The following is a 1153433-nucleotide window of genomic DNA, read 5'->3' as shown; positions in this document are numbered from 1 at the left end:
TGCCCTACATTGCCCTGCATCCTGAACTTTGCATTAATTTGATAAGATGTAACAGAGGGTAGGGAGTATATAGTAGCAATTCATAAATATTAAGTATGTATTGTTTCAGAGACTATGCTAAACAAATGTTCGGAATTATGGTATTCTATGAAAACAGTTCTTAATCTTTTTGTTTGTTTGTTTTATGTACCCCTTTGGGAATTTGGCAAAGTTTAAGGCCCGCTTCTCAGAATAATGTTAAGTGTATAAAATAAGATACACAGGATAATTAAGTAAATCAGTTATTTTGAAATGCTGTTATTAATATATTTTTTCAATTTTTAAAAAATTGTTCATAGACCTGAATTGAACTCCTCTATTATATGACAATCAAACACTTTGAAGGGAGTGCTGAAATAGCTGTAGGATTAGAGATCGGGGATAAGGTATCTGTGTCTCCTGGAAAAATTCTAGAAATTTCATTTTCTTGTGTTCATATCTATCACAATATATAAGCTCCACTTGAACCTATATAATGTGATTTCCTATGGAATAAATATCTTCAGGTCATAAAGATATGTGCATTTATAATAAGAGTATCTTCTCTCTGTGGATCATCCTAGCTAATTATATATATAGTGAAAAATCTCTGTTAGAAATTAACTGCTGTCCCAAAGAGATCTTAAAGAAAGGAAAGAGACCTGCATGTGCAAAAATGTTTGTGGCAGCCCTTTTTGTAGTGGCAAGAAACTGGAAACTGAGTGGACACCCATCAGTTAGAGAATGGCTAAATAAGTGATGGTATATGAATGTTATGGAATATCATTGTTCTGTAAGAAATGGTCAGAAACATAATTTTAAAGAAGCCTGGAGAGACTTACATAAACTGATGCTGAGTGAAATAAGCAGAACCAGGAGATCATTATACATGGCAATAACAATATTATACAATGATCAATTCTGATGGAGATGGCTATTTCCAACAATGAGATGACTGAGGCCAGTTTCAATGATCTCATGATGAAGAGAGCCATCTACACCCAGAGAGAGGACTGCGGGAACTGAGTGTGGATCATAACGTAACATTCTCACTCTTTTTGTTGTTGTTCATTTGCATTTTGTTTTCTTATTCATTTTCTTTCCTTTTTGATTAGATCTTTCTTGTGCAGCAAGAGAATTATACAAATATGTTTATACATATTGAATTTAACATATTTTAACATGCATAACATATATTGAATTACTTGATATTAAAGGGAGCAGGTGGAAAGAAGGGGGGGGGGAATTTGGAACACAAGGCTATGCAAAGGTCAATGTTGACAAATTATTTGTGCATATGTTTTGAAAATAAAAAGCTTTAATAATTTAAAAAAAGATGAAAAAAAATTAACTGCTGCATGACTAGGTGATTCTTTGAGTCTGGAGACCCATAAATCTGATTTAAAAATAGTAATAAAACCTCAATCCTGTATAGACTGCTTATGTTTTCACACAGATGTGGAATGGCAGAAAATGGAGCAGAGGATAATGCTAGGAGTTACACAGTTTTTAGACTGCCTACAAATGAGAATTAAATGGTGAGTTAGTTCAAAAGTGAAATTTTTGTACAATGACCAATGAATTAACACACTGCTAGCAGACCTGGATCATATCCATGTTGACATTATTGCTAGGAATAAAACCAGAAGGTATAAATAATTTGCAGCTGAATGGAAGAAAGTCTTGCTTCTTATTCCTCTCAAAGATCAAAAATCAAATCAGTTAAGGTGATATCATTCTATTCCCAAGAGCAACAAAAAATATATCATTTCATGAAATATTTGGTTATCTAACCTACTAGTGCTCATGAAACAATATAAAGGGATATCTAGATAGATAGATATCACTGTGAAGATATTAGCAGCCTATGTGCCAATATTTACAGCAGGAGATGAAAAAGTAGAGAATTTCCACAAAGAACTTGACAAGATGATATCAAAAAAGTGTACATATATCTTGATTGATGGTGATGTCAGAGAAGAGGTGGGAAAAGAGGAATAGTGCATAATATATGTTACAAAGTATGAGTTAGAATTAAGAAACTAAATTAGTCAAAAGCTTGTAGATTTCACAAAAGACCCTCATCCATATATCTTTATTTTCTTCAAGGAGACTAGACAGAATACCAAATAATGTCACAAAAACCTTGACTATTGACAGGAAACAACATGTTACTGAAATGAGAATTATTTCAGGATTAGATATTCCTGTGCAGCCAATTACTATTAAGGCAAAGCCTAATCATATTATCATTAGAAGAATTGAAAAAATTTGAGAAAACTGCAATTATAACAACTCTAACAAGCTTCTTGCTTTAGATAATGAGAAATGGATAAAAGTAAAGACCATTCATGATTAGTACTATTTTTAATAGAAGAACAAATACTACAAATTAATTGTCACAAAGAAAAGTCAAAAAATTCCAGAAACTACCTCAGCCAACAAAGGCTTTGTTTCCCTGGTAAGCAGAAAAACAAATCACAGAAAAGCAAAGTTAGTTTAGAATACAAGTTCACTGGCAAGTTCACTAAGGAAGAGAAGGAAGAATAAGTGTGAGTAAAAACATATAAAACAATGAAAAGTATTTTGAAGAAAAAAGTTTTGTGTGAGAAAGTTTTATGTGAGATTTAAGCCAGATTATTCCAAAAGCAATGGTAGAAGAAGCTGGAAGAGGAACAAACAGATATAAAATAAAACAGATCTGTCCGTGTTTCTATAATTCTCATCACTGATGACAGTAGAACTACCATATTTGAACTATAAAACCTCAGTGCCCCATGTGCCATATGAGAAAATTGAAATATATTCATAATAATAAAGTTGGCAAAGCCTTCTGTATTTCTACAAATATAAATGGAGTAAATCCATGATGCAAATGATAGTTTTAAAGGCATTCAGAGGTTAATTTTCAAGATATCTTAGAGAAGGAAAATTCCAGAGTGGAAAAGATTATAGACAACACTTTGAAAGAAAGAAAGAAAGAAAGAAAGAGGAAGGGAGGGAGGGAGGGAGGGAAAGAAAAAAGCAAAGAAGGAAGGAAGAAAGGAAGGAAGAGAAGGAAGGGAAGGAAGGAAGGAGGGAAGGAGAAGGAAGGGAAAGAAGGAAGGAGGGAAGGATGGAAGGAGGGAGAGAGGGAAGGAGAAAGGGAGGAGGAAGGGAGAAGGGAAGAAGGAAGGTATAAAGGGCTGAAACACTTGAGTTCATGCACTGAGGTCAGACAACCGAGCACTTAAGGCTAATTACCAATTGGACAATACTCTATGGGCATGCGCTTGGGGAATGGCCCTTCCCACTATTGTGTGCTGGCTTGATAATTGGTGTATACAGAGAATTGTAGGAGGGACTAGGGGGTGGAGTAAGACTAGCCAGAGTCACTTCTGGGCAAGAGATGAGGAAGGAAGGTCGTGGAGATTCTGCTTCCATCCAATTCACTCCTACCTCTAAAGACCAAGAATAAAGACCAAGGACTTTTGATTATCGTGAATTCGGCTGATTCTAAGGTATCTAACACGGTCATCATAGGAAGGGAAGGAAGGAAGGAAAGAGGGAGGGAGAGGAAGGGAGGGAAAGAAGGAAAGAGGGAGGGAGAGAGGGAGGGAGGAAGGGAAGAGGGAAGAAGGAAGGAAAGAAGGAGGGAAGGAAGGAAAGAAAATATCACCAATTACTAGCCTGTATTCCTACGTTCTCATGTTTCTAATACCTTTATGAAAATGGTGGATATATATCATATATAATAAAATATATATATACATAGTAAATATCCTTTATGAAAATATAAGAAGAGAACAGTTAGCATTACGGATAATTCCTATAGAAGCCCACATCTTTGAAGTTACACAGATGAATGAAAAGTTTAGAGAGTATGAGATCATATATTGTTTATTTTTTTTATTAACAATCCTCCCCAAAGAAACATGTGACAGTTAAGAACAGAATGTAATCTTTAAGATCTCCATTAAACATGGAGGAAAAGTCATGTTTGGATTCCGATTACACAAGTTTCCTTAGTAGATGAAACCAAAGTTATAACTTCTATGACTGTGCAAAGACCTCATTAAATCTACATACCCTGGCTTAGTTTGGGGAAATTTCTTACTTTTCTGGCTCATATCTCTGCTATCTGCCACCCAAACTGAACTTATGGGGCAGTCAGTATTTGACATTATGCTAAGAACAACTCTCAAGATAAGAAATAGTCAATATGCATTTATTAAATACTTATGATATGTAAGGCATTATACTAAGCACTGGGAATAAAAAGAAAGGAATAAATATGGACCCTGCTCTCATGAGCTCCCATTTAAATGGGGAAACAATATTTATAAAGCTATGTACATAGAAGATGTATGGAAATGGAAGATAATATTAGAATGAAAAAACTTGTGGGAAGTAGAGAAGGCTTCAAAAAGAAAGACATTGAGCAAAGAAAGTAAAATAATCAGGTTCTTAGAAAATAATGACATTTTCTAATAAGCAAACCTCTTATAGATATGGGCTTGAAGTCTCAGCCACTCAAGGTCAGGTCTAGTTTGCAACTGATGCATGGAGTCCCTATGAAAAGTTAAACCCCCCATAGTGGTATGTCCCACAGTTCTATGCAGCTCCCAGAAGTCAGCATCAGGAATTGCTCTCATGCACAACCAAGTTCTCTGCCAGAACAGACTGTTCTCTGTTATTGCACATGATTCCTGCCCATTACAGAGATGGAGAGCTTTTGGCATGTTCCTTATTTGACAAGAAACACCATTCTTCCTGCATCGCATTATAGCTCAAATGATGCAGTAGCACAATGGAGGTATGAGACCCATCTTCCTGAATTCAAATCTGGACTCAGATATTTAATAACTGTGTGATCTTGGAAAAGTCACTTAGAGCTATTTGTCTCTGTTTCTTATCTGTAAAATGAGCTAAAGAAGGACATGATAAATCACTTCAGTAACCAAGAAAATCCCCAACAAAGTCATGAAAAGTCAGATTTGACTGAAAATGTAATATAATGGGGGTCTCTGCTCATTGAGACTACTCTCCTTTCTTCTTGTGACAGGGTCACATAGCTTGTAAGTGTCCAAAGATGGATTTGAACTCGGGTCTTTCTGACTCCAATCCTGGCACTCTGTTCTTTGCTACACCTAGCTCGCCTTGTTTTGCTTTATATTCTTACCTTATTGACTTTGATCACACAAGAGATTTTTTCCTGTAATTCAATCTCCACCAATTCTCAAGGAGATTTCCAGGCAACAATGCCAGGTTCAGACACAGTGAATAAAAATTATGGTGCCTATAGTATTTTGTACATAGAAAGAGCTTAACAAATACTTTAAAAATTTTCATCTCAATATCCTTTCTGTCTTATTTACTCTATCAGTTTGCCTCCCACCCAGAGAAGTACTTCTATATTCAGAAGCTGGCCAAGTGCTTCAATATTCCACTAATCATATCTCTTAAATTCCAAGGAATTTAAGGCAACTGAGTGATTAATCATTCAAGACTTACTGGCTTTTACCAGCCACACTAGACCATGGCTACTTGGGAAGAGATTGGAAATGGTGGTAGAGTAATTACACTTTAATAGCTACAAGTTATTCAGTGATTTCCTACTTATCAATATTAAGCAAGACATAAAAACATAGACAAACATGTTCACCAATAATCCAAGGAACTGTCAAGGAAAATATCATGGGAAAAGTAAAAGTGGAAGACCAATTTCTTATATATTTGAAGATTCTTTTTGTTTTCCTGGATCTTGATGCCATTGTGCTGGTTCTTCTGAGCCTTAGAACATCATGGATCTCCTTTATAAGATTCATGAATGCTTGAAAGAGATGTATTAAGCCACCCATAAAGGAAAAATAAAGTAGATGAAGAATGACAATTATCTATCTTAGGTATCTTAGGGTAGAGAGGCAGCTCATTGAATTAAGTCAGCAAGCATTTATTAAGTACCTGCTATGTACCAGGCACTCTGTCTTCCAAATCCAATCTTCCAAACCCAGACCTAGCTCTCAATATTTTTCTCCCAGGCTAAACAGAAACAGTGAATTAAGGAATCAGAATTTTGAAGCAGAAGTATATTTTAAGAATAATCTGCTAGAAACCTTCATTTACATATGATGTTATTGAGGCTCACTCAGTAAGTGTATAGCAGAGCCATGACTGAACTCTCCTTTCCTTTTCCTGGTCCACTATTCTTTCCACTACAGGATACTGAGTACCAGGTAGAATACTTAACTCCATTTAGAATATGCATTGATTTGGCAAAAAGCTCAGATGTTTTTGCCTTTTTTTTTTTTTTAAGGGAAACCCCTCCTATAGTAAAGAGCATACCTTATTAAACAGGAAACCTGAGTTATGCAACATTTTTCTACTCTATAAAACTAAAATCCAAATAGAGTACCCCCCACTTCTCTCTCTTTTTCTCATAGTTCTATAGATAATCCTCTATTTTGAGAGGGGGAGAAGGAGGAAAAGGCAGAACTAACTGTATTTTGAGCTCTGCTGGTGACTTTTGAGTCTTTAAATTTTATTCTTTAATACTACATATCAGAAATTTTAGGAAAGAGGACTTTCGCATTTTAGGAAAGCAGCCCCACACTCAATGTCACACATTATCAAAGAAATAGAACTGGTTTGGACATCAAAGGACATTGGTTATCCTTTCTCAACAGTGGTGTTGACCCACAGTAGTCAAATATAAAAGAAACCAGAGGTTTGGCTTCATTTGAATAGACACACTTTGATAGGTCCTTCAGAAAAAAAAGATCCCATTTTTTTCAAAGGACAAATGCTTATTTTAAGTTTCCATGCCTGAAGCAAATGCTAGCAATTCAAATAATTCAGTTGCATTTATGAGACAGCTAAATAATTTTATGACTGCTAGAGTATTTATACAGTTACTGAGGAAGATCAGGCAGAAAAAAAAACAGGTAGCAAACACCAGAATCTGTTCAACTGTATGCAGATCATTGTCATTCAAGGGAAAAAGGATCATTAAATGAATAAATTACCCATATCCTATTAATTACCAACTCCATTACTGAACATGGAGACAAAGGTTGCTGTTGCTGTACATAGACATGTTCATAAGATACTTTTTTTATCGAAGCTTTTTATTTTCAAAACATATGCAAGGATAATTTTTCAACAATGACACTTGAAAAACTTTGTGTTGCAATTTTCCCCCCATTGCTCCCCCCATATGACAAGTAATCTAATATGTCTTAAACCTGGTAAAAATATATGTAAATCCAATATAGACATACATATTTATACAATTATCTTGCTGCACAAGAAAAATTAGGTCAAAAAGGAAAAAAAAATAAAATAAAATTCAAGTAAACAACAACAAAAGAAGTGAAAATGCTATGTTATAATCCATACTTAGTTCCCACAGTCCTCTCTCTGGATGTAGATAGCTCTCAAAATCACAAGATCATTGGAATTGGCCAGAATCATCTCATTGTTGAGAAGAGCCATGTCCATCAGAATTGATCATCATATAATCTTGTTGTTGTCATGTAGAATGATCTGATTCTGCTCATTTCACTTAGAATCAGTTTGTGTAAGTCTCTCCAGGTCTCTCTGAAATCATCCTGCTGGTCGTTTCTTATTGGACAATAATATTCTATAACATTCATATACCATAACTTATTCAGCTTTCTCCCACTGATGGGCATCCACTCCGTTTCCAGTTTCTTGCCACTACAAAAAGAGCTGCCACAAACTTTTTTGCACATATGGGTCCTTTTCCTTCCTTTAAGATCTCTTTGGGATATAAGCCCAATAGAAACACTGTTGAATCAAAAGGTGTGCACAATTTGATAATCCTCTGAGCATTGTTCCAAATTGCTCTCCAGAATGGTTGGATCAGTTCATAATTCCACCAATAATGTATTAGTGTCCCGATTTTCCTACATTCTCTCCAATATTTATCATTATCTTTTCCTGTCAAATAGATAAATTCTTTATGGTATTGGAAAACCAGAAACAAAGTATATGCCTACTGATAGACAAATGAGTGAAAGAATTATAGTTCATTAATTTAGCAAGATGTTTATTTTACAGTGACAAATAAATAAAAATAAAACAACAAATAAAAATAAGCAGGGGGAAATTTATATGAACTGATATGGAGTGAAATAAACAGAATCAAGGAAAAATATACAGAATAACTGAAACAGCATGAAAAATTCCCAAAAATGAAAAAGTCACTAAAAGAAAGTAACACTCCAAATAAATAAAAAAAGCAGAGAAGATCCTGGAGAAAATATAATAAAACATATTTTCGGCCTCAGTGAAAGTGGAGGACCATGAGAACAGATCAATTTTTTCATGTCAGATGTGGTCCACTTCTACCAGAAAAGTGGATAGGGATAAGTTCATCAAATGGGTCATTGATTATTGACAGATTTTGTAGGACACAACAGTGAGGGTCATAGAACAGTTAAGGGATAGTGTGAGGACATTAGATAGTTGGTAAGGTGGCAAAAAAGAAGTATGAGAAGAAATTCAATTGTAGTGAACATAATCAATTCAGTCATGTCTGAGTCTTTGTGACTCCATTTGGAGTTTTCCTGACAAAGATATTGAAGGTATTTGCTATTCCCTTTGTGACTTGAGGTAACAGGAATGACATTTTCCTTAAATCTCATACATTTCCCAATGACCATGCCCAGAAACAATAAAACTGGTGTAGCTAATCTCACTTCACTAATGAAATGTAGAATCTCAAAGGTATTAAAAAGGAAATGTATGAGAAGATAAAGTTTTCTAACTAAGTAAAATATTTGATTAGCCAAAATTTACCCTTTAAAATGCAGGTGTCTTTTACCCTCATATTAATGAAATCTTTCCAATTTTTATTCTGTAGTTGTTTGCCTTCTTAAACAAAGCATGCTATATAATTTTAATTCTTCCAGGTAATTTAGAGCAAACATAAAACCTAGGACTTGGAGAAGACCTCAGAGGCCATGTACAGGAAGTCAAATAAGCATTCTTCTACAATGTATCTTAAAAGTATTCATCAATATGTGCAGAGGGCAGAGCCAAGATGGGAGAGTGTAAGCAGTAATCCAGCTGAACTCTCTCAACATTCCCCTCCAAACAACTTTAAAAACAACACTTCAAATCACTTTTGGAGCATCAGAGACAACAAGAGGTGGAGGTGAGATATTTTTCTAGCTGAGACAATTTAGGAGGTGGCAGAGAGGTCTATAATACTGGAGGGAAGGCCTGTATGGAGCACGCTCAACTTCAGTAACATCAGTGGTTTTGGAAGCAGCCAATGACGGCAGCAATGGGAGCTTTGAGAGCTCTCAGTTTAGAGACAGTAAGCTAGGGATCTTTAGCTTGGAGAAGAGAAGATTTGTAATACATGACAGCTGTCTAGAAGAATTTGAAAAGCTGTTCCATGGAAAATCGATTACATTTGTTTTGTTTGCTCTCAAATGGAAGAACTAGGATAGTTGGGTCAAACCTGTAAAAAATCAAATTTCGAAGGGAAAAAACATCCCAATCATTAGTGGTATTCAAAAAATAGAATGGATTGCAGGGAGAGGTAGATTTCATTGATTATCTTTAAAGCAAAATGTTTTTTGTCGAATATGTTAAAAAGGAAAATCTTTTTTCAGAGAGGGGCTAAATTTCATTGCTCTTAGCATCCTTTCTAAGCTTGAAATTCTATGAGTCTCCATAAGTACTTACAGTTATACCCACCATTTGGAACTTCCTTGGGACCAGCAGACATACACATAGTCAATGAACATAATTACTATACACAATATTCTTGAGAAATTTTCATATAAATATAATCTCTATGGTAAAGAGGTATGTACCTGCTGAATTTGTTCTTATTGTTGGCTTGGTTTTCCCTTTAATCCCCTAAGGATGGTTTCTGTAATATTCAAAGAATACCAAGCTATTTTATTCCCTGCACAGAATACTCCATCTCCTGAATCTATCTCCCATGTTTAGAATACTCTCTACTATATTCTTTCAAGTCTTTGCTAACACCCAACATTTTCAAGAAGTCTTTCCTAACTGTGCCCAAAGAGCTATCAAACTGTGTACACCCTTTGATCCAGCAGTGTTTCTACTGGGCTTATATCCCAAAGGGAATCTTAAAGAAGGGAAAGAGACCCACATGTGCAAAAGTGTTTGTGGCAGCCCTTTTTGTAGTGGCTAAAAACTAGAAAATGAATGGATGCCCCTCAATTGGAGAATGGCTGAATAAGGTATGATATATGAATGTTATGGAATGTTATTGTTCTGTAAGAAATAACTAGCAGGATGATTTCAGAAAGGCCTGGGGAGACTTACATGAGCTGATGTTGAGTGAAATGAGTTGTACATGATAACAAAATGATCAATTCTGATAGATATAGCTCTTTTCAACAATGAGATGATTCAGACCAATTCCAATGGTCTTGTGATGAAGAGAGCCATATTTACCCAGAGAAAGGACTGTGGGAACTGAGTATGGATCACAAAATAATGATAACTGTCTTGTGATTACTGAGGTAGCAACTTTTACGAGGGAAGGGAGGGATTCTTTATCTCACTCTTGCTGTAGCTTAGGAACTCTTTCCTGGCAGTGGCTGAACTTCCTGTCATCAGCTAGTTCTGTTTTACAGATACTACTTCTGCTGCCTTGAGGGCAGGAAAAAATGATGCTGAAATAAAAAGCCTGTAGGCCTTTTGAGTTCTCACAAGGTCTATTTTCAAAAGAAGAAGTCACAAGAGGGCAGAGGCATTATCCTAGGTACAGGTTTGCCTCCTCCGAGCCATGTGTTCATAGCTTGGGGCACTGTTAGTATACAGAGTTCTAGTTCAAGCCAAAAGTAGCCCATTGATAAGTGGCTAGAACTCCTCCATTATCCTCTGCCCCACTTCCATTAGTCTCTAGGAATTGTACCTGAATATATTCAAAGGGGATGGGAAAGAACACAAAGGGCAGCCAATATACCTTTAATCAGCCTATAGTCAGCAGTCTGCAACCACAAATTCATAGGTATAATAATGTTTCTTACTTATCCAAAGCTTTTCAATGGATCCCCAGTGCCCATTCTATAAAATTCAAACTCCTTAGTTTGGCATTTAAGATCTTCCACAGTCTGGCTCCAGCCTACCATTCCAGCCTTATTTCAAACTATTTTCTTTCACCCACTCTGGATTCCATCTGTTGCTGATCTCATCCTGTCCTCTCAGGCCCCCATGTATTTGTTGCAGGCATCCCCCACAATCTACAAGCCACAATACTTCCATATTACTCTTACTGAACTCCTTTCTCTTTCAGTTCCTACTGCCTCCATGAACTAAAAGTGATCTCTTTCACCTCATATGCCCTACAGCACTTTATATTTATCCAATTTTTTGTACTAATCACATATTCCCTTTGTTTTATACTTAGGTATGTGTAATGAAGGCTGTCTCAATTGCCTCAAAGGGAAAGCTGAATAGATACATCTCTAGTGTCTCTTCCTCCCACCTGTTCCCAAAGGAGAATTTAATTCCTGCTAAGGAGGGAAACAGAAGGTTAAGGGTCAAAAGCTGACTCCTCTGCTTTTCTCAGAAAAAGAGGGCACTAGACTAGAATTATGTCTATCTGCTCCCTTAAATAAAGTTAGTATAGGGATGCAGTTTTCAGTTTCAAGCTCAATTTATGATCATTATTTCTTAAAAGGAAAGGAGTTCCCCAAGATTTATATACAAGATCTGAATTCTCATCAGATACCAGTTCCACCACATACCAGTGAACACACACATAAAAAAATAGAAAAGAAAACCATTTATCTAAATCAATAGCAAAATATAAATCAGAGAAATTTTATATATATATATATATATATATACATACATACACATACATACACACACACACACATATATACTAGACAATACAGAGTAAAGAAGGTCCCCCCCCCAAGTGGGAACTTAAGCAAGGGAATGAGTTTTAGGGTTCACCCAAGCAGAAAATTCCCTAAAATCTCTAGTGTATCAAAACTGAAGCTAAGGATATGATGAAGACTGCCAGCTCCTCTTATGTTGGCATTTTCCCAGTCTTTTTCTCCCTTCAGTAACCTGAAGTGGGATTGGTATTTTCTCTTATCTCTTGAAGCTGGAAGCCAGAAACCCAAAGAGACTGAAAAGCTTGAAGAGATTGTTTTTTTTTTTCTTTTTTGCCAGCTTTATTTCACCCCACACAGGCATAAGGCATTTATCTCCACCAATGAGGAGACAGTACCCTACTATGGACTTTGTAATTATGATCATATGTGTAAGCAATCTCCATTGAGTATTCCATTAGATTGAAAACTCTTTGAGAGAGGGTGTGTGTGGGCTGCCTTCATTCCTCCAGGTGCTGTCTCCTACAGGTTGAATTGGACCCCTTTTTCATTTTAACACTGGTTTCGTAATATTATCAAATTAAGAAATGTGTCACAGACATGATGAAAATCAATATATCAAGGAGTTTGGAAATCTTTTAAATTATAATCATTATACAAAATTTTAAATACTGGAATTATTAATAATATTTAAGTACCCAAGTTTATAAGACTTGATCTGTCCTGAATTCTCTGTCCCCTAGCAGGGAAAGAATTTCCTACCTTTGGCAGGGATCCAGGCATTTATTAATGTAGGGTTAATAGGGCTTAATAATAATATTAATAAAGTAAATTGATTAAATCTATCTCCAACACCACCTGCAATAATTTACATGATGGCAGACAGATGGTGCCCAGATATTTCCAAAACTGATTTGCTTGAGTTTCCCTCATCTTAGGCAACTCAGGCTGAAAGGCTACTAGAAAGGTGTCTAGCTGACATTTAGTGTCTGTAACTGGCAGGGGGAAAGAGGAGTGGAAAACAGGGTATCTGGGAGTGTGCGTAGAAATGTAACATTCAAAGAACACACCTTAACAAAAAGGAAAATAGAGGAAACAGAGCTAGCCAGGTCTGTTATTTAACTTTGTTTCTAATGAATGTGCTGTCCAAGCTCTAGCAGATAGATTACAGGTTGTGTTTATATAGGGAGGTATAACTTTAAAGGAAGACCTATATTTCTCTTCTCCTCACACTATAAATGAATAATAGCTAATATATGTATATATTATAATATGCATTATATATAACATATAATACAAATAAATAGATATATATAATACACATTATATATACATACATACATATATTTCATCAAAGTCAGAAAAACCACTTTGCATATATTCTCATTTCAGCAACAACTCTTTGAAGTAGGTACAACAGAAATTATCATCCCATCTTACAGACAGACAAATAAAGGCATTGAGAGAATAAGTCATTTGCCTAGGGTCACACATATAGTTAAGTGTCTAAAGTGAAAATTCAGCCTAGTCCAGTCCAGGACACTATATATTACATTACATTGACTCTTCTTATTTGGGGGAAAGGTTCCTATGTGATCCTGAGTTTAGTTACAATAATGATCTAGTTAGTTCTCTGGTCTTCTGAGAAGTGACAATTGTAGTTCTCTGGACAAGTTAAATCTTAACTTAAGTACATGATACTTGGACATAGACTTGTTGACTTCTAGATTTTCCCATTGGCTGGGAATTGGCTGAATCATCAATCCTATTAATAAAAAGCTGGGGTACTTGTTACATCAAAACTGCAGATCTCTGGTCCTAGGAGAGTCTTATGGTCATGTGTGTGTGCCTTGCTGAGGACCATAAATGGGAATAAAAGGACCGTAAATGGGAAAGGAGGACCTTTTGTTAAACTCGCTACAGCAGAGTCAAAGTCCAGATCCAATCCTAGAACTTAGAGAAAGGGCAAGTATGTAAGTTTTCTAGGACTTGCAGCTCAGCAACCCAGGCTCAAAGACTGCATTTGCCTAAGGCTGGCACTGTCAAGAGCAGATGGAGAGTGGGAGCAAACAAATGGCTTTTGCATTCATAGAGTATATAAGCTGGATGTTTGGATTCTTTTCAGATTTCACTCTCTCCTCCAACACTACTATTGCAGAATCCAAGTTTATTATAATCTTTTGAAGCCCCAGGATTCACATATAGATTATATATCCTCAAGGAACAAGAGAGAGCATGTATTGGGGAAAGGGATGGGTGCATGGTTTAATTGAATTATCAAAGACTAGAGAAACCTAAAAACAAAAATCCTTTTGCCTCCATCAGAATTAGAGTTGGTTCATCTGTCTGCCGTGTCTTTTCATTTCTGATTGACTCATCTCTGATTGATTCCCTATCACACTTCCTACAACAGCTGTTCCAATAATTTTCTTCCTTCAAGTTCCCAAATTCACTTACATCTCCTCTTTCTGAGCAGTTGACCTCTTCTATTATTTTACTGAGGCGCAATCAATCACCAAGTACTTGTTCAGTACCCACTATGTATACAGATATTCCTTTCCATTCATGTACCACAATTTGTTTAGCCATTCTCTGATTGACAGTCACCTACTTTATTTCTAATTCTTAGCTAATACAAAAATGTTGCTATAAATATTTTAGGGCTCAAACAGGAACACATGAGGACTTTATTCTTATCAATGATGTCCTTGGAGTATAAGTCCAGTTATGGAGTCTCTAGCTTAAAAGATATGGACAATTTTGTCACTAATTTACATAACTCCAAATTGCTTTCCAAAATGGTTGTGCTATTTTAAAGCTCTACCCACAATATATTGAATATGCCTCTCATTCCACAGGCTCTGCACCATTAACTATTGTATTTTTCTCATTTTTGCTAATTTATAGGATAAAAGCTAAAACCTCAGGATTATTTTGATTTGCATTTCCTTTTATTAGTAGTACATTAGAGCATTTTTTTCATGTGGTTGTGAATACTTGGCAATTCTTCTTTTGAAAACTGTCTGTTCCTATCCTGTGACCACTTTTCTATTGGAGATATGTGTAGATTTTATCCCATTCCACTTTTATCTTGTGTATTTAGTTATTCTTTTCACTTGATTATGTTATTATTATTATGTGTATTATTTGCTACCTTTTCAGAGAATAGGAGGAGAGACACGCAGCAGAAGGAACAGAATTTAACCTAGCTGTGGTAAGGAGAGAACTCTTGTGATCTCCTATTGGATTTTATAACCTATATACCTCAATATAAATATTTGTATTCTAGAGGTACAATACTCTCTTTTCAGGGTTCAGAATAAAATATACTTTCTCTGCTCACTTGTAAGATAAAGATAATACTTAGCTTCCTAGCTCCACCTTAATTCCTTTTCCTCTCATCAAATGCTGGTTATTCAGTCATGAACAGTTAATACAAATCTTTATAAAGTAACCAGTAAATAAAAATCAGAGAAATTATACAGATTAAAATAAATGAATGAATATGCATGAATACTTGAGATCTTTTGGAGTAAGATAAAGTTTTGTCTCCAAAAGAGAAAGAAGGATCTCATCAAGGAAATCTGACATTAGTGTCTAAAGTTTCAGGTATTAGAAACAAGGATGGCTCATAAATATTCAAAAATTGACTCTCCAAATATATACATACATACATATATAAACACACATATATAATATGTGCACACACATATATCTATGAAACACTTTTAAATTTAATTTGCATTGTGAACAGTTTCTTCTTAATATAGACAATTAATAAAACAATAAAAGTTTGTGGGAAATTAATTTTTTACTGTGTGAAAATTGATGATAATGAACAGGTAGTGAAGGAAATTGCCAAAGATATCAGAAAATTGATCCATATCTCATTCCAGATGTAGTGTTCATCATTTAATACCACTTGGTGGTCTTGGTTGGTCTGGAGGTAGCTGATAGAAACAAATTTTTTGGGTTCTGCTGATCAACAAGACTGTCCTTGGCAAAAGATTGGAGAGAGGAGATGAGATAGAGTGAAGAATTGAAAGTTGTTACCTGTATTATCAACCTTACAGATTGGGAGGATGGTGCTTTCCATGACAGTAATGGGGAAATTGGTGCTAAGCAATGGATGTACAAAGAAAGGAAAAATGTCCCTACTCTCAAGGGGCTTATATTCTGTGTGGGACAATGACCCTTACCCAAATTAAATCAAACATTCTCAAAGTAAAAAGTAAAAAAAGGATTTATTAATTTGCAAAAGGGCAACTCCCAATAGACAAGATGTCTGTAGAGGAGTGCAAAACAGAAGCTACAAAGGATTATATAGGTCCTAACACAGCAACCCCCATCTCACCTTCTGATCTTTTCTCCCATTGGTTGGTGAGTTCTAACTTACCTAGAGACCCCAGAGCATCTTACATTAGGTACTTAAATGCTAATGAAAAGTGTGTGTGAATGACAGAAGGGAAATGTTTGTTAATCTAAGATAATTGAAGACCTGCAGCTTTTAGCTATATTTGCAAATTATTATTGCAAAATCTCAAGTTACAATTAGGTGTATAGGTCAAGGTCTCATTCTTAGGAGAGATCTTCTTCACTCAGTTTATCACATTCAATCCCTCCTCTTTTTAACCTTTGAAGATCTCTCACTCCATTCTTGATACATTTTCTCAACCATCTTGTCCTTAGTCTGCAATCCCTCTGGACCTCATTTGTTCTTTTTCTCTATTGGGGTCAATGCTATCCTTTTAGTATTCCAAGTTTAACTGGACCTCTTCTCTCCTCCCCCAGATTGTTCAATCGTTACCATCCTGACCAGTGATAAGCTATGTCACACAGGGAAGCAGTTAGGGAGTAACATGACTCCTCTTAAAGCTCTCAGCAGAACCAAAAAAATTTGTTTTCACCAGCTACCTCCAGATCAACACCACCAAGTGGTATTAAATGATGAGGACTATATCTGGAATGAGATATGGATCAATTTTCTGATATCTTTGGCAATTTCCTTCACTACCTGTCCATTATCATCAATTTTCACACAGAAAAAAATTTAATTTCCCACAAACTTTAGCCAAGAAATAGTCTAATACCAATCTGTGCTGGTACTGCTTCTTTAATTGAGTGGCCTGGTTTGCCAACAAGTACAGTCCCCTTTTAGTAATTATTTCAACCATGGCCTTGAGTATAATGAGCTTATTCATCATAAAAACTGGGGTTCTGTACCCTCAGCCCCCATCTGGAACCACCTATCACCCAACCATTTGTGAGCCCAATAATTAGAATATGTAACCCCTTAGAAGAAAAGATTCCTATCACTAAAGTCAGCAACAACAGAAATGCTAAAAGAAACAGACAGACATATACATGTAGCAACAGATAGATGACTACCTACTTATTTAGGATATAATGACCACATATTTTCAGATATACAAGATCTTACATACTTGAATTGTGCTCGTAGCTTCTACTGACCTCTTGCCCTAATTATAGAAATTTGCTATAAGAGGAAAAAGCAGGGACATGATTATAACCCCAAACTAGTCCTTCCAGCTGGGGCCTGAGAGTACATATATGACCAGATAAAGCATCCTTAGCTTAGTTTGACTTTTAGGTAATTGTATTCAATAACAATCCCACCTTATATACAGATTATGAAATAATCAGGTGATTTCTTTTTCACTGGGAAACTGAGTCAGAAAGACCCCACCTTAAGCAAAGACCAAGGTTGTCCTCCCAACCCTTACTCAGATACTAACCTTTACCTGTAACAATTCAGGATCACATTTCTCTAAGTAGCTTTTGCATATCCCTTTCAGATTGTGTATTACTGGCTTGATGATCCATTGCAGGGGGTCTCAAACTTTTTAAATAGGGGGCCAGTTCACTGTCCCTCAGACTGTTGGAGGGCCATACTATAATAAAAACAAAAACTTTGTTTTGTGGGCCTTTAAATAAAGAGACTTCATAGCCCTGGGTGAGGGGGATAAACATCCTCATCTGCTACATCTGGCCCATGGGCTGTAGTTTGAGAACCCCTGCGGATTAGACAATCATACTTGAATTCAAAAATCCAAATAATATCAGCTATAGTCTTAAAAGATTTTATCTCAAATAACAAGTCTCATTGATCAGAGCTTCAGATGAATTTAGTTCTTAAGGATCACATATCCTAAGTAAATATTGACTGGAATCTTACATTGATAACAGTAAGAGATTCATCCTAGAAAATTCACAGCTTATTTCCATATCTAAGTAGATAGTTTTAAATTCAACATTACACAAATCATTTTACTTTGAGATCCTCAATAACCAATTTATATCAAAACATGTTCAGGTATTAACCATGTTCAAAGGAAGAAAGACATAGAACACTACTCTCAGAATCTCCCCAACAATGGGAGCAGCTTTAAAATGACTCAATACAACCAATTAAACTAATATAGAATATAGAATATGCTATCCTAATTTCACATTAAAGAACCCTATCATCAGAATTAACATTAATAACTACTTCATTCTAAAAATGTTAATTTAATTTCTTCCAATCAAGGAGTTCCTATAAACTTTCCTGGAAATATTAAAAAAAAAAAAAAAAAAAAGGTATAACACTAATATTGCTAAAATTCCTCTAAGCACAATTAATCTTTCCTGCCACCAAAACATTCCTAATTGCCCTGGTACAAAGTCAATTTTAGAGTTTATAAAATGTCCTTAAGAGTTCATTCTTGAGAATCCTCAACAGGTCTTTTAATGCTGATATTCTTAGTCTGCAGACTGCAGTCTCAGTCATCTATAATGTCCAATAAGTCTTTCCCAGTAGGGAAATATTATTAAGGCTTCTTTCAGGCCTTAGTAAGCATTCACTCTCCTGGAACTGCAAACTCCAAAGGTTGTGTCCTTGCTTTCTAAGGGGTCAAAGGGATGAAGACACTGCCAGTATATAATTCCTTAAAAACGTATCCTTTTTTTCAAAATAGCTTCTTTCCTTTTCTCCTCCCAAGGAAAATAAAACAATCTCATATGGGGGATCAGTTCTAATTCTTTAACAAAGCCATACGCAAACGTTTAGAATAAGGCAATTTAATCTCTAACATCAATTTGGTAATCTGTTTCTTAAGAATCTGATTCATTCTTTCCACCTTCCCTGATGGGGGCAGATGCCCAAGTGTATGGAATTGTTACTCAATTTGCAATCCCTCCTTATTATTTCTTATAAAACCTTAGAAGTAAAGTATGTTCCATTTTCAGAATCATTGGTCTCTACCAATTCATACTGCGATATAATTTGTTCCAATGTTATTCCATTAATCCTTCTTAAGCCAGCAGAGCTCAGGGGAAACTTCCACCCATCCTATCAAATGGTCCACTATAATCAGTAAATACCTCAGTTTTCTCACTTGCGTCATTTCAATAAAACCTAAATTGAATATTCTGGAGCCAAACTCCCTCCCTGCAGAGAGACACCTATTTATCTTTAGCCATATTATCCATCTTTCAGATATACTTTGTTTTGCAATTACACATACCCCTATATGCCAATTTTTCTTGCTTATACTTCTTTGTTAAAAGGGGAAAACAAGACAAACCTTAAGATTTAGAATATAAGTAATATCTAAATAACTTTGGACCAAATTTCACAAAAATTATATATTTAGCAGAGCTGAAAAAAGGTTAAAGCAAGATTATGTAAATTTAAAAAACTCAAAACCAAATCAAATGCAGATTTAAACTTCTAGTAGCAATACCTCAATATTAATGCACACATAAAAAAATCTTATACTAAAATAAACAACTTCACAATTTCAGCAGCCACTAGTTAATAGCAATTATCTCATAAAATTTCAGAATCCAAATTCAAATTTAAATACACACAGTCCCAAAATTTAAGGTGGCAAAAAACTGTCCTTTCAAGGCCTTCTACAAGGGAGGAGAATATGCAAGAAGTGCTTTAAGAAGTTGGCGGACTTTAGGACCCTGGGGGAGACCATCAGAAATTTGGACCCAAGTGTCTGTGACCCAGTGACTAGCCAATCCTTCATGCCAGAAATGCCAGGGGGAGCCATGTCAAAGATGTTGGGGTACCAGCACAAACCCCAGAAGAATCCAGGCCAGCTAGGGATACCAGTCTAGACAAGACAGAGTTCATAAGCCTCTCAAAAGGAGAGACACATAGAAAATTCCAGAGAGGGCAGTTTTTTTGTTTTTTTGTTTTTTTTTTTTCCAGTTTTTCTTTATGTCCTCAGAAAGCTTTTTATCATGTAAATTAGACCTACTTAAAAATAACTCCAGTTAGCCGATTAGTCTCAAAACCCCAGAATCTGCTAAAATGTTTTAGAAGTTCTATTACCTTAACTATTTCTGCAGACCCAAATTGGCCAATTCTAAGTCCACAGAAATGTGTTTTTTTTTTTTTTCCAGTTTTTCTTTATGTCCTCAGAAAGCTTTTTATCATGTAAATTAGACCTACTTAAAAATAACTCCAGTTAGCCGATTAGTCTCAAAACCCCAGAATCTGCTAAAATGTTTTAGAAGTTCTATTACCTTAACTATTTCTGCAGACCCAAATTGGCCAATTCTAAGTCCACAGAAATGTGTTTTTTTTTTTTGTTGTTGTTGTTGTTGTTGTTGTTGTTGTTGTTGTTGTTGTTGTGTTGTTGTTGTTGTTGTTGTTGTTGTTGTTGTTTTGTTTTGTTTTAGTATGGCAGTTAAATCCTTTCCTATCTCAGAATTAGTCCTTCCTCTCTCTAGCTAAAATCTATTTGTATAAGTCCAATTATATATAAAACAAGTGCTTTTAAATCCCAAATAACCAGAATATTTTCCTTTGTAATTTGTAATTTGACTGAGAAAAACACAGAAGACAAAACACAGGTATACACAATACATGTACAAACACAAACTGCTTTTCTAAGTCAATCAAGTCTCCTTTTTCTCAGTCCCTCCTCCAGGTGGATGGGGGAAGGAGAGTTCTGAATCTGAGACCATAAGAGCTAGCTGGTTATTAACCAGCTCCTTGGAATTTACACCCAGCCCTTGGGGGATCACAGTTCCTCTGAGTGGGGCACCTACCCAAACAAAACAACAGTATTTAATTCCTATAAATGTTGATGCTTCATCCCAATTATTCCTAAAGAGGTATCTTCCCAGGACACTAGACAGGTTTTTAGAGCCAGCTACCTAAGGTTGCTCCTTTCCCAAGGTTCATAGTATCTTGTCCTCTTTGATGGAGAACTTACCTAATCTTACCAAAGGAAAATGAGAGCAGCCCTGCAGACTCTATCTGCTTAGAGTTTCCTAATAGCGAAGGGAAATAGGAATCTTTTAAGGACTCTTAACAGCTTAAAGTCTTCCAATCCCAATCCCAATCATTCAGGTGGTTCACTAGTTCTTGTCAAAAGGAAAATCCTCTTATGGACTCTATAACCATTTAGAGTCTCTACCCCTTCAATTTTTTTTGCCCTACCTGAATTGTGCACAACTTACCTGACTGATTTCCAACTTTTCTTAACCTGTCTTTTCTCCTGAGCTGAATTAATTCTTTATCTTCACTATCTCACTTCTGTTTTTGTTTTCTCTGAGTATGTTTCTTCAGGATTGGAGTGGTGTTCCAAGACCAGTCCAGGTCTCTACTCAAGGCATTCTATTCAGTACAGGCTAGACCCCTCACAAACAGGAAATATCCCAGAACAAGCCCCCCAAATTCTGTGGGACAGCGATCCTTACCCAAGTTAAAGTCAGAAATATTCAATGTAAAAAGCAAAAGAGGGATTTATTATGATCTCCTGAGAAAGGGCAATAGACAATAGTGTCAGTAAAGGAGTGCCAAGGGCCAAGCTGCAAACACAAGATCATATAGACCCTAACACAGAAGCCCCCATCTCCTCTCCTGACCTTTTCTCTCATTGGCTGGCGAGTTCTAATTTGCCCAAAGACTAAATATGGACCCCAGAACACACTTTACCATATTAGGTATTTAAATGTTAATGATCGGGGGAGGGGAGGAGAGAAATATGAGGGAAGTATTTATCTAAAATAATTGAATGCCTGCAACTTTTAGCTATAGCTTAACTTGTTATTGTAAAGTCTCAAGTGACAATTAGGGCTTAGATCAAGGTCACATTCTTATGAGAGGTCTTCCCTCAGTTTATCCCATTTAATTCTAATGGGAGAAACCATATAAAATATTCGTGAAATACAAAGTTCTGTGCATGAGTTTCTGTCCAAAAAGAAGTTCCAGAGCAGGAGTTGTGAGTTAAACTTTGTCACATTAGGCCTTGCTACTATTATCATCTAAGTTTAAACTCATTCCCCCATGGATTCTGTGTGTATTTGTGGGAAGGGATGAAGTAGGTGAACGTTTTATATTAACTGTCTTTGCTATGACATTGGAGCAAATACTTTTGGTAAAAACTGAGACTATTGGATTATTGTCATTGGGGATTACAGCACTGAGTACTCAAGAACTACAGTTGGAGCTCTAGAACCCTGCAAGTATTAGTCAATGTCCTGTGGGGACTCATCCTACCAAGATGAGCAGAAGTTGAGAAATACTGCTATTTCTTCTTCCTCTCCTTCTTCTCCTCTTCTTCTTCCTCTTTTTTTCTCTTTCCTTGTCACATGTGGTCCCATTCTCTACTTGGCATACTATGTTCTTGCATGTGAGTTGTAGGAATATAACTTTTAGTCACATTTTGTAAGCTATTTTAGGATTTGGGGCCTAGATTTGCTTTATTTAAAATTTTAATTTAATTTATTTATTTTCAAAAAGCTGGGATAAATGACTTTTGTGCAGTTTTCATCTATAATTTCTTGAGATATAGCTATGAAAAAACAGGCTTCAAAAAAGCCCATTGTAATTCAAATGGAGCTGCTTGACTACATCTTCAAACACAAATCATTCTGGCTTTCATTGAATGGACAATAGTAGTTCCTAGCCTAAGCCTTGGTGGCTCATTGTTTAGGTTTTGATGGCTTAGAATGAATGTAAATAGCAATTGTTTTCTGGTCAGAAACACTTACTTTCTTCCTCTCCCAGATTTATATTTTGTGTTGATAAACTAGGCCATCTTTTGTCTCAATTCTTACTTAGTCCTTATTCATTGAAAAGGCATTGTCTCAGGCAAATTGAGAGGGTGTGGGGGGAAACCTTAGCTTAAATAAGGTCAAAGTTTCCCACCACATCCTGGTCCATTGCCAGTTGTCTTGCCCTATGTCTTGACACTGAAATCTGATGACCTTGAGAAAGGTAGGTTGGTGACTTTGCACAGCTCTGCCTCAGTTAAATCCAATTCACTTGTAAGTGAAGACATCATCCTCATGATGTCATTGGTCCTCCTGGAGAATGAAGAATGAACAACAATGGGGAAGTTAGGAGAGAGTTAAGGTTTGGGGGAAAGATAATGACTTTAGTTTTGTATAAATTTAGTTAAAGATGTCAGAGGTCAATATGGAGACTAAAGCAAGATAGATAAATTTGAGACTTATAAATATGTTAATTCAATCCTTGGGAGCTGATGAGATCACCAAATAATACAGAATGAAAAGAGAAGAGGCCCCAAGACAAAACCCTGAAGGACTTATATAGTTAGGGGGTATTGTTGCAAATGGTGTCCCCCTTGACTTTTGGTGTGAGCTGTGAAAGTCTCCTCTCACAGTGACTCACCCTTCAGGGTAGTTAAGTGGTTTTCTTAAGATTAGCCCAGGACCACTCCCAGTAGCTGGAACTCCCAGTTATTGAGTGGCTTGAAATTCCCAAGGTAAGTACTTTCTTTTCAACTGGAAATCTAGGCCTGGGAGCAGTGACAACATTGAAGGAATCTCATTCAATGGAAGCCCTACCCCCAGACTGCCAATAAAAAGACAATTTTGAAATCCAAATCTTTGCAGAAGTCCGAAGTAGGAGGATGCTTTGCCAAGGGACCTCTCCTCTTGGCACAGCTGCCTGCCAGGACTCTTGCCCACTATGAAGACATTCTTTTTTCATTGATAATCTTTATTATTTCTCTGACAGGACATCCTGCCACTAGGAGTCTGTCTTCCTAGCAAAGCTTCCCTTTTGCCATTCAGACTTTTTGGGTTTGTGAATTCTTTCATGTTGGACTTGTGGGTCTCTGACCAGAGGGGATTCCCACAGCTCTCTGCGCTGCCACTAACTGCATCAGTGTGACCTAGATAAGGATCCAGTGAAAAGTTTGAGAGGAGGTCTGAGGAGGAGGAAACCCAGAAAAGTGTTTTGAAAACCAAGATAGAAAAGAGTATCAAATTGATGAAGATGAGAAAATTGGCTGATAGGACTATACAATTAGAGGTAGAAGGAAATTTAAGAGATTATCTAGATCAACTTCCTCATTTTATAGATATAGAATTTTAAGGTGACTTGCCTAAGGTCACCCAATTAATAGGAAAATAATTAATTTTATTATTAAGCAGCAGAAAAACAATTCAAATACAGATTCAAAACTTTAGAACTGGAAGAGTCCTTTCTTCATTCAAGACTTTCTGCCTTTATTTCAGAGAGAGAGAGAGAGAGAGAGACAATCAAATCCTCCATACAAAAAAATAAATATAATATAAAAATTTAAAGAAAGAAGTGGATTCATTTATTAAGTACTTCAACATATAACTTTTGATTCTACAAAACAGAACTTAATGGAACACCACATGCCTCACTACAGCTTTCTATTCCTTGCAGACAGAATACCAGATGTGACTTCAGAGCCTCTAGGCAGAGCAGGAATGAGTTAAGAGCTTCAGGCTTCTCCTGAGACAAGCCTCCAGAACCAGCTGATATCCTTGTTTCCCCTTCACCCTGAGGCAAACTAACTCAGCCAATTCCTTGAACTTATTTGAGCTGGAGATAAATTACCAAAAAAAAACCAAAGAGGCATCATAGGCACTAGTCCTAGGCTACAGTACCCTAAAAATCTATCTATTTCAATTCCAATATTGTGCCATTCAAGTACAATGACAAGTCCATTATATTTTGCACAGCACTGAAGCCAAGCATTTTGCAGTCTCTCAGAGCTAGGTACTTCCCTAGCTTTCCTATCCTAATGGAGATTTCACTGCCTGCTCACCTGTACATAATTGTGATAGGCAGCAAAGCCAGAACAACTAGAAGTGACCTTCAGGGCACTGGAAACAATTATGTCCTCCATGAATTACATGATGAGTGATGATGCAAATGAGAGCTCACAATTATTATTCAGAGTGAAATCTAAGACCTTGAGCTATCTTATGACTGTCACATTATCATTTTAAAAATATACAATAAAAAAATCTCCACTCCTAATCAATGGTACCTTGGCTTCCTATAATGGAACTACAGTCATTCTTCACCCAATCCCACTTGCATATTGCTATATACCCAAGTACCGTGTATATACGTTAAATGGTTTTAGCTTAATTATTGAATTATATCTATACTTCACTGTGTGACCTTCCTAACAATTAGAGTGATCTAAAAATGGAATAAATTGCCTTGTTAAGGAGTCATTGAACATCTTCAAGGAAAAGTTTGATAGCCACTTGTTAAAAATGTAAAAGGGATTTATGCTTCAAGTAAGAGGTGGATTAGAAAGCCCCTGATGTCTCTTCCAACTATAGTGATCTATGAATCTCTTTGCCTCTGTCTCTGTCTATGTTTCTATCTCTGCCTTCCTCTCTCTTTTTTTCTATGTGTATGTGTGGATAGATATACATAGTACATACATATACATATCCATGTATGTATACTTAAGGGTAAGATTTCATTGATTACTCTACTGAAGTACTTAAAGGTAATTACTTTTCTTAAGGAAGAACACTTCTTCAATCAGAATTGTGGATAGGAACTGCATACCTCTGTGAATCAAAATTGCTATTATATATATATATATATATATATATATACATATATATGTATGTATGTATGTATATATACATATATGTATGTATATATTGCCATGTTCTAAGGAATTTGCATTAAAAGGAGATATTTCAGAATCAGTTAGAGATTCTGAGGATCTAGAAGTAAAAAGGAAAGAATAGGTCATACAGAGTTGAGTCAGAAAGAACTGGCAGACCAGGGGCAAGCAGTGAAAGGACAAAGAAAAGATAGGAAGGACTGAGCTCTGAATGAGAAGAGAAATAATGAGAGCCCTCTAGGTACCTCAGAGCAGAAGACAAAGACTGAGTCTTCGGCTCTGAGATTTGATGTACCTCAGTCTATAGACTGAGAGTTCTAAGAAAAAAGGTGTCCTTTTCCTCTATTTTTCCTTCTCAATACTGATTTATCTACATCCATTGTATTATGATCTGCTGCTTTGTTACCCAGACATTTCTAGCAACCAGATCCAGAATCACAAAAAGGCCAGGAGTTAAGTAGAGATAGTTATAAATGTAAATTAAGACAGAATCCAAAATCTCTGCCTACTTGTTATGAAATTGGAAATTAAGTTATTGTGACTGAATTAATAACTTTTAATATAAAATTAATTCCCTAAAATTCCAAAGAAGAAAACCAGATGAATCTATGTGTTATTTTATTGCCCTTTGGCTTAAAAAAGCTAGTTATTATAGCAAAGCACTATACACAAATACATATGTGTGTGTTGATATATATGTGGGGGGGTATGTGTGAGTGGATGTGTGGATGGGCAGATAGACACACATTCAGGAAAATCACGGCATTGGTTTAGATGAAATCTCAATTTTATCACTTGTTTTCTATCCAACTTTGGACAACATATCATCTCTCAGAGTCTCAGTTTCCTTATCTGCAAAATCGATATTTTTAATGTCTTCAAGAGAAACAAAATTACTTTGAGCCCAAGGAAATAATAGATCAAAGATAAATCCAAATATAGGCTCTAGCAGACACATCATTGGGGTAAAATATACTCTATGGAACTTGTGTCATAATAGTCTGAAGTCCCCCTGGATGCTTGCGTGACTTTGGGATAATATGTAGCAAGAACTTGAACTCAATGACATCATCAGGGAAGAAGGGGGTATTTCAAAGAAAACTGGTCATTAAGTCAGAGACTGCTTGAGCCTTTTAACTTTGCTTTTGGCATGATTATAATCTCCAGGCTCACCATCTATAGTAGTTGTGGAACCTCATGGAAGACTGTTAATTATTGAATTGTGAAAGAGTTGTGCTGAATAGACTATACTATACATGGCACTGAAGACTGAAACATGTGGACCTTATTGAGACTCTTTAGTTCAAATCATTGATGGAGGTAGTTGAGTGAATAATTTTTGAGACTCCCTAGCTCCCCAGAGAACTTTCCAAAATTAGAGATACAGACCAATGGGTAAATTATGACCCACTTGATTTGTTGAGAAGAGCAACCTCTTAAAAAAGGATGAAGCAGAACATATCTCATGGAACATGACTCCCCTTGGCCATTTCTAAGGGCTCCTGTTTTCAGTGATGAAAAAAAAAATTGATTAGCTCTAGAGGCAGGGGCTATATTAAAGAAGATTGGTCAATGAGCCAGAAAGAACTGCTCATTTAGTAACTTTCAAAGAAGAAATGCTTCTTCTCTTGATTTCTTCTTTTTCTGTTCCCAATATGATATAACAGGGATTGGCTCATATATAAAGAATGCCAGCTGACAAAGTCTCTAGGTGAGAAATGTTGGAAAGTCATCTTTGAAAAGAGTGATGATGATGTGGAATGATCATGATTTGGAATGATCTTAGAAAATAAGTAGACATTTTGTAACAGTTAAAGTCCACTAATTACATGATTGAGAGAATAATTTTTGATTAGTTATGTTTCTGGGAATTGTATTGTTTTCAAAAAGGCCTTAGTAAATCTTGCCAATTTCTCTTTCTGCTTGTACTTCATCTCTTGATCTCTCCTACAATTGTAGTATCTGGTGGAAGACAGTACTTTAAGAAGCCATGTAGTCTCATGAATCCAAGTTCTGGATCTTTGCCTGCCTTGGAATTTATTCTTTCTTTTTTCTTTGTAAAGAGAGAATAGCATCCCAGTGTCCTGGCATTAGATTTTGCAGCCAGCTCATTATGAGTGCCCCTAGGGAAAAGAATGATCTTCCAGTGTAATTTTTGGGATCTAGCCCAGTAGTAACTGAGAAAAGAATTCATATATCAGTAGTGCTGCTTTGGATGTGAATTCCATGGGACCAGTGCTGTGTAGGAACTTTCCCTAGAGGCTCAGGAGAAAGAGAAAAGTATGCATCCCTCGATGTGTTGGGATGGTGAGTCAGAGAATATTGTTACAGTATGGTACAGAACTCTCCATAAGGAATTTCAATAAGAAAAGGAGGAGGTTCCTCAATGCCCTGCAGTAACTTTTCATACATGTCATTGCTCATAGGTGCTACCTGGATAAACCTGAAACTAGAATTTGGGGGTTTATGTCAAGAATGTTGAACAATTCTTTTTATCTTCTCTTTGCCAGATGCCAGTCACAGATTCTTCTTCTTTATTCTTTTTCTTTTAAGAGTCTTTTTTATGATATTCTGAACATAGAGTTGTTTTAGTTATGAAAATCCCCCCCTCAATCTGCCCTTTATTCTTCTTTCTCCCCCTCTTCTTATTGAGTTAAATGTATTCTAAAACCAAATTCTAAATGTGTAAGTACATGTACCTCATTTCCTCTCCTTTTCTCCTCAAATGCATTTTCCCCTCTTTTTTCTTTCTTCTTTAAAGATCATTGAAACATAACAAAAATATTCTCAGACCCTTTGGAATATGTAACTCTTTCTGTGGCCCAAGATGAGGTTTCTTCAGAGAAAAAAAAAACTGTATCATCTCAAGCCTTAATATTGTTCCTCCTTCATATCTACTTTTTAATGTTTGTCTTGACTTCTTTGTTTACATTTTGAAGTTTTCACTCAGCCCTGCTCTTTTCACCAAAATTGTTTAGAAGAAGTCTGTTTTATTAAATATGTGTTTTCCCATCAGAGTAGAATCATGTTTTTTCCCCACTAAGTTAGTCTCAGTTATAAGCTTAATTTTTTTGTCTTTTGGAATATCCAAATTTTGCTGTTCCTTTAATAATAATACATGCTAAATCTTGTATGGTCCTGACTATGAATCCTTGGTACTTGACCAATTTCATTTTGGCTACTTGCTGTATTTTTACTTTGATTTAAAAGTTCAGGATGCATTTTGGGGTATTTTGATTTAGAGATTTATTTTAGGTGGTAACTAGTGGGTTCTTTTTATTTTCGCTTTGCTCCCTGTTTTAATAGATTTTAGTAGTATTCTGCTCTGAGATTATGTTATTTGCAGATTATGTTCTCAAAATATGAATTTGAACTTTTTTGTCATGGCTTTTAAGTAGACCAATGATTCTTAAATTATGTCTCCTTTATTTAAGGGTATTATTTTCATATGCTATTTCTTACATTTTCTTCTATTTATAAATGTTTTGTTTAATATTACTTCTTTTCTCCTGGAGTCATTAACTTTTTTCAATCCATTTTAATTTTCAAAAGTTTGTTATTTGGATAAAATCTTGTACTTTTTGAACTAAGCTGTTAATTTTTCTTCTAAATTGTTTCTCCTAATCTCATTCCTTTCCCAATCTTTACTTTAGACCTCTCATTACAGTTATAATATAATTTCAAAAACTTTAAAAAATAATCATTTATGGTTTTTCAGGAGTTCTGTTTAGCCTTATGACCAAGCTGTTTTTCTTTTTGCCTTTGCTTGTACAGGTTATGAATATATTTACTTTTTCTGAATTCTTATCTTAGGTTTATGGCACCATAAGATCTTTCTTTGAATTTTGCTTCATGAATTGATATTTTACTTAGGGCCAAGTATTTCATAGTTCTGAGGAAAATTGGAGTCTTTTGTGCCCTAGATTTGTATAAAATTCCTTAGGGACCCAATATTGCTTTCTTCAGTATTAAATATTGTGTCCATCAGGAAACTCAGTGGTGAATCAGACTGAAGTCTGGTAAACTTTCAATATACCCTAAGTGGCTCATCTGAGCAGAGTCTGTTTGCTGGCCTTCCCATTTGCAAGTTCCGGAGCTCAATTTGGGTGTGTTCTGCACAAACTCCCTACTTGGACCTCTTCTTTACTGCACATAGATGCTCTGCTACTTGAAGCTGGAAAATGATTCTCTAGGTAGTCTTCTTGGATTTTCCAATGGCCAGTCAGTTTTATATCTTTGATAATCCTTATCGGAGAGGTGACTATACTGCTTTAAATTACTATATCATTTTTCTGTATCCACAGACTATATGTTCTTGATGATGGTACTTTTCATGTTCAAGGCCAGATTCAGACTTTAAATTTCTATCAAGAATCACGTGAAAAATCTGTAAGTCACTGGCTTCATCATAAAGTCCTTTAGCCTGTCTAGTTCACTCATTGTGGTTTTTCAGATTATATTATACAGGTATAGAACATATCATTTTTGGACCTTGGAAAATTTATAGAATATAAGTGATAAGTAAAAAACCCAATGCTTTTTTAGGATGTATCTCCATTCAGAAAGCATTTGTATATTGTAAGGGATGTATATTTTTGAAAAGGCTCATTTGCATCTAATATAAAATGTGAAACTTTGAGCAGCTGATTAACATAGGAAGACAGTGAATTTACAATCAAGGCATAGATTACTTCTATCCCTTACCCCACCCACTCATTAACTTGGACCCACAGAAGATACTTGAAATCTAAAAAAATTGGAGGTGCCCTGAATTCCAGAGCTGTTTGTGATTATTCAGCAAAAGACCACAGCCTGATTATTCCCTAACTAGCAGAAATGGGTAATTGGGAAATGTACTAAATAATAACCATAAATTAGGATTAAGTTACTAATCAAGGAGACCCCGAGGTCAGCTCCTCAAATGCCAACAAAGAAGTCAAGACAAACTTTAAAAAGAAAGAGTTGTCAGAAGGAACAGTTACCTAAGAGCATTACCATGCCTGAACAACCTTGCTGTAAGGTAAAGGTAAAAACCTTTTTCTTGAGAACTGTATACCTCAGAGCTGAGATACTGAGAGAGAACTGCAGAAATCTCTGTACGTCCAAAAGTATTTTTGTTTTTGGAAAGAGCATAATAAGTTCCATCCATCAGACTGGCAAAGTTGACAAAAACGGAAAATGAAAAATGCTGGAGGTATTGTGGGAAAATAGGTATTGTATTCATTGTTGGTAGAGCTCTAAACTTGTCAATTATTCTGGATTTTGGAAAGAAATTTGGAATTATGTTTTAAAAGTTAGTAAATAGTACATACCCTTTAAATCAGTAATTCCATCACTAGGTTTTTTTTTTTTTTTTTTCCCCCCAAAGAGATCAAAAAGTAAAAGTACAAAAATATTCATAGTAGCTTTTTTTTTTTTTTTAGTGTGGCAAAGAATTGGAAACTGAGAAAGTACTCACCAACTGGGAAATTGTTGACCAAATTATGGTATAAGGATGTGATGGAATGTTACTGTTGCATAAAAAATATTGAAGAGAAATGATTTCAGAGAAATCTAGATTACTTGTTTGAACTAATGTAGAATGGACTGAGCAGAACCAGAAAAAAAAAATTGCTACCATGATGAAAATATTGTAAAGACAAACAACTCTACACCTGGGAACTCCAATTAACATAATTACCAATCAAATTCCAAAGGACTCATTGTGAAACATGTGTACTCACTGCCAGATAAATGCAATAGGCTTAGAGTACAAATTAAAGCATATTTTGGGAGGATTAGACAAGGTCAATGTACACATTTATTTTGTTTTATTATAAATATTAATAATGGACTTTGTTTTCTTGCATTCTCAGTAGGTAGGAGAAAGGCAGGTGAGAGGTGGGAGCATATTTGAGGATGAAAATAAAACTTAAAAAGAGAAAAAGACAGAGAGACAGAACAGTAGTAATCTACATTTGGATTGAAGGTAAATTAAAAGCTAAAAGTGATGGAGATTCTTGTCTAGAACAGCTCCTATGTCTAATGGGGAAAAGTCAAAGGCTATCAGGAGAAATAAAATGATCTTGGAGTTCTACACTATCAGACACACAAGTTGCCTTATTCATATGTGTGCCCACTCTTCCAACTGATGCTGTGTGTATTTGTAGGAGACTAGATCCCTAATTAAATAGAGAATGTCTTATAATTACTGTTTTTACTATTCTTTCAGTAAAACTTTTTGCTTTGAGCTAATTGTGTCCATGGTCTGCAATGAAGGCAAATGCACTAGTTGGGGTTGGTGGACTCATGAGCTATAATTTTAGGAATGTAGAATAACTGAATGCTTTAAACCTGGGGTAGTTGCTCCCTTGAGGATGCAGCCCGTAACTGTAAGTTGAGAGTAACAAGAATGTACAACACTGATTCTACTGCATCTTGAATAAGAGAATTATGGTGAATCAGTATACTATACTATGAGTTAAAAATTCCCTGGACTGTTTGCTGAAGAGTAAGAGGTTCTCAGTGGTGGAGATACATAGTTGTCATAAAGAATGATTCCTCCAGAAAGAAATTTGTCACCAAAGATGAACTAGAGACCATTATTGATCACAAAATAGAAAATTTTGATTACATCAAATTAAAAAGCCTTTGTACAAACAAAACTAATGCAAACAAGATTAGAAGGGAAGCAACAAACTGGGAAAACATCTTCACAGTTAAAGGTTCTGATAAAGGCCTCATTTCCAAAATATATAGAGAACTGACTCAAATTTATAAGAAATCAAGCCATTCTCCAATTGATAAATGGTCAAAGGATATGAACAGACAATTTTCAGAGGATGAAATTGAAACTATTACCACTCATATGAAAGAGTGTTCCAAATCATTATTGATCAGAGAAATGCAAATTAAGCCAACTCTGAGATACCACTACACACCTGTCAGATTGGCTAAGATGACAGGAAAAAATAATGATGAATGTTGGAGGGGATGCGGGAAAACTGGGACATTGATGCATTGTTGGTGGAGTTGTGAACGAATCCAACCATTCTGGAGAGCAATCTGGAATTATGCCCCAAAAATTATCAAATTGTGCATACCTTTTGATCCAGCAGTGTTTCTATTGGGCTTATATCCCAAAGAAATACTAAAGAAGGGAAAGGGACCTGTATGTGCCAAAATGTTTGTGGCAGCCCTGTTTGTAGTGGCTAGAAACTGGAAATTGAATGGATGCCCATCAATTGGAGAATGTTTGGGTAAATTGTGGTATATGAATGTTATGGAATATTATTGTTCTGTAAGAAATGACCAGCAGGATGAATACAAAGAGGACTGGCGAGACTTACATGAACTGATGCTAAGTGAAATGAGCAGACCCAGGAGATTATTATACACTTCGACAACGATATTGTATGAGGACATATTTTGATGGAAGTGGATTTCTTTGACAAAGAGACCTAACTGAGTTTCAATTGATAAATGACGGACAAAAGCAGCTACACCCAAAGAAAGAACACTGGGAAACGAATGTGAACTATCTGCATTTTTGTTTTTCTTCCCGGGTTATTTATACCTTTTGAATCCAATTCTCCCTATGCAACAAGAGAACTGTTCGGTTCTGCAAACATATATTGTATCTAGGATATACTGCAACATATCCAACATACAAAGGACTGCTTGCCATCTAGGGGAGGGGGTGGAGGGAGGGAGGGGAAAAAAATTGGAACAGAAACGAGTGCAAAGGATAATGTTGTAAAAAAAAAAAAAATTACCCTGGCATGGATTCTGTCAATATAAAGTAATTATTAAATAAAAATTAAAAAAAAAAAACAAAAATGATTCCTCCTAACAATGTCAACTCTTCATCCTCCAAATCCTTCCTGGGAAGGATTATTGATTATTGAATATTGAAAATATTGAAAAGGTACTCTGGGTACAACAATGTAGGAAGGCCAATCAGTCTTACATTATAGTAAACTATGAATTATAGTAGACCTATCTTTTGCCACAATATGTGCCAGTGCCCTCTCTTTTGTTCTGTCCAACTGGGAACTTCTCTGTTATCCACTGCCACTAGGTATATGTGTTTGCCCACTGATACCCACTACTGCTTGAGTCCCAAATATCTGTTCATTGCCTAGTGCCATGCTGTCTCTGGAATCCAAATCTCTCCCTTCTATACCATGGCCAATCTGCTGCTGGAATTCATATTTCTTCCTACTAGTGGGGCCCAATTCTACTCTCCAATGATAGGGAAAAGTCTCCCCAAAAAACCACACATAAAAACAACAAAGTTAGGTTGTCTTTTAGGCTAATGGACATGTTCTACTTCCTATGTGCAAACAGTCATTTCTGCCAGGAATAGAGTGCTGCTACTGGGTCCTGATTTCTGTGCTTTTTAGGTTCCTTTGGCACTCTGTGTGTGTGTGTGTGTGTGTGTGTCTGTGTGTGTGTGTAGAGACAGGGACAGAGAGAAAGAGAGTGACACAGACAGACAGACAAACAAAGGGACAGAGACAATGAAAGGAAACTTAAAAAGTGATTCCCACTTTCTGAAATGTCTCTGAGATCTTGGGAAGAATTTAGCCTTGCCATTTCAGGTGCCTCTCTCAATGGCTTATACCAATAAATCACAATAAAATCCAAATGGCGAAATTGTGGTTGGCTCTCAAATTTTCTTTTCTTTTCTTTTTATTTTTTTTGCTGAAGCAGTTGGGGTTAAGTGCCTTGCCCAAGGTAACAGAGCTAGGAAGTGTTAAGTGTCTGAGACCAGATTTGAACTAAGGTCATCCTGACTTCAGGGCTGGTGCTCTATCCAATGTGCCACCTAGCTGCCCGGGCCTCTTAAATTTTAAATTAAAAAAAAAAATCCAAATAGATCTTTGTTATAATTGTTAAACAATTGGCTAAAAGTCCAGAGATCTACACATTTGCATTTTCTCATTTTCAGGCTCCTTCCTTCAATGGCTGTCTATATCCATACACGATTATAGAATTTAGGACTACTGTTTCAACTCAACTGTCATTTCCAGAAAGCTATTTAAAACAAACAAAAAATTACATGAATATATCTTAAAGCTGTGATTAAACTTTACTTCAGGAGTTCTCCCTCAAGTAAATGGAGTGATGATAATTATTGGAAACTCAAAGACATTGAATTTCAACAAGGAATGAACTTAATTAGTCTTTTTGAATTTGTCCTTTTCTAAAAAGAGGAAACCTCTTCACTAACCCAAATAATTCAACGTTTTTAGGTTTTTCTGAAGGTAAACTAAATTCTGAACAGATCCTCTAGTAAAACCTAGAAGACACTAAAATTACCAGACTGCAAGGCCCAATAAAACTTTAGAACCCCAAACACAGTTCACTGTAATTATCTTTCAGGTACAGTTTTAAAGAATACAGCATATACTGAAATTATTTTCTTCCTGCTAAATGGCTGGTGGTTTACAATCTAATCTTTCAGGAGCAGGGGGTATCCCATAAGAAACTATCATATCTACAGGCATCCCTAAAAGCACCATGCAGAAGCATTATGGTCAATGCTCTGCATCCATTATTTCCATGGTCCTTTGAGAATGGTTGATCTCCAGAGTCAAACAAGTCTTTTAGAATATCTCAATACCTTTTTAGGAAAAAGTAACCTAATCTGACTGGAGGGAAGGAGAGAAGTTAGAAATTTTCTCCTGTCATATGCTTCTGTTGATGAGGTGAGTGGCAGAAAAGATAATGTAGGGTCCTAACTACCTCTTTGGATTATCCATAAATATTAACCAGACTATTGGGACTCTCAAGATGGGAGAGTAGTCCAGTTACCAATAATTAGACATACTCTTGGTAAACTAGTTTGTATAGTGTGCAGAGCACCAGACTTGGAATTAGAAAGATCTGAGTCTCAATATGGCCTCAGCAGTTTACCAGCTGTGTGCACTTAAGGAAGTCACTTAATTCCTATTTTTCGGTCCCTCATCTATAAAATAGGGACACATTAAAGAAAAAACAAGACAAATAACTCCAATATTTTTGCGAAGAAAATCTGATGGACAATGTCCATGGAGTCACATAAAATGATCAAATGATTTAACAACAACACAACAAAGACACACTTCTAGAAAAAAAATGAATAATATCAGTTAACATTGTCAGTATAAAAGAGCTCAAACCATGGACGTAACTTTGAATTTAATAGAAACATGATTCACAGGTTCTCCTTGCAGACTTGAATAAAACAACTGAAAGAAATGGATTTATTGTTTATTCAAAAGCAGCTCGAAGCATAATTTTGTGGGATACATTAATTTTGTATTTCAGAGATAATAGAGAACATTTGTAAGAAAGACCAACTTGAGCATATTTGCAGTTTATGGACAAGAGAAGTAGGTGGTTTAATTCCATGAAAAATTTGACAAGACCCTCCATATTAAAACAACATGTATGTTAATATTTTAATAACTTTTGCAAAGTTCCTGATGATCAAACCAGGGAGAAAAGTTAAAAATACATTTAAAAAGTGGTTCACCAGCAAGAAGCCCAAAAGGTCTATATTTTATAGTCAATAAAGAAGTCTCATACCTTTATATCATGAATTATTTCTTTAAAAAAGAATGGAAAATGTTAGACATGGCAAGCACAGAAGAAGATTACAAAAAATGAAATTGATTATATTTCAAAAGATAAAAAAGAACTAATTTTCAATATGGGAGTCATTTCTAAATCAGCTATCTCAGTACAGTCAAACCATTAAGTTATTAAAGAAAGTTCAAGATCAATACCAAACTAAAAGAAAGAATTAAAATGAAAAGGTTTGGCTTGCTGAGGCAAGTCCCATTTGACCTATTTAAATACGTAAGCTGTATGTGTTGAAAATTGATAAATGAGTTAAAAAAAGATACTATTTCCTAAAGAAGTGATGAAAATTAATCACAGTCCCTGATGAATTCTAGGAAAAACAGAAATAGAACTAAAGAAAACAAAGATGTGAAGAATAAGTATATGCTGAGGAGTGTTTTGAAGGTGATTCTCCTTTGAGGTCATCAAGGGAGCAATTCTCAATATATCTTTGTATCATATGGAATGCTATAATCTCTGAAAAGTGAAAATTCAGGCTATCCTAACACTAATGAAGAGGTATACGGACAGTATGATATGAGATGTGCATGACTGAAAAATTTCATTTAGGACACCAAAGGATAACTTGTATTGTCAACTGAAATCCTAGCAATGTGAAAATATGTAGAACAAAATTCCCATCATGTTGAATAGACCCCCATTTGAGGATACATAAAATAGTATGGATAAGAATTGAACATGATGTTAGCTGTGAGAAGGGGCAAATAGGTTTTTATCAGAATCAGTGGAGGAGCTATTCATATCTATGAGATCTTAGATCCATGGAAACCTTATATATACCTATGTATACACATATATACACACATATGTACACATACATATATATAATACAACTTATAAACATACATTTCCTATCTGTCTATCATCTATCTATATCTAGAGAAGTTATTTTTCTTCCTACAGAAAACAAAGTAACTTTCTTGCTGTAAGAAGTTGCAAAAGATTATTAATCTTTTGAGTCTTTTCTCTGTTTCTGTGGAGGGGAATAATAGGGATTGAGAAGAATCTCCTAACTATAGCTCACCCAAGTCCTTTGTTGTTTTGCTAAGTAGAGCCAATCAGGATTGTTTTTCTTGGAAGAGGAGTTAAAGAAATTAAAAGAAATTTTTTGACTCTAACAGAGTCAATGATAGCAAAAGAGGCAAAATATTAGGATAGCAGATTTAAACATTATAAAGGTCATACCTTTCCTCTGCGGGAAGAAGCTACCAAGATTCTATTCTACTCAATTCAACAAAATTTTATTAAGTGCCTATTATAATCAAGGAATTGTGCTAAATGCTAGGGATGCAAAGAGAAAAAAAACAACAAACAATTTTTGCTTTCAAGGACTAACATTCTACTTTTGGTATCTCACATTTCTGCAAGGAGAATCACTAATTCTCTTTACTAAATAGGTTCACAAGGCTGAAAGTATAAATAAGAGGAAAGACACACACACACACACACACACACACACACACACACACACACACAAATTGAAAAAGAAGTAAGGATACTCACCAGTGAGTAAGTCTTCCCCCCACTTCCCTCCACTAGGACTTTATAGTACTGTCCTGGATAGAACTCCAACAAAGGTCATTTAGGGTTTGGGTTTCCACATTTTGATTTATCTTTACAATTCTGTGTGTAATATATTGCTAGCTTCTTGCAGTCCTTGTAGGCTTCCCACTACTTTCAGCTGTCCTCATGTTCTGCTCTCTGTTGTTGCACCCTGTCTTCCACAGATCTCTTTCCTAAAGAACTCTCTGGCTCCCAGAATTGTTGCCAGTCCCTTTTTAGAGACTTTGTTGTTCTGTCATTTGTCTCAAATTCCAAAAGATGGTGCTTTTCCCAAGATAATAGCTCTTCTAATAACTGGCCTAATAAGTAAAGAATGTTCTTAATATATTTAAAGCTCAAAAGCACATCACCAGTAGCCCTCAGCCCCAATTCTCACATACAAGGGCTGTCTTCCAGCTCTAGGAATGCTATTCCATTGCATTTCATAATTAGTACTCTGTCTTCCGCCCTCCATAGGCTCATGCAGACTCATTACTGTTTGTCTTTTCTCTCCCCATGCTGTATCCTTTCATACTAACACTAACTGGGTCCAGAAGTTCAGGAACAGCACCCCACTTTCTCCCTGATTGTCTTTCTTCTGGATTATTAAGCAGGGCTATTCAAATTAGAAGGAGCCATCTAGGAACCTTTAAAAAAATAACTTTATTTCAGATAGACCAATATGCTATATAGACAATGATCTGAAGGAGTCTTTCTCCCATGGCTGGGGTAATGTCCACCTGCAAGTTTGTGGAGCTATAAGATAAACCTGGAAAGGCAGGTAGAACTCAAGAGGTAAAGCCAGTGAAACAGCATCATTCATGATGATCACTATGAAAAGTCATGCACCTATGGGAATTTTCTTGCCTGGTCTGGCTGGGTCTTTTTACAGAAATATCGTTGAGCTGTCCCTAAAGACAAAGCTGACCAGAGGAACAAATTTTTTCCAAACATCAGGTTCCCAGTTAGGTGAAACTTTGACCAATGGAAGGTGGAGTTGGACCAGAAAATGTTTTCTTTTTACTCTCACTAATTGCCATACTTGCTTCTCTCTACAACTGGAATTCTAGTCAAAGTTTGGCCTCTAATTACTATAATCTTGAGCAAAATGTCACTTTGACTCTTGCAGTTCTCAACTAGTCTTTAAAATAAGAGCAGACTACATGACTCATGAGGTTCCTTCAAGCACCTGTATTATCTGAACCTGATATTTTACGCTACCTTTGACATGCTGACTCTCAGTGGCTGAACAATTCCTACAATTCAACTAGCCTCCTTGTTGAGGGTACCCTGAGTACATGGCACTATTTTAGGATGAAACTCTAAATAACCAAATAAATAACTCATTGGCAGGGCAGAGTGGCAGGGGAGCTGAATTTACACACATATTTACAGTTAGCTTGGTAAAATCCATCTCTATCTCCTGAGGTTGTTAGTACATTAGAAACATGGATCATACATATAAAAGTAGGTTCACTGCAACCTTTTATCAACTTTTTGACAATAGCTCCCCAGGGAGAGAAGAAGAAAGCCTGGTTTGGCCCTCTGTAACATCCTTGGTTGTGCACTATGCCAAAATGGAAACCTAGGTCGGTAATGACATGTGCCAGGCTATTGGCAGTAAAGGAATGAAAGCTCAGTTCTCAGATAGCATCCTTTCCCCCAGCATTGATATCAGGAAGGGGAAGGACAAAGGATTTGGACTCAAGATGGCAGAAGAGGCAGTAGCTAGAGCTAGTCTGTTTTTTTTTTTTTTAATAACTTTTTATTGACAGAACCCATGCCAGGGTAATTTTTTTACAGCATTATCCCTTGCATTCACTGCTGTTCCGATTTTTCCCCTCCCTCCCTCCACCCCCTCCCCCAGATGGCAAGAGTCCTTTACATGTTGAATAGGTTACAGTATATCCTAGATACAATATATGTGTGCAAAACTGAACAGTTTTCTTGTTGCACAGGGAGAATTGGATTCAGAAGGTATAAATAACCCGGGAAGAAAAACAAAAATGCAAGCAGTTTATATTCATTTCCCAGTGTTCTTTCTTTGAGTGTAGCTGCTTCTGTCCATCCTTGATCAATTGAAACTGAATTAGCTCTCTTTATCGAAGAAATCCACTTCCATCAGAATACATCCTCAAACAGTATCATTGTTGAGGTATATAATGATCTCCTGGTTCTGCTCATTTCACTTAGCATCAGTTCATGTAAGTCTCGCCAGTCCTCTCTGTATTCATCCTGCTGGTCATTCCTTACAGAACAATAATATTCCATAACATTCATATACCACAATTTACTCAACCATTCTCCAATTGATGGACATCCTTTCATTTTCCAGCTTCTAGCCCACAAACATTTTGGCACATACAGGTCCCTTTCCCTTCTTTAGTATCTCTTTGGGGTATAAGCCCAGTAGAAACACTGCTGGATCAAAGGGTATGCACAGTTTGATAACTTTTTGAGCATAGTTCCAAATTGCTCTCCAGAATGGCTGGATGTGTTCACAATTCCACCAACAATGTATCAGTGTCCCTGTTTTCCCACATCCCCTCCAACATTCCGCATTATCTTTCCCTGTCATTCTAGCCAATCTAACAGGTGTGTAGTGATATCTCAGAGTTGTCTTAGTTTGTATTTCTCTGATTAATAATGATTTGGAGCATATTTTCATATGTCTATAAATAGTTTCAATTTCTTCATCTGAGAATTGTCTGTTTGAGCTAGTCTGGAAAGACAGCCTCCACACCATTTTCTCTTGAGACTAGTGTTACTCATACAGATATGGCTGATATCTAGAGCACTAGAATGTACATTAGATGCAATGATAAAGTGTTAAGAGTAGAAAGAACATTAGAGATCAGCCAATCTGATACCAGGGTCGCATAGTAATTAGAGTACTGGGTTTGGAGTCAGGAAGACCTGAGTTCAAATCCAGTCTCAGACACTTACTAGCTATGTATCTCTGGGTAATTTGCCTAACCCTGTTTGCCTATATGTATAAAATGAGCTGGAGAAGGAAATGGCAAATCTCTCCAGTATCTTTATCAAGAAAACCCCAAAATGGATAATGAAGAGTTGGACACGACTGAAAAATAACTGAACAAGAATAATCTAGTGCCATAATTTTATAGATCAACCAAGTGAGTCCCAGAAAGTTTGAGGACATGTAGCTAGATAGCAGATATGGAGTACAGTAGATAGAACCTTGAAGGCCAGAAAGTTCTAAGCTTTGTGAACCTTGTCAGTCATTTAACCTTGATTTACCTCAGATTCTTTCTCTGTAAAATAAAGATAATAGCACAACTACCTTTCATGAGCATCAAATGAGCTAATATTTGTAAAATGCCATATTAACACAATCATCATTAATCATCACCACCATCCAGCTAAATAGTTACAAATTAAATAGTGTCACAGCCAGGAAATATAATACAGTACTTATACACTGCTACCTGGATCTTTGGTGCATAAATGTGTGAATGAATAATATGGGTGTCTAACACTTCTAATCTGTTACTTGATTTTAGACATTCATGGCCAATGCATTTAATTTCCTGCCTTGTGATTAGAAGATAGGTATTTTCTGGAAGTTTCCCCTTTTTCCTTCCTTTCTCCCTCCCTCTCTTTCTTTTCCTTCCTCTCTTTCTCTTCCCTCCTCTCTTTCTGTTCCTTCCTCTCTTTCTCTTCCTTCCTTCCTCCTGGAAAAGCATGATCAATAGTGTCAAAGTTTTCAGAGACTCAAGAATGAAAACTGAAAGGAGGTTCTTAGATGTGGCAATTAAGTAATCATCAGTTATTCTAAACAAAGTAGTTCCTGTTGAATGATGAGATCATACTATAAAGAGCCAAGAGAGTGAAAGGAAAGGAAGTAGATACATCAATTGGAAATATCCTTCTCAAGGAGTTCAGCCACAAAAGAGAGGCGAGATATTGGACAATAGCTATTAGGATGTTCAATAGTTTCAATTAGGATGGTCAGATGAGTGTTTTTCTTTTCAAGATGGGAAGACACAGGCATATATTTGCAAACAGAAAGAAAACATCCAGTAGACAAAAAACAAATGAAGATTTATAAGAGAATACTGATATTGGAAGGGGAAATCTGTTTGGAAAAAAAGATGGATAGAATGGGATCACTAGTGCTTGTAGAGAATTTTTTTTTTTTTTTATGATAAGGGCCACCTCTTCCCATGAAATCAAGATTAAGGAGAACATAGTTGCAGGAGGCATTTTAGTGATGTGAGATAAAGAGAAGGGGCAATAAAGAAGGTCTTTGAGAATCACCTCCATTTTCCAGTTTGGTGCACTTGTTTCATTCTTTCAATCCTCATAAGAGACTAAGTATGAAGCAAGATGAGAGAGTTAGGAAAGGTATGCTATAGGGCATTTGAGGAAGGATAAAAAGATGTGGAAAGCTACTGTGGTTAGTGGGAGAATAAACAATTTAGGAAAGCTTAAAAGCATTGCCTTGACACAGTGAAGACCCAGTTGAAATTATATAAAATAAATATGTAATAGATGCAGGAAAGATCCAATTAGCATGGTTTTGTGATTTCTGTAGCTTTTTTTCAGGTGAAAGCAATGAATGGTGGGAGTAATCCAAGGCTAGGGTGGGAAAGGCAAGAGTTTATTAGGGTAACATGGCAAGGGACTCCAAAGAAGAGAGTTTAGAACTGAGCTGATTCACCAAGTAGTCAAGAAGGAGAAGAAATGAGAGTGTTTCTAGTACAGGGATGATGGCCTTGAACTAAGAGGTGAAGGGATTGGAAGGTATGGTAGATAAGAATAGAATTTGGAGAAGTAGAATAACAACAGTTTGTGACAAAATAATTTTAGAGTTCATGAACATAGATGTGGAATACTTGAGAATGATGGCAAGATCGACCATTTTAACATCTTTGTGTGTAGCTTTGTTGAGGTTGAAGATTAGGTAATGAGGTCATTAGGTCATGAATTGGAAGATTAGGATGTTTGAGAGATACCAAGATGTATGTTGAAGGCAAGAATTGAAAAGGAAAGAAAGACTGAGTTAGGCACTGAATTTGTAATAAGAGGTGGTTCTAGAGTTATATAGGCAATAATCATTAGAATATCAATTGTATAGTTTGTATGAATTGAATAAACCTCATAAGTAGAGTGGTTACTGAATGCTGGTAATAGGAGAATGTAGAAGTGGCCATGAGGAGTAGAGAGAATTCCAGCTCTCCTATTCTGACCAGTGAGTGGGAGATGTGAATAAAAATATAACCATACTATAAAGGGTAGCCAAGAAATCTGGATCATCATCAAAGAGTCAGGTACTAGTGAGTTCAAAAACATGAAATCTAATAGATTACCTAATGAGCAGATGTTCCAAAAGACCGTAATAGAAGCACTGAGTAGCTTTAGGGAGAAATACTGGGAGAGTGTGAAGAAGGGGATGGTCAGTGAAAGATGGAGAACAGGGCTGGAACAATGTCAATTGGGACATGTGGGTGTGCTGAGAGTCACTGGGACAGGATGGCTATGGCAGAATGGAAGTGTTTCATCACTGAGTAATGAATTCATAGGCATTTGATCTCAGCTCACCAGACAGCTGTGTAGGATTGGAAAGGGGGAAAATGGAGGGATGTAAACCAGTAGAGGTGAGACTACTGGAGAACTTCAACAGGCAGGAGAGAGTGTAATACAATGGCAGCTCAGGGAGGCAAGTGAAAATAAGGCAATTTTTGTGGAGCAATAAATGATCAGAAAGGGTACCTGGAGCCCAATGGAATGGTGCACTTGGTTCATTCTTTCAATCCTCAGAAGAGACTAATTAAAGCATTGAACAGAGCTACATGTAAATGGAAGGAGACATCTTTATTCTACCTCTCTGAATCATCTGTAAGTATATGAAAAAATGTTGAGAAGAAAATTAGACACGGGGAACTTATGGTAGGATGGGGACTTGGAGGATAACAATATATATCTTACATTGTGAAATTCAAAGACCTTGGACTTGGTTCTGCTATTTACTACTTGTGTGATCTTAGAAAAGTCACTTTCTATACCTGTGTTTCTTCAACCATATAATGAAGAGGTGGAACTAGACTATCTCTAAAATATTTTCCAGTTCTAAATCCTCTTATCCTGTGAATAACAAGAGCTGCTATAGGCCTGGAAAAGTTTATATTTCCAGTACGCTGAATTTGAAATGCCAGAGAGGCAGAGCTGATAATGACCATTAAAAAGCACAGGCCTCCAACCCTAAGCTTAGAGGCCTTAGTGATCCAGGGAGAAAACTACTTTAATCCTCCACTTTCTTGGCAGGAAGCCCAGCTAGGTCTACTTATTTCCCTCAGCAATCCAAAGGCAAGCCCCTGAGCAAGCTTTCCAGAAGAGCTATTTAGTCCCATAGCATTCTTGCTAGGGAAAATGGGGAGGAAGCTCATACTGACTGGTTCAGTAATCCCATCAGTCTCTCCAGCATTCCTTTCAACTCCTTCACTAACTGCAGTTTACAATGGGCCTATTAAAGCCCTAATTGGATAGTTAACGCACCAACCATTAGCAGTTGCTAATGAGGGAATCTAGGGGATTACTGCATCAATTATCAAGTTTGATTTCCATGGCACAAACAGCCAACAGTAATTCCTGTGAGTTTCTTGGATAAATGTGGCACAGCAAATGTCAAGTAATAAATGTATTCAATACTTTCCCAATATTCTTGGAAATAATAAATATGTATATGTATGTATGTATATAGCCATACTGTGTCTAAGGACTTCTATGCTTATATAAAAATCTATAGATACAAGGATAACTCTGGTACTGGAATAGTAATAATGGTGTTTTATACTTTCCACTCACATTACAGAACGTTAGAACTAGAGAAAACCTTGAAGATTGTCCAGGCCTATACTTAATTTTTATATTTTATTTTCTTCCAGTTAGTGAACATCTATTTTCTCCCCCTCTCCAAACCTTGTAGTCAAATAGTGGGAAAAAAAGAAAACCCTCATAACAAATATTCATATTTAAGTAAAGCAAATTTTAATGTTTGTCATGTCCAGAAATCTGTCTGATTCTGCACTTTGAATCCATCCCTCTGTCAAAAGGTGAATAGTATGATTCATCTTCTGTCTTCTGAAATCTTCATTTGTTGTTTCATTGATCTCATGTCTTTCAAGATGTTCTTTACAATGTTGCTTTTGTTAAAAAAAAAAAAAAAAAAACAAATTTATCTTTTTAATGTTTATAGCCTGACCCCTAGCTACTTTTCCTGCCTCATTATATATTTCTCTACTTTTTGAACTCTGATACAGTGAACACATCTCCCCTCTGTGATGTTGCATTGGCCATAACTAAAGGCCTCCATACATTGATCTCACAGAATTCCTCCACTCCTTTAAGATGCAGCTATAGCACCATTTTCTGGATGAGGCCTTTTGTGATCTACCTTCCCCAGAGCTAGTGCTCTTCCTCCCAAATTACCTTGCACTAAAATAAATGTGTATATTTAAATGTTTATATATGTATTTATCAACTTCAGGAGGATGTTGCATCCTATAATCTTTTTAAATTTATATTTTCCTCTTATTAGGATGAAATCTCATTGTGAGTAGGTATTATTTCATTTTTTAAAAATGTATCCCTGTCACTTAGCACAATGCCTGGAAGTTGGAAAATATTAAATAAATACTTCTTGATTAAGTATACAAGTTGTTCTCCTTGTGTTGCTCACTTTATTCTGCATCATTTCATACAATTCTTCCTAGATTTCTCTGAAGCTATCCATTTCAACAATGTGTATGGCACAATATTTTCATATACTGATATATAGATCATATTAATATCTCATATAACATAATTTGTTTAGTAAGCCCTCAATAGATGAGCAATCTCTTAGTTTCCAGTTTTTAGCTACTTGAAAAAAAAAAACTGCTGTAACTATAATTCTTTTAGTACAGGTCCTTTCTTCTTAGATTGATCTTAGTCAACAAGCAGCTATTAAATGTTTACTGTGTATCAGCTATTGTGTTAAGCATTGAGGATACAAGAAAAATCAAAAATGTAAAAAATCTAGTCCTGTCATCAAAGATTTCATTCTAATGGGGGGATAATATACCAAAGAATACTTGTGTGTGTGTGTGTGTGTGTGTGTGTGTGTGTGTGTGTGTGTGTATGTCAAAAGTCCAAGTCAACTGTTTTGGGTATTATGTTCTTTCATTTAATTTTTTTAAATTTAAAACTATATCTTATCTCATTAAAGAATTGTTTGCAGTTCGGTTCATTCTAATATTCGAGACATTCAATTCTAGGGCGAGGTTTACTACCATCTATTTTAAGGTTTTCATTTTCCTTGATATTTTTTCTCCTCAGTGGGTCTATTTTTCATTTCCTATTTCACCATTCCAGGTACCCTTACAATTCTTGTGGCTAAAACATTTTTTTTTCCTTTTAGGCTTTACTTGAACTTGTGGACTTACTGTCCTGGATTTATTCCTTGGGTATCTCTCAGTCTTATAGCTGTTCCTCTTGTATCTTCTTTATCATTATTGCTTTGGGTTTATTTTTAGCTTTTTACTGAAGCATTTGTAGAGATCTGAACTTTTCTAGATTCTAGATTCTAATATAAACATCTTTCTAGTTATCATCTTTCATAAACTTTTTATTTTAGCAATATGAGGAAACAGTTCCAGAGGCAAAATGCATTGCCCAGAATCACACAGTTAGTTATTTTAATTTGAACTCATCTCCTCTAGCCATTCAATTTCAACATGTTTTCTTTTTTGTCTGTTTCCTATGTTCCCTTCCAGGGCTCTCCATGCATCTTTACCCTATAAATCTATACTCTGTTTACCATTTCCTTGATGTATTACTTACAATATTATGTTTACTTTATTACAAATCAAGCAAATTCAACAAGTATTCCTAAGGCACTCATAATGTGAATGGCATTTTGTTAATTCCCACTGAAGAAAACAAAATTTCCACTCTGTACTTAAGTAAATTACAGTTTAGTTAAAGAGGTATAAAATGTATGTAAAACTAAAGAACAATGTAGTCTGGCAAAAATTAAATACTAGAAGAGGAGTTTAAAATCTACATGTGCTACCTGAAGTTCAGGAACTAGAAAAAAACAATCAATGAAAGTATAGGAGAAGATTAGGAAGAATATGCTAAATAGAGAGAATAGTAAGGGCACAAAAAGCAACATTTAGCTTATATTTGAAGAATGGGTTGATGAGGAGGGGAAAAACCATAAAATTATAGCTCTGAAAAGGACATCATTTAGTCCAAATTCTTCATTTTATATCAGAGTCCATAGGTTTTAGTGGAAAGAGCATGGGACTTGGGGAGTCAGAGGACTTAGGTTTCATCTCCACTATCATACTAATTGGCTACATGACATCAAGCAACTCATCTAAATTTTGTGGCCGTCAGTATCCCACATCAGTAATGTTATGGAAGATATATCTTCTTTCTGAGTTTATGTGATAGAGAGCTTGTTATGAAAATGATTTATCATAACACAGAAACTAGAGAAGTGAGAAAAGCCTTTTATTGTTCAATCATAGAGGTCATGTCTGACTTTAATTGTATTTTAAGTTCCTGTTTTTGGTTTCAGTTTTTTTTTTTGGCAAAGATACTGGAGTGGTTTATCATTTCCTCTTCTAGCTCATTGTATAGATGAAGAAATTGAGGCAAACAGAGATAAGTGATTTATCTAGGATGACATAGTGTCTGATGTCAAATTTGAACTTAGGAAGATGTCTTTCTGACTTCAGATCTGACACTCTACAACCTAGAGTTGCAACCTAGCTACTTAAGAAAAAAAGCTAGATTTTATTTTATATTTAAGAATAGATTCAGATTTCAGACAAAAATAAATAAATCTGAACCTTTGTTAGGATACTAGCAAGACAAAATTACATTAGAGTGACAGAGAAAAAAATTATTTTACAAATTTCAATTTTATATATTCCTGTTAAAGAAAAGACAGATTCATAATCCCATGCTTCCTTTATATTATTGTATTTATATAACTCATATAATTTCCTATAGCAATGAAATCGCAGGTTCAGTCTTTTTCCATTTTATATAAAACAAAAAACAAAATAAAGGAATTTTTAAAAGGACAAAATAAAGATTAACAATATTTGGTCCTATAAAATCAATAGGAAGCTGCTGGTGTTTATTGAATAGGGAAATGAAATGGTCAACTCTGCCCTATAGGAAGATTACTTTGACATATTAATGGAGGATGAATGGGAGTGAAAATGGGGATAGACTTTAAGCAGAGAAACCAACGAGGTGGATATTGCAAAAGTCCAGAAGAAAGATGATAATAACATGAAGAAGGGCAATAATTGTGTTAGAAGAAAGAAGAAAAGAGAAGGGAGAGATTTTGTGGAGAAAGAAATGACAAGATTTGGCAACTAATTTCACATGTGAGGTGACTGAAAGTGAAGAGTCAAAAATGACTACAAAACAAACATGAATGTCTGAGAGAATGGTGATGTCCTACATAGAAATAGGGGCATGAGTGTTTGAGAGAAAAGAAAATGTAATAAGACCAGTAGTGCAATTCACAATTTGTGGCTTCTTATTCTGTAAGACTCACTCTGTCCCATCCAAAATCAAAAAGGTGGGAAGTGGGCTTGTTCTTTACCAATCTGTACCCAGAGGGAAGCACTTACCCAGTTAAGGTGCCTTCTAAAATCATGGGATGATCTGAGAGATAAGGAGTGTCTTTACTGGGGAGTGGAGAATTTTCACTATATAATCTATATGTTACTATTGTAGATTTCTGGGTAGCCTTCCAAAAAGCCGTTCAAAGTGGCTCCCTACTTTGGATAACACTTCTCTAGAGGTTTATAGTTCAAATATGAACTTCCATTTGTCCCAGGAGGAGATACTCCTTAGCCACTCAAATATTAGGAAGCAAATTTTCTTGGTACATATTTTGCATTCATTTATCTGATTATATATTTTTCCCTACAGAATCCTGCTCCATAATAAGGTGACTTTGGCAGGTGCTGGTGTTGGGGCAGAAAACTTGTCTATTTTGTAATCTGAGCATCCAGTACAATGTTTTGCATCTAACAGTGCTTAATAAATGCTTTGTAAATTAAATTGATCTATACACCATATCCATGTGGGAGGATGAAGAAGCAATGCAAAATCACATTGCAGTCTTTCCCCCCCATTTCAATAATCTCTAGAAATTTACTGGCATTTATAGGAACTTTTCAGGGCTCAATGTAGTTACAAGACCCATTTCAACTAGTCAACAAACATTTATTGAGTGCTTATTACCTGTCAGGCACTGTACCAAGCACTGGCTAAAAAAATATGGAAAGTCAATCCCTGCCCTCAAGAAGTTTACAATTTATTGGGAGAAGACAATTCATAAAAGTTTAATTGACAGTGTTGGGTGCCTGGCAGGGGAGGGTACTTAGTGCCATGAAAGTTTGATGCAGTTCTGTACAAAGGAGTGCAGCTGATGTGAAATGAAGAGATGGCTGACCTGGAAGTCCTTTTCATGGAGTGGATCTTTGCTCTGGACTCCAGCCATCCTATTAGAGAGGCAGAGGTGTGAATACAAAATAATAAGTTTCCTAAGGACATGATGGAGTCCAGTCCAAAAGAGTGCAGTTAGATGTGTAATGAATATTTCCAATATTCTTCCTAAGAATATTAAAGTGGCTTGATATATTACTAACATTTACCTACCTCATTACTGGAGTCATTTAGAACACTCCATTCACTGACACCTTTTATTTGACTAGTTTCTCCCCTCCGTTCCCCCCAAAAAGAGACATACCTAACAAAATGTGATTTCAGAGGTCCTAGTAAGGGATTTCTGTCCCTCAAAATCACCTTTCCCACAATGATTTCCCAAAACTCAAACTATCTTCAACTTAGCCAAACTAGTGTTCAACCCCTGTAAAAAATATACATACCCCTAGAAGGAGAAGTTTTATATCTTTCATCCCCAAATAATAGTTTATCAAATCACAGAATGTCTGAGTTGGGTGGAGGTGGTACACATCCCACTCCCTTTTGAAACAGCTTATTCTAATTTTGAATAGTTATAATTGTTAGGAAAATTCTCCTGACATTAAGCTGAAATCTGCATTTCTATAGTGCTCTTTTTGCTCCTAGAGCTATCTTTTGGGGTCTAGTAGAACAAATACAATCCCCTTTCACATGGCAACCTTTTAAATACTTTGAAGATGTAAATCTCTTGTACCAGATAAATATTCCTAGTTCCTGTAACTAATTTTCATTTAATATAGAATGCAATTGGTCTGCTGTGGATGTGTTTCAATGACTTTCCTGGAGGGTTATATTCAGAGATGAACATGGTTATCCAAGTGTGGGCTAAGATAAAGTTAAAATAAAGACATTATATCTCTCTTAATTTAGCCTAAATCTATGATGGCCTTTTGACTTCAAAATTCTACAGTTGAATCAGGGTTATAAACAAGTGGATGAAGGGACTACATATAGGCATAGTATACCTCACTTTCAGCAAAGCATTTGATATAGTCTTTCATGCTTGTGGACAAGGTACTGAATATGGGCTAGATATATTTAAGTGGATTTGAATTTGGTTTAATAGAGCCTGTAGTCTGCTAAAAATGGAATTGATACAAACTAGAGATGAGTGTCTCTTTTATCATTTTACTAAGGTTAAAAAAAGGAGCAACTAGAAATGGAATTTGAACTCAGATACTCTGGTTCTAGATCCAGTGCTTTTCCCTTTATACAACTAGGATTTTGTGGATAGATTTTCTGTTCAAATAGGAATTAGATTAGACTACATATTGCCCCCAAAATTCATCATTATTATATTACTAGAATGTTAGAAACAACACAATTCAATTATTACCCACTTCAAGATCAGTTCTCTATCCACTACACGCAAGTCAGGAAAACTCAAGTTCAAATTCAGCCTCAAGCACATAATAGCTGTGTAACCCTGTAAGCCACTTAACTATTTGTCTCAGTTTCCTCATCTGTAAAATGAACTGGAAAATGAAATGGCAAGTCTATCTTTGCTAAGAAATCCCAAATGGAATCATGAAGTGTTGGATAAGATTAAAACAATTAAACTGCAACAAAAAGAAAAAAAATTAATTTGAGAAGCAAATTGAGAAGTTTTTTACATAACAGATATTATGTTTGTGTTTGTATAGATTTTAAGCTTGTATCCTTATGTCTTATTACTCCCAGCTATGACTTATTCAGAAAGAAAACTCTATTCCAAAAAAGCAATGAGGTTACTGTGGTATGATCTGTTTTTTCTGTTCTTAATGAAGCTAGTAATCTTATGAAGTGATTTCCTTTTAGCAATCACTTTTCAGCTTTCTTAATGCTCACACATCATTTCTTTGGCAATATGTTATGGATTTTTTTTTTTTTTTACCAGATATCAAAGTCTTGGCCAAAGACCTATCTCTTCCTTTTTCGTTATAATGCCCCCTTCAATGCTGTTTCACGCCCCCCCCCCACTCACTCTTGAGAATTGTGTCCCCAACTACAGACGTGTCAAACTTACATAGAAATGGCAGCTCCCCATATATAAGGATCTCTAAGGGCCACATAGTGATTGAGAAAACCACAAATGACTATTGCCTCTGTTTTACTATATTAATATTTATTTTGTTAAATGTTTCCCAATCACATTTAATTATTTCAGGTTGTATCCAGAAGATCCTTGAGTTTGACACTTTAGTTCTAGAGAATGACTATCCCAGGTTAGAATGTATTCTAGAGTTCCCAACTCCAAAAACTGTAATTCCTTAGTCCTCACCAATGAAATTCTTTACTATAGCCCTCCAAAAGATATGAATGCTCAAAACAAAAGCAATTCCCAAAATGGCATAGCATAAGCAGCAGCAACAGAGTATTTCCCCCATAAACTGGGACTATCGCTAATATACACAATATTAGTGGAAAGAGTTGGTGGACACATAAAGGTCCTAAGTGAAGAGATACATAAGTAGGGAATGTGTGTAGACAAAGCAATTCACTGCTCTGGGACTCCACAACCCTGGATGCCTTTTCTCTTTATTTATACTGCCTTTAGAAAGAGTATGTAATTGTCAGTATTATCAAGTAAGTCCTTTATGGTGCAAATTCCTTGAGGCTTCATGGCATTCACTAATAAGTCTGAAAGGGGCAAAACTTAGTCCCTTATTATTTTGTGACCTGTTCCCTTCACTTACAGTAATTTTATCAACTGAATTGAGGAATCAGATTGATTAGAGTTGCCTTAAACACTTCCCTTCTCACACATCATGTTTTGAAAATTAGAGCATTTATTTTCTCTGCTCTTTCTGTCTTTTTCCCACTCTTCATGATTTTTCTTTTCTTTCTTAAAATTTTAATTTATGGAATAAACAAGCATTTACATAACATGGTATAATAATTAAAAAGATTGCACATAAAACTGCACTTATATTATGTATAACCTACTCTTCCATTTAAATCTATAATAAAGTTATCCTTTGAATTTTCCCCCTTCTTTCTTCCCTCTTCTCACTCTCACTCAAGAAACACACACACACATACATACACATATATAGATTAATATATCTATATATCAGATTTTTTTGTCTGGATATAGACAGCATGCTTTATGTGTTTTTTGTAGTTAATTTAGGTATTTATAATAGTCAAAATGACATCATTGAAAGTCATTCTTTTTCTGTTACTAATTAGCATTTTATTTTTTCCCAATTACATGTAAAAGCAATTTTTAACATTCATTTGTAAAACTTTGAGTTCCAGATTCTTTACCTTTCTTTCTCCCCACTCCCTCACATTGAGAATGCAAGCAGTCTAATATAGATTTTACATGTGTAGTTATGCAAAACATTTCCATAGTATTCATTTTGTGAAAGAAACATAGACCAAAAAAAAAAAAAGGAAAAAAAAAGGAAAAAGAAGAAAGTTTTTTAAAGTATGCTTTAATCTGCATTTAGACATCATCAATTTTTTCTCTAAACATGGATAATATTTTTCATTGTAAGTCCTTCAGAGTTATCTTAATTATATTGCTGAGAATGGTTATGTCATTCACAGATGATCATCTTACAATATTAATGTTACTTTATACATAGTACATTTCACTTTGCATCAGCTCATGAAATTCTTTCCAGGTTTTTCTGAGAGCATCCTGGGGATCATTTTTATAGTAAAAAAGGATTCCATCAAAATTACATATTACCATTTATTCAGTCATTATCCAATTGATGGATATACCCTTAATTTCCTACTCTTTGCCCCCAGAAAAGAGTTGCTCTACATAATTTTTTATATATATAGAACTCCTTTCCTTTTTGTTTTTTTATCTCTCTTAGGGTTATAGACAAGGTAATGGTATTGCTGAGTCAAAGGTTAAACATGGTTTTATAGCCATTTGGGTACAGTTTCAAATTGTTTTATAAAATGGTACTCAAAGTCATTTTTAAAACAATGTTGTTGTTACTGTATACATTGCTCTCATGATTTTGTTCATTTTCTTCTTTATTATTTTGTGCAAGTCTTTTTCTAAGATCATTGAATTCATCTTATGTCACTCACAATGGCTTAACAATCAAAAACATTTGTCTCCATCTTGTAGCTAATCTGTACCTCTTTCTCTGTTGTCTTAGGTTCTAACTTCTAGTTAAATGTTTCTATTCTATTCTGTGATCTTATCCTGATCTCAAGATTATCCTATTTTGACAGAGAAACAGAAACAAATGTAGATTGAGCATTTTAAAATTTATATTGAAAAAGAATCATTTGTTATTCATTTGTTTTCAGTCATATATGACTCTTTATGACCCCATTCAGGGTTTTCTTAGTAAAGATTCTGCAGTGGTCTGCCATTTCCCTATCTAGCTCATTTTACAGATGAGGAAACTGAGGCAAATAGGGTTATGTGACTTGTCCAAGATCACATAGTTAATAAGTGACTGGGCAGTTTTGAACTCAGGAAGATGAATTTTTCTGACACTAGTCCTGACACTCTTCCACCTATTTGTTCCCCAAATAATCATACATAACTATAAAAGAGATTTTTTTTTTTTGTGGTTCCTCATAGTACTTATTGCCCACCACCAGCTCACTTTGCTCCCTAAGGTTACTGACACTATTCATCTAGGGTCCTGTCCTACTTATTCATTTACATTATCTACCCTTATTATCATCAGCTTTGCCTACAATTTAAATACCATTGATGTGTTCCCTGAGCACATATATAGACTTTTAAAACAGCTTTTTTCCTTTTCTTCATCAAAATTGTTGATGTTCATCTTTAGAATTTTATTCTCATATTTTCTATCCCCTGGAGCCCAGAAGTGGAAAAATTTGATAGATTTTTTAAAGCCATGATACCCTTTTTATGAACCCTTTGAGAGGTGCCTTTGACTCAGAAATGTCTTTGAGATACACTTTTTCAGAATCCCAGTCTGACTTTTTCTCTTTTACTTCATCAAAGACTCTAACAAAATGGATTCTTCTTTGCAAGGTTTCCATTATGTGCATGTCAGAAACTAATTCTTCTTTATTGGTCAGAACTAGAACCAGAATAGACAGTCACTAATGCTGCCTCCATCTACTGAAGATTGAAATAATCATTAAGTTAAGGTAGAAATTCGTCAGTTGCTCTCTTTTTGGCTCTTTGTAAATTCCCACATTTACCCACAGTTCCTTTCTGAGGGGTAAATACAAACAGAGATTAGTCTAACTCTTTCAGAATGTCCTTTCTATCCCCATTTCAATGTGTCTTAAAAATGTTCCAAAGGGAAAAGATAATTATCTTTTCAGAGATCATGTTGTAGAAGGTTAAAGTTGGATAGAACTCTGGACAGGAACTTAAAAAGATCGGAGTTGAGATATGACCTCCAGTATCTACTAGGTATGTGACGCTGGGTAAATGACTTAACCTCATTTTCTTCATCTGTAAAACATGGATAATAAAAGCACTTATTTCTCAGGTTTATTGTAAAGATAAAATGAGAAAATATTTGTAAAGTACTTTGTAAATGTTAAAGCTTTACATAAGAAAATGCTAGTTATCATCATCATCATTATTAGTCAAGCTTAGTAAAGAAACTCCTCAAAATATAAATTAATTGGTCAGGAACTAGGGGACTTTAGGAGTTCTTTGGAGTCAGTAAGATCATTGTCAGTTAGGAAAACTCAACGTGGGGTCTTAGTACTTCTTCCTTTGAGATATAGTACTTCCTATAAATGCTCTTCACATCATGAGCTTTGTTGAAAACCAAATGAAATTCACTCATGTAACTTGGTTGTCCTCCATCATTTTCTATTTTTTGTGGCGAAGGGAAAAGATGCATGGATCATAGTTGAAAAAAATATATTTCAAGGCCTTCCATAGATTAACAAAAACAGTTCTTTTTTATAGTGAAGGGAAGGATTGGTTAGTGAGATCTGATGACAGATTACTAACAAGAAAGAGCTATGCCATCAAGACTCAATTATAGACAGCAGCAGCTAAGTGGCACCCTGAGGATTCTCAGAACTTGAAGCAGCCAGCAAAAGGATGCATATGCTAGCTGGGACTGAAAGATTTGCAACACTAAAGCTTCCATGAAGTCCCAAAGCTAGAGCTGATAGCCAAGAACTGTGTGCATTCCTTGGAAGGTTTCTGACTATGATTCAAGGTAAGTTTACTATTTAGCCTCAGGAGAGAAAAGAAAAGCTAAATCAATCAATGATTAAAACAATTGAAGTTTAGTCAAAAAGAACCCTACCTAGCTGTTATTTCTTTAAATATTGCTCTATTTCTTTTATTCTTTATTATCTTCCTTTTTTTTCCATTGTTTTTCTTCTCCTCCCTTCCACTTCTTTTTATTCTTCCTTCTTTTTTCTTCTTTCCTTTTTCCTCCTATTCCTACAATATCTTAAGGAACCTAATCAATGGAAGGTCTTTATATATTGTGTTGATCACTATATACATATATATGTGTATATATATATATGTATATACATATATATATGCATCTCTTCTTTTTCATATTTTTATTTTAAAAACTTTTTTATTTTCAAAACATATGCATAGATAATTTTCAACATTCACACTTGCAAAACCTTGTGTTCCAAATTGTTTTTTCCCTCCTTTCCCCACACCTCCTCCCCTAGAGGCAAGTAATCCAATATATGTTAAATATGTCCAATTCTTCTATACACATTTCCACAATTATCATGTTACACAAGAAAAATCAATTTAAAAAATTGGCAAGAAAACAAAATGCAAGCAAATAACAACAAAAAATTTTGAAAATTCTATGCTGTGTTCCACACTCAGTCCCAATGTTTCTCTCTCTGGGTGCAGATGGCTTTCTCCATCACAAGACCATTGGAACTAGCCTGAATCATCTGACTGTTGAAAAGAACCATTGTTGTATCATCTTCTTGTTGCTGTGTACAATGCTCTTGGTTCTACTCACATCATTTAGCATCAGTTCATGTAGGTCTCTCCAGGCCTCTCTGAAATCAATCTGCTGATTGTTTCTTATAGAACAATAATATTCCATAACATTCATATATCATAACTTATTTAGCCTCCAACTGATGGGCATCCACTCAGTTTCCAGTTACTTGCCACTACAAAAAGGGCTGCCACAAACATTTTTGCATATGTGGGTCCTTTTCCTTTTTATGATCTCATTGGGATACAGTCCCAGTAGAGACACTAGTGGATCAAAGAGTTTGCACAGTTTGATAGCCCTTGGAGCATAGTTACGTGTTACTCTCCAGAATGGTTAGATCCATTCACAATTCCACCAACAATGTATCAGTGTCCCAGTTTTCCCATATACCCTCCAAAATTCATCATTATCTTTTCCTGTCATCTTAGCCAATTTGAGAGGTGTGTAATGGTACATCAAAGTTGTCTTAATTTGCATTTCTCTAATAGTTATTTAGAGCATTTTTTTCATATGACTAGAAATGGTTTTAATTTCTTCATCTGAAAATTGTCCATAACCTTTGACCATTTATCAATGGCTTATATACATCTCTTCTTTTTTTTTATTATAACTTTTTATTGACAGAACCCATGCCTGGGTAATTTTTTTTTACAACATTATCCCTTGCATTCACTTCTGTTCCGATTTTTCCCCTCCTTCCCTCCACCCCCTCCCCCAGATGGCAAGCAGTCCTGTATATGTTAAATAGATTACAGTATATCTTAGATACAATATATGTTTGCAGAACCGAACAGTTTTCTTGTTGCACAGGGAGAATTGGATTCAGAAGGTATAAATAACCGGGAAGAAAAACAAAAAATGCAAGCAGTTTACATTCCTTTCCCAGTGTTCTTTCTTTGGATGTAGCTGCTTCTGTCCATCATTGATCAATTGAAACTGAGTTAGATCTTCTCTTTGTCGAAAAAGCCTACTTCCATCAGAATACATCCTCATACAGTATCGTTGTTGAAGTGTATAATGATCTCCTGGTTCTGCTCATTTCACTTAGCATCAGTTCATGTAAGTCTCACCAAGCCTCTCTGTATTCATCCTGCTGATCATTTCTTACAGAACAATAATATTCCATAACATTCATATACCACAATTTACCCAACCATTCTCCAATTGATGGGCATCCATTCAATTTCCAGTTTCTAGCCACTACAAACAGGGCTGCCACAAACATTTTGGCACATACAGGTCCCTTTCCCTCCTTTAAGATCTCTTTGGGGTATAAGCCCAGTAGTAATACTGCTGGATCAAAGGGTATGCACAGTTTGATAATTCTTCTAATTCTCCTTCACTGAATAAACTAATGACCTTCTTCCAGGTCTTTTGACATTATATGAGAAAGAACAAGGTGTGATGGACAACATTCTGGGCCTGGAATCAGTCCCTTCAGCTGTGTCTAACTTGGCATTTCCTTGGCAAAGATACAGGAGAAGTTTGTCATCTCATCCCCTAGTTCATTTTACAAATGAGAAACTGAGGTAAACAGGCTTAAATGCCTTGTCCAGGTTCATGGAGCTTCTAAGTGTCTGTGTTCAGATTTGAACTCAGGAAGATGTCTTCCTGACTATGTGCCCTGCATCAGGAATCAGCAAGACTTTCGTTCAAATCCCATATCAAACATGACTCTGGGCAAGTCATTTATCTTCTTTTTGCCTCAGGTGTCTCATTATAGAATGGAAATAGTAGTAGCACAAATCCATAGAATGCTCTGCCCATCTTAATGTAATAAATAATAGCATTTTTTTGTGCTCACGTAACATTACCGTAGATTATTAGTACTTTTTTTTTTTTTGTTTTTTTTAAATCTGGGGAGAGGCTCTGAAAATTCTGCACAATTCCCCAATGCAATTCAGGGGACTGTAGGAGCTTTGCCAAGAAGTTTGATGTTTAGCCAGCACTCTTTAGCAGTCCTCCCTGGCTTCCAGGCTCTTTGAAGCAACCTCTTTGTTGGGACACTGATCCTTGAAGGAGGTGGTGACTTCTGACAAGATCATCTTGGAAACTGTGACCTGGCTGGCTAGAAAACAGAGACTCTGAGAGTTGTTGCTTAGAAATTGAAGAATGAAATGAAGGTAAAATCTCAGTGATCCCACAACTCATCCAAGAGTATTTTCTACAGTTAAGCAGCTTTTAATATGCATTATGAGTCATTGCTTCATGTTTTAAATATCTGTCAATGCATCATTCTGAGTCTTGTTTTTTTAAGCATTTTTTTCTTGGTAGAGGAAATAAGTAGCTGTCCTATAACTGATAGCTATTAGTTTGCATATTGATCACTTTTTCTTGAAGAGGCCATTTATCTCTTTGGGAATAGCTAAAATGTTAGCTACACTTAACGGCTCTCCTCCCAGAACTGCAGGATGAGAAATATAAAACAGCATGTAAAGAGAAATCTCAATTTTCTCTGTTTTGGTTCAGAATCTTCTAAGATTGGATCCAGGTTCTGTGAGTCTAGAACTTGTGGGTAGATGGGTATCTTTTGATTTGCATGTAACACAAACACATGTGTGCATGTATGAATATATATATACATGTACAAACATGTGGTAAAGTACACATATACTTCTAGGTATATAAAATGCATGTATATTTGCATGATCGTATGCATACACTAAGATAAATACCAAATGTTCATAGAAAATATATTTACTATGAATTATTTCCTTATCCTATTAAAAGCATTTTATTCTCACTGTTCTCTTTGTTTTTATTATTTTCACTGTCATTCTTTTCTTCTCCATCTCCCTACAACAGGTCATCTTCACTACCATACATTGGATTGGAAAGACATGGCTTTCTTATTGAAATCACACATAACTGATTTAGGAGATATTCTTTCCCATTAAAACAGAAAATTCCTTAATTCTACTAAAGTTTGGTGTGATTCTTGGGAATTATAACTTAAATTATAATTTCTTTCCCTTTAGTAATAAAATCACTTGTATAAGCCATTTTCAAATTTTGTATAAAATGGAGGATGGGGGAAGGTTGGGGAATTTAGTCTATATTTGTCCACAAAATCCAGGTATAGAAAAACTACTTTACACACACACACACACAGAGGCAATAAACTTATAGAAGTTACTGAGGTCATACAGGCTGAAAATATAAATAGAGCAGCAAAGGGTTGTGATAAAGTCATGATAGATTTGAAATAAGTTATTAAAGGACTCTTGCTAGGGTTGTTTGAAAAATGCCTATGTCTCTCAGTACCTTGGACCCTTCATGCCCCTGCCAAAGACAGAATACTGGACTAGATGGATCATGAATTGTGGCTAATGGATTGGACTCAGCATGGTTTTGCTTATGTTTCTTTTTTCTCATGTGTGGGAAGACAATTTTAAAACTACTTACTATCCTATCAGCACTAGGATAAGCATACAAACTTCAACATATCTGGGTGGGAATCATAATCCAAAAGGATTCTTCTACTCCTAACTTTAGATAAAGGATTTAAAGTACTTGAAATTGCAACAAATAGTAATATATATACATATGTATATATATACACATATATATATGTACATATATATATATATATATATGAATGTATGCAATGAATTGTTAAGGAATGCATATAAAATATAAGTAGTTGAGATAAATAGGGTCCCTGTCCTCATGGAATTTCCAGCCTTTCTGGAGATATATGATACATAAATATGGAATGCTTTCTTGTTTTTCAGTTCTTGCCTCCTACCTAAAATTCAAGCTCTGATAAAAAGGGCAGGAATGAGAGAGCGAACATATCCAAAAGAAGTGATATAAGATGTGACCCTATTTATGGACAGGGGAAGGTGGAATAACAAAAAAGACATGGTAAAAATCAGGATGAATATTGCCTATCCCTATTGGCTGATTTTCTCATAGTCAAACTTTGATAGGTGAAGTTGTACCTTAAAGGTAGAAATAAAGGGAATAGGTAGCACAATAGATAAGAGGTCCAGACCTGTAATCAGGAAGACTTGAATTCAAATGTGACTTCAGACCCTTACTAGCTGTGGGATCTTGAGTAAATCACTTAATTCTGTTTGCCTAAATTACTTCATTTATATAATGAGTTGGAAAAAAAATGGCAAAACCACCTCAGTATCTTTTCCAAGAGAATCTGAAATAGTCACAAAGAATCAAATGACTGAACAAAGGTAGTTATAAAATCACGTGAAAATCTACAGAAGCAAGAGGTTGGAGATATGTCAGAACAGAGCTGTAGGCAATTAGTAGAGATATCCTTGCCTGGGATTGAGGAAGAGAAGGTAAGGGGGTTGGAGGGACCGGGGGAGGAGGAGTGAGCATTTATACAGTACCTCCTATGTACCAGGAACTGTGCTAAGTGTTTTGCAAATATCTCATTTAATCCTCCTAACAACCTGTGAAGTAGATACAATTATTCCCAGTGAGAGAACTGAAAGCTACTGTGTCATCCAAATAGTTAATGCCCAACTCAGATCTTCCTGAGCCCCAGCATTATCTGGTTGTCTGAAGTCTGCATCTGATGCAATGAAGGGAATACCAAATCTCAATCAGTTGACAAATATTTATTAAGCACCTACTATGTTCCAAGAACTATGCTAAGTGATGGGGATTCCATGAAAGGCAAAATACAGTTCTCATTTTTATATTCTGTGGTGGAGACAACTTGCAAATAACATGTGAAATTAAAATATGCATAGGAAAAATTGGAGAAAATCAATAGAGGAAGACCCTAGCATTAAAAGGGAGAGGGCTGGGTCAAGAAAGTCTTCTTGCAGAAAATAGGATTTTAACTGAGACCGGAAGGAAGCCAGAGAAGCTAGGAAACAAAATTGAGAGAGAGATTTCTAGGCATGGGTAATGGTAAAAATGCATAGATTCTGTAGGTGGAGTGTTGGTTCAAGGAACACTAAAGAGGCTACATCTCAGAGTAATCTGTGATCATCACAGAGTAAATGGGCAAGGAGGAGGAGTTAAAGTGTAAGGAGACTGGAAGGTAGGGAGTAGTCAAGTAATAGGTTTTACAAGTCAAATAGGATCTTATATTTGATACTGGAAAAATTAGGGAGAGATTGGGGGGAGGGAATGATATGGCCAAACCTATAAATTAGAAAGATGAAATTCAGTGGACTGGAGTGGGGGAAGACTTTAGGCAAGGAGACAAGATTAAGTGTGAAGTGATGAGGGTCTCCACCAAGATAAAGACAGTGGTAGAGCAAAGAAAGGGAGAAGTGAGAATAATGTTATAAAGGTAGAAATGGCAGGACTTAGCAACTGATTAGATCTGTTCTTTAGGAGATTTTAATATAAATATACAAACCATGTTCTTTAAACTCCAGGATTTTATTCTGACATTAGAAGCAGACAAAAGTTTTGAATCTAAGCAACCAAATTATGTCTCTTTAAATTGACTTCTATGAAGAAGGGAAGGCCCCCAGAAGGGCCTGAGCTGCTAGCTCTGAAAATACTTGGTCTTAATATATTTGGTTTTCTTCTTTCCATCTCTACATTATGGATAAAAAAGGAAGGTATCTATTCCATGCTTATGGCATAATTCCATTATATTTGTAGGTGATTGAATTCCATTCCATAAATGGGTATGAAGAACATAAGGTAGAGTTGAGGTTTTTTGTGATATTGTTTGTTTTATTTTCCCCAATGGGTGAAGGCACAAATCATAAGAAATAAGTCTAATTAAATATATGCAAACTCTACATTCCTAATCTAAGAGTTGCAATCCACTGAATGGGGATCTTGGGGGATAAAGAAAGCTGTCTCTTTAAGTTTGATGGAGGCATCTAGGCAGCAATAGCCCATGGTAGTTAAAGAGATAAATATTTTGTGAACAAATGCATATACACATAAGGGACATAGAAAGAAAGGATTTGCATAAATTACTCGAGTAAGAAATTCATTGCTGACTGGAATGAGGAATCACAGAAGTTTTCATGGAAAAGGTCTTACTTGAGCTGAGTTTTCAAGGTTAAATAGGAATTCAATAGGTGAAGTGGGGAAGAGAAAATGTTTTGGGCATTTGGCTCTGTGAACAAAGGAATAGAAGTAAGAAAGTAAAAGGCTTCAACCAAGGAACATAAAATATTTCAGTCTGGCTGAAACACAAAGTGCATGCAGAATAAATAAGGTTAGAAAAGAAGGGTAGTAACACATTATGTAAAGTCTGGAATGTCAGCCTTTGAACTGCAGTCAATAGGTTATTATTAAGAGGCTTTTAAGACTTGTGCAAAGAAATTATATGACAGGATCACAGAATCACAGGTCTTGCAGAGGAGTGTAAGATGCTTTGTGAGGGATATGAAGGAGTCATTGAATTGTTCAGTTTGGATGGAATTTCCCCTTTTTGGGGAAAGTTGTTATTTATCAGGTGTGCTATGACGAGTAGGAAAGGCTGGATATATAAACATAACTGTGCTGCTTAGTCATGGAAAGCTTCATCAAATAAATGGACTGTGTAATGGATTTAGAATCACCTTCAAGCCTTTAAGACTGGGAAGGGACCTTTGATATCACCTAGTCCCACCTCTTTATTGGTGCTTTTATTTGGTCAATAATCATGTATTTAGCCCCTACTAGGCTCTGGAGATGTGAAAACAAAAATAAAACAGTACTATTCTTTGAGAAAAACTTATATTTGCATCATATTTCATTTATTCTACATTATATTTTATCCGAGTACCATGTAGAAAAATATACAGTTACATAGAGGATGAAGAGGAAAGAAAAAAGGCAATTTGGGGAGACAGGTTACTTTGTTCTAGATTGCTATGTTCTTTTTGAATCTTTATTCTATCATCCAAAGGGTTAGTTCTCACAAAATTGAAGTGGACTGGGAGATAATGCCATTTATATCATGGTTCAAATGTTAAGATAAAATTCAAGAAAAATCTTTGGGGTATTCTTCTATAGATGTCCTACAAGGCTAATAGCAAATGCTTTTAAAAGAAGTTCTATCAAGCAGTGTCTCTAGGGATCTGTATAGCACAGAAATCATAAAAAGGGGGAAATGACCCACAGTGCAAAAATGTTTGTGGCAGACCTTTTGGTAGTGACAAGAAACTGGAAACTGAGTGGATGCTCATCAGTTGAAGAATGATTGAATAAGTTATGGTGTATGAATCTAATGGAATATTGTTGTTCCATAGGAAATGATCAGCAGACTGATTTCAGAAAGGCCTGGAGAGACTTATATGAACTGATACTAAGTGAAGTGAGTAGAATCAAGAGACGATTATACACAGCAGCAACAAGATTATGTGATGATCAACTGTGATGGACTTGGCTCTTTTCAACAATGAGATGATTCAGGGCAATTTCAATAGTCTTGTGATGGAAAGAACCATCTGCATCCAGAGAGAGGACTATGGGGACCAAATGTAGATCACAACAAAATATTTTCACCTTTTTTATTGTTTTTTGCTGTTTACTGTTTGTTTTTTTCTCATTTCTTTCCCCTTTTGATCTGATTTTTCTTGTGCAGCATGATAAATATGGGAATATGTTTAGAAGAATTGCACATGTTTTACCTATATTGGATTACTTGCTGCCTATATTGGATTACTTGCTATCTTAGGTAGGAGAAAGGGGAAGAAAAAAGGAGGAAAAACATGGAACACAAATTTTGGCAAAGGTGAATATGAAAACTATCTTTGCATGCATTTTGAAAAATAAAAAGCTATTATTATTTAAAGAGGTAAAAAAAGAAACATTCCTACTGGTTGACCATTTTATATTTCCCTATGAAATGAGTGATCATTACATGGTCACTAATGATTAATAGTTATTTATTGTGCTTCATGATTAAACATGTTCAACTCTAGTGGTTCCCTCTTGACTCTAAGATCAAATATTATTTTATCTTTATGCCTAGAGAATAATTCTTCTTACTAATGTATATTTTCTGTATAAACTTTATAATGCTTTTAATTATACATACCATAATACAAATTTATAATTTATAAATAAGGAATATACCCATTAAAAAAGTTCTGATTGCATCAACTGTACTATCAAATACTGAAATAGATCTGTAGTCACAATGATTCAAAAATGCCCTCCAGTGATGTAGACTGCAACCCAATCCATATCTGCTCATCCATATTATCCCAAAAGTCCACCCAAGGAAATCAACCCAAAGTGCTCTTCCTGCCTATGTCTACCTCTCCTCCTTCACTTTTGTCATATGACCAGACCATTTCCTTATCCTGTAATGTAATGCCTTGATGATATAATTTTCTTCTATTCTTAATTTGGGGTCATTGATGGGTTTTGGTGACAGCCTGCTCTGTCTTCTGTGGAATGTTTTTTTGAACTCTATTGGAGGTAATTTACCTCTAGTTTTATAGACTGAAGAAATGATGGGCCACAAGAATGAAATGACTTGCCAGCAAGTCATTGACAGAGCCAGGCTCTGATCTCAAAGCCAAGGTTCTTTCCACTATAACCTGCTGCCTCAGCAGACCGCTGCCCAATTGGCATAGGAGCAGATGCACACATTTCATGTGATAAAGTCAGCAACACTTGGGAGGGTGAGAGGATGGGAGAACAGGAGGCTAGGAGAATGGGAAGATTGTAGGAAGAGGAGAGGGGAATTGTTCTATCCAGGTAGCAAAAACAAAACAAAACAGTGATTAGTGTATATGTGCCTTTGTGTATAGGAGGCATAATTCCACAAGTAATTAATTCCATTTGTAAAGTGTAGGGCTTTGTAAACTGTTTTTTGTGTCATGACCTCCTTGGGCAGTCTAGTGAAGCTGATGGATCCCTTCTTAGCACAAGGCTTTTAAATGTACAAAACAAAATACTTATGACTACAAAGGAAATCAAATAAATTATAATAAAATATTTTTTGTTATTAAAAATCAAAATTTTTAAAAAATTTCTTCACAGACAACAGGTTAAGAACCCCCTGTCAAGTGTTTTGAGGCTTACCAAGTATGTCCTTTATAGCTCTAGGGTTGATATGCAGTAGCAGTTATCTTGGAGTCAGGAGACCTTCAGGTTCAAATGCTATCTCTAACACTTATAAGCTATGTGACAATGAAGAAGTTACTTAGCTTTTTACTGCTTCAGTTTCTTTATCTGTCAAGTGGGGATAATTATCTCCACAGAACCCTCTTCACAAGCCTGGGGTACAGTTCAAATGAGATTATGCATTCAAAATACTTTGCCAACTTTTAAGAGTTCTATAAATATCAGCCTTTATCCTTCATACTACCCCATTTTATAGATGAAGAAATACAGACTCAACAAACTTGAATGATTTGCTGATCATTTTAGGACTAATAATTTTATCAGCATTAAATGGTGACCAGTTTAATAAACAAACAAAAAACAACAACAACAACAACAACAAAAAAAAAACTTGGGATATTCATTAGATTGTGATCTCTTTAGGGGTAGGAATAATCTTTTGCCTCTTTTTGTATCTCTAGCATTCAGCACAGTGCTTGGCCCATAGTAAGCATGTAATAAATGTTTATTGACTGATAACAAACAAGTGCAGTCACTTACAAAGTTGACATCTTGTGTGGATTGATGCTCATTCCTATAATGTTCATTGCTTGAAGAATTATTGGAATTAACTTCTCATTAGAAATTGTCTTCCTTGAGACATTTTTTGAATGACATAAGAAAATTAGTCCCATTTCTTTCATTAAAAACACTCATCAAAATTTTTATTACCCACCTTATTTTTTGTTGATTTGTTTTTTGATCATTGATCCATTTTTCATCCAGGCTGGAAGTATAGTGGCACTGTGAAAGATTGCAATTCTTATCAATATGGAACCTTTAGTCCACTTCATTTTTTTCAATCTGAGCCCTTTTTGGCAGCTTTGTGCCCCCTTCTCCCATTTCCCAGATTCCAGAGGCTCACTATATTACCAGATTTACTGTGGATGCCCAATTGGTTTTAGTCCCATTATGGTTCAGAACTCCTGAACTTGAAGGGGTCCATCAAGCCCAGTTTCCCCTTCTTCTTGGGAAGATGGTTACCATACCCACATGATGACCAGATTTAGCTCCACATGAATTTTGGTTGTTAAAAAACACATTCAAAGATGCATATTTGCTGCCAGAAGACATTTAAGAAAACAAGCAAACTACATAATCAGTTCCACAACAAGAATTCCAACAAGCAGGGGTGTCAAAATAAGTTCACAGTCTATCCAAGTGATTAGTTTTAAGGAAACTATTCCTTTGAAGGAATGCATTTAGTCATATTAAAAAAAGTCTTAACATCTTATTTAAAAAAGGGGTGAATGGAGAAAAAAATTGTTATTGGATTTGGGAATAACTAGATGTAGGAGCAAGTTTTCAGAAAGATTACATGAAAATGGATTTAGAGGCTTTTAAAACGCTTGAATCCTACATTATCACTTATAGATGAGGAAATGGAGGCACAGGCATATTACATAATACAGTTACCATATAGGAAGTACACTTTGAATTCAGGTTTTTCTTACCCCCAAATACCCCAAAATACAGTGTACTGATATTGAGATGCTTAACTGTATTAGTCATAAAAGTACATAGAACAAGGTTTCCCCTCCAAACCAAAATATTTATGGCAACATGTTTTGTTCTAACAAAGTATTGGAAATGAAGTAGATGCCCCACCATTCTGGAAGGGCTGAACAAATTGTAAGGGCAGCCAGGTGACCGCCTGGCCTGGAGTCAGGAAGACTCATCTTCCTGAGTTCAAAACTAGTCTTAGATACTTAGTAGTTCTATGATGCTGAGCAAGTCACTTATTCCTGTTTGCCTCAGTTTCTGCATCTGTTAAATGGGTTAGAGAAGGAAATGACAAATCACTCCAATATCTTTACCAGAAAAACCCTAAGGGGAGTGACAAAGAATTGGACAGATCTAAAAAATGACTGAATAACAACAAATTGTGTATGTAAATGAAATGGAATATTGATGCTATTAGTGACTGTGGAGGTTATAAAGAAGAATGAGAACACTTAACAAACTGATGCAAAGTTGACAGAAAAGAAACAGAAATACAAAATATTCAACTACAATCACGTAAATAACAATTAAAATGATGAAATGAAACTGAATACTGTGTAATTGTAATGATCTAGCTCACCCCCTGAGTAAAAGGGGAGAAAAATTCCCTCCTTACTTTTTTGCAGAGGGGGCAGGTCATGGGTACAAAATATTGCATGTATTATCAGATTTGAGCAATATATTGGTTAGTTTTCCTTAGACACTTCCCTGCATGCTTACCTTTTTCTTTTTTTCAATCATTAGACTTTTTTCCCCTCCCCTTGCTCGCATCCTGATGAGAAGAAGAGAAAAAAGATACAAAACTCTCATAAAGTATAAATGCAGCCAAGTAAAAAAAATTCTCACACTAGATGTGTCCAAAAATATATTTCTCATTCTACATATTAATTATCACTTCTTTGTTATGAGGTGCGCTCTGTTCATCAATATCAGTTCTTTAGGATCATGGATGATCATTGCTTCCAGGATTGTTTGTTTTTAAATTATCGATGCTACATTGTTCTCCTGACTCTGTTCACTTTGTTACAAGAGATGACTTTCTAGAAAGGAAGAGAGAGGGGATATACTTATAAATGACTAGCTCTAGTATTAACTGAAGAGGAAAAATATTGGAATTAGAGGTTAATGGGGAAACAGGAGGACCACATTTTAGATAAATAAATTGTCAAGAGAAGTATGAATGAGAAAAGTCATGCATGAGAATGCATGCAGGAAAGTGGAACAGACAGTAGAAAAAAAGGATCTGGTGAAGGAAGACCACCAAGAACCGAAGATGATGTTTCTGATCTGATCCAGGAGTATTTAATAATGGAAGCAAAGCCACTTAAGAAAACTACAAGAGAGTCTTGACATGGTCCAATGGACTTCAAGAGAAATCTTAAAAGTCTTCCTGTTCTCAATGAGGTCCTCTGTCATAGGACTGAACTGCCCACAACTCCAAACCATGAGCTGGAATAGACTGTTTCTGTGCCTTCCTACCAACCAATCTTTTTACTTCTCCTTGGCAATGTGCACTGTCAATTATGCTGAGTGTTTGTGCTCCCCTCTTCTGCCAGGAGATGCTCCTTCTTATTACTGGGAAATGCATCTGATCTCATCTCAGCTTACTCTTTGAAATGGAAATTGCTTCATTTGTCAGTTTGTCACTTCCCAACTAATCACACACATACACACACACACACACACACACACACACACACACACACACACACCCCAGAGTTCCTGCAAACCTCAGCTCACTCATCCTGAATGCTAGCTCTATCTGTAGACTTGCAGGAGCTCTTAACATTTTCTGTCAAATGCCCCTTTGACAATCTGGTGAAGCATATGGACTATTTCTCAGAAGAATATTTTTAAATGTATAAAATGAAATACACAAGGTTGCAAAGGAAACCAATGATTTCAAAATGAAGACATATTTTCTTTTTTCCTATCCAAGTTAATAAAACCTCTGGAATCTATCTATAGCCCCCTTGGGAGTCCTTGGATCCTTGGTCAAGAACCCCCACCCCAGAGAGTTGCAGTCCTGGGATATATCACACTATCTTTGATTCTATTTTCAATATGTTTATATGGGTAAATTCAGGTTACCATTAGGTACAGCCTCCAAGGAGAAAAGTAGGAAAAGGAAAATGGCAGCTAGCATGAAAGATATAGGAGAGAGGGCAGCTAGGGGGCTCAGGGATAGAGCATCAGCCCTGAAGTCAGGAGGACCTGAGTTCAAATCTGGACTCAGACACTTAACATTTTCTAGCTGTGTGACCCTGGGCAAGTCACTTCACCCCAATTGCCTCAGGGGAAAAAAAAGGGGAAAAAAAAGAAAAAGAAAAATATTGGAGGGAAGAAGCAATTCTACCTTTATAGGGGGTTGGATTTATAAAGACTGCTTCTTATGATTGGTTGGCTTATTAATCATGAGTCAATTCTATATGATAATAATAACTCATTGTAATACTATCCTCATATCAATTCCCATGAGATAGGCAATGTAATTTGATTATCGTCATTTTACAAATAGGAAAAATGAAGCCCAAACAGGGTAAGTGATTTGTCCACGGTCACACAAATCATAACTGTGGAAATCATTCTTTGAACCTACACCTGCTGATTTCAGGCACAGGATTCTTTTCATTTTCCTACAGAAGTTCAGATTTTTTTTTAAAGAAATAGCTAGGTTAGCTTTCTCTCTATTTCCTTCCTCCACCAAATGTCTGCAATCTAATGGAACTCAATAACCATTTATTCATTATAAGACACTATGCTAGGAATTAATTATACAAAGAAATACAAAATCAGGCATTGTCCTCAAGGAATTTACATTCTATTGGAGGAATATAACATGTAAAAAACAGATAAATCTATACATAATTAGGAGAGAAAGAGAGATAGAGGACTAACAGATAAGGAATCAGGAATGTTTATTCTAGGATGAAGCACTGGAGCTCAAGCCTTGTTGGAAGCTAGGTTTTTCAAGGAATAAAAATGAGGAGGGAGTGCATTCTAGGCATGTGTCCTTACTTGCACAAAGGCTTAGTTATGAGAGAGAGAAGTCTGACTTTGGGGAATAGTAAATAGGTCAGTGTGGATGAAGAGTACAATGCATGAAAGGGACTGAAGTGCCTGGAATAAACCTGGAAAAGTAGGAAGGAGAGAGATTTGAGGGAAAGCTATAAAATCAAAATAATATTTTATCCAGAGGCAACAGGGAGCCACTGAATGATCTCAGAGTATGCTGCTTGATCTTTGAACAACAATAGAATACCTTACCACCCCAAACTGAGACAATTGTCTATATTTTAAGCAGCTTAGCAATACCACCTACTTCTATCCCCTCCAGATTTCAGAGTAATTCATCAAAAACAACAGATTTGTTTTTGTTTTAGAAAAGTCACTTTGGGAATTAATTTTTTTAGGGGATGAAAAGGGAATGCAATTTCCTTTATTTTTTAATGACACAATTTCAGATTTACCCACCCTTCCAAAACTTTAGCTCTTCTTCATTGATTATATTCTTGCCAGAAAGTTTAGCATCAAGGACACTTATTGCCTTTGGGATAAAGGGAAGAAGTTCACTAGAGGTCAATAAAGGTGAAACTGGAAAAGTTAAAGTTTTAAAGACAAATTTAACACTTAAAGTCAGGTTTAGGTATGAATGTGCTTATATTGAGGATAAGTTTTGTTATCTTAAAAACCAAGCAAGAATAAGTTTGTTAACTTATTAATTAACTTAATCAATTCCTAGCATAGTGTCTTATAATATACATTGAATAAATGGTTATTGAATTTCATTGGATTGCAGACATTTGGTGGGGGAAAGAAGTACAGAGAGAGAATAACTAAGTTTTAGATCTCCATTTTTGTCTGAATTGTTTTGAGTAAGTTTTTTTCAATACCAAGATAAACATCTTTGTGGTATGATGCAATAAACATGACATGTTTGTGTTCTTAAGTGATAATTATATTGGATACTTTGATAGGACTTTCTATCAATAGAAAAATGATTAAAAATACCTTTATCAGTTTTTCATATTATAAACTACTTATCAAATTATGTAGTAAATAACTTAGGACAATAAATATCTAAAATTTTTAGAAATCCATTAATGGTTCTAGCCATTAGCCTCATCTCGAATTACAGTTGGGACTGATTACTATATTGCCCAAACTTGAGACTCAAGCAGCCATGTTGACTTTAGAACTGTGTTGATTAATAGATATACAGCACCTTTGAAGGAGACATATGGCTTCTGGCTGGGCAGCGAAGTCATCTCATTATGAGTCTGATATTAAAAAACATTTCCTGGGACTTCTTATGCTTGGGTTGGTGTTTTTTTTTTTTTTTTTTTTATGAGTGTTTGTTTGCATGCCATTTATTAATAAAGTTTGTTTGTATTGAGAAGTTAGTGTTTTCATAGTACTATCCAGCACATTTGTTGTTGTCATTTTTCAGTTGTATCTAACACTTTGTGACCCCACTGGGGATTTTCTTGACAAGATAATGGAGTGGTTTGGCTTCTTCTCCACCTCATTTTGCAGATGATGAAACGGAAAGAAAAAAGGATTAAGTGACTTGCCCAGGGTCACATATTAGTGTTTGAAGTCAGATGAGTCTTATTGATTCCAGGCTTGGCTATTATATCCATTCCATCACCCATTTGCTCTTACTAGATAGAATGTATTTTAATAAATCATTTACAAGTATGCATTACACTACTATAACAATATTACATACATGCATTGTATATATAGGTCTTCCCTAAGTGAATTTATATGATAGGTTGTTATTACGCAGTCTTTTCCCACTCTTTGTAATCTCATGGACCATAAACTGTCCATGAAATTTTCTAGACAAAGATATAGGAGTGGTTTATTATTTTCTTCTCCAAATGGCAGGTAGGTTTGTTTTATACATTTCATATATGTATGTACACATACATGCATGTATATATACATTACATATATATACATATATATACACATATATATATTCTATGTATATGCATTACACATTTGGGGCAGCTAGGTAGAGCAGTAGATAGAGTGCCAGGCTTGCAGTTAGGAAGACTTAAGTTCAAATTTGCCTCAAACATTTACTAGTTGTATGACTCTTGGTAGGTAATTTAACTCTATTTGCCTCAGTTTCCTCATTTGTAAAATAAGCTGGAGAAGAAAATGGTAGACCACTCCAATATATTTGCCAAGAAACCCCAATGGGGTCAGAAAGAGTCAGACATAACTAAATGACTGAAAACCAACCACAAAACCATACATGCATACATAATACTTCTTTGACCATATCACTGTCCTGCTTAATAAACTCCAGTCATTTCCTCTAACCTTTAAGATAAAAGACAAACTTTTTTTTAGCATTGAAAGCTTTTCCCAAACTAGCCCCAACCTATCTTTATATTCTTATTTATACTCTTATCCCTCTTTTATCCCTCTTTATTATATTATACTATCTATTATTATTATTTATCCCTCTTATATACTTATATACTCTTATATATGTACTTATATACTGTGGCTAGGCAAACTGGAATTCTGGTTATTCCTCACTTACAATACTCAATATTAATCTTCACTTCTTTGAATGGACTATTTCCCATACTTGAGATACAATCCTCTCTCAAAATTCTGCTCAAGCCCTTTCCTTTACTGGCTTTTCCTGATCTCTCATTTTGTTAGAACTGTCCTTCTAACACTACTTTGTTTCATTTTGTATATAACTGATACTTTATTATGTAGGTATAAGCTGTTTTCCTAGCTCTAATGTAGGCTCCTTAAGGACACAAATTGTTTTTATTTTATTTTTGCATCCTCCATTACCTGGATCATAGTAGGTCTTTCATAAATAATTATTAATAGCAATCACAATAATAACTAGCATTTATATATATTTGCAAAGGATTTTTACAAATATTGTCTTACAAATATTTTATCCTTGCAACAATCTCAGAAAGCAGTTGCTATTATTATTCCCTATATAGATGAGAAAATTGAATTACTAAGAGCTTAAATGGCATATTTTGGATCACTCAGCTATTAAACTTTTGAGGAAGGATCTGAACCCATATTTTCCTGAATTCCTGAGTAGCACTCTATCTACTGCAACACAAACCACTATATTTAGATAAATCCATGATCTCATGATGTAGGTACCCTTTCTAGTAACTTGGAATCCAGCATTCCCATGCCTCCTCCTCCTGCAAGTTTTACCTCTGTTATTCTGTAGGGTTTCCTTAGAATCTACTCACTGTTCTATTCACTGTGATTATTTTGATATGTCAATATTAAATATCTGTTAATATGTTCTATTCACTCGGATTATTTTATTGTGTCAATACTAAATGTCTATTCACTTTCATTTTTACTACGTAGCTCACTGGTATTTAATGTCCATAGTATCTTTTCTGGAACCTCTGAGGAATAAGTTCAGGGGTATACTGAAGGCATAGTAAGAGAGGATATGTGATATAGTAGATAGAGAATTAGCAGTGGAATGAGAAAACCTGGCTTCAAGTTCTGACTATGGCACAGATTAGCTTTGTGACTAGGTAATTCATTTAACCTCTTGTTGCCCTTAGGAACTCTCTAAGACTATAATTGTAAAGGAGGTACAGATCTGAATTGATGGATAGAGTTTCCTTACTGAGAGTTCCCTAGACAAATCAAATCAGATCTAGTCCCCAAAATATCAATAGATATTGATATAAAACTAGTTTTGCAAAGAAGTTACCTAGCATATCACATTTTTTCTTCTTCCATTAATCTACTCTCGTCTGTGAAGGATGGGAATATTTACTATTAGAAAAATAAATGGATCATTATCCATTTTTATTTGTCTAGTGTTACAGGTAGAGATTTGTGAGTGGTTTTTGTGTGTGTGTGGGGGGGGGGGAATGCATGCTCATAGTTTCCTTAACACTATCCTATTAAATCCCAAGGTTCAATATACAGAGCCTACTCACTTGAAACTTATATTACTTAGATCAAACTCCATATTTTAATAAAGTAAAAGAAGTTAACTAAATTATAGAAAGAAAGGTAATATTGAGAAGCAACCAACAACATATAACCACAAGCTACCACTTTCATTTCAATTCCAAAATTATTATCTCTTATTCTCAGGATTTTGGAATCTGATACTTCTTCATTCCCCTTGCCGTCTGGGAGAGTAAGGTAAGTGCTACTTTATAGACTCCTCTTTCTCCCAATGCAATAAAAGGTGGAGAAGAATAATTGTGTAATGCATATAAATCACTCAGGAAGCTCCCAATAGCTCCTTTGCCGTACCTTTTTTTTTTTTTTTTTTTTTCTTTTTGGCTCAGAATCCTTTGGAATGTTGAATCTTTGTCACAGATCCTTTTTGAAGCCAGGATAGGAAGTTTCCCTGGATTACTGTACTTTTCTACCTTTTTTAAGTGTAGGAGATATGATTTTCTATCCCACTACAGCCTCTCAGAGTAATAGCTATTCCCAACACATTGAAATGGGAAAAGCACTGGAGAAATACAGTCAGAAGACCTAAATTTGAATCTGTGTGACTTTGGCCAAGACATTTCACATCTTTGGAATTTAATCTTCTAGTTTATAAAATCAGGTGTAAAACAGAGGACTATTACAATCCTTTTCATGATTAAATTTTTGATACTATATCTTTCTTTATATGGCTATAGTCCTGTTACTATCTCTACCTTTTTTTCTCTTTTTCTCAAGAATTTCTTTATTCTCAACTCATCTGATCAATGTAGTCAACACCACTATTTATTCCAAATAACCCAGAAATTAGAAATATTCCATTTCTGGCAGTTACTGGGAAATTGTATTCAAAGAAACCTGGACTCATATCTTTTTAGAGGGCACACCATTAACATTAATAAAAATCCTTAGTAGAGTAATAATTAGTGATTTCCAAAGCTGATAACAAAAGAAGGATTAATATTTGATGCTCATAAAGACTGAGGTGTATCCTATCCACTAGCATAAGGTTAATAAATGCCTTTGTCAATGCTGTCCCCTCTCACTCCAAAACACAGTAAGGCCAGTTGTATTTTTTTCCCTTAAGGGTGACAAAGCTATTCCTGGGGCTTGATTGGCCCAGTGCCCAAGTCTGAAGCCATATCTTCCTTGGTAAAGCTTCTGATTGAATTTTTATGGATTTATTTTATTACCTGTTAGCATAAAAAAGACTCATTCATATGAAATCAGGGTCCTGAAGATTTGGCAGATGTTCCAAGATGACATGAATCATCACACTATGTCCTATTGACCAGAAGTATTTCCATATGGAGATGGAAGTGCTGGAGTAATAGCAATAACTGGAAGAATGCTGAATGAATAAACTTCTATTGAACAATAGCAGAAAATCCTTGTGGAATAACATTTCTATCTTTATATCCTCTTTTTGTTTTACAGTTATATATGCCTCATTATTATCCAACAACAAAATTGAACCAAGAGGGTATGGACTAGAGTCAGATTCATACCTAATTGACCCCTTTACCTATTCTCTTATTTTTGGACATGATGGTCTATAATTTCAATGTCTTTCTGGGCTGGTACATGGACAGAGTTCCTACAAAACAGTGATTTATGTATTGATTCCCACTTTAGTGGTCTATATCATCCCTACTAGTAGTAGAGGGTATGGCTATCTGACCTCTATTCACATGTAATGTTGTATAAACTGGTCAAGATCCCTTTACCCCCAACCCAGGTAATGAAATCACAGAAGAAGTAAAACAGAGACAAAGAGGTGTTAATGTTTTAAAGTGCAAATACATATCTATGTCCTAGTTTCCCTTTGTGAAGTATAAAGTTTTAACTGATGGACTGTAGGACAGTTTATAATTTTCTGTGCCTTTTTAAAAAGGGGTCCTCTTAAAGAGTTGGTCTTATAAGGAATTGGAAATGTAGTTGGATGCCCATCAGTTGGGAAATGGCTGAATAAGTTATGTATATGAATGTAATGGAATATTATTGTTCTATAAGAAATGATGAGCAGGCTGATTTCAGAAAAACCTGGGAAAAAACCTTATATGAACTGATGCTGAAGGAAGTGAACAGAGCCAAGAGAACACTGTACACAGTAACAAGATTTCTGTGATGATCAATCGTGACAGTCTTGGTTTTTTTTCACCAATGAGGTTATTCAAGGCAATGCCAGGAGACTTGGGATGGAAAGTGCCATCTGCATCCAGAGAGAACTATGGAGAGTGGATGTGGATCAAATCATAGTATTTTCAGTTTTGCTGTTGTTGTTTGTTTGCTTGCTTTTTATCTTTCTCATGTTTTTTTTTCTTCCTTTTGATCTGATTTTTCTTGTGCATAATGAATATGGAAATATGTTTAGAAGAATTTAATGTTCTTAAGCTATTTTGGATTTCTTGCTATCTTGGGGATGGAGAAGGGGAAGAGCGAGGGAGAAAAATTTGGAGCATGAACTTTTCCAAAGGTGAATGCTGAAAACTTTCCTTGCATATATTTGGATAAATAAAATGCTATCACAATTTTTAAAAAATGTTGGCCTTAAAAAACTACATTGTCAGATGTAAAAATCAGTTAAGATTAGAGAATTTTGTGAAGGGTGACTACTGGCAGTCTAGAGGAGAGCCAGCTATGGAGGAAGATATAATTCCTAGAGAAGACTACTCTTTGCTTTTTCCCCTTTTTTATCAGAGGTCAGCAGGGAGTGAGAGAGCAATTGAATCAGTCATAGAATTTTGTAGCAAAGCTACTCATCCAGTAAGAGACACTATATCCAAATGGGAGCAAGTCCAAAGAGTCAAAAAGTCAGCAAGAGGATTCAAGATCCATCATTCCTAATGGTGGAGAAAAAGCTAACTTGATACTGATTGTCAGGAACACATGAAGAGGTATATACCCAGGAAGCCCAAATAAACTTCTCACTCAGAGACATTGCCCAGGAGGGAACATTTTGATAATATTTGTAGAAGAAAAAGAATATCAGGTATATGCAATTTTTGAGATAAACATTACTTTGGTCATATATGCTACTGAAGTTATATTCCTTACTAATGTTTTCCATTGATCCTGTGTGCATTTGTGAAATAGTACACCTTAGATTTTTAAGGGGAATGTTTTGTTGTTTCTATTCCGAAAATAATAAATGCCTTAATTTTAAGTTAATTTTTACTTCTGGATAACTATTAAAGAAAAGGATACTTGTAGGAACTCATGAACTATGGTTTTGGAAATAAGGACCATGAAAGTAGTTTTGATCCTAGGGTTAACTAATTCTTTGGAATCCAATCTGTGTTCATGACTGCTAATAGGGAGACAGTTCCTACTATACATACAGACAACCATTTTCTAACCTTCTCTCCTTAGAATGTTAGGGATTTGAATAAACAAAATGAAGAATATATGTTAAGCCCTAAAGAGTTAATGATTGACTAGAAAAATATTTTGGCAAATAAGGACATATCAGCTGTAATACTCCTCTGGTACCTGCATGGTAGCTATAATAATAATAATTATTATTATTTTTAGCATTCATACAGTTTACTATATAAATTTATATAGTTTGATATGTAAATAAAAATAAACGATATTACTTTAAGATTTACAAAGTGCCTTATAAATATTTTCTCATTATATACTCACAAAAACCCTGAGAGATAGGTGCTACTTTATCCTCACTTTATAAGCAAAGAAAATGTGGAAGACAAAGTTTAAATGATTTTCCTAAAGTCATAAGCTAAAAGTATCTGGGGTCAGATTTTTATTTGTCACACATCCTTCTTGATAGAGAAATTCTACATTTAGCAGTATTTATTCTTCAGGCTGTTCTTCAGTGAGGATAAAATGGCAGCAAATGCTTCCATTCTTCAGTTATCAGAGGCTGGATGGGCCACTTATTGTGTTTCACTAGCTCTAAAGCCTAGGAAATCTGATTTATTCCTGAGTTAATCTGTCACCCTCTGGCATTCTTTCAAGACAGCCTTGAGTATAATTGTAGGATTTGGAGAAAATGGGGAAGTCAAGTTCAATTTATTCCATTAAGATTTTAAAAAACATTTAATTACGATAAAAACTGAAAAGCATTTAATGTGAACATGGCTGCTACTTTATCTTCTCCACTCATTCATTCAACCAATTGATCATTCTCTTGCTGTCTCCAGCCAATTATTATTCCTTATATGCCTTCTGTATAGTGATACTACTGTTAGCAGACTGCTTGATGGTGTGCTTATGAAAGCCATATTAATGGTTCTGACGAATACATCTGACTACTGAACTGGTCCAGGGGGAGATATAAAATTGCTGGGAAGTATTGGAAAAGGGGCTTGATATAGTGGTAGAACATTCATAGATGGGATCCAGAGCCAGAAGGGACCTCCTCTTTTGACTGCTGAGGAAACTGAGGCTCAGGGAGATTAAGAGCTTTATCTAAAGTCATTTAGACATCAAAAGTGGTGTTTGAACTGATTTTATGACTCTAGAGTCAAAGTTCTTTCTATTGGGTCATGGCTATCAAAATAGGCCGAAGACTTTATTTTTCTGTCTTGGAAAGAGCATCACCCTCAAAACATTTGACCAAAAACTTAAGAACTGGGTTCCTCATATAGCATAAAGGCCTATTACTTGAAGTGACCTCTTAGGACCCAAATAAAAAAGAAAAGATGAAAACAAACTTGTAACAGGAAAATTATATAAGAAAAGTCTGTAATTCTCATACAAAACATGGTAGACAGAAAACAATCTGTAATCATTCCCTGTAATGAGCTGAACCTGACATGGGCCAGTACTCTGATAGTTAAGTTTCAGTATTGGAACAAAATGAGACACTTGTAAGCCATTTAACAATTAAGGAAAGATTTACTTAGCCATAGCAGAGGAATAAGATTCAACGAATAGTTGGAGGGCAGAAACCAACTTGATGCAGTTGAGTAAAGCTCCTTTGACTTTGAGATGTCTTTGGTTATTTCCCAATCAAGCAGTAGAGAATATTTTTGCTTTTCCTTTCTGTTTGTACACAGGCAACTAGAAAGTGATGTTGATGATGGCAAGAAGCTGTAGTTGCAGTCATCTTGAGCATGGTTTCAGTTCCTGATATAAAAAAGAACTGATACTCCTGTGCTTCCTGATAGCTCTTCAAATGTTTTCTAACTCAAGTATTCAACTTCAATGTGTAAAACAGAAAGACCTTTGTTTGAAAGGACAAATTGGAGGGAAAAAAGGATGTAATATGATGAAACACACACACACCTACACAGAGAGTTCTAGTGTGGGAAAGTAGGTAGTGTTAACAACATCTGTGTGATTTGTAGTTGCTAACATTAATATATATATATATATATATATATATTATTGTTGTTGTTCAGTTATGTCTGACTCCTTATAATGCCATGGATCACACAGGTAGTAAGTGTCTAAGACTGCATTTTAATTTAGGTATTCCTGACTATAAGCCCAGCTTTCTATCCGCTGATCCATCTTCTCTATATAATGGGCAGCTTTGTGGCACAGTGAATAAAGTACCAACCCTAGCATCAAATATGGTCTCAGACACTGTGATTCACTGACACTGATCACTGAATGATCACTGTGTGATTCAGGACAAGTTTACTCTGTTTGCCTCAGTTTCCTCTTCTATAAAAATGAATTGAATAAGGAAATGGAAAACTACTCCAATTTGTATGTCAAGAAGACTCCAAATGGGTTCACCAAGAGTAAAGCAGGACTGAAATGATAAAGAAGCAACTAAATAAGAATCTCACCAGTGAGGGTCAAGTCTTGAGAGAATATCCATTTGTTTTTAAAAGGATTTGTTAATGTAGAATGCAGAGATCTAGTTCCTCACTTCAGTATGAGTAAGTATTCTCTGGCTGTTACTTTGTGATGAAATTTTAAAATGTTAATTGATTGGAGAGCTAGAATTGGGGTACCTACAACATACACTATCCAGCTAAATTTTTTCCCTAGTGTTGACAGAAGCAAGGATTGCCATATATCTTTGAGTAAGGAGTGAGAAAAAAGTAGTTCCAGTAACCTACTTTTCCAAAGTGGATGCACATTTTAATGCACAGTTGTGAGCATTGCATGGATATTTTATGTCTCTGTTAGATCTATTCTTCCCTGCTTTTAGATGATGTAGTATTGGAGATATAATGGACTATACTATGACTTCATGAAAAGTTAGAAAAGTGAATAGATTGAGGTCTAGGAAATTAAGCCCATAGCAGAGTATCCAATAAGCTCAATTCAGATAATGACAGCACAAGTAAGGAGTACAGCACCAAGGAGATTTAATTCAGCTGTGAATCTATCCAGCAGCTGAAATGTCATTTTCTGCAAACAAAGGAGTTAATTTTATCCATTGGCTATGCTACATTCAGAAGTAAACTTGATGGGCTGAATATTTTATAGCAACTTTAATGATACTTTCTCCAGAGAGAGAGATGGCATAGAAAAGAATATGACCTCAGTACAAAGGGACATCTTTTGCAGTTTGAATTTTCCTATATTTTTGCAGCAAATATATTTTTGTAAAGGCTAATAGATTTTATTTGATTAATTTGATAATGTGGAGCTAGATGGTGCAATGAGTGGAGTACTAGACTTAGAGTTCAAATCCAGATTTTGACACTATTAGCTGTATGATCTTTTAACTCTGTTTGCTTTAGTTTCTCATCTGCAAAATGTGCCAGAGAAGGAAGTGACAAAGCATTTCAGTATCTTTGCCAAGACCCAAATGGAGTCATGGAGAGTCAGACAGGACTGAAATGATTAAACACAAAAACTTGATAGTGGGTGAAGCAAGATATGGGAAGATACACCTGTATCTGACAATGATATAGGGGAATCAATGATCAGTCAAACTAATCACTGGGTGAGTCAGAGTTATAGGGAAGATACAACTGTACCGAATAATTGGTATTGGGAAAAAACACATAAGAATAAGGATCTGAATGTATGGTATTAGAAAAATATCTATTCCTCAGTAGTACTCAGAATTCTGTGAAGGAGAGGTAGCCAGAAGAACAGTGGGGACCTAACTTATCAGTGCATACATGATTTGGGAGAAGTCCAGAGCTCAGTACATAGTCCGAAATAGGGAACCAAGTACATTTATTTCACATTATAGAGTCACTTCTAAAGCAGGATATAAAATGTGCCTTCTCCTAAGAATCCAGTTACTCCTTACTTCTTGCAAGATCAACTATACAGTTCTCTGTCATTTGAAGCTTTTCATTACTTGTCTTCTACCTATCTTTCCAGTCTGAATTTTTTTTTCAGTGATGTATGAGAAGAAGTCTTCAGTAGAGATGATGAAGGAAGGGATGTCATGGGAAGTTTGGAGAAAGACCAGAAGATTTGGAATGGCTGTGGAGAGTGTGATAGAGAATCATCAGGGAGTAGTAAAATGATTGTGTTGCTGTAGTAAAGGTTGAATTGAAATGAGAACATATAACATTTTATTTGACTTACTCTGTTAGCTTTCATGATTTTCTCTAGCTCCTTGAATCAGCAAGTGAATAGAAACAAAGGAAGAAGATGGTGGGAAAAATCAGAGGTTTGGGTTTGGCAACAAATAATTAGTGATAAAAGTAGAAGGCACAGGATTCAAGAGTAGGGTACAATGTAGAAGGCTGAACTGATTCACCTAAAGGAAGGAAGGAGAGTGTAGAAAATTCCAGAGAGATGGTCTGAGAATGAATTAAAAGATAAAGAGAATGAAAGTGATAGTTAGGATGAAGAACAGAGTTAGTGATCATAAGACATAGGGAAAGATGAATTGTAAAAGACTGTGATTATGTAAAAGTATTTTGACATTCATGGAATACTCACAAATGTGGGAAGATAAGGTAAAGAGAACTAAATCAGAGAAACTGAGTAGATTGAGGAAGTAAGAAATTAGGTTGTTTGAAGGATCTATCTACCTATGTAATTGTTTGCTGTCTGTCTATTTGTATATCTATCTGTCTGTCTGTCAGTTTGACTGTCTATCTTTCTGCCTATCTACCTACCTGCCTACCTATTTATCTATCTATTTCCTCTAATATAAGGGCAGCATTTGTGGTGGAGAGAAAGACTGTGAGTCAGGCATTGAACTCACTAAGCAAAGAGGAAGAATTTCCTGAGGGTAAATAGATACTGGCAGTCAGGATCTGGACTAGGTGATAAGTTTGGATAGCATGAACTACAGAGGAAATGTTGAATGTAATCTGGTTTCTTGTCACTCAAATTGAACTGCTCTCTCCAAAGTTAGAAATGATTACTTAATTGTCAAATCTAATGACCTTTTAAAAACTCTCTTCTACTTGACCTTTGTGCAGTATTTAGCACAGTTGTCCACTCTTTCTTCTTGGATACTTTCTTTTCTCTGGTTTTTCATAATACTCTTCTCTCTTGGTTTTCTTTTTGCTTGACCAGTTTCTCCTTTGCAGATTATTTTATTGATTCATTATCCATCAATGTCATAACCAATAATGGTGGGTGTCCTTCAAAGCTAGGTCTTGTTCTTTTTTCACTTTATTTTCTCTCACTTGGTAATTTCATCAGTTTCATCAAGTTGAAATTATCATCTCCATATTGATGATATCCAGATCTATAGATCTAGTACTCATTTCTTTCCTGAGGTTTAATCCTTTATCAACAACTTCCCATTGAATATTTCCAACCAGATTTCCTTTAGGTATCTCTAATTTAAGATCAGCATGTTTCTGATTGCAAATCTGAGTCACTGGAAGGATGCTGGTCCCTGAAATGGTAATGGGGAAGTTTGGGGAAAGGGGGACTTTGGGAAGTAAAAATAATTAATTCTTCTTGAAAATGCTAAGTTGCTTGACCAAAGTGAAGAAAAAAGAAAGATTATTTCCTTTTAAATATCATAGAACTCTTTCTGCGTAGTAACCAATAAATGGGTTGCTTCAGCTTCATCATCTCGAAGTTCAACTCTTGACACATTGTCACTCATGTCCCTGTGATCCTCAGATGTTTCCACAGTATCTCCATCACAAATTCCATGGGATGACCCCACTAGACCCATTCCAACACATTCTCAAACCCTGCTATATAAACATATGAATAATATAGGAGACCACAATAGTGTTTTAGAAATGAGAATACTAGGAGGAAAGGTTCCATGTAGAAGGTGGTGTATATGCTCAGTGCTGAAAGAAACCAGAGATTGCAAGAGGCAAAGATGAATAGGGAGATTATTCAAAGAATGTAGAATAGCCAGCCTAAAGGTATGGAGAGAAGAAATAAAGTATTGTACCAGAGAAATAATAGATAACTGCATAATCAGCATACCTGGATGAAAGAATGCATAGAGAAGAGTAATATGTAAGAAGATTTGAAAGGTAGGAAGGGGTCAGGATGTGAAGATACTTAAATAGCAAAAGAGTTTATGTTGAATCTTAGAGATAAAAGACAGCCACTAGAATTGATTGAGCGGTAAAATGAAATGTATTGTGCTTGAGGAAATCAGTTTGACAGTTAAATGGAAGATGGATTAGTGTGGGAGCATACTTTAGGTAGGGAAAATAAATAAGAAGCTATTGCAATAGTTCAAGGGAGAGGTGATGAGGGATTGAGCTAAGGTGATAATTGTGTGAGGAGAAAGGATATACAAGAGTTGTTGTGAAAATAGGAACAAAATATGGCAACCAGTTAGTTGAGGTGATTGAAAATGAAATGATGAAACAAATCTCTAACTGACACTGAGCAGGAAGAGCTGATGATTCTATGATCTTTAAAAGGGAATGATCTTCCATCTCTTATTCTTTTCTTTTATGAGAGGTCAAGCATAGCAGGGGCTAGAAGGAGTAGGAGGAGGAAAGTAGTGAGATTTCCCTGAATACAACAGCAGATGGCTGCCAGGCCACATGGAAGTTAGAATGGGGCTCAGCTCAAGGATACCTTGTGGCTGGATCTCTGGCTGTTTTTTCTGCTTTGTATTTCTTTGTTGGAGCAAGGGTGATGAAATAGAGACCTTGAAATGAACACATTTGTTTTGGAAGTAATCCTGTGAGGTCAAGAATCAGAAATCCTAGGTCCCTTGGTTGTAGCCACTTGACTATATCCAAAACCTATATTTTATGTTATTATGATGTAGCAAAGTAAGTACCTAAATATAAAATAATGAAAAAGAACTTGTTTCTTTTCCTTGAAAATCATAATCCCTCAGAACAGAATTCTGCCCCAGAATATGGGTTTAGAGTTGAGAGAGGCCCTTTAGTCTTTAAAGAGGGACAGTAGGACAGTAGAGTGCTACAGGTTTATCTATGGACCCAACAGGAAATTTTATTATTATACTCAGTATAGAGTATACACAGTAGAGTATGCAATGCAGATAAGGAGTACTCAATGATCATCAAATGCTTCCCTAATGCAATAACAGAAATGGATGCTATAAATAGGGGCTAATGCCTATAGTTGGGTATAGTGAAAGCTTACACCACTTACCAAGGTGTCAGACATCCTACTTCTCTTTGGATTTGGCTTGCTTACTCTATTTTTTTAAAAAAAAGTGTCCCCAAATTTATCTTATTTGAAGAAACAGAATAAGAAAAAAAAAAAAAAGAAAAACAGAAAATCAATTGAAAACAAAATTAAACAAAAAAAGACAACATTGTCGTATGTCCAGTAGAACATCAGAGAAGATTCAAAATATATAACAAACATCCATTTAAGGAAAAAAAAAAAAAATATATATATATATATATATATACATATATATATATAATATATATATATTAGTAGAGAAAATTATATTCATGAGTGTCCATCTCTTCTTTACTTCTTATGAATTCTTTTTTGTTTCTCTGCTGCAAACCTTTTTTTACTTTATTCTTTTATCCTTTTATTCCCCCACTCCCAAGGAAGCTATAGTTAAGAAAGAATATATTTACACACACACACACACACACACACACACACACACACAGACAAATACTTATCTCCCTTTCATCCTCCCTACTATCCCCAAGCAAGATACAGAAGATAAGAAAAGATATATTTATGTATACATATGAAGATATACATATATACATACATGCATACATTCACACATACATATATCCCACATACATCTTTCCTATTTTTGCTGATTCTTTTATTGAATTTTGCTCCATAATTTGCCTTACTATTATTTAACTTCCCCTTACCCAGAGATCCCTTCCTTGTCTTCTTCCCTCACCCTTTGCTTTTCCATCCACTTATCCCTCCCCTCTTATTTCTTTATAAATTTTGAGGTACTATGTAAAGTCCTGGGCTAACTCCCTGGAGGCCTCAAGAACAGCCAGAGTCAGGATAAGTAAAAGTCCTTGGTCTTTAGGAGGAGAAGTGAAGGAGACAGACAAATTGCCGCAAGCTTGCCACCAACCTCCCTTCTCCTGGTCCTGCTGCCAAGTGAAGTTCTCTTGCCTCTCTCACCCTACCCTTAATCCTTACCTACAATTATCTGTATACACCAAACATCGACCAACATAGAACAGTGAGAAGGGCCATTTTTCCAAACATATGCTAATAGAATCATTATCCAATAGTAATTAGCCGTAAGTGCTTGGTGGTCTGATTCAAGCATACCTTTTAAGAGTTTCAGACCTTTACAATACTATACCCTTTACAGCATATATATATATATAATATATATATATATATATATATATATATATATATATATATATACATATATATATATATATATATATATACACACACAATTTGGATATTGAACCCATTCCCAATGTGAAGAACTATGGGCCCTCCTCCCCCCTCTAAAGCCTCTGTATCTATTCTTCCTCTGCACTTCATTTGTATAACATGATTACTATTTTTGCTTTTACTCTGCCAGTCTTTCTTTTGAACTTACCTTATTGTTTATGTAAATCTTAAACATTAAGTTTACATTTCCCATGTTAAAAAAAAAAAAAAAACATAAATTATTTGTCCATGTTTAAACAGTTCATCCATATTGAGTTCCTTAAAATTGTTCTTTGATATTGGCTTTTAATATGTTAAATTTTCTGTTAAGTTCAAGTGTGGTTGACAGAAAATTCTGAAAATCTGCAAGTTTGTTGAATGTCCATTTTTTTCTCATTCAAAATTATAGATAATTTTGCTGAATATCTTTTTGGTTACAGATCTAGTTCTTTTGCTTCCCTATGATTCCAGAACCTGTGCCCTTTTATTGTAGCTGTTCATAAGTCTTGTACAATTCTAATTGTAGCTCCATTGTATTTGGATTATTTTTTCTTGTTTCTTTAAAAATTTTCTCTTTGATTCTCTTTGAAATTTGGCAATAATATTCCTATGTGTTTTCCACAAAGGACTGATGGATTTTTTTTTCTATATTTTATTTTCTCTTCTCATTCTAGCAACTCTAGAACAATTTTCAAGGATGATTTCATGAATTAGTTTGTCAAGCTTCTCTTTTTGGTCAAAATTTTCGACAATTATTCTTATGTTATTCTTATATTTTCTGTTCTTGATAGTTTTCTAGATCTGTTGTTTTTCTTATGAGATGTTTTATATTCTATTCTATTTTTTCATTCTTTATAATCTGCTTTGTTATTTCTTGGTTTCTCATAGCTTCACTGGGCTCCCCTTGCCCAATTCTAATTTTGAAAATTATTTTCTTCTTTGAGACTCTGTACTTCCTTTTCTAATTAATTTACTTTTTTTCATAATCTTATTGTTTTTCTTGAATGGTTTTATTTATTTAGTTAGTTTCCTCAGTGTTTCTCATTTGATTTTGAATTCTTTTTTGAGTTCTTCTATAAATTTTCTCTGGGCAGGGAGCTATTCCACAATACTCTTTGGAGTAGAAGTTTTTTGTTGTTGTTGTTTGTTTGTTTGTTTATTTTTACTAAAGTGTCCTTTTCTGTAGATGAATCCCAGTCTTCCCTATTCCCATAATAATGTTCCAATGGTAGTGTTCTTTCTTCTTTGCCTGTTTATTTTTTTAAAATAAGAAATATTATTGTAAGCACCTCTATTCATGGGGTGAGATGGATGGTGCCTCAAGCTTCCCTTCAGCTCTCCATTCTTACCAGGAACCTCAAACTAAGAGCTCCAACCTCCTGCAAGTACCCATAGCTAGAGTGCCCCTGCCCCACTACTTCTGCACTGACCAGGGACAGGTTCCTTCTCACCCAGGGCCACATCTCAGTAGCACAGCTTGGCCTGGAATTGCCAATTTGTTAGGTTCACTCTGTCTTCCTGAACTTAATCCCCTATTCAACAAAGAGTCTGGGATTTGAAAGTGTGGTTCCTGCTGAGACTCCAGTCACATCCAGCTAGCTCAGAGGGATCCCCAAATGATGTTTCTGCAGGAGCTATCCCGGAGATACTTCCATTTCAGACAGGTTAATCCATGCCCAGGGTCTTTCTTCAGATCTTGTCAGGTTATATCAGGAGGACCTGTTCTGCTCCAAGTCTTCTTGTTTTTTTTGCTAGCCTGTTTGCAAATTTGTTCTATTTGTGGGGAAATCAGGAGAGCTTGAAATTTACCAACCTACTCCTCCATCTTCCCAGTATCATCCCCTAGCTTGTTACATCTAACTGGTTCTTACACTGTCAGGCCTAAGTTCTCAGACAGAGAACATCCACATAGTTACATTCAAATTCTCTCAATGCCCTGGGGGGAGTGTAATCCTTTTGAGGGGGATATATTTGTTTTCTCCCATTCTTGAGCCCCATTCAATGTGTTTTCTAACCATACAATTATGATTCACAAGGTAAAGCATCCACCACAGTGTGACACTTATATAACCAACCATTAATGATAATAAGATTTTTATATCTTGAGATTTTATAGTGAAATGTTTACTTCTTAAACACAACCATTTACTTAATAGGCAAAAAAAAAATTATAGATACACATTATAATCTATATATATATCAAAGCAAATAATAAAAAATTACAATACACACATATATAAAACCAAGTTATTTTCCTCCAATAGTTATGGTAAAGAATGGGCACATTTATAGGAACCTGACAGGAGGGTACATGAAAAAGGAAAATGCATGTACTTAGGGTAATAGTAAGCTTTTAATATTATTGGCCCATTCAGAAACATCTGTACTATAAAAATGGCTTCTCTGCTCACGGCTTGACTGTTGATTATCATTCTTTGGCCAGGGAAATATTTAGCCATGTTTTAAATAACTGTGTAGAAAGCTTTATTGCCTAATTGTTTCTTGTTAAACCAGAAAACAGCAAAATTCATCAAATTCTCTAACTCTGAATTGTATAGCGCTCACCGGCCAGTTATTAAATCACCATTCTGTCCAATTAGAATAGAGCTCACAGCGGCACAGCTCCAAGATGCCAAAGCACTTTGCTGAGTGCTCTCTGCTTTTATTCTCAACCCAGAGGGGGCAGCAGGGAGCAACATACCCTCCTGGGCAAGCTTCAACTTTCCAATGAAGTCGGTCCTCTTTCCCGCCAATTAGAAATCAGTCAATTGAAGATTTTTGTCATCTTAACTACTAACTCTGCCATAGTACTAATTTCGGCACATTTTCCAAACCTTCTGCTGCTTTGTCTTCAATTCTCCTATCTCCTTCTTCTGGTTCTTATGACATCCTTCTTCCTCTCCTGCTCTCTTGTGTATTTAGTAGCTTGAATGAGAGCTTCATTATTTTGCTCATTTTTACTTTTACTTAAAAAGTCAAAAATCTCCAAATTTCTTTTATCAAATTGATAATACCTGTAAACCTCAGCTGCCAAATGTTTATAATTGCTCATTTTAAAAAATTACTCTTTTTGATGATAAAATATTTATATTAACATTAACAAAGTAATATGACATTAAGCTTTGCAGATTTACAAACTCAGCCAAATTATAGTTTATGTCTTTGTTGCCCTGGTAATGGTTCTTTGTATTCAAATTTCTTTAGTTTTTGACAAATAAACAATATGTCTCTGCCTTTTTAACATTAAATTATTCCTTTAGAAATGAGTCATTGCTCCACATTGTTGACAAAAATCCAAACTCTTATCTCTATGACAGATAATTTTCTCTCGAAAAAATGTCTAAAGCCTGTCTGAATTCTATTTCTTCATAAGTATACACTAGCAAGATGTATTACAACAAGTTCTCAAAGGAAGGGAAAGGACCCATAAATGTTTATAGCAGCTGTTTTTGTGGTAACAAAGAATTGAAAAATGAAGAGATCCCCATCAATTGGGGAATGGCTGAATAAGGCCTGGAAAGATTTTAATGAACTGATGCTGAGTGAAACAAGCAGAACCAGGAATACATTGTACACAATAATAGCAAGAATGTGCAATGATCAACTATGAAAGATTTGGTTGTTCTCAGTGGTTTAGTGATCCAAAATAATTCCAATAGACTTTAGACCTAAAATGCCATGTGCATCCAGAAAAAGAACTAAGGAGAGTGAATGTAAATCAACACATACTATGTTCACTTCTTTTCTCTGTTTTTTTTTTTCTTTCTCTTCCATTGTTTTTCCCTTTTGCTCTGATTTTTTCTTTCCCAACATGATTCATAAAGAATTCTGTATTAAAAATAAATATTTTTTTTAAAAAGTAAAAATACAAAAAAGCCAAACCAAATTCCCTTTATACTTAGATTGTCAAAATACTAATCTCTAGTCATCTGTGATCATGGCAATATCTTATAACCTTGATAATACAAATTTCTTCATTTAAAATATTTTTATCACTTCACTAAATTGCTCAATGCATCTTAAAGACAAAATATATCTCATATATAATACATATATATATGTGTGTGTGTGTGTGTGTGTCTATATATATACATTGTTGTCTCTCCCATTAGAATGTTAATTTATTTAGAATAGGAATTATTTCACTTTTATCTTTGTATCTCTGCCACTTAGATAGAGGGCCTGGCATATAGTAAGAACATAGTAAGTATTTGTTAATTGGTAAATTTTTTTTTCTTTTTGCTTTCATCTTACATGAAACTTTGGAAAGGTTGGCTTTCTTTTTTATTTTCTTTCCTTCTGACTTGGAGAAGAGATCACAGGGGATATATTTCTTCCAAGCCACTCCCAAAGTGTAGAGGGCTGAAACTCTTGAGTTGTTGCACTGAAGTCAGTTCAAGCACTTAGGGCTAAATACTGATTGGACAATACTCTATGGGCATATGCTTGGAAAATGGTCTTTCCCACTATCCTGTGCTGACTCAGTGATTGATATATACAGAGGATTGTAGGAGGGACTACGTGGTAGAGTAAGATGAGCCAGAGTCACTTTTTGCAGTAGACAAGGAAGAAGTCGGTTGTGGAGATTCTCTTCCATCCCCTTCACTTTTACCCCTAAAAACCAAGAATTAAGACTAAGGACTTTTGCTTATCCTGTCTTCAGCTGATTCTGAGGTATCCTGGGTGCTAGTGTGGTTGTCACACCAAAGGAATTCTAATTCTTCTTCTCAAGCTATCTCTTAATTTTTCTGAGGGCAAGGAAACTCAGAAACTCTTTTTCTTATTCTGCTATCCTCACCAAATCACCCTAGAAAGGGTTATTTTGTTCTGTGGTCTTTTTGAGGTACTTTATGACAAGGTTCAGCTCTACCTACATATTCTATGTGTGGAATGGCTTCTTCTCAGCAAACCTTAGCTCTTTTCATCTCCTAGGTGTGTAACTGTTTTCTCCATATCTGTGGTGATTAAGATTTATTGTTAAAGTCAAGAATCTCATTGAAAATAGTTATATGATTGAATTAATTCTTGATCTGAGAGAAAACAATTTGCATTGTGTTGGCAGTTTCCATCGATTATTCTACCCAGTTAAAGATGTTAATGTTGTCAGGTAAGAACATTTTACATTTTTTGATTGAAGTCATTTGTTAGAATTGAGTATAAATAGGGTCTGTACACCTCCCTGAATCAATCAAAGTCAATGCATAAAAGAGTTGATCACAGAAAAAGAAATTTTTTATAAAAGGGTATATCTATTTCAGAACCCTATACAAAATTTTGAAATATAGAAGTGGACATAAAGAGTAATATCATATAGAACTGAGATAACCAAGCATTCATGATGTTACATTCAAACAGAAAAAGATAAGGTAGTGATGAGCTATGACTGAGAATGGAAATTTCAAGAAGGGCCAAATGGTATTGCAAAGAAGACACAGGATGTGAATTAAGGAAGTTCTAAGAAATGATTTGTTTTTTCCAATTTCCCCTCCTTATGTCTGTGTGACTGTAGATTCTATATCATTTCTTCTTGCATTATCCAAGATTTCCAGCAACTTGAACTTTGCAGCAATTGGAAGGAATGAGGCTTGGAGTTAACCTTTGCCTGAATGTTAGAAATTTTTGTAATTAGGGACTTGGGAGTGATTACTATTGAAACCATAATTTGTTTGTATAAAATATATTCCCCAAAGTTTCTGAAGAAAAAACTATATGGACCCTAAGAGTCATTATATTGCCCTTGACTTAGAAGAACTAATTATCAGGACTGTTATAGCATGCTTGTCTGTGGGCTCAAATTTCTTCAATGTTATTTGTCTATCTATCTATATTATATTTAACTTTATACATTCAATAAATTATTTTTTCAAAGAAATATCTTCAAGTTGTTGGGCATAATCTGATAAAATTGCCATTATAAAATTGGTAACATAAAAGAATCATAAGAGAGTCTGGATAATACTACACATCTTCCTGGAGGCCACTTAGTCTCTCTTACTACAACCAGTTTGGTTTGAGCCAAGGTATGAAGATGAGGGAAGGAATTGGAATGCAAAGTTCAAAACAAGTTATCTGATTTCTTTTTCTTTCTTTCTTTCTTTTTTAATCTGCCCTTATGAATATTTCTATATACATAGAAAAATAAAAAATGAATTATACTTGAAAACATACATTTTTATATGCAGTTTGCATGATAATTTAATAATTCTTTTAAATATTAGTTTCAAAACTGACTTACTCATCTATGTTTCCTTCTAAAACTGCTTATATTCTTTTCTATAAACTTAAATATTGTATAACCACCTTTTTATTTCTCCCTCCAACCCTTTTTCCCTCTTCTGCTTCCACTTTTCCTTCCTTCCTTCCCTCCTCCTCCTTCTCTTCTTCTTCTTGTTCTTTTTTTCTGTCAAGCAAGGTCAATTTACACTTTTGCATGTCTGTCTATGTATCTATCTATCTATAGCAATCTTAAATATCTATCTAAGATCATGATCTCAAATCTTGAATCCCTGCACTCTCTGAAAAATGTTTTAGTTTTGTATAAGTTTTAAAAGATTTAAAAATTATAGTAAATATAATAAGTAACTCTTACTCTTGACCAATGATAAAATATATTATCCTACCCACTCTTCACCCCTTGCTATCAGATAATTGGGGGATTAAACATTTTGAGGAAGCTAAGGTAAGGATTTGTTTTGTTTAAGTTTGCTTAATTTTTTACAAGACTTTTTTAAATTAATGGTGGGAAATTTGAAACGAACTATAAGACTAGGGATAAGGATGATGGAAAAAGGAGGAGAAGCAGGAGGAGAAGGAGAAAAATTATTGTAATATTTTTAAAAATCATAGAAGATAAAGAAGGGCTGGTGGAGCCAAGATGATGGAGAGTAGTCATGTCTCTATCTGAGCTCCTCCAAACATCCCTCAAATCAACAGCAAATTAAGCCTCTGAACTGAGTACAACAAATTTCCAGGAGAAGATATTTTAGAAGAACTTTAGAAAAGATCTGTTTCAGTCGGGCAGGGGGATAAGCTGCTGAGCCCAGACAGCAGTGGAGGAAGCCTAGGGCAAAACCCTGGGGAGCCAAAGCATTTTAGTGTCCATACACCAAGGAATCTACTACAAGACTCTTAGGCTATTCTGTCCTGGTTACAAAGCAAATACGAAAGGCAAATTGTGAGCCACTGAATCCCAGAAAAACAGGACTTGGCCACGCCTACCCAGCACTGGAAGTCAGTCTACAGTATCAACTCCAGGGCAAACTAAAGTGGCTGTTGCCCTTTTGCCTTAAGAGCAAACCTCAACTTTTAAAAAATGAGCAAAAAAGCAAAAAGAACTCTGACCATAGATAGCTATAATGAAGAAAGAGAAGAGCAGATTTCAAATCCTGAGGATCCTAAAGTAAATCAGCTCAAAATGAAGCCCCAAAGGGTGATATAAATTGGTTCCCATTTCACAAGACTCTCTTGAAAGAATTCAAAAAAGATTTTAAAAGAGAGTTAGAAGAGAAATGGGAAAAGGAAATGAGATCTTTTCAAGGGGATATGAAAAAGGAAAAATAGAAGCTATCTGGAGAAAACTCCTGAAGATTTCATGAAATGGAAAAGGCAAATAACTTCTTACAAAATAGATTTGATGAAGTGGAAAAACCATATAACTCCTTACACAATAAATATGAAAAAAGAAACCAATTAATTGAAAAACAGAATTTGTGAAATGGAAAAACAATGCAATGAACAAAATATCTGATTTAAAAGTTCAATTGAACAAATGCAAAAGGAGATAAAAAAGCTAACTGAAGAAAATAATTCACTAAAAATTAGAATTGAACAAATGAAAATGAATGACTCAATGAGACTTCAAAAATCAAACAAAACCAAAAAAAAAAAAAAATGAATAAATAGAAGAAAATGTAAAATACCTCATTGGAAAAACAACTGACATGGAAAACAGAGCTAGGGAAGATAATCTAAGAATTATTGGACTTCCTGAAAAACATGATTAAAAAAAGAGCCTAGACATCATCTGTCATGAAATCATCAAGGAAAACTCCACAGTTATCCTAGAACCAAAGGACAAAACAGCCATTGAAAAAATTTCCCAGTGACTTCCTGAAAAGATCCTGAACTGAAAAAAACTCCAAGGAACATCGTAGCTAAATTTCAGAATTATCAAATCACAAGCAGCAAGAAGGAAACAAATCAAATATTGAGGAGCCACAATCAGGATTATCAAGGACATAGCAGATTCCACTTTAAAAGATCAAGGGCATGGAATCTGATATTCTGAAAGTCAAACAAACATGGATTGCAGCCAAAGAATCAGCTATCCAGCAAAATTGAACATCTGATCTTTCAGGAGAAAAGATGGACATTCAATGAAACAGGTGATTTTCATTTATTTCTGATGAAAAGACCAGACCTGAGTAGAAAATTTGATCTTCAAATACAGGGCTTAACAGAAGCATAAAAAGGTAAAATGGAAAGAAAAAACAACTTTCTTTTAAAAGTTAAAAAAGCTTATATCTTTATATGGGAAGATGATATGTTTAACTCTTAGGTATATTTGAAGGGTGAAGGTATAATTTGATTTTATTGTGATATATAAAAAAAAAACTAGATGAGGAAAGGTCATTCTAGTGAAAGAAGAGGAAAATGGAATTAAAATGGAGTGAATTATATCTCATGAAGAGGCAAAAAAGACCTATTGCAATTGTGGGGAATGAGCAGTGTGTAAATCTTACTCTCATTAGATTTGGCTCAAAGAGAAAATATTAGACACATTTATCTTCACAGAAAAGCTTGTCTCACCCTCTAGGGAAGGAGCAGGGAAAGGGAGAAAGGAAAGGAGGAGGCTAATAGAAGGGAGAGCAGAAGTAGAAAGGGAAAGGTGTAAGAAAGGGGGATGTGGCTGCAAAAGGGGGATGTGCCTGCAAAGGGGAGGGCTGTTTGAGGGAGGGGTTGATCAGTGACAAAATACTTGGAAGGAGGGAAAGAGGGAAAGGGAAGAGAAAAGAATAATTGAGTGTTGCAGCCATCTTAACAGCTTAAAGCATATGAGCCCTTTTATCTCAGCAGCAAAATGAATGAGGTGGAAGACTCATAGAGTGTGAAAAGAGGTCCAGTTTGCTATGCCATACAGTCTTTTTGATATACATTTTTGCAAGTATGATCAGCACATGAACAGTAGGCAATCTCCAAAATTAACATTACTGTTAAGAGTAATATTTTCAACTTATGTTGGTATTACAGGTTTATGAACTAAAAAACCAAATGTCTGCTGGAGCCAGCAGGAGCAAGATCAAGATAGCTGATTGTCAAATTTTTATTATAATCATTTATATCTCATAAAATGACAGGTATCATAAATCAGAGCTTGATTTGTTCCTTTGTTGATTTCCTAGACTTAAGAAAGATAGAGAAAAGGTTGACAAGATTTATTAAATTTAAAAGTGGGTGCTGAATACTTTTGGGAGAATGGGGAGAACCAATTGTTAAATATTTATCAGCCTACTCCTGCTTATTATCCATTTACTAGTTAGTGTTTCTTGTCTTTTCCTCTTAAGCAAAATTTTGTGTTTATTTTTTTTCAGGGTGGGAGAAGAGGCAGCTAAGCTTGCCAAGATTGCCCTACTAATTATCACTGGAAAGGTCCATTGTTCCCTGTAACTTAAAATGACTTGGTGGTTCCCAAATGAATTTTTTGGTCCTGACAAACCATGAAACAAATTCTTGAAGTTGTTCAGTTGTTCAGCCATATCTTACTCTTTGTGAACCCATGGACCATACCATACCAAGCTTTTCTGTCTTCCACTATCTCTTGAAATCTGTCCAAGAGCATGGTCATTGCTTCTATAACACCATCTATCCTTTTCATTCTCTGTTGTTCCTTTCTCCTTTTGCTTTAAGTCTTCCCAAAGATCTTTTCTAATGAATCCTATCCTGTCATTTTGTGGTCAAAGTATTTAAGCTTTAGTTTCAGTATTTAGCTTTCCATTAAACACACTGAATTAATTTCTTTAAATATTGACTTATTTGATCTCCTTGCAGTCCAAAGGACTCTCAAAAGTTTTCTCCAGCTCCACAATTTGAAAGCATTGATTCTGCTGCACTCAACTTTCCTTATACTCTAACATTCATAACTGCTACTGGAAAAACTATAGCTTTAACTAATCTGGCCTTTTGTCAGCAAGATGACGTCTCTGATTTGTAGTATGCTGTTTAGATTTGCCATCATTTTCCTTCCAAGAAGCAAGCATTTTGTGTAATATCATGTTTTCAATCACTATCTTTGAGCCCAAGAATAACAAATATGACAATGCTTTCATTTCTTCTCCCCCATTTAGCCAGGAAGTGGTGGGACCAGTTGTCAAGATCTTAGTTTTTTTGGATGTTAAATTTTAAGCCAGCTTTCACACTCTTCTCTTTCATCCTTATCAGGAGGCTTCTTAAATCTTCCTTTCTACCTTCTTTCAACTCTCATCAAAAGATTTCATAATTCTTCTTCACTTTCTGCCATCATATTATCTGTGTATCTGAAATTATTGATATTTTTCCCAGCAACTGGGGCCTTAATTATGGGCCCAATTTGACATTTTGCATGATGTAATCTGGATATAAGTTAAAGAAATAAGGTGAAAAAGTGCAGCCTTGTCATAGTTCTTTCCCAATCTTAAATCAATTATTCTATGTTTCATTCTAATTCTTGCTTCTTACTCATATACAGCTTTCTTAAGAGACAAGTAAGATGATCTGGTATTCTTATCTCTTTAAGGATTTGCCACATTTTTTTTTTTTTTTTGTGTGTGTGTGTGATCCACACAATCAAAGGCTTTAATCAATGAAGCAGAAATAGATGGGAGGGGGTGTTTTTGGAATTTCCTTGCTTTCTCCATAATATAGCAAAAGTTGGCAATATGTTCTATAATTCCTTTGCCTCTCCAAAAACCATACTGTACTTTTGATAATTTTTAGTTCACATAATGCTGAAGCTTGCTTGCAGAACCTTAAGTACAACATTGCTAGTATGTGAAGCAAATACAATTATTCAATAATTTGAAATTTCTTTTACATTACCTTCTTTAGGATTGAGTCATAAATTGATCTTTTCCAATCAAGTGAAGACTATTGAGTTTTCCAAATGCTAGCAGCAGCATCTTTTAGGATTTTAAATAGTTCATCTAGAATTCTATCACTTCATTTCTACTCTTATTGTTAGCAATGTTTCATAAGCCCAATTAATTTCATTCTCCAGAATGTCCAGAACCATCATTGTGGTTATTAGTGATGTTAAGGTCATTGATACTAAGTTCTTTGGTATAATCTTATTTTTCTTCTTAGTCTCTTCTATTTCTATTAAGCCCCTACCATTTTTGTCTTTTATCATTCCCATTTTTGCATGAAACTTTCTTTTGATATCTCTAATTTTCTTGAAAAGATCTTGTCTTTCCCATTCTATTGTTTTCTCTATTTCTTTGCATTGCTCATTTAAGAAAACTTTTTCTCTCATTGCTATTCTCTGGAATTCTGCATTCGTTTGGATATATCTTTTCCTTTCTCCATTAATTTTTTTCCTCAGCTATTTGTAAAGCCTCACCAGTCATTTTGCTTTTTTGCTCTTCTTCTTTGTAATACTTTTGTTGCTGTCTCTTATACAATATTGTGAACTGCTATCCTAGTTCTTAAGGCACTCTCCCAAATCTAATCCTTTAAATCTCTTCATCTCTTTTGCTTCCTCTTTATAAGAGAAGTCATTTAAGTTACATCTATATGACCAAAAATTAATTGGAAATTAAATAATCTAATCCTAAAGAATGAATGGGTGAAACAACAAATCATAGATACAATCAGTAACTTCATTCAAGAGAATGACAATAATGAGACAACATACCAAAATCTGTGGGATGCAACCAAAGCAATTATTAGGAAAAATTTTATATCTCTAGATGCTTACTTGCATAAAATAGAGGAAGAGAAGATCAATGAGTTACAACTAAAAAAGGTAGGAAAAGAACAGATTAAAAACCCTCAATTAAATACCAAATTTAAAACTCTGAAAATAAAAAGGGAGATTAATAAAATTGAAAGTAAGAAAACTATTGAATTAACAAATAAAACTGAGGGGCAATAAATAAAATTGTAGGGCTGGAGAAGACTGTTTTTTTATTAAAAAAAAACAAAATAGATAAACCTTTAGTTAATTTGATTACAAAAAGGAAAGAAGAAAATCAAATTGTTAGTCTCACAAATGAAAAGGGAGAACTTTCCACCAATGAAGAAAAAATTAGAGCAATAATTAGAAGTTACTTTACCCAACTATATGTCAATAAATTTGATAATCTAAATGAAATGGAGGAATATCTACAAAAATATAGATCCCCCATGTTAACAGAAGAGGAAATAAATTACTTAAATAGTCCCATTTTAGGAAAAGAAATAGAATAAGCTATTAATCCACTCCCTAAGAAAAAGTCTCCAGGGTCAGATGGATTTACATATGAATTCTACCAAACATTTAAAGAATGATTAATTCCTGTACTATGCAAACTATTTGAAAAAATTGGGAAAGAAGGAGTCCTATCAAATTTCTTTTATGACACAGATATGGTGCTAATACCTAAACCGGGTAGGGTGAAAACAGAGAGAAAATTATAGACCAGTTTCCCTAATGAATATTGATGCAAAAATCTTAAATAAAATATTAGCAAAGAGATTACAGAAACTCATCCCCAGGATAACACACCATGACCAAGTAGGATTTATACCAGGAATACAGGGTTGGTTCAATATTAGGAAAACTATTAGCATAATTGACTATATCAATAACCAAACTAACAAAAATCATCTCAATAGATGCAGAAAAAGTGTTTGATAAGATCCAATACCCATAGGAATAAATGGAGTTTTCCTTAAAATGATCAGTATCATCTATTTAAAGTTATTAGCAAGCATCAGATGTAATAGGGTTCTAGTTTGTCCCTATACTGAATAAGTAGATTAATATAAGATCAGCAGTGAAACAAGGTTGCCCACTATCACCATTACTGTTCAATATTATATTAGAAATGTTAGCTTTGACAATAAGAGAAGAAAAAGAGATTAAAGGAATTTTAATAAGAGGAAACCAAATTATCACTCTTTGCTGATGATAAGATGGTATTCTTAGAAAAGCCTAGAGAATCACCTAAAAAATTGCTAGAAACAATTCACAATTTTAGCAAAATTTCAGGATACAAAATAAATCCATATAAATCATCAGCATTTTTATATATTACAAATAAAGTCCAATAGCAAGAGATATAAAGAGAAATTCCATTTAAAATAACTATCAATAATATAAAACATTTGGGAATATATCTGCCAAGATAAAATTGGTAATTATATGAATACAACTACAAAACACTTTACACAAATAAATTCAGATCTAATCAATTGGAAAAATATCAAGTGCTCATGGGTAGGCTGAGCAAATATAATAAAAGTATTGACTAAATTAATCTACTTATTCAGTGCCATACCAATCAAACACCCAAGAAATAGTTTTACAGATCTAGAAAAAATATTAACAAAGTTCATCTGGAAGAACAATAGGTCAAGAATTTCAAGGGCATTAATGAAAAAAAAAAATGCCAATGAAGGTGGCCTAGCTGTACCTGATCTAAAACTATATTATAAAGCAGCAGTCACCAAAACCATTTGGTATTGGCTAAGAAATAGAATAGTCCATCAGTGGAATAGGTTAGGTTCACAGGACAAAATAGTCAATGACAATAGTAATCTAGTGTTTGACAAGCCCAAAGACCCCAGCTTTTGGGATAAAAATTCACTGATTGACAAAAACTGCTGAGAAAATTGGAAACTAGTGTGGCAGAAACTAGGCATTGACCCGTACCTGACCCTGTATACTAAGATAAAGTCGAAATGGGATCATTATTTGGACATAAAGAGTGACATTATAAGCAAATGAGAAAAACACAGTATAGTTTACCTTTCAGATCTATAGAGAAGGAAGGATTTGTGGCCAAAGAAGAACTAGAGTTCATTATTGAACACAAAATAGATAATTTTGATTATATTAAGTTAAAAAGGTTTTGTACAAGCAAAACGAATGCAGACAAGATTAGAAGGGAAGCAATACATTGGGAACACATTTTTATATTCAAGAGTTTTGATAAAGGCCTCATTTCTAAACTATGTAGAGAATTGATTCAAATTTATAAGGATTCAAGCCATTCTCCAATTGATAAATGGTCAAAAGATATGAACAATTTTCAGATGAAGAAATTGAAACCATTTCTAGTCATGAAAAGGTGTTCTAAATCACTATTGATCAGAGAAATGCAAATTAAGACAACCCTGAGGTACTACTACATACTTCCCAGATTGGCTAAAATGGCAGGAAAAAATAATAACGAATGTTGGAGGGGATATGGGAAAACTGGGATACTAATACATTGCTGGTTGAGTTGTAAAGTGATCCAACCATTTTGGAGAGCAATTTGGAACTATACCTAAAGGGCTATAAAAATGTGCATGCCCTTTAATCCAGCAGTGTTTCTACTGGGTTTATATGCCAAAGCGATCTAAAAGGAGGGATGGGGACCCACATGTACAAAAATGTTTGTGGCAGCCCTTTTTGTACTAGCAAGAAATTGGAAACTGAGTGGGTGTCCATCAGTTGGAGAATGACTGAATAAGTTATGTTATATGAATATTATGGAATAGTATTGTTCTATAAGAAACTAACAGCAGGGTGATTTCAGAGAGGCCTGGAGAGACTTACATGAACTGATGCTAAATGAAATAAGCAGATTCAGAAGATCAATGTACATGGCAACAACAAGATTATGCAATGATCAATTCTGCTGGATGTGACTCTTTTCAACAATGAGATGATTCAGACCAGTTCTAATAATCTTATGATGAAGAGAGCCATCTGCATCCAGAGAGAGAACTGTGGAAAATGAGTGTGGATCACAACCTAACATTTTCACTCTTTTTGTTGTTTGCTTGCATTTTATTTTCTTTCATTTTTTTTCCCTTTTTGATCTGATTTTTCTTGTGCAGCAAGATAATTGTATAAATATGTACACATGAATTGTATTTAACATGTATTTTTACCATGTTTAACATATATTGGATTACTTGCCATGTAGAGGAGAGGGGGAGGGGGAGGGGAGGAAATTGGAAAACAAAGTTTTGCAAGGGTCAATATTGAAAAATTATCTATGCCTATGTTTTGAAAATAAAAAGCTTTAATAAAAAAAAAGAAGATGGAAGTTCAGAAGAAGACACAGGCAGGCAAGATAGCCAATATGAATTATTAAATTATTTTAAAAACACAAGCTGTACATAACTTTGTTTTTTGTATAAAATTTATTTCTTCTATATATGTGGGAATGTTCATTTAATGATATTTATTAAATATAGAACAATATTACAAAATAATGTTAATACAGAATAATAACACATAATAATATTTGTGAATATAATCACAAATTTTTTGAACCTAAAGGAAAAATAAGAGTATTATTGAAATATCTAAAAAACAAATACAGAGACCAGAAAATAATCAGGGGAGTTTTATCATGTTTAATTTAATATGAACCAAAATAAAAACAAAACAGGAAAAAAAAAAAACAGAAATCTTTAAGCAGCACAAGTCTGTGACTTTATATACAATTCTCTTTTCTTTCTTTGAGTATTATACCACCTGGGTGGTGCAGTGGTAAATGGATTTGAATTATATCCAGAAAGACCTAAGTTTAAAAATGCTGAGTGACTCTGGGCAAATCCTCTCTCGGCCTCATCTGCAAAGTGGAGATAATAGCACCTACTTCATAGGGTTATTGTGAGACCTGAGAAAACATATGTAAAGTTCTTTGAAAACTTTAAAGCAATATATAAATGCTATTTATTATTTATTCATTGAAATGTTTTGTTTTAAAAGTTTTATTTAAAAAAAATCTTTTATTAAAAGGATGGATTGAACTGAGAAGAGATTGGAGACAGGATATTTCATGGCTATTATAATTATATATCATAATTATGTAATGTCTTAATATTCTGAACTAAGATGTTGTAGGACTTAAGAAAAGGGATCAAAGGTAGAAAGGGAATGACCAGTAGGAGACAGGGTGAATAAAGGTGATGGCAGTTTCTATCATTGATTCATTCTGTGATTTTAGACAAATATTTTTACCTCTGTTTGCCTCAATTTCCTTCTCTATAAAATGGGATTAGTATTGCTGTTATTAATATTTAAAAGCATAATAATAAAAAAGTAACATTTTCATATAATGTTTTACATTAACTGAGTGCTTTCCTTTAAGTTGTACATTGATGTAAACATACTTTTAAAAGGTGAAAAGTGTTATACAAATGGAAGGGATTAGCAATTAATCCTCCAGATGTGAGAATTAGACCATGGACCCCCTAGTGTGTAGCTCTAGCTCCTTATATATTTGGAAAACAGATTCAATTCTAGGAATTAAAAAACCTGAATCCTGGAATCAAATAGCAACTCTTACTTTTAAAGCAATATGGAGCACTGACTTGCTGGATCTGTCTCATCCTTCCTGGGGTTTCATTCAAGCAAGGCAGATGAATTGGGTTGTTCTACAGGGCTCCTCTCAGTAGTGCCCCCTGTCCTTTTATGTTGCTTCACCCATCCGCCTGCAGAAGCTTCTCTTCTTCCTAGAGCCAAACAATTATTGAAAAACCAACTGCAGCTCAGAAGGGGAGGGGATCCTGTGCTCTGCATGAAGGAACAGTCCGTATTCATCTCACATTGAAAACATAATTAAAGCTGTTCTGCCTCCCTTATCTGAGACATGGAAGAAAAATGAACGGAAGGAAGAAAAATAGAGTTGAAAAAAAAGAAGCTCTTATCTTTCCTTTTATAAGATGTTTTTAAGTGTGGGAAAGGGTCACTCTCAAATTATGAGCAGAATAAGAAAAGAAGGGACCCTATGAGGGGAGAATTTATTTTTTAAAAAGGGTCAACCAATCCAGGGATGTGCCAGCACTCAAAATATTGAATGAAAGCCAGATCCAATGTCCTTCTGCTATTTCTAAAGTGGGGACAGAAGCAAGGAGAATTGTGGAATATTGTACCAATTTTATAACCTGGGCTCAGGCCCACACCAATTTGTCCCATCACAGGATAGTGATTTGTGCTCACAAAGCTAATAATCCAGCTCCACTGTTTATCATGCCTGAGGCTTTTATATATTACAGCTATTCCCTTAGCTTTCCTTCCCTATCTTGCCAAGCTCTTCTTGGGATTCTGGGATAGCCTAATCCTAATTACTGGCATTTGAAAAATTTAAACATTCCTCCAGCTTTTCCATTCTCTTTTTTCTCTGATTCTTCTCACCTTCTTTCCCTCTTCTCTCTTGCTGTGTCCATTTCTCCTTCTTGTCTTCTTACCTCATTTCTTCTCCCCTCTTATCCTGTCAGCTATTTTATCTTCTCTCTATTCCTCCTCTCCTCTTCCCTCCCTTTTCTTCTTCTCTGCTTTATCACTCTCCTCTCCCACTCACTTCCTGCCCCATCTGAATGTCTCTTTCTGTCTTGTGTCTCTTTATCCTCCCTCTCTTGGCCCTTCCTTTCTCCAGTTCCCTTTAAATGTTCTATTTCCCCATTAGAATATAAGCAGGGATTCTCTTATTTCCTTGTAGTTATATCCTCCACTCTTAGAACAGTGGAACATAGTAAACATCTAATTTTTTTATATAAAACATTTACTTTTATTTACTTTCATTATCAGTTACATAAGCAAACATATTTTTTAAACTGGGTCCATATGATTTGATTCATAATGGGAATTCCTAGAGAATGAATTCATTCTATCAATGCAAAATACAATCTATTTTGCATTTGAAAGTATGCAAAAATGCACATTTATAGGTTGTATTTGAAGGGTCAAATGATATGGCTTTGGCAAAGCCAGCAAATGTCAGAAGTCAGACATGAATATTACTATCCTGTTGCTGAGCTCTGTAGCCTCAATAGCCTCAAATAGCCAGATCCCACTTTTATTTCACCAGGATAGGAAGCAACTCTCTTTCTAGTCTCTACTTTCTTTGCAGGTAATGTAACCAGAATATATCATATGTACTAAATTAGAAACCTACCTTTCCTCTGGCATACTGCCCTTTATTGACTATCTTAAAGTATTTTCAGGATTAAATAATTCAGATGCTGGACAATGTACATAAAATTTAAAGGAAAATACCATTACAGAAGCATTTCATGGTGATTTAATTGAAATATTCAAGCATAAAGTCAATAACAGAGGTAGGAAAAATTAAAAGACTGTGTCAAGAGAGGAGAGAAATGTTTGCTAAATTTGGAAGAGGAGTTAGTAAGACAGAAAACTAAGGAAAGAAACTTCCAGGTGATAGGAGATACAGACATAATTGTTTGTGAGCCCACTAAAGAATAAGAAATGGGTTACATGTGAGTTATATCATGATAATTGATATAACTATAATAATTAAAATCATATATGATCATTGAAGGCCTAATGCTTCTTAAAAGCCCTGACTAGGGGCAACTTTTCTCCTGAAGCGCCTAATTTTACTATTTATGAGAGAGCACTCTTCAGTCCCAAACCTCTAAATCTTTGGGGGCCATGGAAGAGTGACATACTAGTAGAAGAATCAGAGAAGCAAGTAGTCAATACATAAAATCTTAAGAGCACAAAGAAACCCTTTCCATTGTAATGCAACACTAATTTTTAATAGTAGTTTAAATATTGTTTAAATATGACTTCATGAACAGTTTGTGTCCATCTCTGCCATCTGGAGCTCCACAAAAGATACTTTATATAATATTTTACTCTCAGAGGGTCTGGCCACAAGTTCATAATAAAAACCAGGAACTGGTAATTTCTTACTAACTCCAATTTGTTTGTTTGCTCCAACCAGTGCCAACAGTTCTCCAGTACCGTCTGGAGAAATGCTAATCCCTTTATAATTTTCAGAGATGTAACTACCTGAATCTTTTAGAAGAAGGCCCATATTTTTTATAATTAGTCTCTTGCAGTTAGAACCCCCACTCAGTTGGGAGAAAACTTAACCCTCTTTTCTTCATGATACATATCAATGGATTTTGATCATAAGAGCATGGCAAAATGGAATTACTAAAAAAAAAAAAAAAATACAGTTTGACTTTATGTAGCTCATTACTCATTTATACCCATGGGAATTGGGTGGATTTTTAAAATCTACTAAAAACTACTACTATGACTGTATTCCCACAAGTTCTCCCATATCCTGGAAGTTCCTATCTAGTCCAAAGGAATCCAAATCCAGTAATTTTAGGAACAGAATTCAGGTGCCTTGACCCACGCCATCCCAACAACTACAACTACTAGAAACTAGCAGATGTTCCCTAGTTGCTTTTTCATTTGTCATCTTATACAGAATGTTTGGTTAGATTTTTTATGAGTTTTTCATGTGATTTCTCTCACCTTATCTTCAGGTTAGTTACCAGAAACCTGAATTAAGCTAATGATTTATCTTCTAGTGAATCCTTCTTGCTAGCTGCTCTAAACAAATCGTGTTTTTGGATTCTTAGGCTCACTTTAGCTTTTCCTGCTCAGAAGCAGTCTTGTTATCACAGACCAGGAGCAGGATTATTCCAAGTTATGTATTCTTGCTGTTCTTATCTTATATTCTCTCTTGAAAAGCCTTTGTAAAGTTAGTGCAGGGAGGAAGTGAGAAATGGGAAGAAGAAAGAAGGGAAAAGAAAGAAGAAAGGGAAGATGAAGAAGGAGAAAAAGAAGCAAATTCATCAGTGAAGCATCAAAAATACACAGAAAGGAAGTTGGAAGTTCACAAAATAACAGCAATGCAGCAACAGTACTATCATGTTAAATTTAATATACACATTTGTAATTAAGGCTGATTCTATCTGTCCTATCAACAACTCTCTGCTAACTTCCAATCTTTCATTTCCAAAATCTTTTCAGATATCTTGAAAGGAATATTTAATAGATATTTTAAACTCAATGTCCAAATTTTAACTCATTATTTTTCTTCTTTGCTTTCTACTCTCCATCTTACTATCTAGGTCATTCTCCCAGTCTCAGAGATTTCCTACCTAGGAGTTATTTGGATTCCACTCACCTTTATCCCACCATATTTAATCTATCACTGGTTGAAATCTATTGATTTCCCCTTTGCAACATTTCTCATATACACATATCCTTCTTTGCTCTGACACTGTTCCTGCTATAATTCAGGTCCTCATTACTATATGCAAAAAACTGCTGGTAGGCAGTCTTTCCCCACCTTGCTCTACCCATTCAGCCAACAAAGTGATTTTTCTAAAGTATGTGACCATGTGGCCTCCAGAAATAAATAGAAAATGATGTTTGGTGTTTAAAGCCCATAACAACCTTGTTCCCCTCCTTCCTTCCTAGTCTTCTTACATTTTTACTCCATGCCAGGAACCCTTTGGTGACAGTTCATATTTTATTGTTCATATTATAAACAAGATACTTCATTTGTCAGGTCTGGCATTTTCTCTAGTTGTCTCTCATGTCTGAAATTATCTCCCTTCTCATTTGTTTACTGGCTTCTCTAGCTTCCTTTGAGTCCTGACTAAAATTCTGTCTTCTAGAGAAAATCTTTCCCAATTCCTCTGAAAAGATTCTAGTGTCTTCCTTCTTTTAATTATTTCCTATTTATGCTATTTTATGTGTATTTCTTTCTTTCTTTCATTATCTATAAGCTCCTTGAGGGCAGGTACAGTGTTTTTCTCTCTTTTTATAATTAGTACAATGCCTAGTATATATTATGCACTTAATAAATCTCTATTGATTGATTGAATTAGCCTCCAGGGCTTGTCCCAGGATGTTAAGACTTTGAACTCTTCTGGAAAGTTAAATGAATTCCAAGGGACATTGTCACTCAGAACTGGATCTTTGGGAGACAAACTTCCTGGCTCTTCTGATCATGTGTGATCCAGTACTCCTGGTTCCTTAGTCTTCCTTTACTATGTGACAGAGCAGAAATGTGAGCCACTGCATTATGTAAAATCAGAGATACTTTCTGGGTAGCCTTCTCTTCTGTTATTCCTACAGATAGAATCATGTGACCTGAAGATTTTTAGTGGGGGGTTAGATAAGTAATGACCCTTCCAACTCCAGCACAGAATCAGAATGGCAACTAGAATGGGCCACTCTTCAAAGGGACCTTACTATTAAGCCCATGGTTACCTTTTCTACTTGTATTTATTCTTTCCTGACCTTAACCAGACCAGGATCTATTTAGATGAATGTCTATAGATCTGGAGGTTACCTTGTGAGTTCATGAGATCCAAAGATCTTGGGTTCTGCAAGGTGAGAACTATCTGATGGAAGGAAAAACTCATCAGCAATTCCAGCAATATTAGAGAGAATGACCAACAGGACTGACTCTGATTTTACAAGGCAGAGAAGTGAGTTATTCGGACACTAAAGAGTTGAATTAAATGTCTGATATTTTATCAAGTCTTGCAAATTGCTTTATGTCTAGATGAGGGTTAAATATCATCTGTCTGAGGCAGAACCAAGATGGCTCTGTATAAGCCAGCTACCAAGTGAACTGTTTCTCCTTTCTAAGTGAACTTTTTCTCCTTCAAACACATTTAAAATAATGTTTCAAATCAATAAAGGGTTAAAGATCATTTTTCTCCACCCTGAAACAATTTAGGAAGTCTGAAAGAGAGATCTGTAACACCATGATGGGTACAGGCCAGAGATATAGCAGAAATGCAAATAGTCGGCCTTAAAAACAGCTGGAACTTTAGGAGAAGAAACAGTAGCTTTAGGAACTCTCAATTCAGAGATGGTTAAAGGGTTGGACAACCGGTCAGAAGGATTCCAGGGGGACTTTTGCTGGTACTGAGTATAGCTGACACTGATTGGAAACTCTATTGCCCATATGCAGTTCTGTGTCACAGTTCTAAGAGAAGGAGAAACACTTGTTATTATTCAGAAAGAAACAGGGTCCCTGGTCATAGTTCAAGGGCCAGAAAGAGCACTAGTACTTCTGACTGCAGGGCACCAGGTACTTCCTGGATAAAGACCAAATTATAGGTCAGGAGAGTGGTGGCCAAACATTTTCCTGATTCACACCACTTGGAAGAACCAAAAACTTGCACACGCAGAACTAGCTCTGAAGACAGTAGCATGAAAACACCTGATGCTTGGCACAGTGCTTCTCCACCCTGAGGTGAGCAGAACCCAACTTTAACATAAAATTCAAAGTAAAAAAGTAGACTGAGAAAATGATCAAACAACAGAAAAAAAAAAAAAAACTCAACCATAGAAAGCTATTACAGAAGCAGGAAAGATCAAGACATAAACTTAGAAGATGGCATCTATAACACCTTTAAAAACTGGGTGAAAACACCTGTAAGCAACTGATCTGGAAAAAGGATCAAAAAGAACTCATTTAAGAATTATTGGACTACTTGAAATCCATTATAAAAAGAATAGAAGAGCCTACATATCATATTTCAAGCATTTATAAAGGAAAACTTCCCTTAGATTCAGTGAATCACATAGAAATGGAGAGAATCCATTCATCACCTCCTGAAAGATATTCCAAAATGAAAACTTCCAGGAATGTTATAACCAAATTTCAGAGCTCTAAGGTAGAGAAAAAAAATATTGCAAGCAACCAAAAAAATCTAATTCAAATATTATAGACTCAATCAGATTCACACGAGATTTAGCAGCTCCCATGTTAAAGGAGCAGAGAACTTGGAATAATTAAAACCACGAATAATTTACTTGGCAAAATTAAACATAATCCTTCTGGGGGGGGGATGAAAATTTCATGAAATAGAAGAATTTCAAGCATTTCTTATTAAAAAAACAACAAAAAACTAAAGCTAGGTTGAAAAATTGACATTCAAACAGAAGACCCAAGAGAAGCATGAAAATATAAACATGAGAGAGTAATCATGAGGGATTCAATTGAATTAAGCTGTTTGCATTCCTATTTAGGAGTCTTATAAATGTAACTTCTAAGAGCTTTATCATTATTAGGGCATTTAGAAGCAACCTGTATTGACAGAGAACATGATAGTGAGTTGATTATATTGGGATGATCTCAAAACAATAATAATGTAGAGATGAGAAAGAGGGATGCATTAAGAGAGGAGTAGAATGAGGTGAATTTTCTGACATAAAGAAGACACTCAAGGAAGAGCTTTCATAGAGGAGAAGAAAATGCAGGATAGGTGAGAGACAATGCTTGAACTTCACTCTTATTGCAACTGGTTCAAAGATGACATACAAGTCTATCTTATTGAATAGGGAGATAGGAAGAAATGAGCATGAGGTATATGGGGGAAGTGATATAAAAAGGGGGACAGATTGAGAGAGACAGTACTAGGAAGCAAGATGAACTTTTAAGGAGGGGTAGGAGAAAGAGAAAAAGGGAGAGGAATGGGTGTTAGTGATCATAACTGTGAATGTAAATGGATTGAATTAGTCCAAAGATTTTAAGTGGATAGTGTAGAGGGCCAGGAGGTAAGAATCCATTCCAGGTCTTGAATTTTACAATAACTTGGCTCACTAAAACTTCTTTATTGAAATAGCAGACTGCTTGTTAATATAATAAATTAATAATCTAGTGACTGAAGCAAAATACAAACACTACTTTTTGGATGAAAGGCAAATCTTTGAATTTAGGACAGGAAAAAGAGCCCACAATAGAGACTAAAGGCATTTGAGAGAAAGATACTTGAGACGATGGTATGATAAACTTTACCCAGATGTGTATCTCAACTATTTGCATCTCAGCCTAATTAAGCAAGATCCAGGGCTTAATCATTTACATCTCAGTAGAATTTGTTTGTTAGAGAAAACTAAAGGTACTTCAAAGAGTGTATTTTATATCAACTCTATGAGCATTTGAGGCATATATATTTGCCTCTCTGATCAATAAACTTTGAAGAGTTCATATTCTAGACTCTCTCCACCTGGTCCTCTACAGGATTGAAAATCATAATCCAACAATATGTTGCATTCAAGAGATAGCCTTGGAATAGACACACAGAGAGTTGAAATGAAGGGTTGGATGAAAATCTATTTTGTTTCAGCTGAAGTGAAGAGGGCAGGAGTGACAACTATTATCTCAAAAAAACTAAAAGTCAAAAAAAGGACATAATTGAAAGAAATAAGCAGGGAAACTACATTATGATAAAAAGTATCACAGACAATGAAGTATAACTTTCTTTATCAAAATTATAGAGAAAGGAGTCAAATTTATAAATATAAGAGCCATTGCCAAATTGACAGCCTCTTTATCAAAATTATAGAGAAAGGAGTCAAATTTATAAATATAAGAGCCATTACCAAATTGACAGCCAAACGATATGAACAGGGAGTTTCAAAAGAAGAAATCAAAGCTATCTGAAATCATATAAAAATGCTGTGTGATTAGAGAAAGATAAATTAAAACAACTCAGGTCACACTTATTAGAAATGACAAATGTTTGAGGGACTGAAAGAAAATAAATACACTAACAAATTGTTAATGGAGTTATGAACTAGTCCAATCTTTCTGAACAACAATTTGGAACTATTCCCAAAGGGTTATAAAATTGTCCATACCCTTTGACTCAGCAATATCACTACATGGTCTATACACCAAAGAGATAAAAGAAAAAGAGAAAAAATGTATATGTACAAAAATATTTGTAGCAGCTCTTTTTGTGGTAGCAAAGAATTAGAAATTGAGGGAATGCTCATCAATTGGAGACTAGTTGAGCAAGTCTTAGCGTGATTGTGATGGAATATTATTATACTATGAGAAATGTCAAGGGGTAGTTTCAGAAATACATGACAAGATCTTTTTGAACTAATAGAAAATGAAGTGAACAGAACTAGAAAATCATTATGCATTTTAACTGCAATGTTGTAATGATGATTGACTGTGAACAAGTTGAATTCTCTGATTAATACAATGATCCAAGATAATACCAAAGGACTCATAATGAAAAAAAAAATGCTGTTTTTGAGTTCAAAGTAAAGAATGACTTTCTTGCTTGCTTTATTTTTTCTATCTTTTTGTGTATGATGTAGCTAATATGGAAATATGCTTTTCTTGATTTTCACATATATAATTGATATATTGCTTTCCTACTCAGTGGATGGTAGAGAGGGGGGAGGAAAGGAGAGAATCTGGAACTCAAAATTTAAAAAGGAAATAATTTAAAAATTAATAATACATATTTTATGAAAAACAATTATTTTATTAAAATAAGTAAATAAATATAATCCTTCTGAAAAAAACATATTAGTCACAAATTAAGTTACTGTGTTTTAAGTTGAACACTGAATCTTTTGCATTGATTAACATTTCTTTTTATGTATAGAAAGTAAAAATCTTTGACACAATTAAATTATACTGAGGACCTTTAGACTCTCCTTTTGGTGAGACCTCAACATAATCCAAACCAAAATTTAAAATAATTTGTTACTGGACCACCAAAGTGGGAATTTGACAAGTTAAAGCATATGAGAAAATGAAGCCTATTTAACCTCTCAGGGCAGCTAAATGGCACAATGGATAGAGTGCTGCATTTGTAATCAGGAAAATTCATCTCTCTGAGTTCAAATCTGACTTCAGACACTTAGTAGTTGTGTGACTCTGGGTAATGGCTTTATACCCTCTTTGCCTCGGTTTCTTCACCTGTGTAAAATGAGCTAGAGAAAGAAATGACAAATCACTCCTGCAGAAAACCCAAAAGAGGTCACAAGGAGTTGGACACAATTAAACAACAATAAAAGTTGCTTTCTCATTAAAGTCCTTACTCCTCAGAGTTCAACTTTACCTGATTTTATGTCTATATGGGTCTGGAGCTGAGAATACACTTATTGGAAAATGGAGACAGAAATTAAGTGCAGTCATTATTAGATATTAAAAACAAACAAAATCCAGATATGATAAGTATTCAGTTCCATATGTCTTTCTCAGTTTAGGTTGTTTATTTGTGGATATATTTGTATTTGTTAAGTTCCTCATAACAAATATTTTTATATTAAAAATTAAAATCCATGCCCGGATCTGGCCATATCCTACATAATTTCCATCTTGTTTGGCTCATGTATTCCCTCAGCAGCTGAAGACTGGTGGTCACACCCACTTTCAGCTTTCTCTTCAACTTGCTCATAACCTCCTCCTCAACCCTCCTTCTGTTTGCTGGCCCTGAGTATGTTCCAGCCCCATTAGTCATGTCAAAGAGGAGGTGGGTGAAAAAAAGGTAGGTCGAGGAGGGATGCTAAAGTAGTGTCCCTTTTAGTGGCTGTCCTAAAGCATTTGAAGGTTAAATAATAGAGATGGCAAATAGCTTTGCCTTTTGCTTTCAAGGGTTTTTTATCCTGACAATTAGTGTAGATTTAAAACTTTTCTCCTAGGGGCTTTTAACCTCTGTAGCCCCATCTGAGTTCATTGAATTCCAAAGGCCTGCCAAATCTCAGTCAGGGTGTTAATATTAGCAAAAATATGCTGGCTCTTCATTCCTGTCTGTACAGCTAAGGGAGTATTTCTTAGTATCTACTCTCTGGTCCCAAACAAATCAGGTTCCACATTGGGTCCTGGCTCAGCAACAGAAATAAGTGTTGAGCTGTTTAAGCTGCTCACCATCTAATAGCATTCATTAAGCTAACAATTGGGCTGAGAAAATAGGGAGCCACCTAGGCATCCAGCAATGAATGGATAAGAACAAATGTTTTATTCCCAAAAAAAAGACAAGAGAGAAGAATATATTGAAAGTAGAAGGAAAAAAATTCAACAAAAACAATAAAAAACATCCCTTTCTGAATTCAGTATATAAATATGCTTTACAAATGCTATGGCGACTGTTGTAGCTCAAGCAAGCAGCTTACTGAGTGAATGAGGAGATGATGGACATCTTGTTATAAAACATGAAACCAGCTGTGCTCAGAGAAGTCCAAGTGGCAAGGTGAGTTCTGGGTAGGACTGTGGAATGGGCAGTATTTATCTAGGGCATTCTACCATCTCCCCTTTCAACCAAATTGTCATTTCTCTCTGGTTCTCCTAGGGTCTGACAGCCTGACTTGAAACAGCTTATAATGACCTATCCCTGCCATTCTAAATTGAGCTGGGTTCCTTCTTGCTGCCCTTTGCCAATCAAAAGCAGGACAGCTGTAGCTTCACGTTGTAACTACTCAGGGTATAACCAGACATCAGTCCAGGTAACTTAACAAATTGAAAGAATGAAACTTTGATTGGGGGATTTGATCACATTTTAAAATGTAAAGTATGAACATCCATTAATATTACATGGAGATGAAGTTGCTGATTAGTAATGCTTAGGAGGTAATCTTGATCTATATATTTTTCTGATTACCTACCCAAAGAGAGCCCCCCCACACCCACATCCACCCACACACACCCTCCTCGAGATGAGTGTTTAACAAGGATAATCAGCGGTCTACTGAACTGGGACACCTCCCTTGGAGCTGAGCATGTGTGCCTCAGCTTCATGGAGAGAGACATGTGCTGTGTCTCAGGGCTGCAGGACTTGTGCTTTGGGATAATTTAGCGATCCTTTATTGGTCCCTGTGGATTTTCATTTTCAGAAGCCAGGGAATTTATTTGGCAGTGGATTCATGCTCTGACCCCTTATTATAGGACATTCATGACCAGAGGCTCCAGATGGTTCTCCATGGTCCCTCACCCAGGGGGTAGAGGAAGTTTTGAGGTGATTGACAACTGAGCAAGAAGACTTTAAAAGAGAAACGATTTCACTGTTGTTTCTTCTTCCACTCTTTTGAATGTGATTCATAATTCTGAGAACCTTCTCCTGGACTTCATAGAATGGGGATAGAATTTGTCTTCTCTCTTTCTTTCTCAACAGTGGCTAGGATGGCTGGATGCACATTATAATGTGTGTGTATATATAATTGTTTACTAGTTTATTTTTTAAGTATTTGCTAATGTACACCTATGAATCTTTTGTATTTTAAAGAACTTCGTTTGTGGTAGGAGAAATATATAGTTATCTTATACTTAATTTCTACTACTTTGTACATCAAGTAAATTTTTAGAAAGGGATCCTATTAATCACTTTTGGAAATATCATAGACACTAGCCAAAAATAAGCTTTATTTAAGATTTTCCCTCTTACATGGGGAAGGGAGGCAGAGAAAACTAGAGAGTACCTGAAAAACCTGAATCGCTATCTTTGAGGATCAAGCTTCTCTAGGTCTAAATCTGGGATGCTTGAACTAAGACCCCAGAGGGAGGATGCATCCCTTACTGCAGTTGATAATGGAAGGAGGATCTAATACCAGAGGCATCATTCTCTCTCTCTCTCTTTATTTTAAATAACTTTTTATTGACAGAACCCATGCCAGGGTAATTTTTTACAACATTATCCCTTGCACTCACTTCTGTTCCAATTTTTCCCCTCCCTCCCTCCACCCCCTCCCCCAGATGGCAAGCAGTCCTTTACATGTTGAATAGGTTACACTGTATCCTAGATACAATATATGTGTGCAGAACCGAACAGTTTTCTTGTTGCACAGGGAGAATTGGATTCAGAAGGTAGAAATAACCCGGGAAGAAAAACAAAAATGCAAGCAGTTTATATTCATCTCCCAGTGTTCTTTCTTTGGGTGTAGCTGCTTCTGTCCATCCTTGATCAATTGAAACTGAATTAGCTCTCTTTATCGAAGAGATCCCCTTCGATCAGAATACATCCTCAAACAGTATCGTTGTTGAGGTATATAATGATCTCCTGGTTCTACTCATTTCGCTTAGCATCAGTTCATGTAAGTCTCGCCAATCCTCTTTGCTGGTCATTCCTTACAGAACAATAATATTCCATAACGTTCATATATCACAATTTACCCAGCCATTCTCCAGTTGATGGGCATCCATTCATTTTCCAGTTTCTAGCCACTACAAACAGGGCTGCCACAAACATTTTGGCACATACAGGTCCCTTTCCCTTCTTTAGTATCTCTTTGGGGTATAAGCTCCTGGATCAAAGGGTATGCACAGTTTGATAACTTTTTGAGCATAGTTCCAAATTGTTCTCCAGAATGGCTGGATGTGTTCACAGTTCCACCAACAATGTATCAGTGTCCCTGTTTTCCCACATCCCCTCCAACATTCCACATTATCTTTCCCTGTCATTCTAGCCAATCTGACAGGTGTGTAGTGGTATCTCAGAGTTGTCTTAATTTGCATTTCTCTGATTAATAATGATTTGGAGCATCTTTTCATATGGCTAGAAATAGTTTTAATTTATTTGTTTGAGAATTGTCTGTTCATATCCTTTGACCATTTATCAATTGAAGAATGGCTTGGGCATCATTCTCTCATACCACAGAACTAGAAGTGATTATACCAATTATCTGCTACGTATTAAAAAAAAAAAAAAAGAGCAGGCTAAGGATTAAGAACTTAATTAAAGAAAGGTACTGAGGTAATAGGGAAGACTAGAGTTCATCTTCAGAGGTGGATACAAAAGTAAAAAAAAATCATTTCCTCCTCCAAAAAGTAGTTAAATGATCACCTGCCTCTCCTCCCAAAAAAATCATAGAACTTAAAAAAAAAAAAACTTTGAAAATTGAATTAGAGAGATTGAGAAAAAACTTTATAAAAAATCCAAGAAAAAAGAAGGGATAAAATAACTCCTTAAAAACAAGAGTTGAGCAAGGGGAAGCCAGCAAAGTAATAAGACACCAAAACATAATAAAATAAAACGTAAAAAAATGAAAAACTGGAAGAGAACGTATGGCATCTCATAAGAAAAACAAGTGATCTGGAGAGCAGATCAAGAAGTGAAAACATAAGAATAATTGGACTTCCTGAAAGCTACAATCAAAGAATCTTGATGCAATAATACAAGAAATAAATAAAGAAAATTCTCCTGGAGTGTTAGAACAAGAAAGTAAAGTGGAAATAGAAAAAATCCACCAATCACTACTTGAAAGAGATCCTACATGAAAAAATGTATAGGAACATCATAGCCAAATTCTCAAACCTCCAGATGAAGGAGAAAGTATTACAATCAAAAAATAAAAATTAAAAACAATTCAAACATAAAAGAACCACAATTAGAATTATGTAAGCCTAGAAGTGGCTACATTAAAAGACTTTAGGTCTGGAAACACTATATATAAAAGAGTAAAAAAAAAAAAAAAAAAAAAAAAAACCCTAGACTTGTGGCTGAAAATTTCATACCCAGCGAAGTTAATTATAATCTTAAAGGGAACAAATACTGAATGAATTGCCAGAGTTTTAGGATTTGTTGCAAAAAGATCTGAACTTAATAGAAAATTTGACATATAAGATCCAAGAGAAATATAAAGCAAACATTAAAGACTATTTTCAATGTATTCTATAAAGACAAACTGTGTTTTAAAATGGAGTGTAAATCATGTGTTTTAAGATTGTCATTAATAATTGGGTAGTTCAAAACAAAAATTGGGATAGCCCTGAGTATGATGTGATTTTTAAAAAGCAAAATCATGTAGGAAAAGATAAAAAGAATAATTAGGTTATACAAATAAAGTGGGAGAAGAAGAACTGAGGCAGAGGAATTAGATGGAAGGGAGAAAGCTGTTAATTCTGGAATTCTACTCACATTAGAAATGAGTTAAAGAGGGAATAATACATACATGCACATGTGCATGTATACACATATATGTAGAAGGATATAAAAAAATCTTCCAAATTCACAAAGAAATAAGAAGGAGAGGGAATGAGAAAAGGGGATTATAGAAGGGAGTGTAGAATAGCAGGAATGGGATAAGGTATATAGATTAAAGGGAATGAGATAAATAGGAAGGAAAAGGGTAAGAGATCCTTGAAGGGGGAGTAGGTTAAGTAATGTCAAGGCAAGGTAGCCATAAAGATTGAGACATAGTAAAGAACAGAGCTGAGATGAGAAGAAACAAGACTGGAACTTGTCCATGAAGTAATTGGACAGGACAAATTTAATAATTATTTAGCAACTTTAAGTGTGAAATTTCTTTGTTGGACAATAGCAAACATTTAGGGTAGTACTAAACATCTGGAGAACTACATAAGCCCTTAGAAGGAGCATAAGAGAATAATTGGAATATGAAGGACTGACCTTCTAGAAGCATGATTATTTCCCTATGGGACAACCTACTTCTGTTTTATGTTAGAAGATTTGTTATTTACATAAATCCCTAAAGGGAAGATGGGACTCAAAGGAGAAAAAAATTTTTATGGGGTTACCTGAATCCTTTCCTCCATCGTGGGATAATAGAAAGACTGAATTGATGTTTGAGTGACTAGAGATTTTTAATACAAATTTCTAGAGACCTAGATACCAAATGTTTGTGATGTTCTTTAAAAAAAAGTCTGAGTAAGTACAAGAAAATCTAATTCTGAGGTTCCTAGGGAAAATCTTGCATGAGAGTGTGAGTCAAAGATTATTGGGGGATTTTTTTGACACAATTCCTAGTTTTGTGTTTTTATTTTGAGTGGAGTACCCATCCTTACAGACCAACCTGATTGTTCCAGTCCATCACATTGGGTAGGAGCTCCCTGAATTCTTTCTGATTCCAGTGAAACATATTATAGATAATGGAAGAAAATCATAAATGATGAAACAATATCTTTCAATGATAGATATAGTTCGTCAACTCCTGCTCTAGAGTAAGTCTTTAGTCAAGGTACTCCACATTATCTTAGCTTTATCAATAATTTACTGCATCACATTAAGCATTTTTCTTTTTTGCTTCTCAAAAGTACAAAGATGGAGTTTCATTAAATCAGTGTTTCCCCACATCAAATCATATTGCAAAGTTTTAAAAAATCCATATTCTCTACTGTGGACTACTAAAATTTAGGCTTAAAAGAAGAAGCAATTTCTTGATACAGTTATTCAAAAAGGATATGGGAGACTTAAAGAAGTACTAAATTTACTCTCATTTGAGATCTTCAAGCAAAATCATTTCTCAGTTATGTTCAAAATGGGCTTTTAAAAATATTTTACGTATAATTGCCCTAATATGATTGCTGAGGTAAGTTCCAATCCAAAAATCTTTAATATAATGATGCAATAACAGAAAGATAAAGGATTTGAATAGAATGTCAGAACTGATAAATCTATGGTCACTTTTAAATGTGAATCTTAAATATTATCCTTATTTTTAAACTTCACAGAGTACTTTTAAAAGTTTTTTAAATGATTAATAAATGCATAAAATTAATGCATAATAAATGCATTTAAAATATTAAACAAATACTTAATAGACCATAATATAATAAAAATAGAAATAGCAAGAGAATATGAGCAAAAAAGTAGCTATAATCCTAAGCAATAGAGAATCAAAGAACAAATCCTAGAAATAGTAAGCAATTATATTAAAAAGAATAAAACTGAGACACTATACAAAAATATTTGCATCTGTAAATAGTTATAGTTTTGTAAAAGGAAAGTACTCATGACTTGAGAATATAATAAAAAACTAGAAAATCATCAATTAACAATCCCCAAACTAGCATAAAATAGAAATGTTGAATATCAAAGGATAAACTGAAGTAAAAACAAATTATAAACAAAATAAGAAGCTGTTTTTAAAGATAAATATTAATTAACAACTCATACTTTGATTTTTAAAAATATTAGATCAGAAATGAGGAGAAGAATTTAAAATAAAAGGAGAAAAGTGAAGTAAAGTATCAGAATCTATTGCATTCAGTTACATGCCTACAAAACTGAAAACTTATATGCAATAAATGGATGAATCTCTGGGTGAAAATCCAATAAAAACAGGAAATAGAGAATCTAAATGATCCAAACTCAGAAAAGGAAAGTGAATAAGTCACAAATAAGCTACCAAAGAAACTATCTTGGACTAGATATGCTTGCAAGTGAATTTCATCAACCATTTAAAGAATGAAAAATTCTGGTGCTATATAAAAAGCTATCTACCAATTTTTTTATTCCAATGAAAACTTGATTTGGTTAGGAAAGTGCAATATATGAAACCTGTAGGAAGAAAGGCATTTAAAATTCCTTCTGGAAGAGCTATGCATTTGTCTAATCATTCTTGAAAACAATTTGCATTTATTCAAGGAAGTGCATTCAATTGTTCATTTCTTTTAACCAGAAATTTCTACAATAAGGAGGTTAATGATGGCAAGACAAAGTCCATATTACAAAACTATTCACAGAAGTATTATCTGTAATATAAAAAAAATGGAAACAAAATAGTTATTTAGTGACTGAGGAATGGCTAATGGTATGGTACATAAAAGCAATAAAATATTATCATGCCATAAAAATTTACTGCCAATCATGCCAAAAAATATTCAAAATATTCAAAGAAACTGATGTATGAAGAAATGTAAAATGAAAAGGGCAGGACAAAAATCATTTTACACAATGACAACAATGTGTCCAATAAAACAGTGCATTTTTTTAAGTCAATGCTAAACGAGAATTTAGAACCTTGACTACTAAAATACAGGGATTGGTTCATTTTTATCTTTGTATTTGAAGAAACTAGCACAGCATCTGACAAGAAGACGTTTGAGAAATGCTTCTAGATTGATTTAAAGATTGCAAAGTCAAATATAATAAACAATGTTAGTTCCCAAACTAAGTTAAAGCACACATTCTTCTCTTCTGTTAATGCAAACTGTAGTTTTCTTTAACTGTTTTCAGGAATTATACTTTGTCAATGGGAAGTTAAGGGTTATTTAGATTAATGTTGACAAATGCCTGTTGTGTCAAAATAAAATGTATCAGTTTTTAAAAATAAAGGAAACAAATGTTTGCAGTGAAAATTTTCAGTATTTCTCTCTAGGGAATCCCAATACTGACAGTGATTCTTTGAGCTGCTGTCCTGAATTTTCCACCTAATTTCTTCCTTTGATTTCTCCCTTAGTTGCCTACACTGAGTTGAACATATTTTATCCCCTTTAATTCCAATGTCTTGCATTATAAATGGGATTTATTGTTTCTCTAAGCATTTTAGTCTTTAATTTCCAAGTTATATGCACCATTAGATTTCCCTTTAGGAATCAATTTTATCCTTCTCTTAAGCTTTCTGCAACTCCCTCCCTTCCTATGACTCCATTCTATTTATGGATTTCTAATTGAACTCAAAACTTTTCTGTTTAGCCTCTTGGAAGTTGGGTGGTGTGGCAGAAAGAATTCTGGACCAGGAGTCAGGAGAGCTGGAATCAAGTCCTACACTTATTAACTATGTGAACTTGGGCAAGTTATTATAATCATCTGAATCTCAGTTTCTCCTTTGTAAAATATACTACCAACCTCACAATCTACCACATTAGAAACTTAGAGATTGGATGGATATTACTGGTCATATATCCCAGCTTCACATTTTACAGATGAGGAAACAAGGCTCAAAAAATGATCAAGATCATACTGATAATATAGTCAATTTTTGAAATCAGTTCCTCAGACTATAAATCAATCACTCTCCTAAAATCACAAAAATAAAAATATGAGCCTATATTATTATTACATTATCATAGAAGAAGCTATCAACTTTTACAACTAACAGGGAAGCTAAAATCTCACCTACTTGTACCATTTCAAAATTTGTGCTTTATATCATAAAACTAATGAGCACAGTGACATCTAAGAAGACAAAGTTTCTAGTTTTTAGAGCTGAAAGGAGTCCTCATGATCATTCAGTATAGCATCCTCATTTTAAAGATAAGGAAACACCCAGAGAGATTGAATGTATTTCCAAAATTGCATAGTAACAAAGCTAATATAAGATTTGAACAAAGACCGTCTGTCTTCAATTTTAGTACTTATTACACTGTGACATTTGCCAATGATAGCCACATCCCAATATATTGAACTTCTGGGTCCTACTTCTAAACTTTCAATATAAGTAGCTGATTAGGAATGCAATCCCACTTCAAAGGCACAATCGACTTGAAATCAGCCAACTAGAACATGGATCATAAATGTTACGTGGATTAGATTTACTTACAAATGAGAGTTTTCTAATATCTGCTTTCATATTATGCAGAGAAGGGCTTTTAACCTATCCATAATTTATGCTCTTTAAGTTCTAAAAAGTAATTCTGAATATCATGTTATCTTCAGCTAGAGAAGACTCTTTTTTTTTCAATATTTCTTCTCTGTTTTATCCTTCCTCTAATTTCTATGATAATTTGTGGACAGTTCTGATTCCTCTATCAGATTATAAATTCCTTATAGGTAGGGACCTATGTCTTATCCACCTTTGAACCTTAGTGGGAATATTCCACATAAGAATTCAGCTAAGATAGTAACCTAATCCCCATAACCTCCCGCAAGATGAGATAGTAAGAGCAAGGGAATTTTACCTCCAGATGTTTTGGTAAAGGAATTTTTGTTTTCTCTATACCTTTGAAGTAAATATTCCTTTGCAAAGGTTAATCTTACTGTTCATAGTTAAATGGAACTGGGGTTCAGAAATCTTTAAAATTGAAGGAACACCATCAGTAGGAATTGAAATCAACAATAAAACTTTAAAATTTCCATTAGTAAACGAAAGAACCCTGGGGAATGGATGATATATGACATGTCTGACCTTGAGATAGTAGGATCAGAGTAGTCACTCTTATTTATACAAGCCAGAGAAAAGTGAACCTCTGCAGATGAAAAGCAGACTATTGTGGCTCTCTGAGAAAGCATAAAACAATAAGACATCAGAATGTTTTAAAAAAAAGAAATTAAGTACATAGAAAACATTAGGAATAAATACCAGAATTCAGAATTTGGGGTATTAATAATTTTTTTTAATTTGATTAACAGGTTAGGAAAAAAAAAAAGGATCCATAATGGAAAGCATTTCTAAAGTACTTAAAGAGAAATCAGTTGATCTGGAGTACAAAAATACAGAATTGGAGAAAAACTGGAGAAGAGAAGCAAAAAAGCAACAACATTTGAGAAAGAGATAGGAAAAAAAACACTAAACTATATGGTAAAGAGAAAAACAAAAAGAGATCATCAGAGGATTTTAAAAGTAAACAAGAAAAAGCTCTGAATAGAACTTGAGAAAATAAGAAGTAAAAGTGAAATACTAAATATTGCCACACTAAAATACTAAATATTAAAAAAATACCATTATTGAATTTTATGGATTGGAATTACAGAAAGGAGGGTACATAAATAAAAAAGATAAGAAAGGGGTCAAAGAATAACTGATGGATGCATGCTACCAAGGCCATATATAAACAGTGAAGGGATAATCATTCTTATAATATCTCAGAAAGAAGTAAAAAATAGAAATAATAGAGAAGGCAGAGAAAAGGGGAGATTAGAATTGTGTGACTGAAAGGGATTGGTATTCTCAAACCAATGAGAGGAGGTGATCCCAGTGAAGAGTATTCTCTGAAGGAAGACGCCAACAACAGGATGTAAGGACCTCAAAAACAATTCAATCTGGAGGAATTGGTATATTGGTAGGCCATAATCTCTAAGAAATTGTACCTCCATGGAAAAACTTCCTGGAGTAGGACAAGAAATATTTTAAGAGCAGCTACTACCCAAAACAGTAAGTGGTGGAGGGAAGGTAGAGATAAGATGTCATGGCTACTGGGAAAGAGAAGAATCTACATTGTACAACTTTAGGCATACATTTGATGGAGTAAAATGGAGAAGAGCCTTGAAGCAAGAAGAACAATTAAAAGGCTATTACAATAGCCCAAATGTGAGATGATAAGGCTCTATACCAGGGTAGTATTATAGTCAGAAGAAAGAAAGATATTGTGAGAAATATGAAAGTAAAAATAATAACACTTGATAATTCATTGAATATGGAGGGGATGTGAGAGAGAGTGAGCAGTTATGCCTCAGTTAGAAGGCTGAGTGATTGGGAGTATGGTGATACCCTTAACAGTGATAGAAAGTTGGACAAGAGGAAAGCTTAAAGAGGAAAGACTGAAAATAATGCATTTAGTTTTGGATATTGATTAGAACAAAAAAACTCAAATCTAGTACTATAAAAAACTTAACACCAAAATAAGATTTTATTGAATTAAAAAATTTACCCAATGAAGAATACAGAGAGATCAAAGAAGAAATAAATAAGGATACAACGAATGAATGAATAAAATTCCAAAATAATTTGAAAAGGAAGAGAACTAATGAAGAGAATAAAACAAAGAAAACTTCTTAGAAAAGGGTGCTATAAGACAGAAACTAACACAAATATCCTAATTAGAGAGCACAAGTGGGGAGGATTATAAATTAAACATTTTACTGAGAGGTAAAATTAAAGGCACAAAAGAGGGGAAATTATCTGACCAAATAAGTGAAATAAAGATAAAGAAACAAGTAATATAAATAAAAGCCTCAGAGTAGTAGAAGTGTTAGTAAATGGCAGGAAAGAATTAGAAAAGAAAAGAATTTATGAGAAAAGTTGCACCAAAGTAGTTTAAGCAAAACTAATTGCAAGAATAATACTTTAGTGTGTCTTAAAAGAAGCAAATTTAAATAAATTTGTAAAAGAAATAAATCTGACACAATTTTGAACGTGCATAAATGAAAGTCTGATAAAATTAAGAGTTGCATAATAACTAAGAAAGCAAGATACCACATTTTTTTGTTTATAAGAAACACATCAAGCAAAAACATAATCAAAATAGAAGGCTGCAATAAAAATTAGTATGCATCAAATGATCCAATGAATCTAAAAATACCTAGATTTGCAGTCATACTCTCAAATAAAGCAAAAAAAAAAAAATCTTAATATAAGTAGGGATGAATTCTGATAGACTTGCAATGGAGAGAGACATCTGCATCCAGAAAAAGAATTGTGGGGAGTAAATATGCATCACAACATAATATTTTCACCTTTTTTTTTATTTGCTTTTTTTTTCTTCTTTCTCATCTTTCTCCTTTTTGATCTGGATTTTTCTTTTGCAGCATGATAAATATGGAAATACGTTTAGAATTGCACATGTTTAACCTATATTGGATTACTTGCTGTCTAGGAGCTGGAGTAGGGGAAGGGAGGGAGAAAAATTAGGAACACAAAGTTTTGCAAGGATAAGTACTGAAAATGAAAACTATCTTTGAGGTTGGATTTGAACTCAGGTTTTCTTGACTCCAGGGCTTGTATTATTTCTAATGTAATATCTTGCTACTAGGCGGGAAAAGGAAAGGATAAGAGATTGATGTTATGGAGGAAAAGGTGATATAAAATAATAGATGTCAATGTAATTATTTTATTTAATATTTTATCTCTCCCTCCCCAATTACATGTAAAACAATTTCAAATATTTAAAATATTTTTGGAGTTTCACATTTTCTCCCTCCATCTTCCCCCTTCCCACTCCATTGAGAAGGCAAGTAATTTGATATAGGTTATCTATATGCAATCATGCAAAACGTACTTCCATATAAGTCATGTTGTGAAAGAAAACCCAGTAAAACATCAAGAAAAATAAAGTAAAGAAAAAGTATGCTTCAATCTACATTCAGATTCCATGGATCTAAGTAGCATTTTTCATCACAAGTCTTTCAGAATTGTCTTGGATCATTGTATTGCTGAGAATAGCTAAGTCAGTTGACCATTCTACAGTATTACTGTTACTGTGTAAGATATTCTACTGATTCTGCTCACTTCACTTTGTATCGGTTCATGTAAGTCTTTCTAGGTTTTTCTTTAATGTATCCTGCTCATAATTTTTAAAGTATAATAGTATTCCATTACAATAACATTAAATAACTTATTCAACCATTCTCCAATTGGTAGATATCCCCTCAAATTCCAGTTATTTTGCCACCATTAAAAGATGTGCTATAAATATTTTCATAAACATTGGTTTTCTTTCTATCTCTGTCTCTCTCTGTGTGTCTCTGTTTCTTTCTCTGAGTGTCTGTTGGTCTGTCTTTCTGTCTGTCTCTGTCTCCGTCTTTCTGGTCACATAAAGAAAACCACTCCTTAAAGAGTACAATTTTCTAAATGGAAAAGAAAGTACAAAAGCTGATTGAGGAAAACAACATTAGAACTGGGAAAATGGAAGCTAATGATTCCATGAAATATTAAGAATCCATCAAATAAATTCAAAAGAATGAAAAAATGGCAGACATTTAAAATATTTCATGGGAAAAACAACTGATTTAGAAAATAGATCTGGGAGAACAATATCAGAATCATTGGACCTGAAAAACATCTTTCAAGAAATTATCAAGAAAAACTGTCCTGATAACCTGGAATCAGATGGCAAAATAGACATTAAAAGAATCCACTGCTCAACTCAGAAAATAAATCTCAAAATAAAAGTATTTTACTTCTGACTTTTATCTCCACCAATACACCCTTCCTTCTATCCATACCTTTTTCTCCTCTCTCCCTCTCCTCCTATTTTCCTGTATAGAAAAACAGATTTCTCTATCCAACTGAATATATATGTTATTCTCTTTGAGTCAATTCTAAGGAGAGTAAGATTGACAGATTTTGCCATTTTACCCGTTTTTCCTTGTTCTGTAAAAGATTTTTTGCACTACTTTAATTTCAGACAAATTATTTGATTTTGCCTCTTCCTTTCTCCATCTCCTTATGCATTCCTATTTCTCACCCCTTAATTTTATTCTGTTAGATACTTTTCCTATCATGATCAATTTAGATGTGTGCTCTCTGTCTATGTATGCTCTTTCTAACAGCCCTGATAATGAGAAAGTTTTTGGGAGTTACAAATATAATTTTTCCATGTAGGGATGTAAATTGTTTAGCCTTACTAAATCTCTTATGGTTTCTCTTTCCTGTTTACCTTTTTATGCTTCTCTTCAGTCTTGTATTTGAAAGCCAAATTTTCTATGCTGTTCTGATCTTTTCATCAGGAATGCTTGAAAAGTTGGCTATTTTTTTCAATAACACGTTTCAGATTTTCTTTTCTTTTTTTCATTCTTTTGATTTTGTTTTTTATTATTTATTGATGTCTCACAAGGTTATTAATTTCCAGTTGCCCAATTCTAATTTTTAAAAAAATATTTTCTTCAGTGGACCTGCTTTTCCACTTGGCTAACTTTACTTTTTTTTTTTTTTTAAACTTTTTATTGACAGAACCCATGCCAGGGGAAATTTTTACAGCATTATCCCTTGCACTCCCTTCTATTCCGATTTTTCTCCTTCCTCCCTCCACCCCCTCCCCCAGATGGCAAGCAGTCCTTTACATGTTGAATAGGTTATAGTATATCCTAGATACAATATATGTGTACAGAACCGAACAGTTCTCTTGTTGCACAGGGAGAATTGGATTCAGAAGGTAATAACCTGAGAAGAAAAACAAAAATGCAAGCAGTTTATATTCATTTCCCCTTGTTCTTTCTTCGGGTGTAGTTGCTTCTGTCCGTCTTTGATCAATTGAAACTGAATTAGCTCTCTTTATCGAAGAGATCCACTTCCATCAGAATACATCCTCAAACAATATCGTTGTTGAGGTATATAATGATCTCCTGGTTCTGCTCATTTCACTTAGGATCAGTTCATGTAAGTCTCACCAGTCCTCTCTGTTTTCATCCTGTTGGCCATTTCTTACAGAACAATAATATTCCATAACATTTATATACCACAATTTACTCAATCATTTTCCAATTGATGGGCATCCATTCATTTTCCAGCTTCTAGCCACTACAAACAGGGCTGCCACAAACATTTTGGCACCTACAGGTCCCTTTCCCTTCTTTAGTATTTCTTTGGGGCATAAGCCCAGTAGAAACACTGATGGATCAAAGGGTATGCACAATTTGATAACTTTTTGAGCATTAACTTTACTTTTTAAGGAGTTTTCTTCTTCAATAAATTTTTGTTTATCTATTCCCATTTGAACAGTTCTGTTTTTTAAGGCATTCGTCTCTTCATTGGATTTTTGTGCCTCTTTTACCATTTGTTCTATTCTGTTTTTTTAAGGTATCATTTTCATCAGTATTTTTTGTATCTCCTTTACCAAGCTGTTAACACTTTTTTCATGATTTTCTTGCATCATTCTCACTTCCCTTCCTATTTTTCCCTCTACCTTTCTTATTTGATTTATAAAATCTTTAGTGAATTCTCCCATGACCTGAGATCAATTCAGATTTTTATTTGAAGATTTGGATATAGCAATTTTTATTTTGTTGTTTACTTCTGAGTTTTTGTTTTGATATTTCCTGTCATCCTATTAACTTTCTATAGTCAGAATCTTTTTCTGCTATTTGCTCACTTTCCTGCCTATTTCTTGACATTTAACTTTATGTTAATGTCATCCTTTACTTCCAGGATGGAAAGCACATTTTCCCAAGCTTCAGGATTTTTGTACAGCTATTTTCTTTTTTAAAAAATTTTATCAAAGCTTTTTATTAAAAAAAATGCATGGGTAATTTTTCAGCATTGACCCTTGCAAGACTTTTGTTGCAAGTTTTTCCCTCCTTCTCCCCACCATCTCCCCTAGATGGCAGGTCATCTAATACATTATTAAATCTGTTAAAATATATGTTAAATCCAATATCTATATGTACATATTTATAGAGTTATCTTGCTGCACAAGAAAAATCAGGTAAAGAAGAAAAAATATCCCTGAGAAAGAAAACAAAATGCGAGCAAACATTAACAGAAAAAGTGAAGAGGCTACGTTGTGCTCCACACTCAATTCCCACAGTCCTCTCTCTGGGTGTAGATGGGTTTTCTTCATCACTGAACACTTGGAACTGGTTTGAATCATCTCATGTTGAAAAGAGCCTCGTCCATCAGAATTGATCATCGTATAGTCTTGTTCTTGTGCAGCTATTTTCAAAGCTGTTTCTGGGAGTCTGTAAGTTTTCAGTTCTTCTAAGCAGCTGTAATCTAAAGAGAAGTGTGTACTACTCTCTTGGCCTATGATCCATAGGACATCACAAGCATTCTCTTCTGTCCTGGATACAGGATCTTCACTTCCATGTGTTAGTGCTTCTCCTTGCCCTGGGACTGAGACCCAAGACTGTGACCCAGATCCAAGAATGGGCAATGCAACAGAGTCCTGTCCCCAATCCCAACAAGGGGAACTCTGCAGTCTCTTTTGACCTCATTACTAGCTATGGGCTGAGAAGTCCTAAAACTACCACTGTTGCACTAATTTAATTGTTCCCAAAGCCTACTGTGGCTTTGCTGGGGCATGGCCTGCAGTGGGTTGCTCTACATTATCACCGTGGTGAAATGGACCATTCTTGTTGACTTGTTTGACTTGATCTGGAAAAGTTGTTTCATCTTACCCTTTTGTTGTTCTGCTACTCTAGAATTTGTTTTGAGGGATTTAAAGTTTTTAGAGAGACTATGGGGAGTGCTTAGTTTTTAGCTTTTCTCTGACCTTTTGACTCTATCCTCTATACTATTGCTTTAAAAATACTATTGCTTTTATTTGTTACTAAAGCATGTGTATTTACTACCATCCCAGTAGTGTTTGAGTATTTGCATGTCATTATCATCAAGTTTATTTTTCTATTCTTTCCCATCCTTCTGACCACAACTAAAAAGAAAATGTAAAGTTTTTTTTCTTTTTTTTTTAAAGCAAATTCCCTGGGCCCATTTCCTATTATTTCATCTATTTGTATCAATATTCTACTTTCCTATTGTTTGTTTTAATTCATGAATATAAAGTTTCCTCCTTTTTTAAAATCCTTGATAAAGTTGTAAAAAAAAAAGGTAGGCTTTTACCTCAAGTCCTTAGGGGATAGTAATGTTTGCCTCCCCTATCTCCTTTCTTTGAATGATTGGCAATTTATCAGTGCCCCATTAGTTTTCCAACTCCACCTTATATCTAATCAAGACTATGAACCTCAGTAACTAGAAGAATGGTGGTATATCCAGCAGAGTTCATCTCCTATATCCCAAGTAGTTTCTTGTACTCGTTTCCCTACCTCTTGATCCTACCTAGTTGAAATAGAAGTGATAGGATTTTTGTCCTCCTGTACTTCCATTGTTACTTGTGTAATCTGGGAGAAAATCTGTTGAATGCCACTTTACAGAATTATTCTCTGTGGGTTTATGCTTTGTTACTTGGAATTAATAAGTCAATTAATGGTGGAAGGATATAAAGAGAAAAAAAGAAAAAGAAAAGCTCATAGAGAAAAGAATATATCTTCTCTCTGTGGTCAGAAAGATGACCATAATATAATGTCACCCTTTGGTCAGTCAGTCAGCAAGCATTTAGGTATCTATTATATGCCTGGGGATACAAAAAAAGATAAAAGATATAACTTACTCTCAAGAAACTCAATTTAAAAAAGAAACACAATGTAGAAATAACTGTAGACCAAAAAAAAAAAAAGTGAGTGTGTCTTAACACTGTACACCAAGATAAGGTCAAAATGGGTTCATGATCTAGGCATAAAGAATGAGATTATAAATAAATTGGAAGAGCATAAGATAGTTTACCTCTCAGACCTGTAGAAGAGGTTCTTCTTTGGTCTGTGGTCCCAGATCTCAGACCTGTGGAAGAGAAAGGAATTTATGACCAAAGAAGAATTAGAAATCATTATTAATCACAAAGTAGAAAAAAATGATTATATCAAATTGAAAAGTTTTTGTACAAACAAAACTAATGCAGACAAGATTAGAAGGGAAGCAATAAACTGGGAAAACATTTTTACAATCAAAGGTTCTGATAAAGACCTCATTTCCAAAATATATAATTGACTTTAATTTATAAGAAATCAAGCCAATCTCCAATTGATAAGTGGTCAAAGGATATGAATAGACAATTCTCAGACAAAGAAATTTAAACTATTTCTAGCCATATGAAAAGATGCTCCAAGTCATTATTAATCAGAGAAATGCAAATTAAGACAACTCTGAGATACCACTACACACCTGTCAGATTGGCTAGAATGACAGGGAAAGATAATGTGGAATGTTGGAGGAGATGTGGGAAAAAAGGGACACTGATACATTGTTGGTGGAATTGTGAACACATCCAGCCATTCTGGAGAGCAGTTTGGAACTATGCTCAAAAAGTTATCAACCTGTGCATACCCTTTAATCCAGCAATGTTAATACTGAGCTTATACCCCAAAGAGATCTTAAAGAAGGGAAAGGGACCTGTATGTGCAAGAATGTTTGTGGCAGCCCTCTTTGTAGTGGTCAGAAACTAGAAACTGAGTGGATGCCTATCAATTGGAGAAAGGCTGAATAAATTGTGGTATATGAAGGTTATGGAATATTATTGTTCTATAAGAAATGACCAGTAGGATGATTTCAGAAAGGCCTGTAGAGACTTACATGAACTGATGCTGAGTGAAATGAGCAGGGCCAGGAGATCATTATATACTTCAACAACAATACTATATGATGATCAATTCTGATGGACATGGCCATCTCCAGCAATGAGATGAACCAAATCAGTTCCAATAAAGCAGGAATGAATTGAACCAGCTACACCCAGCGAAAGAACTCTGGAAGATGACTATGAACCACTACATAGAATTCCCAATCCCTCTATTTTTGTCCGCTTGCATTTTTGATTTCCTTTACAGGTTAATTGTACTCTATTTCAAAGTCTAATTCTTTTTATACAGTAAAATAACTGTTTGGACATGTATACATATATTTAACTTATACTTTACCATATTTAACATGTATTGGTCATCCTGCCATCTGGGGGAAGGGGTGGGGAGAAGGAGGGAAAAAGTTGGAACAAAAGGATTCGCAACTGTCCATGCTGAAAAATTACCTATGCATATATCTTGGTTTTTTTTTTTTTTTGAATGTTTCTTCAAATAGATCTATTTTTATTTCTACAGTGTTTTATAACTGAATTCAAGTTCATCTTGGTAAACACACTTCCAAATATTTTATAGTTTTTGCAGTTCTTTTCTTTCTTTTTTTTAAAATAACTTTTTATTGACAGAACCCATGCCAGGGTAATTTTTCACAGCATTATCCCTTGCACTCACTTCTGTTCCGATTTTCCCCCTTCCTCCCTCCACCCCCTCCCTCAGATGGCAAGCAGTCCTTTACATGTTGAATAGGTTACAGTATATCCTAGATAAAATATATGTGTGCAGAACCGAACAGTTTTCTTGTTATGCTTATATCTTGTAAATAAAAAGCTATAATAAAAAAGTGTGTATGTGTGTGTGTGTGTGTGTGTGTGTTTGTGTGTATGTCTGTGTATGAATTAAATGACAAAATTAGAGATACTCTTAGAAGGGAGGTACCAAAATTAAGGAAGCATGGAAAGTTCCCCCCCCTCCCCCCTCAGAAAGTGAAATTTGATCTGAGATTTAAAAGAAGCAGGAAAGTCAGGAGGTAAAGATGAGGGGGAAAGAATTCTAGACATGAGAAACAGCCAGAGAAAATTCTCACTATCTGGAAATATTGTGTCCTATGAATACAACAATGAGAAAGTTATTGTCACTGGAATGTAGATATATGGGAATAAGTAAAGTGTAAGAATTCTGAAGAGGCAGAAGGGAAGTAGATTATGAAGGGCTTTATAAGCCAAACACAGAATTTTGTATTTATTCCTGGAGGTGATAGAATACTATTAGAATTTACCCTGAATGGGAAGGAGTTATATGGTCAGATCTGAACTTAAGGAAGATCAACTTGACAGCTACATGGAGAATGGCCTGGAATGGAGAAATATGAGGCAAGAAAGCCATCTAGAAGGTTACTAGAGTAGTTCAGGCATGAGGTAATAAGATCCTATGTCACATGGATGGTAACAATGTCAGAGGAAAGAAGGGGACATATATGAGAAATGTTATAAAGGTAGAAATGACAGGATTTGACAATTGATTGGATATAAACTATGAAAGGGAATGGTGGTCAAAAATGGTCCCTGTGTTGCAAACCTGGGTGACTAGAAGGATGGTGACACCTTCTATGGTAATAGGAAAATTAGGAAGAGGGAAAAAAAATTGGGGGGGTGGGGCTGGTGATGGTGGAGATCATAAATTGAGTTTTGAAAATGTTGTTTAAGATTTACAGGACATCTAGTGCAAAATATCTAGTAGGCAGATGGATATGTAAGACTATAACTCAAGAGAAATTTAACCTGGCCAAGAAGATCTGAGGGTCATCTGCATAGAGATGACCAAATGAATCAATTAGAGTTGAGATTATCAAGTAAAATAATGTAGAGGGATAAGAGGGTCTAGACAAGAGCTTTGAATGAGTAGGTGAAGGGCACCTACTTCTCGTGTGCCCTGTATACAGCTCTAACAAAAGAGATTTAGAAGGAATAGCCAAACAAGTAAGAAGAGCACCAGGAAAGAGAAATATCATGAAAGAATATAGTATCAAGGAGAAGAGAGTGATTGAGAGTGTCAAAGGCTGTAGCAAAGTCAAGAAGAATGAAGCTTGAGAGAAGGTAATTAGATATAGCAAATAAGAGCACATTAATAACTGGAAAGAACAGTTTTAGTTGAATAATGAGGTCAATGATTAGTTAAGGATTTAAAGGGGAATCAAAAACTCTCTTCATTCCAATCCCATATTCTTCATTTACCTGCCACTGTTACCTTTCTCATTATGGAATTTCAAGAAAATATCGTAATTTAAGGGAAAATTTTATAAGAATAAACAGTGATTTAATTACAATGTATAAGAATAAAGTCAATTACAGAAACAGAGGTGGAGGAAAGAGAAAACTGAAATGTTTGGGGGGAAATTGGAAAGAAAGAAGAATATGAAATATGTGTGCTCAACCCTCCTTTGTCTGTTTCAAGGTGAGGTTTTTCTGATTTCCATTCCTTCCTCCATGTTTGTATACTTCTGTTAGAAGCAAAAAAAAAAAAAAAGAAAAAAAAAAGAAAGAAAGAAAGAAAGAAAGAAAGAAAGAAAGAAAGAAAGAAAGAAAGAAAATTCACAAAAACCCCTCAAAATCCATCAATTACAAAACCCAGCAAGTTCTACCCCTTCTACTTTATTTTTAAACTAATGTAGTCTTTTTGTCCTCCCTTCTCTTTCCCCTTTTTAGTACCTTAAAACAAAATCCATGCAATAGATATCCATGTTACTTATTCAACTCTCTCCAGTACTTTTTGAAGACATTAAGATGCTAATTTCTTCTCTATCATTAGAATGTTAGAACTATGCCATCATATAGCTCCTTTTAACATTTTAAATAATTTATCTTGGTATCTCTACTGATATGACAAAGTTTCTACTCAGGCCTAATCTTTTAATCAGAAAATTGTAAAAGTCCTCTCTTTGTTAAAGATCTGTATTTCCCCCTTTAGGAGTACACTAAATTTTGCAAGGTGCATTATTATTGGTTTAAACCTGTATCTTTTATCGCTTGGAATATCATATTCCAAGAATTGTCATTTTTAGAAGAAGCTTGCAGATCTTTTGTGATCCTGTCTGTGGATCTTTGATACTAGAATTGCTTTTTTTTTTCCCTGGGTGATTGCAGAAAGAATACTGCAGCTTTGAATTTTGACTATGATATTCCTGGAACTTTTTCTTCTAAAATTTCTTTCAGGATGTGATGAGTCAATTTTTTTTTTTCCTATTATCATTTTGTTTTCTTATTCTAATAGATCTGGATTATTCTCATTTATGATTTCCTTAAACACAGAGTCCAAACTTTTTTTTTAAATTATAGTTTCAAAGAATCCAATGATTCTGAGATTTTCTTTGAACTTTTTTCAAGGGCAATTATCTTTTTATGTTAAATAGATTGCATGTTTGCCCACTTTTTTCAGTTTTGCTACAAATAGAACAAAATACTTTTTTATCTCACAGTGTCATTGATTTCTATTTGTTCTATTCTAGTTTTCAGTGAGTATGTTAATAGAATAAGATTTACCACTTTCTTTCTGTGCTATTTTTCTTCTATTTCTTTTAGAGGTTTTATTTTATAAAAAATCTCTTGTCCATTTTTTTCTAGGTATTCATGTGCTCTTGTGATAATTAATATTTCCCCTCTGCATATTCTTTTGGAATATTCCTATAATTAAATGATTTCTATCCTTTTCAGTGTTTTCTTTGTGCTGGTAGGTTTCATTTGTGCTGGTAGGCTACTTTGTGTTAGGTTAGTTTTTACTAGCATCCTCTTTTTTGTAGCTTTCAGGCTTTTGGATGACTTTTTGTGCACTTTCATGAGAGTGAAGTCATTTACTTTAACTTTTCCTTTGATTTTTTGATCATTCTTAGGTTAAGAGCATCAATGTTTGCTGAAATGGAAGCACAGTGACTTGGGCAGTCACATTGGTTGGAAATATCTACTATCAGTATTGGTTCTAACACTTTTTTTTTATCCTTAGACCTAAACCTTCAAATACAACTCCTTTATGAGGATATTAAAGAATGTGATGCAATTGAGTTTGCTTTTATTTTTTAATGGCATACAAATATTATCTACCATATAACTTTCTACTTGGAGAAGAACATTTGCTCCTAAATGTTGATATGAGTTGAAGAATTTCAAAAGAATTGCTTTTTATTAACCTTATGAATTAGCTTCTTCAAGCTAGTAATATGTTACAGTTTTCAAAGCATGTTACTCACAAAAATGTTCTGAATTAGAGTAAAAATCTATTTTTTTACATTTTATATATGGGAAAATTAAGGCTTACAAATTTTATATGACTTTTTGAAATCACAATATTAGTTAGTATCAGCTGCTTCTTGGTAAAAACACACACACACACACACACACACACACACACACACACACACACACACAAAAACCAATCCCAAATGAATTGAGCCATATACATGGTTTCAGTGGAGAATATATGATAGAGTACAGAATTTTAGAGGTAGAAGAACAAAGAACAGAAAATCCAAATATTCATAGCAATAGTTTTTATTATAGCAATCAATGAGTAAATAATAATTTTTAGAGTGCTGATTATGAGCCAATTCCTTTACTAAATACTGAGAATATAAATAGGAGTGAAAATAGGGATAGTTCTTGCTCTCAGAGAATTTATATTCTAATGGGGGAAAACAATCAAAAGGGAAACAAAAAGTAGGGGAGAATTACTCTAAGGTTACCTTACCCTAAGAAAGGGTCATGCTCCTTTCTCGAAATGTTGAGTTCAGGAAGAATTCACCAGTGGGAGAAGGGGGCACAGGAATAAAGAAACAAGAGAGCTGAGAGATGGGGGAAGAGTTAATAGAAGCAAAGAATTAGAAATAAGTGGAAACCCATCAGCTAGGAACAGCTGAACACGAAATATATGAATATAGGGAATATTACTTTACCATAAGAAAAGATAAATATGAAGAATTCAGATAAACTTGGAAAAGTATGTTTAAACTGATTTAGAGTGAAATATGTGGAACTAGAAAAATTGACATGATGCCTAAAATAATATAATAGGGAAAATGTAGTAAAAGACGTCAGAATTCTTATCAGGGAAATGAACAGTCATGACTTCAGAAGTTTGGGGATGAAGCATAATTCAGGCATTTTGGTAGAAAAGTTATGGGTTAGAGATTCATAATCAGATATAGTTGTAGCCAATGTACTCATTTGCTTTGATTAACCTTTTTTTCCTAATAAGAAAGGTTTTCTATGTGAGGTAGGGAGATGTTAGTGCAAAGTAGAAAAGATAGAAAGATAGGACTAAATAAAGCAGCATTAATAAAACAATAAAGGGGGAAAGATATTGAAAAGGGGGTATATTTTGATAGAATTTTGTTAAATTTAGTATATATTAAAAACAATATGGCATAACACAAGAATTCTTGTGGAATCCTTTTTTGTTTATTTTGCTTTTTGTATATTGTAGTGTTTGTATTAGTTGATAATTATTGAAATTTTATTTCTAGTTTTTGACATCCTTAGGGGACATGCTCAGGAATGAGATTATTCATTCAGTGGATATAAATTTATAATCTTGCTTTGTTATCATACTTTTATTGAAAGTAATATAGAAAGTTTAAGGATGGTTACATTCATTAGACTGACCTAACTAGACTATGATGTTAAATACTCATTAACACTAGACATGTTTTGCTGAATAAGCAGCATAGGGGCCAGAATTGATACCTCTTCCAGTCTGTGTTTACCGAGTTTCCATCTTTTCCTCTGTTGATGATATGCTCTCTCTTTGTTCCATTCCATTGCCTCTCCCAATCTCATAGTTGAAGCTGCTTTCACAAGGCAAAAACTGCCAAAGCTCATTTTAATTGCACATGAATTTTGCTATATTGCATAGATTTTTCCCGACTTGAGTATTTTGAATTGACCTCTGAAAGGTACAAAGAATTAAAGGAATAATTTTTTTCCATTCTGACTACTCTTTTTTATGATTAAGGGTAACAAATTTTACACTGCATATATCTATTTTTATGCCTTCTTCCCTACACCCTCTGCCCCTATTTAAACCTGAAATATTAATGATATTCAGCATTTGTTAGCGAAAGTTCTGGCTCGGTTTCAGAGCAGGTGGAATGTAAATTTATTAGATTCCTGAGAGGTTAGAGGCAGTGAGAGGCAAGGGCTAATGATAACTATCATTTACTGCATATGATGCTTTAAGGTTTGCAAAGCATTTTACACACATTATCTCATTTGATCTTCATAACTACACTGTGAGATAGCATGAGTACTATTATTATCCCCTATAAGATATGTGTGTGTGGGTTTTCTAAATACATAGACATGGTTCACAGGTGGCAAGGGTAGATACGATCTGAAGTCTGGCCCACATTTGCAGAAAGTGGGAGCAAGACCATGGCTACAACATTAGAATAATAGGTAGGAGAAGAACAGTAAGATCTGACCAACTAAAGCTGGGCAATTTTTCCTTTAGTTCCCAAAATGGCATTGAGGAAGAATTTTAGCTCTGCCCAAATCCTTAAACTTATTTGGTGTGGGAGTATCAGTCTGAGTTCAGAAGGAAAGCTGTTTCCCTTTTTTCTCTTAAAGGAATAGATAAGGGAATAGCATTCAACTGACAAATTAGAATCTCCTTACCAAATGTTATGGGCAGCAAGGTGGTATAATGGATAAAGTGCCAGGCCTGGAGTCAGACACTTACTGCTATGTGATATTGGACAAGTCACTTAACGCTATTTATTTCACTTTCCTCATCAGTAAAATGAACTGAAAAATGAAATGGCAAATAATAGTATCTTTGCTGAGAAAACCCCAAATGGAGTTATGGAGAGTGGATACAACTGAACAATAACATCATTGCTAAACATTGACACGAGTGGCAAATACTTAGTGAAGCCATTTATCTAAGCAAAGAGCAAACAGAAATTGAAGAATATATCAGGAAATACACTGGAATGAATCATCTCTTCAGCTGAGAGAGAGAAAAAATTCTCTTAAAGAGAGAAATATAATCTCTCCCAAGAGAAGTATTTTCTCAGCAATGTCTAGAATTGTTGGCTCTGAATCTACAGCCATTAATATAATAATTCTAATATTATATTGGAATATAATAATTAATATAATTATGTATAATAATTATTATATATTACATATGATTATTTATAAATATAATAATAATTATAATAATAAGCATTATTGATTGCCAGGCACTCAGCTATCTGCTGGTGATACAATAAAAAAGAAATATATCTTAAGGACCTTAAAATATAATAAGGAAAGAGAATATATAAAAGAAGCTGAAAAGATGGAGGGAAGAACCCTGATTGAAAATCTAATAAAGAAGTTAGTCAGGTACATAACAAATAGTGAATCAAGGGGAGAAATGACATGTTTGAGTTGTGCTCTTTCCTTTAGTGGAGTTTTGAAGTTCATCCTCTAATCAGAGAGGCTGAAGGTGGTGATGAGGAAGAGTGCCAAGGCTAAAAGTCTGGCAGGCTGATGAGGTTATTTCAATAATGAGTTTCTTAGGGCAAGATAGAAAGGTCAGAAAAATGATAAGGCTAACAATCATCTATATCTACAGATTGGAGAGCTGTAATCCACAGTTCAAAGTCTTTCTCTCCCCTTATTTCCATGAAATAGTTTCATCACATCTCCCCTGCCCCTAGAATCTCTGGAACTAACTGAAAAAATGCAGTTATTAAGCACTACATTTAGCTTTCTTCCAAATCACCAAGAGTAATATTTCCCAGAACTTATACAGCAGAATATAAAAACTATCCCACATTTGCGTAGAAAAGAGGTTATATTTTTACTTAAAATAAGCAAATTAAGGCTCAGAAAAGTTATGTGAATTCTCAGATCAATCAGCAACTAATTAGATATCTTTTCTCTGTACCATGCTCTATCCACCTGGAAGGCATCTTGAGTAAGAAGAAAAGAGTGAGAAGCCTGTTTAAACCATATCTATGATACTTGCTTTGTGAACATGAGGAAATCACTTAACCTCTTAGAATATCTGTCTCAAAAGTCTGTTAAGTACGGATGATAATAATGACATCTCATAATATGATATCTAAAATTTGATTGATTGATAAAAGTTGAAAATATCAAGTGAGTTAACTAATATCTGAGTATTTTGCACATTTCAGCTATGTACACACTATCATCATAATAATTGTCTCTTTTTTATCCTTTTCAATGCAGTTCATATAAATTTTGAAATAAATTACTATCCTGCTATTATTCTTTTCACCTAATGTTCTGTGGATTATTTAAAATGGATAAAAGACTTTTTTGATTGAATAAAATATTGGAATATAAGCTCATCTTTCTTTAGACTTACCAGCATCTTCAGAACAAATGCCAGGTAAATGGAAAAGAAGAGATTAAACATTGTTAGAGAGCCTAATATGCCAGGCACTGTGCCAAGTGTTTATTCTCTATTTTTCTGTGGCATGAATTAATAATTTACCAATCATATATATATACACACACACATATATATATTAGTATATGACAGTCATGAGTACAAAACTAAATATTATAATATCTTTAGAAGCTTGTTTATTAATCATCAAAATGATAATTAGCTTTTCTACATACTCTGGAGATTTGTTAACACAATATTTTTGTTTATATACCTAGTAAGTATCTCAGGCTAGATTTGAACCCTAACTTTGGTACCAGTGCTTTATCCATTGTGCTACTTAGGTGCTCCAAGCTTTATATTTTTTAAAAAACGTCTTTTTATTTTCAATTCCAAATTCTTTCCCTTCCTCCATCTCCTCCCTGAATCTTTTTTTTTTTTTTTTTTTTTTTTAGTGAGGCAATTGGGGTTAAATAATTTGCTCAGGGTCACACAGCTAGTAGGTGTTGTGTCTGAGGCCAGAATTGAACTCAGGTTCTTCTGACTTTAGGGTGATGCTCTATTCATTGTGCCATCTAGCTACTCCTCTTCCTCCATGCCCTCATTGTGAAAAGATATGAAATACAACATGCATTTACACAAGAAATCAAGTAAAACACATTTTTGCATTACATATATTTGAGGGGGGTAAGCAATGGAAAAGTTCTTTAATCTGCATTCTGAATTCATCAATTGACAGAATTGTGGTGAATTATTATATTAATCACAGTCATTAAATCTTTCACATTTGATTATATTTGCAATACAGCTGTTACTTTACACATCTTTCCTTTTTCTCCTCACTTTGCAGTTTGAATCAGTTCACCTAAGGCTTCCCAGAATTTTTTGAACTATCCTTTTTATTATTTTTATAGTACAATAACATTCCATTGCAATGATATGCCACAACTTGTTCAGGATACCCTAAGTGATGGTCAACTACTCAGTTCCCATTTCTTTTTGCTACCACAATAAGAGCTGTTATAACTACATTTTTGTACAAATGAATCTTTTCTTTTTTGTCTTCTTGGGATTCGAAATCTGCTATTGCTGGGTCAAAAGGTATGTACATTATATTTTTTTCAAATTTATTTTGTATTTTATTTTTTCTCATATGTAAAAGAAAATTTTAACATTCCAAATGGCTCTACAAAATGGATGAATCATTTCACAACTTCATCAACAATGTATACACAGTTTTATAGCCCTTTCAGTATAGTTTACCTATTTTAACATATCACCTCCAGAAATGTCATTTTTTTGTGGTTGTGATTTTAGCTAATTTGATGGTGTAAGATTTGGCACTTTAGAGCTATTTGAATTTGTATTTAATTATTAGTGATTCAGAGCATTTTTCACATTTTGATTTATTAATATTTATTAGTAGTTTTTATTTTTTCTGAAAACTAATTATATCTTGTGACAATTTATTAATTGAGAATGTTTTATTAAATTTTTTATAAATTTGATTTTTGTAAATTTAGTTCAGTTCAAATTTTAATAAATTTTATTTTTATAAATTTGGTTTAGTTCCCTATATATTCCATTAGTTGGAAAATGGCTGAATAAGTTTTAGTACATGAATATAATGGAATATTATTGTTCCATAAGAAATTATCAGTGGCTGATGTCAGAAAGACCTGGAGAGACTTACATGAACTGATGCTAAGTGAGATGAGTAGAACCAAGAGAACAGCAACAAGAAGATTATGTGATGATCAACTGTGATGGATTTGGCTCTTCTCAAAAATGCAGTGATTCAAAGCAATTCCAATAATCTTATGATTAAAAAGGTCCATTTGCCTACAGAGAGAGAACTATGGAGACTGAATATAGATCAAAGCATCTTATTTTGACCTTCTTGTTGTTGTTTGTTTTTGTCTTTCTCATTTTTTTCCTTTTGATCTAATTTTACTTGTACAACATGACAAATATGGAAATATGTTTAGAAGAATTGCACTGCTCTAACTTAAATTGTATTATTCACTGTCCAGGGATGGACTGGGGAAGACGGAAGGAGGAAAATTTGGAATATAAAGTATTATAATTTAGGGCTTCAGGAAAAGTCTGTCTCATTTGGGTAAAAAGGAAGTGAGCTTAGCACAAATAATATTGGGGCTAGTCAGCACAAAGCTCAGCCACAGTACAGGTCAGCAACAAAGGCCCCTTGATCCTGGCTCAATAGGTTAGTAACACAGCCCTAGCACGTAAGGCAAATTGTCAGCTCAGGAACACAGCCCAGTACAATAGGTGCAACTAGACTGAGCCACCTTTTCACAGTGGGCAAGGTGGAAGCCCCAGAGCCCAGAGACTCCTGGTGCAGAAAGCCAGTGACCAGTCTTCTGGACTCTAGTAGAAAAAGCTTGGGATAGTGCCACTTGGGCTCCAAGAGTACAAATCAACTATAAAAGTCCAATAGGCTAAAAAAAAAAAAATGAGCAAACTCCCAAAATGAACAAATTAAACAAATATAAATGAGCCCCGGACAATAAAGAGCTGCTATGGTGACAGAGAAAATCAAATTAACTCAGAAGAGGACAACAGTGTCAAAATATCGACATGCAAAGATGCTAAGGGGAATATGAATTGATTTCAAGCCCAAATAAACTTCTTGTAAAAGCTCAGAAAAGATTGGAAAAATCAAATAAGATAGGTAGAAGAAAATTGAGGGAAAATGAGTGGTATGCAAGAGAAAGTCACCGCTTGGAAAAGAACAAAAATTGGCTGAAGAAAACAATTGCAACATGAAATTGTCTAAGTAAGGGGACTAAGAGAAACATCCACTGAAGAAAACTCCTGAAAAAGCAGAGTTGAACAAATAGAAAAGGAGGTACCAAAGCTCACTGAAGAAAATAATTCTTTAACAATTAGAATTGGGCAAATGGAAACTAATGATTATATAAGACATTAAGAATCAGTGAAACAAAATCAAAAGAATGGAAAAAAAATAGAAGAAATTATGAAATACCTTACTGGAAAAACAATTAACTGAATATATATATATACACACACATATATATATATATATAACATTAAACTGAATATATATCTGAATATATATATATATATATCCAGGAGAGATAATTTAAGAATTATTGGATTACCTGAAAGCCATGATCAAAAACAGGACCTGGAAAGCATCTTTCAAGAAATTATCAAGGAAAACTGCCCTGATATCTTAAAATCAGAAAGTTAAATAGTAATTGAAAGAATTTACTGGAGGTAGAACCAAGATGGCAGAGTAAGGCAGGAACTTACCCAACTTCTCACCCAATTTGCTCCAAATTCCTTTAAATAATGACTTTAAACAAATTTTAGAGTATCAGAACCCAAAAAACCAGAGTAAAACATTTTACAGCCCGAGACAATTTAGAAGTTCAGCAGAAAAGGTCTGTGATACTGGGGTGGGAATCCAGCCTACAGCCCCAGCCCCAGCCCCAGCGCCCCATTACCTCCACCCTCACCCTTCCCTTGGCCTGGGCCAGGCCTCTGAATCAGCAGCAATACTGTTGGCTTCCAGAGCTCTCAGCTCAAAGACACCTTAGAGGACCTGGAAGGTTAGCAGAAAAGGTCTGTGGAATCAGAATGGGAACCCAGCATGAAATTTTAGCACAGGCCAGGCCTGAACAACCCAGCCAAACCCCAGCTTCAGTTAGGTGAAACTTCTGAATTAGTAGCAGTGCTGGAGGACTTCTCAGTCTAGAGACACCAAGGAGGACTCAAAAGATCAGTGGAGAGAGTCAGCAGAGGCCCAACCCAGGTCAGCACACTAGATCTTAGGGCTATAATGGGGTGGGGACACACCTAACAGCTTCAGGGAAGAAAAGAGTGCTTGGGGTCAGATTCCTAGAAGGATCTCTGAAAACAGCTGCATAAAACCCCTGAAGCTTTGAAAACAAAGCTCTACTTTAACAAAGAGCTAAAAGCAGAGTAATAGTCTAGGGAAATGAGCAGAAAACAAGAATAAGTTTCTAATCATTGAAAGTTATTATGATGACAAGAAGGATCAAAAAACACCTTCAGAACATGATAACAAAGTCAAAGTTCCTACATCCAAAGCCTTCAAATAAAACAAGAATTAGGTTCAGGCCATGGAAGAACTCAAAAGAAACTCAAAAATCAAGTAAGATAAATAAAGGAAAAATTAGGGGGGAAATTGAGAGAGGTGCAAAAGGAAAAAAAAAAATTAATAACTTTTTATTGACAGAACCCATGCCAGGGTAATTTTTTACATTATCCCTTGCATTCACTTCTGTTCTGATTTTTTTCCCCTCCCTCTCTCCACCCCCTCCCCCAGATGGCAAGCAGTCCTTTACATGTTAAATAGGTTACAGTATATCCTAGATACAATATACGTGTGTAGAACCGAACAGTTTTCTTGTTGCACAGGGAGAATTGGATTCAGAAGGTATAAATAACCCCGGAAGAAAAACAAAAATGCAAACAGTTTATATTCATTTCCCAGTATTCTTTCTTTGGATGTAGCTGCTCTGTCCATCCTTGATCAATTGAAACTGAGTTAGATCTCGCAAAAGGAAATTTTTTTTTAAATGAGCAAAAGAAAAGGAAAACCCGTAAAAAGATCAATTGGGAAAGGAGTTACAAAAGTTCATTGAGGAAAATAATTCTTAAAAAAATAGAATTGAGCAAATGGAAGCTAATGACTTTATGAGAGAAATCAGGATACAACCCAAACCACCAAATAATGCAAAAATTAAAAAAAAAATTGGAAATAAAACAAATAAAAAATTAAAAATTAGAAAAAAATGAAATAACTCAATGGAAAAGCAACTGATCTGGAAAACAGATCCAGAAGAGATAATTTTAAAAATTATTGGTCTACCTGAAAGTAATGATTTTAAAAAGAGCACCCAAATTCCTGGCTATTAAGCCGTTTACAAAGAAATAAATAGCAACACTATATTAGTGGGGACCTCAACTTTCCCCTCTCAGAATCAGACAAATCTAACCACAAAATAAACAAGGAAAAACTAGAAAGGTTTATAGGATTCTAGAAACCTAGATATGATAAACCTCTGGAGAAAATTGAATAGTGACAAAAAGGAATATACCTTTTTCTCAGTAGTATATGACACTTACACAAAAATTGACCATGTTTGTGGGCATAAAAACCTCACAATCAAATGCAGAAAGGCAGAAATAATAGATGCTTCTTTTTCAGACCACAATGCAATAAAAATATATTCAATAAAAAGCCAGGAAAGATAGACTAAAAACCAATTAGAAATTAAATAATTCACTTCTAAAGAATAAGCAGGTCAAAAAACAAATCACAAAAGCAATCCATAATTTCATCCAAGAGAAGGACAATAAGGACAGAACATACTAAAACCTATTGGATGCAGCCAAAGCAATTCTTAGGGGAAATTTTGTATCTCTAAATAGGAACATGAGTAAAATAGAGAAAGAGGAGATCAATGAATTAGGCATACAACTAAAAAAGAGAGAAAAAAATTAAAAGTTCCCAATTAAATATCAAAGTAGAAATCTTAAAACTCAAAGAAGACATAAATAAAACTGAAACTAAGAAAACTATTGAACTAATTAATAAAATTAAGAGTTGGTTTTTATGAAAAAATTGACAAAATAAACCATTGGTTAATATGATTGGAAAAAGGGAAGGGAAAAAAAAAATCACCAGCATCAAAAATGAAAAGGGTAAATTTAACATCATAGATAAAGAAATTAAAACAATAACTAGGAGCTATCTTTCCTAACTGTATGGCAGCATATCTGACAATCTAATTGAAATGGATAAATATTTACAAAAATATAAATTGCCCAAATTAACAGAAAAGGAAATAAATTACTTAAACAGTTCCATTTTAGAAAAAAAAAATTGAACAAGTCATCAAAGAACTTCCTAAGAAAAAATTTCCAGGGTCAGATGGATTTACAAGTCAATATTACCTAACATTCAAAGAACAATTAATTCCAATACTATGTAAACTATTTGGAATATATATATAAAGAGGGAGTCTTGCCAAATTTCTTCTATGACACAAATATGGCATGATACCTAAATCAGGAAGAGCCAAAATAGATAAATAAGATTATATACCAATCTCACTAATGAATTTTGATGCAAAAATTTAAATAAAATATTAGCAAAGAGATTCATCAGCAGGATAATAGAATATGACTAAGTGGGATTTATATCAGGAATACAGGATTTGTTCAAATCAGGAAAACTATTACCATAATCGATAATATCAATAGCACAACCAACAGAAATCATATGATAATCTCAATAAATGCAGAAACAGTTTTTGACAAAATAAAGCACCCATTCCTATTAAAAACATTAGAGAGTATATGAACAAAGGGAGCTTTTCTTAAAATAATAAGCAGTACATATCTAAGGCCAACAGCAAAAGGTTATTTGTAATGGAGAGAAGCTGGAAGCATTCCTAATGAGATCAGGGGTGAAAGAAGAATGCCCATTATCACCACAATTATTCAACATTGTACTATGAATTTGGTTTTAGCAATAAGAGAAGAAAAAAAAAATTAAAATAGGCAATGAAGAAATAAAACTATCACTCTTTGCAGTTGACATGATGATATACTTAGAGAATACTAGAAAATCATCCATTAACTTATTTGAAACAATTAACAGCTTTAGCAAAGTTGCAGGATGTAAAATGAAACCACGTAAATCTTCAGCATTTTTATATATTACTGACAAAGCACACTAGCAAGAGATAGAAAGAGAAATTCCATTTAAAATTATTATAGATAAAATAAAATATTTGAGAGTCTACCTGCCAATACAAACCCCAAAATTATATGAATACAATTACAAAACACTTCTCACACAAATAAAATCAAATTTAAACAATTGGAAAAATATCAATTACTCATAAATAGGCCAAGCTAATATAATAAAAATGACAATCCTGCCTAAATTGGTTTATGTGTTTAGTGCCATACCAATCAAAACAAATTATTTTATAGAATGTTATATAGAATAAAATTATATTTATAAAACTAAGAAAAAAATAATAAAATTCATCATTTAACAATCAGTATTTCTTTAAAAAAGGTCTCATTTCTAAAGAACTGTGTCAAATTTATAAGAATACAAGTCATTCCCCAATTAATAAATTGTCAAAAGATATGAACAAACAATTTTCAGATGATGAAATTAAAGCCATCTATAATCATATGAAAAAAATGCACTAAATCTATTGATTAGAGAAATGCAGACTAAAACAACTCTAAGGTTCCACTTCACATCTCAGATTGGTTAAGATAACAGGAAAATATAATGATAAATACTAGAGAGAATGTGAGAAAAACAGGGCATTAATGCATTGTTGGTGAAGTTGTGAAATAATGCAACCATTCTAGAGAGCAATTTGGAACTGTGCCCAAAAGGTTATAAAACTGTGCATACCCTTTGATCCAGCAGTGCCAGTACTGCAACTGTATCTCAAGGAAATCATAAAGGAAGGAAAAGGACCCATATGTGCAAAAATGTTGTAGCAGCTTTTTGTGGTAGCAAAGAACAGGAAAATGAGTAGATGCACATCAGTTGGGGAATGGCTGAACAAGTTATGATATATGTGGAATATTATTGTTCTATAAAAAATGATGAACAAGCTGATAATAGAAAGGCCTGGAAATATTTTCATGAACTGATGCTGAGCAAAACAAGCAGAACCAAGAATACATTGTACACAATAACAGCAAGAATGTGTGATGATCAACTATAAAGATTTGGTTCTTCTCAGTGGTTCAGTGATTCAAAGCAATCCCAATAAACTTTGAATAGAAAATGCCATCTGGCTCCAGAAAAAGAACTATGGAGACTGAATATAAATCAACACATGCTATATTCACTTCTTCTTTGTTGTTGTTCTTTTTTTTCCTCTTCCATGCTTTCCTCCTTTTGTTCTAATTTTTCTTCCCAACATGGTACATAAATCAAAGGGTATCAAAAATAAATAAATTTTAAAAATTTAAAAGAATCTTCAATTAACATCAAATTATAAATTTTGAAAATCAAAGGAGAGAGCAATCAAATTGAAAGGAAAAAAAACCCATTGAACCAATAAATAAAACTAAAACTATACTGGTTTTAATGAAAAAAATGAAATAAATAAACTTTTGGTTAGTTTGAGTTTTTTTTTTTAAGAAAACAAAATTACCAGTATCAAAAGTGAAAAGGGTCAATTCACCACAACAAAGAGAAAGCTAAAACAATAATTTCAAGTTTTGAAGGAATACTATTGAATTTCTTTCATAAAGTAAATATAATGTTGACTAAATCAGGAACAACCACAACAGAGAAAGACTCTTAATAGACCAATTTTCCTAATGAATATTAATACAAAAATTTTAAATAAAATATTAGCAAAGAAATTATAATTTTTTTATGAAGACAAAAACACTATGATAAGATGGAATTTATACCAGGAATGCAGGGCTGATTCAATATTACAATTATCAACATAATCATATGATTAATAAATCTAACAAAAATATTATAACCTTAATAGATGTAATTTATTTTTTCTTTTGCTGAGGCAGTTGGGATTAAGTGCTCAGGGTCACACAGCTAGGAAGTGTTAAGTGTCTGAGGCCAGATTTGAATTCAGGTCCTTCTGATTTCAGGGCTGGTGTTCTATCCACTGCACCATCTAGCTGTCCTGATACGAAAATTTTTTTTTTGACAAAATAAAGCATTGTTATTAAAAACAACAGAGGGCATAGGAATAATGTGAGCAGTCCTCAAAATAATAAATTGTAGCCATCTAAGACATCAGCAAGTATTATCTGTCATGGGCACAACCTAAAAGCTTTCCCAATAAGATCAGGGTGAAACCAAGATGTCCGTTTTCACCACTGTTATTCAGTATTGTATTAGACATCCTTAGCATTAGCAATAAGAGAAGAAAAAGAAATGGAAGGTATTAGGATAAATAATGAGGAAACAAAACTATCACCCTTTGCAGATGATATGATGTTATACTTGGAGAATTCTAGAGAATCAATTAAAAACTACTAGAAACAATTAACAACTTTAGTAAAGTTGCATGATATAAAATAAACATACATAAATAATCATCTTTTCTATATATTGCTGTGGTGTTCTTCTTTTCTCTAAAATATTATGGTTCTGTCTGGGAGCAGGTTTCTCGGGGAGGTTCTGAAGGCAGCCTTAGTTTCAATTTCAAATAATCACCTCAAATGCAGCCAGCAGTTAAAATCCAATCTTTTATTGTCTCTTCCAAATTAGCCCAGTTAACTTTCTTTGGTTTCAAGAGCTCTCGTTGTTAGTCTTTTGCCTCTGCCAGCTTCTGCCTCTAGCTTAACTCCGACTCCTGGCTTCTCAATCCCCTCAGTGGACTGACTTCTGACTCCTAGAGCTCCTTATATATGATCTCTTAAAGCCATGAACCCAAAGGTTGACTCCTCCTCTGAGAGAGTGGGATTGTGGGCTTCTGACTTGTGAATCTTCCAAACTTGTAAACTCTAACATGTGAGCTAATGTGTGAACTCTCAAAGGTGTAAACATAAGCATTGTTTTTATCAATTACATTGAATTAATACTTTGTAAGGACTCTAATGAACTCTAATGTGTGAGCTAATGTGTAAACTCTCTTAGAGGTGTGAGCTCTAATGTGTAAATTCTCCCAAAGGTGTAAACCTAAGCACACAAGCATTGTTTCCATCAACTCCAGTGAGTCAACACCTTGTTTCAAGGCCTGGCCTATAACAATTACCAACACAGTTCAACAGCAAGAGATAGGATAAATTCCATTTAAAATAATTATATTGAATATGAAATATTTGAGAGTCTACTAAATTAATTTACTTATTTAGTGACATACTAATCAAACTACCAAAAGATTATTTTATAGAGCTAGAAAAAATTATCTGAAAGAAATATCAAGAATATCAAGAGAATTAATAGGAAAAAATGCAAAGGAAGATGGCCTTCCACACTAGATCTACAACTATATTACAAAATAGAAATCATCAAAAAAGGTTTAGAAATTTGATGCTGACTAAGAAATAGTGATGGATCAATGAAATAGGCTAAGTATACAAGACACTATAGTAAATAACTTTAATAATCTAATATTCAATAAACACAAAGAATCTAGTTTCTGGGATAAGAACTCACTATTTGAGAAAAACTGCTGGGAAAACTAGAAAATAGTATGACCGAAATTAAGCACTGACCAATCTCACACAATAAACCAAGATAAAGTCAAAAACTGGTACATCACCGTTTAATGATACCAGAAGCAAATTAAGAGATCAAGCAATAGTTTCCATCAAATCTTCAGAAAAGGAAAGAATTCATGACCAAACAAAAAACAGAGAACATTTGAAATTAAAAAGAATAACTTTAATTACATTAAAATTTGAAATAAAAAAGGATTAATTTTGATTACATTAAATTAAAAGTTTTTGCACAAACAAAACCAATGCAGCAATATCAAAAGGAAAGCAGAAAGCTGAGAAACAATTATCATATTTAGTGTTTTTGATAAAAGTTTTATTTTGTCAAATATATAGAGAACTAAGTCAAATTTTTAAGAATTCAATGCCTCAATTGATAAATGGGTCAAAGGATATGAACAGGCAGTTTTCAGATGAGGATATTAAATATATCTATAGTCACATGAAAAAATACTGTCACTATTGATTCGAGAAATGCAAATTAACACAACTCTGAGGCATCATCTCATACTTATCAGATTGGCTAATGTGACAGAAAAGAAAAATGAAAAATGGTGGAGAAGACATGAGAAAATTGAAACACTAATGCATTGTTGGTGGAGTTGTGAACTGATTCAACCATTTGGGAACATATCTTTGAGTCCAGTAATACCATTACTAGATCTGTATTCCAAAAAGGGAAAAAGGATCCACATGTACAAAATGCTCATTTTATGGTGGCAAAGAATTAGAAATTGAGGGTATACCCATCAATTGGAAAATGACTGGACAAGTTATGGCATATGATTGTAATGGCATATCATTGTGCCATAAGAAATGATGAGCTGGCAGACTTCAGAAAAAAAAAACAAAACAAAACTGGAAAAACGTAAATGAACTAATGCTGAGTGAAGTAAGCAGAATCAAGAGAACATTATACTAGCAACATTGTCCAATGATTAGACTTAACTTTTCTCATCGATACAATGATTTGGGATAATTTTTAAAGATGTGTCATGGAAAATGCTATATACATCTAGAGAAAAATCATGGCGTCTGAATGCAGATCAATGCATACTATTTTCACTTTTTTTTTCCTTTTTTGTGGTTTTTCTCTTTTATTTTGATTCTTCTTTTACACATGACTAATAAGAAATGTGTTTAATGTGGTTGTACATGTATTGCCTACATCAGGTTGCTTGCTTTCTTGGTGAGGAGGGAAGGAAGGGAGAAAAAAAAAATTTGTAATTCAAAATCTTTTTCTTGTGTGTATAGCACTCAATAGTATTTTCCCCCAATTATGCATGTAAAGATAGTTTTCAACATTTAATTTTTAAGTTTTTGAGTTGTGAATTTTTCTCCATTCCCCCTTTCTCTCCCCTTTTCTCAAAACAGAAAGAAATTTGATATAGACTATTCTTACTGGTGGAACTCAAAATTTTACAAAAATGAATGCTAAAAATATCTTTGCATATAACTGGAAAAAATATCATTAAGTGTGTATGTGTGTATAATTTCTGATAGTTTTTTGTTTTACAGACTACAGTGTTTCTTTTTCATTTTCTTTAGTTGAGAAATGTAGTGTTTAAGTTGTCCATCACGCACATAGGCTAAATATTCATGTCATTCTCTAATGTCTTTCTTTAGGTCACCAATAATTTTCTCTTCCCCTTTCTTCATGTTTTTATTTGACTGACTTGCTTAAGAAATATTGATTGTTGGATTTTACTATTGGATTTTTATACAGTCACTTACTCACTGAATGAATCAATAAGACAACACACATTTATTAAGGTGTGGCTATATACTAAGTATTATGCTAGGTACTAGACGTAGTGTTTAAGGAGATATAAAAAAAGTCAAATAAAGGACTTGCCCTCAAGGCTTTTATATTCTAATGAGGGAGACAAAATATAAGACCATATGCAGTTACTTTGACATGGTCTCACTCTCTGCTAGTGAGATTTGATTGATCATCCTTAGAATTATCCTGAGGGGATAAAATATATCTTTTATCTACTGCCATTAGTTTGAAATCCCATTGTTTGCATTCCTCCACCCAACAATTAACTTTTACTTCAAGATATAGCAAAACCAAAAGTATAAACTTTTCCCATCCAGATTTTAGGGACAAATTAGTCCCATTTTATCTTTGTCTCTGTGGAGAGCAGGCTCAAATTTTAACATAGCTTTTGCAGTATTTGGTCCTATGATGTAGAGGGCTGAAGATAGTGGGGAACTCTGGGAAAGGCATACTTGAAGCAAGGATACTTACTGCAGGGTGTTTGCTCAATGTGATGGATGAGATAATGGTTCTCTAATTCACATATACTTAGTGTGATATAATGATGTAATCACGCTAGTATGATATAATGATATCATTACTTTAGTATGATATAATGATATAATCACTTTAGTTGGCATATACTTAGTGTGATGTAATGATGTAATCAGATTGGGGTATTTAAGGGCTGAGAGGACTGGAGACAAGAGCTCAAGCTTGGGCTCAATCTCAGACTCAGACACAGAGGAGACACAGACGATGCAGACAGAAACAGAAATCTTCCTGGTGGCTCTCCTGCCTTCATCACTCTTCCACCTAAGGTCAAGGCTCGTTCAGAGATCCTCCAGAGAGCTAGTCTGGACGTTATATTATGGCATCTGAACATGGGGCATAAGAAGCATAAGCTACAGTTCTGATTTAGACCTTCAGCCACTGGTAGGTGGCTCCTGTATCACAACACTTTATGAAGTTCACATCTATTGAAATAGCCTAGGCAATAAAATGCAAGACAGCCTCAATGAGGAAGATTTAGGATTTATTTGGTACCGAGCTCGGGATGGAATGATGAAAATTCCGTAACCCCACAACACTAAGGATAGCTTTTATAAAAGTTTTTCTGTTACATTGGAATCTGTGATTAGCATTTTACATTGGAATCTGTGATTAGCATTTTACTACAGGGTGGGAGTAGGTATTCTGTTGCATAAATAGACCACCCACCTGGAACAGATAACCTTAAGGGCATCAGTGACCCGGTCTTTTGAAATACAATACAAATCCCCAATCTAACTAAGCAAACTTTCTTCTGCTGGCCCAAGGTGGGAAGGAGGGATTTGTCCTGTCCATTTCACTATATTTGGCATAACTTCCTTTCAGCTTCTCAGTAGAAGGCTAGGTCCTGAATGTCCTCCTGAAGATCACTCTTGTTTACCTAGGATGGTTGTGAAATTCAGCATGGACCTAGCTTACTCACTTGACCTCTCAGAACTCACTTAATTCTTTCACCTAAAGCAGTCATTACCTTTGTCAGAATTTCAATTAATTATCAATGAAAACCATAATACTGGGACCTTTGTTTATTTCAATATTAGAGGAAAAGAAATTACATTACAAACAAATAGCTGTATCCTTTGATAGATGGTATTCTAAAAATATATAATTTTTATCTCAATTTGATTAAACATTTCCATGTATTTTTCCCCTTCTCTACTTCTAGGAAACAAGATCCATCTAATGTGATAAATACCTTTAGATAATCAAAATTGATATTCTGGTCTATCTGTGGGAATATGACAGATCAGTCTATCAAACAGAATATTTAATGACTTTGAATGTCTTGACCTGAACTAAGAGAATTAAGTCTATAGGTCATTACTCAGTTTATTGCATACATTGGAAATGATGACAGCATTATCTTCATGTAAATTCTTAGCTGAGGAAACCAAGGAATTTGCATTGCTATCAGCACATTCATTAGAATTCAGTTTGCTGACTCCTTTTCTTATCTTAGCAAAAGGCTTCGTATTTTAAATTCAAAAGAGGAGTATCATATGATTGAATTAAAATGTAAACCATGGACTTGTTATACTATTTCACTCTAGTTTCAGCAAGAAAAGGTTAGAAACACTACACCATGATGGATACAACTGAAGTGACTGCTTATATATGCCAAAGAATTTTCTGCAATAGTAGTTAAAGGAAAAGAAGAGAGAATGTGACAGATAAAAATAGGGATTCTACTATGACAAGATGGGATTCCTATATATTTCCATAATATTTATATAATACTGTTAAATGTTTTAAATCTACACTTAAAAACAAAAAGTAAATTGCAATTAAGTTAAATTACCAATCTACTTTTTCTTTTCTTTTTGAGATCTTGGCAGCATACCCACCATGTATGTTATATCCATGTATATTGTATTAGTCCAGTTTCTGGGGTGGGTGATCACCTATTTCTTGTCCTTTTTCTATTGCTTTCTAAGAATTAGATATAGTAAGTAAAGTCTTTAAAGAATTAAAAGCTAATATTTCTGAATAGACACTTTTGGGGGTGGAGCCAAGATGATGGTGTGAAACCAGGAAGCTGCTTAAGTTCTCCCAGTTTCCCTCAAAGACCACTTGAAACCAAGTCTCTGAATAGAATCTAATGGAATGAAAACACTCTCCAGCTCAAGATAGATTGGAAAAACTTCAATAAATGTCAGTCTCACTGGGGTGAAAAGGGTATTCAGTCCAGCTCATCTGGAGTCTGGAAAAGCCAGTGAAAGGTCTTAATCACAGCAAATCAGCAGCTGAGATCCTCAGTCCAGCTTCAATAGAGAAGCAGATCAGTAGGGCAACCTCCAATCCCAGCTCAAAAGGCAAATTCTTTGATATCAAGCTTTTCCTGGAAAGAGCAGGCAAAGCTACCTCCTGCAAAAACAAGAGATCCCTGTGCTCAAAGCCAAAGCTCAGAGTTGCACAGGAAGCTCAGCAAAGTTCTCCCTTTACTCCAGGAGCACAGCTCGACCTTAAAAGTAAAAATGTGGAAATATAAAAAGACAATGAAAGAATATGAGCAAGAAGCAAAAAAAAAAAAAAAAAAAAAAAAAAAAAAAAAAAAAAAAAAAAAACAAAACAAAAAAAAAAAAAAAAACTTTGACCATAGAAAACTACTATGGTGACAAGGAAGACCAAAACACCAACTCAGATGAAGACAAAATATCTACAGATGAAATCCCAAAGAGAGATCTGAATTGGTCTCAAGTCCCAAGAGGCTTCTTGGAAGTACTCATAAAAGACTTAAAAAGGCAAATAAGAGAGGTGAAGAAAAATTAGAAAAGAAATAAAAGGTATTCAAGAGAGAGTCAACAGCTTGGAAAAAGAAGGCAATTGCATTAAAAAATGCAATTGGTCAAATGCAAAAAAAAAATCACTGAAGAAAACAAATTTATTTTTAATTTTTAAAAATATTTTATTTTATTTTATTTAATAATAACTTTATATTGACAGAATCCATGCCAGGGTAATTTTTTTTTACAACATTATCCCTTGCACTCATTTCTGTTCCGATTTTTCCCCTCCCTCCCTCCTCCCCCTCCCCTAGATGGCAAGCAGTCCTATATATGTTAGATATGTTACAGTATATGCAAACAATATATGTTTGCAGAACTGAACAGTTCTCTTGTTGCACAGGGAGAATTGGATTCAGAAGGTAAAAATAACCCGGGAAGAAAAACAAAAATGCAGATAGTTCACATTCGTTTCCCAGTGTTCTTTCTTTGGGTGTAGCTGCTTCTGTCCATCATTTATCATTGAAACTGAGTTAGGTCTCTTTGTCAAAGCACTTCCATCAGAATACGTCCTCATACAATATCGTTCTCGAAGTGTATAATGATCTCCTGGTTCTGCTCATTTCACTTAGCATCAGTTCATGTAAGTCTCATCAATCCTCTCTGTATTCATCCTGCTGGTCATTTCTTACAGAACAATAATATTCCATAACATTCATATATCACAATTTACCCAGCCATTCTCCAATTGATGGGCATCCAAAGAAAACAAATTTAAAAGTAGAATTAATCATATGGAAAAAGAAATACAAAACTAACTGAAAAAAACCACACATTAAAAACCAGAATGGGGCAAATCGAAGCTAATAACTCTATGAGATGATAAGAATCAATCAAGTAAGTCAAAAAGAATGAAAAGATGGAAGAAAATGTAAAATATCTTACTGGAAAAAACACTTGATCTAAAAATAGATCCAGAAGAGACAATTTAAAAATTATTGGTCTATCTGAAGGCCATGACCAAAAAAATAAGAATCTGGATACATTCTCCAAGAGACCATGAAGGAAAACTGCCCTTATATTCTAGAAACAGAGGGAAATAATAATTAAAAGAATCCATTGATCACCTTTGGAAAGAGATTCCACAAGGAAAATCCCAAGGATCATTGTTGCAAAACTCCAGAACAATCTCAAGAAAAAATAATTGCAAACTGCTAGACAAAAGCAACTCAAGTATCAAGAAGCAACAGTCATGATTACCCAGGATCTGGCAACTTCTACAATAAAGAATAAGAGGGCCTGGAAAACCATATCCCAGAAGGCAAAGGACCTGAGATTACAACTATGAATTAATTTACCAGCAAAATTGAGCATTCTCTTTAGGGGAGGAGATGGATCTTCAACGAAGTAAGAGACTTCCAATCATTTCTATCGAAAAAACAGAACTCTACAGAAAATTTCATCTTTAAACACAGGATTAAGTTTACAAAGGCGTGTTCCTTTCTGTCTCTATTCAATTTTCTTCAGAAATTTTTCATATCTAGGTTTTCTAGAATTCTATTAATCTCTCTGGTTTTTTTTTTTTTCTTGTTTATTTCCTGGTTAGATTTGTCTGATTCTGAGAGTGGAAGGTTAAAGTCCCCTACTAAATTTAATTTTGCTCTTGATTTCTTCCTGTATTATTTCCTGGCTTATTATCTCCTCTAATTTGAGTGCTCTACTACTCAGTGCATAAAATTTTAATATCATTACTACTTCATTGTTTATGGTATTCTTTTATTTTTTTTATTTTTTTTATTTTAATATCTTTTTATTGATAGAACACATGCCAGGGTAATTTTTTACAGCATTATCCCTTGCATTCACTTCCGATTTTTCCCCTCCCTCCCTCCACTCCTTCCCCCAGATGGCAAGCAGTCCTTTACATGTTGAATAGGTTACAGTATATCCTGGATACAATATATGTGTGCGGAACCGAACAGTTTTCTTGTTGCACAGGGAGAATTGAATTCAGAAGGTATAAATAACCCGGGAAGAAAAACAAAAATGCAAGCAGTTTATATTAATTTCCCAGTGTTCTTTCTCTGGGTGTAGCTGCTTCTGTCCATCTTTGATCAATTAAGGCTCTCTTTATCGAAGAGATCCACTTCCATCAGAATACATCCTCAAACAGTATTGTTGTTGAGGTATATAATGATCTCCTGGTCCTGCTCATTTCACTCAGCATCAGTTCATATAAGTCTCACCAGTCCTCTCTGTATTCATCCTGCTGGTCATTCCTTACAGAACAATAATATTCCTATGGTATTCTTTATCAAGATGCAGTTTCCTTCTTCTCTCTTTTAACTAGATCTATTTTTACTTTTACTTTACCTGAGATCAGAATTGCTGCCTTTGCTTTTTATGCTTCAACTGAAGCAAAATAATTCCTGCTTCAGTCTTTTATCTTAACTCTACTATGTATCTTTCTATGTCAAATGTGTTTCTTGTAAGCAACAAATTGTAGAACTTGTTTTTTAATCCACTCTAATTTGTTTCTGGTTTATGGGAGAGTTCATGCCATTAACATTCACAGTTATGATTACCTTTTCTGTATTTCCTGCCATCTTATTTTCTCCCCTGTATATACTTTTGCTCTCTCTTTCCACCTTGTCCTTAGTAGTGTTTTTTTTTTTTTTTTTACCCAATTGAATGATTAAGTTATTCCTTCTTAAAGCCAAAACTGATGAGAGCAAGCTTCAGACACTGCTCATCACTCTTCCTTCTTTCCCTCTATTGTAGTGAGTTTTTTGTACCTCTTTATGTGATCTAATTTGTCGAAATTATACCTCTCCTTTCCTAAAAGGTAAACAGGGGAGAAAATATGTTATTTAAAGGTTAAACTTTACATCCCTAGATGGGAAAATGATATGTACAACTCTTGAGAATTGTAACAGTTATTGAGGCATTTAGAGGGAGGCATCAGATAGACTGGGGGTATGATTATAAATTGATTTTAATGTGATTATATTACAGAGAAAGACAGTAAGGAGTAGAAAAAGGATTGTACTCACATAAGAGGTAAGAATAATGATCAATTCAGATGGACGTGGCTCTTTTCATCATTGAGGTGATTCAGGCTAGTTTCAATAGTCTTGTGATGAAGAGAGCCATCTGCATCCAGAGAAAGGACTTGTGGAGACTGAGGGTGGATTACAACATAGTATTTTCATTTTTTTGTTTTTGTTTGCTTGCATTTTGTTTTCTTTATTTTGTCTTTTTGATCTGGTTTTTCTTGTGCAGCATGATAACCATAGAAATATGTACAGAAGAATTGCACGTTTAACATTTAAAAAATTTGATTCATTATTCTTCATTGATTCTTTGATTCATTGATTCTTCATTGATTCTATGATTCATTGATAGCAAAATGGCAGCGAGGAGATGTTCAATAGATAGGAAATGTGGCTACTTTGAATTATTGATAAGAAAATACCCTCTTTTCATGTTTGAATAGAGCAAAGAGAAGCCAGTGATCTAAAAAATAGCAATTATGGAACAAATAGGTGACACAGAATACTGCCCCACAGTCTGGAGTCCCTTAATTCTAATCTAATTCTAATCTCCTAATTCTGGTCTCAGACACTTAACACTTACTTTGTGTGACCCTGAGAATGTCACTTAATCCCAATTGCCTTAATAAATAATAATAATAATCATAAGGGTAGGATTTTATTAGGTCAACTGAAAGTCCCTTATTTTGGAACCCAATCTTTTAAAGACAGTTAATATTAATGTTGCAGGGTACTCTTCCCTCTCTTCCACCTCCACAAATGGTAAGCAAGTTCTCTTTGTTCACTGTTTAGTGTTGTGGCCAGAAGGAAGTATCAGATCTTTGAAGAAGAACAAGTTAAAGTAACCTTTTTTATGGACTTCTGATTTTTAGTATATTGGCACTGTATTCTGGGAAATCTCTTCAAAGTAGTACATAAAATCATTAAATCTTAGATTTGGAAGAGACTCCAGAGGGCATTTAGTTCAACACATACCTGAATAGAAATTCCTTCTAAAAAAAATCTCTATAATTGGTTACCAAGTTCCTTCTTAAAAACTTCCAGAGATAGACAAACTATTCCTGAGGCAGTCTATTCCCCTTTTAGTAAGTAAATAATTGTTAGCAAGTTGTCTTTAATATAAACCTGAAATCTAATTCTTGCTAACTTCTAATGACTTCAGAGTTCTGCCCTCTAGAACGAAGCAGAATGAATCTAATTCTATTTCCTTATGACAGCCTTTCAAATAGTTGATGACAATTATAACCTCTCCTGCCCTACATATTTTTCTTTTAGATAAAATATTTCTAGCTTCTTCCTCTAATCTTCATATGAATCTCATCAATAACTTAAGTTATTCTCTTCTGAATAAGTTCCAACTTTTGAATATCCTCCCTAAATATGGTATCCAGAAATGAAAACTCTATATTAGATATGCCCTGATCAGTGTTGTGGCCAGAAGGAAGTATCAGATCTTTGAAGAAGAACAAGTTAAAGTAACCTTTTTTATGGACTTCTGATTTTTAGTATATTGGCACTGTATTCTGGGAAATCTCTTCAAAGTAGTACATAAAATCATTAAATCTTAGATTTGGAAGAGACTCCAGAGGGCATTTAGTTCAACACATACCTGAATAGAAATTCCTTCTAAAAAAAATCTCTATAATTGGTTACCAAGTTCCTTCTTAAAAACTTCCAGAGATAGACAAACTATTCCTGAGGCAGTCTATTCCCCTTTTAGTAAGTAAATAATTGTTAGCAAGTTGTCTTTAATATAAACCTGAAATCTAATTCTTGCTAACTTCTAATGACTTCAGAGTTCTGCCCTCTAGAACGAAGCAGAATGAATCTAATTCTATTTCCTTATGACAGCCTTTCAAATAGTTGATGACAATTATAACCTCTCCTGCCCTACATATTTTTCTTTTAGATAAAATATTTCTAGCTTCTTCCTCTAATCTTCATATGAATCTCATCAATAACTTAAGTTATTCTCTTCTGAATAAGTTCCAACTTTTGAATATCCTCCCTAAATATGGTATCCAGAAATGAAAACTCTATATTAGATATGCCCTGATCAGTGCAGAATAGATCTATTATCATCATAATTCAGTATATTATACTTTGCAGAAGCCTAAGAATCCATTACTACTTTGATTGATAGTTTAATTCATATTGTTTTTTATTATTGTTATATATGCCTAGCACTATATTAAGCTCTTTATAATATTATCCCATCTGATCCTCATAACAACCCTTGGAGGTGATAATAATTATAACAACAACAATATTAATAAGAGCTAAAATTACTGTGCTAAGTAATTTATAATTATTCTCTCATCTAATCCTTAGAACAATCCTGGGAAATAAATACTATTATTATTTTCATTTTACACTTGAGAAAAGTAAGGCAAACAGAAGTTAAGTCACTTGCCCTGAGTTACATAACTTATAAATGTCTTAGATAACATTTGAACTTAAGTTTTAGTGAGTCTCTTTCCACTCAACCATCTCTCTGCTAAAATCCTGTCTCTTAAACAGAACAAGAGAAAACAAAAACAAAACTTTCAGCTCCAAATGGGTTCATGATTTTGACATACAATAAGCAAAGAGAAGGAAGAAATTTATGGTCAAAGAAGAACTAGAATACATTATGAAATGCAAAATGAATAATTGTGATTATATTGAGTTAAAAAGTTTTTTGTACAAACAAAACCAATGTAGACAAAATTAGAAGAGAAGCAGAAAACTGGAAAAAAAATTATATCCAAAGGTTCTGATAAAGGCCTCATTTCTAAAATGTATAGGGAATTAATTCAAAATTTTAAGAATACAAGCCATTCTCCAATTGATAAATGGCAAAAGTATATGAACAGACAATTTTCAGATGAAGAAATTAAAACCATTTCTAGTCATATTAAAAATACTCTTATTATTACTAAATTGGTATATTAAAGTGTCAGTTTCCCCACAGCCCTGGGATGATAGTACACTTAAATATAGTGGGTTGAATGATAGGAATCAAAGAGTAATTATTAATCATTCAATGGTCAGAGGTGTCTTGTAGAATTCCTGAATTCTTGGCACAGTTTATTAGACATCTTTTATCAATGCTTTAAATAAAGAAATAAACAACATTCTTTTTTTCACAATAGTAATGATAAGGAGAATGTGGTCAGAGAGTAGGAAGTGAACTGAAAAGTTGCAAATTAAGATTTGTTGTAAGGAAAGACTTCCTAACAGAATAGAGTGAAATAAGGTCCTTAAGGAGAAGCTGAAGTGATGGTTATTTCTTTTTGCTTCTGGTTATGGTTGTCAATGTCCACTCCAAGTGTAAAATCTTTTGTCCCTAAGTGCAATTCTAAGGAATAATTTGGAAGTGGGAGTGAGGAGAAAGAAGTACATTTCTTCCTTCTCTTACACAATTGCAATAGGAATAATGGTAGAAGGAATACCCAAAACTGAAGAGAGTCAACAGGGGTATGTGCAATGGCTATTGTGGAGAGTCAGATTTGTGGTAGATCAAAAAATGAAAAGATATGAAGTAAAGAACAAAGGCATATTATATAGCATATTGTCATTTTGATTCAGTGAATTTTCCTTTCCTGTTTTGTTTTGTTTTTTTCCCCTGCAGGTAAAATACCAAATTCCAGTTTGTTCTTTCTTTATCTCATTACTAATGAATTATGAGTCCCTAGAACTCAATAAAAATTACATAGAAGGTTCACAAGCATGCTTCAATTCTTTGTTTTTGTTTCTGTAAAAAATTATATTTTCTTAAATAATAGTTAAATTAAATTCAACAGGTATTTGTTAATCATCTAAGACACAAATTTACTACCCCTAAAGAGCTATTATTTATATTATATTAAACTTATTATTTAAATAACATTTCAGGAAAAGTAAACTACGTTTCATAATTCACTTCTACTATAGCTTGCAGATTCCTACTTTTTATTTCCCAAATTCCTCTGAATTATCCCTATTTGGTAAAGCAAAAATTACTTTGCTTGCTAATCTCCTCAGTCTCATTTCTGAGTTGTGTTCTGACCTATCTTTCCCTTTCATTGCACCTCTGGGATATCCTCTTTATTATCAACAAACTCCTTTTCATTCTGAACCTCTTCACACTCTTTCCAGGTTCTGGCACTCACAGAAATTTAGTTTTCTCTTGAAGATACCTAGCTTCTTGCCACCCTCTCCAGGGCTGGTTAATTCTCAACCCTCTACATATTGTAAAAAGGACAAAATAATTATACTTCTTTCCCTTATTGCTATATCCAGACCTTTCCTTTGACACTGTTACTTGGTCATAAGCTCTAGCTATCTTCATTATACAGTGAAGAACTTTTTCTGAATAAGTTTAATATTTGGATAACAGAATTCTTTTGAAATTTCCCTTTGTGACAGAAATCTTCTATACTTTCAAATATATGGGGTGCAGGGTTTGATTCCCAATAATTCCCTATACTATTATATCACAATTAATAGAAATAATGATATAATGTGTAATCATGGTTAATTCTCAATAACTTCTTTACAAGATCCAAACTTTCTAATATCCAAACAGAACATTTGAGTGAATTAAAGGCTGCATTATCATTGGTTAAGCAAATAAGTTACTATACTCCAGAAGCTTTATATAGCTAAGCTCTGAGGAGTTCAACTGAGTTCAGTCATGGGAGTTTTTGTAGAGAAGACCCCAGAAACATTGAAGAGAGGACTTTATATCTCTTTCATCCATCAACCATGGAGTCTAGAAGTATCTTTCCTAAAGGTAATCACTTTAATCGTCAGTTTAAAAATTTGTCAGAGATAGAGTTTGGGGAACAATTAACGAAGCAGAAGGAGAGATGCAGAGAAGCAGACATTTAAGGGAGAAAGCAGCTTCAAAGAATCACATTAATGTTGGAAAAAAAGGAAAATCAATTACCGAAACCAGTTAAGGAACCTGCCCACTAGACTAGAGGAATAACTTCTATAAAGAGTAAGAACTTCTAAACCCTGGGGATATCAGTAGTAACGAGTGATTTTTGTCACAAATTTATCTTTTTATCTTACGTGTATGTCACTACAATTATAATCCAAGTTTGAGTGTATTCTTCTTGCATGCATTGTGTGTATTTTTGTTTTGTGGTAATCAGTTCTCTTGTATCATCTTTGTTTCTGTTGGCTGATTGTTGATGGGAAGTACACTGATAGGAAATCAAGCTGTCATGTAAAATCATAGACCCATAAGCTTAGAACTTGAGGTATGAATGAAAATTGAGAAGTATATGGCCAGGTTATTTCCGTTAGACTGACTTTCTTAAATTTATTATTTATCCTCACAGTGACCTCTATCTCCATCACTTCAACTGTCCCTGTTTTCCCAGAGCAGCAACCCTATTCTGATCTCATTTTTCTCTCATGATCAACTTACTACAGTAACTGGCCAGTTCAACAAGGCATTGTTCTCTACTCTTGAATTCCTTGCTCACATGATTTTTCCGCCTTTCAAAAAGTGATCATCTTTAACTTTGTATTGAGTTTCTCTGCTGTATCAGTAACATCTTCCCTACCATTTTCTCTGCTTCTACTTCTCAGCTGCTGAACACAGCACAAAATTGTGCTGACTTGATCAAGAATTGCACAATGTCAGAGTTGGAGTAGACCTCAGAAATTTCTAGCCAAAGCTATAAATTAACAAGAATCTTCTCTTTGATGTGGCCAATAAATGATCATCTGGCCTTTGTTTAAAGACTTACAGCAAAAGAAAACCCACTACTTCCCACAGTAGCCCATTCCAATTTTTAATAGCTTTCCCCCTTAGGAAATATTTCCTTTACACCTAGCCTAAATACTTCTTTCTTATTCTGGCTTTGCTCCTAGGTCTGCCTTTTTGGAGCTTGAACAACTGATATCATTCCTCTTTCACATGAAAGCCTTTAATTTGCTTAATGATAGCCATAAATTTTCTGTTCTCTGTCCTAAGCATTCCCAGGACCTTCAACCAATATGGCCCAAATTCAAGCCTCATTTCCATCTTGGTAGACTTTCTATGAATTCTTAACCAGCTTATCAGTGTACTTTCTAAAATGTGATGTCTAGAAGTGAATAGACTGGTTGCACCAAAGAACAATGCAAATGGACTATCATTTCCTTTGTTTTGATATTTACATTTTTAAGTGATTTGATCTTTGATTTTCATCAGTGTACAGAGTAAACTTCTTTTGCTGGTGCACATTAGTGATTTCTTGAACTGCTTTTTAGAAATTTAGAGATACTGAGAGTTTAAGTCACTTGCCCAGAGTTAAACAGGTAACATGTGTTTTCCTGAGTTCAAGGCTCATCTTCTAAACAGATTTCATGAGCTTGATTGTCTGTGATTTCACATGATACACGAATGTTGAACTATATAAAAACTCCAAGTGCAAGACCTCTTTTTAATAAACTGCCATCTAGCCATATTCCCATACTTGTAAAGTGCAAATTTTTTTTGGCCCAAGATTAAACATTTGTCTCCATTAAATTTCATCTAATTTGACCTAATATTATAATCTATAAAGATTTTGGGGAGAGATCTTAATTTTGTCTTCTGATGTGTTAGCTATAATAATTAATAATAACTAGCATATATATAGTGGTTTGAGATTTGCAAAGCATTTTACAAATATTATCTTATTTGATACAATAATCTTAAGTAATAGTAACTATTGTTAACCCCATTTTACAGATGGGAAAACTGAGACAGAAAAAAAGTTAAGTGATTTACCCAGGGTCACTCAGTTAGTCAGTGAATGAGGCTAAATTTGAACTTGGGTCTTCCTGATTTGGGTTTCCTAGACCATCTTCCTGCCTCACCTGATAATTTGATAATCATGCCCTATATTTTTATTTGAGTCATTAATGAAAATGTTCAAAAGGACCAAATCAAGCACTGATTCTTGGGGAACTGCATTAAAGTTTTCAAATTTTCCTTTTTTGAACTTGTTTTGGCTTTTAATTGTTGAATTTTAATGTCATTTTTTATATCCATTTAATTCTTTTTTTCTATTTTATTATTTTTGCTCTTGTATATTTTAAATATATATAATGATATGTAAGATATATGTAAATATTGTATTATGTATATGTATTTTATCTACATGAAATAGATTTACATAGAGTATATCTATATGTATGTATATATCTATACGTATATATTCACAATGGTCATTCTCTTCAGCAGAAGGCAATTTATTTAGGGGAAGAGGTTACAGTCAAAATGAATGAATACAAGAGACACTAGAAATGGTAAATATGAAATAAAATAGGGAGAGCATATAGTTATCAAGGAAAAAATCAAGTTCCCCAGGGAAACACAATTATCCAGGAAAAAGGAAATATTCTGTGAGGTAGAATTAAGCTACTGATTGGAAGATTAGACTGACTATGAAGGAGAGAGAAAAAATACCTTATAGTGGGCTTAGTCCTGAAGAGAACTTAGCAAAGATCTTCATCATAAGTAGATTTTTTATAGAGGAACTATAGTTTTGGGATTTTTCTCAAGGAGATCAGAGAAGTAAAGGCAGGAACTCAAAGAGAAGAATCATGAGTCAGATAACAACTCAGAAGGGACAAGGGTCAGAAGCCAGATGGAATATATTGTAATGTTTGGGCTAGCTTTCTGGAGGGCCTTGGGAGCAGCCTTGGTCTCAGAAGAATAATCACCACAAGAATTGTCAGAAATAAAGTCAAAAGTCTTTATTGTCTCCTTCAGTCTCCCAGTCTGAACCAGTCTGCTCCACAGTCTCTTCCAGCAGTTTGAGTGACTGTCCCAGTTTCTTCCAGCAGTCTGCCAGTCTGCCAATCTTCCCCATAGTGCAGGAGGCAGGAGAGCCACCAGAATGGTCAAAGATGGAATGTCTCTCTTCCAGGCTTTATTAGCTCTTATATACCTTATTGTAATTACATCATTACAGCACAGTGATTTTGTGTAAACTTAGAGAACCATTACATTACCATGCTAAGTACTAAGTATATATGTGAACTAGAGAACCATTATTTCATCAATTATACTTAGTTAACACCCTGTTGTAAGTATTATTGTTTCAAGTATACTTCTCCAAAGTTCTGCCCTCTACATCTCTTACTTTCTTTTGTTTTCGAACATAGGTGGTCACGCCCTCCCTGACTTCTCAGAAAAGGGGTGAAAACACCAAACCAGATATTGTTAGCAGGTTCCTCTGGGCTGAAGGGTCTTACTTGAAACAGATATTCATAAATCCATCAGCATAGGAGGTATTACAAAAGCACATAGTAATATAATACAAACTAGTACTGATGTAACAAACAACATGAATCAACATGAGGAATTATACACGTCCATAAGTCCTAGAGATAGTCCAAAACCAATCTATTGTCCATTACATCATGTGTCAGGGAATCCAATGATTCCTGCGAGTTTTGAAGTCCTGCAGTAGTCTCATCAACAATTTTTGATGTTCATGAGTCAATTGTCATCTGATGTTTCTTGGGTCTTCTCCTTGAAGAACTCCAGAATGAAGTTGGGATGATGGAGTTCATTACTAATGAATTTCCAGTTGTTGTTAACATAATAGATTTCTTACAGTTTGTGTTCTCCAAGTATAAAACTGTCTCAAAAATAGCCCAAGTTGGTATCAGTTTGTAAAACAAAGGGTTGATTTGGGGTGGTGAAAGCCAATGCTGGTACTTGTGGGAAGCAATTGAGTAAATCCTTGATGATTTGGCCACATTTCTCATCTGAGCTTTCCCAAAGTCAATTCAACAATCATTTATTAAATGCTTCAATGTACTAGACACTATGTAAGGAACTGAGTAAGAAGACATGATATAAAAGAAAGCTGCAAATAGGAAGGTGCCCATGAAGGGTTGATAGAGAAAGTCCCATAGAGACTTGGGAGTGCTTACTGGAGAGAAATGAAGAAATAATGGGCCTCCTTAGAATAAAAAAATTCAGGGAATGACTATAATCTAGCATAAAAACAGCATATATGCTATTGAAATTGACCTGGCAAGACCCAGAAAAGGCAATGAGATGTAGTAGAGAAAGCCTTGGGCAGGTCTTTGAGCATAAACACTGAACTATAACTGCACAAGTTTGCCAACTTCTCAGAGCCTAAATTTCATTTTTAAGAGGAATCAACCCATCAAAAGAAGAAAGAAATTTCAGTCTGAGTCTAAAGGTAGAGGGAGCTTCTAGTGTGAAGTGGTTTCTGTGGCATTGTAGAAAAAGATCTTTGAAGATTTAGGAGTATAGTTCGGAGAAGAATGAACATAATTGGTATCCAATAAAGCCCATGCCCTTTCTCCTGATAGGGGCACTTTCTGAATTTCAGTTCTATCCTTCTGCTTGTGATTATTTACAACAATACATCCATGAGTGAATTCATCAACGAACTTTGAAATGATATCTTAGTTTTCCAACAATTCCTTGGTAATAACTGCCAGTTCTATTTATGATAATTCTTGAGATGTGTATAACTAATGAGGCTTCTATTTTTCTCAGGGTCAGCACTCAATTCCTCCTGAAATATTATATGAAACATATTTTCAACATATGGTGAGCTTGTCAACAATCTTAAAAAAGTAACTTTTGTAAGATTTAAGACCTTCAGTAATCTGCCTCCTAGATCTTTCAAGGTCTGCCAATAGAATGAAGTCATTTAGTATTGAATGACCTCTAATTCTTCTAAGTAGTTAATATTGTCTTTGTCTATGAGTTGCTGAAAAGTGAAGAGCACCTCAGTTGTATTGGAAGAATCATGAATATCAATTGAGATGGTTACATGAAAGATCATAGAGGAGTTCAGCTCTCTCACACACAGAAAATTTATCATGGAGCTGAAGTGAACATGTCAGAAGCTGCAAGGAATAAGAAGACTTGAGAAGCTAAAGAGAGAGACAGAGACAGAGATATTCAGAAAGACAAAGAATAAGGAAGAGAAAACAAGAGACAGAGACAGAATTTTTCCCATTTATATGCTAATAAAATTTATAGTAAATAAAAGGAATGTTTATAAAAATACAAAATACCTATATTAACAGGATAAGACACAAAAGATTTAAATAAGTCAATTACAAAAAAGAAAGGAAATGATCCATGAAAGAAATCTCAAAGGGAAAAGGGAAAAAATGAAGAAGTCAATTATCATTATTATTTGTTAAAATACTAAGCAAAGCATATAGTAAATAAAAAGAAATTGGAATAATAGGAAAAGAGGAAATAAAATGATTACTTTTTTCAAGATTACATGATTGCTTAGGAGTCTTAGATATTCAATTAAATTCATTTAAATAATTCAGTAACTTCAAAAGGCCACAGGAGAAAGAGCAATTCTATTCAATATAATTACAAAATGTATAAAATATTAGTAAATCCACCTACCAAGAGACCCACAGGAACTAAATAAACACAGGAATAAAGTGTTCTTATATAAATAAAGGCAAACTTAAATAACTGGAGAAATCACATGGCCTTATAGGTAGGATGTAACAGTAAAAATGATGCTATAAATTAATTTATTCAATGACATGTCAATCAATCGAGCAAAGGATTACTTTACAGAGCTAGAAAAATATGCCAAATATATCTGGAAAGACAAACTGTCAAGAATCTCAAGGGTAGTAATGAAAATAAGTGGAAAGGAGATCTAGGGTTATTAGATCTTGACTTATAATATAAATCAATAATCACTAGATTAAGTTCTGAAACTACAAATTTTGAAAACTCTCTAGCTTTCATGGAGCTAGTATTTAAATATGGGTAGGAAAGTCACACATGAAAATGATTAGTCATGGAAGGGAGTTTTGGTCTGCAAAGTGACAAAAATAGTGACTGGAACAACAGGGCAGTCAATTCATATACCCTTTTCAGAGGCACTGATAGTTTTGATTTGATTACAGTTTTTCAGAGCAAGGGAAGAGGATGCTGGGATGATAACAGGGAAGAAAATGGCCTGAGTGAAGATGAGTCTGTGTGATCTCTAAAGGATAGGGCTGAGTGGCCTAGTTCGTCTCATTCATAGTCTCTGATGGTCTAGTTTAGAACATGGGACTTGATGGAGGTTTGGAGATTCCAGTGTTAACTCCCCTTACTCCTACAGTAAATTAGGATGGCAAGAAAACAGATAATATTTAAGAGAAAGTCTCATTTCCATGAGTGCAAGATCATGGAGAAAGTGTGAGAGGAAGAAATCTGGCATGAAGAGGAGTTTGTTGCTTCAAGAGATATATTAGAAGGGGAGGGGAATAGGAGCAAATAAGAACTGGGATGGGGAAGCACTGAACTGAAAAGTAAAAGGACAAAAGCAGAGATAAAAAAAAAGAAAGGAGCTGTTGATAGAGAGTAACAATAAGAATTTGTAGAGCAAAAAGTAGGGATTGACAAACTATAGAAGAAGCAATTTATTAAATATAGTTTAATTCACCTCTGATATAATCAGTTTCAATTCCGTTATTATATAATTTAATTCAAGACCTTTAATGTAGGGATTGTTTAATTTGTGTTTGGATATTCCAGTACCTAACACATAATAAGTGCTGAACAAATATTTGTTGAATCTAATTGAATTAATATTATTTAAACAGAAATGTCAATTTTTACAAAATGAAGATAAAAGGGATTTGAAGTATGTTTATTGGTCTTTGATAAAATTTTGGTGAGTTTTAGTGTCTCCTAAATCATTAATAAAAGTGAAAGGAAGTGCAAATTCATGTTTTATCTCCTTTTGTAATTCTGATATAAGATCTCCTCAATCCACCAACACACATATGCACACACATATACGTATATGTGTATATATACATATATGTATGTGCATGCATATATGTGTATATATGTTGTCAAATTCTAATTTGCTATAAAATCTAGGTTCAGAGAATGATAATCATCCTGACTTAGATGGGATAATATTGAGACCCAGAAAAGTAGTGAGATGTAATGGAAAGAGCACAGAGCAGGTCTTTGAGTATGAAGACTTGGTTCTAACTCTACAAGCTAATCATTTTCTGAGGGCTTACATTTCCTTATCTGATAAATAGAGTCACAGACTTGTTGTGATAAAGATATTAACCATAAACAATTGTGAGGTTAAACTTGTGTGGAAAATATGGCCATAGAATAGACAGATATGTGTATAAGCTGTATCTCATCTTTGGGAAGAGAGACAGAAGGAAATATACTATCGTCTTTACCATGTATTTGATTTGAAAAAATCATAATTCTTGTAAGAACAATGTTAGGAATGCAAAAGAATGATGTCAAAGTGATCTGAGGCTGACAGAAAATTAAGTTTTTAACTTTACAGCACTGTCTCTGGATTATTCATATATATATCCTGCAGGTAGATTTGATACTATGGGAGATTTTAGGTTCAAAGAATTTTGTGTTCTCACTCCTAAAACTATAGCTCACACAGTCCAACCACTGGGCTTACATTTAATGGTCAGACATTAGCTAAAAGCACAGGCATTTATTAAGATGGCATAATGAGAACAATAGTAAAATACATTCATCCCATTAATTTGGGACACATGGTTCCACATATGTCAGTAGGAAAATGGGCAATATAGAGTATACTGGGGGTATAGTATACCCACAGGGACCAGTTGCAGCTAAGGTAGCTCATGCTTTTAATCCTTTACAATCCTGATAAACTTTCTCTTGTTGTGATGTCTCTTGTGATGATTACTTGTTTTCTCTTGATTCAGTATATTTGGTAGGCAGATCACTCCTCTGAGTTCCCTGGAATTCTACTCTCCACAGTTTAACGCCCAATTACCAGAGCCAACTCTCTCTCGAGTTTATAGCTGTTTCTTTTCATTCTTCTCTAGGAGTTCAACACTTCTTGGAGTTGCTTCCACTCACTGACTGCATCCTTGCATAGTAAACTTTCATGGTTGATCTTTAGTCAACTAATGGCAAATTAAATAATGACAATTCCCACCAGCTACATACCACCAGCAGATCCAGCAACAACCATAACAACATCAGCAGCAGCAGCAGCAACAACAACAATGAACAAGGACAACTGGCAACTTTAACGTTTTCAAGATGCTGTACCTAAATTATCTCACTGGGTCTTCATAACAACCCTCTGAAGTAGTTCTCTATTTTATAGCTGAGGAAACTGAGGCATCTATAGGTTAAATAATTTACCCGCTCATGTAACTAATAAATAACTAAGGCAGGATTTCAACTTAGGTCTTCCTGACTTCAATTTTAGGCTCTAACTCATTGCCATCGAACAATTCCTTTAATTACATCAAGGACAATTTCTTAACAACTCATAAAGGAGTGCCAAAAAATACTTCTTTCTATTCATTGGACACATTAATACCATGTTGTCTTTCTGATTTCATCGAAGTTATTAGGGAAATCAACTGATCAGCCACATCCCCGACAAATTGCAAGATCAGGTGCCAGATGGAGTGCTGCTTGGGTGGATCAAAAATGTGATAGTGAATCATGGAAGGAAAACATATATTCTTCTATGTATTTTTTCACTTTTTAGAAATAGTATTCAATATACAAAATAGATATTGGGCAACATGTCTAAATTTGAAAACATTTTTTCCCTCTTTCCTTAACTTCCCTATTAAATGTTAGTCTCAGCTTCTCCTTCATTCTTACCACCACCACCCCCATTCATCCATTTCCTGAGTTCTATCAATACTGGTGTGTGTGTGTGTGTGTGTGTGTGTGTAGTTTCTGAACCACTGAAGAGGTTTGCCATTTCCTTCTTGAGCCCATTTCACAGATGAAGCAATTGAGGCAAACATAGTTAAGTGATTTGGCCAAGACCACATAGGTAGGATCTGATTAGGATGGGAAATCTATGTTTTCTTTCACAGTATGACTTTGATGAAAAAACAAATAGCTAGTATCTGACGGCAGACTAGAACTCAGGTTTTTCTGACTCTTGGTCCAGGATTCTCTCCAAAAGTTTTCCAAACAATAAATTTGTGATATTTAATATTATTCCTCATGAATATCTGTAATCAGCATTGTCCTTATGGTCCCAGTTGTCCCTTTGCTTGAAGGATGAAGGCACATTGGGAGTCACACAAGAGCGAGTGTTGAACGCTCAGCCTCTGTCTCATTCTTAGGTGCTATACCTCTTTAACCAGATGTATAAACATGAGTCAGTTCATAAACAGCCTTCTCAGTGCTAATCACAACGAATTCAGGTCCTATTTTATTTACTAGGCAAGTCAGAGTTATATATACGATGTATATATGAATACACGTATGCATACAGACATATATATATATATATATATATATATATATATATACACACACACACACACAAACATATACATATATGCATGTGTGTATTGGGCTGGTGTGCATATATGCCTGCACAGGTGTAGCTCTATCCCTGTTTTTCCTAGCATCTTTTTCCCTCTTCTCTGATAGTCTGAGATCCAGTTCATTTCATACTAGCTATTTCTCTGAACTTGTTAACCAGTCAATGCATGAGTAAAATGCAGCTGTGCTCTGGGAACTCGGGCACAAGAGGTGGAATGAATAATGATGAAGCAAACACAGATTCTCTGTCTTCTTCTCTCCCTTCCTTCTTCTTTCCCTCCCTCCCTTCCTTTTCTCTCATTTCTTCTATCTCTTTTTCTCTATATTTGTTTCTCTGTCTATCTATATGTCTCTCTCTTTTACCTCTCCCTCTTTTTTCCCCTCTTCTTCCTATTTCTTTTTCCTTCCTTTCCTTTTCTCTTTCTTCTCTCTTTCCCCCTTTCCTCTCTTTCCTTTATTTCTTTCCCCTTCCCTCTCTTGTTCTCTGCTTTTTCTCTTCCTTTCTTCCTTTCTCTTTATCTCTTTCTCCTTTCCTCCTTCCCCTCTCTCTCTCTTTTTTTAAAATCAATCATTGCATAATAAATACTCTACTCATCTTTGAGAGTTTAATTATACATAGTTTTGTAATATTTGATGCTAGTTTTAGTGCCTTGACTCTGAAAACCTAGATTTCAGCCCCATGTAAGTTTTCTGCCAATTATTTATCCATAGGCAAGTCACTGGATTTCTTGGTGACTCGTAGAACTAAAGGATTCATAGTTAGAAGGAATCTTCCTCATTTAAACTAAAATTCCTTAATGAAGGAATACTTCATTTAAAAAATGAAGAAATTGAAATCAAATGGGGGAGAAAGTACTCACCCAAAGTAATGCAGTTAGCAAGTAGGTCTTTTGACTCCAAATCTGATCTATTTCCCACTCTATATCCTTCCACTTAATCCAGCTTCCACATCTGTTATGTGACCTTTGTCTTTTTTTCTTCCAGGAAGATCCCTAATTAGAAACATTAATAAAAAGTGATTCTCTGCTTTCTTATCTTAGTTCCATGCTCATCATTAAAATGGTTTCTTCTCTGTCCTCTCCAGCCTAGTTCTCATAGCTTGAGCACTTTTCAATTGGTGGTATGGCAGGTAGAGTGTTGATTCTGGAATCAGGAAAAGCAGTTCAAATCTGGCCTCATACATTAAATAGCTGTGTGATCCTGAGTAAGTCCCTTAACCCTGTTTGCCTCAGTTTCCTCAAATAGAAAATGAGTTACAGAAGGAAATGGGAAACTATTCTAATATCTTTGCCAAGAAAGCCCTAAATGGGGTTATGAAGAGTTGGACAAGATTAAAAAGACTGTATAATAACAACAACTAGGTGAAAAAAATAGTTTCCAAGATTCTATATGATTATTAGTGGGAAAAATAAGAGTAGAATTTTTCCTTTTCTTTTTTCCAGGGAGGAGAGATGATGACACTGGTAAACAAGAAGTGGTATCTTGGTTTTTTGTTTTGCTTTGATTTTTGAGAAGCAATTGGGGTTAAATGTCTTGTCCAGGTCACATAGCTACGAAGTAAGTGTATGAGGCTGGATTTGTACTCAGATCCTCTTGACTTCAAAGCCAGTGCTCTTTCTACTGTGCCATCAAGCTGCCCGTTGGAGTGTGATGTCTTAGAGAAAAGATCAAACTCTTGCCATCTCCCATAGACAAAAGGACATGGCTTCAATTGCTGCTCACCTGCTTACCACCTGAATTCCTAAACACAGCAGCTCCAAACTTGCAAAACGGTGAAACAAGAGCAATGAACTTTTACTCATAATCCTGAAAAAGATTGGGGACAAATTAGTAATGGTTGATGCTTTAGCCACATGATGTATACTTTCAATCATTTTATAAAAAATAACCAAATGATATTTTTACAGAAGTATATGGAGATGACTGTCAGAATGTTTTTTTCATAGTGTTGAATGAAATAATGAATGCCAATATTTCAGTCCTATAAAAATGGGGAATAGTTAAATGAATATTTTGGGGACAATAAGGAAAACCTGGAATCAACCATTAATGAATTGATGTTGTGAAAAGTAAGAATAACTGTCAACTATCTAAGTCACAGCTTATAATTTTTTTGTTTTTTGTTTCAATAGACCCAGTGTAACAGTATGCATCCAAATAACATTTGACTGTAAATAAGAATCAAATGTAAATTCTATCTTTAAAGAAAAGATTGCTGGTGAATTTAGAAAATAAAGGGTTAATGCTAAAGACCTAATAAGTTCTCTACTGACCTTTCCATCAAACAATTGTTCAGATAAAGGCCATTTTTAAAACCTGTCTCTTTGAGACATGGTAATCACTTTAACCCATGAAGACACAGAGCTAAGATATGAACTTAGTCATTTCACTTATATTTAACTCTTTGTGATACTATTTGGAATTTTCTTGGTAAAAATACTTGAGTGGTTTGCCATTTCCTTTTCCAAATCACTTTATTGATGAGAAAATGAGGCAAAGTAAAGTGACTTATCCAGGGTCACACAGCTAGTAATTATCTGAGGTCAGATTTTAACTCAAGAAAATTAATCTTGACTACAGGCCAGTCACTCTGTCCATCACACTACTTAGCTGTCCAGGGTTTATTCATTCTATTAAATATTCATTGTAAATTACCTACACTGTCATTTTAATGGCCATTCTGACTATTAATCTGTGTGAATTTTCCATAATTTGGGAAGAAGAAAATTAAGATTTTCATGGAAGCTTTGAGTTGCTCTATTTTCATCTTGGACTGCTTTGCCTATGTTTAAGTATCCTGATAGTCCCTTCCTTTGTTAAAGAGTTTCTCAGTATATTGGGCATACAAAATATGAATGCTTAGTCAACTTCAGTGTTTCTTCAACCCAGAAATGGCAAACTACATGGTCAATAATGAGAAAAATAAAAGTAGAATCTTTCCTTTCTTTTTTCCATAGAACGGGATTCGTGTGGTGTTTTTTTGTTTTGTTTTGAGAGGTAGCCTTCCCAGAAGCAGGGAATAGAGTTATACAATATCACTAGACAATGGAATGTGTGTGTGTGTGTGTGTGTGTGTGTGTGTGTGTGTGTGTGTGTGTTTAAGGGACAAAGAGAGACAAAGAAAGATGGAGAGACACACAAACAGCGAAAAAACAGAGACAGAAATTAACAGAGATAGACAGGCAAAAAATGAAACAGAGAGATCTCAAATTTAGTTATTTCTGTTCTAGTCTAGAGAATAATAGATATTCCCCCTGAGCAAGTGCCTGACTGTTTGTCCCTTAGTAGGGAACATAAGTCCTTGTAGGGAGTTTATAATGGGTCCTGACCTCTCTTTGTCTGTAGTTTCTTTTCCCATTTGGGCTGAAATGAAATGCTAGTTTAGAACATCTTGCTGAGGGAATGAGTGACAGAATGTAAATGTGTAGAAAATCAGAGCAGGGAAGAAAAAATGGACAAGTTTCCACCTGAAAGGCAATCTGCTACAATTCATTAGTGAACCACTGTATTTTTGTTTTAGCACATGATTTTCCATTGGGCCTTTTGATTCCCTGAATCTCCCTCCTGTCAAAAAAAACACATTGAGAAGGTTAGAAGAAGCTTTTGAGGTCATTAACCCTTCATCATGTATCACAGAAGACAAAATTGCTCTGAAATGCAAGTCACAGGTAATGAGGTTTGATTTATAAATCAATAACAATAATTTCAGTCCTTTCTCCAATGATGAGTCATAGTTTGGTGTTTTGTTCATTTTAAAATTTACCCTCATAGTCAGAACCCCACAGTAGAAACCATTTTAGGACAGAGATGGATGGATATCAATTTTAGGGACAAGTTGATCCATTCTCAGGATGGTCTGAAATCAAGGAATTTATGCACCTCTGACCATTTGGGGGTAATCTATGGGAACTTTTATCTTTGCCATTGAAATTACATGGAAATTAGGAACAAAGAAGAAAAATGGAGGTGTTGTGTTCATCCATTTCTTTCTGCAATAGACAGTCACTGCATTGCCATATTATTCAACACCAGAAGCCGATATAATTTTATCAGCAGAAAATATATTAAAAAGCAGCTGTTAATATCTATCTGTTTTGTTGTCACCCCTAATGACTAGGATTTTTTAAAAATTTGACTTTCAGCTAAAACCTTATCCCATTAAAATGTGAGTTCCTTGAGAAGTGGGGATTGTTTTTCTATTTGTATCTGCAGTACTTATCATAGGATTTCACAAACAGTAAGTGCTTAATTAATGCATTATTCATTCGTTTAGATATTTATTGAACAATTTGTATATACAAGATACTCTTCTAGACAGAATCAAAACTACTTTGGAGCAAATTCAGTGAAGAACAAGAGTAGCATGAGACATATTGGAGAATAATTGAGTAGTACTAAAGTCCTGGGGCAATAACTAGAGGGAGGAGAGATCCATCATTCAGAGAGTGCTAGTGCCACATTGAAGGGACTTGGAGGTATGGAGATAACTGAGGGTCTGGGGTATCTCTGGAGTACTCCAAACTGAGGTGAGACAAAGTTTGGGAACAATGACCTGCCTAGAGAGGAAAAGAACTTTTAGGAAGCTTGTACTCCCCAAATAAATAACATGGAGACATGAGCTACTTACCTTCACCTAGATATGATCATAAGATAGAGGGTCAGCTCTGGTATAGTATATTCCTGCCATGACCACCACCAAATGCATATAAGTTCCTGAGGGAACTTCTCAGGCTGTCATTCAGGTCATCAGAGGAAATTGGTGCCATGGACAGCAGTAGAGAGTGACTGAGTGAGGACTGCATTGTTCTTGTCCTTGAGCAGACTGCAGATTCTAACCTCAGGGGAACTGTCAATTCAAGACCAAACCTAATGCTTCCAGAATAGAAAATGAGTGTGGTTTACATAATATTGAGGAGTTGACAGTCAATGGTTTCTGATCTCCTTCTACCATCCCTTTCTAAGAGCCAACAATTCTGACTGTGGGATGTATCACCTCCCAATTCTCTCCTCCCAGCTAAGGGTCCAAAAGCATAGCTCAGGGGTCATCTAATCACATATAACTGTCAGTTCTCACACATAATTGAAAAGAACTGACTAACTCCTTTAAAAGAAGCTTCAGTATTGCCATTGTCTTTCCTTCTGAAATAAAGAAAATGGTAAAGGCACCAGAAATGGTAGAAATTGGAGAAAAGTATGGGAAATTTCAATATAAAGAAAACATGCAAATTCATATATAAGAGAAAACATAGTGCATTCAAATCCTGGCTCTGAAGTTACTAGCTAAATGACTATCACCATTTAATGTTTGTGAACCTTATTTTCCTCTTCTGTACAAAAAGTTTTTACTAAGACTCACAGAATTGTGAGGAAAGCATTGTAAACTTTAATACAGCTTACAAATACATTGTTATATAAGTGCCTGAATACATGTACTTCTGTACTGATTTAAGAGCTTATTTTTTTGGTTAAAGAATTATAGAGAAGAAGAACTTAGTATCTTTTTTTGAATATTAGAAAGTGTTTTCTTAGGTCAACCTAAAATCTGTCTCTTTGCAACTTCTACCCATTATTCCAACTGCCCTCTAAGGCCAAACAGAGCTAATGAAATCTCTTTCCCAGTTGACAGCCTTTCAAAAGTTTAAAAATAGCTGTCATATCTCCTTGAGTTTTATCTCTAGATCCAGCTAGCTATTTATCTGCACCTGCATACACACACACACACACACACATTTGAGAAAGAGAGACAGACAGACACAGAGAAAGAGAGAGTTGCACAGTCCTAATTATCTTGGACAGAAGGAAGATATGGGCCATTCTAAAACAGGAAATTTTTTTCAGAGACATGTAGCCCACACTGATTCTAAATCACACAAAAGAATCTTATGTGCTTTAATAATTGACCAAAAGTTCTTCTTTGGTTAGGTTTCAAATCCCATATAAATCAGCTCTGAACAAGGGCAGGGAGGGAGTTATAGGGGAAGGCAATTTGAAGACTTATTACAACTGACCTGCATGGATCCCCATGGGTAACCAATAGATCTTCATTGATCAATACATATGTATTCTTATTAAGTGTCTATAGATTCTTGTTGTACTTTTGTAGGTCACAAGAAATTTGTTTCTTTGCCATCTTTTACACTGATTAAATCTCACCAAATCCTGACATTGCATTTGGGATTAGTGTTTTCCTAACCCAAAACAATGATTAGATCTGTAGGAGCTGATAAGAAAGAGTATGTAAAAGAGAAAGGAAATCTTTAGGCACATTCTGAAAGACAAAAAAGGAATCAGGAAGAGTCAGAAGAAAAAGAGAGAGAAGGAGAAGAAACATATATGGTGAAAATGATGTTTAGAAATCACTATGATATTTAAGAGGCAGCTATCCTATGCCTTTATATCCAAAGTAAAAGAAAAGGGGTAAAAAGTAGAATTGTAAGAAAGAGACTTCCAGAAGTTCTTCTGAAGTCCTTGTAAGCCGCTTTTCTTTCTGTGGTGCAAATCTTGCTTGGAAGCCGGACATTTACAACCTTGTTCTCCTTGACCTTGACTGTGAATTTTCCTTGCAGCAAAGATAATAAGGGCAGCAGTCCAGAACTAAGGAATGCTCCAAGTCCTGTTCTAACATTTGTCTTTCCCATTAGTCTACACAAAGCACAACTGTTCTCCAAAGAAGACACTACTTGAGAAAATAATCAGTTTTCTCTGGCTATTATTCTCCTGTGTCTTCCTTTCCTTCCAATTTTATCCATCACAGAATTAAGAGAGAGCTTCAGATGTCATATACTCTAATTTCTACCTATCTAGGACAGCTGTCCATGAAATTCCTCATCAGGGGTCATTACAAGCTCCCATTTGAAGACTAAAAGTACAATTCATTCCTCTTTGGGGCAATTCTAATTATTAGGAAGTTTCCCCTTATACTGAATGGAAATTTGCTTCTATGCAATTCCTATTACTTAGAAGCTCACTAGAAGCTTGGAAGCCGGAGAAGCTTGATCTTTCTTTCATATCATAACCCCTGAAATTCTCTAAAATAACAAGGAACAAAGACTCTCAGAATGTCAGATTTGGGAAAGGCCTCACTGTGAATCCAACACTACCTGAACCAAAGCTCATCTAAAAATATCTCACTATTTTAAGTGCTCATTTTTACTTGAAGACTTCCAGGGCAGAGAAACTCACTACCAAAAAGAGTAATGCATTCTAATTTTGGAATATTAAGAAGTTTTTTCTTAAATTAACCTGAAAACTGTCTCTGCATTTTCCACCCATTACTTCTTTCTTCTGTAATCTAAGGCCCAATAAAGTTACTTAAATCCCTTTTCCACTTGACAGCCATTTTTAAGGGTTTAAAGGTAGTTGTCACATCCCCACTAAGGCTTCTTCTATCTATATTGAACTATTCTTTCCAGTTGAGGCAATTATGTGGCACAGCAGATAGAGTGCCTCTGAGCCTGGAATCAAGAAGACTTATGTCCGAAACTGGTCTCAAAAACTGGCTATCTGTGTAACCTATGGCAAATCACTTAACCTTGTTTTCATGTTTGCTTCAGTTTCCTCATCTGTAAAATGGGAATAATAATAATACCTGGTGGAGTTGCTGTCAGAATCAAATGAGATAAACATTGTAAAACACTGCTTAGTGCCTGATACATAGTAATCACTACATAAATATCATCTATTAACATTATCATTATTATTACTATACAATATAATTTCATGGTACTTTAGCCCTACAAGGTACTGATTGTCACTCTCCAGATGCTATCCAGCATTTAGCCATCCTAAAATGTAACACTGTAACCTTGGCTCTGCCATTCTCACAAAGTGAGAAAAGTCAAAGGGCATCGTAAGAAAGAGATGCAATAAAGAGCCATAAGAGGGAAGAAGACAGATAAAATAAAAGTAATATGAGCATCTATAATTAGTCTGGAAATGGAGGAATGGGGAGCTTTAAATACACTGAGAAAAAATCTCTTTCTCTGCATTATGTAAGCTGCCAGGAAAACACACTATGACATTCTTTTCCTTTTCCTCTTTTAAAAAGAGAACTGAATGTCTACATGGGTCATTTATTTACTTTAGAATCTCTGAATCTCTTTGGGCTTGGGAAGAATTAACCTTTGTTGTTTGTGCATATTTTCCCTTTTAAATTCTTCAAAGTGATAAAAGTAGAGACTTACATAAAGTTAAAGAGCTGTTGCTCACAATTTACTTATTGTTTATGTATGTAGATGACAAGAAGACAGTGGAGAAGGAGGAGAAACAGAGAGAGAATTCTTTGTGAGATGAGATAGAATTGAGACATTTTGTTCATTCATGGGAAAGTGGGCTTAGGAGTGGAGTCATTATGGTAAACTGCAGAAATTCATGCTGAATTTGACAAATCTGGTACATTCTCATCTAAATCATTGTAAGAAAATGATAATTGGAAATATATAAACAAAGTAGTTTGCACCTTCTTTATATAAATTTCTTCATTGGGTGAACAAGAGAAGAGTTAACCAAACAAGCTAAGCTGCCTCTGGTGACTTTAAAAAAGAAAGAAATATTTCTTTTTTTTTTATTTTTTTATTTTTATTTAATGATTACTTTATATTGACAATATTATCCCTTGCACTCGTTTCTTTTCCGATTTTTTTCCCCTCCCTCCCTCCACCCCCTCCCCTAGATGGCAAGCAGTCCTTTATATGTTGGATATGTTGCAGTATATCCTAGATACAATATATGTTTGCAGAACCGAACAGTTCTCTTGTTGCATAGGGAGAATTGGATTCAGAAGGTATAAATAACCCGGGAAGAAAAACAAAAATGCAGATAGTTCACATTCGTTTCCCAGTGTTCTTTCTTTGGGTGTAGCTGCTTTTGTCCGTCATTTATCAATTGAAACTTAGGTCTCTTTGTCAAAGAAATCCACTTCCATCAAAATATGTCCTCATACAATATCGTTGTCGAAGTGTATAATGATCTCCTGGTTCTGCTCATTTCACTTAGCATCAGTTCATGTAAGTCTCGCCAGTCCTCTCTGTATTCATCCTGCTGGTCATTTCTTACAGAACAATAATATTCCATAACATTCATATACCACAATTTACCCAGCCATTCTCCAATTGATGGGCATCCATTCATTTTCCAGTTTCTAGCCACTACAAATAGGGCTGCTACAAACATTTTGGCACATACAGGTCCCTTTCCCTTCTTTAGTATTTCTTTGGGGTATAAGCCCAATAGTAACACTGCTGGATCAAAAAGTATGCACAATTTGATAATTTTGGGGGCATAATTCCAGATTGCTCTCCAGAATGGTTGGATTTGTTCACAACTCCACCAACAATGCATTAGTGTCCCAGTTTTCCCGCATCCCCTCCAACATTCATCATTATTTTTTCCTGTCATCTTAGCCAATCTGACAGGTGTGTAGTGGTATCTCAGAGTTGTCTTAATTTGCATTTCTCTGATCAATAATGATTTGGAACACTCTTTCATATAAGTGGTAAAGGAAAGAAATATTTCAACATTAGACAAGTCAAGCAGGGAGCCAGTCCACTGGTAGAGAACTCCAAACCAAAGCTGCCATTTTGCAATTTGGAGTAATAATTCTTAGAAGGAATTGCCATGTTGGTAGGTTCATACCCTTTGGATACTTATTATCTTTTGGATAATGGCTTTTTATTCTGGTCTATTTCTGTTATTTGCCCATATATTTTGGGTACAAATCTCTTTATCTGAGAAATTTAATAAAAGTATGTTTCCCTTTTGATTTCTTCCCTTCTTTTCATATATATGTATGTGATGCAATATATTTGTGTGTCTATGTTTATACATTACATGTAACACAGATAATATATATGCAATATAGTATGTGTATGTATATATACAATATATAATGTATTGTGTATATAATATATAGGCAATATAGTATGTGTACGTATGTATGTATATATAAATATGCATTTATATTTATATATGTGAATGTATTTATATAAAGACACATACATATATGCATATGTTTATACATATACACATATGCACATATATTTATACATGTATACATACATATACATATAGGTGTGTGTGTATGTATATATATATATATATATATATATATATATATATATATATATACATACACACACGAGACTTTCAATTTCATGTAATAAAAGCAATCTAATTATTCTTTGTAATTACTTCTATTCCTTGTTTGGTAAAGAATCATTCTCCAACGCATAGCTATAATAATTATTTAAGGTGCTTCTCTTCTAATTTTTTATGCTGATATAGAGGATTCATATCACCTATAGATTTTGAATTTATTGTGACATGTAGTATAAGATGTTGATTTAAGTCAAATTTCTGCCAATCTAATTTGTAATATTACAAGCAGTTTTTAATAAATAGTTCTTTCCTAAAGTCATATATGTATTTAAGTTTTTAGGTTTCTAAGTTCCATTATTTATGATTCTCCCTTTTTTATTCTTCCATTAAATGCCTTTCTATTTTTTCTAATAACTGATAGTTTTGATTATTGATGTTTTATAATGTAGTTTAAGGTCTAGTAGTGCTCTTACCCCCCATTCTTGTCTCTTTTCATTGTTTCTCTTGTTTTTCTATGCCTCTATTATGAAATCTTTATTTTTTCAAATATATTTTCTTATTATTTTATCAAATCCCCAAATTTTCCTTTTCGTAATTTTACTGGTGTAGCATTAAAACTGTAAGCTTACTTTGTTAGTATTATCATTTTCATAATATACTGGACTGGCCCAGCTATGAATACTACATAATCCTCCCAATATTTGCTATTCTTTATTCCTTTGAGTATTTTGTAATTAAATCTATATAAGTACTGAATATTCTTTGATATATGACTCAAATATTTCATGGAGTTGGTAGTAAATTTGTGTGATATTTTGCTTTCTATACTTTTTATTAGCTTTTGTTATTATGTTGTAATTCAGTTGATTTTTTTGTTTTGTATTCTGAACTTTTGTGGAAGATATTAGTGGTTGAACTATATTAAAACTGTTTTTTTTCTTTTCTTTCATTTTCACCTAATTGTCCTATGTATGTAACAACTCCTCAGTTTCTTTTGCTGGATTCTCATCCAGATCATTCCTTCTAACCACAGGCATCCCATTGGTCTATCTTGGGCTTTCTTCTCTTCTGTCTATATACTACCACATATGATGATCTCCTTTCCCATAGATTTAATTGCTGTTTCCATTCTTAAATCTACTTACTCTGTCCCAATCTTCTCTCTTCTCACAACTCCAACTTTCTTTTTGACCTTTCAAGCTAGATGTGCAGTAGACTTCTTAAATTCAATATGTCCAAAACAGAACTATCTTTACCCCCAAACTCTCTCTTTTCCCTCCATACCTTCCCTATTATTAGAGAGAATATTCTCTCTATTCTCTCAGTCCCTCAGGCTTATAGCTGGGAGTTTCCTGGATTTTTCACTATCTCTTACCATTGCCCATACTCATTATGTTGCTAAGGCACATTGATTTCGTCTTTGATATATCTCAAACTCACTCCTTTCTCTCCTTTGACACTGCCGCCATTCTAGTTCATACCCTTATTACCTCATGCTTGAATTATTGTAATAGTTTCCTGGTGGATCTGTCATACCAATCTTTCCTTCATTCAGTCATTAAAACGTAGATACGATTATGTCACGCTCCTACTCAATGAACTTCAATGACTCCTTGTTGCCTTTGGGTGCAAATATAAAATGATCTGTTAAGTATTAGACATTCTTCATAACCTTGCCCCACTCCTACCTATTCAGTCTTCTCCCTCTTTCATCCAGTGACACTTTCCTGACTTTTCCACCTGGCTTTTCCATCAACAAGACACTTTATCTTTTGACTTTGAGTATTTTCAGTGATTGTTCTCTATGCATAGAAAGCTCTCATTCCTCATTTCCATCTGCTGGTTTCCCTGGCTTCATATAACTTACAATTAAAATTCTTTCTTATACAGGTTGCTTTTATTCACTCCTTTTAATTCTAAATGTCTTTTCTGCTAATTCTTATTCAGTTGGAGGAAATGTGGCAAAAACTGGGACACTAATACAAGATAATAATAAATGTTGGAGGGAATGTGGGAAAACTGGAATACAAACACACTGTTGGAGTAGTTGTGAAATCATCCAATCATTCTGGAGAACAATTTGGAGTTATGCCCCAAAAGCTATTAAACTGTGCATGCCCTTTGATCCAGTAGTGTCTCTCCTGGGTCTGTGTCCTAAAGAGATGATTAAAGAGGGAAAAGGACCCATATGGGCAAAAATGTTTGTAGCAGCTCTTTTTGTTGGGAGAGGGAACTGGAAATTGAGTGCCATTCAGTTGGGGGATGGCTGAATAAGTTATGGTATATGAATGTAATATAAATGAATGTAAAAGAAATGATGAACAGGCTGATTTCACAAAAGCCTGGAAAGATTTACATGAATTGATGCTGAATGAAGTAAGCAGAACCAAGAGAACATTGCACACAGTAATACCAAAATTATGTGATGATCTATTGTGATGCACTTGACTCCTCTCAACCATGAGATGATTCAAAGCCTTTCCAATAGACTTGGGATGAAAAATGCCATCTGCATCCAGAGAGAGAACTATGGAGACTGAATGTGGCTCACAACATCATATTTTCACCATTTTTTTTGGTGGTTGTTATTTTTTGCTAGTTTTTTCTTTCTTGTGCTTTGTTCCCTTTTGATTTAATTTTTCTTGTGCAACATGATGAATGTGGAAATATGTTTAGAAGAATTGCACACATATAAAATTATTTGCTATTTTGGGGAGGGAGGAAGGGAAGAGAGAGAGAAAAATTTGGCAAAAGGTTTTGCAAAGGCGAACATATATAGTAGTCACTTTAAAAAAAATGTTGATTGGTTAATTGATTCCCTAATAGGGATGAAAGCAATTGATCTGTGTCTTTATTTCTCAGACTGAAATGAGGAAATGATGACAGATTTCCCTGTTTTAAAACAAAATCCCAGCAAGAATAAGTACTACACATGATGCTTTTCCCATGAAAGAAAAAATATTAAAGACCTTTAAGAAATCATCATTATTATTACATTCCCCTGGAATTCCCCTTCATCAAGATATATGTTTTGATTCAGGTTGTCTGAGTTTTCATCCTACTACTAATCAACTTCACTAATTATAGTATGGTGAATCCATTCTCATCCACTGGATGTTATGATTAAAGAGTCTCTATCAGAAGGCTGTTTCAGATGAGTACAGACCCTAAATTGCTACCATTAGAGTCACTCTCTTGAGTTAAAATGTTATCTCCAGAAGACCATTTTGCAAGTTTCATGTTACTTGGGAAGAAATAATATCTTAACATATGAATGCATTAGAACCCATCAATACATCAGTTTGGATGACTAGATTAGCTAACTATAACCTACCATAATCTAGTCCTGACAAAATGAAATGATGAAAAGATATGAAAGGTGAAATGGGGGTTAGAACACAGCTTCTAAGAAAACCAGATCAGAATGTACAATTTCTATGGGCATGTCCCTGCACAACCACAATAAAGCATTAAGACATTAGGTGGGAACAAAGCAAGATGCTGAGATGATCCCCAAGGCAAACTTTGTCTAGTACACTCTTTTGCTTAGGGCTGCCTATGGTGAAGAAATGAGAAATGACTAAATGACACACAACTAGAAGAGGTAGTAATGGTTATTTATACAAGCATATAGGCAAGTTTTGGTGGAAATAATGTCAGAGCCTGGATAAACTGAAAACATTACCCAGAAAATGGAGAAGGGAGACTCTCTGGTAGTTTAAATGGGCATACTATTTATCATTTCTTGCCCTGGGAGTAATCTAGGGTGGCAATACATCTGAAAACTGTCATTTAAAACCCTAGAGATAGCTACATTTTGTCAGTGAGTAAATTCATCCAGAAGTCTTTGTTTATCTTTCTAGCAGAAAGGGTGTAAGAAAAACAGAAGAAAAACTTCTACCAGTCTTGCCACTCATTTCTAGAGGTATGTGATTTCTCAGGGTTCCATTCACTTAATAAACACCTACTATGTCCAGAATGCTATGTTATTAGGAGCTAGAGAAAAGATTCCCTGCCCTCAAAAATTTTATAATCGATTAAGGGAAGTAATTTGATTTGTAGAGCACATTAGTGTTTACAAAGCTCTTTTATAAGGTGGGAAACTTGGGGGTGAGGAACCAAGTTGACTCAGTATATATGCCTAAGACTCAAAAGGAAAAGTAATTCCTCAATACAATATATTATTATTTTATTTGATTATTATAGCAATATGTTTATAGCTATACCATTGAGCAGAACAGGAATTTTTTCTCCTTTTTATAGATAAAAAACTAAGACTCAGAGAGGGACCTACCCAATAGCATATACCTCATTAAGAGAAAGTGAGAGATTGGAATCAGATTTTTTGTCTTCTAATCCTGTGATCTTTAGAAAATATTAAATGGCTTCCGACTTTTATCTATGATGAAAAATGTTCAATCTCCTCATCCTACTGATTTTCAGGAAAAAAAAAGTAGATGTCTTTCTTCTCTTATTAAGGTGTTGTTCAGATAAGAATAGAGAGAATGTGGAAGAAAGACAAGGGCCAGTGTAACTTTGAACTGGATGAAAAGAATGCTGAGAAAAACAAATGAAAAGATGGCACAGATGCATTTATCTATTTGGTAAATTGAGAGATGATTGGAGGGGATAGAGAAAGGAGAAATAAGGTGCCTCCCATTTTATTTATCTCTATATGCAATATTTCTGCTGATGCTGAAAAAGGGAGAAAGATGTGTGTGTGTGTGTGTGTGTGTGTGTGTGTGTGTGTGTGTGTATTTTGGTTAATAACAGCCATCTATTTATAGGGTTTAAATTATACCCCATGAATGCTGCTCAGCAACAAAATGTATTATTTGGCTGCCAAGTAAGGAACAATATTAAACACACATACATGCACTCACAGCCACACATAAAGCTTGAGCCTCCCAGACCCTCCAGCTCCTTTGTCCGCCCTGATGTTGTTCCCTATTAAGAATAAATGTAACACTATGGGTCCGGCTTTCTAGAGAAGGACAAATGTGGGGAAGGGGAGAGAAGGGGACAAATTGATGGAGACTTTCTCCAGAAAGGATCATTTGCCATGTGAACTGTGCTCCTGCAGACCTTTCGGCTTTTCTGAGCTCTTCTCTTCATCTAAAGACACACCCTCATTGACAGATGAGGAAGCTGAGACTCAGAGAAATGAAGTGACGAGCAAAGTTAAAGTAGCTAATTACAGAACTGGGACTAGAACCCCACATTTTTATTCCTGATCCATTGTGCTTTCTGCCTTATCACATGACCTTCGGCTAATTATAAGCTCATAGATTTAGGGACCTCAGACATCATCCAAACCACCCCTCTCTCTAGAGATGGCTCTGATAGAGCTAAGGCCCCATTTGCAGCTCCTGTTTAATAGACTAGGGAATATTTTGATTTCCAGGAGCTGTTATGTAACAAAAAGGAGCTCTCATTTATACTCCTCCCAAAACATCCACTGTCACTTAAAAAAAAATCTGAATATTCAAGAGTCCTTCAAACCATAATATGCCAAAATGATGCTCCTCAGTAAAAAGACTGCACATGCTTACACGCACACACATTTATATGAATATATATACATAAGCATATTGTGTATTTATGCATATATACATATGTGTGGCCTTTTCCCTAGGAATACCTAGATGGTATAAATATGTATATTGTGCATATGTGTGTATATGTGCATGAGTACACATTTATTTGTATCAACAGACTTTTTACCTAAAAACATAATTTATATGTGTTTTAGGTATATATACATACTTGCATATACACATAAAGATACATCTTATTCCTATGCAAATGTGTGTGTCTGAATACAGAGACATATATACATATATACAGAGATAAGTTGCTAGTAGGCAAAACTCCACCTATGCTTTGGATTATGATCCCTGTGTAAAAAAACAAACAAACTTGAATTTCAGTCTAAGATCCCATCCTCGGTAGGAATAAATAGTTCAGTGTACACACATACACATACATACATGTGTACATGTATATAATACATTTACAAATATGTATATATACATATACACATGTATGTATGTGTGTACATATATGAGATACATATTATTATATGTATGTATATTACATATCATATATATATATCACAAAGAGATAGAGATTAGGTAAGGATTGGTGAGAGAAACAGACTATCATTGTTATTAATCCTGCTATTTTAGTGGGGAAGCTGTAATCAGACAAGGTCCAAGGTCCCTGCTAGTGACCAGAGAAATCACCAACTCCCATGAGCTAAAATGTGCATCAAATCTTCCATACCAACTCGTGTGCCGTAGTTCCATGAGGGTGCTGGGGCCATGATTCCAGTATTCCAGCATTCCTGCCTCTGTGAATGATGACATATCCCGAGGGAAGTGTAAATGGAGCTTCTCAGGGAACTGCATGTGGCAGCCCTTTATCTTCTCAAAGTGAGCAATTCAGCTATATGAATCGTAAAACTCATTTGTCTAGATCCATTCTCTGTCCGGGGTTAAGGCAGAGGAGAATTTCTATGACTTAGGAAAGCAGTAAGCTTAAAGATAAGTCAAGTCAACAAATATTTATTAAATGCTTACTAGATATCAGGTACTGTGCTGTGCTAAGCATTTGAAATTACTGGTAGATGTTTTGTTTTATTATACTTTATACTCCCTGGCTACTAAATACTCTTTATTTACTTACTGATTTTATACTAAAAAATAAAAATAAAATCAAACACTATATGTAGCATTCTATCTAACATATGTCTGCTTCCCTAGAAACCTGATAACGCTATGCTAAGGTTATAATAGTACTCATTATAACACAGCATGGGATATAGAATTCATCACTACATGAAGCCTCAAAAACTCAGTTCTGACTGGGTAGATTCATATATTCTAGAGTCCCACCATAATGTTCTATAATAAGAGGTTGTGTTGAGGGATGGAAGATTGTTGACTCTCTGATGACTGTACAGAACATGGTACTTACTCAGCACTTAAGACCCAGCAGGACATGGACAAATCACCAGGTTCCTGTGGAACTCCCCAGAAAGTATCTGTCAACTCAACTTGTTGGTACAAGAAAAAGAAATCACATGTCATGGAAGGAGAATAGAAAGAGTTGGACTTTAGACAAAGGCTTAATCCTTAACAATCATAGCAAGAAAATGAGAGGAAAGAATGGTATTCCCTTCCTTTTTGCATAATTATACACATATAAAACCCTCTTTTATTCAACAAATAATTTTTGAGAAACTTCTAAAAGCAAAAAAGAAACACAGGAGGAATTAAAAAAAAAAAAAAACCCAAATGATGTCTTAAATATGGCACTGAATTTAGATGTTAGGATATCAAGTTTGGGATTGCAACTTTTTCACTAAGAACCTGAGTGATCTTGAACAAAGTACTTGACTGGATTTCTCATGTAGAGAATTAGAAAACTATATTTGGTGACCTTTCATATCTCTCTATCTCTGATCTTCTAAGATTTCATAATATAGCAAATCCTATGCCCTCCAATATTTCCTGTCAAAAAGTCACATTCAGAGGGTATCCCAGACATGATCAGCAAACTTCTCTCCTCCTGACACATGATCATTATGGCAAGAAGTCTAAGGACAAGTTAGCTGTTAGGCACTTTCAAGATGCTGGACTAAATTCTTTTCTAGGCAAAAGGAGAAATTAGGGAGGAAATCCCACTCAGTCCGATGCTTATGTCTTTTCTCAGTGCTCCAGTCAGATGAACTAGTCAGAAAAAAAATTCAAAGGGTCAAAGAATAAGAAACATTCTTTACAAGTAAGTGGTATATCTGCTCTTTTATAAAGTCTCTTTGAGAGGATGCAAGAGGACAAATAGAATAATGCATTATTGGTGGATCTTTTAATTGATTCGGTCATTCTGGAAAGCAATTTGGAGCTATAGCCCCAAAGTCACTAACCTATAGTTATTTTTTGACCCCGGGAGTAACCTACTAGGCAAAACACAAGGTGATTAAAGGAAGAGGAAAAGGCTCCTTATGTACAGAATAATTCAAAATAGCACTTTTTGTATGGCATTTTTTCTTTGGAGACAAGAGTAGGAAAGTAAGGAGAATGACACTTCTCCCACAACCTTCTGAAGCAAACAAAGAAAAAAGTGTCAAAAATTTTAAGGCATAGAAGTGAAGAGAAAGAAATCCAAAAAGAAATATAAACAGATCTTCACAATTAATGAGTTAGAGGTGTTATATATATTGAAAAATAATACACAAGAGATATTATTTATATATACACATATAATACTTTTATATTTTATATGAAAATGTTCACATATCAATATTTGTCATGTTCATAATAATAAAAATTAAAGCAAAGTCCCTCTGAGTGTGACAGTGAAACCAATGAGAATTCTCCTCTAGGATGGCCCTGAATCTTTAAAATTAAATATTCCATCAGTCCTTATTTTAGTCTATGATGAAGAGGTGGTGTTTTCTCTCACCAAAGCCAGCTTCACTTTTTTCAGACACCCTGAGTGCCATTCCCTCCTATACTCTCTCATAGTTTGAACTCATTCCCCTTCTTTTTTAATGTGCTTTATTCCAGTTGCCTCCCCAGTGCTCTACTAAACTTCAAAAGCTTTCACTTGACTCTGTCATCTTCTCTAATTATCATTCTATAATTCTCCTCACATTTTCACAGCCAAACTCCTAGATGAAGGAGTTTGCACTCATTGCTGTCATTTTCTTCTTTTCATTCATTTCTCAGTCTGTTGAAATTTGGCTTCTGACCTCATTGCTCATCTGAAACAGCCCTCTGATAGAGACTCTTTAATTGCAACATCCAGTGGATGAGAATGGATTCTCCTTACTATAAATTAGTAAATTTAACTTCAATTCCTCATGAAATGTATTATTAAAGTGAATATCTACAAAAAGAAAAGATTACAGATTGCCAGTTTGGCTTTATAAAAATCAAGTCCTGACAGCTTAAACTTAATTCATTTTTTGGCAGGATGACTAAACTGATAAATTACAGAAAAGCTGTAGATAGAATTACCTAGGTTTGATAAAGTCTCTCAGAATTTTTGTGGAAGTAATTGTTTGGATGTGAACTTGAAAGGTCAATGGTAGAATGCTTAAGAGATAAGTTCTGTTTAACATTTTTATCTGTGACTCAGACAAAGATAGCATGCTTATCAAATTGGTATATGACATCAAACTGAGAGTTATCACTAATTCATTAGTTGATAGAGTAAGGTTCCAAAATGATCTTAACAGGTTAGAAAATTGGGCCAAAGCAAATAAAATGAAATCCGGGAGTGATAAAGTATAGTCCATGTAGTTCTAGACTTGGATTTCACATTGGAAGCTTCTCAAAAAGCATCTCTGACTTGTGTCCATTCAGGTTTTTCCCTAGGTACCTAAGAATCTAAGGTATTTAGAACTCCTTCAAAAACACAAAATATCTTCACCTCAGAAGAAAGTGTTTAGGATAATAAGGCATAAAATATAGGATATGTTTTATTTAATCCAACAGAAAATACAAATAAAATACTTTTAAAATATTGTTTCTTTTTTATCAAATATTTTTTAAAATTCTGTTTTTAAAGTATTATATAATAATATAGTAATTAATGTTTATGATTTAGAAGTAAATATTCATATTTTGAGAATGATTTACAATGTTATAGAAAGTAAGAGTTTTCTGGGATGGTAAGAGGCTTAGTAGCTCAAATATATATATATATATATATATATATATATGCACACATATATATAATATGTTAAACATTATATATATGCATATATATTAAGTACCATACCGTTATATTTTGCATATTATAAAATATATACGCAAAATGGAAAATGGAATGCTATGCATAAGAAATAGTAAATAAACTAATTTGGCTCAAATCTAGAGAGCATGCTGGGTAGTAATAAGTAATAATATGAAGTTTTTTAAAGGATGAGATAATCAGTGATATTTTTAATTTTGAATGAAGCATTTGAATATACTTCATTATTTTTGAAACTCTTGGGTTGAAACTTTGTTACAACAATTAAAAGACATGATTCTAAGTTTAGTTTATTTCACAGATTGGTTTCAATAACTGTTATAGTTAAAAAGAATTCCTCTTTAAGATGGATGGATACAAATGCCAGAATTGAATTTCTGGATGTGTTTACTAAATCTAGATGTTCATTTTTCAGTTCCAACTACCAATTATGCAAATACTTGTTGAAACTTGGGTTAATAAACTTCTGTCTTTTCTGATATTAGTCAGTTGTTTTTACAAACTAATTTGAAGTTGTTATACTTCTTTATTTTTAATAAATGGGTTCAAAATCCACTGGAATTCTCCATTTGGAAGATTTTTATGTAGATTAGAAAATTGTGTTCAGATGGGTTGTTTTTTTGTGGTTTTTTTTGTACTTTTTCTTTTTTTTTTCTCCCTTAATACAGAGGAGGTAGATCAGAAAAAGTCCTGATCAAATTGAAGGGTTTTCCTAAACAATCTGATAACATAATAGATTGTGGGTGACTGTTAGTCACTGATCAAATTGAACTCAAGTTCTTCAATCAACCTTGTGGAATTATATGGCATTAGCCATTAAATAAGAGTGATTAAAGAGACACAGGGAACTTCCAATGACTGGCTGAGAGGATCATTCATGCCCTCTTGTGGGTCAGATAAAGAGAGGTCTGACCCCTCTCTAAGATAAAAAAGACAACCAGTTTGGACAGTAGAAAAAAAGGAGTAGGACTTTCTCTCTCATAGGCAATAGTATTTGTGGCAGAATCACATGAGAGATGCGTTTGCTGGCAATTCCTTGATTGTATAATTCAAGGAATTTGCATCCTGATTTCCGATATTTATGCAGATAGATATGAAGATAGTTGACATGAGGAGTGAGGGTCCCACTCCTACTGCTTAACAATAAAAAGCCAGGATTTTGAGGGCATAACCTGAGAAGGCTTCTGAAGTAAAGACTCTGATTCTTTTTGAAAGAGCTTAGTCATCATACCTTAGCAAAAGATATGAGTTTGGCTAAAAGCTGGATGTTTTGCAGGTCCAGTGATCTCAGTAGAGCAACAAATCTAAAAAGACATCTAATGCATGGGTACATCTTAAGAGGATGCTGGGAACCTCGCAGTATTGGAGCTGGAAGTTCATCATCCAATATGTTCATCTTCCTTAGCCCCTCATAAGTTTTCTCTTTACTTGAACACTGTTCCTGCTGATGGTGTAGATACTTATGGGAGAGTGCAGTCTAAGTTTATGCAAAGTGATATTCCATTGTAAATTTTCTTGCTATGCTTTTCTAATAAATGTCCTTGCATTGGGCTAATCATATTATCTGGCTAATTACTAAATGGTAAAGACATTGGTAGGATCTTATATAGTACAATTTTGAAATACAAACCCACAAATCATTTTGAATCTATAATAGGTATTTCCCAAGGAGCCTTCCTTGGAATTTAATGAGTAATCTTAAAATACTTTACATTTAAATATGGAGGTACAGGAGTTTTTTTAGGTGACACAATTATATCATCTTAGGCAATAAAAATAAGTTTTTAATGCCTTGATAATTGTGATGACTTTATTACCGTCAGTATCCTGAGGCACAATCTACACTTAGGTTGAGATATATCTTTAACAATAGTGATATAAATCCATATTTCAAATCACTATCTTGGTCATTTTGAATTTGAGGTGATGATTTCTTGTCTGATTTGATAAAATCATCATTGTTTTGCCTCATAATGTGGCTGACAAGAAGCACATACTATAAGGAGGTGTCAGCTGTCCAATTTTCTTGTTGCTTGATAGTATTCATAGTGGTATAATAATCAATCTGACAATTTGTAAGAACATTTTAAAGTTATTTTGTGAGGGTTTACTTAATTTAGAGTAGACAATATAATCTCTAAATTCACTTGACCCAAAGTACATACACTGCAACATGTCACAACACACTAAAGCAAATGTGCTGTCAAACAGATGACATTGAAGAATTTCCACTTTTCCCTCAGGATGATTTCTGTGCCATATATGAAAAGTAATTCTTATATAGAACAGAAGTGAGGGTACTTGTATTAATTTATATATCAAATCAATAATTCTTCATTCTTATTTTCTTGACAAAAATAAATAAAACAGAACTCATAGTTTTTCCTTACTCCCAAAAGTATGAATTGACCCTTCCTCTAGGATGTGCACATCCCAATTTATAGACCACTAAAATAAAAATTACAGCCAAGATATTGACAGTCTATTAATTCAACATCAAAATTTCCCTGCACTGTTGAAATCACAAGTTTAAAAAAAAAGCTTTTCTTTTAACATCTGCCTTTTGGGATACCATCTCCACTTTGTAATCTCTCTTCTTTTTTTCCTATCTTTCAGGCAATCCTGTATCAAAACTGATTCTCCCCAAAGTATCTAATATAAGTATCTTACACCACAATATGAATTTAAATCAATGTCCTTAATAGCTCTTTCTATTGCATTTGTAATATAAGTCATCACTGATTTTAAAAAATGAAAGTGTCCTGTAAGAAATTTCAGATATCAATATGTTCATGGAGAAAATGTTTTTGAACAGGAATGGCAATAGATCATTTGATTTGGTTGGAACATTGAGTGATTGTGGAGTACCTTGAAAAGAATGATAAGTAGCGGGAGTGTGGAGCCCATAGAACATGCCACAAAAGAATGAGTTGGCACAACTGGAAATATTAGACTAGAGAAGACAAGGTTTAGGTGGTATGTGTTAATTGCCTTCAGATATTGAAAAAAAAAAACTTTTATGTGGAAAGGGAATTAGACTTCATATTGCTACTATAAAGAATAATTAAGAACAATAGCTAGAAAGTGTAGAGAAACAGATTTCATTTTGATGTAAGAGTGGGAAATCACTACCATTTGGAAGTAGACAGAAATAACTATCTTCTGAATGAGCTGTTTCTGGAAGTAGGAGATACTTCCTTAACACTTATCATCAAACAAAGGCTAGACGACTACTCATTAGAGATATTATAAATGATTTGACTGTCTGTACATGTTGGTTTACAGAAGGATTTTGAAATCCCTTCTACTCTGAGAGCATGACTCTGTGAAAATCACAAAAGAATGTAAGTTCCTTGAGGGCAGAAGCTGTTTAATTTTGGGTTTGGTAATCCTAGCACTCAGAACAATGCTTTGCATAAAGTGATAATTAATTAATGATTATTTAGTCAAATTGAATCATATCTCCTTGACTCCACTGACTGCCTTTCTGGGTAAGATCAGCTTTTGCTTTCTGTCTGCTCAATACTATGTGAGGGTTAGGTGAAATTCAAATTAAATAGAAACAAATTAGTGTACAGACTTTGAAAACTACAAATTGATATTATCTATCTTATACTGTATTTTTTATTTATTTTGTTAAACATTTCTCAATTATATTTTAATTAGTTTCAGGAAGAAAACTGCCCTCAAATTTGACAGTTTTTCCTTCAGAGGACACTGTTAAAGGAAGGATTTTTTTAAAGTTCCATAGAATTTGTTAATGGAGAATGTATAAAGAAAGAACCCCATATGTAAAGATACCCACCTATGGAAGGGATATACTATGTGTAACATCCAGGTTGTCATTGTATAGGTTGAAGACAGGCAAAATAGGCCTCTCCAGTTTCTTCTTCCTCCATCCTTATCCAAAGGAAACACTCATTCCTTTCAGGAAGGAAAGCAATGGATTTGTCTCAAAAGTTTGTCTACTTTGTCCTCCTTAGAGAGAAAGGGACAAGACCAGAATGATATCTGCTCCATTAAATATTATTCTAAAGACAAGTTCAACCTAACTTCTGATTACTAGGTTATTACTGGGGGAAAGTAGAACCCCTGCCTCTATAGTTAAGTCTTGATTTTATTTCTCCCAAATACCAGTTCTACAATGAACACACTTAGCACTTAGCCAATAAACTCATATATCCAAATTGCAACAAAATAGAAATCAGAAAAAGTATATCTAGGATAATATACAGCTGACAGTACAAGGAATTCTCCCACTGGGAGCAAGGTAATTCATCTCAACAAAAAAATAGTCCTTTATAATCTCACTCAAAGGGAAAATCCCCACTCTCTAGAATATCAAACTGGGAAAAGAGATGTGATGGAAACTGATAATTTCTTCTTCCATATCTTCCTTTCCATATCTTTCTTTAGCAATTGGAAGTGGGATTGTCCTTTGCCCTTTTAAAGGAGAAAGCTAGAAGTGCCCAAAATGACTTGAAGCTTAAGGAAGACTTGGAGTTTGAAAAGTCATCTTCAAGAACAATTTCTTTTTATGAAATTGGTTTATTTAAGATACCTATTTAGTGTACTGTTAGTTTGGGTAATTAATTTTTATATAGTTAATATTTGATTTAATCTTTGTTCTTATTTTTAACCATATAACAACATATTGGACTCTGGCAATTATTTTTATTTTTCTGGATTTTATTGGGATTTCATCTTGTTCATTTATTTTTTATTGATTTGATTTTCTGTCTTACTAATCAGATTAGCTAAAGATTTATAAATTTTCCTGTTCTTTTCAAATAATTATCTTTTAGTTTTGCCTATAGTATTTTTTAAATTTTCATTTTATCTTTCACTTCTAATTTTCAAAATCCACTTTTTGTGGGGTTTTTGGTTTTAAAATTTTTGTTATATATCTAATATTTTTAAAAAGCATTCTCAATTCACAATCTTCTTTTCTATTTTGTTAATTTTTGTTTGGAGAGGAGTAATTTTTGTCTCTATAGTTAAAGATGATGTTAATAAACATAACAAAATGTTCGCTGTAGTGACCTTTAACATAAAAATTTTTATGATTTGTTTTATGTCTTTTGTTTGTGCTCCCTACAATGATTGCTATTTTTATTTCATTAGGGTTTATAAATGATATATGTAGCATATCTATTGCTTTATATTTCTTTGCAACTTCTCCATGAGATAACATTTCAATTTCTGTGTAAGTTCTGTATGACAAAGGGAAATATGTGTATTTGTTAGAGGTTCTATAAGACTATAAATTCTTATAGCTTTTATTTTTCCAGCATTTTTTTTTCTATTTTAAATATTCTCTTTTATCAGTCTCTCTGTTATATTTGTCTAATATTAAGAGAAGAACATTAAAGTATCCTACTGTCATTATTTTTACCATTTATTTTTGTAATTGAGTTAACCTTTCCTTTTCAAATTTAGTTGTTATGGAATTTGATAGAAAAGGCAAAAATTAAAATTATGTAGATACATCTCTCTTTATCACATATATATGTGATAGAGAGTTTACATATAGATATGTACTATAGAGACATAAATTTTCTATATAATTTTTATTTTTCCTTTGTCTCATCATATTATTTGAATTCCTACATTGTAAAAATTCATCCGATGCACAGTAAATATTAGTCATTTTTATGCATCTTTCACATCTTTGCTTATATGTGTTTCTTGTAAGCAAAATATTGTAGGGAATTTTTCTTTTTTTAATTGTAATAATTTTATTTATTTTTGATACACATTGCTTTGTGAATCATATGGGAGAGAAAAATCAGAGCAAAAGGGAAAAACCATGGGAGAGATAAAAAAAAAAAAAAAAGAAAAAAACAGAAGAAAGAAGTGAACATAGCATGGATTTACATTCAGTCTCCTTAGTTCTTTTACTAGATGCAGATGGCATTTTCTGTCCAAAGTCTATTTGGATTATTGAACTATCGAGAAGAACTAAGTCTTTCAATAGTTGATCATCATACATTCTTGCTGTTATTGTGTACTATGTGTTCCTGGTTCTCCTTATTTTGCTCAGAATCACTTCATGTAAATCTTTCCAGTTCTTTCTATAATCAACTTATTCATTATTTTATAAAGAACACTAGTATTTCATTACATTCATATAACACAATTTGTTCAGCTGTTCCCCAATTCTTTTTTTTTTCCAATTCTTTGTTACCACAAAAAAACTGCTACAAACATTTTTTGCACATGTAGGTCCTTTTCCCACCTTTATGATTTCCTTAAGATACAGACCCAGTAATGGCACTGCTGGATCAAAAGGTATGCACAGTTTTGTAGTCCTTCAGACATAGTTCCAGATTGTTCTCCAGAAAGGTTGGATCATTTCACTTTATCAACAAAGCATTTATGTTCCAGATTTCCCACATCCCCACCAACATTTATCATTGTCTTTTCCTGTCATCTTAGCCAATCTGAGAGGTGTAGGGAGTAGCTCAGAATTGTTTTAATTTGAATTTCTCTAATCAATAGTGATTTAGAGCATTTTTTCATATAACTATAAATGGCTTTAATTTTATCATCTGAAAATAGTCTCTTCACATCCTTTGTCCATTTATCAATTGGGGAATGACTTGTATTCTTATAAATTTATCACAGTTCCTTATACATTTTATAAATGAGACCTTTATTAGAAATACTGGCTATAAAAAAATTTTTTTCCCTATCTCGTATTTCTCTTTTAATCTTGTTTCAGTTGTGTTTTTTTTTCCTTACAAAATCTTTTTAAATTAATGTAATTAAAGTTGTCTATTGTGCCTTTCATAATGTTCTCAAAATGAAAGAACATTTAATAATGTTCTTCTTTGGTCTTAAATTTCTTTTCCAAAGATCTGATAGATAAGTTGTCTCTTGTTCTCCTAATTTGTTTATGTTATCCTCCTTTATGCCCAAATCATGAATCTATTTTTACCTTATTTTAGTATGGAGTGTGAGATGTAGGTCTATGCTGAGTTTCTGACATATTATTTTCCAGTTTTCCCAGAAATTTGTGTCAAACAATTATTCTTCTTATTCCAGAACTGGAGTTTGGGGGTTTATCAAATATTAGATTGCTATAGGCCTTGATTATTGTGTCATGTATATCTAATCTATTCCATTGATCAATCAATGATCCACCAAATGGCTTTGATTACTGCTGTTTTATAATGTAATTTTAAGTTTGGTACTGCTAACCTACCATCCATAGTATTTTTTTTTTCATTAATTCTTGACCTTTTATCCTTACAGATTAATTTTGTTATTTTTTTAGTTCTATAAATATAATTTCATTCTACATGACCTTCTATAAAATAATTTGTTTTGATTAATATGGCATTGAACAAGTAGACCAATTTAGGTAGCAATGTCATATTTATTATATTAGCTCAGCCTATCATGAACAATTGATATTTTTCTAATTGTTTAGATCTGATTTTATTTGTGTGAGAAGTGTTTTATAATTGTGTTCATATAAGCTCTTGAGTTTGTCTGGTCACATAGACACCCAAGTATTTTATTTTATCTACAGTAATTTTAAATGGAATTTCTCTTTCTATTTCTTGCTGATGGGCTTTGTCAGTAATATATAAAAATGCTAAAGATTTGTGTGGGTTTATTTTATATCCAGCAACTTTGTTAAAGCTGTGAATTCTTTCCAGTAGATTTTTGGATGATTTTTTTAGGATTCTCTGACTATATCAACTGCAAAGAGAGATAGTTTTATTTCCTTGTTGCCTATTCTAATTCCTTTAATTTCTTTTCCTTTTCTTATTGCTAAAGCCAACATTTCTAGTATAATGTTGAATAATAGTAGTGATAATGGGCATCCTTGTTTCACTCCTGGGCTTATTGGGAATGTGTCCAGCTTCTCTCCATTACAAATAATGCTTGCTGTAGGTTTTAGATAGATACAGCTTTTTTATTCTAATGAAAGCTCCCTTTATCTCTATGTTCTCTAATGTTTCTAATAGGAATGCTAACAAGTTGCTGTAATCTCTTTGTAAATATTTTATTTAAAATTTTTGCCTCAATATTCATTAGAGAGATTGGCCTATAAATTTTTTTCTCTTTTTTGATGCTTCCTGGTTTAGATATCAGTGCCATATTTGTCTCAAAGAAGGAATTTGGCAGTACTCTTTCTTTGCTTATTTTTCCAAATATTTTACATAGCATTGAAACTAATTGTTCTTTAAATTTGTGGTAGAATTCACTTGACCTGTGGTAGAATCCATCTGATCCTGGAGATTTTTATTTTGGGAGTTCATTGATGACTTGTTCAATTTCTTTTTCCAAAATGGGACCATTTATGTATTTTATTTCCTCTTCTGTTAACCTGGGCAATTTATATTTTTGTAAATATTCATCCATTTCAGTTACATTGTCAGACTTGCTGCCATACAGTTGGGCAAAATAGCTCCTTATTATTTCTTTAATTTATTTTTCATTGGTGGTGAGTTTACCCCTTTTCTTTTTGATACTGGTGATTTAGTTTTATTTCTTTCCTTTTTCTGATCAAATTAACCAAAGCTTTATCTAGTTTGTTACTTTTTTCATTAAACAAACTCTTAATTTTGTTTATTAGTTCAATAGTTATCTTAGTTTCTATTTTATTAATCTCTACTTTGAGTTTCAAAATTTCTAATTTGGTATTTAATTGGAGAGGTTTAATTTGTGTTTTTTTTCCTAGTTTTTTTAGTTCCATACCTAATTCCTTGATCTCCTATTTCTCTATTTTATTTATGTAGCTATTTAGAGAGATAAAATTTCCCCTAAGAACTGCTTTGGCTGTATCCCATAGGTTCTGGTAGGTTGTCTGATTATTGTCATTTTCTTGGATGAAATTGTCAATTGTTTCTGTGATTTGTTGTTTGATATACTCATTTTTTTTTCCCTGAGACAAATGGGATTAAGTGACTTGCTCAGGGTCACACAGCTAAAAAGTATTAAGCTTCTGAGGTCATATTTGAATTCAGGTCCTCCTGACTTCAGGACTGGTGTTCTACCCACTTAGCAATCTAACTGCTTCACAACCCACTCATTCTTTAGAATTAGATTATTCATATTGGTTTTTTTGTTTATCTTTTTCTGGCCTATTATTGAATATGATTTTTATTACATTGTGGTCTGAAAAGGACATATTTACTATTTCTGCTTTTTTACATTTGATTGTGAGGTTTTTATACCTTAATAGTCAGTTTTTGTGAAGATGCCATTACTGCTGAGACAAAAGTGTATTCCTTTCTGTCCCTATTCAATTTTCTCCAGAAGTCTATCATATCTAGGTTTTCTAGGATTCTATTAACCTCCCTAGTTTCTTTCTTGTTTATTTTGTGATTAGATTCTGAAATTCTCTGATTAGCTTCTGCTTCTGAGAGGGGAAGGTTGAGGTCCCCCACTAGAATTGTTTTGCTGACTATTTCTTCCTGTAACTAGCTTAAAATCTCTAGGAATTTGCCTGGACTACCACTTGGTGCATACATATTTGTTATTGTATGGTTTACTTTTTGAAGATATATTTTCCTTCATAAGGTTTACTTTTGATTTATCTGATATCAGAATTGCCACCCCTGCTTTTTTTTTTTTTTACTTCAGCTGAAGCATAATAAATTTTGTTCTAGCCTTTTACTTTTACCCTGTATTTGTCTGTGTCAAATGTGTTTCTTGTGAACAACATAATGTAGGATTATACTTTTTAATTCACTTTGCTATTTTTTTCTGTTTTATGAAAGAGTATACCCATTCACATTAATAGTTATGATAACTAGTTCTATATTTCTCTCCTTCCTATTTTTCCCCTATATGTATTTTTATTCTCTCTTTCCATCTTATCCTTATTAGTGTGTTTGTTTTTCTTTTACACATCCCACCACTAACTTATCTCCTATCATCCCTTCCCTTCTCTCAGTAGTGGTTTTTTAACTCATTCCACCTACTACCTTATCTTCTACAACTCTCCCCCCCTTCTCTTATTCTTTCCCCTGGTTTCTGCCTTCCCATTTCTTTTCCTCTTTCTCCTCCTAGTTCTTTATAGGGTTAGATAAATTTCTATGCCCAACTAAATGATTAAGCTATTCTCTCTTAAAGTCAAAACTGATGAGATCAAGCTTCAGACAATGCTCATCCCCCTCCCTTTTTTCCTCAATTGTAATAGGTCTTTTGAGCCTCTTGGTGTGAACTAATTGTCCCATTATACCTTCCCTTTCCTCTTTTTTCCAGTACAGATTTTTTTTTCTCCCCTTAATATCTTTTTCTTTGATGTCATCACATCAGTGTCCATTCACAACCATATCTTCAGTCCATGTGATGTTCCTCTTTTTCTTCTCCAATGTCAGATACAGTTTTTAAGAGTTACAGATTTTTTTTTCCCATCTAGGAATGTTTTGCATTTAAATACATATATTTCCCCTATTTACCTTTTTATGGTTCTCTTGCATCCTGTGTTTGTAGATTAAAATTTCTGTTCAGTTCTTTTTTTTTTTTTTTCCCAATAGAAATGATTGAAAGTCTCTTACTTCATTGAAGCTCTCTCTCTGCCCCTGCAAGATGATGCTAAGTCTGGCTGGTTAACTAATTCTTTGTTGTAAACCCAGGTCCTTTGAATTCCAGATTATGATGTCACAGGCTCTCCAATCCTTTATTATAGAAGCTGCCAGATTCTGGGTAATCCTGAATGTTGCTCCTTAATATTTCAATTGTTTTGTCTGGCATCTTGAAGTATTTTTTCTTTGGGATTATAGTTTGAAGTTTCACAACAATATTCTCTATGGTTTTCCTTGTGGATCTCTTTCCAGAGGTGATCAATGGATTCTTTCAATGAGTATTTTCCCCTTTCTTTCTAGCATATTGGGGCATTTTTTCTCAATGACTTCTTGTAGAATGCTATCCAGGTTCATTTTTTTTTTTTTTTTTGGGTCATGGCCTTCAAGAAGGCCAATACTTTTTAAATTGTCTCTTCTAGATCTATTTTCCAGGTTGGCTTTTTTGACAAAGAGATATTTCACATTTCTTCTATTTTTTTTTTTTCATTTTTTTCTTTGTTTGACTGATTCTTGATGTCTCACAAAGTCATTAGCTTCTATTTGCTCAGGTCTAGTTTTTAATGTATGATTTTCTTCAGTTGCCTTTTATATCTCTTTTTTCCATTTGGTTTATTCTACTATTTAAGTAGTTGTTTTCTTCAGACTTTTTTTTTTCCTTCCTTTTCCAAACTGTTGACTCTCACATGCATACTTTTCACTTCTTTTCTCATTTTTTTCTTCTACCTTTCTTATTTGCCTTCCAAAGTCTTTTATGAACATTTTAAGAAGTCTTTTTGGGCTTGAGACTAGTTTATTTCATTCTTTAAGATTGCTTCTGTGGACAGTCTGTCCTCATCTGAGTTGTTTTGATCTGCCCTGTCACCATAGTAGCTTTCTATGGTCAAGGTTCTTTTCTGTTTCTTGCTCATTTTCTTTCTTTTTTTTTCTTTTTCTCCTTTCTTTCTTTCCTTCTTTTTTCTTTCATTCCTTCTTCTTTCCTTCCTTCCTTCCTTCCTTCCTTCTTTTCTTTCTTTCTCTCTTTTTCTTTTTTTTTCTTTTGCTATTTCCTCTTTTTTTTTTTTTTTTTTTTTTTTTACTTTTAAGGTGGAACTCTGTTTCTGGGGTAAAGGTGGTGCTGTCCCAAGCTTCCTGTGTAGCTCTGAGCCTTGACTTTGAGCTCCTTGTGTTTGCAAAAGGGGTAGCATGGCTGCTCTTTGAAGAAAAATGCCTGGTTTCCCAGACTTTGCCTTCTGAGCTGGTACTGGGGACTATCCCACTGATTTGCTACTCTACTGAATTAGAACTTAGTTGCTGATTTGCATTGATTAAGATCCTCTCAACAGCTTTCCCAGAGTCTATCTGATCTGAGCTGAACATCCTTTTCTGAACAGCTCACTGAACACTGAGCACCCAGTAAGACTAATGCTTCTTGAAGTTTTTTCATTCTATATTGAACTGGAGAGTGGTTTCATTCAGTCAGACTCTATTCAGAGGTTTGGTTTCATGTGGTTTTCAAGGGAAACAGAGAGCTCAAGCAATTTTTAGACTTTACTTTGCCATCTTGACTCCACCCCTGAACCAATATTCCAACTGATATTAATAAATACTTAGTTTGGAGCCAACTATGTACTAGGAACTGTGTTGGTACTTATCTCCTTCCTGGATTGCATTCTCTCCTTATCTTTGCTTTATCTCATAGAGTCCTTCTCTTCCTTTAAGTTTCAGTTTCAGTACCATTTTCTTCATGATGCTTCAATTTCTAATTGTTCACAACTTTTAGATCTTTCCTTTGGGAAATTTTCTCATCTAATTTTTTCACTCTTTAATTTTATTGGAGTGTTTAATCCATTCAAAGTGATAAAATTTAGGTTTACATTTGTGTCTCTTTTATCACTTAGCCCCCAAACCCCTGAATTAGATTTTATTTTTGTTCTGCTTCCTCTCTTAAGACTGTAATTTGTCTCTATGATTATTTTTGCTGAATCTTCTTTTAGGCAACTCTAGTACCATTGATTCTCTTCTTAACTTCAATTTCCCCCTCTGACTCCTCCCATTAATCAGTCCTCTTCCTGGTTTTGAAATTTATTGATTATTTTTCATTTCTTCCTTTTATTTAACTAATTCTTTCTTTTATTCCCCTTTCTCTCTGTTAAGTAGTTATTTCAAAATCCTCTCCATATTCTTTTGTTTGCTTTAAAAAATTTTTTCTTCCTTTTCTATAAAAGGGGATTTCTTTATTGTATTCTTTTCAAGTTTTTCTTACATTTCTGTCTGTTCTAAACTTTTACTCTAACTTACTTATTCCTTCTTCCTTGTGTTCCCTAAGGAATTAAAAATTTTAAAATACCAAATTCTAGTTCTTTCTTGTAAACAATTTTTATGTTAATGCCTTCCTGATCTCATCTCCTCCCTTGTTTTTTTTTTTTTTCCATTGTGCTTCCTTCTTAGATGTTTCAATTTTAGTGGGAATTATAGAGTAGATCTTTGCTCCATGGCAGAAACTTTTATATGTCTCAAATACATTATTTTAATTCTATTCCCTGCCTTCCTTATTATTTTCTCCTTTATTTGTCATGAAATTTCCTCTTTAGGCTCATGTGCTCTCTTAATGCCACTTGTCTCTAGGATCTCTGATATACCCTTATTAGAAGGTTGTCCATGGAAATAGAATATTCCATCAGAGAAAGTGGTCTGCCTGTGAATAAATTTCTCATTTAATTGAGAATCATGATATCTGAAGACAGAGGAACAGAAAGACGCGTAGTGTAATTAGACCACAGAGTATTCGAAAGAGTGAAGAAGGATAACTTAAGAAGTGGGAAGTAAAGGAATAAACACTTATACCATGCTTACTGTATGCTAGAACTTTTAAAAAATATTTTCTCATATGATATTAAAAGTTAGGTTTTTTTACTACCTTCATTTAAGGAAAATGAGGTGAACAGAGTTTAAGTGACTTGCCCAGGTAAGCATCTGGGTCATAATCTGAATTTAGGTCTTCTTGATTCCAGAACTAATGCTTTATCCAATACATCACCACAGACTTGAACTTTAGCAGGATCATTGTGAGACCTAAGCTGAGGTTGCACTAGGATGGGAGAGACTAATAGTAGGCAGACCAACAAACAAGTTATTGCAATAATCCAGGAATGCATTGATAATGAGGTTTTACACTAGGGTGGTAGCAGTGTTGGAGAAAAGAAGGGGGCTTACAAAGGTGGGTTTTGGCAACAGATTAGGTAAAAGAAAAAGGGGTGAGAGAAAATGAAGAGCTGCAAATAACATCTAAGTTGTGAATCTGAATGATTGGGAAGATAGGGGTCCTTGACAGTAAAGGGAAATTAAGTAGAACAGAGAGTTTGGGGGGGGGTATAATTTGTTCAGGTTTAAACAGCTTTATTTTAAGACTTCCACAGAACTTCTGCTTTATTATGTTCACTAAGCAGTTGGAGACATATCGCTGAAGTTCAGCAGATATAATGAGTCAATAGGTGAAGGCAGAGATGAAATAAAAGATCATCAAAGAATATTTAAGTAGTACACTGAAAGAAAAAAGAAAACTAAAAAGTTCAGAAGGAGATATTCAACCCCCAGCATATACTGGTTAGAAGATAGAAGGAATGCAAAGTGTAGAGTTTCAGGGTCAAAGGCAGTTTGTTAGCATCGGAAGGGGGAAAAGGAAAGTGCTCAAGCTGAGAGGTAGGGATGAAGTGCATATAGATGAGAGTGTGGGGCTAAGTAGAAGGAGTAGAGATATAACCCTTGTCTCAACATCCAGTGGCAAAGTACTCTCTCTTTATTGGTGGGGATCAATGATCATACCTGCATGAAGTGCAGAAGAGAGCTTTGGCTTCTTCTGGCTACTGCAAGTTCTCTTCAAAATTTTAGTTACTTTGGCCTCTTTTGGCTTCCAGCTTTGAGAGAGAAGATGGGTGACTCCAACCCCACTTTAGGTTGCTAACAAAACAAAACAAAACAAAACAAAGCAGTATGGAAAGAAGCTAGCATGAGAGGAACTCAGAGTCTCCATCTTGTCTTGATAGCTGCAAGAGCGGCTTCAGGGAATTTCCCCTTGGGTCAGATCTGGGATTCTAATAATCGAGCTGAATTACCTCACTCGCAGTGGGAATGATTCTTCATTATGCATTGTCTAGCATATATTTTCTGATCTACTTTCTCTTCTCCTTGGCCATTGATTGAATGGGTGGGTTTGTTGATTAATCAGTATGTGTGTTCATTGTGTGATTGATACTTGGTGGGGAAGGATTCAAACCTTACCTATGAAGCTTGGGGTTTTCTTCCTTTCCCCAATTAGAAAACAGAAAGAATATGGCTCAAACCTGAAAACTCTATTTCTTAGATTAATAATAGTTTAGGAAACAAATATATGCAGACAAGTACTCCCTCTTTCTCAGGAGAATAGAATGACCAAATTTTTAACCCCAACCTTCTGTTTTTCCTTCTGGCAGAAATTAAAGTCTTTCTCAGGTGAGGGAAGAAGAGGCTAGAAATATCATTTCTACCCCACTCAAGCCACAAGACATGTCCATGTTACATATAGAGGGACGGCTTCTCACAACATTAGGAACTTCACTACAGAGAATTTTCAGATCATCAGAAATTAAATCTGAATCACAGACCTAAAGAGAGAAAGAACTGAGGATTTTCCTACCAACACATGCAAAGAAACAAATTGAAGTTGATCAGTGTTCCTGCCATCTAAGGTATCTTATTTCCTTTACTTTCTAGAGATCTAAGACATTTAAACAGGTCCTACTAAAATAAAAAATGCCTCAAGTATGAGTTGAACAATAAACTATGGGTTGAAAACCAGGCTACTTAAGTTTTAAGAGAACCAGTAGGCTGATCACTCAGGGATGAATTTCTTTGACCAGAGCAACTCAGAAAATCAATTGCACAGCCATGGAAGGAGTTCAATATTTGTCAGTGGGAGGAATGTTCACATTGATGAAATGAAAGTTCTGTGAAAATAAAACCAACCATTATTATTTGCATTTTGTGTAAGAGGAAATTTAGGCTCAAAGAGGTTAAGTGACTTGCCTGAAAGTCTGGACTCAGATTTGGATCTCCTAATTCTTAGGATTATAGATTTAGAGTACTAAGGCAACTCAGAAGCCAAATAATCCAACGATCTTATTTTACAGATGAGGAAGCTGAAGGCCAAGGAGGTTTAAAGAGTCCTTGATTGAATTGAAAGAGTCCAAGATCATACAGTTGTAGAGGGAGGATTGAAATCCAGGTCTTCTGTCCACAGAACCAGTGCTCTTTCCATCATAGCCCACTGCTTGCTCTTAGCTCACATTGCCTTCTCACCACTGACCACAATACCACTGGTTCCCCAGAACAACCTAAATCCAGTTAAGGCTTCTTGTCTGTGTCATAATCCTTTCTGAATGTTCCCTGAGCACATCCATCGACTCTGGACCTTACATTCTCCTTTACATATCCCTTCTCATTGTCTTAACTCATTTATCCTTCTTTCCTTCTCTCACTTGTTAACTGTGATTTTTCTAGGAGCCATCAGCATCTTCCTGCTCAACTTCCTCTCTTCTTCAAGAGGAAGATAAACCTCTTTTCATTAAATTTCATTTCTGAAACATCTTCCACTCCTAAGGGCAAGCAAGGTACATGAATGCAACAAATATCCCTTCACTAGCAATTTTCTAGCTATATATTAAGGTCTCAAAAGATAGAAGGAAGGCACAGGGGAGAATAAAGCCTATGTCTAAGCCCAATGAGAACTTCTCACACCCTCTGTTCAAGTGACACACTCTAAATCATCTTTTCACTAAAGTTATTTTGGACATTTGTGTAGTGCTATCTCTGGATATGTGGAAGGGGGTGAATGGATTTCACCATTCCTCAGAAGTGCTAACCATAAAATTTAATAAGGAATTAGTGCTTGAGCCCTCCAACCCTTACCCTAGTTCCACCTGGCATTACCAATTAGCTGTTCTTCTGACATAGGGTTTAATTATTTTTATTATTATTCCTCTGAAATCAGGCTATAATTAAATCTAAAATTGTACTGGAGACTTTATTGTCATGGTAAAAACAGAACACAATGTCTAGAGACCAAAAAAACCCTATTTCAATAAAAATTAATTATGTGCAGCTCTCATCCTAGTCTCAGTGGAGGTTTGGAGAATGCATTATGAAGACCTGGGGTGGTACCATGGCTCCTGGTACTAAAAACTCTGTCTCCTGCAGCTCCAGCTGAGTGCCTACCATGTCCATTCATGTGGAAATCCCACATCCTCTCCTTCCTCTGGGTTACTGTTTGTTCTTTGCAACCCTGTGGCAGTGTGTGTGTGTGTGTGTGTGTGTGTGTGTGTGTGTGTGTGTGTTGAAGGAGAGGAAAAAAAAAAAAAACCTAAACCAAAAAAAAAAAAATGCTAAGAAAATAAGGGGGAAAGGACAAAACATAAAAACTAAAAAAGCACATATAATTTGTTTTTACATCTAAATAAAATTTTTCCTTCATCTCAAGAAGAATGATATTATTGTTTAATGAATTTAAGGGTTTTTCCAGTAGCACAAATCTGAGTTCAGTCTTTTAGCTTGAGGAGGTCCAGCATAAATTGAAAGTACAAAGACAGAACTGAAAGGAGGTTCCACCAAAAGCTTCCCTTAGTCATGTACCAATGTCTGATATATTTATTGGTACTGAAATTAGAACTTTGGGATATTCAGCTTTCCTATGCTTGATAGCCTTGTCCTACCAGTTGGGAAACTTAAAACCTGGGCATTATTATGTCCCTGACTTCTACTATCATTATTGAGTTCCTGACCATTATAAGAGCTTGGAAAAAAAAAAAAAAAGATGTGAAAGCATACCTGAAGGAGTCTCTTATGCAGGAAAAGAAGAGAAAAGTAAGAGAAATGAAGTTTTGGGGAAATCATGGGTTCTCACATATACAGTCCAGTTAACCACACAATTTTTGTCCCAGGCCAAAAAAAAAAAAGCAAATTTCTGCAAACACATAGAGGAATACAGGGCAGTGCTAAATATCTTTAGCTTTGTCTAAGAAAGTAAATTGCTTTTTTTTTTCCCAAAGAATTGAATAATTTATTTCCATAGCTTCAAACAGACTTTCTGCAGAGGATCATCCAATAGCTATAGCAATGTGCTCTTCTCTGAAGAGATCCCATCAGAATTCATTGAGAAAAAGAATTGATTTCACAATACTTAATACATCCATAAAAATTGTTTGCTGTACTCAGTTTGGTCATTGAACAACCCACCTACAGAAGGGAATGTGGGTATTTTAAGAGAACTGATTGAATAAGAATTTGGATTAAGTTAAAAACTTTTGACCCAAATTTGTTGGCCTATGATCTGTACCTTGGATATAAGAGGATATAAGAGGATATAACAGTAAATTGATCATAATCATTACAATGATAACTGTAACTCTTGGATTTTTCCTTTTATCCATGGAATATCCAGATGATAAGAAAGTAAGCAATTAACCCATTGCATATCTACCACATCTTTCAAGCCTGCTATAGTACCTGGTTCTCTTCTTAAGGACATCATAACCCTTATATTTTTTCTCTAATGGAGGGCAATGGTTTACCTATCCTCCTCAACTCCCAGAGCTAGAATAGGCCTGTATTAAATTTGTATGCTTTGTTATCACTACTATTAAAATAAAACAACTTGAAGGAATGGAAGAGATCAATGAGACTACTTCTTTCTGGTGTAATTAATTATCTGGGAAATGACATAGAAGCTCCTGAGATTTGCCAAATTCACATGATGATTTACATGAGATAAAAGATACTTTCATAAGGGAGCTTTAAAAAAGATGCCATGAATTCTAGGTCAAGGAAAGACTGAAGATTTTCAGGGCCATAACTTGTGTAATTAATCACTTCTGTCCAACAAATATAGGGGATTCAGAAATGAAAGTTATAGCTGGAAAATTGGTTATTTAGTTATGAAGACAATGTCTGAGAATGAGACTTGAATTTCTGGACCATGAATTAAAATATAAAATAGCACATGAGTCACTTCCTTCTCACATGTGGGGTCACCAGAATCTTAGGTTCAAGGAATTCTATGAATTCATACCCTTTCAAAACCATAGTTTTTTAATTCCCAGAATGCATTTATCTTTTTTCTCCAGTAAGCCATAGGATACATTTCAATCAAAGTTATTTAAAGAAATAACACCGGAAGAGGATTCTGGAAAGATGATGGTATAAGTTGCTAAATTTCAAACTCTCCAGATTTCCCCCACAAATAGAACAAATTTGTGCCTCAGGGCAAACATAAGCAGGTGAAAAATTAAGAATTGGGGCAAAACAGGGGTTCTCCTGATACAATCCAAGAAGATCTTCAGAAAGCCCCCAGATCAGGGATTAGGCCACATGAAGTGAAAACACATCCAGGCTAACTCCACAGAAGCTTCAAGTGGAGAGCCATGGGGTTTTGGATTTGGCTGGAACCTCAGCAGGAACCACAGAAGCTTTCACCTCTCAGACAGTATATGGAGTTGGGGTTTGAGTTCAGGAAGATTGAATGGAGCTCAGCTGATTGGGAACATCGGTTCCAGCTCTGCTGCAGATAATGGACTCTGAACTAGAAGAAAACAGAACACGTGGTGAGTGCAGACAGAGTAGGGCAAGAACACTTCTGGCTTCCATGTCTTGTAGGAATGAGGAGTACCTGATATGGGTTAAGGTCAGAAAGAAGAACTGAAATAAAGCTAGAGGCATTATCCCCCAATCCCACCATTAGAGAGGCTTACAGGAATACATTACTCTTATTTTAAAAAATTAACTGACAAAAAAGACCCCAACCCTGTAAAATTACTCTGGGAACAGGGAAAATTGGGTTCATTTTCAGAGGAGAATGAAAACTGAGATTAAAAAAAAAGTTTTTCCCACTCCAAAAGGTAATATAAAGTGGGTCCCTCTCCAAAGAGAATTTATAGAACTCAAAAGAGAATTTAAAAATCAAGTGAGAGACACTGAGGAAAAACTAAAAACTAAAAAGTATAAAACATCCAAGAAAAACAAGATTATGAAAAAAAAAAGGTTAAACTAGAAAAGGAAATACAGATTCTCAAAGATGAAAATAACTCTTTGAAAATTAGAATTGGGCAAGGGGAAGCTTGGGAAACAATGAGAAGCAAAGAAATAACAAAACAGATTATGAAGAATGAAAAAATAAAAAAGAATGTGAAACATCTTAAAAGAAAAACAAATCTGCAGAACAGATCAAGAAGAGAATATATAAAAATAATTTGATTACTTGAAAATTGTGACAAAAAAAGAACCTTGACAGAATAATACAAGAAATAATCCAAAAAAAATTTCCTGGAATGTTAGAACATAAGGGGAAAGTAGAAATAGAAAGCATTCACTGACCACCTCCTCAAAGAGATCGTTTGTGGTCAACACATAGGAATATTTTTGTCAAATTTCAAAATCCCCAGATCAAAGAGAAAATTTTGCAAGAAACAAGAAAAAACAATTCAAATATTTTAGGGCTACCATTAGAATTATATAGCAACTACAATTAAAGGCCACAGATCCTAAATTTATATCTACCAACAATCAGAAGAATTAGGCCTGCTGTCAGAACCCTGGAACATTATTCATAATATTGAATGAAAAAGATGGACATTCAATGAACTTTCAGATTTTCGGGACTTTTTATCAACCAAATTTGAACTCAATAGAAAATCAAATATATAAGAATCAATATCAAAGATCAAATTCAAGGAATTTAACATAGACAAATTGTATATGTTTTTGTTTTTGTTTTTTTTACACAGGAAATGAATATCATGTATTTAAGACTGACATCAGCAATAGGGTATCCTAAAAGAAAGATTGGGGTATACAATTCTGAATTTTTTGCTAAATACCTAACTACTTTGATTAACCTTGCAAAAAGATTTTCTGGGAGTAGGAGAAACTACTTCTCCTGAAATCAGAATCAGAAAAAGAAAGAGAAAAAGTCTAAGGGCACTTGACTGATTTATTTGAGAACAAATACTTTTCCTTGTTTTGACTTTATTAGAATAATGATCCAATTAAGAAAATAAAGAAATATCTGATTACTTCTTTAATAGAGGTTTACCTTTGGCCAGTGGAAAAAAAGAATCTTTGAAGGAGTAAATTAAGAATAATTTAATGGTCCTAGAAAAATGATTCTTAAGCTATGATCTGTGGTCTTCAAAGGGATCTAAGAAGAGAATTCAGAGTTTATGTGAATTTTTCAGCAAAAGTTTTGGCATTCAAAATAATTGGTTTCCTTTGTAATCTTATGTATTTTATGCATTGCAAACATTATTCTGAGAAGGGGTTCCTAGGTTTCATCATACTGGGAAAAGGGTCTGTGATCAGAAAAAGTAGCCTAGTCCAATGCAGATTAGGCTAATTTTTATTTAAAATGGATTGAGATAATCCTCATACATTTGTTTGGCTCAAGAAACTCAAGAGTTCAAACTATTAACATCACTTCCTCATCACTTGGGTACAAAAGAGCTATTAAAAATTGGTGATTAGGGGAGGTGGAAAGGAGATATTGGACTCTCAGGTGCTTGACTAATGAATGCTACATGCAGCTTTGCTCAGATGAATCAATTCAAAATGGTTTTTTTATGTCTATTCTTTATGAATAACCTATTAGGGCCATGTGTATCTCCTTTAGTTAACTGTTAAATGACTTACAAGTATCTCATTTTGTTGCAATATTGAACTTAAAGTACTACAGGACTCATCTGGGTCAAGATTATCCCAGAACAGAGTCTTTTTCCACAGAAAAAGTTAGGCATCTCTGCTCTTGGTTAAATAAGTATTGATCTGTTTGAAAAAGCAAATTATTAACTCGTTTCACCTGATCTTATAACTCTGTCCTATTTTGTGTAATTTTGTTTGTATGAGAACAATAGAAAGATTTTCAGAGACATAGGGTAATTCTGCTGTCTTTCCAAGCAGAAATGTTTAAGGGTACTCTAAGATAAAAGGTAAAAATTGCTTATGAAAAGCTTGTAAATATAATGGAAAGTAAAGAAATTTCTTCCATATAATACAAACAGGCAAATTTTATCTCTTTAGGTATGAACATAAGACAATAATAAAAACTCCAAGGTGATTTAAGATTTGGAAAAATCTTTACACATATCTTATTGGATCTTTACAACAATCCTTTGAATTAGTTGGTGTTATTATTATTTGCCATTTTTTTAGATGAAGAGACTGAGGCTAAGTGACTTGCTCAGTGATAAATATCTGAGGCAAGATTCAAACTTAGGTTTTCCTGACTTCAAGTCCAGAAATCTATCCACTCAACATCTTTCTTACTGTTTGATCATCTTATAACCACTATTAAACCCAAATTCCAAGAAATAATGAAACTGATGATTTCAGAAAAATCTGGAAAATCCTTTATGAACTGATACAGAATGAAGTGAGCAGGGTTAGAGCAATTTATACAGTAACATTATAAAGAAAAATAACTTTGAGGGATTTAGAAATCTGATCAGTGCAGTGATCAACCATGACTCCTCTGAGCTGTTGGTATGGAATGTTACCAACCCTCATGTACTCCCAAACAGGGCTTATTTACTCAAGAAAAATTATAAAACATACATTATTGGACATGACAAATATGGGAAATCTATCTCACTTGACAATATTTTTTAAACAAGGATTAAATTTTGTTGTTTTGTTTTTAAGGGAAAAGGTAGCTAGTTTTTGCCAAAAAGAAATGTGAAAAAATCATTGAAGCATCTTTTTTAATTGCATAAAAGAAAGCAGAAGGAAGTTCTGAAAGAAATACAGACAAGCAACAGTCAAAATAGTTTTAAAATAATATTTGATCTTTGTACCAAAATTCTAAGATGACCATTTGTTTTCTAAAGATGTATAGACAACTAACATAAATATATACATATTTAAATGTGTGGGAATGTGTAATCAATAGCTATCTTTCCATAGATTCATTGTCAAAATACATGAATAGTTCTCAAGAGAACTTTAAACTCTTAAAACTTTATGATAAATTGAATATTTTAAATTATTAAAAATAAAAGAAATGCAAATTAAAAATAATCCTGAGCTTTATCTCACATCTAACAAATCAGTAAAAATGACAAAAGATAAATATGCTGGAGGGGGCTACAGAGAGTCACATTAGAATATTACTGTTGGAATTACAAGTCAATATTATCATTTGGAAATACTTTAAAATTATATGAGTTACTTTACTAAAATGTCACCCTTTGTCATTCTACTATTAGACATATATACTAAGGAATTTACTGATAAAAATAAAGTCTTTTTAAAAATCAAATATTTATAGTAACACTTTTTGTAGTAGGAAAATCTAGAAGCAAATAGATTTCCATTGATTAGTGAGTTAAACAAATTATGATATGAAATTATACTTAAAATATCTTAGAGAATCAAATAAAAAACTACAAGAAATTATTAACAATGTTAACAAAGCTACAGGATACAAAATAAAGCCACATAAATTATTGGCATGTTGAAATATTACCCGAAGAGAGAAGCTGTAAGATATAGAAAGAGAAAATCCATTCAAAATAACTACACAACATAAAGTGCTTGAGAGTCTACCTGCCAAGATAAACCCAGGGACTCTATGAACACAACTATAAAACACTTTTCACATAAGATCTAAACAACTGGAAAAATATTAATTGCTCATGGGCAGCCAATCCAATATAATAAAATTGACAATTGCAACTTATTTATTCAGTGCTATACCAATTAAACTATTAAAATCACTTTTATAGAATTAAGAAAAATAATGACAAAATTTTATGTGGTAGAACAAAAACTCATGGATATCAAAGGAATCAAGGGATAGGGGGAATGAGATAGGAAGAAGATAGTCTAGCCATATCAGAACTTAAACTGTTTATAAAATGGTAATTATTAAAAAAAATTGGTGCTTACAAAGAAATAAAGTGGTAAATCTGAGGAATGGATTAGGTACAAATTACATTATAATAAAAGACCATAGTAATATAGTGTATGATAAACTCAAAGATCTAAGCTTTTGGATCAAAAGCTCACTAACTGAGAAAAATTCTGGGAAAACCAGAAAACAGTATGGCAGAAATTAGGTATAGGCCAACATCTCACACAGGATCAAAACATAAAGGTGATGCCATAAACAAATTAAGAGATCAAAGAATATCAGATTCATGGAAAAGGGAACAATTTAGGACCAAAGAGGATACTGAGAATATTGCAAAATGTAAAATAAATAATTTTGGTTATATGCAATTAAAAAGGTTTTGCACAACAAAGCCATACAATTAAAGTTGTAACAATGCAGAAAATTGGGGGGGGGAGGGGTATTTTACAAGTATCTCTGATAAAGGCCTCACTTTTTTCAATATATATAAAGAGAACTGAGTCAAATTTATAAAAATTCAAATCATTCCCCAATTGATAAATGGCTAAAGAATAGAAATGGGTGGTGTTCAGAAAATGAAGTCAAAGTTCTCTATAGTTATATAAAAATGTTCTAAGTTACTATTGATTAGAGACATAATGAATTAAAAGAACTCTGAGATACCTCCTCACACTTATCAGAATGGCTAATGTAACAGAAAAGGAAACTGTTGAGTATTGGAGGGAATGTAGGGAAACTAGAACATTAATACACTGTTGGTGAAATTGGGAACCGATCTAACTATTTTGGAGAGCAATTTGGAGCTATGTCCAAAGGAGTATACAGCTGTGTATACTCTTTGATCCAGCAATACCAAAGCTAGCTCTACATCCAAAAGACATCCCCAAAGGGAAAAAGGACCTTTTTGTATAAAAATTTATAGCTGCTCTTCTTGTGGTGGTTAAGGATTAGAAATAAAAGAGATCTCATCAATAGGAATATGACTAAACAAGCTTTGGTATATGATTGTAATGGAGTATTATTATGCTATAAATGGTGAGTAAGATGATTTCAGAAAAGCTTGAAAAGACTTGAACTGATGCATAATGTAGTAAACAGAATCAGAAGAACATTGTACATAGTAATAGCAATATTATACAATGAAGAACTGTGAATGACTTAGTTATTCCTTTCAGTACAGTGATCCAAAGCAACTCCAAAGGATTAATGATGAGGCATACTATCCAACTCCAGAGAAAGAATTGATATTCATTGAATACAGATTGAAGCATATTATTTTTCACTTTTTCATTTTTTTCTTTTATTAGTTTTCTTGTGCAAAATGACTAATATAGAAATGTTTTACATAATTGCATATGTGTAAACTATATCTGGTTACTTACTCTGGTTACTATCTCTGATGGGGGGGGGAAGCAAGATAGGGAAGAAGGAATAGAATTTGGAACTCAAAACTTTAAATAAAAATATTAAAAACTGAAAAAAATAATGCAACAAGAAACGTATGAGTTCTGTGTTCCTCAAGGCTCTCAGGCTGGAAATTTGAAACACTGACCTATAGCAGTCTAATTACTGTTCTCCTAGTCTAAACATTCCAAACTCTGGACCTTGTTCTATTGTCTATAGGGTACCACTAAATGTTTGCTGGTAGCTGGAGCTCAAGTAGGTAATTACTGACCTCAACTCCTATAAACTCCTTGAAGGGTTCAGAGCATTAATACTGCAAACCCCCTTAATCCGAGCTCACTAAAACGGTCATAGAAATTGCAGACTTCAAATCAGGCTGGTGGTCGAATCAGCAACCCTACTTTAGAGTCTATGCTAGACAGTTGTTAGCTAGGTCCTGTTCCTATTTCTTGCAAATAACATAGGGTCAGACCTAGTACCTGATGGATTCAGGATAATCAATCCTTGCTTGGGAACACCATCTCAGGTCTGCCCCCCATTTTGCCACAGATTCTCTCCTTAATCCATGCTGGATCTGCTATCCAACTCTGGGGTCAGTGATACAGCTGTTGTCTGAATCCTATTCCTGCTGCCTGAACTGGGGGGAAAAAAATCATGGATTTTGCAATCACTGCTTAGTCCAATGTGCTTTCTAGAATTTTTTTGGAGTAGTTATCAGGGAGAGCTGGACTTTTTCATTTGACTCTGCCATTTTGGTTAGTCTCTTCCTTCTGTCAGTCTTTCCTCTCTTTAATCCATCACTTACATTAGAGGTATTAAATATGAACTGATAGGATTCCATTACCAAATGTGATCAAACCAAATTAAAATGTAGTTCTGTATCTGATTTTACTGTGTTAAGATAGACACACATACACACACACACTATATGTATATATAATATATACAAAAATACCATATACAATATATATATATATATACATACAAATATGTATATGTGTGTATACACACACACACACACATTTTATAATTGTGCAGTGCAATGTAGTAGTTCAAACCTAAAAATGAAATGGGGACCACTAAACCATACATAAAGCCACATACTGATTTATAAAGCCACAGATGTCAACTAAAGAGACTCTAAGGATCCTTCCAACTCTGGCTTTATTATTCTATGGTGCCACTTTGCACATATTTTGTATAATCTGTGTAAATGTGTAGCACCATTCCCCTCAATAAAATGTAAGATAAGGGTCCATTTTATTTTTATCTTCATCCCTTTAAAGTATGGATGGTGGTGATGCATAATAAGTACTTAATAAATGCTTGTTCAATCAGTCAATAATGATTATTGAATTAAATGGATTTGAACTGAACAAAAATAAACATGTCTATAATTCTTGAAATAAAAGGCTCAATATCTGACACAGTGATATTTTTTACAAAGAAACTCAGCAGCAAAGCTAGGCTCAGGACTTCCAGCCCCTTGGTGCCAGAGCATCAGTCAGTTCCCTGCACTAAGATGTCTATCAGGAGCATGAGCAAAAGCACTGGATAACTTTGCTGAGGTGGGTGTTGGAAAGGCACTCAAAATACAGCTTGTATCTTCACAGGTAGAAGCCCTCCAATTACTGGTCAATCTGAAGTGATTAAAAATATGAGCACAATCTTGAGTTGGAGATGTTTTTAAAAGCCAATATTATGAAATTTCCATAAATTCACATCATGCAATAATTAGAGTGTTCTTGTACTTTCCTGTCATCAGTTGAAAAGGGTTCTCATCACTGTATTTGTAGTTAAAAATGTTCTGTGTATAATCCCTAAGAAATGTCACTAAAGCAACAGAAGGAGCAATAATCATATTCATAGGGGACATAGTCCCAATTTTGAAAAAAATTATTAGGAAAAGAATTTCTTATAGGTCCAGGGCCCCAGCTCATATCCCCTGCAGCCTTGAAACCCACCAGAACTTAACATCATCTTATGACTGGATGTTCCTGCAAAAGACTGTCCTATCCCACCCTCACTAGTTAACTAGAAAGAAGGAAAATGAAGGTTTTAATGAAAAGCTGCAACAATACTGAATTGTTTATCTTATTCTTGTTGTTTTTGAGGGGGCAATTTATGAAGAGATTTCCAGTGACTATTATTGTGAAGGCTACTATATCATTTTTGGCCTCATTTAGCAGAGATGATTATTTACTGGTTTTCTCTTTCCTTAGTTTTTGAGGGATATTTCTACCTTTGATCTTCAATTATTTGTTAGTATTTTCTTTAAAGATAATATCTGCCTATGGTATCCTCCATGGACCTTAGAAATGTACTCCAGGTCCCCTATTCTTTGCCTCCTTCTAGTCCTTAAGCCTGCCATCTGCTCTGATCTTCCTCCAAGATAGAGCATCTCTCCATATCAATCCAAACCAATGGGAGAAGAAGACTGCTATAGAATGCTATCAAGGAACGTGCTATTGTATAATAATAGCAATATCAAAAATAACAGCTAATAATAATGCTTACTATGTGTCACCACTAAGTGCTTTATAATTTTTATCTCATTTTCTTTTCACAATATGTCTGGGAGGAATATACTATTATTATTCCCATCTTACAGATGAGAAAACTGGGACAAAAAGACATTAAATGACTTGCTCAAAATTATATAATTAGTATATATCAGAAACCAGACTTTAAGTCATATTTTCCTGACTCTAGGCCGATCACTCTAACCATTGTGCCATCTGGCTGCCCAATATGACCTTAACAGTGAGGTTCCTGAGTGAAATTCTGACAGAGTAGGGTTTGTGACATGAATTGAAACTTGAATCTTTCAAGAATAGCAATTGCAGGGTTCAGAACTCAGCCAAGGACACACTGTATTAGGAATTAGATATGTTTCATGGGCAAGTCGTCATAATCCTTCTATCCCTCTTCACCATAATCCCAATGAAGAATCAAAATTATAAAAGAGGCACAACAGTGATAAAATGAAAAAAAGACTAGATTTGAAGTCACAGAACTGAGTGCCTATCCATTGTGGCCCTAGATACCCCACTCCTCCTCCCTTCTTGAGAAGGGAAGCAATTTGATATAAATTATACTTTGAAGAAGACATGAATTTTCTGGGAATGGTTACCTTATTATTTCTAACAGTATTCATCAGCTCAGACATAGAAATAAAGATTTTGGATGAAGGAGATTGAAGACTGACATTATGTGACAAGTGGAAGAGTAATGGACCAAGATGGTGTTAAATATGAAATCTTTTTTGATCCTTATAATAATCTTATGAGATATATTTATATACACATATTACATATATATATATATATATATGTATACACACATATATTTGAGATTCCCAACAATTTTATATGGTATATACATAGATGCTACATCCATAGAAATAAAAATCATTATACTCCATATCTGCTGACCTATTTCAATTCATGTATGACAACATAGGGTTTAACCAGAGAGCCCAGGAGTTCAGGAAGACTTTGGTGGTCTGGTTGAGAGTTGTGTGGAGCTCTATGGAGTCCTACATTTCTTTTTTTTTTTTTTTTTTGGTCTCCATATATCACTTTTTTTTTGGAGTCCTACATTTCTATCAGGTAAAATCCTGAAAGAACTAAAATATGTTGTCATTTTACCAGCTGAGAAGCTGTTGGCAATGTCTAATTTCACTCCAGTCTGTCATTAGTAGAAGAAAAAAACAAAACTCATGAGTACTCGATGTGATGATAAGAGCATTAGACTTAAGACTTAAGAGACCACCTGCATAGGCTTTCGCACTCCAGTTCCCTTGTTGTGCTTGTTCCCTTTCATTGCCTCATCTGCAAAATGAAGTGGCAATTCTACATTATTCCTATGGTCTCTTAAAGTTGCAAACACTGTGACACAAGAATTAAAAGGATAAGGGGCAGAATCAAAGATTAAACTGTTTAATGTTGGTCAGGCATCTATGGGGTTGGAACATGCCTATGTAGCTCAGAATGTGTCAGGAAACTCAAAGACTAGAAGGACCATAGCTTTTGAGGTCCTTTTGTCCAACTGGTGATCTATCCAAGACCAAAGACAATCAGTGGCAGAGCTGGAATCCAAGCCCAGGTCTTCAGATCTTAGAACTAGAATACTTTCTATGTTCCCAATACCAAGTTAGGATAGATAAATGATGAGCTTGAAATCAAAAGGATTCATCTTTGTGAGATCAAATCTGGCCTCAGAACCAAGCTATGTGACTCTGGGCAAGTCACTTAACTCTGTTTGACTTGGTATCCTCATCTAAAAAATGAGCTAGAGGGAAAAATGGTAAAACCATGGCAGTACCTTTGCCCAGAAAACACCAAATAGAGTCTTGAAGTGTTGGACAAGACCGAAACAATTGAAGAACAATAAAAAATCCTAATTTGCCAAATAACCTTTGGCAACTTCTTTAATCTCCTTGAACCTCAGCTAATGGAAACATATGCCGTTCCAAAAACAAAAATTGATAGATAAAGAAATCTTACTAATAAAAATAATAATAGTCAAAGAGGAAGAGGAACCAATTCCAAGAATGAGAATGCAAATGAGAGACAGACTCATACAACTCATTAAAATGCTACTATTCAACATTACCCAAAGGAGAGTTACTAACAGTCACAAGAGATAGGGCCAGAATACAGCAAACTTTTCTTTTATTCAGAAGGAACAGAATCTTAATGATTCAATAATTGTATTCATAGCCCCTGAGACAGGGACTATTGAAGATGAGGTTTCATATGTAAAGTTGTAATGTGAGATATTCTTTTTAATCAAATATCATACTTAATCGTGTTACCATATAAACCATACATAACTTGCCAATTTAAAAAATTGATAATAATGAAACATACTTCATTTCAAAAAATCATTAGGAAGTTGAAAGGAAACGCGATAAAAAGGAAAAAGTCCTTTCTTGGAAATGTGGACTATTCACTAGACCCTATCATTCCCTTAAGCTATCATTCTACCACTTTCTAAAATGAGTTTCTCTTTTTCTCTCTTAACTTTACATAGTCAATCAATTAATATTTATTTAGTGCCCACTATGTGCCAGTCTTTGTACTAAGCATTGGGGAAATGAAAAAAGGCAAAGGATAATCTATACTTCAAGGAGCTGGCAATCTAAATGAGGGAGATAACATTCAAACAAATATATACAAAGCAAACATATATATATATATATATATATATAAATAGGAAATAATTAACAGAGGGAAGGCACTAGAATTAAGAGAGATTAAATAGAATTTTTTTGGTAGAACGTGGGGATTTTAGGTGAGAATTAAAAGAAGTCAAAGAAGTCAGTTGTTGGAGTGGAGGAAGAAGAACATTGAAACTATCACAGAGATTGCCCTGAACCAAAGGATAGAATGCAGTGTTCGTGAAATAGCCAAGAGGTACTTAGTCACTGAATTAAAGAGTACCTATCAGGGAGGGAGGTATAAAGAAGACAGGAAAGGTAGGAGGGGAGTGCCAAATAGAGTACCTTGTACTTCATCCTGGAGGCAATAGGAAATCAATGGGGTTTATTGAGTGGAGGAGGGATGTGATGTGATTGGATTTAGGAAAATCATTTATGAGGATGGACCAGAGTTGGGAGAGACTTGAGTCAGATAGTTCTTGCAATAGTCCAGGTGAGGAAGATTTTTTAATTCTATTTCTCGTCCTAATTGAACATTTTGTCCTCTTTGTTGGATCATCTATCCTAGATTCTCTTTTACTCTTTACATTTTCTCTCATTTATATTATTAATTCTTAAGGGTTTAATTATCATTTCTGTTCAAATGATTTCCAGATCTATATATCCAACCCCAATCATTCTGCTAAGGTCCAGGCCCACAACACTGATTACCTCTTGGACATTTTCAACTGAATGTACTACAGACATCTCAAATTCAACTTGTTCAAAGTACAGCTCATTAACTTTCCCATAAAATCCTCCTTTCTACAAAACTTCATGTTATTTCTGAAGATACTATCATCTTTCCATTCTCCATAGTTTGTAATCTCTGTGTTTGTTTCCACTCCTTACTGTGGCCTCAGTCTCTATATCCTCTCCACTGCCAATCTACTTCCACAATGTCTTACATCTGATTTCTCTTTATTCACACAACTGTCTCTTAATTTAAGCCTTCATCAACTCTCACAATTACAAAAAAGCTTCCCAATTGGTCTCCCTTCTTAAAATCTCTCTCTACCCTATTCCTTTCATCATTTAATATCAAAGTGATATTCCTTAAGCACATATACAATCATGCTACTCCCTTACTTAATAAATTTCAATAGCTTTCTATTGCCTCTGGGAAAAATATCTCTGCTTAGCTGTTAAAGTCTTTCTTCAAATTTGGTCAAAGGCAGCTACGTGACACAGTGGATAGAGTGCTAATTCTGGAGTCAGGAAGCCCTGAGTTCCAATCTGGCTGCAGGTACTTATTAGCTGTGAAACCCTGACCAAATCACTTAACCCTCTTTGCCTCAGTTTCCTCATTTGTAAAATGAACTGGAGAAGATCTCAAAACACTCCACTATCTTTGCCAAGGAAACCTCCAATGGGGGTTATAAAGAGTTGGACATAAAACAAGTGAAAATAACAATTTGGCCCAAAATCATGTCTCTGGGCTCATTATAAATTATGTACTGAATTTCGTCATTCAGTTAAACTAATCTTTTCTCTGTTTTTCAGATATACACTCCATTTCCCATCTCTCTTTACATCTGATTGTCTCTTGTGCTTAGAATGTACTTACTTGTCACCCCTATCACAAAGAATCTTTCATTTCAATTAAGAAATGCCTCAAGCATCAGCTTCTCAGGAAGTTTTCTTGATTCCTCTACAACTATTACTGTTCTCTCTATATACTTGTTTTTAAATAACTAGTATTTATTTTGTATTTATTCTGGATATACTTAGGTATGTACCTTTTGTTTCCCCTTATAGAATATAAACTTGAAAGCCAAGATACTTGTCATTCTTTATATCTCTAAGGACCAGCACAGGGTCTGTCATACAGTAGGCACTTAATAGTTATTAATTATATTTATTGATTTTATTTCTATCTTTGCTTTATACCTTCATTAAGTTACTGGGTTTTTCTGGATCTCACTATTTTTATGGAAAATGAGAAATCTCGTCCAGCTCTAACATGCTGTGATTTTTAATGTATGATAATTCTATCTTTAATTATTTTCTCTTCCTCTATGTGTGTGAATGCAAGTTCACACTCATCTGTATTCCTAAATCAAATTTTAAAAATCTGGGAACAATCAATATAAAAAGAAATAATGTCCTTTCTTTCTATAACCTTCAAGCTTTCCTCATCCACATTCTCATTCCCTGCCATCCATTAACATACCAAAGTCTTCCCATCCTTTAAAACCAAAAATTTCAATTAACCTCACCATTAGGCTTTCATACTATGGAAACATGGATCAAACTGCTAGAGTTAAATACATATATTGCCTTCATTTTCCCATTTTGTATTCATTTCTTATCTAATATGTTATTTGCAATATGACTTTAAACTTCATCCTCCTAGTGAAACTTCTATCTAAACATTTATTTATGGTTGATTACCACAGGAAATTAATCATTGTCCTACCATAATATTTCCTACATTTAGTAGAAACTGTCCCCTAAAATGAATTATTTTTATGATAAACTCAGTATCATATGTGGGAGGCAAAGAACTACAGATACAGTAAGAATTTACGCATGCTAATGAAAACTATTGAATAATAAATAGTTTTTGTGGCCAGTAAAAGTGGTGGTAGGGAGGAGGAGCCAGAATTCTTGTCTTGAGCTGGGTTTCCACCTGTTAGTTATAGCAACGATACAGTATGCTGTGGTCTTTGATCAGCTAGAAAAAGAAGAGGAAAGGCAGCTCCCCAAATGGATAGTAGAGAATTATGACATCAGAAATGGGGTAATAACTGTTCCAATAGGATGCCAGTATCAAAATAACTTGGTAATGTTATAAATATTATTATTATTGTTACTATTCAGGTAAGGTTCTATAGTATTTGTCAAAGAAGTTTCCATTTTCTAGTTCCCACTGACTTTAGACAGTGATGGTCTAGATGGAATAATAAGTATAGAATCAATATGTTCTCTAGAAAGGGAAATGTTATTACAATCCTAGCAAAAGAGTACTATCAAAAAACAATAACAACAGAAACTTACATAAACTTAGCTAAGATGAGTATTATTGAAATTTTAGAAATAAGGAGAGATTTTCCAGTAGTTTAGAGGTATATATGTGACAAAATAGTAATGGATATCATAAGTAAGCAGGGGAAAAAAAAAAGCCTTTTGTAGGAAAAGAACTGACAGAGCTCTACTGCCCAGGGAAAATTGCTACAAGGCTTATCCTTTTAGTAAAAAGACAATAGTGTGTTTGCTTTAAAGAGTTAATAGTTTTCCCTTGACACATTTCTAGAAAGCAAGATCAATTCATTCAGTAAAAGGAAAAATAATATTTACAGTTTTAAAAAGCCTAAAAAATAGATGGTGACAGCATGACACTGTAGATAAGCAACCAACTTTCACAACACAAAGATCTCGGTTTGAATCCTGCCTAATTTTGCTTTTTATTTTCTAAGTAACCTTCAGCAAATCATTTAGTTTTTCAAGGTCCAAGGCAAATTTTTAAGTCTGTAATTTGCAGGTTGGTGCCAAACTTTAACAGTAAAGAGTGTTTCCTCACTGGGTGTTCTTTCCACCAATAAGATAATAGAATTGGTCCAATAAATGGACATATTTTGCATACATAATGACAAGGTTATTCAGACCTGTCAATCAATAAACATTTATTAAATACCTACTGTGTGCCAGGCATTATCTCTAAACACTAGAGACAAAAAGAGGGGGAAAAATCCCTGCTCCCAAGGAACTCATAATCTAATTGGGAACACATTATACCAACAAGCTATATGCAGGATGAATAGGAATTAAATCACAGAAAAAAGGAACTAGAATTAAAAAGCTGTGGGGAAAAATTTCCCATAAAAGATGGAATTTTAATTGCAATTTAAAGAAAGCCAGGTAAACCAGAGAGCAAAGATGAAAAGGGAGAGCATTCCAGGCATTAGGTACAGCCTGTGGTAATGTCAGGAACTAGGAGAGAGAGTATCTGATTCATGGTCCCTCCAAGAGGTCTGTGAGACTGGATCACAGAGTGCCTGCCAGAGCAAGGTCTAAGGAGACAGAAAGGGTAAAAGGGTATTTAAATGATCAGGGACTTTGAATGCTAAGCAGAACATTTTGTATTTGTTTCTGGAGGTAATGGGTGGCCACTGAAGTGTATTGAATAGAAGGATGCCAGAGTCAGATCTGAACTTTAGCAAACTGCTCACTTCCATAGAACACTAATATTCCATCATAATCACATACCACAGTTTATTCATCTATTTTCCAATTGATGGGCATCCCTTTGATTTAAAATTCCTTTCCTTGAGAAAAAAGCTGCTATAAATATTGTTGTCCATACATGTTCTTTTTTTCCCCCTATAACGGATGTACTATGACAGTCAAAGTTTTGTTAATACCACTGTACTAACCTCAACTATTAGGTGGCAGAATGAATGGAGTCCTGAGTGAAAGACCTAAGTTCGAATCTATCCTCCAATATTTCCTAATTATGTGATCCTACAGAAGAAGCTACACCCAAAGAAAGAACACTGGGAAATGAATATAAACTGCTTGCATTTTTGTTTTTCTTCCCGGGTTATTTATACCTTTTGAATCCAATTCTTCCTGTGCAACAAGAGAACTGTTCGGTTCTGCACACATATATTGTATCTAGGATATACTGTAACCTATTTAACGTGTAAAGGACTGCTTGCCATCTGGGGGAGGGGGTGGAAGGAGGGAGGGGAAAAATCGGAACAGAAGTGAGTGCAAGGGATGATGCTGTAAAAAATTACCCTGGCATGGGTTCTGTTAATCAAAAGTTATTTAAAAAATAATAATTATTATTATGTGATCCTAGACAAGTTACTAAATCACTCTTTACCTACCTCCTTCAATTATACAATAGTGATAATAGTAGACCCTTTCTCCTCAAGGGTAATGATCAAATGAAATGATATTTGTAAAGCATGCACAGGGCCTGATACATAGTAGGTGTTTCATAAATCTTGGTTCCTCCTCCCCTCCCTCATCAATCCTCATTATACCTCACTTCTGTATAACTTTTGCTCATCATCTTTTTCTCTTAAATGCACTCTTTCTTTTGGCTTCTATGACAGTCCTATTTCTCCTACTTCTCTAATACTTTTATTCTAAATCTTTTTACATAGATGGGTCATCAATATTTTCCCAAATATAGACGTAGCTACCTCTCTGACATCTTTGTTTTCTTCTCTGGACTCTCTGAATGATCTCATTAATACCTATGTAGTCAGCTACTGTCTCTATATACCTACAAATCAATTCAATTAAATGAAATAAACATTAATTAAGCTCTTTCTCTACACAAGACACTGTAGTAGTTATGGGAAAAGCAAAAGTTGTACTTAAAATCAAGAGGTTTACATTTTCCGGGGGAAATACAGAATGTGCAAGGAGAAGTAATACAATATAATTGGAAGATAGACAAAGGATTAATAACTAGGGGAATCACAAAAATGATTAATAAAGGAGAAGTCTTTTTGAAAATATTTTTATTTTCCCCAGTTACATGTAAAACAATTTTTATACTTGTTTTTAAAACTTTGAGTTCCAGATTCTTTAACTTTTCTCCCCACCCCACTCCTCTTTAAGAAGGCACATATGAAGTAAAGAGAACATTTCCATAAAAGTCATGTTGAAAAAGAAAACAGATTCCCCCTCACTGACCCCACCAAAAAAAAAAAAAAAAACCTTCAAGAAAAATAAAGTTTAAAAAAAAGAGTGTGCTTCAATTTGCATTCAGAAACAATCAGTTCTTTCTCTGTGTATGAATAATATTTTCATCATAGTCCTTTAGAGTAGTTGTAGTTCATTATTCCAAACCCTCTAATCTTTTAATGTAGAAGTTGCTAAATCTTGAAAAAAAGCCTAACTGTGGCTTCACTATACTTGAAATGTTTCTTTCTGGATGCTTGAAATATTTTCTCCCTGAATTGGCAATTCTGGAATTTAATTATAATATTCCTTGGCGTTTTCATCCTGGGATATCTTTCAAGAAGTGATTGGTAGATTCTTTTAATTTCTATTTTACCTTCTCAGGATAGTTTTCCTTGAAAATTATTTGAAAGATTGTGTCTGGGCTCTTTTTATTATGATGGCCTCCAGGTAGACCAATAATCTTTAAATTATGTCTCCTGAATCTATTTTCCAAAGTTTGTTATCTGGTGAGATATTTCACATATTTTCTATTTTTTGTTCTTTGTTTTTTTTTTTTAATTCTTTCTTGATTTCTCATAAAGTCATTTGCTTCCATTTGCTCAATTCTAATTTTCAAGGAATAATTTTCCTCAGAGTTTTTGTATTTTCTTTCCCATTTGGCCAATTTTGTTTTTTAAGGTATTCTTCTCATTAGCTTTTTTGTATTTCCTTTTGTATCACTTTCATTTTACTTCCCAATTTCTCCTCTATCCCTTTTATTTGTTTTTAAAAATCTTTTTTGAGCTCTTCTGTGTACTGAAACAAATTCTTAATTTTTTCGGAGGCTTTAGATGTTTGACTTTGTTATCTTCTTTGGAGTGTGTGTTTTGATCTCCCTTGGTTACCACAGCAGATTTCTATAGTTAAAATCTTTTTCTGTGGTTTGCTTATTTACCCAGTCTATTACTTGGCTTTTAACTCTTTGTAAAAGTAGGGCTCTGTTTCTGGGGTGGAAGGTGCCTTATCTCAAGACTCAGGGAATTTGTGCAACTGTTTTTAGAGATCCTTCTAGGCACCTGACCACAAACATTCTTTTCTGCCCTAGAACTGTGAGAAATGTCCCTGCTCTACTGTAACGGTTAAGTTATAATGTGCTAAAGTAACAGAGTCTTTCCTTATTGACAGTAAAGAGATTTCCTGTGGACTGAGATCTTTAAAAACTGCCATTGCCACTGCCCACATCTGTTTTGTTGATTTTCCAAGGTCCTCTCATTCTCGTTGAGACAAACCTTACCTGTTCATCATCCTTTGGTGTCTCTGGGCTAGGAGGTCTGGAAAACACCAGAACTGTCATTGATTCAGAGGTCCCAAGGTCCATTCTTGCTTTTCCGGAACCCAGGCTGAGCCTATGCTAGCATGGCCTGTATGTATGTAGTGTGTTGGATTCCTTCCCTGATGCCATAGACCTTTCTTGTTGATCTTCTAAGTTGTGTTCAGCTGGGAAATTGTTTTACTCCATCTTTTTGTGTATTCTCATGCTCTAAAATTTGTATAGTGTTATTATTTAGATGAATTTGGAGGAATTTAAGGGAGAAGTTGTAGAGTCCTTGCCTTTACTCTGTCATCTTGCATTTGAGAAGTCATAAAGGAAGCTAAAGATTCCAAGAAGTAAATGAGAAAACATGATAATTAGTAGGATCTATTGAAAAATAAGATTGGGGGGAATCTAGGTAGCACCGTGGAGGGAATATTGGCCCTGGAATTAGGAGGACTTGAGTTTAATTCTAGACTCAGACACATAATAGTTGTGTGACCCTGGGCAAGTCACTTAACCCTGACTGCTTAAAAAATAAAAAATAAAATAAAATACATTTTCTTTTTTGACATAAAGAAAATTATCATATAAAAACATTTTTAAAACAGGGAAATAATAAAACCTACAGCAAGCATTATCTGTAATGGAAAGAAGCTGGACACATTCCCAATAAGATCATAGATAAAACAAGGATGCCCATTATCATCACTGTTATTCAACATTGTACTAGAAATGTTGGCTTTAGCAATAAGAAAAGAAAAAGAAATAAAAGAAATTGGAATAGGCAATGAGGAAATAAAACTATCACTCTTTGCAGATGATATGATGATTTACTTAGAGAATCCTAAAAAAAAAATCATTCAAAAACCTACTGCAATTGCAGAATATAAAATAAAGCCATATGAATCATCAGCATTTCTATATATTCCTGATAAAGCCCATCAGCAAGAGATAGAAAGAGAAATTCCATTTAAATTTACTGTAGACAAAAAAAAAAATACTTGGGGCACTATGTGCCAAGACAAAACTAAGAACTATATGAACAGAATTACAAAACACTTCTCACACAAATAGTCATATCTAAACAATTGGGAAAATATCAATTGTTCATGGCTAGGCCAAGCTAATGTAATAAAAATGACAATTCTACCTAAATTGATCTACTTTTTCAGTGCCATACCAATCAAACTGCCAAAACAATATTTTATACAACTAGAAAAAATAATAACAAAATTCTTCTGAAAGAATAAAAAGTCAAGAATAACAAGGGAATTCATGAAAAAAATATAAAGGATGGTACCTTATGCCAAACCTAAAACTATATTATAAAGCATCAGTAATCAAAATTACTTAGTACTGGCTAAGAAATAGAGTGTTGGATGAGTAGAATATTAGATATACACAACATAATAATCAAGGCCTATAGCAATCTACTATTTGATAAACCCCCAAACTCTAACTTCTAGAATAAGAACTTACTATTTGACAAAAATTGCTGGAAAACTGGAAATTAATATATAAGAAGCTTGACATAGACCTATATCTCACATCCCATACCAAAATAAAGTCAAAATGGATAAATGATTTGGGTATAATGGAAGATACTATAAATAAATTAGGAGAATGAGGGATAATTTACTTATCGGATTTTTGGAGAAGGGAAGAATTTATGACCAAAGAATAACTAAAAAACATTATGAAAAGCAAAATGAACAATGCTGATTATGTTAAATTAAAATGTTTTTGCATAAACAAAACCGACAGAAACAAGATTAAAAAGGAAGTGCAAAGCTGGGGAAAAAATCTTTCCAACCATTATTTCTAAGAAAGGTCTAATTTCTAATATTTAAAGAACTGTGTCAGATTTATAAGAACACAAGTCATTCCCCAATTGATAAATGGTCAAAGGATATGAACAGATAACTTTCAGATGATGAAATTAAAGCCATTTATAGCTACATGAAAAAATACTCTAAATCACTATAGGTTAGAGAAATGCAAACTCCAATATTTGATTGTGTTTTCTTTGTGTTTCTTACCCTGAGCATAGATTTCTGAATAATTATTCTGAGGAGGCCCTTTCCACCTTTGGAATTTTTTGAGTCAGAAATGTAGGGAGCTATTGGGTCTCAGCCTGTGCTGGATGCTCTGTGGGAAATTCTCTCTATAACCATAGTAATGCATCTTGGAGGAGATGATGACTGACAGTAGAATGAGTCCCAGCCATTTCCTGGCTTGCCAGAAGAGATGAACCTTCAGGGAATTTTTTAGAAAGCAAAAAGTTGGGATTAAAATATCTTATGAATATTACTGCTATTTTTTTTAATCCCTTAAGTTATTCTGAAAATTAGAGTTGTTTTGGGTTAACTGTTTCATATTTTAATATTTCATCAATATATATTCCTGAGTCTTTGGTATTTAAACTTTTTTTTGTGTGTGGAGGATTAAATAGCCATCTTCTACCTGATTTATATTGCTCATTGAAGACTTCCTAATAATTTTGTGGGACACTCTAGACATAGATCAAACTTTAACTTGAAGTAATTTTTCCCCAAGCTCCAGGAATGGGGCATAGACAAAAAAAGAGAAAACCTAATCATTCTTTTTAAAGGCAAAGTTTTCTCTGAATCCAGTCTGTTTAAGCCTAAAAATCAAAGGTCATTATTGGGAGAGGGAACCTAATTGATCTTGAATTAGTTTGTTGTTATATTTTATTTGTGTACCAAGGGCAGCAAGAGAGGAAGAATTAACATATGCGTGGTTAAATAAATAATCTATATCTATATCTATGCATATCATGTTTAAAGGGAATCCTTTATGTATATATCTGGTTAGGTATAATCTAATTAACCAAATTCATTTGTATATAGTTCCTCAATCTGTCATTTGACTCAATTTCACTTATTTTTATCCTCAGATCTCTAGATTGATTCATGGGTTGATTATGTTTCGATAATGTATTTCTCATTACATGGTTCTTTTTCTCATGAATAAATTCAATGACTCAAGCTAATAAATTATTAATTACTTAATGAACTAGAGAGATCTTGCATTACTAGTAACAACTAATTATCTAACTCTTTATAATTATATATGCATATGTTTATACATGCATACACATACATACATACATACACACACATATAAATGATAAGATCCCTATATATTCAAACCCGTCTCTTCATACAAATCTCTTTTTTCCCTTCTCATTGTTATAGTTTCCCTTTTGTCTTCAGAATTTCATTTTTGAGCTTCTTCTATCTCTCCTGGCCTAGCTTCTCCTGAAGCATTTTACTCCATGGCATCCTACTTATTTTCCTATGAACTTTTTGAAATGTACTTTCATGAAATTTTAGTGAATGTCAGATTATGACACTGAGATTTTCTTAATCACAAAACCTAGGATAAAGTAGTCACTTCTGCCCAAATCCAATTATTTCAATCTCCAGGACCAGTCCTCACTTTTAGTAAAAATTAGATCCAGAATAGGATTTTTTCTTATTGGTACCTCCTCTATTTGAAGAAAGAAATTATCCCTAAAGAAGTTAAAAAGTTATTAGTTACTCTATTAGCAAAGAAAGAATTCCTAAGGGTGTCTGGATAATTGAAATCAACTGTCATTATTATGTCATATTTTTGTGTCAGCCTAGTGATCTGTTTCCCAATCTCCTCATTTAGTTCCTTTTTCTGTTCAGGTGCTCTAACAATAAAAATCACCCAAGCATTCTCTCTCATGGCACTTGGATTTCTTCAGATGAGCATATTTTCTTAATATAAATACAAATCCCCCATTCAATGCATCAATTTTACTTATACTAAAAAAGTATACACATATAGAGTCTTCATCCAATCATGGTTTTATCCCACCAAATCTCAGCAAGACCTACAAGATCAAATATTCTTCCATCTTACATTAAGACTTATAGTTCATCTTGTGTTTGCCTAACTTTGAAAATTTGCATATAGACATTTGAGATTATGGATTTTATTATTGGATCTTTCCTTGAATTTTGTGTCCTGTGAATTTTGGGGGTAATTCAGCTGCTATTCTTTCATCATTGTATATATCTTCTATAATATTTAATTTAGGGAATATTGATAGATATAGACATTTATTTATGCCTGTTCGCATTCAGAGAGAGAGAGTGACAGTTACAGACAGACATAGCCAGACAGAGTCTTCCTCTTCCCCCATCTATTTTAGTTCAAAGTCTTTTTGATTAGATTTACAAAACAATTGGCAAATGTATTATTTTGTTCAACATACTCCATTTCTGTCCAGAAATCTGTCATCCCTACATCAAAAGCTGTTATTCAGAAATTCGAATCTCAAATTTAATTTTTCTTTTCTGCATCCCTTGCCTTCAATTTGTATCACAAAGGAAAATTCAGCTTAGTTTTCAGTTTCTTGCCCAATTCTTCATAATCATTGGCAATATATTTTAACTTCCTCCTGAAAATTTCATTGGCATCCTCGTAAAACATCAGAATTAGGTGATTGTCAGCTATCTTGATGTCTTAGAACTTTCTATTATGTCTTTAAGATATGCTTCATGGTTTTTGTCTACTCTAAAACTAGCTTCCTCAATACCCTCCTCCTCTTTCCTCTTCCTCCTCCTCCTTCTCATTCTCCTCTTTCTCCTCCTCCTCCATCTTCTCTTCCTCCTCCTTCTTTTCCTCCTCTTCCTTCTCCTCCAACTCCTCCTCTTCCTCCACTTCTTCCTCCTCCTCCTCCTCCTCCTTTTTCTCTTCCTTCTCCTCCTCTTCCTTCTCCTCCTCCTGCTTCTCTTCCTTTTCCTCCTCCTCCCCTTCCTTATCCTCCTCCTTCCCTTCTTATCCTCCTCCTCTTCTTACCCCTTCTCCTCCTCCTCTTCTTCCTCCTCCTTTTCCTCCTCCTTCTCCTCCTCCTTCTTCTTTCTTTTTTCTTCTTTTTTTTTTTTCTCAAACAATCATGCAGCATCAAAGCTGCAATTTATACACTTAAACAATTGGTTAAGATGTCAACAACTATCATGTGAAAGGCAGGAACTCTTCCTGACTTTAAGGTTACCCATCTTTACAGCATCTCAGCTGTTATAAGAAAGATATCCCTCTCTATTTATTGTATATTGATTTTAAGAAAGTATTTCTCTTAGGGCAAAATGTGTCCTTTAAGACATAATATCTTCTCAGATACAGGGTCTCACATGTAATCATCAAAATCATCAAAAACTTTATGACAGACCTAGTAACCTTCATCCAAATTCCACAGAGTATTGACAGCTGTCAACTTGCTAAGCAGAGAAATATGTATTCATTAAAGGTGTTTGCCAGTGTCTTTGAAGATGTCCTCTGTAAGGATAAAACAAATGAAAGATTTGCTTGTGGTGGTAAAGTTCTCCAAATGTTTCTATTTGCAGATGACATTTTACTAATTGCATGGAGCTCTGGGACACTGCAAAAACTCTTTAGTGAAATTTCTAACAAAGTGAAATAAAAATATTTTAACCATCCCTCTGGAAAATAAAAATGAATGAAAATATGCATGTTGCCCAGATTATGACATGCATTTGAATGGGAAGGCATTGAATTAAGCCATCACCATGTGTATCTCAAATATTGTGGATGGTGGTGGGGAGGGACTACAGATTATTGCATTTGGTAATTTGTGTAGTTTTCTTTTTTTAAAAAATGACTTTTTTGCACACTTTCATTTCCAATTTATCCTCCCTCTGGACTGCTCATAATGTCATCATTTATAATAATAAAAGGAAAAAGAAAAGAAACAGTTCAGTAAAACAAACAGGTCAGTTAAGTCTGGCAGCACATACAGTATTTTATACTCAGGGTCCCTCACTCCTACAAAGAAGGAAGAGAGATTCATTTTCCATATCTCTTATCCAGGACAAGGCTAGTCATTATAATTATACAGGGTCAATTTTGTTTTGTCATTATCATTGTTCTTTCCATTTATACTGTTGTGCACATTGTTTTCTACGTTTTGATCACTTCGTTTTGTTTCATTACAGATGTGGAACTGTGGACAGAATGCTGGACTTGAAGTCAGGAAAACTTGGATTCAAATTCTACCTTTAATATTCACAAGTTCTATATTTCTGGAGCTCTTCTTCATCGGTGTCTTCATCTATAAGGTGAAGAGTTGGACTTGCTACTAACGATGCTCCTTCCAGCTCTCATTTCATGGCACTTTATGAAGGATTTGCATGAATCCTGGAAGATGAGAAGGAATGGAGCTGCTTGAAAATGCATCTCTACTGCTTAAGAATAATTCCCTACTATTAATTCCATACTAATAATTCCATACATATTAAAATATATCTAACCTTCATGCTAACAGTTCCTTGTGAATCTAGGACAACTCCATTATTCTTTGCTCTGGTCAGACTACATATAGAATATTATATTCAGTTATGGATACCACATTTAGGAGAAACATCTATAAGACATAGCACATGTGTGACCCTGGGCAAGTCACTAAAACCCAATTGCCTCAGCAAAAAAAAAAAAAAAGATATAGCACATCAGGTAATGGGACATGTACACTGCAACCTAGTGATGCTAGCCTCTTTCTTGTTCCCCCACTTTTTAACTCTCTTCTTCCTCTTTTCCTGGCTTCCTTCAAGTATCAGATAAAAGCCCATCTTTTTTAAGAAGTATTTCCCAATTCCCCTTGAATTTATTGTCTTTCTTCTGAGTTTATCTCCAACTTATACTATTTATATTTTGTTGTACATAGTTGTTCGTCTTGTATATTAGATTGTGAGCTCATTGAGGGTAAGGATTGGGTTTTGTTTTTGCTTTCCTCTCCCATTATTCGCATCCCCAGGGCTTAGCACAATATCTGTACATAATGTGTGCTTAATAAATTCTTACTGATCTGCTGATCAGAATGCTGATTTTTAAACTACAGTATGTAAGAATTATTTAAAATAACCAGAAATCTTTAACCTGGAAAAAAAAAACCCACAGGGAGAGAGATAGTCCCTGACTTTACTTATTAAACTGTTGCCATGTGAAAGAGGAATTAAGCATTGTCTATTTGAGCCCAGAGGGCAGAATTAGGACCAATGGTGGAAAACACAAGAAAGGAGTTTTTGACTCAATATAATCAATTTCTTCCTAATAATTAGAGCTGGGCAAAAGTAGAATGAGCTAATTAAATAAGTAGTGAGTTTCCTAAGCTCTGAAGGTCTTTCAACATCATAGTCATGGCCACTTACATTGTTATAATTGAAAATGCTGCTGCTTTGGTATAGATTGGCCTAGATTACACTTGAATTCCCTTTCAATCATCTTGAGAGTCTGTGAAACACATTATTCCCTTCTTCACTTTCATAGGCAATGAAGTGGAGAGCCCAATTAGATACTAAGATATAGGTCTATCCACACACAAAAAGAACTTTCCCCTCTTTACAGTGGAATTTGTTAGGGAACTATGATGTATAAAGAATTTGAGAGACACAATTTCTAAGTAATAAATCATTTTACTAGCAATGCTAGTGAATAATTAATAAAAGGATTCAATGGCATTCAAATGTCAAAGACCCCGTATGGAATCCACTCAATGCTAGTATGCCCTTGAAAGAATGGGTTTCCTAAGTTTTTATGATTCTGAATGTGTGTATGTGTGAGAAGGGTATATATGATGATAGTGGTGGTAGTGAACATATCTCAGGCACATTCAGTAATAATCAATTCCTGTTCCTTTCCATTTCAAAGTTGTCTCCTTAATTCTCTCTCTCTCTTTTTTTGGATTCAGACAATCCAATAGGTATATTTTGGGATATTCTTAGTAAATGACCCAAATTGTGAAGAAAGGTGATATTGGCTGAACATCACTGTCACCAATTGTCACAACTCACTTGTTCAAGAAGTTCTTACCTATATTCTCTTTTATTTCCTTTTGTCCTTTTGTCCACATGCTCCTCTACTTGAGTTTCATTGTAACCTACTTGCCTCCCCATCTGGTAGCCCCAATCCTGAGTGAAAGCATCTTTTCCAAGGTATGTGGACTACAAAACAAATTGAACTTCCTTGAATGCCAGTATTTAACCCAAGGATTATCTATCATAATAGGAAAGTCTACCACAGTCTCTGCAACCACAAATATACTTTTAGTGATTGTTGTGTCTTTATTTTTTTTCCTCTCCTATTTCAGATGAACTATTTGTTTCCTCTATTTTTCTTTCATTCTTTACATGATCAGCCCAATGTTGACATCCTGTACAAATGACATTCTGTATAATAATAATTATATTTACATAATTATTTTTATTTAATATTTTCCCCAGCTAAATGTAAAACACTTTCATTACATTTGGTTTTAAAACTTTGAGTTTCAGATTTTCTCCCTTTTTCTTCCTTTTCCAATTGAGAAGACACATGGAAAGTTATGCAAAACATTTTCATATAAGTTAGTTTACATAGTTCTTAAAATCTATGAAGTACTTTTTTTCATTACAATCCTATGAGATAAATAGTACAAGTATTGTAATCCCTATGTTGTCAATTATAAGATATGGATATACTTATACAAAATGTACATTTGGGCAGTCTTTTCTCCACTTTCTAAGAAAGGTAATCAATTTTGTATTTATCTGACCCTCTATATATTGTTAGTAATAAAACAATACCAAAAAACAAAAGCTACTTTCCTTGTTGCTCTCATCAGCCCCTCCCCATTTGGTTATATGAAAGACAAATAGTGAATAGAAAGCAAACTCGATTATTCTTGCAAAACAGTGAACAGGAATTGGAGAAGTTTTATAAATTTTATTTGGTTAATTCACTGGAGTGAATGAGCTCTTTAAATTGGAACAAGATGAGATCTCAGCTCAGCCAGGAGAGAGGGCTCATACAAGGGAAAATCTATAAAGTCTCAAGGGAAGCTGGAAATCTGGGATGTGCTATATCTTTGCAGCTTCCAAATTATTCCTCTATCTCTCTCTTTATCTCTCTGTCTTTTTTTCTTTTTTTCTTCTTCTCTCTTTCTATTTGTCTCATCTCTCTGACTATTCCCCCCCCCTTCCCAACCCCTGAAGACTTTATTGAATCACCCATATCTCTCTCCCAAAAATCCTTTGTACCAACTCTACTTCTCATTGAGAGTAGAATTGAAGAGTCATGTCACTGAACAATCAACAATCTGGAGTCTGTGATGAGTAGAATGTGAAATGACTGAGGAAACAAAGGTTTGAGCATCTGAACATATCGACTTATTAAGCAACGGATACAGATTGCCTAACAAATCAGCACCCAGCCTCCTCAGCGTGACATTGGATCCAAATATGGGAAGAGATAGATTCCAATGCATTAAAATAAACAATTAACAGGAAATAAACCAGGAGCAACATTAGGCCCCCTGATTTCTATGGAGGAGAGATTGGGGGGGGGGGAGGTTGAGTTGGGAGAGGATGAGAAAACAAATACAATTCTCTGAAATCAGAAAAGGAGATGTTCCATTCCCCACACACAAAGGCACATAGAAACAACTGATTGACCAGTATAGGACCGGTTTTCAGTTAAATATATGAGTTGCTTGAGATTATAATGGAGAGAAAACTTGCCTCAATCTTCAGATCAGACTGGGTTTGGGATTGGCATTATGTAGGTCTTTGGTTAAAGAACACTAAAGAACAGGTAGAGGTGATCTAGCTTCTCAACCCATGCAGGACTAGGTTCTAACAATGCAATAAAGTTTTCTCACAATACCCATAATTGGATAGAGTTTCCTCACAAGATAGACATTGGACTAGACCCATAATTGAATAGAAAAGGAACTGAGATAGATCCAGAACTGAGTCACGAGATGGAGTCAATGTGATTCACTCTCACAATTCTCTCAAATCACATCTCACCATCAGGAGCACACAAAATGCTAGAAACTTCATTAAAAACCCAGATTACACAATAAAGAGATTCTCAGAGATGCTAATGATTTATTTTTGGTTACAAGCTAGGAAATGGCACAGTAAGGAGTCAAACGCAAGTTGCTTGGGTTCTTTCTACCATATCATACTTCTTGGCAGATCTCTGCCAAGATAATAGGTGTAGGTTTTAAGACTTATCACTACAACTTAACTGCAGGCTGGAGAGGTCTCATTGCTGTGCCTACTCCCCCTATATGCTCTGTGTTTGAATTGCTGCTGCTGAGATTTCATCTGCTTGTGGTCTTTTCTTTGCAGCTAATAGTATGCTACTGTTAGAGAGGATTGTGAGCCTGTGAACAGAATTCTAGCCCCAGGAGCCTCATGGAAGCTATCCCCTTGGGAAGCTTTGCACAGCTGAACTTCTGATTTTATTTTTGGTTTCCAGAAATTCCAGATGGGGTAAAGGAGGAAGAATAGTAAGGAAAAGGTTGCCTTCTCTTTTTCCTCTACTTCTGCCTCTCTGAGGAGCTAGATTTTCTGCACAAGGCCTGTAATGATAATAGCATTTCTCATTTTCATGAAATAAAAATATGAAGAAAAGCAGGTTAAAGGGAGACTTTTCAAACTGGAATTCATTTTTTTGGCTCAAATTTATGTCTCCACCAAAAATCTTACTTAAAATAAAAGCTATACAGATTCACGTAGTAGCATGTATTAGTGAGCTGCACAGTTCATACACAGCAGAAGATCTGGCCATAGGGAATAACTAATGGTAAACTAAAGGACTTTAACTTTCAAAGCTGAATTTGAAAGGATATAACAAAATCTCAAAAGAGATAGAGCAGAGCTAGAAACTGAAAGCAGAGTAATGTCATCATAAAAGCACTGCATTTGAAGTCAAAGCATTGTTTTTGCATGTCTTTGACACTTACTACTTGTATAACCTTGTGAAATACAATATAATACAATACACATTTATTAAGCACCTATCATGTGCTAGGCAGACATCTAGGTGGCACAGTGAATAGAATATTAGTCCTGGAGTCAAGAAGAATCATTTTCTTAAAATCAAATCCTGGTCTGAAGAAACTTACTAATTGTGTGGCCGATGGGCAATTCTATTTGCCTCAATTTCCTCATCTCTAAAATGAACTGGAGAAGGAAATGGCAAATCACTCCAGCATCTTTGTCAAGAAAACCCTAAATGGATCAGAAAGAGTTAAGCATGACTGACAACTTCTGAACAACAACAACAACAACAACAAAAAAAATGTGCCAGACACTGTGCTAACTCTGAGGATACAAATAAGTTAAAGAAAAAAAAAATCACTGACCTCAAAAAGTTTACTTTAGTGAACACTAGGGGAAGACACCACAGGAAAGAGAGCTAAAAGGGGAGAGAGGAGAAAGTACCCAAAGAGTGCACTTATGTTAGCTGGGCTTGTGAGCTCTCTTTCTACAACTTTTTCTTTCTCTACCTTCCAGTCGTCTAAGAAGAAGGATGGAAACTACAGAGGATTCTGGTTAGGTATCTAAGCTGCTGCTGAGATTTCATCTGCTTATGATTCTCTCTTAGCATCTGAGAAGATAGTGCTGTTGGACAGAAGAATGAGCCTGTGAACAGAATTCTAGTCCCAGAATGAGATGTCCACAACATCTTTCATGAGACTGGACAATACAGAAACGCTTTACAAGATAGAATGGTACAAATGTGTTTCAAAAAATATATACAAAGAAAATAGGCCCCATCAACTTGATTTCTTGACATCAAACATGTGACTGAACATAAACAGAATAAAAATATTTTAAATGCAGGATAAATTTTGGTTTTCTTCCAAACTTTTAAATTTTAATTTCATTAATATCCCTGAAATCCCAGTATAACTCTTACAGAAGAAAAGATTTCAGATGATGATCACATTTTTTTTTCAATTATAGCTTTTTATTGACAGAACATATGCATGGGTAATTTTTTACAACATTGTCCCTTGTACTCACATCTGTTCCAACTTTTCCCATCCCTCCCTCCACCCCCTCCCCTAGATTGCAGGCAGTCTTATACATGTTAAATATGTTATAGTATATCCTAGATACAATATATGTATGCAGATCTGTTCAGTTCTCTTGTTGCACAAGAAGAATTGGATTCAGAAGGTAAAAATAACCTGGGAAGAAAAAAAAATGCAAACAGTTCACACTCATTTCCCAGTGTTCCTTCTTTGGGTGTAGTTGATTTTATCCATGATTGATCAATTGGAACTGAGTTAGATCTTCTTTGTCGAAGATATCCACTTCCAGCTGAATATATCATCAAACAGCATCATTGTTGAAGTATAAAATGATCTCTTGGTCTTGCTCATTTCACTCAGCATCAGTTCATGTAAGACAATCCAAGCCTCTCTGTATTCATCCTGTTGGTCATTTCTTACAGAACAATAATATTCTATAACATTCATCTACCACAATTTACCCAACCATTCTCCAACTGATGGGCATCCATTCATTTTCCAGTTTCTAGCCACTACAAACAGGGCTGCCACAAACATTTTTGCACATACAGGTCCCTTTCCCTTCTTTAGTATCTCTTTGGGATATAAGTCTAGTAGTAGCACTGCTGGATCAAAAAGTATGCACAGTTTGATAACTTGGGGGCATAATTCCAGATTGCTCTCCAGAATGGTTGGATTCATTCACAACTCCACCAACAATGCATCAGTGTCTTAGTTTTCCCACATCCCCTCCAACATTCCTCATTATATTTTCCTGTCATCTTAGCCAATCTGATAGATGTGTAGCGGTATCTCAGAGTTGTCTTAATTTGCATTTCTCTGATCAATAGTGATTTGGAGCACCCTTTCATACAAATAGAAATAGTTTCAATTTCATCTGAAAATTGTCTGTTCATATGCTTTGACCATTTATGAATTGGAGAATGGCTTGATTTCTAATAAATTAGAGTCACTTCTCTATATATTTGGAAATGAGGCCTTTATCAGAACCTTTAACTGTTAAAAATATTTTCCCAGTTTATTGCCTCCCTTCTAATCTTGTTTGCCTTAGTTTTGTTTGTTCAAAGGCCTCTTGATTTGATAAAATCAAAATTTTCTATTTTGTGATCAATATTGATCTCTAGTTCTCCTTTGCTCACAAATTCCTTCCTCCTCCACAAGTCTGAGAGAGAGTCTATGCTCTTCCAAATTATTTATAATCTCATTCTTTATGCCTAAATCATGGACCCATTTTGATCTTATCTTAATGTGTGGTGTTAAGTGTGGGTCTATTCTTAGTTTCTGCCATAATAATTTCCAGTTTTCCCAGCAGTATTTGTCAAAAAGTGAATTCTTATCCCCAAAGTTGGGATCTTTGGGTTTATCAAACACTAGATTGCTATAATTATTGACTATTTTGTCCTGTGAACCTAACCTATTTCATTGATCAACTAATCTATTTCTTAGCCAATACCAAATGGTTTTGGTGACTGCTGCTTTATAATATAGTTTTAGATCAGGTACAGCTAGGCCGCCTTCATTTGATTTTTTTTTTTTCATTAGTTCCCTTGAAATTCTTGACCTTTTGTTTTTCCATATGAATTTTGTTATTTTTTCTAGGTCATTAAAATAGTTTCTTGGGATTCTGATTGGCATAGCACTAAATAAATAGACTAGTTTAAGGAGTATTGTCATTTTTATTATATTTGCTTGGCCTATCCAAGAGCACTTAATATTTTTCCAATTATTTAAATCTGACTTTATTTGTGTGGATAGTGTTTTGTAATTTTGGTCATATAATTCCTGACTTTTCTTTCATAGATAGATTCCCAAATATTTTATGCTAGCAACAGTTATTTTGAATGGAATTTCTCTCTGGATCTTTTGTTGTTAGATTTTGTTGGTGATATATAAAAATGCAGAGATTTATGTGGATTTATTTTGTATCCTGCAATTTTTGCTAAAGTTTTGAATTATCTTTAATAGCTTTTTAGTAGAATCTCTGAGGTTCTCTAAGTATACCATCATATCATCTGCAAAGAGTGATAATTTGGTTTCCTCATTACCTACTCTAATTCCTTTAATCTCTTTCTCTACTTTTATTGGGAGACTAGCATTTCTAATACAATTTTGAATAATAATGGTGATAGTGGGCAACCTTGTTTCACTCCTGATCTTACTGGGAATGATTCCAGTTTATCCCCATTACATATGATGCTTACTGATGTTTTTAAATAGATGCTCCTGACTATTTTAAGGGAAAGTCCATTTATTCTTATACTCTCAAGTGTTTTTTATAGGAATGGATGTTGGATTTTATCAAATGCATTTTCTGCATCTATTGAGATGATCATATGGTTTTTGTTAATTTGGTTATTGATAGTCAATTATGCTAATAGTTTCCTAATATTGAACGAATTTTGATTTTAGGGTCCCTTTCAGTAGGTGATTGATGGATTATTTCAATGTCTATTTTATCCTCTGTTTCTATAACTGGGCAATTCTCTTTGGTAATTTCCTGGAAAATAGTGTCCAGGCTCTTTTTTTCATTATATTTTTCAAGAAGGCCAAAAATTCTCAGATCATCTCTCCCAAATCTATTTTCCAGATCTATTGTTTTCCCAAGAAGGTGTTTGACATTTTTTTCCCATTGTTTCATTTTTTTGGTTTTGTTTGACTGATTCTTGGCGTCTCCTCGAGTCATTCATTTCCATTTGTCCAATCTGATTTTTAACGAATTATTTTTTTCATTTACTTTTTTTTATTTCTTTTTGTAATTGTCCAATTGAGTTTTTAAGTGAGTTGTTTTGTTCTGTGGAATTTTTTTTCCACTTTGCCAATTTTATTTTTTAGAGAACTATTTTCTCTTTCCAATTCACTAATTCTGTTTTCCTTGGAATTGTTTACCTTTTCCAATTCACTAATTCTGTTTTTTGAGGATTTGATTTCTTTATCCACTCTGTTTTTAAATGAGTGGGATGACTTATCCAGACTCTCTTGCCAAGCTTCCCTTTCCTTTTCCCATTTTTCTTCTCACTCTCTTGGAAGAGCTTTTTTAATTTCTTCTATGAGAATCTTGTGTGTTGAGGATGAGATCATATCCTTCTTTGGGGATTCATCTGGAGACAGTCTGTTTTTAGTTTCCTCAAGGTTTGAAGTTTGCTGTCTATCCATGTAAAAGCTCTCTAATGTTAGAGCTCACTTTAATTTTTTGCTCATTTTGTCAAAGAAGAATCAAAGAAAACAAACTAACAAAAAAAGAAAATGCAGTCTGTTTTTTTGGAAGGGGGTCTGGATGGTATTATCAAGCTTACTCTACAGACTGCACGGGGCAGCAGTGAAGCACAAGCAGGACAGCAATGGCTGTGCTATGTCAGAGCTCTGAGATTCTGAGAGCATGCTGAGACACTTCCAATGCTGGATGGGTGTGGCCAGGTCCCAAGAGACCCTAGCTTTTCAGGGTTATAGTCTTTACCCCCTGCGTTTATAGCTTCTCTGCTGATCTACTGACTTGCTGCCAGGGCAAAGTAGCCACATTGTGGTAAAGTTCTCCCTGCAGAAATGGCTGAGATCACACCCCACCCTCTCAGATCTGCTCAGTGAGAGCTGCCTTCCATACTCTCATTGCCTGCCTTCAATTTGGACATGGTCTAACTATCCCCTCCTGCGAGCAAAAACAGACCTTTTCTGGTGAATTTCGAGGATATCTTCTGTTGGTAATGTTGGTAATGGGTTTTTTCAGTCAAGCGCTAATTCCGAGGCCTGTCATGAAAAAAAAATGTTCTGAGGGCAAGAAAGAGCTTAGATAGATGCTTGTGTCCTCTCTACCATCTTGGCCAGAAGTCCTGATGATCACATTTCTATAATGCTAAAAAAATTTTTAAATATTCATTATTTTTATGATCTTGGGATATGTACACTTACATTTGTGAAATATAGTAATGATATCCTTATTAAATTTTCAAAAAGAATGGAAAATAAAACTAATGCCTTCTCCTTTAGAAGTCCTTTGTAGGTGTTTTTATCTCTGGGATTTTATTGGATTTTTTTTTTATTTTATCTAATATGCATTGAATTAATTTTTCAGAACTTGTTTTCCTTCCATGTGTCTCAGAAACTGGAGAAGAATGTTTCCCTAGAGCACTGACCAGGGATAAAGCATTTATAACTTAAAGACAAAAGAAGCTTTGGCTGAAAGTGGAAATCTATTGGATAGGATGTGTAGAAAGAGTTACCCATGATGAATATGGCCTGAGATAACAGTCAGTACTCAGAGTGACATGAAATGTATGTTTCTTAAAATTGATAAACAAAATGTTATCTTACACTAATGTATTATTGGTGGAGCTATGAAATGATCCAACCATTCTGGAGAACAATCTGGAACTATGTCCACAAGATGATAAAACTGTGCATACCTTTTGATCCAGCAGTGCTGTTACTGGGTCTGTATCACAAGAAAATCACAAAAAAGGGAAAAGGACCTACATGTACAAAAATGTTTATAGCAGCCCTCTTTGTAGTGGCCAGAAACTGGAACCTAAGTGGATGCCCATCAATTGGAGAATGACTGAATAAGTGATGGTATATGAATATTATGGAATATTATTTTTCTAGAAAAAATGATAAACAAGCTGATTTTAGAAAGGCCTGGAAAGAATTACACAAACTGAATCTGAGGGAAAAAAGTAGAACCAGGAATACATTGTACACAATAACAGCAAGAATGTGCAATGATCAACTATGAAAGACTTGGTTCTTCTCAATGATTGAATAATTCAAAGCAGTCCCAATAGACTTTGGATAAAAAAAGCCATCTGTATCCAGAAAAAAAAAAAAAAAAAAACTATGGAGATTAAATGTAAATCAACACATGCTGTGTTCACTTTTTGTTTGTTTGTTTTTTCTCTCCCATGGTTTTTTCTTTTTGCTCTGACTTTTCTCTCCCAACATGATTCTTAAAACAATGTATATTAAAAATAAATAAGATTTTTTAAAATGGCTTATAGTCCATGGGAAGCAACCTGCCAGAATGTGCATGAATGCTAAATAAGATCATGGATATTTGAGCCAACAAAGGAACTATTGAAATCACTGTCTGCGACAGAAAAATAATTGTTTCAGTTAGCTGAATACAGCACAGCTGATTAATTATAGGAATTGCTACCATCTGTCCAGTTTGACTAGAGCACCAGTAGTCTTACTTATCCTTTAGACAATATGAATTAAAATTATAAGAATAGATGATTTCAAAGCTGGAAAGCACTAACTCAAGCTTCAAAGTGCTGCATTTGTGACTCATACCTCTAGGAAAAACGACAATCATATCTACCAGGAAGGCTCAAAAAGAAACATATCTGAGTGAAAAGGCTGCCAATGTACTTGTGAGCCTTCCTGGCTTACCATTCATACGTGCCAGTTTGATGTTTTCAGCAGCATGCCTACCTTTAACGAACTGCCAAGAGAAGTTAGATTGATAAATGACCTGACTGATAAATGACCTGAATTGGACATGTTGTACTGATTTAAACTTCTGTCCTATCACTTTCCACCACCAAAAGCAAAGTTGTTTAAATTTAAAAAAAAAAAATCAAGTTTAGCTAATTGTTAGCAATACTAGAAAGAAGTATATAGTAAAAATATATAAATGCTAACCTTCTTAACATATGTTATAAATATATAAGAATCAGAGGTAACTTTTTAAAAATTATTCATTCTTTTGATGATCTTGTGATATGTATACTCATGTCTGTAAAATATAGTAATGATGTCCTTCTTATTAAATTTTCAAAAAGAACAGAAAATAAAACTAAAATCTTCCCCTTTAGAAGCCCCTTGTAGGGATTTTTATCTCTGCAATGCTATTGTATATTCTTTTACTTTTATTTAATATGCATTGAATTAATTTTGCTATATCAAATGACCTCCAAAGGTCTGTTCACTCACACATTCATTTGTTAGCTTATCCAATTATTATTATTTTTTTTTAATGACAGCATTGTTCCAAGCATTTAAAATGGCTGTTGTTTAAGATTTGTAACTATTCTTATTTTTTCAATTGGGCTTACTATTATAGAGCGTTTCATTAATTTTTGTACTATATAATAAGGTCCAGATTACCATCAGAACTCCATCAGTAAAAGCATGTTCAAATAAGATTTTGCCCCTTTTATCCAATTGGATTTAGAAGAGGAACAAAATTATTTGAATATACTACAATAAAATTGACCTTTTATTCATATGAGTGTGTATTCTAATGTAATATTATCTACTGGAGAATTTTGCACAGTGTAACATAAAATCTTAGACTGCTGTGATTTAGACTGTATGTGCTTGAACTCATGTATACTTATACAATCTATGTGTTGTGTTTGAGGAAATACCTATGAATGAAAAATAGAGATATAGAGGAATCTCTTAAACTTAATGTGCTTGCCCAGGGTTGATTTTTCTTTTTAATGTTTGTATAAATGTCCTTTGAATTTATATGAAAATAAAGCCTAAGAAATTTTAACTTTTACTGATATGTGTTTTGTTTTTAATGTTGTCTTAATTTTCTAATATATGCTTTCTTTCTCCCCTACCTATCAATCCTTCAGACAACTAGCTAGCACAGTGGTTAGATTATTGGGTCTAGAGTCAGGAAGACCTTCATTCAAACTCAACCTCAAACAATTATTGACTGCATGACCCTTGGCAAGTCATTTAACTTCATTTTCCTTAACTGTGAAATGAGAGTAAAAATATCTCCCTCCTAGAATTGTTAGGAGACTCAAATAAGATAATATTTATAAAGTGCTTAGCACAATGCCTGGCACATAATAGGTATCATCCCTCCCATTTTTTACATCAAAGAATTTAAAAAAGACAGAGGGGAAAAATTAATCTATTGGAATATGCTGTTTTCCACATAGTACCCCTCTTCTGAAAAGAAGGCAATAAGGGCATGGGGAATGTTTCTTTTCATGGGACAAGCTAGGTCATTACAATCACTCAGCACTTTTTATTTTCTTACAAAAATAAATAACTTAAAAAAGAAAATAAAAGGACATAATTAGAAGGGTATTTGCCACCCAACTTGGGGAAAAGAGAAATTGTAGCAAAAATTAAGACAGAAAGATGTCAGGGAGATCAGGAATACCTGACTGAGGAAGAAATGGGGAAAACAGGAGGTCTTCAAAGGACAACAATGCTTCTTCAGTTTCTTGATGCAATTTGTTAAGCTCATGTCAGGGGATTGTCAAAGTTGTAAGGCCCATCACAGTTTCTTGGCAGTGACAGCATGAGTGCCACTGATGCCACTGGCAGCTGTCCACAGTCCTGAATGACAACACTCAGATGGTTTTGGAAGGGAGATAAGCAAAGATCTAACAGCACAAGAAATAGGAAAACTACAGCCAACTCTGATTTGTCCCCTCAAAGCTTGTTGTCTCTTTGTACCAAATTTAGAAGCTTTAACCCCAACTGAGAAATTTGTTACTGTCCACATAGAAAGTATACTTGACCCAGGGGATCCAGGGTCTTAAAAGTTGTAAGAAAAGAGAGCTCAAAAGAGTTTTTTTTCCCCCAAATTGTGTGGCACACTATTCTTTAGGGGTAGAGGTTTGGGGGAGGGTAGCATGATGCAAAGCTCAAAATAATTGACTATTTTTGGATTTTCAAATATAGTTCCTGCATAAATGCATTTAAATTTTAAAATGAAAATAGATCTCAACATTAAAACAAGAGTTGTATGCTGAATTGGTTCCAAATGTGATTAATTCAGTGCAATGGCATGATCAAATGAGTTCAAATTTGAGTCCACAATATGGAATCTTGACTTGGGAGTCATCTGCCAAGTTAGCACTTCACATCAGTGAATATAGACCAGTTACATGGATTTATTCTCTCATCATTTAGTTTGTAATATTTGAACCTGAAGCATATTAGCTGAAAGTTAAACAATTTTTTAATAGAAGCTAACAGTACCTTTATGCTTATTCTATTTCTTTATAATAACGCATTTTGAAAAAGATAATTTAATAAGCTATTTTCTAAAAAAAGCCTACTATAGCTCAAGAATAATTATCGACAATCATTTGCATTTTTGACAATTAAATTTAAATGTGGTTGTGTTAAAACTTTCATTATCTATATTTGTTTTGAGAGTGAAATAATCTCTCTTCCTGATGGATAAATATGTGAGCTGTTAGAAGAGGAAATCGACTGCAGCTGCTGAAACTTATACAAGTGAAGCCAAAAAGACATTTTAAGTTGTGGAAATGCACAAATTCAAAATAAACAGCCCCAGATCCAGAAAATATGACCTGCTATATATTTATCAGTGGTCTTCTCAAATAGTTACTGATAAGAAGATTTTATTTTATATCTATCTATATCTATGTAATTTGTGATTCATGTTTTTCTCCTCTTATTTCCTCATTAAGACCCATCTCCTTTTAAAGTTAGTCTCTAAAAAACAAAATTGATTAATGAGATTTTTGAAGCCCTTAAGGAATATGCTAATAAGTCTTGGGTGTGATCCTACACAGAGAGTGGACCTAATTTCAGTTCTGAGTGTAACAGAAGTCTGGATAAGCCCTTAACCTCTAGGAAGGAATCCTTGCCCTTGATCTCTATCAGAATTTAGGGTGATCAGGGAGAGAAAAGTGGCCAGAAGGGTCTGGTTGCGGAGTTTCATGATCAAGTGACATTGTTAGCAGATGTTGAAGACTTTTAGTCCACCTTTTCATTAAATGTCCATTAATAAAGGTTGATTTTCCACTTGTCAGGAAAATTCTCCTTTAGAAGGCATTTCAGGTTCTTTTTTGGTGAAAGAAACCACGATTTGTCAATTTATTGGTTGCTGGCTAGCCTAGTTAATAAATTGATTTTTAATTACCCAGAAATTCTATCTCTTGGCATTTTTCATTTTTCTCTACAGAAACCATGAAAACTAAGAAATATAAATAACATTTTGAAAGTACATCTGCACAATACCTTGGCAACAAGATATTTTTCCAGAGAAATGTGATGCTTTTAATAAGTAAAATCAAAAATTTTCAGAAAATATATTTGTAACATCAGAAATGATTGCTTGTATCATTTAAAGTTGACTATAGAATTGCTGAAAAGCTTCATTTGATAGAAGAAACATTGGTGCTCCAGCTGCAGCTATTGATCTAGTCTAAATGATGTTTGAGGATCATATGTATGCAAATTAGCTTCAAATGTTACAATTTCAAATGATTCATAGGGAGGAGAATCACTCAGGTTTCTAAACACTTTTGTAATCAATTAATTTAAATATAAAAACCTTTCTATTTTGTATCACAAGTGGATAAAGCAACAAATGCAGTTAAAATATAAAATATTTGTTATGTTATATAATATTATATTATGTTTGCTATATTGTTGAAACCAATGTTAAGGAAGATTTGTTACTATGCAAACTAATTGATTTCAGTAATTGGGTTCAAATCTCACTTTTAACATTAAAACTTTAGTTGCAATAACAATTACTAATAATATTAACTAGCATCTAGACAACTCCTTAAGGTTTACAAAATACTATACATATATTATCTCATTTGATCCTCATAAAATTCTTATGAAATAAGTATTATTATTCTTCTTTTACAGGTGAGGAATATGAGTCTGAGAGATTTAAAGACTTGCTCTGGTTAGGACCATTTATAAATGCCTGAAGCAGGATTTTGATTCAAGTCTCTCTTGACTTCAAAGTGTGATGTTCTTACTCAGTGTGCCACCTACTTAAGTTCTCTTTGTCTTGGTTTCTTCTAAATCAATGGTACTGTGAACACTTGGAGTCTTTAATTAGGTATGTGTACTTTTCCATACATAAGGAACTCATTTCTCTGATGAAATATCTTCTTGTGCTCCAAATAATATGATTGAATGTACACAAATAATATGATGTAAATATACAGATATCACCAAGAATGAGATCACACAATAATAGTCAGAGGAATCAGAGAAGTATATTCATGGTTGGATGTTCCCTGAAGAGGAGGATTGAGACAGCATTTGTTTAATTGTACATCAACAGTAAAGAGGTTTGCTGTCTCTCATAGTGTATGTTCCAGAATATCAGACTGTATCCCAAGACATGTCAAACCTGATAACAGTCACTGCCAAATCCCAGGGTGTTATATAGGTAGAAATGATGGTACCAGATGGAATTAAAAAATTATGGCTACATGGGAATACAACTGATGGACTTTAGGTCCATAGGTGACATTTTCATTTACTATTGATGTAAGAAGAGAGAGGGAAATTTTAAATTAATTGGCTGACTGATTTAAATACTTATTAAATACTGACTATGTGCCAAGCACTGTAGTAAGATCTGGGGATACAAATTAAAAAAAAAAAAAAGGATGATGTTTCTCCATCAAGGTCACACTTTCATTGGAAGCTACAATATATAAAAGAAAGCTCAGTTGTAAGACATATAGAATAGTCCAGAAGTCCTATAAGTTGAGCATATGGCAAAGTCCATAGTCCATAGATGAGTTATGTGGGTAAAATAACAGTGTTGGGATCCTGTAGACCACAGAGAAAAGGCAGAAAGGAAAGCCTGGAGGATATTAGGAAGCAGTGATAAGATGATTTCAAAGCCTGGTGGTCCTCCATCTTATCAGAAGAAATGAAGTTATTGACCATCTATCCTTTTTGAAACATAGAAGAACTGGAGTAGAAAACAAACAAAACAAGGGAGAAGCTAACACTCTGTAATGATAGTTGTCTCCTTGCTCAGATATCTAAGATGTATTTGTTGGCAGAGGTGCCAAGAGGAGAATATGAAGCAGTGGGACAAGTATTCTTGATGGCAAACTGGAAAACTTTCAGAAAATGGTATCTGAATGTGGGATTTCACACCCATAACTTAGAAGAGTAGTGGGCATTTGTCCAGGGTTGAAGTCAATCTAGTGAGGGCTGTTAAAAATATCTTTGCCTAGAATCTTGGGAACTTATTTACAAGAACTTCAAAATGAAAAATAATAAGAGGAGGTGGGAAAGTATTCACATATATTGGCCAAATCAGATACTCTAGAGAGTATCAGTTACATAAAAAGAATATTTTTTGAGGAGGTACTTCATACCAACCATATTTAAAAAGAAAGGTAGAAGTAAAACCTATACATGATTTCAGATTTCTGTGAACAAAGTATAGATAATTTTTAGAAAATTACTTTTTCCTTATTTGTTTCAGTCATGTTTGACTCTTTGTGACTCCATTTGAGGTTTTCTTAACAAAGTTAGTGGAGTGGTTTGCCATTTTTTCCTTTAGTTAATTTTATAACTGAGAAAATTAAGGCGAAGTGGATTCAGTGACTGGCCCAGGGTCACACAGTTACTCAAGTATCTGAGATCAGATTTGCACTCAGGAAGGTATCTTCCTAATCCAGGTCTGGCTCTTTATCTACTGCACCATCTTGCTGCCCTTAAAATACCTAGAGAACCTTAAAAAGAGGCAAATTCAACCTCATAAGAATCACTAAGTTCTGGGGTGCTAGGACACAGGAGTAAAATATGATTATGGTAAGAAATATTCTTATTCAAAAGTAATTAAATAGGTGAAGTGGATAACGAGGTAACACTGTAGATTAGGAAGACCAAAGTGAGAAAATCCACAACTGGAAGTGGAAACCATGGTAGAGAAGATTTGGAATAAAGATCCATTGAAGGAGATACAGAAATTAAATTGTCTTGAAAGTGTCCTACAGACAACCTGGAAAGAAGAAGGATATAGATAATGAAAATAAGATGGAGCCATTATATAAATTATGATGGAGTCCAACTAATTAAATATGTACTAGAGCTTTGCTTTACTAATAATATAAAAAAGTAAAAAGCAACAAGGGAACCTCCCTTTTTTCTCCTGGACTTGATTCTGATCAATAAGAATAAGTTGGCTTCTAAAGCAGAAATCATGGAAACCTTAAAATATATGAGATGAAGTAGAGAAAAATCAATCAGAGTTTGATGGTCACTCTAGGATTTTTCAGATAACACTTGCAAGATTTTAGAGAAAGACTAGATAGAAGCATGACTACTGAAGTTCTACAGAAAATGTTAGCTCCAGAGGAATGGAAACCCCATTAGATAAAAGTTCCAATGACATCATGATGTGTTTATAGATGTATCTATTCTAGATATTTTTTTTTTTTTTTTGCTGAGGCAATTGGGGTTAAGTAACTTTCCCAGAGTCACACAGCTAGTAAGTGTTAAGCATCTGAGGCAACATTTGAACTCACGTCCTCCTCACTTCAAGGCTGGTGCTCTATCCACTATGCCACCTAGCTGCCCCATTCTAGAGTTTTAGAAGAGATATGTAATATATGGGTGCAAGATCAGGCAGTAGGGGAAGAATACATATAGCATCCTGAAAGAATGTCAGGGACACTAAAGTTCAGGATTAACTGAGGTTCTCAATGAATGAAATGGGCAATAAAAAGGTGTTTTTTAGCTATAGTGAAGGATAGGGTCAGGGGAGAAAGATTTAAAAAAAAGATAAGGTGACTATTTGGGGTGATGGAATGAAAATAATTGATGACAAAGATAAGACAGAACTATTCATCTTATTCTGTCACTGTTTTCTTTACCAAGAAAAAAAAATCATTATACTGATAAAGAAAAAATACAAAAATGGTTAACAGGAAGTTACGATTCAAATTAGATGGAGAGATGGTGAGAAAGCATCTATTTGGCTTTCTTGAATTCAAATTGTCGGCCCCAAACAAATAACATCATAGTGATATTACAGTAACCAAAAATATGTATACTGTCAGTGATTTTTGAAAAACTGGGGAACAGGAGAAGTATTATAGAACTAGAGTAGGATAAATGTTCTTCCAAATTTATAAGAGAATTCAGCAGACTACAAATGACAGGTTGTTGAACTTGAGTTCTATTCCTTGAAAAATTCTAGAACCTGCTTTTTTTTTTTAAGTAACAGTTTTTTATTGTTCAAACAATATGCAAAGACAATTTTCAACATTCATCCTTGCAAAACTCTGTGTTCAAAATTTTCTTCCTCCCTCTTTCCCCTCCTCTAGATAGCCAGTAATCCAATATAAGTCAAACATGTACAATTCTTCTAACCATATTTCCACATCTATCATTCTGCACAAGAAAAATCAGATCAAAAGGGGAGAGGAATGAGAAAGAAAAAATAAGAAAGCAAACAACAAGAACAAAGGTCAAAATACTATGTTGTGATCTACATTCAGTCCCCATAGTCCTCTCTCCGGATGCAGATGGCTCTCTCCATCACATGTCTATGCAACTGGCCTGAATCACTTCATTGTTGAAAAGAGTTCATCACAAAAGAACGTGTTATTAAAGGAGTGTTGGGAGAATATTTAGGAGGGAAAACGTAAATCATTAAGAGCCATTGTGGCTTTATCAAGACCACGTAATGTCATTGTAACTTCATTCCTATATGCTATAGCTTGGAAGAATAAATAAATTTTGTAGACTATATATATTTAGATTTTGGGAAAGCATTTGATAGTCTCTCATGTTATTCTTATATTCTAGGTGGGAAAATGTTGATTAGCTAATAGGAAAATATTGTCATTTTGGAACTGATTGAAAGACTAGGTCAAAAAAATGGCCATAAAGAGGTTAATATCAATTTGTAAGAATTCTCCAATGTCATATAGAAAGATTAAAAATTTCACTCTATTCAACAATTTTTCATTTGAATGAAAACAGATTCATAGAATTTGTAGGTCTAATACAGGTTTCAAAAGCATTTCCTACAGAGGCTATATAATTGCTGTTACTGTTATTTTAAGAGCCGAATGGAATGTGAAAAAAATGACAGCTTTAACTATCAGTTTGAAGAATCTGTTAGAAGTGATGATTTGAGAGAAGCTAGAGATACTATTGTAACCACAAGGTGCTGCTAAGGTGACCAGTAGTCTGTGCTCTCCTTATCCATTTTTCCCCAAATGAGAAGAAATAGATTAAAAATCTTTACAGAGTATCCTATTCAAGAAAAATAGGATGAGATTTTTTCCTGTAATTCTCCAGTTCCCTTGCTTCTTTCTGTCTATATCTCTGTTTCTCTGTCTTTGTCAGTCTCTCAATCTCAGTCAGGTTTTTCCATAATCTACAGATTATTACTTATGCTTTTTCTAAGGGTACAGGGAAGTCCTGAATTCCATTTTAATATTATTTGTCTGTTGTGAAGTTTATTCAGTTGTTAGTAAAAAAATAAAATAAATAAATAAATATTGTTAAATCTATTCTTCAAGTGATTTTTTTAAAATTAGTGATACTGGGCCCTTCTGGAAACAAAAAAGTCCATATATGTGTATCCTATGAAGTTAATATTAGTTCCTCAATTTCCATCACTTTTTTTGTGGTTGTTCAGTTGCTCAATGCCATTTCATTCTTGTTTTACAGATGAGGAAACTGAGGCAAACTGTTACATGACTTGCCCAGGGATATACAACTCATAAATACCTGACACCACATCATAACTCAGATTTTCTTCATTACATGTCCAGACTCTATTGACTGTGCCACCTAGCTTTCTCTGCAGGCTTTTTCACAGTCAAATAGATAACATTCCTTGAGATACTAAAAGAGGTCAGGCAGAAAGACTTTATCAAATAGTTCAAAATGTTGCAGGTGACTCTGGTCAATCAGTTATTACTTTAGTATCAGGCTTCATTTCTTTTTTCTCCAAACTTCCAAACTTTTCTATCTCAAACTTACCATAGGGTGAGGAATTCAACCATGGTCCAATCCCTAAATCTTACACTTGTTAGAAAACTAAGCCAAAAATTCCAAATCACCAAATAATTAAAGCTCAGATTTTCAGCTTTTTGGATAATCTGATCTAGGAGGCATGATATATAATTTTCTTATAATTCCTAAAGAGAAACTGGAGAAGATAGTAAGTTAATAAACATTTATTAAGCCTCTATTATACACGTAGTACTGTGCACTGGGATAAAAAAATATTGGAGAGGATTTATTTGTTGATGAAACCATATAACCTTCAAATAGAATTCTCATGAAAAGATTATTTTTTATCTTTGGAATGAATTAATTGTTGTGGGACTATGTTCTCAGGAGTGAAGAGATTATCTGTCATTATATAAAGATTTGAGATATCTCTGATTATGATCATCACATCTAAAATATTACAATTATGTTTATTTTATTATTGACCTCATTGTCAATAAATCACATATTTGATAACTAATATTTACTAAATCCTAGAAGATTCAGGTACTTATACCTGTAATAATTAATGATAATAACTATCATTTATAGTTCTTTAAGGTTTATAAAGCACTTTACGTGCTATCTCACATGATCCTCACAAAAAAGTATATGCTGTTATTATTCCTAATTTACAGACAGGGAAACTGAGTTGAGAGCAATTAAATTCCTTGTCCAAGGTCACATAGTCAATAAGTGTTGAAGACTGGATTTGAGATAATCTTCTTGACTTCAAATTTAGCACTTTACTATACACTTCCTGTCTCAATTATAGAAAAGTTATTAATAGAAAGCCTAGACTTATTGAGAAATGCAGATTATGTAGTGAAATGATAATAAAATGAAGATTTTTAGCTTCTTTACCTGTAAATAATAATAATACCTGAGAATAATAGTAGCACTTACCTTTTAGGATTTTGTTTTTTGAGGGTAAAATGAAATAATATTTATAAACTACTCTCTAAACCTTATAGTATTATAGAAATACTTGTTATTAATATCATCAGTTAGTGTTATCTACTTCCCTAGAGTAATTGTGAAGGATGTGCCATGTAAATTACAACAGATTATATAAATGTGAGCTGTTCTCATCATTATCTAGTCCAACTATTTTATTTCATTTTTGAAGGAATTGATCTCCAGAGATATAAGGTGACTTTTTCAAATATGTGTAGTTAGTTAGAGGCAGAGCAAAGAGCTAAGTCTCTTGATTCTGAGTCCAGTGATCATTTCACTTGACTATGCTCCCTTTTCTCATTCCCATGCCACTGGCCGAAATTCCATTAAAACCAAAGTACACAGAAAATCACATCCACTCAAGCTGCTCTTTAATTACATGGTGTTGAGCATAAGTTAAATGATGTATTCCCTTCTGGGCGCCAAGTAACTGAACTACGCCATCGCTTACAGATCAGTTAAGAAAAATTGTAATTAAACAAGAAATATAATTAAATTCAGTTAAGTTGGAAATTATCTTAGAGCCAGATATGAATATGGGAGTTGAAAGAGAGGGAAGATTTAAAAGAAGAACTAAAGTTGAGCCTAAGTGACTGGAAAGATAGTAATACCATCAATAGAAATATAGATATTAGGACAAGGGTTGCCAGCAGATCAGGAGGAGAAATGATAAATTCTCTTTTGTATATGATCAGTTAGAAATTCTTGCAGTACATCAGGCAAAAAGGTAAACAGTTAAATATATTGGACTGGACATTAGTGGAGAGGTGAATGGTTCATAGTTTGGGGAGTCACCTGCTCAGAGGTGCTAAATCAGCCAACAGGAGTAAATGAAATCACCATAGGAAAGAGTGTAGTGGCAGAAGAGAAGGTCAGTGACTAATATTATAGAAGCAGTTTTAGAGCTGAAAGTGATTTTAGAGATCATCTAATATAAGCCTCTGATTTATAGATGTGGTAATGGGGTCCTAGAGAAGTAAAGCAGCTTGCTTAAAGTTACAGCAAGGAAACAAATTTGGGGAATTTTACTTAGGCTTTCTGAATCCAAAGTCTGTCTTTTTTTCTTCCTTGCATGTTGCCAGAGTTGCTTCCTGACATTAAGTATGTTTTGAAGATCTTTTTCAGCTTTAATGTCTTGTGAATCGAATGCTTAGCAGCAGTTGAATGAAGATTTCCCTGTTCTAGGAAAATTAACATGAGGGAACTTGATCAGTTTCCCTTTGTCATTTCAACAGTTATATTTGGGAAGAAAGCCCTCTTCAAGGAGTTATTTTATAGTAATTCAGTATCCACACTAGGGAAGGCAAAAGGAAAAAAAAAACATTGTTTAACACAGACCTGTTGACATGAGATTTATTTTTTTTTTAATTTTGTACAGTTGACCAAGTCTCAGAGGACTAGATAGAGGAGGTTCTGTGGTCCTCTAAATCTATACCATATTGAAGTGATGGTGTGGCAACTCCTAAGATGATTTCTAAGCTTTCTGTTTTGTAAAAGAAGAAAAAAAAACCCAACCTAATCAGTCTGACATATTTGGGATTTTCTTTTCTTTTCAGAAATTTCAGGACAGAGTTGTTGGGAAGCAAGACTATTTATTACCTCTGCCTTCATATCTATACTAAAGACTCTGAATATTGTAACGTTTGAAGTGATTGAAAGACATAAGATTGGAATACCTCCCAACATCCTTGTGGTTAGCAATTGAAAGGATCTTTGGAGGTAAAAGTATACAATGATCTAAGAAGTTATATTCTGACAGATGGGAGAGACTTTCTCAGCTTTTTTTTTTTTTTAAGCCAAAGAAAGAAGCAATTAAGCCTGTATAAGATAATGGCCAATTAATATGGACATGGTTCTTCCCTGAGAGTTCTGCTTGTAAATTGCTTAGCCACTAACAGGAGTTTAGCCTTGGATTATTCCTTGAAGTGTGGATCAGAGGCTCATTGATAATGATTCTTAGATCTTGAGATTCAACACATGAATGCAAAGTAAAATTCTATGGAAGAGAGAGGAATAAATTGATAATATCCATGTATCTATATATTGGTGAAAAAAGCTAAAATTATTAATACACTTGTGTATAAATGTGTATAGACCTGCAATTGTTCTCTAGTAAGTAGTATAAATTCATTTGAATTCCTGAAAAAAAGAATATTTGCTGTTACAAAATTCTAAGCAGCAAACATGTTCCTATTACATCATAAGAAAGGCAATAGAAATGACAAAATAAACACTATGAAATGAATTGTGGCAATCATAGTTTAATGAGCCCTACAACAGACTCTCTGTCCTCTAGTGACAGATTTTATTGAGAGGTCCTGGTTGCTCAGTAAACCTGACAGTCCTGTGATTTTGTTTTTCATGGGCATAGAGTCCCCGGCAGCTCAGCATTTCAGTATTTCTTGACGTGTGGGGCCTCCTATCTGTCCTAGCATCATAAGCTGTGATCTTGTCAACCCCAAAGAACATAGCCCAACAGTATTTCATTTTAAATGGTTGCTAAGTCCTGTCAATTCTACTTCAATGATATCCCTCATATCTGTCCCCTTTCTACTCTCATGGCAATCACTCTAATTGAGATTCTTCTTGTTTGGATTAGTGTGATATTCTCCTCACTGGTCTATTTGCCTCCAGTCTATCCTTTCTCCAATACTTTATATCACTGCCAAAGAAATCTTTTTTCATACATACAGTGATGATCATGGCACTTTAGACATGAAAATATCTTCAAAGGCTCTCAATTTCATAAGGAATAAAGTATCAATCTCTGATCTTGGCATGTAAAGCTTTCCATAGCTTATTCCAACCTATTATCAAGACTAATATAATATTCCCTTTTGTAAATGCTACATTTCAACAAAAGTATTCCCCATGATTGTCCTGTTTTCTTCTGAATCTGTAACTTTGGTATGCAATTCTTGAACCCTGTAGTGGATGTTTCCTTTAATTTCTCATCTTTGTTAGTTTTTCTTCTATCTTTCAAGGCTAAAATTAAATAATTTTCCTCAAAGTTTTCCCTAAATGCTTCTCAAATTACATCTAGTTCTTTTTTCCTTCCACCACCATTTTCAAGTTAATGAATCCAATCCCTACCTTTATTGGAATCCAAACTACAGCAAAGCAAACAAGTGGTCATCTAACCTCATCCTGAAAATCTTTAGTTAAGGAGAATTCATGCCAAGATCTCATATGTCAATATTATCTACTTTTGGACAACTTTTATGGCTAAGATAATTTTCATTAAATCAAATTTTAATCTACCCTTTTTGCAATTTCTACTCATTGCTCTCACTTCTGTCTTCAACATATCTATTCCAAATACTCCTGGACATGTATATATATATATATTTTTTAATACAGGTTAAAAATACCCATTTCCTTCAAGTGATCCTTTTATGGCATGGTCTCAATGCCTCTCACCATATTGATTACTCTTTTCTGGATACTCTTCAATTTAAGCATGCCTTTGATAAACCAGTGTGTCAAGACCTGAATATAATGCTCTAATTATAGTCTGATTTAAATGTAAAACAGAGAAACTATAACCTTTCTAATTCTAGATTTTGTGCCTTTCTTAATGTGGCCTAAGAAGGTATTAATTTTTAGCTAGATCGCTGGCTTGCAATGAAGTTTGCCATTTATTTAAACTCTCCATCATTGCCATCTGGAGATGTTTTTCCCCCTGCACAGGAATTAGATTTGAGCCATGCCTTCAATATTTTGCATTTTACTTTTTCTAACTCCAGTGCAAAACCAAAATTATCACTATTAAATTTCATTCCATTAGATAAAGGTCATCATTCTGTGTGGCCAAGATCTTTTTAGGTCTTTATTTTGTCATTCAGAGCTCAGTTTTGCATCATCTGCCTATTTCAATGATTTGGAAGCTCTGGATTTCAGCTTACAAGATTCCTGGGAATTTTCATTTAATTTTGTTTTGTTTGTTAATCCATGGATTATTTTGACTAATTTCTTTCCTTCAAACCATTTTCCCTTCCAAACCTCTTTATTACTGTTGAGGGCACCTTCACCCTATAATTATCTAGGCTTTTGCAACCCCAGTATTATCACATCACTGTATCTCATCCCTCATATAAAATCTATTGCAAGTCTATTGATTTTACATTTGTAATCAATTATCCCCATATTCTCTCTTCTGTCACTGCCACAACCCTAGTACAGCTCCTCATCACTTCATACATTGACTAGAGCAATATCTTATTGGTTGGTCTACCCACTCCAATCCATCTTCCACTCAGGTATGAAACTAATTTTCCTTTAGGATAGGTCTGACAATGTCATCACCTTTATTTAGTAAAATCCCCTGACTTCCTACCATCTCCAGATCAAGTTTGAAATCTCCTGTTGGTATTCAATGTACTTCAGAAATTGCTCTCCCCTTTTCTGCATGCCTCACTTTTCTGGTGTTCTTACACCTCATACTTCCTCACATATTCTTCAGTCATGTAGCACTGCCTTTCTCATCATTCTTTCAATAAAATATTCTTATCTTATGTTTCCAGGAAATTTGCATTATTCTTGGAATGTTCTTTCTCCTTATCTTTTTCTCTTAAACTCCTAGCTTCCTTCAAGTCACAGTTAAGACCCTATCCTCTTCAGGAAATTTTTTGTTATTCCTCACTCCCACCTGGCTGCTTTAATTCTAATTCCTTCCCTCTGCTGATTTTTCCAATTTAGCATGTTTATATATTGTTGATGGTATGTTGTCTTCCCCAGTAGACTATGAAATCACAAAACAATATTTTACTTTTTTTTTTAATCTCCCATGCACATAAATCTTTATTGATTAATTGACTGGCTGGCTTTATCCTCTAGTATGAACAAATTGAGGTCATTTTTAAAAAATGAAAATGATTTCTTGAATTATAGTATTCAGGCTTTTATATCATGATTTTTCAGTTAGTCCAATATTTCTTAGGTGACCTCTCATCACCTGTTTTCCAGATCAACTGTTTATAAGGACAACAATAAAATACTTTAAAAATCTTGATTTTAAAAAAAATTCTTGTTTTCTAATCGAATCACCTTTTTCTGTTTGAAATTTTTTACCTCCTAATTTTAGGAGGTACAATCATTAAGTTTATCATGCTTTGTTTCAAGTTATTTTCTTCTTACTATTCTTTCCTCCATGGTCATCATTTCATTTACTTAATTTCTTCTAAGTATTGTTGGATTCCTTTTTTTTTAACTAGGTAAAAAGTCTATTCTTTGCCACATTTCTTTCTTACCTAGCCTTAATCACTGAATGGGTTTTGTTTCAGTCAATGAGACCTATTAAGGACCTTAGCTTAAAAAGTCAAGGTGTTCCACCATATCCAGGGCTATCTCCAGTCAACCTGACTACTACTAAATTTTGGTTTATCAAAATTTGGTAAGTTATGCAAAATTGTTTTTCATTTTCCCCACTAATTTTTGTTGAATAATGAATCTCTACCTTAGTAACTGGGCTTTTTGAATTTACCAAATATTATATTATTGTGTTCACTTCTATATGTTGCATACCTAATCTATTCTACTGATCCACCTATTCATGAAACAATACCAAATAGTTTTGAAGATTATTACTTTGTAATCAAAATTGAACTGGTACTGATAGGTTTCCTTCTTTCCTATGATTTTACTTTTTTTTTCTTTTGAGATTCTTGACTTCAGAGTTCTTCTAGATAAAATTTTATTATTTTCTAGGCTCACAAAGCAATGATTTGATAGTTTTATTGGACACTGAATAAACAAATTGATTATATTATTGTAATATTAATATTTATTTTATTAACATGACATATTCTTGAGTAAAATTTTTAAATTGTGTTTTTTATTTCTGTAGCATGTTTTATAGTTCTCATGTGTCTTAGTAGAAAGATTGCAGAGTATTTTTAAATGATGTAGCTATTTGGAATGGCATTTATCTTTCTGCTGAGTTTTGTTGGCAACATGTAGAAATGTTTAACGTTTATGTGGATTTATTTTCACATGCGGTAACTTTGCTAAATTTATTGTTTCCATTATTTTTTCATTGATGTTTTAGGATTTTCTGGATAAACCATCATATCATTTGCAAAAACCTAACAGTTTTCTCTCATCTTTGACTATGCTTATTATTCCTTGGTTGATTTTTGTTTTGTTTTGTACTGTTCCTATAGCTACCATTCTAGCACTGTTAAATGGTAATTAGTAATAATAGGCATCCTTGTTTGGTCTTAATTTTATTTGAAAAGTTTTCAATCATTCTCCATTAATATGAAGTTTATTCTTACATTTGAGAAGTTAGTATAGTAAGGAAAAGTTCATTTATTCCTTTGCTTTCTCAAGTTTGCAATAAAAGAGAGTATTAGGTTTTTTAACTTCTATTGATATAATCATGTAGTTTTCCTTATTTTATTATTAATATGAAATTTTATGCTTGTAATTTTTCTACATATGTATTTTGGTCACAAATACAATTTTTATCATATAGTATAATGTTTTAAATATTTTATCATTGCTGGTTTGTTAATATTTTCTTTGATATTGTTATGTTGATATTCTTTAGGTATACTGGTCCATAGTTTTCTATTTCTTCTTTGCCTCTCCCTAGTTTTTAGCTGTACAGATCATATTTGTATCATATAAATAATGTGCAAACATCTCTTATTTTTTCAAATAATTTATGTAACATTATAATTATATTTTATTTGACTGTGTGATAGATTTTATTAGTAACTTCACCTGATCCTGGGGTTTTGCTATGGGAGTATCCTTTTAAAACTTTCTTAATTTATTTTTCTTAGGTTAGGTTATTTAAATAATCAATTTCTTTTTTTGTTACTTTGAGCTAATACCAATTTTATTAGCATATAATTGAGCAAAATATTTTTGATGGTATCCTTTATCTTTTTTTCAACTATTGTGAATTTTCCTTTTTCATTTTTTGCTATTAAGAATTCATTTCTTCTCTCTTCTTTAAAAAAAAAAGCAATTTATTTAACTAGTCTCCTCTTTGTTGTTCACACAAAATAATCCATCTCTTGTCTCTGTGTCCAATGCACTTTAACATTCATCTCTCCATGCCTCAAATATACTTCCTTATCACCTTCTCATAGAATCTCTTACTTTCATAAAATTGCAGCTTAGCACTATCTTCTATCTTCTACATAAAACCTATCATGATACTCTGTAGTGCCTTCCTTAATTTCCTTGCATTTAATTACCCTGTTAATTCTCTTTATATAAAATTTGCATATGTTTATATATTTATTTGCTATCACCTCCTTAGAATGTAAACTAAGAATTATTTCATTCTTTGTGTGTATATTCTTAGTGCATAGCATAGTGCGTGGCATAGGTGTAGGCAATTTATGCTTTATTTTTGATTGATGGAAAGCAAAATGACATTTGTTGATAGAAGGAATATGCAATGCTACCTCTGAGGCAATTGCATTTATAGGATGAGGTTCTGAGAGAATATCAGTCTACTTCTGTCCCTTGAGAAGCAAGGGTAGAAACCCTTTTAGAAGCAAGAGGTAGAAGCCCTCACCAGTATGCTCTCCATTAGCAATTATCCAATTGACTCTATGTGGTTTAGTTTTTAAGTTGTGCCCCGACTTCAGGTTTTTTTGGCAAAGATACTGGAGTAGTCATTTCTTTCTCAAAGTTGACTCTATTAGCTTTTAGAAAATAGATTAATGAAGTTAAATAAAAAGTAGTTGGTATAAAGCATCCCCCCTCAAGAAAAAAAAAAGGGAGTACTTCTCCATTGACATACAAGTTTTCTCTGGAAAATATCAAGCTTATTAGGCATATGTTAAGAACAAATGGGGAAAGGGGAACCATTGCTAGCGTTGGAAGTCCTTTTTCCATGATATCCCCCTGAAGATCTCCTTAGGTGTGGTTTTGTTATGAGGAGGTCACTCACCCAGACTTCCAAACTGTGTCTGTACTGTTTCTCTGTCTATCGCCGACACTTTTATCTTCACTATTTTATTTCTTGAAGCTACTGCCATTCTTGAGTGACTGTCTTAATAAATATGTCTGTATCTAACGTCAGCCAGTGTTGCTTTAATGTCTACTTCTGCCTTCATTCTGGTCACTGGTGGGATATCTGATAACATCTTTATGCATCTTTCACCAAATATTTATTTATCTAAAATTAGGAAAGGAGCAGCACTAGAAATAAAGAGATACTCCTAGTCATTATTGGTCAGGTAGGAGAGAGAGCTGTCCTTCACCTATCTAGCTTTAGAGATACAATTCAAAGTAGTCCTGCCTCCTCATAGGCACAATAGAAAAAAAAGAGAGCCATAAGGATAGGCTACCCATTTGGCATATCCACGGAGTTCTGGCTCAGCAAGTCCTGAGTCATCAGGACCTTGGACTGTGCAGCCAATTAAAAGGCTTTTTGTCATCACATTGTACAAATCCCTGAGTCATCCATGGTCACTGGGAATGAAAATCAGCCAAGGGATACCTGCACATGCTTCAAGGACTCCCCTTCTGCTAGATTGTTTCCCTATCACACATACAATGTATACTTTGTATAGAACTGTAATACATGTTGAATATCTTGTATATTTTGGTTTAGAGGATTTTTTCATTATTGTTACATGTATTTGTATTACAACATGCTGCTGCACAGAACCTGGTTACTGTATCTAGTTACCGTATGCAAACCTGATATCTAAAGCTATGTATTCCTGGAAGACTATTTTACGTTATTTTTAGTGGAGAAAGTCTAAGTGGCAAAGAGACTTTGATTGCAGGTGGAAAGTAGGGCAGTTGCCTCCGGTTTCACCATCTCCACTTGGACCTTGGCAGTTTTGTAAGGTCAAGGCAGCAGGATGATTTGAAGGTTACCCAGACTCACGACTCAAGTATGTGAAAGGATTTTTTAAAATGTGAGTGGTAAATCCATTCAGAGTTTCAAATGAGAAATATTGGGAAGCAGAAAGAAAGAAAGTGTTCAAAAGGCAGGCTTAACAATACTTAAATTTCTTGAGCTGACTGGCTAAGCTTCCACTTAGGGTGAAATAGGTTGCACAGTAGCAGAAGACCAGCAGATGGTAGCAGAGAGTAGCATCAGCACTACCCAGCAGAGAGCACTGAAAGCCTTGGCCCCAGAAGGGACCTCGGGTCCAAATGTTCCTCATTTTACTGATGAGGAAATTTAAAATTAGAAAAAGTAAGTAACTTTTATAGGTTCCTATAGGTAGACCCAATATTTAAACAGAAGCTCCCTGACCCCAGAAGCAGTCTTTTTGAGGTACTATATTGTCTTCCTGAGAACAGAACAGGAGAGAAAACAGCTCTATTAGTGACATCATCAGGTGGCACATGACTTAACCCAGTCATGAAAATGCCCTGGTCACATGAGATCCCCTTCTGGGTACTTTTTCACACCTATTCTCTAACTCTGCACATGCAAGTGAGTGCCCTTTCACGTATATTCCTTGGTCAAGAGTTTTGTATCTAGCTTTCCTCTCCCACTGGTGATATGGTGACTCAGGAAAGAATTTTAATGCATATATGGACAAATAGTCTCAATACAAATACTTTTAAAATTAAATATCCTTCACTTTGTTTCCTTTTGCCAATTAACAAGAGAAACATGGGTCTAGAAGCCTCAGGTTTGGCTTGAGTGGATGTTGAGATACCTACAATGTTCTCCAAAGCTAGGATAGCATTCTAGATGTCAATTATGTAACGGAGGTACAAGGGGGTAATATAACTTTACCATTTTTCCTCCAGCAAAATCCCCTCTTATGAGTTTTTTCCCCCTTGTGTTCACAGTCTGATACTTAGGCTTCTCCTGTCTGAATGCTCCATGATTGTTCTTCTGCTTAGTTTATCTATGTGTGTTACTGACACTCAGAGACATAAGATGACAAAAGGCTAAAATTATTTGGTTAGAGATCAAATGGCTGTGTTAATGATGATAAAGGTACCTGCTGACTAGGAAATTGCTGAGACAAGTCACTTACATTTAGCATTTGGTTGCCTTCTACTAACTCTTAACTCAGAAAAAGAGAACCAACAGATTAGTTCTTCTAAGTCCATATGGCAGTCAGATGGATGAAGGTTTAGCCATTGTTTGTCATGCTTCTGAATGTATCAAAGAATAATGATGGAGGAGAATAGGAGATAAGGAGGAATCAGAATATGAGAAAAAGAGATAATGTCACATTAATTAAGATGTTATTAGACAGATCCCATAAACTAACCAGGAGCACATTTATACTGATTCAGAATGGGGAAACCCCTGGGACAAACATCAAAGAAAAGGATTTCATCTTTGTGTATTTGTTCTATTCTTTTGGTCAATTCTGTCATGTAATTAATATACTTGGCAGTCAAAAAAATGATGTCCTGGTAATAGGTCTGGCCACCAGAAGTCAAAATATCAGGCTACTATTTGTAAATCTAATTCTATGGGGACATTGGACAAGTCAATTAATGGTTGCCTCAGTTTCTCTAATTAACTCTGGAAAATGCTTATTTCTACCTACTCAATTCCCAGTATGAATGTCAAATGATATGTCTGCTATGTGTTTTGAATTTACATGAAAGGAATTGTACAAATAGTAAGTCTATACACACAAAAGATTTATTATGATTGAGTGTTATTCAGTAGCATGCTGCGATTTTCATAATATGAAGGGTGGGGTTTTATTCTTATTATGTGTTTTTCAAATTTGAGGATCAGGCCCAATTCCAATTTAAGGAATTATGTTGTGCTTTATGAAAGGCTTTCTCCCTCTAATCCTTCCACTTTCATTGTACACCATTCTTTTCCCTCATGGCCTTTAGCTATGTTCTCTTTTTTTCCAGATATTTCACCCCTGCCAAGCTCCACCTGAGAAACTGCTGCATTTGTTAAGGAAAAAATAAAAAAACATCTGAATGGTTCTCAGAGACATAGAACCTGGAATTCCAAAAAATCTGAAGGGGCTCAAGCAAGGTAAGCTTATTAATCTTCTGTTCTCATTCATCAGAATAACTTCAGTGAATCAGAAGCTTTCCATGGGGGCCTGGCATTTGAATACAAAATCTGTGCTTTGAGACATATTAGATTGATTAATTTGGAGTGTGAACAAAACATAAAACTACTCCGGTCTAAATGGTATCCATTCTAAGCAGCACTGGCCCTTGACTTCCTGGGTTGTACCATGTAATACCCCACCCATGTGTCCCATTTAACATCCCTTGTATGAGACAACAAAACCTGTCATTCTTCTGGTAAACTAACTCAAGGAGACCTAGAACTTTCTCTGGAAACCTGGATCCTGATTATCAATGACAATGGGACTTGCAACAAAAAAGACAATATGGGTATGGATTTAAAATGGAAAGAATAGCTTGTGAGAAGTCCTTGAGCACTGTCCCAAAGCTTCAGATCTAGAGAACTTGATTTTCATGAGCAAGGATTCTGCAAGTGAGGATTCAGAAGAAAAAGAAAGGACAGCTCAGACCAGTCTTTTGGAACACAAAGAGAAAATATATCTTGCTCCAAGATAAAAAGCAGTTTCCTTGCTTCCTCCATTTCCCTAACATTTTGAATGTCAGAGCTAGAAGAGATTTATATATCAGCTAATTCAGTTCCACGTCTCAGAGAAGATGTAGTCTATTTCTGCAGCTTTAGGGAGTTGTCACTTCCCCCACTGGATGTATTGTTTAGTCATTTCAAGCTTGTGCTATTCTTTGTGACCCTTGTGGGAATTTTTTGGTAAAAGACACAGGAGTGGCTTTGCCATTTCCTTTTCTAGCTCATTTTAACAGATGAGGAAACTGAAGCAAACTGGGTTGACTGACTTGCCCAAGGTCACACAGCTAGTAAATGTCTGAGGCCAGATTTGAATTTAGGAAAATGTTTTTCTGACTCTAGGCCTGGATCTCTAATTACTATGCCAATTGGATGCCTTAATGGGTACCTCATTTTGAACCATTTTTTTTTTTGAGTTCTAGCTCTCTTCCAAGACAATTAAATCAAGACTATCTATTTAACTTCCTTCTTCCTTTTTCCATTCCCCTACCCACCAAAGAAAATGACTTGAGGTGAGCAATTCTGACTGGAGACAAGCAGATTTGGATAGACAGAACATAAATGGTAGCAGGGAACTAAAACCCAATATAAGTAAAGAGAAAGTAAGAGGCAGTTTTCCTCAATTTAATGAGTTTAAGTCACTAGGTCTAGAAAAACAGTATCCACAGGCACTGAAAGAACTTGTGAGTAGGAATGCTGAATCACTTGTCAGTAATCTCTGAGGAATCATCATAGAAGGAACCATGGTCCTGGAACTGGCACAGATTTTTACCCTCTGTTTTCCATGATCTTTTGTAATCCTCTCCTCCCTTTTTCTAGCTTTAGAGTTTGCGGTGATCATCCTTAGCAAAGCTCATCCTTCTTTTGAAACCCTTGAACTAATTCTTTCCTATATTTTCTGGGTACTAGGTACATTGGTCATCTCCACCCTATTTCCCTTTTGTTTACACCCAAATCTTTAACCCTATTATACCCTCAAAATATCATTTTTTCTTCTCTTGTCTCTTTCCTTGGCAAATTTCTTAATTTCCTCATTATCCCTTCACTTTTTAGTCCTTTTAGAATTGGCTTTTCTTCCTATCATTTTATCAGAATCCTTTTCCTCCAGGGTGAGCACAATAGAAACATCATCTATTTTGTAGTATCTGGACTGGTTCCTCTTTAAATGGGAAAGGAGGAATCTTTAGGATTAGACTAGTTTGATGGGACCAGGGCTTGAACCATTAGTAGGGCTTCCTGATCAGGATACTAAAAAACTAAACTAAACTAAAAAAAAAAAAAAAAAAAAAAAAAAAAAAAAAAAAAAAAAAAAAAGCAAAACAAAACCAAAAACCCTGTCTGTGGGGAATTGCTGAGCACTATGCCTCATTTAATCCAGTTTAAAATCACATTCACTTTTTTTAGCTGCCTCTGGAGTTGAGTGCCCCTGAGGCACAGACAGTTTTACAATAAAAGCTAGATGGTCCCTTGTTGAGATTGTAGAGGCAATTTGTGATTTGCATATGGTATTAGATGACCACTGAGGTGCCTTCCAAACTCTGCAATTCTATGATCTTATGATTCTTAGTCATAGAGCCAGCAGGGAAAGGGAATGAATTGAAAATGGATCTAATCAAGCTGTCTGGTATTCAGCATTCTTGGGAAAGGGAAGGAAGGGTTCAGTTTTATATGTCCTCAGAAAAGAAATAGCTTCACCCTAGTGGAAATTTCCCACCATTTAAAAACCCTTGTGAAGAAGCATTCTCCCCTTTTGTGAAACTGAATCTCATTACTCAAGATGATCTCCTCTTACTCTTCTTATAATGTGTTGGCTGGAGGAGGGGTTCTGAAGATAGTATTCTTTTAGTTCAGGTTCAAAAAAAGGCCCTAACATAGAAAGGTTGTGCAACAAGAATATGGTGTAAATAGCTTGGTCATTCAGTGAAGTGTGTATCATTAGTATATGACCAGAAAATGGTGACTCAAATGGAGTCGTAAGTATCTACTAAGCTGCAAAGTTGAGGCTTTATAAGGCTGGGACTTTTTTATGGTCCTAAATGTTCAGGAAGCTAAGTCAGAGAAATTGGGGCCTATCATGTCTTGGTTCTATATCATGTCAGTTTAAAGGAAGGAAGTGGGAGAGAAGTTGGAGTTAATCATTTCCCTGGGGAAGTTTTATTTTCTTTTAGGTCAAGGGTCTCTGTGTTGTAGGTGGAAGGAAAGAAGCTGCAGTAAGGGAAATACTGGTCCTATCACACATTGTACCTTTTTGGATGAAGTCAAGTGACATTCCATTATCCCTTATCAGGAAAGAGAGAAAAATAGAAGGGGAGTCGTATCATGTATGAGAAGCCTGTGTATGTCCTATTAATTTAAACATTTAATAATATAAAGCCTGGGAGGTCTTTGGCAAGATGTATGATATTGAGCCATTCTTGGTGGCAACAAAACCAGGTATCCTAGCAACCAGGGCTGATGATAATAATAACTGACAGTCCTTTATTGCACATTAGAGTTTCAAATTGCTTTCTAAAACATTGTTATTTGATCCTCACAGCAACAACCCTGTGTAGTAGGTACTCCAGATCTTATTATCTTTATTTTATAGATGAAGAAAACTGAAGCTTAGAGAGGTTGAGTAGTTTATCTAGAGTTATGCAGCAAGTAGTAGAGGAAGGACTCCAGTACAGATATTTCTAACTCCAGATCCAGCACTGTTGCACAGCAGAACAGAGTTCTTCAGCACTAACTGTAGTAAGAGTTCCAATGCTTAAGCCACTGATTCTATCCTTTCTTCTTATCTATATTTCTCAATAATAATAAAACAGTTGTTATCTATATAGTACTTGAAAGCTTATACAGCATTTTACTTATTTTTTCTTTATTTAATAGGTGAAGAGCCTTGATGGATGATGGAAATTTGGGGAAACTTCCTCTACCACCTCATAGATTGAGAATATGGAGATGAGTTCAGAGATTGATGCAGCATATGATCACAACAGTTTAGCACCATCAGTGTCATTCTGTACTCTATTATCTTGGCACAATCTCAGCACACTCCAGTTGTGCAGCCAGAACTCACTAAGTCAGAACTCACAAGTTCTGCATAAGATTAGGATGTAAGCAAATTCAGGTTTAAAACCTGAAAATAGAGCCTAAAGTTGTGGACTGGTCAAAATGATTTTATGCTGTTAAAAGTCGAAAAAAAGTTTCTTCATATGAAAAGAGTAGCCTTGGAAAAAAGTAAGTATCTATTTGAATACTTTTTAGTCTCAGCTCTTTCATATCACGATTACTTATATTTCTGGTGAGTTACATAAATATAATGAAAGTATAAAGAAATCTAGAAAGTATTGCTAAAGATTATGGTAATTTGGGCAAAAAAAACTTTGGACCATAGGGGTGTATTCATCTTTACTGTTTATCAAGGTTGTGATTGTTCAACCATGTCTGATTCTTGTTGATTCCATCTGGGATTATTTTGACAAAAATACTAGAATGCATATCATTTCCTTCTCCAGCACATTTTACAGATGAGAAAACAGAGAGAAAGAGTGATTTGCCCAAGGTCACACAGTATCTTGAGGCCAGATTTGAACTCACAAAGATGAATCTTCCTGATTACAGGCCTGGCACTCTATCCATTGTGCCACCTAGCTGTCCCTATCAAAAGTAGGGGAATGAGAAAAGAAAGACTGATTTCGGGAGTGAAAGCTGATAATATGATGTTTGAGAATAAAATTTGGATTCCTGGACTGTAGCTTAAAATATAGGAATTATAGGTTCTTTATCAGAGAAAACATACATTCAACATAAAACAGTAAAAACATATTTGCTCATATCCTTACAAAAAGTTCACTAAAGAACAACCTGTTTCCCAATGGATGAATGGTCAAAGAAAATGAATAGGCAGTTTTCAAAGAAAGAATATAAGCTATCAATAGTCATATAAGTAAAATGCTTCAAACAATTAATAGAGAAAAACAAATTAAAACAACTCTGAGGTTTCACCTCATACACATATGATTGATAAAAATTACCAAAAAAAGATAATAACAAATGTTATGGGTGCTGGAGAAAAATGTCCCTCTTCCCCTCAAAAAACCTTTGGTGGAGTGAGAATTGGTCAGTCATTTTGGAAAGTAACTTAGCATTATGACCCCAAAGTCACATTTTAACCCAATGGTACCATTACTGGGCCTAAAGCCCAAGGAAATCAAAGAGGATAAGGACACAGATTTACAAATTATTTATGGCAGCAACTCAATAAATAACAAAAACCTAGAAACTAAGAAATACGCTCACTTACTGAGAAACAACCAACCATTTCATTATGATATATTAATGGAATAGAGTATTGCTGTACTTCAATAAATGACCAAATGAACAATTTTAGAGCAATCTGGGATGCTTTATGACTTTATGAACTGATGCAGCATGAAATGAGTAGAACCAAAAGAACAATTTATAGAATACCAACAGTATAAAGAAAAACTTGAAAGATTTGAGAACATATTATTGAAGTAACCAAATAATCAGTCTATAGAAGTGATGATGAAGCATGCTATCCTCCTCTTCACAGAGAAGGGATGAACATAAGAGAGAAAATAAGAAATACATTTATGGATATGGACAATGTATGAATTTGTTTTGTATAAATTTGTTACAAGAGTTTTGTTTTTATTTTCTTTACTAATAGAAGAGTTAATACACTTTTTTAGGCACGGGGTAGGAAAAAAGCAAAAAAGAAAAGAAACAAAAGAAGGTCATTGGCTTCTTGAATAATGCAGAGATTAGGATAAAAGAAAAATCAGAAAGATGCACAGATAGCAGTATGACTTTGAAAGTCACAGGTTGAACTTAACATACTTGAAAAGCAAACTACACATAATAGACATCTTCAATTTCATTTTCAATTTTTTTTTCCTATTCAGCTACATATTTGGAAATGTCAATTTTATTTAGGGCAGCTAGGTTTACATAATCAAAGATATGGTTTTCCCAGTAGCAATATATAGTTTGAGAGTTGGAAGGAAAGCTGAGTGCCATAGAAATGATACTGTGGTATTGGAGATGACTTTTGGGAGAAGACTTTTGAACAGTAAGAAAGTTATATTAATCAAAATTTTAATAAATTAATTCAATCTATTCACCAGAACATCAAATACTGAAGATAAAGCTTAAATATTTTGGTCACATAATGACAAGATGGGACTCATTGAAAAAGATGCTGAGGTTGGGAAAGAATGAAAGCTAAAAGATAAGGAATAGCAGAGGATGAGATGGACAGAAAATATCATGCAAACATTGAGCATGAACTCAAACTGATTTTGAGAGACAGTAGAACATTAGAGGGCCTGATAAGTTATGGTCTATAGGGTCATGAAGAGTTGGATATGACTGAACAACTGAACTACAACAGCAACAAAAATTTAATATCTGTTCAATTCAGAATCTAAAACAAAATAAAACAAAACACCAAATGATCTTCACACTGAAAAGGATAATGATGAGAGAAATAATAGTGGAAATACTCAGAAATTTGTGGGAGACAAAGTCTAAGAAAGGAGTGAATAATTAAAACCCTGCCTTAATTGTCTACAAATAAATGTACCAGCTAGAAAGCAAGATTATCTACAGAGCCTAATTCAAGAAGGCAAATGTAACTGTCTAGGTATTATGGACATTTCACGGAATGATTGAAATATATCTTTATACATTATACTTTATTTTTTTTATTATTTTATTTATTTATTTATTTATTTTTATTTATTTTTAATTTTTATTTAATAATTACTTTATATTGACACTCGTTTCTGTTACGATTTTTTTCCCTCCCTCCCTCCACCCCCTCCCCTAGATGGCAAGCAGTCCTTTATATGTTGGATATGTTGCAGTATATCCTAGACACAATATATGTTTGCAGAACCGAAAAGTTCTCTTGTTCATTATACTTTATTTTAAAAAAATTTATAAAAAGAGCACTAATTAGTATATTTAGGTGACTCACCAGAAATATAAGTAATTAGTAGCAATACCAGATTCTAGCAGGGTTAGTACTGTCAGCAGCTAAAGTACAGATTACCCAGTCTTCATCCAATGTAGGTTTTTCCTTGTTCCTTGATTAATTCTTTTCCTTATGAATTTCTCCTTATCTGCATCTAAGAGATAATCAAATTTATATTCTCTATATCTTTGATTCAGACTCTCAGTTTCTGTCTGTTTCTCTTGGTTTTTTTTTTCTCTCTCTCTCTTGTTCTCTCTTTCTCTCCCCTCTGTCTCTTTTGCCTCTGTGTCATTTTCTCTAGCTCTCTATCTCCTTCTGTCTCTTTTGCTCCGTCTATCACACACACACACACACACACACACACACACACACACACACAGGCACCTTCCTTACCTCAAAGGATAAGGTATCTTTTCATTCTTTAAGATTTCTTCCCAGAAATAAATTCAAGATTAAGGGCAAGCTTACAGGAATCTTGAGAAATCTGGTAGTTTTCTGGCCTTAGTGTCAATTTTAATAGTAGTGATTCTTTGGAGAGGAAAACATCTGAATTCTTTCCAGGAAGAGAAATTTTGCAATCCATGCATACTGTCTAATGTATATACATATTCATAGTTCCACAGCATATAATCAAATAAATAGAAATAGATAAAAAGGCTAGCAATAGCTATATTAGTAAGTCTCAATAATAACAAATATGCATAAGCAACAAAAAACAAAACCATCCTTAACTAATAGACAAATGTTGTTATAGTGTATGTGGAGTAAGCAGAAAAGGGGTCCTGATCTATTGATTTCTTTTCAGCCTAGAGGTTAACAGAGCCAACAAAGTATTAAGATCTTAATTTATGTCCAAAAATATTGTTACCTGTTACCCCTTTAACTGAATCTAAAAAAAAATTAATATTGATAAGTACAAAACCACATTTAGGTTCAAAAAATCAACTTTAAGAGTAAACAATGGAGAAGCTATGCTTAGGAAACAAATCATCTAAAAAAGATAAATAATTTTTAGGAGACTATCTTCTCAATTGCTTTAACTCAATGCAACAGGGCAGCCAAAAGAATATAATGAAATCTTGGGCTATTTTAAGAGAGCTATAGCTTCCTCATTGTACCACTCTTGGAATATTTGGTTTGATTTTAAGCATCACAGTTTAGGAAGGACAAGATCAACTAGGGGAAGACAAAACAAAAAAGGATATGGAAAGGTCATGTTAAAGGAACTGGGAATGTGAAGAAGACAAGATTCAGGAGGGACATGACAGTTATCTTCAAAAGTTTAAAAGGCTGGCAGGTGGAAAAGGCTTTTGTTCTATTTGGAACCAGTGGGGCAGAACCAAGAGCAAAAAATTAGAACAGATAGGAATAAAAACTTTCTATAACTATCCCAAAGTGGAACTCAGTGATGAGTTTTCTTTCATTATGAGCCTTTAAGTAAATGTTGGATGAAAGCTTGTTGGATACATTATGATGAGGATTTCTTCCTATATATGGATTAGACAAGTTGGATTCTGAGAACTCATATCAAATTCTGTGATTAGTTGCAAAGATAGTTTGTATATTTTTACAAACTTGTCAGAAAATAGCACTTCCCTAAGCTTTTGGAATGTGGCGAAAATACAAACAAGCAAAATATCCTTTACAATTAAACAAATAAATTCATCACCACAGATACTAAAATTTCATTGAGATCTGATGGAATCACAGCCGAAATTCAGTACTGATCAGAATTCATAATACATAAACTTGTGTCTCCTTGATTTTTCACTCAAGGAAAACCATTCACTGGGATTTAGCATATTATACTATAAGGAACATCAAGCTTAGAGTCACGAAGACCTGGTTTACAAAATTGGCTCTATTATTTACTAGCTGTATGACCTTAGAAAAGTCATTTAAATTACAGGGCTCTAGTTCTTCATCTTTAAAATGAGGAAGCTGTACCTTCTAGTTCTATCTATTATAATAGTCTCCCACACACATTTGTTTTGTTTTTGTTTCTTTTTGAAGGTCCATCTTAGCTTTCTTCAGTCCACTAGACAAATTCTTTTCTCCTAATCTGTTGTTATTGTTAAGTAGCTTCAAGTAGTCATCCTTTTTGGGGTCTTCTTAGCAAAGATGTTGAAGTGAGTTGCTACTTCCTTCTCCAAGTGATTTTATAGATGAGGAACTGAGGCAAAAAATGTTATGTGATTTTCCTAGAACCTCACAACTAATAAGTATCTGAAATCAAATTTGAACTTAAGAGAATGAGTCTTCCTGATTCTCAACCTATTGCTTTACCCACTGAGCCATCCACCAGCATGTTCCTCCATATGTAACACAATCTAAACCTTTTAAAGTGTCAGAATGCCCACCTTAACCTTCCCCAGCCTATACTGATCAGCTTTTTTTCTTTTTTTTCCCCTTTTTTTCATTTTTTTGGTGAGGCAATTGAGGTGAGGTTGACTTGCCCAGGGTTACACAGCTAGGAAGTGTTAAGTGTCTGAGACCAGATTTGAACTCAGGTTCCTGATATCAGGGCTGGTGCTCTAACCACTGGCCACCTAGCTGCCCCTACTGATTAGCTTTTTATTGCTTGATAAATCTTGGCTGATGAATGAACAAATAAATATTCTTCTCACCCATTATACCTAACCAGATCTGGGCCACATATCACATCCCATTCATTCACTAGGAAATCAGGGTTTAAGCAGTGCAGACATAGTAATCTCTTTTGCCACCATTTGTATTATTCCCTTCTCCAACTTGAAATCCCCAAGCTCCTAATCAGTCTCCATGGCTCCTCCTTCAATTTATCCTTCTCACAGCTGCCAAAATAACATTCCTAAAAACACAGATTTGAATATATCACTTCCTGCTTAATAAACTTCTAGGTATGGCTTGTAGGAGCAAATATATATTTGATTTCTAGAATACATATCTATTTCTCTATTTGGCATTTAAAGATTTTGATAACTTTGCCCTAGGCTCCCTTTATAACCTCATTATATACTGGCCCACCTCATAATCCCATTATTATAGTCAAATTGACCATTTTTTTTGGCAGCTATTTGCATGTGATCCTACATATCCCAACTACACAGCCCCATCTGTTCCCCATGCTTGAAATGTACTCTCTACCTACTTTCAATTTTTAGAATCTCTAATTTCCTTCAAAATTCAGGACACATGACACCTTTTCAGATGTTCCCAGTTTTTTTGGGCCTTCCTCTCCAAAATAATTCTGTATAAATGTTTACTCCTGGGTAGAAGAAACTATTTAATTTTTAGTTGTTGTACCCTTGGTATCTAACATGTTATCGAGAACAGAGCAGGCATTTAATAGCAATTGGTTGGTAGCTCTACAAGAAGAGTCATATCTACATTACTACTTCTAGTAACAGGAAAGAGGGTAGTACTCTACTGCTTTTAGTTCTACTCACTTCTTCTACATAGACCTAAATTCCTTTCCTTAACTGGCAAGACTTACATGAACTGATGCTAAGTGAAACAAGCAGAACCAGGAGATCATTATATACCTCAACAACGATATTGTTTGAGGATGTATTCTGATGGAAGTGGATCTCTTCGATAAAGAGAGCTTTAATTGATCAAGGATCAGAAGCAGCTACACCCAAAGAAAGAACACTGGGAAATGAATATAAACTGCTTGCATTTTTGTTTTTCTTCCCGGGTTATTTATACCTTCTAAATTCAATTCTCTCTGTGCATACAAGAGAACTGTTCGGTTCTGCACACATATATTTATCTAGGATATACTGTAACCTATTCAACATGTAAAGGACTGCTTGCCATCTGGGAGAGGGGGTGGAGGAAGGGAGGGGAAAAATTGGAACAGAAGTGAATGCAAGGGATAATGCTGTAAAAAATTACCCTGGCATGGGTTCTATCAATAAAAAGTTATTAAAAAAATAAAATAAAATAAATTCCTTTCCTTAGGTGGCACAGTAGAAGGAGCACTGGGCCTGAAGTCAAAAAAACCTGACTTCAAATATAGCTTCAGATACTTATTAGCTGTGTGACCCTGGGCAAGCCTCTTAACCTGTTTCAGTTTCCTCAGATGTGAGATGGAGATAACACCTACTTTTCAGTATTATTGTAAGGATCAAGTAATATAATATTTGTAAAATGTTTGGCACAGGGCCTGGCACACAAGTGCCTAATAAATGTTTGTTTCCTTCCTTTCTTCACTTTATCTATCGGTAAAACAGTCATTATAGATTATTGAGTTCTTTCTATATACTAGATCCTGTATTGGGGATATAAACTATGGCAAAACAGTCCATGTACTCAGAATTTACAATAAGGAAAACAATATGTAAGTAACTACACAACATATATACTATATATATGTATATATGTGTGTGTGTGTATATATATATGTATATATATATGTGTGTGTATATATAAAACATACATATATGCATTTACATGTGTGTATATATATACATATATATGTTGTGTGTGTGTGTGTGTGTGTGTGTGTGTGTGTGTGTGTGTATGAGTATGAAAGGCAATCTTACCAGAAGAGATAGGGTGAAATCAGTACAGGGGGAGGACTGGAGAAAGCCTCCTGTAATAAGTGATTATGGAAGCAAGTCAGGGACACTAAGAGGTAGAAATGAAGAGATAGCACTGGAGGCATAAGGACAGTTGAGCAAAGACAAAAGGGGGGAGCTGGAGTTTCATGTTTGGGGAATAACAGATCAGTCTAAGTGAATCATGGAGCATGTTAAGAAGGGTAAAGTAAGAAAACTGAAAACATGGATTGGGCCAATTATTAAGTTTTTTAAATGCCCAACATCAGACTGTAATTCTAGGTGCAATGGGCAGTCTCTGGAGCTCAGACAGTAAGAATGTGACATGCCAAAACTACATTGTAGAAATCCTTTTGGCCACTGAAAAAAAGGATGGATTGAAATGGGCAGGAACTTGAGGCAGTTAGAGACTTATTTCAATGGGGGGAGGTGATTCAGCCTTTGGCAAGAGTAATGGCTGTGTGACTGGAGAGAGGTGAAAATTATATGATATTGCAAGGAATTGGATGTATAAAGTAAAAATGTGGCATGGAGGATAACACCAAAATTTTGAGCCTGGGCAACTGGGAGGACTGACAATAATAAGGTTTAGAAGAGTAGATTATGGTTTGAGGAGAATGAAAAGTTATGTTCTGAACATGTTGGATTTTTTATGCTTACAGGACAAATAGCTTGAGATGTCCAAAAGGCAACTGGTGATCTATCACTGTAGAGCCTAAGCTGTCAAGTCCTGTTCCCAATTGGCATTTATATTAGCTGAACTAGCACAGTGCCTAACATTAGGAAAGGGGCCTATTAAATGCTTGTTCATTGGTTAACTGATTGATTGATCTATATAAGTATGGATAGAAGTCTGCTATCTAAAACTGTAGCAGGGCAGTGTTAGTCTGTGGACTTCATGGAGCTTTGAGGGCAAAAGATTAGGGTGCCATTCGTTCTATGTTAGTTCAAACTCTAAATTTTCAAAGATCTGGTTTGTCACACACAAAGACTATTGCTTCACCCAAATAGACTTTCCTTACTCAGGGACTAGAACAAATTTGATTTTTCCTTTCTTATTGACAAGAGAAACTGCATAATATAGCAGATAGGGAGCTGGTCCTCTGAGGCAAGAACAGCTGTTTAGATCCTGCCTCTGACATATTCTGGTTAGATGGGCAAGAGTATTTTCAATTACGTGGCAATTCTTTTAAGTCACTAAGTTGCAGAGAAGGTGTTGACCCACTTTTGTAATAGAGGTGTTATAAACCACAGGTCCATTTTCTATTCTCTAGGGTATCCAGCATTCACAAGAGATCCCTATTTTTTCCCTTTCTTGAAAGACCTCAAAATTAATATTTGACTAATATTCCTATCAAGATCTACCTTCTAAAGTGAAGATGGTTAGAGGAGGCTCAAATGGAAAAAATGTGTAATCACCGTGTTCAGGTACAAGAGGAGATTATTTGCAAACAACAAGTCTTTCATTTGGTCCATTCCTGTTTTCAAGCCATAGAATACTACTAGGAAGCTAAAGTTCTGACACTGAGTCCCAACAGGATGCTGTTCTTTCTGCTAGTGTCCATTGTATTACATATAAAGAGTGTGATATGCATTCATTCAACATTGTATTAGGAAATGCTTCCTCCATGTAAGTTTTCAATTTCCTAAACTATGAAATGAAAGTGTTGGATTAGATGACTTCCAAGATCCTTTCACTTCTGAATCTACTATTCCATGCTAATACCTCATGAATACTCATCAAAGAAGGTTGTGGGCTATATATATATATATATATATATATATATATATATATATATATATATATATATATATATATATATATATATATATATATATATATAATCTCTGGTGGATTAGAGTCTGGGACCCTTCAGTAAGTTCCAATGGACTTTACTGAAGTCCATTCTCAATTACTACGATCACCCTGTAACAACCCTGGATAGTTGTTTTTTAAAAATATACCTACTTTTTTGGAAGTTTCATTTTGGTTTATTAAAATTCATGATGATGGAAAATATCAAGTCAAATGCTCACATTAGAAACCTTTTTACTAAAATATCTCTCCTGAAATTTTCAAAAGTCTCTTTCAAAAGCTCCCCAACTTGCAACCTCTAGTCAAGCAAGCAACTGCTTTCACAATGAGACTCAGCCAGGATAAAGATGTAATGTAAATCAGAGTAATCATGTTGACCAAGGTTGGGGATAATGGGAATTCAGATCCACCTCATTATCAAGAATTCCCAAGCATATTCATGAATACTTGAGGCCCTCCATGAGTGAAGGTGATCTGAGTACTATCACACATTTTCAATATTTTGCTAATCCAGCATGTTCAGGTTTATAGTGATCAGATTTACATTTCTCAAATATCTCTTGTGAAGAGTAAGAGTCAGTGTCTGAATGTGAATCCCATTACCTTCTTTTGTTGACTGTAGAGTAGTGATACAAAGGCATAGGAAATTTATACTTCCCTTCAGACCTTGAGAAATTGCATCTCAAAGCCCAATTTTGGTAAATAAGGAAGCTTCTCTGGGTGATAAAAAGAAAGACCAGTCCCAGGTCTTTCTACCAAGAACATTTAGAAAGGAGAGAATGTCTAAAAAGGAAACTTTTTCAATCAATATATATTGGCAACTTCCCTGAAAGTTAAAGTCTTACCTGAGGCCCAGATATATTAAATGATTTGCCCAAGAAAGTCTAACAAATAAATGTCAGAGTTGAAATTCAATCCCTGCTCTTCCTAATTGTGAAGCTTCCTTACTTATTTTATCCTCTATTTCCCACTGTTTCTCAAGTGATAGCATCTTTCAGTGATTTCAGATCAGGGGAAAATAGGTTTGCATACAGAAAACTTTGTGCTTTTAATATATTAGTATAACTTTGTTTTATAAAATTATTTTCATATATTGTTCAATCCACACAACAATTTTAAGAGATAGGCACTAAAATTGTCAAGGCTCAAAGAAACCCAATAATTTGCCCAAAATCATAGAACCTTCTATTATATCAGGCTACTTCTCTTACTATTTGTGTGATCTTGGGCAACTTGGTGAATCTCTGGGTCTCTGTTTCCTCATCTGTGAAATAAAAGAGTAAAAGATTACAAGAAGTCATCTCCCATGCACTCCTTTCTCTTAGAATTAATAGACTAGATGACTACATTCTATCTCCTGTTTACTTCTTCCTCATTTTTGCCTTTTAGAATAAGGACAACTGATGACAACATTATCTCTCCCTTTTACTCCTTTCTCACTGCCTCTTAGAATCCCTAATTTCATTCACAAACAGAGCTGTGAATTTTATCACTTTCAGATATCTATCCCAATTTCCAAGTTGTTGGTCTTCATCTCTTCTGTCTTGCAAATTTGCTCTGTATATGTTTTACATATAGTGAAAGAAATAGTAAATGCAAAGGATAGAACTGAGAAGACTAGGGTTTGAAACTCACCTCTGACATATCCTGGCTGTGTGACCTTGGATAATTGTTCAACCTGTCTATACCTCAGGTAAGTTTCTGAGAGTATAAACTGCAAAGCAGTTGCTGACCTTTCTTATTAGGGAAGTTTCCCTCATTGTATTTTCTTTTTTATCAATGAAATTACAAGTCTAGTTAAAAAGAAAGGAAGGAAAGGAGAAAAGGGAAGAAGGAAGGAGGAAAGGAAGAAAGAGAGAAATGAGAAAAGGGAGAGAAGGAGGAAGGAAAGTTGGGAGAAAGGAAAGAAGGGAGAAAAGAAGAAAGGAAAGGAGGAAAGAAGGGAAGAAGAAAGAAGAAAGGAAAGGAGGAAAGAAGGGAAGAAGAAAGAAGGGTGGGAGAAAGTAAGGAAAGAAGGAAAGAAAGACTGTTGTATGTTTATCAATGTATGTCATTTTCCTTCCCCAAGCTCCTTCGAAGAAGGCCTATTTTCTCTTTTATTTCCAAGTCACTAATATCTATCACAGTGTCTTTTATGGGTAAATAAGACTTGACTTTTGTTTTTATACTCTTAAGTGAAATCCAGAGTGCCATCCATTATTTTCTTCTCTCTAGAAATCAGGATTGAAAACTTAACACTTATGAAGACTTTACAAGTTGGAAGTCATTGGTTGGCTAAGAGAGGATAGAAAGCTACTTTGCTCTCCTATTACTGTGAAAGATTCAATTTAAGAAAGTGATAGGTGGTTAGCCATGATATAAGGAAAGTATAAGAGAGAAAAAGTCTCTGTCATTCAAATCCCTCTTACTTGGGGAATTCCTATTTTGGCTCCAGAAAGCATAGCTCTTTAGAACAAATTCATCAGTCTAGACCAGAAAAGATAACTAGGAACTTTGAATGAAAAGGTCCACATTAAAGGTTCCTCAAAACCTAGATCTATAACTAAAAGTTTTTGTGACCAGGGAAAATATCATAAACCACTACTGAATCAATTGACAGGAAGTGTACCTTTAGAAACATCAGTCCCAAGCACTTCTATGGAGAATGGATAAGAAAGTGTAGAGTGAGAGAAGAGCCCATCTCAAGCTGATATCTAGAAGTTACCTGTTTTTATTATACATTCTTACTAATTAGATGCTCTATTGTTCTGATGATATGGAAGGATTATGAATCTGAGAACCCTTAAATTTAACTCACTGGTGTAAATCCCTGACCCTTCACCACAGCTATAATTCTGACAAGAGAGTAACATTATCCCTTCCCCAGTCTTTCCCCATGTCATAAGTATAGGAAAAAAAAAAAAAGACCAAGAAAAGGCTCTGATACTAAATTTTTAGGGTTTTCTTACCCCGGTATTTTGTGGTAGGTTTCTTTATTTTTTAATATAAAGTGACAGAAATAATTTGCCATTAGAAAAGAGAAAGAATCTTTAACTATTTACAATTTTTATACATCACAAATTTTTTCTTATTTTGTGTTATTTTTATTGTTTTATTGTTGTTGTTGATGATGTTGTTCCTGCATCATTTGAACAAGTCCAAACTGTAAATCTATACAACTCACCAAAAAAAAAAAAAAAAACCTTCACCCTAAATCCCCATCCCTGCCCCACTGAGAAACAAGATAAATTAAAGGAGAAAAATCAACATTTCTTTTTTAAAGGTAATTAATTTGCTTATATATATATATATGTACACATAGTTTTTTTTTTCATTTTTTTTTCAAGTTCAAACACCAAAATTCAAGAGAAAAAAAAAGAAAAATATCACCCAACCATCCTCCCTCCCTTTTCTTCCCCTCCCCCTCCCCTACTTCAAAATCTCAGTGGATCCCTGCATATCCAAAATGAGAAATACTTATTTACAGAAAAAAAGAACATGGGGAAAAGAGGTGGATGGGCGAGGCAACAGAGAGCCAGAAAGGGAGGAAGAAAAGCCTGGGGGATGGGGGTACTTGTGAGATTTGGGTCTCCTCATAAAGTCCAGACAAGCCTGAGTTCAAATGTGCTTTCCCCAGGAAAACACCATGCTGGGAAAGTCATGACTTTGTCCCCTTCCCCATTTTGTTCTGGAAAGGGTGAGGCTCTGAGTTGACAACCCAACCCCACAGTGGATATATATTCTGAGGTTCCCCTCATCACCCCCACAAACTTACACACACTCATGCGAACACACACACATACACATACATACATGCGTCAATCATTGTGACTAAATATGATTATGAAGCCAGTACTGGCTCCTTTCAAGTTGAGAAAAAGAGACTTGCCCTTAGGAGTAGGAACAAATTACCTTCCCCTATCTCTTTTCTTCTTTCCAATGTAATGTGCAGTGTATCTCCCCTGAAACGTTTTGCCAAGCATCAGAGCCACCTCCCGGCACTAATACTAGCATGGACATTTGGTAACAAAACTCCTGCCTTAGTGACTTCTTTTCTTTTCTTTTCTCTTAACATTAATTATCCAATTCTTCAATGTTCCCCTGGAACAACTTGTTACACCCAATTAACCAGGTATTCAGAATACCCTGAGTTAGGGCAATGTTGAGGCAGGGGGAAATAAAGGCTTTCAATGCCTTTTACTCACCTTGAAGGCTGGACAGTTCTTAATGCCTTGATGAAAACTCCATTCACTATTCTCATTAGATATCCTTACTATGGGATTGCATTAATTTTCTGTGCAGGATAGAGATTGCTTACTTCATCATGTAGTCTTCTAACTTAGGAATGAAAGCTTGTTGTGTACTTTTTGATTGTTTTTTTCTTTCTTGTGTTTTTTTTTTTCCGTTTGGTTGGATTTTTCTTTCACACCCTGATTAATATAGAAATATATTTAAAAGGATTGCACATATTTATATCCTATTGCTTGATGTCTTGGGGAGGGGGAAATTAAGGGAGGGAGGAAGAAAAATTTTAGAACACAAAAGTTTTACAAAAATGAATGTCAAGAACTATCTTTACATGTATTTGGAAAAAAACAAATACTCTTCTTTTTTGAAAAGAATAACAAAAAAAGAAAGCTCATGGTATAGTATGAACCAAAGCAGGGTGGGGGGAAATGTCTAATTTTGCTGAGAATGATATGTGGCATAATATCAAATTATCTATAGTTTGCTCCATTATTTGAGAAGAAGGCAGCAATAATGGTGATGGGCAAAACTTCATTAGGACTTCAAATTTGGAATTTGGAAAAATACCCCCAACAAATATGGCAGAGTATATCTGACTTCTGTTTTCTAGCACTGATTTTAGAGGTTAAAGAACTATTTATGTTTGATAAACACACACTTATAATTTCCTTTCAAAGTAGCTTGCAGATTATGATCCTCTAAATCCACATGCCCAAATAGCAGATATGTGTGTGTGACACACATCCACACGCACATTTCTGTTTTTCTTATCAATTTGTCTGACCTAATAGATTAGCAAAAAGCATTCTAAAATTTTCAAATTGCCATCTTCCCCTTTTCTTCTACATATTGCTCACCAAACAATGCTTAGAAAACAAAACAACAAAAAAGGCTGCTGAACCCAATCCTTCTTTATCCTCCATGTTTCTCTTCAGGCTTCTGAGAAGTCTCTGATAACTTTCCCTCATCTTCTTGACCTTGTCCTTATTCTATGTCACAAAATCAGACAAATGAAAATGAGCGAAGGAAGAAAATTGTACCTACTCCCCCCCCCTTTTTTTTTTTACCAGATGGTGGTAAGCAAAACTGTTTTTCATTTCAATTGACTTGACAGGGATCTTTTTCTGATAAAAGAGAAGAAAGTAATAAAAGGATTATTCTGTGGAGATGATGATATTTCCTTTCTTCCCTAGAAAGTATTAAGTTAGTTTGGAGGATTAACAATGGGAAAAATGTCTCTGAAAATATTTTCTTTGTAGAAGAAATAGTCAAATTGCTATGTTTCTTCATTCAACTTTGCTAAACTACATACACACACACACACACACACACACACACACACACAGAGAGCTATCTTTTGATTCTTCTTCAGACAGCAGCAACCTTTTTCTTTTTTAAGCCAGGGTTTAAAAAAATTCAAATATCTCTCCAAAACATGATCAAAACAGTGCCTGATTACTTAAACAGGATTTTATTCATCTCTTGGGTAAATGTCAGGCTAACCTTAGAAGGGTCAAGTCTAAAGAAATGCAGAGCTTCAGGAAGGTTCCAAATATCTGGATACTTAATAAAAATTACCTTTTAATCTTAACCTCCAGCTAACAGCATCAACTTTTTTTTGAGCTTTTATTTTTGAACTTTCTTTTGATCTAAGAATAATCAGTGAGTTTATTTTTTTAAAATCTGTGTTTTGGGCATTGGATCATACCATAACATTCCAATTTTGAAAACAGTTCAGAGATCATCTACTCCAAATCCCTCATTTTACAGAGGAGGAAACTAAAGCTTGAGAGATAAATGATTTGTTTAAGGTCACAAAAGGTCATAACTGATGGCTTTTGCCTTTGAAATCATGTCTTTTTATTCTAAATACAATATTCAATTCACTATATTATACCTCCAAATTTCTAAGAGATGACGACTCAGATTCCTCCCTACTGTCCTATTCCCAGCAATCAATTCCCATAGACAAATGCTCTCTATATTTTATGATATACTCTAACTACCTCTTTAAAAGAAAAGAGTTTTTCAAATTGACTTTTATAGTTCCTCTATTCTCATTTCTGAATCAATAAACCCCTTGTTGATATTTGTAAAACCCGGTATTAAATCAATTTACATCTTATGCATTTGTAATATAATTCATCAGTTTCTTAGAGGAAAGTATAATAATAGCATTGGAAATCTTGTTCTTACCAAGATGGAATGAATTATTTTCTGGTAAAAGAAAAGCTATCATTATTCCCTTCAAAACTTTGTATCCAGACTTGGAAAATTTTTAGCTAGCTATATTCCCCTATTAACATTCTCTGTCCTTAACTATCTCAGTTTTTTAGTTCAAATAAAATAAATTATTATCAGTTCAAGGAAAACTGGTGAAATAAGAATATCCCAGGCTTTAAGAAGAAATCCTTGGAAGTTTTTTAGGAGAAGAGTTCTTATCAAAAATTTGTAGGCCAACTGCAGATTTGAGAGGCAAAACTGTCTTTTTGTTAGATCTCTGAAGAAAGTCTCTAACATCTTAAAAAATAGTTCATCACCATTTCTGAAAAATTAGTGCAACCTCTCTGATCAAGAAAGCTATGAAAACTATTTGTCAATAAATCAACTAAAATGGCAGGTGAATATTTTGATCAGGGCACAAGCTTGATCTGAGTATTTGTGCCAGTCTTAAGTTCCATAACTCCTCCCTCCCTCCACAACTTTGCTCCCTGCTTAGGAGAGATGTTTCTCAGAACAAAGTCTCTAGAATGGCTAGTATCATTAAATCAGATTTTCATACTTCTCCAAATTCAAGTACAAGTAGGCAGGCTATATCAAAAGTAGGAAAAATAAAACAAAACAAAGCTCAACAATGCTTTAAGGACAAACATTCCTTTTTTGGCTACTGAGTAGTATTTATGATAATCTAAAATGCAAAGTCTACCTGGCCTGCTGGGTAGTGGTAGCCTGTTAGACAGAATTCCCAAGTGGAAAATGAGCTTCCCTCAGGTCACACAGAGACTTCTTGAGTTCTGTGTAAGGGAGAAAAATGTTCTGGAAAAATGACCAACACAAATCCTTCTGCATGTACTACATGTATCTTCAGCAAGTCACATTCACACAGAAAAGGTTACTTAAAATTCCAGAGCATATCTCTCTCCACTAATGGAACTGCAAACTCCTGCTGAAGGGCACTCACTTATCTAGCACTTGACCTTGAGGAGCAGCTTTGCTCACAACCCTCTATTTCTCTCCTAACCTGAAACAACTGAAAAGGCAAGGGTAAATTGCTGCCGAGAATGTCTTTATTTTCTTTAACCTATGAGCTCCAATGAAAAGGAAGACCAAGAAGAACTTTGCCCATATTATTCCTGCATAAGTAGACAAAAGAGAAGGGCAGCCTAGGTACTGAAGGAGTTAAGAAACCTGGAAAGTAAAAAGGTATCACCATGTCGAGGACCTGAAAGAATTCTCCCCAACTTCAAGATACTTTTTTCCTTTGATGGCTATGAACAGAGAGATGACCTATTTATTAGGGTTATCATGCTTTTGTCCAGAGCATAGCACATCAGTAAAGGCTGGAATCATGGCAGGGATGAGAATCCCTTTTCCATGGCAGGTAAAAGAATCCAGATATCTCTTTAGACTTTTGTTGTTGTTGTTTTTTTAAACATAACTAATATGGAAAATATTCTGACTTCTATTCATCATCATCATACATCTTTCTCCTTTGTGAGAAAGCACTTTTGCTTTATGATGAACTAGTCAGGTACCCCTCATTTGGAAAAGTCAAATAAAAAAATTAGTCAATGACTTTAGTCCCAATTGACTTCTAGGGAACATTAATACATATGTACATACATACATGCAGATGTATATATATATATTTTGAAATGTTGGCATTCTCATTGACCATAAGAAAGACTGCAACAAATCCAGAGGAGGCAAAAAGAAGAATTCTTTAGGGAACGAAGCACTTTTCAAACATGATTAAGAGACATAGCCAATGTAGAACAAAGAGACCAAAATGTTTGATTATAGTAAGTGACAAGTGGCTATCTGCTCAAATCATCTCAAAAGACTTTGTATTTTAGACCCATCCTATTTTGTCCATGGGAAGAAAAAATCCTCTGATAATTTTGGAATAGTAGATAGTAGTGTCACCTTCACAGTTTTAAGAGACTATAGAGGAAGGTGCCTATCCCATTGTGGAATATTAATGGAGAACATGGACAAAAGTCAAGATATGAAGAAATTGCAGGTTTGCAATATGTACTATTGCTCTGAAGATCATTACAATTGAAATGGAGAAAGAATTTTGAAAATAAAAAGGGAACTATCACAGGCAAACTCCAGTTTCATTAAAAAGAAATGTAAATTTTCTAACAGTAGTTTCCTCCTTGAAATCATCACCTGAGATTTTGCTAGTAGCCATTTTCATGGTGAAGATAAATTTTCCTTTAATTTTTTTTAATTTCAGTACAATGCTTAACAAAGATCACTCTAGCGTTATACATGTTCTTTTCTTTCAATAAAAACAAACAAAAAAAAATTATTCTTCTGAGCATGTCCACAGACGCACAGGATAACATTATTATCAAACCTTCTCTCCCCACCACCTCCTCCAGCCTGCTCTACCCTTTCCAACCGCCCAAGCTTCTGAGCTGGGAAGACATACCAGTAAGTGGGTGAATACAAGGAAAGGTTGGGAGCAGGAAACCCAGGACCAAGGAGACTGAAAGATTACGCTGGGAAACATGTTAAAATTATATTATTTGATTGTGTCCCAGGAGGGGTGCTTATCTTTTTCAGATATATAGCCTTCACTTGAAGCTGACATGTCTCAGGAAGTATCCCTTACTTTCTATGCATATTGAGATATCCCAGCTCACTTCCAGCTAGGGTTTTTAATGTAGATAATTTAACTTTTTTCTCTTCATCAGGATTATTCTTCTTTTCTTTACAGATCCTTTAGTTATACTCTGAAGCATTTACTGTTTTTGAACTTGCAGGAAAATAAATGGAAGTAATTGGAACAATCCCTATCTTGGATAGTATACCTCCTTCCCTATAGTTGCCACCATCATCAACTAAAAATGATTTTTATAAATCAATTGGCATTCTCTCTATGCAAAATGTTCTTCCCACTCCCACCTTGAACACCCAATCCATTTCACACATACATCCACTGGAATAAATCCTCTGTCCCAGTTTCATTCTTGAGTTTCTTTTTATTTTGGTGGTTTACATGCTACATAAAAATTGAATTAATATTAAAAATTTATTCACAATATTTCCCACCCCACAAAAGTTCAAAAGTCTTTGTTAGGTTTTATTTTCAACTTAAAAAATTACAGGAACTTCATCACTTTCTGGTTACTAAGCTCCCTATTTACTCCTACCACCAATGTTCTCTCTCTGGCCATCTTTCACATATACACACAAAACTGCACGTATATGTATGTATATAAATATTTTAATTTTTCTTTTCTGAGAAACATTGATGTTTGACATTTTTATTTTTGTATTTGAGGAGGGAAGAGATATGTTTTGTAAAGAAAAACGATCAGTATGCTTAAGAATCGCTTTGTTTTGTCTTTAGTTAGAGAGATTGCAAAAGTTAGATATTGTCAATCAGAGCCCTAATTTAAGTTCACCCACGGACCTCTTTTAAGAGAATTCTAGGAGACAACTACTAACAGATAATTGAAAACTGCAGTGATGATTCCACAGGAGTTCCATGAACTATTTAGGACCTTATTCTTTTTTGAATGATCTGAAACTTCCAGTTGTATGCAGTATGGTTGTTTCTAAGGTACTATGCAGCAGGTAAATTTATTTTACTAAAAATAAGTCAGATGTAGTTTGGAAATATTAAATGTCATATAGAGGTTAAAACTTTGTTTGCTAAAGTCCCACTATGCTATTTTGTTTGTTGGAAGGGAGTGAGTTGTGGCTGACCATCCTGTATGATACATCTCTAGGCCCATTCAATCATAAAGAAGAATGAGTCGTGAAAAGAGAGCAGAGACTAACATAGGGGAATGTAGTTGTCTTGTCATCTCAATGGAATCTAGATTATCCAGAAATCAGAGTTGACATCCAATTAATTTTTTTAATCAGAGGAAAAATTGTTTTAATGTTCAGTGGAAAGTTTATTGCTATTACTTATGTTAGCCTAAGCACCTACTTTAATGATTGTCTTCCCTTCACATTCCCTGCCTATTTCCAGTCTTGATGTTTCCCTTGCTTCTGACCGTGAGAGAGGTAGAAATGAACAATCATTGGCTTGCCAAAGGTGGGTGATTTTTCTCCTCTTTCTCTCCACCCTTTTTACTTCCCTTCATTGTTCTTGCATTGTTCAAGCAATAATCGAACTTATATTTATGAAGAATCATGGAAATCCCTCTACCAGTTTTGACTCTGTACAAGTAAACTTCTGTGTATCTAGGCAACAGAACTCTTTTCTTAGGAGATCCTTACAGTCATCACTAATCTCCATCTTCTTAAATTTAATTCACTCATAGGACCCCAAAAGATTATTCAGGTTTAAATTTGTGAACTATGAGAAGGCTACAAAACTAACAAACATTAGAATGCTCAGATCATCTTTTTTTCCCTTAAAGTTTAGATGCTGTTGTCAGACATCAAGCTTTTAGGGTCCTGCTTATTGGGAAATACAGAACATTAGTTGAAGAGGGCATAATATGTCTATAATGGATTCCAAATGACCAAATTTCATATGCCAAGAACATATCCTTATCCCTCCAGAAAGTAATGGATATGGGCAATTTGGAACCTATTATATAGATGAGGAATAAAAAAAGCAGAAAGAGGGAAAAGAAAATTAAATTCAACCATTCCTTTCTGGTCAGTATATGGAAACAACATTTAACTTACTAAAACAAGGATTAGATATAGTGCAATGATCCCAGCCTGTAGGATGCAAATGGTCCTTTGGTCATAGCCAAAGGGGCCTTTAGAATAATAGCCCTTAGTATTTTTTTTTAAAGCAAATAAAATTTCCATAATACTATACTACAATCAAAATATGAGACTGGAAAGTACAGTTAACTCCACAAATAGCACTGATTATAAGATCTCAGGCAATTAAAGATTTTTTTTAAAGTCCTTTCTAGATAAAGGCAAAATCCTTATCAATAGAAAACAGGCAGTTCAGAATATTCACATTCATGTGGCCATGTCAACTTGGTCTGGACTCCCATTGGGTATGATGGATAATATAAGAATTAGGCTTGGTGAATGAGCTTGCCTGGAGTAAGTAAAGGAGAAATCAGATTTGGCATCCTGGAGGCTGTAGAGATAGGTTCTGGGAAAATTCACTGATCTTCTGACCAAGGAAATGCATAAGATACTTTGCTGTATTGTTGGCAGGAGAAGCTGGAAATATGGTGAGATCTAAACTAAAACCCTTATTCCCTTGAGGGCCATTCAAGATCTCACAAGTCAAATGTAAAGTATTGAAGAGATGAATCCCATCTTCTCATCTATTCCAAGGTGTTAATAGTTGCTACTGAAAGCAGTCAGTATCCTCTTCTCAGTCACCTGTCACTGAACAGGGCAGTCTCTCAGGTAGCTGCCACCTTCCACAGCATATTGGCATTGGATCAAATGGTTCTTTTATTTCTTGCATTAATCATTTTCCTTCTGCTACTTTCAAGTTAGTATGTGGGTACCATACTCCAGGATATGCTTTCCCCCCTTCTATCTAAACCTTACCTGTTTTTACCATTTATATTTAAGAAAAAAATTATTATAACAACTCACATATGAAAATGCTTTCCTCAAGAAAATCTTGTTTTTCCATTTTGCCTTCCATAATCCTTAAGAGATGTTGACACCTGACCTTCTTCACACAAGTGATTTTCTTTCAACCCTTTTATCAGAAGTTACTTAAATATACATTAGTTTCATTGATAAAACATATAATTTTTCTAAGTGGTAAGAAGCAAGATTTATCCCCATAAATCTCTAAGTTCCAACAGTAGGCATGTACAAAGCCAACATGATTTTGACTATGAAGACATTTCCCTTACCTTTAACACCTTTTTTTGTCTTGCATTTTAATTTTCATTAAATCAAATTTTTATTTTGTATTCTCAACACCCTCCATTTCTTCTTTATCCTCTCTAACATTCTCAATGAATTTGTGGGGAATAGACTCAGTTCATTTTCTGAAGTTGAGATTTGTCAATGTCTATGATATATTTGACTATGATTCTATACAATATGATTTAAATGAGCACATAATAGCAATGGATGTCTCTCAAGGGAGAATAATTTATGAACAGTGGCAAAGTAAGATTTATAAAAGGAAGCTGGCATAGAGAAAAATGAATAAGACAGTGATGAATAAGTGATCCAGGGCTGGTAGCATTCAAATCTGGAAGATTCTGAGAAGCATTTGTTTTAGAGGGAGACTAAAGGAAAAGATGGAGAAAGATCATGGGACAAAAAGGAGAAATATCAGCAGATGAATACTTAGAATTAATAAACTATTGGAAATGGAAGTTGAGGCTTGAAAATTTAGATGATTAAAAAAACAAATTAGGAAAATTGAGAGGAGTAAATTGGTAATTAAAAGAAAGCATTTTTACTTATGACTGACCAGAAATACTAAGAAGATGAAAAAGATGAGGAATTAAAGGATGAGCCAGTCCTTCATCCTGAAAGCTATTACAATAACCCATAGACTATTACAATATTAAGGATTCTTCCCATTGAAAAAAAATTAAATATTGTAATTCAATTTGAGCCATAGATGCTCAGTAAAAAGAAATTTAGACAATTGCCGATGTGTAATATAGGTCCCCAAATAATTTGTTCTTTGAAATACCTAGATATCATAGGTAAAATGAAGATGGTTGAGGGATTGAAATGTATGAATAACTGATTCAATAATCTCTTTTTCTTTGTGTGAGGTAATACTGGAGAAGGTATTGTCTATTTACTAAATATTTGTATTACAAATGATTATATTTCAAGAATGGGTAAAAACCATTAAAACCAGGAAAACATAAATTATTTAAGAAGAACTATCCAAAAGTGAAAGGTGATATTTTTGGAAAACATGAATCCTTCTTGCTAAGGGTCTTTCAGCAAAAATTAGACGACCACTTGCTGGGAATATTTGAAAACTGTCAGCTACAGGTTGGACCAGGTGGCCTCTGAGCTCTCTTGCAATTGAGATTTCACCACTGCCTAGGATCTAATAGAAAAACAGCTGACATTGATTTTAAAGATCAGTGCTACTAAATTGCAATAGACTCTTCCTTCCAGTTACTTTATGTAATAATGTACAACATGAAAAATTTCCAAAGTGTATTGAATGTGGTATACTGAGTATTAAAGGAGTATTCTACAACCCCTCTTTGGAAAGATTCTCAACTTCAAATATTTAATGCAGTCATAAATACAATTTTAATCTTGTCCTCTCTGTGAACTTTTCATTTCACCTCTCTAATAAATATAGCACTCTGAGCAAACTTTAAAAAACATGAAAAAAACACAAAATAACTTTTAGAATCACAGCATAAGGCAAAGCATTACTGAGAAAAGGTCTTCCTTCACCCATGCAAAGTTATCTGTACCAAAGAAAATACATACATGCACATACATATCCATATGTATGTATTTATTTGCATGTATAAATGTGTGAGACTTTTCCATGACTCATAATGCAGATAGGGTAATCATGAGAGGCATGAGTGTGGCACTGTCAAAGTCAAATAAAAAAAGGCCATTAACCATACATAGGAACCTCTATGTTCTGTTATATTTTTATTTATTTTGTTAAATACTTCCCAATTATTTTCAATCTGATTGGCTATAGTTAGGAGTGTCAGGATGTCCAAGACACTCAGGGATGATGGGTAGAAAGCTAGTCTTGGAACGAAGAAAACCCTGGTATCTAACTTTCTGACCATGGAAAAGAAACCTAATGTCTCAGTCCGTTGGTCAGCTCAATAAGATTCTAAGTTAGAGAATAGTCTCTAACATGAATGGAATCACTGGCCCAGAAGAAAAAAAATAATTTCAAAAAATCATATGAGCAAAAATTGTCTCCTTTTTAACTATATGACACATAGTATCTATTCATTCAACAAATATTAATTGAGCATCACTATGTGCAGAACATTGTCCCAGACACTGTGGGGATATAAAATGAAGAATAATTCCTGCCCTCAAGGAATCTATAGGAAGCAGCAAAATATATACTCATATTACATGAACAAAGCAGTATATCATCAGCATAATATCAGAGAACAGAGGCCATTTCTCAATGTGGGACAAAACAAGGCACCATAAACAAGATGACATTTGAGCTAGATCTAAGAATGGCACAGCAAACAGTCAAACCTGGACAACATACAGGGTGTATGTAAAGGAATATTGAGAGATAAGGCTAGAAAGATACTGGGCTTCATTTTACTGAATGTAAAACTAAAGAGTTTGGGGTTAATTCTGAAGGCAATAGGGAGCAACTGATGGTGCTTGGGGCAGGAACAAAGACATGTTTTGAAGTGTGGTTTAGGATTAACTTTCTATCAGGATGTAGGATAGATTGGATGCATAGTTGGCATAATTGAAGTTCTGGTCTGGGTGAGGGCAAAGGTCAGGGGAAGTGATAGAGGGAATTCTAGGAAGCTCAGCAAAATATCCCTGAAATAGATGACTATGGGTATAGGACAAACAGGAAGATAAATCAGAAAGTGCTGAATGGGAGAGGTATGAAAGGTTAAGATTAAGATGAATAATAGTAATAAATAAACTGAATTCACTAGGATTAAGCTTTTCAAAGCATTTTCTATACATTAACTCATTTGATGAAACTAATAGCTAGGAGTAATAGAATAACTAGGAGTAAAAGAGGTGAAAGATAAGGAATCATGGTCATTTTGAAGATGGAATAGTTCCAGTGAAACAAGGTCAAAGATACAGCTGTGCCAATGGGTAGTTGGATCAATGCAGTTCATTGATATAATGTGTTTAATCTTTGTTTTATGTTCTCCAAGGTACAGAAAATGTGACAGACCAGTGTACACAAACATACACAATGATGAATGTACATATACATATAGTCATGCATATTTTTAAGGTAATAAATGTTTATATGGTATAGAATGAAAATCACTTGGCATGGATATTTCATTTCATATCCTTCTTTTGTTATCCCCATAGTACTTAGCTCAGTGCTAGACACCTAGCAGGCACTTAGTAAATACGTGATGCACTCATTTGAATTACAATTTATAGCAAGTAATCTCTTCCCTATCTTCCTGTCTCATTGTTCCCCTTCCCCTTGCCCTCAAATCATGTACAGAAAACAGGCATCTCTTTGGATCTGAGCATTTACACAGGTGGGTGAATTAAGTGGATGAAGAAGGAAAATAGCAGAGAGAAAAAATTATATGGAGCCTATAAAACATGCTCATGCCTAAAACTATGACTCTAAATTTCATTCTGGACAAGTGGAAATGTTAACCATGGATTCGTTCTCATGATTTTCCTTCCATAGGAAGTTTTCCAAATACACATCTATCTTTGATACTATGTAGTAGGGAAAGTTTAGAACTTTTCTTTTTTGATCTGATCCCTATTATCATCTTCCATGTCTCCTTAGCCTGTCCACTGTTTTTGACTTTCTTTCTCCCCCTCAAAACCTGCTTTCTATTGAGAAACAAACTCATTTAGTCCTAAGTGTGTATATGTTAACACTAGGGAATGTGGGTGGGTGGGAGTGAGGGCTGGCATTTCATAGGGGATAGTAAGGCTGAAGCCAGGGGTACCAGTAATAGGGTCTTTTGGTACAGCTATTCTGCTGTACCTTCTCTCAACTTTATTTTCTATTTCCTTAGGCATGAAGTCTATGAATTAGCATCTCAAAGGCAGTGGTCAAGTCCTATACATCCTTTCCTGATTTTTTTTTCTTTCTGTTTAAATCTGTTCTTGTTTTCCTGTTCTGATCTGAGACTCTTTCATTCATATTTATGAGTGCATGTTACCTCTCTGGGGGGGAGGGAGGAAGTGGAGGGATTTGCACTTTAACAGAGGAGAGAAAGTTTGAAACAGTAGGTATTAATGACTGAATGATGAAGAAATTTTTGATGGATCTTCTCAGTAACTCTGAAATTGTGTTATATATAGTTGCCTATTCTGTCCTTTACAAGTGGTCATTGCCTTCTCATTGCCCCATCATGATAAATCGTCTACACAATTCACCCACCTGTGTAATTTGAATCTCAAATTAAGTAGACAAGTTATCCAGAGAAATTGGTAGCAACAGTGGGTACCTGTTACGTAAGTAGGCTGGGTAAAGGAGTCTGCTGATAGTCAATTCTACTTGAAAATGTTTGAGGCATTCCACAATCCTCTCTCCCAGTTCATTATTTTCTGTACAATATAGACCTGAAACAATCACTGATATACACACTGCAGGCATGTTCATGGTGTTCCATAAATAATGAGTAATTAATAGAGATTAGGGATATAAAGGAGAATAAGTTCTGGAAGAGAATCTTGAAAAAGTTGCTTCCCAAGCAATCCAGGTTAATTTACTCCTAGAATTGAAAGTATTAAAAGCAGTTCTTGGCCAAGATATACAGAGTGGCCAGCACTCTGCAACTTCAGTTAAATCTTCCCTTTATCTCTAAAGTAACAGAACAATGCTTGAAGATCTCCAGAAGGGCCTCAGAAAGACTAAATTGTTTATTTTCCCCTCTCTGCAGTCCCACAGATAGCCCAGCCCCTATCAACGCCAACAAGTATTCTTTCCACTGGTAGTCACTAAAATGAAAATTAAAGCATTGCAGTGGCCAGAATAGTGGGATGCATAATAGAAATTATCCAAAGATGGCAGCTGATAATACTCAAAGTGGGGGTAAAATAGCAGAAACAAATGACTCAAGGAAACATGCATGGTGTCTGAAGGACAATTAAAAGTAAGATATCATTGAGCTACTGTTTCCATGGAATCTCACAGCTTTAGACAGATGGGTCTTCACCTGCACTTATTTATAGCACAGGCAGGGCTTGATGCTAAATCTATCCACATGAATTTAATTTAATATTTTAGTAAGAGACAACTTCTAGCCTATAACAAAGTTCATACCTTCCCAGGCATGAATGTTGTAAGCATTCTTAATGCTCTGAACTGGATCACAAATTTCTAACCTATTCCCTTTTTGTTCAAGTGACCGAGAACATAAGGCAAAGAAATCAGAAGACCCTGATGAAGAATGGGCAATATAGAAGCAGGACAGATTATGCAGAATGGGAATATGATCAGTCCTGAGGTAAAAATAAGACAAACTGCCAAACTTGAAGAAGACAACAATCTTAGAAAAGAAATTCTTTTTCCTGGTTCTAAAGTTGGTGTCTATATAGCTGAGAGTAATTATCATCTTAATAATTGTAGAAATGGGGATACAACAATAACTTATGATGCGTACCCTTCTACCATAGTCCTAATTTTCTCAACCTTTAGGATAGAATTCTCCTGTCACTGATATCTAGGAACAGTGAATGAAACCTTTCTAGGAAAATGAGATTTGTGCCCAATTTGTTTCTGTTTTAACAACAAAACAAACAAAAAAACCAATACAAAACAAAACCGCATTTTTCTATAACTAGGTTTCATTTGTTAATTTTTTCTTTTAAAGAAAAGTATAGTCAGAGAACAGTGGAAGTTTTGGACATGTCTTCAGAGTTATTTTTCTAGGGTGATTATCTAAACTATAAGGAAAGAAAAGATCCACTGAACCAATATGAATCAGACTGTTGCCCCAAATAAACAGGGCACACTGAGAACTGGGTAAAGATTCCTGAAATGAGCTTTATACAGTTTTCTCAGGAACACCAGGAATGGAGATTTTTTGAGTCCCCATCCACACTCAGCCAGCTAAGGCTATCTCCTAAGACTATCCTCCTATTCTACCCCCAGGTATCAATGGGGATAATAATATTGTAACTCTGAGGCAAATTCATTTAAAAGATATTGATAACCTGAAATTCATTCTTGGGAATGGGAGATAAATAAGCCTAAGACTAGTTTGGAGCCAAGTTTGGGCACCAGGCAGAACCCAAGGAGTAGTGCAGGAATCCTTCTCACTTACAGATGAAGGGATTGATTAAAAAGGCAGGGGAGAGGAAGGGTCCATGGGATAAATATGCTTTTCCCTGGCTTTCCCACTCCTATGGCCTCCTACACAAAATGCTTCAAGACACCCTGCACTGCAGTAAAAGCCATACAAAACATTCCCCATTACCCCCACCCCCCCAAACTGGAAAATGAAAACCCACAACAAAAACACTTTTCCCTCTACCCCACTCCCACCCCACCCCTCCTGCCCCACACCCTGAATACTCACAAGAAGAGGACACTTCATCTATACAAAATTAATTATAAAACAAAATATTTACATATGAAATAAACACCATCTTAATCTCTGTTGCCATCAGAGAGGGACAGAGTCCCCTTGGTTCTAGATTGCTGTTCGCTAGGTTAGTTGGTTTGGTTTTTAACTTTTAAAGGGTGAGGTAAGACGAAGAGGAAGAGCAAGCAAGGGGCCTGCATTATTAGATGGAGTCATGTTTTTGTGGCCCTTCTCCATCATCTTGGCCTTTCATTCCCCCTCTTAGTCTCTCCTTTAATCTCAGATAAAGCACACTGTGCCCCTCTCAAAACCTGTGAGAGGTTCAGCCCTTCTCCCAAGTCCATTTTAGAAAGAAAACAAAGCTTCACAAGGCCTTCAGTTGGCTTTAAAAAATGAAAGATATTGAGGTAAAAAATCAACAGCGGATGGTGGGGAGGTAGGAGGATAATGGAAATGTAGGAAGGCAGGGCAAAGAGGAAGGTAGAGAAGAACCCTGGAGAACATGACTTGAAGAGGAATGGTGGCTTTCTTTCCATGGGAGAAGCACCTTTCTGGTTTATTTGTCCTGTGTGGATAGCAGAGAGCTGCTGCTGTCTTGCTTTCAAACTGATATAAGACCCTTTGGGAGCTACCTGGTAGAATGGAGGTCATAGTAGCACACACAGAGTAGGATCTATGAGTCTCTTCAATTCCTTTCCCCACACACAAGATTCATAAATAGGCAGTGACAAAGACTCATTTCCCTTCTCAAGTTTTACTATGTTTCAAGAAGGGGGCTTCATATCTACTGACACTCTTCTTCATGAAACTAAAATATTTTTTAAATTCTAGAATGGTACTAATCAAAAGAGGAGTGAGGTTGGTTCCCAACATTGAAAGACTCCTATATCAATATTTTACACTGGAAACATCAACATACTTATAGATATCAGGTCCCCAACATGGTACCCTCTTCAATCCTCCTCCCAATTTCTATCCTCTGCCTTTTTTCATATTGCCTTCTTCTCTCCATGCCTCTGGCTCTTAGCATACTTTTAGGCTATTTAATTTGTACCCATTTTTCAAAAGGAGGCAAGCTGCATTTCCTATTGTGTGAAGTATGACAAACTCTGGAGTAAACTTTGGGTTAAGTAAGGAGGGATCAAAGTACTAAGGACATCCCCCTCTCCTACTCACCCTACCATTAAATCCTTCATCTCTTAGCAAATATCCCACCTGCTTTTCCCTTCCTTGGGAACTATAAAAGACACCTGAGCAAAATCACAAAGAAAGATTCTATCAGAATCTTTCCTTCTCAAGAGTGGGTGGCAAAGAAATAAAAAGTAGGGGTGAGATGTGGATCATGGCTACTTCCCACCACCCTTAACTTTTTTGAAGTGGTTTTATTTTGACTTGGTTTTTTTGTTTTGTTTTGTTTTGCCAGTAATGGTCAACATGGTCACATATCACAGGAATCTCCTAATTTTGCTCTTGTTGGCTGATTCACCATCCTTTTGCCTAGACTACAGAATATTTCTAAGTTTTTCCACCAAACCTTTCTGGATGGTGGCAGAATTCTTAAATAACATATAATCATATTCACATAGAAGCCAAATATAGTGATTAGTTATGTTTGGCAATATTGAAACAAACAGCAGAATGAGTCAAGAATACTGCCTATGTGTTTATGCACACAGTAACAGAAAATAAAATATCTGAATTCCTTTTACTTCTGTGATTACCCAGGACACTAGTACAGTTTCCTCTTTAATTTTGCAGGGATAATCCCAGTGATTCTGTCAATAACTTTCCCTGCATCACCCCACTATCTAATTACAGAAATCTTTAATGTAAGCTTCTTGACTTATATACATAACAAATACAATCAGCCTCCTTTCTTCTGCTATAAAGCAAATGCCCTAATATAAGCACACATAGTCTAGGCAAAAGAACTTGGTGAGAGCCCCTTTGTAATTCACAGTTCCCCCATTCATTCTCTCTTCCACTTCTTCACTGAAAGTCAAGATCATTTGCAGGCAGAGTTCTCTTCTTTGGCCCTTGAGACCATCTCTGATCTCTCCTCGTTTGACTCATGTGTGTGCAAGGAGACTTTTCAGCCATGCTGAGAGAGACCAGAGAAGGGCCATTATTCTGTTCCCCTCTAGATGTGGATACTTCCTTTTCCCACTGTGATACACCAAGCTCAAATATCATATTTCCATGCACTGCTAATAGGAAAAATGCCTGACGGATGAAGGAAAGAGGAGGGAAGAGGAAAAGGATGGAAAAAGATGTCACCAATGCTGTCTTCAGTGAAAACCAGGACTCCAGGATCCCCCAAATAAATAAAGAACTAAGAGAGGAACAAATGGGAACCAAGTTCAAACCCCATCACCCTCTATGACACGTGTACCAAATGATTCATCCCCTCCCCCCCACAAGCCCCACAGTCCCCTTCCCCACTCTCCCACCCCCCCTCTCCCACTCAGACATCAGATTCAATACTAGAAAGTTTCTCATAAACATGCCCATTGCTGGAGCCATTGAAAGCCCTGGGGTTTTTGTTGTTAGGCACACAGGGGTTGGACTGGTTTCCTATACAGATGTCCTTCTGGAAACGGCCTGGCACAGCCGCATGAAGGGCTGAGACCACTGGCTTGTTGGTGACGATGGCCCGGAAGTCCGGCCTGGCTTTCGTTCCCCCCGCCACCGTGGGCTGCCTGAAGAAGTAGGATTTGCTGCCATGGAGCAAGCACTGGTCATCCCCAAAAGTGGGGATGAAAGGGTTTTGTGTGACCCGGTCAGGGTAGAGCGACTTGCTGAGCATGTAGCCACCGCCTCCAGGATTGTTGTGGTGGTGGTGTCCGGCCGTGGGCACTGAGGGCTTGTTGTTGGCAAAGGTGGTCTCACCACTTGGCATCTCAAACATGTGCGCGTAGGGGCTCCCTTCCAGGAAACGGCCCTTGTCCTTCAGGCTCACGCTTCGGGGCGCCAGGGCTGCTTCTTCTTTCTGCAAGTCCACGAAGGTGTCGTAGGAGTGCTGCCGGCGGAGCTTGTTCCGGTTCTTCTTCTGTGCCTTGGAATTCGACGGGCTCTGAGGGTATTTGGTGGCGGGGGCGTTCGACGTCACTGCCACCGGGGCAGCGGGCTGGTCGAGCTCTTGGAGGGAGTTATCCTCACTGATGTCGTACAGGTTGCCCGCTTTCTTGCAGGCCTCACACCGGATGCAGGCCTGCCTACTGGAGTTCTGCCCCACCACCGGTGTGGTGTAGTTGTGAAGCTTAGAGGGGCAGCTGCGGCAGAAGTTACCGCCCGACCTGTCTTCCCAGTCGAGGTTGGTCAGGTTCTTCTCCCAGGGGGCTGGCACGCCGCTGACCACGTGCTTGCGCTCGTTGGCTCCAAAGTCACTCGTCCCGTGCTTGTGGTGAGACCTGTTGGCGCAGGGAGCGCTCCCGCTGACTGAATCCCGCTTGAAGTCGTCCCCCCGTTCCTTGTAGATATCCGTAAGATCCACGTGCTCCCAGTGAGGAGAATTCTCCTTCGTTCGGAACTGGTCCAGATAGAAGTCCCGTAGCCCCTCTTTGTCCCTGAAGTAGCGCTTGTGGTCCGGGGAGCGGGGTGGCCGCCGGCGGTAGGCCAGCTCGATCTCGTCAAATTCTCGCCGAGACTTGGCGGAAGCCGGTCGCTTCTTCAGGCTGTCCTTGTACTGCTGCTTTCGCCTCTTGGCGGCATTGCCTTCAATGTTTCCATAGGTTACCGTGTGAGTGGAAATATCCGAGACGTCCGAGCGGATCAGGTCATCATGGCCACCAAAACGGTCACTCTTAAAAGAGAACTTGCCGTACAAATCGCTGAGCTGGTTATGTTTGGTCGACGGCAGGCCAATGTCCAATGGCTTCTTGCTGATTGACCTTGGCTGGGTGGTGAAGGGGGGGTTGTCACAGTCATACAGTCCGTCGATGGAGCTGGCGCTGCCGATGCTGTGGGGCCGATGGTGGTGGTGATAGTGGTCTTGGTACATGTTGCTGTCCTTAAGCTGAAGGTTGCCAAAAGTTCGTTCCACCTCACTGATGTAGTCACTGAAGAGGTTCTCCTCACAGGGCGGGTTGTTGTAGGATTTACAGTCAGAATGGGTGAAGCTGCGGCGATGCTCGGAGATGTCGTAGACGGATGACTCGCGGCGGATGAAGTCCAGAGCGCTCTGCGGGGACCCATTGACTCCAGACAGGTTAGCCATGTTCTTGGCAGTACGAAGCAGGCGCAAGATATTAGAATGCGTATTGTTCATAGTGGCCGTGGGGGAATTCATCACCGACTGACGCTCCTCAATGGCTACTCCGTGGATGCAACTGTAAATACCCTAAAATGGGGGGCGGGGAGAGAGAGGAAATGACAAATTAGATTTCTTGTGGGGATGTAATTGTCTGTCTTCCTTGAATGGTCAAGACAACTTAAGTTAGGAAATGAGGGAAATAGTAAATTTCTTAATTCATATATTCCATATAGCTTTTATACTGAGTCCCTTATGTACGGTGAGCAGCCAATGCTGCTGTAGATTCTATAAAGATTTTTAAAGTTCTTCACACACACACACACACACACCCACACACACACACACACACAATTAATTCTCATAGCAACTCTGTGAGGTCAGGGATAGTTTAGATTAAGTCTAATGGGGAAATAGCCTACATAACCTGATTAAATGAATTAAGAGTCAAAAACCAAGTGGATCGGCCATTAGCAGTAACAATGATTCGTAGAGATCCATCTCTTGTCTCTTCCTTTCTTTGTCATTAAAAAGAGGAGCCTGATAAACTATATTAGCAGTACCCTAATGTTAACAAATAGTAATAATACTATATACATAGTAAACAGCTGTTTCAGAAAGATGGGTCAATCCCAGAAACCAATTCTCCAGCATTTATAGATTCTAAAAAATATTTTAGAATCTAAGGTGGGGAGATGGGGAGAGGAAAGGAAGAAAAAAAAAGAAATTTACATGATAATTGTATTATCTATTTAAAAATAAAAATATATTTATTATTACATTATACATTTAAAATATATAAAATTATCTATTTAAAATTAAAATATTATATATTTAAAAGGATAGGAAGTTGCACATAATCGTTTCATATGCAATCATTTTTTTCTTCATTATACTTTGTAATGGAAATGTTTGTTTTATTCCATAAATTAAAAATATTTAAAAAGCGAATATGCTTGTAAGTTATATAAAAGAAATAATCTGTATAAGCTATTATAGGTATAAAACATATACACATATATAATTATATATAATTTATAGCTATGTGTGTGTGTATATACATATATGTAATAATAAAAACCTGCTAATGACCGGCCAAAAAAAATTCAATTACTTGAATTAAGTTGAGCTTGAAATACTTTTAAAACCTAATTCTGGCAGATAACAGAGAGTTCAAGACTTAAAGACAACTTTCTCCTGCTATATCATTTAGATATACAGAATAAAATGGGGCAAAATATTAAGTATTATCTATGATTAAATTTTTATTTCATTGAATTCTCTCATTTGATCTCATTTTCCAACTTCCTCATGAAAATTATAAAAAGATCCTGTAATTTCCTCAACATGGTAACTCCCTTTACTAATGTTTAATGACAACCTCTTTATGGCATAGTAGGTAAATTATCCAGTTGTCTAGGATACATGGAGATTCAGTTAAGTCTCCAGGATAAAGCTAGAAAATGTCAAAGAAAGGAGTTGAACAAAGATTTTACAGATGTAAAATTTTAGTATATTATGCTGCACGTATCACAACAATTATCTATGCAAGAAAACTGTGATTTTCCTCTCTCTAAAATATATCAGCAAAGCAATCCACCTTTGTTATTGACAGATATGCATAATAAAAATTGAAACGGGAAGAATAATAATCTTGCCTCTTTAACTTATCTTTTGTTGGAGTTCAAATTCATTTGAAGCTAAGCTTTTAAAAAAATGTGAGGAATATATGTATATCTAAACTCTATTGCTAAATAAAATAAAATAGCTAAAACTATTAGCTATTGGATCCCAGTTCAATAAATCCAGTTTCTTCTGGATTATCTGTTATATAATTATAATGCAGACAATATTTTTATTAATGAATCCTTATTGATTTTATGTCTACCACCCCACGTTGAGTACTATAGATAAGGCAGAGAACATTTAGCCATGGCTCTAAGAGGCTTTACTGTTAAATGGTAACAGAAGATATTCACCAAAAAAAATCAAAATAATTCATATGTACTACTTTCCTGAGGGGGCATTTCAAGGAAGTTGGATATTATCCTAAGGGAAGATTTGTGCAGAGAAAATAACTTTCAATTATGTCTTCTTTTTCATAGAGTGGTTTGGGGGATAGCAGGGAGTAGATTCAGCAGGACAAAAAAAAACGGGGGATACTGTGGGGCTGAAGAACCAATGATAGAACAAGAAGTAGAGTTAAAAAATAAAATAAAATACAAAAAAAAAGAAATAAGGTTATAGGAATAACCATACTTACATATAGTGTGAGTGTATGCGTTCATATATATGTGTATGTATCTGTTTCTCTATGTGTGTGTGGACTTATATATGTGTATGTGTATTTGATATATAAACACAGAATTCCAGTTCTGTCATAGATACTTCCTAGCTATGTGACACTAGCAAGCTACTTAGCTTCTATAGACAGTTTCCTCATCTAAAAATGAGGATAATAATAACATCTCATCCACCTTGCCCTGGACTATCAGGGTTATCATGAGCACAAAATAAGATGGTATTTATAAAGCATTTTGCAATCTTAAAATATTACCAAAACCAAAAAACAAGCAAACAAAAAAAACTACCTCTAGTTGGCTAGCTACCTAGTGGTAATAGTATAGTTAGAGTAGAAGTAATATACTTTTATTAAATTGATCTTTACTTAATGATAAGAACATATGGTGAAAGCTGGTAGAGGCTAAGAAACTCAGTGATCCATGAGCTATGATGTTAAAGCTTGGGGATCCTCTTCCTTTTGTATTTCCACAGTGATACCTGAGTTGATCTGTTGTTCTAGGTCTAGAGTCTTATTGTTTTAGGATCAACATACAATGTGCACAAAAATTCTGAAACTCAGCAATGAAAAGAGTTGTGATCAGACTCAACTGAATTACTTAGTTAAGTCTACTACTTATTTCTAGGCTCTTCACAAAACCCAGAAGTGGACAGTGGGCATACATAACAAACAGTATATGAATGAAGATATTGAGACCAGATAGAAAAAAAGCCTTACTGAAGAAAAAAGAAGCAGCATAATATGAGCAATAAAGTAAGATTAATCTGTCTCCTAGCTTTCCTGTTGATTCTTTTCTTGATTATGATAGAGAATAACAAATTATTTTTACCACTGATTTTTTTAAGGAGTAAGAATATTCTGATTTGCAATTATTTGTATAATCGGTATTATCACCCTCAAAGTGACCTTAGTGAAACAAAAAGATATGGTAACAAGAAGCTGAATCTACTACGAGATCTATCTTCAAATATTACTGAATAACCTCAACATATTGTTGGTTAAAGAAGAAATAGAGAATTATCTTTTTTTTTCTTTTAAATTATTAAGAGTCCATAGAAAAGTGACTTGTTGAAACTATATGAGAAAAAATATCATTCTCCTTATGAAATCTCTATTTGAGTAACTTAAGTCTTGGACCTTAATTTTAATTGCTTTAATTTGGATCTGTGCCCACCGGCTATATTTAAAGCTTTGTGATCAAAACCAGAACCACTGATTTCCTGAGGGCACTCAATGAATATCCCAACATATGTTTCTAGAACTGGAACTAGGAATAAGAAAAGATCGATACTCCAAACCCCTTTCTCCGATTGTTTCTATTCAAAACTCAATTGCTGACATTACAGAAGATCTTGTGTTCTATGGCTGCATTCTTTTGGTCATCTCACCTGTCATCAGTGTTTAAAACAATGAGGAATGTAGCTACTTGAGTGGCATCTGAGGACAAAAATCCATACCATCATTGTTGATTTTCCGTGACAAGAGTGAGGAAAAAAGCCATAGTGAGTGTGATTTGGCAGAAACATAGCAAATCTGTGGATTAGTAATGATCGCTGGCAGAGATAGTGCTTTAAGTTCTAGAATGCACTTTACATAGATTATCTCATCTGATCTACACAACAATCCTATGAGAAAGGTTGCATTAGGAATATGCTGGGAAATGTTTTAGAACCAGTCTTCTAAGAAAAAAATGTATACATTATACTTCTAAGTTTAATTTACATTATTAATAGTTTCTCCACTCTTTTCTTAAATTCACTAAATCAACAACAAAAAATTAAGCCCTAATTTATGGCATTTTCTGATTTCCAAGTTGTAAATGCTGATAATTTAGCAACCATTTCTAGCTAATATGAGCTAGTTCCAGTACACCCCCGAGTGCTATTATTATCTCCATTTTAGAGATGAAAAATTGAGCCTGAGAGAGGTTAAGTGATTTGCCTAGAATAAGACAACTGGTTAGTGTTCAAAAACAGGATTCAAAATAAGATTTTTCTGACTCCAGATCCCACATTCCATTCTTTATCATGGTGTTTTACTGTACCAATTAATGATTATAAAAGAAGTTTGGGGAAATGTCAAGCCATTTTCCATTTTTCATTCCCTCATTTCTAATTGAAGTCATCTCAAAATATCACAAAGAAAAAAAGAATTATGCACATTGTCTAAGTCAATTCAAAATGAGGGCATGAAAAATTCCAGAGATTCCTGTATGATGAGTTTTCTCATACTTTAGCCAAGGTATTGGTTGGAGGATATGAATTATCAATCATTTACCCTCCTTGCACAATGGTACACTCAAATATCCCATGTAGAGTCACAACTTTTTGGAAAAAAGTACTTACTCTGCTTATGGAGAAGACCATTCCAGGCTTGCCAGAGCAGACTCCCATAAAGCAGTGGCGGAACTGCCAATAGAAAAGGTGTTCACAGATGAATGTAATGAGACTGAGGGCCATGGCTGCCCCCAGCATGTAGAAGACACCTGCCATGTTGTCGATATCCAGCTGGCTGCTCATGACCTCATTCTTTTCATTGTGGCAAATGCCAGTAAGCCAGAGAGCTTCCAGTTCTTCCATCTCCCCTAGAGACAAGCAGAGAAGGGTATTAGAGAATGGGAGCAAAGGGAGGAGACTGTGAGAAAACAGAAAATTAGAGGATAAAGGAAAATGAATAAAAATTATGAAACAAAATAGAATCAAGAGAGAAAATGAGCAGAGGTTTTTTCATTATAATATATTCATTTATCCATGCATACATTTATTAAATAATTACTAATCACACACTGTATACAAAGCAGTACATACAAAAAGGTATAAGTTGTCGTTTCAGCTTTTCAAAAGCATAAAATTCAGAAGAGTAGTTAAGACATATACCTTAAAAGCATAAATTTTAGAGGGGTAAATAAGACATATATAAGAATAACTACAATGCAAGTCAGTAAATTACAATAGGGAAGGAATACTTATTCCCATCTGGAAGTTGTATTGAAGCTATTTCTTTAAGGATAGAGTTTGTCTGTCTGTCTGTCTGTCTCTTTTTCTCTCTCTCTCTCTGTCATTCTCTCCTCTCTAATATATGTTAATCTCTAATATATATATATATATACATATATATACACACATATATATGTATGTGTATATACGCACATATACAGAAATATGTGTGTGTTTATGTCTGTCTCTCTTCTCTAATATATGTTAATCTCTAATATATATATATGTGTGAATATATGTATATATATACACACAGAGATATATGTATATATTTATGGAGAAAGAGAGAGAGAGAGAAAGAGAGAGAGAGAGAGAGAAAGAGAGAGAGAGAGAGAGAGAGAGAGAAGGGTACTAGAATTGGGAGGATATTCTGAATAGAAGGAAAAGTATGAGAAAAGAGAAATGGGAAAGGGAAAAGCATTTCTGAGAATCAATGACTATCACTTCATCTGGAATGGGTATATTGTATAGAGAAGTATGAAAAGGTAATAATGGAAAGGCTGGTAAAGACTAGTTTTTATAGGGTTTTTAATACCATATTGCAACATTTGGACTGATTCCTCCAGGCAATGAGGACTTTTAAAGGAATGAGATGATCAATGTTTTATAATTTTTAGCCTGGTGATGGTGAATAAGATAAATTATAAAGGAAGGGATGGAAGCCAGAATTTACTTAAGAGTTCATTACCTCTTAGGTCCCAACATAACATAAGAAAAGCCTACAAATGGCTGTAGTGATGAAAACAAAAGGGCCAATGTGAGAATAATTGTAGAAGAAAAGAAGGGAAAACTACAGGGGAAAGTCAAATGTAATTGTAAGGTTTCTGGATTGAATGAATAGGAGAATAGCAATATCCTTAGAGCAAATGGTTCAAGATGAATTAAAGAATCACCAAATCTTAGAGTTGTAAACAACTTTAAAGATCATCTTCTCCAAGCTCTCTCCCAATTCATGAGTCCGCTTTATAGTGTCTGATAGGTAGACATATAGCATGCACACACACACACACACACACACACACACACACACACACGGGATGGAATTACTTAACATTTTTTTCCTTTTAAAAATTATGATTTAATTTTTCCTTCCCTATACTCCACCCCTTAATCCTGGTGAACCTTCATTTATTAATAATAGCTTTTTATTTTCAAAATATATGAAAAGATAATTTTCAACATTCATCCTCACAAAATTTTGTTTTCCAAATTTTTCTCCCTCTCTTCCCCCTCCTCACCTACACAGCAAGTAATCCGATATAGTGAACCTTCATTTCTAAGAAATGAATACAGTCAAAAGTTTGGACATGAGAACATACTCCATTGTAAAAAAAAAGAAAGAAAAAGAAAGAAAGAAAGAAAGAAAGAAAGAAAGAAAGAAAGAAAGAAAGAAAGAAAGAAAGAAAGAAAGAAAGAAAGAAAGAAAGAAAGAAAGAGCCTGTTGCTTAATATTAAAAATAGGTGGAAATTCTTCCCAATGTTGTACTGAAATCTGTCTCATTATTATTTCCACACAGTGTTTCTATCTCTGTTCTCTGGATATGATTAATTCAGTTATATAGAAATTAAGGGGTTGGCAGGACATCCAAGTGGAGATATATAGTAGGCACTTGGAGATGTGAAGCCATAGGCCAGAGAATGAAGTCAAACATACTTTTCAGAAGTATTCTGGTTGAGGCAATAGCTTTTCCTTTATCTAAAACTGCTGATCAAACTGGATTCATTCCCATTCTCTTTTAGGAGAGGAATAAAAAGGGAAATAAGTGCTCTCAAGAGGATTTTAGGCCTACTGTTTTTGTAGTAAAAACATGCTCTTTAGGGATAAAGGTGAATCAGCATTGAAAAATAAAATGTGAACACAATCTCATCCTTACTCCATCTCAACACTTCTCAAGATATAGCTCTGGTGTTTTTGGTTTTTCATATATGAAATACAGAAAACATAAAAGCAAAGATAAAAGGTGACTTGGAATTCACTACTTTGCCCTAAACAGCAAAATCCTAAATAATTTCATGAGCTTGTCCCATAGCCTATAGTTTGTTTAAACACTTGAGCTTTGTGTTGTCTAATCTGATTTGGTATTTCTGAATTTTCTATTATTTGTTATACCATTCCTGCAATCTTCCTGTACACAGGGATTCCTTTATTGCCTTTAAGTGACAATTTATTTTGCATTGCAATTAGAAGAGTATTTATACCAAAACCATCAACAATACAACAGCAAACATCACCCCAACACACAATCCAAGTTGATCCTAGATAAATTTTTATTTATAGTTCAAATTTTCATTCTTCCAACTGTAGAATGGTGATGCAGGTAGATTCTTAAAAAGTTGCTTTTCTGATTCTTGTCAGAATAATAAACAAGGCAGGTTCTTCCAAAAACAGAGCAGCTATCTACTTTAGCCATCTTTCCTCCTTTTTTATTCTGAAGATTTCACCCTGTGTGTACAATGTCCATCCAAAGTTGAATATGTTATTCTGGCATTATTTTTATTTCCAAAATCCATAAGGTGGTCATAGATATTTTCCACTATCAATCAGGTCAGAATGGGCAGAAAAATCAGGGAAAGCTGAGATCTGATTGACCATCATGTATATTAAGAGATACTTTCCTGTTTCTTAACTCACCATCTCCAAAAAGCTGCAGAATGGCAAGATCCACCTGGCGCTTCCATCCGGAATCTTTCTGGATAGCAATGCCATAGCCAGTAGAAGCAAATACCTTTCCACTACCAATAGTCACCAGCTTGCAACCCTCATCTCTGCCTGCCATATAGTTCAGGACTGCGGCATCATAGATGAAGGCATCTAGCTTCCTGAGTGGGGTAAAGAACAAAGAGAATCCAAAAGCAAAACTTCAGTACAGAGTTCCAACAGAATTTAAATTAATGTGAATATAGAACTTTGCTCCCAAAGATACAAGATTCCAGATACAAGATACAAGACATAAATCTATACAGAAAGAAGTGATTTTTGTGAAAGAAAGTCTCAGTCTTTTCCCAAATATAAATGGTAAAGTGATGTGGATTTGTCTTTATGTTTTGTTTTGTTTCAAAAAGAGAAACCTCTATGGGGAAAAAAGAATTCAAAATCACAAATAATCAGTGAAATAAAAATCAAAACAATTCATATCAAAATTGCAAATAAGGGGTGAGGCTAAAATGGAAAAATGCAAATGAGCAATTCTGAGAGAAAATAGGTATATTAATTCACTGTTAGAAGAGTTGTGGATTGGTACCACCATTAGGGAAGCAATATGGCTATATGAACATGCTTAAGTCTCAATTATTCCAGGCAATTATTTTGGCTTATATTTTACTGATAAACTATAGGTCTATATTGATGAAATGGGTTTTTTAGTAATCCACAGGCATTAATTAAGCAACTCAATACAATAGTGCCATAGACAACAATAAAAAGACCTACTCTCAAAACCACTGTTAGGGAAGCAAATTTTTTTTTTTTTAAACTGTTCATCTTTGATCCAGGAATTCTACTACAAAACTTATTAATGCTCTCCCCTTCAACAAAAGGAAGTCATGAATAGAGAAAAACATTGCAATGGCACTGTTTTTAATGGGAAAAAATTGGAAACAAAATATGTTCCTGATAATTAGAAAATGATTATCAGAAATATGGTATGTGTATGTAATGGAGTAGTAGTAAGGCACATATAGAACAATAAAATGTGAAAAATTAAAACAGATACACAAAGATATAAATTAACTAATGTAGAATGAAGAAAAAATACAAAATGAATGCAAATATATAAATCAACATATATAAAGACAACAAAAAAGTTAAATTCAATGGGCAATGTTGGTATTAGCTTGTTAAAGTTAAATTTACAATCTTCCATTCTTTTAACAAACGATAAATTAATAAAATAAAAAAAGGGAGCATACATTTGATAATTGATTATAAACTCTAATGTTGGATTGATTAATGGTTTCAATAAACAGATTGCGCATCTGTTTAGTGTTTATGTTAATTAGCAAAATTTATCATTAAAAACAAGAAAATAAGGCTCAGGTTGGGCCTTTATCAGAAAAATAAGCCTTAATCCTTACCATTTTATTAAAACACAACACAACACAGCAGAACAAAGCAAGATATTAGAACTGGGGGAACAGATATGAACATGCTTAAGTTTCAATTATTCCAGGCAATTTTTTTGGCTTATATTTTACTGATGAGCTATAGGTCTATATTGATGAAATGGGTTTTTTGGTAATCCACAGACATTAATTAAGCAACTCAATACAATAGTGCCATAGACAACAGTAAAAAAAAAAAAAAAAAAAAAAAGTACTCTGAAAGGGTTTACATTCTAGTAAAAAAGATAACATTTACATATAAAAGTAAACTAAAAATATTTACAAAACAGAGCAATGTGTATATGATATTTGTGTGTGTGTGTGTGTGTGTGTGTGTGTGTGTGTGTGTGTGTTTGGGGGAAGAGCTCTAGCCATTATCAGTAATGTAGCAAATTAGGCTAATTTTAGGATCATCTATAAAATTTCTTCCACTCTGTCATTCCAAAGCTAGGACTACTGGAAAAGGATGTCAACATGGTTATGTACAAACAAATAGAAGCATTAGTTGAGTCACTTTAGTAATTATTAAGAAATAGATAAGAATAACTCTCACAAGAAGTTGAAATGAGAATTCAGCTAATACATTCATGATTGTGGGCTGAAAATAAGTGCACTATTTTCTTATGGATGCCTCTCATAGCCCAGTGCCCATACCCAAATAATATAATCTCAGCATCATCTTTGATTCTTCTCAGTGAACAAGTATTCATTTAATAATTAATAGTTATACTACTTCTCTCCCATTTATGCATATCTTTTATTTTTCTTCCCTTTATATGGCTATCATAAGGTAATCCATTTAAAAAAGAAAGAAGAAAATAAAATGTCTCCCATAACTATTGCCAATTTTAAGCTAAAAGCTCTCAGGAAGAGAAAATAATCATACCTTATTAAATGCATATTTTTAGCACTCTGTAAGGTATTCTGGTATGCCAATTGAAGTCAATAAAAATTAGTTGTGTTTATTATATACAAAACACTGTACTAAGCATTGAAAAGAGATAAATTATTTAGATAGCAAATCATCCTTTTCAGAATTTTAGAAATAAGATTGCTGGGAGGGAGTTCTTACCCTGTCTTCAGAGAGAGCAGTGCATCGTCCACACCCTTCTGGTTGAATTTCCCCATGTAGGTATGCATTTCAAGATAATTATTGCGAATGTTCCTCTCTGTGCTACCATTGGGCACAGTCCCAAATCGGAAGGGTGGTGAGAAGTCATTCGGTCTCTGGAACTGGAAAAAGGAAAAAAGAAGAAAATTTTGAGTGAATGTGAAGAAAAAAATTTATTTATGGGTTTACAATGAAGAACATTTAGCTGAAATTTGCCACAACATGTTGTTTTTGTTTTAAAATGACAACATATATCTGAAAATAAAATTTAATTAAGTAAACCAATATTTGTTAAATGCCAGTTACATGCCAAATACTGTAGTAGGTAGGCACAGTAATTTGACACTTTACTCTAATGCTTTACTACTTTTTTCTCATTGGCTCTCATGGATTCAGTTTATGTATAAAACATTAAGGGAATATAAATGGAGAAGAAGAAAGGATTCATGAAAGAGACTTGACTGACACTCATGATTAGTGGGCATAGGTTGGATGAAGAAAACTGAGAAAGAATAGTCAGGTAGGAATACTTGGAATAGTGTATTAGTTCTTAATTTTCTCATATTTCTTCCAACATCCAACACCCTTTTTTTTTTTTTGGTGGGGTGGGAGGGGGGGGGTCACATTAGTCACTCTTATAGTTGTAAGGTGATACCTAAGAGCTGTTTTAATTACATTTCTCTGATCCATAGTAATTTAGAGTGCTTCTTTTCATATGACTATAGATACCTTTGATTTCTCTGTCTAAAAATTCCCTGTTGCTGTCCTTTGATCATTTATCAATTGGGGAATAACATGTATTTTTATAAATTTGACTCAATTCTCCATATACTTGAAAAATGAGGCCTTTCTCAGAGACATTTGTTGCAAAAATGTTTTCCCAACTTTCCATTGTCCTTATAATTTTGATTTCATTGATTTTGTTTGCACAAAAACTTTAATTTTATATAATCAAAATTATCTATTTTACATTTTATAATGGTTTCTATATCCTCTTTGGTACCAGATCCTTCCTTTATCCATAAATCTAACAGATAATTTTATACACTTTTGGGATTAACTGTCCTTTAAATGTTTGGTTAGCTATCTCTTTCCATTTTCTAGGTGAATTCATTCCATTAACATTTATAGTTATGATAACTAATTAATTCCCCTTCATGCTATTTTCCTGTGTTTTTCCTCCTTTTTTCTATCCAACTCTTTCTTTCTTCATTTGTTTTACTTTTGATCACTATCTTCTCAAAAATACCTACCCTTTTATCAGTCCACATTTCCCCTTCTATTATCCCCATCCCTTTTTAATTCCTTATGGGGTAAGATAAATTTCCATATCCAACTTGGTGCATATGTGCTATTTCTTCATTGAGCCAATTCTCATAAGCCTTGCCCTTGACTCCCTCTACTCCATCTTTTCCTTCCATTCTTTCATGCCTGTTTTATGTGCATTCATAATTCATTCCATTCACCTCCCCTTTTTTTTCTTTTAGTGCAATTTTCTTTCTCACCCCTTTGTTTTTTTCAGGAGAGGGAATATAATCCCATCAAAATTGCTTTATGTACACCCACTCTTTACAGATACTTCTTTTAATTGCTCTTATAGTAATAAAGTTCTTAAGAGTTATGCGTTATTTTGTCTTATAGAAATAAACAGTTTCTACTTATTGAATTTCTTATGTTTTCTCTTTCTTGTCTCTTTTTTACCTTTTAATGTTCCCTTGATTGTTGTATTTGGAGGTCAAATTTTTCTATTCATCTCTGGTCTTTTAATTAGAAATGCTTGAAAGTCTTCTATTTTGTTAAATATCCATCTTTTTTCCCCAGTGAAAGATCTTACTCATTTTTATTGGATAGGTAATTTTTGGTCATAATATTAATTTCTTTGCCTTCTGTATAGTACATTACAAGCCATCTGGGTATTTTTTTGAATACAGAGGCTGCCAAATCTTCTCTAATCCTGACTGTAGCTCCATGAAATTTGCATTGTGTCTTTTGTGGCTGCTTGCAATAATTTTTTTTTCCCTCTAATTTGTGAGCTTTGAAATTTGGCTCTTATATTTGGGGGAATCCTCACTTTGGGATCTTTTTCAGTTGGTGTTTGGTGGATTCTTTTAATTTCTTTCTTGACCTCTGGTTTTAACATATCAGAACAGTTTTCTTTGATAATTTCTTGAAAGACATAGCCCAGAGCTCTATTTTATGATGGCTTTCAGGTAGCCCAGTAATTCTTATATTATCTCTCCTGGATTTATGTTGTAAGTCAATTGTTTTCCCAATAAAAAATTTAAATTTTCTTCTATTAAAAAAACCTTATTTTATTTTATTTTATCATATTTCAATGTCTTATAGAGTCACTAGTTTTCATTTATTCTATTTTTTTCAGAAATTGTTTTCTTCACTGAGCTTTTATTCTTGCCTTTCCATTTGACCAATTCTGTTTTTTAGAGAACTCTTTTCTTTGTTAAATTCTTGCATATCTTTTCTCGATATTATTGACTCTTTTATGAGTCTTTTATATTATCTCATTTAGTTTCCCAGTTTTTCTCATTACTTAATTTTATTTTTAAAAATAATAGCTTTTTATTTTCAAGATATGTACAAAGATAGTTTTCAACATTAATTCTTGCAAAACCTTGTGTTTCAATTTTTTCTCCCTCCCTTCTTCCACTCCCTGTCCTACACAAAAAGTCATCCAATATATATTAAACAAGTGCAATTCTTCTATACATATTTCCACATTTATCATGCTGCACACACACAAAAAAATTAGATCAAAAAGGAAAAGAATGAGAAAGAATAAAAGCAATCTAATTTGCTTTTTAAAATACCTTTTAAACTTTTCCAAGAATTCTTTTTTGGGCTTGAGATTAAATTACTTTTTTTTTCAGGATTCACATGTATTTAACACTATTGTCCTATTCTAAGTTTATGTCTTGATTCCTTCCTATCAGCATAGTTACTTTCTATAGTTAAGCTTTTATTTTTTTGGCTTATTTTTTCTGCCTTTTTTTTCAATTTTGTTTTTATGTGAGAATTGGGCTCTGGTTCTGCACTGTCCCAAGCTTTTTGTGACAGAGCTCTGGGTCTTACTGCTGGCTTTCACTGGGTCTCAGGGATTAACTGCTTGCTTTCTCTAAATAATAGGTTTTTCTTTTCACTTGAACTAGGGTTTAAGGCCTTTCTAAGTACTACTCCCCTGAGTTTGGAGTTTACCTGCTGATCTGCTTCAGGGATGGAACCTTGCAGTTGGATTTCTAAGGTAAAATTCTTTCTGGCACCTGGAGCTGGAGAAAAGATCTTGTGTCTGGTCTGCCCAAGGGAGTGAGGTCCTTCTGCTGTGTTGTTATAGAAACATAGCAACTCTCTGTTGGAAGGCCCTGGGGTGGGTCTCACTGTTGGTCAACACCAGATGGGGCTTCACTACTAGTCAGCAATGGGGCCTAGGCCTGGCTGGTGGCTTTTGCTAGAAATGGGGTATTGCTGTGCTGCACAAATGGCTCACTTGCCTAAGGAGCTGCTGTTTTGAAGAAGTACAGGGCTTTGTGGATTGCTCCAGTCTTAGAACCTTGTAATGGTATCCCTTCTGTAAGGCTGGCTGCTGCTGATGCTCTTGGACCTCAATCTCCCAGCCCAGTGAGATAGATTTTTTTTCCTACTGGGCTGTTAAGCTGATTTTCTACTCCTAAATCAATTCAGAGGTAGTTTTCAAGTTATTTGGAGGGAAATTTGGAAGGACTGTGGAGAGTTCCTTCTTTATTATTCTGTCATCTTGATATCAGAAGATCCCTCCCCCCCCCAAAAAAATGAACACAACAGCCTTAGATCTATCAATGTTATTTGCATGTTTCTTTATATCTTACTCTTCTCCATGTTATCTATAATACAGTAACAATGGTCTTTTCATTTCTCAAAAGAAATACTTCATTTCTGGAATTGGGGAATTTCACTGCTGTTACCCATATCTAAAATTCTCTTCATCCTCATCTCCACATCTTGGTATCCTTTATTCTTTTAAAATAAAACTCTTCTCCATGTTATCTATAATACAGTAACAATGGTCTTTTCATTTCTCAAAAGAAATACTTCATTTCTGGAATTGGGGAATTTCACTGCTGTTACCCATATCTAAAATTCTCTTCATCCTCATCTCCACATCTTGGTATCCTTTATTCTTTTAAAATAAAATCTCACATTGTTCAAGAAGCCTTTTATCCCCGACTCACTCCACTTTATCCCATATGTTTTTGTTGGCACATAATTCTTTGCATACTGTTTTCCCCATTAGATTGTAGGCTCTTGAAAGGAGGGATTGTTGGAGGGATGGGGTAAAATGGTATTTTCTTTGTATCTTTAGCACTTAAAACAGTATAGATGCTTTATAAATGCTTCATCATTTGGCCTATTTTTATATTGTTTTTATTGTATAAGTTGTTCTCTTCATTCTACTTACTTTACACTTCCAATGTTCTCTAATTTTCAAATGTTCTCTAAAAACTATGATTTTCATCATCTCTTAATGTTCAGTAGTATATCGTTACATTTGTTATGTCAGAAAATTATTACATTCCATTGATCTATTTTTAATTGATGGGCACCTCCTCAGTTCTAACTCTTTGCTTCTTTTTTAAACATATTTTTATTTATTTTGTTAAATATTTTCTATTTACATAAAAAAATTAACATTCATTTTAAATTGAGTTCCAAATTCTCTTTCTCCCACCTATTCTTACTTCAATTTGATATTAATTATACATTTGAAATCATGCAAACATATTTTCAAATTAGTAATTTTTAAAGAAAATACACATAAAAAAATAAAATTTTAAAAGGTATGTTTCCATCTATAGAGAGCATCAATCAGTTCTCTTTCTGGAAGAGGATAACATTTTTCATCATTTCTTTTGGAATTGTCTTGGATCATTTTCTTGATCAGAATAGCTAATTCTTTCATAGTTGGTCATCCTCACAATATTGCTGTTACTATGTACAAGGTTCTTTTGTTTCTGCTCACTTCACTTTGAATAAGGTCATATACCTTCCCAGGTTTTTCCGAAACTATCCTCCTTATTTCTTATAGTATAATGATTCATCACAATCATCTAACACAACTTGTTCAACCTTTCCCCTATAAATGGGCATCCCCTCAATTTCCAATTCTTCAGCACCACAAAAAGAGCTGCTATAAATATCTTTGCACAAAAAGTTTTTTCTCCTTTTCTTTGACCTCTTTAGAATACAGACCCAGCAGCAATATTGCTAGGAAATAGTAAGTATTTCACAGTTTAATAGCTATTGGGCATAGTTTCAAATTGTCCTACAGAATGGTTGGATCAGTTCACAACTCCACCAATGATACATAAATGTCTCAGTTTTTCCACACTCCCTTTTCTGCTGGAATGTTCATTTGTCCCCAGAACAGTCTTATCCCTCAGAACTGACAATATATCAAGATCATAAGGTCACAGAGCAGAGATGAAAGAGACTTAGATGTTATTTGATGCATCTCCTTCCCTTTCCCATAGGAGAAGATGAGGAAACTGAGGCTCAGAGAAGCTATGACATGCTCCAGTCACACAGGTAGTAACTATGAAGTGTGGAGGATAGGAGGGGTCTAAATTTAATTTTTTTAAACTATAGAACCAATGTTCTTTCCAGATTTGTGCTTTTGGTAAATCCATTCTATCTCTATGTATCTATTTATAAGTATCTATTTATCTAAATAGATAAAGAATCATAGTTCTTCTGGGTTCTACTTATTTGATTCTCCATCATTTTATCTTCTCATATTTCTCTGATTTCCTCATCTTTTACTGCACAATAAAATGAACTAGAAAAGTAAATGGCAAACTAATGCAGCATCTTTGTAAAATAAAACATCCAAACCAAAAAATAATACAAAGAATCCCTCCCCTCCCCATAGGTTCATGAAGAGTCAGATGCAATTGAAATGATTACAAAATTTCTGTGACATTCTGCCATTATTCAATCAGTGATACACTCTCTCACTAATTCTTTATTTCAAAGCACTAAAGGTGTTTAGCCAAGAGAAGAGAAGACTTAGGAGAGATGAGATAATTATCCTTTGGTGTCCAGGCAAACCAAGACAAGGATCTGGAGGAACTTGTTGTATTCTTCCAATTAGACTCTATGCAGGACATCAAGATGATGACACAGTGAAAGAGCACTGAATTGGAGTCGAAGCACAGTGATTTAAACCCTGGCTCTGCCACTTAATATCTGTGTGATCATGGACACATCACTAATTATTTGATTCTAAAAAGAATTGCTATGCTTTATACATATGACTCTATTCTTTCTTTGATCTCTTTGAAGTATAGATCTAGGAGTGCTATTGCTGGATCAAAGAATATGTAAAGTTTAGTGGCTTTCTGGGAATATTTCCAAGTTGCTTTCTGGATGGCTAGACCAATTCATATCTCGACCAACAATGTTTTTTCCTTTTTGTTTTTTTCACAGACCCTCTAATATTTGTCACTTTTTTGGCAATTTTTGCCCATCTGATAAGTATAAGATGAAACATCACAGTTGCTTTGATTTGTATTTATCAAATGATTAGTTACTTGAAACATTTTTTCATATATTTGTGGTTAGCTTGCATTTCTTCCTCTGAACACTGCCTATTCATATTCTTTGTCCATTTATCAATTAGTGAATAACTTTTAGACTTATGAATTTTAATTGGTTCTTAGAGTTAGACCTTTATCTGAAAAATGATTACAAATTTTTTCCCAGGTACCTGTCTCCTTTCTAATTTTAATTGCCTTGTTTTTATTTGTGCAAGACAATTTTCATTTTATCCTATGTGATTCTGTTTGTATCTCATTTTCTTTGTCTCTCCATCTATGTTTCTCTGTTCCTCTGTCTCTGTTGATTTGTCTGTCTGTTTCTCTTGTTTGGTCATGATACTTCTGCTAATCATTGATACAAAAGGGACTTTCCTTCCAACAAAGTCTAATTTATAGCTGGATCATAGATTCTATTCAGTGAGTAATATGATACTGTGCTTATAAGGTAGCATGTTGTTATTTTGGAAGGCCTTGCATGCCAAGCAATAATTTGAACTCTCCTTTTTGAAGGAGAAACCATTGAAAGTTTTTGAAAAGAGAAGCATGATCATTTATATGCATAAAGAGGATATTTCTGACTTAGTGGTTTGTACTTCATATGTTAGCACATATAGTTAAACTAGTGTATAAATGTATGCTTCAATTATTTAATGGATGTACTTGTTCTGACTCCTTACCTTAGATTTTGAACTCACTGAAGACAGAGACTGCATTTAGTGTGGTTCTCGATATATCACTCACGCTCTTTTTCTCCAATAACAAAAATACAAACCAGCACAAAACTAGAGTTGGAAGCAACTTCAGAGACCATTTTACCCACCTTCCTCGATTTATGATGGAAGACATTGGAAAGTTACATGATTTGCCTAAGTAAAGGGTAATAAATATCAGAGGCAAAATCTGAACTGGGATCTTTGACTTCAGACCCAATATTTTATGCATTACACCCATTAAGCACTGTCACACCTATTCTCTAATCGCACTAGACAACAAGAGTGTTTACTGGTTTTTGTTTAAAATTATCATACAGTTATTTTTAAAATATTAGCGATATGACCAAAGGAATAAAGGGTGTCTTCAAGTTAGGACATTTTCTTCCATGCAGAATGATGCTTGAATTTAGAATAATATTAAATTAAATTTTAAAAATGCCTCTGTCAGACTTGTACCTAAAAGACAGAATATGGCACTAATATTTTTTCTTCCACAGTAAAGTAGTGATCAAGGCACAGAATCTAGGGTGAAAAGTGTAGGTTGAAAATTTTTGACAACAAGACACTTAACATAACCATCAAAGTTTTCCTAAGACTGAAAAATCTTTTCCCCTACTTTGTGCCTCAAATAGGCAGTTACTTCTGTCTGATCAAATTGAAATCAGAAGTACATATTCTTTCTCCTTTAAAACTTCCAGCTCCAACTATATCACTAAGTTTTCAAAGCTACAAGAACACAAATATACCATAAATCAATAACTGCCACCAGCATTTTAAAATGTTCAACTTTCTTGAGGTTTCTTGAACCTCAGGTCTGACTTCAAGAGTCATCTAATATTGCTAACCATGTAATTTTGGAGGTATGTGGGAAAGAATGAAAAATAAAATCTTCCAAATCCATTGATGATTACAAGAAATACTCTTGTAATAAAACTCACCCAGTTTGTGAGGGATAAAATGTCATTTATTTAACCCTGAGTGGTGATCAATATTCTCTGGGGTTTTGAGAAACGGTAAAAATTAACACTGTTAAGGACTAGGCTGGCTAAAAATCCACCAACTAAGGAAGACCCTGAGGAACAACTTAAACATAACAAAATAAAATGCAGTGTGAAGTATAAGGATTGGAGAATAGGAACTCATTCTGTTTTAAAAATGGATAAAATTACAAAGCACTTCTAGCTGACTGTCTTTTGTTCATTACAGGAGAAAAACAAAAATGACCTTTTGTTTTTCTTTGACACAAAATTAAGGAAACAGCTAAGACCATAACTGCTCTATGAGAGGTAAGAAAGAAGAGGAAGAAAAAAATGGAAGATCCAGAACAGAATAGAATTCAACACAAAAATTCATTTTGAGACATATAAGCTAAAGCTGAAGGAATTTAAAGGATTGGTTCAGTTACACAGCTAGCTACTACCTTAGATGGGACAAGAATTCAATTCTTTTAATTTTCAGTTCATTATTTGTGCTTCATCCTCCCTGAAATACTGACAGAGTTGTACTTGTATAGGAGCATCCCCTGCTTAGCCAAGCAAGTGAGGCAACATGGTAAATCAGAGCTAAATAGCATGTGTAAGCACATAGGTCTATTGCCCTTTCTCAAAGGAGTGCTACCTGCCAAATCCCTCCCCTTTGAATCTAACACACATCTTAAAGCAATCACCATAAGCACATACTTTTGCAAGGGTCAGACATTTACAGAATGTTAAGAGAACTGTAATCTCACTTCATCCTCCTGGCAGACAGTGGGGAATAGGAATTCAACTCTGTGCTATTCACATTACCCAAGATAGCACCCTGTTGCCCTAAAGGAGAATCAGTATTGCCAATCATACAAAGGACTGGAAGTCCATACATCTGGAACAAGGAATCCATACAAGCAAAATAATTTCTCTTAACAGAGAAGGGTGTCAATTGGTACATTTCTTTTTTCTTGTTTCTTCTTTCCTCATACACAGAATAAAATTCATTGTAATTCTGGATGAAGAAAAAGTCAAAGAATCTGTTTCTCTGTCCCTCTATCTCTTTCCTTTTCTTTCCTTCCTCTCTTCCTCCCTCCTTTCATCTTTCTTCCTTCCTCCCTCCCTCCTTCTCTTCCTTCCTCCCTTCCTTCCTTTATCCCTTCTTTTCTTCCTTCCTTCTTTACTCCCTTCCTCTCTCCCTTCCTTCCTGTCCAAGGTTAGGAGATGGGTGGGAAAGAGACTTCAAATCCTGTTTAGGGAGCAATTCATGGACTTTGTAAGACTCTTGCAGGCCAGAAGATAGGACTGGGTTTGTTAGAAAGCCAATTGCTGAAGCTTTATTCAGCAAACTGGTAAAAGATATGGAGGTCCAGTTTTGTGGAACAAGTAAATGCCAACATTAGCAAACTCCCCCTATGCACCTTGGCATAGCCAGGGTAGCTAGCAAACTCCAGCCCCAGAAGCCACTATGTGATTCAATGCCAGTTCCAAGTGGGCACGCATCCAGAGAACAGACCACTATAAGCTATGGAGGCCAGGACTGCTCTAGTGGCCAGTTCCTCCTGCTTCAGCATAGCTTGGGAGGCAGGCAGGTGACCTCTGGACACCACACCATCAGCACAGGTTGGGGCAAGCAGGTGATCTTCACCTGCCAAACCTCCACATGCTTCAATGTTGTCCTTGGGAAATGCAGCACATCTCATACATTGCCACTAGGACTCCAGATTAGTATCAGGTAAGCTGTGAGACTCCTACAGCTTCTAGTAGCACCATCTACCCCCTTTTCTACCTCCTTAGGACAGCACCAGAGAAAAGGGGCCCTATGGACCTCTGGACAACATCACAGCAACATCAGGTAAATAGTCAGGGCCTGTAGCCACTGGCACAAGGCCAGAGACAGTACTCCCTCCACTGGGAGTCAGAGCTCAAATTTAAAAGAAAGGAAAAAAGGAAAGAAAAGAAAAGGAAAGAAAGCAAATAAAAACAAGGGAAAAGGAATCAGCATAGAAAGTTATTATGGTGACAGGGAAGACCAAGACACAAACTGAGAAGAGGACAAAAATTTTACAAACTCAAAGAAATATGAGAAATGGTTCCAAACCTAGAAAAAAAATCTCCAAAAGGAGCTTAAAAATCATATAAGAGAGGAAGAAGATAATCAATTGCTTGGGAATATAGCCCCAAACCTATAGTCAGCTTCTAGAAAGGCTAAATATCACTAGGAGACTAACTGGCATGAGTTTGATGGTCACCAGGTACCCTGATTCTTTTCATATATGTAATGTAATATATATATATATATATATATATATATATATTACTTTCAACTCTCAAATTCTGTATTTCTATCATAATTTTGTAAGCATGTAACCCAGTAAGTATGCAACTATATAATGCAGAGTGCTATATAAATGGAATAGATAGCAAATTCTGTAAGAGTTTAAGGTAGGAAAGGGGGAAAAGTCATTTCTAATTTAGTCACTCATAGGAAGTTAGATTGAGTTTGTGTAAATAGGATTGGGAATGGAGGAAGATAAAATAGCCTGTTATCATTCAGAAGTCATAATGGTAAGAATGTTTATCCTTTTAAGGCTTCCCTCGCTTCTCCCCCAGGGTGGAGATATCTTGTGATGATTTATGTTTGATATCATCTCTGGGGAGACAAGTGATATGACTATTCTAAAGTTAAAAATTCTGGGCATCAGAGTTTGAATCAAAGCAAAATGTAAACTTTAAAAAAAAAAAAGTTAAATCTCCAAAGTCTTTGTTCTGACCACTAGCTACACTACTTCATTCTTAGGGAGCCATACAATCCTAATGATGCTAATTAGAATCAGATGATATAATGTCAGTAGCATGGAAAAATTGATGAATTGGAATGAGCCAAGAGCTACTAAGAATTACCTTCTTGAATTGTGAGACTTCTTTAAAGAACACATTCTTTGTACTCAGTCAAATCAGAATGCACGGATGAGAACTCACTAACAGTGTGACCTTGTAGAGACTGAATATTGTACATCTTGTATGAAGAGAATCTTTATGAGATACAGAATCTAGAAGCTTTTGTCTTCAAAGCTTGACAATGCTTTAATAAATATTCATTCCATTACTCCTAGTTTTACATTTGAATTACAACAAAAAGAATCAATGCAGTCCTCCACTCAGCCCTCCTTGGGACTTACTAGCTAAGAAAAGAGGCAATTCTTTGGCCTCTGCTATAACTTATGAGGAGTTAGTAAAAACATTAGAGCTCTATTGAGACCATGTTTCTGTTTAAATGATGCACCTTTCATTTTTATGAATACTTGATATATTATGTTTACTAGTCACATCTCTTTGCTCCCACCTTTTATTAAATCCTATTCATGAATAACATCTCATTTAGAGTCAGTGAAATGACACAGAATGAATATAGAGCTGGACCTGGAGTTAGGAAGCTCTGAGTTCAAAGCTATCTTCAAGTGCTTAGTAGCTGTGTGGTACTGGATTAGTCATTTAACCTATCTGCTTCAATTTTTTGTTCTATAAAATAAAGATATCAATAGCACCTACTTCTTGGACTTGTGAGGCTAAAATGAAATATTTATAAAATACTTTGCAAACTTTAAAGAATCAAATGTTAGCTATTATCTCACTTGATTTTCACAAGATCCCTATAAAGTAGGCAGAAAAATAATTTTATAGACATGGAAACTAAAGCACAGTATAGTTAAATAACACCACAGTTATCATAGTAAAGTCCTTTTTCTCTATCTCCTTTCCCTCATCCTAATTGAGAAGAAAAGTGCTTTGACATAGATTATACAGCTAAAGTCATGCAAAACATTTCCATATTAGTCAAGTTGCAAAAGAAAAGATAGGCCAAAAAAAAAAACCATAAAGAATAATTTTTAAAAATTTAAAAGTATGCTTCAATTTGCATTCAGACTCCATCAGTTCTTTCTCTGGAGATGGAGAGTATTTTTCATCATGTGTCCTTTGGAATTGTCTTGGATCACTGCATTGTTAAGAAAAGCAGAGTCATTCACAGTTGGATCATCATACATGTTGCTGTCACTGTGTATAGTATTGCCTGGCTTCTGCTCACTTCACCCAGAGCAGAATTTGTAGACTTGGTTCAAGTCCTGTCCCTGACATGTACTACCTGGGAAACTGCGGGCAAATTGTTTTATCTCTGTCTTATAATTTCATCTTTAAAACGGCTGTTAAGTAATTTTTCAGTTGTATTCAACTTTTTGTGACCCTATTTGAGTTTTGTTTTATTTGTTTGTTTGTTTGTGGTTTGCCATTTCCTTCTCCAGGTCATTTTGCAGATAAGGAAACTGAAGCAGAGTTAAGTGATTTGCCCAGGGTCACATAACTACTAAGGTTCTGAGGCCAGATCTGTGTTCAGGAAGATGAATCTTTCTGACTTCAAACCCAGTACTTTATTCACTGTGACATCTTTTAAAAGGCGAAATAGATGACAATACTTATCATACCTATTTTACAGAGTGGAAAGACTCAAGTGAGATGGATATATTTAAAATGCTTTCTATATTTTAAAGTACTACCTAAATATCGGTTATAATGTATTAGAAGAGATAAACCATGCATTTATATAGACTTTGGTTGGGCAAGGACTTATTTATAAATAATAACACACAAATACTACCTTCTTAAATTACAGTGACCCGGGTAGAGGAACATAACCATAATGACATAGAAAAGACATCAAATAATGAAATTTTAAATGAGTGCTTTGGAGATATTTTATAAAATTATTCATTCATAGTGAATTTATCTTGCTCTCAATAAAATAAGAGAATAGATTCTAAGACGCAATTATAGTATAAGATGCAATTAATTTCCCCCCTTGGCACCCAGAAGGATGCTAACAGTACCCAACTATATATAGAAAATGAGCTGGTATCCATTGGAAGAAGTACTATAGACCTCTTATAGTTGACTTGTCTTCATAGATCCCTTAGGTCACACTCTGTGTGTGAAGTCTAATACTCACTCTGCATGTGAGAAGACTAATAGTCTCCTTGGCAATCAGAAGGTGAAGAGCTTACACAAAGGAATCATCTGTGGATATGGTCTGTAGCCCTAGGACATGTCATTTTTTACTCTCCATGGTCTTAATATGCATGCTACCCTGTTACAAAATAAGGCTGGCATTATCAGCTCAGTCACAAAGGGATGCTTGAGCTATTCTACTGGAAACTTAAAGTAACCCATACTTCTTTTTTCCCATCTTCCAGATTGGGAAATTGGGATTTTTCTGCCATTTTTCACATAAGAAAGTAGAAGCAGGGAGTTTTCAGTATGCTGGGTCATTTAACAAAATGGTGACAGAGAAGGGCACAGCAGTAGCTCTGGTGATAACTGAAGTACATCATCAGAGATTTGACATATACTCCTTATAGGAGAACGATGGACAGCATGAAACAAAGAATAGCTTAGACTAGGGGAGAGGTCCGTAGTAAGAATGGATCCTGCTTTCCTGTAAGGACATACTTTTTACTCTTTTTACTCTTGAGGTTGAATTGTACTCAGAAGGCAATGTAAAGATCATTTGGGAGTCAAATACTATTTTAGTTAAGTGGTTTAACTTCCCTAGGGCTCAGTTTCCTATTCTAAGAAATAAAAAAGGTTAATCTATTTAATCTCTAAAGTCCCTCCTAGCTCTAAATTTTATGAAGAGGCAAAAGTATAACAACTTTATAATAACAATGATGGGGCCAAAATGGAAACTGTGAAAGTCCTTTTACCATTGCAGATTGGCATCTTCCTTGAAACTTAAATTGATGAATCAATAAGTATTTTTAAAAGTCATCTATATGCCAATTACTGAGTATGTACATACAAAGAATAACATGATCCCTACTTGCAATGAGCATATAATTTAGAGAGATGTTTAGAGCATTAAGAGGTTAAATGAATTACCCTAGATCATTGCTAGTTTGTGTCAAATGTGAGAGTTGAATTAAGCATTCTTGACTCCAAAGCTAGCTCTCTATCCACTTGACCAAACTGCCTCTCATAATGATGATCTTTATGTAAGAATAAAGTAATTCTTTGATCTATTTTGCAACTTTGGTCATTTTTAAAGCTCAATAAATACTTCAGGGACACTAAATCAATATAATAATCATTGATTATGTAAAAGGAGAGCAAGAGAAAAATGAAAGAGTTTCTGTCCTTAGAAATTTTACAGTCTACTGAAGCACTATGTACCCAACTATATCAATAAAAATTTAAGGATGGTGGGACCTCTAAAAACTGAGTTTATAGAGTTAAAAAAAAAAGTGAAATAGAGCTTTGGGGTAGGGTGGAAGACACAAGCTTGGGGGTGGCAGATGGATAATGGCTCACAAAAAAAGTCTGAGGAGCAATCAGGTAGGGAGAGAACCAGTAGAAACCATTATCATTAAGTCAAAGGTCAAAATAGTAAATGGGAAAAGGAGATGTATGGCAGTGTCAAAAACTACAGAGAGACTTAGGTCTGAGAAAAGATTATTGGAGTTAACAATCAAGAGATCAACTGGTAAACTTGGGGAGAAAGGTTTCATTCAAGTTGTAGATTTTGAAGTCAGAATTGACAAGTGAAAGGAAGGTTAGCCCAGGGAGGCAAACTGGTATAGATGACTTTAAAGATTTGTTCACTCATTCAATAGCATTTATTAAGTGTCCACTGTATGCCATGGATGATGGTAGGCATTGGAGGTACAAAGACAAAAGCAAATTAGTCTTTGCCCTAAAGTATAATAGCATGAGGAAATATAAGGACTATGGGGGGAAAAGTATGGAGGAGGTCTGGCCATGTGTTTGAAAGTACCAGGTCATAGGATAAGGAAAGATTGAATAGGTGAGAGAATGACACAGAGACAGATACAAAAAGAGAGAAGAGAAAGAACTAGAGGGAAAATGTGATTAATGAGAATGGCAAATTCCTATATCAGTGACGTCACGGAATGTTATTAGAGTGTCTGAATAGTTAGCTCAGCTGATTAGGGGCAATGAGAACAAGGTCACAGATTTTATTCATGTGTTCACCATTCCTGTGTTCTTAGCCGAAGACTACAGTTCAGTTTTCAAACAAATTCATACTATTGATGAGAATCAATTCTGGGTGGCATAGTAGATAGAGAATTAGGTCTAGAGTCAGGAAGTCCAGAGTTCAAATTCGGCCTCAAATACTTAACTAGCGATATTACCCTAAGCAAATCAATTAGCCTCTATATTCTTCAGTTTCCTCATCTGTAAAATGGGATAATAAAAATGAGTTGTTGTGAAGATCAAATGAGATAGGTGGAATATGCTTAGCATATAGTGCTACGTGAATGTTTTATTGTTGTTTTTCATTCATTTCAGTCTTGTCTGACTCTGTGACTCCATTTGAGGTTTTCTTGGCAAATATACTAGAGTGGTTTGCCATTTCCTTCTCCAGCTCATTTCATAAATAAGAAAATTGAGACAAACAGGTTTAACTGACTTGCTCAGGATCACACAGCTAGTAAGTGTTTGAAGCCAGATGTGAATTTAGGAAGATGAATCTTCCTAATTCCAGGCCCAGTATTCTATCTACTATGCCCCCATCTGAAATATTATTATCATTATTGCTATTATTATAATTATTATTACTATTATGTCATCATCAACAATACTTTATATCAAGTACTGATTCTGTTAAGTTTATTTCCTACAATACATTTCTAAACGTTTTATTATAAAGGGCTAAAAGCAAATTTTTGGAATGAATGAATATGTTCATTTTAAAATGAGCAATAGACAAGAAGTGCAAAAAGAATGAGCTTCTTGAGAATAGGGACTATATAATATTTTCTTTAACATAATACACTTGTTGATTTAAAAGAGGTCCAGGAGAGAGATGAATTTTAGCTGATGTCATCAAGGAAGGCTTAATGGAAGAAAGAGGATTTGAGCTCACTTTGAAGGATTATTTGAAGGCCAACATGGTAGAAGATGAGAAAGCAATTCATGATAGCTCAGAACAAAGAGCCAGAACATACCTAATACAATCCTGCCATTTTACACAAGGAGAAACAAAGTGCTATATTTGGCCTCATGGCTCAAATAGAACAAAGACCAGTCTGAGAATTTACAGAAAATTGGTGTTCAGGAAGCTAGTGTAAGCAGGAGCTTTATGACTATGGCACAGCAAACAAGCAAACACACACACACACACACACACACACAAGCAACAGACCCAGAAATTTAGTCATACAGGGTTAAGCATTCAAAAAAGAGAGGTATGTACAGTGCAAGATCTTAAAACGTCTGCATGCTCAGTGGGGTCTAAGCAGAGAAGTTTTATACCATTAAAGTATAATGGCTTGGTTGGGATAAACAATACCAAATATAGGAGGGGGCATTATTAATAGGGCCCACATATGGTAGAGAAGTTCCTTTGGGTAACCTATCAATACCAAACTAAGGTGAGAGAGTTTCCTAATTGGGTTCAGAAATTGGTGAGATCCAAATTTGTAATCAGAGATTTCAGAAATGCACAGTTACTGCAGTTAGCTGAGTGTCTCATCCAATCAAGAGCTATGATTGTTTATACATTTGACATAAGGTCAGGATGAATCAGGACAGTGGAAAAGTACAGGCTGTATGTCATTCTTTATAGCCATTAGGACCACTTAGCCAAAGTAACTGTATATTAGAATTCTATCACTTATTGCTACAATATCAGACAATAGTTTTTAAAAATCATAAGTATGACAATAAGGTTAAGTGAAATGATTTCTTCAAAGTCACACAGGTAGTAAGTGGAAGAGGTGGGATCAGAACTCAATTTTCTTATTTCAAAGTTAGTGTATAGTTTAATCTACTATATGCCTTCATAGGAGGGCATCCATCAGGACAGAAAAGCCTAGCCAGTGTGGCTTTTTGCCAGTTGCCCTCACCCTGTGTGGTTATCACACGCACTACAGAGAGACTTAGGACTGAGAAAAGACTATTGGACTTAACACTCAAGAGATCACTGGTAAACTTGGGGAAAAAAGTTTCATTCAAGTTGTGGATTTTGAAGTCAGAATTGAGAAGTGAATGGAAGGTTAGCCCAGGGAGGCAAACTGGTATAGATGATTTTAAAGATTTATTCACTCATTCTCCTTTCCTTCTCTTATTCTTGCTCTGAGGAAAATAATCAAACTAATACCATTTATGCAGTCAATCATATGAAAATCAAATGGCATATGGCTTCATTCATAATCCTTGTGACTGCCTAAAACAAAGCTATTCCCTGGCCACTACTTCTCTAATTGTGTGATTAGATAATGTTAGCTATTATAAACTCTATGAGATTAGGGATTGTATTGTAATTTTTTATTTAACTAATGCTTGGTGCCTAGATTGGTTGGTTAGGTAAGGAGAAAAATATGAGGTAGATGTGTATGTATGAGGTATGAGTAAGGGATTAGTAATGTATTCTTAGTATTCTTACCATTGCTATTCCTAATTTTTTGTCTATATAACTACAATGTTTTCAATGGAAAAATAAAAGAAATAAGTACTTTTTACTCATGGGAGGTGAAAGCATCTTCCCTGACATCTTCTTGTGTCTTTCAAAAACAAAAACAAACAGAATATTACCTGAAATCCTATAGGATGGGTGGGGGTATCTAAGACTCATGCACGCATGCATATGTGTGTGTATGTGTGTGTGTGTGTGTGTGTGTGTGTAAGTGATCCTTTTAGCAATCTGCTTAAGTCTATAGACCATTTTTCAGAATAATATTGGAAATGAAAAAATTACATAAATATGTAAAGGGAACCAATTTTATATAAATGCATTCATCAAAATTTTCCCTCTGCGTTCATTGATTCTATGTTAAGAACTACTATTCTAGCACTTATAGTCAAATTTAAGACCTAACAATGTATATTAATATTTATTTGGCAGCAAAAATGTATCAGAGTTGATGGCATTATGAGGAGAATACTGATAATTTCTAAGTAAGATGTGAGGACGAAGAAATTTTGCTCTTATTCCTAATTCTCCATGTGCATAATTTGTTGGTTTTGGCAAAGAAAAGACTTACCTCTTCCATTAATGAAGTCAAGTTGCATTATTAGAGTACATGACTGACTAGCTCATCCGATAATAGCCAATGAGGCCAAGGTTACAGGTTTTATTTAGGGCATAATTTTTGCCTGGAAGAACTCCAGCTGAGCTTTCAGAACTGAATAATAGTGAAGATGGTTATCCAATGATTTCACCCTAACCCAATCTGTTTCTTGAAACTTCAGGGGGAAAGTTTCAGGGATTTCATTGAGGCTTTGGGGTTCTCTCAGAGATATAACTATTAAATAATTATAAAAATGTACATTCATATAGTAGTTTAAAGTTTACCAAGTGCTTATACATATTATATTAGTTTAGCCTTACAATAGCCATGTGAAATAGATATTTCTGCATAGGTATTCACATGAAGAGCCTGATGCTCAGTAAAATTAAGTAACTTTTAAATGTCCACACAATTTCTAAGTGTGAGAAACAGCACATGAATTCTACTTTTGACTGTATGTCTAACACTTTCTCTATTATATCATTGCCCTGCGATCCCTCTGCACAAATGCAATGTTGTTGTTTGTCCTTTGTTCTCGAAGAGGACCATGACATCAGAGAGGTGATGCCATGACATGCAAGTGAATTGGATTTAACTGAATTGTACCATCCGCCTGCTGTCCCTCTGCACAAATGAAATAGGAATGTAGATCTCCCATGGGCATTTAGGGTTTCGGCACTGCTGGGGACTCCTATATTGCATCAGTGGTGATGCGGGACATCTGTCAACTAGGAAAACACTGCAAAGATCCTCCCTTCAGGTTGTCCATGAAACAAATTGAAGCTGTCCCCTTTTTGAGTATGCTAATCTAAAGAAATAATGCTAAGGTATCTGTCTTCAAAGTCCTCAAAGTTATGAAATACAGATAGACAGACAGAGACTGAGAGACAAACACAGAGACAAACAGATAGACAGAAACCAAGAGAGTGACACATACAGAGAGGAAGTGAGACACAGACACACAGAGACAGAGAGATAGATACAGAGACAGCAAGAGATTTAGAGACAGAGAGATACAGAGCAGGCACAGAGAGAAACAGAGACAGACACACAGAGATACAAGACAGAGAGACAGAGGTAGAGAAAGACAGAATTAAAAATAAAGACAGAGAGATGAAACAGAAACAAGACACAGACGAGACAGAGAGAGAGAGAGAGAGAGAGAGAGAGAGAGAGAGAGAGAGAGAGAGAGAGAGAGAGAGAGAAGCGGGGAAGGGGAGATTTTCTGCACTGATAGAGTATAAAGGTGAGATTGCAGAAAAAATTTGGATCAAGGAACAGCAAGATCAGTGGAAGGAACTGTTAAGAGTAATATTTTGTTACCATCAATAAATTCTTCAAATCCATTAGCCATATATACCTAAGAAACAAAGATATTAGACCATACTTATATGTGTCATACTAACAGTCTGTCATCAGCTTCCTTGCTCCCCCAATGAGGTTTGTCATGGGGCCGACATCATGCTCCCTCATCTATTCTTTTTTCTTTTCTTCAGGCATGTATCAGGACCTACTGCTTCCCAACTCTTTGTGAGTAAACTTCCCTAGAGAACTCTCAATTTGATTTTGTAATGGTGACTAGCCTAAAGTCTATTCAAAGTCAAAAAGAGGAAAAAACTCAATTAACTAGATTGCTTGGAGAGTGGGGATATAATGGTAACTGGATTATCTGGCAGAATAATGGTTAAGCTTCAATCTCTCTGTTTTAATCTTTGTTGAAACATTTCTTAAAAGTGTCTTTTCTTCTGTCTCAGGGTCATCAGTCTGAGCCTTATTGATTACTGTGTAGGATTATGATATAGATATGGATCAAAAAGGTACAGAAGACAGGATTGTCTTGTGGCCTTACATAGATCCCAAGGGAAAACACTTTCCCTGTCTTTTACTAAACTCCTGCTATAAGCTTGTTTCTTTGACCTCTGCTTTTTTCTCATAAAAATAAAAGGCAAACTATATTTTTTAAATTCTGGTAGATTCAGGAATAGGTGAATTGAGAGTTAGGTTCTATTAAATGATTATTAGTGCAATACATATTGATTATCCAATAAAGAGTTGTTGGTTGACAGACTGAGAGAGCTTTGCATTTCTAAGAACTGTTCTCCCTAGGAGAATATAAATATGGAGGAGGCAACATTTCCCAGAGGAAAAAGAATCAAGCATAGTTGGGAGAATCAATCTACATCAGCATAATATTATAACCTGAGTTCTACCAAGCAGAGTAAAAAATTTAGTTGGAACCCTATTTATATACTTCTTTTGTTATGGAATCATAGATTTAGAATTGGAGGAGACCTTAGAAATCATTGCAGACAATGCAAAAGGCAGCTAGGCAGGGCAATGGAAAGAATGCTAGACTTGGAATTTGGAAAACCTGAGTTTAAATCTCACCTCCAACATACCCTAGTTACCTAGCTTCTGTTTCCTCATCTGTAAAATGAGTCTAATAAAAGCAACAGAATATTGTAAGGTTCAAATACAATAATATTTACAAAGTTCTCAGAATATTATTAATAATAAAAGTGATAATAGTATTTATAGTATGCCTGTACATGTCAGGTCTGACATATAGGGTCTATACATATAGGACCTGACAGTATAGGTATATAGGCAGTATACAGCTGTCAATTATTATTATTATTATTATCATTATTATCCCCCTTAATTGGGGCCAAGAGAAGTGAAGTAATTTAAGCATATGAGAAAAGTTCCAAAGATTAGGTCTTCCTGATTTCTAATCTAGTTTACCATCTACTATCCCTTACTGACAAGCATTAATCACTTATTATTAGCTGGGTATAGTACAAAGTACTAGGATGCAAATGAAGGCAAAAATAGTCAGTGCCCTCAAGGAACTTAGATTCTAACAAGGGAGACAAGATAAATAAGTATATCTGTAGGGGGTGTACTTGACTCTAAGACAGCGAGGTGCTTGTAGTTAAGTACCTATTTGGTGAGATGGTGGTTCTCTAAGCACATACTTGATGTAATGTAATGATGTGGTCAGTCTAGCTGGAGTATACTTAGGGTAATGTGGTGATGTGATGTCCTACAGCTGCTCATGCCCACTGTGGTGTGGGGAGGTAGTCACCCTGGGGTATTTAAGGCAGTCCCAGGGACAGAGGGCTTTCTCTCAGCCGCAACTCTTAGCAGCAGCTCTCAGCCACAGAAGACTTCAGGCTTCAGACTTCAGACTTCATCTTGGACCAGCCTTGTGGAGACTCTCCTGTCTCCTTCCCTTCTCCACCCTACCAAAGACTTTGCCTGATCCCGAGGTCCTCAAGAGAGCTAGCCCAGACACTACATATATCTGAAATAAATAAATAAACAAACATATATATATATATATATATATGATATACATATATATATGATTTATATAGAATAGATAGAAAGCAATTTGAGAGAGAATGTTTTCCCTCCCTGGAGGGACCAGGAAGAGCTTCCTGAAGAAGGTGGGACTTGAGTTTACTTTTCAAGAAAAACACATTAAAAAAAGAATATTCCAGTGCAAATGCTTGGAGTTGAGCATAGTTGAGTTGATATGAATGAAGCAATGTTCACAAACAAATGTATTCTTTCATAATATTTGCAGAGTATGTAAAAGCAACTCAAGGCTTGTCTGTAGCACCATATGTGACAGCCACTGCCATTGTAAAAACCATAATTGGAGCTATCAAAGGATTTCATTAAGGGAAGTTATCCAACTCCACCATGGCTTGGGGAAAAAAAAATTATCTGAAAGAACTAATATAAATCTGTGTAGAGACATTGTTATATTATGCCAGTCTAACTAGGGCATATGACAGAAAACTTGAATTCAATATAATTCAATTTAAGACACCATAAAAGAAAGAATAGAAAGAAGAATGGGAAACAAAAGCATATCAGAAATCCTTCATACCCTTAATCAATAACTTAAAGAAAACAAAAACAAAAACAAAAGAAGACGATACAAGAAATCAATGCAGGGAAAAGAACAGGATAAACAATTCAACATGAATTTTTTTTTAAAAGCTTTGCTATAGACACTTGAGAAATAATACAGAAACAACTAGCATTTAATTACTACTTAAAGTTTTGCAAAGTACTTTACAAATATTTTTACTTTTTACCTCACAACAACCCTAAGAGGTAGGCACTATTATTATACTCATTTTACAAAGGAAGAAATTGGGTCAAAGGCCCCCTATGCAACTGAGGTTACATTTGAACTCAGGTCTTCCTGATTCCAAGTTCAGTGTTTTAGCCGCTGAGCCATCTTGCGCTAAGTAAAGAAATTAGGGGTAAGAAAGAACTCTTAAAGGTGGTAAATATGAAAAATTTCTGATGATCTATTCAGTAGTTTTCAAACTTTTGTTTTCAATATCTTTATCCTATTAAAAATTATTGAGGATCTCTCCAAAGCATTTTTGTTTATCTGGGTTATATTTATAGACATTTACCATATTGGGAATAAAAACTATTTTTGAATTTGTAGACCCTCTAAAAGGGTTTCAGAGATCCCCAGGATTCTCTAGACCATACTTTGAGAACCACTGATCTATATGGTTGCAAGGAATCTAAAATAATGAAACTATAAGTAGGGTGAAATGAGAAATAAAAACTTGTCACTGAATGACAGACTAGTTATTTCAAGGAAAATGAATGAACTCTAGTTTTTCTAAAAAGCTGGAAAATAGTGGTCAGAGTCATATAATAAGTGACCCAAATGGTTTACAATGGCATATGAATTTTTAGTATTCTACCAGATTCCTTTCAGATGAACATATGATCTTTTAATCTTTATAAGAAAACAATATATTGGCTGATGTACAAAAAGAATATGTCCTAAATTACTAGGGTATAAGAAAACATTATGTATTTGGTAATTATTGAATACATACACACACACACATACACATATATTATATATACAGTAATTGTTGAACAAATTGCCAGAAGGCACTTTAACATTGTAACATTGATATTTACTTTATATAACATTTACTTTGTGTTTACAAAACCACTCAGTTCCACACTCATAGCTTAGTCATGTATCAAAAACACACAAAATAGACCTCAATATAGTGAGAATGTGAAGTATTTGATGTTAACATGGAAAATTAATTTCTGTTTAAAACATTTTACTAGTAAAATAACATCACAGCATTGACTAAATTGCCAATTTAGTGTAAATGTGTAAATATTTATTAAACATTTATTTTGTGTCAGGCATTGGGCTAAACATGGGAGGTGATACACATATAACAACAAATTCATGTCCTGTGCTCGACAAGCATACGTTCTAAAAGGGCAGACAACATAAAGAAGTAATATTTTGGTTTGGAACATCATAGAAATGACAAGTTTAGACATAGAGGAGTAGAATGATACACTGGCAGTATTGATATGATTATTGGTTCTAGAAATAGAAAGAGGGAGGGAAAGTAATATATTGCTATGGGAGGATTTACATGTAGTAGATAATTAAGCATCTACCCAATAGAAGAGTAGGAGCTCAGTGCCTGAATGAACTAAGAATGAAATGACATAATTTCTTGCCTCTGAGGCAAGACATCTAATAAAAAGATGACCAAAGAATGAAAAAAATGCACAACTAAGCTTAGATTCAAATATAGTAAGCAACTGGGATAATTCCCAATCAGGAAAGCAGGAATTTCTAGTGGTGAAGGTTAAGTTCTTCAAGACATGTTACTTTAATCTCTATAAAATATAACTAAATATGGCTACCCAATGAAAAACAAAACAAAATATCTCAACAATCATTTGGTATGTATGAATGAAATCAAAAGGTACTGCTTTCACTGAAAAACACATCAAATAGTTTGGTTTTTTTATTTCATTAACTCATTCTCTATTGATATTAAAATTTCATGTAGAAACAATAAATAATTCATTTTTAAACTCACCATAGAAAGACAAAGAAAAAGGGTGTTGATTTTGAATATAGATATCATATGGAACCAATGTATAAAAACAATGTTTACTAATCCTTACTGATGCTTTTAAGGCAAGACATATTTGGTAAGTTCCTATGGCTGAATATGTTTAAAAAAATTACTGACCTCTTGGAATTAAAATTGAATGGGAAAAATACATTTAAACAATTAGCACCTACACAGTAATTGATGTATACTTTAGGAATTATAAAGTAGGTCATAAAAGATTTGGGAAGTATCCTAACAAAACCTCTTAAAATATTAATGAAAAACAGGGTTCATCATCTTAAAGTAGCTATTTATAGATTAGAAATTTGTCACCAAAAAAAAAAAAAAAGAAAAATAAGAGAATTGATAGAATTTTTCAAGCATATTAGAAAAAGGTCAAAAATTGCAGAAAGAAATACTTTTGGAAAGAGCAGATATAACTTCATTAAACCATGATAAAATCAAATAATATGCATATGCCATTAGTTTTGTCAAAGGAAACCAAAAATAATAGTTTATGAAATGAACTAAATATGAATTTGGAATTTTTTTTTAAAAAAAAGGTGAGATTTTCATGAACTCAGGTAACAATATTTCAGCAACCATCAAACAAATGACTGAGTTATGTGCATGTATTTGTGATGGCAATTGAGGATCAGGACATCTACAACAGACATCACAGAAAGACAGTCCTCAAAAAGCCCAGACTTAAAATACAATACAAATTGTACAAGGAAATGATAAGAATTAAGTAGCACATCACTTTAAAAGTGTTGCATATTGAATCTTACTTAAAAGATAATTTGCTAGTTGGAATGATAGTATATCTAAAAAACTCATATTCTTTCTTGGAATGAGACAGAACAATATCTTTACATTATAGTATCCCTATATTACAACTACATTATCCTTATACTACAATTACAGACCTCAAAATAATTCTAGAAAGCTGAATCCATAAATTAAGCTTGAATTGGGTCATTATCACAGAATAAATTGTTTACAATTACCAGATGTTAAATCGATTAATCAAAAATCTTAAAACAATGTTTTTAATGTCACTGCATCAAATATTCTTAATCTCCTAACTTCATGTCATAAAAAGCTTTCAAAATAGAGACACACATTATTGGATCTATATCCCAAAGAGATCATAAAAGAGAGAAAAGGACCCATATGTGCAAAATTATTTGTCACAGTCCATTCTGTAATGGCAAAGAACTGGAAATTGCATGGATGTCCATCGATTGGGGAATGTCTGAATAAATTATGTGCTAGGGTATGGGACCCTGCCAAAAGGAAGTACAGAGGCCACCTCGAGTTTTCTGTTACTTGCAAAAAACCCCTTGTTGAGCAAGGAGCAATGATGTGACCAGGAAAAGGATTGGCCTGAGAGTCACAGCACACTTCTCATAAAACAAGGCCTCTTACCTATGAATGCATTGCAGACATTGCTGGATTGGCTCTCCTCCCATTGGCAGATACCCCATGCATACACAAAGCCTGTGAGCTGCTTCTCTTAAATGTGATCGGGATTCCTTATTGTTCATGCACTGATCACGCTTGCAAAAATGTATATCAACAAGGCTGTGCAGCATAATAAACTGGAAATGTTTTCACACTCTATGAGACTTCACCTCATAGATCTCATTCATCTTATCTCTGAGATCAAAGGGCTCAAATGCTTTGATTCTCAATCAAGATGGCTGCAACAGTTATGGTATATGAATGTAATGGAATATTATTATTCTATAAGAAATGATAAACAGCTTGATTTCATAAAAGCCTGGAAAGACTTAAATGAACTGATGCTAAGTAAAGTGAGCAGAACCAAGAGAACTTTGTATGTAGCAATAAGATTATGTGATGATTAACTGTGATGGACTTGGCTCTTTTCAACAATGTGGTGATTCAAGGCAATTCCAATAGACTTGGGATGGAAAATGCCATCTGTATCCAGAGAGAGAACACTGGAGACTTAACATGGATCATAGCATAGTATTTTCACTTTTTGTTTGTTTTTTTTTTCTTTCTCATGGTTTTTCCCATTTCTTCATATTTTTCTTGTACCAGATGAAAAATATATAAATATGTTTAAAAGATTACACATATTTATTCTAGATCAGATTACTTGCTGTCTTGGTGGAGTGAGAGGTTAGGAAGGGAGGGAGAAAAGTTTGAAACATAAAGTCTTATAAAAATTTTTGAAAACTATTTGGAAAATAAAATATTGAAAAATTTAAAAGATAAAGAAAAGATTTAGAAGGAAGGCTACTAGTACATTGAACAAAAAAGAAATGCAGAGACATAGCAGAGGAGAGGAATAGCCTGTAGAAACAGCAAAAGGTACATATTATCCCTATTTATACTATTGAATTTTTAATCAAAGGTGCTATTAGAGATCCTATAGAGGAAAAAACTCTTATTTACCAAAATAATTATTTTGGTCACCTATATGATATATAGTCCACAGAACATTATATATATATATATATAAAAGCAAGATAGTTGTCCCAGGAACATTTCTATCTGAATCCTATGAAGATGAGAATAAGATAACAATAATGAGTGACATCTATATAATGCTTTAGGGTCTTCAAGATCTTTTATAGACCATATCTTATTTAAGCATTGTGAAGAAGAATATATGAATAGAAAAGACATATTATCAGAAAAAAAGGGCTGATTATAAGGCAAAGTGATAAGAATGCTCCCCTGATAGCCATGTAAAGTCAAGAAATAAAAGACAGTCAGTCCTTCAGAACTTTAGGCAGCTAAGGGGCACAGTACATGGTGTCAGGAAAACTTGAGTTTAAATTTTGCCTCCTTTACTAGCTTCTGTACTTGGACAAATCTCTTAATCTAGCTTCTGTTTGTTTTTGTTTTTTAATCTCTGAAATGGGAATAATAATAGCACTAATTTTTTTAAAGAGTTGTTGAGAGGATCAAAAAAGATAAAGATATGAATTGCTTTGTAAATTTCAAAGCTTTATACAATTGCAGCTGATGATGATAGATGATGATGATGGCTAGTTATATAGGATTTATGAGAGGATATAGATAAAAAGTACAGAGGCTGGATAGGCATAGGGGTCTTGTATCCAGGAAGTGCCCATGACATTTTGATTATACATAGACTTACCTGGCTACATTAAAGAGACATATCAAATAGTAATTTTGACTCCAAATAAAACCTAACATTTTTTCATCCTTTCTTGTGAAGGAAAATCCTCCTGAGTGAGAGGGAGGCTTAATGCAAGGAATGAGCAGGGCTTTCTCAACTTCAGTTTGCATCATCTCTTGGAAAATAATCTGAATAAGTTTTCTTCACACTTCTAATCACAAATACGAGTAGCATATTCTTGAAAGAAAAGCTCATTTCATGGAAAGGAAAATTTCTTTACATCTCAGTAGAGAGAAAGGCTGCCTAGGGTGGAGGAACAAGTGATAATTGTCTATGAGGCTGCAGATTCATGTTATGACCTTGGCTCTATTGCTCACTGCTATATGACTTGGAGTTTGTAAAATGAAGGAATTGGACTGCACAATTTCTATTGTCCCTCTCCGCTTTAAAGTCCTGGCTGTAAGTGGCTGAAAATATTTATTAATTGAACACTGTAAAAACTATACTGACTTATCAACTACATTCAAATTTTCAATGAATGGTTCCAAGAGTGTTGGTACAATTTCCACTTCTGAGAGGGACTGAAAGAGAAGCTGCCTATTTGTAAGCAATTTTTGAAATTTTAGAATGGGATTAAAGGGCAAAGGCCTGTAAATCCTAATGAAGTTAGAAAAGAAAAAAGGCAATATAACATTCCCCATCAGAAAATTAAGGACAATTACCATGTAACTAATGAGGTGATCACCAAAGAAGCAGATCAGCTTTTGAGAAGGAAGGTCCAAAGGACAGAAATGTTTTTCTTGATTGTAGAACAGAGTTTGCACACTAAATTATCTGACATCAACAAATTGGATGGGATGGCTGTGTTCTGGGAAGACAAATACTTCTTGTGTGAGAGCTGCTTTTTCCACATTTTGCATCTACCTGATCCACCTAACTCTCACCTGTGACTACAAGAAGCTGTAGCATGAACAGTGGCCATAATACAGCAAACCATTTTGGCAGATGGGTTAAACCAGTTTGAGGGTAACCATGGATCTCAAACTCCATGGTGAATTAGGGGGATGTCTACTCTCAATCTGTAAAGACTTCACCTGGTGGAATGTATGGGATGAGAATAATTCTTCCAATGGCTATGAAAGCCATGAAGCAGGTGCCATGCAATACATAGAGCTTGGTTAGACATTGAACATGCTGAGATCATGTAATGCATTTTGAGTCATCAAGGACTCTGCCCTGACACTACTGATGACCCAGGAAGAGGGAGTGAGGTCATTGATTTCATGAAGTTCTAAGTCACTTAAATCCAATTTCTACAAGAATGAAAAAGAAAAAAAAAAAAAAAAGAAGAAGAAGAATGGGATGTCTATAGAAAGGACCACTCTGGGAATGGGGCTAACCTTCATAGGGGATTAGGAAAATGGAAGTAGGATGAAATTTAATAGGGAAGTTCATATGAAATAATTCTTAGGAAAAAAAATCTCAATGTACTAGGACAAGATGAACACAGCACTGTTTGTTAGAAGCATGATAGACAAATATTCTTGTATCTGCAGTTTAGCTCTCTGTTCTTTTTCAGCAAAACTTGAACAAAGCTATTTACACTTGTTGGTTCCCCTCTTCCTCTCTCATTCCTTTCTAAACCTTTAACAATATTGTTCTTAAACTTATAATTCAATGGAAACTGCTCTCTCAAATGATCTGTTAACTGTCATTTCCAATCGTCTTTTTGCAATCCTTTGCAGTATTTGCCATTGCATGGCTGACTACTCTATGCTCCCAAATACTTTCTACTCTGGGTTTTCATGACTCTGTTCTCTTTATTCTTCAATCAATTGTCTGACCACTCCTCAGGTTTGTTGCTGGTTTATCATTCATGTCACATGCTAACTATGGGCTTATTCCATGGCTCTATCTTAAGCCATCTTCTCTACCCTATCTCTCTCTCTCACTTTTTGAATTCAACAGTTCTTGTGATGTTTATTATCATCTTTATGCAGATGCACATTTTCAGCCCCAATTTCTTTTATATCATGAATTGCTTATTGGACATTTTGATTTGAAAGTACTATCGAGTATCTCAGATTCAATATGGGTAAAACAGAAGTCATTGTTTGCACCTTCAAAAATAACTCCTCTTTTAAAACTTTCCTGTTACTGTATAGGGCAACTCCATTCTTCCAGTCATGCAGGTTCATTATAAAGTCCTTGATTCTTCCCTTTTACCCTATCTATCCAATTAGTCGCCAAATCTTGTTTTCCTTTGCACAGCATTTTTCCCACATGTTGCCTGCTCTCTATCTATACATTTATTAACCATAGTTTATACTCTTATTATCTCCTCCCTGAATCATTGCAATACTATTCTAATTGGTCTCTCTACTTCAAGCCTCTCCCCACTTAAATCTATCCTTCACAGTATAAAAATTAATTTTCTAAACCACAAGTATGGTCAAGTCATTCCAATAAGTATTAGTGAGACTATATTAGTTCCAGTATTAAATAAAAACTACTTGTTCAATTTTCAAAGCTCTTTATAACTCCTTTCCTACCTTTCTATAATTCATAAGTATTACTTCTATAGTCCAGTCAAACTGGTTCACTTGCAATATGATATATTTGAGACTCTATTTTGTTCTTCACACTAGCTGCCATCCTCTCTTAATGGCACAATGGGCACAGGGATGCCTGTCCAATCTTCCCCTCCCATAGTGAATTTACTGACACTTTTTTTTCTGTTGTTCTCTAGTCTCTTTTTTTTCTTCCCCTCTAACCCCAAATAAGTACAAGGTCCCTTAGAATAAGTTCTGGGGATAGGAGCCCCATTTTCCCCCAAAGGTCTATCAGTGGCCATTGGATCCTTTCTCATCTCTACCCAGAAGTCCCATGTTTGGGGCTGTGCCCCCTCCCTACCAGCTGGGTATGGGGTGGGTATTGGGTCCTCTTTCCTCTTGTCCTCTTATCCTATACCCCATGCGCCCATGCACATGTGTGCACACACAGATACACACACACACACACACACACACACACAAACACACACACACACACACTGTCTCTGCATCCCTCTGCCCTTTGTGTGTGTGTGTATGTAACTTGTAACTTTATGGAATAAAGGGGAATGGAAAAGAGAAAAAAAAATGACTTAAATGAGTGATAAAGCAAGAGTAGTGTTGCAGCCAGGACTTGCTCTGAGGCTTCCTTTGTAGGTAAGTGTCCATGAAAAGGACAAGCTATTTCAAGGCCCAGGCTGCCTCCAGTGGTTCCTTCTCTCATCCATCAGATTGAGCTCATACATAAAAATATTTCCTGACCCTAAAATGCTATCAGTGTGAGCTATTGATTCTCTTTCTCTCTTTTCTCTCTCCTTTCATCTTTTTTCTCCTTTCCATTTTCCTCTTCTTTATCTTGCCTTTTCCTTTTCTCTCCCTATTTCTCTTGGTCTTTGCTTCTTTTCTCTTTTGTTTTTCCTGTCTTTCTTAATCTTGTTGCTCTCAGTGTGTCTGTCTATCTTTCTGTCTCTCCCTCTCCTCACTGTCTCTGTATCTCTTCTTAATTGTCCTCTGCCCCCCAGTTTCTGCTCTTTATAACTAGTGGCTAATGGTCATTTTCTTCCACTGAGGATTGCACAGAAGGAATTGGTTTGAACTACAGCAGGAAGATTTAGATTAGATACCAAAGGGGAAAAAACCAAAAAAAAAAAAATTTCAGGCTTTGAGACAATGGGATACTTTATTAATAGAAGATGTTGCATCTTCTCTTGGAATTATTTTTTTTTTAAGCTAAAACTTGAATCTCCTGGAAGGATGATACAATCTTGCCTTGAAATAGTGGAAAAGGCAAATTAACTTCTTGAAGGTGCTTGTAATTTATATGAAGTTAAAATTTTATGCCTAAAAGCAAAATACAAATGTTTTTCTTTTGTAATTTCATGTGGAGAAAGACTTCAAAAACTTGTCTGAATAATTAAATAGATATAAAATGATATAATGGAATGAGGACTGGACAATCAGAAGTCCTATATTTGAATCCTGGTTCTGTGACTTCCTAGCTCTGTGATCTTCAGTCAGTAGTATAGCCTCTCTGGACAATAGTTTCTTCATTTATGAAAGAAGAGGTTAGACTAGATAACCTTAAATGTTTGTTAAATTTAATTGAACCAAATTCATGATAATGACTAAGAAAATTGTCAGATTGAAATTTACCTTTAGGTATGGTATATTTCACTGCATACTATACATGGAGTTAGAGGAGGCCTTTAAATACTTGAGATGTTAAAGTTTGAGAGGGAAAAAAAAGCTTCTGTCTAATACCGTAATGAATGAGGTAAACTGTGAAAGCTGTCTCACAAGATGAGACAGTGTTCTAAAAATTGAGCGAAGGTCAGCTGTGCTCCAGGGCCAGGTTTCTTCCTCCAGAAATCTCCTGGTTTACAAGGAGTAGGATCATATAGTCCTTTTCTTTGTGAGACTAAGTTGGGGCCACTTTGGCATTGAAACTCCTATATAAGGTAATTTAGTAATTCTAAAGATGTGGTTGGATTGAAAATTTTTCCCCATTTATGATTTAGAATGTGAGGTCATTTGTCCTACCTAATCAGGGCAAAGATCTAGCCTATATAGAGAGTGTTAGTCCAGGCCCTTATATAATTCTTGTCTGTTAACTGGGCCTTGCCTCTCCTTGCTTAACTGCTTGTGGGGAGGGAGACGCCCTTTCTTGCCATAAAATTCCTTTCTGCTTTTACCTTAAGAAACCTCCTTAATTTATTTGATTTACTTGAGCGGGTGGTGTTGTCCCACACAGTAATGATAGCTAAAGCAAGAACACTGAATTTTCCCAACATTCCAACATTAACATACTTAGAGGGTCTAGGAACAGGATCCCATGGCTAATCTTTACAAATGAAATTCACTATAGCTCATATGAAAAAAGAACATGAACGAAAAGAAGCTGAAACAAAGATATAACTAAATGCCAAAGGAGATAAAGGTACTAAGAAAAGAGTAACAGTTGTTAAATATAAGTACCAATACACAACAAATAAGTATCAAAAGGAAATCTATACAAAGAACAATGTAAAGGGCACACTCAGGAGAGTCTAGGAGGAAAATCAGAAAGCTAAGCTTTCAGCATTTTCCTTTTCCCAAACAGGATACTTTTCCCTTTCCCCATTCCGAATCTACCTGTATCAAATTTCTTCTTATTCATGAATCCTTCCTTACTCCCATTCCTGTTTTACTGATGTCTCTCCCTATAGAGGGCCACAGACAGTGGGGAACTGTGGGTAAGGTACAAGACCCTTCAGCCCATAGGGAACTTGCTAACAATGTCTGATTTGGCTCCCCGTCTCCTGGAAGAGCTCTCAGCCTTCCTGAGAAGTCAGGGGGCAGTGACAACCTGTGTTGTGATTCAAGCAGAGTGATACCAGGTGGAAGAGTGAGCCAGGTGGCAAACTACATACAATAGCAAGTTGTTCATGTGGTCCCACGTGCACAGTATATAAATGAGCGCGTACCCAGTGTTGTTTTGGTTACATAAGGATATGAGGGTATATAAAGGGGAAAGAACTTGGAATAAACAAACTCCATTTTTCCACCATGCTCAGGAGTCCCACCTCATCACTTCTCCAATAAGATGATATATTTTAATCACCCCAGTGTGTGGGTAATAGAAAGTACACCCTGGCATGGGGGCTCTAGAAAGCAGGATACAATACTCCCTTTTCTTTAAATTCCTCTACCAAATTACATAGCATTTAATTATATCTACCTTTTATTGTCATTGATTTATTTATTCAGCTTTTTATTTGACTGATACATATTTATTAATAGCCCATTGAATGCTAACTTTCTTTTGAGTAGAAATTTTACCTTTGTTCTTTCATAATCTGCGTAATAACTACTACATAGTAGGCATTCAATATATATTTGTTGATTAATGTAAAGTGCAATCTCTATGCGATTTTGTTTTGTTTCCTAATCATTGATTTCGAAACTATGATGGCTTTTGGAGCTTAATAAGAGTTTATTCCTTTCCTCAAACAGTTTATAGTTTAGGTGGGAAGTCAGGATAAGTAGATGGTATGACTAAAGGAATTTATCTTATTTCTACAAGATAGAGACAGAGACTAGCCCTGTGATTTCATTGATATAGGAAATTCTGTCTCCTTAGGTAAGTTGGCACCTTGTACTTAACTTATCCTTTTAGATAGTGGTCGAGAGCACTGAAAAAAAAGTTAAATGAATTATCCAAGATTACATTGCTAGGATGCGTCAAAGATCTGACGTGAACTCAAGGCTTCTTAGCTCCAAAGCCAGTCTTTTATCCACTACTCATGCTAGCTTCCAAATGACACCTTTTTATAATCATATCAAACAAAAAACAAAAAGGATATAAATAACAGTACTCCAAAATGTATTTATTCTAAGGCCTTAGAAATAGTTTGGATTTTTTAAGGTGATCGGGGAAAGAATGATTTGTAAGGGCTGAGGTGATTATGAAACATTTCAATGATCAAGTCTGTAACCTCAATCTCTCCCAGAACTATAAATGATCCTGGTCATTTCACATGCTCTCCATTATATCCAAGGGAATTTTTGGAAGATGAAATATTTTATGTCATATAAAATAACAGAAATTATTTATGAACTATAGAAACAATTCTTGTTATAAAACAAAAGAATAACATGTTCTAAAGAAAATTTATTGGGTGATAAAAGTGATGCTTTTTAATATACTGAATATGCATAGTTCTTTTTCAAGAGACTGAGAGAGACTGGGGAAGAAAACAGGGGTAATTAAGGATAGCAAATTCAGGGAATCTAAGTTGTAATGCTTCACATTTGGACACAGACCAAGGTGGAACAAATAGAGAATTTGTTTGCCCAATGAGTTTCATCAGATCAGGTCACAGAACTCTAACTTCAGATCTTGATTCATCCTGGATAGGGGTCACTGACTATTTGTGCAACAACATCTCTTCATATGCAACTACATCCTGTGACTACATATCCTGAGTAAATCTTGCTTCAATTGCATCAGGAAAATCTAAATCTCTGTACTCCCCATCTCTGTCCCATATTTTCCTTTATTCTTTTGTTGAAGAAGAAAAGTTCTGGAGGCAGTAGGTAGATAAATTTCATAACTAAAGCTGTATAATGGGACCAGGTTAAGTCTGTATCTGTGGCAGACTCAATGCATGCATTTGCTTATGATTAAGCCTGCAGTATGACTAAATACTATCAGGCAATAAGATTGTGCAGTGCTGGGCCTAGAGTTAGGAGCAATGATCTTCCTCAGTTCAAATCTGGCCTCAGAGTCTGCCACTATTTTACTAATAAAGAACTTAGGTAAACAGGCTTAAGTGATTTGTCCAAAAGGAATCATGGAGAATGAGACATGATTAAAAATTATTAAACACCAACAAAATATAGTAGTTTTGATTATCTGGATCTGCAATTCCAGAGTTCAAAAAAAAAAAGCAATAATCTTCATTTGCATCATGAAAAGTAGCTGCTGACTTCCTGCCTTTGGTTGCCCAACTGCTTTGCCTTTTTGCTAATGAAAGCCAGAATAATTTTTTTCAAATAAGCACTGTTTTGTGGCCTAGTGTTAACCTGCAAAAGTGTATTTATTGGTGGACTTGAGTGAAAGATAGTACTAAAGATTATACTATTCAGGATTTATTCCAAAAACTCAGACCTGGAATAGGAATAAGAAAGAAGAGATGAAGGACTAATAACAAGAGGTCACAAGCTATTTACATACGTTATCCCAATAGATTACTCCAAACCTTCAGAGTCCAGTGGTTATCTTCCATTATAGAGGAGGAAACAAAGGAAAGAAAAGATTTAAAACCTTGCCCAGGATTATTACATTGTGAGATTCTCAGATAGGATTTGAATACAAGTCCTAGGGATCACAAAGTCCAGGTCTTATCTACTATATTTCTGTCAATATTTTTCCTGGTCATTTTATTTAGTCGGTATATTTTTGAAATAGCTAATATTTGCTCTTTTTTTTTCTTTTCTTTTGTTTTTGTTTTAATTAAATATATACTATTTATTTTTATTTGTCTACCTTTTATTTGCTTTTATTTGTATACTTTCTAGTGTTCCTTTTCTGAGGGTCCTCAGGCTGGCCTAAGTCCTTCACCTTCTACAGTAGCACCAGCAACAGTTATGTCATAACCTCCCATACCTCTGTAGTCCAAAATTACACATTTTCTTCTCTTACCACCAAAAAATACTTCTTTCATTCTTTTGGTGAACTTGAACATTAGCTAAGAATCAGAGGAAAAACAAGATGGCCAAAATAATTTAAACATGTGAATGACTTATAATCCTTATTCCATTCCCCATCCCCATATTTTTAAAAGATTATGCTTATTCAAATAATAAAATATCAAATTTATTGAATTTCAGATAATGTAAAAAATAAAAGGAAGGAAAATCAAAGAGTTCAATAGAAGATATATTAGGGATAATAAGGGCCCAAAAGCAGGTTAGGACATTGTGGGTGACATAGATTGGAAGAAAGAAACTTGCAGTTCCAGATTGCAAAGGGATTCCAAAAGACCATGGAAGAAGGAAAAAAAAAAGGTAAGAGTCAATAAAACAGTTAAATTCTTTAATAATCAAAGTTGTCTATCTTCCTCCCTGTTGTGCCTTTTATGACACAGATGGCTTTTAACAAATGCATTTGATATTATGAGTGTTGACTATGCATATGCTATACTAGAATTGTTGAGTTTTTAAAATATATATTTAATAAATTGATGTGCACATGATTACATCTGACAGTAGATTTTCTGGTATCAATACACATGTGATTATTTCTCATCTAAAGTTTTCTGCTATATCATAATCTCATGTTTAAATGATCTTTGAATTTGTACACATATTTGAGAAATTCAGAACAAATTCTTGCTTTCATCTTTCTATCTCCAAATTGATCATGTCAAAATATAACAGTGACCTTACCATGTCATAGTCTCAGTTATATGGATCTTAACTCTAGGGAAACTCTAGGGGCACAACAGACACTGTGTTCAAAGCTGTCAGCAATCTGGTGTTGGGAACTTGGCTTTCTCTTTCTATTGCCTCCACCTTAATGTGAAATCCTCTAGTATCATGGGGTTAAGTGACTCCTCTGGCAGTAGACTCTTCTCATTAGCAATTTGGAATCACTGCTGTGCAGAAGGCTACATTGTTCTCCAATGCTGGAAAATCAATTTGCATAATGAAGCAGGTGAGAGAGCCTTTTGCCCATTCAGGCAGTTCTGATTGGCAGAGAGAGGGGTTTTATATGTAATTGGCTGCAATTAATTTGAGAAAAATATAAAAGGAAGAAAATTGCCCATTGATCCAAGTTTAAAAAAATCACATCTGCATACATTTCTGTGCATATTTTTCATGTTCGAAGGCTATGTTGTGTAAAGGTATGTATGTGTGGGTTTTCATGTCTTTTTATAGGGGAAGCTTCCAGAGGCTCACTGCCTGGTTTCTTTTGCCACGTAGGCCTTCCACTACAGAGTACTTTAGGACTCTTCTTCTGTGTACAATCTTCTTGAATTTGAGTGTAAAGTAACTAGCAAAAGTCATTAGAGGCCATATCATTCTTTTTTCATTACCAGGATGACACACAATTCCACAGATCTTTTGTGTTCATTCCAAGAATGGCTGTGTCACAGCTGTCTCAGTGTCTGCTGAAAATCATTTCTTTGATAAAACATACTTAGCTTGAGCTCAAATCAGAAAAAAAGCTGAGGTAATAGTGGTAAACTGGGAGGTGCTTTGAGGAAATATCACAGGATCACATAGTTAGGAAATTTAATATCAGGGTGCTTTTTTGTCAAGATACTTTTGGTTCACGGCTTCAGGACTTTGGAAATTTGGGGGCATGGGAAAATTGTGGAGTGAAGAAAGTGAGAGAATGACAGAAGAGCTTTTTCTTTAGGATAAAATTTTGAAGTTTTTTGCTATTTTTTGTTTGTTTACTATGAGAATTCTATTATTTTGTTTCATTTATTAAATTGTTCTGGAACTAAATGGGAAAGAAAAACCGCTCTTTTTCATCTGTGTCATGGGAGCCAATGATAGCAAATGTAAAAATATCTTTGAAGATTATCTTGGATGTAGATTAACAACAAGTTTTCAGATAATAGTAGAGGTTAGTAGCTAGATGGAGAAAGAGTTACTGAGAAATAGGATAAATGCCCAGGAGCCTTATAAGCATATTTAAAGACCAAAGTCTCATATTGTCTACCAGCTGGTCTCTTGAAGCAAAGTTTTCTCAGAGTTCATATAGTATATCAGAAAAAAAGGAAAAGAAACTTAGAGACCTCTCTCTCTCTCTCTCTCTCTCTCTCTCTCTCTCTCTCTTTTTCTCTCTCTCTCTCTTTATATATATGTATATAATGTATATAATATATATGTATGTAATGTATATAATATATATATGTATATAATGTATATAATATATATGTATATATATATATAATATATATGTATATATATAAAGAGAGAGAGAGTCTATCAGTTTAAAAAAATTCTAAATAAGAACTTCCACTCTGCTTCTTAACTCTAAAGAAGGACTAGAATTAGGGGAGAGGAAGAGGGAATAAACTTAGCTGCAAGGTTTGCAGTGGCTCTCACTTTGCTTAGTCATCTATTTGATAAATGAAGCTGACTCTAAAGCATATTCTACAGTCTTTTTACTGGCTATCAGTATTATACTGGATTGTAGCCAAGTCTTTTGACCATCTGATTCAAACCCTTAAGCAAATTGGATTAAAATATCATGGAGAAATGTCTGATGATCTGGTGTTTACAGAGACAACGCAGCTTTTAAATGGCACTCTGTGACCCTTGCTGGAGGGAGACACTTTATATTAAATTATAATAAAAATAGTCAGAACTTCCTCCAAATTCCACTCTCAATAATTCTGTTGGTCCTTACACAGATCCAGATACAACTTTGCAGACAATTTTTTAAAAAAGAAAGAAAAAAGAACTCGCATCCCTGGGGGATGGGAAATAGGTAATAAATTTCTACTCTTCAATAAATTCAGTTCAACAACATCTATGTACAAGGCCTGAGGAGACAAAAATGAAAAATGACATAATCTCTACCCTCAAGGAGCTTACAGTGTATTAGGTAGCATTTAAGCTTTAGGAAATTTGATCTGCGGGGGCCCCAAGAATCCCAAGAAAGCAGTGTGTGTCATACTTTGCATTGTTAAAAAAATTCTGACTTTGATGCAACTTGATTTCCTTCCAAATATAGGGCTTGTGGGCCTGCACTAAATTTTATGGCTGCATGAATCTTTCCCAAAGGACTCAAAACTCCATAACCAGAAGTATGACACTAAGTTTTAATATATCTCCAATTTACATACCAAGACACATTGAAAATATTTAATCTTATCAATCTTTTAGAGGATATCTATTTATCTTTGTTTAAACAAGTATAAAAAAGGATGGTGAGAAACTTTCCTTTTGGGAGAATGGGGAGGAACAGGAATAAGGGAGCAAAGAGTTTCAGAATGAAGCAAATACCTGAATTAAGTTTCTTCTCTTACAACTAGTAACTTGGCAGTAAAAAAGAACTACCATTCATTGGCAATCCTGAGGCCATCTGTTCTTCCAAACTTGTTCAATTTGGGAGAGAGATAGCCTAAAAGTAAAAAATTTCAAGTGCTAGTCCATATACAATTAGATTTTTTAAAAACCCTCTCAATTCAAAGAAATGCTTATTGATTTTCTCTAGTTAGAACTTTTAGTGCAGTATCTATGTGATTGTAGCATGTCCTCTAGTAATCTCAAATGACTTGCTCTTAAACTCATCCATTGGATCCACAGAGAGTGATTGCTATTCTCAAGTTCAAGAGGTACTCCATGGTCTTCAGACTTCTAAAACTATAACTTAGGAGTCCCTACTTGTGGACTGTATAAGAGAGTAAGTAAGTTCTTCTACCCCAAGAACAATTGGGTCCCTCACAAGGCCAATTTTTCTTCATTGCAGGCTGCTGCTAGGCAGCAGCTCAGCTCTAATTTACAGTTAGTGAACTCCTATTTAAGGGTTTACAGAGCATGGCCAATCTTAATCCAGCATTGTCCCTTTAAATCCAATCAATTCTTTCACATTTCATAAAGGTATAACAAACAGAATGTCAACATGGCACAATACTCCTATAAAACATCGGTACAGCTTCATCTCTGTTACCTGCCTTTTGCTTTTTGTAGCTTGCTAGAGGGAGAAGAGAAAATCAGCTCTATGCTATATTTTGTATTTTAACTAAAAAAGATCAAACTCTTATCAGGCACAACGTTAGGAAATTGGCAGTGCCAAGAAAATACTACAGCTAAAACATCTCTGCTTGAATACTTCTAGGAACAGGTTATTCACTACCATTTAAGACAAACTGTTTGATGTCTAGATTGCTCTAATTATTAGAACATTTTTCCTTATATAGAAGGCAGTTAGATGGCTCAGTAGATATATCTCTGAGCCTGAAGTCAGGAAGACCAGAGTGGAAATCAGTGTCAGAGCCTCAGTAGCTGTTTGATCCTGGATTGTCTTGATCCACTGGAGAAGGAAATGGCAAACCACCTCAGTATCTTTGTCAAGAAAACTCCATAAAGAATCATGAAGACTTGGACACAACTGAGCAAGTGAACAACCTTATGTGGAAGTTATGGGAAGTGATTTTTGGACTCAGTATGATAAATACCTGCATATAGCTATCATATTTCTCTCCCTTTCAACAATATTTTTTCTCTTCCAAGTTAAAAATCCTCAATTGTTTTCAACTATCCTTCATATTTCAGATCTTTTAATTATCTTTGTCAGCATACACTGGATGGTTCCCAGTTTACCATTACTCTGTTTAAAATATGGTGTCTAGAATTGGGCATAGTAATACATGCTTGAGCTGAAAAGGTCATATTGGGGCTTTTATAGCCCTTTTCCAAGATATTATCTTCTATTTCTTTTTTTTTTTTTGGTTAGTTTTTTTACAACCACATCACTTTTCCCTCTTTCTTTCTCACTTCTATATCTAACCAGGAGTTGAGAAAAGCAAGACCCATAAAGTACTGTCCCTAGCATACCCCCTGCTAGGACACACCTAGGATCTTACCCTTCCCCCAAACCTTCTGCCATGTTCCTATCACTTTTATGGAGATATCTTGACTCTACCTTTTCTCACCCCCAATCTTACTCTTCAGGAAAGAGCCTAAGTGCTCTGCTCCTTTACTCAGGTCTATTTTCCTGAGAAAATAATCCAAGTGAACCCAAGAAGCTTCTCTCAACTTTCCCAGACCATTCATAATATAGGGCAAACATGGCTGCTCATACTTCTTTAGTGAATGGGAAAAATCACCAACTCCAATGTTTGCAATGAGATAGAGGAACACCTGAACTTATTATTTGACCTGTCACTGCCCCCTAATGACTATGGACCTCATCACTATTCTTTGACATTTGCCCTATATTTGAATCCTTCTATATGTGTTGTCTGTTCTAATGAGAACTTTGAGGGCAAGGACTGTCTATTATACACACACACACACACACACACACACACGTACACATACACACACACATATGTGTGTATATATTCTAATACTTAGCATAGTACTTGTGACATAATTATCAATAAATATTTTTCATTAATTAATAAGTTAATGTTTTTTTCTGAGTTTATGTTAGTTTATCATCAATTTATATTCCTAAAACATAGATTTAAAACTGGGACATTCCTTAGAACACATCTAGTTCTAGGCTTTCTTAACCTGGGATCTGTAAACTTTAAAAAAAGATTATTTGATAATTATTTCAATATTATTGGTTTCCTTTGAAATCCAATACATTTTATTTTATATATTTAAAAACATTATTATAAAGAGTTGAAAAGCTGTACCAGACCACCACAGGAGTCCATGACACAAGAAAAGTTTAAGAATCCCTTATAAGAATTAAGAATTCCAACTGCTTCTTTGTACTTAGAAGAAAACTGAGGCGCAAAGATTGTTGTAACTTAAATAAGGTTAACACAGATAAAAAAATGGCACAGCCAGATTTCAGGCCAAAGTCCCGACAGTAAATCCAGTATTCTTGGATTTGTAGGCAGCTACGTGTTGTAGAGGAGAGAATGCTGGACCTGCAGTTAGGAAAACCTGAGTTCAAATCCAGCCTCAGATACTTAACTAACTAGCAAGTATCTTAACTTTTGTCTTCCTCAGTTTTTTCACTTGAAAAATTGAGATAATTATAGCACCTACTTCCCAGCGTTGTTGTGAGCATGAAATGATGAGTTGAGGATGAAATAAAATGAGTTAATATTTATAAAGCACTTTGCAAATCTTGGAGTGCTATGTAAATGTCAGCTATCATCATTCTTATTTATCTTTCCACTAAATCATGCTACTCCTTACTTCACATGACTTGCTACTAAAGCAGGTTTCCCTCAGCTAGTACTTTGCTAATTCATTTGGGGCCTTCAATGGAGAATCTAACATCTGTATCCCTTTTTATGTTGTTATATTAGGCCCATCTTTTCAAATATTGATATCTTTTGGGGATTCTAATTTTACTGTCCAGTATTTTAGAGATGACTAACAACTGTGTTCAATCTGAACCCAAATAGAAATAATTTTTACAGTACCCTGATAAATGGACAATCAACATTTGCTTGGTACCATCCCATGATGAAAAATTTATTTTCTGCTGAGGTAATCCATCCTTCTTTGGGATTTCTCTGTTAATGTTTTCCCCTTCTATAAAACTTAAATCTATAAAATCTACCTATGGCTTCTAATCTCACTTCTTAAGCAATACAGAAAGTCAAATCTATCTTCCATACTCTAGTCCTTCAGTTACTTGATGATAGCTCTTATTTTTCTTCTGGGACTTTACCAAATCCTTAAGCTAATGTTGTATACAATTTTCCATCCTTTCATTATCCTGCTCACTCTCTTCTAGATTAGTTTCAATTTGTTAGCCAGTTTTCTAGCATTTAGTACAGTCCTGAAACATAGGTGCTTAATAAGTTTATTGAATTGAAATGAATCCACTTGAAGTTCCCAGAATTGAATAAAGTAGACAAGATTTGTATGCTTTAGTGCAAAATATAGTGGAATGATCACCTTTCTAATTCGCATCTTCATCTAATTCAATCCTGCATCCTGATAACACAGACTTCTTTCCAGATTGATATTGGTCCATTAATGAATTATTTTAGGAAAAAAGAAATATGAGAAACTACTTCTTTCTTTTACTCTGCTCCTTTTTTTTTCTATATTTTCTATAGTGTCAGATTTTTTTTTTTTTGATGGACTGGCTGATGTTACTGATTCCTCCTCCATCACCACCCCCTTTTCTTTTTCTTTAAATCCTTTTGTAAGGGAAAACTTTTCTGGGAGGAGAGAAGGAAGAATACAGAAGAAAATCTAGGCAATGTAAAAATCATTTAAAAATATAATTTTGGGATGTAGTGATTTGGGTTTATATTGCATGACTCCTCTATTCCACTTCCATGCCTCTGCAATACCATTTGTTCCTGTAGTTTTCTTGTAGAGCAATTACAATATTTCTAGGAATTGTACAAAGAATATCTCAAGAACAGTTAATGATGAAAAAGAAGTAATTTGTCCAATATTAGCATAAAAAGAGGAAAGTGAAAAGTGAGAAACATTTTATTAGTTATATTCTTTATGAACAACCTTAATAAGTGCAACCTTATAAAAACCTATATGTGGCACTCTTATTTAGCAAGAGTGGAACATACATGTTAATTCTTCCCCAATTAAAAAAAATCACTACTGTAAAATGCATGAAATGTAAGAGTGGAAAAGTATAGTGTTGATATTTTAATTGCACAAAGAAGGTTACAGATTGTCCATTTCTGTGGATTTCCCAAAAGAGAAGATAGTATTTTAATAGGTTGGCCAAGATTATGGAATCTTAACAGGAAATCTGTGGGGTCCTTAAGAAATCTGATAGATTTCAGGAGGTCTATAAACTGTATGGGGGAAATATATCTTTATTTCCCTAACCTCTTACTGAAATTTATACATTTTTTCAGTTACTCAACAATATTATTCTTTTTTTAATTATAGCTTTTTATTTACAAGATATATGCACGGGTAATTTTTCAACATAGATCCTTGCAAAACCTTCATGTTAACTTTGTCCCTCCTTCTCCCCATTCCCTTCCCCGGATGGCAGATAGACCAATATATGTTAAATATCAACAATATTATACTGAGAAATATTATGATCCATGATATAAGAGAGAGAAAGAAATTTTGGTCTAGCTATCTTTCTGCTTGAAGTCACAGGGTTGAACCAAATGATCAAGGTTTTTTCCAGTTCCATGACCTTCAGAATATAGCATCCTGGAATGTGGATTACATTTATTTAAATCATTTATTAAAGCATTTGTTTAAGTCATTTATTATATTATTTAAAACCTTTTATTCTTCTAATGGAATGTGAAAAAATCCCTAGACATGAATTTTGTTTTGTTTGAACAAGTCTAGTTAGAAGATTATATGTCAAGGAATAGTACACAATAAAATTAAATAATGCCTCTCAGAGTATAGCAATAAAGAAGATATTTATAGATGGGAAAAAAGTGAATGCCCTTGAACTTAGGCTGTTTACTGTCTAATCCAGCACTGGCCAGCAAGGAGAAGACTCCATTTCACTCATGTCATATCTAAAAGCCCTTCTGTTTCTGGCTAAACTCCAGACATGGAGCTGTAAACCAGCCGAGACAACAGTAGGCTGGGGGATCTGGGTTAGTGACATCCTTCTGATGGCAGTGGTCCCATGGAATCTGCAGAGATATAGTAATACCTCTTTTCTAAGGAAACCAAACAGTTTGGGGTCAACTTAAGGTTCACTCCTCAGCAGTCCCAGTGCTTCATGCTGGTCATTCTAGAGTTAGCCAGATGGATACATGATTTTTCTTATGTTTCAGAATAACACCATGCAATTAAACAACAAATCTATTTTGTTTTTATAATATATTCTTTTAGAAATCATCTTTTTTTCTTCCTCTATGCAGCAATTTTTCCCTATGAAAATTAATTTTTTTTAAATTTAAAATAAATAACAATGAAAACAACTAACATATCTACCAATTAGCATGTCTAACAGTATATACAACATTCTACACATACATGAGTATGCAAATTTAGCTGTTAAGGAAAGGAAAGCCAGCTATTGTCCCAAGTACTTCTAGGTTTGTACCCTTTGTTTTCTGATTGTTACATCCTAGACTTTCCTCTCCTAACAAATCTTAAATCTTTAGTCTACCCATAGCCCCAGAGACTTCCCAGGATCGGAACCACTCAAGTACTTCAAGATACAACTGAGTCACAAATCTCAGGCTGCTTTGGCTGAAAATAGTCTCCTGTTGCCTCCCTTGAATTTTATGGCTTAATGGTGTGGAATTGACTTGTTTGTCTTGGACCAGAGGATGTAGTTCTAACTAGTTCTAACTAGAATGAGGATAGCAGCCTTCCTCTGGTTCCCAATCTAGAGTTTGTTCAGAGGACAAAGAAGATAGTTCCTCTGGGGATGATGTAACACAGTATCGTTGCTTGAGCCCAGAAGCCAGTGCTGTGCTACTAACACGTTTCAATGTGGAGATGGGCTCCAGACCATATGGAGTCTCTTAGAACCTGCAGCAACATTCGCCTTGTTTCAGATGGCAATAAGATTCTCAGATGGCTACCAAGGAAACTATCAGAAGTACAACCTCCATATTAGAACCAAAGATGGTAGATTAACATTTTTCTGATAAATTAACATTTCTGCCTATTCAGAGGAAAAATGTTATAAATTTATTGGTGTATTAATCATGTCAGTCACAGGAATTTCTGGTCCTAGCAGTGTTGGAAGCCTGGGACAGGAAAATAGAAATCTGGGGTATATATACAAAGGTACTCTGATGATCAGAAACCAACAACTACATGAATGCTGACTGCCCCACACACTTTTCTCTTGCCTCAAATATGACTGATTTAATATCAAGGCATTTGAGTATCTAGGGGAAGGGAAACTGACCCATTTTGGAAAGCCTGGGTCCAAGCAACAAAACCCCTTCCATCCTTTAGTCATTTTTAAGATAATAAAAGATACAGCAGTTTGAGGATGCACTGATGTAGTGAATTGTGAATTCTGAAGTGGGGAGTGAGAGGAAGGAGAAAGACCAATGTTCTTTGCCCCACTGACACAGTAATAAACAATTAAAATCATTTCTCCTCAAATCCTATTTCTCCTCAAATCCCTCTTTCCCCCCAAAAAAACTGTTTTTGAAACTCCATTAATCACCATTTTTTGTATATGATTCTATTTCTTTCATACTTTTCTTACTGAAAAGTTCAGGGTTCTCAAAGGCCAGAATGGTAGAATTCAGGGTCTCATTGGTATCAAGTTGGCAAGTTGGCAAGTATGGGCCTAGTGTACAAGAAGAGGGTATTGGGGCAGCCAAGTGGCATAGTGGTTAGAGCACCAGCCCTGAAATCAAGAGGACCTGAGTTCAAATCTAGTCTCAGACATTTCACACTTCCTAGCTATGTAATCCTGGGCAAGTTAAATACTTAATCCCAACTGCCTCAGCAAAAAAAAAAAAAAAAAAAAAAAAAAAAGGCCAGTATGGGCCCAGCATCTGACTGTCATGCAAAGATCAGCTTAGTTAATTTTGCAGTTATATAAAGAATTGATTCTTTTGACCACAATAATTCATATAGACTAATAGGTCATAGAGAGATTACAATGCACACAAATGGAAACATGAGTGTTTAAGAACACAAGTATGTGAGTGAGCATTATAAATTCCCCCAACATAGTATATGTCAATAGTACAAACATAAAATAAAATTCATCTGGATAATGTCCATAAAAAAAGAGAATTTATAATAGAATTTTTACTCTGAATATTCTCAACTTGATAATTTTTATATAAATGAGATCTTTGTATATTTTTTCATAAAAATAAAAATGAGTGGATTATACTTAGTATCTATAAATATTTTTCATTTCATTTACAAACATTCTTCACTATTTCAGTTATAATCAAGTCATATTGATATTATATTCAAAGAAAAATTTGAGCAATATTATTTTTAAGTATTAATTTTATGAGACTTAAATTTCAGATCTATTTCACTTCTCATCTCAAATTGTTTTGATATTTTACATTTCATATAAATTTCATGAAAATATGTTCACATATTATATTGTGAAAACTTTTATATATTAATGAAAACTTTATGACTTCTTGTCTTTGATGCAAGCCTGCTTCCTTTAAGCATTTTTGAACCAAAACAATAAGAACTATAATAACATTTTAAATAGTTTGTTGAAAGCTTTGAATTTAATTCATATTACTTTCCCTTATATGAATATGCAATTAAATATGTCAGTTATTTAAATATATTTTTGACAATTATGCAGAGTAAACAGTATGCGTGTTATATGCTTTTTTATTTTTTCACATTTGTAAGGTTCTAAAATGCATAAAAATATATTATCAAATGATAAACTAAGTAGAATATTTGTTCATAAAGATCCCTGTTAGCTAATTTTTTTCTACATGGCTAACACACAGAATAATTTTACATTCCAAAATAAATTCCATCCTTTCTATTACATCTGCATAAAACAATTTTGCAATACAGGACAAAATTATCTCCCTTCACCTACTTTATATTTCAAAATCAGTTGACAATGTGCCCTTTTCTGCCCTCCCTGCTCCAATTTCTGATGAAGAGGTGACCCTTCATCTTGCCAAAGCCAATACCCTCGACTTGTATGCTTTTACGCTTCTCTCTCTTCCTTGAAATTAGACCTGGAATCATTCCTATCCTACCCCTTGCCAATCCTATCCTTAATCTCTCCCTGTCTACTGGCTCCACTCCCACTGCCTATAAATATGCCTAAGATCTTGCCAACCTTAAAAACTCTTCACTTGACCCTACCATCTCCTAAGTTATTACTTTATACTTCTCCTTTTCACAGCCAAACTCATCAAAAAATCTTCTTGTCTTTTATTTATCTCCTTTTCCTCACTCTTAGCCATTGTAAGCTGGCTTCTGATGCACTGGTTCAGCTGAAACTGTTTTCACCAGTTACCAATGATTTCTTGATTGCCTTTTTCTGTCAAGGACACTAACGTCTTTTGAGACAACCAAGTTCACCTGAGAATCTGTCTTTGGCTCTTCACTCTTTCTTGCTCACTATCATTCAGTAAATTGCTAAGTCTCCTCATTTCTGCCTCTACAAAATGTCTTGCATCTGTCTCTCATCAAGATCCAGTCCCTCATCACTTTTCACCTAGATTACTCTAACTACTTCCACATTGATCTTCCTGCCAGTGGAGTCCTGTCTTGCTGAAATCTGTCCTCAACAAAGCAGCCAAGTGATATTCCTAAAATGCAGTTATAAAGATCTTGAAGACTCCTAGAACGCCTATAGAATAAAGTGCAAAACTACATGCTCTTCCTCTGGCAGTTTTTAAAGCCAGTCCCGATCAAGTAAAGCCTACTTTTTGAGGCTTGTTTTATATTAATCTTCTTCATATCCTCTATATTCTATCAAAGCTGGATTGATATTCCTTAAGCATAACATTCCATTTTTCATTTCCATGGTCCCAAGACTGGAATGCATTTCTCCCTCATCTCCGACTCTTACTTAGAATTCTCAATGTCCAATTTTAGAACCTGCCTAAGCAACTGTTAGTGCTCTACCTCCCTCCCTCCCCCCATTGAAATCACTTTGTCTACATATTATTTATTTTTAAAGAAATTTTATTTTTAATTTATGGGAAAAATAAGCATTTCTGTAACAGTGCAATATAAAGACAATTGTACGTGAAACTGGAAATCTACTCTGCCCAACTTGCTATTCTTTTCAAATATATCACAAAATTATCATCTAAATTTCCCATTTTTGCTTCCCTCCTAATATATACATATACATATATATAAATATATGTATATGCATTATATTAGCTTATTATCTTGTAAGTTCTTGGTGATCAGAGTGCCTGACAATTGGTATACCCTTAAAATATTGAATGATTGATGGATAAAGAACCATGAAAGGGAAAACAGCCTCTATCCAATTTTCAGAAACTTGGTTTGGCTAAAACCTTTTAGTCATTTACTTCATACAAATATTATTAATCCTGTTTCACAAATAAGGACTTTGAGGTAGCTAGGTAATACAATGGATAAATTATTGGATCTGCAATCAGAAAGACTTGAGTTCAAATTCATCCTTATATACTTGCTACATGTGAATCTCCAAGCAAGCACTTAAGTTCTGCCTTAATTTCCTCATCTATAAAATGGGGGCAATAATAGTACCTACCTCCTAGGATTGTTATAAAGATCAAATGATATAACATTATATTATAGATATAAATAAATACATATTTATATAGTCCTTATATAGTTAAAGCACTAAATAAATGTAATTATTATTATTACTCACAAGAGTTAAATGACTTTTCTAGGACCACAAGGCTAGTAATAGAGCCTAGAGTCAACTCTTTTGGTTTAAAATTCAGGAGTCAAGTTTCCTATGGTTTCTTTTTTTAGAGCCACATGGGAAATTCATATCCTGATCATGATGGGCCCTCAACTAGATGAAGAAAGGTATGTTGAATTTTCTGTGTAATCACTCCCATCCCTTAGCATGTCCTCATATAAGCTTTGTTACAAGGGAATTCCTTTCACTGTATTACTTCTTAGGTAGCCAGAGTGAAACAATAAGAAAGGTGTAAGAGCAGAGACATTCTGTTTGAGTAAGATTATTCTCACCTTTCCTCTAACTATCAAGTCACAGAAGCAGATATGTTAATGGGAGCTTCAAGGAGAAACAGAATATTACAATGAGAAAAAGGAGAGGAATGAAGAAGAGGGGGAATGGGAGAAAAAAAACAAAAGAAGAGAAAAAAGAAAGAAAAAATAAGAGATGAGAATAAAAATGATAAGAAATCAAAATTTCATTCTTATTAAACTCTGTTTAACTTTTTCATATACTTTTAAATGTTCTTTTGCAGAAAATGAAATAGGAACTGGACCTACTATTCTATCTGTACAGGGAACTCCAAGATTAGGAAATGTCCTCTATTTATGAAGAAAACCATCTCTTCTGCACTTTTGAAATGTAAAGAGTTTCTGTAAGTGGCTTGCCCAGCATCGTGCAAGTCGTGTGTTTCAGAGACTAGACTTGAATCCAGGCCAATCTCTTTCCCCTAGGCCAAATGCCTTTTTTAGGGAAAATGATTACCTTAGTCATAGAAAAGAGAATACTAAATCCTTTTCATTCCAATTATAATGTATCCTCATATTTATTGTTTAAGTTACTTTCTTAACTGTTGGGTCAGGAGATCACAGATGATAAATTAAAAATAATAAGCATGAAGTATCTAACTTGGCAGCCCTACACTTCATATTTACTTCTTAAAACAGATGAATATTTTCTAAAGAATGACAAAATTGATGTCAGGATATTTTATAGAAATAAAAAGCTTCCAAGATTTGTTTAAAGTATCCAGGTGTTTTCTGCAAGTTTCAGATGGTGACATGGATCATTTGTCTCATAGCTAGAGGTGACAGAAAATCTCACATGGAAATCTATGTATATCAGTCCTGCAAAATCACCAATGGGCCAGCACATACTCAATCACTGGAAATTAAAAACGAATTCTTCCTTTGTTTTCTGCACCATGCAATCCATCTCAGAACAGAACAGATAAAAGACTGTTAGGTTGGCATCATATTATGTGGGCAGTCACAAAATTAAAGACCAGTTTTTATGCCCTGAAATACCCCGACACTTCCACATGAGCAGCCCTCCTGCCTAGCCTCTAGAATGTGTGCAGAAAAGAAACAAAGGCAGGGTAAGCCTACAGTAACTGGTCCATCTGTAGGAAAATGTAAGTCATAATAAGCAAGCTTCCACAGGGCGGGCACACAGAGGCAACCCTCTGTAGATACCTAGCTGTCTGACCCTAACAAACCAATATGCAATCATACCCTAAGAGAATGGATACAAAGCCAAGCTGGTTATTTGTAGCCCAGGGATCATTTATGACACTCCCTGCATAAATCAGTAGGTTCGCATAAAGACAGGAAGGGAAAACAATTATTTCAGTGGGGAAACTAATTTCTTGTGCTTCTGCCTTCCAATTTATTTAAAAACACAAGGAGAAAATGCAGATGTGAGAAAATTATTAGGATCATGAAAACTTTCAGTACTCGCAGGAGCTTGAAACATGAGCCTAATTAAAATGGAAACTGGAGGAAGAATGCAAGCTCCCTCTTTCCAGGGGAGGGTTTTTTGGGTGGGAATAGGAGGTTTTCAAAAGGGTGTCTTACCTTTTTGTCACTCAGGCCGGAAACTTGGTCCACATACTCCTCTTGAATCATGAAGGCAGCTAAGTTGGCAGTGTAGCTGGCCAAGAAGATGACAGCAAAGAAGGCCCACACTGACACCATGATTTTGCTGGTTGTTCCCTTTGGGTTCTGAACTGGTACAGAGTTGTTAAATACCAGACCCCACAGCAACCAAATAGCTTTGCCAATGGTGAAAGAGGGACCGCCTGGCTCTGTAGGGACCAAGAGATAAGGTCGGGGAATTATGTCAGTGGGACTCGCACAAAATGATTCTACAAAGACATGCAAGAAGACTGGAGTAAGTCCTTTCTCTGGGTAACTTCACCGAGGCAAGGTCACCTTCAGGGAATCAAGATGCCTCCTCTTTAATGACTCTATGAAACCCCTTGCTCCTCCTGCTTTTGGGCCTTTCCAAGGATCTCCGGACCTCCCAAGTCAGGACCCAGAGCTCCTTAGTCAAATGCTTAATGAAAAAATGAAATTTCTCCAGAGCATCTTCTCCAGATGATCATAGGCAACAGCCGGACAATTCCCTAAGTAAATGTTTGCCCTTCTCTTTGCCCTTGATACTGTCAGAAGAAAGAATAGAGAGGATGTCAGAGACAGAGGACAGAAAGTAGTGGGGATCAATATAGGAAGAATGGGCAATGGGTTTTGACCCCAAACACTGAAGTAGGAACTAGTTTATCATGAGTAAATTAAGAAATGCATGCACATTTTAAAAAAATTATTCATGTTAACAAGAAACTTTTAAAAGAAAGTCTTATTCTTAATCATTATAATGGCTTGCACTGGTATAGCGCTTTATATTTATAAAGCAAATTATCTATTTTAGGCTCAGAATAGGTCTTTCAGAGAGGTAACTCATTTTTTAATATCTTCTTTTTTAAATCAGTTAACAAAATGTAACTCAGGGAAGTAAGAAGGTACAATCTTATGATGTGCTCAAGATCAAACTTAGCTCTTGGCTCTAAGTTCCATATTCTTTATAACCCATCTTGTCTGTTGCATTTGCTTTCTTATTTGTTTTCTTTATTTTAGAAATGCTCTTATCATATACCAGAAGAACACTGAAAACTTTTTTTTTTAAGTTAGTATATATTCTGTCTTAATGTCTTCTTCAAAATTTGTCTTTGATAACTAATTCTATTTATGGTACCTAATTTAAGGTACATAAGGTTGTTTCTAGTGGGTAAAGTAGAAGAAAATGGTCTTCTTTTGTTTTGCTTTAATTTTTATTTAAAGAAATAAAACAATAATTTCCATAATATAGTAGAATAAAAAGGTGATTGCACATGAAACTGTAAACATATTACATTCAATTTGCTAGTCTTTTAAATATAAAATAAAAATAAAATATATAATAAATGTACAATTATAATATATTACATATAACATATAATACAATTTTATTTTCTCTTTTTTCTTATTATTTTTTGTTTGTTGTTTTATTTTATAGCCTCTTATAGCACCTATTCCAGAATGAGATATTTAAGATATGGTATCACTGGCTTCAGATCTGTTTATCAAACAGATTTACCTGCCATTTGACCCTTCAAAAATATACTCTGACTCCTAGATGGGAAATATCCATTTAGGAAAGTAGTGGGCAATGGTTGGTTGCCCAATATATGGAAATGTTATAAACAGTTTCTCTACAGAGAGAGGACTAGTACATTGTCTCTCTTTTCTTACCCTCAACTGATCTTTGCATAATGCCTTTAGAGTTCTTTATTCCACCAAGTCCATGTGAGTCATAGCTCATGTGACCCATCAGTGGAAAAATAAAAACCAGCATACATCAATTGATGACATCTGCCTCAATATATAGAGTTGCATTTGACCCCTCATATGTAATTATGAACATCTGCTCTCACATTTTTTTCTACATATTAGCATTAACATATTACAATCTACATATTAACATATAAACATCTACATAGATATGCCTTGATTTACACAAAAATATTTACACAGAGCTTTGTGTAAATTTGATTTCTATAAATAGATTATTTTTAAATCTCTAGGTGAGTTTGTTATTTTAAATTATCCTATAATTAGTTCTTTAATAAAGTGGTCCAATAAAGCAAAAAATTGCCTCATAGTTTATTAAGCTTAATAATTTGTAATTTTAACTTATTTTCTTAAAATATATCAGTTTTAAGATTTTTAAGATTTTTTTAAATATCTGCACACCCATTTAACAATACAGTCATATTTAGAAATATGATCACTGGTTCTTTCCAGTGTGTGTCCAAAAGCTAATTCCCATAATTGGAAAAGCTCTCAGATATCAAGAGATCCTTGGCAAAAGTTATAAAGGTAGCTAAGTGACACAGTAGATAGAGCATTGAATCTAGAACCATGAAGACCTGAATTCAAATACAGCTCAGGTATTTAGTAGCTGTTTGATTCTGAATAAGTCACTTATACATGGCCTGCCTCAGTTTCCTCACCTTTAAAATGATGCTTTCCAGAGGTGTTACAATGATAAAATGATGTATTTGCAAAGTGTTTTGAAAATCTTAAAAACACTATTTAAATCTTAGCAATTAAAAAATGGTGTCAATAATTGTTGTCCGCTTAATTCATATATTCATATCATATATTCAGATATCAATTCATATGTCAAAACCATAACTTCAGTGATTATTTACCAAGCATATCTATGCTTGATAAATGTTAAAGGCTCTAGCTTGGGAAGAGTTTTTCTTTGGGGAGGATGAAGCAGTTGGGGTTAAGTGACCTGCCCAGGATTACACAGCTGGTAAGTGTTTACTGTTTGAGGCACAGATTTGAATTCAGGTCCTCCTGACTTCAGAGCAGGTACTCTGTCCACTGTGCCATTTAGCTGCCCATTAGTTTTTTAATGAAGATACCCTGACAGTTTCAGGTTATCTGCTGTACATCCCTGAAGAGAACTCCTCGTTGACAGCATTTTGTCATAGGAATTTCGGTCATTATCTGTATCTCCTCAGAAATCTTACCCCAACTAAGTATTATCAAAGGAGTAAGTACATTTAATATTCCAGGTATATTTACTCACTGGCCACTCTTTTGTATTACTAGGAGGAAAGAGGATCTGAATGATGGGGAATAGAATAAAGTTTAACATAAGAGCTAGGAAGAGAATATATAGTTTCCAGGGATCATTTCAATTAAGAGACTTCTGTTCCTGCCTTTACTCTGCCATCTTGGCTCCACCTCCAATTCAAAGGTAGAATAGAACGACAAATTAAAGGGCCAAGACTTCATTTCCAGAATTCAATGAGTGGGAGCAGAAGCACCCTTAAACTAAATGGGAAAAAGAACACTCCTATAAGAACTGGCAACTGGGGGGAGAAGGGAATATGAAAGTATGGCAGCTGAGTTTCTCCTTACCTCTGCCATCAGCAAGGCACCGGTTATAACCCACAGGGCTGAAGTATTCAAAGACAAAAACTGCAACCGCTGAGACAATCAGCAGCATTACAAACATCATAACCCACACATCAGCGCTGAATGGCTCTAGTGAAAGGAAAGAAACAGAGCTCAGGTAAACACATGTACATAGTAACACAGAGAACCCAAGCAATTATACTGATGCTCATTTTGGTGTTTCCATCTTTCTAATATACAAGGAAGATAGTCACACTTTAATGTGGTTTTCTGGTTTAAAGTTTTGACTTTTATTTGCAAACTGACTCGTTGATAACTATAAGTAGAACCTGAAAGTCCTGGTTGATGAAAAAGTAAAGCACATACTCTATGTGCATGGGTGCAAATAAATAATGAAAAAGAAAGGCAGCATCCTAAGAATTACAGAGGGGACAGACTGTAATAGATCATCTAATCCAGAGACTGGCAAACTATGGCCCCCTAGGCTAAATTCAACCATATACCTGTTGTTACAAGGCAGGTGAGCTAAAATGGTTTTTACATTTAAAATTTAAACATTTTAAATTTTACATGCTTATTTTAAAATGTAAAAACCATCCTTGGTTTGTTGTTCATGGTTTTTCAGCTATGTCCAACTCTTTGTGACCTCATTTGAGGTTTTCTTGGCAAAGATACTGCAGTGATTTGCCATTTCCTTCTCCAGCTTGTTTTACAGAGGCAAACAGGGTGAAGTGCCCAGGTACACAGCTGGATTTGAATTCATGAAGATAAAGCTTCCTAATACCAGGCCCAGCATTCTGTCTCCTTAATCAAGCTTCCCCTCCTTAGCTTGAAGGCCCTAAGTAAAACAGATGATCCTTGATCTAAACCAATCCTCACATTTTTACATATGAGGAAACCAAAGCTTCTTAAATGACTGGCCTAAAATCATTCAAGGAAAGACACAGTCATGACCTGAGCCTAGAGTCCATTCTACCCTTCTTGATTATTCAATTCTCTATCACTATCTATGGGGCTATGCTATACTGTGGAAATTTAAAACAAAACAAAACAGTTATATTTTTTGTGTTAATAAAACATCCTTGGATTCAACAAACCAATCAACCTTTTCAACCATTTATCTACATTAGGCTTGACCCTCCCTACTCTTCCAGTCTATCACCAGTAATTAATCTGGTCTTGCTTCCCTTACTTTCAAAGATTCATTTTTATAGTTGGCCATTTCTGAGCATACATTAGCCTGAAAGCTTTGCTGTCTTAGTCCACAGCTGTCTATATCTTACAAGCTTCATCTCTTGACCATCTTGTTCCTCATTTTCTCCCTCTGTATTTCTAAACTGCTACACCCTGCTTGAGAAACCCACCATATTGAAGGAGCCCTCACCCCTACACAGTAGGCTGAGCTTTTCAATTTCATGGTCTCCAGAAACTCATCCCAGTGGGAAATAAAGTTAAGAGGTTTGAAAGAGCCCCTGAAGGAGAGAAGAATAGAAGTTTTACTATGGAGCAGTAGGGCTCATTTGATATGGTCAGTTTGAAATTCTCTCAGAGGAGAAACAAGCTTGAGGTTTCAAGAAAGACAACTTTAATCAGACTAGAACTGTGTTAATAATTCACAATAGTTATCCTCCATTTTATGTTTTAGTCTTTTGCTGATTTCTGTTAATGATTAGTAGGCATGAATCATTAGTTATTACCCAGTCCTCTCAAAGTGACCAGTGGATATACCCACACTGTCCAGAGGAAGATAACATCAAAATTTAAAATAGGGGTTCATTAGAATGACCCTCTGACCAATTGCCTACATGAGAAAAGAATTAATAAATTCCCTCTTCTTTTTTCTATTATACACCTCAAACTCTTTCACATTTTTACCAGTCTATTCCTCTTTTTTCTTGTCTCTGAGGAAAAGGTGGTCCTTCATCTATAAGGCCAGTCTTCTAACTGTGCCTTCAAGTTCTTATGCTTTAGAGCTGCCTTTTACTGTCAAATTCCTTGAAAAAAATCATCTATACTCACTACCTCCGCTTCCTCTTTAGTTGTCCTTTTCTCAGTCCCTCAGTCCTTCATGGCAAAGGGGAGGTCCCATTCAGTTCTAAATCTATCATCTTATGATCCTTATAAGCTGATGAGCAACCTTACTATTGTCCTGAAACTTCTTTTTCAAGATTGCCAATTACTTCTTAACTGTTAAATTTTATTTTATTGTGTTTCCTCAGTTCTTACTCTCCTTGATCCCTGTACATGAAAAAATACTGTATTTACAGCAGACTAGGACTCAAACATCAATCCAGAGTAACTCTTGTAGCTTTTATACTTTAGTTTCCTCATTTGTGAAGCAGGGAAACTAATATGTACATAACCATAGAGTTAATGTAAGAAAAATGCATTATAAACCTTTAAACTCTCCATTAAAAAGAAATCTTATTATTATCATATAAATAAAATTAATTAATTTATAAATAAAATATACTATTGAGAATAAAAAATAAGAAGGTCATCACTATCTGTAATCATGAACAAATTGCTTGGCAGAAGTAGTATAAAAGATGACATCAAAGACATGTACAACTAGAAAAGGAAGTAGGTCCATCATGGACTTAAGATAATAAATGGCTTCCCCAAGTTCTGCTCTGGTATACTCATAATGTTAAGGAACCCAAAAAGCTACTGCCATCTTGGTGATTAGATGCTCAATAGAGAGAAGGATTTGGACAAGTTTCCTAAAATGGAAAGATGCATTGTGATTTGAACCATTGGAGGAAGTACTGACATTGATGAAATTATAATTTATTAAATGCATTGAACCAAACCTCATTTCAATACTGTCAAACCCTTACTATAATATCATTCAGCTAACTACCCCTGATGCAAATCAGATGATCTAACTACAGAATGCAGTCTTTTTTAATGCCATGGTTCTATGGCACCAATTAACAATAGACAAGCTATTGCTATCTCACAGTATAATTTTTAAATTTTCATAATAATTTCTTCTGGATTGTTCCCAATTTATCTATATCTCTTTTATTGAACTGTCCAAAGAGAGAACATTATATTCTAGTTGTCATCTTAGTAGAGTAGTGTAGAAAGTAATGATGACAATTCTGTCCCATGATACAATACTTCTTCAAATTAATCCCAAAATAGTTCTGGCCTTTGTAATTGTGAGAATACATTGTAAACTCACATCTAATGAATTAGCATGCAGTTTGCTCTCTCTTCCTTATGATTAATAATGGTGAAGTTGAACAGAAACGAACATAGATTTAATTAGAAAACTATTTTCTTATTTCAAAACCTATTTTACTACTGAATTCCTAAGGGAATTGCTAAAGCCTTATTTTTTTTTTGAGTAATTAGAAATGAACCAAGACAAATCTTCAGAAATGAACATACATTCTACTGAACTATTCTGTACTATATGGAAGTGGTTTGCAGGTTGGTAGATTAAATGTCACAGGTCTATCAAGTGATATATAAAGTTAATATACTCTTTTTGTCTTTGTTCTATTCCCAACCTCAACCTGGATAATTAACTAGTCAGTAGCCTTCTTGTTAACCTTGGTAAATGACTAAAGGGAGTACATTGACTTTGAATTTTCTTCTTTCCCTACAATCCCATGATAATCTTTTGTATGTTTGGACATGTTGCTAACATAGTAACACTGATCCTTGTGTTGATCCTTACAGTGGTCCTCATTCTTTTGTCATGTTAATGACTGCTCCTGGACCCAAGTATTATTCTACAAATTTCTATTATTATTTGTGTCTTTGGATATCAGCGTGCACTTTCTCTTCTAATCCAAATGATATTTTGGGTTTTAGGGAGGATTTAAATATGGTTTTCTTTAATATCTATTGATGTTCAAAGATATTTTACAAAGAAATGGAGGAAATGAAAAGAATTTGACCTAAATATAGGAATGTGATTAGTGGTTAGTGTTCAGTGTTAGTTCATAAATATTCTTGGATACTAGAATGTTTTTCATTGAGAATATGGGGGAATGAAAGGGCAGAAAACTGAGTGTTTCTTTGTAGAGAAGTTCTTTGAGTCATTCCTCTTCAAGAGCAGAACACCAAACAAAGCAGTGTGTTTTTCTTGTCTCTCTATTTATTCTCATTTTACATTTCTATGCCCTCCTTAATATATCATTTACCTAAGAAGGCAGATGGTGAGACAGTCCCATTGCTTCGTGACACCATAACACTAATGCCAGTCTCTATGAAGGGGACAGAAAAGTCCACCACTTCTGAGCGTTCTTCATTGATGGTAAGGGATCCCACTGCCATGTAGGCACGCTTCATGACCACCTTGAGGAAAGAAAAAGGAGAAGAGAACATTTCATTTAGAATGCACAAAACAGAAAATGGGAAAATGAAAAGAAAATAATACCCAAGATTATTCAGAAAAATCTGATGAATAATAGTTTCAGAAAATATATCTGGTAATTTTAAGAAGAAAATTATACATTCCCCTCTAAAACTCACCTCTCCAATCATACCATTCCAGGTTCCATTGATTTTCTTCCCATGCTTGCCATTGGTAACTAGGTAGAGGTCATAGGTGAACTTCACAGATTTAGATATTTTCTTGAGGATGTCAATGCAGAAACCTTTGCAGCATTTTTTAATGTAATCTGGCTCCTCATCTGTTTTGTTCCTAACCAATTATAATAACTAAAGATTAATATAGAAGACAAAGTGTTCTCTTTCACATTACCACATCCCCATTCCAAAAGCATGCTCCCCTTCGTCGCTCAGAACTCTTTGTATTGATATTGAATGCTCAGGTTGTTTCTATTTTCTATAAATTTCAAATGGCTCATTTCACAGGTTCTGTCTTAAGAAAAATGTCATAAAACCATTCATAAACTTCAAACACGGATAGTAGGACCAAGCAGGGGCATAACTACCATGAATATAATCAGAGTAAATACACCAAAGCCTTGGTAAGGAAGACTCTAGACAACAGACTACTCTAGACATCAGAATATAGGACCATAACTAACTCAAAGTTTTAGTAAGGAAAATCTGAAATAAGTTTTTATTCTGAGAATCATGGCTTAGGCCAATTAGATGACAACAACAGGGTTTGAGCTGACCAAGGTGGTGCCACAAAGAACCAGTTTGCCATACTCAGTGACAATGCGTTTCTGGCAGGGAACTGTATTCCTCATGCAGGTTCCACTCAATGGATCCACACTTTCCACAATGACAAAAGGAGCCTCTTCCAGGGTGACAATGCTCAAGTGGTCATCCTCCCGCTCTTCAGTCTCAGGACACACACGAGGCCATACATAGTATTTCATCTGAAGGTTTTTGTCTTTCCACTTTCCTACCTGCAGAGAGATAAGTGAAAGATTCAGAAAGTGCTAATGACAACAGAGTCATTTTGTTTAGCTTTCACTAGCTTCTATAAGACCAACATATGAACCAAACGTATTGTTGAAAAGACAACTCTCAAAACAGACACTACATTTAACCCTTTATTGCTGTTCAGTAGCTCTAGTTTTATTTGACTTTTCATGACCCCATTTGAGGTTTTCTTGGCAAAGAGGTTGGAGTGGTTTGCCATTTCCTTCTCTGGTTCAACAGCTTAAAGTGAGCTTTCTCTGGTCACATAGCTAAAAAGTATTTAAGGACACATTTGAACTCAGGAAAATGAGATTTTCAATTCCAGTCTTGGCACTCTATCCATTCAGTCATCTAACTTCCCCCAAGTTAACTTTAGGGAAAGTTTTAAACAAAAAATTGTATGACAGGAAGTTTTTTTTTTTTCAATAGGTTTTGATTTTTCCTCGAACTGCAATAAAAAATCATAATAGTTAAAAATGACAACCACCCATCAATGAGTCAAAAGAAAAGTGGAACCAAAAGAAGCAGACCTAAATTCTTTTATACAGATTCTCAAAAGTTATTACAGGTCAAAACAGAGATGGGCTATATTGGAGTCCCGAATTAAATTAGCACAGGTTGTCATGAACCATAAGGAGAACAATATTAGGAAACTTCCTTCAGCAAGTTACTATATAACTTTCAATCCTGCCATTAAATTAGACTGTAATAGCAAGAAAATCACAATCTTCACCATCTCAGTGTGATCACTTATGAAAAAAAAGATAATAGCAATTTAATCCTCTCCAATTTAAGTCTGTATCACCTCACACCTGGACAATTTCTATAGCCTTCTAACTATTCTCTCCATTCCTAATATCTTCTACTTCTCCATGTATATTATCATCATCAGATTGATTTTCCAAAAAAGATGGCTTCCTTTTAAAGCTAATGTCTTTCTTAAGATCCTTTAATGTTTTCTCATCACTTATAGAATTAAGCCCAAAGTCCTCAAAGTACTTCATAATATGAGCCTAATCTGACTTCCTTTTTGATCTCAAAACATATATTTCCATTCTAATTAGAAAAGAAAGCAGTGATCTTTGTTATTAGAATTCACTAGGAAAAAGTTGCTCCAAATTTGGCTCTTTTCCTTGTCTGCAAGTCTAATTGAATGGCTAAATAAGGGCATGTACTAAAACCTGACTTTTTAAAAAACATATGACAAAATATCTTTTGATATCCTTATGAACAAGAAGGGAAAATATGGGCTGCATAATAGTATAGTCAGATAATTTTGAAGTTGCTTAGCTTAAAGGAATTTCCAAATTAAATAACAGTATATTTATATGAAAATCTAAGATTTGCAAAACTTTTATCACTATAGACATATGAGTTGCTATAATCATACTCTTATAATGCATGTGTCAATTTAAATACAGAAGTAGACAGTGGTGTATGCCCAAGCCCTTGCATATTCCGCACCCCCCCCCCCCAATGACTTGGATAAAGATTCAAAAATAATGTTTATCAGAATGATAGATGACAAAAATCTGGAACAACTTGCTAATATATTGAGTAACATATTTGACTGAAGATTCAAAGAAATAACAATAGAACAGTATATGGACTAATATAATAAAATGAGATTTAGTAAGAATATATTTAAAAGCCTTGTCTTTAGATTTTTTTTTAATAGCAAATTTAGTCTGAAGGTATTTGGTTTAATCATCAATTCACATGAAAAGGAGCTAGGGAGACTTGAGAATCATAAACTCTCAGTGCTTTAAGTAATCAGATGATTTAATATATGTAGTATGCTTTGGAGAGCAAAGCATTATATATATATATTCTATCTATTATTGTTACTAATAAAGTTATACAGCTAGTTAGTGTGAGAGGTAACTCTACAGTTAGATCTCTTGATTGCCAGTCAAGTGAGTGGACCACTATACCATACTGCATCTAGTTGGTTGAAAGCTCAATATAAACCAGTAGTATAATGGAGTCAGCAACAAAATTAATGCAGGCTTAAAGTTCATTAATATAAGTGCAATGTTAAGATATCAAGGAGATAATAGTTTCAACATGTGTGGTGCTGGTGAAAATATATCTGGATTGTAGCATTCAGCCTTGAGTGCCACATTTAGATTAGATAACTTCTAAGGTTTATACTACCTATAATATCATTTGATAGTGATCAACAAATAATAGCTGGCTTTAGAGGATGATGACTAGTATATTGAAGGGTCTTTGCAAGTCATGTCAAATAAGGATTGACCAAAAAACCGTAGGTGTTTATCTGGTTAGGAAAAGGCTTTAGAGGGACCTTGATAGCTCTCTTGAAATATTTAAATGATAATATTAGTGGGAAAGTAAATATATTTATTGAATAAAATTCTAGAGGACAGGACTCCAAGACTAATAGACAAAAGCAATATACAGTACTACACCTGTTAATATAAGATAAACATTTCTAACAATTAGAATTATCAAAAAAATAATGAATTATTTTATGAAGTAGAGAGTTTTCAGTCATTTGAAATGATACTATAAAAGGGGCTCCAGAATGGATTGGGAAATTGAACTATATAACTTTGAAGATCATTTTCAACTCAAATAATCTATGGTCTACTTAATTCTTATTATCATTATTTCCATATCCCCATATTTTCTTATGTCACTTTTTTCTTCCGACCTTTATAGATCTCATCTATCCTATTCTCGGCAGACTTCCTTAACCATTCCAGTCCATGGTGATTTCACCCTCCAAAAGCTATTTTGTACTGTTCACTTATAACAAAATTATAGCTAGCTAGATCCCTATGAATGTGATTATTGAACCCCATGTGTATTTGAAGTCGCACTATTTAAAGTTATAATTACATAAATATATGGTAATTGGTTCCAGTGCAAGGGAAATATAAAGCATAAGTTTGAATAAGGCAACCAGTTCAGGAGATTCATTATTCATTCTAATTGGAATCTAGCTATATACCTTGCTTCAAATAAATATTTCACTTTCATGTATATATTATTACTATATTATATGTATGGCTATATCATAAGGATTTTGGTGATCACAGAATCACATAATTTTGGGAGCTAGGAGGGACTTCAGTTGCCATATAGTACTTCCTAAAAAAATTCCACATAAAATGCCTGAGAAGTAGTCATTCAAACTCTATTTGAAGATCTTTAATGTGAGTGAATTCACCCACTTTCCAAGGCAGACCATTTTACTTTTGTTAAGGTCTAGTTGTTAGGAAGTTTTCCCCGAAGTCAGCCTATATTTGTTTGTTCCTTACAACTTCTTCCTGTTCCTGGATCTGTCCTTATGGAGCCAAATAGAACAAATCTATTCTACATGATCATCTTTCAAATACTTGAAAACAGCTGTCATGTATTCCCTGAACCTTCTCTTCTCCAGGCTACACTTCCCCATTTTTCTCAATTGAAACTCATAATGTCGACTCAAGACTCTTCATCATCCTGGGAGTTCTTTTCTGGATACTTTCCAACTTATCAAAACATTCTTAAATTGTGACCTCCAGAATCAAATATAGTTCTCCAGTTGTTATCTCACTAGGACACAGTAAATAGAAATATTGCCCCTCTATTCCTGGATGTTTTGCTTTTCAGTGCAGCAGGACCAGAACCATATTTTAAACTCCCATAACCCACAGTGTTATGTCCTTAATAGACATTCATTTATATTTTTAAATGAATAAATGCTTATGATTATTGTAACATCAAGTTATGTCTCTTTTGATATTTTTTAACAAAGAAAAATAAGAATCAATCAAGAAACATTATAGTAAATACTTCCTATGCAACAGGTATAGTACTAGCTGTTAGGGAAAGTTAAATTGTCCCTGTTCTTGAAATTAGAATTCAAGTGGATTAGATAACATGTACATAAATACTATATCAAAATAAATGCAAAGTAATATTGATGTGGGAATCACTAGTATCTAGAGATATAAGGAAAGGCTTCATATAAAAGTTGGCATTTTCCTGAGCCTGGAAAAAAACTTGGCATTCTAAGAGGTGTAGAACAAAAGGGATGGTATTCTCAGTCATGGAGACAGCTTCAGGAAAAAAATCATGGACATCATGAATAGAGTGCTATGTGTGAGGAACAGCAAATTCAGTTGAGCTTGTCTATAGGAAAAGTGAAGAGAATGGGCAACACAGCAGGAAAAGTAGTTTGAAGTGAGGTTGTAAAAGGTTTTAAATACTAGATAGAGGAATTTATATTTGATCCTAGACATAATTGGGAGCTCACTTGAGTTTATAGAAGAAAATGAAAAGATTCCATTAAGAATGAGAAATGGAGAGAAAAACTTTACAAGGAAAATATTTTATGAAGATCAAATAATTCCAATAAATATTAATGATGTTAATATGCAGAAGAACTCAAGATGTATTTGGGGTAATTATGACATCAGGGGTAGGAAAATATAATGAGGCATTTTGGACAAGTTAAGAGAAAAAAAACAAAAATTAAAATAGAGGTAAAGAGGGGGACTTTAAATTAATGTTCTACTTTTCTCTAGGATATTTGAGATAATAACAGAAGGAGGAGGAGGAGGAGAAGGAATAGAAGGAGAAAAAGAAGTCAGATTTACATAGTGTTTTAAGATTTCAAAACATTTTTCTTCATAATAGTTCTAAGTATGGTTATTATCATTTTACAGATGAGTAAACTGAAGTATAAAGAAATTAATTGACTTGTCCAGTGAATATCTGAGTTGGAGCTCAAACTTCTGAGAGAAACTTAAAGCTGGAATACCACCAGCAAAAATACATAAGGTCAATATGAGCTTTGAAGACTACACAGGTAAAATTAAGGAAAAGGTGCAAAATCTTTAAAAGAAATTTAAAAAGAAGAATGACTAAAAAAAAAGAACTTGAAAATTAATTAAATATGTCTTTAAAGTGTTCCCTAGAAAAAACTAAATAAAAATAAGGAATTATCATAAGCAATACCAATATCTGTTTATATAAACATCAATGTCCTGCTTTTTTTCTTGACATATGAAGATAACTCTTAAGAAAACGCTTTTCTTTTCTTTCAGTTACAGAGGGAAACAGGGATTTGACATTGTAGAGATTTGGTTTAGTTTTTCTTAATATGAGATGAACACCTCCACAGAAAATAATTATTCCTAAGAAGTTATTCTGTTCTATGACCACATGTGTTAAAATTAGTATGGTATTGGTCCATGGGGTAATATATTGTTGAGGAGAATCCTGAGAAACAAATTTCTAGTGATTTTAGACTTCAAAGTCTTTCCTTTGCTCACAGTTTTCTTCCTTACAACTAGGGTAATTGGCACTAATTAGCACCCTGGCTGGCTGTGACAGACAAGGCCAAGCATTAAAACAACCAAGGAAAACTGTACTTCCTTCTGAAAGGCCCGGGGCTGGTCCCTCTATGATAAGCAACTAAGGTAACACAGCAGGGGGAACACTCTATGTGCAGGCACAGAGGTGGTAAGGACACATTGGCAGGTCACTGTTGCTGCTGCAGTCCTTGTGCAGTAAAGCAAGGGGTGTCAGTCTCTCCAGGCTTTTTCTTTTGTGTGCTTCGGAATTCATTTTAAGATCACAGAACAAAGGCACTTATTAGAGTCTCTTTAGGCATCAAAGGTTATTTTGCTAAAATCAAAGCATTTTTGTTTCTTGCTTGAGATGACATCTGGATCTAGTACTAAATACTTACTGCTTATTTTAAGCCTCTATTTGACTTTTAAAAAGAAGAATTTAAAGCTCCGAATTGAGCAAGCTGAAGAAGCAAGAAGAAACCAACTACCTAAACAAAGAATAGGAGCGATCTCATTTAATAGCAGTTCATGTGAAACAGGAGGTGTAACTAAGGGCAAAGAATGCTTGATTTAGAGCCAGATGAATTGGCATTGAAGCTTGGTTTCTATACTTGCTACTTAGACAAATTACTTCGTATCTCTGGACCTCAGTTTCTTCATTTGTATAATATGGAAGTTGAACTAGATGGCTTCTATTCCAAATCTAAATGGACAACTTTTCTTGCCCTATGCAAGGACTTGCAGACCTAGAACTCCCCTCCAATTCCCAATGCCAAGACTGGGCAGGCGGGGCTTCCGGTAGCCCTTGCCAGATGTGTGTTGGTGATACAGCAGGACAAGCAACAGCAGAGTGGCTACTTGTGGAGAATCACAATATTTTGAATTAGCAGACAGCTTAACTATCATTGAGTCTGGGGCTACTCCAGTGCTAAAAAGACTAATTTCTTCTACATATATCCTTTTTTGCTTTTAGATAGAATGGATTGTTAAAGGTTTTTCCTTATAGATTTCCCCTAAATCTATTTTAGTGCAAATTTTACTGATAACTATTAGTTTTGCTCTCAGAGAAGGTCTCATCTTTCTTCTGCATAATGTTTCTTCATAAACTTAAAGACATAACAATAATAACAATAAAATAATCTATAATAGTAAGCATCTTTACATCACTTTAAAATTTTCAAAGCATTTAAAAAATTTCAAAGCATTATCTAATTTTACTCTCACAATAAAATAGGAGGTACTACAATAATCCTCATTTTACATCTGAGGAAAGTGAGGCATACAGTGTTTACATAACTTGGGGTCACACCATTACAAATATGGCCTTTTTAAATGTTCTTTAGTCCAGACTAAATATTTTCCACTTCTTTGACTGAACTTAATATAAAATCATCTATTTCTCATTATAATAGCTACTACTTTTAAAATTTGGCACCCAAAAGTAAACACAGTAATTCATTATATATGTATTTTGACCAGGTCACTTGTTCATTTATTCAGTCATTGTCTTTTTTTTTTTTTAATTTTTTATTTAATAATTACATTATATTGACACTCGTTTCTGTTCCGATTTTTTCCCCCTCCCTCCCTCCACCCCCTCCCCTAGATGGCAAGCAGTCCTTTATATGTTGGATATGTTGCAGTATATCCTAGATACAATATATGTTTGCAGAACCGAACAGTTCTCTTGTTGCGTAGGGAGAATTGGATTCAGAAGGTATAAATAATCCGGGAAGAAAAACAAAAATGCAGATAGTTTACATTCGTTTCCCAGTGTTCTTTCTTTGGGTGTAGTTGCTTTTGTCCGTCATTTATCAATTGAAACTCAGGTCTCTTTGTCAAAGAAATCCACGTCCATCAAAATATGTCCTCATACAATATCATTGTCGAAGTGTATAATGATCTCCTGGTTCTGCTCATTTCACTTAGCATCAGTTCATGTAAGTCTCGCCAGTCCTCTCTGTATTCATCCTGCTGGTCATTTCTTACAGAACAATAATATTCCATAACATTCATATACCACAATTTACCCAGCCATTCTCCAATTGATGGGCATCCATTCATTTTCCAGTTTCTAGCCACTACAAACAGGGCTGCTACAAACATTTTGGCACATACAGGTCCCTTTCCCTTCTTTAGTATTTCTTTGGGATATAAGCCCAATAGAAACACTGCTGGATCAAAGGGTATGCACAATTTGATAATTTTTTGGGCATAATTCCAGATTGCTCTCCAGAATGGTTGGATTCGTTCACAACTCCACCAACAATGCATTAGTGTCCCAGTTTTCCCGCATCCCCTCCAACATTCATCATTATTTTTTCCTATCATCTTAGCCAATCTGACAGGTGTGTAGTGGTATCTCAGAGTTATCTTAATTTGCATTTCTCTGATCAATAACGATTTGGAACACTCTTTCATATGAGTGGTAATAGTTTCAATCTCATCCTCTGAAAATTGTCTGTTCATATCCTTTGACCATTTATCAATTGGAGAATGGCTTGATTTCTTATAAATTTGAGTCAGTTCTCTATATATTTTGGAAATGAGGCCTTTATCAGAACCTTTAACTGTGAAAATGTTTTCCCAGTTTGTTGCTTCCCTTCTAATCTTGTTTGCATTAGTTTTATTTGTACAAAAGCTTTTTAATTTGATGTAATCGAAATTTTCTATTCTGTGATCAGTAATGGTCTCTAGTTCATCTTTGGTCACAAATTTCTTTCTCCTCCACAAGTCTGAGAGATAAACTATTCTATGTTCCTCTAATTTATTTATAGTCTCGTTCTTTATGCCTAGGTCATAGACCCATTTTGATCTTATCTTGGTATATGGTGTTAAGTGTGGGTCCATGCCTAATTTCTGCCATACTAATTTCCAATTATCCCAGCAGTTTTTATCAAATAATGAATTCTTTTCCCAGAAGTTAGGGGCTTTGGGTTTGTCAAACACTAGATTGCTATAATTGACTATTCTGTCTTGTGAGCCTAGCCTTTTCCACTGATCCACTAATCTATTTCTTAGCCAATACCAAATGGTTTTGGTGACTGCTGCTTTATAATATAATTTTAGATCAGGTACAGCTAGGCCACCTTCATTTGATTTTTTTTTCATTAATTCCCTTGAGATTCTCGACTTTTTATTGTTCCATATGAATTTTGTTGTTATTTTTTCTAGATCAATAAAATATTTTCTTGGAAGTCTGATTGGTATAGCACTAAATAAATAGATTAGTTTAGGGAGTATTGTCATCTTTATTATGTTCGCTCGGCCGATCCAAGAGCACTTAATATTTTTCCAATTATTTAAGTCTGACTTTATTTGTGTGGAGACTTTTTTATAATTTTGCTCATATAATTCCTGACTTTCCTTTGGTAGATAGATTCCCAAATATTTTATGGTATCAACAGTTATTCTGAATGGAATTTCTCTTTGTATCTCTTGCTGTTGGGTTTTGTTGGTGATGTATAAAAATGCTGAGGATTTATGGGGATTTATTTTGTAGCCAGCTACTTTGCTAAAATTATGAATTATTTCCAATAGCTTTTTGGTAGAATCTCTGGGGTTCTCTAGGTATACCATCATATCATCTGCAAAGAGTGATAGTTTGATTTCCTCATTGCCTACTCTAATTCCTTTTATATCTTTCTCGACTCTTATTGCCGAGGCTAGTGTTTCTAATACAATATTAAATAATAATGGTGATAGTGGGCAACCTTGCTTCACTCCAGATCTTACTGGGAAAGGTTCCAGTTTTTCCCCATTGCATATGATGCTTACTGATGGTTTTAAATATATGCTCCTGACTATTTTAAGGAAAAGTCCATTTATTCCTATGCTCTCAAGTGTTTTTATTAGGAATGGATGTTGGATTTTATCAAATGCTTTTTCTGCATCTATTGAGATGATCATGTGGTTTTTGTTTGTTTGGTTATTGATATAGTCAATTATGCTAATAGTTTTCCTAATATTGAACCAGCCCTGCATTCCTGGTATAAATCCTACTTGGTCATAGTGTATTATCCTGGTGACAATTTTCTGTAATCTTTTTGCTAATATTTTATTTAAGATTTTAGCATCAATATTCATTAGGGAGATTGGTCTATAATTTTCTTTCTCTGTTTTCAGCCTACCTGGTTTAGGTATCAGTACCATATCTGTGTCATAAAAGGAGTTTGGTAGGACTCCTTCAATCCCTATTTTTTCAAATAGTTTATATAACATTGGAGTTAATTGTTCTTTAAATGTTTGGTAGAATTCACATGTAAATCCATCTGGTCCTGGGGATTTTTTCTTAGGGAGTTGATTGATAGTTTGTTCTATTTCTTTTTCTGAGATGGGACTGTTTAGGATATTTACTTCTTCCTCTGTTAGTTTGGGCAAGCTGTATTTTTGGAGGTATTTTTCTATTTAGTATTGGTCCTTTTAATGATGAGTCTGAATTAACTACTGACTGCTCTGGCCTCCTTGCTGCCCAATGAATTCACAAAATCATCTCAGTGTCACAATTTGAAAGTGTTGATTCTGCAACATTCAGCTTTCCTCATAGTTTAACACTCACAACCATACAATACTACTGGAAAAAAACATAGATTTGACTATACATGCTTTTGTCAGCAGAGTAATGTCTCTACTTTTAAGCTGCTATACAAATTTGTCATAGCTTTCCTTCCAAAGAGTAATCATCTTTTAATTTCTTCAGTGATCTTTGAATCCAAGAATATAATATCTGACACTGCTTCCATTTTGTCTCTCTCTTCTTTCTAGGAAATAATGGGACCAGATGCCATGATCTAATTTTTTTTTCAAACATTAAGCTTTCAGTCAACTTTTACACAATCTTCTTTTATCCTTATCAGGAAGCTTCTTAATTCTTCTTTACTTCTTTCATTCAGAATGGTATCATTTGTACATCTGAGGTTATCAAAATTTCTTCAAGCAACCATAATTCCAACTTTTGATTCATCCAGCCTGGCATTTTGTATGATGCACTTTGCATGTAAGTTAAATGAAGTGACAATATACAACCTTGTTGGACTCTTTTTCTATTCTTAAGTTAATTTGTTGGTCCATATTTGGTTTTGTTTCTCAATTTACCTAAAAGTTCCTCAGAAGACAAGTAAGAAGATCTGGTACTTCCATCTTTTCCAGGATTTATCATATTTTTTTGCAATCCACACAATCAAGGCTTTAGTGTAGTCAATAAAACAGAAGTACCTTTTCCCTCTAGAACTCCCTTGTTTTCTCCATCATCTACTAAATATTGGCAAGTTGATCTCCAGTTCCTTTGCTTTTTGAAAATCATTGTATTCTTCTGGTAATTCTTGGTTCAGTCATTGTTAAAGCCTAAATTGCAGAATCTTAAGCATTACCTTAATGTCTTGTGAAATTAGTGCAATTGTTCAGTAATTTGAATGTTCCTTGGCATTTCCTTTAGGATTGGAGTGTAAACTGATCTTTTCCAATCCAGTGGCCACTGTTTATTTCTCAAATTTGTTAGCATTTTGAGTAAGCCCTTTAATAGCATCATATTTCAGGATTTCAGCATCATATTTTTTTAATTTCTTCTACTTCTGTTAAATCCTTCCCATATTTGTTATGCCCATTTTTATATGCAAAGTCCCCCTGGTATCTCTGATTTTTTGAAGAAATCTCATTTTTGCCATTCTATAGCTTCCTTCTCTTTCTTGCTTTGCTCATTTAATAAAACCTTATCTCTCCCTACAACATTTCTAGAATTCTTCATTCAATTGCATATACATTTCCCTTTCTCCTTTACCTTTTACTTTTTTTTTCTTTTCTCAGTTATTTATTTATTTATAAATTTACAAAGCCTCATCAATTATTATGCATACTTGCTCTCTTTTTTTCTCTGGGATTTTTTTGTTGCTGCCTCTGTATAGTATTATGAATGTCCATAATTCTTCAGGCACTCTATTAAGAGATCTATTTACTTAATTCAATTCATCACTTCCACTTCATATTCATAAAAAGGTATTTTTAAGGTTATACATATATGCTCTGATGGGTTTTCCTATTTTCTTCAATTTAAGTCTGAATTTTGCAATAAGAAGTTCACAATCTGAGTCACAGCAGGCTCAAGGTTTTGTTTTAACTGTATGGAGATTTTCCATGATTGGCAGCAAATTATGTAATCAATCTGATTTATATATTGATTATCTGGTAAAGTCCATGTGTAGAACTGTCTTTTGGTTGTTGAAAAAGACCCTATGACCAGTGAGTAATTTTGACAAAACTTGTTTAGTCTGTACTCTGATTCATTTTGTAATCTAAGACAAAACTTGTCTGTTATTAAAATTATCCTTTGATTTTCTACTTTAGCATTCCAATCTCCTATGATAAGTGTGATTTTTTCTGATGTTATTTCTATATGATGTTTTAGGTCTCCACATAACTGAGCAACTTTGGCAGCTTTACAATCATTGGTTTGAGCTTAGTATCACTTTGATGTTGAATGGTTCATCTTCAATTTGAGTAGATATCATTCTGTCATTTTTGAGATTATATGGTTTTTTTTTTGTCCTTTTAAGGACAATGAAGGCCACTGCATTTCTACCAAGAGATTCTCACCCACAGTACTACATGTAATGGTCAACTGAATTAAATTCACCCATTCCTATCCATCTTGAGTTCACTGACACCCAAGATGTTAGATCTTTCAATCTTCTATTTGATCACATTCAGCTTACCTTGGTTGAAAGATTTTACACTCTGAGTTCCTAGATAACATTGATATTTACAGAATTGAACTTTCCTTAGTCACCAGATACAGCCACAGATTAGATAATATTAATAAACTGCTTAGCATATTACCTGGTGGACACTACTCACTTTAAAAAACCTTGTTCCTTTCCTTACTATGCAATAAAATCTGCAATTATTTTTTTTTAAGGAGCTTCTTTAGAACCACACACCTTTCAAATTCTTAAATTTTTTGAAATGGAATTGAAAGGTTTTTTTAATTATGTAACTTCATACTTATACACATTACATTGTATTTTATTATAGACAGAAAATTATTCTAGACTCCCAAGATCTTTTTGGATCTTGGCTCTGTCCATCCAGCATGTTATCTTTTTTTCCCTTATTCTCTGCTATCTTAAAACTTCACAAATATGATAATTACATCTTTATCCAAGACACTGTAACCACACTGGCAATCACAGACTCAAGGACAGACGCCTAGGGCATGCTGTTAGAGACCCCCTTCCAAGTTGGCAGTAAGCCATTAAGGCCTACTCTTTGGGTTTAGGTTTAGTCATTTGGAAATTGTCCAATAGGTAGTTGTTGATTCAGAACTGAAGTTCAGAGGAGAGACAGAGCTAGATTTTTATATCTTGCAGTCATCTTTAGAAAAATGATTGCTTTAAGCCTAGGGTATCTGCTAATACCAATATCAACTATGACGATAAAGGAACAAAAGAAGGCATGAGAAGGAGCTTTGGGGTACAACCAAAGTTAGGGAGTAAGTCATGAAATAAGATAAAGCAAAATAAATGAGGAAGACCAAACAAACAGAAAGGAAAAGATCAAAGAGAAAGCAAAGCATTATTTGAATTACACCACACAACTACTACCACAGAAAAATCTCTTCACTAAAAATTCTAAAGCATATTTGTAGTCATGAAATTTCAATTTTAATAGCAAACCAAAAATTTTGCAAGCAGTAGACATCAAGAATTTCAATCATGAAGGAAAAACAATTTGAATAGTTCAAGTTAATTCCACAATCATAAGAAATTGTAAGGAAAAAATTCTATATTCCAAAAATTAAATAGATTTAAATATGTCCAACACAGCTGAACCTGAGAGTCAATGGGGAAAAAACAGTCATCAAGAGAGGCTTTAAAACAATCTAAAATAATTTCAAAGATTATTAGAAATGATTACAAATATTCAAGAGGTCCAACCAAAATAAAAATAATCAACTATCAAGAAATGATTAAGCAATTAAAAATAATTCTTTGTTTAAGCTTTAAAAAAAGAAATTGGATTGAAGGATAAAGAAAAAGAACAAAGAGATAAGAAAGAAAAAAGGATCTATGGGACTAAAGATTTAATGCAACAAACCACAATATGCTGCAAATGAAAACATGAACTAAATATAAAAGATAATATTTAAAAATAGAGGAAAAGTAAAGGAGATACTTTTCACAATTATGGCTAGTGGGAAAACTCTTAACTAAACATATGCATAAAGGATGATCAAAAACAAAATGGAAATTTTGATTATATAAAAATAAAAAGTATTTTGAACAGGCAATATCAATGCAATAGAATTAGAGGAGGATTAGTTGGGTAAATCTGTGTGGCAAATGTCTCTTAAATGTTTATTTAAGATATATATATATATTACACACACATATATATATATATATATATATATAGTAAGTTGATGATAATATATATATATATATAAATAAGAGTAATAATAATGTTACTTATTTTTGGTTGTTACTCATGGATACAGAAACAGTAGCAACAGAAGTTAAATGGTAGGGATAGGAGAATGAATGAATGTATAAATGAATGCATTAGGAAAGTAAAACATTTCCTGCTCTTGAAGAGTTCATATTCTACTGAAGGGAACCAAAGCGTACAAAAAGTTTCAGCTTCCAATCAGATGGAAAGGTCCCATTGTCTTTAGAGTGCAGCAACAAAGCAGATATTCTTTTATTTATATTTCTGATGTTGAACCATTTGAAAGTGCCAAGAACTTTGGAGAGATAACTTCATTCTCTGAGTCTTCAATAAATATGGTTGTAGGTGCTGCAGAAGTAATAGGTCACATCTCCAAAGGAGTTGGTTCCTAGGATGATGGATCCAAGAACTGGGATGGAAGAAGGACCAATGAGTAGTCGGGGCATGCTACCACTCCTAGGTCCTGTCAGTGACTTAGCAGTTGGTATAACTTGTATTAAGGAAAATGGACCCCTTTTCCACTATGATATCTTTCCTCAATAATGACTATAGGGTCCAGGCTGAAAGCAAACCAGTTTGAAAGTCTGAAGATCAATGCTATTCTCAAAGTTTCTGGTTCCAGGGCTCTCTGCATCAGTTTCTGAGGAGAGGTTGTGGTAGTAGTTTGTTTCCTTAAACTACATGCTGCCTTCTATCTTTCTGTGAGAAGGTCTTTCTGCTCTGTTAGACTTGTTTGGCCATCTATGGGTTAGAGCTGGTCAGAAATCAGTGGGGAAGGCTGGTCCCTTAATTCAGCTAAGAGTGATGATACCTTTTTGTTGAATGGGTCTAGGAAAAACAAACAAACAAATATGTCCCAGCTGCTGAGGGGCTCTTTAGTATTCCTAGCTAGAAAGAGCTATGATGAGGAAGTTAGGTTAGGTGGTTTCTGAGGTACCTTCCGACCTAGACCTATAATCTTCTCTGCTGACTTAGCCAAAAAGCATGGAACACAGATAACTTTACACTTAGAGAGCAATGACATTTCCCCAAAGTAATAGTAGCTTTAGCATGAAACAGACAACCTTACATTAGGAGAGCAAAATAATAGTAGCTTCAGCAGCAACAAAGTAGAAGTTTAGTTTTTTGTTGTTGTTGTTGTTGTTAAGAATAGCAACATGGTGGCGAAGCAAAAAAATGGTAGTTTTGAAGTTAGAAAGCAAGGAATGACAGAAGAACCTCAGAAGATGAAGGCTGTGGAGGTAGAGAGCAGTGGAAGCAGGCAGATATGTATATATATAGTATAATGGTCAGAGCACTGGCCCTGAAGTTCAAATGTGGCCTCAGACACTTAATGCTTATTAGCTTTGTGACTCTAGGCAAGTCGTTTTTTATTATTATTATAGTTTTTTTAAATTTACAAAACATATGCATGGATAAATTTTCAGCACTGACCCTTGCAAAACCTTCTGTTCCAACTTTTCCTCTCCTTTCCCCCACTTCCTCCCCTAGATGGCAAATAGTCCAATATATGTTAAATATGTTAAAGTATGTGTTAAATACAATATGTATATACATATTTCTACAGTTATCTTGCACAAAAAACATCAGATTTAGAAAGAAGGTAAAAATAACCTGAGAAGGAAAATAAAAATGCAAGCAAACAATAACAGAAAGAGTGGAAATGCTATGTTGTGGTCCACACTCATTTCCCATAGTTCTTTTACTGGGTGTAGCTGGTTCTCTTCATTACTGAACAATTGGAAGTGATTTGGTTCATCTCATTGTTGAAGAGATCCACGTCCATCAGAATTGATCATCATATAGTATTATTGTTGAAGTGTATAATGATCTGCTGGCTCTGCTCATTTCACTCAGCATCAGTTCATGTAAGTCTCTCCAAGCCTCTCTGTATTCATCCTTCTGGTCATTTCTTACAGAACAATAATATTCCATAACATTCATATGCCACAATTTATTCAGCCATTCTCCAATCGATGGGCATCCATTTAATTTCCAGTTTCTAGCCACTACAAAAAGGACTGCCACAAACATTTTTGAACATCCAGGTCCCTTTCCCTTCTTTAAGATCTCTTTGGGATATAATAGGCAACTCCAATTGCCCTGCCAAAAAAGTTTTTTTCTGAAAGGAATTAACTGGAGTTGGAGCCAAGAAAAGTATAAGGCAAATCAATTGTCAGAAAGCAGAGCCATGAGAAGTTAGTAAGGGAAATCCTTCCATCCTAAACTCTAGACCAACTTCATGAAAGCCAAAATTCTTCATCTCTGAGAGCAAAGAGAACAAATGTTCTTCCCTCATTGGTATAAAAGCCTTAGGGAGATTCTGTTCATTTGCTTGTGAGGGTTGAGAATACTTCTTATTTCATGATTTTCTGGCTACTTACTTTGTTATTCTAAGTAAATATTTTCTATTTGATTGGTTATTCCCATCATATCTTATCCTATTATTACAGTTTATTCTAAGTAGAGTAGACCTAGCAGGGAAGCTAAAGCCCCATTTCTCATCAACATTCAAACCAAGTGACACATGACACCTGGGTTTAGTAAGTTGCCTTTCATATTCAATTCAAAAGATATTTATTGAGTTATTACGATGTGTAAAATTAGGGGTCTTGGCAAGGAGAGAAAGGAAGGAAGAGTTGGAGGTGAAGATAGAACTATAGCCTAAAAAGCCTAACAATACTTTGGTCACTGGAAGTTTTTAGCTATCTTGGTTTTTAGGAAGTGAATAGTGGCTGTGAGGTTGGATTACTCAGATCATTCTATTTTTCCTTCAGATACTGATGACAGGTGTAATAATGTCCTTTTATATTATCCCAATCTTCTTTTCTTTTCCTCCCCCATAAATTCCAAATGATTTCTAGTTGTTCTTTTTAATAGAAAAGGTGCAGGTAAGAATGATTTTTACAAATCTTAAAAATTGTTTTAGATCCTAATCTAGCTTGCTTTTATTAAAAGGAAGTAAACTGATGCATATTTATAAGAGTATATCTCCAGAAGTCTAAGTAAAAATTATCAGGAGAAAAATTAGAGAACAGGGGAGAGGGGAAACCCATAAGATGATAATATTAGTTTTCTTTGTGCTGAAAGTGATGAGTATAAAAAAAACAGGAAAAAAAAGATATACCTAAAAAAGAGAGGTAAAAATTCAAGTGAGCTGCATTGTGGTATAACATAAACTATATTAGTCATAGATTCAGAAAGCCTAAAGCTATATGCCAACTCTAATATCTAACTATGAGTCACTTGACTACTTTGAACCTCAGTTTCCCTATCTGTAAAAGGGGGTAATAATCCTTGCAATTACTTCACTCAAGAGGTTGTTTTGAGTAAAGAAATCCATAACTCTTAAAGCATGATACAAATGTTAATTACTATAATTAGAATTGTACCAAAGTCCTTTTCCCATGCTCTCAGGCAGAGAAGCCTGAGACTGGGTTCTTAAAAGTTATGGTAGTGGAACCATGTTAGGGTCATCTAAATGGTAACTAAAATAATATATTCCATAGTGTCTGATTTGTAGTTGCTATATTTATTTCTGTAATGTATTCAAAGATATACTTGTTACTTTAGATTCACATAATCATAGATATTTTCCTTCAGTTGTGAATGAATTGACTTTGCTTCCTAAAGCATGCATCAGGGGAAAGTTGTAAACTCCTTGAGCAAAAATCATTCTTGTCTTTTCACTAAAGAACATGATTCAAGGTCTTTTCTCTTGATAATGTTCAGGCAATTCAGAAATAAAACATAAGATTTTTTTTTGAACACTCAAGTTTATAACGATTTTTAAAATAAATTTTCCTGCTTAACTGTGGGATTTATTGCTTTACAATTTTGCCTTAACCCCTGAGCTGCTGAGGTGATCTATCACTACTTCTGAAATTGTAATTTCATAGAGAATGTTATTTAGCCCAAATAAATGAATTTTTTCAATAACAGTCATTCCTAGAATTAGAGATAACAGATTTCTGCATCCTGAACTAAGAAAGATAAATATTCAAGATCCTATAGTCATTGTCCCATTTAGAAAACTATTATCCTGGAATCCTTACCACCCAAGAATTAAAACATCATTGACAACTGTAAGAGACAAAAACTTCCTTTATTCAAAGAGAAATTCAGTGAGCTATCTTTGGTATGATACCTGATCTGTGTCACATCATCTAGATATCGACAGACCCATGACCCATCTTGGTGTTAAAACTCTGATGAGTTTCCACCTCCTGACTGATCTGAAACTATAGGCCTCTGAATTAATCAGAGAGTTACTGGATACCTAACCTAAGAACCATATCACCTCATCTCCAGTTCAGCAAAACATCAACTGTTTAGAAAGACTACCCTTTAATAAAACTAAATAGAATAGTTAATTACTATGAGTGGTTATTTCTTTCTTTTCTGGTATGAAAAGTAGTATAACATAAAGTCAGTATTTTAAAGGGCAATTATTGCTAAACGTAGGACATGATATAAATAGAAGAATATAAGCAATTCCTATTTTCATTTATTTCTCCAGTCCCTAAATAAGATCAGTCCAGGAGTCCCAAGTCTGGTAAGAGCCTACCATCTTGAGAAGACTGAATACAGGTCTTAAAATGGACTGGGCTTGTCATCTAAAGACCAAATTAAGTTCAGAAATATTTACTATCAGGTTTGCTACAGGTAAGTGAGCTTTTTTCAGCCATAGAAATTCACATTATAGAGCATGTGATTTGCATTGGTAAAAGACATATTCTAAAACACAAAAATCACAGATCCTGGAAATACTGAAGTAAAAATTATGGTAGTGGAACCATGTTAGGGTCATCTAAATGGTAACTAAAATAATATATTCCATAGTGTCTGATTTGTAGTTGCTATATTTCTTTCTGTAATGTATTCAAAGATATACTTGTTACTTTAGATTCACATAATCATAGATATTTTCCTTCAGTTGTGAATGAATTGACTTTGCTTCCTAAAGCATGCATCAGGGGAAAGTTGTAAACTCCTTGAGCAAAAATCATTCTTGTCTTTTCACTAAAGAACATGATTCAAGGTCTTTTCTCTTGATAATGTTCAGGCAATTCAGAAATAAAACATAAGGTTTTTTTTGAACACTCAAGTTTATAGTGATTTTTAAAATAAATTTTCCTGCTTAACTGTGGGATTTATTGCTTTACAATTTTGCCTTAACCCCTGAGCTGCTGAGGTGATCTATCACTACTTCTGAAATTGTAATTTCATAGAGAATGTTATTTAGCCCAAATAAATGAATTTTTTCAATAACAGTCATTCCTAGAATTAGAGATAACAGATTTCTGCATCCTGAACTAAGAAAGATAAATATTCAAGATCCTATAGTCATTGTCCCATTTAGAAAACTATTATCCTGGAATCCTTACCACCCAAGAATTAAAACATCATTGACAACTGTAAGAGACAAAAACTTCCTTTATTCAAAGAGAAATTCAGTGAGCTATCTTTGGTATGATACCTGATCTGTGTCACATCATCTAGATATTGACAGACCCATGACCCATCTTGGTGTTAAAACTCTGATGAGTTTCCACCTCCTGACTGATCTGAAACTATAGGCCTCTGAATTAATCAGAGAGTTACTGGATACCTAACCTAAGAACCATATCACCTCATCTCCAGTTCAGCAAAACATCAACTGTTTAGAAAGACTACCCTTCAATAAAACTAAATAGAATAGTTAATTACTATGAGTGGTTATTTCTTTCTTTTCTGGTATGAAAAGTAGTATAACATAAAGTCAGTATTTTAAAGGGCAATTATTGCTAAACGTAGGACATGATATAAATAGAAGAATATAAGCTATTCCTATTTTCATTTATTTCTCCAGTCCCTAAATAAGATCAGTCCAGGAGTCCCAAGTCTGGTAAGAGCCTACCATCTTGAGAAGACTGAATACAGGTCTTAAAATGGACTGGGCTTGTCATCTAAAGACCAAATTAAGTTCAGAAATATTTACTATCAGGTTTGCTACAGGTAAGTGAGCTTTTTTCAGCCATAGAAATTCACATTATAGAGCATGTGATTTGCATTGGTAAAAGACATATTCTAAAACACAAAAATCACAGATCCTGGAAATACTGAAGTAAAAATTATGAAAGATAAATGGTAAACCATGGAGAAGGGAAGATCAGTTAAGAAATACATTTTCTTAAATGTATACATCTTCTCCATGGCACCCTTAAGCAATCTCATTAAAATTATTTTCACATCTTGATTAGCCTAGGTATCAAGAGCTAATTTTTCTTGAATGGCAAATTCCAAGATTGTCCAGAAATGGTATATTTTAAGGAAAATCCCATTCTAGTTCAATGTAACCTTTGTAAAAAAAAAAGAATCTGAAAATGTTTTGTAGGAATCATGACTCTACTACCTCAGTGTCAATTTTATATTCACGATAATACAGACAAAAATCCCTGGACTCAGATTTCGAAGGTGGAGTTAGTGTAGAAAAAATAGTTCTAGTCTACTATTGCTCCTTTCACATTTACTAAGTAATCACATTGATCAAATGCCTACTGTGTGCCTGGCAATGCACTAAGTCCTGATTTTCTTATTAGTTTTTAATCTCTTTTAAAATTATCTCTATTGAAATAGTAAGTTTCTCAGAATCTCTCAAAGGGGACATTGATCCAAGCAGACAGGGAGGTGTGAAAGAAATTATAAAAATAGAATGAACAAAGGATTGCAAATATATGGTAGAATCAATGAAACCAGATGGGGGTAGGAATAAAGAAAAGCAGGGATAGAAGGAGGTTAGAAGTATCACAAGAACCTTTTAAGATCCTTTTAAAGAAAATGCAGTGTTGACCAAAGTCCCTTTGTAAGAAGCAAGTTAATGTCCCACTGTCACCTCTAAAACTGGAATTAGTTTTACATTTTTTGTTCACAGCAAGTTATATTGGATGATTTACTTTGACTCTATTGACCAACACAATATGGTGCTATTATTTGAGAATTGCAGAATTTAGGACTTTGAGAGATTGTTATACAATAAGAGATAGTTATATTAAAATTCCAGTTATGTTCCTCATGTCCCAAATAATATTCATCAGAAAGTACAATCTGCTCTTGGGAAATGGTAATATATTACCATTTTATGAAGGACTCTAAAAATGTCTAATTTAACTATTTAATTTCATTGCTTAATCTCTATTTTTATATTGCAGGCACAGGATAATCCCCTCCCTTTCATTCAGACAGTAAACCAACTAACTTTTTTTTTTAGTGCCTATTATCTACCAGGAACTGGGAATATAAAGAATGACAACAGTTCTCATTCTTAAGGAGCTCAGAGTCTAACAAGTTAGGTAACATGCACAGAAGTGTGTTAGAACAGTATGTTTGTGTGTATGTATAATTGTTGCCATTCGTTTAACTCATATCCAACTCTTTGGGATCCCATTTGGTATTTTCTTTACAAAGATACTGGAGTGATTTGCCACTTCCTTCCTCAGATTATTTTACAGATAGGATAACTGAGGCTAATAAGACATATGTGTATATGAATATATATATGTAATAAATTGAGAATAACTTCATATGAAAGACATTTAAGATTAAAGTAAAGCCTTCTTCATAAAGGTGAGACTTCAGTTAGGGAAGTCAGACAGCTGGGAGGTGGAGATTAAGGAAGTCAAATATTCCAAGGAAGGCAGGACAACCAGTGTAAAGATTCAGTCTGGGGAAATGGAGTATCAATACAAGCAACAGCTCTGTCATCTAAAACTAAAAGTAGTAAGTAGATTACATAGTCACCCCAGCAATAAAAATGGGGAAAATAAAACTTTAATTTTATTTTATATGTTTATACATGCTCTCTTTTACTTAAATGACCTTAAATGAATGCCAGTCTTCTTCATTCTTTGGGAGATTCAGAGTTTCTGACTTTCAAGTATCAGGTGTGCTAAACATCTTAGAATGTGCTTATGTTTATTCTTTGATATAATAAGAAAGCTACTAAATTTGGAAGTAAATATTCTGTTTTCATTCCATTTTTGATGATTCCTCTAAAATTCTGCGTCTCTATGAATTTTAATTCTTTATTGAAAAGGCTCAGTTCATGTTTCTTACAGCACTGCAGTCCATTTGTCAAGTGTCTACAGACTTCTAAAATAATTCATATGGTTTGCATATGATTTACATAGAATATATAGGACATGGAAATTGACTAAGTTTCAATATGATAGCAATCTCTGCTGATCCTTGATTTTCTGCTCCTTTTCTCCAATATTCTCCGATTTCTTGGCATAGTAACGACTTGTCATGACAGAGAAGCACTAACTAGAAAAATTTCTGGTCAGGATCTGACTATGGTCTTAGCTGTATTTCATGACAACTTTTAAGCAAAAATACCAATTAAGAAAAAGATTATCTTCAAGTATTCTGATAGCTCAGTGTGGATGAGGATATCTGAAAATCTCCAAAACATTTATGTCTATGGCTAAAATAAAATTTAAAATAATGGAATATAATAAAATAATGAAAATAACAAATGTTCCCTCTACCTAGGTAAAAATGAGTAGATATTTCTTTATCTTTCTAGATGGAAAATCTGAAAAGCCTCATGAAGTCAGTACAAATATCTCTCATATAACTTTACTACTGAATAGAAAAACAACTTACAACCAGAGAAACAGGTAGGTTTTTGTTGTTGTTTTTTTATTTTTATTTTTATTTTCAAGGCCAGCAAAGAAAATTCCCATTTACAAACATTCAGTTTAATTAACCAGCTAATTCAGGTGAGGAGGCAGAAATGTTTACTAGAGCCTTTTAGAAGGAATTCATTAGCAACAAAATAATCCTTCTTTGGGTTTGGGACTCACTTTCTTGGGGGAGGGGAATGGTGGAATTTACTATTCCCTTATTTCATTGGAAAGATACATGTCCCAAATTTGGCTAGAGCCACTGAGGGAAGAAGAAACTCAAGAGACTGATAGAAAACCAATATGTTGAGTCAGAATAACGAAAGATTCCAGGGAAACTGTGAATAGTAAACAATGACAATTGATTCAATCGCAATGAAGAAGGATGTCTTAAGGTTCCAAACAGTTGGAAAAGATGTGGAATTTTGTAAAACTGAAATTTAAATTTCACACTTGCAAACACTTATGAATATTGAAGTTGTTTTGACCTCTTATTGAAAAGTGAGTAGAGAATTAGGTCAATTTAATTGCCATTTATTCAGTTAAAAAAAATCTTAATGCTTTTGCTTTGATTAGATGTTTAATTAATGTCTAAAATGATAGCCAGAAATATAAATGTTTTCTTTTCTGTTTTTTTTTTAATTTGAGTTATCTAGGTAAAACATTAAGATTAAGGCCTAGAAAAGCTTTTAAGCATAAGAAATTTTAGCTAAAGAAGTCAGGAAAGTTAGGAGGTGGAGATTGAGAAGGGCAAATATTCCAAGGCACTTGTGATGTCTGAGTTCTTTTCCATCATTGAATCTGTGAATCCTGAGCAAGTATTTTTTTATTTTATCAGTCTAAATTTTCCTATATGAATCACAGTGCTTGTTGCTCTTGTGTTGCCTAAGGCTGTCATGATTCTAAGTTGAAAAGCACCACATGAAGTATTAATTGCTTAAATAACTTGTTTTTCCAAGAATGGTTCTTGTTGGTGGGGAGTTCATTAGGATCCTGGGCTTTGTAATTTATATAATTGACTTATTTTATAGGATATCAGTCAAGGATTAGAAAGAAATAATCAACAGTCAGTTGGGAGTTTAATGTTTAACTTTTATGTTTATACATTTATAGATCACAGAAACAACATGAGAATAGTGAGTAGTATTTCCTATACTAATGCAATCATAGTTTTTGATATGCTTCCACAATAAAAAATATAAACTTGTATTTAATATTTAAACAATCATGGGTCTGACTTTGTAAGATGGTGAAAATATAGCATGTTTGGTTTTCTGAAAGAAGTCTTATACGAAGGAATATGCCTAATAAAGGAAGCATTTGATTGACTATAAATGTAGTTGAAAATATGCTATTGGACTTTGAATCAGAACTTCTGGTTTAAGGTGCAGGATTGATACTTAGTAGCTGTGTGAATCTGGGCAAATCACTTAATATCTCTGAGGTGTTCTCATGTGTAAAATGGAAATTATATATATATATATATATATGTGTATATATATGTATGTATTTATACACACATGTATGTATGTATCTGAATATATACACATATATATATATATATACAGAGAGATAGGATAAATAGCTTTCTGTAAAGCACTATATAAATATGAATTATTATATCCATTTATTATATGATGACATAGAATAAATTGTATTATTTATAAATACTTGATATTTATAAATTTTATGAATACATTTATAAATAAAAATCTAGGAACAGGAATTTGTTCTCACTGATAAGATGAGCTAGTCTGTTACCCCAGTGGAAAAATGTTTTGAACACTGCCAAATGATGAAGCTCTTTCAACCATTATATACTTACTCTTTTTTCCTACTCATTTCCTTCAGAGCGCATGTAATTTTCCCTTCAAGCTATGTTCTTAAGTAATTATATCAGTAAGAAATTTTCAGTTTGTTCCCTACTTATAACACCTAAGAATAAGAGAAAGGCAGGCTTGTTTTCATAAGTTTTTTAAAAAATCATCTCTACATAAGTTTTAGTTGATCTACTTTAAAGATATTGAGAACTCTGATGTCCCAAATACTAGAAAGAAAGCTTCCTGAGTACAGCTTCTCCATTGGACTGCTGCTGGTCATAGTCCTCCTGGTACCATTTTCTTTATGAGCAGAGAGATTTTTTATTGACTAAAAAAACAGTACAAAAGCAATCAAACAGCCCCTGACAGTAAAAAATGTTTACAATAGCTTAATTAAAAATCAAAGTAGGTAGATAGGTAAAGAATAATCACCTTGCTTCCTTAGCTTAATTTTTGTTCTGACTCAAATTTTTTTGCAAGCTAAACGAGAGATGATCTTGGAAATATCTAGGAATGTCTAATCTTAAATTAGACAGTTGTCTAAAACAGAAAACTTCAATTTCCCAAACATAGGGATAGAAAAGGAAAGACCTAATTTTAGCCAGGACAAGTATCTCCTGGCTTTAATAAATGAGGTTTGGTTGTTATAACAAAAAAAAGCCACAAGTCTACTACACTCTAGCAATCTGCAGATAAAATGGTATGAGTGACCCTAAAGAGAAGATCCCAAAAGATAGCAGCATAGAGTAATGCAGAAATTACATCCCTAGAATATACTAGAACAAAACAACCATTAGAAATTGCACAGGACTAATAGGGCAACATACCAGCAGAGACTACTGAACAGTAATCATCATAAGTTTAAGCCTACGAAGATCACTAGACGAACTATTACCAAAAAAATCTATGGAGCAGAAGAGTCCAATAAAATTATACACTCAAGAGAAACATAACCCCTAGTAGGGAGTCAGTACAGTAAAAGCAAGGCAAATTAAAAGACATTGCTGGGTCTTCCATTCTACATATATTACCTATGTAGACCAATTTTTTATGATCTCTATCCATACTCATTCTTTCAATTAATGGTATGTATATTCCATTTACAAGATTTACAGGAAGAATGTTCTATTGCAAAATGTTTAATTTTATTTCTTCACTAAATAACTTTACTTTTAATAAATTTTGTCCTCTGTCCCAACTGGAAAGAAAAGAAACAGGAAAAAATCTCCCCCAAAATAGGGACTTAATAGCTATCATTTTTAGTGGATGTCCCAAAGAGTACAGTGAATCTAATGAAGGCATTTTGGGATTGTATTTATAAGAGAGGTATATTCCAGGTGTAACTTTCTAAGAATCCTTCCCTGGTCCACCCCTATTTTAAAGTTGTTATTCCTCCCTAAATTTCCCTATATCTCATTTTTGTATATAAACTCTTACTATACTTGACTCTGCATCACACTTGTTTATAAACATGGTATATTTTTTCTTCCCCTCCCTACTTTAGAATTATAAGCTTGATGGGCAGAGAAAGGTCTATTTTACTTTTCATTGTTACAGCTGCAGTCCAATCCAAATTTTCTCAAAAAAATTTCTAAGTCTGTAAGTTACAGAGAAGTTGTCAGTATACATCAGTGAAGTGAGTTTCCATACAAGGAATTCCCCATCTATGCTACTCAAATCACAGGAGTAGAAATTGCTTTTCTCCTCTCAAAAATAAATAAAACAATGGATTAAGCACTAAGGACAAAGATGCAAAAGAAATATCTATTCTCGAGGAGATTATATTCTACTAGAGATATATAATATATACACAAACATATAAGAGGGAAGAGGACTAATGATTAGTGGGCTTAGGAAAGATGAATTGAGCACTGAAAGAATCTGGGGACTCAAGGAAAAGAAAAGAGGTAGGAGATTGAATGTTGTTTGGGGTGCAATAAGTAGGCAAATGTGGGAAATTTTAGATTATGTGAAGAAGAAATCGTGAAATGAATTGGAAAAGGAAATGAAGAGTAAAAGAATAAGGGGCTTTAAATGCCAAAGTGAATAATTTGTTTTTTAAATTTGGAGTGAACCCCTAGAGAGTCTTAGGCAGAGAAATAACATGATAAGACTTCAGCTCTAGATAGATTATCTATCAAAATCTAGAGTGATTACTTTGGCAGTTGTGGAAAGAATGAGTTTGGAAAAGAACAATACTGGAAGTCAGGAATCTTGTAGTAATAATCCTGATGAAATATGAATAAGGCATGAACTAGGTGACATGAGAGTGAAGAGAAGGGGAGAAAGGCAGATTATGCTGTCAACACAAAATTAATTAACATTGGCAAATGACTGGATGTGTGGGTGAAAAGAAATGGAAGAGTCAGGGATGAGTTTAAGATTGTGAACTTGAATGATTGGTAAATAGTAGTTACCTCATCAAACATAATGGAATTTTGAAGAATAGAGGCATAGAGTGAGTAGAATAACAGGTTCTATTGGGGATATGTGGAGTGTGAGATGCCTATGGGACATTTGATTGAAGGTATTCAGCAGATGTTGTTGTTTTTTCTTCATTCTCAAAGACTATCATGACATCAGGGAAATGATGCTACAACATGTAAGTCAACTGGTTGTAAGTGAGAGTAGGCTGTGCGCAAGGTTACCAGTTGCCAACCTTACTTTCTCTTCCAGAGATGTCTTGGTTCAGTTGCCAAATATAGATCAGGAAGACTGGAGATGGCCCTAGATGCAGTGGGAGAACTTGGCCTTTTTAAGCTAAGGCTTTTTAACAGGTCTCAATTTGAGGTAATGCGTAACCAATGATTCAAGTTAGGTAAAAAAAGAAATGAGGCAAAGAATTACCTTCTTTTTTTTTGATCTAGTCAAAAAATTGGGGAAGGGAACACTCTCAGGGTTTCTAGCTAAACTAGAAACAAGAGCTATTTACATTCACTCTGAGGCAATCAGAGTTCAAATGATCCTCTCTTATTAATTGGCCAAAAAAAAAATGTCCAGCAAGTACAGATTGATGAAGGAATGGAACTCAGAAGAGATTAGGGCTTAATATATAGATCTGTGGGTCTTTACTTAGAGATAATCTATTGAACCAATTAGAAAAGACTCAAACTATTTCCTGATGGAAAAAGAAGTCACTTCAATGTTGCCACACAAATTAGTACAGTTCCATATAATAGATCATTAGTCAATGATTTTGTCATAATTTGTTGTTAAAACAATTATGTACAAAAAAAGCACAGGAAGTTGTGCCAGACCTCATGAACTTTGGAGAATTTAAACTAAGAAAACAAACACAAGTGACAAAGTAATGTGTTAAGAAACAAATAAGTGATGAAGGCAATAAAATCCATTGACAATTCAGAGAAGACAAATATCACTGAGATTGAGGTATTAAAAAAAAAAGATTCGTGAAGGGAATGGGATTTGTAATATACCTTGAAAGATGAGTGAAATTTAGACAGACAGGTCTGTTCCCATTTTCTGCCCGAGGAATGAGAGACTGACCAAAAGGACTCGTTATCCTCTCATACCTTCTCTGCTCCCTTTACAGCCTTTGTCTTCTTCCTCTTCCTGCCTCCCTTAGTTGCAGAATGGTGCAACAGGAGAAAAAACATCCTCCTAAGTTGTCAAAGAAGAGAAATAGCTTTCAAAGTAAAAATGTAAACTCTGTAGAGCCACTCAAGCTCTAATAAGAGAAATGTAGATTAAAATAGCTGACACTTCATTTCACACCTATCAAATGGGCAGATTTTTTTGCTTGCTTGTTTGTTTGCTTGTTTTCAAGAGGAAGCGGGGCTGTCTGGACATGGGATTCTACTAATATAAAAAACTTCCAGGTAGGAAACTGTATCAGTGCAGGCTGGCAACTATTTTGCAACTTACACTGTTAGAGTTGCCTAGGAATACTGAGAGGTTAAGTGACTTGTCCATAGCAACTATGTTATGAGAAGTCTTAAAACTAGGTCAAAAAGACTTGGAGCTAGTTCTCCATTCACCATGCCATGCTAACTCTCCTTTTTCTTAGGATTAGAGATTTCTCAGTGTAGAAACTCTTTGTACTAATGCAGATTGGTAACTGAATAAATTGTGGTATACAAATACTAAAAGAATATTAGAAGAAGTTAGTTAAATAGAGTTCAAGACTAGGAGGTAGAAATATAGAATTCTATCTCAGACAATAGCTATGTGATCCTGAGAAAGTAATTTAAATTCTCTGTGCATCAGTTTCTTCATTCATAAAATGAGGACAATAACAGTAACTACATCACAGGGTTATTGTGAGATTAAAATAAGCTACCATACTTAAGGTGTTTGCTAGCTGCTTAAAGAGCTATAAGAACTAGAGCTATTATTGTTTTTGTACTCTAAGATACAAACATGAAGAATCAAAGAAACATGGGAAGAATTTTATGAACTGAGATAATTAAAAGTGAGTTAATTAGCACAAGAAAACAGTATACATAATACTTACAGATATGTAAAAACAACAACAATATTAAAAGTCAACTAAATTTAGATTAATTTTAATGCTGGTGCCTCTTCCTCTAGTTAGAAATGGAAAGTTCAAGATTTGTCTTTCTTCTAAGACACTAACATTTTTCTGGGTTAGTTTTACTTAGCTCTATTTACTTTTTTACATATAAGGGTTCAATTAATGTGTGTGAAAGGAGGGTGAATAGATATTTTGGGAAATACTGTGATGTAAAAAATAAGAAGCACCAATAGACCATACTTCCAGTGCTCACTGGCTCACTGGTGTATTCTTCAGTCTCAGTCTCTGTCTCTGTCTTTCTGTCTCTGTCTCTGTCTCTCTCTCTCTCTCTTTCTCTCTCTCTTTCTCTCTCTCTCTCTCTCTCTCTCTCTCTCTCTCTCTCTCTCTCTCTCTCTCTCTCGAGATTACTCTGTAAGACGTAGGGCCTATAAATTATTCTCCTGGGCATTACAATTCATCCCAAGGAGCAGAAATAATTGAGAGCATTGTGGCTGTGGCAAGAGTCCAATAGTCAGCAAATGATATAAGGGAGGAGTTATGCTGGCCTGCAAAGGAAAAGTCTTCCCTCCTTCCAATTTGTAGACAAAAACTTCTTGATCAGTGTCGGAGCTCAGAAGCCAATGTAATATCTGTACTCATTGGAATAATGTGAATTTAACTTTAAGTATTTGATGCTCAGAAGGACTCAGAGTAAGTTATAACATCAACTCCTTTACTATGCATGAATATTCGCTCTGTACTCTGCTGGGATTTAATCCTGAGAAGTTTTAAAATAAATAATGAAGATGGTTAAGGAAAAAAATTTTCACATTGTGAAAAGCTGAAAGGTTCAAAACATCCAGTTGCACTCAAGTAGGATGGGAAGAGCAAAAGACTTAACATTTTTTCTTGTTTTTCAGAAGAAAGAAAAATCAATGCAGTGTCTTTTAGAGCTCCATTTTGGTGACAAAAAGAATATCTATCTAATCCCTCCTCTTCACTGCATTGATAGCACCTCAAAGAATATCATTTCATTATCTGGCAGAGGAATAAAGGAATATCACATAGCTAGACTTAAATTCTCATAACATCTTATGAAGATAATTTTCTACCTGGAGTTAACAGACAGCATATTCATGCAGAGCACTTAGCAATGTATCTAATGAGTGCTTGATTTGGAATCAGAACACATTGATTTGGATCCCAGATTTCCTATTTGTTACATGTATAATTTTGGGCAAGTTACTTAAACTCTGAGACTCAGTTTCCTTAGTGTAATGACTAACTCATCTCTAACATATTAAAGAGGAGAATGATCCAGCTGTGTCCCGATCAATGAAACATAATTAACAAATTAACAAACTAAGGATCTATATTTCTGATTTTCCATCTTAAACATTTGCCTAACAACAAGATTATATGATGATCAATTCTGATGGCTGTGGCTCTCTTCAACAACAAGATGATCCAAACCAGTTCCAATTGTTTAGTGATGAAGAAAGCCATAAACACCCAGAGAGAGAACTGTGGGAACTGAGTGTGGTTCACAACATAACATTTTCACTCTTTTTGTTGTTATTTGCTTGCATTTTATTTTGCTTCTCTTTTTTTTCTTACTGGTTTGATTTGATTTTTCTGGTGCAGCACAATAATTGTATATCGTATGCACATATTGGATTTAACATATATTTTTACCATGTTTAATATATATTGGACTACTTGGGGAAAGCATGAGGGAAGTAGGGAAAATTGGAACACAAGGTTCTGCAAAGGCTAATGCTGAAGAATTGTCCACACATATGTTTTGAAAAAATAAAAAAGCTTTAATAAAGAAAAAAATTTTGCCTACATTCAGTAATATTTTCTTCTTAGAATCAGGCTATGACTAGATGAAAATGTGTTTCAGTTTTGTTCAAATATTCATCCCAACAAAATAAAGAAATATATTGGTGAAGAAATTTCATAGTAGAGAACCAGTCAATACTTTCAAATGCTGATAGCAGCATTAGAGTTTTGATGTCATTATGATCTTAATAATAGAGGTACTCCATCTAGAACATAGTCTATCCACATCTTGTCTTCTTATACAATTATTGTCAGTCACCTTCCATATATTCTCTACAAGTGATCCAACCAGTACTAGAGACATTCCTCTAGATCTCTCTGGATAATGTGTGGATACTAGTAAGAGTATGGGGGCTCTCCATCAGTATCCCTGTTAAGATTTGAACAGTCACACTTCTTTTCTAGTAATATAGCTCTCTACAGATATTCTTTATACTTTGATTCCTACATGCAGTTTAATCATATCCACCATGCACCTTTTCTTTTCCCTAATTTGACCCTTAAGCTTTCTTTCTCACAGATTGTGGTATCCCCAGAAGATGATTAATATTAAAAACATGATCTTTTGGGGAAGAAGAATTTGGAGTAATTAAATCACTGCACAATATCACCAAAGCATTTTTCCAATCTATTCTCAGCCTATTACTCATTCAATGTCTAGTCAAGCATCTTAGTCTGAAGGGGGCAGTTCTTTGGTTTGTCCATTCTACTGAACATCTTAGTCTGGACAGTGGTCATTTTTCATACTTGACTTTTAAAGTATGCACAATAAGTTAAAAGTCTTTTAAGTGATTACTCTTTTAAAATACTCTTTAAAGAGTACTGAATTATTTTGACATATGAATGAAATGAATGTAATCTTTAATGGAGGACAGGTTTTAAATAAAAAAAAGTTTGTAAACCAAATACTATTTTAAACAATTAACAGTAAGCAGAAAGGAAGTAAAAAAAGAATTTATTAAGAAGTGACTGTGCCAGGTCCAATGATATTACACATTTTATCTTGTCTGAGATAAAGTGAAACAAACCTGGGAGTTAGGCATTACTATTATTTTTGTCTCCATTTTATAGATGAGGAAACTTAGGGAAAGAGAGATTTAGTGATTTATTCAGGGTTACACAGGAAGTAAGTATTTGAGATTGGATTTTAACTCACTGCTTTTTGATATGACTAAATGATCTACTATATCAACAAGATGCCACAAAAATGGTACTGTATATTTTCTGTATCTTTCAATGAAATGTATAATGGAAATTGTATCATGCAGTCTGCTTTAGAGGATTGTCTGTGAAAACCTGATTGTGAAAACCATATTTTCACTTTGATATCAGTTTAGCTTTTTTCACATCTCTCTCTCTCTCTCTCTCTCACACACACATACAAATACATACATACATACATACACACATACACACTTTAAAAATGATAAAGTAGATACATGGATCATTTGTCATTGATATGTTTTCAAAAAAGACCTTAACTTCAATTTACAAGTTATCTTTCACAAAAGAATTATAAGTGAAGCCTATTTTGACGAATCTACCAATTATTCTTGTCTTTTCCCTCAGAAAATTGTTAGGAGGACCAAACAAGAGGTGAATATTGCCAAGGGTAGAGAAAATCATATTTATAATATATTATGATTGTATGTATAATAGGTAAACCATCCTATTGGACAACATCCTAACATACATGAATCAAGAACAATTAAGTAAATTCATAATTTATGCTCTTATTTGTTTCTTTTTTGAAATTTGAAAAATAACAATTCCGCCTTCATTAAAGCCTTCAGTAGATATTAGTAAACAAGTATCTGTTAGAATTTCCACAAAAATTATACCAAGATATGTTAACATAAAAAAGTGTAATGAAGTTTTTTCCTATAATGGTATCTCTCTTCAAGAAGAATAGATTATTGAAATTAACAATATTCTTTGAGATATAAGGAAGGTAAACTGAACCCTGATTTATGATTTGGATCACTTTTATTTCCTATTGAAAACATCATCCCCTCAGTGTAAACATGATGACTTCAGAAACACAAATATCATAGTTTAAAATACTCAAAAATTCCTTTCTACTTTACTGTCCATCAACATGCCAAATAAGAGAAGTATATGTATTGCTACCAAAATATTTAGCTAATTCAAATCTCATTCTAGTTAAAAACTTCAGGTGAGATGGGTCACTGAGGTATAACTAAGTATGCATGTCTGAGTGTCAAAGGAAACTTTAAAGAAACTAGATTAGACTTATCATTCAAGTGGAAAGCCTGCTTTCTTTTCTCTCAACAGACAGCTGTCACCCCATCACTGTTCCAGATGGTGGAAGTTATATAGTCAATGACCTCAGCCAAAGAAGATGTAGGGCAGAGCCAAGGTTCACCAAGAAGATCTGGGATGTTTCAAAAGCTTATCACCACAGGTTTCCAGCACACCGGAAACACATTTTCTAGACCAAAAAGAAAAAATCACCCTTACTTTTGTGTCCTACAATGCAATGCAAAGGGCAGTTTGAAAAACAGTAGTGGAAAGAATGTTACTATACCTGTGTAAGCCCATAAAACTTTTCAGAGACTTAGAGTTTGCTTAATGATTTTTCTTTAGGAAAGATGTTTGAGTACATGAAATATAAGAATGCAGAATAGTCTGAAGGTGCTCTTTGAAGGACATAGGCAACAGTGTTTTGCAGTCCCTGGCTGCTAAGATGTGACAGCTGGGGACAGACTTTATAGTCTCATAGCAATCAATGATAGATAATGTCCTGTGTCAGACATTTAAATTCTGAGCCCTCCAGAAAAAATAAATGGATGAATGAACAAAGGAAGGAAAACCAACCAAGCAAATAAATAGAACAATAGATAAATAAATAAAACAAATAGATTAGAAGGATAAGACCTATCTCTTTTTATAGAATATGTTCATTCTTTACTGCCTTCAAATTTATAGGGCCAAAACTTGAAACCTGAAACTTTCATTTGAGACAATTAATTGGCATAAAGAACAGTGATTTCTGGTATAATCATACAATCCATTGTGATATATATCTCTTCTGATCATAGAATTATCCTCTCAAGACTATGAAAAAAAACCAATGACCATGGATGTTGAGCATATGCTAATATTCCCTGCATATGAATACATAACTTGGGAATTCACTCTGTGATGGATAAAGCTTAGATTCTAGGAGCTGTGGGCATTTTTCCCAGGAAGAAGTATTTAAGAAATAAACACTTTCCTCCCTCTGTTACACTTCCATTAGAGATCAGTAATGCTGCTAAAGGATGGATTGCTCTGTACAGGTGAAGGCCAGGTAATAGCACTATAATATCTTTTCTACTCTTAATTCCGATCTCTTTTTTGCCTTTTTGATTTCCCAGTTTTCTTTTTAACCTTTTCCTATCCCTACTAACTCTTTATTCCCTTTCCCCCACTCTAACATCTTTCTTTCTCCTTCCTTTTCTTCATTATAAATACCCACATGTCATTCTCTTCTCCAGCTTACCTCTGTATAAACTATACTGTAGCTAGGAAAAGAAAGAGAACTTTCACCTACTTTTTTCATCTATGTTTTATGCTCTAGGAAATAAGAACAGACCTTAAAGGATCCATCAATCTGTACTTAACTAAAGATTCAAGGAAAATTTAGGGGACAATATGTCAATTCTCAGAGGAAGCAACTTCTTTGAGAGTTGCCACATTCTGTATAAAATACTGTGTCCTGTGAAAGAAAAGGTAGCAAAACAGCATTTGTTGTTGTATTTTTGAGTGTATCTCTTTACAAACCAGTCAGGTATGACAATTTCTACTTTTTGCCACAAAGTTCTGCAATGGATATTTTTGCCGAGGTCATTTTTTCTCTCCCTCTGATTTCTTTTGGAGATCATATGTGCTTAATAGTTATATTGCCAAGTGAATTGCAATTGCTTTCAATAATAGTTAAACCAATTCATAGCTCCACTGACCTTTTATTAGTGTCTCTATATTCCCACAACTGTCATTTTTCTATTTTATTTCCCAAATGTGGAGATATAATTTTAGCTTGTTTAAATGTTTATTTTTCTTATTACTAGTGATTTAAAGCTTTCTTCATATTATTTTTTTCAAAAATTGCCTGTTCACATCTTTGAATTTTATCTATTGTGAAATAGTTCTTGTTCCTGTATATTAATCAATTCTAAACATAGCTTTTATATAAGACTTTTAGAGAAATTTGATTCAAGAAGGTATTGGGTTAGCAGTATTAGAAAATAATATCCAATTCCTCGTGGACCCATTAAGGATCTTAATGGGGATATATAGCCTTACCCAGGGCAGAAAACTTATTTGAGAGTTTGCCTAAGTATCCTCAGAGCTTATTTAGCTATAAAAGAGATAATTGATAACATTGGAGAAAGCAATTCCAGTTGAATGGTGAAATCAGAAAGAAAATTGCAAAGGGTTTTAAGATTCAGGAAAAGGGGCAGCTGGCTGACACAGTGGATTGAGCCCTGTATCCAAATCCGGCTTTAGGCACTTGACGCTAGGTAGTTGTGTGACCTTAGGCAAGTTACTTAATGGTGATTGCTTTGGAAGGTGGGGAAGAAGTGAAGACATTAAATAGGTTAATTTTTCAAACAGTTTAGCTGAGAAAAGGAAGAAAGCTACAGGAAAATAACTACCACTTTTTCTACTGCTGCTATTTAAATATTTATATAATACTTACTGTGCACTAGGTTCTGATAAGCATTTAAAAATAATAATAGCTAACATTTATATAGTATTTATTATGTGCTGGGCACTTAACACAGTGCTTTGCAATTAATTATCTCATTTGATCCTCACAATAACTCTGGGAAGTAGGGACTATTATTATCCTCATTTTACAAATGAGGAAACTGAGGGAAACAGCAATTAAGTGACTTGTCCAGGATCACACAGTTAGTGTCTAAAGTTGGGTTTAAGCCCAAGTCTTCTACTCCCACCCAAGGCTTCAGCCACTTACTCAAATTGCCCTAGCTATCAAGGAAAATAAAATCAAGCCAGTATTTGTTTAAGACTAGAGAAGATATGGATTTATTTGTAGCCCTGAAGTAAGAAACCAGTAGATAGGGAGAGATTGGAGATTAAAGAGAGTGTGAAGATGATAGTGGTTGCAATTTATTTGAGAAGATAAGATTGGCTTTGGCAAGGAGAAGGACTATTTCATCAAGAGATGAAAGTGAAAGAAGACACTAGTGGATGATGTCAGAAGGATGTTAAATGAGAAGAAGGGGGTGGAGTAAGGCAGCCTTTAGCAAATGGCCTCAATTTTTGCAGTGATATAAGAGGTTAGGAGAGAACAGGTAGTGCTATGGGAAACCTGAGGAAGGATCAGTAATTTTGGTGTAGCCATTGTAGTGAATGAAAGAGTGAAATAATTAAGGAGTACTGAGGGTCCAATTAGGATTGTGTAATAAAAATTTATAAGCATCTAATCTCATGGTCTCATGATTTTCTCTGGTTCCATTCAGTGTCTGGTGAATAGAACTGAAGGAGCAGATGAGGGGGGTAATTCAAGGATTGGGTTTGAGAATACTTGATTGATGATAGGACAAGAGAGCAAGGATTCAATCAATTCATTGGGGACATTGTAGACTTGATTTATCATGGGGTCAATATAGAGAAGGAAGGAAAATCCAACTATTTTCAGGTCTGGGAAATAACTGAGACATAGAGAGACACAGTATCAAAAAGAACACGGTTAAGGATCATAAGAAATAGGGAGAGGTGAAATTCTTAAAGGTTATCAGATAACTTATACAATGTAATAAAATCTCTCAGTCAATTGTAACTGATTTCCTGAAGTTTGCCATTTTTTCACTTTATCTAGTATTTTGCAAAGCCTTTTCACACACAATCTAAAGCCTAGAACTGATTGAAATCACAAAGCTAAAATGTGATAAGATGATTTTGACCCTAATCTTTTTATTGTATTTAAAAAATGTTGATGTTAAACAACAAAAATTACACATATATATAAATATATATTCTAGTTTATATGTAAATATTCTAGTGTGTGTATATATTTTCACATATATATGTGTATATATATATATACACACACAATACTAGAATACTAGAATATTTTTATATCAAAGGATCTATGAGTCCATGAATTATTTTTTTTCATCACACATAAAATTAAGTCTACTTATTACTTTTAAAATTGTCCTGCTTGTCTGTGTTCCTTCTGAACATCTGTCTATTATTTAAATTAAAAAATAATTTAGAGGGTCTTCCTTCTTATGATAAACATTACTAATTCTCCCATATTACTTAGTAGCTCCAATTGAAATCCAAGAGAAAGAATGAAAAAAAAAATAATAAGTATAGTCAAGGAAAATGAAACCTTATAGTACCATGATCAAAAATGTGTGTCTCTTTCTGCACCTGATGTCCATTACCTCTCTGTGAGGAGATGACACATGAATCATGGGACCTTTGGAAATATTGTTGATTATTGCATCAGAGTTTTCACAAGAGAGTTCCTTACAATAATGGTGTCCGCATATATAAAATGTTCTCCTGGTTCTGCTCACTTTATTTGATATCAGTTAATATACTCAGGATTACATGAAATTAGCTTTTTTCATCATTCTTATATCTTTGTAATATTCCAGGACATTCATATACCATAACATAGTCAGCCATTCTCCAATTATCTAAGAGGCAATCAATCAAAAGCACTCTCTTAGATTCTAGTTCTTTTCTCCCCTCCCCAGTCTCATGCCCTGGCTCTTGTTTTTTTTTTTTTTTCTTTTTCCCATTTTTAATGGGGGAAGAAGCAATAGTGATGGGAAAAGAAGTTCATTAAAATATTTTAAAATGCACAGAAGAGAAAAGAAGGAATTTCAGAAAGAAGCATAGAGAAGTAGGACAATTTTGAAAGTAATTCTGGAATTTTTATATACTAAAAAAGTAGTATAAAGGGAGATTAATAGTTTCTGTTGTATATATTAAAATATTTTTATGCTTTAAGTTCAGAAGAAAAAAAATTTAAAGATAATTTTTAAAAAAGAATTGGTATAATCAAGTCATTTCTCAAGTTTCCCAGTAGTTCTTATAAAATAAAAACTCCTTCCCTTAGTAGTTTGTGTTTGGGAATTTGATGAATATTAAATACTGGACTAACTTGCCTCTGGATCTTGGCTAAACTTGCTCTTTAATTTCCATGCTTTTGATTCATTGAGATCTCAATTGTTCCAATTTTTCTGTCATTCAATGTTGCTTTTCTATCTCTTGTTGCATCTTGATATCTTTGATAAGTTTAGGACAATAATGTTCTTGTTTGAATGTCTGAATTTATATTTAAAAACTTGAATTTTCCCCCATCTTCTTTTACACTTTAAAAAAAAAAAACGTATTTGTGTTAATCCTCTTTTATGGACCAGGAAATTTACTTTGTGCTATTACCTCCATGCTATCATGCACCCTCAATGCATTTCTGTGCCAAGCTGTTTCTGTATGTCTGTATTCAGACTTCCTTTTTTTCTGTTTCAAATAAGTGACATTTGTCTTATGCCCATTTTCTCTGTTCCTCCATATTTGTATATTCTTTTCACATATCCAAATTATGAGAAATATCAAGTTTCACACACTTATATGAATATAAGTGTAGTCCTTTTATGCTTTTCCTTCTTCAACCTTTTAAAACAGAACCAATCCACTTTCCCCTGTTTCTACCAAGTCCTCTGTTTATCTTAATTATTCCACTAGCACCTTTTGAAAACATTAAGGTTATAGAGGAATATTTGTTTCTTCTCCATTCAGAGAATGTTATCCCCACATCATCATACAGTTCCTTCCAATAACTTAAACAAGTTCATCTTCTTAAGTTTCTCTGGACACCTACATATTTGTTCATTTCAAAGTTCCTATTCAGATGTCATTTTTTTCATTAGAAATATTTAAAAGTCCTCTATTCCAATATTAACAAAGAGATTACAACCATTTATCAGCAAAATAATACACTATTACCAAGGGGGATTTATACCAGGAATGCAGGACAGATTCAATATCAGGAAAATATTGCCATAATTGACCATATCAACAACAAAACTAACAGAAATCATATGATAAGCTCAATAAATGCAGAAAGAGCACCCATTCCTATTAAAAACACTAAAGAGCATAGTAATAAATGGAGTTTTTCTTAAAATGATAAGCAGCATCTATCTAAAACCATCAGCAAGCATTTTGTAGTGTAATTAGTGTAAAATTTTTGTAATTACAAAAATTTGTAATTTTGTAAAGCTTTCGTAATTAAAAAGCATAATTGTAATGCAGGCAATTTGTAATGTACATTACATTTCATAATGTAATGTAATCAAAAAGCATTTTTGTAAAAACTAGACACATTCCCAATAAGAGCAGATGTGAAACAAGGATGCTCATTATCAACATTATTATTCAATATTATACTAGAAATGTTGGCTTTAGCAATAAGAAAAGAAAAAAAAAAGAAGTTAGAGCAGGCACTGAGGAGATAAAACTATCACTCTTTACAGATGATATGATGGTATATTATAATATTGTAATTAGAGAATCCTGGAGAATAATCCAAAAAATCTACTTGAAACAATTAACAGTTTTAGCAAAGTTGCAGAATAAAATAAATTCACAAAACTATCAACATTTCTACATATCACTGACAAAGCCCAGCAGCAAGAGGTAGAAAGAGAAATTCTATTTAAAACAACTGTAGATAAAATAAAATATTTGGCTGTCTACTTGCCAAGACAAACACAAGAACTATATGAACACAATTACAAAACATTTTTCGTACAAATAAAGTCAGACCTAAACAACTGGAAACATATCAATTGCTCAAGAGCTGATATGATAAAATGACAATTCTACTTAAATTAATCTACTTCTTCAATAACATAGCTATCAAACTGCCAAAAATTATTTTATAAACATAGAAAAATGACAAAATTAATCTGGAAGAACAAAAAATCAATAATATCAAGAGAATTAATGAAAAAATAAAAGGGTGGTGGCCTAGCAGTTCAAACCTAAAACTATTTTAAAGCAGCAGTTATCAAACCCATATAGTACTAGATAAGAAATGAAATGGTGGATCAGTGGAATAGATTAGATATATATTACAAAATGATCAGTGACTATAGTTATCTAGTGTTTGGTAAAACGAAACGCCAGCTTCTGGGATAAGAACTCACTATGTGACAAAAATTTCTGAGAAAACTGAAAAATAATATATCAAAAACTTAGCATGGACCTGCATTTTATACAACCCTTACTAAAATAAGGTCAAAATGGATTCATGATTTAAGCATAAAGGGTGATAATTATAAGCAAATTAGGAGAACAAGAGATAGTTTACCTATTAGATCTTTGGAGAAGGGAGGAATTTATGACCAAAGAAAAGAACATAATGAAATGCAAAATGGTCAATTTTGATTGTATTAAATTAAAAAGGATTTACAGAAACAAAACCAATGCAGCCACGATTGAAAGAGAGGGAAAAAAATTGTTTACATGCAGTGTTTCTGATAAAGGTCTTATTTCTAAAATATATAAAGAATTGAACCAAATTTATAAGAATACAAATCAAATACAATTGACAAAAGGTCAAAGAATATGAACAATTTTCAGATGAAGAAATTAAAGCCATTTATAGTCATATGAAAAAAAAGTGCTTTATATCATTATTGATTAGAGAAATGCAAATAAAGTAACTCTGAGATACCACCTCACACCCTCAGATTGGCTAAGATGACAGAAAAAGGTAGTGATAAATGTTGGAGGGGATGTAGGAAAACTGGGACTAATGCATTGTTGGTAGAGTTGTGAAATGATCCAACTTTCTAAGAAAGCAATTTGAAGCTATGCCTGAAGGGCTATAAAACTATGCATACCTTTTAACCCAGTAGTGTCACTACTGGTCACACAATAGTGTCACTTTCAATCCCAAGGAAATCATAAAGGAGGGAAAAGGATGCACAAGTGCAAAAATGTTTGTACCAGCTCTTTTTGTAGTGGCAAAGAACTGGAAAATGAGCAGATGCCCATCAGTTTGGGAATGAATGAATTATGAGAGGGAAAGAGAAAAGATTTGAAACTCAAAATCTTATAAAAATGAATGTTGAAAACTATCTGTACATGCAATTTAAAAATAAAATCCCTTTTTTCAATTACATTTCCTCTATGATTCCCTGATGATGATAGCATTCAGTGGGAACACATGCATCATCTTCTCATGTTAGAATGAAAGTCATTTATCCTTGTTTAGTCATTTATTAACTTTTATCATTTTTTTTCCTTTTTTATATTTCTTTTAACTTATGTGTTCAAACTTAAAAGTTTCTATATAATTCTAGTCTTTTTAGCAGGAATGCTTAGAAGTCTTCTGTTTCATTAATAATCTATTTTCCTCTGTAGGAATACATTCCATTTTGCTGGGTCAGTTATTCTTGATAATGAACCTATATCCTTTGCTTTGTGAAAAACACCAAGCTCTGCACTCCATTATAGTGGTGACAACTAAATCATGTGTGATCCTGACTGTGACTCCTTGATAATTTAATTCTTTCTTTCTGGCTTTTTTTCCTTTGACCTGGAAGCCTTGTTTTAGACTATGATAATCCTGAGAGTTTTCATTTGGGGACTTTTTAGAGGAAATGACTGATAGATTCTTTCTATTTCTATTTTACTCTTAGATTCTAAGACAGCTATACAACTCACACATTAAGAATTTTTTTTTTACATTTTAAACAAAATGTTATTATATTTAAAATGTAAAAACCATTTTTAGATCGCAGATCATATAAGAATAGATGGTAGGCCAAATTTGGTCTGTGGGGCAATTCCTGTTCTAAGGGATCTGGGTCATTTTCTTTAAAGATTTTCTATTGTGGTCATGGTGTTAAGGTAGACCAGTGATTCTTAAATTTTTTCTTATTGAATTGTTTTTAAAAATGCTTTTTTCAATGAGTTACCTTATATTTTCTTCTTTTTTCATTCTTTTGACTTTGCTTTAACATTACATGTTTTCTCATGAACTCTGGCTTTTCAATAAACCAGAAAATTACAGTAATTGAAAAATCTGCTTAGTGGTACCTTTCCCTATCTATATACTTCAGTAAATATCTGGGACCTAGCACTAGTTTAGGACCTTTTTCTGCTTTGATGAATTGCCTCTTCCTGTGTATTGGAGTGCTTCATGCCTTCTGGCCAGACCCAATCCTCAATACTTATAGAATTCTCTAATTTCTTATGATGACCTGTACTAGAAAAATGACTCAGTGTGACTTTTTCCTTGAATTTTCCCACCAGGAACCATTCTGGTGAATTTTCTAGAACCGGTTATATGAATTTGAAGGGGACTTCTTTGCATTGCTTCCCACTATTCCATCATCTTGGATCTATATGTAATATTGTATTAAAAGATCTTTTAAATGTTACCAGAACCTGACAGGTTATACAGGATTTTGATTATAGTTATTTGGCAAGTGAACTGCTTCCTTCTCTATTCTTGTATTATTTTCTCTGTGAGTAGAGAGTATTCGGGGAAGACTAGTATCTCTGGTATGAGGGCTTTAGAGCCCTTTCAGGGACGCTTTTCATGTTTGGTTTCCACCTGATCCACCTAACTCTCACCTATAGCTCCAGGTAACTGTAGTATGAATCCAGTAAATTATTGCAAAAGATCAATTAAATCAGGTTGAGAATGACTAAGGAGTCTCAATCCTTTGGTGAGTTAGGGGGATGTTTAGCCCAAGCATGTGAAGACTTCCCCAGTGGAAGGGTAGATGAGAACAATTTTTTTTCCAATAGCCATGAAAACAGCTGAAGCAGACACTATGGAGCATTTAGACCTTGTTTGACTTCAAAGATGCTAACTTCATCTAATGCATCTTGAGCCGGCACCAGTCATCTTGATTCCATCCTGCCACTGGACTGTGATGACTCTGGAAGAGAGAGTGAATCCAACAGCTGTGTGCGATTCTGCCTCACTTAAATCCAGTTTGCACACAAATCAAAAGACAGCACCCATACTATTTTATCATTTTTACTTTTCTCAAAGTCTGTTGCCAGCAGACAAGTAATGGAGCAGCAGATGTGAATACACTGAGAACTGTATTCACAACTTTGTACATAGGTGGCCTAGGATATAGGGTCATTTTCTCACTAGAAGCAGCAGTTGAATTTGGCAGCCCCCTGAGTATCTAAGTATCATTTGTATAGCTCACCTACTGGTATGAGGAAGGAGCTAGAAAAAATGCCTTAAAAGATGACTGCTTACCCAACACTGGCTGATTACTGCAGCAGTCAGAAATCTCACTCTGCAGTCAAAGCAGACACAAAAATGGGCAAAAACTTCTGAAAAGATGATTCCATTCACCATCAATATATGTGTTGTGAACATACTTATAGACAACACCAAACTCAATAGACCTGAAAGATAACAGCTCTTGTTGTGAGAGAACTCAGCAGGTATCACTTCCAAATAGCAATCCTGGGTGAAAAGAAACTGGCAAATGAAAGTCAGCTTACTGAAGTCAGAGCTGGCTACATATTTTTTCATGGAGTAGCCACAGTGAAGAGGAACACCATGAAATCTACTGTAGGCTTTGCAACCAAAACTAATTTAGTCCACAAGCCTGTGGGCTTATCAAAAAGAAAGCTCATGACAAGGTGATTACACATGCAGGAAAATGCCATGCCGCCATCATCAGTGTCTATATCTCTACCATGATGAGTCTTGATGAGATCAAAGAAAATTTTTATGAAGACCTAGAAACACCTGAGGACAAACTTATAATTCTGAGTGATTTTAATGCTGAACTAGGCTCAGACTACTATGGATGGCAGGGAGTAATTGAGGGGAATGGAGTCAGAAACAGTAACACCAATGATCATTTACTACTGAAAATTGTTCATCTCATATCCTTCTCATTTCCAATACTGTGTTCTATATATCTAAACACAATAAAACTTACTGGATGCACCTTGGAGCAAACATTGGTATTTAATAAACTGTGAGATTGTAAGGAGAAGAGAGATACAATGTGAGAGTGATGAAGAAAATATGTGGTACAGAGTGCTGAACTGATCATAGACTTATCCTCTCCAAACTAAATATTCACACTCAACAAAAGAAGAAGCCCCAAGGAAACATGAATATTAGAAGATTTAATGTCAACAGATTAAAGCACTTCTCTGAGCAGAAATATTTTGTTCCTAACTTGGAAAAATAGTTGAAGCAACATACAGATGACAACATTGGAGCAGAAAAAGAATGGACAGCTTTCAGATAGTTGGGGTACAGCATTATATTTGCTCATCTGGATCAGAATACTCATGAACATCAAGATTGATTTGATAAAAATGATGAGGAAATTAAAAAGCTACTAAATAAAAAATAACAACTCTCAGGATTTAGCAGCAGGATAATTCACCTGTCTCTAAGAAGGCAGCATTTAATTACACCAAAAGTAAAGTACAAGTAAAGCTTAGAGAAATGCAGGACTCTTGGCTCAGCAAGAAGGCAGATGAGTTTCAATTTTATGCTGATAACAACAATCCAAAGTGTTTTTATGATGCCCTGAAGGCTATTTATGGGTCAAAAACTCAAGATTAATGATAAAAACATGATCCTAGAGAAATGGACTATATACTTCCATAGTATTCTCAACAGATCATCAATAGTCTGTTTATTTCAAGTTAATGTCAATCTCTCCTTGCTGAAGTCCCAAATGAAAAAGAAGTTTTCAGTGCCATTATTTTCCTTTCATGTGGCAAAACACCTGATGCTGATAACATTTATAAGATGAATAAGGCGGGGGGCGTCCATTGCTCATCTAAAAAGCTGACTGAAATTTTCTAGGTTGTATGGCAAAAGGAGATTATTTTCACTTACTTTAGCAGTATCTTTCCAGGATGTTCACATTGATAATGAGGTTGATACATACATTGTTAGAGCTAGCTCTGTGTTTATGAAACTCTGAAGCAAAGTGGGGGAGAAAAGAGTTATTCAACTGACCACCAAACTAAATGTCTAGAGTCATTGTACTGTCCCCATCACTGTATGCCTATGAAACCTGGACAATTTACAATATCATGCCAAGAAACTTAATCATTTCCATTTGAACTATATTAAGAAAATTCTGAAGATTACCTGGCAGGATAATCAGATTAACAAATACTAAGGTCCTTTCTCCAACTGAACTACCACATATTAAGCATTCCAACTCTACTGCAGAGAGCAAAACTCCATTGGACTGGCTGTATTATTTGAATGCCAAATATAGATTTGCTAAAAAGACTATTTTATGGAGAACTCATGAAAAGATTCCCAAGATGCTCAGAAAAAGCAATGCAAGAATACACTCAAGATCTCTCTTAAGAACTTTAAAATTGATTGTACAACATGGGAAGCATAGAAACAGGATGGCCCAGCATGGGGTGCCCTCATCAGAGAAAGGGTTATACTCTATAAGCAAAGTAGAATTGAATTATCTAAGAAGAAACATGTGATGAACAAAGTTAGAGAATCCATCCCAAATGTTCATTGGATTATTTCTGCCTGATCTGTGACTGAGCATCTGGAACTCACAGGTCTGATTACCTGTATAACAATTGTACCTGATTAGCTATACAAGCAAGCAATCAACCAACCAACCAACATATATATATATATACCTCTTGTAGATATACACACATCTGTAATACACACAAATGTAATACAATTACAAATGGAATGCGAAACTGTTGGGGAATAGCTGGTTGATCTATCTAGCTAATCTATATTATATCATCTATCTACTTAATTTATATTATATTATCTATCTACCTATTCTATATTATATATACATAGATCTATCTATCCATCTCTCTCTCACCCTACATATATATATGTATATATGTAGCTATCTAGCTATCTATATCTATTTGTATGACAGAACCTTCATGGAAGAAAGAAATATGAACTTATTATAAGAAAAAAAAATCCAGACTAGATCATGTCAAGAGATTATGTAATACTTTTAATGAGCTTAAATATATCCCTGGAGTAAAAACTCATTATAAGTGATGCTATAATATCTGCAAATTAAGAATGCTATGGACAGTCTCTGAAACACAAAAGTTGCAAATTTACCTAAAGAGAATAGAAAATAGACATTTTTCTAGATGTGATCAATTGTTTGTATCTAAGAACAAGCCAACATATTATGTGGTGGAAAAGTGATTGAAACCTTTCTACTAAAGTCAAGAATAAAGCAAGTAGATTCATTATCTCCACCATTTTTTTGCTGTATTTCTAGAAACAGTTAATAGTAGCAATAAAACAAGAAAAGTATAAATAAAGAAAACAAAACAAAATTATTACTTTTTTTCAGAAGATAGGTTCTCTACATAGAGAATCACAGATACAAAAAATTAATAGAAATAATTTCAGTAGTTTTTCAGTTTTCAAATTACAAAGTAGAATATAAAGTAAATATATGGAAATCATTAGTTATTTTTATATATTATCAACAAAACAAGAAGGAAAAGATTAAAAAATTCAAAATGACAATGGAATGAATGAAATGTTTTATAACTTACCTATAAAAATATACACAGGCATAATAAAATATTCTTTACAGAAATAAAAACAGACCTAAGTAGCTGGAAATGTATTAATTGATTATAGTTGTGTTGATTGTTCTAATATTACAAAAATATAAAGTCTAATTTTTAAGAACAGATTACTTAGTGCTATGCCAATAACACTAACAAAATATTACTTTATAAGGCTGGAAAAATAATAAAATTCATATGAAAGAACAGAAGATCGAGAATATCAAGGTGAATAATATACAAAAGGGAAAGAAGGTTACTAATAGTGCCAGATGTGAAACTATACATTAATAATCATCAAAACTCTTTGTTAAAGGTTAAATGGAAAAAGTTTAAACAGGGGGGCATATTATTTGTACAAGTTACAGAAGCAGATCAATAAAATACTCAATAAAAGATCCCAACTTACTCATTAATTTACAAAAGCAGTTGGGAAAACTGGAAAGCAATTTACAAAAAATTAGGTTCCATATACCTGGACTCTATGTGATATGTCATGTCCTATACAAAAGTCAGTGAGATACTTTTTGGAACTCTAGGTAAAAGAAAATTTCCTGAACAAAAAGAATTGTGAGATTGTGTGCAATTTTGGTTATATAAAATTGAAAAGCTTTTGAACAAGCAAAAATCAATGTAGCTAGAATCAGAGGGGATGAAGTTGACTGAGAAAAACAGTTTCTATAGCTAACTTTCTCTGATAAACATCTGCTATTTAAGTTATATAGAAAATTTACAAAAATGTATTCTGAAAATTACTGCCTAATAAGATCTCCAATGACATTGAACTGAGGGAGAAATCTCAAGTATCAACAACCATATAAAAATATTCCAATTCATTAATATAAGGAAAGTAAAAATTAAAACAAATTAAATATATCAGATTAGGGTTAATGGAAAAAAGAGAATATGACATTTTTTTTGGAATGGATATAGGAAGATAGGCAAAGTAACATAGTGTTGAGAAATCTATGAATTAGTTCAGCCACTTGGGAAAGCAGTTTGGAACTATACTCTCAAAATCACCAAAATATGTTTTAATTTTACAATATCTCTACTGGGCATATACTTCCAAAGACATGAAGGAAAAACAGAGTGGACAGCATTCAAAGTAGAAATTGTAATGAAAGTAGGCACCCATCAATCCTTATTTTATTTTCAACCTCTCTTTGGCTCTGTTGATTACCTTTTCCTCCTAGATACTCTCTTCTCTCTAGTTTTTCAAGGCATTTCTCTCTATTGATTAAAGAAATGTAAATTAAGACAACTCTGAGATACCATTACACACTTCTCAGATTGGCTAAAATAAGAAGAAAAGATAATGACAAATGTTGGAGGAAATGTGGGAAAGGTGGGACATTAATATATTGTTGGTGGAATTGTGAAATGATCCAACCATTCTGAAGAGCAATCTGGAGCTACAACGGAGTATAAAACTGTGCATACCCTTTGATCCAGCAATGTCACTACTTGGTCTGTATCCCAAGGAATTCATAAAGGAGGGAAAAGGATCCACATGTACAAAAGTGTTTGTAGCAGCTCTTTTTGTAGTAACAAAGAATTGAAAAATGAGTGGATGCCCATTAATTGGGGAATGGCTGAATAAGTTGTGGTATATGAAGGTAATAGAATATTATTGTTCTATTAAAAAATGATGAACAAGCTGCTTTTAGAAAGGCCAGAAAGATTTACATGAACTGATGCTGAACAAAACAAGCAGAACGAGGAATACATTGTACCCAATAACAGCAAGAATGTGCAACAATCAACTATGAAAGACTTGGTTTTTCTCAGTGGTTCAGTGATCCAAAGCAATCCCAATACTTTGTATAGAAAATGCCATCTGCATCCAGAAACTATAGTGATTGAATGTAAATCAATACATGCTATGTTCATGTCTTTTTTCTATTTTTTTTTCTCTCCCATGGTTCCCCCCTTTTGTTCTGATTTTTCTCTCCCAATATGATTCATAAAGCAATGTGTATTAAGAATAAATAGATTTTAAAAGATAAAAAAAAAAAGAAAAGTCAAAGAAAGGCAGAGGTGATTACCTCTCAGGAAGCTACCATTGTCACCAGAAAGACTACAAATATATAGTTAAATAAATACAAGGTAAGCATTGTAGAAGGGAAAAATAAATAAATAAAATAAAACAATGATAAAAGCATCAGTGAAGTATAAACAATTCACAGAAAATATCAGAAAAAATTTTTGATGGAAACAATGGGACAACTTTGGAACTAACATGTTGAAGAAATACATATGAGAAAACACATGTGTAGATATAAAAAATATACATACACATGTATAATATATTTATATTATATATAATACATATGTACACATTACATGTTATTTATGTGTATATACATGTACATTATGTGATATACATTATCATATGTATACATATAAATACACATTTTATATGTAGTCATAATGTTTAATATAAAATTGAATATGTACACGTGTGTATGTGTGTGTGTGTATGTTTAAATTGCAAAGTTCTCCCATTAGTTATTTTCTTTTAAACACATTCTATCTTTTATAAATGTTAATACTTCATTGATTCTCTTATCATTCTTTTTTTTTGTACTACTTCCCTTAGCTCCATATATACATACATATATATATATATATGAATTCCATGGAATATTATTTTAGGCCTTTATTTATTATAGGAAATATATTTGCAGGTGCTTAATAACATTTAATCAAGTAATATTAGATTGCTTTTCACAAATCTCTGATTTTTGAACAGATTGTTTTGAAATATAAATCACTATAATTTTTGTATTTTCACATTAGATTTAGTATTCAAATGTCAATCCTCAAAATTCAGTGTTTCCTTAAAAATACAATTTTGGGGAGTTGGACTCTCTAGATATATGATACATGATTTTATTAGCATAAGGTCTTCCCTGTTAGGAAACTCCTTCTACCAATACATATCTGTACTGCTGTGCAACATAATTTTAAGAATATTGAATGCTTAACTAATTTGTCCAGAGTCACATAATGAGTATGTGTTAGAATCAAGATTTGAACAACTCTGAAGTTGTCTCTCAATTCATTTAATTGCAGTGACCCTCAAAAATATAATTTGTTAAGAAATAAAACTGATTAATATTTTTACTGTTTGTTAATGAAATACAGAAATATACGTTCCATATTATGTCACAGACAAAAAGCTAAATTGAGCATAAGAGACCTGAAAAGCTAATAATTAGGATATAAAACAGCTATGTCTTTGCAAAGACATAGACATTTTCAAAGACATTTCATTGCATTTTGGGGGCTTCCTTTTATCTATTAAGTTAGGGATGTACACAATAACATGTAAGATTCCTTACATTTTTAATATTTTATGATTCTATCAAACCTGACTTTCCGTTCTATCATAATATTTGTGCTCAAAATAGGCTATATAAAAATAAAACTGATTATCAACAAAATCAAAGACAAAACCTGTAGTATTGAAAGAAAATTATCTTTTGAATGTCAGGTTTAACTCAAGTTTATTTACTCAGAGCAGATAGGCAATGTTTGTAGATTGAGTACACGAACAAATAAATCTCATTATTCTTATGCTTGTATAGCCTGTTCTTGTCTGTATATAGGCTTAAGGTCAGAAGTCCCTCCTCTGATCCCCAGGGATGAATTTGGAATGCGGGAGGTGAAGGTTAGGCCCAGCCACAGCTTGTTTCCTCCCCCTGGGCAGTTCCCACTTTTTGATTATCATCCTGAACTACATTGTCGTGAACTTTCCCTGTCAGTGTCGGGGAAGGAAAGGTGTGAGAGAAAAGGCCACATATCCCAATAGCCCAGTCTTGTCTCAGACAACCAAATGTCATTTATTCTAACTCATTTTACCATGAGGGACAGAAGGAAAACCTCAGATCCAGTTTAGATTTGCCCTTTTAAGAGTTTATTCCAAATCAACAAATTTTAACATATAATTCTCCATCGGTTTGTTTCAATATCTATTCAAAGCAAAGCCTGGCATTTTTGAGGAATAAGCTTTGACGTCTCCCTATACAAATACCAAACACTGTTCCAGCCTCCTTCCACTTTAGTCTTCACAAATAAAGCAACAGACAGTTTTTAAAGAAATTAGATCAATTAGGTTTAGCTAACTGGCAAAAAGAAATTAAAACTACTTTAACAGAAATTAGAAAGCGTTAAAGAACTGAATAAACTATTCAGATAGAGAAAACTGTTCAGTCATTTTGAATACTATTCAGACAAAGAAGGAAAGGGAAGGAAAGACTATACAATCTTCCATCAGCTCAGACAACTACTTTCCCTTTCCCCTCTCCCATCATTGGAAAAAAAGAAATTTTTTATTCCCCATTTAATGGAAATCCTTTAAAATATAAAGGATTTCCTGACTTCTTAGACCATACTGACTTTAATTTGATTTTTTAAAAATTTGAATGACCTAATCATATTAAGGCCTTATAGCACCATTTACCCTTGAACCAAATAACCCTATAGATATTGAAGAACTAACATATGGGTCAAATCCTAATTGCCACAGCTTTTTTTTTTACATTTTTTAAAATAAAATGCTATTGTATTTTAAAATATAAAAAGTATTTCTATCATTCTGCCTCTTCTCTTGCATCTCAGAATATTAACTTCATTGAGCAATTATTCCCTTTCTATCCATTCCATGTTCCTAACCTATATTCTGTTACCTATAAAGAACAAGAGGGGAAAACCATACAGTCAAACTTATTGAAATATAACCTTAATTTACAAACGATTCTAAAATATAAGGCTGGACTCTGGGGGCAGTGTGGTGGTAATCACATTGTTACAGCTGTACTAATATTAGAAGCATATTTTATTTAGCTTATTTCTGAATTTACATTGTCTCTAAATTATTTGATAAAGTTCTGTAAAATAAATGGGAGCCCTATTGTATACTATACAATTCCCATGGGTCAGGATAAGGGAACTATGACATGCATAAGGCTTTGACAACTGTAGAAATCAAAAACATAAAACCTTCCAAATGAAATAAAACCAAGAGAGGCTAATGAAAGTCTCTATGTGAACAGCTGACCACAGTATTTCTTTGCTAATTCTAAGCTCGAATTGTTTGAAATCAAAACTGGTGGGTAGATTTATGCTACAATATATTGAATTAATGGAACCAATGAAGGAGATACATAGCTGCATTTGGGAAAATCTTGTTAAATAAAAAGAAAAAAGTTTATTTTTAATTTTTAAAAAACCTAAGTGGTGTTATCTGGTTCCTTTAACTTTATTTATTTTTTCTTACTTTCATGAATACCCACCTCTCCCTTCTACCTTGAAAAAAGAAGAAAAACCAAAACCCTTATTACAAACATGTATAGTACAAGCAAAACAATATATATATATATATATATATATATATATATATATATATATATATATATATGTTTTATCATAAATCCACTGGAATTTGCTTATCAATCTGATCAAATTAAATTAAAAACTGTTTGTTATATACCTACTTTTTAATGCCTTCTTTCAGACTACTAAAGAGGAAAAATCAAATGAAACATTTATTAAGTGCTAACTACATGCAAAGCCCTGTACTAAGTGAAGAACATACAGAGAAAAAAGGCAGTTCTTGAACTCAAGGACCTTATATTTTAATGGGAGAAACAATAACTATAAGAAGTTTCAGCTGTAATCCCAGATGTTATTTTCACTGATGAAGTGATAAGCATTTATGATATGAACTATTTGACAGGACAAAAGACTTTGATGTCAAGAAATTTCTTTTTCTAGGTTTTTAGTAGATGTGGCTATGGCACCTGAAGACAAATAGCCAGCTGCATCTTTTGCAGGAGTTGTTTCCTAGGATGATGGCCCGGGACGCTATACAGGGAGAATTGCCATTGCCAAACTTGGTTTGAGGATCCTGGCTTCTGTCCCCTGAGGGGACATGGGAGTCAAGGTGCTACGGTGATTTGACTTGCCTAGCACGTGCTTCCTCCTTTCTCTCCTTCATGGTGACATGCAGCTTATGCTAGGCTGACTTGTCTACTCCATGTGAGACAGTTGGTGGGGATGACTGACTCCTCCTCAGGAGGTGCCTCCCCAGATGATGGTACGAGGGTTGGACTGATAGCAGGACCTGTGGACTGAGAAATGTTGCCCCTAGCATGATTCCTTTGTCTATCACAGAGGAGTCAGCCTCAGTACTAGCAGGGTACCACAGATGGCTGCATCTGGGGTTCAGGTGGTAGCCACAGGATGATATACCTCAGTGCTCAGTTTAATTAAAAAACACCTGATACAGCAGAACACTTCCCCCCTCCTCACTTTTTCTCAAGCACACCTAACTCATAAATTTAGTTCATCCCAGTGCTAAAAGAAAAACACTGTCTATACAGAACTACATCTCCCAGAAACCCACATATCCAGGCTCTAAACCCTTCTCGACCTCCAAAATCCCTTTCAAAAGCCATTTACCCTTAAAAGCTATAAATCTTTTACACGACACACACACAAAAAAATTCTTTTAAAGATGTTTGGTGAGAATTCTGGAAAATAGCTATATAAAACAAAAATAAATTATGTAAGATATAGAATGAGTGGACTTTCTACTTTGTATATCAAAAGAAAAGTAATTCCCTGCCTATCCTTGTGAATCTCTGGCTATTTTATTTTATTTTTTATTAAAGGTTTTTATTTACAAAGCATATGCATGGGTCATTTTTCCAACATTGACCCTTGCAAAACTTTTTGTTCCAAATTTTCCCCTACTTCCCCCATCCCCTTCCTCTAGTTGGCAGGTAGTCCAATATATGTTGAAATACATGTTAGATCCAATATATGTATACATATTTATACAGTTATCTTGTTGCACAAGAAAAATTGGATCTAGAAAGAAAGAAAAAACCTGAGAAAGAAAACAAAATGCAAGCAACTAACAACAGAGAGAATGAGAATGGTATGTTGTGTTCCACACTCTGTTCCCATGGTTCTCCCTTGGGTATAGATGGCTCTCTTCATCACTGAACAAGTGAAAGTGGTTTGAATCATCTCATTGTTGAAGAGAACCACATCCATCAGATTTGATCAACATAGAGTCTTTTTATTGCCATTATAATGATCTCCTGGTTCTGCTCATTTCACTTAGCATCATTTCATGTAAGTCTCTCCAAGCCTCTCTGAAATCATCCTGCTGGTCGTTTCTTACAGAACAATAATATTCCATAGTATTCATATACCATAACTTATTCAGCCATTCTCCAATTAATGGGCATCCACTCAGTTTCCATTTCTTGCCACTATAAAAAGGGCTGCCACAAACATTTTTACACATGTGGGTCTCTTTCCCTGCTTTAAATCTCTTTGGGATATAATTCCAACAAAAACACTGCTGGATCAAAGGGTATGCATACTTTTATAAATTTTTAAGCAGTTCCAAATTTCTCTCTAGAATGGTTCACAGTTCCACCAACAATGTATCAGTATCCCAGTTTTCCCACATCCTTTCCAATATTCATCATTATCTTTTCCTGTTATCTTAGGCAATCTGACAAGTGTGTAATGATATGTCAGAGTTGTCTTAATTTGCATTTCTCTGATCAATAGTGATTTGGAACACCTTTTTATGTGGCTACAAGTAGTTTCAATTTCTTCATCTGTAAATTAATGGAGAACGGCTTGAACTATTATAAATGAGTCAATTCTCTATGTATTTTAGAAATGAGAAATTTAGAAATTTTGAAAATTTAGAAATATTTAGAAATCAGATCCTTTGGATGTAAAAATGTTTCCCCAGTTTATTGCTTCTCTTCTAATCTTGTCTGCATTAGTTTTGTTTGTACAAAAAACTTTTTTAACTTAATATAATCAAATTATCTATTTTATGATCAATAATAATCTCTAGTTCTTCTTTGGTCACAAATTCCTTTTTCCTCCACAAATCTGAGAGATCAACTATCCTATGTTCTTCTAATTTGTTTATAATATCATTCTTTATGTCTAGATCATGAACCCATTTCGACCTTATTTTGGTATAAGGTGTTAGGTATAGGTCTGTGCCTACTTTCTGCCATACTAGCTTTCAATTTTTTCAGCAGTTTTTGTCAAGTAATGAATTCTTATCCCAAAAGCTGGGATCTCTGGCTATTTTAGCTATTTTAGTCTTCCACCCCCCCCCATTTCTGCCTTACATTTTAATACTTTATGATAACTAGTTCATTTTTGGTGCACATGTCATTCTCCTCCTCCCCCTCCATTTAAGATTTTGTAAGAGTCAAGAAAGAGCACAAAATATGCCTTTCTTTTCCCATCTTTCATACTTCACCCTCTAATTTCCTGGTTTCTTGCTTTTTTTGAGTTTCAAGGAAAATTTAACATAACTCAGTATAAAAATAACTTAAAAAATAAAAGCTCTGAAGACCAAGTAGCGGAATCTGGAGAAAGATGGGGAGAAAGTCAGATTTGAAAGGATTGGTAGGAGTAAACCCCAATTTATTCATTGTTTTATTTCTGAAATGCAGGTAGTTTTAAAGTTAGCCACCAAAGCTCCCTGAGCACTTATTGATTGTAACAGCCAATATCTTACATAGCCACTGAACAGATCAAAAAAGGAGGTAAATGCTTCAGCGGTGAACTATGAGAGATTAATGAAAGTTTCTCTATGTGGAGTTTTAAAGAGTACAGTTAAAGAAATGTATGTAGTTCTTCCAATGACATATTTTATGAACAAAGTCATCTGTCTTTACATTGACTATCTTTATTACCAATTCTTCCACTCTATGTCCTCGGTTACCTTTTGTCTCCTGCCTTTAAAAAACCTCTCACTGTTTTTGCTTCAATGTGTGCATTATATATCATGTTTGTTGTTGGGTTTTTTTTTAATTATACAGATTGCCCTTCTTAATCAAACGGTCACCAAGTATGAGTTCTGACAATTTCTGGAAATAAATCATATGTAGTTTATACAGGGCTTCAGGTCAGAAGGAAAAAATAAGACTTGATATGATTTTCTTCCTTTCTCTGTGATTCTCAAAGAATAGAATTTTAGAGGAAGTATTCAACAGTCATTTATTCTAGACCAACCTACATCAATGATGACTCCCCATTATGACATACCTGTCAAGTAAAAGGTATCAGCTTCTGCTAGATGATCTCCAATAAGGGATAATTTAATTTCTTCAAAGATAGACCATTTTGCTTTTTCATAGCTCAAATTATCAGAAAATCGTTCTGGAACTAAGCCTAAACATTGCTCTTAGTAACTTTCATTACTTGCTTCTAAATCTGTCTTCAAAAGCCACATAGATCAATCCTGCCCTGTTGCCACATGACAGTTTTCCAGATATTAAAATCATGTTCACCCTGAGCCTTCTCTTGTCCTGGCTAAACAGTACACTGATTTGTAATGGATTGGACAGCTTTACCATCCTTTTGGACCTTCTTTACATTTTCTCTAAGACTCAATGTTCTTACTAAACAATAGTGCCCAGAAAGGAACACAGTATCAACCTGGTACTTGAGATGTTGCCTTCCTTAAACCTGGAGGATAGGTCTTTCCTAATTCAATCCAAGATCTTCATAGATTTTTGACTGCCTCGTGCTGCTAACTCATACTGAGCCTGAACTACTTCTTCAAACTATTGTTTAATGGTGTGAAGTTGAACTTTTATTTGAACCCACATAGAAGATTTTACATATACTACTTCTCTATAGACATTTATCATTTTGGTTTCAGCCCAGTGCTCTATCTTGTCAAGACTTTTTGTATGCCTATTTTTCAATATATTCACTAGATCTTCAACTTGCATTATAGGAAAAATTGATGTGTATCATTTTTGCCTTTTCAGTGACAAAATGGTGCTATATTCAGAGCTCCCCTACCTATCTGACTGGTGATGATGGAGTACAAAATCAGTCACAGATAGCTGGAGCACTTCACTAAAGACCACTTAACAAGTCAACATTAAACATTAAAACTACACATTGAGTCCAGCCATTCAACCAGGTCAAATTAATCTAATTGCATTATCTTCTAGTCCATGTCTCTCCATTTTTTTCCACAAATAGCATGAGAGGTTTTGTCAAATGTTTTCATAAATCCTTGGAAAACTAGCTCTCTCTCTCTCTCTCTCTCTCTCTCTCTCTCTCTCTCTCTCTCTCTTTCTCTTTCTCTCTCTCTCATATATCCCTGTTTCTGTCTCTATCTTTCTCTGTGTATCTGTATCTATTTCTATTTCTGTTTCTGTTTCTATGTCTCTCTGTCTCTGTCTCTTTGTTTGCCTCTCTCTTTCTCTCTCAATACAACTTTTAGTAACCTTTTCCACAAATATAAGTATGGTATGATTTGTATTTCCTCTTCTAGGTATTCACTAGCTACCTCTTTAATGACCTAGCTATTCAAAACTTTCCCAGGAATCAAAATCTTCCATCCTGTCAAAAATGTTGGTAGCTTTTGTCTACAGATCTTCATACCCTTCCTTTTCTCAATGCAGTGCCTGGCTCACCTCATATTTAGACTATTGCACTTGTCTGCTGGTGAGTCAAACTGCCTCAGGTCCTTCATCCTCAAATCCATCTTCCATTCAGCTGTCAATGTGACTCAGTAAACTTTATAAACTCCAGTGACAAATCACTAGATCAAATACAAAATCCTCTGTTTAAAGTGTTCAAACCTTTTTGTTATCTATGTCCTCCCAAACACCTCCCAGTCTTCTTACACATTACCCCTTACTATGTCATTTGTTAATATGTTACTTCAAGCTAGTGATATTGGTCTTCCTGCCAATCTGTTGATTCTATCTGTTGGCTCCAGGCATTTTCTTTGCTTGTCCCACATGTGTAAAATACTACCCCTCCTTATCTTTTCCTCTTAACTTTCTTGCCTTCCTTTAAATTATAACTAAAATCCCATCTTTTAGGAAGCCTTTGCCAATCCCTCTTAATTCTAATGTCTTCCTTTCTTAATTATTCTGTATTTTTCCTCTATATAGCATTATTTGAAATTTTTTTTTGCTTGCCCTTCTTTTTACTAATCATTAGATTGTGGGTTTTTTGAGAGTAGGCACTATCTTTTGCCTCTTTTTATATCCTCAGTGCTTGGCACAATATCTAACACATAGTGAGTACTGAAATGTTTATTGATCTAAAACATATAGAATTCATGGACTAAAGTTTACAAATTCTATCTTTCCCTTGATTTTTGGAGAATTGGGTTCAGTCCTGCTGTCCTCCCAGAATCTCCATTATCTTTCAAATATCAGTAACTGTGGCTGAACAATCACATCTAGTCCCTATCAAGGAAGTTGTCAACTTGACCTAGTGACTTAAATTCATTTACTGATATCCGTATCAATTCCAACTTGGCATTTTTTGTTTGTTTGTTTGTTTGTTTGATGGGGTCTTTTTCCTTGGCAGAGGAAAGAAAAGTACAACAGAAGGCAAAAACCTCTCCCTTTTATCCTATTATTTGTCATCATCATTTCATTTATCATAATAACATTTATTTCTTCTTTGATTCTCTGATTATCCCCAAAATAGCTAAGTAACAATCCTTTTGGTTGCCTTCAGATTTCTTCCTAAATATCAACTCGTTGTGTATGGTATAGTGGGATATGCAGTGAATTTGAAGTGTGAAAATATGAGTTTAAATCCTGCTTCTTCAATTAACTGATGATTTTGAAAAAAGCATTTACCTTCTCTGGGCCTCAGTTTCCTCACCTATAAAATTAAAGCATTGGACTATATAGGTCATCTAAGTTCTCTTCTGGCTCTAAACCTAAAACTCTGTAAGTTTTAAAATGCCAAATATTACTTTTACAAGATTGCATAAACCTCAGTGACTTTAATCCCCACCCTTGCATCCATCTATATACATCTTTTAAAAATTGATTGCTTATTTGTTTTCTCCATGCTACTTCTCCTCATTTTTTCTCCTTGTTAGAGTTGTTTTTTTCTTAGTGATTTCTGAATTTTCTTCTTGAGAACTATCTATACCTTTTAGTCTGAATTCTACCATTGAATTTTAGAATCCTATTATAAAATTCTAGCTATTATTCTTCTGAACCCTTTGAAATTTGATCTTCACAAATATAGGCTATGTGTAAAATTATGTCAAACTCTCTAACACAAAATCTAGGAGGGAGTGGTTACTCTCAACTCAAGGGCTCCCATTCTAGACCTTCCCTAAAATTTTCCATCATTTCTATCCCAGCTATTTCCCCCTTTGTGAAAATGATCCCGGAATGGAATTTCCTTTATTAATACCTCAACCTTTGGGAGGATGAAATCATCATTAATAAAATCATGTAGTTATTGACAACTTTGCTTTTGGCAGACAGACTTCATCACTACTACATCCATGCCTCTTTATATCCAATGCTTCTAAAATTCATCTATTTTCAATTTCTGTTCACTTGATCTCTGGTATATTCAGAGGACAAAATATTTTTGGTTTTTTCTTTATTGATCTTGATTCTGATGTTTGCCACTAAGCTACTTTCCTCTCATTCCTAAATTCCTTGATTTGATATAATGCTTTTTGGAACTTTTCATTTACCTTTTTACTTAGACAGCTTAGGCAGTATAGCTAGAATGCTAGACCTGGAGTCTGAAAAGAAGACTCAACTTTAAATCCAGCCTTAGATTTACTACCTATCTATCCCTGAGTAAATTCCATAACTTTTTCCTGCCTCAATTTCCTCATTTGTAAAATGGAGATAAAAGCACACCTGCTTCCCAAAGTTTTACAAGGATCAAATAAGAAAACATTTGTGAAACACTTAAACAGCTCTTAAGACCACTATCTAAAAACTATTATCATTATCTTGTCTCTTTTGAAAGTGTAACCTTAACCAGTTATAGTTCAACAAAGTATTTTAATCCAAGTTTACTTGTTAGATATTTGGAAAAGGGAGGAACTTATGGCCAAAGAAGAACTGGAAAACATTATAAAATGCAAAAAGCATAATTTTGATTACTTTAAATTAAAAAGATTTTTCACAAAGAAAACCAATGTAGTCAAAATTAGAAGGGAAGCAGAAAACTGGGAAACAATTTTTCCAGCAAATATTTCTTTTTTTTTAATAACTTTTTATTGATAGAACTCATGCCAGGGTAATTTTTTACAACATTATCTGTTGCATTCACTTCTGTTCCGATTTTTCCCCTCCCTCCCTCCACCCCCTCTCCGAGATGGCAAGCAGTCCTTTACATGTTGAATAGGTTACTGTATATCCTGGATACAATATACGTGTGCAGAACCGAACAGTTTTCTTGTTGCACAGGGAGAATTGAATTCAGAAGATATAAATAATCCAGGAAGAAAAACAAAAATGCAAGCAGTTTATATTCATTTCCCAGTGTTCTTTCTTTGGGTGTAGCTGCTTCTGCCCATCTTTGATCAATTGAAACTGAATTAGCTCTCTTTATTGAAGAGATCCACTTTCATCAGAATACATCCTCAAACAGTATCATTGTTGAGGTATATAATAATCTCCTGGTTCTGCTCATTTCACTTAGCATCAGTTCATGTAAGTCTCGCCAGTCCTCTCTGTATTCATCCTGCTGGTCATTCCTTACAGAATAATAATATTCCATAACGTTCATATATCACAATTTACTCAACCATTCTCCAATTGATGGGCATCCATTCATTTTCCAGCTTCTAGCCACTACAAACAGGGCTGCCACAAACATTTTAGCACATACAGGTCCCTTTCCCTTCTTTAGTATCTCTTTGGGGTATAAGCCCAGTAGAAACACTGCTGGATCAAAGGGTGTGCACAGTTTGATAACTTTTTGAGCATAGTTCCAAATTGCTCTCCAGAATGGCTGGATGTATTCACAATTCCACCAACAATGTATCAGTGTCCCTGTTTTCCCACTTCCCCTCCAACATTCCACATTATCTTTCCCTGTCACTCTAGCCAATCTGACAGGTGTGTAGTAGTATCTCAGAGTTGTCTTAATTTGCATTTCTCTGATTAATAATGATTTGGAGCATATTTTCATATGTCATATTTTAATAATGATTTGGAGCATATTTTCATATGTCATAAATAGTTTCAATTTCTTTGTCTGAGAATTGTCTGTTTATATCCTTTGACCATTTATCAATTGGAGAATGGTTTGATTTCTTATAAATTAGAGTCAATTCTCTATATATTTTGAAATGAGGCCTTTATCAGAACCTTTGATTGTAAAAATGTTTTCCCAGTTTATTGTTTCCCTTCTAATCTTGTCTGCATTTGTTTTGTTTGTACAAAAACTTTTCAATTTGATATAGTCAAAATTTTCTATTTTGTGGTCAGTAGTGATCTCTACTTCTTCTTTGGTCATAAATTCCTCCCTCTTCCACAGGTCTGAGAGGTAAACTATCCTATGCTCTTCCAATTTATTTATAATCTTATTCTTTATGCCTAGGTCATGAACCCATTTTGACCTTATCTTGGTATACAGTATTAAGTGTGGGTCAATGCCTAGTTTCTGCCATACTAATTTCCAGTTTTCCCAGCAATTTTTGTCAAATAGTGCATTCTTATCCCAGAAACTGGGGTCTTTGGGTTTGTCAAACACTATATTATTAAAGTTATTGGCTGTTTTGTCCTTTGAACCTAACCTATTCCATTGATCAACTAGTCTATTTCTTAGCCAATACCAGATGGTTTTTGTAACTGCTATACAGCGAGTGTTTCTAATAGTCACTCAAATTTATCAGAATACAAGTCATTCTCCAATTGATAAATGATCAAAGGATATGAACAGACAATTTTCAGATAAAGAATTTAAATCATCTCTAACTATATGAAAAAATTCTCTGAATTACTACTGATTAGAGATATGAAAATTAAAACAACTCTGAGGTACCAGGAAAAGATATTGATAAATTTTGAAGAGGATGTGGGAAAACTGGGACACTAATGTATTATTGATGGAGTTGTGAACTGATCCAGCCATTCGGGACCAATTTGGAACTATGCCCAAAGGGCTATAAAGCTGTGCTTACTTTTTGATCCAGTACTGTCACTTCTGGATCTGTATCCCAAAGAGATCATAAAAGAGAAGAAAGGACAATATTTGTAAAAATGTTTATAGCAGTTATTTTTGTGGTAGGAAGGAACTGAAAAATTAATGGATGCTCATTCATTGGGGAATGGCCCAATAAGATATGATATATGAATGTAATATAAGATTATTGTTCTGTTGGAAATGATAAACATGTTGATTTCAGAAAAGCCTGGAAAGCTTAAATAAATTGATACTGAATGAAGTGAGCAGAACCAGCACATTGTACATAATAACAGTAAGATTATGTGATGATCGAGGCTTTTCTCAGCAATACATTGATCCAAGAAAATTCCAATAGACTTGGAATAGAAAATATCTGTTTTCAGAGAGAGAGAACTATGGAGACCAAATGCAGATTAAAGCATTCTATTTTCACTTTTTTTGTTTGCTTTTTCTTTCTCATGGTTTTTCACTTTTGTTCTGATTTTTCTTTCACAAAATTACTAATGTGGAAATCACTAAAATGATTGTATACATATAAACTCTATCAGATTGCTTGCTGTCTTGGGGAACAGAAAAGTAAGGAAGCAAAAAATGAATTTTGAAAACTATGTTTACATCTAATTGGAAAAATAACATATCAAAATTTTTTAAAAGAGTTTTGATTCATAAAGCTTAATAATATCTTTCATGTCAAATTTTTCCTCTCTGACTTTTTTCTTATGCTAGAAGGAAAATTAAGAAGAGCTAAGGGAAGGAAGCTGAGGAGGGTGGTTTTTGTAAACTAAGGAGGGGAATTATAGCCTAAGAGGAGAGAACTGAGTTCTGGCATACAGAACCTTTCACGGTATAGCCCCATACTAATTACTTCCCAACAGGTACTTTGATACAGGGGCAGTGGTCTGCCAGCTGCTCCATGAGCAAGTCACTCCAACATTTGGCTGTAGGCATTTTTTTCTCTTTGTGCTCTGTGTTCTATGGAATGCTCTTCCTCCTCAGCTCCCACTGCTGACCTGTTGAGCTTCCCAGCTAAAAGGAAGAGAGAGAGAGAGAGCGAGAGCGAGAGAGAGAGAGAGAGAGAGAGAGAGAGAGAGAGAGAGAGAGAGAGAGAGAGAGAGAGAGAGAGAGAGAGAAGCACCTGACATAACCCGGTGAGTTAAACAGCCTTCTTTCAGATACTGATGGAGACATTCTGGAACTTAAAGGGCACCTCCCACCCCTGCCAACACTATCATTGATTGGCAAGGCAGGTTAATCCCAAGTATTCTGGGAACAGTAGGTCCTCCATTCCTCCCTAGACAATTGGCCCTAGTTCTAGACTGTGCCCATAGTTATACTCTAGGGCAGAGGTGGGGAATCTTATTTCTGCCAGAAGGCATTTGGATATATTAAACATCATTCACAGACCATACAAAATTATCAACATATAGAACTCAAGCAGCAGAAGGTTGTTCCATTTAGCTTTCCGCTCATCATCTTCTGCAATTGATTATGCAAATGATTTCATGGACTTTTCCGCAGCCTGAAGTTCCCCATCCCTGGTCTATGGAGACCACTACTGGCAACCACTGGGCAAGTGCTGTAGCCCCCAACTCCTTAGCAACCACATCCATTGAAGACCCTAAAATGAAAGATCTTTGCAACAAAATCTGCTCAGCATCAGAATCAGATATTGAGTTTATTAATAGAAATGACACTAAAGAAAGTACAATCATCTTTGCCTTATCTCTCCACTCTAAAGACCTTTGGGCCTTCCCTTCTGACTTAAGGATAAAACTTCCTATATGCAAATATCTTCCAATGCCATGATAGCTTAGGGAACTATTTGAGTAAAATGCACATTTCATATTTAGTTACCCATGATTTTGACAACAAGAAACAGAAAACTACACCCAGCTTAACTGTATATCACACACACACACTCACACACACACACACACACACACACACACACACACACACAATCAGTGTTTTGTTTTTTTTTTCCCCAGTAGTTGCTATCTACCAAACCTCAGCAATAACTCCAGCTGACCAGCCTGCAGCCCTGAGTGGTAAGTAGCAGCTCAAGGATCATGACACTAGCCCTATTTGTCTTAGTATTTACATAATTCTTAACTATTTAACATATATATATATATAGAAACATATATACATAATAGAAAAAGATAGAAACCTAATAAAAGTGGTAACAATTGTTACCACTTTTATTAGGTTTCTATCTTTTTCTATTTCATATGATACTGATGAATTTTTTAGCTATTGTGCTCCTACTGTCATTTTTCCCTATAAGCCATAGGATTTTTATGACTGCACAGTGTGGTGATTTTTAGAAAAGTATATGTCAAGTTACAGCAGAGTTGACTCTCCTTGTCCATGGTTAATTGACTTTTTTTCATTCATCCTTTTTGTCTGGCTCCTATCATTTAGTGCCTTCTATTCTTTTGCAGTTTTCCTATTTTCTCTCTCTAAATAAATTGTAAGCTTCTTGAAGTCAAAAGATCTTTTCTTCCATCATAAACAATTCAATAAAAAAATGCTGATTATTATTGATTGTGAAGGAAAAAATGATTAGAACTTTTGGACTTGAGAGAGGTAGATTAAGCCAATATAATTAGTTTCAATGATTCAGCCTCTGTTATGGATTGTTCCTCTTCCCCCTTCAAAATGGCTTTGCTTACTAAAATCTCTACTATGTTTTGGAGTTACCAATGGACTGACGGGAGGGAGAAAAATCTCTAATCAGCATATTGTCAACAGATTTAATCAGATAGTAAGGGATACAATGAAAACTTACATATTTTAATGAAAACTTTAAATGATCTATTCCTATGGAGAGTTTGTATTATGTTACCTGTAATAATCATTAGTATTTCCTGTAACTACTAAACAGTCAGAAAATATGCTCTTTCTTTTCTTTGGTTCCATTATGACTTCGGCATCCATCCATCCCTTCCTATCTGGTAAGCAGTGGCCTGATCAGTAGAAATTTTATTCATTGAATAAGATAAAGAACTCCCTCATTAATTACTTCTTTCCAAAGATTTAATTACATTTCCCTCCCATAAACTTCAAAATGCTGAGACACAGCATGGTATACAGGATGTAGGGTTGGCCTTGAAGTCAGGAAACCCTGGATATAAGTTGAAAATTGGACACATACGGGTTATATAATCACAGTTCAATTACTTAAACTCTTGGTACTTGAATGCAGTGCACCAAACTCAAATAGAAATGGATTTCTGTAAGTGATATATTAACTTAGAAAATCACAAATTAATGTTATGTATCTTCTATTGTATTTTTACTTATTGTGTTAAACATTTCCCAATTACATTTTAATCAGATTCAGGCAACATTCCAGAGCTTTGCAAACCCTTGAGACCTCTGTTCTAGGCAATCTTTAAAGACTACACATTTTACAGAGGAATGGCTAATTTGCAGCAGTGGAAGAAGTTTTCACACTGAAATACCTTATGAGGAACTCCCAGTATGAAAACTTTCTATCCTACTGAAAATTATCCGCTCTTGTAAAATACACATATGTATGTATGTGTGTATGAATGTTTACTCGTAGCTGCCCACGTCTTCTGTTCTTCTAACTAAACACTTCCTTTCCACTACCAAAAGCTTTCTCCACCACAAATAAAACAAAACAATAATAAAAATCTAATGTCTTTACATTCAGGTGGTATATTTACTTCTAGAATTCCAAAATGTTGTTTTTTACCTCTAGAGATCTAATAAAGCACATATAACTTATAAAGTACTTTTGGAGCTATTAATTCTAATAGCTTTACCTTTAACTTTAACAAAGTTGCAGGATACAAAATAAATCCACATAAATCATTAGCATTTTTATACATCACTAACAAAATCCAACAGCAAGAGATACAAAGAGAATTCCATTTAAGATAATTGTTGATAGTATAATCTATTTTTTTAGTGCTATACCAATCAAATTCCCAAGAAACTATTTTACTAACCTAGAAAAAATGACAATAAAATTCATCTGGAAGAACAAAAGGTCAAGAATTTCAAGGGAACTAATGAAAACAAAATCAAATGAAAATGACCTAACTGTACCAGATCTAAAACTGTATTATGAAGCAGCAGGCATCAAAACCATTTGGTATTGGCTAAGAAATAGACTAGTTGATCAGTGGAATAGGTTAGGTTCACAGGACAAAATAGCCAATAACTATACAATCTAGTGTGTGACAAACCCAAACACCCCAACTTTTGCAATAAGAATTTACTATTTAACAAAAACTGATGGGAAAATTGGAAACTAGTAGGCATTGACCCCATACCTAACACCATATATCAAGATAGGGTCCAAATGGGTTCATGATCTAGACATAAAGATTGATATTATAAACAGATTTGAAGAACATAGGCTAGTTTACCTCTCAGATCTGTGGAAGAGGAAGGAATTTTTTACCAAAGAAGAACTAAAGATCATTATTGATCACAAAATAGATAATTTTGATTATATTAAGTTAAAAAGTTTTTATACAAACAAAACTACTGCAGATAAGATTAGAAGGGAACCAATAAACTGGGAAAACATTTTTACATTAAAAGGTTCTGATAAAGGCCTTATTTCCAAAATATATAGAAAATTGACTAAAAATCTATAAGAAATCAAGCCATTCTCCAATTGATAAATGGTCAAAGGATATGAACAATTTTCAGAGGAAGAAATTGAAACTATTTCTAGTTATATGAAAAGGTGCTTAAAATCATTATTAATCAGAAAAACGCAAATTAAAACAACTCTGAGATACTACTACATACCTGTCAGATTGGCTAAGACAAAAGTAAAAGATAATGATGAATATTGAAGGGGGTGTGGGAAAACTGGGACACTGATACATTGTTGGTGGAATTGTGAACTCATCCAGCCATTCTGGAGAGCAATTTGGAACTATGTTTAAAAAGTTATCAAACTGTGCATACTCTTTGATCCAGCAGTATTTCTACTGGGATTATATCCCAAAGAAGTCTTAAAGGAAGGACCCATAAGTGCAAAAATATTTGTGGCAGCCCTTTTTATAGTGTCTAGAAACTGGAAACTGAATGCATGTCCATTAATTGGAGAACGGCTAAATAAATTGTGGTATATGAATGTTATGGAATATTATTGTTCTGTAAAAAATGACCAGCAGGATGATTTCAGAAAGGCCTGGAGAGACATGAATTGATGCTAAGAGAAATGAGCAGAACCAGGAGATCATTATACACAGCAACAAGAAAATTATACGATGATCAATTCTGATGGATGTGGCTCTCTTCAACAATGATCGGATTCAAACCAGTTCCATTTGTTTAGTAATGAAGAGAGTCAGTTACATCCAGAGAGAGAACTATGGGAAAAGAGTGTGGACCACAACATAGCATTTCCACTCTTTCTGTTATTGTTTGCTTGCATTTTTTGTTTTCCTTCTCAGGTTTTTTCCTTTCTTTTTAGATCCAATTTTTCTTGTACAGCAAGATAACTGTATAAATATGTATACTATATTGGATTTGACATATACTTTAACATATTTAACATATATTGGATTACCTGCCATCTAAAGGAGGGGATGAGGGGAAGGGGGGGGGGGGAAATGGAACAGAAGATTTTGCAAGGGTTAATGTTGAAAAATTACTCATGCATATTTTTTGTAAATAGTTATAATAAAAAATAAAATAAAATAAATCAAAATAAGATAATTTTGAAATCTTAGATAAAAGAAGCATTTTTTAAAAGGTAAGATTATTTCTGGAGTTATAAAAGGTGGGATAAAAACCTTGCTGCAGCATTTAATATTAAATGACAAGTGGACAGAAAAGCAGAGGGAAAATCTTCCAACATCTTTTTAAAAGAAGGAACTCCAGAAAAAATGGCTAAATATTTAAGGTGAAGAGAGGAAAAGTGAATATTGGGGAGGTATGGTAACAGATTCTATTTGCTTGTTTACACATGAAAGGTACTGCTGTAAAATTTGATATGATATGTACTTTTTGACAAACTCCCTTCTAACTTGATGCATCTGGCCATCTTTTAATGACCTTGTCAAATAATGCCAAACTACCAAAATATGGAGTGTTTTTATCACTGGCTCTTCAAATATACCTTCTTGCCAATGAATTGATTAATTCACCTTTTGTTCTTTATATTTTTGCACACAGTCCCTCCATGTAACTGCTGACTTGGTTCACTTTGTAGCTGACTAACAGAAATTTAAATTGTTAAAAGCGCACCCAAAGTCTGATTTTCACTATCCTTTGCTGGCAGTCTTGGCTATCCCCTGGGCTGGAATCCTCAGGAAAACCAGGTTTAGGACCTACATAGACCATCCATCATTTCCTGTGACAACTGTTATTAAGAGGAGCTAAGAGAGGAGTGTCTGTAAGCTCTACAAAGTCAGCCTGTCTATTTTGTGGCCTTCCACAACCCTCAGGATGAAATTAAAACTGTCTGTAACTCAGGAGTTCAATCTTCTGGCCCTGGGCTATCACATACCTCCAGTTGCTATGGCTTTGAAAATCCACAAACAAAAGAAATCTTTTAACAAAAGGAGGGAGTAGGAAACAAGGTAATAACAACTAGAAATTTTTCTCTTTCTATCACCAACACATAACACAGCACACCTAAATAGTATGTATTTAAAGAAAAAATAAATAAAAATGATTAATGATGGATAAAGTCTTTAACTGGAAAAAAAGACAGAAAAAAAAATATGAATTTCTACAAGAACCAGCAAAAAGCAATACCCTAGAAACAAATCTAATTGGCTAAAAATTGAAGAAAAAACTTGTTTTCACACTCTTATTTTAATAATATTTTTGAAAAAAATGAGGGGCTGATTCTTTATGGAGTATTTGTGCAGTTTTGTTATTATTGCATTCTTTTAAGAAATTATCACTAAAAAGAATAAAATCCAGATATTAAATTTTCAAAAACATCAAAAAAGTATTTTTAGGTCATAAACAAAGGACTTTTACTTACACTTTGTTCTTATCACTTCCCAAAATCTGAGATGATTAGGAAGTACCCAAATATACCCAGAATGTTCCAGTATTCAATCTTTTATGCTGATGATGGTAAACATAAACGAAATATGCTCAGATTCTTTACAGTGAAAGCAAAATTAAATTAAGCATGTTGTCACAAAAAAACTGAATATGAGAAGAGTAGGGCTATGACATGACAGGGAGATAATTCAGCATGGAGCCAAAATTAAGCATGTTGTCACAAAAAAACTGAATATGAGAAAAGTAGGGCTATGACATGACAGGGAGATAATTCAGCATGGAGCCATTGAGGAAGTCTATATACCACTTGGATAGCTATACTCTATGGCAATCAGAATATGAGAAGACCTAATTCCTCTCCTGCTATATTTCAGCAACTAACCAGGTGTCATGAATCTTTTCAAGCATTCTTATTAAAAGAAAAATATGTTAAATTGTTGCTTCTTTGCTGTCATTGGTTCTTCAAATCATTTCTACTTCCTCTCCTCTTTCCCTTTTACTGTTTTTCTTCCCTGGACCTGATTCTGAACTCTTATAATGCTTATCTCCAACTTTTCTATCTATTCTCTTGAAATTAATATTTATTTTTTAAATTTCATGTGATCTTTACAATCTTGACTTTTCTTTCATTCTTTTTCTCTTCTCTCACTTATTTCTTCCAATTCTCTCATTCATATTTTCATATTAATCAATAAAGATTTATCTCTCTTGATCAGGTACATGTTTATATATATTACATTTTGCAAAATATTTTTTACCCTTTACAAAATCTTTAAACACTAATAAAGATAAAGTGGCTAAGGATCAAAATGGTGTGTCTCAAACATCCTAGGAATGTAAAGAACAACTTTTCATTCACTGATTATTGAACAAACCACCAAAAATCACCATAACTTTTATACCCCCTTCATTGATTCTTCCAACGCTTTATATTTATTATTTAGTAATATAGTATAAACATATAAAATAAATACAAACAGTTTGAATGCTAGAGTATTTAAACTTCAAATGGAAAAATATTCTCTTTGAAATACTTTAGCAGAATAATAATGTCAAGGACATAGGAGGGAAAAAATATGATCATGGCATTTTCCAGGGAAATAATTTAAACCCACAGTGGTTTTAGCTAGCCTTAAATCCATTGTATTCATTTCTGAATAGAATTGAGTATGATCTTCAAATCAAAGAGGGACTCACAACATTTTACTTGATGTACAAGTTAAATAGCTCCACTGAAAACTCTCTTCTTTTCCCATCTGCATTCGTTGGTGAACCAGTTCAACACTGTCTTTCTCCCTTAAGTCCCTAGCCCTTATCAATTAACTGGTTGTACTCTCTTTAGATTCAGCCTTGGATAACTAGAATCATCTGCATCCTGCACATGTGCTGCTAAATGAAAGTGGTAAAAATCATATAACTAATCTTAATTTAATTTATGTTCTATAACCTCAATTGGGTCCTCACTGCTGCTAGACAATCCTTTATGTGTCCCTTATCCCACCATATCACTCTCCACAGGAACTCTTCCAAACTTTTTCATCTCTCCTCAAACCTTCCATGGCTCCCCCTCCTCCCACCCTCTCAATTGAGAATCTCACCTTATTAGGCCATTTTCCATAAGCATCTCTTTTCCTCACCTCATATAACTTCTTTGCCTTCTTCCATTTTTTCCTCATTTATACTTGTTTCACACAATGTGGTGGTTTTACCTCATCCCAAGGCTAACTCATCTACCTTCAAGAAATCCCATTCTGTTCCATCTCCTCTAACACATTGCCCCTTTTGTCAATCAATTCTTTCATTTATTTTCAATCTGTTCACAGGCTCATTCCTTACTGATGGCCATGTTTCTCTCATCTCCCATGTATTTTGTCATGTCCTGCTTATTCCATCTTTTCAAGATCTCTTAAATACAGTTCTTTTTCTTCTTCTTCCATCACTCTAGCATAGATCCTCTTCACCCCATGCTTGGACTACTACATTAGCCTGCTGGTGGGTTGATATATCTCATCTCTATTCATTCCTATCCACCCTCCAATCAGTCTCCAAAATGATTTTTGTAAAGCCCAGATCAAACCATATCACTCTTCTAATAAATAAACTTCAGTGATTCCCAATCACCTCTAAATACAAAATCCTCTTCTTGGTCTTTCATAAACTAGTCCCTTCTACCTTTTTCAATTTTCTTAAAACTAATGTGGTTTCATAAATTCTTCAATTCAGTGATAATGTCTTCTTTGCTACTATACAAACAGGAAACTCCATCTCTTAGTTCTGAACATTTTCTCTAAAAGTTCCCTGTGCCTAGAATACTTTATTATTATTATTATTACCTAGTTATCTTCTCTGTGTGTGCTTGTTCTCCTCTCCCTCCATTAAATTATTATTAGCTCCTAGAGGGCAGGAAATGTATTTTTCCCCTTTTTACATCCTCAGAGCTTAGCACAATGCTTTGCATATTGGAAGTTCTTAATAGATGTTTATTGGCTAACATTAAACAATTATTTCATTTTGTGGATTTTTTCCAATTTTGTCATTATGTCATTTGAACTCAATAGCTGGAAAAAAACTTATTATGCACCAAAGAAGAATAGTGACCAAAAGGATATTAACAGTTTTCAAATGATGAAATGGAAACTATTTCTAGCCATATAAAAAGATGCTCCAAGTCATTTTTAATCAGAGAAATACAAATTAAGACAACTCTGAGACACCATTACACACCTGTCAGATTGGCTAAGATGACAGGAAAAGATAATAACAAATGTTGGAAGGGATGTGGGAAAACTGGGACACTGATCCATTCTTGGTGGAGTTGTGAATGGATCCAACCATTCTGGAGAGCAATCTGGAATTATGCTCAAAAAATTATCAAACTGTGCATACCCTTTTATCCAGCAGTGTTTCTACTGGGCTTATATCCAAAAGAGATCTTAAATAAGGAAAAGGAACTTGTATGTGCAAAAATGTTTGTGGCAGCCTTTTCCGTGCCCACCAATTGGAGAATGGCTGAGTAAATTGTGGTATATGAATGTTATGGAATATTACTTTTCTGTAAAAAATTACCAACAGGATGATTTTAGAGATACTTGGAAGACTTAAATGAACTGATACTAAGTGAAATGAGCAGAACCACAGGATCATTATGCACTTCAACAACAATACTGTATGAAGAACAATTCTGATGGAAGTGGCTATCTTCAGCAATGAGAGGATCCAAATCAGTTCCAATTGATCAGTGATGAACAGAACCAACTATACCCTGCAAAAGAACACTGGGAAATGAATATGGAACACAACATAGCATTTGCACTATTTCTGTTATTGTTTGCTTGCATTTTTGTTTTTCTTCCCAGGTTATTTTTACCTTCTTTCTAAATCTGATTTTTCTTGTGCAACAAGATAACTGTATAAATATGTATACATGTATTGTATTTAACATATACTTTAACATGTTTAACATGTATGGGACTGCCTGCTATCTAAGGAAGGGGATGGAGGAAAGGAAGGGAAAAGTTGGAACAGAAGGTTTTGCAAGGGTCAATGTTGAAAAATTACCCATGCATATGTTCTGTCAATAAAAAAGCTATAATAAAAAAAAAGAAGAATAGTGACCAAAGACTTTTAGTTTGAACATAGAAGTCAAATAGAAACAATGTATAAAGGAAAAATTCACAAAAATTTTCCTGCTACCCAGGCAAGACATATCAAATATAAATATATATGATATGTGTGACAGACATCCTAAAGGCAAAACTTAATGATAAAAATGTCTAGTGCAATTAATATCAAGCCTTTAAAGATGTTTACAAAAACCTGCAAAATCATATTAACATATAAGTCTTATCAGCCCAAGACAGTTGTATAAAGATGGAAGCTTCTTCACAAATTTTATTTTTAAATATTTATAGACCACGGGATGAACAGGCTATGAACTTTACAGAAGTACTTTTTGGAACAAAGAGAACTACTTTTCAAAGCAAAAGTAATCGCTGACATCAGCTATATTTCTTTGGATTTGTTCAAAGTAATGAAAAGTGTTTCATCTCAGGATGAAACCTGATTCAACATTGGAATCAAACTACTCAGATCCAAGATTGGAATCAAAAGGCACTCCATGGGCAAGGCTGACAATTAGCTCAACCAAAAATATATTGATAATCCACTCTTGCACAAGTAAAAGTGGCTGAGTCATACGGGTTTTCTTATAGAAGTAGAGAAGTTGACACTAATTCAGGATTAGATCACTGCTACTAGAAATTACAGAAAAGTTATTCTCAGGGAGACCAAATTTATGATCAAAGTAGATTATGATTTCAGGTTTCAAGATTTAGTATTTATCACTAAAAAGAAATGATCAAGTGACTGAAATTATGTACCAGATAGTGCCAAATGTCCCGCTTTTCTCTTTTATTTTCTAAATTTTTTTTGCTGTAATATATGTATGTGTTTTTCTTTATATATGTATGTGTGTGTATATATACACACATACATGTATGTGTATGTACACACATATATATTTTTATTTTATTCTGAACTTAAATAAAACAAGCATTTCTATAACATAGTAAAATAGAAAAAATGATTATACATGAAACTGCAAATCTGTTAAGTACAACTTGCTATTCCTTTTATAAATATAGCAAAGTTATCATGTAAATATAACTTTCTTTTTCTGTTTTTTTTTTTTTCACTCCCCTGGTCTAGAAATGGCCACCATTAGAAACAAATATGCATGTGTGTGTGTGTGTGTGTGTGTGTGTATGTGTGTGTATATATATATATATATTACACACACTATATATATGTGCGTATTTGTATATGTGTGTATATATGTATATTTATATAAATATATATAAATCATTTCCCACATATTTTTATTTACAAGTTCTTCCTTTGGTTACAGATAGCATCTTTTATCTTAGTTCCTCTGTAGTTAATTTGGGTTTATAAGTCAAAATGACAGTCACTCAAAATTGTTCTGAAAACAATATTGTTATTGTATACAATGTTCTCTTCTACATATTTTTTTTAAATGTCTGTCACTCTTTTTCTGAATTATTATCACTTCCAATGTACATCCCCTCCAAACTCTCAATTAAATGCACTTTGTAAAACAATATTTATTTATAATCAAAACAAATTTATACATTGTTCCTATCTTATTCCTCATCTTTGCTCCATTACCCCTCTTCATTCTTGATCCTATGAAATCATGGGTTGCTCATTGCAGTGGTCAGAATTCTCAAATTTTTGAAAGCTGCATTTATTGACTATGTTGAAGTCTGTATAAACTGAATTGTTCTCCAATTCTGTTCACTTCATAGTGTCAGTTCATGCAAGTCTTCCCAGAATTTTTTTGTATATATCCCTTTCATCTTTTCTTATGGTGTATTAATATAATACATTCATATACTATGATTTCCATTCCTCAATTAATGGATATTAATTTTTTGTTTCAATAAAAAGTGGTGTTGTGACTATTGTTTATATACATTCATATATACATATATGTAGCCATATATGTATATAATATATGTGCATAGATTATTGACTTTTTATGTATAGTTCCAAATTTCTTTCCAGAATGGCTGACTAATTTGCAGTTCTACCAACGAGGCATTATTGTGCCTATTTTTCCCCAACTCCCCTATTTAATTTTTGTCATTATTTTTAATCTTGTGAAGCTTAGAACCTTAGAGCTGTCCCATTTTAATTTCTGTTATTAATAATGATTGGAGCATTTGCAATATGGTTATTGACAAATTAGATTTTTTTCTTTTTTATTTGGAAAACTACTTATGCCTATTCTTTGAGCATTTATTTACTAAGGAGTTGCACTTATTCTCACATACTAATATCAATGCTTTATATGTCTTATATAACTCTGCCATTCAGGATGTTCTTTTCCTTTCCATTGTCTTCTCTCCCAACCCTGAACTGATCAGACCCATCTGGCTGTCAGATGGGAGCAGCTATCAGTGAGGACCCTTTCCCTCCTAATTTCTTGTCAGTACCCTTCTTACTGAACATTGACCTCTTTCCCTGCCTCATGCTTACCTTCAGTAGAGAGGAATGTAGAATCCCTGTTCTTCTTGAACCCTTTGGCTCCATCTTCACTTCCGAAAAAAGATTTTTTAAGTATTGCCATTCTTTAAGAAAATATGGACACTCATATTATGTGGATAGCCTAAGACTGGTAAGATGGAAGGCTGACCGACCTTCCCATAAGCATTATCCCACCACACACTAAGGTCCTCCAGACCTTACCATATTCCTTGCCATTATGATCTCCAGATCCCTGGACACTACCACTGGAATGGCAAATCTACCCTATGTGTCCTTAGGCTTTTCCATTAACCCTCTGCTGAATCCTTGATTCTTTCTGGGTCTTTTCATCAACCTTGCAGCTAACTCCTCATATATGTTGTGTTTTCTTAAATTAAAGTGTGAGTCCTTTATGAGCAGGGATTGTCTGACTTTTTTAATTTGTATCTCCATTGTTTGGCATATAATAAACATTTAATACATGCTTTTGCATTCATTTATATCACAAATAGAGACATCAGACTATCCTAGTAAATTTCAAAATGCCTAATAATTCCAAAATTTTTTTAAACTATAATGAAGCCAGACCATTTTCATTGAATGAAATATTGTCTACAATTCCCTTGAATAAATAACATGGTTCCATAAAAGCTTTTTTTCATTGATGCCAGCATACCATACCAAATGTTTAGTCTCTGAAATACATGAAACAAAAAGCTTTCAAAAGAAATCTAGCAAAGGAAGTTACAATAATATGAGAAACAGATGAGTTGTGTTAGCATCTCTCATTGTCTTTATAGGACTGGATTTTCACTAAGGATGTTTTCATTGAGTCTACATAAGATGAGCTTACATCCTAAAACTTTCATTCAACTATGAAAAAGTTAACACTAAATATGAAATAATAATACTAATGAAATGATATCTTAAAATATTTCTATCTGAACTTTAGAGGAGGGGGAGGGAAGATAAAACAAGATAACATGCTGATTCTAGAGACAAAAACAAGAACCACAATGATGATAATAATTCCTTTTCACATAGTTTCTTAGGATTTGATTACAAAGCTTTTCCCGCATAACAGCCCCATCAGATATATACTACAGAAGAAGCAATGAAAGTACACTGACAATAGGATGACTCTAGAATAATGGGTGTGGAAAAACAAATAATAGAAACAAAGCAATGAATGAATTGGAGAGCATAGTTATTAAGTGTTGTGCTGGAGAAATGGATATATTTCACATCTCATATTGATGGGCCACATAACATTTTCATGTTGTAAAAATCATGAATGCTCTTCTGCACTGAAAAATGCACAGGTGTTCATTTATTATTCAATATATTTATAGAGCCATTTAGACAAGAGCCAAGAGATAAATTTGCAACTCTAGCTTAACTCTAAAGAGAATTGTCTTTGGAGGATAAGCAGAGTTCGCATTTAGCAATAAAGAAGGATCCAGACTCTCAGACTTCTTCCACAATCTGAACAACACTCTTGCTCCCCTCTATAAGTCACGGGGAGCCACATTGATTCAGTGACTGAGACTCCTCTGTAGTTAGGGAAGAAGAAGCCAAGGGCAACTTAAGAAATCTCATTTACCTTCCTACTACCAGTAAGGCCAGTCAAACAGAATACAGATATAAATGGTGCCCATTCTTTGTGGGACAGGGATGCTAGCATGTGTTTACTTCCACAGCTATAAATTTCCCTCCTTGTCTGCTTTATTCTCCTGCCCTGATCATTTACTTCCTTGTTTTCTTTGTCCCTTCATAGGCATCTCAAAAATAATCTGGTTGCTTCAATAGGAAGTTTGAGAGGAAGGGAAAGAAATTCCTGACTTAGCACTCTTTCCACTAACTGCCCCCCAGATCTAAGGAAGTTTATCCAAAATAACCTCAGTCTTATTAAAATAATAGATAATATTGAAAGCTTTACATGAGAGGATGGAATGCAACCAGGACTCAAGGGAAAGGGATTAAGTTTGTTATGGTATGAAGAATGAGATAGAAAATCGGGAAGTAGAAGAGTGAGGTAAGCAACAATCTCAGTCTGCTTTTTACCTTTTTGCCTCCCTTTCTTAGTTCCTCAGAGGAATAAGAGTGCTTGCTCCTTTCTAAGAATAATTCTCCTGTCTGTTTCCTAAACCCATCTTTAAAAGCTCCTCAATAAATACTAAATAGCAGGGAGGCCTAGATGAAGTTAAAAAAAAAACCCACATTTAGAAGTTCTAAAATGCATCAGTTTTGAAACTTTCTCTAGAGACAATGAGCTCAGGAGCAACTTATGCTACCTAAGTGGTCACTAATTGAACTGATTATAAGTACCTAATTTTTCAGAAATGGGAGACAGACTAAATATCAGCAGGGGAAGGGGACACAAAATAAGTGTGGGGAGAGAAATCAAAAAGAAGAAAGGAAGATATCAGAGACAAAATTGGTCTATTTCATAATTTTTTCTATGGCTGGTACTGTCCCATCAACCATTCTGTTTCTTCCTAAAGAAAACTATTTTGATTTACCCAAAGTAAGGTTACTGAGGAACGATGATGACAACAAAAGTTTTGCCCTATTGTTTCCCTTTTATTGAGACATATTGGGGAAAAGAACAGAATCAGAGATGATATAATGTCATTGAGTGATATGGATGAGATGATGTATTAGTCAACTAGGAGATTTATAGTTTACTTTATTACTTTTCTTCTGTTTTCCCTTCAAAAGAAGATGTTCTTTAGAGCTGCAAAAAGGGAACAGAAATTGATAATAAGTTTAAATCTAAGATAGGTAAGGAAACTATAAGTACACCTGGCTTCCTTTTATTAGCTCAAGTCACCAGGTGTAATTGTCAATTTAGTCAGTAATACTTGAAAGATTATAGAGAACTGGAATGGCTCCACAAAACTGGAGGAGGGCATATGCTGCCCCAGTTTTCTTCTTTTTCTTTTTTTTAAAGAAGAAAGTTGGGCATAAAAAAATCATAGGTGTACTTGACTTCAATTCCTGAAAAAATTCAAGAAAACATTATGTCCCCAAAACTTTCATACCTTCAAAGTGCACTGATATTTTTGGGAAAACTCACATATTACTCAAAGAATAGTTAACAAACATCTGAGCAAGAATGTAGTGAATCAAGAAATTTCTGTAAATAGAGGTTATCTATAAACTATTTATTCTCATGATAGCCTTGTAGACAAGTTGAAGAGGTATAGGCTAAAATATATTAAATTCAAATTTTGTTGAAAGACAAACTTGGAGGTCTCTAATAGATATTCTCAGAGATCCATTCTTGGTCCTCTGCTCAAGTTTTTTTTTTTTTCCTTACCAATGACATACATGCTGGAAAGCTTATAAATGAAACAAAATTAGGAGGAAAAGGTGAAACAGAAGTTAAGAGTTTTACCAAACAGAAAACTCAATATATGTCAACAATGTGATAAGGCAGTAAAAAATAAATAAATAGATAAAACTCATGTGATTCTTTTTTCTTGGCTTCATTAAGAGAAGCACAGTGTTTAGGATGAGGTAGTTCTATACTCTACACTAACTAGACAATATTTGGTTCTTTTGGGAAAATATTGATAAATTGGAGAGACTTCAGAGGAGGGCTAGAATGAGAAAGGGTTTTTTGACCTTGTCGTGTGAGAATCCATAAAAAGAACAGGAGATATTTAACCAGGAAAAGAAATTTAAGGGAAATGTGATAGCTATTTATAAGAATTTGAAAGGCTGTCATATGGAAGAGTATTAGATTTCTGGTTGTACTGAAAAGGTAAAATGAGTGATGAATGAAATCTGCATACAACCAGATTTAGGCATGAAATAAGAGAAATATCTTCTAATTATTAGAACCATCACAGAGTGATAGTTTATCCCATGTAGCAGTAGAACCATGCTAACTTGGAATATTTAGGCCAAAGCTAAATAACTAATTGTGGGAGATGCTGTGGGTTAGATTAGATGGCCCTGAGTTCTTTTTTGACTGGCTTCCATAATCATATAATTCCCTGATTATATCACTAGATTTCCATAAGCAACTCTGTGATGTAGTCTGGATAAATCTGAATGTTCCTATTTTACAAAATGCAAATTAAGAATATAAGAACTGATTTGCCATAAGTCTTATAGAAAATATATGATAAAGTTAAAAGTGATAAATCTCAGATTCCTTAAGTTCAAGTGCTTTTCCCATGAAGTTATTATGCTTTTAAAAGAAAAAAAGCTTAAAATAATTACTATTGAATTTGTAGAGGTTTGTTATTTTTAAATAATTCTGAAATAACTAGTTTGAAGTGTTCATAGATTATCTCTTAAAACTGCATCTTAAACCATTTTCTCCCTTCAAGTACTTATGAATACAAGCTTTTCATCAAGGTTACTAACTTCATAGACTACAGAATGGATAAAGAATGGTCCAGAAAACACCAAGTGGCCTTGTTTACTTCTTTTTCTACATTTCATTGTTTAACAATATGTTTCTTCTTAGGCCGAAAGTATCTTCTCTGCCTAAAATCTTACCAAGATTGATTTTAACATTGAACTGTTTATAAAATTAAGCTATTAGAGAAGCTATTTGTTGAGTCTTAGCCTTAGTTTTCTCATCTGTAAAATGAAATTATTGAAGTAGTTGCTCAAAAATGATCCCTCTAGTTCTAAATTATGATCTTTTAATGCTATTGATCTGGTTCCAGGCACTGTTTCAGACTTATTTAACATCACTCCCCTTTATTCACTCTGTATTCAAGCCAAATTGGCATACTTGCTTTTTCTAGGAACTCAGAATTCCATCCTCTGCCTCAGTGCTTTTGTGAACACTGTTAACTCTTGCTTGGAATGTATTCTTTCTTCATCCTATTTCCTAGGATTCCTAATTTACATTGGGGTTCAGTGTAGGTGGCTCCTTCTATTAGAAGACTTTTCCCTAGAAATTACCTCATCAGATTAAATTGTGTTTATTTAGTAATTCACATTGTATCCCTCAATAGAATGTAGAGTTTTTAAAGATAGGAACCACTTTTCATTTTTATTGTTGTATCTTCACTAGCTAAAGAAATCCTTTGCTCATTTTTTAGAAGGTGGAGTCATTAGTGTAGAGAATTTCAACTGTTGAAATTCTCTCTATCAGAATCTATCTGCCAAGGGAAAATTAGGAGCTATATGAGCAAAACTACAAAACACTTTCCACACAAATAAAGTCAGATTTAAACAATTAGAAAAATATTAAGTACTTTTGGATAGGTCAAGCAAATATAATAAAGATGCCAATACTACATAAGCTAATCTACTTATTTAGTGCTATGCCACTCAAACCCCCAAGAAACTATTTTAGTGACCTAGATATAATAACAACAAAATTCATCTGGAAGAACAAAAGGTCAAGAATTTCAAGGTAACTAATAAAAAAATCAAATGAAAGTGGCCTAGCTGTACCAGATCTAAAACTATATTATAAAGCAGTGGTCATCAAAACCATTTGGTATTGGCTAAGAAACAGAGTAGTCAATCAGTGGAATAGGTTAAGTTCATGGAACAAAATAGTTAATGACTATAGCAATCTTGTAATTGACAAACCCAAAGACCCCAGCTTTTGAGATAAGAATTCACTATATGACAAAACTGCTGGGAAAACTGGAAACAAGTATGGCAGAAACTAAGCATTGACCCACACCTAACACCATATACCAAGATAAGATTGAAATGGGTACATGACCTAGGCATAAAGAATGAGATTTTAAACAAATTAGAAGAATGTAGGCTAGTTTACCTCTCAGATCTATGGAGGAGGAAGAAATTTGTGACCAAAGAAGAAGTAGAGATCATTTTTGATCACCAGATAATTTTGATTATATTAAGTTAAAAAAGTTTTGTACAAACAAAACTAATGCAGACAAGTTTAGAAGGAAAGCAATAACCTGAGAAAACATTTTTACATTCAAAGGTTCTGATAAAGGCCTCATTTCCAAAATATATAGAGAATTGACTCAAATTTATAAGAAATCAAGCCATTCTCCCATTGATAAATGATCAAAGGATATGAATAGACAATTTTCAGATGAAGAAACTGAAACTATTTCTAGTCTTCTGAAAAAGTGTTCCAAATCATTATTGAACAGAGAAATGCAAATTAAGACAACTCTGAGATACCACTACACACCTGTCAGATTGGCTAAGATGCCAGGAAAAAATAATGCGGAATGTTGGAGGGGATGTGGGAAAACTGGGACACTGATGCATTGTTGGTGGAATTGTGAACAGATCCAGTCATTCTGGAAAGCAATTTGGAACTATGCTCAAAAAGTTATCAAACTATGCATACCTGTTCATCCAGCAATGTTACTACTGGGCTTATATCCCAAAGAGATTTTAAAGGAGGGAAAGGAACTTGTAAGTGCAAGAATGTTTGTGGCAGCCCGCTTTGTAGTGGGATAGAAACTGGAAACTGAGTGGATGCCCACTCAGAATGGTTGAATAAGTTATGGTATATGAATGTTATGGAATGTTATTGTTCTGTAAGAAACGATCAGCAGATGATTGTAGAGAGGCCTGGAGAGACTTACATGAACTAATGATAAGTGAAATGAACAGAACCAGGAGATCAGTATACAATGTAACAGCAAGATTAAGAAGATCAATTCTTCTGGATGGGGCTCTCTTCAACAATGAAATGATTCAAACCAATCAATTCCAATTGTTCAGTGATGAAGAGAGCCACATATGCCCAGTGGGAGAACTGTGAGCCTTCTCACTCTTTCTGTTGTTGTTTGCTTGCATTTTGTTTTCTTTCCCAGTTTTTTTCCCTTATTGATTCGATTTTTCTCGTGCAGCAAGATGTATAAATATATTGAATTTAACATATATTTTAATACATTTAACATGTATTGGATTACTTGCCATCTACAGGGGTATGGGGGGAAGAAGGGAATTATTTGGAACAGAAGGCTTTGCAAGGGTCAATGTTGAAAAATTGTTTTGTAAATAAAAAAGCTTTAATAAAAAATAGAGAAAAAAAGAAACTCTCTATCATTTAGATGGGCAGCTGCAATTTATCATCTTAGAACATAACTGGGGCACTGAGAGGTTATGATTTCCTCAGTTACACAATTAGTATGTGTTTTTAGCAGACTCTAAATCCATGCTTTCAAGATACCAAGGTTAGTTCTCTATGCATTTTTCTAGGCTGCCTCACTCCTTTCTAAAAGTATATGATTAATATACATCTGTCAAATTTAAATGAAGGATTTTACATAGTACCCTTTGCATAGCTCCAAACACTTTCTGGAACTACTGTGTTGAAATACACTTGTTCTTACTTGATTACCTCAGACAAAACAAAAACCAAGCTTATTTCAGAGCTAATTTAAAAACAATAGGGTAAGAGCGAGTAATAGCAGTGATTTTTTCTGGATTAAGAGGAAAGGAGAAAAAAAGGAAAGCAAGAGTCTATGATTGTATCAATTTGAGCTATACAAACTGTAGCTACCTACCTACCACTAAATCTTTTAAATTGAATAAAAAGAAATATCATGTGATTTAGGCCACTTCCAATGATCTTGTGACGATGAGAGCCATCTACACCCAGAGAGAGGACTGTGGGAACTGAGTCTGGATCACAAGATATCATTTTCACTTCTTTTGTTGTTGTTTGCTTGTATTTTATTTTCTTTCTCATTACTTTTTCCTTTTTGATCTGATTTTTCTTGTGCAGCAAAATAACTGTATAAATATGTATACATATATTGCATTTAACATATTTTTTTACCATGTTTAGCATATATTGGATTAATGCCCTCTAAGGGAGGGGACTGGGGGAAGGGGGAAATTAAAATACAAGGTTTTGAAAAACCTTTTCAATATCAGTATTGAAAAATTATTCTTGCATATGTTTTTAAATTTAAAAGATTCAATAAAAAAAGAAATAATATGGAATTTGGTGGATAAAATTCAATATGAATACCCAATAAACTAAAAAAAATAATATTTTAAAGGTATATACAGAAGATAGAATAAATGAATGTTTATAGAGGATGAGATCGAAAAAATAGAAAGATGTTGAAAAAGTAATGTCAGAAGTGACAAAGTTCAGAATTGAGCTGCAGCTGATGAGAAAACTAAGGCCAACAAAAAGGATCTTAAAGGCTATATGGGGAGGGGGGAAAGGATCAAATAATGTAAAAGATCACTATTTAAATTAATTGGGTTGATGGCAGCAGATTAGAGAGAGAAAAAAAAGTTCTCTGGAAATCATTATCCTAGCTCTACATGTATTATATTATGGACAAAAAATGGTCTTTGAATTAGAAAGAATAGAATAATTATATCTACAAGAAAGTTGTTATTCACAATAAAAAAAGCTGTTTTGAGTTGATGTTATATGGCCTAGATGAACTACATGCATGAATACTGAAAGAACTAGCAGCTATAACTACTGAAGCATGGCCATCGACCTTTGTAAGATGGTGGAAACAGGAGAACTGCAGCATTGCAGAATGGCAAAGTCTGAAAACTAGGCTAGTTAGCTTCACTTAGATTTCTGGCAAAATTTTATGACATTATAAGGAATATAGTTAATGAACAACTGAAAAGTAAAAGTAAATTATTAGAATTCTGCATGATTTTATCAATAATGGGTCAAAACATACTAATCATATCCATTTTGATGAATTTCTAAATTAACCAGTCAAGGGGATGTTGTAGATATAGTTTATCTATATTTTGGTATTTGATAAATTCTTTCATGTCATTTTTATAGACAAGATGAAAAGGTGTGAAATACTAATATAACTGGGAGGTTTTAGGTCAATTTGAACATAGAATCTAAAATATATTTCAGTCAATAGTTCAATTTCAGCCAGGAATTCAATCTGGGACACTAGAGTGTCCCAGGTACTTGTTGATCAGTCTGACTCTTCATAGCTCCATGGATCATAAGATGCCCATATTTTCCTTGGAGTTTTCTCAGCAAATATACTAGAGTTGTTTGCCTTTCCCTCTCCAGTGGATTAAGGCCAACAGAGATTAGATAACACAGTTATCTGAGGCTGCATTTGAACTCAGTCTTCATGATTCCTGATGGCATGCTCTATCCATTGAGGTACCCAGCTGCCACCAGCTTATGATATTCAACATTTATATCAATAACTAGAACAAAGGCAGTTATAAAGATCATGCTTTTCAAATTTGCAAATGAGGGTTAAAGCTGGGAACTATAACATTCTAAATGGTTCAAATTTAAGAAGATATTAAGTAGCATTAATTAAACACATACTGTGTGCTAGACACTACACTAAGCTATGGGGATAGCAATGTTAATGAATTGATCTCCTTAATAGAGGTAAAACTAAAGTTCTACATTTGGATTTTAAAAAAATCACTGTCACAGTTACAAAACAGAAAGAAATCTGGGAGCTTTTATTAGTATGAAAGGTAAAGGGGATGAAGTGATATATAGCAGACAAGAAAGCTAATATAATATTAACCTGTATAGTAAGAGTTAAAACTTACAGAAGTAAGACCAGAGTGAGGAATCTTGACTTTACTCTGACAAACATAAACCTAAGACTATCACAATGAATAAAACAAAGATGTGTTCTTAATAAGGCCAATAAAATAAACAATCCACTAGCAAATCTGATTAAAAAACAACAACAAAAAGAAATAAAACAACCAAATTTCCAAGATAAAATCAAAGACAAGTATAAGATGAAAAATTCATATGGAATTGACAGGAAATAAAGAATATTATAAAAAATCATATTCAATGATATGACAAGCATGAAAAAGATGCAAGAAAAATTAAATATATTGTTAATAATATTAACTTTATGTCTAAAAGTGAAATAAAAGTAGGAATTAATAAACTCTTAAGGAAAAACATCCCCAGTCAAGATGGTTTTCCAAATGAGTTTTATCAATCATATAAAGAATAAATAAAACCTATTCTATAAGAACTATTTATATAAATAAAGAAATCTATCTTATTAATTTTTTTCTGTAAGTCACATTCCATCCTAATATCCAAGTCAAGGAGATAAAGCAGAGAAAGAAAATTATAAAACTAAAACACTAATAAATATTGGTGGAAAATTATAAAGATGCTCTATAATTCTGAACCAATTGCTTACCAATTAAACATCACAAGAAACTTCATAGAATTTATCTACTAAGTCACAAAAGTTTATACTATCTACAATGCCAGAAGGAAGTCACAGACTAGGTTATCAATGCTGAACAATCCTTAGCTCTTTCATTTATTTGCTTATTACAATGGATGGTAAAATATATATATTTCTGAATTTCATTATGACAAATTGATATGAATAAAAATAATAACAAAGTTTCATAATTATGTCAATGGACATAAATATATTTAATGAAATATAGCTCTTTTAAATGTCAAAATTTGTAAAAATCAGAAGAATTAGAGATTTCTTAACATTATTTAAAAACCTACCTAAAAGGAATAATTAGCATTATTTACAGTGATGAATTACTGGAAGTTTTTCCAATTAGATATGCACAATTATTTTTTATAATTCTAGAATAGCTAATTAAAACCAATAAATTGAAGGAAGAAGTATCGGCAAAATAAATCATGAAGAATAAATTGAAGAAATAAGCATAGGCAAGAAGGAAGTAAAATTATGTTTTGTTTACTAAGAGAAACCTAGGTATGAAAAAAATTAACCAAGAATAAAGTAGCAGCATACAAAATAAATCCATAAAATAATCCACCTGCCTCTATAGTGTTAATAAAATACAGTAGGAGGATATATAAAGACAAGTACAATATAAAAAAAATTAGTAAAATGCATTAACTATCTGGAAAGTCATATATCAAGATTTAAAAAAAAAAACTAAAGAAATTTAACTGCAATACAATTTCCACAACAAGAAAACACTCTAAATAATTAAAGAGTCATTAAATTTTCATGGCTTGGCCATGTAAATATAATAAATATTATAGTATAAAAATTTATGCATTTAAGATAATTCTCACGAAATCACAAAAAAATCTTTAAAATTAGAGAAGTTAAAAAACTTGGATAAATAAAAGGGCAAAAATTTGAGATAAAATGATTTTTTTGAAGTAGGAAAGAAGGGAACTTTGTACTTCCAGATATGAAACTATTATATGAAGTAACAAGTATTATAGACAATCTAATACTGAATAAAAGGGCAGAATTTTTTTTTTAAAAAAGTAGGCATTAGAAACAAATGCATAAAAACATATGTTCAAGAAGCAACAAAATACAACTTAATTAAGGAAAATACTATTTGATAAAAATTGCTGAGAAAAATAGAGGAGAGTAGCTTGAATGTGGTTAAATACAAGTGTGGCTCATTAAAGAAAGTGAAAAGGGCATGATTCAACACACATTCAGAGTCAATCAGTTCTCTTGCTGGAGGTGGATAGCAATTTTTTTTTTAATCATGGGTCCTGTGCAATTTTCTTGAATAATTGTCTTCATTAGAGTAACTTCACAGGTAGTTGATCATAATTTACAATATTGCTGTTATTGGGTATGATGTTTTCCTGGTTCTACCCTATTTTATATAAATCTTCCCATATACCACCATAACATTCTATCATAATCATATAATACAAGTTGGATAGATATTCAATTTCCAATATTTTGCTGTTATCAAAAAACAAAACAATTTTTCCCAGCAATTTTTGCCATGTGTTTAATGTTTGCCCCTAGAGCTTAGATTTTTGGATTTATCGAATCTAGATTGTTGTGGTTATTTAATACTACATCATTGTTGTTCACACTTTCAGTCATGTCTGACTTTTTGTGACCCTATTTATGGACCATATTGCTCATGGGATTTTTTATTTGGTTGTTTTTGGCAAAAATCCTGGAGTGGCTTGCCATTCATTTCCTTCTCCAATGATTAAGGCAGAGTTAAGGGACTTGCCTAGGGTCACAGAACTAGTAAAGGGCCCAAGGTCAGATATGAATTCAGCTCTTTCTGAATCCAGACCCAGCACTCTATGCACTAAGCCACTCAGCTGTCTCCTTACTATTAGATGGTATCTACCTTACTTGCTCTGCTGATCCATCATTATATTTCTTAGTACATACTTAGAGATTTTTATAAAGGTTGAAATCTGGTACTGCTAAGCCACTTTCACATCTGTGTGTGTGTGTGAGTGTGTGGGTGTGGGTGAAGCTCCCTTTGATATTCTTGAATTTTTGTTTTTCCAGATTCATTGTATGTATGTATATGTATGTGTATGTATGTGTATATGTATGTATATATGTATAATTTCTAGCTCCACAGAAAGATTCTTTGGAAGTTTTATTAGGCACTGAATAAATTAATTTAGGTAGAATTGTCTTTTTATTATAATAACTTGGCCTACCCAAGAACAATGAATTTTTCTACCATTGTTTAAATCTGACTTTATTTGGGTGAAAATTCATTTCATTACTGGACTTATCTTGATAGTTAGAGTTCCATGTATTTTATAACATCTGTAGTTATTTTAAATGAATTTTTATTCTATCTCTTTCTGCTAGACCTTGTTGGCAATATAGAATGCTAGTAATTTGTCTAGATTTACTTTATGTCCTATAACTTTGTTAAAGTTGTAAATGTTTTAACTATTTTAAAACTAATTCTCTAGAATTCTTTATATGCCATCATATTATCTATGAAGAATGATAGTTTTGTTTCCTCATTGGCTATTTTTTCCTTCAACTTCTTTTATTGCTATAGCTAGTACTTCTAACATAACATTAAATAATAATGTTCATGATTGACATCTTTGGTCATCCCAATCTTATTGGGAAGCCTTATAAATAATTCCCATTATATTTTTTTCACTCCTGGTTTTAGATAAATGTTACTTGTTGCCCTATTTTTCTTATGATTTTTGGTGGTTTTTTAAAATGAGTAGGTGTTGTATTTTGTCAAAAGCTTTTACTTTTGACAATCATATCTTTTTTGTATGTTTGTAATTGACATAGTCAATGGTGGTTGTAGTTTTCCTAATATTCAACCAACCCTGCATTCCTGACATAAGTTCCATCTAATCATAGTTGAATGATCTTTACGATATATTGCTACAATCTCCTTGTTAATATTTTATTTAAAATTTTGAATTAATATTTATTAAAGAAATTGACATTGTTTTCTTTCTCTGTTTTTGTACTTCCAGGTGTAGATATCAAAATTATTTTTTGAACTACAAAGTCAAAAAAGCAATTTGACGGGATTTCTTCCTTACCTAATTTTAAAAATAGTTCATGTATTGTTAATTGTTCCTTAAATGTTTCACAGAATTCACTGGAAATCTATATGACTCTAAGGACCATGTTCATTGTTTATATTGGTGATTTGGGTTTTTCTTTTTAAAATAACTTAATCATACTTTATCTTTGATAAAAGATAAAATAACTAGTTTTAGTTGTTATTTGAATTTTTGTATTATACTCTTCTTTGATTTTCAGGATTTACATTTTGGTGTTTAATTAGAGATTTTTTATTTATTCTTGGGTTTTCTTCTTTTTTTTAGTTGCTAGCCCAATTTATTGATCTACTATTTTGATATTTTATTGCTATACATGTTTAAAGATACAAATTACCTTCTGAATGCTTTTTTACTTCACTCAATTTTGGTAAACTGTTTCATTTTTTATCATTATCCTTAATGAAGTATTGATGGTTTTCATGAGTTGTTTTTTTATTCACTCTTTCTTTAGGTTTAGATTATTTGATTTCCAATTATTTTTAATCAATACTTCCATATAATTTTATTGGATTATGGTCAGAAAATGCTGCATTTAATGTTTCTGCTTTTCTGCATTTCTGGGGGGTTTTTATGTCCTAATTCTGTGTTAGTTTTTGTTCGGGTGTCATGTACAACTGAGAAAAATGTACATTCTTTTCCATTCCCATTTAATTTTCTCCAGAGATCTACCATATCTAACTTGCTAAAATTTTATTCATATTCTTATCTTATTTCGTATTTATTTTATACTTAGATTTATCTAGCTCTGAGAAGGGAAATTTATGGGACCACATTAGTATGGTTTTACTTTCTACTTGGTTCTGTAATTCATTGAACTTTTAAGAATTTGGATAGTAAACCTTTGGTGCATATATACTGATATTTCATTATTGTGGACTATTTTGCTTTCCTTTTCCTTATGAGTAAATTCATCCCATTCCCATTCATAGTTATGATTATGATGTCTCTACATTTCCTTTCATCCTATATTCTTCTGTTTTAATCCTTCTCTTTGTCTTTCTCTCTCTGAAAGATTATACTCAGTTTTGATAGGTAAGTTATTCCTAGTTGTGACTCCAGTTTCTTTTCCTTTCAGAATATTATTCTTTTGATCCTCCTCTCCTGCAATGGGGTAGCTATCAACTCTTGTCTGATCCTGACTGTTGTGCCATAATATTTGAATGATTTCTTTCTGAGTACTTATAACATTTTTTCTTTGACTTCAGAACTCTGGAATTTGGCTATAATATTTGTGGGAGTTTTCATTTTGGGAACTCGCTCAGATTATAATCAATGGATTCTTTAAATTTTTATCTTTATTTCCAATTTGAGGATATCAGTTGTGTTGTAATTTCTTGAAATGTATTCTTTATTTTGTATCTTTATTCTTTATTTTGTCGTGGCTTTTAGGAAATTGAATAATTCTTAAATTATCTCTAATCTATTTCCATCTTGGTTATTTTTCTGCTGAGATATTTCACATGCATTTTCTAATTTTCTTTTTCATTCTTCTGGTTTTGTTGTTTTTTGATATTTTCTAGAGTTATTGCTTCCATTTCCTTAATGGAGTAAAAACAATCATTTTCCAAAAAATTTCCAAGGAATTCTCATCTTCAGTGAGTTTTTGTACCTCTTTTTACATTTATCCAGTTCTGCTTTTTAAGGTGTTACTTTCATCAACAAAGTATTGTACCTCTTCTTCCATTAGGACAATTCTATTTTTTAAAGTAGTAATTTTTTCTTCAGGATTTTTGTTTCTCTTTCATTGAGCAGTTGTGTTTTCATAATTTTCTTGTATCACTCTCATTTCTTTCCCGTTTTTCATTTACCTCTATTATTTGATTTTTTTTAATAATTTTTATTTTGCCGAGGAATTCTTATTGAACTTATGTTGAGTTTACATCTTTCTTTAAGGTTTTGTGTATTGTTGTTTCTTTGTAGTTGTAAATGTTTCATTATCTTCTTATGTGTATGTGTCTTGATCTTTTTTGCCACCATAGTAACTTCAGGCTCCAGCAGTTTGGATCATTTTTCTATTTTGACTCATTCCTTTATTTTGAATTTTATGTTAAAATTGGACTCTATTACAGTGGGGGTAAAGATGGCACTGTCCCAATCTTCAAATTTGTTTTGCACTGCAATTTTCAGAATTAGTTCTGAGGATTTGCAAGTCTCTTGTGCTTCCAAAGTGGTTTGATCTGAGGAAAGGTGTGGTCACTGTTCCTCATTCCTTGTGACTAAAAGTGATACTGCTTTTTCGAGTCACTGATCCCTTTGGACAGCAAGTGTTCCTTTCTGTTCAGGAACAATGACCTGAAAATGTGTATGGACAATGGAGTTGTCAAATAATTCTCTGTATTATACTCTGTGCAAGCACAGGATACTCCTATTATCTCTTTCTGATTAATTACCAAATCCCCTTACCTTCTCTGATTTGAGAATTCACAAAGCCATTACTGCTGCTGTTGCTATTTCAAAAGCCCACCAATTGTTGCCACCATGTGAACTTCAGGATAGCCCCCACTCTAGTGTCATAAACCTCTTCTTTTAATCTCCTAAATAGTCTTCCCCTGGGAAAGTATCTTACCACAATCTTCATACCCCACTCCAAATTCAACTTGAAACATTATTTTAAAGTTGGGAGGAATACTGAAAGAGTTTAGCTCTTTCTCTACTCTGTCATTTTGACGCCACTCCAGGAAATCTGATATTATTGATTTCTTAGTTTCCTCCAACAGTGAATATTGCAACATATTCATGGATGTCCATCCCATATGATTCTATTTAGAGGCTCTCTTATAAATTTTCTATTAGGCATCCATTAAATGCTAGAAGTCTTCCTGAATTGCTGTTAATATTATTGAAAGTACTCTGGAGCACTTTGGATGGTCATAAGCCATTCCATAGCCTTGATATGAAGTAATTCTATCCATTTTATCTTGTTAGCATAGAATAATATTTCATTGTTCTCTGCATGATATTCATTTTGAATGTTTCAGAGATTCTCATATTCTATAATGTCCATATAGAAAGACAAGTAGAGTATTAGTATTAAAAACCTAGACCTTTGTTTTCTTGAGAAGCTTGGAGTCTTTAAAGTAGCTTGAAGATTTGCTAAAAATTTAGTCTACTGTCATTATCCTTTTCAACTCTGACCCTACCTGTATGGCTTATGCCATATAATGATGACTAAACTCTATATTTTTTATTCAAATGTACTTCATTCTTTATTTATTTTATTTATGCACTTAATCTTTCCTTTCTGAATATTTAAGACAAACTTTTTGGTAATGATGGAACTCTTCTAGCAGATTACATTCTGGAACTAGATATAATCAATACAATGTTATCTTCAAACAGGAGCATTTGGAAGACTTCAGAAGCCAAAGGAAATTTCTCTTCTTCTGGAATCTGTCAAGTCTCCTCCATCATAGTGGCATACATATTCTTACTTTATGCCTTCCTAGATGTTTTCAACTGGAAGTCATTCAAAAGAATTATTCCTGTTTTTCTCTGTCAGAGAATCGTGACTAGATAATACATTTCAAGATTATCTATAATTGTTCTAAAATAGGAAGATATCCTTTTTAAAATCTCTTTAATAATACAAATATAATCTTGATACCTAAACCAAGAAATGTCAAAACAAAGAAAACTATAAATCAATATTTCCAATGAACTTGAAGCAAAAATTTAAATAATTTAAATAATATCAATGATTCTATAGTAACATATCGAAAAATTATACATGATGAGCAAGTTGGATTTACATTAGGAATTCAACATTGGCTTAGTAATACAAAAGCTGTCAACATAAGAGGCCATATTAATTACAAGAAAAACAAAATTCATATGCTTATTTCAATAAAGAAAAACTTTTATAATATATATTTATTTTTATCTTTAAAAAGTTTAGAAAAATAAAAAGGCCTCTAATTAATATACTAAGTAATAGCTATCTAGAGCCAAGAGGCAGAATTATATGCCATAGAAATAAACTCAAAACCTTTCCAGGAATATCAAGAATAAATAAAATATGTCCATCTATCACTACTGCTATTTTATATAATGTTTAAATGCAAGCTACAAAAATAAGACAAAAATTTGAAGAAATAAACATAGACAAAGAGAAATAAATTAATGTTTTTTGCTGATACTATAATAGTTTACTTATAGAATTCTAGAGATTCAACTTTAAAAAATAACCATCAAAGTTGCAGAAAATAAACACATCGTATATACATATGTATGGTTAAGTATATGTGTATGCATATATACATAGGTGTTCATAAACATCATCATTTCTGTATATTAAAAACAAAAGCTAGAAGGATGTATAGAAAGAGAAAGTCTATTTAAAATAACATGAGAATGCACAAAATTCTTGTGAGTCTACCTACCAAAACATATACAATAACTAGATGAATACAACCACTAAATGCTGTTCATCAAAATACTGACATAAAAAAGTGAAGAAATGTTTATTGTTCATATTTGTTAAATCAATATAATAAAAATTACAATACTGTTTTATAGAAAGAGTGGGGGGGATAATAGTGGAGGGGCAAGATCAAGAATTTAAGGGGAAATGGGATGGAATTCATTATAGTTTTACCAGACTTCAAATTATTCTCCAAAACAGAGACAGACAGACAGAAGAGGGAAGGAAAAGGAAGAGAGAAAGAGAGAGAGACAGACAGAGAGACAGAGACAGAGACAAAGACAGAGACAGAGATAGAGACTGTAGGGGGAGAATGGGAGGGAGGGAGAGAGAGATGAACAGAAAAGGGACACAGAAAAGAGAAAGAGCCTAATAGCTTATTTTTCAATAAAATCAAATGTGACAGCTACTAGAGTAAAGACTCCCTATTTAACAAAAACAATTGAGAATATTGGAAACCAATAAGGCAGAAATTACATTTAGGTCAACAATATACAGCCTATACCAAGATAATCTTCAAATGAATACATGACTTAGAAAAGGTCATATCATTAACAAATGAAAGAAATAAGAAGGAAAGAGCTCACATAAGACAAAAATGACCAGGTTTTTTTACATAAAATATCTACAGTTTTTGTACTTATAAAACCAGCTAGAATTAAAAGATAAAAAGTTTACTGGGAGGAGGGGGGAATTTGCAGTAAGTTTCTCGGATAAAGATCTCATTTCTAAGATACATAAGGAATTACTTCAAATTTATGAGAATAAAAAGTATTTCTCTATAAATAAAAGGTAAAAAAAAGGGTATGAACAAATAACTTTAAAGAGAATAATCTAATCTAGCAATAGTCATATAAAATGCTCTAAATTCCAAAGAATTAGAGAAATGGAAATTAAAACAACTTTTGAGATATCAGCTCATTCTTTTTAAATTGGCAAACTTGTCCCCAAAATAGGATAATGAAAAATGTTGAAAGAAGTCCGGAGAAGAAAAAATGTTCATGTACTACTAGGTGATGATATGAATTAGTTCTGCTATTTTAAAAACAATATTAAATTATGACCCCAATATAACTAAGTTGTACATATCCTTTGACCCAGAAATACTATTACAAGGCCTATCCTCAAAAAAGAGGAAAAATATCTAAATATACTAAAATATTCATAGGAGCACTTTTGGTAGTAGCAAAGACATAAAAACTAAGTGCCCATAGCAAGACTCCTTGGGCATAGTATGGTATATTGAGGCATTGAATTATTACTATGCTATGAGAAATGATGAAGATAGTTACAGAGAAAACTTGGAAAGACTTCTAGGGACTTATGCAGAGTAAAGTGGGCAAAACCAAAATAACTATTTAAACAAAAACAATAATATTGTGGGGGAAAATAATGCTTAACAACTCTGATCAATGCAATGTCCTGCTATAATTGCAAAGCATTAGTATGTTATCCACGTTCTTAAAGAAAAGTGTTAGATTAAAAATCTAAACAAGTTATATATTTTTATAAATTGCTAATGTGATCATTTATGCATGTTTATTATGAGGGTTTTGTTTTTCTTTTTACTTTTCCCAATAATGGATAGATGAGAAGAAATCTAATAAATATTCATTGTAAAACTTTTTCTAAAAAAATTTAAAAAGCAAGACTATAAAAGAACATTTTGTTAAGTTCAAATTACTTTCTCCCACCCAATTCACAAGCAATGAGTAAAATGATATGATATTCTCTATATCTTTCAGTTAACTGTGAAATATTAAAATTTTGATCTATTGTTGAATATCATTTATAAAAGGTTGCTTGTTCTCTACTACGCTCTAATAGATCATCTAATTGAAGATCCTTTTCATTTGTGGAAAGGTGACACATAAAAACTTTGTATAGATGGGATAATAAACATATTGATGGCATTCCTTAGATGCCCCTTTTAAATATCAAGAAAGTCTGAATTTTTTCCCATAACCTTCCTTCAGATGTTTACATATTAGTCTTTCAATGTCTTTATAATTGGGTTGCCTCTTGCAAAGATTGCCTCTGTAAACATTTGCAATATGGTTGTTTTGCCCATCTTTATTCTCTTCAGTATCATTTCTACCTCCATCAGGGATTTTGATATTAAGGTCCAAGTAGCGCTTCCATAGTTTTTCATGGATTATCATTTATTGCAATATATATTTTAAAATCATTTCCATTTTTTTCCTGTTAGTAATCCTCAGTATCTGTCCTTAAATATCCATATTGTGACTTTGCTTTATTGGATATATTGTCAAACTTTCTTTAAACTAGAATTATCCTCTAATGCTTCTCATTGCTTTATGAGACAATATGGCTCATGTTATCTATTATCAAAAGGCAATACAATGCAATCAAAAAAGCACCAGATTTGAAGTTAGGAAGATCTGAGTTCAAATCTTACCTGAGACTCTTATTACTTATATGATTTTGTCACTTTTTTTGAGCCTCAGTTTCTAAATCTGTAAAATGAGAGGGATGCACTTGTGAAATCCCTTTTAGCTCTGAATCTGTGATCTTATACATTGTCTTGGTAAAAAGAAAATTATAAAATCAATATTTTTTAAATAAATAATCCCTCCCCATTTGGCAAATAGGATGTTTGTTGACTAAGATGCTTTTTGTAATCTTTTGGTCTCCTCATTATATCAATTACTTTATGTTAAACTTCTGTATAAAACTATTTTTGTGTCAATGTCATCTCTGTTGTCTATTTCCTATTTTTTCATCATACTTGTTTCAAACATTGTTTATCAAGTTGTTTTAATTGTATGACATTTGTTTTTTTCATTACTATTTTTTTCTTCTTTTTTGCTAAATCTGATCTTAGCTCTGAGAAACCAAAGCGCTATTTATTTATAAACAGCAGATTCAGAGATAACTCCCACATCAACAAGTTTTTTTTTTTCCCCTCCCTGTTTGTTAAAATAATGCCTGTTCATTTCACAGCTCGTGGTTTCAAAATTCCAACTAGAAAAATCAAAAAAAAAATGTTTATGTGAGGGGATAGGAATGGAATTGAGTTAATACATTCTTTGTCAGTTAATTTCTTCCCAATCCAGTTGATGTAATCAGAAAAAGTAAGAGATTAATAAAAGAGAAAATCAAATGTGAATATTATCAAAGATTTTTACTATGTTATCTTTTTTATGAGATGTAAAGAAACTCTCTAATAAAAAACTTATTGAATAAGGGAACATCTCATGATTGGATCAAAGATAATTGATTATATCCCACATAGCTCTTGAACACTAAGATACTCTCATATGGAGATGGCATGATACTCAGTTATGCTTGTGATTTATGGCATCATAAAAGAGATCCAGCTATAAAAGAATACCCTAGTTCTTGATAATCATTCCTTTCCTTTCAGCCTTTAGCAGGATTTAGGAAGGATCTCCATCTTCTTCTCCTTCCTCCTTTCCTCTATCAATAACAATGTCTTACAATGGAACTTTTTGCCTCGTAGAAATCATTGCATAAAAGAGGGAGTAGATCCTGTGAATCAAGGCAGGAGAATTCTGAGAGAGCTGACCTTGATTGTTCAGAATTTGGCTATGGAGAGAGCCCAGCTCAGGGAACCCAGATGAGTGATATAACTAGCAAACAAGCTGTGATCTGGGGAGGGGGGAGTATGAGGACACTAGTGGAAGGGAAAGGACATCAATATCCTGTAGTACTGGATACCTTGGTCACATATATGTTCCCTAAGTATGTACTTCTCTGTTAGAATATTCTGTATGCCTACCCTTCCCGATGGCACTGTGTGTGCTTGTGTTAAAGTGTACCACAACACATGACTATGATGGGAATGTTTTGTTAATATTATTCTTATAATACCAACTCAGAAAAAAATGTCTTTGCTTTGAGCTAGATGTGTCCTCTTGTTGACCGTTATAAGGATAAGTATGATTGGGATGTCTTATGAGCTATAGTTTTAGAAGCAAGAAAAACCTGAAATCTGAGGGTAATTATCTCCCTGGAAGCATCAAAAATAAGAGTTGGGGCTGTATACTCTAGAGGAGGCACAATGTATAAAAATTAAACAATAAAAATTAAAACAGAATGGAAAGTTATATTTTTCACAGTTATGCACAAAATAAAAATATTAGACAGACATGGACTGGAAAAGATCATAAAAGACAAAAATCAATCTATTATATAAAATTCAAAAAGTTTTGTGCAAATAAAATACATGAAGCTAGACTCAGAACAAAAGTTATAATCTGGAATAAATCCTCATACTTCATAACTATGAATCTATTTTGACAGGGAAAATCTCTAGGGAACCAATAGAACTATAAGATTGGGAGTCAGTTACTACTAGAAAACTGGTTAAGGATTATGAACAATATTCAAAAGAAAAAATATAAATAATCAACAGCTATCTGAAAACATATTTGAAATTGCTAAAAACCAGATTTACAAACATAAATTAAAACAACCCAGGGTCATTACCTCCCATCCACCAAGGATGCTAAAGGACAGTATTGTTATTGTTCAGTCATGACCTTCACTCTTCATGACCTTATGGACCATGTTTGTCCATGAGGTTTTCTTTTAAAAATATACTAAAGTGGTTTGCTATTTCTTTCTCCAGTGGAATAAGGCAAAGTTTATTCACTTGCCCATGATCACACAACTAGTAAGTTTCTGAAACTGGATTTGAGTTCAGGTCTTCTTGTCTCCTAATACAGTATTCTACCCACTGAGCCATCTAACTGCTTCCAAAGGAGAGACAATCCCATTAAAATAGTAAGGTATGCAGGAAACATGCTAATTTATTGTCTATAGAAGTATGATTTGATTCAACTGTCATGAAAAACAATTTGGAGATAAATGAGAAAAGTAATTAAATTGTTCTATTAGAGATTCTACTCTAAGAACCATAAGAAGAGAATCATGTTTGAAAATATCTCCTTTATGCTACTTTCTCAAAGCCCAGGGTCACACAACTAGTAAGTGTCAAATGTCTGAGGTCACATTGGAACTCAGGTCCTCCTGACTTCAGAGCCAGTGCTCTATCCACTGCACCATCTAGCTGCCCCTGGGAGCAATTTCTTACAAATATATGTAACATCCATAAGAAAAGTGGGTTCAAACTTAGAATACAATAGTAGTGAGGTACACTTTTAAAATACGTATGACTAAGACGACCTATAACTTCTAGTAGTTCAGAGACTGGAATTCTTTATAGAGTCTTCACACAGGATAAGAGAATATATACTGTTTGCTGGATCTGTGGCTCAGCTGAATTCTTAGGGTCTACTCTTCTCCATAATTTCTGCATTACTATCAGGGAATTGTCTTTGAGTGACTGTCCCTTATCAATTTGGAATATGTCTGTATTTCCTAATTGGATTTCAAAATTCTTCAACTGGCAAACTCTTGAACTGCTGGATGGGGTGTGTCCTGCTCTGCTGCTAGATGCCAGGACCAATAAGGAGGAGAAAAAAGTTCCCTCCTTTCCCTTCCCTTTCCCAAAGAAGTATCTCCTCCACAAAATGTTCCCTTGGCTAGAATTTCTCCCACTCGCAAACAGTTGAAATTCATCCAGGGCTTAGCTTTCAAAGCCCCCAAGGGGTATTGTTAATGTGTTTACTTAGCCAATTGTTCCCTTCTTGACTCAGAGAGGTGTTTGCATCTCATAAAGGGATCACTGGGATCATTTGGCTTCTCATTCTAACCCCATTAAAACTTCATCAGGTATGGTTGTTCTGTGACTATATCAATTGAACTGAAGGGAAGAGGAGAGCATTATATCCTTTCATTAGCTGTAGAAAATGTTCATAGCAATATTATTTATGATAGCAAAAAGCTACATTTTATACACACATAGAGAGGCAAAAATTGGGGAGTGTATGGTCATATGGCATATGAATATGAGGGAATCTCATTATTCCTTAGAATATAAAGTTTATTTTAAATGACATAATTTGAAACAATGGAGAATGAGAAAGCAGAGCAAAAGAACAATGTAGATAATCACTAAGACATTATAAATCAGTCATAGAAACAGATTGAATAAAATCAGCTCTAACGTAATAGGCAATGTTAGCACTGCACTACAAAGGACATGCTATTTATTTCTATTAATAATTTACAAATTTTCAATGAGAATGTGTTTAATAAGGTTACTAGTATAGGTATTTATTGGGAAGTAGCTGCTCCCTTGGAATAAACTGTATTAATTTTCTGAGAGAGGGAGAGACAGGCTGAGAAAATGGCCTCTAAGGCAAGGGAAAGAAAAAAAAAAACTAGAAATGAGTATAGGAGGGAAATGAATTGTGCATAGCACAAATAATATACTGTTAAATAATATAAAAGTCATTTTAAAGCAAATGAAGTCTCTGATGTCAATGAAGAAAGGCTGGCTTTTGGGGAAAGAGGGACTTAGAGAATGGTCTTTTGTCTGTAAGCAAAAATCTAGCCTCAGCAACAATTTGATAACCAATTTTTTTAGAAAGTAGAAGGCAAGAACAAACTTAAATAATGAATAGGAATGAAAATTCTCAGATCCAAATGTCAATGGGTCAAAATGGCAGAAAATACAGTAAAATATCATCAAAGGACAAAGAAACTGAAAAGACTTGAAAACCCTATAGCCAAAATTTGAACAAAGAGGCCAGAGAGATAATTTAAGATGAAGTAAGGTAATATTAGTAAAGCACTGCAGCAGTGCCTAGAACATCATAGGTGCTTAATAAATGCTTATTTCCTTTCTCTTCTAAGAGTCATTAGATTATTAGAAAAATACAGAGAACATATTTAATCATTATTTTCTAGAAAATTACTCAGAAAAAGTTCTCAGAATCCTTAAAATCAAGGAACAGACTATAGAATTGAGTAGAACTAATTAGATACTGTTAGAGATAAAAATGTCAAAATCAACTTAACCAGATACATTTTTACCAAAACCAAGAATTTTACCCATAAAGAGAGAATCTTGCAAGTGGTTTAGAGGAAAAATCAACTCTTAAGGTGCTTTAGAATCACATAGAATATTCACCCTCATTAGAAAATACAAAAAATATGATTTACACAAAGTTAAAGGAATTGAGCTTTACCTTAAAATCTTCTAACAAAATGATTGTTAGAAAAATATATAAGATTTTATGTAATCCCAACTCCAAATTTAGAAACATTTTAAAGAAAAGAAAATCTAGATAAGGCATTTAATGTAAAAATCAGCCCAAGAAAATGCCTCTAGGTAATTATTGGAAAAACTGTTGGGGAATAATTTGATATGCCCACTCTAGGTAAAACTCTGAATCACTAAATCAATAGATGCATATTTCTTGGAAAAAACTAAAAAACTATATAGGGTAAATTGTCTCATAGTTAAATTATTAGGATCTGTAATTTCTTTACAGAGTAGTTGTGATAAAAGGACTATGGAAAATGTTTTCATAGCTACTTAAGATGAGCAAAAATATAGAGGTTTTCTTATGATCCAAATGGTATTTGATGACATGTGGGATGAATGCTAAGAATCATAGAGAGAATTGTACTTCATTTTGCACCTATGCATTTCTAAGAACAGGTTCAACCTGCATAAATACTCCAAGTCATTTAGAATAAGATGCTAAGTCCTGGCACTCTTTTTAGGTGAGAACATTTCACAATTGAATCAATCAGAGGTATGAACTAGATTTGGCCATCTCTATTCTATTTAAGGGATTTCAGTTAAATTGAAAAGGAAATCAAGAGGGATGTGGTCCTTGTATAAAACCAGTAAGCTACCTTGGAAACAAAGATTTGGATGTTTACTATCTTAGAGTGATAGCTTTCCAGCCAGTCTTCTGAAAAGGAATCCTTAGGGAAGAAGGGGAAGGAAAGGGGCCATAACTCCAGGTTTCTTGGCTGCACTTTCCTCCCCACTCTCCCTGCCTTTGCCCCTAAAAGAGAACTTCCAGAATTTAGGAGGACCAGATGATTTAAACTCTCTTAGGCTTCCTACTAGTGTCCTTGAGAAAACAAGGGCTGATGGCAGTGTCTGCATTAGGAGCCAAGGATTGATTGCATGTGATAAGCAAAGACAGATTCAAGGTTCTACAAGGAGACTAGCAGAAAAACTACATGATAACTCAAGGGAATATCTTGACGACTCCAGAAGAAAAAAAGATTTTGAAGAGATATCAGTTACCATTTGCCACCCTTATTCTCTAAGATTGAGAGCACTTTCCCCCAGCTCTTTCTGTACTTATTGGGAGAGTGTTACAGACATAGACATATTTTTCATGGGGGGAGGGGAGGAAGAAGGAAAATGGAGCAAAATGCTTTAATTGTCACACCAAAATAAAAATAAATAAAACTTAATTGCTGTTAATCTTTGGGGGGATTCATAATCAATTGGGACTTATGAGATTAAATATTAGAAAGACATCTCCCAGCATCTCAGGTCTGTTCCTAGAACCTTTTGAAAGATATAGTACCTATCCTAGGGCTCCATCTGCCACTGCTTGTGGGGGTTGGGAAAGAAATTCCAGAGCATATGTATGCATATATAATGTTATATCCTCGTGATATTCTCAATCACATTGATTTTTGCTGAATTTGATGAACAAAGGGTGAAAAGAATTGTTTAAAATAAACTAAAAGGGCTTTTAATGTAGTTAACATTTAACATATACATTAAACATTGTAAGGGAAAATTTGATGATTAAAAAAAGAAAAGAAAACAAACAAAAATGCATGCTTCCTAGCATCTCATATCAATTCTCTCAGTCTTAGCTTAAATATATGTCCTTCGGTTCTACTGTAAAAAAATGGAAAACAACTTGTCCCAATCTTCTACACAATAATTAGTATACTTTGTTAGAAAAAATGGCAATCTTAGCCTTTTCCTTTTCTAACTAAATGATCCCTAATTCTCTAAGCCTTTGTTAATCAGGTCTGTTTTCTAGTCACTTGATCCAATACTCAGGTCAAGGTGATTAAAAATAGCACATGGATCTGTCAATGGTTCCAGCTTCAGTTTGTCCAAAAATTCCTTCTGGAATTGAAGAAGTGAGCCAAGATGTGCCCCAGTTGCTCCCTAATATGACAAGGTAGAGTGCACATCCCCTGCACTGCACAACACCCTTCCTCACTCCCAAGTGTCTACTGGTTGTCAGTTTTGAAAGGAGAAAGTTTCTGGGTTTTTTTTTGTTTGTTTGTTTGTTTTGTTTGGTGTTGGGTTCTTTTGTATGGAGCAGGGAAAAGACCATAGAATTTCCACAGTAATGCACTATATAGTCCTTAGGTTCCAATATATATGGGGATTTGGAGCTTGGAGAGAATGGAGGTAGTAGACAGTATAACTGTCTTGCTCCAGAAATTGAAAGAAGCAAGTTAAAACTCTCTAACACTGTGCTGTCTAAATCTTACAGCTTCAAATAATAAAAGCAAGCCCCCTTTTGTTTTGCTGTTGGGGGAGGGAAGGACTAGGGTATTTAATATTTCACAGTATTACTTCTAAGAGGTATAGATGGTCACCTATAACTCCTATCTTCTCCTAGTGGGTATCTTCAGAGGGTCTTACCAGAATTCATTGTTACTTCACCATGATATCAGAGTTAATTAAGGAGGGTCCTGAAAATTACAATACCATGAACTGAGAGCACTCTTCCCTAGGAAGGAGGAAACTTCATAGTGAGGATCTTGACCTCTTTTTGTAATAGGATATAGAGAAAATGTGGAGGAATTGTATCATACATAGTCCCCTTGAATTTTGACCTAGACTGCTCTATTTAAGCTCTGTTTACATCTTTCATCTTCAGAATGCACCATCATAATTTCTCAAAGTTATTACTCAGAACACACCCCTCCTACATTTCAGTTTTATTATCCTCATTTTAGGGATGATGAAATGGAAGCACAGAGCAGTAGCAATTGAGCAAACCAAGAGAGGTTGTGATCAAGCCCCAGAACGCTAAATGCTTTTCTGAGCATTTTCTGCATTCCTGATAATAGTCTTGGCTCTACTGAGAGATAGTTTTTCTGGCCACCACCAGCACCAACCCCCTCCATTAAATTTAAAGAAAGAAATTTTTACACGTAGATACACACACAAAAAAATTATTAGTTTGTTAGTTAACAATAGTTAAAGAGCATTTATAAAATTATCAGGCATTGTGCTGTTTACAATTTTTGTCTCATTTGATCTTCACAGTCACCCTGAAAATGCTATAAAATTATCCACATTTTGAAGTTGAAGAAACTGAGATAAACAGAAGTTACAGAGTTAGGAAGCATCCAAAGTTAAATTCGATCTCGAATTCAAATCCCATTAAAAGCTATACATATCTCTTAATGAATATCAATTCTTATCTAGTGTTTTATTTCTTTTTCTAACCTTTTATCCTTTTCTAATAGCTCAAAAAGTGCTGGTCTAAGTGTCTAATTGCAATAGACTGCAATACAAAACTTTCTAAATGAAACAGATGGACTGATCTGTGGCTTTAGAAAATTAGGATTTTTACAAGTATAAGGTAATGTTCCAGAAAGTACATTTCAATAGGTAGAACTTATTTCTTGCATGAAACAGTTTACTAGATCCTACCCTGTCCTGAAGGTTCTTCACCATCCCTGAGATTCTGAAGTACTCTGATAACTGCATGGTGAGCCAAATTTGGGGAGCAGATGAACTCCCTCATGACCTCTTCTTATGATCACTCCTACTATATTACATTTTTTAAGGAAAGGAACAAAGTGACTAAAAACACATTATTAAATCGTTTCAGCATAGACACATGCAAATAAGGGCTATCTTCAACCAGCAGCTTTGGTCCCTTTATCATCATCCATAGATCACCTTATCTTTTTCCTGATTTTTACCTTTTATTCTTCCACTGTATGAAATTGAAAATTACAAAAAAAATTAGAGCTGGGAGGGAGTTCAGCAATGATATAGTCCATTCTTCTTATTTTGTAAATAAGGAAACTGAGGCCCAGAAGTCAGTTTGGGACATTCTGAATTGGGACAAATTGCAGTGAAGCAACAAATGTACCTATTTTAAACAACCCATGTTTAGAGCTTAGCATAGAAGGCAGGATTGTAGTGTATTTGGGTTTCCCAAACAAATAATATTATAGAATCCTTTGAAATGGAAAGAGAAAATTGTCAATTACAGAATCTTAAGACAAGTGGTTACTATTGAGAAGATATGGATGGGGAAGGGAAAGGACTGACCATTTGGAAGAAAGACAAGAATGAAAAGGAAAAAGGTCATAGAAGCCGACAGGAAAAGACTCATAGAATTTTAGACTTAAGGGAGTCCTTAGAATTATCTATATCAATCCTCCTCATTTAACAAACAGGCAAACTGAGGTACACAGAAAAAACATAATTTACTATATAAATCACATAGATATATCATCCTTTCATAGGTAGAACGGGACCAGATCTCCTGATTCACTGACTAGTAAGATCTGCATTGTATTACACAGTGTCAACAAATTCACTGGATAAATCATTCAGAAATCAAGGATGAGATTATACAGAACTTATTTTGTCAATTAATTCATGAAAAGCCTTTGAGAGACAAATTTCCATGGAATTGTAATAATAGAAACGAATTTGCAAAGGTTTAGTTAGTAGTTGGGTGGTGAGTTTGGCACTGAAGTTTCAAGATACAATAAGAGGACAAAAAAAGATTTTATTTGTTTATTTGTTTGGTTTCTTAGGGCTAGATAAAGGGTAACCAGTGTTAGAGAACAGTTGAAGATGCAAGAGAGGTGCTATTTTTATTTTTCATTCTTGGACCCCTGAGACCAAGCACAATGCTTTATAAATAGCAGGTACTCTGTGAGTATATGTTGAACTGAACTGTATTTGTTAAATTTATGGATTCAAAGTCCCAAGGATTTATGAAGGAAATGGGATTAACAGAACATTGTAGTAGTTCAATCTTTGAAAAGAACCTTGTTCACAACATGAGCCTGCTGGATGCATTTTCATACAGTCCCAGTAACACTAATTCCTCCTCTGGAGATAAACATAAAGATCTTTTTACACATCTGGATTCCACAATACATTTTAAATTATTCTTTCTCCTCTGTATTAGAGAAAAGGAGCTAGAATAAGAGGGAAATAAACTCAGGGAGGAGGGAATTGCTTTGGAGGAAATGCTAGCACAGCAGCCATTAAATGCCAAGGAAAATGAACAACCTGTAGCTAATAAACAAGTGACTTTGGTGTGTAGTGAGAGCTTTCCTTCTGAAGTGTAAGACCCTCAATTCTGCTTATTATTCAATATATCCAGTTCACATACTTAGGGAACAGAACCACAGAGATAAGATTGTGATGTGAGGCTACTTGTTCTTTTACTGAGAGAACAGTTCTTTCAAGTATATCTCTTCTCAGATTTGAGATATGAGTGAGAAACCAGGGCCCTCACTCTCAATTAGCTACAATATTTTCTTTCAAATAGCAATGGAAGCTTTCAACCTTTTCACTGATATTTTCATTTTCCTGGAGGACTAGGAAAACTACTGTAAGTATGAACCACAAGAATGAATCTCTAATTGTAACATTTCAAGACACCATATCAAGTCAAGTAATCAATTCCCTAGTCTATCTGATCATATGGTTGCTCTTATTAAGTGGCTACAAGCAGAGTACATAAGATACTCTCCATCTCAATTATACTGGAGGCAAGATTTCTACCCTCAAATTAATTCCACTGTATATTTATAATCTACTAAAAATCAGAGTTCAAAGCTAAGCTAGCACAGAACCAAAAATGAATATTATTCCCTTTAGAGCCAGCAGCCTCTTATGAAAACTAACATAAGAATGAAGACATGCATTTATGAACCAGCTATGTTACCAAAGGTATTAGTATATTTGTGCATGCTGAATTTAGAGAATAATCTGGTCTCTCCATTGTAGAAGTTCAAGTTCAAGTCCTGTGGAAGTATCTTTCCTCAACCCAACTTACATTCTCTCCTCTCTACCTTAGTCTGAGAATTACCAAAGGTATGTCCTACCCTCTCCCATTTCCTCTCCTTGGTCAGAAGGATTATCACCAATTTGGGATGCATCTGGTAGCCATCCTCGCTGAAGGACAGATTCCTCCCCTCAAAAGTCACATTGATTAGGTACCTAGAAATATAAAAAGAGAGAGAAAGATTAAGCATGGACACAGGTTTGTTAGAAACAATGCTATAAAAATCTTATGCCTCCAACTCTGTTCTGTTAGGAAGCTAAAATGATTATATATCAAGATAGAAAAAAAAGTTTCAATGCAGAAGAAGAAATAAGGTGTGAAGACTTAGAACAACGCATAGGGAGAAGAGTGAGAAGTAGGAGTAGTAAACTTGGAGAAATGAACTTTCAAATAATAAAGCAGAAAGAAGAAAATAAAATTAAAAAACAAGACATGGAAAGGAAGCAGTAAAATTACCAGATAGTATGGGAATGACATATGAAAAAAGTACAAGGAAAAATAACAAGAAATAAAAACTAAAAGAAAGGAAGGCAAATATAGGGAGAAAATGAATGCCAAAAGAATTTCTCTCTTTTTTAAAACTGTGAGCAAATAACCATGCTACACAAAATCTAACATTCATAAACGCTGTTGGGTCAAATAAAATATAGATCAGGGTTAATCTGATACATATTCAATAATATATATTATAAACATTGTGCTGCATGCTAATTGAGCATAAATTGAAAATGGTGAGGACATCTCAAAAACAAATTTCATTTATTTCAAAGTTTTCCCAATTCTGTTTCCAGTTGGTCAGACCTGGGACAGAAGTCAATTTTGCTTAGATTTTTCTGAAAAACCAGAGACCTAACATCTAGGATACTAGATACTAGGATACCCATAAAGTTACAGCCAATTCCCCCAGAGTTAGGGGAGTGTCTAGGAGAAACCTATTATTACAACCTGTACCTTTATCCTTACCATAACATAGGGGTTGAAAAATGCTGAGGAGGCAAAAACAGTAGGGTTTTTGAAAGAAAAAATAGAGAGCAGCTCCAGGATAAGCTAAGGGAGGCAAAAGCCGTAAGGTTTTGAAAGGAAAACTAGAGAGCAATTTCAGGATAACTGAAAGAAGGAAGATGCTCTTTGAGCATTTTTTGAAGATAAGTGACACACATAATTCATGAAGATCCAAATATATATATAGGCTTCCTCAATTCTTTGGCAGAGCATATCAATAAACCAATCAATCAACAAGCATTTATTAAACATCTCCTACGAACCAGGAACTGTGATAAACTCTGAAATTATAAAAACAGGAATGGAAAATCCCTTTTCTCAAGGATCTTGTATGTGAGAAAATATACATGGATATGTGTATATATATACATATATATATAATATATGTAGTGTACATATGTTTATCTATAAAATAAGTGTATATATATGGGAAAATATTTTAAAATACAGGGTAATTAAGGAGGAAAAGCACCAGAAGTTAGGGGAAATCAGGAAAGACATTGTACAGAAGGTGGTGCTAAAGGTGTCTTGAAGGAAATGAAAGATTTAATGAGTTACAGATGAGGAGGTAATGTTTTTCAGTCATGGGATAAGGTCAGTGTAAAGATAGAGAGAGAGAAGATGGAATACCATGAATCAGGAACAGAGAGAAGGCCAGGTTGGCTGACTTATAGAACACGAGAAGGTTGAACTAGGTAGGGGCCATATTATGAAAAGCTTTAAATGTCAAACAAAAGACTTTCTTCCTTTCTTTCTTTTTCCTTCCTTCCATTCTTTCTTTCTTTTTCTTTGCTCTCTCTCTTTCCCTTTTTTCCTTCCTTCTTTTCTTCCTCTCTTCCTCCCTCCCTCTCCCCTTCTCTTCCTTCCCTTCCTCCTTTCCTTTCTTCCTTCCTTCCTTCCTTCCAGGTAATCAAGAATACTGCTCATAAGTGTAAACTGTCTGAGACCAGATTTGAACTCAAGGACCAGTGCTCTATCTAATGTGCCATCTAGTTGCCCCCAAAATATTTATTTATTATACTAGATGTGATAAGGGACTGCTGGAGAGTGCTGGCTGAGTTAGGATTGTCAGATTTGCAATTGAGGAAAATCAGTTGGACAGCTATATGAAGCCATCACGATAGTCTAGGTAAGAGAGAATGAGAACCTGGACTCTTGAGATTAAAGTGTTAGCAGAGAGAATGAAATAGTTTTCAAAGATGTTAAGGAAATAGAAATGACCAAATATACTGAGTGACTGAATATTTGAGATGAGAGAGATGAGGAATAAAGGATAAAACTAAATTTATGAACTGGGAGTGGTGGAGACTAAAAGGATGATGAAGACATTGACAAAAACAGGGAATTTTGAAAAACAGGTGGCCTTAAAGAAAAGATAATGAGTTTTGATTTGACACATTGAGTTTGAGATGTCTCCAGGAAATCCAATTTAAAATGTCAACTGGTTAGTTGGTGATGTGAAACTGAACATCAGAAGAGAGACTGGGTTGGATATAGAGATCCAGAGTCATCAGCATAGATATGATAATCAAAGCTAATAGGATAAGATCATTAAGAGAAAAAGTAGAGAAAGAGAATCTGGCCTGGGGAGAGCTTTAAAAAAAAAATACTCACAATTAGGGGATATGATATTGTGTGGGAAAAGGTGAAGAACTTACAGATTAAGCACATATTGATCAGAGACTGTTAGCTAAAGTATATCAAGCCTATAGGCCTCAGTTTCGGCTTCTCGGGGGTCACGTGATTTTAGATAAAGCAATTATTTAGATATAGATAAGACTATATTACATTGTCCAATGAAGGGAGTGGCCAAAGAGGCTGTATCTCACCTTGTCTACTGAATTCCACTGACCAACTAAGGGAACAGTAGACTTAGGTGACCAATCATAACATACAGAGGGTGGGATTTTAGAGGTTCTTTGTCTGAAATGTATAAAACCTGTAAGCATTTTCAAGGCTCTGGCCCTATCCTGCTGTGAAATTTGGCTCACAGACCAGGATGGGGTCCGCTTCTCGAGATTTTAATAAATAATTCTGCTTTCCATGAGTGATCTCTGTAGTAGTCAATTTGGGTAGGTCTTTTTGTCCCAAACAATATGAATAACTATCAGCAAAGGATATTAAAAAGAAGTTGTTGGACAGATAGAAAGAGAACCTAGAGAGAACCAGGCCATGAAAACTCAGGGAGAAGTTTTCTCTTCTCTCTCTCAGAGTTCTCTCAGAACTCTTCTCAGGAAGAGAAAATCATCAGGACTTTTTAATATGATGGAGAAGTAAAAAAGGATGAGATCTGAGGAAACAAATTGAATTGGCAGCTTGGACAAAGCAATTTTAGTTGAGTGATGAGGTGAGGTGACAGATTACAAAAGATTAGGGAGAAGAGGATTTAGCAGAGTCTACCAATACAGATAAATTTCTAGGAATTTAACTGAGAAAAGGAAGAGAGATAGAAGATGATTGCTTATTTAGATAGGTGGAGTCCAGTAGATGATTTTTAAGGATGAAGACTTAGACATGTTTGAAGATAATAGGGGTAAAAACTAGAATATTGAAAAAGATTAAAGGTTGGAGGAGATGGTGGTGACTGATAGGAAAATTTACTGGAGGAGACAGTAGGGGATGGGATCAAGGGTGCACAAAGACAGGGTTGGTCTGTACAAGAATAAGAGCTATCTAATTAACAGACTGGAAGAAAGGAGAGAGTGGGAGGTGATGTCAAGGTGTTTTTAGATGAATGCAAGGGGAGAAGAGGGAGTACATGCCAAATGGCTTTACTTGTCTCAGTAAAGTAAGAGTCAAGGTTTGAGATATATAAAAATATAAAAATAAAAATATATATATATGTATCTCCTAGGGTTGTCATAGGGATAAAAATAAGATGATATCTGGGGTTTTGTTGTTCTAAGTGTTGTTTTTTCCCAAGGCAATTGGGGTTATTTGTCCAGAGTCACCAAATAGTAAGTATAAAGTACGTGAGGCTGGATTTGAACTCAGATACTTCTGACTGGAGGGCTCTATCTACTGTGCCAGCTAATTTCCCCCAAAATAATATCTGTAAAGTGATCTGCAATACTTAAATCACTGCATAAATGTTACCTGAATAAATAGTGTAGAAAATTGTGTTGTAGGGAAGACTCTTGTCTTCTAGTGTTATTAGACTAGATAATCTCTGAGGTACCTTGTAATTTTAAAATTTTGTAATTCTAGAAGGTACCTTCTTCCCATAAGCTTGAAGGAAATGGGGGGGAGGTTCAAGCCAGGTACAATGAGCTGACATTCGCACATACCTGAGGAGAATGGATCTTAGGACTGGGCCCCAAATTAATCAAGCATAGCCAAGAGAACATGTGTTCTGCGTTGTTTTATTACAGTGTTCATAGTGGCACACATGTTCAGATTAGCAAGAACTATGTAGGTAATTGAGAGGTGTGCCAGTGAAATCCTCCCTGCCACCTGCACCCCAATCCCCACCCCATTTCACTGCTGGCTTCTATGATCTGATAATTAGCACATTCCTCACTGAAGAATTCCCAAAGGGGTGCTCATTACAACAGCATTAATGCAACTGTGCTAACGATAATTAATGCTCCTTTACCATAACTGCCCAAGAAATCAATAACAATTAGCTCCATGTTCACATGACGTGTGCTGCTAAACCTCATTCCTGGTGCTGCCTAAAGGAGAAGAATCCCCATTTTAAAAATCTGGAAAGGTGAAGGTGATATAATCAGAGAGAAGGTGTTGCCTTACTTTAGGGGGAGGGAGACACAAGGGCTTGGTAGTCAAGTAAACAGATGGAAGAGCTCTTTAATACATTTATAGAAAAGATAGGGATTACCAAAACCAGTAAAATGTCTGTTTTCTATATCATCCCACAAACTGAAAATGTAACAATTCTAGGAACCAGGTAGATCCACATTATCAAGTTGCCAGAAGTGGCTCTCTGGAGAATATGGAACAGAGCCCTTACAATTCACTTTTCCTGTGGGCCACTGTCTGGAAATTAGCATCTTATTCAGGATCAGCAGCTGGCTTCAGAGATATAAATCAAGGACACAGTAGCCCCCCAAATCCTCTTTTTCAATTTAATTTAATAAATCCTACTGTGCAGCTACTGTATGGGACAGACTGTGACAGGTGCTAGGTGGGTAAGATGGAAGAAGACTAAGGATTGGAAGATCATAGTATTGAAGAATTTACAATCTACAAAGTAGAGTGAGGGGGAAGATAAAACAAGTGTACAGATAATTACTCTATAAAGCAAATTATGACAAATCACATGAGAGGTGCAAATGAAGGTTCATGAAAAAGTTAGCATTTGGATTGGGTCTTCAAAATTGACTACATTTTAAGAGGTGGAATTTGATAGGTTAGGGATGGAGGATGGAGCAATGGAATTACACATAAAAGCAATTATTACAAGTGAAGTTCCAGAGGCAGGAAAGCAAGATTTATCTTTTGGGGGGAAAGTGGCCCAAGTTGGGTAAAGTAAAATATAGATGTAGGCAAACAGTAAAATAGTCTAGAAGGATGGGCTGAAGACAGACAATAGAAGTCCTTCAAAATTGTGATAAGGAATCTTTATTTGGCAGATAATGAGGATTAATTAAAGATTGTTTTTCAGGGAGGAATAAGTTTAGGGATTTGTTTTAGCAAGATTCACCTAATCTCTAGTAATATATATTTCTTCTCAGTCTAGTATTCTTCAAATCTATTTTTAAAATTGATTATTCAGTCGTTATATTGGTTTGTTATTTATGTATTATCTGATATTAAAATTAACTAATAATTATTAACTAGCATTATTAATTATTATGTTATGCAATAATAACTCCAGGAAGCATCTTCTAACATATGCTCTTTAGAACCTATTCTTTACTGTATGGCTTTTTTTGTTAGTTTGTTTTTGCTAAGGCACTTGGGGTTAAGTGATTTGCCCAGGATTACACAGCTAGGAAATGTGAAGTGTCTGAGACCAGATTGAACTCAGGTCCTCCTGCCTTCAGGGCTGGTGCTCTACCCACTGTGCCACCTGACTTGATGCTTTTAACAAACATGTCAAAACTATACTTATGTATACCCCAAGTGAAGGGTAGTCCCATCAAATTAGTTCCCTTGAGAAACTGTACACCTATTCCGATTCTGTTGACATTGCCTTTAATGTTACTCATATTTCTCTTTTGGAACAGTATTCAGAATCAGCTCTTAAGCTACATAAGTTAATCCTATTTACTGTTTTATAATAAGACATTGCTGCTTAATGAAAACATTTTTCAGTTTGATCACTCACCTTTCATCAAAGGTGGCTCTGAATAAATTTTAGTTGTTTTCCAAATTAGACACATTTTGACAATACGAAGATCTATGGTACCCTCTATTTCAAACTGGCCTGTGATCTAAGATTTATCAACTACTGAATAACTTCAAAGCAATGATTGTTTTATTTTTGCATTTGTACCATAGGTCTTAGCACAGTGCTCATTGATTTACTGATTCAATATGCCATAGACTTACATGACAACCTTGAAAGAATTCTAAATATATGTTTAACAATACAGCATCACCAGAATAAGTGTACCTTAATCTACCTCCCATGATAATTTATTATTTTTATATTTATTCTGTATATGGATTTATTCCTAGTGATGTCCCCAGTTAGAATAGAAGTTCCTTGTGAACAAGCATTGTTTCCTTTATTGTATTTGAACTTCTATTCCCTATTAAGTAGATCAACGTGTTTTAACTGATTTATTCCCCTATACACCCAGACATAGTTGGATATTCTCTGGAAAAGAAGCAGGTCAAATTTATATAATGTCAAACTATCAGGCACTAGAGTTACCAAGGATAGCAGTGTACTATGGCCCACTAGAAACGTTCTTGAAGAACATTAATCACCAAAAACCAATTTATTATTTTCAAAATGATTCTTTTAGATATATTATTTCATTCATATCTAATAATAACCCCATTAGATAATGTATTATCCCCAATTTTTTTCAATAAAAAACAGAATCATGGATAAATGAAATATTTTAGCTGCAACTCAAAAGTCATATCTTTTAATTAAATTAGTGCCCTTTCTTTTGCATCAAGCAAGTAGAGGGTGGACCATTAAATTTAGAGGCAAAGATTCTGGTTCTAATCCTGTTTCTACTATTTACTATCTGTGTGAGTTTAATTAAATTGCTTAACTTTTCTTTCCTCTCCCCCACTCTCCCTCCAGGCTTACAGAATTGTTAAGGTCTTTCTAAGTTGTATATTCCACAAACCAGTTTTCCTTTGGTTATTCTTCAGGCAAATTTCCTATTGTTCTCTGAGCAAATTCAACCCTGACTGTGGACACATCATAACTGTAGACTAGAAAATATTTTCATGAAGGCATTAAGTATTATTTGGAGGTGGATACTAGGCCACTGAACTTTACTTGCTGATAAAGGACCAACAGTTTGATACTTTTCACATTTTAATCTTGCAGAATTTCATGGTGTCAGCATGATATTCATTGATTTTCCTAGCATTATTGGTTAGAGTTACATTTTATTTCAATGAAGTCCTCAGCAATGGAGAGTCAATTAGTCACAAAATTTTATATACACAAAGTCAACTTCCTGAAGGACTTGAAGATAACTTGGTCAAGATTTAAAAGTTAGAATCACATTTATATGGTACCTCAAAGATTATTATCCATTTAAGTTTAACCTGACATATGATGAGGATAGTAAGGTTATCTTATACTCTCAAAAGGTATATCAGCAAAAATAAAACTGTGGCAGATACTACCAACTTGGAAAAGCATGGAATGTAAGCGTATTTTTGCTCTCAAAGAAACAATCTACTTAAGTCCAGGTAAGAAAACCATCAGTTTAGCCATAAAGTTGAAATTTTCAGTCATGAAATGACAATTGTCTATCAAGTTATTTTACACCATAATTGATGGAGGAATTGTGCACCTAAATAAAATTACAGCTCACTGAAAAAAGTATTAAAAGTTTAAAAGGTACTTTCTTTATAATGAACCTTCAAGTATGTTTTCCCCATTTTACAAAAAATGACATTGAGGCTCAGAAAGTAAGCATCATATCCAGGGTCATATAGCTAATAAGTAGCTAATAAGGATTTAAACCTCCTGATTGCAATTGCAATATTCTTTTCATTACATTTTGATAGTTCTTAACATGTAGGAAGCAAGGATTTGTTGGTGGTGGTGATGTTATGGTTATTGTTGTTGTTCTGGAGAGATATTTTTGAGACTGGATTCCCCTGTCTCTCTCAGACTGGAAGTGTAGTGGACACTTATTAACCCAATCCCACTATTGCTCCTTTTTCTGACCCCGGACAGTGTGCACCTCCATCAGTACAATCCTGGAGCCACATAGGACTTCAGCTTTGCCTTACTGTAGCTCAGAATTCCCACGCCCAAGTGACCCACCAGCCTCAGCCTCCACAGTAAGAGATTACATGAACGCACCAACTTGCCTAGTTAGAGATGTTCTCCAAACATCTTTTCTCTTGACCTCTCAGAGCCCTATTTGAATACTTCATAATTCTCCCTTCTTCCCTATCACAGTATTCCTCAGAGAACTAGCTTTGCTACCTTGTTAACCACATTAATAAAAGGTAGCGCAGTACCGAAACCTATTTCTCAGGCAGGCAATTGCATTGAATTTGATAATGGGAAAGCAAATCTGCCCTATCTCCATGCCCCACAAGCCCTAGGCATCTTTCCTGTCAAGATCTGGCAGAATATCAAGGGCAACAGATGTGTTACTGGCAGCAGCCCAGGAGAGCAGAACTCCAGGGATGAAATATGACGGCAGGACCAGGCTAAGAAATGTGAGCAGGTGAAGTTGTTTAAAAACAAAAACTAAACTAAAAACAAACAAACAAAAGTCAACTGTGTGTATTTAAAGACTGTACTTAAAAGAAAAAAAATTTCATAGCACAGCTATAAAATTCTCTTCCTATTTCACAGATTGAACACTCAATATACTGGAAAGTTGCCTGATACAAGTGATCATATCTTCTAGACAGTGCTTTCAGTAGGCAAAAATGCCAAAAGGATAATGAGGCTATATTTACCTTATGTATTTCTATTTTTTCATTACTGTCTAATTATATCATTTTTAGCTCTCCATTGCATAAAGTTATCAAAACATTTGAACCTCAGTTGCAGCATAATTCTAAATTAAAATAAAACCCAATTATAACTTAATTCCTTTCTAAATAGGTGGCTTTTAGTGGAGGACCTATAAACATCAACGCAGAAGGGTCATCTTATGTATCTTTCTCAGGATCCATGTTTGTCATCTCTCTCCTTTTTCTAAATTTGACCCTTCCCCTCCTCCAATCACTTCCATCCTCTTAGCTTCAGAGCTCAATCAAAATCAGTTCCTAATTAATCTCTCTGCATTGTCTCTTATTACCCCAACCTATTCTCCATACTGTTGTCCAGGAACTTTTCCTTATGCAGAGATATGACTCTGTCACTTCTCTATTCAAAAAAAAAATTCTAATGGCTCCCATCTCTTCTAGGATAAACTATAAATTCCTCTATTTACTTATTAAGGTTTTTTAGCATCTAGCCCTAATGCTTTCTACAATCTCTTTTTATATTGTTCACTCTTTTGTACTCTAAGATCCAGACAAATAGGCATTCTCTCTGTTTTTCACATGTCACTCAATCCTTAAACTGATCATCCCTCATGTCTAGAATCACTCCCTCCTCATATTCTCATTAAAGAATCTTTTGCTTCTTTCAAGATACGGCTAAAGTAACAGAAGAATCATTGCCTGATTCCCTCAAATGTGAATGTTTATCCCCTGTAATTTGCTTATGTTTATCTGTCTTTCATTTGTTTTTATTTATTCTCGTCATACATATTGGATCCAATATATATATGTTTATATGTGTACTTATTTATTCCCCTATTACTTCTTGTGAATAAGATTTATTTCATTCATTTTATCTGTATCCTAGCACCTAGCATAGTTCCTGATACACAATAATAGTTCACATCTTAATAAGTGCTTCTTGAGGGATGATTTATTGATATTCTGTACTACTATTATTGGACTATAGAAGACATAGAAAGACATACTACTCTATAAGGTCATCTGTGTTGTAATATGCTTAGTCTTGGCACCACAATGAAATAAGGGGAATCCTATAAGAGGAAGGAAGTAGGGGGTTTTTAGCCTGAAAAGATTAGATTAAAGACAATGGGATATTCAAAAAACATTTTCCTTCCTTCCTCTGTCTTCCTCCCTCCTTCCCTCCTTCCTTCCTTCCTGCTTCCCTCCCTCCTTCCCTCCTTCCTTCTTTTCTTTTCTTTTCTTTTCTTTTCTTTTCTTTTCTTTTTTCTTTTTTGCAAATACACAAGAGGAAATAAACTTGTTCTCTTTAACTTCTGGTAACAAAACTAGGGATAGAAATTACAACTATAAATTTAGGCTTGATATAGGCAAAATCTTACTAAAAATTTAAATTACCTACTAGTAGATTGGCCATCATAAACAATGATTAGTTTTTCAGTAGACATCTTAAGAAAATGCTGGGTCATCTCCTCTCCAATGTGTGGTGGAGGACATTTTTTTTTGGAGGAATTTAAATAGCTGCTAGTGTTCTTCTAATTCTGAAATTCTGTGATTCCTTGAATGGGTAAATAAAAAAAGGTAAAATAAATAAGAGGATATATTATAAAATATGGATATTTGGGATGTGACAGATCATCCCATGAAATATATGCAGAACTACCCTTATTGCTTCCAGCAGACCACATGAGCTAACACAGTATTTGGATTTTGAGAAAACTCTTGACTGAACTGGGGGAATTTCATTATTTCCCAAAGTACCCAAAATGCTGAGGTAGTATGTGTAGTAAATGGAAAGCAAGAAGGACAGCTAGTCACATGTTCCAAAAAAAGATATTCCTGGAAAGGGGGAAGGGAGGAGTTAGTAGCCTGAGATACTATCCTTTGGATAAATGGAGATATATCTTCAAGTAGAATTTCTAGAGAAATTACTCCTGGAAAAGATAAGTCTTTTCTTCACAATTTCTTTCTTCTAGAGGAATGACTAGAAAGTGATTCCTAGGTAATTATGTCTCTAGGGAAGGTGTGTGAAAAAAAATTCCATTAAGCTCTACACATGGGAATGTCAAAATGTGGTCAGAGATTGAGGGTAGGATGCAGAAAGGATAAAAGTATTTGATCTGAAGTGATCCATTAGCTTTAGAGGATATTTATCTTCGGCACCAGTAATAGGCATCTCTAGGAAAATTCTTGATTTCTAATAAAGAAGACAGACAAATATCTAGCTAAGTCCTATCCTTCTAATTCTGTCAACCCTATGCCAATAAATCTAGCCTACTGAAGTACAAAACCTAATTTTCAATCCCTGTTGCTCATTCTCCCATTTATTTCCTCTGCCCCCTCCTCCAATACTTTTTCATATCTGCTCACCCCTTCGACTGAGCCCTCTGGAACTTGTGTAGTCTTCAAAGTCTTCTGTCTTCAGATCCCTTATTTCTTGGTATCCCTTGTTTTCTTTAAGATTTTGCTTAAATATCATCTTCTAAATATAGCTTTTCCCAAGCTCCTAAATGCCTTCCTTCCTCAAACTCTTTTGTATTAGTATGTGTGTGTATGTGTGCACATAGATAGACAGATAGATAGATAGACAGATAAACACATACATATACTTTTATGTGTAAAGATTGTCTCATCTGATAGAATTTAAACTTTTTCAGGACAAGGATTTTCTTTTTTAATTTTGTACTCCCAGCCTTTCAAACTGTATCAACCCCTAGTTGTTGTTTATTGATTGATTTATTGACAGAACAGATAGGCAAACCCTGAATGTGTAACTTTGATAAGGAAAGTTTTATTGGGATCCAATTAGTGGATTGAATAAAATCCTGAATACAGATTTTAGAAATAGGGGTAGGGTGAAAGGATACAGTCATAGAATGCAGATTTATTAAAAGAAAGATGTAATCCTAAGTGGATACCAATGTATCTACACAGGTATATATGTATATGTGTTGTATGTATACAAGTGTGTGAGGAGAGACAGACAAAGACATACAAAGGAAGACACAGAGAGACACATAAAGAGAGACAGAGAAACTCAGAGAGATCCAGAAACAGAGACCAAGCTACAGAAGCAGGGAGAGATAGAGACAAAAAGACAGAGCCAGAGGGTATGTTTAAAGGTACAATGAATGAGAGAGGACATGTCAAAATCATATATCTTCTTCTAAATGCTAGTTAGTGGTCACAGAAGTAAATAGATTATCAGGCAAAAAGTACCTATGGGATTATCTCTGGTTATATAATGTTGTTTCTATCTTATATCATGGTGCTAGTTTTGCTTCCAGTCTCAGCCAGTTTAGAGAATTTAAAGAGAACGGGAACAAATAATAGCAAAATGTCATTCATTGAAACATTTCAAATTTCTGAAAAGGGTCCTTAATCATTAAAATTTTCCAGGGGAAACCAGAGTCAGTTTATCTATCTCACATGAATCTTTTTTGTTCTTTTTTATTCACAAGAGGACAAGGTCCATGAACCCCAACTGCACTTTCACAAGAGACTTAGTTAAAAGGAACATGTAATAATCTCTTTCTGCAGTCCTATGTGGGGGTTATGATTTTGCTGTTTTTTTCTTTGTCAGGGGTCCCAGTTCTTTCTTTCCCTCTGTAGGTTTATGTTTCCATGGAAACATACTCTTTAATGTCTCTAAAATCACTTTGCATTTAAACCACTAACTCTCTTCCAACCAAAGCAGATCATAAAGAGAATTGACCATTTTGAAGTGGAAATCTCTTTGCTTTCTATAGTTGACCAAAATTCTCAAATAAATACTCTTGACATGTCTCTATTTTTAACCACCATCTACATCATGATCTGATTTCTTTGTTTACTACTCTATTGACAAAGTGTTACTTCTAAAAGATGTAAAGAACAATTAAATACCCAAAACAATGGCCTTTTATCAATCTTTTTTTCCCTTGGACCTTTCTGCAGTATTTGATATAGTTGATATCTTCCTTGCTAAAACATTTCATTACTTTGGCTTATGGAGTACAAGATTATCCTAGTTCTTATAAGCTATTCCTCTTTATCTCCTCACTGATTTTACTTCCTCTTGCCTCCCCCATATAAGGATGTATTTCAAATCTCTGTTGTTCTTGCTCTAATGCCTAATTCTTTAGAGTGTAATTTCATTCTTAAGCTTCAATCAAATGGTACAGATATGAATCGTAAATTTCTAGCCCTGACTTCTTTTGAACTTCAGTTCTATATCCACAAATACTGTTCTACCTCTTATTTGATTTCCACTGTCATTAAAGATATTCAAAGATAATTTCTCTCAAACTCCTAACTCCAAATCTTTAGAAACCCAGATTTCCCTATTTCTTTTCAATTTTCCAAGTCTCTTCTACGTAAAATCTCAGCACTATCTGTAACTCTTTGCTGTTTTCTGTATGATTTTAGCCTTATACTATGAATAAAAGTGCCTCTGGTGACAGTAATGATAAGTGGAGAAGGAAGGTTTGCCCTTGGGAGCAGCACTTATAGCAACCAGTCAATTCAGTTTAAAAAATCAGTAAACCATGTGTGCAAAAGATCAGTTAAAGTGACTGGCATTCTATATACAAAACAACTAGATGATTGACAGAATTTTATACTTTTTAATCAGCAGCAATGTCATATAGTTTCTTATTCCCCCAAATTATATTCACCTCATGGCTTGCTACCCTGAATGTGAAATGGTATGACAGTCATATTCCTGTCCTGTGTAGACACAGAAGAATTGCATTACTGCTGCTATAAGTCCTTCATGCTCCTACTATGACTAGGAACCCCCAAAAGAGAAGGAACAAAGCAAATCAATTCTTATCAAAACTAAGAAAGATCAAAGATGCATTGTTGGTCATTAGATAACATCCATAACATAATAATATTTCAAGTCTGGCATTTGTGATTCATCAAACTATCATTCTGCAGTTTCAAGGCCTTAATCTCTCCAATTTGACCTAAACAACACCCATACACATCACACTATATAATTTGCCAGGGTCTACATTGCTATGGGTAGACTAGGCTCATTAGTCCATTAGGTTCTAAATAATATGTAAGTCACCTAATAAAATTTTAAAATATTCATAGTGAATAGTTTTTATACTCATTTTCTTATAAATTTGGACAAAGTAGATTTTTCATAAGTACATTCTGAATAGATGTTAGATATACTCAGAAATTGGAAGGTTTAGGAGCAGGGGGGAATATCCAGAAAATTTCATACTAAAGAAGGTCATTGTCCCAAATTTTCTCATTTCTCATTTCTCATTCAGAGTGATAAAATTTTTTTCATGAGAGGAAAAAAGGATCCTTTCCCCCTGAATTTTATATTTCTAGCTCCAAACATATTTATATTATTAACTATTCACATTAAGAGTTCTCTTATGTTTGGCATAACTATTGGACTCCTAATGGATCAGGGATATGAGTGGCACAAGAGAGTGCTACAGCTTATTGGAGATAATATAAAAAGAATGTTTTCTAAGGTCTCTTACAGCTTTAAGATTCTTCAATTTTACCTGAAAGTAATTGACAATTTACCATGGTTCTAGTATCTGCTTTGCTTATCACACAAAAAAGTAAAGAAGCAATACAGATGTAAATAAAAATATTTGATCTGAAAAGTGTTAAATAGCACTAAATCTCAGTAAAGGTTTAAAGCTTTAAGCTGGTAGATATTGTATTGAAATTAATTTGTACAATGGTCCTTCAGAGGGGATCGCAGAGTGACCCTTTAAAAAAAGGAATGGCCTGGGAGTATTGATGAACTGGGTTGCCACTGTCACTGACCAGTAATGTCACCATGAGTAAGTCACTCTCTCAGTCTCAGCTTTCTTATCTGCAGAAGGAGGAATTACTATATCTGCATTATCTACTTCACAGGGCTAGTGTGAAGATCAAATTAGATAATATATGTAAAGAGCTTTGCAAACCTTAAGGCAATATACAAAAGCCAGTCATTATTATTCAGAATCATCTGAAAGGATATAAAGATGATTGTCACTTATCTGATTTCCTTTAAATAACTAAGAATTTTTACTTAACTTGGTGGAGATTCAGGGCTTCTGGCAGCTTTCCTCCTCCATGACCAAAACTTTTTTTTTTCTTTTAATTGTATGAAGCTAAAAATATACTTCCTAAATTTTGCAAGGAAAGAGAAAGATTCCAGAATTCTTAGTGGATGATGGCTCCCATGACAACAGGAGAAAGAAGGGAAAAAGAAGAGATAGAGAGAAAGGAAGACACACAAAGAGAAAATGTGATAGAGTGCTGAGTAATGTTTCCATGGCAACTGTATTACATGTGCAGAGAACTGCCAAAATAAGTCAAGATCCAGTAACCAATGGGAGAAGGAGTGGAAAGAGGTCCTGAAGTAAGTAATAGTCAGCTAAGGAAAATGAATTCTCTTTGTGGGTTTATCTCATCTTCATATTCTGTTTCCAAACCACACCCTAATTATAAATGACAACATTCTTGGAAAAAATTGTCTTCTGCAAATTCCACCTCATTCAGAGAGACTTCAGGATAACAGGGATGAAGTTTATGAGCCCCGAGAAAGAATCCAAGGAGGATGGAGGGGGTGGTGGTGGTGGATCATAAATGATAAAAATCATGTCTCTCTAGATGTCAGCTTGCCTTTCCAAATTTCTAGATTAATTTGAGCAAAATAGATATACTTGCTTTCACACTCCAGATGGTTGAGAGAGGAAGAAGCATTCAAAAGATCTTAAATCAAAGTGGGAATGTGATTATGCTGCAAAGATAGGTACAGAAACAATGAGTTTGATTTTCAGCTAACTAAGTAGGTTCTTCCCACATCACAATTCTTTTTTTTTTTTAATTCATTTGGCAATGCCTGTCTGAAATACAATGTAGAACCCTGACTGAAATTATTATAAAGTGTGGACTTCAAAGTAGATGTAAGTGGAGAGATTAGGTGCTCAAAAGGGTTTTAGATATTGAAAGGCCATTGAAAATTTTCCAGTAGGATGGTAAACAATATCCCCCTTCTTACAATTCTGTTAACATCATGCCATAAGCTGATGAAATTATATCAATAATTAGTGACTATTCCCTGGAGGGGATGTATAAGCACTGAATGAAGGCAGAAAAGTATCCACAAACCATGTGCTTTCTCTCTTACATATTCAATTTATTCAATAAAAATTTATGCTTTTGGAAAAATGAGCAAACAACAAAATCAAGAATTCCTAAATTAAAAAACTATTATGGTAATGGGGTATGCAAAACACAAATCTAAATGAAGAGAAGGCTTCAAGATATCTATAAGCAAAATCACAAAGAAAAATACAGCTTGAGTACATGTTCAACTATAATAAGAAAAATAAGACAAAAGTCTTTTTTTTCAGTGTTGGAAATATTTTTATAAGTGAATTGAGAATGTTAAAAGAAATATTGGAAAAGAAGTGAAAATTATGGAATAAAGAATTGAAAATAAGATAAGCATCTTGGTACAGAGGTACAAAACTTTATTCAACAAAATTTAGTTATCATTTCATGTCTGACTTGCTCCATCTCATTTTACATATCAGGAAACTGAAGCAAATAGAATTAAGTGACTTGCCCAAAGACACACAGCTAGAAACTATGTGAAACCACATTTTAGACTCAGATCTTCCTAAGAGCTAAGTGGATTCACTAGATGTCACAGCAGATAATGCTCCAGGCTTACAGTCAGGCCTCAGTTTCTCCTTCTCTAAAATGAGCTCAAAAGGAAATTGCTAAATATCTAAAATGGGATCAGGAAGAATCAGAGATAACTGAATTAATTAATTTCCTGACCCCAAGAACATAACTCTGAAAATCTGAATAGAACATAAGATAATATGTTTGTCAGAAAACAAAAAATGCATAATCAAAAGGCTAAAAGACAGAATAGCAAAAAATAATAGTATTAATATAGTTGAGAAGTGAAAATTGAAAAATCATGAGACAACCTGAAAACCATGACCAAAGGAAGGAAGGAATGAAGGAAGGAAGGAAGGAAGGAAGGAAGGAAAGAAGGAAGGAAGGAAGGAAAGTACCTGAACATCCTATTTCCAAAATTCATAATACATAGCTGCTTAGAGTCACTAGAACCAGAAGGAAAAATAGAAAAATAAAGAACTCATTAGTCACATGCTAGGAAACTGAAAAAATAAAAACTTCCATGAACACTATAATTAAAATATTTCTTTCAACAGAGTAATGATTGACTCTTGGCTAGATATGGAGTACACTTAAAAAGGATAGGTGAAAACATAATCTTTCAGTGTTTCATCAAGAAGGTTATAAAAGTAAAAGAACAGGCAGAGGGAGAAAACTGCCCACAAAAATCTGACAAGCCTGAAACTAGAGACAAAATTCAGTTCAATACAGTAATACTTGCTGAAAAGAGAGCATATAATAATGCAAGAAAAAATATTCAAGAAGAGATTCACTTTGCTTATGGAAAAGAAGAAAGTTGATACAATTTAAGAAAATTATTTATAAGGCCGAATGCAAATAAAAATTTTCAGAGGATACTAGTCTAAGAGGGATGAGAGATGCATGAGAATAAAATCCTGAAAACACAGAAATTATCTGAGGAGGGGAGAAAATGAGAGTTATCTCACTTCGGGCTCAGATAGGTGGTGGAAAAAAGGACAAGAAACAAATTATTGATGGCAAGAGGAAGATCAAAAAAAGGAATAGAGGATTGCCAGTTATGGCAAATAGGAATGTCTTAGAACACATAAGATGATTAAACTAGTTAATTATTATTTCATGCTTTCTTTTCTACCAAAATTGATCTTTAAAGTAGAAAGAAAAGAACACAAATGCTTAGAAGAAAATAGAAATTCAAAATAAGTGGAGAGACAGTCAAATAACATCTAGCTTCCTTTACTAAGTTCAAGTTACCATATCCTAACAAACATCACCCTAGGGTAGTGAAAGAACTTGATATGAAAACTGAGATACTGTCAGAGAGCTTTAAAAGACTTTAGAGAAAGTGAGAAGTGTGGAAACCCTAGAGAAATGCAAATGTCCCATGTTTTAAAAAAATGAGATTGCGTATGGAATCTGTAAACTGTAGGCCAGCCAGTGAATCTAAATTTGATCCTTTGTAAATTTTAAAGCATATTGTTAAATGGATATAATTTGAACACTTAGAAAGGGAAACAATGATAATTGAAAACTGATATTTTATAAAAATCAAGAACTAGTGATGCTACAGAAAATCAATAAAGAAACTAATTGACATCTCTCCACCAAAGCAGTAGAATATACAAGAAATCAAAGCAAATTACAAGTTTTTCTATATGTTAATAACAAAAAAGCTATCTATAGATATGTCTATAGATGTATAAACATAGTTTATATATATATATGTATATATATATATGGCTATCATCATTATATATGGAGACATATAAGTATATAATTACAAAATATTCTTTAAAGAAAAAAATAATGCTAATAAAGAATTGAGGGAAAAACAAATGATTTTTTTTAATCATCATATTCTATAGACTACCCAAACAATAAGAATAAAATAGACAAGGAACTCAGGAATCATATCACAAACCTGGGACAAAGGCATGATAAAGCAGTGCAGAGACCAGTTCCAGACATCTGCTGGAGCTGCCTTCTCTGCCAAAAGTAGAGTAGCTAATAACTTCTTGTCTTGTCTTAATGATAATTTCATCCTTCAAATAGAGGAAACAACAAGGGGAAATTGTATACTACATCTGATTCACAGAAACAAGAAATAACTGGGTATTGGGGTGTACTCCCTCCTAGAATTTGTGATAGAAAAAAGGGTAAAACTGAATTTATTCTGATATGAACAACAGATTTTGATAGAATAGATTTCAGAAGATTGAGAAGGATGAGAAGATTCCCATGGACAAAAATATCTAACCTGAGAGGGGGTAGTCACGGAAGGGAGAGATTAGACTTGCTCTGTTTAACAACAAAGAGCAGATCTAGGAGCAATGGGTAGAAATTGAAATGTGGAAAGTGTAGGCTTAATGTCAGAGGGGGAAAAAACTTGTTAATAGTTACAATTGTTCAAGAATAGAATGAACTGCCTCAGAAGGGAGATGTTGAGAAGATCTCAGAGGAGGTCTTTAAGTAAAGTACGGACAACTAATTGCTGGTGGCTTATAATAAGAATTCTCTTCATGTGTAGGTTAGACTTTGTTGGCTACCAAGGTCCCTCTCAAAACTTAAACTGGGTGATTCTGTAATTAGAAGGATATCCACTGTTCATGTTTGTGCTCTGTCAATCTGTCATTGTCTAATGATAGGATCACAGGTTGGAGCTGAAAGTGACCCAAGAAGTCTTCCATTTCAATTCCTTCATTTTATGGTTAAAGAAACTAGGGACTAGGGGCAGCTAGATGGCTCAGTGGATAGAGCACTGGCCTTGGAGTCAGGAGGACCTGAGTTCAAATTTAGTGTCAGTGTGTGACTCTGGACAAGTCACTTAATCCCAATTGCTAAAGAAAGGAAGAAGAAAGAGAACAAGAGAGAGAGAGAGAGAGAAAGAGAGAGAAACCAAGAAACCTAGGGATCATAGAAATTAAGTCATAGGTAACAAGAAACATAACTAGGAGTTGAATCTGGATTTTCTGAATTCAAAATCAGGACTTTTTATTGTTATTATTATACAATAATGCATCTTAGTCACTGTATAACATATTTTTTGCTTATTTTTTTCATGAGAATAAATTTATTCTAGAAAAGATATGAAATGACACTATTGTAAAGACAAAAGATATTAATAAAATTGATTTTTTTAAGAGGTTAGGTAGTCTCAGGAGTTGATGAATTGACTCTTCAAGTATAGCAAGTTTGTGTACTTGTTGGACTAGATGGCCAATGAGATCTCTTCCATTTCTTGGAATCATGGAATCTCAGAGTCAGTCAATCAATAAGCATTTATTTAGCATTTTACTATGTGCCAGACACTATTAATGCTGGGTATACAAAGAGAGACAAAAATAAATGTCTACTCTCAAAGAGTTCCCAGTCTAATAGGGGAAACCACATATAGACAACTGGGTACAAACAAAACATAGACAATATATCTTAGGAATAATCTCATAGGGGACACACTTACAAATGATTAGAAAAGATTTCTTTTATACTCTTTTTTTAAAACTTTTTCTTTTGGGGAGAGATGTATGTTTTCTTCAATAACGTGACTTTTATGGAAATATAACTTCACATATATCTTCTGGGAGTTGGGGTTAGGAAAGAAGGAAGAGAATCTGGACCTCACAGTTTTAAAAACAAATGTAAAACAATGTTTTCCATGTAACTAGGAAAAATAAAAGCATCAATTTTTTTAAAAAAGAAAAGACTGTATCTAGAAGTTGAGATTTTATCTGGAAAGATGTCAATGAGGGTAAGAGAAGAAGATACAATGGTAGAGAATTCCAGGTCAGGAGATCAAGCAGTGAAAATGCCTAGAATAGAAAGACAGAGAATCTTATGCAATGAAAACCAAGAAAGCCTATGTTACTATATCACAGAGCACAATGGGATCTTCAGGTTTCTGCTTTTGACATGCTATGGCAGAAAATCAAGAAATGATTCTCAGGAGGCTTAACACAAAATAGTTTTAAATCTTTTGTCCACAAACTTCATTCTGACTAAATATAAGATTCTTTCCAGAGAGCAACAAATGGGTGCATTGCAAAGGAATGCACTAATTATGTCAGTCTTGACATTCTTTCCATGTACAAAATCAGAACAAAGAAAAAACGAGCTGAATGAAAGGATAGCCTATAGATATTCCCTGGAGGGCGAAGAATGGAATTGATGAAGTGCATTTTACTGCAGACCCAGAGGCAGTAGAATTTGTTGTTATCAAGTTTTAATGATAAATATTGGCAAATAGTCTGCCACAAAAATTTGTTCTTTTTGTGTCCAACTCTTTGCGACCCCATTTAGATTTTCCTTGGCAAAGATACTGGAGTGATTTGCCCTTTTCTTCTCCAGGTCACTTTATAGCTGAAAAAATGAAAATAATTGCAACTTATTGATCAATATCTGTTGCTGAGGATGAAATGGTTGAGAGACTCCATCAAGAAATAGATAAGGTCTTTGAAATTAAATCATTGTATGCGCTGGCATTTGAGGACTCCAATCAAAGGTAGAAAAAGAAAAAGATAAACAAGAAACACACCCATAGAAGAAAAATGAAAAAGTTACTGTAACAATTTTTTTCTATGTCAGGGATGAGAACCATTGTACCTACATTGTAACATCACACTCACTCCCAGATGTATTTATAAGGGAGGCAGAAATAGAAAAAAACAAGAAAGAAAACAAAAATGGTAATTAAAAAAGAAAGAAAAAGAAGAAAAAAACAAAATCTTGGTGGATGTGCTACAATTGTGAAGGGATGGAAGGATATTAAAGACCAAAGCATGTATATAACATGGAAAAATCTTGGACCTTATGAATATCAAAAATATGGGCTCAAAAATGTTAGTAACTTTTCACCTATATGCTTACTCTCCTAAATTTAAAACATCTTTATGAATTCAAATAATGAGATTATTAGGAAGAAACAAGCAGGTTTTCACAAGTAACACTCAAGAGTGAACCACATCTTTAATATTTCACTATTAACTAAAAGATGTAGTTTTTTTACATTGAAATCATGATTGAGAGATCTGTATTTTGTTAAACTAACAATTTCTCTATTAGCCCATTTAACTCATAGGGTCTTGGGCTGCTTCCACTTGAATCTGAAAAGAAGTAGTATGGATGCTTTGACATATGACATCCTGGCTGACCTATACTATCTCCTTTTTTTCTCTCAGGACATACTGCTACTTAGGCTGACTTTTCTTGCCTGCCTATTAGTGGCATATGGTTTTTGCTACTGAAAACAACATGTAATTCTTACTTCTAGTAGTCACCATCCTTGCAGCAATAAGCATTTGTGTGCCAAATACTCTGCTGATGATGGTGATATAAACTCAAACAAAAAAAGTTCTTGTTCTCAAGGAGCTCACAGTCTAATAGAAGATAGTGTAAAAACACAGGCCTTGTGGAAGGTTCCTTCTGAAATAGAATAGTACTTATCTTGGTTCTGCTTTAGTATCCCTAAGATGTATGTTAGGGCCATGTATTTTCTTATTACCAGTAAGATGGAAAGGGATTATAATATATTTCACTGATCTCAAAAAAAGGGATGTGTGTGATGTATTTAGGGTGTTGTACAGAAACTCCTACAATTAGAAGAAAGATACAATAAATATTTAGATACTTGACTTAGGAATATATACCTTCAAAATAAGTTTTCCCCCCAATGAATTTAAAGCTTGGGTCCCCAACTCTCCCATTTTTTGGCTCTCAAGTCTCAATGACAAGCTGAAATATTGTTCAGACCTAACTCTGATTGTACCATTTCCTACAGCTACAGCAACTTCTCTGTGGGTCACTTCCCCACATAATTATGGGACCTCAATCTTTACATTATAAGATGTAAAAACCACAAAACAAGTTGTTCAAAGATATAAATGCACACAGCATGTGTCCCTTGGCAATGTTACATGTGGCCAAGTTATTTTCTATTTTTAAAAAAATGCCTCAAAATCCTACCAAATTTACCCTTGGATAAAATCATAAAGCTCCTGCAATGATCCCTTTAGAAAAGTGGAACATCATAAATTCTAGTCACAATTTTTCTTCTGTGTAATGATGGAAACATTACTCAGAATTCTGTATTATGGTGCAACCTGGTGTTGCTGAGGTTGCAATTCCAGCCCCAACTTCAAACAGAGAAGCCTGAGATGATGGAGAGCCGAAGGATACTGGATTTTTGTTTCACAAGTCAGTTGGGCTAGTTTAAAAATAAAGAATTAACAGCTACAACAGATTTGTAGAATAGGAGGAAAGGAAGATTTGCATCAAATTTCTTTGATAAGGGTTTATTATCTAAGATTTATAGACAACTTACAGCTTTGTGTGTGTGTGTGTGTGTGACAAAAAAAAAAAACCTTTCTCCAGTAAAAACGAATGCATCTAGGATCATAAAGGAAAGGATCAACTGGAGAAAAAAAATTGGTAGTGAATATTTCTTTTAAAGGTTTGGTATTCATACTATAGAAAATAAACACACATATTTAACACCAAAAGGCAATCCCCATTAGACAAATAAGTTAAAGGATATGACCAAAAAACTGAAAATTATTAATAACCATATTAAAGAATGATACAAATCACTAATAATAAAATTGGCAAAGATGACAAAAGATAGAACAAGCCATTTTAGAGGTGTTATGAAAAAATTATTCGTTATTGGTAGTCATTATTGATAGAGCTGTGAATTAATATTACTGTGCAAAGTATTTTGGAATTAAGCAAATGAAGTGAGAAATCCATACTTTTTGATCCAGAGGTTCTAGTATTATGTATATCCTCAGGAGATAATTAATTTTAAAAAAAGAAGTTTCCATATGCAACAAAATATAGGACCCTTTTTTTTGCAAAGAACCACAAAGTAATTGACATCTATTGTAGAATTACTTTTTTTTTAATGTATACATGAATATAACAAAATATTATAATCTATAAGAAAAATGTGTATAATGAATATAAAGAAGCAAAGAGGCATATGAATGGAAGCAGAGTAAAGTAAGCAAAAGCTAGAAAATAATACATGCAAAGAATAACCATAAACAAATGAAAGTGAATTTTGTAAAATTAGAAAGAATAAATACAAGAAAACACTCCCTCCAAACTCATTAACACTCCTTTCATTCTCTCTTTTTTTTTCTCTCTTTCTCTCATTTCTAGTAGTACTTGCTGGTGTTTTCATTGTGCTACATTTGCCTAGCCATGTCCTGCCTGTTATGTAGGGATTTATGTGCTCACAGTTTGTTTCCTGTTTTAAGGTTTAAGGTCTCACAGCTGGCCTGCTCTGGCTTTGGCTCTGGCTCTCTGAGCTCTAAGGGGCAAGAACTACTGGTTCATACTTTGGCTAAGTGTTTCCCATTAGATTCCCCACACCACACCTGTGCTAGAGCTGCATTCCCCCTGCCCAAGTAAGGCACATCTTTTCTGAAATCTTTCCAAGATATCTTAAGCTGGGGAATTTTTTCACTTCAAATGTTGGTAGGTATTATCCCTCCAAAATTTATTTAGTCGCTTGATCTAGCATTACTATAAGGGGAAACTGGGGGAAGTTCAGGCAATGCTCTGGCTTCTCTCTGCTACTTTGACTCTGTCCTCACAAAGAATATTTTAATATATATTTCATCTATGACCTTTCAACTAGGCAGGGAATGAGGGAGTTACATTACAGCACAGGTGCAGTGCAACACAAAGCAGTGCAGGGAGAACCAAGGCAAAAAGGTTTCCACACACTGGAGGAATCTAGTAGAAGGCTTTTAGCCAAAATTTTGCATTTCCTACTCTGTACTGTTTCAGAACCAATGGATCAGCAGACTAGCTGTGAGACCTCCAACACAAATACAGAAGGCAAATAGTGAGTCCCCAAACCCCAACATAACAAGAGGAACTTGGCCAAACCCACCTAATACAAAAAGGAAGGTGGCAGCACCAATCCAAAGACAGCAGGAAGCCTCAATCACCTGTAGAAGAATCTTGAGACAATCTCTCCTTTGCCCCAAGAGCAAACCTTTAAAAGTGAGCAAAAAAGTAAAAAGATCTTGACCATACACAGTTTTTATGAAGACAGGGAAAAACAGATCTCAAACTTGGAGGACACGAAAGGAAAAACATCTCTAGATGAAGCCTCAAAGGTGATATAAGTTTGTCTCCATCTCACAAGGTTCTCCCATAAGACAGAAATAGCAGAAAAGGATGGAGCAGAATCTATTATGCTTCAGTTGAAGTATAGCAGGAGTAGCAATTCTGAACTCAGATAAAGCAAAAGCAAAAACAAATCTAATTTAAATACATAAAGAAAGAAACTACATCTTGCTAAAGGGTACCATAGATAATGAAGTAATATCAATACTAAACACATATGCACCAAGTAGTATAGCATCCAAGTTCCTAGAGGAGAAGTTGAGAGCTGCAAGAAGAAATAGACAGGAAAACTATACTAGTGTGGGATCTCAATGTTTCTCTATCAGAAATAAATAAATAGAACCACAAAATAAACAAGAAAGAAGTTAAGGGGGTAAATAGAATTTTTAAAAAGTTAAATATGATAGACCTTTGGAGAATATTGAATGGGAACAAAAGGAATACACTTTTTTTTTTTTTTGGAAATACATGTAACATGCACAAAATTGACCATGTATTGGGGCATAAAAACTTCAAAGTCAGATGCAGAAAGGTAGAAATAGTAAATACATCTTTATTAGAACATGATGCAATAAAAATGACATGCAATAAAGGGTAAGGGAAAAATAGACCAAAATTCATTGAAAACTAAATAATCTAATTCTAAAGTAGGAGTGAGTGAAAACATCAAATCATAGGCACAATAATTTCATCCAAGAGAATGACAATAATGAAACAACATACCAAAATTTATGAGATGCAGGCAAAGCAGTTCTTAGGGAAATTTTTATATCTCTGGATGCTTACTTGAATAAAATAGAGAAAGAAAAGATCAATGAATTGGGTATGCAACTAAAAACTAGAAAAAAAATAAAGACCCCAATTAAATACCAAATTTGAAATTTGAAAATAAAAGGGAGATTAATAAAATTGAAAGCAAGAAAACTATTGAACTAATAAACAAAACTGGTTTTATGGAAAAAAACCCAACAAAGTAGATAAACCTTTAGTTAATTTGATTAGAAAAAGAAAAGAAGAAAATCAAATTGCTAATATCAAAAATTAAAGGAATGAAGAATTTAGAGCAATAATTAGGAATTATTTGGGCTAATTGTATGCCAATAAATCTGATAATCTAATGAAATGGATGAACACTGTTAAAATATAGATTGCCCAGATTAGCAGAATAGGAAATCAATTGCTTAAATAATCACACTTTAGGAAAAAAAATGAATAAGCTATTACTCAATTTCCTAAGAAAAATCTCCAGGGCCAGATGAATTTACAAACGAATTCTTCCAAACATTTAAAGAACAAGTAATTCCAATAGTATGCAAAATATTTGGAGTTCTACCAAATTCCTCTTATCACACAAATATAGTGCTAGTACCTAAACCAGGTAGAGTCAAAATAGAAAAAGAAAGTTACAGATCAATTTCCCTAATGAATATTAATGCAAAAATCTTAAGTAAAATATTAGCAAAGAGATTACATTAAATTATCAACAAGGTAATACACTATAACCAAGTAGGATTTATACCAGGAATGCAGAGCTGGTTCAATATTAGAAAAACTTTTAGCATAATTGACTATATCAATGAAAAAATAACAGAAATCATATGATAATCTCAATAGATGGAAAAAATCATTTGACAAAATCCAACACCCATTCTTATTTAAAACACTAGAGAGCTGCTTGCCATCTGGAGGAGGGGGTAGAAGGAGGGAGGGGAAAAATCGGAACAGAAGTGAGTGCAAGGGATAATGTTGTAAAAAATTACCCTGGCATGGGTTCTGTCAATAAAAAGTTATTTAAAAAAAATAAAATTAAAAAAAACACTAGAGAGCATAGAAATATTTGGAATGTTCCTTAAAATGATCAGTAGCATCTATCTAAAACCAGCAGCAAACATTATATGTAATGGGGATAAGCTAGAAGCATTCCCAATAAGATCGGGGTGAAACAAGCTTGCCTACCATCACAACTAATATTCAATATTGTATTGGAAATGTTGGCTTTAGCAATAAGAGGAGAAAAATAAATGAAAGGAAATAGAGTAGGTAATGAAAAAACCAAATTATCACTCTTTGCAGATGATATGATGATACTCTTAGAGAGTCCTAGAGAATCAACTAAAAACAATTCACAACTTTAGCAAAATTGCAGGATACAGAATAAATTCACAGAAATCATTAGCATTTATACATGTTACCAACAAAGTTCAGTGTGCATTTTAGAGTAGAAGTTAAATGAGATGCAGGAAGAAATAAATAGCAAAACTATATTACCAGGGGATCTCAACCTCTCTGTCTCAGAAATAGAAATTTCAATTACAAGATAAACAAGAAAGAAATTAAGGAGGTGAATAGAATTTTAGAAAAGTTAAATATGATAGGCCTCTGGAGGACACCAAATGGGGATAGAAATGAATATATATTTTATCTCAATGATACATTGCACTATACAAAAATTGACCATATATTAAAGCATAAAAGCCTCACAATCAAATGAAGAAAGGAAAAAAATATGAAATTCATTCTTTTCACATCATGATGCAAAAAAATGCATGTAATAAATGGTCATTGGAAAACAGACCAAAAATTAATTGGAAATTAAATAATCTAATTCTAAAGATTGGGTGAGTCCAACAACAAGTTGTAGAAACAATCAATAATTTTGTCCAAGAGAATAACAATAATGAGACAATATACCAAATTCTTGGGATGTAACCAAAGCAGTCTTAGGGGAAATTTTGTATCTCTAGATGCTTATATAAATAAAATGGAGAAAGAGGAGATCAATGAATTGAAAATGCAACTAAAAAGCTATGAAACGAATAAATTAAAAGCAAAAATAAACATTCAATTAAAATAAATTAAAAATTCGGAAAATCAAATGAGAGATTAATACAATTGAAAATAAGAAAGCCATTGAACTAATAAACAAAATTAAGAGTTGATTTTATGAAAAAAAAAACAGCAAAATAAATAAACCCTTGGTTAATTTGATTGGAAAGAGGAAAAAAATCAAACCAAATTACTAGTATCAAAAAATTAAAAGGGTAAACTTACCAGCAATGAAGAAGAAAATAAAGAAATAATTAGGAATATTTTGTCCAATTATATGCCAAGAACTCTAACAATCTAAGTGAAATAGAAGAATAGTTAACAAAAATATAAATTGCCCAGATCAACAGAAGAGGCAATAAAATACTTAAATAGCCCTATTTTAGGGGAAAAAAAGAATATGATCAAGCCATTACCAAACATACTAAGAAAAAATTACCAGGGCCAGATAAATTTACAAGTGAATTCTACCAGATATTTAAGGTACAATTAATCCCAACTATTGGGAGGGAGGAGAAGTCCTACCAAATTCCTTTTATGGCACAGATATGGTGCTGATACCTAAACCAGGAAGAACCAAAACAGAGAAATAAAATTATAAACCATTTTCCCTATTGACTATTGATGCAAAAATCTTAAATAAAATATTAGTAAAGAGATTGCAACAATTTATCACCAGGATAATATGTTATGACCAAGTGAAATTTATACCAGGAATACAGGACAGACTCAGTAACACGGCTGGTAAACTATCAGCATAATTGACCATACCAGTAACAGAACCAACAGAAATCATATGATTATCTCAATAGATGTAAAAGAAGTAATTGACAAACACCCATTTATAAAGCCACTAGAGATAACAGGAATAAATGAAATTTTCCTTAAAAGGATAAGGTAAAATGGTAAGTTTCCTTAATCAGTAAGCATTATATGTAAGGGGGATAAGCTAGAAACATTCCCAGTAAAATCAGGAATGAAATAAGGATACCCATTATCACCACTATTATTCAATATTATTATAGAAATGTTAGCTTTAACAATAATAGAAGAAAACTAAAGTACCAGGTTTAATAAACTCATTTTAATAAACTAATAGAGATAAAAGATTAAAGTGGAAATCTGGATTAGGAATAAGAACATCTAAATTCAAGAGTTAGTTCAGACATAAGCCAACTGCATCAGTATAGGAATGTCACTGAATCACAATGAACCTCAGTTTCCTCATTTACGTGATGTGGAAATATTTGTATTACCATTATCACAGAGATGTTGAGGGGTTCAAATGATAAATGAATATAAAGTGCTCTATATATTTTTAAGTGTGATTACTATTGAACTGAGGCTGTTGAGCCTAGAAAATAGAAAATAGCCATGTTCTAGTCTTTAAAGAGGTAGAAGAAGAAATAGATTTACTTTGCTTGGTAGCAGAAGAAAGATTTAAGCTTGATGTAAGCAAAATTTTCCTTAAGAATCTGAAACTTACAAGATATTTAAGAATTGTAAAGTACTTTACACCTTGGTTGGGTATCACAATGGGCACTACAAAAATAATTTTATCCCCACTTTGAGGATGAATAAACTGAGATGCAAAAAGGACAAATGTCTTGTTCAAAGTCTCACAGTTAGTATATGTTGGAGACAGGATTTGAATACAGTTTTTCTGGTCTCAAGGGCAAGCATTCATTCTATGTATTACTCAGTAATGTTTCCATTCCAAAATAGAACTTCACAACAGAATAATAAACTGCTTCAGAGCTGATGAGTCCCTCACTCACTGGAATTATTCAAGTGAGATCCCAATGACCATTTGTCAGTGATTCTATAGAGGACATTATTGGTCAAATCTTTCTTGGATTCAATGACCTTTGTGGTTCTGAGTTTTCTGTTGATCAATTATTAATACATATTCTATATTAATATATACATATATATACATGAATACACACACATACCTATATCTCCAAACACACACAAATTAAAATCTAGTATTGATACTGTTTACAGTAGATGAACTGGAAGGATTCTTTTTTCTGACTATTCAGCAACTCAAAAAAATTGAACTTAAAATCTGAAAAACTAAATTCATCTAATACTGTATATACCAACTCTTTCTCATAGATACTTGAGCTGGTTCTTATTATTATTTCCAGTTTAAAGAAGAAGAAATAGATATGAATAGAGATTAAGTGACTTTCTCAGTGTCACAAAGATAAATTTCTAAGGCAAGATTCAAACTCAATTCTTCCCGTCTCCAAGTCCAGCACTATTGATTCTGCCACCTAATAAAACAGCATTGTATGTAAGAAATTATCCAAAAATTGAGTTTCAAAAGAAATTGGGAAGAGCTTTATGAAGTGAGTAGAATTATTATAATTTTTACAATGACAACATTGCCCAAAAAATCCTTTTAAAGTCTTTCAAACTTAAATCAATGAAATGGGAAATAGCAAATTTAGAAAATAGGAGATCAAACATCACCATCTCTACTCAGAGAGGTAATGGAATTGAAATTCAGAATTATATCTCTATGTATTATATATAGATATTGAACATAGAAAAGGAAGGAAATTTATTTTTCTAAACTATGAATATTTATTATGAGGATTTTCTTTTTTCTTTTCACTTTTTTAAATTCAACTGTAGGGGGCAGTAGAATGGTGAGATAATAAGTGCATGTGAAAATAAGTGACTTGGGCCCAACAAATTAAGTGACTTGGCCAGGACCAATTGCTAGGAAGTGTTTGAGGGCTAACTTGAACTGAGCTCTTCTTGACTCCAACTCTAGTGCTCCTTACACTGTACCACCTAGCTGCCACAGGGTCTGTCACTCTTAAGTTTAATGTTCTTTCTACTATGTCCAAGATAGCAGCCATGATCAACTGTTTTGACATAGGGGATGACTCCTATCCATCATGATAGAAAATAATCTAGATATAAGAACTGTCCACAAACATATCACAAAGCAAATATGTAGTTATATTATCAAGTGTGCACAGTATTTAAGTTGTGGAATAGTTTTCAATAAACTGCATATACACGACTGCATAACTCTTCTATGAATGCACACAGCTGGTCCTCAGTTCATCCCTGGGAAGCTTTCCCTAGCATGACCACAGCTGCAGTTCATTTAACTGGCAAGAGGGCAGAGGGCCAGCAAGGCTCTGACAAGCATTAAATGGCAATTTAGTTTGGTTTCTGTAAGGAGAGAGAAGAAAGAACAAGGCAGCATGTCAAAATAGCAATCTTGCTGAGCTCCCCTCACCTTTCTTCCCCTGACCCTTACCCCGGCCCTCTTCTCTCTTGCCTTACCTGGCTACCTCACTTTGCTCTAATTCCACTTCCTTACCAAGAGGTCCAGATTGCTCTCAAGTTCCTCTGCAATCGGCCCAAATTTTTACTTGAATACCTCATCCCTGACTGCCTTCAGAAATAATTCTTTCTTTCATTACTATTCGCTCATTCTTTCAACAAAGATAGGAAAGATTCAGGTTTTTACTGCAGGAGCTTACGAGTAATAGGACAACTTCACAGATAAAATAACACAAATCAGAACTATGGTTGAGTACCTAAAAGCATTTTTTAAAAAGTATTATAAGACCAGATGAAGACAGTTAAATGTTTACTGACTGATTAGGACATAGTAATAAAAATAACAAAATGACATTTATATTGAGTTTTTTAAAGTTTACAAAACATTTTACATATATAATTTCTTTGAATCTTTCTTAATTTAGAGGTATCAAGTAGTATCTAAAAGTTTACAGAGATGCATAGGAAATTATATTATCAAAGACAAAGAGAAATAGTGTTGTACAGCAGAAAGAATATTGGCATTATAACCAGAAGACTCGTATTCAAATTCTGACTTTTCTGTCAATCAACCTTGGGAAAGCAATTTAGCCTCTTCAAGCCACAATGGCTACATCTGTAAAATGGGAAAGTTGAACTCATTAAAAGAAGTTTAGCCACCAAAAATTGTTTTGGTCATGGTGACCAAATTAAATATGATTTATAAGACCTCTTCTAACTCTAAATCCTGTGATTTTGTGTATATATAAACATGTATGTATGTATGTGTATATATATATATGTATGTCATGCAATATATGGCATGACATATAGTCAGAGAAAATAGAAAGCCATCTACTGTGATTGAGCATGAAGGAAAGTAGTGTTAGATAAAGTTGTAAAGCTAGTTTGAAGCCATTTTCTAAAAGTCCTTGAATATCAGATTATAGAGATCTTATTTTATTGAATATGCAGTAAACACTGAAGGCTTTCAGCATTGAATTGATATGTGTATTATGAAGGTTAATCTGGTAATGAATGTGATGGATATAGAATGGATTAAAAAGGAAAATGGCCTTATCAAGACTCCCAGGATCTCAGAAAGACATTCAGAAGAAAGCAGGCAGACTAAATAAATCCACATTTAAGTGTAACTCACTAATGGTTTAGTTCTTAATCCTCACAAGAGTGTTTACTTGCTAATCTTGTTAATCTCTATTCCAATTTCCCTGCAATGGTGTGAGAAATATTTCTAGAAAAAGGGGATTTTTTTTTCTTAATTCATGTAAACCAGTGTAAATTAGTCCCTAGGAGAAATTTAAGAACAGTTTGGATGACAGTCTGTGTGCATTGTACAACAACCAGACTTGATAAGTATACAGAAGTATAGGGCCATCATCTTGACCTATGAAACAGAGAAAAGTGAGAAGAGAGTTACTAATGTTCCAATAAAGATGATTATCTTGAGCTGCTTCTCTAGTCAGCCCTTTGCTTCTTTATCTTTCTCTAGGGTTGGTTTCAGTGCCTATGCTTCTTTCAATCACAGATATGTCTTTTAGTGGCCAGTATTTCTAGCCCTATTTCACCACTGTCAATAAACATTTATTGACCATTTACTATGTACCAGGTGCTAAGTGCTAGAGATACAGAGAAAGGCAAAAGATAGTCCTTCTTATCAAAGAGCTCACATTATAAATTATGTACAACTAGTTATATGCAGAACACATTGAGAATAATCGACAGTGGGAAGGCACTAATATTAAGAGAGATCTGAAGAGGGTGGGATTTTTCCAAGGATTTGAAGCGCACTTAGTTCCACCTTCAGAACCATCACTGTGTTCTGAAGCTATAATTCAGCTGCTTAATAACCAATGCTTTACCTGTTCATCTTTCTCTTTAGTACAAATTTTTCTTTCTTTTTTTTTAAATTTTGAAATCACTTCTCAGTTTCAACATCTTATTTTTCCATTGAAGGATTTGCTGATTTTGTGTTAGATAAGGGCTCTTTTTAGCTTCAGATTTCATAGGCTATATACTTAATTTTTAATTACATTTTAGAATTAGCTCTTTCAGATACCACTCAGGCCACAATCCTGGAGGTTATAAACCACATTCTTTAGACTCTCTTTTTTACCTACCTGATAGCTTTACCTAGGTAGCATCTATCCAGGTCACTTGCATAAAAGAAAGTCTTCACTATTCTTTACAGAAGCTCTCTAGTTCTATCTTCTACCTGGGCTAGGGTGATCCATTTCCTTTTATGTATTTCAGGAGCACCATCCAAGTTTTGCATTGATTTATCTAAAGCTGCTAATAAATTCATGTACACCTCTGTGTCGGTCCTTTTAATTCCATGATACTCTATCACATAAATGTTTCTGAAACTTTGACATGTTTAGTGCCTCCTAGACGTGCTAAATACTAATGGCAAACATGAGATGTGAGACCAAAAAAAATAGAGGTCATTATAATAAGATTAGACGCATAAAGATGTGATTAATATTACTGTTAAAAAATGAAAACTTCAGATCCAAATTCTTAGAATGAATGGAGGAAGGTTTCATTACATTTCTTGCAAGAATTGGGGGCTATTACCCTTTGAGGGGGCACAAAAGCAGTTGAAACAGTAGTTATATTCTATAATTTTTCCCTGCCTCCTCATCCCCTCCTCAGAATTCCAGTTGGAGGAGACGCTTCCAAAATCTAATATTTCATGACATTACCAATACATATATTCTTGGGTATGTTTCCATGTTCCCCTCTCCCCTTACTACATCATCATACAAAACTAGTGGATTCCTCCTCCTTAAGGGACAATACCCATTCAGTGATTAAGGGCAGATAAGAAATAAGGCAAATAATTTCCATTTCAGAAAAGCCTATATAATAAACACTGCACACTGTATTCAGAACTGTCCATCTTTCCATCTTTCCTTCACTTCCTTTTAGGTTTTCTTTTGTTTTCTGCTGTGCATTTTTACTTCTTTTTTTTCCTCCTCCTCCCTTGTGCCCTGCCCTGCCCTAAAAGGCTATAGTTAAGTCTACACATATATACATACATACATACAGATGGATAAGACATGCTATGCTTATTTCCACTTCTCTGTTTTTATGAAGATGAATAGCATCTTCCTTCATGAGTCCATCTTTCCACATTTTTCTAAATCCACAAGTTCATCATTTCCTACATCACAGCAATATTTCAACCTTGTACTGTATAGTTAGATTACTATTCCTGTTTTTTTTACATAATAAATTGTACTTCTGATCTTAATTTCTGGTTTGTGTATATCTCTCATTTTTATAACATTTTCTGAAAGCAACATATTGTTTCCATTGTATGGTTGAATTCATCCAAAAAATATTCTAAGTTATAATTATTTGTTGTTTATTTCCCTCCTTATTTTCTTCACTATCCTTCTCATACTATTCCTATTTCTCCTTTCTCCTCTGTTTTGCTTCTAGCCCTTACCCTTTTCCTAACCTTCCTGACTTTTAAAATTTTATTTTTAACCACTATTTTGCCCCTCTATTATTTAACCAAGACCCTTCCAATAATAAATCCCATATCCTTTCCCCATCACCATATCCTTTTGCCCTTTTTAGGAGATTTTTTATACACTTGCAAATGTAAGTATGGTTCCTTCCTTATCCCATTTACAGTAATCTATACACCTTCCTGTACTACCCCCATTATTCTATTCCCTTACTCTCCTATTTTCTTTATAAATGTAAAATCTTTTGTTCCTTTCTAACTGTATATGTTGTTCTCATTAACCCAGATTTAATTTGAGTAGGGTTTTCTTTAAAAATACCTCCCTTATCTTCTACCTTCTCCCTAATCCCTAATTCCTTTATTTCTTTCTAAATTTAGTAGACTTTTTATATCTTTTAGATATTTCCTCCCTTTTACCCATTCCCAGTGAAAGTTGGACTCTAGAACTATGCACTCTCTTTCTACCATTTAATTCTCCTCTACCACTTCTTACTCTTAAACCTCATTCATATAATATAATTCCTTTTTCAAAGCTTTTCCTATACAGTTTTGCTTTTTAGAATCTCAGCATACTCAGCTCTACCCCAATCTTTCTTTGGAACTACCTAATTACTAATTACAATCTTAGACATATAGTTTATATTTCCATGTATAAAAAATAAATAATTTGTTTTTTATTGAATTCCCTATAATTAGTCTTTGATGTCTATCTTGTATTTTGTTTAGAGCTTGTATGTCAAATTTTCCATTAAGTTCAGGTTTATTTCCAACAAAATTCTGAAAGTCTGGCAATTCATTGAATATTCTTTTTGTTGTTATTGTTCAAGATTGTGTTCAACTTTGGGGGCATATTTTTGGTCACAATCCCAGTTCTTTTACTACTTGATACATAGTGTCCCAAAATCTATAATCTTTTAGTATAGCCACTGCTAGGTTTGGGGTAATTCTAATTGTAACTGTGCCATATTTGTCTTGTTGCTTATAATAGGTTCTCCTTATTTCAAGATTTGGATGTGATAGTCCTGTAAATCTTCCTCTAGAATCTCTTTCAGTTGGTAATCTTGTAATTTATTTTCCTATATCTATTTTCCCTTCTTGTTCTAATACTTCAGAATAATTTTATTTAATTATTTATTATATTATTTTATCATAATAATTATTATTATAGGTAGTCTAATTATTTTTATGTTTTCTCTTTTTCATCTGTTCCCCAAATGAGCTGTTTTTCTTGTGAGATGTTTCACATTTTCTTCTATTTATATTTTCTTCTTCATATTTGTTTTGCTATTTCCTGGTTTCATAATTTTGTTGTTGACTTCTCCTTGCTCAATTCAAATTTTCTAGGAAAATTCTTGATCTCCTTTTCCAGTTAGTTGGTTTTATTCATAATCTTGTTTTCTTGGATTGTTCTTTTCTTTTCTTTATTAGTTTTTCCTCATTTTCTTTCATTTGATTTTTTAAAGTCTTTTTTGAGTTCTATGAATTCCTTTTAGACAAATAAACATTTTATATTATTCTTTCAAATAGGAGAATACCTGACTCCCCATATATATAGGAGGTGAAAATTCCAGTGGCTAAGGCAATCCAGCTACTCTCATCAGAGCTAATTTGGTAGTGTTTACACTTCACTTGAGCCAAAATTTCCATCTTGGTATCTTTCTTTGGATCTTCTCTAGTAGTCTCATGTTGACCATGGCCCTGTCCCAATTTATATTTATTTTTTCTGTTCATTTATTTACCAGTAGGTTGTATTTTGTCTTATTTGTGGAAGAAATCAGGAGAGCTTAGAATTTATTATTCTATTCTACTACCTTTCCAGAATCCTTTCACCTAGTAATTTTTATCATAACAGTTGCAAACTCTCATTTAAAATGATTGAATTAATTCACAACTTCAATATCTCTTCAATAATCATTTTCTCTAGAAAATTTAAATTCTGAGCCAATCAAGCTCTCATTCATTATTGACTCTTTAGTGAGTCTCCACGATTCTATGTGGTTCCATACAAATGCCAATGGATCTGTCCCACCAATATCTCCTATAAATTCAAGTCAATCAACACTTAATATGAAACTATAATGGGCAGAACCTATTACTAGGCACTGGGAGAGACACAAATTTAGATAAGAATGAATTCTTTTACACATAAAACTTAGGATCTAATAGAAAAATAAGATATCTGTGCAAAAGATTATAATCATTACAATATAATAGGTGTGTTAGAGAAGTATAAAACAAAATATTACTTGAGACCCAAGAAGGTTATTTACCAATGAACATTGGATATAGTCAGAAAGTCTCTGGTCAAATATAAGCTTAGTTATTACTAACTTGTAGCACCTTGAACATGTCATATAATATCTTGGGGACTCAGTTTTCTTGTCTTCAAAAGAGTATTTGAACTAGATAATATCTTAGATCCCTTTCAAATCTAAATCTATCATTCCATAAGAATGGAAAGAGGGGGTGTTTGCTTTGTGGAAAAGCTATAGTTTGAGATATACTCTGAAGGAGAGATAGTAATTGAATAGACAAGGAGAAAGAAGTATATTACAGCATAGGAAGTATTGTAATGAAATATATTAAGTTAAGAATTAATGGAATTTTGAGAAATTAGAAAGTAGTACAATTTGACTGACTAGAGTAATATAATAACAGGATTATGTGCTTCCAAAATGATAGGCACATCATAACTTTATTGTATATATTATAGGTAACCACTACAAATTTTTAAGCAAAGAAGCTAATTTTTTGGATTATCTTAATGATTAGTGGTATAAACCCTCAAGAATAGTTTCAGAAGCACTAAAGTTCAGAATGAATTGCTGCTGGAGAAGAATGGTAAAAACAAAAAAAAATGGGTATTTTCTTTTTAGCTATTTTGAAGAAAGGAGGAGGTCAAAGAAGACATAAGATTGCTATTTATAAAGGAGACAATAGAGAAGGCATAATTACTTGATTCCCAATCTCCAAATTAAGATCTTTTCCTCAATCCTTATTTTCTTGATAATTTTTTCTAGTCTTGGACACTGATGATCATGTACTCCTAAATTCAGTAAATCAATAAATATTTATCACCTGCTATGTGCTAGCTAATGTGCTAAGTGCTGAAAATAAAAAGAAAGACTAACAAGAATACACATTCTCAAGGAGCTCATATTGTAAAGAACTAGAAAACATGCAAACAACATGTATATATGAATATGTGGCACAGTGGATAGAATACTAGGCTTGGAATTAGGAAGAGTCATCTTTATGAGTTTAAATCCAGCTTCAAATATTTATTAATTGTGTAACCCTTGGCAAGTCCCTTAAACCTATTTGACTCAGTTCTTCATTTGTAAAATGAACTGGAGAAGAAAATAGCTAATTACTCCAGCATCTTTGCCAAGAAAATTTGGGGAAAAATGAGTAATAGGTAAAGGAATGGATATTGTCATTCATTAACATTGCTTCATTAATGTAATTGTCATAAAGCAACAACTAAGAAGGTCAAAATAACCTAGAATCTGGTCAGTTAAAGAGCACTCAATTAATAACCATTCACAGCAGAAAAATCCATGGCAATATTAGTTAAATATATAACTTGTTTCAAAAATACTATCAACTGTCATGTTAAAATACCAAGAAGTGATAGAGGAGAGAGTTCTAATTAAAAATAATGCAATACAGAAGTTTTTAGTTGAGTTTGGCTCTCCTTAGAAACACCCTTGCAAAGGGTGGCACCAGATAAAGATATAAGCAATTAAATCAGTGGGAAATACCAGTAAGCTTATTTAAGTCAAGATTGCAGAAGACAATAAGAACTCTGTAAACAGTCTTTTGCTTTTGTACAAACAAAATCAATGCATTTAGCATGAGAAGGGATAGTCAACGGAATGAAAATATTTGAATCAAATATTTAGGAAACTAATAGAAATCTATAAGAAAAACAAAAGACTCTCCCAAGTAGATAAATGGGCAAAGAATATGAATGAACAAATTTCCAAAGACTTGCAACTATTAACAATAGGGAAAATGTGATAAATCACTAAAAAAAAAAAAGAAGTGAAAATAAAAATAATTGATCTTTCACTTTATATTCAGCAACTTGACATAAGTAAAAAAAAATAGTTAATGTTAGATTGGTTGTAGTAAGTTGAAAAAGTATATATACTTAAATTTTAAAGTACATACCAAAAATGTTTTGAAGAGAATCAAACTTCTCATATCTATGGATAAGAGATGAATTCTATTGATGAGCAGTATTGTAAAGATATGAACTGATCCAACCATTCTGTTAAGTAATTTGGAATTATCTTAGGAAAGTGACTAATATCTTAGGAAAGTGCTTTGACTAAGATGTTTTCCGGCTAGACATATACCCCAAAGAGCTCGATGAGAAAAAAATAAGGCGCATGCACACCGAAATATTTATAGCAATGCTTTTTTGTTGTACCAAAGAATTGAAAACAAAATGTTTCCATATATGCATAGTGACTTCAACAATATAAACTGAAAAACAAATCTTCCTCAGTCTGGCTAAAGGAGTATGAATTCATGACACTATAATTAATCCTATTTTTCAATATGTAGCCGTGCTTTTATTAACTGCATCTTTTTTTCATTTTTGGTTATAAGCAATAGCTGTCTTGGAGAGGGAAGATAGAAATGTAGATGATATTTTAAAAGAAACAAAACATATCATAAAATTATTTTTAAAATATAAGTGCATGACCATAGTTTAGAATAACAAATATATAAACAATCTCAATCACACATAATATCCATTAAAATTAATGACAAATGTTATATTTAAACAACTGACAGAATACAGATTGAGGAGAAATACAGAATCACTAGATTTCTTAGAAATCACGACTAAGCAAAAGTAATAATAATAATTAGATACTATTTTTCTTTCTTTTTTTCTAGGAACAAATAGTTTTTTTTTTAATAATAACTTTTTATTGACAGAACCCATGCCAGGGTAATTTTTTACAACATTATCCCTTGCACTCACTTCTGTTTCGATTTTTCCCCTCCCTCCCTCCACCCCCTCCCCTAGATGGCAAGCAGTCCTATATATGTTAAATATGTTGCAGTAGGTACTATTTTTCAAGGAAGTATGAATCTACCCAGATTTACTGAACCAAGAGACAAAGTAAAAAATTAAAAGAATCTACCAGTGACTATCTGGAGGAAAATGATTAAAATTAGAAATCATAGAAACCATAGAAATCCATTATTTCCATATCAGTGTGGAAAAAAAGATGTGAAAAAAATAATTATTAAGAAATAATTCAAGTACCAAACATCTATTGTCAGCATCATACAAGATTATTTTATAATTACTTAAAAAGAGGGAAAATCTTGGAATACAGTAAACCAAAAACAAAAGAAAAATGACCTGCAATGAAGAATAACTGGTTCTGCAAAACCGAATATAATTCTAAATGGGATGGATCTGTAAAAGAACAGAAGGCTTTCTGTTCAACAGGAAACATTCCTGTTGAAAATATAGAATTAGGAAAAAGCAATCTGCCACTTCTGAGAGCCAAGATGACAAAGTAAGCAGTGAATTGCTGTAACTCTCCCACATTCGTCTCCAGGAACCATAAAATAGTCTCCTAAAACAGGTTGTGAAACAGCAGAATCAGCAAAGAGATGAGTTGAAACAATCTTTCAGCCCAGGAAACTTAGAAGATTGGGAAGAGGGTGGTGGTGGTATGTCTCACTAAGGTAAAGGGGAAGGGCTGACAAAGTCCAGGACAGGAAGCTTTCCAGTGAATCAGCAGCAAACCACATCTCAGCAAATCAGGAGGAGATCCTGAGTCCCACTGTGGTGAAGTGGGCAATCACCAATACTAGGACCCCCCACATGCCTTAGCATTGCCAGGGGAGCCAGTAAGCTCCAGTTCTGGGAACCAGCACATGCCTTTGTGGAGCCTCAGACAAAAAGACATCCTCCAGCAGCCAAAACACCACAAGCTTCAGCATAGCTCTAAGCAAATAAGCATCATTCATTGAACATATTACCACATGCTTCAGTGTAGTTCCAAGAAAATGCAGAAAATCCCCCACCAGGTTTCAACACATGTCAGACACCACCACTAGGACAGCAGTTCAATATCAGACTTCCAGTTCCATACAGCTTCCAGCAATTGGCCATCCCCCAAGCTACCCCTTCAATGCAGCACCAACACGAAAGTGCCCCATGGGCTTCAGTGCAACATCAGAGCAATACCACATAAACAGACAAGGTCTGAAGCCACTGAAACAAGAAATCTGAAACAGTACACCTCCCAATATGGGAGCCGAGCTCATTAAAAGTAAGGGGAAAAGGAGAAAAAAATCAGCAACAAAAGAATCTAACCATACAGAATAGTTAGGATGACAGGGAATGCGAAGACAAGCTTAGTAGAAGACAATAATGTCAAAAACATCTATGGGCAAAACTACAAGGAAAAAACAGAAAACAGTCTCAAGCCCTGGAAAAAATGACATAAAGAACTCAAAAAAGAGCTTAAAAGCCATATGAAATCATTAGAAGAAAAATTGGGCAAAGAAATGAGAATGATATAAGAGAATTACGAAAAAAAAGAGTAAACTGCTTAAAAAGTAAAATTGGGCAAATGGAAAAAGAGATACAAAAATCCACTAAAGAAAAAAATTCCATAAATAGTACAAGTGACCAAATTGGGGGGAGAGGGGGAGCACAAAAACTGATTGAGAGAAATAATACCTTAAAAGTATGACTTGGGCAAGGGGAAGCTTATGACTCTGTGAAACATTAAGACTCAATCAAGTAAATTCAAAAGAATGGAATAAAATGGAAAAAATGGGAAATTCCTCACAGGAAAAACAACTGATTTGGAAAACAGATCCAAGAGAGATAATATCAAAATAATTGGACTACCTGAATGACTTAAGTAAAAAAAGGAGGACTTGACAACATCTTCAAGAAATATCAAAGAAAACTATCTTGCTGCATTGGAACCAGAGGACAAAATAGGCAATGAAAGAATCCACTGATCATCTCAGGAAAGAGATCTCAAAATAAAAATTTCAAAAATCATTATAGCTAAATATCAGAATTATCAGAACAAGGGAAAACATCTACAAGTTACCAGAATGAAACAATCCAAATATTGGGGAATCACAATCAGGATTACATAGTATTTAAAGCTATAATATTAAAGGATCAAAGGTCATGGAGCATGATATCCCAGAAGGCAAAGAGCCTACGACTACAACCAGTAATCACTTATCCAGCAAAATTAAGCAAAATAAATCAAGGGGGAAATGGTCATTCAATGAAGTAGAAGAATTTCAAGATTTCATAAGAAAAAGACCAGCATTAAACCAAAGATTTGACCTCCGGTATCAAGATCTAAGAGAAAAACATAAATAGGTAAAAAGGGAAAGGAAAAAATGCATTCAGTAGATCTAAACTGTTTGGAGAAGATTATACGTATAACTCTTTAAAAAATTATATCACTAATTGTACAGCTAGAAGGAAAACATGTAGAAAAAAGTTACAATTTTGAGGTGATTTGAGGGATTAAGGGATGTGACAAAAGAGTACACTGGATACAGAAAGATGGAAAAATAGAATGGTGTAAAGCATCTATTACAGTGAAGGAGAAGATGGGAGGGTAGGTAATAAGCATCACTCTTTGTTCTCTTCAATATTAGCTCATAAAGGCAATAATATTATCTATCAACTGAAGATAGAAATCTATCTTACACTACAGGGAAATAGGAGACAAGATGATCAAGTAAAGGAGGAGGTGGGCACTAACAGAAGGGAGGGCAATGCAGGGTAGGTGGAAGACAGAAACAAAAGAGTGCTGAAGAGGGAAAGGGTGGAAGGAACAATAGGACAAATAGGAGAAAGAATAGGATGGAGAGAAATACACAGAGAGTGATCATAACTGTGAATATAATAGGATTACCTTTCCCATAAAATGAAAACAGCAGAGTACATAAAAAACAGAATTCTACAATATGCTGTTTACAAGAAACACACTTGAAGTAGGGAGACACAACATAATGTAACAGTATAGGTCTGGATCAGAATCTATTTTGCTTTAACTGAAGTAAAAAGAAAAACAGAGATAAGAATCCTGATCTCAGATAAAACAAAAGCAAAATTAGACTAAATTTTAAAAAATATTAAGGAAGGAAACTGCATCTTGCTAAAAAGTACCATAGACAATGAAGTAATTACAAAAATATGTGTATGTACATGCATGTGTGTATATATAAATACATACACACATACATACATACATACACTAAATGGTATGGCATCAAAATTCTTAAAGGAAAAATTAAGTGAATTGCAGGAAGAAATAAATTGTAAAACTACATTAAAAGGAAACCTAATGGTCTTTTCTCAGAACTGGATAAATCCAACCAAAAAAATAAAGAAACTAAGGAAGCAAATAGAACATAGTAAAGTTAGATAAAATAGACCTTTGGAGAAAACTGAATGGGAACAGAAAAGAATATACATTTACCTCAGCAAAATATGTCACCTACAAAAAATAGACCATGTAATATGGCATAAAACCTCAAAATCAAATGTAAAAAGACAGAAATATTAAATATCTCCCTTTTGATCATAATTTAATGAAAACATTCAACAAAATGGAAAGATAAATTAAAATTAATCAGAAAATAAATAATTTAATCTTAAAGAATAAGTAGATCAAAAAACAAAGATAGTAATAATTTCATTAAGAGAATAATAACAATGAGACAGCATATTAAAATTTATGGGACGCAGTCAAAGCAGTAGTTAGAGAAAAATTCATTTCTCTAAATTCTTATATCAACAAAAATGAGAAAATAACATCAATAAATTGGACATGCAATGAAAAAAACTTGAAAAAGAACAAATTAAAAATCTCAAATGAGCAACAGATTGGAAATTTTGAAAAATCAAAGGTGAAATAAAAAAAAACTGAACTTTTTTTTAAATGAGTTAATATATCTAGGATGTGGTTTGATGAAAGAAAAAGACAATAAGATAAATAAGCTATTGGTTAATTCAACTTAAAAATAAAGAAAGAAGAAAACCAAATATTCAGCATTAAAAGTAAAAAGTTTGAAATCAGCACCAATGAAAAAGAAATTAAAGTGATCATTAGGAAATTTTGCCTAATTATGTGCCAATAAATCTAATAATTTAAGCAAAATTGAGGACTATTTACTGAGACATAAATTAATAGATCACAAAATAAAAAGTCTAAATAACCCCACTTTAGAAAAAGAATTTTTATCTTTCTTCTAAGAAAGAGAATTCTAGAGCAGCAATTAAATTTTACTTGAAATAATCAACAACTTTAGCAAAACTGCATGAATTCCTTAGGGGAAAATCCCTAGGACCAGATGGGTTCAAGAGTGAATTCTACCAAAACACAATAGAAACTATTTAGAAAAATAGACAAAGGAGACCTACCAAACTTCCTTTAGGAAACAAATATGGTGCTGATATCTAAATCAGAAAGAGTTAAAACAGAGAAAGAAAATTATAGACCTAGTTTCCTAATGAATAGTGATGCAAAAACTTTTTAAATAAAGAACTTGCAAAGCAATTACAGCAATATATCCCAAGAATTATACATTATTACCAGGTGAGATTTATACCGGAAGTGCAAGGTTGGGAAAACTATCAATTTAATTGACCACATTGATAACAAGACCAACAGAAATCATATGAGTATTTCAACTAATGCTGAAAAAGATTTTGACAAAACACAGCACCATTCCTGTTAAAAACATCAAAAAGCACAGGAATAAAGGAAACTTTTTTGAAAATGATAAGCAATCTCTTTCTAAAATGATCAATCAGTATTATCTATAATGGAGAAGGTAGAAGCCTTCCCAGTACAATCAGGGATGAAGCAAGCCTATTAGCACTTCTATTATTTAATATTGAAGTAGAAATATTAGCTATTGCAATAAGAGAAGAAAAAATTAAAGGGATTAGAATAGGCAATGAGGAAACAAAACTATGATTTTTTGCAAATGATATGATGGTATGTTTAGAGAATTCTAGAGCAGCAATTAAATTTTACTTGAAATAATCAACAACTTTAGCAAAACTGCAGAATATATAATAAACCCAAATAAATTGCCATTTTTATATGACCATCAAAACCCAGAATCAAGAGAAAGGAAGAGAAATTCTATTTAAGATAATTGTAAACAATATAAAACACTTAGAAATCTTCCTGCCAAAACAAACCCAGAAATTATATGAACATAATTGCAAAACACTTTTCACACAAATAAAGTCAGATCTAACAAGTAGAAAAGTATCAGTTGATTGTGGGTAGGCTGCATCACTTTAGTAAAATTGACAATTCTTCCTAAACTAATCTACTTATTCACTTCCATACCAATCAAATTATCAAAAAAATTATCTGATAAAACTAGAAGAAAATAACAAAATTCACTGAGAAGAAAAAAAGTATATAATATAATATAAAAGAAATTAATGGGGGAAAATATAAAAAAAAACTGGTCTAGCAATATCAGTTCTCAAACTATATTGTAATGTCATATTCATTAAAAGTATGTGTACTGGCTTTAAGAAATAGAGTGCTACATCAGTAGAATATATTTGATATCAAGACACTGTAGTCAATGACTCGAGAAACCTAACAAACTGAAAGACCCTAGTTTTTGGTATAAGAATTCACTATTTGGCAAAAACTAGTGGAAAAACTGGCAATGTTTCCCACATTACATATTACATACGAATGTAATGGAATACTAGTGTATAATAAGAAATGATGAAATGGTAGATTTCAGAAAAACTTGAAAAGATTTGTACAAACTGTTGCAAAGTGAAATGAGCAGAACCAAGAAAACACAGTATTAGCAACATTGTATAATGATAATTATAAGTGACTCAGATCTCAATAATACAATGATCCAAGACAAGTAAAAAAATGACTCACAAAGTAAAATGTTAATCTATATCCAGAGAAAGAATAGAAGATTCTGAATGCCGATCAAAGCATTTTTCCCGTCTTTAGTCTTTCTCATGCTTTTTTTCTCCCTTTTGATCTGTTTTTTCTTTCACAACTATGACTACTTTGGAAGTATGTTTTACATGTTAAAACCTGTATGAACTGCCTACTATCTTTGGAAGAGGGATGGGAAGAAAGAGAAGGAAAAAAATAGAACTCAAAATCTTGCAGAAGTGAATTACTTTATATATAACTAGGAAAAAAATGTTATTTAAAAAAAGAAAAGAAAAGAAAATGCATAGTTGTATTGAATCTTCAACCAAGAATATAAGAGAAACTTTGAGCAGTGAAAACATTTGAATGATTAGAAAGGAGTAAAGAAATATCAGGTGCTTATATTATAACAGGGTGAAAAGGAATTAATATCCCACTGCTTTCAAAGATCAAAGTGGGAGCAAAAAAAGATACATTTAGAGCTCAGCTTAGCTTTTGTTCTGTTTTGTTGGTTTTAAGAAAGAAAAGAAAAGAGAGAAAGGAGCATAATGAGGAAAAAAGGTGAGAACCTCATTATTTCTCATAATTAGCATCTGCCAGAAGAAACATATATAAATATGGAGAAAGAGGTGAGCATAACACATCTCATGAATTTCATTCTTATCTGAACCAGGCAAAAAAGAATTAAACACACAATTTTGGGGTGTAGAAATACAATTAATTCAACAAGGAAATGCATGAAGTGTGTTTGATTAAATAGGAGGGTTAAATAGGAAACTTCCATTCAGGGAATAGAGTTTAGTAATAGTCAAACTTCAACTTATGAAAACAATAATTGTAACTTCAACTTTGAAGAGTAGATTACAAAGGTATTATTAAAAGGAAAGAAATAAAGTATAAGTACTAGTGATCAGGATCTGAGTTTGGTAAAAAGAGAAATGGAAAATTTCAATTATATAACTGTTTACTACTTACTATGAATGATCCTATTCTTTTTCCTGTCTTTTCTTCTTCCTTTATAAAGAAAAAAGTAATGGAAAAAGAAAAAAACTCCCAAAATGATATTATTGATCATAAATATGAATGGGAGTGGTAAAAGTTCATCTATAAAGCGGAAGAGAATACGAAAATTAATTAGAAAATGGAATCAAACAGTATGTTATTTATAAAAAATGTATGTGAAACAAAGAATTATAATTAAAATAAGGAGCTGGAGCAGAATTTATTGTGCTTTTGACAAATTCAAAATGGAATGCCAATCATGTTTTAAAGCATCATAAGGTAAAAATATATATGATTAAAAGAAATAAACAAGAAAATTGCATTATACCTAAAAGACATTGTGAGTTAAATGATATCCATACTTTACATGCATATATCAAATGTCTAATATCTAAATACTTAAAGGAAAAACTAGTTGAACTACAAGAAGAAATAAACAGCAAAGTTATAAAAGTTGGGGATCAGAATGTGGCCCTTTTAGACAGAAAATTCAAGAAGTCATGGAGGAAATATCAAATTTATATAAAAGTATGGATGAGATTCAATAAAGACAAATTAATTTGACAATTAAGCATAAAGTTTAGAATATAGAAAACAAAAAAATACTTGTCCATTTTTTAAAACAAATTATTTTTTTCCTTCAATGACAGTGAAGCTAACATCATAGATCCCAATGTGTTATTTGAGGAAAGAAAAGTAGAAAAAACTAAAGAAGAAAAGATGGAAATTTCAACTATACTTGTACTCATGAAATACCACAATCTGCTAGGAATCAAAATGGCATGTTGCCTAAAGGACAATGGTGAAATGAATTGTTTACAAAAGACAATGTAGATAATAGCACCCCAAAATATATGTGGATGGTAACAGAAATGCTCATCTATGTAGCTAGCCAGTGAATAATAACAGATATAGAGTAAGCTTGCTACATTGGTACTCAAAAAAATATTAAAAACAGAGAGTCACACAACCTCAAAAACTACCTAGTTTAATATATACTCAAAATACAATCCCCAGAAATTTGGATCCACTTTCTACTTGTTATACATAAAGGAAATGAATGAATCATAGCAAAAGAATTTCTGGGTTGTGATTTAATAATTTGAGCATATAGGGTAACAATTTGTAATTATACATGAAAAGTGGTTAAATTGTCATAAACTTTTTGACTCAACAATCCCAGTAATGGATTTATAACCCCAAGGAATTTAAATACAAGGGGGGAAATGTTCAACATAAACTAAAATTTTCATAGAAATACGCTTTTGGGTAGTAAATGATTATAGAGAAAAAATGAAATGACTGTCAATAAAGTAGAGGATAGTTAGGGGAAAAAAAACACCTGATATATGGCAGGCAGTACACTGTGCTAGCCAGAGATCTGGCCTTGGAATCAGAAGTTATAACTGAATTTTTGTCCCACCTCTGAAGCACATTGGCTGTGTGCAGGGAACTTAATCTCTCAGTGCTCTAGATAATTCTCTTAGACCAAAAGATGTAAAGAAGGTTCTGATCTGCATTAAGAATAAAAATTTCCTCACCTATGAGATCCCATATGAATGAAATCACAGTTCTAGTCCCTATCCCTATATGATTAGAATGATATATCAATGTGCCTAAGAAATGACAAATTCAATAATTTTATAGAAACATACGATGTAAGTATTTAGCAATTTTCCTAAACAACCTAACAAGAAGCTATGAAGAAATTTCCTAATAATCTGAGAATATAAAAGAATCGGGCTGTTATTAGTTCAGACGAGATCAAATTGAAGAACTTCCTCCAATAGCCTAATGGGATTATAGAGCATTAGTCACTGGATGAAGACAACTTCTAGAAATTGGCTGCCTCTATGGTGAGGTCATTCTTCACCTTTTCCTTTGTGTTGTTTAGAAAATATATCAAACTACAAGGAATTGATATTGGCTTCTTTTAGCAAAAGATGGCAATGTGTTGTGAGATAGGGTCAATCTAGAAAGTCAGATTCATTTAAACTGAATTAGTGAGAAGTACTGAGAATTTACTATCTGGGTTTGGGACAATATTCACCAGCTAGAAGGCCCCAAAGATCTTGGTGTTCTAAAAGTAAGTGTCTCAATTCTTTCCAAAGTGGGTCAGTGACAATTTGGGGGCTTGAATTAAGAGGATTTAGGGGCAGCTAAATGGTGCAACGAATAGAGCACTAGCCTTGAAATCAGGAGGACCTGAGTTCAAATCTGGTCTCAGACACTTAATACTTCCTAGCTGTGTGACCGTGGGCAAGTCACTTAACCCAATTGCCTCAGCAAATAAAAAGAGTATCTGAATTCAAATCCAATTTCAAACACTTACTGCCCAGATGACTCTGGACAAATCACAAGCTTTGTCTTCTTCATTTTCCTCAACTGTAAAATGGAGTAATACCTATCTCCCAGGGTTGTTGTAAGGTTCAAATGAGATTTTTGTAAAGCACTTAGCATAATGACTGGCACAAAGTGTTTAATAAATGTTTTTTTCCTTCCTTCATTAGGCTAGGATTTCAGTTGAGACTAATGCTAGAGATAGTGAAGACTATAATCAATCATCAGTCACAAGCCTCTTTCAAGATCAGACTCAGCAGAAATGTTTGTCCATTGAAAAAATCAAAATGATGGGGGTGGATCCAAGATGGTGGGGCAAAGGCAGGGACTTGAATTAGCTCTCTCTCAAATTTCCCCAAATACCTTTAAATAATGAGTCCAAACTGCTAAAGTGGCAAGACCCACAAAATTATTGAGTGAAAATTTTTTTCTAGCCAAAGAAAGTTAGGTTATTAGGAAAGACCTGCTACATCAGCATGAAAAAAGGAATACAGTCCAGCACAGGCCACACTAATGCAGAGCCGCCCTTAGCAAACTAGGAGCACATCTTGGGGTGACTGAATCAGTGGTAGCAATGGTGTTTTCCAGATTTCTCAGTCCACAGATGGTAAGAGGATTAGGCAATGGGTCAGAAGGAGATTCACTGGAGTCACTTTGGTGGAAACAGGGGCAGTACTCCATTGCATTATCTATACTTGAATCTGGGTTTCAGTTCCAGTACAAGGAGGAGCACTAACTAGTACAGGAAAATTTGAAGTCACAGCAGATCAGGGACCCTCATTAGTCCCAGGGTTGAAAAGAATGTCTGCAGTCACCCAAAAACCAGTACACAATACTAGAGAGTAATCTACATACTAGAGAGTAGTCAACATACCTCTCAGGTATGTTTTAAAGATTTCAAAAAGGATTATAAAAACAAGTAAAAGAGATAGAGATAAATTGGAAAGAGAAATGAAAGTAATACAAGAAACTGATGAAAAAGGTGGTAAGGAGGTACCTTGATAAAGGAAGTACAAAAAAATTGAAGAAAATAATACTTTAAAAAACAGAATAGGCCAAATTGTAAAGGAAGTACAAAAATCTAAGAGAAGAATATCTTTAAAAACAGAACTGACCAAGTGGAAAAAAGATATACAAAATTAACTAAAGACAAGAATTCCTTAAAAAGTAGAATTGATAAAATGGAAAAGAACATAGAAAAGTTCATTGTAAAGAATGATTTTTTTAAAAGTTAGAATTGGGCAAGTAGACACTAATAACTTTATGAGATATCTACAAAGAAAAATCAAAAGAATTTTAAAGATAGAGAAAAATGTAAAATATCTCATTGGAAAAACAACCAACCTAGAAAATCCAGGAGAGATAATTTGAGAATTATTGAACTACTAAAAGGCATGATCATAAAAAGAGCCAAGACATCATTTTTCTTTTTGTTCTTTTTAAATTTTATTTAATATTTTCCCCAGTTATATTCAAAATAATTTGTACATTTATTTCTAAGATTTTTAAGTTCTAGTTTTTCTCCCTTATCCCCATCAGCAATTAAGAAACCTTATGTGAAGTTATGCAAAACATTTCCATAAAAGTCAAGTTGTGAAAGAAAATATAGATTTCCCACCCTAATGAAAATAAAAACCCACAAGAAAAATTAAATTAGAAATAAAGAGAGAGAGAGAGAGACAGAGAGAGAGAGAGAGAGAGAGAGACAGAGAGAGAGAGAATGCTTCAATCTGTATTCAGACTCAAGCAGTTTTTAATGGGATGGATTGGATTTTTCATCCTAAATCCTTCAGAGTAGTTGTGGATGATTGTACTACCGAGAATAACAATATCATTAATAACTGGTCATCCCGCAATATTTGTATTACTTTGTATACAATATATTTCACTTTATTCATGGAGGACTTTCCAGGTTTCTCTTTTTTCCTAAGAGCATCCTGTTCCCCAGAGAACAATAATATTCCATCAAAAAATGTGCTTTGAATTTTTTTTTACAATAACTATTGTTATTTGTATTTCCCTTCATTTATTTTCTCTCTCTCCTTTCACACTGTTACTCCTCAAAAGTGTTTTGCTACTGTCTATTTACTTTCCCAATATGCCCTCTCTTTTATCACCCTTCTCCCCTTCCCACATCTTATTCCACTCCCTCCCCAAATATGCTTTTTTAAATATCACTCAAAAGGGTGATAACCCCCTTCCTCACATCCCATTCCCCCTGCTATTTTCCTTCAGGATAAGATAAATTTCTATATCCCTATTGAATATGTATATTATTTCCTATTTGAGCCAATTCTGATGATAGAAAGGTTCACTCATTCCCCCTCTCCTCTCTTCTTCCCCCCTTTTTAATGGCAGATAATTTACAATATTCCACTACTTCCTTTTCCTTTTCCCCAGTACATTTTTCTCTCATCCCTTAATTTCATCATTTTTAAATATATGCATATATATATATATATATATATATATATATATATATTATCCCTTCATATTCAACTCACACTTGTACCCTCAACTAGACAATACTTTTCAAGAAATTATTAAGGAAAACTGTACCTATTTCTAAAAACAAAGGGTAAAATAGAAATTGAAAGAATCCACCAATCACCTCCCAAAAGAAATCCCCCAACTTCCCAGGAATAGTATAGCCAAATCCAAGATCAAGGGGAAAATATTGCAACTAGCCACAAAAAAACACTGCAAACACTATGAATCCACTGTGATAATCCAAAATTTATTAGCTTCTACATTAAAGGATAAGAGGACTTGGAATATGAGCAAATGAACCATGAGGCCAACCAAGAATCACCTACCCATCAAAACTGAATATAATCCTCAAGGAGAAAATGAGGTATTCAATGAAATAAAGGACTTCTAAGCATCATCCCTGATGAAAAGATGAGAGCTAAATAGAAATTCCAACTTCCAAATACAAGATGAAAAAGAAGCATAAAGAAATAGAAAAAATGAAATTCTAAGAGATTCAGTAAGGTTAAATAAAAGGTTTATATCCTGCACAGAAAAGTAATAGTTACAATTTCTAAAAATTTTTCTCATTACTTTGGCAGCTAAAAGGAATATATATATAAATAGAAAGTAGAGATGTAGGTTGAAAATGGATTCATATGGAATATATTTTAGGTGGACTACGTATTTGAAAGGACTTCCTGGACAGATTCTTATACTAGTTCTCTATCCTTACAATTACAGGCATACACTGGGGGAAAATTTGTATTTTTTCTTTTTTTATAATTAGTTTTTCAATGTATTTCTTTTATAGAAACTGGAGGAACTTATATATTTTATATTTTTAGGTCAACTACTTTTATTTTTTTTTAATAACTTTTTATTGACAGAACCCATGCCAGGGTAATTTTTTACAACATTATCCCTTGCACTCACTTCTGTTCTGATTTTTCCCCTCCCTCCCTGCACCCCCTCCCCCAGATGGTAAGCAGTCCTTTACATGTTAAATAGGTTACAGTATATCCTAGATACAATATATATGTGCAAAACCGAACAGTTCTTGTTGCACAGAGAGAATTGGATTCAGATGGTATAAATAACCCGGGAAGAAAAACAAAAATGCAAACAATTTATATTCATTTCCCAGTGTTCTTTCTTTGGGTGTAGCTGCTTCTGTCCATCCTTGATCAATTGAAACTAAATTAGATCTCTTTATCAAAGAGATCCACTTCCATCAGAATACATCCTCATACAGTATCGTTGGTCAACTACTTTTAGATAATTTTTTCATTAACTAAATATAAAATATTGATATGGAGATAATAAAGATGTTGTATTTCTGGAATATTGGTGCAAGTACAGACACAGCAAGGATTCCTCGTTAAATGAGTTCCTGTTAAGGAAATGCCTTATAACTTCCGAGATAGGGCCTAATGTGAGGAATCATTCAAACTAATTTTTTGATCATTAAAACCTGCGATTCAATAGGATTTGCCTGGTGGTCCAGAAATGGTAATCATCTCCATATATCTGATTCATTTGAGGGATATCCTATGCATCTTTGGGATTTTCTGAGTTTGATTTCTTTCTAATTTTTTTTAATTTTTAAAATATTTTAAAAATTTTATTTAATTTGATTTCTTTTATGTGAACCTACCTGTCCTAGTATGAGGTGAGGTTGGAGCTCCATTTGGAGTGTCCTTTGTGTTTAAGGGATTCTGATGTGTTACTGGGATCCTTTGGAGAAATTTTTATACAGACAAAGTTTTTCAGAGATGCAATGGAGAAATTTATAGTTACCTGGGTGCCTAAGGGACCCATTAAAGGGATTTTTACCCAGAGTAGATTGATTTCTTATCTGAAGGAAAAGGAAAAAAATGTGACTTCTAAAGAGCCTAGTTCCCCTTACCTGTTAGGAGAGTCCCATATGATCCATCTGGAATCAGCCTTTATTTCTGAGAGAGGAAATTGGCTCCCAACCCCCTTTTTTATACTTTATTGTTTCAGGCCTTCTCTATACGTATCAGAATATGCATCTATGAAAATTTGTAAAATGATATTTGTTTGAATGAATTCATATAATTATATATTCAGGGATGAATGTTATCTCTAGGCTCCAGCCGTGGGAAACGTGTACCTCACAAAAGACTGTTAGGTTTTCCAAAAACTGTTTCATGTGGACTTTGCTAAGAGTATTGCAAAACAATGAAGGAGACACTCAAAAGAGCAAAGCTTTTCCAAGTTATTATAGACCCACCCAGGATTAGAAAAATGGTATAAAAGATATATTTAGAGGATTTCTTGAAAAAAGAAAACCTGAAAACAAACTGAAGAAGTACTTTTAAACAACTTAATAACAACAGAATGGTTCAGTTAGCCTCTGATCGAACTGAAAAAGTTCCTCAAAAAAAAAATGGAGGAAATTATCATATGTCCAGCATTGAATGAAGACAAGTGAAAGAACACAGAAAACTTATACTAGCTAGATGATGAGCCATGACGTATCAGACTTTTTTAATAGCAAGAATCAATTATAAGGAAAGAGTTCCCTCTTTGCCTTTTGTTCTTTCTTAGAGTATGTGGACCACATGTTGACTTAGAAAACATTAACACTATCTACTATTATAATTTTATTTATTTTGTTAAGAATTTCCCAATTACATTTTAATCTTGTTCATGCTGCACTAAAGAATATTAAAGCTCATTGTTACCTCCACCCTATTTTGATGCCTTTGTCTTAGAGAGGAAGCAAACTATGTGGAGAGAAAAAGAGAGAGAGAGAGAGAGAGAGAGAGACAGACAGAGAGACACAGACAGACGCAGACACAGAGACAGAGAAACAGAGACAGAGAGACACAGAGACAGAGTGAGAGAAACAGAGAGAGACAGAGGCAAAGAGAGAGAGAGAGAGAGAGAAAGAGAGAGTGAGAGAGAGAGAAGGAGAGAGAGAGAGAGAGAGAGAGAGAGAGAGAAAGAGAGAGAGAGAGAGAAACAGAGAAAGAGTGAGAGACAGAGACAGAGACAGAGAGGGACAGAGAAGTGGTATAATGATGAATTGCCTCTCCTTTCCCAAACAACAGTATTTTGAAGTCTCTGATGATCTAAGATTATGAACTATCAGGACTCCTATGTTTATGTTAAAGAGTTCTAGGTTATGGGACAAGACTTGATTTTTTGTCATCATTTCCTTAGTTACAAAACAGAATTCTCCATCCATCCGTCCTTTTTTTTTTTTTAAGACAGTATCCTGGATGAATTGGATAAGAATTGGAATCATTGGAAGTATGATTGAAACCTGGCTAGGTTAATCATGTAGAGGAATTTCCAGAAGGATTGAAGATATGATCAGATGGAGAGGACCAAAAAGGAGTTTGTGTACAAGATGTAAGATATATTGGGTGTTTTCAAATAAGCATTCAAAAAGTTGCTTTATTTCATAAGTGAAAACAGTTAGATCTATAGACCAGTCTAGATATGTTGAGACATTTTACTACTATTTTGATGTTAGGGTAATGACTTTTTCAGCCACAGCAATACTCAAAGATGGTCTATTAGGTCAGAAGGGATTATGACTTATGTCATTGGAAGGAGATGCACAAGGAACAAATTGCACATTCTTGAAGTGTTGATGTATGGTGAGCTGAGCCTGTAGCCCCAAGTCAAGTTTGGAGTTTTCTCTCGGTAGGTAAGTAGAAGTTCAGGTGTGGACCAGAAAGGATTTCTGGTTGCAGGATGATAATAGATAAATTATGTTATAAATTCAGAAGATAATGAGACTGTGATGACAGAGCAAAGAGGCACAGATACAGAATGAAATAAGTACAACTCATCTTCAAATTTGGACTTCTTTGATTTCTATAGTTAAGATCAGCTCATGGCAAAAGCTCAAAACACCTGGCTAAAATAATGTAAGACCTGTAAAGGAAATACAAATCTGAAGGCTCCAAACACCATTGAAGATATGAGAGTACAGAAAATGAAAGCTATCTTCCCTTTCTGGGCAGACAGGGAGATAACTATTGAGAAGAATGCTGCACACAGTCAGATGCAGTTATTGTAGCCAATGTTTTTGCTTCCTTCTTACTCCTTGTCACTAGAAAGAGTTCAATATAGAGAGGAGACCTGTTATTCCCCTTTCCTAAAAATTACTATGACCTAAAGACAAATTTCATCAAAAAATGAATTTAGAACAAACAAAAATGACATTCCTTCGAAAAACAGATGGTTATGACTTAACCAAACTCCCCTGACATATTTATGGTGTCTCTCACACACAAAGTAGTCAGTTTTAAGATGCTCTCCCTTTTCACTTCCTTCCCCCATTGCTGCTGATGGATTGGGGATGTCAGTTTGTCAGGTCTTGTTGGGTATGATTTTGGAGAAGTACATATTGAGGCAGTAAGGATCTGTTTGCCATCAGCTCTTTTAGTCAGTATCAGCAAATGGGAGGAAAGCTGATCTAGTCTGCAAGATGCTTCATCTGATACTTTTAGAAGAAAAAAAAAACAGTCCATGGAATATCCTTGAGAAGAAAAATATTTCAAAGCAAAACTATTCTCCAAGTGAGATCAAGAAACAAGAACTTCCCAGGGAACTTTAGAATTCTAGGAAACCTGCTTCTGTACAGCATGGTCCTATTGTCAAGACTAATTTAGTCTCTAAGTTGTTTTGAGGTGGGATCACTTTTCCCTTTAAAATATATGCAATATTATGGAGTACTGGCTGTCTGATTATTGTTAAATATTGATGGATGATGAGAATAGTACCTACCAGGGAAAACACTTATCAAGTATAATAGCACACACAGCATAGGAAATATATAATAATAACAATAATCAAGATTATCATGTAGGAAATGGATAAGGACTAGGTAGATGAAACACTGGTAATAAATGTCATTCATTTATTTGTAATACTATAATTTTACAGATAACATCTGCCAATCTTAAATTCATTTCACTGAGTTAGTATGAAAATGGGAATGCAAGCAAGCTATCTAACAAAGCTTCAATGTAAACTTCCTATTCAACTTTATTTAGTTTTTTAAAACATATTGTTAACAGAACTAGTCTGGTTGGGGATGTCCTTGGACAGAAGAGCTAAGAAGGACAGACTTTGTTTCTCATATCTAAAGTCAAGGAGCACATAACAAATTGACACAAACTTATCAAAAAGATGATAAAACCAAATTTCTTTGGTTCTTTTCATAATTTCCTAGTTTCTAGATTTTAGAAGAAAGAGAACCACCATAAGTGAGTTACATTACAAATGAATAGTCTCCTGAAACAATCTTTGTCACTTGAAAGGAATTCTCAATTCTGCCTCCATGAGCTCCAAGAACAAAATGCAAGGCATAGTAAAATTATAAAATTATCAACAAAGCAAGTGAAATTATAAATACGCATTGTGGATGTAATATTTTACCATGATCAAATCTTGCTTAAGTACTATTGGGAAATTTTAACAAAAAGGATTACAGAAGCAAAAAAATTTGATACTTATCCCAAGAAATGAGTTCCTTCTAATGTTGTCTGACTCCATGATATCTGCCTCAAAAAACCATTAGCTTTTCGCAATCGCTGGAATCCAAGATTAAATAGAAGAAACAGCTGCATAAATGATCTTTCTCTTTTTTTCATTTCTCCATAAAATCTTTAGTGACACAAGAGCACATTTTCCTGAAGGAAACTTTGACCATTTTTGTTAGTACTTGTTAATAAGTACTTCTTAAATCCTTAGCATGAGCCAAGAACTGTACAAAATGGACATTAAAGGTGATTTTAAAAAGCATGAAATTTGACCTTTACTTCAATCTGCTTACATAAGAGGATATTAAAAAATATAGCAAGATAACAATACAAACAAGGCATATGATCTAGATAAGAAATGTTCTCAGTGGAAAGAGAGAATGAAGTGAAGTGGATGGAGTAACTAAGGAAGGACCCAAAAGGAAAATGTGCATTTAAATAAGAGCATTGAAAAAACACAACTTTACAAACAGCATCTTGAATTCAGTTTCCTAAAAATACCTGCCTATTATTAATAATAAAAACAGTAATAAATTTAGATCAACAGAGCACCACATCTAACTGTTCAGAGTGCTCAGAGATTTACAGATTATCAAAAATCAGAGATTTCTCTATACTCAAAACAAATTTTCTGTTTTCTGAATGTTACCACAGAAAAACTAACTAGTAAATGGGATATACATAAAGATTGAGAGAATCATAGATTTAGCAAGGAAGAAACTTCAGAGGTCATCTAATCCAACATCCTAATTTTAGAGATAAAGCAAGGTCCCAAGGAGTTAAATGACTTGCCCAGGCTGACTCAGGTAGTAAGCGAATGAGAAATCTTATTGAGGATTTAGCACGTTGCCAGACAAGTGAAGTGTAATATGCTTTGACACAAAGGAAAGGGGCAAAATTTTAATTCATAATTAAAGGAGGTTCATAATTTATAAGGCATTTCTGATTCAGCTAGATGGCATAGTGGACAGACTACCAGGCCTGGAGTTATACTCAATTTTTTTACTTCAATTTAGCCTCAGACCCTTACTAGCTGTGTGATTTGGGGCAAGTCACTTAATCCTTTTTGCCTCAGTTTCATCAATTATAAAATAAGCTAGAGAAGGAGATGGCAAACCACTCCAATATATGCCCAAAAAAAGAAAAACAAATGGGTTGTGACAAGTTCAATATGATTAAATAACAAAAAGTTGACAAACTAGTTTCTGACTAAAATGCAGATATCTTTGAATGTGATCACAGCATAATAAAGAATTACATTGTAGTAGCCAAATTCTCTGATGCTCTAGTCCTAGGGTCCCATATATGGTCCTTCAGTCCAGCCAGATACTTCTAAGCCATGTATTCCTTTTTCCTTATCCTCCTCATGTAGAGTAACCCTTTTTTCATGTGAATGGATTTTCTCTTTACTCAAAGGGAATTTGTTGTAGAAGAAAAAAATTGCTTTCTTTCTAGAGAAGGAATTCTAACCAGTGAAGCTACTAATATTGAAATGGTGTCTAGTCTTTTATGGAAGAAAGCAGAAAGAGTTTCTGCTTTTTATGACAGGGAAGGGCTCCCACACTATAGATAGCATTAAAATCACAAAATTTAAAAAAAAATTAAAAGATAAATAGTCCAACATCCTACACAATGCAGGAATCACTTTAACATTTTCTTTGTTAAATGACCACCCAGCTCTAATTGAATACTCCAGTGACTACTTCTAAGTAATTGGTCCAATTATTGCACAACTTTATTGAATTCAATTCAATTAAAATTATTAAGTACCTTCTAAATAAAATTAAAAGAACAAAATCCTGGCTACCACAATGTAAATCACTAAAAGGAAATCAAAATTTGAATAATTGAAAAACTAGTACAAGGCACAGAGAATAGATAATGAAACCAAAATATTGTATATGCTGTCAAATATGGTTCATGATTCTTGTAGCTATTCTTTATTACATGGGAAGGTTCAATGTGGAAAGAGTTTTGTTAGAATGATTATTTAATAGGAAAAAGATAAAAATTGGCAACCTAGATCCCAGATAGTGATGTAGAAAAATCACAGGCTTGCTATCCATATGCCTCTTCCCTCACACCCCATCTCCCAAAGTACCTAAAACTTTTGGAAAAAGCATGAGAGCCCTCTTCCTTCTTGACCTACCCAAATACATACTCTAAGTCTATCAATATAACTTTCAGATAGGAAAAAACCATTGCTATTCATACCACTTGAATGAAATGGGGGTCAACTATTGGAGGCTTTGTTAAGAAAAAGACTTTTAAGTTTTGCCACTGTAGCCTTAAACACTCTCAATGTCATGTTAATATGCCCTCTAAATCTCTAGGTTTTTCTAATCACTTTATTGATAAATTCTAGGAACTTTTAGGCCTACAACTAATTTATTTGATATGGATAGATAGATAATGTGTGTATGTGTATATACATAAATATTTATGTATACATATATATATATATTTATACATACATATCATATGTCCCATTATGAAGTCCAACACAGGAGAGAATGTCCCATTCTAGCTCTTTGTATCTAATGTGCTTGACACAGAATAAGTGATTTTTCTTTCATTTATTCAAAGACACTGAGCTAGGCTTTAGAAATATAAAAAAACAGCCCTTAAGAAGTATATATTTGCTGCTAGAAATAATACATATGCAGATCAATAAATACAAGATAATTTGAGATGAGAGAGTATTAATAACTGCAATCAAGGAATATTTCATGAAAAAAGATGTCCCCTCCCAATTTGGCCCTTGAAAGAAGATAAGAATTATAAGAGGCAAAAATAAGGAAGGATTACATTTCACACCTGTATTAATATTAAGAGATAGGACTTTGTTTTGAATTTAGAGAATGGCTTGTTAGAACATAGAACTCCTTCAGGAAAATAGTTTTACTTAGTTTGTTTAGGACCTTAAATGCCAGGCTGAAGGTTTGTATTTTGTCTTAAAACCAATAATGAACCACTGAATATTTGAGACAGGAACTAAGTCCCAAAAGGAGATTGAATTGGAGAGAAGAGAGCCTAGAAGCAGGGAAAACAGTTAGAAGAAGATTTTAACAATTTAGACAAAAGGTAATGAAGACTTTAATTAGAGTGGTAGCTAAATGAGTATGCAGAGAGAGAATGGAAGCAGAATTAATACAATTTGACAAATGATTGGGTTAGTGGTGACTGAGAGAAGACTCAAGTATGTCTCTTTATAGTTTCTTCAAAGAGAATATAACTCCAGTCAAATGAAACGCTCAATGTTGGTTCCAGAGAGAACTTATATTGGATTATACTTTGTTTATATTGAAAGAGAAGTAGAAACTAAATGCTAAGTGATTATAGATAGTTGCTCTATGATGCATTTTTACTTACCTTACAAAAAGATCTAGGGTTATGGCACATGTATAATCCTAGTTACCAAATAGACTAGGGCTCAAGGCTAACTTGAGCTAAGCAGTTTTGAGTTTCAGTGGGGTAAGCCTTTTGTGACTCCATATTAAGTCTGGAATGAAAAGAGTGAGGAGCCACCCATCAAACAGTAAAAAAGCAGAGCTAACTGAGAGAGACAGAGACAGAGGCAGAAATACAGATAAAGAGACAGACACAGAGATAGAGGAATAGAGAAAATAAACTAAATAGCCCTCCACCTTACTTAGTTAAATCTCCCAGTTAGTCTGTAGTTTCTAGAGATGTTTAGGATAATAAATAGAATTTACTATATCACGTTCTCTGTTTGAAGAAACATGGTGAAATGGATAAAGCAATAGCTCTAGAGTGAGGGGAATCAAAGTTCAAACCTTGCTTCTGACACTTACTGGCTGTGTGAACCTAGAAGAGTCACTTAAACCTTTCCACGACTCAATTTGCTCATCTTGTAAAAGTCCCTTTTACCTCTAAATTTTATTATGACTCTTCATTTTCTATTTCCTCATATTTCTTGAAATGTCAACTTTAAAGTCAACTATAAGGAAAACAGTGGTGAGAATATGGCTGTGTTGATCCTTTCAATAGAAATTGGATTCTCTTTTTCCGTGGGTTTATGGGGTAAATTTCTACATGGAATTAGAAATTTCCAATAACAGAAACAAGAGAAGAACTATTTTTATCCAATTTTGAATTACTTGTATTTTTATTAATAACAGAAAGAAATAATTATCAGTATAAAGAAGCCTAGGAACTGACATGAGCATACCAACGAAAGGAAAGATGCTTCTTAAATTCTCTTCCTTCCATGATACTTTTTCTCCTTTTTGTTTTCTCTTTCCTCTCTAGCTTTAAAAATGAAGTCTCTGGTTCTCCCTACACTAAATTTCTCTCTTCCACAGTACAGCCTTTCCTGCTAGTTATAGTGAGTTCGAATCCCCTTTTCTAGGGATTTTTATTTTTTCCCCAAACCCAAAAGTGAAGTAACAGCAGCCACATATATTACATATTTTTCCAGAACTATATGGAAGAATCATAGGCATTTGAATAATCACTACTGATGACTGCATCTCACATACTCATCTTTCTTTGTTAAGGTGAGACAAAACATTCTGAGACTGGTCGTTTGGGCAATTTGGCTTAATTTAAGAGAATCAAGGCTTGAAAATTATACAAGATGAGTGAAAAAGGAAAACAGGGAGTGGGAATGAATGAAGAACAAACATCAACGGATGAGATGAGAGGAAGAATCAAGGAGCTACCATCACTCAGAAGCAAAATGTTTGCTTAATTTTGTAGCATCAAATGGCATTAAGAAATTTCTGCTGGAAACTCTACAGAACAAATTACAATGAAAAGGGGTTAGTCATAAAAATGCAATGTACAATAGGTTATAAAGAGATTCTGAAAGCACCTTTGGAAAATCTCCTGGCATCCCTAGAAGGCAAACTCTATCACATGAAATTAATGTTCTGCTGTGTTGAAGAATACAATACACCACGGGGCTATTACTGGTCATGTGGCCTCAGTATACTTAATGAACATGAGTGAAATTACTAGTTCTTTACAAGAGTTCCTGTCTTTCATACCATTAGCAGAAAAGCATTAGAAAAAAACATGGTGTTTTAATTAATGCACTTCTTTATCAATCAATCATTAAAAATTTATTAAATGTCTGTTATGTACCAGATTATTATGCTAAGTATAATCTGTATTTATCATTGTGTGCATACATACATATACATACATGTATCATATATACACATGTATATAGCTTACTATGAGACAAAATATAAATATATGTTATTTATGTACTTTGCATATATCTTATATATACCTACAAATAATTATAGTCTATACAGTACTATGTGTATAGATAATGTATGTGTGTGTAAATATAAAATCTCTTTTTTGATATAAAATCTCTTTTTTTTTCTCATTAGTGAGCTCCTGGAAGAGAGGAACAGTTTCATTTTTGTCTTTGTATTTCCAGTGATTAGCCATCCTTACTATCAATCAACTGCCACCCTTGGAGAATCCAAGAGGGAAAGACATGAAGCAATACAAGCTGGATGACTCAAACCACCATCATCACTTTGACCACTATCTCCTCTTTTACTTTGATGGATACAGCCAGGAACATAAACCCTAGAGCCTGAAAATAGCAGTGTTTCCCAGATCACTAGTCCAGTTCCATCAAAGGGAGAAGCATTGTGACAGAGAGGGATACCTTCCTCATCATTAGCAACAGCAGAAATATACATGATATTATCAATGGAAGTAACATTATTTCTCTTTCATTTGAATAGAGAAGGATGGGGATGAATATTTGTTGTTATTGATCATCTACTACTATGTTCCAGCCACTGTGCTAAATCTTTATAAATATTATTTAATTTGATCCTCACATAATCCTGTGAAGTAGATGCTACATCACATTAGAATGTGAAATTCTTGAGAACAGGGGCTTTCTTACTTTTCTATTTGTAATCCCAATACCTAGCACAATGCTTTGTAAATGCTTTTATTCATTCATTCATTTAAATACTGCAAAGAGATCAAGGAAGATTGGGATTTTTAAAAGGCCATTTTATTTGGCATTTAAGATATCACTGCAAATGTTGTCAGTGAGATAAAGAATCACTTAGAAAGGAATAAAAGGATTGTGTTGATGCAATGGGTCCAGTTGAAGTCATTTAATATAAATCTGTAATGGACCTTGCTAATTTTGTTGCATGACTTCCCCAACTGCTTTTTAGCAATACATGAGGAGGAATAAAGGAGGTAGATGGTGGGTATAATCCCAAGTTAGAATTTCTCAAAGTATGATTGGCAGCAGGGAATAGTACAAAGAGATTCATAAGTAAAGACTAGTATAAAACTGTACACTGATTCAAGAAAAGGTCAACATTAGGAAGGAAATAAAAGCAGGAATAATGGCTTGGAAAGTCATGGAGGAGTAAAGAGATGGGATGTAATGGTGAGAATTATATATATATATATATATATATATATATATATATATATATATATATATATATATATATATAGTAGTTTGACAGTGAAATATGAAATGATAGCATCTTTGGGTAGAAAAAGGAATAAATAAAGTATAGTAAATAATAAATAAATATATTTATATACTTATAAATATAGTATAAAGAATAAAGAAGTAGACATATTAGGATTCTGTTATGACAGGAATATGACTATCCATTCCTGTATTTGAGATGAAGCAGAAGAGTAAGTGGGTCATGGGAGCTGAATTGATCAAGTAATTGCAAAGTTAGAGTATTGGAGAGAATATTAATGTATCTCTAGTGACGAGAGTCACTCATAAACTAACCCTCTCACATAAAATGGTTTTGAAACATCAAAATACTCAGTCACCGTTTCTCATCCAATCACAAAGTTAATCAGAAATAATCAACTACAATCTAGCCTCCAAGTACTCTTATGTAGATCTACTCAAATAGCCTTGTATACTAAACTCATTCACCTGCTTTTACCTACACAAGTATTATACTTTTCTACTTAAGAAAACTCATGCATTAGTTAACATCCCTGGTTCTGTACAGAGTGCTTTACTTATGGTGAAATTCACTTCCCCAAGAAGATAATTATTTAGAATCCATCTTTCAGATACACACTGAAAAATACTCCTACACCCCCCCTACACACACACACATTTGCAAAGTCAATTTCATATACAAACAGATATTTCATTCCTAAATGTATTAATAGATAGTAATCCATACATATTTGACCTTCACCAATCCAATCAATATTTGATGGACACATTTTCTTACTAATAAGGTCACTACTTTGAATTATTTAGAAAAGTGCCAGCCATTTATTCAAATGACCCAAATTCTATGGTCAAATGAGTGGGTTGTATTTTGCTCCATTACTGTATATAAACCTATTCTAAAAGGACATCCAAATTGATATAATTGGCCAATAAATTTCAATAAATATCTTCTTTAAGTGGATTCTGAGACCCAACATGCCCTTTTGAAAACTATAAACTGCTATTTTTAAAAAATTGGTACAGTGAGAAAAGTAGAGCATACAGTATGGTATACAACTCAGTATGATATAATAACCAAGCATTGCAGCAAACGGATAATATTTCAAAACATTCAGCTAAGTGCCTAAAGTTGTTTCTCCCTTAATAACTTATAGTTATTATAGCTTACAGAACTATTATAACAGCTAGTAGAGCATTTTAAGTTGTATAAAGCACTTTCTATGCTATCTCATTTGAATCTCACAACAAATCAACATAGTAACTGCTATTATTATTTCCATCTTAGATAATGAAAAAACTGAGTCTGGGGACTTGTCCAGGGCTACACAGATAGTAACTACCTGAGAGAGAATCCAAACTCAGGTCTCCCTGGTTCCAAGGCCCACAGTCTATTCTCTGTATCACCAACCTGACTCTCCAGGAAGGAGATAAACTATCATTAAGGGTGACTTGTCCTTAATTTTCCAGCACTTAGCAGAGTGCCTGGGACTTGCAAGGTACATAATAAATAAATGTCTGTTGACTTAACTGATCCTACTCTAGCTCAAATTAAAATACCCACTTTTCCTATCTATGTTTCAGAAATCCATGCTCTTATTGATTTGTCGCTCATCAAGTATAGAGATCTCAAGACTCGGGGAGTGTTGGGGGGGTTTCTTTGGGATAGGAAAGTCTTTTGTTTTTCCACAGAAATGAAAATCTCTTAGTGGGAGACAATTATTTTCACTGATTTCCATAGATTTCTATTCTAATTTCTATTATATTCCTATTATTCTATTATAATCTATTATAATTATAATAGATTATAATCTATTAATCTATTATAATCCTAAATTGTAGCATAATACCATCATTTGAACTGTGTGAGTCTTCAAGTGAAACTCTCAAACTTATGTTAAATGAGAGGCTGCATAATATAGTATAAATATGAAAGGCTACAACCTGAGTTCAAATGTTGTCTGACACTTTCTAGTTGTGTGACTACTGGCACTCAATTTGGAGTTCAGAATACTAAACAAACAAAACAGCCTTGGTAGCATCACCTAGCTGATGAGGAAGGTGGCATGGTATAGTGGGGAAAAACGGTTCTGGTTCTGGTTCCGACACTTCCCTGTAAGCTTGAGCAAGTCCCTTAACTTCTCATGGACTCACTTCTCTCCTCTGCAAAGAGATGGGGTGAGACATATTCACCTTAAAGTTTCTTTTCTATCTATAAGCCCATGCTATAAAACATCTCATAAAGTCTGGTTTGTAATTGCCATAATCATTTTTATAATCCAATTTAAAATGTCTGATATTTTGGATTTTTATAACTACAGAGGCTATCTTTTAATTTGTGAATTAATTGATATTATTTATTAGGAAATATATCAAGGGAAAGTTGTGAACTCATTAAACAAAGACCCTTCTTATCATTTCACTAAAAATTTGGCTAATGGTGATTTCTCTTGTTTTTGTTATTCAGTTATTTTTTTCAAACACATTCAACTTGTCTTGACTCCATTTGGGGTTTCTAGGCAAAAATACTGGAGTGGTTTGCCATTTTCTTCTCCAGCTCATTTTACAAATGAGTAAACTGAGGTAAACTGGGTTAAATAACTTGCCTAGAGTCACACAGCTAAGAAAAGTCTGAGGACAGATTTCAACTCATAAAGACGTGTCTTTTTGATTACACACCTGATACTCTATCCACTGAGACACTTAACTATCCTTATTAGTGGTCATTAGTTGAAAAATAAAGAATCTATTATAATACTGTATATGTACCTTCCTGTTTACCTATGCAATTTATTACTTGTCACTGTTTTGATTTAATATCCTAAATCACACAGATATTTCCGTGTATCCAAAAAATATGAATTCATAGAGGATCTTAATTCTACCATCCCATCTAGCCCATCACTGCCCCAGAGCCTCTGGGAACTGGAAACCTGAAACATTATTAATATGCCTCAGAAGTGGGACCACTTGTATAAGAAAGGAAATCTGGCTCATCTTTGGTGTGCTGCATGAGCCATCTGGGGAACTGGTTGCCACCTGCCTTGAGCTGATCTGAAACTACAGGCCTCTGTCCTGCTTGGAGAGCTGGAATAAATCCAAAATGATATGTGGAGAACAATATTACCCATCTCCATCTCCTTCTGACATCACTTTCCCTTAAGGGGTCCCCAATGTCGTATTCTAGAGTCCCTCTTTTGGTAACTTCATCATAGATTAATTTATTATATTCATAAAAGTAACCCCAAGAAAGCCCCTGTTTCTCCCCTAACCATCAGTCTCATTGCACCAATTACCTATTAGGAATTTTGGAGTGGATGAACAGAGACTCAACATACCAAAACTGCACCCATCTTTCTCCGCAAATCTTCCCTTCTTCATTTCTCCCTAAAGCACCATCATGGCTGTTTTCCAGATTTGTACCCTCATTCTTATACTTGGACTCCTCATTCTTCCCTCACTTCACAGATCCAATCAGTTGGTAAATCTTAAACTAGCTCCACCTCCAAAAAATCTCCTGCTGACTCCTTTTTCTCTACCCTCTCAGTTGCCACCTCAGTTCAAGACCATGATCAGCTCTCATTACTGCAAATGTCTCCTAATTCTGTTTTAAGTGTTTTCCACTTCAATCCATCCTACACTGCTGACAAAGGAATGTTTCCTTTTTTCCTTTTTTTTGGTTTGTTTTCGTTTTTTTTACTGAGGCAATTGGGATTAAGTGACTTGCCCAGGGTCACATAGCTAGGAAATGTTAAGTGTCTGAGACCAGATTTGAACTCAGGTCCTCCTGACTTTAGGGCTGGTGCTCTATCCACTGCCCCCAGGAATGTTTCTTAAGAGTAGATCTGATCTTAAGACTAGTGCCATTCCCTACTCAATTGCAGCGGATTTCAATTGCCTCTAGGATGAAATATAAATTTATTTTGAAGTCTTTCACAACCTGGTCCCAACTCCTATTTCCAGACTGATTAACTATTTACTTCTTCATCTCTCTTTTCTTGGAGGTAGGGGAGGCATAATATATAGAGTGCTGGATGTAGAGGCAAGAAGACTTGGGTTCAAATTCACCCACAGATGCTAACTAGTTGTGTGACTCTGAGAAATTTATCTATCCTATTTGTCTCAGCTATCTCAACTATAAAAATAGCACCTATTTTACAGGGATGTTGTGAGGATTAAATGAGATAACATTTGTAAAACATTTGTAAAAGTGCTTAATACAGTGCCTGGTATGTGGTAGTCACTAATACTTTTTTTTTTCCTTGTCCTTTTCTGTCTTTCCTTTCCCTCTCCTACACTTTGAGATCCTAGCCCCAAAATGTCTTTCTTTCCATTCCATAAACACAACATACCATCTTCTAGCTCTGCTTTTTCCCATATTTTGACTAGATTCTTTGTATATTGTATATTATAGATACATATACACATATAATTGTATTATATACAATTTTCTGTGAAGTGCTGCTTCAAAGAGTCCTTTTCTTCAACACATACCTAAATACCATCTCCTGCATCAAAATTTGCTTGATCTTCCCCCAACTACTAGTTGTATTTATTTTTGTTGTATTAATTCTTAACAAATCTGGCCCTAATAGAATGTAAGTTCCTTTAGATCAGGGAAGCATTTCCTTCTTTGTGTTTTTATCCCCATGAGCATAACTATGCTTTAGACATAGTATATACTAAATAATTGCCCATTGATTTCTTGACTGAGGGCTATAACGAATATCGTTCAACAAACTTCATTAAGTATATATCAGTTTAGTGGATGCAGTACTCTTTGGGGGACAACTAGAAGAGGAAATGGATAAAGTGCTCATCATGAAGTTAGGAAGACTCATCTTTGTGAGTTTAAATCTGGTCTCAGACAGTGACTAGCATGTGACCTTGGATAAGTCATTTAATGCTGTTTGTCTCAGTTCCTCATTTGTAAAATGAACTAGAGAAGGAAATGGCAAATGAATCTGATATTTTTGCCAAGAAAACCCCAAATTAGGTCACAAAGAGTTGATTATGACTGAAAAATGACTGAACAACAACAAAGGTAGCTTACAAAAAATCACTCATTTATAGAATAATTACTGCTAAAGGTGGGGAAAATATGAGCAAAAGAACTTGATGGACCCCTAAATATGATTAATTCAATTAGTATCAGGAGAACATTAAACTGATTGCTACCAGGAGTAGTCACATTTCTATGGTAACTTCCCAGCCTGGAAGTAAAAAGATAAGTCATTTTTACTCAACCAATTAATAGACATGTGTTAAATACCTACTATGTTCCAGATACTGTGCTAAACACAGTAACAGGAATGCTTCCACTTGATTTTTTATTGAGATTTTAATCTTTGGAGCTCCCATCCCCAGTCACTACTATATACTATCTTCAAAGATGGGTTATAAATAAGAATACATTTCTTAGACATTATTTTAAGCAAATGGTAAAAATCAAAGAGGAAAACTCATCTGGGAGCCCAGCAATCACACCTGGATTGTGTAAAGATGATAGTTAACAAAGTCAAGTTCCAAAAAGCTCCCTGAAGCACTTATAAGAAGCTTTTATTTTAGAAATTATTTCTGGTAGAAGATGTCACCTTTTCTTAGCAAGAATCTACCATATAAGTCACAAATTGGTACACCACGGAAAGCTTAGTGACCTTAAGTGGCACGGGATGCCAAGTGACAGAAATTTTTTTGTTCACCTTAAAACAGGTCTTGTTAGACATTATGAGTTCCAAGACCCTTTGGACTAAGAGTATCTGTAGTGGTTAAAATCTTCTCTTTACTCTGACAGGTCCTTTTAATACACTGGGGACACAGTGTCCTTGAGGACTCTGGGAAGAAAAGCTGAAAGCCAATGCCAGTCAAAATAATAAGGAAGAGGGCATTTGTCGGCCAGAGAGCAATAGCCTGGGTCTGTGAAGAAAGTATTAGTGTTTAAAATTTAAGACAGTTTTGTACTTGCCAAAGCTTAGGTTTAGGGTAGAAAACCTAAAAATTTAATTTCCTAGGTATCCTTAATGAAGAGATTCTTTCCAACCAACAGAGGTGCCAGGTTTGGAGAGGGAGGTGCCATTGTTCCTCATATTAGCTTCTCGTTTTGTGTCTCTACCACCAAGTACCTGAGTAAGGCAGATGCTCCTGCTATCAAAGGAGGCCACGAGGGCTTAAACACTATAGAAGGCTTACTGGCTTTGACTTTTCATATAGAAAAGTTCCTAATCTTTGACATATGTAAATGACATTTTATATTTTCACTTTCTAAGGGCATGAATTAAGAGATATAATAAGCCCATCTATGAAATAATTATATATGGAATCAGGGCAAGATTGTTTCAGTAATTTAGAAGAGTTTCTCTAAGTTTTTGATCATACATACATTACTAGAAAAAATTTTGAGCAATACTCCCAATAAGCATATATTAATTTATTCATAATATAAATATATAAAATGTATGTATATATGTATATATACATGTACATATATATTAATGTATTAATGATTTGGTACATTTTAAAGCTTATATAAAAATAGAAATAAAAAATAAACAGATAAAGATGAAATGATATTTTTTTCCTAGAGTAATGGGGAATAATCATTAGAACTTACTGAGTAAGAAAGCTATTGGTATGATCAGATTTTCACTTTAAGAAAATGACTTTCAGGAGGACCTAATCCAGCCTCAAACAATTATTAGCTGTATGGTCTTGGGCAAGGCACTTTACCCTGATTATTTCAACAATAACAAGAGGGGAGAGAAAGAGAGAGGGAAGAGAGAGCGGGAAGAGAGGGAGTGGGAAGAGAGGGAGCGGGAAGAGAAGGAGAGGGAAGAAAGAGAGAGGGAAGAGATGAGGAAGGGAGAGAAAGGGAAAGAGAAAAGGAAAGGGAAAAGAAAAGGGAAAGGGAAAGAGAGGGAGGGAGGGAGAAAAGGAGAGAGAGGATGACTTTCACAGCTGTATTAGGGGAATGGATATGAGAGATGGTGTAAGGGTAAAAACAAGATTTGGTACCTCAATGGATATGTAGAGTTGAGGAAAGTAAAAGGTAAAAGATAACACTAAAGTGAGAAATCTGGAATGGATGGGACTGGCTTCCACAGAGGTAGCTAGTTGTGCTGGAGAAAACTTCCACAACTGGCTATGGGAGGAGAAGGATGGAATAACACCTCTTTCTACCCTCCTACTAGGTGACAATACCCCAAGGTGGGAATCAAGCTCGAAGTTTTTTTCTACAAACCCACTTGGAGACCACTGGTTTGGAAATATGAGGCTAAACAATGATAAGCAACAAATTGCATAGGTAAGCAGTAATACAAACAATCAGAATGCTAATAAGGTTTTCTTTATCATTAAATGACTTCACCACTGCCAAGGGAAATAGCCTTGAGGAAAAGGCACTAGGAGGGAGAAAAACCTCATTACCAATAAAACAAAATTAACAAGGGAATATCACAAGCGAGAAGATATCAAAATTATTACTAAAGACAAGAACATTTAAGGAGTTTATAGCCTTCCCTTACTACATATTCCAGAAAAGACTGTCAATTCATTCACAAAAGAAAAGCTATCACTGGCATTTATTAATAAAATTTCTGCATAAAAACATATCCTTATATCCCTTATAAAAACTGGTCTAACAACTAGGAACAGGCATAATTGGATGTATTATGGCAGTTACAGTTTAGCAGGCCCTGCCAAACAGTCCCTACTCTAAAGGAAAATATATCTTGCTAAAGGAGATAGTGCTTCTGATGGTGGTAAGATACACTTATGCACAAATAAGAATAAAAGAAAAAAAGACAGGAGAGACAATACTAATACATGGACAGATGAGGAAAGGTTTCACAGGGCTTTCACAGGACTCGAGCTAATTCTTAGAGAAAAACTAATGAAGGATTTGGGAAGATGATGGAGTAGGCCGTTAAATTTCAAGCACTCCCAATTTCCCCCACAAATAGAGCAAATTTGCACCTCAGGCCAAACACAGACTGGTGAAAAATCAAAAGGACATGAGGCAGAACAGGGGTCTTCCTGATATAATCCAAGGAAATCTCGGATTGACACTGAGGTACTAATACTTCTGGGCTAGATCCTCAAAAACACTAAGTGGGGTTAGTTGGGTCTGGCTGGCGCCTTAGCAGGAACCCCAGAGAGATCCTTTGTGGAAAACACACAAATAATATTGCCAAATTTCTAAACTCCCAGATCAAAGAGAAAATTTTGAAAAAAAACAAGAAAAAAGCAATTCAAATACATTGGAGCCACAATTGCACAAGACTCATCAGCAGCTACAATAAAAGACTAAAGATCCTGAAATTATATCTACCAACAATCAAAAGACTAGGCCTACAGCCAAAAAATTACATCCAGGAAAATTATCTATAATTTTGAATGAGAAAAAATAGGCTTTCAACAAACTTGCAGATTCTCAGGACTTTCTATCAACCAACTCAAACTTAACAGAAAATTTAAATATATGAATCAACATCAAAGATCAATTTTAATGAACTCAACATGGACAAATTGTTTATATTTTTTACATGAAAAACTTATACTATATGGCAACAATAGCCTAGCTCAAAAAAAAAAAAGCTTGGCAGAGTTAGGTTAAAAATATTAATAATCCTATTATACAAAGGAGGTGCAGAGGAAGATACAATGGCATTAGAGGGGACAGGAGAGCTTGTAGTTTTGAAAACCTACTGACACTGAGAATGGGTTCAGTAGGCATCAGTGCATATGTACCATGAAGGGTATTTAGCATCCTACAATATCTATAAAGAAATAAGGGAGAAAGGGTTAGCAGATGGGGAAGCAAAGGATGAAGGAAGAAGACAAGGGAGGAATCCTTGGGTGGGGGGAGGTTAAGCAATAGCAAGGCAAGTTATGGAGCAGAATTTAATTAAAGAGTCAGCAGGAATAGGAAAGACTTGTGTGTATATGTGGTATGTATGTGTGTATATTTGTGTGTTTATATATCTACATATGTATACATAACTATATCTTTTCTTAACTTTAGCTTGATGAGTAAAGTAAATAAAGTGCTCAGCAGAGAACCAAAGAATGATTTACAAAGAAGTAAGAAAAAAATGGACATTCATGAATATACTTTTTCTACTAAAATGAAATTACCAGATATAGATCTGGTAATTTGTTATATATTTTTAATTCTCCCTGACGTTCTGTTGGGCACATAACAACATTCTCTTTTTTTGTGGAAAATAGGAGAGATACTATAAGATTGGAGAAGAGCAAATGTTCTGATTTTCAAAAAAGGGGGAGGGATAGAAAACCATAATTTGAAAACTATAGGCCAAAAAATTTGGCTTCAAATCTTGGAAATATTATAGAAAGGCTCATTAGAGAGATAGTAAGCAAATATCTAGGGGACAAGTGGCAATGACAAAACGCCAATATAATTTCATAAAAAACAAATAAGACCAGACTAACCTCATTTCCTTTTTTGATAAGATTATTGAAGTGTAGGAGATGAGGAAAATAGTTTAGATATGGTTTATCTAGTTTTTAGTAAAGCTTTTGGGAGAATATCTCAATATTATTCTTGGGGAGAAGATAGAGAGATATATTAAGCAACAATGCAATCAGACATATTCTAACTCATTGGTGGCCAAACTCAAAGAGTAGTTGTTAATGGTTTGATGTCAACATGGAAGAAGGCTTCCACTTCTTATTTCACTGTTTTATAATTAATTTAGATAAATATATTGATGGTATGCTCAGCAAATTTCCCCAAATCTAAGAGGAATAACACAATTTAGGACCCAAATAGATCTCGACAGACTAAAGCATTATAAGTCTAGGCTGAAATTCTATAAGAATCAATGAAAATTGCAACTTGGGTATGAAAAGTCAACTTCACAAGTATAAAATGGGGATGATGTTAATAGAAAATTGTTCTTTTTTAGTGGATTATAAGCTGAGTATCAATCAGTCTTGTTATGTGGCCATCAAAAAAAAAAAGGTAATGCAATCTTGGGCTGCAAAAAGAGAGACAAAGCTTACAGAAATAAAAGGGTGATGGGATCCCTGCATTCATTCTTTCTTCATCTCACCTTACTTAGAGTGTTATGTTCAGTTCTAGGTACAATAGCTTAAGAAGGACATTGATATGCTAGAGAGTATCAAAGGAAGGGCAAGCAAGATTGAAGGATTTTTAATTGGTGGAATATTAATAATAGTGTGAAGAAATGGACATATTGGTCCAAGAGAATAGACTTGGAGGAAAGGGGTTATGATAGCTGTTCTCAAGTAATTGAAGGAATGTCATGTGGAGTCAGATTGGATTTGTTCTCTTTTGCTCCAAAGAGTAAACCCCAAAGCATGGAAGTAGCAAAGAAGTTAATTTAAGTTTGATGGTAGGGAAAATAATTAGAGCTGTCCAAAAGTGGACTGGGCTGCCTCAGGAGGGATTCTTCTTCCTTAGAGTTCCCTAAGAAAATGCTGAGCATCTTATCAGTTAAGGTCTGTCAATCACATCCTTAACATGTAGGTTTACCCAGATAACGATTAAGTTTCCTGCAAAATCCATTTTGTACCATCTCATGACCATCCCTTCCTCCAACTTTGGGCCAAAGACTTATCTTTATCAACTAAAAATTTAATTGATAAAAGTTGATTTTTAAAAATTGCTCAATTTTGAACATGCTAACTTTGAGATAGTTATGGAACATTTAGGTAGGAATGTCCCATATGCTATATTGTCAACATCAAAATTGTTAATAAGGAAACAGATGGAGGCTGGATATAAAAATTGGGGGCATCCATTTACGGATAATAATTAAATACATGTGAGCCAATTAAATCAACAAGTAAGAGAGAGTGCTAAGTGAATTGAGACCAGAAGAGAAAGTGAGGGATTGATTTTGTTAGAAGGAAGTAGATGGATGATAATACAGCAGAGAAGATTGAGGAATTTTCAGAGAGTTATGAGTAGAACAAGGATAGAAATGTGTCATAGAATTTAAACAAAGGAATAGATAAAGGAGTGACAAATATTTGACAATGTCAAAGTTTCAGTTTCTGCCAAGTTGAATAAGAGAGCTAACAAATTGTCGTTGTTTTTAAGAAATCAGTGGTAATCTTCAAAGCAGCTGTTGGAGGTTCCAGTCTTTCTAATCCCACCAACAAATGAGATCATGTAAACCTCAAAGTACCTTATAAAATATCAGAGAAAAGTATTATTATTAATTAGAAACAAGTCACCAAAACTGTCTGACCTCGCACATGAAACAGGGAATGAATCTGCCTCATAGACAGTGTGTCTCTTTCACAGCACGAATAAAACATTGGCAAAGACAATCCTGAATTTTGAGACAATGACTAATGGAGACATAGGTAAATGTCGAGTCTGCCTGTTTTTGTCTAATTGAAAAATAACCTTCTCTCATGGATAATCCCCTGGCTTCTTCCACTTCTCAGGCACCTGTGGCCTGGCATCTGTCACAGGGTGTCTTGCTCTTTTGTTCTGGCATACTTAACCAGGTTGCTTTCCTTTTTTATGTCACCAACATAAAAATAGTCTGTACACTATCAGGCTATCTATACCAGTAAAGATAACTAAACCCAAGATGATTCATTCCACCTGTGGTAGATGGATAACACTACAAAATTATCTGAGAAATAAGATTGCTTAGGGTAAGAAGTTGAACTGGGAAACTTTAATGAAAGCACAATTGAATGTATTATGTTGAGCAAAGACTTCTTTTTACTCATAAAGCAGCATAAACAGGTACTATGGGGGGTTAATTGTATTGCTGAAGTTCAATCTGATGGAGAAAAAGAAATCCTGAATCCTAATTACTTTATTCCCATCACTAAGTCACTGCAAGAATTATATTCTTTTAAGACATAAAAAGATCCTATATTTTATAATGATGATATCATATATAATACATTCCTTTCCCCTTAGATATTAAACCTCTTTCTTTTTGCCTGAATTTGTTCATTGGAGAAGAGGGTATTCTGAGGCATCTGAAGTGATCATTTCCTTACCTAATGAAAAAAGTCATTTTTCAGTGAATTCTTCATTTCTCCTTTACTACTAAGGGAAAGGTAGGTGGCAGAGGTATAGCATATGTATGGCTTCTAAAGTATGTTCCTTTCTTTCCTATGTCAATCTGGCCTTGTGATTCTATCAGAGTTCTCTTGTAGTTCTGTGGCATTTTTTCTGGGGAAACAAAAAGCATCATATTTACTGATCATTTGATTAGGCCAAAATCAATCAATAGAAAGAGTCATGGAGTTTGTAATATAACAAGCATTTATTTAGCACCTACTATGTGCTGGTGATGATTAGATCCTTAGAGAAATGGAAAAATGAAGAAAATGTCATGGAAACTCATAGAGGAGATAATAAATATTCAAAATGCAAAACAGAATTCAAAAGTTTGCAAGGAGTTCAAAGCACTATGAGAATTTAAAAGGAGAAAGTTCTTATAAGTTCAGAAAAGGCTTCTAGGTCATGAAGACATTCCAGTTGTGATAAATGATAGAAGTAAAACCATAGACTCTTTCAAGGAATGATAATTAGTCTGGAGCCCTGGGTTCAAGTCTTGCCTTTAACACTATGATATCAGGCAGTCACTGAATTTTTCAGTGCATCTTGACCAAAGAGTTGACACAACCAAAACGAGTAAACAACAACAAGATAACTCTCTAAGACTTTCTCTAGGACAGCTTTCTTGGTTCCCACACATATACAGATCTATATCCATACAGAGAATTTCCTCAATAGGAATTTCCTCTAGGAATAAAATCAAATATCCAGACCAAGAAACATGAAGACATAATTTTTAAAAGTTCTTAGAACAGACATTTTGAACTTTTCTTCCTCTGTCTTTAGTACTAAGTACATTGCATGAATTTTTAAAGAAACAAAATGAAACCACTACAAATGTTTGCAATTATAATTATGATGGTGAAAACTAACATTTGCATACTACCTTATGGCTTAGAAAGGATCTCGCTTATCATTTGAGCCAGGCTCATAATAATTCAGCAGTTAGGTGATACTAGTACTGAAGTCAAGAATACTCATCTCTCAGAGTTCAAATATGACTTCAACCAATTCTTAGCTTCTTGGGCAAGTCATTTAACCCTCTTGCCTCAGTTCCCTATCTGTCAAATGAGCTGGAGCTGGAGATGTAGAAAGATGGAGAAATTATCATCCCTGTTCTCTAGAAACTCTTCTAGCGAAAATAACAGATAATCAAAGTGCAAGACAACACAAAAGTTTGCAAGGAGTCCAACTCTGGTCCCTTTACCAAGAAAATCACAAATGGGGCCAGGAAGCATCAGACACAACAGAACAGCAATAATACAGCAACAATAATTCAGTAGCATAGAGATTATAAATGATTATCCCTCTTATGCATAGAAGGAAAGTAAAGCAAAAAAGGCAGAGACATTCAATGATTTGCTGCAGGTCCATATATAATGAATGTAACAGAAATTTGAACCCAGATCTTCTTACTCTTACTTTCAGTTATAATAAAGCTATTTCCAAAACCCCCAAATTATAAAATGGAAGAATTTCCTGTCATATCCTAGGGGTCCTCAAACTTTTTAAATAGGGGGCCAGTCCCTCAGACTGTTGGAGGGCCGGACTATAGCAAAAACAAAACTTTTGTTTTGTGGGCCTTTAAAAAAAGAAACTTCATAGCCCTGGGTGAGGGGGATAAACGTCCTCAGCTGCTGCATCTGACCTGCAGCTGTCGTTTAAGAAACCCTGTGACCTATAACCTGTTCTTATCTTTTTGCTTCAAATTAAAGAACTATTCTTGAAGCTATCTAAACCTTCCATGTTGTCCTTCTTTTCTTCCCTTCCCTCTCAAGGCAGTCCTTCTCCCCTTTTCCTCTGCCAGTCACTCTTTGATTTTCTATGATGAACAGCTCTTACTGCAAGAACTCCTGTTCTAGGAATTAGCATATTCATGAAGCATCATATTCAGTCTTCAAGCAAAGAGAAAGAAGGATCATAAGGATGGAGGAAAGAAGGGATATGTAGTTAAAGAATTAGCAAAAGAACAAAGATCAAAGAAGTAATCACAGAGTGGCACCATTTTCCAGATTGTTCATTACTGCCACCACTCCCAGAAAAGATTATATATGCATATACAATTTAAAGTACATATATAGGTATATTATATATACATAGATATGTAGAGAGGAAAGAAAGGAAAGAGAGGAAGGGAGAGAGAGAGAGAGAGAGAGAGAGAGAGAGAGAGAGAGAGAGAGAGAGAGAGAGAGAGAGAGAGAGAAGGAGGGAGAAAAAGAAAGGAAGAGAGTCAAAGAGAGAAAGGGAAGGACGGAGGAAGAGAAAGAGAGAAAGGGAGAAGGGGAGAGAGGAGGGAGAGAGTGAGGGAAGGAGGGAAGGAGGAAGACAGAGAGGGAGAGGGAGACAGAGACAGAGACAGCAGACAGACAGAGATAAATAGAGACACAGAGAGAGAGAGTGGGGGAAGAGAGAGAGAGAAGGAATGGAACTGGACTGGGGGGGTGATTCTTAAGTTTTTTGACTTGATTCATTTTGCTAATGACAGGAAATAAACTACAACAGAGACAGAAAGTAATCAGGAATTGGGTGGGTGAGATTGAGAAGAAGACATATGGGGTGGGGGTTGGGAGGAAGGTAGAGAGAAAAAGAAAGGAAGGCAGAGTGCATGGTGTGCAGTGACAAAGCTGTTGGAAACATAAGAACTATACCCCAGAGACAAAATGCCAGTACCTTCATGTCAAATTTTAAATCTTTAGCACATGCACCATCGATTGGGGAAAGATGCAATTTAGGCGAGTTTTTCTTCAGAATGTTTTTTTTTCCTAACCATTCTTCTTCTCATAAAACCACTTTTAATATTAGTGAAATACTCAAAATGATAGACCTCAGAATGATCATGATTTTTTTCTCTAAATCATACAACACATACTTCTTCTAATACAAACCAAAAAATAAGCCTAAACTTATCCACCTAAAAGAGAAAAGGAAAGGGGGAAAGGTGAAGGGGGGGAGGGGGGAAGCATAAATATAGATCACATGGTCTAAAATTTTTTTCTATTATTGTAGAATTTGAAATGTTTCTAACCCTTAAGTTCTTAATAGATCCTTACTACACTCACAAAAATAGGGGAAATAAGCAAGCAATTCATCTTATGTTTCATCTAATCTTGTTATTTTTTTTTTTGAAAATCATGATGAAGAAAATAAATCACTATAAAATGCTAAAGGTGAAGGGTCAAAAAATCCTTAATACTTGCAGCATTAGCCTGTGAAAAAATCCCCATATTAAGTCTTTTTAATTCAGTTCTCAGTTATCCATGATGATGTGGCACAAGAGCTGAATGCGCAATCCAAACCTCTTATTTTAGACAATGACATCATCTCCCTTCTCCCTCTAATCTTTTACAAACATTAAATGCAAATTATGGATCCAGTTATGGACTCTAAGTCTGTCCTCTAAGGGAGCCAGTAGCCTAGATAAGTTAGCAAAGAATCATCACTAGATGAACGACTAGAGAATGATGGAGATTTTGGCTGTAACAATTCTTGAAGATTTTTCTGTCAGAGAAAGCTTGTGTTCTGTGTTGGTGAATCTCTTCATAGATCCCTGAAGCATTTATGTATTTTGTTTAAATAGCAAGAAGTATTGATTTGAACTTCCCATCTGTTTGTTTACTTTGTCCATTCTTCTTTGGCTGATAAACACTAAAATGGCCAAAAGTAGACCACAATTAGGAAAGAACATGGATAATGCTCCCATATGACAATGCTTGAGATCAGTAGGGTTAACAGAGTGTGAAAATGACAGGGAACAACTGGTACCAACTGGGGCCAGCAGGGAAACAGATTTGGGAGCAGCGAGATCTTATTTAGGGAAAATTCTTTGGTTAAGAGCATAGGGAGCAGAGACAGGGGAGCTAGACTAGAGAGAAAGTGATAAGCATGGCAGAAGTAAGTCCTGGGGGGGAGAATGTGAAGTTCTGCAATGTGACAACAGATGAGAAGATGTTCAAGTAGGGCACTTTGATAATTATTCTGAAAAAGATCTGGGAGTTTTAGTGGACTGCAAACTCAACATGAGTCATCAAAAAACTACTATGAATTGGGATACATTAAGGGGAAAAGAACTTCCAGGAATCCAAGTTGATGATAGTCCCACTGAACTCTGCCCTAATCCAGCAACATGAGGAGTATAGTATTCAGTTCTAAATTAAAGCAGAGGTGTTGAACATGTAGTAATACACTCTGCTGAGCTTGAATAAAATGTAATTATAATTTGATAAAATCAATAAAAATGCTAGAGAACACCGATACTATTGTTATGTGATTTTCTAAGTCAATATGAAGCCTTCAGGGATCCTTATGTTCATTTGCTGAATTCCACTCTTCTGATCCCATTTGGAGTTTTCTTGACAAAGATACTAAAATGGCTCGCCAGTTCCTCCTCCAGCTCATTGTACAGGTGAAGAAAGCGAGACCAACAAGATTCAATGACTTGCTCAGAATCATACAACAGCAAGTGTTTGAAGTCATATTTGAACTCAGGTCTTCCCATCTCCAGACCTGGCACCCAGTTGCTGTATGCATACTTTAGTGGTCCCGTTTCTTTGTAAGTTTGACACCAGTGAACAAGATAACATACAGAGAAGGATTACCAGGATGAACTATACAAGTTGAGAACTCTGTATTCAACTTGGAGAATAGGAAAATAAGAGAAGGTACAACTTTAAGTATCCAAAGATTCAATAGATGACCAAAGATTTATTCTGCTTTGCCCCAGAGGATAGAACTAAGGATAATGGATAGAAGTCACAAAGAGGCAGATTTAGGCTCTATGTCAAGACAAAGTCCATGATAATCCCAGCTCTTAAAAAGTGGAATGGATATCTCAAGAAGTTATGACTTCTTTCCCCATTCTTCCAAGTCTTCAAGCATAGGCTAGATGGTTTCTTGTCAGTGAAAGGAGAGATTCCTTTCAGTTGAAGGTTGGACTAGTTGACTGCTGAGATCCTTTTCACCTCTCAAATTCTGTGATTTAGAATCTTATTGCTAGTGTATAAGAGACATTGCCTTCATACATAAAAGAAAATATATTTCTTTATAAAGCTCCATATGCATGTGATTCATTCTATAACCAGAACTTTGGCTCAAATTTTCTCACCAGTCTTGCTTGATTCAAAAAAAAATCTAGGTTTTCCCACCTTTAGTCTGCTCTGAACAATAATCTTCCCTACCCTGCCAGACTCTAGTGGTCCTCAATCACTTCAAGAATTTACAATTGTCAACTTGATGGAATTCACAGCTTTGAGAGCTAGTACAAACTATGCAGGTATTTCTTGCTTAGAAAATGCTGTCCTTGGTCTCTGAAATCTACCTTTGTTTAAAGTTTTTTTTGGTAGACTAATGTCTTTTCCACAGAAATTTTGAATACCCACCTATCTGTAAGGCATGTAAGATCTGCCAAAAATGAGCTCCTGGGTATCAGCTATCATAAGATTGACAAAAAGACACTAAAAGTCCTAATGGTGATTTTATTTTTCTCTTCTACTCTTCTTCCTTAGCTTCCTTTCCTTATTTCTTTTATTTATTCCTCTTATGACACAAATTTTTAGAGGCACAAATTCCAAGGTGCTGACTAATAACTAGGCTAACTATTTCAGTATTTGGCTGACCCTTATAAAGATCAAACTATTTCAAAGTTTCATTGAAATTTTATACTTTTCTATCTCTTTTACCCTCTAAAATTATCTTGACCAAATTAAATATTCTATGTCACTATCGATAATGAGACACAGGGCCTTTAAGAGAAGAGGACTCCATGGGTTTGGGGGAAGAAAAGACACTGAAATATGATTAATCACCTGACTCTTGGGGATAGGATACAATCATAGCATTTTAAAACCATCCCTTTTCCTGAACAATGGAGAGCCAGTCAATAGAACAGTAGGTTGCTCTGTCACAGGTTAACCATATCTTCTTCTTTTCTTCCAAAAATCTAAATGCTTCCAATCAGCATTCATTGTGTAACCAAGATAAGATTGGTTTAAATACCCCTGGTAACATGAAAGTGGTAAGTAGGAAGTATGTTTGAAAAATAAAGTGAAACAACTTTTCCTTTTTTTCCATTAAGAATAACAGTACTGGTTTTATCATTAAGATAAAAGGAACACTATAGATATAGAGATAGACAGATAGATAAGAAAGAAAGAAAGAAAGAAAGAAAATGAGAGAGAGAGAGAAAGAAAGAGATAGAGAGAAAGAGAGAGAGAGAAAAAGAAAGAAAGAAAGAGAGAAAGAGAGAGAGAGAAAGAAAGAAAGAAAGAAAGAAAGAAAGAAAGAAAGAAAGAAAGAAAGAAAGAAAGAAAGAAAGAAAGAAAGAAAGAAAGAAAGAAAGACAGACTATATCCAGGTAGCTTAGTGGATAGAGTGCCAAGACTAGAATAAGGAAGACTCATCATCTTCCTAAGTTCAAATATGGCTTCAGACACTTATTAACTGTGTGATCCTGAGTAAATCACTTAATTCTATTTGCCTTAGTTTCCACATCTATAAAATGAGTTGGAGAATAAAATGACAAACCACTCTAGTATCTTTGCTAAAAAAAATCAAATAGAATCACAAAGACTTAGATACAATTCTCACGTCTCAACAAAAATAATTAATAGGAACAGTGCTTAGTTACCTATGAATTCCAAAACATCACCTGGGCTTCTTTCTATGTTTAACCCAATGAAGAGTTCAACATGCCTTGTTAGATATAGCTCTATAAGTGCCCTATATAGTTCAAGATTACCAGACAAATATAACATTCCCATATTTGACATTGATGATATCTAAAACAAGGGTTCAATTGTTTGCTTTAGCCATTTTAAAAATCCCTCTGAGGTAGCAATTCTTAGACTCTCCATAGTTAGAGTCCTAATTGCAGTAGCCACATAATAAAAGCTTCATGTGGTGATTAGGATTTTCTTCCTGCAGGATGTCCTAAAAGTCTTAGTGCAAGATTTCATTAAGGAGCCAAGGTATTTCAGGCGGCCCCAAATGTGAATCCTAGAGTCTGGGGAAGGACATGTGTTCTGGATTCATTTCCCCTGATCATTCAATAAAGACCAAATCTTAACGGGCCCTTCGGGCATGATGCAAAGTGCCATCTGTTCAGTCAGGCTCTTTCGTGATAAATGTGGGAGAACTGGCTGGGTGGGTGTAAGATGAGGATTGAAACTGAAGGATAAAAATCACCTACTTCATGTGTGTGCCCGAAGGCTCCACCACAGCTCTTTCTTATAAAGCAGAATTCACCATAAATAGAAACAGGGCTGCATTGTTGAACAGAACATTTTCGGTGTCATGTAAATTCCTTAATCAAATAGATGGCATTGCCAACAGAATTTCTGTGACACAACCCAGTGCCAACCTCCATGCCCTCTGACAGCAGACACTCCTCAAGTCATGAATGGAAAGACAACAACAATTATGTAACCAAACTACATGGCCCAGCCGGCATCCACTGCCCGCTAAAGCTCAGGAAATTAGCACTTTTCTCAAACAACTCTCTAAATTTGCTTTCCGTAGAAAGAAATCTCTGAACATCTGGGCGGACAACCGACACCAGATGTTCAAGGTAATTCTTTCTCTGGCTCTCATTCTGTGTCATCCTCTTTTAAAACATATTGCTTCTCCCTCCCCATAATTCTTTTCATTCTGAAATACTTTAAAAGGCAATTCCATTAAATGGAATAACACAGTAGTAATACAAAAAAAAAAACCATCATTTTCTGGTGTTAAAAATGAACATTTCATAGACACTTACATTTTCCAAAATTTAGCAAAGCATTTCAATTTCTCAACAAGGGCAGCAGACACAAATGTGTCTGCTCAAGATCACTCATGTGTGGCTTGTAATGCATGTACAAGGAACTAAATATCCTTTTAAATTTAAATTTATTTTGATGTTTTTGTTAACAGGTGCACTTATTTCTAGATTTTGACAAAAGGAACTCATCTTTCTGCACAGATGCAAAGACTAACAGAATTGAGTATCAATTATGATTAACTGCCACAAAAAGAATATAAGTGGAATTTCCAGATGCTTCATTTACTATCAGAATTTTAAAATTCTAATCTTTCTAGAACCTTTAAATTATTGTAAAGAAGATACAAATTCAGATTATCAAAGAAAAAAGTGAAAACAGAAGTGAATATCAGTTTTGTTATTTAATTCTTATGAGATGTTGAACAAGTCACCCTTCTGGGCCTCAGTTTTTCTGCCTGTAAAAGAAAGTAGTTAGGCTAATTAACATTAAGCCCCCCTTTAGACTTAAAACCTACCTAATATCCTATTTTTCTAGTTCACTGCCAAAGTCATCCATGCTATTAATATATACCACTGATGCTCATAAATAAGTAATTAATTATTTAATTTTATATTCTTAAATTGTTCTGTAGTAGTTTCAGGAATATAAATCTTATCTCCCTGCAATATTATATACTCTAGGAAATAGATTGTATCTTTTACTTAGGATCACAGAGCAAAAACTAGAAGGGACCTCAGAAGCAATTTACTCCTCTCTTAGTACAATTAAGGAAATAGAGTCCCAGTAAAGTTAAATGACTTGCCCAAGATCATACATATAAATACCAAGGGTGAGATTTGAACATGTGATTCAAGAGCCATTGCTGTTTCTACTGTACCTGTTCTGGATTCTGGGTCATATGATAAAGTAGAGGAAAACTTGGCACTCAACACTATAGCAATGAAATTAAGTTAAAGTGTGAGAAATCAGAGCACCACAATCCCCCTTCCTGCTGAATGAAGCATTAGTAACTGGTGACTGAGGGTCTCCATATAAACAATCCTGGGTCTTCAGTAAGAAGACCTGAAGCTAGCTGGGTGACTCTAGGAAAATCAAATAGTATTAATTCTATTCCCTAATTTATAAAATAGGGATAATAAAATTTGATACTATCTATATTATCATATAAAAAAGAAAGAAAAAGTATTGTGTAATATTCTCCACTCTAGGATTTCTGACAAGAAAACTCCAAATGTGATCACAGAAAGTTGGCCATGACTGAAACAAGTGAATAACAACTGGATCTGTGATTTCATATAGGGATTTATATATGAAGATTTCCTCTACCAATACAAACTAGTTACAATTCTGCAATGTTTAGATTTGGGGGAATTGTCTGGGGAATCTTCAAGCTATAATCATGATAGATAATGATTATTCTTGGTTGCTTACACAGATTTAGAAGAATCACATTGATAGTCCGCTCCTAATTTAGCCCAGAAATGCTTCTTAATAAAATGTACTATAAACTTCCTGATGGATAGATGACTCGGCAGCACTGTATGAGAAGCCCGAATCCAGATCTTCCTGATTCCAAATCTGAGACTTTTGATGAATCACTCTCTTCTGGGGCTGCTCCCCCTAAACTTTAAAGCATTAAATAAATAAGAGATGTGGTGGGGAAAGTTTGGGAGCAGACTATTCCTTTTCCAAAGAAAATTTTAACCCAACTACAATAACCAAGTTTTAATTTCCAAATTATTTCATTTACCACTTCTAACACTGATAAATGTACAATGAATCATTTGATTTTGTGTTCTTATTGAATTGTTCTGCAGTTGTTTCATGCATATAAATCTTGCTTCACTGAAATATTACAAAGTACCACAGGGAAAAGAAACTGATATGGATCTCAGAAGCAAGTTCATGTCCAACTCTTTGTGTCCCCATTTGGATTTTTCTTGACAAAGATACTGGAGTGGTTTGCCCTTTCCTTCTCTAGCTACTTTTCCAGATTAATAAACTGGGTAAATGGAATTAAGTGACTTGCCCAGGGACAGCCAGCTAATAAGTATCTGAGGCCAGATTTGAACTCAGGCCTAGCTCTCTACCCACTGCACCACCCAACTACCTCTTGGATGCAATTTGTCTCCCTCATATTAACAGATAAGAAAATGAAGGCCGAATAAACTTAAGTGACTTGCTCAAAATTTCACATGTAATAAACAGCAGAGGTAGGATTTGAACATGGGTCAAAAAGATTTGAACAATGACTCAAAGTTTTTGTTATTTCAATTCTTCTATTCTGTCTCTGTTATACATCTCTTTTTCCCCTTTAGAGAAGGAGTGACAGAACACACATAAAGCTCCTAGGTAATGGGGCCTGGAATTAGGAAGAGCTAAATTCAGATTCAACCTCTGCCTCAGTTTCCTCAATAATAAAATAGGATGCTAATAATAGCACCTGCAACTAGGGTTGTGAAGATCAAGTGAAATAATATTTGTAAAAGGATTAGGAGAATATCTGGTACGCAATAAGTAATTCTAAACTTCTTTCTTTACTTTTGGGCAATCAGATCTTTGCTAAATATTTACTTTCTTGATTCATAAAGGAAAAAAAAAGGTAAAGTCATGGATTGACAATATCCAGGGCTCACACAAAGAAAGAAAAGACGACACATTTAGAGATTTAGGAAGTTATTACTTTGGGTCCAAAGGGAGTTAAATGTGAACCTTTGCACAGGCATTGGCAAAAATGCTCCTGTTGTTGAAGAAAGTGGGAGAATCTTAATCTTTAGGAATATTTTGAGGCTTTTTTTAGAGGACATAGCCATTAGGGTCCTCTCTGAATGAAAGACCTGTGAAAAGCCCATGTTGAACTGGAATAACATCAGAGAGAACAGAAGGACCTCCACATCAGCAATAGGAGTTATAGCCACATGGCTCTTCCTATTTTTAAACTTTTACAATAACTATGGAAACTATGCATATGTGTGGTGACAAAAATGGAGGCATTTTATTAAATTTTTAAAGCTTACATTCTTTCATGAATTTTGATGTTTTTAGAACACTAGAATTTTAAGACAATTAGATAAATTAAACTGGTAAAGAATTTGGTAAAATAACAAACCTAGTGGATTGTTTTTTCTCTTTAATATCACCAGCTTGATTTTTCCAAGAAAGATTCCATTGTAATATGGAATTTGTCTGAGTTACAGAACAGTATGTGATAATTTTCACCAGAATTTTCACTGATTCTTATCTGTATTTTTTCATCTCCTTTGGCTTATTTTGCAGATACTTACTTCATTCAGTTGCATTAAAATGAACCCAAAGTAACAAAGTAAAATTAATCTCCCAGAGAGACCCTCTACCTTTTCTAGGGCCAAATAAAAAGACACTTTGAGATACTGTACTATATGAACAATTTGTTTCTTTCTCATTTTTTCCTATTCTCAGGTTAACAAGAGTCCCCAGCTTAAATCAAAACACCCAGAATTCAATCTTTCCAAAGGACCAATGACAACAGGGAATATTTTTGCAGCAAAGATAAATTATACTTCTAGAACTTATTTCTTCAAGTTATAAATACAATATACTGATTACTCATAGGTCCTCACATAGGTTTAAAAGAATCATATAGTCTGGTCCTAATTTAGCTCAAAGGTGATCATTTTAGCAAAGACTAAAAAATGTCACATTTCCATTTATATATATTCCATTCAAATCAGCAAAGGGAATGGGGAGCAGAATTGAGACTAAAACTGAGGATAAGACCAAATTATCTGTTGCAGTACATTTTAGGACAAAACTCATTACAGGATGCATGCTCATTTCTAAAGTAACTTAACTTTAGAGCTAAGAGGGATCTTAGAATTCAGCTAGTTCATCTACCTCGTTTTATAGACAGATTCAATTGTTTCAGAGATGTCTAAAAATTTGCCCAAAATCACACAGGGAGGAACAAGGCTGAAATTCAAACCAGTAGTCCTTAAAATGTTTCCTAGATCATCATGCTACCCCAAGCTGACATACGATAGCTTTTTTAGGTTAGATTTGGCAAAAAGGCCTAAAAAGAAAGCTTAATGCCATGGGATGCCTTTGTAATACTGTTGTTTAAAATAAAGGAATACTTTCTTCCTTCAGGGTGAAAGGTATGTATGCATAAAAACATATATGGTTGATGGAGTTGTGAAATGATCCAACCATTCTGGAGAGCAATCTGAAACTGTGCCCAAAGGGCTATCAAACTGTGCATCTCTCTGCACAGCAGTGTCTCTACTGGATCTGTACCCCAAAGAAATGACAAAGGAAGAAAAGGACCCACATGTGCAAAAATGTTTGTAGCAGCTTTTTATGTGGTAGCAAAGAATTGGAAAAAGAATAGATGTCCATCAATTGGGGAATGGCTGACCAAGTTGTAGTACATGAATTTAATGGAATATTATTGTTCTATAAAAATGATGAGCAAGCTGATTATTGAAAGGCCTGGAAAGATTTACATGAACTGATGCTGAGTGAAACAAGTAGAACCAGAAATACATTGTACACTATAATAGCAAGAATGTGTAATGATCAACTATGAAAGCTTAGTTCCTCTTAGTTGTTCAGTGATCCAAGCAATCCTTGGATTTTGGGCAGAAAATGCCATCTGCGTCCAGAAAAAGAACTATGGAGATTGAATGTAAATGAACACATGCCATGTTTACTTCTTTTTTTCTGTTTTTTTTTTTCCTCTCCCATGGTTTTTCCCTTTTGTTCTGATTTTTCTCTCTCAAAATGATTCATGAAGCAATGTGCATTAAAATAAATAAACAAATTTTAAAATATACAAAAGCACAATAAATACACATATGAATACAGAATGATGATTAATTTATCTGCCATCATCACAGAATGAGAGACAATAACTATTTCTTAGAAAATAGAAAATTATTTAAATAATTTTGATGGAGTTCTTAATAAAATGTACCATAAACTTTCCCACCTTCTTAAATAGAATATATTGAACTAAATTTAACTTTTTTAAATAATCCAAATCATTGTTATGCACATTTAATATTTTCCATAATTACACTATGCTATGGTAAAGCATTATCTTTAGGGAATAGTGATCTCTGTGGGGTTAATTGTGAAAGATATAGTAGTGGTTAGAGAGCAAAACTTGGACTCTGAGCATGATAGGCTTGAGTCCTAGACATGTCACTTTTTCTTTCAAATACAATTCTAAGCAATTCTCTAAGATTATAAATTGCAGAGAAGGTGCTAATTTGCATTAGTATAAATCCTTCACTAGGATCTCTCTAAAGTAAGAGAATCACAGTTCTGTTTTTTTTTTTTTTAAAGACTAATTGTACCTAAACTAAGTAGCTTCAGGGCATTTTGATTTTTTTAATTCTTGTGCTTTTTATGCTATTGTCAAGTTGTCAACTAGTATTTCTAGGTGCTATTGATATCTTTCTTCCTTCCCCTTTAATAATAATTTCTTTCTTCAGCTTTAATCTACTTGAGCTAGAAAACTTAAGTTAATTAGAAATAGTTGAGTTAATTAGAATTGTATGTCAAGAATAATATAGGATCCCTGTGAGAGTCTAAACTCCAGTGAATTAGGTATGTGAGCTTCACTGCATAAATTTTATGACATCTTTTTGAACTGTTTAAGAAATATTTTTGCTTCCTTTCTGGATTCTGACTAAATTTTAAATTTAGGAAAAATGACTGACTCAGTGATCTTCAGAAAAGTGATATAGTTAACCTATATGCACATATTCATATTCTGATTACAGAACGATGTGTCATATGCAACTTATTGACTTTTTTCATTGTCTAAAATAACACCAAGTATGTGTGTGTGTGTATGAAAAACTTCATTTTCAAAAATCGATGACATAGACCAAAATGTTTTTTTCAAGTCTCTTTAAACAAAATATCAGCCACACATATATTAAAATCACATAAGACTCAATGACAGTAGTGATTACAGTTCAACAATCTTATAAAACAGACTTTAAGTTAGAGCTTAAACAGGGAGAAATAGGATCACATGATGATATCCAAATACTGTAGAGGTCCTTTTGCACACACAAAAAAATCCTCTATTGATGGCAAAGCTCTTGAGAAACTCTTCTTTGCAGATGTCACAGTACTAATTGCATTGAGCCCTAAAATGTTACAAAATCTCCTGAGTAAAATAGACATTGATGCAAAAAGAGACTGAGTTAACTATCCACAGTGGGAAGGCAAAATGAATAAACAATTCACATCACCCAGATTATGATAAGCAGCAAAGCAGAAAACTAAATATGCAATGATTTGTATGCAAAGTGAATAGAAGGAGAAGATCCCATCTGGGAAATTGCACAATAAATTCAAAACCCCTAAATTACCCAATGGTGATTTGAATCATTTTTTGCCTATCTCTCTTACCTCAGTGTTCTCTTGGTGATGCTATAATAGCCATAAATCATGAAGCACCACAATCATAGAAGTGTTAGGATTACTAAAAACTAAGGAGCTATAGATAGATGAACCAAGATATAAATAAGCTGGAGCATGCTAGTAAATTGCTTGTCAAGAAATGATGTAAAATGGCATCATGGAGGACATTATGAACAGAATTGTATGTGCTTTGTGCCCATAGTGAAAATGAGAAAGAAATGATACTCTAAGTAGTTTTCTCTAATAAAGATGTCTAAAGGAATGCCTCCAACATAGTAAAAAGGATCTACCTTATAGCATTTATAGTACAGATGAGTTATTATTTATACTAGTACATGAAGTACCCATCACAATGAAACTATATGTCCTCCAAAAGATATATTATATATGTATGTATGCATATATATATGTATATATACATATATATAGAGAGAGAGAGAGAGATGTATACATATAATTAGATATGTTTATATATTTATGTGTAAGTAAGGAAAATGCAAGAACTGGCTTGAAGTTTAACAAAAAACCTGAAATTTTGGCAACTGGTCCTATCACTTCCAGGCAAATAGAGGCAAAAGAAATTGAAGCAGTATCAGATTTTTTTAAATCTTGGGCTCAAAGATCACTGCAGATGGTGGCTGCAACCATGAAATTAAAAGACACTTGCTTCTTGGAAGGAAAGCTACAGCAAATTTGGACAGCATACCTAAAAGCAAAGCTATCACCTTTCCAACAAAGGTCCATAAAATGAAAGCTATATTTTTTTCCAATGTATGATTGTGAGAGTTGGACCATAAGAAAAGCTGCAAAATTGCCCTGTAAACAATGCTGTGGAATAGTGGTGCTGGAGTAGACTTCTGAGAGTCCTTTGGAGATCAAGGAGATCAAATCAGTCAATATTTAAAAAATTTAAATTCAACTATTCACTTAAATGTCAAATACTGAATCTGAAGCTTAAATACTATGGCTATATAATGAAAAGATGGAATCCACTGGAAAAGACATCAATATTGGTAAAGATTGAAGGAAAAAAAGAAAAGAAAATGGCAGAAGATGAAATGGATGGATAGTATTATGGAAGCAATAGACACCAAAGATGAGCTTGGATAAACTTTGAGAGATAGTACAGAATAAAATGATCTAGTGTGCTATGAACCATGGATTAAAGAAGAGCTGGACATAACTGAATGACTGAACCAAAAAAAACTACAACAATATTTTCATGTATATGTATGTATCTGTATGCATAAACATATACATATATATATAATTTTTCCATGAAGTTTTACAAAAGAAATTTGATTCAAATGCCCTAATTTTCAAAAAATGAAAGGAAAAGTCACCAAAGTAAGGGTCAATGATTTTAATTCCTAATAAAATTTCATAATGCATTATAGAAGGGATGTTCAATGAACACCTAGAATAGGAAGTGATGATCACAAAAAAAAAAAAAAACAATATGCCTTGATCAGGAATAGATCATTTGAAACCAATCTTATATTTTGTGGAATGGGGGGCAGGACAATGAAATTTTGTAGATATAATTTATCTAGATGTTTGACATCTCCAAGCTATCACTGTGGAAAAGGACAAATATGGGCTAGATAATAGCATATTTAAATAGACTTAGGACTGGCCAAATGGCCAGACCCAAAATATAGTCCAGTTGTTAAGCTGGAAGGGATTCTATAGTAAAATGTCCTGTTACTTGTAGAAACAAAAGCAAGAGAAATAATTAATATGAATGACAGATTTAGGATTAAAAATAATCCTGAGGTTAGAACACTAGGAAAAATCAAATAAAATGGAATTTTAGAGGAATGAATACATCATCTTATTTGTTATTGTTTGATTGTTTCCATAGTGCCTGAGTGTCATTTGGGTTTTTCTTGGCAAAGATACTGGATTGGTTTGATATTTCCTTCTCTAGCTAATTTTACAGATGAGAAAGTTAAGGCAAACAAGGTTAAGTGACTTATCTAGAATCACACAGCTAGTAAGCATCTGAGGTCATATTTGAACTCAGGAAGATGAGTCTTTCTGACTCCAGGCCCGATACTTTATTGTGCCATCTAGCTGCCCATATTCATATATATATATATATTATATATATATATATATATATATATATATACACACACACACACACAACCTCTCACAGTCCAAAATAGGAGAATTATGGATTTAGAACAGTCTAAAAAAAGATCCAGGGTGGAGCAGAGTGGGAAGAAAGAATTTTTTTTTAGTGGACTAAAAAGGTAGATGTCAGTCAGCAATGTAAGATAGCTATAGGAAAGCTAGTGAAAACTTGAGTCATAGCTAAAGAGACAGTATCAGACAAGCAGAGAAGTGATATTATTCCGTCTTGGTCACTCTAATTCTCATTGTGTTCACTTTGAGAAAACACATTTCAAGAAGGTCTCTAATTGGCTGCTGGACTTCCAGAGGAGTACAGTCAGAATTGTGAAAGTCCACAGGTCATGTTGTATGAAGAGCCATTGAAGGAATCACCAATATTAATAAAGCATGAAGAAAAGAAGGGATTGGGAACACCAATGTGGGAAGTATTTAAAAGGCATTCATGTTAAAAAAAAAAGGAGGGGGGAGGGGGTATTTGACCCATTCTGCTTCAGGGTAGAATTCATACAGAGTAGAATGTTTCAGAGAGTCAAATTTCCTAAAAATTAGAATCCTCTAAAAGTAGATTAGGCTGCCTTGAATAGTAAAGCTCCCTCCCTCCCTATCCCATTCCCACAGTGGAAGGTCTATCATGGAACCTATCACTGGAAAGAACTTTAGAGGTCATTTAATCCAACATGATCATTTTACAATTAAGAAAACCGAGGACAGAAAGCAAAATGACTTGATTTCAAGGTTATCTTTCTGGATAAACAATACAATCGAAATTTGAACTTAAGTCATTTGACTCCAGAGATGTTTCCATTAGACAATTGCCTCTCTCACTTCTTCCCTCCTTGATTGTTAAGGACATTCTTGTTCAGGGATGGATTTAATAAACTGGTTTCAGAGGTCCTTTCCAACTCTGAGATTTCTGTGATATTCGAATCTGTGCAATAATGAGCCATGTTATTATTCTGCACACTAGTAGGTTCCCTGTGGATTTTGTATTAAGCCGAGAGAGAGAGAAAAAAAAAAATAAAAAGAAAACATACGGGTATGGTTGAGGGATTCAATCAGCACATTTTGAGCTCCTTAGCCACATGAATGGGCATTTTATTTCATTTCTCTGAGCCTCGGTTTCTTCATTCCTAAAATAGAGGTTTAAGGTAGGGGATTCCTTAATGGTTCTTACATTACATGACTATGAATGTTATTTGGTCATTTCAGTTATATCACATTCATAACCCTATTTGGGTTTTCTTGGCAGAGATACTGGAATGATCTTCCATTTCCTTCACCAATCCATTTTATAGATGAAAAAACTGAGGCAAACAGGGTTGAGTAACTTGCCAGAGTCACATAGCTAATTACTGTGTGAGGCTGGACTTGAACTTAGGAAGATTGGTCTTCCAAGCTCAGAGCTCTTTCCACTGTTCCACTTAGCAGCCTTGGAACTATGAATACTAACTGTACTTTGCACTTTTAATCAGACATGTATCAAGTATCTATTGTGTTCTAGGTACCTATTAAAAATTAATCAGACAACAAATATGTACCAAGTACCTACTATGTACCAGGTTCCTATTAAACTGGGAATACAAAGAAAGACAAAAGACAGTTGTTATTTTGAAGGAACTCACAGCTCGATTGGGAAGACAATATGTAAACAATAAGTACAAAAAGATATATACAAAGTAAATCAGAGATAATCAATGAGAACAGGTAATAGAATAAAGGTGGATGTTTTAAAAGGCCAGACTTTAGCTCAGACTTAAAGAAAACCAGGGAAATTAAGAAGTAGCAGACTTTCAGATAAAGGAGACTGTCAGTGAAATGTTCAGAGTGTACATGTGAAGTTTCTCATGAGAGAAGAACAACACAAAGCCTTGTATCATTATCTCGATGAATACACACAAGTAGCAAGGAGGATTTTATACTTGATCCGGAATAGGAGGGAAATAAGGATACTTTGAGTTATATATTCTTTTGTATATATTTAATCTGTTCAAGGAAAAATCTAAAGTCTTCAGTCACCAGGCTGTTATCAAACATCAAATAGGAAGAGCAATAACAATAGCTTACTTTCTATACTGATTTAGAGTTTACAAAGTCATTTCCTCAATGTAGCCCTGTGAGGTACATAAGCTCAAGCACAGAGAAGTTAAATAACATTCATTAAATGGCAACTCATTAGGAGTAGATCCAGAATAGAACACAAGCCTTGTGACTCCAAATCAAACATTTTGGACCCTATGAGGAGTTTGAAAAGAATCACTCTGAGTTTTAGATTGCGGCTTCTGGAGACATTGCAGGAAGATGGCCAAGGAAGTGTCCTACTTTGAAAAGAGAAGGGACTTAAGAACTCAAAAAGTTGTGTAAAAATATTTGGTAACTAATTCTACCTCTTTTATTATATAGGTAAGTGTACTTTTATTAATGGACACAGTCAGCAAAACCAAGAAATAAACAGGAGATATATTTTTGATTAAATTAAAAAGTTCATAAGAGCTACTTCCAATTTATCCATTTTCCTAATCCTATTGAAAGCACAACACTCTCACATAAATGACTCAAGTAGAAGGACTGAGAAATTTAGGTTTATTTGAGAACTTTCAAAAGTACTGTCTCCTCTTGTATATATGTTGCATGCAAGGATCTTATCTACAACATACCCATAATGGTAAAAGATAATAATAAAGAAAAGGAAAGTGTTTAGGAAGGAAAGAAGGAAAGAAAAAAGGAAGGAAGGAAGGAAGGAAGGAAGGAAGGAAGGAAGGAAGGAAGGAAGGAAGGAAGGAAGGAAGGAAGGAAGGAAGGAAGGAAGGAAGGAAGGAAGGAAGGAAGGAAGGAAGGAAAGAAATGAGAAAGAGAAAGTATGAGCAACAAGGGAGGTGGATGAACAGCTCCCAGCCTGCTGCTGCTGGAAGCTGGACAAGAGTGAACAGATTTCAGCAGCAGGGATCTCTAATCTGTCAGCAGCAGTTACTCTGTGTGTGACCAGCCTGCGCAGCTAGAGGACCTGGCACTAACTAAGGCAAGCCAACCCCACCAGTCTCTCCAGGAAAAGAATGAGCCATAAACAAAATTTAGCTTCAAGGTTCTGAAAAGCTAAATGGTAGCTGTTCATTACCCATTACCAATTCCTTTCCCCTTCCTTTTTCCAAAACAGAGTCAATTTGGGGTTTTTTTGGTGACATTGATTCATTATCACCTAAAAACTGATTCTTAGTCGAACTGTTTGAATGCCAGTTCTTCTAAGTCAAAAAAAAAAAAAAAAAACCCTTCCTCCATCCATGTTGAGCACTAACATTATTTTGGAGAATTCTTCTGAGGTGGAGATTACTATCATATTACTGACGTAGGAATTCTGAGAGTGGGTATTGTAAAGCAGTTTATATTTGGGATATGTAGTCAAAAAACTCTACCTTTGAATCCACCTCAGATACTTACTAGCTATAAGACGCTAGATAAATCACTTAAGACTATTTCTTCTTATTTAAAATGGAATGGTAATAAATAACACTCAATGAAGTGTTCTTGTGAGAATCAAATTAAACAACTTATATAAGGTACTTTGTAAACTTTAAAGGGCTATATAAATGTCAGTTATTATTAAAACATATCAACAAACTCTCTTAATATAAGTATCAGAAAAGGTACTGATCTGCACTGGATTTTTTTTCTCATTTAGGAGTTTCCTATACCAATAAAATCTCAAGTCCAATTCCTATTCACCACCTGTGATGTTCAGGCTAGAGCACTATAAGACAGAATTCCTGCCAGAGAAAAAAAGTTACAGTCTATTTAGCCAGTCTATCTAGGCCCAATACAATCAGAGTTTTTTAAAAATTAACTATAATAAATTCATTCTTTGCGTCCTTTTCTCTCTCCTGATCTAGTCTTTTTTGTTGTTCAGTGCAGTCTGACTCTTTGCAACCTCATTTGGGCTTTACTTGGCAAAGATACTGAAATAGTTTGCTATATCCAGTTTTCCAGTTCATTTTACAGATGAAAAACTGAGGCAAACAAGATTAAATGGCTCACCAAGGGTCACACAACTAGTAAGTGTCTGAGACCAGATTTGAACTCAGGAAGATGAACCTTCCAGGCCTAGAACTCTATCCACTGCACCACCTAACTGTCCAGTCACTATCTTGAAATGATGGTGGGAGGGGAATAAAGATTCTATAAGACTTCCACCTAATTAAGAACATGTATTGAAGTTACCTCTTTTCCCCAATTCTATACCTCACATTGCCTCCACATCATCATTTGCAGGGGTAGGATGGGGAGAGAGTTCCCAACCCTTGAAGATAACCCTTCTCCTTGCTAAAACCTTTGATCCTATCCATTCCCTTTTTTTTTTCCAAGATGAGGTCCTTCCAATCATCCCCTTCTCCTTCAACCTCTCTTTATCCACTAAGTCCTTGCCTATTGTCCACAAATATGTCCAAATTTCTTTATTGCAAGAAAACTCTTCACTTAATCCTAGAGTGCTCCCTCAGGTTTTCATTCCATATTTCTCTACCTTTTTCACAGTTTCACAGTACTTCAGAAAATGTTTTCTACATTTACAGGATCACAGATTTTAATCTAGAAGGGTCCTTAGATGTTACTTAGTTCGTCTCCTAATTTTATTGATGAATAAACTGAGTGTCAGAGCAATCAAAAACCATATCCTATATTAAAGTCATTTTCTCCATGGAGTCCCACTTTCCTGATTGATGACTGCCTTTCCTAGACCACTATCTTAAGACCACCCAGACATCATGCTTCATTTCATTACCTCCTCTCTAATCAATATAAATTATACCCTTTCTTCCCCCTTAACTGTCTACCACCCCCAGTTCTAGAATCAGGATCAGATCAATTCTGTCATTGTTCTTGACTGGGATATGTCAATCTACTCCACTTTAATCCCACTCATCATCAGGGTAAATTTTTAGAACAAAGTGTTCCTTCTTGGTCAACACTCTACTATATGTGTTTGGGTTTGGGGTGTGTAGGGGGGATAGGGACTGGTGGATTTTTTTACTTCTTCCATTAGAATGTAAGCTCCTTGAAGGCAATGACTTCTTTTTTCTTTTCATTTGTATTCTCAGCATTTAGCATTCTAGCTTATAGCTTAATAAATGATTTTTTAAATCCTTCTTTCCTTCTTTCTTTCCTTCCTTCTATTTGAACTTAAAGCATTTGCATCCCAATTTCCTATTTCCTTTTCACAAACTCCTTGGTCTAGACAAATTGGCTTTCTCTTTCTTATCCATGACACTCCATACCTCATTTCTGCACTTCTATAGGAGTGGCTGCTATTCACAATTTAAAAGCACTACTTTCTCAACTATGCCTTTTAAAATTCATATTTTCCTTCAAAGCCCAGGACGGATGTTATATTTTATAAGGCCCATGCCGCCAATTTTTTCTTTTTAAAGATTATGTCTCATCTTACCTAGACTGAATGGGCAGGTGTCACTAATGGGCCAGATCCCCCTACTGATTGGCACAGAAACTTTAACTTTTTTACATTTCTGCTGAGGCTGATTTGCCCTTATTTTAGGCAAACTGTTTCCCTGTTGTTCCCAGGAAGTAATCTAATTGTTGTTGAACTTAGTGGAAGTATTCAATTACAATTCAGAGATCTTTAGCTCAAGACCCCTGAAACTCGGCCTCTCTTGTAACAGGGATTAGAGGTACATAGAACCATACCCAGCTATAGCAGATCTTTTCTGATCCCCCCATATGTTAGGGCTTCCCCAAAATTATGTTCTTTCATGTAATTATTTCACATATATTTATATAACACTAATTTCAATAAATATATATAAGTTGTTACCCTAAATAGACTGTAAGTCTTTGAGGGTAAGAGCTATTTTTTTCTCTTTGTATCTTTAGTATGTAGCATAATTATTAGCACATAAGAGGTACTAAATAAATATTTGATTGATTGTTTCCCTTATTCTTCTTAGCCCCCTGGCCCCATTTGACTTTACTGACCATCCCTCTTTCTTTCTTGAGTTTTCATGAGAGTGCTTTTAAATTCTCTTTCTATCCGTCTTTAGATCCTTCGCTATCTTCTTTCATGTCCTACTCCTTAAGCATGAGTATTTCCCAGGGCTCTTTCCTGAGTTTTCATCTCTCCTCTCCCTTCCCCATCTTGGTAATCATTTCACAGCCTCCCCAAAATAGTATCATTTCCATGGACATGACTCTCATATTTATATTTACAAACCTCATCTCTTTATTCATCTTACCCTTATCACTGTCTGCTGTATACCTCTACTTATTTACCCCATAGGTACCTCAAACTTATTTTTGTTGTTCAGTTGTTTTTCAGTTCTTTTAAAGTGTTTGTCCCCCCATTTAGGGTTTTCTAAGCAAAGATAATAGAGTTGTTTACTATTTTCTTCTCTAGTTTGTTTTACAAATGAGAAACTGAGGGGAAAAGTGGCTTGCCAAGGGTCACACAGCTAGTAAGTGTCTGAGACCAGATTTGAACTCGCAAAGGTGACTATTAAAAGGTAGGGCTTCCAACAAATACTAGGGTTCATCAAAGCTTCTCTAAGACTCAACTTGTATGTCAAGCAGAGGTAAGATTCCTCTATGGAAAGAGTCTCCAGGTCATCTCCTTCCTAGACTGATGCTGACGTGACTTCTCTCTTTGCTTCCAGCTCCCCTCTCTCTTTATTCTATCAACTCACACCCTTTCTTTACTGAAGCTACTGTTATACCTCCTGCTCCACACATACAGGATGGTACACATTCTACTCTGACCATTCTTTTTCTTTTTTTTCTTTATTATCATAACCATGTTTTTTTTTAATGTTTCACGTGCCTTTTCCACCAGAGCACACACATGCTCATGCCTACAGACACACTCAATATTCCACCCAATACCAAATCTCTTCAGTGGGTGTAAGACTCCCTTCCCTACACCACAGGCAAGTTTAGAAATCTAGAAATGGGCTAAAAAATGAAGTATTACTTAAGGGGAAATCATTTATTTTGGTTGGAAACAATGTATTTTTGAGAATACTCATAAAGTTTAAAAGAAAAGTAATAGAACTTTACTTAAATAACTATCTAATATGAGTAAATTGTCATTATATGGGAAATGGGAAAGAAATAAAGAGTAAAAAGCCATAAAAATATCCTTAGAAAAACCATGTACTGAGTTTTCAAAGAGATGTTTCTCTTCTTTTTGTTCCAATTCTTACCTAGTTCCCTCCCTCTCTTTCTAGTAGTTTACTATTTTTTTAATTCCCCTCCATTTTTGTGTGCTATTCCATTTAGCAAACAGTAAGCACAATCTATGAAACCTCAGACTTGCACAATGAATAAATTGAAGAGGTTTTCAGGGTATACAAAGGATTCAGGATAGGGTTCTTTAATAGTGAGCTACTTTGACTTTGGTGCATTTGAAATGACTCAATTTATTAAAAAAAAAAAAAAGACACACAATGTTCCTATTCACTTATATATAAAATATCTATGACATAAAATGAGGTTTACCTGTAGTACATAGTCTTACATATACATAGCACTCAATAAACATTTAATAATAACTGTGAAAGGGGAAATGGCCAAGAAGAGCTTGTCTACATTGTCTGGGAACTAATTGACTCAATCCCTCATTTATTTTTACCCTTTCAGCGCTTTCCAAGCCAAACAAAGTCAAATAGGTCTCCCATGGGAATGATCCAGTTTGTAATAGTTCTAAGGAGAGGAGAGTTATCTCTAGATTTTAGAGCCCTTTTTCATGGTAGCTGTTTAAACAAGATCTTAATTTGTCAATTTGACACCAGATATTCTCCTTATTACCCCAAAAGACCAATCCAAAACATCACAATTCAACAAGTGTTCAAGTGTGCATTCAGAATACAGAGAAGAAACCAAAACATTATCTATCATCAGCAGGATAGCATGGTTACAATCTACTAGGAGAAAGGGAGTTGGTAGTACTTGGTGGTAGAAATATCATGCAAACAGGCATATATATGTATAATACTTTAAGGAGAGGGGAAAGAGAATTAACCACTAGGAAAATCAAGAAAAGTCTCTTCTAGGAGACAGCACAAAAGCTAAGATTTGAGGACCCCTAAGAGACAAAAGTGCATGAGCAGCACATTGCAAGAATCCCCATATATGCAGAAAAAAACACAGAGCAGTCCAGAGTTTGGCTAAAAGCAAATAGTCCAGTTTAGCTAAAATGTAGAATTTTGGATGGAAGGAAGGTACAATAAACCTGGAGAAGTAAGCTGAAGGCAGATTGCAAAGTAACTTTAAGTACTAAACTGACACCTTTTTTTTAAAATTCTAGAGGCAATTAAGAGCCACTGAAGAGGGGGTGACATAGTCAGACCTGTGTATTGATGAAAGTTGATGGTCAAGAGGAGAAAGTATTGGAAAGAAAAGAGAATAGGAAAAGGGAGATGAAGAGGCTATTGCACCATAATTCAAGGGAGAGGTAATGATGGATGATTGCCATATGTATAAAGAAGTAGAGGCCTGACTAGAGGAAGTGGGGGGAAGGCAGAGGGAGACAGAGAAAGAAAAAGACAGAAACAGAAAAACAGAGATTGCGGTTGTGGTTTTAATAAGACTTGGCAAAACTATGACATAAATCTGGAAAACAATTTGGAATCATGCTCAGAAAGTTAACAAATTTTGCTTATCTTTAAATCCAGCTATATACTACTATTAAATCGCTGCCCATAGAAATCAAAGAAAAAGGAAAAAGATCCATATGTATGAAATATTTATAGTAGCTCTTCTGTCGGTAGCCAGAAACCTAAAACTAAAGGAGTATCATCATATTGGGGCATGGATAACTAAATTGTGCTAATAATAAGCATTTATATAATGATTTAAGGTTTGTGATGCATTTTATATTTATCTATATGAGTGTAATGGAATATTATTATGCCACAAAATAAATGGTAAAATGGAACTGATTTTCACTTTCCCAAAAGGAACTGGGAAGATATTTGCTGCTGTTGATCCTTTATTCTGGGACAGGACCAATGTCATCAGGAAAATGATATCTTGTCTTGAAAGTGAATTAGATTTAAGTGAGGTAGGCTCATTAGGCTCTCCAGAACCATCTGAATTGAACTGCTGGAGAGTGAAATAACAGAAGTAAGAGAAAAATTAACATGGTGGTTACCACATTGTTGAAAGAAAAACAACTTTGAAAGCTGTAGATCTCTCTGTCAACACAAACATTAATCACAAATCCAAAAGAATGAAGATAAAACACACCAATCACCTCCTTTCAGAAAGGTGATAATCTTAAAATGCAATGTGATATATATTTTCAGACATGATTTATGTGGGTATTTGTTTTGACAGACTACATAAGAGATGTATTGAAGGATTTATTTTCTTTTTTAGCAAAATTTTCTCTGTGGGGTAAATAGTGGTAGGAGGAACCAATTACTAAAAAATAAAAAAAAAACTTGAAAAAGTTTTAAAAAATAAAAAATCTATTGAGAGATATAGAGAAGGAAAAATCTAGGGGTACTTTGAGGTTTTCAACATGGATAGCTAAAGGAATGAGATATCCTCAAAATACATAGGGAAGTATGAAAGCAGGATGGTTTTAAGGAGATAATGAGTCACATTTTGGACACAATGAATTTGCTGTGACTCTAATATATTTGGCTGGAAATGTCCAACAGAACATTTATAATGTGAGATGAGGGCCCAGTAAAGAGATCATTATAGGATATGAGAGTCATCTGCAAAGAGAAGATAATTGAACCCATGGGAGTTGATGAGTTCATCAACAAAAATGGGATGGTGTGGAGAGAGAGAAGAGAAGAAGTTCTGGAATATATTCTGGGGGTATCCATAGTTAGGAGACAGAGTATGGCTAATTCTCCATCAAAGAAGATTGAGTTGGATGATGAGGTTCAAAGTCAGACAACATGATGTTGAAAAGTAAGTAAGAAGAGAAGAAATGGTGGGAAATATGTAAAGATAAGAGTGACAGATGGTTTTAAATGTAGTGATAATAATGATAACTAGCATATATATATTAAGGTTTGTAAAGTTCTTAACATGTAAAGAAGTTTACATGTTATCTCACTTGATTCTCACAAAAATCCTCAAAGATATGTTATTATCATCACCATCTTAAAAATAAGAAAATTGAAGCACAGAAAGCTTAAGTAACTTGCCCAGAATAATATAATTCTGAGTGAAACAAGATTCAAACTTAGAACTTTGTGATTCCAAGTGCCACTTAACTGTCCAGGTAACAACTACAATGCTATTCTTAATCCAGAACAATAAGGAGTTTAAAAATAATCAAGATAAAAATAGATGAAACATTTCAAATTAAGATTCAAATCTCTTAAAGAAAATCTTCCCTTTCTGCTAATTTCAAAAGGAGAACTAACCATAGAAAGAATAGGAATATGGAGCCTTTATGCCAATAAAGAGAGTCCTGAGATAACTGGAAGATGCTCCATCATCTGAGTGACATAAATAGATTTATACACAGCATTAGAAATATATGAGAAGAGAGAATAATCATTAATTGGTCCCTGAGGAAGTGATAAAGTGAAAATATAGACAACATACCTACTAACAGCTAATAATTTTCCCCTAGCTCAAGGGGATAAAGATGATTCTGGACATTTGACCTAATCATTTCCAAAACAGTTTAATATTATTTGATATAAAGGTTTTTTTCAGACCACCCTCAGGTTCTAATAAAAATTTTCACCTGGAGATAGATGGGATAAGGAATTCCTTATCATGTTCAATCAAATTATATTCTCAACAGGGAGTCAAAGACTCAGCATGAATCAGGCAATCGTGTGTTTTTATACCATGTTTACTAAAAGGACAGGAACAAATGCACCACATTTATCAAAACCAAAAGAAGTATTCAAGCTTTTTTTATAACTAATTCAGACAGAATATATCTGGTGAAATGTTCAGACATCACTAAGTCTAGCTGGTAATGCTACATAGACTTATGGAATTAATCCAACTCATAAGGATTCTAGGCTGATATGTTGTTCCTTAGTCACAAAAAATGGAAGCCATAAATTTTAAAGACCCTCTTAGAGTATGAAGCATCCATCATTGTTTAAATAAATCTTTACTCTTCCTTCAGTAATAAAAGAAGCCAATTCCTTCAAGTACTTACCTGTATCTTGGATTTGGAATTCATATAAAACCTATGATATTTTATATAACTCCATTTGTCATGAAGCTTTTCCCAAAAAACTAATGTGGAAACAAACACGGCTTGATCAACTATCAATGTCCCTGATAAAGATGTAAAGATGTGCCAAAAAACTGCCAATATTCTTAGCAAGAGAGGGAGGAACCTTTCCCAAGACTGACCCCTGATGTCACCAGAGGCTTGAGAGGTTCATTCTAGGGAGGACCCAGATATACTTTTAAACCATTTCCAGCAGTTTTAGCTTCAGCATGTTTTCATTATGTCTATCTTTCTTGGCTTTTTGGTTTGTCATTTAATAGAATACTAATCACAGCCCAGAAAGAGTAGAGTACTAATATGGCTAGGAATGATGTAAGCCTCTGGTAAGGTGGTCAGATAGTATGAGTGGCAGTACCTACAGCTGCCTAATTTTCCTATTCAGTTCCCTAGTGTCTAAAAACACATGATGTCTGTTTCTTTTATCTCTTAAATGTATTCTTTCCTTATTTTGGATGAATAGTCCAGAGACCAGATTATAACCTCATGGTCTTTGAAAAGTCAGAGGAACCATCAGAAATCTAGCAATCAGAATTACTTGCAGTCTGCCAGTAGTGATAGCAGCTGAATCCACTGAGGAACCAGTGCTAATTTCTTGTCTTAGGCCAAAAGTCAAAGTGTCATGTCCTGCATGCAAAGGAATGACTTGTCCATAAGCTATGGCACACTAGAAGTGAATTTACTGGAAATGCTTAGGAAGAGAGAGGAGAAGAAAAACTAAAGAACTCCCCATCTAGGAGTTACATCCAATCCCATATGTATATTCCCTATAGACGTGTCTTGGTATCTCTGGCTTCAAGTTTAAGCCTTTTCTCTCCAGGAGAAAAGGTATTGTGTATTCATAGGGTGTCCCAAAACTCTTAGTGAAAGTTGACATTTTAATAAATGAATTAAAGCTTAAAACTTCAATAAGACTTTGGAGATACTCTGCATAAGTAGAATGGGAAATGTGCACAATGGTGGGGCAGGGAAAATATTTCTATCCCTATAGATTTCCCAGAGGAGAATGTGCTCCCACTTGGTGGAATGGGGGGTATTTTTGTACTTCTATTCTTGATATACCTTCTGATTAATTTTTTTTAAGCCAACTGATGTCAGTTGATGGGGAGGGTACTAGTGAATTATTTGAAGAGCCAACCTCGCAAGGATTACACATCATACCTTGAGAGAAAAGGTAGGTTGCCCTCTGTGGAGCTTTTTCACCAAAAGAATTGAGAGTTGGGGAGAATAAGTCCACTGTAGCGGCTTATGAAACAAAATGAAGACTTTCATTTCTATACTCAGAGGTTTTACAATAGAAAGAAATAGTCTTAATCTTTCTGTAGGATTTAAGGCAATAGTCACATGATTCCTTTATGGTAACTTCTATAGGATTATTTATATATAACAAGAAAGCATTTTATGTGTGAAATATCTTGAAGCCAGATTGAGAGAAACGAAATAATCAAGGAAAAATCCACAGGATTTTTTAAATAGAATTATAACATAATGGAAATCATAACTGAATATGATAGCTCTAAATTACAAAGAGGTATCAGATAGGATAACTCATAGTCACAAAGGGTACCGGGATGGATTATTCCTACTTGGATATATAATAATGGGGAAGAATCTGACCTGAAGTACGGATAGCATTTGTATTATGAAGAATTATCACAATGTCAGTATTCTAGCAAATGCACTGAATGCCATAGCCTTTAGCGATGGCAAAAATTCAAGCCCGTTTATATGGAATAAGTGAGCAGAAATAATGGAGCCCAGTAGGACAGCAAGGGCCCCACTGGCCACAACCTGCGTGATTTCTTACCTTTCCAGAGCACACCCTCATCCTACCACACAACCTTCCCAAAGGGGGTCAGTCACTGTGTGGTCTGTTTTCTGTGCTGTAGGAACTAATACCAGGTGAAAGGGCCGTCCTCGGGCCCTGCCTTGCTAGAGTGAAAGCAGGGAACCCAGCTGAGCCCTGTGGCCTGCTGCAGCGGAGGAAGTACTGGCCTCCCACTAGAATCCAGCCCGTTTCTGTGAGGGGGGAATACTGTCGGCATGCCCACAGACCTATGTATCACCTGCTCACCATTCACCCATCATATGAGGCATTCCAGAGGAAACAGTGGATTGGCCTTCTCTCGGCTCCTCCTACTTGGGGCATACTGCTACACCAACAACCAAGGACACTTGGAACAGAAACACAAAGAAGCACAATTTGGATCAGAATCACCCCCGCCATTCATTGTTCCAGGCCCTCAGCCCAGTCACCAGCCTCCAACCCACTGCTACCTTGTCCTGCTTTTCTCTCTGTTTCTGAAATTCCACGCCATTCAATTCACATTTTCAAAACCCGGCCCTTCTTCCCTCCTCTGATTTTCTCTTGCTCCACCTCTTACCTATTGAGCATATTGGACTGGTAGATTCTCTTCTCATGGGTGTTGTAACAGCTGCTCTTGGGCTCGGGGATGAAGCTGTGCTCAGAGAGCATGTCCGAGGCGGCTGTGGTGATGATGGCGATCCCATCCCTCACCCTGGCAGGAAGGCCGTAATCCCACTCGTCGTAGGACACGGAGATGAGCCCGGTGGGGAACTCTGAGGGCACCGTGTCCGTGTCCCCCGCCACCAGGCTCGGCACGATCCACGTATAGCCGTAGCCAGTTAAGCCGACAGAGTTAGCCACTTCAAAGATATAGGTCGCTTCTTCCTTGGTGCAGTAGAGAAGGATGATGGGACTCTGAAGCTTCTTCAGCTGGTTCTGGATCTTAGAATCTCCATCATCCAAGGACATGTCAAGCAGCAGGACCTCCTCTAGCTCCCAACCCACAAAGCTGTTCTCAATCGTGCTGCGGACCTTGTTGACAAAGTCTTGGTATCCGGGGAAGTAGGTGGTGACGATAGAAAAGATGTACCAGTCATACTCCTCCATGATGTTGAGCATTACGGAGGCTTGCTGTTCAATTGATGGGCCAAATTGAAAGAACATGGAGGAGTCATCCTAAATGGGACAAAAAAGGAGAGAAATCAAATTAAAGAAATCAAGTTCTGAGCCAGGATAGCAAGGAAACTAGAGAGAGGTTAGGGAAGTGGGGTGTAGAAGAGGGAGAAATAGTTGATTCATCTCCAAAACCCTTTTGTATTGTTTTTGAGATTGGGTATATTTAGAATCAGAACTTTATTAATGATACCTATACATGATAAAAACTTTGCCATCCTCAGACAATATGATATTCCTTAAAAACCAACTATAATGCTTCTTCTGAACCTGAAATAATCCAAAATGCCTTTTAACTACTTGGCAGAAACCTTCTACCATCACTGATCTAAAATATCTTTGAAAACAGATGGTCACTGTCATAAAGTTGATCTGACAAAGTTTCCTGAACCCCAGCCTGGATTCATCCCTTATGAGTTGCAAAGAAAAAAGGAAGAGAAGGCAATATATATATATATTTTTTTTCTCTCTCTGTGTATATATATACAGAGAAAGAGAGAATATATATATATATGCATATATATACACATAGAGAGAGAGAATATATATAGAAAGAATCTATATATGTAAAGAGAGAAAGAGAGAATACATATATATAGAGAGAGAGAATATATATAAATAAATATAAAGAGTATATATAAACATATATAAAGAATATATATAGAGAGAACACATATAAATATACATCTATAGATATAGATATAAATAGATAGATATACATAGAAAGAGAGATCTTGGTAACTTAAAGGTTCTTCTAGCAGGGAGAATGCTGGATCCAGTGTTTGTTTTGTTTTGTTTTTTGGGGGGTTTTTGGCTGAGGCAATTGGGGTTAAGTGACTTGCCCAGGGTCACACAACTAGGCAATGTTAAGTGACAGAAGCCAGATTTGAAATCAGGTCCTTCTGATTTCAGAGCTGGCGCTCTATCCACTGCACCATCTAGCTGCCCCTAGATCTAGTTTTCACTGTTTTGTGGGAGCCAATTGATAAATTTTCAGTATGAGCATTTACACCTTGAAAATACACAGTGCTTCAACTTAGGACTTGATTTATTGTTTTGTTGCATTTTAAATGTTAAAAAGTAATAGAAAAATTTTAATAATGCAGTTTAAGCTTAGAACATATTTTTAGTCATTTTATTCAGCACACAAGTATTTCTAGGTAATATACTTAAATTTAAGTAGCTGCCATCAAGGAAATTACGCATAGACCCAGTGATTAGTGGACTACTATTTCACATTAGCAATGGGCAGCTAGGTGGCACAACAGATAGAGTGCTGGATCTGGAATGAGGGAAACTTATCTTCCTTAGTTCAAATCTAACTTCAAATACTCAACTTGTTGTATGATCCAGGGCAAGTCACTTAACCCTGTTTACCTCAGTTTCCTCATTTGTAAAATTTGCTGGAGAAGAAAATAGTGAACCACTCCAGCATCTTTGCCAATAAAATCCCAAAATGACTCATGAACAATTGGACACAGCTGAAAAATGTCTTAGCAACAATAAATTCACATTATTTAGGTGCAGATTTCTAAAAGAAGCAAAAGCATAATGCTTGATCTCCTTATCAGCACATCCTCTACAAGACTATAACTGCATATAACAAAGTAATACAGATTTTATTCACTCTATATTTTTTACTTATAGCAAGACTCAAAATAATAAACACCTATTTTTCAATGATTCAGTGGTGTCTCTTTATGACTTCATGAACCATAGCATACCAATAAGATCCAAAGAATTTTCTTGCAAAGATATAGTGTTGTTTGCCATTTCTTTCTCCAGTGAATTAAAGCAAACAGTTAAGTGATTTGTCTAAGGTCACACTTCTAGTAAGTGTCTGAGGTTCATTTGAAATCAGTTTTTCCTGACTCCAAGCCCAACATTCCATTCACTGAGCCATCCAGCTGCCTCTAGCAAACAACTAGAAACTACCAATTAAATATCTTTGTCAAAATACCCAATTATTATCTAGTTGCTTATTGGCATTTACATTAGCTCATCCACAGAGTTACCCTGGCTACCTACTTTCCTGTCAACTTTAAATAATCATTATTTATTCTCTTCCACTGAGGAGGAGAAACTCTTTTAAATTCTATCAGAACAAGCTGAACTTGGCACACTTAGGCCCTGACTATTATTTTTGTCTCTTTCTACAATACTCAAAGAATATGAGGTTTTTATGGCATTGGTACTACTTCTAAATAATACAGATCACAGTACCCTATAAGTCCTAGTCACCCTCTTCATGAGTTGTTGGTCAAATGTATAACAATGAACATCCTTTGCTGATTAGGAAGAAAAAAAGGAAGGAAGGAAGGAAGGAAAGAAAGAAGGAAGGAATGGAGGGAGGAAAGGAGGGAGAGAAGGAAGGAAAGAAGGAAGGAAGGAAGGAAGGAAGGAAGGAAGGAAGGAAGGAAGGAAGGAAGGAAGGAAGGAAGGAAGCAAAGAAGGAAGGAAGAAAGGAAGCAAGGAAAGAAGGAAGGAAGGAAGGTAGGAAGGAAGGAAGGAAGGTAGGAAGGAAGGAAAAGATGGAAGAAAGGAAAAAAAGGAAGCAGGAAGGAAAGGAAGGGAGGGAGGAAGGGAGGAAGAAATTATTCAGCATTTTCTATGTGCCAAGAAGTATACTAAGCATTTTACAAATATTACATCATTTGCTCCTCATAACAACTCCAGACACAAAAACCCTGGGAAATGTTTACTACTATTATCCCTATTTTATTGTTAAGGATACTGAAACAGACAGAAATTAAATGCCTTCCCAGAGTCACATAACTAAAAATTATCTGAGGCTGGCTTTGAACTCTAGGTGCCATGTTGTATCTACTTTACAGCACTGACTCAGTTATGTGATGCACACTTGCAGTCTTGTATACTTGGTGAGACTTCCAAAGCTTGCAGTTTATTGTTGGAATAACTTTTGAGTCATTGCATTTTCATGAGAAAACATAAGACTGGAACTCTTTGCTGGGGAAAAAAATCTAAATCCACAAAACAATGGTCTCAACACCTCTGTTAGATCATATTCATTTTCTTGCTTTATGTTTTATTTACATGCTTTCTCAGTTTTACCCTCTCTCATGTGACTCTCTTGCTCAAAAATCTTCATTTACTCCTTCCTCCATATATGATCAAAGAGAATTTTGAGAGTTCCTTAGAATTGTCCTGATATATAAAAGCCTCCACCATCTCTCTCTAACCTAACTTTCCAATATTATTTTGCATTGCTCTATTGCTTACCAACTGTTGCTTGGTCTTACCCAACATACTCTTTTTCTTACCTTTCTGATTTAAGCAGTCTATCCCCAAGGCCTGGAATGTATTCCCTCCTCATCTCTGAATGATAAAATCCTTCCTTTCCTTTAAGACCAATGTACCTTAAGACCTTAAGATTATGTACCAATGCATATAAGCAATTGTTCTACAACTGTAATATTAGAGAGATTTCTGGGTCACTGAGAGATTGAGTGACTTGCCCAGGGGCACACAACCAGTATGTACTTAAGGCAGGAGTTTAACCCAAGTCTTTCTGACTGAAACTGGCTCTCTACCCACCCCCCTATTAAGTTGTGAAGGGAAGCAAAAGTTGCCATAGCACAGCAATATTCGGGATTAAGCTTAATTACTAATAAACTTAGATAGACCCCACTCAAATATGTATCTCTGATGAACATTAATGTCTATGACACTTGCCATCTCTCATTCTATCAAGCTCAATCTATAATTGTTGGCAAGATCTTCAAAGGATAATTATTTAAAAGTTCAAAAATTAGGAAAATTAATGAAGCCTGAAATATTTTGCTCCCAATGACCATTTTTATCATCATATTAAAGAGACTGGTATATCAGTTAGTCAACAATCATTTATTACGTATTAACGTGTCCTAGAGACCATGGGTAACATACAAGAAAAAAAAAAGTTCTTGCTCTAAGAAACTTACAGTCTAAGTGTAAGTAGAAATGCTTCATATTATGTAATCCTACAACTTTGTTGGAAAAACTATATGGAAAAAATCAGCATTTGATTTTTTTTTCCTTTGATTTAAGAATTTGCATGCAGTTGTCACTGGAATTTCAATTTTGTGAAGAGAGACATCTACACGCAAAGAGAGGATTGTGGGGCCTGAGTGTGGGTCACAACATAATGTTTTCAGGAGATTTTGTTATTGTTTGCTTGCATTTTCTTTTCTTTCTCATTTTTTTTCTTTTTGATCTGATTTTTTTGTGTGCAACATGAAAAAATTGTGAAAAAAAAAAGAATTGCACATGTTTAACACATTGGATTACTTGCCATCTAGGGGAAGAGGTAGGGAGAAGGGAGAAAAAAATTTGAAACACAATTATTTTACAAGAGTATATGTTTAAAACTATCTATGTATATGTTTTGAAAATATAAAGCTTTATAAAAAAAGGAATTTCAATTTTGTTAAAGAAAAAATTAAAATATATTTTCATAAGTTTTCATTCAATTTTCAAGTTTAAAGTCCCAATTAGACTTTTTTCTCCATTTATCATAAAATATGAGACTTCATTTTAAGTAGACTTGTTTTACATTGCCTTTTTCTGTTTTCTATTTTGCTAGAATCAGAAAGAATGTAATGGGATATATAGTAAGAAGTACTGACTATGAATTATTTGAAAAAACATAGGAAGACATTTGAATTAATGCAAAAAAAAAAAGAAAGGAGACTAATATTTACAATAATTCCAATAATGTAAATGACAACAATTAAAAGCTAAATTAATTTTGACCACTCTTGACCAATCTTGGTACTGGAAAAACTATAGAGAAATATATTTCTTTCCTCTAGGTATGGAAATAGAAAACTAAAGGTAAAGAAGGTTACTATGCTATCAGATGTGATCAATTGTTAATTGGTTCTGCTTAAATGATTTCTTTATTATATAGAAGGTCTCAACCTTCCCTCCCTTATTGAGAAAACTGAGGGATTCATTGTAGAATAGTATATATATTGTCAGACTCAGTTGTTATCTGGTTTTTCCAAACACCGTTTTTACTCTTTGTTTTTATTCTCTTTTACAAAGAAAGGTATACATTTAATCCCTAATGAAACTGAATATTAATTCCTTCTATTTGGTAACTAAATAACTGACTACGTTTCCTCTAATTTCTTCTCTTTCTCAGAAGAAAGTTAAAGGAAGACAATGGATTGGAAAGATAAAAAGTCCTAAGGTGGTGCCTAGAAATTTCTAACTGGTAAAGTGGGATAAACTTTAATTCTTTAAAAAAATTGTTTGTTTAAATCCTTAAGTATTGTTGGTTCCTGTTTTAGTTTGTAAATGTTAACATTATTAGTTTGAATGAAACAAAGCAGATAATGTGAATATATTTTGAAAAAATTAAAACAAATTAATATATAAAAATAAACTAAAGTATAACTTTTACTAGACTCAGTTTGTATCATGACTTCAAAGTAGATTGTGGAAATTTTTGCAATAAAATAAGGTGAAGCCTTATTAAATATCTTCAAAGAAAGTTATCCTAGAGACCAAGTTTTTCATTTGAAATCATTCTTCTCTCTCTTTGCTTTCCAGTTTTTCCCTTTTTATAGACACGTTTAAAATCATGTTCTTTCAAAGCATTAGCTAACAGCTTTTGTTCCTATTTCCTGAAGGTGTGATTTAATCAGCTGTTTCCTAATGCAGATGCATCTTGATTAATATAAAAAAAAATTCCTCAAAGCTGAGAAACATCATAGAACCCCAAAATCTGAGAGTTAAAGACATTTAGTCCAAATTGAACTATAAGGAATCGTTAGCATAATATATTCATCAGGTGGTCTACTAAACCTCTGCTTAAGGATCTCTAAGAAAAAGGCATCTAGTACCTCTTGGGATAATCCAGTTCATTTGGAACAGCTCCTGAAGTTAAGAAGTTTTTCCTGATTTCAGGCCTAAATTTTCCTCTATAAATTATACTCATTTCTCCTGATTCTCCCCTTCAGAGCCCAGGACAAGCCAAATTTCTCCTCCATAGGCCATTCCTTCAAATATTTAAAGATGGCTATCATGTCCCACCTGATTTTTCTCATTTCCAAGCCAAAAATGCTCAAGTACCTCATCTGACCCTCTTGTACTGTATAGTTAAGATTCTGTATCATACTGGTTGCCTTTCTCTGGATATTCTTCAGCAGAATATACTAATACTATCATCTTGCTATTTCTGGAGGTAATCTCTTAATGCAGTTGAGATTCACACTGGTAAACCAAATTTCTACATTAACCATGTCAAAAAACAAACAAAAAACAAAAAGAAATGAAAACAACAAACCCACTTATTCTTCACTCTGTGTCCATTACCCCCCTATCTAGAGATGAGCAGCATGTTTCATCAGTAGTTCTGTGGAACTAAAGTTGCTATGAGATCAACTTCTCTCTCAGACAAGCAGCTGTTATTCTGTCATTTTTCAGTCACATCTGACTCTTTGTGACCCTTTTAGGTTTTCTTGGCAAAGATTTTCGATTGGTTTGCCATTTTCTTCTCCAGCTCATTTTACAGATGAGAAAACTGAGGCAAAGAAGGTTAAATGACTTGCTCACAGTCAAGGATTTGAACTCATGAAGATGAGTCTTCCTAACTCCAGGCTTGGCACTCTATCCACTGTACCGCCTAGCTGCCCCAGATTTGCAGGAGTGAGTCATTATTTTCTTCATCAATGAGGACAGTCTTATACAAATACTGTCAGGATGAAATCTAGGTGGCACATATTTAATTTCATCTTATTAAATTCAGCCTAATGTTCTACCCTGTCAAGTTCCTTTTGGATTCTGATTTTGTCATCCACCATTAGCATTGTGTCCCAGCTTTGTGTCCTCTGTAAATGTTTTGATCATGTTCTCTATGCCTTTATTCAAGTCATTGATAAAAATGTTAAACTCCTCAGGACCAAGCACAAATTCCCTGGCATATTCCACTAGAGAGCTCCTGCCAGGATTATGCTAAAGCATTCATTTGTTGAATCTGCCCATTCAACCAATTATGAATCCAACTGCTTATATCATTTAATTTATATTTCTCCAAGTTCTACACAAGAACAGTATGAAAAATCTAATCAAAAGTCTCACTAAAACCTATCTCATTTTTATCTATAGCATTCTACTCTTTTCTAGTGGAATAATCTCTTCCAAAAAAGAAATGAGGTTAATCTTATATGAATTGTTCTAGATAAAGCCATGCTAATTCTTTGTAATTATTGATTCCCTTTTTAGATGTTTGCCAATGTCAATTTTCTCTTTGATGATCCTTTCTAGAATTTTCCCAGGACTCAAAGTCAAGGTCATTTATCAGTAATGTGAAATCTTGGTTTTCTTCTCATATTTGAAAATGGAGATTTTTGTCTTGGATGATACCATAATGTTTTAGAGCAAGAATCTGCTTTAATATTTTTAAATTGATTTCTGTGAATTGTTTTGCTGAGAGAAGTATGTTCATTGATAGTGAGAAAATTGCTAGAATGCATAAACTTCTCTTTTAAAAAGTTTGTTGAATTGTACTCTTGGTTCATATATATTTATGGTTTTTCCTTTTTTCTTTCATTTACTTTATAAAAATTCCTCTTAAATAACTAGTTCAAAATTTTAAAATAAAACAATGCTGCAATTTTCTTACAAGGACACATCAATGTAAAGATTGTTACTTTAATTAATATAATTCTGTTTACAAAGCTCATGATATTCATTTTCATTGGATTTTCACAAGAGTTCTGTTAGATAATATGAGTATTATTACTGCTCTCTTGCAGATGGGGGAATTGAAATCCAAAGTGGTTAAGTAACATATCTAAGATCTCACATACACACACACCCCTAAAATATGTCAGAGACATGATGGTGGGACTTCATGAGAAGTAAAATGAATATTTTTTGAATACATGAAATTTTTGCAAAGAACAAAATCAATGAGCTCAAAATTATAAGAAAAGCAGCAATCAGGAATAAAATTTTTACAGTAAGTTTCTCTAATAAAATCCTCATTTCTCAAATATATAGGGAAACTTGGGCCAAATTTATAAAAATAAGTTATTTATCACTTGATCACAAAGGATATGAACATACAGTTTTCAGAAGAAATGCTCTAAATCATTATTGATTAGAGAAATACAAACTAAAACAACTCTAAGTTACCACTGCATATCTATCAGATTGGCTATTATAACAAAAAAGAAAAATGATAAATTCAAGGGAATATAGAAAAATAGACACTAATAAACTATTGATGGAGTTGTAAACTAGTCTAATCACTGGGGAAAAAAATTGAAAACTATGCATATCTCTTGACTCAGCAATCCTACTACTAGGTCTATATCCCAAAAAGATCAAAGAAAAGGGGAAACAACCTATATGTACAAAAAGTATTACAACTTGAGGGCCTGCTTATCAATTGGAGAAAAGCTGAACAAGTTGTGGTATGTGATTGTTAAAGAATACTGCTTTGCTATCAGAAATCACAAGCAGAATGGCTTCAGGGAAAAGCTTGTCAAGAATTATATGAACTGATGTAACTGAAGTGAGCAAAAGCAGGAGAACATAGTAATAGCAATGTTATATCAATTATCAATTAAGATACTTAACTACTCTGATTCAATACAATGATCCAAGACTATTCCAAAAATCTCATAATGAAGTATAGATTGAAGTTTACTTTTCCCCACTTTCTGTTTCTTTATTTTTTTTTTTGCAATATGGCTAATTAAGAAATCTGTTTTGCATGAATTCACACATAAAATTAATATATTTCTTGCATTCTCAATATGTGAGGATGGATGGGGTTGAGGATAAAGAAAATTAGAAATTTAATTTTAATGACTATTTTAAAATAAATGAATAATTTTTAAAAGATCTTAAACTCCTTGAGGATAAAGATGGTCTTCCATTTTTCTTATTTATATCCCCAATGCTTAGCATGGTGCCTAACACATAGTAGGTGCTTAATAAATGTTTGCTGAATTGAATAGATGGTAGTCATCAAACTTTCCATCTAAACAATGGAGATAATAATACCTATACTTATTATATTCAAGGCACTGTGCTGTTGTTTGGAATGCACATACAAAAGTAAGAAATTTCCTGTCCTCCAAGAAATTATTACATTCTTCTAAGGGATATTCCATGTCTACAAATAAATAATTTTAGGATATATTCAAAATATTATTGTTCATCCTTTATTTTCAAAGAAGACCAATGACATCATGGAGGAATGTCTTGACTTGCCTGGGAATTGGATTTAAGTGAGGCAAAACAGCACAAAATTGTCACCCTTACTCTCTCTTCCAGTGCTATCAAAATCTATGGTAAGACAAAAGTCAGGATGACTAGCAATTGCTAGAGATGCAATGAATGGCCTTCACTTTCCCAACATCTGACGGAGTTCCAAGTCCTCCACAGCACCTGCTTTAGCTTCCTTTAAGGACATTGGAACAAATTGTTCTCGTTTACCTATTCTTCTGGGAGAACTCTTCACCTGCTTGATACCTCCTTGGTTCCCCCAAAATCAGTGACAGGATAACCTGATTTAACTATCTACTAGGGATGTGATCATTATCATATGCTACAACCTGGAGCCACAGGTGGGAACTGGGAGACAGGTAGATAATACAGGTGGTTAAGCAGCCCCGAAAAGGGCTTGAGAAGCCCTCATACTATAAATGTTAGTCTTTCCTGAACACTCCAAAAACCCCTTTGGTGGTGACTGAGTGGTTAAGACATTGTCCTCAAAATCTAGTGGGATTTCTTCACAGAGGTTGGAGTCCTGTTTGTAATGGCTGCATTTAAAACAGATACAGATTTATGGAAGGCACTAATAATTGGATGTGTGGGTGGTTGGGGGAGGAATCTGAAAGGGCTTTTGAAGGAAATTAACTTTAAAAGGAACTAGGGATTTTAAAATACTGATAAATAAAATGGGAAACCATTTCTATTAAGTAGGAGTGATTCACTTGTACAAATATGTGGATGTAATAAAAGAAATGCTATGTGCAAGGAGATGCAATTAGGTCCATTTGAACAAAGTACACTATCCATTAGGGAAGTAGTTTATAATCAACCTGAAGAGAGATTAGAGATAAATGTGAAGGGCTTTAAATGTTAAATGAATTTGTATTTTATCCTAGAGGCAATGGGGAGCAACTGAAGTTTCTGCAGCAGGAGAGAGACATTGTCAGACCTGAATTTTAGGAAAAAAATTATTGTTAATAGTTCTAGTTGATCCCATGATCCCAAGCTCAACTCTAAACAAAACTTTACTCCTCTCCCAGCTACTAATTAGGAGAAATGAGAATCTAGGAGTTTTCTGCTTTGGCCAGACACATTCTTTAGAGAATAAGAGAAGACGTGCTGAATTTCTTATATCTGTTATCTTATGAGTACATAGTCAGACTATTCCTAGACTCAAAACAGGGAAAGGGTGATAGCAGGAACTTTATGAGAGCCCAAGGAGTCACAAAGGCCTTATTAGTTTATAACAGAAAAAAATTTAAAGAAAATAGGGCTTATATAAATTATTATTGATGAAAAATTTGAGTTCCTTTAAGTTCTCCCACTGATCCTCCTGGGAATATTTCTTCTTATAAACTCAGCAGGCCAAATCTATATTGATTCTGGGTGATAATGCACAATTTAAGACCAAGACGATGGAATAGCAAGTTGTCCATGAATTCTAAGAACCTAAGATCTAATTTACCACTAAAAGGTGACAACTTAAAAAAAACCTGTCTGAGTGAAAATGACCATTACTGTTAAAAAGTCATGTCCCCTTATTATAATTTTCTATAAACTAATGGGCATATGGAAGATTCTTAAGAGGCCAATCAGTATGGCAGGTTAGGGCAAGTGCAGTGTTCATTGAAAGGTCATGTTTACTTTACTTATTACTAAAATATGTAGTAGCAAGAAATACAGATGTCAGTGAAGTGAATGGACGGATTAAGGGACTCTCAATTCAATAACTTCAGTCAATCAGACAACTAATTAGCCTTTGTTGAGTGCCTACTGTGTGATGGGAATGATCACAAGTAAAAGCACCCAGGCTTAGTATTCATTAATGTAATAAGAAAGTGGATTCAATGAAGCACTCAATTGATTTTCTTTTGTTTTCTTTCCATGCCTTATTACACAAAGCTCTAAAAAATAGCCTCCCTTATACTTTCTACAGCCCTAAAATTCTCATAATATTTTAAGTGGAAGACTAACAATAATTCCAGATGAAAATCTATAAATTGATAGATATATGTCTATATATTACATATAATAATTAATGTAATATCAGTAATGATGGCTCATTTATGTAATACTTCAAAGTTTAGAAAGAGTTTTTCTCAAAATAGTGCTATGTGGTATATGCCCAAATAGATGAGATCCTATCAATTCAAGAGTTCCCTTCAATGAGGTAGATCTTAACCCATCCATGTCTGCTCATTCTGTGCAACTCCTATAAATGTCCTCTCATAAGTTTCTATTGGGGATTCATCCAACATGCTAGAGACTTTTTCTTGATTTATCCTGACATCCTGAGAATACAGTGGAACCCTCTGACTTCCCACTTGTTATCCCTTGCTCTTGCCACATACTGACCAGTTCATTTTTCTTTTCTTCTATCATACATCTTTTTGAAGCCATCTTTCACTCCTGTCCTTCAGAACTCCTCATTGGGAGAGCTCCTCTCATATCTGAAGCAAGCCCAGGTCAGGAGGTGGAAGATAGACCAACGCTAAAGAACCTTTTGTTTTCTGGATTCTTTGGAGGCATATCTTCTATTTTCTTTCAAATTTACTGGATCTTCCCTTTAAAAAGTCAATGCTAAGAGCCCTAATACTGCTGGAAAACATAGTCCTGTGCTTTGATGTTACCAAAGGTATTCACTTGTGAAGGAAAAAATGCAGGGAAAAGCCTAGTCCAAAGAAGAATTCCCAATAGATGATGAAGTCTTCCAAATGTTCCTATTTAGCACCTTGAGAGTTTAGGGACAATACATATGGTATATATAGCTTTAATGGGTCTAAGACATTGCATTAGGAATCTCAGAAATGACTTTTCATAGTTATTATCATTAATAAAAATTTTCAGAATTTTGATATTAACTTCAAAAAAAAAATCAAGCCCTAGAGTATCCTAGAAGCAATCTGTAATCATACAAAGGAATTTGACCAAGGTAGAAAGAAAAGAGGATATAATCAGAAATGAAATAACATAAAATAAATAAGATCAGTAGGAATAAGTTCTCATTCATATTCTCTAGAATTTCAACATGCATTCAGATGGACACTTTTAAGAGCTTGTCCATCAGTCTGTATATCTGGGACAAACAGTCCAGATGGACAAGTTGGACCCAGAGCTAAACAGAAGGAAGAGAGCAGACTGATAACTTTTGGTAAATTGTAAAACCTTCTTACTGATCCCAAGCTTCCCATGAAAGTTTGATATATGACAGAAAAATTCCTATAACTCTTTCACAAATAGGGAAACCAAAGGTTAGAGAGCAGAAGTAACATTTTTCAAAGTCATATAAATAGTAAAGTGCTTGAGTTGTGATCCAAACCCAGTGTTTTAATTATAAATTTAATGCTATTTCATATTACCTCATTAAGTAAAAGAGAAAATAATCACAGTGTGTGATTATATATATATATTCTTTTCCCCTCCCTCCTGGAGAGGTATAACTTCCAGATTATAATTTTATTGAGAGCAGAAATCATATTTTATTTCTTTGTCTCTTCTTCCAAATCATTGTGTGTGTATTGCATTCTGATAAGTAAATAGTTGTCATTGTTGTTGTTTGTCCTGTTGTTCTTGAAAATGACCATATCATCAGGGAGATGATGCAATGACATGCAAAAGAGCTGGATTTAAGTGAGGGAAAGTTATGCAAAGTTACTAGCCTCATTCTCTCCTCCAGTCATCTGGGTTCCATGGTCAGATATAGATGAGGACAACTGCAAATGCCTTGAATACAGTGGGAGATAGTGACCTTTTTAAGTTTAAGGTCTTTGATGAGTCTCAGCTTGACTAAGGTTATTACCCATTTAGTGATTAAAGCTATCTAAGAAATAAATTAGGTAAATAGCAGACTTTTGTTGAATTAATGATGACCATTTATCATGTAGGATATTGAGAAACACGCATTCAGCTATGGGTTAACAGATAGTCATTGAGATTCCTTATGACTTCAAATTTTTGTAATTATATGAAAAGGGAATAGTTTCATAATAATAGTAATTGATAATTATAAAATGCCTTAAGGTTCACAAAGTCCTTTGAATACATTTTTTCATTTAATCCTCAACCTTGTGGATTGTGAAAATATGTTATCTACTTTTTTAAAAATATATTTAATTTTCTCTCAATTACATGTTAAAACATTTTTGTGTTTTTTAGAGTTTTGAGTTACGAATTCTATCCCTTTTCCCTTCCTGAAATGGTAAGCAGTCAAATACAAGTTATACATGTACAATCATGTAAAGTATTTCCATATTAGTCATTTTGTATAGAAAAACTAGATAGAATAAAAGAAAAAAATGGAAGAAAGTGAAAATTAGCCTGTTTCAGTGTATATTCAAGCAACATCAGTTCTTTCTCTGGAGGCAGATATTACTCTTCATCATTATTCCTTTGGGATTATCCTGGATCATGTATTACTAAGAATAGCTAAGTAATTCACATATTTTCACCAAATAATATTGCTATTACTGTGTATAATATTCTCCTGGTTCTGTTTACATCATTTTCTGTTAGTTAATGTAAGTCTTTCCAGGTTTTTCTGTAATCATCTTGCTTGTCAATTCTTTTAATACAATAATCTTCCATTGCAATCATATACCAAAGCTTGTTTAGCCATTCCCCAATAGATGGGTATCCTTTTAATTTCCAATTCTTAACTACCACAGAAAGAAGTGCTATAAATATTTTTGTACAAATAGATCCATTCCCTTTTTGATGTCTTTGGGATATAGAATTGGCAGTGGTGATGCTGGATCAAGGGGTATACAGATATATTCCTTTGAGTATAGTTCCAAATTCTTCAGAATAGTTGAATCAATTATGATGCCTATTTTATAGATAAGTCACTGGCCTACAGTCATACAATTAATGACTATGGAAATGATCATTTAATTTAGCTTAGGTGTAAAACAAGGCAAGCACAGGTAAAAACAAGCAGCTCTTGCCTCCCTGCTTGGTTCCCAAGACTTTTATACCTGGAGAATTCTTCTTTGAGTTTCTGGATGATGCAAAAATATAATATGGCTCAAAGTCAGCTAAGTAGAATCTTTACAAACTACTTGCCTATCCTCCTAATTACAACACTGCCAGGTTATCCTGAATTCATAGCAACAAGTCAAGTCAGGTAACGGATTTTCAATTTAGTTTAATTCAAATTATGAAGCCAAATATAACCCTTTACCTTCCCCAGGCTCAGCCATTCATTCACTCTTTCCCATTTTTTCTTAATTTTATCCTCCCTCTTCTTCTCTGCCATACCTCCCACACATACCCAGAGAAGTAACTAGAGATATTCCTCCCATTCCCTTCTACTGTGGTCTCTGTATGTTTAAAAACTAGTAAACTTCCTCTCAACTTAAATCTCTTTCCTCTCATTACATTTTCTTTCACCACCTGAGATCTAGGGCCCTCCTGCTGAAACTGTCCATCGATCAATAAGCATTTATAAAGTACCAGCTATATGCCAGACGCTATATTAAGCCCGAAGGAAAGCAAAGAAAGACAAAGAATAGTCCCTGCTTTCAAGAATGCCACAATTGAATACGCATAAGTTGGGGAATGGGTGATCAAATTATGGTATATGAATGTAAAGAAATATTGTTCTCTTAAGAAATGATGAGCAGGCTAGTTTCACAAAAGCCTGAAAAGACTTACATGAACTCACGCTGAGTGAAATGAACAGAACCAAGGGAATATTGTACACAGTAACAACAAAATTATGTGATGATCCATTGTGATTGACTTGAATTTTTTCAACAATGGGGTGCTTCAAGGCAATTCCAAGAGACTTGGGGTGAAAAATGCCATCTACATCCAGAAAAAGAACTGTGGAGACTGAATGTGGATAGAAACATAGTATTTTCACCTTTTGTTGTGTTTTTTCTCATGTTTTTTTTTCTTTTGATTTTTTTCTTGTACAACATGACAACTATAGAAATATGTTTAAAAGAAGGGTACATATTTACCCTATTATCACATTGTAGATATCTTGGAGAGGGGGAAGATAAAAGAAACAGGGAAAAAAATTTGGAACACAGTTTTATAAAAATGAATGTTGACTATCTTCATATGTATTTGGAAAAGTAAAATATTTTTAAAAAGAAGCTCTCAATCTTTGGGGGGAAACAACATGAAAATAGCTAATACAAGTAAGACAAATAACAAGATAAATCAACAGATAATCAACAAAAAGTAGATACCAGAATTAAGGGAGATCAGAAAAGGATTCTTGGAAAATATGGGATTCTAGCTAGGACTTGAAGGAAGTCAGGGAAGCCAAGAATTAAAGTTGAGGAGGTATGAGTAATAAACAGCTAGTGAGGATGGTAAGAATATGGATATGGAGTGCTTTTTGTATGGAACAGAAAAAGATCAGTGTCATTGAAGTACAGAATACATGGTGGGGATTCAACTATAAAGGAGATCACTTTAATAGCTGAGCAAATGATGGATGGGAATAGAAAGAGCCTTAAGGTAAGGAGACTGATCTACAGGTTATTGTAATAGGTTAGGAATGAAATGATGAGAACCTACAGCCAGATGAAGACAATATCAAAGGAGAGAGGTGGGAATATAAAACATAGGAGAAAATATTATAAAGCTCAAATTGATAGGCATTGGCAACAGAATAAAAGACAGCAAGGAGCTAATTATGACACCTAACTTGTGAGTTAGAGGACTAGAAAAATATTCAGGTCTCTATCTACTCTATTTATTACCAGTTAACCTTTCACTCATGTCCCCAATCACTAATTGTGGAGGTAGAATTGGAGTACTAATAGCTCCTATTTTTCCTTCCAGATTCTCCTTCTACAAATTGTACTTAGTAACTTCTCCTATAGTGAGATTCATTTAAATTAATTTCATCCAAATTCTGTTACCTGTTATCTGTTATCTGTTGTTGTTGTTATTGTTGTTGAGTAATTTAAATTGTGTCCAAATGACCCCATTTGGAGTTTTCTTGGCAAAGATACTGGAGTGGTCTGTCATTTTCTTCTCCAAGATATTATCTAATAAACCACCATTTTTTTCTCAATGAATCTAGTACCCTGTTCATAGTCCTCCTTTTCTTATTCTAGAGAATTTCAGTATACATGTTGATAGTCCTTTAGATATCCTAATTTCTCACTTACTTAGAAATCATGATTTTTAAGATTATCTTTTTTAATTAATAGTATTTAATTCCTGAATTTCTGTACCCAACTACGTATATATGAATTCTCCTTCCTCCCCAACCTTGAACCATTTCAGATAAGAACAAAGTTCAAGGAGGAAGTTAGGTGATGCCGTGGATCTCAGACACTTAACACTTCCTGGCTGTGTGACCCTGGGAAAGCCACTTAACCCCAATTGTCTCAGGGGAAAAAAAAAGAATGAGGTTCAAGTATTGTTCACTTCCCCTTTTCTTACTGTCCTTTTCATTGCATAAATTCTTTATTGCAAGCCCTAATTTTGTGAAATAATTTTCCCTGTTGTTCATCTCTCTTTCCTTCTTTCCCAGTGACTTCGTCCTACCCATTAACATCTCCTTTTGAGATTATCAAAAAAACAATAGAATCAAACCCAGGCTCTCTATCTAATTAGATTTTCTCTAAAGAACCCTGGTGATGATAAAGTACTGAGGGATTATATGTATAATCTCCCCATCTGCTAGTATAAACAGTCTAATCCTTTTTAGTTCCTTATAATTTTTCACTCATATTTACCTTTCAATATTCTCTTGACTACTGTATTTGCATATATTTAACTTCAGACTTTCCTGACTCCAGATCCAGCCTCCAATTTACTCTTCAATGTACCTGTCTGAAAGTAATAAATTTTAAGAGTCAGAGGTCAGGAGGAAAAAAATTTGGCAAAGGTACAGAGATATGTCACACATGTCATACGTGAGGAGAAACAAGTAAATCAGATGATGGAGTATGAGGAGGGCAGTAGAATACAAGAAGATTAACAAACTAAGAAGATGCTGGATTGTAATGTCTTTTATATGATGATCAAAGAAGTTTATATTTGATCCTTTATGTCATAGGAACTATTGGAATTTACTGAGTAGAAGACTGATCAAGTCAGATGTAATCTTTGGAAAGTCTCTTTTGGGAGAAGTTATAGTCAAGATGATGTAATGGGAGTAAACATTTTTTTCCTTGCTCTCCCAACATACTTCCTCTATAATAACCTAGAGAAAATACCAGAGTGAATTCTGACTGGAAGACAAAGGAAAAAGTCAATGAGTCATTTTTTTCTGGGCCAGCTTAGCTTAGGAAGACAGAGAAAGCTCTGTAGATACTGGGAAAGGACATGGTTAGGAGAGTAGTATGGTGGCAGCAGTAGCTGAATGGGAAACATCCTAATAGTCAGGTGCAGAAAATGAACCAAAATATAACACCAAGATAGGGGGGAAAGAGCAAGGGCAAAAAATAAAAAATCACAGAGCTGGATCTGGAGTCAGAAAGGCCAGAATTCAAATATATTCTCAGCCACTAACAAACCATTTAATCTCTGCCTTGATTTTGTCATCTTTTAAATGGGAATAATACTCCTAAAGTTGCTGTGAGAACCAAATGAGATAATTATGAAGTGCCATTAAGTATCATAAAATTATTAATTATGAAGACTCATCTCAAGAGCCATCTATAGATGGACTTTCTTGATCTCTACCCTTCCCAAGTTGTTCCTTTTATCCTCTCTAAGGTTACCAACTTTTTTTATTATTTTGTATATTTTAACTCATACACATTTTTTTTCATTAGAATATAAGATTCTTGAAGGAGGAAGGGTCATCTATTCTTCTTTCCTTTCTTCTTCTCTTGTTTCTTTTTCTCTGTCTCTCTCTGTCTCTCTCTCTCTCTCTGTCTCTCTGTCTCTCTGTCTCTCTCTCTCTCTCTTTCTCTCTTTCTCTCTCTCTCTCTCTTTCTTTATTCTCCATATCCACTGAGTCATCTAGCTGTCTTACTCAACCAATTATTCAATATATCAACTCAATTATATCTCCCATTTAATATTTAAAGGAAATATTTACTCTGACTTCTACCTAAATACAGTGTTTACAGAATTTAGGAAATCTATTTCATTATCGTATTGTCTCAAGTAAGCAAAATCTTGAACTATAACATGAGGTTCACCCTTAGATTTCTTAAGAACTAAGTTCACTTCTACAGAAGCCACCTTTTAAGGTTTAACTTTCAAGAAGGTTACAGGGTATTTCCTAGAACTATTCCTTTCATCTATCTTATACCCATCCTGGACAGTAATACTGAATCATCAGAATTAATCACAAGCAGTGAGCTATTCACACTACTAACAGTACTACTTATTACTAAGGTCTCAGGAAAGACTTTATAAGATAGAAAGTAAAAGCAGAAAAGATAGTTAGCAGGTGGTCCTTATAACTAGGATCGCTAAATACATACATATGTAAATATACACATACACACAAACACACACATACACACATACAATTAACTTAAGGAAACAAAGAGCTTAAGAAAAATTCAAAAATTCTTCTGCATTTTTTTTTCTGAAAAAGAGCACAACTAACAAAGTTATTTTATTTCTTAAATTATCAATTCCTTTCTATAGCTCCCCTATCATGCACAGCAAAACAATTTTAAGTCTTGTTGAATTGTAAGTTTATTAACAGGATCTTTCTGTTCACAGAATCACCTAATTAGAAGGACCTCATAGGCCATCTAATCCCAGGAAAAGCAGCATGGCAAGTTCAGTAACAATTTTCCTGACAAAATAAATATTCCTTTAAAAAAGGAAAACAAAATTTTATTTTTAAGATTAAAAGAGGAAATAAGTTTAAGATAATTTTTAAGCTTTTGGTATTGGCTAAGTAATAGAGTTGTCAATGTATGAAATACTTAATGCAATTAATCAGACACTCAGAAACATTTGGACATTTTAAATAAAATTATTTTTATTCAATTATATCAAATAAAAACAGAAATACTTTATGGAGGAATGCTAATTTATACTTCAGTATAGATTAAGTTTAGAAGTTATGCATAAAATTCTAAATGAATGTCAAAATTATATAACTAGAGACCCAAATGGCATAGTATCTAGAGTAGTAGCAATAGATTTAGGAAGAGCTGGTTTTAAATCTTCTGATTTTTCCCAGCAATGTGACTCTGGTAAAGTCACTTAGTTTCATGTAAACTTTAATTTCTTCATCCAAAGAAGATAATTAATAATTAAATGTACAAGATTATTGATACTAACATAATATTTCTAGGACTTATCACAGAGTTGTAGGGTTCTGATAAGGTGATGATAATTACTCAAATTTACATAATCCATTAATATTTGCAAAATATATTACATACATTATCAAGTATGTTTTTTAAAGTTCTTATTGAGTTCAAGAAGAAAAGGAAGCAGAAAGTTCACCCAGCTGTCTCTAGACCATCTGTTCTCTATATCAAGAAAGCAGAGAGCAGCTCTTGATTTGGAAATGGGATTAGTCAGGATTGATTGAGGCAGATTAAGAAACCGTTGGCTGCAATATGGCAGACAAAGTCTACTGGGAACACTTTTCACAAGCTCTCTATGATAGGTTTCCCTAGAACCTCGGGCTGGCAAACAGATTGCTGCAACCTTGCTTAAGAGATGTGTTTAACTGCTCACAATTAAAACCTCTTTGATTTTTTTCTCTTCTTCCCAGATCAATTTAGTTTTCAGCTGAAAAGAAGCAAAGAATCTTGAAAGAGCCCAGGAATAGAAACAAAAAAGTGTCATAAAAGAAAATAAACAACTCAAAACGAAACAATGATGACAAGAAAACTTCTAAGTTAGCTTTAAAAAATATCTATAGTTTGATGAAAATCCATCTTCACTTTTATTTGAGGGGTAGAGATTTTCTTTGTTTACTTTATTACGAAGGAAATTACTCTCCATTTTTTTACATCATTCATGTTTTATTTTTGTTGGATCCATTTTATGATTACTAGCCATAAAAATAGATCTTTCAAAATTCATTGCTTATTCTCTTTTCCTTTTTTCTCAATAAGACTCTCTTCAACTACTATGGGAACGATTATGAAATGTCAGCACTAATACTATATTCTTTCAATGATGCTATACCAAGTATTTCAAACACCAGAGTCATATAAAAACAATCACTATTTGATTTCTTTCACTAGATCTATGTCCATCTCTCTATCTGACAATTTCCAATCAGTTGTCATGTTTTACTGTTTCTTTTCCCCACATAATTCTTTCCTTACATAGTTATCATCTTTGTTCTGGTACTCATCACTTCTAGCCTGGATTATTTTAATAAGCTAAACATTAATTATAATGTAATTATTGATAATTATTATTTTGATATTTTATTTTAATTCATGTCTCTCTCAAGTCTAACATTACTCTAGTACATCCCCCACACAGCTACCAAAGTCATTTTTTCTTAAGTATTGATCTGACTATTGATTTCCCTTTGCAGTCTACTCCAAAGGCTCCCTATTGCCTCTAGAATAAAGTTTAAACTCTATTGTTCACCTTTTAAGTCCTCTACAACTCTGCTATAACCTCTTTTCATCCTGACTAAACATTGCTCCCCTTCTAGGAATTTGCAATCCAGTAAAAACTGTTTATTGTTTAGTTCCTCACATATAATATTCCATCTCCCATCTATATGGCTTTGTAATTATTGTTCTCATATACCTAGAACCACTCCCTTCTTACCTCAAATGTATAGAATTTTTCTTGTCCTTTAATATGCAATTCCACACCAAATTCTGACTGAACCCTTTAGTGATGCTCCCAAATGTTCTTTGTCCCACACTACCTTGTTATTAGCTACTTTGTACTCATATTTAAACTATATATTTATATACATATTTACTGTCTTTTCCATTGGAATATAATTTGCCTGGAAATAGAAATTGTTCCACTATTTGTCTTATATATATTTAGTGCAGTGCCTTGCATATATTAGGTGCTTAATAAATGCTCATTGATTAATTGCTGTTTGATTCACATATGCAACAAATAAGTTGATTACATTGAGAATAAACATCATTCTGACTCCAATGACTTTTAATTTCTAAAGCAATCCCTGATCATATTATCTTGCTCAGTCAGAATCCTCTTATTTTTTTCACTCTCAATTGTATAATTCTCTCCTAAAGCTCCTGCTGTCATATTATAGCAGCCCAAGTTTAATAATCCTGGATAGCAGTTGAAGTGTTAGACCTGGAGTTAGGAACACATGGGCTCAAATTCTGCCTTAGAGTATAACTAGCTAGTTATTTTGGACAAATCATCTAATCCCTCTGAGCACTGGTTTACTCATCTATAAAATAGGGATAATAATAATCTCTGCCCTAATTCACAGAGTTGTTTCAAGGCTCACATGAGGCAATATATGTAGAACATGTTTCAAAAATCAAAGCCAATATGGACCAGAAGAGGCACAATAACTCAGATCCTTCTGGTTCCAAGGCCACCACTCTTATCTATTATACCATGTTGTAATGTAATATAAGGAGCATGATGTAATAGTTGGAATGGTGATCTTGGAACCAGAAAGAGCTATGTTAACGTGCCTCTTCTGACTCATATTGGCTGTGTGACTCTGGGCAAGTCATTTAACCTCTCAATATTCTAAGCAACTAAAGATATTTGTTTCAGAGAAGAAGCTGACCTGAATAGATTAAAGGAGTTTCCTCACTCTCAAAAGCCAGGAAACAACATGCCTAGTTCCTATCATTATCATTATTATTATTATTACTTTCCTGGTCAGCACAAAAAACTAAAACATTGATACTATTCTTGCCTCTCTGCCTAACCCCCACCACTAAAGTTCTTTTCCAATTCTTCATTGTTGTGTGAAAGTGAAAATTTTTTCACAATCCCTGCCAGTAAAACGGTAAACTACAAACTTTTACAGATCTACCAAGGCTTTTAAAAGATTTTTAAAAGTAGGGTACAGTGGAGTGTTGGATAAGGAATCATTTGATCACTTTCAATATCTAACTCTGTCACCTAAAGACGGATGTCACTACACTGCCATCTCAACTTCCTCATTTGAAAAATGATGTATTTGAACAGGCAAATATCCTGCCCTAAATAGCTGAGGCTCTAGGTCTAAAGAGAAACTCTATGTCTATTTTTTGAGGAGCAAGCTAGCAAAAATTTAAGAAGCTTATTCCCCAGAAAGCTGGCTATAAGGAAATGAAAAATGGCAATTCAGACTGAAAACCACAGTGATAAATTCATGGATCTTCAAAGTACTGAAGAGTCCAAACACCACTAACTGAATTAATATTCATATTGGTAAATATCAGACCAGTGGGGAAAGCTTTTATCATATTGTGAAAGGTTTTAATATCCAAAAGGTGAATTTGTATTTTAGTCCATAGACAATAGGTCATCATGGAAATTTTTTTGAACAGGGAACTGCCAGTAGTTAGATCTGTGCTTTAACAACATAGATTTGGAAGGGGCACAGAGAGGAGAGAGATCGGATCAATTAGGAGACAACTGCAATAATTCCAGTGAGAAGTAATGAGAGAACCTCTTCTGAGGCTTTGAGATTGGCAGGTTAGGTCCAGGGACACTAGTCAATGATCAGAGAAGCAGAGATGCAAATGGTAAGGACTTATGGGCTAATAAGATAAGCTTTATCATATAACTTTGATGTCCTGGATTTCTTGTCTTCATAGTTACTTGTTGGTTATAAACTGTGGTCTGTATATGGATCTGCTTCTCCATTGCCCTTTGTATGATAACTCATCTTTAACCCTTTATTAACAGTTATTGTATTGCTATACAGCAACACCAGTAGAACATCAGTGTAAAAGAAGGGCTTGTGCTTCCATGGAAACTGGGAGATTAAAGTTTGACAAATGGATTCACTATTGTAGTGGGGTAGAGTCCAGATCAAAGAGGTACCCTATGGATGCTGAAGTCCTCCAGTAGCTCCTGTTTGCAGATGACTTGTATGGGCTGCATTAAGCCTTCCCCATCCCCACATCTTCTCCATTGAAAAGCTACCTGGTGTGTGAATGTAATGGAATATTATTGTTCTATAACAAATGATTGGGAGGATGATTTCAGAGACGTCTGGAGAGACTTAGATGAACTGAAGCTAAGAGAAATGAGCAGAACCAGGAGATCATTACACATGGTAACAAGACTATACAAAGATTAATTCTGATGGACATGGCGTTTTCCAGCAATGAGATGATTCAGGTCAGTTCCAATAGACTTGTGATGGAGAGAGCCAAGAGTACTGTGGGACTGACTGTGTATTACAACATAGTGTTTTCACCTTTTTTGTTGTTGTTTGTTTGCTTTTTTCCTCTATTTTTTTATTTGATTTTCTTGGCAGCATAATAAATGTGGAAATATGTGTAGAAGAAATGTATATGTTTAACCTATATTGTATTACTTGCTATCTAGGGGAGGGGGGTTGAGGGTAGGGAGGGAGAAAAATTTAGAACACAACGTTTTACAAGGGTGAATGTTGAAAACTATCTTTGCATTTTAAAAAATAAAAACCTATTATTTTTTTAAAAGAATTATCTGGAAATTATCTATAATCATAACTGTTTGACTTGTCTATCCAATGTAAGAAAGACCAACTTTATAAAAAATGTCTATTGCTCAGATTTCAACCAAAACTGGCAGCAAAACAAAACCACTGGGTAATATTAAGCACATTACTGACTGAATGTGAATTTTCCTTAATAACAATAATTATAATTAACATGTATAGCACCTACTATGTGCCAGGTATTATGCTAAGCACATTACAAATATTCATTCTTTAACCCTTACAACAAGCTCACAACAATGAGTGATGTTATTATCTCCATTTTAGAGAAGAGTTAACGGATGCAAACAAATGTTAAATGATTTGCCCAACGTAGCCTAGGAAATAAATGTATGAGACTATATTTGAACTCAGTTCTTCCTGACTCCAGGTCAAATGCTCCACTGATGCTAATACCAATGTTAACAAAATAAATTCACTAACCATTCTGGCTAAACAATGATATTATAATTTTAATTCTGTACTTCTAAATAGTGACTATTTTTTAAAATTACAAGCACAGGAAAATATCTCTCTTTCTACCCCATCACCAGATCTACAAGTACAAACAACTCTTACTGAGAGATTTTTGAGGATACTCTTCCATCTTTGGGCAGGATCTTACTTCAAGCAGAAGAACCTCTATCCTACTTTAAAAGCTTGTAGAGATGACTGCACAATTTTCCTCAATGCCTCTAGAAATTTTTGCTTACAAAGCCTTCCTTATGTCTGATCTGATTCTCTCAAACTGCAGTTTAAACTCCTTCCCTAATTTTCTTTTTCTCATTGGAGGTGAATAACAGTCGAGCACTAACTTCTGTGTTCATGAAGCAGTTATATATACTTATTAAATTGACACTGGGCCCTTTCTTCTTCAGGCTATGCAAACCACTTTAATCTTTTCTCAAAGGTCTTCTTTCTGAACTCTTTAATCCTCTCTGTAATTCCCTGTGAACTATCTCCACATCACCTTTTAATTGTGAAACTGAAAACTGCTCACAGTAAGGATCTGACCAGCGCTAAGTATGGTGAGAAGATTATTTAATAATTCCTATGTGGTAAGCTCCTATTTATACATCCTAGTATCACCTTTATAGAGCCACAATGCCAGCTAATAAATGAAAGAATGAAAAAGAATTTATTAAATGCTTACTATGTTCAAAGTACTGTGCCAAGTGCCAGGGATTCAATTAGGAAAACAAGACAATCTCTGTTTTTAAGGAGCTCATATTCTAACAAAACAACAAGCAAGTTTCAGCTACATTTCTAATGAGAAGGCTTATGAAGCTTAGGGCAGCAACAAAGATGACAAGGTATCTTCTTTAATGTTATTTCCACTAACAAAATCTTATTTGTTTTGATGCTGAACAACTTGATAGAACTAAGGATTTAGGAGTGGAAAACTTTTTTTTTCTGATTCTTCAGTAACTGTGGTTGCTGAAGAGGTAGAGGATACAGTAGCCATAGAATCCATCACTGGGTTGCATCTCTACAGCAATGCTTTCCAGAATGTTGACTGTGGAGGCTGAGCTGGAAACAGAACTGGGGGTGTCAGGATTATCTGCTCTTCAGTGGCAGATGGTGAGCAGTTTTGTTAGTGATGACATAAAAAGTGGGCTCTTGGTTTATGGTAATTGCTCCCCTTGATGACGGCTATAGAGGTGAAAACAGTCATCTGAAAGACAGGGGTTTTGCTGTTCCAAAGCCCTTGAACTTGGGGTCCTGAGCTATCTCCACTGGCATCAGAGGAAAAGTGGTGATGGAGGGAGGAATTATGGCTTGACTTTCCAGGCACATTCCAGCCCCTTTCCTAGCTTCACCCAGCCTGGCTTGTCTCCGACATATGTGGTGGTTGATGGATAATCAGTAGGGATGATCAGAAACAACCACAGGCGTTTCTTCACTGCATGATGGTTGTGGAGTGACTTTGACATTTTAAAAAACACTTTAAACATCTAGGTCTTTTTATTGTTGTTATACATGCATGCAACCAGATTCGTGTCTGTGCCCTTTCTCACCTGTCAATCAATTTCTTATTGGATTCTTTATGTGCCTGGCATTTTACAAAATGCAGTGAGGGAGACAAAAGAACTATGTGATAAGGTTTTTACTCTCAAAATTGGTCACTAACACAGACAGAACAAGTAATGGAGAGGATACTATGTAATTAAGAACCAAAATGTGTGGTATAAACCACAAGTGTCATAGGAGTTCTGAGAAAGGAGACGTCCCTGTGGGCTGAAGTATTAAGGAGAAATTGTTCTTAATAAAACCCATCCTGTTTACCTCTCACTCTCTGAATTTAATAACTGCTCTCATTGTTTGTCCTTTCAAAATGACATATTTATGAATACTTTTTAAACCTTCAAGCTCCATATGTGTTAGCTATTATTGTTATTATCATTAATTTCCAATCTATTCTCTATAGAGCTGTCAAATCAAATGGAAATGGAAACCACAATCTTGATCATGTTGCTCCCCAGCTAAGACTCCAGTGGCTCACTATTCACTTGGATGAACTTCTTAGGCTTTAAACTTAAAGACTTTTACAATCTAGCTGCAGATTTATTTCACATTACTTCATTTTACACATTTCTACTCAAGTCAACATGGCATACTTACAATTCTTTGAATTCAATATGTCTTTTCCTCCTTCTTTATGTTTTTTTTTCCTTTTTTTAAATTTATTTTTGCTGAGGCAATTGGGATTAAGTAACTTTCCCAGGGTCACAAAGCTAGGAAGTGTTAAGTGGCTGATAAACTGTGAACTTAGCTCCTCCTGACTTCAGGGCTGGTGTTCTATCCACTGCACCAACCAATTGCCCCTTCTTTATGCTTTTTCATAAGCTATCTCCCATTCCCAGAACTCATCCCTTCTCTTCCAACCCTTAAAATTCTCAGTTTTCTTCAAGGTTCCACTTCCTAATTCCAAAGTTGGCAGAGGACTACTTTTCATTAAAATGCCTTGCACATGTAAAAGACAAGGGTTAGAATCACTTCTACCTTTACTCCTCCAAGCCCTGCTCATGTAATCACTGAATAATGAGGTTCTAATGTACACAAAAGAAGTATCTGGCCAGTAATCTCTATATGGGATTCAAATTTCTTTGATTTGGTCAAGGAAGGAACAGCATGGCTGTCTGAGCAAAAAAAAAAAAAAACAACAACAAAATAAAACAAAAAAGCTAGCCACACCTGTGAGGATTTTAAATAATTAGGTGACATTAACAATCACCTTGAACAGGACACAACCATTAAATACAAGTTAGAGGAGTAGCTTAAGAGGCAAATATTACCTTGATTATAAGAACCACTGTATAAGTGACTATTGTTACTGCCATAACCCCACAAGCCTCATCAACTTATTTCCCATTAATAACTAGCCAGGAGATTTAATTCTCCTTTAGAAGTGGAATGCACTATGTTGGCGTAGTAACAAGAATTGGCACAAAACATTTTCCACAAGCTCTCCCCCAAATGCATTCAAGTTTCCATGGGGAAAATGACTTCAAAGTAGGAGTTCAAGGATAGTGAGATACATAAAGAATATGCATGTAGCAAAAGGTTATTTACATCTCATAGCCTCCAGACCATGTCTTTCTCTTTTAGTAAAGTCCTCATACAGCACCACCACCCCCAGATTTAGTGTCAGTTGGGCAGGCAATTCAAATAAGGGCTGCTCTTTTCTTGAATTTATTGCTCACATTACTTTCTACCAGAATGGGTCATGATTCCAGAAACTGTGTTCTCCTTAGCATGACTGTCCCTTCACATTCATATCTCTAGTATAAGCTGGATACTCTCTCTTACAGTGCTAGTAACTCAAATGACAGCTAACAAGGATTGGAAGGAAGAAAATCTCCAATTGCCCTCAAGGGGGCTCGGCAAACCCCCAAAATATTATTGAGCCTGAACTATCCAATTCTCATACTTGAACTGTTTGACCTTTATCTAGCTATTTAAAGCCTCCATAGGTATGGCAAACTTGCTTGATTACTCATTCTAAGTTCTCTCCTATAAACAAAGAGATTCATAGGGTGTATGGATATACTTTGTCTACATATTTAAATTTTATCTTATATAAGCCCATTCTGTGATTAAATCACCTGAACTAGGAGAATGGGTGGATCATGTAGCTACTCTTTTCCACATTAATAAATGATTAAATGAATTAATGAGAATCTCCAAGTGTTCCTTTCATCTCCTGGGTCTAACTAAAACTTGTTTTTTCTTACTGAGGAAAAATTCATTTCAAAATCCATTTCAAGGGAACCCATTCTTTCTTCCACTAACCTGGACTCACAAGAATGAGGCAGGGTTGGGAGTGGGGTAGAGAAGAAAGCATAGTCTTTGCCTTTTAATGCAGCTTCCAAAATAATTGTTATGTCTCTATTACTAAAAACTTTGGAACTGATCTCCTCCACTCATACTCCATTTCTCATCCTTGTTTTTTCTAACCCTCAGTGATTTCAACATTTGGCTTAGCTTTCCTTTTCCAACCCACTTCTTATTACCATCATCAGTGATTTTACCATCAACATTAATAAACTAATTCTACACCTTTGATCTTATAATTCCACAAACTCCTCTACTCTACTAATATGCACTCCTATTCTATTTCAGTCATTCATTCAGCCAATTTTGGGTGTGCTTCATGCTATTTTATTTAAAAGATCTTGAACTTTTTGACATTTTCCCCTCTCTCACACTTCCATCTACATCAAACATCTTAAACTGCAAGTTTCAGGATGCTTACAAACATTATCTTTTCCCCTTAAGGGCATCCTTTATTTTTTTTTATTCAGATGATCATATAATCAGATTAACAAGTCTTTGTAAAGACAAATATTTATCTGTAGTAGTACAAATAAATTAAACTTTAAACAAACAGGCTATTTGAGTTTGGAATTAGTTCTGGAGCCAATTTTCCAGTTCCTACTAAATCTGTTCTTTAACTTCATTGTGACTTCTAGTTTCTTGAAATCTCCATATACTCTCTGTCCATCAATTCCTATGTATCTTTATTTTCATAGATCTTATACCATTTTTTATAATAATAAATGCCTAGAGTCAGTGGAGATTTGGGAGGACATGCTAACCAACTCTCTAATAGTAGAAATCTTCTACAATGTTCCTTTAAACAATAGTTCTATAATCTTTGCTTAAAGATATTCAGTAATAGAGGTGTCCCAAAGAAGAGTTCATTTCATTTTTAATGGAAGTAATGATTCAGAAACCACATTTTCCTTTGAAAAATAACTTTTTTCTCCTTTTTGTCTATTTTAAATTCCTTGAATTATCAAGCATTTAGTTTTTTCCCTCCTCATCTTCACACAACAAGCATATACCACAACAAACACATATACACAACAAAAACATACACAAAGAAAATTTTTTTTAAAATGTGATCAAGAAAAACATATTCCTCCATTGACTATGTCCAAAAATATGTCACATTCTTCATATTTTGTTCATCACCTTTACCTCAGGATATGGGCGGCATTCTTCATCATCTGGAATCACAGTTCATTAGACGTCTTAGATTTTCAAAAATGTTCATTTTTACAATATTTTCATAGCATAAACCATTATTTCTGGTTCTATTTTAAAGTTTTTCCAGGTTTCCTTGAATCAATCCCTTTTGTAATTTCTTATAGCACAGTGGTATTCGATTGAATGCACATGCTATAGTTTCTCCAATCATTCCCTGACTGATGAAAATTTCTTTTTAGTTCCAGTTCTTTGCCATCATCACCTCATATCTCTATGCACACACATGTGTGCACATACATGCATATACACACACATACACAAGTCACTATGAATACTTTTTGAGGTTCTTTTCCTCTTTCTTTAAAATTCTGGGAATACAAGCCTAATAATGGTATTGCTAGGTCAAAAGATATGCACAGTTTAATAATTTTTGGGACATCATTCTAAATTATTTATTAGAATAGCTATACTAATTTTCAACTTGCCAACAGCTTTTGATTTTTCTATCCATTTGTCCAAATGAAAATTTCAGACAGCAGCACAAGAACTATAGAAAACAATTCTAATCCTGCTTCCACTTGGAAGATTTTAAAAATTTGAAGAATACCAATGATGTTCTTCTTAAATTCTTTTTTATCCTATGCTGAAGAACCCTTTGGTCTTTAAATGATATGGAAAGAGCATGGAATTGGAGTTAGGAAACCTGGATTGCTATCCTAGCACTAAGATTTCAGAGACTTAGTGATAGAGTGGACAGAGCACTGATTTGGGTTCGAAAGACCTAGATTTGAGTCTTGCCTCAGATTTTTACTATCTACATGAACCTCAACAAGTCATTTAATCTCTTCAGGCTGTTGTTCCTTCTTTTCTGAAATGCTTGGACTCAGTAATCTCTAGTGACACTTCTAGTTCTAAATCTAGGACCCTGTACGATTCAATGACATATATCATATGATCATAAGCATTTGTCGAAAATCTTGTTAAGATCTAGTTATAACACACACACACACACACACACACACACACACACACACACATATATATAGCATTTCACCAATCTCTCCAAGTCACACAAAGAAATGAGACTATTTTAATATTCTTGGTGAAGACATAACTCCAAATTATCACTGCTTCAATTTGTAAATGTTCATAAAACATTCATTTACTGACTTGTTCTAAATTTATTTTCAAATTGGATAGGATAGCATGAATTGGTATGTAGTTTGTCTAATCTATCCCCTTCCCTCTTTTTCAAGACATCTGCCCATCTCCCCCTAGGTCCTTTCTAAATATACATTATTCCTCAAAGATCACACACAACAGTTAAGTAATCGTATCTATAAGTTTGGTTTTTTCTCTCCAAAATCCAATGAGATGTTATATATAGGTTAGACTACTTGAACTCATTTAATCTTTCACCATTTTCTTTCATTACCTAGTTTCAGAAAAAACAATCTGGTCATCAGTATTTAATAAGTATTTTTAAAAATAAGTATTTTTAAAAAGCAACATAGTCATCAGTATTTTAATAAGTATCTACTTCATGTAAAGCCAAATGGATAATATAATGAAGTCAACTGAGAGTACTAGGCCAGATGGCTTTTAATGGATGATTTGTGATTAAGAATTTCATAATTTAGTTGGTGGGAAGGGGAAGATTATAAGACATATCAAAAACCCTAACACAGAATGTAACATAATTAAATGCCAAATGAATGATAAGGACTGTTTATTTTAGATTAGGCAGAGATTGGTATAGGATGGAGTAATCAAGAGAAGCCTCATGGCAAAGAGACAAATTTTTCTGAAGTTTGAAGGATGATGAAGCCTCACCAAAAAAGAGACAAGAGGGAATCTTAGGGTTAGGAATGTAGAAAGAGCTTAAATTAAATCAAATAGGTACAAAGATGAAAAGTGTACTTTGGGTAAATAAGTAATCCAGGGAACCCCAAGAGGAAGATTTGTATTGCAGGTTGTGGTGAGGGGTGGGGGGGAAGAACTTGGAAGGGAAAGGAAGCCAAAGTACAAATGCAAACTGAAAGTAGATTAAAATTCTGCCAGTGCAAAGTTTGCTACATACTACTGAATTTCAAGTAAGGACACAGAGACCAAGTGTACATTATCCACAGAGCAGCCTTCAGCAAGTTCTGAGAGTATTACTATCAGAAGCCGGTAACTAGAGGAAAATTGTTTTATTCACAGAAATCCACGAAGACATTCTACTAGGATGTAATAGAATCATGATTTATGTCACTGAAGAAAATAGCTACATCAGTGAAAATCACATATTTTTAAGGTAATGGAAAATAATGTGTTTGAAGGTATAGACAAGGTCCTATTCTCTCATTCATTTCCTTTCATGAGCAACAGTACCCATCTGCAAGATGGTTAGCTAGGGAAGAAGATAAACTTACTGATCTACATAGAAATGAAACATGACTTTATCCTCATTAGGAAAGTGCTATAAGTAGCTGAGCTAACTAGCCAGTCACAGTCCCATGTGGTTTACCCACTCACCTCCCTATCTCCCTACCATGCTGGCTTGCTTAGTCTATTTATGTGCTTTGGCTAGCATCCATGATTTTGCTCATCATATCCTCCTCTGCACAATTTTCTCTGGCCTGTTATCAAGAGTATAAATGATTCGTTAATCCAGACAGACTTTCTTCTAAAGACTTAGACCAATACACCTTTGTATATCTTCCTATTCCTATCTCTAGTGCTTCTATATCAAATAACCTAGTGATTCAGCGTAATTGAGTGTGATTGATCCCAGAGACACAAGACCAATACCTAAACCTTTACCCTTCCATTCACAATAAACTAATCAGCAAGTATTTATTAAGCACCTAGCACAGTGCTAGGCACTTGCCACACAAGTGCAAATAATGAATCCCTATTCAGAAGGAGAATATATCCTCTTTCCACTCTTGTTTGTTCATGTTTTGGGCATCTAAGTGGCAAATGGCTAAAGTGCAGGGATTGCAGTAAAGAAGACTTGAGTTCTGAGAACATTATTGAATGTAAAATGGATAATTTTGATTATATTACATTTAAAAGGTTTTGTATAAACAAAACCAATGCAGACAAGATTAGAAGGGAAGCAATAAACTGGGGAAAAAATTGCATTCAAGAGTTCTGATAAAGGCCTCACTTCTAAAATATATAGAGAATTGACTCAAATTTATAAGAATCCAAGCTATTCTCCAATTGATAAATGGTCAAAGGAGATGAACAGGCAATTTTCAAATGAAGAAATTAAAGTCATTTCTAGTCCTATGAAAAAATGCTCTAAATCACTATTGATCAGAGAAATACAAATTAACACAACGTTGAGATACTACTGCACACCTCTCAGATTGGCTAACATGACAGGAAAAGATAATGATGAATGATATAGGGGATGTGGGAAAACTATGACACTAATACATTGTTGGCGGAGTTGTCAATTGAGTCAACCATTTTGGCTGGCAATTTGGAATTATGTCCAAAGGGCTATCAAATTATGCATTCCTTTTGATCTAGCAGTGTTTCTACTGGACTTGTATCCTAAAGAAATCATAAAGGAGGGAAAGGGACCCACATGTACAAAAATGTTTGTGGTAGCTCTTTTTTGTAGTGGCAAGAAACTGGAAACTGAGTGAATGCCCATCAATTGGAAAATGGCTGAATACATTATAGTATATTAATGTTATGGAATAATATTGTTTTATAAGAATTATCAGCAGAATGATTTCAGAGAGATCTGGAGAGACTTACATGAAATAAGCAGAACCAGAAGATCACTGTACATGGCAACAGCAAGATTATACTAGGATCAATTCTGATGGACGTGGCTCTTATCAACAATGAAATGATTCAGGCCAGTTCCAACAGTCTTGTGATGAAGAAAGCCATCTGCACTCAGAGAGAGGACAGTGGGAACTGAATACACACCAAAACATGGTATTTTAACTTTTTTTGTTGCTTGCTTGCATTTTGTTTTCTTTCTCATTTTTTTTCCTTTTGATCTGATTTTCCTTGTTCAGCTTGATATTTGTAGACATATGTATAGAATTGCATGTGTTTAACACAAGGTTTTGTCAGAGTGAACGTTGAAAATTATCCATGTATATATTTTGAAATTTAAAAGTCTTAATTAAAAAAGAAGACAAGTTTGAATATAACTTCAGAGATTTACTAGCTCTGTGTGTGTGACCCATTACTATCTGCCTAAATTCATCAACTACAAAATAGGAATACTAATATCACCTATTTATTTTGAAAATCAAGTAATAGTTATAATATTTGTGAGCAAATACTTCTTATGGAATAGGCTCTCAATAAATGCTTGTTGCTTTCCCCTTCTCTCACTATCAACCCTTTCCTTACAACAAAGTAAATAATTATTTTTTAAAAACAAGTCCAGCAACTCAATAACTTCCTACTTCCTGGTCTACCTGGCTATCTCCTAGTTCAGATTAAAATCTTACCTTGTACAGGAAGCATTTTTAATTTCTTCTTAATTCTACTGTCATTCTGTTGGTTATTTTCTACTTATCTTGTATATAGCTTATTGTACATAATTGTTTTTAATATTGTTTCCTCATTAAACTGTGAGCTTCTCAAGGGCAGGGACTATCTGTCTTTGGTCTTCAGCACTTAACATTTATTGATTGAATGTCATTGTAATAATATGGCATTATAGTTATATATAAGTATTTGATTAGCCATTCCCTATTTGATTGCCATTCACATTGTTTCCAGTTCTTTCCTACTATGAAAGTGCTGCTGTCAATATTTTGTTGTATACAGCACCTTTCTACTTCTGATGTGTTCTAGGTATGTGCTTATCATGGGTTCTCTGAATCAAAGATTACAAATATTTGAGTCATTATTTTAAGGATAATTATATATTGTTTTCCATAATGATTGGATCAATTTGCAACTCAATGAAGTGCATTTATACAACTATCTTCTCTAAATCCACGGACATTGCTTTACCTCTTTCTAAAGGGCATTAGATAAAGTACTTTTTTGATCCTTATTTTCCTCATTTATAAAATGAAGGGATTAGACTAGACCATTGAGGTCTCTTCCAACTCTCAAATCTATCACTTATATGTCCCTGGGAAAATCAAGAATTCTCCTGATGCCCAGCCTCACTACCCCTACAAAATAGGAGTGAAAATACTTATCCTCACATGGCCACCATGAGCAAAATGAGACAATATTTTTAAGTATGTAAAAGTATAGAGATGCTCAGGTGAAAATAAAGCTCATTGCTCCTACCTGTCACTTAAAACTGTTAAATCCCAGAATTTCAGAGTTCAGCAAGGCAGGAATAAGAACCTTCTCTGCAACATGCTCTACAAAATATTCAGCTTTTGCTTAAAGACGTCCAGTGAGAAAGAAATATCTACATCCTGAGGCAGCTGACTCCACTTTGGGACAGCTGTAATCATCAGGAATTTTTCCTTACATCTAGTCTAAATTTGTCTTTTGGCAATTTCCACTCATTGTCCTTAGTTCTGTCCTCAGAAGTCAAATACGGTAGAACAAGTTGAACATATGAGTAAGGAGAGACATATGTTTTAATCCCACTTATTACACTTGCTGTATGGCCATAGGCAATTATACTTTTTTTCCCCTGGGTCTCAGTTTTTTCATCTGTAAAATGGTAATGATAATACCTGTAGCAACTACTACTTCAGGTTTTTGTAAAGCTCAAAAAAATTATACATTCAAAGTGTTTTGAATAATTTAAAGTAAAATAGAAATGTCATTTTTAATTATCTTTACAATCCTCTCCCCTTCCCCATGACAATCCTAGGAAAACTTTTAAGATGTGAAAATGCCCCTCTTTAATTCATTTGCAAGCACTCCATCTTCCCAAGCAAAGAGGAAGATGTTTGCCATAAGGAAAGCTCACCAGTGCCATTTGGCACAATAATCTCACTTTTCTACAGCAAATCAAGTCTTGCAGAAGCAATTTCTCACAAGAAGCTTGTGAGATAGCTCACCCACCATTCTCCCCTTCTCCAGAAATTGGGTAACCAACATTCAAAGAAGGCAAAGGAGCTGTCCAAGGTCATATAAGCAGCAATCAGCAAAGTTGGACTTTAAATTTCAGCACCATACACCTTTCCTACCAGACTCTATGTTCAATGTTTCTTCTCCAACTACATTGCAGTACCTCTCAAGGAAGGATGTTAAACTGCAGTTAGTTCAACCCAATTTCTGTGAGAAGGAGGAAAAAAATATAAGATTTCAAAAAAGGTCAGTAATTGCTAGCTTCCCAACAAAGTTGCATTCAATTAAAGGTTTTTATTCCTGGGGTTTTGTTTTAAAAGAAAAATTAGGGAAGAGGGGAATGGTCAAGCACTTTTATTTTTGTTTTTTAGCTGTTCCAAATATTGTTCTGAGTTTCTAATTTAAGCAGATTAAAACAATGGATTCCTCTGTTCAAACATAACAAGAAATAACAAGAAAATATCAAATGCCCAGTATTTCTTCTGTTACTTTACGAATTGCAATCTCCATGAAATTCTTTAAAAATCTATTGGAAAAGAAAGGATTGAGGGTTTATTATACTGCTTTTGTAGTTTAAAAAAGCTGGTACAATTCTGACAAACAGAATTCCCACAGTTAAAATTACAGATTGCAAAACCTACTCCATTAATCTTATTTGTTGCTATTGTAGAAGGGATGTATTACTTTATTTTACATAGCTTGAATCATAATACCAAACCCTCAAACGTGAAACATGAAATTTACTAGTGATGTTTCACCCCCTGATTATATCAAATATACCAAGGGCATATTCAAAAAGGGTAGAAATTATTTAGATGTAGAATGTCAGCATTTGTCTTTTATTAGTTATGTGAATTCCTCTTGCAAAGTATTAGTTTTAGCAATGGTTTCTTCCACAAATAGGCTTCGAATCAAAAATAGGAGAAAAACCCAAGTTTTCTACACACTTCAAAGTGGGGAAGGAAATAATTATCACCAACAAGTTTCCTAATTGAAATCCTTCCAAATTCTCTGGCTTGTATTTAGGGAATTTTATCCTAAAAAGAAATCTCCTTAATTGTTGCCTATTTTATCAGAAACTAATAATTTGGTTAGTATCTAGGTTGAAGCCATCCTTTGCAAGAATCATAAAGAAGAGAATTTAAAGAAAAATTTCAAGTAAGAGTAAATTCATAGAGGGGGGATTTTTAGCTGTTTAATAAAACCTACTTTGGGAAAAAATTTAAATATTTAGATATAATTTATCTGCTAACTACAACCAATGTAGCAAACACCAGAAACAATCTCTGTTTAGCAACACCTTTTCTTTCAATTTTCAAGAAAACTATGTGGATTTGAAAATGTATAAAATCTGAATTACTTTTTAAAAATACTCTGTACTTAACATATTTAGAACTCTAGAGAATTTTTTAAATTAAATTTTATTTTTTTCAATTAGCAAGTATTTTTTCCTTCTCTCTCCCTACTCCATTAAGAAAAGAAAAAGAAAAACAAAACCCTCATAATATGCATATTCAGGCTAAACAAATTCCCACAATAGCAGGTCATGTTCAAAAACAGTACTGTCTTACTTTGTATCTTGAATTCCTTATTTTTCTATCTGGATGTGCATAGCATTCATCAAGATCACTTCTCTAGAATCAGGATAGTTCATGCATCGATAAAAATAATTTTAAAAAATAAAAATAAAAAAATCTTTTGAGTTTTAATTAGAAAGATTTTTTGGTATATATGTCAGGAGACTGAGGTTTTTTATTGATTAAAACATAACACAAAAGCAATTGAACTTTGTTGCTGAGAGATATACATACAATAATGCAGATAGGTAGGTAGGTGAAGAATACTCTTTTGTTCTGACTCAAATTCATTTACAACTAACTTAAAGAGGATCTTGGAAATAACAAACAGCATCTAACTCAAAATTAAATAGTTATTTGTAACAGAAGGCTTTGACTTTTACCCATTACTTAGGTATCAAAAAATCTAATCTTAATCTAAGAACACTCTATCTGGCTTAAAAAACATAAAACTGGGTGTATTGGCTACAGCAAAAGATCTCTCAACCAGCCTTTATCAGGAAGGTGTTCCCAGACACCACACTCTATCCCTCAGAAACTGAATTGGCTTGCTTGGTTCTGAAGAGATAAATTTAAAAAACAGTGACAGGGAGTAAAACCTCACAAAAAAATTATGCAACTAGAGGAGCCCTCAGCTGAGACATCAGGGATCAAAAGAGAGACACACCCAGCGGAGGAATTATGACCATTAATTAAAACACAAACCCGATTAAGAGCATCATGATGAAATCAGAAGGAGAAGTCAGGAAAACCTGTGTGAATTTTCCCTGAACATAATCGCCTGTGTTGAGATATTACTTCTCTCCACACCCATAAGTCTATCATATATGATCCTTAGGCATATAATCACTCTTCCCAACTGATTATGTGTGTCTTTGTCTGTATCTGTGTGTTCAGAAGAGTGTGCACTAGAGTTGTGGAATGTTCTACTGCAAATCTTATTATTATTTTACTAAATCTTTAACATATAAAAATTTGTCTTTTCACTAACTAGAGAAAAAGTAAATAGAATTGTAGACGCTTAGGGGTTATCATCTAGAGCCAATTTGTACACAAAAAATACATTTAACCTAGGATAACATTTATAGAGCACTACGTATAAAAAGAAAGTGCCCTAGATACCATATATTTTAAGCAAGAAACTGTAGGAAGAATATACATACAGGAGGAATTAGCTCAATTTATTTATCTCATCACAATTTTAAAACCATTTCTATGTAACAACTAGTGTCAGATACTTGATATCATGTTTTAGAATGTTACAATGTGTTTATTGACATTCAAGGATACCAGGATGGAGTCACCCTATTCTTTTGATTTTGTCTCACAATTTTACCTTCCACACATCTTTGGTCAAAGACTGGACTGCTAACCCAATCACCTGCACATATTTATTAATTTGATGATGCTGGTATTCATGCCAGTTCTTATATCCTTAGAAAACACTTGCCCAGACTTTTCCTGATTGAAATCCTACCCATTCTTCAAGTTCCAATTTCAAAAGGCCCTTCTTTTTGAGATCACATTTGGAAATGATTTTTTTCTTCCTAAGCCTCTTAGAATGCTTTGCTTGTAAAATCTATGGACCTCTTTTATTTATATTTAAATAAATGAAATCGATCTATAAATTTCATAAGATCTTTTATAACATAAATATCACAACCCCTACTGTCTCTGTATGAGATTTGTCCTTGGTTTGTCCAATTCTTCTTGTTCAGTTTTCATCTTATATGATCGGAGTGCATGGTTTTTGTTACTCTGCTTTTCTCATTTTGCATTATTTCATGATTCTCTTTTTCATATTTTTATATTCCTCATGGGTATTCATTTAATTTGCATTATAATATTTACCTACATTAGTATACAATAATTTATTCAACCATTCTACTACTATTAGACATCTAGGTTTTTGTAATTACAATTAGTTACTATAAAAATTTTCAAACAGCAGTGGTTCATTTTGTTCCTTATAAGATGTTTTTGGTATTTCTCAACAATGGAATTATTGTAACAAATGGTGTGGTTATATTTGTAAGTGTTACTACATTTTGAGAGATGTCAAAAAGATTCTGTGAGGTTGCAATTCCATCCACATTGAATAAGTGTACCTTTGTCTCTACAACCCCACTAATGCTAAGTTTTATATTGTTTTAGTTAATTTGATGAATGTGAAGGGGAGACCTCAGTCATTGTTATTTGCATCTCTTTGGTCACTAGTAGGTAGAAAAAAAATCAAACAATTTTTTTTTATCATATAACTTTCCTCTTTGGAAGCATATTCATATCATTTGTTTATTTTTTATTGATCACAATCTAATTTTGTGCATTTTTTACTCTCAAGTTTAGATGTTAAGTTTTAACCTGTTATAATTATTGTTAAATTTTTCCCAATATGCTATTTTTATTTTTCCTTTCATTATACCATATTTATGTTTCACAGTTTTTTTTTTTTCCATAATTGGAAACATCTATCTTATCCCTAATAATTTATTCTTTTTGTTAGGAAAAATCTTTCTAGAACAATGGAAATAAATAAAAAATATAATTTTCCCACATCTTTTTATTATGTATGTTTTTATGATTAAGTCTCTCACCTGACAAAAAATTATTGAGATACATGGTGAATTATAGTTATAAATCCATTTCCCAACAATCTGCTATTGAATTTCTCCATGAACATTTATTAAATAAAGAATTCTTTTTCCAAATTGTATCTCCTATATGCTTATCTGATATTATGTATATATATATATTTGACTGCATCTCTAATATCTCTATTTGTCAGTCCTCTACTCTCACCAATTCATTTAATTTCTCCACAAACATTCATTAAATAAAGAATCCTTTTTCCAATTTGTATCTCCTATATGCTTATCTGATATTTTACACACACACACACACACACACACACACACACACACACACACACATTTGACTGCATCTCTAATATCTCTGTTTGTCAATCCTCTACTCCCATCAATTGCAGTGTATCACTGGCTAAAAACTATAAGATTTCTTGATCATGAGCCTCACCCTCTATTTCCTTTCCCTCCTTAAAGATAAGGGGATACCTTTCTTCCCCACCAAAGCTAAGTGGGTTCCCTGCTTCTCCACCCTCACACAAATGGGGCTATAAGGAAAACCCACCCATTTTTACTCCATGAAGCCCTACAAAAGCCTCCCATCTGGTAGAGATCAGAAGTAGTAGCTCCCAAACACACTTAGGTCACCTTCAATCTTTCTATTACTCCCTTGTCTGAATATATCAAATAAGTATTAAATTTTTTAAAGTAACAATAAATTCTGTAACTTAATCTGATGAGCAAAACTTTCAGAAATATAAATCGAAGCAGCAAGTTCCAAGATGGAAAAAATATACAAAAGGATGAATTAAATTACATAATAAATGTATGAAAGGAGGACTCACCTTTTTAACCAGCCAGCATATCAAAATGTTAAGAGTAGATTTAGACTCAGACAATCTGGATCTGAATGCTGGTCACTATCTATGGTGACCCAGAACAAGTCACTTAAATTGACTAAGCCTCCAGGTACTCATCTGAGAAATGAGGGAATTAGATTAATAATCTTTAAAATACCTTCTAACACTAAATCTTACGATCATGTTTTACATGCCTTTCCAGGTTGAAGATCATCCTCCTTAACAAAGGTGTCAGAAGCAAAATAATGGATAACTGGTCCAGCCCTTTTTAAAGTAAGGATTAGTATTGCACAATCTTGCCTCCTGAGCACCTTACTTAGTGAGCTATCTATTCTCATGCTTTCAGATAGCAACTAACCACTAGGACTTGTGTCTACAATTATCACCTCCAGGTAAATGATTCCTTTATCTACATTTCCAGTTCTAAGGGCTCTTTTAAGTTCAATATTCATATTTGCAAATGCATTCTCCACATCTCTACCTGGATGGAGATCTCTACTCATACCTCTAATTGAAGAGATTATAATTTTCTTGGGTCATATTTAAATGATACTTTAAAGCTTGCAAAACACTTTTCAGCTATTAATCTCATCTGAACCACACAATAACCCTGAAAGTAAGGTACTATTAGTATTCTCATTTAATGAAATAGAGCAAATAGAACATTATTGACTTGCCCACAGTCACACAGCTCTCGAGTAGCTGAGTCTCAATTTAAACTCAGGCTTTCCTAACTCCAGGTCCAGCATTCTATATATTCACTGTACCATTTAATTGCCTCTGATTTAAAATTTTCTTTTTTTATCATTTAATTTTTTTTAATTTTTAAATTATCATTTAAAGAATTATTTTTAAATGATTCATCATTTTTCTATTCAGTAATCCAATTCTTCTCCAAACTTGATAATTTATATTAATGGTACCATTATTCTATAATCTCTAAAACCTGATATATCCGTGTCATCTTTTCTTTCTTGCAAGCCATGAGATTGAAAGATTAAACTCTATACTTTAGAAAACCACTGTGGGTAGGAAGCAATGACTTCCCTCCCATCCAATTGTTCTATGAGTACATGGCTTCCTAGATAGCTGGTGTTGGAGGGCTGGGGACATCCATTGCTTGTGTCTTCTTTCATTTAGAGGGGCTTATGAGATCGCAAAAAGGCGGTTGTACCACTGGAGATCCAATGGCCAAGCCTAAGAAAGAAGGCAAATTAAGAAGTGATTTACCTGGCCCAAGTCAACAGGAAATTTAAAGAGCAGATAAAATACAGAACCTTGAAAACAAGGGAAATGACCTGTCAAAAACCATACCATATACAGAATTGAATGTGATGAAGTGAATAATTATAGCAGCTACTCTAAATTGAAACCTGCTTACCCCAGGGATGGAGATGTTTCAGAGAAAAGTATATTACTGGTTTTGGGGGAAAAGAAAAAGAGTATTTGGTATTTCTATTCTTATGTATGTCTTCTCAGTAATTATCCCCTTATGAAAGTGAATTGAAGTTAATTCATTAATCAATTTTAAGTAAAAATAAACTGGTTAAATTAATAATGGGACACTGATCATTGACAGAAATGATAATAAGGAGATATTAACTGGCATAAGACAAGTACATGGGACAGTGGTTCACTGTAATACAGAGTGCTACACCTGGAGTCAAGGAGACCTGACTTTATATGTGCCTTCAGACACTTGGCTGGATGACTCTGGGCAAAATAGTTAACCTTTGTCTGCCTCAATTTCCTCATCTATAAAATGGCTATAATAATATCAACTATATTTTAGAGTCATTGTAAAGATAAAATGAAATAATATCTGTAAACTTTTTGTAAACCTTATAATATTGTGTAAATGCTAATTGCTGCTACTACTGTTAATATCATTATTATTGATATTGAGGAAATTTATACTATGATAACAATGATAGCAAATGATAGCAAAAGAAGAATTCTACTATCCTTCATGGATATCATTAGCTTGATGGGGAGATAGGAATAGCCAAGCTCAAAGGAAAGCAACATGCTAATACAAATGGGAGTTGGAATAAGATTCACTCCCCCCCAAAAAAAAAAAAAACTTACTATATTTTATGTTGAAACATGCATGTTTGTTAAGTTTAGAATAAAACAAAGAAAAACTAAAGTGATCAATATTTCTTCTGTGAAAGATAATGTGGGGCACAGAGGAATAAGCAGTGAATCTGTGGTGAAAAGTCTCGAGTTCTGGCAAGGGCTCTGCTGTTTTCTAGCTTTGTAATCACAAGCAAGTAATTTTACTTCTCTGGACATCAGTTTCCTCATTTCTAAAATTAGGTGTTAGGAAATAGACTCCTTTGCTGGTTATTGATATTATGTATTTTTTGAACATTATATTTTACCCTTCAGTAAGTCAATCAGCATTTATTGAGCACCTACTATGTGCCAAGGATTAGAGTAAGCCCTGAGAATACAGAGAAAGGCAAAAGACATTTTCTTCGCAGGAAGCTCACATTTGAATGGGGAAGACAACAGGCAAATAACTAATATAAACTAGACATATAGGATAAATTGGAAATAAATAACTGAGGGAAGAGATTAGCATTAAGAGGGATCTCTCATTTTCCAATAACTCTGAATTTTGTGTTCTTTTATTTATGAGCATACTTTTTCTCTTATAATAATCTGTAAGCTTGAAGACAAGTACGTGTCTAATTCATCTTTATGTGTTTTCTAATGGGTAAGACAGTATGTTGCACAAAATAGTCTTTCAAATAATTTTGTTGTTGTTAAATGAATTATTAAATGTATTGGCCACCTCTTTACCTTCCTTATTAGCTATTTTATACAAGTGTCAGGAGCATGAATTTTTTTTCTTATTTAATGAGAGATGAAAATGATAAGTAAAGCTGAATCTGAAAAACAATCCTTTACATCACATTTTTAGGTCAACAATAATCGACTTCTAACAGCTCTCTTAATAAGACCCTTCAGGAATCAATGTTCTAAAACACATCTTCACCTTTATTAATGGATATATTATGTAGGACCAAATACAGAGCTGTACTACTATCAAGATAGATTATACTTATTCATTTCACTTCATCTACTAGGCCAGTAACTTTTGTCATAGAAGATTAAATTAGTTTGACAGAATTGGTTCCTTATGAAACCATATTTTTTACTTAGCAACCTTATTCTTTACTTCAAACTTATTTTGTTATTATTTTTACCAAGTATTCTTTCAAAAAAGCTTGAAGGTATTATTTATTAGGACATTTCTTTCCCTTTCTTACTTCACAGTTATTAGATTATTCTGACAATGCTTTCAAAAATGAACACTAAAGATCTTCAACTGTGCTAGGAGAGGAGGGAGGTACATATTAAATACAAATCATTCATTTAAGTGCTGTAGTCTTTTACAGTGACCTTTGAATTAGTCTCACCAATCCAAGTTTCTTCCCTTTCCAATTCATCTTCCATACAACTACCATATCATCCCTTTCTTCCATAAACTCCAGTGTCTCACTATATTGCCTATCGTATAAAATAACAATTTTGTTTGTTTCTTTTTCCTTTTTAAATCTTTTAAAATTTGTCCCCGATCTATCTTTCTCACTTCATTTTGAATCTGGTGGAATTGGACTTCACTCCTCACTCATCTCACACTTCATACCTTTCATGCTCTCTTTATACTTTACACACTTCACACCTTGTGTGAAAAACACACAAGGTATTCCACCTTCATTTCTGTGCCTTTTCACTGGCTGTCCCCTACACATAAAATGCTTCACTTTTCATCTTTGTTTCAGAGGACCCCTCACTTTCCTTCAAGACTCAGTTCAAGAATTACTTTCTTCATAAAGTGCTTCCTGATTTCCCCCCTCACTGACATCCCCTCTTCTCTCTCTCTCTTTCTTTCTCTCTCTCTCTCTCTTTCTCTCTCTCTCTCTCTCTCTCTCTCTCTCTCTCTCTCTCTCCTTTCTCTTTCTCTCCCATCTATCTTTATCTATCTATTTATCTGTCTATCCATATGCATTGGAATGTATATATAATGTTTTCCTATATGCACATATATTATTTCCTTTAAACTCCTTGAAATATCCTTTTTTGCTTATGTCCCTTGTACCTAACATATAGTTGACACTATCTAAATATTTGCTGATTAATTGACTTCAAGTTTTTTCCTATTCAAGCTCATAATCCCACCTTTTCATTTTGGGTGCTGCCAATTCCTGTTTATATTTCACTTAAAAATAAAAGCCAATAAAAGTATTTATAGTTCCCCACTTAGATTTATTCTTCTGAGAAGACAAACTGAGCCATCTTTTGCCTCAATTCTTACCTAGCCTTTAATTATTAAATGGATATTATCTCATCTTAAAAAGGGCAAGGTCTTTCACTGCATCTGGGCCCATCACCAGTTGTCCTGACCTATGTCTTGCTATTGGACTCTGAATAATTCTGGAGGAGACAATGATGCTGATGGCTTCCCTCAGCTCTGCCTCATGTAAATCCAATTCATTTGCAAGTTTTTCTGATGACGTTTATTTTTCAAGAAAGAAAGTGTCACAGATTTAGAACTAAATAGAAACTTCGATACCATTTAGTTCAATCCCTTCTTTTACAAATAAGGAACTTGAGGCTTACAGAAATTAAGAGATTTAAAGTCACAGAAATAGTAAAGTAAGTATGAACCCCAGAATTGGGATCCAGATATTTTGACTCAGAATTCTACATTATACCATAACTACTCATCTAAATGTCTTAGATCTATGATATAGATTGAAGCATAAGCTTCATCATGACTTTTAGTCTCTATCCCTTCTCTGTACCTTTCAAACATGTAGCAACAATGGAAAGAAATGTCAAAGATCAGAACTGGCTTAGGAAATTCTTCAGAAAAAGCCTTTTGATGGCTATTGCCATGTGTCTATTAATTTTTTTGTCAACACTACCTGAGGGCACTAAGAAGATTTTCCATCCAGTAGATGTTTATCTTTCTCCTCAAGGGTGCATGTGCATAAGAGTATATGTAGTAAAAGAAGAAGCACTGTATTCTTTGAAGAATCAGAGCGCAAATTAAACATTCATAGGCAATAATGAGCAGAACAGGGAACAGTGAGGAAACCACTAGTCTTGAAGACAGGAAGACTTGGTTTTAAGGTATGCTTCTGATATATTGACTGTATAACTCTGAGCAAGTTATTTAACCATTCTGTTCTAGAAACTCCAAGACTATTTCAGAGAAGGTACTGACTTCCACAGATGGAGTAAGTTTCTTCATTTGGGGCCTCCCTAGAAGAGGAATAGTAGAGCACTGAGCATAGAGTCAAGAAGACTCATCTTCTTGAGTTAAATCTATTCTCAGACAATTAATTGATGTGTGATCCTGGACAAGTCATTTGGCTCTATTTGCTCTAGTTTCCTCATCTATAAAATAAGTTGGAGAAGGAAATGAGCAACCACCCCAGTATCTTTGCCAAATGGGATCACAAAGAATCAAATATGAGTGAAATGATTCAACAACAACAACAAATTCCTAGATAGAGTGTTGAGTCTCAAATTAAGAAGACTTGAATTCAGATCGAGCCTCAGATACTCCCTAGCTGTGAGATCTTGGACAAGTTAGTTAATCTTTTAGGAAACTTCATTTCCTTAAATTGTAAAAAAGAACCTACCTCACAGGTTTTGAGGAAAGGATCAAATAAAAGAATATTTGTATGGTGCCTAGCACAGTGTCTGGCACACAATAGGAGTTTAATAAATGCTTGTTTTCTTCCTTCTTTTCTCTCAGATAATGTGTTTATATTATAGAGTGGTTTATATTTTTAGTTCCAAGTACATTTGTATAAATAATCTCATTGGTTTCTCATAATAACTATATTAGCTAATCAGGTTTTTCCACGATCATTTGGCATTTCAGAGAAGAGATTAAATAATTTACCTAAAGTCACTTTCAAATGTTACATGGTTGATAGTTAGATGAGTTCACATCTCTGCAACTACCACATTATATAAAGCAATTCTCTCAGTACTTTGTTCCTCATTGGTCTGATTTCAAAAAATCAAATTATGAACACTATCTCACAGATTCTGGTAGCATCCAATGACCATCACATGGCCAGAAGACCAGATAGCAGGTTTTTTATGGTGGCAAGGAATTGAAAATTGAGTAGACACCCATTAATTGAGGAATGGCTAAATAAGCTATGGATATAGCTACGGTATATTTGTGCATGATCTAAAATATGGAATGGAGAATTTCTCTTATACATTAGAATGACTTTTTGGAATAAGGATGCCCTAGTCTCTTTGTGGAATAAGGATTCACTCTCTTCTATGTAGAGAACTGTATATCAACTCTCTCATTATACCTATACTTCCTAGCAGAAGGTGAAAGCCTATACTTGGACATACACAGTAAACAGAGCGAGAAAAAAACAGAATAGAGATCTTGCAAAAGATAGGACTAGAACCAAAAAAAAAAAAAAAAAAGACAGAGCAAGAGCTACAAGAGAGAAGGAAAAAGCAAAGTTAAAACAAGAGTTTCAAACATGGATCACTTAATACCTGTGCACTTGAACAGAAAAGTAAAATGCTCTTTAGGCAAAAGGATTATGAACTTAGATTTGAGCATGCTGAATCTGAGCTACTGCTGAGATACCTAGGTACAGATATACTTTAGAAGGATTACATGATTACAAGTTTCAAGTTTAAAGAGAGCTTAAAAATCATCTAATACAACCTTCTATTTTACAAATAAGGAAACAGAGGCCCAGATAGTTTATGCAACCTATCCTCAGTCACACAAGTTGAAAATAGTAAATTTGATCCTACTACACCCTCTAACTCTAAAACAATGTTCTTTCCACTGGCCCACAAAAACATAATCAGTATTTTATAACTATCATAGAGTCAAGAATTCCTTTGAATTTGATAACTAAATGATTATTGGGGACTTTAAAAAACATTTTCTACAAAGCTGTGAGAATAGAAAACAATTATCAAGGATGTGAGGAAAGAGGGTATGGTAGGCAATTGGAAATATTGTTGTTGAATCTAGTCACATTTTCCCAAATTTTAAGGTAAAGGCTAGAATAGAGAACAGATTGTATGGGTAAACAGAAGGCCATTTTTAGGATGGGGAGACCAAAGAATGTTTGTAGGCTTCTGAATGGGGTCAACAGAAAGGAAGCTACTGAAATTCCATGAGAAAAGAGAAATAAGTAATGTTCATCAGCATTTTATCTTTCAATTCTATGTAAAGTATTCATCTTCTAAATACTATCTCTTCTCAAAAACACTAGCCTGGAGATAGGTCAATAATCTAATTATTTCTATTACTCATTCAGATGGGGGGTGGGGGTGGGGGTCTTTCCATAATCTACACTTGCTTTGAATGTTGCTAAAATGACATACATTCACTACAAAGTTTGTATCACAAAAAGATCATAAAAGATGGGAAAGGATTCACATGGGCAAAAATATTTGTAGCAGGTTTTTTATGGTGGCAAGGAATTGAAAATTGAGTAGACACCCATTAATTGAGGAATGGCTAAATAAGTAATGGTATAGAAATGTAATGGACTATAAGAAATGATGAGCAGGCTGATTTCAGAAAAGCCTGAGAAGACTCACATGAACTGATGCTGAGTGAAGTAAACAGAACCAACAGAACATTGTATACAATAACAACAAGATTATGGATAATCAACTGTGATGGACTTGGCTCTTTTCAACAATGTGGGTGATTCAATGCAATTTCAATAGTTAATTTTCAGATTGGAAAATGCCATCTCTATCCAAAGAGAGAACTTTAAAATTATTTGTATATGTATAATTTATATCAAATTATTTGCTGTGTTGGCAAGTGGGAGGATATGGGAAAAAGCAAGAAAAGAATATTTGGAAGTCAAAATCTTACAAAAATGAATTTTGAAAGTTATCCCATGTAATTGGAAAAACAAAATGCTATTGAATAAAAAAACAAAATAAAATGGCATACACAGGAGAAGCAGTGGCAAGCTTATTTTACATTTGCCTTGTTTTATTCATTTCTTGTTTACCCTACAGATATTTTTTACCATTCTTTATTTCTACTAGTAACTTCTACATGCTTGTAACATATTATGAATTGGATAACTGCCAGAATTTCATGAAAGTTTATTCAAAGAAAAAATATTCATCATGGCTTATCAAAATATTCATATGATGATATTTATGTGGCCTCTAAACAGGTGTTACAGTAAGGGCTACGTTTCAACTAGAAGGAATTCTACTACTATATCATAGATAAACTGTATTTTTAAGACATCTATAAAAATAGAAGATGGTTCAAGAAATTAGAAACTAGGATGAGAGGGAAGTTAAAGAAAACAAAGGAAGAACATATAATGGCTCTTTATTATAAGTTCTTTAGAGTAAGGGCTGTTCCTTACTAATCCTGGTATCTTCCATGCAAGTCATCAATTCAACAAGTCTTAACACCTATTACATACCAGACATGCTGCTGAGTGCTGAGGATTTCAAAAAAAGGAAAAAAAATTAAAATAACAAAGCAGTCCTCCTGGGCTCAACTTATAAACTTTGTATACTAGACAAATTCAGTAAAAATGTGGTGTATTATTTTTGATGAATTAAGTATTCCAAGTAAAAAAGGGAAGAGAGAATTTTCTACAGACCAATCCTCTGGTGATTGGAGAGGAAACCTACATTTGTCACTACTACCTATACCAACTATAAAATTCCTGCTACTTAAGGGCTGCTCAACTTGAAATCTCAGAAATAGAAATGTCTGTCCTTCCAGACTCATCGTTCCACTGGTCCTACTTTCTGAGCTGCCACAGAAATAGAACAATTAAAAAGGAAGGTTATTGACTCCAGAGTTCTAGGTGCTAACAAATGGTTCAACATCAGAACTAATAATGTTTTTATTAATGAAAAGAAGATGTATTACGATCTAATTTATTACTACCCACTGAGGATCAGGGTATCTTTCCATCAGACTTGCAACTAAAATTTTCTCTATGTGTTGTCTCCCTCAGTAGTAGGGACTTTCATCTTTGAATGTCTAACACTTAGCACAATGTTCTACATATAGTAAGTACAAAATGAATGTTTTTCCCCTTTTCATTCATTTAGTGGGAGATAAAGGAATAAGTACATCAGTCATAAAGCAAGACTGATATAAAAACTAAAGTATTAGTAGGTCCCTGGAGAATTTTTACAGCATGATAAGTCAGGAGTTAAGAATATCTTAAGTACTGAAAAGTTTACAGAGCTAGAAAGAACTTATTTATAGAGAAAATGGTATTTGCTGAACTAAGAAAATAAGTTTCAAAATAAGGTTTTACCAAGTGAATCAAGAGGAGGGATTTACTGGACCTTGCAAAATGTCTTGCACTTATGGCTCTGCTGAATTTCAAAGTTTTTGGAAAAGAAATATTCTCTTTTCAGAGGTACTGAAACATTTTAGTAAAGCATTTGATAAATTTTCCAATAATATTTTTGTAAGCAAAGTTTATATATATTGGAAGAAGGATGGTACAGTTAAATGAATTTACTGCATACTGAACAAATTTATCTAAAGAGTAATGATTAATGGGTCATTATCAATTAGGAAAAACTTCTCTAGTAGTCACAGGACTTCAAATTTTGTCCTGTCCTTTGAAATGACTGGATAGTATACATATCAAATGTACAAATGACACAAAGTTGGGAGTGTTTGCCACAGTAAAATATCAGATTACAGAATCAAGCCACACGATTCATATAATTCACAATTATATGAAGTAAGCATCTGACTTAAGATAGAACATTTATTAGTGATGTTATAGATAGAATTCATCTATGGAGGGTTTGACTAGATCAAGTTTAAGCTTTGATTTTTTTCATGACACTTCAATATTAAAATCCTTTCCAGGTCTAAATTATGTGATTCTCTGTTCCGCATGATATACTCTCTGGGTCAAGCATTACATAAGTTTTAGTTCCAGCCTGTGATTTCATCAGTATAGGGAATTGCTTATATGGAAGCTCCCTTCACTGATACTGATTGATAATTCATTTATAATTTATAATTCTTGAAAATTTTCTTTTCCCCCCAATAGATTGGGAGTGGAAGGGAGAAAAAAGATATTGCTGAATTTAAAACAAGAGCATGAATTCATCAGAACTGATCAAATAAAGTTCACTTTTCCCAGAATTTGAAAGCAAATGTGAGATAGTCCTTCCAGGGGAAGAAAAGAGATTCTGCATGGCCTCGTTCTGACAATTTACACCGTTCAGAGAGTGAGGAATAGACTTTACATTGGTGCTCTGCTCCTTCCCAGCAATGTCAAACAATAGATTTGCAGTGATTGGTTGAAAAAGCTTCTAAGTGAGTCTTCTTCCTCCATGTTTAGATGAAGAGTTCTTAACCTGGATCTATAAACTTTAAAAATGTATTTTTTATAATTGTGTTTTAATGTAATTGGTTTCCTTTATAGTCTTATGCATTTTTATTAATTGTAAAACATTATTTTGAGAAGGGTATCCATAGACTTTGCCAACTTGCCAAAGGAAGCCATAATACGACAAAAGATGAGATAATAATAATTAACATTTACGTATCACTTACCATGTGCAAGGCACTGTGCTAAATGCTTTACAATTACAATCTCATTTGATCCTCATTATAACTCTGGGAGGTGAGTGCTCATATTATCTTCATTTTGCAAATGGAAAAACTGAGGCAAAGATAAGCTAAAAGACTTGTCCAGGGTCACACAACTAGTTAAGTGGCTGAAGCTAGATTTGAACTCAGATATTCCTGACTTTGGACCCAAGGCTCTCTGTCTACTCAGTTACCTAGTTGCTCTGATTTGATTAAATGATTTCTGCATTTGAGAATAAAAATTGATTTGAAAAGTCATTTTTGTCTTTGTTTGGAATTCTAATTTTTTTATTTATTTTGAATTGGATTTTTTATTCAATATTGAATGAATGAATGAAATTGAATTATTTATAATGAATTAGAGATTAAACCAGAGTAACTGGATGGCCCAGTAGTTAGAATGTTACTTCTGAAATCAGGAAGACTCATCTTCCTGAATTTAAATCTGGCCTTAGACACTTACTAGATATTTCACCCTAGGCAAGTCATTTAACTTTACTTGCCTTAGTTTTCCCATCTATAAATTAAACTGGAAAAGGAAATGGCAAACCAGTCCAATATCTGCCAAGAAACTTCCAAATGAAATTGGGAAGAGTTGGACATGACTGAAAACAACTAAACAACAACAAAAAATCTTCAAATATTTCTATCTCACACTCCAATTTCTCCCCATTACTTCATTCTTCTACCAAATTAAAAAATGCTAGAACTTATTAGAAGACTTCTGGCCACCACAGAATTGCCAGCATTGCATAATTATGGCCTAGAAAAGGGGTCTACAAGTAGTTTTCAGGGGGACCTATGAATTTCAATGAGGAAAAGATGCATGTACATTTGTATATATAATCTTTATTTTTATATGATTATTTTCCCCTTTGCAGTATTACAATGTATTCCTATGTAAATACTATTTATTTAAAGCTTTAGTTACTTCCAGTCAAGCCTACATCAGTATTCTTCTCCTTCCCTACCCTATCCTTATTTCCCTAAGGCAAGAAGGTTTTATTGGATCAATATTCCTAGTCCCTTACAAGGAAACAGAGAAATAATAGGGCAGAGAGTATATTTCATTCAACTCAATAAGAACAAATTTAGTGTCTAATGGATAAAGTAATTTGCAAACTCAAGCTGCTTTATATGTTAGCCATCATTATTATTATTCTAACTTGACATTTTATACATTATTATTTTTGTTTGTTTGTTTGTTTGCCAGGCACTGTGATAGATCTTGGGCAATATAAAGACAATAATGAAATAATCCCTGGTGTCAAAAAGCTGATGATACACTCTACTGTGGTAAAACATCATGAATATACACACATACCTATCCATGAATATTTGTGTATGTATAATGTATGCATGTATATTTGCACATACACACACTCATATAAGATATAGAATAATCCCAGAGGGTTGTGCAGAGAACTCCAATAAGAGAAAGTTCACCTATATGAGATGTCACCTGAGCTTAGTTTTACAGTCAGGTTAGGGATTCTACAAAACAGAGAAAGAGAGTATTCCAGGCATGAAGGACGGGCTGTGAAAAGTCAAAAAATGAGAAATAGAATGTTGTGTACAGAGAAGAGCAAGGAAGGTTGATTACCCTGGAACATAGTGTGTAAGGGGGAATAATTCATGAATCACTCTGAAAGGACAAGTTGAATGATTTTAAATACCAAATAGAAGAGTTTATATTTTATCCTAATGATAATAGAAAACCCTTGAAACTTCTTGCTTTAACAAGAGGACAATGGGAATTATGCTTACTATGGGCTAAAAACTGAAAATACAAATACAAAAACAGAAACAGCCTCTTTTCTCAAGAAGTTTGTATTCTATTGGGAAGACAACAAGTAGAGTGGAATGGTATCTTGCTTTGGAAAGATACTAGCATAAGGGGAGCCATTTTCAGTAATCATGAAGTATTGATTATGCTTATATATTTACAGAGAGAGAGAGAAAGAGAGAGAGAGAGAGAGAGAGACAGAGAGACAGAGACAAACAGAGAGAGAGAGAGAAATAGAGAGAGAGAGAGAGATAGAGACAGACAGAGAGAGAGAGAGAGAGAGAGAGAGAGAGAGAGAGAGAGAGAGAGAATGGTCACGGATCTAAAAGGGAGTGGGCAGAAGGAATACAAAATAGCCGACTTTTGAGAAGATATCAACAAGTAAATAAAGCATGGCTGGGGTATCTAGATATAACAGGCAGTCATTGATCAGCTTGGGGTGAAGGAGGGGATGCTATGGCAGAAGTTCCTTCGCTGAAATGGTCTCAAGCCCCAGAGCCTATTTTTTGGTCCAAGGATTCAGCTTCATGAGCAGGGAAGTGACATGATCAGTGCAGTTATGGGAATATCAATTTAGCATCTATGTTGAGGACAGATTGGAGCGGGGAGGAGAGGCAAGGAGACAAATTAGAACTATGGCTACCGTGATAGTTCAGGGAAGATGACAAAGGCCCACATTAGTGTGGTGGCTGAATGTGGAAGTAGTATCTTCAGAAGTTGTTGACTAATGTGAAGTGAAACCGAAGTCTTGCCTATAGCTCCAAGTTTGTTGACCTTTATGACAGATTCACCTGACAGGTGAGGCTGCATTAGTAGGTGCTGGGGGGAGAGAGGGAATGAGTTCTCGTGAGGACATGTTGGGAAATCCCAGTGGAAACATCCAGGGGTTGATTGCAGATGTGGGACTGAAATTCAGGAGAAACATAAAATTTTGATGTACAGATTTGGGAGCCATTGGAACAGAGATGGTAACTGAACCCATGGAAGATGATTTAAATGACAAAGATAAAGTGTGTAGAGAGAAAAGACTTGGAACAAAGCCTTATGCATGAGGGGTGGAACCTGAGTAATCATCCATCAAAGGAGAATCTGGATTATATACTTTTTTTTTTTCATTGACCTCACCAGCTCCCAATGATTCAATTAAAATTGCTATGGGAATGACTCACAAATCAATAAATCCAGCCTCAGTCTCTCCCTTAAGTTTCAATCCTGCATCACCAATTCCTATTAAACATTTCAAAATGTACATTAGGTAGCTATCTGAAACTCATGTTTTCTACAATATAAATTTCAATTATTTTGTTTATTTTTTCAAGCTCTTTGCAGCTTTTGTCCAAACTATTTTCCCAGCCTTTTTGGACCTCACTATCTGCTCCTTCACACTATGACCTAGCCAGACTGGCCCTCTCCATTTCCCCTTTTGCACTGTCCATGAGCTCTCCTTGTATCCAACTTATAGATTAAAAGAAGAAAGTGCTAGACCTGGAGTCAGGGAGATTTGCATGACATTGGACAAGTCACTTAAGCTCTGTCTCTATTCAGATTCCTCCTTTATAAAATGGATATAAATAACTCCTATCTCCCTCAGCATTAATGTGAGGATAAAATTCAAATGAAAATCTTAAACTTTATATAACTACTGGCTATTATTATTTAATTATTATTATCTTCTTTCAAGATACAGCTCAAGTAATCTATGAGGTGGAAACTTTCTCAATCTTTTCAACTGCTGGTGCCTTTCAGGCCAAATTACCTTATATTTAATTACTTTGTATTTATTCTCTTTATATTTATTCTGCATATGCTCATATATGTCATTGTTGCCTCCCATATTTAAATATACATTCTTTGCAATGAGGGATTGTTTTATTTACTTCATGTATATCCTCAGTGCATAAACATCTTAATAAATAAAATAATAATATAAACAAATAAATAAATGAAAGGTATTTAATAAATGCTCCCTGATTGGTTGGTTAGGACAAAAGCAAAGGGCTTTGTTATTTTTTCTTCAGGTTTGGAGATATCTGGGCATATTTGCAAGAAGTTGGGAAGGAAGTAGCAGATGGAGTTAGACTAGCAAGAGTAAGGGAATAATCAAATGACAGTCACAGAAAGGAGATGGGAGGAAATGGGATACAGAGCCTAGCTAGAGATGGGTTGATCTTGACAAGGATCTGGGATTAGAATAAAAGAAGAGGGCAGTGTTTCAGGGTGGCACTTTTCAGAAAATTTAAGCTGTAAAAATATGAAGAGGCAATTCTTAAGACATAAGCTCAACTTGCTAAGTAAAGCAGGGAAAAGTCCCTACTGATAAAAGGAAAGAAAGTTTAGAATGGAAATTGTGGGAAAATGGCATGACGATTACCATGCTGTGGTGAGGATCCAGTTAAAACTTGATAACTGGTGGCAGCTAGGTAGCAGGGGTAACTGAAGTCAGGAGGACCTGAGTTCAAATCCAACATAATTGGATTAAGACACTTAATTCCTCCTGGCTGTGTGACCTTGGGCAAGTCACTTAATCCCAATTGCCTCAGCAAAAAAAAAAAAAAAAAAAAAAAGGAAATTTTAATGACAAAAAAATCTATAATGGGCCCCATCAATAACATTGGGAAAATTTTTATTTTTTTCTGCCCCTGTTCAGTAGATTATGAACAGGAATAGGGCAGGTAGAGATGATAGGGTCAATTCAGAAATGGATGAGAGTATCGTGGTAATAAAACCACATCTTCTGAGGCTTGAGGTTGGCATGGATACTTAAACGAGGGAGAGAAAGTAGAGGGAGTGAGAAATAAAAGCTTCCTTTTCTCATATAGAAATACAAGCAATAAAATTTTGTCAAGGGGGCACAGACAGACTTAAAGTAGAGATTTATATTAAAATTAGGCAATTACATGACATTTTGTTGTGGTTATATAAATTATATGTATATATATGTATGTATACATCCATGTGCTTTTTATAAAAATGCATATTTATATCAATATGCATAATTATTACCATTAATTGGGAGCTTCGAAGTTTCTATTTAACATACTTTTTTCCATTATCATTGTCCCAAACAAATGGCTGAATAACGACTCATTTCAAATCAAATTGAAACTAAGTGGAATTCTTAACTATCATCTCTATCTTAATACATTATGTTTATATAGCATTTTCATATATATAACACATACAACAACAGTGTCACATAATAGGGCTGTATATAAAACATAGAGAAACTAAAGCATTGAAATTAAAAGCATGTTCAAATTCATATAATAATCAATGGAGTTAGGATAAAAATCTAATTCTCTTGAATTACAAATAATCTTACACAAATTTTTCATCTTTCTGAAGAGAGGGAGTTTTCTCCTTTCCAGCTTTCTTTTTTCTACTAATGCATGGATATTAGACTTGGAATAGAATTAGAATAAGGACAGTTAAACCAAAATGGTAAAAATTTCATTTTCTGCTATGTTAGACTATCTAGGTTGTGGCTGGTCAAGATCCAATGCTGTAGAGCAAGATTTAATCAACACAAAACCTAAGCTATACATTTTTAGTACATTTTTTGCTAAATTTAGTTTCAACGTCAAGAAAAAAATAGTGTAGGATTCTATGATTCATAACCAAGTGGCACCATTCTCTACTCTCGGGCCAGCTTCTTGACTACCTTACCAATCTCTTTGTCCTATACATATATCCTTTCTATACCCACAACTACCACCACCATCCCACTAATCCTAGAACCTTGATCAATATTTATAAGGGATCTGTCAATCTATTCCTCTAGGGGTCTGTTCATTATATTACATAACCTTCTAGCTCAAAGTGCTCTTTCCTGGCCATTGCTATACAAGGTGTTGTCTGTCTCTATTAGAATATAAGCTTTATGAAGACAACAATTATCTTTGATTTTTATATTCTTCTCTCCAGTGTTTAGCTCATTGCTTGATACATAGTCAATGATTAATAAATAGGATTTTCCTGCTCAAAATTATTTACCAGAAAAATATTAGTGCAATACATTGTTGGTGGAGTTGTGAACGAATCCAGCCATTCTGGAGAGCAATTTGGAATTATGCTCAAAAAGTTATCAAACTGTACATACCCTTTGATCCAGCAATGTTTCTACTGGGCTTATATCCCAGAGATACTAAAGAAGGGAAAGAGACCTGGGTGTGCCAAAATGTTTGTGGCAGCCCTGTTTGTGGTGGCCAGAAACTGGAAACTGAGCAAATGCTCATCAATTGGAGAATGGCTGGGTAAATTGTGGTATAGGAATATTATGGAATATTATTATTCTGTAAGAAATGACCAGCAGGATGATTTCAGAAAGGCCTGGAGAGAGTTACACGAGCTGATGCTGAGTGAAACGAGCAGGGCCAGGAGATCATTATATACGTCAACAACAATACTATATGATGATAATTCTGATGGGCATGGCCAACTTCAACAATGAGATGAACCAAATCAGTTCCAATAGAGCAGTAATGGACTGAACCAGCTACAGAGTGAAAGAACTCTGGGAGATGACTATGAACCACTACATAGAATCCCCAATCCCTCTATTTTCTCCTGCCTGCATTTTTGATTTCCTTCACAGGCTAATTGTACAATATTTCAGAGTCCGATTCTTTTTATACAGCAAACTAACGGTTTGGTCATGTATACTTATTGTGTATCTAATTTATACTTTAATATATTTAACATTTACTGGTCATCCTGCCATCTAGAGGAGGAAGAGGGGGGAAGGAGGGGAAAAATTGGAGCAAAAGGTTCGGCAGTTGTCAATGTTGTAAAATTACCCATGCATATAACTTGTAAATAAAAAGCTATTAAAATTAAAAAAAATATATATTAGTGCAAAGCAAAATGGAAGAGAATAGACTAATCTATTTCTTATAATGGACCAGTACAGTGAGTTTTCTGAAGATTAAAGGAAAGAGAATTATAGATAGAAATAGCTTGTGACACATTAACAACAACATGCTTTACACCAAAAAAGCATAGAAGATATGAATGAATAAAGCCTATATTAGGTGTTTACTATGTAAAACAATGGGCTAAGTACTGGGGATACAAATAAAAAAATAAGGCAGATTCTGGTCTCAAGGAGCTCACATTTTTTCCCCTCCCTAAGTCCTTTTATTATAAAAATAGAGTTTTGATATCTAAACAAGGAGAATAAAACAGAGAAATAACACTGTAAACAAATTGCCTTCATGAATAGCAATGGAAACATTTAAATTCAAATTGTAGGAAGAAAACATGCATTATGACCAGCAAGATTTATACTAAGAATGCAGAGCTGTTTCAATGTTAGGAAAACCACCAGCATAAATGACCAATACAAATAACAAAAACAAAAATCATGAGATTTTATCAACATATGCAGAATAAAAGCTTTTGACAAAATACAACATTCATTCATATTTGAAACACTAGAAAACATAGGACCCAATAGAAACTTATTAAAATGATACATGATATCTTTGAAAAAATAAGAGCAAGCATTATTTTTTCAGGGTTGTAACTTTTTTTTATTTTTTTCCACTTCCCTTTGGTGCATTTTCTTTTTTTAATTATAGCTTTTTATTTTTTTAAACATATAGATGGATGATTTTTGACATTCACCCCTACAAAGTCCTGTGTTCTAATTTTTTTGCTCTTTTCCCTCCACTCTCCCCTAGATTGAAGTGATTCAATATATGTTAAACATGTGCAATTCTTCTAAACATATTTCACAAATATTATGATGTACAAGAAAAGTCAGATGAGAAAGGAAAAAAAATGAAAATGAAAATAAAATGCAGGCAAACAACAAAAAGAGTGAAAATGCTATGTTGTGATCCACATTCAGTTACCACAGTTCTCTCTCCACGGTAGATGGCTCTCTTCATCACAAGACCATTGGAACTGGACTGAATCACCTCATTGTTGATAAGAGCCACATCCATCAGAATTAATCATAATATAATATTGTTGTCATGTACAATGATCTCCTGGTTCTGCTCATTTCACTCAGTATCAGTTCATGTAAGTCTCTCCAAGCCTCTCTGTATTCATCCTGCTGGTCATTTCTTACAGAACAATAATATTCCATAACATTCATATACCACAATTTATCCAGCCATTCTCTAATTGATGGGCATTCACTCAGTTTCCAGTTTCTGGCCACTACAAAGAGGGCTGCCACAAACATTTTGGCACATGTGGGTCCCTTTTCCAAGGAGCTAACATCCTAATGGAAGACTTTTCTACATGGAAGATATCGTCTACAAGTGAGATGAAAAGAACTCATGGTCCTTCAGGTACAGAAACAAGACTCGGATAGTACTTCTTCCTTAATGTCATTTCACTGAAAAATTCCTTTCATTTCCTATTACTGAAACGTTTGACAGTGTCAAGGCCTTTGATAATAAGCATCCTGGGTTTGCTTCCCCAGGATGATGGCTGTGAATACCAAGCTGGAAGCATCCCTATTCTGAAGATTCTTGGGTTCAGGGGTCCTGGGCTATCTCCATTAGGATATGGGCTGGTCAAAGTGATGATTAAGGGTGGGAGGAGTGATCTGCCTGGCACATGCTGCCCCCTGACCATGAACCTATCCTGTGGTTGGTAGCTGGTTGGCAGTTGATGGGGATGGCTGGCCCTCTCTCCATAGGAACTGCCTGCTGCTTTCCTTCCTTGGAGTCCTATGCTTTAATAATTACATCATAAGAGAAATATAGAACCAGCAGAAGAGGCGAACTCTTGATGTAAGAAGAAGTAAGAAAAAACATGATTAATCTTCGTGGCTTTCATACTATGTCAAGAGATCTAGAAAAAAAAAATCCTCAAACATTAAAAAACATCTCAGTTTTTAAAAAGGACCCATAGAAGAGCCACAGAGGAAGATAATGCATTGATGAACTGTAATCTTCCCTCTTGGAGGAAATATCTACATCTATGAGATCACAGAACCATAGAAATCCTGACCTGAGTCAGAAATTGCTTCTCATTTTTATTAGGTCCAGAAAGTCCTGTTAATATATATTCATAATACACTAAGTCCAATTAATAATTGAACTTCATTTTTCTTGTATTTTGAAGGTTAAATTCAGTCTGTTGGGATAATGTATGGAGCAAAGGTATACTTAACATTGTAAATCACCATTTTACTCTACCTTGTATCACTTCACAGAACCTCACAGAATTAAATAGAAAAATATAAACCATAGAAAATGGAACCAAGTTCCTCTTTTAATCATACATATTTTCAGATTGGATTTAGAACAATCCCTGAACTAATGGGTCACTGAAAGAACTAAAACCTCTATTACCCCAGAAAGCACAAGCCACCATGAGCATGTGGTGATTTCTATTCTGATACCAGAAGAAAGGTCCAGCACAACATAAATGGGACAAGGTTTTGGCTAATGCTTAAAGGACTAGTCATGAGGCTAAAAAAAGGCCTGGGTGAATAAAAACCCAGGTGAGCCATGTAAGATTTGGAAATAGCTCTTTTACTGACTCAAAGGGAGGGAAGGAAAGGCAAACTGACCCATCTTGTTTTGCTGCTGGGTCTTTTGTCCATTTTCTTTCTTAGACTTCACAGTGAGAGGGGGCAGCTACAAGGAGCAGCGGGAGCTAGAGATAGCACAAGAGAAAGGTCCTATTCAAGAGAGTTCAGTCCTCCCAGTTGGAGAACTCTCCACAAAGGAAGGACAACAAATGTGGACTTGAAAGGAGAAAAAGAAATGTGTACAACAATCCGCCTCCTCTAAGGAACCTTTGATAGGCTGGTTCTTACCTGCTGCTTTATCCCTTATTCTTCCCAAGTTAACTGCCTCTAGCTGTAGCAACTGTATCTGTAAGAACCTGTGCTGAATAACTATGAATATGGATCTCAGAAATGGATGGAGCATGCAGTGAGCCCTAAATCAGGCCAGGGAAAATAACTACCAAAAAGGATTCATCTCTGAAATGTCATCAATAGGTTATGACGAATAATATGGTTTGGGAATCAGCTGAATTCCAAAGACTTTAGTGATCACCTCACATAGTAACTAAGATGCTGATTCAGTTTAATGGCCATTTGGGTCATAAAGGACCTAATAAAGAAAAAGAAAAGGTAAAAAGAAAAAGCTTCTGATGATATAGTAACAATTTTGTCCAAAAGGGAACTTCAGCTCTTAAAACTATCCATTCAATAGACATCAACTTTGAAAATAATTCTATTCTCCATCCCTCGAAGGTTAGATTAACTAGGTCACTTAATTGTCTTCCCCTTCCCTCCTGGCATCCTCCTTTTGCCTTTCATGAGGTGTGAGCACTTCCACTTGTAGTAGGAAGAACTAAATAAATGAAATAAAAATCAGATCAATCTGGCTGCCTTTTATAACAGCTCTAGAAAAAGATCTGTTAGTGGAGAAAGTTGAAATTTATGAATTTTAGTCTTTATAGTTCAGTAAGTCTTTTGATTTTGGCATAAATGACAGTCTCATCAATAAATTGGAAATATAGTTCAGAATGGGATTATCAATCTTTTAGAGGGGGCCTGCTGTATCTTCATTATTCACTCTGGAAATGGAGGTAGGAAAGTCGTTTGGGAATTAACATCTCTAGTGATCTTGGGTTTTTACAAACAAAAGATTTTTGCCCTTTAAATATAGGTTGCCAAAGCTATTTCAGAGATAGGGAGTATTGCTGAGATTATATGAGAGATCAAGTTTAGTGAAAGGAAGTGAGATGGTAATAGTGTGCAAAAAAAATTGAGGCTTTAGAAGAAACTCATCACTGGGAGAAGGGCAAGAGTTGTTAGATAAGAATTGCCCTCAGTTAAAGAAAACCATAGGAATCATTGTATATTCCAGAGTCGGGAAGGCACTGACCCTGAGAAAAGTTTTAGGATGAGGCCATGGTGAAGATATGGTGCTTTTGAATTTCAGAAGCTGGAAATAGATCTAGGAGGGAAATAATTGAAGGAATGAAATGCTCAGCCTAAAAGAAAGATTGAGGGTGAACAAGATAATTGTTTTCAAGTATTTTATGGCCTCGTATAAGGAAGAGGAATAGATGAGGTGCCAAAGATCAGAGCTGCAAAGAAGGCAAAATTAGGCTTGATGTAAGCATAAAACTTCCTAATAACTAAAACTATTCAAAAGGGGAATGAGCTGCCTCTGGAGTTAGTGAGGTGGTTTTTTTTCCCCCCTCACTGGAAGTCTTTTTTTTTTAAAATACTCCTTCTATGTTATGAACTGAATTTTTCTTCAGGTATGGTATACATTAGTTGATCCCTCAGATCTATTCCACCTCTGAGTTTCTGTGAAGTAAGAATCTCAGTATCCATGAATCTCTTTATCTCTGTCAGCAAAATGGGAATCATCATAATAATATTTGTTTCCCCTGAGAGCACGGAACTCAAGATTGACTTCATCAGCCCTCTCCTTTGAGCTCAAACCTCAGTGAGTTTCCAAGGAAACACCGTGAAAGATACTGATATCAAGAAACTGTTGCATACCCATCTGTTTTGTATATTTTCCCTTGTTCTGACAACTTTCATTGTTCTGAGAAGAATGACTTCTCAGATTTCAAAACACACAAGATGGCTATGCATCTATTAAATTCGGGTAACTACTGTCAACATAGCATCATATATTCCAGTGACACCAAATCCTTCCCAAGAGGTACTCAGTTTTACACAAGATAACCAGATTTCCAAAGTGCCGTGTCTATATTCTCCTATGCTGAAAATTCTTTTAAGAAATTATTGTTCTCTTGTTAGAGTTGATGCTGGAAATATTGTTACTTGTAGTTATTTTGCCAGTGTTTACCACTTTATCTTCTCTGTGTTTGTTAGTACCAATCACTTATTAAACTAGAAATGGAGCTATATCTATTTGGGTTAATAATTTTCAGATCACTACAGAATCCAGCAGACAATCAGATAGCACAATTGGTAAAGCACTTGGTTTGGAATCAGGAAGATTTATCTTCCTGAGTTCAAATCCAATCTCAGCTACTTACCAGCAGGGCAAGTCACTTAATCCAATTTGCCTCAGTTTCCTCATCTATAAAATGAGCTGAAGAAGGAAATGACAAATCATTTCAGTATCTTGGGCAAGAAAACTCCAACTGAGGTCACAGTAAGTTGGACACAATCGAAGCATCTAAATACAGTCCAGCATAGTTGGAGTCTCTACTCCATTGGTTTGGGAGAAGCCATGGATGATAGATAGGTTGCAGCTGGTCTCATTTCATTTCTTTAAATTTATTGACAGAGGGAGCAATTTACAGGAGGCAATAACAAAGGCAAAGGCAAAAGGCATTCCTTTATGCAGTTTTCACTAAACACTCTGAAGGAATTTATATGAATATTTTGTGGTTATTCAGTTCATTCTTTATGACTTCATGGACCACATTTTCCATGTTTTGTTTTGTTTTGTTTTTCATACAGGCTGTTTTTAGGGCTTTTTTGGCAAAAATATTGAAATAGTTTACTATTTTCTTCTCTGGTGGATTAAGGCAAATAGACATTAAATAAATTTTCCATGGTTATATAGCCAATTAATAATCTAAAGCTGATATGAAATCAGATCTTCCTGACTCTAACATCTACTGATCCAGCTACCTAATTCCTTTATATGGATAAAGCAGAAGATTAAATCTTCTACATTGTGGAGATAAGCAATTCCATTTACAGTATTTTATGCATTTTGATATTGTCATGGTTTTTTTTTAACTATGAAACTCCTGAGAGATTTGACTTCTAGCTGAAACGTAGTATTTGTAATGGAAAAATATAATAACAATTCTTGCATTATCTACACCCCACAGGAACATTGAGGAAAGGTCTTGGTAAGCCTTAAAATGCACTATTGTTATTACTAAATATGCCTTTAAAGAATCTGTTATTTGAGTATGTATTTGAAAATATTCTATGAAAGATGACCATGATCTGTCCTTGGAAAATCTCTGTGTACTCTTTAAAATGTTAAAATAATTAATATCTCACAATTACATCTCATCATATCCACTTCTAGGTAGCTTCTACAATCACTTTTGAAAGAAGTAGTTTTTATCATAAACTGTCACAGGAAGCTTGGATTTAAAGGAGAAGACAACAAGCTGTAATACACAGGGAATATGTAGCTAAAACCATAAAGTAAAATTTCTGTCTCGTTGAATTAGCTTGAGTATGTAACCAGGGCCAAGAACATACTGGAAATGAGGGATGGACAGCAGAACAGGGAGTCAAATCAAAAGTAAGAAAAGCTGAGAGCATTATCAAAGTATGGAAAGGTGGTTGAGACTAAAGCCTGAATCTGGCTATAGGGAACACAGAAAAACAACCAGAGAATGACAAAGAAATACTGAGGTATCAACATTGGGTTGTTACTGGGAAAACATCTTTACAATTAAAGGTTCTGATAAAGGCCTCATTTCCAAAATATATAGAGAACTGACTCAAATTTATAAAAAATCAAGCCATTCTCCAATTGATAAATGGTCAAAGGATATGAACAAACAATTTTCAGATGAAGAAATTGAAACTATTACCACTCACATGAAAGAGTGCTCCAAATCACTATTGATCAGAGAAATGCAAATTAAGACAACTCTGAGATATCACTACACACCTGTCAGATTGGCTAAGATGACAGGAAAAAACAATGATGAATGTTGGAGGGGATGCGGGAAAACGGGAACATTGATGCATTGTTGGTGGAGTTGTGAACGAATCCAGCCATTCTGGAGAGCGATCTGGAATTATGCCCAAAAAGTTATCAAACTGTGCATACCCTTTGATCCAGCAGTGTTTCTATTGGGCTTATACCCCAAAGAGATACTAAAAAAGGGAAAGGGACCTGTATGTGCTAAAATGTTTGTAGCAGCCCTATTTGTAGTGGCTAGAAACTGGAAATTGAATGGATGCCCATCAATTGGAGAATGGCTGGGTAAATTGTGGTATATGAATGTTATGGAATATTATTGCTCTGTAAGGAATGACCAGCAGGATGAATACAGAGAGGCTTGGAGAGACCTACATGGACTGATGCTAAGTGAGATGAGCAGAACCAGGAGATCATTATACACTTCGACAACGATATTGTATGAGGATGTATTCTGATGGAAGTGGATTTCTCTGACAAGGAGACTTAACTGAGTTTCATTGGAGAAATGATGGACAGAAACAGCTACACCCAAAGAAGGAATACTGGGAAATGAATGTGAACTATTTGCATTTTTGATTTTCTTCCCGAGTTATTTTTACCTTCTGAATCCAATTCTCCCTGTGCAACAAGAGAACTGTTCGGTTCTGCAAATATGTATTGTATCTAGGATATACTGCAACATGTTTAGCATATATAGGACTGCTTGCCATCCTGGGGGGTGGGGGGGAGGGAGGGAGGGGAAAAAACGAAACATAAGTGATTGCAAGGGATAATGTCGTGTAGAAATTATCCTGGCATGGATTCTGTCAATGCGAAGTTATTATTAAATAAAATAAAATTTATAAAAAAAAAAAAAAAATCAACATTGGGTTGTTCCATTAAAGATCATTAGACAATCAAAAGAAAAAAATAGCAGTGTAGAGAGAATGAAGGAGCTCAGAAAGGAGTGTATACAGCCAACTGAATTATTCTATGAAAACAAGGATGACAATCTAATATCAGCAGAAGTGTTCACGAGATTTTTTTATAATAAAGTCCAAGATTTCATAATATAGTTTATAATATAATAATAGTTATGTAATATATAATATAATAAAAATAGTTCATAATATATTTTATAATAAAGTCCAGAGCATTACACTGGGCTTTAATTCTCATTAGAGTTTGACTCTGAAACCATATTTACAAATGACTGGTCCATAGTCACTCCCTCCCAAGGACTCAAAGCACTCAGGATTTATGCCAGTCAATGAATAATAATCAGGCTACCTCCAGGTAAAGCCCATCTGACATAGCCAGGTTATGAGAAGACTTGCTACCACTAGGAATATCTTCTCCACCTTGTTGTACTTCCCTCATCATGGCTTCCTGCAGCTTCCGATCACTCAGAACTCAACCAGACGACTTGAGTGTTCATAGGTCCTACATAAGTTGGGAGTCACCAACTCTATTCTTTCCAGGAACATGGAAGACTATCAACTCTTACCAGCTACTCTCCTTTTAAAGATCCCTGGAAAACTGATCCAATAAAATAATCAATAACAACAATATAACCCCTGGACCTCATCACCCATCCTGAAGCTGTAGCTTTAGAGTTTCCTGACTTTTTCATCTTTCCTGCAACTGAATTTTTGAGGTATTGTCTTTACTTAATTGGAATGGGAATTCCTTGAGAGCATGGGCTATCTCACTTTCTATATTTATATCCTAGCTCTTAGTACAGTGTTTGGTATCTAATAAGTACTTAATAAATGTTTTTAATTAATTCATAATACTCTTTATCATTTTAACTCAAATATAATGATTATGCTGAAGTTTTGTAGTGGTTTAAAATTTATGAAGCACTTTCCTCACACAATGCTATAAGGTAAATAGTGTTAGTCCATCATTCCCATTTTATACCCAAGAAAATCAAAGCACAGAAATACTTAAGTGGTAGCTATATAGAGATTATTGGGTCTGGAATTAGGAAGCCATGAATTCAAAGCTCATCTCAGGCACTTATTAACTGCATGACTTTAAGCAAGTCACTTGCTTCTATCTACCCCAGTTTAGTCAAAGGTTGTAAGAATCAAATGAGATAACATATTAAAGCAGTTAGCAGAGTGCCTGACACATAGTAGGTATTATATCAATATTTATTTCCTTCTCTTTCCTCTCTTCAGATTCTCCACCCCCTAATCTAAGTGATTTGCCCAGGGTAAAAGCTAAAAAGTAGAATTCAGAAATTGAACCCAAATTCAGACTTCATGATTCTGAAACATGTCCAGTGCCCTTTTTACTACTGAAATGTAATAAAAGCAATAACACTCACTTTGCTAAACATGATTCTTCTAAGATTCCTACCCAGAAGACCTGTTGGGTCTTGATTGATCTAATTACCCTGGTTTTATTACTTCTGACTCCCACATTCCCATGTGATCTATTGTATAGCTGGACATACTTATTTTATATCCCCTTTATTGGCTTTCTCAACCTTTTGTTTATTGTTGGTCTAGGACTATTCATATCCCAGGCATAACAGCTAATCATATTAGGTTCTTTCCCATATTTTTATGATTTTCCAATCTCCGACTATTTTTTTCTCTTTTCTTCAAATCAGAGCATCTTTTCTCCAATATCCCCAGATCCTTTGGAAACTATTTCTACTTGTAATTTACTATGGGACATTTAGTTTTAAAGGATGACTCCAGGATGTCAAAATATATGTTAATATATTCCTGATTAAGGACTTCTGCTACCATGACAACCAGACAGCAGCAGCCACAGCAACAAAAATGGGTGCTTCTGCAGTAGCCAGATTCATTTTAGTGCAATTGCTAAGCTTTCTTTTCTTCATTATTAAGCCTTCACCACAATGTCATCAGAAAAAATACACTAGAGTCTCTCAGTTAATTCCACCGATGTGACTTCCTAAAATTAAAAAAATTGGTCATAAAGATCTTGTGACATCCAGGAAAAGATCAAAAAATCTTCAATTTAATGCACATGAAAACTTTTTATAAAGACCTAATGAGGGCATCTCTTTTTTCTTACAACATTGTTAATGTATTGAGCAATAAAAAGTAATAAAAAGCTAGAAACAAAAAAGGAAATTATAATGTATAACATAATCATAAAATGGTTGTCTGATCATGGAACCTCAACATCTAGCCTACACTCTTCCAGTCAAGTTAACCTTTTGTAAAAACTAATTCCAACAATTACCTCTAACATGGACACCAAGCTTTAATTCTTTCTTATTTCCAAAGTATAATATAGGGATTTAAGGGGATGCAGACTTACTTGTTAGCTATCAGGCAGAAAAATTATGTGCTTATGCACAAATGTCTACCTGCATGTTAGAAAATAGTTCCTGAAATGCCCATTTAGGGCAGTGAAATCCTGGAGCTAATGTTGTTCCTTCCATTATGGTGTTGAGTTTTCTTAAGTGATTTAGATGTAGCAATGAGAGCTTAGCTTTGCCTAAGTATAAGAATTCAGAATGATTTTTTAAAGGTCCAGCTCCTATTCTTAGATGGAACCTCATAGCCAGCATGAAGGGATGACAGCAATATCACACCTAGAAATGAGAATTCTGAGAGGTGACTCTATGATCAAGAATCCAGAAATCTTACAGCTATTATGGAGTAACTGCACTATATATAAAATCTGGTGAACTTTGATTTTATGCTTTGGAGCTTACTATTATAGTCTATATCCTATTGTTGGAGAATGCTACACCAATCTATCTCCCATTGTCCTAATCCTACACAACCAAATTTACCAATTTATAGACAGGTGATTTGTCTATAGCATTTTCCTTCTTCAGAACCAATTTATAATATGCCAATGATTTGTCTATTTTTTTCTTTCTTCAGAATTTCTTCAGAAAATTTCTATTCTTCCTCAAGCAGCTTTGTTTGGTATGGCCATCTCCTATTCCATACACTGTGCCCTCCAGAATCTCTGCTCTTTTGTCAACAAACTCCCTTACACTTTCCAACTATTTAACTAACCTTACAGCTAAATCTTTCTCTTTAGCAAAAACCTAAATTTCCCTTCATTGTGCCAGGATGTGGGGTTAACATATGCTGTCTTTCATCTTCCACTTTCAAAGCAATTCTCAATCTCCCTTCTCTTACCGATGCTTCTGTTTCTGAGGTCTATACAATGTACCTATCCCATTCATGTTGCTCTCATCTCCTGGACTTCAGGTCAATTTCTCAGGGACTTCATACTTACTTCTTATTTATTTCATCATGCTATCTCCTGCTATCACCCTCAAGAACTCCATTTTGATGAGACAATTCCTCAAATTTTTCACTTCCTCGACCATAACAACCTGTTTTTCCTACCCCACTTCAGGGACACATAGGCAGGGACACACTTTAGACCTCATCATTCCTTGGAATTGTACCACTTCCAAAATCCTAAACTTTGAAATTTCACTCTTTCACCCCATGTTTTCATGTCTTTCAATGTATCCTTTTTCTCCAAGTTTTCTTGCCTCAATACCCATCCTTCATCCGAAAATTGACCACTTTAATGACTCTGAAATAAGAACTGCTTGCCAAATTCGTAAAGGTTCTCCAAATTTTGAGCCTTCCTCAGAAGCTACAGTAGTGTCTTGAACACAGTATGTACTTAAAGAATGTTTCTTGGAACATTTCCTAAAATGGTATCTTTCTCTATTCTTTCCCTCTCTTTTCCTTTTCCCCCTTCTTTTCTTTAAGAAAATTCCCTAGAGATTCTTAATCAGAAATACATTAATACTAATCCTGACATCCTGAAGTCTATCACCTATACCTGGATAACACCCAAATCTCTCCTTCCACTGCTCACATTCAGTCTAAAATCCCTCTAAAAACAAATATCTATCCACCAATAAGGCAATCCTTATTGCTAAAATTCCTTCTAAGGCTTATTAATATTGTGCTCAAACTCCTTCATAATTTTAGTTGGGCATCTAAGTAGCTCAGTGGATGGAACTTTGACCCTGGATCCAAGATCTGAGTTTGAATCTGGCCTTGGACCCTTACTACCTGTGTGACCTTGAAGTCACTTGAGCACAGTTTCTTCAACTATGAAAGGCAAATTAATAATAGCCCCTATCTCACAGGGTGGTTGTGATGATCAAATGAGATGTTTGTAAAATATTTAGCACAATGCCTTACACATAGTAGGCTCTTAATAAATCTTTATTCCCTTTTAACTTCACAACCTTTACTTATTGTTTACTCTAGAACACATTCTACCACCAAAAAGTAGCAAGGGAGTTAAGCTTTTGTTCTGGAGGGCACAGGAATTAAGGGTTTGAATCTCTACTATATAGTTAGATAGCTAAGCATAGAAGCTTATAAGAGAGAACTAGAGGTTAGGCTAGTGACTGTCTATACCTATGGTTATGAGTGATTTCCAAATAGGCCCTTCCCAAGTGTAATGAATCATTTTGGGGAAGCATTAATTAAAACCAACTAAATTACCAGCTAACTTTGAAAGTGTGCAATTATTAATGAAAAGGTCAAGTTAATTCTCAAAGAAGATACAAACAATGAACCTAAGAGAAGATATTCATGAGATATGTAGGCCATCCAATCTTCCTCAACGAAATATCAAGACACTCATAAACAGATTTCCACCATACTTATTCAGTCTTTTCTCCCACTCCTCTCCAACATAAACTCTCTGACTCAGTCAGGCTAGGAGCTGAAAGACAATTTTGAGGTCATCTTATGCAATCCTCTCATTCTACAAATAAGGAATTTGAAACAGGGAGAGATGGAGACTTAGCTAGGGGCACTCTGAGAGGCAGCGATACAGTCAGAACTGGAGCACAGATAATTTTACTGTGCTCCACACAGCATGTCCATTTTCTCTTCCCTGTCCTTATACCAGCTGTTCTGATTACATCATATGCCTATCTCAGCCTACTCCAACCTATATTCCCATGACAAATTACAAGCAATTCAAACATCCCTCACCCACCAAACCTAGGTTATCAGCTCATAGAGGAACAGATATATGCATTATATTTCTTTTCATTTTCCTATTAAATGGAAGCATGATCACAACACGATAGAATGAAAATGATAATAATAATAAGTTTTCCCATTTGAATTTTACAACAACCTCATGAGTTATAGCTTGACTAAAATTATTTTAAAGGTCAGAAGAATTAGTTCTCCTTTGCATAGGAAACTTTCTTCTGCAAAGACATAATGCTTGCAAATGGTCTCAGTAGTTCTCTAACAAATGCACCCATCTCTGTGGGAAATTTTTCATATTTAAAAAAAAATTATTGTAAGGTTACTCTGGGAGCATGTAGATGACATAATGACCTGGTGAAGGAAGACTTTTCTTTGTGAGCTCACAAATACTGTGTGATCTTGGGCAAGTCACTTAATCCTGTTTGCCTCAGTTTCCTCATCTAAAAAATGAGCTGGAGAATTAAAGAGCAAACCACTCCAGTTCTTTTGCTAAGAAAATCCCAAATGGGATCACAAAGAGTCAAACATGACTAAAACAACACAACAACAATAAGGTATTTCTTTTTTCCATTTCCACAAAAGGTAGAAGGTCATGACACAGATAAAACTGCAGTGAGAGAGTTTAGTAAGATATAAGGAAAAATTTTGTTACTTAAAAGGAGGATAAAACACTGTAACCAGATATAGGGCAATCTCTATATCGAGAGATCTTTAAAAATAGGTTGAAGGATCATCCATCTTGTATGATTTATGTGCTCACCTGCCTAGAGGCAGAAACCAGACAAATGACCTCTTAAGAACTCTTCCAATTCTGGGAGTTTAATTCATAATAATTTTCCATGTCTGTTGCTTCAGCCATGTAACTCCACTAGTTTTTCCCCTCCAAAGGCACCTTCCAGACCAAATACTATCTTGCCTATTAAAACATCTCAAGTTTCCATCTATTTATTTTCATCATTTTTTATATTACAATAACTGTATTCAAACTCTGTTTGTCCTCTTGCTATCTCCCCACTCTATTCTCTCAGACTGTGTTATTCAGCCATTTCAAGCCATGGCCAACTTATAGTGACCCTGTTTGGGGTTTTCTTAACAAAGTCCTGAGGGGGTTTCCCATTTCTATCTCTGGGTCATTTTACAGATGAAAAACTGAGGCAACTTGAGGTTCTCAAGACCATACAGTGTCTGAAACCAGATTTGCACTCAAGAAGATGAATATTTCTGATTTCATACCTAGCACTCTAGCCATTGTATCACCCAGATGCTCTCTCCCAGTGAATCCCAACCCAACTTTTTCTCCCCAGTCTCTAATCTCATGTCAAATATCAGGTAATCAAACATCCCTAATCCTCCACAGCAGATACACACACACACACACACACACACACACACACACACACACACAAACACACTCACAATTATCATTCATTTATTAATCTATCCATCTTTCTATATTGATCCTTTTATCTGTCTTTAGCTCATAATGCAAGACCACTTTCTCTAGGAAAATTTATCTTATTAACCCCACCCATTTTACAAAGCATTACTATATTATTTGAGTCATTTCTCAAATTCAACCAATTCTTACTAGTAAATATACCTTTTGTACCCATTGTCTATTTGTAGCTTTGGGTTTTCCTCTTAGATTATATGGTATATGAAGGTAAGAATCATTTCTACTCACTCAATTGCCATCTAATTACCAACATTTACAAATCACAGTATTATATAGTCTTTGGGTATTGAAATACTTTTAACATAATGATTGTTCAACCTTCTCTTTAATCCCCATCCTGAGATAAATGATATTTCTTAGAACAACTCTAGAAAAAAAAGAGACAGGAACAGTCTCAAAATACTTCCATTCCTCAATTTAGGTTCCAGTGTACCATCCCAATCCTCTCTAATTTAATATGATATTTTAATTCCATATGACAGCTTTCCTCCAGGGTCTTCAGAACATTTCATACATAATTCATTTTTTCTCACAAAGTCCCTGCAAAGAATGACTATTATAGTTATGTGGGCATCACTTCCTTGGAAATTGCAAAGCTTGGCCACTAAAAGGTCTAAGATGTCATATTAAGTATCCTCATCGAATATTCTAAATCCCAGTGGTAAAATATACTCTTACTGTTGTTCATGCAAGGAGAGGCTTATGAAATCTTGGCCCCCTCACATATAATAGATGCAAAATGAAATAATGAAAGACTTCATTATTATTATATGGCAAGGGGAGAAGGGGAAAGTGTAGAGAAAAAAAAACAGAGAGACAGAGTCAAAAAGAAGTGTTTGTTTTGTGGCCAGCTAAAAACTCTCCAGGAAACTGGGTCCAACATTATTAACCTTTATTCTCCGGGCTAAAGATTTTACCCTTGCCCTGGGTCAGAGATAACACATGTTGCTATCCTCCAATGAGTATTCAGGGGGCAATGTTGGGTAATTCTTATGATTTATATACCTGTCCTTTAAGAACTGAACATCAATGTAGTTGACATTCATTAACCCTTAGTACCTCCTTACTCCCCACAAAGGTCCAATATTTAAATGAAATTAAATCTCCCTATTGCCTATAAGTGAGGGAGTCTGGCAGAAAGTAAAAAGGAAATGCCAGCTTTCCGCTTTCAATATTGGTTGCTGCTGCATTTCTTGTTCCAAGAACACAGAGTGCTTACATTTCTGTGCACGTCAGACCAATACTGTACCCACCTATATTTGCACAAAGCAACACGTGAGGCCATGTTTGATTGCTTTCAGATCATAGGACACCTGAAAGAAAATGAAGCCCAAATTTCAGTGAAAGACCCCAGGGCACATTTTGCCCATTGCATTCTTCTCCAGGTGCTGTTGCTGCTGCCGCCACCAACAAGATTAACAAGAAGGTTATATTTAAACTTCCAAGAGGCTCTGCTGTGCCATTATGGGTCTATTTAAAATCCTCTGGGCAGCTGCAGTACATAATAACAAATCAGCAGGAGGGAGGGAGGAAAGGCAGGAGAGGAGATGGAGGATAGGGAAAAGAGGAAAGGGAGGGTGCAGGCAGGTCGGGAGCATCACAGATTGTTTATGGGAAAAACTGACTAGTCAAATGATGGCAAGGGGTGCAGTAGGGTTAAAGATGTCACCAGCATAGAGAGGGAGAGACAAAGAGACAGAGACAGAGACAGAGACAGAGAGAAGCATTAGGAGAGTGCAAAGAAAATAATTCAAAACCATAAGATAAAAAATACAAATTTTTACTTGCATAGACTATGTTCTTTTTTTTAGAATATACATGTTCTGTTGTATGTATGTTATATGTATGGTAGAAGTTCTACCAAATAACATAGGGTATCCCTTCAACTTTCATAAAGAATCAACATTACAAAGTAAAGAGCATCAAATATATCACACAGGACAGCCTTTTCACTTAACTAATGAATGAAATACTTTTCCCAATCTAATAAACAAGAAAGAAGGAAGGAAGGAAGGAAGGAAGGAAGGAAGGAAGGAAGGAAGGAAGGAAGGAAGGAAGGAAGGAAGGAAGGAAGGAAGGAAGGAAGGAAGGAAGGAAGGAAGGAAGGAGGAAGGAAGGAAGGAAGGAAGAAGGAAGGAAGGAAGAAGGAAGGAAGGAAGGAAGGAGGGAAGCAAGGAAGGAAGAAAAGAAGAAGGAAGGAAGGAAGAAGGAAGGAAGGAAACAGGGAAGGAAGGAAAGAAGGGAGGAAGGAAGGAGGGAAGAAAGGAAGAAAGGAGGGAAGTAAAGAAGAAAGGAAGGAAAGAGGGAAGGAAGGAAAGAAGGGAGGAAGGAAGGAAGAAAGGAAGGAAGGAAAGAGGAAAGGAAGGAAAGAAGGGAGGAAGAAAGGAAGGAAGGGAGGAGGGAAGGAAGGAGGGAAGGAAGGAGGAAGGAAGGAAGGAAGAAGGGAAGAAGGAAAGAGGGAAGGAAGGAAGGAGGGAAGGAAGGAAAGAGGGAAGGAAGGAAGGAGGGAAGGAAGGAAAGAGGGAAGGAAGGAGGGAGGGAAGGAAGGAAAGAGGGAAGGAAGGAGGGAGGGAAGGAAGGAAAGAGGGAAGGAAGGAAGGAGGGAAGAAAGGAAGAGGGAAGGAAGGAAGGAAGGAAGGAAGGAAGGAAGGAAGGAAGGAAGGAAGGAAGGAAGGAAAGAGGGAAGGAAGTAAAGAAGGAAAGAAAGCAGGAAGGAAGGAAAGAGGGAAGGAAGAAAAGAAGGGAGGAAGGAAGGAGGGAAAGGAGGAAGGAAGGAGAGAAGGGAGGAAGGAAGGAGGGAAGGGAAGAAGGAAGGAATAAGTATTTATTAAGCATCTACTAAGTTGACAAGCATTGTTCTATGCAATTTACACATATTATCCCATTTGATAAAACAACCCTGTGATTTAAATGCTACTATTATCCTTATTTTGTAGATGAAACTGAGGCAGGCAGAGGGTAAGTGATTTTTCCAGGGTTACACTTCTAAATAGAATTTGCACTCAGGTCTATCCAGTGCTTTTTTACACTATACTTCCTACATCCTTCACCAAATGGAAGTTATTATCATTTCCATTGAAAACTATGTCCCATTCCCACAGAGCTCAGAATTAAGTGAAATTTCCCATTACTCCCTTTAATTTTAATCTTCAAATCTTTCATCCAAGTACTTTTGATAGGTTTGGATACAACACAACTCTGAAAACAAAAATTCTTTTTTTTTTTTAAACAAAAATTTACTTCTGTTTGCTTTCAAACTTCAAGGTACACCACTACAGTTTTATAATTTAACATGTTTTTCTCCTCTACCTAATATAATTTGTATCTATAGCACCCATTAAGTATTATTATTACTCATTATTATTAAATACTCACTAAGTATGAGTATTTAATCACTACAGTAGTTCTATAGAGGTAACTTTTTTGCATATTAGATGCTTCATGAAGGTTTATTAAATTAACCACCCCACACCACCCCATCATGTTACAGGTGAAGAAACTGAAGCTCAGAGAAGTTTGCTACTTGAGTAGAGGCTACTTGAGTAGCCTCATATAGTTATTGCTTCACACCATTCAAACTACTGGCCATTTTAGTGATTCTTTATTGAGTTGCTCCTAAATTGTTGACATCTTCCTAATGTCTCCCCATGAACAGAATGCTAGTAACCAGTAACCAAAGCCCCACTAAATTGTACTAAATATAATCCTTAAAAGGTCATCTTCTGGAAGAGCCAGGTGGTAGCAGTATCCCTGGAATCAACATAAACTCAATTTGCCAACTAAACTGATGCAGTATTCCCAAGAACCATAGGCTGCATATATTCCACACAAAACAAGGGAGACAGTTAACAATAACCTAGTTAATTTAGGCTATATAGGTAGCGTTCTGAATAACCTTAACTCTGTCAAAAGCAAACAAACCAAAAACACTCTGAATCATCAGAACTGCCTGTTCTTTAAACAATCTTTAAACTTCCTGTTCACTTTCTATTTTATGAACACAGTCTAAATGACCTGCTGCCTTGAGATATAAATTCCTGGAGGGCAAAACTGAAAAATAGTACAAATACTGGAAAGAGGAGCAACTGGACCAGGAGTAAGGATGCCCAAGCTTTAAAACCATATTTGCCACTTGATAACTGTGTGACTCTGAGCAAATGAGCTTCAGTTTCTTCTCCTATAACATGATGGAGTGGGGTGGTTAATTTAATAAACCTTCATGAAGCATCTAATACCTAAAAAAAAATTACCTCTGTAGTACTAAATACTAAATTAAATAAATTGTGATTAATTAAAATTAAATAAATTTATTTAAATAAAATTGTGATTAAATAAAATTGTGTATGTTAAAAAAGTTTGGGAAATTTAAACATTAACAACATGGAATTTGTTATCATTAAATTTTATGTTTCATGTAGCTTCTAGCATAACTATTAACAATATAATAATAATAATAATAACAATAATAAGAATAACCTGGTTGTTATAGGCAGACTCCTCAAGGCGTCCTCCTTACGCCTTGTATTTCTTTTTTAATTTCCCCTAGAAGAGTATTCTACACATAATGCATACTAAACAGCAACTTATGGCTGAATAAGAGGTAAATGCAGAATAATAGAAATAGTTGTTCTAAGTGAAGGAATAGTAGTATTTTTTAATCAGTGCGTTACCAATCTATAAATAATACAAAGTCTTTATAATGCTTTTTTGAGAAAGATGACAATGATGGATTTATATATTAGGTGCCTTATTTATTTAAATTAAAAGAGTTTTCAATGTAAAAAAAAATTAAAAATGAACTAGAGGAAGCAGATGGAAACCTTATTCTGTATCCAAAAAGTCAAGAGTGTGGAAAAATATCATATCAAAGAGAAATGGAAAGAGGATTGCTAAATACTTGGAGAAGGAAACCAAATGTGAGATTCTTCCCAAATAAGCAGGAGCTAGATGCTTTAAACCAGTGTTTCTCAAACTTTTGTTTTCAGTATCTTTATCCTATTAAAAATTATTGAGCATCTCTCCAAAGTGTTTTTGTTTATCTGGATTATATTTATAGACATTTGCCATATTGGAAATAAAAACTGTTTTTGAATTTGTAGACCCTCTAAAAGGGTTTCAGAGATCCCCAGGATTCTCTAGACCATACTTTGAGAACCAGTGACAAACACAAAAAATTGGATCTCTAAAGAAGCAAATGCCCGCTTGTTCCCCAAGAGACAAGATGTGATTTCATAGTTGCAATTAGGTGAGAGAATAAAGGGAAGAGCAAGAACAGACGTAGTAGTGGTTGATAACTCCCTGCTAAGAGGTACTGAGGAAGTAATTTGCTTACTTGATAATAAGAATAAAGAGATCTTTCTTTTCACAGAATGTGTCCAAAATGTGATCCAAAGCTTCCTAAGGCTAATCCAAAAAAAGTGATTATTACCTATTTCTAGTGATTCATGTGGACACAAAGAATATATCCGAACAAACCTAGAAAACATTATTAGACATTACCATGTCTTAAACAAGAAACTGAAGACCTTAAAAGCATGAATGGTATTTTCTTCACTGCTATAAATAAATAGAAAGAGATTAAGAGGAGAAAGGAATATTTGAAAAGTGAATAGCTAGTTGAGAAGATAGTAGGGAATATTAAGGGAATGGTGGAAAGAGAGGTAACATAGGATTCAGATTGTCCCTTCCAGAATCACAAATAAATTATCATAATATTTCAAAACAGGGATTGTATAACAATGTTAAGAAGGGGGGGTGTAAAGAACTCATCAAGAAGCAATTCTTAAAAACAAAATATCTGATAACCAACTTCCCATACCATTGTTCATAGCATACCATGCCTAATATAAATCCACACACTTCAGTGCTGGGCTGGGGCAATCCAGCATTACTCATAAAAGCTGCCATTTTAATGAAGATACCTGCAGCTTAACAGTAGAATAGGGCAGGGGCAGATCCTTCTTCCAGGGTGAATTGAGAAAGAAGCAGATAGCAAAAAGAACAAAAATTATGTCCAGTTGCAAAAGTTTTAAAGAATATACCCTCATACCCACACTTAACACCACATACCAAGATAAGATCAAAATGGGTCCATGACCTAGGCATAAAGAACGAGATTATAAATAAATTAGAGGAACATAGGATAGTTTATCTCTCAGACTTGTGGAGGAGAAAGAAATTTGTGACCAAAGATGAACTAGAGACCATTACTGATCACAAAATAGAAAATTTTGATTATATCAAATTAAAAAGCCTTTGTACAAACAGAACGAATGCAAACAAGATTAGTAGGGAAGCAACAAACTGGGAAAACATCTTTACAATTAAAGGTTCTGATAAAGGCCTCATTTCCAAAATATATAGAGAACTGACTCAAATTTATAAAAAATCAAGCCACTCTCCAATTGATAAATGGTCAAAGGATATGAACAGACAATTTTCAGATGAAGAAATTGAAACTATTACCACTCATATGAAAGAGTGTTCCAAATCATTATTGATCAGAGAAATGCAAATTAAGACAACTCTGAGATATCACTACACACCTGTCAGATTGGCTAAGATGACAGGAAAAAATAATGATGAATGTTGGAGGGGATGCGGGAAAACGGGGACACTGATGCATTGTTGGTGGAGTTGTGAACGAATCCAGCCATTCTGGAGAGCAATCTGGAATTATGCCCAAAAAGTTATCAAACTGTGCATACCCTTTGATCCAGCAGTGTTTCTATTGGGCTTATACCCCAAAGAAATACTAAAAAAGGGAAAGGGACCTGTATGTGCCAAAATGTTTGTAGCAGCCCTGTTTGTAGTGGCTAGAAACTGGAAAATGAATGGATGCCCATCAATTGGAGAATGGCTGGGTAAATTGTGGTATATGAATGTTATGGAATATTATTGCTCTGTAAGGAATGACCAGCAGGATGAATACAGAGAGGCTTGGAGAGACCTACATGGACTGATGCTAAGTGAGATGAGCAGAACCAGGAGATCATTATACACTTCGACAACGATATTGTATGAGGATGTATTCTGATGGAATGGATTTCTCTGACAAAGAGACTTAACTGAGTTTCATTGGATAAATGATGGACAGAAACAGCTACACCCAAAGAAGGAATACTGGGAAATGAATGTGAACTATTTGATTTTTGATTTTCTTCCCGAGTTATTTTTACCTTCTGAATCCAATTCTCCCTGTGCAGCGGGAGAACTGTTCGGTTCTGCAAATATGTATTGTATCTAGGATATACTGCAACATATTTAACATATATAGGACTGCTTGCCATCTTGGGGGGGGGGGGGAGGGAGGGAGGGGAAAAAACGAAACATAAGTGATTGCAAGGGATAATGTTGTGTAAAAATTATCCTGGCATGGATTCTGTCAATACAAAGTTATTATTAAATAAAATTAAATTTAAAAAAAAAAGAAAAAGAATATACCCTCATAGCAGAAAGAACAAAAGTCATATCCAGTTGTAAAAGTTTCAAAGAATATACCTTCAGTAGTCTCTAATCATCTCCATCTTCCCTTAACCCATTCAAAACACCAAGAGACATCAGGCTAAAACTTCAGAGCAATCAGAATGATAAAATGTCTTGTGTCCATGACATATGAGGCTCAACTGAAGGAAAAGGGCATAGTTAGTCTGGAAAAAGAAGGCATTGGGGGACATCATCAATTATTGAAAGGCTGTCATGTGGAGGAAGGATTAGACTTGGATCTGGCACCACATGGCCAAAAGAAATTGAAAATATGGACTTGATGGAAAGAAAAATAAAGAGTTGCCCCAAAGTGAAAGACACTATGCCCAGAGGTAGTTAGCTCCATTTCCACCGAGGTCATCAAGGAAGGGGTGGGAAATCATTCATTTGTATGTCTATTAAGCTAGATGGCTGCTGAGGTCCCTTCTAACTCTCAAATCCTATGATTTTTAATATATCAGATAGCACATTTTATAAGCAACATAATCATATTCCCAGGAAAATCTGTTTAAAAATCCATAGGATTACTCTTTCTTTAGGAGAAATCAAAGGAATATTATACATGTGTGTGTATGTGTATGTCTTTATTTCCACAAAGAAGATGTGCCCTCTCCCCAAATTGCATCACGCAAAACTGAGTCTAATCATAATGAAAATGATTCAACACTAAACAAAAGAGAAGGATTTGAGTCACGTCTTCAAAAGAACACAGAGGTAAATAGAGAAGTCAATAAAGAAACTGTCCAAACAGAGAAAATAGATAAATAAAGCTATCATCAGATAGAAATTAAGCTAGAGAAATAAACCGTGTATTTGAATGTGTCTAGAAGAGGATATAAAAAGCAATCATTTTGTTTGTTTTTTGGTTTTCTTTTTAAAAATGCTATTTAATTGTCACTAAACAATGCTGAAAAGGCAAAAAAAGTATCTTTGAAATAGGGAATCTAAGGAGCAAAAGACATAATAAGAAAAAAAGCAGAATGGTTGAAATAAGTAAATTAATGTTTCATAGAGAAAAGGCTCATTTCCTCATAGAACATACTATTATAGGTAATTGTAGAACACAGAAGAACTGCTTTTGGTTGGGGCAAGGAGAGGGTGTAACCAGGGAACCCAAGGAAAAGCTGATCTATGCTCAAGAGGTAAGTTGAATAAAGAGCTTTAATTTTCCTTTTCTGTCTTTGAAGAGGTGGGAGTGTAAGTATAGAAATGATATTGGGGAACTATTCACAAAGAGAGAAGTGGGAGTTGGGTTGGAATAGCAAAAAAAGGAAAATTGTGGTAGCATCTTAAATTGATCCCACAGAAATGGAAAGAAGTAAAAGTAATCTTATAATGAACTATCCTAGAGGGTTAGATAAGGGAAAGAACAGATACTTCAAGAAATTTGTCATTAAAAAATGGAGTCATTTCCTTTCAAATGGGACTTGTTCCATTGCTTATTCTTATATCTCCAGCATTTAACACAGTGTACAGCATAGTGGGGCTTAGTAAATATGTATTCTCTTCTCATTACCAAACTAAGAAGAAACAAAATATGGAAAGAAAAGCAAATTAATATCAGTAGTAAAGATTGATGCTAAATTCTAAATGGAATCCTTATCAAAAGACTACAATAATATACCCAGGAAATAATTTATTATGACCAGCTAGAATTCATTCTAAGGAAGAAAGGGTGTTTCAAACCCAAAGAAGCAATAATACTTGCCTTTATAAATAACAATGTTATAAAAATCATATTATTTAAAAAGTATGCCTCTAATTTATGTTAAAAGCACCAAACAGCTTAAGTTTTGGATGGCCTTTCATTAATATCATTATAAACATACTTCTAAAATCACAAACTTGTAATTTTTAATCATGGAGGAAAATTAGAAGCTTTCGCAGTAAAGAGTGGGATAAAGCAAGTAGGTCTGTAACCCCCACTATTATATGACAATTCTAGAAATTTCTATGGTAATAAGAAAAGAGAACAAAATTAATAATATAAATATTGTCAAAGAGGAAAGGAAAGTATTTCTAGTTTCATATGAAATAATAAGATACTAGAAAATCTTAGAGAATCTTAGAGAGGATAATTAATAGCTTCAGTAAAGTAGTTGAATTCAAAACATAAAAATCATCAGTATTTTTAGAGATTACTAATAGAATTGAGGAAGAATTCAAAAATAAAGGACAATCCATTCAAAATAAGTACAGAATGCATTTCAAAATCTGGAATTTAATCAATGAATATGTGTGTGTGTGTGTGTGTGTGTGTGTTATTTATTTAAATACAATTACAAGATACTCTTTGAAAGCATCAGAGAATAAATGAAGAGATTTTTCACTATTAATGATTGGTCATACCAATGAATAAAAATAATGGTGCTACCTAAATTAAACCACATATCTAGTGTTATATAAATCAAATTACCGAAGCAATACTTCATAGAAATAACAAACAAAAATTTAAATTTAAAAAAAGAAATAATAATGCAACCAAATTCAATTGGGAGAACAAATGGTCTACATTTTTTTAAATAACAAAAATATATACAAATTAATGGAGCATAGCATTCATTATTTAGCCTAGAACTATATTTTAAAGCATTAATCATCAAATTTATTTGGTACAAATTACAAGGTAAAAAAGAGTATGTGACAATAAAACAGACTAAGTAAGTTATAAGCAGAACAATCAAAGCAAGAGGCCAATTAAACCTAAGGACACATAAAATAGAACAAAATTCCTTCTATATAGGAATTACTAGAAAAAAACATAAAGCAGTTTACATAAATGAGATTTAATTCAATATGTTATACATAACATTGTCTCTTTTTCTTAATTTTTAAATTTAACTTTATTTTATTAAAGCTTTTTATTTACAAAACATGCATGGGTAATTTTTCAATATTGACCCTTGCAAAGCCTTCTGTTCCAAATTATCCTCTCTTTTCCCCCATTCCCTCCCCTAGATGGCAGATAGTCCAATGCATAACATTAAATCTTTGAAAGGGGATATAAAAGAACATATCATCCTTTTCCTTCTCTGCATTCAAGTTGTTACTACCTTAATTCAGAATTTCATCATTACTCACCCAAAATATTGAAATGTCCTGAGAATTCAGTTTTCTGCTTTCACTATCTCCCTTGTCCAATCTACCCTTCAGGTAGCTGTATATGTGATAAAGATCTGACTATGTTATTCCCCTGCTAAAAAAGACAAAACAGCTAGACTCTTCTGTTTGTCATCTAAGTCCTTCACAATCTGGCTTCAGGCCATGTTCTCAGACTTATTAGTACATAGTAATGCTTTTTAGTCATTCTATATATTTCAACCAAACCAGACTCTTTGCAATTTTCAACACTTGGCATTCAATCTCCTATCTCCTTGCCCTTGTGTAGACTGTTCCCCAGAACTAGATTGGACTCTCTTCTCACTTCTCTCTTTTTCAAAGTCTTTCTAAATAAAGTTTTTCCTGATTCCTCCCCCAAACCCTAGTTTCTAGTGCCTCCATCTTACTCCCTGTGTCAAACTATCTTTTATTTTTATGTATTTTATCATTTCCCTTGATGGAACATAAGCTCCTTGAAGAAGAAACTATTGCAAGTTTGTCTTTATAATCCCAGTACATAGTAGGCACATCATAAATAGGTGTTGATATAATGAGCATAACAAAACATTAGAAAAAGCAAAGGTAACTTGACAACTATAGCTAAATGAATAATTCCATTTTTGAAATTTCCCTTTTTATTTTGAACTGTTATCCACAATTCCAAACAGTTCAATATCTAAAGAACAATAACTCCTATTTTAAATAAAATATTCTCATCAAAAAGATACTTGTACATGGCAACAACAAATTTATATGATGATCAAATCTGACAGACGTGGCTCTTTTCAATAGCCAAGTGATTCAGGCTGGTTCCAATGGTCTTGTGATGGGAGGGAGCCATCTGCACCCAGAAAGAAGTCTATGGGAACTGAGTGTGGATCACAATATAGTATTTTCATCTTTTTTGTCTTGTTTGCTTGCATTTTGTTTTCTTTCCCATTTTTTCCCTTTTTGATCTGATTTTTCTTGTGCAGCAAGATAATTGTGGAAATATGTATAGAAGAATGGCATATGTTTAACATATACTGGATTACTTGCCATTTAGTGAGGGTATAGAGGGAAAGGAGAGAGAAAAAATGTTGGAACACAAGGTTTTGTAATTGTGAATGTTGAAAACTATGTGTTTGGAAATATAAAAATTTGGAAATTTTTATTAAACTAAAAAAAGAAAATATTTGCATCATATCACCAATAAAAAGCCTTATGTACAAGATACATAGGAAATATACATAAATATTTAATACCAAGAACTATTCCCCAGGTTTTTCCATCATGCTTCAGCAGCCTTCTCCCTCTACCCATCTTCCATTGGTGAATACCATTGGAATTTCCTCTTGGAACAAAGGACCAGGCCAACGATACTTTACTTTCAGAACACTAGGACCCTGCCCACCCTGCCCCCATACAGGTACCTTTTCTTCTTCGTTTCATCTCCTTTTTTATTTTCTTCTATTTCATTGTAAGTCTCTGAGGGCATGGACTATTTTTTTGTTTGTTTTTGTATTCCTAGCATTCAGCACATTGCATGGTACATAAAAGAGCGCTTAATAAATGTTTGCTGATGAATAGTTTTCAATAGCACAGTACTCTATAAATGACCTTTTGAAGAATGTTACGTATTACTAATAGTTAAGGCAAACTCAAATTTAAAAATTCTAAGATTTTACCCCAAGGCTTGCAAATGGGGGGTGGGGAATGCCAAGTGATAAAGGTAGGTTCAGCAATATTGTATCAATCAAGCTACAAATTTCTGGATATCAATTTGAACTCATGTGAGAAAAGTGACTAAACTGTATTACTCTTGAAGCAGTAATTTCACTACTGAAGGAGAGAAAGATAATAAAAGGTCCAAAATATACCAACATATTCAAAATAGTACTCTCTGGTAGCAAAGAATTGGAAAGGGGATAGTGGTTTCTCATCAAATGGCCGATGAATATAAAGTAGCAATAGCTGAGATAGAATTAAATTACCAAAAGAACACTACACAAGGAACAGAGCAATGTAAATGAAAAGATGACTAAAAGAAAGTCAGACTCTAAGTAATTTAAAAACCATTGAAAAGAGATAATAAAATATACCTTGCTTGTTCATGACAGAAATTGGTGACTGCTAAATCAAAGTGATAGATAGATAAATTGAAGCTTATTTTTAACAAAGAAAAACTCTTAAGAAAAGAATATAAATATATCTATATATACACAAGTACATACATATGTATGTATGTGTGTATATGTATCTTATATTACGTGTACATATATATATTTAATAGTTTTTCTTGTTTAAAAGTTTCAGTCTGGAACATATGGGAGAATGTATGGGAGGTATGGTGTTTTTTTTTAAATGATCGTGAGACAAAAATACCAACATTTTGCTTGTTTTAAGAATATGGTACTTGAGAAAATGATTTGTATTTTTTGCCTTAATAAAAGGGAAAATTTCCTAACAGATAGAGTTATCTAAAAAAGGAATGGGTTGTCTAAGAAGGAGTGGTTCTGTCTTTCTGGTGATCTTTAAGCAAAAACTGGATAATTTTTAGTAAGCTATGATGTTAAAGGCATTCTTGTTCAATTGGTCTCGGCTTCCAGATGTCTAGGGAGGGGGAAAAATTCCCCATTCAGGAGAATCTAGCTAACTTTTGAAGTCCTTTTCAGCTCAGAGATGCCATGATTCTTTAATAAAATATATTTTTAGCTTCAAAACTTCAAAGATCAGTAATATTATGTGATACAGGTAGGTCTTGAGTAGTATAAATGATGAATCTCTGATGAGGTCACATTATTTTAATTCACACTGCATATTTCCATTAGGCTAGAAATAAAGACCATATTTTATATAATTAGAATTTTCAACAGTATAGATTCAAATATATGCAATCTCTGTAGAGGATTCCATAATCCATTAATTGGGACCAAGTTATACTTCTTCCATCAATTCATATTAAAAAGCCTCCAATCAAATAACCAATCAATAATAAGTAAATTTTCATGGATTAATGTGAATAAAAATATTTATTGTCTGATAGCCAACTCTTTTGATGATGAGCCTTTCTAAACTTGCCACCTTGGTCCTTCAGCAGTAGAGATACTCTATTGCTAGGCCTGTATTCAAAAACTCTCCAACTTGATAAAAGCTAAAATTCCACCAGGATAACCTAAGATCACCTCTATGTCATGAAAATGCATCAGAGCAGATGGAACAAGGGTAATTGTGGGCAATTAATATGCTAAGCAGTTTGATGGCTGCTGTGGAATAGAAAGACAAAGGCTGGCAGTGAAAAGAGAATCCTCCATTAAGACATTTATGTAAAATACAAATAAATGTTTTATTAAAATATTTTATCATCTACATTATATAATATTTGATAATTTCTTAGGTAATTGGTTATATTTTATTATTTAATATTTAATACAATTATTTTATAATTACTAATAATGCAATATGAATGAGAAAATGTGATTTGTATCATAAATTAATGATGCTTAAAGATACTACTAATAATTTTCAATTTAAATAATATTTTCCTCAAATGTTACATCATGCCATCAGCATAACCATGGAAAGCTATGCCCGAATAAATCCAAACTCTAGCAGATCCTACAAATAAGAAAATAATGTGCATATAGACCCAGTGATGACTGTATGTATGTCATCTGAGCATCAGCCTAGCTATCCCTGGCGAAGTGCATTGCCTTCTTGGCCAAAGAATGATGAATTTTGTAGCCACAGCATTTCACTAAGGTGGTGGGAAGGAAAGCCTATCTACAAAAACACTGGAAATGTTACCATAAACCAGCTTGGAAGGAATATTAATACTGATGAAATCATGAATCCTTGCAAATAATAATACTTTATAAAGTACTATGTGAATATTTTATCATAATTAACTTGTGAAAAATTTCTCCCTCAAACCACCAGAAGATGGATTATTCTCATCCACAAAGACTCATAAAGGTGGAAGGATTAAGGTGTGGAAGGTTAACTATTGATGGAACAAACATACACACTGAAGAAATTATTATAATACTGATGTATTATAAATGTTACAAATGGATACCATTTAGCTTATATAAAAATGCAAATTACTCTGTTAAAATGTTCCATTATCCTTAAAGGTAAAATGTGCTCTTACTTTCATTTAAGCTTTGAGTCTTGACAGAGAATAAGCAAGAAGCAGGACTAATTAGTATTAATTAGATTTATGTTCACAAGTTGTTAAAGAACCAGTATATAAAACATAAATCATATATTAGACCATAAATCATAGCCCATATATCTAAAATCCACAGAAATAAGGATATTCATCAGTGTCAGTGCCTCAGTTTCTCTTCAAAGCTCAAGGAAAAATAATTCTAAGTATTATGTCATTTAGTCAATAAGTATTTATAAATCACTACTATGTGCCAGGCATTGTGCTAAACTGAAAGAATGCCTAAAAAAAGTTGTCCCTGATCTCAAGGTGTTTGTAATCTAATGAATCAGACAACATGCACATAGCCCCAAAAGGTAAAGTACCAATGGGGAATAATCTCAAAGGTACGGCACTAGCATTAAAGAGAGTTGGGAAAGGCTTCTTGTAGAGGTTAGAGTTTAGCTGGGGCTTGAAGGAAATCAGGGAAGCTGGAAGGGGGGAGAGGAGGAAGAAGAGAAGGAGGAGGAGGAGGAGGAAGAGAAGGAAGAGAGAGAATTTTAGGCACAGGAAATAACTAGGGAAAATGTAGATTTGGGAAAGGGAATGTAAGGAACACTGAGGAAGCCATTGTCTTTGGGTCTCAAAGAATGTTTAGGGAATAAGGTATATAAGAAGACAGGAGATTTAGAGAGAGACCAAGTTATGAAAGCTTTGAATTCCTTTTTGCAGGATTTTATATTTGATCCTGGAGGTGATAAGAATGGATTTTATTGAAGGAGAAATGAACACATATTCAGAAAACTTCTATCACGTAGCAAATCCTAAATGTGATGAGGGAGACAGGTGGTAAAGACAGAATTACTTAATAGTAACTATCCATATATAATTAACCATAATAGATTATTAACAGTGAGGGAGTCCTGAACAAAATATCATCACAAACCCCTGTGGGCCCATTTCATGATGACAAATCATAGAAAAGTCTTAAGGATCCAAGAAGGTTGTGCCCTTTCTGTCTCTATCTGTATTGAGATTTAATTTATCTTCCAGCTTCTAGGCACTCAGGTAATTCTGTGACCTCCTGGGATAAATCCTCCTGGCAAATCACAGGTACACTTGTAATGGAGCCTAGCCTCCCTTGGTTAGCCATTCCATTTTAAAGCTAGATCATGTCATCACCTCCAAGGTGCTAATTCATGTAGAAATAAAAGAGCTGCCTTCTTTTACAAGAGACACTTTTTTAATTGAAAAATTATAGCATTTAGATCTGTAAATCTCTAAACCTGCAGTCTACTTAATTCTGAACAATCTACATAATGGCTCTAGTTTTCTTTGTCATATTCAGTCTCTATTAAAGAGATGCTTTTTTATCCCACCTTCTCTCACACAGCCCACTGCCTCCAAACAACCCCCACCAAAGTCACAAATCTCCCTTCTGTAAAGGAGATGGAAGCTGACTATTGCTTCCTCCCTCATTTGGGTACTTGCCTGGCCACCCCCTCAGCTTCTGCAATTCTGAATCAGCTCACTAACCACACCTTTTTGTTCTTCTTAGCACCCAGACCCAAACCCTATCCATGATCCCCTTTCCTGCACAGCCTTTGCTATCAGTCCTGGTCATCCCAGCCCTCCCTGAAAACTGCCCTGACCAAGTTCATCCATCTACCCTTCACCTTCAATTGTTCTTCTGACTAACCTCCTCCATCACCTCAGACTGATGACATTCTTTCTTACCTCTGTACCCAACACAAAGGGTTCACCTTGTCAAGCCTGAGCAGATATTTTAGAGCTCCGGCAGGTCCTGCTTAAGCATATAGTACATGTGGCAAAGTCAATGTCACAGAGTACTTACTCTCATGTATTTCTCTACTTGTCCTTTTCTCATTCATTCATTATTAGAAAGATGCTTCTTTGACTGTTACTACATTTAGAACTATACAAAATATCTATTAATCAGTATTAATTGTTATATAAACACATTCATGTAATGTATCACATCATTATCTATTATTTAATGTATGTATTATATATACTGTGCCATATGCATTGTGTATATATGCAAAGATTTATGCATATATATACTATGTGTGATATGTACACATATGTATTTGCATGTGGATCTAAAGCCTGCAGCTTACATAATTCTGAATAATCTACATAATGTCTGCCTTTATATTTTAATTATACTTATTACATATATGTGTAATAGTTATGTCTTACATAATTCTGAATAATCTACATGTCTGCCTTTATATTTTATACTCATTACTTTTATGTGTAATTAGTTATATCTTACATAATTCTGAATAATCTACATATCTACCTTTATATTTTAATTATACTTATTACATATATGTGTAATTAGTTACATCTTACATAATTCTGAATAATCTACACGTCTGCCTTTATATTTTAGTTATACTTATTACATATATGTGTAATTAGTTACATCTTACATAATTCTGAATAATCTACAGAACACCTGCTTTTATATTTTAGTTATACTTATTACATATATATATAATTAATTATATCTTTTTAGTTATATTTATCGTGCATGTGTTTGTATATATGTGTATACAGAAATTAAAATCCCCTGGGGTCTAGAAACAATCATAGAGATAACTACTAAGCTGCTGTCAGCAAGCTCTGAAAAAAAATTGCTAAAGAATGGAAGAGATGTGTCAGGACTACAGATGGGCAAAATGTCCTGGTTTTTGGAGAGGAGAGAGAAGAATATAAATGACAGGCTGGTGAGCTTGGCTGCAATTTCTGGCAAAAATCTCAATCACATTACTGAAGGAATGGTTCGTGAGAGTTTAGGAAGGAAAGTAGTGATTGCCATAAACCAGCGTGGCTCTGTCAAGAACAGGTCACAGCAGACTAATCAATTCCCTTTTGTTGGCAGGATACTAGGCTAGAACACCAGGGAAAAACTATGCATTAAGGAGACCTGGATTTCAGAAAAGTAATTGACAGTTTGACATGCTTTGCATGAAATAATATTTGTCAAGGATTTAGCACAGTTTCTGGCACATAGTAGGTATTCAATACATCTTCTTTCTCTACCTTTCTTCACTGTGCTTGCAACAAAGCGGAGAGATGTAGACAATGGTATAGTAATAAAAATTTAACAATCCATTCTCTAGGGGGGAAATGTGTACAATACACTTTTAATTTAATCTGCACTGTTAACAATGTTCATCTATGAAGTAAGAGATTTGGATTTCATGATCTCTAAGAGGAGATCTAAGATCTCCTGGGCATGGGGCCAGGAAGATCTGAGTTCAAATCCAGACTCAATCACTTACCGAGTGTGTATCCCTGAGCAAGCGACTTAATCTCTACCTGCCTAATTTCCTCATCTGCAAAATTGGGATAATAATAGTACCTACCACACAGAGTTAAGGTGAGGATCAAATGAGATAATATCTGTAAATTGTGCCTGACAAACAGTAATCACTTTAAAATGCTTGTTCCTTCTTTCCAAGTCTAAAACCTATGATTCTAAATTATTATAATTGAATTATTTAAACATTTTCCTGTACAAGAACAAGAATTTGGACCCACATGCATTTTTTAAAAAAGTCTGAGAGTTTTAGTGGACTGCAAGTTCAAAGAAACATGACTTTGGGATAATGCATTAAGAAAAACATTTTCCAGAAACATGGTGGCAAAAGTTCCATTGTACTCTGCCTCTGTCAAGCCATGCTTGCAACACTGTGTTTTGCCCTTGAAATCATATTTTAGGAAGACATTGACAAACTGCAGCAAGATCAAAAGAAGGAAAGTAAGATGGTGAAGGAATAGAGACTGTGACTCATGGGTCATTTGGATATAAGGAGATTTAGGTCCAACACTCAGGAGAAACACAATATCTCCCTTTAAGCTTTCCATAGCATCCTAGATTTGACATTAGAAGGCATCTTAAGGGTCATCTGATGACAATCCTTTGTTTTATAGATGAGGCCATTGAGATCCAGAGAGACTATGACATCCCAAGGTTACACAAGTAGTAAATGATGAAGCCAGGTGTTCTAACTCTAAAATCAAACACTTTCTGATATATAATACTTCTTTCTTGTTGGAAAATCTTTCATGAGGAAGAGAATTCAAATGGCTCTTATTGTTCTTATAACTAGGAATAATGGGTGGAAGTTAGAGAAGTTTTCTGAATATTTTCCCTTATAAAGAAAAAAAAATCCTAACAGTTACATCGCGTTCCAGGCTATCTACAACGAAATGGGTTGTCTCTGAAGGAGGCAGTTCTGCCTTCCCTTGAAATCTTCAAGCTGGACCAGATAAGCTTATTTAGAGATTCTATAGAAAAGATTTCTTTCTAAACAAGTCAACAAGTCAAGGAGCATTTATTAAGTGTCCACAATTTGTCAGAAGCTGTATTAAACACAGAACAGATTGGACAAGATGACTGAGATTCTTGTTCACTCTGAAATTCTGTGTGAAAGTAAAACTCTAAATGCCTGATGACATAAATCTATTGTTGTCATCTTTTTCTATCTCTCCCAAATTACAGCTTTACTGCTTATATTTGCACTCCTATGTGGTCAAATGTTTTTCATTTTCTTGTTTCAGATTTGCCCAAGCTGCACTGTTTCTCCTTATCTTTAATGGGATGTTATTTCTAGATGCAATGTATTTTATTAAGTGACATTTTTTAAATTGCCATATACTGGACTGGCAAATTAAGTGAATGCCATAGTATTCCTAGATTTCGGTGAAGCATTTGATAAAGTTTCTCATTCTATGCATAGGGTAAAGTGAAGAAATATTCTCGAAATCATAGCATGGGAATCCCTTTGTAATCTTAAAAAAATTATCAGCCCCTGCATTGTAGAAATTGTGGCTAATAGGATGCATCAGATGATAAATTTTATGATTATAAAAAGTTATGAATAAGGAGTACTTTGAAATGAATTTATATTTTTATCAGTCACTACAACGTTTTACATATAAACACGTATATGTATATTAAAATTAAGTATATCTATGTAGGTAAGATATTTAATAAGACAAAAGTATGTTTAGTTATTTATTATGCTGAATTATGTTGCATATTTTGATGGATCTAAATAGATTGAAATGGCGATTCCCAGCATATATATAGATTTGTAGTTCCTTGGAAATAATACTTCTCAGCTATATGTTATGAACATTAATATTAAAATTAATAATAGCTATCATTGTATAGAACCTTATGGTTTGCAAAGCACTTGACTTACATTATTTGATTCTCTAAACAGTCCTGTGAGGTAGGTGCAAGTATTATCTATTCTATAAATTATCTGCAGTCTCTGATAATAAAAAGGGAACCTGTATGGAAGTCTTGGATTGGATTTAAGGCTTGGATTTAAATCCAAACTTTGTTATACATAAAATATGATTCTACCAGGTTTTTGACCCTGGGCAAGTCACAACTTTTTAATAACCCCAGGGAAATTTACAGCTTAACACTATAAATTAAAGAGTAGATGTTTTGTGGGAGATAAAGGAAACTAGTGTTTACTAAGCATCTATTATGAGCCTGGAACTGTGCTACATGAACTTATTTCATCCTCACAACATTCTTTGTGAGATAAATGCTATTATTATATCCATTTTTATAATTAGGAAATTGAGGCAGAAGTTAAATGATTTGCCCAATATTACACAGCTAGTAAATATCTGAGACTGGGCTTGAATTCCAGGGCAGCATTATATCCATTGAGCCAACCTGAAATGCCTTAATCTGAATGGAATTACACATCAGGTTCAACCCAAATGTAAACCCAAATGTTTCTCTACTATATTTTTACATAAAATAAGCTCTTTGAAAGCAGGAACAATTTTCTGCCCATCATCTGATGCAGTGCCTCACACAAACTAAACGATGAACAAAGATTTATTGAGCATAGAGCATATGATGCTCACCTGTAATTCTTACTGGGGGGAGGCTGAGGTTGTTGAGTCTCTTAATTTCAGAAATTTTGAACTACAAAAAGGATTGATCTGGACGTAGGAGAAAGAGCTCTGTGGAAGGGAGAGACCCGGATGTCAAATAAGGTCAGAAAAATAGAACTAGTTAAAGCTTCTGTTCTAATTCCTATTCTGATCAGACCCATGAGTAACCACTGCACATGTAGCTTGAGCAAGATAGGGAAATATAGTCTCAGGGGGGAAAAAAAAGAGTCTATTGAAATGAGTGACCTTCAAAGTTCCTTCTGGCTCTGACATTCTGTGATTCTGAGATTTCAAACATTAATCCTCTATTAACTATCTTGACTATGCCCTGCAGCATGAATTTTCAGACTGATTCTCTTCACATATCCCACAAATTGTAATGCTTTATATTTTTCTTTCTTATTTTTCACCCTTATGTTTACTTTTCTGTATTATTTTTTCTTTCAGTCTGATATTCAAAGCCTTCTACAATCAGACAAATCTAACTTTTTTTATCCTTATCTCCTGCTATTCCTGAAGAGAAATGATCCACTCTAATTTGAAACCATTTGTTGTTCCCTAAACAAGCACTGTCCATTTCCACATCTTCAGTCAAACTCTCTCCTTTTCCTGTAATGCTTCCTCCAAACTTTACTGCTATTTACTGAAATCTTACCTCTTTCTGAGGTTTGGTTCAAATGCCACTTCCAGCCCTACAAATGCCATTCTCCCTTTTGCTACATTGCTGGAACAATTATTCTATATTACTCATCTATATGACACTTGGTACAATCTGCCTTAGACTATAAATATTGGTTTATGTGGCTCAACATCCCCAAAACAACAGCCCTCTAGTCCTCCAGGTTCACAATCTTAACATTATCCTCAACTCTCTCCTCTTGTTCACTTATAAATCCATTCCATTGCCAAATTGCAACGTCTCGTTGTATCTTTCTCCTTTTATCTACTTAAACTCTCACCATGCTAATTCAGGTCTTCATCACTAGACTACTGCAATTGCCTCTTTATTAGTCTTCTTTCTGTCTCATATCTCTACAAATTCAAATCCATCCTCCAATCAGCAGCTCAAGAAATTGTACGAAAGCCTCAAAACTGAGATCAAATACTAGTTTCTTCTACAAGAAGTCCTTCCTGATCCCTCCAGTGTTCTTGTATTCATTTTCTATATATTCTTTATAGACTTACATTTTTATAGTATTGCTTCCCTCATTAAAACATGAGGACGGGAAATATTCCATTTCTGTCTTTGTATTCCCAGTGCCCAGAAAAGTACTTAGAACATAGTAAGTGCTTAATATATTGATGCTTGCTTGATTGCTTATTTGATTGACTTTTCTCTCATACCATACTGTAATCAAGTTGCAGGCAGGGATCATGTCTTGTCCATCTTTGCATTTCAAATAGTGGACGTAGCAGTTATTCAATTAAATATCTAGGGAATAAATGAATAAATGCATTTTCCACTCAAACTCTTTTCTTTAAAGACTATGGATATAATAATAATAGGTAATATTTACATCATACAATAAGTTTTACAATGCACTCTACAAACATCTCATTTAATCCTTACATCAGCCTTTGGGGATAATTTATTGTCCACTTTGTACAGATGAGGAAACTGAGGCAGGTACTTGTTAAGTGACTTTTCCAGGGTCATAACAAACAGATTTGAAGCCACATCTTGCTGACTACAAGTCCAGAACCACCTAGTTTGAATTAGTAATATTAGAGCTATTTATTTCATTTATCCTAAACTGTCATGACTTGGATATATTCCTCAAGGAGTTTAACAAGCATCTACTTTCTTTTAGAGTAGAAGCTAAAGATAAAGATAAAGACTGCATTCCTTTGGATTCTTCATCCTACATCCAAAATCTCATCTTCCTGCAAGATGGCATTAGCCTTGGTAATCATACCATCAATACCTTTTGATAGAAGAAGGATCAAGCTTCCATTTTAACAGAGTGCCTGGGGAGCCATTTCTTCATTTCTCATCTAACTTTTCTTCTTCCTTTTTGGCCTTGCTTTGAGTATTGTCTTTCCCCATTAGATTATAAGTTTCTTAAGGGAAGGTTGGATCTTTCTTTTTCAAAAGATCCCCTGCCTTTATGTGTGTGCATATCACTGTAGGGGTGCAATAAAAATTAAATAGAAGATGATTTAGGGTGGGGGAAAGAAGAAAATACAGAGAGAGAAAGAGAGAGAGTAGGAGGGAAAAAAAGAGGGAAAGAGAGGATTGAAGAAAGCAACAGAGAAAGAAAGAGGGGAGGGAATAGATATAAAGAGACAAACATACAGAGGGCAAAGAGAGAGACATACAAAAGAAGGATAAAGAGAGAAAGATGGACAAAGATGGAAATACAAGAGAGTAGATAAGAGAGGGAAGGTGGAAGAGAAGCTGAGAGATACAGAAAAGGAGACAGAAACAGAAGAAGACAAAAAGACAGATAGGGAGAAGGAAGAGAGAAAGAAAAAGAGACAGAGAGACAGAACTAGAAACAGAGAGAGGAATGGAGGGAGAAAAGGAGGGAGGGAGGGAGAAAGGGAAGGAAGAAGGAAGGGAAGAGAAACAGCGAGAAAGAGAGAGGGAGGGGTGAAAGAGAGAAGAAGGCAGAGAGAGAGAGAAAGAGAAAGAAAAAGAAAGGGGGGGAAGAGGGAAGGAGAGAGAGAAAGTGAATACTAACCACTGAGGATGTCAGAAAGACTTTCTTTAAAAAATAGCACTTGATCTGATGGAGAGGTAGCGATAAAGGGGATAGAGAGCTAGCCCTGGAGAAAAGTAGGCCTAGATTCAAATGCTACCTTAGGCATACAATGGATATATGACCATAAGCAATTTAATTAACTTTCATTGCCCCAGGCAAGTCTCTAAAATTCTATGAATAGAAAAGAAGAATCTCTACTTTGCTGTAGGCAGACCACCACCAAGAGCTCTGGACTGCCAAGTTAGGGAAATAGCTAGTAAGCCAATTTGACTAAAATATAAAGTATGTTAAGGAAAGTAAAAAAAAAAAAAAAAAAAAAAAAAAAAAAAAAGGACAATGAAAGATGTATAGATTGGAGCCACACTATAAAAGCCTTGAAATGACAAAGATTAATATAATTTATCTTTGACATTAATAGGGAGCTAGTGAAGGTTTTTGAGGATAATAACATTATCAGATCTTTATTTTACAATTCATTCTAATAGCTGTGAAAGATGAATTGGAGAAAAGATAGAGAAGAAACAAATTAGGTGTCTATTATAATGATCCAGGCTAGAAAAGGTGATAACCTCTTTTATTTACACTATTTAGACATGTGAATGGAAACCAGTGCTAAATGGAGAAAGGCCTAAAAAGTTCATGGAACTAATTATATTTAGTCCATTTTCCTCCCAAACAAAGCATTTCTACTGCCTATTAACTCCAATTGGTTTGGCTCAGATTTGATTTGTCCCATATACATTTGATAAAAGAATCCATTGATGTAGTTATTTTGCATTTACCTCTTTACATTTGAAAAGAACTTCACAAATATTACTAATTATTGTTTCTATGAGACAGCTCATTATGGTTATCCCCATTTTACAATTAAGACCTATTCAGGGTCACAGACAGAGCTGATTCATCAATTCTTAACTTCTGGCCTGCTGATTAGGTGCTACCACTCAGATGTCAATATGTTATAACCTCAAAACCTAAGCAGAATTACACCTGGTCCTAGAGTTTTTACCTTTTCAGCGTGTCTCAGACAAAGGGTCTTACCTTTTTGTGCTTCTGGGAATTCTGGGACAGCCTGTAGTACCTTTCTCAGAATGTATTGAACTTAATAAAACATATAGTATGAAAAACAAAACCAATTATATTGAAATAATTATCAAAATTTAAAAAAAAATTTTTTTAAACCCCAGGTTAAATCCCCTGTTATCTAGAAAGTATTTATAAGTCAAGCTTTCAAATAAACACCATAAACACTTTATTGTACCATTATAGAAAAAAAAAAAAGAGTTAAGATACCCACTGGATAGTATCCACATTTTTCTGAAAATTCAAATAATAAAGTTGAGTACTTTCAATGTTAGAAATCCATAACAATTCAAATCAAATTCTCATCTCTAAAGTTCTCTTTTCATTTCCATCAAGGTCAATAGTATTCATAATTTCCCCCCTTGAAATCTTATTATATGGTTATATGGTTACTATATGGCTCTCCAACACCTGTGTTCTATTCCATGTCAGAAAAGGTAAGTGATCCCCTTATGGAGACTCCCACATATCTATTGAAATTACTTCCTAGCAATAGAGAAATAAAAGTGAGTCCTGTTAGCCTACTTCTTTTTCTTACACATAAGTCAATGATATATCCTTATCCTCTTCCTCATTTTATCCACATTTCTTTTCATCCATAATCTTCCTATTTCTCCATTTCATATCAGTAACTAAACTTTACTAGGCAAGGAAAGAGTCTTGCTAGCACAAAAATTTGCTTCAATTTCAATCAGCAAGAAGGAAAAAAAAATCCAAATTAAGCTTCCTGATTACCAAAATTAATCTTGTCATTTAGCATCCGTGTTCTACTGAACAGGGCCTTTGATTAGCCTTCTTGTTTGAGAATATTACAAGCAGGCATTTATTAAGTTGAATACATTTTTCCCAGACAGGCAACTGAGAGGATGGAGAAGGAAGGACAGTTGAGATATGAAAGTTAGAACACTTGGTAAACTAGACCCTGACTCTGCCTCTAGCTACATGTTCCCTGGATGACAAGGTAATCCTGGAACATGACCTGGATTCCTCCCAATTGCCCTTTGTACTTTTTCCCACAAGATGAATCTGCCTACTTATATAAAGAACAAATAAAGCAGAAGCAATTGGTTATTTGTGTGGTTTTTAACTCCTTTTATAAAGGAAATGAGTAGTCCATTACCAAGACCATTAATAATGGCTAAGAGTTGAGATATATGTGTGTATATCCTCTTTATCTCTATAACAGTGATGAATTTTCTCTTTGTCATATTGAATTGTCAATAACCCACAAAGAAAGTTCATTTGACTGCATCCACCAGAATACATATATATTTTATACTGCAAAAAGGAAACCTAATATCTATCCAGTTTGTATGTTATCATATAAGATCACTTTTTAGGTCCAGAAGGGATATTAGAGATCATCTAATTCATCTCTCTAATTTAGGAAACTGAGATACAAACAGTAATATAATAACTTGCTTAAGGATCCAAAGAATGCATGTTATCAGGAGCCAAAATTCAAAATCAGGAGCAATGGTTTTTATTAAACTCTGCTCTTCCAAACTCCAGAAGTATAAAGAACCCCAGAAGTCTTCCCTTGGTTTGAGACAAATCCCAATTCTGAAGCTTTCAGAAGTAAAGTTCTACCAATTCTAATGCCAAGAAGGTTCTAAGAATATCTAAGGAAGGTTTAAGACCTATTCCACAAAAACCTTAACAGATTTCCTAATTCAATCCAACTCTTCCATAATTTTCTTTAAAAAGGCCAAGAGGGATCCCAAAAATTCAGGATGCATGGTAGAGGCATCCAATAGATAATACAATGACAGAATGTTTTTATTGTTGTTTCGGATTGGTTGGTTTTAATTTGGTTAGTTATTAGGAGGTTTCTATTACACTGACAAACAAAACAATTGGAATAACACAGATCCTGATTATTTTGTTTGAATGCTAATGATCTTCTGGAGAAAGGACCAAGGAAATCCATTTAAGATTTATAGTCATAAAATGTTGAGGATATATAATAATTAATGAATGCTAGGAATGCTGGATTATCTAAAGAATAATTTTGTTATTGCTCTGTCACATCAGACTCTTCATGATCCCATTTGGAACTTTCTTGACAAAGAACTGCAAATTTTCCTATTGTCTTCTCCAGTTCTTTTACAAATGAAGAAACTGAGGCAAACTAAGTTAAATGACTTGACCAGGATCTCACAGTTAGTAAGTGTCTGAAGACAGATTTCAACAGAAAAATGAATTTTCCTGACTCCATGCTTGGCAGCCTTTCCACCAGATGCCTTAAAAAAAAAAAAAAAACTTTGCAATTAAGCATATAACTACTCCAAAATTCTAACTTATAATAAAAATTCTAGTCAGAGAAATCACACCTCCCAAATAATTTGAATATTCCTAAGGAAATATATTATCCAAATGTGACTCACATCAAATGTTAAAAACATGTCTGAAGAATTTAGGGAAGAGAAAAAAGAATGAGTAAACCTAGAGTAAAAGAACCTATGTAGCAGCCCAAAAGCAAAGATCTAGTGGAGATAAAACTGGGTATCTCTCACTAGACAGAATACGAACTCCTCTAGGATCAGAAATTTATTTTATTTATACTTTTATCTTCACACACGCACAAACATACCCCTCCAGACTTGTTATTTTGTCATGCTTATAATAACATTTAATAAATGTTGGTTAGATGAACAAATGACTTAATGTGATGATAGACTGCTTCAAGATTGAATAATCACCATTATTTATAAATACATACAAATAGGATCATTGATCTAAAATGGTAAAGGAGCTCAGAAGTCATGTAATAGAGTTCTAATCCACATTTTACTAATAAGGACACAAAGGCAAAGAAAAATCAAGTGCTTTGCCAAAGTTCACAAAGATAGTAAGATTTAGAGTATCATTTGAATCCATTTTCTCCAAAACCAGAAGAGTTCATCCTTCTTCCCATACTTGACTGTTCTTCTCATTTTTATCTGAATCACCTTCATCATGTGCAAATGCACACAAATGATCAGCCACCTTGCTCCTGGCCTGATAGGACCTAGAATATAAATCTGTCACCAACATGCTGTTGAGCTTCCCTGAACATCGCTCCCCTAATATTATCACCATTGTTACGATTCTGAAATTCTCACGACTTTACTTAAATAAGCCATGGTTATGAAGCAAGGGAAAATATAACTGAGATATCACATTATTATGAATTTATCTAGTTAACAAAAGCCAATTGTTATCAAATAATTATAATCAAATAAATATCAAATAATAATGAAAGGCAAACAATGATGAAAGAAAAATGTAGGGCTCAGGGAAGGGGGATATAGAAGCAGAGAGAAAAAGTAGAGAATGGAGCTATGCTTATAAAGGCCATGCTTGATTTCCCTATTACAATAGGGATTCCCTATTATTTGTGAAGTTCTCAATATAGAACATCTGCTTAATAATTTCAATTCAACAAATATTTAACTGGCCAATGAACACCAAACATTGTTCTATGTAGTGGAAAAATAACAAACTTTAGCACAGACACAATTATCTGCTCTAATGAAATATATAATAGGTAAATGTCATTTATAATCAAGTAAAATAATGCAAAATTATAAAAGTAAAAAGTAGAATTTCAAGCTAAGTGATGAAGGAAAGCCAGTGATGACTGGGGAATCTTCATTTAAAAGGTAGTATTTGAATCAAATTTTAGAAGATAAATACTCAATGGAGGAAAAACAGAGTTGGCAATCCAAAAATATGGAGACTGAGAAAAAGCATGGTGGAAAGAAAGCATAGAAAGAGGAGAAGTTTGGCTAGCACACATAGCACACTGAGTAACTAAAGACATAATATTAGAGGTGATTGGAAAAATAAATAAGCATTAGTTTTCAGAACACTTAGAATTTCATAATTATGGATTTGAATTTGACAAATCAGGCAATCAGACAACCCTTAAGGTTTTTTTAGTAATGGGTAACATGTAATTCTGATTTGGAGAGGAACTTAGAGCTCATTTAGGACCATTCTATTTTATAGATAAGAAAACTAAGCTTTGGAAATATTATAGTTAAACTAGTTATATATGGTCACACCAGAAATAAACAGAAGTTTCTAGCATCTCAATGTTGGTCTTCTTACTTTGAATCAAGTGCTTTTTACCCAATCTATACATCCAATCACCAGAACAGGATCTTGCTAAGAATTAAACTTTTATATAATGCATTGATGTCTTACACAATTCCATCATTTCTTTTTATAATCTACACGGCTCACTAATCCATGTTCTTTAAGAATAACCCTTCCAAATTTTCTGATATGTATATAGTCCTGAATGATGCTGATGATGATGATGATGATTGTGTCATTTCATTTTCACAAAGAAATCAGCATAAATTCAGCCATTTATTCAAAAAATTCTTTGTGAATATATTCATTTTCTGCATTTATGTAATTGTGATTCTTTAAAGATTTTTGACACTTTGTATCTTAGTTATTTCATAAGCTAAATTTGGAAGTAAATGAATTTTATTACACTGACAAATCCAATAGCCTATATCTTTCAATATATTTTACCTTTTTAATTTGTGAAATGATGATTGCTTATTCCAAAGTCTTTCTGTAAGTTTTCAATTTGCTTATCACATTCTCTCAGAATGTATATCAATCATCTTTCTCCTTTTGGACATGAAAGTAGTCATCTTTTTATAGCTACCTGAGGATATTAGACCCAAGGTTTTTTTGTTAATGTTGTTTGAATTTTGTTAGGATGCTTTCTAAATCTTATATGCTAATTTTACTCTTCCAAAAGTATACATTAAGACTGACAATTCATAGGTGTTCATTACTTAAATTTGTTCTTTCCATTCATATTTGCCAGAAAGTCTCTTAAGGAATTCAGCCACAACCTTCTTGATATTTATACTCAATGTGTTATTTTTGGAGAAAACCTGCCTATTTTTTGTGGTTCTCCCTCTTTAAAGTTAGATATTCCTCCTAATGATTCTCCTTTTATACTCCATCCTCAAAACAGCACCTGAGTTTTTTTCTTATGCCTACATCTGATTGTCTTCATAAGTATTTCCTTTATTCATTAATTCAGTGTGACCTCTGAACACAAGCTCAAAGTCTTCAGTTTTAATCCTTCCTTGGGATGCATTAAGAATTTACACGTCTTGGATCCAAAAATAAGCTAATATCACTGGGGAAAGATGCTACATGATGAATGAACAATTTAATCTTTGTTTTTTTGTTGTTGTTTTTAGTGGAACCATATAGCTTAATGTTATCCACATACTTCAAATGAGGATTTATACTTATTTAATGTGAAAATTACTCTTAGTTCTATTTAGTTGAGATAGTAACAGATTTAAGGCTAACCAGAACCATAATAATCTTAAACTACATTCCTAAAATCACTCTTATTTTTATTATTATTAATATTGTTATTATTAGTATTTTGTACTGCTTCATAGGAGGCTTAAAAAAACAGTACTTTAAAAAGCACTTCAAAAATCTATAAAATTATAGACTAACCCAAGGCATTAGTCATCCTATTCCCAAAATCAAAGCCTACTAATATCTACTTCTTCTGTTTTAAAATTCATATAAAGTAGTGGGTCAATCAATAAAATATATAGTCCAAGGGCAGCAAAGGACACAGCATATATTTATTTTCTACAATGTCTGTACATATTGCACGAGAGAAGTGGGTTATCAAAATGTCCAAAGAACAAATCTACTTGTTCTCCCTCTCTAGAATTTATTTACTTCTCTGTCCTAATTAATTAAGGTCATATCCCAGTAACACTAATTATCTTTGGAAAGAATTACAAATCACAAAGCTGATAATGCATGTATTCATGTGCCCATGTATTTTTGTGTACTGTCTTTTCAGATCATTGTAGACTCTAATTCAGAGGAGAGAGAAAAAAAATGTTTCAGGCTTTTTGAGGTGAATGAGGGAAAGACTAGTTATAGCATCACTTCAATGAAAAGAACAGGCACCAAAAGTTGAAAATGAATGTAGCATATTGTTTTCCACTTTCATGTTATATTTCTTATTGATTGAACCACATGAAGAAGAAAGCAGAGAAAAGGACAGAAAAAGAGAAGAGGAATAATAGGGAGAAGAGGAGAGGAACCATGAAAAAAATAAGAAATGTTGCAAGAAAGGCAAAAGAGAATTTAAAACAGGATCGAAAAACAGCAAATATTCCCGCTTTCAAAAAGTGAAATAAATTCGACACTATTTCTCATGTTCTTCCAATGTAAAAGTAAAGAAATGTGAGTTGGTGGCACTATAATTAGATTTGGAGCCACTATTTAAGCCAATAGACTTAAATAAAAGAATAATCTTTAATGATTTAATATTAACTTGAAAGGAATTTTCAAATGGAGCATCCCAAATACCTCTTCTGTCTTATGATTCTGTATCATTTAACATTTTAATCAATAAATTAGATAAAGGTATAGATGATGTACTCATCAAATTTTCATGACACAAAGCTAAAATGTATAGCTTATAGTTTGGATGGTAGAATCAGGAACCAACAGCTTAGTAGATTAAAATGTGTTAAATCTATTAAGATAAAATTTGATAACAATAAGTATGAAATTTAGATATTTTTAAATCAATTACACAAATAGAAAATGGGAGTCAGGTACATCAGCTTATTTGAAAGGGATCTTGAACTTTAAATAGACTACAAACTCAATATAAACTAACAATGTAATACACCAACAAATAATGCAAATGTTACCCCATGCTTCATTAAGCAAAGCAATGTGTTCATGTTCAGGGAAAGAAACATTCTACTCTACTTTGTCCTTGTCCAACCATATCAAAAGCATCAGGTTCTTTTAGAAAAGATGTTGATCAACTGTACAGTAGCCAAAGAAGCATAACCAAGAGGGTGAAGGTTCTCAACAACATGGCATTTGTATATTAGTTGAAGGAATAAGGAAATTGAATCCACAGGAGAGAAGAGTTAGGGGTATAACTACTTCTAAAGGTCTATCATATGGAAGAATTAGAATAATGTTGCTTGGCTCAAAGGTCAGAAGTGAGAAAAATCCATGAGTTACAGAGAAATTCTTCAATTTGATATAAAACAAAACTAATTAAAAATTTAAACTATCTAAAATCTAAATTAGCTAATATGGGAGATGGTAGGTTTCTCATCAATGAAGGTCTTCAAGAAAAGATCCATTGTTCATTTATCCATTACACTATAGAAGTTAATCTTATTCAAGTATGGATTGAAATAGATGGCCACTGAGTTCTTTTTTAAAATTTACATTCTCTGACACTTTAACTTGTAGATGAATAACTTTTTTATCTTTTTTCCCAACCTCTTAAGCTATCTTGATTTCTTTTTTTTTTCTTTTCAAAAGCTTCAAAGAAAAAATTCACAAGGATATCCAGTTTCCCAATATACTGTTTTTTTTTTTCTTTATCAAGATCCTCCTAATACTTTAGAGGAGTTGCTTTGAATAATAATTTTTATTCTCTTAACCATGAACATTTTCATTTTTTAAAAATGTCCATGTAGAAATTTTTCTAGTTTTCTAATTTTCTAACCTTAATTTTTATGCTTTTTTTTATCTCTTGCAATCCTCCACAGGTATTATATGTTTATATGTGTTTGTATGTCCCATTTAGCACATTATTGTATAAACATTAGCTCTTTCAAAAAAATACAAGAGAGAAGAAAATGATATAGAATAAAATAGAGGAGGGCTGCAGTGAAAATGAGAGGAGTAGAGAACAGGAGAGGAGAGAAGAGGAAGAGAGGAGAGGAAAGGAGAAGAGAGGAGAAAAGTAAATGCAAGGAACTAGGGGTTGAGAGGAGAGGAAGGGGAGAGGGAGGGGAGGAGAGATCAAATGACAAAATATATTATTATATTTAGGTTGTTAGATTTAATAAATTATTTAATAAATGAATTTGATAAATTAATAATAAATTTAACAAAATAAATAAAGCCTGGAATATAATTATATCAGAACACACACAGACATATATACAAATATGTATATATATATATGTATTTGTATACCTGTCTTGTTAATGTATAGTAATATATAACATTGTTATATATTGTATAGATGTGTGTCTATGCGTGTATGTGTATGTGTATTTTGACATTCAATCACTTTTCAGTCACACCCAGTTCCTTTTGATTCTGCATACCATAGTTGTTTTCCATATCCTTCTCCAGCTCATTTTACCAATGAAGATTGAAGCAAACAGGGTTAAGTGATTTGCCTGGGTCTCACAAGTATTAAGTGTCTGAATCTTCCTGACTTCAGATCCAGCACTCTATCCACTGGCCACCTTGCTACCTTTCATATAAGCATAGAAGTACACACAGAGACAGAGACAAAGACAGACAGAGACAGAGACAGAGACACAGAGAAAGAGAGATTCAAAGAAGAGCCCTTCAGAATAAATTTAACAATATATTCTATCCCTGAACATAGTATACACCATTAATCATAGCAATGCAAATCATTACTTTTGACATTATAGGACCAAAGCAATTTCTAAATATCCAAGAATATACGACATCCTCCAGAAGAAAATGGTGAAAAGTAATTAAGGGTAGGTCGTTTATGGAGAAAGGAAAATGGGTTCATTAGAAGGGAAATATGGAGGTATATATAATTGGGAGGAAATTGCCTGTTTGTCATATCCTGTACTAGATTCTAAATTCCTTGAGAACAAGGACAGTGAGCTGAAATGTCAAGAGAACAGAATTTTGCATCTGTTATTTTGATTTTCCTAAAGGAAGTCAGGGAAACCATTTAAGGAAAGAGAAAACATGGTAGAATGGGAAAAGCACTGAATCTGGAACTGGAGAACTAGTTTATAATGATGGCTCTGTTACTTGCTATCTGTACAACATTGAGAAAATCACGTAAAGCCTGGGGAAAAACTTCCCAAACAAACAAGGTCAAGTGCTCTGTGAAAATAAATCTATCAATTTTAATAATGTAAATCTTAAAAGGTTTTGCAAAAACAAAACCAAGGCAGCTAATATTAGGAGAGAAATGATTAACTGAGAGGAAAAAATCTTTGCAGTAAGTTTCTCTGATAGAGAATTTCATTTCCAAGGAATTAATTCAAATTTATAAGAATAAGATCCATTCCCTAATTTAAAATAAAATTATCAACTGGCAGTTTTCAAAGGAAGAAATCCAATTTGTCAACAACTATAAGACAAACCATTACAAATCAATGATTATTTGAGAAATACAAGTTAAAGCAACTCTGAATTTCCATAAGATTTATAAAGGTGACTGAAAAGGAAAATAACAAATTGCAGGAGCTAAAAGGAAACAAGACAGTATGCCTATTAGTGATGCTGTGAATTATTTCAACCATTCTGAAAAACAAGTTTAGATTATGCTCCAGAAGTCACTAAACTATTTACAAAGCCATTGGCCCAACAATACCACTATAAAACCTCTATCCCAAAGAAAAAGAAAGAAGAAATGAATTTATATGAACCAAACTACATATACCAGTATTGGCAAAGGACTAGAAACCAAAGCAATGCATATCAATAAGGAAACAGTTAAATAAATTATGACATAAGAATATAAAGCAATATTATTGCCCTCTAAAAAATGATGAAAGAGTTATATTCAGAGAAACCTGGAAAGACTTGCTTGAAATAATGCAGAATGAAATAAGAGTAACAAGAACAATTTATATAATAATAAAAATATTGTAAAGACAAATAATTCTGAAAGTCTTAATGTCTCTGATCAATGATATGACCAAGCACAATTACAGAGTACTAAAAATGAAACATGTTACTCACCACCTCATAATGTACTCAAGATACAAAATGAGAATTAATTTTTTGAACATAACCAATGTGGCATTTTATTTTGCTCAACAATTAAAGGAAAGATGGCCTATACTCTGACCTTAATAATTACACATGTGCCCCTCACATCCCTAACTTTGACAATTAATAAGAGGTAGGAAGAAGACTTAAACATTTCTACTGGAGAAATTAATCAATCAGTGAAGGTAATTTAATGAGTTACAAAAAGTCTTTGATGCATGCAAAAGGCTTGAATGGAATTAGATAAAGTAAAATTATATCACACAGGAAATGTATTGATATCAGCTAAAGAAACTCAGTCATGCCCTAAAGGTTTTACAAAAAGTAAAGACCAGATCAGATCCCAAGAATCCAGGTGGCAGATGAAAGTCTACTCCCCTTCCCTCTGCTTTGCAAGCATTCTTCTTATAGAATTAGCTGGACTATTTCTCTCTTCATGTGCCACTGGAATTCTTGGGTTCATTGCTCTCCCCGTACACCTCTGGAGAAAAAGACCTTGTGAACTTCAGAGAGCCAGGAGGTTAGTCTTTTTTGATGGCATCCTAGCAGTGTGTCCAGGGCAGAGGTGTTTATTTTGGAAGCCTAGGACAAATTAGACACATGGGATTAATTACACAAAGACAGGTACACAAAAACTATCTTAAAAATACTATGGATGAAGAGTCCAGAAAAAGCTATACCATACCTAGGAACTTCGTGAGGACTCTATGCAGGGGAAAAAAGGGCTATGGCCCTTTATTATATGGACCCTCTCAACTTGAACTCAATTTCTCCTAGATTCTGACCTAGTTGAAGAGTGTGACAGACTTTTGGAAAGAGGTTTAATGGCCTCTCTATAGAACCTTTATAAGGGACTCACTTCTAAACACTAATTAATTCTGAGTAATTGTTATCAAATCACAATCAATGGGCAAGCCATGCAAGGGATAAAAGTAGTAGAAGAAGATCATGAACTGTAGCATTAAAAAGATATCCCTCCTCAACTCCTCAGGATTCTATAGAACCATAAAGGGAAATGGAGTCAGCTCTAGGGACCCAGTATACCAGGATAAATGGGTTTGGAGGGAAGAGCTCCAGAGCAAATGCTATCCTATGCCTATTTGTTACAAAGGTTTCCTTTTTTTTCCTTTCAGTTGAGATGAAGGAAGAAAAAGGAGAAGCTGAGGAAGTTAAAGAAGGAAATGGAGCTATCACCACCATCATCCCTCCCTTCCCCCCCCAAAAAAAAATTGATGAGAAGAGTCCAGAAGGAGAGCCAGAAGAAATCACAAACAGGATAAGTTTTGAAGGTCACATATTGAATTTATTATATATTTTAAAAGAAAAGCAAGTTCTACTGCAGATATTTGCAGTTGCATGTATAATTTTCTACATAATGTATAGAGACACATTTATTTTATTTGGCATTTGCCCAGAATTTTTTTAAAAATAAAAGTCAGTTCATCTTTTATCAGTCTCAGTTTCCTCATCTGTAAAATAAGGAAATCATTTTTAAGGCACTTCTTTCTCTAGATTTGTGATATTATGTTCATTTTCATATCCCTCATGGCACCTAGAATAGGAACTGACACAAGAGATGTCTGTTGAATTGAAATAAATCTGGGGTGACTATCAAAAAAAAGAATTCATGCCCTAGAAAAGAATCTCTAGGAGTATTTTTGTGAGAATATAGAAAGAAAAACTCCACAGTAGTGGTTTCCAACCTTTTTGATCAGAAGAACATTTTTTAAACAGTTAAAACATTTAACAGAATCTCTCCTGACAATTTTTCTATTGTGAGAAAGTGTTGATTGGGAAGATATGATGACAATACTTCGTACATAGATGGAGTTGGGTCCCTTAGGCATCCAATAGCCCATGCATTATAGTAGAGAGCAGGGCTCTAAAATGTTGTGTTTATGCTTTCATTCACATTTCAAATCCAGTCCATCCAATTAGCATGTATTAAGTGCTTTCCAAGTTCCAAGTTCCAAGTACGGTGATAGGTTTAAGATATATATATATAATACTTACATCAAAGAACTTACATTCTAATAGGAAAATGAGATAAACAAACAGTTAAGCATAAGCAAAATATATGCAAAATAAATTTAAATTAAGTAATTTCAGGAGTGAGGTGGAAAACACTAATAATTGGGAGACAAGGAAAAGTTTCCTATGGGATGCAGCACCTGAGAAATGCTTTGAAGGAAGTCAAGGATTCTGAAGTTTAAAATCTGACTTCTGCATTTGAAGCCCCAGCACTGCATTTGACATAGTAAGCACAGAGTTGAATATTAATCTCTCCAGATCATAGTAAGGAAGGATAGGGAAACCATTCCGAGCATGAGGGTGAGCCTGTGCAAAGGCAGAGATGGTGATGGAAGGTAATATGCAGAGAGTAGAAAGCAAGCCATTTTTTCTGCAATATTGAAAATGTACAGGGGAATTAATGTGAGATACATATGGAAAATCAGCATGAAGTCAGATTGTGAAAGATTTAAAATGCAAAACAGGAATTTATATTCTATAAGTAACATTCTATAAGTTATATTCTGTAAGTAACTATAAGCCAATGCAGATTCTTTAATAGGATAGCAACATGGTTAGACCTATGCTTTAAGGCTATCATTTTTGTATATAATTTATAATTTTTCATGTCTCTGGAGGAGGAAAGAAGTTTTTATTAAGTTCTAATTACATGTCAGGAACTATGCTAAATGCTTCACAGATATCTCATCTGATCCCCTAAAAATCCTTGTGAAATAGGTGCTATTATTATCATCATTTTACAGTTGAGGGAATTGAGGCAAATGGAAGTTAAATGATTTGTCCAGAGTCACAGAGTAGTAAAGATCTAAATTGAACTCAGAGTTTCCTAATCCCAGATATAATGCTTAACTCCCTAAACCACCTAGGATTGTTTAGCTAGCTAGCTAGGGGAGAAAAATTAAAGTCAAAAAGACCTATTTTTTTTTAAAAAAAAAACTCTAATACCCCATGTTCAAAGTATTAAAAGGGTTTTAACTACTTCTATTCAGATCATTCCTAGTTCCATGCTAGATTTGTTTGCTATTCTGCTAAACCATTCCATTGTGTCTTTTGAAACTATCACTTTAACATCGACAAACTATCCTTCCTCTCCCAAGTTTAACTCCAGTGTTCTTTAGACCTCTTCAATTTAACTGAAATCTAACTTAAGAACATACTCCAAACCTCCTTCCACTGCTTTGAATTCTAGATTCAAAAGCTTCTATTTCTTGGCCATTCTTTGCTCATCCTCCCTGAATTATTATTGTTTTTTATCCTTCAGAGTTTAGGTAAAATAGATTAAGGGATTTCAGAGTGGGAAAGGTCTTTAGAGTCCATCTAATCCAATAATTCATTAATCAAGAATTCTGTCTACATTATCCTGACAAGTTGTAATCCAGTGTTCATTCTAGAAAGAGGGAACTTATTGCTTCTAAAATGACTAATCTATTCTATATCTGGATGGGACAGCTAAGTGGCACGATGAACAAAGCACTGGGCCTGGAGTCAAGAAGACTCATCTTCTTGAGTGTTAATCTGGCCCAAGACATTTACTAGTTGTATGACGCTGGGCAAGTCCCTTAACTTTGTTTGCCTCAGTTTCCTCATTTATAAAATGTGCTAGAGAAAGAAATAGCAAACTACTTCAATGTTTTTGCCAATAAATCCCCAAATCAGACCACAGATTATTAAAAAGAACTGAACAACTAATTTTCATTCATTACTTTGAGTTTTGTCCTCTGGGGCAAAACAGGACATGTTTAATACCTATTCTACATGACAAATTTTAAAATATTTGAAGACAGTTATAATGCCTTCCTAAAATGTCTTTTTCTTCTAAGTTCTCAGCTTCTAAAAGTGGTACAGATCACATAGATCACCAACTTCTTTTCTACTTCATCACCAATAGAGCAGCCTCATCAAAGTCAATATTCATTTTAGTTTTTTATTCTGAATTTAATAAATATCCAATCAAATGAGTATTTCCAGATATAAATAGAAAAAGAGAGCTATACATGAGACCACAAAGTTCTTGATCTTTTTTATGTATCAAATTCAAATGAAATTTTCAAAACTGTCCAGTATCATTTTGATGAATATCTAGACTAATAATTAATATAATTTCTTCAACAACAATAGTTTCCATTGCCTTCGTATTTCAGTATAGCCTGAGCAGCTTAAGCAGTGCAATAGCTACAAGAGTGCTGAGCCACAAGTCAGAAAGATCAGGGTTCAAATCCAGCTTCATATACTTCTTAGTCATGTAAACCCAAGCTAGTCATTTAATCTCTATGTGCCTCAGTCTTCTTAACTGTAAAATATTGGTGATAACTGGCATCTACCTGGAAGGTTGCTGTAAGAATCAAATGAGATCATTTTTGTAAGATGCTCATCTCAGTGCCTGGCATAAAGTATGTGTTTAATAAATGCTTCTTCTTCCTACCTTTCCCCTAACCTCAGCTGGATCATCACTTTTATTTTATTCCCCACAAATAGCATTCCAAACTTCATCTTCAAGCTCCCTAACTCCATCCATCCCAATCGCTATAATCACAGCAAAAGTCCTCAACTTTTATTTTACAGAGAATATTATGTTCATCCAACAGAGCTCCCTCACCTCCTTTATATTTCAAAACTTGTAGAGCTTCACTCTTCTGTATTCAGCATTTCATCTTCTGTGGAGAAGATAAATCCCTAATCCTAGCAAGCGTTAATCCTTCCCTATCTTTCTTACACCAAATCATCCCCTGGCTCAATCTTCCTTTGACTTCCAACCTCTTCTACATCTCCCAGAATTTTGGTCCTTTTGTCATCTCTTTTCTTCCATGTTTCTGTGTCTCTCATTCCTTATCTGCCTACAAACAGGTCTATTTTCCCAATACAATCAACAACATTTTCTTGATCTTTCTATTTCCCTAACGTAACAATGTCATTGTCCCACTCACAGGAAAATGAACTGAAAGAATAGTTTACATTTAATAAGCCTATTTTCATGTAAGATACATTAATTAAATTTAGAGCTAAAGAGAGTTTAGACTTCATTTAGTCCAATTTCATTTAATAGATTAGGAAACTGAGGTCTATTTGAATTAAGTGACTTATCCAAGTTTATAGGAATGGTATAAGACAAAACTGCAATCCCTCAACCCCTTGAAATCCATAGTTTCTGTCTGTATTCACTCCTCTAGGGAAACTACTTTTTCAAAGGTCATTTATGACTTCAGCTACCAAACACAAATGCATTTTCTACCCTCATCCTCCTTGACTTTTCTGATTCATTTGGCATTTCAGATCATGCCCCTATTTGCTGCTACTCTTCTCTCCTTTGGCTTCTATAACACCTCTCTTTCTTCCCATAGTACATACATAAGATGTCAAAAAACATTAATTTTCCTGCAGAAAGGACCTACTGTCTCCTTTCATTACCTACTTCTAGAATTTAGAATAGCCTCTTAACTGCTCTTCCCAGCTTTATATATATTTCATCTTCTTGAAGCACATTTGAATTAATAGTCTGTATGGATGATCATTTAACACACACACACACACCCTTCAGTGACTTCCCACTGCTTACTGAACAAAATTCCATAACTCTTTGACCTGGAATTCAAGGTCCTTCACAATCTGGTACTCCCTACCTATACAATCTCACTTTCATATCACTCCTGATGCAGTTCCTTTCAACAAGCATTTGTAAACAGCCACAAGATATATATCTAGTAAAGTAGGCTGGAATCAAATTGTGAGGGAGTGTATAAGCCAAACCTAGGAGTTGCATTTTTGTCCTAAAGGGATAATTAACCACTGGGGTTTTTTGAGCAAGGGAGTAACCTGCTTTTTAGAAATAGTTCTAGGAATAAAGTGAAGTAGACAAAGAAAGATAAGAGCAACAAAAATGGTTTTGGAATTGGTGGGATTTTTACTTCTATTAAAGAAAAGAGAATTAATGTATACATGTGATTGCTACTAAAGGTGATATAATAATTATAGTAAATAAAAGAGAGAAGGAAGAAGTATTCTATTAGTATATTTCGGGATGGGGGAAGTGGGGAAGGTTGGTTGCTTTTGTTCCCCAGAGGAAAAAAAGATGGACTTGAAAAGATTGAACAAAAATGGCTCATAAGCAGTTGAAACCCAAGAGACAGAAGAGTCGTTAGCTGTCCTTTTAGTGTTCAATGAATGCAGATGGACACTGCAAGAACTGGATACTAGCTAGGGCAAATGTGATAGCTGGTCTATGACAATGATTTTTGAAATATAGTAGAAAATGGAGGACTACAGCATTAGGGAAGAGCAAATGTTCTGATTTTTATAGAATGATAGAGTCCAATCTAAAAAACTAAGGCTAATTAGCCTGATTGTCAGCAAGATTATAGAAAGTCTTATTTAAGGCACTATCAGTGAACACCTAGAAAAGGAAATGTTGATCAAGGACAAGGTCACAATAGACCAACCACTTCAAATTTTAACTGCTGTTAAACTATTTGATCAGAGAAATGCTATAGCTTACATAGATTTTAACAAAATTTTAGACATAAAATGGAGAAGTGTGGAATAAAAAGTACTATTTTGTGGATATAATTCAATTCAATAAACATTTATTAAACTATGTTCCAGACATTGGTTCAGTCACCTATTATGTTCCAGATACTATTTAGATGGCCAAACCCACAGAGTAAGCTTTAAACATTTTTTGTCTATTTGAAAAGAGACATAGTGGAATTCCCACAGGGATCTGTGATTGACCCTGTGCTAGTTAACATTTTTAGCCCAGTTTTGTATTGAGATATATTTGGTGTATATTGCAAATTTGCAAATGAAACAAAGCTTGCAAAAATGCTAACACCAGATGGCAGAGTGAGGGTTCAGAAAGATTCAAAAGACTGGAACATTGGGCTGGCCAAATTTAATGAATAGCATGTTAATAAAATTAAATCAAAAATTTTATAATTGAGTTTTAAAAATCAACAAATATAAAATGAGAGAAGCATAACTAGTTTGAGATTAATATGAAAAAAGATAGAAAGTTTTAGTAGACTATAAGCACAATGTAGTCACAATATTGCAACCAAAAGAATTTTTTAATTGATTTATATGACAAGTTACTTTAGAAGTCACAGTGTCCAGAAATAAAAAGGTGAGAACTTCTTTCTCAGTCTGTATCTGGAACACTGTTTTCAGTTTTTAGTGTTACCACTGTTGCTTGCTGCTGCTACTACTACTACTTACTAATACTACTACTAATAAAATGATGACACTTATACAAGACTTTAAGGTTCACAAAGAACTTTACAAATATTATTTCATTTAGTCCTCATAATAACCAGGGCTGGTGTGAGGGAATATTATTCTCCCCGTTTTACACTTAAGGCAACTGAGATAGAAAGCAGTTAAAATATTTGCCAAAAATCACATAGTATGTATCTGACACCAAATTTGAATGCAGATTTTTCTACTTCCAGCTCTATCCAAGATACCTCCAGCTCATATCCGAGGCATTAGGTGCCTTAAAGAACGCAGCTATGTTTAGAAAGAACATTGATAAATTGGAGAGACAGGTGAGAAGAGCAATTAATGTGATAAAAAGTTTCCAGATCATGACATGTGGGGTCTGAACAAGGAATATTTAGTCTAAAAGGAAGATTTAAGAGGCTCAAGACAGATGTATTTAAGTCCTTGAAGGACTATCACTTTGGAAGAAATATTAGATTTATTCTGCTTGACTCCAGAGGTCAGAAATGTAAGTCACGGGTCAAAGTTGTAAGATGAAGATTTAGTTTCAACATAAAAAAAAGCTTCCTAACAATTAGAGTTATTCATGGACCAAGGTGATAATGAAAAGAATGTGCTCCCCGAGTGTTGAGGGAATGAAGAATGTTTGTATTTCTCTTTTTAACTTCACAATAAATATTCATTTGTAAATACTAATTAATGTTAGTAGGTTGAATGAAACTGGAGCTTAAAAATAAAACAATAAACCAATAGGTAACTGATGATAGGGGCCCACACTTGGGAATGGTGGCTTCCAATGATAGCATTGGAGAAAGCCTTCATGAATTTCATCTCAACTCTGTCATCCAATATGTTTTGGCTTTGTGTCATCAATGTAGTTGATGAACAGATCTTATCTATCTCTTTATCTGGTTAATAAAAACATTAACCATGCACAAACTTCTGAGATATCAGATTAGAAACTTTCTAACGTGAATGACCTATTCACCAACACTCTGTTTTGAGCCTAGCCACCTCCAGAGTTCTCAGTACATCACATTGTTTTTTTGTCTATCCATATCTATCCATCTTCTCAAAAACAATAAGGGATCAATTTAGGTAAGATTTATCAATAGCATTGCTCTCAATTCAAAAGGTGAAGAAATAGAAGGAATGAAGGTAGGTCAGTAGGTAAAATGATCAAAGGACATAGAATATACTAGTTTGGCTAAAACTTTATATTAAGGGAACATAATTATAATATAACTTTGATTAGAAAGGTCAATTGACACCTTTATGGTTGGCCTTGACTATCAAGCAAAGAAATTTGACCTTTCTACATATAAGGGAGAGTCTCTGAAAGAAAATGAAGAGCAAAAGCCATATGAAAATAACAAATAATGGCATTTTAAACCCCTTTTTTCTTCAAAGGGGAGACAGAGTTAAAAGTTGAGATTCTTTCTAGAGTTGGGGTACCAGCTACTTATTTTTATTGACCCTTTAATTTTCTACTTCTAGTGCCCAGAAAAAATGGAGTTGAGAGGTTACCATGATAGTCTCTGTTCAAAGAGAGTACTTGGTTGACTTTTTGGAACCAAGTCTATGAAGCATTGAAATTTAAACCTAAGAAGGAGGGAGAAACAGAATCTAGTTTCCATAGCACTACCATGGAAACAGTTCTCTGTGAATCTGTGCCTCCAGGCCCCTCTGAAACTAAAGCATCTTTCTCTCTTTCTCTCTCCAACACCCACCTCCACATCACATGTCCCAGCCCCCCTCACAAATGATTAAAGGGTATGTTGGGAAAGTGGGGGCCTAACCAGATTCTTGCTTGGATATTAATACACATTAATGTCTTTGAGAGATGAGAAAAGAATTAACATGTTTGTTTCTCCCTCATATGAAAGCAAAATCGAAGGCCAAATACCCTAAGGTTAAAATTGCAAAATAAAATTCATGTCAAATAATATATTTTAAAAATTAACCTAATAATCTCACACAAATTTTTAAGTCTTTCTTTGTTTGGAATATCCAGCATACAAACATGAAATGTTTAATTAATAATTAGAAAATAGATTAGGTTTCTTTCCCCTCAATTTAACCTGTCAAATAGTAATAGGCAGAAAGGAAACAAACAGACATACTTGTGTCTCAAGGCTCATGATTTCAAAAAAAAAATCTTTTAAAAAAGTTTTCTAGAAATGGATGGAAAAATAGAAATTCTCTTTTTAGTTAAACTTTTGTGTCCCATTTCTGTAAGCCCTTTTAAAAGGTGATGGACATAATGATGCACTAGTAGAATGTCTATAAAAACATATTTTAGCAATCTGTGAGCAAGTCAGTCACAAAAGTTCAGAATCCTGTTAATCAGCAGATGCTTATGATTTTAATGGGACAGATCATGCTCACTCAACATATCTTGATCTTCTAGGAGTTAAGATCTAAAAGATAAATTCTGTTTTTAACCCCAAAAGCATGAATTAGTGGAACTTAGAGCAGAGACCATTGCAAGGGTGTTTTAAATCCATTTCAAGTGAGATACATGTGCTCTAGGAATAAAGGAGATGATCCCTATGGGTGGGATTTGAAAGAGCATCTAAGTCAAAGAGGGGTTGCCTTCATTCCTTCCTCATAATTGGTGCAGGAGTGGTCTCAAACACAAACCTACCACCCTCATGCACAGTCTCATGTGCTGAAATGATCAGAGAGCAAAGATTGTGTAATTTCAAATAATACGGAGGAATTTAACCAACAGAATCTTAGCACCTTCTATGGTTGATCATGGTCCACCCTGAGTGACCAGCAGACACTTAGACCATGAGGAGAAAGGCATCTTTTTGAGCATGTAATAATTTGGATGAAAGTGAAGAGATCTACCCCAGGGGAAGGAGGGACTTAATTTGGGGAGTTTGGTGCTATTGAGAAGAGCTGCAGCAGATAATATCAGAAATTCTGACAACCATGTGGGGAGAGCAGTTGTGGAAATCTTCCAACCTTGGGGGAGGAGGGAAGAGAAGAAAGGAGAATGGTGATGTTCTGAGGACAGCTGAGCAGGACAATGATGGGACCTTAAGATAACCAGTGAGGGATCTATCACACCAGGTTGGTCCTAGGTCCATTTGGCTTATCTCAGGGCCCCCATCCCTACCGTCAGTATCATACAGCCTTATTTCTCCCCTGCCCAGGAAGATTGTCCCAGCATCTAGGTCTATGCCCCTTATTCAGGGAGGCAGGGGCCAGCCCCAAGTTTCCCTTTGCTTCTCACACAGAGACAGCATGATTTCTGCTCCGCTAATCCCCTTACCCACTCAACCTGATTCATGAGTAGGCTTCCTATCTAGGTAATGTAATCAGAGGATCCAGCCCTATAACCTTTTCTCAGGTAGGTATTAAGAAAAATACTAGGAAAAAAGAATTTAGAAATATTTTTAGGGAGAGCAAAAAAGGTAAAGGAGGTAATCATGAATGTCAGCCCCCACACATACCCACATATTCTCTGACTAGAGCACATTTCATGGAACACGCAGGGAAGCAGAACTGGGCCAATTTCAGGTTCTCAAGGTTAGAAATGAAGTCCTACAAGATGTAACATGAACCATGATCCCTCGACCTCCTCAAAGGATAGAAAAGGGAGAGGGATGCATAAAAAAGAAAACAGGTTAATGATACAAGAAAAGCTACCTACTTAGAGCTAAAGAGAAGTTGAAAAATCTATTCACTATACCTACTAAATACCTTATGTTTTAAGTATCAGCCTCTGTGGTTACATAGAAGGATGATAGGAGTTATGGGTTACTGTTTCCTACTTCAAACTCCAGCCAACGGTTATTTAGGATTATTGATGTTTTAAGCTTTAATATGGAAGAAATAATTAGCTGCCTTATACCTGATCTATATTATACAACTTCCCAATGGGAAGAACCCAAGAATGCCCCCATACTTAGAGTTTAAATAATTATTGCCTGGGGTCTAAGGTGGGAACAAAATAAAGAGCCAGAATATGAGAAAGAGCCTGGATCTTCCCTTTAGATGCTCCTTCCTCTTACTGAAAAAGGGCACCTCTATCTCCCTAAGTCAGTAGCACTTACATTGTTATAAATCATTAAAAAGAAAAAAAAGAGAAACTGGACATGTGATTTCATTATTTTAGGAAACTGAAAAATGAGGAAGACCCTCTCCCAGGGCAAGTCAGCAACTTATCCATTATTACATGATCTATAAATAATACAATTTATGGGGCAGGTAGATGGCTCAGTGGATAGAACTCCTGGTTTGGAGTCAGGAAGATTCATCTTTTTGAATTCAAATCTCGCCTTAGATACTTATTAGTTATGTGACTCTGTGCAAGTCATTTAACTCTATTTGCCTCAGTTTCCTCATCTGTAAAATGAACCAGGAAAAGAAATGGAAAACCACTCCAGCAAAAAATTTTGCTGAGAAAACCTCAAATAAGATCACAAAGAGTTGGATGTGGCTAAAACAACTAAAAAACAACAGTGACAATACAGGGTCCCAGGGACCAGTGATTTCTTAAGGTCACATACCTAGTTGTTGGCTTCAAGATCACATTGCCTCAACTTACTCCTAACAACTCCTAACCATTACAAAGTGATTTCCAATTATTGCTTCTTTCATTTTCCATCTTGTCTTCTAAAGTCTATTTTTGTACATGTTTATATTATAATATTAACAGATTCATATATGTAATTAATATGTACAGGGTATAATTATAGTGTTATCTATATAACATAAAATGTTTTGTGTACATCAAAATTGTTGTGTTTGGTAGATATAATAGAATATAAATCTACTCAACATACAAGTTCAAAATATGCTCAGTGACTCAAGTACATAATCAAGAACATTTTGAGATCATTGTTATAATTTAAAGTAATTATAAAGGAGAGCCCAGAGAGCATAGAGCTAGTAAAAGAGGAATGGCGAGCATAAAGGACCAGGGGAGAAGTCTTCACAATTAATAATATTTTACTTTTTCAAAGCACTCTCTTAATAATTAGAGAAAATAAGAAGAGATGTTAACGTTGGGAAATAGAATAAAAATTAAGTTATTTGGTATTGAAAAGCCTACAGTCATAGAACTTTACGAGAAAACTGAGGCTTATAGAGGCAAATTCGACTTTTCTCCAATAATAATACCTATTGATACTTATATAGTGCTTTTATATATAATACTTATCCTCTAAGATAAGGACCATGACCCCCATTTTACAGATGAGGAAACATGGGCCTAGGAAAATGAAGTGACTTTTCCTCAATAATAATAATCATTGATACTTATGTAATGCTTTATATGCATTTTCATTTGATTCTCCTTTGAAATAGGTCCTGGATATTATTCCCATTTTATAGATTTGGAAATTAAGGCTCAGGGAGGTAGTATGATGTTCAGGACTAAAAAGAATATGACGCCAAGTTTTTCTGACTTAGTCTAATACTGTAGACTCTATGCTACAATCCATCACTCAAATGAAAAAATTCTCCAGATAACATTAGAACAAGCACAGGATTCAAGTCCCATTCAAAATTCTGTTGAGGACAATCCTGAAGTTCTTTTTTTCTGATGAAGGTTATTGATATTCTGTGAAATAAAAGGTAAAGTACATATTAATTTTAGCTAGACAAGGGGAAGAAAATTAAGATTAGAAGATTGAATGATTCATTTTTATTTTTATTTATGCATTGTAGCAGAAATTATTCTATTTTTTGTTTCTCCTAGATGTTGAAATTTTAAAGGGAAGTCCGAATGATTCAGTATGAATCAAGAAAATATAAACAGAGTATTGTCTGTATAGTGAATATATAAGAACATTGATTCCCATTGCAGTCATCATGATGCACCAGTCTTTATTTTAATCAAACGTCTACAGAGGTTACAATTAATGTAATCATGTTTATTAAGCATTTCAAAGACAACTATTGGAGAATCTTCTGTTCAGTAACAAAGGGGCTGGGCATGGGAAGGGACAGGAAAGGACAGATAGGAAATCCGGGAATGAAAAAACATCCCCAAGAAGCCAACTGGACAAGTACATAATGACATTTTTTTTTCTGTTTATTGGTGCTATACTTATTTTGTATTTTTAGTGTTAAATTCTTCATCTGATCTTATTTTATCCCTCTTGTAAAAGGCAAGGTTGGGGTGTTTCTGGAAGGAATTGTTATCTCAGGGTAAGATTCACAGATAAGAAGGGGAAACACAGAAAGTGCAATATCACATTATTCCTAAAATCTGAGGAACCAAATTTTAAATCCAAACCTCTTTTAGGGAAAATCCCAGCCATTAAAAACCGATTGTGAGGCAAGGAAACTAAAAAAAAACGTAGCAGGAAGAGTGGAAGGTAACTTAATTGAGAGTAAATCATTTAGGATAAAAATCATCTATCTGAAATATTCACTTAAAAAGGAAAAGTCCTCCTAAGAGAATTTAATGCAAATATTCATGCTACTCAATTCATTTACTCTCAGGAGCTAAGAAGAGGGAAAGGATGGCAACCCTGAAGTCTTCTCTCACTACAGTTCCAAAGGCAACTCAAGTAAATACAAAAGAAACAAAGTATGGAAGGTGGGAGGAGAATGGCAAAGGAATACAAAATAAAAATGTTAAATGTCAGAGAAACTGCAGTTAGACCAGGTATATTAATGGTACAGTGAAGTAATCTAACAATGAAATCTAAATTGGAATTAGACTGGAAAAGTCACCAAACTAGATATCCCCTTGACCCAGAGCTATTACTACAGAGCACATACACACAAGATCAAGAACAGAAAGACCTCCTAGTTATGACACTATTTATAGCAACATTTTTTGTGCTAGAAAAAAACAAATAAAAATGGCAAGAAAGTAGAAGTCCATCTGGTGGGGAATGACTGAATAAATTGTCATCTGTGAATGTAATGGAATATTATTATGCCATCAATATGATTAATTTTTTTAATTAATGGATACTTGGAAAAACTTGTATAAACAAGCATGAACATGTACACTATAAACTGCAATAAGCACAAGAAAAACAAATTATCCACGTGATAACAATAATGAAAGGAATATTATATTGAATAACACCAAGGAGGAGATGGTAGATTAGAATGACCATGTGAGGAAGATATTTTCAGATGTTACTAATATGTTGATTTTTTTTTCTTAACTGTACTTCTTTGTTAGGGGCAGTTCGGTAACAGTGTTCAGAGAACTGGGCTTGGAGTCAGGAAAATCTCATCTTTCTGAGTTCAAATCTGACTTCAAACACTGTATAATCTTCAGCAAGTTGTTCAACCTTATTTGCTTCAGTTCCTCATCCATAAAATATGCTGGAGAAGGAAATGGCAAACCACTCCATTATCTTTGCCAAGAAAACTCCAGTGGGGCGAGAAAGACGATTGAAACAACTTAAGAGCAACAATTTTTTTGTTATAAGGATGGCTGAGAAAGTAAGAGAAGTAGCATCAATTTAACAAATGTGGGGGGAGGGCGATGTTTAATGAATAAAGGACTAGACTTGTAGTATCATTAGCCCAAGGACATTCTACTAGGGATTTGCTCACTGAATACATAGTCTACACATTCTCTGAAAATTTTAGTCTTGGAAAGTTGTCCTGTTCACTGGAATGCCAATTGACTTGCCCAAGATCACATAGTTAAGATGTGGAACTGAGGTGAAACTTGATTCTATCCTTTCCTAGCTTTGAGGTAAGCTCGCAACCCACTACTTCCTGGCTCATTTTTTAAATATTCAACTAACATTTTTAAAAATTTTTTCTGAACTTAATAAATAATATAAACATCCCCATAACATAGTAATAGAAAAAATAAAGATGATTATCCATGAAACTGCAAATCTAGTATGTACAACTTAACTATTCCTTTTAAATATATAATAAATTTATTGTATAACTTTCTCCCCCCCCTTTTTTTTCTTCTCTTATTATCTCATTTTTAAAGAGAAAGAAGGAAGGCAGGACAATCAAGAGAGAAGATCCATACTTACATATTTATTTCTCTTCCCCAAAACCAAATAGAAGCAGGTAAATACTAACTTTGGACTGATCATTTTTTGTTGTGTTGTTTATTCTTCCATCTTGTAGAGGACTAATGACATCAAAAGATAGATATCTTGACTTGCAAATGAATCAGATTTCAGTGAGGCAGAGCTGTGCAAAGTTGTCAGCCTCATTCTCTCCTCAAGAGTAATGAAAGTCAATTGGCAAGATATAGGCCCCATTTATCAATCAAAAGTATCAATCAATACTTTTCAAATGTATAGACTTCATAGAGTAGTTAATTTTTGTCACTTTTATTATTATTTTAAAACTTAGCAGGAATTTTTTAACAGCTAGCAGAAAATAGACATGGAATAGACTAGAAGAGTTAGGATGGGGAGGAGGGTATGACACTGAAAGAAAAGAGAATATTGATAAAGGTGTTAGAGATACTGAAAAGACTTTCTTAAATCAACAAAGATAGATCATAGGATTTGATAGATTGCTATTAATGGATTGGATATTAATGAATACAATCTATTAAAAATAAAATAGAGCAGTAGCTATGACAGATTAACTTGTAATTTTGTATATTTGTGATAAAGCTCATCATTATGATGCTTCAAGTTGAACAGCCATTCAAAGCAAATTTCTGAGATTTTTGACACTGAAGCAACAGTAGTTTCTAGCTTTAAATCTATGATATTGGGAGAATCAAATATTGAAAAATTCAGGGCAAATAATAATTGTCTCAGAGAGGCAATGTGGTGTGTAAAGTAAATAAAGTGCAGAATTTAAGAAGATTCTGGGTTCAAATCTCACTTTTGATTATTATGAGCTGTTGACCTCAATGAGCATTACCTAAAAATTCTCTCCCTTTATCTATAACTCCCTCTGCAAATTAAAATCAGTAATGGTTCTACAACATTTATGTGTAAAGAAGACTTTGGACACAGAATCAAGTGTCCAGTATGTCTTAGAGATGGGACTTTAACCTTGACTGTGGCGTCCAGTTCTCTCACTGCTCTTACTTCTCACTCACCACTTCTCACCATAACTGTTCAAGTGAGATAGCAAAGGGGAAAAGGAGTGTCACCTTCTATGGCAAAGAGCCAGAGTGTCTTGAACAAGAAAAGTAATGGTGACGATCTATATACCTATCGGTATCAGACAATATCTAGATCTTCTGCTCAGTTCTAGGAGCCATTAATGAGAAATGACACTGACACTGGCAAATTTAAGTTTGGAGGTCATGTCATTTAAGGATCAGGTGAAGAAATTGGGAATGTTAAGTGTAGAAAGGAGAAGCTTCTAATGGAGGGACAGGAGAATTGTCTTCATGTAGGATTAAACTTGTTTAATGACTCAAAAGAATAAATTAAGGAGCAATGGATGGAAATTGTAGAAGATTTAGATTCTCCTTATAGATGGTAATTAGTGTTACTCAGAAGTTTACAGAGCTGATCCCAAAAGGTTGCTGGCAAAAGTTTGCAAAATGTTTTATAAATATTATTTAACTTATAGGATATAATAACTTATTATTATCTTCCATTTTATATCTGAAGAAAATGAAGTGGATAGATGCTAAATGATTTGCCCAAAGTCACATAGCTAGTAAGTATGTGAGGTTGGATCTGAACTCAGGTCTTCCTGACTATGGGTCTAGCACTTTGTCTACTATACTACCACAAGGTAATACATTCTGCATCAATGGAGGTCATCCACACATTGGTGAGCACTTATTGGTCATATTGTAGAGAAAATTTTCATTCACATAAAAATTGAATTAGATTGACCTCTGATTTCCTTTCCAAATCTGATTTTCTGAGAATTAGAAGAAACTTTAGAATTTATCTGGTTATACAATATTGATCAGAGATTTTAAAAATGGGAAATTATCTTGTAGAACATTTAGTCTATCACCCTATTCTTCAGATATAGAAACTGAGATCTAAAGGTAAACAGTGATTTGTCCAAAGTCAACAAGACCTGGGACTAGGACCTAGATCCTTTGTCTCCAAGTTTCCTACAATATGCTGAAATGCACTGAGTTGAGCAGTTTTAAATACATTTTAATTCTACCATTCCAATCAGTATAAGGGGGAAAGACCTTGAACAAAATATAGAGAAAAACTATTATTGAAAATATAACTTCTTCCAAGCTTTATTTACTTTCTCCACTTTTCAGAAAGAATATGGGATATAGTAAAGCAATAAAAAGCCTCAATCACAGTAATGAAAATAAGCCCTTGGTTATAAAATAAATCACAAGTGGGTCTAAAGAAAAGCAAGCAGCGGGAACAAAGAAAAATTTAATATTTCCTGCCTCATCATTCTGTACCCTTAGCTTTCTCCAGGCGCTTATTTGTTATTTTCTTAATTTAGTGATAAAAAATCTCACAAAGTTAATGGGAGAAATAAGGAGACAAGGAGTTAAGTGACGTCAGTACATGCTGGAAGCACTATCTCTTATTTTCTTTGCCAAATAGAATTTTGTTAATAGGTTTAGAACTAGTTCTGGAAATGGGTGTGAGTAATCATTATACACTTACTGATGGCCCACTGTGTGTTGTGTATGGGTCATGGCACATTAATGTGCTGTCGGTTGAGTTATAAATTGGTTCAGGCATTCTAGAAAAATGATTTGGAACTATACCCCTAAATGGTGCATATCTTTTGACCAAGTAATACTACTGTTAAGCCTAAAACCCAAAGACATTAAAGAAAGAGAAGTATCCAAATGTACAAAAATATTTATAGTAATTCTTTTTGTAATACCTTGGCATCTTGGTACTCAAATTCTGAAATCCTTGAGTACTCTGAACAAGACCAACCATGACTCCAGAGATCAATAATATCTGTCTCTCTGTCCAACCTCTGGACTCAGGGAAAAGAATGAGATATACATCTCTATATATGGATAATCACATAGATGTTCATATATATGTATTGTGTGTATGTATATGTGTATATGTATAATGAGATATGTCCAATGAGAAAATGTTTAACTTGTTAATATATATTATTTAAAAGGTTTTTAAAAATTTATTAGCTTAGAAGATGAGGGGGAAAGAAAATTTATTTTTGTTCATTAAAAAATTATTTTTTAAAATGAACTGTCAAGACTTTTCAATTTCCTCATCCTCTTCTGTAGCTATTAAAAATCCTGTATAAAATGTGGCACACAAAATTGAAGACAAAATACCAGTTGGGGCCTGCCAGACCAAAGTGTAATAGAAATATTATCTCCCTAACTCTGAGACTAATATATTTTCTCCATGTACATGTGTCTATGTATGTGTCTCTTTCTCTCTTTGGGTGTATATATCTCTCTCGGTCTCTGTTCTTGTCTCTCTGTCTCTCAAAATTAAACACACACACACACATACACACACATAAACACAAAGAAATAATATTTCTATATACACAGAAGAGCAGTCAAATAAGATATTCTTTATGAAAAAAGTGAGATATTTTACAGATATAGATATTAAATGTTATAATATTTTCAAAATTGTCTTGCTTATCTGTGTTTCCTTCTTAATTTCTTTTTTTTTCTGTATAATTTTTTTTAAATGCTACATTGTCCTTCTGTGTATTTTTTCTTTCACATTGGGGCGGGGAGAAATTTTTGCTAAGTTCTCTCTGATTTCCATCCTCTGCTCCAAATTAAAAACTGAAAGAAAGGGGAAGAAGTAAAAAAAAAAAAAAAAAAAAACCTTTGCAATAAATAAACATATCAAGCAAAACAAATCCACATAGAATCCATTTGCTAAAATATATGTCTATTTACCTTGTATCAATCACCTCTCTGCCAGGAGGTGGATAATATGATTCATCCAGGTCTCTGGAAACATTATTTCATTGATTAGAATAATTGAGTCCATCAAAGTTGTTTTTCCTTACAATGTTGTCATGTAGTTATAAATTACCTTGCTCGTATGCTTCATTTTGCCCTACTATCAGTTCATATTACCCAGGAGTCTCTGAAATCATTTCTTATGGCACAATAATATTTCAATATCTTCATCTACCACAATTTGTTCAGACATTCCTCAAATGTCTAAAAGGCAATTTAAAGCATCAAAGTGGATTCTACTTCTTTCCTTCTTATCCTCCTTTTAAACTCCTCTTCTGCATCAAGAAGTTCATTTTGCCTTATCCCATCCTTTTTAAGGTGTTCCTCTCCATCTCCAATTATTTCCACATAAAATATTTTCTCTGTATATGTCTATGTGTTTTTGCAACTTTTCTTTGTCCATTTAAAAAATAGTTTCATCTCATGCTAATTTGTTCTTTCTTCCTTGTTTTTTGTTCTTTTTCTCATGTGTCCCAATTATGAGAAGAAGCAAGTTCCAACCCCTCCATCCTCCTTTGTACGGTAATTTAATTCTTTCAACATACTTGGAAGGCATTAAGGTTCTCAAGGAATACTTGTTTCTTCTCTCCCAAGTAGAATGTTAACACTACATGATCATGCAGTTCCTTCCAATTGCTGAAGTAAGTTTCTCTTTTCAGGTTTCTCCAATAGGTATTTCTCATAAGTATGTATTTCAAAATCTATTTAGGTCTAGTCTTTTCATCAGGAATGCATAAAAGTTCTTTACTTAATTAATATATATAAAATATATAATACTATGCATACATCATATATGATATATAATATACATTTATAGTATTATATCTTAATTATATCTGTAGAGTAAATTATTTTGATTGTAAGCTGTCATTTTTCCTTTTAGTATTCCCAGATTCCCTAAGAATATTATAATTTATGGGGTCCTAACCAAGTTCCTAGGTATTTGAAATTCTTGTTTGTAGTATTTTTCCTTGTAGGAGATTTGAATTTTGGTTATCATATTCCTAATACTTTTCTTTTTGGAGTTCTTTTAAAGTGATGGTCAATGGATTCATCCTAACTTCTCTTTATGTTCTGATTCAGAGTGGTTTTAGTTTATGATTTCTTGAACTATAGTGTTTATGTCTTCTCTTTTCCTTCCATTGTAGGGACTACTAATGCAAAGTGTAACTAGACAACCTATAGGCATATAGGATGTCATGCTTCACAAAGTGTATATCTTACTTTCACGTAATGTGAAGTTTTGACACTATCAGCATTATTCTTATCCATATAACAAATACCTCCATTACCGAAATGTATGACCAACACACTGCTGACCTCAAGGAAAAATCATTAATATATTTTGTTACTATAATATGAAGGAAAAAATACTTGCTTGAACTGCTTCTTTTCTTTCTAAAAATCTCCGCATACATTTTCTCTCTGTCTCTCTGTCTCTCTCTGTGTGTTTCTCTCTCTCTCTGTCTCTCTCCTCCCTTTCCTCCTCCCTCCCTCTCTTCCCCTCCTTTTCCCTCTCCCTCTCCCTCTCCTTCTTCCTCCCTCCCTTCTCCTTCCCTCCCTCCCTTCTCCTTTCTCTCTCTCTCTCTCTCTCTCTCTCTCTCTCTCTCTCTCTGTGCATGTCTCTTTCTCACATGCACACACACTCATCATTTTTATATTAGTTGTCTTAAAGCACTTAATAGTCACTCATTCCTTATTAGATCTGCCTTCTCCATCCTTATTTACAATGGCACTGAATGAAGTTGGATAAAATCACGCAACAGCATTGATTTAATTCACTAAAATTTAAGTTATCTAAGTTCAATTTGGCCATCACTGCAGCAAAGCAATTTATTAACTTTGACCTAATTGACTCTCTCTTTTCCCTAGAGTTTCTGTTCCAAACATTGTCTTCTATCCTCAAAACTCCAACACTACCTTCCCCCATTTATTCTCAGTAAAAACCTTACTTCATACTTTACTGAAAACATAGAGGATGTTTGTTATGAGCTCCCTCTTCTCTTCAACCCTACATTCCCCCAAATCCTATCATCATCATCCACTATTTTCTCCTTTGCTCTAATCATTGATAAAGAGGTGATTCTTATCCTGAAAAAAGGTTAACTCCTTTATTTGTGCCCTAGGTCTGCAGAGTCTTCAGGTAGATTGCCCCCCATAAATCAGCTCTTATTTGTCTCTGACATTCAGGGTCTCCCTAACTAGCCTTTCTCTCTCACCTTCTAGCAACATATCCAAGTCTCATTCTTCCTTCAAAAATCTTCATTTGGCTCTACTATGCTCTAAATTATATATATATATATATATATATATATATATATATATATATATATACACACACACATATATATATATATATATATATTTGGCTCTACCACACCTCTGTATATATGTGTGTATATCTCATCTTTCTCAACTAAAATCTTATAAAAAGCTATTTACACATATTTTTCCTTATTCCTCTCATTCATATCTTAGGACTTTCCATTTCTCAATTGAAATTTCTCTCTAAAATGGCAGTTTAATGGCCTAATCCAGTGACCCCATCCTTCTTGACCACTCTACAGCAATTGACCCTGTAGACTATTCCTTATTCCTGTATACTTTTTTTTCTGGTATTTTTGTGACACTGTTATCCCTGGCTCTACCTTTAGTAAAAGCCAGTTCTGGTCAATCTTTCTTTGACTTTTTTGTTGAATTAACATCCATTTCCCATCCCTTATGTGTCCATGTACTCTAACTCTGCCAAGGTCCTCTTTTTTCCCCTTTTTCTACTCACTTTTGATTATCTCAACATCTCACAGAGTTTAAACCATTATATATAATGAAGGGTAGAGTAATTAGCACAATCATTATGAGAAAGTACATTGTGCTCTGATGATATAATCCACAATTGAACATGAACATACATGGATATTTTGTAACAGTTTCCATTCCATTAAATTCTTAATTAAAAAACTGTTTGATTGGTTCTAAAGCCAAAACTAGAACATGTTCAAAAACTCAGTCATGGCCAGTTCTTTGATTAGTTCTTTCCTACCTAGATGCAATTTGAGTGAGAAAGACAAGGACATAATAGGAGAGTCCTAAGGCTCTCCCTATCAGAGATCAGCATATAGTTTCTGATCTTTCCCATTTTTATACTTTCTTTCCTTGCTATAAAGCATGTTACTATAACTGTGTGAGCTTTAAAAGTTCAAGAACAAGTCACTAGAGGCTGAAAACTTGAGTCCATGCTAGAATGTCCCAAAAGGGAAATGGAGCAATACCCCTAGGAAACTATCAGACCCAATCCAGCAGTTAACAGAAATGCTAGTTCATTCATTTATTATATTACCATATTTGGAAATGAACTTGGTGGGGAAAAATGCTACATAAAGAATGGCAGCTAGATGGCTATAAATAGAGTGCTGGTCTTAGAGTCAAGAAGACCTGAATTCAAATCCTTCCTCAGACCTTAACTCTAACTCTGTAATCTTGGGCAAGGACTTGATCTTTATTTGCCTCAGTTTCCTTAATTGTAAAATGAGGATAATAATAGCACCTACCATTCATGGTTGTTGTGAGGGTCAAATGAGATAATATTTGTAAAAATATATTCTTACATAATAGACATTAAATAAATACTAAGCTACATTTATATATTAAGTTTTGAACTACTCTGCTCAGGGACTGAGCTATGAATGAGAACCAGGAGCTTCTCTGTATTGTGAGCAAAGAAATGTTTGTATTCCAATATTCTATATCTATAAACAGAATATTTTTTGCAAAAACTAATTAGTGATAATTGATTAAAAGAAACTGAGACACTAATCAACAGTAGCTAACAACAGGAGGAACACATCAGAATAAGAGCTTGAGTTGATGGTATCAAGGAAAGAATTCCTCAGACCCTTAATGGCATCCCTAGTAACCTGTCTTTATATGGGAAAATGAGTCCAATATAACATTTCTCTAAGGAAATGGCTCACAATTTTAAATATTATTTAACTAGTTAGTCTTTCCTCTGAGATTTACTACCATAAGATCAACTATCTTTTAGGCATCTCCATCTGAAGAACCCTCAGATAATTCAATTATATCCAAAAAATTTTGATTGTTTTTACCCTATCTCACCCTATTTTTTGCCAAATATTCCCCTTTTCCTAATTTCTTTATTCTTTTCTTCTAGTCAAAGCCTTCTTCTAGTGATATTTGGGTGGTGCAGCAAATGCAGGGCTGAACATGAAATTGTTAGGAAGACCTGAATTCAAATCCAGCCTCAGACACTTATTAGACGTTTAACCCTAGAAAAGTCACTTAAACATTTGTCTACCTCACTTCCCTCACCTGAAAATGGGGGTAATAGGCATCTACCTCTCAGGACTGTTATTAGGATAAAGTTAGATATCATTTGTAAAGGATTTAGCACAGTGCCCAGAACACACTAGGTGCTTAATAAATGCTTATTTCCTTCCTAATCATATTGATTATCACTTGCAAATAATTATCAATTCTTCATTCCAGTCTGTTGCCTGTAGTGTTAATTCTATCTTTACAAAGTCGCTCATACATCCAACCTCTTTTTTCTATTCAAAGATTCCCATTTGGTGAACTATGAACTTTTTGAGGTCCAAGGGGTTTGTATGAAAAAAAATTTCAGTGGTGCCTTAAGTAGTACATATTTGCTTGTTTGTTTCAAATATACCTTTTTTTTGTAAAAACAAGCATGTGCCTATTTGAAGGATTAGGGTTTGTTTCTCCAGCAATTCAAAGTCAACATGATCATCTATGACTATGTGCATGATTTTGTTGTTAGTGCAACAAGTATATCAAACTCTGTTTCTAAGAGCAATATGTTTTTTATATTTTCTCGATCTATCATCAAATTGTTTCCAAATCTGCCCAAGAGTTTGACATTGTAGCAAAAACTGGATTTCTTTTTTTTGTTTGTTTGTTTGTTTTTTTTTAAATTTTTTATTTAATAATTACATTATATTGACACTCGTTTCTGTTCCGATTTTTTTTCCCCCTCCCTCCCTCCACCCCCTCCCCTAGATGGCAAGCAGTCCTTTATATGTTGGATATGTTGCAGTATATCCTAGATACAATATATGTTTGCAGAACCGAACAGTTCTCTTGTTGCGTAGGGAGAATTGGATTCAGAAGGTATAAATAATCCGGGAAGAAAAACAAAAATGCAGATAGTTTACATTCGTTTCCCAGTGTTCTTTCTTTGGGTGTAGCTGCTTTTGTCCGTCATTTATCAATTGAAACTCAGGTCTCTTTGTCAAAGAAATCCACTTCCATCAAAATATGTCCTCATACAATATCGTTGTCGAAGTGTATAATGATCTCCTGGTTCTGCTCATTTCACTTAGCATCGGTTCATGTAAGTCTCGCCAGTCCTCTCTGTATTCATCCTGCTGGTCATTTCTTACAGAACAATAATATTCCATAACATTCATATACCACAATTTACCCAGCCATTCTCCAATTGATGGGCATCCATTCATTTTCCAAAAACTGGATTTCTAATTAATTTGCATATGCCCTAATTTGAAATGATTACACTGCATCAAAGTAGTTTTTTTTTTGTTTCCCTCTGTTCCTTTATAATAGTACCTCATTAGTATTCTTACAACAGAAATGGCACTGCTCAAAAACCATTATCATTGAACACGTGCAGTACAGGTCATCTTAAAAACCATCCACCATCACAGACCTTCAGCAAGAAGAAAGCTTGTATTGTCTCTCATTGTATTATTAAGGCTTTTTTTTCCATTTATATTTGTCTTCTCCTTTTGTTGTTATTCTTCTGACTGGTAAATTTTTAAAAGAACTGATTGGTAACACTGGTTAATCATTCAATAAAATATCTACAAATTAGCTAGGATACCAGTAGTAGAAGAGAAAAAAAAACTTATTTCTGAAGAGATTATTTCTTTAAATAGATTATTTTTATATGAACACTGTTAAAATAAAGTCATAAATGCATTTGAACTTTAAGTGCATTTAGCATTTAATACAATGTTTGTCATTAGCCAGTAGAAAAATAAATTTTTATATTATAAGTAGTTCTTCATTTTTGTCAATTGGTGAAATGACTAAAAACTGAATTATCATCTCTCAGCAAAAGAGTTTGAAAAATTCTATCTTTCCTACCATATGTTTCTATTACTTAATGTTTTCATTTTATTCATGTTTTAAATAAAACTGCAGAAATAAATTTGATATGAAACCATTCTTGAGGCTGCATTTGTCTGATGCTGAAGCAAAAATCTCAAACTTTTGCTTAAATAAAAAAGTTCAACACTGAATTTAAGTTTATGTGTGATTAATATGCTTTGTCAAATTATTTTCCAAGTTGTAATTTATTATTTATATTCAACAATATTTGTTTTAAAAAATGAAAGTTAATATGGTCATACAGATAACAGTAAACATATGAGGTTTTGTTAGAACACTTCTAATTCTTATTGAATGTCCTACGTAACATTCATTATTATTATGTAATTAGTTTTATAATTTCATATTTAGAGTTTCCATAATTATATATAGAATAATGTTTTATAATTATAGAACATAAATTTTAATTTGGAGTTTTTTTGGGGGGCAAATTAGCATTATAATTAGCACCTAATGAATATTGTTGAACATTATTGTAAGCATCTAATTAATAGATCTAAAATAATATTATGAAAAGTATATTAAATTATCCTAGGGGATCACAATACATTTTTATTTTGTTGAAAGGGACTCAGAACAATTTTGGCAGCACACACACATACTCACAATGATAGCACACAAATTTAGGCCCTCATTGTCTCTCACCTGGATTATTCCAACAACTTTTTGCTTGGTTTCCTTTTCTGCAATTTCTACCTTCACTAATTCATCCTCTACCCAAATGTCTATTTCACTCCTATGGCATTTGAAATCTCATGCATAAAAACACCTCTCATAAACTGGAGGCTTGACTGAATCATCATTATTTTTTACTTATGAAATTCTTTATTCCAGTGCTAGTGTTTTTAAAATTCAAAACATATACATATAATTTAATACATGGTTTATTTCAGTAATAACACTGTCTTTCATGAAATTAGATCCTTAATCAATATATCTGTGTGGAGTGACATTGTTAATAGTCTTAGTCAATCATTCCTATTTACCCCTACCTTATCTATTATTGACTCATTGTCTACATAGGTTTTAAGAGTTGAACCAATGTATCTGTAATTCTCTTTCTTTTTTCAGTTCTATACTTCCAGTCAGAGAAAGTCTTCTGGTGAAATCCCTCAGTTCTAACTCTGTCTCTTTCAGTGTATTCGATATCTCTTTCCTTTTCTTTTTTCTGAGCATATTCCCTCCTGAATTGTCTCCTCCCACCATCATTTTCAAAAAATTAGCTAGGGCATTCAGTTAATGGCATCTGTGAAGACACAGTCAATGCAGATAACAGAAATATAAGTAGACTTTCCCTATTCCCAGAAAAAAAAAGGATTCATAGCCTTCTATGAAAGAATCCAAAGAGAAAAATTATAATATAGAATTATTGCCTTGGGATTTGTAATCCAGATACAGTGTAGAAAAAGATTAGCATTTGCCCCTGTACTTCTCAGGACAATCAGCCCAACAGCCTCGATTCCAGAATCCTGGACTCTTTTTCTGGGATAGCTGCTTCTGTCCTTATTTCCATTCCATTCCACTCCATATGATTTCACATCTTTCCATCACTAAAATCCTATGTTTTCTCTGTAGCTTGTCAGGAAATGGGGTTCTTCTTTGAGACCCCTCTCATATCCACTGTCCTGAATTTTAATGGTCACCCAGAAATGTGGCCTGTTATGCTCCACTTTATGGCACTATTTCCTTTCTGATTCACTCAAGAGAATTATTTGCACCTCATAAAATCATCTCCTAGATAGCCCCATTTTTTACAATTAATTTAATACCTGAGGGCAACTAAGTGGCATAATGGATACAGCATTGGGCTAGAAAGAAGACATCTTCTTGACTTCAAATATGACTTCAGAAACTTACTACTATATGTCACTGGGCAAGTCACTTAAGTCTGTTTGCTTCGGTTTCCTCATTTGTAAAAGGAAACTGGACAAGGAAATGGCAAACTACTCCAATATCTTTACCAAGAAAACCCTAACTGGGATCATAAACAGTTGGCTACAACTGGAAAAAAAACTAAACTAAACAATAGCAATTTAATACTCATTTTCCAGACCCTTTCCTGTAATTAAATCTGTGAAGACGAATTCCCTTATAAATGTTTGCTGAATTAAACTGAATAACATAGATATGGCCTAAATCAGAAGGAGAAATTTACTTACTATTCCTTCGATAGATTTTTTAAAATATCTGAATAAGTTCAGTATCAAATCTCTATAAACATTATTATATCTAACATATTTATAAAAACTCTCTATGGATATATGAACTATGTCTTTTTAATGTCTTTGAGAGTAATCTCAGCATCACACTGCTACAATAATGAACAAAAATGATTTTTCTCTCCTTATTGGTATCCTACTTATGTCAATTCTACTAGCCCTTAGTTAAAAATTTAAAAGAACTTCTTAAGTTACTTGAGAATGTGACTCATTCATCTTTGTATCTCTCTTGGTACTTTGCTCAAATGCAGTATACATGAGTTTCCTACTAAATTATTTTTCTATATTTGTTGAATATATGACAAACTGTTCAACTATTTCAATATATTTAAGCACCTACTATGTGTAATGAACCATGTAGTGACAGGGAAGAAAAAGACAAAACTGAAATAGTCTCTAGTCTCAATGATCTTAGATTCTACTAGGATAACATGTAGGTATCCATAGATATATAAATATAAGGTCCTTTGAGGTGATAGAAATTATTAACACTTAGGGCAATCAAGGAAGGCTTCCCAGAAGAACACTGAAGAAAAAAATATCCTGAGGGATTGAAAAGTAGAGAAGTAGAGAATATTTTATACATTCTTATTTTTAAAATTATAATTCAATTAATCCTCTGATTTTAAAAGTAGGTATTTTTTCATAGAACTTCTGATGTTTTGGGGGGTAAACACCACCAAGAATGGCTTTACCTGATTTTTTTATGTTCTAATCAAAATTGAGGTATAAAGGTACTACAGGGAACATAAAAGGAGAAAATTAATGATCTGAACCTCTGAGTGTACATAGACATTATTTTATCTTCAAAACAAATTTAAAGAAGAAAGGGATAGGGAAGAAATCATCTGCTTCTTAGATCTGGTTGCAAAACCACCAACCAGTGAAGAGAACTCTGTTGTCAGTGAGATTCATTTCACTAGTAAAAGTGCCTTAAATGATACTAAACAACCTCCTCATTTAGGAAGTCATTTTCTTGTAAAGAAAAAAGAGGAAGGTTCCATAGTGTATAATCCAGCCCCATTTCAGCCTCATGGAGAAAAAAATACAGCCAGATAGCTTTCCTGATTCCCCATAAAACTGTTATAAACTGATTCAATGAAGTAATTCGAAAGAAAAAGTATAAATATTTTTGATCATTGATATTCCTTTCTGTACACTAGGTCAGGGATCAGCAAATTTACTATCCTTTGGGCCTAACAACAAGAACAAAACAATATCTACAAGTGCTACTAACAAACCTTAAGGAACAAATAAGAAAACTAAAAAAAAAAAAAAAAAAAAAAAAAGGATGGTATAGAAAAAGAAAAAAAGAGAAATGAGTGGGAGATGGGGAAGGAAAGCCAGAAAGTAAGAAAAGGGGAGAAAAAGAGAGAAAAAAGAAGTACGTACAGAAGAAATTTATAATTTGCTATTCACAGTTGTCTCAGGTGACACTCAGTAGGTTGCTTGTCCTTACATTAGATCATAATGGTTACTAAGATAAGTATGTTAAAATTTCCATTCTTAATCAACCTCACAAGAATTAATGATTCCTGACATGCTCAAGACTTCAAAGTCATCAGCCTAGGCTCAAGAGAAATAAGGCAGAAGTACAAAAATTAATTCAATAATCATTTTCATTAGCATTTTATTAGGTTTCATACAAATTTGGTTTTGCCTGAGAAATTCTTGGTGTAGCTATTTCTAAGTATATGTTGGTTTCTGTTACCTTCTATGTCTGAAAACAAAAGGAAGAGTAAGTTATAGAAAATATATTTTGTGATATTAGTCAAGTATGAATGAGGCCAGTAAGGATTTAGTAAGCTAATAAAATTTTTTCTGCTAACTCATGTGTTTTCTAAGATCTTGCATACTGTTACCAAAATATGTAAATTCAATGAAGCATGACAGAATGTGGATTTGAAGCTAACCCTGTAGTGTATCAAAAGCATCACTTGAAGAAAATCAGGCAAAGCAAAGCTGTCTGCTAAGACAGCCCAAAATTTCAAGCATTGGTAAATGTCATTTGTTTTCATCTGAAGGTTCCAGTCTCTCAAGTACTCCATGACTTTAATCTTAATTCAGTCACTCCAAGGCTCAGAATCTTTCCCCCTGTGCCCACTCAGAATCCTAATGAGTTCTCTGTTTCAGTCCTTCCTTAAATCTTTTCTATTATTCCTGCTAGGTCTGTCTATATATATATATATATATATATATATATATATATATATATATATTCTTATCAATTCAGTTTGTTTTCACAGTGTTTGGGGATCCTGCCCTATTAGAGGGATGACATTAGTTAGACTTTGTCTTTACCAACTTTAGTCCATTAGATTACCCACTGTGTTATTCTGCAACATATGAAAGGGTCTCCAATATTGTTATCAAATGGTATCTTGTATAGCACAGGGTTCATGGAGAAGTTGAAGTAATTTGTGCTAAAACCATAATAACAAACTTTTAGTACTAAGAGAGGTCAAAGAAATCATCTAATGAGTATTTTACAGAACTCTAGGCCCATAGAGGTTAAATGGCTTCTCCAAGATCTTATTAGTATCAGATTCACAACTACAACTCAATTCTTAAAATCATACCACATGAACTTGAAGAGAGAAAAAGGTCCTTAAAAAGAATTTAATTCAACCCCTTTAAGACTTTTCTGATGTTGAGCTACGATTGTGGAGAAGGGATCCAAGGAGTTATCTCCTAGGAATAATAAGTTTTTCTAATACTTCCTCTTATATTCTTTAAAAGCAATATTCTATATTTACAAGAGATGACTTTTCATAGAAGGTTGTAAGGACAAGTACAGAAGATGCACATGGAGGAGCTAAGTGTTCAATTTAGAATCCACAAGATCTGAATTCAATTCTCACCTCAAACACTTATGGATGTATAACCTTGAGCAAGTCATAACCTGTTTTCGCCTCAGTTTGCTAACCTATAAAATGAGGAAGATTTTTTAAAAACTACCTCAGAAGGTTGTGTAAGAATCAAATAAAATAACATGCAAAGTGCTCTAAAAACCTTAAAACACTATATAAATATTAATGAGTTATTATATTAAAATCCTCAGAACTTAACATGCAAGTCAATTTTTTGAGTGTCTACTATGTCAGTCAATCACTGAATAAGCATGTATTATGTGGTTATTATGTGCCAGGCACTATTTAAAGCATTGGAGATACAAAGAAAAAGGCAGTCCCTTTCCTCAAGGAGCCCATAGTCTAATGGGAAAAGAAACATGCAAATAGCCAAGAATAAAACCTAGAATTTCAACCAATGAATAGAGGAAAGGTACTAGAATTAAGGGAAATGAAGAAAGACTTCCTGCAGAAGATACTTACTATGCATGGCACATAGTAAGTGCTTAATAAATGTAGGGTTTTTTTTGCTCATTTCTCACTCTTTAATTGCACTAAAAAAAAGTTTGTTTGCAAACATTGTTCCATTGTTTATTTGTTCCAATATCTTAAAAGCTGCAGTCACTCCATAAAAGTATACTCCAACTTGAATATAACTAGAATATAATCTGAAAACTGGTGAAGAACTTTTGGTGTAGAAGGGCCAAATGCCTACAGGACTCTTTTCTGCAACATTTTTTACAGACAGACATCTAGTTTCTCATATAATATTTCCAATGATGGGAGCTCATCTTAAAAGCCAATCTATGTAATTTTTGTAGCTCCAATTATTACAAATTTCTTTCTCATATTGATTTGAGAATTACTACCTATATCTTCTGCCCAGAAATCATAGTTGTGCTGTATGGAACTCACCAAAATGAGTTTGGAATAGGAGATTAGCCAATCGAAGCCTCGTCTCTGTATAAGTAAAAGTTCTTTTAAATATTGGAAGCCATGCTTTTGATGCTCCCTAATGAATTCTTTTCAACTCCAAAGTAAGCAATCTCATTCATTTCCTTTGTTACTCTTAAGGCCTTTCACCATTCTACTTACCTTTTTCTGGCTCAGCTGGTTAACATCTGTCTTAAAGCCTTCCACACAGAACTGAACATAGTACATTGGATTTGATCTAACAAGCACAGATCACAATGTTTACTTGTTCTGGACCTTATATTTATATAGTCCAAGATCGCATAAGTTTATCTGGATGCTATGTTATGCTCCTGATTCATGAAATGAGCTTACAATCTACTAAAGGTCCTAAGTCCTAAGGAAATACAGTTTCCTCTGTATTTGTATAATTATTTAATCTAAGCAGACGATTTTATATTTATCATGATTATATTTCATTTTGCTAGATTCAGACCTTGAGGGTCTTTTTAGATACTAAAACTATTATCCATCTCATATTTATATCTTTCACAAATCATCATCAATATCTTCATCCATATCATTGATAAAAATATTGAATAAAAATATTGATGGCAGAGTCCCATGGTATATCACTAGAGATCTCTATCTATTAAGACTCTGGTTAGACATTTTAAAAGTTTGGCAAGTCACAATCTCTCAGTGCTCTAGGTAAATTTTTAAGATTATAAATTTCAAAGAAACTGGTAAAGGAATTCTTCACCAAGAATCCCTTCTATTGATGAAATCATAGGTCTAATCCCAATCTCTATCTCTATGCCTAATTTTTTCCATCTTGTCAAAGATGACATCATTTAACACTGTTAATGGAACTGTTGCCTCCACAATCTAATAAACACTTGGTTATTTCAGTCATGTCTGACTCTATGATCCTGATTAGGGATTCATTGGCAAAGATACAGGAGTGGTTTACCATATCCTTTTCCAGCACTTTTTGCAAGTGAAAAACTTAAGCAAATGGGATTAATGAATATCTGAAGTCAAATTTGAATTTAGGAAGACTCATTTTCCTGACTCTAAGCCTGGTATTTTACCTTCTGTGCCATCCAACTGCTCCTATAACTATAAAAAGATGAAATGTTGATTATTTGATGTGACTTGATACAGAGCAGATATTCTTAAGTTAGGATTAATGGATAGATTGCAGGATGTCCATGAACTCAGAAAAGAAAAATAAATTATATCTTTATTTTCACTAACCTATAACTGAATTTAGTATTTCTTTCTATTATAAATGTAGGGAACAAACATTCTGAGAAAGAGTTCATAGGTATTACGACACTGTCAAAAGAGTCCAAAGACACAAAGAAGATTAATCATCACTTATGTAGCAAGATAAGGTTCAGGATTACTTTAGAGATATCTGCTGGGTAACCATGTTTTATATTACCCTCTCCTCTTGGCACTAAATTTGCACTAATTAAGCACCCCAGGAAGCTTTCTAGAGTGGCCTGAATGAAAAATATGTGAATAACCTTAATAATAACTACAGCTACTTCTGGGCGGCTGGAATAGTAATGTAAACCTACACAAGATCCTCATTGGGAAACCTCCAGTGGCTTCTCAGACAAGATGAAATTCACTTTCTGCAATCCATCCCATCAGTGTCCAGGTCACTATGGATTTCTATAGGTCTGAAAGAAAGACCAAAACAACTATTCATCAGACAGCTCCTTGACAGAGTGCCATGAATTTCTCCTTCCTATAAGTATCCTGGATTTAGTTTTATAAACTTGTTTAAATAAACCTAAGCATTAGCCAACCAAAGCCCTTTGTCTCCATTATTTCAGTGTTCTGAAAACAGCCAAGCATACTTGTTCTCAGTGAATACAGGTTGATACCTAATGATTACCCCACTTCTCTTTCAAAGAGTTTACAAGTCATCTATCTAATGATCTATTTTAAAATGTTGCGAGGGATTTGACATAAACCTAAAAGCTCTATAGTTCCAGAAATAAACCAAAAAGGGTTGGACTAGCTGGTATCCTGGGTTCCTTCTAACTCTAGGTCTATGATTCTATAACAGAAAAGAAGAAAAAGAAATTCAGGAAGTATATGGAGATCAGCTACAAAGTGATATGGAGTGGGTGGATCACGTTAGTTCAGTGTCTTCAGATTCCTAAATTACAAAAAAAAAAAAAAAAAAAAAAGCAATGTGCCACAGTGGTTAGCCAAGAAAGTACCAAAAATAAGACAAGAGACTGTGAAACCTGTTTCAAGTATGGAAAGCACAAGACCACAGAGAATGTGTCATGTTTGTATCATATAGCAACCAAGTATAGGAGAAAGAAAAAGACCTAGAGAAAGGAATTTTTTTATTTTAATTTATCAGCAAGAGTGAAGTGTTTCCTGAAAGAATAAAAGAAGCATTTAAAGGAGATAAACAACAAATAGATGTAAAGAAACATACAATAATAGTCAGTTTTTTTTCTTGTGATTAAAATTATTCAGTTGGTCAATAAACATATTTATTACGCACTTAATATGTGTCAGACATTGTGCTAAATGCAGAGAATACAAAAAGAGCCAAAAAAAGTCCCTGCTCTCAAGGAGCTAATAGATAAAACAATGTATGAATAGGCTATATGTAGGATAAATGGGAAATAATTTTAAAAGAGTAGGTACTAAAACTAAGAGGTTAGGCAAAGCTTCCAGCAGAAGATAAGATTTTAGTTGGGACTTGAAAAAACCCAGGGCAGCTGGTAGGTAGAAATGAGGAGGGATAGCATTCTAAGAATGAAGAGCAGCCAGTGGGAATACATAACACTAAGAGATGGAGTGCCATATTCATGAGACAGGCAGGAAGCCAGTGCCTCTGGATCAAATAAAACATGGAAGGGAGAAGACTGGAAAAGTTTTTTTTTTTTAATAGATTATAAAGCATCTTGAACACCAAAGAGAGGATTATATATTTTATCCTGGAATCAATGGGAGGCCAATGGAGTTTTTTGAGAGGAATTGGGATGCATTGAGAGTAGTGTGATAGGATCTGTACTTTAAGAAAATCATGTTGTCAGTGGAATGGAGAAGGTACTTAAGTGATGAGAAATTTGAGGTAGGTACCACCAGGAAGCTATTGCAATAGCTTAGGCATGAGATGATAAGACTTTATACCAAGATGATGGCAGTGCCAAAAGGCATATTAAAAAGATGTTGAAAAGGTGAAATCCATGGACCTAGGCTGCCTAGATTGCAAGGCTGAAAAAACAATTAAATAGTTAAATAAAAATTTACAGATATTCTAAAAACTGTGTGATATTTTAGTCTACTTTGATATCTTTTCCCCCAAAGTACCATCAGAACAATACTAAAGGAAGTGCTACAAAGAATGTTGGGACTTTTGTAATTTACTTTATTTCATATATTGTGAAGGAAAAAAAATGTGTCACCTAGTAGACAGCTTATGGTTGATGAGCCTCTCTATTTAGATAGGCTTGTTCTCAGAAAGTAGACATAGTTTTCTGTCACAATTATTATTTCCTCATGGAATAAAGGGGAATGAAGAGAAAGCAATAAAAATTCCCCATCCTTTCTAAAATGTGTGTAAATAGAAATTTATACATAGCTGGCATGAAAATTAATTATTTAAAAAAAGAGGCAAGAAGAAATTCAGGTAGAATATTGGTCCTGAACCATATTTAAGATAACATTTTCATGGACACAGAGACATAAAAGTACAGTTGAAGTTGATACAACCTGATTGCTGAGCAATAGAAAAGAGAGAAAAGGAGAGAGAGAGAGAGAGAGAGAGAGAGAGAGAGAATGACTTTTCTTCCTCTGTACTAAAACAACTCTTGACATTTGGAGGAAAAGAGGAAATGGGGTGGAGGACATGAGGAAGAGAGAAACAGAAACAGAAAGGGGGAAAGACAGACAGACTTGGGGTAGGGGAGAGACACAGAGACAGAGACAGAGATAGACTGAGAGAGACAGAGAAAGACAGAGAGAGAGAGAGAGAGAGAGAGAGAGAGAGAGAGAGAGAGAGAGAATGACTTTTCTTCCTCTGTACTAAGACAACTCTAGGCACATGTACTAGACATTTGGAGGAAAAGAGGAAATGGGGGGACATGAGGAAGAGAGAAACAGAAACAGAAAGGGGGAAAGACAGACAGACTTGGGGGGGAGAGACACAGAGACAGAGACAGAACTGAGAGAGACAGAGAAAGACAGAGAGAGAGACAGAGAGAGAGAGAGAGAGAGAGAGAAGAGAGAGAGAGAGAGAGAGCGAGAGAGAGAGAGAGAGAGAGAGAGAATGACTTTTCTTTACTAAGACAACTCTAGGCACATGTACTTACATTGACATTTGGAGGAAAAAAGGGAATGGGGTGGAGGACATGAGGGAGAGAGAAACAGAAACAGAGAGGGGAAAAGACAGACAGATAGACAGACATAAGGGGGAGGGTGAGAGAGAGAGAGAGAGAGAGAGAGAGAGAGAGAGAGAGAGAGAGAGAGAGAGAAAGAATACATCATATGAAAAAAAGACAGCAGGAATATGTCCTAATTTGGAGAAACAGGCCACATTGCCATGGCAACTCTGAATCTCCCTAAAACAGCCAGACAAGTCTTGAAGCACAGTGTTAAGTAGTTCAACTATGAAAAAGAATAAAGAAAAGGTATAGGGGGCTTATCACAGGAGGAAGGGGAAGAGGCCAGAAGCTGTGGGCCAAAGAGTGTAAGAAATAAACCACACTTTCTCAAAGAACAATATTAAAAAGTGAAATGTCTCTGAGTTTTTAAGATACATTTTCCCTCTCTGAGAGGCAAACTGTATTTTCATTTAATTAATCTGGATCTTAGAAAGTCTCATCTAAGGTATATGTGCATAAATCCAAAGAGATGGCAAGGACTCCTTTATTTATAAAATCACTGCCTGATCTATAAAACCAGGACACTAAAATTTCAAGCTGTGACATATGTTTAGAAAGATGAAGCAAATGGAAAAAGAAATTGAAGGAGCTGTTTACTGAACTCCTTGAACATTTTTAATTTGAATGAGTTTTTGAAATATTCTCCTTCCCCGGAAATTAATTATTCAAGCTGTGCATTTAAATCTCAACATTTATCATCTTGTGGATTATTTTCAACTACATTTAACTTCGATATTTTTCATCGTTCTTTTTCCTTTAATATGCATCTTTTCATAGTTTCATCTGAACTTCCTTATTTATCTCTTTTTCTTCTCTTCCTCTATTAGTGCCATAAGGCCATACTGGTAAAGATTAGTAAATAAGGCACATGTGGATTAAGCAAGAAAAGAAGTAACTAGAAATGAATGGGTTAATAGCCTACAAGTACAAACTGAATATATCTGAAATGCAGAGTGCCATGAGCATCTAGACAACCAGATGAGTGCAAAGGATCATAAGAAAGGAGATAATTCATTTCTTTCTTTCTTTCTCTTTTGTTTCTTTCCTTTTGTAAAACAAGATAAATTAATTGTTTAATTATATAAATTAAAAGCCACCTTTTCCCCCCCTTCATTTATCAAGTTATATCAAGTAATTTTTAAAAATTTATTTTAACCATTTTCATTTATTTTGAGAGTAAAACAAAAATTTTAAATCTATGACAACACTCTAAACTGAATCTACTTAATATGTATATTCCCCTGCCTAGGACAACTATTCCCAAAATATAATTCTCCATTAGTCTTCCTCTAGGGAGAAAAATTCTCAATTTTAGAAGTATATCTTAGACCATGAGTGACCCTTTCTTCCTCTTTCCTTTCTTCTCACTCTAAAACATAGAATCTACAGCTGAAATTACTTTAGAATCATATTCTCTGTTCACACATCCTCATTTAAGTGAAATTACACTTTGGTCGACGAATTTGCCCAAAGTCACCCATAGCAGAACTACAATTTGAATTCAGATCTTCTAACTCCAAATACAGATCTCTTTGTTCTTTATAAGGCTCTTCTTTCAGGTAACTGCTTCTTATCACATGTATAAAGAAATCTGATACCTATCAAAACACACAAGTATGATTTCCTTATTTTTTCCCCTATTTCTTCCTTGAAGAATCATCAAATGAATCCCAATGGGATTCAAAGAGCTGAAAAGAGACAAAAGAAGAAAATAATCCCAATGGGATTCAAAGAGCTGAAAAGAGACAAAAGGAGAAAATATACTATTAATTCTATATAGTGAATAAGTACTACCAGCAGGATAGAAGAAGGAAGGGAATGGAAGGTGTGTAAGAAAAAAAGCAGAACATAGAGAAATATAAGTAATGTGTCATTGTTTTAATTTTACTTGGAAATTGAGATACTTAAATGGCCATTCTACCCGCCAACTCTACTACCACTAAGCTTCTCTGAATCTCTGAGTGCACACTCTTTCCAAGAGACCATTCCAGTAAGCATAACCTAATAGCTCAAATGTTTTGACAATGTTTATGTGTAAGATATAAGCAATCCTGGAACAATTCAAATCCAAGAACATTCTCAGGTATAGCTCCTCAGGACACCTATGTTATCAACATTACTGATCCTGAGATACGATCTCCACACTACATGGTTCTTCCCTCATACAAATTCATTTTTGTTTTTCAGATAAATTATAATGAATAGAATAATGAACTTGCACTATATTTATTCACTTTGTTATGAAGAAATATCTAATGACAGACAGATTAAGTTGCAAAAGAGGGGCCATTCTTCATTCAAATGTCTCAATTTTTCATTTCTATCCTATTTTCTCATATTGATGTCATGGGAATGGTCAAGTGACAAAAAAGTCCCTAAAACTTCATTTCACACCATGCTTAGAGTCTAGAAAGTATCAGTCATGGGAGGGGGATCCCCAATTCACCCTCCCAAGAAATATTGACATATACCTGCATTCTCACTACTAAATGAGATCTCTGTTTGATGGGGAGTCACCTGAGAAGCAAATGTCTTAAAAGATAGAATATCTTAATTCTGAGTGAATGAGTCAGTGGATGTAGAAAGGATCTGATCAGACATCAATCAGTGGAGAAGGAAGAAAGAAGAGCCATGAGGGTGAGTCTGTAATAGTTTGCCTGCCCCTTCCCATGATGCATGAAGACCTTAAAACCAACAAGGTGAATGTTGTACCCAAAAGACTATACCAAATCCCCAAGCTGGCTACTATAACCAGGCTGAGAGTATTAGAAGATTAGAGATTTAGAGTTGTAAGTTACCTTAGGAACATCTAGTACAATCTCCTTGTTTTATGGCTAAAAATCTGTTGCCCAGAGAGGTGAGGGACTTATCCAGAGAAATATAGCCTAGTTAGTGTCTGAGTCAGAGTCTGAGATCAAGTTTACCTGACTCCAAGTCCAGCACTCCTTCCAAAACGCTATATTTACTCGTTCTTTTCCATCAACAGAGGTGAGCTAGCTTCCTTATTTCTTCATAGGTTTTCTGGGGAGATGCTACTATTTGTTGAAGAAAATAATCTCATTGATCGACTTTCCATTGAAATTCACCTTGTTGTTTGATCCCAATTAAATACAGCAGTTATTAATAGTGGGTACTTGAAGATGGAGGCTTGAGCCATATTTGTATAATCATGATTATCCAAAACATTCTTTCCCAGCGAGGTTCTATAATTGATGGGTTCTCGTGCTACACCTAAATCTCTTGCCAACTTTGTTGTTTAATATTTTTTAATTATTTTAACCAATTAAATCCTGATGTTAGAAAGATTCAGAGGAACAGGAGATAATTCCTCCTCAAGGTTCACTTCAGTGATATTTAATACAAAAGAATAAAAGGTTGAAAAGAAGGGAAGGCAAGCCCAGATACTCCAGTCAAGATTCAGTGGTTGCTAGGTAGAGGTAGCTGCCAACTTGCTCCTGGCATCCTGATAGTGCAAGACAGCATTAGAATAGTCTCTTTTCACCCCTAAATGTTATTCCAAGCACACTTATGCACATTTGCTCTGATTGCCTGGCATGTTCACAAGCAAGGTCCCAGGGAGCCCTGTCATCTTCTCCAACCTTTTAGTATAACTCCCAGCATCTTAACTGCTCACTCTCAGTATTTTCACCTGTATTCACACAATCCCAGAGCAAATGTTATCACCTGAGTCTCTTCCATTTTATCACTTGCTATTAACATTGAAGTTAACTACACCAGAACAGCAAAGAATTTTGTACAGAAAGATGTGAGACTACATATGGAAGAAAGACGGAAGCTTTGCAGGTTAGCAAGGTGGATTTAATGTTTATCATTTACAAGTAATTGAATTTTTGCACACACATTTAAATGTTTCTTTTCTTTAAAGTAATAGAAATATATTGGTGTTGATAAGTGGACAACTGGATAAGAATGTAAGGAAAATATAAAGCTATTTCTAATTTACTAATGCAAAATGACTTCCATATATCAAAGCCTTGTTGAGATGGGAAGATAATACTACTTCTCAAAGGCTATGTCAGTAGAACACACTCTCTGACTGCTCCTACTTCAAACTAAAAAAATGGGCACATGCCTATTGATGGAGGAGCTTAAGGATGAGCGTAACTAAGTTTGAAGAAACTCATCCCCTGAATGACTACAGGATAATTAATATTTTAGATGGAGAAATTCTTGTAGAGGGGCTGCAATGTGCATCAAAGAAAGAAAGTGACCATATTGACAAAACTACAGATCCTTAAAGTACAGGGTACACAAATTACGTTTTGAAATCTTTCTTAAATGCTCACTAATGTAGCCACACAAACATCTACTACAGTATTTAGGAATAGGAAGGATATCTTTCTTATCAGTCTTTGCAACCCTGGAACATAGTACAATGGTTACATAGAAGTGCTTAATAATTGTTTATTGAATTGAATAACAGATCATAGACTCTTAGACAGAGACTTAAAGGGAAAGGACAGAGAACAGGATCTACTTCACTATTTTCATTTCACAGATGAAGACATGAACATGAAGTCCTTGAGACATAATTGTTTGCACAGTTATATAGGCAATAAGTAAACCAATCCAACCAGAAAGCAGGTTCTCTTAGTCTAAATCCAAGATTCTTTCCCACATGAGGGACCATAAGGTCCCTCAGCAAAAACTTTTGTTTATCAATTCCTTTCTGACCAGAACAGTTTTTTTTAATATTCAGAAAATATAGTTTTATGCTGAGGCTACAGAGAAAATTACCAAAATGTTAAAATAAATAAAATGTATATTGCAAATTTAAATTATCAACTATCTAAGAACAATTCTCTGCTTTTAGTTAATAATAGTCAGACCAAAGATTTGAATTTGCTAAGTGAACCTTCAATGAATATAATGTCATCTCTACAAAGTAAGTATGTGATATGTACACATATACATATGAATGCACTTGTGTGTATATGTAACAAATTAGAAAGAGATCCTCCATTTGTAGCAGACTCTTCTGGAGTTGACCACATACATTTGTTGCATGTAACTTGCTATTTGACTCATTTTTGAATTTAATTTCAAAATCCCTAATTGTCAATTTGTTGAATATAATTTGCTTAATATACTGTAGAAATTTCTTTCCCCCTATGCAATAGTTCACATTTCTCTACCTATCAAAACTTCCAATTTCCTAGGAATAGCAGAACATCAAATCTATTGGCTATATAATTATTCACATTGAGATCAATAATGACCCAACTATATCAATAACAATTTACAATATTCAGCACAAGAGATCACTGATAAGAATCATTTTTAACCATTACTGTTACTGCAGATGACTTCTGACTTCTGAATCCACTATTCCACCATGCAGTTCACTAATGATACCAAATAAAGTTTCTTCTCAATAATTTATTTCATCCTTTTCTCAAAATAAAGACTAAAAAGTTTCATCAAGAAAAAAGCCCTCTCCTACCTTTTTTCCCTTCTGTCTACTCCTTTTCAACAAGAAAATAATTTTTATTATTTTCTTCAGAGCTGTCAGTCTGAAGCTCTCTCCAGACTAGTTCTTTATAAAATATCCTTCATAATGTTTCTTGAAAGAACACTAATTAAAAGAATTGTAACAAATGTGAGAGGCTCACTGTCATGGAGCCAGACTAGCAACCTTTCCCTGTGTAGGCTGTAGAATATCCTAATGGATTGGGATAATTTCTCTCTATTGCCATTAGTTGAATCCCTGACTGGCTGTGTTTCCTCCCACTGTTAGGTGCCTCTAAGTAGCTCTCAACTACTGAGTTAACCATTAACATCAATTAGCTTTTACAAAGGTATATTTTCATTGAAGATGCATCAGAATTAATTTCAAGCATTAATTCTGATTAATTAGAATTTTGGGGGACATACTTTTGCTCCTGGAAGAATAGGCTCAGCTTAGGGAGCACCAGTCCTTCAAGTTTGAGTCCAAAGGTAGCATCTCTGCTAGATGAGTACTTGTCTCAGCTGGACTAAAATCTTGAAGATGACTCTGTTTAGTCCCCAGAATATTAATTCTATACTAGCTGCAATATGGAATATGGCCTGGACTTCAATTTCTAGATTTCTATGACTCACTCTTCTGACCTTTAGAAACTCACAAGGTTAGAAAGTCCATTCCCTTTATCTAGAAGGGAAAAGGACAAATGCAAACACCAAGAATGAGGAATAATCCTCAGGTCCAAATGGTCTCAGAAGGTAGGATGCCCCGATATTTCTCCCTTCACAGCATAGTCTTATCAGACTTTAAGCAGTGGTTCTCAAAGTATGGTCTAGATGATCCTAGGGAATCTCTGAAATCCTTTTAGAGGGTCTAGAAATTCGAAAATAGTTTTTATTTCCAATATGGTAAATGTCTATAAATATAATCCAGATAAACAAAAAATGCTTTGGAGAGATCCTCAATAATTTTAATAAGATAAAAATACTGAAAACAAAAGTTTGAGAACCACTACTCTAAAGACTCAAACTATCAAGAACAGAAAAGATTGAAGCACTAAGGTAAGAGAGATAAAGGCAGTGAATGAACAAAGGCTCTTTTAATGCTTCCATCAGAAAGTCTCACATTCACCAAGTTGTTGGAAAAATGAAACCAGTTTCATAATATCTACAAATATCCCAATCTGTTCAAGGTACTTGCCTTATAATTACTTAAAAGTTATAGTTTAACTCCCCCATTAAAAAAATCATCAGTTTCTCCACATATAGATATGTCCTCTGAAACATTCTTTGTGTATCAGACCCCAAATACACAGTAAAAATTGCCTCATCTTTTTTCTCGTTTCATAGTTTCTCTCAATATATCTCCATTAACTCTTTTTAGTCATTGTATTAAAAACAGCTACATTCTACTACCAAGTTCAAAACATTCCAGTTATCTCTTAAAGCTATACAAACAGCAAATATATCCTTTACAAAAGGGGCTTTTGAAACAATACTTAGATATACTTTTAACATTTAAATTCTTTCTTCCTTTAGGATACATGGAATTTTTTTCTCTATAAACTAGCCAGTGGAAGAGTAATCCTCCAATAATCATCCAGGTTATTTATGATTCATGTTGGGGAAACTTTAAAATATTATAATAAAATTCTTAACACACTGCTCTGATTTTCTATAACCATTGTAACATGCTACCACTAGAGAAGAGCTTTGTTCTGTCTGCCTTATTTAGTAAGAAACAATCAATTTTAAGTCTGGAAAAGGTAGCTAGATGGCACAGTGGAAAGAGTGCCAGGCTTGGAGTCAGATTTGTCTTCCTGAATCTGGCCTCAGACACTTAGTAGCTGTGTGATTCTGGGCAAATCAAGTATTTGCTTGCCTCAGTTTCCTCATTTGTAAAATGAACTGGAAAAGGAAATGGCAAACCACTCCAGTGTCTTTGCCAAGAAAATCCCAAATGGGTTCATAAAGAGTCAGATCCAATAGATACAACCAACAACAACATAAGGACAATGAAATATTTAGATAGAATGAAGATGGAAATGAAGGAGGAGAAGTTTTTGGAATAGGAAAAAGATTTCTACAGTTTATATACAAGACTTGTTCTACTTATAGCTGGTTAATCTATGAGGCTAGGATCTTCAGTTACAATGAAATGGATTTTAGCTCAGTGTAAAGAATATTGTTTTCTGAAAGTGGAATGGGATATCTAAGATGGTAGTGAGTTTCCTGTCAATGGAGGTCATCAAAAAGAGACTGGATTAACTCTTGTCAGAGATATTGGGATGGAGATTCAAATAATACTTGACTAAATGGTCTAGGAATTCCCTTCTAACTGTGAGACCCTGAATCAAGAGGCTATAAAAGTTGAGAATAATGTGAACATTAATTTACTGTTTTTATATTCTTTAGTTATGTGAACAGTCATGATGGTTTTTTAAAAAGAATTTTGCTACTGCTGCTACTACTACTGCTGATAATGCTAATGGTGATTTTGTTATTGTTGTTGTTATTGTTGTTGTTGAACAATGACAATATTTCACTAGCTTGTTAAATTTGTGATCCACTCTGACCCCTAGTCATTTTCAACTATAATCAAATATAATTAAATAGTCCCAAACTTCTCTAAAATTTATCTTTTCTGGGCTACTTCATTTATCTTAAGTGAATTTTGTTTTATTGGCTTCTAACATTTTCTCCCATTAATCAATAATTTGATCCTGTTTGTTGTCATTTCCAAAAGTAAAAGAAATACTCTTGGTTCTACATGTAAATTTGGGATAACCCACTTTACCTGCTTATTATGACTTTTGTGGGGAAAGTGCTTTAGAAACAATGCAAATTATGACTATTATTACTGAAAAATTGGCATGCACAATTTTGATGCATGTATGAGTTTATATTTTATATGTAAGGAAACAGCATGAACATAAACATTTTCTATTAAAAAGCTCCTTAGAAAATCGTTATCTAGCTACGTCCAGGACTAATTGACTTCTATGTTTTCTTTGCCTTGCTTAATAAATAATAATAAATGCTTTTTGGATTAGGCTGAAAATAAGAAAAATGCTATAAATATTTTAAATTCCTCTTAGCAGTTTACATAATCTTTTTGTATCATATTAATTTGCATATTGCTTGGTAAGCATATTAAAAATCTTTCATGTTGATTATTCCTAATTAGAATTAAAGTTCCCAAAGACCAGGGACCATATTTTTTTCTGGTTTATATTTTTCTTTTATATAACAACTTACCTATTCAATGGATATGTTCATTTGGTATATAAAGGGTACTCAGTGTTGCTATCTTACTGAAACCTACATTTCTCTCAGCAACCAGAATATGGATACATAGAATATACATACAAATATACTTTGGGAATATTTTCCAAGCTAACCAGAAGAAAAGTAAAGGAAGCTTTCTTTCTGCAGCATCTCTTTGTATATATCCTCCTAAACACCTCATTCAGACCAATCTCTTTCCCAGGCAGAAAGAAAGAATCTTTGATCCAAGCCTCTTGTCATTCATACGTCATCCTTCTAAAAATTAGGTCTAGGGTTTTTTTTCCCTTATTATTTTTAGTGTATCAAAACATGACAAGAATAAAAAGCTTTACTATATCAAAAATGGAATATATTTATCATTTCTTCTCTGTCAAGATCATAAGATCTTTTATTAAAAGAGATTATGTTACACAATGTTAATGCTATTCTCTGAGATTACATTGAAATTATCCTATGTGTATCTTGTTTGTACATAGTTTTTCCTGAGATTCTAGAAGGCAGTGAAGTGACTAGTTTTTCTTTCTTTTCTTTGTAATCTCAGCGCTTAGCACAGTGTCTGTCTGACACATTAAGTTCTTACAAAATACTTCTTGACTTAACTTGACTATGGCAAAGCCACAGTATAATCCAACTTCAGACAGAAATAAGCGTATGAGTATGTCCCACAACAAGCAGCTGATGAAGGAGTGAATAGAGTGCTACTATGGAGTCAGGAGGAATCAGAATTCAAGTTTGACTTCAGATATTTATTAGCTGTGTGACCCTGGGCAATTCATTTAACCTGTTTGACTTGAGTTTCTTTCATTGTAAACTGAGAATGATGATGGCCCTTATTTTGCAGAGGTTTTGTGAGAATCAAATAAGATAATTGCTAAAATGTTTAGCACAGTGCCTAGCATATAGTAAGCACTAAATAAATGCTAATTTCTTTCCCTTCCCAACACACCAACCTCTTAATCATCACTTGAGTCAGCAATCTCGATTCTGTGACTCTTAGGAGTGCTACTCTACTTGAAATAATTGCTAGCAAGAATCTTTTCAAGAATCTGACCATGGTTTGCTATAATAATAATCATAATCATAATCATAAACTACAGGTTTTAAGTAAGAGGGATACCTAAGAATTAGCATCATTAGCAATGACAGAGGATGACTTGTCAAAAAGCCTGTGATTCCACCTCTTTGTTCCCTCAAATAGAGCATCAAAATGTTTTATCTCAGACAGAAAGCTGCAAATGGAATGGTCTGAGGGAAAAAAAAGTTCTCATTTTAAACCAATTACCCACTAGCAGTTCAATTAAATCACAACCAAATCCAATTCACAATAGCCATCCTTCCCCTTTTCCACCCACCCCCAAAGCAAAAGATCAATGGACTCCCTCAGAACTTCGGGATATACACCTATACTCACTGGGTCACTGGCAGCCACCCCTAGCAGAGGCCAGAGCCAATAAACTGTACAACAGTGGGAATGAAGAACAAAGCCATAGCCCCTGTAGGGGCAGATTTCCTTGGAAGATGAAACACTTTAATGACTTGTTCTCAGACAATAGTAATAAGTACACTGCTCTGAAGAAGCCCTTAGCAAACCAAGAGGGCTTCAGACACAGCAGCATGATATGGTGAATAGAATATTAGACTTGGAATCAGGAAGCCTAACTCACATGTTGACCAGCTGTGTGATTATGGACAAATTGCTTGGCCCTCTGTTTCATTCCTTTCTAAACTCCATTCCTGACTCTCCACCATTATGCACCAGTCTTTGTACCTTAGAAGACCATTCTGCCCTTGCAACCTCCCACTGTGACTGGTCTGTTTTCTCACAACTTCCATTTTAAGAAAAGTTCCCAGGTTAGCCATGTTCACAGCTTTATTCTTCTCTGGGATTTGCTCAATACTCTTTTAACTTTTTCCTGCACTAGATCCCTAGTGGATTTGATTTCCTTACCCTCTATTCATTCCCCATCTGCACCTTGGAGCTTCCTTCTATTACTCATTAGAATATAAGTTCTTTGGGGGAAGGCACTGTCTTTTTGCTTAAATCTGTATCCCAGTGCTTAGCACAGCATATAACAAGCACTTAATGAATGTCTTCAGAGTCACCACATATTCACCTGCAAAGGGGATTTCAGCAATTTTGCTATATATCTCAGAGAGTTATGTGACTCGAATGAAAAGTGCTTCACAAAATTTTTAATTGCTTTTTGTTTGTTTGTTTCTATAATGAATAGGACTCACTTACTTTTTATGGATCAATACATGCCTTTGAAATAGATGATGCTCCCCTACCTAATTAGGGTAGGGTCCTCTTCCTGTTGTTTCTAAATGTCAGAATTTTTGAAGGGATGGGTATGACAGTACCATAGCCATCAATTGTGTCCTTGATCATAGGAAGGAACCTTAGATGTCATCGAGTCTAAATTAACTAATTTTACGGGTGAGGAAACTGAAAGATTAAATGTTTTGCCCAAGGTTACATGTGTAGTGAATAGCCGAGCTGGGATCCAAACCAAGTCTTTTCAATCCAAATCCAGTTTTCTTATTACTATAGTTTTAAATTCATCCAAGGTCAGGTAATTTCTTTGAGCTAGGGCTCCATGAAGCAATTACTTCCCCTCTACAACTTTTGCCAATAAAACACACACAAAACAGTAACTTCATGTGTCCTCTATTAGCAATTTCATACACAATACATATTAGAGATTGATGCTTGGTTTTTATCTGTAGCATTGTGACTCATTTTAGCTGATATACTTCCACTATGACCTCCCTTATCATGCTTGTATAAAATCAGTCTCACTCTTCATTTTGCTTCCATGTAGTGTTTTTCTCTGTAACAAATTATCCTGTACATGTTCCTACTGAACTTAAACCTGTTTATATCCACCCACTTTGAATTCTAATTCTGCCTTCTGAAGTGTTAGTCACCCTTCCCAGCTTAATGTCATCTGCAACATTAATGAGCAATTCTATATTCTATCTTGCAGATCATTAATGAAAAAAGTTAAATATGTCTGGACCCAGGACAAACCCCCAAGAAATCACCTCCTCTCAAAATTTCTTGATGTAGAGGAATCATTGATAACAATTCTGTACAACCTCTAATAATAATTCTAGGGTACAGAGGAAGGATTTAACTTCTTTGTGTCAAGTACCCTTTGGCAGACTGAAGGCGTTTATGTACTTCTTTTGAGAATAATGTTTTAATTTCACAAAATAAAATACTTAGAATCATAAAGAAAACTAATTCCATTAGTGAATATATCAAATATTAAAAAAAAAAAAAACAAGTGCAAGAAACCAGGTTAATAATTTCTGATCTAGACTATTACAGGGTTTTGGGGTTCCATAGGAACAGGGAAAAAATCTTGCAGAAAAGCGAAATGCCAATTTTTTTACATAAGACTAAATTATGTTGATGAAATTATTGTTTTAAGAGTCTAACAAGTCTATTAGAAACATTCATGAGAAATAAGTTAGTGCTAGGAAAAGGAGGGGAAATAAAATTAAATATGTGCATTCAAGTTGCAAAATACAATTGAGATGTTCTAAAGAGGAGTAACCAGGATGATTGAGAGATTTGAATTATTAATTTATGGAATTATGAAATGAGGGCAGACAAATATGTATTGTATCTAGGATATACTGCAACATATTTAACATATATAGGACTACTTGCCATCTTGGGGGGGGGGTGGAGGGAGGGAGGGGAAAAAATGAAACATAAGCGAGTGCAAGGGATAATGTTGTAAAAAAATTACCCTGGCATGGATTCTGTCAATACAAAGTTATTATTAAATAAAATAAAATTTAAAATTAAAAAAAAAAAAAACAAGAGACTAGAAACAGGAAAAAAAAAAAAGAAAAAAGAAAGGAGGGCAGATATAGCAGGGCTCCAAACAATGTCATACAACAGCTTGAAGGAAATGGTCATGTGTGACCTGAAGATAATGCAAATAACAAAAACAACTTTGAGAGGACATTGTAGCTTTGCTCCTTTATCAAATATTTGAAACGTTGCCAAATTCAAGTGGTTATTCTGCCTGACCCCACAGGAAAGAACTAGAAATAATAGCTGGAAATCATAAAAAAGCAACTTCTGGCTAGGTAGAATGCAGAACTTCCTAACGATTGTAATGTGATAATAAAAATGGAGATGATTATGATTCACATATAAATAAAAATTTTTAGATTTGCTGAGTGCTTCTCAAACGGCCAAATACATATATGTATGTGAACATACACATACGGATGTATATATTATATGAATGTAAAATAGATTGTAAAGAGAGAAAGTTATTTCATGCAATTGTTGCCATAACTCTTTACAAAGGAGGATTTTTCAAGGAAGGCACAAGTTGCAAATTCTTCCAGCTTATCACTGGGCCAGTGCACCATTATATCAATGGGAAGCCACAAAACCCTAAGTCTATCTGAAATGTTTAAAACTACCCTAACATACAAAGTTGTCACCTGCATGTGCCTGCCTGCCTATGAAATATGTATAGGTTGACCCTAGTACAATGCTGTCTAAAACCTCTCAGAGCCATTATTACCAAAGTATATTTTAGCATACTCTGTATTGGTCAAGGACTTAGAACTGTTTCTGCTTATTGTCACCTCAGTAAGAGAGCCTCTCCAGGATCTCCCTAGGAAACAGTATCTAACAAAGCTTACTGAAATGCTTATGAAGGGGAAATGCCCTATTCTGTTTGGAGTTTTTGTTCAGAATGGGTTTTTTTTTATACACTGGGTTCTTTAGTTTCTTCATTTAAAGTCCCCTATACTATCGCTTCCCAAAGTGTGGTCAAAGGAGACCCTTCAAGGGATCCACACGGTCAAAGCTATTTCCATTCATTTTAATTCTAAGGCATGTTTTGTCTATTAAAATATTCTTCTTTTTCAATCTGATGTGATGAAATTGTTTTTCATATTCTTCAGCCAAAATAACATATTGCAACATCTTGAATGAAAAAACAGCCATTAAAATCCAGCTATCTACTATTAAGCTAAAGAGGGAAGATTTGCAAAAATCTGTAAAATAAGGCCACTCTTCTCATTAATTTTTTGTTTTGAATAATTATCATTATTTTTCATAAAATATGTTGTTTTCATTAAGATGTAATGGATTTATTTTTAAATGAACCAATAAAGAAATATTAAAAGAAAAAAAAATAAACTGAATTCTTTTTTCCCCATTGGGAGAAAACCTGGGAGGATAGAAATTTGTATATGACTGACATTACTATTTATATACCTTGATTAAACACCAGAATATCAGTAGTCATAGATAAATATTGAAAATTAAGCTTTGTTGCTCTCTTTACAAATTTCATATTATGTCAGGCCTTTTCTGTGACTTCAAATAAGGCTTAGAGACAAGTGGGAGATTAAAGACTCACCAGCAATTGATCCTTTGATCTCTATAGTAATTTTAGTCAGATAAAAGTCTTTAATTAAATTTGCTTTATATCTGAATTCTTATTATAAGTGAAATAATCCCTAAGTCTTCTATCCATATATAGTTCTATAATTAATTCAGAGCTATTTATTTTTATCCTCATCTGCTACATTCATGTAGCTACTTTGGGATTATCAGATATGACAATCTTAGGGAAGCACCATAGACTGTGTTTCACATATCTAATGAAGAACCTGGAGGTTTAGCCTACTCATTTTTTTTCCTACCCTTGATCCTCACATGTGTTCAGGAGGGTAGTCAGTCTGGTATGTGTCTGTGCAATTCACCATCCAACATCAAAGTGATAGGCTTATAAACTCAAAATTTATGTACTACAAAAATAGGAGCTCCTAGACACTCCCTTAACTATGATCTTTTTCCTGCCATCTGTTATTTTTAATTAAGTTTAAAAAACAAAAATGACAAAAGGCATCATATTTGGCACTAGGGATACAAAGGTGAAAATGCTCAATTTATGACATTCAATTAAGGAGGATATGATATGATATGAATAACTATAACAGAAGGTGTAATACTTAAAACCATAGTTTTAGAAGTGGTCGGAACCTTAAGGGTCACTTAGTCCAATCTCCTTATATCATAGATTAATAATGAATTACTCAAAAAAAAGTGTTCATTAAGCATTTACTTTATGCTAGGCATTGTTCCAAGTGCTTTACAGATATTATCTTATTTGAGTCTCACAACAACGCTGGGAACCAATTATTATAATTTATCCCCATTTTAATATTGAGAAAACTAAGGCAAACAAAGGTTAAGTAATTTGTTTAGGGTCACATAACCTTTAAGTATCTGAGTCAGGATATAAACTCAAGTCTTCCTGACTCCAGCACTCTAACCATTGAGCCATCTAGCTGCCTCCAGAATATATTATTTATTCCATTCCCTTCTACAGTTAATGATCAGTACAGAATAGTCTTATGCTCAAATTTCCTTTTCTTTATATTTATAGGTCTTTCATTTGCCTGCTGAATTTTTTTTTGTCTTTGTAATTGAAAGACAATTACTGTGTGTCTAAGTATTTGAAAGATAGATTTTTTTTTTCTGGAGGCAATCTGTGGATTCTTTTGATTACTACTTTGATTTCTCTATTCAAAAATTCAGAGCAATTTCTTTTTTATTCCCTAATAAATGTTTATTTATTCCTGTTTAACTTTTTTCAAGATTCTGATTTCTCTTTTAAACTAGTCTATAAAATCCAAATGACATTTCATGATCTTTTGGGAATCCATGGGGTTTTGTGTTTTATCATGTATTGGTTCAATTTCCTTTGTTTTGCAATTTATTTAGAGGGTTTTTTTTCATTCTTTAGATTTTTTTTTCTTATGATTATGTTTTCCTGTTGATTTATCTGTGTGTTTTCTAATTTTTTAACTGAATTTTCTTCGTTTTGTGAATTGTTGATTGGTTTTGGTTTTTTCCCTTGTATTTTTTATCCACTAATTTTTCTGATCCTTTCCCCTTTGATGGTGAGTTTACTATTAGAACCAAACCTCAAAGATGCCGAGACTTCTTCCAAGACTGAGCAATTTGCTTTTCATTAAATTCAGTCTTTACCTTAAGTAACTTCTCGGGGACAAGACTAACACTACTTGGATGCCAAATCTATTTCCTTCGGGTTTGGTTCAACTTTCTTTACCATGCCCAGTCCACTTCCCTCAGTTTTTTACTTTTCTGGTTAAGCACAGTTTTCCTAGACAAAACAGTCCAAGCTTTTCCCTCTTCTTTAAAATGTAAAGCTGAGGTCTGCTGCTTGTTGTAATAAGAAGCCAGGTTAAGAGAGACTGTAGGATGTGCTGGGAAAGACTGAACTTCAGCAGAGAATGAAACAATCCCTGATTCAAAGAGCTTATGTTCTAATAGATCTTGAAGAGAAAGACTCTAGATAAAAACAAAATACATACCAGACATAGGAAATAGTTTGTACAAAAGTAAAGAGACTGGAAATGGAGTATCCTTTATGAGGAATAGAGATAAGACTAGTTTGAGCGAATCAAGAGTATGTGGAAATCAGAGGATGTCCAACAAAGAGGAAAAGATAGGGTTGAATCAGGTTAGAATGTTGGGTCTGGAGTGAGGAAGACACATATTGCTGAGCTCAAATATTGTCTCAAACATTTACTAGTTGTGTGATCCTAAGTAAGACTCTCAAACCCATTTGCCTCAGTTTTCTCATAAATAAAATTAGCTGCAGAAGGAAATGGCAAACCACTCTAGTATTTTTGCCAATAAAACCACAAAGATGATCACAAGAAGGCAGATATGATTGAACAATGACTGAGCAACAGATTTATTTATTACTTATTAATAATTTAGTAGGTTTTTAATAACAGTAGTTTAGGGGAAAATAATATATATTTCAAGATCTGAAAAGTATATTATGTATGTTATCTCATTTGATCTTTACAACTCTCTGATATAGATGCTATAATCACTAAAAGATAAGAAAACTCAGGCTGCAAAAGATTAAGTGACTGACCTAGGATCATACAGAAGATCATATATGTATGAGATAGGATTTGAATTCAGGTCTTCTTAATTCTAAGTCTGACACCATCCATTGTGGCACCCAGTTTACCTTACCAGTTGTTATTTAAGTTTAATTCATTGTTTATTAATGATTTAATAAGTTCTTAATTTATTAAATTTCTTCCTAACATAGAAATTAAAAACAAGAACTTATAGGAATGGGACATGTGATATTCTAGTTTTGATAGGGTGGTTGTTTCCTAGTATCTTTGTATCTAAGCCCCCCATATCCTTTAAAAAAAGTAAATATCTATGATAGTTTCCTATATCTTGCTCTCTTGCTCATCCAAAAGGCTTGATTAAAACAGGAATACTTGATACCTCTTTATTCTAGTTTGCTTCTTAATATTTTGCAATTGGGCTTCCCATTCCATCAAGATCTTGAACTTGATCTCTTCAAATCTAATGGATTTTCCTCAATCCTTCTCTTTCTTGACCTCTTAGTCATCTAACAATGATGACTATCCTATTCCTTTTGGATGCTCTCCTCTAGATTTTCATAACAGTGATTTCCTTAACCCGTCTGACATCTCCTTCTTAATCTTCTTTCTGGGATCTTTATCTATGTCATAACCATAACTGTGAATGTACATCAAGGCTCTAAACTAAGCTCCTACATTCTGTCTCTCACTCAATGACCTCAACAACTCCACCAGGGGATTAGGAAAGGCTTCTTGTAGAAGGTAGGATTCTACTTTGACTTGAAGGAAACCAGGAAGAACATGGGAAACAGACAGTGAAAATGCCCACAACTGGAAGTTGAGTGTCTTGTTTGAAAAACAACCAAAAGGCCAGTAATGGTACGGAGGAAGGAATAAGTGGTGTTTATAGGGTAAGAAGACTAGAAAGGAGAAATAGAGCAGGTCAGGAAGGGTTTTAATTGCCAGACAAAGGATTTTATATTTGATCTGGAGTTGCTATAAGTCAATGGAGTTTATTGATTTGGGGATTCAGGGGAAACTAGGAGAGGGAGAGTGTGAAATGCTCAGATCTTCACTTTGACAGTTGAATAGAGAACATATTGAAGTGGGAAGAAACTTAAGGCAGTCAGACTAACCAGCAGGCTACAATAATAGTCTTAGCATGAAGTGGTAGGTGCCTTAAATAGGGTAGTAACAGTGACAAAGGAAAGAAAATGGCAAATACTAGAGATATTACAAAAGTAAAAGCAATAAGTCTTGGAAACAGATTGGGTCTGGGGGAGTGAGAGAAAGGGAGAGAAGACCCAAAGATAACACATATTTTACATGGCTGTTATGAAGCTCAAAATGAGACAATATATATAAAATCTTTTGCATATATGTATTAGCTCATGTGTATCATTATTCAGAACACCAAAAATAGTGATGATGATGATGATAATGATGATGATGATGACGATGACACTGCAACTAATTCTCTGTCCAGGAAACCTAGGCTTTGCTATGTAAATTTTAACTTTATTATTCTTAAAACTGAACCACTATTTGACTTCATGAGACTATAAAAGAATTCTCATCTTCCTTTCCAACTGCAGTTTCCCTTTATGTGTTAACTTTTTCTAGTAGAATGTAAACCCTTTGAAGATATTGAGTATTCTGGATTTCTTTTTTGTTTTTTATATATGCGTACCACAATTAGTTAAACTCCTAAAAATTCTTTTTTTCACTTCTTCCTCCATTGTTTCCTTCCAAACTTGACTGCCCCTTCTGTAGGATGGGTTTGTTGGCCCCATCTCTACCTCTACTTAATAGTGCCTTCCTCACTAATGTCACTTAGTAATTGATTTTTGTATACATATTATCTTCTCTGTTAGGTCATAAGATCCTTGAAGATGGAAAGTGTTTAGCTTATTTTCTTTATATCACCACCTAACATGGGACACAAAATAAGTCCTTAATAAATAAACGAATGTTAGTGATAAAAGGCTGGGATATCAGGTATTACCAGGAAAAGGATGGCATAGATGAGAAATTGGAGTTTTCTTGCCATTCTGAGAACAGCATGAGAGCAGTAGCCACCTGACAACATTAAGAAGGATAATTATATTTAAATTAGGCATAAAAAAGAAGTGTAGGGACACCGAATAAAGATTTTATACACCTGATAACATTTTCTAGGGGCAACACTAGATCCAAGACTTCCAGATATGTTGCTCTATGAATCTCTTAGGGATGTGGAAATGCTTTTCCAAAGCTTTTTCAGTAATATCTAATGGAGAAAGAAAATATTTTACTAAAGCACTCTACATTCTTTTACTTTTGCCTTGCCTTTTTCCCCTTCTGTTGATATAATATGAGAAATGATAAGAGGAAAAGATGAAGATAAATAAACCAAGATGGCCTTTATACTTGCCACACTTTCTTTTAAAAGCCTAAATCTTTAAGTCTTGCTCCTGAGTTTCAATATTAACTTAAAGACTAATTCATTAAATTCACTTGGATAACTTGAACAGATACTTTAATGCAGTAAAGGAGGTGGGGAAAATCAATTGATTTGGAGGCAGAGGCCTTAATAGTGAATTCTAGCTCTGCTAATTACTCTCTGTATGGCCTTGGAAAAGTCACAACCTCTGATTTTCACTTTCCTCATCCATAAAATGTGATAGTTGAATTTACTTAAAATCTAAGTTCTTTGAAGCTCTAGATGTATGATTCTATCATATGACTCTCCCTCCCAAAGTAATAAATGAACCTAGAATGATGCAATCAAAACTTGATGGAACCTCAAAAGCAATCAAGTATTATTATCAATCCTCTTGATTCAGAAATCATTTTTATAATATTCCTGATAGATGGTCATTAGTCACTATTTGAATATTTTATTACCAGTGTACTAGCCACCTCATATAGGATATCCATTCTATTTGGTGGCAGTGTAATTATTATAACAATTTTCCTTATGTTAAAACAAAATCAGTCTCCTTTTAATTTTGCAGAATCTCAGGATCTGAAAGTGAAAGGGGCCATCATTGGTCATCTGGTGAACACATTCCTGAATGAGAATCCTCTTTATACTATCTCAAACTCCTCCAGTCCAACACTGAAAAACTTCAGTGATACGGGGCTTGTTGGTTGCTTTGTTTGTTTGTTTGTTTTACAATATTTGGAAGCTTTTCTTTATTAGAACATAAATCTGCATCTTTGAAGCTTCTCACTCATTGGTTTCAAATTTTGTTCTCTGATACTAGTTTTGATAGTTCTTCCAAATACTTCCCATAGTTTTGTTTATTTTTCACATTGATTACTAAAAAATCTCTCTGACATGGAAAAGACTGAGGGATGAACCAGGACCAGATAAAGCAGTTATGGAGTCTCCAAAAACTAGTTAGCTAACCTGTTTATTTATCCTTTTTTTCCTAATCTGGCAGTGTCCTATACAGATTTCATGTTTTAAAAAAAAAAAGTTGTTTTATTGAATTGGCTCTATTTACTAAAAGAAAAAAAGCTTACCAATTCTATTGGTAATTTATTCTACCAAAAATGTCATCTCATTTTAACTGTTACTTGATATAATAGGACTGGATGTACATGCTAAAAAAAAACAGGAAGGGAAAGCAGTCAGAGAAGAAGTGAACTAGGACTTCCCTCGATCTCTCTTTCTCTACCTGCCAAACTGCTAAGACTCCCACTTAGAGAAGAAAATAAGTGTTTATATAGTACCTACTCTGTGCTAGGCACTGTGCTAAATGCTTTTTATAAATATTATCTCATTATAAAGTTCAAGGTATAGTCTATCTCACACACACAAAAAAATGAGCCATAACCACTGGGATAACCATGAAAACAACCTAATGCAATGTGACCTTATGTATTATGGGTCCCATGACCTATTATGTATCTCCCATCACAAGAACATTGTGGTTATTTTTTTTTTGTTTTCTGCTACTGACCTAATCATCCTAGAACTAGTGGTTCTGATGCCAGAAGGAGCACTTCAAATCAACCTGATTTGTCCAATGTCTTTTCTGTAACAACTCAATACTAACTTCCAATTTTGTCCTCTATTACTCTGATTTTCCTATTCCTCCATTCTTCTCTCCTCAAATAATCCTTATTGAGTATTTTTGAGTGTCCTGTGCTAAACTAAAAGATGACTCAATCCTTATAATCTAAAACTAACATTTGACAGATTGTCAAATGAACCAAAAGCATTTTTAAACATTTCCTATGTGCAAAGCATTGTGCTAAAAGCTAAGGATACAAATAGAAAAATTAATCCCTACTTTCAAGAAACTCCTCATTTAAATATGAGTGCCTCCATCTGGATTATGCCCCTCAAAGGCAGGGTCTGCTTTTACCTTTTTTGTGTCCCCCACATTTAATACAGTGAGTTCTATTTACCAACAGAACTCAACCTTCTAATGAAGACACATAGAAAAGGTTCCAGATTTAAGTCAAATGGAAATGTCTCATGGTCTTAGGGTATATCATGAAAGCAGATGCCTCTTTTTCCAGCAATAAAATTCTATTTCTGATGTTGAACCATTTGATAGTTCCATTGATTTTTGGTGCTAAGAACTTTTTCAATCTTCTGTAGCTCTGGCTATAGAACCTATAGGAGTAATTGCCAGGCTGCATCTCCACAGAGTTTACCTCAAGTTATAAGGGCTGGGCTGGAAGCAGGAACAGTATTCTGGGAGAGGCTGCCTTTTCCTGGACTCCTGGACTTACCTATTTGATGGCAATTGTTCAGTACTTATTTCTGCTGGTTTTGAGGCAGTGGTTTCTCCTTTTAATGATTGCTGTGGGGAACTGGGAAGGAAACAGGTCTGATGGATGGCATTACTTTTCAAGAGGTTCTTGAGATCAGGATCATAAGCAATCTCCATCTGGGTCTTACTTGCTAACTATTGGTTAGTGGATGAGAAAATAGGTTCTCAAGGAGACATCTTTGAGAAACAGCAAGGGCATGAACATAGGGAATGATTGCTATAGAATGTCTACTCTCTTCAGAGATTTTCTCCACAGGAAAATAAAAGGGAGCATCTAATGGGGAAAAACTAGCCCTCCACCAGGGAAATATCATATCTGAGATGTCAGAAACTAGCATAGAGTCATTGCACAATGAAAATCAGATAACTCTCCTTTCCTTCCTCTGTCAGTCTGATTCCTTCTCTCCTTCCCCCTCTTCTCATTAAATTCCTCTTTCCACCATCCCTTACCTTCCCAGACCACAAACCTTTCCTCTTCTGAAATGTTATAGGTGCTTTTCACCAGAAGTGGATACAAATATGTAATGTGGAATGCTGAGAGAAATGAGATTCATGACAAGGAGATGAACTAAAGCTGTATGTAGCAGTCCAGGTGTTGAAACCATAAAGCAATGGGAGTAATGAGGTGCAGATGGCAGGCTTCGGAAATAGAGTAGGCAGCCAGAGTAGGAGGTACAAGTGGGTGGTGGCAGCAAGCAGAAGCTGCTTTAAGGCTCCAGCTCCCCACAGAAGCTTGTTGTCCTAGCAACATGATGCTGGAAAGGCTAAAGGGCTGATACTTCCCCACACCTCCATGAATTCTGTTGCCTAGGCAGCAGAATGCATGGGGAGTGTTTGATTCTCCCCCTGTCCCCCAGATTCTGAATATCCTATTACCCAGCATATTAAATATGACAGGAATCCTAGCATCAGTTAGCTTTATTTGCTGGCTACTGTACTATACTAATGACCATCCACATCTGTCCCGCTGCCTTCACCATCCCTGCATGATGCACACTACTTTGATCCCACATGTACCTCACAGCCTTGAGGGGATTTTTCCTTGTTAAATATTGTTTCAACACATTATACAATAACCAAGCAAAACTCACAAGAGAATCTCCAATAATGTATAATACCTGAAAACAACCAAAACAACAAAAAAGAGGAAGTAGGACAGATAACACCTTCAAACTTAGAATTTAACACTTTCCATTTGTTAAAGAAAGGAAATGTGTATTTTATAAATTAGTAACAACACTCTTCGGTGTGTTTATCTGACTGTCACTATTGAAAGAGATCTTTGGTAATAGTTAATGTGCATGTTCTTTTGCCTCAATTTTATTTACATCAATTCATGTATATCTTTTTGAATTATTTTTTAACATTGTTCCTGATGGCATAACCCATTAAAATCCAATATGACAATTAGTTCAATCACACAGACTCTTTCTAATTCTTTGCTATTACCAATGTTGTAGCTATGAATACTCTCATACAGATAGGTTTTTTAAAAGGAGTTTTCTTGATGTACAAATCCAATAGTAAGAATGTTTGGTCAAAAGAGAGGAACAATTTTCTTGAAAAATTCATTTTTTCTCCCTGAAATGATTGAGTTGGTTCATAAGTACCAAAAGTAAGTTAGAGTGTATTTGCCATCAAATTCTCTAACTCTGAAGTTTTCTATTTTCTGCTATATTTATCCCCAATGCTTAGCACAATGGCTGAAACATACTTGGTATTTAATAAATGTGTTATTTAATTAAGTGTTTGGACTTACAATGAATAGCCATGTGGTATTTAAATTAGAACAATTTCAATTTGCATTTTTCTGATTATTCGTGACTATAAATCATTTTAAATGGATACTGATGTTTTGCATTTCTTCTTTTGAAAACTTTTTGTTTGACCATTTAATTACTGGGAAGTGTCCCCAAAATTTTAATACTGTCAATTCCATATAGATTTTAGAGGGTTTTGCAATAATTTTTTTCTAGTTCTTTCTTTACTTTTTATTCCGGGGCATTTACTTTACTTATGCAAAAGGTTTTTTCCCTAGTTTTTCTATTAGTGAATTTATTTACTTTTATAGTATTTTCTATGTCACATTTAGTTTAGACTTTTACTTCTGAAATAAATATTGTTTAATTCTCTTTTGTAATAATGACACTTTTACATCTAATTTGTTTATCTACATAGAGTTTTTTGAAGGGAAGTGGGAGACTACTAGGTGCACATATGATGTTTCTCCAAGGAATGTTTTGGTTTAATCAATTTTTTTCACTTCCACAAAGTGGAAGACTGAGGGGGAAATGACTCTAATTCAAGACAACATAAATAAAATGCATTAAAATTAAAATTAAATGAGATGGTTAAAATAAATTACTTCTAAAAATCTCTTTCAACTAAAAATATTATGATATATGATCTTGTCTAATCCTCAATTATGATTGGAATAGAGATATTTCCAACTGTTTCTTTTCCTCCCACTTACCTTCTTCTTCTCCCCTTTGTAAAAGAAACATCTTGAAGGTCAAAATAGAATTCTCTTCAGTGAATGATAATGAAGATAATATCTAGTCATCTTCCATGGGAATAAGAATTTCTGAATTAACCTAACTCTGCAATTATGTAATCTATAGCTCTATATTTTTCCTAGGAAAAGCAACACAAAAAGCCTTATTTACCAGTCTAATAACTCTGTTTAAAAAAAGGCTAATATAAAATTACCTATTAATGATGAAATTATGTTGGTTCTCTGTGGTTATTCTTTTTTCTAGATATTCCTAGAAATCATTTTAATGATGCTTTAGAATACTTTTATTTTGGAAATTCCAATTTTTTATTTTGTTGAATTTACCTATCTCTGTTGTGTAATCAAATTAACTAATAGCTTGTAAGTTTTGGTGGTGGTGAAGGATGTCAAGCTTTATCTATTAGTTAATTTATCAATTCTTTTTAATATCACCATTAATTTTTTTTCTTTTTATGTTTCAGATGACTTATTAATTTAATGATTTTCAGGGGTGTTTTAAATGAATGTTCATTCTATTAATAAGTTTTTTGCTAATATAATATAAGTTTTTTGCTATATTTTGCTAATATAGAGGGATATAAATATTCATCGCTAATATTGCTCACCAATATACAATAAATGTCGTTATATTATCTTATTGTTCTCATTTCCTTCAGTATATTTTTGGGTTTTTTCTATGATTTTTTTTCTTTAATTCACTGATTTTTGTGTATACTATCTTATTAATATTTCAGTCTGTAGCCTTTGTGTATATTTTTGCTAATTACAATATATAAAGTATGACTTCTTTTATGAATTCATTGTCAAAATAGATGATCTACTTTTGTTCACATTCCAAAGGAATACAAATAGTGCATTGAATTATCTAAGATTCATTCATATATCTTCACTTCTTTATCATATATTGCTGGTTATGGGGAGTGGGGGAAGTAGTAACTTTTTTGCTCAAGTCTATAATGTTCTAATAGTTTTTCTTTTCTATTGGATTTGTTCATATCTGACAGAGGAACATTAGAGTTATCTACAACCTCATTACACAATTCTTTCTTCACTTCAGTTTTTTTTCCTTTAATATCTTGGTCACTTTATGATTTGGTATAGGTGTTTTAAATACTGTTAGTGTCTTTTTTGTGTATTTTTTCATAATATAATGTGTATACAGTATTACTTTGCTCTTGTCTCAACCAGTTATAACTATAATTTTTCCTTTCTTTGGATTTAGCTGAAGTTTAATATATATACATATATATTTTTTCCTAGTCCTTCACAAGGAAACCTGAATAAATCACTGTAAGTTAGATGTGTTTCATATAAGCAGAAAGTGGTTTTATTTTTTAAGCCATCTTATAACACATGTTATTTTAATTGATCAATTCATCCCATCAATGAGCAAAACTATCACTGTTAAATTTCTAGGCAGTGGATGGCTGAGAGTGACTAAAGTTGTCTTTTTCCCCATAAGATTATTGACCATATAAGCAACCTTGGTCCCCTAGTAATTAAAATAATAAAGTAATAGGTAGAACTGAATTTATCCCTTCTCCTTTGCCCTGCTGGAGATATACAGGTTGAGATAGTCTCTCTCTCTCTCTCTCTCTCTCTCTCTCTCTCTCTCTCTCTCTCTCTCTCTCTCTCTCTGTCTCTCTCTCTCTCTCTCTGTTTGTCTCTCTCTCTGCTCTCTCTCTCTGTCTCTCTCTCTGTCTCTCTCTCTCTCTCTCTCTGTCTCTCTCTCTCTCTCTCTCTCTCTCTCTGTCTCTCTCTCTCTCTCTCTCTCTGTTTGTCTCTCTCTGCTCTCTCTCTCTGTCTCTCTCTCTGTCTCTCTCTCTCTCTCTCTCTGTCTCTCTCTCTCTTTCTCTCTCTCTCTCTCTCTCTTTTTCTCTCTGTATATAGATATAGATATAGATCCCTTTAGTTCTCTGTGCTCCTTTTTAGTCAATTCTTCCCTAAAAGCTAGCTTTCATATTTTCAATAACTTTTATATTAAGTGTTACTGAAAGCTATATATAGTAAATTTATAGCATATAACCACTAAATGATATGTCATACATTTAGAACTGAAAGGACTTTAAAAGCATCTGGCATAGTGGATAGAGCTCTAGATGTAGAATCAGGATGACCTTTGTTCAAATATTGCTTCTCACACTTACCAGGGAAATGACAAGTCTTTAAGCCTTAGGATCTTCATCTGTAAAGGGAGAAGTTTGAATCATATGGACTCTAAGGGCCTGCCCAGCTTTAATTATATGATCTCTTATTTTATAAATAAGGAAACTGAAGCCCAGAGAGATTAAATGACTCGTCCAGAGGTGAAATGACTGCCCAATTGACACAGGCAGGATTTGAAGTGAAGTCCTCTGACTTCAAATTCAAGGCTTTTTTTTTCTCATTGAGCCAGATTGAATCTTTATGTCTTACTTGACCAAGTCTAGACGATCCTTTTTACATTTTATCTGATTGGTCAACTTGCAAGTCCAATAATAAATCTTAACCCAGTTCTGGATTTCTCAAAAGGAAAAAAATTATTTTTCTAACTTCACTGAAGAAGTGCTTTTTTATGCTAAGTTTCAAGTAATACTACATTACATATCCCTTTTTTCTTATACCGAATTCTATCTTTTACTCTCATTTCTCCTCTCTGAGTAGTACTGTAGAAATTGAATTGGGAGCTCTGGCTACAAGTACTGCTTCTTTCTGGCTATTTGGATATTTCTTTTTAAAAAATGAAACTTAGTAACTATATCCCTGAACTAGCTAATGGTAGGGTTCCTCTTTGTCCTATGAATTCTACAGATTTTTTTTCTGCAATAATTTTGAGCAATTTTCATGCAAGATTCCATGTTATCCAGATTTAGTTTCTTTGTATGTCTATGGATACTAATTCTCTGATTGCTTTACTGAGTTCTGTTCTTTCTGCTGTTGAACTTACATTCAGGTCTAAAGTATAGGGTTGATCATGCTACTCCCCTTTTAAAGAAGCTTCAGGAATTAAGATAAAAGAAAAATTATCTGTTTGGCATCAAAAGTCATTGACAATATGGTCCCAGCCTATCTTTCAATCTGACTACACATGGCTTCCTTTCATCTCTCTGCATGTCAGTCAGACTTTCCTTTCTTGATGTTATCTATATATGATTTTTCATTTGCATAGGCTATTCCTCTTCTCTATAATGCATTCATTCTTCACCTACACATTGTAGAAACCTTTGATCTCTTCAAGGCTTAGTTTAAGTATTACCTCCTTCAAGAGACCTTTCCTGATTTCCTCAATTGTTATTCCATTCAATCCTCTTTCCACTCTACCCCATCATGGTATGTTTCTTTTGAATTTAGTCTGTATTTACTTATCTGTAAATGAGTTCTATCCTTTCTGTATAATATAAGCATCTTAAAGGGAAGGGCCAGCTTAGTTTGGGTTATGTAAACAGCATGTAGCATAGGACCTGGTATCTATGGTTACATTGATTTATTTTTACTAATTTATTGATTATATTTAGAGGAATTCAAATCAACTTAACAAAAATTATTTTGTCTATTTATAATGTTTACTAGGCATCAGGATCTAAAAGATTTTTTAAAGTCTTTTCTCTAAAAGAGCTTTAAAAATGCAATAGAACACATTAAAAAGCAAGAAAATTATCTAGGTTAGCAAGGTGAAGTTTTGGAATACAAATATTCTCCAAAGAATAGGTAAGCCTATGTGTGATTCAAGCCTTAGTGTGAATTACTTACTTTAAGTATATAATCAACTTCAACTTTTTTTTCTTAACAGCAAAATTCCACTGGTTACAAAGAAAAGAAAATTTGATTTGAGAGATGGAAAAGAAGAGTACATAGGATCATGAATAGCTTATGGGAAGAGAGCTTAGATAAATTACTAATGTGGAAGAGTAGGGCCAGAGAGCAGAGTGAGGACACAGAATGTTTGGAGGAAAAAGAAATTGGAAAGGCATGAATGCCAAATTTCCATGAGCAGAAATTTTGCATAATGACCACCCAGGTGCTAATGAAATACTATCTCTTGTTTCTCAAGCATCCAAGTGAAAATGCAAAAATGAGATAAATAAAACAGTAGTCCACAATGTAATATTATCTTCAAATGTCCTTTGGAAAATTAAAAGACTTTTGGAGTGGAACACTTTATCCTGATCAATTGTCCTTTTCTCTGTATATTCTATCTATGTTCATGTTTTGCTATTATCTCAACTACATGCCATATATCTGTTATTTTCCTTTCTTTGCCACAGATAACCCAAATACAAACTCCAATTGCCTCTTGCCTAATCCTTTTGCAACATTATCCAATTCTATCAAGTCCTATCAATATTGCCAGGGCCAATATTGTGATCTCCAATCATATTTCTTTGTCCCTTCTCCCTCAAAATAAAGGATAATAACCACATGTTTTATATGTGTAGCACTCTGTTTTCTGCTTCCACATCCATTATCTTATTTTCTCCTCACAAAAGGATACTTTACAGCAGTAGCTCTTGGCCCAAGGTCATACCCCAACAGTTGCCCCAACATCAGGCAAATATAGATATGTGATAAATGCTTCTGAAACTGAGATAGTTCATATGTAGTTATAGTGGCAGAAGGGGGATTGTAAATGAGTTCCTGCAACTCCCAACTTAGTGGTATATAAAACAGCACTAGAAGTTTAAATGATTCTGTCCTAAAAATTTCCCAGGAACATTAGGTTCAATGTGTATGTAACTAATAATTTCTTACCATATTAGCAAATGAGATCCATAGGGACCAGAGAAAATGTAGGGAGAAAAGTTAAAGCAATAAAATAACTAACATCAGAACCTAAATTAATTGTATATTATATTGAGTTCAAAGTGCTTTGGGATATATCATTTTATCTGTACTTTAGCAAATAAGAAATGATTAATCAGTTGATTAAAAATGTTTGCTGAAAGAATTAATGAGATGTTATTCCCATGAAAAAACACACCATTGTAGAGCCAAGAGGATGAGGATACCATCTCCCACTAAAAGACCCTAGTTTCGATTCATATCCAAACTAGTTTTAGCCCTAAGAAATATGGCCTCAGAAGGTAGGTCAGATCTTTTATTTTTGACTTTTCATATCCCCACCTCAAAACCCTCCTGAGAAAGTTTAGATGTGGCTGATGTCGAAAGATTTCTGGGGAAAATGTAGAAAGATATTTAATATACAATATAAATCACAAAGAACAAAGTTATTTCCTCCATACAAAATAAATTATTAAAATACAAAAGATTCATGGCAGCAAGGATTTGAAACATGAAATAGTAACTTGTAATTCCTATTATACTTTCTTGGAAAACTGACAGTTTAAACATTCAAAGCTCAGAGACAATGGCAGTACTATTAAATAGGCATTTCACCTTCACCTTCATGTTCCTCACTTTCTGAGCTACTCCCTCAAAGGCTTTGATATTCTAGCCACTCAGACCAGGATTTAGTTTTTCCAAAAATAATGGACCTAAAAAACCCTCTTTCACCAGCCAATAAACTCAAATGGAGGGACCTAAGCTGGAAATATTCATCTCAAGATTACTATTGAGTCATCTAAATTCAAGAAAAAAGAAGCTGAGGCAGTATTTGGGACTTTCAGGTCCCAAGTTCATACTAACTTACCATATGTTCTAACTGACTTATACAAGCAGTCTCCAGAGGTGCTGAGGGATAAAGGGAGGATAACCTATATTCCCCCTCTGGTGAGAAGTCTATGAAAGTTTCACAAAGTCCCCACATGTGTATGGTGGAAGAAAAGAGATGGAGAGATAGACAGATAGAGATAGACAAAGAAACAGAGATAAAGGCACACACATACACACACACACACACACACACACACACACACACACTGAGACAAAGAAGAGAGAAATGGATAGATAGATAGAGACAGAGAAAGACAGACAGACAGACAGAGACTTTAACTGTTGTAAGATTCTTCTTGGCTTAGCAAACGATCCTATTTTGATATATCCCTTGACCTCTTCTGTCCCCAGGAAGCAAGGAATTGATATCTTATTTCCAAGAACCAGCTTCTTCAGTGCTGACTGAAGCCCAAGTGACCAAGAAGAGCAGTTCAGCTCTACAAATGTTCTATGGGACATTTGGTATAGCCAAAACAGTTTGAGGATTAAATGTGGTATCATGATTATATTCACCTTACTATTTTACAAGAAAGCAGAGATAAAGTGCTTTCCCCTTGATTGCATAAAATAGAGAGTATAGATAAATTTTGGGCTAGTCAGTATTACTACATTTGGAAATAGATCAAAGATAAAGCTAAGTCATAAAGAGCTTTTAAATTGAGTCAGAATCATATATACAAGAAAATTCTGTGTCTAGGCATGTATTTGAGGGAATAATCTGCTTGTAAAGAAATTACTTCTCTTTAAATGTTTAGCTTGATGTCTTTAAGATTAGGTGTCCTTCTTTATCCAGAAACCTGAAAAGAAAAACTCTGAAATGGGATTAGATAACATGATGTACTATGAAGAGCAATGCTAGCAGGTCAGAAGGACTGGTCTTTAATCCTAGCTGTGCTAATTATTAACCATGTGGCCATAAACAAACAAGTAACTTCATTCTCTAAGCCTATTTCCTCATTTATTAAAAAATAAAGGGAGGGGGGTGATTTAACTAGATGAACTCACATGTTCTTTTCAGCTCTAAATCCTATGATCCTATGACTATAGGGGAATCAAAAAGGAACCAAAACACTTTTTTCCTATGCTTTTAAGGTTTTTCAAAATTTTAAAACCCAAGAGAGTCTTTAGCAAGACAACAGAAAAACCTTCACAGTCAAAGGCTTTCAACATGAGTTCATTATCTAGATATATCCAGGCTTTGTAAATCCCTAGTCTCAGGTAACCTAAACCAATTACAAATAACCAGTCTCAAAATAAAATGGTGAGGCATTGACAAAAAGCTCTCACACATTTTTAAACTTTTTTGAATACTGCTCTAAATAAGCTTCTCTTTTAAGTTCCTAAGGGGGTATGTTCTTGTTTTAACTTGCCTTTTAGTGCAGATTTTTTAAAGCAGTTGCAGGGATGTTTTGTACCAGAGCTCACTTTTAATTCTACTCACATTTATTAGGGGCCAAATATGGAGAATATAGCATTTCGAATGTTCAGAGGAATACAAAGGTAAATAAAGCCTATTCTCAAGAAGCTTGCAGTCTCAAACAAACAAACAACCAAAAAAAAAAACCCAACAGATTGATGAATAACTATAACACAATACATAAAACAGAAAGACAAGGTCCTAGAACTGCTCAGAGGGAAGAAAAGGCCACATTTGGTTGTGAGGATACTCTGAGGCTTTCATAGAAGAAGTGAGGAATATTTTAATAATAATGATGATAACTCATATGTATGTGATAAATTATATCATTTAATTTTAATAATAAGCGTAGGAAGGAAGATAGAAAATACACATTTCAGATACAGGAAATGACAGAGTGGCAAGGAAGTATGGAATGTTTGGAGGGTAATTAATAGTTTTGTTTGGCTGAATACTGGACAGTAAGTAACCTTAAATTAAGTAAGAAAAGCATTTTGTAGTTAAATTAGGGAGGGTCTCACATATATACCCAAGAAATATAGACTTTATTATATGGGCAATGGGGAGTTAATTTTGGTCTTTGAGCAATGGACTGATGTAGCCATTATTGTTCATTATTGTTCAATAGATGTATAGAGAGGTTGAACTAGAAAAAGTGAAACTACAGAGAGGCCAATCAGGAGGCAATTAAATAACATTTTATGTGAGAAGTAATTAGAACCTAAATTAGGGTGATGATAGTGGGAGATGCTTGGTTGATGGTAGTGGGAGCACAAATTGACAAGCTTTAGTGATTAGATGTGGGAGGTGAGGAAAAGGGAAGAGTCAAAGATAACACTGCGGTTTAGAGCATGGAAAACTGGAAGGATGAATGGTAGTGCCAGAAATAGACATTAACAGTCAGAGAAAGCATGGGGAGTGGGGTGGTGAGAGAGAGAACAGGAGAGAGAGATGATGAGTTCAGTTTTATACATGAGTTCGTTGTCAGTGCCAGGGAGACAGATTTTTCTAAGAGATAGATTCCAATCCAGGTCTGGAGCTCAGGACAGAGATGGTGAATAAAGATATGGGCTTGGAAATCATCCAAATAGATGAGATAGTCAAAGAATAGGAAGAAGACCAGAGTACCAAAGGAGAGAGTGTAGTATCAGAAAAGAAGGCCAGAGACAGATCTTTGAAGAACACCAATTTGAAGAATTTAGGGAAGGAGAGGAGGCAAAGGGGCCAAGGAGGAAGAAAGAGAAGAAGCAATCAAAGAGATAGGGGAGATATAAAAAAAAATATTGAAGCCAAGGTAAAGATCATTTAGAAAAGGTTGTTTAAAAAAATACATATGAGGATGTTGGTACTCTCTAGACAGCAGCTTCCCCAGACTCCCTAGAAAAAAAAGTCAAGTTACAAGTGGTTAGGAATTGTCAAGCTCTTTCAATAAGTTTGGCAGTAAAAAAAAAAGGATAAAGTTGAAACAATCACTTGACAGAATAGTAGAGTCAAAGGATTGTTTATTTAAAGGAAAGAAGAACTGGATTGAGAGTTTTCATTTTCTCAATACAAATACATTCTCTAACAGGTGGAGACACAGGGTAACTGTCCAGCACTGGATGAAGAACAGTGCTGCTACCTACAGATTAACAGCAACATCTACAATATGGCAATTCCATCTGCAGAACTCTTAGCATGGAAGAATCACACCTATTATATTAGAATGTCCTAAGGATGAAAGGAAGAAACTGATGCAGACCAATAAAGCCTTAAAACACCATATAAATGTCAGCCATTGTTATCTAACAGGAGACTCAACTGTAGAGATAAAGAAATATCTCCCTGGTCATTCTGCAGCAATAAAATGTAAATTCAAGATGAAAATAAAATAGAGACTGTGCCTCTTCATGATGTGTGAAGAAATCATGAGTTATTGGGGAGCATGGATCTGCCCCATTATGGGCACTTAGAGGTTACCTATTACCATTGTTTTGTTTTGCAGATGAGGAAGACTATCCATGGATATTAAGTGACTTGACCACAGAGTCAGGATATGAGGGTTTTCTATACTTCCTTGAGGGATACAGGTGACTTAACAGGATATACAGAGGGTGTGTCTATTACCAAAATACCTCCCAAATCCATTCTCTCCTTTATTTCCACTGCTATGGAAATACTCTCCTAAAATAACTCTGCTTATACTAGCTGCTCCACCAGTCCTGCCAAAACATCTTTCATCTTACTGCCAGACTAATCTTCCCCAAGCACAGATCTGATATAACAGTACTCCTTGTGTACCAGGAACTGTGTTAAGCACTTTAAAATTATTGTCTCATTTAATCCTCAAAACCAGCCTGGTAGGTTTTATTACTATCTCCATTTTACAGATGAGGAAACTGAGGCAAATAGTGCTGCCCAGGATCACAAGGCTAGTCAGTGTTTGAAGTCAGATTTGAACTTGAGTGTTCCAGACTCCAGGCCCAGTTCTCTATCCACAGTGCTCAAAACATTAAGCTTTCTACTTTTTTTTTTTAATCAAGTATCATCTAAAATCATAAGACTTGTTTTATTTGGCTCCAGAGAATGGAACAATGAACAAAGGTTAGACGTCAAAAGGGAGCAACTTTAAACCTTTTGTAAAATGGTTCCTAACAATTAAAGTTATGGAAAAATCGAATGGCTGCCTCAGGAGATAGTGGATTCATTCCCTCACTGAAGGGCTTCAAAGAAAGGTCAGAAGACCACTTATTGGATTTTTTATAGCAAGGATTTTTTTTTTCAGGTATAGGTTGAATTGGATGACTTCTAGGTCCCTTACAGGAAATTACATGATTTACAGAATTTTCAATAATGAACCAGAAAAGTCTCTTTTAAACATATAATCCTAGAACTTTGTAGTATACCCCATACTACACACCCCTTTAAACAGGTGAGAAGTTAATACATTTATGTGTCTGAGTAATTTATTTGTTCAAAATGTTGAATCAATCTGTCTATTCAATACATCATACAGCTGCTTATTTTGGATATAGGAGAACCTTGAGGTGCTAGAAAAGTGGCCCCATATTTATTTGATGGTTTGCCACTATGTGACCCAATTCAGTTAAATCAGTCTCCTCCTAAGTCTCCTAAGTCATTTGTCTTAAATTGTAAATTTCTCAAAGGCAGGGATCATATCTGTTTGGATCATAGGGCATAGGGAACTTCCATGCCATCATGCATATTGTCCTTTAACAAATAATCTGCTATTATTCATATTAAAAACTAAAATTAGAATAATATATTCCAAAAGGAGAAGCCAAAATGTCTATATCTCTTACCCTTAACTTTTTTTCTCTAATATATAATATTTTATTTTTTGCCCAATTACATATTAGAGAGATTTTTAACATTTGCCAGTTTTTTAAGTTTTGACTTTTTAAGATGACTTTCACAAGCTCTAATTAGGATTTTTTTAAAAGAAAAACTCAAGTTCTTTTTTTTTGAAGGTTTTGTATGATTGGTTATTAGTTTTTAAATTTGCCCAAAGGCTTATTTTTCAGAGATTAAAGTGAAGATTGCTATTTGACACTATGAAAAATTATTTAAACCTGAGGTTGACTTCAAAATGTTGGTTGCCATAACTCTTGGGAGTTTTTGCTGGAGAGGCAGCTCTCTTTTATGGATTTCTTTTCATTTTGAACACTGGTATAAAAGCATCTTCCTATTATTAAGGGATTGATTATTCAGTCTGTGGTTAAATTGAGCAATGCAGTGGGAAAGAGTCATTCATGAAGTCAAGAAACTTGGATTTAAACTACTGACTCTACTACTTATTAGCTGTGTGGCCATAAATAAATCGCATACAAAAAAAGTGAGAATCTCAGAATTGAAAGGAACCTCAAAATGTATCTAATCCAGAGATAATAAACTCACTATCCTCTGATCTTAAATTGCATCAAATTTAAACAAAACAAAAAAAACCAAAAATTTGTAAATTTGTAAAAAAAAAAACAAAATTCTTGAGTGCTGCTAGAACCAGGTTAAAATGCAATTAGGTAAAGGTTCCTTTGTTTGTTTGTTTGTTTAATAAACAAATAAAAATGCAATGCAACAATGTTAATTTGTGATTTTATAAATCAATATAAACCTTTTCTATTTCAGTTTGACATCACTAATCTCATCTACTCCACATCTTATAGGGAATGCTTTCTTAGGCATCCCTAACAATTCCTGCACCCATCTGAAAATATCTACTGAGATGAGGGATTCACCATCTCCAAAGATAATCCATTACATGTTTGAACAGCTCAGTTGTTAGGAAATGTTCCCTTCAAGGGCTGAAATCTGACTCACTATAACTTCCATCCTGGCTCTTACTTCTGATCTCTGTGTCTATTATAAAAAAAACAAGTTTAAAGCCTGTTACATAAATAATTTTGTTTCAGTGTTTTCCCCACCCTTACCAAGTTTTCTGTTCTATCCAAACCAAATACTTATATCTTCTGAGAATAGTTTCAAGTTCCTATCCTGGATATCTTACTTTGGACATATTTCAGCATAATAATATATTTTGGTTTTAGAAGATCTTTCTTAAACAGTGAAGCCCAACTTTTTGTATAACCCCTATCAATACTATAGTCATACTTTTTTTTACATAGGGTTATTGGTTTTTATAAGGCTGAAGATCTTTTTAAAAAGTTTCTTACAATATAATTCTTATAAGAAATTCTGCTTGTTTCTTATAAGATACTCTGCTTGAGAATAAAAGTGTTGGAGGTAAGAACCCACAAAGGTAGTAAGAATTATCAATCACTAGTTTATCAATCACTATAAATCACTAAATACTAGACGAATTTGGTTTTCTGGGCTTGATCCCACTGAATATTTATAAAGTCTTCATGCCTTTCTATAAATCAAAGGTGTGAGGAATGAGGTATGTATGTTACTAAACCACTTCCAATGATAATTCTGTCATTAGTCAAAATCAAATGGAAATCAGTTATTTCTTAAAACAATGGGGACATGTCTAGCAATCAGGTATTATCCATCACAATAAAAAGTTAGTGGAATCAAAGAGTAAATGATTGAAAAGTTCTTTTCAAGACTGGTAGTGTTAGTTTGATTTTTGTTATAAAAGCAGGATGGGGACAGGAAAATGTCTCATTTGAGCAGTAAGTGTTGTGGGTAAATTTTCTGTTCTCATCCCTAGTGTGAACACTTGGTTTACCACAAAATCATTCATTTAGAGAAGTATTTGCCATCAGATAAAGAAACTGAAATGAATGAGAGACTGATTATGTTTCTTCTTCATTTTTTAAAGTCCACAAATCCAGATAGCCACATTTCACTTACTGCAGTAAATGATCCAAATTTAGCCACTCAGATTAAATTACAAGGGCAAAGAAACCACAAGTAGAAAATCCAAGAAGACAACAGAATTTCATGAATTTCACACAGATGCAGGTATCCCAAAAACTCTTTGATCAGTTCAAATATCCCCAAACTCCCCTGATTGGAGAATCCCAATATATGGAAGGGCCATCCACTGGATGTTCTTATCTGTTTTAACAAGAGAACAAAAACAAGAGGTAGTCTGGATCTTTCTGGGCAATTAGAATTTGTTTCTAGGAGGCCCTGAATACAAAGAGCATTCTAGGAATATTAATTATGCACAATGTTGTCCATCTTGGAAATAGTAAAAACAAATCATTATTATTCATTCATTCCTGATTTTCTTGCCATGAGTCAAGGTGATAAATCACCTTGTGATTTATTTCATCATTGTTCCTTGTTTGTTATATTCCTTCTCTATGATGACATTAGGTTCTAGGAGCAACAGAGATCTAATAAGAGTTTCTCATCTTTAGTGATGTAAAATACAACTATTCCACAATATCTGGAGTTCTTCATAAGAGATATCTCTAGGTGAAGCCTCTAACCACCTTTCTAAGCATAATGGACCAAAAAGTTGCCTTAGCTTTCTAAAGCACTCAAAAGTCTGGATTCTTATCAGTGTGGCCGAGTTCCTTTCCACAAAATATCTTTAGAATGGTTCTAAAGTTTTTGATTATTTTGTTGTAAATGTTGTTACAAGATGGGGGACAATAAGGGAGATAGGGATAGGGGTAGGAGATCCAGAAATGACAGTAATAAAAACAAAATCCACCAATAAAACTACATTTTTTTAAAGTCTTCCACCTTAGAAAACCCAAATTCTACTCATTCCAAGCACCATCTTTGTCTCTTTGCCTATATTCATAAATGATTTTCTCATTGTGTGATACATATTTCTCAACAATTCAAAATATAGTTCAATTAGTTACACTTATTCTCCAAACCATTAGTATAATCTTGCACCTATTTCTACTCAAGATGCTCTCCTAATCTTTATCAATTAATACACTTGTTTTCACTAAGAATTAATGCCTCATTTCTCGGCATCAGAAACCCAGTTTTACCTTGTCTGCCATTATCATAGAGGAGCCTCCATGGATGCCCAGGATGGGAGTGAGAGTCTGGGCTGAAATGAAATCAAGGATCTGAGCGATGGCTTCCTGGTCTGTGTCATCAGCAAATACCACACCCTGGATCTTGCGGTCCGACATGAGATCACAGATGCGAGTGATAATGCTCTTGGGATCAGTCTCATTCATGGCTACCAGCTCCACGCGAGGTACCACAGAGAGGTGGTGGAAGTCATCTTTCTCGTGGGCATCCTTGATAGCCACTTCGTCTGAAGTGCCCACTAGTATGACGGCAATACCAATGCTGGGATGACTCTTCTGAGCACGAGCCTTGCTGCCTGACACTGCTAAGACAGCCAGCACTAACCAGAACCTTGGAGAGTAGCACTCTGTCCTGGGCCTCATCTTCAACTCTTAGACTCCCTAAAAAGATAAAGACAAACAAACAGGAAAAGAAAAAAGAAAAAAGAAGCAATTAAAAGAGTCTCTTTGCTACATGGTGTTCCTTGAGAAGGTAACTGGTCCTTGCCAGTCAAGTACTTTATCTCATTTCACTAATCATCTATCCAAGTTCATTCTCCCAGTCATATTTTTAGTTTTGGCTCAAGTGAGGGAATGTGGGAGGGGAAGAACATTCAGGATTTCAGGATAGTTAAAAGAATATAAGTTATCCATGTAAGAACTATAGCCAAAGCACATCAATAACTGACAAAAAGAGACACTTGGGCAAAATTAATATAAATATATTTTACGTCATTTTGCAGTGACATCTTTAATACATTATAATCAAACTCTATCATAAAGTTTCTAATCTTAAGTGTGACATCATTTGGATGACAGCCCAGTTACAATAGTCATTGTGTTGTCTATAGAACTATCCCCTATAATATCACTTTGTTAATAGAATGTTTTCAAGAAGTCATTTCGTGGTAATAGGTAAGGTTTGCCCATAGTTGCAAAACAATATCAGTTGGTGTCACATCCCTAGGGACTCCTAATATTTCTACCTGACTTCTAACACTATTCTTGCAGCTCATCTCTGACCAGTTATTGGTTAAGATAGAAAACTATAAAAAATATTATGTGCACTCCCTCACTGATTTCATCCTCCCAGGAATATTAGAAGAAAGCTATCTAGTCATAAGAAGTTACAGATAAAAATGGCTTACCCCATTCCCAGACTTCTATTAGCTCCTAGTGATTCTATCAGAAGACTTATTTTATCAGATAAGATTTACTGATTTTTTTAAGGAAATACATCATTGATTATACTAGTTTTTTTTAGTTTTAGAGAATCTTTTCAAATTATTTAAAATGTCTTCCTATTGAAGACCTCACCCAGAGCTCCTTCTTCTCTCCTTCTCTTTGTTACATATCACCCAGATGCTCTCTGAGACTATCTCCTTCTTCAACCCTATCCCAATGAAAAGGTAGACCTTCTCCTTGTCAAAGCTAACTCCTCTACATGAACAAATGAACCTTTTTTATACCATTTTCTCCAACAGTTAAATCCTGTATCATACTTACTCTCATTTATCTTTCTTCCTGTCTAGCAATTACTTCCCTACTATGTACTGTTACCCTTTTCACATTGTGACTTTCCCGATAATTATTTCACTATATTTTAGTTTATCATAAGAAATTTAATGGGAATTTGGGAGAAGTTTTATGGAAGACAACAATGACATACAAAGTTTAACAGATGACACAGAAAAAGTTTAGTAATCAAAAATATATAAATATATATGTATAGTGGTACATAATATCAAATTTATCTTTTAATACCATAAAAATTCAGACTCCTCTAGGGCCAGAAAATTTTACACAGATTTTCCAGATCACAAGCACTCCACACTCTTAAATCCCACAATGTGGAAGAGATAACTGTGCATGCTCATGTCTCCTGTTTCACAAAAATTCACACTTGATCCAGTTGCTTTTTTCCCATTTTTCTCCTGCTTTTTTTCCTGGTCAAATGCCTCAACTAAGTTGTTGTTAGTCATCTCAGTCATGTCAGATTCTTCATGATCCCATTTGGGGTCACGTGAAAGATGGGGGCAAAGATAGTAGAATTTTGCTATTTCCTTCTTTAACTCATTTTGCAGCTGAGGAACTGAAGTAAATAGGGTTAATTAGTCCACAGTAAATAAGTATCTTGAGGTAGGATTTGAACTAAAGAATATGAGTCTTCCTAGCCTAGTGTTTTATCTGCAGAACCAGTAGGTTATCTATAATCAAACCCTCTACTATCTTCTTAATTCTCTACATTCTGGTATCTGATATCATTAAACCAAAATTCCCCATTCCAAAGTTAGTGGCAATTTCTCATTTGCCAAGTGTAATGGCTTTTTTCCCAATCCTTATCCTTCTTGATTTCTTTGCAGTTTTTAACACTATAGATCATCTTCTCTCTGGGTTTTCTTGACATTAGCTGCTTCTCTATTCTGGTTTTGCTTCTCCCTATCTGACTATTCCTTCTTAATCTCTACTAGATTTTTATCTATGTTATAGTCAATAAAGGAAGTGTCCCCCATTGTTCTTTGCTTGGACCTCTTCTCTTTTTCCTCTATACTATTTTACTTGGTAACTTCAGTTCTCATGAGTTCCATTATTTATCTCTATAAGGAGGAGTATTATATATCTACTTATCCAACCCTAACCTTTCTCCTAACTTCCAGACTTATATCTCCAACTGTCTAATAAATATCTAGAACTGGATTTCTCATTGATATTTTAAACCTGTATCCAAAACATAACCCATTATCTTTTCCCCAAAGTTTCCCTACTTTTCAATTTCCCTATTGCTATTAAGAGAACTACCATTGTGCCAGACTCTCAACTTTTATGTCATTATCAACTACTCACTCTCTTACCCCTCTTATCCAATCTGTTGCCAAGGCTTATAAATTTTATTTTTATAATATCTTTCACATATACCTCTTTATCTTCTCTGACATAGCCATTACCCTATTGTAAGCCCTCATTACCTCATGCTTGAACTACTGCAATAATTTGCTGATGGTTCTACCTGCCACAAGACTAGCCCTACTCCAGGCATCCCCCACTCACCTATAAAATTTAACTTCCTAAAGCACCTGTCTGTCCATGTTATCTCTGCCTCTACCACCACCATCATTACTTCCTCATTCAATAAACTCTAGGACCTTTCTTGTGACCTGCAGAAGAAACAATAAAATCCTGTTTAGAATTCAGAACTCTTTTTACACCTTACTCCTCTCCAGAGATAAATGGCTTCCTTGTTGTTCTTTATACAAAGTACTACAATCTCCCAACTCTAGTCATTTTCATTGCTATCCCCATACCTACAATTCTCTCCCTCATTCCCATCTTAGTTTCCCTGACTTCCCTCAAATCCCAGCTAAAATCCCATCTTTTATGAGAAATCTTTCTGATCTCCCTTAATACTAACCCTTTCTACCTAATGATTATCTTCCATTTATCCTTTGCATACCTTGCATGTACATAATTCTTTCCATATTGTCTTCCCCATTAGTCAGTGAGCTCCTTGAAAGCAGGTCTTAGTTTTGTCTTTTCTTCCCATCTCCATGCTTAGTACACTGCCTTCTATATACTGGGTGCTTAATAAATGCTTATTGCTTACTTATAAATTTTGTTAATCATGAATGAGTATTATATTTTGTCAAAACCATTCTTTCCAAATACTGATACAGTCATGTTATTTGGTAATTGTGTTTTTGTTTGTTTTTCATATGATTAATGGTTTTCTTAAAGCTGAACCATTCTTCCATATCTGTTATAAATCCAATTTGATCATAGTGAATAATTTTTTGATAGATGACTGTAATCTTTTTTGCCAGGATTTTATTTAAAATTGCTGAGTCAATATTCACAAATAATATTTCTTCATTTTATCTTTTCCTTGTTTAAGTAATCAACCTTTTTTTTTTCTTTAAGAAAACAGTTTATGCGCATACCCTTTGATCCAGCAGTGTCTTTACTGGCCCTGTATCCCAAAGAGATCATAAAAAAGGGGAAAAAATCCACATGTGCAAAAATGTTTGTAGCAGCCTGTTTTGTAGTGGCAGCAATTGGAAACTGAATGGATAGGAAATGGGTCAATAACTTATGGTATATGTATGTAATGGAATATTATTGTTCTATAAGAAATGATCAGCAGGATGATTTCAGAGAGACCTGGAGAGATTTACATGAACTGATACTAAGTGAAGTGATTAAAACCAAGAGAACATTATACACAACAACAACAAAAATTATGCAGTGATCAATTTTGATGGCCTGATTCTTCAACAATGAGGTGATTCAAGTTAATTCAAATAAATGTAAAGAAGAGAGCCATCTGCATCCAGAAAGAAGACTGTGAAAACTCAATGTGGATCACAACATAGTATTTTCCCTTTTTTGTTTTTGTTTGCTTGATTTTTGTTTTTATTCTCATTTTTTTTCCTTTTTGATCTGATGTAACATTATAATTGTGGAAATATTTATAGAAGAATTGCACATGTTTAACATATATTGGATTACTTGCTGTCTAGAGGAGTGATGGGGGAAAGGGAGAGAAAAACGTTTGGTACACAAAGTTTTGCTAGGATGAATGTTGAAAGCTATCTTTGTGTATATTTTGAAAATATAAAAGTTACTTTAAAAAATCTAATGGTGAACATACAAAAAATAAATTAATTTTGGTCAAAAAAAGAAAACAGTTTAGAAGATTTTTTTCTCTCTCAGTTTCTGAAAATAGTTTGTATAGTCAAACGATCAATAGATTTAAGGACTTATAATGTGCCAGACACTCTGCTAGGGACTCAAGATATAAGAACAAAGAATGAAACAATAACCACTTGAAAGCTGTTTATATTCTAAGTGAGATAAGTATATAGAGAAAGTATAGATAGCATTAATATAAAATTCATAAACATTATTATACACAAAGTAGTTAAATACATGGTCATTTGGGAGAAAGAGCCCAAGGAATGAACAAATAAAGAAAGCCTTCTTAGAGAAGATGGTGCCTGAGATTCATTTTGAAAGAATAGAGACACTCTTTGAGACAGAGATAAGGAAGGAAGGATTCTATTCATGGGAAGAAGATCTAGTGCAAAAACACTAGATCACAGAGGGAAGGATGAGAGGAATGCCCAGTGAGTTTAGAAAGCTAAAGTAGATTCAGTTAGACTTTAAAAGCGAAACAGAGGAGTTTATATTTTATTTTAGAGGCAAAAGGAAACCACTAGAATTGATTAAGGGAGTAATAAAATAAGATTTGAACTTCAACCTCAATAAGTTATAGATTAGAATGATGAGAATTCTCAAGACTCAAGACTTACAAGTGACCCTGGGGCTATGGGTCTTGATTCTTTGAGTACGTTGGGGTTTGTTCTTTCATTTTAAGTAATTTAATAGATTGGAGGCTACAAAGCTCAGAATCATGAGCCATGCAGAAGTCTATATCAATTTTTGAAGCTAGACAATATCAAGGTCCTGAATTGCTGGAGAAATCTTCAGGACCTAGATTAAGATAATTAAAATGAAAACTCATGTGTCAAAAATGCCACTTTTAGATGTTATTTAAAAACTATGTTAAGTCTGGACTCACTCTTCTAGAAGATTGTGATGGCATAAGAGTATAAGTGCCCCTAGGTGTTAAGAAAAATATTTGTATTTTTGTTATTGTTATATCTTTGCTATTGTTATATATAATGTCCCCATATAAATTATAAATGGTACTAATTGTTTAAATGGAACTGAGTGAGATATAATCTACTAGTGACTAATAATTAGGGTAAAGCATCCAAAACGGTGGATCAATCTGATATTAGAGAAAAAGTACTCCAGCCATTCAGGTATGCCCCCTACAACTGTAAAAAAGGAAATGTAATCAGCTTAGTTCTTGGAATATGGATCCATAAGTTACTCACTGAATTAGTTAATAATAATAATACATAATTGATTATAATCATCTTTTTTATTTATACTATACTACATATTTTATATATATGCTATATATAATCTATATATCTTTTTTGTTTTATCTATTCATGTTTTATTTATTAATTTTCCTTCTTTTTAAGCAAATGAGCTAAAAGTTTATCAATTTTTTTCTATTCTTTTCAAAGAAAAGAAAACTTTTCAAAGTATCAGTACTTATTTTTGTGTTGTAATTTATTTCTCCATGAAATTTCAAAATGTTTCCTTTTTGTTCTTATTTTGTTAATTTTCTTATTGTTTTTAATTGCATATTCAATTCAGTAATCCTCTCTTTTTCTATTTTGTCAGTGTGTATTTTCAAAGATCTAATTTTTCATCAAAGAACTACTTTAGCTGACTCCCCAAAATTTTGATATGTTGTCTCATTTTTCTACATAACTATTATTTCTATTGTCATTACTGCATCCAATTACATATATATATATATATATGTATATATATATATATTGCTTACTCATCTTATGTTAATAATTATTTTGTTGAGTTGGGATTTATGAAATTATTTATCTTTCTTACATTCATTTATAGTTTCTTTGTGCACTCCACATGGTTTATTTTTATAATGGTGGTATGTTGTACCAAAATATATTATATTCTTCGATGTTACCATTCCCAAACATCACAAGTCTTTCTTTCCTAAATTTTCCAACAGTTCCTTTAGTTTTATTTTTCCTTTTTCTTTAAGATTTGTTCATCTCAGAGAGAAGAACATTTTAAGTCTCCTACTATTAAAGTATAACTATTTATATCTTTTTACAGTTCCATTACCTCAGTGAATTTGGATGTCATGCCATTTGGGGAAAATATGTCTATTATTGATATTGTTGCATTGCTTAGGATTTCTTTAAGGATACTGGAATCCATGTCTTAATGGACTGATTCTGTTATTGAAGAAATAACCTAGAAGAAAGACAAATCACCAGTAGACCGGACATTTAGTGATTAGATTTTATTTTTTGTTCAATGCAACCAAATTAAAAAATGAAGAATTTTTTTTAAATGGGCTTTAATGTCATAAATGCCTTTTTTATTTTTGGAGTGGCAGAATGATAATAGCTCCATATAGTATTGAAATCATAGGTCATCTATCTCTATTCAATGCCAAATCAATTTTACTTCTTTTTGAATGTGTTAAAGAAATAATATAGAATTATTCATTTGGACAAATACAAAATGTTAAGGTAAATAATACAAAAATAGGTATGGAGGCATAATATCAAAGTCTAGACTTTGAATTAACTATAAATTACTAATGATCAAAATAATTCATTGATGGTTACAAAATAGAAAAGTGGAACTATAAAAGTAAAGTAGATAAGGATAAACAGGAGCAACTAAACTCAATTGACTAGAAATTAATAAGTCATAAAGTAAAAATTACTTAGGCAAGAATTCCTTATTTGACATGAATTTCTAGGGAAGTTTTGACAGACATTTGATTCAGACAAACTTTTTCCATTCCATTATAGGTTCAATATGACTGTGGAATCTAACTGTTAAAGGCCAAAAATTAAAAATAAAATTAGAAGATAAATCATTAAGGATCAGATAGCTAAAATAGATAGATTGATGAGAGAGCAATAGTCAGACAGATAGATACACAATTAGATTAATAGATAGACAGATAGATGGATGATACATACATATATACATAGATGACAGGTAGATAGATGGATAGATAAATAATAGAGACACATAAAACCAAATTATTCCCCAATAGATAACTGGTCAATGGTCATGAACAAACAGTCTCCCAAAGAAATGCAAACTATTAACAGTTACATAAAAGAAAGCTCAGAATAAAAGAAATGTAAACCAAAATAATCAGTAGGTTTCACCTCACACCCAGCAAATTGAAAAAAAGAGACAAAAGATAGTAACAGTTGATGTTGGAGAGATTGTGGGGAAAATGCTAACACATTGTCAGTGAAACTCTGAATCAGTTCAACCATTTTGAAAAACAATTTTTAATTATGCAAATAAAGCTACTAAAATTTCCATCCCATTTGATCCAGGGAGCCTATTGCTAAGCTTATTGATCAAGGAGGTTAATAACAAAAGGAAAGGAATCAAATGTACCAAAATATTTTAATTGCACTTTTGTGAATACAAAAAACGCAAAACAAAGCAGATATCCAGTAATTAGGGAATTAAAATTGAGATACATTAAGGTAATAGAATATTGCTGTACTGTAAGAAATGGTAATTATAGAAAAGCATAGAAAATATGTATGTGAACTGATGGAAAATGAAATAGAAGCAGATAAATAATGTTTTCATTGAGAGAGCAATGGAAAATCAGGAAGCCAAAACAAAAGAATACTGCATTCTGTTAAATTATAATAATCAATAAAAGCTCAAAGAAAAGATATAAGACTCTTCTTCTCATCTCCAAGGACTCTTTAAAGAGTAGGGAGACCATTGATATGGAACCTCACATTAGACATTAGGCTTTTTTAATAAGTTGGCTAGTTTACCGAATTGTTTTTTTTCTTCTTCTGTTCTTAATTTTTTTTTATTCTTTATTACACAGGCTTGTCCTTTGAAAAGAAGAAAGGGTATATAGAAGAAAATGTACATACTATAAAACAAAAAATTATATGTATAAATATTTATTTTTAAAAGTTAGTCAATTTAAGTACTTTTCATAACTATGAATTTCCCAAAAAAGGAATAGAGATGATTACATATACTAAAATAGAAAATTTTGAGATAAAATTGAATGAAAAAAGTTTGTATAAAGTCAATACAACTAAGTGAAGAAGGAAAGTGGTCAACTGGGAGAAAATATTTACAACTGAACCAACACAAATGTATAAAACCAAAAATCACTCCCCAATAGATAAATGTATAAAGGATATAAGCAACCAATTCTTTTTTTAAAAAATTCCCAACCCCTAATAAGAAAAAAAATTTAAATCAAATCAACTCTGAGGTCTTATCTCAAATTTAGGTGAATGGCAAAGATGTGAGAATAGATAGTGTTGGAGTAGCTATAGAAAGATCAGAACCTTAGTATTGTTTTAAAGGGCTTGTTAATTGACCCCATCATTTTGGAAAGCAATTTATAATGATGCTAAGTGACAAAAAATTACCAAACTCTTTGATGCACAGAGAAAAATGTGAGACATATAGCCCAAAGAGGTAAATGATAAAAAGGAAAGGTTCCATAAATACTCTGATACTTACAGTAACAATTTTTTATAGTAGAGAGGGCTGAAAGCAAAAAATCATCACTAGTAGAATAACTAAAAACAATTGCGGTATGTAAATTCAATGGAATAGTATCATTGTACTAAAAAGAAATAGAGAATACAATGAATACAAAAAATATCAACGACATATGAGTACCAAAAAAATGAGATTGTATGTGCTGATGCAAAGTAAAATAAGTGAAACTAAACAAAGTACCACCACAATGACTAAAATAAGGTAGATTAAAAAAACCAACAAAAAAACACTGCTATGAAATTATAGTGATCAACACTGACTCCAAAGCAGTGATATACTATGGATGTGAAATGCCGCATTTTAAAAAATACAGCTATTAGTATTATATTCATATATATTTGTTAGGTTGTTTCTAGATGGACTTTTAAAATTGGATTCAGAACCATGGGACTAAACTACAATTTAGGGTACCTAGAAAATTCTCATTCTTGCAAAGAAAAGTGATCCAGATTGAAATGTAACTAATATTTACTGCTCATCTAGAACATGCTGGGTATTAGAGTATTGAAAGACATTTGGGAGTTTGACAAAAATCATGACCACACCAAAGGAATAATGAATGAATTAGCCCTGGAAAGGTATTTCTCCCTGAAAACCACAAAGCTCATTAATTATATGGGAACTGCGAGATAGAGAGTGAGAAGTCAAATATCTGAAGGCATTCTGAAGCTGAAGAGTCACAAAAAATTTAGTTAACTTCTGGATCAAAGGCATTCTGGAATAGAACCTGTATAGCTAGCTTTCAGCCATTCCAAATGATAGAGCTGCATAGACTAACTTGCCTTTCTTTTGAGAATAAGAAAAGTAGCTCATCTCAGAATAAGATAAAAACTACCCTACCCCATTAAAAAAAAAAGTTATATGTTTCTGTCTGATTTGGGGGAATTTTATTTGTTTGGGGGATTTGTTTTGGATTTTTTAATCTCATCCTCTGGATCACTATCTGACAAATAATGAATACTTAACAAATGTTTGCTGACTGACTAGATGAAATTAGAAAACAATAAAGACCTTGCTAAAAGCTGTCACAAAGGTTGGCATCGTGACCTAGTGAAAAGAAGAATCAGAGTTTAAATTTCTTCTCTAAAAGTTTAAACATATCTAAAGAAAAAGACAGCTATCCACAATAAGTATTCACAGAACTCATGAACTTAGAGCTTCTATGGACTGAACAAATAATTACATCAGTTATAACCTTTATATAGGATTTCCTTTCAAAAAGCAGGTTCTCACGGTGAGCCAAAACACATTGTGATGCAACTAATGGCTAATTTCATCAAAGTGGGATTTTTCTGCTATGATCAGGATATGGGAATGGACCTATGATTTCATTTGTATAGGGAAGCTCTAAATAAAGTAACTCTCTCTACTAACACAGTTCTAAACCTTCTCTTTAGCTTAGAATTTAAAGAGAGTTTCTTAGAGCCCTGGAAAAGTGTGACTTAGTGAAAATATATCAAAGGAGCACTTGAACCCAGATCTCACTAGCTTCAAGATTAGCTTCCTAACAATTACACCTCTCCTGCTTCTCAATAATCTTGTGAATACAAATTATTAGACTCTATCATAGTGGAAAATATTATTTTTGTTACTATTTCTATTAACTGTAATGCTCTCAGCATTCTCCCACTTTGGTGTGTATTATTTGTTCTCTTTAAACCATTGTTTGTGTTTCTTTTCTTTCTGTTCTATAATGTATTATACTTTAGGGATGAGATGGTTGTGACATTCAAAGAATAAAATCTGGTTTAGCAAGGAACCCTTTTATGCACAAAACACAGTAAAGCACTTTACAAAGCAATACATTATTGGCTACACTAGAAGAACAGGAAGATACTGCTATTCAGCAAGTGCAAACTCAATTTCCAGTATCAGCAGAGGTTTGAACATAGGGCAGAAAGAGAAATGAGAAGATCTCATTTTCTTTTAGAGACCACAAAATAGTTTGGGGCAAAAAATAATTAAACTAGTAGGGAGAAAAACATGGTTCTAATGTCAGGTCCATCATTAATAAACAGCAAGGATTTGGCAAGCCACTGGTCCTTTCTCAATCTGAGTTTTCTCAGCTATAAAATAGGAATAACTATACATATACATAGGATATACATGTATATCCTATATATAAATGAATATAAAATAAGATTTGGGGAATATAAAATGAAATTACATGTCAATCAATCAGTACTAAGAATTTATTAAGTGCCTACTATTTGCTAGGTAATTAAGGACATAGGCACAAACATCAAAGGGTCCCTGCCCTCAATGTGTTCGCATCTTTTTAGGAGAGTCAACACATACAGATGTATTTATAATATGTATACAAGATCTTGATACCCCCCAAAAAATCAAATTAAAGGAGAAAGGATCTATTTGGACTAAAATATTCTTTTACAGTGACAAAAAATTGGACATCAAGGAAATGCTTATCAATTTGGGAATGACTGAACAAGTTCAGTCATATGACTGAAATGCAGTACTAATGAACTATAAGAAATGATTAGAAGGATGGTTTCAGAAAAGCCTAGAAAGATTTATATAAATTGATGCAAAGTAAAGTTATCAGAACCAGGAAAACATTGTACATAGTAACAACAATATTATAAATAGGATAAATTATGAAAAACTTAGCTACTTTGATCAAGACAATTATCCAAGACAAGTCCAAAAGACTCGTGATGAATGCTATCCACCACCAGAGACAGAATTAATGAATTCTGAATACATATTGAAAGATACTTTTTAAAAACTTTCTTTACTTTCATTGGTTTATTTTGGTTGTTATTTCTTTTGAAACTTAGCTAATAAGAAAAATATTTTGCATGACTTCACATGTATAATTGATATCAAATTGCCTTCTCAAGGAGGGGAAAAGAAACATTAAAATAAAAAAATTAAATGATTATTTAAAAATTGGGAACTATTTAGTGAAATAAATAAAAATAATATTTTAAAAAGGAAAGTATAAGATGTTATAAAATTTTAAGGTATGTTTTATATATACATATATATTAAGTAACACTTATTTATAGACATACAAATTATACATATGGAGAAAGGAAGTAGAAGATGGAGCATGTCCAAAAGATAGAGGATAAGACAAACATTAAGGATAGAATTACAAAAGTAGTAAGGCTCTTCTCAAAGTTTTACTGGATCTCTTTCTGGACAGTAGAACAGTATCATTTCTCCAAGCTTCCTACATAGGGTCATAGTATTAGAGATTTGAAGGTAAAATGAACAAGAGAGACCATCTATTTCAGCCCTTTTATTTTATATATGGAAATTGGGTTCAGAGAGGTTGTACAGAATCATACAGGTAGTAAGTGACAGAGAAGGCAGGATTCAAATTCACTTTCTTTGACTCCAAATCTGTTGCTCTTTACACTGTAACATAATAGTTCTTTATTGTGTCATATTTCCCCTATTTATAATAATAATGATGATGATTATAACAGATAGCCTATTATTATTATTATTATTATTATTATTACATGCTTTAAACTGTAGAGTGTTCTACATATTTTATCACATTTGTCCTCACAATAACCCTATGGTGCACTGTCTATGATTATTCCTATTTTATAGATTAAGAGTCTGAGTTTGAGAGGGGTCAAATGAGTAGCCCAGGATCATACAAGAATTAAGAAAACATGGCAATATTTGAACTCAGATCTTCCACAGTCTATCTATTCTGAGACATAGCTGACTAATAAATATGACCAGTATTCATAAAGAGGTAGCATTCTTTCTAAATAAACACATTTTGAATCTAGAAAGAGTCAAGTGACATAAACTTGAATATCAGCTATGCTGCTTATTCCTTTGAGTGGACTTCAAAGAAGTAACTTTCTCTCTTGAAAACTCAGTTCCCTTATACTTAAAATGTAGGAGCTGAAAGACCAGATGGTCTCTTCCAGCTGTAAATTCTTTGGCTTTCAGCAAATCATTTCACTACTCTAAGCTTCAATTTCCTCCTCTGAAAAGTGAGGTTAATAATACTTAGTTCTCCATAACTCATATTGTTCTCTTTTTTCTTTTCTTTTTCCCTTCTTTTCATTTCTTCCTTCCTTCCTTCTTCCTTTATTTTTTTTTCCCTGCTTGCTCTCTTAGTGGCTTTATTTCTTCTTTATTCCCTTTCAACTGGGTCCACTTATCCCATGCAGGCTGGGAGTACAGAGGCCAACCAGGAGCTGATCACAGTGCTGAATGGAATAAAAGCTTTAGCCTACTCCTTTTTTCTCATATGAGCCAGTTCATCTCCCCTTAGGCAGCTTGATAATACTCCTTGCCTGGAGTTCTCTCTCTCCCTGGAATTGGTATAAGCACCAAATTGTTGTTAGCTCTTTTGTAGCTCAAAAATCCTAAATTTAAGAAATCTACCTAGCCTCCCCAAAAGCAAGGACTATGCATGCTCCAGGTGACTCACATTGTACTGAAAATAATTCAAATTAATCAAGTGGAATAAAGTATGTAAAACAAGTAATATTAAATAATTTTAATTTATATTTAATAAATAATAATTTTAATTAATTAATACAAACTTGCTTTTGCCCTTAAGGAGCATAGAATCTGAGAGATAACAAGCTAGGTAGACAATGATAATAACTGTATAACACTTTAAAGTTTACAAATAATTTTCTTCATAGCAACTTTTTAAGGTTGTCATACATTGTCATACATTGCCATACATATTTCTACAAATTAAAAAATTGAGGTTCAAAGAAGCCAAATAGAAATTAAAAATAAAGTGTCTAAAAAAAAGGTGCAAATGAGATAATGTATGCAAAAGTGTTTTGTAATCCCAAAGTCAATAAAAATGGGAATTACTGAATTCACTGGAGGCAAAAGAGGGTCTAGAAATTCTGCTGCAAACAACTCCAAAAAGATTGTTGGTATTCACTTCTTTGATTTTCTGCCCTGCTTCTTACTCATACTAATACCTCTGGAATCTTCTGCCAAGTAGATGATGATGATATGAGTCAGGGGACATGCTAACCCTAAAATGAGAACTAGGATACCTACAAGAAGAAATGAGGAGTGTAATATGACGGTTAACTAGATATTGTAAGTACCACCCACAATAATATTAACTGAAGCTTAGAATGACTATCAGAAGCAGTTGGCAAGCCAACTGGGATAGAAAATTAGGATTTCATATCTTATCCAGGTTTAAAGTCAATAGCCATTGGTGACCATCCTGATCCTTATATAACTACAAATAATAATACATGCAAAACACTCTTTGTCCCACTTATATTTTCTATTGATACACTCCCCCTAAATCACACATGGCTCCTTTTCCCAAGGTTTTGTTCTCACTTCTTCTGGACATAAAAGGCTCAGGTTATACTCAGTATGTATCATCTAAATTGAAAATTCATTTATTGATTTTAAGCCCTATAGAGTTCAGATTTAATCCTTCTTTAAAAAAAATATTTTGAAGAAGCATTCTGGAAGGGATAGAGATACAAGAGGAAATTTATAAGCAAAAGTATTAACAAATGACCTCTTTCAAAAAGCATTTGAATTTAAAAAGTTCATCATATTTTCTAAATAAAATCTATATATACTGTTATGCTTGATGACCTTGATGGAAACATGGGGGAAAGTAAAAATGGAGAAAAATATATAGAAAAACACAGGTCAGTAAGAAGGCAGAAAAGAGACCTAAGTTTTGCAGAAGAACCATATTTCTAGATCAGGGTAAATCCTGGTCAGCATATTTTTTTGCATTTTTAAATAAAGTTTTATTGTACTTAAAAATATAAAAATATTCTTAGATAAAGGGACTTTACAAAAACAGACAGTAGACCAGACGTGAACTTCGAGCTATAGTTTGCTGACTTCTACTCTAGATCATAACTTTTTCAAAAAAGCCCCAAATAATGCCTAAAGTGTGAAGTAGTATATTTTGACAGGAAAAAGGCTGCTTATTATTTGTAAAAGTTTTTGCTGAGTAAACAGTTTTTAAGCAGTTACCACTTAAATTCTTCAGCATTAAGATAAGAATCAAAAAAGGAGAAAGGAAGGGAGGGAGGGAGAAAGGGAGGAAGGAAGAAGGAAGGAAGGATGGAAGGAAAGATGAAAGGAAGGATGGAAGGAAGGAAGGAAGGAAGGAAGGAAGGAAGGAAGGAAGGAAGGAAGGAAGGAAGAATGGAAGGAAGAATGGAAAGAAGAATGGAAGGAAGGAAGGATGGAAGGAAGGAAGGAAGGAAGGAAGGAAGGAAGGAAGGAAGGAAGGAAGGAAAGATGGAAGAGAGGGAGAGAAAGAGGAAGGGAGGGAGGGAAGAGAAAAGTGAGAAAAATATATTCAGTAAAAGTGAAAAACACTTAATCTTGGGTTATTTAAGCAAGTAACTGAAAATCAAAAAAAAGGAAAGATTGACAGAATTAACACTAGCAACAACTATAATAATATTATCCATCGGTTTAACCACTAATTAATTAGTACAACAAGGAGACCAAAAGGGCTTAGTGAATAAACATCTGGCTTATTCGCCAGCTGGAGAGAGACGACTGCCAAAGTCAACACTAGGTTAGATCATAAACTCATTAATAAAATCTCACCAAAAACAATGATTGACAGTGACAGTTATAGGCAATATCATCTTATAGAGCAATAAGCAAAGGAACATAAACCCAGTTTAAAGAAAGCTAGCAATACATCCAGGATCTATATGAAGAAGAAAATGATAAGACTATAATAAGAAAAAAACGGGAAGGATTTGCAAAGATAATTGCAAAGATAAAAGAAAGCTATTCCCTCCAACAAGGGCACTGATAGCATTGCCCAAACTCTGACATCAACCTCACATGTTTTTATTAAAGGAAAAAGAAATGGAAACAAAGAATGAATGAGTAATTGAAGATAATGAAAGAAACTGGACTGGACTGGAGCAGTGTTTAAGAAATAATATCCCTTAAAATATTATTTAAGGAACCTATGCATGAAATGACAAAAGTGTGAGGACATTAAGGGAACCAAAATACATGGTATTTGAAAGAAAAGAAAAATATTGGACTTTACTGAAAAAGTGACTGAAATAACATTAATAACTATCAACCTATTCACACATATCTTCAAAAAATGATGGCAAAAGCTTTGTTCAAATATGGATTGTATCTTTACCATTTCACAATTAAGTAAAAGATGTAAAAAATATAAGCTCCAATTGTGCTTACTGATTCCTAATTGACCAAAAAAGCACTTGATTTCGTTGAACCCAAGGGCCATTCATCTTACAGAGTCTTTAAAAAGTATCTCCAATCTTAGCATCAAAATCATATAAGATACATTATAATTTATGACAACATAAGCTACCCTACTTAATGACCCTTTAATAAGAAATATGAAGTGAGTCATAAAATTTAGAGAAGCATGTTCATCAAAGGTATGTATTGCTGTTCTGGAGGAGATACAGCATAGAATTGAGAATAAGATCTTCCCAATGTTCTTGTTCCTAGATGCCATTGTGCTGATGATATTAAAAAGATGTCCCTTGAAGGATTTTTATAATCATTTAAGCAATTTTTGTCCATTCACATAGGAAAGACTAAGTGGATGAAAACTATCCATGGTGCATGTTTCAATATGCATTTTGATTGGCAGTCTATAGAACTTGTCCATTATGCATATCTATGAAAAACTGCACAGAGAGACATTGAGTCAGACTCAAATTTGAACAATAGGAAGAGAGAGGACCAAGTTGCCTTTATGAAATCAAAAGAATTCTTTGCCTGTCTAGATGCAGAGGCCCACTTTTTCTATACTAACATCCTGTAAGTATTGCCATGAGGCAGCATGACTACTTCCAAAGAATTAGTATTAATTATCTTTTATACTCATTAAATGATATTTGACATATGGTATATAGAAGTAAGCTGCTACATATACCCAATGAGAAATTCAAAAAAAAAAAAACGAGTAAAAGACAACACTAAAGAATTGTCTAACAAAATAGATAATTTTGATTATATTAAATTAAAAAGGCTTTGTACAAACAAAACTAATGCAGACAAGATTAGAAAGGAAGCAATAAATTGAGAAAACATTTTTACATTTGAGAGATCTGATAAAGGTCTCATTTCTAAAATATATAGGGAATTGACTCAAATTTATAAGAATTCAAGCCAATTCCAACTGATAAATGGTCAAAGGATATGAACAGACAATTTTCAGATGAGGAAATTGAAACCATTTCGAGTCATGTGAAAAGGTGCTCTAAATAACTATCGATCAGAGAAATGAAAATTAAGACAACTCCAAGGTATTACTACTTACCTCTCAGATTGGCTAAGATGACAAGAAACGCCATAATAGAAAAACACAGACAAGAATGACATAGGATGGCCAGACTGGGATGAATTGAGATATGTGTCATTTTAGGGAAGTCTCAAAGCAGTGAGATAATAGATACCTTAGAGCAGCTGAAGCTTTATACATATACAAATACACACACATATGTATATTCGTGTGTGTATGCATGAGTGTGTAAATATATAATCCTCTGTGAATTACCTGGGGAAAAATATAAGAATTAAATCTATTGACTTAATAAACCTAACAATAAACCTAACAACTTTTTACATATTTAAAAACTTTTAATATTCAATATGTCCTTCTTTTGCTACAGTCACATATTCTACATGATTTGTCATTGAAACCATCAGATTTTTACATGAAATCAGATGTTTATCACAATTGATATTATTTTACATAGAATAATCAATCTAATTTATGTGATTTATTTTTACATCACATTTATTTATGGATTATTCCCACTTCACCAGATATATATTGTTAAAAAAAATACTACTAAGTAAACTTAAAAAATATAGTTACCTCAACAGAAAGTACATGCAATATTTCACATCTAAATATCACCTTTGTCTCTATTTTTTAATTAACAGAAATCTATTTTTTCTCCCGCCTGTTTCAAACCTCATTGAAAAAAATAAAGGAAAAATTTTCTCATGATAAATATACATAATCAAACAAAACAAATTCCCCAATGGTTATAAATAAAAATATATGTTTCATTCCATATACTAAATCTATCATCTTTCTATAATGAAGAGCATGTTTCACAATTGGTCCTCCAGAATCATGAATAATCATTGAATTGATCACAATTCTTAGAGCTTTCAAAGTTGTTTGTTTTGACAGTGTTGTTATGTAAATTGTTCTTCTAGTTCTGCTCACTTTCATTCTTCATTAATTTATAAAAATACTCAAAATTGCTCATTTTAAAAATAGTTAGTCATATTATAAATTGTTTTGTCTCTCCTGACTTCACTTTACATCAATTCTTTCCATGTAATTTTAAAAATCATCAATTTCTTCATTTCTTACAGCAGAATAGTACTCCTTCACATACTACAACCTATTCAGTCATTCCTCAATTGTTAGAATCCCCTTCATTCTAGCTTTTTGACATCATGAAAATATGTGCTATCCAGCCCTTTTTGTAGTGGCAAGGAAGTGGAAACTGAAGCCATTCGTTGGGGAATGGCTGAATAAGTTGCAGTATGTGGATGTACTGGAATATTAGTGTTCTATAAAATACAATCAGCAGGATGATTTTCAGAAAGACCTGGAGAGCTTGATGCTAAGTGAAGTCAGTAGAACCAAAGGAACGTTGTATATAGCAATAAAAAGAATGTATAATGATCATTTCTGGTGAGCTTGGCTCTTTTCAACAATGAGGTGATTCAGGCCAATTCCAACAGACTTGTGATGGAGAGAGCCATCTGCATCCAGCTATTGGGACTAAATATAGATGTAATGTAAATTTCATCTTTTTGTTGTTTGCTTGTTTCTTTTTTTTCTCTCATTTTTTCCCCTTTCTGATCTGATTTTTGTTTGTGCAGCATAATAAATGTAGAAATATGTATAGAAGAATTACATGTTAACCTATATTGGATTATGTGCTGTCCAGGGGGAGGGAGGAGTAGAGAAGAAAAGAGAAAATTTTGGAACACAAGGTTTTGCAAGGGTGGATGTTGAAAATTGTCTTGGAATGTATTTTTAAAAAATAAAAAAGCCATGATTCAAACTCAAGTCTTCTGCCTTTCAAGTAATGTCTTTTAAATTGTGATCTTTCAATAAAATTAGATTAATAAAACAGATAACATTTAAGTTCTCTTTTAATTCTGAAATTATGTAAATATATGTGAAATATTTGTAATTGACTATAGTGATAAAGATGATTTTGGATATTATAATCAGATCCAGGACTAGCTTGAGAGAATAGAACGTCTCAAATGGTGTGGGTTTTGTGTTAGTCTTCTAGGTCTGGTTTTACTTTTCTCATTAATTAATATCCTGAGAGGATCATTCTGGTTTTATGGTGAGCTATAGTGGATTTTGAGTTTCTGAGTAGCCTTGATTTATAGACAAAGCCTTAGAGGATATGAAAATTCTCTGGATGACATTTATTTTGTGAGTGTAATAGTAAGGCTACATTGATTATCCTACTCACTTAAGAGAGGTATGTAAGAATACTTTTTGATTAAATTACACCAGAATGGGATGTGAATAAGACCTATAAGCCTCCTTGACTCAATCAAATCCTGCGTGTAACAAACTTGGTCTTGCCAGTAGTGATTTATATGAAAGGAAGGAGCTCTTTCAAAATTGCAGATGTAGTTATTCCAAGGTTTGAAAGAAGAGAGGAAGGAGCAGGTCAGATAGAGCTAAGCCAAGAATTAACAACCCCAGGACAACCAGTAGAAGGAGAAAGAAAAGGTAGATCTTAGCTGGAAAAGAGAAGAAACATATTGAGCATGGTCATGAACTCTAGCATCTAAAAACAGAAAACACAAATTGAATGCACCTAATGTATCCAACTTAAAAACCAAAGAAAGTCTTAAGAAGTGGCCTATTTTCTCCAACTTCTCTTATAGTTATTCTATATTCTAGTACCCTAATATAATATGTTGTTTTATTATCTATCTCTTTGCAGTAAACTTGAATTTGCCTCAACTACAAAGAGGCTAGTGATGAACTAGAGATAGATATAAATGTAAATTTGGGTAGAGAGCCTAGGTTCTACATAAATATTAGGAGTTTTCCTAATGACTTAGAGAAATTTTGGTGGTAGGACAGAGAATAATTTGACTTCAAATCTTATTTCATACACTACTTAACTATCTCCAAGCCTTAATACACTCACCTATAAAATGAGGATAATAACAACACATACATATCACATGATTGTTGTGAGGATTAAATAATATAACATATGCAAATATCTTTTCAAACTTTAAAACTCTAAATAAATATCATTATTGTTGTTATTATTTTGTAAATTAGAAGAGAGTGTATTACAGATCTTGGAATGATCTGTGTCAATATGGACGTGGAATACCTCAGTGGTACTTCTTTTGTATAATTCTTTTTAAAATGTAAATTGTTGATAAGTCCTTTACATATTCACATCGGTTTCTTTTGATAATGCTCCCTTTTCCCCTTCACCAGAATGGTTTGCTTTGCATTTTTAGAATTTCATTTATGAGACTTTTCATGCACCTGTGCTCTTTCCCCTTGTACAATTTTAGTTCATATGATATTGTATATCCTTTCTATGGATTCTTTGAAATCCACCCTGCATGTTAGACAGCAAGCTCACTTTTCCTTTTCTTGATGACAAATTATAAGATGGAAGGGTCATCTCCTCTCCTTGCTGAGCATCATTTCTACCCCAACAACTAATTACTGCTTGTTGGTGTGTGTTAGATCCAGGATAGAAGTTTTTCTCAATGATTCCTTAACCTTTGGAAGGATAGACTTATCTTCAATACAGGCCAGAAAATTACCATCTTCTCATCTTTTTAATAGAGAGAGCGTTGGCATATGATGAAATAATTAAATTTTCCTAATGAATGGATGCCCATTAATTGGAGAATGGCTGGGTAAATTGTAGTATATGAATGTTATGGAATATTATTGTTCTGTAAGAAATGACCAACAGGATGAATACAGAGAGGCTTGGAGAGACCTACATGGACTGATGCTAAGTGAGATGAGCAGAACCAGGAGATCATTATACACTTCGACAACGATATTGTATGAGGATGTATTCTGATGGAAGTGGATTTCTATGACAAAGAGACCTAACTGAGTTTCAATGGATAAATGATGGACAGAAACAGCTACACCCAAAGAAGGAACACTGGGAAACGAATGTGAACTATTTGATTTTTGATTTTCTTCCCGAGTTATTTTTACCTTCTGAATCCAATTCTCCCTGTGCAACAGGAGAACTGTTTGGTTCTGCAAATATGTATTATATCTAGGATATACTGCAACATATTTAACATGTATAGGACTGCTTGCCATCTTGGCGGGGGGGGGGGGAGGTAGGTGGAGGGAGGGAAGGGAAAAAACGAAACATAAGCGAGTGCAAGGGATAATGTTGTAAAAGATTACCCTGGCATGGATTCTGTCAATACAAAGTTATTATTAAATAAAATAAAATTTAAAAAAATAATAATAATTGAATTTTCCTTTCACTATTATACAGACAGACAGACACACATGTAGTATGCTTTGTATCTTCTTGTCTTTGGACTTTTACTAAATTGACCTTCTGGAACGTCCTTCTTCCTATTCCTTTCCTATCCCAATCCAAGGCATATCTATTTGATGAAGTTTTCCCCATCAGCTCCACTATGAATTATGTCTTTCTAAATTCCCATAGCACTTTGTCACTTGTTTTACATGTATTATTGCTTTCAATAATTATCTCCTTTCCTTCACAACATACATGTGTTGTATGTATGTGTGTGTTTTATCATATCTTAGAATCAAATTATACACTCTTTAAAGACGAAGATCATACCCCTCCTCTTTTTGGTTTCTTTGTAAAAGTCTTATTTTAAATCTATGTGTTCACTGAATTTTTCTTTATTTTTCATTGATTATCTATTAGAAGAGAAAGATTTGAGACTTTATATGTAGAGATCAAATTCTAGGTTTCTAATGTCAAAACCTAATTTTAAATGGCCAACTCAGGGCTGCCCTAATCTTGCGCCATGTGTCTGGCAGTAGGGACCTTTGCCATGAAATTGTTGGCAAGGCCAGGTCCTAGCAAGTCAGTGATTGTCCTTCATTCAGCTTCAGTGGGTCATGAAAAAAGGAGGAGCAGGCTGTGCCAAGCTGTCTGTGTCCTGCCATTTATATGCTGGCAGTGGACAGTGTGATATTGGTCTGTCTACTCATTGATATTCATGGAGTTCTAACAGTTGAAATGCTTTGTTCTACCTTTGGTATTCAAGATAGGAAGTAAGTTCTGCTATATCATTACTAGTCCATTGTCCTATCTTAACCTTGGTAAGGGCCTGGGATATAATATTCATTTTTAAGAAGTATTCAAATAAAAATATAAAAGAGAGTTTGATAAATTATAGCTGTTATTGCTATCACTTTATGCTATTCGTTTCTTTAGAAGAGTTGTAAATTGTTATATTTTTTTCATTAATTCTTTTAGGTTTTAGGCATCCTCTAGGGTATCACCCAAGAATCTAACACTATATATATATATGTGTGTGTGTGTGTGTGTGTGTGTGTGTGTGTGTGTGTATACATATATATGTATATATATATACATATATATAAAACATAATTTTTTCTAAACTTGCAGTAGCATCTTCTCATTAAAAATGTCCTATAACTATATTTTTGGATTATAATATCTATAATCAATGAAAATCTAATTCAACAACTCATTCTTGATAGTCTTATACAGTTAAAGTTTTAAAAAAGCATCTGTGAGGTAAGTAAAGCAGGATTATTATCTTCTCTTTATAGATGAAGAAACTGAAGATCAGAGAGAGGCATTATATATATACTTATATGTGTACAATAGAATAAAAATTTCCTAAGGGCAAGAATTATTACATATTCCAAACACCTAGCAGAGTTTGGTAGGTATGTAAATGCTTAATAATAAATGCTTCTTGACTGATTGATCAATTGAAGTTTTAGAATTGATAGCTTTTTTTACTTCTCAACCTGTCATCTCATCATAAAAATAAACAAAGCTAATTTTTTTTAAATTAGCCTTTTTTTTGGGAAAAAGAAGGGGCAGAATCACTATTCAGGGTGGCTTAAATTATGATAACATGTATTATAAAAAGGCAGAGCTGCTCATCTTAGCTTTGATCTTTTTTTCTTTGCCAATGACAACCATATGGGTACATTGGAGAGTACACACTATTTGGAACCAGTAAACCTTGGATCAGATTCTGGCTCATCACTATATAATCTGTGTACTCTTGGCCAAATCATTTGCTCTCTCTGTGCCTCAGTTTCCCTATCTATAACCAACTAATAAGCATTTATTAAATACCTGCTATATCCAAGTATTATATTAGGTATAAGGGATACCAGAACAGTTATTGCAACAATTTCTCCTTATAAGAATTTTACTTTTCAATGTAAGAGACAATAAAGATAGATAAGTGTATAGAGAATAAAAAGAGAACAAATACAAAGAAACACAAAGTAGCTAAATATAAAGTAGTTTGAGAAGGAGGATCTTAGCAGTTGATGGGAGGAGAGATTTCACATAGAAGTTACTGCTTGGCTACATCTTAAAGGAAAAGAAGAATTCTGTGAGATAGAGATTAGTTGGAAGCACTTTCCACATTTGTGAGATTGCTACTGCAAAGGCCTGAGTGAGAAGACTTGCTTGACTGGACCTCAGAGACTTGAAGAATGGGAATGGGACAGAAAGGAAGGGAAGAATGTGCAAGGAGGCTAGAAAGATAGCTAGGGACAAAGTTATTAAGATTTTATGAGCTAAACAAAGGAGTTTATATTTTATTCTAAATGGAATACTATCAGGAGTTTATTAATAGTAGGATGATATAAGATTTTATTAGATGGCCTGTAAATTCTCTTCCAGTTCTATAACTATGATTTTAAGACCTTAAACATAAGAATCACAAAAATGATGATATGAAATTCATATACAAAGAGAGAGAACCTAGCTGCCCTTGAGGAGGTCACTTTGTTAAAGTCAAATGAAAGATATCCAAGGGAAGTTAAAGAACTTATATGGGTGTATTTATTTTAAATTTAATGTGTATGTGTTTCTGCACTACATGGCATATCTGGAGCCCCCAAAAATGCCTGCTACTTGAAATGAAAAATTATTTAATTTTTTAATAAGTATCCCAAGAATGTAGCACCATACTTAATTAACAGTAGACAATCAATAATTAATTACTCGACTGATTGACTGACTGACTGATGTGATTACTGAGTCATGGTCAATGATCCTTAAATGTTTATAGAAGTGGTGCAAAATTGAAGGACATTATCTCCTTTTTTAACAGGATTACTGTACCAGTAGGTCAGGAGAATGATTCAGATATAATGTGCCTAGATTTTAAAAGAATATTTGACAGAGTCTTTTGAACAAGATAAATATAACTAATAAAATAGATGAATTCAGACCTGGTTGAATAATTACATCCAAAATCAAAAATTTAACATTGACCTGAAAAGAAATCTATAACAAAATTACCCTGAAATTTGTGTTTATACTTATGATATTTGGTTTTTTATTTTTTTTAGATAAAATTTTAATGTCTTTTTTTGCCATTGACAGGATTCCCTTGGTATCCCTCATCTCCTCCTCTCAGAAAGTCATGCTCAACAACAAAGAGTATTTTTAAAAGACAAAAGAAAAAAAAGAAAAATTAGGATAATTGGTCAACATACTAAAAATATATGCAATGTGCAATATTTGTGAAACTCCCAACTCTGCGAAAGGGTGATTTCATATGATGCTGTTCCTGATGTTTTGGGTGGTAGTGGTGATGATGGTGAGTCATTTCAGCCATGTCTAAGTCTCCCTAACTTCATTCAAGGTTTTCTTGGCAAAGGTACTGGTGTATTCTGCCATTTACTTCTCCAGCTTATTTTACAGATAAGCTCATTTTACAGATGAGTAATCAAAAAAAAAAAATAGGTTAAGTGACTTGCTCAGGGTCACACAACTCGTAAGTGTCTGAGAATGGATTCGACTCCAGGATTGTGTTCTATTGTGCCTCCTAGCTATCCCCAACTTTTTCACATAATGTTTAATATTTTTTATTAGTGAGTTGAATTAAAGGCATAAGTAGCATATTTATTGAGGCTACAGATAACATAAGCCTAGGAACAATAGCTAACACATTGGATGACAGAGCCAAGCTCCAAAAATAACTTGACAAGTTAAATCGAATAAGATAAAATGTCATGGTAATAAATATAAAGTATTTTAAAAATAAACTTCATGGATAGAAAGAAGATGGGTAGTCATGGCTAGACAGCAGGATCTGAGCATTTTGGTTGACAAAAAGCTTAATATGAATCAACACTGTGAAAGTGTCCAAAAATCTAATGCAACCTTATGTTGAATTAAGAGAAATATATACTCTGCCTAGATCAATTTAATTTAGAGTCCAGTGTTCAGTTCTGTGTACCACATTGTAGGAAGAATGTTGGCAGGGTAATGGGTGTCCAGAACACCACCAGGGCAAGGAATGGTTTCTAGATCATGTAGTAAGAATAAGCTGAAGGAACTTGGGATGTCTAACATGAAAAGAGAAGAGATGGAGGGATTAGAGAAGAGAAAATGATTTCTACCTCAATATTTGAAACGATATAATCATGCAGAAGATAGAATAAATTGGCTATGGAACAAATCTAGGAGCAATAGATATAGTTAGGTTTGACATGAGATGGTTTTCTAATAATTAGAGATACTCCCAAAGGGTATACCTGAGAGTTTACACCCTCAGGAGACAGCAAAGAATACATGACCATTTTTTGTGTGTTGAAGAAGAAATTTCTATTTAGATATGAAATGGACTAGATGGCCTTTGAAATTTTTCCAACACTAGAACTCCGTGATTCTATGAAACCATTTCAGGAGACAATGAATATTCCATTTAGGTTGAAAAGGAGGTTGGAGTCACATTTTTAGAGGATTGAATAATCAGGTTAAGGAATTTGGCATTATCCTATGGACAATAGGACAATGAGGCCTTATTAAATGATGTAAGAAACTGGTTTTATATCTCCTAATTTAGTATATTAATTTTTCAAATATTGATATTTTGTCAATACAATAAACACTTCCCACAAAAGTGGGAACTAACCCCATTATGAAATATATTCTTTAGAAACAGTTAAGTCAAACCATTTAATTGAGTTATTTAGGCTATATTACATTCTACAGTTTACCCACATTGTCCACTGAATTTAATAAAATATTGTTGCCTCAGTTCTCCTTTCTTATGTTGTTGCAATTATGTTGTTCTACCTCTGCTTTCTTTATCCAATATTACTTCATAAATGTTTTTTTCTTATTGTCTTACAGAGCAACACCATTTCATGAAATGTATATAGTTGATTTAGCCATTCTCTCCAGTCACTGGGCACATATTTTGTTTTGTGAATAATTCCACTCTGAATATTTTTGTATATGTATGTCAATAACCTCCTTAGGATATATTCCCAGTAGTAAGACCTTCCATCCAAAAGCATGGCATTTAATAGCATTTCTTGAAAAATTCTAAAATATTTTTCAGACCAATGGCAACAATATATTGCTACACTGGCAGAAAATTAGCATGCCTGTCTGTCCTCCTTCCTTTCAAAAATGAGTTTTCTCATCTTTTTTCTATCTTTTCTAGTTTGATAGGTAAGATTATAGCTCAGTTTGCTAAATCCATTTTATTTCATATTGAGTGTGTATCCAGCCTGAGGCATTATAGTGGAAATAAAAGTACAGATGCAGACAACATCATTGTATAGCTGATATGGGAATTATTAGATTATGGAAATTCCCTTCTTCTAGATAATAGCAAAACAAGTCATTGCTGGAAAGTTCATGCTCCAGATTTACAGATAGTTAAGAAATAGAAGCTTATATAAAATAATATTCACTGAAGTGTTTCATCTGCAATAATAGTTTCAGAAATAGTTTTCTTCCTCATAGAAACATTTCCCCACAGTGTCATAGACCCCCAGAAAAAACAGTTTTATGCTTAAAATGGAGAAGGTCTTTGGATACTTACTCTCTCTTTTCTCCTTTTATCATTTTCCAAAGTCTATTCACTCTATTATTTCCTTCCCATGTACTATTACACTTGTTCATTCACTGGTTCTATCACAATTTCACAATCCGCAAACGGCATTTCTTCAGTTTTCAAATCCATTCTTGCTTTATTACAGTGGTTGGATGGGTGTGAATGTGTGGGTGGAAGTTGGCAGGAGTGAAGAGAATCTTGGGTTTTTTAATTCCACTTGTCTCACCTATTCTTCTCTTTGTTTTTCATTCTTCCCTAAGTATCCTGAATTTATCTACTCTGATTCTCAATTTCTCCTCCTCTGGTTCCTTTTGGCTGTCTCCAGTCACTTTCATCCACTTCACTACACTGAAACTACCTTGACATAAGTCACTAACAATCTGTTCATGAACCAATCTCCCAACCTCCTTTTCTCTCTTCTGATTTTCTCCCACAGCCTTTGACAAGACTTATCATCACATTCCTTTCAGGCCACTTTCTTTTTTGTCTTTTCTCATCTGCACTCCTTATCTATTCTATCACTTTCATGACCATTCCGGTCTCTCTTTTGATGGTTCTTCAAGTACTTTTTTGCTTTCTCTTACCCTTTTTTCTCTTTTTCTCACTTCCTCATTCAAGGCCCAGACTAAATATCCCCCAAGCAGCCAATGATGCAAATATATTTAATATATGAGGCAGCTAGGTGGTACATTGGATAGCGTGCAGATTCATCTTCCTGAGTTCAAATCTGGCTTTAGGTACTTCCTAGCTGGTGACCCTGCACATCTTTTAACCTTGTTTTTCTTAGTTTCCTCATCTGTAAAATGAGATAGAGAAGAAAATAACAACTTCAGTATCTTTGAGAAGAACACTCCAAAGGGAAACATGAAGAGTCAGACATGACTGAAAAACTGTAGAACTACAAAATCTATAATGTTAGGTCTGTCTTTATAATATATATGTGCACAATATATAATATATCTACATATTATATATAATGCTTTGTCTTATATTTATGTGTGTCTAGTTATGTTACAGGGAAGCTACATGGCCCAATGGATAAGACACTAGTCCTGGAGTTAAGAGGACCTGAGTTCAAATCTAGTCTTAGACACTTACTAGCTGTGCAACTCTGGGCAAGTCACTTAACCCTTTTTGCCTAAGTTTCTTCATCCATGAAATGAGTTGAAGAAAGAAATGGCAGACTATTACAATATCTTTGCAAAGAAAACTCCAATGAGGTCCCAGAGAGTTAGACATGAATGAAATGACTCAACAACGAAAATGTATGTTTAAGATCAACATGCCAATCTGGAATTATGCCCAAAAATTTATCAAACTGTGCATACCCTTTGATCCAGCAGCGCTACTACTGGGCTTATATCCCAAAGAGATCTTAAAGAAGGAAAAGGGACCTGTATATGCCAAAATGTTTGTGGCAGCCCTGTTTGTAGTGGCTAGAAACTGGAAAATGAATGGATGCCCATCAATTGGAGAATGGTTAGGTAAATTGTGGTATATGAATATTATGGAATATTATTGTTCTGTAAGAAATGACCAACAGGATGAATACAGAGAGGCCTGAAGAGACTTACATGAAACGATGCTGAGTGAAATGAGCAGAACCAAGAGATCATTATACACTTCAACAACGATACTGTATGATGATGTATTTTGATGGAAGTGGATTTCTTTGACAAAGAGATCTTTTTTTTAATTATTTTTTTTATTTTTTTAAATTTTTATTTAATAATTACTTTATATTGACACTCGTTTCTGTTCCAATTTTTTCCCTCCCTCCCTCCACCCCCTCCCCTAGATGGCAAGCAGTCCTTTATATGTTGGATATGTTGCAGTATATCCTAGATACAATATATGTTTGCAGAACCGAACGGTTCTCTTGTTGCATAGGGAGAATTGGATTCAGAAGGTATAAATAACCCGGGAAGAAAAACAAAAATGCAGATAGTTCACATTCGTTTCCCAGTGTTCTTTCTTTGGGTGTAGCTGCTTTTGTCCGTCATTTATCAATTGAAACTCAGGTCTCTTTGACAAAGAGATCTAACTCAATTTCAATTGATCAAGGATAGACAGAAGCAGCTACACGCAAAGAAAGAACACTGGGAAATGAATGTAAACTGCTTGCATTTTTGTTTTCCTTCCCGGGTTCAGTTCTGCACACATATATTGTATCTAGGATATACTGTAACCTATTCAACATGTAAAGGATTGCTTGCCATCTGGGGGAGGGGATGGAAGGAGGGAGGGGAAAAATCAGAACAGAAGTGAGTGCAAGGGATAATGTAAAAAATAACCCTGGCATGGGTTCTGTCAATAAAAAGTTTTTTTTTTAAAAAAAGCATAATGCCTGACACCTATTATATGCTTAATAAATGCTTATTAAAATGAAAAAAAAAGATCAACATGCCAGAAAGTACTTTTTCATAAATATTTTCATGCCATTTGTTTGAATATTTTGCCTTTAATATTAAACTGAAATTAAATCTTACATTTCCCTCTATTTTTGGTATACAAATTCATAATTCTAATCAAATTGATTCAAAAAACAATATTAAATGCCCACCATGGGTAAGGTACTTTTTTTCCAGGCACTAGAGATCCAAAATTTGAAACTGCCCTAATGCTCTTATTAGCACAGTATAGTGACAGGCTATACAATAAAAAGTACTTAGTTCAAAGTCAGGAAAAAGTGATTTCATATACTGCAAGTGCTATTTACTAAGTGTGTGACTAAGGCCAAGTTATTTAATCATTCTGACTCTTGGTTTCCTCATTTGTACAATAAAGATAATATCTAGAGTATGTAAATCTTTGCAAATTGCTCCTATATACAAACTGTCTCAAAAGTCTTGGTGTAACTGTATACCCTGTACAAATGTCGGTTATTACTTTTATTATTTTTAGAGCTTCCTTTTCTCTGGCATTCTCTCTTCTCATCCTATTCCTGAACACACTAACAAGACCATTTTATTTTCCCTATCTTCTTCCCAAGTCATATTTCTCCTTCTTCAAAATGTCTTCCTTATATCCCTCTCTAATTTATCTGTTTTATATTCCCTGCAACTCTCTCCTTCTAGGAGAGTTGAATCCTCTTCTTTCCTCAGTTCTCTCTTTAGGGACTCTGTGTCAGATAAGTAGCTTAGCCTCTCTGAATCCTTGGATTTTAAACAAAGGGATTTATAATCCCTTGACCTCTCTACAGCAAACCACAGAACCCTTTGCAATTCAGACTTTCTTCCAGCTCTGAACATCCCTGGAATTCTATCCATTCTAATAGACAAACCTAAAACCTCCTTCTCTGATTCACTTCAGACTTATTCTATAAGAATATTCTATTCATATACAATATGGGGTAGTGATAACATGAAGGACACAACTAATTTCCTCTTGTTACCCAGAAATTAAATGGTAGAGGTGGAGATGGACATCAGTAACTAGAGATTTTTAAAAAACTGTTACTCAAAAAGAAGCAAATTGGATGGGAAAGGAAAACATAAAGGTTTAAAAGTTGTACCTACATTTGCATAGAATTATAAGTCAAATGACCCTGAGCTCATCTTCCTGGAATATCTGCATTTTGAATTGAATAAATGGAAAATTTAAGATACTTCATAGAAAAGTGTCAGTAAGAGTGGGTCTAGTGGACATACTATGTGTCATTTCTCTGATGAGAATATTATGTCTTTTCTTACCAAGATCAAAGCCTCTATATGAATCCTTGGTCCTTTCTCCTCCGAAATCACACCCTTCCATCATTGTCCCTCTTTTTCTCATATTAAATCATATAATGGTCCCTTTCCTACCACTTTCAAGTATCCTCATGCCTCCTTTTATGAAAAACAAAAACCTTCACTTGGCTCCATATCTCTTTAAAGTATCACCCAATATTTATCCCTTTCATGGACAAATTCCTAAAAAGCATCATCTAATATATCCTTATGGCCAACTTCCAATTTACCTTTCAGATTTTGAGATTGCTATCTCATCATCTAAAATAGTCTCTTTTACCTTAGCATCTATGTCACTTCTTTCATCTCTCCTTGTCTGCTCCCTCTCAGCCTCTTTCATTGAATCATCAACCTTCTTCAGTCCCTAGTGTTAATCCTTGCTCTGCTAAATCATCTTTCCCAGAACAATAGATGGTAAAAGTGAAAGAAGTAGAAGTCTCTATTCTGTACTCTAAAGCTATCAGGAAAGGGGAAGGAAATATGATTAGATATGTAGAAATATCTTCATGGTATAAGATGAAAAATACTGTAGAAGTACTTAGTGAAATGCCACTGAAAGAGAGCCAGGAAAGGAGAAAGGCAAAGAAGCCATCACCACTATGGACAGAGGGAAAGTGTAACAAATAGAACAACACACAAACCTTCACTTGAAGTTCACCCTCCAACAACAGCCCTCGTTAACTAATAACAGCCCTAAATCAACTATCAGTCCTAACTAATTACTAACAGCTCTAAATCAAATATCATGAGATGATATATCTATTCCTAGATCATATACTTTAAAAAATAAATTAAATAAAAAATTAAACAAGCATAAAGAAAATATATTTTAATGAAATTCAAATATACCCACTAGAAATGACAACTTTTAAAAATATTTCAGTGTTTTTAAAAGGCAAAAGAAAAGAAAAACGTCTGACTAATTTAATATTCTGGCACCTCAAAGAATCCAAAATATCTATATGGGTACTCCCTCCACTGGTTGAAGACTACAAACCCCTTATCCTCTCATCTTGAACAATTCTTGTCTATGTCATAAAAGGAGGCATGAAGTGCAATGACCTTCCTCTGTTTTTAAAATATTTCTTAAGAACATTTTCCCAACACACTATAGAAACCCAAACAAATTGATAACTGTTCACCTCAATATGCAATGTCCAACAAAATAGCATGAACAATTGATCAAGATTTATAATGTAGGCAACATTATCTTTCAGTGATGCTGTATAAGGCTGCTTTTCCAACTCCTGGTCCAAAAGGTAGACAATACAAGAGGGTGGCTACCTAAAAGGAACCAAAGAGGATGCAATTGTTGCTAGTATTATTGTTCACAAGCTTTCATATATGTGCTCCTTTTTTGATTATATACAAGATAATTTGCTTTCAGTTAGGCTACTTTCTAAGCACATATATTAAAGACAGTATTTTAAAAAGAATTTCCTTGGTCTCCAAACCTTGTGCTCAGTCCTTAACTATTTCAGGAGAATGGGCTCAAGCTTATCATAAAATAGTAATGAGGCACACAGGTAAAAAACCATGTATCAGTGGGTTGTAATTCATGTAATTCATACCCAGTAATTCATGACTCTTCATCGCTGGAAGTTTTTCTTTGCGGAATCCTCACAAAGTTCCTTTTAAATGTAACTTTCTTCCAGATTCTAAGACTTGGTGCCCTTACAGTGGCTGGATATAAAGGAAACTAATGATATCACTAATGTATATTTTTCTGAGGCTGCCTATTCTTAGTATACACACTTTGTCTTCAAGGTACCGCTCCGACATTTTGTAGAACTCTGAGGCTGAATTTTCCTGGTTTGCACGACTTACTCTTAGAGTATCTCAATCATTGCCAATCCAAGAACAATGTGGTTGTTTCTAGTTGATAATGACCCTTTTGCTACTGAGAACTCCAGATCTCCCAAGTTTTTGAAGTTCAGAAGTTTGTCACATGATCAATGATGCGCATTGGGGTCAATCTCACACCTAATATCACACCCACCCCACCCCACCCAGGACAATTCTTTCTTAAGAGTCCTCTGCTGAGTTCAACCATCACTTAACTTACTGCTGTTGAAACATGTGATTCTAAACTGGCTTGCAAGTATTAGGTAATATATCAGCTCAGAATTGTGTCTGATTCTTTCAATCACAACATATTTCCTGTCAGTAACCCAAAGCCCCTATGAACCTCTCAAATAAATTAAGTACTAATTCATACCTGATAATATTGACTCAATGAAGTTTATTGATGTTGATTTGATGATATTAACTCAACGAAAAGGTCTGGGATTTCTGTGATAATATTAATAATTAAATAAAAAGAGATGTGTTCTTAACTCTAATAAGTTAGTATCTTGATCTCCTAATATTTCGTAGCTATCAGTGCAGCACTCTGGTTGTCTAGCTATTATTTCTCAGTTTTGCCCATTTACATTTCTGATCATACATGCAAAAGATATTATCCCAAGGCATCATTTCTCATACATTATCATCATTATTAATATGGTACAATCTAATTGCAATTATCTATTGAGTTACCTACAGGTGATTTAAAATAATTTTTAACAAATGAGATAGGTATGTCCCCCTCTCAAAAAGGAGAAAAATTCAGGAACATCATGTGCAAAGAAATAGGCTGAAACAATAAACACCAGACTGAAAGCAGATTGTGGCACATGCATTGTCTGTCTGGTATATCATGTACCTACTGTGGAGAATATAACTGACAAATGGGTTTTTGTGGGCCAGTAAATTTTTGTTATTTGGCTACATGACTCATTTTCCAGTTATAATTTAGATTTATAGAGTTATTTGCCTTATTAAATGATAACTACAATTTTAAAGCTATCACTGACAGCTTTATTATGATAAAGTAATATCACTGATTTCAGGTGATTTTCTTGCAGAAAACAATAGAGATATCTGTCTCCACTGCTTTCTACTATTTTTATGCCTATATATAGGGACTATTTTAGTTTAGATCCACTCCTATTAACCTTAAACGTTTGAACTCTTGTTTCTGAACTTTTGTTCTGAACTCTTGTTTGGCACCAATAGCTATCTTTTGTTTTCCAATCATAATCAACCGAGTAAGATTAGAATGAAAAGGAACACAAGAGATTAACTATTCCAACTACCTAATTTTACAGATGAAGAAATTAAAGTTTCAAAAACGTGTATTGACTGCCTAAGTCACCAGCTAGTTAGTGAACAACCCAATCTCAGAACCCAAGTCTCTTGAGTTCCAGTCAAATCATCTTTCCACTATACCATGTTGCCCCAATTGTGAAAGTAATAGCATACCTGAACTAATCTAAAATGAAGGAGGGAAGAACAGGAGAATAGAAAAGATGATGGAGAAAGGGATAGGAGTAAAGTAAAAATAGAGTTTATTTTACCGATGAAACAAATTTGTCTTTAAGCAGGAAGCAATTTAGCTACTTCATGTGTTAACTTAAAAGAGGAAGCAAAGAATCTAATGTTGTGTCTTACTGAGCCAGGAAACCTACAGAGGGAATTTTAGTTGAGAATACTGTAATTACCCAAGTTAATAATACTTAATGCTATCTTCTTTCAACCACTTTAGAACTTTCACCTAATTAATTTTCACAATACTCCAGTGACATGAGTACATATCAAATGCCATTTTTAAATGGAAAAACCAAAAAATTGTGACTTGACTAAAAATGAAGAAAGAAATTAAAAATCAACATTATACTCCTAACTCTCTGCCAAAATAAGATTTCATTTTATAACAGATCTTACTGACTCTTCCAGATGTGGGATCTGCCATTTTTTAGCTATGTAAGTAAATTCACAATTAAGCACTCTACACCTCAGTTTTCTCATTTTTATTTCCCCTACTAACTTCACAGAGCTTGGTAAAAATCCTTTATAAAGACAATACTACATAAGCTGTTCATCTTACCATCTTCCTAACTAATTCCTTGAAAGTAGCCCTGAAGATAAATTTTCATTGGTAGAATTGGTCATGCTTTTTGTTTTTAATTCCAAAAAGCCAATATTCCCATAGAGTAATGGAGCTTCTTTTGAAATACTAATATGTAACTGGTACATAGGTATCTATCAAGAGAAATAAATTCATCACCTTTCTTCCCTAAAGGATGACATTTCACTCCTAGCTCCATCATATCTTCTATCTTCCAGTTCTTTTTTACTCAAACTGTCCATCATAATCTAATAGCACATCACCTGAGAGGAGTATGGAATTCTAAGAAATATATTCACTGTATTTAGGATTCAAAAGATTCAGGTTTGGAATTTTAACTTCCTGCTTATAAGCTAGGATTTTGGACAAGTTATATAATAACTCCAGGCCTCTGTCTCTCTACCAAATAGAGCTAATACAAAGATAATACCACTCCTAACTACCTCACAAAGTTGTTATGAGGCTCAAATAACATGATGCCAGAAAAGTAAAGCATTTTTATCATTAATTTTATTTTTATTTTATTTATTTTATTAATTTTTATATAATACATATAACAATAATAATAATTTATTATTTTTTTTTAAATATAAGGAATTGTTAATTTACCTATACACTGGGCTTTGAAGCATTTTCATTGCTTCTGAAAAGGCTAATTGGGTTTGAATATGCTAATTATATGGCAACAAATCATCAAAATTCATTGCTGTTTCATAGTACTGATGTGTTCATTCATGTAAATTAAAATTTGGAAAAGAGATTCGAGAAAGGTAGTTAGTTGATAAGCCTTCTAAATATCTGTTTTCTTGAAGAAGTTTGAAATAGAATATCCCATTTCTACCTTTTTTGAAAACATTTCTAAATTATATTATTTACTTTTGCTATTTTTGACTATTCAGCATTGTACTCAATCATGATCATCATTCTGAGTGTCATTCAGATAACAATACTGAAGAGACTTTGCTGTAGAAGAACATAGGACAAGACTTTCAAATTGTACTTTTTTTCCCTTAAAGAAAGAATGTATATAAGTGAAAGAGGGTTACAGGTATATTGTTGAATACTTTCCTATAATGAAAGACTACAGGAAAAAATTAGCTAGATGACTTTAGCATTGCTATAATTTTCATGTAGATTTTCTGGAGTAGAAGAAAGGAAATGCTCACAAGCTTAAATCAAACCTGGCAAAATTCTTTAATGCCATTTGCCATCAGCCCTCAGACCACAAAAATCACTGAGGTGAAAAAAGAAAAGTAGAATTTTCCCTTTAAACAGCAACTAATCTAAGATCCCTGCCTGGAGTTAGGGTGGGAGGCAAGATGAGAACCAGATAGCATTTAAGAACTTCTCTAAGAAAGGGTCACAGAAGGTACCAGTTTGATGTAAACTAAATGTGAATTAAATTTAACAAATATTTATAGAGTTCCTAATATATGCAAATCCCATTCTATGGGGAAAGAATCATGGTCCCTGCCTTCAAAGAACTCACAAAGTAATGTAGCAAGTATCCAAAATTCCCTTCCAACTGTAAACTCTAAGACCCTATGATTCTATGTTACTTAAGAAATGATATTAAATTCTCTTCTATTCCTACCTCATTCCATTCTACCTTCTATAGATACTTAGAAGTACCCAAAGCATCCACAGTGAGAGAAACTACTAAACTCTCCTGGGAATTCTTGACCTTCATAGCTATCCAGAAAAACATTTCTGCTCTTTCAAGATATTCTGTATTCCAATGGAATGACAAAGACCTGAAATTGTTCTAGTGAGAAAGGGTGTGTGAAATTCAAATTTTGCTTATGTATTTTAATAATTCAGTTCTATAACTCTATTCTGAATTTGATTGCATAAACCCAAGACCCTTTTCTGTCTCTAAGTGAAGAAAAAGCTCATGGGTTCAAAAGTTCAGTCTTTCTCTTTCAGAGTTAGATGTCAAAGGTTTAAGCTTTCCTACAATTAGTGTTAAATTAAAGAAAATTCTGAGCTTGAGTTTAGAAATATAATTCTCTCATAAAATATTCTAACTGTATGGGAATTGTTCTCTCAGCATCACCTGAAAAGTTTGTCTGTTATCTTTGAGAAACAGACTAACTAACTGATCCCATCTTTAGCCTTGATCTTGTCCATTAAAGAAGTGATCTAATCCCCAGGGACTAGTAAATCTAAATTCCTAGGTTCCCATCAATCATCTTGGGATGCAGACCTATAAATTCTCAAAAGCATTCCTTAGAGATAGAGCTGTGTTCTACATGTATCCTACTGTCACTTTCTTTAATATAATGAATTATGATTCCTCAGCCCCATGATATTTTAATTCCATGACCAATTATATGATTTCTGTTCTGTTTTTGTTCTATGTTTATAAAAATGAATTGTATCTTCAGTTCTGGATCTTCAGCATAAACTGAGGCAATTCATTGACAATTTATGGACAGCTATATACATCACTCTTGATAAATACTATTTTGCTCAGAGAAATGTGTCTCAATTTACTCTGTTGTTAAATTTCACTTACAATGGGTAAATGTGACTACTAAAATGACAAAGGTCTTTGGATTAATTGGCTTTTAGCTATTGGAAGGGAAATAAACCAATTCCAAAACATGGCTCTATTAAGAATAAATGTTCTTACAGTTCCTAAGATAGTGATTTACACATAGCAGGCATTTGATAAATGTTTCGATTAATTGGGTTCTTGTGTCTGAATATGGTCCTCCAAGGAAGAGTCTCCTAAGTGTTCTCTAAAAACTAAACCAAACCATGGTATTCTTACCAATTCTTGTTGTACAAGAAATTTCAATTGGTTGCTTTCTTTGTTATTCTATAGTGTAGTTCAAAAATAGATTATATATTTCCTTTGTTTAACTTCTAGATACTGAATTGCAATACAATTGCAACAGATTACGCTATTTACTTTTACATACTTAAAGTTAGAGCCTCTTGAACTCAATATGCAAACATATTTGAATATTATGCAAATTGGCATTTTGAGCCAAGACCTTGGCATTTTTTTCTTAACAGACATGCAATAACTATTCAAGAGGGAAGAGTCAGAAGGTGTTTTCTCCTCTCTACCTCATTCCCCACTTCCATTAAGGTCCTGACCAGCTTGTAACACAACTGAGCCTTAAAACTAGGAAAATTACTAGCTCAGCTGAATCACGCTCAAACTTATAACAGTCATTCCAAATGTTCTTTAGTGTCATTCTATAGATATACTACTAATATAATCCAGTTCACATTATTTCAAGGTCAATTTGAAATCTTTTTTCCCCCTTAACCTCTGGAATCTGACATTGAGTCATTTTAAATTTATGTATTCTCACCTATCCTCTGGAGGTATCCACATAGCCTTTCTAGAGAAACAGGGGGAAATGCAATTTACAAAGGTTTCCTAGGTGGAATAACAACGGTACTGGTGAAATATGTCAGACTGACAACTCTGTAAAATTAAATCCTTTAATTTAGTCATAGAAAGCAAATTACATGTCTCTCACATGCAACATCACTTCATAAGCCGCAAAGAGAGAGACAGGAGCTCAGGCCTTATAAAGTCAGCAAGAAAGTCAGAATTGAGGTGAGTTCTCAAAGACACAACTGCCCCCTAGCAATCAAATAAATATTATCATCTCAACCCTCAAACAAGAATTTTTTATTCAATTAGAGCATGGGATGGAAAGGAAAGTACTTGTTAATCTCTCTTCATAGAGTCCTATTAACATTTCATGTGTATTTTTCCCAGGCCTGTTCTTCCCTTTCTCCTAATAAAACCATAAACTTCTAAATCTGAAAGAGCTGTGTGTCTAGTCCAAGCCCCACTTTTTTTTCTTTACAGATAAGGAAACTAAGATAAAATGAACTAGACATCTCACACAACTAGCAAGTGGTAGGTCTGTGGTTTAAAATTAAGCCTTTATCCTCCTAACTTCATGTTTCTTACCCCCATCCCATAGAAGGATTTTACAAGATAACACCTCAGAATCTCATACTTTATTCTCATACTTTGATTTTGGTCTTACTATGTTGTAAGGACTAATAAGCAAGTAAGGACCTCCTAAGAGGATACCTTATGAAGATGAATGGCTCAGATAATGGAAAGCACCCCCCATTTTACCACTACTGTCTCCTACTAGGCTTCCATACATTATGACTCCATCTAGGAACTAAGATTAGAATGAAACTTTAACATTTAAAAGAGGTAACATGATGCACTGAATTAAACAGTAGATGTGAAGTCAAGAAGGCTCAGGGTCAAAATTTACCTCAGACATTTGCTAGCTCTGTAATCATAAGTAAATTACATAATCGCTCTGTGAATTGATTCTTTCACAAGTTATCCCTTCCAGGTATAAATTCATGATTCTAGGAACTTTTATCCTCCACTAACCCATTTTTTAATATCATTGTTTAGCAGAAAAGCAAACAATATATCACAGCAACCATAAGTAACAAGAGTCACTTCTTCTCACTGAATATGACTAGAGAGATGCATAAGTATACAATTAACAACAGTTCAAGAACATCATCTCTCAGGATAGGGAAAAACATTCTAGTTAACACCTCAGTTAAACTGCATGGTAAGAAAATGGAGATTACTGTTCTAATTAACTGAAATTCCTCTTTGAAGGTCATAAAGACCTATGAAATCTTTTTTCCTAAATTGTGATTTCTCTAGGCTGTCAAAAATAAACTAAAACTACAGGTTGAATTTATTTCACTTCTTAGAACAAAACAGCAGTTTCATGAATTAAAAACACAAGTAAACAGGTTCCTAACCTAACCTTATGCTAATTTTTTTAACAGTTGTCATTATCTTGGATCTACTGCCTATTCTGTGATACTTTGTTGCTAAAATATAGTATAAATATACATATGTATATATGCATATGCATACTATATTTGTAATTTATATATTATATTTTTATAATATTTTATTTTTATCAATTGCATATAAAAACAATTTTTAACACTTTTTAAATTTTCATTCTAAATTCTCTCCCTATTCTCCCTGAGATATAAGTAATTCAATGTAGATTGTACATGTACAAGCATGAAAAATAGATTTCCATATTGGTCCTGTTGTGAAAGGAAACACACATACATACGCACATATACACACGTGCAAAATTAAATAAATACTACTATTCTGTGATCTCCATTGAGACTCTATCAATTCCTTCTCTAAAGATGGATAGCATTATATATTCTTTCAAAGTGACTTTTGAAATAGTTTTCTTTTTCTCAAAAACGCTTCAGGCAACCAGTTTTAAATAGTACACATTCACATCTTCTTATCTTATAGTTTCAAAGATATGCCTGGTGGCTTAAGAATTCTGTTTTTCCACTAAAGATAGGCTCCATGAGGATAGGAAATATGTCTTATTTATAAATGCCTCACAGCCTGGCATAATTCTTGGTATATATAATGAGTGCTTAATAAGTGCTCAATAAAAGGCTGACTAAATAAATTAAGATATAATTGTATTTCCAGAAGTTTACTGATCATAGTTAAAATATTATCACTTTGATATAATTTGATTATAATCTTTAAGGTGATATTTGTATAACGCTTAGTACAGTACCTGATAGTAGGTATTTTATAGATACATATTCTATCCATTCCCCTCTTTGGACTCCCAAAAGAGATGAATTATGGGAATAGGGATAGGAACTTCTAATTTCATTGCTGTAGGAAACTCCCAGATGAGAAAACTCCCTCTGCAAAGATAGGGTTGCACTTTAACTGTACCTTATAGCTTTACAGAGTTGCCAAAAGCATTGAAAAGTTACATGACTTGCCTAGAGTCACACAGTCAGTAGGAAGCAGGATTTGAGCCCATTTCTTTCTAATCTTTGAGACCAGCTTCCAATGTCCTTCATCAAGCTACCTCTACAAAACAAATATAGCCACAAGACTATATTATTTTTTTTCAACCTAGTCTAGAACATTTCATAAACATGTTCAACATGTAAAAGAATGAAACAAAAGTGATGTTTAGAAACTAAAAGATTTCATTAACTGAGACAAAATTTGCTTTGAGGTAAGATCCAAAGCAAGTCGGAGTTAATGCCAGAAGGAGATTCTTTAAATTGGCAAGTAACACAACCCTGAAAATAGGAAGACTGTGACAAGGGAAATGAGTAATGGAGAGGGAGGCATAGAGAAAAGAGTGCAAAGCTGAGGAAGCAAAGGGGCACAGTCTAAGAGGCTGTGACAAATCCATGGAGAATTATAATTAAGAATCAAGCCATATATTTTGAACAGGATCCCAAAAAGGATGTGGTACCCAGGGAAAGTAAGCATTGTGTGCATAAAAAGCAATGTGGCCAATGCTTAAAAGATACATAGTAATGCATTGTTAACTCTTAAGGGAGAGAACATAACAAGACATAAAAATAGTCATGACAAGAAGAAAGAAAAACATGGATAGAGATGTAGGCAGGGTAATTATTAAGGTAGCAAAATTTTCCTGAAAACTGTAAAATGTCAAAATATTGAAAAGATATATGAGTATACAAGGTGTGACTACACAGACATCACCCATAAAAATTCATCTGATTATTTTATAGACATATTATTAATATGCTTTTTTTGTTGACAGAAAGGCCCAAGAAAAAAAATACCCAAAACATGGAGGGTTGGAGAAATGATTTTCTAGTCTTTATTTTGACATATAATAAATACTATAAATGAGAAATATATTTTTTCATGTTTCAAAATTAAGTGATTTTAGACCAAGAAAGAATGATTGAAATAATGAATTGCTTGCATTTTAAGTTTTTCCTTAAATTTATCTGCTTTTTTAAAAAGCTTTTTGGCCCACCATTGCTGCAGATTGTTTTAAAGAAATTTCATACTCCTGCTACCTGCCAATGGAAACAATTAGGTGTAACAGTCTTTCATCTACTGATAAAGCATCTGTTGATGGATTTTCTTCACCTTAATTATGATATATACTTGTTCCTCTCTTATGCACTTAGAAATGACAGCCAAAGCAAAATGCTATGATCTGGATTGTCTCATTATCTCATGCTCTCTTCTGTTAGAATACTACAAAAGGTTACAGATTTTTACTTTGTTTCCTGTTATGTTATAAAATTAAAACATATAGCAGCAAAAAAGAAAAGTAAGAGAAGAAATGTGTTACCACTGAATCAAGACTCTAGAAACCTGGGGTCTAGTCCTGGCTTTGATGCCTAGGTTATGATTTTGGGTGTATTATAAAATGAGAAGTTGTCCCAAAGGGGATGGAAAGATCTAAAGAATAAGATCCTCTTCAGAAAAAAAAAAGAAATTAATTTTTAAAAGAGGACCTAAGTTTAAATTCAGCCTTGGGCACTTAATACTTCCTAGCTGAGTGATCCTGGGCAAGTCACTGAACTCCAGTTGCCTCAGGAGAAAAAAGAAATTATAAGAATGAGATCCTCAGACACAAAAAAGGAATGCTGATGGAGAAGGAAAGGGTACCTGCAAAGGGAGTTTATCGATCTTAATTCATTTTTCAGAGACAAAAGATCACAGATTTAAAGGTCAAAAAGACTGAATGATCATCTAGCTCAACCTTCCTACTTTACAAATAACAAAATTGAGGCCCCAAAAAGATAACCCAAATTTAGAGAGGTATTAAATTATACAGATGGTATTCAACCTAAACCCTCAATTTCATATCAAAGATTCTTTTCCCAATACTAAATAAAGATAACTGATTTTATCATTACAAAATGCACTTCTGAATGAGTTATCTGTATATTATCAACTTGTTAAACTTGTTAAAGCCAAAACAAAAAACAATACAAAATTGTATGAATGAATAAAAACAAGAATATATAACATACAATCGAGGCAACTCAAATCTGATCTATTTTGATAACAAAAACATGGAGTGATTAAAGGACAGACATTGGCAAAAATTCTCCTGATATCTAAAAGATATTTAATCAATACAAATAAGTCGCTACAATGAGGAAATAAAATGCTATTTAAGCTAGTGGTTTAAAATACTATTTAAGCTAGCTAAGATTGCAAGTGGGAAAAGTTTAAGAAGTCTTGAGTAGACTACTCTACTTCTAATTTATGACTGTATTCTTTTCCAAGGAGACTGATGTTATTTGAGAATATGGTTTATGGTCATTAGGGAATTAAAATAATGATAAGATGGCAGGAAAAAGACCATCAATGAGTTCAGGTCACTGAGCCCTGATGAACAATATACTTAAAAGAATTTGTAGGTGTAAAATTGCAATCTATGAGTTATACCTGAAAGCTCAGTCAAATAGGAGATTTGTTAGGAGAATTGTCATAAAACAACTCTCTTCCTTAGAAGGGCAAATAATACAATTTAATCATAGGCAGGGGAGGAAAGAAGGATGTAATATGAGAATGAGAAAATCAAAATCTTGATTAAAAAAAATATCATTCCCCAACAAGATCCTAAAATACATGAATAATGGGATGATTTCTGAATTCTTAAAAAGAGAAGATATGCTCACAAAAATAACATATGTGTTTTCATCAGGAACAATTCATGACAGGCAAGGCTCATTTCCTTTTCTGATAAAATTACTAGACTTTTAAATCAAATGAATGTTTTACTTCTTTATATGTAAACTTAAGAGGAAAAAAGTTTGGAAAAGTCTCCCATGTTATTTTCATGAAAGATCTGGAGAGATGTGAAATAAATGGTAATGTTGTTATTGTTGTTTGATCATGTCAAATTCTTCATAATCCCATTTGGAGTTTTCTTGGCAAAGATACAGGAGTAGTTTGTCAGTTACTTCTCCAGCTCATTTTACAGATAAGGGAACTTAAGCAAATGGTGACCTGCTTAGGATCATGCAGCTACTGTTAGGTAGAATCAGAATTACTTAGATGATCAACCAAACTTCAAAAGTCACTAAGAGTAAGTTGATGTATCTACTAGGAGAGGTCTCTAATTGACAAAAATAGAGATTTGTATTTTGACCGCATACTGTTCAACTTTTTAGTAATGATTTGAATCATGGAAAAAATATATGCTCAGCAAATTTACAAATAGTATGAAATAAGAAAGAATAAATAATATGTCAGATGAAAAAGTCAAGATCCAAATGAAATTCAATAGACTAAAAAAGTTAAAATCTGAAATGAAATGCATTTATTATTATTATTGTTATTATTAAATGTCCTTTAACCACTACCTACTTTTTTGATATCAACAACTTGCTTAAATAGATCAGATTGGAGTTGCCTCAATTGAATGCTCCATATTCTTGTTTTTATTCATTCCTATAATTATATAATAGTAGCTGTAACTCTGAGATTTCTGAGATTCTGCCAGGAGGGCATAAGGTCTGGCATATTGGAAAGTACAAGTAATTGTACAATCTCCTTCAGCTCTAACAATATGATCCTAGCCACAGACTATTTATGCTTTCCAAGGGACAACCTAGATTGTTAGAGAATGGTTGCTTCTTTAGAGTTGTGGGAAAAGAGAAAAAAGGTTTTAAGAAATAACTGTTTTTGGATTTTTTTATTTATTTCATTGATAGTTTAAAGAAACTGCCTTGCCTAATGACCATACTACTAGATGAAAGGGATCATACCAATCTTAACATTTTTGCCATAAGTGAAACCAAAAAACAAAAGGAATTGTAGCTAAGTTGAAGGAGTGCTCACAAGATATCCAGACAGTCCAACAAAGGCGTTAGTAGAATTAGTTTTATCATCTGTCAAAAAGAAATAAACAAACTTTATAGAATATTATTGCAATGTCCATGATAAACATTTGCAAAAAGATCAGTATTGTATACTAATAATCTTTACTGACATCTCTTAAAAGTAAGGAAAAGATATAGACATAGATAATTTATAAGATCTTCCAAATAAATTATCCTTTATTCTAATCCTCAATGCATTAAATACAAATGTGGATATGGGGAGAATGACTGAAAAGTATATTAGAAGTGATAGTTCATTAAAAAAAATGCCCAAAGCTTTTTGTTTAGTGTGAACTGCACAGAATCATTAAATATCATGAATATATCCTTTAAAAAGAAATTTGAGAGACATTGGAATTTAATATAATAGAAAGTTATTTAAATGCATTTCTGAATGAGCTATCTGTATATAATCAACTTGTTATAGCCAAAGTAAAAAGCAATACAAAATTGTATGAATGAATAAAAACATACAGCAATTCCAACCTGATTTTTTTTGATACCAAAAACTTGGGTAGTGATTAAAGAACAGACATTGGCAAAAATTCTCCTGATTTCCAAAAGAAATTTAATCAACACAAATAAGTCACTACAATGAGGAGAAAAAAAAGACCTTAGACAACATCTCAACCAGAAAATACCTTGATGATGATTTAAAGACAGGAACAAAGAAAACATTTGCAAATGTTATTCTAAAAAGACCACTATCTTGCAATCACGCAGTTGATTGAAAAATTAAGAGAATACAAAATACACAGCTGTATTTTTATATGAGTTTTTTAATTGATTATGGATTATAAAATACATTCTTAAAGACTTTTCTCCAAAAAGGTAACTCCCATACATATTTCAAAATCATACAAGATTTCTTAATGGAAGAATAAAGACAACTTTGTTCAATGACACAGCTTATTAACCAAATGAGCCATAAAACACAAGATGTGTGTTTATCAAATATATTTGCCATTAAGTATAGAATTTTCATGATAAACTCAAAAATCAAAGGAAGATCTCCTATGGATGATTCAGTTATCCATTGCTTATATTTTCAGATGACATGGTGCTGATAATATCATTTCAGAGCATTGTTAAAGCCACCTAAATGAAATTTATAATTATTCAAAAAAGTTGAGCCTAGCCACAAAAGAAAAAAAGTGATTGAAGAATGTCAATTTTCCAATGTCAATATGGAATCATAAATCTGATTCCTCAGAACATACATATCAGACAGATTTTTCAAAAATAAAAAATTAGGCAGTCCAGAATTGAACACAAATACACCCTACTCTAAAAGAGTAGGATGTATTAAATTTGGGGGATTATATGGTCTTTTTAACCATATTTAAATATCAATATTCATTTAATGGCATCTATGTCTATGAGTCATAGAATATCACATTCTACAAAATATTTAAAGTGTAAGTCACCACAACAGCAATATTAAAGCTCACTGTTGGATTGCATAGGAAATCACATCAGTGAATCACAGATCAAATAATTGATAGAAATATAAATCATCAAAAATTATCTTAGTTACATGTCAGCAATACTTAAAATTTTTTAAATGGATATCTATATAAAATATATTATTTTTATTAATGATGCAAAGAATGAACAAAAAATAATAATTAACATAAATAATAATTTAAATAGAAAAGCTATGGATTATATTAATAGGTAATATGGGGAGCTGATCGAATTTCCTATAAAGAAGCTGAACTTGCTTCTAAAAAAAGCATGATGATATACAATGGAAATTCCCCTGATTCCTATAGTACTTGATTCTCTGTACTTGATTCCTATATACTATGTCGCCACATAATGAAGAAATGAATTGTTGATGGGCTACATAACTAGAACTGGAGTTCTTTCAAAAAGTACTAGTAAAGGCATTGATCCACACCTAACACCCTGTACCAAGATAAGGTCAAAATGGGTTCATAATATAGACACAAAGAGTGATATTGTAAGCAAATTGGAATAAAGGGTTGTCAACCTCTCAAATCTGTGGAGAAGGAAGGATTCTGTGGCTAAAGAAGAACTAAAATACATTATGGAATACAAAGTGGATAATTTGGATTATATTAAGTTAAAAATGTTTTGTACAAACAAATCAATGCAGCCGAAAAGGGAAGCAGTAAATTGGGGGAAAGAATTTTACATCCAAGGGTTCTAATAAAGGCCTCCTTTCAAAAATATATCAAGAATTGACTCAAATTTATAAGAATATAAGCCATTTTTCAATTGACAAATGATGATTTATATTTCTATATTCAAAGTTCAAAGACTTTTCTCCAAAAAGGTAACTCCCATACATATTTCAAAATCATACAAGATTTCTTAATGGAAGAATAAAGACAACTTTGTTCAATGACACAGCTTATTAACCAAATGAGCCATAAAACACAAGATGTGTGTTTATCAAATATATTTGCCATTAAGTATAGAATTTTCATGATAAACTCAAAAATCAAAGGAAGATCTCCTATGGATGATTCAGTTATCCATTGCTTATATTTTCAGATGACATGGTGCTGATAATATCATTTCAGAGCATTGTTAAAGCCACCTAAATGAAATTTATAATTATTCAAAAAAGTTGAGCCTAGCCACAAAAGAAAAAAAGTGATTGAAGAATGTCAATTTTCCAATGTCAATATGGAATCATAAATCTGATTCCTCAGAACATACATATCAGACAGATTTTTCAAAAATAAAAAATTAGGCAGTCCAGAATTGAACACAAATACACCCTACTCTAAAAGAGTAGGATGTATTAAATTTGGGGGATTATATGGTCTTTTTAACCATATTTAAATATCAATATTCATTTAATGGCATCTATGTCTATGAGTCATAGAATATCACATTCTACAAAATATTTAAAGTGTAAGTCACCACAACAGCAATATTAAAGCTCACTGTTGGATTGCATAGGAAATCACATCAGTGAATCACAGATCAAATAATTGATAGAAATATAAATCATCAAAAATTATCTTAGTTACATGTCAGCAATACTTAAAATTTTTTAAATGGATATCTATATAAAATATATTATTTTTATTAATGATGCAAAGAATGAACAAAAAATAATAATTAACATAAATAATAATTTAAATAGAAAAGCTATGGATTATATTAATAGGTAATATGGGGAGCTGATCGAATTTCCTATAAAGAAGCTGAACTTGCTTCTAAAAAAAGCATGATGATATACAATGGAAATTCCCCTGATTCCTATAGTACTTGATTCTCTGTACTTGATTCCTATATACTATGTCGCCACATAATGAAGAAATGAATTGTTGATGGGCTACATAACTAGAACTGGAGTTCTTTCAAAAAGTACTAGTAAAGGCATTGATCCACACCTAACACCCTGTACCAAGATAAGGTCAAAATGGGTTCATAATATAGACATAAAGAGTGATATTGTAAGCAAATTGGAATAAAGGGTTGTCAACCTCTCAAATCTGTGGAGAAGGAAGGGTTCTGTGGCTAAAGAAGAACTAAAATACATTATAGAATACAAAGTGGATAATTTGGATTATATTAAGTTAAAAATGTTTTGTACAAACAAATCAATGCAGCCGAAAAGGGAAGCAGTAAATTGGGGGAAAGAATTTTACATCCAAGGGTTCTAATAAAGGCCTCCTTTCAAAAATATATCAAGAATTGACTCAAATTTATAAGAATATAAGGCATTTTTCAATTGACAAATGGTCAAAGGATGTGAAAAGACAATTTTCAGATGAAGTCTAGTCATATGAAAAAATAGTCTAAATCACTATTAGAGAAATGCAAATTGACAACTCTGAGGCACCACTACACACCTCTCAGATTATCAGTATGATAAGAAAAGATAATGATGAATGTTTGGAGAGGATATGGGAAAACTGGGACACTAAAATATTATTGTGAAGTTATGAACTGATTCAACCATTCTGGAGAACTATATGAAAACATGCCCAAAGGACTATCAAACTGCATTCTCTTTGATCCAGCAGAGTCTCTACTAGGGCTGTATCCTAAAGAGGTCATAAAAAAGGAAAAAAAGACCCACATATGTAAAAATGTTTGTGGCAGCCCTTTTTATAGTGGCAAGGAACTGGAAACTGAATGGATGCCCATCAGTTGGAAAATGGCTCAATAAATTATGGTGTAAGAATGTTATGAAATATTATTGTTCTGTAAGAAATGATCAGCAGGATAATTTCAGAAAGTAAGTGAAGTGAGTAGAACCAGGAGATCATTGCACATACAAGAAGATTATATGATGATCAATTTTGATGAAGGTGGCTCTTTTCAACAATGAGACAATTCAGGCCATTTCCAATGATCTTGTGATGTAAAGAGCCATCTGTACCCAGAAAGAAGACTATGGGGACTGAGTGTACATCAGAATATAGTATTTTTACCTTTTTGTTGTTATTTGCTTGCATTTTGTTTTCTTTCTCATTTTTTCTTTTTGATTTGATTTTTCTTGTGCAGCATGATAATTGTGGAAATAGGTATAGAAAAATTGCACATGTTTAACCTATATTAGATTACTTGCCATCTAGGAGAAGGGCTGGGAGGAAGGCAGGCAAGAAGGAAAAAAAAAAAAACTGGAACATAAGGTTTTGCAAGGGTGAATTTTGAAAACTATGTATATTTTGAAAATAGAAAAAAATTTTTAAAATTGCAGGTAAGTCAGAGTGAGTTTCTTGGTTCCAGCTCTTTCCAAACTGACTGGCATTGAAGGAAGTTTTCTTAACAAATAAAAATATCATTAACTTTATCAGAAGTGGGTCTCTGAATCATCATGTTTCTAAAAGATTTTGTTTGAAAGAAGACTATGAAGTGCTTGTCTACCATGTAGAAGTTTGCTGGCTTTCAATAGGACAAATCTTGAAGCACTCATTTGAAATAGACACAAGTTTCATTTTTTTCTGAAAAAAAAGAAAATCCACTTGGAACACCTTGAAATGATTTTATTCATTGGTTGACTTACTTTGCAGAAATTTTTGACCAAATAAATGAAATTAATCTTTCAATTTATGATCCTAAAATTAACATTATGGATTTTTTGCTTAGAAAATTCGAAGGTTGGTTTTGTTTTGCTTTGTTTTTGATTATGCTATTGATAGGAAAGAGGAGATTAGAGGCTTACAACTCTTCAAACTTTTAAATGCTGGAGACCGTGCTTGGCCAAGATAGAATTAAGAGTATCTGTACATTTCTTTAAAAAAAAAATCTGCAAAACTTAAAAACATTTCAAAACTTTCAAGTTGAACCATAGATTCATAATTCCTTTCCTTTCTGATATAAGCTATATTGAAGATGTTGACCTACACAAAGATGAACTCATTGATTTTAGGACCAAAAAAAAGTATTACAGTTAGAGTTTAATTCAAAAATCCTTAGAGAATTCTGGTTTTCCTTGAAAGTGAGTTGCAAAAGCTTTAATTCCATTTACAATAATATATATTTGCAAATGGGTAGTTCTGAAATAAAAGTAAAAATCAATTAGGTTTGCAAAATTTTTTTGTAATACAATGTATTTTATTCTGTGTACTTAAATTTTTTATTCTGAGAAGATATACATAGACTTCAACAGACTGCCAAAAGGGTATAAAATGTTCATCACCCCTTTTATAAAGACAGAAAAGAAGACAGCCTATTAGGACAGATCCATGGGGAACACCTAAAGTTATCTGATATGATGTGGAAGATGTAGCAGATGAGATTTTTGAAAGTAAATGGTCTGACAGGCAGGAGATAAACCAAGAGAAAGGATAATATTATCATACTAACCCAGAGAAGAGTAAGTATCTAAGAGAAAAGGGTGCTCAACAGTATCAACTTTAGCAGAGACATAATAAATGTTTATCAACTGACTGATTAATGTCAGGAAAGAGGAAAGAGGAATAATTATTCCTATTTACAGAAAATCTAATATGGATGAATCAATCAATTAATTAATATTGAATATGTGCCACACATTATACTAGGTTGTTGAAATAGTGATTTAAAGAATAAAGCATTATTTCCTAGGATCCTATATTCTAATGGGAGAAAATAAGTACTTGTATAAGTATAGATAATATATAAAGAGAATAAACCAAATAAGTACAAAGTAGCCAAACACAAGGTAATTTGTAAATTAGCAACTAAAGGAAGAATCAGAAAAGGATATGTGTATAAGGTGGTGCTCAAGCTAAAGGAAGAGAGATTCTTTGTTGTGGAAATGAGTAGATAATACATCCTAGGCAACAGAAACAAGAAAGGAGAATGGTGAGTATAAGAACAAAATTTCATTTCAGATTGGTTATAGAGCAGGAAAGGAAGTAATGCCCAGTAAGGCTATAAAGACAGATTTGGACCAAGTTGCAAAGAGCTTTAAAAAGCAAATAGAGGAATGCTAGTGCATGTATGTCCATGTTTTGTGTGTGTGTGCATTATTCAAGAGATACTAAAGAACTTCTAAAGTTATGTGAGGAAGAAAGTGACCCTCAGATCCATCCTTTAAAAAATCATTTTGGTATCAAAGTGTGAAAGATGAACTGGAATGGTAAGAGATTAGAGGCAGAGGGATACATCAGAAGTCTTTGGAACAATGTAGGCAAGAGTTAAAGAGATCCTGCACTAAGGCGTTTGCTGTGGGAATAGAAAGCAGATGTTGAACGTAAGAGATACAGAAGTAAAAAGAGCACAGTTTGGCAACTGATTGGCTATCTGGCATAAGGAAGAGCGAAAAGTTAAGGATAATACTGAGGTACAAATCTAGGAGACAGGAAAAATGGTGATGCAGCTGGAAAAAAATATACCAGATTAGAAAGAGCTTTAAGTACCAAATAGAAAACTTCATACTTGTTCTTAAATGCTAAAGGGGAATGACACATTTAGACTTACGACTGAGAAAAATCACTTTGAATGCTGTATTGGGGGAGACTTAAGGCAGGAAAACCAGTAAGAAATCTATGGTAATGATCCTGCTGAAAGATTTAAAAAAAAAAAAAAGCATGAACTAAAGTGTGGTTTGTACAAGTACAGTATAGGAGATATATCTGAGAGATATTGGAAAGGTAGAGATAGACTGGAGAGGAATGAGTAGAGGGAGTGAGAGAATGAACTGAGTCTCCTCACCTTTACCTCTTCCCTTCCCTTGTTTCTTTCAAAGCTCAGTTCAAATGCCATTTCTTATATCCCTCTAGCTATTTATATCTTCCCCAACCCAAGATTATCTTCCATCTCTTCCGTTTATATCTTGTATATACCTGATTGTGTCTCCACTAGCCCCAGTAGAATGTTATTTCATGGATGCAGGAACTCTGTTTTTACATCTTTTCCTATTCCTAGAATAGTACTCAGCGCTTAATAAAAGCTTATGGATTGACTTGTGTGACTGGCAAAAATGGGGAAGTTTGAGTGAAAGAAAGGTTTGGGAGGAAAGATAATGAGTTCAGTTCTCAGTATTTAAGCTTTGAGATGTTTCTGGGATATACAATTTGATACAAGCATCTGGTGATACAACACTGGAATTCAGAGAGAAACTGAGACTGGATTTAGAAATCTGCAAATCAGATGCCTAGAGATAATCTCTATTAATGATAATAAATTATCCTTATATAATTAAGATTTTCATTAACTTTATAATTTTGATTACAATAATATATCAATGTGATGGAATAATATTATATAATACTGGTATATTTGGTAATATAATTAAAATAAATATGTAATCATGATAGCATAATAATACTAATAATCAATGAAGACTAATAATCAGTGGTTACTTTGATTGGAGAGAACAGAAGAGAGTATAGATCAAAGATTTGGGGAATGCCACAGTTACAGGTTGTGATGTGGATAATGAGCCAGCAAAAGTGATGAAGAAATATTCTAATGGATAGGAAAACTGGAAGAGAATGGTATCATGAAAATACAAAGAGGAAAGAATACATAGGAGTAGAGGGTATTCAACTGTGTCAGGTATATCAGATAAGGAGAGAATCAAGAAAAGATGTGATAGCTTTGTGGGTAACTTTGGCAAGAGCAGTTTCAAACAAGTAATGAATTAAGAAGTGAGAATTCATTGAGCAGTGAGAGGGCAACAAATAGTGACAGTGAATTTAGACAGATTTTTTAAGGAGTTTGACTAAGAAAATGAGAAGATACCTAGAATAATAGTTTGAGGAGATGATGAATTCTAGTTAAAGCTTTATAAGATTGGGAAGGCACTGGCATGTTTGAAGGATTGGTTAATGATGGAACCAATGGAGAAGGAAAGGTCAAAGATTTGAGAGGGGATTGACTGAAATTACAATCTGATGGACAAAATGGGAAGGGATAGGATCAAATATAATATAAAGGGGGTGATCTTAGCAAAGAGAGGGGACACATTGTCAGAAATTGATGAAAAGAAAAAAAAGATTAGGGGATGATATCAAATGATTTTTCCAATGAAAAGAATGGAGGTAGAGAGGGGAAGGAGAAGAAAGCTCCTCTTGAATACACTCAATCCATAAAATAAGAGATGATTATCTTCAGCTGAGAAACATAAGTATGGAGCAAGATGAGGAATCAATCAAAGAGAAATACCTTGTTTTGGTGAAGGCCCAGCTGAAATTGAATAACATGAGTTTATGAATGTAACTAGTCAACAGCATTGCTATATGACTTCCTCCAACTACATAATGAGAGTAATCCAGAATTAAACTTTATCAAGAGATGAGCAAAGTCTTGCTCTGACTGAGGGATTTAAGATCAGGGAACCATGTAGAACTGAAATGGCTAACTCTCAAGTCAAGATTGGAAAAGTAGGAAAGCGAACTCAGGGCAGAACTAGAAGCCTATTGATAGAAATAGAAAGCTGCTGCTTTTCCTTCTTTTTATTTCTTCACTTACATACTTTTATATTTTTAAACAATAATAAATAAGATTTTATTATAAGTTCTGTCTCTTGCTCTGAAAACAGTAATTAAATTAATACTACCATTGCCACTGGAAAAGACAAGTCAGTTGATTTCTATATGGATCCACTTCAAATCAAAATACTCTTCCCTAGTCATGGCCATTTTATATATGCCATTGCCACCTAATTGAATGTAAGCTTCTTGAGGATAGGAACTGCCTTAAGACTGCTTTTTGTGTCTCCATCACTTAGCCAGGTTCTGACACATAAAAAGTGTTTAATAAATGTTTATCAACTGACTGATTGATGTCTTGAGGGAAAGAGCTGTGCTATTTCTGTATTATCTCCCCCCACTTGTGCATAGGGACTGATACTTAAAAAATTCTTTCATTCAGTGTTGATAGAAGTCAAGATCTAAATAATTCTAAAGAAAGAAGTGTAGCAGCATCCTGAATGGAAAAAAAAAAGATTGGGACAAAATGAATTTTGAAGGTCTAATCTGCTAAGACTCAATGACTGCTCTATTATGAATAGTCTAGAATATTGACTAGCCAAAAATCTCAATGAATTATCTCTCAATTATCTATCAAGATTAATTTTAGCTTGATTGGAAAATTTTAAACATACTTCCTTTTATCTGTCCCTTCTTTGTTTAATGTTCCTTGTCCTCTGAAAGTTAAAATAGAAAAAAAAAAAAAAAAAAAAACACTAGCATTTTAAAATAAGCCAATGAATGAATAACAGAATTCTTGAATTTTGGAATACTTTGGAATTTTCTAACTCAAATACTTCTTTTCTCCTTTTCCTTCCATTTTATGTAACCAATTTAAAAACTTCATTCTCTTTTATCTCTCCTTTTTCTGTTCTCTTTTTTCTTTCCATTTCCCATCTTTTCCACAACTACTTTTGGATTCTCTTCTTTCTTCATCTCTTTCTCTGTCTTCCTTTTTCCCATCTGCCTATTCCTTCCCTTCTCATGACGAGTCAGGCATCAGCTGTCAAGCCACTGGATACAATATATTTTCACAGTACATTAGCACTGTTCACCAGACCATGCTGTGCCTGTGATTATGAAAAAAAGTCTAGGCTGATTCTCTTACTGAGACCTATAAGCACTGGTCATAAAATTACCTTAGAATTCAAGAACATAGCACATTATTTCTTGAGTCCTTACTGAATGCCACATTAACAGAACACATTATAACTTGTGTTCCAAGACCACCAACCCCATCCCAAGTAATCTGTGTTTATTGTCTGATCCTGGGAGCCTGATCCAAAAGGTGCTACTTCCTCACTTTGGCTCATTGCCCTCACCCCAGAAAAGTTTTGTATAGCTTATATCTAGGTATCCCCAAATGTGTACAACAGGGTCCCCAAGTCACACACAAGAACCAACTGTACAAAATGCATAACAGAAATCAGACAACCTACATTTCATTCACCACAAAAAAAAAAAATGCATAAGATACAAAGAACTCACAGGATCCCATGCATAAATATAGAAATGTAAAGCACCCAAATGATCCACTGGATACTACCTAGAAGGCATGGATATCTTGAAAGATGCTGAACAAGCATTCCCATTCATTTTAGATTTTTATTGTCCAAAAAACTCACAATACTATCAGGGAAAGGTTGGAAAGTCTAGATATCATGGAACCCAGCCCCATGACATGGCTCTAGTCTTCTAGCTTTAGGAGAGACTAGGATGTTCTTCTTTCTCCAAAAATGTATGCTATTGAGGAAATCCTCTCCTTCAGGAGATTGGAAGGTAGATTTAAAATCCTCTTACTTAACAACCTCTCAAACTCAAACACAAAGCAACAAGCAAGCCAAGGAAACCCCACACTCAAGATCTGTCCTTTCAGATTATATATATATATTTTAGGTACATGGCAAGAATAGTCATATACATATGACTATTCTTGCCATGTACCTAAAACAGTAATAACAGCAATGCCCTGGCTCTGGAGTAGCATGGCTATAAAAAGTTCTTTCTTAGAAATGCTAGTCCTGTAATGCAGATTTTTCTTAAAAAAAAAAAAAAAGAAAGAAAGAAAGATAGAAAGAAAGAAATGAATGCAGGAAGGAAGGAAAGAAAGGGGGAAAGAAGGAAATGAAAAGAAAAAAAGGAAAATAGGAAATGAAAAGGAAGGAAAAAAAATGGTTTCATAGCTCAGTTTTTACAGATCACAGAGAGGGAAGCTTTTCTAACAAGAGTCCATCCTACTGAGCCTTAATCAACCAAGTACCAGGAGGCAGCCACTCTCTGAATTGCAATCAGTAAGACCAGTGAGCAAACCTTCCTTGAGCCTTACAATAGGGAGCATCATAGCAATATGCAGCATCAAAAACCAGATAATTAATTTATTAATCATTTTAGCATCAGACAAGGAACAGTCTTCCTTGGGATAATGGAAAAGTTTTCATGAAATCCCATGTGCCTAGCCACTTTTTACTAAACTCAGTTTAGCACATAATAAAGGAGATCTAGGATACTTGGTACTCATACGTTTAGCTTCAACTGCCTTCACTGCCTTCCACCCATTTTTTAGCTGGCCTCCTTACAGGCACATGAAATTTTAAATCTTTTTTCAGTGGGACCCACATAACATTATTACTAGGCCAAGAATGGATTAGGTAGCTACCTAAGTGGTGGACTTGGATAGCCTCAAGAGTTGCTCTTTTGTGCCCCGTGAGGAGGTAAGTTTTCCATCAGTTGTCCAGGTAGGGAAAGAAGAGACCTATTTATCTCTCTTGCCTAGGGCTGACCCGAATTACAATGCATCAGTTCAAGCCCATTTTTAATAGGTCACCTTGTGCCCAGACAATCCAAGCACACCCTCTTTTCAGCACTTTGTGCTACTTTGTCAGGTATCTCTCCTTTGTCTGGAGCACTCAGTAGCTTCTCCAAGCTGATACTCAGGTAAAATGCTGAGCCTGGAAGCACATAAAGGCCTGATTGATTTTATTGTTTTATCCTCAAAAAAATAAAGAAAAGGACTTTGGATCCCTTGGCTTGGATCTCTCCATTGCAGACCTAGAGTTAGAAAGGACCCCCAGGTCATCCCTCCTTTGAACTACAGATGAAAAAACTGAGCCTAGAGAAATTGTCCAAGGTTACACAGGGATAAAGGAGGAGCTAAAATTTGAATGAAGGTCCTCTGGCTATTCCATTGTGCTTATTCCAATATCACTCTCATTTGTGTACTTATTCTTTTCTTCATTATTTGTCCTTATGAATTCCCTGGGAATAAGTTTTATACTTTATCATTCTTTGGGTCACCAGGGATGAGCACAGAATCCTTAAATGGGTACTTACTAACATCTTGGTTTTCTTTCTCGTTTTTCTAGTTGAACACCTCAAACTCAGCATTGACTTGGTAATCCTATGACCTGCAACTATGGAATTTGCAATGATCAGTAATGCTTGAGAAAATTCTTTTCAGCAAGACTGAAAAGGACCGTGGAGCAGTTTGACAGTAACCCTGCCTATTCATGGAACCTTAACAATTCTCAAGAGTCTATTTATTGAAAGATTAATCTCCTCACCATGGTCAAGGATAGTTGAGAATCAGAGATCTTAAAGCCATAAGGGATCTCACTCAAGCAATAACTAGTCATCCCCCTTGCCAATTGGTATGTAAAATATTATTATGCACATTTTATAGATGAACTGAGATGCAGAGACTTTAGAGCCTTGCCTATAGATAATAGGAAAGGGAACTGAAACCCAGTTGTGGTATATTAAGTGCAAGTTGTTTTCATTATCATACCTTTCCCCCTGGATTTCCTAATTCAAAATAATGCTATATCCTTTCTTTTTCTTTTTCTTTTTCTTTTTCCTTTTCTTTTCTTTTCTTTTTCTTTTTCTTTTTTTTCAACAAATCTCAGGCTATTTTAAGTATTTTTAGTTACAGTTGCCTCAAGGTTTCTTAGATTCAACTAGGACCAAGATACTTAAGTCCCAGAATAATTTCTTGGAAAAGATGTTTTTAAGATATTCAGAAATTTCTCCCATTCTCATCCTAGCCCCTCTCAATAAAACCCATAAACTACCCATTACTTCTAGAACCAAATATATATTTCTCTGTTTGGCATCAAAAGTTCTTCGTGCATAACCTGGACTCTTCCTATATCTAGTCTCCTTATACATTATTCCCAACCACATAATCTAGATAAACCTCTCTGACCTTCTTACTTTTCTGAGACTCACACATAATTCTCCATCTTCCATTTCCATACCTTTGTCTCTAAAAAACTTGTGATTTAATACTAAGATATTCTCTCCAACAATGCATATCACAACTTTTGTATACCTGCCCATCCTATATATAAATCTTATCCAAGTCATTCCATAAATTTTCTAGGAGACTAACAAACATTTTGTAGACTATTCTCAATTTTTCTTCTCATTGGAAGGATGCCAAATGAACATATTAATTGTTCATTGGTTTATTTGTAAGGCAGCTATGTGGCTCAATGGTTAGAGCTCTGGGCTTAGAATGAGGAAGTCTCATGTTCATGAGTTCAAATCCGTTCTCAGATACTTTCTTCTTAAGGACCATGCCTAAGTGAAGGGGCATGTCAATTCTCCAAGAGCCTCCACAGCTGTGAATCACAACACTTGAAGAAGTTGCAAGACAACCTTTACTAATGCAGATGCTCCTTGTGGATTGAGAATGAAATAAATTGGAGGCAGAGGGAAGAGGAGAGAGGTCAGAGAATAGTGATTGCCTCTCAGTCTCCTTGTATCATCATCATCCTCTCATATGAAGAGATCTATTCTACAGGTCTGAGTTAGACTTCTAGCAGCCACTGGAAGGTGGCTCCTGTATCAAAACACTTTCTACCTATATGACTGTAAGTAAGTCATTTCACTCTTTTTGCCTCAGTTCCATCTGTAAAATAAGCTGGAGAAGGAAATAACAACCCATTTCAGTATCTTTGCCAAGAAAACTCCTATATGAAGTCACTGTGAATCAGATAAGACTGAAACAATTGAACTAGTTTACTTATTGTTCTTATCCTATGACTTGTCACCTTTATTTTCAACCCTAAATTTTGATGACCTTTTATACCACCTCTATTTCACAATTTCTTAGTTGTCATATATAGCAACTTGTTCATATCTACTCTGTGACCCTCCTGAGAAAACCACCTATGATAAGATCATAGAACCTTTGAGTAATCTTCAGTCTCAATTCTTTTGTGACTTCATGTATGATCCACTATGACATATCACCACCAGAAGAATACTGGTATTTTTAAAAATGAGTGTTTGTTGAAAAGAAAAGTTTAGGGTTTATTTAAAGAATTTTGTAGTTTCTCTAAGGCAATCTAGTCTGCTTTGTTTCTATTCAATTCTGGACCCAAATAATTGACCACTTGCAATATATACACACATAGATGTAGATATCGATAGATAAATAGATATATATATATAAACATACAAACATATGCATGTCTACATATAGACATATAGGTGGGTGCATGTGTGTGTGTGTGTGTATATATATATATGTATATATATATATATATATATATACACACACATACATACATACACACCCATATATATATACACACACACACACATTTGTGTTTGGATCCAAAAATATCTCTGCAATGGAATTATTTGGAGGATCTCACCATCCTAAGGAATATCAACTCCACACTAGATCTCTAACACCTAAAGGGTTAAAGAGTGAACCCTTTAACAAACATAAATCTTCTTTTTAAACTCTCATCAGAAGATCATTGAAAGAGTTATCTTTTTTGTTTTAGCATTTAAAGAACCCTGTATAACTTGTGGCAGATAGAGTGGACAGAACATTGGCCCTAGAGTCAAAAAGATCTGAGTTGAAATTTTGACTCAAAGAGTTACTAGCTATGTGATCTTGAGCAAGTCATTTAACTTCTCTCTGCTTCAGTTTTGGTGTCCTTGTTGTTGTTTTTCACTCATTTTTATCTGACTCTTTGTGACCCCATTTGGGGTTTTATTGAGAAAAATACCAGGATGGTTTGTCATTTCCTCCTCTAGTACATTTTACACATAAAGAAAATGAGACAATCAGCATAAAGCAACTTACCCAGAATCACACAGATATTGTCTGAGCCCAGATTTGAACTCAAGAAGATGTCTTTTGACTCACATTCTAATACTCAGTCTTAGCTAAAATGGGAATAATAATAGCACCTACTTCCCTGGGTTGTTCTGAAGAGGGAAATGAGATAAAAATAAATTATTGTTTATAACTTTATAAACTTTATAAAGCACTTTGAAAATCTTAAAGAGCTATATAAAGGTGCTATTATTGTCATTATTATTATTTTATCATATGCATGGGAAACACATTATTTAAAATAAGCCAAAGATAACACATTATGATCAAGTGAGATTTATGCCAGAAATACAAGGATGGCTTAACATAAGGAAAACTATTAACATAATTGATTATATCAGTGACAAATTTTTTTAATCATGATTATATCAATAGATACAGAAAAAGCTATTGATGAAGTATAACACTAATTTCTATTCAAAACACTTGAAAGTGTTTGCATAAATAGATTTTTTCCTTAAACTGATAAAAAAATTATCTAAATCTATCAGGAAGCATTATTTGTAATGAGAATAAGTTAGAAGCCTTCACAGTAAGATCAGGCATGAAACAAGGATGTACATTATTCAATATTGTACTGAATAGTACAATAATAATAAGAGAAAAAAGAAAAAGAAGAAAGCAGGATATGAAATGAGGGAAGAAAAAAAGAAGAAAAAAATTTACATGGTAATTTTATATTTTAGAAGAATAGCAAGTTGTACATAATAGATTTGCAGTTTCATGTGTAACCATTTTTCTTTTTATACTGTTATACAAAAGCTTGTTTTATTCCACAAATTAAAAATAAAATAAATTTTAAACAAGTAATAAGCCTCAAAGGAGATTGTTCAACCAAATCAAATGCATTTAGATAATCAAAAATGAACACCAAGGGATCAAGTATTCTCTACATCTTTCAGTCAATTATACATATAATAATGAATCCTGCTGTATATTATTTGGAAAATTATGTCTGTTACCTGTTACTATATAAAAGATAACCTCAGTATGGGGGTTACTCTCATACAAATTTTGCATAGAAAGAAGTATTATGCTAAGAGTTGGGAAACTTGGATTCAAATCCCTTCTTTGACACTTACTACCTACATGATCTTGCCTGAGACTCAGTTTTCTCATCTGTAAGGTGAAGGCTAGATGTCTTTTGAAGGTCCCTTCTAATGTTAGAACTATGATTTAGACGTCAATATTTCAATGGAGTTGGGTGGTAATTTACCTTTACCTATATCACCTTTTTGGGGGTAATAACATTACATATTCTAAGACTTTACTCATATCTTTGGTATCTTTTCTTCCATCAATAACTCCCATCAGTCTCTCAAAGCATGTCATTTCCAACACAGATATCTACATTGGATATTTTTCTCATTGTTTTTTTTTCCTTTACTGTTATTTCCAACCCTAAACATGATAGCTCAACTATCCTTTATGTTAAGAAAATTTGTCACAAAAATAGTTGCAGATCCTTCCCACCTTTTATTTATTTGTTGACCTACTTCCAGTTTTATCTTTAAATGTCCTATCAATAACTTTATTTAATTCTTCCACTCATCAAGTTTTTTAACTTTCTCTCCCTGCCCCCAATATTTCTTACTGTCTTAGGAGACAATACTTTCCATAATTTTCCACTATACTTCTTTAAAAGTATTTACAATGAGTTACTATTTAAAACTATTGTTGCCATTGTCTACCAAATATTTGTACTTGGAAAGTAATTCAAAAGTTTTCTGAGTAAAATGATTTTCAGGTTCTTTTGGTCTCCTCACTTTGACAAGTGATTTTATATTAATTAAATATCTATATGAAATTGGGAAAATCAGTATCAATGATCTTTCTCCCAATAAGTGACCATTTTTACAGTAGTGACTCATTCCTATATTATAGTTTGGAACTTCTCATTTTTATACTTTCAATTTTGTATTTTTTAATCTGTTTAGCTCTAGTACTTTGGTGATTAGGGCAGATAAGTAGCACAGTAGAACTGTCTCTACATAGACTCTTGAATTGTGTCTATAGCTTCACAATGTAGGCAGGTTTGAGCAAATATGTCATTACTGAAATTACTGACATCCGATGAGATGGGATGAAGATAAAAGCAGTGTCCAGACAGAAAGAAAACAATGAAGAAAATAGGGGAATTAGGGGTAGGAGGGAAGATTCAACAGGTCCGTTGACATTGACTTATTATCTTTCCTTTCATCCAGGGCCTCTTGCCAAATAAGTATTCTCAGAGGGCATTTTTCTGTGGAATAATTAAGTGCATTTAATCCTCATTACTTCTACAGAAAGTAGAAGAACATTCCTCTACAGAAAAAACAATGTTCTTGTGTGTTTATTAAAATTAAACTGATACTGCAGTAATTCCATCACATAGTAATAGTTACTTTATGTATAATTCAAACATTTCTATATATGTGAATTATATTAAACTTGTGGCATATGGCAGGAAGGAAGGAAGGAAGGAAGCAAGGAAGAAAAAGAGACAAGGAGGAAGAAAGAAAGGGAGGGAGGAAAAAAGGAGAAGAAGGGGGAGAGAAAGGAAAGGAGGGAAGAAGGAAGGAAGGGAGGGAGGGAGGGAAGAAAGAAGGAAGAGAGGGAAAGAAAAAGGGAAAAAGGAAAGAGAAGAGATTGGAGGGTTGGAAAATTAAAGAAAGGAAAAGGAAAGCTGACATTGATTGAGATTTAAAAAGAGAAAGAATTAATAAGCAATACCTAGAGAAAAGAATAAAGAAAAAGGTAATTATTTTCCTACTATTTGATGAAAATTTGCAGCATGTAAACAAGTGATGGAAATTAATCGAGGATCTTTTATTTGGGAAATATTCTGGGTATCCATATGTTACACCAGTGGTCCTCAAAGTGTAGTCCAAAGAATTGTTGGGGTCTCTGAAACCCTTTCAGAGGGTCTACAAATTCAAAATTATTTTTTTATTTCTAATATAGTAAATAGCTATAAATATAACCCATGTGAACAAAAACTCTTTGAACAGATCCTCGATAGTTTTTTAACAACATGAAGATACTGGAAACAAAGGTTTGAGAACCACTATTCACACCATCATAAAGAAGCAGTGTGATGAAGTATCATTTTATACTTACAGCTGAGGCAAGGGATGGCAAGAATTCTTAATCAATAAAGGGAAAGAGTCCATCACAAAAGCAATAGAGGAAAACTCAGTTATATAAAACTGAAAATTGTTTACACAAACAAAATTGTTGAAACTAAGGTAAGTTAAATTACCAGTTTGGAAAAAATGCATCAAATATCTCTGATAATGGACTGACAATCATAATAGTAACTAATTAATATGCAAGACCAAAAAAAGTCTCAAAGGATAAAAGAGTCAAAAAATATGAACAAACAACTGTCAAAAAATTTCCAACTACTCACAATCATATGAAAGATTGTTCTAATAACTAACATTAAGAAAAATAAAAATCAAAACAACTTATCCCCAGCAACTTAAGAATAAAGCCTAGCAAACGTTGGGAATGGTAAATGTTGAAAGGCTTTGGATTAAAGAAAAGTACACTAATTCACCATTGGTAGAGTTATTATTTGTCTTACTGTTTTTGAAAGCAATTTGGAATGATGCTTCAAGAAAAGGAAATTAAAATGTCATGAACATTGTGAACCATAAAGCCAAGAGGATCTTGTACACAAAAAGAGAGAAGAAATATTGAGAAGCCCAAAGGTTCAGTCTCACAACAATTGTTAGTAGACTTTTTCTCTTATCATCAGGAAAACTGAAACAGGCAGAGAGAAATGATCCCACTATACTGTCTATAGGAATTTTTTGTTTCTGCCTCACATTCAGTTAGTGAGTCACTCTGACCACCAGATTCTTTTTGATTATATTCATACCTACTCATTCATATCCTAGTTTGTGTTGGTGAAGTTTTGGGGGAACTTTTTTGCCTCTTTAGGATATTAATCTACTCCAAGCCTCAAACACATAATCCCAAACCCACCTATCCTATGTCCAATTTGATGTCTTAAAAAGACTAGAAATGGAAAAAGTAAAAATAAAGGGGAGGTGCTTTTAAAAAAAAGATTAGAAGAGTGTATATATTAATGAAATGACAAAAACAGGGATTTGCTCTGTAAAGAAAGAGTGGCACAATCCTGGAGCCAAAATTGCTGAATAAGGAAAAGAAGTTAGATGTCATTTGAGCTCCAAAATACATGGCACGTGAATATAGTGGAATATTTTAAAATATTTAAAAAGCAATTAATATGAGGAATTCCGTGAAACATGGGAAGATTCATAAACCAGTACAAAGTAAAGTAAGCTGGTAAGGGAGGAAGAAGATTTACACAATAACTACAACAATGAAAGCGTTTTTAAAAGATTCTGAACCCTAAGTAATTATAAGGATCAGTCTTGGTCTTGAAAAAGACTTGATCAAATTCACTTCCTTCCCCTCTTTGCAATTAATAAAAATAAGGAATTTTTCAAATACTATCAGACATGATTGATTCATCAATTGGCTTTGCTAACTGTTTTCCCTGGTTACTCTTTTAAAAATCTTTGCTACCTTTGATGATTTGCTAAAAATGGGAAACGGGAAATATAAAATTGGAAATGAATGTGATGAAAAAATAAGAAATCATTTTTTAAATTTAATATAAGTTCCAGAAATTTGTAGTAATTTGTTTGAAATGAGGGGTTGTTTATATGTCCAGATTTAAATCATCACCTCAAAACAGCAAGAGCTTTGTTAAACTTTTTTAAAAACCTAAAAGCATGGATAGAACTATGTATGTATGTTAGTATATATATATATATATATATATTATATATATATATATATATATATATATATATATATATATATATATACACACACACATAAAGTAGCCTCAACATGGAAAGAAATGGCAGAATAATGAAGCAAACAGGGAAATAAAGCAAAACTCCTAATAAAATTAAGTAAAAACATGGCCAAAAAGAATCCCAGAAAAAAAAACTGCCGGATAGTAATTCTGGAATAAATACAATTAAAAACCTCAGAAAAGAGAATGGAATGAATCCAAGAATCCCATGACTAGATGGAAAACTTTTTTTAAATTTCTTATTAAAAATGAATTAAAGGAAAAGTAAAGAATCTGAGTACTTAAGAGAAAGCTGAAATTGATAATAGATACTTTGAATATATTAGTAAAGCAATACATACCCTAAAAATGGGTGTCGGAACTTTGAAATTCAATGATAAAGAAAAAAATATTTAAGCAAAATCTGAAGGAAGATTGTTATGTCATGTCATGTCATGTCATGTCATGGCTATTATCAGTGATCTGACAAATGAAATTCAGGAATATCATCATCATTATAGCTAACATTTATATATCATCTACCATGCATCAGGTATTGTTTTAGTGCTTTACAATAGTTATTTCATTTTTTTTTCTCACAGCAACTCCTGACAGGGAGGTGATATTTCTATTTACATTTTACACATGAAGAAACTAAATATTTTGCCAAGGGTCACACAACTACTGAATAACTGAAACTGGATTTGAATTCAGGTCTTTCTGGGCTCAGGCTTAGAACTCTGTCCATTTTATCACTGTGCTGGTTGTAACAACAAAAGAATTATTGACTATCATATTGATCATAATGAGAATTTTTTTTTTCCTTTTGAGGCAATTGTTATCAAGTGTCTTGCCCAGAGTCACACAAGTACAAAATATTAAGTATCTGAGGCTGGATTTGAAATCAGATCCTCCTGCCTGCAGGGCTGATTCCCTATCCATTGTGCCATCTAGCTAGTCCTAGAGGAATGTGATGAAACAAAGTTTCCCAATACTAAATTTAAGTAAACAAGAAAAAAAATTCTCATGCAGTAAATAAAACAGCAAGCAATCTTCAAAAAGATAAGTTTTTCTAGGTCACTATAAGAAAGAATTAAGAGGTTTTACTTATCCAAAAATGTCATTATTGAGCTCCAAAGCTTCCAGGATAAAAAGAAAATACCTAAATTTAGCCAAGAATGGACAGATTATATTTAACAAAGATATATATTACATTTAGTATTTAACAAAACTGCTTATGTTGCTAATAAGAAAAAATTATATTGAACGTACAGAAAATCTAAAAAAAAATTAATCTTAGCCCAATTGAACATAAATCATAAGGGGGAAAATAGAATTTTCACAGAATTAATAATTTCCCATCATTCCTTTGGGGAGGTGAAAACAGATCTGTCTAGAACTTTTGAAATGCAAATTCAGTAGACAAAAAAAAAGTTTTAAAGGAAAATAAGTTCAAAAAACTCTAGAGGGATAGAAGTTACTCAGGTGCCTAAATTCTGAAAAGAAGAGAAAAGGATTATGATAAAAATAAATAAATAAATAAATTCTGGACTTGCTTAACTATTCAAAAGGGAAGAGAAAGAAGAAAAAGAGAAAAGAAGGAAGGGGAGATTTTAGTGTAACCTTTTTCAGTACTTCTCAAAAATAAAAAATAAAGAAAAGTAGGCACTGAGCAAGAAAACAGAGCTGTCTAATGAACCAGTAGAAAATGGCAGGGCTTTGGAGCTAGTGGAGAATTTGAGGAAAAGCATATATGCTGAAATAAACCATTGTAAATTGATCTGAGCAATGTCAACTATCAGTGCTCTGAAGAATCAGAGTGTGTCCACCTGACATGGAGACACAGATAATGTAGTGAGGCAACCTTGAAGTGATTTTCCCCTGTGGTTTTCCTGAGCAGAAGTGCATTTAATTTAATACTTTAAAATTTAATACTTACCCTACATCTTCCTCTGCTTTATATTTTCTATAATGGAGAACTGGATTCATGATTACCTCACATGAGTGAATTCCCTTTCTCCATCTTGTGGTATCCAAAAAATGATCATTTTTAAATTGCCATTTCATCAAACTGTATTTATTTTTAAATATTTTTTTTGTTTTTATGTAACTATGAGTTTCTGATAACATCTGAATGATCACTGGAATCTGTGTCAATTCTGCTTAGTTAAATGTAAGGGAGACTGGTCACTGAAGGAAGACAAAATCCCAGGAATGAAAAAGATTTAAAGTTTTGGGGATTGTCCCTGTATAATATAAGTTAATGCTACAAGAGCAAGGTTTCTGTCTGGAGCTTCAAGGAGACAATACATAATTTGACAGAGAAATACAACAATCCTTGAGACCAGATACCCCTAGCACACAGAATCTTAATAGCTACAATTATATGACTAAGTCTCAAGAGGGTTGTCATCTCTTTCATTTGCCCTATAAGCTTGCCATGAGTTTAAAATGAGTCAGAAGGAGAGGGGAGTTGTGTAGCTAATTCTTGGAGCATATCCAGTCAGTCCTAGCATTGTAGGTGATTGATAGTTCAGCTAGTAAAACTTGTCTGTACCATCTAATAGTTATACTAATATTTCTTATCATCGTGATGTCCATTAAAGAGACCATGCAAAAGAGAAAGAAGGGATTGAGAGGACAAAGAGAAGGAATATAACAGATTTCACTTCTTACTCAGCTAAACAGAAAAATGTGAATATATATATATATGTATATGTGTGTATATATATAATTTGTATGTACATGTATATGTTCATATACAGATATATGTAACTGCTATGCGCATATACACACATAAATACATGTATAATTACATATAAATAAGAGACCAGAAGGGCCATTGATGAGAGTATGAGTGGGAAAGGGATTACTACAATAAATAAATTACATTAAAGAAAAATGCCAATATTTGTGAAATATAAATTGTTTATTAGAAGAAAATTTATATCTCTGAACACAGAAAAAGGAAAAGTCTAATTAATCAAGTATATAATGTTTTTTAAAACTATAATATAAAGAAATAATCCCCAAATTTATACAAAAGATTTAAAAATCAAAGAAGAGATAAGCAAAGTAGAGCTAACAAATTGAAAACAAACTACTATTAATAATAAAACCAAAATAATCTACTTTCTTCAGAAGATTAAATAAAGCATTAGTTATTATGTGGAAAAGCGAGGGAACAAAATAAAAGTACAAAATTGATGAGTGAAAAAATACCTAATTCTGTACCAATGAAATTGAAGAATTTAAAAACTGGTAAATATTTATAAAAAATATAAAATACTAAAACTAATAAAATTATATAGATAGTTTGCAAATAATATCAGAAAGAAATATAGATTACAAAGAAAAAGAAAAAAAACAGATTTATAAGTGAAGTCTATTAAAAAAAATAAAGAATAAATAATTCCTTTACCACAAAAAAAGAGGAAGAAGGTACTATGCCAAAATCCTTTTATGAGTCAAGTACAGCCCTGCTGTCTAATTGAGGAAAAAAACTATGGAACAAAACTATAAAACAATATCATTAATTCATATGGATATGAAAGTATTTTTAAAAACTAACAGAGACTATAGAAATATAATTAAAGATTCAACATTAAAGAAACTGTCAATAGGAAAAATTACATCATTAAAATAAGCACACAAAACCTTCAACACAATATAAATATGCTCAAATTGTGAAATTGGAAGGAAAAGAGGTATCAAAATTCATTTGGAGAGATAAAAGTTAAAATATATCAATATATAAATGCTTTTTAAATTAATTTTTTTTAATTTTGTTTCAATTCTCTCCCTCCATCCCCTTTCCTACCCATCAAGAAGATAATTTGATATTTATCATACATGTGAAATTAAACAAAACATATTTCCATATTAGCCATATTTTCCAAAAGAAATTCAAAGAAACTGAGCCAAGATAGAGATTAGAGAGCATTTAATATTTTATTTGAAAGGAAGAGATTTACTGGGACCAAATGGATCCATTGTTTGGTCCCAGGGCTAAATGAGACTATCGTCTCCAAAAATCCAGCAAACAATATGAGTTCTTGATGACATATACATACACACACACACACACACACACACACACACACACACACATACACATGGCTCAGATACAGGGGGTAGACCAAGGCAGGGGCAGAGTCAGGGAGTATTTTACAGCCAGTATTTCTGATAAAGGCTTTATTTTTACATAGAGAACTGAGTCAAATTTATAAGAATACAAGTAATTCCCCAATTGATGAATGGTCAAAGAAAATGAACAGACAGTTTTCAGACAAAGCTATTTATATTCATATAAAATTCTTTGAATTACTACTGATTTGAGAAATGCAAATTAAGACAACTCTGAAGTATCACTTCACATATCCAATTGACTAAGATGACAGGAAAAGATAATGATAAATATTGGTTGGGGTATGGGAAAATTGGAACACTAATACATTGGTGTTGGAGCTGTGACATTATTCAATCATATTGGAGAGCAATTTGGGCTATCAAATTGTGATCCACCAGAGTCACTACTGGGTCTGTGTCCCAAAGAGATCATAAAAGAGGGAAAGGGACACACATGTGCAAAATATTTGTAGTTGTCTTTTTGTAGTAGCAAGAAATTGGAAATTGAGTGGATGCCCATCAGTTGGGCAATGGCTGAATAAGTTATGGTTTATGAATGTAATAGAATATTAAGACATGATGAGCAGATTAGTTTCAGAAAAGCCTAAAAAGATTTACATGAACTGATGCTGAATGAAGTGAATAGAACCAGGAGAACGTTGTACACAGTAACAGCAAGATTAGGTGATGATCAAATATGATAGACTTAGCTCCTCTCAGCAATCTAGTGATCCGAAACAATTCCAATAGCTTGAGATGGAAAATGCCATCTGCATCCAGAAAGAAAACTATGGAGACTGAATAGGAATCAAAGCAAAGGTGATTATTTACCTCTTTTTGTTTGTTTACTTTTTCTTCTGTTCTTTTTGGTCTGATTTTTCTTGCACAATATGACAAATATTAAAATATATTTAAAAGTTTTTTACATATATAACCTATATTAGATTGCTTGCTGTCTTTGAAGAATGGGGATAAGGGATGGAGAGAGAATAAAATTGGAACACAAAATCTTATAGAAATGAATGCTGAAAACTATCTTTAACATGTATAAATAAAAATAAATTTTTTGAGAAAAAAAGAAAAGATTTAAAATTATGCACAATTTGTAGACTGCTATAAAGGGTTAAAGATGGTACTAGAAAGAGCAGGAGCATTATATCCAGGACCATTATCTTTTAATATGTCTCCTCATTATGTGTTTGTAGCCAAAATTTCCACAAAATATGAGATTAAACTCACAACTTTATTTTCAAAAAAGTTCAAAATTACTAATATTTTGAGAAATACAAATGAAAACAATACTGAATTATCATTTCATCTATATCTTATTAGTAAAGATGACACCTTTGAGGCGGTTCTAAAAAAGAGAAAACCACTAATTCAGTGCTGGTAAAGTAGTAGATTGGTTTGAACCATTTTGAAAAATCATTTGGCATTATGTAAGAATAGTTCTTCAATTTTTCATAATCACATTTCATATATGCCCAGATATTCCAGTATAGAAATTATATCACAGTGAAATTATAATTGTAATAAAAGGCCCAGATGTACAGAAATGTCCATCACAGCATTATTTGTGATTTTTAAAGCTAGAAGCAAAATATGTGTCATTGGGGATACATTACTGAATTGAATAATTACTGAAAAAATTGTTGGTTATGAATTAATGTATTGTTACTGGTCACCATAAGGAAAGATTTATATAAATAAGTCTGAAAAACATAAGAAAAATCTATTTGAAATGACCCAAAGTAAAGAAAATAGAGCCAAAAAGAGCCATCAGCAGTAACTATAACAAAATAATAAAGTCAACATAGACATTAATAGACAGTAAAACACTAGTGAATTATAACAGTCAATCTAAGTTTGCCACTGTCAGAATTAAAGGACAAATCTTTTCCAAAACAACGTGACACAGAAAACAAAGACATGCCCTTGGAGTCAGGAATACCTAGCTGTGTGCCCTGCCTCTGATACCTACAGACTATGTGATTTTGAACAAGACACTTAACCTCTCAATGCCCTAGGCAACCCTCTAAGCCTAGAAATTATATAATTGTTGTCAATCTACATTAACAGAGAAAGCTTCTTCCCTGGAGTTTCCTGTACCAATGAAATCACAAGTCCTAGAAAATAGAAAAGCTGGTTCCAATTAATAAATGAACATTTCTTTTAGGGGGTATGCTTTTTAAGGAAGTCTGGCTATTCGGATGTGTTTTCTGTGTCACAGCAAAATACTAATCCATTTAAAAGAATAAATGAATAAAACCAATGATGCCGGAAAAACACTTTGGGAATATGACAACCAGATTCTAGCACTGCTAATTTCTTCCTCTAATTACCAGGAAGTCTTTAGAAGTTAAAATACTCGATCCTGGGCTACCAACGAGAAGATGGGCAATTGCTTTTCACTAGTGGACACGATGAAAGTATAAAGCCAACTGAAATAGCCTATCCCAGGCTTCCTGAGCTAAGAGAAGTCACAGTGATTACATGCTGAAGCATGAGGCAGCCAGAGGTTACAACAGGCAATGGCTGAATACACACCTGATCAGAACCCTCATGGCACAAAGAAAGGAATGAGGAGATTTTTTTTCTCCCATCAACTACAGTCACATCATACATTCCTCTTCCTTCTCACTTATTCAGTACAAAGAGAGGAAACTCTTTCTTTGTCCTACTTATTACGAAATGCTCATGGTGGTGATCAGCTATGAACCACTGTTAAAGTATATAAATTTAATGCTATGAATGCACCAAATCTCTCCAGGCATGCCTCGTAGTGATTCGAGCCCATCTGAACATAACATCAGGAATGCAGCACTACATGACAATTTTTAAAACTACAATCCTCTCTCTGTTCAATATTGTATGACTCCCCCTCTCAAATTTCCACCTTCCCACCAACCCTACCTCATCCCTGCCCTGAATGCGGCACTCAGCTTCATAAACTGGGGCAAAAAAAAAGGATCTTTAGAATAGCTAACATTTATATAGCACTTTATAGCTTATAAAACAGTCTGCATTAGTAAAGGAGAAAGAAATCTTTTTTTTTAATAACAGCAGAATGCTGGTCCAAATGATTATTAGATCCCTACCCATCCTACCCTATCTTCCAGCCAGCATCGGTCAATTGAGGGCAAAGAGGAAGGAGAAACTACAGGACAAAAGGAAAGGTTTCCAAGTATTCATCCCAGCCTCAGAAATATAGAGGAGGGGGCAGCTAGATGGTGCAGCACTAATCCTGGAGCCAGGCAGATCTGAGTTCAAATTTGACCACATTTAACACTTATGAGCTGTGTGACCCTGGGTAAATCACAAGAAAAGGAAGGAAGGAAGGAAGGAAGAAAGGAAGGACGGGAGGGAGGAAAGAAGGAAGGAAAGAAGAGAGGGAGGGAGGGAGGAAGGAAGGAAGGAAGGGAAGGAGGGAGGAAGGAAGGAAGGAAGGAAGGAAGGAAGGAAGGAAGGAAGGAAGGAAGGAAGGGAAGGAGGGAGAGAGGGAAGAAGGGAGGAAGGAAGCAAGGGAGGGAGGGAAGAAGGGAGGAAGGAAGCAAGGGAGGGAGGGAAGAAGGGAGGAAGGAAGGAAGGAGGGAGGGAGGAAGAAAAGAAGGGAGGAAGGGAGGGAGGGAGGAGGAAGGAAGGAAGGAAGGAAGAAAGGGAAGGAGGGAGGAAGAAAAGAAGGGAGGAAGGGAGGGAGGGAGGGAGGGAGGGAGGAAGGAAGGAAGGGAGAGAAGAAAGGAGGGAGGGAAGAAGGAAGGGAGGGAGGAAGGAAAGAAGGAAGGAAGGAAGGAAGGAAGGGAGGGAGGGAGGAAGAAGGGAGGGAAGGAGAAAGAAGGAAGGAAAGAAAGAAAGAAGGAAGGAAGAAAGGGAGGGAAGGAGGAAAGAAGGGAGGGAGGAAAAAAAGGAGGGAGGGAGGAAGGAAGGGAGGAAAAGGAAATGCTGACCTTGTATACTGGCAGGGGCCTGAAAGGGAAGAGAAAGGACATAATGCTTCCTTTATCCTGGAGCAGATGAACAGAATTCAAGGCTGAGGATCTTCATTGGGATAAATGAGTCAGGGCAGTCTTATGTCTACATGAGTTATAAAGTATAGAGCTACATTGCAAGAGAGGCAAAGATATGTTGATCAGCTCAATCCATATGACCATGGCAAATCCATTACAAGAGTTAGTGTAATAACTGGCTGTAGCAAGAAGAGAGGGAGGAGTTTCTGGGCAGAGTTGCAGCCCAAGGCAGTTTTGGAGTAGCCAAAAGCAACAGAGGGCATAGCTTCAACTTCACTTACAGGCTGAAACAGCAACATCAGGAGCTCCCAGACCACATAAGAAGCTTTGGAAGGAGGAAAGGTCAAAGCATTGACGCACTAGCTGCTGCGAGAAACTGTGTCATGAGAGGTTTTTGCCATAGTGATATGTGAGTTTTCGGGAGATTTCTTCCCTTCTCCCATTAGGAGGAATCTATAGAGTTTGCATTCCATATATGAAGACTAAGTGTAAAACTATCATTTGATTTTTAATTATGATTTACATAGTTAATTTGTCTCAATTAAATGCTGTGCTGTTTTAGAGTGATGGATGCAAGATTAGAATAGCAGATTGAAAGAGTAAGGGGGGGAAATTTCATGGGATGCCAGGTTTTCTACCTCTTCAATAGACTGAAGACAGTCAGAGAATCTCAGGTCTCCCAATGGACAGTCCATTTTTTGCAGCAACATGAGACTTGAACCTTTCTGACTTGGATTCAACCTATGAGCTCTGTTTCAAAGATGGCAACCTGATGGTCTTCCTGCAACCCTACCCATTCAAACCTCAAACACAGCTTCTACTTTTCCCTTATTTCTTCCCTGAATAAGCCTAAAGGCTCTTAAGAGGGCCTCCAAGCCCCTAAAACATTGTCTAAGCAGCTATGGCATTCTGACTGAGAAAAGCTGCTGACCTCTAGGCTGTTCTAAGCTATATCTTCCCAGCAACAGTCCATAGTTGTGCTTGGCAGCCCATGCATCATATACAAAATACAAAGTTTCTAAGCCTTTAAACCCACAAAGATGCCCCTGACCCCATCGTGTTAACATTCTTTTTCACAGCCAGCTCAGCTCTCCTCTCCCTCAGATTTAAGCACTCCCACTATGCAACTCAATTTCTAAGCTATAGACAATTTCTGATGTTACCTGAAACATTCTGGCTTCTTAAGGGACTTATTTTCTTTTTTTAAATGAAGATAAAGTAAACATTTCCCTTCAGTCTAATCTTTTTCATTAATTTAATTCATTAAATTCTGTGAAGAGCAGTAAATGCTGAGATGTTTCAACAGCATGTAGCTGTTGTTGAAGGGTACTCAGATACTGGTAAAGGGGTAAAACTCAGGTATTAGTTACTAAAAGTTTCTGCATCCACCTATACCCCATCTGCTGAAGATTAGGGCCAAAAGGCTATAGGCCTCCTCATGTAAATGACACAAATTTCATAGTTAAAAAGATCAAAAAATACAATTTCTTCAAGACAGATTTATCTTTTACCAGGACTTGATCCTAAGAAACAATTAAGGTCATATAGTATCAGTTTTTTAAAGCTAGGAAATTTAGGTTAAGTTTATATTTATAAGCAAAGTTTCACCTTTTTTAAACCTATTTTTCTTTTGACTAAAGGTTAAAGTTGAAGGTTCATCTTATCACATAACCCATGTAGATCCCAGCATTTGTATCACTGGGTCAAATGGAGATAAGGGGGACTTTGTTTCAGGCCTGATCTTACTGGGAAAAACTCCAATGTTTCTGATTGTAAATAATGTTAGCTCTTGATTTTACATATATATTTTTAAACCTATTAATCGTCACCCTTGTTTCAATGAAAACCAGTCCTCCTCTGATGTCTTAGCAGGCCTGTTGGATTTTCCCACAATTATTTCCTACATTATTCCAAGTCCCCTAGGTTTCTGACATTTTGGATCCTTTAGATTTAAAGGAAATGTCTCAAAGAAGCCCAGGCAGCTATGCAGATATACTGAGAGAGGTGGAATAGTTCATATAGTGACCAACATCCATGTTGAGCAGTTCTCATCCTGATTTCTAGGATAAACAGATGGAGAAGTGACTCAAGATTCCCCACTTATCAAACTGATCTTCCTAAAGCTCTGGTCTGATAATTTCATAGCTATTGCCCAATCAGTAAACTAAAGTGGCTCCCTATTACTTCCAGGATCAGGATTTAGCTTTTAAAGTCCTTTATAACCTGATCTCTTCTTACTTTTACAATCTTCTTATGTCTTATTTCCCTGGAGGCACACTGCAAACTAGTGACACTAGACAGCCTCCTTGTTGTTTCTTATATGGCACACTCCCATTTCTCATTTTCATTGACTGTCCCCCATACCTGAAACTCTCCTTCTGCATCTCTGCTTCCTGTTTTACTACAAATAATTAAATTTTCACCTTCTGCAAGAAGTCTTTCCTGTTTCTGTTTAATCTTATTGCCATTCCTCTGAGAGCTCACTCCTATCTTGTCTCTTATCTTGTACATTCAAAGTTGTTTGAATATTATCTCCCCTATTGGATTGGGAACTCCCTGAGAGCAGGGACCGTTTCCTGTGGGTTTTTGCATCTCCTAACCTTAGCCCAGTGCCTGGTGTTTAGTAAATGCTTGTTGTCTTGAGAAGTAGAAGCTGAACCAGACACTCAATCAAGCCTGTGTGAAAATGGCTCAAAGCTATAATAGTGATCAGAAGAAGTCACAAGCAAAAGCTAGCAGATCAAGCAGACCAAGGAAACATTTGACCCATCCGGTCTAAATTGCCTTTCTTCCTCCTTCATTTCTGTAGTTCTTTCTCAATTTATCTGTACCATCACTTACGTTCAGTGAGGGAAATTAATCCTCCTTCCTACTTGATAGAAGGAAGAAAGTCACTGTTCTCTCTCTACAGCAACAAAGCAGTCAACATTTGGAAGTTTTATTCTTTTAATTGCTTATTCTTATTGCTATGCTACTTGAAATTGATATTCAAAAAGATAAGATAACCATCAAAGATAAAATTTGCTGACTATGAAATATGCAAAAAGTGACTGAGGGAGAAGAAAACATATCCAGTAGAGAAAAATAGTTTTCTTAATTCAGGATGAGTAGAGTCAGAATTGTTTTGTTTTGTTTTTTTTAATTGCTATTAGGAATGATTTTCTAGAATGGATTGTTTAGAATATATTCTGAACCAATTTTTTTCTTCTGGAACCCAGAGAGATATAGAGACACAAGGAAAACAAGTCTCAAAGATTAGATATGGGAAGCTACAATAGTTTTGCCTGTGGGGGCTTTCACACAGAAATGACTGAGACTGCTGGAGCTGCTTCTAGCCTTGTCTGACATTGAGAACCCCTAGAACACACACACTTTAAGGTCTTTTTCTCCCTTGAGATATTGCTCTCCCACCAAGGGGTATGATAAGGTAAGGTGATTTTATTCCTTTGTTTTTTTAGCATTTTTAACATGTGACTGATTTTTATTGACAATATGGTTAATTATACTAATGGTCTTCCTAATGTTAAATTATCTTTGTATTTCTGGTCTAAATCCAACTTGGTCTTTGTATTAGTTCCACCTGAGAAGAGATAGTACTCTACTGCTGCAACCATTCCAACAAACCCTAAATGAAATCAGTTCCTGCCTCCTTGGCAGCAGGATGACAATAGTAACCTGAGGCAAGCTTGTTGTTATCAGTTATTAGGGTTTTTCTAGCAGGTTATTAGGGGCTCTTGATATCTATATATAGATCTTATTAAATACACAAACTTCACAAATCATAGAATGAAGTTCTTTTTTTTTATTTAATAATAACTTTATATTGACAGAATCCATGCCAGGGTAATTTTTTACATTATCCCTTGCACTCGCTTATGTTTCGATTTTTCCCCTCTCTCCCTCCACCCCCTCCCCAAGATGGCAAGCAGTCCTATATATGTTAGATATGTTGCAGTATATCCTAGATACAATATATGTTTAGAATGAAGTTCTTAAGTAGGAGAGTTTATTTATTGAAAATAGAGAAAGCATAAGTTAGTATAAATGTTATTATCAGAAAATTATATCAAGTTAATAATTCAACTTAGCAAATATTATTATATGGAGGGTATCTTGTTATCAACAATGAAAAGACACTAATTTGCATTAGATTATAGCTTATTATTTCCACACAAATCAATATATCTTATTTGAGGATGCTTGATTTTTAAAGAACTTCAGCACAACAAATAATCTAATCCACCTTCCTTTCTTTATATTGACTTCCTCAGTATCTTTCCAACTAGCTGAGGCCAAATGAAGAAGTTTCTCTGGATCCAATTTCATCATGAGTTCTAATCAGATCACAGGACTCCACCACGTATATGAGCTATATTCGTTTCTGCATGGACAAGAGGGCATAGAACTTCTATAAGCAGCCTAGCCAACCCCTCCTTGCATTTACCCCCTGCCTTCTTTTCATGGATATTTTTATTATCATCAAACAAATTAGGTCACTTCCTTGAACTCAGAGTGTGGATTGTCCCACATTAAGACCTAACAGTGGTCAACTATATTTTGTTCTAACAATATCAAGGATAGAATTCAGGTCTCCAGAAATCCATGAGTAGCCTTCTCTCCACAAAACCAAAGACTAATTAGAAGTTATTCTTTGATAAAATCTCCTGTAAACCAGGCATTGAATGTCCACATGCATATTTACAATATCTATTTCAAGACCACTTATCCTTATCTTAAACCCTATTCTCATCCCCCAAAATTTTCTTTTATTACTACCTGTGTGTGAAAAATTATGAAGTGAAAGAGAAAAGGATGACTATTAATATTCAGGAAACCAGTTACCAAAATATCTAACACTGTCAACAGGCTGATAAATGATATTTAGTTAACATGGAAAAAAACTCTTGGAGGTTAAAAAAAAATTCAATTTCTGTTCCTACTTTCAAAATCTGTAAAGATTAGCTGAAAGATTATTAAGAATGATGTATTATATAGAATTCCCCCTCTTTTTATTTTATAGAGATCCATTTCACTTTTTTATGAATCTCAGATCCATAGAGTATTGCATTATATAGGATTCACCCTCTATTTATTTTATAGACATCCATTTCACTTTCTTATAATCTCAGGGCTTCAAGAATCAATTAACCAACTAATTCATCAACACGTATTTCTCAAACACCTTTTGTTGAATGCTTGGAAATCTGCTAAATTAGCACAAGGAATTAAAAAGAGAAAAATATAGATTAACAGTTAATATCGTCAAGGAATTTATATATTCTATCAAGAGAAAGCATCATATATTCATATAATTGCCAATCTCTTCCTTTCTACTGGCTCTTTCCCTGTTGCTCACAAACATACCCAGATTCCCACCAACTTCAGAAAACTTTCACTTCTTCCTAACCTCCCTTCCTGTATCCCTCCTCCCTTTTACAATCAAATCACTACCAATAGTCTTTAAGTGAATAATAATAGCTAGCTTTTTATAGTGTCTGCTATATGTCAGGCACTGTGGTAAGGAGTTTATCAATGTTGCCTCATTTTATTCTCACCCTAACTCTGGAAGGTAAATACTAAACCATTCTCTTTTTACAGTCAAAAAAATTTTTTTGAGACAAACAGATTTGTCTAGCTCATGGGCAATGTTTATTGACATCCTTATCCTAACTAAGGTGGAACAAAATGTACAGAGGAAATTAAATGTAAAATATATACAAAGTAATTTCTTTGGGGACATTAGTAATCAAGGAGTTCAGGAAAAAGCTTCTTGCATGAGGTATTGCTTTAACTGAATTTTGAAGGAACATAGAAATTCTAAAAGGCAAGGAGGAAGAGAAGAAGGAGGATATTCTAGTTAGTGGAAAGGAAGGACAGCCAGTTCAAAAACAGGGAGGCAGGTGATGAAGGCCTGAACTAGGATTGTACCTCCCAGTACCTTGTTTCTTCAGGTAAACTATCTTACCTGTCTCACAAATGAGCATTATTCAGCAACTGGTGGGAAGAACTGAATCCTTTTCCACATGACCTACTGTCCCAGACAACAAATTCAAAGGCTGTGCTAAAAGTAGGACTGGTAGACTGGGGGAGCACAACTATTCCCAAAGTTCCTGAACTCAGATTCATTGGCTGCCCCAATTTGTCTCTCCTGGGAAGAAATAGAAATGGTGGTGGTGATGTTACTTACCTTCAGTTACAAGACAGGTAGGATGAAGGGGATATGGAAGAAAAGGGGAAGGGAAACAAAACATTCACATTATTTTAAAAAATGGGATTTTCTCTCTCTCTTTTCTCTTTCTTCTCTCTCTCTCTCTCTCTCTCTCTCTCTCTCTCTTTCGCTCGCTCTCTCTCTCTGTCTCTCCATCTCTCTGTCTTTCTGTCTCTGTTTCTCTCTGTGTGTCTCTCTCTCTTGTCTATAAAAGTTAAACTCTCCTTCTGCCATAGACTTCCAGAATGAATGAAGTGTCTCTATTACTAAAGTTCCAGATAATAACAAATGATACCAAGACATACACTCTCATCTGTGCCTTACAACAACTTACAAGTTGTTCTACAAGTGCTACAAGTATTATTATCTCCATTTGACATATAAAAGCAGCATGGCATGGTGTATAGAGAGCTGACCATGAAATTAAGAAGGTCTGGGTTCCAGGTCTCCAACACATGCTGCATAATTTGCAGCTTCATGTCTCCATAGCCTAGAACATCTTCTAAGACTATAAATTTGAGAAAATGTCAGCCTATAATGGTAGAGGATATTCTTTTGACTTGGGAGTTTCTCACTAATGAAATTGCAGATCCCATTAGATTATAAACCTTTTGAGGGCAGGGACTATTTTTTTTTTTTTTGCCTTTCCTCCTGTACTCAGCATATGTTCAGTTACTTTTCAGTCATGTCTAATTCTTCATGACCCTATTTGGGGTTTTCTGAGCAAAGATACTGGAATGGTTTGCCATTTCATTTTCCAAATCATTTTACAGATGGGGAAACTGAGGTTACGTGACAAAGTCTTACAACTCCAGATCTGGCACTGTATCCACTGTGTTACCTAACTGCCTTTACCTGGCACATAGCAGGAGGATAACAAATGCTGGCTGGCTGACTAGTCGTTTACTATGTCCTATTTCATATTAGGAAACTGTGACTCAGAAAAATTAAGTAATTCACTCATGGTCACTCAGCTGGTAACTGTCAGGAGCAGAGTTAATGTCTTCTTAACTGCAATCCATCATGTTAGTCACTACAACCCAGTACCTTTATTAGCTGGAATCTATATGAAACCATTTTCCCCTTTTCTGTCAGGTTAACAACAATTCCATCAAACAGAAATCATCTGCATGACAATTTAAGATTTACAAAATATTTCGCAAATATGTCATCTGATTCTTATAACAACCCTGGGAGGTAAGTGTTATTATTATCCCTGTTTTATTGGTTACTACACAAGCAGTTTAGTCAACATGACCAGGGTCACACAATTAGAATTTATGGGAAATGAGGGTCTTCCTGACCCGACCAGAACTGTATCCATTGAGCCACCTAGCTGCCATAAACAGAGTCCATTTCACTGTGATCTTTCAAGATAAATCATGAATTCTTATGGCATTCTAAGTGAGAAACAGGTAGTGTAAGAAATGTAGGAAAGCAAGGTACAGATATAAGAAGTTAGGCTAGATAACATCTGAATGAATTGTTATGCTATTTCCTGTTTGAATCAGAGAGATGAATAAAAAAAAGTGGAAGGGGATCTTGCCAGGAAATCTCCATGCACCATTGAGGTCAGGCAGCAAGCTCTCCAGACATGTGAAGAAAACAATCCCTCCCTTTGGGGCCCTATTGGAGACCACCTGAAATCCCAGTTAATGGCTTGCCCCACCTCAACAGTATTGTAAATGAGCCAACTGGAATATTTAACTTCCTAAAAGAATCACAAAGACCACAGATCCTCTCAAACAACCCAGATTTTTGGCTTTCAATTTTATAGCCTTGCCCTAATACTCTTATCTCTGAAACAGAAACAGTTCCCAGAGAAATTCAAATACAACCTCGGGTCCAAGATGTTGCCTCCTGATTGAAAGAAAATAGAGAATGAGAGAATCAAAATTTAGGTAAAGAGATAAAGAGAAAGATAAAGAGAAAGTAAAGAGAAAACCTCTTAACTCTAATTAAAGTAATTAACACAATATTTCATATCTAATACCTTTATCAGGAAAGAGCACTTCTTTGCATAAATTTTAGAATCAATCACAAGTGTACAGTAAACATAAAACAATTCTCAGAAATGACTAAACCAACCAAAGTTACTAGGTAAGAAGTGAATAAAAACAGGTGCAATAAGGCAAATAGCTGGCCAAAGAAAATCAGTCATGCCCTGTGGAGGTGGAATAAAAGACCCCGCAGCATGTTGGGAACCAGCATCTAACAGGTGGACCTGGTAGTGCTATAATTCCAATCTAGCCCTCATGGAAGAGGATGGAGGAGATAATTTGTGTCTCTTCTACCAAACTCTTCCCCCCACCTCAACTGATCAAATGGTGACACTGAATTTAGAACGGTTGGAAAATTGAGATTTCCTCTAGAAGTCAGTGGCAATGTCCCCAGGATAGCAATGGCTAAAGAAAGCACCTGTATCCAGATGTCAAGGATTACCTACACATGCCTAGGAAAGGTAGCATCAGGATTCTGCAAGGGCATTGACCTACAGAACAAAAGCATAAAACTACAATCGCCAGAGGGAACTTCAAGTGCAAAGGATTTCCATTCTATCAGAAGCTGGGGTTTACTTTTTTGCTATGTGTCTCATATGTCCCTCCGTTCATAATCTGTATTTGTGAGAGAATATCTCAGCCTTGGGGAAGGAGTGTTTCTGTAACAACTTTCCTCATAATAGCTTAATATTTAATTATAAAAGGTAATTTATTTTAGAGAGAACACTAGGTTTGAGGGAGAGAGTTGTGAGTAATAGTACTAGAAACTCCAGTCCCTCAAGATTACCCTCAAGATTAGAAGGCACAGTTTGACAATGTCTGGGGGTCCCAGGCCACTGCTGCTCTTGGAGTTGGGAAAGTAAGCTTATAGGAAATATTTTATGAACAAAGAGTGGGGGGAGGGAGGGAAGAAAGGACATGAACTAAGAATAAAAAAGAAAAAGAAGGATCAAAAGCAGTAAATTCCCCAAAAACTTTGCCTTGTTTCAAATAGTAATTTTTTGCCTTTCAGTGCCTTTAGGAATGTTCTAAAGAAAACAGTTCTTTATATATTATAATTATAATAGAAAAATATCTCTAGATGCTTTTATATTATAATTATAATATAATAGAGAAAAGTATTTCTAGAAGTGACATCCCTTGCCCACCAATTAGGAATGGCTGAGCAAGTTGGGGTATATGACTGTATTATTGTGCTATAAGAAATGATGAGCTGGTGGATTTCAGAAAAACCTGGAAAGATTTACATGAACTACATAAAGTGAAATGAGCAGAACCAGAAGACCATTGTACATAGTAGTAGCGACATTATATAATGATCAAGTGTTAATGACTTAGCTCTTCTCAAAAATACAATGTTCTAAGTCAATTCCCAAAGGATTCATCATGGAAAATGCTATTCACATCTAAACAAAGAAGTGATAGAGCCTGAATACAGACTGAAGTATTATTTACAACTGTGTGTGTATGTTTTCTTTTTGGTCTGTTTATTCTTTCACTATATGACTATTATAAAATGTTTTTCATGATTGCACATATGTAAACTACATCAAATTGCTTACCATTTGAGTAAAAATAATAGCATATATAATCTACATCAAATTGCTTACATTTGAGGAAAAGAGAATGGAGAAAATGAGGGGAGAGAAATTTGGAACTCAATGTTTTTTAAATGATTGTTGAAAAATGACTACATGTAATTATAAAAGATAAAATATGATTTTAAAAATTAAAAATTAAAGGGACATCGCTTTATATGATTACAGGACTATCTAATACTATAATATAGAGATATTAGTATCTAATACTAATTATATAGAGATATTTTGATAATATCTCTATACCTCACATAGTAAAAGTATGGAATGTTATAGTTCATTAAATATTCTAGTAAATAATGGAGTTTCTGTATTGTCCTATCTTTCCCTATTATCCTAGAACCTCTTTGAGAACAGAGACCTTGTTTATATACCTGTGTTTCTTTTACTTTTCTCACCTATAATAAGCACTCCAGGAGGTATAATTGGATCTAGATAGAAATTCCTTTCACCAGTGCAGATCAGCCATTTATTGGGAACTCAACTGACTTGCCTATTATCAGTTAGTATAGACAGAGGCAGGATTTGGACATAATCTTTCCAGATTCCAAAACCAGACTACTTCTTAGATCACTTTATATTTTATTTTGATATTTTTGTTTATTACATTTTGTTCATGGTAAAATTATATTTTACATAACAAAAATTAAGACTTGTGGTTTCTTGTTCATAGAAATGGCATGTGGCATTTTAGTAAATGTACTTGTATGTAATTCTTACCTAGTTGATACCTTGATTGATTGATCAGTTTGAGATTTCTAAGAATTGTTTGCACTTATTGTATATGTGTGATTGATTGATTCTATAATTTATTCAGTTTCTATAGGGTTGCTTCTGCACATCACATATAATAGAAGTCAGATTAAGAACCATTTTTTTGGCTCCAAGGCTGGCATGTGTCTTGCTTCCCTAATTGCCTTCTACTTAGCTACCTTATATTTATTTATATAGATTTTCTTTATATTTATCCTGTATATGCTTGTATATGCATTAGTTTGTCACACATTAGAATGTAAGTACCTTTAGAGTACGGATTGTTTTATTCCATTCTTTTTATTTGTATCCTCAGAGCCTGGCACATAACAAACATTATTAAATGCTTGTTGTTTGCTTGCTTGATTCAAATCAGATTGTTACTTGGAATAAAATTATAAGACTAGTCAGGAAGAAAAATCATAATATTATATTTTATTATATAATTATGGTTTAATAGTATGTTTTAATATATATTATATTTTGTTATTATATTATATTTTAATAGTAAAAAAGGAAGTTTATTGTATTTGACTCCTAAATGAAATTCACACTGAGAAGAATATAAAGACCATCAAAATAACTTGACTAGAGGCAAAAGGATAATTATTATGTACAATATAAAGAATTATAAGAATGCCTGATGAGGCACTACATAGGCTAGTAATAGGTCCAACTTTATTTAATATCTTAATTAATGATTTAAAAAGCAGCATCAGTCTAATGGATAGATAGATAGCCTTGGAATCAAGAAAGCCCGCATACAAATTACTATACTGTCTTTACCACATATTAGCTATATCAGTAGGGAAAGTATTTCATGGGAAAGATTATACCTATGAAATCGCATATGTAGTAAAAATGAGAGGAAAAAGAAAAGTGATCTAGAAGAGAAACAAACTGAGCCCTAAGAAAATCTTTGGATTATACTAAATTAGGAGATTCTATAAATAATTAGTAGGTCTTTCTTTTCATTTGACCTTCACCAAATTATAAGGTATTTGCCAAGCACTATTCCAGACCACAGCCCTAGAAATAAGGAAATAAAATCTAGAAATGCTTGAAGTATTTTTTAATTGAAACACTAAACTTTCACCTTGGGAAAATATATGCAGACATTCAATGAATAGGAGAAATCTGGAAATGAGTAAGAAAAAGAAAAGCTGGGTGATGTTAGCAAGACGTGTTTGCAATTTAATAAAAAAAATCATTTAAGATAACTGCTAAATTATTACCATTTAAAATAATTGTACAATTATTGACTGTCTGGGTTACATCACCTTACACATTAGGAAAACAGTTGACCTCACTATAAAACTGTGGTCACTGACCTCACTTATAAATCACAAGAGTAGAAGTTATATGGAGACTGATTTCAATTGATACGAAGGAAAATTTCCTTCCAAATGGACCTTTTCAAAAACTCCATTAGCCAGGAGGTAAAGAGTTTCCCCTCTTACTGGAGGTGTTCCAATGCAGGGCTGCGTAACAATTTCTCAGAGAAATAACTTGAGAGACTTCCCATTCAAGCCACAGTTGGACTACATGATCTTTGAGGTTCTATTCTATTATGATTTTTGATCTATTGTACAGTTTTTGCTTTTTATTAAAAAAAAAAAGACTAGACCCAAATGCATTTAGGAAAAAAAATAAAATTAAGTCAAGAAAGAGGAAAAAAAAGGAATAAGCACTAAAGATAGAACTAACGAATCTCTAGCCACTGTTGGATAAGATAGTAGATGAGAAACCAATTGATTAGAAAGGAGTGTTACAGAAAAGCTAACTATTTAAAATGCAATGTCCATTGATTAATTAATTAAATCATAGACACCCAAAGAAAATGGATGAAGATCAACAATGATGAGCAAGTGATTTTTCTTTTTATGACACAGCATGCATCATTATGTTCTGGATACCAATTTTCCTGTACCACTTACAAATTAGAGGTTATGGAGGAAATCTGCATAAGGGGAAGAATTATCACAAGGACATAGAGTTTTTCTTCCCTCTTTACGAGGAAAGTCTAAAGTCCAGACTTTGAGGAATCCCTGTTTGAGAGAAATAGGGAAAAGGCTACCCAGTAGCAAATTAGAGAAATAACTGATAGGATGGGATGGTTTCCCATATGGTACTTCCCCAGATGGTGCTATGCATGCAATTAGATCAGCCCATAATATCCTTGCTGTAACTTTGCAGAAATAATCTAAGGGTGCCCTTGATTTTCATTTTAGCCTTTTTATGTCAAATGATAGGTTCATATGAGAATAAAGAATCTAAAATCACCCTCTCTTTCCCTTCTGTAATTATTTTGGTTTAAAATTGATGTCACAGATAGGAAAATGAAGAAAGTGATTTGAAAATATTATGTTGTCTCCTAGATTTATCTTAGGACAGTCCTGTCTTGTATCCAATGCCCCATGGCTTTCTGGAAAAAGAACTTGCCTTGCCTTTTTTCTTCATGTTTTATTGATAGAAAAGGAAAAAAAAAAAGAAAGAGTAATTTAGAATATTTTTATTGCAAAATATTCTAACCCAATGATATCTTTCAGGTGATAGGAAAGATGAGGAAAGAGACTCAGACAGTACTCTTAAATTTTATAATGCCACATAAATACAGAAATTAGACATTCCTGACAAATTTTTCTAGGCATTGCTTCTCTTTCCATTTTAAAATAAAATGTTGACATCATGTGTTTTTATTATCACCTACCTTTTTCAATATATCCCTCCCCACCCCTTCCAGAGAGTCCTCTCTTATAACAGGATAGGAACAGATAGCTGACCTACTGTTTGTTTGGTGTAGAAAATTCCCAGGTGAATATTCTTGGTACCAATGTAGGTCAGCATTTTTTAACAATTTAAAGAGTTTTAGAAATTTTCCTAGAACAGAGTTGTCAAATAACATTGAACCAGATTAAACTATAATTGGAAACATTTAACAAAATAAATAAAAACACAATTGAACATAGATAATGTTAATCTGTGGTTTTCTAAAGCCAATATGCTTTAGTAGGAATCCTTGCTGTAGTTTAGTAGCCTCCTTTCTATTTGCATTTGAGATCATTGGTCTAGAGCATTAAGAGATTAAATTACTTTCCCTAAACCATACTACAAAGGTGTCTGAAGTGGGCTGAAATCCAGCTCTTGCTAAAACAGTTCTCTATCCACTAAGGCATGCTATTTCTCCTCCTTGAAAAAAAAGAATAAAAAGGGATTGGGGATTAACTTCAATTAAATTACTTAACACATCAAAAAGTATCACATTATATAATGAATCACATGAATAGTTCCCCACCTCTGCACATAAGGTAGGGACAAGGAGAAGAGGAGGAAGTTTTCTTCTTGTATCTTTTCTTTAGGGAAAAAACATTTATTATAACTGCTCATGATTTAGTTTTAATGGAGTCTTGTTGGTTTTGCTCTTTCCATGTGCACTGTGAGTATTATTGTATATACTGTTTTCCTGGGTCTGCTTACTTCACTTTGAATCCATTTATATGTCTTCTTATGCATCTCTGTATTAATTTTATTCATTGTTTCTTATAGAGCAGTATATCTCGTCGCATCCATGTTCCATAATGTATTTATTCATTTCTCAATCAATGGGAACCTAATTTATTTCTACTTCTTTGTTACTACAAATGTAAACATTTTAGTGTTTGTGGGGTATTTCTATTTGTCATCAACGTTCCTAGTCTATATGTCTAGCAGTAGGATCTCTGAGGTCAAAGAATACAGACATTTTTCTCACTACTCTAATTCCAAGTAATACAACTAGGATAAGAAGGAAAGTAACCAACCAGGAAAATATATCAAATGTCTTAAATAAGTTTGAGAACATGGGTTTGAATCCCAACTTTTGCCTGTGTGGCTTTAAATAAGTCTCTTTTACTTCCTGAGCCTCTCAATATCTTCATCTAAAAAATATGCAAGTTGAAGAGCGATTTGGAACTATGCTCAAAAAGTTATCAAACTGTACATACCCTTTGATCCAGCAGTGTTACTACTGGGCTTATATCACAGAGAGATACTAAAGAAGGGAAAAGGACCTGTATGTGTAAGAATGTTTGTGGCAGCCCTCTTTGTAGTGGTCAGAAACTGGAAACTGAGCGGATGCCCATCAATTGGAGAATGGCTGAATAAATTGTGGTATATGAATTATGGAATATTATTGTTCTGTAAGAAATGACCAACAGGATGATTTCAGAAAGGCCTGGAGAGATTTACACGAACTCATGCTGAGTGAAATGAGCAGAACCAGGAGACCATTATATACTTCAACAACAATGTTATATGATGATCAATTCTGATGGACATGACCCTCTTCAACAATGAGATGAACCAAATCAGTTTCAATGGAGCAGTAATGAATTGAACCAGCTACACCCAGAGAAAGAACTCTGGGAGATGACTATGAACCACTACATAGAATTTCCAATCCCTCTATTTTTTTCTGCCTGTATTTTTGATTTCCTTCACAGGCTAATTGCACACTATTTCAAAGTCTGACTTTTTATACAGCAAATTAGTTAATTTGTTTGGACATGTATACATATATTGTATTTAACTTATACTTTAACGTATTTAACATGTATTGGTCAACCTGCCATTTGGGGGAAGGAGTAGGGAGGAAGGAGGGAAAAAGTCGGAACAAAAGGTACAAAAGGTTTTGCAATAGTCAATGCTGAAAAATTACCCATGCATATATTTGTAAATAAAAAGCTATAATAATTTTTTTTAAATATGCAAGTTGATCTAGATGGTCTCTCAATCCCCTAAACCTATGAACTATGCTATCTAAGATATATTTGTAACTAGCAGAAATATGTTACACAAAACTTCATTCCCAAAAGGAGGAAGTGGTAATTACAGAACAATATCATAGTTAGCTAACCCACTGAGAAAACTGGCAAAGATGACAAAAAATGTGAACATTAAATGGATTAAAGGTTATGAAAAGACAGGGCACACTAAAATATTTTTGGTGAAACTATGAATAGGCTTGCTATAATTTTTAAAGGATTAATATCACATGGATCCACAAAGGTGGATTTCCAAAGCACAAAGGTGCCTTTTCCAAAAGCACAAAGATGACACTGGGCTGTGAACCAGCAATACTCGCTTTTCCTACATTCAAATCTAGGTTCAGATTCTTACTAGCTAAGTGACCACTTTCCTCCATCGTCCTAAGTGCCTCATCTGTAAAATAATGTGGAGGATAAAATGGCAAACCATTCCACCATCTTTATTTGTGAAATCCAATATTGCCCGACATTCAATAAAAGAAACTAAAGCAGAGCTCCAAGGCAATAATACTTTATTAAAGGGTCTATGGCTGCCTCTCATGAAGTGGACCTAGATAATCCTCATGATCTGAGATTCCTCCTTCCTTCAGGGTCTTAGTTTAATTAAAGTGCTTGATGCTAAGATGATAAAAATGAAGCAAAGTAAAAATGTAGTTTCATTGGGTAATAGATCTTTCATCAATCCATCACATCTTAAGGTTCAGACATCTTATCTCGAACAGGTGCCTGTTTTCCAAAACTGAAGAGATTCTCTGGTTCTCTGAAGATCTCTTCTCTTATTTACACTGGAATGGGTGAGTCTTCAGAGCAGCTTCCAGTAAATTTGGGTCTCCAGTTTAGGTCACATCCAAAGATCCCCTTTTCTGTTAAAACATCTTATAAAATAGATTTTTAAAAAAAAAAATATATATATATATATATATGTAGTATTGGTCATCCTGCCATCTAGGGGAGGGGGTGGGGGGAAGGAGGGGAAAAATTGGAACAAAAGGTTTGGCAATTGTCAATGCTGTAAAATTACCCATACATATAACTTGTAAATAAAAAGCTATTAAAATAAATAAATAAATAATATATTTATTTATTTTTAATAGCTATATGTGTGTGTGTGTGTGTGTGTGTGTGTGTGTGTGTGTGTGTGTGTAGTCAAGATTTAATTCTTTTGTGGGTTTTATTTTTAATTTTCAATAGTATTTTATTTTTCCAAGTAGTTTACAATATTCATTTTTGTAAGACTTTATGTTCCAAATTTTATAAAGTATATCTTAATGCAATACAATTTTGCAATGACATTATTGTGTCAAGAATACCCCAAATGAGTTCACAGAGTTAGACGCAACTGAAACAGCTAAACAACAAAAATAAAGTAATTTCCATGATCTTGGCCCATTATCATAAAAAGTTACCCTAAATACCCCAAAAGCTTAAAACAATTGACTCCAAAATGTTACTTGTAATTATTGACTGACTAAATGCAAGAATTTTGGAACAATTTTTTTCAGCAAAATTTTTTAATTCAGAATTTAAACACCAAAAGATAGTATATACAGAATGAAACACAAAATATGGGATTCTATATACTACATAAATGTCCATTTCAGATTGATTAAATTTTCAAAGTATATATTTCTTTCTGTTCTTTTCTGTGCATTTTAAAAAATATTTTAATAGTATTTTTATGGAATCACTATTATTAATTCCATGCCTGTCTGCTTCACTTTTTTCTTTCAAATTAACCAAGAGAAATAAAAAGAGGGATATAGTGAACAGGCAAAATAAAGCAAAATGAATCCACATCATCATTCCAAAGATGTATGTTTCTCCACTTTGGGTCCATCATCTCTCTGTCAGGAGTTGAGCAACATGCTTTTTCACACGTTTTCAGGAGGTATGGCTGGTCATTATTTTGATCAGAGTTTTTAAGCCTTTCAAAGCTGTTTTTCTTTACATGATTCCTTTTGCTTAGTATTCTCCTTTTTCTACACTCTTCACTCTTCATCAGCTCATACTACCCAGGATTCTCTGAAATTATCTTTTTCATCATTTTGCATGGTGCAAAAATAGTCTATTATATTCATGTATCACAATTTGTTTATCCATTGCTCAATTGTCTAATAGGAAACTGAGGCAAATAGATTATACTTTTTTTCCCCAAGATTTCCACTCATCAAAAAAGTCACCATATTCACTGCAAACAAACAAATAAATAAAAAAAAGCTATAGTTGCTTGTTACTAGAATTGCTTATTTCTGAATACTCGTAACACTTTTTTATTTGGCATAGATTTGGCTATGACATTCTAGGGTCATGATATTTTTACTCTTGGGGTTCTTTTCAGGAAGGATTCAGATCAGGAATAGATCTGAGCAAGTTTCATTTAAATTTTTTAAGTACAATACTTAAAATATTTTAACTGATCATGATTTTCATGCAATTCAATGATTTTTAAATGTTCTCTACTAGTCTTGTATAGTGCATATATATTTGCATATATGTATACATATATACATATATGAACCAAGCTGAAATCTGGCCTCAGACATTTATTAGCTGAGTGATCCTGGGTAAGCCACATAACCTTGTTTTCCTCAGTTCCCCATCTGTAAAACAAGGATAATAAAAAGACCTATATCTCATGATGGCAATCAAATGATAAAATAATTGCAGAGCACATAGTACAGATCGGACATATAGGAGATGTTATATAAATAAATGTTAGCTATTATTATATTATGTATTTGTATTTTTTGACCAGAAACAAAGTTTAATTTGGACTATCCAAGATCAAGTGAGACATCAGTAATGATATTAATAGTATTGATTTCATTACTGTTAATTACTATATTAATATTGATGATAATCTTAATGCCTTACTAACAACACCACTCTACATATTTATGGAGCCTTATGTTTGTCGAAGTAGTAATCACAAAATGAGTATATTATTTTAATTGATAACAAAGAACCTGGATTTTATTAGCTTGGCCTATGAACTGGTCCATTTCCAGTTACTCTTGTTTTCCTTTTAATGTGTGGCTTGAACTCAACAGCAAAAAGAGATATGAGCATCTGCAGTTCACAAGAAAGTTAATAAATCACACGCAGGCTTTTGTTATTTCCTAAAGACTTTTCAATGAGACCTAGGCATCATGGATATTATGTAGTAGCTGTTTAGCTAGGAAAGGTCTCTAACTGTGCCTGAATAAAGGAAATAAATATAATTTCATTCCTTTTCTTCCTTAGAATTTTTCCATGGTCCAACCCACTCACATCCCTCATATATCTATTTCCCTATTGCCCTTTGTGTCATATTTACTATTAATTCTTCTGAAGTAATTAAATATTATGTCTTCTTGCTAACATTATATATGAATGTAGTCACACCTGTAGAAAATTAGTATAGAAAATCTGGGTCTTTACTTTCATGGGAAGCTTAGAGTCAAAAAAGGGCTTTGCAATTTCCCCCCAAAAAATAGAAATCATCTTCTTCTTCCTTTTCAAATCAATCCAATGTATCTATTTCCGCTGCATGCAGAAGTATAAGGGACATTCTTCATTTGCTTGGTCTTTTCTATGTGGATGGATAGGCTAAATATATTTAAGGTTTATAGATCTCTTCAAGAAGCCTCTGCAATGTTCTATAGCTTGATATAATAAGTATGTCATCTACAACCAGGATCATCTGAAGGATCTCACTGTCCACAGAGAATTTCTTTATCACCTGCGCTCTAAATTAGACCCCCTCCATCAAAGATGCAAATGTATTTGGCAAGTATACATCTTTTTACTTTATTCATTAGAGGGTCATGGAACTGGATTTTAATGTTTAAACTGGCTTAATTTGTCATATTTTCCAATGAATCATTAATGTTTTTAATGTGTAGATGGATGACACTGGTGTAAGCATTTTGTTCTCTCAAATTAAATATTCTTTCATAATCAATGGAAGGAAGGAAGGAAGAGAGAGAAGGAGGAAAGAAGGAAGTAAAAAAAAAGAAGGAAGGGAAAAGGAGGAGAGGAGGGGAAGAAGAAAGGAAAGAAGAGTTTAGTTTGAAAGCAGTAAGACAACAAAGTAAAATAAAGATGACAAAGAAGACAAGTTTATAAATGGGATATAATTTCTACAAGGTCCCATAGTCAATATATAAAAAGCACTTCATGCTTTGGTCCCCCATCTCTCCCCTCTACCTCTGTCTCTCAGAATTAATAATTTCTTCAGAGCTCAATTCAAATGCTAGGTCCTATGTGGGGCCCATTCTGCTAATCCCTCCCCTGACAAATAATATTCTAGTTATTTTTATACGTTTTGTGCTCTTAACCTTCTTTGTATCATAGACTCTCTTTGGCACTCTGGTGAAATCTCTAGATCCCTTCTTAGAATAATGTTTTTAGATGCATAAAATAAAACACAAAACTTTATGAAGGAAATTAGTAACATTAAAATATAATTATCAAAAAAAATATTTTTAACAAAGTTCATTCCCCCCAGGTTAATAACCCCTGGTCCTGAAAAGAGGTATGGATAGAGAAAAAAAGTTCCAAGATGAAATCAACACTATAATTTATTTTTAATAGTATTTTATTTTTCCAAATACATGAAAAGATAGTTTTTGTCATACACCTTTGTAAAACCTTATGTTCCAAATTTTTCTCCCTCTCTCTCCCACTTCCTTTTCCCAAGACAGCAAGCAATCCAATATAAGTTAAACATATTCAATTCTTCTAAGCATGTTTCCATATTTGTCATTCTGTGAAAGAAAAATTGGATCAAAAGGGGAAAAAATACAAGAAAGAAAAAAATAAGCAAGCAACAATAACAACAAAAAGGTGAAAATAGTATGATTCAATCCTCATTCAGTCTTCATAGTTCTCTCTGGCACTTTCCATCACAAGTCTGTTGGAATTGTCAAGGCTATAATTTAACACGAGTTTGCTCTTCAGCAGACTTTTCTAACAAGTCAGAGATGTTAATTCAAGGAGCCATTGAGTTGTTTTTTGTAAAGATGATATTATATACTTTACTGGATTTGTATCCTTGTACTGGATTTAAGGATTTGTATTCTTGAAGTGGTGATTCATTTGTGTGTGCTGAAAAGAATAGTTATTATAACTAATTAATGCTGCACTAGTAATAAGTGGTGGGACTTGTGCTCATCAAGTACTGTTGATTTGGGAAACCAATGTCTGTGATGAGCAAGATATTAAAAAAAAAAAAAGCTTAATGCCTTGCTGATGATTCTAGATGCTGGCTAAGGCATGTAAGGAAGAAGACTATGCAATTAAAAAAGATATGCTGTCTGAAACAGAAAATCAAATAAGAGAGTAAGAAGGAAAGGGGTAGTTGGAAACCAATTATTAAACTCCCTGGTCCTGAACAAGACTTGGTAAATGAGTTTAAAACCATACAGGTGAAAACAGAACGGAATAGAGATTATATAAGAGGCTCAGTGAGAGAAAGAGAGTTTTCTTCAACAAAAAAAAATTATCTAGTATCAGTATTCATCTCAGAAAGTAACCCAACTTTCTTAGGAACCAATGATCTACTTCCACTAATAATGAAAATTAGTCATATTCCATAAGACAACCAGTATAGTTGAAAGCAATTAACAAAGAAAGATCTGATATTTTCCAGGAGATAAGTTAAGGTTAGGGTGAAGGAGATCTTTTGAGCTTTGACTAGAAAAATGCCATCAAGGAGTGGAAGGAGATTGGTAGAGAAAAACATAAGAAATTAAGAAAGAACCTTAACAGATAAAGTGCTCCAAGATGAAACATCCCATGAAGATGATATTCATATATTGCAGGCACTAAACAGTGAATTTAATGACCCTGAGAATTTATATAACAATTTTATGAATTTTTCTTATGTATTTTTTCTTATATATTTTATTTTGTACATGTAAAAACATTATTCTGAGAAAGGGTCCATAAGCAGGCTTTATACCAGACTGACAAAGGGGGTCCATAGCCCAAAATACCCACACAAACAACAACAAAACCATTAAGAGATTAAATAGGAGGGTGTCAAGAGGGTTAAATTGGAGGTCCTGCTTCAGAAAGTAATTAAAGGAACAGGACCTTTGGAAACCACACCAAATGGGTTCAAGAGATGAGAACCCTGAATTATAAAAACTTATTATTCTTCATGTGTGCACACCAGAGAGAGATAACAGAATTGGTCAGAAAGTAAAGATAACAATGCTAGACAAAGCAATAACAAATTTTGACTTAGCATGATTCCAGGACATCCTTCAAGAATGGGCCAAGGATCTATTCCCAGTTTAATGCAATCCACCAAAGCCTCCTAAAAATTGGATTAATATGCAGAGCTTCTCAAACAGCTCCTGTCTTCTCAAAAAGCAAAGTGTCTTGGGACCAAGAATTAAGACAACACACTTCAGGAGTAGCAACTTCAGGAGAAGCAACCAGATAATGCAGCTAACGAAACCAAACTGGATTTTTCCCCAGCTAGAAGCAGTAGGAGTACAAACATACTCAGTGAATTAAGAGAAGAATCCAGCATGGTTTGCCAAAAGCTAAAGCCTACCAGACCAACAACAAAAAACAAAGGCAGATTAAGGGATAGATATCACCTAGGGCTCTGCCCCCATAACTTTTCTTAAGTGCTCTCCATTTGGACCCATAAGACCCCATGATCCAATGAGGAGAGAAGAGGAGGTGTTAGGTCTTATTGGGTTGGACTGTGGATTCCAATATTACAATAATTTTAAGAATTTTAAGAACGTTTGAAGTATATACCTCTAGCACATTAAAAGACCAAGTCTTTGTGGAATAAATGAGAAAGATTTTTTACACTATTTATATATAAATATAAATATATATATACAGACAGATATAGTTACACTATATCAGAAGTTCCCAGGCAAATTATGGGTGACAGAGAACATAGCCACCATGATCACGATCTAACTGGCAACAGAAAACAACTGTGGAATTTTTGCATTCAGAGGATCAGATTTTGAGCTGGAAAGAAGCCTAGAAAACTTTATCTTTTATTTATTTATAACTGCTTTCATTTTACAGAGGAGAAAACTGACCCTGAAAGATTAAATAACTTCTTCAGGTTTACCTCAGGAGTGAATAGCAGAATAAAAAAGCTAAAGAGATGTGCTCTGCCATTGTGCTCTCATCATGGTACCAACATTCTCCCCATCACCGAGGCTTGAAGTTCTAACCACTCCCTCTATCTCTGTATCCACTCAAGAACATCCCTGGCAACTACAGTGATAAGAATACAGTATTAGAATTGTAAAGTCCTGAGTTTAAATCCATGATCTTACTAGCTCTGTGACTGTGACTACGTTACTTACCACTGCCTCAGTTTCCTCAAATGGGATAATAGTAGCAACTAACCCTCTCAGGATTGTTTTGAGAATCCAATGAGATAATATTTGTAAAACACTTTGCAAATTGCCAACTGCTGAAATTCTCTTCAAAAGCTAGCAATTTCAGTCAATAGGTCCTATAAATTCTGCCTCCACAGATAGGTTTCACCTTTATCTGCTTCTTTCTGCAGCTAGCACCATACTTCAGATCCATATAATTTATCAGCTAACCCAAAAACCTCCCTACTGATCTCAGTGCATCTAATCTGTCTTTGATCTCTGTTTTATACACCTGCCAATATGCTGCTTGTGCAGATCCACCCAAGACACTCCAAAGCTTACCTAGAATGAAAATACAGCAGCTACATGTCGGATATGCACTTTCTCAGTGCAACTGAACAACAAAAAACAGATTTCATCATGTGGGAATATCTTTTTAATATAAAATCCTAGTCTGGCCCTCCAAAATCTATCCTTTTTCTTTTGAATGAATAACTATTTGCTTCCAGTATCATATTCAATTCAACAAGCACTTATTAAGCACCTAACATATTCCAGAACTTTGCTGAAAGCTGAGACTACAAAGACATAAAACATTTCCTACCTTCAAGAAATTAATATATTATTATTCCAATGATTGGTCTTATCCTATCAAGTCTCCACGTTCTCAATTAAGTGGATTAATGGTGTCATTGATATTAAAGTTCCCTCCAAAAATGTAACTCAGAAACCAATCTCGCCTCTTTGATTTTTGTCTAACTCTTCCCACAAGTTTATTCCAGAAGATTTCATAAATATGCTGAAGCACATAGATTATCCCCTAATTAGTAATTCTAATTCTTGTCATGTGACTAAGGCATCTGCAATGAATATCAAAGTATATATTGATCGATCTGTATGATTTTATCAAATTCTTTTCAGACTTTCTTTACTTCATTTTCTAAAACATTTTGCCATATAAGCTAACAATTATTTTATAGTCTTTTTGCAAATACTTAACTTGAGCACAGAAATATGAAATGACAAAATACTCTATGACATGATATTTCTTGTTTCCTTTGAGTGCATGATATAACCAATTCCTTTATTTGTCTCTACAGTAAAAACTAAGAGTTATCCTTTCATTTAGTTACAATTTTTCTCTTTCTTTTGGTTCCACGTAAGTGAGAAGGTCATTTCAGTTCCTCCATTAGTATGTCCATGTACTGATCACTGGACAAGAATTTCACATTTAGAATAACAATGACAAAGTTAAAAGTTTATAAGATAGGAACTAAACCTGTGATCTTATTGGTTAAGGAACTCCCAATTGACAATCCCTCTCATCCCCTCTGCAGGCATTTTTTCCTGCAACTTGTAATATTTGAGAGTTGCCAACAGCACCAAAAGGCTAAGGATGTGCCCAGTATCACAAAGCCTTTATATATCAGAGGCATAACTTGGATCCAGCTCTTCTGGAGATTGAGGTTAATTCACAATCCATCATGGCACTCACCACACATTTACAGATAGTAAAAAAGAAGAAAAAACTGTTACTTTTATCATTCTTTTTTCCCTTTCTGCCATCATCACCACAGAAGCATGAGGACAAAGTAACATAGGGCATTTTCTTTTGTTTCAGGGGATGCTATGACCAAAGAATGCATCCATCAGTAGCCAGTTTATTGAGGATGAGCTTTCTCTGCTTAGCTACATTGGTTCTCAGCACATTCAATCTATTGCCAGGATAGTACTTGAGACCTTTTCAAAATATTAGAATCAGCCAGAGTGTGGGCTCTGATGGAAAAGTCTTCAAAGTTTTGAAGTCACCTCAGCAACATGAGGCAGCATCACATCTGACTATGGCACTTGTCAATTCAAGAAAGTTGTTGTTGACCTGGTATTACCTCTATAATAAAATACAAACTCATGTTTGGCATTTAAAACCTGCTTCCAGACTATCTTTCAGGTTTAATAGATATTACTCCCCTTCACATGGGCTACATTCTGCTATAGTACCTTGCCATTTCATGAATAATATAGATATTCGTATCTATTTCATATTTTTGCCTATGCTGTACTCCATTATCTAGAATGCATTCCACATTCTGCTGCATCTTGATGAATCCTTAGCTTCCTCCAATGCTCAGCTCAAGGGCTATCTCTTATAAGACTATCCTGAACTTGCTCCAAATTATATTTATTTTATCAGTTTAAACTATTTATCCCTTAATCAATTTACCCCTTCATATATCACTTGATTTTGTTTTCTTTTGTTGGTTGGGTTTTGAGAGGCAATTGAGGTTAAATGACTTTCCCAGAGACACACAGCTAAGTAAGTGTTAAGTGTCTGAGGTCCAATTTGAGCTCAGGTCCTTGAAGTCAGGTCCAAAGCTGGTGCTCTCTCCACCGAGCCATCTAGCAACCCAAACATACATTAGTTGAACATAGAATCTACTTTGCTTTCTTGCCTTTGTTATTCCCATGCCTGACACAAATTATATGTTGATCAAATGGCAATATAAAATACTTTAAATTTGTATGTAAACATTTGAAGATTTTTAGTCTTTTTCAGTCACCTCTGACTCTTTGTGATCTCATTTGGGATTTTCTGGACAAAGATTCTGAGGCAGATTGACATTTCCTTCTCTGGCTCTTTTTACAAACTAAGTCAAACAACTAGTAAGTCTCTGAGACTGAATTTGAACTCAGGGCTTCCTGACTTGGAGCCAGATGTTCTATCCACTCACCATATAATTGCCCCATAATGTACTTAGTTTGTATATAAACACCGAAGGACTGATGATTTTATTGTTAGCTCCTTTCTTGAATTTTGTCTTCTGTGAACTTCTCTGTATTTATTATTACTCTTTTTTTCCACATGGTAACTATTTCTATGATATCCTACTTAGAGAATAACTATATGCAGTTTTCTTTCTCCCAAGTCTTTTTCAGCTCAACATTTTTAATAAGATTTGTAAGCTCCCAAAACAAAGACTGCAATTGAGCTAAATTAATTATGCAATCTTGAGAGCAGAAAAGAGGCAGGGGCATTGTCTTTCACTTTAAGGGGGTGGGATTTATAATGAACTCTGAGTGCTGCAGGGGCCATTTTAAAGTTCTGGAGTCAAAAAATTGTTGAGAAAGAGGGAAAGAAAGCTCTTCTTGAGCTTTTGTCTTTAACTATATTCCAATAAAGGCAGTTAGTTCAGGATGTTTGAGATTTTGGAGAAGTTGCTTAAATTAGGGTTTAAATCTGATTTAGAACAAAGAAGTAAATCTTGGGACCCAGAAAATAACATAGAAAATGCTCTGACACTAAATTACACTTTTAGAAGCATTACAGCCTTCAAGGCTGAGCTGACACTCTACCTTCTTTGGAACCTCTCCAAATCCTCTTGCCCCTGAAAATTTCATCTTCACAAGTATTTCTATAATATTTTTTACCTCTCTCCTTTGCTACTTACTTCAAGTTATACTTATTTGGGTACAAGCTACAACTCATTCTAGTAGAATATAAAATCCTTCAGGTCAGGAAATGTTTCATTTCTATCTTTATGCTCCCAGATTACTACAATGTCTCCTACATAATAAATGCTTAAATTGGTGTAACTGAAGAAGTAAAGATGGGAGTAAAGGTAAGATGTCGTTGATTTTCATTTTATCTAACGTTAGCATTGGATCTGTAGTTCTAATCACCAGCCAATATATAATCTGCATCCCCAAGATCTCAATGCAATAAAGTCAATTGTACACTCTGGAGGGTTCACTAGCTCTATGATCTTTGTGTTAGAAAAGATAATGTTGAGATTTTTTAAATGACATAGGTAAAGAGAAAAGAAAATCTAGAGGAGGTAGAATTATATAACTTGTAAAAATGACTGGAGATTTGGGGGTGACCTGAAGCTAGCAATGTTACACTACCCCACCATGATCCTTTACTCCCAAATCTGGGTCACCTCTGTCTGGCACTAGTTTCACCTGCTAGCTGTCAAGGCAATAGCCATGATATTTATGTAATGAAGAGTGTCAGAAACCCCCCAAAGTGATCAGTTCTGTTCCAACTTTAGTTTAGGTTCAAGCCCATTCCAAAGTAAACTAAGGACCCTGTACCTGAAAGAGTCAGGAGAGATCAATTCCTCTCTTTCCCTCAGCAAATGCCAGGTTAGTTGTGGCTTGGGGTGAGACCCTGCTGTATGCTGGTGGCTTTGGGTTTAGCCACAAGTCTAGAGTGAACATTATGTTATAATAACAAACCACAGAGTAACCAAGAGAGCTTATGAATTCTCAAGTTACTTGGCTATAGCTGAGGAGGGAAAACTCTTCATGTTTTATTTATTTTGTAAATAAAAAGTTAAAGTCTGAAAAACAAAAATCACCAATTTAACTAACCTAAAGCTAAACTAACTAAACCAATTAACTGAATTAAAACTCCAAGATTTTGTATAGCTTCAGAGGACATATCACACCTCACATACACAACCCTTGTGGATCATGTACAAATTTGAAACCTTGGTCAAACAGTATTCCTTAAATAGCCTCTTGTTCGCTTCACAAGGTACCCTCCAAATGAGACTCCTAAGTTCTTTACTTGAATTGTGAATGTTTTCTTCTTCTATGCTTTTTTGGTAACCTCATAGTTTTCACAGAGGGGTTAATGATTTTTCTGCAATTAACTCTCAAATCTAAATGTTCAACCTTTATCTTTCCCCTGTATTTCAATCTTGTATCATCAGCAGTTTGGTGGTATACTCTATAGAAAATCAGTTCTGTAGTCAAGAAGACCGGAGTTCAAATTTGTTCTTAGACACTTACTGCGTGACTCTAAGCAAGTCACTTGATCCTGCTTGTCTTAGTATCCTCATTAAAAAAAAAAAAAAAAACTGGAAGAGAAATGGCAAATAATTCCAATATACATTGACAATAAAACTCCAAATGGAATCACAAAAAATCAGGCATAATTGAAATAGCTGAGCATAACAATTTCATTAATTGCCTATTGATCATGTCTAGAGATGCATTAAATTCAACAAGTACAAAATTAAACTCATTATCTTCTCTTCCAAACCCTCCTCTTTTCTGAACTTTTCTAAATTTCCAAAATTTTCTATTTTTGTTAGAGACACCAGTTTCACAGATTACAAATCTTAGCTTTAAACTCAACTTCAGGCTCTGCCATTCCACATACCCAATAAGTTGCCAAGTCTCAGTTTCCATATTCACATTTCTTCCACATTGCATCTTCTCTCCACTCATACAACTATTACCTTGATTCAGGCTCTCATCTGCACTTACCTAGATTATTCCTAGATTGTTCCCGCCTCAAGGCTCATACCACTCCAATTCATGCTCCATACTACTGCCGAAGTAATTTTCCTTAACTGCAGATCTGACAGTGTGATTCTCCTACTCAATCAATTCCAATTGCTTCCTATTGCCTTTAGGATAAAATATAAACTCCTCTGTTAAACTTTTAAAGCCTTACATGACCTAACCCCAACCAATCTTTTCAGCTTTGCTAGATCTTACTCCCCCTCCCACACACTTTAATCCAAAAAAACTGTCCTTCTCTCTGTTCCTCACACACAAATCTGCATTTGTTAGTTATTTCTCATACCTAGAATTCACTCCTTCCTTAGCTCTACATCAGAGTCCCTCTATTCCTTTAAAACACAGCTCAAGCATTATCTTCTACATGTCTTTTCCAATCCCCCTCTACTTCTAGCCCTCTCTTCCAAACTCTCTTTAACTACAGTTGGAAGTCAGTTCTGCTATAATGCTTGTTTTGAAAATGTGAATTCATTCCAATTCAATTAATACATTAGAATAATAACAACACAAATTTTGTGCTTGGTTATGTAGGATTTCATCTTCAAGAGAATAAAGAATATTGTACCCCTGACAATAAGTCACAAACTGCAACCCTTCCAATAATCACTTAAGGTCTTTGTACTTTTTAATATCTTCTGGTATAGTAGGAGCTGTGGTCTGAGGAAGGCTGGATCTCCCCTACCTTTTTTTCCCTCTTCCCCTACAACCAAATCCTTTATCAGGAGTTATGATGGATGCACTGAAGTTGCCCTCTTACAGTCACTTAACTTTGCTAATGGAAGCTCTGTGGGAACTAGAGCACAGACCAATCAACAGTCAAAAGACATGGATATCACCACAATTTATTTTAGCACTTATATATTTCTTAGCCATTTAACATGATACTGTGCTGTTTTTACTAGGTCCTTATCTTTTTTTAATGTCACTGATGATGTTTTTCAATATTGACTCTTTATCCCTATTTTCTATATAATAACTATACTTTATTTCACAATTTTATATAAGTTGGTGATTTTTTAGAACTTCATTAAGTTGCACTATAGCAGAACTAACTATTTTGTAAACAACAATAATAATAGCTTACATTTATATATTATATTTTAAGGTTTGAAAAACATTAAATATAAATATATATATAATCTCACTTAATTTTTGCAATATCCCCATGAAACAAATGCTATTATATCCCCATTTTTCACATGAGGAAACGATCTGTGAGAATTTAAGTTGCTTACATAAGTATACACATAGCTAATAAGTGATTGGAGAAATATTCAGTTCATTCTAATTTCAGGTATAACATTCTATGCCCTGTCTTCAAATGTTTGTCTGAATTACCTTCATTATATATGTTTTATTTGTGTATATATATGTATATATGCATACCTACATATATATATAGTGCTTTATATGTATAAATATTATATATATAGTCTCATTCCTTAGAATGTTAATTCTTTAACATCGGGGATTATTTTATTCTTCATACTTTATTCTTCATACATCTCCAGAACCTGATACAATGTATGTTCATAGTACGTGATTGATAAATATTTTTGATAAATACTTATTGATATAAATGCCGAATTTATTGTTGCTTTCCAATTGGTGACCTCATCAATCTTAGCTGGACTTGGTAATCAGCAAGTGATCCACTAAACACTATTCCTAGACATATACTTCTGACTTTCCTAATTCAATTCAATAAACCTTTAAGAGCTCACAAAAAGTCCCTTTACCCCCCTCCTTTAAAATTCCTTAAAGTTATCCTTTGTCTCCAGTTCTGATGCACTCTAGTTGCCAAATTCTTCAACAAAGACATCACTTTCCTTCTTCAACCCTAAAATAAAACTTCAATGTATAGTCTGAACCTCATCTCATAGATGTCATTTCCTCTATAAAGCATTACCTGATTGCTCATCTCTCCCCCATCCCAGTATCACTGAAAGCTATCCCTACATCCTATCCCTACACCCTCCAATTGTATTACAGCTTGTCCATCATATACAATTTTATACATATTGTATATCCCTTATTAAATTATAAATTAGTTGAGGATAGAGATTTTTTCCCATTTTCAAACTCCTAAAACTTGATATAGTGCCTTAAGCATAGCAACATAATAAATATTGAATCAGATTGAATCCACCTTACTCACCAACTCAGCCTAAATTTCCAATTTCTCTATGGAGCTTTTGCCTCATTTAAATTCCACACATCACTCTAATCTAATCCTGCTTCCCATCAACAAGATTATGGAATCTGAATCCAAACCATAGAATCTTAGAGATGGAAGGGTTCTCAAAATATCTAGTCCAATCCAACCTTGAGCAAATCCTTTCTACCTCTTCAAGAAATGGTCATCCAACCTCTACCTGAAAACCTCCTGTAAATGAAAAATTAGTATATTTTATGAGCTTACTCATTCCTCTTCAGGTAGTGATAGGCAGATTTTAGTTTGTTTAGAAAACTAGGTGATGTAGTAGATAGAGCACTGAGCCTGACATCATGAAGACTTGAGTTTGAATTTGGCATCAGATTCTTATAAGCTAAGTGACTCTGGACAAATAACTTAATTCTCATTGCCTCAGTTTCCTCATCTGTACAATGAGCTGAAGAAAGAAATGGCAAATCACTTCAGCACTTTGCCAAGAGAACCTCAAATGTGTCACAAAGAATCAGACACAATTGAACAACAACACAGGGTTGTTGTTTTTTTTTTTAAATTTTCTGACTCTGCAATTTTCCTCAAATTCCTTGAAGGCAAAGACCATGTGATTTTACTCTTTTCGAATTCTCATAATAGCTCTGAACATATAATCGACATTCAACAAAAACTTGGTTTGAGGCATTGATTCCCCCTCAGCTATTTACTTGTCAAATGTTCTCATAGACTCTCAGTCCTGTTCTTTCCAGGCTACTAACAATACTATTCATTTCCTGTTTGAACATTCATTCCATTTTTGCTGCTCACTTATATTGTTTATCCCTATGCATGTCCTTTGAAAGCATCAGTGGTATTTGGCTGACGTTGGTTGAATGGCATTCAGGAAAACAATACTTGGTCATTGTCCAGTTTTGTATGAGACTGAAATTTCTAGTCATGAGTAGAAATCTGTTGATTGTTTTCTTCATGCTGCCTTCAACAAAATAACTTACCCTATTGGGGCTGCCTGTTTCCATTTTCTATACAAATAAAAACCTAAGACAAAGACAATGGCAGCCAATAACTAGAAGTAATTTAGTATTATGAGCAAATCAAGGAGCAATCATAAGTGGTTCAAGTCTAGAGGGTTCAAGAATGTATAACTGAGGAAAAAGTACTAAAAATCAAATCAAGAGGTTCTGGTACCACAATGTCTTCTGACAAGACTAACACAATGACATTTTTCCAATGAAATAAATATGAAAAGAATATTGGAATGAAACTGAAGAAATTCTTCCAAAAAGAACTGCCACATTGTCCTACTTTGAACCTCAAAATCTGAAGCCCTGAATGATTTCTTTTCTAAAATTATTCTGTTTCATAAGCTCATTTTCATGGATCTACAATGGGAAAATTTAAGATTTTGGAACTCCACGTTTCAATTCACTACTTCCTATTTATATTGCCAAAAGCTAGCAGATAAAAACTTTCTTGGGGTGCAAAAGGATATAGAATAAACACAGATACCCCAATGAACCTATAAAAACGTTTATTAACCATGACTCTTTAAAGACAAATAATTCATATAAGTTAATTAATAACACAGGTCTCGAACTAGGAGGCAAATACTATAAGCCCCTGAGTATTTAACTACAAAGAACCTCTCTGATTATCTCCCCTAAGTTTTCAGGGTCACAAAATTCTGGTCTTTGAAAAAAAGAAGTTGGGAAACCTCTATTAATATTACAAACATCAGCATAGCACTTTGTAGGTTTAAATTTTAATTGTGTTTTAATAAGTGCTTTTTGAATGTATTACATTGCCAAATACTGTCAGCTCTTGACCTCTACAAAGTTCTAAATCAATGCATTATCAGGATATAGCATTGCCTTGATTTTTGTGGGCTATGCTCACAGACCACAATCCCTGGCAATAATGACCTAGAAATAGACTTTATTTTCCAAAAGACTGTACTAGCTAAGTATGGAAAGTCTCATTATAGTCAATAGACTGGCCATTTTAGCTATAGCAACTAAAAAAGAAAGGAAAATAAAAATGACCAATAGTCTTCTGTGATTCTCTTCTGATATATAAAATGATAGAATGGCAGAAAAGGAGACAAAATATGATACTCATAGATTTTAGATAATTTTGAAACTTTATTTTAAATATTTGTGGTTTTTTATTTTAATTTTATTCTGAGTTTAGCAAACATCAAATAAAATGATCATTTCCATATACAAAATCAAATAGAAAAAGATGATATGTACAATTGTAAATATCTATGATGTACAGCTTGCCTTTTCCTTTTAAGTATATAATAACTTTAATGTTATTTTTCAAAGCTGTCCTGATTATTTGCATTTCTTTCCGGGATCCTCTACATTTTTAAAATCAGTGACCTTTTTTTATTTCTTTTTTGGCAATTTTCTAACCTTGGTCCTTCCCTTAAGTTTTCCTTCACTGAAAAAAAAAAAAAGAAAAGAAAAGAAAAATCCTCGTAACCAATAAATATAATGAAGTACAACCAATCCTTAAACTGGACAAAATCAAAATATATGTCTCATTCTTTTTTGGTCTTCTTTTATCATTTTTTTATTTTCAAAATATGCATAGATAGTTTTAAACATTCACCCTTGCAAAACCTTGTATTCCAAACTTTTTTCTCCCTCTCTTCTCTCCACCCCTTCCCCTAAATGGCAATATATGTTAAAATATGCAATTTTTCTATGCATATTTCCACAATAAATATGCTGCACAAGGAAATTCAGATCAAAAAGGAGAAAATGAGAAAAAAACAAAATGCAAGCAAACAACAACAAAAATGAAAACACTATGTTGTGATCCACGCTCAATCCCCACAGTCCTCTTTCTGGAGGCAGATGGCTCTCTCTATCACAAGACCACTGGAAATGGCCTGAATCACCTGACTGTTGAAAAGATCCAACTCTATCACAATTGATCATCGTATAATCTTGCTGTTGCTATGTACAATGTTCTCTTGGTTCTGTTTATTTCACTCAGCATCAGTTCATGTAAATCTCTCCAGGTCTTTCTGAAATCACCCTGCTATTTGTTTCTTATAGAACAATAATATTCCTTAACATTCGTTGTATGTCTCATTCTGAAACACCTATCTATTAAGAGGTAAATGAAATCATCATCATCAGTGCTCTGTGATTATAATTGGTCATTGAACCAATCACAGTTCTAAAATCTTTCAAAGTTGTATTTTTCACAATATTATTGTTTCTGTAAAAAAATTTTTCTCTAGGCTTTGCTGACTTCATTCAGCATCAATTCATACATGTCTTCCCAGATTTCTCTGGAATTATTCCCATTTTTCATCATTTTTACAAGTACACTTTACAATTTTACATTCACATATTCCTTTGGTCACTCATTTGGCAATCCTCTTAATTTCTTGTTCTTTACAACTACAAAAAGCTACAATAAATATTTTTGTACACATGGTTCTTTTCATCTTTATTTTATCTTTGTAGGATCCAGTATTCCTGAGCCAAAGAATATGCAGTTTAGTGACTTTTTAAACATAATTCACAATTATTTTGGGGATATCTTAATCAATTCATAGCCCTACCAACAACACTTTTGATATGTTTGTTTTACTACAGACCACCAACAGTAATCTTTTTCCCTTTTTTGTTAATAATTTTACTAATCTTATTAATATTTTGATTTGCACTTCTGTAACTAGTAGCGATTTGCAGTATTTTTATGTGTCATGTAATAAATTAAATTTCTTCCCTTGAGAGTGACCTGTTTAAATCATTTAACTATTCATCAGTTTGGAAATGGCTCCTGTTCTTATGCAATTAAATCAAGTTCTTTCTTTTTTTGGAAATGAGAATTTTATCAGGGAAATACTACAAAGTCATTGGGAATTTTTCCTCTAGCTAACTGGGTACCTTCTCATTTTAACATCTTTAGTTTTGTTTGCAAAACAATATTTTTAATGGCAACTAATAAAAAAAATATTTATTTTCTCTTCTACAATCTCTTCTATCACTGAGTATTTCCTTTCTTGTTCCTCTAGTCTATTTGTGATGTGATATTCCATATTTAAGCCATTATCCATTTGAAGCTTATTTTAGTATAAGAAGTGACATATTTGTCTAATGCTAATTTCTAACAGCATTAGTTCTCCCAGTATTTTTCTGTCTTATTGTTATTCCTTATCCCAAAAGTTTGGATTATTCAGTTCACCAAAGACTTTATTACTGTTGTGTCTAATCTGTCTCACTGATTTAGCTTTCTATTTTTTAAAGCAGTACTGACTGACTAGTTTTTTATAATTAATTTCATCATATACTTTGTAGTCTGACACTGCTTAGCTCATATCTTTCCCACTTATTTTCCTTATTTCCCTTGAGCTATTTGACCTTTTTTTTGGCTAAATGAATTATATTATTTTTCCAGATTGATAACCCTTGGGCAATCTGATTAGTATGTTGATGAATAAGTAAATTAATTTAAGTAATATTGGCATTTTTATTATACTGACATAGCCTAACTATGAGTAATCTATATTTCTCCAATTACTTAGGCCTGTCTTTATTTACATAAACAGTTATAGTTAGGTTCATGGAATTTTGGTGTTAGTCCTGGTGGGTAGATGCAACAAATATTGTTTGAATCCTGTAATTATTTTGAATGGAATTTCTCTTTCTACCTCTTATTTGGTTTTATTAGTAACATAAAGAATGGAAAACAATTTTTGTCAGTTTATTTTATGTTCTACAATTTTGCAGAAGCTAATTCAATTAACAATTAAGCTTTTTGGTATATTCCTTAGAGTTCTCCAAATATAGATTTGTATAATCTGTAAAAAATCAATAACAATTTTTTCTATGTCTATGGCTATTCTCTCAATTTCTTTTTCTCACTTCGTTGAAACAGCTAGTACTATTTCCAGTGATATTGTAATAGTAGACCTTACTTTATTAATAATCCTATTTGAAATGGTTTTATGCTTTCTTTGTGAGTATATGTGTATATACGTAATATATATACATATATGTGTTTAATTCTGATTGCTGATTTTATGTAGATTCTACTTTATAAATTAAGGAAAACTCAATTTATTCCTGTGATTTTTTTATTGATTTTAGAGAGAAAAAAGTATTTATTTTGTCAAAAGAATTTTCAGCACCTACTTAGGGATTTTTACTCTTTTTGTTATTATTATAAGCAAATATACATTTTTCTTTCTATTGAACTAATGATGTATCCTTTATATAAATTCAAACTGATAATAGTATATAATTTTTTAATATATTGTCATAGCATCTTAGCTAATATTTTATTTAATAGTTTTGCTTTGATTCATTAAAGTTAAGAGTCCAAAGTTTTGTTATTCTGTTTTGCCTCTCCCAAGTTCAGGTATCAAAAACATGTTAGTCTCTTAACGTCTTGGTAGAGTCCTTTATTATTATTTTTACACAAAATAAAAGTATACAATATTGAAATTACACTTTCATTATTTGATAAAATGTATATGTAAATATATCTGTTTTGGATTTTTTTCTTTGAGAGCTCAATTATTACTTGTTAATTTTCTTTCACTGATATCAGGTTATTAAAATAATGTATTTCTTCTATTAATGATTTTTTTAATTCCTTTAATTATTTTATTAATCTATTTCTCCTACTGTTTTTCACAAGCAATTTTTAATCCCTCAATACATGTGTATATAGTCCAGCAAAACATATTCACACATTAGTCATGGCAAAAAAAAATGTATGTCACTTTCAGCATTTTAATTTTATCACCTTTTTGTCAGGAGATGAGGAGAGTGATTTTATGTTCCTGAACTTGTGCTTTATCATTGCATTGATCAGAATTCTGAAGACTTTCAAAGTTGTTATTTGGGCAGGTGTAAAAAGACTAGAAAAGTAAGAGAGGCTAGGTGATAAAGAACCATAATTTTCCATTGCGTTTGAATGCCAAACAGAAATTTGTATTTGTCCTGGAGGCTAAAGGGATCCACTGGAGTTTATGAAAAGGACAATGACATTATCATACATACACACACACACACACACACACACACACACACACAATCACATTACTCCCTCTCTCATCCCAGACTTTTATATCTTTATATTCTACTTTTACTAATAAATTATTTTTCACTTTTTTCTTTCCCAGCCCAGGTAAACATGGAGCCATTTAGGTACCTTCTTTTATTCCCTTTGCCCTGATCTGTCTTTAATGTACTTTCCTTCTAGAGCCCAATTACATATAATTATAGAAGTACAGAATTGAGATGACCAACTAGTCCAAACCAAAATTTCTTAAACAGTGGGTCATGACCCCATATAGTGTTGCATAACTAAATGCAGGGTCATGAAAAATCTGGCAACATAACATATTCTGTCAATATTTAATTATTCATGTAAAAATAAACTATCATCTCCAACTCGATATGAAAATTTGTTTTTGTATGCAAAAATGGTAATTTTTATGTATATCAAAGAATTGTTTTAAAATAAATTTCTTTATGATTTATTATCAATAAATATTTGATTTGTATACCTGTTTCAAATGCCTATTTATACGGGATAACATAAAAATTTCTCTGGAGAAAGGAGTCACTAGTGGAAAAAGTTTAAGAAGCTTTCATCCAGATTTCAGAAAAGCCTAGAGAGACTTGCATGAATTGATGCTGAGTGAAATGAGCAGGACCAGGAGATCATTACTTAACTTCAACAACAATACTATATGATGATCAATTCTGATGAATGTGACTCTCTACAACAATGAGATGAATCAAATCAGTTCCATTTGTTCAAAAATGAATAGAACCAGCTACACCCAGCAAAATAACTCTGGGAAATGAGTGTGAACCACTCCATAGCATTTTCAATCCCTCTGTTTTTGTCTACCTGCATTTTTTATTTCCTTCACAGTTTAATTGTACATTATTTCTTCTTGTGCAGCAAAATAACTGTATGGATATGTATACATATATTGTATTTAACATATATTTTAACATATTTAACATGTATTGGTCAACCTGCCATGTGGGGGAGGGGATGAGGAGAAGGAGGGGAAAAATTGGAACAAAAGATTTTGCAAGGGTCCATGCTGAAAAATTACCCATGCATACTCTTGTAAATAAAAATCCATAATAATAAAAAGAAGCCCTCATCCAAACTATACTTTTTTTTAAAAATGTCTCTACACCATGGCAATAAATATCTATCCAATTTTTGTTTGAAGAACTCCAATGAAGGAGAATCTATCAACTTCTAAGACAGTCCTTTTCTGTAATGATTAAGAAGTTCCTCCTTATATCAAACTCTGAAAATATCTACCCACCGTTCCTAATCCTGCCCTCTTGGGCCAAACAGAATAAATCTAATCTTTCTTCCACATGGCAAACCTTCAAATATTGGAATTCAGTTATTATGTCCCTTTCTCCCTGAGCAAATCTTCTCCAGGCTCAACATATCTTTTTTTCTTCAACCAGTCTTTATATGGCATGAATTCAAGGACATAACCATTTCATGTATTATTTTTAGGACACTCTAATTTATCAGTTTTCCTTTCTAAAATGTTATTTCCATAATGGAATAAAATATTTTACATGTGGTCTGATCATGGCAGAATATAATAGGATTATACCTCTTGGTATCATTAAATACTTTCCTCTCTCATACCTTTTTTTTTGAATATTTGTCTGGCCATCCTTGTTTGGATTAACCCAAAACTAGCTCTTTTTATTCATTTAAGAACCCTGTGAGATGAAGGAATAATAATTTTGCTTCCCTGAAACTCATAAATATCGAATCATCTCCTAGTGTTGTCATGCTCTATGCACTTGTTTGTCTTTCTTAAGATTATTTTGCTTGCTGTAATTTTATTTCAATGACTAGACTTATCTATGAAACTCTCAGAAGAAATAGTTGAAAATCTGTCATCCTTTATAAGTTTATATCTTCTCATTGAAGAATATGCTTATCTTTGCAACATATTTGTTTTTTCAGGGAAAGTTGATTTCCTTTCCTTATTACTAACATTATTTGAATTCTGTTTCTTCATCTCATTAATAAGCAGACCTACACAGTTTGAACTAGTATTCTTTAATAATGTAAACTGCCTCTTCCTAAGTGGCTGTAAGTTGTTTCTTTAAAATTGAAGCATTTTAGCTAGGCTACTACATTTTAGGGTGAGCTACATTTTGTGATTTTACACTGATGTTAGTCTATGTATTCCCTTGATATATATTTTTCTTAATACTGTCAGGAAATTCTCTAATATAATTAACCTGAAATATAGTGTTTAGTCTCTTGTCTTTAGCATGAACTTTTGTAGAAAACAAACAATTCTCAAAATATGACTTTGGATTTAAGAGTCCTCTTATGTTCTTGGATTTTGGGAAAAGTACTATTTTTCTGTTCAGATATTTTTTATTTCTGCATTTTTATATTTTCTCTGTCATTCTCTTTTTTAAACTATACATTATTTCATTAAGATTTGCCATCATCCACTTTAGACTGCAGATTCTATTTATCTTTTTGGTGTCTTCTTTAGAAGTTCTAATTTTCATTCTTAACTCTGTTATTCCTTCAACATACATCTTATTCTTTTTGGAGGTACTTATGGTTGTTTAAATTTTTTTTGAGATTTCTCTTCAACTTTCCCAAATAACTCATGAAGGCTTTATTTGTATTTATTCACTTCTTTTGCTTTTCATCTAATTTTTCTATCTAATTTTCCTTGTAAGGATCTTTATTGTTTTTTTAATTTTATATATATATATATATATATATATATATTCATGTGTCTAATTGGATATGAGGGATAAAAAGCTAGATTTGGATATTACAATTCACTTAGTCATCAAAGTAGAAGTCCTCTCCCCACTTTTCATTACTGAGCAGTCTTTTCTCCACATAAGTGCAGTAGATAATCGCATATGACTGAGAAATTTTGTAGATACTATGGTAGGCAAGAAGTACTTTTTGAAAGAAGGTTTCCCACTGTCACCATAGCTGCTAAGAATGTCTAAGTACTAGAGATGATAAGCACCAGGACCATGAGATTAGGGAAGGTTTGGGAGGGAGAGAATTACCAGAATTGGCCATAAATACCTGAAGATATTGGATCTTTAGGCAAACTATAGGTCTGAAGAAAAAAAAACCCTTCCTTTTGTCTCTTCAATTTAACAAGCCCATTCCCTACCCATTCCTTCACACCCATTCTCTCTTTTGACCATGTTATTTGAGTTGAACATGTATAACTTTTCCTCTTGCATTCTTTTCCCTACAACTACACCCCTACTACAGCTCTCCAAGCTGCTCCACCAAATAATCTCTTTTTGCACTATTTTTTTCTCATTGTAAGTTTACCTGAAGAACACCATTATATATTTATAAACATCTCCATATGGGAAATAGTGGACCTTAAAAGAGTTCATAAAAAATGAGTAAGCAGTAGATCCACACACATGAATAGTTCTAAGATGATTCAAAACCAAATACAAAGTGTACATTGTACAAAGTGGGACTTTGAATCAATCAATCAATCAATAAGCACTTTTCAAGTCCCTACTATATGCCAGGCAGTGTTATAGTGTCTCATATAATCTTCTATTGTGATTTCTCATTTTGTTCAGCATGTTTAGAAACTGACAATGAGCACTGTAATATTTAACTTCTAGTCACAAAAGTCTCCATATCTGTTAACCCTAGGTTATTTATGAGCTTTGACTAGAACTAGATATCAAACCATTGACCTCTCTACTATATAGATCTATCACTATATTACTATCACTTCAAACAGTAACTAGACCGAAATCAAGCCTGCCTTCTGTTTCTAAGACATTCTATATTCTATAGCTATATTATAAGCTATTCTATAATAACATGTAAGCTAACTGAATAGATGTGATTTGTCTATCTAGAAAATTCAGGAAGAAGAAGACACCTTTTTTAGTTTAAATCTGCTTAGTCTGTATTACAAACTTGGCTTGGGAAATTGTGTCCAAGATATAGGGTATCAATCATGTCAAATTTAGCAAAAAACCATCAGGTGTTCCATTTTTAGTTATCTGATAGCTAGCCAAAAATCTTCCTATTTAGACAAAACCAAAGTATTATAAATGTAAATATGAAACTTGTAATTTATCATAGAAAAGTGAAGATGATAGGGAAAAGAAAGTGGGAGAAACATACTTAAGTATGACAAATTCAAAAGAAGGCACTGAATTTTAAGAAAGGGGGCAACTTAAATTAAAATAGCTTGAATTTTAGACTGTTACTGCCCTCTTCTGGATAGAAGGTCAGATCAACTTCAAATACATGAGTCATGACTGGCTAAGAATTTCTTATTTCATAGCAAGCTAATACATAATTTAGATACAAACTAAATATTTGGGAAAAAAACATATTGCACCTTCTACATGAAAATTTCACTCCTTCCAACTCCTCTTTCCAAATAGTATCCCTTATCTGTCTTACCTAAGCAGAAGCCACAAAAAATCTGTGGCTGATTTTAACCCTGGGAAAAAGTTTTCAGTAAGATTGACATAATGAAGTTAATGTTTTCATGAAATCTATCTTCATTCTATCTTCCCTCAAAGTCAGCAGGGCTGTGGTCCAGGCCCAGAGATTTAGGGTATACTAGGCCAAGAAAGGAAGTCACTGTTATAGCTTCCCTTATTCTGGGTAAGAACCAACTATACTAGACTTCTGGACAGTATGCTCTTGGGTTACAGTGTCTTTACTACTAACATTCTATACTATTTTGGAACAAATTGATTCCTGAACCAGAGATAGTGAAAGAATTGGAGTTTAGTTTGGGCCAGGGAACAAAGGTGAAAAGAGAAAAAAGTATGTGAAGACAGAAAAGAAATTATGAAGATAGTCTTACCCTACTTACTGTGGACCCAAGTTCCAAATGTTCCCTAATCTGTTCTTACAGAAAGTGGCAACTTAACTATTCATTAGCTTAATAATGTTTCCTCAGTGGACTTTAAAAAATCTCTCTCCCTAAAAATTTCCATCAGAAGCAGCTTGTCAGCCCACCTGCCCAAGCAATATTTTAGGGAACCTAAGTTGCATAAATGAATAATAAAATAAGACACTATTCATTTAGAAAAGGAAAGGGAAAGGGTATTTTTAAGCATAAAATATTCTTTTTAAAATGCAATTTTATGACTTTTAAATATAAACCAAACTATATATGGCAACATTAGGTAACAAATTAATGCAATAATTTTACAATAGGCCTATATTCCCTTTTTTGGAGAGGGGATAGATATTCTAGAAGTGTAATTTTATTAATATAGGAAATTATTCCACTGAAGCATATTTGCAACTTTACCATAACTTATAGAATTAGAGGCTCTTCAGAAGTACTGAATGATTTTACATAATCATATAACAAAAATATGAAAGTCTCCATGTCAGACCACATATTTCCTGCTTTTTAATCCCATAACGAAAACAAATACATCAGCAAGTGCCAAGCCAAGAAACTTAAAAGATCACATGATTAGAGGATCACAGAGCAAGATCTACAAGACACCCCAAAGGCAGCTTAATTCAGTCCTCTCATTTTAGAGACAGAGAAACTGAGTCCTGGAAAGGTTAAGTAATTGACTCAAATGACACAAAAATTAAGTGGTAAAAGCAAGATTTTTATTTAAATCTTCTGACTCCAATCCAAGGCTCTTTCTGCCCTGAGGCTTTATCACATTGTATTTTGAAAGTGAACAATTCATGATAAAAGATCAAAACCACAAAGTTTTCTCAGCCTCAAAAAAAAATGTTTAGAGTACCTCCTAGGTATGCAGCTTTATACCAAGGGAATAGCATGATAGAAAAATAGAATTATCTGATAACATCACTCTATTTTCATGTGAGAACAGATCAAAAAATCTTAAAAGTAGCTGCTGAAGTGATTTTCCTTCATTCACACTTCGATATAGGTAACCTTTTTTCTCAGAAATTTGTAATGGCTCCTTATTCCACTATCAATTTCTTCCTCATTCATAGGGAATCTCCTTCAAATTGCCCTTGTCTACCTAATCTTTTATTCTTCTGCTTTCCCCCCTTATCTGAACTCAAATGAATATTTATCACAAAAACAGCTAGTATTTATATAGTACTTTGGCAACATTTCATTTTATTCTTTAAACATCTCATTTTATTCTCATGATGACCTAGAGGGTGATGCTATTATCATCCCCATTTTATAGATAAGGAAACTGAAGTACAGAGAGAGTAAGTGATTTGCTCATGGTGACACAGTCACTAAGTGACTAAAGCTGGATTTGAATTCCTGACTTTCTGATGCAAGTCCAATGTTCTATCCAATATGACTTACTTAAGTTACTTCACTTTTTCCATTCCCATCTGTTTTCGTCAATCCCCCCAAAACAAAATACATTCTCTACTATCCCTTTAGAGGCATTTAAGGATATTCTAATATATTTTAATCGGTTTAATTAAATAAAGCTCTTATTATGTTGCAAGATATTGTGCTAAATGTTAAGGATACAAAAATCAAAGGGTCTGTACCTTCACGGAGCCTACATTCTATTGGTAGAATGAAACCTATGCACACATAGCTATAAAACAATGAGTTAGAGAATGACACAGAGTTCATAATGTAAATTATCAGCCAGTAAAAAGAGTACAAAATACTATCTGGAAGCTCAGGAAAAGCTAAATGGAGACATTGACTTCTCTCCTGAACCCCAAAGAAAATGAAAGGTCCTAAAAGGTGGAAATGAGAAGTTCCATTACAAACTTAGTAGGGAGCTGATTTGAACAAATGGCCTCTTTTTCTTTTCTCTCCCTATAGGTTCTTTCAGCAAATTCATCAGTTCCTATGGATTTAATAAACAGTTCTACATGGATGATCCTCAAATCAATTTACACAGCCCCAAGCTCTCTCTTGAACTTCAGTTCCACATCACTACATGCTTATTGGAATCTCAAACTCAACCTAATCAAAAGAAAACTCATCTTTTCTCCAAAAGCTCTCTCCTCTTCTAAACTTAACTAACATCATCATTGTCATCAACTCCTCACATCACAAGGCTTCAATTACCAACCCTTGATGTTCCTCCCACCAACAATTTTTCATATCCAACCTCTTATCTCCAACAATCTTTCATATCCAACCTCTTATGCCCAACAATCTTTCATATCCAACCTCTTATCTCTACTCATACAACTTTAATAATTCAGGTCCTCATCATCTCTCATTAAAATTATTTCAACAGACTCCCATTTAGGCTCCCTACCTCAATTCCCTCTCTAGTCCAGTTCATCAAACTCACATCTTTATGAAAATTATTTCATTAAGCACAAACTGCACCATGATACTCTCCTACAATTTAAAGTCCTTCACAGCTCATCCCAAACCTTTCTATCTTTCCATCCTCGTTAGACATTACTCCCCCCTCCTCTGCTCTCCAACCCAGTCACACTAGTTTTCTCTCTGTTCCTCACATGTTACATCTCCATTTCCAATATCCACATACCAGCTGTCAACAATGCTAGAATGTGCTACCTCCTTAATTTCATTTCATATAAGCTCTCTTTTCCATTTTAAATGTAGCACAGGTATGTACCACTTTTTAACATAAAGGCTGTATTGATCCCATAATTGTTATGATCCTTCCTCCCACTCTACCTTATATTTAACAATTCTGTATCTATTCTCTTTCCAATCATTATATATAATTGGATATATTTATGTGTGTATGTATCTATATTTATATGTGTGTATATATATGTGTGTGTGTGTGTGTGTGTGTGTGTGTGTGTTGTGTGTGTGTGTGTGTGTTTGTGGATACAGTCTTCTTCTCCATTAGAATATGAGCACCTTGTGAGTATGTATTTTTATCACCAGTATCTAGTACATAGTTAAATGTTTAATAAATATTTGTTAGTTTATTTATTCATTGATAGGCTATTTCAATAGTCCAGGCAAGAATTCCTGAATATGGTGATAAAAGAATATGTGTGGGAGCCGTGCTATGGAGACAGAAATGTTACTAAGACAAAATTTGAAATCCATTGATTCCCAAATTTTGAATGATTTAAATTTGAATGATTAGAAAAATAGAGATGCTTTTAACCAAAGGAAAATTTGGTAGAGGGATGAATTTAAGGAGGGAGAGATAGTTTTGTTTTAGATATGCTGTGTTTAAGTTGCCATATCAGACACCCAAATGAAGGTTTTCATAAGGCAATGGATGTATTGAGGGGATGAGAGTTTTTTAAAAGACTGGGAATATATGTCATCTTTGTAGAAAGCAGGAAATGTTTCAACAAAGAGAAGTTCAAAAGAGATTAATCAGTCAATCAACATTTATCAAGTACCTACTAGGTGCCAAGCACTATATTAGCACTAGATAATTGCTAAATATCTAGATCTAGGAGACACAAGCACACAAATAATAATTAGATCCATGCAAGCAGATGAGATCATTAGGCAAGAGGATTTTAAAGAGAGGAGAACAGAAGGGCGAGAACAGAACCTTGGGAGATGCCCACACTTGTGGGACAGGAAATGTGTAATCATATAGCAGCGGAGATTTCAGACAAATAGTCTAACAATTATGAAAAGCATTGGTAAAAGCAATGTCATTAAATCCTGAGAAAGAGAGACTAATCTGGAGAGAGGTTGTCAGTAATATCAAAACCTACAGGGAGATTGACCCAAGAAATGACTGAAGTAACTGGATTTAGCAATTAAGAGGCCATTAGTACCCTTGGAAAGAAAAGTTTTACTGGGTCAGAAGCCAAGAGATGAAGAAGTAACTAAATGTATAGCATAAAGCTTCTTAAACTGAGAGCTACAACCCCATTTGGGATCATATAACTGAATGTAGGGGTTGCAAAATTATGATTTATTATCAGTAATTTTTTTGTTTGTACACCTATTTTATATACTTGGGGGCATTTAAAATTTCTTAAGTCACAAGCAAAAAACGTTTAAAAAGTTCTGGTGTGGGAGTATACGTTAAGTGTAGGCAACTTTTTCTAAGAGTTTGGCTTGGAAAGGGAGAAGAGACCTAAGATGATCGGTTAAGGAAATGAAAGGCCCAAGTGAAAGCTTTTTTGTAGGGTTTTTTTTTTTTTTTGCTTGTTTTAACATGGGGAGATTAGATAAGGTTTGTAGGCAGCAGAAAAAAAATGATAGAAAAGGAGATTGAAGATAGGAAAAAGCAATCTTCTGAAAGCAATAGGAAGATATGGACTCAATGATACAAGTAGAAGACTTGGCACAAAGGATCACTTCTTTCTCAGAGCAAAAGAGAAAAAGATGTAGTGTAAAAGTTTTAAGGCATAAAATAGGGAAGAAGCAGGTAATGAAAGAAGATTGCCTCTATTTTCTCAGCAAAATAGGAGGCAAGATCTTCTGCAGAGAAAGGGAGCGGCAGTGAAAATAGGTGGAAGAGAAAGAAAGATTTGCAATGGCGCCTCACAAAGACAATGACAGGTTTATCAAGGAAGAATAAAAAGATAAATGTGCAATTGTGAGGTTAACTCAGTACCTAAGTTAGAATGAAGAAGGTAAATGATCAAGATAACTCGGGGCTGGAATTTGGCAAGGCATGACCCCAATAACAAGCAAGGAAGGAATAATAATAATAATAATAATAATCCAGCAAGGATGGGGCTATCACTTTACAAAGCAAATGAAGCCAGAGTGGGTTAATTTACTAAAAAAATAAAGACAGGAAGTCAAGATGAAGACAATGAAAAGATTTGGGAGGAAGGAGGTAAAGGAAAAGATGGGAAAATAAAAGGGTATAATCAGAAAAAAATGAATTCTGTAGTTCTGGATAAAAGAATTAGCATAGTATGAATGATATGTATAGTATGATATGACTATATATATCATAGAGAAAAAATGAGAGAGATTAGAGAGAGACAGACAGAATAGATAGATAGATGAATGGATGGATGGATAAACAGACAGATGGATCGATAGATGGACAGATAGATAGATGGACAGACATAAAGACAGAGAGATGAGAGATAGAGAGAAATAAAAATATACATGATAGAGATAGACAGATTGACAATTAGATAGACAGACTGACATAGAGATGGATAGATGGAGAGACAGATAGGTAGGTGATAGATAAATAGATAGATAGATAGACAGATAGATAGATATAATACCTTGACTATGGGGGTAGAGATTGTGATAAAGAGGAGGAATGAGAGCCATGTATTATACTTAAGCAAGGAGAGAGAATGACAATATCAAGGAAAGACTCAGGAGCTAAAGGACCTGGGTAAAAACCTCACCTCCTCAGCTTACTCTCTATGTATTCTTGGACAAATTCTTTATTCTTCCTGATCTTCCATTCCCTCAAATGTAGAACTACTTGGAAGGCCCCTCCAGTTCTAGGTTTATGTTCCTATGACTCTGAAGCTGATAAGATGACTCCATACAAATATACCCCAAAGAAGAAAAGACTTCTAAATGACAGTGACAGAAGAAGCAGTGAGGCACAAAGATCATGTCTCTACTACATCCTAGCCAACGTGTTGATGTGAATATGACAAGAAATGAAGAGGGTAGACAGGGATACAGTTTTCCAAAGTGACTAAAGTTTCCCCTGAGAAGTGTTCTAACTGAATGCTACAGAGGTGAGATGACAATTTTTCCACTTCCAGCCGATTCTAGGGAACAACTCACACATTCCACTGTAAAGCCCTGACCTACTATAACTTTTACTACTGTAGAAAATTATTTATGTGTTTGTACCCCTGTGCTGCAATGACCCTTATTCAATTGAACAAACATTTATTTGGTGTTGGATACGTGCAAAGCAATGTTCTAGATCTTGGGATTAAAATGATAAAAACAAAAATATTCCTGCTTTTTAGAAATTTACATTCTTCAGGAGAGATATAAGATATACAGAGAGATAAATCAAGGCTCATAGGAGGAGGGGGAGAAGGAGGCATAAGCAACTGGAGAGATTAAGAAAAGCTTTCCCTAGCTTATGATCACGATATGCGGTTTGTGGTTAATGATTGGATCACATGCCTTTTGGGACATGTCTTCTTTGTCATATTTTAACATGAAGGTTTCCATAGTGAAGACTGGGTCTGGATTATGATATACAAAATGCAGAATTTCCATATGCGTATCTTTGATTATAGTGACAATGATTGGTAAAGTAATGTGCTTCTCACTAATTATATAGCAGTCTGGTTCACACTGATGACCTGTTAGATTTAGATAAACTAATCCATACTTATTCCCAAAAGACCATCAGCAACAATAGTGCAAATTATAATAGTGTCTCTCCAAATTCTTCTTCACATTTGATCTTTCCACCAGGCAAATGAAGGACAAAGGGGCGGTTGCTCTACTAAAAGAATGGTCCTATAACTGTTATCTAGAAACTGAGGTGGGATCTTTTGATCGGTGTTAACAATTGGAGTGTAAGCCCTTTTGAACATGTCTTGTTGGTAATACCTTGATATGAAGGTTGCCATAGTAAAGACTGTATCTGAATTATGATATATAAGATAGAGAATTTTCTTTTGCATATCTTTGATTACAATAACAAGGACTGGTAATATTTATCACTAATTATATAGAATTCTGGTTCACAGTGATGACCTGTTAGATTTAGTTAAACTAATCCATACTTCTTCCCTGAAGACCTTCAGGAACAATAGCACAAATTATATCAGTGACTCTTCACTTTCTTCTTCTTTACATTTGGTCTTTCCACCAGGCAAATGGAGGACAAAGGAAAGTTGCTCTGCTTAAAGAATGGTCCTACAGCTACTATTCAGAAGTTGAGGAATGATCTTCTAACCTAATGCCAGTATGAATGGAAGTTTCTCTTTAGTGAAGGCAATAGAAACATTAATAATTGATTCACCACATTCTATACCACACACTTCTCAACCTATACGCTGTTATTCAGCACTCATAAGCACTTTTCTTCCACTGGAACCCACATTTCCAGTGCCCTGACCTTTCTCCTCCCTTGGTAATTTGAAATACTAATATGAAAACTGAGCTTTTATTCAAAAAGTGTCTAATTCTCTTTTGGGGTCAAGAGAATATCCTTACCCCAAAGAAAGAGAAGCAGGTGCCAAACTGGGATCCAAACTTTAACAATAAACATAAGGAATATCAGGAATCAAACCTGAAAGCAGAATTCCAAGAAGGAAGTTGGAGTGAGAGGAGATTTCAAGACAGAGAAGTCAATGCGGAAATGGGAAGCCAATTATCTGACTGCCAGCAAAAATTTAAAAAATAATAATAATTTTTGCCCTAACATACCTTAGCTTTTGAGAGAAACCAATGCACCATATGTTGCCATTGTTTGCTTCTTTGTTCTGAAAACACGAGAGAGAAACAGTGTCCCTTTGTCCTTTTCTCTATGCCAGATCAATGAAGCTATGGGCTCAAATATATAGGGCTCTATATGTTTCTATAGATTATTCCCCAAATTTCTGCTTATAACATGAAAAACATCCCTGTAGCAACCATGCCTGAGGTATAGTGCAAAGATGAAGATGTAATGTTTATTCTTCAACCATTACAAGAATTCTAATTCCAAACAATTTTTTTTTATCCCAGAGCTGGAGCAAACTGTATTTTTAAATAGGACCTCTCATTCACTGCCTTCAAGGTGTCTTTGCAAATGAATTGGGACAAAAGTCACTTTTGTGTTTTCATCTGCCCTTGAAGAAAGTATAGCACTCATTTATTCAAAAGTCAAATCCATTCCAATGAAGAAACGAAAAATGAAATAAAAGTTATGCTATCGAAGAGAAAAAAAGGGAAGGGATAACAAAACTAGCACTAGAAAGAATATTTTGGGACTAAATAGAGTGGAAAAGAAGACTACAATGAAGATTGGTTTCTAAAAATCCATGCCACAGTGGGGCTAAGAGGAATGATTTTCTTTTCATCTAGATCAAGTTGACTAGGTCCCAAAATATATAAAAGTTTTACTCAAATCACTCTCCAAATGTGCAAAAAAAAAAAAACTTCACTCAAAAATATTGTGATGAAAGGGCTACAACAAACCTTTGTCATTCCTCCGGGAAACAAAACAAGCTGAAATATGTAGTTCTGAGACACAACACTGTAAACACCAAAGAAAAGTCATCATTTTATTAGTCTATAAGGCCCAAATCTACTCTTCTTAAGCTTTATAGCCTCTCCAAATCTTTTTTGCCACAGTCATCTGGTCTTGCTCAGATGCCAAAGCTTTCATCACTGTTGGTGGTGCTAGAGCCAGCCCCTGTGACAACAAAGGATGATGATTCACAAGTATTCCTACTGAGGAAAAAGGTGCTCAGACTTAAAGAGGAATTGATTTTACTGAGAACATTTATACTTCTGGATTTAAAATATCAATTTTCTTGTTAACTGGCGGCAACCCGTTGAAATTTAATGGCTTTGTAGCCCAATGGATCACCAAAACAGTGAGAGAGAAATAGTCTGTAGGTTGTGTCTTATGGGAAAATGTGTACGCGTGTGTATATGTATATAATTTGGGCAGGAGGGTGGAACATGAGAGCAATATGATAAAAAGCAGAAAGGTAGTCAGTGTCGATGATTAATGAATGAGTAGTGGACACCCTATTTTAATATCTGACATTCAGGAAAAGGCTCCAGCACCAGAGGAAACAGGGAACATGGCAGCAGATCAGGAAGGGACTTTAGACATTGGAGAACAAGACAGATATAGTAGAAGGCAGAGATGTAGTCTCTATGGAGAAGGAAAAGTCCCAGTTGTTGATTTGGATACAAAGTTAGTGTGGTACTATACTGAAAATAATTCAATGTATTCTCTTGAGCCTGCTGCAGTCAGCTAAGACTTTTGCCAAGTACCCTGCCTAACCCATCATTTTATGCCAGATCCTTAGTCAGAGACTCAAGTGCTCAGTTCTCACCATTCACAACTGAGGTCCCTTTAGAAGCCAAATTTATAAGAAGTGATGTAAAATAAAGAAGGTAGATACAAAAGAATAATAAATACAACCGTTATTGAATATAAAGATAACACTAAAAAGCCAACAAAATCCAGGGGAAATACAATGGACAAAGTTGGTATCGAGCTCTTAAAACACACTTCCTTTCTCTAAATAATGGATAAAATGAGAGAAAAAAAAAAAAAAAAACCATGTACTATCAGTCACTATTAAGTGGTATCACTGTGAATGGGTGGTTTCTTCTGCTCTTCTTCTGAAAGTATTTGTGGTGTTAAAAGTTATTAATATGAATGAAGAATAAATATGCAAAAAGTAACTTGATATTGATCCAGTGCCTACTGCCTGCCATAAGCATTACTTAATAAATGCTTTTTCCTTCATTCATGTCATTCATTCATGACATCCTTAAGCTAAAGAGATACAAGGTGACTTTAATGTGATTTTAATGTTGTCATTGTATGGTCTCAGGATCATAGCCTAGAGCTTAAAGGGACCTTAGAGACCATCAAGTCTGTGACAGATGGCCCAGAGAGATTATGTGACCCACCCAAAGGTCACATAGTAAGTGGCAAAGCTGAGATTTGAACCAAGGCCATCTAACTTCAGATCTGGCGTTCTTTCCACTAGACCATACTTTGCCATAAACATTTTAGAGAGCAATTTTGTATAGTAATAACATAACTAGATAAATAAAACAGTAATAAGAAGGGGACAAAAGGGTCCTACAGATGATGGTATCTGAGCTCATATAGTGATTATCTGGTGATAAAAATATTCAAATGACACAGCATCTCTTTATGGCTGATGGGAGAATCTTGTCATCATTTTAGGGTCACTGACACAAGAAACATAAGCTGTAAGGTGCAGTGTGGTCCCAATCTTACTCAAAATGCACCCAGCCCATATTCACTGACCTTTAAGAGAACACATCAAGCAATACTTGGTAGGATCATGTACATGGGAGAGTAGGCAGTGAAAAATATACTAGAATTGTCATCAGAAAGCCTAAATCCAACACTACACAAGGTGAACCCGGAAAAGTCACAACTTCTGTGATCTTCAGTTTACTCATTTGTCAAATTTACTCACCCTGTCTACCACACAGGAATGTTGTGAACGTAAACAACAAAGAGATATATACGTATGTATATCCATATAAAGATATAGGTGTGCTATAATTAGTATCTTTTGGGTATTTGTAAAAAATTAGGAAGAAATATTTTTCATTTTCTTTATGAATGCATGAAGAAACAAAGTCATGAATCTTGAATGTAGTTAGCAACATATCATCATCACTAAAAAGAAGAGTATTGTTAGTAGTCTGCATTGAATTTGAACTAATACAGCATAGAATACCAAAGTAAAATCAACAAATATTTATTAAGTCCTATGATTCTTCTCCTGTGTATAACATTCTTTGTACTGTGACATTTAAAGAGATTCCCAAGAGATAATCCAGAAGTAAGAAAGAATCAGAATATAGGTGCTCAATGATTTCCCTTTCATGATTAATAATGTATAAGATCTAAGAGGAAAAGTTAAACAAGACTGACTAGATAGGAAAGATACTACTGCATGAGACAGATAAGAATCAGGTGTGGTAAATTTCCTGGAGGATAAGGAATTTAAATTGTTAAAATTACAGTAGGGAATTATGTTAGAAGATAAGCATCCCATGCATTGTTGGTGGAGTTGTGAAGAATCCAACCATTCTGGAGAGCAATCTGGAATTATGCCCAAAAAGTTATCAAATTGTGCATACCCTTTGATCCAGCAGTGTTTCTATTGGGCTTATACCCCAAAGAGATACTAAAAAAGGGAAAGGGACCTGTATGTGCCAAAATGTTTGTAGCAGCCCTGTTTGTAGTGGCTAGAAACTGGAAAGTGAATGGATGCCCATCAATTGGAGAATGGCTGGGTAAATTGTGGTATATGAATGTTATGGAATATTATTGCTCTGTAAGGAATGACCAGCAGGATGAATACAGAGAGGCTTGGAGAGACTTACATGAACTGATGCTAAGTGAGATGAGCAGAACCAGGAGATCATTATACACTTCGACAACGATATTGTATGAGGATGTATTCTGATGGAAGTGGATTTCTCTGACAAAGAGACTTAACTGAGTTTCATTGGATAAATGATGGACAGAAACAGCTACACCCAAAGAAGGAATACTGGGAAATGAATGTGAACTATTTGATTTTTGATTTTCTTCCCGAGTTATTTTTACCTTCTGAATCCAATTCTCCCTGTGCAGAGGGAGAACTGTTCGGTTCTGCAAATATGTATTGTATCTAGGCTATACTGCAACATATTTAACATATATAGGACTGCTTGCCATCTTGGGGGGGGGGGAGGAGGGAGGGAGGGGAAAAAACGAAACATAAGTGATTGCAAGGGATAATGCTGTGTAAAAATTATCCTGGCATGGATTCTGTCAATACAAAGTTATTATTAAATAAAATTAAATTAAAAAAAAAAGAAGAAGAAGATAAGCATCCCAGGGATGGTTGCTAAACAATGGAAAAGCTATCAAAAGAGAATTTAATTTCTTTTCCAGAAATCATTAATGTAGAAATCATCAATACATGCATCAAAAAATATTTCTTTTGTAATGATGACAAGGTAACTTATAGCCTGTAAGAGATAAAATATAAGTATAATAACTTCTCATTTCCTTAAAAATCACTTTTCAGCCTCGCCCATCCAAAAATACTCTCAAGAAGCAAGAAGCAAGAAGAAATATGTCACTAAATCTGCATACTGGGGCAACTAGATTGTACAGTAGATAAAACCTCAACCTTGGAGTTAGAAGGATCTGACTTCAAATCTGGCCTCAGACACTTAATGCTCGATTCTGGGCAAGTCACTTAACCCCAACTGTCTCACCAAAAAGAAAAAAAAAAAAGAATTAAAAACAAATTCATATACTAAACTCCTATAGGGTTTGTTTTGTTGTTAAGTTAGATATAAATCCTATTTCACTCACTCATGTTGACATGAAGGTGTAATTTGCTTTCCAAATAGGAAAAGCAGTACTTTGGGAATGAATGAGAGGACCTAGATTCAAATCCCACCACTGAAGTTTATTTGACTGCTGAGTCTCACCTTCTTCATCTGTAATATGAGTGGGTTCAAGTCAATGACTTCTCAAGTCCTTCCTACATCTCAGTCTATATGATGCTATGACTTCAGATTATCCCTTTTTAAATTCATACCATCCAGCATTTTTACTGTTTAAATATTTTTACATCTTTTATCATCCAATGAGTTAGATACTTCTCATTTGAGTGTCATCTACAAATCTCTTCAACATTAATCCAAGTGATTGATGAAAATGTTGGAGGGGGAAATGGAAATCAAAGATGGATATCTGCGTTAACTCTCTATAAATCCCTGGGGAATTTCCAATTTGATAATGATTTATTAATAGATATGCTTTGGTGTTATCACCCAAACAGTTCTGAATCTACTCAATTGTACTCAGTACTAACTTATAACTCTCCATTTTGTCCACAAGGATAATATAAGAAGCCTCAGATGCTTTATTGAAATATATATAACTATGTTCACTATGTTCATTCCTCTCATCTACCAGGCTTTAAAAGTAAATGAGGAGCAGCTAAGTGGCTAAATGGATAGAGTACCAGCTCTGGAGTCAGGAGTTCCTGAGTTCAAATCCAATCTCAGAAATTTGCTAGCTATGTGAGCCCGGGCAAGTCATTAACCTTGATTGTCAAAAAAAAAAAAAAAAAAAAAAAAAAAAAAAATATATATATATATATATATATATATATATATATATATATATATATAATGTTAAATTGTTCTCATATATTCTTGGTGAACCCATGCAACTTCTTTATGATCTTCTAGATATTCACTGAGAATTGCTCTAATAATATATTCTAGAATTTTGACAGAAATAGGAGTCAAGTTCATTGGCCTATAGTGTTCAGTCCATTCTGTTCAGTCAGTCAAACAGTCAATTAACATTTATTAAATGCATATTTTGTGCCCAGCATTGCACTAAGCCCTAAAGATATAAAGAGAAGGAAAAAAACCGTCCTTTCAATCAAAGAACTAATAACATAATGGGGGCAACAACACACAAGCAACTGGGTATAAACAATATCTATACAGGATAAGTTGGAAATAGTCTTAAGCTTTCTAAGGTTGCTAAGATTAAAGTTCCTGCAGAAAATTTAGCTAACACTTGAAGGAAGCTGACACAAGAAGGCAAAGATGAAAAGGGAGAATAATTGAGACATGAGGGACAACCAGTGAAAACACACAGATTAGGGAGATGGAGTGTCTTGTGTGACAAACAAGCAGGCCAGTGTTATTGGATCACAGCATACATATTAGGGAATAAAGCAGAAAATTGGAAAGGCAGAAAGAGAATAAATGAGGAAGAGCTTTAAAAGTTAAACATGGAATTGTATACTAAATCTTGGAGGTAATAAGGAGTCACTGGAGTTTATTGAATAGAGGCATGAAATACTGAGATGTATGCTTTAGGAAAGCTGAGTGGAGAGAGATTGAAGAAGGGAGATCAACCAAAAGACTATTGCAATAATCCAGGGAAAATGTGATAAACGCCTACATCAGGCTTATGGCAACATCAGAGGGGAGAAGAAGATATATACAGACAATCTTATAAAGGCAGAAATGGGTTCAGTCATTTTTCAGTCATGTCTGACATTTGGAGTTTTCTTGACACAGGTACTAGAAGGTTTGCTATTTCCTTCTCCAGCTCACTTCACAGACAAGGAAACTGAGGCAAGCAGGGTTAAGTGACTGACCCAGGATCACATAGCTAGTAAGTGTATGGAGCCAGAGTTGAACTCAGGAAGTCTTCCTGACTCCAGGACTGACACTATCTGCTGTACCACTTAGCTATCTCTTTAGAAATAAAACTTGACAACTAATTGAATACAGATAAGAGTGTGAAAAATCAAGGATGACCCTCTAAAGATATTAGGAGACACCAATTTTCCAGAACTAAGGCCCAGTAAACAAGCTGGGACCTAGGCTTGATATAACAATAATCCTTTGCTCTCACCCTCGATAAATTCTGCTGCAATTAAATTGCAAAACTGATGGCTCCTGAACTCAGGCAAACACCAATAGGCCCAGACATGAAGCCTTCCTATGAATGGACTTTTTGTCACTAGAGAAGAGTTTAACTCTTTGAATAGTCACAAATATATAAATCAATATTTAGCCACACTAAAGCAGGTCCCCCTACTAGGAGCACTCATATCTAGTTGCTTTGAACACTATAGTTGCATATAGTCTAATTAGATTAAACACTATCGGCCAGTGAATTTAACGTTTATTTCTGTCAAAATTCTAGAATATATTATTAAAGCAATATATCTAGGCTCCTTTTGCAAGCCATTTCTCTCTCTTAGAAGTTAAACTTCTGCTTGATTACTGACTCTCCTGCCCCTAGCCTACTCTGTGAGCCAGAATGACTGGGAGTATGGCGATACTCTCAACAATAATAAGAAAGTTAGGAAGAAGGAGGGGATAAAATGAGCTCAGTTTTGGACATGCTGGATTTGTTATATCTACTAGACATCAAGTTTCACAACAGACACTTGGAAATGTAAGACTGAAGATCGGGAAAGAATTTAAGACTGGAAAAATAGATCTGAGTGAGAGTCATCAGCACAGAAATGAGCATTGAACCCCTAAAGCGAAAGAGTCTGGACTGGAGAGGAGATACCCAAGCAGAGCCTAAGGGACATCTCCAGTTAGGAGCCATGACCAGGTTAAAGATCCAACAAAGGAAACTGAGAAGGAGCAGTCATATGGGTAGGAGAAGACGCAGGATAGAGAAGTGTCACAAAAAAATTATAAAGGAAAGAAGGGGATCAACAGTATCAACAGCTGCAAAGGGGGCAAAAAGGATGCAGACAGAGACAAAGCAATTGATTTGGACAATTAAGAGATTATTAGTAACTTTGGAGAGTTAGTGAATGATGAAGGAAGAAGCCAGGATGGAGTTAAGAAAAGATGCGAGGAAAGGAAGTGGAGGCGCCCACTGCCTTCTCAAAGAGTTTAGTCACCAAAAGGAGGAGAAATAGAGGATGATAGTTAGTGTGGGTTGATGGTTCAAGTAAGGATTTTTGGAGGATTGAGAAGCAATAAGCATGTTTGTTGGCAGCAGCAAAGCAGCCAGCAGACAAGGAATGACTGAAAATCAGTGAGAGGGTAGAGGTAATGGAAGGGACAATCTGCCAGAGAAGATGGCATGGAATGGGATTCCTTGTGCATGTTCCCTTTACAAAAGAGCTGAACATGTTCCGTTTTGTAGCACTTTTCCTACTCTCCTCAATTTTTTAAATGTCATAGACTTCACTCAGCAATCATATCTGGCAGAAATTTCAGAGCATCCCAAGTTATGGAGTACAAGGCCTGGCAGGCCCTAAGATGCTGGAAAAGCCTCAAGTACAGGTTTGGCAATGAGCTATATATCTTCCATCTGAGAACCTGAATGATCAAATTCAAAATTCATCATAGGACTGACCACCAGTAATGAATATTTTGGCTGACTTAGTAAAAACATTAAGTTCATTAAGAAGCAAAGGTATTTATGGCATATATATATTCATATATTATATATATATATATATTTCATAAATACCTTTTATGGCATATATTTATATGCCATAAATACTTAGTTCAGGAAAGGAGTCTGAGAACACTGAGCATGGTGCACACTGTATAAATACATATAAAAAATGAAATGAATGATAGCGTAACAAGATGTATGAGGAAAGAGCATTCACTGACTAATGTGGAGTTATTTCAGAATCAGCTATCTGTAGACAGATGATAGAGAGCAGTAAGATAGCAAAACGAATAGAACAATGAGCCTCAAGTCACGAAGGCCTGAATTCAAATCTGATTACTACCTTATATTATGGGCAAGTTACTTATTCCATTTTCCTCAGTTCCCTCATCTGTAAAATGAAAATGAATCTTCTTTCGAGAAGAAAATAGCAAAGCACTCCAGTATCTTTATCAAGAAAACCTTAAATAGAGTAATGGAAAGTAGCACACAATTGAAATGACTGAAAAACAAAATCAACACCAAATTAGAAAGATAAAGAAGAAAAGATACATGGTCAATCTATTTAAGCTAACTTTGGAAGGTAAAATCAAAGCAGCACATTGAACAGAATGCTAGACTTGGGAATCAAGAAACCTTGAGTTTAAGTCGTACATCTAACACATACAAGGTTGTAATAATGGGAAAGTCTAATCTACTCTTTCATCATTATCTCTAAGACTTAAGAAAACTGCAAAAATTATTATGCACATCATAATGACTTTCATGAATAATGACTAAAATAAGTTTTTGCTTTTAAAGAGGCAAGTTGGAGATTTCTGGAACATTCATTTCTTAGGAATAGCTTATTGTCCAACAGTACTGTATAAGATAATCCTTGCCTTTGAGAACCTTCATAACAGTTAGAGGAAGAATTAATATTAAACAATAAGTAATAATTTAACAATATAATTTATAATTAATTAACATTAAATAAACATTGGTTGACACTAAATAAAGAACAATGGTTAATAAATTCTTATTAACATAAATAAGTACTTAATTTTTTGGCTCAAACTGAGGCAGTGGAAAAAGTGGATATGGGATCAAAATATGTTCAAATCCTGTCTATTATTTGCCATCTGTGTGACCTCAGAAAAGTAGCTTTATCTTAATAGACTTTGGTTTAGTCAACTATAAAAGAGGGAGGTTGAACTAGATGGACTCTAAGTTCCCTTTCAGATTTAAATCTATGATCTGATGTGCTTACATAGAAGTAAGAGACTTTACAATCATTCCTACTGAATTTCATTTTATTAGATTCAATCCAATGAATCTAGTCCATTAAGATCATTTTTGATTTTGCCTATAATCCCAACATTTTAACTGTCTCTCTCAGCTTTGTATCACCTGCAAATTTGATGTGTGTCATTTGTACATTTATCTGTATATACTAGAAAAGTCAGGGAAGTCTTCATGAAGGCTTTGCCTTCAATGCTTAACATAGATCTGGGATCTAGTTTTCTTCATCCCATAATCAATATAGAAAAAATTCCCCAAAATTATTGAATAAATTCTCTTCCTTAGCAATTTTTGAAAATTATGGGTCTCCCCAACTTATATTTGAAAATCATGTGTATTCTGATGGAAGTGGATCTCTTCGATAAAGAGAGCCTTAATTGATCAAAGATGGACAGAAACAGCTACACACAGAGAAAGAATACTGGGAGATGAATATAAACTGCTTGCATTTTTGTTTTTCTTCCCGGGTTATTTATACCTTCTGAATTCAATTCTTCCTGTGCAACAAGAAAACTGTTCGGTTCTGCAAACATATATTGTATCTAGGATATACTGTAACCTATTCAGCATGTAAAGGACTGCTTGCCATCTGGGGGAAGGGGTGGAGGGAGGGAGGGGAAAAATCGGAACAGAAGTGAATGCAAGGGATAATGCTGTAAAAAATTACCCTGGCATGTGTTCTATCAATAAAAAGTTATTAAGAAAAAAAAAGGAAAGAAAATCATGTCCCTCTCTCTTCTTGTTTAACAGTTAAGGCTTGAGCATAACACAAGCCACTTGATTCAGAAATCAATATATCTAGGGATTATACCTTCACTACTATGGATACTTCCTCCATTAGCACAGATCACAGAAGGCTATCCTCCTTTATTTTACCAGATAACCTTCTAGAATTTGTTGTGACAGAAAATGTTTTCACAAAAATCATTCAAGTAATGAGCCTCCAGCTGTAGCTACGGTCCTCCTCAGAAAACATATATCCTGTCCATCATGACCCATAGTGGAAGCCTTTGCAGCTTGGTAGGGCCTGCCAAAGTCTGCACTCTGCTAGCATGGCCTTAGAGAATCCCAGGGTCACCACTAGACAACATTAAGGCATCACAGTTAGTGTTGAGTTTAATGGGATTTTCTTTAAGGCAGGAGAATGTGAGCTGTGAAGCTTAAGTACATATTCCACTTGTCAAACTAATGTTTATGCTTGGTGGGAAAAGGATGCCAGGAGGCTTAGATTGACAGTGTTTGGTTTTTGTGGGTTTTTTTCCCTTTTGGTACTGGAAATTTTAGTTCAAATGGGCCAGGAGTCTTGAATTCATCAAGAATAACTAGGTACTCTCTTATTTATCTTGGGCATCATGATTAATCATTTTTGTTTTGTCATCTCCAATGCAAAGTGTCCTTCTCCTTGGCAGAGAAAACAGAAGTAAAATAAGAATTGAGAAGCTCCTTTCTGTTGTCAGTTATCATCGTACCCTCCACCCACTTCTTTGACCTTCTTTTCCTCCCAATAGAGCTTTGAAAAAAAAAAACTTTTTTTTCCTTTCAACTTTGATCACCACCCTCAACCTATTCTGAGCTCTAGCCCTCCTGGCACTAATTTTGTAGAATCATGCTATCTTCCCATATTTATCCAGGTTATTTGACCTTGTTTCCATCTTCTGTGCATGTCTCTGTTTAAATATAACTTAGTTGGTGAGGTCCTTGTGCATCCACACCAGTTTCTTTTTTTTTTTTTTTTTTTTTTTAAGTTTTTTATTTAATAATTACATTATATTGACACTCATTTCTGTTCCGATTTTTTTCCCCTCCCTCCCTCCACCCCCTCCCCTAGATGGCAAGCAGTCCTTTATATGTTGGATATGTTGCAGTATATCCTAGATACAATATATGTTTGCAGAACCGAACAGTTCTCTTGTTGCGTAGGGAGAATTGGATTCAGAAGGTATAAATAATCCGGGAAGAAAAACAAAAATGCAGATAGTTCACATTCGTTTCCCAGTGTTCTTTCTTTGGGTGTAGCTGCTTTTGTCCGTCATTTATCAATTGAAACTCAGGTCTCTTTGTCAAAGAAATCCACTTCCATCAAAATATGTCCTCATACAATATCGTTGTCGAAGTGTATAATGATCTCCTGGTTCTGCTCATTTCACTTAGCATCAGTTCATGAAGGTCTCTCCAAGCCTCTCTGTATTCATCCTGCTGGTCATTTCTTACAGAACAATAATATTCCATAACATTCATATACCACAATTTACCCAGCCATTCTCCAATTGATGGGCATCCATTCATTTTCCAGTTTCTAGCCACTACAAACAGGGCTGCTACAAACATTTTGGCACATACAGGTCCCTTTCCCTTCTTTAGTATTTCTTTGGGATATAAGCCCAATAGAAACACTGCTGGATCAAAGGATATGCACATTTTGATAATTTTTTGGGCATAATTCCAGATTGCTCTCCAGAATGGTTGGATTCGTTCACAACTCCACCAACAATGCATTAGTGTCCCAGTTTTCCCGCATCCCCTCCAACATTCATCATTATTTTTTCCTGTCATCTTAGCCAATCTGACAGGTGTGTAGTGGTATCTCAGAGTTGTCTTAATTTGCATTTCTCTGATCAATAATGATTTGGAACACTCTTTCATATGAGTGGTAATAGTTTCAATCTCATCCTCTGAAAATTGTCTGTTCATATCCTTTGACCATTTATCAATTGGAGAATGGCTTGATTTCTTATAAATTTGAGTCAGTTCTCTATATATTTTGGAAATGAGGCCTTTATCAGAACCTTTAACTGTGAAAATGTTTTCCCAGTTTGTTGCTTCCCTTCTAATCTTGTTTGCATTAGTTTTATTTGTACAAAGGCTTTTTAATTTGATGTAATCGAAATTTTCTATTCTGTGATCAGTAATGGTCTCTAGTTCATCTTTGGTCACAAATTTCTTTCTCCTCCACAAGTCTGAGAGATAAACTATTCTATGTTCCTCTAATTTATTTATAGTCTCGTTCTTTATGCCTAGGTCATAGACCCATTTTGATCTTATCTTGGTATATGGTGTTAAGTGTGGGTCCATGCCTAATTTCTGCCATACTAATTTCCAATTATCCCAGCAGTTTTTATCAAATATTGAATTCTTTTCCCAGAAGTTAGGGGCTTTGGGTTTGTCAAACACTAGATTGCTATAATTGACTATTCTGTCTTGTGAGCCTAGCCTTTTCCACTGATCCACTAATCTATTTCTTAGCCAATACCAAATGGTTTTGGTGACTGCTGCTTTATAATATAATTTTAGATCAGGTACAGCTAGGCCACCTTCATTTGATTTTTTTTTCATTAGTTCCCTTGAGATTCTCGACTTTTTATTGTTCCATATGAATTTTGTTGTTATTTTTTCTAGATCAATGAAATATTTTCTTGGAAGTCTGATTGGTATAGCACTAAATAAATAGATTAGTTTAGGGAGTATTGTCATCTTTATTATGTTCGCTCGGCCAATCCAAGAGCACTTAATATTTTTCCAATTATTTAAGTCTGACTTTATTTGTGTGGAGACTTTTTTATAATTTTGCTCATATAATTCCTGACTTTCCTTTGGTAGATAGATTCCCAAATATTTTATGGTATCAACAGTTATTCTGAATGGAATTTCTCTTTGTATCTCTTGCTGTTGGGTTTTGTTGGTGATGTATAAAAATGCTGAGGATTTATGGGGATTTATTTTGTAGCCAGCTACTTTGCTAAAATTATGAATTATTTCCAATAGCTTTTTGGTAGAATCTCTGGGGTTCTCTAGGTATACCATCATATCATCTGCAAAGAGTGATAGTTTGGTTTCCTCATTGCCTACTCTAATTCCTTTTATATCTTTCTCGACTCTTATTGCCGAGGCTAGTGTTTCTAATACGATATTAAATAATAATGGTGATAGTGGGCAACCTTGCTTCACTCCAGATCTTACTGGGAAAGGTTCCAGTTTTTCCCCATTGCATATGATGCTTACTGATGGTTTTAAATATATGCTCCTGACTATTTTAAGGAAAAGTCCATTTATTCCTATGCTCTCAAGTGTTTTTATTAGGAATGGATGTTGGATTTTATCAAATGCTTTTTCTGCATCTATTGAGATGATCATGTGGTTTTTGTTTGTTTGGTTATTGATATAGTCAATTATGCTAATAGTTTTCCTAATATTGAACCAGCCCTGCATTCCTGGTATAAATCCTACTTGGTCATAGTGTATTATCCTGGTGACAATTTTCTGTAATCTTTTTGCTAATATTTTATTTAAGATTTTAGCATCAATATTCATTAGGGAGATTGGTCTATAATTTTCTTTCTCTGTTTTCAGCCTACCTGGTTTAGGTATCAGTACCATATCTGTGTCATAAAAGGAGTTTGGTAGGACTCCTTCAATCCCTATTTTTTCAAATAGTTTATATAACATTGGAGTTAATTGTTCTTTAAATGTTTGGTAGAATTCACATGTAAATCCATCTGGTCCTGGGGATTTTTTCTTAGGGAGTTGATTGATAGTTTGTTCTATTTCTTTTTCTGAGATGGGACTGTTTAGGATATTTACTTCTTCCTCTGTTAGTTTGGGCAAGCTGTATTTTTGGAGGTATTTTTCTATTTCATTTAAGTTGTCGAATTTATTGGCATAAAGTTGGGCAAAGTAACTCCTAATTATTGCTCTAATTTCCTCTTCGTTAGTGGTGAGTTCTCCCTTTTCATTTTTAAGACTAACAATTTGATTTTCCTCTTTCCTTTTTTTAATCAGATTTACTAAGGGTTTGTCTATTTTGTTGGTTTTTTCATAGAACCAACTCTTAGTTTTATTAATCAATTCAATAGTTTTTTTACTTTCAATTTTATTGATCTCACCTTTTACTTTTAGAATTTCAAGTTTAGTGTTTGACTGGGGGTTTTTAATTTGTTCCTTTTCTAGCATTTTTAATTGCAAACCCAATTCATTGACCTTCTCTTTCTCTATTTTATACAAATAGGCCTCTAGAGATATGAAATTTCCCCTTATTACCGCTTTGGCTGCATCCCATACATTTTGGTATGATGTCTCATTATTATCGTTTTCTTGGGTGAAGTTATTAATTATGTCTATGATTTGCTGTTTTACCCAATCATTCTTTAGTATGAGATTATTTAGTTTCCAATTATTTTTTGGTCTACTTCCCCTGCTTTTTTGTTGAATGTAATTTTCATTGCATCGTGGTCTGAAAAGGATGCATTTACTATTTCTGCCTTACTACATTTGAGTTTGAGGTTTTTATGTCCTAATATATGGTCAATTTTTGTATAGGTTCCATGAACTGCTGAAAAGAAAGTGTATTCCTTTCTGTCTCCATTACATTTTCTCCAGAGATCTATCATATCTAGCTTTTCTAGTATTCTGTTTACCTCTTTGACTTCTTTCTTATTTATTTTCTGGTTTGATTTATCTAATTCTGAGAGTGCAAGGTTAAGATCTCCCACTATTATAGTTTTACTGTCTATTTCTTCTTGCAGCTCTCTTAGTTTCTCTTTTAAGAATTTAGATGCTACCCCACTTGGTGCATATATGTTTAATATAGATAGTGCTTCATTATCCATGCTACCCTTTAGCAAGATATAGTGTCCTTCCTTATCTCTTTTAATTAGGTCAATTTTTGCTTTAGCTTGATCTGAGATCAGGATGGCTACCCCTGCTTTTTTGACTTCACCTGAAGCATAGTAGATTTTGCTCCAACCTTTTACCTTTAACCTGCATGTATCTCCCCGCTTCAGGTGTGTTTCCTGTAAACAACATATTGTAGGATTCTGGCTTTTAATCCATTCTGCTAACCGCTTCCTCTTTATGGGGGAGTTTACCCCGTTCACATTTATGGTTAGAATGACCAATTCTGTATTACTTGCCATCTTGTTAACCCCGGTTTATGCTTTCCTCCCTTCTTTCCCCTTTCCCCCCCTTCCAAGTATTAAGCTTGTGAGCACCCCTTGTTTCTCACAGCCCTCCCTTTTTAGTGTCCCTCCCCCCGCCTTAGAGTTCCTCCCCCTATCTTACCCCTTTCCCTCCCAGTTCCCGTATTCCCTTCCGCTTAGCTTATTCCTTCCCTTTCCACTTTTCCCTTCTCACTTTTCAATGAGATGGGAGAAGTTTCACCATAGATTGAATATGTCTTAAGATTTTTCACTTAAAGCCAATTCTGAAGGCAGTAAGATACCCACTATATTCATCCCCCTCCATTCTTTCTCTCAGATATAATAGGTTTCCTATGCCTCTTCATGAGATGTACTACCCCCACTTTACCCTTTTTCTGGTACAATGTCCTTTCCACATCAATTTCTAGAACAAGGTATACATGTATTCTTTATGCATCTATATAGTCAAAATATAGTTCCCAAGATTAATCTTTACCTTTTTAGATTTCTCTTGAGTTCTATATTTGTAGATCAAACTTTTTGTTAAGTTCTGGTTTTTTCATCAGAAATAGATGAAATTCGCTTACTTCGTTGAATGTCCATCTTCTTCCCTGGAAAAAGATGCTCATTCTCGCTGGGTAAGTTATTTTTGGTTGCATACCAAGTTCCTTAGCCTTTCGGAATATCATATTCCAGGCCCTTCGATCTTTTAATGTGGATGCTGCCAGATCCTGGGTGATCCTTATTGTGGCTCCTTGATACTTGAATTGGGTTTTTCTAGCCGCTTGCAATATTTTTTCTTTCATCTGAGGGTTCTGGCATTTGGCCACTATATTCCTTGGTGTTTTGATTTTAGGATCCCTTTCAGTGGGTGATCGATGAATCCTTTCAATGTTTATTTTTTCCTCTGTTCCTATGACTTCTGGGCAGTTCTCTTTGATAATTTCCTGGAAGACAGTGTCCAGGCTCTTTTTTTCATCATGTTTTTCTGGGAGTCCAATGATTCTCAGATTGTCTCTCCTGGATCTGTTTTCCAGGTCTGTTGTCTTCCCCAGAAGGTATTTCACATTTTTCTCCATTGTTTGATTTTTTTGGATTTGCTTGACTGATTCTTCTTGTCTCCTCGAGTCATTCAATTCCACTTGTTCAATTCTGATTTTCAGTGAAGTATTCTCTTCACTCACTTTTTTAAAATCTTTCTCTAATTGTCCAATTGAGTTCTTTTGTTCTGTGGAATTTTTTTCCATTTCGCCAATTTTGTTTTCCAGTTCACTAATCCTATTTTTCAAGGATTTTACTTCTTTATCCACTCTCTCTTTAACTGACTTCTCCAGGCTCTTTTGCCAAGCCTCCCTCTCCTTTTCCCAAGCTTCCTTCTCCTTTTGCCAAGCCTCACTCTGCTTTCCCCATTTTTCTTCTAGCTCCCTTGTGAGAGCCTTTTTAATCACTTCTATGAGGTTCATCTGTGCTGAGGAACAGACGATCTCCTCCTTTGGGGAATCACCTGGGGACTGCCTGTTTTTAGTCTCCTCAGGATTTAGAGTCTGCTCTCTATCTGTGTAGAAGCTGTCTAGGGTTAAAGTCCTCTTCAGCTTCTTGCTCATTCTGTCTATTAATCAGAGACAAACTACCAAAGAAAAACAGAAAAAACTGGAGTCTTTCTTTGGGGGGGGGCTGGGTGTGTTATCGAGCTTCCTCTACAGACTGCAGGTGGCAGCAGTGAGGCACTAGCAGGACTGTGCTGCGCCTGCGCTCTGAGATCCCAAAGCGTGCTGAGTCACTGAGGGGGGGGAAGGGGGGGGCGGCCAGGTCCTGAGAGACTCCAGCTGTTTGTGGTTGTGTTCTTCAGCCCCGGTGTTTTTAGCTTCTCTGCTGGGCTGCTGACTTGCTGCAGGAGCAAAGTATCCAAACCTGTAGCGAAGCTCTCCCCGCAGAGACAGCTGCAATCACTCCCCACCCCCTCTCCAGTCTGCTCCTGTGCTCTCACTGCCGCTGCCCGCTGCCTGCGCCCGATCTAAAACCGCCCCAGCCCTCCAGTAAAGACAGACCTTTCTTGGCGGATCTCAAGGATGGCTTCTCTTGGTAACTATTTGTGGGTTTTTTTCAGTCAAGCATTGATTCAGAGGCTTGTAATGAAGTGGATAGTGAGAGAAAGCGCGGAGCTTATGCAACTGTGAGCCTCCTCTCCGCCATCTTAACCGGAAGTCCCACACCAGTTTCTTGAAAAAAATATTATTTTTCATCAATGAAAATGTTTCTCTTCTTGTCTTCAGAATTTCAATCTGAGGATCTCCTATCTGAATTCTCCTGGGGAATCTTAATCCATTGAATTTTATCTCTTTTCCTCTGGACCTTCCACAATCTGCTTGTCCAGAAATTAGAGTGCAAGTCAGAATTTATCTGGATTTTTTTCTCAAAGAAAAAGTAATTGATTATCATGGAGTACCCAACCTCAGAAACCAGGTCTTTCTAATAATTAAAATTATATCCAGACTAGAATCCCCCCTTGTGGGTTCCCCTACCTTTTAAAAAAAGGAATTATCAATATCACAATAAATTATTAATATCTCAATTTTTGACAAATATAAAACACTCTAGCAAGTGTCTGAATAATGGAAGTCTCCCATTACTGTTTCATGCCTCTTGCCTACACTTGTGATCTATTTTCCAAACTCTTCATCTATTTTCTGTATTGTTGTTTTTTTTTACAATCGAGGCTGTTGTATATTCAAAAATCTTTTAAAAGGAGGAGTGTTGGAATCCTTACTAACTGCTAACTAATTAGAGTTGATCTAATCTTACAAGAAGATGTTTTGGGCAGAACCTGAAACAAGGTACTAAGTAGAACTACCCATAATCCCTCTCTCTGGAAGGAGCATAAATAGGCCAATGGGCCAGTCGGAGAGCTCTGGAGAGAGGAAGACGCTACAAGTCGAGATTTCACCGGAATGACATGAAGATTGGAGCTGGCTGGAGGCTGAAGAAAGCAGAGGCAGAGGCTGAAAGACCAGACCTTTGGATTTAAAGACATTTGGAGAGAGCTCTTGGAACCAAGCAGAGAGATAGGCCTCTAAGCTAACTGGGCTATATTGGGATAATAAAAGATCTGAACTTTTATCACCTGGCTGCGTTTTGAGAAGAAAAAGCTCACCACAGAGGAGGAGGAGGAGGAAGAAGAAGAGGAAGAAGAAGAAGAGGAAGAAGAAGAAGAGGAAGAAGAGGAAGAAGAAGAAGAAGAAGAAGAAGAGGAAGAAGAAGAAGAAGAAGAAGAAGAAGAAGAAGAAGAAGAAGAAGAAGAAGAAGAAGAAGAAGAAGAAGAAGAAAAAGAAAAAGAAGAAAAAGAAGAAGAAGAAGAAGAAGAAGAAGAAGAAGAAGAAGAAGAAGAAGAAGAAGAAGAAGAAGAAGAAGAAGAAGAAGAAGAAGAAGAAGAAGAAGAAGAAGAAGAAGAAGAAGAAGAAGAGAAGAAGAAGAAGAAGAAGAAGAAGAAGAAGAAGAAGAAGAAGAAGAAGAAGAAGAAGAAGAAGAAAAGAAGAAGAAAAAGAAGAAAAAGAAGAAAAAGAAGAAGAAGAAGAAGAAGAAGAAAGGAGAACAACACATATATCATGTTAAGGTTCGGAAAGCATTTTACAAATATCATCTCATTTGATCCCAATAACAACCCTGAAAAATAGGTATTATTATTGTCCTCATTTTAAACTTGAGGAAACTGAGGCAGGAAACAATTAAATAACCTGTCCAGGGCTAAACATCTGATCATCATCTGAGCCAAATTTGAACCCAGGTCTTTTGACCCGGTCCAGCTACCTATCAACTATGACAGCTGGCTAACAACCACTGACATCCCCAAACTATTATGCTTACTCCTAGTTTCTTGACTTTCTAACAAGAATAGCACTTTCAGATATTTAAAGAACAGACAAGTGGTATTGCTGAGTGACAGTAAATGGTGTTAAAATCATGGAAAACAAAAGAGGTGCCACAAGATTGGAAAAGGGCAAAAATTATTATTTCAAAGTGAAAAAAAGTTCAAAGACTTCATCACTAAAGAAATGATTGACAGACATCTAAAAAGGGAAGCAATGATTACAAAGAGCCATCATAGTCTCATTAATAACAGTCCATGCCATTTGGTACTGACTAAGAAACAGAGGAGTCAATCAGTGGAATAGGTTAGGTTAACAAGATATAATAGTCAATGACTATAGCAATCTAATGTTTGATAAACCCACAGACCCAGCTTCTGGGATTAAAGCTCACTATTTGACAAAAACTGTTGGAAAAATTGGAAATTAGTATGGCAGGAAATAGGCATTGACACACATCTAACAAGTCATACCAAGATAATATTGAAATGGATTCATGATTTAGTCATAAAGAGTGATACTGTAAGCAAATTAGAAGAACAAAGGATAGGCTACCTCTCAGATCTGTGAAGAAGGAAGAAATTTTTAGCCAAAGAAGAACTAGAGTACATTATAGAATACAGAATGGATAATTTTGATTATATTAAATTAAAGTTTTTTTTACAAACAAAACCAATGCAGACAAGATTAGAAAGGAAGTAATAAGCTGGGGGGAGGGAAAAATTTTATATTCAAAGGTTTGGATAAAGCCCTCATTTCTCAAATATATAGAGCATTAACTCAAATTTATAAAAACTCAAGCCATTCTCCAATTGATAAATGGTCAAAGGATATGAACATTTTCAGAAGAAGAAATCAAAACCGTTTATAATCATATAAAAAAATCTCTAACTCATTTTTGATCAGAGGAATACAAATTAAGACAACTCTGAGGTACCACTATACACCTGTCAGATTGGCTAAGATGACAAGAAAAGATAATGATGAATACTGGAGGGGATGTAGGAAAACTGGGGTTGTGGAGTTGTGAACTGATCCAACCATTTTGGAGAGCAATATGGAACAATGCCCCTATCAGTCTATGCATACCCTTTGATCCAACAGTGTCTCTACTGAGTCTGTATCCCAGAGAAATCATAAAAAGGGAAAGGGACCCACATGTGCACAAATGTTTGTGGCAGCCCTCTTTGTAGTGGCCAGAAACTGGAAACTGAGTAGGTGCCCATCAATTGGAGAATGGCTGAATAAATTGTGGTATAGGAATATTATGGAATATTATTGTTCTGTAAGAAATGACCAGGAGGATTTAAAAGAGGTCTGGCAGAGACCTGAGTGAAATGAGCAGAACCAGGAGATCATTATACACAGCAACAACAAGACTATACAATGATCAATTCTGGTGGACATGGTTCTTTTCAACAATGAGATGATTCAGGACAGTTCCAATAGTTTTTTGATGAAGAGAACCATCTACACCCAGAGAGAGGCCTGTAGGAACTGAGTGTGGTTCATATCATTTTATCTTTTCTGATTGATTTTTCTTGTACAGTATTGTAATTGTGGAACTATGTATAGAAGAACTGCACATGTTTGACACATATTGGATTACTTGCCATCTTGGGGAGGGAGTGGGGGAAAGAAGGGGAAAAATTTTTGGAACACAAGGTTTTGCAAAGGTGGATATTAAAAATTATCTATGCATATGTTTTTAAAATAAAAAGCTTTAATAAATAATTATAATAATAAAGAACAGTCCATGCCATGCCAGACTTAAACTCATTAATTTTTTGACAAGATAACTAACCTAGAAAATAAAGGGGATGTTGTGGCTATAGTTTGCCTAGATTTTTAGCCTAGCTGAGGATAAAGTATCTTATGCTATTCTATGGAAAAGATAGAGAAAAGTAAACTAAATAATATTGTTTCAGTCCTGTCCAAGTCTTCATGATCCCTTTGGGAATTTTCTTGGCAAAGATACTAGAATGGTTTGCCATTTCCCTCTCCCACTCATTTTACATATAAGGAAACTGAGACAAACAAGGTTAAGTGACTTGTTCAGGGTGACACAGCTGGTAAGTATCTGAAGCCTAATCTGAATGCAAGATTTGTCTTCCTGACTGTGAGACCCAACATTGTTCACTGTACTAATATAACTGTCCTAGACAACAATAGCACTAGATAGATTTAGAACTCATTGAATGTCCAAACCTGAATGTAGCTGTTAATGGTTCAATGGCACTATGACAGGACTTCAACAAAGTGTCTAAAAGATTTGTGTTTGACTCTGTGCTGTTTAACATTTTTATCAGTGGCTTGGATAAAAGATATAAATGGCACCCTCCTCAGATCTGCAGATGACACAAAGCTGGAAGAGACAGCTAAAATGTTGAATTATAGGCAGAATCAAAAACGATCTTAATAAACTAGATTCATTGAACTCCATGAAATTCAATAGGAATGATTGTTATGTCTCACACTTAAGTTTAAATTTTTTGATTTCATCACTACAAGATAGACAAGACATGGTTAGAGAGTAAACATTTTGAAAAAGATCTGGGAGTTTTAGCAGACTACAAGCTCAATATGATTCAACAATATGATAAGGCAATCAAAATAACTAATGCAATCTTGGACTATAAGGCTTGCATGAAATAAATAAGAGCAAAATGAGCAGAACCAAAAGAACATTATATACAGTAATACCAATATTGTTTTAAGAACAACTTTAAGTGACTAAGTCATTTTGACCTTTATAAAAACCCAAATTAACTACAAAAGACATAAGAAGGAAATTGTCTATATTCAAAGAAAGAATGGATAAATAGAAGTACATAAAGAATAATTAAAATATAATATTCTATATAGGCATATGCATATCACACATACATATATAGACACCCACACATATGTATTATTATTATTATAGCCATCTCAAGGGTCAGAGGAGTGGAGGAAAAAGGGTAAAAAAGAAATGTACATGATAACTTTATTATATATTCAAAAGAAATAGCAAGTAATAGAAAATGGATTTGCATTTTCATGTGAAAAAGATGATTATCTTTTTCATTATACTATGTTATGGAAATGCTTGCTTAATTCTACAAATTAAAAATAAAATGAATTTTTAAAAAATTAAATACATATATAATAAGAAATAACAAAGGAATAATAACCACTATATTCTGCCTCTATCAGATCCCCTCTGGGGAAATATGTTGAATTCATGCTACTATAGAATATTGATAAATAAACATCCAAAGGAAAACAACCCAGATAGCAAAGGACTTTGAGGCTGTTTCAAGAGAATTGTTTGAAGGAAATGGGTATGTTTAACTTGGAGAAAAGAAGACTCTAAAAAACAATAAATGTCTCCAAGTATTTGTAAGTCTGTCAGGTAGAAGGGACTAGATAGACTCCATTTAATTCCAGAAAGCAGAACCAAGAAAATTTGGGTAGAAATAGCAAAGAGGCAAATTTAAACAAGATTTCAGGAAAAAGCTTGCTAACAATTTATTTTGACCAGAAAAAGAGGATGGGATGTTTTGAGATGTGGTGGATTCCCCTGTTTTGAAGGCTTAAAATAGAGGCTGAATAACCATTTATCAGGTTTGTGATAATGGATATTTCTTTCATGTATCAGTTTCATTGGATGACCAGTGAGGTCTCTTTCAACTCTGAAAAATTTTTGATTTACTTATGTGTAGTATAGGGTTTGAGGCAATTTAATGAAGAGAGCATTCCATTATGTTTCAATCTAATATTTTCAGCTAAAACTTCTATCCTATTACATGGTAAGCTAATGTTTATGTTAAGACATTAGTATTATGCTAATGTTTGTATTTCTTTGGTAAAAAAAATTACATAAACAATAAGATCAATAGGAGGTACCTTTTCTTATGGAAAGTATTGGTCAATAAAATGGGAGATAAACTGTCTCCAACAAGTTATGCAATCAGTTACAAGAAAGGGTCTTGGTGTTCAATGTACTCTTCAGACTCTCTGGCTATTTCCCAGGTGACTCATCTCTAAAAAAGTTATGGGATTGTTCACATGTATAAAAAAGAACATAAGTTAAAATCAATCATTCTGGATTAGAAATTTTGATGGGATAGAGAGACGAGTTGGAAGTATATGAGAGAAAAGTCTGAAAGAATTGTTTGGAAAGACTGCATAGAATAGACAGAGTGATTATAAAAGATTTTTCCAGTCTTCCAATCCATAAGCTGCATTCCTGTGCAGCCTATTACCTTCACCTTTGCTGTGCTGATGTAGGCAATAAAGCAACTTTAGAGGTGCAATTAAAGGTCTCAGGCTGGCTATTAACCTATGATCTAAACCTTCTGGGAGAACTAGGGGAGAGAGAGAGAGACAGAGAGAGAGAGAGAGAGAGAGAGAGAGAGAGAGAGAGAGAGAGAGAGAGAGAGAGAGAGAGAGAGAAAGAGAGAGAGAGAGAGAGTAAGTGAAGGACATTTGAGTTTTTAAAACTTAGATACCTATGTATGCTGAGGAGAACTGAATTTTATGGAATTAAAAACTAATCAATAAATCAACAAATATTTATTAAGCACTTTCTATGTGCTCAATACCATGCTAGATGCTTAACATAAAAGTAGAAAAAATGAAACAATAGTGATTCACAATGAGTTTCCATTCTAATGGGGAGCAAAGTACATTTAAACTAAATATAAAATTAAGAAATACATACACACACACACACACACACACACACACACACACAAAGTAGTTACATAAAAGATAGCTTGGGAAGGAAGGTCCTAAAAGTTGTAGGGATCAGGAAAGGGGGTACTCAAGCTAGGTCATGAAGAGAAGGACTCTGAGGATGAGATAAAGAAGAAATGTCACTTCAGAAAGGAGGAACAACTAGTGAAAAGGCATGTCACTTAACCCCAATTACCTTGCCAAAAAAAAAAAAAGAAAGAAAAGAAAGGCATATAGACAAGTGATGGAGCATAAAGGAATAAAGAGCCCAGGGTGGCTGGATCATAGAATATAGGAGAAGGAGTAGCATCCTACAAAGCTGAAAAGAAAGATCAGAACTAGGTTATGTAAGTAGTAGGCTTTAAAAGTTAAATAGAAGAGTTTCTATTTTATTCTAGATTTAATAGGAAGCCACTGGAATTGGTTGAACAGGAGAGTCGCCTGGTCAATCTGTGCTTAAGGAAAATTACTTTGGCAGCAATATGTAGAATAGACTGGTGTGGTGAGAGCCTTGAGGCAGGAAGACCAATTAGGAGATTGTTGGCAATCGTTTAGGAGAGAGGGTCAGGAGGTCCTGAACTAAGGTGGCAGCCATGTAAATGGAGAGTTTTATTTTAGTGTCCCTCAATGTGCCCCCCGGCTCATTGTGTCCTAGGTAATTGTCTGTTATACCTATATCCCTTGCCCTGGCTCTGACTAGGGATGAGGGGAAGAGAGGGAGTAGTGGAGGACCAGAGAACAACAGGCTTAGAGTTGGAAGAGGCAACAAAAGTTATCTTGTCCAATCTCCTCCCTTAGCGGCTAAGGACCCCAAAGCAAAGTGTCACACATAAAGCAAGGGCTAAAGGCGGGATTTAAACTCTGGTCCTACAACACCAAGATACATCCTATCAATGTGTCGTATCACTTCCCTAAAAAACTAGTCAAAAATATGAGCTATAATGGAGAAGGACTAGATTCAAAGTATACTGTGTCCTTGTAATTTGTCTACGTATTTATTGATAGTATAACTGAAAGATTGCTTGTGTCATAACAGGGTAGATTCTCCCACACTAAATGATCAAAAAATGTGCCCTATTTCACATAATTAGCAAGTACTAGTACCAAGATTCAAATCCAGATATTGCAGCACCAACTTCACTAACCATATTCACTCAATAAAGTAAAAACTGTTATAACACAGTTTTCACACAGATTCAATATTCCAAGGGTATGTATATCTCACAAAATACAATATAGTGTTAAGATCAGTCATAGTATGATTAGCTTCTGGAAGCAGGGGGTCAGTCTGAGAGTGCCTTTCAAATCCCTCTTCCTTGAAGGGGACTCTGGCTCCCTGCATGGGAGAGAATGAACTTTCTCAATCAGTAGGTCATTTCACTCTCTCCTTGGAAAATGGAGCAGTTGAGAAAGGTTTCCTGCTCATGGATGGGAGCCAGAATTTTTCCTACAAATAGGGTTAGTGCTCCTTATAATGAACAGAAATGGAAATTCCAGACAGATGAAATCAATAACACTACTACCACCATCTCCACTCCTTGCTCAGGGATGGAAGGAGAGTCACTTTCCGAGAGTCCAAATGAAACAGAGGGATGAGAGATGTCCCCTCCTCCTCAAATAATCTATCTTCCATTAAGGTTCATCAAAATCTCATTGTATGATTACAATGATATAAATAAAAAGACCCTAAAAGTGAGCCAAATTCTTGAGTACCTGAAAAACCAATAATGGTTCCAGAGATCAGATAAAGACATGCAGCTCCTTTTATGATATAATAACAAAATGCATCCATAAGATGAAAAGAGATGAGTGGAGGGAGAGAGGATGAGAAAGCAAATTTGATCTACTCAAACACTGTACCCAGAAATACAATTACACAATTACTGGGAAGAGTATGTTACATTACTTCTCTATCAATGTAAAGAAAAATTATTCTAAGCTTATAAAAGAAAAAATTGACTTGTGACAAAGTCAACAAGAATAGAAAAACAAATCCACTGTTATTAATCTACTCCATCATGTTTATTTACAAACCACACAAATATAATTTATAAGAATCCTGAATTCTCAAAGGCTCTAAAGCTGGAGAATGGTGTCCTGCCAATGTGAAAAGCTTCGAGTTGGGATGTCTGCAACCAAGTCTATATGGAGGCAGCTAGGTGAAACAGTGGATGTAGGGCTGGGGTCAGAAGACCTGAGTTCAAATCTGAACCCGGACACTAGTTAGCTGTTTGACCTTACTCATCTAACCTCTGTCTGCCTCGGTTTCCTGAAGTGAAAAAGAAGGATAATAATATCTCATGGGATTATTATAAGGATCATTGGGATAATGTTTGTAAAGTGCTTAGCACAATACTTACCTCCCAGGAAGCACTAAATAAAAGCTTGTTCTCTTTCTTTCCTCCTGTCATTTGAGAAATAGCTTTGCTAAATTCAAAGAGGCAGATTCTCACCAGAAGACTGGACACCAGGAATAGTGTGAGGTTATAGCAAATCTTGAAAGCCATTTACCTTATGTTTTGGAGAGGTTATAATCTCCATTGGTAGAGGAAGCACTCATATTTATCAAACCATAGGTCTTTTCAAAAAGTAAAGGTGCAATAACATATGCACAAATTTAGGAAAGGTCACTATTTCAGTAAATTTTCAGTGAAATTCAGGTGTGCTGAAGAGACAATATGAACAGAGTGCTGGACCCAACATCAAGGGATCAATATTCCTTTCAGGACTTTGAACCTGTGTAACCATGGGAAGTCTGTCTGTACTTTAGTTTCCTCATGTGCAAAATAGGATTCTTTTTCATGACTACTTCCCTCCCAGAGATATTATGAAGAAAATTTTCTTCAACACTAAAAAATGTGAGTTGTTATCATACATAATTACTTCAACAGCATATGTACATATTGGTACATACATATGTATACATATACATGGATATTACTTATGCATGTCACATGTGTATCATACAATTAATGGTAGAGATATGTACTAAGAAGATACATCTGATCTTAAAAAAAAAGATTAGTGAATTGAATTATTTAATTTAACAAAGGTTATTCTGAAGTACTCTACACCAGAATCAGATCACACAAGTTTCCATGTGTTGATGAAATTTGTAAAGCTACAGCCTTATCAATTAACCTTTAAAGAGTGTGTCCACAGGACTCTGCAAAATTGGAATCGGAGGTTAGCCATGATTTGCATCTCAGAAAGGAAAACAGAAAGGAAAAGCCTTTCCCAAAGACTAGACATGTTGCTCCATAACCAGTCTTTGCCCATTGATCCCTTTCTCGCTCCTATTCTCAGCTCACTTCACTCTTCTAAATAATTCTCTCTGACACTTTTATACCCATCTCTTTTCACACCTCCCAATATTTTTGTTATTGAATCTTCTTCCTAGATGGAATTCCCTTCCACTCTATTGTTCCATGGGCATCCTCTTCAATGCTGACAGAGAGCTGAGGCTAAGAGATTCAAGGATTCAAACCAATGCCGTGATCAGCTCCTGATTTTTCCCTTCATCCTGTCCCAGTATGATTCCTCCTGATTTTGATTGTAAACTCATTTCCTTCAATACCTCTTTCCTGTTTGAGTTATGTGGGGACATTCAGGAGAAAGCTTTGACCAGTTCACAAGTCAGCAGGGCCATAATAGGTGAGAATTAACCTCCTGCTTTTCAAACTAAGACTAATTAGCACAAGGAATAGTGGAAATATTGAACAGGACCACACTATGAGCTCAGAATTCCAAAACATATCCCAAGCAGCTTTGGGCTGCCAAGTTATAAATAAGAGCATTATAACAGATTAGCATTGCATAGTAGATATTGCTGCACTTGAAATTGGGAAAACCTGGGATCAAATCTTATCTCTGACACTAACTGTGTTATTAAGGGCAAAGAACAACCTCTCTGAGCTTCATTTACTTATCAGCAAAAAGGAGAGAATATCTACAATATTTGTCTTGCAGGGCTATTAGAAAGATCAAATAAGATTATGACTAAAATATTTTGGGTTATGCAAAGTGATAATGAAATGTCAGTTATTTTTTGAGAACATGTCCATTTGCAGATAGGTTGCCAAATGAGTCCCTGTCCCACTTTCAAGAGGATTATTTTGGGCACATTCAATAACTAGCACATTAATGTTTGCAAAACCCTCAATCAAACCTCACAGCAGCTCTGCAAGGTAGATATTATTATTATTATTATTATTATTATTATTATTATTCTCTATTACAGATAAGTAAACTGAGGCTCAAGAGAACAAGTGACTTGCCTGAAGGATCACACAGATAGGTTGAAGCAGGATTTTAACTTGGATCTTATTAACGCCACTTCTAGCACTCTGTCTACTCTGCTACTTAATTACTCATCAACACACGGTAAGAACTCATTGTCTTGAAATCTCTAAATTCATCTTGAAAAAGTTATAACTTCACAGATAAATATCTGCCTACAGACCATCAGTTTCCGGACTTTACATATTAAAAAGCAAATAGCTACAAATAGTCAATTTTTGAATCCATTAGAAAATATGTATATATCAGAAATTTGGATAGATATATGGATGGATGGATGGATGGGTGGTTAGATAGATAGATAGATAGATAGATAGATAGATAGATAGATAGATAGATAAAAATTTATTAGGAAAATCTTTTTCCCTCAGAGTTTCTTTTGTATCATTATCATCCTCCTCTACATCAGGTGCTTCTTCCCCAAATCCCTACTTCTGGCTGTTAATTCCCAGGAATATGAATATCTTGTATGGTATCATATTTGTTTTCTTTAGTCCTAACTTTGACATCATTTCGTTGACTTTGGAAAAATGAGCGAAGCTGATGACTGTGCACAGCTCTGACTGACTTAAATCCAATTCACGTGCAAGTCAAGACATCACCCTCCTGATGTCATTGGTCTTCTTTGAGATCGAAGGACAAACAACAAACACCTCAAGCAAAGTGATCTTTGATCAAAAAGTTCTAAGTTTCCACCAGGAAACAGGTACTTATGCTGCCTAACTGCGTGACATAACCTAACTACACGATCCTAAATGATGAATAATATTTGTTGAGTGTTTAGCACAGTGCCTGGCATATAGTAGGTGCTTAATAAATGATTCCTCCTTCCTAAAATACTTAGAACATAGTAGATAATTAATAAATACTCATTCCCTTCCTTTTCCCTAAAAATAACAAAAGACATTTTTTTTTATGTAAGCATGTCTCCTAATAAAGAAGCAAAGGAAATTTTAAAATAAACTCTAAACAAAAACACAATAAGTAGAAAGCATTTCCCCTGCAATTTAGACATCTTAAGGCCATCTTGTTCTATAATTTCTCTGGCCTAGCATCTCCACTTCTTCGAGTTCTATAATTACTTTCTGTTTTATTCAGGAAAGTACTTTTGTGACTCTGAGCTTAGACAGCTCTGATTTTCATGTGTAAACAGACTAAGTTTAAAGTTCCAGTTTATTAACCAATGACCCATCCATCAAGCAGAATTCAATATATTTTTTCTTATATTCATTAATTATAAATTGATACAAATTCAAATTTAATAGAATATAAAATTAAGGGAAAGAAATAAGCAAAGGAGGAAGAATGGTGTATATCATGATGTAGCTTTCTTTCGCTTGGTCCTCCCATGGGGACTGTCAGCCTCAGATATTTCAGCTTGACTGCAGCAGAAAGTTTGATACTGGGGACTCTCCTGGGGTTTTGATCTCACTGAATACAGTAACCAAGGCTTTTAGGTATTGAGAGATCTGAGAGGAAAAAAATGAGTACAGAGCTGTTTAGAGAGTTGAGGCAAGCACAATGTATATGTATAGACATGTGAGAAAGACATGCTTCTGCCAAAGCACATTTTGAAGGTGTTTCTCAGTGGAGTTCAGAGAGAGGCATTTCAAAGGAATCCTTTTACCTTCTACTAATTAACTTGCCACTGTGCCGAAATGAGGGGATTGGCAAACAACTTTCAGGACCATTTTATAAGCCTCTCTCAGCTGGCTTCTGGAAAAAAAAAAAAAAAAAAAAAAAACAGCCCTCCTACACAATCCTTCAGAATTTGATCTCAGAAGGAAATGCTACCCCCAAGAAGGAATGAGTTCTGAGCTTCCATATTATTCCTCATTAGGGGAAATGGCAGAAAAACTGCCAATTGCTTCTTCTCTAATGCCCCTCACTCTCCCACCCACCCATTCCAACTACTCAAGAGGGCAGTCAAGTCCTAATTGTTCTGGGAAGGCTTATCCACTTTGTTGATAAACCAGATCCCTAGCTGCTCTTCCTTTTTCCTATTCTTCACATTCTGATTCTTAAGAACCACCAACAATCCACATGAGAAGGGAAAGGAAAAGTGAAACTCAGATGTCCATGTTTCATTTCTTTTCAATTAACTGATAAAATAAGATAAAAGAGAGAAGGAAAGGGAATAAGTATTTATATAGTAACTATTATGTGCCAGGAACCATGCTAAGCTATTTCAAATATTATCTCATTTGAAAATATTCAGTAAAATGAGTTTCTATGTTACTCCTGAGCCCTAGTGGCAGAACTATTGGTACTTTAAACTAAGAATGCAAATTTCATATAAATATCTAGTGCCTGGATTGCTACTGTAAAATGCTAATTTTCCTATGTGGGTCCTAAGGAATATCTCTAATAAGAAATGTTAAAGATATAGTGGGAAAATTATTGCATTTAAAATCAAAGGATCTGTATTCAAATCTGAACTTTGAAATTTAATATCTGAAAATCTAGGCTTGTTAGTTACTTATCCACTCACGCCTTAGTTTTTTTCACCTATAAAATTAAAGGATTAGACTGTTGTTATTCAATAATGTCCCAATTCTTTGTGACTCAAGGACCATATCATCCATGGAGTTTTTTCACCAAAAATACTGAAGTGGTTTGCCATTTCCTTCTCCAGTGGATTAAGGCAAATACGTTTAGCGATTTGCCCAAGAACAAAGCTGAGGCCAGATTTGAACTGTCTTCCTGACTCCAGACCCAACATTTTATTCACTGAACCATCTAGCTGCCTTCTCTTTAACATAAAAGGTTATACTAACTGACATTTAAAGTTCCTTTCAGCTTCACATTTATAACCAGTGACCTATAGGGCAATAGCATGAGTATTTTTGAATCATGACTTTACCATCAACTCCCTCTTGAAATTCTGGCAATTCTATTTACATAACAGTTGTTTAAGCCATGAAATAATAAGCTAAGCACGCCCCTCCACAGAGGACAAAGCAAGTTATTAAGACAAAAAGAAATGTCCTTGGGGTCACTTTTTGGAATTGGGAAAGAAATCAGACAAACTGATATAATTTATGGTACTCAGCATTATATTAGAAAATATATATATATTAACAGGAAAAGGACTGATTCCTAGGAAATTAGCCACATTGGGGATCTAAAACACAGATACAAAAAAACTTTTAAAATACTTTATAAAAGCTACATGTCAGCCAATATAAGTTAATGATTTGGAATCAGAAGCCTTAGGTTTCTTAGGAATCTAGGTACTGACATTTAACCGGGTGATCATGGGCACTTACTTAACCTTTCCTAGCTTTGGCTTCCTCATTTGTAAAATGAGGAGGTTAGAACAGATAATCCGTAAATTCTCCCCATGCTCTAAATCCTACAAACCAACTTTGATCAGAATCTGATGGAATTAATCATGGAAGGTCTCCTGACAAATGGATTATAAAGAGGATTTTGAAGGAGGTCATAGAAATGTATTAGTAGAGAAGAAAAAGATGAGAAAAGGTTCCCTGAAAGAGTTAGATGAACAGTCTAAGTCACCGAAAAGCAGGAATGAAAATTGAAAAGTATGTTTAAGAAGACACCAAGCAATTTAATTTGGTTGCGATAGAGGTCAAAAGGAGAATAATAAGAGGAAAGGTTGATGAGAGTTGATTATGAAGGGAGACCAAATCTAGTTGGTTAAGGACTTTGAAGACTGTATAGAAATTCAGATTTGTTAACAACAAGCAAAAGCCACCATAAACAAGGGAGTTATTGATGAATAGTTGAAAGAAGTTTAGCTTAAAGTTTAAAATGGTTTAAAGGAAACCATTTTAAAAGTTATATTAAGACCCTCCATTAAAATCTTCTGGTACCTCAATCAGCATGATAAGGGGAAGGAGAGAGGAGTGACACTATGCTCTAAGCCCTGGTAGGTTGTACCAAGGTAGAAAAGCTTGAAGTCTGGGGCTGGGGACCGACTATATACATCAGTCATCTGAGGACCAGGAGAGCTAAGTTTGGAGAGGACCATTATCAGAACCTTCATCTCTAGATGATAAATGTTCTTGTCTATATCATCCATGAAACACCTGCTAACTATATGAGTGAGTGACAGAGTCTCACTGATGAAATTCCTGATCCTTAAGATACATAGGGAAGGCACATGAAAAGAGAAAAGATTTAAAACACAGAATCAAAGAATCACAGAACGTTGGAGTTGAATGAGATCTCAGGAGCTATGTAGTATCATTCCAACCTGAAAAACAAACTACTACCACAAAAAGTGGTCATCCAAGTTTTGCTTGAAGACTTTCAATGAAGGGGAACTCATTCGTATCCATGTCAACCTATTCTACTTTGGGATAGCTCTAATTATTAAGAAATCTTTCCTAAGAGTATAGGGAGATGTTCTTGGAGTCATCAAGACCCATTTCAGACAAATATTAGCTGTGTCACTATTGGTTAGTCACTTTATTTCTCTGGTCCTTATATGTAAAAGAAAAGACTTGCACCCAATAACCTTCAATGTTTTTTTTTTCCCCTGATCTAAATCCCAGGATTTAGGATCACAGAATCCTCAATGTACTAATTTACATCTTCTAGCAAATCTCCTGCTTCTGCTTCTGTGGAAAACTAAAATAAACGTTTTCTTCCACATGATAACCCTTCAAATATCTGTTGTGTCCTCCTTGTGTCCTCCTTAGTCTTCTCTTCTTCAGGCTAAACATCACAAGATGCTTCAACTGCTCTTCATAAGACATACTGTTTACCTTTATGGGATAACTTTCACCATGCTGATTACCCTTTACAGGAGATTTTCCAGTTTCTCAGTATCTTTCCTAAACTGTGGTGCCAAAAAAGGATGACTCTGTCATCCAATATGTTGATTAACTCTCCCAGTTTTGAGTTATCTAAAATTTTGACAAACCAGCCATTTTGTCTTTACCTGATAATAGTCTTTTATCTTGGATAAAAAGTCCATATCCAAAGCATTGATTGTTTTATTTTTTCTATTTTTTTATTTATGGAATAAAACAAGCATGTCATGGAATAAAACAAGTATTTCCATAGCATAGTACAATAGCAAATCTACTATACACAATTTGATATTCTTTTCAAAAATACAAAATTGTCAAATAAATTTCTTTTTTTCTACTCTACCCACTCTAGAAATGGCTACCATTAGACACAAATAGGTGTGTATATGCATATAGATATATGTATTATGTATGTATGTTTTTAAAATTATTCTATGCATATTTCTATTTGTCAGTTCTTCTCTGGATTCAGGTAGCATGTCTTCATATGTTAAACAACACAAGATCAACCATGGATACCTTGAACACTCTACTGGAGTCTTCTTTTTAAGAGAAATCAAACCACTGACTACTTTGAAACCTGCCATTCAAGCATTCAAATCCAGCTGACTAAACTCAGTCATAGGATCTGTTTGTTCTACAGATATGCTGCTTCCTTTCTATGGTCAGTGTTTCCTTTTTTAGATGTTGACTAACCAATACTCTAAAAATACATTTCATCAAAAATCAAAAGCAAGCTCAACAATTTTATTTCATTATTTTTATTGAAAATCAGAACATTTTCCCTGCTTCATTCTTATGATGTTTTTGCTCTCCAAAATCATTCAAATACATGGATAGTGCAAAAATGTTGTGTATAACTTCATATTTATAACTAATATTGCATCTTTTGCCTTCTCAATGAGAGAGATAGGGAATGGAAGGAAGGAAAAATCAGAAAATGAAATAAAATAAAATTGAATTTAAAATCATTCAAAAATCACTGACTGACTCAAAAATCATATCCAACAATTTTTTTAGTTCATAGAAATATAGTGCAATAGATTGGGTAACTTGAATCAATCAAAGGAACTTGGGTGCTCTCATACAATTCCTTTATTCATACTGGGTATTCATTCCTTTTTATTGTCTGTCCAAAGGTCATTCTCCTTGAAAAAGAAAACAAAAGTGAAATAAGAATTTGAACATCTCAGACTTCTTTATGTTGGTAGTCATCATCATGTGCCATCACTCCAAGAAGCAGTCCTATATTTTCATTAATTTTTCTCTTTTTCCCCAATACAAGTTTAACTTTGATTTGTATTATCTCTAATTTTATTCCTTTGAATAAAATTCACCTCATTTTGGCACTTTGCTGTTATTTGATCTTTCTTCCATTTTCTGCCTATATCACTTGAAAAGCTGATTTTGTTGGTACACTTCTGTGTGTATACCATCAGATTCTTCAAAAAAAATATCCATTTTTTTCTTCATTCAAATTGTTTTGATTTATATCTTCAGAATTTCATTCTTGAGAATTCCCTCATCTCTCCTGGGATGACTACCTTTGTAGAATTTTAATCCATGGAATTCTACCTACACTTCCTTCAAATCCCCTGAAATTTACTCTAGCAAAAATCTAGGGCATATGTCACATTAACCCAGACTTTCTTTCTCATTTCACAAGTTTTAAGAGGGAAGTTAACTTCTTCCCAGGATTCCCATCATTTCCACCCTAGCAATTAGTTCATCCCTGTTAGTGACTATCAAATATAGAATACAATTCTCCCTTGTTGATTTCTCCACCCTTTGAAGAATGAAATTATCATTAGGGAAAGTCAAGAAATGATTACCTGCTCTGTTTTTGGCAGAGAAAATGCTTTAGAAGATTCTGAATAATTGGATTTCCCCATCACTACCAAAGCATGCCTCTGTGTCAGGCTTGTGATCTGCTTCCCAAACGACTTATCTATTTTTTTTTTCTGTTCAAGTGGTCTGTAGTACATTCTAATGATAAAACTGCTCCACTGATCTTCATACAAATGTTTTCTACCATGTTCCTCCTCTCTGGTTCCTGGATTCATTCATACGAGGGCATTGAGGGAGGGGAAATATAAAGCAGATTTATATCTTAAGGTGTTATCGTCTTAATAAAAATCTACTTCACTCCCCCCATACACTTTTATCTTTCCTTTTGAATGGGCAGCTAGGTGACAGAACAAATAGAGTGCCAGACATAGAAGCAGGAAGAGTCATCTTCCAGAGTTCAAATCTGGCTTCATTCATTTACTAATTGTGTAACCCTGACCAAGTCATTTTAACCTGTTTGTCTCAGTTTTCTTATCTATAAAATGAGCTGGAGAAGGAAATGACAAGCCATTCCAGTATCTTTGCTAAGAAAAGCCCAAATGGGATCACAAAGAGTGACTGAAAACAACTGAAAGAAACAAAAAACAAATGTTTAATAAACTATAAGACTCATTCAGGATCCTATTTCTGTTATGAATATTATTCTACTAAAACAGTGGTAATTATGTCAGATTTGTTCCTTACATAAGTACGCCTGGCTTATCCTCTTAAACTTTGTACATTTTTGTATAGGCACTTAAGGCCATTTCTGTACTTATTTGGTTCTCTGTTTAGATTTTTGTCTCTGGTGAACTTCTAAGTGTACTTACAAAAATTACAGTTTTGTATTCTACATTGCAGCATCTCTCTATGATATCTGGCTTGGAGAATACATATATAATCAGTTTCCTGATTATCATCAGACCCATCTATTTTTATTTCAAAGTTCCTTTGATTAAATTCACAAGACACAAATCAAATATACTTTTCCTTTCTTAAGTGTGTTCAATCCCTATCTAGGAGCATATTGCTCCTATATTTTAAGCTATGACCCAGAAACATAATCTCAATCTCAATCACCATTTCCTTAGTCAGTTATTTGCCTCCCAATCAGCTTCTCTCTTCTGTATCCCTAACCTTCAAAGGAAAAAGTGAAAAAACTGGCATCTTGCACCTATGGTCTTCAAATTCTTGCCTATGACTTCATAATCTTTGTTAGTACCCTCTAACTTTTTCCTTTGGGTAGTATATTAGTATCTACAAGAAGTACCTGCTCTTTATTATATTTTATATGCATATCCTAGAAGGCAAAAGGCCTCTTTATTATTAACAAATGAACAAATAGCTGCCTCAGCATCCTTGAGCAAGGAATGGCCAACCACCACCATTTCTTCTTTCTCTGGCTTTTACTGAGGGAGAAGGGGAGGTATTTAACCTGAAAGTACATTATGGACCTACTTTGTCATCACCTGGAGGTCAAGTAATTGATTTCCCTTTAGAAATCTAACTCCTTCTTATTCAGGGAGGAGCTCAAATTTGTTTGTTTTTGGCTCCAAGTGGTCTTTTTTCCTTTCCTCTTCTGTAGGACATTCTTCCGTACTCCAGCCTCCTGACTCAAGTTTCAAGTTTCCCCTCTGCCTTTTAAAAAAAAATTAACAATTTTTTTCCTATTTCTTTTATTTCACATTAAAGACCTATGGCTGTCACATGGACAGCCTAAATATCTCTAGTTCATTGAACCAGTCCTTTGGGGTATGATCTTAATATTTTTCACTGTACTAGTCAACCTCTTCTGCTTATTCTCTAGTTAGTCAATGTTCTTATTACAAAGGGTGCCATAAATTGAATATAATACTTCAGATATAGTCTATCTCTTCCCAAGTCCTGAATAAGTTTTTCAATACAGCATTATCTTTTTGTTATCACATCAAGTTTGCAACACACTCAGATCCCTTCATCTTAACTCTTCGACCTTTTTTCACAAATAAAGTTGATTTTTTGGAAATAAGTGTAAGATTACATTTACTTTAATTGATGTGTGATCTCACCAATATAAGTATTTCCCCCAACAATACAAATTGCAAATATTCACGACTATGAATTCATATAAATAAAGGTTCTATCCAATGTGCTGCAAGACTTCTTTAGATGGTTTTGCACCAGTTGGGTACAACTGGAACATAAGATGGCCAACTTGCTAGTTCCTCATGTCCAATACTTCGTCTTCAGTCTCCACACCTTTACCTTTGCCTTCCATACTTAGAATGCTGTCCCTCTATCTTCCTCTCTTAGAATTCCTTGTTTCCTTCCAATTTCAGTTCAATTGCCACCTTTTACTTTGTCTTTTCTGATCCTGCTCCTCAGCTTCCAAAACTCTCCTCATAAAAAATTTCCTAGTGCTCCTTGATGTAAAGGATTATTTCATTTTAGCCTTTGTACCCTCAGCAGCTGACATATGCCTAGCACTTGATTATATGACCAGTCTACCTACTCTTCCAGTCATACATTTATTTGATGATCTCTCTTGATCATTTTTGATTTGTAATTCATCACTGGTAACATTTTGCAGCTTATTTACATCTATCATGTAACTTCCTAAGAGGAAGCAAGAAATAGTAGCAAGAGAATTGGGTTCAAAGACAAGAAGACTTACATTAAATCCCTGCATCTAACATAGACTTGCCATGAGATCCTCAGAAAGTGATTTAATCTCTCTGTGATTTAGTAAACTCTCTAAGACCACATGTTGTATGATACCTGCAATAGTTACAGTATAACTACTGGAAATAAAAAAGATCATCAAATATTATCAACAATGATCTAAAAAAGATCAAATTAGATTAGACATTATGAATTTCAAAGAATGGCGCCTGAGTCTAGACATAGCAGTGGGGAGGCAAGTGTAGACTCCCTCATGGCAAAGGAAGAAGGAAATTGGATTTGCAGTCAGATCACCTGGACTCAAACCTCAACTCTGTCACTCTAACACACATCAATTTAGACAAAGTCCTTAACCTTTAGGCCTCAGTTTCCTCAGCTGTAAAATGAGACAAGACAACATTTAGAGTGCTTTCCCACACTAAAGCTTATGACTCTATGAAGATGATGAAGGAGGAGAGGAGGTTAAGCAGAAAAAAGAAGCAGTCAGCATTAGGGATGACTGTCAAAGATGTTGAGTCCTCAAGGGAAAGCAAGGTTACAGCTAATGCATCTTACATTCTTTTAACCTCCTCAAAGAGATCCAGAAAGAAGTAGAATTTGTTAACTATGAAATGGATTCTGAAAGGCATAGGGAAAAAGGCTGCCAAAATTTTCAGGTCTTTGCAATTTCTAAAAAAGTGGTAGTCTGACATAATGAAGTCACAATTTCTTTCCATATTCTAAAATATCTATAATGGTATATAATACTTTTACCATGTCCTTGCTAAATCTAATTTGTTTTTATGCCTTCTAGTCACATTTTATCCTTTCTAAAGTCTAAGTCATAGTTTATATTTTTATTAAACATTAAAAGTAAACTTAGGCTTTTCCTTAAATATATTAGAGGATATTTTCCCTTTCTCCTTTTGTTCCTGATATGACTTTGCAAACCTTAATATGTTCTATAAATGTTACCTATTATTGTATCAATAAAAATTTTTCAATGTTCCATTACAATTTTTCACCTTGCATTTATTCTCTTTCATATCAACAGCTTTTGCTATTTTCTTTGAATAAAGTCTACCTGACCACTCTATGCCTCTCATTTGCATTTCAGCTCATTATTCAAAATTTTTTGTTTAGCCTGCTAGGCTTTCTTCTGTCTCTGTTATGCAAAAAAATACATTTTTCTTGTGCCCTGAGTAATGCTTTCTTAAGCCATATTCAGCTATTCTTTGAACTATTTTACCCTTTATACTTTTTTCAATAAAGTCTTTTCTTACCATTTTTCTAACATAGCTGAAATGTTATTTCTCAAAATTTGCATTATCGTCTGTTTTTTTCCAGTTCCATTTTTAAAAATTAATCTTAAATTATATAGGTTCATGGTCACTTTGTCTCAAGTCACATTTGAATCAGACTCAGAAGTTTAGTGCTGGAAATGAATTTAGAGATGAGATAATACAACCCTATTCTACCTTTAAATCTTTAATTAATTTCCATCTGTTCTTAATTCTCCAAGAAATTATTCATAATCTTCTCTGAGTCAATATAGAATTCCTCTTATTGGTTTTATATCCTGCTCAGAGAAAGCTATGTACCTTCTCCTCTTGATGAAGAGGTAATGCCATTTTGATTCTCTTCAGAAATGAAGGACAACAACCATATAATAACCTAATGTCCTGAGATCCTTCTATGATATTGTGTAACATGCAACAGAATGTCATGCAACTTCTATGCTTCAGTGTACGCGTGAACTCATAAATAAATATGCCCTTCAACAGTAAAGATAGCAACCCATACATATCTTCTTATTCAGTATGATTTCCCATCTTCCCAAAAATCCTCCACAGACAAATCTACCTGACTCACTGAAAGCTTCCTACAAGGCATTCAATTATGTGCTGTTCTTGTACAGTATTTGGGCTATATGTTGTGCCTCACTCTCAATCCATAGTCAAGCCAACTGTTTTCTTTACCATGTACATTTCCTTATTATCTTTTACACTTTTTCCAGACATCCATCCAATCATCCAATCAGGACATCTCATTATCTGCGTATTGTCATTGTCCTGCTCCTCTCCCTCTGGACCTGTGCTCTCCAGCAGTACCTCTACACCCAGGACTTGAAAAATACTCAAGTCCCTCAAGAAATTAATCCACTAATTTTTGGAGCCCCCATCCTAGGACCATAGTCCATTTATTAGTAACTAGGTATCTGCAAGCTAACCACTTCCAGGGGTCCTCAAGCTACAGCCCGCAAGCCAGATGCAGAAGCTGAGGATGTTCATCCCCTTCACCCAGGACTATGAAGTTTCTTTATTTAAAGGCCCACAAAATAAACTTTTTGTTTTTACTATAGTCTGGCCCGCCAACAGTCTGAGGGACAGTGAGCTGGCCCCCTATTTAAAAAGTTTGAGGACTCCTGTCTTAGCCTATCATATCTCCTATATAGATACCAGGCCAGGTTTCAATCTCACTTCCATCTAGCTATCCATTCAAGCTATTTCACCATTTGCCTGCTACTATACATGTTCCCCTCCCCATCTTGTCCAACTGAGCAGGAACAAGGAAACCCCAACAGCCTATTATTTTTGGAGGTCTTATCCTGTGTGCAACTTAGCTTATAGTCCTTTATTTTTTGTGTCTCCAAGGAAGTCACAAAACTACAAATATAAAAAGTACCCCAATGATTACATGGGTCCACCAATCTTGAAAAAAATCCTCTCTAAAATAACTCCACCAAATGGTAATCCAATCTTCATTTAAAAACTTTTAATGAAGAGGAAGCCAGTACCTTCTAAGAAATCACATTCTATTGATTCAAATTTATAAGAATTCAAGACATTCTCCAACTAATAAATGGTCAAAAGATATGAACAATTTTCAGACCAAGAAATTAAAAACATTATGAAAAAATGCTCTAAGTCACTATTGATTAGAGAAAGGCAACTCTGAGGCATCACTATGCATCTCTCAGATTGGCTAAGACGACAGGAAAAGATACTAATAAATGTTGGAGGGGATATGGAAAAACTGGGACTTTAATATATTGTTGGTGGAGTCGTGAACTGATCTAACCATTCTGGAGAGCAATTTGGAACTATGCCCAAAGTGCTATCAAACTTTGATCCAGCAGTGTCATTACTGTGTCTGAATCCCAAAGAGATTATAAAAAAAGGGAAAAGGACCCACAGGGGCAAAAATGTTTGTAGCAGCCCATTTTGTAATTGGCAAGAAGCTTGCAACTGTGTGGATGCCCATCAGTTGGGGAATGGCTGAATAAGTTATGGTATATGAGTATAATGGAATATTATTGTTCTTTAGGAAATGATCAGCAGGATGATTTCAGAAAGGCCTGGAAAGACTTGCATGAACTGATGCAAAGTGTGTAGAACCAAAAGAACATTGTACATAGCAACAGCAAAGATTATATGATGATCAAGTCTTATGGACTGGCTCTTTTAAACAATGAGGTGATTCAGGCCAATTCCAATAGATTTGTGATGGAGAGAGTCATCTGCACCCAGAGAAAGAATTGTGAGAACTGAATGTAGATCACAACATAGTATTTTCACTTTTTTGTTGTTGTTTGCTTGCTTTTATTCTTTCTCATATTTTCCCTTTTTTGATCTGATTTTTCATGATAAATGTGAAAATATGAATAGATTGGATTACTTGCTGTCTAGGGGAGGGAGATGGGGAAAGGGAGGGAAGAAATTTAGAACACAAGGTTTTGCAAGGATGAATGTTGAAAACTATTTTTAAAATAAAAAGCTATTATTTTAAAAAGAAATCACATTCTAGTTTGGAAATTCCTAATTTGTTATGGAAATATTACATCCATTACAGTAACTTCTGACTCGTTCCTTGTTTTCTAAGCATACATGTATTGAAGTCAGACCTCTGTCATAGAGATCTAAAACACAAGACAAGTAAAGAAATGACAAGAAGATTTCTATAGTTTTAACAAATACCAATTTGAGATGAAAGTGATAAAATCACCAATCACTACATACCACTAGTCTGGAATGAATGATATTCTGGAATATTCAAAGAATATTGATATGATTGCTGAGTTGCAATCAAGATCTCAGAAAAACAAAGGACAATAGGGGAGATACCACAGGACAAGGGACATGCAAATTTGCTAAATTATTTTAAGAAGGTAAACTTCAGAGTAGAAGCCAGTGAACTTAACTTCATTTCCAGGCAAAATTCCTACAATATATTGAAGAAAGAGTTTATGAGCACCTAGAATGAGAATCAAAGACCAGTTGATCTTTCCAGATTTTTTGAGGTAAAGAATCAGCAAGACTAAGGGAAGCTAGGAAAGGTGTGTGGACATACATTACCCCAAATCCCTGAAATTCCCTCTTTCTTTGCCCTTAAAGAGATTTCCTGCTGAAAAGTTTTTAGGTTTAGGGGAGCAAAGAACTATAAATCTCCATTCTGTTTGGGGTTTTCCTTCTGAGCAACTGGAGCACAAGGCCATATCATTGGTGTTGCTGTGGCAGCCAACTAGGGCAAAGGGAAGCAAGACGTGGGATTGCTCCCAGAGAACTGTGGGTGTCTGCAGAGCAAACCTAAAGCAGACTGACTGGAGTAGATTAGAGACTTGTGAGATGAGAATACCATGAACCACAGGCACAGCAAAAGCAAACAGTGCCAACCCCAGCACTTCTCCAGCCCTCATTTTCTCAAAGAAGCTGCCAAATTGGTAAATTCTAAAACTTGCCAAAATGTTCCTTTTTTTTCCTCCATTTCATGCTCTATCTTATTTATGAAGACAGAATGAGAGCCTTTGTTAACTGATTAACTAAAATACAGGTATTTTAAGCCAATAAGCTTTTCCTGATCTACCGATCTAATTAACATTAAAGAAAAAGAAAGGAAGGAAGGAAGGAAGGAAGGAAGGAAGGAAGGAAGGAAGGAAGGAAGGAAGGAAGGAAGGAAGGAAGGAAGGAAGGGAGGGAGGGAGGGAGGGAGGAAGGAAGGAAGAAGGAAGGAAGGAGGGAGGGAGGGAGGGAGGGAAGGAGAGAAAATAAAAAAGAACAGAAGAAAGAAAGAAAAGTTGAACCTCCTACTTTGAGTTTAAAAAAACAATTAAATAAATACAAGATGAGAAAGACATAGATAGATAATAGTTGATTTCAAAAATAAAACTATTTTTGGTGGCCTACTAATTATATGAACCAATAGAGTAACATGGCAACCAAAAAAACTAATCTTATTTTAGGTTACATGTATAATGAATTAGATTGTATAATAGATTTAGAACTGATAAGATGTTAGAGATCCCAAAGAACAACCCTCCAATTTTCACATGAGGAAACTAAGGCCCAGAGAAGTTAACAACAAAGTAGTCATATTATGGTAAGTAGCTAAATTGAGATTTGAACGTAGGTTCATTAACTCTAAACCCATTGTTCTTTTACTTAAAAAATAATCCTATACCTCCCTGGTGGACAGGATAATAGGTACAGGAATCACAAGTCTGTGACACAAGTCACAAAACAGAGGAAATCCCAACTATTAATATAGTAATTATAGGGCGATGAGTGAAGATGTCACCCATTTGACCTTTATCTAGTTTTTCATGTCTTTTTTTTAAGTATTGATGTGTAGCTACATCTATTTGAAGTACTATCCTGTGGAAAAAGAATCAGACTTCTTCTGAAGACAGACTTAGGAGCAATGAATCGAAGTTTAGACACAAATTCTATCCTGATGTTTAAAAACAAAAACCAACTTTCTAATAATTAAAACTTTACAAAAATGGAATGGAAGTATTGGATTCTACAATAATCCCCTACAACCTTCCATCATATGGTGAATGATTCCTTGTCAGAAATGTTGGAGATGGGATTGATTCTTGTTCAGATATGGATTGGATTAGATGGATGGCATTGTCCATGAGACTTTGAAAAGTATATTATCTACAAGACCCGGAGATCACTGGCTAAAGCCTCTGCTAAATCCAATTCTCACATATATGCGTGTATGTGTGTATGTATATAATTCCTGAAGAATTATATGTACCATAAGTGGCTAGCATACAGAGGTAAATATAACTAAATAAATGTACGAAGTATTCAATTCTGATTCAATTCCAGCTAAACATTTACTTTTTCTTTAGCTCTTTTCTGTCTACCTCCCTAATAATGTGACAGCAACAAACCTTAATTGTCTGGACGTCACATTTTCCTGCTCTTCTTTGCTAACAGTTATTCTGAATTCTTCTTAAATCAAAGAACGGATGAAAACTAGCTTCTCTTAACTCTGTTACCTATATGGAAAAGTAATTCTATTTTAGAAACCTGGATGGGTTTTGCACAAGGCTCTGAGGTTTGTTTTATTCTTCTTCCTCAAAATTATTTTCAGACTTTTAAATAAGATTTGTTACTATTTGTTTTGTAGATAAAAATCAATGAAATTGAAACAATAATGCAGAAGATGTGCATTCACAGCCCACAACTGCAAGCCTGTTACTTTGTCTCCTGAAAAGCTATCTTCCTGCCATTGTTCCTACTCATCTCCACCTAAACATTCTCTAGTATCTAGATGAGTAGAGACTAATGACTAAATATAAGATATTTCTAATCTATTAACCTATGGAGATAAGGGTTATCAATAAGCTCTATATAAAACATATACAAACCAAAGATGTGTCATTATACATTTTATACCTATATTTTTATTGGTGGGGCAGTTAGATGGCACAGTGGATAAAGTGCCAGGCCTGGAGTCAAGAAGATTCATCTTCCTAAATTCACAACCAGCCTCAAGATACTTATAACTGTAATTGACTCCAAGCAAGTTGCTTAACTCTCTTTACCTTAGTTTCCTCATCTGTAAAATGAGCTAATGAAGAAAACAGCAAAAAAAAAAAAAAAAAAAAAAACCTGCAGTATTTTTGCCAAGAAAATCCTAATCGGATCATGGAAAGTCAGATAGAATTGAGCTGAACAATAGCTTTTATTAGTATGTGTATACATGCTTTCACAAGAAGAAATTCTAGTATGGAAACTATCGTAGGTAAGAAATTTCTGTGTAAATTTATAGTTTTAAAATTGTCTAGGTCACTAAGGGTAAACATTTTTCCCATGATCACAAAGCTACTAAGTGTGAAAGATAAAACATGAATCCAGATCTTCCTATTAATTCTAAGACTGGTCCTTTGAGGACTATGCCATGGTATCTCTCAAACTCTTATCTAATACAAAAAATATTAAAGAGGAAACTAAGGTATGGAAAAAAATATTCACACTGTATACAAACTTCAATAGGTGAATTGAATTTTAATTATTAAAACTATTTTTTAAAACAATGCCTTAAGGGACAAAAGGTGTTTAAGATTGTTAAATGTGATTACAAAAATCATCTTCATAAATATAAGATGGAGAAAGAACAGATGGGCATTAGTTGTTCTGAAAAAGATCTGGGATTTTTAGTGGCCTATAAGCTCAATATAAGAATCAGCAGCATAACATGGCAGTCAAGAAAGCTAAAACAATCTGAAGGGAGATCTCGTTTCCAGTAATAATCTCATTATACTAAGTTCATCAGATTTCATCTAAAATATTGTGTTCAGATCTGGGTGCTATACTGTAAGAGGAATATTGATAAGATGGAGAGAATTCAGAGGGTAATCAAAATGGTAAAGGCCCCTGAATTCATGTCATTTGAGCATCAATTAAAGGAAATAGTTGTGTTAAGCCTGGAGAAGAAAAGATTCTGGGAAACATGGTAACTGTCTTCCTGTATTTTAAGGGCTATTATTGGAGAAAGGGTTAGATTCATGTGTGTATTTGTTTCACATTGTAGAATCAGGAGCAGTGGATGGTATTTGTAAAGAGGAAAAATTACTAAAAAAAATCTCAGGAACACTTTTAACAATTGGCACTGTCCAAAAGTGAAATGCACTACCTTGGGATGGATGACCTCTTGTCAGGTGTGTCTTAATGTGAATTCTGTTTAGTAAAGGTTGGTCACTGAGGTCCTTTCAGAGTTGGAAATTCAACTTCAGTCATTTGCTTCAGCTGTATACTTTGAAAGAGTATTACTTTAAAAGACAAGAATTAGTCAATTTGGAAAAAAAAAAAAACAAAAACCCCAGAATTTGGTGAGAACACAATTTCTTTTTATTCTAATAAAATGAGAGTCTAAAGTTAGAGATGAAAGATTTTAGCAGGTGAGTGAGAAATGTCAGGATAATTAGCGAAGCAAAGACATAAGCAAAGTCCAGTATGTAGAAGAACAGAAGACAGTGATTTATGGTGAAATTAACTGCTCATTTTTTTATCAGCACCAAATTAAGATAGGAAGGTTAAGCAGAGCTTTTTAATAGTTTTGTGGTTTTAATTCTCCAGCTTAGACAATGTTACTGTTTGCCAGAAGCAAACGCATTCCTACTAGTCTACAAACAGAAAGGATCCAAATAAGAGCTATTTTAGATTAAGACCTAAATTAGACTCTGTTTATAGCTCACCCTGCACACAACAGCAAACACCTTTTTTCCTCTAAGTGCAAATCTCAACAGAATGAAAAGTGAAAGAGATGCATTTTTCCACTGCTCATCTTCAAAGTACTCTTATCAACTCCGACTACTCAGATTGCACCTTTTTGCTTGAACCTGTCAGTACACACTGCTTTGCTATTCAGTTATATACACACAGCTTCCTTAATAACTATGTCCAGCTGCTGTGAAATCCCTGCTATGCTTACTGTGGGATCCATTCATGATTCCCAAGGCTATGGATCTTAAATGGGGAGGCAACACAGAACAATAGACAGAAAGTTGGGCTTGGAGATGGGATAACCTGGATCTAGCATTTACTTGCTCTGTGACCATGAGCAAATCATTCAATTCTTATAAGCCTCGAGGTTTTGAATTTTTTATTTCATTTATAAAATGGGGATATAACAAGTAAATTACCAGCCTCATAGGTTTGCTACGAGAAAAGTACTTTATGTGTTTTAAGACACAATAATTATAAAGTATATCTGGAGCTAGAACATCTGTATTAAATACTGCAACATTCCAATTTTGTGAATAGATGTAGAGAGGTAGGTAAAGAAGATGAATAGAATGGTCAATGAAAACTTTTTTAAAAAATTTCCACCACAAAATTAAATATGAGGCTTGAGCAAAGATTTAGTATTCTAGAAGTGAGGTATGGTTGAAAGAACACTAAAAACAACCAATCGAAATTTATTAAGTACCTGCTAGATGTCAGGCACAATACTGAGGTCTAGGGTTTAATTCTGTCTCTTAAAACATATTAGCTTTTTGACACTAGGGAAACTACTTATCTTCTGTGTACCTCAATTTCTTTATCTATAAAATGGGGATAATCATACTTATTCATATTATTATAAAGACTATGCCTGCTTTATAGGCTATAAAGGAGTATATAAAAATGAGTTAATGTTTTGTTGCTCTTGCTCCTTCTCTGAGCCTGCCTTTAAATAGCCATTTTGATGTTAACTCAAAAGTCACCCAAATTATAATGATCTATTCCTCAGGTAACAAAAAAATCTTCTCTACAGTTTTGGAAAGCTAGTTGAGAGGCAAGACAATTAAAGCATAAACGTGCAAGATTTAGTCAAGTTCCTCCTATATGCCCAATTCCTTTCCATCATCAATCATTCTGAAACATTTATTGAGCATCCACTGTATATATAGCACTGTGCTGGATATTGGGAATACAAAAAGGTAGACTTTGACCTGCAAAGAAAAAACAAGAATTATACACAAACAAATAAAGAACAATATGAGGAAGCAAAAGCCTAATTGGTAGTTTTTCCTACTCAAATCTAAAAGGTCACTTCCTTTCTAGTCAATGATGACTCCTGGGAGTGGGGAACCTTAGCTCTTAATACAATTTGGCACAGAGGTTAAATATTTCTGCCACTTTTTCTCCCAGGTAATCAAATAGGGAACAGGGGAGATGAGAATTCTCTCTAATCTTGTTCAGAATTGTGCAGGTTCTGGACTAAGCCCTTTTTATCCCAAATTCAGAAACAAACTCTAAGAATTTTTTAGTGCAGTTCAAGAGTCACTAACCACAAGTATGCAAACATATTTCTACAGAATTCACAGAGTTTTGCACAAAAACAGAGGTGAGTATGGAAAAAATTCAGGTCATTTTCCAGATATTTTCTATACATAGTGAAAACTATATGGATAATTTATGACTGAATGAGCTGTTCTGTTCCCTTCCAGATGTCTGCTATGTATATCTATACCTAGAATAGTCACCACCAACCTCACTTGGAGAGCAAAGCCATGTTCAGGACAATCAGAGCAATCATTCTATTCACAATGTCTGCCTAGAACTGTCCCCAAAGAAAAACAAATGATTTCTTTTATAGATAGCATAGTTATTTATACAAACATTTTTAAAATGTATCTCCCCTTTACTACAGTTTGGTTGTTCCTTTTTTCAAAAAGAGGTTAAAGGGTATAATAAATAAGCCGTCCAATAATAGATGTTTAGAATTCCTATCAGAGAATAAAAGCATCCTAATACTTCGAAATCTCCTTTTGCTCTTCAGTTTTTAGCAGTCCATTTCATGCATTGAGAAGGAGGTGAACAAGGCTGGCAAATTTCAACCGACACTAAGATAAATGTCCCATTCCCTATCCTTCATCAGTCAATCAGAGTCTTCTTACCCAGCCCAATTTATTAATAGGTTTCTTCTATTTACCATGGTTCAAAGGGGTTAACTGTGAGTTTCTGACAAAGGCACATCAAAGAGAGGAGAGGTCTAAAGAATGAAACAGCTGTTACTCACCCTGTGACAAAGTAGAATCACTGCCCAACCCTTTGGTTTACCTTCTACCTAAGACTCAAGCAGCTCACAATACAATCTTTTCTATGGAGCCTGAAAGAAGGTGATATAATAGAAAGATCATTGGATTTGCATTCAGAGAACCATGGATTGAATCCTAGTTCTTCTATTTACTATCTCTTTGATCTCACACAAATTATTGAACCTCCCCAAACCTGTTTCTTTTATCCAAAATGAATGTATTGTACTACATGATTTTCTAAACTCCCTTAAAACTGTATTGTTTATATCAAATTGCTTGCCTTCTCAATGAGAAAAGAGGGGAAGGAGTAGAAAGAGAGAGAATTTAGAACTCAATTTTAAAAACAAATGTTAATATTTGTTTTTACATGTAATTTGGGAGAGGGAAAGCAAAATGTTAAATATTTTACCTATACATATCAAGGATATCTTTGACAAAAAATGAGAAAGAGAAAAATTATCAGGATTTCACAAATGAGTATCTACAATTTACTAAAAGACACAAAGAATACTTGATCTCAACACACTTATTAATTTTTTATTTCAAATGATCCTTTGGTCAGTGAAATGAGACACAGCCAAAAGGCTCCCTGACCCCAAAAGAATCTCTCAGGCATATATTTAGATTTATACAATCTACTTTGATAAATGAAACAGCAGCAATAACCCTATTATTAATAGGGTTAATAATCCTATTATTAATAATTAATAGGGTAAATAACCCTGATTATTAATATGAAGTCAGCAGAAAAGAGGAATATGGATGCTCCCAAAAAGCATTTACTACTTCAATGGATTCTGTACAAGGCCCCCAAATGAAAAATTCCCTATGAATGATGAGGTACTACAGATGCTGCATTGTGCTGATCCCCACAGAGTCCCCAAATATTACTGTGACACATATTTAAATCAACCATATAGCCTTAACAATCCATGCAGGTAAAATATAATGGATCAAAAATATCTCTATTATCAAAATACTGTGATAAAGTAAGACAGTCAGTCCTAAAGTTAGTACAGTGACATGTAATTCTGTAAGCATTATTTCAGATTATTTCAGATGGACAATAATTTGGGCCTGTAATTAAAAGTGAAGGAAAAAATAGATTGCATTTCATTTGGAAAATTGATTAGTGTTTTTTTTTTAATGATCCAACACTACACAGTGGTGTGTGTGTGTGTGTATACACATATATGTTATATATATGTGTGTATATGTGTATTAGAAAATCTACACGATAGATGGACATGGATAGATATACAAATAGATATAGAAATAAAGATACAAGTGTAAATGAAAATATTTTTATAGGAGGAGAAAGGAAGGAGGAGAGAGACAGAGAGACAGGGAGAGAGAGACAAAGAGACAGAGAGACAGACAGACAGAGAAATACTATAGGAATTAAAATAAAGGAAAGGAATGAACTGCATTGCATTGTGAAAATTGTATAGAATTTTGATAATACAACACACTATACCCCAGGATATTGAATGACTTTATCTATAAACAGAGAGAGAGAGACAGAGACAGACAGAGAGAGAGAGAGAGAGAGAGAGAGAGAGAGAGAGAGAGAGAGAGAGAGAGAGAGAGAGAGATTAGGATATACATATCTGAGTAAGATAAATAAATGGGTAGATACATGTACTGATAGATATATAAGGATATAGAAATATAGACATATAGATATATCCATAAAGATAGTAATAGATTAGAGATAGAGCTGGGATAAGCACCACAGATACACAAAGATTTGGGCCCAGAATTGAACAGAAGGAAGAAAGTTGGCTATATTACATTTAGGAAAATACCACTGTGTTTTTCAAGAGCCAGTATAGCACCCCAGCACAAAATACTATCCTTTTAATGGAAATTTCCTGGCAATATTCCATTCTCTGAAGAATCAGAGTTGCATGTGAACCAAAGGCCAATAATAAGATGCATGTTCAACCCAAGTAGGATGCAGCTCATACTGAACGATGACTAAGATGTAAGGTGTCTTAAGGGATATCACTGAGAAAATGTATGATCAGAAAAAGAGGGGAGGCCAATTATGAGAAAAGTTTAAGGACTACACCAATAATCAGGAAATATTTAAGACATAAAAAGACCTCCATGTTTATAAGTGGATCTGTAGGAGAATATGGACAAGAATCACTTAGGAAGAAAGGGCATGGATGGATTATAACATACAATGGAAGGAATATCCAGATTGGTAAGGTTATAGTCCCACTAAAGTATTGAACGTTTTTTTTTTTGGCCATTTTTTGATAGTTATGTCACTGAATACATGTATCCATAGATAAAATAAATTGTATATGTGTGAATCTATGTGTCCCTCTGTGTTTGAATAGACACAAAGAATTTGTTTTGAAGGCAGCGCTAATGTGACATCTTAACTTTAAAAATATATTTATATAAGCTTTAGCTAGGAATGTGAGTTACAAAAGAAAGTGGAAGGGGCATAATACCTTCACTCAGTTATGTGAGGGATCAGAGATAATTTGGCTATAAATTTCCCCTACAATTCTCCTTCCCCTAACAATTTAGTATATATTTCTTCAACTCTTCTATTTAAATTCACCCTTACAAATAAGAGGAATAAACTCCTGAGATTTTCTACACAAAGATTAAGGAAGAATATAAAGCAAAGTATGCCTTCTTGACATTTTTACTTACAGAAAGAAATGTGAAGGCTGGTTCTTGGGAGACTATGCCACAACACTTTAGCTATGCATATATACAGTATAATTTACCTTTTTGAAATCAAATCACAATGCCAAAAAGTCAATTGTTCTAAACCTCAAATTGTGCTCATTTCAGATCTGTGCCATGTGTATTTTCCTAAACAGACATGCTCTGAAACTCAAATCTGTTATAGTTCTTACAGAATCACATTTTAGAAAAGATTTTTAGCCCACAGAGGCCCACAACTTCTGTCCATTTGTAGCTTGTGATATCCTCATACAACCTCACCTCAGTCTCCTTCCCATTGTCCCTAAAAATATTACCACATCACATTCCTCTGATTTCCCAAACCATTTGGTAAAAACCTAAGAAATCCATGATTCTTTGCATATATATGTATATATATATATATATTTGTACTTGTTCCTGATATTAATGAGGTGAACAAAAATGATGGACAAATAACTAGAGGAAGAGAAAGGAGAAGGAACCAACAAAAAAAGGGAGCAAAGGAAAGTAGAAAATGAAATACAAGCAAACACATCCATCTCAAATACCACTTTCTTCCACCACAAAGATAGAAGTTATTTAACTAACTAGCTGTGACATTTTTCCAGAGTCAGTCATCACCAAACATGGACATTCTCCTATTTAAATGAAAAAAAAACCTTCCAAAACATTGGGGCAAGAACAGATTAAATCAAAAATGGCACACCTTAGTAAGAAATCTTCATAAAGTTTTTCTAGAAAACTTTCAGCCCCATTCTCTCCAGGCACTACCATCTATATTTACAAAGAATGACTGAACTTCAGCTACCTTGACCTTCACAGCAAAGGTGGCAGAAAGATTTTTAACGTTATGTTAAATTTTCTATAAGTATGGCATTTTTCACATGAATAACTAATTATTTTTATTAGTAATGGGTACAAAAATTGTATAGACAGTTACTCCCCAGATAATTCAAATTACCCAGGAAGGGTAAACTAAACCTAGAGACAGACTGTAAATCTGTTGACTGAGGATTATTATAGCTAAATTTGGAAATGTTCATCACCCTGATGGCCACAGAGTGATAAATGCTTCAACTAGGAATCAGGAAAATCTGAGTTCAAATATGGCTTCAGTTACTTAGGAGCTGTGTAGTCCTATGTAAGTCATTTCTGTTTGCCTCAGTTTCTTCATCTGTAAAATTGGGATATTAATAGCATCTACCTCCTAGGATTGTAGTAAATAAATGTAAAGCTCTTAACACATTTACCAATAGTAAATGCCATATAGATGTTAGCTATGAAATGTTAATTAGCTATAATTACACCTCCAAAACCATCTACTAAGTTACGGAGAGACTGTGATCTGCCTTTGTGAAGGGAGTAGCATAACCACAAAACTATAAATCATTATGTATGAAAGTAAGTGGCAATATTTCTGAATTAGGAGTTACAGGATTTTTTTGGTTGTAGTTACAGCTCTTCTACTAATTATATGGCATCTGATGCATCACTTTTAGCTCTAGTCTAAGGAGACTTTCAGCTCTTATTTTCTGTGTCCCTTCCAATATGGAACTTTGAAATTCCTTTCCAATCAAGAACAATTTTCTAAAATCAAAATCAACTCTCGTAATTTTACTTTCAATTTAAATATCAGTGTCCCAAAGATGGATATAGAGAAAAAGAATATACTAATAGATAACACATTGTTATCTACTTTATGACTCTAAATACACAATGGATATACAGTCCATGTCATGGTTAGCAACCAGGAGTATAGAAGTAAAACTCATAAGCATCTTAATTATATTTGCTCAACAATCCTATTACTTTCTTTACTCTTAGTAAAGCTCCTAGTTACAAATGAATATTCTCTTCTTGAGGAATTTCTTTTGAAAACATTGAAAATATAAAATATTCATTAGAAAATGTTTTTCTTTTATATTTACTTACAGCCCCCAAAAAGCATTCACATCTAGAAACACTTAGAGATCCTTTCAAATATAGCACCTACATGTCCTTCAATGAGATGGTGTAATGCAGCAGTATTAAACTCAGAAACAAGAGCCCATTAGACTTATATACAGATCCTTGCAAGCACAAATTGACTTAGAAAACCTCATATTAACATTGTTGTTGTCATCATTGTTGTCCAGGTACTTCTACTAACCAGACTTTTTGTAATCCCTTTTGGAGTTTTCTTGGCAAAGATACTGAAGTGGTTTCCCATTTCCTTCTCCAGCTCATTTGAGGGATGAGAAAATTGAGGCAAATGGGGTTAAATGACTTGCCCAGAATCATACAGCTATTAAGTCCTGATTGCATTCACTTAGTCTTCTAGCTGTCACTAATGTTAGCTATGCTTTATTATCTTTTTGTTAACTTTGTCAACTATTTCCCAGTTACTTTTTAATCTGGTTCTGATTACACTTGGAAGTGTTGTATGTTGTATGCAGTCCAGAGGCTACATGTTTGATACCTCAGGGATAGAGATGGCCTCAAAGTCAAGGAAACCTGGGGTCAATCTCACCTACTAGCTATGTGACCCTGGGAAAATCGCTTAAACGTTCAGTACTCTAGTCAAGACTATAAATGGTACAAAAGGTGTTACTCTGCCTTGGTAAAGGGAATCTTCTCACCTGAGAGTTCCTTAAACCAATGACAACATGGATCTGAGCCCTCTCCTACCTGTGTGCTTTTTGATGATGGTAGCAGAGATCAAATTTTTATTTTATTAAAAAAGATGATTAATTCCACTCAAATGTCCATTATTGATAAGATTACATTACATAATATAATTATAATTTTATCAATTTGCCCCCTCATGCATAAGAATATTGTGACAGTCTACTCAGTCATCTAACCACTGCAGCTATGTATGTCAACCCACATTCTCCCTCCTTTTCCCTCCTTCCATAAGTTTAATCTCTTTTATGATCTTATCACACACAACTATACATCAACCAGGGCCTTTATATCTTGCTTTATTAATAAGACTCTCCAAACCTTTTTTATTTTTTATTTATTAAATTTTTAATTTACCAAATAAAATAAGCATTTCCATAACATAGTATAATAAAAGAAGATGATTGCATATGAAACTACAAATCTATTGTGTACAACTATTTCTTTTCAATATATAATAGTTATCATGTATATTTCCTTTTTTTACTTCCCTTCCTCCCATTACCCCCTTTTTAAGATAAAAATTTTTTCTCCTTTTTAAGAAGGAAGCTTCTAATTGACCTTTATACATTGTCTTTCCTATTAGAAGGTCAGCTCTTTCTTTTGCATGCCTGGAATTGAATCTCCAGCAATCAGTACACAGTACCTGACCTGTAGTAAGTTCTTACCAAATACACTAACTAGCTAGCTACTTACATATCTATCTAGCTTTATTCTTTATTAGCAAAAGCACCTGTCTTCTTGCCCTTTTGTTTTTGTTTTTGTTTTTTTTTATTTCAAAGACCTGTTGATTAGATGACATGAGCATTCAGTCAACTGACACAAATTGTGACTCATTTACAAGTTGCATGTGAGTGTCTTTATGAGCTGCTTTGGCAGAAAAATATGTCACCCTCTAGCCATTCTGGCTATGAACCCCTTTAAAGGCAGCTAGATTGTTCCTTTAACAACAGATTGTAGACTGTCTCTCAGCCTGTACTCAAAGCTTTTCCAGCTTCATAGATAAGACCTTCCAAAGCCTGTACACCACTGGAATAGCCCCTGAGAACTTAAGATCAATTCTAATACTCAGTGAGGTATCAAAATAGAACCCCATGGAGTTGGAAAATAGAAGAAAACTAAGACTTGGAGTTTCTCTCTGCTGAAGGGTTAAAAGTGCACTTTGCAAGTAAGCTAATAGACAGTAGCTAGAACAACTTTTTGGTGACAATTCTTCTCTCCAATCACTGCCCTGATGATTTTCTCCTATACATAGCTATCTGCATGTGAGTTTAGAAGCTTAAGTCCTAGAAGGATCCCAATAAAATGATTTGGGAGAGGAGGTGGTGGGGAAAGCACAGATGGAAAAATGAGCAAGATAAGGTAGGAGGAGGTCAGTAACTCTCTCAAATAACATCCTCCTGGGATAAGGAAATATCAAGGAAGCTATCATCCCATCAGAAGTCACCGTTGCCAATCTGAAAGAAAACCAAGCAACACCAAACAGTGCTAATAGGAACTCTCTTTATTCATTTTCATTCCTTCTTTTTCTGATTTTCCTTTACTTTCTTTCTTCTCCATCCATACAGCAGACATGCTCAGAGGAAGTGAGCCCTCTTCTCCAGAACAAGGTGCAAATTCTCCCTCTCCTGGATCCTACCTGCTTCATTGCTATGGCCTTTGTTCTGACAGCTAGCAGTGAGAATCACTGAGTTGAAAACACATTAACAATAGATTTCATAGACTTGTTTGGTTTTTTAAAAGGGATAAAACCCTCCATGAAGCAGATACATATGGAGGGAGAGAGAGAGATACAGAGACAGAGTCAGAAAGACAAAAAGATGGAGATAGAGAGAGAAAAACACAGAAATGGAGACAGAGACAAATCCTGAGGAGAGACACAGAGATTCTGGATTCTGGAGAAAGACTTGCATGGGAAGCGTCTGTGAGGAATTATATGCAATCAGGGTCCAGCACCAAAAATAAAGGATAGATGGAATCTCAACAAAAAAGGTAGGGGAGGGGTATAATATGGCTAAATAAGAGACAGAAATGCCCAGCCTCATATGGGGATATTACCCTGTCCATGGAGCCCAAACAGGGAAGAAGCAACAAGACAGCACAGAACCAGTTCACTGGAAAGTAACCCAGATCTACCCCTTCAATGGCACCATGATTCATGGGTGGGTATAAAATGATAAGAAAGGTTGGTTGGATCCTTCAAAGGAAAAAGATAATATACTTCAGACAAAAGCAGAAAGTTTTACTGACAGGCAAGGGACTCACTTTTGAGTCTATCCTATACTTTCTATCACACTATCATAGATCTAGCACTACTATCTGTTCTTTGATAATGGTGACAGAAATCAAATTTTTATTTTACTAAAAGAAAGAAATTTCTAAAAATCCCTACGGGTGGGGGTTTTCAGTAAAACCCATGCCATATATCTCTGAGTACAGATAAGCTCAAGGTCCACACATTAAATTTTAATGTTTTCCAGAGAAACTCAGTTCATGTAAAAATGAACCAAATTCTGGTGTTCTCAGGGGAAACCTACATGAGCATATAAACCATAGAAATTATTGAGAGAGGCGTCCACACTTAATGTAATACAAATGACACACAGTGTGTTGCATTCCCATCATAACTACTCAAAATGAAATGCTAAAGAATCATTGAATGAAGATTTCCTACTAAGATAGCCAAGAAGAAAGTTGGAATGTGAAAAAAAATATGAATACACTAAGTCCTTCTTTTCACCTCTCGATGTCTATCAATCAACCAGGTATATGCTTTGGTGTTCAGACCTCCATCACACTGTGCTATACATGCGAGACAAAGAAGGTCATTGGAGTTACTCCTCTTCCTTGAAATTCCTAATCCGGCTTTCCCTGGAAGATTTTCATGAAGAAAAAATAAAAAATAATTTTAACTTGGGAGCTACCATGATATTAATTTACCACCAAGTAAAAGGAAAATAAAGGCTTCCCCTCCTTTGGTCACAGGCAAACATACCAAGAAGGAAGAAAGGCTTAGTTTCCTATAAATTTGTTTGAAATTCACATCACAGTGGCTTCCCAATTAAAATTAATTTTAACCACTAGCCCTATATCCTCCTCATGTAACTCATATTGTAAAGGGGGATGACAGGAGAAACTGAGCCCAAAATTGAGCCCCCCATCACCTGGTGCTGTCAAGAGAAATGAGGAGAACAATGTCACCAAACATCACAGAAAACCATTGAGTCACAGTCTCACAGAAAGCATCTTGGCGTGAAGCCAAACACCTGCTTCTCACCAGTTTCTCTAAAATGTTTTTAGATTGAAGAAAAGGTATCAGCAACCTGTTTGGTACCAGGGCCACTTTCTCAGCATTTAGTCACGAACCCACTCTCCAAATGGAATTAAATGACCATATCTCTTCTTGTTCTCTCTTCCCTCCTCTCCTACCTTTTTATTCTTTCTCCATTGCCTCTTATTTAGGTCAACTGGTGATACCTACAAGCCTTTATTTCTTTTGGATTGGGGCAGGGGGGATATTCAGTGCACTTAAAAAAAATAAAGAAACTCCAAAGAGTTAAGGATTTGGGGGTTGAGTGACCTGGGTTCTAAAGCCCAGATCTAGCACTTTCTACTCATGACTTTGGGTAAAAGACTTCGCTTCACTTGGTCTATTTCTTCCTCCTCATAAAATGAAGACTTTTGATCTTAGATCTAGACCTGAGGCACTCGCTTCATCCAAGCTCCTCATTTTACAAATGAGGAAAGTGAATCCAAAGACTCTCAAATATTTCTTCCAGATCTAATTCTATAACCCTATATCTGTTCTTGATTCCCTCTGCAGTAAAGTATCTTTATCATCATCAATGACATCATCAACAAAGTGAGTGCCTACTATTGGTAGGATATAAAGCTAAGCACTAAGGAAGATGCAAAGAAAGCCATCTATGTCCATTCATTTTGTTTATACAGTCTTGGCACACGATATGTCATTCTCACCCAAATCATCATTTCTGCAGGGGTAAAAAAAAACTTAATCATCATACTCGAAATGAAAAGAAAGATGTAAAATAATACAGATGTTCCTAAGAGAATAGCTAATTGCTGGATAAACTTCGCTGTTTACAGATAGAGTGAGAACATGGCTCAAAGTGGAATCCTACCTCTCCCTGGAAACAAAAGGGTGCTTCATAACCTAAGTGCTAAAATTCAAAAATATCAAAGCATGAAAAAATGGATCATAACCATCCTCTTACTTCCCCCACTGTGGACAATAAGAAATTGCTACCTCCACTTCACAGAATCACAGAGTTAGAAGGGACCTCAAAAGTCATCTTGTCCAACCTATGCCTAAAAAGGAATTCCCTTCCATTTCTCACAATAGTCATCCAACCTTGCTTCCACATCTCCTGTAATAAGGAAAACTAACTATAAGATCATTAAATGCCTTTCAGTTTATTTAGACACATTTTTATCACCTTCAATAATTAAAATATTTTCAATAATTTAGTTTTAAGCATCTACAAGGCCTTCAACTGCTTCTTGCACTATTCCAAAGTGTGATATAAATTATGTCAAAGAAAAGGGTTAGATGGAGCTTTTTGAAAATATCAATGATGTTAAAGAATTAAAACTCATAATGTTCTGAGAGGACAATTACTAACCAGTTATTATTATTTAAAGTTCTCTATCAAATACTGAACCTCAGAGTTTTGCCATTTTTTAAGTTTAGGGTTGGACGACCTGAAGACCCAAGAAAGAAGCACTTACACTATTTATTACAACATGATCCTTCACTCTATGGGCAACCTGATTTCCTTTGGAGTTCAGTCTTGCATTTCATTAGTGACTAGCTAAGGAGAGATGAAGCAAGTGTTCCTCATTTCTTTCTTTACATATATGAATATAATACACAGTAACTAGAAGAACACTATCTTCCTTTTAAAATTGAATAGAGGAACATAATAATTAAAGGCTTTATTCTATTTTGAGGGCATAAGGCACATAGATCACACATCCCTTTGTTTAACACAAAGACTCACGTGTCAAATTATGCACCCCTCACACATGCACAGCATTTTAGAACTCTGCAACATAGCCATTTTGCAGGAGTGTGGAAGTAACAGTTTGCTTGGGGGATGTGTGTGTATAAATAGATGTGTAGACAGAAGGAGCCGAAAATAATAGCATATAAAATATAAATTAAGAACAAAATATTTTCTGAATGCATTTCTTCCCATAATTATCATTTATACCTGTCTAAGAAGCAACCTTCCAAAGTGTGTTCTTGGGACCAACCTATTCTCCCACCTTGACCAGACCCTCTGCAATAGGCTTCCCAGCATCTCCAAGCCCAGGGTTAGTCCAGTGTCTAAATAAACAGCAGGTGGATTTTAGTTCAACAACCAAAATCATCCTTAACAGTCATTTTTTATTTTTGAAGAAGGGCATGGAGAAGAGGCAAAGAATGGAGGTGGCAAAGGAGACAAAGCTTAAAAAAGGAAAGAATGTTTGATTTCCTATATCCCATAAAAACACAGATTAACCTATGAATGAATTAAAATGCCATTTACCTCAAAAATCACACAGGTCTCTCTGCCTTGTCTGTACACACCCTTCAGCCATCAAGTTCCTTCCTCTCCTCTCCACCTCAGTTTCCACCCCCCTCCAAAAAAAAAAAAAAAAAAAAAAACTGTTTGATGAGGCAAGGAAGCAGTATGATTTTTTTCTCTATTTTTTTTTTTTTTTTTACAAAACAGCATTATTCCATTGTCCCTATTTTATATACCCTTTTAAGTAAGTCATGTTCTGCCCTCTCTGGAAAAAAAAAAAACACTAGAAGAATTTAGAAAGAAAGATGAACAAAGAGTGATTACCACTAGATGAAGAAAAATAGAAATTTCTCTACCTTGGTTTGTAGAAGTAGAACCTCTATACGGACAGATTAAGGGAGTGAACATGTTGGGAGTATCCAGTCTCCTCTTCTTGCTTGCATATCCACATAAGAAAGATAAGGGAGAAATGAAAGAGAATTTAAAATCCAATTTAGCTGGGAAATTGTGGGGGGGTGGGTTAATCTTCTGGCTTGAGGTGATGCAAATTCAAAGAAAAAAATGATTCCATTCAAGGGTAATGCAGCGAAAGAAGAGGTTTTCCCAATGCAGAATCCAGAATAATTATTCCATTTCCATATGAGGTTAGGGACTGGATTAAAAAAAATTAAAGATTCTTCTAATAATTATGCTTTTGGTTTTCTGGAGCTTTAGAGGAGAAGGCTCTGTTTGGAGAAGCTGCAGGTCCGATCTGTTCCTCTGTGGAGCATGATTATTTCCAAGGCATCCCCTCCCTAAGGAGGGAAAAGAGGGGGTCAGTATTTTATTAGAGAGCGTACCAGGGATGATGACAAAATTGCATCCCCCAAAAAAAGATATCAAGTCGTTTTAGGAAGAAAAGGGGGGAAAGAAAACCCGCATTTCTCAACAGAGTGCACACGAGAAGAATTGAAAAACAGCTGGCACAGGTCTATAAATAATTCAGGAAAGGTCTCGCTATATTCCTGGGACAGGCATGGATGGGAGGTAGAAAACCAAATCTGAATGAGAGAGCGTGAGCCACGACATAGCACCACACACTCACACACGCAGAAACACAATACACACTTAACTCGCTAGCAAGTGCGGTTCCCATCACCATCTGCATTGCTGCTGACATGTCTGTCTTTCTCTTCCCTTTGCCTCCAACAGCAGCGCCTCCTCCCACCCCGCTGTGTGGAATCGGTTTTTGACTGTGCACAGAATGTACATTTTGCATTTCTTGAAAGGGGCACACTGACACACACACACATAGACACGCACACATAGGCGCGCGCGCGCGCGCACACACACACACACACACACACACACACACACTCACGCAAGCCAGTGGTGCTGATGTGCGGACCACTGTGTTTCACCTGCAACGTGTCGATTGGACAGACAGATAATCGCAGCGCGTGGCTGTAGCCTCTGCCACCCGCTGACATCCCTCTCAGCTCCCGGGCGGGGGTGGGGGGAGCGGGGGGGTGGGATTTAAAAGCATCTCCCACCCTCACCTCCAGCCCAAAGGAAAACACACACACACACACACACACACACACACACACACACACCTAAAAAGACAAGTTTGCATCCCATTTAAAGGCTTTCTCTGATACCCGCCTGATTCCCGAGTTTCCTGCACCTGACCCTCCTTCCTTGCCGGCCACACATACAGCCTTAAAGCCTGGCCAAGGGACTCCCGGCAAATACTGACCTATCCGCCGAGCGCCCGCGTTGCAACGACTCCGAATTCCCTGGGGTGGGGTGGCCAGCAAGGGGGGGTGGGGGGGGGGAGAGAGAGGAGGAGGAGAAGAAAGAGGAGGAGGAGAAGAGGAGGAGGAGATGGATAGATGGATAGATGGATGGATGGATGGATGGATGGATGGATGGAGGAAGGGGGCGTTTAGGGTTCTCCTTTCCTGTAAAGCAGGATTTTTTTTTAAAAATCCACCTCCGACGTTAGGAAGTTGAAGACTCTTCTTTGCAAATCCCAGAGCCAAAGGGTTCGGAAGAGATGCCGCTTATTGATCACAATCGATAACGATCAATAGCAATAACACCGACAGCCCCTTTGGAGATACCAATTCCAGTGATTTCCTGGAGGTGAAGAAACCAAAGGAAGTGATTGGGGTGGGGGGAGGTGGAGAACCCCAGAAACCTTCCTTTCTCTTAAAAAAAAAAAAAAGGAGGGGGGAGTAGGAGAGGAAAAGACAGATTCCAATTGGCGATCCTAGGGGTGGGGGTGGGGGTGGGGGTGGGAAGGGGCTTTGCAGAGCAACAGAAAAGAGGAGCAAGACAAGAAGCAAGAGTGAGGGACGGGGTAGTTATGGCCAAAAGGGAAGTGGGGGAGGAAAATACATCTGGGCTTGATTCATACTCAAAAACATAAAACACACATGCACACACACATACACACATGCACGCATACATACATACACATACATACACACCCCTACCTCTCACACACACAGAGGCTCTTGGGGCGGGGAACCCACGAAGCTAGAAAAGAAATCTCTTCTCTCGGTGTATGTCTGTGCGTGTCTCCTCCTTGGAGACACCCCCACCCCACCCCCCACCCCCAAACCCCTCCACTCCTTCACTCCTATGGCTAAGACTCTGGCTGAGGCAGCTTCCAACGTCATGTACCAGGGAAGCGGGAAGGCAAGAGACTGGTGGGGGCGGGGGGACGAAAGAGAAGGAGGGGCAGAGCTTAACCCGGGCCCGTGGCGCCTCCTTCTGGCAGCAAGAAGAAATTCGAGCCTAGGATTCTGGATCCTGCTCTCAGAAGAGGAGACCCGAGAAGCAGGTAGGTGAGAGGAGCTAGGTCTCCTTTCGCCCGGCGCCACACTCAGTTTCCAGAGCACGCTCTTCAGAGTAATCTTAGGACTCAGGATCTGGAGAGAGAAACACTTCCTCTGAAGCGCAGATTTGGGGGACTTTTTTAGGGATTTTTAAACTCTTTATTTTGGATAAATTCTGTTTGGACCCAACAAAGTGCTTCACAGAAAACACTTGAGCAAAACTGTCCACTAAAGAATTTTTGAACCTGATGGTACTGTCCCTTTTACACTTTTTTAGTTTACCATTAAATCATGGGGCACCAACATTGTCCTTGGGATTTGCCTTTTATTGCTTCCTTTACCCAAATTGTGATAGTTCTTTTGCCTCTACTTTCTTCCCACAATTCTCTGAAATCTTCACGTCCATTGTTCGTTAAGGACCGAACCCTGTTAAGGACCAGGGATATTCTTTCGTTTGTTCCGCCATTCCCAACCATTGAGCAATAATTTGTTTCCAATTTTTTGTTATTATGAATAATGCTGATATTAATATTTTGTATGTGTGCATGTGTGCACACTTGGATGTGCCTTCTGTCCATTGATAAATCTTGTTGGAGGATAAGCTTGTCATGAGATATCTGAATCAAAGAATACGAGCAATTTATTAACTTTTCTTGAACAATTTTAAATTATTTTCCAAGCTGGATCAATTCTCAGCTTAGCCAACAGAAACAAGAAGTATTTATTGAGTATCTACTTTATATGTATATATATATATATATTTTATAGATATTTATATAGATTCATGCTATCTAATATAAGGCATACAAAAGTATAGACTGAGATGTCCTTTCTACAGCTTATAATCTTTTTTGAATAAGAGGAAATATAGAACACCAAGAAACAAAATAATATAGAATATGGTTAAGAATGAAATGGCATATTACAGATTCCAAATATTCAAATGTTGACAGCTGAAATGTAGTCAAAAACCATTATTATTAACAGCAGCAACAACAGCATGGTGTGTTTAGAAAGATGACTTTAAAACCAGGAAGACCTAGATTTAGGTTACATCTCTGACTTATACGATCATACCCTAGAAAGTCAATTACAGAGGCAGTACTCTAAGGCTTTTAAATTGGAAAAAGGATTTAGAATTGCATTAGAAAGAGACTTTCCTCACATGAGAGTGCCCTATACCTATGTAACTCATAATACTAGCAGTAATAAAAATAGCAGAAAGCTTTTATATAACAGTTTAAGATTTTCAAAACATTTTATATATGTTATCTTATTTTACTATTGTAAGCCAATATTATTTGAAATTCTTGGAGAAAGGAATTTAATGAATCACAAAGAAATATTAGACCATTAAAGGATATGAACAGACAATTTTCAGATGAAGAAATTGAAGCCATTTACACTCATATGAAAAAATGCTCTACATTATTATCGATTAGAGAAATGCAAATTAAAAGGTACTACTTCAAACCTCTCAGATTGACTAAGATGATAGGAAAAGATAATGATAAATGTTGAAGGGAAAAACTGGTACATTGTTGGTGGAGTTGTGAAATGATCCAACCATTCTGAAAAACAATTTTGGAACGATGCCCAACGGGCAATAAAACTGTGTATATCCTTTGATCCAACAGTGCCACTATTGGGTCTGCATCCCAAAGAGATCATAAAGGACCCCATGGGTACCCACATACCAATGTGTGTAGTAGCTGTTTTGGTAGTTTGGTAGTGGCAAGGAATTGGAAATTGAGTAGATGCTCATCAGTTGAGGAATGGCTGAATAACTTATGATACATTAATGGAATGGAATATTATTGTTCTATAAGAAATGATGAGTAGACTTATTTCAGAAAAGCCTGGAAAGACTTACATGAACTAATACTGAGTGAAGTGAGCAAAACCAAGAAAACATTGTACACAGCAACAGCAAAGATTATGTGATGATCAAATGTGATGATCTTGGCTCTTCTTAGCAATTCAATAAGTCAAGATAATTCTAATACACTTGGGATGGAAAATACCATTTGCATTCAGAGAGAGAATAATGGAGATTGAATGTGGATCAAAGTATAGTATCTTCATCCTTTTGTTTGTTTGCTTTTTCTTTCTCATGATTTTTTTCCTTTTGGTTTGATTTTTCTTGTACAATATGACAAATAAGGAAATATTTCTAAAAGCATTATACATGTTTAACATATATTAGATTGCAGCTTTCTTAGAGAAGACAGAAAAAGGGAAGGAAAAACATTTGCAACACAAAATCTTGCCATGATGAATGTTGGAAACTATCTTTATTTGAATTTTTTCAAATAAAATATTATTTAGGAAAAAATTAGACCTTATAACACTTAGAAATTTACTAAGAAGTAACTATATGGAATATAGTTTCTGAGGCACTTTTCTGATCCACTGATAATATGGAAACCTCTTAGTAAAGTCTTAATATCACTAATAATAGCTTACATTGTATAGAGCAATATGTACATCTTCTTATTTGATCTTCATAATAGCCCTGTAAAGAAACTAATAAAACAAGACTCATAGGATTATAGATTTACTGGAAGAAACCTGAGATTTCATCTTGTCCAAAACCTACATTTTCCATATAAGGAAACTTAGGCCAAAAGAAGCTAACTGACTTATCAAAATGATGCAAGTAGAAAAAAGCAATGAAAATTTGAACTCAGGACTTAAAATCCCAACACCACATTACAATATCTCATTGTCATAAATGAAAAGAGTGAGACTCAAATGGACAAAGTGATTCATTATGTGTCATTCTTGATGGAATCAGAATTCAAACCAGGTTTTGTGAAACTTACTATCCGTGTGATTTGGGACAAGTGACAACCACCTCATTTCCCTCATATAAATGAGGAGGATTTGGCCAAATGGATCTGGTGTCCTTTCCAAGTCAAGATTTATGATTCTCTGTTGTTATGACTTTGCTATATTATTGATGCCTTTTTAGTAAAATATTTAGTAAATTGTTTTCATGAGTTTCTAAAACTGAAAAAAACTGTATCACTGTTTTGCTATGTCTGCTATGATTCTCTTCAGACTTAAGTTATGTTATATAGACAACTGGGCATTAGAGCTTTTCCAGACAGCCTGAAAAGATCCAAAGGTGACTTCAGTAACATCATTTCTATTCTATGTCTATCTTCAAAGTTGTATAAAAATAAATACTAAATATTGATTCACAAATATATTGCAATATATAATATTTTTAATGTTTCAAATCATTTTCAAAATAAATATGATTTATTTTCTCAATTATAAAGAATTTAATTCAAGTCAGTAGACTTCAATCCCATGGGCATTGAACTTGAGATATTAAATAAATACATTGATAGATCCCCTTTTGACTTCCTACAAAGTCTTCCTCTGGACTTCTGGGTTATTTGACCAACAAGATAAAGGATTATACATCATGGCCTCTCAAACATTTCCCTAATAAGAATTATGTACCAGAGATAAAAAAATTTCAGCTGTCTCCACAGTTCTACCTAAAAACAAAAACAAGGTTAAAAACCCAGTGAACTAATAGTTTTCTTTTGGTACCTCATTATAGCACGGCAATGATTCTGGGTTCATAAAAAGAACAGAAATGAGCGAAAACAGCTAACATTTATATAGTATTTTAATGTTTGCAAAGAGCTTTACAAATATTATCTCATTTTATCCTCACAACAACTTGAAGAAGTAAGTGCTATCATTATGGCTATTTTACAGATTAAGAAACTGAAGGAGTCAGAAGTCTAGTCTACTCTGCTTTTAATTGCCTACTGTCTCAGGCACTTTGTTTTGTACTTTACAAATAACTCATTCAACCCTTGTAGCAACTGTGAATGATAGATATTATTATTATATCTCCATCGTATTTCAAGAAACTGAGGCAGAGAGGGGTTAAATGACTGGTCCAGAGTCATAAAGTTCCTAAGTATCTGAAGTCAGAGTTGAACTCAGGTTTTTTTAGACTCCAGGTCCAGCATTGTACCAATTAGCTGCAAAAAAGTTTCTCAGAGGCTATGGATTCATCATATATTCTATTAACAACCATGGAGGAAAATGTTTTGAGTACATTAATCAAAGTACATTGAAATTACTGTCCAAGATTGAAAATCTGCCTAGCTACTAGGACTTTCACTGCCATTATATTGGCCACTAGGAAAAGAATTCTTTGGCCATGGCAACCCAAGAAACAAAGAAAATTTTTGAGATAGACTTCAATTCTGTGAACCCTATCAGCTTCCAGGGTGACAGTGATGGAATTGCAAAAGGAGGAACAGATAGTGCTAAGAATCACAGTTTTTAGAATATCTTTAAACATAAACTTAAGGTGGCTAGGATAAGACAGTGGATAGAGTGCTGGCTCTGGAGTCGAGCATCTGATTCCAAATCTGACCTCAGCTACTTACTAGCTTTGTAACCCTGAGCAAGTCACTTAACCCATTTGTCTCAGTTTTCTCCCTCTGTAAAATGAGCTGGAGAAGGAAATGGCAAACTACTTTAGTATCTCTGTCCAAAGAACCTTAAATGGGGTCCCAAAGATTCAGGTATGATTGAAAAATGACTAAATGACAAAACATTAACAACTGTTTAAGTACTCTAAATATCTTAATCCATTGATCAGCACATTGAAATACTGCTGAGGAGAAAGTTTTGAGATAGTAATGAATATCAATATAGAAGAGAATATTGTATAGGAGAGATATAGTTCGGAGTCAGTAGAAATGGCTGTCATTTGCTACCCGTGGGATCTTCAGTGACTCTTTCCTTTCTCTGGACCGAAGTTTGCTCCTTTGATAAATGGAAGGGAGAAAGCAGCAACAGTAGCAAATCTATTGTACTCCTGACCATAATGTGTCTGTGAACTCATAGCATGGGAGATGGGGATGGAGATCTTATCTTTTCTATCTATTTTTTCTTGATCTATCTCTTCCTACTTGGTTTCGTTTTTGTTTTTATTTTGGGTATTGATTGTTTTTTGTTTGCTTGTTTGGGGAAGTGGCAATGTATAATAAATGCCATTATAGATTTATTTTATATTCTGATACTTTACTGAAGTTATTGGTTCAGTTAATTTTTAGTTGAATCTTTACGTCCTCTAAGTAAACCATCATATCAACTGCGAATAAAGATATTATGTTTACTCTTGTCTATGCTTACACACTAATTTTTCTTGTCTTATTACTATATCTAGCTAGCATTTCTAGAACTATATTAAAAATAGTAGTGACCTTGAATATATTTGACTTATCCCTAAAATTATTTAAAAATCTCTAGAATTTCCCCATCATAGATGAGGCTAGCTCTTAATTTTTGATACATGCTGTTACCATATTAAGGAAAGGATGGACCATTTATTCATATGAGTCTAATATTAATAAATGTTGTGTTTTGTCAAAAAAGCTTTTTCAGCATATATGTAACTGTAGTTTTTTTGCTGCAACTGTTGTGGTTGTTGTTAATATAGTCTATTGTTTATAGCTGTCCTATTGCTTTGATCTTTTATGGATGAAATAGTTTGGAGATATAATTTTCCCCTATAAACTACCTTGTCTAAATCATACCAATTTTAATATACTGTCTCATTGTTATCATTTTCTTTTGTAAGGGAAAAGATTTGACTGCTCCACTTAAATCAATCAACTAATATGATTAAGTTTCTAAAATCTGTAAACAGGATTTATATCACATGATCTCATCAGTTTCAAACTCTCCTTTATTTGGGTCAAGAAGAGCTTGGTATAATTGGTCATGGGAACCATGGCCCTTAGTTCTCAAGAAAGAAACATTATCCTTGGGGCTTTAAATAATGTGGGGAAGGGAATCACTGGCCCCTCATTCAGTGGCAGTCTAGTCAAGAATTCCATACTGGAAGCACTTTGAGGAGGTAGATCTTTCAGACTATAGCACAAGGCAGCAAGAGGGTGAAGGAGTGAATACAATGGGACACACAAATTGGCCAGTAGACTGGACCAGTAGGAGTCAACATATCCATACAAGAACAGAGGGAGACATATTGAGAACAAATATATGTAAGCATGGAATAAAATATATACAAAAATAAACCACCTAAAAAAAGAGACATTTTCAGGCAACATTATCCCTTACACCACAGAGAAGTGCAGACTCTCAGAGCCCAATAAAAAGTTATTACTAAATAGAACTTCATGGAAAATCTATGAAGGGAGAAAAGAACTTGACAATAAGTAACAGTCATTAATCATAACTTTTCCACCTATGTATGATATACATGGACCTCATCACCATTATATTTTAAATTTGAGTCCACTCTTCCTATGACCTCTTGGAGGGAGGAGGAGAAGAGAGATTTTATAAAATTGTTTTTACTATCCCATCTTAATAAATATTTTGCTGAATAAAGATAAATGAAGTCTGATTGACTGATGTTAATGATGATGAAGCATTCCAGTGGGGGCTTATTGGTAATAGCATCAACAATACCAGCCCCTAAGGTTATCCCCTAGAACACTAACAAGTAGTTGCCTTTCTGGGAACTAATCTTACCAATTGGAATACAAGTTCAGGATATAGCTTTGGAAAAGACACTACATTTTGATAAAAATTATTTCTGTATATGACTTCCCTGCCTCAAGTCTCTCCCCACTTTAGTCCACTCTGCACTCAAATGTTAAAATGATCTTTGTAAAGTATAAGTCTGATCATGTCAACCCTCCTCCCACCTCCACTTGGTCAGCTCTAGAAGTTCTATTTTGTCTCCAGAATCAAACATAAAATCCTCTACTTTTTAAAACCCTCCATAAACCATGTCTTCCCCCTTTTTCAGCTCTCTTATACCTTATACACATACCCCACATACTCTGAAACAGTGACAATGGGCTTCTCACTTCTTCTACATCACACTCTATCGCTGCACTCAGTTTTTGCTGTCTGTCCCTCATAGCTGGAACTCTCTACCTCCTCCTGGCTTCCTTCAAGCCTCAGCTAAAGTATCACTTCTATAATAAGTTTTTTTCCCAGTCATTTGCAGTCATAATTAGTCATTTTAGCATCCTGCCCTCTACAATTATCTCCAGTTTGTTTCCAATCTAACCTATTTGTATATATCTGTTTTCATGTTTCCTCCCATTAGACTTTGAGTTCCTTGAAAGGAGAGACTGTGCTTTGCCTTTCTTTGTATCCCTTGTGTGTATCACAGTGTCTAACACAGAGTAGGTTCTTAATAAAGGTAATTAACTCATTAATTTGTTCTTTGACACAGATATTTTTTAGGATTACATTATTTCAAATTCAATTATCTGAATCTTTTTAAATTTATCTTATTAATCATAATTTCTATCATGCTGTGGTCAGTAACAGATATGTTTAAAATCTGCTTTTTTAAGCACTAGTATATGCTTAATTTTTGTAAAGGTGCCATGAAAGGGAAGAAAAAAATACTTTACATTTTACATTTAATTATCAGCAGAGATTTCTGATATACAGCATTTAAAATTCTGTTCACATATTTTAACTCTTTTTTATTTTTAAAATTTTCAATCATCAAGTAATTACCTTCTCGCCTTCCCATTCCATTTCCCTCCCTAGCCAATTGAGAAAGAAAAAAAAAACATTTTACAAACAAACAAAACTTGTTACAAACATGTAGAGACAAGCAAAATAAGTTTCATTGCTGGCCAAATTGAAGAGGTAGGGGAAGCTTCATTCCACACCTAAGACTTTCAACTCTCGATCTGAAGGTATATAGCATATTTCATCATGAGTTCTCCGAGACTATAACTATTTATTAGGCTAAATAGAGTTCCTCGATATTTCAAAATCTTCATGATATTGTTGTCATTGTATAATTTATACAATTTGTACATGTCTGTTCACTTCGCTACATATCATTTCATTTTTTAAAAATCCCATATTTCTCTGAATCTGCTTCATTCATCCTTTCTTACAGAACAATAGTATTCCATCAGATTTACATACTATAATTTGTTTAACCATTTCCTATTAACAGTATATTTTCCAATTTTTTTTTCAATTTTTATTTTCCAATTCTTTGCCCCAACAAAAATAGCTAATATACATATTTTCTACATCCTTAGATTATATTTTGCTCCTTTAATCTACTTTCCTTCAAATTACCACCCTTTTTCCTCTTTCCCTCCTGTTTCTATGATGAATATATTTCTATATTCATCTATATATTCATTCCAGTTCAGATGAGGGTAGAGATCCCCCAGCCCTTCCTTCTTGTTTGTATAGATTTCTACTTGTGTACTCAGTTTACATGACAGTTTTTCCTATCTTTTTTTCTCCCACTCTATCTCTTCTGTTTAAAATATTATTTTTAATGAGATAATTGGGGTTAAATAAGTTGCCCAGGGTCACATAGCTAGGAAGTATTAAATGTCTGAGGTCAAATATGAACTCAGGTCCCCCTGATTCCAGGGCCAGTGCTCTACTCACTTCACCATCTAGCTGCCTCTCTTTTAATATTATTAAGATATAATAAAACTACCCCCAAGCCCTCTGTCTAATTAAACTCCTTCTTTGATATCTTGATGATGATATGTTTCTTGGGAAAACAGTATCATCTTGCCATACCAGAATATAAATAATTTGTCCTTGTTTAGTCCCTTATATGTATTTATTCATATTTACATCTTTATGTTTCTCTTAACTTGTATGTTTAGACTTCAAAATGTCTATATATCCTTGGTCTATTCATCAAAAATGCTTAAAGGCTTTTTTCCTCCAGTCTTTTCTTGTATCTATTTAGGAGTCACTCTTCTCCTAGATTTGTGCCTTGAATGTCCCTGTCATCACCATAATAACTTTTCCTGGTGGGAAAAGCCTTCATCCTGACTTTAATCTTTGTCAGCCTTTATATATTTCTGAAGGGAAAATCTGTGTTGGTGCTGCTGCTGGTTGCATGTGGGCTTTGCACATTATATTACTTCAGATCTCAAAAAAAGCTCAAGTTGGAATATTCAAACTTTCAGTGAACTCAAAGTTCTCTGATCATGGACAAAATCCGATCAGTGCTCCTTTGGTTTGAGTGCTGCAAAATGCTGACCTAGATTCAGGTCTGTGGACCAGTGAGTTTGCCCCTGGTTGGAGTTCCAGTAGATTGCTGCTGGAGTTAGTTACTATCACCCAGCCCAGAAATTCTTGTAATTCAAAATGACAGAACTATAGGCATCCCTTGAGACTGATTCCTGCAGTAGTTATTTCTCTTCCGTCTTTGGACTTTGCTGGAAGCTGGAAATCAGATCCACTCCAGCCTTGGGATGTGGCATAGATGCTGCCTGCTTTTGTACTTGTTTTTTGCTCAGCACACTATATCTGTGACCATACCCAAGAACGTTCTCCCTGGACACAAGTCCCTTCCTTAGTCTGCCCTAGATTTGTGAACCAGAAATGGGTGGTAAGTGATAGAGCTGCCAGTTGGCACCTGTTCATGCATGCTACACAATTTTAGGTACATCTATAAAGGATCTGAGCCTACTTTTTACCCTGTGAAGTTTATTCCTATGCTACTATTTTTGCCATGCTATCCTCGACCAAACCCCATCACCAATGGGGGAATTTCTCTCTCTCTCTTCCTCCTTACAGTGACTGGACTGGAAAGAAGATGACTTTCAGTGATTTTGTATATTTCTCAATCAGGACATTTTCTAGATGGGTTTGAAAGAGCTGGGAAAAAAGGAGGCTTGACATGGAATTTCCTGCTACTCTACCATCTTGGCTTCATCTCCCAGATATTTAACTTCTTACTTATTTATCTTTTTGTTAGATTTGTCTATGTCTTAATGGGCCACATTAAGATTGCTAACCATTGTAGTTTAGCAACTCTGAGGAACCAGTTCATACCTTATCAGATTGGTAATATGAAAGAAAAGGGACATTATCAATGTTGATGAGGATATGGGAAAACTGGGGTGCTTTACTGATGCACTCTTGGTGGAGTGGTGAACTGATCCAACCATTGTGGTTAACTTTTTTTCACAATCTTCTTGGTTTTTTGGTATGGGTTTTTTGTTTGTTTTTTGGTTTTTTCTCAATTTCTTTCATTTGGTTTTTAAAGTCTTTTTTGAGTTCTTCGATAAATTCTTTTGGACAGGTAACCATTTAATATTACTGTTTGGAACAGAAGTAGCTTTTTTTACTTCACTGTCCTACTCTGAAGATGAAACCCAGTCTTCCCTATTTCTGTAGTAAGTTTCTATGATTGGATTCTTTCTTCTTTACCACCTCTTTCTTTTTTTTCTGAAGTGATTGGGATTAAATGGGGTTAAGTGACTTGCCCAAGGTCCCAGAGCTAGGAAGTTTTAAGTGATTGAGACCAGATTTGAACTTAGGTCCTCCTGATTTCAGGGCTGCTGTTTTTTCCATTGCACCAACTAGCTGTCCCACTCTTCCTTTTTTTTAATGAGAAATATTAGTGTAAGCACCTCTGATTCTGGGGTGAGGGATGGTGCCTCTAGCTTCACTTCACCCTCTGACCAAAGCAAAATCTCCACCCTCCTTTAGGTACCCACAGCCAGCAGCACCCCTGCCCCACTGATTCTGACATCATCCAGTGTGCTGGATCTTTCTTGCCCAGGGTCATATCTTAGCAGCTGAGCCTGGCATTTCCTCGGTCTCCCAGGACTCAGACCCTCAATTCCCCAAGTTGTCACGGTGAAAGTTCCTGCGGTTTGAAATGAGTCTGCTGCCAAACACAGCTAACCAAAACCCACTGGCTGTTTCTATGGAGCTAACCTGGAGGTGTATGCACTTCACACAAGGCTAATTCCTGTCCAGGAGTCTTTCTCAATTTCTCCCAGAAGGGCCCCTATTTTGCCCCAAGACTTTTTTTACTAGTCTGTGCTTGTCCTGAGGGACAAATTGGTTCTGTTTGTGGGGAGAATCTGGAGAGTTTGAAATTTATTGACCTACTCTACCATCTTCCCAGAATCCTCCCCCATCCAACCATTCTGGAGCAGTTTGTAACTATGCCCAAAGAACTATAAAATTGTGCATGCCTTTTGATCTAGCAATACCACTACTAGATCTTTATCCAAGAGACTTTTAAAAAAGGAAAGGACCAATTTGTGCAAACATAGAGTAACTTTTTTGTAGTGGCAAAGAATTAGAAATTGAGGGGATATGCATCAAGTAGGGAGTGACTAAAGAAGTTGTAATATATGATTGTAATGGAATACTTTTGTGCCATAAAAATGATATGCAGGATGATTTCAGAAAAACTTAAAGTTGCACAAACTGATATAGGGTGAAATGAGCAGAACTAGGAGAATCTTATAAAGAATAACAGCAATACTATATGAAGAACAACTGTGAATGACTTAGCTATACTCAGCAAAACAATGCTCTGAGATAATACCAAAGAACTCATGATGTAAAGTGCTATCTGTCTCCAAAGAAGAAATTGATGGAGTCTGAGTACAGATCAACTCATACTATTTTTCATTTTTTTGTTGAATTTCTTGCACAAAATTATGGATATGGGAATTTTTGCATCATTATACACATATAATTTATATCAGGTTGCTTACTGTCCCACAATCTCACAGAAGGGAGGGGAGAGAGGAAGGGAAAAAACTGAAACTGGAAAATTTTTAAATGAATGTTAAAAATTGTTTTTACATGCAATTGGGGGAAATAAAATATTAAAATAAGAAAAATATATATAATTTTGATGTCTGTTTCTCCTTCTCCACGCCCTCCCCCATTTCAATTATCTTTTTTTAGGTATTTAGATGCTATGCCATTAGATATAGGTATATCATTTATATTATTTCATCTACCATAGCTGCTCTTGTTTCTCTCTCTTAGTCATGTGGCTTTAGTTTGTTTTTGTTTTTTTACTGTTGTCTTGTCTGAGATAATTTTTTTGCTTTCCTTACTTATTTTCTTATGCACCTAAGATATAATAGATTCGTCTGTAGCCTCTCATTCTAAGCTTGTGTGAATAATTATGTTGTTCAAGCATTTCTTAAAAGCAACATATTCTTAAAATCTGCTTTCTGATCAATTATACCACCCTGCTTTATTTTATGAGTGAGACAATACCACTCACATTCTTGCTTAAAATGATAAGATGTTTTTGTCCTTCTTTTCATATCCTATTATGATGTTTCCCTTTTTCTGCCTCCACCCCAATCTACATTGACAAAGGAAAAAGAAGGTGGTAAAAGAAAAGAAATAATACTATTTTTCTAAAATTGAGTGCTCTGCTGGTACTCCTTTTCTTTTTCTTTCTTCATCTACTCCAGACCTAACTTACTATGGCTTACCATCTTCTTTTGATTCTCTATACTTCATCAAGCACCATGTCAAAAAACTGAACCACTTCCATTTAAATTGTCTCAGGAAGATTTTGAAGAAACTGGCAAGATTAAGTGTCGGACACTGAGTTCTTCTCTCAAGCTAAATGGCCAAACATCAAACTCTAGTGTTGAGAGTGCAACTTCAATGGGATAGCCAACTAGTTCAAATGCCAAATACAGACTTACCTAAAAGACTGTTTTGCAAAGAACTCACAGAAGGCTCATATAGTAGTATGAGGGAGGTATAAAAAGGCATTCCCAAAGTTTCTTTGGAGAATTTTATTATAAATTATGAGAAATGGGAGATGCTGGCACAGGACCCCAAATCAAAGAAATTGCTATTATATTCCATAAGCAAAATAGAATCACAGAAGCACAAAGGAACTGCAAGCTGTGCAAATCCAGAGCTAACTCCTTTCCAAATGTTCTAATGGACTACTTGTGCCCAACTCATGATAAAGCCTTCCAGACTCATATTAGACTGATCAATCACAACCAAAAACACTAAACTGATTCCAAAATCATAATGTCATTGGTCTTCTTCAAAGAAAAGGATGAACAACAACAATACATTCTCAATTACTGAAGCTTGTGTTTTGTAATTCTTCCTGCTTAAATTTACCCTGTAAATTTACCCTGTAAACTCCTGCCTGTCTCTATCTCCACCTACTTTCTCATCAATTCAAATATATTTTTAAATTAAATCTGTATGAATGTTGCAATCTTTTTTTCCTAGTTCCTATTAGAATGAGTTTCATGAGACATCCATTCCTCACTACCCCTATCTTTGTATATTCTTCTGACACTTTGCAATCAGAAGTAGTAGTTTCTCCTTGTCCCTCATTTGTTTCCTGGTATATTCCTTTTCCCTACCCTTTTCTTTTTTTTTCTTCAATCTAACAAATCAATTCTAAAGTATACCCAGGACCTGAGTTTTCTTTTACTTCTATAATGGTTCTTGAATACTTTAGGATTTTTGAAGATACAATGGTCTTTTTCCCCCAGTAAGATTATAAATACTTGGTAATGTTTTAGCCACTTCACATTTTTTCATTTGATCTCATGCTGAATATTTCAAAGACTATGTTCAGCTCTAGTCTTCTCAATCTGAAGGCTATGACACCTTCTATACTATTAAGAATCCATTTTCCCCTATAGAATTATTGAAAATTTTGCAAGATTCTTGGTTGTTATTTTTTCTTATGCTTTTTGGTAAATAATAAGGTTTTTTTTTTCCTTTAGAGTAACTGTAAGACTTATGGCATTCTGATTTTAGCTTCTTGGTACCTGAATTCTTTCTTTCAGGCTGTTCATAGTATTTTTTTTCTCCTTGAACTGAAAATGAGACTTGGCTGTGGTATATATTGGTTTGGTGAATTTGGGCTTTCTTTCAGAAGGAGGTGTCCAGAGGATTATTTCTATTTCCACTTAACTCTGTGACTCTAATAGACCTGAGCAGTTTCCCTTTATGATTTATCGAAATAGGATATCCAGGTTTGTTATTTGGTCATAGTTTTCAAATAGTCCTGTTTTTCTGATCACTTAATTTTATAGTAAATATCTAACTTATTCTTTTCATTTTTTGTCTTTTTGCCTTGTTCCAACATTTCTTGTTGCCTCATTGAATCAGTAAGTCTTATATGTGTCATTTTTTCAGTATGTCAGCTACTTGGGTAAGGCTGTCCACTTTTTGCTTTAAATTATTTCATTCTCTTCCCAAATGTTGTAATTTTATTTTTTTAACCTCTTGTTTTTGGCTTTTCATTTATTTCTTCCTTTTTCTTCCCTCCACTCTAAGCCCATTCATTTTCTGAGGTTCTACTTGTAATTATTACATGAATTTCTTTTCTCTGGGATTTTATTTAGAGATTTCCTTAACCTATAGTATCATAGAAGTTTGAGGGCTTTTTCTTTTATTTATGTTTACAACTCCTTTTCTTGGTCCAGTTCTCATGAGAGCTACATGAAAAGGCATGAAAAAGTGTTATGGGTTGAATTTTTTTACATGTATGCATCAATAGTTTTTCTAACTATATGTATGCTGTTTCAACAATGCAAATCACAACATTTGGTTTCTATTGATTCACTGAAAAAAAGTTTTTAAACAAGATAAAGGGAAGAATTGGAACAAGGTAATATATCAAAAGGAAAATAAGACAGAATCAGTGAAAACAAAGTGGAATAGACTTTATCTTGGTCTTGTTTTATTTTTGCATTATTATCTGAATGTCTTTCATTATAACATATCATTATGTGCATATATAAAGTGTATATATGTGTGTGTGTATGTGTGTGAAATGAAGATTTCAACTTATCCATGACTTTTATTTTGTATGATACTTTTTCATGCACTCTCATATGTCTTTCATGAGAATTGGACCAATAAAAGGACTTGTAAACATGAGTAAACAGGAAAAAAACCTATAATACTGTAGGTTAAAGGAATCTCAAGATAAAATCCCAGAGGAAGGAAATACATGAAATAATTTCAAGTAGAACCTCAGAAAATGAATAGGTTTTTCAGATTGGAAGGAAGAAATAAATGAAGAGCCAAAACAAGAAGCTAAAAAATGAAATTAGAACACTTGGAAAGAAAATGAAATAATTTAGAGGAAAAAAGTGGACAACCTTATCTAAGTAGTTGACATACTGTGGGGGGAAGGGAGGGAGAGTGAATGACACATATAAAATTTAATGATTCAATAAGGCAAATATCTCAAACTAGATTCTCTTGTCTAAATCAAATCTATAAGAAAGAATTATAAATTTCTTAAGAACACCACAGCTAGCAATAAAATGCCAAGAAAAAATGTATCTCCTTTACATAAGGAATGATAGAACTGATGTCAACTTTCCTGAACTATTTAGATACAATAAAGATCAAAATTATGGATTTATCCAGATAGACCCCTGAAATTCTAAAATTCAGGGATTCGTTTGGTTTCTCTGTTGTGTAGCTGTCCTTGGTATCTTTAACAAAAAAGAAGAAAAAAAAACACATACAACAATTACTAAGGCACTTGTGATCTCTAACTGTGTTTAATAAAGGGTTATTTTCATTCAGGGTGCATCCGTGCAGGAGCTGAGTGACACCCAAAATAATACGATGCAAATTCTTCTCTTTCTCTTATTATAGAGAACACTAAATATCATCACATCACAACTTGCATCTTGTGCTTTCTAGATTCAATCATTCTTTTCTGCTTAAGGAGGACTTGCTTTACAGCTTTTCTCTCTTCTTCCCTTCTGCCCCCGCTATCTTATTTCAACAAGAGCAAGGTCCACAAAGAAAGGCATTTTAAAAAGCATTACTAAGAAGATAGAACATTGATGCCCCAAAGTGTACAATGTAACAACAGGGTTTAATAAAATGGTAGTTGGTGACTGTTATTTTTTTTTTGAGCTAAGAATGGGTAAGACTTCAAACAAGGGAGGCAAGTGCTTGTTCATCTGCTTCTTTTAAAAGCAGAATACCAGAGTAGCATAAGAAAAATAGGCAGATTTTTTTTCCTGTAAGGGCTATTGTTGTCCTGAATACAAGATGGATTAAAGTTAACCACCAAAGAAAAGAAAACACTGTCTGTATCTTCTGTGTGCTCCCAGCACTTGCAGAACTATAGGTAAAAGAAACCAGATTGGATTAAGCAAAAAGAAAAATGTTTCTGTTGTTGACTTTAACTAATGAGTTTTTAAAAGACAGAGAAAAAAATGAAAACTATTATATGAATAACCAAGTCTGCCTAGTTACACTAAGTACTAGAGTTTGGTTTGTAGATGTTGTTCCAAATAAATAGAATTTATTTTATGTTTTCAAAAACATGACAGTCTTCAGATTTGTAGATTGTGCCATGAAGAAGGGTTTCAGTATCTTTAAGGATTCAACATTTGTTCAAATTGGCTGGCTGACAACCTTTAAATGTGCTGTCAGTGGTCTTCAAAAGGAGCTTTAATAAACAACACTGTGAAAAATAATCCAACAATTTGTCTCATGGCATTATTGTTTTCCTCCAAGCAGATAGTAAGTAAGATGCATAAAAGCAGTTACTATACATGTTGCCAACCAGGAGATAAAGAATATATATTTTGTGGTATGGGGAAATGCCATTTTAAGTTTCATTTATTGGCTTTCTGTTTATGGTCCACTGAAGCAAAACATCTATATGAATGATGGTGTGTCTGATATTCAATGAGCCTGGTTCTCTCCACCCCAGAGTGGACCATGCAGAAAAACATGGAAGAGATCTTCCTCTTTTCCACACAAGTGAAACAGAGCTTGTATTCAACTGTTACATAGACCTGCTTGAAATAATAAAAGAATTTATTCAGCACTGCTAGTACAAGGTATTATACTAGACACTAGGAATACAAAGAATCATGCTGCAGTCCCTTAGTCTCAAGGATCTTCTAGTCCAGTTGGAAAAAAGGTATCTGCTCAGATAATTAACATAACTAAGTCAGCATATCAGTGACAAATAAGTGATATGTATATATCCAAATAATTTATAATCTAGTGGCCAGCCTTCTAGTTGACATTTGCACTAATCCAGTTAGGAAGCATAATCAGATTTCACCTTTCTGGTTTATTAAAACCTGACAAAACTTGTACTCCACTAGCATAATCTTCAAGAACTTATACTATAAGGAGACATTGAATGAAGACAGGGGAGAGAGGTAATAAAATAAAATTTTTTACAGCTTTAACATACATACTTATAAAATAGGAAGGACAGAAACAGACAAGTTACGTTACCTCTCTAAGTCTCCATTCCTTTACGTTTAAAGTGAGTATTAGACTAGATAAGCACTAAATTCCCTTCAAATTTTAATGAATATTTGAAGGCATTAGGAAAGGAACCAGAAGATTAAGGTCAAAAATTAGAGAAAACAAAGATGGTTGAAATGCTTCCTAACTGTGTGATCCTGGGCAAGTCACTTAACCCCAATTGCCTCAGCAAAAACAAACCAAAAAAAAAAAAAAAAAAAAAGGAGCGGGAACACATTATTATCAGAAGGAAAGTAAGAATAGGATATAATTTTGAGGAACAGAGATAAAATGGAAGTAGCTAGAAAATAGCCTCAGTCTTGTTAAGCAAATAGTAATACTAAAGTTTAATGAAATCCCCCAGCTGAGAAAGCAGAGCAGAGGCATATGCTAGGTTTGAGAAGATAAAAGAAAGTTTGGAATAGCTTCTGTTGAGAGTGAGATAGGGAATCAATTAGGAGTAATAAAAGGGCTACCTTGTTGCAGCAAAGATCCCACTGAAGTTGGAAAATGTATTTCTAGGGTATGTAGTCAATTTAGTTGTGACATCTATCTCAGTTCAGCAAGATGTGAGTGGGAGTGGAGGAAATACAGATGGTAGGAATAATTGAGAACTGAGTTTTGGTAAGAGAGGAGTAGTGATGGTACAAGAAGGCTAGGAAGAAGAGAGTTTAATACAATAAAAAGATGAATTATAGTAGTAGATATTATGAGGGAAAGAAAATAAAAATCAGAGCCGGTCTAATCTGTCTAATCTGGTGGCCAGATTGAAAGTCTCAATGAAGACAAAGAATAGATTTGAGAAGAGTGATACATGTTAAAAGATGGAGTGATAGGTGATTATGAAGATTTTAGTTAAAATCTAACTAAGATCTTTTTATTAAGGAAATGAAATACCTAATAATAATGGTGAGATCTAGAGTATATCCAAACTTGTCCATGGCTGAGTAGTGTAGGAATAGGTTGTGGAATTTAAGGAAGTTAGGTAATTGGGACCTTAGGAGATTTGGGGAAGTATCAGTATGAAATGTTGAAACCCCTTAACAAAAGGGCCAGAGTTGAGGAGTAGAAAAAAACAATGAATCACATCTTGAACTCTTTAAGAAAGGAAGGAAAATGACCCTGAATGCTGATACAAAACAGCCAGCATGATTTGAATAAAATAGAAATTTTTCTCAAAGGAGGAAAAATTTAATGAATGATGGTTTAAAAGGAGAGAGAAAAGGAGTCCAGAAGTGGCAGTGAGGAATTATTCCACCTCCCCTCCCCCCAGGAATCATATTTCAGGGAAGTGCAAATGAAGTTACAATCAGCAAAGATGGCTATACTCACATTGAGAGTAGAAAATGGAAGGAGTAATATAAGAAATACAAACTGAAAGAAAATGTATAATGGAATGAGAATTTCAGTGGAAACAACAGAAGTAATGGGGAAAATTAAAATAGAACATGAGTAGAATGGGGTTGAGAAGGATAGAAATGATAGAACAAACAGAAGTTGGGGTTTGAGGGTCATTTACTCCTAGATGGTCAGTAAACCAAGCATAGAGAAAGGAATTGATCATGGGAATTTACAAAACATAAGGATATCCAGCGTCTATCACTCCATTGCCTTTTTGGGTCATGTGTAACTGATTCTTCAGAAATTTTTGTTACAGATTTCATAGCCAAATGGAATTGTCAGAGGACAAAGGGTGGGCTTTTAAAACAAATTTTTGTACAGGAGAGCAATATTGGGTCATTGTAAATACTCCACAATCTCCAAAATGCAATCTAATCTACTCACTCTCTCTTAAATTCTGGCCCAATTCCTTACTCATCTGAAGTTCAAAAGATAGATAGACAGACAGACATAAAGGTATGCATACACATATAATAAATATACAAATATATGTGTGTACATACATATGTATAGTTACCCTTATAACATTATAACTTTCCCCATTGTGGTTTTGATATATCACAGGTCACACTATAAGAAATTAAATGGGATTGGGGGAGAGGAGTTTTGCAGAAGCCACAAATGACACACAAAAAAGTTTAGAAACATATATGTGCATAAAATATATAATGTATAATAAAAATATTATAATATATGTAAAATATTGTATAATATTGATCCAAATTGTATAATAAAGTATTTACAATATGAATTCAATACTGAATAAAAGAATATATAATGTATAATAAAAATATTATGATATATGTAAAATATTGTATAATACTGATCCAAATTGTATAATGAAGTATTTACAATACTGAATAAAAGCAAAGAAATCAGACTTCTTCTCTGGTAGGAAGGAGGACCAAAAAATTTACATGGATATTCCAGATCATGGGGGCACAGTGCTCCTAACCACCAGGATGTGGAAGGTGTGTGTGTGTGTGTGTGTGTGTGTGTGTGTACGTGCAAATGCGTGCATGCACTGCATCAGTGGACCAGCCATTCAACTATATATGTCATATTCTGAAAAATAGACGTTTTTTACCCATTACATTTTCCCTGTGAAGACTGTTAGATTAACATCTTTTGAGTAACTATGTCCTTCATGTTGTGGGTTTTAATGCAATCATACATTATACACAAACAGAAAGTTGTGAAAGATTTTATTATTTATAAGGAATTTCTCTTTCACTTGGACCTTGCATAGGGTATTTTCCATGATAAGATAAATGCCTAGTTTATAAGTAAATCTAAGTTGATCTTAATAATTAGTGGGTTACTGATGCTGAGTAAAATGAGCAGAACCAGGAAATCATTACACATGGCAACAACAAGACTATATAAAGATCAATTCTGATTGACTCTCTTCAACAATGAGATAATTCAAGCTAGTTCCAATGGTCTTGTGATGAAGAAGAGAGCTATTTGCACCCAGAAAGAGGATTGTGAGAACTGAATGTGGATCACAACATATTATTTTTACTCTTTTTGTTGTTGTTTGGTTGCATTTTGTTTTATTTTTCATTTTTTCCCTTTTTGATCTCTTTTTTCTTGTGCAGCAGTCATGTGCATAATTGCACATATTTAACATATATTGTATTACTTACCATTACTTATCATTGGATTACTACTACTTACTTACTGTTACTTTGAAAGAGTGGGGGGAAGGGAGGGAAAAAATTTAGAACAAGATTTTCTAAGAGTGAATGTTGAAAATTATCCATGTATATATTTTGAAAATAAAAAGCTTTAATTAAAAAAATAATTAGTGGGTTTTTCTTTTACTATGGCTAGAATTATTTCCCTCAAAAATACTAAGCATATATTTATCTCCCACGTTATACTTTGGATTCAATTATAAAATTTTCTAGTTTTCCATTAACAATATGTACTGTAAAAATCTCAGTAAACTGCAAGGTTTATAGCAAATTCAAAAAGTTATGAATTTTATTTGTCTGCACAAAAGTGAGCTGCCTGACATTTATGTATGCCTCAATTGTTTTCAAATCTATGAAGCAGTCATATCAAGTGAAATCAGGAAGACCTGAGTTCACATCCTGTCTCAGAAACTAATTAGCTGGGGGACCCCAGACAAGTTACTTAAACATGAATCACCTCAATTTTCTAATCTGTAAAATAAAGTTAAAAATAGAATCTGTCTCAAAGGATTGCTTTGAGATATTTGGAATGAGACAATATTTGAAAAATGTTTTATAAATCTTAAAAGTATTGTATAGATGCTAGTTATTATTATTGTTAGAAAAAATCTGGTTCCACATACAAGCTTTTATTTCTTTATATATTGAAAAGTTCATATTTGTAGATGATTGTTAAGTTTATAATTTTAAAAAGAATTTAAAAGAAAAAGTGATAAAGGTCATTGAACATCTGCAGTTACTTTTATCAAAAAATTATGTGTGCATAAACTAAGTCCTAGGGCTATATTTTTCACTACTACATAAAATCTCTGTTTATGATAAACAAAAAAGAAGTATATTGTATTTGAATCATGATGACTCTAGAGCCAAATGATATTAGCCATTTTCTGGGCTGCCTGAGGAACTCCCAGTAAAGGCACTCCAAGAGGTAGATGGTACTTTATTCTAAACATCTTTTGTTGGGATTAAAATGATGTTCTCTTCTACTATGCTGCAAAGGAATTGTAGAGGAATTATAACTTCCTGGGAGGTTGTTTGTATAGGTATACAATAAATACAAATATATATAAAAAAATAAATACAATAAAGTATATTGTATTCATTTTTTGTTATTTTTAGTGCTTTATCTTTTTTCATAAAATTTTACTCTAACTTTTGAGGGTATAGCCAAGATGGTGGAGTGAAGCCAGGAAGCTGCTTGAGCTCTCACAATTTCCCTCAAAAGCAACATGAAACCAAGCCTCTAAATAGATTTTGGAATGACAGAGCCCACAAAGATATGGAACAATCCACATTTTCAGCTCAAGATAGGTTGGAAGGATTTCAAGAAAAGTCAGTCACACCCCAGTGTGCACAGTTCAGGTCAGACAATGTTGGAGAAAGTTAGCATGGATCAGCAACTAAAACCCTCAGTTCTAGTTCAAGAGAATAGTAGCACACTAGACCATTGGAGCAGCCTTCAGTTCTAGCACAGAAGGCAAAATACCATCCAGGGAAATCAGGTAACAACAGGTGGGTCTAGGTTGGGCTACCTTCAGCACTGTGAGCAAGACACTAGCATAAAAGGCTCAGAGTCAAAGCTCAAAGCTGCATGAGAAACTTGGAACAGAGACTCCTGTGTCCCAAGAGCAGAGCTTGACTTTAAAAGTCACAAAATGGGGAGAGAAAGAAAGAGAAGGAAGAAAAGAAGGAAGGAAGGAAGGAAGGAAGGAAGGAAGGAAGGAAGGAAGGAAGGAAGGAAGGAAGGAAGGAAGGAAGGAAGGAAGGAAGGAAGGAAGGAAGGAAGGAAGGAAGGAAGGAAGGAAGGAAGGAAGGAAGGAAGGAAAGAAGGAAGGAAGGAAGGAAGGAAGGAGGGAGGAAAGGAGGAAGGAAGGGAGAGAAGGAAAGATGTAGCTCCTTTCTAGTTGGTTAACTTTTTTCATAATCTTGTTTTTCTTGGATTTTATTTGGTGGGATTATTTTTGTTAGTTTTTCCTCAATTTCTCTTATTTGGTTTTTAAAGTCTTTTTTTTGAGTTCTTCTATAAATTGTTTCTGGGCTGATTGCCATTTAATGCTACTGTTTAGGGTAGAAGAGGCATTTTTTTTACTTCCCTGTCCTCCTGTGGACATGAGCCCTAGTTTTCCCAATTCCCATAAGAAGTTTCTTTGGTTGGGTTTTTTCTTCTTTGTCTGTTCATTTTTTAGTGTAAGCTCCTCTAATCCTGAAGTGGTGGGGAAATGTTGCCTTTGGCTTCACATCAGTTCTCTCCTCTGACCTGGAACCATAAACCAAAAATTTCACCCTCTTGGAAGTGCCCACAACCAGTAGCATCCCTGCCCCACTGCTTCTGCATTCAGTGAATGTGTTGGTTCCTTCTTGCCCAGGGCCACATCTCTGTAGCACAGCTGGGCTTGATGTTACTTGTCAGGAGAGTTTCCCTCACTCCTCCTGGACTCAGATGCCCAGCACCCTATGCTGTTTGGGAGGTGAAAGTTACCCAGCTAGCCCCAGGGCTTCCCATTTGCAGTTTCTGGGGAGCTATCTTGGAGGTGTTTATACTTCCCAGATTAGCCCAGAAATAACCTTGTTCTGCCTGTTCTGCCCCAAATCTTAGTTGTTTTTCACAGGTCCATATTCACCCTGAGAAACAATTTTTTTTGTTTGTTTATGGGGGAAATCTGGAGAGCTTAGAATTTTCTGAACTACTCTGCCATCTTCCCAGAATCTTCTCTACACTGGAGATTCTTTAGATGAATTAGATGTTTGCTATGGACCTTTCCAAATCTGACATTCTGTGATTGTGTGTACATATGTATGTATATGTGTGTGTATATGTATGTGTGTGTGTATACACATAATGTATATACACACATAATATATTTGTGTATCTAGGAATCTAGGAATATTAATAGAATGCTACACAAATTAGATTCCTTGGAGATGTGTTATTCCATGATTCTCAATAATTTTCTATCACCAGAAGAACACTGGTGTTTTTTTAAAAAAATGAACTTTTTTCTTATTTCACTTCAATCCCTTTGCTCTCTTGTTATGCTTTCCTCTACTAGAACAATCTCTATCATCATTATCCTCAATGATGAGGGTGAGAATGAAAATGAGGATACTGGTGCTAATTTGTAAAACAATAGCTTATATTTATATAATATGTTACATAATAGACATTACCTAATTTGATCTTCACAACACATTTGTGAGATGGGTACTATTGTTACCCCTTTGCCTACCTTACATATGAAGAAATTGAGACTCAGAGGAGTATATTAGAGTTCCACTAGTAAATATGAGTTGCTCCATTTTTTGTGTCCCCCTATCCCGGGTTAGGAGGAAGGGTCAATCTATTCTTGCTCTCCATTATTACTTTTTAAATCCTGTCTCTGGCATTATCACTCTCCTTTTCCTTTACTTTTCACCCCACTTGCTTTAATCACCCTACCTAAAGCCTATTTCTGTCATCTACCAGACTCCAAATCATCGTCCTTTCTTGTGGAATTCAATTCCTAACTCATGACCACTGAACTTAAGAACTTCAAAATATGTGTTATTCTTCCTTTGGACATACTGTCCTCTCACTTAATCAACCTCTTTAATTCCATGTTTCCATCTACCCACTCTTGGGGATCAATATGCCTTAGGCCTTAACATAACTGCCACCTTTATGATTTTGAATTTTGACATTTTCCTTTCTGATCACAATTCTCTGTCCTTACATTTCTCCCCCATTTATTTCTCATAGACTTGTCTTCACTATGTCCTCCATTCTTGCCTTTCTTCCCTTCTTCAAGAACATCTGTACTATTCTGGATTCTTTTCCTCCTTCATAATCTTAAACTCAAAATTGACTAGTTCACCTATACACAGTCCTTCACCCATCAGTCTCCTGCCCTGTTAAATGTCATCCATACCCTCCCAATCATCTAGAAATAACATGTCATAGTGGATAAAATATTAAACTGGGAGTCAGGAAGACTCGAGTTCAAATTCTATCTTTGGCATGTACTAGGTATAAAACTATAGGCAAGCCACTTAATGTCTCTGAAATTTAGTTTCCTCAATTGTAAAATGTGGATAACACCTGTAGTATCTAATGATTGTATTTTTCTGAGAAAACAGTGAAAAAGATTGTTTATATGTTGGTTATATAATTTGTCCTCTAGATTCACTCTCCAATTCTGACTTTCAACATAGCAGTCTCTAAGAAGTTATATTCCCCATTTCACCATATTTGTGTAAACTAATTAGATGTGGTATTTGTAATCTCAAATAGATGATGATGGTGTCTAAATGGGTAACTATATCACAATCTATCAAGTGTTATAAAACAAATTTTGTAAAATGTCAGAATGAACTAGGAACATGAAAGAGCTCACATAGGAACTCACACTTCACCCCCACTGTGTCTTACTGATGAAGGTCAAGTCTTTGATGGGCTACTGTGTAGATCAAAGGACTCTCATTTAAACTAAAAAAAGCCATTTTCCATTCTTCTCCCCTGTGGTAGTGAATTAGACTGCTAAATTAAAAAGTAAAAAAGCTAACTGGAAGACAAACACAAGAAAAGTAAAAAGACCTCCTCCCTTAGGATGATCATAATTAACTGCCTTAATTTTGTTCTCAATATGATCATAATCATTAATAAATGTTTGCTGAAAGTGACTATATATTGTACAAGACATTGTGCCAGGTATTATAAACATAAAAGTGTAACTACATTATAAAATATTAATGCAATAGTTAATTTTAAAATTTTGTTGTATCTATGCCTGTATATGTTTGTCAGTACAGTATATCTGCCTTGGATTGTAATCTTTTCAATTCAATTCAACTAGGATCTAAATGCCTACTTGCATGCATGTGTTATGCACTGGGATTTGAAAAACAAAAATGAAATTCCTCCCCTAAAGGAGCTTACATTCTGCTGGACCAACTCTGTGGGACTTTCTTCGCACAGCACCTGGCACAACATTGCTATACACCACTACTTTCAGTGATGAGCCTTTGGAAGTGTGCATTGATACATTCTGAACACTTGCTCTCACCATATGGAAATTCTATGCCTTTTTAAAACCCTTCATGATTTATTTTCCATCAACCTATAACCCAGTGCTTATTAAGATTTTTTTTATGGAATTTCTTTAGCTACACCTGTTCACAAGATTCACATTTTTCCTTCATCTCTTAGAATGAGTCCATTGGTGGATGCTGAGAGCACTGATTCATATATGATTTATTGACTCTGCAGGGAAATCTTTAGTTTCTATTTGGTAGCAACTCCTTATAGTTTATCCCCATGCAAAAAACATTTCACATATTGTGACAAAAAAAAATTGGGAAGATTGTCAGGCTAGTTAACTTCCTTCTAAATTTGAATTTAATTTTTAAAAACTTATGCTGCCCAAGCTAATTTTAACAGAAATGTGTTTGGGCAAGCAGATGTTTGCTTATTCCACCCCCCACCCCTCCATTGCCCTGAGAGTCATACTACAGAATGATGAAACTGCTGGATGTATCTCAGTCATTTGAATTCTAAGGTGATGATATTGAAAATAATCACTCTCAATTACTAAGCCAAAAGATCAAGCATTTGCTGTCAGTTCAGTGAGGGAAAAATTCAAAGAAGAAACATTATAAGCATTTCCACTAAAAATGCATACTATATATACAAATGCCAACTTTTGCCATTTTTATTTGAAATAATGAACATTCCAGCAATTTCAGCAATATGAGAAAAATATAAAGGGGAAAATATAATAACACTGGAAACAAAGAGGTCAAAATATCACCATTCATGAATGGACATGGTATCAATTCAGTGATATCAACCAAAAAATTTATTAATGAATTCAAAATAATGAGTTCAGCAATGCTTAATTAGATTAAAACACACAAACACACATCATCATCATCATTTTCTTCATCATCACCATCCCTATTTTTAAAATAAGTTTTTCTGGATGCATTCTGTTTCATGTATTATCATAGCTATTCCCAGTATCCTTTCCCCTCCCCCTTCCAGAGAGTCATCCCATTTAATAAATAGTATTTTTAAAAGGCAAAAAAAAACCCTCGGTGCAACTGTTGAATACATTGAAAAGTCCAAAAATATGCGCTATGTATAAAGGCTATGGGGCTTCCACCTCTCCAAAAGGGTAGGTCATATTTCTTCATCTGTGTTACACTTGATCCTTATAATTTTGTTAAGATTGCATGTCCATTTAAAAGGCATTGAGAAACATGGTAGAAAGTGATATTGTAAGTCTAATTTCTGATGGACTACTTTCCAGATTGTTTTAACAGCAGTTTTTTTTTCTCATTAAATAAGGAATTTTTCCTACATTATATTTTCTACTTTATCAAATACTAGGCTATTGAATTCTATCATTTCTGATTATCCTTTATGTGCAATTAAAAAATACACAATTGAGAAAATTGCTTAGCAATTTGGTGAGAAATGAATTCAGAACCACATCTCATATCATTGCCTGAAAATATATCTAAATGTTAACAAAAGATTTTTTTTAAAGATGTGAAATTGAAATAACATATGTATCTTAAGTGAGAAAAGTAAATAATTTTTTTAATTCAACAAATAGAAGAAATTATTAAAGATAAGATAGATGAGTTTTCATGAAAACAAAATTTTTCAGTAAAAACAAAGTTATCAAAATTTTTTAAATATTAGGAAAATATTTAGAACAAAAATTAAATGTAAAAACTTGACAAGTATATGAAGATTTTTAGAAATTAAAAAAACTAATTCTTAGTCCATAATACATAAATGGCCAAATAGTATGAACAGATAATTTTTCAATTGATTTTTAGTCTATCTTTCCCTGGCTCTTTATTGAATATAATTTTAATTGCATCATGGTCTGAAAAGCAAGTATTTACTATTTCTGCCTTTCTGTATTTTATTGTGAGGTTTTTAATGTCCTAATATATGATCAATTTTTCTGTGCTATGTACTGCTGAGAAAAAGGTGTAGTCCTTTCTATCCCTATTCAATTTTCTCCAGAGATCTATCATATCTAAGTTTTCTAGGATTTTATTAACCTCCCTAATTTCTTTTTGTTTACTTCGCAGTTAGATTTGTCTGATTCTAAAGGGAAAGATTGAGATCCCCCACTAATATAGTTTTTCTATCTAATGCTTCCTTTAACTGCTTTAATATATTCTCTAAGAATTTGATTGCTCTAATACTTGATGCATATACATTTAGTATTATTACTACTTCATTGTTTATGGTATTCTTTAACAAGATGTTTCTTCCTTATCTTTTATCTCTTTTAATTAGATCTATTTTTAGTTTTACTTTATCTGAGATCAAAATTATTACCTTTGATCTATTTTTGCTGTAAGTCAGGCATAATAAATTTTGCTCCAGGCTTTTACCTTTACTCTGTATATATTTCTCAATTTTAGATGTGTTTCTTGTAAACAATATATTGTAGGATTCTGTTTTTTAAAACATTCTGCCATTCACTTCCATTTTATGGATGAGTTCATTCCATTCATATTCATTGTTATGATTACCAGCTCTTTATTTCTCTCCATTCTACTTTCCCCTATATATACTTGTTTTCTCTTTCTATCCTGTCCCTCCTTAGTAGTGTTTACCTGCCCTATTTTCTATCACCCGTACCCTTTCTCCCTTTCTCCTATCTTCTATCTCTCTGTTATTCCTTCTATCTAGTCCCTGCTTTTTCTTCCCCATTTCTCTTGTTAATAGGGTAAGATAAATTTTTATATCCAACTGAATGATTAAGCTATTCCTTCTTTGAGCCAAAACTGATGAGATTAAGCTTCAGACAATGCTCATCCCTCTCCCTTCTTTCCTTATATTGTAATAGGTCTTTTGTGCCTCTTCATGTGATCTACTTTGCCCCATTATATCTCCCCTTTCCTCTTCTCTCAGGATAGCCCTTTTTCTATAGCTTAATGATTTTTTTCTTTGATATCGCCACATCAGAGTTAATTCACAACCACACCTTCCATCTATGTGATTCCCCCCTAACTGCCCCAATAACATATACTGTAATGTCTGGGCTAGCTTTCTGGAGGATCTCTAGAGGGGTCTTGGTCTTTAGGTGGAGAAGTGATGTTGGCAGAAGAGCCACCATGAGGCTGGTCAAAGATGGAGTATCTGTGTCTGAGAGACTCTTAGTTCCCAATTCTCTCATCCCTTAAATACCTCAATATGATTGTATCACTACAACAACCGAGCACATGCCAACTGCCCATTACATCACTATTACATTAAGTATATGTTTAAAGAACCATTATCCCACACTGAGTAGGTGCTTAAGGATAAGCAACCTGCTGTCCTTGATTCAAGTGTACCTTTTCAGAGTTCCAGTCCTCTACAATATACAGTTCTCAAGAGTTACAGATATCATTTTCCCATCTAGAAATGTAAACAGTTTAATCTTTAGATAATATATATTTATTATATTAAATAAATAAATAAACAGTTTAACTTTCTATGCTTTTCTTGAGTCCTGTATTCAGAAATCAAATTTCTGTTTAGTTTTGGTTTTTTCAATAGAAATGATTGAAAGTCTCTTACTTCATTGAAGATCCATCTCCTTCCTGAAAGATGATGTTCAATCTAGCTGGAAAGCTAATTCTTGGTTGCAATCCCAGGTTTTTTGCCTTCTGAAATATGGTATTCCAGACCCTCTGATCCTTTATTATAAATGCTGTCAGATCCTGGGTAAAAAACTGTTGCTCCTTGATATTTGAATTGTTTTTGTCTGGCAGCTTACGGTATTTTTCCTTGAGATTATAGTTCTGGAATTTAGTGACATGTTCTTTGGTGTTTTCCTTGTGGAATCTCTTTCTAGAGGTGATCAATGGATTTTTTTTCAATGACTATTTTCCCCTCTGTTTCTATTATATCAGGGAAGTTTTCCTTAATGATCTCTTAAAGAATACCATTTAGGCTCTTTTTTGTCATGGTCTTCACATAGGCCAGTAATTTTTAAATTGTCTCTCTTGGATCTGTTTTTTTTCCAGGTCAGCTATTTTTCCAATGAGATATTTTACATTTTCTTCCATTTTTTCATTCTTTTTAGTTTGTTTGACTGATTGTAATTGTCTTAGCAGAGATCCTCAGACTTTTTAAATAGGGGACCAGTTCACTGTCCCTCAGACTGTTGGAGGGCCGAACTATAGTAAAAATAAAAACTTTGTTTTGTGGGCCTTTAAATAAAGAAACTTAATAGCCCTGGGTGAGCAGGATAAACATCCTCAGCTTCCACACCTGGCCCGCGGGCCATAGTTTGAGGATCCCTGTCTTATAGAGTCATTAGCTTCCATTTGCCCCATTTTAGTTTTTAATGTGTGATTTTCTTCAGTTAACTTTTGTAACTCTTTTTTTTCTATTTGATTAATTCTACTTTTCAAGCTATTGTTTTCTTCAGTGAATTTTTTTGTGTTTTTAGCCAATTGTATTTTTTAAATAATTGCCTTCCTTTTCCAAGTTGTTGACTCTCTCTTGCATACTTCTCATTTCTTTTCTCATTTTTTTCTAAAATCTTTTATAAGTACTTCCAAGAAGCTTCTTTGGGCTTGAGACCAATTCATATCACTCTTTTGAGATTTCCATTATGAACATTTTGTCCTCATCTGAGTTGATGTTTTGGTCTTTCCTGTTACCATAATAGCTTTCTATGGTCAAGGTTCTTTTCTATTTTTTGTTCATTTTCTTTCTTTTTCTTTTTATATTTTCTCTATTTTATTTTTATGATTGAGCTCTGCTCCTGGAGTAATGGGGGCACTCTCCCAAGCTTTCTGTGCAGCTTTGAGCTTTGGCTTTGAGCATAAGGGCTCCTTGTGTTTAAGGTTTTGCTCACAATAAGGGGAAGTTTAGCTGTTCTTTCCAGTAAACAACCTGAACTTGCCTTTTGAGTTGGTACTGGGGACTGCCGCACTGTTCTGCTCCACTATTGAGCCAGGACCAAGAATCTTAGTTCCTGATCTGCTATGTTTAATGCCCTCTCACTGACTTTCCCGAATACCACCTGAGCTTGGCTGAATACCCCTTTCACTCCTGTAAGACTAATCTTTCTTGAAATCTTTCCAATCTATCTTCATGTGGAGAGTGGTTTCATTCCAAATAATTTTCAAAAGAGCAATTGAAAGCTTCTAAATATTAGTTATAAAAATTCTGAACTTTACTATAAATAAAAGAAATAAAAAATAAAACAATTTTAAGGTACCAGCTTATTTTAAAATTGTATCTTATTCTGGTCTACCTGAATACCACCCTCACTTCTAGTTAATATAATTTTCTAAGTAGCCAATATAAAGCAACACTAATAGGAAATAAGATTGCAAAAGACAAACTATATGTTGCTTATAGATTGTCCCACAGGGCAATATGGAGCATAATGGTTATTTGAAAATTAAGTCATTTTTCAGAAAAACCTGGAAAGCCTTACATGAACTGATACTGAGTGAAATGAGCCAAACAAGGAGAATACTGTAAATTGTAACAGTAACATTGTGCAATGATTATTTATGATAGGTTTAGCTCTTTTCAGCAATGCAATGATCCAAAACAATTGTAAAAAACTAAAGATGGAAAATGTAATTCACATCTAAGAGAAAAAACTATGGAATCTGAATACAGATCAAAACATACTATTTTTTACTTTTTTGGTTTCTTTTTCTTTCTTTCTTTTTCTCCCTTTTCTTCTGATTTTTCTTTCACAACATGACTAATGTGGAAATATGTTTAATATGATTGTATATACATAACTTATGTCAGATTGCTTCCTCGTTTAGGAAAGGGAAAAGGAGAGAGAGGGGAGAAAGGGAAAGGATGGAGGGAGAAAAATATGAAACTCAAAATCATACAAAAATAAATGTTAAAAATTATATTTGCCTGTAATTGGGAAAAATTAAATAATATTAAGTATCCAAAAAAAGAAAATTATATCATGTTAACTAAAAGTCACAGCCTAAAACTATATGCCAAATCAAATGAAGCCAGTTTATAATCACATCCTTTGGTTTTGCTAACTGTCCATGATCTGTAAGCCTCAGATAGACATCTACAGTAAGACTTGCAGAACATCAAACGTTACTGATAATGTTGAGATGACATGAATATATTAAAGAACTAATCTCAAGGTGACATGGATAAAAGTTAGTCTGTCAATCACAAAAGTCCTATAAAAATAAGACCCCAAAATTTCTGCTCCACCAAATGCTCTTCCATGGGTACATGCTACTTAAGTGATCCCAACTCCAATCCAAAGTTATATAAATGATTCTTATCCTCCCCATCATTTTCCTCACACTACCTGCCTTCCTTTACTATTCTATCTCTGCCTCCATGCCATCTATATTTCCCTACATGTAATATTTTCATACCATGTCTTTTTTCTCTATACTTTCTGTGCCATTTGCACCTGTTCCCTCTGTGCCTTATTAAAGTGTAATTGAAACATTATTCCCCATTGCCATCATGATTTTTCACAGAGAATATCCAAAGAACTGGGTATGCCTATCCCCATTTGATCCAGAGGTTCCCCAGTGTGGCTCCATTCCCTTATTCAATTAATAATTCCATAAATTAATTAGCAATTCACACTTCATGCCCTTCAAATTGACACATATAATTAAAAGGAATGAAACCAAATGATGGCAATTTGAGAATTTCAATCATAAGATATATATACACATACATACATATGTATACACAAATATACATATATATATACACACACATACACATGTACATACATATATATCTGGGGAAATTTTTACATATATGTATGGTAGAACTACAAATATATAGAATTTGGGGGAGTAATATGGCAATTCAAAACTAAAGTTACAAAAGTAATATTCTTTAACTCAATTCTAAAACAGAATGTAAAACAGAATGTTGTCAAGAACGAAGCAAGAGGTATCTGGGTAAAGCATTTTTTGCAATTGGAAAAAAATCTAGAAGCAAAGTAAATGTCCAACAACAGGGGGGTGGTTAAATTACTTGTGGTACATTAATGTAATAGAATATCACAAATTAAAATGAAATTGCAACTACATTGGCAAATATGAGGAATATAAATGAGAGGCATGTGAAGTAATGTGGCCTGATGTATCCATCCAAAGCATACTGGCTTTGAAGAAAAAACATAGGTTTAAATCTCATCTCATACACTTTATTTGTTGTTTAACCATGCATGTTACAATCTCTCAAAACTTCTATTTTCTCATTTGTAAAATGCAATTAATACCTATAATATCTACTTCACAGGGTTCTTGTGCTCCACAAGTATTTGTAAATTGTTATGTAACCATTAAAACAATACATAGATTTTAGATATGATTATAAAGAAACATAGGAGGGGTGGAGCCAAGATGTCAAGGAGGAGACATCTTTTTCTGAGCTCTCCCCCCTCAAATAATAGCAAACCAAGCCTCTGAACTCATTTTGGAGTGACAGAACCCACATATATTTGGAGTGTAACACATTTCCAGCAGAAGACAATTTGGAAGATAGTCAAAAAATGTCTGTTTTAATTGGGCATGTAGGGAGGCAGGCTGAGCACAGATAGCTGAGCACAGGCAATGAGACCTATGGTAGTGGGCATATGTCATGGAATCTACTGGGAGAAATCTACAGCAAGGAATCTACAGTAGTGTTGTCTATTCTGTCCTGACTGCAAACCATGTAGATCAGCAGATTAGCTTTAAGATATGCAACACAAATACAAAAGGTAAATAGTGAGCCCCAAAACCCCAGAATATCATGGGACCTGGCCACACTCACCCAGTACTGGAAATTAGTCAGCAGTGAGCCAGCACAGCCACTGTCACATGTAGAGGTAGCTTGGACAATCTTCCCTTTGTCCTAAAAGCAGACCTTTTTTTAAAAAATGATCAAAAAAACAAAAAAAAAATTCTGACCATAGATAGTTTTTAATGGAAAAAGAAAAGAACAAATTTCAAATCCTGAGGATACTAAAAGGAGATCATATCCAGATGAAGCCCCAAAGGGTGATATAAATTGGTCCCCATCTCACAAGGCTTTCTTGGAAGAATTCAAAAAGGATCTGAAAAGAGTTAGAAGAAAAATAGGGAAAGGAAATGAGAACTTTTCAAGAGGTTTTGGAAAAAGAAACACAGAAATTATCTGAAGAAAACTCTTTATAAAATAGATTTTGTGAAAGGAAAAAGCATATAATTCTTTACAAAATATTTTTGACAAAATGGAAAAAGAAAACAACTTCTTGAAAAACAAAATTTGTGAAATGGGAAAAAAAATCCATAGAACAAAACCACTCGTTTAAAAATTAAATTGGCCAAATATGAAAGGAGCTTTAAAAAAGGTAACTAAAGAAAATAATTCACTAAAAATTAGAATTGAACAACTGGAAATGAATGACTCAATGAGCCATTAAAAATCAGTCAAACAAAACCAAAAAATGAAAAAATAGAAGAAAATATGAAATACCTCACTGGAAAAATGATTGATCTGAAAAAATAGATCTAGGAGAGACAATCTAAGGATTATTGGACTTCCTAAAAACCATGATAAAAAAGGAGCCTAGACATTATATTTCAAGAAATAATCAAGGAAATTGATATTCTAGAATCAGAAAGCAAAATAGCCATTGAAAGAATTCACTAATCACCTCCTGAAAAGGACCTCAAAAAGAAAACTCCAAAGAATATTCTAGCTAACTTTCAGAATTATCAGATCAAGACAAAAATATTGCAAGCAGCCAGAAATAAACAAATCAAATATTGAGGAGCCACAATCAGGATTACTCAGACCCTAGCATTTTCCACCTTAGAGGATCCAAGGGCCTGGATCTGATATTCCAAAAGACAAAGGAACTTGGATTACAGCCGAGAATCAACTATCCAACTAAATTAAGCATTATTTTTCAGGGAAGAAGATGGACATTGAACAATATAAGAATTTCATTTGTTTCTGATGAAAAGACTAGAGCTGAACAAAAAAAATGATCTCCAAATATAGCACTCCAAGAGAAACATAAAAAAGTAAAAAGGAAAGAACTCTTGAGAACTATATCTCTGTTATGCGTATACTTAGAGGAACCAGGTATAATTTGATTTTACTGTGATGATATAAAAAAAGAAACTAGAGGTAGAAAGGAGATTGTCCTGGAAAAAAAAAGAGGAAAATGGAAGTAAAATGAGGGAAATTACATCTCATGAACAAAGAAGATCTGTTATAATTGAGGGAAAGAAGAGAGTGAGGGTGAACATTGTGTGAATCTTACTGTTTTCAGATTTGTCTCAAAAAGAGAATATCAGACATATTTGCCTTCTCAGAGAAACTTGTCTTAACCTATGGACAAGTAGGAGGGGAAGGGAAAAATAAAAGGAAAAATAAATAGAAAGGAAAACAGAAGTAAATAGGGAAAGGCATAAGAAAGGGGGAGGGGCTGTAAAGGGAGAAAGCTGTTTGGGGGATGTTAGGGTCAGAAGCAAAATACTGGGGAGGAGAGAAAGGGGGAAATGAAAAAGAAAAGCATAACTTGGGATAAATAAGATGACAGGAAGTTCAGAATTTGTCATTTTAACTGTGAATATGAGTGGGATGAACTTTCCCATAAAATGGAAGCAGATTACAGACTGAATTAAAAGCCAGAATCCTACAATATGTTGTTTACAAGAAACACAATTAAAGTAGAGTGATACATACAGAGTAAAGGTAAAAGGCTAAAGCAGAATTCAGATGAAGTTTAAAAAAAAAAGCAGGAGTAGTGATCCTAATCTCAGATTAAGCAAAAGCAAAAACAGATCTAATTTAAAAAGGAAGGAAATGACTTCTTGCTAAAAGATACCATAGATAATGAAGTAATATCAATAATAAATATATATACACCAAGTAGTGTAGCATCTAAATTCCAAAAGGAGAAGTTAAGAGAGCTGCAAGAAGAAATACACAGCAAAACTATATTAGTGGGGGATCTTAACCTTGTTCTCTCAGAATTAGATAAATCAAATCACAAAATAAATAAGAAAGAAGTTAAGGAGGTAAATAGAATATTAGAAATGTAGGTATGATAGATCTTTGGAGAAAACTGAATGGAGATAGAAAGGAGTACACTTTTTTCTTGGTGGTTCATAGAACTGATATAAAAACTGACCATATATTAGGGCATAAAGACCTCAAAATCAAATGCAGAAAGACAGAAATAGTAAATGCTTTTTTTCAGATTATGGTGCAATAAAAATTACATGCAATAAAAGGCCAGGGGGAAATAGATCAAAAATTAATTGAAAACTAAATAAGCTAATCCTAAAGAATGAATGGGTGAAACAACAAATCATAGACACAATCAGTAATTTCATCCAAGAGAATGACAATAATGAGACAACATACTAAAATTTGTGGGATATATTCAAAGCAGTTATTAGGGGAAACTTTATATGTCTAGATGCTTACTTGCATAAAATAGAAAAAGAGAAGATCGATCAACTAAAAAAGCTAGAAAAAGAACAAATTAAAAACCCTCAATTAAATACCAAATTTGAAATTCTGAAAATAAAAGGGAAGGTTAATAAAATTGAAAGTAAGAAAACTATCAAATTAACAAATAAAACTAAGAGTTGATTTTATGAAAAAACAACAAAATAGATAAACCTTTAGTTAATTTGATTAGAAAATCAAACTGTTAGTCTCAAAAATGAAAAGGGACAACTTCCCATCAATGAAGAGGAAATTAGAGCAATGACTAGGAGTTATTTTGCCCAACTATATGTCAATGAATTTGATAATCTAAGTGAAATGGAGGAATATCTATAAAAAATATACATTGCCCAGGTTAACAGAAGAGGAAATAAATTACTCAAATAGTTCCATTTTAGAAAAAGAAATAGAACAAGCTATTAATCAACTCCCTAAGAAAAAAATCTCCAGGGCCAGATGGATTTACATGTGAATTCTGCCAAACATTTAAAGAACAATTAATTCCTATACCATGACAATTATTTGAAAAATAGGGGAAAGAAGGAGTCCTACTAAATTCCTTTTATGACACAGATATGATGTTGATATCTAAACCAGATAGGGTGAAAAACAAAGAAAATTATAGATTAATTTCCCTAATGAATATTGACACAAAAATCTCAAATAAAATATTAGCAAAGAGATTACAAGAAGTCATCTCCAGGACAATACACTATAACCAAGTAGGATTTATACCAGGAATGCAGAGCTGGTTCAATATTAGGAAAACTATTAGTATAATTGATTATGTCAGTAACCAAATTAACGAAAGTCATATGATTATCTCAATAGATGCAGAAAAGGCATTTGATAAAATCCAACTCCCATTCCTAATAAAAACACTAGCGAATCAGTAGTGTTTGTCTGAAACCATCAGCAAGTATCATATGTAATGCGGACAAACTGGAATGGTCATAAGATCAAAGATGAAGCAAGGTTGACCATTATCATCATTACTATTCGATATTGTATTAGAAATGTTAGTTTTGGCAATAAGAGAAAAAAGAGATTAAAGGAATTAGGGTAGGAATGAGAAAACCAAATTATCACTCTTTGCAGATGATATGATGGTATATTTAGAGAACCCTAGAAAATCAACTAAAAAACTACAAGAATCAATTCACAATTTGAGCAAATTTGCCAGATACAAAATAAATCCACATATATCATCAGCATCATTTGGAAAATAGTTGAATGAGTTAAGATATATGAATATTATGGGACGTTATTGTTCTCTAAGAGATGATCAGCAGGATTATTTCAGAGAGACCTAGAAAGATTTACATGAACTGATGCTGAGTGAAATGAGCAGAACCAGGAGATCATTGATCACGGCAACAGCAAGATTATGCAATGATCAATTCTGACGGACATGGCCCTTCTCAACAATGAGATGAATCAGGCCAGTTCCAATGATCTTTTGATGATGAGAGCCATCTACACCCAGAAAGAGGACTGTGGGAACTGAATGTGGATCACAAGATAGCAGTTTTACTTCTTTTGTTATTGTTTGCTTGAATTTTATTTTCTTTCTCATTTTTCTTTCTTTTTGATCCAATTTTTTTTATGCAGCAAGATAATTGTATAAATATGTATGCCTATATCGGATTTACATATATATTTTATCATGTTTAACATATATTGAATCTGTGCCATCTACGGGAAGGGGTGGGGAGAGGAGAGGAAAAATTGGAACACAAGCTTTTGCAAGGGCCAGTGTTAAAAAAAATTATCTTTGCATATGTTTTGAAAATAGAAAGTTTCAATTTTAAAAAGTACATTTTTATCTGTATAAAAATATCTATATATCTATAAAATCATAAAAATTGGAAAGGAAAATACAAAGCAAAACCAGAATTCTGACCAATTGAAAATTAAAATTAATAAAAAGGAGCAAAAAAAGACTGATGAAGACATTTTGGGGTTAAAACTAATTCATTTTAACATAAATAGATATTAATCTAATTTGTTATACTAGACATCAGTTTATTATTAACTTTAGCTTACATTTACACAACCATTTATTTGGTGTCATAAAGTCAAATTTTTTTGATGTTGAGCTTTATTATAGACTTAACTGGACTGGAATGGGTAACCTCCTTTAGGTAAGTCTGGATCTACTGTTTCACCCTATAAGAAGAGCTACCAAATATCTGTTGATTGTTGTCCTTCCCAAAACCCTTAACTATACTGGTAAAATTCCATTCTGATAAAATTCATAGGATTTCTAAAGTTCTTTGTTACAGAATGTTACAGAATGTTTGTGTGTGATACGTTGTAGATTTTTGTGGAAATCTAGATGAAAAGAATAACAAAATATTATCTATTTGTACAACCTTTTAGAGTTTCCAAAATCATTTCAAAGAATTCATTTTGATTTTTTTTAAGTTTTTCCAAATAATAGGCATTCATTTTTTTCAATCTCTAACCTCAAACAAGGATTATTTTAAAAAAAAAAACTTTCACTAATAATAAATACACATAATCAAGCAAAGAAAAGGCTCCCAAATGGCCATATCCAAAAATTTATGACTCATTTTACATTCAGAGTCCTTCACCTCTTTGTAAAGAGAGAGGTAGCATATATCATCTTCTGGAATTGTGGTTGATAATTGTATGGATCAAAATTCTTAAGTCTTTCAAAGTTGTTACAATGTTTTATTATTTTATAATGGTTATCATTCTGCTCACTTCACTCTGCATCTATTCATACAAGGTCTATTTGAAATGGTCCTTTTCATCACTTTTTAGAACACAAAAACATTTATTACATTTGGTTTATGTATTATAATTTGTTCACCCATTCTGCGATTGATGGGGAGTTTTCAGATCTTTTACACTTCAAAAAGAACTGCTACAGATATTTTTAACTTGAGGACCTTTTCCTTTTTCTTTGATCTCTTTGAGTTTTAGATCAAATACTGACATTAGTGGGTCAAAGGTTTATATAGAGGGAGAGTTTAATAACTTTTAAGGCAAAATTCCGAATTGCTTTTCAAGAAGGTCTAGACTAATTCACAGTTCCACCAACAGAGCACTCATGTTTATTTTCCTGTGGCCTCCCCAACATTTAGCAAGTTTCTTTTTTGTAGATTTTGCTAATCTTTTGGATGTGAGGTAGAACCTCAAGTCTTTTAAGTTGCGTTTCTGTAATTATTTGAAGCATTTTTTTATATAGCTATTGATAACTTGGATTTTTCCTAGAAAATTATCCTATTCTTTGATCCTTTGTCAATTAAAGAATATAAATTTGAATGGGTTCCTTATATATCTTGAAAATAAGAAACTTGTCACAAAGATTTTTTCCAATTAATGGTTTAGCTTATCATTTGAAATCCATTGATTTTGTTTTTATGTTTTTCTAAAATCTTATGTAATCAAAACTGTCCATTTTTTCCATGATCCTTTCTACTTTCAGTTTCATCATACAAGATCAAACTTCCTCTCTCTTTAGTTTTAAAAGGTTATTTTGCTTTACTCCTTTAATTTGTTTTTGACGTCCCTTTTTAATATCTAAGTCAGATATCCATTTAAAGCTTTTCCTGATTTTTTGTTTGTTTTTCCTTAATTTTTGAAAAGGACCAATGATCTCACACAGTGATATCTTAACTTGTGTCAACTAGATTTAAATGAGGCAGAGTCGCATGGAGTCATCATCTTCAATCTCTCTTCCAATATCATCAAAACCCAGTGGCAAAACGAAAGTCAAGAAGATTGGTGATAAACTGGAATATGTTGAATGACTCGGAAATCCTTCATGTTTGACCAAGTTCTAAAAGCTCCACAGTGCCTACTTCAATCACTTTGTAGCCATTGTAATAAATTGTTCTCATCTGCTTATTCCACTGAAGGAAGTCTTCATATGCTTGAGGTAGACATCTCCCTAACTCACCAACACATTTGAGACCTGTTAGTTACCCTCAACCTGTGTTAGTCTATCTGCCAACACATTTTGTTGAGATGTGGTCATTGCACATGCTACAGCTTATTGGATCATAGGTGAGAGTTGAGTGCCAGATGGCTACCAAAAGCAGCCCTGAAAAAAAATTGACAAGCCCTTATACAAGAGCTTATACAAGAGGTGCTATTATTCCTCCTTGAATAGCCAGTGCAAAATGTTGAACCATTCCTAAATTTTGCCAAACTGCTTTCTAGTTTTCCCAGCAATATTTTTGGCAAATTATGAAGTGTTGCACCAATGGCTGAGGTCTTTGGGTTTATTAAACATTATGCTACTGTTTTGTTTTGCTTCTATATGTTATGTCCCTAATCTTTTTCAATGATTGCTTTATTATTTAAACTGTCCCAACTAATTTCAGTGATTATTACTTTGTAGCATAATTCAAGATCTGATATTGTTAGGCCCCATTCCTCCCATTTGTTTTCATTATTTCCTTTGAGCTAATTTATCTTTTCTTCCTCTTATTTAATTTCATTATTTTTTTATCTCTACAAAGTAATCCTTCAGTTTAATTGATATTATACTAAATAAGTAAATCAAGTTTTAGTAGTATTGTTATTTTATCATATTGTCATGGTCTACCCATAAATAATTAACATATCTCAATTTACTTCAGTTTGTATGCCTGCAAAAAATTTTTTATAGTTTTATTCTTATAGTTCCTATGTATATTTTGCTAGCTACACATCCATGTATTTTTATACATTTGGTAGTTATTTTAAACTTTCTCACTTTTTCTGCTGTGTTTCCTTGGTAATATACAGGAAAACTGGTGATTTATGAAGATTTTATTTATTATCTACTATTTTGCCAAGCTATTTCTTTTTACTTGACTCTCAAGATTTCTCTAAGTAATCATGTCACTTGCAAAACTCAATGATTTCATTTTTTCTCTGTCCATAAATACCCATTCAAATTCTTTTGAAAAAATATAACATTATATAATGGAGAGGGAAATGCAATTAGCACTCATCATCATAAATATCAAAGGGATGGACTTACTCATAAAATCAAAGGGAGAATTAAATTGGAATAGAAAGAAAACTCCATAAAAAGTACATTTGAAACATAAATTTTCATACAGAGTCCAAGTAAGGAGATAGATAAGAATAAAATAAAAAATTAAAATAAGAAGGCAATCATCTCAGGCAAAGTTACAATGAAAATAAATGTTGCTTGAAACAGATAAGCAAGAAAATGGCATTATGCTTACAGGCATAATAAACAATGAAATAATATTAAGCTATTATTTATTGTTTACCATATGCCTGACACATCAATACTTAAAATAAATTAACAGAATGATACAATAGCTAAGTACTTAAACAAAATGCTAATAAGTCAAGTAAAATCAAGAAGCATTTAAGGGTCTTATCTACCAGACTCTGTGCTCGATTCTGGTGATATATACATATATATGTATGTATATATGGTGATATATACATATATATGTATGTATGTATATCTGCTTCCTGCTTTCAAGGAGTTCACAGTTTAATGAAGGAGGTAATATGTAAACTACTGTGCACAAGCAAGATTATAAATTGAAAATAATTTTAGAAGGAAGGCAATAAGATTAAGAAATATCTAGAAAGCTTTCTTGCAGAAGATAGAACTTTTGCTGACACTTAAAAATTGTCAAGAAGTTAGAAGGATAGAGATGAAGGGAGAAAGGTACAGGTAAAGCAGACAGCCAGTGAAAATGCCTGGAGTCAAGAGATAGAATACCCTGTGTGAGGAATAGCAAAAAGGCTAATGTCACTTAATTATAGAGTAGAAAAAGGGGAGTAATATATAAGAAAAACTGGAAAATCTTGGAAAGGAGTCAATTTTAATCAAATTATAGATAAATGATAGATAGCTATAACAATTGTTATTACTAAAAGGAAATAATAAGGAATATTTCTGCTTCTTAATAAAAAGGCATTTCTTTTTCTTCTTCTTCTTCTTTTTTTTTTTTTTGGCTGATGCAATTGGGATTAAGTGACTTGCCCAGAGTCACACAACTAGGAAGTGTTAAGTGTCTGACTCTGGATTTGAGCTCAGGTTCTCCTGACTTCAGGGCTAGTGTTCTATCCACTGCACCACTAAAAAGCATTTTTTATTCCATGGTGGCTTTACAAAAATTTGACCATGTGGGGTAAAAAAATTCAGAAATCAGAAGTAACAAATACATCCTTTACTGAATATAATGGAATAAAAGGTATAATCAGTAAAGGATACTGAAAGAAAGGATTCAAACTTAAATGAAGACTAATTAACAATCCTCAATAATATATGTATGTCAAGGAACACAATGGTATAACATACCAAATATTGGTGTGTGTGTGTATATATGTGTATATGTGTGTGTGTGTGTATGCCAAATTTATATGTAACCAAGCAATCCATAGAGGAAAATTTATATTTCTAAACCCTTTCATCAAGAAAATAAAAAGAATAGCGTAATTATTGGTTGACTATACAGCAATAAAAAGAAAATAAGAATAGAAAAATTTAAAGAAACACAAAAATATAAATTTTGGAAAATAAGATATAGAATTAAAAACAAAGAAATAGGATGTAATTTATCTTAAATTAATAAAATGGATAAATAAGAGAGAGGTCCAAAATAATAAAATAATAAATTAAGAAAAAAATTTTAAAGCCTTAATACCTAATCATGATGGATCCTAAGAGATGATCTAGTTCAATCCTTTGATTTTATGGAAAACCTTGAGTGAATAGAAAACCTTGGAGCCAAGAAGAACTGAATTTGAGTGCCACCTCTTAACCAACCTATCAACTGTGTAACTGAGGACAATCATTCTATCTCCTAGAGATCTGGGGAAAACTCCAAGACTATGAGTTACAGAGAAGGTACGTATCTTCAGTGATAAAAGCAGTCTCCTATACCAATAAATCACATGTTCAGTCCCTGTTCCTACTGAAATAATTAGTAAGTGACAGAGGTTGAATATGCATCTAAGTGCTCTAATCCCATGTTACTGATATTTATATTGTCCTTGGCTAAGAAGTCATATGAAAAGGAAATAAAAGAAGGTGTAAGAAGAAATGAATCGGGGAGAACATGGAAATTGTCTTCAAGTATTTGAAAGGTTGACAGGTGGAGAAGAAATTAAACTTGTGTTTTGCCTTGTTGGGCAGACCCAAGAACAGTGGATGGAAAGGTGCAATGAGACAAATTTAGTCTTGATGTTCTAACGATCTAAGCCATCCAAAAGTAGAAATGGATGCCTGGTGGGCTGTTGGAGATGATAAACTTCCCCTCCTTAGAGTTCCCTAAGCAGAGCCTGAATGACCACTTGTCTGCTAATCACTATATTATAAGATACCCATAACTAGATTTCCTCTAAAGTTCCTTCCAACTTTCATTCTGTGATCCTTTCAAAAATCATTATTTGCCAAATTTAACAGCCCTTTCCCAATGTTTATCTTTCTTGATCTTGTAGGATAAGATATTCTTTCTTACCTTCTCCTGCTGGGTATTCTTCCTTACCTTCTCCTGCTGGGTATTCTTCCTTCTCTGGCCTTTTACTACACTGTGCTCTCTTTGTTCTCCTTCTCCTTGTCTGACTTTTCCTTCTCTGATATTTTTTTTGTTGGATCACCAATCATATCATATTCTGTAACTGGTTAGGTCCTGGAGCTAGGTCCTGGACCCTCTTCTTTTCTCTCTACATTCTTAACTCCTGTGCCTTTAATTATCAGCTCTATGCAGATGATTCCCACATCTACTTAGTCCTAATCTTTCTTCTGAGGTCTTCTTATTGGACATTCCAAACTGGGTGTCTTGTTGACATTTCAATATGTCCAAAATGGAACTAATTATCTCCCCCCCCAAAAAAATCACTCTCGTGAAATCCCCGTTTCTATCAAAGACAACACCATGATTACAATGCCCAAGTTTACAATTTCTTTGTCATTCTCACTTCCTCACTCTCATTCACTACATTTACTCAATGTTCAGATTTTTTAAAGTTAAACCTCCACAACACCTCTCATATATATATACCTTCCTTTCCAATTCAAGCTGTCACAAGTACATAGTCCAAGAAGGACAAAATTTCTTGCCTGAACAACTGCAATAGCACCCTAGTTGGTATCCCTGGATCAATTTTTCTTTCTGTTCAAAGCTATCATCCACACAGCTAATGAAGTCACTATCCTTAAGCCTAAGTCTAACCACATCACCCCTTCTCAAAAGTCTTCAGCTACTCCTTTTTACCTTCAAGATACAACCTCAAATGTTTGGCTTTCCTTTCACTTAATGATTGTAGTCTAAAGATCTGAAGCTACTGTTATCTTTCTTTTTTCCTTTTTCTCAAAATGGGATGTTTCCTTCCCTTCTTCTGCCATACCTTCTCCACAACTTTTCAACAGTCACTAACAAATGTCTCAGTAATAATATTTTCCAGTTATTTTTTCATTACCCAAGCAAGTCATTCCTTTGACTTTGAATTTATCTAAGTGCTTTCTTACTATCTTTTAACTCACCTTCGGTATTAACTCCCTGTTAGTCACTTCTGCTCTGCTATTTCCATTCTCTTTGGCAGAAAAGACAAAAGAAACTTAAGAATTAAACAGTTCTGTCTCTTTTTGTTGAGTTTCCTACTCCTATCCATACTAGCAAGCAGTCACCTTTTCTTTGACGTTCCTATTTCCCTTCATAGATCCTTAGCTTCTCCTTCTAGCCTCAGCTCATTTAAGCTTTATTATTCCTGAAAATATTCTTATACAACTGAGGCAATGTCTTCTATTCATTCTCATTTAAATGTCCTTGCTTCCATTTTCTGATATGTCTTTTTAAAACCTGAGTTGGTGAGTTGCCTGTACAGCCACATTAATCTTTTCAGATAATTCCTTTCCTCTTCTTTGGAAGTTTCCCTGTGTACCTTCATAATTTTCTTCTTGAAAATATCCTATCTTCCACAGGGGATTCCCCTACAGTATTTCAGCCCATCTGATCCTATCTGTACCTTCACTAAGTTCTTTGAAATCTGGTCTACAATACTGTAGGATGCATGTCAGACTATGCTCAGATTTTTTTTCCATTATCAAAAACAGTAGGGAGGAGTACTCCTCATTAAGATTATCACCATTTCTACTCCAACAGAGCATGTAACAGTAATTACTGTGGCCCTAACTTCCTGAGGACCAGGTGTTTTACATTTCACCTCTCTTCCACCCGCCTCTAGAGTTCTCCCATGCCCTCAAGGAATTTATAAGGCATCTAGTATTTATCATTTGCTCAAATTCCCCATCAATTGTGCCTCTAAGCTTAAGTTAGTGTACATCAGATCCAAAATACAATTTTTCTTTGTTGATTTATATGCCATTTTAGGGATTAAATTATTGCTAAGTCAAGTCAAGAAGTTTTTCATTGCTCTACTTTTAGCAGAAAGAGTATTCCAGCAGATGTCTGAAAAAATCAAATCTCCTGTTACTATTATGCATACCTTTGTGCCAGATCTACAAACCACTTTCCCAAACTAAATTCATCATCTAATTCTTCATTCTTTCTAAATTGTTTGTAATATACTTTATTGAGAAAATGTCTCCTAATATTTCTTCCATTATTTTTATCCACATGATCTTCAATATTCTCCACCTTTCTTGTTCTTAGATTTTCTCACATCAATATGTGTGTGTGTGTGTGTGTGTGTGTGTGCACCATTTTGAGATACCACCTTTTTAGCCATTCATTTCCCAAATCAGTCTTTTATCCCTTATCTCCATTCCTTATCCGAAGACTTCTGAATCTTTGGCAATGCTTTGTGGTAGTAATCACACATTTGAGTAAGTCTTAGTAAGTTTTTTGTTATGTCTTATCAAATTAACAAATTTCTGAGCAGATTATCACAAATCACTACTACTCTTATCTTCTTTCTCTGACCTTCTATTGGTTGATCTCATCTGATATTTTCTGTAATTGTCATTTTTAAAATATAAATATCACCTTTTCCTCAGAGCACTCTCCTCTCTCATTTTTAGAAGAGCCTTATTTTTTAATTTCAAGGCCACAGTTGCATTTTTCTTTCACTTCTATATGTCATTCTTTCACTATTGAATCTCCTGACAAGCTTCTCCACTTCAAATTCCCTATTCCCCACTAAAATTCCTTCATTATTAACTTTATATCTGAGTTGCTTATCCTGTAATGATGATAAGTTTCATTGTGATATTTGTCCAAAATCTCTATTATTTAGAAGAGTATGCACTATAAAATATCTTATTAAAGAGATATGGTGAGAACTCATCATTGTCTGTACCCCTTCTTCAAGAACAGTGAGATCCTATGCTTCTTCCTTTTATTATGCAATTTTTGAATGAGGTGCTCACTGATGCTATACTAATGAGAAGGGTTGGTGTTTTTTAATGCAAAAGCCATTGATCATAGATGCATATACTTTTAACAGGCTTTAGACATGCTAATTTACACACTGGAGGAGAGGGGTACTAGGGAGAAATATGGTCACACTTCTCTTAACTGCTGGCTCATTTCCAGTGTTCTTAGGCAATTGGGTATTTTCATAAATTAATACAAATGCACAATCTCTCTCCTAAATTAATTTATTTATGCTTTATCTCATAAGCTTTTACTTCTCTTTCTCTCTCTCTCTTTCTTTCTTTCTCTCTTTCTTCCTCCCTCCCTCTCTCTCTCTCCCCCTTTTTCTGTCTCTCTCTTTCCCCTCTCTCTCCTCTCTCTGTCTCTGTTCTATTATTTTTTCTGTGTGGGTCTCTCTGTTTCTCTCTGTACGTGTGTTTCTCTCTGTTTCTCTGTGTGTGTCTCTCTGTATTTCTCTGTGTTTCTCTCACTGTGTGTGTTTCTGTCTCTGTCTCTCTATCATGCTGTCTGTCTGTCTCTCTCTTAGCCCTTTCTTTCCTTTCTTTGTTTCTGTTTCTGTCTCACTGTTTCTCTTTGTGTATCCCTCTCTTCTCTTTTCCCCCCTCTCTCTCCTCTTGCTGTGCATCTCTGTATCTCTGTATCTGTTCATCTGTTTGTCTCTACACATACCCCATAGTCTTAGGCTTAAATAAACATCAATGTTATCAGCTATAAACAATACAAACCTGTATTTAAATATTTCAATAATATATTGGCTAATGCCATATCTATCAACTGCAACAACTAATTCCACAATCTAGCTATTCAGTTGCTTCAGGATAGTTATTAAAATCTCACCAGAATTCTCTTTAGGTTATTTTCTCCACAAGAAAAGTCTCTTCAGACTCTTTCTTCTTAACAGTTGACTCATTCCTTTCCGTTTCTCATGCTACCTCATACATTCTCTCTCATACTGAATTAACTCTCCAGATGAAGGTTAATCTGTTTCTCTCTCTCAAGTTTCTATCTCCCCTTAAAGACACAGTAAAAGAAATATTTTTAAAGAAATTTAAATGATACAATGAAATCTAGCAAAATTATAGGATACAAAATAAATTTACATAAATCCTCAGCATTTCTCTGTGTTACCAGCAGCAAGAGATACAAAGAGAAATTCCATTTAAAGTAACTGTAGATGATATAAAACATTTTGGAACCTACCTGCCAAGAGAAAGTCAAGAACTATGTGAATACAATTACAAAGCACTTTCCATTCAGATCTAAACAACTGGAAGGTAGGCTGATTGAATATAATAAAAATTATAATTCTACCTAAATTAATCTACTTATTCAGAGTCATACCAATCAAAAAGCCAAGAAATTACTTTACAGAAAAAGCAATGACAAAGTTCATCTGAAAGACTAAATATTCAAGAATTTCAAGGGAATTAATAAAAAATTAGTAATAATAATTAATAAAATAACAATTAATGAAAATGCAAATTAAGGAGACCAGACCTAAAATTATATTGTAAAACAGCAGTCACCAAAACCATATGGTCCTGACTAAAAAATAGAGCAGTTGATCAGTGGAATAGGTTAAATTCACAAGATACAATAGTCAAAGACTACAGTAATTTAGTATTTGATAAATCCAAAGACCTCAATTCTGGGTTAAGAATGCAATACTTAATAAAAATTCCTGGGAAAATTGGAAAATAGCAGAAATGGGCATTGATCAACACCTAACATGTTATACTAAGATAAGATCAAAATGGGTTTATGATTTACACCTAAAGGGTGATACTATAAACAAATCAAGAGAACAAGGAAAAATCTACCTCTTAGATCTGTGGAGAAGAAAAGAATTTATGGCCAAAGAAGAACTAGAGAACATTATGAAATGCAGAATGGATAATTTTTATTATATTACATTAAAAAGTTTTTGTAGTGTCCTTCTTGATGTCCCTGTTCAGGTGCCAAAATATAATGTCCGAACTAGCTCTCTAGAGGATCTCAGGACCAGCCTTGGTCTTAGTGGAGTGAAGGAGACAGGAGAGCCACCAGGATGGTCAAAGATGGAGTCTGTGTCTCATTTCCAGTCCTCTCAGCCCTTAAATATCTCAGTATGATTACATCATTACAGCACACTAAATATGTGCTAACTAGAGAACCATCATTTCATCAATCACACTGAGTAAGTGCTAACTCTAAGCATCCTACTGTAAGTATCCCTTGCTTCAAGTAAAACACAGGTGGTCATGCCCTTCCTGACTTCTCAGGAGGAGAGATGGGCACCAAAGGGAAATGGGAAGCCAAACCAGATATTGATAGCAGGTTTCCTCTGGGCTGAAGAATCTTATACCTTACTCAGAGTTCCCCCACTATCTGCAGCCCTCTCCAAGTTTTTATATAGACAAAATCAGGGCAGCCAAGATTAGAAAGGTAGGGGAAAACTAGGAAAAAATTTATATCCAAGGATTCTGATAAAGGACTCATTTCTAAAATATATATAAATGTTGGAGGGGATGTGGAAAAACTGGGATACTAATACATTGTTGGTGGAGTCATGAACTGATCCAACCACTCTGGAAAGCAATTTGGAACTATGCCCAAAGGGCTATCAAATTGTGCATACCTCTACAAGGTCTATATTCCAAAGAGATCATTTAAAAAAGGGGAAAGGACCCACATGTGCAAAAATGTTGATAGCAGCATGTTTTGTTGTGGCAAGGAATTGGAAACTGTGTGAATGCCCATCTATTGGGGAAAGGCTGAATATGTTATGGTATATAAATGTTATGGAATATTATTGTTCTATAAGAAACAATCAGCAGGATGATTTCAGAAAGGCCGGGAGAGACTTGCATGAACCAATGCTAAGTGAAGTGAATAGAACCAAGAGAACATTGTACACAGCAATAACAAAATTATGTGATGATCAACTCTGATGGATGTAGCTTTTTTCAACAATGAAGTGATTCAGGCCAATTCCAATACACTTGTGATGGAAAGAGTGATCTGCATCCAGAAAGAGGACTGTGGGGAATAAATATGGCTCACAATATATTCTTTTCAACTTTTTGTTGTTTGCTTACTTTTTGTTTTCTTTATCATTTCTTTTCCTTGTATGACAACTTTAAAAGTACATTCAACTGATCAGTTTGAGAAAGGGAATACAATGGGTCTTTAAATTACTGTACAACAGTGCTGTAAAACTGAAATAGAAATAGGGGCCAATAACCACATAACCACTACACTAACCACTCCTAGCAGGCCACATATTAACGTAGTTTTAAAATGTTATTTTATCTGTGTTTTTCTTTATATTTCTTAATTTTGTTAATAGGATTCAGGCTGCCTCTGAGAGTATGGTAGCCTACCAACCACACACATTTGCCATCTTTACTGTACAAGTTTTTTTTTTTTTTAAAAAAAGCACAACTCACTCTCCCCAAAGCACACCAAACACAACTTAGAAGCACTTATTAATAGTGAAGCCTACTTTAAAATCATTCCACTTAAATAATAAATAATGCATAAGACAGTATATTAACAAATGTTTATTAAGTAATTAATAGACAGCTCAAGGAGTTCATTATATTCTAATAGGAGAAGCTAACTCACAAAAGAGGAACTTGGGGGAGAAAATGGGAGGACTGGCTACAGAAAGTACAACCCAGAGAAGGAGACTAGAGAAAAATGCTGAGAGCACTGAACTGTGCAACCTTAAAATGTGGTTCTTGGGGCAGAGAGTACTTCCAGTATGTAAATTCCAGAGGTGGAAGAAGCTTTCAGATGAAAAAGGTTTCCAGGACATGGTAGAAAAAGCACAGTCTAAAAAGGATTGTAATTATCTAGATAAAAATCTTCTTTTTTTAATTATTTTTATCTCACCAGATACCCTTCTCACTTCCCCTTTCCAGCAATAACAATACAGAAAGTAATATTCAGGAACAAAGTACTAGAAAGTCAGAGACCTCCCTTCAAAAGCCACTTCAAAAATGCATTAGCCATGTGACTCTAGACAAGTCATTTAACCTCTCATGTTCAGAACTATATTATTAGAACTTGAAATTACACTAAAGCTTGGATCACCTCATAGAGTACTTTATGATTTGCAAAGTGCTATGGTTATCTCATTTAGTCCTCTTTATAATCCTTCAAGGTAACTAAGTGCATCATTCCCATTTCGTGAGATAAGGAAACTGAGGGTCAAAAAGGTTAAATGCCTTTCTATTAAAATTTAAAACTGTAATAATTAATATTATTATTTCTAAACCATATAAGTAGTGACTTCTTAAAGTCAGGTGATCTGGGCTACTTATACTTAATATTTGTGAAATCTTAATTTCCTCATCAGTAAAATGAATTATAGACACTATAAAATTCCTTCTAGCTACAAAACCCGTTATCTTTGAAATGAGGTAGAATCCATCCCACAGAGCATGGATTCTGAGCTGAGTTCCTCTGACTTTTGTTGGTGCTATTGTTTAGTCATTTCAGTTATGTCCAACTCGTCATGATCCTTTTTGGGGTTTTCTTGGCAAGGATACTGGAATGGTTTGCCATTTCCTTCTTTGGCTCATTGTATAGGTGAGGAAATTGAGGCAAACAGATTTAAGTCATTTGTCCAGGGTCACACAGCTAATATATGTCTGAGGCTAGATTTGAACTCAAGAAAATAAGTCTTCCAACTTCAGAGTAAGTGCTTTACTCACTGTACCATGTAGTTGACATGCTTCTGATCAAATGCAATGAAACTAATGTCTACCAGTGCAATCTGAATTAGGTCTACTCCTTCTTAGCTATTCTTTAAAAAAGACAAAGCTGCCCTTGAGATCTGATTGTTTTGGCCTTTCATGATGTGATTTCCTGATCAAATCCAAAGATACTAAGTACCACTATATCATTGTTGCACATCCTTTCTGTGTTAGGGCAAAGTAAATATCCCTTTACTAATTGCTCAGTGCTTTTCAGTGCTTCATTTCATCCTAACATAAAACCTGAACTAAGAGAGTGCTGATGTTAGAACCACCTCCAGCACCAACATCTGGGTCAATTTTTAGGCCCATAATCAGCAAAATGTGAATGGTTCTTTTCCATGTCTTAAAGGGAAAAGACTGGGGAGATTCTTCAAAGGTAAGTCAAATAGAATTTGACTTAGAGTCGAATTCTAAGTGCCCCTCTCAGTAAACCTTAAAGGAAGATACTCTGACCTTCATTTCTTGTTCTCTCTCTCTCTCTCTCTCTCTCTCTCTCTCTCTCTCTCTCTCGCTCTCTTTCTCTTTCTCTCTCTCTCTCTCTTTCTCTGTTTATTTCTTTTTTACATATTTTATTTTTTTATTATAGCTTTTTATTTATAAGATACATGCATGGGTAATTTTTCAGCATTGACAATTGCAAACCCTTTTGTTCCAACTTTTCCCCTCCTTCCTCCCACCCCTTCCCTGAGATGGCAGGTTGACCAATACATGTTAAATATGTTAAAGTATAAATTAAATTCTCTGTTTCTTTCTTGTCTCTGTATCTCTCTATGTGTCTTTCTCCCTGTGTGTCTTTCTGTCTCTGTGTGTGTGTTTCTCTCTTGTCTCTGTCTCTCTGTGTGTGTATGTATTCTTTCTCTCCTCTGCATGTGTTGTCTCTGTCTGTTACTTTCATTCCTGGTAGGATTCTTTCTATCTCTTTCTGTGATGGGTTGGGGAGAAACCATCTTTTCCTCATCCTGAAAATATAATAGGTGGGAACACATGGTAGAGGTTTAAAGAATTCCTGATCCAAGAAGCAAATGGGGAAAAAAACAGATGCAGAGGGCAGAAAGAAAAAGGTTTCTTATATACCCAAATATTCACTGTGGCATTTTGTGTGTGTGTAGTAGCAAGATGCCCTTCAACTAGGGGATGGCCAAACAAATTTTGCTTCATTAATGTAATAGAATGTTACTGTATCATAAGAAACAATGAACATGAAGAGTGATGAGAATATGAAGCATGGAAAAATGTACTAAAGTAATACCGAATGAATAAAGAGAACTAAGAAAGCAATATTCCCTGTGACTACAGCAATGTAAATGTTCCTATTCCAATAATAACAAAATAACAGCAACAACAAAAAGAAACTCAGTGCTGTATCATTATAATGATTGAGCTCAATACTGCAGAAGAGAGATTATTAAAATGTACCCTCCTCTCTCAATAGAGGTTGAGGACTATGGATATGCAACACTGAATATACTGTCAAACTCAATTGATGGATTAGTTAGTTTTACTGAAATATTTTTTGCTTCTTTCTTTTTTCTTCTTTGTTACAAGGTATAACTCACTTAGTAAGAAAGAAAGAAGGACGTATTCAGAAATAAAAGTGATGTTAAAAAAGATACTAATAAAAATTTAAAATTCACAAAAATGAAAGGGAAGGAACTAAATAGTCTCTAAGGTCTTTTTGAGTTCTAGATACTATGACCTAAACTTTTCTTTCCCAAGCTTCATGAAGTTTTCCATTTAGTTCTTCCTTTAAAAAATGAAAAAAAAAGGAAAATGTTTCAACACCTAAAGAGTTGTTTGATCTTACATCATAGGAATTCTCATGCTTAAAATAAATTCCATCTCCCTGTTACCCAAAGGCATCTTTTATTTCACTTGTTCTTCAAAAGTCTTTTGTTTTTCTGAGGAGGGGCCATATTCAATGGAAGTGTCCCGTCCTGGGTAAGAGTCCTAGGGAGGAAAAAGGCATTTGCAGGGTCCTTTTTGTTCCTTCCATCTCTCTAACCACCATCCCTCTTCTTTATAATATAAAGTAATAGAGACAAAGGCAGAGAAGAAGATATTTATGGAAGCTAGAAGAGAGGCTTTGCTTTAGACATCTTTGGAATATTTCTGACCTTCCCTTTAATTCTCCCAGAGTATTACACAGTCATATATCTTTAACATTCCTTAACTGCTTTTAATGTAATGGGAGGAAGTTGATCAGAATGTCCCTGATCAAGTGATTTCCCCTTATCCTAGTGATAAAATCACAGAAAATAAGGTAAAAGAAGCCATGAAAAACAAGGTCCTGAACAAGTAAACAGAAAAAATGTATACTTTTGTACCTCTTCTGGAGGTGTGGTTCAGTCAAACTTGAATTAGAAGAACAGCTAGCTCCCATCTCTGGAACTCCAAGGCCTTAGGACCCCTTCTTTTCTCCTGATAACCTTATGCTGCTCCCCCTAGGCATAGCAACTGGGCTCTCTGGGCCTGATCTTCACTGAATTTGGTGTCTCATATGGGATAAGTAGCTCTGCTGTGAGAAGGGATGACTGATTTAGAGGAGAGGGGAGATATGCATTTTATATGCCTCCCACTTGATGGGAGCCATATAGGAACTATTATCTTTGAAAAATTAGATTGATTTTCTAAATTTGTCTTTTTCTCATTTCCAAAAATCACACTCTTCAGACCTATGTCCTGCTTCAGCCCACTTTCATAAGGAGGGAGCTTTGATTTTTTATTATGAGGTTTCCAAATAAAAATACACCTATCCATATACAAAGAACAGGAAAAGATGCTGTGTATGAAATCGTAAATCTCTATTGTGTATAACTTTTTAAAGTATATATTAAATTTTAAATAGTGATACTAATACTGCCCTCCTTGTCTGTGTCCCCTTCTGAATTCTCAAATGCTTCCTTTGGTGTTTTTTAAGATATTTAACTGACATTTTCTATTTCTCCTCTTCCTTTTTTCCTCTTCTTCAGCTTCCTCTTCCTGTTTTTCATCTTTCTAATAACTTCTCATCTTCCATTATCATCTTCTTTTTTCTTCTTTTCTTCTCCTCCTTTTCTTTCTTCTTTATTTACCTCCTCCTCCTCCTCCTCCTTCTTGTCGTCGTCGTCTTCTTCTTCTTCTTCTTCTTCTTCTTCTTCTTCTTCTTCTTCTTCTTCTTCTTTTCTTTCTTCTTCATTCTCACTATTCTGGACTTCACCCTACCCTCACATTTGCCACAACTCCCCCACAAAAAAAAATCCCTTCCTTGTATTGTAAGTGCAACACTAACTTTCCTAGCCACCTACTGCCTGAATGCCAGGCTTGTTACATTTCATCTCTCCCTCAAGATTCTCTGGTATCATTAAGAGGGGAAGTAGCTAGGCTCTGCAAATGACTCTATTTTCTCAAAATAATGTTATCCTAAGTGTGACTGGGTCCCCAATACCCCCATTTAATGATTTAACAGTCAAGTTAATTTTCAACAAAGTAATATTTAAATCAAAGGTGTAATAACAAATATACAAATAGCTTAGTTCAGTTCCTATATAATACAATCCCAAATTGCAACTCTAAAATCTGCCTTGGGCCCATGTTCTGGGAGCCCTGGGTTCTTAGGGCTTGCCTGTCAGTGATAAAATATGCTTTGCAAAACTCTGGCTCCCAGCTCACCAAGAATAAATGAAACAAAAAAATAAACACACCTGGTATCATTTCTTGGAGCCACAAGATAAAAGAGAGAAGAGGGGGATAAAGGTTCCTCCTTTCCCAGTTGAGTTCATGGCTTCTAATCTATGGATGAACTGTGCATAATCTTTAACCTCTGGAATCAACAGCAAGAGGGCAAAGGAAATAAGCTGTCCCAATGTGACAGTTTTTAAAGAATTTTTCCTAGCTTCCTCTCATGCCCTAGAAGAACAGAAGATACAGGATCCCTCCATGTTAGGCAATCTAGGCATGACCTAATCCCCATTATATAAGCAAAACAAATTCCCATATTGGCTTCTGAATATGTATGTATCATTCTGCACTTACAGTTTACCACCTCTCTGCCAAGAAGAAAGAATGCTTCATCATCAATCTTCTGGGGTTGAAATTAGTTGCTGCATTAATCTGAATTCTTAAGTCTTTAAAAACTGTTACAATGTTGTAGTCATTGTATAATTTGTTCCCCAGTTCTCCTCATTTCACTCTGCATAAATTCATACAAATTGACACAGTACAACATAATACTATTCCATTGTATTCATATACCATAATTTGTTCAGCCATTCCCCAATTTATGGTCACCAACTTTGTTTCCATTTCTTTGATAAAACAAATCGTGCTGTTATAAATATTTTTGTACTTATGAATCTTTTCTCTCTGTCTTTAAGTTCTTTGTGTATGCCCAGAAGTGGTATTCCTGGGTCAAAGGATATACACATTTTAGTGCTTTTTTGGGTAAAGTTCCAAATTGCTTTGCAGAATTATAGGATCACTTCACAGATCCACCAATGATGAATTAATGTCTGTCTCCTACCAAAACCCCTTCAAAAATTTCCATTTTCCTTTTTTGTCCTCTTTGTCAATTTGATGGGCATGGTGCAAAATCAAAAATTTTTGTCATTTGAACTCCCCTTATTATTAGTGATTTGGGGGATTTTTATCATGTGATTGTTGATCATTTTATTTCTTCTTTCAAGAATGATAGGTTGAATGCCTGCCATAAACATCAAGTAATCTGGGTTGGAAGAGTGGACATACTGAAACTGGGATGAGGATATATACAGTGAAAAGGAAAGGGATTAGGAACTGGTAAATCCAGGGAAGCTAGTGGGGTGGATATAGAGCAGACATAGCCAGGGAGACCCAGGGGGTGAGATAGAATGATTGTATTGGAGACAGGCCTCAAAATTAGCTTGTCTGAGGGATGATGTGATACAACCCATCTTCTCAAATTCCAGTTGGTTGATCATCCACCCTTTGAGGTATTGTCACAACCCCCAGATACCTAGGACCCCCACGCTATAGATAATTATTCCAGATGTTTGCTTAAAAAAAAAACAGAAAAACACCAGTAATAATAATATTAACTTGCACCTATGTGATAATTTGCATTAAATGTTTCCTCATAACAATCCTATCAGGTAATAAAAATTTGTAGCAATGCATTGGAAGGGCTCCTCCACAGCTCTCTCCTCTCATCCATTTCTCTACCATCCTTCTTCTTGCAGCTCATCACACTGTCAGTTTGCAGAAGCTAGTATAGTCCAGTATCCCAATCACATGATCTTTCCTTTGGCACTACATTTCCTTTCCCAAGAGGCCATTTGGTTAATTTTTGAAGACTTGCCACAACTGTTAACATCGGTCTCCAGGATATTCCATTCATATTACAACTAATATCTCTGGGATATATATGCAATCCTTATATTGTCATTCTACTGGACCAGTTCAATTCATTTATTCATACATTTCTTTAATTATAGACCAGAAATTCTCCTTCCTCATTTCTGTCTCCTGACTTCCTTGACTTTCTTCAATTCTCATCTAAAGTCTCACCTTCTATAAGATGTCTTTCTCAGTCCTCTTTAATCATAATGCCTACCTTCTCTGATTATCATTTTGCTTGCACATAGTTGCTAGTATAATGTTTCCCCATTAAATTCTGAATTCCTAGAGAGCAAGAACTATTTTTTTTCTTAATTTTTGATACCCAGAGCTTAGTACCATATCTGGTACATTATGCTGATCAATAAATGTAACTTGATGATTTGATGCTAACTTATATCATTTCTCATCATTGATAGTCATTGCTGTTAATATATTAAAGTTAATTTAGGCCCACTGTATATTTTTCCTTTGCTCTATGAGTCACCAGAAATACATTGATTGAATTGATCCTCTGGGTTGTATATATGAAAAGATATAGTTCAGAATCATACTGACAAGAAATCATGGAGAACTTGAAACCTACACAAATGAAGGGTATGGCCATATCAATGAGATCACAGATGCATTGAATATAGAAGTAATATTAATATTGTTACCTAACAAGATAGGGTGGGGGAGGTTACCATGAAAGAATCTTGGATTCTGGAAAAAGTGTCTCTTTTGACAAAGACAAGCAAGGAAGTTATGACACTATCATGTTAAATTTAATGTATACAACTTTAGTAAACAATATTAATGTTCAAAACAAACTACATATAATAGAAATTTACACTTTCATATATAATCTTCTTTTTTATTATTTGCATATTGAAATATTCATATTTCTTGATAGCTGTCAAGTTCATTTTTTAAAAATTTTCAAAGAGAACTGCCTGTTTATATCTTTGACCATGTATCTATCGGGGAATGGTTCTTGTTCTTACGTATTTATATTGATTTTTCTGTATCTTTATTTATAGAAGTGACATTAAAGAAAATATATGATCATTTGCTTCCCCATTGCACCTTATTTTCCTTTCATTATCTATTGATCTTTTGTTCTTCCAAATTAATTTTGCTATTATTTTATCTAGTTCTATAAAATAACCTTTCAGTATAGCACTAAATCTATAAATTGGCTGAGCTATCCTGAAATATCTCTAGGGATACACAAGGTACAATGAAGGACTCATACTTATGAAGAGGAAACCAAATAGGGTCCATGAATATAGCAAGGGAAAGATACTGTCTTGGAAGAGGAGAGAACAATGAAAAAGCACCCTCTTGTTAGATTTTTAATGGAGAGAAAACTTGTTCTCCTTCTGTTTTTCCTCTCTGGAATATACAACATGGAATTCTCTCTCTAGAATACATCATTCTTTTCCACCTTCTCTCACTTATCCCAACTGTTCCTACATGGGAACTAGAATGCAACTTCACTGAGGTAAATCAGAATCAGAATCTATCTATATTTATCTTTGACCATGAGTGACTAAAAATGATCTAATATAAATATTTTCAGCCTAGGAGTCAATCTTGTGAGTTGGAGGTTTTTGGAATTTCTGGGTTTTTTAGTTGGTGCCAGCTGCGCTCATGGAAATGCTTCCTGTTACCATTGCAGTGCTTCTCAAGGGAGATGAGTAGAGACAGGAGGATAAGAATAAATACTGACCTGTTTTGCCAAAAACTGTGGGCCTTAATTTGGGCCATAAAAGAGTCAAAGTGAAAATGAAATGACTGTTCCACAGTCTCATGTTTTATTATATGACTTCCTCTATAATATTTTAAATATTTCTTGTTGTATAGTCATGAATTTTTGTGTTTTAAGCTTTTTTAGATAGGGAAGAAATAAATAACTGTACTATCTCTGATTTGCACTGTAACTTATATACTTTTCTGTTCCCTTTAAGAGAGACATTTGACATGAAATAGAGTTTAGCCTAAGTGATTTTCTTTAGGATTCTGGGATTGATGTAACAAGAACCAAGGAATATGAAAAAGAACTTGTCTCTTCTCTTTAGAGGACAGCCTTCCCCAGGACCAAACTCAGTTGACATGATGCCAAAATATCTTGCCTCTAGACCCAGTGATCTATTGTACCACCTAGCTAATAAATTGATAGATGGAAAAATACAGACTGATACATTCTTTTCAATTCACATTCAGTAATTGACAGAGAGCTTTCAGGTCATAATTTTGCCCCCATTATGTTCCTCACAATTTGAATTCTATTCTCTATTTCTCCCTATAGTTCAATCAATTTTTCCTTTAAGTACTTAGATGATGTATCATTCAGAGCAAATATATTAAGTATTGATATTAGTTTCATTATCTATGATGTCTTTAGTCAAAATGTAGTTTCTCCCTTTTAACTATGTCTATTTTTGTTGCTGCCTTTTCTGGAAACATGATTCTACTCTTTTTTTTTTTTTTAATTCACCTCAGGCATAATAAATTCTGCTTCAACCTCTCATTTGAATTTCATGAAACTCTTTGTTTCAAATATGTTTCTTATTAACAAAATACTGTTAGAATTTGCTTCCTAATCCATATTGCCATCCTCTTATTTTTTATTCACATTCACAGTTTTTTCCCCACCATCATATCCTTTAATTTTCTCTCTTCTCCTCCTATCCCCCTACTCCTTCCCTCCCACTGCTGCTATCTTTGCAAAGAAAAAAAAAAATTGGAAAAGAAAAGGAATGTGATCAACACTAGTAATATGTAATTGAAGTTGTCTTATCTTACTCCTCTGTCCCTCCTTTTTTCACTCAGCCTAGACTATGATCCTTGTATCTTACTTTTTTTCCTTTTAACTCCTCTTCTATGATCTTCCCTCTTGAGTTGAAATTTATTTTGATTGTAATTGTTCCTTTTCCAAATCTATTCTATTTCTAATCTTAACCTTTTTCCACGTCCTGTCCCCACCTGTTTTTCTATTAAATTCAGTGTATTTCTATCACATGGGATGCCTGTATGTGAAAACATATTGAAAACATTCAACCCTCCTTTTCCTGTTTCAAATGAGTGAAGTTCATGAGATGCCCCACACCCCATCCTCTTTGCACATTTGTAAAATGAATCTGGCACACCCAAATTATGAGAAACCATATGTTTCTCTCTCCATATCTCCCTCATTCCTTTCTTAGCATATTATTTTCCCTTTGTTTCTCTTAAAACTAGAAAGACAAAACAAAACTAATATCAATCCCTGTGCTTTTCTTTCATCACTCCCTCTTTACCTTTGAAAACATTACAATTCTGAAGGCACATTTCTCTATTCTCCCCCTAGAAAATAAACATTTGATTATAATTTAGTCCCTTTCAGTCACTCAAATGTATTGACTTTTTGAGGTTTCTCTTGTCTTCTGTGTATTCTTTCAAAGACTCTACCCTGATTTGGCCTTTTATTAGGAATGATCAAAAATCTTCTGTGCCATTAAAAGTTTATTTTTCACCTGTAGGATTATTCTGTTATAAGGGGTAAGCTATTCTTGGTTATGAGATTTTTTTTATTTTGTCTAATAGAACATCATACTCCAATATTATCTCTCCTATGATCTTGACTAATCAGTCAATTACTTGTACTTAAATTCTTTATTTCTGCTAGCAATATTTTTTTCTTGATCTAGAAGTTCTGGATATTGATTATAGAATTCCAAGATGTTTTCATTTTGAGATTTCTCTCAGGAGATGACCAGTATATACTTTCTATTTTCATTTTGCCCTCTGGATTCTAATAACTGTAAAGTTGTCTCTTATGAGTTCTTGAAATGTGATTGTTGTAATTGAGTTATTCAGACCTGTCAGACTTTTTGTGACCTTGTGGTCTTATGGTCCTCTATTATCCCATGAAGTCTGTCCAAGCTCATATCCATTGCTTTCATGACATTATCTATCCATCTCCTCCTCTGCTGTCTCCTTCTTCTTTGACCTTCAATTTTTCCCAACACCAGGGACTTTTCAAGTGAGTTCCAACTTTTCATTATGTGACGAGTATTTAAGCTTCAGCTTCAATGTTTGGCTTTCTAATCAATAGTCAGAATTAATTTCTTTCTGTATTAACTGATTTGTTCAATTTGAACAAATATTCTTGCTGTCCAAGGGATTCTCAAAAGTCTCCTCTAACACCACAATTTTTCTAATTTCTAACACCACCAGCTTTTTTTATAGTCCAACTCTATGAGCCATAAATTCTACTGGAAAAACGATAGACTAATATGGCCCTTTATTAGCAAGGTGAGAGATTTGCCATAGCTTTCCTTCCAAAGAGCAAATATCTTTTAATTTCATAGCTGCAGTCACCAATTGTAGTAATCTTTGAGCCCAAAAATATAAAATCTAACCTGGCTTCCATTTCTTCTTCCATTTTTGCCAGATAGTGATAGAATCAGTAGGGTGGAGGAGCAGTTGCGAGGAAGAATTTTGCTAAACTTTAAGCCAGCTCTTATACTCTCCTCTTTCACCCTCACCAAAAGGCTTAGTAACTCTTCCTTATTTTCTGATCAGTTGTTCAGTCAACATTACTGAACAACTAATTTATTTTAGAATTTATTTTTGACCCCTATTTTTGACCCTATGCTATCTATGTGGTTGTTTTGACAAAGATATTGAATGGTTTCATTCTCCAATGGATTAAGGCAAACAGAGGTTAAATGACTTGCTGAGTTTCATATGTCTAGTTAGTGTCTGAGGCCAGAATTGAACTCAGATTTTTCTGACTCCAGAATTAGCACTCCATCCATTGAATCACCTACCTGCCTACTGAAATATGATTTTGTTTATCATTTTAAAGAAGTTGAAATCTTAAATTATCTTTCTCTGATCTGTTTTCTAGGTCAGTTATTTCTGATAGCAGATATCTTAGTTCTAATATTTTTCATTTTCTCATGGATTCATAGTCTTGTTTACTTTATGATGTTGCCCTTCTGTCTTCTTAAATTTTATTCTCTAATGTCCCTTGAGATATTTTCTAGAATATTTATGGTAAAGCTGGGAAACTATAAGACCAACCTGAACCTGTCTTCCCCATCCAAAAGAGAAAAGGAACCTCACCCTGAAATGAAGTCCTAATCTAGGATCTGAATTGTGGGAAAGGAGTGTATAGAAGAAAATGCCTCGAATAAAAAATATATTTTACGGAATAAACTCAAAAGAAAGTTGTAATTCCACAAGTATAAAAAATTAATGCTTTGAGGTGATACCATAAACAAATTAGAAGAGCATGGAAAATCTTGCTTATCAGAGCTATGGATAATGGAAGAATTTATGACCAAACAAGAGACAGTGATCTTATAGTATATAAAATGAATAATTTTGATTACATTAAATTAGAAATTGGTTTGTACAAACAAAACCAAGATAACCAAGATTAGAAGAAAAGCAAGAAGCTAGAGAGAAATTATTTACATCATTTCTCTGATCAAATCTAGAAAAATAAGTCATTCCCCAATTGATAAATGGTCAAAGGAAGTGAACAAGCAGTTTTCAGAAGAAATCAAAGCAATCAATAGTAACATGAAAAAGGCTCTAAATTACCACTAATTAGAGAAATGCAAATTAAAACAATTTGGAAATACCATCGCATATCTATTAGATTGGCTAATATGACACACACACAAAAAAGGAAAATGATAAATTCTGAAGAGGGTGTAGAAAAACAAATACATTAATATATTGTTCTCCCTGTATTACCTTCTTTCTCATTGTGGAGGAACCTGAATAATTCAATGAAACTATCAGCTATGCCTTTCAGGATTACCTAAGATGGACAAATCAAAGTAGAGAGTTCTGACAAAAGGTGATCCACTGGAAAAGGAAATGATAAAGTACTCTAGAATCTTTGCCAAAAAAAATTCCCATGAACAGGATTAAAATGATAAAAGATATGATACTGAAAGATAAGCCCTTTAGGGCAGAAGGTGTCCAACATGCCACTGGGGAAAAGTGGAGAACAACTACAAGTAACTTCAGAAAGAATGAAGTGGTTGGGCCAAAGTCAAAAATTCCTCAGCTATGATTGTATCTGGTGAAGAAAGGAAAATTCAATGCTGTAAAATTAATATTGTATAAGAACCTAGAATGTAAGATCTATGAAGCAAGATAAACTGAATGTGATCAAACAAGAGACAGAAAGATTAAATATCAACATCTTGGCTATCAGTAAGCTTAAAAGTCCAGATGATTATTACACATACTATTGCAGGCAAAAATCTCTAAGAAGAAATTGAGTAGCCCCTCACAGTCAATAAAAAGTTGAGAAAAACAGTACTGAGATGTAATCTCAAAAGTGGCTAAATTATATCTATTCTAATCTAAAGCACACCATTCAACATCAAAATACACAAGTCCATGCTCCTGCCACTAATTATGAAAAGAATAAAATTAATCAGTCTTATGAAAATTTACATCATCTAGAAATAACACCTCAAAAAGATGTCACATAAATCATAGGGGATTAGAATGTTAAAGTAGGATATCAAAATGTAATTGGAATAATGGACAATTTTAGCCTTGGAGTACAAAATGAAGCAGAAAAAAGACTAATAGAGATGATAACTTGTTGGTCATTAAAAACATTCTTCTTCAACATTCCAAAAGGCTAGTCTACAGATGAACATTACCAGATGGTCGATATCAAAATCAGATCACAGATTTTCATCCCAAGAAGGGCAATGCCAAGAAATGTTCATATTAACAAACAATTGTACTCATTTCATATGCTAGCAAAGTTATGCTTAAGATTTCACAATCTATCCCTATGTGAACTGATAATTACCAAAAGAAGAGGCTGGTTTTTGAAGTCAGAGGACATAGGGACCAAATTGCCAACCTTTGCTGGATTACGGAGAAAGCAGAAGACTTGACTATGTGGATCACAGCAAAATATGGTAAGTTCTCAAAAAGATGAAAATACCAGATTATTTTCCTGAGTAACCTATATGCAGGCCAATAAGCAACAGAACCAAAAATGAAATAACTGAATCATTTAAGATTGGAAAAGAGAATATGACAAGGCTGCATATTGTCACTTTATTTATTTAACTTATATCATGATTACATTACATAAAATGCCAGGCTGGATGAATCAAAAGACAGAATTAAGGTCGACAGGAGAAATAACAATATACAAGCAATATTTCTCTAATGTCCAAAATTAAAGAGAAATTAAGAAACCTCTTGATGAAGGTGAAAGAGGAGAATATAAAAGCTAGCCTGAAGCTTAACATCCAAAAATTAACATCCAAAAAAAATTTGTCTCTTCACTTTTTGGCAAATAGAAAGAGGAATGGAAGCAGGGTCAGATTTTATGTTCTTGGGCTCAAAGATCACTGCAGAATGGTGGCTGCAGCCATGAATGAAATTTTTTAAATGCTTGCTCTTTGGAAGCAAAGTTATGACAAATATGGATAGCATGCTAAAAAGCAGAAATATCACCATGCCAACAAAAGTCTGTACAAAGTTATGGTTTTTTAGTAGCAATTTGTGGCTATGAGAATTGGACTACAAAGAAAGCTGAGTGTGACAAAATTGACACTTTTGAATTATGGCACTGGAGAAGACTTTTCAAAGTTTTTTGGACAACAAAGAGGGCAAATCAGTCAATATTTTTAAAAAATTAATTCAGACTATTCACTAGAAGGTCAAAAATGAAAATTAAGCTTAAATACTCTAGCCCAAAAATGAATCCTAAAAAAACAACACTCATTGGAAAAGACCTTGATGTTGGGAAAGATTAAAAATAATATGAAGAGAATGGCAGAGGATAAGATGGATAGATAGTGTCATGAAAACAGTGAACACAACCTTGGAGAGACTTTGAAAGATAATGGAGGATAGAAAAGTTTAGAATGTATGGTCCATGGGGTCACAAAGAGTCAGACATGACTAAACAATTGAATAACAATAACCACAAACAATGCATAGTTAGTAGAATTGTAAACTGCCCAACCATTCTGAAGAACAATTTAAAGAAATATGCAACATATTTACAAACTGTATCTTTTGACCTAGTAATACCACTAGTTGATCTGTGTCCCAAAGAAAAAGAAAAATGATCTATATACAGAAAAATATTTCTAGCAACCCTTTTTATAATGGCAAAGAATTTGACATTGAGGGAATACCCATCAATTAAGATATGTTTGAACAAATTGAGGTATTTGAATTTGTGAGAATACTATTGCACTATAAAAAGTGATGAGGCAGGATGATTTCAGAAAAATATGAGAAGACTTACAGGAACTGATGCAAAATAAAATGAACAGAAGTAAAGCAGCATTGTACACAGTAACTGCATATAATAATGATCAGGTATAAAAAACTTACCCTGATTAATCAATGGTCTAAGACAATCCTAAAGGATTCATGATGTAAAATTCTATCTATCTCCAGAGAGAGATTGGATGATCTCTGACCAAAAACTAAAGCATATTTTATTCACTTTATGCTTCTTGCTTTTTATTTTTTTCTTTTACAACATGACTAATATGGAAATATATTTTGCAGGACTTAACATTTATAAGAAATACACAAACACAACATATGTATGTATGTATATGCATCATTTTCTTTGTTACTACCCCTTACATTCTATGATTTCATCAATTAAATATCAGGGAATTGGGGGAAAGATCAGTTCATTAGGTGTTCCCATTTCATCAAAAACACACACCTACAATAATGTAACAACTGTTACTACTATTACCACTACTACTACTGAGGAAATCAAAATAAGCAATTCGCAAGAGACAAAAGGTTTATAACAATGATAGAATCTAAAAGTACTTCAACATGATGGGACTATAGGAAATAAAATGAAAAAATAAATTTTGGAGGAGTGGTTAGAGTAGGGAATTTCCTGGTGTGGAAAACCCCTTTACTAGTAAACACTGACAACTTGTCTGTGACTTATAGTCTTAGCAAGTTGACTGGAGCACTAAAAAATTAAGTGACTTATCCAGGGTCACACAGATAGCATACATCATAAATCCAGGTCTTCCTGATTCCAAATAGAGCTGTCTGTCTGCTCTGCTGCAGTGCTTCTCGAGATAAAATGTGATAAGGATTTATATAAAGTCCTACATTTGGTTTCCAAAATTGTAGCTGATATTTCTGTAGCATGTTTAATCTCTGTGGAGAGCAAAGAATCCTTGGAAGTTCCCACAGCAGGAAATAAAATTGTGAGACACTGGGAAATGATGAACTCTATGTCTCAATGAATGGGTCTCAGGGTTCCTTCTTCCTCCTACTTTGTCCTTGAGAAAGCTTCCTAATAGTCATTAAGGTGGCTGTTAAAATGAAATGATGTTTCTTTGTTGCCTTTGAGTAGATGATAAAAACAATCCAGCTCACTTCCTTTATTTGCACCTTTTAGGAGAATTCAAAAGTTATCCTTCCATTTAGCTACAAACTTTATCCTGTTTCTAACTTAGGATGGGCACAATTTAGCTTTTCCTATAATGTGTCTATTTATTGGTTTTGGACAAGTATTTGGATATTTAGGGAGCCAACAACTATGTTAAAATTTTTAAACTATCAAATTTATAGACAGCACCCTTTTGACCTTTACCCCCACTCTTCCACTATCAATACAGAAGTCAAAAGGGGATGCACAGGATTGACAATTCTTCTATATATTCTTTGTTTCAAGGATGCCCTTGACGAAAGAATTTATGATCAAGTAGTCTGCCTGTTGGTAATGAGCACACTTAATAAGCTGATCCTCAATACCAGGGATAAAAAGACAAAAATGAAAACAGACCCTTTATTCAAAAAGCTTATATTGCATTTATATTCTGTATAAGATTTTATACAATTTGCAGCTTATATTGCATTTATATTCTGTATAAGATTTTATACAATTTGCAGTTATACTGCCTTCTTCAGGCCTCTGACCTTAAGGTCAGAGAAATAAGGAGATAGTATTTAACCAAATCATAGATGTTCTTTCTCTGGAGAAGAAAAAACTGTAGTTACAAATCTTAGGTTAAATACATCTTTTTATCTATCTCTATATTAAGTAGTAAACATTGGTTTGATTTCTAAAAATCAATTGTGAATTGAGTTGCCTGTACAAAGCAAAATAGCTTGTGAGTGCCATTTATGTTACATCAGTTCAGATCACACCAATTAAACTTTCCTGTATGAGTTTTATAAACATTGTTTAAAAACCAAATGCTCCTTAAACAGGTAACTAGCTCTGGCAATATATTTTTGGTTAATGAGGCCATGGAAACCACTCTATTCAACTGCAATATATAAAAGGTTTTCAAAACAATTGTGCTATTCCTGCCCACCCTGCTATTTTATAGGAAGTTTATTATCACAAAAACTAAAGCAGTCAAGATTTCCTTGCAATTTGAACCTACCTTGGCTAGTGCTCAGACAGCAAATAATTGACAGATTTGGATTCTTTGCAAAGAAGTAACCTGAGGTAGTGTGCACAAAGAGAAAAGGGAAAGAAAGAGGAAAGGATGAGAAGAGAGCTAAAGAGTCATTTTTCTGTAGTAAATTTGCTGCAGTATAGCATGGTAAATAGACCTGGAATGAAGCTCCACCTCTGTCTTAAACTCAAGTGAGACCCTTAACCTATTAATACTCCAGCCAACTTCCTAAAAGTAGGTTATAGAGCATTTGCTAATTTGCATTTGTAGTTTATGGTCTGGAATAGTCTTCTAACTCTTATTCATACTTACACATTGGATACTGAGGAATAACTGCTATTCCCAGATTCCAGGGGTAACCTAACCCACCCAAGAGCCTACTCCTATATTTCTAAGTCCCCACCTTTTGTGTTTTGTCAGCCCGAAGACATCATTAGCTCCAAGAAGAGCAGTTTATTTTGACGTCATAATAAAAACATTCAATACAAAATATTTTCCACATAAATCTGAAGTATACTTTCTCATTTGTGTGTGTGTGTGTGTGTGTGTGTGTGTGTGATCAATGGGAAGTGTGGGAACAAACTTTTAATTCAGTGGTAGTTGGGAACAAGTGAAGGAAACGTGTAGCCAAAGCTATTGACTTTTCAGATATTGCTATGTCTCAAGGGTCTTTCTCCCTTGTGGACTCCTTCCAAGCTCCCCCGCTTGGTGCAACATGTCTGCTGAGAGGATTGTTCCCTGGGTTCCCAACTATGTGATCTATGATGGTTTGGCACCAAATGTGTTGTTTGAGAACCAAAATGATATGGGTGATGTAGACACCAGATGATGGTAGGCACCAAAAGTTGGAGTTTGCGCATGTGAAGAATTCACATTGGACATTCTATTTGACAAAAGATAGATTTATTTAGGGGAATAAAGACAAAATGATGAGATACAATAGACACCAGGAATGGTAAATATGAAATAGAGTTGGATGAGCTTATGAAAGACAAGTTCCTGAAAGAGACATAGCACCCCAAAAGAGCTAACTAGTTATGAGTAGGAATAGAGTTAGGAGAGATATCACATGATATGGGAAAAGGGGAAGGGGAAAGACACCATATGTGCCACACAAACTGACCCAAAGGAGGGCAGCAGCCTTGAGATGGCTCATAAATAGATTTTATAGGGAAAATTTAATCTCAGGATCATAACTGGAATTTCTGATAGGGCATGACAAGGTAAGGCTGCTGGAGACCTCTACAGAGGGTAGGTCTCAGGGGTTTGACATAACTTGGATTTCAGACTGGGCAAAGAATGGGACCATGAAGCTAAATTGATCTCTGTCAGAGAAAGCTCTCATTCCTGCCTCAGGGATCATTCCTCAGCTAACCACACCTAACCACATCACCAGGAATCTACTCCTTTTCATAGGCCAACTTTTGATGGCCAGGTTTGCTCTCTGGAGTGCAAAGCAAGCTCTTTTCAATGTTGCCAGGGGTCTTGCTCCTTGAAGCATTTATACTCAAATGATTGCCTCTTCCTCTTCATATTATCTGATGTGTGTATGTCCTTCAATTGAGCTTCTTCCTCTCAATGGCTTTTCAAATGTTGGATGAGATGCATCCTTTAGGAGGAGTAAGTAGCCAAGCATGAGAGACTATAGCTAATATGGGAGTAAAGGGAGAAATCCCTTTCTTCCCACTCCCAAAAGTATTTCCTATTACCCTTCTTCACATGATTTTACAAATGAGTTAATATTCTAAACTGATATTGCCTTTGACTGCCATATCTTTCTCATTGGCAAAGTGCTGACTAAAAGACTTTGGAGACTTTTTGGGTCTCATTATTATAGAAATTCATTTATATTACTTAAACTTTTATATAAATTTAATTGTGTGGTCTATATCTCTATCCTGTGTCCTGACTATTTGCTTTCTCTTTAATCAATCCAAACTGCTGAATTCTCATACTGCATCAACTCTTGGCAGGTTTAGATATTTAAAGTCTCTAAAAGCTGTGGCCAAGTTTTTACTTGGCACTGGCCAAGATCCCTTTAATTCTATCAGATAAAGGTGTTCATACCCTACAAGGGGCAACAGGGTGTCAACAACTTAACACATATTGTTAACCACATTACTTTTGTCATCTACCTCCTACTTTCTGTGACTACATCAACCAAATGGGAAGGAGAAAGAAATAAAATGGCCAAATACAATTCCCTCCTACACATTCCTAGAGAGAGCTTCCTCATTGAGAGTTACTACATTGGTGAAATCACAGGTTGCTTGTAGCAGGCAAGACCTGACTCAAGTTGGACTGGTACTTAAAGTTCCTCTGAAGTTAACCCTGGAATCCCAGGTCACCTCCAGAGTTATAGGAAAGAAAAATCAGATAGAATAAGAGGATCTGGGCATTCTTTTATTGTAATTTCTTCTACTAAAGTATCTCTTTTCCATTGTATCTTAGTTTCATTTCTATATATTCCTGGGTTCTTTACCACTTTCTTTCCCTCCCATTTCGCTCAGAAAAAAAAATTCACCAAAAAAAAAGACAATTAAAAATTTTAAAAGATTTGATAGACTCCCCCCCAAAAAAAAAAAACAAATGCAAAAAAGCATTGTTGATATGTTGAAAAAAGGCCTTATTATTTTTAAATTTATTTAGGCCATTCTTATATTAAAGGTATCCCCTATTGCCAGGTGAAAATGACAATGTTACCTTAATTAATTTGCTCATTTGATGCAATACCAATCAAACTACCTAATGAATATTGTACATGATGAAAAAAATAATTATAAAATTCATTTGAAGGAACAAAAGGTTAAGAATCTCAAAGAAAATAATAAATGAAAGAGGAAAAGAAGGAGATCTAGCAATACCAGATTTCAAACTACTTCAAAGCAGTAATCATCAAAATAATTTAGTACTAATTAAAAATAGAGAAGGTAATCTAAGGAACAGATTAAGCATACATCATATAGAAACAAATGGACCTAGTTTTCATAGCTAGGGTAATAAGACCTCTCCAGCTGGCAAAAACTGCTGGAAAAATTGGAATGCAGTTTGTCAGAAATGTGATGTAAACCAATATCCCATACAGTATACCAAGATAAGCTCCTAATAAATACATAATTTAATGGGTGACACCTTAAATAAACTAGAGGAGAAAGGAAGAAATTACCCTTCAGACCTAAAGATAGGGAAAGAGTTTATGACCAAATAAAGGATAGAGTTCTGATCACAGAAAATAAATTGACAATTTTTATTATATAAAATAAATAGACTATGAACAAACAAAGCTAATGCAGCTAAAACCTGAAGAAAAACAGCCAACTAGTTAAAAAAATCTTTTCAGCAAGTTTCTTTGATAAAGTTCTTATTTTTAAAGTACATATAAAGAGCCAAGTAAAATGTATAAGAATAAGAACTATTTACCAAGAAATAAATGGTCAAAGAACATAAATTGACATTTTTTAAGGAAAAAAACTTGAGCAATCAATAACTATATGACAAAGTGCTCCAAACCACTAATGGAGAAGGGAAGGGTATACCATTACCTTTCTCTGAATCAGTCCTCTCAAAGGATAAATAAAGTTCAGTGATAATAAGATCTGCCTGTCAACTCAGCCTCTAGTATGTCCAGTCTGATCCCAGTGAGTTTAAGTTGGTGAGATGGATGGAATACTTTATCCCCAGATTCCTGTGTCCCACTTCCATCTCTCCCACTCTTAAAGTTTCAAAACACTTCGGAAACTTATACAATTCCTTATCAAATGGAATCAAGCTCAGTCTCCTCCCAACTTTGTGCCTGTAACTACATCCCTTCCCCTCCTTATCTTCTCCTCTCCCTTCTCCTTTTGCTCCCCTTCCACCTCTTTTTATTGTTATTGTTCTTCTTTTCTTACCCTCTCTGCCACTGTCCCTCTCCCTCTGTCCTTCTCTCTCTCTCTCTTCCTCCCCACCTCTCTCTGCATCTCCCTATCCTCTCACAACCAAATCTCCTTTAAAATGCACCAGGCACACATGCTGGTCAGCAGGGAACTTTGATCTGATTAATTTCTTATCTGGGACAATTTTCATACTCCTTATATCCATTTGTCTCCCTCCCCCCAACACATACACACACACACACACACACACACACACCAGGCAACTTCATGTGCCTTCCTCCTGAAAGTTTATCATATTGGTGCCAGATACAGTAGGCATCAGATCAGCTTTAGCTCCACTGCACCTTCAAATTCCTGAAACCTCAGTCTTCCAAGCAGCTAGAATTCCAAGCTAGAATTCCAAACTTCTTTCCTGTGAGAGGTTTTACTCCTATTTTAAAATTGAAATAGTCTTTGGTTTTGAAAGTTTTCTTTTGCCCACAGAAATTACTCCCCACTACCCTATTATACTTCATCATGGAGGTGATTCTGAATTCTCACTAGCTAAGATAGAAAACTATAAGTTCTGGTGGGCGTTATTAAGTTTGAGTGGCTCTGAGTAGGACCCAAGAACATATCATGTCTGTCACTTGGATTTAAGTGTGGAGAGGTTCATTAGCAGGATGGTCACTCAGTAAAAATTTTCAGATTAATCATGAAGATCATCTATATATGTATAAAAATATATATGAATCTGTATACATGTAAGGAGTGCTCAAATCAGTTAAAAAAATATTTCTGCACATTTATATCTTTATCAAAGATAAGTACACACAATATTTAAGGGTAACATGAAAAGAATTATCAAGCTACCAGAATTAAATGAAATGAGAGCTTCATAATCCTGCTAAATGAGGGAAAGCTTTAGAAGTCAAGTGTCTCAGTAATAGTCATGATTAATTGGGGTCCTCCAATAGATGGAGCTGACTGTATTTAGAATTTAAGTCAGTTCTAGATAAAAAGGTGAAAGGTATTCTTGCTCTAAACCTTTAGAGCAACCTTCCTATTTAGAGATATGCATAATTACTCCCCTCCCCAGTTCTTTGGGGAATTGGTATTAATAATTACTTACAATAGAACTTTCAGATTAAATAGACATAAAATTAAATTTTATCTCCTCCAGCATATTTTCCTAATATACTAAGCTCTCTTTAGTCAGAGGAGTGGTTTTGTATTTATTAATTTAATCCTAAAAGCTATAAAATAGGCTAGATTTTTCTCTCCTGATTTGTTTCTTTATGTTTTGCTTGAATGAGTTGTATCAGTCAAATCACAGTTTATTTAGAGAAACAAAAGAATGAGCAAAAGGGAATAAATTAGCAAAGGCTGTGGAATTATTAGTTGTTCTTAGTATATGAGTTATGTAAGAACTTTAAAACCCAATACTTAATAAAATTCTTCTCAACAAATGAAGATTCCATGAAAAAATAATTGTCAATTGAATTTTTAAGGGAATATCACTGAATAGTAATTCATGTAATTCCTATCATGGGTTAAAAAGTTCTGCTCTGATTATGGGTATGGAAGTAGTTGGAAGACACAATTCATTCCAAGAAATGTATGGTAGGATTGTTAAGTGAATGTTCGTAGAGAGGGGAAAAGCAGCAATAAGTGGGTAGTTACATGAATTCTGATCATTACAATGGATATGTAAAAATGATAGTGTGGGAAAAGATCATTTTTCTTTTAATTTTCCATTTCAAAGAGTGACAGAATAGCCCCCATAACTTTGTTAATGATCCTACATATGCTTTAATTATTGCTCTCAATTGAGAAATAATAAATAGAGCATTCAGAATAGAAGAATTAAATTAATTTTGTAGAATTGGGATGACACAACTGGTAGTTTGGAAAATAGTATCATGTTTTTACCAATTCCTTTGTGTAATTCCTTATGAAAGGGCTGAGTAAATGCTTTTAAGTTTTTACAGTTATTTGTAATAGATGTTAATTCACCTCACCTCCATTTTCCTGAAATATTTCTCCTTTTAAACAATGTTTTTGTGAAATATTGTGGTTGTTCAATTGTTTCAAACATATCCAGCTTTTCATGATTCCACGTTGAGGTTTTCTTGGCATAGATAGTGGAACAGTTCACTTTCTCTTTCTCCAGCTATTTTACAGAAGAGCAACTGAGACAACCAGGGTTAAGTGACTTGTCCAGGATCATATAGCTATTAAGTGTCTAAGGCCAGATTTGAATTCAGGAAAGTGAATCTTTCTGATTCTAGACATAGCACTCTATCCATTGTGACACTTACCTGCTCTTGCAAATAGATTATTAAAAATCTTTTGTGCTTATTAAGTATGGCTACAGAGTCCACTAAAGTAGAGCTTACCTATTTTAAACTATATTTAGTATACTTGGAATTAGATTCAAATTCAAAGTAGCTAAATTCAGTCTGTCTTAGACAGTTCCTATGTACCATGTACAAGCCCCTAAGCCTGTCAGAGCTTCAGTTTCCTCATATTTAAGATAGGAAAAATGCTATTTCTGCTACCTGCCTCACAAGTTAATTGGAAAGAAACTGTAAAGAGCTATTTAAATGTAAGTTTTTGTGATTAGAATTATCATATTAGCAGTATGATCATTCTTATCAATAAGTCCTACTGTTAAAATGAATGAATGAATCTTCTCACTATATTGTATCGATAGATACTTATTTTCTCTTCCTGCAATTTCATCAGTGTATGTAATTTCTGGTGAGAAAATTACTTTTACCAATTTGTTATTGCTGCCTAATCATTTTGATTATGTCCATTTCTTTGTGACCCCATTTTGTATTTTCTTGGCAAAGATACTGGAGTGGTTTGCCATTTCCATTTCCAACTCATTTTACAGATGAAAAAACAGGCAAAAAAGGTTAAGTAGCTTGCCCAGCTAGTAAGTATCTGAAGCCAGATTTGTACTCAAGTTGATGAGTCTAACTCTAGGACTGGTACTCTATCCACAGCACCACCTAGCTGCCTACCTCTACCAATGCAGAGCAGTAATTGTTTTACAGCATACAGTCTCAGAGAGTTGCCTGAAAGGTTAGGTGATCCAAATAGACAATATATATCGAGATAGAATTTAAACTCAGCTTTTCTGACTCAGAGGTCCAGTCTCTATCCCCTATTCCCATACTCCCTTCATTATCCACAGACACAGCTTTAATCAAATACCATCATAGAATCTTAGGGACTTATGATCAAAATATTAAAACTAAAAGTAGGTTTAGAGATCATATAAGCCAATTCTCTCATTTTACAGATTAGGAAAATAAGGCCCATAAAGTGAAAGTTATGTTCCCCAGGGTTATAGAACAAGGGAACTGGCAGCACCCATGTCTGATAACCCTAAATTTGATGTTACAATAGAAGATATACAAATTCAAGGGAAGATTGCTTGGTAATTCCTGATTTGTGTTTAAGAGCTCAGAATGTGCAACAGCACAATTTATCTTCTGGGATGATAACCTTAAAGAAAAAAAGTTCCTTTCTGTTTTCATCACTGGAAGCACAAACTGACATTTTTAACCTGATATTTTCTCCACTATCTAGGTGATCAGTTCTGGGGATGGGAAGGTGGAGGTTAGGTAGATTCACAGAATGTGGGGTTTGTGAAACAGGCATGCCACCAGGACAATTTGCCAGTGATATACATTCCTGGAGAAGGAAAAAAAACTGAGACTTCTCACTCTACAGAGAGGAGTGCCACACAGTAAAAGATGCCATTTCAAGATGAAATTTGAAGGATGATCCAAGAAGATGGAGTGAGAAAGTTGAATGAAGCCAGAACCTTAAACACCTTAAACATACATAAAAGGAAGAAAGGAAAGAAGGAAAGAAGAAAGGAGGAAGTAAAGAAGGAAGGGAGGAAGGAAGGAAGGAAGGAAAGAAGGAAGGAAGGAAGGAAGGAAGGAAGGAAGGAAGGAAGGAAGGAAGGAAGGAAGGAAGGAAGGGAGGGAAGGAGGAAGGGAGGAAGGAAGGAAGGAAAGAAGGAAGGAAGGAAGGAAAGAAGGAAGGAAGGGAGGAAGAGAGGGAGGAAGGGAGGGAGGGAGGGAGGGAAGGAGGAAGGAGGAAGGAAGGAAGGAAGGAAAGAAGGAGGAAGGAAGGGAGGGAGGGAGGGAGGAAGGAAGGAAGGAAGGAAGGGAGGGAGGAGGAAGGAAGGAAAAAAGGAAGGAAGGGAGGGAGGGAGGAAGGAAGGAAGGAAGGAAGGGAGGGAGGAGGGAGGAAGGAAGGAAGAAGGAAGGAAGGAAGGAAGGAAGGAAGGAAGGAAGGAAGGAAGGAAGGAAGGAAGGAAAGAAGGAAGGGAGGAAGGGAGGAAGGAAGGAAAGAAGGAAGGAAGGAAGGAAGGGAGGAAGGAAGGAAAGAAGGAAGGAAGGAAGGAAGGAGGGAGGGAGGAAGGAAGGGAGGAAGGAAGGAAGGGAGGAAGGAAGGAAGGAAGGAAGAAGGAAGGAAGAAGGAAGGAAGGAAGGAAGGAAGGAAGGAAGGAAGGAAGGAAGGAAGGAAGGAAGGAAGGAAGGAAGGAAGGAAGAAGGAAGGAAGGAAGGAAGGAAGGAAGGAAGGAAGGAAGGAAGGAAAGAGTCTTACTCCTGACCAATTGCAGAATAGCTTTACTCACAGAGGTTGTTGTTTCTCCTTTGTTCAGGAAAAGGACCATGACATAAGGGAGGTGAAACCATGACATGCAATGAATTTGACTTCCTCCCTAAGAGATTGCTCTCAAGCTCTCCAACTTACAATATCTCCTCCATATCAATCTATATGCAGATCAATGTAATTACTAGCTATGTGACACTGAGAAAGTCACAACCTCTGTCTCAGTTTCCTCAACTGTAAAAAGAAGATAATATTAGCACCTGCTTCCCAAAGTTGTTATGAGAGTCAAATGAAAAAATATCTATTAATCATTTTTTAGCACTTGGCCTGGCACATAGAACACACTTTTAAAGCACTTGTTTCCTTCCTTCCAATATGGTGCTTATGTAAGGACTATTAAGTGCTTGTTCACACATCTCTCCCAAATCCCCAAAAACCTTTCTTGTTCAAAACATCTTTGTGCTTCTTGTCTTTTTGCTTCTCCTCTTCTTCTATCATATCTGTTCAATCAAAATCATTCAGTGACATCTTAGTTTTTAACAAATTTTCAGTACTAACCGTTATGTGATTTTTTTTTAATCCTCTGATTTTAAAGAGTTGTTGACTATAACCAAGTCAGTGCTACTGTCTTCTCAGAACTCAGTGATCACAGTGTTGGGATATAATGTAACCTAGTGTTGATAGAAGTTCTCCAAAATTGACATTCTCGATGCAAAGTTTCATCACCAGTTGAAAGATTCAGAATATTTTCCTCTAACTTATCTACCACTTTCATCAATCTCTCCTTATGTTCTTCCAGGGTCTTATAAAAGACTATAATGTCATCCAGTTACATCCAGATTTGCAGGTAATTCATATCATCAATTACATTCTCCACTACTTTCTCCATCTTTGAAAGGTGGAGGGTATCTTAAGATACCCTGGGCACATGTTCAAACTAGTAAAACTCCAGATGTATAGATGAAAGCAGTCTTTATTTTCCTTTGCTATAAGAAATTAATCATACTCACTATGCAAATACAACACAAAACCACTGACTGCCTAATAAACAAGTCAGGCCTTCTTTAACCTCTGGCATGGTGTATTGGTTCCCTTTGATTTTTTTGTTCAAAGTGTTGCCTGTACTACTCATTCTCATGTTTGAGAGGAGGAAAGTCAGACAGTACCTGTCATTCTGTAAGTTGGACTTTTCTGTTAAAAGAGGCTTGTGGCTGATTGAACAAATCAGAATTTCCCTGCTGTTTATATATGTGAGGTACTTGGAAGTTCTACTAAAGGGAACTGATTGTCAATGAAAGGATGTAACATTTTTCTTAGTACTCTGTTAAAAGTGGGCATGAGTGAAAAGAGCCTGTCATTGCTTCATCATCTTGTATAGTAGAAGAGAAACAGCTTTGCCCAGGAGAGTATTGTAGACTAAAAGGGAGCAGCTGGAGGAAAAAATGGCTTTGTGTAATGTAGATTTTTCCTAAAGGGACAAAGGACATCAAGGCCTGACATTCAGAATTGTTCATTACAATGGGTTTCCTCATTTCCTCATTCATTCTTGATTTGTGAAGAAACCTACTTATATTCTACAAGTGTGGATTCACTCTTCCTCATGAACTCTGTGCACATATAGAAGTATAATTTATGAGTTTATGAGTATATTGTTATGCTTTATTTGTATTGTTTAGCTGTTTTGTATTAGGATATTATGACTTCCTCTCAATAAATGTTTTCTATTCGAAAGTTTGTTTATCCTTTTTATTGACTTGTGTCCATGGGAAGCACACTGATGAGGGTTCAGGAGTTACTATTTAGAGTTTAAATATATATAGTTTCTTCCACCTAGAATCTTAAGAGAGTATTGTGTTATAGAAGTATAGATAACCCTCTGTGATTCTGAAGAATCACGTCTAAACTTCTGGAGTAAGTGTAGGTATGGTGAGCAAATCAGGAAGAGAGAATAGGGGAGCAGAATCAGCAGCACACTTGTATTTGATACAATGGAAGAGAGAAATAGATTGAACAATCTCTACAAAAAAAGAAGCACTTATGTTCTCTTTATTGACCTGTAGTTTGTTTCAATTATTCTAGAAAACAATTTGGAATTATGTTTGAAATGTCATTAAGCTACTTATATTCTGTAACCTAGCCATCCCATTATTGGGCATATACTTTAAAGTTAGGGGGGAAAACACAAAAATGCAAACACAAAGTCATATATATATATATAAATGTACATAGATGTACTTTTGGGGGTAGGAAAACAAAGCTGGTGTCCATTTTGGAGGAAATAGCTGAATAAACATATGAATGCTGTGGAATTTTATTGTAATGCAAGAAATGACAAATATTAGAAGCTCAGAGAAACATTGCAGAGTCATATGCAGGGAGAAGAAAGTAGAACTAAAACATTATGCACAATGACTTCCACAACACCCATGAAAACATTAACAGGATACCTAAAATCAGATTAAAAGCTATGCATCTGTTGTTCTCCCTGGATGCAACTCCATGGAACAAGCTGCAATCTCTTCTCATTGGATACCTCCCAATGGGTCTCCTCTTCCCCCTGTTTTCTGTGTCCTGTTGTGTGTTGTCTTTCCCCATTAAACTGTAAGTTCTGTGAGGGCAAGGACTGTATATCTTTTATATTCCTAGTGCTTAGTATAGTGCTTAGTGCATGTTGTTGTACATTTCAATTATGTTCAACTTTTCATAACTCCAATTGGGATCTTTATTGGAAAAATATCGCAGTGATTTGCCATTTCCTTCTCCACCTCATTTTACAGATACGGAAAGCAAGACAAACTAGGTATGGTTGGCGACTTGCACAGGGTCACACAACTATTAAGTGCCTGAGGCCAGATTTGAACTCATTAATATGACACCTGTCCCAATAGTCTATCTACCACACCTACGTATGTCTGGTACAATTTAGGTGCTTAATAAATGCTAAGTGAATTTTTATTGAATATCTATTACATTGGTTTTTAAAGACAAATGAAGCAGCTCTCCTTGCTCATGATAGACACATAGAGAATCACAAGTACCAGTTCAGGCACTGGCAAACAAGTTTTCTACATTGTTAGCTTTGTTTAATTTTTTCTTCATGACAAGAAAGGGTTTTAAGGTGCAGGGTGAGGGGCTGAGGAGGTTGGAGAAGATAATGAGAAATGACTACAGCATTAAAAAAGCAAAAGCATCCATAAAACTTTAAATAATAAAAATTTAATAATAACAATAAACCTGAGTAAAAATCAGTATGTTTTATGAAGGATTTATATAAAGACTTTTACTAGCATATTTCTAACATTACTGTTAAGAGTGATATTCTCAACTTATATTGGTATTATAGGTTTATGAACTAAAAAATCAAATGTCTGCTGGAGTCAGCAGGAACCAGATCAAGATAGCTGATTGTCATATTTTTATTATAATCATTTATACTTCATAAAATGACAGGTATCATAAATTAGAGCTTGATTTGTTCCTTTGTTGATTTCTTAGACTTAAGAAAGTGATAGAGAAAAAGTTTATTAAATTTAAAAGTGGGTGCTCAATACTTTTGGGAGACTGGGAAGAATCAATTGTTAAATATTTATCAGCATACTCCTGCTTATTATCCATTTACTACTTAGTTTTTCTTGTCTTTTCCTCTTAAGCAAAATTTTGTATTTATTTTTTTTCAGGGTGGGAGAAGGAGGCAGCTAAGCTGGCCAAGATTGCCTTCCTGATTCACTGAAAAGGTCCATTGTTCCCTGTAACTTAAAATGACTTGGTGGTTCCCAGATGAATTTTTTGGCCCTGACAAACCATGAAACAAATTCTTGAAGTTGTTGTTCAGTTGTTCAGCCATATCTGACTTTTTGTGAACCTATGGACCATATCATACCAAGCTTTTTTGTCCTGCACTATCTCCTGAAATCTGTCCAAGAGCATGGTCATTGCTTCTATAATACCATCTATCCTTTTCATTCTCTGTTGTTCCTTTCTCCTTTTGCTTTCAGTCTTCCCAAAGATCTTTTCTAATGAATCCTGTCCTCTCATTTTGTGGTCAAAGTATTTAAGCTTTAGTTTCAGTATTTAGCCTTCTAGTGAACACACTGAATTAATTTCTTTAAATATTGACTTGTTTGATCTCCTTGCAATCCAAAGGACTCTCAAAAGTCTTCTCCAGCCTCACAATTTGAAAGCATTGATTCTGCTGCACTCAGCTTTCCTTATACTTCAACATTCATAACTGCTACTGGAAAAACCATAGCTTTAACTAATCTGGCCTTTTGTCAGCAAGACAATGTCTCTGTTTTGTAGTATGCTGTTTAGATTCGCCATCATTTTCCTTTTAAGAAGCAAGCATTTTGTGTAATATCATGTTATCAGTCACTATCGTTGAGCCCAAGAATAACAAATATGACAGTGCTTTCACTTCTTCTCCTCCAAATGCCAGGAAGTGGTGGGACCAGTTGTCAAGATCTTAGTTTTTTTGAATGTTAAACTTCAAGCCAGCTTTCACACTCTTTTCTTTCATCCTTATCAGGAGACTTCTTAAGTCTTCCTGTTTCTACCTTCTTTCAACTCTCATCAAAAGATTTCCTAATTCTTCTTCACTTTCTGCCATCATATTATCTATGTATCTGAGGTTATTAATATTTCTCCCAGAAACTGGGGCCTTAATTATGGGTCCAGTTTGGTATTTTGCATGATGTAATATGGATATGTTAAAGAAATAAGGTGAAAAAGTGCAGCCTTGTCATAGTTCTTTCCCAATCTTAAACCAACCAATTATTCCATGTTTCATTCTAATTCTTGCTTCTTACTCATATACAGATTTCTCAAGAGACAAGTAAGATGATCTGGTATTCTTATCTCTTTAAGGATTTGCCACATTTTTTGTGATCCACACAGTCAAAAGCTTTAGTGTAGTCAATGAAGCAGAAATAGATGGGAGGGGGTGTTTCTGGAACTTCCTTGCTTTCTCCATAATACAGCAAAAGTTGACAATATGTTCTATAATTCCTTTGCCTCTCCAAAAACCATACTGTACTTTTGATAATTTTTAGTTCACATAATGCTGAAGCTTGCTTGCAGAACCTGTTTAAGTATAACATTGCTGGCATGTGAAGTAAGTGCAATTATTCAATAATTTGAAATTTCTTTGACATTAACTTCTTTAGGATTGAGTCATAAACTGATCTTTTCCAATCTAGTGAAGACTATTGAGTTTTCCAAATCATAGCAGCAGCATCTTTTAGGATTTTAAATAGTTCAACTAGAATTTTGTCATTTCGTTGCTAGTCTTATTGTTAGCAATGCTTCATAAACCCACTTAATTTCATTCTCCAGAATGTCTGGCTCTAGATAACCATCATTGTGGTTATTGGTGATGTTAAGGTCATTGATACTAAGTTTTCTGGTATAATCTTATTAGTTCTTTTTAGCCTCTTCTATTTCTATTAAGTCCCTACCATTTTTGTCCTTTATCATTCCCATTTTTGCATGAAACTTTCTTTTGATATCTCTAATTTTCTTGAAAAGATCTTGTCTTTCCCATTCTATTGTTTTCTCTATTTCTTTGCATTGCTCATTTAAGAAAACTTTTTCTCTCATTGCTATTCTCTGGAATTCTGCATTCATTTGGATATATCTTTTCCTTTCTCCTTTAATTTTTTTCCTCAGCTATTTGTAAAGCCTCACCAGTCATTTTGCTTTTTTGCTCTTCTTCTTTGTAATATTTTTGTTGCTGTCTCTTATACAATATTATGAACTGCTATCATAGTTCTTAAGGCACTCTCCCAAATCTAATCCTTTAAATCTCTTCATCTTTTTCGTTTCCTCTTTATAAGAGATGTTATTTAAGTTACATCTACATGACCAAAAATTAATTGGAAATTAAATGATCTAATCCTAAAGAATGAATGGGTGAAACAACAAATCATAGATACAATCAGTAACTTCATTCAAGAGAATGACAATAATGAGACAACATACCAAAATCTGTGGGATACAGCCAAAGCAGTTATTAGGAAAAATTTTATGTCTCTAGATGTTTACTTGTATAAAATAGAGGAAGAGAAGATCAATGAATTGGTTACAACTAAAAAAGCTAGGAAAAGAATAAATTAAAAACTCTCAATTAAATACCATATTTAAAATTCTGAAAATAAAAAGGGAGATTAATAAAATTGAAAGTAAAAAAAACTATTGAATTAATAAATAAAACTGAGGGGCAACAAATAAAATTGTAGGGCTGGAGAAGACTGTTTTGTATAAAAAAATAACAACAACAAAATAGATAAACCTTTAGTTAATTTGATTACAAAAAGGAAAGAAGAAAATCAAATTGTTAGTCTCACAAATGAAAAGGGAAAACTTTCCACCAACAAAGAGAAAATTAGAACAATAATTAGAAGTTATTTTACCCAATTATATGTCAATAAATTTGATAATCTAAATGAAATGAAGGAATATCTACAAAAACATAGATCCTCCAGGTTAACAGAAGAGGAAATAAATTAAATAGTCCCATTTTAGAAAAAGAAATAGAATAAGCTATTAATCCACTCCCTAAGAAAAAATCTCCAGGACCAAGTGGATTTATATGTGAATTCTACCAAACATTTAAAGAACAATTAATTCCAATACTATATATACTATTTGAAAAAATAGGGAAAGACAAACTTCTACTAAATTTCTTTTATGACACAGATGTGGTACTGATACCTAAATCAGGTAGGTTGAAAACAGAGAAAGAAATTTATAGACCAATCTCCCTAATGAATATTGATGGTAAAATCTTAAATAAAATATTAGCAAAAAGATTACAGAAAATCATCCCCAGGGTAATACACTATGACCAAGTAGGATTTATACCAGGAATGCAGGGCCAGTTCAATATTAGGAAAACTATTAGCATAATTGACTATATCAATAACCAAACAAACAAAAACCATATGATCATTTCAATAGATGCAGAAAAACCATTTGATAAAATCCAACATCCATTCCTAATAAAAATACTTGAGAGCATAGGAATAAATGGACTTTTCCTTAAAATAGTCAGGAGCATATATTTAAAACCTTCAGTAAGCATCCTATGCAATGGGGAAAAACTGGAACCTTTCCCAGTAAGATCTGGAGTGAAGTAAGGTTGCCCACTATCACCATTATTATTCAATATTGTGTTAGAAACACTAGCCTCTGCAATAAGAGTCGAGAAAGAGATTAAAGGAATTAGAGTAGGCAATGAGGAAACCAAACTATCACTCTTTGCAGATGATATGATGGTATACCTAGAGAACCCAGAGATTCTACTAAAAAGCTATTAGAAATAATTCATAATTTTAGCAAAGTAGCTGGATACAAAATAAATCCCCATAAATCCTCAGCATTTTTATACATCACCAACAAAATCCAACAGCAAGAGATACAAAGAGACATTCTATTCAAAATAAAATATTTGGGAATCTATCTACCAAAGGAAAGTCAGGAATTATATGAGCAAAATTACAAAAAAGTTTCCACACAAATAGAGTCAGACTTAAATAATTGGAAAAATATTAAGTGCTCTTGGATAGGCTGAGCAAATATAATAAAGATAACAATACTCCCTAAACTAATCTATTTATTTAGTGCTATACCAATTAGACTTCCAAGAAAATATTTTAATGATCTAGAAAAAAATAACAACAAAATTCATATGGAACAATAAAAAGTCGAGAATCTCAAGGGAATTAATGAAAAAAAAATCAAATGAAGGTGGCCTAGCTGTACCTGATCTAAAATTATATTATAAAGCAGCAGTCACCAAAACCATTTGGTATTGGCTAAGAAATAGATTAGTGGATCAGTGGAAAAGGTTAGGTTCACAAGACAGAATAGTCAACTATAGCAATCTAGTGTTTGACAAACCCAAAGATCCTAACTTTTGGGATAAGAATTCATTATTTGATAAAAACTGCTGGGATAACTGGAAATGAATATGGCAGAAATTAGGCATGGACCTACACTTAACACCATATACCAAGATAAGATCAAAATGGGTCCATGACCTAGGCATAAAGAATGAGATTATAAATAAATTAGAGGAACATAGGATAGTTTATCTCTCAGACTTGTGGAGGAGAAAGAAATTTGTGACCAAAGATGAACTAGAGACCATTACTGATCACAAAATAGAAAATTTTGATTATATCAAATTAAAAAGCCTTTGTACAAACAAAACTAATGCAAACAAGATTAGAAGGGAAGCAACAAACTGGGAAAACATCTTCACAGTTAAAGGTTCTGATAAAGGCCTCATTTCCAAAATATATAGAGAACTGACTCTAATTTATAAGAAACCAAATTTCTTTTATGACACAGATGTGGTACTGATACCTAAACCAGATAGGGTGAAAACCGAAAAAGAAAATTGTAGACCAATTTCTCTAATGAATATTGATGCAAAAATTTTAAATAAAATATTAGCAAAAAGATTACAGAAAGTAATTCCCAGGATAATACACAGTGACCAAGTAAGATTTATACCAAGAATGAATGGCTGGTTCAATATTAGGAAAACTATTAGCATAACTGACAAACAAAAATCATATGATTATCTCAATAGATGCAGAAAAAGAATTTGACAAAATACAACACCCATTCTTATTTAAAAAAAAAAACACACTTGAGAGTATAGGAATAAATGGACTTTTGTTCTGACTATCTCTCTGGAGGTCCTCCAAATGGGCCTTGGTTTCAGCAGAATAGTCACTACAAGAATAGTCAGAAATAAAGTCCAAAGTCTTTATTACCTCCTTCACAGTCTGTCTCCTTTACCTGGGGCCAGACTAGCTTTCTGGGGTCCTTCCAATGAGCCTTGGTCTTAGTGGAGAAGTAAAGGAGACAGAACAGTCACCACTTTGTCTTCAAGTCTGAGAGCTTGAGCTCCATCCTCCAGTCCTCTGTCTTCTCTGTCTATCTCCCAATCTGTCTCTTTCCCAAATATCTTAGCTCTTATATACTCTAAGTACATCATCATGGATGTCAATCTTGTAGAATAGATGTCAACTTGTAGAATAATACCAAGTACATGTAAACTAGAGAATCATTATATTAATTCCATTGAGTTAACACCTTGTTGTAAGATTACTTGTTTCAAATATACCTGGCCCTCTGCAGACTTTTCCTTAAAATGATCAGTACCATCTATTTAAAATCATCAGCAAGCATCATATGTAATGGGGATAAACTAGAATCATTCCCAATAAAATCAGGGATGAAATAAGGTTGCCCACTATTACCGTTACTATTCAATATTGTATTAGAAATGTTAGCTTTGGTAATAAGAGAAAAAAAGAGATTAAAGGAATTAGAGTAGGTAATGAGGAAACCAAATGATCACTCTTTGCAAATGATATGATGGTATTCTTAGAGCACCCTAGAGAATCAACTAAAAAGCTACTAGAACTAATAGAAACAACTTTAGCAAAGTTGCAAGATACAAAATAAGTCCATATAAATCATCAGCATTTTAATATATTACCAACAAAGTCCAGTAGCAAGAGATACAAAGAGAAATTCTACTCAGAATAACTGTCAACAGTATAAAACATTTGAGAATCTATCTGCCATGGGAAAGTCAGGAACTATATGAACACAACTATGAAACATTTTTCACGCAAATAAAGTCAGATCTAAGCAGCTAGGAAAATATCAACTATTCATGGGTAGGCCTAATGAATATAATAAAAATGTCAATTCTGCCTAAATTAATCTACTCATTTAGTACCATACCAATCAAATCTCACAAAATTATTTTACAAAACTAGAAAAAATAGTAACAAAGTTCATCTGGAAGAACAAAAGGTAAGGAATTTCAAGGGAATTAATGAAAAAAATGAAATGACAGTGAAGGTGATCTAACTGTGCCAGACCTAAAACTATATTATAAAGCAGTGTTCATCAAAACCATTTGGTACTGGTTTAAGAAACAGAGCAGTAGATCAGTGAAATAGGTTAGGTTCCCAGGATTAAATACTCAATAACTATAGCAATCTAGTGTTTTTTACAAACTTAAAGATCCCAGGTTGGGGGATAAGAACTCACTATTTGACAAAAACTGCTGGGAAAATTGGAAACTAGTATGGCAGAAACTAGATATTAACTTACACCTAACAACATATACCAAGATAAGGTCGACATGGGCTCATGACTTAGACATAAAGAATGATATTATAAGCAAATTAGAAGAACATAGAATAGTTTGCCTCTCAGATCTATAGAGAAGGAAGGAATTTGTGACCAAAGAAGAACTGGAGTTCATTACTGAACACAAAATAGATAATTTTGATTATATTAAGTTAAAAAGTTTTTGTACAAACAAAACTAATGCAGACAAGATTAGAAAGGAAGCAATAAATTGGGAAAACATTTTTACATTTGAGGGTTCTGATAAAGGGCTCATTTCTAAAATATAGAGTGAATAGACTCAAATATTTATAAGAATTCACGCCATTCTCCATGTAATAAATAGTCAAAGGAAATGAACAGACAATTTTCAGATTAAGAAATTAAAACCATTTCTAGTCATATGAAAAGGTGCTCTAAATAACTATTGATTGGAAAATGCAAATTAAGACAATTCTGAGATACCACTATATACCTCTCAGATTGGCTAAAATGACAAGAAAAGATAATGTGGGGGTAGGGAGTATGTGGGGAAACTGGGACACTAATACATTGTTGGAATTACAGATCCAGCCATTCTGGAGAGCAATTTAGAACTATGCTCAAAAAGATATCAAACTGTGTATACCCTTTGACCCAGCAGTGTTTCTACTGAGTTTATATCCCAAAGAGATCTTAAAGAAGGGAAAAAGATCCACAATGTGCAAAAATGTTTGTGACAGCCATTTTTGTAGTGGTAAGAAACTGGAAACTAAGTAATTGCCCATCAGTTGAAGACTGGCTGAATACATTATGGTATATGAATGTTATGGAATATTATTGTTTTCTAAGAAAAGATCAACAGGATGATTCAGAAAATTGTCTGTTCATTTCCTTTGACCATTTATCATTTGGAGAGACTTACATGAACTGATGCTAAGTGAAATGAGCAGAACCAGGAGATCATTCTACACGGCAACAAGAAGACTATATAATGATCAATTCTGATGGACATGACTCTTTCCAGCAGTAAGATGTTTGAGACCAATTCCAATAACCTTGTGATGAAGAGAACCATCTTTACCCAGAGAGAGGATTGTGGGAACTGAGTGTGAACCACAACATAGCATTTTCACTCTCAAAAAAAAGTGGTATCTATATGATCTGACGTTTTTCTCCTCCTTTCTTCAATATAAGTCTGAATTCTGCAATCAGAAGCTCATGATCCTTCACAGTCATCTCCAGTTCTTGATTTAACAGGCTAATAATTATATAATCAATCTGATTTTGATGTTGACCATCTGGCGATGTCCACATGTATAATTAACTTTTGAATTGTTCAAAAAATGTTTGCTATGAAGAATGAGTTATCTTAACAAAATCCTATTAGTCTCTGCCATGCTTCATTTTATACTCCAGTGGCAAACTTGCCTGCTATTTCAATTTTAATTTTATTTTAATAGTATTTTTTCCCAATTACATATAAAGACAATTATAATATTCATTTTTTAAAAATTTGAACTCCAAATCTCCTCCACTCTGCCATCCCCCTTCTCTAAAATGATTTTTAAGATATATAGATTATACACATGAAATCATAGCGTACTTTTCATCATGAGTTCTTTGGACTGATAGTTTGGTTTCCTTCTTTCTTTTTTAATCAAATTAACCAATTATTTCTTTATTTTATTGATTTTTCCATAAAACTGACTCAGTTTTAATTATTAGTTCAATGGCTTTCTTACTTTCAGTTTTATTAATCTAACTTTATATTTTAAGGATTTCTAATTTGGTGCTTAATTGGGGTTTTAATTTGTTCTTTTTCTAGCTTTTTTAGTTGCATGCCCAATTCATTGATCTGCTTTTTTCTATTTTATTGATGTAAGCATTTTATATAGATATAGATATACACATACATACATACATATACCTGTTTGACCCACTGATTCTTTAGGTTTAGATTATTTAGTTTCAAGTTAATTTTTAATCTCTCTTTCCATAGCCCTTTATTAAATGTAAATTTTATTGAATCATGATCTGAAAAGAATGCATTTAGTATTTCTATTTGCCTTTGACTGTGACTGCTTAATATGTAGGAAATATATATTCCTTTTTATCCCCATTCAGTTTTCTCCAGAGATCTCTCATATATAACTTTTCCAAAAAATTTATTCACCTTTTTAATTTCTTTCTTGTTTATTTTCTAATTATTTATCTAGTTCTAAGAGAAAAAAGTTGTTTTCCCCTTCCAGTATAGTGTTTCTGTCTATTTCCTCCTGTAACTCATTTAATTCCTCCCATAGAAATGCACATTTGGTGCATATATATCTAGTGTTGATATTACTTCATTGTCCATGGTATCTTTTAGAAAGATATAGTTTTTTCTCTTTTAATTAGATCAAATTTTGCTTTGGTTTTCTTTGAGTTCATGATTATTACTATCCCTGCCTTTTTTTTTTTTACTTCATCTGAAGCAAAATATATTATACTCTAGCCTTTTCACTTTTACTTTGGGTATGTCCCTTTGATTCAGATATGTTTCTTGTAAACATCATATTATAGGATTCTGCTTTTATGGATGAGTTCATTCCATTCACATTCACAGCTTTGTTTACTAACTATGTAGTTCCCTTCTTCCCATTTATCTTCTATTTATACCTTTCTCCTCATTTTCTTTTGCCCTGTCCCTTCTCACCACTATTTTGTTTCTGACCACCCCCATCTCAGTTTGCCCTTCTTTTGTCAGTCTTCCTGCCTTTTCTTGATCTCCTCCCCTCTTACTTCCTTATATGTAAGATAGATTTCTAAATCCAACTAAGTATGTTATGTTTGTCCCTTCTGGAAAGGGACCTGTATGTGCCAAAATGTTTGTAGCAGCCCTGTTTGTAGTGGCTAGAAACTGGAAAATGAATGGATGCCCATCAATTGGAGAATGGCTGGGTAAATTGTGGTATATGAATGTTATGGAATATTATTGTTCTGTAAGAAATGACCAGCAGGATGAATACAGAGAGGCTTGGAGAGACCTACATGAACTGATGCTAAGTGAAATGAGCAGAACCAGGAGATCATTATACACTTCGACAACGATATTGTATGAGGACATATTTTGATGGAAGTGGATTTCTTTGACAAAGAGACCTGAGTTTCAATTGATAAATGACGGACAAAAGCAGCTACACCCAAAGAAAGAACACTGGGAAACGAATGTGAACTATCTGCATTTTTGTTTTTCTTCCCGGATTATTTATACCTTCTGAATCCAATTCTCCCTACGCAACAAGAGAACTGTTCGGTTCTGCAAACATATATTGTATCTAGGATATACTGCAACATATCCAACATATAAAGGACTGCTTGCCATCTAGGGGAGGGGGTGGAGGGAGGGAGGGGAAAAAAATCGGAACAGAAATGAGTGTCAATATAATGTAATTATTAAATAAAAAATTTAAAAAAAAATGTTTGTCCCTTCTGAGCCATATCTGATGAGAATAATATTCAAGCAATGATTACCAGCCCTCCTTTCCCTCCATTTTATTAGATTTGTAGCACCTCTTCCTGTGATATATTTTACTCCATCCTGTCTCTTCCTCCTCCTCTCTTCTTTCAGTGTATCTTATCCTGCTACATGATCTTCAGAATCTTCCTAAAACAATTCAAATAAGTTCAGTTTCCTGTCATGGTGCCACTATACATCCAGGCTTCACAGGCATACAACAGTGAGATCAGCACAACAGCTCTGTAAACTTTCAGTTTAGTGGTCAGTTTAATATCTCTCCTCTCCCACACTTTCCTTGGGAGCCTTCCAAACACTGAACTAGCTCTGGCAATGCATGTATCAATCTCATTATCAATGTGGACATCCCTGGAAAGTATACTGCCTAAGTAAGAGAAGCTATCCACAGCATTCAAAGATTCTCTATTTGTTGTAACTGATGGTTCCACATATCGATGGTGTGGTGCTGACTGATGAAGGACTCGTGCTTTCTTGGAGTTAATTACTAAGCCAAAATTAGCACAAGCAGCAGAGAATTGATCCATACTTTGCTGCATCTCAGCTTCAGAGGCTGTACTGAGTGCACAATCATGCAAAAACAAAAAATCAAGTACCAACACTCCCTCCACTCCAGTTTTGGCTTGTAGCCTTTTCAAGTCAAAGAATTTATCATCAGTGCAGTTGCTGACTTTGATTCCATGTTTGTTGCATTGAAGGCATTTGACAACAGAGTTGAAAATAACTGCCAAGCATTCCAACTCTACTATAGGGAGCACAACTCTATTGGGCTGGCCACATTGTTTGAATGCCAAAAATATATATATTTTATGGAGAACTCACACAAGGCAAGAGTTCACAAGGTAGTCAGGCAAAGTGGCACAATGATACTTTCAATGTATCTCTTAAGAACTTTAGAATTGATTATATGACATGGGAGATCCTGGCACAGGACTACCCAGCATGGCACATTCTCATCAGAAAGGATGCTGTGCTCTGTGCACAAAACAGAATTGAATTGACCTAAAAGAAATGTGAGATGCACAAAATTAGAAAAGTTATCCCAAATGTTCATGGGTACTATTTGTGTTCAACCAGAACATTTCGAGATCATATTGGTCTGAACAGCCACAATCGAACTCACTATACCTCAATTCTAACAATGATTGATGTCACTTTGGTCCTCTTTGAGTACAAAGGACAACAACCAACCAACCAATCAGTCTCTTTCGGTGTAATCCTTTTTATCACTCCTTAATGTTTTTGAATCATTCCGTCCAAGTCAACCTATATCTACAGCTTTTGTCTATGTGTACTCCTTGATACTTGAATTATTTCTTTCAGGCCACTTGAAGTATTTTCTTCTTGACTTGAGAGTTCTGGAATTTGGTTATAATATTCCTAGGAGTTTTCATTTGGAGATCTCTTTCAGGAGTTGATTAGTGGATTCTTTCAATGACTATTTTTACTCTCTGGTTCTAAAATATATGGGCAGTTTTCCTTGATAACTTCTTGAAGGATGTATTATCCAGGCTGTCAAATTTTCCTTAAATTATCTTTCTTGGATCTACTTAAGAGATCAGTTGTTTTTCCCATGAAGTATTTTAAAGCTCTTATATTTTTTTCCATTCTTTTGATTTTGATTGATTGATTCTTGAGTCTCATAGAGTCATTAGCTTCCAATTACACAATTCTAATTTTTAAGGAATTATTTTCTTCAGTTAGTTTTTGTATTTTCTTTTCCATGTGGCTGATTCTACATATTAAGCAGTTGTTTTCTCTTTCTATTTTTTGCTGCCTTTACCAAGCTATTGACTCTTCTTTCATGATTCTCTTGTATACCTCTCATTTATTTTTCCAATTTTGATATTGGAGTGGTTTGCCATTTTCTTCCCAATTTTTCTCCTTCTCTTTTATTTGATTTTTTAACCTTTTTTTTAGCTCTTCCAGAAGGCTTTTGGGACCTGAGACTAATTTATCCTTGCCTTTGAGATTTTGCATATGTTTTGATACTGTTGTCCCCTTCTGAATTGGTGTTTTGATCATTCTTGTTGCTATGTTTTTATGGTCAGGGTTTTTTTGTTTTTTGTTCATTTTCCATTCTATTTCATGACTTTTAAAGTTGAGCTCTGCACCTGAGATACAGGGGACACTGTCCCAAAATTTTTGTACTGGGACCCAGGAACCTGTTAAGTGACTTTCTATATCAGAGTCTCTCAAACTAGCAGCTTGCCTACTGTGCTGGGCTCACCTGGTGTAATTTAGCAGATTGTGCTGGAGCCTCTAGGGCTTTCCAGGCCTAACCACTAGACTGATACATTGGAGCTGAAGGCCTTACAACTGGTCTGCTATGCTGCTGATCCACTGAGCCAGGACTACAGGGTTTAAGCTGCTGATCTGTGCTACAGCAAAGTCAAAATTCAATTATAAGGCTTATGACTTTAAATCTGATAAAAATTTTACTTTTATGTTAAGGAATATGATACTTCCCACTGCCTAGAAACTACCTGCACTAAGTTGTGCTCCCCTTTCATCTAATTAGATGGAACTTTCCTATAATCCTTCTATATTATCTTGGATTGGAAATTGTTTCAACTCACCTGTTTGTGGCTTCTGTTGCTCTAGGACTAGTTCTGAGGCATGATTTAAAAGCTGTTTCAAGGGAAAATGGGGAGAGCTCAGAAAAATTCCTGCTTTTTGTGCCATCTTGGCTCTGCTCCTTTCCAATTATCTTTTGATTTCCTGTTATCTTTTCAATCTTCTATAATTAATATGACATGGGGGTGGTATTATTTAATTCTTTCTGGAGCTACTTGTAATTGTACTTTTCCCCAGTAGTATAATGGATACCTTTTGACTATCTATTGGTGTCATATCTTTTCTCCCTTTAATACTGTCTGTGGGATTTTCTTGGCAAAGATATTGGAGTAATTTGCCATTTCCTTCTCTAGCTTATTTTATAGATGAGGAAACTGAGGCAAATGGTGTTAAATGGCTTGCCCATTTCCTTCTCTAGCAGATCACCTTTTGTAAGAACATTCTATCATAAACTTTCTGTCTTGTGTAAACTTGCATGGCATAGCTCATAATTTCACTGAGCTACACAAATCCCTCCACCATGATAAGCCAGTAATCCAAAAGGAGATGAAACAAGTAAAAATAATAAATGGCTCCCAGTATTATTTAGACCATATCTATTTCCACACTGGTGATGATATAGTAGAAGAAAAATAACAGAGCTTAATAATAACTGTAATTTTAGACTACCAATGCTTGTTGTTCAGTCATTTCAATTGTGTTCTATGGTAAGGGAAACAGCATTAAGTGGCTTGTCTAATGTCACACACAGCTAGTATCTGAGGACAAATTTGAATTCACAAAAATCATTCATTCTGAGTTTGGGCCCAGCACTCTATCCATTGCACCATCTAGGTGCCCACCAAGTTTCAAGGGTGATGACTCCATGGGAAGAGAATATTTTATGTCCCTTAGGTAACCAGGAAGCCTTGTCAACACAGTCTGAAGTCACCAGACCTTGAGGGAAGCAGAGATTGAATCTTCCCAAGCCTGTGACAATCAAATCCCTTTGGCTTTGTTGACCTGATTATTACTTTAAATATCAATATTTCAAAGATCTATGATCCCATCCATCTGAATATTTTCTCCATAGCTACAATCTTCTCACATATTAGAAGACTTCAACATCATTTTTCTCCTTCATCTTATGCAAAAGATGTAGATTATTAAGTAATAATTTTCAGTATGATTGTCTTTTTATTTGGGATCCTCTCAAATACTAGGAGTAATAATTATCTAAAATACCTTTTAACTTTGGCTTTTGCACTTGCCCATACAATAAAAGCAATTCTAGCAATTCCTTTATTTGCTTCTCTAAGAGGAATTTGGCTTCCATTTAACTTCAAATTCCTTGTGATTTCTGTTTTCATTTGTCTGGAGAATGCCAATATTTATAGAGATGGTGGTTGCTGGACAAGAGTTGAGAGAAAAAAGTACCCATGCAGAGGGATGGTAGAAAAACACAGAAAGTCAGAAGCACAACTGTGAAAGAAAAGGCATATGGCTGTCCAGAGACTGTCCAAAATGGAATGCCTGGAAAGTATTTACCAAAAAAGAAGGGATTCATCATTGAGGAGTAGGTTAAGAAGGCAACTGAACCATGGTGGCTAAGTCTAAAAAGTCAGAAGCCTATTTGGGAGCAATAGAAAAATTGAATGTTAGTGAAGACCATTTTGTATTTTTATTTCTTTCATGAGTTATCATAGCCAGAGAATTTGTCACCTGTTATTTATGAATCTCTCTAGGTAAAAAACACATTGTTGCCCAGACCACATCAAAACCTTTCCAGCTTGGATTCCCTTATCAACCCTTTAAAAAATTTTGGATCATCTCTTTGCTCCAGTGAATTAAAGAAACAAAGTTTTTGTAGAGGATTACATATAGTTACAATAAGAAATCAAAGTTCTTTCTTGGACTAAAAAATGCCAATCCCTTCCATATTTCCTTGTGAATCTACTTTTTCAATCACTTTTTAGTTATTGTGATTATATTCCTCAGCATCATAGTAAAATTTTTATTAGATTTAGAGTCAGAAGACTCAATTCTCCCTACTGCAGAGATAATTGATACTGACTTATGTAAGTACTCTCTTAGGGCCTTGATTTCCTTTTTTATAAAAGGAGGGCTTGGGATTAGATAGCCTATCAGCTCTCCTTCAGCTCTCAAGATGAGAGTTTTCCAGGTTCTCCACGTTTTTTACTTGTGCAATTTAGAATATATCATAAAACAGTGCTGTAGATAGTATATATTTGAAGATGAATATAATGGGAGGTCGATAACAACTTTGAAATGTTAAGATTTTTTACTAAATTTTTGTCACTTTTTTAAAAGATAATTAAGATATTGTTTATACATAGTGAGCAGGTGATTAATCATGATGCTGAAATTTTTGTTTTTAAGCCCTGGAGGATTGCTATACAATCTCTTAGAAGCAAGCACTTACTAACCAATACTATTAGTCCTTATTTCATTGCTGGAAAAATGAAACAAATTACAAAAGGATACAGAAAGCATAATAGAACTTCTGAGCATACCGCTCATATATGTTGACTAGTTCAAAATTTCAGCTACTTCCATAAGCTAGATTACGCAGTTTCAATGTTATGAGACTATGAAACAAAATTATGTTAAGTAGCAAGTTATGAAATAGGTGCCTTTGATTCCAACCCTGCACAATCCATTTAGCCATTGTGATTCTTAATATGTGACTAATATTTGCTGTTAAAGTATTTTACTCAATAAATATACCAGTAAATTTAGAAAACTTAACAGTGGTTACCAGATTAGAAAAGATAAATTTATATCTCTATCCTAAGGAAGGGCAATGCCAAAGAATGTCCGATTTACAAACCAGCAATGTTATGCTTAAAATTCTGCAAACTGCCCTTCAAATATTTGCAAACCAAGAATTACCAAAAGTGCAGATTAATTTTTGAAGAGACAGAGTAACTAGAGACCAAATATCCAGCATTTGTGGGATTATAGAAAAAGTAAGAGAGTTTCAGAAAACCATCTACTTCTTTTTTACTGATCACACTATATTTTGAATGTGTGGATCACAGCACAATGTGGCAAATTCTCAAAGAGATGGGCATACTAAATCATCTTCTTGTCTCCTGAGGTAACTGTATGTAAGTCAAGAAGTCAAGAAATAATATTTAGAACCAAATATGGAACAATTGATTGGGACAAGCCTGTATATTTTGACTTTATTATTTAACTTATGTGATTATTACATCATGTGATAAGTCAGATTAGATGAATCAAAATCTAGAATTAAGATTGCTAAAAGAAATATCAACATATTGCAAATAATAACATTCTGATGGCATAAAGTAAAGAATTAAAAATCCTCTTGATGAAGGTAAAAGGGTAAAAAAAAATACTTTAGAAACATAATGAGAAGATAGGCTTCATTGGGAAAGACCCTGATGTTGGGAATAATTGGAGGCAAAAAGAGAAGAAAATGGGAGATGAAATGGATAGATAGTGTTAAGGAAGCAATGACTATGAACTTGAACAGACTTCATTAGATATTAGAGAATAGAATACTATTATATTCCATGGGATCATGACAAATTGAACATGACTAAGTGATTGAACAAGAAATATTTGTAGGTCCATATGAATGTTATTCTATCCTGAAATGTTATTTTATCATCTAAGAACCTCAATGTATTTAAATTAAACAATTCTTTCAATCTGTCCAGGAAGGAGCCATTGTTTCTTAACTATATTATATGAAGATCTTTGAAGATCTGTGATTTCATTATTTTGAGCACTTCTTCTATTAGTGGAAATTCTTTAAAATCCAGTAATCTTTCTTCCTGAGTTGCTGCACCCCTAAATATTTACCTCCTAGTAGATTTTAGTCATGAATTTCTCCCAAATTAACTCTTTCTGTCTGATCCTTAATCAACACACAGTGTGGTGTATGACCAACACAGAGGCAGGAATAAGGCATATACAATTGAGTAATTTTTGGTCAATATTCTTTCCCTGACAAAACTAAGCAAAGCTTAAAGAAGGAAGGAAGGAAGAAAAGAAGGATGGAAGGAAAGAACCAAGGAACCAAGGGAGGGAGGGATAAAGACAGAGAGGAAGGAAGGAAGGAGGGGAGGAAGACAGGGAGGAAGAAAAAAAGAGAAAAGGAAGGAATGGAGAAAGGGAAAAAGGGAGGAAAGGAGGAAAGAAAGGAAGGGAAGGAGAGAAGGAGTCATATGCCTAGTAATGTCTAAAATTGGATTTGAACTCAGACCTTCCAGACTAAAGGCTCATACACTAAGCCACCTAACCAATTCTATATGTAAGCAACTGTGAAGCTATAACTGTTAAATGATCTACAACGATCTCCTTTTGTTTTTAATCTAAATTACCAGACAAACCTAAGTCAGGCCCAGCCACAACACCTTCCTTGTGAATAATGACTTGCACAAGTGTCTTTGGAACAGTCTTTCAAAACTGTTCTTTGCCTGTAAAATCCTGAGAAAACAAAGAGGAGAAAATGAAAGCAATGTCTCGTGCCACTTTGAGGGTGCATCCACACTACACATATTCAAAAAACAAGTCAAGACAAGATGCTAATGGGTGTTAAGAGGGCTCTTAAAAACCTCAAACTCATCAGAGCTAAAAACCATCCTTCAGTGCTGTTACTTCAACACTCTATGCCAATGATAAACAGTGAGGCTGGCACTGATTTGAATAGAAGAGGTAGGCATTAATCCATCAGTATTTGCAAAAGAAGCAAAAAACATTGCTTTGACTTTGATGCTTCCTGAAAACCAGAATGGTGAATAACCATATTGGAATTTGAAAATATATTTTGGATACGCTTATGTACACATATCTCCCTGACAGAGTATAAGCTCCTTGAAGTCAGGGTCATTTTAATTTTCCTTTTATCCCCAGAATCTAGCTGAACTTATCCCCACATGATCAATAGACAACAACTCTCACCAATCATTAGAGGATTCAGAACACAATGAACACCTATACTTACTATGTAAAGGAAGGGAAAACCACTTCCTGGCCCTCTCAATCATTCTCATCCAAACAAGAAGTGAATCCTAAGTCTCATTTTCAGACAAGAAATACAAGCTTTGTTCTATCCTCTTTCCTTAATTTTGGCAAGTGCAGTCCTGCCTCCCAGGGGTCCATAGTAGCATATTTTCTCCTGTTTTAATATTGTGAGCAGGTGTCCATGATAAGTGGATAGATAGCTGAGCATATATAGTTTTACAGAGTTTAGAGTTGTAATCAAGAAATTAATGGATTGCAATCAAATTGTAGGTATGATAATAGATATCCCACACGTAGAGTTAAAGGAGGCTTCCTTGTGAGATGAAAAAAATAATCTGCACATAATAATGAACAACTTTATCACAACATCAACTTATATCTTTTTTTTTTTAGCTTTTTTGTTGAGGAAATTGGGATTAAGTGACTTGCCCAGGGTCACACAGCTAGGAGGTGTTAAGTGTCTGAGGCCAGATTTTAACTCAGGTCCTCCTGACGTTAGGGCTGGTGCTCTATCCACTGCACCACCTAGCTGCCCCTCATCTTATATCTTACCTCTACCCTAGAGTTCAAATGGAAAAGGTTCCAAATAGGGTTTAGGTATAGTTAGTCTCTCATTTTCTATTACAATTCTCATTTCCATCCCAGTTTTGCAGAAACTACAAGAAAAATACATTCACGTTTTTGTTGTAGGTATATTAACTGAAAGGAATAGGAAATTGAAAAATTATAATATATGACTCTCCAAATAACAGCTCCACCATCAGGTAAAAGAATCAACTGTATCCTCAATAGTCTCTGCTCTACCAGCTCTTCAATGGCTAAAGTTCACACATCTACTTTTCCCAAGAAAATCACCAGGACACCTTCCCTTCCTGTTCCCACTATCTTTAATATCTGCAGTCTAGTGAATCTGTATGCTTCATTGAACCCATACTTGGCCATACTCCATAGTCAATGTCTCAGAAAGAAAAAGGAAGAAATTACCTCACTAACATCTGAGTCAGGATCTGTTCTCAAATACATGTACCACAGACTCCCATTGCAGGCACTCCACTTTTACTTTCTGCTCTAGCTACTCTCTCTCTTCAGCCCTCTGTGTACTCTGAGTCTCTGACAAGCCTCCTAGACACTGGAATCTGCATTAGTGCAAGGCAAGGTGGACTCCCTGCAAGTGTGACCATGGTAGTCAGATGTGTATGGTTGTCTCTCAGTGATTTCACTGGGTCTACCCTCCAATAGTTCCAACTTCTCCAGATAGACCCTTATCAAAGACTAAACTGCCTTTTTGGAGTTCTATTTTTATTATGACCAAGGATGACATTCCATCATCTCTTGGTTTTAGGCACTTCCTCCCATCTCTCAGATGTCCTGATTTCCTGTTCTGGCAGAAAACAGAAATGTCACAGAAAGCTCCTTCTATCTAAGTGGTTATTGCAGAATAAAACATGCAACTAAATTAATCTGGCATATATTAATGATGTGCATAATAACTATTGTGCATGTGGTAATTAGCCACAAATGGTAAGCAGTTCTCATAAATAACTGTAATTAGTGTTACTTTTACACAGCCAAATCACGTTTTTAGTTTTGTTCCTTTTTGATGTTGGTTTTCTAGTATCTATATATAGTATCAATGTAGACAGTTTCTTCTAATATCATTTACAGTTTAATCCTCACTACACACACTGGTGATCACACTCATTATAAGAGAAAGGTCTTGGACCCAACTTCCCACCAGTGACAGTTCCTGGTGCCCCTGCCACTCTTCCATCTTACAATTCAAGAATGAAATTCCCATATTCATCTCACACACTGTTCTATCCTGTCTATCTGTTACTCCCACATGCCTTAGAGATCATTAGGTAGTATATTCATATGATTTCTGCTTCTTGCTCCCTATCTGAAAAAGCAAGTCTCAGGGGTTCTGGGAATCAAAATCCAATCCATATCAGGATACATCTTTTAGGGGAAAGAGGGAAAGGAAGAGGGAAACCGCATATACACACATAAAAGGGAAGATGGGTAAAGAATGAGGAACCTGAGTGTACCAAAGACTAGCGCCTAAAATGGACCTGTTTACTTTCAACTGGATCAAGATAAATAAAAGCTGAGGGCAGAGATAGTTTTGCCCCTTGTGGTGCACTACATACATTCAGACATGTACATGCACATGCACACATTTGCGCAAATTCTTTGGAACATCAGGTCTCTTTTGTGAGAGGAATAATTGCTTCCATTTAGGATTGCATGACGGTTTAGCTTTATGGTTGCCAAGTGCTTTACAGTAATCCTGTGAAATATGTATTACACATAGCCAAGTGGAGAAATTCCTAGTACTCCATCTTCAAAGAGACAATGTATCTACATACAATGTAATTGTATCACCAGAAAGACTTTCATTGGTGAGAAAGACTTCTCAGAGTTAGGAACTTTAAAAAATCATAGAAGCCAGCATGCCAGAATGGTAAGAAAATCTTATGAGTTGGCATTAGAATGAGTGATAAGTGGGTGCCAGCTTCATCTGGCACAAATAAGCAACTGAGGGGGCAAGAAAGATTGCCATGGCCTTCCCAAACCCAGAAATGCTGGAAGAAACCTGAAGACCTCACAGAATAAGCTGAGATGAATTACTGAGAAAAAAATTAATTTATTATGATTACGTTTTTTAAAAAGGAATTACTGCATCAGAGAGGCTTAAGCAGACTCTCATATTAGCTTCAAGCTGTGAGAGAAAGAAAGAGCCATGAAGACTCAAAATAGAGAATTTTTCCAGCTATAACACAAGGCAAATTGCATTGATACCTAAACCCTTTCCCACTGGCATATGCATCTGTAATACTGTAGATTGTGTTTTATTTGTGGCAGGACTAAGGATTGTGTAATTGTTTCACTTCCCCTGTCATTTATTTTGCTAATCTTTCTTGATTAAATACTTTACTATTTGATTTCTAGTTTCTATCAATTCTGTTAATAGAATAGCCTTAGATATTTAAACTTAAGCTTGATTTTAAAGATTTCCAGTTTTTCTTGGGATGGAAATTAAAAGCACTTAGATATAAAAATGTTTATCTAAAATACCAAGAGAACAGCTAAATGGTACAGTGGGTATAGTGCCAAAACTGGAATCAGATCTGTGTTCAAATTTGGCTTCAGACATTTAATAGTTGTGTGACACTGAACAGGTCATTTAACCTTGTTTACTTCAGTTTCCTCATTTGTAAAAATGAGCTGGAGAAAGAAATGGCAAACCAATCCAATATCTTTGCCAAGAAAATTCCAAATGGTATCACAAAGAATTGAGCAGAACTGAAAATGACTAAACAAAATACCTACATATATCTCAAGTAATATATCATCTAAGTTGAGTGGACTAAGAGTTACATATAAATGGTACTAGTATTGTCTTCCTATTTTTTACAAATGAGAAAACTGTGACTTATAAATGTGAAGAGACTTGCCCAAAATCACCAGGTTATAAGAGGCAGAATTAAGATCTAAAAAGAAGTATTATAAAATCTAATTTATAAAATCTAATTCTTTTATATAAACACATCTGATTCTATATTTCAGTGAGGTAGCTAAGTGATAGAGTAGAAAGATCAATGACTGGAAGTCTGTCAGACTTAGAGTCAGCCCCAGATTTTTAATAGCTGTGTGACCCTCAGTTTCCTAATCTTTAAAATGAGTATAATCATAGAATCTACTTCCCAGGATAGCTGTGAGAGTCAAATGAGGTGATATCTATAAATTACTTTGCAAAACTTAAAGCGTTATATAAATGCTATTATTATCTTTATTATTACTGAAATTTCCCTAAAGTCTTGAGATAACTGGAATGAAAGGATGGAGGGTATTATTATTCCATAAGGAACTGAGGAAGGAAACTGCAGTCCCCGTCCTCCTCCTTCCCCAAGAAAATAGGGATTCCCAAATGACTGATCTGCAAACAAACCCAAGAGAGGAGGCCATGAAAGAAAAGAGTTGTAGTTACTAGATTTACCAAGCAAGGTTACAAGCTTTGCTCTTAGACCAATTCTTTTGGGAATCTTTGTTGTCATTAAGAATGTCTATGACCCTTAAACATTTCTATTGCAATTATTACAAAATGCTACCTTTATTAGCAGCTCTAAAATCAAAGCCAAGAGCTCGATAAAGCCTAGGTTGTTGCAGTGACAGATGGATCTCTTCAGGGTGACATGCACAGACTGAGGGAGATTGTTGCTTTAGCTTCTTTATGAATAATACCAAAGATCCTTTGGGGCCTTTAGAAGACTTCAGTGCAAAAATCTTTCACTGAAGAAAATTTTACTTTAAATAAAGGAGAGCTTTATCTCCTTGGAAACGGATTCCCTCCTCCTCATTCTTTGTTTAAGAGGATGGCCAGTTTTTTCAGTCCTCATCCTCCATATCCTTCCTTCTTTAAAAAAAAAAAAAATCTCACAGTATAATAAAACAGGTTGGTGGACCAAGGCAAAATGCCTGGCAAAGGAAACAGCAAAATAGCTGCTGAATGAGGGTCCTTAATCATTCCTGATTTCAAATCCATGATGTTTAGGGAACAGAAATTGAGGCAGCAGAATATTTACTTAGTAGTAGTAAGAAATTATAAAGGTTTTAAAAAGTTATAAGGTTATAAAAATGTTCCATGCTTGAATCTTACCGTAACATTTACTATGTTGTAAAATCCTATAAAAGGTAGGGCCATTGGAAGAGAGGATGATTCTGGAAGTCCTTTCTTATAAGGCAGTTTTACCTATAAGGTGACCCCTATAACAATAGCACAAAAGCACAGAATCTTGGAATTAGAAGGGACTTCAGAAGTGAACTACTTCCATTTTCCCTCTCTACCATTCCCAAAATTTAGCCAGCTAGCCTTTGCTTGCAGACCTTCCTTATTACCTTCCAATTGAATCTATCATACTTTGGGGCACCTTTAATAAGCAATTTATTTTTTCTTACATCAGACTGAGGCTGGACTCTTTGTACTTGCACCCACTGCTCCTAATCCTCTCCTCTGAGATGAAGCAGACTAAATACAGTCCTTGCAAATGATGGCCTTTCCAATACTTGAAACTAGCTAACACTTTCTTCTAACCATCAAAACCAAAACTTCTCTTTTTAGGTTAAACATTTCCAGATTCCTTCAACTCATCCTCAGATGGCATCTGAATCTTCTGATCACTCCCCACTCTGGTTTATCAATGTCTTTCCTCGAATGTCCTACCCAAATAGAGTCTGATCTTGACAAATAACCTGAGAACTCCCACCTCCCTCTTTCTAGTTCTATTATTACATGTTAAGATAATATTTCCTTTATTCTTCTTTTTTGGGTAGGGTGGGGTGGGTACCAGGGTAGTACAATTTGGTTATGAATGAGCTTGTCATCCAATAAAACTTCCATATCTCTTTCATATAAAATGTTGTCTAGTCATGTCTCCCCCATTCTGTATCCATATAGTTAATTTGCTCAGACTTAGGATTTAGAATTTTACATTTATCCCTGATGAATTTATTTTATTACTTGTCTGCCAAGTCAATATTTATGAAGCACCTTCAGGTGCTTAATAGGCGAAAAAAAAAGTTCATACTTTAATAGGGAAAACCACATAAAAACAAGCAAGATACAGAAAGGATTTTCTTAAACAAATAAGAAACAGAGGCAATTATAAAAGATAAAACAGAAAACTGACTATCTGCACAGACATTAATGCATCTAGGATAAGAAGGAAAGTTGTCAAATAAAGGGGAAATCTTTGTAACAAGATGTATACCGGATCAAATGGAAATAACAAGAAAAGGAAGGCACTGTGGTTAAAGAGGCTCAGGAAAGGCTTCCTACAGAAAATGGGATTTTGGTTGGGACTTAAAGGAAGCCAGGAGAGACAGATCCAGACAGACAGAGACAGAAAAGATGAGGGGGGAGAGAGGGAGAGAAGGAGAAAAAGAAGGAGGGAGGGAGAAAGGGAGAAAGAGAGAGGGAAGAATAGAGGAGAGAGAAGAGAGAGAAATAGAGACAGAGACAGGAACAGAGGCGGGGAAGGGAGAGAAACAGACAGACAGATCCAGATGTGAGGGATAACCAGTAAAAATGCCCACATACCAGAAGTAGAATGTCTCATATGAGAAGCAGCTGAAGGTCAGAGTCAGTGGATCACAGAGTACTTGATGAGGAGTAAAGGGTAAGACTGGAAAGGTTGCTGGAGACTAGTTTGTGAAGGGTTTTGAATGCGGAAGAAAGCATTTTACATTTGATCTAGATGATAGGGAACTTCTAGACTTTACAGAATAGAGGAGTGACATGGTCAGATCTGATCTTAATGAAGATCAGTTTGGTAGATGAGTGGAGAATAAACTGGATTGGGAAGAAATCTGAGGCAGGGATAATGAGGACATGCATCTAAACAGCTGCTGTGGCAGAGGAGAGAAGGGAGGAGAAATGTTATAAAGATAGAAGTGATGGGACTTGGTAATTGAATAGTTAATAAGAGAGTTGAAAGGAAGGAGGTAAGGACACCTAGATTGTGAGCCCAGGTGACTCTGAATTGGAGGTGGGGGTGGGACTATATACAATGACCTTAATCATAAAAAAGGAAAATTATCAATGCAATAAGCAAGCTTGACTGCAGAAAACAGCTGATGAAGCATAACATCCTTCTTCTTAGAAGATAGAGAAGTTATGGACTAGAAATGCTGTACAAGGCAAATGCTGTTAGGTACAACCAATGAATTGGTTTGTTGTGCTTAAGTGTATTTCTTTATTACAAGAAAGATTCTCTTATGGGGAAAGAGATACTAGGAAGTAGTAGTGATTTTTTAAAAGCATCAATAAAACATTTAAATTATTTCTGAAGACATAGAACTTCGTGGTTCTAATTATATAATTATATATAAATTATAATTATTCTAAGAACAATTGACTGATTTGACAAGCTATATTTACTGAATCTGAAAGTAATTAGGTAACATATGTTTTTCATCCAATCTAGGAATGAGGCATTTGACTGACATCCAATCGAAAATCAAAAAATTGGCAAAGGTATCTTTAATCTTATCTCTCAGCTATTACCAAGGTTACATATCTCCATCACAAATCCCTAGAGTTAAATCAATAGGATCAGAATCCATAGGATACGTTTTTCATTTCCCTCAAGAACATTGAAATTTTTTTTCTTTTTTTTCTCTCCATTTCCTAGTTATTGAGTGATTTATTCACAGTTTAATGAAAAGTAACTAGAAAATGTTTTTGGGCAGAGTGGATTCAGACTTAACAGAATTTCTAAATATCATATATCATATATCACTGGAGGAGAAAATGGCAAACCACTACAGAAACTTTGCCAAGAAAACCCGAAGGACAGTATGGTCCATTGGACACAGAATTGGACATTACTAAAAACTGAAAAACATACACATACACATTGATCCCACCAAGATAGTCAAAGGGCACTGCTGGACTGGTGTTTTTATCAGCTATTCTGGCTTAGTCATAGTTTCCCTTCATTTCTTAGGGCATCAGTGTTAGATTAGCCACAAAACCCAGCCTAAATAATTCCTAAATGCTCTCAGCTCCCTCAACACCTAAGTACTGGGACAGCTTGTCCCTTCTGACCTTTGGAAATTCATAAAGTTGTAGTCTCCATTTCCTCCACTTAAAACAAAAGAACAAAATAGTACGGCCTGCTTCACTGGGGCTAAATATCAGTTCCACAGGGAGATAGCTCAGGGAAACAAGGCAGACTCAATGCCTTTGGAAAGTGCCCTAAGCTCCAGCTTTGCAATCATAGCCAATCACAGAAATTGCTGTCCCTGGTGTAGTTAGCAGAGTAGAACCAGTTATAGAATGTCAATTCTCCAAATTTAGGAAAGAAACATTGGTTCAAATAAAGGGAGGATAGGGCCAGCAGTGCAAAGTTGAGGTGGAAGAGAGACAATATTCGATTGTCACAAGCCTAGAGAAAAAAATTCAAATTTGAACCTGAAATACAATTTTAAAACCTTTTTCTTTATTTTAGCCAGAAGCAAACTATAGGCTGGAATTGAACAGCTGCTCCTAGACTGATAAGCTCAGGTACCTTGTCCTTTTTAAAGGATTTTCAGGGCAAAGCCATACCCTTAAGGGAATGAGTTGTTAGAAAACTTATACCCATATGAAAAAGGAAGTACATTCCCCAAACATGAACAGAAAAAGCCTAAGGAAGCTTGACCACTTTGTAACCTGGCTGTCCTGTGACATCAAACAATATGTAATACTCACAAATGACTAATAGACTAATCACATGTAAGAAATCTTAGGGGAGGACAAAGGTTGAATCATGGCATAATTCGGGACAAAAAGGAAAAAGATTTATTAAAAAGTCATTATCACATATCTCAGGAAGAATTTTGTTTTCAATAAGAAATCACTCACACAAGTCACATGGCTAACTTCCACCAATTTCAGAACAAATGAGAACATTGATTCTCAGTTTTGTGACTGGAAAGATAAAATAATCTGAATAATGTTCAGCAAATGGCAGTTACACAAGTAGTCTGATGCAATATTGCTAAAAATAAATCTAAGAGAAAAGGTTATAATAATATCCAAAGGCTATAAGCCATCATAGCCAGTTTACTATGAAAATGAATTTTAAAAATTGAAGAAATGCAGACTGGGAGAGTTTGAATCATTGACTCAGAAGTTTTTCTTTGGACAATACCAAATATTTTCTTCTTCTGTAACAAAAACCTTGAATTTTGCTGCAAAGGATGATAGAGAGGCCAGATGAATTCATTCAAAGCAATGCTATATGATAGAAAGAACAGTGAACTAGATGTTGTAAGAGACTTGGACTTAAACCCTTAGGTTTTAAAATAAATTGCTCTCCAGACCTTGGTTACCTCATTTCTCACCAGATGACTTCTGAAGTCTATTCTACCTCTATAGTGAGAGATTTGGAGCAAAATGGCTGCATAAGAAGAGTTTAAGCCCAGTTCTTTTTTCTTACCTCAACAAAGCAAGAAATACAAGGTGGGGAGGAAGAAGAAATAAAGTTAAAAAAGCAACTAACACACAAAGAGGAAAGAAGAGAGCAACACTCATAAAGAAAAATTCAAACAAAAATCAACTCAAAAAATATATTAGTATTAATATTAGTAATTAATATTAGTATATAAGCATATTCTTAGATGCTCTCCAACACTAAATCTATCTTTTGCTGTCTTTGCCAGTGTAATAAGTATGAGATAATACTTTGAGACTATTTTTGCATTTCTCCCATTATTTTTCAGATAATTATTGAAAGTTTGCAATTCTTCTTTTGAAAACTATTTGTTCATACCCTTTGATCACCTATCTATTGAGAAATGGCTATGCTTCATAAATTTATTTTCATTCCTCTCTCACATAGGATCTTTACTCTTTCTTTGGGTATTGTCAGAGCTTGGGTAGCACATGGCCTTTGGAAGAGAATCTTTCTCTCCTTTAGTGTTCTCTGGCCAGTATTACACGCTGAATTCCTAGCTAATAAATGCTGCTATCCATCTCTGCTAAACAATATCCAATTTGATATTGGTTAAAATATGTCAGTGGAAAACCATTCCCAATAAGATCAGGGGTGAAACAAGGTTGTCCACTATCACCATTAATATTCAATATTATATTTGAAATGTTAGCTTTGGCAATAAGAGAATAAAAAGACATTAAAGAAATTAGAGTAAGTAATGAGGAAACCAAATTATTGCTCTTTGCAGATGACATGATGGCATTCTTAGAGAACTCTAGAAAATCAACCAAAAATCTACTAGAAACAATTCACACTTTAGCAAAGTTGCAGGATACAAAATAAATCCACATAAATCATCAGCCTTTTTATATATTACCAATGAAGTCCAGCAACAAGAGATATAAAGAGAAATTTTATTTAGAGGAACTGTCAATAACACAAAGTATTTGGGAGTCTACCTGCCAAGAAAAAGTCAGTAACTATATGAACACAACTACAAAACACTTTCCACACAAATAAAGTCAGATATAATCAATTGGAAAAATATCAAGTGCAAATATAATAAAAAGGACAATACTACCTAAATTAATCTACTTATTAAAACCATTTCTAGTCATATGAAAAGGTGCTCTAAATCACTATTGATCAGAGAAATGCAAATTAAGACAACTCTGAGGTACCACTACACACCTCTCAGACTGGCTAAGATGACAGGAAAAGATAATAATAAAGGTTGGAGGAGATGTGGGAAAACTGGGACACTAATACATTATTGGTGGAATTGTGAACAGATCCAGCCATTCTGGAGAGCAATTTGGAACTATGTCCAAAAGGCTATCAAACTGTGTGTACTCTTTGATCTAGCAGTGTCTCTATTGGGTTTTTATCCCAAAGAGATCATAAAGAAAGGAAAAGGACCCACCTGTATAAAAATGCTCGTGGCAGCTCTTTTTGTAGTGGTTAGAAACTGGAAACTGAATGGATGCCCATCAGTGGGAGAATGGCTGAATAAGTTATGGTATATGAATATTATGGAATATTATTGTTCTATAAGAAACAATCACGAGGATGATTTCAAAGAGGCCTGGAAAGACTTACATGAACTGATGCTGAGTGAAATGAACAGAACCAGGAGATCATTATACCTGACAACAACAATACTATATGATGATCAGTTCTAATGGACGTGGCTCTCTTCAACAGTGAGATGACTGATGTAAGTTCCAATGATCTTGTGATGATGAGAGCCATCTACACCCAGAGAGAAGACAGTGGAAACTGAGTGTGGATCACAACATAGCATTTTCACTCTCTTTGTTGTTGTTTGCTTGCATTTTATTTTCTTTCTCTGATTTGATTTTTCTTGTGCAGCAAGATAACAGTATAAATATGTATGCATATATTGGATTTAGAATATATTTTTACCATGTTTAAATATATTGGATTACTTGCCATTTAGGGGAGGGGTTGGGGGGGAAGGGAGGGAATTGAAACACAATGTTTTGCAAGAGTTAATGTTGAAAAATTATCCATGCATATGTTTTGAAAATAAAAGGCTTTAATAAAAATAAAATTTTAAAAAGAATATGTCAGTGGGTTATTATCAGTACATACTTTCAACTTTTCTCCAAATGTCTTTGAACTCACTGATCACCCACTACAAAGCCAGGAATTCTAATTTAAATGTGGAGTAAAGACTTTTACTGCAACTTCTTTCTTGTGACCATCACTGTCATGGCTCAGGAGTGTTTACAAGACCTCCAAGTTAGCATTTGTATATAGAACAAAATGTCTTGTTTGGATTTGCATAAGTCAATAGAAGTGCATGTTTGAAGCAGTTGGCCAAGTCTTTGAAAACTTGTTTCTGTCCATCTATCAGTCTCCAAAGGCCATATTTTTTAGACAAATTGGCCCTTTCTGTCCTTCTGCTCCTGCTTCTCTTCAATCACTTAAGCACAAGTATTCTAATAGGAAATACATTATGTAGATATAATATTTTATATAGAGAAAATAATGTAATATATATTATATATAGAAAATACATGTAAAATGAGTAAATGAAAATTTGGAGGAGGGCAGCAATAGCAGTGGAGGGTTCAAGAAGGACTTAACGTAAAAGGTAGGACTTTAGCAAAGTCTTGAAGGAAAAAGATTTCAAAAAGCTGAGAAAAGGAGAGAGAACATCTCAGGCATAGGGGACAGCAGATGCAAAGGCAGAGACTGAACATTGCATCATGAGCAATCAACAGCAAATATCTTCCCTTAATAGTATGTTAAGTATAGTCTTAAATATGGAGGTTAATTTAGGTGATTATACTGGCACAGCCCAGCTAAGAGTAACTATCTCTTTAATTATTTAGGTCTTTCTTTGTATATAGAAATATAATATATACCTGATCTTGAAAAATATCTGAAAAAACCACAGTGCACACATTAATATAATATGTCATAAAATGACAAATACAAAGATTTCAGAGAAACAAGAGAAGACATGCAGTGATACTGAGTAAAGGAAGCAGAAACAAAGGAAAAATATGCACAGTGGCTATAACAAAACACATAAAGTTCACATGGAGAGGTAACAATACTCTGGCCAATTAAAATGATCAGTGTTAGTATGGCACTATCAGAATTTAAAACCAAGGGCAGCTAGATGGTGCAGTGGATAGAACACCAGCCCTGAAGTCAGGAGAACCTGAGTTCAAATCTAACTTCAAACACTTAATACTTCCTAGCTGTGTGACACTGGGCAAGTCACTTAACCCAATTGCCTCAGCAAAAATAAAAATAACATAAGATTTAAAAAAAAAAGAATTAAAGACCGCATTGCTCTTTTCTGTTGACATTTAATAAAATAGATAAGTGGAAAATGACATGTGCTATCAGTCACAATTCCATTATTAGGCACTTCTGTACTTTGTAAAAGAGATTTGAATATTTGCTGGGCAATGTAAACTGTATCAAAAAGTATCAATGAATTTTAAAATAAAAATTTATATAATACTAAATTTAAGGAGAATGAGATGTAAAATTCAAAGCTGTGTTTTAGAAGAAGAGAGAAAAATCATGAAGTAGTAGAAGTGGAATGGGATTATAAATTCTGCAAAAGCAAAGTCCATTTTTATCGAAACATTATCACCCCCAAGACCAGCAACACAGTTCTCTGCACATAATAGACACTACATATTTTTAATTGAAATAAATTATTAATCTTTATGAATTAGAAAGGATGCAAAAAATTCTTTTAAAGAAAATTAAAAAGAAACTTGCACAGGACCACAATCCTTACAGAACCCCATCTTCCAATATATGAGCAAAAGCCCAGAACAACTCACCTGATCCTGCAATACAACTCAGAATAAACCTCTGGCAATTCAATTTTTTTTTAATTAGCTTACATTAGAAGCCGGTATGGCTTAACCATCTAATTGCCACTACTGAAAAGAGAAATTACTACTACTTACCACTACCACTACTACTATTAGAATCACTACCACTACTCCCTAAAAGGTGTTTATGCTTATAAGTTTGGATTGTAATTTTTTTAAAAAGAGAGATGGGACTCCCACACACATAGGTTTCTGATTACATGACCTATTGTTGAAAAAGCTTTTGTAAGTTATCAAAAGAACCTATCCAAACAAGGGATAATTCCATCAGTGGCACTACAATTAGAATTTTTTTCAACCATCCAGCCTGAGAGTCATATTTTATTTCTCCTATTCTTTTGATCACTGTATCCAATACAAAAGTCCTTTACTCCATCCCTTCATTTCCAACCCTACTGTCAGGCTCCTATAATTTTAAGTAATGGAATACTATACCATGAAGGAGCCTTAGAAATCATTGTATCCAACTTGATTATTTTATAGGCAGAGCCCCAGAAAAGTGAACTGGTTTGCCAAAGTTGTATATGTATTAAATGACTTAGTTGAGATTTCAATTCAATGCCCTGAACCCAGTATTGATCCCTAATAGGAAAAAGATAGGGAGGAGAATCCACAACAGTATCCACAGTACAGAGGGTATGTGATCAGACAGGGCTTTCTTACCCCTATCCAAGAATAGGAGTGGAGTAGTGCCTAACAATGATACCAAGCCCTAATCAAAAAAAGGGAAAACTAGAAAATCTAGATAAATTAAAAGAAACTTCAAATTCATCAAGTAGAACTTCATTAAAAAAAAGAATGGCACAATTGCAAGGAACCCAAGTAATAATGAGAGCAATGTTATTTTTAAATTAAAACACAGCTCTTGATCAAAAAAATAATAATAGGCATCTGAGAAGTGAGAAAACATGATCCAAGTTGTGGATACTATAAAAAATAGAAGGGAGTAAATAGAGTTCAATGATTCAATGAGATAATAAATACCAAAACAGTCAAAAGATTAAAAAATTAGTCGATATGAAAAAACAAGTTGGGGAGGAAAAAATTAAGATTTTTAAGTGCCTTAAAAAACTATTCTTAAAAGAAGCAGAGCTGTTAAAATTATGTTAATATTATATATATGCACCAAATAGTACAGCATCTAAGTAACTAGAGGAATAGCTTATTGAACTGCAATCAAGGATAACATAAGGCACCTCAATGGGGCCCTTTTAAATTTAATTAAACATAATGAAAAGATGAACAAAAAATGAAAAAGAATTTAAAGACCTGATGGAATTCTAAGGGAGTTAAATATGATAGATTTCTGGTGATTGATGAAGAAGATATTCAAAAGGAGTATACATAAATACAAACTTTATTGATGAAAATGCAAAAAAAAAAAAGTAGTAATTAAGGACATTTAAAGAAAGATTCAAACAAAAATGGAAATTCTTCTTTTGTTTTTTGTTTTTTTTCCGACTGAGGCAATTGGGGTTAAGTGACTTGCCCAGGGTCACACAGCCATGACGTGTTAAGTGTCTGAGGTCAAATTTGAACTCAGGTCCTCCTGACTTCAGGGCTGGTGCTCTATTCACTACACCAACTACCTGACTCCCTCTTCCATTTTTTAATATACATAAGTGACTCTGCTTGCCTTCTCAATTCCCCAAACATTATGCCTTTCCTTTAGGATAAATTCATTACCTGAAATCTCATCACCATGCAGATTGATTCAGCTTCTGCTAATCAATATATTCTCAGCTTCCTTGATTGGCTCTCATCTCGAAGGAAAGGCTGGAGGTTGGATTCACAGACTCGTTCCAAAGCTTTCCTTTATAGAAAGCTCAGAACTTTCCCATTGATTCTTCTTTCATCAGCAGCTCTGCTAATTTTAGACTCTATCATATGCTGGCATTCCCCACCCCTTTCTGCGCGCGGCGTGTGTGTGTGTGTGTGTGTGTGTGTGTGTGTGTGTGTGTTTTCTTCACCTATTAGATTGCAAACTTTTTGAAGGCAAGGTTATCTTTTTTCTTATTTGTATTCCCAGTATTTACCATAGTACTTGGCACAAAGTAGGTGTTTAATAAATGTTTATTGAATTGAATTGAATTGAATTGAAACTAAATAATATATAACATTATAAAATTTGTGGATCAAAGACCAAACATAGATACAATAGAAAATTTTATCAAAGAAAATTATAACAATGAGACAATAAGGCAAAGCATTTAGGATGCTGCCAAATTAAAAATGAGGGGAAATTGTATGCCTCTATGTATGTATATATTCATCAGCAAAAGAGAAAAAGATCAATTAAGCATGTAATTTTAAAACACTAGAAAAGAAACAAAACAAAAATTCCCAACTAAATTTTCAAAATAGAAATTTTGAAAGTCAAACAAGAGAAAAACAAAAAATTCCAGTGGGATGAATATAAAGAATTAAAGTATTAAATTAACCTAAGTTAGGCTTTGTCCAACCCCTCAGGTTTGAGATTTAAAACAAAATAAAATAAGGGCAGAAATAAGATGGTAGAGGAGCCAGAAGAAGTGTAGCAAGCTAACTCAATATTCACAATTCCTCCAAACAGATCTAAAAAATAAACCAGATTGAATTTCTATCAAGAACTCTAAGAAAAAAAATTGTAGTCATTTTTCAAATGTAGATCAATGTAAGAAGTTAGAGAGATAGGTGGACACTGGGAAAAGAGTCTGCTCAGGAGCACACTGCATCGATCATTCTAGCCCAGGAAGCAGCTGCACACTAAGACAAAATATTCCATATCCCCCAAAAGGTCTAAATTTGTGTATGGTGAGTGAACAGGTGTCGACTACCAGCTCTGTTACTCTACCAATTTCTGGGTCTTAAGATCCAGGATGGACTGAGAGAGGACCTGCACCAAGGAATGACTTTCAGGGCAAGGATCAGTTACAAGCAAGGAGCAAATTCAGAGGAAAAAAAAGTATGTGAAGTACACAGAGTAATGGCTAAGGCAGGAATCCCAGACCAAAAGAAAGCCTAAAGTTGTGTCACTGAACCAGCAGAACTTTCTTTCTAGCTAATAGTAGTTTAGTCCAACAAAAAAAAATAGAATTACAATCAACCTAGATCAAGAATTTTGCTGAATTCCGACCAGTGTTTGGAGAGGGAGACAGAGGAATCAGACCTTGCCCTGAATTGTACCATTTGGGATCATTGAAAACTTGCAAGTCCTCAGGCAAAGCTGTGTTAAAAGACTGAAAAGGAGAAGAGAAAAATGAAAAGTATCTTATTGCAAAAACAACTGACCTGGAAAAGAAATCAAGGAGAGAGAATTTGAGAATCATTAGACTATCTGACAGCCATGACCCAGAAAAGAGCCCAGACATCATATTTCAAGAAATATTTTAAAAAAAAAACTGTCCAAATCTCATAGATCCAAAGAGTAAAGCAAAAGTAGATATAATCCATTGATCATCTCCTAAAAGAAATCTCAAAATAAAAAATCTTAGGATCATTATAGCCAAAATACAGAGCTTTCAGATCAAAGAAAAACCTGCAGATTTCCAGGAAGAAAGAAGGCTTGTATGAATTGATGCAGAAGAAGTGAGTAGAACCAAGAGAACAATTTTTAACTTAACATCAATTATAGTAAAGGCAAAAAACTGTGAGAGAATTAGTAAGTCTTTTCAGTGTATAATAACCAACCACAATTCCAGAGGAAAAATGCAACATGCTACAGAAGCCCAGATAGAGAGATGAAGACCTCAGAACTCAAAGTGAGATTTTTTTTTAATAAGGTCAATGCAGAAATGTGTTTTGCTTAATAATACATATTTGTTACAAGGTTCTTATTTTTTTTTATTAGAAGATGGGTAAAGTTGAAGAGACTAAAAGTGGGCTTTTGGTAATTGAGAAAAAATTAATTTTAAAAATGGAATATTCTCTCTTGAACCATAAAACAACTTTCATAATTGAGAATAAAAAGAACACTATTGCAAAAGATAAATTTCAAATGGAAAAAATAATAAAGCTATTTCTCTCCACTGCCAAAATTTCCATACTAGAAAAAGCCACTCAACAAGTAATAAGATCTCAGCAATATTCTTTAAATTTCTTTTTTTGTTTTCTGCTAAGGCTTTTGGGGTTAAATGACTTGCCCAGGATTTCACAGCCAGGAAGGGTCAAGTGTTTGAGACCAGATTTAAACTCAGGTCCTCCTGATTCTAGGGCCTGTGCTCAATCCACTCTACCATTTAGCTGCCCAGCGGTATTCTTCTAACAGCTTTTTCCTTCCTCCAAGCTAAACTCTTATTCCTAATGCCAACAAGTGTATTAAGTGGTAGACAAGGTTGTGCAAAAGGTCTAGGTGCAACCATCACAGATGCAGGAGCATGTTTTCATACTCTCTTTTCAAAGGGACCTACTACTGCTTCCTCCATTGAGATCAACCTCCTGCCACATCCCACCTTTTCATGGCAAGAACCCAAAAGTTCTGTAAAGCAAAGTCCACCACTAAAGCAATCTTAAAAAAAAAAAAACTCAACAATGGGAGTAAGAGATTATATAAAAATTAAAAACATTAAAATATTAAAAACTATAGAAAAAACAAAATATAGTCTTAAAATAGTAGGTAGTGATGTCAGGAGCTGGTAAAAAAGAAGTCTTGTGAGCTTAAACAATTGTGATGTCTAAAAACAGAACCAGAAATATCTATCTATTGAATTGATTATATGCTTATAGCTTTTGCATTTTGAATTATAATAGTCCAAATTTTCTATTCCATTATAGTAGTAACTTGCAAGTCTTGCATGACATTACAAGATTCAGTACTAGAACTATTGTTTTCTGGTTGTGTGCAATGATATTTTTTTCTTTGACTTGGAATCTCTGGATTTTGGCTGTTATTCCTTTGAGTGTTGATAAACATGGAGTTTCCATCAAGAAGTGCCTTGAGAAGTCTTTCTATTTTCAGTTTGACCTTTGTTTCTAATAGAAATGAAAAGCATTCATTCATGATTTGAGGATTTCAGACTCTTTTGGGGTAGGGAAGAAAAAATATGGCTTTCAGGTAATTCAAGGATTCTTTGATATTTTTTCCTTGACATATTTTCCAGGCTATTTTTTAATAATAGATATCTCTTTCCAGGTTGTTGCAGGGAGGGGGTTTGTTTTTGTTTTAATACTTCTTGTTGTATAAGTGACTAACAGATGGTTGATTCATTCTAATTTTCAAGGAGTCTGATCTATGGTTTAAGTTTTGTACCTTTTATACTAGTTAATAATTCTCCTTTCAAGTTTTGCCTCTAATGCCTTCATTTATTTTCCAATTCTTTGCATTTATAACACAAATTTTTAACTCTTTCTTCATTTCTTCCAGGATTTCTAATCAACCTTATGACCAAACTATTTTTTTTTTGAGTTTTTGCTTGTAGATGATAAATTATCCTCATCTTCTGAGTTTATGTCTTGGACTTCATAACATCTCCTTACCATTGTAATGCCCCTTCAGAATTCATTCATTCAATTTTTGCCAACACTGGCACATTGGGTTCCCCAGAGGGGTGCTATTACTCTTCCCATAGTTCTTGGGGAAAATCCTGTGGGTGGTATCATCCTAAATACCAGCTCATGAACAGAATTTTTTTTAACATTTTTATTTAAAGTTTTGAGGTCCAAATTCTATCTCACACCGTCCCTCTCTTTCCTTTCCCTAACCCTTCCCTAAAATAGTAAGTAATCAGATTATAGGTTATTCATGTACAATTATGTAAAACATTTCAAATTTAATCATTTTATACAAGAAGACTCAAATAAAAGGAAAAAGTTGAAAGTGAAAATAGCATGCTTCAGTCCATATTCAAACAAAATCAGTTCTTTTTCTGGCAGTCAATAGTAAACTTCATCATTAGTCCTTTGGATTTGTCTTAGAGTATTGTCTTGCTGAGAATAGCTAGGTTATTCACAAATCTTTATTGAACAATATTGCTTTTGCTATATACAACATTTTCCTGGTTCCATACGCTTCACTTTGCATCATTTCATATAAATTTTTCTAGGGTTTTTCTGAAGTCATCCTACTTGTAATTTTTTTTTGGCAGGGGGGGAGGAGAGGTTGAGGGAGGGAGGGAGGTGATTTTTTTGGTTTTGGTTTTGGTTTTTGCTGAGGCATTTGGGGTTACGTGTGACCCAGGGTCATACAACCAGGAAGTGTTAAATGTCTGAAGCCAAATTTGAACTCAGATCCTCCTGACTTCAGGGCTGGTGCTCTATCCACTACACCAACTAGCTGCTCCCTTTTTGTTGTTTCTTATTGCACAATAATATTCTTTTATAATCATACACCACAGATTATTTAGACATTCTCCAATTCATGAGCATTCCAATTCTTAATCAACAAGAAAAATTGCTATAAATATTTTTGTACAAATAAGTTCTTTTCCCTTTTTTTTATGTCTTTGGGGGGGAAAAAGACTTAGAAGTAGTACTGCTATAACAGAGAGTAGACACAGTTTTGTAGCTCTTTAGGTATAGTTTCAAATTGCTCCCTCCAGATGTTTGGATCAGTTTACAACTCCACCAACAATGCATTAGTGTCCCAGTTTTCCCAAATCCTCTCCAAAACCTAATATTTTCCTCTTTTGTCATATTAGCCATAATGATAGGTACCTCAGAGTTGTTTTAATTTGCATTTTCTATCAATAGTGATTTAGATCATTTTTTATATGAGTATAAATAGCTTTGATTTCTTTGTTTGAAAACTGCCTGTTCATATCCTTTGACCATTTATCAATTGAGGAATGTTATGTTTTTGTAAATTTGACTCAGTTATTTATATATCTGAGAATTAAGATTTTTATCAGAGAAACTTGTGGCAAAAAAAAAAATTCCAGGTTTCTGGTTGTATTGTTTTTGTTTATGCAAAAACTTTTAAATTTTATATAATCAAATTATCTATTTTACATTTTATAATACTTTCTACATGTTCTTTGCTCCTAAATTCTTTCTTTATGCATAAATCTGACAGATGAACTATGACATGCTCTTTTAATTTGCTTATGATATCACTCTTCATATGTAAATCATGTTCCTATCTTGACTTTATCTTGGTATATGGTGTAAGATGTCAGGCTACAGCTAATTTCTGTAATACTGTTTTCTAGTTTTCCCAGCAGTTTTTGTCAAATAATGAAGTTTTTTACAAAAGCTCAGATTTTGGGGATTTATGATATACATACACATTAACTGTAATGTAATTTATAACTATTATATTCACTGATCCACTACTCTATTTCTTAACCAGTATGAGATTGTTTTGATAATTACTGCTATATGAGGAAATCCAGTATATCTAAACCACTTCTGCATTTTTTCATTGATTCCCTTGTCCTTGAGCTTTTGTTCTTCCAGATGAATTTTATTGTTTTTTCTAGCTCCATAAAATAATTTTTGATAATTTGTTATGACACTGAATAGATTAATTTAGGTAAAATTCATTGTTATTATATTGAATCAATCTACTTATAAGCAATTAATATTTTTCTAATTGTTTAGATATGGCTTTAGTTGCATAAAAAGTTTTTTATAGTTTTGTTCATATAATTTCTAGCTTTGTCTTGGCAGGTACACTCGTGAGTATTTAAATTGCCTACAATTTTAAATGGAATTTCTCTTTCTATCTCTTGCTGCTGGGCTTTGTTGATAATATATAGGAATGTTAATGACTTATGTGGCTTTATTTTGTCTCCTGCAGTTTGCTAAAATTGTTAGTTTTTTTAAGAACTTTTTTAGTTGAGTCTACAGAATTTTCTGAGTTTAAAATCATAATATCTGTAAAGAGTGAGAGTTTTATTTCCTTACTTCCTATTCTAATTTCTTTTTCTTCTCTTATTGCTTGATAACATTTCTACTAGAATATTAAATAATAGATGTGATAAGAATTTTTGATTCACCCCTGATAGTATTGGGGAAGATTCTAGCTTATCCCATTACAGATAATGCGTACTGATGGTTTTAGTTAAATATTGCCTATCATTTTAAGGTAAACTCCATTTATTCACATGCTTTCTAAAGTTTTTAATAGGAATGGGGGTTGTATTGTCAAAGGCTTTTTCTGCAGCTATTGAAATAATCATAAAATTTCTGTTGGTTTTGTTATTGATATGATCCATTTTGCTAATAGTTTTCCTAATATTGAACCAGTCCCACATTTCTGGTATAAATCTCAATTGGTCATAGTATATGACCCTTTTTATATATTGCTGTAATCCCTTTTCTAGTATTTTATTTAAATTTTTTGCACCATTATTCATTAGGCCAAGTTGGCCTATAATTTTCTTTTTCTGTTTTAATTCTTCCTAGTTTGGGTATTAACATAAATATTAATGTTATGTTATGTCCTATTTCATAGGACTTCTTCACATATGTTTTCCAAATAGTTTATATAATACTGGAATTAATTGTTCTTTAAATGTTTGATATAATTTACTTATAAATCCATCTCATCCTGGATGGCATATTCAATTTCTTTTTCTAAGATTGAGTTACGTAAGTATTTTATTTCTTCTGTTAATCTGGGTAATTTATATTTTTGTATTTCATTTAGATTGTCAAATTTATTGGCATATAATTGGGCAAAATAGCCCTAACAATTCTTAATTTCCCATTTACTGGTGGAGAGTTCACCCCTTTCATTTTTTATATGAGCAATAATAATATGCCTTTACTTAATAATCAGCCAGTAGACTCATTACCTTAACAAAGATAGTCAGATGACATAATAATAAGAATGGTTTTGAGACATTTCCCCCTTGCTAACATCAAAAAAACAATCTTCTTCAAATACAAGCAGACTCCATAAGGAAGGAAAGGTGGACATAATTATAAAATACAATGATAGTGAGGCACACATGTAATGAATACAAGTGACTAAGGCTACTCACATCTCTAGAATTACAGGTCCTTGGTATTCTTTTTCTCTCTAGGAAGGGATTCACAAAGTTCACTATGAGTTGCTCCACTGTTCAAGTGGACTATTTCTTCATAGAAATAGCATTTTTCAGGATATGGTATTTCCACTGGACCAGTGGCTCAGCTCAATTCAGCTGTTCCTCCTAAGGTTTAGTTTCTCACTTAGAAGAGACAATCTCCTATTATGCCAAACCAAACAGGAAACAGTTTTGATGGCTCCTCACCAGGATCCATTGCTGTTGGATAGTGCTGGGCAAGCCAACACTACAATGGGGCAACTATTGTCATGCTGTGTCAGGCAGATTGCTTGACCATTTGGCTTTTCCCAAAATGTTGTCTCTACAATGTGGGTTGATCTACTGGAATCCTAGATCATTTTAGGATTTGTTGTGACACTGAATAGATTAATTTAGGTAAAATTCATTGTTATTATATTGGATCAATCTACCTATGAGCAATTAATATTTTTCTAATTGTTTAGATATGGCTTTATTTGCTGTCTTTTTTTTTTTTTAACCTTCAGTCATTGGCTGAGCTAACGTGACATTGGGTTAAGGTAGAGGAAATGCCCATTAGCTTAAAATCAACAAAGACATCTTTCTGACTCCCTCAAAACCTCAGGTCCAAAGTTATTAGCAAGAGAGAGAAGGCTTGCCTCCCCTTTAACAATTCTTCCTCACTCAGAAATTCCTTGGTAAGTGTTTCCAAGCTGCCTCAGAGTGATTGGTTTCCATTTCAGTTATTTTTTACCTCCCTGCTCTTTAAGGAATCTTAGGTACTCAATCAGTCACCTATCTATTATGTGCCGTTATGCTGGATTCTGGAGATACAAAAAAAAAAAAAGGCAAAAAACAGTCTCTGCCCTCACAAAGCTTACACTCTACTGGGGAAGACAATATACAAACAAATATACATAAGGCAAGCTATCTATAGGATAAATAGGAGATAATTAATGGAGGGAATGCATTGGAATTAAGAGGGCTGAGGAAGTCTTCTTGTAGAAAATAAGATTTTAGTTGGAATTTAAAGGAAGACAGGGAAGTCAGTAGGGACACTGGGACAAAAGTATGAATGCATTCTCCAACCTGGAGGCACAGCTCATTATTTTTCTGTCTTCTTCCCATGTGACAACGTATTTATACATTCTACTTTTTAATCCATTTTTCTGTCACCCTTATTTCTCAGTATCTTTGTCCATTAGCTTCTGAAAGGCTTTTCCTTTTGCCAAACTTTCACTGGGCATTCCTTTTATACCACAGGTGTCTTTCTTTAACTGGTCTTTCTGTCTTATTTCCAAACTTTGCATTTTGTGTTAGGGATGGTTTTGTGTACTTCTGAAGGGAATGGTTGACCTCGTTTGGTCCAGATCTGTATTATCTGAGGTTCCTTTATTGTTTTTTCTGAATATTTTTCATGATTTCAGGAGTTCAGAGGGGGGCTGTAAACCTCCTTTCTTTTATCTAGGGCTAAGTATTATTTTTAGTCTATTGGAATGAGCTTTTCAAATTCCCAATCTAGTTTGTGTCTGGGAAATACAACTATACGTTTGTTCTTTGTTGGACCTCCAATTCACTGATAACAGTCCCAGAACGTATCAGCTAGCTTATAGATCCTACAGAGCAATAAAACTGAATATTCTCCCTTTTTCTGAGTTCATTGAGTTTTTCTGGATAATGTTTACTCAAATATAGACCCCAGACCATGTCTGTAAGTGGAATCCACTGGCCTTCCATGAAATGAGGACTGCCCAGGTACCATTTGCTTGTTGGATATCCAGCTCTGGATGACCCGTTTAAGCTAAATCTGAAATCATCACTCTTTTGTCCTGGTAAACAACAATAGCTCCAATCCAATGCCCATCCTAGAAGGCTTTCTATAGGTCTTCCTAGCTGAACCTCCTCCCTAGGGCCCACTAGTCTCTGATTGCTTCTCTAAAGATCTGAGCTGGGGAAAATGACCCACCATGGTTTCTCCATGGAATTCCTGATCATTCCTTATCCTGATGCTCTTCATCAATCACTATTGTAGTAGTTGTGGGGGGAAAACTGGATTGTACTGCTTTCTCCTACACTTCTGTTTTTGCCCGTACTTGAAGCTCTTACTTTAAGCATAGGGTTGATAGCCAAATAGAAAATACATTATAACTAGAATACTAAGTATAATAAAACAAATTTGTGTGGAGTGGCTGTGAGCCCAAAGCTCTCCTAAATCATCAGCTGTATAATGGGTCTCAAGGACTTCTAAATGCTCCATGCCTTGACTACCCCACCATGGATGGGGAATGGGGAATGATTTGGCATCAAGCCCAGAGAGCAAGCTAATCTCCTAGATTTACCTCTTCCTGCTCAGAGGAGATTAGAAAGATGCCATTCCATCACATGCTGGTCTCCTAGGCTGGCTTCCTCCTCTTCATAGTGGCTCAAAAGACCATCATGTGCCATTCTCCCAGACTGGTTTCTTTCTGCCTAAAGAGGGATTAAAAAAAAATCAGATTTATCTGCTCCCAGTCAATTGAAGAGATTCCATTCTGGCTCATGTCCATCTCCTAGATTAGACTCTTCTCACTTGCAAGACATACTTACTGGATGTAGGGGAAAAGAGAGATACCATTCTATCCTGCTCCCTTCTATCTCCTGGCATACCTACAGAGAATAGAAAGAAAGGCCATTCTTTTCAGCTCTCCTTTGTAATGGGCTAAGGCGTGAGTTGATGCACTGAGTCCCAAGCATGTGAGGCTAAATAGTAATTGGACCATACTCTATTAATATATAAGCTTGGAGAAAGAATGGCCCCCGCCCATTCTTTGTGCAAGTCCTGATGTGTTGTATAGGAAATGACAGTTTTAGTGGGTGGAGGCAGGGGAATGGAAAAGGAAGGGGAAGGAGAGACTGCTCGCATTGCCATTGCAACGGCTTTTCAGCTCAGATCCCCCTCTGTTAGCTGGCTTCCTGTCACAGCTGTCCATATTGCTATCGCAATCTTTCTTGCCCATATTGCTATAGCAATCCTTATTCATCTCTTCACTTCAATAAAGATTGAAGATTTTTCCCTTAACCTGAATTCCTGACTCTAACTGATTTTAAATACCCGATCATTATACTCCTTCTTCCTGCTACACTTCTATTTTTGCCTCCACTGATCCTCTTGCCTGATTTGACTAACACCCTAAACTATACCTTAAAGTTATATAGAGCTGGTAATGTTAGTCCACCTGAACTCATTTGTCAAGGATTAATTAATTTCAGTATATCATACCTTCTTCACCCTATGATTCTGAACCTCTGACTTTCATTATTCAAACTCTATTCTCCATCCCCCACTGCTTGTTCCTTTATTCTCATCTCCCTCAACCCAACTTCTCCCAACCCCAATTTCCCCCATTAAAGCTATCTATTCCTTCAATTGTTTTTTCTGGAATACTTACTCCATAAGTGACAAACATACTTTCATCTTCAGTCTTTTCCTTTCCTAATTCTTTCATCTTCTAGCTCTTACTGAGACTGATGGTGAAATCTAGCAACTCCTTTTCAGCATTTCATTGCATTTTCATTTATTCCTTTTGATTCACTTCTTGAAATAAGGGGTTTGGAATACTCCTTATTCCCCATTACTATTTCTAGGATAACACTCTACCAATATCACTTAGTAAACTCTCCTCCTTTGAGATTCACTCAAGCCATGCTACCACCAATCCCTTCATGCTTTGGTTCTTTTCCAGTCCATCACCTCTGCACTGACCACACTCTCCTCCCTTTCCAATCTTGACCTCTTAGTAAACCAATTCACCCCTATACCATACTCTTTTCTTGAGTCCCTTGCTTTTCTAAGCCTTGGTCCCAGATTACTCACACCATTTGCTGCCTTCACTCCTAATCACATACCGCTAAAAAAAAAAAAAAGAAAAAAAGAAAAAGAAAAAAAGAAAAAGAAAAGAAAAGAAAAGAAAGGAAAAGAAAGGAAAAAAAAGAAAAAAAAGCTGAAGAAGATTACAAAACTGCTTACTGAATCCGTTCCAAATTTATTTACATCATCAAGGCAATTCTTTTAGCCATTCCTAATTAACTTATGATTCAAATCAACAAAAAAGGTTTTTCTACTATTTTCATCCTTCCTCATACCTCCATTAGCTTTTCTTCTTCCCACCCTTCATCTAAGAATTCTGTCTCATACTTCACTGAACATTTGCCTAAAATTCCCTCTTCTCCTCTCATCTTCATCTAATATCACCCAAATGTCTTGTGCTACCATCTTCTCCTCCATATATTTTTAACATGAAGAGATGATCTTTTTCCTTGCCAAAGTCAAGCACAGAAATCCATTGCATTTTGTTTTCTCCAGATTTCTCTCTTTAGCATCTCCATTTTCTCACTTATCTTCAATTTCTCTTTGTCTATTATTAAAAGAAGACCCCAAGTTCAAAAAGAGAGATCCTAAAAGAAACAGTACACTCACAGGTTATAAAAACTTTTATTGTCTGAGAATTTGCAAGAGAAGAAGCTTGAAAGGGAGCAGAGAGGGAGTGAGAGCTCTCAGTTACTCAAAAAAGGTGTGAAAAAGGGTAAGATAATTGGAAATCTAGAGATTTCCAAATAGACAATGGGAATTAAGGGGAGGGACATCTGTAGACACAATAAGTAAGATGTTTAGAAAGTCATAAGTAAGTCTTGAATCCGCAATTTCTGGTGAAAGTTGCTCTTGAGCTGGTTAAAGCTGGATCAGTGGTTTCTGGCAGCTACAAGCCTCTCCAAATTCAGCTAGAGTTCACTCACAAAGGTTCACTGGTATGTCAAGCAGTCCTGAACTTCAGAAATCCTTTTAATTGACTGGTTATTGTATATCCCCATTATTTAGTTCCCCTGTAAAGAAGGGAAGCTCCAGCATATCTAACTGCTTCCATATTACCTCTGTAAATATATCCATTTCCTCTATTTTCAAAAAAAAAATCCTCACTTGATCCACTTTCTCTTAATATTGCTCAATATTTCTCCTACCTGTTGTGGCTAAACTTAAAGAAAATGACTTTCCTCTATTTTCCAAAAAAAATCCTTACTTAATCCACTTTTCCCTAATATTGTCCAATATTTCTCCCACCTATTGGGTCTAAACTTGAAGAAAATTACTATAATAAAAGCTTTCACTTCCTCTCCTCTCACTCTCTTAGTTCTCTATAATCTAGCTTTCAATTTCATTTTCAACTGAAACTGCTCTCTCAAGTTATCAATGATCTTTCAAATACTAACTCTAATTATCTTTTCTCAATATTCATCTTTCTTAACACTGTAGCTTTTTTTTTTTACTTTTTCTTTTTTTAACTTTTCTGTAGCCTTTGACACTGTCTATCACCCTCTTCCCCTTGATATTTTCTTCTAGAAAGGTTTTTGGAAGTCCAAATGGTTTTGATTTTCCTCCAATCTATATGACTGTTCTTCACCCTCCTGAGTGGGATCCTCATACAAGTCATGCTAGCTAACCCTGGATATTCCCCAGTGTCTGCTCTGGACCTTCTTTTTTTCTTTCTCTATACTGTTTCACTTGGTTATCTCAACATCACATGGATTCAATATTGTCTATATCTTAATGATCCCCAAATCTATTTATTTAACCCTAATCTCTCTGCTGATCTCTTGACTTACATCCCTAAGTATGTATCAATATCTCAAATTAAATATTCTGTGAATATCTCAAGCTCAGCATGTTCAAAACTGTATCTTTTCTCCCAAACCTTCCCTTCCTCCAAGCCTTCCTTGGTTCACAATCTAAATTTTATCCTCCAATCATAACCAATCTGTGACCAAGTCCTGCCAAGTCTACCTTCATAACATCTCTTGTATATACCTCCCTTTTCATTATTGACACTTTCACCAGCAATGGACTACTGGTTTGTCTTTTTGCCACAAGTCTTCCTCCTCCCCCCTTACTCCATCCTGTAGTCATCTATCAAAGTAATTTTCCTAAATTCAAACTGACAATGTCACAGTTAAGAAAATGGATAAAATTTAGGTGCTGTAAATTTGGAGGAAACATCCTTTCAACATTTAAAAGTAATCTTACAGGTCAAAAGAGAGGAACCTTCAGAACGGTCAGACTAGACTATATATTCTATATTGATTTTATTCTTTATTTAAATCTCATTGGGGCATTGTTTTTATATCATAAGTATTTTTCTCTGTTTACTAATTCTTAGTAAACATCAAAATCAGGTCTCCATTACCTTAGAACACTGGTCCCACCTAGACTTTTTGATGAGATTAACTAGAGATCTCCAGTTTAGCCAGGTGAGATTAACCACAGCGAACAATCCCCACTAGAACAGACTTGATCTTTGCTGACTCCAGATATTAACTATAAAATTTACAATCCCAGGATCAAGACATTCTCTTTTTCAACTTCCCAAATAAGTAAAGTGATTGAAAAGCCTCATCTTCAATTGCTGACCACTAGACAACTGTCCAACTGATACATATTAAACTTTTTTATCTTCTATCCTTGTTTCTTGTTTTCTTGATCTACAATCAAACAGATCAATAAAGAAGGAATTGTTCTCCAGGAAAACCTTAGAACCTGTGAGTTGGGAAATTCTGCAACATTTTTTCCTGGAGTTGTGAAATGATCCAATCATTCTGGAGAACAATTTAGAATTATGCCCAAAGGGCTATTAAACTGTATACCCTTTGATCCAGCAGTGTTTCTACTGGATCTGTACCGTAAAGAAATCATAAAGGAGGGAAAAGTCCCACATGTGCAATAATGTTTGTAGCAACTCTTTTGTGGTAGCAAAGAATTGGAAAATGAGTGGATCTCTATCAATTGGGAAATAGCTGAATAAGTTGTGGTACATGAAGATAAATGGAATAATATTTTTAAAATGATAAACAAGTTAATTTTAGAAACACCTGGAAAGATTTACATGAACTGATGCTGAGCAAAATAAGCAGAAACAGGAATATATAGGTCACAGTAATAGTGAGATTGTGCGAGGATCAACCATGAAAGACTTGGTTCTTCTCAATGGTTCAGGGATCCAAGGCAATTGCAATAGACTGGATAGAAAATGCCATCTGCATCCAGAAAAAGAACTATGGAGATTGAATGTAAATCAACAGATGCTATGTTCACTTCTTTTTTCTGTTTTATTTCCCCACTCCCATAGTTTTTCCTTTTTGTTCTGATTTTTCTCTCCCAACATGATTCAAAAAGCAATGTGTATTAAAAATTAATTAATTGATTGATTACATATACATGTATATACTGCTACATATACATATATGTATACACATATACACATGCATAGACATGCATCTAAAATAGTATTCATATAGTTGACATATAATAGATTTCTCTTTTCATTGATTCTTTTAAGTTTAACTTTGTCTGAGAACAATGATTATTAGCCCTACATTTTTTCTCTAATAAATTCTACTCCTGATCCTCGTTTAAATTTTTTTTCTCCCTGAATACTTAATAAACTCCAATAGCTTCCAAACACCCCCAGGATCAAATATAAATCCTCAGCTTGGAATTCAAAGCCCTTCATAACCTGCCCCCACCATCACCATCACCATCATCATCACCACCTTTCTATCCTTTTATACCTTCCTCACCTACATATTCTTCAATCAAGTGACACAGTCTGCTTTCACCTAGGATTCCATCTCTGGACTCTGAGCATTTTTACAGGTTTGCCATCATGCCTGGAACTCTATTTCCTCCTCATCTCCATCTTTTGACTTCCTTCAAATCCCAGATAAAATTTTAACTTCTATAAGAAACCTTTCCTAGTTTCCCTTAAAGCTATTGTTTTCCCTCTGAGATTATCTCCAATTTATCTTGTATACATCTGCTTGTACATGGTTATCTGCATGTTGCCTCCCTTATTACCTTGTGATTTCAGAGAGTCTTTTTTGCCTTTCTAACCCCAATGCTTAGCACAATGCCTGGCACCATAAATGCTTAATAAATAGATGTTCAATGACCAATAATCTTCAAGGAGCTGAACCACCATTGCTCTATCCACTTTATTTTTCACCTTAATCTTGAGTGGCAAAAGAACTCTCTCCTTCCTCCTTATAAGGGGGTGAGAATGGAGGGAATGGGGAAGGAATGGCTACTGCTGATAGGCATTCTATTTCTTGATATTATGACCAGGTTTTTATGTTTGAGGCAGAAAAATGATACAGAAGGAAGACATTTCTTACAGGTTTTCATCCAGGATAAAACTCTTTATCTCTCACAAAATTGTGACAATAGTGAATTCTGTGAGAATATCAGGTCACAAGGTAATTCCAGACCTCTCTTTTTCTAGGGAATTTCTATTAAAATTGTGTTTGGAACTTCTGGAAAACAGTCTCTGTTCATAGTTTTAGCCCATCTGAATGAATTGAAGCATAAAATGGTTGCTTTTTTCCCTTGCTTTTGATTTTTGCTTCCAGTTCTGTTCTGATTCTTTTTTCCCTATCCATCCACACACACCCCTTCTCTTTCCCTCCTCCTCACTTTTTTTTGCAGCTTGTTGGAGATGCTGCTTTAGTTACAGCCCTGACTACAAATCTCTTTGCTTTATAAAAGGCTGATTGCTGGCCAAAATACTGGGCTTAGAAATTACAGAGCACTTTCCCCAGACAGTCTGTTGTTGTATTTTTGTCCTCATGGTTAAATGGGTGGATTTTTTTTTTCAAATAGACACAGGAAAGTGGGATGGGGGAGGGAGATGGGTCATGAGAAAAAGTTCCAGAATTATTAACAAGAATCACTTCTACCCTGAGTCATTAGCATGGGAAGTTATCCCTGAGTAACTACTGTTTTATCTTTAAGTTAAGCCTTGCTTGGTAAAGCAAAAGGACTTTAGGGGCAAAAAACCTCAAACTAAAAACACTTCTAACATAAGGAGCCATCAGTCCTCCAGACTGGTCAATTCCTCAGAAGCTAATAAACCTAAAGACCACAGACAAACAGTACTCAAATTGTTCCCATTGGTGGCTGCCAAGTTTTGGGTGAGAGACAAGGAAGAGGGGGCGTTGAATGCTGGGAACTGTCAATCTAGCCTCCTCCTTCCCTAGCATGAAATTTGCGTATGCGCAAAAAGCACAACTAAGCAGTGAAAAGGGAACAAGAAAAAAACCTGAAGAGTAAATTGCTGTTTCACTATTTTGAAAAAATTCCAAAATTGGCAAAGTGAAGACTTCACCTTGATTCTTTCTTATTTCCATACCAAAACGTGTCTTTAAACTATTGCTACAGCATATATGATATTCACCTAGTTTTAAAGGGGGTAAATGAACAAGAGAGTGATTAAGCATTTCTTATCTTCCTTCCTTAGTCATAAAAATCAGTCAATATTTATTAAGCACTGTGTTAAATGCTAGGGATACAAAAAGAGGAAAAAACGGTCCCTGCCCAAAAGGAGCAAGAAATACTTCACAGCTTAAATTTATCTAACAGTTCAATTCATCTAATTGTACAAGCCAGCTGACTTATGCATAGCAATCTATTGGTTGCTATCAACTCACAGGATCATAGACTGAAAGATGAAAGGAACCATAAAACTCATGTATACCACTGGAGAACATGACTTTTACAGATAAGGAAACTGAGGTATAAAGCAATTTAAGTAATTGCCAAAGTTACGCAGTCATTAAATGGCTGAGGCAGAATTTGAAACTAAACAGTAATTATGCCTGTAACATGTTGCCAGTGATTATGCCATCCTGTCTCTTGTTTTTTTGTGAGTTAAGAATAAGTAAGATTTGAAAACACTCTGAGAGCAAATAATATTGAGAAGAAACCATCTTAAATGTCAGCTGCCTGTTCAAATTTATATTTAAAGAACAATCTGCATGAAAAATTACAGAATCACAGAAATTAAAAGCCAGAAGGAATCTCAGCAGCCATCTAAGGTCCACAGTAATGTAATATGCCTTACAGTATCCAGCCTCTATCTGAAGACTTTGTAGGAGGTGTAAATCACCACATTTCAAATAAACCTGTTCCACCTTTGAATAATACTAATTATTAAAAAGTTTTTCCTCACATCAAGCTGAATTTTTCCTTTTTGTAACTTCCACCATTTGATCCTAGTTCTACCCTCTAAGGACAGACAGAAAAATTCTAAGCTTATTTCCACATGACAAATACTGGAAGACAGCTATCATATCCCCACCGAGTCTTCTTTTCTCCAGGCTAAAAATGCCCAGTTCCTTCAACCAATCCCCATATGACATGGACTCAAGGCCCCACACAATTCTGGTTGCCTTCCTTTGGACACACTCCAGCTTATCAATGTCTTTCTTAAGCCATGATACCCAGAACCAAACACAATACTCGGAGCTCCAGATGAGATCTGACAAGGGCAGACTACAGGAGGATGGCACCTCCCTATTCCTGGAAGCTCTGCCTCCCTTAATGCAGCCCAAGGAGAGCATTCACTTTTTTGGCGGCCACATCCTCTCTGCTGACTCACATTAAAGCTTATAGTCCATATGTAAAGGAAAGTTAATTTCAGGTCCTGAATATCCTGCCTTCTACTTTAGATTGTCATGAAATGCAATGTGTTCTAGTATAGTATATTTACTTTTTTATTTTTTTATTAAAGCTTTTTATTTTTAAAATATATAAAAAGATAATTTTTCAACATTTACCTTTGAAAAACCCTGTGTTCCAAATTTTCCCCTCTTCCCCCCAACCCCTCCCTCAAATGGCAAGTAATCCAATATATGTTATATGTGTTAAAATACATATTAAATCCAACATGTGTCAACATATTTATGCAATTATCTTACTTAGTGCAGTATATTTCAAACCATTTGGGGACCTACCCCATTGGAAGCTACTCGGTAGGTTGCTAGGAAGCATTTTTTAAAACAATGAAGGAAAGATATTTTATTTTATTTTTGCATTTTTTTTTGCTGAGGCAATTGGGGTTAAGTGACTTGCCCAGGGTCATACAGCTAGGACATATTTTACTATTTTTAAAAATGTCTGGCATATGTAACTTCAATTGTTCCTGATTTTGCCTTTCATAGCTTAGAGCGTATTCATGGAGTATCCTCTCTAAGGTACAGTTAATATTTGTATTTATAGGTAGCCCTTATTTGAAATAAACTTAGCTGTAGAGAGGGCATGAATTTGGGATACTGGTCGGAAGGAGGGCAAAGCATCCACTGCTTTTCAGTGATATTATTTGTATGGCAACCAGAGGCATAGAAGGAGAGGAAGAGATGGAGGTGAAAGGAATTTCCTCATCCCCAATTCTACTCAATTGCTTCTCAGTTTGCTTAAGTAGAGTCCCCAGAATAATATGATGGTGATTCAGGCTTCTGGACCTAGGAGCCAACAGGAATTTCAGATATAATAACTCAATTATAATATTATATTAACATAATAATTATATTTGTTAATTGTGTTAATTAATTATTAATTAAATATTTGTTGTTATTAATTAATTAGTAATTATTTGTGTTAGTTTATATATAATATGATATTGAGTTTTAACTGAAAGACCCTATGCCTCTCAGGAGAAAAGGAATTTAAAAGATGGCCAATCTAAGTTTAAAAGATATTGTCTCCCTTTTTTACTAGCTGAAGAGACTCAAAGAAGTTTAATAGTCCTAGGACTATGACTCTAAGAGCTTGACTGTTCCTGGAGAGAAAAGGTAACTAAAAACTTTAGCAGAATAGGTAGTAGCAAAGAAAATACCAGAATATCTGAAAAAACTGCAAGGCAGCTGAAAAAGACCAGCAAACTGCAGCAGAGAATCCATCAACCTACAAGCAGAAAACAGGGGAGATTAACTCAGTGAAGACACATGAAGACACAGATGCAGAGAACAGTGCAACAGGGAAAGCCCCTTCCCCCATCCCCAGCTCAGCTGATCCTTTATGATATCATGGCAATTCAGTGACATGGAAGCATAAGTAACTTTGACCATATATGTTCTTAACACATGTGAATTTGTGCCTCTCTTCATGTTTCCTAATCATATATACATCAATGCAACCCGTAGGCTACGTTTTTCCTTCTTGTATATGGAAGATAACCTTTGTCATTTAATTCACTATTCTGAGCAGCTAAACAAATTGTGGTACATGGATATGATGGAATATCACTAGCCCATAAAAAATAAAGAGGGGAGGTGAGAGGATAGGCATTTAAATACCTACTGTGTGCCAGTCAATGTACTAAGTACTTTCCAAATATTTATCTCATTTATGAAAAATACAAGGAAGCATAAAAAGATTCATGAACTAATGCAAAATGAAGTAATCAGAACTTCAAAAACAATATACACAACAACAATGAAAATAATATAAACTGAATATTACATAATTATAATGATCAAACTTGTTCCCCTAAAAGAGATATAGTCTTCTTTGATGGTTCCCCAGCTTGTCCCTTCTTTGCAGATGAAAGGAACTATCAATTTTGGACTTGATTGAGATATTGGTAACTTTGGTTGACTCTTTTCCTTCAATTTTTTGTTATAAAAGATAAGTCTGAGGAGGGAGGTATTTTGGGAAATGAAGAGATGTTGAAACAAAAGGTATCAATAATAATTTTTAATTGCCATGCTAATTGATGCATTCAATTCTAGTTGGTCCCATAAAAGAAATACAAAGATTGGGATTTGTGAGCTATAGTTTTGAAAGGATGCTGAGTCTGAGGTATAAGGTGGGGACTGGATGCTACACGATATGCTAAATAGTGAATTTATAGAATTAACAAGGCAGAAGCTCTAAATTTAAGGATGTCTCAGGTTAGAAGACCTTATGAGTGTTACATGGCAGTTCCTTTTGGTAAAGCATGATATTCCAGTTCAGTTCTACAAAGCATTCTAAATACTAAGATTCATGGTATCAAAAAATCATTTAATTGAAGACTTTCAGAATTAAATAAAGAACTTCAAGGTTATCTAATCCAATCCACATTTACCACCTCAGATAATTAGTCATCCAGGCTTTGTCTGAACACCTCCAGTGAAAGGAATCTTCTACCTCTAAATGAAACTTATTCCACTTTTGAATAACTCTATCAGGATATTTTTCCTTACACAAAATCAAAATTTCCCTCTTTGCAAATCCCACCCATTGGTCCAAATTCTTCCCTCTGGATACAATCAAAGCAAATTTAATTCTTCATTCACATAACAGTACATCAATAATTTAAGTCTCCCTCCACCAATGCATGGACAACTAGGTGGTGCTATGGAAAGAGTGCCAGCCAGGAGTTTAGAGGGATCTGAATACAAATCACAAACACTAGCTGTAGGACCTTGGGCAGGTCATTAAACCTAGATTTGCCTGTTTCCTGAACTCTAAAATTGTACCCATGGAAATCATCATCATCATCATCATCATCATTAAGCACCAAGGGTGAGTTCTCATGCAAAATGTGCTTCATTTGCAATTGTTGTTGCTACTGTTGGTATTGGTATTCCCTTTGCTTCTCTTTCAAAAAAAACAAACTTTTGGGCTGACATAATCCTGTTCCAACTAGTCCAAATGATGTGGTGTTCCATCTCTCCCCAGACTGGGAAAAGACTTCAAGTTCCAGGCTCCTCAATGAGTGTTTAAACTATTTTCCTTCCCTAGAGAAATTCATCTGAACATGTCTAAATATTTTGTTACACTAGGTTGGAGGGGGAGGGATTACTCGTAGTGGGCAATAGAGATCTGAAAATATTTAATTAGAGTAGTGATAGACATTATTAGGAGAAAACATCTGGAAATTACTTAGGGAGCAGTGTGAAGGGGAAAAATGGAGAAGAGGTAGTAACTTAGATACTCCTAAGAAGGCATTGCAATAATCTAAGCAAGAGGTAATTAAGGACTTGATTTATAGGATATTTGTAGTAAAAGTGAAAAAGAAAAATATACATGCAAAAGAAATTAGTAAGATAGAATCAACATGAATGAGCAATTATTGATAGTGTGCTAGTAATATGAGGAAAAGAAAAGAATCAAAATTCATATGGAGTCCATAAAACTAGATGAGGGGGAGGAGATTGTAACCACAAACCAAAATTACAAAAAATGCAGAAGCTACAGGAAAGAACAGATCTCATGGGAGAAAATAAAGAGGAAAAACTAGAAGTAATTATGGGAAGTTGCCCAAAAAGCAGATGTTAAGAGGTTCAATATAAGGAAAGTCCAATAACAATTAGAATAACTCAAAAGTGAAATGGGATGTTGAAAGAAATAATAAGTTCCCCTTCGCTATAATTCTTCAACTAGAGACTAGATATATATTTGTCCAGGATGTCATAGTAAAGATTCAAGTAAGCTGAACAAGATGGCTTCTGAAGTCTCTTCCTATTCAGATTCTATGGCATGAAATTCAATATTGGGTATGTTAAGTTTTCAGAATATACAATTAGATATCCAGTCAGTTGTTGGGAATCTGAAACCAGAACTTTGATGAGAGATTAAGGGTTGAGACATTAATTTGGCAAAAATTAAAGTAATAGGGATTGAGAATATGATCAAATGAGACAGTATAGAAAAAAGTAGAAAATGAAAGGAAGAACTCTTGGAGATATCCATGCTTAAGAGGCAGGGGACATGAAAGGCAAGGGAAGAGAGGGTGTTGGCTCTCCACAGTGATGGATGATAGGGTTATAAAATGTTAAAGTTAGATAAGATCTAATTCATCTAAACCAATCTTCTCATTTTATAGAAATTTTCATTTTTATAGAAGGGAAATTTCTAATCTCATTCTTCTACCCTTCCAACTCAAACACTAGGTTGAATATGGAAGCTAGAATGTAAAAGGTGTGAGAAATAAGAAGTATCTTAAAATTAGATTTTATTTCTTTTTTCTCCAAGGACCTATTCAAGGAAATGAGGTCCATGAGTCGCAGGAGAGTAAGAACTTTTCCACAGGGAGCCCCCGTAGAATCATGCAGAATTCATATTCATCCAAAGACAGCTTAAGTTCAAAGAAGCTAGCCAAACTTCTTTCAAACTCTTTGGCTTGTTTTGTTCCCTTCGCACAATAGAACACCAGGGAAACTACACTGTGTAGGATACTCCAAAAAAATGTAATTAACACTGTCCCTTCTAGAAAAGGTGTTCAATATATCATAAAAACTGTATAATTTATATAAAGACCTAAGTTCAAATCAGGCTCAGATTCTTACTTTCTGTATGACCTTAAGCAAGTCATCTCACTTCTGTCTGCCTCAGTTTCCTCAACTATAAAATGGGGACAATAATAGCACCTAGCACATAGGTCATTTTAAGGATCAAATGTCTTCCTCTATTAGAAAGTAAGCATAAGGAACATTTTGTTTTCTTGTATTTTTATTCCCAGAACTCAGCACACTATCAGACACACAGGAAAATTTTAACATTCATCTATTGTTCTAAAATATAAAACTCATGGATATGTATTCAAATAAAACTTAAAACATTAAACAATAAGTTATCGTTATCATTTTGCTAAAACTGAGGAGGGCAAAGGTCATTTCTAGAAGCTGCACTAAAAGATAAGAATCAGGGGAAAGGATTTCCTTCCTCTCCTACTGGTTCAGTTCTTCAATTCATCGCATCCTTAGTATTGGTGAACTGGGATCTTCAGCTTCTGGGTGTAGCAGATAAAAGTTTCCAAAAATTAGTTTAGGAGAATGGCTCAGTATCGCTAATTATTAAAAAAAAAAAAAAAAAATAGGTAGCCAATCAAAAGATGCTACCCCACCCACCTATTAGGGGATGCAACAGGTTCTATTTTGGGTAAATTGGGCATACTTTTCATGGGTATCTTCACATTAGGAGAATTGGGTATGCCCAGATACTTGGAAACAGGCCTCTTTCTCTCTTTTCCTTGTTTTCTATTATTTGCTAAAACCAATTGAATTATCTGAGATCATATTGTTTGGATCAATTCACATTCACCCAAAGTACATTATGAATGAATAGAAAATCATTTATTCCAATATTCAATGAAACATTTTTCACTTCATAATGAATTTATACCACTTCCTAGAATTTTTTTTCTATTAACAGTAACAATGAGATAGGAAAAGAGCCCCCCGGAACACAGGACCATAAATTCAGTGCTGAAAGAAGCCATTCATTAATCTATCATTGGAAGTGACATTAAAGGTAATTTAATCCAACCCCTTCATTTAACAGATGTAGAAACTGAAGCCCAAATAAGTTGTATTACTTGCCCAAGATCATATTGACAGTCACCAGCAGAGCTACTTTTTGAACTGAAGTCCTATGACTCAAAATTCAATATACTTTCAACTTGATCCTGTACTATTTAACATTTTTAATCAATGATGGAGATTTTTTTAAAATAGATGAATTGTTTATCATCTTTACAAATGACACAAGTCTGAAAGAAATAGCGAGGCTGCTGGAGGATAGAGTCAGGATTCAAGAATGCTGGGATGGATTTAGCATTAAATTTAAACTGGTAAAATGTCCCTGGAGATTACATTTCCCATGGACAATCTATATCAGATTACTTGCCGTCTTGGAGAGGGGAAGGAAAGGAAGGCGAGGAGAAAATAATTGGAACTCAACATTTTACAAAAATGAATGTTAAAAACCATCTTTACATGTAATTTTTAAAAATACTATTAAATGAGATTACACCTCTCCTCTCACTACTAGTCTGAGGCTGATACCATTTTGGTTTAGTTGTTGTTTGGTCATTTCAGTCATGTATGACTCTTCATGGCCTTGTTTGGATTTTCTGGAGTAGTGTGCCATTTCCTTCTCTAACTCGTTTTACAGCTGAAGCACAGTTAAGTGACTTGCCTAGGATCACAGAGCTAGTGAGTGGTTAAGTGTCTGAGGTCAGATTTGAATGTAGGAAAGTGAGTCTTCTTGACTCCAGGCACTGCATTACTTAGCTACCCATTCAGGTTTAGCTATTCTGCATTTATATTCCCAAAAGACTCATTCTTCTACCTTTAATAGTTAGCCTAAGGGTACAATTAACTCAAAGAAAAGATTTTTATTGAGATAGCGTCATAAGAACAATAGTAACAAAACTTTCCCTGAATAAACCTGGGAAATAGTCTCTCGAAGCTATCCACAATGTCAAAGAGAAGAGGGATAGATACTTAATTGTTCATTTTTCTTTTTCCAAGAGGTCTAGAGACTTCACAATTGATGTTTAGGCTTATAAATGAATTGGATTGAGGGCAGAGTTATGCAAAGTCATCAACGTCATGATTTCTTTCAGAGTTTTCCAAGTCCAACGTCAAGACTAAAGTCAAGATGTGGCTATGGCCCAGGATGCAATATTTTACCTTAGCATCTTATATGTCTTCCCAAGCTCTAAGCGCTCCACAAAGCCTGCATCAGCTGCCTTTTTAGTTATTGGAACAAACTGTTCTCATCCATCCATTCCACTAGAGGAAGTCTTCCCATGCTTGGGATAGACACACTGCAACTCGCCAGCAGGTGAAGGTCTATTGATTATCCTGTGCACAGAGTACACAGAGTAAGAGGGACATACAATAATGCACACCTCCAGTGCTGAAGAATCCTAGGGTCTTTTTTCTTCTTCTGGTGACCTCATATCGGTCTTCTCTGATCACACGTCTCTGCCAGACAGACTGCTCAGCTGGGATTTCTGAGCCAAGGCTAATTCTTTCTTAAATCCATAGCTGACTTTTCTCCAATACCAGAGCTCATATGCCTTAGAGCTGCCTTAATATGCTCTTGTTTGCTCCTCGCTGGGCTGAGTATCTTTGACTGAAGAAATAAGATGGGGATAATGAAGAAGAGAGAGAAAGTCCCTCTTTGTCTTCCTACTAGAGAATCTGGGTGCATACAAGAAGTGGGTTATTCCTTAGTAACTCATAAATGACTTTCTTCTCTGCCTCCATGGCAGGTCAATAAGGTTCGATTCCACTAGCTCCTGATCTGAGAAAAATGATTCTAAAGACTTCCAAATAGGAGCAGCTAGGTGGTGCAGTGGATAGAGCACCAGCCCTAAAGACAGGAGGATCTAAATTCAAATCTGGCTTCAGACAGTTAACACTTCCTAATTGTGTGACCCTGGGCAAAGTCACTTAACCCCGATTGCCTCAGGAAAAAAAAAGTACTACCAAGGATGTGATAAACCTTTTTATGTTCTATGATTTAATTAACTGGGCTGAAGAGAAGTCAACTGATCAAGAATATTCTGACCAAGTCTCCTTCTCTCTCCCAACCCCAAAAACATGGGAATAAATATAAAATTTTAATCTTGAGGTACTCACAAATACAAGATAGGTGGCAGTTTGAAAAAACTGAGCAGTTAATAGAAGGGGAGAATCATTTATAGAATGCCTATTATATGCTGAGTGCTTTACAAATATTGTTTCATTTGATCTTTATAATGAACCTATAAAGTAGGTGTTATTATTATCCCCATTTTACAGATGAGAAAATTGAAGTAGACAGGTGTAAGGTGATTTGTCCAGGATTACATAGCTAGTAAGTATCTGACACTGGATTTGAATTCAAATCTTCCAGACTCCAGGGACACTATTATTACATCATCAAGCTGTTTTCAGCAAAATCATTATGTGTCAAGAATATGAAATAGCAGTCAAAAAAAATTTTTTGAACATAACCTTAGGCTGAATTAAGAGAGTGTCCAAGGCTAGAAAGATTATGATAGTCTTGATACTGTATTCTGAATTAGTCAGATCATAACTGGAGTATGTTATAAATGCCTTCATTAAAGATCATCAAGCAAAGACTGGATTCCCACTTATTGGGTGTGTTATAAAGGGAATGTTTGAACAGGAAAGAGTTGAACTGAGATGGCTCCTGAAATCTCTTCCATCTCTATGATTCTGTGAATATAAAGTTAGGACTAGACAAGAGAGGGTTGGAAAGCCTCTGTGTTAACTCTTCCCTTCCTTTTGATTCATTAGATATCAGTGCTTTTCATCTCACATTCATTTCCAACTGAAAGTACACACCAGCTGTTTCAGTTGGAATGATCAATTTTTTACTGTTGTTTTTCCTTTGCAATTTATGCCAAGGTTCAACCATGTTCACAATTTAAAGGGGAAGGGCCATTAAGGAAAAATAAAAACAGTAGGCGGCGTGCAGAGGAGGTGAGATACAAGAGTGAGAAAAAGGGAAGGATGAGTGTGGGAACAGAGACTTGAGAAGCTGATGGAAGGGAAAAGGGAGGGGACTGAGAGGGAGAAGGTGGAATGGACATGAGAAAGAAGAGAGAGGGGGACCAGTCTGTTGATTGCATCACTGGATATTATGCAAGGAGATTATTTTTTTTTTTTATTGCCTGGCAGAGACTTTGCAGTTGCTTAGTAACTGCAGAACAATAACAGAGAAGCTGTTTAGCCTACATTCTATATGAAATGAGGGGGCAATACAGTTCCATAGGCAGAGCCTTAACCATAAGCGACTTAACTGTGCTTATATGATCTTTACCAAATAGAAAGTAATAAGCCATTTGTGTATGAGAGGATTTAGGTTGCTACTTGAGTTTGTCCTAATGTGATGGAAACTGGTCGATGACAGAGGTAGAAACAGAGGTAGAAAATTACCAGATCCTACCCTGGTAGTATCCTTAAAATTACTCTTTACTCCATGCTAATTTTTCAGTCTGTTGCTCTCTCTTTGTCTAGCCTCAGGCTGGCAGGACTGCTTAAAATTGAACAGGTTGACCCTTCTATCCTTTGTGAATTCCTATGGTTGATAGTGATGGTGATGGATTTCCCCCCTTTATGCTTTGAAAAGAAAATGAGTAACAGAAGAGGGGGTTTTAAAGAAACAACCTCCTTGCTTCTGTGCTGCCATTTGATTTTCTTAAAGCCATGACTGCCCTTCCCCTGCCTATAGAACAACTAAACTGCTTACAGAAGTTTCTTTGCCTCTGCTCTCTAATTTAATAGAAAAAAAAAAGTTCTCCTCCTCCCATTCTGCTTAGGGTAGTTGTTGGCCAGGCCAATCATTATAATCTCATTTCCTTTAAAAACTGAGACTCCACCTGCAACCCTATGGTTAGTACACTTGCCTTTGGACAAGGAAGCCTGTACTTTCCACTGATATTAAGTTAAGTATAATGTTAATTGATATTAAATAGGGATAGTTACAGAGAACAGCCCTTTCATTTAAAGCGAATAAATATAATTCACAAGGATGTGAAAAGGAATGGTTTGGTCCTTAGAAAAACGTTTTCATTAAATTGAATTAACTATTACCACAGTTTCTACAGAGTGGGTTTGATTCTGTCAGCTGAGAAATAAAAGTGATATATGAAAGGAATGATTAAAAAGTGTTCTGTGGACGTAGGAAATGGAAGTAGGAGACTCAAAGAAAGGTCTTCACATCAAATGGCTAAGTAAGTAATTTAAGTAGACAATAGTAGATAGTTTAAGGAAGGAGCTGGGTTCAAGTCTATCTAATCAATGAAAATACTGGTCAAAAATGGCAATGGAGAAGAAAGGAAACAATTTTCTTGATTCATTATTCAGTAAATACTTATTTAGCAAACACTGTGAGCAAGTCACTCCACTGTGCTAGGTACTTTAAGTTTATAAAGCTTTATAGGGTACCAATCCTACTCTGAAGGAAATAATAATCTTCTAAGGAAAACAAGGCATAACTTATAAGACCTATTGAATCAATATGAATTGCTTTTATCTTTATTATTACAATATGAGGAGATCAAAGACAGATGAGTGCTACAGGAATTTGGAGCAGGATGAGGAGTCACTATGCAAGTTGTCACACACAGGATAGACTTCTTGAAACTGATTTTAAAGATAACTATAAGAAGTTTCAAATAACATAAAGAGTAATTCAAAACAGAGGGAAAATATAGCAGAGCACAGGAGCAGTAAAAGACAAGATGTTTTGAGAAATAGAGAGTATTTGAACTGACAAGGGCTTTGAGGGATCCATTTAAACTAAAACTAGAAAGTTAAGTTGGTGACTAAATCATGAAAAAACTTGAACATCAGGATAAGAAGTCTAAAGAGAATGAGCAAGAATCAAAAAATAGTAAGAAGTTATTGGGGTTTTTAAACAGAGAAACAACATAACTAGAGCTCTGTCTTAAAAAGATTAATTTGGCATTGGTGTGTAGGATGGACTAAAGTGGGAAGTAACTGGAGGCAGGGGAAATAGGAGGGTAGAGAAAGAATCTCAGAAAGAAGTAATGAGTCCTTCAAAAGGGTATGTGTCCTATTGTCTCTGCTAAATTGAAAACTCCTTGAAGGCAGAGGCAATGCTTTTTATCTTTGTATTCCACTCCTCAAATAACACTGTAAATGAAGATGTTCAAATAAATGACAGTTACCTAGGATCTGAACTAAGATGGTGGAAGGAGATTAGAAATGAGATCCTATGAAATTAGAAACAAAATTTGGTGACTGATAAGAGGAAAAAGTAAAACATGAATGGATAGATGGTTAGATGGATAGATAGATGAATGGATGAATGGATGAAAAGCATTTAATAAGATCTCAAAATTGCAAAGTACTTTTCCAAGTACTGAGGACAGAGATTTTTAAAGTAAGACAATTTTTCTTCTTGGGAAGCTTATTTTCTAACAGGGAAAGAAGGCACATATAAGAGATTTCAGTTACAGAGCAGATGCAAAGGCCTAGGGGTATTTAGGATACGGTTAATGTATCTTCATGAATGTCCTTTCCCTTGAGAAAACTATATTCTTCTGATGTTGAACCATCTGACAGGGCCAAAAAGTCCAGGTGGCCTGGACTTTCTTTTCTGGGTCTTCAGTGATTGTGGCTAATCAGGGAGCTACAGGACTTGTAGATTTGTAGAAGCAGTAGTCACTTTAAGTGGCCCCTCAAAGGTTACTCCTCTGGACTTTGGCTTCAGGAACTAGGTAAGAGAAAAAAATTAATATTCTGCAGGGACCTGCTATTCTCAAGGTTCTTTATGGTAATATTCTGATAATAACTAATGTTTTGAGCAAAAATGACTAAAAGGGTGGCAGTTCAAGAAGTTGGAACTGGTGGCAGAATGAATAAATAATAAATCCAGTTTAGAAATATTGAGTTTAAGGTGTTGCTAGTGAACCCTTTGAAAATATCCAATTGCTAATTTAAAATCTAAGCTTGTAACTCAGGAAAAGAGAATTGGTCTGGAGATAAAGACTTCGAGTCATCCAAATAAAGGTTTTCATTTTCATGTAATCAAAATTGTCTTTTTTTTTGTAATTTTTTTCCATCTTTTGGTTAAAAATTCCCTCCCTAACCACAGCTGTGAATGACATTTATTCTTTTCAAATTTTATTTGTGATATGATCTTTAATATTCTAGTCACATATCTATTTTGAATTCATTGTGGAATATGGCAGAAAATATTGGTCTAAATTTCTTCTGCCACACTGCTTTCCAATTTTCTCAAGAGGTCTTGGCAAAAAGGGATTTCTTTCGTAGGTAATTTATGTTTAAACGTTTATAGAATACTGGCTTAGTGAATTATTTCTGATTCTCCCTTATCTAATCTGTTTCATTGATCTTTTCTAATTTTTAACTGAACCAAATCATCTTAATGATTGCTACTTTATAATATGTTTTGCATTCTGAAAGTGTAATTTACCTTTTTCATTCTTACCTTTTTCCATTATTTGACCTGAAACACACATTTTTTCTACCTTCAAATTAATTTTATTATCATTTTGTCTAATATTCCTTTGATAGCTTGATTAGTATAGATTGTAGCATTGTGGAGGGTTTCTTTCTTCTTAGTTTATCTCTTGGATTTTCTTAATTCATAGTATTTCTTAATTGTGTTTGATGTCTTCTTGAAGTTCATACATTTCTTCAGGCTTATTTTTAGATTGGGATTTTGTGTTTGAATCAGTCCCCTCTTGAAATCTTAGATGAGTTTGACAGGCCTTGTTTTGTCACGTTCCTTCTATAATATGGCTACCTCAGCCCAGTTTATCTGGATGTAGTGACTAGTATTAGATCCCATCTTCAGTCCTGGTTTCTGCTTGTTTTCTCCTGTGCATATAGACCCAAGCTGATCTCTTTCCTGGTATTATAGCTGCCAATATCATTATTTTAAAGTTCAAAAACCTTTTCTATCTCCCTATTGCCTCCAGGACAAAAATATATATTCCTCAATCTAGTATTTAAGATAATCCACAAAATTGCATGCTGTCTTCCCAGACTTGTTTCATATCCTTAATACCTTACCTAATCTCCCCTAAAGAATTCTGCATTCTAGTCAAATTAGACTACAAACTGTTCCCCAAACTTGACATTCCACCCTGTTTCCATCCTATCTCATAAACCCACCTGTTATACCTGGAATTCAGTCTCTTCCAATCCCTTCTATCAAAAACCTTGCTTCCTCAAGACCCAACTCAAGTACCAGCTCCTCTTTTGAAGGCTTTCTGGATCCTTTCAATTGCTAAGATCTATCTCTTCCTCTAATTATCTTGTACTACTCAGTAGTATTCATATTCTATGTCTATAGTAGGATGTAATACCCTTGAGAATGGGGACGGTTTTATGAGTTAATAAATCTTTGCTGAAGTAAATAATTAGAATTAATAAAAAATGAAATGAGTTAACTCAGGAGGGAGTGAATTCCATATTTAGATATATCAATAGCAGGACGGATGATCACAACTTGACAACTAAAATCCCCTGCCAAATTGGCAATTCTATAGTTCTACCATGTTGTCCTGGCCTGTGACTTCTGAGATTGTTATCTGACAAGTGCTCAAATGAAATGAACATTTATTTAATTATTTTACCTGGACTAAGAAAATGAATAGTTTTACCATAAAGCAGAACTACAAGTTAGCCTTTTAACATTGAGGGAGCCAGAATATATTGAGTGAGCTTAAGGGAAATGAGTGGGGTCTTGAGTTCTAGAAACATAACATGATGGAGAGGATGTGGGAAAACTGGAATACCAATGCATTAATGGTGGAGTTGTGAAATGATCCAGCTATTCTGAAGAGCAAATTGGAATTATGTCCCAAAGTCTATAAAACTATGCAAAGGATTTGATCAACAGTCTCACTACTCAGTTTGTATCTCAAAGAGGTAATTTAAAAAGGGGAAAACACCCATACGTGCAAAAATGTTTGTAGCAGCTCTTTCTGTGTTGTCAAGGAACTGGAAATTGAGTGTATGCCATCAGTCGGGGAATGGCTGAATAAATTATGAACATATTATTATTCTATAAGAAATGATGAAAAGTCTGGAAAGACTTACATAAACTGATGTTGAATGAAGTGAACAAAACCAGGAAAACATTATACACAGTAACAATAAGACTATGTGATGATCATCTATGATGAACTTGGCTCTTCTTAGCAATGCAATGATTCAAGATAATTCCAATAGACTTGAGATGGAAAATACCCTTTGGATCCAAAGAAAGAACTTCAGAGATTGAACCTGGATTAAAGTATAGTATCTTCACTTTTTTGTTTGTTTGTTTGTTTTCACTTTTTTTTTTCTTTTGGCCTGATTTTTCTTGCACTACATGACAAATATGGAAATATGTTTAAAAGGACAGCACATATTTAAACTATATCAGATTGCTTTCTGTCTTGGGGAGGGGAGAGGTGAAGGTGGAAGGGAGAAAAAAATTGGAACACAAAGTTTTATAAAAATGTTGAAAACTAGCTTTACATGCATTTGGAAAAATTAAATACTATTGATTAAAAAAAAGGAATATAACATTGGGGAGGTAAATACCTAGTAGCAACACCAGGGCAGAAAAAAGATCAATACTTACTATGTCTTTTATTTTTTAATTTTATTTATTTTTAATTTATTAAATAAAGCATTTTTATAATAGCATAATTTTTAAAAAGATAATTGTACATGAAACTGCAATTTTATTATATATAACTTCTTGTCATGTAAATTTTTCTTTTCTTCCTTTTTTTCTTCCCTTAAGATGGTACCCATTAGACATAAATATGTATATAGATATATGTAAAATCATTCTACGCATCCTTCTTTTTATCAATTCTTTCTCTGGAGCAGATAATGTCTTCATATGTTCTTTGTAATTAATGTGGTACTTATAGTCACAATGACTTATTCACTTAAAATTATTCTTAAAACAATATTGTTGTTATTGTGTACAACATTCTCTTGAATATGCTCGTCTCACTCTTCACACTCTTCATTATTTTGTGCAAGTTTATTCATGTTTTTCTAAGATTTGTACTATGCATTTTAGACACTAGTTTACCAAATGTATCATTATTTAATTTATCATTAAGTAAAATATTAATTACCATTAAGTAAAATAGCTTAGAGTAAGAGATGACCCAAGAGCATAGTTTCCCCAAGCCCTCTGACAAGTCTCACCCCAAGATTATTTTAGGTAACATTGGTAGGAATCTTAAAGAAGATAATCACAATAAAAAATACAGTTTGAGGCTAATGTTCCAAAATAGATGGATAACAAAATCATCATCTCATTCCTTTCTGGACTACTCTCCTCAAGAGTTCATTGAGACTCCTCCCAAAGTTCCATATGAAGAGTATCTTCTGCAAACTAAAAGAGGGTCCTTCTCTTTGAATGTAATAAAGGATTTTTCCTTGGGTGGTCTTGACCTTCAACAGTTAAAGATCAGAGGTCTATTTTATTCAACTTCAGTTAATAACTTTACTCAACTTCTTAATGAAATACTTTTTTTTTCCTTGATTTATAATCTACTTTTCCAAAGGCCTTTCTAAGAACTCTGGAAAAGGCTTTTTAAACCACCAAAAATATTATCTTTTAATATTGTCAGTTTTATAAAAGGGGAGGTATTTATTATATTTCCACATCAGTGACTTGTTCATTCCAGTGACTATTTGTAAACAGAGCAAAATAAGGCATTTCTTCATCATTTTCCTTTCAAAGTCATAGTGTCATAGAACTGGAATGAAACTTTGAAAAAGCATCTTCTCTACCTTTAGGGAATGAACGCTTTTTGAACCCAGTGATAAAGACTATGAACTCAATAGACTTCAGCAATCCCAAACAATGGGGACATGAAGCCTCCAAGGATATCTTTTCCCAATCTCCTCCTACCCACACACCTTAGGTACCTGTTTCCTTGCTTCTCTCTCCCTATCTTCTCATCCCTATCTGAATGAATTCATAGAGAAAACCTGAAAATAGTCACAGAAAAGAATAATCTCCTATTAAATAGGTAACAAAGTATTAAACCAAAGTAATGAAGCTGTAATTGGAATTTTAGGCCTCAACAAGCAGGTGAAGGATGAGTGAGAAAACTGTTCTATCCTGAACCCCTAAAATTACATGAAGTATAATGAGGAATATAAGGTTGTACTTAATAGGATGCCTGCCCATTTTGTGTCAAAAATGGCTGAGACAGAAAGACTAGTTTCAGTGGATTCAGCGGAGAAAATCTATGATATCAGAATCACATACAATGTGAATGGATTGCATCAGGAAGTGCTGGTTTAGTTAAAGAAGGAAAGAGACATTGGGAGGAGGCTTAATTAAAGAAGAACTGGTGAAACCCCCAAATCCCTGGAACAATCTGATGTTTAGAGTGACCTTTGATAAAGAAGCCTACAACTACCAGGTTTGGGCTACAGAAATTAAAATTAATCCAGGAGATTAATTCTATGTTGAACAAACTGACAGCCCATTGCCAAGGCTAAAACATATCACACCCCACATATTACCATGCTGGCTACTGAAAGTGAGCTGTGAAGTAATGGGATGTTTTCCTCACCCCAATCATCTATTCAGAGGCAAGATAATTTTCCAAAACCAGAAGAGTTTTGGGAATAATTATTTTTCCAAAGGGGCTCATATAAGGAGTTACAGCCATTTGTAATTGAGTAGAGCAGAGGTCAGAGATTGAGAATGAGTTACTTACTGAGAGTTATTGTCAAAATTATTTTATTATTTGATTTGTGATTCACAGCATGGTTTTTGATCACATTAGAATCTGGGCTAAAGTCTTATGTACATAATGAGAATTAACTAAAAAATTCTTTACTGAAGAAAGAAGTTGTCAGAGTCTGCAAGGAGAAAACTGATGAGGGAGAAGCAGTTGGTTATACAAAGAAGTAGTTACCTATTCCATCTATGAATAAGGCAAGCCCAGCAAATAATATAAATGGTTGTATATTTTCTTCTTCCAGATCTCCTAGGATACAGACTCCATAACATCCTCCAGTATCTCTTCTACATGTCCAAACAAAATCCCTCCTACTTTAATTTAAGTTCTTTTCAATCCTCCAAAGGCATGGAGGATAATAATAGCTTACTTAATATAATGTTTTAAAGTCACAAAGCACTTTCACATCCATTATGTCATTTGATCTTCAGTGCAATTTAGTTAGTAGGAGAACCTCAAAAATCCTCTTTTTACAGATGAGGAAATGGAGACTAAAAAGTCACTGACCTCCCTATCCAAAGTCACAGAGTCAATCAGTAGAGGAGCTGGGATTTAAACTCAATTCTAATGGATTTCCCACTACATTAATATGCCTTTCATAGAGACATTTTTAAATTATATATTCAAAGACAGTTATTGAGTCTTCTCTCAAGATTTTTTCCTCCTATGCAAAATTATTCCCATTTCTTTCACTTTTTCTCACAAGGATCTATATTCTCTCTCTTTTGTAATTTGCCTTGCATCATTTTCTTTGCATCATTTTTGAAAGGTATGACAACCAAAACCAAAGAGAGAATTGAACCAGTGACAGCATAATTCCACCAAATTCCAAGTCCAAAGCCTCTCTAGGCTCAAGTCTTTGGCTTCTTAGAATTTCCCAGCTGGGCAGGTATATCCATCCTAGAATCCTATCTTCAGGTTTGTTGTGACTCAAGCTTCAGGTCTGAACTCCCAGGTCCAGTCACTCCACCACCACCTGCACCTAGAACTGAAAAAAACAAACAAAAATCAAAACTCCAAGCCCAGTTCTTAGAGCAACAGTGTCTACTGTGGAAGGATTACCTTTCACCCAGCTTAATCATGATGCTATCTTCTAAGTAAACAGGACCTACAATATTTTTCCTTTTTTAAATTTTGTACTTATTTAGATATTTATTTTCATAATTGAATTACATATAAAGACAATTTTTAACAGTTGCTTTTTCAATGTAGGAAAAATTTTACATTCTTGCAAGAATGGTTGCCTAGGTGAGTAGACACACCTCTGAAACTCCAAAGGCAGCATTTTATTTCCTATCCTGAAGCACAAATCCCTCCCCTGATTTTCCATTAATTGGCTATTACAAAAGTTACACAACATGAATCTCCACCCTTCATTACATAGCCAGTCCCAGCTCCAAAGGAATGTACTTTCTAGAAGAGAGAAGATGATAGAGGAGGGCTAAGGGCAAAGAACAAAAGATTTTTTTCAAATCTCAGGCCACCACTCCTGATTATAAAAGTTAGCCCCCAAGGAGCTTACTTTCTTTGGGGAGAAAATAAACCTCCAACCTTGATTATTCTTTGATGTACTTGTGGGTTTCAGTTTTCTAATTTAAGTTTCATTTCAATTTAATTTTCTGTAGAAACCAAATAAATGTTCTCCTTTTTTAATAATTTGATTTCCACATCTTTTTCTAACCCCTCAAATTTGGCAAATTTTTTTACATCTCACTTCATAAAAGTCTATTAACCTCTATACAGATCTCCTTACATAAGATGGATAATTAATCCCTGAATTCTCTACTAATTCTTCTAACAAAGCTATCCTAGGAGTGAAACTACCTCCAATGTAACATGTTTCCTCCTTTTTGCCAGTAACCTTTCTAGAGGTTAGAAACCTCAGGTGCATGCAACTCCAATCCTTAGATTTTGGAGTCTTTCAGCCTACTGTTGAAGTTCAGAAAGGGGACTCCAAAAGTTTGGGGTCCCAAGCTGGTGTTGCAAGTGTCTCAAAGAATTTGTAGACTTGAACTCATTTCCAGTCAAGGGGCAAAGTTTATTGTAATTGTAACACTATTACAAGCGGGCTGAATTCCAAAAGAAATTAGAGAGTCCTGAGAGAGAAGACCCCTTTATTGAGCTCTCTGTCATTGACATGCTAATTCTGTGGCCCAGAGGAGTGGTCTTACTCACTGGTTATCACTGACCAGATTATCACTCAGCAATAAATTGAGGAGTGGTTCTGGAATTTGTTTCTCACTGACAAAATTATCAGTCAGCAGTGAATTGAGGAATGGTCTATTCAGAATCAGACAGATTGGGCGTGGGAGTTTCCTAAGCAGACTCCAAAGCCAGAAGATTTAGGTTTACTGACTAAACAGAAGCCCCTCTAAAATCAGGGGACCACAAAATCATATTGCATCACTACCAGGAGAGGCAAACTGATTGATCTCCAGTGCTAAGGGGCTAGTATAACCTGGTTTATTCCCTCAGAAAAGAGTAAGGTAGAACAAAGCATCACAAATCTCCCCAGAATTGTTATTTTGGGAACAGGAGGAATTCACTCTCATCAATATTAATTTTTTGAAAGATTTTGGATTCCAAATTTTTCTTCCTTATCTTCCTCCCCTCCTCATCCCCCAAGATGACAATCAACCTGATATAGGTAATCATGTAAGTCCTGTGGGAGAAGAAACAAAATAAAAGTAAAAAACCACCCAAAAAAGTAAAAATCGTATGATATAATATTTTTCTAAACATCAATTAAAACTTTTTTCTAATTAAAACATGCTGAAAAGTAGTTTGTGGATTGTCTGAAATCCTGAATTTAGAAGCTTATTTTTATTGAGAGATGGTGTGTTGTAGTAGATAGAATGTTTAATTTGGAGTCAGGAAGATCTGGATTCAAATTCCTTCCCCTCCTAAAGGATTTTTAGATTTCTCTGAGTAAGAAGGTCCTGGAAATGTCTTAAAGGAGCTTAGTTATCTTGCAAAGATTCCAGCAAAGTTTTCAAAATTCACTAAAAAATGAAAAATGACAAAGAAAACCAAAGAGAAATAGCAATTTGGGACTATATAATAAGTCTTCCAGACTCTCATGGACACACAGGGCAAAGATTGGGTAGAGTAAAAATAAAGGGGTGGGGGGGGTGCATCAGGAGCTGGAGCTCATGGCCAGCAGCCCTTCACTATCAGGGAAAAGAGCCAGTCTTAGCTCCAAGAGCTCCTTGCAAAGGGAGAGGGGAAGGACTTCATCTGGGGCTTTCAAGGTGGCTCTACCTATTCCAGGTAGCCTAATTCAGACCCACAATGAAAATAGGACCTCCACAATAGTTAGGAAGGTCCACGCTGCAGTAGACAGAGCTAGGCAGTTTAGCTGGTACAATCAAAAAAGCACCAGGCCTGGAATTAGGAAGACCTGAGTTTAAAAATATGGCCTCAGAGATTTAACAGTTTTGTGAACTTAAACTCAGCCTCAGTTTCCTCAATTATAAAATGAGACTAATAATAGTATCCACCCTGCACTGGACCATGAAGAAAGCAAGGAAGTTCTAGAAAAATATCTACTTCCTTGACTATACAAGTCTATGTGATTCAAAACAAAATGTGGCAAGTTCTCAAAGAATACCAGACCATCTTGTCTTCTGAGGAACCTGTATGCAGGCCAAGAAGCAACAATTAGAAGCAAACAAGGAACAATTGATTGGTTTAAGATTGGAAAAAGACTAAAAGAAGGCTACATTTGTCACCTTATTTATTTTACATACATGTAAAATCCATCATGGGAAATGCCAGCCTGGACAAATCAAAAACTGAAAATAAGGTTTCTGGGAGAAATTTCAACAATTTCAAATATGCATATGATCCCACTCTGATGGCGGGAGTGAAAAGGAATTAAGAAGGCTCTTGATAAGGATGAAAGAGGAAAAAGTAAAAGTTGGCTTAAAATAAAAAAACAAAATTAAGATCTTGGCAACTGGTCTTATCCTGGTAAATAGAGGGAGAAGAAATGGAAGCAATAGCAGATTTTTTTTTTATTCTTGAGCTCAAAAATCACTGTAGATAGTGACTACAGCCATGAAATTAAAAGATGCTTGCTCCTTGGAAGGAAAGTTTTGGCAAATCTGGATAGCATACTAAAAAGGAGATATTTATTTCACCTTGCCAACAAAAGGTCACATTAGTTAAATCTATGACTTTTCTAGTAGCAATGTATGGCTGTGAGAATTGGACTGTAAGGAAAGCTGAGAACTGCAAAATTGATGGTTTAAAATTTTTAAATTCAAAAAATCTGGAGAAAACTTTTGAAAGTCCTTTGGATTTCTCTGATCAATAGTGATTTAGAGCATTTTTTCATGTGATTAAGATAGCTTTGATTTCTTTGTCTGAAAACTTCCTAAGAATTGGAGATCATGGCACTGTTTTATATAATTGCACATGTATAATCCATATCTGATTGTTTACTGTCTAAGGGAGGAGAGGAAGAGAAGGATAAAATTTGGAAATCAAAACTTTAAATTAAAATGGCTTTTTTAAAAAAGAAGGAAGAAAGGGAAAGAAAGAGAGAGAGAGAGAGAGAGAGAGAGAGAGAGAGAGAGAGGAAAGGTCAGAGAGAGGAAGGGACAGAAAAAGGAAGGAAGGGAGACAGGAAGAGAAGGAGAAAGGGAAGGAGGGAGAAGGAGAGAGAAGGAGGGAGAAGGAGGGAGGTAGGAAAAAGAGAAGGAAAGAAGGAAGGGAGGGAGGGAGGAAGGAAAAAGGGAGAAAGGAAGAAAGGGAGTGAGAAAGATAGGAAAGAAGGAAGGAAGGAAAAGAGGGAGGGAGGGAAGAAGGGAGAAAGGAAGGAAGGAAAGAAGGAAGGAAGGGAAGGAGGAAGGCAGGAAGGAAGGAAGGGAGGGAGGGAAAGGAGAGAGGGAGAGAGAGAAAGAAAGAAAGAAAGAAAGAGAGAGAGCCCTTTGTACATCAAGAAAGTCAAATCAGTCTATATTTTAAAGTAATTCAGACTATTAACTAGAAGATGAGATACTGATGCTTAAATGCTTTGGCCACAAAATGAGAAGACAGGACTCATTGGAAAAGACACATATATTGGGAAAGATTGAAAACAAAAGGAAAAAAGGATGACAGAGGATGAAGTGGGGAGATAGTATCAAAGAAACAATAATCATGAACTTCGACAAACTTCAAAAGATAGTGGAGAACCTGACATGCTTTGGTCCAGGAGATCATGAAGAGTCAAACATGACTGAACAACAGAGTTATTCCACAATTGTTGTGAGGGTCAGATGAAATATTTGTAACGTGCTTAGCACAATACCTGGTATGTAGTAAGTGATGAGGTTGATGAGTTATCCCAATGGTGATAAGGTTAATGGCAATAAGAGAGTTGTATAAAATCCCCTTTTAATTGGCCGCAGATTTAAAGTGAAAGAATTCACTTATTCCCGAATTATTAATTGCAAAATGAAAGTTTATTGTTAGATAAAAACCAGTTTGTTAAGAGACTGACTTCTATAGTGGCAGAGCCCTATTAGGGAAATGGAATCTTAGGCTGAGAATGCTCAGCAGGCAGGGTCCTAGCAAACTGCTTGGGCCCTCTGCGAGGAGTAAGTCCAGATACTGACCTTTAAAAAGGGTCTTGGGACTTCAGGAGCCAAGGTTCCCAGGTTAGATGTTTATCAGTTTTCAGCCCAGATCTCCTATTGGAATTAACAACACTTCAAAGGGGTGCCTTTTGACCAAGAATTCTAATTGATTCAAAGGCTCTGGCATCCGGGAAAGATAACTCATCTGGGAGGATATGCCTTCCCTAGAAGGGGCTGAAACTCTGAAAGGGATCACAGATCAAAAGGAAATACAGTTTCTTAAAAGGAACACAACTTCAGTAAAGGGAACAGTTTCTCTCCCCCTTCAGTAAGCTCTATGTAAATGCTTATTCCCTTCCTTTCCCACTCCCCAGTCCTCCCACTTTGCAGCGATTTAAGTGCCAGAGTAGCTCCAAGGGACCTGGAGCTGACTCTAAGAACCCAGGAAAATTTAAGAGGCCTGAAACCAGCATTGCTATCCAGCCACTGCAAAAGACAGAGTTCCCTGATTGAGGGGAAGCCCCAGAATTGGAAACCTCCCAGCACAACCTACCGCTTCAAGTTGGGACTTCTCAGCAGGGAAGAGTCAATTCCTGGTGAAAATCTGTGCAAGAAAGAGACAGAGAAATCCATCACATAGTCGAATCCTGTGGTGGACCACCAGAAAGAAATGCATGTCAGGGACTCCAGCAGGGATCACCTTTCTGCCACTGTCTTTTTCTAGCTCAAGCTCTTTCCTGCTTGATGAAAACCAGCTTTCACCCACAAACGGCAGGGTTACAAACTGAGCTGGAAAAAATGGAAAAGATTTTCTCTCTCTGATCCTTCTTTTACCTTGGCTGAGAATGGGTCTGGGGCTGTTTGCGTCCATTTCATTTTTTCTTGTTTGTTGTAGGCAATGATCCCCCCTAGACGTAGAAGCTTGAGCCATAGCAATCTTGAAGCCAGAACTCCAAACAAGATATTGTAGCTGGCCAGCCCGACAGGGAAGTCTGGAAAAAACGGGGTACCTAGGACTTGAGCTGAAGTGAGGTTTGTACTTGAAACAAGGATTATGTCCTATAGGAACCAAACTAAGCACGATGTGTGAAAGGAAGAAAGGAATTCTGCCTTCCACATGTTAAGAGAATATATCTGTACATTTCTTATATCTTTTGAAGTAAAATTTACTCTATTAGTGGCAAAAAGGAACTGGAACTGGATTGCTGGGGACTCACCACCTACAATTGGAAGAACAACATTGGTAGGTTCTGGAATCACTGACAAAGAACCTAGAAGTACCCAAACCTGCTCAAAGGTACTAGAAAACCCTTGAGGTAGAATTAAATGTAACATATTTGGCCTTCTGAAATGGAGAGGCAGAGGAGAAGGAGCAGAATTTTTTGTGCTTAAAGGAAATTTGAAAAAAATTAAAAATAGAAATAATGATCTCAGGAAAAAAATAAAAGTAAACATGATTTAGAGATAATCAGGGAAATTTTATTTTGTTTAAAGGCATCATAGATAATGACATGGGGTTCTTTTTTGAAAAATTAGTGAAAGAAACTGTTAATTAATCTGATAAAATAGAAAGGAAAATCAAACTGTTAATATCAAAAAGTTAAAAAGAGAATTCATAACAAATGAAGAGGAAATAAAAGTAATTCTAGAAATTTCTTTATCCCATTAAATGTCATCAAAAAAAAAAAAGACTTTTAAATCAAATGCATAAATTTACAAAACTATAAAATATCTAAATGATTTGACCAAGAATTAGAAAATTTAAATAATGCAATCTTGGAAAAATAAATCAAATAAGTCACAAATTTAAAAGGAAAAGAAAATACTACATTCAATGAATTCTAGTAAATATTCAAAGAATGATTAATTCAAATTTAATATATATTATCTGAAAAAATATAGATGGTGAACTAACAATTATTATTTATGATTACTAAAATGAGAAAAGATGAAGTAAAAAAGAAAATGATATGCCAATATCATAAATGAATATTGATGCAAAAAAACTAATAAAATGTTAGCAAAGTGACTGCCAATGTATTAAAAAAAATTAAACTATTGTCAAATTAGAATTATATCAAGAATATAGGGCTGGTTCAATTTTAAGAAAACATAATGGACCACATATTTAAAATAAAACAGTAAAAATCACATTATTATACCAATTAATGTAAAAAAAGCCGTTTTTGTTAAATATAACATTCTTTTATGTTTAAAAACTGTAGAAATCATAAGAATAAATGGACCTTTCTTAACAATGGCAAATCAAATTTATCAAAAACAGAGAAAGTGAAAAAATAAAAATAAAACAAATTTAAAAATTTTAAAACAGAGAATGTTCTATGTAAAGAAGAAACTCTAAAGACTAAGGCAAGGATGTCTCTGATTTCAAATAGTTCCAGGAATACTTGCTGTAACAATAACTTTTTTAAAAATTGAAGGAACAAACAGGAAAAAAAAAGGAACAAAATTATTACTTTTTGTAGTTACTTAGAGAATCCTAGGGATTCAACTAATTTCAATAGGAATAATCAGTGTAATCAATTCTGCAAAACATTTTGCAAGGGTAACATTCCTATAAAATGATGTGTAAATCATGTGAATATTGATATATTAAATCTATAAGAAATAGGGGGTTAGGTTTCAACAACCACCCAAAACTGTAATCTTTAACTAGAGATTACTTAAAACATACTTTTCTGCATACAATTCTTTGTAACAAAACATTAATTCTGATAATGTACACTTTTCCTAAAACAGTAATGAAATAATCCATAAAATTCAGTACACAAAACAAAATTGGTAACATACAAAACATTTTTTCTTCCTAATAATTAATTCCCTAGAATTCTGTGATCTTTTGTGCTAATATCTCAATTAAGAAAAAAAAACATTAATTTCATATAATATTCACTTTTCATAACACATAAAATTTATAGTACCATAAATACTATTTTCCCTTTTGTGAATATAACAAATTATCAATTTATTAACACCATAACTGCAGTGGACAGTAGCTGTAGTCATTCCAGCATGCAATCTAACACTTTTCTTTTCTCACTAAGTCACATTACTGACTTTGCACACTTGGACTAAAAGTCCAAAACACTTGTGCTACACTTGGTGGAGGGGAGGGGAGATCCCAATGATCACAACACAAAACTTGAGTTTTAAAGGCAAACGATAATATAACACAAATGCACAGAGAATGCTTTACGAGGTAAGTAAAGCCAGTGAATTATCTAGCAGGAAAACAAACTCACCAAAAACTCATGTACATTGGGCCTCTCATTAGTTTCTGAATTGTTCAAAGTAAACCTCAGATGTGCAGAGTTGCCAGTGCAAGATTGAAAATAAGGTAACTAGTCAAGAAAATTAAATGTTAACGATTTATTATAATGTACTAAAGTACTGATATATAAAACCAATTATCAACATTTTTCTATATTACCAACAAAACTTCCAAAAAATGAAAGTCTATTCAAAACTACTTAGGAAGATATAAAATATTGGCTTTCTCTTTTTCTTCCTCCTCCTCCTTCTTCCATTTATTTTTATTATCTTTTTCAAAAAGCAAGAGCAATTAATTTTTTCTCTCTTAAGCTTTCATTTTTGATTTCTTGAAATATAGTTCTGAACAAAACAGGTTTTAAAAAAGTACATTATGTTTTAAATGGAGCTAATTGATCATGCTTTTAAAAACCCAAATCTTTGAATGATCAATAGTAGCACAGCCCAAGCCTCTATTACTCATTGTTTAAGTTTTGATGACTTAGAATGAATGTAAATAACAATTGCTTTCTCTGTTCTGGCCAGAAATTCTGAGGGTCACTATATTCCAGATTGATATTTTTGTGATGGTAAACTGGGTCATCTTTTGTCTCAATTTTTAGCTAGCCCTTAGTCATTGAATGGGTGTGACTTCAGACTGAGACCTAGAAAAGACCTTAGTTTAGAAAGGTTAAGATCATCTATTGCATCCTGGGCCATCATCACCAGTTGTCTTGATCTTTCTCTTGCCCCTGGATTCTGATGACTTAGAAGAGAGGGTAAGACTGACACTTTGCACATCACCTTCATGATGTTACTGGTCCTCTTTGAGAACAAATGATGAACAACAACCACCATTTCATGGATGCAGCAAACAATGGCATTTAATAAACTATATTATTGTAAGGAGAAAAGACAGTTAGGATGTGAGAGGGATGAATGTGATGTATACATCACAGCACAAGAAAGAAATCAAAAATTAAAGCTTAAGAGAGAAAAAATTAATTGCTCTTGCTTTTTGAAAAAGATAATAAAAATAAATGGAAGAAGGAGGAGGAGGAAGAAAAAGAGAAAGAAATAACAATAGCTTTAATGCTAGAGAAACTAAGGCAAGACAAGAGATTTTTTTTAATCTCTTTAATATGAAGATGCCTCATGATATGAGATCTCAAACTATACTTCAAAAGCAGTAGTCACCAAAAACATTTGGTATTGACTTTTAAAATAAAAAATTTGTTAATTGTTTTTTTAAATAAATAATAAATAAATAAACTTTAAAAGTTTTTCAATGGAAGAGATTAGGCAGACAGCACACAGAAGCTATTGAACACAAAATTATAGCTTCAGATAAGCCCAAGGGCACAATTTACTTAGGTTAAAGCTGCTATTTGACAAAACTTCTTGAGAAAAAATGGAAAGCAGCCTAGAAGAAATTAGACTGAGATGAATATCTCACACCAAATATCAAAATAAACTTCAAATGAATATATAACCTAGATATAAAAAAGTCACATTATAAACAAATTTCAGTAAAAGGGGGGGGGGGGATTCAGTTAAGAATTACAGATTGGAGAAGAATTCTTGACCAAATAAATGATTAAAAGGATGAGGAAGGATGGAGATGTCTCAGGATTTGAGCAATTCATCTCCTCTTGTGCTTTGTGCTAAAGGTCTTTGCTCACACCTTCTTTATGCAGGTATTCCATGATAGACGATCCTTTTTCCAGTGTCTCCTATATCTCACATCTAATATTAGAGAGAGACCTTGGAAATGTCCTTATACTGCTTCTTCTGACTACCATGTCAGCACTTGCCTTGCTCTCAGGCTTGTCCATGCTTTAGGTAAACATGAATTTGGCATTCAGGTTACAGGGCCAGCCCATCAGAATTACACTCTCTGCAGTAAAGTTCGAAAATCTGGCGATTTAGTCTGGCTGGAGATAATGCGTCTATAATCAGTTCAATACTCTTGTGCTGTGATGTATACATCACATTCATCCCTCTCACATCCTAACTGTCTTTTCTCTTTACAATAATATAGTTTATTAAATGCCATTGTTTGCTGCATCCATGCAATATTTGGTTCATCCATGATGCAGGTAGGTCCTAAAAGTGACAGTATCAGTAATGAAATGGTGGTTGTTGTTCATCATTTGTTCTCAAAGAGGACCAGTAACATCATGAAGGTGATGTGCAAAGTGTCAGTCTTACCCTCTCTTCTAAGTCATCAGAATCCAGGGGCAAGAGAAAGATCAAGACAACTGGTGATGGCCCAGGATGCAATAGATGATCTTAACCTTTCTAAACTAAGGTCTTTTCTAGGTCTCAGTCTGAAGTCACACCCATTCAATGACTAAGGGCTAGCTAAAAATTGAGACAAAAGATGACCCAGTTTACCATCACAAAAATATCAATCTGGAATATAGTGACCCTCAGAATTTCTGGCCAGAACAGAGAAAGCAATTGTTATTTACATTCATTCTAAGTCATCAAAACTTAAACAATGAGTAATAGAGGCTTGGGCTGTGCTACTATTGATCATTCAAAGATTTGGGTTTTTAAAAGCATGATCAATTAGCTCCATTTAAAACATAATGTACTTTTTTAAAACCTGTTTTGTTCAGAACTATATTTCAAGAAATCAAAAATGAAAGCTTAAGAGAGAAAAAATTAATTGCTCTTGCTTTTTGAAAAAGATAATAAAAATAAATGGAAGAAGGAGGAGGAGGAAGAAAAAGAGAAAGAAATAACAATAGCTTTAATGCTAGAGAAACTAAGGCAAGACAAGAGATTTTTTTTTAATCTCTTTAATATGAAGATTTTTTTAGGCGCAGCCAACCAAATGGAACTCATGTTCAAAAATCATTTGGCAGCTAAGGAACTGAGGCAGGGATCTTTTATAGGGTTTTAGCTAAGCAAGATACATAACTTGAGGGGGACATTAGTATGGGAAGGGTGTGAACCAACATTTTCGGGGTATGGGCCTGATAGCTTATTTAGCTGACCTTACTAGGATGCGTTTGGGTTGTGCTATTGTTGTGAGTTTAAATAGTAGTTTTTTGAGGTTGATTGTATTTTTGATTCATCTGGGGGGAATACTGGTGGTGTTTGGTTACACTTCAGCTATGGCTACTGAGGAGTATAATCTTAAAAGGCAGATAAGGAAGGGGGAGGAGGGAAAGAGGGAAGGCGAGGACACTGGGTAGTCAGATAGGCCATAATTCCAGGAGAAGACCATTACTTAATCCTGACAGGATGAAAGTCAAAATAAGAAGATCGAGGGCAGAGACAGCGAGGTGAGGGGTAATACTTACACAGAGGGGGAATTATCCTAGCAAGGATCTAGATAGTGCACCTGGATTTTATGATACAATGGAATGTTAAGTGGCCGGAGCTTTAAGGTTTTTCCTGACTCAATTCTCCCAGCCCTAATGGCAAAGAAGGGGGATGGCCATAATAATTTTTTTCATGGCACAACATAGTATTTCTCAAATTCCGTTCAAATTGGCAAGTTGGGTCCTTAGAGGGCAGCTACTATTGCTATCAGATAACATGATAAAGGCAGTTTTTACAAAACCTTTCTCCTAGTTCACTCCTTCCCACAAACACATACAGCATCTGTGGGAAGAATAAGCTTAAACTTAGACCATAATAGTGATGAAGAAATATAAGAAATATGTGTGACAAACTTTAATTGACATGTGATAAGAAGGTCATGAGATGCACAAGTCTTCAGTCATGACTGTTGCTGTTGCTGATTCTGTTCATCCTAAGACTTCTCTGTCATATCTGATAGTTTTTGGTTTACTCTCGCATTAAAGTCATCCAGAATTATAAGCTTGTCCTCTTTCAGCACATTGATGAGAAGGATCCTCAATTCTTCATAGAATTTCTCTTTGACCTCATCAGGACTTGTCATGGTAGGAGCTTAATGTCCTGATGATGGTAGCATGGCATCTTCCTGCAAGATGCAATCACATTGTTGTGAGCCTGTTAGTTCACTGCTCTTGGGAGACATACAAAGCTTGCTGACTCCCTAGCATCCCTCAACCAAGTAGCCACTCCAGGAAAACATGGATTCAGTTCTAATTTCAGTAAGTTAGCCTTCATTTACCAGCCTTGTCTTATTCAAGGCTGCTTTTTGGATGTGGTGCCTGCTGTTTACCTTTCAGTTCTACTGGACGTTGTGTTGTCCCATACACATTCCATGTACCCAAAGATAAGTGGAATCATTTTTGCAATAATTTTTTAACTTTTCTGTGTGTTTTGGCCATAGGACAGGAGATGGGTGGTTAAAGTCCTTTTCAAAAGCTGCTCAAACACCCAAACCCCACTGCCACTTCAGTCCACAGAGAACACCGTCCAACTCCACGTGTGTGTGCAAAGTTGTAGTGACAGCTCACAGTGTATCTGCATCTGCTGCTTCATCACTTACCTATTGCCACAGGACTTTAAGGTAGGTAAAATAGCAAGAGTGTAAAATAATAATATAGTAAAATAGCAGATGATAGGTGATATCTTGATTTGCACGTGAATTGGATTTAAGTGAGTTACAGTTGTACAAAGAAAACAGCCTTATTCTCTCTTCCAGAGGCATAAAAGTTCAGAAGGATGACAAAAGTCAAGATGAGTGAAGATGGCCAGGATTCAGTTTATGACAATGACATTTTTATTGTCATTCTAACCAATCATTTCTCCACAATGCCTGCTTCCATCACCTTCGTGGCTTTTGGAACAAATTGTTCTCTTCCAACCATTCCATGAGGGAAGTCTTCACATGCTTTTTTTTTTATCTTGGGGAAACTTATATCCATTCTTCTATATTAAAGGGGAAGGATGTACTATGAATAGAGAGCCAACCTTTTACTAGGGAAGACTAAATTCAAGATCAACCTCTAACACATTCTATAATACTTTGCCTTTTAGTCTCTCCAAGCTCTAGGAAAACTCCTTAAGATTATATAAATTATAAAGAAGGTGTTTCCATTAGTATGCTGAATACTGGAGGACTGGGACTGTTTTTGACTTTCTTTGTATCCCCAAACCATAGCACAATACTTGTGGCATAGTAATGTCTTAAGAAATACTTGTTGACAGTGGTAGCTAGATGGTACAGTGGTTAGAATACTAGCCCTGAAATAGGGAAAACCTAAGTTCAAATCTGACTTTAGACACAATAACACTTAACTGTGTGTGTGACCCTGTGCAAGTCACTTAATCCCAATTGCCTTGCCAAAAAAATCAAGTAAAAAAGAAAAAAAAGTTGTTGACTTTATTTGTATTTCAAATTTTGATATCTACAGAGTAATTAATAATTATAGGAACTATCAGCTTCTTTTAGTTTCTACCTATTTCTACCTTTCAAATCAGGAATTCTAGCAAAAATGCATTTCTTCACAAAATCTCCTGATGGGAGTTTCGTGAACAGAGGAAGGAATCTAAATATCAAGGTTGAGGATTATAGATTTAGGATAGGTAATCTTGTCCAACCCTCATTTTTTCAAATAAAGAAACTGACACCCAGAGAGATGAAATTACTTGCTCAAAGATATACCATAATGTAAAGAGCAGAGTCAAGACTCAAATCCAGTTCTTCATCCATCATTCTTTGCCACTGCACCCCCAAGCAACTATTTGGTTCACACAGTCTTGCAAGTGTCCAATTATAGAATCCACCAAAGTTTCTCATTAATAGCCTGGAGTGAGAGGGGCGAGTGGTCAGGTCAGATCCTAGTGACAGATCATGCCTTAGTGTCATTCTGTCCTGTCTGTCACCTTGATGGGACAGTCTCTAAGTGATGAGAAGTTTGTTGAGCTGCTCGATTCCCACCACTGTCCCCCCCCCCTTCTCATACCTCACATTTGTGTTCTTCACTCCAGGGTGTTCTAACAGTTCCTCCTCCCACATGCCCTTGCATTTGGCTTTTGAGGACTATCCATGGTTCTGATTTGTAACTGTCAAACAGCCAGTCATCTAGGTCACACAAATGTGTTTGCAATGCATTGTTAACATGCCTCTGACAACCAGCCAGCTTGCCACCTTTTGCATACATGTCATAAGACACTAATTATGGCTGAATATTACTGAAATTCAATTATTTCCAGTGGACACCTCATGTAATTTCTTGTCCTCATAATGACATATGGAAATTAGGAGTAGCTCTATCAAAGAGAGGAGAAAATGCATCTTTTATTCTGGTAAAAGACTCCTGCCTATGATAACATCCAGAATGCACATATTGCAGGCTTTCTTCATCCACAACGATTAGCACAAGAATTCATAAAGCCTGCCAAGAGATGTCACAGGAGGAAGAATAACTATTAAACAAATGAGGAGACCAAAATAAAAATCTAACCACCAGAGAAGATTATAAAAATTTAAGATGGAAATGCAGAGTTCCATTAGAATTTTCAGGATGCCAGAGATATTCTGTTAAAATAAGACAAAATTCACTATTAGACCCAGAGAAACCAACAAGTACAGGTTGCCAAGGAATGAATTAAGGATTTGTGTTGAGAAGAATTTGCTAATCATTAGTGCTTTCTAGAAGTATAATGGATGGGCTGCTTTTAGAGATAGCTGGGTTCCCTTTTACTGGAGGTTTTTAATCAAAGTCTAGATGACCACATGTCAGGCATGTAATAGAGATTTGTATGTATATGTATATACATATATAATAAATAAATAAGCTGCTTTCACAGAGAGCCAGGCTTACCCTCATTGAAGGTCTTCAAGCATGTTTTAAAGATTCAGGTATATGAACATGTAGGCCCATATGTGTAAGAGAAATTTTCCATCAGAGCATGTGCTTTATCTTCATAAGAACTGGAAAGTATTAGAAATGGAATTGGGGGTTTGGATCCTCACTAAATGGCATGAACATGCCATTGGACCTCACTCTACCTTTATGACAGAGAACTTTATCAAAGAAGATTGGTCCCTGAGCCAGGAGTATCAGTAAACCATAGTAGTCCATAAAATGAGTTACTGACTGCCTTCTGACTTTCTCTCTTCTCCTTTCTTCCAAGCATGTTTGGACTTCCTATGTTAGGGGCTGGGGAAGGGGCTCCTTTACTCCATGGCGTGAGTCCTTCCAACTTAGATTCTGAAATATTTCAATAGCCTTTTTAGGACTCAAATATTTACATTTAGCCCAAGAATTTCAAAGTAATGTGGACTCACAGAAGTGAAGTTTGATCTTAGGGGACTTATCAGTTTCTCTCTTTGATTTATGAACCCATATGGACTATCCCTAGGAAAATCTGTTTATTTACTCAAGGTATACCTTGTGTCTAGATTTTCCAAAATGTACATAACAGAGTCCCTAACTCTCACAAAGACAATCAATGTGTGATATGGATGATGGATATATTTTTCCCACGTAAGAAATCAAGAACTTATAGGACCCCATGGACAAATAAAGAAGCACAAAATGTTCAAATAAGCTATTAGATGTCTCCCAAAAGGGAAAGACACTTTGGGAGCTGCTGCATAAGCACTCCCCAGTTACATCAGACCTGTATTCTAAGCAACTTGTGGCAAATTTTGGGGAAGGATTATAAAGGTCCCAATCTCACCCAATTTCCCTAATATTCTGCACTCTTCCTTCTCCAAAAAGCATGCTGTTCTTCCTCAAGGTATATGTTCAAAATCTTGAACTTGGGAACAATAAAATTTGGGGTTATCCATTGTGTAACCTTCAAAGCTGATCAATGCTAATCACAGGTTCTTTCCTTTGGATTTGTATGGAATCAGCTTTTGCTGCATGCCTCTCTAATGGAGTGACACTCTACTTTAAGGAATTCTCTCTGTCCTCTGCTCAGAAATGGAAAACAAAAGAAGACAGACAGGAACATCAGGCCCAGGAAACTTAGGCCATCTGGACAAGCAAATAGAACTCACCAGGTGCTTCCTCTGCAAGTTACTATTTTCTACTCAGTCAGGAGAGATAAATAAGTGTCCTTTCTAAACTCCACCCTCCCATCCCAAATTCCAGTTCAGAAATCCAAGGGAGAAAAAGTATTAAAAAGCCACAGCATGCTTCTATAGAACACAAAAGATGAACAACTCTTCCCAAAAAAATTAAATTTCATCGCCCCAAATGTCAATTGCCAATAATCTTGGAAACAGCAATAATCACCAAGAACCAATCAGAATTACCTATAATCAAGAGTTCTCCTAATCAACCCTCCATTCATGTGAATATCTCAAATCTAGGTAAAATTGTCAAATGCTCAATACTCAATAACGTCTGTGATCTCATTAATTGTTCATCCCCAATACCGCAGATTGTATCTCATCCATACCAACCACCTTTCTGTAACTCATCCTTGTCCTCCTGCAAGCTCATGTCAGAGAGTCCATCCGAAATGCTGGAGAACTTTCTTGCTTTTTCCCACTATCCCAACCAGTGGAGTACCCTGGCTGACCCCTTGTTATCCCTAAATAGCCCCAGTGTTAGAGTATGGGGATACAGAAACACTGAACTCCAAAATATATTGAGTTCCAGAATTCTCCCTGTATAGGCCACCAAATCTTAGAGTGTGGGGGTTTGAACCAAAAACAATCGGGGTTTCAGGGCAGTATCTCAAGATGTCTCAAAAGAATTTGTAGGCTTAGACCATCTCCAGATCAAGAGGCAAAGATTTTATTACACTGCAATCAACAAGGTAGAACATCATAACATAGGGATAAGACACCATAACATAAAGGGGAAGATGTCCTACCATTAGGTAGGACAAGTTCCTGACAAACTAGCTATAATAGAAAGATGCCTTAAGGAAGGCAAAGTTTCTGCAGAATTTGTTGCCAAAAAACAGCCAGTTCCTATTGATCCAACATAGAAATAGGGACCAGTAGATCCTATTAAAAGAGAAAAATATCCTGGGGGGTTATATCTATAGCTTGGCTTTCTGATTGGAAACAGTAACTGTGGGATCATAATCATTTTTATCAATGCAAAGAATTGAACAAAGGTCTACTGCAATAAAGACTTCAGAGAATAGCTTGGCTTCCCAATTGCTTATAACAATTCTGGTCCTCCCCCAGTTAATTCACCTCCCTATGATCTATCCAGCTATCATGCACCTGAGTTCTTTTTGCTGGGGGCTTGTTCACCCACTACCATAACCAGCCCATTTTTCTTTATTTCTTTCAGTTCTTTGATGACATCTTTTGGTTCTGTTTTTCTTCAGAGATTTTTCTTAATCATATGCTCACAATTCCATACAACTTTCCAATGTTCTCTACAGAATTTTCATCTTTGATTTTTGGAAACTGTAGTGTTTCAAATTTTGCAGTCATCCAGCAATACTGGTTGTGTGTGTGTGTCTACATCTTTGTGTGTATACCTATATAAATATGTGTGCATATATATATATACATGTGTGTGCATACACATATATAAATGTTTGTGTTTGTGTGTATATATAAATATATATACAAACACTTATATATGTATATATATACACACACAAATACACACATATGTGAGTCTTTGCTGTTTTGAAAAACTTAAAATTAATCAAAAGTATTCTACAATTTTCTGAAAGCAATCATCCTTCACTCCTTTTCAACTCTAGACCCAGCTTGTCATTCATCTGTATTATATATCCCAGATATATATATTGTTGGACAAGCTCATTCATATACATGCTGAAGTTTGGGCAATAGACATCCTTCATCCATTTGGTATTTCCTGAACAGATAAACAAACCCAAATCCTTTGAATGCTTATAGATCTCTCCTTTGAGTCTCTATAAATATCTTGGGATTTGACAGATAAACACAATGTCATTTGCAAACACAAGTATCTAGAGGAACTCATCATCCCTGAGGAATCTTTCTTCAAAGCAGATTCTTTTGCTAAATTTCCTCCATCACAGAGGTATATACTTTTGGCACACATATACTTCTCTCTTTTATTTTTTGTCTGGTCTTATTATCAAAAGGTTATTGATCACAATTATTTATGTTACGACTTCCAAGAAATCTTAAATGATCATGATATATTTAAGAGGGGAGACACTTTGTTACAAAAGAGCAATTTTGGTTCTCATAAAAGGAAATGTTTTGTTCTTTTGAGTTGAATTTTTTAATTTATTAAAAACAGTAAGCACAATAAGATCTGATGTTTCCTAAATCCTTAAACCAAATTTGAGATGGCAAAAATGTGGTCCACTGTTGAGTCCCATTTTTGAAAGTCTGCTTGTTCCTTATTAGTATCCTTATTGATGATCCCTGAATTCCTGTAAACAGGATCTTCATAAAGATTTCACATTAAATAAAAAGTAGAAATATAAGTGAGTAGTTGTTGATGTTTTATCAGTCACTTTTATCTAAATCAGGGATCCTCAAACTTTTTAAATAGGGGGCCAGTTCACTGTCCCTCAGACGGTTGGAGGGCCCGACTATAGTAAAAACAAAAACTTTGTTTTGTGGGCCTTTAAATAAAGAAACTTCATAGCCCTGGGTGAGGAGGATAAACATCCTCAGCTGCTGCATCTGTCCTCAGATTTGAAAACAATTTACCTCATCTATCAGTTTAGTAAGTCCATCAAAAAAGGAAATGACTAGTTTAAAATGATCTGTCCTCGATGAAACAACATTACAACTCTTTGTCAGAACCACTTCTTTTTTCTATGTATTCAAGCGCCATTTTTGGCTACCTTTAATATACCCTTATGGATATATTTTAGAATGTTACCAAGAAATAAAATCAAGCTCATTAGCTTATAGTTTGCAGAATCTATTTTCTTCCCCTTTTAAAAAAATTTGGTGTCAATCCTACTCTACTTCTCCCATTCTCTATGATCTTTCAAAGACCTGTGACAGTTGTTCTACTAGCTCATCCACCAATTATGTCAGTACTCTGTGTTCTAATTCTTATGGACCTAAGAATTTGAAATCTTCAAGGGAAGCTAGGAGCTCTCATTATCTTCCTACTCATCTTGGATAGCAGTTCCTTGATTAGTTGCTTTTCTTCTTTTCTTATCAAAATACCATTCTCTTCTCAGAGAAAACAAGCAAATGAGAGCTGAATAGCTCCAACTTCTCCAGCACATCTGTTATCATCATAGCATTTACCCCAAGCAGCAGTCCAATCTGCCAAGTAGACATTGTGGGACACAGAAAAGGCAGGAGATATGAAATCATAGGACCTGATTTAAATCCTAGCCCTGCTATGTCCTCTCTATATGACAATGAGAAAAATTATTTAATTTCTCTAAGCCTCATTTCCCTCATTTGTAGAATGAGGAGATTGGATGTGATGACCTCTAAGTTCACTTCTAGTTTGAAATTATCCAGCGTATCCCTCCTTTTATAATGTTTTCCCAATTTATAATTTCCCAATTTTGAAAATCTCTCAGTTCATTCTTAATTTTAGATTCCTAACAAGCTCTTACAAGCTCTTCCTTCCTCTTCATCTTTTCAATCCCTCTACCCTCAGTTCTTACAGCAGACTATCAAGCCTTTATATCTTGCAACTGACATGGCTTCTATCTTTGACAGATACTTCAGTATTTTAAAGAATATGTGATCAAATAAGCATGTTTAATTCTTTCAATGGTACAACTGATCTATACATCTATACAATTAATCTATGACTTCTTATCCTGTGGGACTCTTGTCCAAGACCTCCGCAAAATTCTTCAGAGGGGAGACAGATATTCCCAAGTAACTAAAAGCAATGCAGCAAAACGGACTTCATCTGTTATCTGACTTCTGCAAATAAGCACACAGCTAGTTTTCCCCCCTAAAGCATTTTATGGGCTTTTTATTATAGTCCTTTCATGAGAGGAAAGGATTCTGACAGACTGGAAACTCATGACATAATAAAGTGGCCTTGCAATTATGACTTCTGGTGGCACAGTGTTAAAGCTTCCAAAGAAGTCAAGAAGAATCATGATTGAGAAAAACCTTCTTGATTTGGGGATTCAGAGAACTTTGGTAACTACATAGTTTTAGTTGAATGATGAGGACAGAATCCATACTACACAGGATTTAGAAGAGAATGAGGGGAAAAAAAGGAAATGGAAGCACTGAGTGTACACAACTTTCTAGAATGGTTTAGTCACAAAAGTATGGAGAGATACAGGACAATAACAAGTGGAATAGTGAGATCAAGAAAGGTTTTTATTAAGGGATAGGAGAGGCAAAAGCATGCTTGTAGGCAGCAGGGAAGGAACAAATAAATAGAAAATGAAGATAAGATAGTGGAAAGGTTCATAGAGAGGCAATTTCCTGGAGATGTTGGGAAGAGATGAGATCAAAGTCAGATATAGACAGACTGACCTTGCCAAAAAGAAGGACCAACTCTTCATGAAGAACCAAACTGAAGGAGAAGATAGTGGGTGTAGATGTTTGAATGGTGTGAGGTAAAAGGGAGAGAAGGAGATGCTTTTGGTAAACAGTGTCAATGTTTTCAATGAAGTGTAAGACTTCATCCTCAGCCAAAAGTGTGGGAGCCAAATGTGCCCTAGAAAGCTTAAGAAGAAATAAGGTTTAGGACAGGCATTGTAGAGAATGGGGTGCCAAATAAATTAGAATGAAAAAAAATGTTTTCATTGATTTAGTGAGGGCTCAGATAATCTAGTTGAGATTACATAATATCAGTTTATAGTAGACCCAGTCAACATGGTTCAGCAGCATATGTATGGAAGCAAAAGAGGAAAATGGCAAAAGTAATCCAAGGTTGCAGTATAGAAAGGGTGAAGAAAAATAGGGCAAGGAAGTCAAAAGTGGAAGAAAGTATTAAGATAAATTGCCTTGCTAAGGAATCAAAGTAAAGAAGGGAGGGGTACAGAGGTGGCAGCTTGGGAAAATAGTAAGAGATAGAGAGATTGGAGGTCATAAGAAAATTAAAAGCAGGTTTGGGGATCCTAAGGCTTAAGAAAAAAAGGAAATGATAAAAGATTATGATCAGATAAAGGCATTTCAAATTTCATGACTCAGGAAGTGAGTGATGTCACAATTAAGGATATATATACAACTACTTCTGTGTGTAGCTGAGGTAGACTAGAGATTGAGTAATGGGAATTCAATAGATTGATAAATTAAGAAGTTAGCATATTAAGGGGTACCAATATGTGTGCTGAAGTTCCATAGTGTGAGAGCAGGGAGTATAGAGAAATTATAAAGCTGATTAGCCGTGAGAATGGTACAACAGATCTAGCTGTACCTTGAAAGTATCTCACTGGCAACATCTCTAAACAAGGGACTAAGTATAGAAGGTTGTTGCCTTCTGCTTTGTAGGAAAGACAGTGGAAACATTAATATTAAGCCTGATGAATTGTTAAAAACTGTTTAAAAAAAAAAAACTCTTTACAAGCTCTTCCTTCCTCTTCACCTTTTCAATTCTCTACCCTCAGATGAATGATGCCTGGTGTCTGTTTTGATAGTCTTCCTGACTATGTTTTAATTTACATTCTTTTTTAAAAAATATATGACTTCCTTTTCCCACTTAAAAAGAAAGATCTCTTCTCTAGCCTTAGAACTCCAAACTTATCAACTTTCATAAATAATATTAATACATTATCTGAAATAGTAGAGAACAAAGTTCAAAATGAATCTGTAAAACTATTGTCCATGTATTAAAAAGAAAAAAGGAACAGTGAGCATATTCATTGCCAGTACTCTTTTTTCCTTCATTTCTCTGTATAAATTTTTTACTATTCATATACCTCTTTTTTGTGTTCTTATGAAGGTTTCTGGTGTCCCTTAAGGTCTTCACTTTTTAGTTTAAAGTCCTTTGAAATATCTTTTCAAAATACCAGACGAATAAATCTCAACCAAATTTTTTGTTTGTCTGTCATTCTTACATTTTAAGACACACAATCCAGAAATTCAAGTTCCATTTACAGCCACTATCTTCTCAGACAGTTGTTTACTTCCCAAATTGATTTTTAGCTTCTGCAATCCTTCTTTGAATAGGCAGCAATGAGGAAACCATATACCAGAACTCTTTGATTTTTATATTTTTCCCAAGATCTGATCATTTTTATCAACATTTTATAGTTTCTTTCTAGTAACAGCATTTGCCTCCATATGAATCTTCAGAAATTGGTCATTGGAAATCATGGGAGAGTCTCTGTCATGTCTTGGATACATTTCCTACAAAGACAACCAAACTCTCTCATCAAGTCAACAATTATTTGTTTCAGCATCCTTCAGCAGAGGGTCAGCAATGACCACCATTCTTCTCTTTTTCCTCCAAACCTTGCTCTGTTCTCTCACCTAACACTACTTTTATATACAGATACAGGATATACAAATGCTTTCTCCTCAGAGCATGCAGCTCTCTATTTTTCACAAAGAGTCTAATATCTATTTTTTTGTTCTAAATGTTCACCTATGTGTCCTTTTATCCTTTGTCACATTCTTCAACCTTTTTATCTTTGAAACAGGTCAGGATTCCACTCTGCCTGTTTAGATCCTTTTTTCTTCAGAACACTAGTGGATTTTATGAGGAAAAAAACCAACTGTGTCCAGAAGTTCTATATAAATAGAAAGATGAAAAAGATGAAAGGCGGTGATTAGAGTAACTCAATATAGATAGGATTATTCTGAAAAGACTTCATGGAAAAAACAAGTCTTGATCAGAGGTTTAAAGGATGGAAAGGACAAAATTTCACAGACATATTTTTCCAGGGTTTTGCAGAAATGTGTCTTTTCTTTGCCCTCAGATATTAGGTAGCAAATTAAGCCCTTTCAAAAGTATAAGAAGAAACAAAAAGTAAGAAAAGAAGGAAATACAAACAGGAAAGAGACTTCCTGTCAATCAAAAGACTAACAGTGATTCATTGCCACTCCCTTTCCCCTCACTCCCCACCAAGGAACATGGGAGATCTAAGAAGAGAATGTTCCCCAATCAAAGTTATCTATGTGCCCCACACCTACCAACTGACATCATCAGGATATCAGAACTGACATGTAATCCTTTTATACAGTATTGGTAGCAGTTCAGGAAAACAGGGCTTTTCATTGGAAACTATCTAGATTTATAAATATCTATGATCTAATTGGATGAACATCAGACTAAGCTGATAATCTGAAATTTACAAAGTACTAAAAAATATTAAATGTATTACATCATGAAGGTGTTTCACATGCATGGCTCCAGAGACACTAATGGGCTTTCATTGGAAATCTCTTTTAATGAATTATTTTTTATTTCTTTTTTAATTGATTGATTTTAATAGTAACAAACATTAAATTATTAAAATTTACTCTTCTCACCTAAGAACATTTGTTCTTAGACCTAATCTCTAGCTCCATATTGCTTAAGCATTTTTGTTTCCTCAAGCTTCCCAAATCTAATCAGACCCAATCAGGAATAGAATAGAATTCCTATCTCCATTATGGTACAGAATTGCAGGTTTCAAGTGTCCCTGGGGTATAAGTATTTAGGGTATGGAGCGATTGGTGTTTTTGAGACTGATGTGAATGGGGGCAATTTGCAGTTTTCATATTCAGGGCTTGCTTCCTTCATTTCTCTGTCTGAACTTTTGATTATGCCTCTTTATCCATATATCTCTCTTTTTGCTATTATGTCTGTTTGACGTTTATATGCTTTTCCCTGATTAGATTGGGAAGCTCCATGAGAACAGAAACCATGTCTTTTATTTCTTCAACAAGTGCTTATTAAATTCTATGTGTTCAGCACTGAATCTCTTCACAGTAGCTGTTACCTGGTAATAGCAGTACTCATTCATTGAAAACCCCCTTTTAGTTTCTCATCCATGTCCAATCTTCCTTGAGCAAAAAGCAAAGTTTGGGAATTTTTCACAGCTCTCTCTAATCCATTAAGACTCATTAGTTAGCCCACTCACAGGGCCCTGAAAAAATTATACACACATCAGGCAAGTATTGATGACAGAGAAGAAAACATAAAAATTCCCAAGCATGAAGTATTTGAAGAACAGGCTCACAGTCTGTAGGTCCTAGGCTCTACACAGTCAAGAGATTCCTGGTAGAAGACTTCTTCCAGAAATGGCAGATTGGAGTGGGAAGGCTCACTGCCAAAGTTGCTTATTCCACAAGTCTGGCCAATTCAGAATGAGCTTCCATACAGTTCCTTCAACACAGGACTGGGAAGAAGTGCAACAGATTTCAGAATCACAAAATAAAGGTAGCCAAGGCTGACTTTAGTGAAAGGCAGCCTTCTTCCTTCTCTCTCAGGAAGTTCAAGGAGACTGCAGGGGAGAGATTGCCAACATACTCATGAAGAACTGCAAGGAAAGGAGATGGGACTTTGGATATCTGAATTCCAAGGGTAAGGGAGTAGGAAATATTTTCACAGACATGAGTTTTAAAAGACTGGATAAAAGTCCCGGAAGAACCCCATTTATGTGGGTAAATGAGTAGAAATATAACACTGTCATCTCGTCCCACAAGGACTCCTCACAATGATCTGGCTGCATTGAGAAGGAGGAACAAACAAGAGAAAGGGGAAAGGGTTTTAAGGAGACTGGTTGACTTGGGAAGTAAAGAATTTAGTATCATATTATATAATAAAAAAGCAACCATGTCCTTTTCCTACCCCCAACAAAAGAAAGAAGGGGAGAAAACTCCCAGAAACCTTGCAGTCAAGGCAAATACAGCTAAATGGTTCATTGGTTGCTATGGCAACCGACTCAACTCTGCTCGGGCTGCTTATCCCCCAATCCCTCTGTCATCCTATTTTTAGCGTGAAGTGAACGAACAAGAAAGGTTTTAAAATACTTTTTTTTATTATTTTTAAGGCATGTAGAGCCTTTTAAAACACAATCCTAAGGCAAAACTCAATTACCAGAGAACAGGGCTCCTTAGATTTTAGGTAAAGTTCTGTGATATAAAAGAAAGAGAATTAGATTTGTCATCTGGGGACATGAGTTCAAATCCCATCTTTGTCATCTGCTATCTCTGTGTTCTTGGGAATATCATTTACCCCCTTCAGGTTTATTTCCTCATCTGCCAAGTAAAAGAGGTATTTTCAATGGCACCAGGTCCTTTTTTTTAATCTTCCTTTGAACAAGATAAGTAACTTGAATTGATTGTAGCTTGAGAATCTCATGTGAATGCAAAGAATTTTGACAGGGACCATGGTTGTTTCCCCAAAGTGAAATGGAGAACTAATCTGTTTCTTTCTTTCCAAAAGCAAACAAAAATAAACCATAGCTCTTAAAGAATAATTAGAATAAGTTGTCTAACTTCTTCAGGTCTCAATTTCTTTTTCTATAAAGAAAGTGAACTTTAAGATCTAAAAGTTCTATGATTCTAATTTTTCATCCTTTCAAACTTTTAAAGAGAACTAATTGCAAAAATAATGATATAGTTTTCCTTGGTTAATAATTCCTAGCCTTTTTGCAATTAGTTTCCTTTGAGGGATGTCATTGTAAAATATTGTCAGATTTTTTTTCTGTGAGGTAAAGTAACATTAAAAAAATATTTTCCCTTGTGAAGGTAAAAAAAAATGAAAGAGCATAAATTTTTTTCCCTCAAGTTAAACACTAAGTGAAATGCTCATTTGAGAAGTTCTCAGGAGAAAAGTCTCCTTCTGGAATTCAGATTCAAGGGAATTATTGTCAACCAAAAATCAATGCAATAGGATTTCGTCTAAAGAAGAAAATGAAAGGGAGATAGAAGGTGGGGGGGGGTAAGTCTGGGAAGATCTGCTATAAAGAAAGAAAAGTCTAACCCAGGTGTCAGGTTTTTTATTCAATGTACTCAGCGTAGGTTGTAAGAGAGGTATAATTTGGATATCCAGATGCTTCTCGTCAAATTCTAGTCTCAGAACTAAGGAACAGAGAAGGTAGCAAAAAGAAGCTGGTGGCCCCTCCAAAGCAGCAAGGAAGGAGACTACCTGGATCAACCACATTATATGTTAATTATAATGCCCTCCTCACACATAAGAGCTGGTAAGTTGCTGATCCATGACTTAGATTTTAAGTTCCCATTGTTCCCACATGTTCCATTTAGCTAGCTAGCTAAGCGCTCAGAGCTGTGAGTTTTCTAAGTAGAATGAACATCTGGGTAGAGCTTTTCCCTCTGTAGATTTCCCCATCCTACCACTCCCATCAAACTTTGGGATCCTGGAGGTCAGCTTTGATTCCATTGCAGACAACACTGTGTTTACAAGGGTTAATGACTGTTCAGCTTTCACTAAATTCTCCTTCCCATGATACCTCATCAATCCCAGATGCAGTTTCTCTTTCTTCTCAAGGCTTCAAAGGGAAAGAAAAGGTCATAATCTTTTATCCCTAACAGAGGCAATAAGGGGGTGTAATAGTGACCCTCCTATTGGGCCCATGTGGGAGTAGGTCTATATCCTACTAAACTCTTATTATGAATCCCTTGAAAAAGAGCAGACACAGCCAGAAGCTTTTGGTTGGTTCCTGTGTCCCATCAACCCTTTTCCACTTTGTAATGGGAGACTGTATCAAAAAGTATGAAGTATCGAGCAGACAGAGCCTCCTGCTCAATAGATTTGACAGTAACAGCCTTCTTCTGCTCTCCCAAATTTGGCACTATGACACTCTCTATTAAACTTCTCATAAAAGAGGAAGAAATTTCATTTCCCTGCCTTTCACCCCGCTCTTACCCTCAAGTTGGATGGACTACACCCGGCAACTAATACATGTTTGTTGGGCTGAATCTGAGTCTGGATCTTAGGGCCCTAGCTATACTTTTTGATTTGTGTTTCTTGCTCTAAACCTAGATAATTAAATAGCAATCCTGAGATGGATGTGTCTAGCTAGTTCAGGAGTTATTTCATGAGTTCCAGAATTAGGATCTCCTGGGTCTGAGTGCTGTTTACCCAACAGGAGGCAACCTCTGGAAAAACTTCTCATAGGAGAAAACCACTGATAGGAGGATAAGCCCAAGCCATGCCCTAGTTCATACCAGATAACATGGATCTTGAGTGAGTTGCTTGGACAGTACAAAGATGGGAGGTAGTCTTCTCACACACATTAGACTTCTGATTTTTCTCTAGATCAATAGTCTCACAAAATGTTTCAAAGAATTTTTAACATCCCAGGAAAATATAATAGGAGTTATGGATTATTATAATGTTTTATGTATTTGTCAACATGCTCTTATAAGTCTTGTATTTTCAATACTTTTTTTGTAGTGGAGGAAATAAATAGCTGCCCCATATCTGACTTCCTTTTGCTTACTGAATATCTTCCTACAAAGGATCCTCTGGAGGTGATCCTAGAAATAAAACAAGCTCTAGGAAGGTGGTATAGTGGATCAGACAATGTGAGAAGAGACTGACTCACCTTCTAGGGGGTCAGAATCCCCCAGATCACAAACCCAGTCTGCTTGAATCCAGCACTGAGGCATCTTAGTGCGAGAAGGTGCAATTCTCCCTGACCCCTGGTGCCCATGATCTTTCCAGGTAGGAACCCATTGTCAAAGCCAAAAGCCAAGAATGGAAAAATTAGAGAATCTTTTGTGCTTGAGTTGGGGGTTAGAGAAGAAAGAATGTGAGTCACTATGGTAGAAATGATAAGCTCTATAATGTATCTATTGAGGCAGGGGGAATGTGGGAGGGAGTAGGAGAGTGTTAACGTGCATATAGGAGTAGGCTTTAAAAACTAGAAAAGCTAGATGACTTAGCTGGAATTTTTGGTCAGATATTACTAAGGAAAGAGAGTCCCTTTTCTTTTCTCATGTTTTCCCCCATAAGGAGATGATATTGGTGATTCTATGAAGTAGGGGATAAAAATGGACATTGGGTTATGTCACTAGCTAGCAGGGAATCAGCATCATGTATAGAGATGATTATGAACAACATACAGTACTTTATATTTTTTCAGTAGATAAAGAGAGAATGACTTTGGAATCAGTTGGATTCAAGTCAGGCTTCTGACATCATAGTGACTATGACCAAGAGAATGTCACTTAATATTTCTCAGTGCTCTGTTAGAGATAATTTCTAAGACCACAATTTGAAAAGGCTTTAATTTGCATTAAGTTCCTCATCCACGATTTTCCTATCCCAATGAAATTACAGACCCAATCCAAATAAAGGAAGACTCAGAGATGGCTAAGTAACTTGTCGGCATTCCAAAGCTAGAATGTAACCGAGCCAGAACTACTTGAGTTTTTTGTCCCTATCTTACTGTGGGGATGAGAATAGGCTACCATTGGGTTAGAGGGGTTGAATGGAAAGGCAGGATGGGGTAAAATGAGCTTGGAGATTAGATTTCTAGGGAGCCCTCATGTTGCACTAGAAAAACTATTGACCTAGGTTCAAATCTTACTTACCTCTGTGTGAATCTTTAGTGAGATATCTTAGGCCTTGGTTCCCTCATTTGCAAAATGAGAGGAGTTTGAGCTAAATGATCTCTGGGTTTTGTTTTTTTTTTTTTTTCCTAATCCTATCATACTATAATGAAAAAATGTTGTAGAGATCAATAAATGAACATTTATTAAACACCTACTGTATTCCAGGAACTATACTAAACATTGGGGATACAAAGAAAGGTGAAATAGTCCCTGCTTTTAAAGAGTTCCCAGTCTAACAAAGGAAGACAATATGCAAACAACTATGTTCAGACAAGACATGTGCCAGATAAATTAGGAGTAGTCTCTGAGGGAAGGCAGTCAGATTAAAGAGGATCAGGAAAGCTTTTTTGCAGAAGGCAGGACTTAAGCTGAGACTTGAAGGAAACCAGGGAAACTATGAGATAGATATGAGGAGACAGTGTTCAGGCAAGGGGACAGCAAGTGATAAAGCTAGGAGTCAGGAGCTAGAGCCTTAAGTGTTAGGAACAACAACAAGGCTCAGATCACTGGATCACAGGGGGATGAATCACACGGTGTTGATGCTGTTGGACAGAAAGTCTCGGAGATCTCGCCTGGCTCTGAGATTCTGTGGCTCCTGAATCTTTTAAAACTATATAATACATTTACATTGAAGTTATATGCTCATTTAACTTATGCAAATCTAAGTCTTGGCAGAGAAAGTGAAAAAATTATACTTCCCAGTGTTCCACTCAATGGGCAAATAGCCTGAAGTGAGTGTGAAAGGCAACAGAACTTTCCTGAATCATGCCCTGGTGATAGAATTAAGAGCTCTTTGTTCATATGAACACACACACACACACACACACACACACACACACACATATCCTGTCATAAATTAGTCCGGGTCTTTCCCTTAAAGAGCAAGGAAGAGATCTCCGACATTTGATTAACCCAAAAGGCTCAGTTTTGATGCAGTTTCCTGATAGTTTCCAGCCATGATGGCTCTGCTTGTCAGTTACCCAAAAATAGAAAGATAAAAGTTTAGTAAACATTTACTGTGTAAAGCCAGGTGGAGCCGGGACCCATTGAACTGTGAACTCCTTGAGGGCAGGCAAGCTTAGCACACATAATACTTGTTTAATAAATGCTTGTTAACTTTGTTTTGGATTTGATCAGTGTCTCGAGGCCCAATTGTGCTGAGCTACATCCCCCTGAAATAAAAGATATATATTTGTTGAATATTTTATCCATTCAATATCTAAGTAAACCTCCTTTTCTTAACTGTTGAATGGCCTATGAATGTTTTATTTCTTTTTGGGATTAGACTAAACTACCAAGGGATTAACCTAAATCAATCCCAGACCTCCACCCTAATACTCCTGGGTCATCTCAGGAAAATTGAATAAACAGCTAAAAGTACAAGCTTCTACCAAATCTGAAGGGAGGAAGCGGAATGGTAGGACTGCCTTCTCCAAGATTCTTCCCCTGCTCTGGAGAATCTACAATAAACCATTACCACTCTGGGACAAGAGGATCCAACTGATTCCTACACATACCTCATGAAGCAGGGAGAGGGGAAGTGGAGGATAAGGATGGATTGAGAAGGAAAAAGTCAAGATGGGGAGGAACAGAACTGCTACTCCTGGGGTTCAAATTACCTCCACCTCATGGCCCACCCCTACCAACCCAGTCCTTAAAGCCAGTTCTTATCCCAAATTTGCAGATGCAGCTGCTAATGTTCCCTGCTTACATCATTCCAACATGCCAGAGGTTGGTCACTTTGAAGACCTTCTGGAGAGAAGGTAATTTTCGCTGCTGGCAAATTTTATCATGTGATATTTCCATTTGCTTTTGTTCCTATAAATTTCAGAAGGTGTTTTGGGTTGGAGAACGTTAACTCTCAAGTAAGTTTTCAGGCTTAAAAACCCAAACTCCAGCTGCCAGAAATTAGTTAGCATTTCTTTACACAAGCTTCTTCCAACCTACTTTCCTAAACTTATACTCCTTCACCTAGCATTTCACTAATCTAATGACTAGCTGTTTCCCAAACTCGACTTACCATCTCCCATCTCCAGGCCTTCCTTCAATCTGTTTCCCACCCTGGAATGTATTCCCTTCCCACCTCTTGTCCCTTAGAAATAGCAGTTTCTTTTAAGGCTCAGCACAGGTACCACCTCCTCCATAGACCTTTACTGATTCCCCATATGCTTAGATTTCTCCTCCTCAAATTCCCTTCTCTATATTTATCTGAATACTCTACATGTTGTAGCCCCTAGGATAGGACCTCTTAAACTTTTTCCATTCAGACCCCTTTTCACCCAAAAAATTTTTATATAAGCCTGGGTATATAGGTATATAAAATAAGTATCCAAAACAAACATTATCATAACTTCGTGTGCCCTGGAGTATGTAAATCAAACATTTATTGATAATAAATCTTAATTTCACGACCCCACATTAAGTTCTGAGATCCCCTATGGGGTCAAGAACCACAGTTTAAGAAGCTGGGCTTGGCAAAATATAACTTTCCTTGAGGCTAGGAGCTGTTTCATCTTTTTTTTGTCTGAATCCTTACCACATTACACAGTGACTTGCACATTCAAGGCAGCTAAGCTAATAAATGTTTGTTGAGTTGATTATGAAATTTCCTGACTTTCCATTTGTTGGAGTTTAATCAGCAACCATTATATGAAATTCTAATCTGAGTTCTAAACATATGACAGTATTAAACAGCTGAGTGAGAAAGAAAAGAAGAATCACAAAGTAGAAAATACACTTATTTTAAATTTGAATAAAATTATAAATGAAAAGGCTCTGAAATGCTGATGGCAGGGTATTCAGTCACTGCCAGCCTCATACAGTGTAACAGATCTGAGAGAGAAAAAAATCTTGATGAAAGGAGGACATTGGCATGAGGAACTGGCAAGCACTCCCAGACAACTAACTCTGCACTCCTAGGGAAGTATAGTCCAAGTCTTCCAGTGCACCAAGTAATGATCATATGCTACTTCAGCTGCAAGTTAATAGGCTTAGCCTATGGTTCAAGTGGCCAGGCCACTAGATGTATCCTGGCCATGGGAAAGTGTTGAACTATACTCCTGGGTCATCGCAGGAAAATTGAATAAACAGCTCTAGAAGTACAAGATTCTACTAAATCTGAAGGAAGGAAGCAGAATGGTGGGGTTGCCCTCTCTGAGATTCTTTCCCCACTTTGTGAATCTCTACTGTAGGTCAGAATGAGCCTGGGACAAGAGGATCCACAGTACAGGTAAGGATTAAGGACTCCCAGGGTTTCTAATCACTTATAGGAATATACATTTAATTTTATATTATGTGTTTATGTAGAGTATATCTTAATATATAATATTATATATATGTTTATTATACATTTAATCTTCTAGTGACCTCTCTGGACCTGAATGGAATCCCTTTGAAGGTAGAGAACCAGCCAGATCCAAAATGGGTCTTCCAGATTTGAAGCCATCCTGAGAATGGTGAATGCTGCAGGTTCCCTAGACCAATTACTTGTCTATATGTTACTGCCTGGAGGATGGAGCAAACTTACATAAGAAAAAAAAAGGATGCAAACTCTAAAATGGTTAGAAAATCGTTGTCTTTTCTATGTAAGACTCAGCCTGCTATCTCAACAGCATCCTCTGGTGGCCAAGAGATGTCCCTGGAGCTCTTTTATCATGGACAAAATGCAAAATAGGATCCTCCTCCAGTTTTAGTGGGATCACCAAGTATGAACTCTTAATATCCAGTGACAGTTTATTAACCATCCTTTTGTAGCTCTCAATATGAACTTCAGAAATATGAATGGGAAAAGGAGAATGAAAAGGAAAAAAGGTCCCAATTTGTGCTTCCTCTTTCCTTTGTTACTTGTTAAGCACATCATTATCTTCCCTGTAGCTCAAGCCTAAAAAAATCCAGAGATCATTTTTGATCTGTTTCTCTCACCCATTCCCCAAACAGCTGCTAGGTCCTGTCACTTCTAAGATTTCTCCCATACATGCCATTCATTCTATTCCAAGGACCATCCCTTGGCAAGAACTTCCTAATTAGTCTCCCTTTCTCCCATCAGTCTCCCCTTGCTCCTAAGCGGCTTTCCACACAGCTTTCTGATTAATATTCCCTAGGCATAGATCTGAGCACATCACCCTCTTACTCAAAAACTTTCAATGACTTCCTGTGACTTACCAAATAAAGCACAATTCTTCAGCTTGACTTGAACCCTTTTCAGTTTTATCTCTGCTTAATCACCCTCACCTCTCAAGAAGAAGATAATGTTGTAGAGTTTCCTTTCTACAACAAATCATGAAATTTAAACTCAGGAGAGACCTCTGTGCAAAATAATACTCTAATACTTTAACTATGTAATCATAATGGAAAAATAAGGAATCTCTTCAAACCTTAGGTCCTCATATGAAAGTAAGGAATATGTTGTCCTTGTGAGATGTTTTAAGGTATACATAAGATATTTAAATATATAGGTAGCTCAGAGAAAGGCATCTCTAGAATTTTACCCTCCCCTCTCCAAGTCCGTAATTCCTACAATGAAGGGAACAGAAGAGATCATGAGTCTAGATGCTCTGTTTTCCTTTGAAAAACAGATTCTGAACTATATCTGCTCCCCTCCCTCAATATAACTGTTGAAGGGTCATTATTTATAATTTCTCTGTTTATTATCCCTTAAGGGGAGGATAGTAGCCCTGAACTTATACCTGCTAGTTTTACCCATTCTTGCCAAAAGCTAGTTACAAAAGACCATCACATATAATGACTAGTGAATTTATACAAGCAAAAAGCAAATAGGAATTTGGAAAGTCACACAGATTAAAATATGCTAGAAAATATACAAAAGTGAATCAGCACTTTAGATAGGAGAAATGAGATTTCAGCTCAACTAAGATAAAGACTCTGCTGTCACCCAAGGGAAATTTTCCCAAAATCTCTAGGGAAGTAATGTGAAAATCAAAGACATTAAAAAAATAGTCTCCCCTTACACATTTGCCTTCCAAAGTCTGCCTCTCTCCCTCCATGTGTCTGGAGTGGGTAGAAGCAGGTAGGAAGAAAAGAAGGAAGGAGGAAGGTAGGAAGGAAGGAAAGAAAAGGAAGAGAAGAAGAAAGGAAAGAAGGAAGGGAGAAGGAAGGGAGGAGGGAAGGAAAGAAAAGGAAGGATGGAAAAAAGGAAAGAAGGAAGGAAGAAAAGAGAAGAAGGGAGGGATAGAGAAGAAGGAAGGAAGGGAGGGAGGGAGGAAGGAAGGAAGAAGGAAGAAAGAGAGGGAGGGAAGGAGGGAGGAAGGAAGGAAGGGAGAGAGGGAGGAAGGAAGGGAGGAAAGGAAGGAAGGAAGGAAGGAGAAAGGGAAAGAGGGAGGGAGAAAAGGAAGGAGGGAGAGAGAGAGGGAAGGAAAGAAAAGGAAGGGTGGAAAAAAGGAAAGAAGGAAGGAAGAAAGAGAAAAGAAGGGAGATAGAGAAAGGAAGGGAGGGAGGGAGGAAGAAGGAAAGGTGGAAAAAAGGAAAAAAGGAAGGAAGAAAGAGAAAAGAAGGGAGGGAGAGAGAGAGAGAAAGGAAGGAAGGGAGGGAGGGAGGAAGAAAAGAAGGAAGGAGGAAGGAGGGAGGGAGAGAGGGAAGGAGGGAAAAAGAAAAGGAGAAAGGGAAAAGGGCAGGAAGGAAGGAAGGAAAGAAGGAAGGAGGGAGGGAAGGAGAGAAAGAGGGAGAGAGGAGAGAAGGGAGAGAAGGAGGAAGGGAGAAAGGGAGGGAAGGAGGAAGGATATATATGCATGCATACATACACACACACACACATACACACACACATACACATATTTGTATTTAATAATAGCCATGGTGGGGGAAGATTTTACAAAGTTATATGATAACTTTATTATATATTTAAAAGAAATAGCAAGTTATACATAATCGATTTGCCATTTCATGGACATCATCTTTTTTTTCTATTCTAGTATATTATGGAAATGTTTGTTTTATTTCTTAAATTCAGAATTTAAAAAATTTTCAAAAATGGGGAGGAGTGGAAAGAATCACTAACATAATGAATAATATCACTGATCTTGGAATCAGGAAGACCTAAGTTCAAACCCAGGCTCATATATTCACTAGTTATATAAACCTGGAAAAGTGATTTAATCTCTATCTATGTCAATTTCCTTATCTTTGAAATGAGGATAATTATCATACCCCTCATGGGGTTGTTGTGATGTCAAAATGAGGTAACAATTATAAAGCACTTTGCAAACCTAAAAGTATTATACAAATACTAGGTACATTATTATGAATCTGAGTTTTAATGTTATCATTTGTAAAATGATTTCCCTGTCTCTTTCATACTGTTATTATGAGGAACAGAAGTGATAATGTGCAGCAAAGCATTTTGAGAACTTCAAAAGGCTATGTCAATTTAAGTTCTTTGTTTTTAAAGTTAGGGATAATTTCAGTGTGATAATTATGTTATTGTCTAAGATTCAATACAAATGTAATGTTAAAATGAGGGTGAAACTTAATGTAAGTAAAATCTGAACCCTTGAGAATTATCTGCAGGGAGTTAAAAGCTGATTAAATAGGGAAATACACAATTGGGAAGAAAGAATCCCATGAAAAATCTTTAGAATTTCAGGAGGATTCAGAAATTCAACAATCATTTATTAAAAATTACTGTCTACAGAACACTTACCTTAGGAACTAAGGGAGAAAGTTAGATAACACATTCATCACTCTCATGGTTTCCACGAAGCTTATAGTCTAGTAGGAGATATAAGATGCATGTATCTTGGTGTGTATATATGTGATTCTGAGTTAATACACACACACACACACCCCACACACACTTAATATACCAGCATTTATATAGTGCCTACTATGTGCCACACATTGTACTAAGCAATATATGATTTTTGATATATATATATGACAAATGTTATATCATCTGTGTGTATATAAAATTTACACACACAAATAACTACAGTATATGATTAGGAATGAACTACAGTGCCAAGTGAATTCCAAGTAGCCTAAGATCATTTTAAAATTGGGGGTGGAGAACAATATTAGGGAAAATTCTTCTGGAGAAAATAATATTAGAGTCGGGTTTTAAAGGTTAACTAAAAGTTCATTAGGAGAATAGGAAACAAGAGAAGCAAAATTACAAAGGAAGGAAAGCAATAAATATACTTGGGCAACATAGACAAGTTCTTTTCGATTAGAGCATAATTGATGGAGATGGAGAAAGCCCATCTGCACCCAGAGAAAAACTGTGGGGACTAAATGTGGATCACATAGTATTTTCACCTTTTTTGTTGTTGTTTGCTTGCTTTTTGTTTCTTTTTTCATTTTTTCCCTTTTTGATCTGATAAATATGGAAAAATATATAGAAGAATTGCATATGTTTAACATAATATTGCATTACTTGCTATTAAGGGGAGGGGGTGGGGGGAAGAGAGGAGAAAAATTTGGAACTCAAGATTTTGCAAGAGGCGGGGGTTAAAAATTATCTTTGCATTTATTTTGAAAATTAAAAACCATTATTAAAAATAAAATTATATTTTATGTTTAATTTTATTAAATAATAATATGTATTAAACTTATAGATGAAACCCTCTCTTAGAATAACTTTTCCAATTTGCACCTAGACTTTGAATTGGGTGCCCAGAGTACACCTGCTGAAAGATTCATAAGTCCCTATCAATGTACTTTCCATTAACAATCAGCTATAGACGTGATTAATTCTTAGCAAAGCATTTACTAAAATGATATGGTAAAATCTATACGTATAAAACATTCCCCTATAAACCTAGGTTACATTTTCTAAATAATACAGACAATACCGAGGGGAGTAAGTGGGCATAAACTTAAAAGTTTATGTTCATGTTTAGGAAACACATGTAGCCATTTATCCCAATAATACAGAGCCTTGAAGTTTTTTTACTCTTAACAAATAAATGTCTTACAAAGCTTTCCCTTGGCTGCAGCATCACTGCTTAGGTTGATCATTCAACTGGGTCTCCAAAGGCTTCTCCACTATATAGCTGTGTTCTCAGTTGCCAGGGCTAGATCACCCCTGAGTTCATAGCTAGTTCTTTTCTGCTGTTAGAAGTTTCAGATCTCAAACGTGCTTTCTCCTAAGAGTAATTGTCTCTCTTCCATTTCTGTCAGGAGTTTGTGTGTTTCTGTTCTCTCAACTGTTCTAAAACTCTCTTGAATTCTAGAAAGGGAATGATATAATGGTAACATCTGGATGCCCCTAAAATTAAAATAGAACTCCTAGAATGGTAGAGAATCTTAATAAAAGAATTAAAGGAAGTATTCAGAAGAGAAACTAGAGGGTTTAAAGAAAAAATATTCTATTGTGATGAATGCTTAAAAAATAAAAAAGCTCATGAAGATGATCATGTACTTCCAGACATTAAAATACAATACAAAATAGTTATTAGCAACAAATATTCAATTTAATAAATATTTATTAAGCATTTACTATGTGTGGATCACAAATAAAACAGAAATAGTTTAGTATATACAAAATGCTAGTGTTTTGTCATGCCATAGAAAATAAAAAATTAGGGAAGGGATTCATCATTTCATAAGTAAACATCAGAAAATTACTTGGAAATTTGGCAGGAAATCGTTTTAGTACACATGTCATATCTTATATATCAATGAATTTCAGCTGGGTGATAGAATTAAATACTAAAAAATGAATTCTAAAAAGACAGAACATAAAGAAATAATGTACTATCCAAAACATCCAAAAATATTTTTTTCTATTAAACAACTAAAGGGAATTATTTAGGGCAAGATGATAAATTACATCTAAAAAGATAAATAATCTAATAATAAATATAAATAAATTTATTTTATTTTATTTATTATTTTATTTTTGTTAATAAATTTATAAATAAATATATGTAAATTTATAATAATAAATTTGTTATATATAAATTTGTATATCATATATATTTAAATATATAAATGATATATGTATAGATAAATAAATATATAAATTTATAATAATAAATTGTATTAATAAAGACAATATAATCAAAAAATAATAACAGATGGGAAATTTTGTTAACTATTTCAAATAAGAATTTGAGATCTAAAAGATTCAAGAGATTTTTTCAAAAATTACAAAGGACAAATGGTCAAAATATGAACAAAATCTTTAAAAGAACAACAAAATTTTAATAATTTCTTTAAAAATGATCAACCTTATTAGTGATCAAAGAGGCTCAAATTAAACATTTAGATACTATCTCTCACTATCAAATTGGAAAAAATAATCAAAAGGGAGGAAACTAAATGATTTGAGATTTAAAGCAAGTAATTCTAACCCTAACTTATTCATTACTGGTAGAATTGTAAACTAGAAGAATAACTTTAGAATGTAATTTGACAGCACACTGTAGAAGTCCCCAAAACAAACATAGCCTTTGATCAAATAATTCTGTTGTTTGGATTATACCCTTATAATGTGGGAATGTGGGTGAAGTAAATGGATTGACTAGTTTCTGTTTAAAGGTTATTTTTTATAATAGTATAAATGTACATCAATAGTTAAATAAATTGGGGAACATTCATATAATGGAATAATATAATAAAAATTAAGACTAACAATAATTATATCACAAATTTATAAAGGCCTTTATGAAATAATGCAAATTTTAAAATAGCAGAGTCCAAGGAATTGAATAGACACTGACTAGTAAATTATAAAAGAAAAAAATGAATGAAACAGAATAGATAAAGAATTTCAATATAGTCTTAAAAAGAATGACTGGAAAGTTATGATATTTTGATTAATGAAAAATGATTTTATAAATGTAAATAATTCTAAAAGTAAGTAATTCAACAGTGTTTGGAAAATTAAAAATAAATGTCATAGAAAAAGCAATAGAAAGGCATATAGTGAGCAGGAGCAAACTGCAACATATAACCAATGAAGAACTTCAAAGAACAGTAATAAAATATGTCATCAAAGAATTCCATACTAAGAAGAAAAGATAAATTGATCACATGACCAGAATCAGGGATGATAGCCAGAATAATTGACAGAGCCATTATCATGTCTGAAAAACAAATGAGAAAAGTTTCCAGCATGTGGATGGATGCATGGAAGTTCACAGATAAAAATTAAATAAAATTTTAAAGTATGAGTGGTTTGCAATCTGCAAAGTTGAAGGGAACTTCCAAAGAAATGAGGCTGCAAATCCATTTGAGTATTGATTATTATTATGATGACGTTTAAAATCAAGTTTATAATAAATATATTTTATTTCAAAAAAAAAGCAAATAAGCTAATCAGATATTTAAAAAAAGCAATATTGATGTTGGCATATACTGAAAACCACCTGAACAGAAGGAAGAAATAGATGAGAAACTTTGGAAACATCACAAGTGTGCTTGGAATAGAAATATGATTGACTTCAATTATTCAGATACCTTTTAGAGTTCTCTCTCTTTCTTTTTCTCTCTTTCTGTCTCTTTCTCTTTCCCTCCCTCCCTCCCTTTTTCTCTAATGTTTCAAGAATTCAAGAAAACAATGAGTGAAAATCTATTCTATTCTAGAATTAATTCCCACCAACAAGGAAGAATCAATTGCTAGAATGGAAAGTTTAAAAAACAAGGGGCAGTAATAATCATTTAATTTTATTAGAGTTTGTGGTGGAAAAGAAGAAAAATTAACCCTATATACAATTGACCGGACTTCAAAAGGTTCAGATGATAAATAAGATCGCTGAAATTCTACAGGAGAAGCAATCCCAAGAGCGATAGGAGGCTTTCAAGGATGAAAGTATAAAAAGGACAAAGAAGGAGGAATAGGAGAAAAAGGAAGAAAAGGGGCAATTGTCTGAAAGGATTATGTGGGATGCATAGGGAATTCTTTGACTGAAATTTTTTAACAGAGATGTTAATACAGTTATACACATTAATAACCAATTTATTAATCAGGCTGGCTAATAATCAAATTTAAGATCAATAGTTTCTCTTGGTAACTATGAAGATGTAGAATGTAGAAAAGGGGGACACCAAGAAGGTGGAGCCAAAATGGCAGAGAGAATCCAGGAAATTGCTTGAGTTCTCCCAGTTTCTATTAGAAAAAAAAATGTAAAAGCAAGTCTCTAAATGGATTCTGGAGAAACAGAACCAACAAAAAGATGGAGTAAAACAATTTTTCAACTTAAAATAACTTAGAGGATTTCAGGAAATGTCTGACTCAACTGGATAAAAAAGGAGCACAGCCCAGCACAGGCATGATCAAAAAGAAAGCAGAAGGTTCTTAGTCACAGCACATATCAGCAATTGAGGCTTCTTTTATCATGAATCAACAAGCTAATGGCACAGCAGGTCATCTATGAGACCTCCAGACCCAGAAGAGAAGGCAAATTGACAATCCTGGGGTGACTACACCAGGCTAACCTAGTCCAGTGGACAAGATACAAGCAACTGAGGCCCTGGTTTGGCAAGCCAGTGACCAGGCCCCTGGCTCCCAGCACAAGAAGCTCGGAACAATATCCCCTCTGCTCCAGGAACAGAGTTCAACTTTTTAAATGAGCAAAAAGTATAAAAGAGGCCTGACCAAAAAAGGCTACTATGGTGACAGGGAAGATTGAAACAAATTTAGAAGATAACAACAATGTCAAAAATCCTACATATGAAGCCTAAAAGGGGGATAGAACTGATCTCAAGCCTAAAAATTTCATTTAAAAGAGTGCAAAAAGTATTTTTAAAATCAAGTTAAAAAAAAAAAAAGAAAAAGAAAATTAGAGAAAGAAAAGAGAGAAAAAGAAAAAAATTCAGGAGAATCATGAAAAGTAAGATTCAACAGCTTGAAAAAGGAAGCCTAAAAGGTGACTGAAGGAAACAACTCCTTAAAAAGTAAAACTGGCCAAAGGGGAAAGGATGTACAAAAACCAACTGAAGAAAATAATGTTTTAAATGCCATCAACATCCAGAGAGAGAACTATGGAGACTTAATGTGGATCAAAGCATAGTATTGTCACTGGTCTTTTTGTTTTGTTTTGTTTTGTTCTGTTCTTTTTTGTTGCTTGTTTTTTCTTTCTTGTGTTTTTTTTTTTCCTTTTTGGTCTGATTTTTCTTGCACAGCATGACAAATATGGAAATATGTTTAGAAAGATTGTACATTTTTAACCTATCTTGGATTGCTTGCCATCTTGAGGAGGAGGGAGAGAGAGAAAAAAAATTTGAAAAACAAAATCTTATAGAAATGAATTTGAAAACTATCTTTACATGTATTTGGAAAAATGAAATGCTGTTGGGGCAAAAAAATAAAATCAGGTCTAAACAAAAAGAAACAAATAAAAAAGAAAGAAGAAACAAGGAAACAAAGAAAGAGAAAGGAAGAAAGAAAGAGAGAGAGAAAGGAGGGGAAAAAGGAGGGAAGGAAAAATAACTACTTAAAAATTATAATTAAATAACTATGACACAACAAAAATCAATCAAACTAATCAAAAGAATGAAAAAGTAGGAAAAAATGTAAAACATATCACTGGAAAAACAAGTGATTTGGAAAATAAATCAAAGAGAGAGAACTTAATAATTGTTAGATTCCTCAAAAGCCATTTTTTTTAAAAGAGCCTGGAAGGAATCTTTCAAGAAGTTCTCCAGGAAAACTCTCCTTGAACTAGAGGGTAAAATTGAATTTTTTTTAATCTACCAATTACCTCCAGAAAGAAATCTCAAAAGAAAAACTGAAGGAATAATGTAGCCAAATTCCAAAATTATCATATTTCTGACCTGTCAAGGAAAAAATATTACAAGCAGGAAAGAAACAGTTCAATATCAAAATGCTACAGTCATGATTACACAGGACTAACTAGCTTCTACAATACAGGATCAGAGCACGTGGAATATGATATTGCAGAAGCAAAGGAGCTTGGATTACAATCAAGAATCACCTATCCAGTGAAATTGAACATAATCTTTCAGGGGAAAAGGTGGACATTAAATGAAATAGGGGATTTTCAAACTTTCCTGTTGAAAAGACCAGAGCTGAACAGAAAATTTGATCTTCATATACAAGACTCAAGAGAAGTATAAAGATAAACAGGAAAGGGGAAAAAAATATTCAATAAGATTACACAGAAGATGATACTTGTAATTCTTGAGAACTGTATCTCTATTAGGGCAGTTGGAAGGTGTATACATACACAGCCTGTGTGGATATAACTTGACTTGATGTGGTGATATTTTAAAAAATTCAAAGGTAAAAAAAAAATTTGTACTGAGGGAAAAGGAAAGGGGAAGGCATAATAAATAAATTATATCACATGAAGAGGAGCAAAACCTATTACAGTAGAGAGGGGAAAGGAAGGGATGAGAATTTTTTGAATCTTTGTTTCATCAGATTTGTCTCAAAGAGGGAAAAAACAATAGACTCAGTTGGTTATAGAAATATCTTACCTCATAGGGAAGTAGGAGGGAAAAGAGGAAGAAAAGAAAGGGAATGCTAATAGAAACAAGGGCAAAATGGAGGGCTGTAGAGGGCTGAGACTCCAAAAACATGTGCTTGAATCAGACAACTGAGCACTTAAGGCTAATTACCCATTTGACAATGACTCTATTAGTGTATGTTTGGAAAAATGGCCTTCTTACTGTTCAGTGCTGGCTCAATGTTTGGTGTATACAGGTAATTGTAGGCAAGGATTAGAGGGTGGGGTGAGACAAGCCAGACTGACTTGGCAGCAGGACAAAGAGAAGAAAAGTGGAGATTCTGGACTCCAGAATTGAGAAGAGATCTAAGGCTAAACTCCTGGCAGATTGCCTGCTTCTCCCCCTAAAGACCAAGGACTTTTACTTATCCTGACTCTGGCTGATCCTGAGGCCTCCAAGGAGCTAGTTGGACTTTATTGAGGGCAAAAGTAGGAGGGAGAGGGGAAAGAAAAGGGAAGGAGCTGATAGAAAGGAGGGCATATTGAAGAAGGTAATGGTCAAAAACAAAACATTAACAGGGAGATAGATTAAAAGGAGAGAAATATATAAATGGAGCAGGAGAACAAAATGGAGGGAAATACACAGTAACCATAACTGTGAATGCAAATGGGCCAAACTCTCCCATAAAACAGAAGAGATAGCAGAATAGATTAAAAACAAGAATCCTAGCATATCATCATTATAAGAAACACATTTGGAGCAGATAGATACACAAAAAAGTAAAGATAAGAGATTAAAGCAGAATACACTACGGTTTAGCTAAAGTTAAAAAAAAAAAGTAAAGTGGCAATTCTGATCTCAAACAAAGTTTAAAAAAAGATTCAATTAAAAGATGTAAGGAAGGAAACTACATCTTAAAAAGATACTATGGACAATGAAATAATGTCAGTACTAAACAAATATGCACTATATGATATAGACTCTAAATTCTTAGGGGAAAAGTTCACTGAATTGCAAGAAAAAATAGACAATAAAATTATACTCATGGATGACTTCAACTATATTCTCTCAGAACTAGATAAAGCTAACCACAAAATGAACAAGAAAAAAGTTAAGAAGGTGAATAGAATTTTAGAAAAGTTAGATGTAATAGATCTCTGAAGAAACTTGAATGCTGACAGAAAGAAATATACTTTGCTCAGTGCTTCATGGCTTCTACACAAAAATTGACCATCTGTTCAGGCATAAAAATTTTATAATCAAATGCCGAAAAGCAGAAATATTAAATACATGGGGTTTTTTGGATTCTTATGTAATATAAATTATGTGTAATAAAGGACCATGGAAAGAGAAAATAAAATAAATTGGAAGCTAAATAATCTAATCTTTTTTATTATTATAGCTTTTTATTTACAAAACATACGCATAGGTAATTTTTCAACATTGACCCTTGCAAAAACTCTGTTCCAACTTTTCCCCTCCTTCCCCACACCCCCTCCCCTAGATGGCAAGTAGTCCAATACATGTTAAATATATTAAAGTATATGTTAAATCCAATATATGTATAATATTTATATTATTATCTTGCTGCACAAGAAACATCAGATCTAGAAAGAAAGAAAAAACTTAACAAGTAAAACAAAAATGCAAGCAAACAATAACAGAAAGAATGGAAATGCTATGTTGTGGTCCACACTCATTTCCCATAGTTCTCTCTCTGGATCTAGCTGACTTCCTTCATTACTGAACAACTAGAACTGGTTTGAATCATCTTAGTGTTGAAGAGAGCCACATCCATCAGAATTGATCATCATATAATTTTGTTGTTGCCTCCTGGTTCTGCTCATTTCACTTAGCATCAATTCATGTAAATCTCTCCAGGCCTTCCTAAAATCATCCTGTTGGTCATTTCTTACGGAACAATAATATTCCATAACATTCATATGCCACAATTCATTCAGCCATTCTCCAAATGATGGGCATCCATTCAAGTTTCCAGTTTCTTGCCACTACAAAAAGGGCTGCTACAAACATTTTTGCACATGTGGGTCCGTTTCCCTTCTTTAAGCTCTCTTTGGGATATAAGCCCATAGTAACACTACTGGGTCAAAGGATAGGCACAATTTGATAACTTTTTGAGCACAATTCCAAATTGCTCTCTAGAATGGTTGGATTCATTCACAATTCACCATCAATATATCAGTGTCCCATTTTTCCCAAATCCTAACTCCTAATTATTGCTCTAATTTCCTCTTCATTAGTGGAAAGTTCTCCCTTTTCATTTTTAAGACTAACAATTTGATTTTCCTCTTTCCTTTTTCTAATCGAATTTACCAAAGGTTTATCTGTTTTGTTGGGTTTTTTTTTTTTCATAAAACCAACTCTTAGTTTTATTTATTACTTCAATAGTTTTTTTAACTTTCAATTTTATTAATCTCTCCTTTTATTTTTAGAATTTCAAGTTTAGTATTTGATTGGGGGGCAGGAGGTAATTTGCTTTTTTTCTAGCTTTTTTAGTTTCAAGTTCAATTCATTGATCTTCTCTTTCTCTATTTTATGCAAGTAAGCCTCTAGAGATATAAAATTTCCCCTTATTACCTCTTTGGCTGCATCCCACAAATGTTGATATATTGTTTCATTGTCATTCTCTTGGATGAAATTTTTAATTGTGTCTATATGGATTTGCTGTTTCACGCATTCATTCTTTTTTTTTTTAAATAACTTTTTATTGACAGAACATATGCCTAGGTAATTTTTTACAACATTATCCCTTGCACTCACTTCTGTTCCAACTTTTCCCTTCCCTCCCTCCACCCCCTCCCCTAGATGGCAGGCAGTCTTATACATGTTAAATATGTTATAGTATATCCTAGATACAATATATGTGTGCAGAACCAAACAATTCTCTTGTTGCACAGGGAAAATTGAATTCAGAAAGTGAAAATAACCTGGGAAGAAAAACAAAAATGCAAACAGTTTACACTCATTTCCCAGTGTTTCTTTTCTGGGTGTAGCTGCTTCTGTCCATCATTGGTCAAATAGAACTGAGTTAGATCTTCTCTTTGTCGAAGATATCCACTTCCATCAGAATACATCCTCATACAGTATCGTTGTTGAAGTATATAATGATCTCCTGGTTCTGCTCATTTCATTTAGCATTAGTTCATGTAAGTCTTTCCAAGCCTCTCTGTATTCATCCTGTTGGTCATTTCTTACAGCATAATAATATTCCATAACATTCATATACCACAATTTACCCAACAATTCTCCAATTGATGGGCATCCATTCATTTTCCAGTTTCTAGCCACTATAAACAGGGCTGCCACAAACATTTTGGAAATACGGGTCCCTTTCCCTTCTTGAGTATTTCTTTGGGATATAAGCCCAGTAGTAGCACAATGCATCAATGTCCTAGTTTTCCCGCATCCCCTCCAACATTCATCATTATTTTTTCCTGTCATCTTAGCCAATCTGATAGGTGTGTAGTGGTATCTCAGAATTGTCTTAATTTGCATTTCTCTGATCAATAGTGATTTGCAACACCCATTCATTCTTTAGGATGAGATTATTTAGTTTCAAATTTCTTATTGGTCTATTTTCCCCTGGATTTTTAATTGAATGTAGTTTTTATTGCCTTGTGATCTGAAAAGAATGCATTTACTATTTCTGCCTTTCTGCATTTGATTTTGAGGTCTTTATGTCAATATATGGTCAATTTTTGTATGTTTCATGCACTGCCAAGAAAAAAGTATACTTCTTTCTGTCTCCATTCAGTTTTTTCCAAAAATCTATCATACCTACCTTTTCTAGTATTCTGTTTACCTCTTTAACTTCTTTCTTATTTATTTTGTGGTTTGATTTATCTAGTTCTGAGAGTGCAATTATAGTTTTGCTCTCTATTTCTTCTTGCAGCTCTCTTAACTTCTCCTTTAGTAATTTCCATGCTATACTACTTGGTGCATATATGTTTAGTATTGCTTCATTATCTATGGTACCCTTTAGCAAGATATAGTTTCCTTCCTTATCTCTTTTAATTAGATTTTTTTTTTTGCTTTTACTTGATCTGAGATCAAGATGGCTACCCATTTTTGTTTTTTGCTTTTTTTACTTCACCTGAAGCATAATAGATTCTGCTCCAGCCTTTTACCTTTACTCTGTATCACCTTGCTTTAAATGTGTTTCCTGTAAACAACAGGATTCTGGCTTTTAATCTAGTCTACTATCCACCTCCACTTAATTGGGAGAGTTCATCCCATTCACATTTATGGTTAAAACTACTAATTCTGTATTTCCTGCCATCTTATTATCCCTAGAATATACTTTTCTCTTTCCTTTTCCCTTTACCCACTTCCCCAGTATTTAACTTATGGGCATCACTTGCCTCAAGCAGCCCTCCCCCTTAAGAATCTCTCCCTTTTTAGAATCCTTCTCCTTTTTCTATACCTTTCCCCTACTATTTCTGTATTCCCTTCTATTTAGCCTACACCTTACCTTTTTGCTTTTCCCCTCCCACTTTTCAATAAGGTGAGAGAAGTTTCTCTGTAAACCAATATGTCTTTTCTCTTTGAGCCAAATCTGATGACAGTAAGATTCACACGGTGTTCATCCCCTCCCTTCTTTCCCTCAGATACAATAGATTTCCTTTGCCTCTTCATGAGATACAGTTTCCCTTTTTTTAATCTCCATTTTTCCCTTTTTCTGGTATAATCCCCTTTCCACCTCTAGTTCCTTTTTTTATATTATAACAGTTAAATTATAATACATTCTCTATGCATACCCATAACAGAAATATAGTTCTCAAGAGTTCTTTTTGCCTTTTTAGGCTACTCTTGAGTCCTATATTTGGAGATTAAATTTTTTGTTTAACGCTGGGTTTTTTTTTCTTCAGAAATAAATGGAATTCACCTGTTTCATTGAATGCCCATCTTCTTCCCTGGAAAAAAATGCTTAGCTTAGCAGGATAGTTTATTCTTGGCTGCATTCCAAGTTCCTTTGCCTTTTGGAATATCAGATTCCAGACTTTTTGATCCTTTAATGTGAAAGCTGCTAGATCCTGAGTAATCCTTATTGGGGCTCCTCAGTATGAATTGGTTTTTTTTCTGGTTGCTTGTAATATTTTTTCTTTGGTCCAATATCTTTGAAATTTAGCCACTGTATTCCTTTGGGTTTTAATTTGGGTTTGTTTTTTTTTCAGGAGGTATTCAATAATTCTTTCAATTGCTATTTTATCTTCTGATTCTGTGACATCTGGGCAGTTCTCTTTGACGATTTCCTAAAAAATGATGTCAGGCTCTTTTTTTTCATCATGGTTTTCAGGGAATCCAAAATTCAGGGAATTTTCAGGGAAAATTAGATTATCTCTCCTAGATCTATTTTCCAGGTGTGTTATTTTCCCAAGTAAATATTTAACATTTTTTCTTTTTTTTCTTTTTTTTTTTGGTTTTGTTTGATTGATTCTTGGTATCTCATCAAGTTATTCATTTCCTTTTATTCAATTCTGATTTTTAATGAATTATTTTCTTCATTTGCTTTTTTTACTTCTTTTTGTGTTTGTCCAATTGAGTTTTTAAATGAATTGTTTTGTTCTGTGGAATTTTTTTTTCCATTTCACAAATTTTTTAAGGAGTTATTTTCTTTTTCCAATTCACAAATTCTGTTTTCCTGGGAGTTCTTTACCTTTTCCATTTCACATATTCTATTTTTCAGGAAGTTGTTTTCTTTTTCTAATCTATCTTTTAATGAATTATATGCCTTTTCCAAACCCTCTTGCAAAGTTTTCCTTTCCTTTCCCCATTTTTCTTCTAACTCTCTTTTAAGATGTTTTTTACTTTCTTCTAGGAGAGCCTTGTGTGGTGGGGATCAGATTATATCACCCCTTGGGGCTTCATCTGGAGACAATCTGCTTTTAGTCTCCTCAGGGTTTGAAATCTGTTCTTCTTTTTCACTATAGAAGCTATCTATAATTAGAACTCACTTTGCCTTTTTAGTCATAAAAAAAAAAGTTAGGATGTGCTTTTAGGGCAAGAAAGTTCCAAGCTTCCTCTATAAACACCAGGAAGTTGCAGTGACTGAGTCTCTCCCAATGCTGAGTAGGTGTGGCCAGGTCCCATGAGACTCCAGCACTTTGGGGTACACGCTTTTATAACTTCTCTGCTGATCTACTGTCTTGCAACCAGGACAGAGTAGCCAACACTATGGTAGACTAGTCCCTGTAGATTCTCTACCCCTCAGAGACTGCATCTCACCTTGTGTCTGCTCAGAATTCATTGGCCTCCATGCTCTGCCTCCCTGCCTGCATCTGGCCTCCCTGCCTGCATCTGGCCTCCCTGCCTTCTCCTGCACCCGATCAAATCATACCTTTTCTGGCAATTTTCAAAATTATCTTCTGTTGGTAATTTGCTACACTCCCATATTTGTGAATTCTGTCAGTCCACCACTATTTCAGAGGCTGAGTTTTGTAATTAGTGTGATGGTAGTAGGAGAGCTCAGAAAGAAACATGTGTCCTCTCTGCCATTTTGACTCAACCTTTAAATAATCTAATTTATTAAAGAATGAGTGGGTCAAACAACAAATCATGGAAACAATCAATAGTTTCATCAAAGAAAATGTTAATGAGACAATTTACCAAAACTTATGGGATGCAATCAAAGCAGTTCTTAGGGAGAATTTTATGTCTCTAAATGCTTGTATGAATAAAACAAAAAGAGGAAATATCAACAAATTGGGCGTGCAATTAAAAAAACTAAAAAAGAAACAAATTAAAAATTCCCAATTAAATAAAAAATCAGAAATTGAGAAAATCAAAGAGGGATTAATAAAATTGAAAGTAATAAAATCATTGAACTAATAAATAAAACTAAGAGTTTGTGTTATGAAAAAACCAACAAGATAAATAAACCTTTAGTTAATTTGATTTAAAAAAAAGAAAGATGAAAACAAAATTATCGGTATAAAAATAAAAAGAATGAATTAGCTACCAATGAAGAGGAAATTAAAGCAATAATTAGGAACTACTTTGTCCATTTATATGCCAATAAATTTGACAATTTAAGAGAAATGGATAAATATTTATGAAAATGTAAATTTCCTAAATTAACAAAAGAGGGAAAAAAATACTTAATAACCCCATCTTGGAAAAAGAAATTGAACAAGTCATCAAGCAACTCCCTAAGAAAAAAAATCTCCAGGGCAAAGGGAATTTACAAATGAATTATACCAAACATTTAAAGAACAGCTAATTCCAAAACTGTATAAGCTATTTGGAAAATTGACAAGAGTCCTGATAAATTCCTTTTAAGATACAAATATGGTGCTGATGCCTAACCAGGATGAGCCGAAACAGAGAAAGAAAATTATAGAGCAATTTCTCTGATGAATATTGATGCAAAAAAATTAAATAAAAAATTAGCAAAAGAGATTCACAGCAATTTATCATGCTGGTGATACATTATAACCCAGTGGAATTTATACAGGGTAAAAAGGAATGGTTCAATACTTAGAAAACTATCAGCAAAATTGACCACATCAATAGCAAAGCTAATAAAAATAATGTGAGTATATCCATGGATGCAGAAAAAGCTCTTGACAAAATACAGCACTAATTCCTATTAAAAATTCTAGAGAGTATAGGAATAAATGGTGTTTTCCTTAAAATGATAAGCAGTATTTATCTAAAACCATCAACAAGCATTTTATGTAAAAGGGATAAGTTAGAAGCATTCCCAGTAAGACTGAGGGTAAAACAAAGATGTCCATTATCACCACTATAGATAGTGAATCTATCTTAGAGATTCCTTAGAGAATCCTAGAGAATCAATTTAAAAACTACTTGAAACAATTAACAATTTTAGCAAAGCTGCAGGCTATAAAATAAACCCACATAAATCAGTAGCATTTTATATATCACCAACAAATCCCAGAAGCAAAAGACAGAGAAATTCTTTTTAATAACTATGAACAATATAAAATATTTGCACGTCTACCTGCCAAGACAAACCCAGTGACTATATAATCACAATTACAAAATACTTTTCACAAAAATAAAATCAGATCTAAAGAATAAGAAAAATATCAATTGCTCATGGGTGGTATAAGCTAATATAATAAAAATAATAATTTTATCTAAATTAATTTATCTATTCAGTGCCATACCAATTAAAATACAAAAAAAAAATTTTTATACAGCTAGAAAAAATCATAACAAAATTTGTCTGGAAGAACAAAAAGTCAAGAATATAAAGGGAATTAATGGAAAAAATGCAAAGCTAGGTGGTCTAATCACACCATATCTAAAACTATATCATAAAGTGACAATCATCAAAATTATTTAGTACTGGCTATGAAATAGAGTGGTGGATCAGTGGAAAAGATTAGGTACACAAGACACAGTAGTAAATGACTAGATTAATTTAATGTTTGATTGTAGAGGACTGAAACTCTGAATCAAACAAGACAGCACTTAAGGCTACCTATTTAATGTGAGACAATGGCTCTATTAGCATATATTTGGATAATAGCTCTCCTTACCATTGGTGCTTGCTGAATGTTTGGTAGTGAGATAATCATAGGCAAGGATTGGAGGGTGGAGGGGAAAGTCAGAGGCACTTGGTGGCAGGATGAGGAGGAGAGAGGCTAGAGACTCCTGACTCCAGAATCGAGGAGAGATCTTTGGCAAGCCTTGTGGCAGCTTGCCTGTCTCCTTCCCTTCTCCCCCTAAAGACTAAGGATTTTAATTTGTCCTTACTCTGGCTGACCCTGAAGCCCTCCAGGGAGCTAGCTTATACTCTACATTTGATAAACCGCAAGACTCAAGCTTCTAGAATAAGAACTCACTATTAATAAAAAGAAAGAAAGAAAGGAAGGAAGGAAGGAAGGAAGGAAGGAAGGAAGGAAGGAAGGAAGAAAGAAAGAAAGAAAGAAAGAAAGAAAGAAAGAAAGAAAGAAAGAAAGAAAGAAAGAAAGCAAGCTGCTGGAAAAAACTGGAAAATAGTATGGTGGAAACTAAGTATGGATCAACAAATCACATCCTATAAGAAGATAAGGTTAGAATAGATTCATTATTTAGACATAAAGGGTGATACCAGAAGCAAATTAGGAAATCACAGAGAAGTCTACCTGTCAGACATATGGAAAAGGGAATAAAAATTTATGTCCAAACCAGACAGAAAATATTATGAAATGCAAAATGGCTAATTTAGATTACATTAAGTTAAAAAGATCTTCACATAAATCAATACAACCAGGATTTGAAGGAAAGCAAAAAACTGGGAAACAATTTTAATGCTCATGTTTTCAATAAAAACTTCATTTCTAAAATATATAGAAAATTGAATCAAATTAAGAATACAAGTCATTCCCCAGTTGCTAAATGGTCAAAGGATATGAACAAAACATTTCCAGATAAAGAAATAAAAACTATCTATAGTCATGTGCGGGGAAATGCTTTAAATTATTATTGATTTTAGAAATGCAAATTAAAACAACTGAGAGGTACTATCTCACACCTCTCAGATCAACTAAGATGACAGGAAAATATAATAATAAATGTTGGAGGAGATGTAGAAAAACTGGGATACTAATGCATTTCTGGTAGAGTTGTGAACTGATCCAACTATTCTAGAAAGCAATTTGGAACTATGCCCAAAAACTATAAAACTGCATACCCTTTGATCCAGCAGTTTCTTCCAGTTTCTACTGGGCTTGTATCCCAAAGAGATCATAAAAAAGGAAAAAGGATCCATATATGCAAAAACATTTATACTAGTTCTTTTTGTGGTGGCAAAGAATTGAAAATTTTGGAGATGACCACCAACTAGAGAATGGAATAGAAAAGAAAAGAGAGCATCCCTAACAGATAAAAGTCAATCCTGATTGATGAACAATTAAAGAGGGAGTGGACATATTAATGAGGAGTGGACATATTAATTAAAGGATGGACTAAAAGTCTTCAGTTCTTTCTGCTGAGAACATGTCTTAATCATGAGACCGACATCTCCAGCCATCTGGACAAAGAAATCCAACTCTACTCAAACCACTCTGGTTGGTTTTCTCCTTTATAAACTGGGTTATCCTAAACTCCAATGGAAGGGTACAATGACATGGGCTTGTTTCTTGGAAGGATAATAATTCACCTGGATTAGTTTCTGTTTACTCTCTAAACAGAAGTAAGTTCTTGCAGTTGGGAGGGGTCCTGGCCAAGATCACAGAGCATGTACCCAGAGGATGGAACAATCTCATCTATTAGCAACACTCTTCAGTGAGCAACAATATCTGGCCCTGAATGAGGAAATAAAGGGGAAAAAACACCATGATCCTAATTTAACAATTGTTTGTTAATGTAATAGAAAATAATAATTTCTTTGTGAAAAGCATTCCATTGGAAATCAACCAATCAATTACTGCTAAGTACTTAGCTATAGCCTAGGAATCCAAAAGGAGAAAAAAATGTATTCTCTTAGCTCAAGGTAATTTTAGAGAGAAAAAACTAGCAGCTGGGAAGATCAGGAAAATGCCACGTGTAGGAGGTGGCATTTGAGTTAAATTTTGAAGGAAACTAAAGAGTCTAAAAAATGAAGATGAGGAGGGGGTACATTCTAGGAATGGGAGACAATCACCTGTGCAAAAACATAGAAACAGTGTGTGTAATATTAGCAGAACACATCAACTTTACTCCCAACTCTCCCCCTAAAAAGTTATGTGGTATTAAGTAAATCAAATAACAAATCTAAGTTCTAATCATCTAAGCATATAGACACTTGCAAAAAACAGTTTGTTAATAATATGAAATAGTATTTTCCTAGCACTTCAAAATTCATAACTTGGCTAAAATATTAGAGTTTGATATGAGGAAAATTATCAAATATATCACACCAACAACAACCATCACAAAAAGTCCCAGTCCAATGACTGGATTTTAATAGACTATGCCAACAAAGCACAATTTCTGATATGTCCTTCCAAATCAAAAAGACTTTGAGAATGGGTCTGCTGACAGACCTGTATGTCTGTTTTAAGAAAAGCAACCACCTAAGCTCAGAGAAACATGTTACCAGGTTGGCAGTAGGAGGATGAATTTTGTAGTTATTGAAACTCTCAAAAACTATCTACTAAGTTGTCAAACAATTTTGTCATATTTCTATGAAAAGAGAAATCAAAGATTTTCCAATTCTTGATGGATTTAGAAATAGATGTCTCTGTAACTCAATTGATCATATGAACAAATGTAGACCTTTGGGGGAAAAAAAAAACTGTTGATTCATTTTTTTAAAAAAACGAAAAATAGGACTTACTAAAATAAAATGTCCACACAAAACCAAACCAAAAACCAATTTTACATAAAATTGAGAAACATTACTTCACATGCCTCATTTTTTTTCACATTCCTCATTAAAAAAAAAGTCACAAAAGTGTCTACTTTCACCACTTCTATTTGACATAATATTAGAAATGGTAGTAATTGCAGTGAGTCTAGAGAAGATAATAGAGACATTAACATTTGGAAATGAAAAGGTCAAAATACCATTATTTTGTATCAGATGACACCATGGCATATTTTAAAAAAACAAACCATCCTCTCAATGACAAAAACAAAAAGAAAAGAAAATTCAGTCAATGAATGAATAAGTTTAGTGCTATGGGGGATGTAAAATAAACCCACAAAGCAATTTGCATTTGTATATGCTATATTTCCTATTTTATTTAATTTTATTGGTTCAGTCCTATGATTTCCGGTCTGTAGGGAATTCTCATATGAAAACTCCTTCCACTGATACAGATTGGCAATTTCTCCAATTTACAGTACTGAGGATTAAGTGACTTACAGCAGTGACACAGCTATTTTGTGAGGCAGGATATGAAATCCTGGTCTTCCTGATTCCAAGATCATCCCTGGCCTCTAAACAATGCTTATTGACTTAATAAATTTCATCAAATTAATGTGGTCTGGGAGAGAAAACTGTTTAACAATATCATTTTTTAAATACCATAATTAATTCCAACTGGATTGTAAAAAAAAAAAAAAAATTATGACAGAATAGCTATAGTCCATCAATTCTAAGCTCCAGTTGATAATGAAAAGCAGCAAATAAAGGTTAGGTTACACACATCCTGAAAACAATCAGATAGAGCAAAGTCAAATTGGTCATCAGCAACAGTCCTATGTTACAGAAATCAGATCAAGTATTATGTTAAGTTGGTCAAAACTGGCAGGTTTCTACAATAACAACAACATTTAATTAGAGAACTAGAGGTATCTACACTGGCTATCATTGATCCAGGTGAGTCTGATTTCATTAGAAGGATGCCAGAAAAGGCCAGGGAAAAATAAACTGCACAAAAATGTTTTGTTTTTTTTTTTAATTGGCCAAAGCTTGTTAAAAGAAAAAAAAAAAAAAAATCAAAGGCAGAGAAGATACTCCTTCCTACACAAGGATTTTTTTGATTCTCAAGATTGTTTGACATCCCTCCTGAAAGCACTTTGATTTACTTTGTATATAATTTTGTACATACTCTGTATATAATTAATATTTATTTATATATTATTTATGTTTTTATTATTATTTCTATTATTATTATTTTATTTTATATATGTATGTATATATTTGCTTCATTTTTACCCACTTCATGTCCCAGGGAATGTAAATTCCTTGTGTGCAGAAATGATTGGCTTTTTGTTGTATACTACCATTGTAGTATATTAGCACCCTAGGATAGTGAATTCCCCATAGATTTTGTTGCTGAATCATTCATGTCCAACTCTTCATTAGCCCATTTCGCGTTTTCCTGGCAAAGATACTGGAGTGGTTTGGCATTCCCATTTCCAGTTTATCTTACAGCTAAAGAAACTGAGACAAGAAGGGTTAAGTGACTTGCCCAGGATTGCAAAGCTAGTGAGGCTAGATTTGAACTCAAGAACATGAGTCTCATTCCAAATCCAGTACTCTATCAACGGCACCACCTAGCTGACCCTTTCACATAGCATGTGACTGGAAAACACTTGAATTTAAATGAACTGAGAGGCTGCCTCACATGGGTGAATTTGAATCAATTTGAAGTTAGAGTCCCTGTGTCAAAATTCACCTCTGTCAAATATTACCTATGTGACTTTTTCTCCTTGTTCTCCACTCCCACTTCCAGACCTTTGCCACCATTACTCAGTAAACTCTCCTCCTTTTAAATTCACTCAAATTAAAATTTCCTCCTTATTCAAATTACTTGGGTGGCTGCCCCCAAGGCATTCTCTTTCCTTTCTCAAGGAGTTTAGCACCTGTCTTTCTCTCCTCCCCAGATCCTTTTCTTATACTAGAAGTCTTTAACACCCATAAACAGATTCCCTATCTTCCCTATTTTACTCTCCATACTACCACAAGCCTTCTCTTCTCTCCTCAAATCTCCCACATCTTCCTTTCTCCTATACTCTCAACTCTCAAGAGCTAATATGCCAAGAAAATTGCGGCTATTTGCCATTTAATTCTCTCTTCTTTCCTTCTTTCCATTTCAAAACTCCTTGACATTATCCAGTACTCTTGCATCTGTCCCCTTCTCTCTACTCACATAATCACCAACCTAATTCAGGCTTTCATCACCTTACCCGGATTATTTTAATAAGGTCTCAATGTCTTCCTGCCCTCCCCTTCCCCCACCTGAATTTTTTCCCTTATATTCTGATATAATACTGGACTCTCTAAGAGGAACTGAAAAGTATAGTCCATTTGGACTAAAAGGAACAATTCAAGAGTGTTAATCAGTTCTCTCTAGCTCTCATCTATACCAGACCACACCACTTTGAGGGCAGCCTTTTGGGAAATAATAGCTAGTATTTATATAACACTTGAAAATTTGCAAAACATCTGTATTTGTAAGTAAAACAAAATATAAAACATTTACCTATATACACATATAAAACAAAACAAAAACATAGATTCAAGACAATTCCAATAGACTTGGGATGGAAAATGTCATCCACATCCAGAGAGAGAACTATGGAGACTGAATGTGGATCGAAGTCATAGTATTTTCACCTTTCGTTGTTGTTTGTTTGCTTGGTTTTTTTTTTTTCTTTCTCATGGTTTTTCCCCTTTTAATATTATTTTTCTTATACAGCATGATGAATATGGACATATGTTTAGAAGAATTGCACATGTTTAAACAACATCAAATGGCTTGCTGTCTTGGAAAAGGGGGAAGGGAGGAGAGGGAGAAAATTTTGGAACACAAAGTTTTTTGCAAAGGTGAATGTTGAAAACTATCTGCACGTATTTGGAAAAATAAGATACTATTTTAAAATTTTAAAAAAACACATATTTCTCATTTTATCCTCATTTGAACCCTATTTTTTAAAAAATGCTTTTGTTACTGAATCCATTTTGCAAATGAGGAAACTGAGACAAACAGAACTTAAATGACTTGCCAAGAATCATACATACTAATAAGTGTTTGAGGCTGGTTTCAAACTTTAGGACTCCAAATCCTGCACTCTATCCATTATTAGATATAATTAGAAAAATAAAGGGCTGACTGTTATAATGATGGTAATGCTTCCACTCTTAGAAATGTATTGAGAAAGGTGAATGCATTGATTCAGTACTTACTGAACCTTTTTCATTTCTCTCTGCACCATTTACTTAATCTCCAATTCTTGAAAGACGCATCTCACCAGAGGCATCTTTCTTTTTACACTTTAGGATCACAGAGTTGCTATCGGGAAGTAATTTCCTTAGAGTCTTCTTCATCCAGTATCTGCCTTTGTAGCCTGGAGAAAGCTACTACTGTTTCCAAAGCCTTTACATGAATTTCGATGCAATAGTTCCACCTTGTGGCTGCTGGAAATAATGCTACATCAATCTGGGTTTAAGGGACTTCAGAGTTGGAAGGGAAGTTTATCCAAAACCCTTCAGAAATTGAGACTTAGGCTAAGTGATTTGCTTAGGATCACACAATAAGGTCAAAGGGGAAGTGGCAAAGCCAAGATTTGAACTATGTTCTGACTTCAAATTCAGTGCTTTTTGCAGCACTGCCTCCCACATACACCCTACTTCAGTGGCAGCTAAAAATCAGCTGTCATTCATGACAGGTATCCTAGGATTTTATCCTTCCAGTCTTCCAGGAACTCTCCCTATTTACATAGAGAGTACCCAGAAATTTAAGACTCATATCCCTACATACTTAAGATGATTTGGTATTTCTGGAAGTAATAATGAGATTATTAGACTTTCACCTCTGTTGTTCTGTATAAGAGCTAAATATATAGAATCCAGTGTTTCACCCTCTAGGGAAGTGTGAGCTCATTGGGATCTGGATGGAACAAACATTTATTAAGCACCTACAAGGTGCCAGGTGCTATGCTGAGCACTTTACAAACATCACTTTATTTGATGTCTTAGAATCAAGGTTTTGATTCTTTGTTTTAAATTATGTTCAGACTAAGTCTAATGACTTAATGCGGTTGTGCCTCAATGACTGATCCTATACCACAAGTGAGTAAACCAATAATTGTTGAATAATTAGAACATCAGGCTGGATAAGGCTAATTGCCAACCATCCACCTCCGACTCTCCTAGAAACTGAAATTGGTTAAAACACTCATACCAAGAATGTCTTAAATTCATCTTTGACAACTTGCCTGAGGTACTTTCCATGCAATAACCAATCCTCTGAGGTTTGTATTGTCTCCTGATTAAGAAATATGAAGTCTCTTGTGAATTTCAGACTTGCTCAGAGATAAACATAGTGTCAGGCTCTTGGGCTGATGGATGCAAAAATCTCCTGCACTTCAGCAAGAAATAGTTATATGATATTGTCCTAGATCATAGAGTCACATTTTTCTAACAATATACTCTAAAGTCTTTTGGAAACAATATGTGAGTTCATAAACTGCATGCAACTAAAAGATTTAGTTACAGTCCCAGATCTAATTAGCTATATGGCTTTGGATAAGTCACCTCACATCAGTTTCTTTATCTGTAAAAACAAGAGAACTGAATTAGATAATCCTTAACATTAACATCCCTGAGTCTAGACCTCAGGTTCCTCATTTGTAAAAATAACAGAATTAGACTAAATGGTATGGGAGGTCTCTTCCTGTCTTAGATCTGTGATCCTATGTTCCTATTATTCCTGGCAATTTTGATAGGTTGTGATGAATTTCAGATACATTGAATAGGGGGAGTGGGACAGTCATAGGAGAGTGAATGGAGTTATAAAAGACAAGGTTTAGTAATGGGTTAAATATATGAGGAGCCATGGATAGTACTGAAGTTATGAACCTCAGTGATTAGAAAGATGGTAGAAATAGAGAGGTTTGAAAGAGGTATTAATTGGGAAGAATAATGTTTAGTTTGAGGTGCTTATGTTTAATTTGAGATGCTTATGAATCATTGAGTTTTAAATATCCAATTAATAGTTTGTGATGTGGAAATGTAGCTTAGAAGAAAAGCTAGGGGAGAGAGACAGAGAGAGACAGATAGACAGACAGAGAAGACACAGAGAGAGAGAGAGAGAGAGAAACAAAGAGATAAAAACAGAAAGAGAGAGAGAAATCTGAATGAGCATAAAAATGATAATCAAACCCTTTAGAGATGATGAGGTTATTAAGAGAAGAAAGCATAAAGAGACAATACAAAACAAGACAGGATAATGATATAGAAAAGGAGGATAAGAAAGAGTGGTCACACAGATACACAGCCAAAAGAGAACAATGTCACATAAACCCATAGAGGAAAAAAAAATACTTAGGCAGAGAATGTCAAAGTGCTGCTGAGAGATAAAGAAGAAAGAGACTGAGAAAAAGCCATCAGATTTGATAATCAAGAGATGAGATCAGAAGACAGAATGAAAAGGGCCAATTATAAGATGTTCACATAAGTAAATAGAAGGTAATTTCAGGAGGGAGTGAATATTAACAACTGGAGTTCATAAGTCACTGGAGCATGTGAAGTAGGGGAGTGCCATGGTTAGACCTGTGCTGGAGGAATATCAATTTAGCAGCTGGGTGGAAGATGAATTAGAGGGGGTTGGGAGGAGACTAGTGTCAAGGAAACCTATTAGGAGATTATTGCAATAGTCCACATAAGATGATGCTAATCACTAGATTAGGACCTAAACTAAAATGATGACTGTATGAATATAGAAAAGGAAAATGATGCAAGAGATGTTTTAGAGGTCAAATCAGAAAAAAAAAATGGCAGCTGATTAGCTAGTAGGGATGAGAGAGTAAAAAGAATTAAAGGATGTGAACATGGGTGACTGGACAAATGGCACTGTCATCTTCATATATATGAGGGAAACATAATGAGTTCCCTTTGAAATATATTCATATTGAAAAAATTATAGTACATCTATTTAGAAATAATAGTGATGGCATGATAATCATTATAATAGCCAGCATAACTGGCTATATAATAATATATTATTATATTGTATTAAAATACAATGGTATTTTAAAATTTGCAAAGTGCTTTACAAATATTTCTTATTTTATCCTCTTCAGTCTTGATTGATAGATAGTATTCTCCCTCTTTTACAGATGAGAAAATCGAGACAGAAAAGAGTTAAGTGATTTGCCCAGGATCACACATCTAGTAAGTATCAGAGACCAAATTTTAACTCAGAATTTCCTAACACTAGGCCCTGCATTCTATCTATTGTATTACCTAGTTTCTTCTGTGATTAGCTAGGTGGTAATGGGAGAACAGTAGTTCCTGAGAGACTATAGTATTTGTATCTACATAAAGATAATTGTCACTAAATAATAATCTCACATTGAATAACAACAGTAAAAGCAAAATTTATAGATAACCTAAAATTATAATTTATGATTCTTAGCACATTGTCTTCCCTTTTGTGCCTTTCTACCATCATCATCTTAGAAGTTGAAGGGAGCTATCCAAGATTCAAAGTCAATTTTATTTTAGTTATTTCATGGGTTGCCTTGACCAAAAATATTCAACATCTAGCAATTAACTTTCTAGATTGAGCCTTTTCTTACTATCTGGGCTGGTTATTATATATCATGTACTATAAGACTCTGCTTGAAGCTTTTCTTGTATAGCAAAACCAAGCAGAGTTTGTAACCCCCAACATAGCATTCAATTAGTCTACATCACCCTTATGAATCAAGTTATCATAACCATCATGAACCCAATGAGAGTAGGACTTTGTAGAAGACCTTTTACTAATATAGTTCTAACAGTTATAATAACCAATATATGGTCCCAAACTCTTCATTACACCCCAAATTCCCACCTTTTTTAATAACCACTTTCTTCTGGGCACGAAGTTTCAGTCTTAGAATATTCTTTTCCTCTTCCCTCTCTGGATCTCCATATAAATCAAGTATTAGGTATTGATGATTTTACCAACACAACAACTTTCAGTTTCATTTTCTTCTCTCCCAATCACCTCTTACTTGGACTGTTCAATTTACTTTCTAATCAGTCTTTCTGTTTTCCGTTTCTCCCCTCTCCAATCCATTTCCCAACAGATGTCACATTGGTATTCTAGAAACAAAGACCTGGCAAGATCATTCCTGAACTATTTCCTACTTTACTGCCTGCCTCTGGGATAAAATGCAAGTCTTCAGTCTGGCATCTCCAAAATCTGGCCCCCACTTACCTTATTAGTCTTATTTCTGTTCGATGAATTCTTTCAACGCCTATTTTCCCTTCTGGTTCTATTACTTCTGGGCAGTTCTCTTTGATGATTTCCTGTAAAATAGTATCTAGGCTCTTTTTTTCATCATAATTTTCGGATAGTCCGATGATCCTCAGGTTATCTCTCCTAGATCTATTTTCCAGATCTGTTGTTTTTCCCAGTAAATATTTGACATTTTTTTCCAATCTTTCATTTTTTTGGTTTTGCTTGACTGATTCTTGATGTCTCAATGAATCAGTCATTTCTATTTGTTCAGTTCTAATTTTTAGTGAGTTATTTTCTTCATTAGCTTTTTTTACTTCTTTTTGTATATGTCCAATTGAGTTGTTTTGCTCTATGGAATTTTTTTCCATTTCACTAATTTTTTTTTTTTTTTTTAGCGAGTCATTTTCTTTTTCCAATTCGCAAACTCTGTTTTTTACCTTTTCCAATTCACATTTCAGGAAGTTGTTTTCTTTTTCCACTTTATCAAATTTTTCTTTTAATGAGTTATGTGCCTTTTCTGTACTCTTTTGCATAGCTTCTCTTTCCTTTCCCCATTTTTCTTCTAGTTCTCTTTTAAGGTTTTGAATAGTCTCTTCTAGGAGAGCCTTTTGTATTGGAGACCAACAATCGTCTGGAGACTGTCTGCTATTAGTCTCTTCAGGGTTGAAAAGCTGTTCTCTTTCTGTGTAGAAACTATCAATCGTTGTTTTGATTTTTTTACTCATTTTGTTAAAGCCTGTAAGGTCTGCCTTCAGAGCCAGGAGGTTACCAGCTTCCTCTGCAGAGCAGTGAAAGGTATATGGACGGGTAGCTGTCCTGCCGACCGGTTACAAAAAGCAGCCAGGTACTGGAGTGCTCTGGGAAAGAGCTCCCCACCAGAAAGTAACTCAGGCCTGCAGGGCCGGGCTGGGAAAGTGCCCTGCAAAGAACCCCTGCTGTGTGAGATAACGATAGCCCTGGGGCTAGATGCTGAGCAGTGAGAGTTTCACTTCCCAAGCCAAACCCTGCCCTGGGGCTGTGGGTATTAGCAGCTGAGCAATGAATGGATTTGCAGGGACAGGAAGTGTCTGCCCCGGGAAGTGCAGTCAGCTGGGGGGGTTCTATTGCCCCAGGCCGAGCCCCCCACACTACCGATTATAGCTGCCCAGGCTGTGCCCCACTGTCGTGCAGATTAATAACTGCCCCCGCAAAAGCCCCGAACTGCCGGATGTGGCCACAGGGCTGCGGTAAAGTCTGCCTGAGTCACTTCCGGTTTTGAGGGGTTACAGCCAGATCTCGTTAGGTTCTGGCATTTTTTAGAGGACCCTCTGTTTTAGGCTTTAATTTCTCTGCCAGTTTACTGCTTTGTAATCAAGGTAGAGCAGTTAGCCTATAGCAGAGTGGTCCCTATAACTTCCCTAGCCACAGAGATCACCCCCGCCCCTGGTCTGCTCAGGACGCTAGCCTCTCGCTGCCTGTGCTAGTCTGTTCCTGGCCCCTCAGGACAAACCTTTCCTGGTGAGCTTCCGGATCAGCTGGTAAATTGTAGTGCTTCTTTTCTTCATGAATTTAAGCAATGAAGAGTTATTTTTGAGGCTGGATTAAATATTTGGTTATGAAGGTAATGAGAGGAGCTTAGAGAGTCGTGTGTGCCTGCTCCGCCATCTTCTTAGTCTTATTTCTTATAACTATCTTTACCTTTCTAGTCTTGTTTCATATTTCCTACCCTTCTCATATTCTCTGTTTCAGTGATATTAGTCTGCTAGCTGGTCCTCAGGCAAGTTCTTCCATTTCCTGTCTCTAGACCTCTGTTACAAGGGTTCTCCTATGTCTGTAATACATCCCTTTTCCCTTCTCCCTCATAGATTCCCTATTTTCCTTAAGAATACAATGCCAAGTTCTACATGAGACTTTTCTTAACCCAACAATTTATTAACATTCTCTCTTTCGAATGTTCTTTGTGTTATCTTATATGTTCTTTTTAGTTACATGTGTAGCTTCCCCTGCTACTCACATTCACAGGTTGGATTCAAGGTATTCTATGGGTCCATCCCTGCCATATCCTGATTTCTAATAACTAAAAGACGTAATTAACCCAAATTAAAAGTATTTACTAAGAAATCATTATCATAAAAATGGTTATAAAAATTCTCCTTTATAAGCCTGGAGTGCAGTCCCTCATAACTGCATACAAAATCAGTGGGAAAAGTACACACATATATAAATTTCACTCAAGGAGAAGCATCCATCATGGCCAATGCAGCTAATAGCTCTGGCATTTCAGGGTCCCATGTTCTTTTCCTTCTCATGATGTTTTCATTCTATTCCCCT

At 34.4% G+C, this 1153433-nt stretch overlaps 2 protein-coding genes across 2 annotated transcripts; both read right to left on the bottom strand.

The window, feature by feature from the left end:
- Window positions 1-300188: 300188 nt before the first annotated feature.
- LOC127538667 (glutamate receptor ionotropic, NMDA 2B) lies at window positions 300189-581543 on the bottom strand. The gene is made up of 13 exons (XM_051962433.1): window positions 581523-581543; window positions 580254-580382; window positions 481432-481556; window positions 476921-477035; window positions 371816-372018; window positions 371168-371339; window positions 370837-370990; window positions 366680-366805; window positions 363281-363510; window positions 312445-312605; window positions 309904-310091; window positions 306621-306859; window positions 300189-302063 (listed from the first exon to the last, which is right to left on the bottom strand). Exons 1-13 carry the CDS (start codon window positions 581541-581543, stop codon window positions 300189-300191), a joined length of 3738 nt encoding a protein of 1245 aa, XP_051818393.1.
- Window positions 581544-582095: 552 nt separating this feature from the next.
- Window positions 582096-944873, bottom strand: LOC127538666 (glutamate receptor ionotropic, NMDA 2B-like). Its single transcript, XM_051962432.1, has 4 exons — window positions 944780-944873; window positions 942656-943093; window positions 761880-762308; window positions 582096-582698 (listed from the first exon to the last, which is right to left on the bottom strand). Exons 3-4 carry the CDS (start codon window positions 762288-762290, stop codon window positions 582096-582098), a joined length of 1014 nt encoding a protein of 337 aa, XP_051818392.1. The 5' UTR covers window positions 762291-762308; window positions 942656-943093; window positions 944780-944873.
- Between the last annotated feature and the right edge of the window lie 208560 nt (window positions 944874-1153433).

This window comes from Antechinus flavipes, chromosome 5 (assembly GCF_016432865.1).
Source record: "Antechinus flavipes isolate AdamAnt ecotype Samford, QLD, Australia chromosome 5, AdamAnt_v2, whole genome shotgun sequence".
NCBI classification, from domain to species: Eukaryota; Metazoa; Chordata; class Mammalia; order Dasyuromorphia; family Dasyuridae; genus Antechinus; species Antechinus flavipes.
This window is presented reverse-complemented; position numbering and strand designations above follow the sequence as displayed.

Coding starts and splice junctions, on each gene's coding strand:
- LOC127538667 (XM_051962433.1), bottom strand. CDS start 581,543: ATGAGGGTGTGCTCTGGAAAG. Junction 580,383..581,522: donor TGAGGGTGTGCTCTGGAAAG/GTAAGAAATCAC, acceptor ATTCACTTCTAG/TGTGCCATAGCTTATGGACA. Junction 366,806..370,836: donor CTCACCATCTGCCTTCTTAG/GTAAATGATATA, acceptor TCCTTTCACTAG/AGCCATTCAGCGCTGATGTG.
- LOC127538666 (XM_051962432.1), bottom strand. CDS start 762,290: ATGAGGCCCAGGACAGAGTGCTACTCTCCAAGGTTCTGGTTAGTGCTG. Junction 582,699..761,879: donor CTATGATAATGGCAGACAAG/GTAAAACTGGGT, acceptor TGTCCCATTTAG/GATGACTCCTCCATGTTCTT.